Consider the following 1,126,554-nt stretch of genomic DNA (forward strand, 5'->3'; position numbering starts at 1 on the left):
TAAATCTGCAATTGAGCACAATTGTAGAGGTAAACGAGTACTATAATTGTACGCAGTTTCGCAGAGATAACACCAATAGAATAGGAGTTATAGCAATTCGAAATTTGAAGCAAATGTAAAAGTCTCAAAATTTATTAGCTTATATCTTCTTAAAAAATACCGATATAAATCTGCAATTGAGCACAATTGTAGAGGTAAACGAGTACTATAATTGTACGCAGTTTCGCAGAGATAACACCAATAGAATAGGAGTTATAGCAATTCGAATTTTGAAACAAATGTAAAACTCCCAAACTTTATCAGGTTATATCTTCTTCAGAAATACCGCTAGAAAGCTGCTGCAATTGAGCACAATTGTAGAGGTAAACGTGTACTATAATTGTACACAATTTCGCAGCGATAATACCAATAGAATAGGAGTTATTGCAATTCGTAATTTGAAGCAAATGGAAAAGTCTCAATCCTTATCAGCTTATATCTTCTTCATAAATACCGATAGAAAGCTGCAACTTTGCACAATTGTGCAGGTAAACGTAAAAGATAGATTTGCAAATCTATACATCGACAGACCGATAGATAGTCAGAAAGATAGATTGGCAAACCGATATATAGATAAATAGACCGGTAGATTGACAGAAAGATTGATTGGCAAACCGAGACTAGACAGATAGAGAATCAGATGGATAACATACAAATTCTGGTATTCAGATAGATAATAAAAATAGACTAGACAAAAGTTAGACAGATAGTAGACATGCAGACAATAGAGATGAAAACTCGATATAAAAAATCAGCACAATTTGCTTTCACTTAAAAAATAAAAAAAATGACTATAATTTGGATATAAAAATAAAAAAAATTTAAAACGTTAACATTAAATTTTAGAAGCGATTTTAGCATAGAGGGTTGTAAGGTGGTGCCATCTAAGTATAAACAGGACATGCGCATTGTGGGTTCAGCATTATGCCAGCAATGTGGGCATCCCAGTTGCCAGCCTTACAGTCGAACATACAAACGCCACAAGGCTACTAGCTTACACACTTGGGACTTTTATATTTTATATGTATATATAGCTTCTTCTATTCAGTCGCAGTAACATCCGCACGGCCATTTTTATTTCTTTATTTTTTTTTAATGTTAAAAAAAAAGAAAAAGTAAAGACAGTCTTTAAGAATCGCGAGTGCGTGGGAGTGTGTGTAGTAAATAGCAGGGAAAGGGGGGGGAAGAGGAAATTTTAAGGGTTTTTTTTATATATTTATATGAATAAATATAAAAATATATTTAAAAAAAAAAAAATTTTTTTTAGTTGTGTGTAAGTTCGTATGGATACGTGTACGAGTGATGGCTAACAACGATCATCCCCACCTAGGAACATAAGGAGAGCGATGTTTTAGTGGTGGGGATATGCCCGGTTAGTATGACGGTAGTTCGTGTCCAGTGAGGCGGGGAGGTTTTTTTTTTTTTTTTTTTATTTTTTTAAAAAAAAGAAAAAGGGAAAGAGAGTGTGAGTGTGATGAGTGAGAGGGAGTGAGCGAAGCGATCGAGAAAACTTTTGAGCGTGAGAAAGTGGTGGAAAAGAGAAAAAAAAGAGAGGAGTGTCTGTGATCAATTATACGAGAGAAAAAAGAAAAATAGAAAATACTCAAAATATATTCCCCCCCTCTCTCTCTCTCTCTCAAAAAAAAAAAGCAAACCGGAAAAATAGGCCAACAAATTTTTTCTAGATAATGGCAACAACACAAAGCGGCGGTACTGTGGAAGATTCAACACCGGCCGGCGCTACCGGTACCGCTATCTCTAAATCGGCAACAATGAACGGTGGTAGATTTGATTTTGACGATGGTGGGACATTTCTTGGCGGTTGGGAAGATGGTAAAGCCCATGGACATGGTGTATGCACCGGGCCAAAAGGACAGGGTGCCTATTCTGGATCATGGCATTATGGTTTTGAGGTTTCCGGTGTCTACATTTGGCCGAGGTAAGTGTATATCATTTTTTTTTTTTTTTTTTTTTTTTTTTAATTTTTCATTTTTCTATTCCCTTTTTTTTGTGGGGGAGGAGTAGGAAGAGGGGGACGAGGTCATATGCTCTTGAAGGGGGATAACATGGCCTCCATTCTTCTGCAACCATTCTTGCAACCTCACCTTCAAAACTATAGGGATTCCTTCACTTTTTATTTTTTATAGGATCATCCAAAATCTTTGACCTTTAAAAATATTTGAATCCATAAAAAGAAATCCATTCTTAATCCTTGACAAAAAAAAAAATCTCAGAAAAATCCATCAATATTTTTTGAAATTTTGCTGTTATTTAAAGACTATCTTTAATTTTTCTTATAATCTATTTAATTTTCATGTCGAATTATTTCTTTACTTTTTTCAACCCTAGATTAGAATACGCTCTATTTTCAATTATTAAAAGAAAAAGAAAAAATTGCAATTTAAATGATTAAAATTAATAAAATTAATCATTAAAAAAAATCATTTATTGAAGAGAATACTTAAAAAAAAAATTTGAGAATCTATGGGTCTGTGGCAACCTTGAGATTCGCTAAGAGCCCGTTTTAGTAGCATATGATACATTCCTTTATTTTTAACTTTTAGCTACACTAGCTATTCCGCGCGGTTCTTAATATTTAAAAAAAAAAAAAAAAATCTCAAATTAATCTCAAAAATTTTAGAACACTACAGAAAATAGGATAAAAAATGAAAAGCGCCGATAATCCTTTGTTCTTTTTCGAATTAAGTGGTACAATTATCCGTTATTCTTTAGTCCGAATTTTGGAAAAAAAAAAAAAATACAATTTTAAAATCAGTTAATCTTTTGAGCAATTTTACTTTTAAAAAATTTTTAACAAAATAACATTTTTTAACTTACTCTTAAATAATTAAAAAAAAAAATAATTAAATAACACGATGTCTACATTTCTTTAATAGTAATAAAATTAAAAATTATTTAAAAACAAATAACTAGCAATAAAACCCTTCTGAGTAAATACTCATTCATTGATATCTCCCGTTTGTCCCAAGTCTAGGAGTTGCGTCAGCAACTTTATATTCCCTTGAATGGCACTATTCATTCAAGGAATTTCACAGCCTCCTGTAATATTTTTCCTTTTATTTATTTATTAATTAATTTTTTTTTTAAAATATCATTAGTTATTATTTAATTTTAAAATTTTTGGGTTTTTTAATAATTTGAGAGAATTGATTAAAAATATTGTTTATTTATTTTTCTTTTATTTTCTTTTATTTTTAATTTAAAGCACGTCAATTATTGAAGAGCTTTTATCAGTGCACTGCCGGTCTCTGGGCAGTGTTCTGTAGTGTAAGAAGCTCACAGGAAAAGAAACTAAGGGGAAGGTAGCTAGGATTCGAACCTGGAATTTTTCACGGACTCAGTTACGTAAACCACTTAGTTTTCTTGTTATTATATTTGGTTATTACTATTATTTTAGTAAGGAATTTTTGGAAGGAACAATTGTACTTTCGATTGATCCTCCTCCCCCAATCACTCATAATCATTTTTCTAGGGCGAATTCTTCATGTTTTATTAGACTGGAAATAATCTAATACGTACTAGGCTGCACGATAGCCGAGCGGTTAGGGGCTAGACCCGCAATGCTAAGATGTATTGTTGGTTTAGTGGATTCGATTCCCTGTTGTCTAGAGGCCTTGGATTTTATTTAATGGTTAATATGATAACTTTATAGTAAAGTATGTTAGGCGGTAGAGGCTAGACCCGCAATGCTAAGATGTATTGTTGGTTTAGTGGGTTCGATTCCCCTGGTCTAGGTCTTGGATTTTATTTAATGTTTAATATGAGAAATTTGTAGTAAAGTATGTAAGGCGTTTGTAGGCTTGTCCCGCAATGCTAAGATGTATTGTTGGTTAGTGGATTCGATTCCCCCGGTCTAGGCCTTGGATTTTATCAAATGGTTAATATGAGAAATTTACAGTAAAGTATGTTTGCTAATCGCCTCCTTCCACAACACCTAATTTGGAAGTTAAGCTTCTAAAGCCTGCTTGAAATAATAGGCATTGCTTTACTTATACTTTGTACGAGGCTTGTCCACTTTATATTAGCAGAAATAGTGCCATTGTAATATAGGAATGTAGGTCTTGTTTCAAGTCAATGATTGTCTAGCTTAGAAGTACTTCTTAAAAGCAAAAATGTCAAAACGTCTAAGAACATTTTAGTCATCATGTCCAGTCAGAGTTTACGTGTTTACAAGTCACAGGAATTGAGATAGACTTGCCAATAAGAAGTTTTTTTTTTTTTTTTGATTTTGTAATGAAACCTCATTCCTTGGAAAATATTTTTAATTTATCAATTCAGTATTTTCAGAGGTGGAAAGCTGTATTTCTTTTTTCTTTTCTTTTTTTTAAACTGGGCTTCCTACTGCAATCCTAAAGATCTTAATTTCTTGTCAAATTTTACTAAATTTAGTTTACTAAACGAGTTTTTCCGAGAGAGAGAAAAAAACAACAATTTTCCAAGAGATTGCGGTTTTTCATCTGTGTTGGTAATTCACACTTTTGGTCAAGCCTTAATCGAATTTTCTAAGGGAAAATATTTAAAAATAAATATGAATATATAGGGGCTTCGTGACCGTAAATTATTAAACTAAGGATTCAAGATTGGTGAGGAATCGGTCCAAATAAAAACAACAACTCGTCTTTTTGCCAACGTTTCGACAAATATATTGTCTTCTTCAGGGGCCTGGATATTACAAATATAAACAATTTAGAGATTCAGTAACACAGAAAATCAGTAATACAAACAGTGAAAATAAAGTGGCTATTTTCGATAATTATAAAGAATTTATTGTATTTTATTTTTATATTACTGATTTTTTACTGATTTTCGGTGTTAATGAATCTCTAAATTGTTTATATTTGTGTATTTGTAATATCCAGGCCCTGAAGAGGACAATATATTTGTCGAGACGTTGGCAAAAAGACGAGTTGTTGTTTTTATTTAGACCGCTTACTCGCCAATCTTGAATCCTTAGTTTAATAGTAAAACTTACTGTTCTACGTGTATGCAACTAATAGGAAAATTTTATTGAAAATCATAGATTTATTTTTACAGAAAATTCTATAAAGTGGTACTTCCGATATTGATCGATTTTGACCCAAAACCATATTGTAGCGTCGTAAATTAGCACCTGAACGATTTATCAAACGGTAACATTTTGTTTCTAAGTGAATACACGCATAAACACACCTACCAATGGGAAGTCACTTACTTCTTCGAACTCAGGAGACCTGAAAACGGAACGAACACTTCCGGTGTAATCTCTTCTACGAATACCTGCAGTTTAACTGCAACAGAGTGAGAGAAAGGTCTATGACATGATGCAGAAAATGTATCCAATTAAAAATCCAAAATAATAATTACAGGAAGAGTATATCGCGTAAGTTTATTTCCGCCCTGCTAGTAAGCAGTATTGATAGATAAATACGCGTAAAAAAAAAGCAAAACAAAAAAGCTCTGAATGGGTCTGCAATTGAATGTTATTGAAATGCTTAGTGTGGTTATCGTGTTGGACAAGAAGCATTCTTCTTATCTCTTTAATAGCCAGTGACCCTGGGTCCTGTCTCTTTCAACGATCGATAAGCTTCAACATCTGCAAGCTTCAACTAACTTTCCAAATTTAATTGAACGATTAAATTTATGTTGTGGTATTTTTACTACTATTTTTTTTTATGTCTTTATTAGGATGGACAATTTTTATTTTTTAATATCTCCTTTATTATTAATAAGAGAATAATTTGTTTTCGAAAATCCAATTTCTTTGAGTTAATTTGCTAATTGCAGTTCAGGTATGTAAGTACAACTTCACATGCGTTCATGATCTTGTGTTGCATTTATTTATTTTTATAATATGTCTGTCGCAAAGATTTATTTAAAAAAAAAAAAAATCTACTATTTTTGCTAAATAATAAATAAAGAATTTCATTAACATTGGCGGGAGAAAAAGATGGGAGCTTGAGGTCAATAATCTCCGAGACAATGTGATCTCAAGTCTCCAAGTTTTACAGTCTACTGTAATTCTATAGCTACTTATACTTATTGTTGCCACGTTTAGCTGAGCGGTTAGAGGCTATATACCCGCAACGCTAAGATGTATTGTTGGTTTAGTGGGTTCGATTCCCCGGGGTCTAGGCTTTGGATTTTATTTAATGTTTAATATGAGAAATTTATAGTAAAGTGTGTTAGGCGGTTATAGACTAGACCCGCAATGCTAAAATGTATTGTTGGTTTAGTGGGTTCGATTCCCCCGGGGTCTAGGCTTTGGATTTTATTTAATGGTTAATATGAGAACTTTATAGTAAAGTATGCTTGCTAGTCGCCTCTGTTCACGAAACCTAATTGGTAGTTGGACGTAAAGCCCCGCCTGAAACAATAGGCGATTACTTTACTTTACTTATTGTTGCTAAGAGCTATTAATTTTTTTTGTATTCGTCGTAGAACGCATGTTTTTTTTTTTGTTTCTCTTACCGGTTTCATGGTATCGTCCATCATCAGTGGTTAATAAATTACTTCCTTCTCACCACTACTCTTATTGAATGAGTAAGATAGTTTACATAGTGTTATCTAAAATGTCATCAAATTAATAAAACCTATTTAAAGGTTATGACGTTCCCCCTCCCCCTTAAAAAACAGTTTTTTCTTACACTTAAAGAAAGTCGACGGTAATTTCTCATTTTTCTCATCAAAATTTTTCCATCATCTCACAATATTTTTTCTTTGATGATTTTTTTTTTAAACATACCACATTAAATCAAACCCCGTTTTACCTTTGTTTACCAAAACAGTCCAACCATTGCGGCGCCACATTTCTTGTTTATTCATCAATGAATGTTGATGATGATGAGGGATGATTCATGATTGTGTAAACTGTAAACTGTAGTATATGCAAAATCATCAATATCTTTAGCAAGCACTGAATGTGTTTTAATATAACTAATTATTATTATTATTGTTATTATTATTTTTGGAATCGTTAGTATTGTTATTAGTATTATTATTAGTATTATTGCTATTTTTATTATTATTATTTTAAGTAGCTAAGGAAGTACTGAAATAGTCAAATTTTCGATATCAATATTTCAATGGAAATATCCGTTGAAGTCCCTTGAATAAAAAAAATTGCTAACAAGATTGCCAACTTATGCTATTGAAGGTATCATATTGTTTATTAATAAAGCTTGTTTTCCTATTGTCTCTTAATTTATTGATTGGCTCTCGTAATTTATTTATTTACCAATAGCCGTTTAATTTAAATAAATAAATTAGGTAAATTAAAATTCTTTATTAAAAATTGGTATCATTATAAATATACTTTATTATAAATATTGGTAGTTTGTTGTTGATTATTTTAATTGTGGTTGTTGAATAGTAAGAGATATAGAGGAAGGTTTATGGATAGCAGGTTATCCTAAACATTTAATTAGAAGGGTATCTATCTGGTAATCCCTGTGTCCGCACCACTGGAGTTAGTACTGATCCGTTTTCTCTAATTTGTTAACTAATTAAAACCATGGTTTGTTTTTTTTTAAAGGGGGGGCCCAGGGTGAATCGTCCTTTATATTGGGATAGGATTCTAACGAATTAGGACGTTTTAATTTAATTAATTTTCTAATTTAATTTTAATTATTGTCACTTTAAGAAAATAAGTAAAAACAATTTAAAAGGGCATGAACCAAAGCCATTTCTTCAACAGAATTAGAAGAAATTTTTTTTAAAATAGGCATAAAGGATATTAAAATTTCCTTTATCGCTTGTAACAGGAAGTAAGAGTTTTCTTAAACTCGGTAATTCTACAAAGATTTATCCAGGGAAATTTGATTAAGGCCATATTTTTTTGGGGAAGATTTTCTTTAAACGGAGCTATTTCAAATGTAATTTATGGATTTAACAAATCTTAAATAATTAATAAACAATAAATATTGTTATTTAAATTTTGCTATAAATTCACTGACCGTAATTTCTACCTTTCCGAAAATGGTACCTTTAAGGTAAACGTAGCTAATATTAGAACTTTTTTCATTAGTAAAAACTCCAAGTGTCATAATAATAATTACGTAAACTGTGTTAGGTGAATATCGTTTAAGTTTTGAAACAAGTTTTTTTTTTTTATGACCCCCAAAAATTGTCTTTAAGCTTTACTTAAAAATTTACCCTTAAAACTGTTGTTAAAATTTAATTGTTGTTAAAATTTACCCTTAAAAAGCCTGGAAGTCGTTTTAGTCGTTGATTTTACAGTTTTGCGTAACACAAACATTTTGCATTTGTTGTGAATATCTGAATTAGAAATTGACATTAAATTGATAGTTGAAGTCCATGTTGTATGAAACGGTAATAACAAAACCTGAGTATTAGAAAACAAAGTAAAGTAATCGCCTATTTTTTCAGGCGGGCTTTACGTCCCAAACTACCAATTAGGTTTCGTGGATAGAGGCGACTAGCAAACATACTTTACTATTAAATTTCTCATATTAAACATTAAATAAAATCCAAGGCCTCTAGACCAGGGGAATCGAATCCACTAAACCAACAATACATCTTAGCATTGCGGGTCTAGTCTATAACCGCCTAACATACTTTACTCTTAAATTTCTCATATTAAACTTTAATTAAAATCGAAGACCTAGACCAGGGGAATCGAACCCACTAAACCAACAATACATCTTAGCATTGCGGGTCTCGCCTATAACCGCCTAACATACTTTACTCTTAAATTTCTCATATTAAACTTTAATTAAAATCGAAGACCTAGACCAGGGGAATCGAACCCACTAAACCAACAATACATCTCAGCATTGCGGGTCTAGTCTATTAACCGCTCGGCTATCGTGGCGCCTTATTAGAAAACAATAATTGAACCCAAACTGAGTTCCAATTTTTTGGTCTTTTGCACACATACGTACACATATATAGACCACGTGTATTATACGCTCGTATTATACATATTATAAGAACATGTTTTGGCGTGTTTAAAGTACCTCAAAACATCTACTTCCGGTGAGGATACAATTAAAAATTTTCATTTTTTTTCACACGATCACACTTCCTGTAAAAAAATTAATAAATATGTATATATACAATAATACAAACAATATATATCAATTCACAGCCTCCTTCGATTGCACTAACACAAACAGAACAATACAGAACAAAATAAAACTAGACTGACGATCTAGTTCCTAACAATTAATAATTCATTGAGTCACCTAGCCTAACCTTGATGATAACCGTAACTACATCATGCATTATATACATGTTTGTAATATATCGATGAACCTAAATCGATAACAGGTGACTAAAGTTCACTGATTGTATTAACATTCTGTAATGTAGGATCTAGGACTAATTTGGTTAATGTTCATTATTAAAACATGAGCTAACGGTTTTAAGAATAATTTGATTTAGTTTTTCTAAAATTTGTACTTTCTCTTACTGCTTAAAACAGGAAGTAATTGAAATCGTGACTTTAAAAAAAAAAAAAAAATTGTCTAATTTTAAACTAAGGTTTTACCGGAAATAGCTTTAAAAAAAGTGAGTTTTTCGAAACTCAAAATTCATATTTTCCCAAATTTCTCCCTTCATTGGTTTGGGTGGGGTCTTAATGGGATTGCAGCGACTTCTACTTGTTTATCTAGGGTTTTTTTTAAGTTTACAACACTTGAGTTTGTAGCGCTATATAGTGGGCACTTGCTGATGCGATAGAGTATGCATTGTCTGACCAAGATTTCTAGTTGGAGGAACATAAACAGAAATTATAATGAGTTACTTGGGCGCCACGATAGCCGAGCGGTTATAGGCTAGACCCGCAATGCTAACATGTATTGTTGGTTTAGTGGGTTCGATTCTCCTGGTCTAGGTCTTGGATTTTATTTAATGGTTAATATGAGAATTTTGTAGTAAAGTATGTTTGCTAGTCGCCTCCGTCCACGACACCTAATTGGTAGTTGGACGTAAAGCCCGCCTGAAAAAATAGGCAATTACTTTACTATTTTTTAATGTGTTACTTTGATGTAAATTTTCCTTTTGCAAGTGCCACGTGTTTTTATTGGAACTTGGCGTCTTTGGGAAAACACAATACCTGAAACTGCTGAAGAATTGTTTCAGTAATTCTTTTTTGACCAGAGCTGAAATTTAAATCTGAACTCCTGATTTCCATGCAACCCTAAGAACTTATGCTCCATCTAACTTCTACTCCCAGGCGCTCTCCTAAGGCCCACTTACGGGGAGTTCTTTCACTTCTTGTTTGGAACGAAGTTTTTTTTTTTTCCAGTCCATCTTACCCCAACTACTCTTCTTATTCTTTATAACTCCTTTCTCTTCCTGACTCTCGGTACATCTTTCATCTTTGGAAGCTTCTAAAGATTTCTTTCTCAGAAATCTATTTCCGTCAATTTATCACTTGGTTATCAAAGTTGGCCGACTGCCTAACTTTTTCTCCATACTTAATACCAAATCGGGCATACAATCTTATACTAAATAACTAGAAGACTATGCTGTCTTCTTTGGAAGATAAACTAAAAAACAGTTTCTATCCTTAGTTTTTTTTGAAGATAAATTTGATGCTGTGTAACTGTTCGCCTTTTATTCTATCTCTACTTGGAAGTTTCCGCTCAATAAAGTGTTTAATTCGTTATTGATGTCAAAGAAATAGTTCGACTTTAATCTAATTTCTGAGGCGCCATGTTAGCCGAGCGGTTATAGGCTAGACCCGCAATGCTAAGATGTATTGTTGGTTTAGTGGTCTTGATTCCCCCGGTCTAAGCCTTGGATTTTATTTAATGGTTAATATGAGAAATTTACAGTAAAGTATGTTTGCTAGTCGCCTCTGTCCAGGTCACCTAATTGGTAGTTGGACGTAAAGCCCCGCCTGAAAAAATAGGCATTTCGTTACTTTAATTTCTAGTAAAAGGAAGTGGGATTCGTAACAAACTTTCGAAATAGAATATTCACTCGAAACGTAATGAGGTTCACTTCGTGTAACCATTCCAGAAAGTGATTTTTATTTTATTTTTTTGTGACGAGCAGGAAGTATTATAAGAATAAGGAAATCAGACAAGGGTGGAAGTGTAGCGTGAATGTTTCACAGTAGAATTTTTGTTCTTTGTTCTTGTAAATAAACTAAAGTAATAGTTTGATAGAGTAGGATATAGTGTGGCACACTACCTGCCGGCTAGAGTTGGCACTACGCTATGACCAGAATAGATCTAGCTGTTTCTAGCCGATGGCCTACTTATAAAGCCGCTACAGCTTCCCCCCCACAATTCAATCCACCTAGAGAGAGAGAGTCGTGTGATGTAAATCACGCGCGTCCAAAATCACTTCCTTATTCTTCAAGATATTAAACATCCTGCTTTCTTTCTGGAGAGGTAACTTCTCTAACGCTGCGATTTTCCAAGAAGGTAAAATGGAAGAGTGGGAGTTAGGTTTAGCCGCTAACTTGGAGTTGTATATTTTATACGGTGAGAGGGGGCGAATTTAAGCAGAAAACACAAGTATAAAATAAATACGATTTATAAGCATTTTGGTTAAAGTACAAAACACATCATGCAATCTCCCTCACTCAGTCAGCAAAATTTGGAAGAAACATGAGTGAACTTGAAGTTTTTAGACCAAACTTAATCAACCTCTGATAATGCACGAAAGTCTAAAATCGGTCAGGGATGTCATAAACTTCAAGTATCAAGTTTTTTAGGGAGTATTTAGCTCACTAAATTTCTCTCTTCCTAGAAGTTTCTTACAGCTCTCTGTCCGGCGATGGACAGTGTTACCTGTAACGACAGAACACTATCCGGAGACCGGCATTGCACTGAAAAAAAAAATACTCCAGGCGCCAATGTTCTCAGTTATTGACGCGCCTTAAATTAAAAAATAAAAATAAACATATTCTGATATAGAAGGCGCCACGATTAGTCCAGCGGTTAAGAGGCTAAACCCGCAATGCTAAGATGTATTGTTGGTTTAGTGGGTTTGATTCCCCCCGGTCTAAGCCTTGGATTTTATTTAATGGTTAATATGAGAAATTTATAGTAAAGTATATTAGGCGATTATAGGCTAGACCCGCATTGCTAAGATGTATTGTTGGTTTAGTGGGTTTGATTCCCCCCGGTCTTAGCCTTGGATTTTATTTAATGGTTAATATGAGAAATTTATAGTAAAGTATATTAGGCGATTATAGGCTAGACCCGCAATGCTAAGATGTATTGTTGGTTTAGTGGGTTTGATTCCCCCCGGTCTAAGCCTTGGATTTTATTTTATGTGGTTAATAAAAGAAAATTTTTGGTTAAGTATGTTTGCTAATCGCCTCCGTCCGCGACACCTAATTGGTAGTTGTGGACGTAAAGCCACCATGAAAATGTAGACATACTATTCTAATATAGAGTCAACAAAGAAAATCGATTACCCCACCACACTTAGCAGAAGATTTTTCTAATCTCATCGATTTTTTTTTTAAAAAACGATTCCAGCAATTATCTACAATCTTGTGGTTCTACTGATTGCACAGAAATATATTTACTGTATTTATTCGAAAATATTTCCATTTAAACTTGACTTCTAAGAAACTCGGCAATTCTAAGAGAAGTGTGTATTGGCTTTTTTCTAAAGTGCATTATTATAGCCTTGTGTTACTAAAATATTATTTACTACTGCCAAATGTGTAAGGGGAAATTCAAAATTTGAACTAAAGTAGCTTTTTGGAAATTGATAATGTCTTGAACGATAGCTTTTCTTAGCTTTAGAAAGAGAAGCACCATAAGTTTTGAAGTGGAAAAAGAAAATCCAATAAAAATAACTGTTTGTTCAGAGTTGTTTGAGAAAGTCAAGGATGGCAGAATGTAGGCTAATTGCCTGTAAGCCTTCTCAGTACGTCACCGTCTTTCGCCGCTAGTCTTCCAGCCAGCTGTCAATACCGCCCTGTTTATTTATGAATAATTAAACAAGGTTATTTGGATTGAAAACAACAACGAAATTCCTATATCAAAGAAAAACAAGAATTTTGTTATTTACAAAGTAAATATTTACACAGTGTATACGAACTAATAATTCAAATTATGGATTATTTTATTTTGAACCATGGTATTATGGTGGGAAATCTGGCGCGAACATTCAAACTGCATTCTCGTAGGGAAATTGACGTCAAGGATTTTCTTTTTTTTTGTAAATTACGTAGCACTTCCGATCAATAAATTTCCTTCATGACGAAGCAAATTAAATTCCTTTTTGGATTTATAAGGCCATGGAGGAGAACATACCACCTCTCCCAGGAGGGGGGAAGGATGTTAATTTTCTATTAGGGAGTGTTCAGAGTGTTTCTTCCCTTTCTGGAAAATGGGGTCTCCAGAGATCCCTGGATGGTTATCAGGTGTTGGAAGTTGGGATAAGTCATCCTCCTCCCTCACAAAAAAAGTGGGGAAAGCGACTGGACACCTAGAAGCGGTTATATCAAATTTGCAGAGACTTCTGATCCCTGTGCCAGGAAAGCCGGGTAAGTTACCAGGAGGCAAATGATAGCCTTTGCAGGTTCTGTCAGAAAGAGGAGGAAACGGCACTTCAAGTGTTGTGTCAGTGCGTGGGGCTCCTGTGGCTAAGGATGTTACATCTCGGGGAGGAAAAACCAAGGTCTGTGAGCTTTACCAATGAGCCGCTCTCCAGCATTAAGAGTCTGATTAAAAGGACAGGTCTGGAGGGTGAGCTTTAGAGTGAGGGGAGCCACAATAGGTCTAAAGGGGTCGTAGTGGCGTAGGCCTTGAGGCCGCCCTAGCTGAATCTATATCACCAGGAGGTACTAGTGTCAGGAGGGTCAGTTGTAGGTTAGGGGCCCTTTAGTGACTCTAGGCCCTAGCCTTAAGGTTGTCTGTCTTCAATAAAAATAATTAGAAAGGGTTCTAATACCTATCTTCCCAAACAAAGGTTGTGGCTAATTTTTTAAATCAAAATGCATAGGGGGTCTAATGCACGGAACTTCATATAATTATTCCTGGCTATCTTAGATTGGATTAGACTAGGGCCGGCCCCTAAGGCCTACACCAATGCGACCCCTTTGGATCTATTGTGGCTCCCTTCACTCTAAAGCTCACCCACCAGACCTGTCCTTTTAATCAGGCTCTTAATGCTGGAGAGCAACTCCTGGGTAAAGCTATCCAGGCCTTGGTTTTTCCTCCCCGAGAAGTAACATCTTTAGCCACACGAGCCCCTTAAACTGACACAACACGTGCAGTTTCCTCCTCTTCCTGACAGAACCTACTGAGGCTATCATCTGCCAGGCCCATGCGATGCATGTGTTTTCTGAGCCTGCAGTGGCCCAGTTAATAGGTCCTACAATCATCCTTATAGCCCCACGGCCTTGATGGATTAATTCTGCACTCAGTCTCGGCGAATAGTCTTTAATAAACTCCTTCGCCTGTCTCTGCCCAGTGGTGGTGGCAAGCCACCACTCCTGAGACCCCTGTCTATCTTACTCTGACTATCCTTTTTGATTCGAGGGTTCTAGGAAATATACTCTATCCTAGAATCTTCTCGGTAGGATTCTCTACAAGGCAACTTGTGGGAAGGATGTGAAGGAAAGCTCCAGGAAGTAGTTATCCCTTACTTCCAGCTTCCACTTTTCCTCCTTGAACTACTCTCTGGTGTTCAAGGCTAGTCGTTTTTATCTTCTGTGGAGTTATACCTAGCAGTTGCTGTAGGCAAGTAGTGTTAACTAAAGGTTGTAGAGCAAATCCTCTATCTTCTCCCCAAACATTAGAGGAAAGCCGTAATTCATCCCAAAACTGTTCCATTAAGGATTTACACCGGGAAAATATATTATCAAAAATGTTCCCAAGGAGTAAACGAGGTTTAAGTAACACACGAAACAATTAGTGCGTTTTGTACGCTCGCATTAACTCATTAAAAAAACAAAATATCCTACATCCGGTTGTTGGATAATTTTAGAGTTTTCTTAAATGCAACTAATAAAATAACTTTTTGAATTAAACATATTATTTTTTTAACTGAACACAATTTAAAATAGAATTTCACGTAGTTAGCCGAATGGTGACCATATATTATTGCTTCCCCCCCTCCCCTCCGGACAATCTAAAGTATTGTTCAGATAATGTTGTGCATTGTCTAGCTCGGATGGTCTGTCTGACGGTAGTTCGGCCGGACTGGTCGTTTAGTTTTTGAATTGGCAGGGAGATCAGATGCCGAAGTATTCTCTGATGGAACTAAGCCAAGTTGAGAACTAGCAATACACACAGTTATATTTTTAGGTAAACTCTTCTATGTAGAAGATGCTCCTATCTATTTCTCTCTCTCTCTCTCTCTCTCTCTCGCCGCAATCCAAATAGACGTGCCGTTTCCATAGAGAGCTAATAGATAGCTCCGCTGAATTCCAAATATTTGAAAGAAGACATCATATTTTTTATTTCCTCTTTGTAAAAAAAAAGGAAATTCCAAAATCTTGCAAAGTTTCTGTTTTTAGTTGTGAAAACCAGAAATAGACTATTTTTTTTCCTAGAGTTAGGGCTTTAAAAAAAAAAAAAAAAAAAAAAAAATACAAAGACAAAGTCGTGTAAGTCGTGTGATTCGCTAAAAAAAGAAGTATTATATTTGCTTAAAAAGCGTTCTCAGTATTGAAAAGAACGCCATGATCTAAATATGTTATCATGATGGCCGTGTAAATAGAGTTAGCACGTGGCGAGTATGTTGGTCAGTAAACATCTGAAGCGTTATTATTATTATTAAAAGTAGGCATACGTCAGCTCAATAACTGACAAGCTTTCGAAAGATAAGACTTTCAAGCACATGTTAGCTTTTTTTTTTGTTAATTATATTTTTTTATTCTCGAATATTAAAAAGAAAAACATATATGTGGAAGAGACGTATTGTTTATTATTTAAACAAAACGCTAATGTGACGTATGCATCTGAACAGTAACTAGTTTATTCTTTATTCTTAAAGCTGAATAAAAGGGAAAATTAAAGGCTTTCTAAGGGACTATTTGGTCGGAAAATAATCGCGAATAATTTCATAAAAATATGAGAAGATTTGTCACGTACAATACTTCTGGATTCACTAGATAAAAAATATTAAAAGGTATATATTCTCTTGTATATATATATTCCGCCACGATAGCCGAGCGGTTATAGGCTAGACCCGCAATGCTAAGATGTATTGTTGGTTTAGTGGGTTTGATTTCCACTGGACTAGGCCTTGGATTTTATTAAATGTTTAATATGAGAACTTTGTAGTAAAAGTATGTTAGGCGGTTATAGGCTAGACCCGCAGTGCTAAGATGTATTGTTGGTTTAGTAGGTTCGATCCCCTGGTCAAGGCCTTGGATTTTATTAAATGTTTATTGTGAGAACTTTGTAGTAAAAGTATGTTAGGCGGTTATAGGCTAGACCCGCAAGTGCTAAGATATATTGCGGTACTAGGCTATATTCTCGGTCTATATCTTTAATGGTTAATATAATTAATTTATATTGTAGTAAAGTGTTGTTTGTTAGTCATCTCATACTAGGACACCTAATTTGGTAGTTGGACGTAAAGCATGCCTGAAAAAAATAGGCAATACTTTGACTTTGTTACTTTATTCTCTTGTATGTTTACATAAAACGGTCGCATTCATTTATGATGATTGATTGACGAAGTTGATAATAATGCAAATTAACGTTCACCTCAAATAATTGAAGAAGGTTAAAACTATCTTATTGGATCCCACAAAGTAGACTGACTGAATTTTTAAGATTTCCTCGACCTTACTTTTCTTGGTTTTAACCAAGAGTAGAGGAGAATGATTCCTCTAAAGTACCATCTCATTGTAATGTACAGTTCTATGTATTGCACAGTATTGTACAACAATCAACCAATCAACAACCACCATTGATCAAATAAAATTCTCAAAATTTCTTTAAAATAAAAGGGATATCTGCTCTTCTTTAAGACCATTTCATTTGCTACATCGAAGATCAAAAAAGATTTGGGGAAAATTTGGGAAAAAATTATTATTAACCGTTTAAGAATACTTAGTAGTATACGTAAGCAGTAAGTAAGAATTACGTATTTTTTAAAATTCCCAAGTTTTGAAAAGAACGTTCAATTTACAAGCTCGGGGTATCCGCAGTTACAGGAAGTTACGACAGTGTTCACAACGTAATTTTTTTCTTTTTAAATTGCATTTCAATTTGAGTTGTTATGCATTTAAATGGCATTTAACGAGCTATGTTTACGCTCTTCCGCCTCTCGTGCATACAGATTGCTGTTATACTTAGTTATGCACATCCCTGTCCACTACTAAATCTTCAATAGTTCTGGTGCATAAAAATAGTTTAATTTTCTCTGGATGGAGGGAGGAGAGGAATGGAAAAAAGTTCCAGCTATTAACCTCATTTCTGCCGGATCAATATGGAAACTATCTGGGAGACATCTTGGGTACTCTACCAGCGTCCAGTTATGCTGCAACCCAAGAGCGTTGTCTTGAAGAAGAAGCACGCCTTTCCTATGCCATCCTTGGGCATTTCCTCATCAGCGTGGGCTTGACTATGTTCCCTATCATGTCGTGAGTAGTACAGGCTGTTGATAGTACGTTGCTTCTCCAAAAATAAATCTCAGCAAACCGCAACGTAGACGTATGTTTGTCTGATGGTTTATTTGAATGATTCTCGTATTTACGAGATTTCAGAAAAAAAAAAAATCTGCATTACATCCGATACATGATTTCATTTTTTTTTTGCTCCACGAATGAAAGACTAAATCACTGGCTGTGAAGTGTTGTCAGCCTCCTGCGCATGTGCAGTTCTCTACTCTTGTGAAACTAACGGCTCTGTATATAATGGCCAGCATTTGACGTCTTGAAAACAAAAAAATAAATTGATATTTTATATTTTAAGGTCTATCTACTCTACCTCTTTCTTCAATCAAAAAAGGAACTTTGATTGAGGGCACTGGTAGGAATATAGGGTAAATGCTGTTTCCTTTAAAAATAACATTTTAGTGCAGGGGTCGGCAACCCGCGGCTCGCGAGCCGCATGCGGCTCTTTTATCCAAATTTTGTGGCTTTTCAACCTGTCCAAAATAAATTGTATATTTCAATTTTATTGAAACAAATGAAGATTTCATTTATTAAAGTGAAGATATTTTTTCAAAAAGAATTTTAAATTGAGATTTGGTTAGAAATTGAATAGAATTATATTAAAATACAGTTAGCAACAAACACAGGTTAAGTTATTTTTTATTTGTTTATTTACTTTGTAAAAAGTGAAAATAAATATATAAAACAATTAAATGTTATTGAATATCATAAAATAATAATTTGAGAATACAAATGTTCTATAGAATTTTCAAGAAGAAATGGCTCTCTACTTAAAATAGGTTGCCGACCCCTGTTTTAGTGTATTACTTAAGTGAAGTAAAGTAATGCCTACCAAATTAGGTGTCGTGTTTGGAGGCGACTAGCAAACATACTTTACTACAAAGTTCTCATATTAAATAAAATTATCTCATTAAATAAAATCCAAGGCCTAGACCCCAGGAAATCGAACCCACTAAACCAACAATAAATCTTAGCGTTGCGGGTCTTGACATTTCAGTATAATACACGTTCTTTCAGTAAGGAGCATTAAAAGTGTTGGATAAATTGTGAGTTGTGAAAAAAAAAAGTTAGAATTTTAAGTAGTGAAAGTTGAGTGTGCAATGAAAAATGGAATTTCAAAATATATGTATTGGAAGTGAGAGATATATATAATATAGGGAGAGCAGAACCCTATATAATATAGGGGAGAGGAGAGGGTTTAACTCGTGAGTAAAAATGTTTTTACAGCTCCCAACCGTGACCTACTTTTTAGTGGCAGTGTCATTTATTCGCTTTTTACTCAGGATAGCTTACCATTCTTTGATATTCTTTGGCTAGTTATGATCAAAGTAAATTTAGAAATAAGTAATTTAAAATATATATCTATATATATATTTCATCTCATTTGCCCTTTTATTTGCTCTGGTGACCTCTCTAGTAAATCATACTCCAGCCGACAGTATGATGAATTCCCGAGGTGATAGATATTGGAGCGAGGATAAAAAAACTGCAGTAAACCGACTTCCTGTCTTGGGAGTGTTTAATATCATATTTATTTATTTATTTTCTGTCTCAGATTTATGAGGCAATAAATTTGGCGACTAAGAGAATTTAGAATTCATTATAAGATTCCAGCGAGTGTGTGCTAGAACTTCATATTAGAAGGGTTGGCTACTAAAGTAGGGGGACACTACTGTACTTACAGAGGGTGAAAGGTTATGTAGCTTTTGTCCTTCTTAACAGACTCACTTAACTCACTTAAACTTAAGTTACTTAAACTGTCTACTCTATGAAATATTTATGGTATTGTTAAGCAGCTTTTTGTCTTTTAAATATGAAAGATTTTTATAAAATTCACCTGGAATCATTTATTATATTGAGCGATCAGTACCTACTAAAAAAAACAAACTGAGACGTCATACTACTGTTTTGGTTGTTAGGTATTATAAAACAACTTTAGGTACCTTTAGGACCCTTCTCTAGGTACCTCTTCCCTTGACCCTTCTCTAGGAACTAGGACTGTTAATTTTCATTCTTATCGTTTAACTGCGATCTTATAACAAAAATAAAGCGTTTCCCAACTGAGCTAGGCGAGTTGCTGGTCGGTGGTACACGAAAAATAATCAGTAATGGCGGACATAAAAAAGTAAAAAAAAAAATAAATAAAGCATAAAAATATCAAAGAAACGTTTTTTTTCTATAATACATAAACATTATTTTAAATAATAATATTATAATAGTAAAGTTGTTAATATGTACAAGTAATAAGGTTGGTCTGACTCAAGATAAATGAGAAAATATAATAGCACATTTAACAGGATTAAAATTGTCGGAGTATTTTCCCAAAACCCGAAAACACCAAATGATAATTGGATTTCAAACCCCCTCCTACAAAAGAAAATTTAAGAAAAGCTACATCATTATCGATAAAAGATAAAGAAAATTTAATAGAATTATCATGTGACAGATAACTATGTAAAGATCTGCTTAAAGAGACAGATTGTAATGAGTAAGCTCTATCCAAGCAACATTAAATTTAATTGGTACTTACAGGTAGTTGAATGCTTAAAAGATAATAATTTAGAAGATTTGGGCACAAATATAATAATTCTAAAGAAGAACTTTGTAAATTAATTAATAATTTTGTAGAGAAAAATATATATGCAATTTTTAATTATTTAAATAAAGTTTTAAAACTAAGAGATCTTACTTTTTACAAAGTTTATAAAGTGAACAAGAACTTGAACTCCTTCGTAACAGATACATTGTGTCTCTATACAAATAAAGATAATAACAATAAAATAACGCACTCGGAATAACGGAATAATTTCACGAAATACAATCATTTTTACGAAGTGATACAATTTAGCATGACGTACTACCAAGTGGTAGTAGCGAGCCAAAAAAAAAAAAAAAAAAAAGATTGGGAAACGCTGCGCCAGCCGATAGGAGTATAAAGTTATAAGCTCAAATGAACGCTTGCAGGAAGTTAGAGGCAAACGATGAAGGTACGAGTACATTACATAGGTATTGTTTGTTGGCCTCTAAACATACTGTAATAAAAATCATCAAAATGTTTTGAATATATGTATTTACTTCATAAGTTTTTCTCCTAACATACTCAATAGTTATACTAAACCTGCATTGCCTCTCTGTATTGCACATTACATACTCAATACTTGGGGTTATCCTATGGCACAGAAATATCAGTTTTATCTTTTACCCGATCAGTTTTTACATATCAGTTATTTTGCGCAAATTTAAACATTAACCAATTTTTGGTCACCCCCCTCCCCCGGATACCAAAAACGGTAACCTGAATTATTGTTGTTTTTATTATTCAATTTATAAACCGAACATATTAATACGACATCGTAAATGTGGTAAGTAGGTAATGTCAAAATTCAGCACAGAGTCGGAAAGCATTCTCACGATACGAGTTAGATTTCCAGATGATTACGAAGCCGGCCGGCTTTGGTTTAAGCGATCTAAAGGATTATCAGAATGGATGGATAAAGAGATAGTACATTAGTTTTGGGGGGTGTGCTGCAAGCTTATTGTGGTAAATCTGTAAAACTAGAATGGATTAGTGACGTAATGAATTGGTCCATTATTTTTTTTGTGGGGGGGAGAGGGGATTTGAAGATAATTCGTGAGTCAGAACATTGAGATTACGTAATAAGAGGAAGTCGTGTGAGTCTTTTAAAAACACCAAAACAGTTGATTTCTTTGAATGAGGAGGGCCAAACAAGAGACCTAAAACTTTTTTTTTCCCGAGTAGATTCATGTAAGGGGCGCCCTAAGAAGGGCTGAATGTCCCTGTAAAAGTTTTTTTTAGAATTTTTTGTAGTTGGAGAAGACTCCAAGATATTGGTTTTAGAGCTCTACACTGCATACAGCGGTTATACCATACTCGAAGGACGGCGTATTGATGTGGGGGCCCTTCCCGCGGAAACTAGTGCAATATGACGCAACCATTTTAAAATTGCAGATATTGTACATTGTAAGCAATGACTTCGGGTTCGCTTAATATTTTCGATAAATCTTTATTTTTATTATTGTTTTTTCTTGATACTGAATTAATACTGATATTATTTTAAATGGGCAACATATGTTTATACCAAAAAAAAATAAATTATTAGCTTATAAGGGAAGGGTCCAAAAATTGAAACGTAATAATAATTATTACAAACGAATTTTTTTATTAAACAGTGGTAGGTAAAACAGCTAGGTCGATTGGCATTGAATTCAACTGGTCGATATAAGTGACGAAAGCATTTTATAGCTCGTGCAATTCTTTGTACGGTAAACATTTAAGCCTTTTTTTTGCCCCCAGCATTGCCATTCCCCCCCTCCCAGCCAAAAATACTCATAACAATAAATTATTCTCAAAAGTTTTTCTCCTAACATACTCAATAGTTATACTAAACCTGCATTGCCTCTCTGTATTGCACATTACATACGCAATACTTGGGGTTATCCAGTGGCACAGAAATATCAGTTTTTTTTTTATCTTTTACCCGATCAGTTTTTACATATCAGTTATTTTGCGCGATCATTAGCCAGTTTTTGGTCCCCCCTCCCCTCTCCCCACGTTCAAACATTCTTCTTGTCAAGGCTAATAATAATATTTCAAAATTAGGCTGAATACTTTTTAAAGTTCATTAATTATAAGAATTTATTTAGACGAAAGTTTTTTGTTTGAATAAATTTTTTTTCTGAGAAAGGATGTTGTTTTGAGCATTTTTGGACGTAAATTGTATAATAAGTTAACAACTCGAGAAACGTAGTAATAGAAAGAAGTCTTGTCTTGTCTTGCCGACTCTGGGCTAAATTGTGACATTACTACATTTACCAAGACGTATTGATATGTATGGATTATAAATTTAATAATAATAATAATAACAAGAAGGAAGGGATTAGCTATGCGGTTAGCGTACTGGACTCCCACGCGGAGGTCCCGGCTTCGAATCCAGCTGTTGACCCTTAGTTTTTCTCTTCCTAGGAGCTTCTTTCAGCTCACTGTCCGGTAATGGTCTGTAACGAGAGAACACTGTCCGGAGGCCGGCAGTGCACTGAAAAAAGCTCCGGGCGCCAATAACCTTAGATGTTGACGCGCCTTAAATCATTAAAAAAAATAATAATAATAATAATAATAGTAATAACCATTATTGGATTCCCAGGCGGAGGTCCCGGGTTCGAATCCAGCTGCTTACCCTTAGATTTTCTCTTCACTCGTTACACGTGTCTCTTTATTAACGTGATTTATTTAAGTGAATATTAGTGATTGTTCTATAAGTTGTGTTTAAGTTATACTTAGTGCGTGATATACAGTTTTAGTGCGAATAGTGTTTAACTAGTGTGAAGTGTCAAGTGCTATTGGACTGGTGTGATCTACTGAGATGCTGTTGCTGAGGAATTGTTTTTTTTCCCCCAAATTTTGTGGAATAGATGAGATATTTCGATCGGAATGTATCGCTTGGTAATTTGTAATAGTTTTGTAGTAGTACCATAGCAACATGATTTTTTTTGCAAGTTATTTGTATTTGGAGTTATTATACTCGTATAATACTTTATATACTCTTTATACGTATATACTTTTTTTGTTAATCTAAGGCGCGTTAACTCAACTCAACTCAACTCAACCTGTGGCCCTACGGCCCTCGTGTAAGACCTTGGTCTCCGCCAATACCTGACCCTGAAGCCCCTCTATCCAAAGCCTTCCTTCTCCACTGTCTTACATTTAGTTCCCGGAGATCCTCCACCACATCATACATCCAACGCAGCAGCCTAGGTCTCCCCCCTCTCGGTCTACTGCCTCCAGGGTGACCCTACACAGCGCTCTTCGTGGTGCTCTCTCCACTCTCCATCCTCTGCACATGTCCCACACACCCAACGCACAACCTTCCCTGCTTGACGACGGACACTAAAAATCCTCTTCTTCGTACAACTCTCTTTAACTCCAAAGGCGCGTTAACATCTAAATCCATTGGTGACAGTTACAGACAAATACTTGTTTATCACAGGATAGTATGTTGGTAAGGAGCTCCTAAAGAGAAAAATCTAAAGACCTGGCAGCTGGATTCGAACCAGCGTTCCCTGCGTTGTAATGTAGTGTTCTCGGTGATATGGGACTAATTTTGTTTCCCTGATTGAATGAGAAGATCCAAATCTGGACCAACCCTTTTACCAAACTACAATATTGAACATTATTACTAACTACAAGATGATGATGCTGAGATCTCTTTACTTCCAATTTACTGAGTTTTTTTTTCCTGCTTTTACTAGAAAATATTGAAGCAAAAAAAAAAAAGCAGTGAAAGTTTAGAACAGATTTTGAACTCTGACCTTTCCCGGGATGCAACAAGTGAACGCAAAGCTTTGCCATCTGTCTGCTGCAACAGTCCTCTTCACCACTTCTTTGTGCTGATCGTAAAAACCGTTTTATAAATAAATAGGATTCCAATTTGGTTAGTATATTTTCTAGTTTAGTGTTAGGTGGAAACATAGTTGAAGTCAAATTCTTCTACACCCAAACTAATTAAACCTCTGATGATGGATGAAAATCCGAAAATGTAAAAAAAAAAGGTTTGGAAATGTATTCTAAAAAAAAAACTATTTGAGGGAACAATGAATGCTAACATTGAACTTATAGTCGTTCTAATCTGTTCTAAACTCTCACTACTTCTGTCGACAGGAGCACTTTTTGGTGGTCACATTACTCTAACGTTTTCATTTTTTTTTTTTTTTTACTTTGTCTCACCCTTCCTGCGAGGAAGTAATGTAATCGTGCAGATTTTCGATACGCCGGAAATAAATAATTTTCGGCGTATCGAAAAAATACACTTTTTGACAATAGAATTACGCCTGTCTACCATTAATAATTTCTAGTTAAGTTATTCAAAAACCCAAAATAACTTTATATTGAACAGTCAGCCATAAAAAGGTAATAATGAAAACAAAAATAGAAACAAAAATAATCACGTCACTACTAGTACACAATAATGATTCTTTCAAAAAATTCATCGACCTATCTATCGATATAGTGGCCATAAAGATGAAGTAAAATAAATGGGAAACTGTTTTTCGGAAATGACGTGTAAAATTTTCTATTAAGTATCTCTTAAATGGAGCTCTTTAATTTTTTTAAAAAAATAATGTGTTGGCCCAGAAACACCCCTGACTATATGGTTAGGTTAGAATCAGGACGCTTTCCATTGAGTTCAAAAATATTAAAAAGAATTCTTAATTATTGGAAAAGAATTTTAGAAATGAGTGACGATCGACTTCCTAAAGACTTAAAGTTCTACATAATCTGGATGGTGTTAAGGCGCAGTGGAATTGGTTTTCACAGCTAACAGAATTGGCTGAGTATATTAGGAGAAACTGAAATTGCGTTTACTGAAAACATTAATCACTTAGATGCTAAAATTCCCGATTTAATTACAAAAATGGAACAATCATGCCGTTTCAGTGGATATTGAAAGAGTGCTTCACTCTGGATATAACACTATCTATAGAAATATCAGTAGCTTGGGATTTACGAGTATTGAAAAATATTTGGGATTTAGAACTGCGATTGACAAACTTCGAGTAGTGAGTTAGTTGAGATTAGCAAGTGACAAATCTATTAGAATATAGTTCAGCAATGGTGGATACCATGCTATTGATGCTCTAGCATTATGTACCCTGTGTAATTTAAATGCCAATGAAACGCTGGAACACTTCTTAATCCATTGCCCTCTTTACTCTCCTATTAGAAATCACTACCTAGAACGGTATGTGACGGATAGTGTGAGTGATGGCCAGGCATTGGTTAGCTTGTTGACCGTTGCCTCTGAGAAACAGTTGGATGATCTCTACTACTACGTTACTGGCGCTCTAAAGCTTAGAGCATTTGCCATAAATGAGTGAATTATGAAGGCTATGAGGTTTGATGGGTAGTTGTAGATGCCTAGGTTGTTATTAAATATAATATATGTATGTAATTAAAAATAAATTCAAGAAATCATTATATATAACATATTATACAGATATTATTATATTGGAATTCTAAGTATAATTTTCTTCATTTTCATTTTTAAAAGTTCATTTTAGTTTTGTTTCATAGTAGTATCTATTTTTTGTTTTTGTCTTGTATAAATATGTTCTGTTTTTATTTCTGTGTTACAGAACCCCTGTAATGTTTTTGTATAAAAAACTAAATACAGTATTTTTCTATCTCTATCTATCTATCTATCTATCTCTTAAATGGAGCTTACAAGTAGAGCTTTCAGGAAGGACTGCATGTCCTCGGTCATTAATTTGAGAAGTTTCATCGAAACCTGAAGATGGTGAAAGAGCCGAAGATTATCTTAATGAACAATAAGAAAAATTCCTTTTAATTTTCATGAAATTATTCAGTTCTCACAAACTTAAGTAGTACAGAAAAATATTAAGTTTTTCAATGAAAACTTAATGGAAATCAAGCTGCTTTAACTTTGAACTTAAATGACAAACTTTACAACCATCACCGACTTTACGGCGGCCCCCCCCCCTACACAACTTAATTATGTATAGCTTAATTATGATTAACAATGTCATTTATTATTTATCATAAAATCAGAAAGGAGCCACTATAGCCTTTAACCTTTTGACCTTTTGAAAATAGGTGGTGTTTTTTCCTCATCCTTTATACGAAGAAAAAGGAAATGATTTTCATCCCAGAAATGGCTATAACAGCCGCTGTAAGGTTATGCTGCTAATCTTGCCATAAATTAGATGAAAATTCGTAGCACATAGATAATATGATTTTGTTGGGGGGGGGGGCTTTTAGAAAAATTGTTATTAATCAAATTTTGATGTTATTCGATTTTTAGAAAATCAAAAATTCCCGATAATCGATGTTTTCTCGTAGCGATTTTTCTTTAACTGATCATATTGTTTAAAAGTAATTCTATAATTTCTATATATATTTTTTTTTTATATCTTTCTGAGAAAATTTGATTGTTCGCGTCTGAGTTATTGCGCTTAACTCTAACGTGCTATATTGGTGTAGGTAAATCTAAAATGGCCCCAAACAGATTATTTTCATTAATTTTCCTTTAAGGCGCTTTAACATCTTGAGGTCACTTGAGGCGCCCGAAAGCTTATCTCACTGCCAGCCTCCAGGCAATGTTCTGTCCATCAATAAAACACTCTCCAAACTCTCCAAACAGTGATCTGTAGAGAAGAAGCTCCCTAGAAAGTGGGGGGAAAAAAAATCTAAAGCTCCCAGCCAGCTGGATTCGATCCTGTGATCTCCGCGTGAAAATTGCTGCAGCACGCTAAAAACCACTGAGCTAATCTGCTTCTTCATTGAATATTATCATTTAAAAACAGCTACATTTTTAGAATAAAAATTCTATGTTTCACGATTTTAAGAAAATACAAATCGTTAACTAATTTTATACTATAAGAATTGCAGTAAAATAAATTAAAATTGTGGAAAACCTCCAGAGTCATTTTATAAAAGATTTTTTTTTTTAAATTAATTTAAATTATAAATTATTTCAGACTGTGAGATTAACTTTGTGAAAACTTGTTGAAAAATTTTCTTCATATTTCCTTCTTTCTGTTTGTACCATTTTCTTTTTTTATTAGTTCTACAGTTTCTTTAATCAAGGAATACGAGGAGCAAAAATGAATTCTTGGACTGATAAAATGAATTATTCAAACTTTTTACTTAGTCTTCGCGCGATTTGGTGGGAGAATTATAATATGTGTATAATAATAGAAACAAAGAGACTTCGTGTTTTCTTAAACTTATAAAGAAAGAGTTAATATCTCATTTTCTCAATAGAATGAAAAAAAAAACAACTAAAATTTTAAGGGAAAAAATATCCGCTGCAAACACACTCACACGACTTTCATTACTACTACGTCATCAAGGTTCTAAATAATCAATAATAATCATCAAACTCTAAATATTTGAGTCATATTTAATTCTTATCTGTATTCTTATTTGCTGAGGAAAAATGATTTAAATCTTAAGTTTTTGCACAAAGTTTGCGAAAAATCCAAGGCGACCTTTTGGGGGGAAACTTAGAGTGAGAACATCTATTGAATTAAGTTCGAAGGAAATAAGATTATTATATATTTCACTAATAATGAAATAAATAGGTACGTTAAAATAGTAAATAAATAGTAATTAAATTAATAAATTCGTTTAAGAATTACAGTGGATGCTGACTAACAATACCTCAATGAAAGAGAGAGGGAAATCCTTCTAATGTTTAATAAAAATGGCTGAAATGTTCTGAGTTAGAAAAACAAATTGTGATTAACAATAGAAATATGAGGATAGCAGTTAGAGGATAGTCAGGCGCCACGATAGCCGAGCGGTTATAGGCTAGACCCGCAATGCTAAGTTGTATTGTTGGTTTAGTGGGTTCGATTCCCCAGGTTTAGGCCTTGGATTATATTTAATAACAAAATTAAACTTTTGTATAGGGCTATGCCCATGTAACAAATAAATAAATAATAATAATAATAATAATTATTATTGTAAAATATGTTTGCTAGTCGCCTCCGTGTAAGATACCTAATTTGGTAATTGGGCGTAAAGCCTGCCTGAAAAAAAAGCCATTACTTTTTTTTTTTTTTTTTTTTGTTAAAGAAAGTCTTGTCCAGAAAATCGACACCAGATTTTTGTCATTGTTACTTAGAAGATCACGACCTTAAAATGCAGAGTAATTGGGGCGAGAATATTCTTTCTTTGATAACAATAAGTAAACACGTATGGTAAACAAGTGTGTGCATGCAAAGTGAATGAGACTTGATTGGGGGAGGATGAACATGTATGGAGAGGAGGCCGGAGAGCAAGGATATCGCGGACTATTGGAGGAATGAGGTCAGGGTGCGCAAGGAGCACACTAACTGGAACGAGTGGCCCAATCGATCAGCAGCATGCCGCCCCCTTGACATAGTTGGGACTGGCCCCCTGCTCCTCCTCCTTCTCTACTCCAGGCTGCCACCCCCAGGTACGGCGATCACTAGGAAACCCCCCCCCCCAACCAAGCAGCTTATCTAACCTGCCCATTATACAATCTGTGAACTAAGTCGCTACTTCCATCAAGTACTCTCCTATCTCTTTTAACTACTTGTAAGAAACACGCTGGCGATAGTTCTCGACACATACTTATCTTCCTGTATCATAATGTGCTAAATATTCTTCGGAAGATCAAAACAAAATTAATGATACACTTTCGCTACATTCTTTCACCGCAGCTTTTGTAATTAAATCTTCTTGAAACTTACAATATGAATTGCAAAGAAGATCAGTTATAAAAACAAAAATCGCTTAAAAATACTAAAAATTCTGTTCAATAAAATCGCAATTTAGGTCGCCCTATTTTCTCCGAATTTGAAATTGTGGTGGACATTTTTATTGCTTATTAATAGGTGTTCCCCTTCTCTAAAATAGTACTTCCACTTCCCAGTACAATCCAGCACCGCCTTAAATCGAAATTCCCCAATGAAAAATGTCCCAAATAAAAGAAAATGAACTCCTTAGTTTTTAATTTGTACAATAATATTAAATACTAGGCGCCACGGTAGCCGAGCGGTTATAGGCTAGACCCGCAATGCTAAGATGTATTGTTGGTTTAGTGGGTTCGATTCCCCTGGTCTAGGTCTTGGATTCTATTTAATGGTTAATATGAGAACTTCGTAGTAAAGTATGTTAGGCGGTTATAGGCTAGACCCGCAATGCTAAGGTGTATTGTTGGTTTAGTGGGTTCGATTCCCCTGGTCTAGGTCTTGGATTCTATTTAATGGTTAATATGAGAACTTCGTAGTAAAGTATGTTAGGCGGTTATAGGCTCTACCCGCAATGCTAAGATGTATTGTTGGTTTAGTAGGTCGATTCCCTGGTCCAGGAATTGCATTTTATTTAATGGTTTATGCATAATTTATAGCAAATTTTGTTTACTAGTCGCCTCCGTCCACGACACCTGATTTGTTAGTTGAAGGTAAAGGCCCGGCTAAATAATTGATTCAGTAAATAGGCACTTTCATGTGGCTGATTTAATGCAAAATCTAATATGTTACTTGGCTGCGATGATGATTTTATGTTTGTTTGTTTTGGTTTTTTGGAGTTATGCTAACCACAGACAAATAGACCACGCTATCAGACCTATTTGTAGAAACCTCTTTATAGCTAAATGTCTTGATTAAATGTTCGCAGATAATTTTAAAATTTAACCGGAAGTACCTCATTTCTCAATGGGTTTTTTTGCCTTTCTGAGAGGTTTTTTTTTATTTCTCGAAAATGTCTTCTAAACTTCGCATTTCGATCAAAAAATTCAAAAATTGTAATACGAGGAAGTCGTGTGAGTTCACTTCCGAAATTAAAATTTTTCATTTACGCAATAATTACGAAGATAATAATATTTGGAATAGTCTTGTCATTTTTTGTTTATATTTTTCCAATTTCTCTGATGATACCTTTACGGGCCAAAGGTTTTCTCTTCATCCCCTTCCTAAAAGAGGAAATTGCTTCTACTTTATATCCAACCACAAGAGGAGATGGATTTCAGAGTACAACTTATTTGGTCGGATTTCAGTTTCCTGTAAAGCAACAATAGAATAGGCAATCTCTATCTGCAATACGCCTTGATCTGATTGGATTCACTTCATCTCCTACAACTCCCCCCCCCCCTCCATCTTTACAAGATTCTCTAGAAGAGTGACGGTGAGGGGAGGGGGGAAATTACGAGTTATATTTTTCTTTTTAGCTTTTAAATTGTAAATATTTTCTCTGTTAAGTTACTATTATATACTTTTATTCTTTTGCAAGAAGTAGTTACCTCCAAGTCCCCCGTAGGGGCCACTTCTTCAGGGTACATAGCATCCCTGCGGATATCCCAGCCTAACAATATGAACATGAGCAACATGTACTGTTTTACACCCCAATATATTTACACAGTACACCATAGGGCATAGTCACCTGTAGAAGGTGGGGTGGCTTATTAGCTCGGAAACGTTGTGCAGGATTGTGATCAGGATGAGGAGGAAACGGCCTCTCACTGGCTGTTCGTTTGCGCTATGAAACCTTAGGAACTTTTGAGACCAAAGGAGATAGTAGCGCAAAAAGAACTACTAGGGAAAGTCCTCAACCTCTTTAGTAGGGGAGGTTTCATCTACTAGATCCAAAAAGGGGATGGCACAATAAGCCTCTTTTGGCTGCGGTGCCATGGGGCACAGGTCCCACACCCCGATAATCTAATCTACCTCCAAGTCAAAAGTTTTCTCTTCATTTCCTGTGAAATTTATACGAAGAGGAAGCGGGAACTAGTTTTTTTTAGTGTTAATTGTTCTAAACAGGAACACTTTGCTACCCTTGCTTTTTTGAGGATGATCTCTTGAAGCATATGTTTTCAGGGGGGGGGCCTAGAAATGATTACTTCCTCTTCTTACTCTACTTCCGTTTGATTGAATTTCTTCCAAAATTTTGTAGTCGCGTACTCTAGTAACACGTAAATTGGATGACGAATTTGAACATTCTTGTTTGTTTTCCGTTTTCGAGTAATGGTGGAATAAAAAATAAAAATAAATAAAATAAATAAATAAATAATTAAATTAGTAAACAAAAAACTATTTTTTCGAGCTCAAGCAATATCAAAACATGAAAAAAGAATGCTATATATACATATATATAAAAAAAAATGGCGTACCAGTATAACGTACAACGGACGATAGAACAAACGAATACGAAAACGAATATAACGTATAGCGTACTATAGTGACAGTATATTTAGTTGGGGTTGCCGAGAATAAAATCTAGGTTAGCGTACATTTAGCGTATTTTAAATAATTAAATATCCAAAGCTATTGAATATTCCATGAGACAATATATACAAGGGCAGAAAATATACGCAGCGTACGGAAGGTCACAGGTGTTTTCACCAGTGTCAGCGTTGCGCAATCATATTGGTGTGACTAGAAAGCAAACTACTTAGTTTAATTCTTGGAAGTTTTCTCAGTGAAGTGTGAGGAACTGCTTACTTGATAGATATTTAACGCTACGTTAAACTAAGTTTTGACTTCATAATTTACGCCTAATGTACCAATACTTCTTTTCTAAACTATAGCGATCGCGTCAAATTTTCGATATCAAACCGGAAATATTCATTTTGAAGTTGAACACTAGAAAGGTGCCACCGATGGACCCAACTGTTAAAGGTTTTTTAGGGAAAAAATGAGTGAAACGGAAGCACCACTGTACAGAATCGATTTTTCAGTTTTTCTCGAAATTTTTCCGAACGGATTTCTTTAAATAAGGTACAGTATTGTGAGAAAATACTTTTCTAATTATTATTTATAACAATTTTGCAGATAAATTCATATAAAGGGTACATTTAGGTTGAGGACTTTGAGGGAAGAGACTTCTCACTGACCTATAACTACCAATTAAATACAGGTATATAAGTAAAGTAATGCCTACTTTTTCAGGCCGGTTTTACATCCAACTACCAAATTAGGGTGCCATGGACGGAGGCGACTAGCAAACATACTTTACTATAAATTTCTCATATTAACCATTAAATAAAATCCAAGGCTCAGACTAGCGGAATTGAACCCACTAAACCAACAATACATCTTAGCATTGCCGGTCTAGTCTATAACCGCCTAATATACTCGTACTTCCCTATAAATTTCTCATATTAACTATTAAATAAAATCCAAGGCCTAGACCCAGGGGAATCGAACCCACTAAACCAACAATACATCTTAGCATTGCGGGTCTAGCCTATAACCGCTCGGCTATCGTGGCGCCTAGTAATTAAATACGTAAGTTGAATTCCACATTAGAAGAAAAATCAGCCTATAGGAATATGCCATTACCCAGAGCAGATTAAACCCAGTTTTCTTAAAAGAAAAGCAAACAAAGGAATATTTTCTTAAAATGGTTTCAAAGCTAAACTCCTTACACTGAACACGTCCTTACATAATGTAAACGTAGGATAGATAATTACGATTTTCCAAGGGTGATTAGGCCAGTCGAGTGATGTTATTCTAAATATCTAATCCACTGGTATGTAGGCGCCACGGTAGCCGAGCGGTTAAGAGGCTAGACCCGCAATGCTAAGATGTATTGTTGGTTTAGTGGGTTCGATTCCCTGGTCTAAGCCTTGGATTTTATTTAATGCGGTTAATATGAGAACTTTGCAGTAAAGTATTGTTTTGTCTAGTCGCCTCCGTCCACAACACCTTATTTGGTAGTTGGACGTAAATTCCGCCTGAAAAAATAGGTAATTATTTTACTTTACTTTATTAATCCACATGTGTTGCCATATTATTTAGACTTATCTAAATATTCCGCTTCGCTATGAGTATTAAATTAATAGAAAAGACATTATTAAATTAATAGAAACAATAGAAAATGGAGAAAACCAATATTGGAAGGAGTTAATATCCTAAATAGGACCCGGTGTAATAAGTGAGAAAGAAGGGTTGTATTAGGCGTAGTAGACGATGTACGGGGGACTCCTCAGAGTCTAGTTATGCTATCGATTCTGTTAGCTCACCACTTACACTTCTCCATTCTACTTCTTCTGCCTTCTTTTTATTCTCCGCTTTTTTTCTTATCATTTCTATTGCTCGCTATCTCACTAAAACCATCAATGCCAATGGGTACCTCACTTCAGCCAATCATCTTGTTACATTTTAGCTCCCCACACACGCACTGTCACATACCACTCATTTCTTGTTATTTCTTGTCATTTCTTGCTTCAACATGAAACCCATTTTGTTTTTGTACTATTCGTGAGCAAAAAAATGTTTTGCGATCGTGTTTTAATTTACAATATAAAAGTTTTATCCGGAAGTACAAAACTTTTTGAGGTCTCCAGAGTCATAAAAAAAGTCTCTTGTGAACACTCACGAGATTTCCTTTTGCTACAATTCTCGAGTTGTTTTCTATTGATATAAATTTGATGCGTAGAGAAAATTTAGAAGACACTTTCGATTTATTTTATTTTATTTTTTTTAACGTTAAAAATCTATTGAGTAATTTGGTACTTCTGGTATTTTTCAATTTGTCTAAGAACTCGTCATTTATTTATGACATTGAACCTCCATTTATAATTTAGGACAATTTTGACAATAAGTAAACATGTTGGTTCAAGATAACACAGGATTGTTTTGACCTGTAAAAGGCACCCAAGTCGTGTCAACCCATTAAACACTTACTACTATACTGGTGAATATCGATGAGAATTAAAGATTGCGATAAAAAATTTTGTTGAAGAAAACTTCTACAGCAAATCATATTGTAATAATAATACACTTAGCCAAAAAAAAATTAATCAATTATTCCATTCTAAATCTATTCCTGTCACGTGATCTCCTTTGGGAAATTTATTATATAACCTGAAGCTGAAGAAGACTGTGGAGGTTATATTCTAATTTATTCCCCAAAGTGGGCGCACATATGTATATGTATGTATAATAGTATACTCGACGTATTATAATAATTTTTTAAGGATGCAATTGCACGAAATTTTTAATTAATTAGAAAACTAAATTAAATGTACACGTTCAAACACGTCTGTGTATAAAATTATTCTCCCACTACTCATTCCCCCCCACTAGTTCATAAATCTAAGCTTTACACTGTCATTAGGTGGAAGATTTTAGGTTTACTGGTAAATCAAGTTTCTTATTTCAAACTCTTGTGCTATTTTGCTATGCTGAATATTAACGAGACTTCCTCTTAGCACAATTTACGTAATTAAATTTTCTTGCAATTTCAAATTTATTTTATTCTGATATCCTCTTCAATAGAATAAAATAAAGTTTTCTGCTGAAGGAAGCGTAATTCCCAGGTCTTGATCAAGCACGAATCCTGTAAAAAAAAAGTAGAATGAAAGCAGGACGAACAAAAGTGATTGATAGTTTGTCTGTGACGAGAGAACACGGTCCGAAAACCGGAAGTGCACAGAAAAAGGCTGTAGACGTCAATGACTTTAAACTAAAATATATATTAATAAAAAAGTAATGCCTACTTTTTCAGGCGGGCTTTAGCTTTACATCCAACTACCAAATTAGGTGTCTTGGATGGAGGCGACTAGCAAACATACTTTACTATAAAGTTCTCATATTAACCATTAAATAAAATCGAAGGCCTAGGCCCCGTGGAATCAAACCCTTTAAACCAACAATACATCTTAGCATTGCGGGTCTAGCCTATAACCGCCTAACAATACTTTACTACAAAATTTCTCATATTAAACATTAAATAAAATCCAAGGCCCAAGATCGGGAATCAAACCCACTAAACCAACAATACACCTTAGCATTGCGGGTCTAGCCTATAACCTCTCGGCTACCGTGGCGTCAAATATCTAAATATGTATTAGCAATATATATAGGAACATTTCAAGCAAATTTTTTCAAAAATATTATTCAAAAAAAAGTTTGTCATTACAAAGGAAATTTAGAGAAAATTTACGAAAACAAAAAAAAAATCTCAAAAACGTGAAAAATCCATTGAGTATTGTGAAACTTACTGATTTTGTTTCGCACGCAGAAAGTGATTATCAACCTGGAAACTTTACTAGTAATTTCAATACTTCACCTTTCCTGCAGGTACAGGAAGTAAGGAAAATGTAATTTGAGAAGAGGAATTCATGTATGTATATATAAATACGTCTTCTTCTTTTTTCTGAAAGAAAAGTTTGAAACAGATCTTTGGAAATGGAGGAAAACTGATGGCAAAAAGGGGCCTTAAAATGGAATAATGTAATATCTCTATTTCCGCTTCCTCACTCTCCCTCACAGTTGTATTTCTCTATTTGATTTCCGCTCTCTGAAAAAGTAATAACAGGAAACAGGCAGGGAAGCTAAAAGGACCGACTAATACATTTTGAAAGGAGATAAAATGCGTAATGTTTTATTGTAGGTAGAACTTCCTTTTTTTTAGCCATAAATTACAGGCAACAGTATAACTTCCCGTTTCATGTACTTATATTTATCGGGTTATATCTTTTATTACTTTTTCTTATACCTTCTGAGATAAAGTTCTGTAATCGTTGTGCAATTTTTGAAATTGTACTTTTTGTTCTGCAAGATAGAGGGGAGAGAATAACAAAAAAAATGAAAAAATAATTTGGTGTGAGAAACTTACAACTTTCATGACTTATCAAAAAAAAAAAATTGGACTAAATATTTTTTTTTTATTGACCCAGAGTCGGAAGTATAACAAAAACTGTTATAGAATGAACTCTGTTAATGAAAGGCCAAGGAATTATGCAAAAATATTTAAATTGCTCGAAATGCAACTCATGGTATTCTAACATAAACTTTCATTTTGTCACAAAGATTCGATTATGGGTAGATCTGTGAGAAAGGCTGTACAGGCATATCTCTCACCATTTCAGTATAATGTACGGTTCAATACGTTTTACATATACTAAAAACGACAATTTAATGACTTGATTAAAAAGTAAAGTAATTGCCTATTGGGCGCTAATGGCCAAGCAGTCGATGCGCCAAAAAAAAAAAAAAAAAAAAAATTGCCTATTTTTTCAGGCGGGTCTTACGTCCATCTACCAATTTAGGTGTAGTGGACGGAGACGACTAGCAAACATACTTTACTGTAAAGTTCTCATATTAAACATTGAATAAAACACAAGGCGTAGACCCCGGGAATTGAACCCACTAAACCAACAATACATCTTAGCATTGCGGGTCTAGCCTCTTAACCGCCTAACATACTTTACTGTAAAGTTCTCATATTAAACATTGAATAAAACACAAGGCGTAGACCCCGGGAATCGAACCCACTAAACCAACAATACATCTTAGCATTGCGGGTCTAGCCTATAACCGCTCGGCTATCGTGGCGCGCTTTAATGACTTGATTAAATTCCAAGTTCGTAGAAAATCTCCAAAACTGCCAGAAGTACCATTCTTTCTGAGATTTCTCTGACTTTGTAGATAATAGTTTTTTTTTTTTTTAATACTTTCGGTTGATGAATTTTGATCCTTAGTCGAGTGATCGGGATCAAGTGATTTTTTTTTTAAAGCCTTTTTTTCAAACTAAAGGGACCTCTAATGGTATATTTCTAATGAAAACCCAATTTAGATTTTTTTTTTGCCTGATCGCTACCCTTTCCTGAGCTAGTAAACGGAAGTATACAAAAAACCTAGGCTACTAAGCAATCTAACAGGTTTTTATTGGACTCTGATTTCTTGATAACTCGTTTTCTTCTTCCATTTGCCAAATGTTTCGGTAAGGATGCTGCTGCCCTTATCTCTTCTTATCTATCTTATCTTGATGTTTAATTAATTTGAAAAAACGCACGAATCAACAATCTACACATTTATAACACATTCTCCTTAAGAAGAAGTGTTTGATTAACCAACCAAAAACCTGTGTGCAGACTGTCAAAGAAGAGAAGGTAGTAAACATTCTCCTGATTCCCCAAGATTGTTGTATAAGATCTTTAGCGAGGTAAAAAAAAACCCAGGTTAAGATCATATCACAAAAACGACTAGCTAGAGCAAACCCTGGGACTTCATAAATAGGGGGAAGCTTTATCTATGCTAGACTTCAGGTGGGGGTGAAGAAGCGGTAAATAAGCCTCTTTGGCTGCAGTGGTTTGGCTAACAGCATTCACCCTTAAGTTACCAAACTATTCAAGTTTACCACAAGTTTCTTACTTTTAGTTTCAGTCTATTAAGTCCTAATTTCTAAACTTAGTTCCTGTAACTGGTAAGTTTATGCCCATATTTCAGCCTAAGAAAAAGAAAAAAAAATCAGGGCTAAGTTCTCCGTTGAAATCCAGGTGTCTTAGCATCACTCTTTTAAAGAGGCTACAAAAAAGCCAAGTACAGCCACTTCCTAAAAATTAAAAAAGATATTCCTCTTTGGTTAAACTATTATTATTATTATTATTATTTATTTATTTGTTACATGGGCATAGCCCTATACAAAGGAGTTGCTAAAAAAAACAAAAAGAAAAACTTGTACATCTTACATAGCAAACAAAAGAAAACAATACCAGTGTTATAATTTAAGTAATAATTAATAGAAATCAAAATCTCTTGCGATAAATGAGTTATTAAATATTCATATAAATCAATAATTCATATTATTAAACACTGTATTATTCATTTAGAATAAATGCCCTCAGTTTTAACACATTTTCCACATAACAGTACAATTTTTTTATATTTTCAGCGCTGATATTAGGAAATAATATTGGAAAATTAAATTGATCAACATCTTGTAAAAAACCTAAATATTTTAAACGAAATTGTAAATATATTGGGCAATTTAACAAAATATGGGACAAATCTTCAAATTGGGCGGTGTCACACAAAGTACACTTTTCATTTGGATTTAATGTATATGTAATTTTACCAATACTAATCTTCAATACATATTTAGAGGACAAACGCAACTGAGAGAGCAATCGTATAAATTTAAAAGAAATTAAACTAAAAAAAGAGCTCTCCTTTAACAAGATGATTCAGAGCCTCAAAAAAATCATTTCAAATGTGCTCAATAATCGATTATTTGAAGTATTTCCCCCCAAAAACCTAAGCATTCAGACACACTTGTAGGCCCTATGAAATACAAGATACTTACCTCTTTTTAACCCTTCCTATTAACCCTTTACTCTTGGACTTCTCTCTCTCTCTCTCTCTTTCCCTTTCTGTCTCAAAAGAAGACCAAGTTTTTTGGCCCTAGTACGAGTATTTCTCTAAATTCTCAACCTTTTTTTCAAACTTTCTCTGTTACTCTTTATTATATAGCATCCCAGTCCAGGACCAGGGGCCTTTCCCTTGTTCATCCTGGTGCTTGTGAAGTTTTTAGAGGTATTCTTCCGGACACTTTACGATTGTCCGCCCCACTCCTCCCTTCACAAACTCCACTTCTAAACTCAACCGCGCGGAACCGCCAACTATTTCTTATTATACACTCCATTCTAGTTCCTGAAGAGAAACTTTTTATTTCTCATTGTATTATAAATTTTCTTGGAGGTTTGAGCAAAGAATAATTTTGCTCAAATGGGGATTTGCTTTCTTCCTTTATGTTACCATCTCTTTCTCTATCTCTCACAGTTTATTATGTATTTATTTATCTACTCTATTTTACACCCCTCTACGAGGATGTATTATAATCGTACACCATTCTCTTTCAAGTTTACGCAGGACAACTGTAAAATTTGTAAATTGCCCTAGTTGACAGACTGGAAGTATGATTCCATCATAACATAAAACTGGAAAATTGCCGAACGTTCAAATTGGACATATTTACTACCATGGGACCATGAGACCTGTCTAAACAGGACAAAAAAAAACATTCGGACAAAATTAGTTGAACAGAAGTGACACCCTATATAATTAATTTTTGTATTTTGGGGGGATTGTGTCCCAATAAAAAAAAAAAAAATTGTTTTTGGTGACTAATTCATCAATCCAGAAAGAAGAAGGCATAATGCTTAATTTCAGTCATGATTGCCGAGCTTTCGATCTAGGGGGTTCTTAGGACATCTTCAGGGCTTATGGTCTATTATAATATGGTTTACATGGTTACTGTTAAGTTTTTTTTTTTTCTTATAAACTGCTTCATGAGCAGCCAGTTTATAAGCAGACAGTTCATAAGGAGACAGTTCAAAACTAGACAGAACAGAAGATATACCAACTTTGTAATAACAGGGTGAAAAATACGAGTATTATATTGTCAATAAACCCCTGAAGATGGGCCTAGTCCTTAGGTCGAAAACTCGGCAAAGATAGAAAATCACGACTGAAATTGGCATTATTTTTTTCCCCCCCTTTGATGTTTGGACAATTACAATTGAGTGCAATTTGATTTGCCTGCTGAATTTACGGTTATAAGATGGGCAACAGATCACATCAGCGTCTTATGATTCCAGAACGCCAAAGCTGTGGCGAGCGAGGACTTTGATTAAGTTTGAACCTTAAGTATGCCCAGTTCGGCTCCGAATTCCGGCACCCCAGAGGCATTAGGAATTGTGCTTTGCAAAGCTTAATGAGCATAATCTCCAAGGAGATAGAATGGAGTTTTGTGCCCCTGGGTAACATTTTTCATGCACAGAGCGGTTCCATATTAAGTTGATGCTTCCTACAAGGAGGAAGTTGTGCTCCCAAGGAGTTAGATGGTGCGAGTCTTCTTCCAGTACAGTAATCTGTCAAGTCCTCTACTTGGGCACCCTGTCAGCCTCCACGCTTATATCTAATACCAATAATCTGGACCAATTAAATGAAAAATAACATCTGATATACGATGTCTAATCAATTTCCTTTATTTTGTTACAGGTGAGACTTTTTTAATTTCTTAATTAGGTAAGTTAAAAATTAACCTACATTTACGTTTTTCAAGTATTTGAAAATTTATTATTATTTATTGAAAACCTGGAGCGATAGAATTTAAAAAAAACAATAGAACAAACATTTATTTTCAAAGAAAAACCATAATAAGTAAAGTAATTGCCTATTTTTTCAGGCGGGACTTAACGTCCAATTAGGTGTCGTGGACGGTGGCGACTAGCAAACGTACTTTACTACAAAGTTCTCATATTAAACATTAAATGAAATCCAAAGCCTATACTAGTACCGCAATACATCTTAGCATTGCGGGTCTAGCCTATAACTGCCTAACATACTTTACTATAAATTTCTCATATTAACTATTAAATAAAATCCAAGGCCTAATGCCGGGGAATCGAACCCACTAAACCAGCAATACATCTTAGCATTGCGGGTCTAGTATCTTAACCGCTTAGCTATTGTGGCGCCCACCATAATAATCTGTATACAATTTCATAATTAGAAATCACAGCTTTCCAAATATTAATGGAAAAATAATTATTTTATTAATTATTAATTGTCGGTAATCCCTTTTTTACTCTTCCCTATTTTTGGGGATTCTCATTTCCGGCATCTTTCGTCTTTTTTCTCAGTGGAAGAAAAGCGTGTACCTTTTCTATGAGATTTTCAGACTTCCTGTAACGCTTTCCCCTACCATCTTTTTTTGGCAATTACCATCAAAATACTTTATGCTAGTGTATCAGCCACTCGTTATCATATCATTTACACAACCAGCTTGGCCATCTTGGAAATTACATTAATCAATTTAATGATAATAAATAAAGCATAATTTTTGACGTGAGTATTGAAATATTCAATCTTAGTTACAAAACAGATGAAGATAATATTACAATTATTCAGTGGACACTATGTAATTTGGGTAAATATGAAAAAGACTTTTATATGCCCTATTTTATGTTCTAAAACCGCTTAAGATTTTACGGTTCCAGTTGTTAGCCTGTGGACAAGTGTTTATCTATTCTTAATGGAGGAAACTAGAATCTATTATTATTTGATCCTAATTGATAGTTGGACGTTAAGCTCCGCCTGAAAAAATAGGCGATTACTTTACTTTACTTTTACTTACTTTTATTTGCGACCTCTGCCTTAAATTAAAGGAAATTTTAACTCTTCTCTATATTTACTTTTATATAAGGTTATTTATAATTTTGAGCGCCCACCTTCCTATTTTCTATTTTACTGTACTTTTTTAGTATCATTATGGTGAGATACATATCGTCTAATTCGGCAGACAGACCATGATCCTTGGTCTTGTAATATTGTCTAAAAATTTAATTATGAATATTGTATCAACAATTTTAGGTTGTTGTAATAAAATATTATGTTTTTTGGTTTATCTTTTAAATGTAGACGCTACGATAACTGAGCGGTTTGAGGCTAGACCCGCAATGCTAAGATGTATTGTTGGTTTAGTGGGTTCGATTCCCTGGTATAGGCCTTGGATTTTATTTAATGGTTAATATGAAAAATTAATAGTAAAGTATGTTTGCTAGTCGCCTTCGTCAATGGCACCTAATTTGGTAGTTGGATGTAAAGCCCGCCTGAAAAAAGTATTACTTTATTTTACTTTAACATTCTTTGCAATGTATATTGTACAGTTGCGGTATTATTGTTATTTTATAATCTTTAAAAACTCTGCCTTTCATCCAATAAAACTGATAGTTCACACCGTATTTTATCCAATTTAAATAATCACTATGGTTACCGCATCTTTTTAGGGATAATAAAAATGTCGGGTAACATCAAAGGAGTTTTATGTATGTTTAGTACTCTTTTCTCATTTTTTTTATTTTACATAAGAAAAAGAGAAATAAACATTGATTAATTGGGGCTTTTTGTGTTGCCTAATGGGGCTTTTTCTATCTTCTTCTTTCTCCCTCATACACACACTCACAGTATCTTCTCTGCTTCTCAGCAGATCTCTCTTTGTTTTTTCTCACCAACTGGACACGTATCTTTCACATTTATCTCCTGCTTTTTTACTTTGTCCATTCTTTGTTTTGTTACGTAGTCTTCTTTCTTTCTTTTTGAAACACAGGAATCGTGTTTACGTAAAAGGACAATCGAAAAAAGTTTTAATTTTCTATTTTCTTTCATTTTTTAAATTAGAACAGATTGAATTTTCATTAAATTTAATTATTATTTCTTCCTACCTGTAATCTGTAAGGGGAAGTACATACTTCGATCTTGTAGGTTTTTTTTCGACTTCGAATTCGGAAAGGAAACTATTTTGACAAAATTAGATATTTGATATTTTGTGTATTAGATATTCTACAAGTATCTAGAAGTGTGGTTTGGGCAAAATCCCAACTTCGAAATGCCACTTTACTGCATCAGTTTTTCAGTTGTTTTTCAAAATTTTTTCTCTTACTGTTCTGAAATAACCGTGCAGATTATCGATTAAAATTTCTCAACCCAATCGAAGTATTTACTCAATTTATTGTTCACTTTTTTTTTTTTTTTTTTGGAGGTTATCTTGACAGTAAGTTCTAGGATAATGTCTGTAAATAGTTTTTTATTTTTCACCAAGGCGCCAAGGTAGCCGAGCGGTTAAGAGACTAGACCCGCAATGCTAAGATGTATTGTTGGTTTAGTGGATTCGATTCCCCCTAGGTCTAGGCTTTGGATTTTATTTAATGGTTAATGTGAGAACTTTGTAGTAAAGTGTGTTAGGCGGTTATAGGCTAGACCCGCAATGCTAAGATGTATTGTTGGTTTAGTGGATTCGATTCCCCCTAGGTCTAGGCTTTGGATTTTATTTAATGGTTAATATGAGAACTTTGTAGTAAAGTATGTTAGGCGGTTAGAGGCTAGACCCGCAATGCTAAGATGTATTGTTGGTTTAGTGGGTTCGATTCCCTGGTCTAGGCCTAGGATTTTATTTAATGTTTAATATGAGAACTTTATAGTAAAGTATGTTTTCTAGTCGCCTCCGTCCATGACACCTAATTTGGTAGTTTGACGTAAAGTCTGTCTGAAAAAATAGGCATTACTTTACTTTTGAATTATTTTTCACTTTTCTCATTTCACTTTTTTTTGGGGGGGGGGGATTTTCATATTCACATATGTTTTAGAACCTAAAATCATAGTTTTAGCTTCGATATAAATGATTTCGTACAGTCCAAAATTACACTCCGTTAGGAAATAGAGACGTTAATTTCAGTTTACAACTTTAGATAGACACGTCTCACAGGCATGCCTAAATTGGACAGTCTCCAAGCTTCATGACGTAACTGACCCTACTCTTTGTCTTTAAATGACAACGTACCCATCTTCTTATCAAATCTGGTGTGATAATTCAGTCGTAGGCAATAGTTTCCATATAATTTTCCTTTATTTCTACTTAATGTCCTAAAGGTTTGGTGAAAATTGGTTTGTCATTTTTCTATCAAAAAAAAATTCTTGTTGTATAAATAGTCACCAAGATCATTGATAGTGAATGTCAAAAGTGAAGACTAATTCTGCAACCTTACACAGTTCTAATTTGATTTATTTTGAACGAAATAAAAAGTAAGTACGCTATTTGCAAAACTAACTAAACAAATAACTATCTATAGATAGGGGCAATTAAGTGCCACCTAGAGCTGCATACATGGCTGTATGCCCTTTGAGTGTGACGTATGTAATAAAGACAACAAATCTAGAAACAGCTAATGTGTATTGTTGGTTAGTGGATTCGGTTCCCGGTGTCTAGGTCTTGGAATTTATTAAATGGTTAACATGAGAACTTTACAATAAAGTATTGTTAGGTAGTTAGAGGCTAGATCCGCAATGCTAAGATGTATTGTTGGTTTAGTGGGTTCGATTCCTGGTGTGTAGGCGTTGGATTTTATTTAATGTTTAATACGAGAAAATAGTAAAGTATGTTTGGCGGTTATAAGCTAGACCCGCAATGCTAAGATGTATTGTTGGTTTAGTGGGTTCGATTCCCCCGGTCTAGGTCTTGGATTTTATTTAATGGTTAATACGAGAAATTTATAAGTAAAGTATGTTATGTTTGCTAGTCGCTTCCGTCCATGACACCTAATTTGGTAGTTGGACGTAAAGCCGGTCTGAAAAAAATAGGCAATTACTTTACTTTTACTTTTTAGACTCCCTGAAAAGCGCTAATGGTCTATAAAGGCTGGTCCCCTAACTTTTCTGTACTGTTAAGGGAGGAATTTAGAATTATTTGTTATTAATATTGAGTTTCCAAGAAAATTCCACAATACGGAAAATCACCATTTACTCATTTTTCTATGAACACTAGTTTTAGGGCTGTTCTTGACAGGGGGGGTTTGTTAAGCTCCTCTTTAAGGTCGCATTTATCCTGTAATTTAAAGTTTTTAAAAAACTATAATATTGGCGAAAATGAAGTACGATTTTTGATTTTTACAATAGTTTCTCTGGGTTTTTCCTTGCAAACTTCATGTATTTATTGTACACATCTGTAACTATTACTTGTAAAATTTTCCAAGAAAAGGTATTTATAAGGCAATCCTGGTGAAGGGATGGGGTTAAGTTTTCTTCGTTTCATTCAAGGAAAAATCTAGAGAAATAAGTAACTTTATAAAATAAATAGGAATTACATTTTTTAAAAAAGTAAAATTCCGGATTAAAAGACAATTTTGGAGTGTGGAGTAGTTTTTAAACGATAATTTTTGGGGTGAGTGTAGGTACTTGGTGGTTAAGAGCGTGGCTTTGTAACTGAGAGATCTCTCAGTTCGAATCCAGCGTATGACTACTTTTATATTTGTTAGGAAAACATTGTTTACAGTAAAGTATGCGCTTCCGACCCCCCCCCCCCCCTATCCACAACACCTAATTGGTAGTTAGTAATTACTTTACTCTAATTACTTCACTTTACTTGACTTTTACGATAATTAAAATATTTTCAAAACAATCTCTTTACGTTAACTGCAGCAAGAGATAGTCGTGTGAGTATGTTCGCATAATTTTTTTTAGTTTTTGGCGCACCACTGCCCTGAATTATATTATTTAATTATTATTCCGTTTAAATATATACATATATATAAATCTATTTATTTTTTCCTATTTAAAGACAATTCATCTTGTAAAACTAATTTAATTGCTTACATTTTTTGGCAAATATTCAACTTACAAAGTGAGTAGAGTTATTATACTTACTGGCCACTTTTACAAAGTGACTTTAGTAATAATTCATTGTTGCAATAATTTTTGTTGCATATTTCAACTATGCTTGCTGTTTAAAAATATTATTTTATTTTAATTTTAATTTCAAAAGGATCTAATGATTTAGTGAACAATGCTTTTTCTTTTTTTGTTTTCAAAATGAAAGTTCAAAGATCAAAACTGGGCCAGTTTTGATCTTTGAACTCTATAATGAAATATTTTAGGCAAAAAGTTTTTCACGATTTATTAAAATTTTTTTAAATTTTATTTATATTATCAAGATAGTCATTTTTATTTTTTTTAAAGGGGTGATTTTTATTTAAATACAAAGCTGTGAGAACTTTAGTCAAAAAAACAAAAAAATTCATTACGTTTAAAAAAATAATTCTGCAAAATGGCACTTCCGGTTACAGCTTCCACGTCACTAAGTTACGGGCAGCTCTCTACGCCCAAAAAATAATTTCAATACCTAACTCTTGAACAGCAAAAATACATTACGTTTAAAAAAAATAATTCTGCAAAATGTCACTTCCGGTTACAGCTTCCACGTCACTAAGTTACGCGCAGCTCTCTACGCCCAAAAAATAATTTCAATACCTAACTCTTGAACAGCAAAAATACATTACGTTTAAAAAAAATAATTCTGCAAAATGTCACTTCCGGTTACAGCTTCCACGTCACTAAGTTACGGGCAGCTCTCTACGCCCAAAAAATAATTTCAATACCTAAATCTTGAACAGCAAAAATACATTACGTTTAAAAAAATAATTCTGCAAAATGTCACTTCCGGTTACAGCTTCCACGTCACTAAGTTACGGGCAGCTCTCTGGTCGTTGGAATCCTACGCCCAAGAAATAAATCAATAAGTAAATCTTTATAAACAGCAAAGTGATTAGTTTTGTAGTTAGCTGTATACACTGGTTTCCAAGGTGGAGATCGCTGGTTCGAATCCAGCTACTGGCTATTAGATTTTTTGTTTTCTCCTCCTTTGTAGGGCAGCTCACTGTCCTTGACCGAAAAATGCACTGGATAAAGCTCGCCGAGCATCAATGGCCTCAGATATTGACGTGTCTTAAATTAAACACAAAAAAAAATACCTTTAAAAAAAACCTTCGCCGTAACCATGACGGGGAAATACGATAATGCTTAGGGATTTTTTTTGTTTAATATCTGACTAGAAGAGGTTCTCTGACGTAATTGAGCAGACTAAAATAGACTCGTACACACATACACGCTCATACATGGTCTGAAATGGAGGAGAGTAGAGATGGATACAGTTCACTGTATACAATATTGTGCATACCCCCGCAACACGTAATTATAATTTTTTAAATAAAATTCACTTTTAGGTTATCAAATATAGAGGGCAGGTTATTTTTAGGTTTACTACTTTCTTATTACGGTAATTTTTGACGGGGAAAGTCGTTTTTCCCCCCACCCCACCCTCCCCACAAGCATTTTTTAATTAAAAAATTATGTTCACTAGGAAAATATTGTCCGACAAAGGACGTCATGGTTCTAATGGAAAGGAAAGTATAGCGGTCGGGTCCCAATTTTTTTTTTATCGTATTTTATGAAAGATTTGCGATTAAGTGGTCAGCATAACTCAGAAACAGGAAATGCACAGTTTCGATTTAATATTTCCAAAAGGAAGTGGTAATTTTACATGTAAATTGTTCCAAGAGGATTTAATACCGGAAATGGCTTATATGAATCTCAATAAGGATACTTTCGGCCAAAAATTGCGAGAAAAATTATTACAAAATGATTTTAAATTTTGTTTCAATTCCCCCCCCCCTCTCCATAGCTTATTGAAAACTCCGGTTACACAGAACTCATTAATCTCTAAAAATCCAATTTCACCATTATCCAATCTTTCCATCTTGACTGGACAGAAATATTATCGGATTAAAATATAATGAAAATGGAAGGATTCCTAACCACGCCCCTCTTTGCGCTAATATAATGGTAGCCCCAGTTTTTGCTCACCACTGTCTGTCTATTAAATACACCCCCTCCCCCCCAACCCTTATACACTAATTCAATTATCTTGTGTAACATCTTTTTTAGCCGGAGGAAATTACTATGGATTCATCATCACGTGCTCTGTACACGAGTATGTATGTTCAATTAGACTAGTATACTATAATATACAATATTGCCTGATTTCACGTGACTTTACAAGCATTAAGTCGGCCATTTTGTTGTTGACGGGAATAAAAAAGAAATCCTGTTTGAATTGTTTTTCTTACAATTCAAAGATTCTAACTCAAAATAAGTCTTCAAAATCCGTGCATTTCAGTCGTAAGGTAAAGCTAAAGTAATACCTATTTTTTCAGGCAGGACTTTACGTCCAAATTACCAAATTAGGTCATCGTGGACGGAGGCGACTAGCAAACATACTCTACTAGAAAGTACTCGCATTAACCATTAAATAAACTCCAAGGCCTAGTCCAGGGGGAATTGAACCCAATAAACCAACAATACATCTTAGTATTGCGGGTCTAGCCTATAACCGCCAAACATACTTTACTATAAATTTCTCATATTAACCATTAAATAAACTCCAAGGCCTAGTCCGGGGGAATTGTACCCACTAAACCAACAATACATCTTAGTATTGCGGGTCTAGCCTATAACCGCCAAACATACTTTACTATAAATTTCTCATATTAACCATTAAATAAAATCCAAGGCTTAGACCGGGGGAATCGAACCCACTAAACCAACAATACTTCTTAGCATTGCGGGTCTAGCCTCTTAACCGCTCGGCTATCGTGGCGCCTCTAAAACTCGATTAAGGGCACTTGTATATGAGTAGGGTTGGATAGATTCCTTTAAACATAATTTGTGAATTGAAACTTTGTGTGTGTTTCGCACGTAATTTTCTCTTCTTTTTTTTCTCATGAGCAGTAAGAGAAATTAATTCAATTAATTCAGTTCTTTTACAATTACAATACCGATTACAATACTTACTAGTCGAGCAAAAAAACAAGAACTTAAAATAAACATTTTTACTAAATAAACACAAAATTTATTGCTGCCTCCAAAATTACTAAAATGGACATTTTTTTTTTTTGTAAGATATGAATTTCTTACTGTTAGTATAAATAATGTTAACACAGCCTCCAAGTACAGAGATGTTGGCTGGCGTCCAACTTGTTCCGGATATGGGTTTCGTTGCAGTGAGATAATTTATCTAGTAGAGCGTTTTTCTCAAAATGTATGACATAGTTAGAGAGAAACATTTTCAAGATAATTTTTTCTCGAAGTTCTAACTTGAAACTGACCAACTCTGTTTTCTGTATACCGTATTACGTATTTAACATATATTAATAATTTATTTCAATTTTTACTAAACATTTTCCAGATTGCATAACTGCACATTGCACTGGAGAGAAAATCGTTTAGAAAACCTTAACAAGAGGGTACTTCTGACGAAAGCAAATTTGTAAATCAGTACGACAGAGTGTCCCGCCCCTTCACTAGAGAGAGAATAAACGTTCATGGAATTTCCTCGTAGCGTACTTTGGATGGTATCTTTGAAGAAGTGAATTTCGAGGTCTCGGTTTGAAACATTCTAAGGATTTTAGATTGTTGGGATTGAATATGTTGTAGATTAGAATGTTTTGTATCCATTTTGTAAAATATAGTCGGTACCCGTTTGTTAGGCTCTTGTCTTATAAGTCGTGTAAGGCGCCAAGATTGCCGAGCGGTTATAAGCTAGACCCGCAATGCTAAAATGTGTTGTTGGTTTAGTAGGTTCGATTCCCCAGGTCTAGAGGCCTTGGATTTTATTTAATGGTTAATATGAGAACTTTATAGTAAAGTATGTTAGGCGGTTATAGGCTAGACCCGCAATGCTAAAATGTATTGTTGGTTTAGTGGGTTCGATTCCCTAATCTAGAGGCCTTGTATTTTATTTAATGGTTAATATGAGAACTTTGTAGTAAAGTATGTTACGCGGTTATAGGCTAGACCCGCAATGCTAAAATGTATTGTTGGTTTAGTGGGTTCGATTCCCTAATCTAGAGGCCTTGTATTTTATTTAATGGTTAATATGAGAACTTTGTAGTAAAGTATGTTACGCGGTTATAGGCTAGACCCGCAATGCTAAGATGTATTGTTGGTTTAGTGGGTTCGATTCCCTAATCTAGAGGCCTTGTATTTTATTTAATGGTTAGTATGAGAACTTTATAGTAAAGTATGTTAGGCGGTTATAGGCTAGACCCGCAATGCTAAGATGTATTGTTGGTTTAGTGGGTTCGATTCCCCAGGTATAGAGGCCTTGGATTTTATTTAATGGCTACTATGAGAACTTTATAGTAAAGTATGTTAGGCGGTTATAGGCTAGACCCGCAATGCTAAAATGTATTGTTGGTTTAGTGGGTTCGATTCCCCAGGTCTAGAGGCCTTGGATTTTATTTAATGGTTAATATGAGAACTTTATAGTAAAGTATGTTACGCGGTGGTTATAGGCTAGACCCGCAATGCTAAAATGTATTGTTGGTTTAGTGGGTTCGATTCCCTAATCTAGAGGCCTTGTATTTTATTTAATGGTTAATATGAGAACTTTGTAGTAAAGTATGTTAGGCGGTTATAGGCTAGACCCGCAATGCTAAGATGTATTGTTGGTTTAGTGGGTTCGATTCCCTAATCTAGAGGCCTTGTATTTTATTTAATGGTTAGTATGAGAACTTTATAGTAAAGTATGTTAGGCGGTTATAGGCTAGACCCGCAATGCTAAGATGTATTGTTGGTTTAGTAGGTTCGATTCCCTAATCTAGAGGCCTTGTATTTTATTTAATGGTTAATATGAGAACTTTGTAGTAAAGTATGTTAGGCGGTTATAGGCTAGACCCGCAATGCTAAGATGTATTGTTGGTTTAGTGGGTTCGATTCCCCTGGTCTAAGCATTGGAATTTATTTAATGGTTAATATGAGAAATTTATAGTAAAGTATGTTTGCTAGTCGCCTCCGTCCACGACACCTAATTTGGTAGTTGGATGTTAAGTCCGCCTGAAAAAAATAGGCAATTACTTTACTTTATTTTATATATAAGTCCTATGCAGGAGTTCTACGTCATCATTTTGTCAATTTAGTGTTTCGTCACATGAAATCCCATTGAAGAAAAACTCAAAACGAGTTCATTTTGTAATTTCCTTTTCTTTTTCTTTTTGCGTGGAAATAGCGTGAACCAAAAAAAAAAAAATATATGCCAACTTGGAATGAAGGAAAAACAGTTTGGCATACAGGCATGAATGAACGAGGCCAGCAAACATGCGCTCTAGCGGCCGACCTACAAGCTCCATTCAATATCTGCACCACCCAATGGCAGCCCGTCGTCTCCTATCCAAATAACAACATTCAATGCAGAACCATATTACCTTACTGTCTACCCTTCGTATTGGCTATATTTTACTAATTAATTTATTTAAATAATTTTTTGGGGAAGGGAACTGTAATTAAAATACGTCTATATATATTTTTTTTTATAATTTAATCCCTTTAGGAGCAATTAATTCATTTGAATTTTTAATCAAAAGACCATCCTTATCGTAATTTCTTTCCAGACGTACCCTTTACAACCTTTGTGATAAATTAAACATTCTTGTGACACAAGTTTCATTCATTTGAGTGTTTGTATTATTTTACCGTTATTATTTCTTTTAAATAGTTCACAGGAAGTGGAAAAACGTGTCTAATTTTTCTAAAATAGACCGGAAATAATATGATCGTAGGCTAGAGGCGTTCATCCTATGAGGGGGGCGCCAAGGAGAAGTTTTTAGCTAGCCGGAAGTAGGATATAGGTCAACTTTCACTCAGTAAGAGGAAGTAAGTAATCGTGGAAAATTTCCGATTTTGACTTTTTACCGGAAATACCCCCTTTTTCTGCCACTTGACAAGGAAAAACAATTTTAGAAAATGCTGTGTGGGTGACAAAATTTTTTTTTTAAAAAAATAGAGACTGCTGAAACATTAAATTTCAATTTAGTCCTACCATGGGACTGAACTGTAACTTTAGGACGAAAGTCCCTAAAACGGAAGTGCTCTCTAATGAATGTAATTTTCACTTTTGGAGATTGTTCGAAAATAGCTTTTTGTAGATGCTGCTTGATTAAGGGCTCTAGGGTGTGTAGGGTACATTCGGTGGGGGGGGGCTGCCCTCTGAAGTGCCATTTCATTTTCATGTTGTTATTATTTTTGCGCCATTAACCTTTAAGGTCAAAGGTCATCAAAAATTGGCAACATTTTTTAATATTTTCAGTTCACTGCTGGTCTTCGTACAATGTTTTCTTCGATTGCTGCCCATTATCTAATAGAGAGAGCTGTCAGTGGCGGCTCTCGTCCCCCCCCCCCCCATAGGTAGAAAAATATCCAGGTAAAGGGGGTTGGTAAACTGGGCTGTGGTTCCCCCGGGGTCATCGCGTGGGTGTCCAGTGCACTAACCACTAAGCTCTTTACTCCTTTACATTATTATTAAATTATACATTCAAGATAAAATCTTTGGCCAAAATTTTTCAATTTAAAGGCCAATACTGAATCGGAAGTACCATTTTCTTAAATGGCTCCTACGACTTTCTCTACGACATTATTCCAGAGATTCAATTCAGGAATAAATTTGAATCAATTTACTTTTATCCTTATTTTAATCTAATTATTATTATATAGAATTAATATTTTTTCAAGGCGCGTCAATATCTTGAGGTTATTGGCACCCGGAAGCTTTTTCCAGTGCACTGCCGTCCTCCGATACAGTGTTCACTCGTTACAGACAACACTGTCTATTACCGAGCCGTGAGTTATAAGAAGCTCCTAGAAAAAGAGAAAATCTAAGGATCTACAGCTGGTTAGATTCAGAACTGGGATCTCGGCGAGTGAATCCAGTACGCTAGCCACATAAATTTTGTTAGCAAATAAGCTGTATGAGTTCAAAATTTATTTATCAATAACTTGATTGGAATACTAATAGAAGATAACTCATAATTTATCTCTACAAATATTGCCCATTCTTGTTAAGTTCGTATTTATCTTAAGTCCAGTACTTTTGGTGGGGGTCTTTTCAAGACGGCCCTTTGAGGAAGCGATGGTTAGCCGTTCTTGAAAAAAGTGCCGTTTCGTTTTAATATTCGATTGTATTAATAGAATAGTTCTTCGTATTTTCGCAGTTGGAAATTTGCGAATGTGTTCAAAGGAAGTCATGAGAGTGTTTTTTATTAGATTTTTCGTGTTTAGAAGACCTCAAAATGTGTACTTCCGGTCTAAATTCAGTATTTACACACACACACACACACAAAAAATCGCCACGATTGGTGACCCAGAGTGGGTCAATATAAAAATTATACTACTTCTTGTTACGTAATGTGTAAGTGCAAAAATATGATTACGATGTTAAAATTTAGAAAAGTGCCTTATAAGGCCGTAGGGCTGACATATTTATAAGATGGAAGTTTACGTAGCGCCGCCCGTTTTAGGACGCCGCTGTCAGATAATCATGTAGTAGGACAACTGCTCCCTGGAGAAATAACTAGTTTATTGAAATATTAAACCCAGGGACAATCTACGGACCCCCCATCCACTTGTTTTTAACCAATAGCCGTGTACCCAGCCAGACCTGGGTCCTTGCAGAGGATGTTGTTGGAAGATTGGTGGTGGTGGGGGGGGGGGGATACAATGTTCCACTAGCGTGGTGGCCATTACCTGCGCAAACAGTAAACACATTCAGTTAAAATTTCATCTAAATTACACTCTTTACTCTCTGTTCGCTAGGTTCTTCACCCTGGCCGAGTTTTTTTACCTACACCATTACAACGCTGTGTAATTTTTTTTTTTTCAATTACACCCTTACCATTCTTCATTTACAAATTACACCTGTTCTTGTGTAGAATTGTTCCAAGGTTTTTATGGCTATTGTGTTTGTTCGTTGTTTGCTTGTTTTTGTACTTCCTTTTTTTAAGAGGAGAAATCAAATTTGAAATTTTCATCGAAAATAACTTTTTACGAAACAGGAAGTCATAAAACGTGGTTTTTGAGGAAATGAGTCGTTTATTTTGAAAGTGGCCTAACTCCATTTATCTTCAAATCGAGATATTTAAGGGTTTGCGTTTCAATGAATTTAAAAATATACCTATAGGATACTAATGAGTCATACTGCTTAAGTGTATCTAAGGGTGTTAAATTTATAGTTCCTATTAAAATAATGGCAATTATTACGTGAATAATATGCGTTTTCTTATCAAGAATGGAGTTAGGCCACTTTCAAAATTAACATCCAGATTCATTATGAAATTTGAAGGTGCCCAAATCCATTCAACATAATTTAAGATGCTTCAAATTGAAAAAAACCATACTTAATTTATTTTACATATCTTTAAAACTATTTCTTCTTCACTATCTGAACTAAATGGTCTTGTTCTGTTCTTCCCCATGGGTGAAATAATTTCTTAAAATTTAATATTAAATTTTAAGTTTTATATTAATTAAACGTACTGGTTATTCAACTAACGCAATTGTCCAAAAACTGAGGTTAACTTGTTAAATACTAATTAATTAAAATTACTGCCTTCAGACATTATCAATAATATATGATTATCTTGATTTAAGTATAAATGGAGTTAGGCCACTTTCAAACTACACGGTTCAATTATTGAACTAACTCTAAAAACTTATGTGTCAAGAATTTATCGTATTTGCTCGGAATATGAGCAACCTGAAATGCTTTACAGATAAATAACAGGAAGTAGTACATGTAACCATGGCAACCGGAAAAAATTGACAAATAATGGAGTTAGGCCACTTTCAAAAATAAACGGCTCAAATGATCTCTACAAATGTAAGAGATACAGAACATTATAAATAGGCCAAAAAAGAAACCACCAGCAGGATCTGACTCAAAATCATAGTGATCACTAAACCGGAAGGAAAGATCATTTTTTTTACTTTCTCTTACCGCGTAATAGAAAGTATTGCGATGACGTCAAATTTTTCGATTTTGAGCCATCACTGGAATTATCAATTTTAAGGACCCTTAAAATCACCGGATGCTGTAACCTTTATACGTATTTAGATTTTGGACCCAAATCAGAGGACCTGGCTGAAAACCTGCCTATGATCAAAATTCCTAAACCGGCTTTAGGATTAAGGATTGATTGAAGAATCAATTTAAGGAATGGATTTTTAAATTTTTTAATTAAATTAAATTTTTTTTCTTAAAAATAGCTAGCTCAAATGATTTTTTTTTTTAAATTGTCAACCTTTATTGGCTGAAGCAGAATTTCCATCTTATCTCAGTGATTTTCATTAATGTACCTTCTTTAATGGATTTGGGGGGGGGGGGAATGATCACAAATAAATGAGAAAAATAGATTCTGTAAAGTTAAACTTTCGATTGATCGATTTTTGAGCAACATTTTTTTATCGTAGCGTCCTCTTGTGGGACCGGAAACGAAGCGACTTTTCTGGTAGGAGCGTTGTTCTAGAGCAGGGATGGCGAAGCTTTTTGAGACGTGGGTCAAATTTTGTTCATTTTTTTTTTTAAGTACTAGCTCTTGGGTCACTAATCACAATTTTGCCCAAGAGTTAAGTGTTTAAAAATTTTAAACTGAATATTTTCGAAACTAAACATCTTTAAAATTCAGTTGGCTTAACGGGTAAAACGGGACGAAACAAATGCTATGGAAGTCTCTTTTTACAAACATAACCTGAACAAAACCTTACAAAAGTGTGTTTTATCTGAAGAAAAATCTAAATATGGTTATTGGTGCTTTGGGTTGTTGATTTTTGTTAACAAACAAAATATGAGTAAAATTATACATTTTATTTGATATTTTGTAAACACTTTTGCTTTATTTCAAGTATTACAAAAGCATTTGTCGTCATTTGCGTTTCAGAACTGTAATGATCAAACTAAACGTTATAGATATAGCATATAAATTGCTTTTGTGTCAATACGTGATTGACAAAAAATACAGATAGAATATAAATTATCCACCACAATTAGAAAATCTAAATGAACCCGCGTAAACAAACAAATGGTTGCCTAGCAATTGTGGGTCAGAGAAAAAGCTTGCGCGGGTCAGTGTCTGACCCGCGGGTCATAGGTTCACCATCACTGTTTCTAGAGTACCAGTTCCGCAGCTTAACACAAGTTGACTTGTTAGCCAAAGTAAATTAATTCTAAAAAAAGTCTAACCAATCTTAATTACCCTTAAATATTCTAGGTTACTTAGATTTTACCCTTATAAATCTTGAGGACCATTCACCTAGAAGGGCCTTCAAGAATGAAGCATTACCTCTGTCTCCCCCAACTTTCAGGATCCGCCGAGCATAATGGGGTCATCTACGCTATAATTTATATTCCAGCTTCTCTGACTAGAAGAAAAATCAAAATCAGATCAATTTCCAATACTTTATTTCTTACAAGGAGAAACCGGAAGTAAAAAAAAAATGAATTCAAAATACAATAAAAATTAATTGCTAATTAAAAGAGTTGTGGAATGATCTATAAAAATTAGTTAAACATTATTTCTGAGTTAATTAGGAACAGAGCGTTCAAGGTTTGTTGTAAGCAATCGAATTCTCTTCTAAGAACCAGTACAACAAACTTGGAGTAAGTGGGGCCAAGTTCTAGCTAGAATTGGGACTCTCTTCCCCCTCTCTGGTTCGCTCGCAGAAAAGCTCTTGAAAGGTCAAAGTTCAATAAATTGATAAACAATTGATCAAGGAAACAGATCGCCTATCATCGCTAAAGTGACGTTTTGGCAGGTTGACAATTTTGTAAGTTTGTCTGTCAACGGTGAATTGTGTTCAAACTCTGTAGCCCTTGATACAGATGTATCATTATTATTTATTAGGTTCGTATTTTTGTAAAATTAGTAAAAAATAATTTTTTAATTTTAGTTTATTGTGACTACGTCAAATTTTTCCCTAAAACTCGATTAGTAAAGTAAATTAAAGTAATTGCCTATATTGTTAGGCGTGCTTTACGTCCAACTACCAATTAGGTGTCGTGGACGGAGGCGACCAGCAAACATACTTTACTATAAATTCGTCATATTGACTATTAAATAAAATGCATGGCTTAGACTAGTACCGCAATTCATCTTAGCTTTGCGGGTCTAGCCTATAACCGCCTAACATACTTTACTACAAAATTTCTTATATTAACCATTAAATAAAATCCAAGGTCTAGACTCCGGGAATCGAACCCACTAAACCAACAATACATCTTAGCATTGCGGGTCTAGCCTATAACCGCCTAACAAACTTTACTACAAAATTTCTTATATTAACCATTAAATAAAATGCAACACCTTGACCAGGGGAATCGAACCCACTAACCAACAATACATCTTAGCATTGCGGGTCTATTCTTTTAACCGCTCGGCTATCGTGGCGCCTCTAAAACTCGATTAAGGGCACTTGTATATGAGTAGGGTTGGATAGATTCCTTTAAACATAATTTGTGAATTGAAACTTTGTGTGTGTTTCGCACGTAATTTTCTCTTCTTTTTTTTTCTCATGAGCAGTAAGAGAAATTAATTCAATTAATTCAGTTCTTTCTCTTTTTTTTTTTCAATTACCAGCTGACAATTAATTGAAATAGAATCTCAGTATTTAAACAATTGTCCCATCTCTTTTCAACTGTTCAAATAATACATTTGCAATTTACACAAGTTGTAATCGATTGTAATTTAATTAAAATCAAAACAGGCAAAATAGTTTCAACTTTCTTTATTAATTCTTTTCTCTTGTCAATTCCACAATTCATTTAGTGATACAATGAATATGTCTACCCACCACCATCTTCTAAAATAATTGAAGAAAGAACAGAGAATATAAGATTGGTAAAGAGGGGAGAATTAAGTGAAAGATAACGCCGGAACAATGGATATACAATTATTTGTGAAATGTTTACGCGCTATAATTTGGTGGTCACAATGAATTAGGGGGAGGGGATTGGTAGCTTGTTAGCTAGCCAGCCAATAGAATAGAGCCATCGATAAACAGTAGTTGCTTTTGAATTAATAACATTGATAATCGATTTTTTTTCTCTCTATATCTTTCTCTCCCTCTCTCCCTCTCTCTCTTCTTTACTAGAATATTATGCTAAACTAAAGTGGGTTATTTTTTTTTATTTCTTCTTGCCTCACTTAAGAGGAATTATTTTTTGTGATCGTGGAAATTTTTGTGTTTTGGTTTTGTTAAATATACACCGGCAATACATGTTTGAACTTGCATTGAAGGCGAACAAAATGTACGACAAAAACCGGAAAACGTTCGCATTAGATATTTAGGAATGGGGGAATTTGATAGTGAGTTTTTTGGACATCAGCAGCCAAAAGTTGGAAGTGTCTACTTTTTTTTTAATCGATTTTTCGCATTTTTTTTTTTTGTGTTTTCTTCGATTTTTCTTCTTTGTACTTGTGGCGTTAATAGCAAATTGTAATTGAATGATTTTTGTTTTTGTTTATCAAGGATAATTTGTTTAATGGCATTTTTTTAGGAGAGCGTGGAATGGTTAGACTTCTTTCATTTAGTGTCATAATGCATGGTCCTAGCTGAGATTTTCTCTTGCTGGCTGCTGCTCCCCTCTCTTTCCAACATTTCCATGGCCTCATGCAAGGCCGTGTAGAAGGAAAGCAACCCTGGTTCTCTGAGGAACTCCCAACTATAAGGGGACATCCGGCATAAATCTTAATTTCCTTCCCCCCCCTCAAAAAAAAAGCCGGCTGTGTACCCCCAGGGAGGGTGGTGTGCCCCCTATATTATCCGTAGGCTTTCTGGCGGGAGGTAAATTGTCCTCCTAAGTCCACTAGGAAAGACTGATTACTGACAATTAACCTCCCGCCAAAAAGAACTACGATAATATAGGGCATATCTCTAGGGAGGGAGGTACGGAACTAGGCTTTTTGGGAAGGAAATTGAGATTTATCGCGAAGGCATCCAAATGCTGGATCTTTTCCCAGAGGATTCTCTAGAGGAGTAGGCAGGGTTTTCAGGCTTTAGGAGAAGGTTACCCCAATCTGCTGACTTTCCTTTTTTTTTCTGATAAAAGCTTATCTAAGAAAATAGACTTAGCCTACTATTATTTAGTTTAATTAATATAGATATAGATGGTGAGAGAGAGAAAGATGCACCCTTCTCATATAGAGTGTAAAGAGAAGGATAGAGCGGGGATAAACTACACCCGCCGGACCCTACTTCATCATAGTCCGCCATGTTTACTGAGCCAGAAGCCTCCTTTTTACACTACTAACATAAATATGGTTAACATAAAAAATATTGTCTTACCTCATAAAAAAATCAATTTAGCAAATAACATATAGGAATTCTCTCCAAGATCTTTCCATTTTGTTGGCGCTTTATTCCATTAAAGAGTGCTGACGTCAGTCAGTGGCTGTGGAGAGGGGGAGAATGGGAAGGAAGTAGCAGTTTAAGTATTATTGAGAATTGGTGTCAAAATATTAATACTTATTTAGAGAACAAGAAGAAATATTAAAGTGGCTAAGGGAGAAGGTGTATGAGAAGTGTGACAGATGTTCAGCGTTGAAGTGGCTATGCTGACGATGTTTGTCAGCGGGAGTAGAGTATTATCTGCGGAGGGAACTTTTTATCGACCAGTCAGAACAGCTGGTTCTAGAGTTTCCCCAAAGTATATTATGGTAGTACTGGGAAGCAGAGCGCGGGAAGAACTAGAAGGGGAGGTTCTTACTATTCAGGTTACTAAAGCTCCTTACATTTCCATGTACGATTCTCTCGCTCTCCCCCCCCCCCATCAACAATGTCTCACATTTTCATCTTCAGATCGTCTCATTCTTATGATTTCACATACGCTAAATGATTCCAAGACCTCCCAACAATACAGGAAATGCAACGATTATTACTATCTCACTAACAAAATGTTGCAGTTTAATAAGTTAATTATAAGTTAATTATATTATTAAACATTTCATCATTTCATTAATACTTCACTGATATCATTGCAGTAAAAAGTAAAGTAATCGCCTATTTTTTCAGGCGGGGCTTAACGGCCAACTGCCAAATAGGTGTCGTGGACGGAGAAAACTAGCAAACATACTTTACTATAAAGTTCTCATATTAACCATTAAATAAAATCCAAGGCTTAGTCCAGGTAATCGAACCCACTAAACCAACATCTTAGGATTGCGGGTCTAGCCTATAACCACTCCGCTACCGTGGCGCCTAAATGTTTGGTAAAGAATTCTTTCAAATCAGATCAATACAAAGAGAGATAAAGAGATTTGAAATTTCAACGAATTTGAAAATCACAAAAATATAACCTTCTATATCTCATTATCTATTGTAACTAAAACATTGCGATTAATACCAAACTAATTAAAAACTAATTTTTAGCAAACCTCCAAAGTTTTACCTTCAACATCTCAATAACTATTATCACTAGAACATTCCTATTTATATCAGTGTTTAGTGCCAATATTTCTCTACAGTTCGGTAAAGGATTGATTAAAATCGGAACAACATGAAGTGCGATACAGAGGTTTGAAATTTTTAGCAAACCTCCAAACTTTTACCTTCAATATTTCAATAACTATTATCACTAGAACATTCCTATTTATATCAGTGTTTAGTGCTAATATTTCTCTACAGTTCGGTAAAGGATTGATTAAAATCGGAACAACATGAAGTGAGATATAGAGGTTTGAAATTTTTAGCAAACCTCCAAAGTTTTACCTTCAATATCTCAATAACTATTATCACTAGAACATTCCTATTTATGTCAGTGTTTAGTGCCAATATTTCTCTACAGTTCGGTAAAGGATTGATTAAAATCGGAACAACATGAAGTGCGATATAGAGGTTTGAAATTTTTAGCAAACCTCCAAAGTTTTACCTTCAATATTTCAATAACTATTATCACTAGAACATTCCTATTTATATCAGTGTTTAGTGCTAATATTTCTCTACAGTTCGGTAAATGGTGGATTAAAATCGGAACAACAGGAAGTGAGATATAGAGGTTTGAAATGTTTAGCAAACCTTCAAACTTTTACCTTCAATATCTCAATATCTATTATCACTAGAACATTCCTATTTATATCAGTGTTTAGTGCTAATATTTCTCTACAGTTCGTTAAAGGGTGGATTAAAATTGGAACAACAGGAAGTGAGATATAGAGGTTTGAAATTTTTAGCAAACCTCCAAACTTTTGCCTTTAATATCTCAATATCTATTATCACTAGAACATTCCTATTTATATCAGTGTTTAGTGCTAATATTTCTCTACAGTTCGTTAAAGGGTGGATTAAAATTGGAACAACAGGAAGTGAGATATAGAGGTTTGAAATTTTTAGCAAACCTCCAAACTTTTGCCTTCAATATCTCAATATCTATTATCACTAGAACATTCCTATTTATATCAGTGTATCACTAAAACAATGGCATTTACGCCAGTTACGGAGCTATGTTTTCTCTACAATTTGGTGAAGAATTCATTGAAATCGAAACAATAGATCGAGTGATATAGAGGATTGAAAATTCAATGAATTTTCAAATACATTTTTTCTAAAAACTCTATTTGTGGTTCTCAATTATCTAAAAAATGGGATATTACCGTTGAAAACTTTATACCGGAAATTGGTGATGATCGCACGATACAAGAGAAAGTAAAAAAAAATCTATAAATTTTATTAACTTCCGAAATTGATTTATGTTAGCACTTACTAGTTAATAGCCTTCTTAATTAATTAAAGAATTGCTAATAAATTAATTAATTTCCGTTTCTTTACTGAACTTCCACTTTGCCAACTAATTGAATGATTTATTTGTAATTACGCTGGAATTAAAGCGCTATTCACTTTTGTGCTTGTTTTTTTTAACGTCTGCTTTGTAAAGCTGTTACTTGATAAAGCTCTTCTTCTTGTAAATTTTTTATTTTTTTAAATTTTAATTACTTCTAGTAGGAGAAAGTATTGCGATTATAACGTATTATCGATAATGAAATTTGTGGCGATATCGTTTTTTTTTTTTATCGAAAATCATGTTCGTATATCTGTGTGTGTTGTACCAAGTGGAAAATTTATATTTCATTTGTGGGTACCTCTATGAGATGCCAACGTAACTTGAAAAATGTCAGAAAAAATACCCTAAACTGGAACTAGCTTTTCTTTTCTTTTTTTTTTAATGAAAAACGGCTCCAAAGATTTTATTTTGATTAAATTTTTCTATTAAATTTTACTCTTTCCCTTACTGTCAAAGGATTGTCTGAGGCCCAATAATTCAATGTCTTTTTCGCAAAAAAAATTATGGAAATTTCTGGAAAATGTAATCACGTCAAAATTGCTCTAAAAGAAAATTGAGAGAAAATTCGCCAAAAACATTTTTCCTAAAAATATATACCTAGGTATGTATATATATATATATATATATATTTTTTTTTCTACTTTTTATTGTTTAATTTTTAGTTTACCTAATTTTTGTTTTTGTTTACAGCGGAAGCGCTTTCGAAGGCCAATGGCAAAACGGTAAACGCCATGGCCTGGGAGTGGAATCGCGCGGCCGTTGGATGTATAGGGGTGAATGGACGCAAGGCTTTAAGGGCCGTTATGGTGTGCGCCAATCGTCGACAAGTAACGCCAAATACGAAGGAACGTGGGCGAATGGACTCCAAGATGGTTATGGCTCTGAAACGTACGCTGATGGAGGTGAGTCTATTATTTTTTTTGTTTACAAATTTTTTTTTTTTTCCTTTTTTTTATTTTTTCAGGAATTCAATTACAGAAACAGGAAGTATTGCTTAATTGTCTCGACGATGAAGTATTTCCTGGAAATACGTAAGACATCAAAAAAACTTGATTTTGACTAAATGTTATAGTTCGAATCATTTCGGTCGATAAGTAATTTTACTATCTCCGATTTTAATGGTTTCAAAATTTAAAATTTTTCAAAATAATATTATAGTAAGAGTAAGTCGTATGAATATTTTAGAAATTTTAAATTTAAAAACCATTTCTAAATTATTTAGAATCCCATAAAAGATTATTAATCATAAGTATGTGTAGGGGACGGAATTATGGTTTTGTGAATTGTAGTTATATTTTTTTTCAAATTAAATTGTTATACATGGGGAGTGTAACACTATACATAGACTTACGAGTGCATAGTCATTAAATTGCTAGGAGCATTGTTCGCGCTGCCGGCACAATGGTGGGGGCCTGGAGAGTGGTGTGTGTGTGTGTGTGTGTCTATGTGGAGCTGTGTGAGATGTGGCATGAGAGGAAAGAGAGAGGAGAACGCTGAACAGTGTGTGACCGAAAAGAGTGGCTGGTGCTGATTGTGAAGAACTCTGACGGAGACTTACAAGATTTTGGCGAGGAATGGTCGAGCTGGCAGGTGTTGGCGGCGGGTAAGCCAAATCAGTCTATGGTCTTTGGGGTTACCACTCTCTGGTCCCGGTAGGCAGGGTGACGGGCGGCAAGGAGCCTGGGAGGACTTTTATTTTAGTAGTTATTTTCATGATTATTGAGTTAAGGGTTTATATGATTATCTGTAGAAGTAGTTATTGTCATTATTACTGAGTTAAGGGTTTATATGATTATCTATGGAAGTAGTTATTGTCATTACTCTTTAGTAAAGGGTTTATATGATTATCTAATAAAATGTCCAAGTGTCGACCAGGTTTTTTCTTTTTAAATTGAAACCCCTAAAGTCTAGGAGGGCGAAGCATTAAGTACTCGTATGCATATTTTGATTACGCAGGATTTATGATTTGTAAATGTCACTCCACATGTTTCAATGAAAATAAGTTTAGGCAAAAAAAGCAAACTCCTTTTGATTTTGAGTTTACTGTAATTACATTATATTCTCCCTAAGGCGAACTATTCTTTCTCCTGTTTCCCTTTAAACCTCACTCCTCTTCCTGCCACAGATTGTGTTTAGTACCTAAGACTCTTCATGGACAAACGCCTAACCTGGAATCCACATACTAGGAAAGCACTAAAAAACAGACGATTCAAACTTCTCACTAGACTTCTTGGACAAACGATCTAAACTCTTACTACAGAATAAACGACTTATCTAACTCAATGATACTAAAACCTGCCCATGGACTTACGAGAATGGAACTTTGGGGCTTAGCCAAAGCTTCCAATATCTACAAGAATCCAAAATCCTTCGTAAAAAAAAAAAAAAACAAACCCCGTAGAATCGCTAATACACTCCTTACTTTGTATCAAAACTCTACCTTGCACCGAGATCTCCTTGTTCCCATATGTTTCCAGAAGCTGCAAGATACCCGTTACATTAATCACCTCACATCCTAATCCACTAGTATCCTAGTAACTTAACTGCATTACCTGGAAATACTCTAAAACGCTATTGAATCACTTGTGGGCCATGCGATCTTCTGTATGAAGTAAGTGCCAATGGGATGATAGTGAACTGTTTTTCTTTGGGAGTTCCACCAATGGGTGAATTCTTCCTTCACGTTACTCATGTTTATACTTGTGTCATCATCAGTTTCACTTATTGCAGATATATACTGCAGATGTTGGCGCCACGGTTGCCGAGCGGTTATAGGCTAGACCCGCAATGCTGAGATGTATTGTTGGTTTAGTGGGTTCGATTCCCGGGGTCTAAGCCTTGGATTTTATTTAATGGTTATAATGAGAAATTTATAATAAAGTATGTTAGGCGGTTATAGGCTAGACCCGCAATGCTAAGATGTATTGTTGGTTTAGTGGGTTCGATTCTCTAGTCTAAGCCTTGGATTTTATTTAATGTTTAATATTAGTACTTTGTAGTAAAGGATTGTTTACTAGTTGCCTCCATCCACGACACCTATTTTGGTAGTTTGACGTAAAACTTGCCTGAGAAAACAGGCAATTACTTTATTACTGCAGATGTGAAAATAAATAAAGTAAAAAAAAATTGCTTTTGTATTTTCAAATCTTACGTTCATCTTAAGAATGTATATTCTCGTATTTTAAATTTTAGAAGAAAAATCACTCGCACACACTATTATCAAGTCAATCGAGAAAGCTAATTAAGTTGTGGGTTAAATTTTGATAGTTTGCCACCAAATTAAACAATCACAATCCATTAATTGAAGAAACTAAAATTTGGTGCGAACACTCACACGACTTTCTGTCACGTCATTAACCAAAGTTCGACGTTTTCAACATACGTATAAAAAGTATAAATATTAATTCTAAAGCTGAAACTTGTACGTTCCAGTGATTCAACTATCCATGTGTTTTGTACGAGAATCTTTTCTTCTCGACATTTGTCCAAAAAAAATACTATTCTTTGTAGCCGTTGATTAATTTTGTTAACAGAAAGAGATAAAAGAAAAAAAAAAGTAAGAAATCTGCCATTCTTAATAACGCAATCTACTTGAGCGTATATGAAGCGTGCTATACCGGAAAGACGTTGCAAGCTGATAATAATAGACTGGGACAAGCTAGTAGCTCAAGCGAGTTCAAGTTATTAATGCAATGAGGTGTGGTGGGGAGAGGTATTGCTAGTGGGTGGTGGGGATGAGAGAACAGGAGGGGTAGTACGGAGAGAGAGAGAGAGAGAGAGAGAGGGAGTGAGTGGAGCTGGAGCACAGTGGGTCCGGAGTAGAAGCGCCAGAGTGTGAGAGTATGTGGGCCAGTTGCCATAGTCGACCGTCGTCGAGTTCGACCTATTTAGAAATAACATCTAGCCCATCCAGCTTCTCGTCATCTACACACCCCCCCTCGCTACTGCTCAGATTGATGATAAATAATTTGTTTATTCTCAATTAGTAATTAAACACTATTCAAATAATGATTCACAATTAACATTTATTTAATTTCATTTCTGGTATTATCATCTTGTCTAAATATTTGAAACTCTACATGGGATTGTTCGATGCAGTATTTGGAGCAAAGAATAAAACAACTAAAAAGTAATACAATACAATAAAATCTAATAAAATAAAATAATATTGTTTTTCTTGAATAAAACATTATTAATATTATTACCTATTATTATTTTTATTACCTATAATTATTATTATTAAGGCACCACGGTAGCCGAGCGGTTATGGGCTAGTCCCGCAATGCTAAGATGTATTGTTGGTTTAGTGGGTTTCGATTATCTGGTTAGGCCTTGTATTTTATTTGATGTTTAATATGAAAAATTTATAGTAAAGTATGTTAGGCGGTTATAGGCTAGACCCGCAATGCTAAGATGTATTGTTGGTTTAATGGGTTCGATTCCCGGTGTCTAGGTCTTGTATTTTATTTAATGGTTAATATGAGAAATTTATAGTAAAGTATGTTAGGCGGTTATAGGCTAGACCCGCAATGCTAAGATGTATTGTTGGTTTAGTGGGTTCGATTCCCCTGGTCAAGGCCTTGGATTTTATTTAATGGTTAATATGAGATATTTATGGTTTGACACTTATCTGGCCCGTGAAATGTAGAGGCGAGGCGCAGGTAATGCAGAGGTGTTCTATTTGCTTGCAACATTTCTAAAATTTAGAGTTGAAAAAAAATAAATAAATCCTGATCACTTAAGTTTGAACTCATTTTGGAATATATACCCATTAAACGATAGAGGGAAGTTTTCCAGCTTTAGTCCAAATCGGGTGGCAAATTTGAGTCTCTTTTTAGTAACCGTAATGCACATTAAATATGGGTACTCCGTTTAAATTTACTGTTAATGTTCTCTGTAGGGAGCGGTGACTAAGGAATTCATCGTCCATGCGAGCTCTCCTTAATCAATATGAACAGCCCAGACTGGAATATAAATTTTTGGAAGTTAATTTTGCTGTCATTTGACTCCATTTGTACGACCATCATCAACTCTTATTACTTCAATTTATACTCACGATTAATATCTCTGACGTAATATCCGCATCGTGCGTTTTCTCTACAACTTCCTAATCATCTCTTGTTGGAGAATCTCTGGTTGTAATGAGAAAGAACTGGGGACCGGCAGTGTACTGAATCAAATATTCCACAGTTTGAAGAAACATTTTTGCGTTAGTGGATTCTTGAGGAAAGTATTGAGAGAATGTCGTAGGAGGGTTCAAAACTCAGCGGAACTCAAAAAACAAAAATTGAAGTTAAAATTTCCGGTTTGAAGAAACTTTCGAGTATCACAAAGGAAATGGCTTGATAATGTCCTGTATGAGGTTTATTGTTCTTTCTTTTCTTTTTTTTTTGTCCTCATAACGCTATTTATAAGACGTAGTGCATTCTTCGTCGCAGAACAGGAGGTTAGTCGACCGTTTAGTTTACTGATGGAGGATGGGACTGAGAATTGTCCAGGATGAAATTCTTCATGACATTTAAAGGTCAGAAAGGCCCATCTGACAATAGAACTATTTATTGCAACCTTTCCTGCGCCAATGTCAGCCGTGGATATACTTCAAAATAATTTGTATTGTTTCATATATTTATTTATTCGGCAACTAGCAAACATACTTTACTAAAAAGTTCATATTAACCATTAAATAAAATCCAAAACATAGACCCAGAGAATCGAACCCACTAAACCAACAATACATCTTAGCATTGCGGGTCTAACCTATAACCGCCTAACATACTTTACTAAAAAGTTCTCATATTAACCATTAAATAAAATCCAAAACCTAGACCCAGAGAATCGAACCCACTAAACCAACAATACATCTTAGCATTGCGGGTCTAACCTATAACCGCCTAACATACTTTACTAAAAAGTTCTCATATTAACCATTAAATAAAATCCAAAACCTAGACCCAGAGAATCGAACCCACTAAACCAACAATACATCTTAGCATTGCGGGTCTAACCTATAACCGCCTAACATACTTTACTAAAAAGTTCTCATATTAACCATTAAATAAAATCCAAAACCTAGACCCGGAGAATCGAACCCACTAAACCAACAATGCATCTTAGCATTGCGGGTCTAGCCTACAACCGACTAACATACTTTACTGTAAATTTCTCTTATTAACCATTAAATAAAATCCAAGGCCTAGACCAGGAGAATCGAACCAACTAAACCGACAATACATCTTAGCATTGCGGGTCTAGCCTATATCCGCCTAAAATAATTTACTAAAAATTTCTCATATTAATCATTAAATAAAATCCAAGGCCTAGACCAGGGGAATCGAACCCCACTAAACCAACAATACATCTTAGCATTGCGGGTCTGTTCTCTTAACCGCTCGGCTACCGTGGCGCCTAGCGTAAATTTTGTGGTATACCTGCTACCGTTGAAGGTGTTCTGGACTAATATAGGGATTTCAAGTGAAGAAGTGGACAGGTTAGCCAAATAGGAAGGCTTTACTTCACCGTCAACGGGAACCAGCTGTTAGCATTTCCAAGCATGGTCGATTTCAACAGCATTTTGTGAGCTTGTCGTCTACAGACACAAATTGCTAATCCGAGGCGCAATCGGAATCACTTGCTGTTCAGTCTTCCACGTGTTGTGGTTTAAGAGGGGGACTCCCATTCACAGTTTGGCTCTTAGCTGATCCATTTTGCAGAGGAGAAATCATCCATTCATCTTGTTACGGATTGGTTAGGATGTAAGCAGTGTACAGACTTAGGATCTTTGGCCGGGACAGGAAAATCGTACTGGAATAGCCTAGACGGCGGATGTTCGATTAGTTCGGGCAGCTGTGTATCTTTAGATGGCTCTGATTTCATCTTAGGTTGTTTTTAATTGAGCAGGAAATTTCCTTTCCCTATCTCCATTCGTTTTCGAAATGTACTACAAATATATTTGCTAGAAAATTGATTCAAATTAAAGTTATTTATCTAAAATTTGGTAATGAATATAAGAGGTTTGCTAAAAGCCTCACTCTGTAGTAGAGCAATTTTGATTGGCTATTTTCAATCTTGTAATTTGACAGAATCCAAATTTAAAGTTTCAAACAGACACAAACTCAGAGAGAGAGAGAGAGAGAGAGAGAGAGAGAGAGAGAGCGAGCGAATGAGAGATTGGAGAAAAACCATCTGGGGTGGAAAGCAGAATAAAGTAATTCTGCTAATATGCTCTTAAAATTTCATTCATTTATTGAATTACGCCGAGAGTAATAATTTAAGAAAATTGCCTACGCAGACTGTAAACCCTCTTTACAAGCTGTAGTCGACTCTTCGAGTCGAAAACACAATATTCCTCTTAATGAGCCCCGTTTAAAAATATTTTGTTCATATAATTTCCGTTTTTAAAGTTTGTTTTTAAAATACAATTTTCCTTAGCTCGTTATTATTCATTTGTCTAGAATGCCAGTAGTAGACAAACTGCGCCAAACTGCGCCTCCCCCATGACGATACTCACTATATTAACATTATTCTTTTTGTGAAATTGAAGATCATAACGAAATGATATTTCAGTGTGGTAGCCTACTTCTATCATCCCTTATTAGAATTCCTCCCAAAAACTAATCCAAATAAAACACTGATGATCTACCTCGGGAAGTTTAGAGAAAATCATATGGAAAATATTTCAAAAAAGAGTAAAAATCAATTCGACCAATAGTCCTTCCGGTTGAACAATGACGTACCTTAAAGTTCTAAAGATAAATTATCAATTTCCGGCCATTTTAAGTTTTTACTTTATAACAAAAGAGAGAGGAAAAGGGTCAATTTTCCAAAAATCTATAACAATTGGAAAATAGAATAGAATAATTGTATTAATAAAGCTCTTAAAATTTCATTCTTATCTTATCGAATTACACACTGACTCGTGAACACCGCCATGATTTAATTACCGTTGTATAGTGGTATTTCCAATTGTTGAATTGTTCATCTTACTTAGAATTCCAGTATTTAAATCCCCATTATAATATGTAGTACACAAAACCAGACATTGTGCTGAAATGGTAGACGCCACGATAGCCGAGCGGTTATAGGCTAGACCCGCAATGCTAAGATGTATTGTTGGTTTAGTGGGTTCGATTCCCCCAGTCTAGGCCTTGAATTTTATTTAATGGTTAATACAAGAACTTTGTAGTAAAATATGTTAGGCGGTTATAGGCTAGACCCGCAATGCTAGATTAGATTAGATTAAATTTGGGTGGCCTCAGGGCCTACGCCACTGCGACCCGTTTGGGTCTATTGTGGCTCCCCTAACTTTAAAGCTCACCCTCCAGACCTGTCCTTTTAATTAGACTCTTAATGCTGGAGAGCGACTCTTGGGTAAAGCTCACAGGCCTTGGTTTTTCCTCCCCGAGAAGTAACATCCTTAGCCAAACAAGCCCCTCACACTGGCACAACACGTGCAGTGCTGTTTCCTCCTCTTCCTGACAGAACCTACAAAGGCTATCATCTGCCAGGCCCATGCGATGCATGTGTTTTCTGAGTCTGCAGTGGCCAGTTAATAGACCTACAATCATCCTGATAGCCCCACGGCCTTGGCGGATTAATTCTGCAGTCAGCCTCGGCGAATAGCCTTTAATAAACTCCTTCGCCTGTCTCTGTCCAGTGGTGGCAGACCACCACTCCTGAGACCTACTCTGCACCCATAAGTTAATGGTCGCAGTACCCGCAATGCTAAGATGTATTGTTGGTTTAGTGGGTTCGATTCCCGGTCTAGGCCTTGAATTTTATTTAATGGTTAATACAAGAACTTTGTAGTAAAGTATGTTTGCTAATTGCCTCCGTCTACGTCGACCTAATTTGGTAGTTGGATGTAAAACTCGCCTGAAAAACTAGATTTCACTTTAATTTAGGTGAAATGGTCTTTTAAAAGAACGTTAAAGAAAATTTATCACAACTGTAAAAATAGTTTCTTTTACGGACGTAATTTTCCGACTTCAAATGGTGTAAATTTAATTTCTAATGCTTTTGACAATCTCAAGCTGAGAGTGAATAAAAAATGACGTCATACTATTGAAGATGGTTCATTGTGTGAGTGTGCAGTCAAGGAGAGAAAGAAATATGGAGATGCTGCGTCAATACACTCCTGTCGGAAAGTTTGATTAGCTTAAAATGTTTACAAAAGGTTGGTTTTTTCCCCAACCTTGAATGCAAACTAGCTTCAGGTTATCTTGGATGTTTTTCAATTTGAGTGAAGATGAGCACTGAAAAAACTAGATTTTTCTGACAAGAGTTTTTTTCCCCATTTTTATCTGCTGTTTGGAAAATCTCTCGAAGTAGGGGAATAACGTGCCACATTCATACTATACGGTTAGAGTAACTGAAGTAATGCCTATTTTGTAAGGCGGGCTTTACGTCCAACTACCAAATTAGGTGTCATGGATGGAGACGACTAGCTAACATACTTTACTACAAATTTCTCAAATTAACCATTAAATAAAATTCAAAGCCTGGACCCGGGGAATCGAACCCACTAAACCAACAATACACCTTATCATTGCGGGTCTAGCCTATAACCGCCAAACATACTTTACTACAAATTTTTCATATTAAACATTAAATAAAATCCAAAGCCTGGACCCGGGGAATCGAACCCACTAAACCAACAATACACCTTATCATTGCGGGTCTAGCCTATAACCGCCAAACATACTTTACTACAAATTTTTCATATTAAACATTAAATAAAATCCAAGGCCTAGACCGGGGGAATCGAACCCACTAAACCAACCATACATCTTAGCATTGCGGGTCTAGCCTATAACCACCAAACATACTTAACTATAAATTTCTCATATTAACCATTAAATAAAATCCAAGGTCTAGACACCGGGAATCGAATCCATTAAACCAACAATACATCTTAGCATTGCGGGTCTAGCCTCTAACCGCTCGGCTATCGTGGCGCCTAACTGTACGGTTAGATATCTTAGTGTTAGGGCAAGTTTTCTCCGGAAATGACCTTGAAAAGAAGTTGTTTTGAGAAAATCTCAGATTAAAAAAAAAAAAACTGCTGGCACTTCCGGTCACTCTAGTTTCTTTAAATTTGGAAACTTTATTTTATTTTTTTTGGGGAGGGGTTACCTTAGACACTGAGAGATATACATGGACATAGTGCACTTTACAAAATCGCGTCCTACTTTGTTTTTCGGGGCACCACCAGCCCCTACGTGAACCTAGCATAACCTAAAAACAAAATTAGCACCTTTAGCTCTGTGTAAGATCGCAAACCTTTCAATCTTTCCTGATTTCAGTCTGAAAGCAGACGACTCTTCAGCATACATCAATACCATATTCAGAGTGTCTATTACGGATTTTGTTTCTCCTCATATGACTCGGGTAATCTATTCCAATAATAAAATTATGAGAGATTATTCTTCTATTGTATTAATCTATTTAATTATACGTATGTTATATAATTAGATCAAGGCCTTACTATTAGAAACAATGAGTCATTCCTGGCTATAAAAGTGGTGGGGGATTTTTGAGTTGATGAGGGAGGTGGCAACCTCTTGTAGACGAAAACAATGGGTAGATTTGGACGGCTTGCTGGTAGCTACATGTACCTAGTATACATATATATATTCAGCTAGCTCTCTTAAGTGTTAATTAGGTGGTATATTTAAATAGAATTAGATAAATAAAATATGTTCAACTACCTAAAACAACTACCTAATACTAGGAATTAGATCAGCGGTTACTTAGCGTAGCCAAGACAACGTTGTTTCTGTCAGCTTCCCATCAACTATAAATAATTAGAGCAACAACTTTGTTTTTTTCTTTTGTTAGGCTCGAACTTTGTCAGCTCTACCATTTAAATAGACTCGAATATTTTTAGGCTCGAATATATTTCCGTAGAGTTAGAAGGAACATAAATAAATAAATAAAAAAAGGGAATTCACATTTTCGCTTAGTTAATTACGCAATAAAAGGTTGTGACGTTGTGAGTAACAATTTAGTGTACATTTATTAAATGGTTTTTTGCCAACTGGGTTAACACTTATAATTAACTTGGAAATTTTAATTAACATCAAAAGATTTTTTTATTTACATAAGATGTGAGAATACTCTTGGGTGATTAAAGATATAACTTAGTGGTTAGCGTAATGGATTCTTCTTACGCGGAGATGCTGGGTTTGAATTCTTTAATTGCTGCTAGCTCGTAGATTTTGCTCTTGCTGGGCAGCATCTTATAGCTCACTGTCCGGTGATGGGAGACATCTCTCTCTGTCTCTGTAACGAGAGAACACTGTCCAGGCTGGAAGAGTCGCTGACAAAAGCTGCGGGGGTGGAAATAATTTTAGAAGTTGGCCACCTTAAATTACAACTCAAAAAATAAAAATCCAAGGTCTAGACCAGTGGGAAACCGAACCCACTAAACCAACAATACATCTTAGCATTGCGGGTCTAGCCTATAACCTCTCGGCTACCTTGGCGTCTAACTGTACGATTAGATATCGTAGTGTTAGGGCAAGTTTTCACCGGAAATGACCGTTCCAGTTTATACCGGAGACGGAAGAAGTTGTTTTGAGAATATGTATATAATATAATATGTACGAGGGTCGTTTGAAAAGTCCGTGCAAAGTCAGAGAGATAGCACTACTGGCGCGTATCGAGGTTATGTTTAGTTAGTAGCATCTCTTGGAAGAACACACACCAAGTTTCAGCCAGATCGGTCTATTTCTTTGTGTTTGGCATTCGTTTGAATCGAGGAAGTCGAGTGATTTTCAAAAAATGGACGAAAAAGAATTTCGTGTGTTGATTAAACACTACTTTATGAAAGGCGAAACGCCTGAGGAGACTAAAGAGAAGCTCGATAAACATTATGGTAACTCTGCACCTTCGATTAGAACAGTTTATAAGTAGTTTCTAAATTTTCAGCAGTGGCCATATGGGCACAAGTGACGCTGAACGTTCTGGACGCCCTGTTGAGGTTACTACTCCAGAAATCATTGATAAAATCCATGATATGGTGATGGATGACAGAAGAGTGAAGGTGCGTGAGATTGCTAGTGCTGTGGGCATCTCGAATGAACGGGTACATAATATTTTGCATCAACATTTGGACATGACAAAAGCTATCCGCAAGATGGGTGCCGCGATTGCTCACGCTTGACCAAAAACGAAATCGTGTGAAGTGTTGCAAGGACGGTTTGCAGCTGTTCCAGAAGAATCCGCAGAACTTTAAGCGTCGTTTCGTCACTGTGGATGAAACATGGATACATCACTACACTCTTGAGACCAAAGAACAATCTAAACAATGTGTTACCAAGGGGAAATCTGCGTCAAAAAAAAGCGAAGACCGTTCCTTCGGCCGGAAAGATTATGACGACGGTCTTTTGGGATTCGCAAGGAATAATCCTCATCGACTATCTGGAAAAGGGTAAAACTATTACAGGTGCATATTATTCATCGTTATTGGACCGTTTGAAAACCGAGCTGCAAGAAAAACGCCCACGATTGGCCCACACAAAAGTCTTTTTCCATCACGACAACGCACCAGCTCACACCTCAGCAGTTGTGGTCGCAAAATTAATGGAAATAGGGTTCCAACTCGTTTCACATCCCCCCTATTCTCCAGACTTGGCTCCCTCGGTCTACTATTTGTTCCCCAATATGAAGAAATGGCTGGCGGGAAAAAGATTTTATTCAAACGAGGAGGTGATTGCAGAAACGAATGGCTATTTTTCAGACTTGGACAAATCCTATTATTCGGAAGGGATCAACAAACTAGAGCAGCGTTAGACGAAGTGTATAAGCCTAAAAGGAGACTATGTTGAAAAATAAAAAAGGTTTACCCCAAAAAATTAAGTAGTTTTTATTTTTGCACGGCCGAAGGAACGGTCTTCGCTTTTTTTTGACGCAGATTTCCCCTTGGTAACCCATTGTTTAGATTGTTCTTTTGTCTCAGGAGTGTAGTGATGTATCCATGTTTCATCCACAGTGACGAAACGACGCTTAAAGTTCTGCGGATTCTTCTGGAACAGCTGCAAACCGTCCTTGCAACACTTCACACGATTTCGTTTTTGGTCAAGCGTGAGCAATCGCGGCACCCATCTTGCGGATAGCTTTTGTCATGTCCAAATGTTGATGCAAAATATTATGTACCCGTTCATTCGAGATGCCCACAGCACTAGCAATCTCACGCACCTTCACTCTTCTGTCATCCATCACCATATCATGGATTTTATCAATGATTTCTGGAGTAGTAACCTCAACAGGGCGTCCAGAACGTTCAGCGTCACTTGTGTCCATATGGCCACTGCTGAAAATTTAGAAACCACTTATAAACTGTTCTAATCGAAGGTGCAGAGTTACCATAATGTTTATCGAGCTTCTCTTTAGTCTCCTCAGGCGTTTTGCCTTTCATAAAGTAGTGTTTAATCAACACACGAAATTCTTTTTTGTCCATTTTTTGAAAATCACTCGACTTCCTCGATTCAAACGAATGCCAAACAGAAAGAAATAGACCGATCTGGCTGAAACTTGGTGTGTGTTCTTCCAAGAGATGCTACTAACTAAACATAACCTCGATACGCGCCAGTAGTGTTATCTCTCTGACTTTGCACGGACTTTTCAAACGACCCTCGTATTATATTCTACCAACTCTGCTGTAAAATACGCCAGTATTTTAATTAACAGTGGCGTTGGAAATTATTAATTTTTTCTTTAAATTAATTTTATCATTGAATACAATTGGAATAACAATTGAATAATAATACAAGATTATATTAAATAAATATAATTTAATTAAAATTCAATTGAGTGTTCAAATGCGCTAGATAGCACTTTCTCTCTAATTTGCATATTGTATAATATAGCGAATGTATATCCATGCACACGCAACAGATTAGCGTGAAAATATTCGAATTGGAATTCAAGGACACTACGTTACTCCAATATTTTTGGATGAAATACAATAGATTGGTTATTTATTTGTATTTATGGGTAGGCAAAACTTCTATCATTATGCGTTTTATTGGGTAGCCACTTAACTAAAAATATACAGTCGACTCTCGATAATTCGAACTCTACAGCTGTTAACTTCGGTAAATCGAAAAAATGCAGTGTATTTAGATACGCTCGATAACTCGAACTTCTTTTCTTAACAACAGGGCGAGAGAAGGCTCTATAATTCGAACGCGGCCTCTTCCCCTCTTTATAATTAGAATTTTCCCTAGTAATGTTTACTTCTCATTTTCCGCTTATTGTTCATTTCCTGCGTAATGTTTCCCTTCTTTCAGCCCAGTTTAACTTTACAATTCTCTTTCTTAGTTTGTCACGATGGGAAGTACGTCTCCCTTACTGTGTCCGACAAAAAAGAAAAATTATCGCGGCCGTGAAAAGTGGTTTGAAAAAAGAAGATATCGCCAAAACTTTCAATATTCCACCATCAACGCTTTCTACAATTCTAAGTCACTTGACTAAGTCAAGCCACATTGTAACAAAAAACTGTTCTTCATTTTTTTAATTAGGTACATATGTATATTATTATTTATTGAAATGTTAATACATATGTAATTTTTTTGTTCTTTTTTGTCGTTTTCATTATTTTTACTTTTTTACTTGAGGCTATATATTTCTAAAACTTAGGTAAGCTCACAAGTATTTTCAATATACGTATGTACATACATATATACATAATAGAAACTCTTAATAATTCGATTTTTTTCCCCCCCTTCTTGATAATTCAAACTTCTTGATAATTCGAAGTCTCGATAATTCGAATTTTTCTTGTAGATTTCGATTTATCGAGAGTCGACTGTATTTCATCTTTGAACTTCTGTTTCCTTCATCGGAAAACCTTACTTCAGAAAATGGCACCCTAATCTAACGAAGGGTGAAGAATTTACCCACTACAACTAACGTTTCCATTATTCTGTTTTCAACCTTTAGTAAGTCCATAAATTTAATTAAAATAAGGCGCCACGTTAGCCGAGAGGTTATAGGCTAGACCCGCAATGCTAAGATGTATTGCTGGTTTAGTGGGTTCGATTCCCCGGGGTCTAGGTCTTGGATTTTATTTAAATGTTTAATATGAGATATTTGTAGTAAAGTATGTTTGCTAGTCGTCTCCGACCACGACACCTAATTGGTAGTTGTCCTTAAAGCATGCCTGAAAAATAATTAAAATATTTTTTAAAATTATAATTCAGAAAATTAAAAATTTCCTTAAAAATAAATGTATTACTCTGAGTATACATGTAACATGTAGACATTACATCATAAAGCATCAAACATAACTTTTGTTTTTTTTAGTAAGTTTGTTGTAGAAGCGTTCCTGGCCAGGAAATACTGTAAACTTCTTGCTGAAGTGACATTTCAACGAATTATACACTTTTACTTCCTTTAATTAATTAAATTAATGAGAGTTCACAAGTTACCAAACTTCCGTGTTAGAAGAAAATTCTTAAGAAATGTTAACCCATAAATGTAGAAGTTCGCAGCTTTATCCATTCAAAGCTTTTTGAAATACACTCGTACATATTTTCCGCGAAAACTTGGAACTTCAAAACTTTATAAAACGCCCATTTTGTAACTCAGCGGAAGAACAAGGAGAGAGAGAAATGTCTCAATTAAGATTTATACATATCTATACAGCATTATACACCGGAAGGTGAATACCAATCCTTGTTAGAATACATAAATTATAAGGATATTCTTCTTTGAAGTAAGGATTGGGAGTTAAGACGCTTACAGGCGGACTTAAGCTTCCTAACTCAACGCTATGTACTTACAATTATAATACCTTAAATACAGTCTCTCTTTCGCTCTCCCGTCCTGGATGGTCTGCCTGAAAACAGGATGGTCCTACAGAAAATACGGTTTTATCCTTTATTAATTTTTCATTTAACAGGTATTTGCTGTCCGTAAATCTGATATTTAACATTCTCACTATTCCCTTTTATTGTTTGTCTCGTAGTTCCAAAAGATATATTTTTACTTCTCTTACTAAGTAATGCCATTTTTTTCAGGCTAGCTTTACGTCCATGTACCAAATTAGGTGTCGTGGACGGAGGCGACTAGCAAACATACTTTACTATAAAGTTCTTATACGTATTAACCATTAAATAAAATCCAAGGCCTAGACCAGGGGAATTGAATCTAATACCAACAATACATCAGCATTGCGGGTCTAGCCTATAACCGCCAAACATACTTCACTATAAATTTCTCATATTAACCATTAAATAAAATCCAAGGCTTAGACCGGGGGGAATCGAACCCATTAAAAACCAACAATACTTCTTAGCAATGCGGGTCTAACCTATAACCGCTCGGCTAGCGTGGTGCCTACTACTTCTCTTACTATGTAAAAAAGAAGGATATAAATCATGCTTAACCCCTTAACGTGCACGCTCGAGTTAACTCGAGCGCGCTAAACTGGCCAAACTGTTCACACTCGAGATAATTCGAGCGGCGTTGCACTTTATGCTACTATAATTTTTCACTCTCGAATATAATCGAGAATTGAAAATAATGTGAAAGCAAAGAAAAGCAATCGTTTTATAGATATTTATCATTTACATGGGATTGTAAGCTATAACACTTACTTATTCAAATATAAAATATAGCGGTTTTTTTTTAAAAAAAACTGTGCATTAAGGGGTTAATTATCCTTCCTGGTGATTTTTGTTGGAAACAATAAGTTTTACAGGAATTCAATGTCCGATAAAGTAGTTTATTCAAAGATGGATATTCATTGAGCGGTGGAACTGTAACTTGAAAATAGCTGTTTAGTGGGGTGCTTAAGAGTTGCCACTTTCTAGAGAGCCCAAAAAAACGCCCTTTATCTTGGGGAAAAAAGTATCAAATAAACAAGTGACGGGCAATTAAAGAAAATCCAGATTACGACCCCTCACAAAAAAAGCGCTTTTAGCAGCACTTCCGGCTGACGTTATTTTACCACAAACTTTTAGAGAACCAATTTTTGCGCTTTCCGTGAACTTAAGTATTTTGAAATGCGGTATTTAAGCATGCGCACATATTGTAGAAAATCTTTTTTTTTGGTTTTTGTATTTAGAAAACTTGAAAACTGGTAATTTACGTGAAAAATTCGAATCTGTAAGAATGCTTTTGAATTTATTTTACTACTTTAAGCGAAATTAAAAGTTGCTTTCTGGAAATTGACATGATCGTCCTTAAGTGAAAGTCGTATGCGTGATCATCACTCGGGATTAGGCTAGGAGGTTAGCTAAAATCCTTAGATTCTCTTACAGCTCACTGTCCTCAAATGTACCAGTGTTATCTGTAACAAGAGAATACTGTCCGGAAACCATGCAGTGTACTGAAAAAGAAAATCTCCGGGCGCTTATGTCCTTAAATGTTGTCGCGCCTTAAATTCAAAAAAAAAATAATAACCTTAATAATAATGAAGTTCCGCTTCTCCATAACCCTTTTGAGAGCCCTTCAATTGGGGTGTGAAAAATTGCATGAGCGTCTCTCTGTTCACTGACCCATATTTTTTAGGACAGTCTGATCGCACGTTTAGTAGAGACTCTGGTTTAGCCTTCTATTAACGGCGCAAGCGTATTAATTAATATCAAACAGATAAGCTAATGAAATATAAGGTAACGGCTAGAATGTAGGTCTAGTTTATAGCTAAGAACTAGAATGTGGGACTAGTTTATAGCTAAGAACTAAAATGTAGTGCTAGTTTACAACTATGAGCAAGAATTTAGGGTTAGTTTATTAGGTAAGAACTAGAATATAGTCTAGTTTATAGCTAACAGGTCTATGGTACATTAATATAATTTGAACTCGAAGAAACTTACAAAAATCTGCCCTGAAAACTCACGTTTTTTCTTATTATAATTCACAAGGTTCGAATCCTTAATTTTCTTCACTCAGATTGCCAAAAAAAAAAAAATAATAATAATAATAGTAATTCTTACATTATAACCTAGTTTATAGAATAGTGTTATATGTTTAAATAAAAGTTTTGGGTGAGACCTACCCTCATTCCTCTTCTAATCAAAATCTCTACACAAAACTGCCCTAAAACGAGAGAGCTTACCTAAAATTTTTAATAAAAAAAAAAAAGTCTAGGCCTAGGATTTTATTTAATGTTTAATATGAGGAATTTATAGTAAAGTATGTTAGGCGGTTATAGGCTAGACCCGCAATGCTAAGATGTATTGTTGGTTTAGTGGGTTCGATTCCCGGGGTCCTAGGCCTTGGATTTTTATTTAATGGTTAATTTGAGGAATTTATAGTAAAGTATGTTAGGCGATTATAGGCTAGACCCGCAATGCTAAGATGTATTGTTGGTTTAGTGGGTTCTATTCCCCTGGTCTAAGCCTTGGATTTTATTTAATGTTTAATATGAGGAATTTATAGTAAAGTGTATTAGGCGGTTATAGGCTAGACCCGCAATGAATGCTAAGATGTATTGTTGGTTTAGTGGGTTCGATTCCCGGGGTCCTAGGCCTTGGATTTTTATTTAATGGTTAATTTGAGGAATTTATAGTAAAGTATGTTTGTTAATCGCCTCCGTCCACGACACCTAATTACCTAGTTGGATGTAAAGTCGGCCTGAAAAAATATAGACATTAAAGGTCATAGTCACGTCAAAATACCGCCCCTAAAAGGTTGCTCTGTACTGGAGTGAAACATATATTCTTGATTCCAGCAGTAGGTACTGGAAGCTGGCTGGAGTAGTTGAGGTGCCAAAGTGTTTGTATGTTGGTCGGTGATATCGATCGCGCAGGACATGTGTAACAGTTGACCCACGCCCCCCCTCCACGACACCTTACACTCTCTACATCTTTACTTAACCCCCCACCCCTGCCCCTCATCACCACTATTACTTCCTTCTCCTTTCCTTTATGTTCTAAACCAAACCTTTAATTTTCACACAACCAAAACCCCGCTATGTTTATACTTCTTTACCACAGTGCAGGTTATTATATTGTGTGTTTTGTTTACGTACCGTAAAGGTTTGTAAGTTATTGTATTTCCCGGATGTGGGACTACAGATTATGTTTAGGTTAGTTTTAAAAAAAAAAAAACTCTTTTTTAATTATTTTTATTTTTTAGACTCTTACATGAAATTATTGCGACATATTTTGCAACTTTTTAAAAAGGGAAAGGAGGGAAGTAAATACAGGAAGTAAACAAATTTGCGAAATTCAAGTTTTACCGGAAATACATTTTTGAAGTCTGCGTCTCCTAAATCCAAAAGTGTTTTTTTTTATTTTTTTTATTTTTTTTTAGAAAAATTTCTGATTGTGTGTTTGAATCTCTCAGAAACGCCAAAAAAATCGCATGATGCTCAAACATTTCTTTACATTTGAGATCTACCAACTTATCGCTCTCAAACAGAACTTCCAAAACCGTCCTACTGCATGAATTTCTTATTCTGTACTTTCCCTTAGTTTTCTTAAGAAAAAAAAAGTATTTATTTCAGGCAGATTTCCTCTTTATGAGTTTATGAAGGTCATTTCATTGTAATGTAAGAACTTATCACATATTTAATAATGCTAAGCCATTTAATATGTTTAAAACTCCAAATTTGGGTGTGGGGGGGAATAAATCTTCGCGTGATGTATCGATATCTGCATCATTTAGACTGCTGCGGAAATTCCGATGTATCGATATCTGCATTATTTAGACTGCTGCGGAAATTCCGATATCTATTTAATCGAATAGAACTCGAATATATCCAAATATCGATATAAACGCACGCGTACAGTTATTTAAAAAAGTTTTTTTTTTTTTTGTTTTACGCAGTTGAATAAAGAGAATATTATTCCACTGAAATCAGTTGAAAAAAAAGTTATTAAACTTTTAATCTCTCGAGCGTTAAAAAATAAAAAAAATTAATCCTCAAGAGATTAAAAATCATCTCAGCGTTGCCAACTCTTAATTAATAAATTATAAAGGTTGAATACAAAATACTTAAAATTAATTATATTTTAATCAGTGTTATTAATATATATTTTTTTAAATTAATTAAACATTTGGTAATAAATTTCTCAGCTGGAAGGGGGGGATTTTTCCTTTCATACCAAAAATATGTGAATAAAGGTTTAATTAATTTATTTTTTTACGGAGACAGTTTCAAGTCTATTTAATTGGGGGCCAGGATAGATCAATCATCTTTCAAATCCCTTTTTTCCAAATTAGATATCTGGTAAATCCCAAATTTTGGGTGTGCTCTGTGACGAGGGGGAGACATCCTTGAATTACTGCTAACTTTTGAGGATTCCAAATCTTCCTTGTAGGAGCTCAGTTCATTAAGAAGTGTATCAGGAGCCTAAAGTTATTCCATCTTTCTGAGAACCTGCTGGTACTTCGAGGATGCAGGCTTTGCTTTTTCAGATGTATTCTCAATCGATGGTCTTGCACTTAGAAGTAGCAGTTGGATGCTAGTCCAATTCGCTTCTATCTGACCAATAAATGCTTGCGTTTCTTTTCCCATTTATTTGCGGCGAGGTTGTCGTCAATATGAACAACTTCTGAGCGCGTTAAACGGTTGTTGCGTGTCACAGAATAAGACTTATTGCTGAGGAGCTGAGAGCGAAAATTGGCAAAAATGATTTTGCTTATCTAGAACATCATCCACCATCATCAAAAAGAGGAAGAATAGGGTCGACGACGGTCTCTCTCTCTGTTTGAATGTACTCATTCTGTGAGAATAACGGATTTTTTTTGCCCATTCACGGGAACTCTTCTTCTTTATTGGCTCCAGAGGTTTGAGCGAATCATAGCAAGCGTTTCGAAACCTCCTTGTAAACGGTTAAGAGCTACTAAATAAAAAAATAAAAATTAATTTACTAGAAATATAAAAAAAGTATAATGGATTTAAACGACAGGAAAAAAAAATTTGTAGATTACCATCGCTTTATTTACCAAGAGTGGTGTCCCTTTTTTTTTTCAAACGGTTGCCCTTTAAAAGGGAAACCGACATGAAACAGGTTAGGATAGAGGGTGGAAGGTTTACTGCGCTTCATTGGACAGGTATACCGTATGTACCAGGTAAACCCTTTCTACGGCACCAGTTCACTCAACCCTCTTGCTCTCCAGGGAGCTTTGCATCCTTCCTTCGACCGGGAAGACCACCTCCAATTCTTCAGCAAACTTCATAAATTTTGTAAATTTATCTCCATATTATACTGCGCAAACTTATGGTCTGAATTTATTAAAATTGGTAGAATTTAAATTTATAGTAAAGTAATGCCTTACTTTACTTCCAACTACCAAATTAGGTATCGCAGACGGAGGTGACGCTAACAATACTTTACTGTAAAGTTCTCATATTAAACATTAAATAAAATCCAAGGCCTAGACCAGGGGAATCAAACCCACTAAACCAACAATACACCTTAGCATTGCGGGTCTCGCCTATAACCGCTCGGCTAACGTGGCGTCTAATTTAAATTTATACAAAGAAATGTTAGAACATGTTCTGTTTGATTGGACATAAGTTCTATCTTTGTATAGATAGAGCCCTCTGTTCCGGTTTCCACGATTTCCGTTGTAGTCTGAAATATTATTAAGAAAAAAAAAAAAAATTGTTTTCAGAGTTATTCGTAATAGCCTTGTATTTCTCATTTTATAAATGAAAAAAATTAAATAAACAAAAAAGTAAACGCTCCTCTAAATTTATGTACCCAAAAATTAATATGCTAACTTGATTATTTAAAAAAAAAAAACGCAGACAATTGTTTGCATCCAACATTATGTTGTTTACTTTTTTGTAATTTAAAATTGGATCTATTGTTTATGTTTGAATTCGTCTGGAAGTTTTTATGTATCCCCTTTTTATGTTCACTTTGTATATTAAAGTCTTCTCTAAGTTTATGTTAAATTGACAATGAACAACATCATGAACTTGATTGACTGTTGATTGTTAAAAGCTTTTAAGCAATCATTAATGATTTTTTTTTTTACTGCCTCTTCCTTTTTATAGAAAGTATTAAAAAAATCATGCCGGATTTCCGATATTGAGATTTCGTCGTAAATAACCCGTTTTTGTAGCTCCTCTTAATATTTTGGTAAATGTTCTGCTTTAGCGTGTATGAAGTATCTTAAAAATGAAAAATAAATAATGAGCTACAATTTTATAGATCAATTTGGTCTCATCAAGGGATCAAAATTTCTTAAGTGGAAGTACAATTCGTTTTTTTTTTTTTTGTTTATTCTAGAAAATGGCTTCTACAACTTTTTTCAGTGAATTCTCAAACCACTGTGTCGCGACACTTTTGCGTACCGCGAATGTTTTGAAGTGTGCAGCCATATTTTAGAAATGCATGGAATTATATATTAAATGTAGAAGACGATATGAGAGTAGCATTATCATTTATACGATCAAATATAAACGAAATTATCAAAAAAAAAGCATCAAGCTCAAATTTCTCATTAAAAGTATTCTGTATTATTATCTTTGTAATTAATCCCTTAATAAACATATACTGTTGTTTTTGTAGTACAATATTATTTTATTTTAAATTGAATATAAACATAAACTATTTTACACAGTGTATTATAAGTAACCAGGGCGCCACGATAGCCGAGCGGTTATAGACTAGACCCGCAATGCTAAGATGTATTGTTGGTTTAATGGCCTCGATTCCCGGGGTCTAGGCCTTGGATTTTATTTAATGGTTAATATGAGAAATTTATAGTAAAGTATGTTAGGCGGTTATAGGCTAGACCCGCAATACTAAGATGTATTGTCGGTTTAGTGGGTTCAATTCCCCTGGTCTAGGGCTTGTATTTTATTAATGTTTAATATTTGAAATTTACAGTAAAGTATGTTTGCTAGTCGCCTCCGTCCACGACACCTAATTTGGTAGTTGAACGTTAAGCCCGCCTGAAAAAATAGGCTATTACTTTACTTTTTTACTTTTTAAACTCCCCGGAGGTCTATATAGACCACTTTGGCGACCTCTGCATTAGATACTTTGAAGATAGATAAAGCATTTGAAGTTTTGAATACTACAGTGACGGAATGATTTTTTTTTTTTTTTTTTAGCAGCAGGTTCACGTCTATGACAAAAAGTTTGAAGGCAAAAGTTTAGAAAAGAGTGTGTTCAGGCACTCAAGGAGAGACTTGGAGAGATTCCAGAGGTCGCGGCTAAGGCTCATTAACATTGCGGCACGCGAATATTACATTGCCTGCTGTAGCCCCCACTGCCTGAAAGTGATTGTGGAGGAGTGATACAGGGTTCGCATGTAGTACCCTCCCATACCAATACATTTCAATATTTTATTAACCATGGCGTAGTTACCATTAGTTTAATTGCTTTTTTTTTTTTTTTTATTTAATTGAAAAATTGAATTAATTTTCAATTTACGAAATAAAATTTTAATCACCTAAAATGAATACAGTTTTTAAATAATCAAATTTTTTTCGATCTTTTTTCCGACAAATTTTTTAGACCCCCCTCTTTTTAATTAAATTACTTATTCATTTACTATGAGTTTTATGGGTTATTAAAACAAAAAACTTTACCGTGAATTAATCAAATGATTTTTCACATAAAGTAAAGTAAATTAAATCGTCTATTTTTTCAGGCGGGCTTAACGTCCAACTACCAAATTAGGTGTCGCGGACGGAGGCGACTAACAAACATACTTTGCTATAAATTTCTCATATTAACCATTAAATAAAATCCAAGGCATAGACCCAGGGGAATCGAACCCACTAAACCAACAATACATCTTAGCATTGCGGGTCTAGCCTATAACCGCCAAACATGCTTTACTAAAAAATATCTCATATTAACCATTAAATAAAATCCAATACCTAGACCAAGGGGAATCGAACCCACTAAACCAACAATACATCTTAGCATTGCGGGTCTAGCCTATAACCGCTCGGCTATCGTGGTGCCTAGATTTGTTTCACATTTTCTATCTCATATTAAGAGAGGTGGAAAGTATTACGATCTTTTGAATTATACAATACGTTTTCACCGGAAGTGTATAATTCGATCTTCAATGAAAACATAATACATAACTTTTCCTAGGTATTTTTTTCCTGAAGAATTTCCCTATCTGTGGAAAAAAAAAAACTTGAAAAACTAGATGGGAGGGGAGGCAACACCATGAATAAGGGATAAGGTCTAGGAAAGAATGGAAAGGGTGTAGCCCTAAAGTTGGGAAGTTTATTGATTCATTTTCCATAATTTTAGTGTACGTAAGAGACTGTATGCTCTGGTTTTTTATTTTATTTTATTTTTTAGCGTGTTTCTCAGGAAATGGTATCTGATGATATTGCAGCTTCCGCTTGGTTATTTTTTTTTTTTTTTTTTGCAAGTCTGGAAAATATATTCAAGGTATGAACACCAAACATACTCACAAACTTACAACAGTTTATGTAATTAAAATTTTTCTTTGAATTTTCAATTTGTTCTAAAAAGTAGACGATATCAATATTTATGTTCACTTAAAAGTTATAATTATTATGAAAATTATGGAATATTAAAAATACTAATAATAATAATAATAATTAGGAAAATCGCATACTGGACTCCCACGCGGAGGTCCCGGGTTCGAGTCCAGCTGCTGACCCTTAGATTTTCTCTTCCTAGGAGCTTCTTACAGCTCACTGTCCGGTGATGGACAGTGTTGTCTGTAACCAGAGAACACTGTCCGGAGGCCGGCAGTGCACTGGAAAAAGCTCCGGGCGCCAATAACCTTAGATGTTGACGCGCCTTAAATCATTAAAAAAAAAAAATTAGGAAAATCCATTTCCTGTCATCCATTTGTCTTTAAATTTGGAATTTTCGTCACATTTTTAATCCTTATTAATATTTTATAGTAAATAAAATGGATCCCTGACATTACACTAAATTAGGGCTTACGAGAGACAAACACAGCTACCCCCCACCTCGCTTTGAAAGTGTTAATCAATTTTGGAGGAGTGGGGGAAACATTAAAAATAAATAAAAGTTAAGAACTCTATATTTAGGCACCATAATAGTTCTAACTAAATCATGGAAACCAAGAGAATCTAAAAAAAAAAAAATAAAAAAGTGAAAAATACTTCCGTAAAGTTTACTCCCGGTAAGCTGATTTTTTTGTTCAAAAGATTTATTATCGCGCCCACTTCCGGTCTTTACAGCCTACACCAGATAAGAAATGCGAACTTGTTGCGATATTTTTTCATATCTTTCTTGAGTTATTGCTAACCTCAAGCAGCACAGACTGACAAACAGAATATTTACAAAATTTGAAAATATATACGTATAAATTTATATCTAGCTTTCACCGTAAATGTCCATTTATTTGAAGGTTTTTGAATCCAGAAAAAGGTGTTTTTATTCATTTGCGGATAACCCACTTCCTGTAGCCCAACTAGCACCTCCTCAACGTCCAAATAGTATTCAATCTCCTCCATTAAGTCAATCAAATAGCAAACTCGAAACAAGTCATGCCATTGTGAATAAAGAAAAAACGAATTTTTTGCATTTAACATCTTCTAAAGGATATTTCCGGTGTCATGTCGGTTAAAAACAAGAAAAAATAAAAAGTTCTGCAGCCCCCTGAAGACAAGATAACAATTTTTTTTTTTTTTTCAGCAGGAAATTGTCTTCATGTGTATGAGACTTTCTGTCTCCTTCTCGTAAAGGCATTCTCCTTCGATTCGCCACACAAAGGGTTCAAGGCAAAATAGGTCAACCGGAAGTACTGCTTGTACTGTGGATGCAGTCTTCTAAACTTCTTTCTTCTTAAGTCTTTCCTACAACTTTACCAAAAAGCTTTTTTTTTTTAACTTTGTATTTGCGTTCTAAAACTTATTTTTATTTATTTGAATTATTTACAAATTATTAATACAATTTCTTTTATCGCAAATCGTTAAATAATGGGCGCTGCGTCATTGTACAAAATGTATTGAAGGAAGTAGAATTAATTGAAAGCAGTGATGCGTCAATTTCAATCATGTCTGTGCATGCTTATTAAAGTTTTCATTTTTCACATTAATTACATAATAAAAATAATACAAAACTATACTTTTAATACATTGTTAAATTTAATATTATTAAAAACAATTTTAAATTCAAGATTATAATAGACAAAAAAAAACATACGACATTAGCTTCTTTTGAAGCGAGCCGATCCCTGATAGAGTAGTAGGCCAGCATGACATTCGTGTATTGAAGGCTTAGTATCACACTAAATTTTTATATGTTAGCTCCTGTTACTTACTACATACTAAACTGTTACATGCTGCTAGCTCCTGATGGTAGCTCCTGTTACCACAAGAGTTAAACTAATGACTATTTTACAGTTATTTATATATCTTCCGAACAATATCAGTACAAAAATGTCACTGTTCTGTTCTTAACTGGACTGACAAATCCAGACTATATCGAGACTGTAATGCGAGCTACTTGGATTTAGGGTGTTCAGCTTGTAAGCTTTCAAAAAAAAATCCTAAGACTCTTCAGTCCTAAATTCTTCGAAAAATTCGCCTGAGCATTGTAGTTGAAAGAGATTTTTAAAGATGTGTATTACAAGACGGTATCTCTACACTAAACTGGTTAATCTACCACTGATGATGGATGAAAGTCCAAAACCGTTCAGGGATACCATAAACATGCATGTCACGTTGGATAAAATAATAATCTACTTATCTTTTAGCTGATGAGCTTTTAGTTTTAAGAACTTTTCGTCTGAATTATATTGAAACAATTGCAGGGGGGGGGGAATCTAATGTTGCATAATTGTGGAAATTTTTTATCCCATATTCATAACAATAACTCACTTTTGATATAATATTATACCATTTCTCAACAATAGACAAGGGTTTAAATTCAATTTTCTTAGGGATGAATGCATGTTGAAACATGATTAAACTCCCTGGGCCGACAGCTAGGCGAACTGATTGCTAAACTTCTAATTGTAGTTAGATAATTGAAAACAGTGCGGTCTTGCTGTCTACTAATGGCCACAACTTGCACCATCAGCGCTTTTCTAAATTCTCTCATGTATTTTATCATTAAAAAAATTTACAACTATCATCAATTTATTACTTTTAACTTTTTATATATATATATTTATTATTGTTTTACTGTCGTTAATGGTTAAAATAAGAGTGTAGATTTGGGATTCTTCGAGTTCAAACCGGAATTACAGAGATTTGGAGGTTTCTCTAAGTCAAACAAACAAAAATTATTTTTTAAAAAGTCTATCTTCCCTTCTCCCTCTTTCTCTTTGTATTTATGTGATCACGCCAGTCCAAAAACTGAAAAAAATAAAAAACTCATGGCATCTGTCATAATTTTTGCTGTATTAGCAGATATAACTTTTAGGAGCTCACCAATTTCAATTATTCGCCATAATCAAGTGTTGATTCATTGTTGTGAATGATTCGAGTGTTTCTGGCGTTGCCTGATCCCTGAAAGAGTAGTAGAGACCAGCATGACATTCATGTATTGCAGGCTTAGTATCATAATAAATTTTTATATGTTAGCTCCTGTTACTACTTACTAAATTGTTACATGCTGCTAGCTCCTGTTACTACATACTAAATTGTTACATGCCGCTAGCTCCTGCTACCACAAGAGCTAAACTAGTGATAGTATCACAATAAATTTTTATATGTTAGCTCCTGTTTCAGCATACTAAATTATTACCTGCCGCTAGCTCCTGATGCTAGCTCCTGCTACCTCAAGAGCTAAACTAGTGACTATTTCACAGATATCTACGCAACAATATCAGTACAAAAAATGTCACTGTACTGTTCTTAGCTGGAAAAATACTTCAAATAAAGAGTTGTAGAACAAAATTAGTGCAATAAGTGTACAATGTATACATTTTCTCAAACTTCCTTTAGTAAAGTGGTGGGGATTTTGTTCGAAAAGTTGGAGTTTCAGCTTCCTGATACTCACAAACATACTAACTAATTTTCTAATTTTAGAATTTAGGACTTAGGTGCCTTCAAAACTGAATATTTTCTGAAAAAATCTTAATCGAAAATTTGGCATATTTACCCTTTTTTTTCATTACCATAGTTTAGGGAAAGAAAATATTTTAGAACAATGTGTCGCGTGACGTTACCTTGTTGATGAAACATGTTAGCATCAGGATTGCAGAAAAATAGTTCACACTAAACTTATTATTTTTCTAGTTTAAAATGAAAAAAACCAATAATATTATAAAATAAACTAAGTTTAAATGGGCAAAATAATATAAAGTTAAACTTGCTAGAGATCTTAATTAGTAAGGTAATTGTTGTGAAAGCTTAAATTCATAATTATAGTTCTAGAAATCCAAGAAGAGGGACTTGAAGCCATCCTCCCCAGGGGGACTGTCCCCGAGATTGTTAGTTATGTTTATCCCGGGCCTGTAACTGCCCCCACCCACCACAATGGCGTTGTGTAACACCTTCAGGCGGCCAGCTGGGTAGATGACTTTCTTCCTAACAACACTAATAAACCTAAGTTAACTAGTTTGTAATTTCAGTTTCCATTAATTTATTTTTCACAGCAAAATATTTTTTCTCTCCCCCTCTCCTATCTCTCTCTCTTTGCGACCTAAATTCTAAGATGACGCTAATTATTGTTGAAATTGAGAAATGTAATTTCTATGAGAAATATCTGATGAGAAACTTTAACAAGCACTTTCTCATAAGTTATATGAGAGTGACATGTTTTTTATGCAGACTTGGAATTTTTACTTGCATTAGTTCCAAATCTCTAGTTTTTTTTTTTTTTTACGACATGATTTCCTGTAACAGGGAGGTTAGTTTTTCGTTTTCTTGACTCAGAAACTTCTTGGAGGCTAACTCTACCCTCTCTTTTCTGATACCCTCTTTTGTTTTTGGTAAGAGAAAACTTCGAGTTTTTAAAAAACCTCGGTTTTTCACCAGTCGTTTTTTTGTGTATTATTTTTCTCAGATTTCCAGTTGCTGGAGGCTTCACGATTATAGTACAATCTGACAGGTGTTTAACAGACGTTTCCCCTTCTTTTGTTCCACAAGAAGTGGGACCCACCTAAGCGGGAGATCCTGTTGAGAAGTTTTCTGACCTATCGTTAGATAGCCTAAGAAGGCATAGATTTAGTTGGCTTAGTCCAGTCAGCCTGTTATCGTGTTGTCTTAACCAGCAACTATCTTAGCATGTCTTAGAAGGCGTAAGGTTAGATTAAGTCGGCTTGATCAGTCAGCCTGTAAGAAGTAAGTGGAATAAACTTGCTATACATCACCAGGCGGCTCTCAGCTACTATCTCTCCAAGATCCAAGAGAGCCGCAGGTGGAAAGATGCCCAACAAATTCTTCTTTCCCCATTACATCTGTTCAAATCTAGATAACAAGCATCCCAGACTAAAAGTCGGCCATAACTCACCACCAAATCACCGACGAGACCACTTGGTAGAGGTGTGCTGTTTGACTTGAGGGCCGCAAATAGAAGGGACAATACCCCTATACAACAACCGCCAGGACTTCTTCTCCAACTGGCATATCCTCGCGCCCAAGTAGTTTGCCCCGAACCTTCACAGTTCTCCCAGTTTGGGAACCAAACATCGTAGATGAGGAATTCTCTAAATTTAGTTGTTGCTACCTCTCGCTGACCGGAAATGAAAGTTGGAAAGTTAAGGCCTGAAGAGAGTACGTACTTTCCGTCAATCTTATAGTAAAAAGTAAAGTAATCGCCTATTTTTTCAGGCGAGGCTTAACGTCCAACTACCAATTAAGTGTCGTGGACGGAGGCGACTAGCAAACATACTTTACTGTAAATGTCTCATATTAACCATTAAATAAAATCCAAGGTCTAGACTAGGGGAATCGAACCCACTAACCAACAATACGCATTGCGGGTCTAGCATCTAACCGCCTAACATACTTTACTGTAAATTTCTTTTATTAACCATTAAATAAAAAATCTAAGGCCTAAGACCGGGGGGAATCGAACCCAGTACCACAATACATATTAGCTTTGCAGGTCTCGCCTCATAACCGCTCGGCTACCGTGGCGCGCCCTAAAATGCCAACAGCACGCGGTGTTCCCAGGCGGTCACCCATCCAGGTACTAACCACGCCCGATGTTGCTTAACTTCGGTGATCGGACGAGAAACGGTGTATTCAACATGGTATGGCCGTTGGCATCTCTTAGTATTTAGTTTTATTGTTTGAATAATATTTTGATTTATTTTATTTTAAAGAGCAAATCTAAAATGATTTATTTTAGACAGAACTCTTGCTAACAAAACCAAAAAAAATCCTTTACATACCTTTTTATATATATATATATATATAAAAATTTAGCTCGTTAATCCTTAAGGGCAGAGAAAAGTCATGTTTAATTTATGGATTGTTGAGGAAACAGGAAGGACAGTAATCAATCACTTCCCTTTTTTAACTTAACCAGTATTTTCCAGGTTTTCCCCCCATACCATTTGTATTCTAATTCCCACTTGGAAACGAATGAATATTCTGGACAGCTCTTCCATCCATGCTTCCCCCCACCCCCCTTCCACGCTATCTGAATAAATGATGTAAAGCCATTTCAAGTATTGCTTGGAAATAAATGGTTAACAATACCATTCTATTTTTATTCATTTCTCTAAGTTTAACTTTCTTTTAATTAAGAAAAAATAAAATCTTTAATCTTAAAAGAGACTTAAAAATTTCTTTGAACTGCCAAACATTTAAGTTACATTAAATTCTTACCTCTTAAGAAGTAATCCAACTATCCTCTTTCTCAAAAGTACACTTAATTGATTTTTTTTCCTGTAAAAATGCCTCAGATATAATTTTAAGATCAACATATCTACTATTAGCGCACCAAAGTTTATAGAAAATTTTAAGGAGCCGTTTTTATGGGAAAACTAAAAAAAAAAAAATCACTGGAAAAAGTGAACCAGTTTTCATTTAATAAAGAGAAATATCAGGATTAACGAGTTTTCATTTAGGTACCCACAGTTAACTTAATTTTATTATAAATGTTATTTATTTTGTAGACCCTAAAAAAAAAAAAAGTGCTGTACAAATAAAAAATTCAGAAAGAAAAAGTAAAATTAAAAAGAAAAAAATGGCAATAAGACACAGTTCAGTACAGATTACATTAAAACAGGCGTGGCCTGTTCTATATGGGCGTAGCCTGTACATTGTAGGCGTGGCCAGCTAATGCTAGCATGGCTTCCAATTGGATCTCCAAACCGCCTACATATCACACTTACAATTCTCCATTCAGATTGGCCGAATGTTTGTTCCCAATTATTTCTCATTAAAATACATTTTAAATTTTTTTCAATGTTTTTTCTCCCGTAGGTATTTGATAAACTATCAGAATATGTAATTAAAAAAATTTTTTTTTAATTTAAAAATACCCTGAATTTTGAGATTTTTCTTTAACGTAATATTGATCATTTTATTGAAAAAAAATTAAAAAAAGACAACTTTTGCATATTGTTCACCAGTCGCGAATATAATATTTTGCATATAGATCTCATTTATTGAAACCGAAATGGTTGTACTCTTTCAACTGCAATTCATGTTTAGACATGTTTATCTATCAACTGTTTTTTTTTACTAGATTAAAAACAAAACAAAAAAATCTGTATAAACTCACAGAACTATGTTATAGTATTTTCCATAAAGTTCTAGATCTATATAAATGTAAAACCGGAAGTCTACTGAAAACCATTAGAGTTGTTGGAGGGGGTGGAAAGAGGGGGAGAAAAGAGAAGGATATATATAATTAGAGAGAGAGTGAGAGAGAGACCAATTTGTAAAAACTTGTCTTTTTTTTTTGGACTCAGGGGAACCAACTAATATTTCCGGTGAAAACTTCCGGTAGAAAATTGGCACGCTTGCTCTAGTAAGAGAAAGAAAAAATATGTAAATAAAAGTGATTAATTATGAATAACAAATACTGAATTTTAATTTCCGTTTTTTTTGTGGTTACTTAGCCAATGTCAAACAAATATTTTCCTACTTTAACTGGAAAAGCCGGGGGTAAGGTTTTCTTCCTTTGACTTCTCAAGGGAAAAGAATCCAATTTGAAATAAGGCCACTAAATCCTGAGTGAACGTTTACAATTTTATTTTATTTGCCAGCAAAGCTTTTCTCGTTTGAATATAAAAGGAAGTGGCAGATAAAAAAAAAAAAAGTCCAATGAACTTTTAAAAGTTGAATGGACTTAACGCGTTATTTTATTTTATTTTTTTTTTTTTTCAAAATTTAAGGCGCGTCAACATTTGAGATTATTGGCGCTTGGAGTTCTTTTTTTCAGCGCACTGCCGTCGCCTTCGGACAGTTTTCTCTCGTTGCAGACAAGATTGTCCAATAAGAAGATGTAAAAAGTTCCTGTAGGAAGAATTAAATCTAAGGGGTCAGCAGCTGGATTTAAAGACTTAGCTTATACTGAATTCCAACACGGAAAAAAACCCGGGTACGAATCTAGCTGCTGGCCTGTTAGATTATCTCTTAACTAGGAGCTAATAGAAGTTTCTAGGAGCCACGCGAGAATAACTGTCTAATGGTCGGCTGCTGGCCTGTTAGATTATCACTTAACTAGGAGCTACGCGAGAATAACTGTCTAATGGTCGGCTGCTGGCCTGTTAGATTATCACTTAACTAGGAGCTACTACAAGTTTCTAGGAGCTACGCGAGAATAAGTTCTAATGGTCGGCTGCTGGCCTGGTAGATTATCTCTTAACTAAGAGCTACTTGGAGTTACTAGGAGCTACGCGAGAATAACTGTCTAATGGTCGGCTGCTGCCCTGTTAGGTTATCTCTTAACTAGGAGTTACTAGGAGATACGCGAGAATAACTGTCTAATGGTCGACTACTGGCCTGTTAGATTATCTCTTAACTAGGAGCTACTAGCAGTTTCTAGGAGCTACGCGAGAATAACTGTCTAATGGTCGGCGACAGTGTACTGAAAAAAAAAAAAAGAGCTCCGAGTGCCACCAATAAATGGCTTTAGATGTTGAAGCACCTTAAAATAAATAAATAAATAAATGTGCCCCGTTTCACATAAAAGTTTTTTTAATACAGTAAACCTGACATTTAGTAAAAAAATCCATGTTTGGCGAAAAAAAAGTTTAATAAATGTAGTAAGAAAACGTCGTGTGATGTACTCACCCATATTTGTTCACTTCCGTTTGATTGATGGGAATTTTAATATCATAATTTCATTTCGTGGAAAATTAATTGTTTTCTACATAATTATTTTTATTTTTTATTACAGGTATGTATGACATAGTTAAGTACCTGAAATTTACACTGTGACGTGAGTAAACTCCTTTAATTATTTATTACGTTGTTTTGTAAAAATTTTATAAAATTCATATTGCTTAGCACGAAATTGAATACTAAATTAACTCAGTTAATTTTTAGTTAGACAGTTAATTTTAATTACAATTAACCTGGTTTATAAATTAGTCTAGAATAATTAAAATTCCCCGATGTTTAATTATTAATGGGTTTTTATTGCTAGAAAACAAAAACAACTATTTATGTATTGTTGTTAATATTATGGAGCTTTTCCCTGCGTTAGTGAGTAACAGTTCGGTAACATGAATAGCTCTTAAAGATTTGAATTCTCCAGCGAATTCAGCGAATCATTTTGAACGAGAATCCCATTGGGAAATCGATTAATTGAAAGCCCCATTTCTCAGACAACAAAATCAACGACTAAGCGGAAGTATTACAGTTTTGTGGAATTCTCGATATCAACTTTTTTTTTCCACCGGAAATATCAGTTTTGAGTTCCCTTGAGTCAAAAAAAAAAAAAGAAAAAAGTTTTTACAATTGCTCTCTCTCTCTCTCTCTCTATATATATATATATATATATATCTTTCCACCCCCACCAACTACTCTAACGGTATTCATTAAACTTCCGGTTCTAAATTGCATTTATGTAGATCTAGAACTTAATAGAAAATACTAAAAGATAGTTCCGTGAGTTTATACAGATTTTGCGTTTTTAATCCACACTAAATAACACGATCTCAGTACTTCCTTTTACCAAGTGCAATAACAGAAATTAATCTGAAGTTATTTCTGTACGAAATTGTATTTTCAATAAAAAAATTAATATTTTGAAAAGTCCCCTGTTAAGAGAAAAACAATTTTCTTTTAAAAGTTATCCCTTTCTACCCCCCCCCCCCCACAATTTTCCGGAAGTTTCAGAAATAAAACACTCTCACTTACTTCCTCTTTAAATAGTTTCAAATTTTAAATTCAATCTAAAGATTGATTAATTCAAATTTTTTTCACTTTTAATTTTGCTGAAACTCTTAAATATAGTGCCAATATTGAGAACGCATTATTTAATATCTGTATAGATAAACTGTTTGTTATATATTTATATATAAACGTCTTGCTTAACATGAAAACTTGTTAACAGCGTTTAAATTGCATGACTTTACATCCTTACAATGTCATTATTAGTAGATCCATTAATCATGAGCTTGACTCGCACACTTAAAATACCTGTTGTAACATGTAAATCCTAACCTATACACTTCTCTATATTATCTTTTTTTTATATTATTATTATTATTATTTTATTTAATTTTTTTTTTTTTGGGCGCATCAACAGCTGAGGTTATTAGCGCCTATTATTATTATTATTAAAATTTTTCTTACTCAAGTAAGGAAAATATTGCATCAAATCAAATTTTTCATTAGATGTTGGTTTGAGTATGAAAAATTGATTGATTAGAAAGTTGTGTGTGTGTTTGTCTGTCTGTAACTTACGGAGGAAATCTCACAACCAGAAGTACTGATTTACTGTACAGAGTTTTCCCATTTTTTTTTTTTGTGGGGGGAGGAGATTTTCTTCAAAATTGTGTTCACATACTGTGATGGTATAAACCAGCTTTCATTCGAAGCATTTTTTTCCACTAAAATTTAATTAAGGACACTTTGTATGATAAAAAGTATAGATAGGTTAGTTTTTAGGCGCCATGGTAGCCGAGCGGTTTTAGGCTAGACCCGCAATGCTAAGATGTATTATTGGTTTAGTGGGTTCGATTCCCCCGGTCTAGAGGTCTTGTATTTTATTTAATGGCTAATATGAGAACTTTGTAGTAAAGTATGTTAGGCGGTTATAGGCTAGACCCGCAATGCTAAGATGTATTGTTGGTTTAGTGGGTTCGATTCCCCCGGTCTAGAGGTCTTGTATTTTATTTAATGGCTAATATGAGAACTTTGTAGTAAAGTATGTTAGGCGGTTATAGGCTAGACCCGCAATGCTAAGATGTATTGTTGGTTTAGTGGGTTCGATTACCCGGTCTAGGTCTTGTATTCTATTTAATGGTTAATATGAGAACTTTATAGTAAAGTATGTTAGGCGGTTATAGGCTAGACCCGCAATGCTAAGATGTATTGTTGGTTTAGTGGGTTCGATTACCCGGTCTAGGTCTTGTATTCTATTTAATGGTTAATATGAGAACGTTGTAGTAAAGTATTGTTAGCTAGTCGCCTCCTCCGTCTACGACACCTAATTTGGTAGTTGGACGTAAAGACTGCCTTAAAATCTTAGAGTGTTAGCAGAATATCTCATGAACTGGGTATTCCATTTTGGTCCTACTGACACTTCAAATACTAAGTGTTTTAACGGAAATTAAAATTAGTTTTTTTCTTTGAAACCATTTGTTTCTTTATCGATCAGCCACTATTTATTTGTAATATTTTTCTTAAGTTCAGGTGGCAATTGAACAATAACTTGAAAATAGTTTCAAAATTTTGAGAGTGGCACAGTTTGGTGATATATGTATAGTGAAACTACCTGTTTCACGCAATTGCTAATAATTTAGGTTAGGTACAACCCAGGTAAATTTTGTATAGATTGCGAGATACGATTAGAATTGTTACCGCAGATAAGACCCCAGGCAGAGTAACATGAACCTGATGACCTGTGGTGGAGGAATTTGTTCGAGTCTCGTGAGAGTAAAGGGAAAAGCCGATGAGATATAGAGGAAACTTATATTCGATTAAGCGGAAAACCAAATTAGCAACAGAAGGTAAAAGAAAAGACTATCTTTTTTCAATTTTGATAAATAAATATATAAAAAAAAAATACATCAGAAAATACTCATATGAAAAGTGGGAAATATATATATTTGCCTGCAGCTGTGTAAATATAAGCCGAGGAAAGTAGCTTGCTTTCTCAGCAAAAATGAAAACTAACAATTTTCCAAACAGAGTAGATTAGTATTGACAATCATTTTTTGGGTCGTCTGATTGAAAGAAAAAACGGAAATGTAATCGAATAAATAAAATTTATTGGATAAATATGATTTAAAAAAAAAAAATAATTCCAAAAATATTTTCCGTTTAGCTCACCAGAGTGCAGAAGAGGCGCGATAAAGTGAAGCTGATGTAACACTCACACGACTTCTTGCTGACGTGTGTAAAGTGCACTTTACTTTAGAAATCACTTCCGGTCTTTCGCAGAAAGAGAAATTTAAAAAAAAAACCCTCTCTGTTATTCCAGTAGTTTACAGAGTTTATGCAGGATGCAAAGCAGAAGTGGTTGCCCATGGCGACACATCCCCCTCCCACAAATAGGCAATAAACTAGTGACAAAACTTAATTGTAAGCAAAGTTTAACAAGGGCGGCAGGGTGGGGGTATTGCCTGTAGCCTAAAAACCGCTAACCGATTACTTCCTGGACCCTCCCTTATTCAACAATCGACGGGGGTGTAGATCATTTCCATTCAAGGATTTTTAGAGTCCCTTCTTGAGCTGGAACGGCTCTGACTGAGATTGTTGTTACAGATGAGCTCTCGTTTAGCAAGATCTCTGGGATTTTGTTGTTGCTAAGTACGAGTATACTCTTCATTTTGCTCTGAATCCTATTTCAAAGTTAAGTTAAATCAAAGTTTTAAGTTAAGCTCGCCTTGTAACCTAACTTGCCCCACCCACCAAGCTGTTTTGAATCAAGTCTTGAAGCCTTCATTGAAGAGGTTTTTAAGACGCGTCAACATCTGAATACTTCATGGGCCCAAAGTTTTAGTTTCTTAGTGCATAGCCGGCCTCAGGACAGTGTTCTCGGTGTTATAGACAGCACTGTCCACCACCGAGCTGAGTAGATTAGATTAGATTATCGGGGTGGGACCTATGCCCCACGGCACCACAGTCAAAAGAGGCTTATTGTGCCATCCCCTTTGGATCTAATAGTACTAAAGAGGTGGAGGACTTTTCCTAGTAGTTCTTTTTGCGCTACTATCTCCTTTGGGCTCAAAGATCCAATGGTTTCATAGCGCAATTGAACAGCCAGTGAGAGGGGCCCGTTTCCTCCTCAACCTGACACAATCTGCACAACGGTTCCGAGCTAATTAGCCCCCACCTTGTACAGATGACTATGTCCTATGAGTACTGTGTAAATGTATTAGGGTGTAAAACAGTATATGTTGCTCATGTTCAAGTTGTTAGGCTGGGATACCTGCAGGGACGCAAAGAACCCTGTGGTTAATCCAAGTGGCTAATCCACTTCCCCCTACGGGGGACCGAGCTGAGTGAGCTGTAAGAAGCACCTAGGGGAAGCCGTTCCTCTTCACCACCCCAAAAAATCAACTTAGTACAGCGATTTTTTCAAATTGGCTTATTTTGTGGAAAGTTTGTTGCTGGTCGAATGGTAATAAAAGAGTCGAATTTAGGGGGGTCCTAAAACACGGAAATTGACAATTTACGCTCGTAGAGGAAGTTTTTAGTGCTTTTTTTTTTTTAATTACGTCATGCAACATTTCCCAACAATACTGAAGAATGGCAACTGAAAATCTAAAGAGAAAAACACTTTTTTCCCAGATTTTAAGTCACTATATTTGAAAATGCTGCCTAATTTTGTAATGACTGAAATTAACATGTATTTAATTTTAGTCACAATGAAACTGAAAATAATAACTAATTGTTGGTACAGTCTGCGATGTAGAAGCGTGATTGGATATCGACCTGCGGAGCTCTAATGGCAGGTCTTTGTTAAATCGCCCAGCCCTTATGCATTATAAATTTCTCAGCCAGGTGTATGTGGAGGGGGGAGAGGTCATTAAATTTTAACTAGATACGTAGATTGTATTTTGTATACACAATAGGTACGAATTATTGAAATTTATGGGTAAAATTTGCAAATAATTCGGGTTCATGATTTTTGTTTCGCTATATTGTTATTATTTCTTTTAACTAACAGGAAATATCACTATCGATTTTGGGAACCGGAAATCTACATCTTGAAATTCCGCCCATTATTATGAGGGGTAAAAGAGATTGTAAATAATTAGAGGTAAAAGAAACTCGAAAGAATGTTCATTTTCCATGAAAGGAATGGGAAAGTTGATTTCAGATGATTCTATAGACTCTTTGTAGTTGGTTTCAAAGCTCCTGATGATACTGTGGATGATTGATGATCAACGCAATAACATTTCTATTTCCTATTCAGTGGATAGTAGTTTTATATTTTTTTAGAGCGCATGCGTATTAAAAAAGGGCGGGTTTTGTTTCTGGTTGATCTAAAAGAATGGAAAAAAAAAATTATTAAAGTAAAGTAATGCCCATTTTTTAAGGCAGCCTTTACGTCCAACTACCAATTTGTCGTGGACGTAGGCGACTAGACAAAACAATACTTTACTACAAAGTTCTCATATTAACCATTAAATAAAATCCTAGGCCTAGACCCCGGGGAATCAAACCCACTAAACCAACAATACATCTTAGCATTACGGGTCTAGCCTTTAACCGCCTAACATACTTTACTATAAATTTCTCATATTAAATATTAAATAAAATCCAAAGCCTAGACTGGGGAATTGAACCCACTAAACCAACAATACATCTTAGCATTGCGGGTCTAGCCTATAACCGCTCGGCTATCGTGGCGCCTGTCGAAAAGAGTATTTTGAAGTAGTTTTGGGATTTACAGTTTATCTGTCGTGAATGTCCTTTTGTTCTCTATTCTCTGCTGTTATCAATATTTAATCGATGAAAAACTAGAAATTAAAAAATAAAAAAAACCTCTCAGAAAATCCTTCAATAGTTTATACAGTATTATAGGAATTTGTAGTTTATACTACTAATTGTTTATTAGAGCAGCGGAATACTAGCATTAGAAATTGAACAACACCCTCGCCGAGGGTGTGCTAGCTGAAGATATGCTAATGTATGTTTCATGGTGTGCCATTCGGTTACGACAAACTGGAAATTTATGAATGTGACCAAGTGACTGTAACTGTACCATTAATTCGCATTGATCAAACTTCTGTTTCATTAATTTCTACTTCATTCATAATAATTTAGCATTAATTATCTAATTTGAATATTACGCACATTGTGATAAGGATAATTACGTAGTAGTAAATTCTACAATCAGAATAGGAAAACTGAAACATATCAAGTACGTCTGGGAATATTAGTATAAGATCTTCTCACTTCCGCTTACTCCTGTAAATAGGAAGTCTTACGATCAAGCAGCCATTTTTTTCACCGGAAATAGACGGTTTTAAAATCTATTGAGTATTTTATCAAAAAATAAATAAATAAATCGCTAAGTAGTCATATTTAACCAACAGCGTAGCGTGTTAGGCTTATCACTTTGGTTTCGAAACTTTCTCTCTAAGAATGTAGTGAGGCTCTGGGGGAGAGCCCTAACCATTTCAAATTTTCAAGAAAATTTAATTATGTAAATTGCGTCCAAAAAAAAAAAAGGAAAAATATCTTGTGTTTTTTCCATATCTTTTCTTAAAAACCTTAAAAGATGGCCGGTGAGCAGCACTGCTGATTGTATTTCCAAATTTCCAGGATGCGAGAATTCACCGGAAATGGGACAGTATCCGTGTTTTCTGTACGTTTTCTAGTGAGTGACAAAAGGGTTTCATTAGTACTTGTACGCTTTGTAGTAAGCATGAAATTTCTAGGCCAATCCTATTATACTCCTAATTATCTATATTAAAACAAATCGATTTAAGAGAAATGTAACAACTTTTACGTACATTATACTCGTAATTAGGACGCCACGGTAGTCGAGCGGTTATAGACTAGACCCGCAATGCTTAGATGTATTGTTGGTTTAGTGGGTTCGATTCCCTGCTCTAGGTCTTGTATTTTATTTAATGGTTAATATGAGAATTTTATAGTAAAGTAACATATGTTAGGCGGTTATAGACTAGACCCGCAATGCTTAGATGTATTGTTGGTTTAGTGGGTTCGATTCCCGGGGGTCTAGGCCTTGGATTTTATTTAATGGTTAATATGAGAATTTTATAGTAAAGTAACATATGTTAGGCGGTTATAGACTAGACCCGCAAAGCTAAGATGTATTGTTGGTTTAGTGGGTTCGATTCCCGGGGTCTAGGCCTTGGATTTTATTTAATGGTTAATATGAGAACTTTATAGTAAAGTATGTTTGCTTAATCACCTACTTGCACGACACCTAATTTGGTAGTTGGACGTAAAGCCCGCCAGAAAAAATAGGCATTACTTTACTTTACTTTTTTTTTACTCGTAATTGTCCATATAAAACAAATCGATTTTAGAGTAATGTAATAACTTTTACGTACATTATACTCGTAATTATCTATATAAAAGAAATCGATTTAACAGAAATGTAATAACTTTTACGTAAACGTCAGCTAATTAGAAACTATTAATGCCTTAATTAATTACTTCCCGCGATATATCTAAATTCAAGAGCAAGAAACTTTACGGAAGTAGTAATATTATAAACAGTTTCCTCCCTTACAAACTTATCTAATAAATTTTTGTACATCTAGTTGGAGAGGAGCTCAGAGCTATGGGTAGAGGGGGGAGCCACTAAATTTGTTTACTTATTCACTTTTTACTAAGATTATGCAGATTGTAAAATCGTAAATTATACTGAAATGGCACTTTAGAGGGGGGGAATCTCCTTCCCTTGAAATGCCCTAAAAAGTAATTTTTTTAAGAAAAATGATTAAAGTAAAATTTTTTTAGATCTATGAGTAAGTAAACTGAGAATTACTGGGGGGAGAACCATTCAGAAAGATGGTACTTCCGGTTGGTTGATTTTTTTTTGGCTCCCAAAATCCACTGTCACTTCCCGTGCTGGCACCTAATCCAAATTACATGAGTTTGGCTTATTAAGGCTACATACTTCCGGAAACACAAACGAACTGAACTGTGAGTAAAGGCACACATCCAATTTTCTTTGGAAACTTATTCGTACTCACAGAAAACCACCGTTATTTCCGGTGAAGAGGCGAAGAATTGACAATCTACACGATTATAATGTCTGGTAATAAATCTTATTAATACAGGAAAAAGATGAAAAGCCAACAAAAAAAAAAAAAAAAGTAAGAATTTAGGACAGAAAAAGACGTTGATACGCAACGGCGAATAATTGTTCCGTTATTTATGGTTCGAGTATTGTTACATGTAAATGTGTTTTTTTGTGACCTTCAAGGTAAAACTTGTTTCCTCATTGGTTGGTTACCTAAAACCTAAATAAGGTTGGTAAAAAAGAAAAAAGTGTCTAGGTGCAGGTGTAAGGGGGCGATAATAAGACCCCCCCTTCATGTGATCAGTTTAACCCTAGAACGGAAGGCAACAGTCTGATAAGCCGTCCAACAAACGTGTCACAAGTGGGAGCCCCCACAGCCAAATATGTTAGCCGTGCAGATTAGAATACCCCACACGGTGTTATAAATATAACAAAACGGGCCAGTTCCCGTTTGTATTAATACTACAATACATTTTTTTTTTTTTTTTTTTTTGTAACTCGGACATAAATTTTTTAGCATTTAACCAAATATTTGGGAATCAATAAAATATTTTGATTTATATGATCAATAAAGAGGATTACTTTGGCTGATGTTGATCTTAGATTCGAAGAGGTTAAACCACGTCATTTATGTTAAATTCAATGTTACTGCCTACTCTACAAGGAGGGGATAGTTCTCCCTTCATTTCCTGACGTAGTGATGTCACGAAAATCCAGCAAGGACTAGTTTTTATAGTTAGGTTTCCACGCTGACGTATTTTTAATATTATAAAAAATATTCGTATTTCGATGAAGGTTAATCGGTAGGAAAAGACAATTTAAAAAAGAAAATCTTCACACGAAAATGGTTCAAGTTATTAGACAAAATTGAAATGATTAATCAAAAATGAAATGATTGCTTCCGGTTTTTAGACAAAATTGAAATGATTGCTTCCGGTTATTAGACGAAATTGACAAAATTAAAATAATTAATCAAAAATGAAATGATTTCTTCCGGTTATTAGACAAAATTGAAATGATTGCTTCCGGTTATTAGACAAAATTAAAATGATTAATCAAAAATTAAATGATTGCTTCCGTTTATTAGGCAAAATTGAAATGATTGCTTCCGGTTATTAAACAAAATTAAAATGATTAATCAAAAATGAAATGATTGCTTCCGGTTTTTAGACAAAATTGAAATGATTGCTTCCGGTTATTAGACGAAATTGAAAAAATTAAAATAATTAATCAAAAATGAAATGATTCCTTCCGGTTATTAGACAAAATTAAAATAATTAATCAAAAATGAAATGATTGCTTCCGGTTTTTAGACAAAATTGAAATGATTGCTTCCGGTTATTAAACAAAATTAAAATGATTAATCAAAAATGAAATGATTGCTTCCGGTTTTTAGACAAAATTGAAATGATTGCTTCCGGTTATTAGACGAAATTGAAAAAATTAAAATAATTAATCAAACATGAAATGATTGCTTCCGGTTATTTGACAAAATTAAAATAATTAATCAAAAATGAAATGATTCCTTCCGGTTATTAGACAAAATTGAAATGATTGCTTCCGGTTATTAGACAAAATTAAAATGATTAATCAAAAATGAAATGATTGCTTCCGTTTATTAGGCAAAATTGAAATGATTAATTAAAAATTAAATGATTGCTTCCGGTTATTAGACAAAAAAGGTAAAAAATAATTTCCCTTTTATTCTATTTTTTTGTATGGCAATGCCTTTTTAATGCATAACTTAGAAGGGAATAACTTTATTATTTGCTATGTACACTGTATCTTAAAGTTCCGGTACGCGATGGAAGTACCTAGGTAAAGGCTTGCTTAGTGTTCGCAGTGAGGAGCAGCGCAGCACATGGTATTTGTGGTTGAATAATTTATAGAGTTCAAATAACAAGGTTGGGGTTTCCATGATTCTAGGAATTTATAAATGGGGGATTTTGTTCAGTTTAATTAAAAAGGCCAAGTTAACGATTTAGTTCACCTGACTTGTGACAAAAAAAAAAACAATGGTGTGCGTTGACTAACTTTGTAACAGGAAGTAACAAGCTAACGCGTGTTTATTTCCTCTTACTTAGTAAGAAGAGTCGTAATGATTTCAAAATTTTCAGAATACAGAATTTTTACTAAAAATTGCCGCTGTTTTGAGGTCTGCAGATGATTTTACAAAAAAAAAAAAAAAATTGTATTTAAAAAATTACAATATTAAAGCAATGAACTATTGTAAACTATTGTTATGCCATATTATAGTTTTATTACAATATTTATGCCATTGCTCTTTTATGTTATTGATTCAGGGACCACTTTGCGTGCTAACCGTTTTATTCAGTTACCTATTTCAACGCTTCTAAACTCCAGCACTAAATTATAAATGGGGTCATTGTACAGACCTTTTTTTCTATTTATTTATTTAGTAAAACAAACAAATTTATTTCAAATTATTAGAAAAAAGAAGATATACCATTAATAAACAACTAACGAAAGAAAAAAAAGAAGGGAACGGTTTAGCTCAGTGTTTAGCGTACTCGATTCTAAGGCGATGATCCGTGGGTTCGAATCCAGCTGCTGTCCTTTAAATTTTTTATTCATAGTAGTTTCTTACAGTTCAACTCGGTTCAACTGATAGACCAGTATTGTCTTTGTATCCAGAAGCTGTCCTTATACATACTTAAACAAAAAAAAAAAGGTGCGTTGGTGTAGTGGTTATGAAGTGTAGATTTCTAAGTTTCTTAAAAAAAAAAAAGTCAATAGTAAAGTATGTGCTTCACCAACGTCTACGATATCTGAATTAGAGAGGCTGGACGTTTAAGCCCTGCCTACTAAAAAATTGTCGATTACTTTATTTTACTTTTATTGATAAAAATTAATGACTTATCGATTGAAAGGAAGTGCCATTTTTTTTGTTTACTAGATCGATTTCGTGGAATTTAAAGTGGTTTTTCGGCAATGAAATAGTTTCAAGAAAATTTCATAGTCGCAACAAATTTTTCTTGGTGTGGACGGATGGGGGGGGGGGTTAATATGTTCTTTGTTCCTCTCTTTTTTTGTGACGTATCGCTTTTTTTCGCAGTTTCTTTCTATTCCTGTTCCGGTATAAGCTAATCCAATTTTTGGTGAACTCTAAGCCAAGGAATCTACTGATGAACAATTTTGGTGACCCCCCCAAAAGTCTGTTTGTTTTTAAATGAGTTCGTGTTCCGGTTACACTGGACAAGGCCTGATTCTGATTTCCTGTTTATTGAAATTTTATTTTCGTCTTCTATTTATGATCATTATCGTGTTTAAATTTGTCCAATCTCCGTGGACTTGTCTCTCTTACTACTATTCTCTAGTTTTGAACACATTAATATTCTCGAAACTCGACCATACTTAAAACTTATAAAGGTTTAATAAAGTTTGTACATAAACCAAAGTAAGGGGACAATCTTCCGGAAAAACGCCATCTTTTATTTTTTTCATAACATGAAAAATAATTGCCTATAATTAAACTACTAGGGCCAAACAACTTACATTAGTTAAAGAGAAGTTTAAGTCCCCCCCACCACCACCACACAAGAACTGACATTAACTTCTAAATATCTATCGGTGTTACTATTCTTTTTCCTTAAGTAAAGTTTCTAAGATGTGATTACTTTGGGATATAAATTATTAACTTACTAAGTTTGTTTTACTTTTTTCTTTAATCAAAAACAATTTTAAGAACTTTGTCAAGTTATTAAATTTAAAAGATAAGTGAACATGATTCATGGACCTAACTTTTCTAGTTAGATTGTAAAATTAAAACTGTTTTGAATTGGTGGAATTTTTGATAAATATTCTCTAGATTATTAAAAAAAAGAGGAGTAAATACTCGTACTACTTTATATTACTACTTTTCTCAAGCTTCTACTTATACATCTATCTCCGCACAATTTAATATTAATTATTATTTAACAACATTATAAAATTTAAAAAGCCAATTTCTAAAAAAATTATCAAGTTAAAAGTTATGGATCTCTCTCTCTCTCACTCACTCTCTCTCATTGTGTGTGTGTATGTGTGTGTGTGTGTGTGAAATTTGCAGCAGGAAAATCATGGGAGTCATTTTCGAGCGAATCTCAGAAAAGTGAACGATTCAGTTAGTAAAGAGGAACTTAAAAGGTTTAGAAATTCCCTTTAAATTAATAAATTTTTAGCAACCAACAATTTATTACATTTTTGTTTTAAATAATATTAAATTATTAATATATTATAATTCATGGAGAAAAGATAAAATCTAAATAACCCATTTTATGTATACAGTTCATTTATTCCCTGAAGATTTCATTGGTAGAGGCGTGGCCTGTTCATTGTAGGCGTGGCCAGCTAACACCTAGCATGGCTGCACAAACCGCCTACATACCACGCCTACCATTCTCCAATTCAGATTGGCCAAATGTTTGTCCTCAAATATTTCTCATTAAAATACATTTTAAATTTTTTTTAAATAATTTTTCCCCCATAGGTATTTGATAAACTATCAGAATATGTAATAAAAAAAAAAATCTTCAAAAATATACCAAAAATCGAGATTTTACGTACGTAAAATTTATTGATTTAAGTTACTAAAGCAAGTGGAAATGGAAAACTTAAGAAATATTGATTATTTTATTGGAAAAATGAAAAAAGACAACTTTGCGTAATCGTTCACTTACATCTTACATTATCCGTTATCGTCTCAGATTATATCTGCTTATGGCTGTCGTTTTTTTGTTTTTCTTGAAAACCGAGATAGTTGTGACCTTGTAGAATGTACTGTTCCAACTGCAATACCCTTTTTTCAAAGTGAAACTGTTACTCTAGATTAAACAAAAGTCTGACCATGTTTTTTTTTTTACGATTTCCCAGATTCTAATTCGCAAATTGACTTTAAATTCTAAATGTTTCGAGTAATGTTTAATTCTTACCAACATTATACTGTTTTGTTAAATCGTACATCACACTGAAATTGAGCATTGTAGATTGTCTAATCCCAACTCTACCCTGAGAGAAGTGCCCTAAAACGTATTTTCCAAGAAAATTGATCAGAGAAAAAGTTATTTAAATAAAGAGGCATTTCCGGTTGACTTATTGAGGTGCACACTCACAGGGTCTAATGACGGGTATTTCCGGTGTTCAACTCAGAATAATTTAAAAAAAACAAAAAAAAAAACGGAACAAATAAATACCTCTTCTTTTACGTGTAAGCAAGAGGACAAGCAATGGTGTCTTAGAAAGAATAAGTGACCAATACAGGAAGTGGTATATAATAACAATTCTCTCGCCTTCCCCCAGAAGTTTTGTTAGCACGTGCCAAAAAATGCCACGTGATTTGATAGCACTGGCCGAACTGGGATATCGGGGCGCCATAGTTTAAATATTCCAAGAGGTGTGATTCATTAGTCGCTTAGTATCTCCCACCCCGTCACCCCTTATTGTATCCCATGAAGGACGATCGCTGAAATTAATGGGCCAAGACTGTACTGCCAGTCGGTCGACCAACGCATTATTACCCATGGTACGTGTCATTTTGTTAAAATAAAAAATTTTTAAATTTATTACCAATTTTAACTGTCTGGCGACTAAAGTACGAACGAAGGGGACTCAAGTTAAGGCCAAAAAGGTAACAGCAATTGTGCGCGCGCAGCTTGTCGATTTTTGGAGTACCGGAAATATCCATTTTTAAGGTTCCCCTGAATAAGTTTTTAAAAAATCTTGTGTAAATACTGGCACAACTTCCTGTTACCTCAGTTTACTCAATTAAATTTTCTTTCTTGAACGGAAAAGAGTTTCATATTCCAGAAACCATTTTCTTCTTCCGGGAAAAAAACAAAGCTCCCCCCAAAATCAACTTCATTGCAAAAGGCACCATATGCTTTGTGCATCACTTCTTGTGAAAACTAAAATTTAATACGATTGCATTACTTCCTCTCTTCGTAACGAATAAATGGAAATAAAAATAACTCAGGTATATTAAAAAAAAAAATGTAAAATAGTTATTTATTTAACAAGTGTGAAAAGTAGTATTTTTCCTCACACGAGGCAGGGTTTGCACGCACGAGCGAGCGAAGCGAGGCGAGTGCAAGTGCAAATTGCCGAGTGTGAGGAAAATACTTTACACTCGAGTTAAATATTATATTTTTTCTACAACCATTAGGGTTATTAACTAAAAGCAAAAACTAAACAGGAATCACTAGAATCCATTTTAAATTTCTATAAGGTAACACTATAACCTTTTTAACTGTTATAATTAAAAATATCTAATTATTTATTAAAGTATTATTTTTATTTCTATATTCCTTTCAATTTTTATTTTATTTTTTAATATTCGTTTTTTAATTATTTAGTTACGTTAAATAAGCTTATTAAAGTTTTACAGAAAATATTTAATAACAAAACTTCTTATATCAAGGAAGCACAATACAGTTTTTCCACTCACTAGTGAGGAAAGTGACACTAATGGGAATTTTTCCCCACTAGAGAGGTAAAGTTGGGCATTACACAGCTGATTTTAATTGAGTGATGAGAACATTCCTACATGGTTGCAGAAAAAATATTTTTTTTAGTCACCATTTCTTAAAAATTTACAAACTACATGACTGTCTGGGAATAGTTTTTTCTTGTCTAGATATTACTCTTTAGGGAATCTCTGGAAGTAGTTCCTGTAGGATTTATGTTCAAAACAATCTGCAGCAATGGGTTGGATTTAAATTTCAAAATTAGTACGAGAGGAACTTGTTTTATGTACAACTCCCTGGGGCGGAACATAACAAACTACTTAGTAATAAGCAATATTATGTTATAGTCTTCCTGAATTACTTACAAATAGTTCCTCTAGAATAACGGGATTTGCTAACTAAGTAATCACACTTTAATCTAAAAAAAAAAAAAAATACCACGTTTTCTTACGCCTAGAGCGGCTTAGCGTGGTTATTTTACTGGGTAGACTGCAACTGGAGTGAATTTTTTTTATTTTACATCACTCAAGACCTACGTATCTGAATCACGGTCCAAGAAATACGGGGCGTAAGAATATTTTAAAAGATGCTATCAACGGAAAGGAAATCCTGTTCAAATTTTAATTTAACCTTCTTACTCACATGATTACTTGAACTTCGAACTTACTGAAAACATTTCGTGCTTAATGAAATAGACATTGCCTAGTTTCTCCAGTAATATTTCCAGTAAAAAAAAAAAAATTAAACCCCTTGCCTCTAAGATAAAATCTTCCAGCTTGATTTTCCTCACTCTCCAGAGTGGGAGAAAAAACAAAACATAAATTCCAGATCTTGGCCAGCTTTATTTATAAAGGTAGACCAGAAAGTTTTATCTCCAGTACGGCGCGGCTAATCTAATACAGTCTTCCTTCCCCACACCCCCAGTTCAGCGCCTCCAGTTATGAGGCACAACACCTTCAATGGACTCCAATAGTGGAGTAACTTTATAGGCTTCCATAACCTCCGCGTAATCTTGCCATCAGATGAGATTAGATATGAGATGCGAGGGAATATCTGGCCGCCAAAATTAATAACATTTAAGATTGTTGTTATTTTTAAACACTTTTTTTTTTGTTTACACAATATACCTAAGTGTCATTAAATTAGTTATGAATTTTTATTTTTAGGCGCGCCAAATATCTGAGGTTATTGGCGCGTAGAGTTTATTTCAGTGCCGGCCTCAGGGGTTGGGTTCTCTTCTTAGGGGGAAAAAAACTGTACATCACCGGACAGTGAGCTGTAAGAAGCTCCTAGGAAGAGAAAAATTTAAGGGCTAGCAGCTGGATTCGAACCCGGGATCTCTCCGCGTTGAAATCCAATATTCGCTAATCACTCAGGTACATCTCTTCCCCTTTATTAGATATTAATACTGCCCATCACCACTTGTAAAAAAAAAAGAATGATTACGATTGGCCGGATTTCTAATTTCACCGGAAGTTCATTTTCCGAGGTTGTGTAGAGCGGGAAAACTGGTTTTACCAAAATCTATACAAAACTGCTTGTTCATTATTTTTGGCGTCTGATTCATAGTTTCAACAGGATGAAAAAAATAATTGCCCAGTATCAGTCATCATACATTTATTCTGCCGAGCTTTCTGGACTAGGGACTAGGTCATCTTCAGGGCTAGTTTACAAAGTAATATTTTACATTACAGGGTTGGTGTGTCTTCTGCCTCGTCTGTTCATGGACCCTGAAGATGACCTAGTCCCTAGGTCAGAAAGCTCGGCAAATAAATGTATCACGATTGAAATGGTAATTATTTTTTTCTTCCTATATGCAAAACATTCCTTTCTAGATGTAGAAGTAGATGTTTCTCGAGTGTGAAGTAGCTGTTCCCTGTCCCAGCTCAAGTTCGCCCAGTATTTTCGAGACTCTAGTGAGGTCACGAAGAACTTAGTAGGGACTAGTTTAGAGTTAGTTTTCTAGCCTAAGATGCTTGCTGTCTTAATTTTGGCCGATTTTTTTTTTTTTTTTTTTTTTTGTTGGGCCATTTGGAAGTTGTAGGTCGCATTGGAAGAGGTAGCCGAGCACCTGACTTGATCCATCGGCCCTTGCTGGTAGTTACTTAGGGCCAGCCTACGTCATTCAAGTTTATCCTCTTTTTTCCTGACTCAGTAAATCTGTAAACAGAATTTCCGGTTTAAAAAAAAAAACTTTCCCCAACTGACACAAAAATACCAGAACAATGCACGTGATCAAGGGAAGCTGAGAGATTGGGAGAGATCTCCTGTTTTAGCATCCTCTGATTAATTCGTTAAGAAGTCTCTTACATTCTCTTTCGTAAGAGTGGAGTAATCAATAGAAAATGGTGTACTCATAAAGAAATCTAACCATAATTCATTAAAACAATATTCTATTATTAATAAACAGTTATTGCGTAGTAAAATCTCTTTTTAAAAACATTCTTATGCTGGTTGAAATTAATATTTTGTATACCTACCAACCTTAGTACCTTCTGCCAGTCGCAGGATTATCCTAATTAGACAGTATTGCTCAAGTTTCAGAGCCTTAGCTGGTGTACAGATCTGGGAACACAAGACTGAATGCAATCTGGGAACTAAAATTGTATGGAAGAATTAATGTAATATTTTTATATAAATATGTTGCACTTTTTTTTTTTACTATTTTCTCCTGAACTCCTGATCCTTTACTTTGGGAGTAATTAGGAGCTCCACATCTTTATGTAATGATGGGGATATCTCCCTTTACCAATAAAATTACGGTCCTGATCCTTTACTTTGGGAGTAACTAGGAGCTCCACATCTTTATGTAATGGTAGGATATTTCCCTTTACCAATAAAATTACGGTCCTGATCCTTTACTTTGGGAGTAACTAGGAGCTCCACATCAAGTAATGGTGGGATATCTCCCTTTACCAATAAAATTACAGAAAAGAATGTTCTTCTCCCCCGTATAAAGTAAAACTCCAGCAACAGATTTATTGCGCATGCCCCTAAAAGTTCAAAATGTTTTTACATTTTTTCATTATCAAAGTCCTTGGAAATATATTCTACACGTACTTTCGGTGAATTCGATGTTATTGAAAATCTGGAATTCTGGGAGTGTTCTCTTGGTACCTTAATCCCTGGGTTTAGCTTAGGGAGGCTTATTTTCCTTGATTGTAAGGCAAATCGTGGTTGATGTTTATATCATTCCATTTTTTTTTTTTCAATAAATGTTGTTTGGACTATAGTTTGTATTCATTACTCTTATAATGCTGCTCATAAATTGTAGCGGAAAGCCTCCCAACACCAATAGAGAGTCCATTTTGAAATTTTGCAATTTAGAATTACCGATAAATTTGTTTGTTTACGCGGAAAAGAATGGTCCTAACAATGCTCGTCTTCCCAGAATAAGATTTCAGATTCATGTAAAACCGACTCAGATCGGAGAATTCTTCCTTTTTTCAGTGGATCGTACCCAATGAAATATAATGCTTCTTGCGAGTTTCCGTTTTAGAGCCTGAATTCTTTCTCTCTCTCTCTCTCTCTCTCACACACACACGCACACTAATAAACCTTCTCCTTGTGTGTTGGGGAAGTAAGATTTACTAAAAATAGGTTATTCAGGGTGCATTTCCGTTAAAAATGAGATATTACGATACTTCCTCCAACTAATAGATAAGAAAATTGGGGGAAAAAATCGACGGTTAAAAAGAAAATATGAAAACTTTTTCTTTTTCTTTTTAAACACGATATTGCGATTATGTCCACTTTTCTAAGCCGAGCTTTCCCGTCAGAAATAGTTTTCAGATATGCTGAATCAAAAAATGTTTTTTTTTTTTAAAAAAAAAAAAAATATCCCTGTGTGTTTCTGTCTGGATAAAATATCTCAAATCGGACTCGTACCCCCAAACCCCCGGAAATATACGATATACGGTTACGCCACCATATGAACTAAAAATGCGATCTCTTTTTTTTTGACGGAAGATGTACGATGCAGAAGGAGGAGAGAAGAGAAGATGTCTTCATATTTTAGTGCCGGCCATTTAGTACTCTGCCCCGAACTGGTCTATTTATGAAGCGAGCTGTTGGCCAGCCTGCGCCCTTTCCACTTCAGCGCCCCCAGCTGCAACAAACAAACTATTTTATCACTTCCTTTTTTGCATTTTGATATTGTGATTACCATAGTATTTTTGGTCTTTAAAAATAGAGGGGAAAAAAATGTGATCTCATCCTACAGACAACTTTCTCTTATATTATAATTCTCAAGGTTTTTTGACTGTTTCTTTATACTCGAATTTAAAAATTGATTTAATTTCTATAATTTGAGGTTCACAGAAAAATCTAGGAAAGCTGGCCACAGTCTTTCAAACAAGAGTTAATCGCAATATATCTATTCATATCTGTGATGCTGAGAAAAAGTATAATCAATTCTCTATTACCATAATTTTCTCAGACATCTAACGGCTGCACTAGCTAACAACTCCTAGAATTGCTAGATCAGTTCTTAGAATAACTAGAATTCCTAGAACAACTCACAAGAATAACTAGAACTACAAGAATCCCTAGAGAATGACAAGAATTCCTAAAATAACTAGAACTACAAGTATCCCTAGAGTAACTAGAATTTCTAGAACTACAAGAATCCCTAGAACAACACATAGAATTCCTAGAATAACTAGAATTATTAGAACAACTTCTAGAATAACTAGAATTCCTAGAACAACACATAGAATTCCTATAACTACAAAAATTCCTAGAACTACAAGTATCTCTAGAATAACTAGAACTCTCATAGAATTCCTAGAACTACAAGAATCCCTAGAATAACTAAAATTCCTAGAACTCTCATAGAATTCCTAGAACTACAAGAATCCCTAGAATAACTAGAATTCCTAGAACAACACATAGAATTCCTAGAACTACAAGTATCCCTAGAATAACTAAAATTCCTAGAACTCTCATAGAATTCCTAGAACTACAAGAATCCCTAGAATAACTAAAATTCCTAGAACTCTCATAGAACTACAAGAATCCCTAGAATAACTAAAATTCCTAGAACAACACATAGAATTCCTAGAACTACAAGAATCCCTAGAATAACTAAAATTCCTAGAACAACACATAGAATTCCTAGAACTACAAGAATCCCTAGAATAACTAAAATTCCTAGAACAACACATAGAATTCCTAGAACTACAAGAATCCCTAGAATAACTAAAATTCCTAGAATAACTAGAATTATTAGAAAAACTTTTAGAATAACTAATATTCCTAGAACAACTTCTAAAATAACTAGAATTCTTAGAGCAACTCCTAGAACAACCTAATAAGTATACGTTTATATATATGCGTGTTAAGGCGGCTAAAATCAATGATATTATTCCCTATAGATTGTCGTTTAAGTATAATGTGCGGCCTCAATTCCCATGTTACATTAATAGTATTCAAAATTCTAGATTTGAAAAAGAAACCACTTTATTGTGGTAAAAAAAAAATAAATAAATAGTTTTCTGGCTAAAAAATTGTGTTACCTAATATTTTACGTAAATTACTTAATGTAGTAAGAGACAATTAAGTGAGTGTTTCATATTTAACCTCAAATTTTTTCCATCTTAAAACAAAAAAAATTTAAAGCTTAATCTAAAAAATCTAAATTTTGGCAACTATATTGAATTAACCAACTAAAAATCTAATGTAAGATAGATTCTAAATATACAAATTAAGACTTTTTATCTATAGATATATATAGACCGTATAAAATTGCAGCCGATAGAAAGACTGAGACACCAGATGTGATAGGCCAGTGAACCTGCTTTCATCCAATCCAATAACAGACTTGGCAACTATTACTGTTTCTCACTAATTTGCATCACGTTCTTCTATTTTTTTAATCGATAAAACTAATAAAAATATCTTTTATTTAATTGACTCACTTGTATGTCGATTAAGTTGCCCACTAAGTAGAAACAGCTAAACAACCTTCTTGCTAGGATCCTTAATAGACATTTAGAACAGACATTTCAATTAGAAAACAAAAAATTGACTTTCTTGTGTAACAATTAAGTTTTTCACTAAGTAGAAACAGCTAAACAACCTTCTTGCTAGGATCCTTGGTAGATATTCAGAACATACATGTGTTCAAAAACCTGCAGGCAGGTTTCGGTTGGTTATAACCTACGTTTTTGCACTGAACCTTTCCACTATTAACACAGTGTACAGGTTAAACTGTTTATCGTATTGAAAGTGTGATTCAAGTCCTTAGATCTGTTTTAATATCGCTGATCTTATTCGTTGTAGCTTTCGTATTTTGTATCGCTGTATGTTTTTGGATTTTTATCTTTGATAGATTAATCAAGTTCGGTAAAGAGAATTCAACTTAAACTGCGTTTCCATCTTACACTACACTTGTTGACTGATTGAAGGAGATTGCTAAGTGAAAGAAAACAAAGAGGAAATTCCAGGTACATTAAAGAATTTAAATACAAAAAAAAAAACGGAAAAGTCTTGCATGAAGCTCACAAATTGACCCAGGAGCTAGTCACAACTTGAATTGATTCCGCCCTTTGTTTTTACGTAAAAGTTTCCAGCTCCAAATATAATACTAAAGTTAGTAACCGATCAAGAGTTATCCCCAAATTAGGGTCGCACACAACTTCAGGGCATAATTCCAAATGTTTGGGTACGTTCAATAGACTTTCAGCTACAAGGAGTTTTTTCTCTACTAAACTTGAAGATCAGATGTCCCGTCTAAGCCATTAGTCAACTTGTAGGGGCTAAACAAATTCAAAACATTCCATTCAATCAACGCCATGTAAAACAACTTTATAAATTCTGGCAACTACGCAACAAAATAACTATCTCCTTAACAAAAACTTACAGTTTTAAAAGTTAAGTATAAGGGTTGATTAAACACCAAAAGGTACACAAATCAGCTAGTACCCAACATTTCATTAATACTTCATTGATATAATTTAAGTAATTTTACTGCATTAACTTTTCCTTCACATTTTTTAGAATTTATTAGATATCACAGACCCTTATGCTGGCCAGTTCATTCATAATATTATTTTGTTACAATTATGATAAAATGTATATTATATCTTTATATTTTTTATAACGTTTTCTTTTTAGCCTGTGATTAATAGTTTGATTATTATAGATAAATAGATATTACAGTCAATCTAAGTTAAATGGTGTGCTACTTGAGTAAATATTTTGTAGATGAAAATGGCCAGCATAAGGGTCTGTGACATCTAATAATTCTAAAAAATGTGAAGGAAAAGTTAATGCAGTAAAATTACTTAAATTATATCAATGAAGTATTAATGAAATGTTGGGTACTAGCTGATTTGTGTACCTTTTGGTGTTTAATCAACCCTTATACTTAACTTTTAAAACTGTAAGTTTTTGTTAAGGAGATTTTTGTACCTTTTGGATAGATTTTCCTTTTTGTCTATTTGCAAAGTTACGTCTGCTTTACAGATTTTTTTAAAATTTGGAATAAGCTATTCTATCATTATAACCTGAAAAAGTGTTAAGTCGGAGTTACTACCACTGGAGAGATCTTTTTAATAATGATTATAGTTGCGGTCCCCAAACCATCCTCAATAACAATTTTTTTGAGAAAGCGTTTTGAATAAAATAGGAAGGTATTTGTACGTAAATAGCAAAATTAAACTGTGATTTCAGTACTTCCTTTTAAGAAGAGCAAGAAAAATAAACTGCGATTACAGTACTTCTCCCTAAAAGGCAAAGATTTTGAATCGAACGACAATTCATTGATGTAAATCGGTTCACTTATTGATAATTTTAACGATTGCAGTACTTCCTCTTAGTAGGTGTAAGAGCATGATGGCACCTCACAGCCACGTAGAGGAGCTTTAATCACTTCTTCGTGCTAAATTTTATCAAAATCGGACTAAGCTTTGTAGAAATATTGGTAATAATAGTTTTAGAAAGGGCCTTATTTGGGTGGGGCAAACTCCCCTCCTTATGAGGCACGGCGTCGAGACTTTTAAAGTGCAAATCTGTACAAAATTTCGATTCGAATGACACTTCATTCATGAAAATCGGTTCACGTGTCGATAATTTGAAACGATTGCTATACTTCCCCTTAACAAGTGTAAGAGCAGATCGTCGCTTTATTGTTACGTAGGGGAGCCCTAACTCTATCATCCTACAAAATTCTATCAAAATCGGGCCAAGATTTACAGAGTTATTAGTAATAATAATTTTGGAGGGGGCCTTACATAAAGGGGGCTAACTCCTCTCCTATTCGATGTACAGCGCCGAGACCCCCAAAAGGCACATCTACATAAAATTCCAAATCGAATGACACCTCATTCATGAAAATCGGTTCACGCGTTTAGGCGCTACGTTGTTTACAAAAAAGGTAACAAGAAGAAGAAGAACAACAACAACAAGAACAAGAACATTTTTTGAAAAAGCCGTTTTTGCTCATTTTCGGCAACTTTTTTCTCGAAACCTATTAGATCTGGGTGGTTGGAAAAAAATTACAGCTATAAAGGAGGATTTGGAGTAAGATTTAAAGAAAATTTGGGAATTTTATCTTTTATAGAAAAAGAGAAAAAAATTGTCAAAGTTGGGTGTTTTTCAACGTTACGCTTTTTCGTGCAGTTTTTGATGGTCAACCCTTATACAACTGTCCTACCGGACAGTTTTAATGAAGCCCATGCCATTTCATCACATTATGATTTTGAATTGCAAGTGTGATTAGATTAACAGTGAATTTAGGGAAGTCCAAGGAAGGTGTTTTTTTTTTTTTTCATCTCATAGTATCTGCAGATGCTGGTCAGGTTTCAACATGTTCCAGTTACCCCCCCCCCCCAGGGTTTACAATGCAACAAAAAAAAACCTGTCAGGACGTGATGTCCATTCCTACTCGGTGAAAAAATATGCATCAGATCTCTTTTCTCCAGTTTTAATAAATCCAATTGATCTGGTCAGTTCTGGGAGGTTACTTCAAAGTTAACACTGTTAATCTATCTTCCTACCTGAGCTTTTTCCAGAGATAGCTATCGCCTGTCTCACAAAAGGGTTTTGTACAGTTCTGATTAAAAGCGAAATCATAAAAGTTTGCCGAGGCATAACCTAACCATTTTTGAGTCTATAACATGTGAACTTGTTACCTTAAAGATGGTTTATATATCGTTCTTCGGATTCTGATATTTCGATTTCTGGATTAAACTGAACATTATCTAATTGTCTTGTGAATTTTTGGGCCCGGAATATGCTGTATAAGCACAGAGAATCTAGTGCTTGGCCCACTCATCATTCCAGTCTCTTGTTTTTTTTGACGATTTAATGTTCCATTCCTGCCATTGTCTTAACTAAATTAGCTAATTCTTTTTCATTGTGATGTAATATCCACTTTAAGTAATCGTGCATTAGAAAAGGGAATTTTAAGTTCTTTCATTTAATTTAATTTATTTATTTTTCTTTACTCAACCTATAATAAAGTGAATCAGGTTCTGGAAATATTCCAAAATAATGAACAACTCATACTACTTTATTGAACAGTTTATGGCTTAGCAGGATATAAATAGATTTTCCTCATCATTACAGTCTTCAGAAAAATTTACAATCACTTTCATTTTTCAAAAGAAAATAAACTTTGTATGGTTTACATCTTTAAAAGTGTATAAAGTAATAGTTAAACTTTAAAAACGTTTTTTTGTAAATTTTATCCTTACCTAGAATCTTGATAAAAAGTTCCGTTTTCGAATCCTGCTGCTGGCCCGCTAAATTTTCTCTTTCTAGTAGCTTCTTACAGTTCTCTGTGATGTCTGTGAAGGAAGGAATACTGTCCGGAGGCTGCTTGAGCACTGAAATAATAACCTTTGAGCATCAATAACCACAGATGTTGGCGCGCCTTAAATTAAAAACAGAAACAAAAAATAGATTTAACCTATCAGCTGTTGTGAAAGTAAGAAAGGTTATGTTCTTAACCTTCAGTTATTGTTACCTGTTTGTTTGAGTGTATCAAGTGAATACGTGAATATTTTATTGAGTAATTAGGAGATAATAAATGAAATTTACAATTACCTAAGCATAAAATTTTTAAATTTTATTGAATGAAATTATCGAAAAATCAAAGGATTTACTTATTTAAAATTTTTTTCCAGGTACGTATCAAGGACAATGGATGCGAGGAATGCGACACGGTTATGGTGTGCGAGCTTCGGCACCGTTTGGCCAGGCTTCGCATTACCGGCCGAACAAGACACTGCGTGCTTCGTTGACCTCGCTGAGAAGTGCGGACGGCGCACCAGGTCCAGAAGCGGCTGCCGCTGAACGAGACAGACGAGTGGACGATTCCAGGGGAGGTTTTGTACTTAAAGCGAAAAGCGATGAACAGCCACTTAGGAGGCGATCTCTGGTAGAGAAGTCAAGTAATATTAAGAAGAGTATACTCTCAGTAAGTATCCTACTATAAGCGGGTAAATAAAGTAATAATAAAGGCTGTTTTGGCGATCTACCTGACGGAAATTTGGCCATACTACTATTCTTAGGTTTTACTCAAAAAATTGTCTTCAAATATTTGAATTCTCATCAAACTTTTCACTGAAAGGTAGCAATGTAGTGAAATTCCGAGAGCTGGCCTAATACAAATTGTTCGAAAAATTATTCAAGTTCTAGGTATTGATCTATGTGTTTACAAATAGCTAGTGAGTCATTTTTTTAAAGAAAATTGAACAATCCAATGAGTAATGAGATACTTTCGGTTGTGGAATTCTGTTTAAACCCAATGTAAGCAAAACATTTAACCTTTCAACTTCCCTTAACAGTGCCCAAGGGCTAGTACCGTAAATTTCAGAAAAAAATTGGCACAAGGGAAATCTAACCTATCCCCATTTCCCTGAGCTAATCTTAATCGATTTTTATTTCGGACAAATGGTACAAATGAAAGTTATAGATCGACAATTAGCCGACTAGCCGCGTTGAAGTTGTTTTCGAGCTGTGCTTTCTTTTTTTTAACCGGATATTTCCATTCTAAAAGTTGAAAATCTGCAAGATTGAATTATTATTATTATTATCCTGTTACCACAATCTTATCCAGGTAGATTGCTAAAAACCACAGAAGAATATGTTGGAGCTAGAGTAAAAATGGATGTGTTAATATTTCACCTAAACAGATTAATTTGATATCATTCTTTACTGTTCCTGAGAAACATCCATTCTCAAGACTTGTTCCATTTACAGGGTTTAAAGATAAGAAAACAGAGAAGCACTGGTGATTTAGAGAAGCGTGGAACTTCGGGCGGAAGTATCAGGAGTACTGGGTCCAGTGCCAGTTGGGTGAGCACCGAATCTTCACAAAGTGGTGTGACAAGTGGTTCGCTACATACAGATTCTAATGCTAGTTTTGTAGTTGAGGTAGGTATACAAAAAAAAAAAATGTCGCATCCTTAGTATTATATCTTAGAGATAGAGATTATTTGAAATATCCCTTTAATAAACATCCTCGAAATTACTTTTAAGTTTTTCATTTACCAATTTCTGGTGCAATTACAATTTTGTCTAAGTTTTTTTACCCTGTTATGAGCATTTGAATTTGTGAACATTAATTTTAATGGGGTGGAGAGCATTTCTTGTCAAATCTGCCGCTAGGAATCGAGAAGGTTCCCTCCGTAGGCTGTATGAGCCTACAATCAATAAAATGTTGATTGCGTTCTTTCGATGGAAATCAGTAATCTAAATGTTCCTTAGAGTTACATTACAAGAAGTAAAGACTCAAACGGTGTGATGTTATTGGAAGACAGTAGAAACTTCTGTAATATTGCGCAATTGTCGTATTGCATCCTAAGATGGTACCTACGCAAAGAGAGAAAAACAAGATCCTTGCAAGATGTTCATGGAACATCAACAGCAAGCGAATTGGACGAATCTTTAACACTTCAAAGTGATTTGGTGTTGAACCTAACGCAGTCAGCATTAGACTAGCCTCTTTTGAGTTTGCTGAGTAGGACTGGACACCATATGCTGCCATAGATGTAACCTTGGTAAATGGTACCATATGGTTTGGTGTGAATGATTCTTACTGTGCTCGTTAACAATATGACACAATAGATTGTAAAGAACAGATGAAAGGGGAAAGAGTTCACCACAGCAAAATCTTGGACTTTTTACACTTTCCGAAAATGTCTTAGCCCCCTTTCCAAAGCTGACATCCATCTACGCCGTTTTACATTTTGGGAGAAATCAATGACCAACGACAGACTTCTAAAATCCATTTATAATTTGTGGAAAAAGTAAATTTATTCGAATCGTTTATTTCCCAACTGTATTTGTTTTCATGAGTGTCACGATAATATTTTTAAATTATTAGAAATCGATCTTGAATCAGTACCAACATTTAAATAAATTGACACTGATTTACTGTTAATTTAAAGTTTTTAAATGTATGATGATCACTGAAAATGAACGATGCATAAAATTATTCTTTAATATTTCATTTTGAAAATTTTCCTTCAGAATATTTTATTTTACAATTTATTAAACAAAAAAGTAATATAAAGTAATATACGAGATCTGTAAATTAAGTAATGAGACTGATTTTTTTTTATTCAAAAAGAATTACAATTCTATATTGTCACCTTCAAAATAACTTCCTTCTGAAGCCACACAGCGCTGGAGACTTTGAATTGACACTGATTTACTGTTAATTTAAAGTTTTTAAATGTATGATGATCACTGAAAATGAACGATGCATAAAATTATTCTTTAATATTTCATTTTGAAAATTTTCCTTCAGAATATTTTATTTTACAATTTATTAAACAAAAAAGTAATATAAAGTAATATACGAGATCTGTAAATTAAGTAATGAGACTGATTTTTTTTTATTCAAAAAGAATTACAATTCTATATTGTCACCTTCAAAATAACTTCCTTCTGAAGCCACACAGCGCTGGAGACTTTGAATTGACACTGATTTACTGTTAATTTAAAGTTTTTAAATGTATGATGATCACTGAAAATGAACGATGCATAAAATTATTCTTTAATATTTCATTTTGAAAATTTTCCTTCAGAATATTTTATTTTACAATTTATTAAACAAAAAAGTAATATAAAGTAATATACGAGATCTGTAAATTAAGTAATGAGACTGATTTTTTTTTATTCAAAAAGAATTACAATTCTATATTGTCACCTTCAAAATAACTTCCTTCTGAAGCCACACAGCGCTGGAGACTTTGAATTGACACTGATTTACTGTTAATTTAAAGTTTTTAAATGTATGATGATCACTGAAAATGAACGATGCATAAAATTATTCTTTAATATTTCATTTTGAAAATTTTCCTTCAGAATATTTTATTTTACAATTTATTAAACAAAAAAGTAATATAAAGTAATATACGAGATCTGTAAATTAAGTAATGAGACTGATTTTTTTTTATTCAAAAAGAATTACAATTCTATATTGTCACCTTCAAAATAACTTCCTTCTGAAGCCACACAGCGCTGGAGACTTTGAATTGACACTGATTTACTGTTAATTTAAAGTTTTTAAATGTATGATGATCACTGAAAATGAACGATGCATAAAATTATTCTTTAATATTTCATTTTGAAAATTTTCCTTCAGAATATTTTATTTTACAATTTATTAAACAAAAAAGTAATATAAAGTAATATACGAGATCTGTAAATTAAGTAATGAGACTGATTTTTTTTTATTCAAAAAGAATTACAATTCTATATTGTCACCTTCAAAATAACTTTCTTCTGAAGCCACACAGCGCTGGAGACTTTTCTTCCACTCCTCATAGACCAGTGTTCGAACTCCCTACACTAGAATAGCCTTCAGCTGGGTCGGTTACAGCCGATTGAATGTATTCAACTGTCCCAAAATGAGTTCCCTTGAGGTGATTTTTCCAACTTCGGGAAGAGAAAAAAAGTCACAAGGACTCAAGTTAGGCGAATAAGGAGGCTGAGGAGCCACCAGGAATGTTTTTACTGGCGCCAAAAACTCTGGTTTATTGAAATTGCTGTGTGCGACAAGGAGCATTATCGTGATGCAACACCCACTTGTTCTTGATGTTTGATCTCACATGAATGACCCTTTTTTTAGAAGTTTTTCAAGAACCTCTGTCGGTAAAAGTGGTTGATTGACCGTTTGATCTTTTGAGGTAGAAGCTCTTTGTGGACGATTCCGTGGATCAACATGCATTTGATCTTCGACTTCACCATCTTTGCTTTTTTGAGGATGAAGTGTGCCACTCCATGCCCCTTATTCGCCTGACTTGAGTCCTTGTGACTTTTTTCTCTTCCCGAAGTTGGAAAAATCACCTCAAGGGAACTGATTTTGGGATGCAGTCGAAAACATTTAAACGGCTGTAACCGACCAGCTGAAGGCTATTCCAGTTTCGGAGTTTGAGCATTGCTATGAGGAGTGGAAGAAATGAATGTATGGTTTCAGAAGGAAGTTATTTTGAAGGTGACAATATAGAATTGTAATTCTTTTTGAATAAAAAAAATCAGTCTCATTACTTAATTTACAGACCTCGTATAATGTAATATTCCTTTTGTTCAGACCCTGAAGAAGGTAATAAATTTACCGAAACGTTTGTATAAAGCAAAACATTTGTTTGTGGATTTATTGACCGCACCTCAATATTCCCCAAAATCATTTTTAATTTATATATATATATATATATATATATATATATATATATATATATATATATATAAACGCAAACAAAAAGAATTGAAAAAAATAAAAATTTAAGTTTTAACTCTATTCTATGTTTCCAGGATGAGCATATGGATGCAAGCGTGACCGAGACATATCTTGGTGAATGGAAAAATGATAAAAGATCTGGATTTGGTATTAGCGAACGTTCGGATGGACTCAAATATGAAGGAGAATGGTTTAACAATAAGAAATATGGCTATGGCGTTACCACATTTAGAGATGGTTCTAAAGAAGAAGGAAAATATAAGAATAATGTGTTAATCACATCGCAAAAGAAAAAACATCTATTCCTTATACGTTCGGCAAAATTTAGAGAAAGAATCGACGCTGCAGTAAATGCAGCACAACGCGCCTCCAAAATAGCTCTGCAAAAGGCTGATATCGCTATTTCTAGGTTTGATTTTTTTTTTATTTTATTAATTAATTAATAAACAATAATATTTTCATTATCGTTAAAAACAAAACAAAAAAAGAAGAAAAATCTGTTGCGGAAAACTCATTTTAATGATAGTTTTGGCTTCCGTCAGAGGCGCGGAAACACGGAAAAATACTGTAAATCTCCCCCGAATTAAATTTTCAATTAAATGGAAATGTTTTTCATTTCAACAAGAAAAATTAAAAAGGAACTAATAGAATCTTCGCGTGATGTCTGTGTTTAGGCAATTTACAAATAGTGTGCCTTGACGAGGGTCGTTTGAAAAGTCCGTGCAAAAATAAAAACTACTTAATTTTTTGGGGTAAACCTTTTTTATTTTTCAACATAGTCTCCTTTTAGGCTTATACACTTCGTCCAACGCTGCTCTAGTTTGTTGATCCCTTCCGAATAATAGGATTTGTCCAAGTCTGAAAAATAGCCATTCGTTTCTGCAATCACCTCCTCGTTTGAATAAAATATTTTTCCCGCCAGCCATTTCTTCATATTGGGGAACAAATAGTAGTCCGAGGGAGCCAAGTCTGGAGAATAGGGGGGGATGTGAAACAAGTTGGAACCCTATTTCCATTAATTTTGCGACCACAACTGCTGAGGTGTGAGCTGGTGCGTTGTCGTGATGGAAAAGGACTTTTTTGTGGGGCCAATCGTGGGCGTTTTTCTTGCAGCTCGGTTTTCAAACGGTCCAATAACGATGAATAATATGCACCTGTAATAGTTTTACCCTTTTCCAGATAGTCGATGAGGATTATTCCTTGCGAATCCCAAAAGACAGTCGCCATAATCTTTCCGGCCGAAGGAACGGTCTTCGCCTTTTTTGGCGCAGATTCCCCCTTGGTAACCCATTGTTTAGATTGTTCTTTGGTCTCAGGAGTGTAGTGATGTATCCATGTTTCATCCACAGTGACGAAACGACGCTTAAAGTCCTGCGGATTCTTCTGGAACAGCTGCAAACCGTCCTTACAACACTTCACACGATTTCGTTTTTGGTCAAGCGTGAGCAATCGCGGCACCCATCTTGCGGATAGCTTTGTCATGTCCAAATGTTGATGAAAAATATTATGTACCCGTTCATTCGAGATGCCCACAGCACTAGCAATCTCACGCACCTTCACTCTTCTGTCATCCATCACCATATCATGGATTTTATCAATGATTTCTGGAGTAGTAACCTCAACAGGGCGTCCAGAACGTTCAGCGTCACTTGTGCCCATATGGCCACTCCGAAAATTTTGAAACCACTTATAAACTGTTCTAATCGAAGGTGCAGAGTCACCATAATGTTTATCAAGCTTCTCTTTAGTCTCCTGAGGCGTTTTGCCTTTCATAAAGTAGTGTTTAATCAACACACGAAATTCTTTTTCGTCCATTTTTTGAAAATCACTCGACTTCCTCGATTCAAACGAATGCCAAACACAAAGAAATAGACCGATCTGGCTGAAACTTGGTGTGTGTTCTTCCAAGAGATGCTACTAACTAAACATAACCTCGATACGCGCCAGTGGTGCTATCTCTCTGACTTTGCACGCACTTTTCAAACGACCCTTGTAGGTTTATTAATTTATTAATAAGTTTATTAATTAATAAACATTATGTACGCTTTTTAAAAAAAAAAAAAAAAAAAAAATCAGCGTTTTCAAATTCTATGAAAATAAAGAATAAACTAAGTCATTAATTCTCTCTAGAAGTTTTCTTATATTGAAATCTTTCTCCTGAGATTAACATTTAATTGTACAGAAAATTTAAACTTTTTTTTTTTTGGCAGAACGGCGACAGCACGCGGAAAAGCGGAGCACGCAGACATTGCTGCGGATCATGCGAGAGAAGACTTCGATATAGCCCAAAATACGGCAAAGCAATTCGCTCCGGACTTTGTGCAACCAGGTAAAAAAAAATAACAAAGTTAATCAATCAAGTCTTCTTCTTTTTTTGATAATATTTCTTTATTAATATTGTTATTAATTGTTAATTATATTCACCTTTTTTTTCTTTTTTTTTTTTGAACAGGTCTAGAGAAATTGCGCAACCGTGAACTCCCCAAATATCGAATTGAAGATGTGGCTCAGGTGCAAATACCAACCATAAAAACGAAAGCGCCTTCAATGAGCCACGAGCCTAGCATTCCCAATACACCGTCCTCTGTGGGTATTTCGCCGCAACAAGCGCCGCCACAACAACAACAACAACCAGCGAAACCTATATACGATTATAAACAACAAAATTATACGAACGCCACTGTACACAATTCTGTACAGGATCATATACCATTGCAGAATCAACAACAACAACAACAATCGCATCAACAGTTGTTGTCACAGCAACCTACATCGTCGCCGACTACCGCCGAGTTAAGTTACCAGCATATCGTTACACCTCCAACGCCTCTTCCCTCAGACAAAATAGAAAGGACAGATGATCTGAATAGCCGAAATACTAATACGATACGAAGGAATTCGAAACAAGTTGCTGGAGAATCGCCTTCCTACAGCTTCCAACAAGTAAGTAGTGAACATTCTTTTATTTATTTAATCGATTATTAAAACTGTTTCCGGTAGGGAAGTTGTATAAAGGATTGATCGTCAAAAAACAGTAGCAAAAAGCGGAACGTTGAAAAACACCCAACTTTGGCAGATTTTTTTCCTCTTTTTCTATAAAAGATAAAATTCCCAAATTTTCATTAAATTATAAGGCAAATCCTCCTTTGTAAATGTAATTTTTTATTGCAACAACCCATATCTAATAGATTTCAGGAAAAAAAGATGCTGAAAATGAGCAAAAACGGCATTTTCAGAAATTTGTGTGGTTGTAGTGGTTACCATTTTTTGTAAAAAACGTAGCGCCTAAACGCGAAAAACCGATTTTCCTGAAATTTCGATTCAGAAATTTTATGTAGATGTGCCTTTTGGGGGTCTCGACGCTGTACATCGAATGGGAGAGAAGTTAGCCCCATAGTATGTAAGTCCCCCTCCAAAGTTATTATTACTAATTACTCTGTAAATCTTGGTCCGATTTTGATAAAATTTTACAGGGTGATAGGGTTAGGGTTCCTCTACGTAACATTACAGCGACGTTCTGCTCGTACATCTGTTAAGGAGAAGTATGGCAATCATTTCAAATTATCGACGCGTAAACCGATTTTCATGAATGAAGTGTCATACGAATCAAAAATTTTGTATAAATTTGCATTTTAGAAATCTCGAAGCTGCGCCTCTTGACGAGGGGAGTTTGCCTCACGCAAGTAAGGTCCTCTCTAAAACTATTATTACTAATATTTCTATAACGTTTCGTCCAAATTTGATAAAATTTAGCACGAAGTGGTTAAAGATTCCCAACTTGATTCTAAAGTGCTATCATGTTCTTAAACCTCCCTAAGAGGAAGTACTGCAATTGTTCAAATTATTTATTCGATTCGAAATTTTATGTGGATCAGCTTTTGTGGATATCAACGTCTTCAACATTAGAAATGGAGTTTGCCCGACTCCGGCCAGGTCCGTCTTAATTATCAATAACTACGACCAATTTTGATAAAATCTGGCAGGAAGAAGCTGTTCCAGCTTTACTAGTGATTCTTACTGAGCTTACAGCTAATAAATGGAAGTATTGCAATCCTTTGTATTTGACTTCTAATTTTTTCTTTTACTTTTAGTGAGAAATAAACGCACTTTTATTTTTCTTAATCCTCTTAAAAGGAAGTATAGAAATCGCCTTACTATTTTATTCGAAACGTTTTCCCAAGAAAATTATTTTTGTGGATTCTTTGGGGACCGCAACTGTGAGCATTCTTTTAAAAGATCTCTCCAGTAGTTGTTACAGTTCCGACTTAACATCATATCAGGTTATAAATGAAGGTATTGCGTATTCCAAAAGTTAAGAAAATCTGTAAAGCAGATATGTAACAATTGTAGGTAATATTTAATCTAGGTTAATATTAAATAATACAATTATCTACAATTACATTCTAAATTGAGGTAAACCTCCCACAACGTTAAATATATTGTACATAAAATAGATAAGATATGCATATATTTAGGGCAGCAAACAAATTATTAAAATATATTACTAAGGTAATAAGTTATCGAGATATAGAAGGTTAAATTTTAGAGCTTTTTCAAACCGTTATATGTATCTCTCTTCGTACTGTTCTGATTTCGATGTTTTCTTTACCAAATTATAAAGAATAGTTAGCTCTATAACTAGAAAAAATAGCAATGTTTTCGTGATCATAGTTATCGAGATATAGAAGGTTACATTTTTGTATTTTTGCAAATGGTTCAAATTTCAAACCGTTATATCTCTCTTCGTACTGTTCCGATTTCGATGTTTTCTTTACCAAATTGTAAAGAATAGTTAGCTCTATAACTAGAAAAAATAGCAATGTTTTCGTGATAATAGTTATCGAGATATAGGTTAAATTTTTGAGCTTTTTCAAACCGTTATATCTCTCTTCGTACTGTTCCGATTTCGATGTTTTCTTTACCAAATTGTAAAGAATAGTTAGCTCTATAACTAGAAAAAATAGCAATGTTTTCGTGATCATAGTTATCGAGATATAGAAGGTTAAATTTTTGTATTTTTGCAAATGGTTCAAATTTCAAACCGTTAAATCTCTCTTCGTACTGTTCCGATTTCGATGTTTTCTTTACCAAATTGTAAAGAATAGTTAGCTCTATAACTAGAAAAAATAGCAATGTTTTCGTGATCATAGTTATCGAGATATAGAAGGTTACATTTTTGTATTTTTGCAAATGGTTCAAATTTCAAACCGTTATATCTCTCTTCGTACTGTTCCGATTTCGATGTTTTCTTTACCAAATTGTAAAGAATAGTTAGCTCTATAACTAGAAAAAATAGCAATGTTTTCGTGATCATAGTTATCGAGATATAGAAGGTTACATTTTTGTGTTTTTGCAAATGGTTCAAATAATTACCGTTCTTTTTAAAATAAATATTGAAGGAGATTGCGGCGAAGTGGCAAGGATAATAGAATAAGTCTCAGTCTATATAAGTACGTCGATAATACAATAATATGTTTGCAGGCAATGAGCGACCACTTTGACCACTACAAGAGGGCACCTAGTAGAGACGGCAGTGTGGACAGGTTTAGTCGAGCGACATCGAAATTGGCCAGCTCGAGACAGCCTTCGGTGGACAAAGTTGAGCCTGCACCACCACAGCCTGCGGTTACGGCCATCCAGGCGGCAATGGGAGCTTCGTCGCGTGCGCCCAGCGTGGTAAGAGGTGCAACCCCAACAACGACTGGCAATGGTTCAGTAGTCGGAGCCGTATCTCCGTTGAGTCGACAAACCACGCCAGTACCACAGGTGCAGACTCAGCCAGCGCCCTTTGAAGATCTACTCTTGAGAAAGAGAACTGGCCTTGGACAGGATATTATCCCGTCACCGAATCAACCAAAAAGAACCGAGTCTCTCTACATTGCTCCTCAGCGGAAGGAACCAATGCCTAAAGTTAGTAAATTTTCAGTATTTTCAAGAATTATATGCCCAATTTTTACATAAACTTTTTCTGTTCAACATTCACTTTCAAGATGTAACATGTTGAATGTGCTGAAAGTTGAAAATATATTTTCTAATTTTCAATTGTATGCCGATGGGATCTGGGCCTATAATTACACTAATCAGCTAGAAACTGTTCAACTTCAATTGTTCAAACAAATTTATTTTCTTAATAGAAACACTCCTAACACGTATGTACGTTCAGAATTCAATCTTCTCCCAGTTAAAGTAATTGTATTTCACTCTATGCTTTCATTACTTATTAAAATTTTAGATATCCTCACTTTCGTTTGCTCAGAATCTCTTTAACTTGGATAATTCGTTTTCTAGTAAGGATAACAACTGGGTCTCCAATTTGAAAAATATATTTATCTCTGTGGGTTCGTTGGATCTCTTTCACTGTCAAAGTGCTGCTGTCCTGAGAAAGGAATTTTACAACCTTATTAACAAATATAAAAATAAATGTGTCAGTGAGGACATTGATTTCATTCTGAACTACAAATACAACTGTTTATATAGATCTTTAGCTACACTCGGATTACCAGAGCCATATCTGGATTGGAAAGTAAATATTAAAAAAGTGAGAGTGGTAGCGCAATTAAGGCTGTGCAATTTGTCCAAGGCAAGATTAATGAAACCTGTTATGAATTTGATGAAAAAAATCTTTGCCTCATTTGTAACTCTTTTTCTCCAGATTCAATTGTTCACTTAAAAATGATTTCAAAATCAATATTTTAAATCTTAATAATTATTAATTATGATTCATTGATTCATTATTACTATTTTCAATTTATTTATTACTTTAATTTTATTAAAATATATTTTCCATGAAAAGGAGCTATAGTCTTAAATTTTTTTAACAATGAAGCCATTGTCGACCCAAATTAATATTTTGCCCAGTGATTCATAACACTACTAGCTATTCATAGAATTATTTTTAAAATTTTAAAATATGTACTTTTTAAAAAATTAAAATTTTAAATTTAAATTTAACAAACTTTATTTATCCTAACCCATATAGTGTCGCATATCACAGGAAAGGGCATTATATATGCTATAAAATGACACCAATCCCAAGTCTGTAGCTCAATTAGGAAAGCTTCTACAGTAATTCAAAAACACGGGGTTCCCTGTTTTTCAGCCCATTTTTGGCAACTTTACAGCCCTGTAACTCATAAACCAGTTGACATATCACAGTAAAATTTCATATTTTTCCAAGTCTATACCAATAGTACACATGTGCCAAATTTCAAGAAAATCCGAGATGGTGAGGTTCAGACCCCGTGTTGATTTGACATGAAATGACCCTATACAAAGTTTGACCTCCATTTTCTCCTAAACTAATACATCGATTTAGTTCAAATTTTACCCGTATATGAGGACTGATATTATCTACAATTGTGTATGTTTTTATTACATTTCGATGAATGCGGAGCGAGATATTGAGATTTGAAATTTAGGCTTCTTTAAAACTATACAAAGTTTGACCTCTATTTTATTACATATTGTTTTTATTACATTTCGATGAATGTGGAGCGAGATATTGAGATTTGAAATTTAGGCTTCTTTAAAAGTATACAAAGTTTGACCTCCATTTTCTCCTAAACTAATGCATCGATTTAGTTCAAATTTTACCCGTATATGAGGACTGATATTATCTACAATTGTGTATGTTTTTATTACATTTCGATGAATGTGGAGCGAGATATTGAGATTTGAAATTTAGGCTTCTTTAAAAGTATACAAAGTTTGACCTCCATTTTCTCCAAAACTAATGCATCGAGTTAGTTCAAATTTTACCCGTATATGAGGACTGATATTATCTACAATTGTGTATGTTTTTATTACATTTCGATGAATGTGGAGCGAGATATTGAGATTTGAAATTTAGTCTCTTTAAAACTATACAAAGTTTGATCCCTATTTTATTACATATTGTTTTTATTACATTTCGATGAATGTGGAGCGAGATATTGAGATTTGAAATTTAGGCTCTTTAAAACTATACAAAGTTTGACCTCTATTTTATTAGATATTGTTTTTATTACATTTCGATGAATGTGGAGCGAGATATTGAGATTTGAAATTTAGGCTCTTTAAAACTATACAAAGTTTGACCTCTATTTTATTAAATATTGTTTTTATTACATTTCGATGAATGTGGAGCGAGATATTGAGATTTGAAATTTAGGCTCTTTAAAACTATACAAAGTTTGACCTCTATTTTATTACATATTGTTTTTATTACATTTCGATGAATGTGGAGCGAGATATTGAGATTTGAAATCTAGGCTTCTTTAAAAGTATACAAAGTTTGACCTCTATTTTCTCCTAAACTAATGCAGCGATTTAGTTCATATTTTACCCGTATATGAGGACTGATATTATCTACAATTGTGTATGTTTTTATTACATTTCGATGAATGTGGAGCGAGATATTGAGATTTGAAATCTAGGCTTCTTTAAAAGTATACAAAGTTTGACCTCCATTTTCTCCTAAACTAATGCATCGATTTAGTTCAAATTTTACCCGTATATGAGGAGTGATATTATCTATAATTGTGTGTGTTTTTATTACATTTCGATGAATGTGGAGCGAGATATTGAGATTTGAAATTTAGGCTCTTTAAAACTATACAAAGTTTGACCTCTATTTTATTAAATATTGTTTTTATTACATTTCGATGAATGTGGAGCGAGATATTGAGATTTGAAATTTAGGCTCTTTAAAACTATACAAAGTTTGACCTCTATTTTAATACATATTGTTTTTATTACATTTCGATGAATGTGGAGCGAGATATTGAGATTTGAAGTTTAGGCTCTTTAAAACTATACAAAGTTTGACCTCTATTTTATTAAATATTGTTTTTATTACATTTCGATGAATGTGGAGCGAGATATTGAGATTTGAAATTTAGGCTCTTTAAAACTATACAAAGTTTGACCTCTATTTTATTAAATATTGTTTTTATTACATTTCGATGAATGTGGAGCGAGATATTGAGATTTGAAATTTAGGCTCTTTAAAACTATACAAAGTTTGACCTCCATTTTCTCCTAAACTAATGCATCGATTTAGTTCAAATTTTACCCGTATATGAGGAGTGATATTATCTATAATTGTGTGTGTTTTTATTACATTTCGATGAATGTGGAGCGAGATATTGAGATTTGAAATTTAGGCTCTTTAAAACTATACAAAGTTTGACCTCTATTTTAATACATATTGTTTTTATTACATTTCGATGAATGTGGAGCGAGATATTGAGATTTGAAGTTTAGGCTCTTTAAAACTATACAAAGTTTGACCTCTATTTTATTAAATATTGTTTTTATTACATTTCGATGAATGTGGAGCGAGATATTGAGATTTGAAATTTAGGCTCTTTAAAACTATACAAAGTTTGACCTCTATTTTATTAAATATTGTTTTTATTACATTTCGATGAATGTGGAGCGAGATATTGAGATTTGAAATTTAGGCTTCTTTAAAAGTATACAAAGTTTGACCTCCATTTTCTCCTAAACTAATGCATCGATTTAGTTCAAATTTTACCCGTATATGAGGAGTGATATTATCTATAATTGTGTGTGTTTTTATTACATTTCGATGAATGTGGAGCGAGATATTGAGATTTGAAATTTAGGCCCTTTAAAACTATACAAAGTTTGACCTCTATTTTATTAAATATTGTTTTTATTACATTTCGATGAATGTGGAGCGAGATATTGAGATTTGAAATTTAGGCTCTTTAAAACTATACAAAGTTTGACCTCTATTTTAATACATATTGTTTTTATTACATTTCGATGAATGTGGAGCGAGATATTGAGATTTGAAGTTTAGGCTCTTTAAAACTATACAAAGTTTGACCTCTATTTTATTACATATTGTTTTTATTACATTTCGATGAATGTGGAGCGAGATATTGAGATTTGAAATCTAGGCTTCTTTAAAAGTATACAAAGTTTGACCTCTATTTTAATACATATTGTTTTTATTACATTTCGATGAATGTGGAGCGAGATATTGAGATTTGAAATTTAGGCTCTTTAAAACTATACAAAGTTTGACCTCTATTTTATTACATATTGTTTTTATTACATTTCGATGAATGTGGAGCGAGATATTGAGATTTGAAATCTAGGCTTCTTTAAAAGTATACAAAGTTTGACCTCTATTTTCTCCTAAACTAATGCAGCGATTTAGTTCATATTTTACCCGTATATGAGGACTGATATTATCTACAATTGTGTATGTTTTTATTACATTTCGATGAATGTGGAGCGAGATATTGAGATTTGAAATCTAGGCTTCTTTAAAAGTATAGAAAGTTTGACCTCTATTTTAATACATATTGTTTTTATTACATTTCGATGAATGTGGAGCGAGATATTGAGATTTGAAATTTAGGCTCTTTAAAACTATACAAAGTTTGACCTCTATTTTATTACATATTGTTTTTATTACATATCGATGAATGTGGAGCGAGATATTGAGATTTGAAATCTAGGCTTCTTTAAAACTATACAAAGTTTGACCTCTATTTTATTAAATATTGTTTTTATTACATTTCGATGAATGTGGAGCGAGATATTGAGATTTGAAATTTAGGCTTCTTTAAAAGTATACAAAGTTTGACCTCCATTTTCTCCTAAACTAATGCATCGATTTAGTTCAAATTTTACCCGTATATGAGGAGTGATATTATCTATAATTGTGTTTGTTTTTATTACATTTCGATGAATGTGGAGCGAGATATTGAGATTTGAAATTTAGGCTCTTTAAAACTATACAAAGTTTGACCTCTATTTTATTAAATATTGTTTTTATTACATTTCGATGAATGTGGAGCGAGATATTGAGATTTGAAATTTAGGCTCTTTAAAACTATACAAAGTTTGACCTCTATTTTAATACATATTGTTTTTATTACAATTTCGATGAATGTGGAGCGAGATATTGAGATTTGAAGTTTAGGCTCTTTAAAACTATTCAAAGTTTGACCTCTATTTTATTAAATATTGTTTTTATTACATTTCGATGAATGTGGAGCGAGATATTGAGATTTGAAATCTAGGCTTCTTTAAAAGTATACAAAGTTTGACCTCTATTTTAATACATATTGTTTTTATTACATTTCGATGAATGTGGAGCGAGATATTAAGATTTGAAATTTAGGCTCTTTAAAACTATACAAAGTTTGACCTCTATTTTAATACATATTGTTTTTATTACATTTCGATGAATGTGGAGCGAGATATTGAGATTTGAAGTTTAGGCTCTTTAAAACTATACAAAGTTTGACCTCTATTTTATTACATATTGTTTTTATTACATTTCGATGAATGTGGAGCGAGATATTGAGATTTGAAATCTAGGCTTCTTTAAAAGTATACAAAGTTTGACCTCTATTTTAATACATATTGTTTTTATTACATTTCGATGAATGTGGAGCGAGATATTGAGATTTGAAATTTAGGCTCTTTAAAACTATACAAAGTTTGACCTCTATTTTATTACATATTGTTTTTATTACATTTCGATGAATGTGGAGCGAGATATTGAGATTTGAAATCTAGGCTTCTTTAAAAGTATACAAAGTTTGACCTCTATTTTCTCCTAAACTAATGCAGCGATTTAGTTCATATTTTACCCGTATATGAGGACTGATATTATCTACAATTGTGTATGTTTTTATTACATTTCGATGAATGTGGAGCGAGATATTGAGATTTGAAATCTAGGCTTCTTTAAAAGTATAGAAAGTTTGACCTCTATTTTAACACATATTGTTTTTATTACATTTCGATGAATGTGGAGCGAGATATTGAGATTTGAAATTTAGGCTCTTTAAAACTATACAAAGTTTGACCTCTATTTTATTACATATTGTTTTTATTACATATCGATGAATGTGGAGCGAGATATTGAGATTTGAAATCTAGGCTTCTTTAAAAGTATACAAAGTTTGACCTCTATTTTCTTCTTAACTAATGCATCGATTTAGTTCATATTTTACCCGTATATGAGGACTGATATTATCTACATTGTGTATGTTTTTATTACATTTCGATGAATGTGGAGCGAGATATTGAGATTTGAAATTTAGGCTTCTTTAAAAGTATACAAAGTTTGACCACCATTTTCTCCTAAACTAATGCATCGATTTAGTTCAAATTTTACCCGTATATGAGGAGTGATATTATCTACAATTGTGTATGTTTTTATTACATTTCGATGAATGTGGAGCGAGATATTGAGATTTGAAATCTAGGCTTCTTTAAAAGTATAGAAAGTTTGACCTCTATATTAATACATATTGTTTTTATTACATTTCGATGAATGTGGAGCGAGATATTGAGATTTGAAATTTAGGCTCTTTAAAACTATACAAAGTTTGACCTCTATTTTATTACATATTGTTTTTATTACATATCGATGAATGTGGAGCGAGATATTGAGATTTGAAATCTAGGCTTCTTTAAAAGTATACAAAGTTTGACCTCTATTTTCTTCTTAACTAATGCATCGATTTAGTTCATATTTTACCCGTATATGAGGACTGATATTATCTACATTGTGTATGTTTTTATTACATTTCGATGAATGTGGAGCGAGATATTGAGATTTGAAATTTAGGCTTCTTTAAAAGTATACAAAGTTTGACCACCATTTTCTCCTAAACTAATGCATCAATTTAGTTCAAATTTTACCCGTATATGAGGAGTGATATTATCTACAATTGTGTATGTTTTTATTACATTTCGATGAATGTGGAGCGAGATATTGAGATTTGAAATCTAGGCTTCTTTAAAAGTATACAAAGTTTGACCTCTATTTTCTCCTAAACTAATGCAGCGATTTAGTTCATATTTTACCCGTATATGAGGACTGATATTATCTACAATTGTGTATGTTTTTATTACATTTCGATGAATGTGGAGCGAGATATTGAGATTTGAAATCTAGGCTTCTTTAAAAGTATACAAAGTTTGACCTCCATTTTCTCCTAAACTAATGCATCGATTTAGTTCAAATTTTACCCGTATATGAGGAGTGATATTATCTATAATTGTGTGTGTTTTTATTACATTTCGATGAATGTGGAGCGAGATATTGAGATTTGAAATTTAGGCTCTTTAAAACTATACAAAGTTTGACCTCTATTTTATTAAATATTGTTTTTATTACATTTCGATGAATGTGGAGCGAGATATTGAGATTTGAAATTTAGGCTCTTTAAAACTATACAAAGTTTGACCTCTATTTTAATACATATTGTTTTTATTACATTTCGATGAATGTGGAGCGAGATATTGAGATTTGAAGTTTAGGCTCTTTAAAACTATACAAAGTTTGACCTCTATTTTATTAAATATTGTTTTTATTACATTTCGATGAATGTGGAGCGAGATATTGAGATTTGAAATTTAGGCTCTTTAAAACTATACAAAGTTTGACCTCTATTTTATTAAATATTGTTTTTATTACATTTCGATGAATGTGGAGCGAGATATTGAGATTTGAAATTTAGGCTCTTTAAAACTATACAAAGTTTGACCTCCATTTTCTCCTAAACTAATGCATCGATTTAGTTCAAATTTTACCCGTATATGAGGAGTGATATTATCTATAATTGTGTGTGTTTTTATTACATTTCGATGAATGTGGAGCGAGATATTGAGATTTGAAATTTAGGCTCTTTAAAACTATACAAAGTTTGACCTCTATTTTAATACATATTGTTTTTATTACATTTCGATGAATGTGGAGCGAGATATTGAGATTTGAAGTTTAGGCTCTTTAAAACTATACAAAGTTTGACCTCTATTTTATTAAATATTGTTTTTATTACATTTCGATGAATGTGGAGCGAGATATTGAGATTTGAAATTTAGGCTCTTTAAAACTATACAAAGTTTGACCTCTATTTTATTAAATATTGTTTTTATTACATTTCGATGAATGTGGAGCGAGATATTGAGATTTGAAATTTAGGCTTCTTTAAAAGTATACAAAGTTTGACCTCCATTTTCTCCTAAACTAATGCATCGATTTAGTTCAAATTTTACCCGTATATGAGGAGTGATATTATCTATAATTGTGTGTGTTTTTATTACATTTCGATGAATGTGGAGCGAGATATTGAGATTTGAAATTTAGGCTCTTTAAAACTATACAAAGTTTGACCTCTATTTTATTAAATATTGTTTTTATTACATTTCGATGAATGTGGAGCGAGATATTGAGATTTGAAATTTAGGCTCTTTAAAACTATACAAAGTTTGACCTCTATTTTAATACATATTGTTTTTATTACATTTCGATGAATGTGGAGCGAGATATTGAGATTTGAAGTTTAGGCTCTTTAAAACTATACAAAGTTTGACCTCTATTTTATTACATATTGTTTTTATTACATTTCGATGAATGTGGAGCGAGATATTGAGATTTGAAATCTAGGCTTCTTTAAAAGTATACAAAGTTTGACCTCTATTTTAATACATATTGTTTTTATTACATTTCGATGAATGTGGAGCGAGATATTGAGATTTGAAATTTAGGCTCTTTAAAACTATACAAAGTTTGACCTCTATTTTATTACATATTGTTTTTATTACATTTCGATGAATGTGGAGCGAGATATTGAGATTTGAAATCTAGGCTTCTTTAAAAGTATACAAAGTTTGACCTCTATTTTCTCCTAAACTAATGCAGCGATTTAGTTCATATTTTACCCGTATATGAGGACTGATATTATCTACAATTGTGTATGTTTTTATTACATTTCGATGAATGTGGAGCGAGATATTGAGATTTGAAATCTAGGCTTCTTTAAAAGTATAGAAAGTTTGACCTCTATTTTAATACATATTGTTTTTATTACATTTCGATGAATGTGGAGCGAGATATTGAGATTTGAAATTTAGGCTCTTTAAAACTATACAAAGTTTGACCTCTATTTTATTACATATTGTTTTTATTACATATCGATGAATGTGGAGCGAGATATTGAGATTTGAAATCTAGGCTTCTTTAAAACTATACAAAGTTTGACCTCTATTTTATTAAATATTGTTTTTATTACATTTCGATGAATGTGGAGCGAGATATTGAGATTTGAAATTTAGGCTTCTTTAAAAGTATACAAAGTTTGACCTCCATTTTCTCCTAAACTAATGCATCGATTTAGTTCAAATTTTACCCGTATATGAGGAGTGATATTATCTATAATTGTGTTTGTTTTTATTACATTTCGATGAATGTGGAGCGAGATATTGAGATTTGAAATTTAGGCTCTTTAAAACTATACAAAGTTTGACCTCTATTTTATTAAATATTGTTTTTATTACATTTCGATGAATGTGGAGCGAGATATTGAGATTTGAAATTTAGGCTCTTTAAAACTATACAAAGTTTGACCTCTATTTTAATACATATTGTTTTTATTACATTTCGATGAATGTGGAGCGAGATATTGAGATTTGAAGTTTAGGCTCTTTAAAACTATTCAAAGTTTGACCTCTATTTTATTAAATATTGTTTTTATTACATTTCGATGAATGTGGAGCGAGATATTGAGATTTGAAATCTAGGCTTCTTTAAAAGTATACAAAGTTTGACCTCTATTTTAATACATATTGTTTTTATTACATTTCGATGAATGTGGAGCGAGATATTAAGATTTGAAATTTAGGCTCTTTAAAACTATACAAAGTTTGACCTCTATTTTAATACATATTGTTTTTATTACATTTCGATGAATGTGGAGCGAGATATTGAGATTTGAAGTTTAGGCTCTTTAAAACTATACAAAGTTTGACCTCTATTTTATTACATATTGTTTTTATTACATTTCGATGAATGTGGAGCGAGATATTGAGATTTGAAATCTAGGCTTCTTTAAAAGTATACAAAGTTTGACCTCTATTTTAATACATATTGTTTTTATTACATTTCGATGAATGTGGAGCGAGATATTGAGATTTGAAATTTAGGCTCTTTAAAACTATACAAAGTTTGACCTCTATTTTATTACATATTGTTTTTATTACATTTCGATGAATGTGGAGCGAGATATTGAGATTTGAAATCTAGGCTTCTTTAAAAGTATACAAAGTTTGACCTCTATTTTCTCCTAAACTAATGCAGCGATTTAGTTCATATTTTACCCGTATATGAGGACTGATATTATCTACAATTGTGTATGTTTTTATTACATTTCGATGAATGTGGAGCGAGATATTGAGATTTGAAATCTAGGCTTCTTTAAAAGTATAGAAAGTTTGACCTCTATTTTAACACATATTGTTTTTATTACATTTCGATGAATGTGGAGCGAGATATTGAGATTTGAAATTTAGGCTCTTTAAAACTATACAAAGTTTGACCTCTATTTTATTACATATTGTTTTTATTACATATCGATGAATGTGGAGCGAGATATTGAGATTTGAAATCTAGGCTTCTTTAAAAGTATACAAAGTTTGACCTCTATTTTCTTCTTAACTAATGCATCGATTTAGTTCATATTTTACCCGTATATGAGGACTGATATTATCTACATTGTGTATGTTTTTATTACATTTCGATGAATGTGGAGCGAGATATTGAGATTTGAAATTTAGGCTTCTTTAAAAGTATACAAAGTTTGACCACCATTTTCTCCTAAACTAATGCATCGATTTAGTTCAAATTTTACCCGTATATGAGGAGTGATATTATCTACAATTGTGTATGTTTTTATTACATTTCGATGAATGTGGAGCGAGATATTGAGATTTGAAATCTAGGCTTCTTTAAAAGTATAGAAAGTTTGACCTCTATATTAATACATATTGTTTTTATTACATTTCGATGAATGTGGAGCGAGATATTGAGATTTGAAATTTAGGCTCTTTAAAACTATACAAAGTTTGACCTCTATTTTATTACATATTGTTTTTATTACATATCGATGAATGTGGAGCGAGATATTGAGATTTGAAATCTAGGCTTCTTTAAAAGTATACAAAGTTTGACCACCATTTTCTCCTAAACTAATGCATCAATTTAGTTCAAATTTTACCCGTATATGAGGAGTGATATTATCTACAATTGTGTATGTTTTTATTACATTTCGATGAATGTGGAGCGAGATATTGAGATTTGAAATTTAGGCTCAACTATACAAAGTTTGACCTCTATTTTATTAAATATTGTTTTTATTACATTTCGATGAATGTGGAGCGAGATATTGAGATTTGAAATCTAGGCTTCTTTAAAAGTATAGAAAGTTTGACCTCTATTTTAATACATATTGTTTTTATTACATTTCGATGAATGTGGAGCGAGATATTGAGATTTGAAATTTAGGCTCTTTAAAACTATACAAAGTTTGACCTCTATTTTATTACATATTGTTTTTATTACATATCGATGAATGTGGAGCGAGATATTGAGATTTGAAATCTAGGCTTCTTTAAAAGTATACAAAGTTTGACCTCTATTTTCTTCTTAACTAATGCATCGATTTAGTTCATATTTTACCCGTATATGAGGACTGATATTATCTACATTGTGTATGTTTTTATTACATTTCGATGAATGTGGAGCGAGATATTGAGATTTGAAATTTAGGCTTCTTTAAAAAATATACAAAGTTTGACCACCATTTTCTCCTAAACTAATGCATCGATTTAGTTCAAATTTTACCCGTATATGAGGAGTGATATTATCTACAATTGTGTATGTTTTTATTACATTTCGATGAATGTGGAGCGAGATATTGAGATTTGAAATCTAGGCTTCTTTAAAAGTATACAAAGTTTGACCTCTATTTTCTTCTTAACTAATGCATCGATTTAGTTCATATTTTACCCGTATATGAGGACTGATATTATCTACAATTGTGTATGTTTTTATTACATTTCGATGAATGTGGAGCGAGATATTGAGATTTGAAATTTAGGCTCTTTAAAACTATACAAAGTTTGACCTCTATTTTAATACATATTGTTTTTATTACATTTCGATGAATGTGGAGCGAGATATTGAGATTTGAAATTTAGGCTCTTTAAAACTATACAAAGTTTGACCTCTATTTTATTACATATTGTTTTTATTACATTTCGATGAATGTGGAGCGAGATATTGAGATTTGAAATCTAGGCTTCTTTAAAAGTATACAAAGTTTGACCTCTATTTTCTTCTTAACTAATGCATCGATTTAGTTCATATTTTACCCGTATATGAGGACTGATATTATCTACAATTGTGTATGTTTTTATTACATTTCGATGAATGTGGAGCGAGATATTGAGATTTGAAATTTAGTCTTCTTTAAAAGTATACAATGTTTGACCTCTATTTTCTTCTAAACTAATGCATCGATTTAGTTCAAATTTTACCCGTATATGAGGACTGATATTATCTACAATTGTGTATGTTTTTATTACATTTTGATGAATGTGGAGCGAGATATTGAGATTTGAAATTTAGGCTTCTTTAAAAGTATACAAAGTTTGACCTCTATTTTCTCCTAAACTAATGCATCGATTTAGTTCAAATTTTACCCGTATATGAGGACTGATATTATCTACAATTGTGTATGTTTTTATTACATTTCGATGAATGTGGAGCGAGATATTGAGATTTGAAATTTAGGCTCTTTAAAACTATACAAAGTTTGACCTCTATTTTATTACATATTGTTTTTATTACATTTCGATGAATGTGGAGCGAGATATTGAGATTTGAAATCTAGGCTTCTTTAAAAGTATACAAAGTTTGACCTCTATTTTCTCCTAAACTAATGCATCGATTTAGTTCAAATTTTACCCGTATATGAGGACTGATATTATCTACAATTGTGTATGTTTTTATTACATTTCGATGAATGTGGAGCGAGATATTGAGATTTGAAATTTAGGCTCTTTAAAACTATACAAAGTTTGACCTCTATTTTATTACATATTGTTTTTATTACATTTCGATGAATGTGGAGCGAGATATTGAGATTTGAAATCTAGGCTTCTTTAAAAGTATACAAAGTTTGACCTCTATTTTCTCCTAAACTAATGCATCGATTTAGTTCAAATTTTACCCGTATATGAGGACTGATATTATCTACAATTGTGTATGTTTTTATTACATTTCGATGAATGTGGAGCGAGATATTGAGATTTGAAATTTAGGCTTCTTTAAAAGTATACAAAGTTTGACCTCTATTTTCTCCTAAACTAATGCATCGATTTAGTTCAAATTTTACCCGTATATGAGGACTGATATTATCTACAATTGTGTATGTTTTTATTACATTTCGATGAATGTGGAGCGAGATATTGAGATTTGAAATTTAGGCTCTTTAAAACTATACAATGTTTGACCTCTATTTTCTCCTAAACTAATGCATCGATTTAGTTCATATTTTACCCGTATATGAGGACTGATATTTTCTACAATTGTGTATGTTTTTATTACATTTCGATGAATGTGGAGCGAGATATTGAGATTTGAAATTTAGGCTTCTTTAAAACTATACAATGTTTGACCTCTATTTTCTCCTAAACTCAGGTGTTTGCGTTTCTTAAATTTGAAAAAATAGTAATTACGCATTTAACTCTTTTCTTTTGTGTTGTAATATGGATTGTATTTATTCAGAATTAGTATTTTTGAGAGAAGCTGGTTTTCCTCAGGTGTTTATTTTTTTTAATTTTTTTGGAGAACTTTACCAGTAAAAATAATGGTTTTGAAAATTTTAGAGATCTATTTTCTAAAAATTGTCTACAAAAGTTAATCTTTCGTTCAGTAAAGTGGTAATTTTTTGTTAAGGAATTTTTATTCGCTATTTTACAGATCCTTGTTGACCAAAGATCTTTGTTGAGGCCAAATCGAAATTTAAAGTTTCAATTTTGGGTTTTTTGGTGTTTTTTTTTGGGAGGGGGTCCTTTCTAAAACTCAATCGCGCATCAAAAATTTAAGGTGACCTTAGAAAAATTGTTTTCTATTTATTGGTGAATATGAGGGATGAGAGATGAGGCAGTGGCGAGTGAATCCGCTAGATCTATATATAAACACTCGGATCTGGTCCGGCTCCAATAGTGGGTGGGGGGCGTATCTTGGTGATAGTTTAAGGTGGAAGGGAGGGTTGGGGTTAAGACGGTAGACTCCTTCAAAAACTCTTAGTTTGGTTCTAAATGTTTAGCAAGTGATTGGCTTGCATTGCTGTCAGTCAGTGATTGTGTTCCACCACTTTGTCTTTGGGTTCACCATGTTCTGGACGGGCGATGAAGAAGAGGAAGAGGATTTGATGTTCTCGCCGGCCTTGATGGCCAGGCGTGCCTCCGAAAGCTGGATCAACACACCGCCTATCGAGGTATGTGGGCCGGCCACCTTATTGGTGACTTCTCGTTACATCTCCCCACTCTGTAGGGTGGGTGTATATATTTAAGCCAACGGACTTCTTTACCAAATTCAGACCTCGGCCGCACATTATCTTACCTTATTCCCCCCACTCTTTAGATTTATTGTTAGATATTAATAGGATGAAAATATTAATGCCAGTATCAGTCATGATAAACTTTATTATGCCGAGCTTTCCGACCTATGGACTAGGTCATCTTCAGGGCCAATTTACAATGTACTGTTTTACATCATTAAAGGGTTGGTGGGCCTTCTGTCTTGTCTGCTCATGGACCTGTGTGTGATCGGTCTGTGTGTGTGACATTGTAAATTAGCCCTGAAGAGGTTGTATTATTTTTTACTTTCTAAGTTCCTTACTTAGAGAAGCAACTGTTTTCTTGCAGTTGTTCAATTTTGTTTCCATTTTGAGGTTCCTATAAGAGTTACCCCTACCATAGAAGATGGAAGGGTTACCCATTACAGTCCCCCTGGGTCCAAAAAAGTGGTTTTTACAAAATTGGTCTGGGTCTCAATAAAAAAAAACCTTAAAAATTGAAGAAGTTTCTTATTTGATTCTCAATTAGTTGCCAACAGAGGACGCTATAATTAGGTTTAGGCTTATTAAATTGGACTTCCGGAACTACCATTTTACTGAACCAATTTTTTATTTATTTATTTATTCAGGAAACGGCCTGCTCCATTTTCTTGAAATTCTGCGTAGCAGTTGCATACATATCTAGAACTGTAACTTTCATTTGAAACAATACCCAGGAAAATACGATTGGATGAACTTTTCCTCGGGGTTAGGGTAATTAGTTTCCTTCTTTGTCCTATCAAGATTAAGATTTCCTTGTCCTTATTGCGATCATACGCTCCATACTTATGAGTTCTTATACTATAGGGGGTAGATTCCCTGTACAACATTATTTATGTGAGTATTCAACATGTTGTTGTCAAAATGCCCCTGATGAAAGCAATATGTCAGTCGATCAAAGATGCGACTGCACTCTAACGGCTTTTACGGAGGGTTTTTTTTTTGTCCTTTGCCAAAGAGTTTTTATTTGAACTTAACACATACCTTAAGCTCATGGTGCTTATCACTTGATACAGGGTGTTCATTGTAAGACGGCTCAAATGCATTTCATGCTTACAACGGTTAATCTGAGCAAAAAATGGTAGAGGAAAAATTTGTTGCCCGTCATCTCTAGTTTCAGAATGTGTGACTTGATTTTAGATTTCTACCCGCATACGCGGCTGACGCGCGTCCAAAAGTGAGGGTTTGCAGTTGACCCCCATTTTCATGTACACAGTTTTAAAGAGTATAAAAAGTTATGAAAGAAACCGGAAATCGCTATTCGATATCTTCAAAATTAAAGGTGCTAGGCCATTTCGAAAATCTGGTATTTATTAAACCATATTTCAATATTTTTTAACTTGTTATCAAAGAGAAAGAAGAGCACGCGATAGGTCAATTTTATGTATTTTTTCATCCCCTTTCTACTAAAAATATTGCCAAGGCAGTAAAACTAGTATTTTTCTTAATATCGAGGAAATAAGTCGTTTTCCGAGTGATTTTTCTAAGCAATAATCAAATATTAAGAGCTTTAGATGTTTTCAAGCATACACAAAATGGCTAAAAATTAATTTTTACATCTGTTACAAACAAGAAGGTTTAATAATTATTTGGTAATTTTGGGAGAGTTGCGTTTAATTGCCAAATTAAATTATCTCTGTCTACGGCACCCTCATTGGGAATTTTAAGAAAAGCTCGGCTGAAAAATAAGGCTATTACTTTACTTCCTTTAACGTACAGTAAGAGAAAAGCTTATTATATTAAAACTTTTCCCTAATCTGTCACGATAGAAATATTTATTTTTTCCGTTTCGTTAGTGGTATAGACTATAGACGCTTGCCAAGTTCTTAGTTTGGGAAGTGTTAGTCTAATCTTACTTTGCCCTCAGTTAGACAACCTTTCTACTGCAATCATCTAGTAATTGCAATCATGAAGTAATTTAAAGAAAAACCTATACAGAAAATAGAAAATATCACTTTTATGAATTTTACTTAATTCATTTTATAACGTCATCAATTTTTCAGAACAAAAAAATCTGTGAATAAAAATGGATTTATCAATCCATAAAAACAGTTAACACGTAATTTTATTTTTTTTGTTAATTTAGTTAGTAATTTACAATCTGCATATAAGTATATATTTACAGTAAGTAAATATGATGGTGTGAAGAGCTGGAGGAGAGAAACTACTAGCGCTACTAGTGAGAGCACTCTCTACAGAGGAAATCGATGATGATGATGATGATGATGATGATGATGATGATCTTCAGTCCTCAAGGAAGTCTCGGGATTACTGGGTGATTCATTCGGCGTGGAGGATTGTCAGAAATGATAAAAGGAGACGAGCGACTTTATGAAGGGATTTAGAGCAATTAGAGGGAGCAGTTATACTTCATCTTGGCAACAATAGGAATGGGGGATGTTGAGGTATTTGTGAAGAGTGAGGTTAGTTACCGTAGAAAGGACAGTCAACTATCTGTCGCGAGTAGTTTTGATTGGAATTGCTGAGAGGATTAGAGCAAGTAGAGAGAGCAGTACGGAACTCGCGATATTTAGTCTTGGCAAGTTGGTCCATGAAGGGAATGTTGAGGTCGTTGTGAAGAGTTAGGTTAGTCACCGTAGAAAGGAGCGTCAGCTAATCTGTCGGAGTAGTTTTGATTGGAATTGCTGAGAGGATTAGAGCAAGTAGAGAGAGCAGTACGGAACTCGCGATATTTAGTCTTGGCGAGTTGGTCTATTTTCTATAAAGGGAATGTTGAGGTCTTTGTGAAGAGTGAGGTTAGTGACGTAGAAAGGAGCGTCAGCTATCTGTCGGCAGTAGTTTTGATTGGAATTGCTGAGAGGATTAGAACAAGTAGAGAGAGCAGTATGAAACTAGCGATATTTCGTCTTGGCGAGTTGGTTGTACGAATGGGATGTTGAGGTTTTGGTGAAGAATAAGGTTAAAGACATAGAAAGGAGCGTCAGCTATCTGTCGAAAGATATGTTTTGATTGGAATGTCCAGTACAGTCCTTATATTTGTAGGTTTAGCTGAACCCCACCACCCTAAGACCGAAAATCTACATAGGTTTCAGGATATTATCAACAGTTCCGAGTTCTATAGGCAATTTTGGTGCGTCGTCCAAGAAAGTTTCTCACCTATAAAAGACTGCTTCCATAATTGTGACAGAAGAATTTTAATTCATATATTTTTTGCTTACGCTGAGAATCAAGATTCACATTAAAAAAAAAAGGAAAATTCGAAAAGCTTTTCCGGAAAAAATGTGGAAAATCGGAAAATGGTTTCAAAAACTTCATTAGGCAAACACATATGTATATTTTTTCCAATTAGAAGATTATATGTTACATAATTATTAAGCATGGCCTTTATCGTGCCATGCCAGAAACATTTGTCCTCTATGAAAATGGCATCATGAAACAGAAATGTAAAAGTGACTATTTTAATTCGGAAATAACATTTTGTTTTCAATACATTTAGCTGGCAGACTGAGTTTGGCAGCTTCTACAGAATGGCCAAAAAAAAAAACAACTTCCATTTATTTTTGAAATTTAAAGAATACGTATATCTATACTTTTTAAAAAACAAAAATTATTTATCAAAAAAGAATTTAAACTTTTAACCTTTAACCTAACTTTTAATAACCTTTAAATTATGTGTATTTTTTGTTTGTTTTGTTTTCTCAATAAAAACTCATGTTCTTAAAAAATTGCCTGAAAATTGATTTATTGGGGGATTGCTGTCTCACAGCTGGGACACTTTTGTCATCTGTGGGTAGGTTATATTTAGTAGGTTATATTTAGTGGAAACAAACAAAATATGGCTTTCCTAATAGATTCTGTTTTAATTTCGCTCATTATTGTAATTTTTGGATCTTTAAAATTTTCTCCAAACTAGATCAGTTATTTCCTTCTTTTTTTTTTATCTTAAGTTTTTCCAAGGATAGTTTATCGTTAAGTCCACCACAAATGTTCTATCTCATGAATTTTCTTCAGATTATCTAACTTAGATCAAAATGAATATATGTATACATACATAGGTCTCGTGACAGTAAATTATTCAAGTAAGGTTTCAAAATTGGCGAGGAATCCGTTCAAATAAAAACAACAACTCGTCTTTTTGGCCAACGTTTCGACAAATATATATTGTCCTCTTCAGGGCCTGGATATTACAAATACAAAAATACATACAATTTAGAGAATCAGTAACATATAAAATCAGTAAAAAGTCAGTAATATAAAAATTTAAAAAAAAGAAGTAAAAATAAAGAAATTATTGGACGGAGGCGACTAGCAAACATACTTTTCTATAAAGTTCTCATATTAACCGCATTAAATAAAATCCAAGGCTTAGACCAGGGGAATCGAACCCACTAAACCAACAATACATCTTAGCATTGCGGGTCTAGCCTATAACCGCCTAACATACTTTACTGCAAATTTCTCATATTAACCATTAAATAAAATCCAAGGCCTAGAACCGGGAATGGAACCCACTAAACCAACAATACATCTTAGCATTGCGGGTCTAGCCTATAACCGCTCGGCTACCGTGGCGCATATTGGAAATTAATAGGCGATTACTACTAAAGAAATTTATTGTGTTTTACTTTTTTATTTTACGAGTATATATTTATTTTATTTTTATATTACTGATTTTCTATGTTACTGATTCTCTAAATTGTTTGTATTTTTGTATTTGTAATATCCAGGTTTTGAAGAAGACAATATATTTGTCGAAACGTTGGCCAAAAAGACGAGTTGTTGTTTTCATTTGACTGATTCCTCTCCAATTTTGAATCCTTACTTAGACCAAAATGACAACTCAGACGGTAGCTACAGTTATCGAATGACTGTACTTACTGTGAGAACTAGCATAAAATTGAAACCTAACATCTTTTCAGCATAAATTTTATGTTTCACATAAATTTACTGATTAAAAAACTTTATTTTCGATTTATTTACTTAGATTTGTGTTAAGGGAAGCTCTTAGACTGTGGGCGAAAGCTCTTATTCTTCACTATTGATCTTTTTTTCGATCAATAAGAAGTTAGCTATACCTTTACGCTAACTGCAAATCTTCGACTCGTTAGCACTACACTAAACTGGTCCCTCTAAGTCGTTTGACTGTTACTTAGATTTTTAACTTTCCCATACCGTCTACTTAATTAAAGCTCTCACATTTTTGTAATAAGTTCTTTCTATGAACGTAGACTATTAAGTACTCAGGCAAATAAATTAAATAACCGTTAAGGGGGGGCTGCTTTTGTCTCTCTATCTCAGTCTTTCATTGAAGCAACCGAATTTTAGTTAAAATCTCAAGCGTTTTGAGAGAGGTGTGTGTGTGTGTGTGTGTGTGTGTGTGTGTTTCTCACTAAATTATTTCCCCCCTCACCTTTAATCAATTTATTCATTTCCAGGCACTTCCAGTAAACACACCACTACAAAGAAAGAAAAGCCTGCCTGATGTACAGGGACTACCAACCGCTACTGAATCCATGTCCAGGGAGGAAGTGTCTGTACTGAGCAGCGCAAGGCGAGAAGAAGTCCGCAGGATGCAAGATGAAGCTGAGAAGCTGAGAGCAAATCCTCTGCTCTACCTAGTTAGCCCACATGTCAAAGTAGGTGTTCCAGATTATATAACCACCTAAACATACTTTACTGTAAAGTTCTCATATTAAATATTAAATAAAATGCAAGGCCTAGACCGGGGGAATCGAACCCACTAAACCAACAATACATCTTAGCATTGCGTGTCTAGCCTATAACAGCCTTACATACTTTACTACAAATTTCTTATATTAAATAAAATGCAAGGCCTAGACCAGGGGAATCGAACCCACTAAACCAACAATACATCTTAGCATTGCGGGTCTAGCCTATAACAGCCTTACATACTTTACTACAAATTTCTTATATTAAATAAAATCCAAGGCCTAGACCAGGGGAATCGAACCCACTAAACCAACAATACATCTTAGCATTGCGTGTCTAGCCTATAACAGCCTTACATACTTTACTACAAAGTTCTCATATTAACCATTAAATAAAATCCAAGGCCTAGACCAGGGGAATCGAACCCACTAAACCAACAATACATCTTAGCATTGCGGGTCTAGCCTATAACAGCCTTACATACTTTACTACAAATTTCTTATATTAAATAAAATGCAAGGCCTAGACCAGGGGAATCGAACCCACTAAACCAACAATACAAACTATTATTACTTAATTTTTTCTATATTAAAAATTATTCATCTTTTTTTTTTTTTTTTACAGGAATGGTTCTCTAGGCAACAATTGGTAATGCTTGTACTGTTTGTTAATATATCATTGGCGATCATGTTTTTCAAACTGTTAACGTAGTAGCAGGGCACACGTGGTCAACCACGTGCATATAATTGTTTTGCTTTACTACAACTACAGTCAATTAGATGGAAACAACAACAACAACATTACGTTTTAAATGAAAAATTGGGTAAAAAAATAAATTAATAAATAAATATCAAAAACAAAAAAATAAAATAAATATTAAATAGAGGAAAAGGAACAAACAACACTAGATTTGTTTGTATACGAAAAGTATGTGTTTGTTTGTTCATAAATATGGCTATATTAGCCTTAGCCGTAAATTAATTTGAAGATACGTTTTTCTTATTTCTTTTTTTTTAATTTTAATTTTAAAATAATTTTGTGTTATATTTTTTTTTTTTTTTTGGTACCATTGATTTTTACGCTAGAAGGTAAATTTATTTAAACAGGGAGATCTGTGATGGCACATGTGTTTCTTTTTCAAAGGATGGGGGCGAAAAAAAATTTTTTTTTGAGAAAATAGAGAGAAAGAGATAGAGATAGAGGAAAAAATGTGCCAATTCGAATTGACTCAATATATTATTATTATTATTTTATTGATACGAACGAATTTTAAGTGAAAGACTCATTTTAATTATTTAATTCTTCTTTTTTTTTAATTATTATTATTATAATTAATAATGTTTGGGCTTAAAATATGTGGCTCAAAAATAAAAACAGATCGTTATTTATAAATACCATTTTTTGTCCATTAAATTATATAAATATATATATTTAACTCTTTTAAAAAATCTTTTATGAATATAAAAAAAAAAAATTGTTGGCATGATCAAAATGTTTTTAAAAAAATTGATCATAAAAAAAAAATATTTAAACAATTTTGTAAATATTTAAAAAAAATAAAAAAAAAAATCACTTTGTAAAACAACTTTTTTGTGGTAAAAGAAAAAAAAGAAACTCTTTGTTACTTAAAATATATATTTATTTTCTATTTCTTATTGGAAGACTCAAGAACTTTTTGCATTAAGGATTGTTTCGAGAAAAAAAAAATAATAATGATAACTTAACTGAAATTTAAGAGGATGGTAAGATGATGATGATACTTAATGGTGGTCTTGGAGTAAAATATTTTTTGTCGTATCAAGAGGAAATGAGAATCAAATGAATGTTTTGCTTACAAAAAAATAAAAAATAATAATAATAATAATAATATTAATTTCCAAATTCTCTGTTATTAAGCTTCCGGATCAAAAAAAAAAAAAAAAACGATGGTCTAGCTAGTTTTGTGTGATATTTAATCATTCTGAGGTATTTATTTACTGCTTCCTGTACTTCCTGTGTTCATTGAAGGGGTGGTGGTAGAGTGGGGAGAAGTAACCAAAGTTTTCCATGGTTTAGAAAAACTTACTTCAAAAACGCAGCGTTTTTAAACATTTTTTTATTTTATTTTTTTTATTGCTCGCTCCGGATCCAACATACTCTGTACCTTCTTTTGACAATATGCATCTGGAGTACTCGTACAACTGAGTTTAAGGAAAAATCTTTAGTCTAGTTTTCTAGAAAATCATTTTCCACAAAAAAAAAAAAATTTTAAACTGAAAAATTAATTCAATAAAACCATATTTTTGGTTTTAATTTTGATCAAAACTTGATGTGGAAAAAAGTTTTTGTTGGGACACCTAAATAAAGTTCACAGATTTTGTTTTCCCCAATAAATTATATTTTAAGATCGCTTTTTTTTAAAAAAAATATATTGTATATACACTGAGGGGCAAAAAAAAAAAAAAAAAAGTGGCCACCCTTTTCAGTATGTGTACTGATTTCCAAACAATTTGTATCTTCAGTATATGTACCGGATTTCCAATCAATTTGTCTCTTCAGTATGTGTACTGATTTCCAATCAATTTGTCTCTTCAGTATGTGTACCGGATTTTCAATCAATTTGTCTCTTTAGTATGTGTACTGATTTTCAATCAATTTGTCTCTTCAGTATGTGTACTGATTTTCAATCAATTTGTCTCTTCAGTATGTGTACTGATTTTCAATCAATTTGTCTCTTCAGTATGTGTACTGATTTACAATCAATTTGTCTCTTCAGTATGTGTACTGATTTTCAATCAATTTGTATCTTCAGTATGTGTACTGATTTCCAAACAATTTGTATCTTTAGTATGTGTACTGATTTTCAATCAATTTGTATCTTCAGTATGTGTACTGATTTCCAAACAATTTGTATCTTCAGTATGTGTACTGATTTTCAATCAATTTGTATCTTCAGTATGTGTACTGATTTTCAATCAATTTGTATCTTCAGTATGTGTACTGATTTTCAATCAATTTGTCTCTTCAGTATGTGTACTGATTTCCAATCAATTTGTCTCTTCAGTATGTGTACCGGATTTTCAATCAATTTGTCTCTTTAGTATGTGTACTGATTTTCAATCAATTTGTCTCTTCAGTATGTGTACTGATTTTCAATCAATTTGTCTCTTCAGTATGTGTACTGATTTTCAATCAATTTGTCTCTTCAGTATGTGTACTGATTTACAATCAATTTGTCTCTTCAGTATGTGTACTGATTTTCAATCAATTTGTATCTTCAGTATGTGTACTGATTTCCAAACAATTTGTATCTTTAGTATGTGTACTGATTTTCAATCAATTTGTATCTTCAGTATGTGTACTGATTTCCAAACAATTTGTATCTTCAGTATGTGTACTGATTTTCAATCAATTTGTATCTTCAGTATGTGTACTGATTTTCAATCAATTTGTATCTTCAGTATGTGTACTGATTTCCAAACAATTTGTATCTTCAGTATGTGTACCGGATTTCCAATCAATTTGTCTCTTCAGTATGTGTACCGGATTACCAATCAATTTGTCTCTTCAGTATGTGTACTGGATTTCCAATCAATTTGTCTCTTCAGTATTTGTACCGGATTTCCAATCAATTTTTTTTTTTATAAACGTCTCCACATACTTTTAGAATAAATAACAGGCCACTTGTAACATACATAGATAGGGGATTTAGATCTGGACTACATGCTGGTGGCCCACACTTTAACATCGGATTTAAAGCATTTTTGCCAGGTAGGTAGCAAGAAACCAATCTTTGCTGTATGAGGAGGCCGTGGCATTATCTCGTGCAATAAACAGAAAATTCCTAGCCCCTACGTGTGGTACGAATGGGACAACATGAAAGAATGTCAGTTTATATAGCAGCCAGTAGCCTGTTATAGAGGACCACTCTATAAAAATTAATTTCAGTCCGAGCTTCTAAATTAATCCTAGCCCAAAACCGCATCACAGTGAATTTTAAGGATTAGAGAGATCAAAGTTTACAAAAAAAAAAAAAAAAAATGGTGTAACTAGTTCGGATTTGTTTGTGTTATTTTTCCAGATTTCTTTATTTCCCTATTTTGTATTTCCTTCTTCATTTCTTTAAACTACCATACGTTTATCAAATAATGCATGCTAAAAATGGTTAAATACAATTTTTTAAAGGGTGGCCACTTTTTTTTTTGGCCGCTCAGTGTATTGCTTTATATTTTTAATTCGTTTAACAAATTTCAGTAATTGTTGACGTGTACTTTGTTTATTCTGTTCCATCAACAAAAATCTTCTTTTATTCCTAAAAACAATAGCAAAAAATTGCATATTAATTAATTTTTCCAAATAATAGTAATTATACTAGAAATAAATGCCATAGAATTATTAAATTTCACACGCTAAAATCAAAATAGACAGGCTCTATTTTTGTGCTAGACCTTATATTAATTAAATAATTAGATGATAACTTGAACAAAACAAAAATAATAGTAATAATAAAATTAAATAAAAGCACAAGAAAATTAATTAAGAAAATTAAAAGTTTTTTTTTTTTGTATAATACCTAGATTTATAAAAAAATAAAAAAGGATAAAAATTATTAATATTTAGTAAAAACAAAATTAAATGTATTTCAAAAAATATTTTCACACTTTATATTCTGATATTAGAAGTTTACTTTAATCCTTTCTAAGATTATTTTTTGGAGTACCAAGGTACATATACATATAATATATTATATATTTAATACCAAATAAATAAATGAACTTTAGTGATATTTGAGACATTTTTATAATGGTGCCTATTTTATAAAATTTAAAATTGGGAAAATAAAAGAAAGAATTAAAAAAAAAAACCTACGATTTGATTAGCAAATTTTAGGGCAATTAAAAATAAATATGTATAAAAAACAAAAAACAAAAAAGAATACATTTAAGTAAATAATAATAATATTTGATAAAAATAGATTTAATGATAACAAAAATTGGGTCTAGGATGTGCTTTTCTATATTTTTTCGATCTCTTATCCACAAAAAATTGTTTAAAAAAAGAAATGGTTTTGTTGATTTTTGTTTTAGCTCTAAGCGTAAGGATTTGGCAAATATGGATTATTTGACCTAAAAAATTTGTAAATATTTTATGAGAGCGTATTAAAAAATGAAAAGTACATCCGGAAAATTTTTTTATTATAACTCTCTCCCTGTCTGCAATTAAAAAAAAAAAAAAAAAAAATATTGTTTATATCTTAATATGGATACAATATGTTTTGTTCATTGAATTAAACATGGATTATTACAAGCGAAGTAATATTATGAGGGAGGATTAGTAATTGAAGATCGGTTATGGTAATCTTGGAACTTGGGGATAATTGGAACAGTGAAAATAAATTTTATTCATCTTTTTAAGGTGTCAATCACCAGGATCATATCCTGCCTTAAATCTGTATTGTTTGGTCGATTTGTCAGTTTTTAAAATAAAAAACATTGCTGTAGGAGTTGATGCGATTTTTGTGGTGAAAAAAAAAAAAAAGAATTATTAATATGGCTGTGTGAAGTCATCGTGCAAAGAAAAGAGTTTGGTTCCGGACATGTTTGTAGGGCAGGGCCCGCGGGCCGCACTTCCGGAAAAGGGGCATCTCTTTCACTAGGAGGTGGTCAGTGAGAGGAGGAGCCACTATATTTGTGACGGTGCCGCAAATACTACTACTTCCGTTGCACGCGTCACGGCTCCTGAAAACAGTGTAAAATAACAGCCCAGAAGTAGGAAGAAAAGCAAAGCACTATAACTATAAACCGGACATTGGACCATCTCATTTAGCCAAAAAGCAGGTCCCATAATTCCCACAGAAATACTGGGCAGTTTAGTGATTTAAAAATTTACTTGTTCTTTATTTGAAATATCCTATTTGTTCCCGTTTTTCACTTTAAAATAGTTTTATATATATATATATATATTCTGGATCTCCAACGGTCTGAGGGACAGTGAACTGGCCCCCCTGTGTTTGGTCCCCCAGTGTCAGGGGTCCCCCCCTGCTGTAGGGCAATCCAAAGGCAGTCAGTCCAGTAAAAATGTGTTTAATGGTAAAGCATGACTATACACACGATTGGCAGATTGGCCTGGGTGGGGTGGGGTGTGGGGGAATTACTTGTCTTCAATTGTCTTGTACCTCAGTCTTGTATGTCCAATTCGCAGACAACTCAGAATCATTTGTTGATTAGCTTTGAAAAAAAAGAAGTTCCAAGGGGCATACTATTTCTGACACTGTTTCTGCTTCAATTTTTCTTTAAATATGAACGAGAATTTGTCTTGCAATTTATCACAACACAAAAGAAAATTGGTTTTTCCCCCTACAGTCAGCCAATTTTCCCTTAAATTTGGGAAACTTTACTTTTTTTGAACCTCTATTAGTATTTAATAATGTGCACTTTAGGGAATAGTCCAACCACCATCTTATGCTCTCGAATTAAATTTTTGTTTTTTTTGGGGGGGAGGGGGAATATTTCACCTGAAAATTAGAGAGCATTAATAATACCAGGTTTGAAGGAAATCCTAGTAATAGAGAAAATCTTGTTTAAAAGAAAAAGATAAAACGAAAATCGGAAAATCACATTTGAAAGTTTCGCTGACTCGACACTCTACAGACAGACAGGCAGACATTATCATACAGAGTAATTTGTCAAAAACAAACCACATTTTTAGACCTTAGTAAACTTCTTTTTTTTCAATATAAACGATATATCCATCGAAAATACCTACTTCGAAAATTTAACATCATCAATAAACTTATTTTTCTTCTTGCCTGAATTTTTTTTTTTTTTTCTAAGGGTTTTCCCCACAATGAGGATTCCCTAGCCCAAACTAATTTAATTTTCTTATTTTACTTCTCCAAATCTCTCTGTTCTTGGCGTCCTCTATTGAAACGCCATAACCAGCCATATCCTGCTTAGCCATCTTCATCCATGACAGCTTCGGCCTGCCTCTTCTCCTTTTTCTCTCTGGCTCCCATTCCACGATCCGTCTTGGAATCCTCTTCCATCCCTTGAAACGTGTCCAAGCCAATCCAACCTTTTTTTTTTTCTCCGTAATTCTTTGGAGGATGTCCTTCTCTATTACCATAGTCGCTCTTATCCTTAGAATTTCTTACTTTTTTCCAAACGGTATTTTCTGTGCGGACCTTCTCCAAAAAAAAAAAAAATCCATTTCGGTTGCCAACAATTTCTTCACTCTCTCTTGACGTCTCATGTTTCACTACCGTACAGTATAACGCTTTCGACTATGGATTTATACATCAAGCCCTTTTTAACTGACGGTAGTATGTTACTGTTCCACAGTAGAGGATTATAAGCAACCCTATGGCTCTGCGACCCTCAGTGATCCTACTTGACACTTCTCTCCTAGAGCCGCCATCTACTTCAAGGATGGTACCCAGATATTTAAAATATATTGAATTTTTTAATTTTTACCCCCTCTCGATTTCTATCCTAAAATTAGAAAAAAAAAAAAAAAAAAAAAGGATACGAAAGGTTGAGAGTGATAATTCTTCAAATTTGATGCTGATAAATCAAGGGAGGGAGGAGTAGTGTAAACCTTTTTTTGAGATTGGTCATCTATATTTCTTCCTTTTTTAAAAAAAAAACACTAGATTTTTTTAATACATACATTTTTTTTTTTTAAATAATGACTTAAATTATTAAATTAACAAAATAAAAATCTTACTGCAATAAGCTGTGCATTTACTTGAAATAATTTTTGTTATTGTTTTTTGGTGTTAACAAAAAAAAACACCTCCTTATAATGTTAAATCAAATTTTATGAGCAAAAAAAATGTTTTGTAAATAACTAGCTTATTTTAAATTTGTTTAATAAAATAAGCAGTATTATTTAAAAAAAATAATAATTAAATAAAAACGAATAAGATTTATCTGATAAAACATTCTTCGTAATTAAAAATAATATTGCCATGCTACCAGATTTTTTGCTTAAAAATTGTTCATACGTTTTATATATTTACAAAGAAAAAATAATAATATTAATACTGAAATTGATTTTTGTATATTATTAAAAAATTTAATATAAATAATACATTTGTAGACAATGGGGGAAATAAAAGAAAAGATCTAATCTACATAAGTCTTTATACATATATAAATATAAGTAAATAAATACAAAAAAAATTGAATAAAATTTAGGGTGAAAAATATTTTTTGAAACTTGGTTTTTATAAGAAAAAAATATTACTTAAGAATGATGAAAGTAAAAATAAATAATGTGAAATTTATTATTTGTTAAATAGATGCATAGTTTTTAAAAAGTAAAGAACAAAAATTTTGCTACCATATTTAAAAAAAGAAAAGAAATAAAAACTCAAGTTGTGATGTTTGGTGGGATCAATATGGCTGTTGGAACTCTCAAATAATGCTAACCTTTCTGGTATATAACCTTTTAATTGCTTTGCCCTGTATCGTATCGCTGGTATCGATTTTTTTTTTGTTATTTTTGTTTTAAGCAAGCTGCTGCTTCAGTTATTTCTTCTTTTTTTTGTGTTACCTCCTCCATTGAACCGTTTATCAGAGCTCCTGATGATGGACAAAGGTTCAAAATGTTTTGAAATAAGCGCTTGGTTAGTTTATATATTTGAATTTTAAATGAAATTTAGTTGTTGTATACATCATTTCAGAACGTGCACAATTATGCAAATATCCTCCAGATCATTTTATTATTATTCAATAGGATGAATAAAATTAATGCCATTTTCAGTCATTATAAAGTTTATTATGCCGGAGCTTTTCGACCTAGGGCAGCAGGGGGTCGGCAACCTATTTTTTAAATCGAGAACCATTTCTCCTTTCTTAAATAATTTTAAAATTCTTAAATAATTTTTAATAAATCTTACCAAGAGCCGCAAGGATGATAGTGAGAATAAACTCTGTATTCACAAAATTATTATTTTATGATATTCAATAACATTTAAATGTTCTATATGAAGTTTAAGTGAGGAGAAGACTGCGTGAATGCTATTGAAAGGAAGGTTGCAAGTTGAGAGACCGGCCTCGGTTGGAGATGTGGTGGAAGAATTGTGAAAGTGGTTAAGGAGATTAGGTATTTGGTAGTGTGGTTAACACCAGGACTGAGACTGAGTGTTCATGTGGAAAGCGAATGTTTGAGGGAGTGGAGAGAAAGTGGACTGAGAAGGTTGTCAGGCAGGGACTGGGGTTACGGTTTTAGGGATATGAGATTAATCTATAAGAGTGCGTGCAGTGGAGTCTGTTTGGTGCAAGTTTTGTTTGGCCTAGGTTGCTTAGTGGGGATATAAAACGGTTAAAGAGGAGCAAGAGGCTGGTGCTTTTGCCCCTTCTAAAGGGGTACAGGACAGTCCCGGACTTGTGTGTTTGCCTGTGATCGCGGGGGGTGCTGCCGGTAGCTTATAAGATGGAAGAAGCATGTAAAAGTTATTTAGTCCGACGGGGGTTTGAGTGTGTTTATTGGGAGGTGGATTGCGACGAAGTTGAAGTGGAGGGTATAGAGAAGATCAGGTCGTATATTTACATATTGCAAAGTAAATAAATAATAACTAAACCTGTGTTTGAATGAAAAGGCGGCAGTCTTATATAATTACTTACCTTAAATTAATATAATTCTATTCAATTTCAAACCAAATCTCAATTTAAAATTCATTTTAAAAAAATATCTTTACTTTAATAAATGAAATTTTCATTTGTTTCGATAAAATTGAAATATACAATACGTATATTTTGGACAGGCTGAAGAGCCACAAAATTTGGATAAAACAGCCGTACGCGGCTCGCGAGCCGCAGGTTGCCTGCCGACCCCTGACTTAGAGACAAGTTCATCCTTCAGGGCTAATTTACAAAGTTTACAACAATGTTTTAACATCATTGGTTGGGTGTGTCTTCTGTCTTGTCTGTTCATGGACTGAAGAAATTACCAACCAATGATGTAAAAAAAACATTGTAAACTTTGTAAATTAGCCCTGAAGATGTGACCTAGTCAACCTAGGTCGAAAAACTCCGGCAACATCATTGGTTGGGTGTGTCTTCTGTCTTGTCTGTTCATGGACTGAAGAAATTACCAACCAATGATGTAAAAAAAAAAAACATTGTAAACTTTGTAAACTAGCCCTGAAGATGGACCTAGTCCCTAGGTCAGAAAGCTCGGCAGAATAAATGTATCACGACTGAAATGGCAATTATTTTTCCATCCTATTGAAACTATGATTCAGTCACCAAAAATAATGAACAGTAATTATTAAAACTGTCCGGTAGGACAGTTGTATAAGGGTTGACCATCAAAAAGTGCACGAAAAAATGAAACGTTGAAAAACGCCCAACTTTGAATTTTTTTTTTTTTTCTCTTTTTGTATAAAAGATAAAATTTTCAAACTTTTCTTTAAAATATAGGGCAAATCCTCCTTTATATCTGTAATTTTTTTGCAACAACCCAGATGTTATAGATTATCTCCTTAACAAAAACTTACAGTTTTAAAAGTTAAGTATAAGGGTTGATTAAACGCCAAAAGGTACACAAATCAGCAGTTCCCAACATTTCATTAATACTTCATTGATATAATTTAAGTAATTTTACTGCATTAACTTTTCCTTCACATTTTTTAGAATTTATTAGATGTCACAGACCCTTATGCTGGCCATTTTCGTCTACAAAATATTTACTCAAGTAGCACACCATTTAACTTAGATTGACTGTAATATCTATTTATCTATAATAATCAAACTATTAATCACAGGTGAAAAAGAAAACGTTATAAAAAATATAAAAAAAATAAGAGGCTAAAAAATTCATAAACTTTTTTTACATCAATAATTTTATGCATTTATTTTTATTTTTAAATAAAAATCATTGGTTTAAGTTCATTCTTCGATTAAAGTAATTGTTATTTTATGTTGTAGTCAAACGTTTGTAATAATAAGTAATAAATAATCTGGCTTTATCGCAAATAATATAGTTTTCTTCAATTACATTCTCAATCTAGGTGTTCTTCCCACAATGTTATATATATGTAATATAAAATAAAGAAAATAAAGATATGCATATTTTTAGGACAGCTAATTATTCCAGTATTTTACCATAAGTAAAATTAGGGGGACTAAATTAAATTACAATTGAGAAATGAGTAAATATTGTTGAATAATCTACTTGTTATTAAATGTATGTTATTTGTGCTCACGAATATTTCGGTAAGACGAATTTAAGACTGAAATATTGTTTTGAATCCTCCGTGATTGAAATTTAAAAAGTGGCCGACTCTAACTTTGTTTTTTTCTACTTTAACATGCATGTATATGTGACTACTCAGAATAATTCATCACTCATTTTATCATAATTATAATAAAAAAATATTATGAATGAACTGGCCAGCATAAGGGTCTGTGACATCTAATAAATTCTAAAAAATGTGAAGGAAAAGTTAATGCAGTAAAATTACTTAAATTATATCAATGAAGTATTAATGAAATGTTGGGAACTGCTGATTTGTGTACCTTTTGGCGTTTAATCAACCCTTATACTTAACTTTTAAAACTGTAAGTTTTTGTTAAGGAGATTTTTGTACCTTTTGGATAGATTTTCCTTTTTGTCTATTTGCAAAGTTACGTCTGCTTTACAGATTTTTTAAAATTTGGAATAAGGTATTCTATCATTATAACCTGATAAGGTGTTAAATCGGAACCGTAACTACCACTGGAGAGATCTTTTTAAAGAATGATTATAGTTACGGTCCCCAAACCATCCTCAATAACCATTTTTTTGAGAAAGCGTTTTGAATAAAATAGGAAGGTATTTGTACGTAAATAGCAAAATTAAACTGCGATTTCAGTACTTCCTTTTAAGAGGAGCAAGAAAAATAAACTGCGATTACAGTACTTCTCCCTAAAAGGCAAAGATTTTGAATCGAACGACAATTCATTGATGTAAATCGGTTCACTCATTGATAATTTTAACGATTGCAGTACTTCCTCTTAGTAGGTGTAAGAGCATGATGGCACTTCACAGCCACATAGAGGAGCTTTAATCACTTCTTCGTGCTAAATTTTATCAAAATCGGACTAAGCTTTGTAGAAATATTGGTAATAATAGTTTCAGAAAGGGCCTTATTTGGGTGGGGCGAACTCCCCTCCTTATGAGGCATAGCGTCGAGACTTTTAAAGTACAAATCTGTACAAAATTTCGATTCGAATGACACTTCATTCATGAAAATCGGTTCACGTGTCGATAATTTGAAACGATTGCTATACTTCCCCTTAACAAGTGTAAGAGCAGATCGTCGCTTTATTGTTAGGTAGGGGAGCCCTAACCCTATCATCCTACCAAATTTTATCAAAATCGGGCCAAGATTTACAGAGTAATTAGTAATAATAATTTTGGAGGGGGCCTTACATAAAGGGGGCTAACTCCTCTCCCATTCAATGTACAGGGCCGAGACCCCCAAAAGGCACATCTACATAAAATTCCGAATCGAATGACACCTCATTCATGAAAATCGGTTCACGCGTTTAGGCGCTACGTTGTTTACAAAAAAGGTAACAACAACAAGAAGAAGAAGAAGAACAACAAGAACAAGAACAACAACAATTTTTGAAAAAGCCGTTTTTGCTCATTTTCAGCAACTTTTTTCTCAAAACCTATTAGATCTGGGTTGTTGCAAAAAATTACAGTCATAAAGGAGGATTTGCCCTTTATTTTAAAGAAAATTTGGGAATTTTATCTTTTATAGAAAAAGAGAAAAAAATTGTCAAAGTTGGGTGTTTTTCAACGTTACGCTTTTTCGTGCAGTTTTTGACCATCAACCCTTATACAACTGTCCTACCGGACAGTTTTAATTATTAGTATTAGAATAGCATTCTATGCATTGGATCATAAAAACTGATGGTCTGACTGCATCCAATGAAGAAAAGATAAAGGACAAGAGAGAATAGTCTGTTACAAAAAAAAAAGTGTGACATGCAATTTCATGCCCGGAGTACAAGTCAGCAGCTTTCTAAAATACGACAAATCGTACTGAGTCTTCTGTTTTTTTCTTTTAGCTAGAGAATGGGTCAAAAATAATAAATTGTAAAAAATCAAGAAAAAAGAAATACTAAACTTGTGAAAGAAATCGTGTAAAATAGAATAAGTAACATGAAGCAGCAGAGTTATAATAATAATCTTACCATTTTAAGGGAGTGATCTAAATTTGTTCTCTTCACATTTTGTTTTGCTTATCGCAATATATAATGGGTCTGTTTTATTAATGGTCCTGCTTGTTATAAGCTAGTGGTGATACTGGTGAAGTAGGGGGTACACTGTGAAGGATTCTCTGGTTTCAAGAAGAAGCTAGCAGCTCTTCATTAGATCCCATCATATTTTTGTAATCACAAGAAGAAGAAAAAAAAAAAACTTTTAAGTAAACTAAAATTATTGTTCTTTCAAAACCTTAAAAAAAAACAAAAAAACCTTAAAGTCTGTTACATTTTGGGAACATTGGGTACACCAACAGATGTACCCTCAATTAATTAAATGTCTTAATTATTATTAAAGAAAAGTAAATAATAAAACAAATTTAATAATATTAAAAAAAATCTTTTTGTAAGTCTCAATGTAAATAGTATACAGTTTTTACATCAATTGGTAATTTAAAAAAAAAAAAAAAATTTTGAAGAAAAACAACTTTTAAAAATTTTATTGTGCTGTAAATATATATTTAAAAAAAAAGAACAACAAAAATACAAGTTTATATATATACACAAAATTTAAAAGATGAATAAAAAGAAACCTTTTACCTAAATATGTTTACAAGAACTAAAATAACAAAATCTTTTGTTTTCACTTCAACAAACTAAGAGGACATCATATCAAAAATAAAATGAAGAACTTGTATAAACTATTACAAAAGTATTTGTTATAGTGAATACTTTAAAATATGAAAAAAGTAATTAAAAAAATTCACATTTTTTCCCCAAAAATAAATAAAAATCAAATATTTGGAGCTGTGTGTGCCTTTTATGTAGATTTATTATTGTTAACAAAAAAAAAAAAAAATTAACTAAATATTCAGCCAGAATTAAAAAATTAAATTACCATTCATTGCTCCTCTTAATAATCTTAATAAAAAGATAAAAAGTTTACCAAATATTTTGGAAAAAAGAAAACTAGTTGATGGTTTTTCATTCCTTACTTAGTTTTGAAGTGAATTTAAAAAAGAAAAAAGTATATATATATAAGAAAAAAAAAGAAAAAGGTCTTTGTTTAAGATGCCAATAAATATGGAAGTCACTTATTTAAAAAAAAAAAAAAAAAAAAAAAAAAAACCTGAGTCTTATTTTATTTTACTGTTCTTAATTATCATCTCCTTTTCCCTAGGATTTCCAAGATCTGACGTTTGAAGTAATGATGACAGAATTTACGCAATTTATTATTACATAAGAGTAAGTTAATAAGGCAATTTTCTCCAAAAAAATTTCCCCCGGAATGCACGTGTTTTGGTGGTGGGTGGGGGACCTCAAGCAAATCAACTGTGAGAATATATTGTGAGAGAATTCCACAAATTACGATGTTTCCACAACCAATCTCTCTAAAAGTACGTTTACCATAAAAAAAAATAATTTTTTTTTGTTACTTAAGCAAATTTTAAGGTTGTCCAGAAATAGAAAGTAAAACACGCCTCATGTGGCCATAATTGGCAAAGGCTAAACGTAGCTGGTTAGTCACCCCCAACAGGGGCGGCTCTAGCTCGTGTAGCGCCCGTATGCAATGAAACCCTGGCGCCCCCTAGGCCTGACCCCCCCACCCCACCCCGCGACTATAACTATTAACTGTGCCGTCGTAACAAGAAAGTTAATTTTAAGTTGAACAAAATGGTCGAAAAAGGAGCCGCTCGCGTTTGACACCGCCGCACTACCGGCGCCGCGCTGTCTGGCCGCTTCTAAACTTTAAATACGTGAAATAAGGTTTATTTCGAGTTGAAACAAAATGTTCGAAAAAGAAGCCGCCCATTGGGCGCTCGCGTTTGATAACTGCCGCCACCGCGCTGGCTGGCCGCTTCTGTCATATCATTGTTGTACCATGATTGTCCAAGACGATGCTCTTAGCTGTCTCAGGGAGCGCCGCGGCGCCCCCTGAGACGGCGGCGCCCGTGTGCATTGCACACCCTGCACTATAGGTTAAGCCGCCCCTGACCCCCAAAGAGCAACTATTTGATACTAATATTTTGTTATTTCCCTTAAACACGACAAGAGGCCAAAATCCTGTATTCCACACAATTTACTAAGATTAATACCTACCACCAGCTGTTTCCAATAATTAACCTAAAGTACAGCTATAAAATAGACTCTTGCATAAATTGTTGTTCATTCTTTTTTTGGGTGACTGATTCATAGTTTCAATAGGATGAAAAAATAAATAACAGTTTCAGTCATTATAAAATTTATTTTGCCGAGCTTTCGACCTAGGGACCACAGTCTTGAAGATGACCTAGTCCCTAGGTCGAAAGCTCGGCAAAATAAATTTTATAATGACTGAAACTGTTATTTATTTATTTTTTCATCCTATTGAAACTCTTGTATAAACCTATACTGATTTGTCGTGTCTTTTTTGCAAGAAAGCTAGTTAAGTCTCTACAATGAATAAACACATTATACTGAGATTAAGACCTACCAGCTGTTTCCACTAATTAACCTGAAGTACAGCTATAAAATAGACTCTTGTATAAACCTATACTGATTTGTCGTGTCTTTTTTGCAAGAAAGCTAGTAAGTCTCTATAATGAATAAACTTGGAAAGTTTTTTTTCCAAAAATGTACACTCAAGTATTTATTCAAAACTTCTTACGACGTTGTGAGGATGACTTCTTCCCCCCCCCCCCCGGGCAAGATGGAGAGATGTGGTCCCAGTCAATTTCTCAAGCCTCCAGCAAGAAGCAAGTTATATGAGGGGCACCAGGATTAGGCTTAAGACGGATGTTACCCTTTAAGACTTCCCTCTTATTTCGAAAGTGAGAAAAGTAATAAATTGAAATCGTTTTGCTCATAAATACTTAAACTTTACATAAAAACAACAAATTTTAAGAAGTAAATCTAATGATAAATAATTTTACTTCATATAATTTATGGTTAAAATACATCCTTAAGCAGTGGATAGCATTCATCAATATATTCATTTATAACATTTTTTTGATAGTGATTTGTGTAATTTTTTTTAACATGATCAAAGTTTGACAAGTTAACCAAATCAAATTTGAAGTTATTAATAGTAAAATAACAATATCATTAAATACATTACCACATAGTTTCTCCTTAATGTGCTTTTCAGCCCAATCCGATCAATAGTAATTTCTATAATTAGAGTGCTAAACGATGGAAATGGTCAAAGATTCTAATGGATCAGAATCCTGTCACAAAGAAAGTGTGACCCTTCAAACCACTAAGAATGCCTTATAAAAACTATAAAAAAATAAATCGGTGTGCCTTATTCCAATTACAGGATTTCAAGGATTTTATTTTAAACATCCACAGCTTTCATACTGAAGTATTATAAAATTACTGACTTGGGTTCTTTCTTAAGAGTAGGCTTGCCAAGATTCGCAACATCTATACCAAGAAAAGAATGACGAAAAACTAAGCGCTGTCCATTAATATCTTCTTCTTTTTTTCGAAGTTGTTTATTTAGCTAAAATATGAACGGAAGTTCCCTATTGTGCTTGAATTATATTAAAAAATTTGTAATTAATTACTTCAAAATTTTGAATCTCTTGTAACTGCACACAACTCTATTGGATCTTTATATTTTACTTGTAAACCTAAGTCCTTTGAACACTTATACACATTCAGAATTTCCCTGACCATTAGGTCAAATTAGGCCATTGTAAGTTTTTGTAAATATAAAAAGTACAATTTACAAATTTGTTTCACAAATCTTAGCACACCTTTAATTCCTTGGGGCCTCAGTTATAGCTGTAGTTCCTCTGGTTACCACTAGTTGTTCTCTCGCCGAATATGTTTACTTTCTAAGAAGGTTACAGTTGTGTGTTGTCAGTGCTTGAGACAAGTACGTAAGTAGAACGTACGGGACAAATATTGTTTCTTTTTTTCCGGGAAATCTTAATTTTTTCCTGAAATAAGAGTGCTTAAAAAAAAAAATTATTTTAAAATTATCAATTTTAGAATGTCTTCTTCTTCCCTCAGCGGGAACAATGCTTCTAATTCAGAGCAATCGTTAACTTCATTCAGCCAAACATCTAACAAATATGTAAGTTCAAGTGATTTAAATTCAAAGTAGTTTTAAAATTAAATTAATTTACGATTTTATTTAATAGGGACAAAATGATTCAAATGAGGAATCTAAAGATACTGGTAACAGTTCAGTTGTTGAAAACCACTATAATAGTATTGAAGAGAAAGGATTGGGGCATAGAAACCAAAGTACTATTTTATATTTGAGGAATTTTAATAATTGGGTCAAGAGTATGCTTATTGGTAAGGATATAAACTTTTATTTTAACAAACTTTAGTTTATTAGTTCAAACTTTGTTCAAACACGAAATTAACTATTAAAATTGAATGTTTGCTACATACCCAATATTCTTACTGTTAACAATAATTCTAGAGAAAGCCTAGTTATTAACCAAAATATCAAAATAGGGTCTTGTATAATTTTTAACTTTATGAGCACTTGGCTAAATGCAAGTGATGCTTGAAAAATATGTATGTGTACATTTATACCTAAGAAGCTCTCTCAAGATCGTCAGTATACATCGTTCCCCAAATCTGGCTATAGTATAACATTAAAATAAGGGACCTTATTCAAACATTTCTGGAAGTTCCATGCAAGCAATTTTTAGTTCTGAAGCTGAGTTTTAAGTGCTTTAGAAGGGCCTAAGTTCATTTTATATACATTACAAGCAAGCATATTTCAAAATTAGGTCAGTTTTTTTTCTATCAGAAGTTGCAATATTTTAATAATATTTATTTTACAGATGAATATTTAAGTACGATTACGGCTAATAAGAAACATGGCCAACCTGTGAAAGTTTTGGACTTATGTTGTGGTAAAGGTGGTGATCTACTTAAATGGAAAAAAGGAAATGTAAGTCATGTGATTTGTGCCGACATTGCTGGAAATGCAGTCGCCGATTGTCAAAAACGTCATGAAGATCTTAAAGCTAAGAATAAGTATATGTTTTCTGGTGAATTCATTGTTGCAGATTGTACAAGAGTAAGTTGGGTTGTGTTTTTATTTTTTTATACTTTAATCGAGGGACATAATTGCGCTTATGTCAAATTTTCTACTCTTGTATTCATGGGAAATAACAGTTTTAAGCTATCGTAAGTCTGAAAAAATGGTCTACGTATGTGAGAAATGAAAAAAATCAAAGAAAGCTACAAAATTTTCTGGAAGAATTTAAAGTATTAATTTATTTATGAAAGAAGGGGGATAAGGTTTCATTTTGAAGTAAACTGATTAATCTACTCTGGTGATGGATGAAACTCCGAATCCGGAAAGGGATGTCATGAACATGCGTGTGAAGACGGGCAAATATCAAATACGCGTACCTACTCACATTTTCAACAGTTAGGCTTACAATTTTACAGTCCTGTATTTTGGTCATTAAAATAAGCCCTGAAGGGGTTTGGTTCTTCAGCTCCAACGAAGATCACCAATAGCACTTCCAACATAGACTTTCTCTGACCATTGCCAAACATTCTTCCTGCTGTAAATTATCGACCAAAACAGAATTTCATTTTTACCACTTAGCTTTTTAATTTCCAGGTACTCTTGCGTACTAAATATAAAGATCCAACAATATTATTTGACTTAGTGAGTTGTCAATTCTCGTTTCATTACTGTTTTGAATCTTTAACACAAGCTGAGACAATGCTCCATAATGTCTCGGATTGCCTGAGACCTGGAGGTTACTTTATCGGAACTATTCCCAACGCTGTGGACATCGTGTAAGTAGTCTCTTTTTTTTTATATTATTATTTAACATGATTTGAAGTTGTTTGTTTAATGATTGGGTTGATGCAAAAAAAAAAAAATATCGCGATGTTCTAGTTAATAATTCGTTTACAGGATAGTTTTGATGGTGGCGATGGAAAGTTTGTGTATGATTTTATATATTTGTGATTGGACTATGCAGGTACGGGTAAAGACGGCAGAGATGCATCTCTCTCAGCATCAATACTTCTCTTAAGATGCTTTTGTATTCGCCTACATGAGCTTCATAAAATCATTATTACTGCAACACTAATCCACCTAAGCTAGAGTTGGAGCGGAACAAAGCTCCGTTGCGGAGTAACCCAAAGTGCAAAGAAGTCATCACTTATTAAGATTTCAATCTAGTCTGGAGCATTTGCAACAAAGAATGGGGAAAAAATTGCTGAAGCTTCGTAATTGCTGGTCCAGTTAAACGTCAGATTAAAGAGTCCAAATTACGTGTTATTTAGTTTCCTCAGAGCAATGGAAACAGAATTTCTTAAGTTTTTCATTAAAGAACTGCCGGTGTTTGTCTCCAAAGAGCTAAGCTTCCTGAATAGCTATTTGTCATAGCTAAAACATTCAGTATTATTAAAGATGGTGAAAATTGGTGCGTCGAATTTTCAGCCCAGGAAGGAACTAGTGTTTATGGAAGAAAGCATGATTATTCACTTGCATTAGCTCATTTTATCAAGTAGCCTGTGAGGCTGAACATCCGTAGTTATACTCATCCAAAAGAAGATACCGGAGCTAAAAATTTTCATACACATCTGTACATCTCCAACGTTAATGTAGAACTTCACAATTTTAGCATCAACTCAACATTAAGTTCATTTTGGTCCATATTTCCTAATATATTGTACTTTTTTTTTCTTATAGTGGTAGAAAAAGAAAAGCTAGACAGAATTGGTTCGGCAACAGAGTGTTTACAATTACTTTTGACGAAGATTTGCCTGAACCTTATCCATTGTTTGGAGCAAAGTATAATTTTCATTTGCATGAAGTAGTCGACTGTCCAGAATATTTAGTTCATTTTCCAACACTGGAAAGGTAAGAAAAGCCAAGGTTTAGATTTCGTACGATGTTTAGAACAAAGGCTAGGTGTAGATAAATGTGTGTGTATGGTGATACCACGTAACTAATCTACGTCATCTAAGGCTCCCCATGGCTGTTTTACTCATCCGGCTGCGATTTCTATTAGCAAACAACAAATTCTCTAATCTGGAAGCAAAAGTCCACAATTCTATTTCCTTTTAATGTCTTAAATCCGCCTATAGTATAGGTGTGAACAATCTTACCATCGAGTTCTTTAGGTTGCAGAGGTAAGCAGTCTAGGATTACAGAAGAGTTGGGAATAGCCACGCAAAAACTTGAAAAACTTTAATTGAATGATTTTTAGCTGCATTTTTTTCCCCCCAAACATCCTTTTTATGGTGCTGCAAATTGTGTGAAACCTATGCAGTTTCTCTCGGATATGACGACTGTGTCGTCTATATAGAAAATTCGATATCCTAGATAGTTGAAAATGCTCACCTGCTCTGTAATTTTTTCAGCTTATTGCTATCTTGTATCTTACCAGACTAGCTACCATTGAATGTCCTCTACTTTAGTTTGGCAGTTTGTTTCCTTAACCCGTTGCCGCACACTTGCTCAGAAACACACTTTTTTTTTCTCAATTGTTTATGACTGCCAGATGGAACCAAGTGTAAGTTGTATGTTTGGAAGTAAAAATTATCACATTTGGCCACGGTTTTTCCAAAAAAAACTCTCGACGGCTATAACCGTCATTTGCTCATCATGTCATTTTTTCTCTTTCCAGAGCAAATGACGGCTATGACCGTCGTGACGACTATACAGCATTTGCTTTAATAATTTAATAATTAACAAGTGTATGCGTTAGTACACTTCGTACTAACGCTGTACTTTTTTTTATTAATTAAAATGTGCACGCCGGCTATAGACGTCGTTCGTCTACATATCAACAAAGATCGGACGGCTATAGCCGTCATTTGCGGCAACGGGTTAAGCAATACTTTTTCACATTCCGCGCTCGGTAAACTGTTAAATTCTGTTAAAAAGTCACTTCATCGACAATCAGGAAGGTATTCATTCATCCTAACGTTGTTCAAGTGAAGAAAAGAATATTATTTAGTAATTACTTTATAACATTCCAGACTAGCAGCTAAATTCGGATTAAAGCTAATTAAAAGAGCAAGGTTTCAAAACTATTACGAAGAAATGAAAAGAAAAGGGGAAAGTCTTCTTCAGCACATGAGCGCCTTAGAGGTAAATCTTATCAAAATAAATTATCAAGTGATTATAATATTAAGACAACACTATAATTTGTTTATTATTATTAAAAATTCACAGACGTATCCACCAGTAAATGCAAAACTTGTTGGTCCGAGGAGTGATTATTCAGATGCCAAAGAATATTTTAGAGAATATCCTGGACAGAAATTAATAGGAACATTATCAAAATCTGAATGGGAAGTCTGTAGTAAGTGACGTAATGAAGTAGCAATTTTTATTTACTGTTAAACACTACCGACTAAGAGGAAGTCTTGAGATCGAAGCGCGCAGAGTAATAAGTTGAAAATTATTTTTAATAAATTAATTATGATAAATTCTATCGCGTTAAAACATTTTTTATTGGTTAATTCCTAGTAAGTTTAAATTTTATGTAATAATTGACGCAAATGGCCTAGCTGTGGGAGTGCAAAAAAAAAAAAAAAAAAACTTTAAAAGCCGAAGATGACCGTAAAGATCGATAGGTTGAGTAGGCGTGCTAAATTTATTAAAACTATTCAATAAGATTGACTCTTTTTTTTTTCTAATCTTTGGTATGTGATTAGAAATTTGCATAAATATTGTTCTTTTTTGTAATATTGCACAATTACGGGGGGGCCACCACTACTTTTCTTTTAGTAACTAGAAATTCGCAAATTTTGGGTTTTGATCTAGTATTTCTTTTGCCGATTCTTTGCTTTAAAAAGCTAAGTAGATAAGCAATTGCTTACAAATTGTAGCTCAAAAATCTTGCTAATCTCAGGGGGACACCGAAAAAAACAAAAAAAATTATATTTCTGGTGACTTAATTTAAATCAATACTTAATAAAAACTTGTTCTGATCTAGTTATTACTGTTTTTGCAACCAAAACAAAACACAAAATCAAGAATTCTTTAAAATTTTGTTTTCTATTTTAATAAAATTTATTTTACAATGTCTTACTTTTTATTTTCCAGCAATTTATACGATGTTCGCATTTCAAAAGGTGAACCCTGGTGAAACTATAAATGTAAAAAGTAAGTGAATTGTTTAGGAAAACGGACAGAAAAAAAAAATAAGTTCACTTAGAAGAAGAAAGTGAATTTATCATGAGATGCACTTCTTTCTTTTTATTATTAAGTACAACAAGATAGTGGAGATATCCTTTATTTTATTTATTTTTATTTTTTGTATAAACTCAAAACAGCTGTTTAGTTTCAGTAAATCTTCATATGTATCTTTTTATTTGATTTTCTTTTTAACTACAATTTAAAATAAAAAAAATGAGCAGTATTTTACGAAGAATTAAGTATGTTTAAAAAAAAATCCGGAATTAGAAAACTTTTGTACTTTGAAATGGTTATTATGCAGGGTGTTCATTTTAAGACGGCTCAAATGCATTTCATGCTTAAACGGTTAATCTGAGCGAAAAATGGTAGAGGATAAATTTGTTGCCCATCACCTCTAGTTTCAGAATATGTGACTTGATTTTTAGATTCCTGCCCGCATACGCGACTGACGCGCGACCAAAAGTGAGGGTTCGCAGTTGACCCCCATTTTCATATACACCGTTTTAAAGAGTATAAAAAGTTATGAAAGAAACCGGAAACCGCAATTCGATATCTTCAAAATTAAAGGTGCTAGGCCATTTTGAAAATCTGGTATTTATTAATCATATTTCAATTTTTTAACTTGTTATCAAAGAGAAAGAAGAGCACGCGATAGGTCATTTCTATGTATTTTTTCATCCTCTTTCTACTAAAAATATTGCCAATGCAGTAAAGCTAGTATTTTTCTTAATATCGGGAAATAAGTCGTTTTCCGAGTGATTTTTCTAAGAAAAAAGCAAATATTAAGAGCTTTAGATGTTCTCAAGCATACACAAAATGGCTAAAAATTAATTTTACATCTGTTACAAACAAGAAGGTTTAATAATTATTTGGTAATTTTGGGAGAGTTGCGTTTAATTCCCAAAAAAATTGGAAACCTCCAGCCACATATTTAAGTGATCAATATCTTTTACAAAAGGATCAAACTTATTCCTTAATTTATCAAATAATGCACTTTACCCAACTTGTGAAGCATGTACTGTGCTTTCAAAGGTGCCTCCTCAGATACAGAGAACAGTTGATAACCTCCTGGCTAACCTGGCTTGCAAGCCAGAGAAGGCTCCTTTGAAGCCACAGTACATGCTTCAGAAGTTGTGTAAAGTGCATTATTTGTTAAATTAAGGAATAAGTTTGATCCTTTACATGAAAGATATTGATCACTTAAATATGTGGCAGGAGGTTTCCAATCTTTTTGGGAATTAAACGCAACTCTCCCAAAATTACCAAATAATTATTAAACCTTCTTGTTTGTAACAGATGTAAAATTAATTTTTAGACATTTTGTGTATGCTTGAGAACATCTAAAGCTCTTAACATTTGATATTTCTTAGAACAATCACTCGGAAAACTACTTATTTCCCGATATTAAGACTAGCTTTACGGCCTTGGCAATATTTTTAGTAGAACGGGGATGAAAAAATACATAGAAATGACCTATCGCGTGCTCTTCTTTCTCTTTGATAACAAGTTAAAAAAATTAAAATATGATTAATAAATACCAGATTTTGAAATGCACCTAGCACCTATAATTTTGAAGATATCGAATTGCGGTTTCCGGTTACTTTCATAACTTTTTATACTCTTTAAAACGGTGTATATAAAAATGGGGGTAAACTGCGAACCCTCACTTTTGGTCGCGCGTCAGTCGCGTATGCGGGCAGGAATCGAAAATCAAGTCACATATTCTGAAACTAGAGGTGACGGGCAACAAAGTTTTCCTCTACCATTTTTCGCTCAGATCAACCGTTTAAGCATGAAATGCATTTGAGCCGTCTTAAAAAGAACACCCTGTATATAAATGACTATTGTTTAACAGAATTTTTTTTAAATAAAAGAATTGATTTAAATGTAACAATGGTTAATTATTATTTTTGACGAATTGTAAAATACAGCTAATAGAAAAAAATAAAATAACTAATAGTACCTCTTTTTTTTGTATAAAAAATTCACGTATTAAAACAAAAAAAATTACGAGAATTGCTGAAAAACTGAATACTTCTATTTAATATAAAATAAGAAATACTTGCTCCACACCAAAAGGAACTAAAAAAATGATGCAATAGAATTTAAAACAATTTTTAGATACTTTTTGTTTTGTAAATAAATATAGACAGTATTTTTTATTAATGTTGTAATAAATTTTTAATGATACTTTCTAAATAAGGATCCCCCCCCAAAGAAAGTAATTTCTAAAATAAGTGCTTATTTTTTTTTTAAATGTATTTAATAAAAAGCTATAATAGTGTACTACTTATACCAAGATTTTTGCATAAACAAAAAATTTATTTTATCATTTATATTTTGAAGATGAGTTTAAAACGAATACTTCTAAGCAAGGTATTTTGGAAAAAGTTCAATTCAATGTCCAGCTGGGAAAAAGTTACATTTTTTAACTTTTTTGTTATTGTTGAATAAGAAACAGCTGTTGAGGTTATGGCTAGTGATGAACATTAAGCTCTCTACAAATTGTCCAGATGAAAGATCATCATTTAACAATGAAAGAATAACATACGAACTATTGTAGTTTACTCGTTGAAAGAAAGCCATGACTGCATTTTACCCAAGGGTACTGTACTAAAAGCTATTTGTATACTTGTGTTACCAGACGAGATCGACTTAAAAACTGAATGCCATAAACACTTAGCGCAGTTCCACCAACTAAGATCTGGAGAGAAGGTGAAAAGTGCACTTCTGGCGACAATTAGTGCTTTAACAATGCAAGTTAGTTTCTCTAAACTTGTCACTGCAAAGGGCAAATACTCCCAGATGTTAACACATCAACGTATTTTGTACGAGAAATGCGGATAAAAACGATACATATCCGCAAAAATCTACAATTGCTAACCTGTATCTTTGTTTCAATTAGGATCGACAGAAAAAAAAAAAATACTTGTCTACTACGAAAGTATTAATACTCCTTAAATTGTACTTTAAACGTAAAGTACTACTAAAATTTTACTCGGCTGTTTGTATATGCCTTAAAAAACTTAAAATTAAGATGAAATGAACAAAATAATGATAGCACAGTGTTAATAATGATTATAATTGACTTAAGATGAGTTTAGGAATCTCCTAACAAGGTTTCAGTCGTAGGTCTGGTTCCTCTTCGAATTAATATCTTAGTTTTGTGGTCCATAGTTTCGCTAGAATTTACCATTTATTGTTCTGGCTATTAAGTCTTATCGTGATGACCTTTGACCACTGATTTCCAGTGATGATTCTACGAGACTATTGAGCCAACTTATAAAATGCCAAAACGAAAGATTTAATAGCTTATTATCTCCCATTCCGAGGTTAAACCCTTAATCTGACTGGGCTGCTAGATTGAACTGAGTTTGAGGGAGACAACTCTCTCAAGAGATTTGACATTGCCGGACCCCTTCCCTAAAGGCTTGTAATCCTTGTAACAGATAAAGAAGTAAAAAACCCACTTAGATAAACTACTCTTAACTTTTTTTCAGTATGTAGATTATCACGATATTAAGAGGCATTAGTTATAAATCTCAGTAATACTCTGGCTAGTTAAAAAGTAAAAAATTTACATAATTCCAGAGCTAGCATAAATTATAAAAAATTGAAACTTACCTTTTTTTATTTTTTGAACTCCTTTTCCATCGAAAAGTCATCACTTAATTATAAATTATGTAATTCATATTTTCTTGACTTTTGCTCAAAGAATTCGATTTTCCAATATTGTTCTCACACTTTTCTTCTTTGAATATCGTAATGACATTCACTTCATGAAATCAATTTTCGCAAATCATGGGAAAGTTTTATCTTTAAAATTGTTAATTTACTAACGACCTCTTCAAATTTGAAGATTAAATTTAAAAATTTAGTTGGTAAAATTTGCTTTTCCATTCAATAGATTTTCTTCAAACATGGAGACATTAGAAAAGCAATTTAATGTGCCTTAAAGGTTTAGACTGAAAAACTATAGGTAAGTAGGCTAAATGGGGAAAAAAAACGTCACTTTAATAGGATATATTGGCATAGAAAGCAATGCAGACAAGATAAGCGTTTGCTGAATCACGCTTATAAAAGTCCTGTACGAAAAGTATTAGTATACTGAGATTTATCAAACGGTCTGGAAGCTTCTAGTGAAACAAGACAAGAGGTTTTAATTTTTGGGCTGAAGAAGTGCAAAAAACAGACTTGTACGGGGCTAGCAAAAAAAAGTTCAGAAAATTTACATTGACGACCAGAAAGTAAAATTTCCTCGAATCTAACTTCAATCAATATTTCACATTTATGCTTAACACAAAATTGCGTGATATGCAAGTTGAGACGAATGGATTATCTATTAGGAATAAAGAATATGAAAGAAAAAAGAATTGATAAAATACAGAATATTAAGCTTTAATCCTCCCAATAATTGGAAGTTCCCAAATCATTAAATCGAGTCATTCAGTCCAGAGATAAGGAGAGAATATAATTAGAAAAAAAGCATTATTAATTGATGCTATCAAATTAAATAGATCTCGAGATTTTTAAATAAATCTATTAAATTCATCAAGACATCTAGATCAATGTTAGTTGTTATTTTTAGAGTAGAAATATTTGTAGTCTGTATACAATTAAATTTCTCGTGAATGACGGTGTCAAAATGTGCCGAAATTTTGGTTGGGGGCGATAGAAGTTCGAAAAAAAGAACTAGAAACCTAAAAGTATCGCCTTAAAATAGTGAAGCCAACGAATAGTTAAAGGCGTCGAGTTTCAACTTTATTAAAAATAAATTTTCTATTCAAAATGTTATCAACACTTAAAACCTCCTTACTTACGAATAAAATGTTATGAGAAGTAAACAAACTGATAAATACTATTCCATTTTATAAATGACAAAAATACCAAGATAAGTAACACACTTAACTTCTTTTATTTTTTTTAATGTAAGAAATTAAATTTAACTAATCTTATCTCCCAGTTATAAGTTATAAAATTAATATTTGTTGGATAACTGCACAAATAGGAAGCACAAAATTCATGTGAGTAATTTAATTTATATGATATGACGCCTGGAATCTAATTTATTTTTCCGGTTTATATAAGAACAAAAATTTTGTAAATCTAACACAGCTTTCACTTTAGCACAGTGTTTACGCAATAAAATTTTCCTAAATCGATACAAAAATTGATCTATATTATGCACACGTTCACTTAATAAAATAAAAATGATAATTGTTAAAGGAAATGTAAATACGCACCTACTCGAAGTACTAAAAATCGATATTCCCTTATGAAAAAGCGCAATACTAAATACTAGCCCTAACATACTTCATGTACAAGTTTAAAATTAAACATTTAAAAAAAACAAAACCTAAAACCTTTCTGAAAATCCAAACTTAGGTTATGTAATAACCTTCCAACTCGGAATTTTGATTTAAGAGATGTTTTATTTACGTAAACCCAGTTGTTAGTTTTGAAAAAAAAAAAAAAATCTAACAACAGTAAACTGATTAATAACAACACTGATTAATATTTTCTTTAAAAAGAAAAATATACGTACTGAAAGAACAAAAGTATAGGAAAAACCAATGGAAAATCATTTGGGGAAAAAATTCGAAAACTAAATAATCTACTTAACAAAAGGGCACAAATCTTTCTCTATTATTTTGACTTTTTAAAATAAAATAAATATGAGGAGCAAAGAATTTATTTCTGATGAAAATATTAGTTTTTTTTTTTAAGTTTTATTACAAATTCATTTTTATTCTTTTTTGAAACTACAGTCAAGTTTTTTACCTTCACCTTCCAATGCGATCCTTTATTTTAAGAAACAAAATCACATGTGTCTATTAAAATATATATAATGGGGCTTTTGAAGCTAGTTTTATATTTCTTTCGACTTTTTTTTTTTTTTTTTAAATAGAAGTAAACTAAAAAGAAAGGAATTAATGTACAAGCTGTACAATTATAAAAGAGTTAAGAAAAAACTATCTACAAAAAGACGCAAAATTTATGTTGTAAAGTAGGGGAAGAAATTGTATGTTATATAATTTTGTTGTATAAAATTGTCATAAAATAACGAACAAAATTTGTATGCTTGGAGATCATTCTGCTAGTCAATAATAATAATAATAATAAAAACAATTAAGCCCAAAATAAAAATTTTTATGTAAAGGTTTTAAGTTATTTTCTTCCTTTTTTTAAAAGTTAAAACGGTAACAAAAAATCTTATTATTTTTTTTATATATAATGTAAATGATAAATATACATACGATTTGTAATTTTTCATACAATTAAAGCGTTTATAAATATTAAATTTTTATTCTTTTTTATTTTTTAAATAATCCCTGCCCTGAATCCGTGATAATTTCATTAAAATTGTTTAATTAAAGACAATGAAAAACAAAATTTTATCATAAATAATTTGAAATAATTTTTTTACATTTTCTGCAATGACTGAAATATAGTTTTATTTTTTTAAAAAAGATTTTAATTCAAAAATTACAATTAATTTTTGGAGAAGCACTCCTACACTAACGATGTCCAAATTGATGATGGTATGAGTAAAAGTAAAATCTCGTTAAAAGAAGAAATAAACAATCTGATGTTAAATACTCACATGACATTTCTCTTTTAGCTGTACGTGATTAAAAATACTTTTTCCGATTTTCGACACGAAGTATTTATACTTCCCAGTAACAATGTAACAAAACGTAAGAAAATCTTCTTTCTTCTTTTAAGAAACGATCATTCAATCAACTTTTCACGAAAAAGGGTTCAGGTCTTTTGGTTTTAGCAGAAAAACTAAACGGGACATCAAGATTTTAGTAACTTATTTAATCACAGAAAAACAATTTTGGAAAGATATAACCACACATTACATTAAAATTACCCTTTACAGGGATCCAACCATAAACTGTTATGGCCCCCTAATTTCGCCAATGCATGTGTTTTGGTCAATATCTTCTGATATATCGAAATAAGATATCGAAAATACCAAGCGAGTTAATGAGCATTGAATATTGGGCAGCAGTGATTGTCTAGCCACTTTGATAAACGGGATTGGAGAGGCTAGTAAAGGAAAATCGAGTTTTTTTTTTCTGCAGATTGAAGACCAGCAACGAAGACGAATCACGTTAAAATAAAGCAACGATTTAAGAAAATCAAATTCTTTCTAAAAAGTCTATACGGCTTTTACGAACTACCTTAAGTTTGTAAGAATTAATTATATTTCTGAGATTAGAAGAATATGCAATTATATAACTTATATATTTAATTAAATATATAAATAAGATTGTAGGCAATTTTTTTTGCATTAGTTCGCGAATTAATTGATTTGAATACTTACAGTTGGTTGCACAATTTGCACACAATTGTACTCTCCAACAAATGATAATTATAATCTCTTCACACTACCTTTACGAAAGCCGAGACAGCTCAACGATCAAATACGATTTTTTTTAAATTTTAGCCAATACTGTTATCGATTCCTCACGACAGTAGAAAGAGAAATCGAGTGTCGAGAAATCGAAATCGATATTGAGTGAGTATTCAACATAATTTTATAGAAATGAAAATCAAGTCCGAAAATTATTATTATATATTATTTAAAGAAAACACTTATCTATGTTTTATTATTAATTTTTTTTTTACAATCATATGTTACTGTTTTTTTTTTTTGTATTCACAGATTTTTTGTTTTAATGTTGAAGACATCAAAAAATGGGTTAATATCGATCTATCTATTTTTTACATATACATTATATGATAATTTGATGGAAAAATCATATACATATATTATATATTAACTTTTTTTTTTTTTTTAAATCTAAACTTTCAATATTTATTTATTATTTCATAAAGAAATTCGGTAATTGGTATTCATTTTTAAGTTTCAAAATCTTCCACTCCATACGTTTTTATTGTCTCCAACTATTTAATCTCCTTTTTTTTTCTCAATTAATTTAAATTAATATATACAAATTTTTATTTTTTTTGGAGTTTCTGTCCTTAGTATAGCTTTAATTGAATTGGATTTTTTGTTTTGTTTTTTGGACTTAATGTTTTGCCAAAGAAGTTGTGAATTAACTAAAACAAAATCAGACAATATTTAAAAACATTAACTAATAAAAAAAAAACTGTACATAAAATTTTGTTTTTCTTATTTAAATTACAGTACTAAATTTTAAATAAAGAGATTATTGTTTTTTAAATTATTTTGTCTATATTATTTTCTCTTAGCTAATTTTCAGGGATAAAATCTTTAAAGAAAACATTAAAGAAAAAGAAAGGATTAAATAAAAAAAACAGCAATTTTCTTTTCTGTGCGACAATATTTACAAAGACGTACTAAATACAAAAAAAAAAAAAATTCCTACTCGAGTACAAAAACAAAAATTTATAAAAACTGAGCACGATTTTTTAAATTTTAATTTGAAGAGAAATATTTGGGATTTGCAATGTTCTGGCTTAAAAAAAAAATGGTTGATTTGAAAAATATGCTTAAATTTTCTTTGTATTTTCCGATCTTTGTGTAACTTTATTTATTGAAAAAAAGGGATGTCAAGAAAATGCAATACATACTGCATCAAGAAAATTAGCGGGGAAAAATTGTTTGAAAACGTCTGAAATAAAAATTGAATTTAAAAGTAAATTAATTTTTTTTATTTACTTATTTTTCTGTGCTCCTGACAAGACGTAAGCAGGAAGTTATCATGATCACGTCAAATTTTCTCTACAGTATTTTTACCATAAGAAAAACTAAAACCTTTAAAGGGGCCCCTTGTCAAGAAAAGTGTGTGTTTTCAACATAAAATCTGATATAGTTCAAAATTGGTGTTTCTTTTTTAGGAATGCTAGTCTCTAGGGGGGCGCCATAATATTTTTGGTTAATCGAACTATCCGGAAGTGGCACTCTATTGCGCTAGAGATTTTCCACAAAATTGGCCCAAATAATTTTCTCTAAACTTTCCGACGTTCTGATTTTTTTTTTGAAAAGCTAGAAAAACTTTAAAATTTTTTCGCTGGGTAAAAATTTGAGTAAGGGCACTTTGATTAAGGGAGGGAGGAAATTGATATTAAGGAGAGTTCCTGTGGGAGGTTTTATTTTTTATTTTTAAGAGTTAGGATGCGCTAGGACAGGACAGGATGAGCGCGGCAACTCACCCTGCTATTGTAGCCTTCTTAGGAAAACAAGAACAGCAATCGAATGTATATCATGGAAGAAGGGTGTTGAGCAAGAGATTGGTTGCACAGAATCCTAAGAAAGTGGGTCAATAAACCTTATCCGACTACCATTCTTCCCTACAATTTCTGTGAGTGTTCAGATTCCCCTTTAATCCAGGAGGAGCATTGGGAGTAAGGGAGGGAGGAAATTGATATTAAGGAGAGTTCCTGTGGGAGGTTTTTTTTATTTTTAAGAGTTAGGATGCGCTAGGACAGGACAGGATGAGCGCGGCAACTCACCGAACTATTATAGCCGTCTTAGGAAAACAAGAACAGCAATCGAATGTATATCATGGAAGAAGGGTGTTGAGCGAAAGATTGGGTTGTACAGAATCCTAAGAAAGTGGGTCAATAAACCTTATCCGACTACCATTCTTCCCTACAATTTCTGTGAGTGTTCCGATTCCCCTATAATCCAGGAGAGCATTGCCGGGGTGGCGTGAGTTAAACTGCCAGGGGAATGTTTATCCCTAACTGCCGGGGCTTCCACTTCTTTTGAACGCAGAAACTTACTTGGCATTTGCACACTTAAAAAAAATGAAGCGAAAATTGTTTTTTATGAGCAATATTAATTTAGAAAAATTATTAAAAAAATAAATAAAAATATTGATGTTCCATTTTGTTGTTTTTATAGAGTTTTATGAAATTTTATTAATCATTAGAACATTGCTTTTAAAAAACCCAATCCCTGAGCTTAAAAAAAAAAAAAACAAATTCTTGGATCGTTTTCAAAAAATTGTTTATTTTTTTAAAACTACGATTATCTAAACAAAAAATCAAAAAAATTTTATGTTTGCCTTTTTTTGTTTCAAGTACATACAAATTTTGTTGTCATTACGTTTATTTCGACAAAAATACGTGCTCCTCTTTCCTTTTTTGAAGTATTTTATGATATTTTTTTTATTTTGTTTGCTTTTTAAAAGTAGGTATTTTTATTATTATTATTATTTTTTAGCTAAACTTATGTGCAAATGTACATTATTAAACAAGGGTTATAATATATTTATAATTAGCAATAATAGCATCAATAATAGAAACAATTTTCTAAAAAAAATGTTATTACATTTCTTTTTTTTCAGTGATGGAGTTTTTACTCTATATATATATATAAAAAACATATATTTTATTTTTTATATTTTTTGTAACCCTATCTGCAAAATCTACAAATATAGATTTTTGTATTCGTTTTGTATAATGCAAATAGGTATAAAAATTAATGCTTGGCTTTTTCATTCTATTTCTATTAACAAAAAATTAAAGTTTTTGTTTTTTGTTTTTTAGACGATTAATTCTTTGTGTGTATTTCTGCAAAATTTCCAAGCGTTTCAAATGTCTTGATTTATTTTTCTATTTATTATTTATTAATTTTTTTAATAAAATAGAAAAAAAAAGGGGAAATTCTTGAATCGAAGACCAACTAATTAAGTACAAAAACTAAGGTAGACAAAGACAAGAAAAGAAAAAGAAGGAAAATTGATGATATATGTTGGATCTAACATGGTTTCTAACTATAATTCTCTTCCCCCAAAAAAAGGGCTGCATCTCGTTTCAGACTTCTGCACGTGCGCAGTTCCTCATTACTGTGAGATTAATAAAATTAAAAAAAAAAAAAAAAAAAAAAAAAAAAAAAAAAAAAAAAAAAAAAAAAAAGCTGGCCATTTTGGAAATCACTTGGGGGGGGGGGAAAGCGATGCACCCCAAATGAATTCCATCCATTTACTTTTTTAAAAGAAAAATCTACTAACCAGTGGAAACTGTGTGTTTAAAGGAAAATCCAATCAGAAGAAAACAAAAAAAAATTCTGAAGAAAATTGTGTGTGTAGGGCGGGGGCGGGGGAAAATGCTACTGAGATCCAAGACAAATGATGCGATTCCGAGAAAATTGGTCAAAACAGAATTTCAGATCTGTGGCTATGAGGAAAAGGATTCTTCTGATGAAAAAGTAATTCTTGACGCTATAAAAGTTTTCAGTACGATTCCCCAGGTTCTTTCATTATCATTTCTAGTAAAGTATTAGCTTAAAAAGGGTGATAAAACTAATTTGATTTTAAAAACTGTCTCTCATTACAATTTTTTTTTTAAGACCAGTCTCATAAAATCCGGCTCTGTCCAGCCAACTATCTCTCTCCCCCTGGGTTCCCTTGTACTTTTTAGTGTACAGGTTTTTTCCTGCATTGAGTCCTGCAGGAGGGGGGTGGGAGGGAGGGGGGGAATCCTAATCCACAAGAAATTCACAGGATTCCAAGCCCCCGCGAACCATGTGTACGTCGTATCTCCTTCATTTGCAATCAGGGAAAAGTAAAAAAAAAAAAACAACATCAGATGCCGCCAGGAGTTTTGTTAGAAATAGCAACAGTTATGGTGAGAGACAGTATCCAGCCCATATTGTTCCCAAAATATATCACAATTTTATCCCTTAAAATAAAAAAAAATGTTTAAAAAAAAAAAAAGAAATCGCCTAATTTTAATTATTTTTTTTTCTTTCAGCATTATATCTTTTAATTTTTGGAAACATTCCGCAGTCCCAAATTGGACCCGTATCCATATTGTATTTTTATTATTTAATTTTTACTCCAATTTTTTTTTTTTTAAAGTTTCACAAATAGAATAGCACAATTTTTATTTTTTACAAATACTGGATTTTATTTATTAATAATTAAATATATTTATCTAAAAATTCTTATAAATAATTAAAAATGTCCACACTCCAGGTTAATTTTTTTGTTTTTTTAATTATTTATTTATTGAATATACACTTATAACCTTATAAACAATGTTATTTTATATATTTACTCTCATTTTATTCCAAAAAAAATTTTTTTCTTCGTTTGTTATTAATAGTTATTATTCATTTTTTATTTTACTAAATTATACATATATTGTTTGGATATATACATGTATATGTAAGTATTATTATATTTTGTATAAATATTTGTTTTTTCCCATTTTTTTTTGTTTTTTGTTGTAAATGTATACTTTTTCTTTCGGGATTTTTCCGTATATGAGTTTATAATCTTTTGTTTTCTCATTTTTTCTTTCATTGTTCTTTTTTTTGAGATTTCTACGTTCTTTTATTGAGGGGTGGTGAGGGGGACAGAGAAAAGTTCTTAGAATAAACACATTATTTACAAGAAAGAGGCCTGGAGAAGGCATCTATATTTAGTTAGTAACAAAAGAAAAAAAAAAAATCCATTCACAAGAATCACATTTTATACGCTCATTCATGCAATATTTTTTTTTTATTACATATATATTTTTGTTTTTCAAAATATTTTATTGTTTCGTAATTATTAAACAGTGAAATTCCCACTGTGATAGAAAAAGAAAACCAAAAAAATTTGATGGTCCATTACATTTAGTTTAAATTTTTGTTTTGTATTTTTTTTTTTTTTTAATTAGCCTTATATAAAAGTTATATCAATATATATTTCTTTAAATATATATATATACTTACTATTATTATGTATATATGCAATTATATATACTAAGATCACACGTTAAACGACATGGGCCGTGGAAAGTTACTGGGAGGTCGAGTTGACAATGGTCTTACAACTGAAGACTGTTGATTTCTTCTATCATTATAATCTATATTAATATTATAATATATTGTTGATGATGTTGTTGATGACGTAGTCATGATGGAGGAAGTGGTATTATAGGCGAAGCATGGCGGGAGTGGTTGTTGTTGTTGTTGTAGTAGAGTATTATTTTTGCCACGGTGTGGATGATGATGATGATGATGATGCTGCTATGTCGCCGCGGACAAGCTCGGCGCGAGTCATAGTTTAAGTTCATTTGCTATTTTTGAGGCAATATTTTTAAAACCTATAGACGTACCAGAGATCCTTTTAAAGCGTACACCGTTCAAGGATAGCCTTGGCAGTTTACATACTTCAATCTCCCATTGGACTAGTGAATCAGTGTTTGGATCACCGTGAACACATAACAATAGAAACCTTTCTCGTTGCTCATAATCACAATTATTTGCGTCCAGCACCTGAACAATAAAACAGAACAAGTGGAATTAATAAAATTATAGGTTAAAAGTATTCCGATGACAGTTTTGTAATAAGGGGGGGGGGTTGATTGTCAAAAATTTGCTTGAAATTTGTTTCTATTTTTCTTTAATAGTTAAAAATCACCAAATTTTCTTGCACACTTTTAATTTATATAAGTTTTTTTTTTCGTTTTGTTTATATTCATAGCTCAAATCAAGTTCCATATTTATCCGTCTTAGTACGATGTTTTACTGCACTCGTGATAGATTTTTGGACTTTTATCTACCATCAAAGATTGATGATTAATTGAAGAAAGAATTAAGAGTAACAATCTACGCATGATACGTAATAGACTCACTACACATGTTCAAACAGATGTAGTTGCCTTCACTCTAACATTAATTTCACACAAGAGTATTAGAATCTTCCCTCTACTTGTACAACACTACCCACTCATGTTACCAAATATGATTTTTCAGACTACACCTTGACAAACATATGGAGTACAGCAGCTCGAAGCGCTAAAAAAAAAAAAAAAAATCTAACATCAACCGACTTCAAAACCTAATCATCTTAAACGGTCCCTTATACGTCTAAACTCTGGCCTAAATATTCCTCCCGTTTCTGAAATAGTCCAATCTCGCTACTTTTAAAACTCCACTCAAATGTAGACTGTTATTAAAAACCCTCAGATTTACAATATGTCGACCAAGAACACTTCCTTCAACATCCTCATCGCAGACTAAAACAGCGGTAGCCATGCGACCAACTAAACACATAACGCCGAACTTCTAAGGGTGGTAATGTTGCCTTCAGGAGAACTAAAGGCTTCCAAGACTAAGTTTTTTTGACTCCATCCACATATCCATTTAAACGCACCATTTAAATAAATTAAATCCAAACAAACCTTTCTGATTTCGGCCATAATTTCATTAGGATCTCTTGAAGAAGTTGTCTTCATACTCCAAGTAAATCTTAAAGATCTTGGTTTCACTTGATCATCGTTCACTGCGCTGCTGGAAATAATAAAATAAAAATAAAGAAATATCAATTATGAGCAAATGAATAGATTATGTTTTAAAAATGAAGCAAAGGGCTAGGAGAAAACAGAAGAGATTTACAATACAAAGATGTCTCCTTCCACTGCAATCATCTGACTTTCCATTCTTGGTTAGCCGCAGATGAATATAAAAATTAATTTGTGAAATCATTGAGCTTTTTTTTTTCTTCAACCTTTTGAGTTTTAACACTACACAAAGCTTATAAATAGTAATGAAAATAAAAGCGTCAAAGTTTAATTCAGACAAAAGTGCAAATGTGATATTGTTAATTGCAACGCAACCACAATTACCTACATCTGTGTCACAATTGAAAACTACAAATTTCAACTCCTTTTATTTTATATAAAAATAATTGTCTCACAGCATTTTTATTAAATTTTTTAGCCATGTTCGGCTTGCGTTTAAATTTGAACTGAATAGAGTATAAAACAAACTTATAAAGTATGCTAAAATAAGTTTTATTTCTTTCCTGAGTCCACTCATAATTCCTGTTAGTTTTGTCGTTCACGAAGTCTTCGCTGCACATGTGAAGTGCCAAAACAAGAGCCTAGAATACCGTAAGGGTTACTTAACATCAACAGATCTGACCATCTTAATTTTCCTATGTGCTGACAGCCAGGACACCCAAACAACAAAGGACCTTGATTAGCTAAAAACGACAATCGGCATTCACACAATCTTCGTCACGTCAGAATTTTACAGCAGTTCAAACTACAGCGATTCAATGCAAGCTTAAAAACTTCTTTGATTCTGAATAAGATCACATTAACAGATAACAAATAACCTGTCGAAGAGCAGAATTCTGTTCATCAATTTTTTCCTAGTAAACAAACATCGTCAGAAATTTCTTGAATTTGCTATAGAATTTCAGAATCGGTAACTAACGACCAATTGAGAAGATTCATTGAAGCCAAGCTTCTCCATATAGGAATTGAAGCAAGTTGAAATGTGAAAAATCTCGATATAATTGGATAACTCATGAGTTAAAAAAAAAAAGGGCCCATTTAAAGTTTTAGTTATAGCTCTCCAACAGGGAGAGCTATCCACTACTTAATCGAAGTGTTAAGTTTGATGAAAAAATACGAGAATTGCCCACAAATATACTGTGTTGAGCTGTTTACAGCCTCCTTGCACTGTAGCCGATTAGAACCAAGCTCTACAAATCCAAAGTTACAAAAATTTACATGAAATGCTACGAAATTTGTGCTCAACCAACGTATATTAATTACTAGACCTTTCCTTAAATGACAACACTTCTTCAACTTCTTCACGGCTAACTTTTTCCACAACCTCATAAATTACACAAATACATTTTAACAATTCACTTCCCCGAATCCCAGATCATAGATTTGCACGTTATAAACAAACCAATGCTTATTACGGCTGGCTAAAGTTTTGATTAAGAATTCCAGAATTAAGAGGCAATTATTTGAAATATATGATCAATTTCAATAACAGTACAATATACTATGATACTGTAACTATATTAATGTACAGTGAAGTTAAATGGTGCTAATTGTTCGAAGCTAATATTTATACTCTTCCATTATTGTAATTCAAAAACACTGAAAAATTTCAAATTATGCTTAAATCAAATCTCTTGTCTCAGTTCAGCGGTACATATTCTGTTACTTCTTTCAAAAGATTCAATGCGAAATTCTTTACAGAGTTGTTAAATAATAATGCAAGTTATTCCACAAGTTATTTTTGTGTACGGTGTTAAATTTTATAAACAAAAATGAAGGTACTGGTAATGGACTTAAGGACAATAAACAAAATATTTAACAACGTAAAATACATTGTTACAAACAAAACTAAGCTTAATATAAGAACTTGTTTTTTTTTTAATAGAAATTTATAGCACATGCATTATTTTAAGGAATTACTTTCAATGAAATACACTGCTGCAAAATGTGAACATTAATTTGCTGTACAGGAAAAATTGCATGATTATATTTGATTTTTGGAAGTCTAAAAATTAAATATAATTAAAAGCCCTTCACCACAGATCGAGTTGGAAAAAAAATGGTTAAAAAAACGTAAAATTTCGAAAAAAAAAAACCTACTTAGCGTGATTTCTCTTTTCTTTTAATGCAATTATAATGTTACAAAATACTTTTATATCAACATACCTAACTACATGTTTTGGGACTGGATCCATAGGTCTGAAAAAGAATAAAAATACTATCAAAAATAAAATAAAATACAGGAAATGTACGTGGAAATAAAAAGGGGGTATAAAGTATAAAAAAACAAAAATGGGAAGCAAAATAAGCCCCTTATAAAGGAAAAATTAATAAAAAAAAAAGAAAAAGGTACTTGGGAGCCAAAATGGTTTATTTACAACTTTAGGGTATAATGAATGAAACCTCTTCAAGGTTATTTGTAATGAAATTATACAACTTATAAACCTTAGGAAGGCAATTTTAATTATTTTTTCGAATGCAAAACAAATAGAAACAGGAAATTATCCATATTTTCGTGAAATTCTTTAGATTTTCCTAAAATATTGTTAAAGACACCCAAATATCACTTCTTTTTTCTTTTTTTTTGGAGGCTTTTCTCTTTTTTTGATTTGATTCCCTATTTTGACAAATATCTATCTTGAAAATACGATTATTTATACTGCTGAATACTGTAGTACGCTTGTGTCAGTAACCTGGGTCCATCTCACATTTAAATCCAGCAAATGATTTCTTGCGCCACCCCCACTGTGGATTGTTGTGAAATATGTAAGTTTTAGGGTGTAAAAATTTTTTTTTTTTTTTGTTTCAGTAGTTTAGACGTAGATTATACATAAGTTGTGCAAATGCTTTTTGGCAATAGCTAAAAATTAATTTAATGTTTATTAAAAATAAACACAAACATGTAGCCCCAACAGACAAATTATTTAATGAATTATTTATTGTTTAGTTTTTAATTGAAAAATTTAAGCGGAAATTACCCCAAATTTCCTCTATTGCATGCAAGGGTTTTAAAATCATTTTAAATCAGAGGGCAATTTCCAGGTGCAACTTTTGACGATTTAAAGACAGCTGTTTCTAGAAATTTAAATCTAAAGAAATTTGCTTGAGAAAAAATTTCCCGAAGTTGTTTTTAAAATTGATTTTGTTCTGTTGTAAAGGTATTTTTTTTCTCCATAATTTTGGAGTTTAGCCTTAACTTAAGAAAATTAGCAATAGACAATATTGGTAAGATTTTTTTTAAAGTAGCAACTTTTTTTTTTCAGCCTTTTGCCAAACATTTTTACAGCTTTTAAACTTTTGCCTATTCTACTTTGTAGTACTTCTTGAAAACGTTTTTTTTTTTCTATAAACATAAATGTTTAAAATATTTGATTGCTTCACACTGTGTATTTTGTTTTTATTGGTTACAACTGCAAAAACCAAAACACGTTTAGAACAAACACAATCTATCGTAAAACGTACGTTTTATGTCGAAAATTTGAATAGAAAAATGAATAGAAAAATATCCTTATAATTTGAATATGTTTGTTTCCCCCTTAAATTAAAATCAGTATTATGTAGGGACTATTATATACTCTTTTTTGGCAAGAAAGCATGACGTTCTTACAAGTATGTGTATAAAAAGTAAGGGGGGTTTAGAAATCACCTTAATAATTGGCATTACTGGCTGTTAGGCGCTACTTCAGAATCCATAGGATTATAGGGTAAACTTCCCTGTTTGCATGGATTTCAAATTTCCCGACATTAGGCCTAATGATATGGAAAATGGCGTTTAAAATTAATTAACACTTGTTCCAGAAAATAAAAAAGGCAATTTCGCATTCTTGTTGCATATCATTATTATACGATCAATGGAAACGTAGCTTCGTTCAGTATAAAAAAAAGCAATTTTAACGGGCACATCCAACAAAGACAGGGAAGGGCGAAACAGGATGTGAATATCTTCCAGCGAGGTAACAAGTTGCTGACTATTGTGGGAGCTCCTTTTCCCCGAAATTTTTAGACCCATCTTAAAAAAAAAAAAAAAACACGTCAAAAACCTTCTTGCCAAAAAGTTTAAAACATAATTCTGAATTAGTTAGAACCATACAAGTTTCAACATGTCAATGAGAGATGATGAATTTATGTATGGGTCTTCTAAACGCTCCCTTTGGGGGGGGGGGGAATTAATGAAATGAAAAATGAAAAAAACGTTAAAATTCCCTTTAAAAACACACATCAATAAAATGAGTCCCTCAAAAGTCTTATTAGATGTTTTTTTTTTTGTTTTACTGAGTCATGGCCAAACATGCAGCACTTAATCCCGTCATACATCAATATTAAAACCAAACATAAAACGATAATTACCCTTTTTATAGATAAAAATAAAAACTTACGCTATTATAAATAAATAAATAAAAATCACAACAAAAAGTAAACAATCAAATTTCACATCTATTTACGAATTGAAAGAACATACAATTTTTTTATTATTTCTTTTTCTTTTTGTAAAGTAAGTTATAAGTTATAAATGTAAGTTATAAAAAACAACTATTTTATTTGTTTGTCAATTTTCTTTTAATGAAAAACAAAAAATAGTTCATACTAAATTAGATATTTGTACAAAAACAAGGAAAATAAGTTACCTTTTCTTACTTAAAAACAAAAAAAATGTTAAGAAAAAAAAATTAATTGATTATTTTGTTCCACTTATAATTTTGCTTTCCTTTATACATATTCTTGCATATTACATACAAATTATGTAAAATTTCTATAATCTATTACTATATATTATATACCATTTACTATTTATTAAAATTTTTTGGAATAATGTTTGCACAATGCTGAGAAAAGCTAATATTGTGTGATAAGACAAAAACAAATATAGTTTTTAATATGGAATTCAGTTAATTAAATTATATATTTATTATATATTCAAATTATGTATATATTTACTATTATTTCTTTAAATCAAATATATGTACATACATAAAAAAAAAAATGAGAGAAAAAATAATGGCTACGTTGACTAGTGATAGATTACACACACAAAAAAAAAATCTTAATTTATTTCAAATATAATGCAAATAATTACTTAGCCTGCTCGATTTTTTTGTTTACCATGTCGTTATTGCGCAAAAAAATATAAATTGTTTTCTCAACTTTTGGCTCGGAAAAGTGTTTATTCTAAGAAAATTGTAACAGGATCACAATCATAACATTAATAGGAGGTTATAACTGTTAGGAGTTAATCTAATTAGTTATAACTGATATGAGGTTATATGTATATATTCAGTTATTAACTGATTAGAAATATGTAGAATCTACGGTATTCTAGAGATATCTTTTATTTAATTTATATTTATCTTTTATTTAAAATTTTATTTTTTCATTGTTTTACTTGGGTTAAAATCTCAATTTGGACTTACAAGTTCTCAGATTTATGGCGTCCCATCATCCATATTCTCTAAATCCCTCCAAATGTACTCTACTGCCTTTTACACAACGCATGGATCCACAATATCCACAACAATCCATTCCATTCTATCGTATTACATTTAGTGATGCGAATACTTATCGTGGGGGGGGATATTTCCCTATAAGGTTCTCCTCACTGGTCACAGTGAACTGCTATTATATAATGACCACACCGAAACTTGCCATCGTGCCAGCCAAGATTACAAGTTAATTGTATACAACTATTTATTTTTTTTAAATTTAGCGTGCTAAATAGCCAAACTCTAGCCTAACCTTTTCACATTCTGGAGCAACTTTATCGTCCTGAAAGGTTTTGTTTTTAAGATGGTGTAGGGTTGCGACCCTTAAACTTAAAACTTTCTTACTTTTAGGGTTAGTTTTTTTTTTTGTATACGCAACCAAATTTCTAGATACCTAAAACCTTTCAAGAATATTGTTGGCCTACTTTTAACTGTAACATTCTTCTAATAACTAATTATGAAGGCGGTACACAAACTTCTTCTACTTTTGGTTTTTGCCATTAAAAAAATTACAGTAGAAATAGATGCCCTCATTTTATATAATACAAATATTGTCTTAACTTTTTTTAATTTTTAGTTTTTCTTATGAAATCTTAAATTTCCACGAGTTAAGGCACTCAAAGTAAGCAGAAAATGAAAAAAACCTGTTGAGGGAAAATTTTTGTAATTGAAAAACAAGAAGCAGGCTAAGTGAACATAAAAAGAAAATGGATGAAAAAATGCATGATAATCACTTTCCGAAGCTGGGAAAAAAACCATCTCTTTTTCCAAGCATATACCATTTTTTTTTTTTTTTATAAAGCAATTTCTTAGTCTAAAATTTGTTGTAATTCAGAAGTCTTTGGCATGAAAATACTTGTTAAATACTAAGAAATGAATAATTTATTAAACACATAATATATATATATTTATTTACCTTTTTGAGCTAATTTTAAACGAAATGTTAATAAAAAATAAATAGAAAAAATAAATGCTGTCCTTGAACATTACAAATTTATGGAAATGATACATTATTTTTTGTTTTATTTATTTTGTGTTTTATTCTCTCCAAATATACTACTCCCCCCGAGAGTTATGTTGTTCCATATATATTTTTAAAAATAATAATTTTCCATCTTTATTTATTTAAACTTTCATCATTTGTATATTCCCTATACCTGGCCAACAAAACAAAAGAAAAGAAAAGCAAAGAAAATTTCATAAAACCGTAAGGCACCTTATCACAGAAAGAATACAACGACGCCAAAAATTTTGAATAAAAAAAAAAGAGCCGGGAAGAAAATACTGTAATCAGTAAGAGCGATTAAGTAGGGGGTAATGATGGCGTTACTTGAAGAGCAGAAAAAGGAAGACCAATTGAAAAGAAACTAAATAAAATGAATACTGCCGAAATTAAGTAAACAATCATCTTAATCCAGTGATTCTGTTAAAGAGAGTTAATGATCCTGGCAGAAACGATTAAAAAAAAACTGAATCTCTCACTTATTGTGGCGAAAGTATGTACACGTACGTATCATTTCCTGAAAAATTTGAAACATTACCAACGGTCTTTACGTGAGTAGAAAAATGGATGAAACAAATTTAAATGGGAAATGTAACAAAAGTGTTGGTGCAGCGCTAAATCAACCCAGGATCTACATAGTCTCCTCCGAATAGTGAGCAGATATTTTCAAGGGACCGTTGTGTACTCTTTTACCAAGTGAGCTTAAGAACTATGACTTAATGGACATCAACATAAAAACTGTGGGGTAAACAAAAAAAAAAAAATGATTCAAAGATAAGCTGTGGCAAGAACTGGAAAGAATTCAGAGATATTCATTGAAAGACTCGAGAGGAGATCTTGTGGGCAACCTTATCTCTTCCAGGTTGAACTAGAAGCTTTACCGGCTTTTAAACTATCTTAACTCTTGATTGGATCTACAGGGAGGCTTGTGATGTTGCTCTCTCCGCGCAACAAGAACAGCTGCCCGATTCCATCAACAAGAATCTATCTGGTCTTTGGAACAACTATGGGCAACTATTGTCTCTTAAGCAATGACTTTGGATGGATAGGTTGGCGACATGTACTAAATTACAACTTCAGCAATCAAACATGGTGAGAGGTTGAAATTTCCTGAATTGCGTAACCATCAGTACTGAATAGATCCCCTCATAACGTAGCTAGAATCCAGATTAAGTTTGGTGATTGGATTTTTTTATTTTATTTTATAAAAAGCCCCTCCTTATTGTAAGTTCACAAAACTTTCCTTCACAGGAAGGGTTTGGGAGAGGATTAGAACCCCCTGTGGGTTGGACTTTAAGGTCAACTGAAATAGAGAAATCACCAGAATACTGTCCTGAGATCTTCGGCACTCAGGGATTCAAGAAAATCACATCGCCAGAGCGACTAGGTAACACCCTGGATGTCGCAAAGGGAGGACCAGGACACAATTTACCTTCAGGGGATGCAGCGCTTTGGGGGAACCGAATCCAGGATCGTGTTTCTTCATATTTATTGTTTTTATTCAATTGTTTTTAGAAAGAATCGATTAAAATGTAGTTTTTCAATGAATCGACAGAAAAAATAAAAAATATTGAAATCGGATTGGCTAGCGTGGATAAGAAAAAAGGTTAAATGTGCAGGACCAATGCTCCAAAATTGCGGCGCTTTAACAGGTATAAAAAGCTTCCTTTCATTTGAAGTGCGGCCTAAAGCGACTTTCTGTTCGGTAAGCCGCAAGAATGGGCGAGCACAAATCTCTCAGGCCATGGCTGCTGGCTAAATAAAATGTATTGTTAGTCATCTAAATTTACTGTAAGGAGGGGCGAGATTTACTAAGAACCTCCTTTAGGAGCCACTATAACCAGCAAGTATACAGGAAGGTACTGGAAACCGGAATTACGTATTATCATGAGGACCTTGACTCCTAAATCTATTATTAACACGAGGGGAGTTATGTGGGTGACACAACAATTTTCTTATCTTGATGGGTTATCTTTGTTCTTGGTAACAAATTTAAGAGAGAGTTTTACACCCAGAGAATCGTGCAAGAAACAGGACAGTTCTTTGCCACTCTAAGAAAGGTATTATTTAAATACATACAATAAATAATTGCAGTAAATCAATTCTTCTCAAGAATTTAGCATTTTAGTCTAATACCAAGAAATGTCAACATTTTAAATGACATTGGTTAGACGTGATATCCTTGAGATAATCAAGGTCGACAAAAAAATAAAGGTCTAGTACTATTAGTGGGAATTGTTTGGGCCCAAAAAAACACATTCTTTACCATAAAAAACATGCTCAAAACTTCATCATTAAAAGAGAAGTGGTATTTCGAAAAGGGGGAAGGAAAGTCCCTGGAATAATTCTCGATCTAATCTGGATTAATGTACTTTCTTATGTGTGAGCCGTAATTCTGATGTAGTTTTTTTTTTGGAATACATTCTGGTTCACAAATATTTCTATAATCTTATTTATTTATTTATTTTAGAACCACTGGCTTAAAAAACAAAACAGAATTGGGGGAAACCATATTAGGAACAGTCCTAAATTCGAGTTTTTTTTAGATTATATTTGTTTTGTTTTTTACGCGGAGTTAATTTTTAGACACCTATGATGGAACAACAATAAATTAATTTATAAAGAAGAAATTATCCTACTAAATCTTGTAGAATAAGAAGTAAACTTCAAAAAAAAAAAAATTTTAACTCACCACAAATCGAATACACAAAAAAATTATACACAAAGAGTTGATAATAAAATCAATATTTTTATTTAAATCAATTATATATTCTATATTTATAAAAAAAAAGAAACCTCCTTGTTGTATAATAACCTTTCTAAAATTAAATAAATGTTCACAAATTTTATACACATGTTAAGCGAGAAATATATATATATATAGTATATAAAAAAAAATGCGACTGTTTTATTAATTTTTTTTTTTATCAGAAGAGATGAGAAGAGGGCTGTTTTCGACTTTTTGAGCACCGCTTAGAAGAGAGCATCAAAATCCCAATTTGCCTTATTTTTTGTGTTTGTTTTTTGATTAATTTTGAGGCCTAGAAGTGAAAGGCAAAAAAAAAAAAAAAAAATATTTCTTTAAATTGTGGAGCCAAAATTAATATATGGACATAGTTTTTAAGTAAGTTAAAACTCACTTTGCAATGACCCAAATGTGAAAGCGCCTCAAAAAATAATAAATTATTTTATTTTACAATATTCAGGAAAATATTTCTTAAGACATATAATTAATTACTTTTTTCCCCAATCTCTCATCTCTTACAATAAACTTTTCTTTTTCTTAATAAAGAAACAAATATTTCCAATTTATTATCTTTTAAAATAACTCTGTACTGAAAATAAAGAGGTTATATTTCCTGTAACCCTGACACGTATATAAAAATTGTGAACTTCCTTTTCTGGTCTATATCTATTCATCAAGAGAAAAACCGATCTATGAAAATATAATAATGATAAAAAAATAAAATATTTACAAATTGTGGATGCACAATGCTTTTTACATTACTTATTTTTACAAAATGGTTCCCACCCCTTTAAAGAAAATAGAAAAAACTACTAGGTGCTTATCTCGACTATTGTTAATCATTAAAAGTGATCTTTTAAAGGAATTAAGTTCGTAAATAAAATAAATAAAATAAAAATAAATATGAACTCCCCCCAAGGAATAAGGGTAGCGTAAAAAAAGAAAAGAAGAGGGATTTAAAAGGATCTATAACGACACCAATTCAGATTTCTGATCAAAGAACGGTCTTCTAGGATATCGCGGTAAAACTAGTAGAAGTCATTAACTCAAGCACCAACATATCACCAACTTAAAAAAAAAGTTTGTCCATACACAGAACGACATCCAAGGTACTACCATTAAATAAGAGTTACCTTATTCTGGGTGCAAGAAATGTGTTAGCATGGCTGTTACCCACCCTTGGGCGCAGAATATTCCCTCTTAAGGGTGGATGGGGGTGGGGGAACCAGAACCCTTTCGTGGAAATGAACTCTTGAAGCAGTTCAGACAGAATAGAGAGAGAGAGGGAAGTCGGAACAGTTTCAAGACTCATGAGAGATCTCTTAGTATCTTAAAATAGCACGAGCCAATCTTAAGAAAGCTTTCATTAATAAAAACATCCTTCACCTTATCCACACCTCTAACATCCTCTAATAAGTCGAAGATTTGTCCGGCTTATTCTGCATATTCAACAAAAGAGTTATGCTAATTCCTGTCTTAGTGATGGCAGAAAATTCAGGGGATTGGGGCATTTGAGAGCAAGCTTTTTTTTTTTTTTTTCAAAGGTAAAGGATTCACTCTTCAAAGCTTTTGGTCGTCAGGGCAGGCTGCTGCTATAAAAGCCGTTACTACCTCCCAGAATACTCCAGCTGTCTGGAAGGGGGGTATATGATATAACCATGTAGAAGGTGGAAACTTAAAAAAAAAAAATTAATAATACTAAGATGTACTTCAATGGGTGTTCTGCCTACGTAGACCCAACGGAAACGATAAGGTAAGTTTGCTTTTTTTTAAAAAAAAGGGAACACTGAACCCTTCATTGTCCTGTATAACTTCACCTTCCACGATACTACAAAGAAGTTAAAGAGGCTTTTTTTCAGGTCAAGTTATGATCCAGCTTTTTTAATGAAAGCCATCCCCTGTGCAAACGATACGTAAAATTGAAGATACGTACCACTCACTAGTCAAAAATTATGGCGTAATTATTTAGGATTTTGAGAAGCGAAATGAAAAAAAAAAACATTTCAATTGGAGAAGAGCACGAATCTATTTTAGCTTTTAAACAAAGTTCAACCTAGGTAAAGTTTCGCTTTAAGATATATTTCCAATATAACTCCCAAATAGGCTGTAATAAATCTAGCAATTAACACGTAAAAGATTTCGTCTTCACATAATAAAACACAATCTCAACGTTTAGACAATTTAATTGGAGTAAAATAGCGGAACAGGCCCTCCCGTTTACCTAAACCAGGGGGATCGGCAACCCGCGGCTCCTTTATCCAAATATTGTTGACTCTTCAGCCTGTCCAAAATAAATTGTATATTTCAATTTTATTGGAAAAAAAATACGAAAATTTCATTTATTAAAGATATTTTTTTTTAAAAAAGAATTTTAAATTGAGATTTGGTTTGAAATTGAATAGAATTATATTAAAATACAGTACGTAATTATAAAAGACTGCCGCCATTTTCATTCAAACACAGGTTTAGTTATTATTTATTTTGCAAATATGTGAAAATAAATATATAAAACATTTAAATGTTATTGAATATCATAAAATAACGATTTGCGAATAAAAATGATCTACAGAGTTTGTTTACACTATCATCCTTGCGGCTCTTGGTAAGATTTATTAAAATTATTTAAGGAAAAATGGCTCTCTATTTGAAATTGGTTGCCGACCCCTGGGGGCCTAAAGAAAACTATTAATTTAATAAATATTGTTTAATTTCATTTACGAACCTAACTCACCTAGGAGAATATAAACAAATACCAAGTAATGAATAATAAAAAGTGGAAACATTACAATTTATAAGAGACTCTTTAAAATAAAAAAAAAAAAAGAGTAAAAAAATAAACTAAGACAAAATTATAAACTTTTGGGTGGAGAGTAATTAAAATAAATAAAAGATTAAAAACAAAAAATTAAAAAAATCGAATAATAGAAGAAATAGCTTTCACAAATGGTCTATGCTAGTGTGTTTTTCATTTTTAATTCAACAAAAAAATAATAATAATTTATGTTTTTATAATGGAGAAAAGTAAATTTGGGGAAAATTTAAAGATGGAAAAAATAAACATATATGAAAAACAAAATTAAGGTAAAAATTAAACTGGATGAGGATGATAAAAAGAACATACATTGTGCACCCGCATTCAAACAAATATGATAAAAAAAAAAGAAAGAAATTATAGTATTTTTCATGCATCTAAAATTATTTTTATATTTTAAATATTTTTTTTTCTTGTATTGACACGACATTATACTATAATAAAAGTTGACAAACTTAGCTGGCTAATATACGTACGTAAAAAAGTGTGTAACATGCAAAAATATATAAAAGTGGAAACTAATAATTTAGAATAGATAATATATTTTTATGGTAATAGCAGAAAAATAAAATGGAAAAAAGAAGTTAATACAAGAAGTAAGCATTTTTAATATTTAAGTGAAAACAAAAACAAAATAGTGAAAAAATGAGACAGGTTAACTTTGTCAAAGCGGAAATGAGAACTGATGAATGGAGGGGGAAACCCCCCCCCCAAAAAAAAAATTAAAAGTGACAATAAAGGAGTAACGGTGAAGTTAATGGGAAACGTGGAATACTTGAGTGGGATGGTCGGTTCATTCAATTATTATGATGAAGGCATCTATTGTGAGTTTTCAAGATCTGAACTGGTGGCAAAATCTATTGTTGTAGGGTTGGCAATGGGGAAAATAGAAAATACTGTTGTGAAGATAGAAGGAAATCTTGGACGGACGGGGGGGGGAGGGTGGAATTAAGGGTGTAACCCAACTACAGCATGGATACAACTTTCCCTCGAGAGATTACTTAAAAAATATGCCAGGACCATACTCTACATCCTTATATTTTTAGAATGGCTGATCCGAGAGGTTAGTATGGTCACGAGAAAGTGATATTACTGGAAGAAAAAAAAAAAATATGTTGGTATGACGTGAAGATATTGAAAGAAATTTCACCACATTTCCGACTATAGAGTAACAGGGAAATCTGTGAAGAGATTACTTAAATTCCTTAAAAAATTCATTCCAATGCAGGAGCACTCCCGGGAAGGTCTCTATAATGTAGACTTAGCCAGAGAGGTTATAAATAAAAGTAACTATTTTCAGCAATAAGAGCACAATATACTTCAGTACTTATACGTTCTTGTAATCAAACTATAAATTAGGTAACTATTTTTTAGAAAAGTAACAATGACGTCTAATTTATTGCTATTTTCAAAAAAAAAAATAAAGTAACAAGCCTACTTCCGGCAGAAAGAAATTTATTTTTATATATATTTTTTTAACAAATACATAATTTACAAAAGCAACAATAAAATCTCTTAAAAAAAAATAATAATAATATAGTTCGTATGTCTTAAAATGGAGTTTAAAATTAGATTAAAAAAAAAAAAGAAATTGGAATTAGAGCAAGGTTATTTTTAAGGAATAAAATTAAATTACAGGCTTTTTTTTTTTTTTTTTTTTTTGAAAGTTTGGGGAAAATTTGTTTTTCTTTAAAGTGGAAAACTTTTTAGAGGGATTCAATGTTTAGAGCTCCAGCTGTTTGTGGAAAAATTGGTAAAATTAGTGAGTTTAAAACCAATATTATGTACGATAAAACAAGGGAATTGTAGCATTAGTTCATAACACCATAATAATTATTAATCCCACAATAATGCCTTCTATTTGTCTTGTGTGTTTTTGTAGGTTAAAATAAAAACTAATTAAAAGAAAAAAATTAAAACTATTAAAAAAAAAATAAAATAAAAGACTACATTAGGTTAAACATCTATCCTGAGCCTATTTAAGTCGCATGCTTGTGCTGTGTTATTGGACAGTTTTCCTCTAGTAGGAGGTACTGGAGGGAGAGGAGACTGAGGCGGTGTGGAAGCCAAAGAGGCGACGGGATGATGGTACTGATTATGATGGAGGAGCTGCTTGGTGATTGGATGGCAAGCGATCTGTTGATGGGTAGTACTACTACTGCTACTGCCCACTACTGACCGTTTGGAAAACTTGGATGATAATTTGGAGAAGAAGCTGGTTCTAGCGGAGTCGGTGGGCGAAGGCGCGCCGCCCGTATATGGTCGCTGTCTGTTCTGGCCAGAGTGGAAGGTAGATCTGGAGGGCACGTTGCGCGGGAAAGGCTGACCGCCCATTCCGCCTCCACTGGTAACGCCCACGCCGCTGGTCACTACGCCGCGCGTAGTACCGCTAACTGGCACCGCAGCACCGCTCAGCACTCCGCCACCACTTCTGGAAAAAGAAACATTTTTATTAACATTACAATTCTTTTGATTACATAAAACCATAATTAATGCAATACAATTAATCTATCAGAAATAACTGATTAATAACGCCTTCATCAGTTATATAAAACAAAACGAAATAGAGTCAAGAACAAGAGCAAAAACAGTATTTCATACATTTAATGTAAAAGCATTCCTTTAATTATTATTCTTAGAACGTCCTTACTGCGAATGCTCTTGTTGCCTGTTTACACCCACCGGAACAATATTACAATAAATTTTCACGCATACATTTTAACCTAAAACACAAATTAACCTCTGAAGATGGATGGTATTCCAAAACCGATCTGTAACATAGAAATCGCTATGGCGGATAAAGTCTAAAATATGTCCAACATTTCAGATCCAGTCTACATTTTTTAGGGTTTTATTAAATAGGTTTACAATTTTGACACTATAATCAATCCAATTTAAGCTGCATGAAAGAATAATTCTACAGTAAAAGTTAAAAAAAAAAGGTAAATATTAGGAGCTGCAATTGAAATTTAGTCTATATAAGAAATATTAAAAAGAAATTTAAAAAATATAGTATATTATTAATGCATATGATTGTTTCGGTTTTCGACCGCTGTTAATAGGTTATCATATCATAGGGAATTTTGAGGTGTATATATCTTTGATGCCAATAATAGAATACATAAGAAAGATACAGAGAATGTTGATCATTACAACAATAATCGAAGATTTAAAAAATTATTAGATGTTGATAATAACTTGCTGCATGCTTAACTTTTTTTTCCATGAATTTCACAAACCTCTTAGCTTACCACCTTCACATTAAATTTATTTTTTTCTATTTAATATTAAAAAGAAAACATTCAAATAATTTTAGTTTATTAAAATAAATAAGTAAATAGACTACTTCAATTTGTGATTATTCAATTTTAAAAATCTTAATTTATGTTAAAATATGTTTTATGTAGAGAAGTGTTACACTTTTGACACTCAGTCCCATGCAAAAATTGTATTAGCAAAATTATTAGATGATGAAAAATTATTATTTTGTTTTAAATTTAAAGAAGAAGTCCTTAGCTAGATAGTGTAATTAGTAAGAAAAATAAACTTGGTATTTACTTACGTAAGTATAATAAAAAAAATAGTAAGATATATTTTGTTAATTGGAAGAAAAAATAAGTTCACTATTATTATAACCTTTTTTACTGCAATGTATAACCTTCTAATTTAGTTTTTACTTATCGATTAATTTTAAAAGAATCGATTTTTGTTTCAAGTTCAACAAAACAATGCAAATACAAGAAACTAGTATTATATTTTTCTAACTACTAAATAATACTAAACTATGATGCAGTCACAAAAAAAAGCTTAACATTTAAATGTGAATGCGATGACTAGATGTTAATTAAATGGAAGAAGTTGTGGGATAAAAAAAAAATATATATCTAAAATGACTAAATGAGAATGTAATGATTTAAAATGAATGAATGGGGAACACTATAGCTAAGGATCATCCTCCCCATTTAAACATGTATAAAAATATTTAAAAATAATAATAATACACATAAGACGCTGCCATGGATTTGTGGACTAAGTAAAACAAAAAAAAAAGTGGAACACCTCTGATTGTTGGAGCGTACAACAACAACAAGAACAACAACACTAGATACACCTAACTCTCCTGCAATTGTTATCTACAGTATTTTATTTGGTATTATGCTTGCAGACTCTGGGGAGAAGGGTCACAATAACTTTTTAGCAAAGAAGACAAGGACCAATTAAAATAAAAGAAAGAAAAAGATGAGTTATTGTAAGCCGAAGTATTTAAAAGTAATCACACACTTGTGTCGTCTGACTTGTTTTCTGTGGAATGACAATTGCTGGAAAATGCAGGGATTTTGAATAAAATTAAATAATGGAGCCGAAATTAAAGCGTTGCAATTATATTTCAAATTTATAATTTACAATTAAAAATAAATAAATAAATAACGGCATTTGAGAAATTTAAATCAGCAAAGTTATGCCCCATCATCATCATCATCAATAGCATGCTTTTTCTTTAATCCTAACCAATTTCAGACTTATTATTTATTTTCTGCAGCCCTTTATAAAGGGATGCTGCTTCCATAAATTGTCGTTTTCAGATAGCCTTTAGATTCGCCGCAACATTCGGGTAATTCTAGGATGCAATAAAAAAATCATAAAGACCCTGGGCACACCTTAATAGATAACAACATTCTCGAAACAAAAGCTATTCTCAGAAACATTCTCGGACACATTCTTAAATATCATTACGTACTCTAGACCTAACACACTGACAGCTGAAAGAATTGCACAAAAACAGTCATATTCGAATTGAAAAAAAATATGCAAATATGAGCATTTTAAGAGTTTAATTAGTTATTAAATGATTAGAATTCCAAGTTTATAAATATTTCCTTTAAAAATAATTATTTACCAGTACGAAGGAGAACTAGTTCAATGTCGTTAGTTGAAATTCACGAAACTCCCTCAAATAAAATACATCTCGTAACTTAACGACTCTAAACATACCGTCTAATACACAAAACATACTATTATCAAATAAAAAGTAATATTCATTAAATTTTGATTTACCATTTCTACAAACATGTTTTACTGTTCATAAAACATTTCAAGTAACATAAAACACCATTAAACACGTCTACATCAAGTTTCTGAAACCAGTCGAAAATGATAAAAAAAAATTATCGACGGATAGAATTGACCATTATGAAAAATATTTGTTTATCTATTACCCTAAAAACAACAAAACCATTTCTCGGGAAGTTGGCCATTATTTTATAATAATAACAAACACCCTTTCAGAGCTTGATTCACACACACAGAACTTTTCAAATAAAAGTGGGAAACAGTATAGTGCGAAGTTTAAAAAATGCTTTATAGTACACACAGTACTGACCCATTTTTGACGATAAACCAAAAAATAGGTTCAGAATTAATAAATAATGATAAACTCGGATAACCATTAATTCTTTGAAATCAGACTTTTCTTGATAATTGATGATGAACTTTCCTGAAATCGATCAGAATTAAGATATCTGCATGCTAATGACGGCTGAACCCAACCTGAGTAAGAATTCCATTAAGTTTAAAAAGAAATTATATGGAAAACTTAAAATTTTATTGAAACAATGAATAAATATGGGTAGATTTTCGATTCTAAAAATGCAATAAAATAAACGCGAAAGATGCTCCTTATAAGCAACTAATAAAGCACAGCATGGGCATTTTGGATTGCCTGCGTTCCTTCCCCCTTATGGGGAGGGACCACTCTTTGTCACAATCTAATCTAATCTAATGCACAGCAAAGGGAACTTTCCATGACAAAAGCCCTAAACAAAATTAACTTCTGCAAAGCCAGCATAAATCTTTCCCTTATAGAGCTTACATGCGCCCTTAGCCTAAAAAGCAAGATTTTATCGGAACTGCTGCAATTGCAAGCTAATGTTCTAGTTAAGTGGGTTTATCAAATAATTTTCAGAAAGTGACTTAAAACATTCTCAAGACGAACTTTGATTCAGGATAAAAATAACATTACAGCTTTTAGGAGATAAAACAAATAATTTAATTGCTAAATGTTTAAAAGATAAAAAAAAAAATAAGAATTTTTTAAATTCAAACGGATTATTTTTAAAGAAAATTCGTTCGGAAGACTTTAAAAATTGACCAGCCAAAACAATTTATTGATGCAAGCGTTTTCAACGATGCTAAGACATTAAAAATAACCCAGAAAGATTTCAAACTTCACTTGTAGGGAACGCTTATATTTATGTTTGCTTACTTTTGGATTTTTTCATTTTTATTTTTTTGAACTCTGATTTTGTTGGATGCAGATCTTGTACAGGATGTGAGCCTTTATCCAAAGGTAACAGGTATGGAGGTTTTTTTTTTCTGATGGCGTTTTGATTAGGTGGAATTTAATTATGTGATTAACTGCTTATTTTTCTAAATACCAGAGAAAGCCTGGGGGCAGATTACTATCCCATCTGGAATGAGTGAGGGGAAACCATCCTTAAGAGCTTTCCTGGGATTTGGGGCAGTGTCGTGGTTTGGAACATCTGGACAAGAAGTTTGTGAGCAAGGTGTGCACTGGCTACAAGGTCCATTCCCTGACTGGCAGGCTCACACCTCTTTCTGAGACTACCGTACAGTGGCCCCTGGACGTTTACCAGGATTGATAGGGGGGATATACCTTGCGTGAGGGTGCTGTCTACCGATTTCTCTCGCTACCAGTTGATAATAGCGAGATATTCGGTACATTCTCTCGCTACCAGTTGATAATAGCGAGATATTCGGTACATTCTCTCGCTACCAGTTGATAATAGCGAGATATTCGGTACAGTCTTTAAACTATCAACCCTTTTACAACTACCCTATACCGGGCAGTTTTACCCTGAGGTGCGAACACAGAGAAGTGTTTTTGATATCTGCTGGATCCCAGTTCTTCATGGATGTTCCCTAGAAAAGCTGTTCTTCATGGATGTTCCCAGAGAACAGAACATGTTTTCTAAAATATTTATTAAAGCACTAAGCGAACTCTACAATGCAAGAATTCTAGAAAAACTAGTGAATTAGTTTTTGAAACTAAACTAAGTTCATGACGAGAATGATGCGTATAGAGTAACTTACTAAGAATTATTTGATACAAATAAAAAATATTTTTAAGCAACTATATTCTGAAATGATACAAGTTAATAATTAGAAAAATAGGCGACTAAAAAAGAAAAGAAAAAAAAGAGAGTTTGGTGTATTTAGCGCGATAATAACAAAGTAGCGGCACAGTTCCTAGCACTCGCTCATTGTTTATCGTGATTTCTGATTTGTTTTTGAAACAGCTAATACCTTGGCCTAAGGGGATCTAGCACAGACGTCTGACTCAGCCCGTCCGGGGTTCTCTGAGTCGTTGTTGAAGCAGATATAGAGGCCGACTTGACGTGACCTTTGCCAGTGGATTGTGGCCCACTGCCACCGATACAACGGCCGAGGCTCTCCACTCCCATCATGCTACACGGGGGCACACAACAATTAGCACAGAACAGAAATAAAAAAAAAAAAAAAGAGAACAGACACAGAACAAAAATAAAGTCTTCTCTCACATTGCTACACACAAAAAAAAGAACTCAAAGAAAAAGTAAAAGCAGGAACAAAACGTAGCAAGCACAGTTAATAAGATAAGCAAAGGAAAGACACAAATAGTGAATAAATTATTATTGTTATTATTATTTAACTGAATGCGCGCGTTAACCCCTAGGTAATCGGCCTAGGAACGTACTGCCCTGCCGACTTACCAACAACAAATCTCTCATTACAGGCAAGTAAGCTGTAAGTAGCTCCTATGAAAATATACAACTTAGAAATGGTTATAAAGTGGCTTGCAGAAGTAAAAAATGAGTTCATATAGAAATATGTTCATTTTACGCCGAGATAAGTGAAACAGTTCCGAAAAACAGTACCAATAAATACTGATATAATTCTCTATTTTGCCCTCATATTAATACATTCGTTAGCGTTGATATTTTACGCGCCAAGAGATACTGACTGATATTGTCTACATTTGTTACAATATTTCAGTGAATGGTTACGCTATCACTACTATTAATATCAAACACAATTAATCGAGATAAGACAAGAGTATGAATTTTTTTTTGACTTGAAGAGGTTTCTGGGCAGTATTTTATTCTTAGAAGTAAAACTTGAACGGAAGCCAAGATATGACAGTATCTTTTGTAAAGCACTAAGATGAATTATTATTCTTAAAGCTGGTTTTTATTATATTATTAATAAAAACTGATAATTAGATCATCTTTCTGATATATTTATAGTCGTTAACAGTCCACTTAGCTTAAAACTTCATCATGAATTTATTGTTGATCTATCGATTTTTTTCTGAACTTGAAAATCACCACAGGGAAAATGAAGTGCTTCATTGGGTTCAAACTGAAAGTTGCTGAGGATTACCCAGTTCACAGTAACTGGTTTAATATTTAACTGTTGCAGGAAGTGAACGTAAAGACTTCCCCAATGGAGGTTCTGCTGAGGGTCTGTCCTATTGGACAACAACAGAAGCTTTTGAGGAAAATTCTTTAAAAAAAAAAGCGTGAGATTACAACCGAAGCTACTTTAGCTATCCCTAAAAGCTGCGCCACCCCGGTTGTGTTCAGCTATAACGTGGACACAGAAGAGAAGCTTTCATTCCGAAACATTGAGCGATACAAGATGCGACAAATTACGGAGTGAAGAGATATATTTGGTTTAATGACTTTTCTATTAGTTACCAGCTACTTAATATGTGACCTTCCTTGTGTATATATTTTATGTTACTAGCATATAATATTTAAACATTTACACTTATATACAAGTTTAAGATCATTATACACAATGTTTTCTTTAAAAGAAGAACTGTTTAAAAAGTCATTTCTTCAAAATACGAATCTATGCTTTGAATATAATCGTTAGATCAATTTTTTCCCATTCTTATTAAGAACTTTACTTACAAAAAGGGGACACAATCTACTAAGATGTTAAATAAATAATAGGTAAGATAGCGACAGTATGTCTACTATAGACAGAAAACCGTTACAGAAATTTCTGGTAAACTAAACGGAAGTATTAATCAGTACAAAAAAAAAAATTAATCAAGGAAGATTACAAAATTAAAAATTAATAATAAATAAATCACGAATAAAACAGAGAAAGCAGTTTATATAAAATAAAAATAATAAAATCTAAAAACAAATTATGAACATAATTTTACCTCACTATAAACTAATGTTTAATAAAAAAATAAGTAAGTTTATATACCTAGGTATTTCACCAGCTGTATTCGTCTTTTCATTGGATGACGCTTTAGTATCGTAACTAATTGTGCTTCTCCTAGCAACTGAACTGCCACCGGTGCCCGTACCTGGTACAAGTGATCGATTCCCACTCATAGTATTTGATTTGGTAACTCCTCTTGGTTTACCAGGACTCGAAACATCTAAAAAAAATTGTCAATCAATAATAATATTCAATAATAAACCAATTATAATTCTTTGCAACAAATGGGATAGGAGCTAGGTAATAGATTTTAGTTTGTTCATAGAAGATTTTATTTATAAAATACAGAATATAGGTACTGCGACGTTTTGCATCTGCAACTATCCGTGGAAGAGATTGTTCATGGAGGCGGGCTGTCAAGAGTGCAGAGGTTTCCAAATCTTTTTTTTTGTATATATTTTATCTCCGCCCAAGAAAACTAATAAGAAATGCAACCTTCAGTTTCTTCGGACGAGTGCAGAATCTAGTTTTGTACAACTAGAATTTCTCTTCTTCAATTGTACTTCCAAAAAAAAATTCTTAAATTTTTAATATCAAGCTTTCAAAAGGAAGCTTAGATTTACGATTCTCCAGAGTAATCAAAACAAAAAAAAAAAGGAAAAATGAAAAGTAGATTAAAGAAAATTGATACTGCATGTGATTCACTACCTCAAAAACGAAAAATCACGGCAAGTTAAATTAATTTAAAAAAGGTTCAAAAGGGAGCATTAATCTGCAGCTGAGGAGACGTACTTCTGAGGCTGCGAGTGGTAAATAAAGGCATCGTAACTTGAGAGGACACATCTTTCTGCAATATGTGTTCATCTAACAGGATGGCAGACTCCCCAAGGCTTGTCCTATTAACAACCAAGGCATGGATGCAGAACCACTGGACGACATAGTTTTTACAAACGAAGGATTCAAATACTCGTGATATTTAAAAATGAAAACCATTTTTTTGGTTTAAACTTAACCCTCAACAATGATGGCATAAATATTGTGTTAAAACTACAAATTAAGTGCACAATTCGAAAACCATTAATTGGTACACACAAATAAATATTGTAGACACGGTAAATTGAAAAAAAAAAGCATAAACTTATACTTTATTTTTACTCGAACCTTTCATTTAGTTTTCATTCTTTAACAAAATATAGTGCAAAAGCATTTTGGGTAAATCCGTCTGCAATCTCCCGCAGAGAAAAAAGTAATTTATTGCCGCTGATCCCAAGTGCCTTGAAGGTGGGAACATAGTAGTTACAAAAGAACTTTTTGAAAGAATTACTGCTAATTAGAAGAAAACTTAGTATATCTAAACCCAGACCTTATCCTTCTCCTTACAGATAACTTGGAACACATGCCGATTTAATGAAAAATGGTTAACGTTAAATCTGTACAGCCTATATTTTGAGAAAAACAAAATTGGATTCGAAGAATGTACACATGGAAGCAAAGATCATTTGAAAATGTGCGACTACAACAAAATTTGAAGCCACTTAAAATGAAAAATTTCAATTGTGATTATTTTTTAAACTAACAATCAAAGCTTAAAAAACACATTCCTAATTAACACACTGGAATACTTAAACTCAAAACTTAATGACATAAAACGGGACGCTTTAAAGATGCAGAGTTAACAGACTGCATTGTGCGACACCACTCATTAAAAACAGTTATCATTATAATATTGACATCTTAAAATAACTACTTTCTGCCTTTTAAAGATTGATTACTAACTATTAAACAATATTTTTAAATTATGATTACCTTATTGGGCATACATGGATTAGATAGACCTATCTAAGACATTCAAGACTTCAGAGATCGCTAACAAATTTCTTTCAGTGATGCTTGTGATAAAAAACAAATACTCAAATTGTAAACATGCAAGAAATATTTCACAAATTATGTTAACACTGCTGTGTGCCAGACTTTTATACACATATAACGATTTAATTAATAGTGGTAAATGTTCTCTATTACTTTTGGTATTAAATAATAATAAATCTAGTGTGAAATAGATTTTATGTATAAGAATGTTTGTACTTAACATTCTTATTTAGGTAATATGTAAAAAAAATTAGATTAAGGAGAAGTAAAACAAACTGTAACTACGATGTCCTTACACAATTTTAAAAAAAGGTTACTGTAAGGTTACAGAACAGGACTGCCTAAGTTGTAATATTTACGAAGTATTGCTTACTTATAATTTTAATTTTGAAAATTAATTTGACCGTCAATTTAATTTTTGATATAAATAAATTTTGATTGTTTAATATAAAAATTGAAACATTATTAATTAAGCAAACTCAGAATTGTGGAAAAAAATTATTTAAATCTGTCATTATTATTATTATCTCAAGTAAAAAAATTTGTTGTGAATATTCGCACATCTCATTCCAATAATTTCGATTCTAATTTTACTTTCCAATCTGTTGATATTTCGCAGGTCTTTTCTTTTCAGGACTTCCAATTGGATCTAGGACCTACCCCAGATATACTCTCAGTCCTTGGACTCGGAAGCCTTCTATCCACTTCTCTTGGGTCTACCCTTTCTTCTTCTCCTTCCTATACTAGCATTTCCTTAGCCAATCTTTTTAAACGTGGCCGTACCATCGTAAATTTCTTGTCCTACAGCTGCTATTGCACATTTTTATTCTTATTTCATTCCTTATTCTTTCAAGCTTTGATATTCGTGCTTTCCTGTTTTATTAAATATATCTATGTACCATGTTCATTGCGAGGTGTAAGTTGAAATATTTGTTTAAGTAAGCACCTCAAGAATTAAGCTCAAAAGATGATGCGTTAGTGCTCATATCTGCGCTTTGTTTTTTTCAATTTATTCTGTAAGAATTTAAACTGGTTAACTAAGGTGCTCTTGTTTTGAGCCCAACTTACGGCTAGAGCTTTGAGGCTATTTTTGGCCACTTTAGTCGTCTGACATACTTTGAAGAGGATAGATCATTAGATTAATTTGTAACTACAAGGATTCGGGTCAAACCACGAACGAATTACGTCAAGTTGTTGGAGATAGAACAGAGCACAGTTGTTTGCAATTTGCAACTTACGAGAAAGATCTATACATTATCGCGAACATTCTTCGCAAACTAAACCTTTCCATGTTGTGGTGAACTAACTACAGTTTCGTCGATCAACTCTTTGTCTACATTGTCCACAATATCCTGAAATGGAAACTGTGCATCCAATCCGTAATTCGAATAGGAATATTAAAAAAAAAGAAAAGAAAAAACTCATAATTTTAGGACAAAAAAAAATGTTTGTGAACAATATAACAGTGCATGTACAAATTGACCCTCTAACGAGAACATACGACAGAACGGGACGACAAAAATACCATTATCATGATCGGTTGACCATACTCCCCCGCACCAGCTACATTTGCCCTCACTTTTCCTTAAGCAAAAACCTATAAGAAAAATTATGTAAAACAAAAAGATAGGGATGGTGAATCTTAAGGCTAGCTTGTAGCTTGTGGCACTGTTTACAATTTTAGCTGTGACCAAGAAAAGTTTTCTCAAAAGTAAGTATAAGCTCAGCTTCTTATCATACTATTATTGTATAAGCTCGACAACTTCTGATGAACTTTCAACACGAATTTCTCTTACAATTTCAACATTTTAAGGCACAAATTTTCTTTAAAGACAAACTAATTCAAAGGCTAGGAAATTAATGTGAACAGGTATAGTTTATTACTGATAAAGTTGATTTCAAAAAATTATCTAAAGCTGTTCTCTTAAAGGTACTGATCATATTGATCAGGATTCTGGGTTGTATTCAAAGCAGTTTTAAGCATTTATAAGAATTGTAAGGGGAAATTCGTGTGATCAGGCTAAATGTACTTACACTAAAAAGGAGAAAGTTTTTTGAAGATTTTTGATTTTAGAGTAAATTTAATATCAATTTAAAATTAATAACGTTGTTCGGTGCTACTGTTCAACACTCCCTTGAAGTTGTCGACAAAAATTTTCAGTATTTAATTTCAAACTGTTATGAAAAAAAAAAAATATCAAACTCGATGATTATTCTAAATTTTATTTTGTTTACTTACTCGAAGTATCAAGTACTGGCAACGTCGAGGTTGTGTTCTTTGTTTGTCTGGAATTGAGCCGTGCTGTATTTTCTTTAATTGTTGCAGTATCGACGGTGTTCTGTCGTTTAAAATTACTGGCAGCGTTCACGCTTCCACCGCCAGTAGTGTTATGATTATGATTAACCGCTGAATTAGCTCCTGCAGCCACCCCGCCTGATTTTAATTACAAGGAAAAAAAATTAATTAATGTAAGCAAAATTAATTTGATAACATTAAAAATACTTAAAACATTTTAGAGACTTGGCTACAAGAAGAATTCATTATACTCAAAGAGTAATCTGGAAAAAAAACCATAATATTGCAAGTCGAAATTTATAATTATCACATTTACTGCTGAAAATCCTTGTAATGACTTGTTTTCCACTAGGGCAACCAAAAATCACAGCTGCCAATGGACAATCAAAAGAACCACTGTCCATTGCCTATTGGAAATAACTTACAAAACAATTGGTAACTGAATTTTGATTTAAATATAAATAGAATAAAAGAATGCCTATTTTGGGCTCCTCAAAAATGTTCATTTCACTAAAGAAATACGCCCCTACCAAAAATCTATAAGCCAGTGGTCGGCAACGTTTCTTACGAGTGAGTGTCTTTTTTCACTTTTTTAACAAACAACTTTTGATGGTGTGAGTCTAATCATTTCTTATTAGATGATTACAATTTTATTATCATCAAATCCTTAATTATAACTTGAAAGAAGTTATAAAATGTTAGCAGAAAAGTACATGTTGAAACGTGTACACCCTGCTGAGTAATGAAAGAATTTCATCACATTTTGCAATTACAATTCAATACAAGCCATACTTGTAATTCGTTGGCAATGAATAACTACCGATGATCATCGTAATTAAGAATTGTTTACTGGGAACCCGGCGGGGTCATAGGTTGCCGACCAGTGATCTACGAGGGTCGTTTGAAAAGTCCGTGCAAAGTCAGAGAGATAGCACTACTGGCGCGTATCGAGGTTATGTTTAGTTAGTAGCATCTCTTGGAAGAACACACACCAAGTTTCAGCCAGATCGGTCTATTTCTTTGTGTTTGGCATTCGTTTGAATCGAGGAAGTCGAGTGATTTTCAAAAAATGGACGAAAAAGAATTTCGTGTGTTGATTAAATACTACTCTATGAAAGGCAAAACGCCTCAGGAGACTAAAGAGAAGCTTGATAAACATTATGGTGACTCTGCACCTTCGATTAGAACAGTTTATAAGTGGTTTCAAAATTTTCGGAGTGGCCATATGGGCACAAGTGACGCTGAACGTTCTGGACGCCCTGTTGAGGTTACTACTCCAGAAATCATTGATAAAATCCATGATATGGTGATGGATGATAGAAGAGTGAAGGTGCGTGAGATTGCTAGTGCTGTGGGCATCTCGAATGAACGGGTACATAATATTTTGCATCAACATTTGGACATGACAAAGCTATCCGCAAGATGGGTGCCGCGATTGCTCACGCTTGACCAAAAACGAAATCGTGTGAAGTGTTGTAAGGACGGTTTGCAGCTGTTCCAGATGAATCCGCAGGACTTTAAGCGTCGTTTCGTCACTGTGGATGAAACATGGATACATCACTACACTCCTGAGACCAAAGAACAATCTAAACAATGGGTTACCAAGGGGGAATCTGCGCCAAAAAAGGCGAAGACCGTTCCTTCGGCCGGAAAGTTTATGGTGACTGTCTTTTGGGATTCGCAAGGTATAATCCTCATCGACTATCTGGAAAAGGGTAAAACTATTACAGGTGCATATTATTCATCGTTATTGGACCGTTTGAAAACCAAGCTGCAAGAAAAATGCCCACAATTGGCCCACAAAAAAGTCCTTTTCCATCACGACAACGCACCAGCTCACACCTCAGCAGTTGTGGTCGCAAAATTAATGGAAATAGGGTTCCAACTCGTTTCACATCCCCCCTATTCTCCAGACTTGGCTCCCTCGGACTACTATTTGTTCCCCAATATGAAGAAATGGCTGGCGGGAAAAAGATTTTATTCAAACGAGGAGGTGATTGCAGAAACGAATGGCTATTTTTCAGACTTGGACAAATCCTATTATTCGGAAGGGATCAACAAACTAGAGCAGCGTTGGACGAAGTGTATAAGCCTAAAAGGAGACTATGTTGAAAAATAAAAAAGGTTTACCCCAAAAAATTAAGTAGTTTTTATTTTTGCACGGACTTTTCAAACGACCCTCGTAAGCTGTTGTTTGATTACATAGTATGGTTGAGGAAATCTATGGTTCTTCGGCCAATACTAATTACGATTAGTTACCAATTTTAACGTTTAACTGCAGCTGATATGCAGCAATGGAATTGGAAAACCTACTTTTTTTTAAAAAAAAAAAAAGAAAAAAGAAAATACTAAGTTTTTAAAATCATTCACTATTCAAATAATACCCCCGGAAAAACCCTTAAATTTCCTCAACTTCTCTAAGCCTTAAAAAAATAAATATATTATCATAACCTTGTTCATCCAAAATAGTTAGCAATTTTAATATATTTTCTTACACTTCAACTTAAAAAAGTTCATGATATTATACTTAGGAGCTAATGTGCTTGAATTGGCTGATCAGTTCTAAAATGGGCTGAGGAAGGCAGATGGAGGATAATGTATGGTAAGTATTTTGGTTTACACTTTTCATTTTGTTTCAGTTTTTAATATTGTTTTTTTGAAAAAAGCAAAAATTAATAAAAGAAAGCCTAAATAAAAATGTAATAAAAAAAAATAATAAAATAAAATATCTGAAGAAATTTCACATAATTACCAATAAAAGCACATTTAACTCAAACCAAATTTAAAACATGTATTAAATAAAAATATTTAAAAAATAATTAAATAAAATGGAAGAATTTTTTTTTTTAAAAAAAAGCATGCTACAATAATTAACAACTAAACAAAAGTTCATGCAAAATATAACAAAAGTACAACAACTAATAGTAAAACTGATTATCAACAAAAATAACTAATAAATACAAATGATAACAATAAAAACAAAATGACAATGAGATGCCCAAAATAAGATAGAAATAGAAATGTTCTATGAATGATAGAAAAGGAATCGTATGTAAAAGAATAGGACAATTAAACATTTATTTTATTATTATTATAATAATAATAATGAAGAGGAAGGAAATCAGGAATTGAAATAAGGTCACATTTACGGGCCTTATTTATGGATACAATGAATTTTGAAAAAAAAATTGGTTAATTTCCGCTTGTATTTGTTCCCCCACTCTTCGTTAATCACAAACGATTCCAAAAGTTAATTTATTGTTATGATATATGATAATAAATGTAATAATAAAAAAACGAATTAGTTATTGTCTAATAAATAAGACTTGACGTCATGCAAAAATGTTGTTAATATGTGGTAGTAGATACCCTCGTATTGTTACGGTGATAAGATGGAATGCAAGAATTTTTGTAGAGCAGAAAAAATTAAAAATCTTTAATAAATAAAAGAAAATAACAAACTGTTCATTATTTTTGGTGACTGAATCATAGTTTCTTAATAGGATGAAAAAAAAAATTAATGCCATTTTCAGAATCATGACAAACTTTTTATTATGCTCGAGCATTCGTACCTAGGGGGGGAGACTAGGTCTCATCTTCAGGGCTAATTTACAAAGTTTACAAACAATGTTTTTACATCATTGGTTGGTAATGTCTTTCAGTCCATGAACAGACAAGACAGAAGACACACCAACCAATGATGTAAAAACATTGTTTGTAAACTTTGTAAATTAGCCCTGAAGATGAGACCTAGTCTCCCCCCCTAGGTACGAAGGCTCGGCATAATAAAGTTTGTCATGACTCAGAAAATGGCATTAATTTTTACATCCTAAAAGAAATGTAACATTTACACAGCAAAAAAATTGCAATAATTAAAAGGGAGGGAAGGGATTAGCTATGGGGTTAGCATACTGGACTCCCACGCGGAGGTCCCGGGTTCGAATCCAGCTGCTGACCCTTAGATTTTCTCTTCCTAGGAGCTTCTTACAGCTCACTGTCCGGTGATGTACAGTGTTGTCTGTAACGAGAGAACACTGTCCGGAGGCCGGCAGTGCACTGAAAAAAGCTCCGGGCGCCAATAACCTAAGATGTTGACGCGCCCTAAATCATAAAAAAAAAAAAAAAAAAATTAAAAGGAGTAAATGAGAATTATTAAGTGTTAAAACAACAAATAGGTTCGAGTTTTTTTAATTAGTTAACCGAAAGAATCGATTTTTTTTTCCGACTTGGTATAATTATTGCTCATTTAAAGTTATAAAACTTTGATTTTAAACGTATTTTTGGGGGTGGGGGGAAACTTCGAATAATGGTAGTCCTGAACGGTGATGGGGGTTGCGCTTTACTGTAAACTTATTTAAGTCAATTTAATAATTGTGTATTAATAAGGTAATAAACATGTATACTGACGACTCCTCAGACGGTTTTTAACCGACCAATTCTTTTTTTATTATTATTATTAGATCATTTTGTTAATTTATACATACTTTTCTTTTATGCAATAAAGGCAATTATTATTTTTTCTCTTCCTAGGAGCTTCTTACAGCTCACTGTCCGGTGATGGACAGTGTTGTCTTTAACGAGAGAACACTTTCCGGAGGCCGGCAGTGCACTGAAAAATGCTCCGGGCGCCAATAACCTTAGATGTTGACGCGCCTCAAATAAATAAAAAAAAAAAAAAAATTAAAAAATATGTAATTGAAACTGCACATTTGACAAACAAACAAAATATCTGACCGGAAATGATATTTCATTGAATACTTCAAATTTAGCGATTTTTTCCCCCGAATTGGTCCATTACTTTTTAGTAAAAATTCTAACGTTTCAAGAAAATTTAATTAAGGAAAGTGAGGTAAGAGAAGTGATCGTGCGACAGTACAAATCAGAAAATAATCTAGAAAAGCGAAGGTAAAAGTATAATGAGAAGAGGATAAAGTGAAATGCACAAAACAAAGACTGTTTTTACTTCGAAAAGAAAAATTTGAAATGGAAAAATGAAGGCAAATAGTGGTAGTGTTAGAGATATGAATTTTACAAAATAAAAAAAATGACAGAAATAGTTTGAAAGAAGCGGCAAATTAAAAAGAAAGATAAAAAAAAAAAGAAGAGAAAGAAAATGCTGTATAGTGTACCGGCGGAGACAGGATTAGCCGAGGGTATGAGGGTGTGAGAGTGAAGGGCAAGGGCGGTGTGGAAGGGGGTGGTCTGGTGATGGTGGTGGTGGTGGTGAGAGCACTCACGGAGGGTGTCAGCTGCTCCGGAGGACGCTCGTCTGGACGGCTTGGCTCCGCTGGAGGCGGAGATGGACCGGTGCACCGCCCGCGCCGCGCCCCCAGGGTGGGAGGGCGAGTTTGCACCACCCCCGCCACCGCCGCCGCTGGCTGCGCTCGTCCCGTGGCTCCCCCTTAGCGACAACGAGCTCCCGGACCTTGAGCCGTCGCTCTCCGGCTGGAAAACAAAAACAAAACAGACTTCATTAATTACAGACAGATAAAAGGAGATTAATAAATTGTTACAAAACATACATGACATCAATGGAAATTTAGAAAGACGAAATAAATCGTCCATTGTGAACTCAGTCTCCAGGTAACTTGAAGCTCTGGAAGTAAAAGACCTACAGGTGATTTCAATAAAACTTGACTACTGAGGGCATTCACTAAATAGCAACCTCCTTCCCAACAAAACAGTATTAGTTCCCAATCTGGAGTCCAGAGCAATTGGGGAAGCTGGCCAGGTAAGCAAAACTGATTCGGTGATTCCGACCATTTTCCAATAAAATGAAAAAAAGCTAAATTTTGAAATTGTTTACAGATTTTTTCTCCTTGACTGTTCTTATTTTTTGTCCACCATTTTTATGCCAGATACCAGTTACTCCTCTGCAAGAGAAAAAATCGTGGTAGGTAACTAACTGGCCAAGATTATTTAGCAGAAGCACCCGCCCGAGAAGAAGTGAATATGATTGGAGAAAACATCCTGGATACTAACTGAAGGAAACAAGAAAATGAATTGAAATATGGATCACTCTCCGCTTAGAACAGCTAACTTGTACTGGCCGGCCAGCCAGACCAACCTCTTTGGCTTAAATCTCCTTAACGGTTACGTTACGGAGGAAAAGCAAAAAGCGAAAAACTGGCAGTTTTCTCTCTCTCTCTCATTAACACTATGAAAATGAGGAAAATCCATTTTGGTTAAATAGTATTTACAGTTGATTGCTATAAATGGGACCCAAATGACAAGCACATAGAGCACTTTCTGAAAACCTTTTATTTTTTTCCCCACTCAGAGCACTTTAAACACCAGATATTTCCCGTGGAAATTTTGACTTGATCACAGTAAAAGGAAGTAAAAAAAAAAATAGTAAAGTTCATCGCAATATTTTTTTCAGGAGGGGCTTCACTTTTTCAGCTACCAAAAAGTAAGGTGGTCTTGGACGATTTTTTTTTCTAACAAATACGAAAGTTACAAGTACAAAGTAAGGGGGTGATCTCCCTACTTGGCCTTCCTTCATAACCACTATACCTATAACTGTCCCTTCGAAGTTCCAATTGTGTTTACGAAAGACGATAAGTCTAATGTGATCCCCTAGTAATTCTGAACTTAAAAGAGAGACTTGAAGAAAACATTTTTAAAATTATAACTTATCAATAGAATTTTTAAAAAAAATATATAAATAGTAATTAAATGTGTACGTATATAAAAAATGGCAAAACATGATTGCAAAATAAAACAGAACAGTGTTATAAATAGTAGAATTTTACAATACAAAAAAGAGAATAAAATATAAGCTTCCTAAATTTGAACCAAGATTACCAACCTACTTCAATTTTCATGCTAAATGCGTATTTCAAAATTCCATAAAATAAAGCGATATCCAGCAGTCATAACAAAATAATTTTTTTTGAATTAGATATTATTTATTTAAAAGTATTTTTTTTTTTTTTTTTTTTTTTAATGTATAAAAAGTAATTATTCTTTAAAAATAATATGTTTACTTACGTCAGTAGACTTTCTTCCAAGAAGTAGGTACGTCGCGAAAACATCGTCATATTTGGCTTGCGTAAGACTGTCTTCTATTTCGCTCCTAGTATATCCCATGCCGACTAGGGCTTCTGTGGCAGCAAACATTAATACATCATAATAAATAGTAAACTGGTTTGTATTATTTCCAATTCAAAAAAATTAATTAATAATAAAATTAAGATGGTGAAGCATCACTTTTACGAATGCTGGTTCAAATAGATATTATGTAACAATTGAACAAGACTCGTAAAAAAGTGGAAACTTCACTCCCGATTTAGCATTATACAGTTTTCTTTTCTGCAATAGTTAAGTATTAAAAGTATACAAAGAGAATTTTCCACCCTAAAATTCTGATAATAGTTTTTTCCCTAACCATTCTACATGATTCCCGACCATTTTCCAATAAGATGAAAAAAAAGCTTAAATTTTAGAAATTGTTTGCAGATTTTTTTTTCTCCTTGACTGTTCTTATTTTCCACCATATTTATCAAGGAGTTTCTCAAGATGGACGGGGGGGTGGGAACGATATTTTCTGTTAAGATATATGAGAAAAATTTTCCGAATAAAAAATTAATTAAAACTGTTCCGGTAGGACCTGTTGTACAAAGGGTTGATCGCCAAAAAAACTGCATGAAAAAGCGTAACGTTGAAAAACACCCAACTTTGACAATTTTTTTTTTTCTCTTTTTCTATAAAAGAGAAAATTCCCAAATTTTCTTTATAATGTAGGGCAAATCCTCCTTTATAAGTGTAAATTTTTTTTGCAACAACCCAGATCTAATAGGTTTCGGGAAAAAGGTGCTGAAAATGAGCAAAAAAAATGGCATTTTCAGAAAATGTTCTTGCTCTTGTTGTTGTTGTTACCTTTTTTGTAAACAATGTAGCGCCTAAACGCGCGAGTACCGATTTTCATGAATTAAAATCGTAAAAAATCGTAAAATCGTAAGGCTAGACAGTAGAAGATCTGTTCAAGGAATTATCACCGTGACCAGATCTGAGGAGGCGGGCGCCCTCGGCCTCAAAAGAATATAAAAGATAAATTGGGGCAGGGCATTTATTGACTTGAAGGGCAATCTTTATTTGGAAGAAATCAAAAATTTTTTTTGATCATAAATCTTGATGGAGAAGCATTTACTTTGAAAGATGGATATGATTTCGGTCAGAATTTCAGATAACAAGCTTTGGGTACGGTAGACCTAACTTTTCCAGATACTTGCAGATACTATTGCAGAAAAAAAAGTCAATATTTTCTTCTTCTTTGGGGGGGGGAAAGAGGTAAATATGGGAAAGAATTATTGTCATGCATTTTTTGTTTTAAATACACCGCATTTTTAGTGGATAAGTAAACCATTTTCAAGGATAATTGTAGCACATTTAATGAATTATGTTTTTTTTAAAAAAAAATAATTATCACACTCAAAAAACACCACTTAATTTAAAAAAAAAAAAAAAAAAATCATTCGAAAACAGTTTTTGACAATTATTGCTTACCTGTACCCAAACCTAAAGCCATCGATAGGATAACGCATGTAAAAAGGAAACACCATATAAGTTTAATCAATTTGATTTTTTAAAGAATGAAAATGTTTTTCCCCCCTAAAAAGAAAAATTGTCTATAGTCAGCCCATGCTTTTTTTTTTTTTTTGAGCCGTTTTCCACGTAAACAGTAAGTACTCTTAAAATAGCGTAGGAAAACACTTTTTGTACATTACCTAACTAATTAATGAAGTGGTTTCCAAACGTTTCTTTTTAAAATCGCAAACCCACACACATTTTTCATGAAAATTTGTACCCTTTTTTTAATTTTTTGTGATTTTGTTTGTACATTTAAACATTCTTTTTTTACGGAAAACAAAGACTACATACATACATACATATTTATTGATTGTTTCAAGATGTTTATTTAATGTTCGCCAAAAAAAAAAAAAAGTCTGCATAAATAATGGGAAAAATTTAACTTGATTTTCCGATTAAACTGTACGTAACAAATCTCACTAGCTACTGTTGACGTCGTTCGCCACCTATGCCTCTATAATCTTGACAAAATAATAATAATAATAATGGCCGTATTTAAAAAAAGACTATTAGACTAAAGATGACGACTTTCTCAAGAAAATGAACGATTAATATACACTTCAATTCTCAAACCAAAATGAAAATGAAGGACTCTGAACTGTAGGGTTCAACCAAACGTTCTAATCTACTGTGTATTCAACAAACCCTACATTTACTGCTTGAAACCCACAGGGAAAAAAGATTATTGCCAATTTTAGTAATGTTTTATTTTTTGTAATTTGTTTTAATGCCTAGACCTACAGACTACCTAAGTGTTCTTCAACAAGGCTTGTACCTAGGGTTACCAACTCTATCAAGTTCCAAAAAAAAGGACACCCTAAAAAAAAAATTAGGTACATTCAGGGATGTCGACAGCATTTTTGGGGGCCCAGGAATGTATATCATTCGTTTAGCTGTACATGCAGAGACTCCGGCTCCGGGCCCCGGGGAAAAAGTCCCCTCTCCTCCGTCTGTAATTTGGCCTGGGTACATTTGTACCTTACATGCTTATTCATGAAAAATTCATCGTTATATCAATAACCTGTTGACCTATTCAGTTCAGTTAGAACAGAAAAAAACAACAAGCCAAATTGAAGAAGTCTCAGAAGTCAGAACTTAAATCAAAAATATACAATAAAATAAATTAAGATTTTTGTGAACAATATCTGGAAAAAAGGACAAAAGGCGTACCTTCCTAATTTAAGAAAGGACAAGGACAACCAGGTGCTAAAAAAAGGACTGTCCTTTTCAAAAAAGGGCAGTTAGCAACCCTACTTATACCTATTAACAATTTTAATTAATTAATAAATTGTGGGAGTTGAAATTAAAAGATCGTTATGTCTTTCGGTATGACTGTTAATAAGAACAAAACCTTGCTGAAGAAGATCTAATCCCAAGATCAGAAGATAAACATTAAAACAAATTATAACTGAAATAGGCCAATCATCTTTCTTCCCTATTATTCTAAAAGTATGTTTTTTTTTATTGTACGGATTGAATATGCTGCAGATTAGAACGACCCATAGTTGAACCCCACACAGTTCCCCGAGTCCTTACATTCATCTGGATTTGAGAATTAAAAGTATTGATGAAATGTCTTTGCACGTCTCAAAACCCCCAGTTTGGAAAACACTTAAAAAGATTTTTAATAAGAAAAAAAGAATCAATTTGAGGGCATAATAACCCATTGGTTCATTGCCCCCCCCCCCAAAAAAAAGAATCAATTTCGTACATCAAGGAAGTTATTTAAAAAAAACAAATCAAAAAATTCGTATTAAATTAAAGCATTAAAGGTTATTAAAATCCGTATTATTTACACAAACATAAAATGAAATACGTCTACCAACAGATAAAACTTGTTTTTCTGTTATTCTATTTAGTAAACAATAACTTAAGTTTCACAAAAGAAAAAAGAACTGCACTATGATTCAGGGAGGTTTCAAAAATTTACAAACCTAACCTAGTTTATCAAATATATATGAGGGTCTAAACTCTAAATTGAGAGCACTATACAGACAGCAAATTAAATTATATGAAAACTGTTTTTCTTATTCTTTTTCTTTTTAACTAACAAATTCTTTCATTCATGCATGCAGATTATCCCTTGCTTAACGCTTCAGAGGGAGCTAGTGAAAATTAACTTAATCTCTTTTTGTTTCTTCAATCTTACAACTTTATGACAATATATAGCTGGCTTTTCCTCGAAGCTTTCCAAAACATTTTCTGAAGAAAACTCGTGAACATAAATTGGCCTTCCCCCCTGACAATGATGATGTTCAACTTTACACACACAGAGGAGACCTAACCTAACAAATGATAACAATTCCAAAAGCGCTTAACGAAACTTGAAAATGAGAAAACATTACTTTAGAATTAATTAATAAATAATTTAAGAGTCATGTAAGTCAAGATTTTCGCAACCCGTCTACCGTAAGACCATTAAGTAAGTACCAATTTCTTGGAGAAAGTTATTACGTGAATTTTTGAAATAGGTTATTAATATGATCATTTTCATATTACGAAAAATAACACATTTCGAAATTTAAGACAATTTCATTCTTCTATTTTTTCCAGTCACCTGACGTGAATTGGTAATCGTTGATTTTATCCTCTACAAGTATGTGATGTAACCAGGGAGTGGTTTGGCTTGTCAGCCGGGCTCCTCCGTCCCACCTAGGACTTTGTTTGAACGGGAAACTAGATTTTTATTAGCATCCTCTATCTAGGGTACCACTTAATTTGGTAATAACTTGGATGGCATTGAAAGGGAAAGGTTTAGGTTGGCACCTTGTAGATTGTATTAAAAGGGCGGTTCCACCAAAAAGGGAAAGGAACGCAGGCAATCCAAAATGCCCATTGTTCCCCGCCCACCCCTCATCTCATCAGAGATACCGGGGCTTTAAAACAACAAATCCGGTTAAAGTTTGCCAGATGCCAATACAATAAAGTAGTGACAGGACAGGACACTAGGGAGTATGGCGACTCAATCGCCCCAGTCCTAGGAATAAACCTAGGGGGTTCTGGTAGAGATTACCAGATGCTACAATCTCCGGTAGGGAGACATTTAACCTCCTGAAGACGAGAAATCCTAGTTTTAGAATAAACTGGACACATCTCTGCAAAGTGCCGCACAGTCTCATTGGGGACTCACCACAGCCAGCGCAAACTGGCGACTGGGTAAGGCCGCATTTGAAAAGATGGTACGCTAAATTCGCATATCCACTCAACACCTAAACCTAGCTGGCGGATCCGGGACCTGCCCGTTTTTAACAGGCCAACAATTTCTTTAGCCTGACGGCAGACAGCTTGGAATCTTCACCGTTTCCGATGTTCCTTCAAAATCCATTGCTCCACCTCTGGTACTACAACGTCGATAGGATACACGGGGGGGATAATGGGGGTTGAGGAGTCATTGTTCTTCTTCAGAATATCTTGGATGGCATTGAAAGGGAAAGGTTTAGGTTGGCACCTTGAGTGGTGGTGTTTCAAGACTCCCATTGCTCTTTCTAGAGCTTCCCTAGAGAACCTGTGGGTTAATCAGCTGGGACTAAGGGCTAAATATACCTTAAGATATATTTTGGTCGTAATGCAGTAACATAACATAATAAGCAGTTAATAAATAATAATAATAATAATAATTTAAATGGCCATATGTTGAAGCTACCATAACTCTGTATTTATTTAACGAAAAGCGTTAATCAAAGGATATCTGTGTTGGTTGGGGTTTTTAGATTTCATTTATGCGCAAGTTTTCATCTTTCACATAGCACATTAGTAATAATAGTAATAATAACAGTAATAATAATAATACTAATAATAATGTTTTGTATTCTAAACGTGCATCTGAACTTCATCTGTTCAATAGTTCATGCTACTCATTTCCAAAATTAAAAATAAATAATAATTTTACATAAATAAGTTCAAATATTTGGATATTGGGCAGCATAGCGATGCATGACAACAATTCTACATAAATAACGTAAAAAAGAAATTAAAAAATAAAAATACGACTTAACATCAAAAGCCATTTAAATGGAGATTACATTTTTTTAAATTTCAAGAAAAAAGCTAAAATGAAGAAAATAGAATTTATAGATTCAGCACATTACTTAGTTCATTTTCAAGTACGAACGATTTAATATAAAATAAAATCACTATATTCTCTAGTTATCTTTTAATTCATTCGAGCTTATTAATAATAATTTTTTTTTCTTATTATAAGACATAAAAATAATACATTCTACCATGCTTATTGGTGAAAGTAGTTTCAAGCATACCTATCCTCTTAAGATCCTTGTAATCAGGTTCTGGTTCGAGATATGGTTTAAGTTCATCTTCTTCATAGCCCATGTTCATCCATTTGTCTTTCATTATAGTCTGCAAAAAAAAAAAAATTGGAATAATGGTAATAGTAACCAACGTAAGATATATGTTGAGGAAAATAAGCAATAATTATATAAACTTGTCGGAGGGATTGGATTAGCTTAGGATGGTTAGCAGAGAGAGATCCTAGGCACGAATCCCACAGCTGCTAAGTAATAAGCAATAATAATATAAACTTGTCGGAGGGATTGGATTAACTTAGGGTGGTTAGCAGAGAGATCCTAGGCACGAATCCCACAGCTGCTAAGTAATAAGCAATAATAATATAAACTTGTCGGAGGGATTGGATTAACTTAGGGTGGTTAGCAGAGAGATCCTAGGCACGAATCCCATAGCTGCTAAGTAATAAGCAATAATAATATAAACTTGTCGGAGGGATTGGATTAACTTAGGGTGGTTAGCAGAGAGATCCTAGGCACGAATCCCACAGCTGCTAAGTAATAAGCAATAATAATATAAACTTGTCGGAGGGATTGGATTAACTTAGGGTGGTTAGCAGAGAGATCCTAGGCACGAATCCCACAGCTGCTAAGTAATAAGCAATAATAATATAAACTTGTCGGAGGGATTGGATTAACTTAGGGTGGTTAGCAGAGAGATCCTAGGCACGAATCCCATAGCTGCTAAGTAATAAGCAATAATAATATAAACTTGTCGGAGGGATTGGATTAATTAACTTAGGGTGGTTAGCAGAGAGATCCTAGGCACGAATCCCATAGCTGCTAAGTAATAAGCAATAATAATATAAACTTGTCGGAGGGATTGGATTAACTTAGGGTGGTTAGCAGAGAGAGATCCTAGGCACGAATCCCATAGCTGCTAAGTAATAAGCAATAATAATATAAACTTGTCGGAGGGATTGGATTAACTTAGGGTGGTTAGCAGAGAGAGATCCTAGGCACGAATCCCACAGCTGCTAAGTAATAAGCAATAATAATATAAACTTGTCGGAGGGATTGGATTAACTTAGGGTGGTTAGCAGAGAGAGATCCTAGGCACGAATCCCATAGCTGCTAAGTAATAAGCAATAATAATATAAACTTGTCGGAGGGATTGGATTAACTTAGGGTGGTTAGCAGAGAGATCCTAGGCACGAATCCCATAGCTGCTAAGTAATAAGCAATAATAATATAAACTTGTCGGAGGGATTGGATTAATTAACTTAGGGTGGTTAGCAGAGAGATCCTAGGCACGAATCCCATAGCTGCTAAGTAATAAGCAATAATAATATAAACTTGTCGGAGGGATTGGATTAACTTAGGGTGGTTAGCAGAGAGATCCTAGGCACGAATCCCATAGCTGCTAAGTAATAAGCAATAATAATATAAACTTGTCGGAGGGATTGGATTAACTTAGGGTGGTTAGCAGAGAGAGATCCTAGGCACGAATCCCATAGCTGCTAAGTAATAAGCAATAATAATATAAACTTGTCGGAGGGATTGGATTAACTTAGGGTGGTTAGCAGAGAGAGATCCTAGGCACGAATCCCATAGCTGCTAAGTAATAAGCAATAATAATATAAACTTGTCGGAGGGATTGGATTAACTTAGGGTGGTTAGCAGAGAGATCCTAGGCACGAATCCCATAGCTGCTAAGTAATAAGCAATAATAATATAAACTTGTCGGAGGGATTGGATTAACTTAGGGTGGTTAGCAGAGAGAGATCCTAGGCACGAATCCCATAGCTGCTAAGTAATAAGCAATAATAATATAAACTTGTCGGAGGGATTGGATTAACTTAGGGTGGTTAGCAGAGAGATCCTAGGCACGAATCCCACAGCTGCTAAGTAATAAGCAATAATAATATAAACTTGTCGGAGGGATTGGATTAGCTTAGGGTGGTTAGCAGAGAGAGATCCTAGGCACGAATCCCATAGCTGCTAAGTAATAAGCAATAATAATATAAACTTGTCGGAGGGATTGGATTAGCTTAGGATGGTTAGCAGAGAGAGATCCTAGGCACGAATCACATAGCTGCTAAGTAATAAGCAATAATAATATAAACTTGACGGAGGGATTGGATTAGCTTAGGGTGGTTAGCAGAGAGATCCTAGGCACGAATCCCACAGCTGCAAGGGATTTCTTACAGGGAATTTCTTTCAGCTTAATTCTCCCCGGTGATGGACAGTGTTGTCTGTCAAGAGAGAGAAAGAACACTGTCCGGAGGCAGAGAGAGCACTAAAAAGAAAAGCTCCAGGCACCAATAACCATAGATGTTTGTTGACTAGTTTTAAATAATCAATTTCTAAAAAAAAAATTTCATCTCTCAATAAAAGTTTTGCTTCAACATCTGAAATTTCTAGATATAGTTTGTTTTTTTCTTTTTTACATTGAAATAAGTTGTTCTTATGTTCGTGCCGAAAATCTGTGTCTATCTCATATCACATGGTTATGAGAGCGGAAAGTACTTCTTAGCTACAAGAACTTCGCATTGATATCATCAAATTACGTGTGGAAGATATTCACATTATGCACGTTTATTGATGATAACACATTTAACAATTAGATTAACATTTTACATTTCTTTGTTTAATTCAATTTGTCTTTTATTAGTCCTTTTGCAATTATAGTATAAAATAAAAAATATAAAATTGTCAATACTACTTAAAATCCTAATGAATCCAAAATATTTGGTAAATATATTGAAATAAAATTAATGAAATCTAGTACTTATTAGGGGGCTATGTAGTACTTTTTTTAGTTGACCGTAGAAAAATCCTGGATTTGACCGTAGAATTTTTGTTACAAAAAAGACATTTTGTCACCTTTTTTTTTTTTAGTGTTCTCAAATCTCGCGTCCCAACAAATTCCTTGAATTGATCTCTAAAAATTTGACACTTAAAACATGCTTTAAAAACTATTTAAGCATGCTACGTCCATCATTTTAATTTATGAAAACACACAGCACAGAAAAGTAAACGGAACCTTTTTTTTTTTAAAAAAAAGGAACTTCATTTTATCCCCCAAAAGCAAACTTTTAAGCACCACTAAGTTCTGTTTACCTCTAAAGATGCCCTCTTGGCCGGGTTGAGTACAAGAAACTTCTTCAGTAGATTTTCACAATCAGTAGACATGTAGAATGGAATTCTGTATTTGCCTCTGAGTACTCGTTCCCTAAGCTCGCGCAATGTCGAGCCATCGAACGGCAGGGAACCACTCACCAGTGTGTACAGGATGACGCCTAAAGACCATACGTCCACTTCCGGTCCATCGTATTTTTTACCTAAAGTAATTGAAAAAAAAAATGTAAATAAATAATAGAAGAATTTGAATTAAATCACTAATGTTCATGTCCAATCAAAAAATAATCAATTTCATTAAACATTCCAATTTTGGTTTTTGAAAACAAAAAAAAATCTGTGAGTATGCAGCATCAGTGTTTACAACTTCCTTTCTTGACTTTATTACCCACACTTCTGCAGATTTAGGGATATTAGCACTTTCCGGTAATTCTTGGAAGATTTTGTTCTGGGAGATAGACTCTACCAAATCGGATATCGTTCTCATAAGAACTTTTTCGTTTCTTTTGCACCAAATCCCAGGGGCTTACTCAGGAATTAATTTCCTCTATAAAAAGAAATGCCTTTTTTTTTTACGAAAAGGAACGTATTTCTTAAAGACTAGATCATCCCTAAGCGAAAGTATCCTACAACATTTTTTTCCCAAGTAGCAATAATCGCACCTCAGGAGATCTTCATTGGTTACGATCTTGCCACTGCGCAAGGTAGTTATGTATAGTCGACAAGATAGCCGAGCGGTTATAGACTAGACCCGCAATGCTAAGATGTATTGTAGTACTAGGTTCGATTCCCGGTCTTAGGCCTTGGCTTTTATTTAATGGTTAATAAAAGAAATTTACAGTAAAGTATGTTCGTTAGTCGCCTCCGTCCACGGTAGTTGAACGTAAAGTCTGCCTGAAAAAATAGGTATCACTTTACTCTACAACATTTTAAGTTTTTGATAGCATTCAATCCGGGAGCTATAACGAGACGTGGAGGAATTCCTTTTTAAACCTGTAATTTTATTGTTGTTCATTCTTTTTTGGTGACTGATTCATAGTTTCAGTAGGATGAAAAAATAATTGCCATTTCAGTCGTGATACATTTATTCTGCCGAGCTTTCTGACCTAGGGACTAGGTCATCTTCAGGGCTAGTTTACAATGTACTGTTTTGTGTGACTTCTGCCTTGTCTGTTCATGGACTGACAAGACAGAAGACACGCCAACCCTGTGTAATGTAAAAATATTACTTTGTAAACTAGCCCTGAAGATGGTCTAGTCCCTAGGTCGAAAGCTCGGCAGAATAAATGTATCACGACTGAAATGACAATTATTTTTTCATCCTACTGTAATTTTATATTTCATCTATAGCGTTACTGACAAAATGGAACTTTTTCCCAAATTACTGTTCAATACAATCGCCATATTGTCCACAATTTTCTATCCTTGAGGATATTTACACAAATTAATTAATTGAACTAAAATATCCAAATATTAACTTACCTTGAAATAATTCTGGAGCTGCATACGGTGGGCTCCCACAAAATGTGTCCAGTTTATTACCAGGAGTGAATTCATTACTGAATCCAAAATCGGCTATTTTTATATTCATTTCACTATCCAGAAGTAGATTCTCAGCCTAGAAAAAAAAATTAGACGTAGTTTATGAAAAGAAATTTTATAATTTTAAGTAATTAGGGTAATAAGGGCTACTTATTCCGAACGGTCTAGGTAAAAGACTCCGCGGGAGAAAAGGTTAAGAGAGAGGAATCTCTGTACTGGAATTCGCAAACCCTTTTGCGTCCTGAACAATGTTTTGGGGGACTTATTTGAGAAAAGAAAAACCTTCACTTGCTATCTGTTCCTCATGCTTCTCCAGACGGGGATGTTCAGGATCACACATAGGTCTGTGGGAGCTTTCTCACTTGCAATTCTCCATGAATTTCCAAAAGGTTTTGGAATGATCCTGCAGCAGTATGACAAATGGTCTTAGGGCGTTACCAACACAAACGAAATGATGTTGAAATACGTTATGTTTCTCTGTCCTGGTGCTGCTTCTATCTTCTTTCAAAGCACCACTCACTTTAAACAATCTTCGCGTTTTACATTACTCCCCTGGGTGGAAGTGGTCTAGCAGTTCTTCAAGGAACTTCAGAGCATCTCAGCGAGTATTTAGCAGCATCCATTTTGGGCTTGTGGACTTCAGTGAACCAAAAGGGGCAAACTTAAGCTCAATTTTACACCATGAACCTCACTACACCCACATACACACACTTCACGGAGGCCTATATTAATGCACAAACACACTATCATGAACCGTAAATCTTGTTTTAGGCTGCAGCAGCAGTTTTGACTCGTAGCAAATCCCTTTTCATCATCTATCATCTGGACTTAAGACTTACTGTAACGTTTAGAAAATACTGGAGTTATATCTCGTCCAAACAAAGCAACAAAACATAATAATGGAAGATAAATATTGTCTAGTTAAACAATACTCTGCAGGGGATGAAACAAAATGAGTTTATTGGTTCCTTAGTCTCTCAAATCTATTCCCAGAAAAAATTAAGCCATCTTCCGAAAAGTGGTCCCATAACGCGCAAGTGGAAAATCATTAAACCAACACATCCAATAGCCAAGAAAATCGTTTAAACAAACCTTTAAGTCTCTGTGAATGATTTTCTTTTGATGACAGTACTGGACCGCTGAGACAATCTGCAAAAACACAAATGATTAAATAATATGGTATTCACTATCTATAATAGTAGCGTTTTCACGCATTAGTCGCAGTTTTTCTTGGCCACAAGAGCGTAGAGAATGGGCAACTGGACCGAGGGTTTGTTCAATATTAACTATTGTCTAGTTACAATGATTCAGAAGGTAAATTCTCTAAAAACTTACGACGAAACGTACTGAAGGTTAAGACTATATTGGTTTTAACTCATAATGTAAATAGTAAAAACCTGTTTCACTAAAATCATGCCTGATATTGGCCATAATCTTTCTTCACCTAAATGTTATAGGCATTATTTACCTGTCTGAATTTAGCTCGCGCCTCCTTCTCCTTCATCCTGCCGTGTAAGACGAGATAGTCGAATACCTCACCGCCGCTAGCATATTCCATAACCAGGTACAATGTCTTCTCAGTCTCTATTACTTGGAAAAGTTTGACTGTAATTAAAAAACATTAATTTATTAATTAAATTTGGTAATAAGTCGATATTTCTTAGTAATTAATTATTACTTCTCTAGGGAATGCAGTGGATACTCTATGAATGCAATGGTGTTTTTAAATAAGAAATTCAACAGTCGAAGATTTTCGCTAAACATAACCATTGTTAAATTTATTTAATTAAATGATAGTTTTGGTATTCAACCGTCAAATTGATGATTATGGGATTATATTGAGGTGCGGTCAGTCAATAAATTCAAACACTAATTTTGTTTCAACTAACCAATCTATCTGAAGAAGGTAATAGATTTACCGAAACGTTGGCGAGATGAAACAAAATTTGAGTTAATTGATTGACCGCACCTCAATATTCCCCAAAATCATTTATTTACTTACTTATATCTTCTTTTGGAATTCACATAATAACACTACTGTTGCTAAATGTGTGGATTCTCGTTTTGATACAAAGAAAGTTTGGAACAAAGAAAAAGTGGATAGCTTAACCGACTTCCCAGATTTACAAAACAAAAAATTACCAACACTCCAGGTTGTTGCTAAATTCTAAACCTCTTTAGATGTAATAGAAATACAATACTAATTCTCACTAACTAGACAATGCTCCTAACTATTATTATTATTATCCTAGGTCAGTAGGGGAAAACTTTCATTTACATTCCTTGAAGAAAGACACCAGAGGAGCCCAAATTGTTATTCTTTTTTATTTGCCACCAGCCAACCCTACTGAAGATTCTAAACAAAGGGGGTCCAGCCAAATCATCCAACTTATTCAACTGAGAAGAAAAGAAAAAAACATTCCATACCCTGGACATGAAGGACACCAAGATAAGATTACCAGCATTCAGGAAAACATTTAAAGAAAATGAATTATCCAAATTCGAATATTGGGAAGCAATAGAGGGAAGTAATTTTAAATTTAGCTGTACAAGAACCTTTTAAAATATTAAATTTCACACTTCATGAACATAAACTACTTTAAGCACATGAAAGTAAGCTTTTATTTAAATAGAGCTTTTTAGTAACGGGATAATAATCTAATTAATATCTAAATAAATAACTTACCTATATTCGGATGGTCTAGCATTTTCATTATTCTAACCTCCCTAAAGAGCTGTAAAATGAAATATTAAACCATTAGAATTTTATAAAGATGCAATATTTAAAGTAAATATGAATAAGTAAATAAAGTAGTCAAGTTGGTGAACCAAGTAGATCTAAAAATGCAATACTAGAATTCTATTTCATAAAGTTGACTTAATTTTCTTCAAGTTTGGGTGGAAAAATTACTATTGACTTCTTTAATTATTGCTCAATTTTCTCTTTTTTTCCCCCCACTTGCACTGTTGTTGATTTTCATTAAAGATTTCATTAAATATAAATTGCGTAACTAATCCCAACGTACAGATAAGAAGCTGGGGGCACCTCTTGTTCTGCAAGTCACTATAATCGTAAAAAGAACACCATTCCCTGTGATTTACTGCTTAAAAACTAGCGTTATTTTGTTACGAGTGTTCCCTAAACTCATCATGAGGATGCTTTGACTAGATTTTTTGACAATAAAGGCAGTAGCCTAAACTTAGGAAACTAACCTAATAGATATTGGAAGGAATGAAGGGCACGCCGTAAATAATTCATTGGCTAGCTTTTTTTTAAAAAAATACTTCTTCAAAAAAATTGACAATCTTCGCCCTAATAAACGAACTAAAAATCACGCTGCAGCATTTATCCACTTTAAAGTTATATCACAAGATAAAAAAACACAAGATAAAAACTGTTAAAATGTTTGAAAAAGAAAATAAATAATAATCTAGACTGAACAAAAAACTTTCAACACGCAATAATTGCAACATACTTCCTAAAATAAGAAATGTAATTACCTTTTGTAAACTTGATGGATTTAATTGCGTTTTGTCTATTATTTTGATTGCTACCTGTAACAGAAAACAAAGAACTAATTGCAACAAATCACTTAAAGGGATACATGTTAATAGTGAAAATATAAAGGATAACAATGTTAACGATATGTAAAGAGAGCGGCCATATTTATATTTTAAGGCCACAATTCATATTTGTAAACTCAAATATAAATAGGCCTTCATGATTTGATTAACAATGAATAACAGTGACTAATTAGGTATACAATTATTACCAGTTGGTGGTAAAATGTATCTTTGGGGGGGAAAAAAATATTATAAGCCAGCAATTGAGTTAATAAAGGTTATTTAAAAAAACTTATTGAACTCTATGGCAAATACTTTGTATTATAAAAACTGATTGATACATACACTTAATTGATGGATTATTAAAAAAAAAAAGGAAGATTTTCAAAATCTTTCCTCATGAACCACATTGGAAAATGAAAAAAATGCGTCAGCTCATCAGCAAATCGTAAGCTGTTAATCAATCAGGGAATGTGCACTTCACGAAAGTTGAACGTAACCAATACTGTTCTGGGTTGGGTATACTTGCTACTCGAAACAATAAAATACACTAAGTAAAGATGCTAAATTTTTGAAATTTACAAGTTTCAAAATTCTCGAGAGATTGATAAGGTAAACAAAAAAAAAAAAAAAATGGCTACTGTCAAGAATAGGTGCCCGAGGCCGTGTGGCCCGTCTATTTTTGGGGCATGCGCAGTATAGTTCGAGTTACTCTTAATTTCCACCAATGTTCCGGATATTCTTTTTAATTTCTCTACTTCCCGCTTAATGTGCTGTGTATATTTTTTTGAATTTCTTAATTATTTATTTTTAGCGCGCATGCGCAGTAAAGTTTCTGTACAGTAACTGCTTCATTTTCAATCTATTTTAGCGCGCATGCGCAGTACAGATACTGTTTCCTTTTCAAATCTATTATTAGTTTCCCGCCAGTGACTCGTGCGTTTCTTCAGGTGCCTTTTATTTCTAATTTCATTAAATATGAGCGTTCTAAATTTACAGTTTTTATTTATTTATTTCTTTATTTAAAACATCAACGTAGTCTGCGTGAGAATGGAGAGATGAATGTTTTAAAATTTTGTATGGATGTTGGTTTGATTAGTAATAGATACGATGTACGTCCAAAGTGTGGAAGTGAAATGAAATTAAAGAAACAAAATGGTGCGATTGATAAGGTATGAATGGAGATGCTGAGTATATTCAACCCCGTCTCATGATCTGAGAAGAAGTGTGCGCAAAAGGTTCATGGTTTGAAAGGGGCAAAATTAGTTTCGATTCATGCATTACTGATGACTGAGCTTTTTTTGTTCAAAAGCGTTCGCAGAGTGATGGTGTGCGTGTTTTGAATTGGGCTTGAGTAGCGCTTCTGCGCATGATTGGCGGAGTTTCTATAGAGAGGTGTGCATGGATACTGTCATAAGTGATAACAGTATACTTGGTGATGTTGGAAAGATTGTGGAAATTGATGAGATCAAGTTTGGAAAAAGACTCTCGTGAGTTCAAGCGCCCCCCCCCAAAAATATCACCTCATAAACTCAAAAAAAAAAAAATCCATAGTATTCCCGTTTTGATACTATTCACGTTCCCAGTATTAATTAGGGGGATTCTGCCAAAATTGGTCAAAACAGTAAAATGAAATTTTACTAGAAAATTTTCACAAATATTTCTTTTACCACCTAATTGGGAAATGCTTAACACTTTTATTAGAAAACTTAATTACGAAAAAAACTTGCGGAGAGGTTTAGTGGAACGTTAAACTGTTGAGGTTACAATCGTGTCATTGTTATCAGCTGACTATAATAGCGTCTAACGCAATGGCCTACTAAATTAGCATTTTAATTGTGGCTTAACTTTTTTATATTAAGACATAAAATTACTACCGGTCTGTAATTATTTTGAATACGTGCGATATTTATATTTATTTTTTTTTTTTCAATAGGATGAAAAAAAAAGCCAGTTTTAATAATGAAATATTTTTATTATGCCGAGCTTTCGACCTAGGGACTAGGTCATCTTCAGGGCTAATTTACAATGTACTGTTTTACATCCTTAAAGGGTTGATGTGTCTTCTGTCTTGTCTGTTCATAGACTGAGTGTGATCGGTCTGTGTCTGACATTGTAAATTAGCCCTGAAGATGACCTATTCCAGGGGTCGGTAACCCGCGGCTCGCGAGCCGCATGCGGTTCTTTTATCCAAATTTGGTGGCTCTTCAGCCTGTCCAAAATATATTGTATATTTCAATTTTATGGAAACAAATGAAAATTTCATGTATTAAAGTAAAGATATTTTTTCAAAAAGAATTTTAAATGAGATTTGGTTTGAAATTTATTAGAATTATATTAAAATACAGTACGTAATTATAAAAGACTGCCGCCATTTTCATTCAAAAACAGGTTTAGTTATTATTTATTCGTTTATTTACTTTGCAATATGTGAAAATAAATACATATATAAAGTTGTCAAAGTTGGGTGTTTTTCTATGTTACGCTTTTTCGTGCAGTTTTTGACGATCAACCCCTTACATTTAAATGTTATTGAATATCATAAAATAATAATTAGTGAAAACAAATGATCTACAGAGTTTGTTTACACTATCATCGGCTCTTGGTAAGATTTATTGAAATTATTTAAGGAGAAAATGGCTCTCTACTTAAAATAGGTTGCCGACCCCTGACCTAGTCTCCTTAGGCTGGAAACATAGTGGAGCGGCGCGCAAAGCGGCGATGATAGCGAAGAGCAAAGCGGCAAAAACAAAAACTAGAAATAGATAGAGTTGCCTCTATCTTCGCTTTGCTCGCCACTATGCGCGGTCCCATATGTTAACTTGTGTTTGATTTCGCCGCTTCGCTCTTCGCTATCAGCGCCGCTTTGCTCGCCGCTCCACTATGTTTCCAGCCTTAGGTTGAAAGCTCCGGCATAATAAAGTTATATCATAACTGATACTAGGCATTTATTTTTTTTCATCCTATTGAAACTATGATTCAGTCACCAAAAATAATGAACAGTAATATTATTTTCTTGGGAAGGGGGCCCATCATTTTTGTGTTGAGGTGTGGAAAGCTAAGTTAGAAATTTTCCTTTCTATAATTTTCTCTTATTGTTTCATTCTTCCTGTGATGTCTGTCCTTTAAAAAGTGATATCTTAAGATGATGCATGATTTGACTGGTCGCTGGAGAAAAGGTAGCATTAATGTTCTCATTATTTACATACTTCTCTCCCTTGCAACATATTAAATTTTAGCTTTTGCATGTTCTTTTTATGGAAAATTTGTCATTTAGTAAGAGAAAGTCGTGGAAAAACCCAACTCTGGATTTTTCTTCTTCATCTTTTCTTTAACATAGCTCTCGTATATAAGAACTAAACTCTGTAATAATCCTACAGATAAACAGAGCGGCTATTCTATTTGCAGAGGTTAGCTACCTCCACGCAATGACAACAGAAGGGATCTTTATTTTTTGTTTTTAAGTAAACAAAAATGTTGAAATCTCACACATTGTAGAAAAAATTTGTTGCTGACGTCCAAATACAATAATAACATTTAAGTTTATTGACATAACCGTAAACAAACAAATAAGGGGAACTAATTAAAAATACATTCATAATAATGAAATTGTAGCTAATGGAAAATCACCGTCACCGGTTCAAGGAGATGGTAATCTAAATAATAGAAAGATTACTCAAGTGTTTTAAGAGAAAGAGAGAGATAGCGCGCGGAGTACTGAGTGAACAACATTGTTGGCTGATTCAGTCAGATGAAACGAGAGGCAAAAAACAGATTCGCCAGGCTAGATTACCTTGGAAAATAGCATGAAATCCCGTACCGGATTCGGGCACCTACCTTTTTACGGTCTGATAGTGCACAGTTGGGGGCAGCCAAAAAAATAAACTAAGAGAAATGAACTTTCCAATTATATCGTGTTCTAACCTAAATCATAATTCAATCATTACACTATTTAAGCTTTACATTTTGGGCCAAGTATATTATTATAATTTAAAAACAAAAGCTCATTTCCAGCTCCTGCAGTTTTTAGGCCTTGGATTTTATTTAATGTTTAATATGAGAAGTTCGTAGTAAAATATGTTAAGGCGGTTATAGGCTAGACCCGCAATGCTAAGATGTATTGTTGGTTTAGTGGATTCGATTCCCGAGGACAAGGCTTTGGATTTTATTTAATGTTTAATATGAAAAGTTCATAGTAAAGCATGTTAAGCGGTTATAGGCTAGACCCGCAATGCAAAGATGTATTGTTGGTTTAGTAGGTTCGATTCCCGGTGTCTAGGCCTTGGATTTTATTTAATGGTTAATATGAGGAATTTTATAATAAAGTATGTTAGGCAGTTATAGGCTAGACCCGCAATGCTAAGATGTATTGTTGGTTTAGTGGGTTCGATTCCCCCGGTGACTAGGCCTTGGATTTTATTTAATGGTTAATAGAAGAAATTTACAGTAAAGTATGTTTGCTAGTCGCCTCCGTCCGCGACACCTAATTGGTAGTTGGACGTTAAGCATGCCTGAAAAAATAGGCAATTACTTTACCTTTTTTCCCCCTCAAAACTCAACAAATTGAGAGGCCATTTTCTAAAAAAAAAAAAAAAAAAAAAAAAAAAAAAACACAATTTAGGGCAAAGATGATTGATATAGCAAATTTCCTTCTTGAACTTAAAGAGAAAACTTAAATGACATTGCTAAAAAAAATTTGTAGGTTAAACTTACGAAAACAGAATTTAAAAAAGGTTTTAGAATACAAATACTAGAATGCAACTGGGTGAAAGTAGAGAGAGATTGTGGAGACAAGTTTCGTGTACGTGTATTCACTGAACTCAATTTAAATAGAATAACAAATGGTTATTATATTCAAAGAAATAATGGAAAGAGAATAACAAAAATGGAGGAAAGTTATATACTCTCAATAGAACATCAAGTTCGATATCTAGCCAGCCGTGTAACTTACAGATCAACACACCGTAACGACCTCTAATAATAATAATAATAATTGTAACGGAAGTTGTTCAAACAATGACCAGAAAAGTTAACCGCTGTAGCTAATTTTGTTTAAATAAAAGAAAATTTAAAAAAATTACTTGAATAGTTCATAAAAAATATTATGTAACAAGAGTAAAAAAATTATATATAAATTTATTAATGAAACAAACCATTAAATACAGTAAACTGTTTATCTGTCAGCTGGACCGGAAATTAGACTGGAATACTTTTCATTCTTTTTTGTTTTTTTTTTGGCTGTTCGTATGAAACATGAAACTTGGCATGGAAATTAAATCAGCACAGGAAGTTATCGTGATTTATGTTGATCCTGTTTTGATTGCGCGGTGATTTACGATTTATGGGTGTACGGGTGGCAATGTTATTTATAGTTTGTTGGTAAATGGTACAAATATTTTTTTTAATAATACTAACTTTTTATAATTGTTACTGGTAAGGCAAAAAAACGCGAGTGTTCCAACCAACCGTGAATCGTAGCAGGCTTCTTTATTTTTTTTTTTTTTGAATCCCTGACAGGTTTTGAACTTTTTACATCATTAAGAGAGTGATTAACCATGAAAACTTGAACTTAAACCACGAAATTCTTGGTGATTAATCTTAAATCTTCACTCTACAGAGACCCAGTTTTCTGAAGAACTAGAAATTAATCCTTTAGTAACTCTACAGGGTGAACCAGTAAGTATTGTCCATAGGCCTACTGTGTGTAGTACATCTGAAGTGGAATTCAATGACGTATTGGCCAACTACATATTTTCCACTGTTCTTGAGTGACGTCACTTTAATTTTTTTTTTCTAAAAACATTACTTTTTTTTGCAATAAAAATATTATTACTCAGAAAGTTTTAGTCCGAATTCGATTCTGGATGACACGGTTAGAAAGACAGGTAAATTTTCTAAAAACTGATACCATTTCGAAGCATAAGTTATTCTCCAAACAGCCTCAATCTTCCTCCGGGATACTGGGAAAATAAAAGTAATAGAAATTTATTAAGAAAACTCATTAGGCGCTTATGTGATCATTATCCGACCTAGGTGCTGGCACTTTTTAGTAAAAGTTTCCTTGATTAATGGGCTTATCATTTTCCAGGATTCCTTTTATCTTCGTAAGAGAAATTACGTTTTGTTTTATAAGAAAAACGTGTTCACGAGCACTCAACAGTGTTAGGTTATCAAGTTGTTTAATTCATTGAAAACCCTTTTAGATGGACCAGTTGTCAATTTTTAAAGTAGATTCTCTTAAAATAAGGAAGTCAAAGGTTACAAATTGCACTTTAAAAATTTATTTCTGATCTCACTGAAATATTTGAGAAAATGTTAGGAAATATTTTAAACAAAAATTCATATAGTTTGTATTTACTCCAAAATAATAAAGGTTTTTATATTTATGAGTTTTTCCCTCTCGAAAACGACTCCTAAACCTGTAGTTAATTAGGGTGCGCATTAATTTGGGTACATTTTGTGCTGGCAAATTCGATTAAGGCTAATTTTTTTGGGCAAAGTGAATGTTTTTAGGGTTTTCTTCTTGTCACTCTAAGTATTATGTATGGATAGTATAATATATTTAGTAAAAATTATAAGTTGCAGAAAAATTTATTTACGTAAACTGCGGAGAGTGTTCACAATCGACTTTCCCATTTAATATTTCCAATTAAAAGTCTATCACGGAAATGATGTTAAAATTGTTTTGCAACATTTTTAATGGACCAAATGGAATCAATTTGGCGGGAAGGCAAAAGAAAAACCTTGAATTTGCGCACGCACACTGATTGTGTTCCTGTGTTTTCTTCTTGTGGTCCAGAATGATTGTATCCAATCACACAGTCCCCCCCAATATCCCCGCCTCAGTAATCTATCTGAAGGCCTTGAATGGTGAATTGATTAACTTACTGCCTTAAGCAGATCGAAACAAAAAAAAGAGAGAGAGAGAGAGAGAAATAATAATATCAGAGGCGAGTTCCGTTTGAGGTTTATGACATTGAGAGAGACCTTCCATGTAATTCTGGAACAAAATTACGACCGTTCTGTCGTACTGAATCATTCCAGAATTAAGTTCTCGTATTGACATTTCAATGGTAGTCAGTTTTTCCACGGAGGAATATCGACCACTTCGTGGTATAATTAAGGTTGCGAAAATTTACAGGACTTTCCCTTCTTTTTGGTGTAATTAACATTCTATTTATATAATGAGTTATCCAGAACGACTTGTTTCGTGCCACCGTTGCTTCGCACTAAGAATCAAGATGCGGTACAAAGCAATGCAACGCTTCGAAAAAGGAAACATCAGAAGTGCCTTTCGAACTGAATGGGTTCGAAAACTAGGCTGGTATCAAAATCAAACATTTAAGAGTTTTAAACTAACCAGCCCTGACTTTCCCTATTTTGGGATGATAATCTGTTAATAAGACTACGCTCGCGTAAACATTCATTTTCCTGCGTGTTCCGGCTTTCCTTAACATGTACTTCCGGTGGCATGCAAATCCAGAAAATTGGACACAATCACAATACTGTGCTCACCAAGAGAGAGGAGGAAGTCATGAAGAGTTCAGTGCGCAATGCATGACCACACAGCAGCTTCATTTTCTTCTAATCATTTATGTATTTATATTTAATGCTGATGCGATACATTTTGTTGGACAGCTGCACACGTGTTCCAGGGAAATGAGTCGACAGATAGATAGCACACACAATTGGCGTGATAAAAAATTATTTTTAAGAATACATTGTATTTTTTGAAGAGAACACTTCTAACTACTTTAAAGATTAATAAAACAAATTATTTACAATAAAAAAAAAAAAATTAATATGCACTTTTTAATTTAATTAGTAGTTATGCAAATTAGACTCACTTTGTCAGTCCATGCAGACTGCAGTTTGCAAATATTGTATTAAAACCACTTAGCTTTTTTCTAACTAATATTTATAAAAAAAATTGTTTTTTTAAAGTTTTCTCAACAATTTCTACTTTCTCTTACTGTACTAAGAGAAAGTACTGCAATCATTTCATACATTTACGATTTCCTGGTTTACACCTATAATATTCGTCTTTGAGATTCCCTGTGTTCCAATAGAAAAAGTTCCTTACCTGTGACGTGAAAGGTAGTTGTGCATAAATTAAGGAACGGAATTCAAAACAGGAAATCTGATTAGGGCGCCACTACTGGACCTCACACTAAGCTCAAAGAGAGGGAGGAAACCAGCCCACCGGAAGTGACACTTTACTGATTCAATTTTTCGTTTTCCTGGAAATTGGCTCCTGTGCTTTTTCCCCAAAACTTGATGGCACTTTTTGGGCATTAATATAGTAGGTAAAGTTTTCATTTGAACCAGTTTCCCCGCGAAAATTGGAATAAGGACGCTTTTCTAAACAGGAAGTGGTAGTTACTTGGAGAATTCTTCAAAATTTCCATACTTCAAACAATACAGGAATAACTTTTATTGTGTTGTGATGGAGGGGGAGAAAAAAAACAGTAGAATTCATGGCGTACATAATCTTGTTATTATTAAACTTCCGGCCAAAACTCAATGTAGGATATTCGTCACGATTGCACTGACTTCCTGTTAGTAACGAGTAAGAGGAAGTAGTGTTTCCTTTTGACTATAACCAGTTTTGACTCCTACAACATTAACTTGGAAAAACAGTAGGGAAAACCAAGCAATAGGACTTAATATCGATCATGTTTGTCTGACTACATCCTGTGGTAAACAGACACGGAGATTCGGCCGGAAATAATCCTCTACCTATTACTTTTATCTCTGCCAAACACGCCACAAAAATTTGCACTGCCTTTTTTTAATTGCCAATTAACAGCGCTAAACATCTGGTTTTCACTGATATAAGACGATTTCTATTTATTTATTTTAAAAGGTAGTGCGAACTAACCGGACCTGTCCCCCCCCAAAAAAAAATTCAACGGGTCCAAAAATCTCTGTTCAGATCAAAGATATTATCGAGTTCCTTCAAACTGATATGAGAACCTGCCAAAATTTCTGTAGCTCCCCTGGAAGTCTTACGGATCTTTTAGGGTGGATGAGGTGGTTCATTGACCATCAAAATTTCATCAAGGGTGAGTATAGAGATTGAAATGAAAACAGGAACAATGTAGGAGTCTCAGGAAATGATAATTTAATGCTTTGGGTGAACATGACATTCTCATACTAAGGGTCAATAGGTCATTTGTCGTGGGTCAGCATGAAATCAAGAGAAACAGTTGCTATACTATCTATGGTGATACACCATGGAAACCAGCGCTGAAGGACTCCAAAAACGTAGTGGCCAACTCAACCTATTCCTAGTCAAACGATATCATAGGATTTTATTTAATGGTTAATAAAAGAAATTTTATAGTAAGTATATTAGGCGGATATAGGATAGACCCGCAATGCTAAGATGTATTGTTGGTTTAGTGGATTCGATTCCCTGGTCTCTAGGCCTTGGATTTTATTTAATGGTTAATATGAGAAATTTGTAGTAAAGTATTCTGGGCTGGCCTTGAACCCATTTAAATGGGGCCTGCACAACATAAAACGCTGTAAAAAAAAAAAAAAATTCTTGCCTACGTCATAATTATCAAGAAATGTCGTCATAATAACAATAATTATTTCAGAGGCAAAGCTTTTAAAATTAAAAAAAAAAAAAAAAAACTAGAAATCAAAAAACCTAAATTGCACTTAACTCACGCACTTGGCTAAACAAGTTCGTTTTTTTAAAGCATTATATAAACTGGACAAAAACGTTAAATAACAGTTACGCAATAATTATGGGTGTTTTCAAATTAAGATATCGTTTATTCAAGGATAATAAATAAGGAAACGGGAATAAAAACAGAAGCACATTGACAATAAGCAACTTAAAATTTAAGTGTGTGTTACAGCGGAAGTCAGGATTAATGTTGAGTACGCAAATATACTCAAAAAAGACGATCTCCTGTTAGGGAAAATGGAGCCTGGCTTCTTATATTGATAAGATTACCTCCAGTGGGAGGTAACAAAGACTTGAACAAGGTTATATTAGTGGCTGTAAACAATGCTGGCTACGAGATTTTGCCCTTGAAAATGGAAATGGAGAAGATGGCGTATACGTGGAGAAAGACGAAAATGAGGAGATGATAGAATTGCGAGCATGGTGATTGCCTTGAACCAAGAAAGTGCTTGGACAAGGAAGACAACTTGGATGACAAGAAGTTGCTCCTGTTAGATCCTGAGTCAAATCCTTGCTGAGCTTTCTTTCATCTGAAATCCCTATTGAAGGGTGGAATTTACAACCCCTAAAAACTAGGATTTATTCGTCCCAAATTGCTTGGTAGAGGTATTGTTTGTTGGAAAGGCGCTACGATAGCCGAGCGGTTTATAGGCTAGACCCGCAATGCTAAGATGTATTGTTGGTTTAGTGGTTCGATTCCCCCTGGTCTAGGCCTTAGATTTTATTTAATGGTTAATATGAGAAATTTATAGTGAAGTATGTTTGTTAGTCGCCTCCGTCCACCTCAGCTAATTTGGTAGTTGGACGTTAAGCATGCCTGAAAAAATAGGCATCACTTTACTTCTTGGTTTGTTGGAACATCTGCAACGGCGCCTAAGATCCCCCCCCCCAAAAAAAAGTGGATTAGTCCACTTCCTAGCTCCCCCTTCTATTTTCTACTTGCCCATAATCCTGCACCACCACCCCCTATACAAATTTCTGCCTAAATAATTATAATAAAATGATGTAATAGAGATTAACCTAACCACTTACCTCTTTGCCGGTAGGAACATGTTTAGCGAGCTTGACTTTGGCAAAATTTCCTTTACCAATAGTCTTGAGTAGGCGGTATTTGCCGATATGAGGTTCATCGCTACCTCGACTCCTGGTGGATGTGACTCGACGTTCACCTGCTGCTGTACCGCCGGCATTCTCGCTGCCCTGCAAGTAAGACAACATCCTTAGTCCTCCGCCACCCGGTAACAACATATTGTTAAATATCACCATTCAGACGTGTGTATTGCAAAGAACACTATCGGCTATGATCACTTAAAAGATTTTATTAATTAAAAAAGAACATTTCAACAACCCAACACAAGCACTAATACTAAAGATTTTTATTGAAACTGTCCTCAGTTCACCTCTCCACCAATAATCTTTTATTTACAAGATACGAGACAGTAGATAAGGAGGAGTTTTTACTTTGATTTGCTGATAGTTCTCATCTTCAGTTATATTTAATGTTATTTCTTATTTAAATTATTTGAGATAGTCAGTTAAAAGTCTTATATTACTTTCTCTGATTTAGGAAGCTCAAAAGACCTCTTAACAGCTTTTAAAATTATATAAATTTATTTATTTTTTTTGGAATCAGGAGCTGAACATTCACTAGTATCTATGGTCGTGGACGAGGGCGGAATGAATAAAAAGTAAGTATAGTGCGGTCATGAGCGTGGCTTTGTAAGTGGGAGATCCCCAAGTTCGAATGCCGCGTATGATTACTTTTTATTTGTTACTAAAAAATTGTTTATAGTAAAGGATGAGCTTCAAATTGGTAGTTGGATCCACAGATCTTAATCACTACACTAATACCCGGATCCTCAAATTCCGGAATTAAAAAAAAAATAACACCTAATCCTTAGGAACATTAAACCACAGATACTTTGAGGTGGTTGGATGCTTGACATGAGCAAGCGCCATTTTTATTTCCCCTTTAGGGGCGTCAACAATTAAGGTCATAAGCGCCTAGAGCTATTTTAAGTGCCCTGCCGGTCTTCAGACAGTGTTCTCTCGTTCAAAAACCGGAAATTAAACTCTAATCCACTGAGGTAATCCTTTCTCTCTTCATTAAAGCTTTTTTTTTTGGCTTAATTTAATATAATTTCCTCAAATTATTCTTGGTAATTTCACAACAACTTGGAACTTATTACTTTTCAAAGATATTAAGAAAAATTTGAAAACAATTACGAAATCTTTAATAAAATTTACATCATCAAAAAAAGTTTTGACGTATTATTTAATGAAATCATCAATAAATGGCCAACCTCTTCAGGTAACGCTCAAGTAATCTTATATTTCCATAGTGAATCATGATAATCGTCTTAGAAACCACACAATATGTAGTGAAGGGTTTTTAATCTTGATCTTGATTTGCTTTTATAGCAATATTATGGCTGTTTAAACAAATCAAAATTGTTCTAAAGTACAAGATAAATAATTTTTGTTAACATTTTTTGTCTATGTCAACAACTTAATGTAATAATTATTATCTGTTACTGTAAAAAATAATCCATAGTCTTCAAGATGACTTAATCTTGAAACCTTGGAATTGAAACTAATAAAAAGAAATTGATTACAATTGGTAATAATGTTTATTTCCTTTGGTTTGATGAATCAGTGAACAAAAAGACTATCTTTGCCTTGTCTAAAGCACGAGTGCGCCTAGCCATAAGCCGTACCAGAAGCCCCACATCCCTAGTGCGAACTATTACGTAATACTGACCATAGCCCCACATCCCTAGAGCGAACTATTACGTAATACTGAACATAGCCCTACATCCCTAGAGCGGACTATTACGTAATACTGACCATAGCCCTACATCCCTAGTGCGAACTATTACGTAATACTGAACATAGCCCTACATCCCTAGTGCGAACTATTACGTAATACTGACCATAGCCCTACATCCCTAATGCGGGATACGACGCATATCACGCAATACAGAACCACAGCCCTCCAGACGAACATACAAGATTACTGAGTTCTTCAGAGAGAAAAAACTATGCACACGAGAATGTTTAAGATAAACTCGATAAGTTTATAATCATCAATGATGATGGAATATATGACAGATTAATGATGGAATACAAGGATCTCTTGATTACAAGTAATATCCTTCCACCCACTAGTTTAAAAAAAACAAAAAAAAAAACACAATCTGCAGATGAATAATTCAGTATCAAAAACATGTGAGATAATAACATCGTTGACTTTATCCGTCGTAGTAAACAAGTTTATCTTGTAACTCTGACAGGGTTTCGGACCTTCATCCACCATCAGTGTGAAAGATTAAAGTTTGGTGTGAAGATTTCCACTTCACTTATGTTTGGGTGCCACAATGAGAAGTGTAAGGCAGTAACATAAGTGAAATCGAATTCTCTACACAAAACTGGTTAATCCACCTCGGATGATGGATAAAAGTGCGAAACCGCTCACAGGATACAACATGAACTAGTGTTAGGCGCCACGATAGCCGAGCGGTTATAGATTAGACCCGCAATGCTAAGATGTATTGTTGGTTTAGTGGGTTCGATTCCCTGATCTAAGCCTTGGATTGTATTTAATGTTTAATATGAGAAATTTATAGTAAAGTATGTTTGGCGGTTATAGGCTAGACCCGCAATGTTAAGATGTATTATTGGTTTAGTGGGTTCGATTCCCTGGTCTAAGCCTTGGATTGTATTTAATGTTTAATATGAGAAATTTATAGTAAAGTATGTTTGGCGGTTATAGGCTAGACCCGCAATGCTAAGATGTATTGTTGGTTTAGTGGGTTCGATTCCCTGGTCTAAGCCTTGGATTGTATTTAATGTTTATTATGAGAAATTTATAGTAAAGTATGTTAGCTAGTCGCCTCCGACCACGACACCTAATTTAGTAGTTGGAAGTAAAGCCGGTTTGTAAAAATAGGCACTTACTTTACTTTACTTACAAATGTGTTACAATATAAAATCCAAGATATTAGCCAGCGCCTTGGACTTTACTTTACCACATTTCCAGTGATATATATATAACTTGTAAACTTGAATAAGTTCTACATTTAATAGACACAACAAGTAGAATAAATTATTCAATTTTTCTGCATGGAACATTACACAGTAGTAAAATCGCAAAGTAGAATAAACAAGACGTTCTATTTAACTCGGAGATTTAGGTCAGTCTTAGACCCAAACAGGATGCGGGTTCGAGGGTAGCATTGTGACCTACTTGTTAACGATTGAAAAGAAAAAAGAAACTGTCTGTTAAGAAAACATTCAACAGAGTTGAAGTTTACATTAACTCCTTCTTCTCTTTCATTGCTGCTAAACTGCAGTACTCCGAAATGTGTCAAATTTATCGTAATTATATTTCTGTCTAGTAAAACACGTTTTTTTGGAGGTCCCCTTAGTCTGAAAAAGAGAGATTTCAGAGAACCTCCTGCCCCCTCCAAAAAACAAAAAAAAAAAACTATAAATCAGTTAATGCAATTTAGATAATACTTTCTTTTATACTTGTAAATATAGAATGGTGATAAAGAATAAAACCATTAAATAAGCTTGTAAAAGGAGTAGTATAGTAAACATAAATGATTAGACGAGAATAAGGTTAGGGAGGAAAAAACGGCTAACAGAACTTAAGTACGGTATCATATAAATAAGCGCATGTGGGCCGGTAGATTATTCTAGAAGATATAAAAAGAAGAAGAAGAAGATAGGACACCGAATGAAAGTAAAGTAACATATATTTAAAGTAAGATATAGAAACTTTAGAGGCAATATACAAAGCAGGAACTCTCTCGCTCCCTCTCTCTCTCTCTCTCACTCTCTCTGTGCGTGTGTGTGTGTATAAGGAGCAACAATGAATTGGGGTCACAAGATGGTGGCGGCGGGACTTGGAAGAATAAGAAAGGAGTAGGAGTGATAAGGGAGTAGCAGTGGAAGAAAGCAGAAGAAAGGAAAGATGCGCAGAAGGGGGTAAAGATGAATGCGCAAGGTCGGGTCAAGTTTGTACATGTACAGTATGGCTGGGGCTAACACCGGGAAAGACTTCTTCTAATAGGTGTGTCGTGTTTATACACTGGGTAAAAAAAGTCTGAAAACACTTACCAAATTTTTATATTTATGCTCTTCCTGAATATAATGAGTAATTTGTAATAATGAAACTATTCTTATCTTACACAACAAACATTAATCTGGTATTTTAACGAAGTATAACAATAATGGCCGTTAGCAATAGTTAATAACAAACGTTGGCAACAAAAAGACAGACAAAATAAGTCTGGAAACAGTGATAACATTATAAATAATAATAACATACTTATGTTAGTATTTTATGCATAATTTTTTTTAGCTATTAGAAGCTCGTTGGACCTCCTTTATTTCTTATTACTTCCAATAATCGTTTTTTCATTGATCCAACCAGATTGTTTGTTACTTCTGCTGGAATTCTTTCCCATTCTTCCACTAAAGCATTTTTCAAGTCTTCTTTGTTTTTTTACACCCTTATTCATTTCATCCCATAAATGTTCTATGGGATTAAGGTCTGGGGACTGGGGAGGTGTTTTCAGATGCCTAGGTGCATTATACAAGAGCCATTCCTTTGTTCTTAGGGCCGTGTGTTTTGGGTGATTATCTTGCTGGAAGATAAATGAACGTTCCAGACCCAATTTATTGGCACTTTGAAGCAAATTACTTTTAAGTATATCAATATACATATATTGGTCCATAGTACCACTTATAATATTTAAGGCACCAACTCCCTTTGCACCCATACAGCCCCAGACCATAATCCATAATCTGAATTCAATGATTTCTTTACCCAATTGTAGAGAATAGTAAGCTGTACAGCTGATATAAATCGTTATGTTTTAATCATAATAGTTAATGAGTTAAAGAAGGTTAAATTTTGGAGGTTTTGAAAGCGTTCAAATTTCAATCGTTTATATCTCTCTTTCTATACATCTGAATTCAATGATTTCTTTACCTAATTGTAGAGAATAGTTAGCTGTATAACTGATATAAATCGTTATGTTTTAATCATAATAGTTAATGAGTTATAGAATATTATATTTTGGAGGTTTTGAAAGCGTTCAAATTTCAATCGTTTTTATCTCTCTTTCTACACATCTGAATTCAATGATTTCTTTACCCAATTGTAGAGAATAGTTAGCTCTACTGCTGGTATAAAAAGTTATGTATTAATCATAATAGTTAATGAGTTATAGAAGATTATATTTTGGAGGTTTTGAAAGCATTCAAATTTCAATCGTTTTTATCTCTCTTTCTACACATCTGAATTCAATGATTTCTTTACCCAATTGTAGAGAATAGTTAGCTCTACAGCTGGTATAAATAGTTATGTATTAATCATAATAGTTAATGGGTTATAGAAGATTATATTTTGGAGGTTTTGAAAGCGTTCAAATTTCAATCGTTTATATCTCTCTTTCTACACATCTGAATTCAATGATTTCTTTACCCAATTGTAGAGAATAGTTAGCTCTACAGCTGGTATAAATAGTTATGTTTTAATCATAATAGTTAATCAGACATAGAAGGTTAAATTTTGGAGGTTTTGAAAGCGTTCAAATTTCAATCGTTTATATCACTCTTTCTATACATCTGAATTCAATGATTTCTTTACCCAATTGTAGAGAATAGTTAGCTCTACAGCTGGTATAAATAGTTATGTATTAATCATAATAGTTAATGAGTTATAGAAGATTATATTTTGGAGGTTTTGAAAAGCGTTCAAATTTCAATCGTTTATATCACTCTTTCTATTCATTAGAACTCAATGATTTCTTTATCCAATTGTAGAGAATAGTTAGCTCTACAGCTGGTATAAATAGTTATGTTTTAATCATAATAGTTAATGGGTTATAGAAGGTTAAATTTTGGAGGTTTTGAAAGCGTTCAAATTTCAATCGTTTATATCACTCTTTCTATTCATTAGAACTCAATGATTTCTTTATCCAATTGTAGAGAATAGTTAGCTCTACAGCTGGTATAAATCGTTATGTTTTAATCATAATAGTTAATGGGTTATAGAAGGTTAAATTTTGGAGGTTTTGAAAGCGTTCAAATTTCAATCATTTATATCACTCTTTCTAGTCATTAGAACTCAATGATTTCTTTATCCATTTGTAGAGAATAGTTAGCTCTACAGCTGGTATAAATAGTTATGTATTAATCATAATAGTTAATGGGTTATAGAAGATTATATTTTGGAGGTTTTGAAAGCGTTCAAATTTCAATCGTTTATATCTCTCTTTCTACACATCTGAATTCAATGATTTCTTTACCCAATTGTAGAGAATAGTTAGCTCTACAGCTGGTATAAATAGTTATGTATTAATCATAATAGTTAATGAGTTATAGAAGATTATATTTTGGAGGTTTTGAAAAGCGTTCAAATTTCAATCGTTTATATCACTCTTTCTATTCATTAGAACTCAATGATTTCTTTATCCAATTGTAGAGAATAGTTAGCTCTACAGCTGGTATAAATAGTTATGTTTTAATCATAATAGTTAATGGGTTATAGAAGGTTAAATTTTGGAGGTTTTGAAAGCGTTCAAATTTCAATCGTTTATATCACTCTTTCTATTCATTAGAACTCAATGATTTCTTTATCCAATTGTAGAGAATAGTTAGCTCTACAGCTGGTATAAATAGTTATGTATTAATCATAATAGTTAATGAGTTATAGAAGATTATATTTTGGAGGTTTTGAAAAGCGTTCAAATTTCAATCGTTTATATCACTCTTTCTATTCATTAGAACTCAATGATTTCTTTATCCAATTGTAGAGAATAGTTAGCTCTACAGCTGGTATAAATCGTTATGTTTTAATCATAATAGTTAATGGGTTATAGAAGGTTAAATTTTGGAGGTTTTGAAAGCGTTCAAATTTCAATCGTTTATATCACTCTTTCTATTCATTAGAACTCAATGCATTCTTTATCCAATTGTAGAGAATAGTTAGCTCTACAGCTGGTATAAATCGTTATGTTTTAATCATAATAGTTAATGGGTTATAGAAGGTTAAATTTTGGAGGTTTTGAAAGCGTTCAAATTTCAATCGTTTATATCACTCTTTCTATTCATTAGAACTCAATGATTTCTTTATCCAATTGTAGAGAATAGTTAGCTCTACAGCTGGTATAAATCGTTATGTTTTAATCATAATAGTTAATGGGTTATAGAAGGTTAAATTTTGGAGGTTTTGAAAGCGTTCAAATTTCAATCGTTTATATCACTCTTTCTATTCATTAGAACTCAATGATTTCTTTATCCAATTGTAGAGAATAGTTAGCTCTACAGCTGGTATAAATCGTTATGTTTTAATCATAATAGTTAATCAGACATAGAAGGTTAAATTTTGGAGGTTTTGAAAGCGTTCAAATTTCAATCGTTTTTATCTCTGTTTCTATACATCTGAATTCAATGATTTCTTTACCCAATTGTAGAGAATAGTTAGCTCTACAGCTGGTATAAATCGTTATGTTTTAATCATAATAGTTAATGGGTTATAGAAGGTTATATTTTGGAGGTTTTGAAAAGCGTTCAAATTTCAATCGTTTATATCACTCTTTCTATTCATTAGAACTCAATGATTTCTTTATCCAATTGTAGAGAATAGTTAGCTCTACAGCTGGTATAAATCGTTATGTTTTAATCATAATAGTTAATGGGTTATAGAAGGTTAAATTTTGGAGGTTTTGAAAGCGTTCAAATTTCAATCGTTTATATATCTCTTTGTATACATCTGAATTCAATGATTTCTTTACCCAATTGTAGAGAATAGTTGCCTGTATATTTCTTCCTATTGATCAGAATTCAATGAATTCATTGTAGAATGCTGGACTGGTTGTGTATATGAATAATAAATAAATAAATACTAATAAAATAAGCGCTCAGTTTTTAAATTTTGAGTTCAAAAATCTTTTTACTGTTATCATGCTTCCAGTTACCAATATACATAAGAGGAAATATAGATCTAAGTTAATTAAAATTAACATTCTGCAGTAATATTTAATGTTTACGACTCATTGGTTGTTTCATTGCATTAAAACAAACACTAATTGCTATAAAGCCTTTATTTACTATCTAGTAACTCCAACGGTACCTACCTATTGGATTTTACAACTTACAAAATGGTAGGCTATTAAATAGTAGTTTTTTACGGACAGGAATGTGTAGCTAAAACATATAACACCGAACAGAAAATTAATAACAACTACGTACAATTGGTTGGGGCGAAGTTGTTAATAACAGTTTTCGAATGACATTCTGTCAAAAACAACTGACCTTTTCTTTGTTGGGTAATGTATCGTAAATAGAAAAAAATCTAGCGTTAAATTATGTCAAACGGCTCAAAATTTAGACAAAATTTCTTTTGACTAATTCTTAGTCAACGCACACAAAATATTCGATTAAATTTGCTATCATCTTCAGGCTCATAAATGTTTAATCAATGTTTTTTTTTAAAAAAAAAGAAAAAAAAAGTTATCTGGATGCTGAAAAGCTGTTCTGCAAATGGACCAAATCCAACCAATCCTGCTTTTTAAGGTACCATAAAAGTTATCTGGATGCTGAAAAAGTGTTCTGCAAATGGACGAAATCCAACCAATTCTGCTTTTCTAGGAGGATAACGATTACCCTTACAATCCCTAGTGATGGCCAATGACCAAATAAGGGCCAGCCTGGAATCAAATGAATTTAAGTTTAGTGATATTCAGTGAAGGAAATGTAATGATCTTGAGCAAATTTTTAATTAACAAGAAGACCTTCTAAGAAAGATCTAAGGAAAAAGACCTGAGACAGAATGGAGGATTATTCTCATGATTAAAGGAAGCAAAAAAAAAGTTCCCCTTGGGTGGCAGAGTCTTCAATCCCTTTACAAAAATATCCCTTATTTTCTCGGCGACTTGTATGGATACAATACACTTGTGATAAGACAAGGTACTTTGAAGCTGCTGGGATAAAAATGATTACTTCCGGAAGAAATTCTATACAGAAAATTTGAACGCAACCCAAATAACAGGAAGTAAAAGAAAAAGAAACGTAAAATTGCGTGACAAAATATTACGTCAGCTAATTATTTCGTCTTTTTGTTTTTTAATGACATTCAAACAATGCAAGTTACGACTGTTATAGTTCTATCGCCCTTCCCACTTTGCATTTCCTTCCGGGACAAAAACGCTACCAGCCAATAAAAAAAGAAAGAAGTCAATATCATCTTTTTTTTTCACTCTCTCTCAATAAATAAAATAATAACATCCCACCAACTCCATTTCCTAAACTTCATCGAGTGATGCTGATAAAAACACATTGAAAATGTGACTACAATATCACAAGTGACATAATTAGGTCAAACAAACTTTTCAAGCTCTGAGAGAGCGAGAGAGAGCTCTCTCTTCTCTGACAGACACAATCACGTACTCTTTTTTTTTGAGCCCAATAAAAATCATTATTTAGCATATTTAGGGTGAAACCATTTCGTGCATCTCTGAGTGACAGTACGAGGGTCGTTTGAAAAGTCCGTGCAAAAATAAAAACTACTTAATTTTTTGGGGTAAACCTTTTTTATTTTTCAACATAGTCTCCTTTTAGGCTTATACACTTCGTCCAACGCTGCTCTAGTTTGTTGATCCCTTCCGAATAATAGCATTTGTCCAAGTCTGAAAAATAGCCATTCGTTTCTGCAATCACCTCCTCGTTTGAATAAAATCTTTTTCCCGCCGGCCATTTCTTCATATTGGGGAACAAATAGTGGTCCGAGGGAGCCAAGTCTGGAGAATAGGGGGGGATGTGAAACGAGTTGGAACCCTATTTCCATTAATTTTGCGACCACAACTGCTGAGGTGTCAGCTGGTGCGTTGTCGTGATGGAAAAGGACTTTTTTGTGGGCCAATCGTGGGCGTTTTTCTTGCAGCTCGGTTTTCAAACGGTCCAATAACGATGAATAATATGCACCTGTAATAGTTTTACCCTTTTCCAGATAGTCAATGAGGTTTATTCCTTGCGAATCCCAAAAGACAGTCGCCATAATCTTTCCGGCCAAAGGAACGATCTTCGCCTTTTTTGGCGCAGATTCCCCATCGGTAACCCATTGTTTAGATTGTTCTGTGGTCTCAGGAGTGTTGTGATGTATCCATGTTTCATCCACAGTGACGAAACGATGCTTAAAGTCCTGCGGATTCTTCTGGAACAGCTGCAAACCGTCCTTGCAACACTTCACTCGATTTCGTTTTTGGTCAAGCGTGAGCTATTGCGGCACCCATCTTGCGGATAGCTTTGTCATGTCCAAATGTTGATGCAAAATACTATGTACCCGTTCATTCGAGATGCCCACAGCACTAGCAATCTCACGCACCTTCCACTCTTCTGTCATCCATCACCGTATCATGGATTTTATCAATGATTTCTGGAGTAGTAACCTCAACAGGGCGTCCAGAACGTTCAACGTCACTTGTGCCCATATGGCCACTCCGAAAATTTTGAAACCACTTATAAACTGTTCTAATCGAAGGTGCAGAGTCACCACAATGTTGTATCAAGCTTCTCTTTAGTCTCCTGAGGCGTTTTGCCTTTCATAAAGTAGTGTTTAATCAACACACGAAATTCTTTTTCGTCCATTATTTGAAAATCACTCGACTTCCTCGATTCAAACGAATGCGAAACACAAAGAGATAGACCGATCTGGCTGAAACTTGGTGTGTGTTCTTCCAAGAGATGCTACTAACTAAACATAACCTCGATACGCGCCAGTGGTGCTATCTCTCTGACTTTTCAAACGACCCTCGTAGATCTAATTCACGAATTTTCTCCAAATTCTTAACATTTGAGTCATATTTAATTCATCCAAACATTAGACAGTTCGTAACCGTGCATTATACTAAAAGGAAACTATTCTAACCCCACCTCCCTCCGATAATAAATTGTAGTAGATGTACTTCCGCTTGATTTGATTTTAGCAACAAATCTCACTCTTTCTTCAACATAAGAAAAAATGGCGGTTTAAAGGAAAGTTTAAATTATTTCTTATAAATTGATAAATTTTAATCTTATACATTCAGCTATACAGGGTGACCGGAGTTATATGCTCCACCCACTTTTTTTTTAAACGTTTTTTTGTTTGAACCGGATAAACCGATTTGGTGAGGGACATTAGGCGCCGCTGGAAGTGCGAAAATATGCTATGACTTTTTCTCAAAGGCTTTTTTTCATCGGCATTGGGCCGATCTTATACTTTTAGACTTGATTAATTTTGGTTGGATATTTTACTTGAAGAAAATATTTTTGAATTTTAGTAGGGGGTTGTTCTGGCGTAGCTATGATGTCACGCAGCATTTTTTAGCACTTTTCAAATTTTCATGCTAGGGAGGAACTTTAAAACGAGCATTTTCTTTCAAAACGCAAAAAACTAAAAAAAATACCAACATATATCAACCGAGACCGAGACCGAGATCGAGACATGATATATATCTCGTCGAGAAATCTCGGTCTCGTCTCGGTTTTTCAAATATTAATTTTTAGCTACAAAATTATAAAATTGTGTTCTTTATTAATAAATAATCATTACGGGTATTGAATTAATTATTAAAAGATACGATTTTATTATATATGTTCAATATTACTACATCTATTTGACTTCGAATTACATAAGTAAAGTAAGGAAAGTAAAGTAATCGCCTATTTTTTCAGGCGGGGCTTTACGTCCAACTACCAATTAGGTGTCGCGGACGGAGGCGACTAGCAAACATACTTTACTGTAAATTGCTCATATTAACCATTAAATAAAATCCAAGGCCTAAGACCGGGAATCGAACCCAGTACCACAATACATATTAGCTTCGCAGGTCTCGCACCGCTCGGCTGCCACGGCCCCCTTCGAATTACATAATTTTTACATAAATTCACTAAATTTCACTATTCATATCATTCATTCATTCAATTTCATAAATTTCACTATTAATAATCTAATACTTTGAACTTTGATATTATTTGAATTATATTTTAGAATTTTGGAATTCGTGAATTGGAAAAAAAAGACTATCACCTAAAAAATATTGCCACAAATTTTCGTTTTTAAGATACACTTTGCCCAAGCATTGATAAATAAAAGAGCTTTTACTGAGTCAGAAGTTAGAGAAGATCTTCTATTGGTCATTATCATCGCAGCTTGCGAAAATAATCTTTCCGATGGCACTGAAGTTGCACAGATACTAAAAATATCTTTCGCCATTCTAGACAAATTTTTGAAGGAATTCTCCAGTGTTTTCCACCATTCTAAAATGTCAACGTCTACTGGTCTAATTTGGTGTAATTAATTATTTCTGTCTTCCATGCTTCGGTGATATTTGCTGATTTTTGAGCAAATGGTGCAAAAATATTGATGCAGTCGTCGTCGTCGTCAAAAGATGAATCATCAGATTCTTTATCTTCACCAACAGCCATAACTAATGGAGCGGGAAGTTTGTTGGGAGGTGTATTTTTTATTTCACGAATCGACTTGTTATAGCAGGCAGATATGTTATTTGGGTCTTTCATTTGGCGCGTTTTTAACATCTTTTTGAAATTATATAAAGATATATAACAGTAATAGTAATATATGATGCATTGAAGTGTAAGTAGTTGTCTTCTTTTACACACATTTTCATTACCAATATATAAATTAAAATAATTATTAGAAAATAATAACATTTTTTGAAAAGATTATTAATAGCAAACCGCTTTTAATACTTAAACAAAAATTCAAAAAACCGAGACCGAGACCGAGATATCTCGACGAGACCGAGATCGAGACTGCATAAAGTCTCGCCTCGTCTCGGTCTCGTGCAGCACTATCCTAAATACGAAGAAGTAATTCACGAATTCCACTCTACAGGGAAACAAGTCAATTCCACTTTTTTTCACCACGTTCTTTGTCCACAAAAGTACACCGGAAATGGAGCCTGTATAGTCTCAATTTCCTGTGTAGAGAAGAAGCTCCCTCTCTCTCTCTCTCTCTCGCTCTGTATGTGTTCGAGTTGCAGGAGGTGTCTTCACAGTGCATTTCTTCTTCTACATCTTCCACTACCAGAGCTTAGTGGGAGCTTGCCGATGCGGTGGAGATAGAACTCTCCTCTCGGTCACACAGAGTTCACTGCTCCGGTCTGGGACGGTTGTTCACCCGGACGTTTTGCCACCACAATACTTTGATGCTCGAGTTGTTGTTACCACCGTCACTCCGACAACAGTAACAACAACACTCCGCCTAGTGTTTTATGGCCTCCGCGAAGCAGGCTGATTCTGCGACCAAACAAACGGTATTGCACTAAATTCTTCTTCATTCTTCTGGTAAACCTAATACTTATCTCCTTAACAAAAACTTACAGTTTAAAAAGTTAAGTATAAGGGTTGATTAAACGCCAAAAGGTACACAAATCAGCATGTACCCAACATTTCATTCAAGCTTAGTTGATATAATTTAAGTAATTTTGCTGCATTAACTTTTCCTTCACATTTTTTAGAATTTATTAGATGTCACAGACCCTTATGCTGGCCAGTTCGTTCATAATATTATTTGGTTATAATTATGATAAAATGTATATTATATCTTCGTTTTTAAATAGGTACTTTATTTTAACTCTATTCCAAATTATTCTTCTGATTTATCTTTAATATGCCCTTTATTCTGAAGTTGTCACATCTTATACATGCATGTTAAAGTAGAAAAAGACAAAGTTAGAGTCGGCTACTGTTTAAATTTGAATCACGGAGGATTTAAAACAATATTTCAGACTTGAATTCGTCTTACCGAAATATTCGTGAGCACAAATAACACACAGTTAATAACAAGTAGATTATTCAACAACAATTATTAATTTCTCAATTGTAATTTAATTTTACTTATAGTAAAATACTGGAATAATTAGCTGTCCTAAAAGTATGCAATACTTATTTATTTTATATTACATAACATATATATAACATTGTGAGAAGAACAGCTACATTGAGAGTGTGATTGAAGAAAACTATATTATTTGCGATAGAGCCAGATAATTATTACCTATTATTATAAACGTTTGACTACTTCATACAATAACAATTACTTTAATCGAAGAATGAACTTAAACCGACGATTTTTATTTAAAAATAAAATAATCGAAATCATTGATGTATGTTGGTGTAAGCAATTTTTTAAAAAAGTTTTTAAATTTTGTAGCCTCGTAATTTTTTTTATTTTTTATAACGTTTTCTTTTTAACCTGTAATTAATAGTTTGATTATTATAGATTAATAGATATTAAAGTCAATCTACAGTGCTACTTGAACAAATATTTTGTAGATGAAAATGGCCAGCATAAGGGTCTGTGACATCTAATAAATTCTAAAAAATGTGAAGGAAAAGTTAATGCAGCAAAATTACTTAAATTATATCAACTAAGCTTGAATGAAATGTTGGGTACATGCTGATTTGTGTACCTTTTGGCGTTTAATCAACCCTTATACTTAACTTTTTAAACTGTAAGTTTTTGTTAAGGAGATTTTTGTACCTTTTGGATAGATTTTCATTTTTGTCTATTTTGCTAAGTTACATATCTGCTTTACTGTTTTTTTTAAATTTGGAATAAGCAATTCTATCATTATAACCTGATAAGGTGTTAAGTAGGAACCGTAACTACCACTGGAGAGATCTTTTTAAAGAATGATTATAGTTGCGGTCCCCAAACCATCCTCAACAACAATTTTTTTGAGAAAGCCTTTTTATATAAAATAGGAAGGTATTTGTACGTAAAAAGCAAATTTAAACTGCGATTTCAGACCTTCCTTTTAAGAGGTGTAAGAAAAATAAACGGGCGATTACAGTACTTCTCCCTAAAAGGCAAAGAGGCAAAGATTTTGAATCGAACGACAATTCATTAATGTAAATAGGTTCACCCATTGATAATTTTAACGATTGCAGTACTTCCTCTTAGTAGGTGTAAGAGCATGATGGCACTTCACAGCCATGTAGAGGAGCTTTAATCACTTCTTCGTGCTAAATTTTATCAAAATCGGACAAAGCGTTATAGAAATATTGGTAATAATAGTTTTAGAAACGGCCTTACTTGGGTGGGGCAAACTCCCCTCCATATGAGGCATAGCGACGAGACTTTTAAAGTGCAAATCTGTACAAAATTTCGATTCGAATGACACTTCATTCATGAAAATCAGTTCACGTGTCGATAATTTGAAACGATTGCTATACTTCCCCTTAACTAGTGTAAGAGCAGATCGTCGCTTTAATGTTACATAGGGGAGCCCTAACCCCATCATCCTACCAAATTTTATCAAAATCGGGCTAAGATTTACAGAGTAATTAGTAATAATAATTTTGAAGGGGGCCTTACATAAAGGGGGCTAACTCCTCTCCCATTCGGTGTACAGCGTCGAGACCCCCAAAAGGCACATCTACATAAAATTCCGAATCGAATGACACCTCATTCATGAAAATCGGTTCACGCGTTTAGGCGCTACGTAGTTTACAAAAAAGGTAACAACAACAACAACAACAACAACAACAACAACAAGAAGAAGAAGAAGAAGAACAACAACAATTTCTGAAAATGCCGTTTTTGCTCATTTTCGGCAACTTTTTTCTCGAAATCTATTAGGTCTGGGTGGTTGCAAAAAAATTTCAGTTATAAAGGAGGGTTTGCTCTATATTTTAAAGAAAATTTGGGAATTTTATCTTTTATAGAAAAAGAGAAAAAAATTGTCAAAGTTGGGTGTTTTTCAACGTTACGCTTTTTCGTGCAGTTTTTGATGATCAACCCTTATACAACTGTCCTACCGGACAGTTTTAATAAATTACGTATTATTGATTGTCATTGGCCACCAAGAGAATGGAATAATTAATTTTTTTTTTTTTAAGAACAATTCTTGTCACACATCTATTTTTTTTTTTGTTTACAACGATATATCCATAATAAAAATAAAAAGTGACCAGATAACTCACACGACTTTTATTTTCTAAGCCAAAGGTCGCCAAAGTGGTCTCTGTAGCCCCTGGGGGTCTATTTAACAAAAGTAGAGGTCGATCTGAGCCAGGGGGGGGGGTCGATTGGGGGTCTTATTTAATAAATATTATGGTATTTATTTAGCGTATTGGATTCCCACGCGGAGTTCCAGCTGCTATCCCTTAGTTTTTCTCTTCCTAGAAGCTTCTTACAGACAACAACTGTCCGTCCGGTGATGGACACAGTGTTGTCTGTAACGAGAGAACACTGTCCAGAGGCTGGCAATGCACAGAAAAAAGCTTCGGGCGCCAATAACCTTAGATGTTGACGCGCCTTAAATCATTTTTTATAAAAAAGGTATTTAAATTTCAACATTTAAGATATTTTTCATAAAACTATTGTTTACACAATGTAAAATTACTTTAATAAAATGTTTAAAAAAATCATAAAAATAAATTGTACAAACACAGTGCCTATAGATAGTTTTATTTTAATTAACTGAAAATTACTTTTATGATTGGGGGGGGGGGGTCGATGATGGGAGATTTCAAAAAATTATATAGGGTGGGGTCCATAATCAAAAATGGTTTGGCGACCCCTTTATCTAAGCTTTTTTGTCCTAAACTCCTGAATACTAAAGTACATTTATTGGCTAATGTAAAGAATAGTTACCCGGAGGTGTGGCCTGATTATTTTTAGGGCATGCGCAGTACAGCACACTTACCGTTGAGTTTTTAAACTACTTCCCGCCAATGTACTGTATATAATTTGTTTGAATTTCTTACTTCTTATGTTTCGCGCGCACGCGCAGTACACTTACTGCATAGCAACTGCTTCCTTTTTAATGTATTATCAGTTCCCGCGAGTGCCCTGTTTGTGACTTGAGGTGCCTTTTTTTTTTGTAACTTTATGAGCATGAGCGTTTTAAATTTGCAGTTTTTTTTTTTTAAATTAAAGCATGAATGTAGTGTGAGTGAGGATGGAGTAATGAATGTTTTAAAATTTTGTATGGATGTTGGTTTGGATGTTCTGGAGGGAGTCCGCCAAGTATACCCTCCTCAGCAAAAGGACTCCACAGAATAAGGTAAGTTTCTTTTGTGTTGTTCTTTGTAATTATTGTAATGAATCTTGTGACTCAAATTAAAAAATTGAGGGTGATTGGGTAGGTTAGGAGGGGGGTGTGGGGAGCCAAGCCCCCCATTAAGAAATAAATAAATCAGGGGGTGTGGGGGCAAAGCCCCCACATAAAGGGGGGTTTAAATAAAATTATCAATCTTAAATAAATAAATCGAAGTGATTCTGATTCGCTGTTACCATATAACCCGCCAGATTTAAATGTAAATATAAAATAAAGAAATAGTTTTATATTTATATTTGAATATGGCGGGTTATACAGTAACAGCGAATCAGAATCACTTCGAATCAGGCCACACCTCCGGGTAACTATTCTTTACATTTACCCATTTATTTCTTGTACACCTCACAGCTTCGTATCCGATCCGTACAACACAGCGTGATTATTTCAAAATAGATCCTACGAAGAATTCGTCGCGTAAATAGTGGGGACCCCCCCCCCCCCACACACCAATGTAAGATATTTTTACAAATATTTCGCAAATAACCAAATGGATTTCTGAATTACTGAAATTTTATTTAATCAAATCTTTGGAATATTTAACTAAAAGATCCCATTGGATTTAAAACATTACTTGTAATTAATAAAATACTTCTTCCTCATCTGAGAATAGATGTAAGTTTTCACATTGCCCAAATCTTTAGTAGAATATCTAATAGTTTTACAATTATTGCATGTACAGTAACTTTTGCCAACCAATAATGCATGCATAACGTCGTTCATTAGTTGCATTTTATTTTTTATAATCGGCAAGTGATTGTTAGTAATGTCGTATACGTTCTGCCAACATTGTTCCAATATTTTGATACGTTTCACAACAGACTGACGTCTTTGGTAGTCCTTCATTATTAGATGGTCATTGTTACGCAAATGTCCAGCATCATTATCATCATCAACCTTATAGTTTCTTCTCCTTAATAACCAATTAAATGAGTTTTCCATTTGATTACCTTTAGTCATTTCCCTAGTCCAGTCTGTACCCGTTGACATTATTTTCCTTGATTTTTTTTTTTCCAAATCAACTTCCTTTATCTCTTATCTTTCGCTTTGCGGTGGCTTAGTTTTGAAACAGATAAGATAATATTACGTATCAAATTGGCTAAACTTTTTTATTTTTTCCTGGAGGTTTTTCTTTTATTTTTCTTTCGTGATGTAAATAGTGTACAATTGTAAAACACTTTTTTTCTTATTTAAGATTAAACAACTTGTGATACAAAAAAAAGAAAAAAAAAACACATAAATCTTAATTTTTGCTAACATATGTTTATTTTTTCGGGTATTCAGTGCAGTCAAATGTCAAATTAAACACAAAGCTGTGTTTTCTTTGAATTTTGTTTTTTCTTTACTAAAATGATGGAAGATATTATTTGAAAACATACGGGCTGTGAGATCTGCTGAACAACTTACCCAATATTGAGCCGCCATAACTAGACAGAAGACGGATTCTGAAAAATCGATGAAACGTCAGGTATTGGGGTTCAAGAACCATCCTGTCTTAAAAATAGCCACGTAGATATACAGTCACGCAATGTACCAAGTACGTGATAACAGTTAACGGAACCTTTCTCTAACCTATAGCTTTATCAATAGCAAATAAGACTATAAGTGATAATGGAAATTCCGTACAAAAAAGCAACTAAAATTTTTTTAATTTTCCATCTGACTATAACCACTCACACGAGGTGGGAAAAACAAACTATATACTATTAAAGTAAGAAAGCAACGATACGCTTGTCCCGCAATAATTACAGGCAAGTTTCCTACCACTGATGGGGTCTGAAACACGAGCGTTTAGATTAAATCCAAGATCGCTCCAAAGCTTGCCTTTTTGGTCCCTCCTCAAAATACTATCAAGCAGTAATCACAACTACAGAGAAGACAACTGCGCATGTGCAGGAGGCTAAGAAAGCGCCAGTCCTTTGTTTTAAATCTTTCTTAATATTTTTTTTGGTAAATCTTTAGAATAGCTCCCCAGAGGCGTGGCCTAATTCGAAGTGATTCTGATTCGCTGTTACTATAGAACCCGCCATATTCAAATATAAATATAAAACTATTTCTTTATTTTATATTTACACTTAAATCTAGCGGGTTATATGGTAACAGCGAATCAGAATAACTTCGAATTCTTTATTTATTTCTTATTGGGGGCTTCGCCCCCACACCCCCTGATTTTTTCTTTTTGGGGGGCTTCGCCCCCCATACCCCCTCCTAACCTACCTAATCACCCTCAATTTTTTAATTTGTGTCACACCATTCATTACAATAATTACACAGAACAACAAAAAAGAAACTACCTTATTCTGTGGAGTCCTTTTCCTGAGGAGGGTATACTTGTCGAACTCCATTCTTACTCACACTACAATCATGCTTTCATTTATAACAACCCGCAAATTTAAAACGCTCATACTCATAAAGTTACAAAAAAACGGCACCTCCGGTCACATACAGAACACTCGCGGGAACTATTAATGCATTAAACAGGAAGCAGTTGCTATGCAGTATGTGTACTGCGCATGCGCGCTAAACATAAGCGCTACGAAATTCGCACCATCCGCACATTGGCGGGAGGTAGTTTTAATTTTCCCCGGTAGGTGCGCTGTACTTCCCACCCCCTAAAAATAAACAGGCCACGCCTCTGGGGCGCTATTCTAAAGATTAGCCTTTTTTTTTTGTATCAAAGCTGCATTTGTAAACTAAAATATATACAGATAGGGTTTATAAAAAACCAATTTTTTTTTTTTAATACTTAAGGTAGGCTTAGCCTTAAAGCCTAAAGTGAATCTAAGCCATTGCTCAAGAGTTACTTAAGATAAGTTCAATACTTTCAAGGAATAAATATGGAACCATAACTCGCACATGTTCTCCGTAAATTCTGAGATAACAATAATTAGATTAAACTTTAAATATGAAACCCTACTATAACCTTCTGTTCATATAATAAATTTTTGTAGCTTCTTTGGTATACATTAAAGTCCCCAAATCAACGGAAGGTGATTCACAGCTGAACATCCCTTCTTTGTAATACAAATTAATTCAATCCAAAGATCTTTAATAACCCTTATACAACTGTCCTACCGGACAGTTTTAATTTCTATTCCTATGCTTTTCAGGATAAAACAGTTGGTTCCAGAAATAGAAAATAAAATAGAAAATATTAGAAGTTTTACCGAATAGAGAAGTGCTGCTACCGGCGGCGGTTGAGGCGGTGGAGGCAGCGAGTAACATGGACTGGGGCCGGTGTGCGATACCCAGGTCATGTAACTCACCATCCCGGCAGTCATCCTGCTAAGAAGTTACACTAAACTAACAACAACCCTCTGGCTAGCCTTCCAGAACATCCATCCAGAGAGTTCTTGCAGCTTCCCCTGCAATTTGTTTTAGCTAGATTGGAAAGAAAGAAAATTTTCTATAATAGGGATTTTAAAAATAAATAAAAAAAGGTTAAAATGTAGTACTTCATTTAAAATAATGCACTCGAATTCTGTAAAAGAATTTCCTCAAATGAATTTTCTTGGAAAACTGTTCCAAAAAAAAGGGATTAAGGCCTAAGTAAGGTTAAAGAAAATCAGGGAGGAAAAAAATAGTAAAATGATACTCCAGGATCAAGGGATTTTGATGGCTAACTTCCAGTCGAATCCTAAAGGAACTTAGCTTCCTGATTTTCAGTTTCGAGGTACCAGGAAGTGCAAAGCTAAAAAAAATATCATCATCATCATCCAATGGCGCTACTCATTGCTGAGTCTTTTTATTTATTTATTTATTAAACACTGTTTCGATACAATTATGTATATAACAGTGGGATTGACCCATATTTACATTTCCAAACATACCTACGAAAGTTCAAAATTATGGAACAAAATTAGAAAAAACTAAAAACAATTCTCATAACCAAAAATTAAATTAACTACCCTGTTAACAATAGAAAATAAAGTAAAAAGAAATAATAATTATATCTTAAAAAACTATAAATTATATATTTTTAAATAATTTTTATTTAGATTAGATAAAGTTCATTAATACTGTGGTTATCAATTAAATAGAAAATTTCTAAATTTTAATGAATGAATTGTAAATAAAAATAAATTGCCAGGCTTACTGTTTAAGAGTGATTTCATTGTGGTAACAAATAAAAAAGATGAATTTACATTTACCAACTCGGGCACAAAATGTGTTCTTTGTGAGGCAAAAAGGGGACATTTAACGTAAAAATGAAAACAGTCCATTAGTTCGTTATTCTTACAATACACACATTCTTCAAAATGCTTTAAAATTAATGAGGTGCTCTGATCGGTAAATTTAGATATGTATTTCCCAGATAATCTAAACTGTGCAATAAAGCGTTTAAATAAAAATTTTAAATCAGAAGTTAAATAACTTTGAACATTGCAATCAGTTTCAAAAAAGTCTAAGTAATATAGATTGTAGTTATATGTAAACAATTGATTTAAGTCCGTGCTTCTTAGATAACACTGATAATTATTCAAAACAGAAGAAATATTATTTACTAATTCCTTGGATGTTTCCAGGTTTAAAATAGCAACCATTCCAATTTCATCAACCATATTAGCTAGTTGGGCAAACCAATTGTATTTGTCATTTATGGCTTTATTATTTAACTTGTTTTCGAAATATAAATCTCTTAATTTCAACAGACATATTTTGGGAAGTCTATGATCCTCCATTTCAATCACCTTTACTAACCATTTAAGAGTTAATTTAAGAATTTTTAACTTAATATGGACAAGACCAAATTCCAAACGAAGTAGAAAAAAAGGGACAGACCTATTAAGGTGAAACAAACGTTTAAAAAACTGCAAGTGAATTCGCTCCAAGTCATTAGCATACCGTATACCCCATACTTGTACAGAATAAAGGATTGTTGACTGGACCAAAGTATTATTCAGCGTAATCACAGAATCCCAAGATGAGGATTTAGCCCTTCTTAACACTTCAATAACCGTACCTTGAGCTAAGCCAGCCTTAGAAGAGATGGAATTCAGATGCGAAGAAAATAGGCCTGTACGGTTAAATGAAACTCCCAAATAGGAAAAACTTGTCACCAAGTCTATTTTGGACCCCTCATAAAAGAAACTTCTATCCTGTTTGCCTTTGCCTTTGTGAAATTTCATGATCTTTGTTTTGGAAATATTAACGGTCAATTTATTACTGTTACAATAGGATGATAATAGATTCAGCTTGTTGGTCATATCCGTGTAAGAGTCCGCAAACAATATCAAATCATCAGCATAAAGCAAAATTAAAATGTCGCATGACCTAGTTATGGGGATACCAGAAACATTGTGCGATCTAAAAAAATGCTCAATGTCCGAGATAAACAAATTAAATAAAAAAGGGGAAAGAGACTCTCCCTGGAGAACACCCTCAGTAATGTTGATTTCCGAAGAGAATTGCCCATCACATTTTACCTTCATTTTTGCATTATCATAAATACCAATTAGTATTCTTAATATTCTACTGCTAACGCCAATATTAAACAATTTCACCCACAATAGCTGATGGCTAACACTGTCAAATGCCCTACTAAAATCAACAAACAATGCATAAAAAGGTCTTCGACTCTGTCTTAATCTCAGCTGAATGATACTATTTAAAATAAATAGATTGTCTAAGCAACCACGACCATTGCGAAAACCTGACTGGCATTCTGGTATAATATTAGCTGAAGATGCCCAAACTGACAATCTATCAAGAAGCAATTGTGTAAAAATTTTTAGAATACAATTGGCAAGAGCAATGCTTCTATAATTGTTGGGAACCGCACGGTCACCCTTCTTAAACAGCATTGTAAATACCACCTTGGACCAATCCCCTGGAACGGACTCACAGTCAAAAACCTTATTATACAAGGTAACAAGGTACAACAGCCAGTTCACAGGCAGATTCTTAAAACATTCATAAGTTAAGCCATCAACTCCAGGGGACTTTCCATTACTTTTCCTGTGAATAGCATTAAGAACTTCAACTTCCGAAAATGGCTGATCCAAAATTGGATGCGAAACACCAAAGAACATACTGTTATTTACCACACGCTCAGGAAAATTAGAATTAAAAAACTGTTCCCACCCTTCAACAGTAATACACGAAGGAAAATAATGTTTACATCTTAAACTACTAACTACATTCCAAAATTCAGAAGTATTCTTTACATTGGAAAATTTTAACAAAATAGAATTATTATATTCTGAGCGCTTTCTCCTAATTAAATTCTTATACTTTCTTTTCTCATCTAGGAAAACACCTCTGTCATTTTCAGAGAAATTAGATTTTTTACAGATTTTTAAGCACAGTTTCAATTTTTTCCTCTGATCTCTACATTCTATATCATACCATACTTTTGTATTTCTGCTTCTATTACCAGACGAAGAATTCTTAACCATCCCCAAATTAGACGAAACATCTAAAATAGCTTCAACAAAATTATGATAAAGAGAATCAAGAGAATCATTTTGAAAATTAACAACAATTTTATTGGAATACATCAGTAATGCACTAAAATCCTCAGCAAGTGACTTATTGAATCTTATCATTGAGAAATTACTTGGAGTAGAAACAGATCTAGATACTGATAAATTAAAATCATAATTATATATACATAGTTCCAATGGAAAATGGTCAGAGAGGGTTACAAAATTAGCAACTTTTAGGTCATCAATAACATCCAGATGATACATATCACACCAAATTAAAACTCATTGCTGAGTCTTGGCCTCCTCAACCAGTTTCCGGCCAATCAGTCCTACTCTTTGCTGCCGCTCTACAGTTGACGATATTCAACAACGACCTTGCATCACCAGCAACACCGTCCACCCAGCGCAGTTTCGGCCTCCCAACTCTCCTAACTCCATGGAGGTGCTCATCCGTCACCTTTTTTTGGGGGGGGGGATATCCTCGCGTCCCTCATTCTAACCACATGCTCACAACAGCCCACTGAAGTCTAGCCAATTTCATGAATTTAACCCCCACATCTACGCATTTCTTTAAACATTACATACAGCTTCTGATTCGCCAGAGACCTCCGTTCGTGTCTCACGTGTACTGGGCCGAAAATTCGCCGCAGCATTTAAAATATGGTTTATTTTATTCATCTCAACATCTTACATCAAACCGATGTTTCGAATTTTCATCCTACATCCTACAGCCTCCCTGATTCATCAGTTTAGTGTTGAAGAATTTTTACTTCCACTGTTTCTGATTCTTGATGAGTGCAAATACAAGAATTGGGAATTCAGAAGCCTGAAAAACAAAACCATTTTCCGGAAATCTCAAGACAATATTTTCTCTTAAAATCGTAAGAGTCACTTTCTCATTCAACATTCTGTTTCCGTTGGAATAGCAATGAGAGGGTTTCGGCTCTAACATAAACACAGAGTGGGGGTAAATGTGTACTGGCTCTCTACAATGATTAAAACGAGTGGGGAGAACTAACCGTTATGCTATCAGATAACCAACCACAGATTATGTCATGCTACAAAACCACGGGGTTGATTTAATAGAATAAAGTAACCGCTTATTTCAATTTATTTACTTATGGATTTAATGAAAATAATGCTTATTTGAATTAACTTGCGAGAGATTTTATAGCATAATGCAGTTAATTAAATGCATGGTCATGATTTGTAAACAGCATCTCTTCTGAATTTGTGCTAATTAAAAGGATTCTATTAATAAAGGAGTTATCTAAATAACCTATTGCGACTCCCTAATGTTTGTTAACAGCGGTCGTATTTGTGTAAACTATTAAATATATGGGTATATTGTTGAGCTTAAGTTTCCTGTAGGTAAGTTAAATACAGGTAATCGTAGGCAACAAAATACCTCAGCAGGCCCTTAAGTATACTGTGTCAATGTTGTTGCGTGTTGTTCGGCTGGGATACCCGCAGAGACGTCACGAGTTCCTTGAAGAAGTGGCTACTTCCACACTTGGGGAGTTTGAAGGAAACTGCCGCTATCCGAAGATGCCAAGGGAAAACTTTAGAACTGAAAACCACCAGGCTAAGTTCTTGGAAAACATTTAAGATTCTTCTGAAGGAGTACACTGAAGATGGATGATTCTATGAAGATTATAATGTAGGTAGATTACAGAGCGGAAGAAATGGTGGAACTAAGAGTTTAGTGGCAACTATTGTATAAGTAAAATCCTCACAGCATTTAAAGTTGCCTTCTTTGAATTGCCAGAGTGTTTGTTAACACTCTCGAGTAGGTGTCCACAAACTTGTGTGGGTGGTGATGAGCTAGAGTTGGTCAGTGGTAAGGCTACATCTAAACACTTGCCTACAGAGCCATTGTGAGAGTTTTGGAAGAGACAGGCCACGTGTTATCCTTGGGCTGAAACTACACGACAGTTGTTCAGATTAGGGATTAGTGCAGAGAGCAGAACGTCAGGAAAAAAGACATTTCTAACGTCATCAGATAGATCAACATCATCAACTCCAAATCGACGTTTATTTTGACTCCAACTAAATTGTGGAAGTAAACTTAAACTCAAGGTAAAAAGTAGACCAAGAAGTTCTGAAAATGGGCCTGAGATAGGAACTGGACAATGATTAGAACAATTTCAGGCACTCGTCCATGCATGCTCTCAAGAAACCTACAATTGTTCAAGAAATTCTTTATCAAGAGAAATGAACGCCTAACTAGATTTACACAAACTTACTTTAAAAAGAACGTTAGCCTGGAAACAGGAAATGAAATATTATAGTTTCCTGTTTAAAGTTCACTCCCTCCCTACAGTAAAGCGGTGATGTGTGTCGGCCCCCTTTTATTTGTTCCTTGTTCTTACCCTTTACACATGTGCAAAAAGTACTGAGGTAAGCTAAACCCTACTCAAGACCATTCGTTACAAAGCGATTTAATGAGTCGGTAATTTTAGGGAATTTACATTGTAGACATATAACATTGTAAACTTATTATAACTAAGATTATCCCAAATATCATTGGCTCCGGAAAGAAAGATTTTTTCATCCGACTGACCAACTATTATTACTCAATTTACAAGGACCGTTTTAGTTCGCCCCTCTCTTAAATACATAACATATTAATCCGGATAAGGTTCCCTGTGGCTTTTAGGGAGCAAGAGAGTAATTCCCCAAAAACATTGAACTATTACGTAATCACGGAAACCTCAAAAAACATGAACTTCCGGTGGAGAAACTTTTTATATAAAATTTAGACGCAATCGTAATGATTTCCTCTTGCAAACAATTATCGTATTTAAGAAATACTTGCTAGGGGGCTGGGAAAGAAGAAAACTGCAAAGGAAAATGGGAAACTAACAAAGCTTTGAAACAAGCGTTTCTCTAATCCAAGCGTTACGGATTGCTTCTGGAACGGCCGCGTTAATAATAATGTTACAGTTTGTTTAAAAGAAGAAAAAATAAATAAAAAGTGGACCGGAAATGTTACATCAAAGTAAATTATATAACAGACTGACTGTTGGTCTGTAAATAATGTGCTCCTCATTCTCTGCCTGAGTTGATTCACATACCGGATATTACCAGAAATCCAATGGAAACACACAACACGGCTTTGGAAAACATTGCTCGATCTTTTTTTAGTTTCTTCAAACTCCCAATTTCGAAATACAATCTTTCACAGTCTGTGGGGGCAGAGATCAAGCTCTATCTACAGCCCACTCCTCTGGGCACAACTAAAACCTGAGACTAGGACAAATTTTCCCCACAAAAAATCACCTTTAATCTGTTTCCGGTCAAAGATCCTGTACGTTTTTTATATATAAAAAAAGTAACAAATAAATTAATGCCTATTTTTGTAGGCAGACTTTTACATCCAACTACCAAATTAGGTGTCGTTGACGGAGGCGACTAGCAAATATACTTTACTGTAAATTTCTCATATTAACCATTAAATAAAATACAAGGCCTAGACCAGGGGAATCGAACCCACTAAACCAACAATACATCTTAGCATTGCGGGTCTGGTCTATAACCGCTCGGCTACCGTGGCGTCTTTTTCTTTATATTAATGGTTCCAGTTTTATTTTGTGCTAATTATTTTAAGAAATATTTAGCTTGATAACGCTAAATGAACCTCTTTAGAAGAGCGCTAAATTGTTGGTTCTCCCCTCTATTTAGCTTCCCCATTCAGGAATACCAACCTAGTCATGTGTCTCCTTAAAAATTAAAATAATTTACCAAAACGCGTAACACTGTTGGTAACACTAATATCTAAAAATGTTGTCCCCGACCTTTTACAAAAGGGAAATGATATTTAGGCTGTCATTTATTTGATATGTTACACCATCGAGTTCAACCTATTGACAGGAAATCTATCCAAGAATAATCTAATTTTTTATGAAATTGAGATAGATGACTTCCTGGAACAACTTACAAAACTTAAAAAAAAGAGTAAACAATCTATGGGAATATACAAAGTAGAAATTCACAATTTTATTATAACCATTATTAGTATTGGGTTATAATACAGGCAATTGTTGTATAATATAGAAATAATGTTGTTACATACTATAGTTCACAACTACAGTTCTTACACAATGTTCCCTGATTTCGCGTGACCTCCCTTGGCGAAGAATAGTGTGACTATAGAAACCGTGTCCTTCCAATTGTACGTACCAAGAGACACATTAAAGTAAAACCAGACTACTGTTTGTTAGATAAGTGAAACTGATTGTAATCATCAAGGGGAAAACATATTTCTTGGAAGAAAAATAACCTTATCACTGATTATATAACTTTTTCTTTTTAATAGTGATAAGGTAAATTTACACTTAGTTCGTTTAGCACCGTAAAAAAATGTTATGGCAATTTCTCACCTGGATATTTAATGGGCCGTAAAGTCGCTCAGTAGGGGAGTCTTTACGAAAGCAAATCAACTTCTCAATTGCTACGTAAGAAGGAAGTATTGCGTATAGCGGTGGTGACTTGATCCCCCTTATTCTCTTAAGTTTCCGAAGCTGCAAAATCCTGTTATGCACTTTCCTCATATATCTAAATCCAGAATGCCAGTACCGACAATAGAATATTTAAATGCACAAAATTTCATGACACGTTGCAGATTAATGCAGTCAGACGCCGGGTGAAGGATCCTAAATAGGTTCCTGTTTCCAAGGTTTCGGTCCAAGGGTCACTGAAGACGAAAAAAATTGAATTTGCTCACAACGGTAATTCGGTTAAGGATCAACCGAACTAACTACCCAGAACATATTTTTTTTTAAACTTAACGGGTACTTTAAAATGGAATTGTGGGAGAAGATTTGATGCGATAATCGATTATTCTCTCTAGGCGTTAAATCGGACAATGGACGCTGGCTTTAGAAAACTATTGAAATGCGTTTTATAGCAATGAACATTTCAGGAACTCTACACACTTACGGAAACGTTATAGTCAAGTTTCAATAAATTCTGCAGTTCATTCCGGGAAATTAACATTTTGAGGTTCCTTTTAAGGTTGTTATACGTTCGTCGTTACTCTTTTAGGTAAGTATTTTCATTCGACTTATTTTTGTGCAGTTAGGAATAATTGTCATGGTATGTCTACTATTTTTTGGCATTGTTTGAAAAGATAGTTCGCATATATCGACTTTGTATGTTCTTTGAAACTGTCGATTATATTTCTGCATCATGACTGCCTAAGTAAGTTTTCAGAATTTAATCTACTTGCTCAACCAGTCACTTAAGGTGCTTAAAACATTACATTACATTGTTCTTTCCTTCAAGAAAGAAACGAACATATTTTCTGGGGGAGTAAGAGAAATATCTCGTAAGTTCATTGGGGATGCTGCAATCTCACCAAGATTTCCATATTTTCGTCCCTCTTTTTATTATAAATTGTAACAGATTTTTTTTTTGTTTTCTAAATTTAAAACACAGTTTGAAAGTGGGCCAATGTTGTTGGGTAATAATAATGAGTTCAGGACAAACACTTTGCTACCCAAAAATAGACACTCGAAACTCTAGAGAAATGGAATGACTTTTCCTGTATGAACATGTTACGCAATCTACTGGGCAGCTTCCCCCCTCCCTCCTGCCACACGATTGTCCCTTCTTGGAAAAGTTGGCTGGTAGCCAGGACCGCAGCAGTATTTCCTGGCTCCCTCTACTCCTCAGCTGCTGAACCAAATCTACATATTTATACCTTTTCCCAGATAGGTTGAGCTGGGCGTTTCTGGAACCTTCAACGCGTTATATATAACTATTAAAACTTTAAAATGTTATCGCTACAATTGCAGTCAATGTGGCAAGGGGCGTTTAATGCGTAAATAGGGGGGCAGAAAAGTGAAAAATCAAGTTAACATGGAATGGGTGTTCATGAGACCAAGGGAACCCTCGCCGTAGAACACCCTTCTTTGCTGAGAAAGTACCAGGAAGGGTGTATCCTTCTCCAACACCTGGCTACTAGAAAGAGTTCCAACGTGCTGTACTAGAAAGAGTTCTCCAAAATTCTTTCTCTCTAGTTTTACTGCAGGTTCTTCCCCCTGAGGGAAATCAAGAAGAGTTCTAGGGAGAGTAGATCTCTTCTTAACATCCAGGTTCGCAGGAAAGGTTTCTGAAGCTGGCAATCAGGAATGCCAATGCACCCACCAACTCCTCGCCATAGACTTGGGAACTCCTGACATCTTTAAAAACCACTGACCACAATCACCTTCATTCCACTTTCAAGGAATCCAATTAGTCCAAGGATGAGCGTTTGGAAAGCCCAGCTGTTCATTTATTCAATTTCTAGTTTAGAGAAAGAACTAAAATCTACAGCTGATTGCTTGAAGAAGGTAAAAGTTTCTGAAGAAACAATGAAAGAGAGAGAGAAGGCGAGATTGCTCAAGGGAGTTAACCAACAGAGAGGCCGAACAGATGTGTCTGATTCGCGGCACTAATCGATTTGAACTAATCGATAGTTCTACCTTCCAAGACCAATTTACTGCTCTCGTTTTTAGCTTTTTCAACACTACTCTCAATATACCATGCAAGCTGAACTATTTAGGAGTCAGCGTTGACCTCAAATCTAGAAGCTGGACAGGAATTGGATCCAAAAATCACAAACCTCATCGAAATTCTCTCTGAATTTAGTGTTGTTGCCATGGAAGTCTTTATTTGTCGAAAACAAACATTACAATTGGTTTCTGGAGCATTTAATCTTCCTTTACCTGAGCGTAATCTAAAGCTATGAGTACCACCTTCAAAATGACTCCGCCGTCAGGGCGTTGTATAACTTCTTCAGGTACCTGAACGTCTCTGAGGGCATCATCCTTACAATCAGCATCACTACTCTACTACTTGGCAACAACCTCAACTCACACACAAGTTTAGGACCCCTCCCTCCTGTCAGACATCTTGAGAAGTGTCTTCTAAATCGATCGTTATTGTATAATAATAAGTGTGAAGTGGCTTGAGGTGGCTCTTTGAAGAGGAAGGAAACTGAAGCCTTCCAGCTTAACTCAGCTACCTCAGAGGATGGAGTCCATGGATATTACCCAATAGATCAAAGGAGACAAGATGATATTTCTTTCAGGTCATAGCGCCACCAAGTTTACTATATTTGATACAATTACTTGTGTTACAATAAAAAAAAGTAAAATAATTATTTTATATATCCGCCGATTTTTTCAGGCGGGTTTTACGTCCAACTACCAAATGGTGTCGTGGACGGAAGCGACTAGTAAACATACTTTACTGCAAAATTCTCATATAGACCACTAAATGAAATCAAAGCCATAGACCAGGGAATCGAACCCACTAAACCAACAATACATCTTAGCATTGCGGGTCTAGCCTATAACCGCTCGGCTATCGTGGCGCCTTTGTGTTACAATAAACGCAAATGTATAATACATTACACAACAATAATAAAGAAGATGCAAATTATAATAAAAAAGAAATGGAGAGTTAATTAATATTATAATAAGAAATAATTCTCCCATAGCGGCGATGAGCCCAACCCACACATGGGGAAAGAGATGTACTTCCGTCACAAGTGAAATTCCGTAATGTACGGAAAAAGAAAAGTCGTACGTCAGCAACCCATTTTTAAATTTGAAATTTGCTTTAGAAAAATATATAATATACCGACTGAATTATATATTTTAATAACCGGGAAGTGAGCTAACGAACATGTGGTAACAACTAATGTATTGTGAGCGAGTGGGATTTGTGCCAAGGTCGTCGGATTGGACGTTAGGAGAGCCGTAACCAGCGAGATCTAGCCGCAGTTTCAATAAACTCTTTAAATCAACCAATACCAATCTAACTTATACACAATTAACCAATCAATTATACTATTATATTGTAGATTGTCCACAAAAGTAATTATTTCTGTATAACCTGTCTGCAGGAAAAAACCTCCAACAAACTAATATCCATTCAATACGAACGTAATATACGTTCAACTTTCCGCCATCACTGAACTATTCCGGTTAACCTGGCATTTGCGAGCATAATATGACGCAATTATGCAATTAAATATCTATTCTTCTAATTGTTAGATCAGAAAAAAGAAATAAATATAAATTTGTTGTGATTGTGGTAAAATTCTAAGGAGTCTTAATTCTAAAAATGTGATGATTTATGAATGATGATCGAATAAAATCTTATCAAGATCTAACATCATCAATAAACTGATATACAGGCTACAATGATCTTTCAAAAGTTCAAAATTTCACAGTTTACTGCCTTCCTAAATTTATACACTTGAATCCCATTTGAATTGTTTTAACGCGCCTTAAAATTTGATAAAAATGAATAAAGTAATTGCCTATTTTTCGGACAGGGTTTACATCCAACTAACCAAATTAGGTGTCGAGGTTGGAGGCGAATAGTAAACATACTTTACTACAAATTTCTTATATTAAACATTAAATAAAATCCAAGGCCTAGACTAGGGAATCGAACCCACTAAACCAACAATACATCTTAGCATTGCGGGTTTAGCCTATAACCGCCTAACTTACTTTACTACAAAGTTCTCATATTAACCATTAAATAAAATCCAAGGCTTAGACCGGGGAAATCGAACCTACTAAACCAACAATACATCTTAGCATTGCGGGTCTAGCCTATAACCGCCTAACGTACTTTACTATAAATTTCTTATATTAAACATTAAATAAAATCCAAGGCTTGGACCGGGGGATCGAACCCACTAAACCAGCAATACAACTTAGCATTGCGGGTCTAGCCTCTTAACCGCTTGGTTACCGTGGCGTCTAATAAAAATGAAAATTGATTTATGTTATGAGATATTTAAGGGAAATTTCGAAAAGATGATAGCTGGGAGATAGTTTATTATTACTTCCTTTTAAAGATTCTCTAAATTCCCTATATAAGGGATACAATTTATTAGGCGCAAAGTACGTAACTTCTATTTTAGCACTCATGTAGCAGATGTTCTATAAAAAAAAAAAACATTTAAAGAGTTGCCTAAACTTGAGGGAATAAAACAACAAGGAAATTTCAAAAAAGCAAATAAAAAAGGTTTTATCGCGACACTCATAAATTTATCTGAATTGTTTTATCGTTTTATTGTATATAATTCCATAAAAATGGTGATAACGTTTTTAGAAAAAGTGTACTGTAATGTAAAAACAAGATTATTTTTTAATGGAATTAAAACCTAATAATAATACATAATAATTAACGGGAAAAAAAAGTCAAAAGAAATTTCAGCTCTTAATGAAAGAAGACAGCATCCCAATCCCAAACAGAAAGCTGTCAAAAGACTTTCAATCTTGCCATTGACTTCAAAAACGCTTTCAAGCAGCTTAATCGGATTTGTAGATAATACCGTAGAAATTCAGTAAAAAATATTCTGCCATAAAATTAATTATTCTGTCCAAAACAGAAACAAAATGTGAACAGTAACCTTGACTGTTGTGTAAATCTATGCGTTAATATTCATTATCGAAACGTTTCCTGACTCATTAAGTTTTATTATTATTTATTTATTTATTTTTTAATACTATGATTTAGGGTCATTCAATGAGCGCCACAGTGAGCTGCACGGGGCAGAGAAACATTTAAGCACAGCTCATTGTGGATTCGAAGACAAGACCCACAGATGGACAAAACTTCTTGTTGGATCACACAATAACGTAGTGCGGCATGGAAAGTGGGAAAACTAGAGAGATTAAGAGAAACACCACAGCTTGTGCAATCGATTAAAATCGACTAAAGGTGGGAAATAGGATAAAGCCGGAACGGATATTGTGCAAACTAAAGCTCCCTCTCATACACACATACACACAACCCAGAGAGATCTTTTCTATAGAAAAGGAAAAACCAGCAGCCTCCGCGAACTGGTGAAAGTGGACAAAATCAGGTGAAACTGTGAAAGAGGTTAATTTCCCCCACTCCTAGGACAAACTGGAGAGATGTTTTGGAGTAGGGGACCACACAAAATATGGTTGACTAGTGTTATTTTGTGCGTGTGTGAGTGTGTATTGTATATTGCACAGACATACAACACATGTCCAGTAGTGTGTAACAACACAAAGTAACAAACAGCTCAGCAAGGTACGCCATGTTGCAACATGGACAACCATTAGCCAATGTGCAACAAAAGCAACCAACAACACAAGGACAGCCATGACTCACACCACGTTATCATTCTATCTCACTCTGTTCTCTTTTTCTTTTTCAACGATAAAATAGTCATAAACAATTTTATATCTAGTTGATTCATCGACCTTAACAAAACCACTGCATAACCACATTTATCTTAAATAGATATCGTTTTGGTTTACTGACAAATTGTTTTCGATGATAATAGTTTCTTGTAAAGTTATCAAGAAGCAAGCAACTAAATATTAATAAAGAGATATCAATATTTCTGCGCATTTCATAGATTTCATTCTGTATCCTTGGATCAGTTGTTAAGGTTATGAAGGTTGAGGTCTATTGAGGGCTATGAAGTGATTTTCGTGAAAAGGTCTCTTCTCTTCCTCCTTCTGTTTGTCGGTTCGCTCGTATCCGGAAACAAAAAAAAATCGCAGGAAGTTGAAATTTGATTATTCTGCTCTATTGCTAATGTGGGTGGCTATAAGATTTTGGGTGAAAATATGTCATGGCTACTTTACTGAAGGAATTTTTCAGTTATTTTTTTCTCCAAGATTTCACCCGACCCACATGATCCTTAAGAAGGCTCTAAAGGAAGAAAAAGAAACATCTGTGACGAAGAATCGCCAAGAATCAATACTGCGGAGGAACTTGGGGGGGAAGGGGAAGATACCTCATGACTTTCTAGTAAACAGTTACTGGAAGTGCCATGGAAATTATCTATGGTCTAGAACAGAAGACACTGCAGTTTTGGTGGAAATGATGGCGGTTATCAGCGAGTAAAATCAGACCATGTACCAACTGTAATTACAGTTCTAGTCCAGCTGCTGCTGGGAGATGATACATGGCCTCGCTCTATTTAGTACTTACCGCTATCAGAACTATCTACTGCCTGGTTTCATTTCTACAGCCATGAGCAAGAAGGGAGGGCTTCTCTTGTTTTAAAGTGGATAGAATCAGGGACTTGAACGCCTACGATGAGCAGGGGTGCTTCTCCTGTATCTCTGGATCTCGGACAAAAATTGTGCCATCAAGCGCATGATTGTGCAAGGCTCCACCACCATGTTCCTTGCAGAGGGAACTTTTCCCAAGTATACACAGTCCTTACAGTTTATTGTAAGGCAATTAACAACATTCTCAACTCATTTTATTTATTTCACAACAATAAACAATCTACTGTTCACATCGTTTATTTCTCTCTCTCTCTCTCTCTTTGGTCCTCGATTATGCGCAATGACTCTTTGTGATAAGATCTAGAATTATGAAATACGGAAACTCTATATATCCTCTCTTTTTTTACAATTTCTGTGACAATCACCAGCTTTAAGTTCAAGTTTTTTCCACTAATTATAAAAACTCTTCCGGAGAGCTGCTGATAGACGAGTCAATGGACTCGCTTGGAAAAACTGCCCGTAAAATCAAAGCTTCTCCAGACATACAGAGAAAAAAGGTTCGGCCATTCTTCAACTGTTCCTTTAAGTACAAAATAATCACAAAACACCAGTGGTAACAGTCGTTGAACTGTTGGGTGAGCCTGCTGTAGTAGCCACTATAAAGTCTGGGTAGACTACGATGGCTGGGGCATTTGCACCGAATGGAGGAGACGAGAGGTCCCAGGAAAGCTCTATATGGACACCCTGGTGGAAAAAGGCCGAGGGTTAGGCCTCGACTAGGATGGTTGACCGACGTGCAGGAAGATTTAGAAGCCCTTGGTCAGCAGAGATGGAGAACGTCGGCAAGAGATAGAGAGAGAGAGAGTGGAGAGGAGAGCTGTAGTGGCTGAGGCTCGGGTCCTTCATGGACCGTTATAGCCCTTGAGTAACTAAGTAATGCTAACTACCTAACAAATTTTAGCAGGAAAATGATTCTGCCAATTTGAATCCCAGGTAATAAGTCCCGAGATAAGAAAGCCTGTCATAGTCACGGAGCTAAAAGGTAACGGCGATAGATATTGATAGATTTTACCTGATTAGCTTTGAATCTGGGAAATTCACTCACATTTCCTTTTAATAAGTTAATATGACCGCTTTTCCTTACATTTTCAGAAAAAGTTAAACCAATTCGTTGCAACCATTACATCAGCACCCACTCATCGCCCCAATGTCTAATAAAAAAAAACCCAAAATAATTTTAATGAGTTTAAATTTTTTTAGATAAAAATGAAGAAAAACCAGGAAGCGGCAATTCCGGTTTATGGTCGTTTAAAACAAAATCACCACCCAGCACATCCTAGGCCATCACAACATCAAGATGCGTTCTTACACAATCGCACTCGTTTAAAACTGTTTACACTGCATTACGCAGAGGAAATTAAAAAAAAATACTTTTTTTTACGGCCATAAAAATTTTAATTACACTATTGCGTGCTAACTGATACTTCCTTTAACAGCAGGAAGCAGTAAGAGAAATTAAAAAAAAGAAAAAGTTCCAATATAAAAAAACTTAATTTCCTGTTCCCTGATTTTATTTCTCAACTCATATCCGCCTCCAAAATCAACAAAGAAAATTTCCTTCTTTTATTTTAGAAGAAGCTCTTCCTTCTTTCAACTTGATCTTCAGACTTCCTGTTTATTTAAACCGCACAATTCAATTTTGAAATATCAAAAAAAAAACACTAATATTCATCAATATAATAATATTTTATGGAAAATACAATAAATAAATAAATAAATAAAAGAGATATTAACCCCCTCCCTCCAAAAAATAGATAATTCAATCTGTCAAGGTTTGCATAATATATTCCGCATAAGGCACAGGCACAGCCATATGCAAGAAGGTTGAATTGAGGTCATGGTTCTTCCGGTTACGATATTAGGCCGGATCGAGATTAATACAGGGCCTCCTCAATCTCTTGTTGACTCACTCATCTTTAGACAGCGAGAGAGTTTATTATTTTTTATTTCTTTTAAATAACAATATAAAGAATGCTGTAATACTGATTCGAATATAAGGTAACGCATGCTCATTGTATCTCTGACCGGTTTCGTACTTTCATCCATCATCAGTGGTTTATTAATCAGATTGGTGTAAAGTATTCGACAAACTGACGTCAGTCGGTAAGTGTAGTAGAAATCCAATCAGATAAAAGAAACATGCGTACTACGACGGATAAAATCAAAGATACAACGCTTCCTGTCAATAAAAAGTAAAGTAACACCTATTTTTTCAGGCGGGCTTTACGTCTAACTACCAAATTAGGTGTCGTGGACGGAGGCGACTAGCAACCATACTTTACTAAATATAAATTCCTCATATTAACCATTAAATTAAATTCAAGGCACAGACCAGGGAATCGAATCCACTAAACCAACAATACATCTTAGCATTGCGGGTCTAGCCTATAACCGCTCGGTTATCGTGGCGTCTGACTACCAGTCAATAAATCTTTTTAATTTAACACATTTAATTACATAGCAATGAAACGGTACTACTTTAGGGGATCAGCCTAATCATCCACCTCTTAAGAGGGGAAATGCCTTTAACTGTACTATTTATTTCAGTACTATTTATAACTCATAGAAAATTGTTATGAGAGTCATCGTCTTTGTAAAAAAAAAACTTTAAAAAAGTAAATAAAAGAAATGATTCAACCAAAAAGGCACGTCCGGTTGGCTGACTTGTCAAAAAAAAGTTTTTTGGGCTTTAATCGTGTTTATACTAAACAAAATACTAATTATTTCGTCACTCCTTAATATTTCTGTTTTGAGCTATGGTGACCAAATTTGCAGACTAACGCACACTTATCTCACAAACCGATTGTAGAAATCATATTTTCATACTCAGTAATAGCTACTCTTCCGGTAAAGATTGTAGCCTTCACTTTCCTACTCTCGCGAGATAGAAAGAGAAATTTAAAAAAAAACATTATCTCACTGATTACAACATATAAATGAGGTCATACTATAGAAGCCCACCCTTATAATAAGAGCAACAATCACCCGCCAGAGGGGCGTCATGGATATAATTAGTCTGTTATCTCGGATAATACAGGCTACGTAAACACCTGGTCTAATTAAACTGCCCAATACAATGTTTTGTGTTGAAAACATAGTAAAACAACAAAGCGGCACGCACATGCCCGGACATTAATTAAAAATTTAACGTTTTGATTAGTGGTTTTCAAGGACATCTAAAACATGTTTAAAAAAAAGTTACTGGAACCAATTTTCTTCCAGGTTTAGAGATTTGTTTTTTTTTTTAGGGGGTCCCTTGGGTGCGATAACCGTTTTTTAAAATTGTTATCGTCCTCTAATTTTACTTTATCTCTCTAAGGAATATCAATATCTGTTTTTATGTTCTACAGTTTATAGAGACTTGTAGAGAGTATCTGATGAAGATGCTGAAGGCCTAGAACGGTGATGGTGATGGCTGTTGCAGATCGACTAGGGCACATGGACCGGAACACTCCAGACAGCTTCTCATGCGATACTGAAAGGTAGGCACGATTTATTGGCCTGGGTTAATATCAGGATGACACAGGTGGAAATAGTCTACCTTGAAATCCTTCACAACTCACAGGATTTTTTGTCAAAGGATATAAAGATTAGCGGGGGGATGGGATGAGCCAGAGAAAGATAAAAAGCTAGAGTTCACTTGACGCAGGTGACCGGCCGTTCTAAGGGAACTTGAAGAACAGCTAAAATCCAGTGACGTCAATACTTTGTATTTCAGTTTATCTCAGGTTTGAGGTGATAAAATGAGGGCTAAAAATAGCAGCAAAGTACTTAAAAAGATTAAAGGGCAAGAGCACGCGCGCACGCGCGGTTACCACGCCATCGGTTTCCAAATAAAAGATTGTGTTTACTGCTTTTTCAAAACCTAAGTTTCTAATTCAGACGAAAACAGTGAACTTTCTCACGCAATCTTTTAGCTGATTTGATTATTCTCTCCCTCTCTCTTTAATGCTGAGCTAGCATTTCCTTTTTATTGATGCGGCCGTCTCATCGTCTATAAAATGCAATTAAAAACTATAAATCGTACTAAATTTCAAGCAAATCAATTGACAGGAAATGAACGTTTCCCATATCACAGATAGGAGTATTGGAATGTCCAGGCGTCCCTTGGGGCTGGTAAAAAAAATTGGAATTAATAAATCGCAGGGTACGCGTATTTGCAGAGGGTGTCCATTGTAATGGGGAACAGAAAAATGGCAAAGTTAAACTCTGATTCACAGAGGGCACAACATGGGGGTTAACTGGAAGAGGCTACTTGGGGCTAGCCCCAGAGACGGCTCTCACGATTTCCCCTAAACTAGGTTTACTAAAGTAATGCCTATTTTTAGGCCAGCTTTACATCCAACTACCAAATTAGTTGTCGTGGACGGAGCTTTCCTATAAATTCCTCATATTAACCATTAAATAAAAGCCAAGGCCTAGACCCCGGGAATCGAACCCACTATACCAACAATAAATCTTAGCATTGCGGGTCTAGCCTATAACCGCTCGGCTATCGTGGCGCCTAAACCCTTAAACTTGCTTTATTAAAACTACTACATTGTTGAAATGTCGATCTAGTAATTTTATATTGAAAAAATTTATCAAAGAAATTAGCTTAAGAGGATTTTCTTGGGGAGGAGAGTGACTAGATCATTCCTCTAAAGTGCTATTTCTGTATATTATTGTCCAGCCACTTGTACAACACTAATAAGAATCCAAATGTGGCTAAATTTCCATATTTTTGGAAAAAGAAAAATCAACTGACCTCAAGGGCTACTTTATTGAATCGATTTTCCAGTATTTTGAAATTTCCACGAACACTGCACTGCTTGCAAACTTTGTGGTTACAGACAAATATTTGAAGCCCTGAAGAAATAGCCATTTTTTGTGCAATTTGTGGTCTTATCACTTCATGTTTTATTGATTTAAGGTTCAATGTGTCGCAAAAATTCTAATTTAGAAGGAAGTTCCTCCACCGAATGTACTTTGTTTCCAATTAAGGTGCAGGAGGAAGGGCACTAAATTGGTCCAACACGCGCTCAAGTTGTTTAAACGCGGCACTTCCTCAAAATGCTCCCCCCCCAAACCAAAAACATTCTCCAGGAAGAATTTTTCCAGAAAGAAGTGGGCGGGCACCTTTTACTCTGAAAGTGAACACTATAGTGAAAACCACGCAATAAATACCTATCCTAACTTTGGTGATTTAAGTTTTCATTACTAGAAGCCCAACTTGCAGTAAAGTTAGCGCTACTTTTCTTGCCACGTCACCTTTATTTGTTCTGCTGTTAAGTTGCAAAGAAAACTTGAAAGCACTCCTGTCATAAATTTCTTTTTCTCTTCTCTACATTCAGCCCAAAGTACAGGGATATAAAGGAGACAGGGATATAAACTTTTAGTACAAATAAGACAAATTAAAAAAAAAAAAACGGGCAGATATAAACGTTGTTGACATCAAATAATTATTAGTGAAAGTAGATGGTGTTTGTCCTCCTCTAATAACTTGCCTTTCCCCATTTCAAAGCAGCTGATTTAGGTTCCTATATTGTTTTTTGAAGATAATTTACTGTTATCTTTCTTTTACAACTTTTATTATTAGATATTTCTTTTATAAAAGTAAAGTAATGCCTATTTTTTCTGGCTGACGTTACATCCAACTACTAAATTAGGTGTCATGGACGAAGGCGATTAGCAAAGATACTTTACTACAAAGTTCTCATATTAAACCAATAAATAAAATCCATGGCCTAGACCAGGAGAATCGAACCCACTAAACCAACAATACATCTTAGCATTGCGGGTCTTGCCTATAACCGCCTAACATACTTTAATATAAAGTTCCCATATTAACCATTAAATAAAATCCATTGCCTAGACCGGGGGGGGGGGATCGAACTTACTAATCGAACTTCACCAATCGCACATGCGGACACAACATACAATGAAAACTATCGACTTAAGTGAAATCTAATTTTGCTAATTTCCCCCAAATGGTTTCAAAAATTTCCTTGTAAACTAGATGCTCAGATGAAAAGACTGGTCAACTTTATTTGAAATGATTCTGAGTAAAAATAGAGTTGAAGCTCTGATTGTAATATGTCCTTGACTATTTCAAACAAGAACATTATGTTGTAATATCTATATAGATGCAAAAAAAAAAGGTATCTACAATTCCAGTACTAGACCAAGAGCAAAATTTCACCACACGTTTATCGACCGCTTTCAAAAACGTTTAAACTTGATGACGTAGAGAAAGTGGTATGATGTTGCGTTCAGCTTTGCAGAACTAGTTGAATTAGCCTATACACAGCTTCCAACAATAATTATATCTCTCTAGTCATCTTCACTACTTGCAGCACTGGAGAAAATCTAGTCAGCCAACTAGAGGTGTAAATAAGTTGCTTGGAAAGCACTTCGTTCAAACTAAACAGGATATACGTAGTACACATTAGATCAAGAGCTGGGAGTATCAAACCTGGTATACAGGAGCGGGACTCGAGTTCCTGTCACGGGACTCGGCTTATCATTGCTTCGATTCCATCACAAAACTTAATGGCTCTCTCTTTTCTTAAGTTTGTGGGGGGGGAGGTTACGACGAGCTTACTTGCTCCCAAATCTACTGTGGCCTTGGTTTTCTAGTTTTTTTTGGAGTTCCACCCGGAAGTAGTTCAACTCACCAAACTTTCTTTTACTACAAATTCTTCAAACTTACGTTTTCCTTCTAGCACGGAATTTTATTCATTATATTTTTAACATGATTTTTGTCTTTTTTCTTTAAGTAAAAATATTAATTGTACAATTTGTCACGTTTGCAATTTTACCTTTTTAACAGTACGAATATAGTTCACTATTTCTTCTATTCACGCTCCTTACGTATATTTAAATAAATAAATAATATAAAATCAGTTATAATTGTAATAGTAAATGCATTCAGGTCAACAGAACTAACCACTTTCTACTAGCAGACACACTAATAGAATCGGAACATCAAAACGAGAAATTGAACAAGGACAACGTTCTCTAACGGAAATGTTACTACAACTTCAAACAACAACTCATCTAACGCCTCCAACAACTTGGCACAAGTTATAATTTTTGTTTGTTTTTTTTTCAGATTTCTTTAAATAGAAATTTATTTTAATTAAAATATTGTTGTTAAAATTTATATATTAATTGAAAATTATAACTAACTGAATGGATTAATTATTTTGACCATTCTTACGACTAATTTAAAACCAACAATAAATATATTGGTACCCATTATACACGACAATCTGTAAAAAAACTGACCTGTTTTAGCAAATTCAAATGAGATAACTTTGTCGATGCCAAATTTATGAAATTTTAAGATTTCCCACTTTAGATATAGAAGTTTTAAAATTTCTTAAGAAAGAAATCAATTAAATAATCAACTAATAATCGACAACGAAATTTAAAAAAAAAAACCAGACAATGACGTCAAAAGAAGGGAAAAAACTACCGAGACAACCCGCTAGAGTGATATGGCGTAATAAATATGGCAAAAGTAAATTTAATTTGATTGGCCAAGGCAGGAGATAACGTACGTCAGACGTGTTATTTATTCAATAGTAAATGTAAACTTCCAGGCTGTTTACACGTAAATAAATAAACACATTGTGTTTATGTTATGTTTACAAAGAAAAAGCAATAATTCTCAAGGAAAGAGATTTAGCTGAGTACTGCGATACAGCGCGGAGTTCCCAGGTTCGAATCCAGCTGCTGTTCCTTAGATTTTTCTCTTTCTTAGATCTTTTTATAGCTCACTGTCCGGTGATGGACAGTGTTGTCTGTAACGAGAGAACACTGTCCAGGAGGACGATAGTGCACTGAAAGATAATGATCGCCATGAATTAGGGGGGGAAAAAATATCATGAATATTAAAAAGTCGCGAGTGTAAAATTTATATAAAAGTTAAGTAAAAAGTAATGCTTATTTTTTCAGGCAGGCTTTACGTCCAACTAATAACAATGGGCAAGCAGTGGTAACCACGCACGCAACCTGATTTAGGAGAAGGGCACCGAAGTTTGATGGAAACCCACCAATCAACGCAGTCGCGCGAAGTATTCGCACCGGATCTACTGGAGAGTACCTTACAAGGGTGCCACCATCTGTATAGCTAGCTCTCCACCTAACCTGACAGTGGAGGAGTTAGTAGAGTGTTTACAGGGGACTTTCTAGTCTGCTTTTGTCAGGTAACTCTACGTGCGTGTGTGCGTGCGTACGTAGAGAAGCCAGGTTGTCAGGCGGCCCTCTCCATCTTGACGATGAGTCACAATGCTCCAAGAGTCACCGAACTGGTTACCACTACTACACCAAGCCGTCCAATGAGAAATGCAGAAGGAGTTGCGGAAAGTGAAATCCATCCAAAAACAGATTCCCAAAATGAGAAAGCGTGCTATTACTAGATAATGTCATCTTATAACCACTCACATGACTTCCTCTTTATCATTAAATCTTTCTATAAAAACTTACAATGGGCACTGCTAGCAAGTAGCTGACTTCAATATTGAAACATCTAAACACTGGAAATCGATTCATAGAAATGGCACTTGAGGTCAACTAATTCTTTTCACATTTGTAATTAAAGTAAAGTAAAAGTAGAGTATTTGCCTTCTTTTCAGGCGGGGCTTAACGTCCAACTACCAAATTAGGTGTCGTGGACGGAGGCGACTAGCAAACATACTTTACTGTAAATTTCTCTTATTAACCATTAAATAAAATCCAAGGCCTAGACCAGGGGAATCGAACCCACTAAACCAACAATACATCTTAGCATTGCGGGTCTAGCCTATAACCGCTCGGCTACCGTGGCGCCACATTTATAATTAATCGATTTATAATATACGATATCTGCACATTATACTGAAATGAGACTTTAGAGAAAAGCTATTCTCGTCCAGCAAAAAAAAACGACCATCTTTAATATCCATTAATATCATATATTAATAGCAAGTAGATATTAGATGAAACTAAGCACTTTTATTCAACAGCCCAGAACGAACATGTCAACACTGGTAACGCTGACTAAACAAACAATTTCTAAAAAAATAAAAAAACATTTCGTACATACTGACAAAGAGATCTAAATAAATATTACAATAATAATAATAAAGCAATTAAATAATAGTAAAAGATAATGTGCACATGTAATAAAATACAGGCATTATATAATACACAAAGTGTAATAAAACAAGAAATGTAAATGAAGCGTGACTATCAAGACAAAGAAAAAAATTATAAAATTTTGATATTTCATTAAAAAAAAAAAAATAAATAAATAACAAATGAAGTTAACCCAGTTCTCATGCGAGATATTTATTATTAAAAAACATCACGTAAGAGAGGAAATAAAGAACATAATAATTCACAGGAATGGACAGAAAAAAAACATTTGGGTGAGAGAATTAGGAGCTAATTGATTAGGATAATAGCAATTACCTAAGAGTTAATATAATTTGATTATAAAAATTAATGAAAGGATGATTTATTGCAAAACAACAGTTTTAACAGTTGTAACAACTCAGATAAGGAACAAAGTAGTACATTTCATTGGTGTTACAATAATAATAATTAGATAAGTGTTGATAGACTGGCAGGCAACTCTTGTTACTTATAATTTGATTAATACAGATTAAAAAAAATAAAAAGATTTGATTCATTACCTTCTCAATCATTCATTCCACTTACTTAAAACTCATCAAAGAGAAAACTGAACTCCAGAAATTCGACTAAAGACTGGAAACTGAATTTTTACAAAACTAGACAACAACATGATTTTTCACTAAGTATTTACCTATCACAACGTAGCAAAGCACCAGTTCATTATCTGCTTTAAGGAAATTAAGCTTATGATCGATATTTTTAGACAACCGGAAGTTTCAATTTACTTAATAGATTTTTTTTTAATTGATCTAGAGGGGTGGGGATGAGTTCCTAGTGAAAATGGTCATGCATGAGTTCTCTACAGCTTCCAAATTTATAAATAATTCGATGGACCGACACTTTGCGTGAGAATATATTCTACTCTTTTTACAATTATTCAATCAACGTTATATTAATAATGAAATAATGGAAATTTAATCATATAACAATCATTTATTGAATAATGATGCAATTTAAATGATACGGACCAGTTTTAAGTGATACTGTAATTCATTTGTAATTAAAGTTCTAAATTATTAATTATAGTCGGTGATAAATTGTAGTATTCGAGCGGTTAATTGGTTACATATGGTTAGGCCTAAAATGGTCGTTCAGCAGAGAAAACCAAAAGGGATTCGATAAGGCAAAAGAGCGCGATTAATGTGGATGATAAATTTAATTATCTAGATAAAAAATAATGTTAAAGTATTCTAGATGTGAGCGATAAATGTTTATGATTTGACTAAGTATGCAGCTATGAATATATATTATTTTAGCTCATTGTGCATGCGAAAGGAAAAATCCTGAAAACTGCATATTTTTTCGTGTAAAAAACTGCAAAAGACTGTCATATAAACAAATGCTATAAAAACGAATGAAAATAGTAAATCTTTTTTTTATATATATAAAAAGAACAATGGATTAATGATTTGATGATAAAATCCATACAGAACAATGGAGCAATAATGGTGAGTCTACTGATGATAAGCAACGTTGCGACAGAATAATTAGCATGTGCTTACGACGTAATAGTAAGCGCCATATTTAAATACACACTCACTTTCTCTTACTAAATGAAAAAAAAAAGTAATTGCCTATTTTTTCAGGCGGGCTTTACTCGTCTAAATTAGGTGTAGTGGGCGGAGGTGATCTAGCAAACTGTACTTTACTATAAAGTTCTCATATTAAAAATTAAATGAAATCCAAGACCTAGGACCCTTGGAAATTGAACCCACTAAACCAACAATACATCTTAGCATTGCGGGTCTAGCCTATAACCCGCTCGGCTATCGTGGCGTCCGACTTTTTCTAACTACAATTCTCACTTAACAATTCTGAACATTAGAACCGTATTTAAGTAGTTAAAGAGAGAATTTCAGGCAGTAAAAAGGTGCATTACACTGAAATGTAACCATACACAGACCAGCCTTCATAAACACCACCTTAGAATCTGACGTAAATTGATTTTTTGTTTTTTCAGCCATTTGTTCTTGAGTTACGATGGATATATGCTCAGCATACCAATTTGTAAAATCTACGTTTTCAATCTCAGATGACTTCAAATCGAATATTTTCATGGAAAATTTTTATTTGAAAATCTGCACTTTCTCTAATTACTAGAGAGAGAAAGAGAAAGTAAAACTTTGTTAAACGAGACAACCAATGATAGAAATTTAAATTAATATAATTCGCAAATAAAGGACAACCAGAGACAGTTGGTAATTGAGCGAAAATAAAAAAACCAACACTAGGGTGGCGGGGGGTGTCACACTGCAGTCCTTGACTTTTCGAACAGCCTGGGCGGTTTGTGGAACGGGGGGGGACTGGAACCAGAATATTGCAGTAAAAGCTGCGCTCGCACACACAAGCTGCTGTTAACACCTGGGCGGTCAGGTGTGACCTTGAAATGCAACAGCACTTTTATAATACCCATGTGAACAGAACGACCGTAATCCTTTAAATAATTACTTAAGAACAAAGAGGAGAGGCTAGCCACTTTGTTCTAACAGCTAAGCAATAAGACAATAGTAATAGTAAATCACCCTTATTGGTTCAAACATCTGAATTATAAAAAAATTAATAGAAAAATTTTAACTGAATATTTGGTGTTGAAATAAAAAAAAGAAAGTAAAGTAATCGCCTATTTTTGTAGGCAAGCTTTAGATCCAACTACCAAATTAGGTGTTGTGGACGGAGGCGACTAGCAAACATGCTTTACTATGAAGTTCTCATATTAAACGTTAAATAAAATCCAAGGCATACACCACAGAATCGAACCCACTAAACCAACAATACATCTTAGCATTGCGGGTCTAGCCTATAACCGTCTAACAATACTTTACTACAAAGTTCTCATATTAACCATTAAATAAAATCCAAGGCCAGGGAATCGAACCCACTAAAGCAACAATACATCTTAGCATTGCGGGTCTAGCCTATAACCGCTCGGGCGCCAAAAGTGAAGTAAATTAGTTTTATTTTTGTATCTTTATTATTTCATTTTTTTTTTTTTTTTTTTTACTATATAGATGAGTATTGCCATGGGCTAGAATTTAATTACGATAGTTTTAAGTAAAGGAATACGAACATATTTTCAAGTACTCAATAGCACTTGGTTATATTAGTGCAGAATATCGATGTACCATATTCCTTGAGCTGCTTCAAGAAAAACTAAGCAGGAAATATGACAAAATCAAAGCAGCAAAGACATAACATACATGTTGGCCCAATTTTTTTTTTTTTAAAGAAATTTTCTCGAGTAAATGATCAATGACCCCTTAATGGAAGATCTGAGAAAGTTCAGGACTCTGAGGGGGCAATAGGACAAAGGACGTGAGATCGCCCTTCTGAGAGCTCTATGTGAAGTTGAAATATAAGTGAAAATTAAAAGTAATAAAAAACGATTTTGGGGCATATCGAGTAAATTATTGGTAATAAATTTTCGAGTGCACTATTTTTTTTTTTTTGAAAAACGTACAAAATTTAAATAATATTCAATAATAACCTCTTAGAATCCAGTTCAGCGTTGAATACACATGAACTTTAAACAAATAAAATACTAAAATATAACGATAACACTGATCCAACCAGCACAAGCACAGAACACTGACTGTGGCCAAGGTAACTAGGGTGAGTTGTACAGCTCGATCCCCTCCACTCATTGGCCCCCCCACTATTTTTTTAAATGAAATTATTGCCGTTACATTTTCTGACTAAATTTTAGACGGGGGGAAAGAAAAATCTGTAGAAATAAAATAAAGGACTGGAGTAATCATTTTTATACGCTTTCACTATTTTTTATTTTTTGGGCAATTTAGTTTTAGTTGTGGTTCGTGACTTTTTTTTTTATATAACTTGAAATTTTAACTTAAATATTGATAAGCCTTCTATAAACGTAAAGTAATTGCCTATTTTTTCAGGCAGACTTAACGTCCAACCACCAAATTAGGTTGTCGTGGACGGAGGCGACTAACTAGCAAACATACTTTACTGCAAATTTCTTTTATTAAACATTAAATAAAACCCAAGGTTTAAACCAGAGGAATCGAGTCCACTAAACCAAAATACATCTTAGCACTGCGGGTCTAGCCTATAACCGTTTAACAATACTTTACTACAAAGTTCTCATATTAAACATTTAATAAAATCCAAGGTCTAGACCCCGGGAATCGAACCCACTAAACCAACAATACATCTTGGCATTGCGGGTCTAGCCTCTAACCGCCTAACATACTTTTCTGTAAATTCTTTTATTAAACATTAAATAAAATCCAAGGCTTAAACCAGGGGAATCGAGCCCACTAAACCAACAATACATCTTAGCATTGCGGGTCTAACCTATAACCGCTCGGCTACCGTGGCGCCTGAGAAGCCTTTTCTATAAACTTTTGTCAAAATGTTTAATATGAGAAACATATTCAAAGAAACCTATATACTTTTGAAATACTTGAAGTACACACCACTTTCCCTTACTTACCATTCAATTACTTCTGAGGAATGTTTATAATAAATATTACCCTTTTAGATACAATTTGTAGTAGGCGTGGCCATACTGGAAGGGCCTTTTTTTTGGTGAAAGGGTACCTGGGAGCGACTTAAGGTCCGGTAGCTGGAGCTAAACTGCAGGGATCTTTAGGCAGAAATCCTGTACTCTAAGTACTGAGCTAATCTCTTCCAATTTAACTCTTAATAATATTTAAACGGTGATCTGAAAAGTTGCCCATCAAAACCCAACACTAAATAATGACATCATAATATTAATGAGAATGGCGCCACACAGGAATGATTCAACGAAGTTTTCCGAACTCCGTTTTGCAAACAAAAAAAGATCTTTTAAAACTAATTTTTGAAGTTACACTCACAAATAAACTGGCCCGATTTTCTACGTACCTAATTGGCTTAATTATGAACATACGAGTAATATAGCATAGAAATACCGAACTATTAACAGAAATGGCTTAAAAGAGCCATTAAAAGGCTTCCTTGTCACCTTATAATGAATTTTCCTGGACGGTAGGGATTTAGTACCTTCGCGATTGATCGAGTTACCACCTTCCTCGAGTATCTCTTCATGAGGTATACTTGCATACAAAGGTAGCGAGACTGACAGACCTACAAATCATGGTAAAATGCACTTTTTCATGGCTATAGATCTCATCACGGAAAATCTGCGAGATTAATAAAAACAAAAAATCCTGAAGAACAGAACAAAGAAGAGATACGTAGATACTTGCTGGCCAAATAAATCAAATCGAACGTGCTAATTACGTAAAGCTTGGAATATGCACCAAACAGATGGGAGCTACTGTAACAATTGTAATCATATTTCAGGTCGATGACCAGTCCGAAAGAGAGGGTGAAGAGGGGATGGTATTGTTCCAAGGAGCTCCCCCGTCTACACTTTAGGGGGGTCATTGCATTCCCTTTGTTTACAAATAAAATATTCTTCAACCCAATGAAGAGGGCAATATATTTGACGAAACGTTGGAAAAAAGGACGAGTTGTTGTTGTTTTTGTATGGACCGATTCCTCGCCAATATGAATCCTTAATTCTCCAACCCTTTTGGCCACTCCCTCTGTCCCTCATTATAGCTATCGCCCCCTCCAGATTTCACCAATTTTACTTTTAAACCACACACACACACATATACAGTTAAGTTATATAGTTCGAGTTGAATTTTTAGAAGAAGGGATAACAGGATTAGAGGTTTCTCAGTGCGTAGATATAACCGGGTCACAAATTGCTTAAAACCGGATTGTTATAAATGCACCCAGACTCACTCACTCCGAATGACTCATCTTGGTGGAAGAACACCACTTTTACACTAAACCTCATTACCAAAGTTTATCATTCTTTTTTTTAGAAATAACTACTATTATTAAAGAACAATAGTAAATTTTTCTTTTTAAATATTGCAAGTAATGTTTTAGGGGAGAAAATGATGCATAAAACTGCATTTAAATGCCAACTCAACTTTCTCTTCTTGAGTAGTTGTTACATGGGAAACAATTTAACACACCTCAAAATACTCAAATTTACTACTTGTAATCATTCTATCGAATCATAGTTTTCATCAGAATCTGTAGATGATTCATTTAAAATAGAAATTTTATTCAACAATTTTTTATCTATTTATATCAGTCAAAAAAAGTAAATTAAAGTAATTGACTATTTTTTAAGGCACGCTTTACATCCAACTACCAAATTAGGTGTCGTGGACGGAGGCGATTAACAAACATACTTTACTATGATGGTTATGGTTTTTTTCCGCCCTTTGTTGATAGATGATTTTTGGTGAATATCGAGGTGCGGTCTTGAATAAAAACAACTTTTTTGCTTTATACCAACGTTTCGGATAATTTTTACTACCTTCTTCAGGGTCTGTACAAAAGGAATATTACACTAATATAGATAAAATTAAAAACTACAAAAATAAATGAAATAAAGATTATTTCTACAACATAAAATTAAATAGATAGATAAATATAATTTGGAAAGACTTACATTATAAAAAAAGTTTGTGAAGTTTAATGTAAAGCCACGATTATATATATCATCATAACTGTTAAGGATTCACGGAAAAGCGGGTTTATATAGAGGTAAGGGAGGGGTGAAAACAATAGGGCTGGAAAAACCATATAAACCCGCTTTTCCGTGAATCCTTAACAGTTATGATGATATACTCGTAGCTCTACATATAGAGGTAAGGGAGGGGTGAAAACAATAGGGCTGGAAGAACCTAAGGTATGTGGTAAGTAAAAATTACCGAAACGTTGGCATAAAGCAAAAAAGTTGTTTTATTTAAGACCGCACCTCGATATTCACCAAAAATCATACTTCACTATAAAGTTCTCACATTAAACCGCATTAAATAAAATCCAAGGCTTAGACCAGGGGAATCGAACCCACTAAACCAACAATACATCTTAGCATTGCGGGTCTAGCCTATAACCGCTCGGCTATCGTGACGCCTTAAATTTGAAAAGAATGAATTCAAAACCAAACGTAAGGCAAAGATATTAAGAATTGATGCTGAATCCAGTTTCCACAGTAAACAAAATCAAAATTCTGATTGGATTTCAATGAGACAAGACTTGGGAATAGTTAACAGAAGTACCATAGAATTATAAGACTTCCGTTCGACAGAGCAAGCTGAGAGATTCATTTCCCACAGACAGACAAACCAGAGAGTTCTATCTTTAGAGTAGAATTCTCTCAGCATTTCGACTACACCTTATCTATTATCTTATCTAGCCCTAACCTTCCATCCTCTCCATTGTCACACCTTCTCATTTCATCTTTTTGTTTGTCCTCTCTCTTAATTCTAAGAAGCATCATTATTCAAATCTTTTCAACAACATATTATAACGAAATACAAAAACCCGTATGCAAATTAATGGTACAAATAATGTTATCTATTCGCTTTGTTTGTAATGGTGTTCTATTCAGGATTGTCCATCTCGAACACACGCACATGCATGCAGTTAAATGAGAGGCGGATGGTAAGGAGAAATAATCTTGATTCTCTTATCTAATTGGTGTACTGCCCCCCCCCACTCAATGTTGTTTCATTCTCCCTCCCCAGTCAAAGTAATTATTCAAAAACATACGATAGTTGTTTAAACACTTTCAATCATATTTAAAGTGGTTAGCGATCTCTAGCGATAAAGTTAATCGATACTTGAGACAATCCTACCTTGAGAAAATCTTCCAATTTGGCTTGATCTGATAAGATCGCTTAAAAACTGATTTTTGTTGAAATTAAGAATAAAATTGCCGACAGTTTATTTAAAAATCGACCATAAAAAAAAATTCTCTTATCGTCTAACTAGAAATTTTACAATATTCTTATTTATAATCGAGAGTAAAATTGTTCGTCAAATTAATACAAGGAATAAGGATCACTAGTTTAAGGTTAGGATCTGCACAGGCAGATATCATTCGTTTCCTCCATCAACTGCACGGCTAACTCAAACTTAAACTGAAATCTAAGAATTCCTCACTAAATAAAATAAAAGTAAAGCCTACTTTTTCAGGTGGGCTTTACGTCCAACTACCAAATTAGGTGTCGTGGACGGAGGCGACTAGCAAACATACTTTACTGCAAATTTCATTTATTAACTATTAAATAAAATCCAAGGCTTAAACCAGGGGGAACCGAACCTACTAAACCAACAATACATCTTAGCATTGCGGGTCTAGCATATAACCTCCTACCATACTTTACTATAAAGTTCTCATATTAACCATTAAATAAAATCTAAAGCCTAGACCAGGGGAATCGAACTCAGTAAACCAACAATACATCTTAGCATTGCGGGTCTAGCCTATAACCGCCTAACATACTTTACTACAAATTTCTCATATTAACCATTAAATAAAATCAAGACCTAGACCAGGGGTAATCGAACCCACTAAACCAACAATACATCTTAGCATTGCGGGTCTAACCTATAACCGCCTAACATACTTTACTATAAATTTCTCATATTAACCATTAAATAAAATCAAGACCTAGACCAGGGGTAATCGAACCCACTAAACCAACAATACATCTTAGCATTGCGGGTCTAACCTATAACCGCCTAACATACTTTACTACAAATTTCTCATATTAACCATTAAATAAAATCCAGACCTAGACCAGGGGAATCGAACCTACTAACCAACAATACATCTTAGCAATGCGGGTCTTACATTACTATTATTCGAAAAATGATTGAATCGCTAATGATTGGCACAACACTAATTACAATCGATCTCTAATAGATAAACTCCAATAGATATAATGAATTTCTGCCTAAGTATTAATAGAAAATGTATTCCTTTTGATTATCTAATTGTAAAGTATAAACAAACGTCAGGAGAATAAACTAAATAGGGGCAATTTTATGAATAAACATGGAGCAAACAATTACTAAATTTTGTTGCTCAAGGTCGGAAGTACAATGAGTCAGCAATACGTGCAGATCGACTACAAAGTTATAATAGATATGATAATGGGTATAGTACAGGTTAACAAAGTAATTGAAAACAATAAACTGCAATAAACAGGAATCAACAGAAACAAACAAACAATTAACCAAAAATCTATAAAATTTAGAAATAAAAATTGAATAGAGAACTCTACGCTATGACTAAGACAGTTGGGGGGGGGGGTTCCTACTTATACCTTCAGGGGCGTTCCAAGACTGAGCTAATGACTCATTCAGTTCACCACACGGACAAAAAAAAGAACTGAAGTGGGGCAAACTGAAAGTGCACTTTGTACACTAAATCAACAGGTTTTGTTAGAACAGATTCAAATATATTATTACAATATGGCTGCAGTTATTTTGGAATTCTCTTTACTAACAATAATTGAATTACTATTTTAATAGTTGAAAACGGGAAATGATCTTTCAAATTTTCAAATAATAAATTTCTCTCAATTAGTAGCAGAAGAGGAAGTAATCAAAAATGTTTGATGAACATTCAAACGACAGACTCTTGATTCTAACTGAAGTTCTCGACAATCTAATTTATACAAGCTCTCTTGTATGGTTCAAAATGTTCACTTCAATTTAAGTTCATTCGCTCACTGAGAACTTGAAAAAAGAAAAGAAAAAAGCAATCCCAGATCTTATTCACACAGAAATGACCCGGCATCTTTTGCTCAAAAATCCACAGAAGGTCTCCCAAACTGGAGTTCTAAAAACATTTCAGCGTGCAGCTCAAGAATGCTTGGTTTTGGCAATAAATTTTCGGGAATAAGATATTCATGGCGCCACGATAGCCGAGCGGTTATAGGCTAGACCCGCAATGCTAAGATGTATTGTTGGTTTAGTGGGTTCGATTCCCGGTGTCTAGGCCTTGGATTTTATTTAATGGTTAATAAAAGAAATTTACTGTAAAGTATGTGTCCACGACACCTAATTGGTAGTTAAGCCCCGCCTGAATAATATGATATTCAAGAGGAACAAAGGAACAAAACAGAAGATATTATGTTTTGTTCACCCCATATATACTTTAGTTAGAGGTTTCATTCAAGTCTGAAATGCCAGTCTTTATGAAAGAAGACGTTAAGAAGAAGACTCTTTCATAAATCTGAACAGACACCTGTAACTACATTTCCTCACTGCCCATATTTAATAAGCAGAACCAGTATTCAATTAACTACTATGACGACATTCTAATAAATTAAAAATTTTAATGATTATTCAGAATTCAAATTTCTTCCTTTTCTAAATTACGTCATAAAAAAAAAGGCAAAAAAATCTACAAAGACAATAAATGTGTGTTAATTGCTATAAAAAAAAAATAATAATGTGTAAATTCAGTTAACAAATAAAAGTTGTAATCAGAAACAATCAAACAAACAATAAAAAAAATAAAGCTCGTTAGGTTTACAGTTCCAAGCGCAAATAACAGTTAACTGTTTCTCGCACGTTACGTGTATGTGTGAGTAAATATAACCATGGCAACCTTCACATAACTGTCACACGACGTGACAGGGCATTTACTGAAGAGACCAGAGTACATCCAACGCACCATATACGATATATATTGTATAAAACTGTCCAGTATGTGTGTAAACAAACAATTTATCTAGTAGATTTTTTGTTTGTACATAAACAGTATACCCATCTAGGAGATCAAGGAAACAGATCAACAATTTTGTAAATTAGAGAAAGAGGGGCTTTATATTTCTTCTTTGTCTTACTTCTCAAAAAAAGAGGGGAGGAATACAACGAAAGTGCTTATTTTTAAGTCCAAAGTAAGAGTTTGTGTTGAAAATCTGGTGTCAGGTCTACAATGATAGATATCTTTTCCAAATCAACATAAGCGAAGTTGAAATCTCAACCTCAAACTGATTAATCTCCCTTCTGATAATGAATGAAAATACGAAATCGATTGGGAGATACGAAAAAGAAAAAAACATTCATGCTACGACGTATAAAATCAACGATATATTAATACACTTTAGAGACCTTCTTTTTTTTTTCATCCATTGCTGCGGAAGACGAGACACCAACACTGATTGCATACTGAAAGAAAAGGCAGAGGAAAATGTGCGTTGCCTAAAAGAGTGGATGAACTCTTTGAGGCGAAAACTTGGAAAACAGGATGAAAAAATCAGGATGAAAAGATGCAACCACCAGTCCTACGCACAGTACTCCAGGAAAGTGTAGCTCTCCAGGAAACAAGATATTGAGCAAAAAGTAGTGAACCTACGTATAGGGCAAGTTAAAAGGGGAAAGCACCGTCAGAAGTACTGTCCAACTTGGATTTTTTCAATCCAGGACGTCTTAAGCCAAGAATGGTGAGAGAGAGGTTCGTTTAACTTAACTGACTGATCAGTCGATTTACTGACTAAATTCAGTCAATCGGAAGTACCACGTTAAAGATTAGAATGTATTTTTTTTTTTAGGACGACCATCTTTAAACTAGTTAAAATTATAATATTTGAATAAAACTTGCAATTTTTCCACATTTACTGGAAAGTACCCTTGTTTTTTTAAGCGATCTTCAAAAACGTTCCCAGAAAATGTAGACAGGAACAATAAGTGCCCATTGAAGGGATAATAGTTGTATGCAAGGCAGGAGAAAAAAGCACTGTCATCCCCTAAGAAAATCATTTAGCAATGCCCTGGGCAAAGACTTACTAAGGTCGTCAATGACCTTAGCTGTAAACACGGCTTGTTTAAATGACCTTTAATAGCCACCACCACCACCACCACCAACAACCACACCACAGTGAATTGTGGTAGTAAAGGATTAGTGTACAGAGAAACTAAGGCAATAGCAGCAGCGTGTTCTATTACGAGAAACAAGTTAGCCTAGTCAATCACCGGTTTCCAGAGAACTAGCAGTACCTGTGTACTTGGCGAGAGAGTGACCTCTAAACCATACTGGTAGGTAAAGTAGTTAATCTCTGGCTAATATCAAGAATATGCTTTGTTCACAAACAAACTTCTGTTTATATAACACGAGTAACAGCTAAGTAGGTAAATGTCAAGTTACGTAGTAACGCAGTTCGGAAACTGGGTAATAAAAAAAGGTCACGTTCTATCATGTCCAAATATTTGTATTTATTTCATTTTATAAATCGATTTATTTTTCAATTTTATTAATCGAAGATAAGATCGATAAAATGAATTTAGTGATTATTGAATATTAATTTTAGGAACTTGAACATACACTATATTAAATAGAATTTTGGCATTATCAAATCTTACTTTTCAAAATTAACCAAAAATCTTTAATAAATTCTTAATACAATTCTCGTGATTTAAACTCTAATTACTCTGTTATTTATTATTATTATTCTTAATACTCTTCTTCTTCTTCTTCTTAGTATTATTATTATTATTCTTAGTATTATTATTATTTTTCTTAGTATTATTCTTAGTATTATTATTATTTTTTTCTTAGTATTATTCTTATTCTTAGTATGTATTAGTATTATTATTATTATTCCGGCGCATCTACTGCAAGGTTATTAGCGCCTTATTATTATTATTATTCTTAGTATTATTATTATTATTATTCTTATTCTTAGTATTATTCTTAGTATTATTATTATAATTCTTATTCTTAGTATTATTCTTATTATTATTCTTCTTATTATTATTATTCTTATTCTTAGTATTATTATTATTCTTATTATTATTCTTCTTATTATTATTATTCTTCTTCTTAGTATTATTATTCTTATTCCTAGTATTATTATTATTATTTTTTTTTTTTAATGATTTAAGGTGCGTCAACACCTAAAGGTTATTGGCGCCCGGAGCTTTTTTCACACTTCTCCGGACAGTTATAGACAACACTGTCCATCACCAGACAGTGAGCTGTAAGAAGCTCCTAGGAAGAGAAAATCTAAGGGTCAGCAGCTGGATTCGAACCCGGGACCTCCGCGTGGGAGTCCAGTACGCTATCCGCAGAGCTAATCCCTTAATTCTTATTCTTATTATTACTTATTTAAGGCGTGGCAAAATGTGAGGTACTTTTTTATAAATATAACTGCCGTCAAGCTATCGATTGTTAGCTGTATCGATTAAAGATTATGAAACGTTTGTTTAGTAGAATAGAAAGAAATAATACCACCAGTTAGAAAATATACTTACAAAACAGGTATTACAAGTGTTAGTTAGTTACAAGGTACAGTTACCGTACAACTACTGTTATTGTAACTGTGACAGTGTAATTGCTAATTATGGACATAAAAGATCTTTTTTTTATTAATTAAATTACTAAAAGCTGATAAGTAATAAGTTTGAAGGAAAAACTCTAGACTTTTTTATTAAACAGATTTTTAAAATATTTTTCCCCCAAAAATGAGCACAACGTTTTAGATAAGATTGTTTGCTTATACAGAAATGTTATGGAACTATATCGTTTTTGCAATAAGCATATGAAATTGGAATAAAATCGATTTAATAAACGGACACTTTCTGTTGGCTGACTTTTTTCCAAAAGCTTAATTATCAAGGTTTCATTGTGGTACTGATATCGAAATATCGATTTTTTTTTAAATTTTGTAAACACGAATGTCAAATTAATAAAAAATCGACTTCCTCTCCAACCTTAAGGGAACCATATTTCCGGTGGAAAAAGGAGAATTTAAATGCTGTTCAAAAGCTACACTTTGGTTTACTAATAAAATTAGAAAAAAATGTTAAAAAATACTGGATCTTATTTTGTTTAAGAAAACGTCGTTATCATTTATCTCATAGAGAATTGATTCTCAAATCTAATCAACTGGATACAAAATTAATCAAAAAAGAACCCATACATCCGTTATGCAAATTATTTTTTGTTTTCACAAACTACCCAAAATGATGTAAGAGCAATAAAAAGCCAAACAAGTAAGCACCCCCCACACAACTCGAAGGCTAGAACAGCTTTTAATTGAAACTTGATAAGGTTTCAGCAATTCGCTGGTGCCAAAACAAATCTTGGATGCCTTGTCTACCCCATCATCGCCGCCGTGGCAATCAGGAACTAAGGAAACAGAATATTCACGTGGGATGAACGGGTGTGGAAAGTTACTCTGGTTTTCCTTTAGAGATATTTCTTCAAGAATAAGGAGTTTCAAACTCGGCAGCCTGGTAGCATTGGGGGTTTTTCCCCCTTTATCAAACGGAAAAAACTCATTTCTAAGAAAAATCCTTGTTATAACCGTTCTTTTGAGGAAAAAAAACACGAAAATAAATTCTGCCCAGTTACACTTCCGGTACAAGTTTGGGACATTTAATTACGTATTTATGTAATTAAAAGGAAAGTGTTCTAAATAAAAGGTTAACATTACGATGACGCAATGAGTGTACTAAGTTAAAAGAATAAAGAGCCCCTTTTTTTCGAGAAAAATCTTGAAACTCGATATTCAGAAAAGGAGCACTTCCGGTTAACGGATTTCTTTTGGGGGAGGGAGTCTAAAAACGGATTATTGGCGTCACGTTAGCCGAGCGGTTATAGGCTAGACCCGCAATGCTAAGATGTATTGTTGGTGTAGTGGGTTCGATTCACCTGGTCTAGGCCTTAGATTTTATTTAATGTTTAATATGAGAAATTTATAGTAAAGTATGTTTGGCGGTTATAGGCTAGACCCGCAAAGCTAAGATGTATTGTTGGTTTAGTGGGTTCGATTCCCCTGGTCTAGGCCTTGGATTTTATTTAATGTTTAATATGAGAAATTTATAGTAAAGTATGTTTGGCGGTTATAGGCTAGACCCGCAAAGCTAAGATGTATTGTTGGTTTAGTGGGTTCGATTCCCCTGGTCTAGGGTTTAGATTTTATTTAATGTTTAATATAAGAAATTTATAGTAAAGTAGGTTTAGCGGTTATAGGCTAGACCCGCAAAGCTAAGATGTATTGTTGGTTTAGTGGGTTCGATTCCCCTGGTCTAGGCCTTGGATTTTATTTAATGTTTAATATAAGAAATTTATAGTAAAGTATGTTTGGCGGTTATAGGCTAGACCCGCAAAGCTAAGATGTATTGTTGGTTTAGTGGGTTCGATTCCCCGGGGTCTAGGCCTTGGATTTTATTTAATGGTTAATAAAATAAATTTATATTAAGGTATTTATATTTAAGGCTAGTCGCCTCCGTGCACGACACCTAATTTGGTAGTTGGACGTAAAGCCCCGCCTGAAAAAATAGGCGATTACTTTACTACTTTACTTAAAACCGGATTATTACAGTGGGGGGAACCACCTAAACCAAAAACCAAATATCCAATTTTCGTGTTCACGAGACTTTTCGTTCTGTTGAATTCTGACTTTTATAACATAACCTCCCCGATAGACAGACAGAAAGCGCCAAAAAATCTTTTTTTTTTTTTTTTTTTTTTTTTTAAAGCCAAGTTCAATGGAAAAACTTCAAATGGAAAAATCTGTTCGATTGGAAAAGGGTTGGGCAATGGAAAAGGATTTCTCATGTCATCACCGGACAATGGAGCTGCTACGAAGAAGAGAAACTCCATGAAGGTGCTTAGCAGCTGCGTTTCAACCACAGGAATCAACGCCAGGGTAGCCAACTAAAAACACAGGGGGCTAATTCCTTCCCTGAATATGTTAATATGACCCGCACACACTCGTACAAAAGCAATTCTCACACAGTGCTCTATTCCCAGTAACAACTGTAACACCTGAATTCCTAATTAATATTAATTATTACGCAAATAACTTCCATTTTAATCAGAAATCTACAGGTTAATATCGTAAATAAATAAAATGAGATCAGAATTCATTTTTTTTTTTTTCACTTGCAACTATTATAATAATATTCCCATGTTTATTGTAGACAGTTTTTTTTATTATTATTTCGTAATATTTACATTATGATTAGGTAAACATGTGAACAGGAAATGATAAACAATCATGGATGTTGACACGATATTTGTATTTTTATATTTGGGATTGTAATTTTTTTTTAATCATCACAAAACAAGTTTTTTTTTTTAAGTTGTTGCAAAAAAAAGAAGAAATATTACAGGCATACCTCTAATGTGCCATGCGAGTCCAATTTTGGAAAGAGGTAGATTTAAAAAAGTTATTCATAGAATGATCAAGCTTGAAGAAAACGGAAGTAATATGGCCAAAATACTCGAACGACGCGCCCTCTTACTACTCGTATTTTAGTCCACAAACTCGTGAGTTCCGGTTCTTATTCACATTTTACAGCCGGAAATAAAAAAAAAAAAAACCACAAAGATGTGTGAAACTTCCTACAGGATGCAAAAAAAAAAAGTAAAAACTCCTATCCTTTCCCAGAATTTGCTAAAACAAAATCTAAAAAACTTTGAAGGTAGTTAATAGATTTTTCGTGTTGCGGATATTTCTGTCCGACGTATGTACATGCCTAAAGAAAAAAAAAATAAAATAAAATAAAGAAAATAAAAAGAAAACTTGATTGGAGAGCATAAAATTGCCTAATGTAAAATGAAAGCCTGACCAATTACTCGTTGCTTTCGGCTTGAAGTAAAAAAATAAATAAATCGATAGAAAGTTTCACAGATTGTTTTTCTTGCAAAGAAAAGACATCGATTATGAAAGCTCATACTATAGTGTGTATCGATTTGTGAGGAAACCCCAACAGGTGGTGTGCTAGCCAGGATAATGACCCAGACTGTACTGTCCCGCGTTCTGGATAATGGTGGACGTAGAGTGTAAATAGTTGAACACAACCATTAATCTTGTCTAACTAACTAACCGTTTTTTCGAAAGTGAGGAGAGGGGGAAGACTTCGATTATTATGGGCAACCATCTTTCAGAGAATCGAGAAGAGTCAGGTCACAATTGAAACACGTCATGGACGCTAGCACGCAGCACTACGCGTGTACGCGGGTAGATCGAGAGAAAGTAAAAGTGCCAGCCGATGATGATGATGAGTCATTAGAAAACATCATCGCCGACAATGACATCATCAATCTGTAAATTCTATATAATTATTTTTTTTTATTTTAACTAAATAAGATTTGATAAGAATTAATTTCTCTAAAATATTTCAGCATGGACAATCACAACCCTGACACTACTTCCTTTTTTCACCGCAGTTTACGTAATTACGATTTAATTTGAAATCAATAGAATGGCACTTCCGGTAGGTCGGTTATTCTCGAATCCAACAGTGACTCCTAAACCAGGATATCAGAATTTTAGAACTTCCTGTGATGTTTCATTTTTTGTGTTATGCGTGTTCACAGAGTGACAGACAAATCGCTTACGGAAAAAAAGACTACTTTTGCACTCAAGAGGATCTCGATACGTACATTTCCGGTAAAAAAAAACGAACTGAAAATTCCATTTCAAAAATTTGACAAGACTTTAACTAACTTTATTGTTTTCAAAAATATAATAAAAATCTAAAGTAGCACAATTAAACCCCTCTTTAATGATGTACAACGGACTCAAAAGACCCGTATATTCTACTATAAGATGATAGTACAACTTAAGAATAAGAAAAACAAATCTGATCCTGAAACTTCCCAAGAATGTTGGCCTCTGCAGGAGGCTCGTAGAAACACTTTTCCTTGAAGGAAGAGAAATTAAGTAGTTCTCAGTTGGTAGAGCGAAGAACGCCGATTTACTTAAAAACTTAAGTATAAAGGACTTGTGCTTTGTTTTACTTAAGACGACTTCAATCCTCTAAAGTCCGCTGCTCAGTAAAAGAACACTGTTTTCGAGAGAGAGAGAGAGAGAGAGAGAGAGAGAGAGAGAGAGAGAGAGAGAGAGAGAGAGAGAGAACACTGTCCAGAGATCGGCAGTGCACTGAGAACGTTCTTAAAGTTATTTTTGTTTTTTTGGCATTGGCTATCGCCATACAGCCAGCATCGTCTAGGTGCTTATCACTAGAATATCACTCACTCTCCATTCTTATAAATACATTCACTTCACACATTCATCCCTCTACTACATACAATTATTTACATAAACCTTACAACTAATGGATGGATCAGTACTCTATATTCCTTCCATCCTTATAGCTTAACCGAAATTGAAATCACCGTAATCCTTTAATCATTTTCTTCCATTCATTCTATTTCGGCTATAACTTTTAAATACACTCATATTTCATTGCTAGCTCTGCTGCAGATTTAAGCACATAGATGTTGGTAGAGAATATTATCGTCTAAAATATGCGAAATGGTGCATTCCAAATACCTGTATAAGTCGTCAAACATTCGTTTCCTTTCTACTCGTACATAACGTGGACATATCCATTATTATATTGTCTTGAAATCCTCCACCTCATTGTAATCTACGCAAAGAGGAGAGAGGACCTTTTGTTGATCCTGTGAAGATACGATCCCCACACACACACCGCGTGGTAACTTCAAAAAGTTACTTCCGAGTACTACGATACTTAATTCTTTTTTTTTAAAAATAATTTAAATAACCTCATTCATGAAAATTGGTTCAAGCATATTTGGAGCTAAGTTATTTACAAAAATTGGTAACAACAACAACAAACAAGTGGAAGAAAAATGTCTGAAAATGCCATTTTTGCCCATTTTCGGCAACAGTTTACTTGACATCTTGGCTGCTACAAAAATTTAAACTTATAAGCGAGTTTATGCGAGCTCTTTTCTTTAAAGAAAATTTGGTAATTTTTGTAGAATAAGTTGGAGGGGTGCAAAAAATCAATTAATGCTCTTAATTTTAGATTCAAATCCACAGTATTACTACAAACAATTGTATGGTTTCTGTTTATATATATATGTATTCGTCCGGCTCACTAGGAGTCTGATAAGAACCCGTCTGATAAGAATAATGTTTTACTTCAAACTTTTTAAGATATCAAAGTAAGCAAGAAAAAATGCAAGAGCAATTTATGCGAGAAGCTGTTTCTTTGAATTGCTTATCATTCTTGCTTATCACACTCGTTCTAGGTAAAGAACAAGGAATGTACATTATACTCTTAGAATAATTACTAACTATTAAATAATAGAAAATCATTCGGTGGTTTTTCTTTTAAAGAATGAAAGTTAAGTCAGCTTATCTAATAGGTTTAGTTTTCAAATTTTCCAACATAACTATTTATAGAATAGAAAAACTGATTTTCATTCGTCAGATATATTTATTACATTTAATGAACTATCAGCAAATATAGTTTTATCAATGTTTCCCATCAGTATCGAATATTTTGAAATATATTGTGCTCTGAAAGTGTTCACTGGTATTGTAATCAAGATAAACATAATTAAGAACATACTATACCAATCAGGCGTGAAGAATACGAACAAAAAAACCTTACGAACAATTAGTTCACTTCCTTACCTGTAACAAAGAACATAAAATTTACACGTTAACCAAATAGGACAATAAATTATACTACAATTAATAATGATTGGGGTAAAAATATAGATTATAGTAAACTAATTTGAACATTTTTTTTCACGAATACCAAACTTCCGATGACGTAATAACGAGGAAAAGGAAGAATTACGTTATTGTGGGCGATTAGTGCGTAAAGTGATTCTTTTCTTACGAATACGGAATTAACCGAGAAGAGCCGAAGGCGATGATTGTTGACCTGAAGAGTTACACTTTTTACATAATATTTTCCCTAAATCGTATCAAATTCCATGCTTTTAAATTAAAATTTCTCATATTAACAGTTAATTAAAATCCAAGGCCTCTAGACCCCGGGAATCGAACCCACTAAACCAACAATACATCTTAGCGTTGCGGGTCTAGCCTATAACCGCCTAACATACTTTTACTACAAAGTTCTCATATTAAACATTAAATAAAATAAAAGGTACACCAGTGGAATCGAATCCACTAAACCAACAATACATCTTAGCATTGCGGGTCTAGCCTAAAACCGCTCCGGCTATCGTGGCGCCTTACAAACCTAAGTGAATGTATTTAATTATAAACCAAGTTTCCAGCAAACTATAAGAACATGGTATAAGCTGATTTGCCCACATTGCGGCTGATTGACTTGATTGAATTTTTCAGCAATAATAGACTAATCATCGATCGTGTTTGACAATCACAAAAGTTTATAGATTTGCTCCTGTGTTTACATTTGGTGTAATGAGGAGGAGTTTGAACCTAAAAGTTTGAGCACGGTACTACGTCATAAGGAAGGAACAAGAGACGGTGGCCCTCGGCAATCAAACACGGCCTACTGGAGAAAGTTCTCCATATCCAAAACTCCTAACTTAATTATTTGGATTTCTATTTAATGCCCTATCGTCATCATTACCGTTACTGTAACTAACTCAATGTAATACTACAGTGTTCGCTTACTAAACTACAATTTCTCTTCTTTACCAAATTACCACCTCTAATATCGCATCATTTACCAACAACAGAGAGTTACTGCGTGTTCTTTTTTTCTTTCTCTAATAGTTCAAAATGTAATCAAGAAATGAAAGTTTTACTATTATTTACATAATTATTACTACTTATGCTCCAAGATAATGTTTAATTACTTTCTTCTGTTACTGGCCTCAGTAGAGAGGAAGTTCGGCCATGGTATTAATATTTTTAAATGGAGTTTTCTCCTGTAAAAACATGTTTCGAGATATTGAAGCGGTTTTTAGAAAACTCCTCTGCGGTCGTACGTACATAGATATATACATGAGAGTGTGTGTGTATGTATGTTCACCATAAATTTTCTATTATTCCATTAAATGGACAACTAATTAGCATTAACTCTTTTTAAAACTTATCATGCTGAGGCTACAAATTTTTAAAAATTGCTGCCGAAAAAGAAAAGAAAAACCAGATGGAAATTTCCCTTAAATACAACAAACAAAAACTAAAAATTTAAATAAAACACTTGTTTTAACCAAATATGCATAACTTTGAAGAGAGTAAACTGATGTTTATTTATGAACATTTCAAGCCACACATAACGAGAAGATGGAAATAATATTTTGGATAGTAGAAGAATGAGAGTAAATAAATAAATGATGATAATTAGAATGATGGTATTACGTAAGAAATTGTGGTAAACAAAGCAGCGAGTAAATCGGAGGCAAGGAAGTGGTAGATTAAGATAAAACTATTGGTGCACACGTGTTAACGATTACCTCCTATCTGCTCCGCAATGAACCTTCTTTTCAGCCAGGAATCTACTACTACCCCTACAGGATGATATTGTTATCTTAAAGTGGGAGGGAACAGCTCGAGGATGCCTGCAAGAATAGAAACAGGAAACAAGTCTTGACGGAGGAAATACTGACACTACACAGTTGCATTCCCGCGATCCTGGGTGCATTTTTATGGAAACTTTTTTTTTTTCCAGGACAAAGTTGGGTCTTAAGGGCGAAGGTGCCTCTGTTAGGAGCCCTTCAAAAGCATAGTCCTAGACAGATAATTGTATAACCTTGAAAAGGGCTAAATGTCTTTGATTTTTTTTCTGTCGTAGCACGCATTTGTTGCAATAACTAAACCGGTTTCGGATATTCATCCATGATCAGAGGTAGATTAATCAAGATAGTGCTGAGATTTTGAATTCCACTTACGTTTTCGTCAATAATAATTAAAATATTGAATTTAATATTTTTGAAAAACTCCAAGTTTAAAAAAAGGAAACAAAAACTGTAGAGAGGGAGATCCTGTGAATGTGCACGCTGATCCCCAAATTGATTAAAATCAAACCAAAGCCATCCATGGGACCGATCATATCAGGGAAAAAAAACACACCACATTTTTTCGCATTTACAGGTTAACTGGGAATCCAAAAGTGCTCCCCCTTCAGGAGATCTGGGAACAGCGTTCTACCTTTGAACTGGAAACAACCTGTCATAATTTAAAAACTAAAATAACCCCTGCCAATCACAATTCAAATTATAAACTCTAATTTTTATTTTATTTTTCTAATTTCTAATGACTCAGAAATAAATACATACAAACGCACAATTAAAGTTTAAAAACGGGCACATTTCCGCCTTTCACTTAAATTACACTGATTTGTATTTAGTATAAAATTAATATTTCTGTTTCCAGTAATACGTATACAGCAAAACTAAATAATATTTACTGTAATTACTGATATCCCAGTGTTTTATAATAGTTACATTTAGATGAAAATTACTAAAATAGAGATATAAGTTAGGTTCAAAGTTCAAGGTGAGAATGGCAATTAGTAAAGTTAAGATCGTTTATTTCTTAAGTTTTTTCAAAAAAATTGAGACAAAACAATTTATTCTACCTTAATAAAGATGAGTTTGACTAGTTCGAAATCACAGATATTCTAGATAGAAAACCAAGCTCAGATATTTTTAGGTTTTACTACCCTTTAAACATTTCATTATTAAATTTCTAACCAAACTTCCAGGAAGAAAGCAAATCAATACATCGGAAGTGCAATTTTAAAGAAAGGCTTTTCCTGTAATTTACTATGAATTCGTCAAACGGATTCATTTGAAGCTGATCTGATGCGTACTTAAGCTTAAATGTCAGTTTGGCTTGTAATTTTTTGACGTATTTGGTTCAGAGGGATGTGTCGCAATCTATCAGCATTATTATTACGTTGATCTATTTTGAAATTCAATTATATTCGTAAATTATGGTAAGAAAAAGTCATGTGAGTGTTCACACGAGATTTTTTTCAAGAGAAAGTAAAGTGAAACTGTCGAATATTGGCGAAAACTATTCGAAAACGATCTTAACTCAAGAAAAATTTTCTCAATATTTACGTAAGATTAATATCATACTCTAAAATAACCAAAAAAAGTTAATAAATCATGAGAAAATAATAAAAGTAAGTGAAATGTATTGAAACACCATTGTTAATTACGCTTTGACCAGCCCACAACTGGTTTTCATTGGACGGGGCGTGACTACACTAGTGGTGGGCGTGACCCGCCCACAGCCTACAACCTAACTGCATTCTGATTGGCCACTACTTTAAGCTCAATAATTTCAACGAAATAATTAATTTAAAAATTTTTCTCCAACATTTCTCCCATAGGTATTTGATAAACTTTCGATTAAAGCAAGAAAAAAAAATATCTTTAAAAATAGGATAAGTAAAATTTCTTTTGGTATAATACTTCATATTTTACCCAATTATCGTTAACAGAATCATAAAAGTTGAGAATTTGTATTGTTTAATCGTGAAATAGATAAAAGAGAAATAGGCTAGTTAGCCGCCATTAAATAGGCTGCAAGCTAACTTTATACTCCATCCGGTGGAGAACTCTAGTGGCAATTTCTGTAAACATAAATGCAGTTTCTATACTTGTAGTATGTAACCATGTTGACGACTCACAAGACTTATCTAGGACTGTCTTACACTCAAATTTAACCATGTTGACGACTCTCTATACTTATTTAGGTCCACCTAACACTCACATTTAACCATGTTGACGACTCACTAATGTATATTGGACTGTCTTACACTCACATTTAACCATGTTCACGACTCACTAGACATATCTAGGACTGTCTTACACTCAAATTTAACCATGTTGACGACTCACTAGACTTATATAGGTCCACCTTACACTCACATTTAACCATGTTGACGACTCACTATACTTATATAGAACTATCTTACACTCACATTTAACCATGTTGACGACTCACTAATGTATATTGGACTGTCTTACACTCACATTTAACCATGTTCACGACTCACTAGACATATCTAGGACTGTCTTACACTCAAATTTAACCATGTTGACGACTCACTAGACTTATATAGGTCCACCTTACACTCACATTTAACCATGTTGACGACTCACTATACTTATATAGGACTGACTTACACTCACATTTAACCAAGTTCACGACTCACTGGACTTATAGAAGACAATCTTACACTCACATTTAAACATGTTGCTCAATCAGTAGACCTATGTAAGTACCATCCTGCACTCTTATTTAAATTTTGTTTGAAGTCATTTGAAAAATTGATTAAATTTTTCACATTCCTGAATGAGCAGCAAGAAATATTTTTTTAAAGGAAATAACATAAAATCCCTGTTTTTCACAACCCATGGAAAACCAAACACCTTACTACGTTACATTCTATCGTATCACTTCCGTTGGTTAGAAATTAAAAAAAAGAAAGTAAATTACAAAAGTAAATCGAGTAAATTACAGAAAAATAATAGAACACGCTTTTTTCGAACTTATTTACAAATATAACGGAAGAAAAATAGGTAACAATCAATCAAGGTTATCTACCAATAAGTTACGGAAGCAAACCTAAGTTCAATAAACATTTGTATAAAACCAAATAAATAAATAAACAAGACAAATTGATCCTTATTTATTTATAAAAAATATTGTAAACCTTGAATTAATCCAATTTTCTATAATCTAGCTTAACCTTCAGTCTTTGAGTTTAAAAGATTAGCTTCTAAATTGTTTATAGGATTGCGATAAAAAAAAAGATAAAATTAATATGGAATATTTTAAGGAAATTTTCTTTCCTACAATAAATAACTATTCCCAGAGGGAAATGTCAAGTAAAAGTAATAAGGGAAATTATAGATGTATCGGGCTATGTTCATAATTTAGTGGAAATCACTTCCGGTTGAAACGTTTTGACTAAATTAGAAAAAGGTAGTAACGATTTATGTATATATCGATCTATATTTATATCGTTCAAGGGAAAACTTGAAAATTTGGCTTACATAATCTGCCGCTTTCGTAGCTAAACCGTCTTACTATGCATTAACAGTAAATTTAAACTCTATGAAGATTATATTGATGGGTAAATAATTAATTAATACAGTGTATTCAATGAAAATGGCGTATTAAATCCTGGTAGAAACTAATTTAATAAAACCAAAGTGGAGGTAAGAGCGCCTAGCGAACATACTGCTACTACCTTGTGGCAATTACTCGAACTAATCGGCTATTATGTCGGCTACCGTTTAATGTACTTCGTTAGCTCTACTAATACATTACCAATAAAGTATATTAGGTATTTTTTTTTTTTTTTTAGCGATTCTCGCATCAGTCAGCTGTTTTCATATTAAATTTGAACTGTTGCCCAACATTTAATCCCTTATAAATGTTTAAAAAAAAAGTAAAGTAACGCCTATTTTTTCAGGCTTTACGTCCAACTACCAAATTTAGGTGTCGTGAATGGAGGCGACTAGCAAACATACTTTACTATAAAGTTCTTATATTAACCTCATTAAATAAAATCCAATGCTTAGACCCAGAGAATCGACCCCACTAAACCAACAATACATCTTAGCATTGCGGGTCTAGCCTATAACCGCCTAAACATACTTTACTATAAATTTCTCATATTAAATATTAAATAAAATCCAACGCCTAAAGACCAGGGGAATCGAACCCACTAAACCAACAATACATCTTAGCATTGCGGGTCTAGCCTATAACCGCTCGGCTACCGTGGCGCCTTATTCGCCTTATATTAGTGATAAGTTCTTATGTTACAATTTCAAAGTTGTGCGAACCCCCCTCCTTCCACCATAACTGCCCTTATTCGACCTTTTCCCTCTCCAAAAAAAAAAAAAAAAAAAATTAACGAAGCTTACAAAAATATATTTTATAGTTTCAAGTTTCAGCTTCTAGATTGATCTATTTTGTCAAAAAAATTTATTGTCGCATCGGCCCCACAACAAAATTTCAAATTTCAACTTATTACGATAAATTTCATTTACGAGTAACAGAAAATCGAAAAAAAATATCTTCTCTTAATCAAATAAAGAATTATGGGTAATATCTGCACAAATTATGGTCACAAAGTAGACTAGAAGGTGGTGCAATTAAGCATATAAATCTGGATTTAAAAATTAAGCAAATATAGCCAGTTTATTTATTTTAACAGCAGCCTATTGTAAAAGTTTGCTAAAAATCAGTTGTTATCTGGAAGGCAAATTGCCAGAGTTTGACCATTAGTTCTGGGTTACGCTTTTAGTGAGTGTGGAAAAGGAAATGGTGACGAGTTAACCAACCACCAATCGAGAGCACCCATCCGAGTGCCAAAAAAAAAAAAAAAAGGAAGAAAAAGAAAGAAAACTTGGGATAAACACAGAAGAGAGATCGGAGAAAGTCTGCAAGTGCTTTTTTAGTCCCTAATCGACATTTAATCGATAGTCTTTTTTGTCAACATTTATTTATTTATTTCTCTCTCTCTTGCTTTACTAAAAAAAGGGCATGTATTATCGTGTCAAATTACTATTTCGAATTTTCACCGTTAATGTCCTTTTTGAGAATATGAGAATTCAAAAAATAAAGTGTTTTTCACAAATTGGTCTGTAAAAGCAAAGAAAAAGTAATGTCTATTTTTTCAGGCCGGCTTTTCAACCAACTACCAAATTAGGTGTCGTGGACGGAGGTAACTAGCAAATCTGTTAAATTTCTCATATTAAACATTAAATAAAATCCAAGGCTCAAAGACCAGGGAATCGAACCCACTAAACCAACAATACATCTTAGCATTGCGGGTCTAGCCTATAACCGCCTAACAAACAAAGTTCTCATATTAATCATTAAATAAAATCCAAGGCCTAGACCCTGGGGAATCGAACCCACTAAACTAACAATACATCTTAGCATTGCGGGTCTAGCCTATAACCGCCTAACATACTTTACTATAAATTTCTCATATTAATCATTAAATAAAATCCAAGGCCTAGACCGGGGGAATAGAACCCACTAAACCAACTATTCATCTTAGCATTGCGGGTCTAGCCTATAACCGCTCGGCTATCGTGGCGCCTTGGTCAGCGTAGTTAAAAAACCAAAAATTTCCGGAGTTCAAATTTAATATCTGGTTATTAAACTATTATCGAACCTGAACAATGGGATTTTCTTCCTAAAACAGGAAGTTAATTTAATCGAGTATTCAGTTTTTTTGTTTTTCTTTAATGAAAACAGCTCCTACAATTTCCTTTAAACAGTTTCCCGAGAAAGTTTGATTAATTCTGATCTGATCGAGGTGAAGGTTTGGGCACCCCCCCCCCCCCCAATAAGGATTAAATATGCACCCAAAATACCAAAATTGAGAAATAACCCGAAGCTTCACTTTTCTGAGTATATATATTTTTTTATTTTTATGAAAAAAAAAAAAACAACAAAAAATTGACCAATCCGAAAAAACTACGTCACGAATTCAAGGAAAGTCAAAACATATATTTCCGGTAAAAACTGGAAAACGGAAGAAAATTGTGTTCGATTGCAATACATCTCGCTAACATGGACCAAGGGAAATAAACAAAATTCACTCTAAATAATGTAAATGTCATGATGTTCTACAAAACGATAAAAGAACACCAATCTGTAATTATAGTCTGTGATATACGGCGGCGGGGTGGGCCATGCAATTTTAAAAGCAACCATTAGCAGTGTGGAATGCATGTGGGTTTTAGGTTAGTCTGTTGGTGGACAGATAGCGTTGGCATGCACATTCTCTAATTCTACATGAACACATGTGACATTGATTGCATTCTACTTCCGCAACAACTGACAAGAATTTTATCTGTTAAAAAAAGTACCAAACAATGAAACGGCTATTTAATTCATTTAAAATCCGCATTTGCTTTTCCGCATAATTTATGTTATGACGTAATTTTTTGAATGATGACCAAAAATTTGTGAAATTAAGTTTTGCAAGCAAAATTGATTGTTTGCAGATTCCTCTGAAGAAGAAAATAAAGTTTCTATAGTACAATAATTGAGTTGGCACTCCAATTATTTTGTATAGTCGAACTGAGCTCAACTCAAGCACTGGTGTTCCCGTATTTGAAAGAAAACTTTATGAATTAGAGCACAGATAAACTCGTTTGGGATGTTCAACTCCTCGGAATCAATTTAATATCAGTGATTAAGTTTTGAAAACAATTTTCAACTTTAGCGAACAACTATAACTACAAAGTTTTGAAACTATTGCACACATCCGGTTCCTTTTAAGGGAAATAAGTTTTTTTTTTCTATCGACCCTCTTATTGCATTATATATAAGGGGCTGAACGTGGCCCCTAACAGCCCACCTGGGATGTCTAAAGGGTAAACCTTCTTGGGAGATATGTCTGGAATCGGCCTCCTTAAAAAGAGTTCTGGATATCCAATAGCAATGTTTTTTTCCATTTATTTAAAACCAAAAAATCTTGAGCAACAAATAAAAGCACATTTCTTTCAAATTTACATCTCATAAATTTCTCTTCACGTCACAGCTTTCTTAAGGCACCGTTAACGTTAACATCCCCCTTGACAAATATTTCCAAACCGATGGACTGACGTATATCCTGTCCAAGCTCCAATTCTGAATGTCCAATAAGTTACTGAAAACTGGGTAAAGCCATATTCAGTCTTCATCAGGTGGACTGAGTATATTCTGAGTATATATTGCTTAATAGAACAGTACAATATACTGAAAAGGCACGTTAGAGAAGAGCTTAACTTCAGAAAAACTCATAAATAAATTTAATATAACTGCGGATATTTCTTTTGAGAATATGAGTAATTGGAAATCTGAATTTGATAAAATACGTAACCGTTTGGAAACAATATTTCATGCAGAATTCATTGAAAGGGCACAGAGATCAATTTCAAACATGATGTACAGAGAGCTGAACTTTGAGCATAAGTGTATTAGCTATGTGTACGACAATAATATGAGCGATAGTGTTTGGATCATGAAGGCCAGAAGTGGCCTGTTGAATTTAAACTTTAAAATCTATCAACATAGCGAACACAGCTCACTCTGTAACTTATGTAACTTGTCTCAAACGGAAGTCTCTTTCCACTTCATAGCTGTCTGTCCCAGATTAAAAGAAATAAGATTAAAATGTTTAAAACAGGAGATCTTGCCGAAAGGTGTGTTAATAAAATACTTAAATGGAGAGTACGGCTGGAATTCAATTGTCAATTTCTGTAAGATTGCCTCAAGATTACGTCAAAATGTAAACTCTAGTGCGTAGATAAAATTTGAGATGATTATTTTTCTGTATTACTATTATCTATTTTAGTTATTTATTTTTATTTCTTTTCTTTTTTCTCATTTTTCTCATTTATCTTTTATTAATTAATTAAATTATTTTTTGCTTTATTTTGTCTTTATTTTTTGCATAAGCATACAAGTTTTCAATTTATTTTGCTTTTGCTTATTTGGAGAATTTTTTTCTTTTATTTTCCCGTTTGTATTGTTTTTGTGTAAATTTTTCATCTCATTTTTTTTGTATTTTGTACTTTTTATTTGGTTTTTGTATTTTACCAGTAATGTACCAAATGTATTTAATTTAATGTATGAGATGACCGACTCCCCCGATGGTCGATGGCCAGGAGGCAGTCTTGAATAAAGACTATTATTATTATTATTGCTTAATAGAACAGTACAATATACTGAAAAGGCACGTTAGAGAAGAGCTTAACTTCAGCTCATCTTAAGAATCATCATCAACAAAAAATAAATAAATGACACATCCGGGAGAAAAATTTTCTTTGCTTCTGGAATTTCGGTGCCACATTTAATTCTCTAATTAACATTTTACAATTATCGTGGGCGCACATTACACTAAAGAGGTAAGCTGGACCCATCCTTCCTCCAAGATGAACTTCCCTGGGTAACTGTTTCCAAACAGATCTACACGTACAAGCTACTTAGACTACAAAGTTAAAAAGAAAAAAATCGTCTCAAATTCCGGTTGAATTCAAAGCCTTATTCTCGCGTGCTCTCTCAAGTCACAACTGGTTGAAATATCAAATCTGACATTTAGCAACGACTTTCCTGATATTTAGGGTTAAGCACATGTAGGTGGGGGAATGTACAGTATAATTAGTTTTACAAGTAAATATTTTTAAATTCCTCCAACTTCCGATGAATACTCTAAAATTTAAAAATTTGGCACGATCGCTGTGCTTCCTTTTGTGAATAGTAAGAGTGGGCAAAGGAGATTGATTAGCCAATTAAGGGTAAATAAATTATAAATATTTTAAACTATATTGGAATTGGGTACCTACTCCATAAATTTGAAGGGTCAGAGAACCCTGTTCTATATTGTAAATGCCAATGGCCAGAGAATTTTAGAACATTATTTGACAGAATGCCCTTTGTACGAACCTTTAAGATTGCAGTATCTGGCAAAATATATGAATTGGGTGAATGACAAAGTGTCCAAAAACAACGAAATTGCTGGAAATCCAAGATAAAGATCAGGCCAATAATATCGTATTTGTACGAGTATATAGTAGGGTCGCTCAAATTGAGAGCATTTATAAGAAATGAATAGTTTTAATCACTGTAAGATATATTATTATTATTATTTTATTTATTTTTATTTACTTTTAATATTTCTATTAAAAGTAAATATTTACTTAGGACGGAGGCGACTAGCAAACATATGTACTTTACTATAAATTTCTCATATTAAACATTAAATAAAATCCAAGGCTTAGTCTAGGGGAATCGAACCCACTAAACCAACAATACATCTTAGCATTGCGGGTATAGCCTATAACCGCTCGGCCATCGTGGCGCCTTTATCATTATCATTATTATTGTTTTTGTATATAATTATTAAACCAAACTCCTTTTTGTATGAGATTTGTATCTTGAAACAAATAAATTATGTCTATGTCTAGTAAGAGTAGGCGAAAACCCATGAAAGGATGATGTCCATTTTGGTACCTAGGCGACATAGTACTGGATAGAGCAGCATAAGCGAGAAGTTATAAAAAAGGCATTCCAGACAGAGTAAGCATAGTACGAACAATGCACAGTCTCACCTGCTCAAGACTGCTCAAGGCAACTTCTTTGAAAAGGGGTTTTTCTTTTTAAAAGATTTAGAATTCATGGTGAAAAACAAGAAGAGGTACTTTTAATGAGATTTTCTGAAATTTGAAAAGAAGAATTTCTTTAAAATTAACACTTGACCTAGAATCACCCAAACGCAGACCGGATGTGCCCCCTCCCCTTTATGGCCTGGGAACTACTTGCACGTGTAGGCAAATTAAAAAGAAATATTTACCACTAAAAGGGTTGGTGTAACTTGTTTATAAAGCTCATTAAAAAACCAACTACTTTATGAAAAGATTTTAAAAAGCTGAGTGAATAGTCATAGTACGACTTTTAAGTTTTAAGTTGAACTTTTTAAAGAAGCTAAAAGAAAATAAAAAAATTAACTAGATCGTAAATTCACACCCTATAAAAACATCAACCTTTATCTACAACTACTCTTTATCGCACAAATATTTGACCAATAATCGATTATATACACGACTCAAAACGATTTTTGCGTACTACTTCCTCAAAGTTAATCGAACTTCCGGGGAAAAAAAAAATATTTCCGATAAAAATTATACTTTGTATTAATAATTATACAAGGTTTTAAATAGAATCACATACAAAAATAAAATCCTCAGAATACGCAAAATTCTTTTCTGTTAACTTGACACTGCGGTAAACAGGAATTCGTGAGAGTGTTCACTGAAGATTTTTAGAAAATCTTTTTTTTTTTTTGAGACCTATAAAAGTATTTCCACAGAAAAAATTCAATATAGAAAAGTTGTCACGATTGCAATACTATTTATTTGGAGTAAAAGAAATAAGAGACAAAAGTAATTATTAATTAAATAAATAAAAGTGAAACTAGGTAGTTAAATGAAAAACAAACTAGATAATTAATTTTTAATAATTAATTAAGAAGAGGTTTAAAAAAAAATGAATAGCTGAGTATTAATTGTGTATATACACCTGTCTTACATGTAGGTATGGTGTTTTAGCCTAGCCCAGAGCAGTTGAAGGCGTTGTTACAACACTGACCCTCTACAAGGCCGTGCAGGGCGGGAAAGTATAACTGGGACAAGCTCGCGTACATCACATCAAAGAGTGGCAAATCAATCATATTAATTTAAAGAAAAAAACAAAAATATAAATTTAGGTACTTTTTAATTAATTTTTTTGTTTTAACCATTTTTTTTTTTAATTCTTTACGTCACGACGTTTTTTGACAAATTAATTTTTTTTTTTTCATGTCTGTACATGACTTACAATATAGTTTGCAAAAATTTAAACTAACACCGGACCTGATTGTAAGTCAAAATAAGACTAACTACAAGATCTCTACTACCATTTCGACCTAAAAAACGATTTTGAAAACACGTACATTTTTGCTATTAACAGATCTAAATATTTAACGTACTTGATACAAATTTTTACAGTTATCATGGTGTAAGTTCAAAGATTTTATTGCAAATTGTGTAATTCCTTTGCAGAAACCCAGAAGAAGAAGACAATAAATTTGGCGAAAGTTGGTTAAAATATTTGTTAAAATTTATGACCGTTGCTCAATACTAAAAAAAAAAAATAATTTATCAAGATATTTCGGTCAAGAACAGAAAACAATTTATTTATTTGTATTACAGAATATTAGTTTGTCCTCACCATGATCCGACGAGCTCTCTTGATAAGGCTGACAGCGGCACCGATGTCGACCAATAAATTTTTATCAACAGTAAGTTATAGGATATATCTTATAAATACAAACGGGAAAGGGTTAGAGACATGGAGCAGTCAACGGAAAAGAGAGAAAAAAGAAAAATAAGAGAAAAGAGAAAATATTGCAGAAGAAAACAAAATGAAAAAATAAAATGGAAGCAGGAGAAAAAAAATGGTAGTTTTTTTTATGGAATGTACGGTGGCTGGCGGAGGACATTATTAGTTCGTGTTGGTGGAGGACTACATGGCGACCATTCGAGTCCGGGGCTACCAACTGGAGAAGAGAACACCATTCAGGGTGGCCCCCGTGTGGAGGTAGATGGTGGAAGAGCTGCTGCTGCTGCCGGAGAGCTGGCCGCCCCTATACTGATCAATACCAACGGCCCCACACTGCCCCCACCACAGTCCAAACACAACCTGCCTGCACACGCGCACATACACACCATCCGTACCACTTTATTTACTTCCTGTTTTCCCCCTCGTAGAGCAGGTAAGGCATATTTTGCCTTGGATGAAGGCAACAAGTACCATACCCAAATCTCTCAAACTCATTTCCCTTCCCCTCCCCCAATATAGCTAAATTTTATCCCAAATTTGTGGGGATGGTTATCAGCCAGCAGGGAGGGTGACCCTACGCTATCCCAAAACCCCATGAAGCGTTCTCAAAGAAAAAAAAAAAAAAATCTTGACTATTCGAATATTTTTTTCTTTTGTTTTAAGGCGCGTCAACATCTAAGGTTATTGGCGCCCGGAGCTTTTTTCAGTGCACTGCCGGCCTCCTGACAGTGTTCTCTCGTTACAGACAACACTGTAACATCACCGGACAGTGAGCTGTAAGAAGCTCCTAGGAAGAGAAAATCTAAGAGTCAGCAGCTGGATTCGAATACGCTAACCACATAGCTAATCCCTTCCCTACTATACGAATAGATGCTTCTCCGAAAAGTTATAAATCCGCTTAAATTCGGAACATAACCCAGAATATGAGGTTATTCTCCAACTATAGGTTAGATTCTCAAAAGGGAATCAAAACAGTTTTTTACAGGTTCAGAGCATCCTCTCTAGGTCTTTCTGTTTGATTAGTCCAGGAGCCTGACTCTTGATGGGAGGTTCTTCGGCAGAGTGCTATTCTTCTGAATCCAATGCCATACATCCTCTTTACAAGTAGTAAAGTAAAGTAATTGCCTACTTTTTCCAGGCTGGCTTTACATCCAACTACCAAATTGGGTGTCGTGGACGGAGGCGACTAGCAAACATACTTTACTACAAAGTTCTCATATTAAACATTAAATAAAATCCAAGGCCTAGACCAGAGGGAATCGAACCCACTAAACCAACAATACATCTTAGCATTGCGGGTCTAGCCTATAACCACTCGGCTACCGTGGCGCCCATATCCTCTTTACATTAGACCCACTATCAGCTGGACTCTTAAATTAAATTCACTTTTCCGCCCATCTGAGAAATTATTACGAACTGTACCAGTAACTTCTAATATATTTTTTCCTCAATTTTGATGGCGGCACTTGTGAGGCAATTACTGTATGAAGTCGCAACAAGATTCCGTTGACAACTTTAATATTAATCGAGACTGCGACAGAAATTCTTTTATTTTTTTTAGCATCTAGAAAAAGTCTTTAATTAAAATCCGAAAAATACTTAATGCTTAAATATTAAAAAAACAAAAAGATGTCGGTACTTGCAAGAGATATTTCATGTAGCTACCAGTGTCTTAAGCACCAAACTTAGATAAATTTCACAGCAGAGATATGGAGTTGCAGCAATTTTATTTATTTATCTTTCTAAAATCGCATGTTGGTAAGTTATCCTGAATCGAACAGTTGCTCAACTTGTCAATGATAAAGTACGTAGATCTGCTCGTAGAAGATAGTCCGCAATTGCACCCTAGATTCCCCCTTTTCCAAGAGGGGAAAATAATGGCTGACAGGATCGATTTGTAAACTTTGAAAGGCAACTATTTTATATATATATATTTCCCACTTATTTGGTAAAGACTGGCCCACCCCAGTCACTATATCATCTAGAAACAGCTTATCAATAATTCATCCAATACTGAATGCATCTGATCTTTTGGATCGATAAGGATTGCAGAGTTTATCGAAGAGGGAATCATAATCTAATGGGGGATAATGGTTTCATTTGATTCTGAATGAAGTTAAATGGAGAATGTGCAATTTTTTCCTAAACCATCAAATGTTTCGTCAAAAGAACTGAAGACAAGCGAAAGAAAAGTCATTTGAATTCCCTCGCCGAAGGTTATCGGGATAGATCTGTTAAATCTAGACGCCACGATAGCCGAGCGGTTATAAGTGTCGTGGACGAAGGCGACTGACTACCAAATATACTTTACTATAAATTTCTCATATTAACCATTAAATAAAATCCAAGGCCTAGACCAGGGGAATCGAACCCACTAAACCAACAATACATTTTAGCATTGCGGGTCTAGCATATTACCGCTCGGCTATCGTGGCGTCTACATTTATGTTTACAGTTCGATAGACAGATCGAGCAGGCTCTTTCGCTGTTTGTAATATTAAAAATATTATTTACTACCAACAGAAATGAAATCTGTATCATTGAAAAAAACAAACAAAAAAATTATTATCAAGATGTTTACTCAGCAACAAATGGTTCACAAATGAAATTTCACATTTAATACAGACAAAATAGAGATGATAAATTTGATAAATAAATACAATTCACGGTTTGTTTATTTATCTTGGCGTTAGCGAGCTGCCGTTATTTCATGATAACAATCCATTTCTGAGCAGAATGCCATTATTAAATTTAATTTAAGTATCTGAGGATAGAAATGGTTGCACAGCCCGCAGATATTCTATTTAGAGAAAAGAGAATGAACTATTAAAGTTTACTATGGAGAGCAGGAAGCGGAAGGCCGGAAGTTGGAGCAGATCCTTGGCGCGTGTTGTGACCTCTGGTGATTATCCCGGGAACTAGGTCATCACAAGGCGGCACTATCCCACTAATAACTCGAGAGAATTATTTTTCTTCCAGATTATTTATTTATTTTTATATATCAGATATGAAAAATAATTACAGAAATCAGACCAGGTTAAAGTATGGAATAGTGGCATTATTAAACGCCATAACGCGAATAAGAAAGAAATTTAGCACTCAGACTTGCACGTCTTTTTTTTTTTTCTTACAAATGATCTAATTCATTAGCATGCTTTAAACTCGAAATATTTGACTAAAAGTTTTTTAACCACAGGTTACACCGAGTACTCCGCCTTGCAGAGAAGACTCTATCACAGCCAATGCGAAGTTTACATCTATCCATTGAATATACGGGTACTTCCGACTAGAAACTTTTCTGGAGATTAGATTTTAACCAATCAATTTAACCCCAATGAAATCCATAGGGGCATTTTTTTTTTACAAAGAAATCCTTTAAAAAAATACTCAGAGAAGTGGCACTTCCGGTCAGCCAATATTCATTAAATTTACAAACAGTTGGGAAACTTCGTTCGGAAAATGAAAATAAAAAAAAAACAGCACTTCAGTGGAGGGTGCCACGGTAGCCGAGCGGTTATAGGCTAGACCCGCAATGCTAAGATGTATTGTTGGATTAGTGGGTTCGATTCCCCTGGTGTAGCCTTGGATTTTATTTAATGTTTAATATGAGAACTTTACAGTAAAGTATGTTTGCTAGTCGCCTCCATCCACGACACCTAATTTAAATTAGATGGACGTAAAGCTCGCCTGAAAAAATAGGCAATTACTTTACTTTTCTTTACTACTTTACTACTGCAGTGGAGAAAGAGAAATTAGAAAACAATCTGGCGCGAATTATTCACAACGCCTTCCGGTGCGGCGCTGAATTCTCGGCCCTGTTAACACCCGATTTCCTTTAGAGATAATTTTCTTTCTAATTACCCACCCATCCTGTTACGTAATCCTAAGAACTAACTGGAGTTAAAGCAAAATAACTGACTGTACTTGTTGCAGCGAACGTCCTGAGACAAATTCTCTTCCACCCAAGGAGAGGATGAGCAGTATTACTGGAATATCGATCATACGATGAACATTGGAACCTGCCTTGAATAAAGGCTATAAAAGGAGGGCCTCCTAAAGTGTATTGGATTCCATAAAAAAAAAAAAAAAGAAGCTATAATCAATATTCCAATATTTTTACAACGTAAGGAAAGGGTTTATGAAGGTTTTGTATTGAATTCTTGGCCTACAAAGAAAACCTTGCGGGCGTCAAAGAGGAATTGAATTTCTGATACTAAGATGGATTAGTCTTATTTTTTCCATTTAAAGTAAAACCAGAATAACAAAATTAAAAGAGGCTTTTCTTTGAGATCAACAATTTCTTTATAATCCTAAAAATTAGCTTCATTAAAACACCCTGCCATTGCTTTGTATCTCTAGAGTTGGTAAAAGACTTGCCCACATTAACTAAGCTTTTCCTTTACTTAGTGAAGCTGTACTGTACCAGCGAGAGCCTTGTAAGTTCAAGGAGAAGGAATTGGGTAGAGGACATACACTCCAGTTGTTCTGGTGTCGATCTACTTGAAGACAAACTTTTCAGATAAAGCCTGATAATCACAGCTTATCCCCTGTCCTCACAAGTTACCCAAAGCAGCTTTAGACAATCTCTTTCAACCAACACGCAAACCTAAAAAACATTAGGAATATTTCTCTAGAAGGAAGAGGAATTCCTTGGCTGCATAATCCTTAAATGAGGGATGCAATTAGCGAACTGGATTCCCGCGTGGGGATCCCAGGTTCGAATCCACCTGCTCTTTTTTTTTTCTAGCAGCTTCTTTACAGCTCATTCTTGGCCTACAGCTTCTTTACAGCTCTTGGTTAAGTACTGGGTTTTTAGAAAATTATCTGTTTGTGAGAACGTATTAGATCCTTTAGATAAAAAAAAAAAATTAAGAATCGCAGGAAGTTACTGTATATCTATTTCGTTCAAGTACTCCCCCATTAGAACTGATAAGAACTTGGCGAAGAACCGAAAGTATCAGAATATCTTACATTTTATCTGTTGCAATGAGCATGCTTATAAAATCTATGACCATCTTCGGACTTTCATCCATCACTGGTAGGTGACACTGGCTGTAACGCGAGAACATTATACGGAGGCTGGACAGTGCGCTGTAAAAAAGCACTCCTACATGGACGTTTCCTCTGCGTTCACAAGGATCTATTGACAATCTCAGTATCTTCTAAAGAAAGTGAATTTTAAATAATTAATCAGAATGATGCAACACCTCGCTACTATTAATAGTGACGTTATCAAACACAAAAATAATTCTTTACCTCTCCACCCCACCACCCGGCCGAACCAACAAGATTAAAATCAGCCGAGTGTAGTACATTGCTGGTCTGGCAGAGCTTAATGATTGCACGGCGTAAGGCTTAATGCTCCCTTGCCACTCGACGTGCTGCACTCTGTACGGATTCACACTATGCCAATAGTTCACATAATGTCCGTTATTACATTTTATTACGCCTTCTAGGTCAAAAAGGAAGTAGTTGAATAAATAAAAATTTCGAAACTTCCTCTAGAGAACCATTGCAGATACTTTCTCAGTATCTCCAACAAAAACTTTATAGATTAGTTTTTTCAGACTTGTATTGTGAGTCGCATTCTATCAACATCATTATTAATTTGATCTCTTTTATCATTTTTTTTATTTATCTCTTATGCCATTCTAAGTTACAAAAAAATTCAATTATATTCTTAAATTATGGTAAGAAAAAGTCATGTGAGTGTTCATCAAGATTCTTTTGAATAAGAAAGTAAAGTGAAACTGTCGAATATTGGCGAAAACTATTCGAAAACAATCTTAACTTAATAAAAAAAATTATTGAAAATTGAGAATATTTTTTTAAAAATAATTTGTTAGCATTATTTCTCATTATCTACTTAATATTAATATTATTTCTAAAATAACCAAAAAAAGTTAATAAAATATGAGAAAATAATAAAATATTTAGAAAACTAAGTGAAATGTAACACCATTGTTAATACGCTTTGACCAGCCCACAACTGGTTTTCATTGGACGGGGCGTGACTACACTAGAGGTGGGCGTGACCCGCCCACAGCCTACAACCTAACTGCATTCTGATTGGCCACTACTTTAAGCTCAATAATTTCTTTGAAATAATTAATTTAAAAATTTTTCTCCAACATTTCTCCCATAGGTATTTGATAAACTTACGATTTAAGCAAGAAAAAAAAATGTCTTTAAAAATAGGATAAATAATATTTCTTTTGGTATAATACTTCATATTTTACCCAATTATCGTTAACAGAATCATAAAAGTTGAGAATTTGTATTGTTTAATCGTGAAATAGATAAAAGAGAAATAGGCTAGTAGGCCGCCATTAAATAGGCTGTAAGCTTACTTTATACTCCATCAGGTGGAGAACTCTAGTGGCAATTTCTGTAAACATAAATGCAGTTTCTACACTCACATTTAACCATGTAACATGATATTTAACTTACTAGACTTATGTAGAACTATCTTACACTCATATTTAACCATACTGGTCACTCACTAGACCTACAAAGGACTATCCTTAACTTAAATTTAACAATGTTGGTGACTCACTAGACGTAAGTAGTACCACCTTAAACTCACATTTAATCATGTTGGTTACTCACTAGACTTATATAGGAATAATAATAAATAATAATTCTTTATTTTCAAGAAGATTAGAACCATTTGTTAGAACAACATAGGAAACACATACCTATTTCTTCTTCAGATTGACTTTACCTCCAACTACCAAATTAGGTGTCGTGGACGGAGGCGATTACCAAACATACTTTACTACAAAGTTCTCATATTAAACATTAAATAAAATCCAAGGCCTAAACCAGGGAATCGAACCCACTAACCAACAATACATCTTAGCATTGCGGGTCTAGCCTATAACCGCTCAGCCATCGTGACACCTTCTTATAAACATTACATGCAAAGAGATATTTTACTTTCATTTGTCAGCTAATTTCAGTAAAATTTCATTTAAGCGGTGTTCTAGAGAGGAGGGGATGAAGTTAAGCTATCCTCTAGACTCCCATTTATGGTACAATTTCTAACACCTGTATATTTATGATTATACAATATGTTGCCCAAATTTTGTGATTTGAAGGTGTGCTAGTGTAACCAATTTGAGTTTTTTTTGCTCAACGGATTCAAGCGAAACATCATATTGCGGAACCTCTAAAAATTGAGACCTAATAGATATGACGACAGAATATATCAGTCGTTGACTCATTCTTCTTATAAACTAGGAGAGATAGAAAGTTGTAAGAGTATGTTATACAGCAGAACCAAGAATAACTGGACGAAGATAATGTTATATAAATAAAAATACAGTAAGGATGTAAACAGAGCGGATATTTTAGGAACGGACTCATCACGGAACAAACAACCTGAAACTTGCCTCAACGCCACGCGTTGACAGATTTGTTTGAAATTCTAAACCTAATTAGTGAGGAACATTTGTTGAACTATATTTGTTTATAAATTTTAATCTAATTCATCCGATCAAGAAGAAAACTAATTGGTTAAGTTCTGGTTTTTAGTAAATTATCTGTTTGTGAGTATTTATTAGATCCTTTAGATAAAAAAAAATTAAGAATCGCAGGAAATTACTGTATATTTCGTTCAAGTACTCCCCCATTAGAACTGATAAGAACTTGACGAAGAACCGAAAGTATCAGAATATCTTACATTTTATCTGTTGTAATGCGCATGCTTATAAAATCTATGACCATCTTCGGACTTTCATCCATCACCAGAGGGGTAGACTAATCGCTCTGGTGTAATTTGGCTGCAATTACGTTTCCACCTCACACTACACTTACTGTGTACAATTATTTTTTTTTCACTTTGGAGCTCTAAATTAAGGGATTCCTTAATATATTATACTGTAAACATTGTTGTAATCGTTTCATCACCAAACCAACCTACATCATGAATACCAACAAACTACATCTCTAAGGTAGGTGGTTAATTAAGATTCAAGGAAATCAAACAAACTTCAAGGTGATCAATAAACAAGATGATGTAAAATCTTTTTTAACATTCAACGCGTCCATCGGCAAGATCAATTGAGCTGTATGGATTTTGTATTTAAAAAAATACTCAAATTCGTTACTACCACACCTTTAAAATCTCGAAATTTGGGCAACATATTGTATAATCATAACTAGGGGGTCTAGACTTAAATGAAATTTTACTGGAATTAGCTGACAGATGAAAGTAAAATATCTAGTATGTAATGTTTATAAGAAGGCGCCACTATGGCCGAGCGGTTATAGGCTAGACCCGCAATGCTAAGATGTATTGTTGGTTTAGTGGGTTCGATTCCCCCGGTCAAGGTCTTGGATTTTATTTAATGGTCAATATGAGAAATTTATATCAAAGTATGTTAGGCGGTTAGAGGCTAGACCCGCAATGCTAAGATGTATTGTTGGTTTAGTGGGTTCGATTCCCCCTGTCTAGGCCTTGGATTTTATTTAATGGTTAATATGAGAAATTTATAGAAAAGTATGTGAGGCAGTAATAGGCTAGAGCCGCAATGCTAAGATGTATTGTTGGTTTAGTAGGTTCGATTCCCCGACCTTTGATTTTATTTAAAGGTTGATATGATTTCTGCCTTATGATTGACTGGGACAAAAAAGTAGCTAACTTCTAAGTTGGTAAGAGTTTTTACAGGAAACTCCCGTTTTGAGGTTTGCAGAATCCCAATACTGGTTGTTACAAAGTGATTTGTATGTTTGTTTTCTCAAATCTCAAAAACTAATAATCGCAGGAAACTGAAACTTTATCCACAGATTGAACCCTATCAGGGGGGGCCTGACAGTAACCGAGCTATCACAATCCTTAAAACCGGAAGTATCACTTTTACTAAATACATTTAATGCTCTGGAAAACAGATGCAACGATTTTTTTTTTTAAACTAAGTACACCATATTGTACGCATGATGGTCTGATGATGGCAGGAAAATTCAGAAGCACTCCTGGGAGGGAAAAGGGAATAGGCTTTTCTTTAAACTTACAAGGATTATTTGATCATAATGAACGGTTCTTGATTTTACTTATTATTGAGAATGATAAAATCTTTTGATAAAAATACCAAGTTAGAAGAAAAATCTACTACAGGAAGTGCCATTTTCGGAAAAAAAATCCTTAATGGAAAATATCTCCCACTCAAGATCCGGTAGAATAAACCAATCAGAACAATCATCGTGCTCGTTATAGCTAGACAAGTCAAGGTTTTATTTCCTACGAGTCCTAACATGAACAATTCAATATACTAACATGAGACTTACCACCACCTACCTCTTCGGAGGAGGTAAGTAATGAGTACTAAATAAACATGTGTTGGTTAGTGTTTGCAAACTGCTCGACTATAAATGGATACAAGATTTGGCGAACAGCCCGTGTGTAGTGCGGCCGGTCCAAGGGGGGTCTTGGCATCTCGATGATGATGATGAGTGTACCAGGGCGCTATCTTCGGCCTGAAGAGACAATCAGACGACTATCACCGCCCCTTCTCCCACACACACAGAGGCCTTGACAGTGAGCAGCACGAACTGTCCTCGACCCTTGGCTCTACCGGGCTATATATAGTCCGCGTGTCTATTCTCTCGGTTATTTACTTTTAAATGTTGAATTGTTTTTTTTGTCCTTACTATTTACTTCCTTCCAGATGCCATAGGAAATAAATGTTTTAGATTCTCGAAGAGCCAGTAAAATTATTTTTAAGTAACACCAGAAAAGTTGAACGGTTGAACCACTTGGTCACTCAGACGCTGACATCTTTAATAGAACTTATAAAGTAAAGTAATGCCTATTTTTTCTGGCAGACTTTACGTCCAATTACCAAATTAGATGTCGTGGACGGAGGCGACTAGCAAACAATACTTTACTACAAATTTCTCGTATCAACCATTAAATAAAATACAAGGCCTAGACCAGGGCATCGAACCCACTAAACCAACAATACATCTTAGCATTGCGGGTCTAGCCTATAACCGCCTAACACACTTTACTATAAAATTCTCATATAAAACATTAAATAAAATCCAAGTTTTAGACAGGGAATCGAACCCACTAAACCAACAATACATCTTAGCATTGCGGGTCTAGCCTATAACCGCTCGGCTATCGTGGCGCCTTGTGCGAACAAAATAAAATCGTATAATCTAAAGGTAAAAAATAGAGAAAAAGTAACTGAAATCCTATTTTTCATAAAAGCAATTGTAAAAGAGAAAAAGATTTATCACTGAATAGCGGAGTAAACAGAGAAACAGTCTCGAGAGAAAGAGAGAGAGAGAGAGATATTAGAATACAAAAGAGAATACGATATCCAGTAGCAAAAGGTGCGTAACTGAAGCACATATCTGCATGCCAGAGATAACTCAATCAATCACGTCAATTGTGCTTGATACCAGACGTACTTCAACATCAGTAGGGCCAATCAATTTCAATCATACTTTTCAAGAGCGACCTCATTATTATAGTACATCATTACTTCTCTCTCAAGTGTGCGTGTCTCCTGGATGATTCACTTCTATCGATTTCACGATAACTGGGGGTGTACTAGGAAATTAATAAATAATGAAGATAGAAAGAGATCTGGTTATCAGGAAAACAAATACAAGTTCAAGTTCCTCTTTAGGTTTTTGATTTGGGACTTAGCGTCCTATGGCCTAAAGCCGCGGCAGTCGAAAGTTCAAGTTCCTATTTAAGTTTTTGATTGGGGACTTGGAGTTCTGTAGCCTAGAGCACGGCAACTTTGAATATTATTAATTTAAGGGGCATTACCATTGACGCCCAATGCACCGCCAACCACCGGACAAGTACACGGAAAGATAGGTATACGATATTCCTTGAACAGTTTCAGTCAAAACAATTTTGAATTCTGGGAGGTTCAATCATGATGCTTAAGCTACTACTAATTCAATAAGTCCGATGGAAATTATCCTAATGGACGTTTGCAAGTCGTTTTAGCCGGATTTTGGTCCAGTTAACTATTCCATCTACCTGTTGGTAAACGGTTGGAAATCGCCACCAACATCCTGTGTCCTCTCAAAGTAAAGATCACTGGTCCATGATCGGACAGTGAGCTATTGGAAGCTCCAAGGGAAGAGAAAATCTAAGGGCCAACAGCTGGATTCGAACCCTGGATCTCTGCGTGGGAACCCTGTATGCTAACCATTAAGAAAAGAAAACACTATAAGAAAAAACAACCAACCTGTAAAATCTCTGCTTTCTAACAACATGAACAACAATTACAAGCGGACCATACCTTTCTATATATAATGGGGGGCAAAAAACTTAGCACTCAGACCGTGGTTTTTGCCTCCCCCTCTTCCCTACCAAAACCACACCCACAGCTTTTTTGCATGACTTTAGAGGAGCCTTTAAGGCTTAATAGGAAGCCGAGCTTAGCTCTGGATCTTGCACAGGATTCCTATTAATGGTACCCCGGACCTTTTTTATTGAAAAACAAAACGAGTCCTACGCACTTATTTGGCTAGTAATTATTCTTTTCTCCTCTCTTTCTCTCTAATTGAAAAAATCAACACTCAATTTTTATCAAAATTGGATAACTGGAAATACCACTCTACAGAATCGATTTTTTTTTTGTACTAAGAGTCTACAGAATCGATTTTTTTCAGTACTAAGAGTCTACAGAATCGATTTTTTTTTAGTACTAAGAGTCTACAGAATCGATTTTTTTTTTTAGTACTAAGAGTCTACAGAATCGATTTTTTTAATACTAAAAGTCTGCAGAATCGATTTTTTTAGTACTAAGAGTCAATAGAATCGATTTTTTTAGTACTACGAGATTTATCACGTAAATGACACTTCAGATTTTCTTTCAACTTGGTATTTATAGCACACATGCGGAAATAAAGAGTTCAAGTGTAATATTTTCTGGAAAACCCTATAGGTTTTTTTGTAAAAACCCCATTTTGCTTTCTAAATTTTCCGTCCTTATGATCTGTGTAGTATATTATTTACAGGAAAATTAAATAAATCTGTAAAAACTACAAATTAGTTTCATCAGAAGTGGTACTTCACGGATTAGATCTTTTAGTTTTTAGAAACTTTTCCGATTTTCCTCAAGATATTTACTTTAAAATAAACGCTACATTCTTGTGCTTCTAGTACATTATACTTAAAACATTTACTTGCCTTCTTCTTCTTCTAACAGAACTATTTCAAAGTTAATAAATCCTAAAAATGGAAGCGAAGATAGTTTACCAAAAAAAAAAACCAAAACAGAATCCCTAATTTCCACAGTGATTTTCCAGGTGTTATTCATTCGCACGTGTAGAAACTATAAAATCTCATGTGATTCTAAATTTATCTGCACCAAGTGAGATATAGAAAACGAAAATTATTATTATTACAATCCAATTAGAAGGCTCCACGTGGTAGAAGAAATACGATGAATTTAACAGGCACTGTTTTCTTCCTCAAAAAAAAAAATTCCACCAATGAAGATGAAGGTGTGCTGGAGCTGAGAGAGAGAATAAGATTGGAGGGGGGATGTTCCTAGAGTTATTGTTAAGAGCGTGGCCTACTTCGGCCCAAAGTTCGATAATCCCTAGTTACGTTTAATATTAGCTCAAGAAATATATATTTTGTTTTTCTACTTCTTATTTACTAATGTCTCTCCTCTTCTCTTTTACAAGGTATTTTGACTCGCCATATTTTTGTTCATTTTATTCTTTTAAGATAGAGAATTACTTTAGGCGATTTATTTGATCATCAATACACTACTACTCGAGGCAGTAGGAAAAATCTTGTGACGTTTTTATCCCCACCAAAGCTGAAGCTCCTCCCCTCCACTTACACATAATTTGTGAGTTTGTGAGCTTGCAAATCGCTACAAGAATCAATCAGCAATGTTTTCCACTAACTGATTGATCACGTATATGATAAGGTGATTGATTTAGAAAACTTTTATCTTTAGACACTCCGTGGAACGGACTGGCCAGCAAGCAAGCTCAGTAAAAGAGAACAGTGCTCACAAGATAGAGTTAGGTGTTTCCCTAACAACCATTAATTTAATTTAATTATTTTCTCAAACGCTACTGTCATGCGCACCGGTGACTTTCCTTTTTAATTAGTTGCCTTGTCTAAAAATAGCCACTTAATTAATTGGTGCAAGGATTAATTTAAGGATTTAATTATGTTATTGTAAAAAGAATGATAAGATGGTGCTCATTTTATTCTTTGTCTTTTATTATAAAGAAAATATCCTAGCTAGAAGAATATTTCATATTTTACGCTTTCACTTACTGAAATAAACAGGAAATTCTCCCAAGCATTTCCGCTACAAAACGAAAATAACAGCGATATGGACGATTCCATTATTTCCTCCCACGAAGTGCAAAAAGAATGTAAAAAGGTTGTAAATCATAAAAAAACAGCTGTTTTTTTGCAAGTTTACTATATTCGATTTCCGATTTTCTTCCATCATCAGAGAGGTATTAGGCTCGCTGTGATGAATAAAATCACGATATTATTAAATTCTGAAGACTTAACACACACTTTTATCAAGTCACGAATACTTTACCAAAAAAAAAAAAACTGGATTCCCTAAGTAGGATTTCTACGAGTTCAAGTCCAAGCTATTTGCCCGAAGAGACTTTTTACTTTTCTCTATGATGTACAGAGCTGACTGCAACGACTGAACACACTCTCTCTCTGCTTAAAAGATCTCCGCCGGAAGCCAATGATCTCAGCCATTGACGTACTTTAATATAACTATAAAAATTATATCGTAATTTAGTACACAGGAAGTTATAAGGCACCACAGTAGCCGAGCGGTTAGATGGGCTAGACCCGCAATGCTAAGATGTATTGTTGGTTTAGTGGGTTCGATTCCCCTGGTCTAGGCCTTGGATTTTATTTAATGGTTAATATGAAATATTTATAGTAAAGTATGTTAGGCGGTTAGAGGCTAGACCCGCAATGCTAAAATGTATTGTTGGTTTAGTGGGTTCGATTCCCCTGGTCTAGGCCTTGGATTTTATTGAAAGGTTAATATGAGAAATTTATAGTAAAGTATGTTAGGCGGCTAGAGGCTAGACCCGCAATGCTAAAATGTATTGTTGGTTTAGTGGGTTCGATTCCCCTGGTCTAGGCCTTGGATTTTATTGAAAGGTTAATATGAGAAATTTATAGTAAAGTATGTTAGGCGGCTAGAGGCTAGACCCGCAATGCTAAAATGTATTGTTGGTTTAGTGGGTTCGATTCCCCTGGTCTAGGCCTTGGATTTTATTGAAAGGTTAATATGAGAAATTTATAGTAAAGTATGTTAGGCGGTTATAGGCTAGACCCGCAATGCTAAGATGTATTGTTGGTTTAGTGGGTTCGATTCCCCCGGTCTTAGGCTTTGGATTTTATTTAATGATTAATATGAGAAATTTGTAGTAAAGTATGTTTGCTAGTCACCTCCGTCCACGGCACCTAATTTGGTGGTTGGATGTAAAGCTAGCCTGAAAACATAGGCAATTACTTTACAGGAAGTTATGGAAATAAAAAATCTTAGGAATAATTTTTTGGAAACTCTCACGATAAATTAATAAAGTTGCGGATTCGAATCCTAGTTTAAAGATGATTACTAACACACATACTCACGTTTAATCGTCCTTGCTAAGTTTATAAAATACTAGTACCGATTCCCACAAATCGCCATTCTCAAGGTTTCTCTAAATTTTCACAGCGATTACTAATCATGAAAGTTCATGTTGAATTCATTAATTAGAATTAAGATAAATTGAGTGATCAAGTACAATTATTTTGTTGCATGCTCCTCCTCAATGATTTCTTAAAAAAACATTCACTTCATTCACAAAAATCTATCCATTCAACATTTTGCTCAGTTATTATTTAATTGATGCTATTATATTGTGACAGGTCAATTAATAATTAACGCCCGCCAAACTAATGACGCAAAGGAAATACGAAACTCATTTAAATAATTAACTGATGTAAAATTCTACATCATGTTGAACAATAATTCGCTTGGAATACGCAATGATCTTCTGCTGTTATCAGCACATAGAATGCTTATGATCATTTAGATAGATATAAACTTCATCACAAAACATGCACAAACGCTTAGAAGTATTAATGGGATACGAATATGCAACATTACAACCTTCATTAAATACTTTAGGGAACGCTTAGAATTGGATAATGGGATATCATCTGCAAAGAAAAAGGATAGAAAAAGAAGCTGCAGCGGGAGGAAAAAAGTTAAAGGAGGATATGTTTAATTATTTTGTGTCTGGAAGCATGGACGGCTATTTCGCGACAGAGTGGGTCAGGAGATTCAGCTGACCATTTTTTGGGGATAAAGGAGTGTCTAGGGATTATGGAAGGTATCCCCCGTGGAAGGGAGTCGTACTTTAGTACGTTTAGGAGAGTCTATCGTTAAGTCTGAGTTGGGTTCTCTGGAGTTTCTTGAGTAGTAACTACAGGTCAGAACAGGCCTGATGTACTCCAACTTTGTAGAGGAGAAGTTTGTTCTGTCAAACCAGTCATCTTCGAGTCTCGTGAAGGAAATGGGGAAAAAGAAGTCTTGTAGTCAGTTCAGAGGTGTTCACTTTGTCCTGTACGAGGTTAGAGGTCAGTTTGTGGTCCCAAGGTTAAAGCCGAAGTACTTGACGAGGTTAGACCAATATTGTGGTGATCATATTTACTAACCGAAAAGTATGGTTCAATTTTAGAGTAATCTACTTAAGGGGGAGGGAATCCTCGTATATTCTCAATAATAAAAGCGATTGCTCATTACATAAACGCGTAGCATTGCTAAGTTTAAAGAATTTTCTTGAAAATCATCTGGAGATGTTAAACTTAATGAATTTAGTTTACTAATTTAGAAGTTTAGATTAAATGATTAGACGCTTGAAATTCACTTCATTGTGGCGAGGGACCAATATGGAAGTTAACAACAAGTTTGGATGTTTAGTTTAGAGATAATTTCTCTGCAGAATGTTTGTCTTTGTGTTCAGCGGCTTAACTCAAAGTATTAACTTATTGGTTGGCAACAGATGTTCTTCTTAAAGTAATCATTTCTAATATCCATTTTCTCAAATTGTTTTAATCTATTTTAATTAATGAAAATACTTGTGAGAAAAAGACTAAGCAGGACTGTATCTAAAACTAAGCATCCCTAAAATAAAGCCTGAACCCTTTTGTGGGATAAGAATAGTTACCTTCGCCAGGAGACCAAGACCTGCAAAGATAAAAACTCTTGGACTAGTTTCTTGCTGGTCTGAGACTGGCGAAGATCTGTTTAAGAGAAAATTAGAACCGTAATAAGGATCACTGAGGCATGCCTTGCGCTAAGATGACTGTCTAGTGGTCAAGAGCGTGGCTTTCTAAGTGGGAGATCCCCCAGTTCGAATCCCGCGTATGACTTACTTTTTATTTGTAAGAAAAAATTAATTACAGTAAAGTATTGTTTGCTAGTCGCCTTCGTCCACGACACCTAATTTGGTTGTTGGACATTAAGCCCCGCCTGAAAAAAAAATAGACGATTACTTTACTTCAATGGAATAATGGATAAATTCTATAAGTTTCTCAAGTTTCCTCGTGGCACACTGTCGTCTCAGCACAGGGGGCGCTACTGTAGAAGTGGGATCTAAAACGCAAAATGGTGTATTTGCAGATTCTGTGGTGGGAAACTTCCCTACACCTCCTAAACTGGACTACGATAAAGTGGAAATCAGACATCTGAGTAATCCAGCATCTCAAAATCTTTTATTTCCGGAAAAATTTACCAATCTTTTTTTTGTTTTTTTTAAAAAAAAGATTTTTTGTAATTTTTTCAAAAATCTTTAATTGGAATTTACAACTGCAACAATTGTTGCAACAAGCCAATGAGGTACCTGAAAAAAAATACGTGAAAATCACGAGTGGAGAAGGCACCCAATGGTGTCACTCCACTAACGTGCTCTTGCTATACTGCTCTCACGATAAGAGTAGATCACGGGGCCATCTTCTCTTCAATCTCCTTAGAGGATTACCTGGTAATGTGCTAGGAAGATAGGTGTTCTATGAGAGGGTTAGGGATGAGCTGCCATGATGATTCTATGAGTAGAATGGAATGAAATTTGAGAAAACGAGTTTTAGCAAAATCTGTAATGAAAGGGATATTGATAGGCTTACAATACGTACCGGTTTGACCGGGATGGTCCCGGTTTGAGATCCCTGTCCCGGCGTCCCGGTCAAACTTGAACAACACCGACACCCCGGCCGATCGTTCCCCCTGCGCTCATTTATTAATATGTTTTCAGTTCTTAATAATTTTGATTGCATTTCAAACATGAAAAACACAAATTAAGCGAAAAGCAAAACGAAAATGAGCCTCTTCCTCCTCTGCGTCCCGGTTTGGCTCTTCGTAATTATGGTAAGCCTAGATATTGAGGTCATTATGGATAGTGAGGTTAGATACACAGAACGGAGCGTTAAGAAGTTTTCGAAATAAATAATACCTTTTTCTCTAATTAGAAGGAATACATAAGGCAAACACACTGACAAAATAAATAAGGGATAATACAACCACAAGAACAGTCAGTTCGCAAGGGAGGATGATGGCCCTTTGCAAAAGGGAACTTCAGCACCCACACTTTGCGAATACAGCCCTGTGCTTTTCACTTAACAATTTGTGCTGCCATTTCCTTTTGATGCTTTTAAGCTGGTACTTTTTTTTTTCGCTATCCTTTGCTATACTTTAAAAGCCAGACACTCAGATAGCGCTGTGTACGCACGAACATGCCATCTTATCACTCCGTTTGAGCTAGATCAAACCCAGCTTCTTCCCACTAGTTCCAAACTATATCTAGCATCCATCTTGTTTGTAGTAGTAAGTAAAAAATTTAAGACGCCAAAGAAAAGAAATTTCAATGCCCCGGCTTTTCCAGTAAGATTTGCAGGATCAACATCTAAGAGTAACGGCAGAAGAAACAAACTAAAAATGGAGAAGTCGAAATTGGAAAATACAACACCAAGTTAAACGAAATTTTGGTTTAATAAGAAATCAAAGTTTATATCGGAACAATGTGTTATGGTATTCTGCAAGAGATTTGAAATTATACAAAACAACCCAAAGTTTGGAACATTCTAGAAAAAAATAAACCCCGTAGCTAATCTACAGCGAGGAATCTATAAATTCCAATTCTTTAACCAAGCTGTTCCTCATTGGCCAAGATTGTTGCCAATTTTAAGTCAAAACTTTGTTTTATGTGTTTCAACCTGATGCTTACGATCTAGGAATTAAATCATCTTCAGGAGGGCTGTTGAACATATTTACAGAAATTGATTAACATTTTAATTCTTAAATTTGATGATATATCAAAAAATGAATTTACTACAATTATTTACCTTACTCTGACGAAAGATTTTAATTTGAGTCAAAATTAATTCATACAGAGGTGAAAACCAATTTGGTCGAGAACCAAAACAATTTAACCCATAAGAAATAATGTAAACTAGTTTATTTCGTTTCTAAGCCCCAGAAATATGCCGTTTTACTGGCCTAATTTTTATATTTTATATTGCCATACTCGACAGATAGATCCGAGACACGTGTGCTCATTTCATATTTGATAATTATTTCTTTCTTGAGTTCAATAATTCTTCTCGCAGCTTCTCTCTTACCTGTATCTTTACTAGCACTGCTGTGGCTTTCTTTGGTCCCTGATGTCTTAAGGGTTAAAATTAAGTGTAATGTAAAGGTAAACACTAAGCGTGAATCTTCCCTCCGATCGTAGAGATTGACTCGTACTGATGCTGCGGGCAAGGCGCGCCGGGCCGTAAGAACGACATTCGGCTCAACTTGGGTGTTCGAGTTCCAAATATTTCTCGAATTTCTTGGTCGAATACCGCGATTTGTTCGAAAGTCGAAGTCGTTCGAAAACCGAGGTACCACTGTAATCCGTTTCTATAAAACATTCGTTCTACAGCCCAGATGATGACCTAATCCCTAGGGGTCGAAGGGTTGGCATTTTAAAACAAAATTCTGACTAGTAAACGGCAAAAATCAATCTTTCCACTTTTGGATTAAAGAACCAGTCATCAGAATGGATGCGACGATACGCTAAAATTTAGCCATTTGAAATTTACTAAGCTTGTATTAAAAGTTTTCGTTCCACCAAAAAAGGGGAAGGAACGCAGATAATCTAGCACCATATATGCTCGTGTTATTCTGGATATTAAATAAGTTATGCTCGTGTTATTCTGGATATTAAATAAGTTATGCTCGTGTTATTCTGGATATTAAATAAGTTATGCTCGTGTTATTCTGGATATTAAATAAGTTATGCTCGTGTTATTCTGGATATTAAATAAGTTATGCTCGTGTTATTCTGGATATTAAATAAGTTATGCTCGTGTTATTCTGGATATTAAATAAGTTATGCTCGTGTTATTCTGGATATTAAATAAGTTATGCTCGTGTTATTCTGGATATTAAATAAGTTATGCTCGTGTTATTCTGGATATTAAATAAGTTATGCTCGTGTTATTCTGGATATTAAATAAGTTATGCTCGTGTTATTCTGGATATTAAATAAGTTATGCTCGTGTTATTCTGGATATTAAATAAGTTATGCTCGTGTTATTCTGGATATTAAATAAGTTATGCTCGTGTTATTCTGGATATTAAATAAGTTATGCTCGTGTTATTCTGGATATTAAATAAGTTATTTCTAAGTGTTCTAAAATTTTAATTTCCAAAGTTCTTATTGAATTAATTTCTATTTCTTGACTACCTGCGTGGCATTTCACAAATACTGATAAGCGGTTCGCACTTCCAAACCACAGATACCACATCAAAATGAATTTACCCCTCCCTCCCAAAACTTTAGAATTGTTAATATTGGCATTAATAAGAATTAACTCACCATCTGGTGTTGGTAATAATTAATTTGAGCTCACCTGTAACATAAGAAAATAGAATCATGTTAGATGGATGAATTTTATTAAGTTGAACTTTAATTCAGTTCGTCATTTAAGTTTTCACAATGTTTCCGTTTGTCTGTGTATCTTTAAACAAACTGGGCAGTTTGATTTTCAGTCTATATCTTCTCACTTATCTATTTTGTTTTCTTAAAACAAAATAGATATTAGATTATCAAAAGATGTACAATGAAAATCTTAAAAAAATGATACGAAAGAGGTTAGTTCCGTAAAAGTACAGGAAACAGGTGTTCTCAAGCTCTCGTAATCGCCTGACCTGCGTCATTTGCAAAGTATCGGCGTCTTACTGTGGCCTTGAAAGCAACAAGCTACTGTTTTTGTTGGCAGTAAAAGCATGATCTACTTCCCCCCTACTAGAAGCTGAATCTAAGACATAGAAGAATTCGTGGTATTATTTGTTTTGTCCTATCTATAGCCAATCTTAAATTTCCTTCAAAACTTCTTTGGGAGGGACTTTGCTGCGGCAAGCCTTTCCTTTTACAGAGAACTTTAATACGGTCGCATCTGTGATTTCTTGAAAGCTCTACGGTATTACCAACATTCTTTGACTATATAAAAATATATTGCAAATAAACTTTTATCAAAACTAGAAAGTTATTATTCCACTTTTACAGGCTCCAGAGGCAAAAATAGGTTTAGGATCGTAGAAAAAAAAGTAAAAAATTAAAGTAATCGCCTATTTTTTCAGGCGGGGCCTAACGTCCAACTACCAAATTAGGTGTCGTGGACGAAGGCGACTAGCAAACATACTTTACTGTATATTTCTCATATTAACCATTAAATAAAATCCAAGGCCTAGACCCCGTGGATCGAACCCACTAACCAACAATACATCTTAGCATTGCGGGTCTAGCATATCACCGCTCGGCTATCGTGGCGCCTACGTTTTAAATAACCTCGGGTGATTTAAAAACGAATCCTAACGTCCTAGACCCCCCCCCAAAATTAACCAATTTCCATCAAAAAAAGTTCCAAACAAAAAATAAGTTCGGTCAGAATTTAGAGTTGACAGACCTTGAGTTGTCAAGAGGGTGTACTCACATGAAGCAGGTTATTCACATGAAGCAGGTTATTCACATGAAGCAGGTTATTCACATGAAGCAGGTCAGGGACCTGCTTATTATTTTTTTTCCCACCTGCATCGTCTCCTAAAAACTTTAAAGAAACTACAAATTTTAATATTCTTCTTTAAATGTAAATAAACTTTCCAAGTTTAGACGATTAAAGTCAATACTTTTTCTATCTTTTAATTTAAACTTTTTTAAAGCTTAAATAGACTTTAATAAAACTTTTATAATAAAAAAAAAATATTCATTTTATTCTTTGAAAAAAGGAGATAAAATATAAACAAGAGCTGTAAAATAAATAATAAAATGAAAAATATAATAATTTAGCTACAAAATAAAATAAAATAATGAAACATTAAACTTCATAAACTACTTTCCAACTATGTTGAGCAGAAAGAGGTAGATGAGTGGGTGGAGCTGACGATGGAAGAGAGAGAGGAACGAGCTAGGGATGTACCTAACGATTCACTATAAGGTTGTTGTCTTATCTATTTGTAGCTCTATTGGTACAAAGGGTAAATTATTGTTTGAAATGTAACTAGACAAATAGAACATTAGAAGCATTGTTTACACTAATAGCTCTGCGCGCTCACTGCTTATTTATGCATTAGGTAACCCATAGTTAGCTATCTAAACAATTAACTCAAGTCTACTGTAACACCGCCCTAAAATATTTATTTATATTGACAATCTAAAACAAGTCTTAACATTGTTTACAAGATTATTTTTAAAATAATATGTTCTCTTGATTAACAAGATTATTATATTGTAATTATTTTAAATTTAAGGCGTACCAACATCTGTGGTTATTGGGGCCCAGAGATTTTAGTGTACTACCGAACTCTGAACAGTGTACTCTCGTTACAATCAACACTTTAACAACTCATTAAAGCTCTTAGTAAGAGAAAATCTAAGGACCAGCAGCTTAGGTTCAAACCCGGGATAGAATCAAATACAAACACAATCTTTCTCCTTATATTCGGTTCAATATAGTGTGATCACAGTGGGCAGAATGAAACTCTAATGATGATTTCACCACTGAAGATGGATCGATGATCTCAAACAAGGGTCAGCTGTAACGGATGCGAGCTATGGGAAATAATATCAACGATATTATCCAGCATTGGGACGCCACGATAGCCTAGCGGTTATAGGCTAGACCCGCAATGCTAAGATGTATTGTTGGTTTAGTGGATTCAATTGCAGGGGTCTAGGTCTTGGATTTTATTCAATGTTTAATATGAGAAAATTGTAGTAAAGTATGTCAGGCGGTTATAGGCTAGACCAGCAATGCTGAGATGTATTGTTGGTTTAATGGGTTCAATTCCAGGGGTCTAGGTCTTGGATTTTATTTAATGTTTAATATGAGAACTTTGTAGTAAAGTATGTTTGGTGGTTATAGGCTAGACCCGCAATCCTAAGATGTATTGCTGGTTTAGTGGGTTCGATTCCCCTGTCTAGGCCTTGGATTTTATTTAATGGTTAATATGAGAAATTTATGGTAAAGTATGTTTGTTAGTCGCCTCCATCCACGACACCTAATTTGTTAGTTGGAGGTAATTACTTTATTTTTTTTATCCAGCTTTGTGGAGCCAACCAAATTTTCAAACATGTATCTGTTAACAGTTTTTATTAATTAACAACCAAAAATATCTAACATTGGTCAAATCAATAGGAGGTTTTGTGGGTAAAATATACTGGAGCGTGGATATATATCCTGACGTCAGACAAAAAGGCTGTCCAGGTTAGAGAGTGCGCGCTGCACCAACAGACAGGATAACACTGGAAGTGACTGGTTTATTAGGAATGTATATCACTTGGTGACAGTGGAACTGGAGGCAGAGAGAGATAGAGTGATCAGGTGTAACGAGGACGCCACTATTCCTGGGGCTCGTCCTGTCTAGCAAACTATCCACCCCTATCAACATCCTACCCAAGACACTTAATATAGTGCAGCACATGGGTATTAAACACTTCACACACGTGTGTGTACATAGAGCTAATATAAAATAGGTTATCAATAAATCTGACGGTAAATAAAGAAATATATATCAAAATTCTGTTCTACTTCCTCTTACTTGTAACTACGATCGAGCAAAATATTATATTTTGTGATTTAACCGGAAACGTCAGTTTTTTTTGGTTTTCCGAATCCCAATGAAGGAGTTTTTAGAAAAACTGCAAAATTTTGGAGAGATAAGAGGAAAGTATAATTACATTTGAATGCTGACAACATTAAAATGTAATTATACGTATATATAATTAGCTTTTATGCTGTTTGTTAAAGATTAAAGCCTACAAAAGAACTCGGAAATCCTGTCTGTAACTGTATGTCTGCTATTTCCGCTTTAATTATCCAATACCCAGAAATGTGTACGAATTAAAGCTCATCTGCTTTAACCTATGACCTTTACAAATTGTGATGGGGTAGCTCTTCTGGTATTGATCTATATTCTACAACAAAGCATTGCTTCGTAACAGATGCTATTTTTAAAATGGAGCAGGATGAGGGAGGTTTTTTTATATTTAAAAAATGAATTATTTCTACTTTATATAAGTTTATTTAAATTTTCAGATAAATCATAACTGAACTGCGTTAATTAATTTAAAATGCAAAGATCTAGTTCTCTATTTACCAAAACAATATTTTGGGATGGCCTCTCTCTCTTTAAGTGGACTACTTTATAAATAAATTAATAAAGGACAATAATAATTAGAACGGCCCGTGTCTCGGGAATTAAATGCCTAAATTATTATACTACTTGGTAGCCGTGGAGACATCGTCGTCTCCCTACACTAAAGGACTATCAATAAAAATAGAACCAGATCTATTTTCATAGTTTTTGATCTATTTTTAGACGCAGACCTGTCTCTTGATCAGCTTTAAACCCCGTTATACAACGCTAGGCCACTTTCGGATATCTTATTTTACAACAAATATTACATACACTTACTGATGATCATGTACTGGACGCGATCGTTAACAAAAATTTTTATTCAGAATTTTCCACCGAAAGTGCCCGTTTTCAGGTCGCTTGGAAAAGTAGTTTCGCGGAAATATGACTGTTTATGCGTGCGTCTTAAAAAGTGAAAATCACAGAAAACTGAAACTTTAAATTACCAAGGTTTGTGGAGTAACCAAACATCTAAGCTAATCTGAAAGTACAACTTCCGGCCACCTAATTACAGTACATTAACCAGTGCTCCTAAAACCAATTATTTATTACCAAGTCAATGGTGATATGAATTAAATTCTGAATGAAGGACTCTTCTGGGTCTATTTCCATTCATGATTCCGATTCAGATGTTCTAGTATTTAAGTTGACCCTCAAACTCGTAGCTAGCTAATTGGGCTTCTAGTGAATAAATAGCAGATTCACTAATATTAACTTCCGCTTCTATAAAAAAAAAATTCTCGTTTTAGAATAATTACAATTTTAATACATTTTTATGCGTATTAAATGTAGTCCAAATTTAATATAGACTTTTATTCTAAGAAGTAACGATATTCGTCTATTCCAGAAATTGTCGGTAAATGGTCTCACAAGCAAGCCGAAATCCAGCACAAAGTGGGCAAGAAATTGGCAGTTCAAATGATCAGCAATTTCCAAAGCTTCAAATTGCAAATAAAGCCAGAATTTTTGGGTCAAATTTCGTATTCTTCCTGTAGTATTAGCTCTAAAAAACCGATTGCTCGACTAGTTTAGTGGACAGTGTAACTGTTGTAAGTAATTGTGAAAGATCAATCAAGCAATTATGCAACAGAGAATGGAGTTGATGGAGCAACAGGGAACGCCTGCTGGAGCTATAAGAAACGACTACGGAGCAATTGGAAACAACTACTGGAGCAACAAGGTACGACTATTGGAGCAATAGGAAACGACTATTGGAACAATGCAATAAAAAACGACTACTAGAGCAATAAGAAACGACTACTGGAGCAATAGGAAACGACTACTAGAGCAATAAGGAAAGAAAAGAAAATCTCTAAAAACCACATTCGCAGAACTAGTCGTTAACAATGCGGAAGAGCGAGTTAGTACTCTCGGATTGCTAATAAATGAAGACAAAAAGTAGAGGAAGAAAACCACCTGTTACCCAGCAACATGAGAGAAGAGCTTGAAAGCGATTTCCTAAAAGCATTCCATGACTCGTGGAAATGAAGTTAAGAGAAGAATTGCAACAGGTAAAAGATGGATGTGCACCCTTAGATCACCGGATGTCCAAAAGATTTAATTCTGTACCAAGTTAAGTAGAGGTTTTGTACGTGTGCAAGGCAAGATCTTGGTAGTCTTGAGCGGGAATTAACGTTCTAGATAGAATACTGAAACTGCGCAATTAACAGATAGCTCAGGCTGGCTCAGGATTGGTTTCGAGCGTTTGGAAAGAATGTCAGAAGCATTAGCTTGTTGAGGTGGATTCACTTTGATAACCCAGCGTAAAAATACAACTTGAGGAAATTAAGCTAGGAGTGCGAGAACAGGTTGATTTCTGGTTGTGCCCAGCAGAGTCCCAGTCCACTGCTCAGTTACAGACAGCCCAGTTTCCTTAGGTTATCCCCAGATATCATACAACAGAATAAAACTTTAAAAATATTAAGACCTAATTCTTAATGGAATTTAAATTAATAATATTTACGCAAAATATAATCAACATAATAAAAAAGAGTAAAAACTTTTTTGAGAAAATTATAATAATCAAAACCTCAATCATTATAATGACCTAGCACAAAAAAAGTTGAACTATTTTAAGGTAATAATTAATTTCAGCAGAACATATAATAATTTGCAAAAGTCTTTTTATTATTTTCTTTAAAATAATAGTTTAATGATTTATTACTTATGCAACCTTCACCTAATTATCTAAATTCTTAAATACTTGGTACAGTTAGCCAATCGTATTGGATATATTTAACAACACTATGACGTCACGATTTTTGTGTTTTTATTTATTTTTTTCTCAACTCACTAAGTAAAAAGGAAATACTGCGATCGATTTTTCACCGGAAATAACCTGTTTTCAGGTTCCCTGAGCAAGAGTTTTTTTTATAACTTAGTCTCTCATTATATTTAGTTTATATGGTGTCCCCAAATTACTTGAATAACGAAAATTTTCAGTAGGTTCAAGTATGATATTTCACTTAGGTGCCATCAGAGGTTACGGCAGTAAGGTTATAATCTAAATCCGTACACCGGAAGTGGCACTTTAGTGTACAGTTCTTTTTTATACCGTCCACAAAATTGTCGCTTAAGATTCTCTTCTGAGCCGCGACGAATACTGAAACAACGATATTATTATTATTATTTTTTTTTTCTATTATTATTATTATTACTGTTATTACAAATTTAGGCGCCACGGTAGCCGAGCGTTTAGGAGGCGAGACCTGCTAAGCTAATATGCATTGTGGTACTGGGTTCGATTCCCGGTCTTTAGGCCTTGGATTTTATTTAATGGTTAAATGAGAAATAGTAAAGTATGTTTGGCAGTTATAGGCTAGACCCGCAATGCTAAGATGTATTGTTGGTTTAGTAGGTTCGATTCCCTGGTCTTCAGGCCTTGTATTTTATTTAATGGTTAATATGAGAACTTTATAGTAAAGTATGTTAGGCAGTTATAGGCTAGACCCGCAATGCTAAGATGTATTGTTGGTTTAGTGGGTTCTATTCCCTGGGTCTAGGCCTTGGATTGTATTTAATGGTTAATATGAGGAATTCACAGTAAAGTATGTTTGCTAGACAGCTCCGTCCACGAAACCTAATTGGTATTTGGACATTAAGCCCCGCCTAAAAAAATAGGCGATTACTTCACTTTTTTTTTGTTATTACCAATTTATATAATATATTGTGTTTATACAATTCACTTCTAAGGCTTTTCCTGGAAGCTGGGAAATGGTCATGCTTCCACCAAAATAACAAGTTTTATTATAAGGACCTGTCATTACAGTTCCAGTAAAACTTCCTAGTTTAAAGGAAATGATTAACTTATTTAGGTGTTCTTTCTTCACTTTTCTTTACAGTGGATTTCCATTATTACTTATTACGTCATTAACTATCCCTTTATCTTGTAGCACAGTGTGTCCATTCAGAAACTATTGTTCCCTTTACTCCGGAACTATTACACGTAGACTAGGAACTATTTAGTTGGAAAACCGTGACCAATCAGGGCGAATTCTGTGCGCCTACGTCATTAGCCTAAAAAGGAAGGAAGCTTTCTAAAATTCGTTTCAGAATGAAAGTTTTTTTTTGTTTTTTTCTAAAAGAAAAATTAATAGCCAAGTGAAAACGCAATTCCAAGTTACAGTACGTAAATAGTACTGTGACATTAAAAAGATAAACTAGTATAATAATTTGCCGTATTAAAATGGCCAGATATTGATTTCAAGACCCTAGGATTAGAGGAGGTATGGCGGATCGGTCGTTAAGTATTAATAGATGGTCCCCCTGATCGATCATTCAATTAAGTTGGGGACAATCTTAAAAATACCTGGGGCTGTTTCAATGCCTTCTCACCAAATATAACTTTGTCTTTCTCTTACAAAAAGAAATAGTATTGCGCGATCGTGACTAATTGTCAATTTCGAATTTTCACCGGAAAATCCTTTGATTTCGCGGTATTGTGTGTGTGTGTGTGTCTTGTCTGTGGATTATGAGAACGCCTAAATCAAAAAAGATCATCTAACAACCAAATTAGGTGTCTTGGACGGAGGCGACTAGCTAACAATACTTCACTACAAAGTTTTTGTATTAAACAATAAATAAAATCCAAGGCCTAGACCAGGGGAATCGAACCCACTAAACCAACAATACATCTTAGCATTGCGGGTCTAGCCTATAACCGCCAAACATACTTTACTATAAAGTTCTCATATTAACCATTAAATAATATCCAAGGACTAGACCCCTGGGGAATCGAACCCACTAAACCAACAATACATCTTAGCATTGCGGGTCTAGTCTCTTAACCGCTCGGCTACCGTGGCCACCTCAAACTTCATCTGTACATATTCAAAGCCTGTTTTTTTCTCTTTTTAAATTCAGCCTTGCCTGAAAATAAATTTCCGGTGGAAACTGTGCAGTATGTCACTAAATATACAAACACTACTATGCATTACAATAACATACATTGCCTCTTTCTCACTCACTCACTCTCTCTCTCTCTCTCTCTCTCACTCAGGGGCGGGGAAGCACGCCGCTCGGGCACGAAGCCAAACATTATATTATGTAAGTGACTTCAATAGCGACAAGTAGTGGGGGTGCGGGCTAAATTTAATTAAAACTATTGTTCTAACAATAGTTTTACTGAGCAATATTTAATTGGTGGGGCTTCTAGATTTTATAGATACAACAAAATGGGTAGTAGTAGGTAGCACGTGTATAATAAGAAGAGCATGCATGAGAGGAGTCACTTTAATGGATAATTTAAAAATAATAATAAAAAATAATAATGATGGAAAAATCCGACTTCCCTAAAATGATATAAAGCAATCGTCAAGGTCTCTAGAGGAGTTGGTTCATCGTAAATAATAGCGCTTCAATTTATTAGCCAACACTAACACACAGCGGTTTTGAACCAAGGTCTACCACCACCCAGCTGTTCTGGTATTTACTCGGGCGCTAAATGTTTAAATGCCGAATAAACAAACATGCAGAAGGAAATCTCTCACATGTACTAATTTATAGTAGCGAATACTTATTAGTATTTTTTTTTTAATACTTGGGATTTCTACTTTAGGGTAGTGTCATGCTATTGGGCTCCCAAATCCTAGCCTACAAATAATATTTTTCGGTAAAAGGGACTTTTGCTTTTTTAAATGGCGCGCTCAAGAAAGCAAGAAAGAACCATCAATAAATGTGTGTAGTTCCAGAGTTTCCTGTACAAGCAACGTTCTTCCCCACTAAGCCTGTTCAGGAACAGAACTTCAGCAAGTTCTCTAAACCAACAATACATTTTAGCAATGCGGGTCTAGCCTCTAACCGGCTAACATACTTTACTGCAAAAGTTCTCATATTAACCATTAAATAGGGAAGGGATTAGCTATGAGGTTAGCATACTGGACTCCCACGCGGAGGTCCCGGGTTCGAATCCAGCAGCTCACCCTTAGATTTTCTCTTCCTAGGAGCTTCTTACAGCTCACTGTCCGGTGATGGACAATGTTGTCTGTAACGAGAGAACACTGTCCGGAGGCCGGCAGTGCACTGGAAAAAGCTCCGGGCGCTAATAACCTCAGCTGTTGATGCGCCAAAAAAAAAAAAAAAATTAACCATTAAATAAAATCCAAGGCCTAGACCCCTGGGGAATCGAACCTACTAAACCAACAATACATCTTAGCATTGCGGGTCTAGCCTACAACCGCCAAATATATTTTACTATAAATTTCTCATATTAACCATTAAATAAAATCCAAGGCTTAGACCAGGGGAATCGAACCCACTAAACCAACAACACATCATAGCATTGCGGGTCTAGCCTACAACCGCCAAATATATTTTACTATAAATTTCTCATATTAACCATTAAATAAAATCCAAGGCTTAGACCAGGGGAATCGAACCCACTAAACCAACAACACATCATAGCATTGCGGGTCTAGCCTACAACCGCCAAATATATTTTACTATAAATTTCTCATATTAACCATTAAATAAAATCCAAGGCCTAGACCCCTGGGGAATCGAACCCACTAAACCAACAACACATCATAGCATTGCGGGTCTAGCCTAATCGTTCCATCAAAAAGAGGCAATATACATTTAAGTTGTTAAATAATAAAATAAATGTAAATTAAAATGTGGTTATCACTCCGCCTGGAGGTAATTCACCACAGTTTAATTAACAAATCGATAAATCTACCTCTGATGATGGATGAAACTCTAAAACTGGTCCGGGATACAAAATAAAAGCGTTCTACGACGAATAAAATCAAAAATACTAGAGCTAAATCTTAAGTTTTTTTTTAAGAAGCGACGATTTGAGGCCCAAAGAAGGCTACGCTTTCATCAATATCATAATTATTAAATATAAATTATTGGATGCAATTAAATTTCGATAAAATTAGCCAAATCATAAACGTTTAAATTATTTAAATAAAAATAAATAGCAGTTAAGATTAAAATTTATGAACGTAAATCATTCAAGGTTTTTAATTTTTTTTTTTTTTTTTTTTTTTTTTTTCTTGATGAAATGGTGTCAAAATGTTTTACTATGAAAACATTTATATAGTGATAAGCGGTTTAATAACATTGAAAGTTAAGGATGTTATCAGTAAAATATTTGTTTTCACAAGAGTAACTGATGTTTTAAAAAATGAAATATATGTGTATTTTTCTTTTTTTAATGTTAACATCAAAGGTCATTGGCGCCCGGAGCCAATTACACTTTGACCTGAAAGTTCATTCGCGTCTAAATAGGAGCCTCTTTTTTTCCCCCCAATACGAGTATATTGCCGTCCTATGGAGCTGTTGTAAGGAGCTCCTGGAAAGGGAAATGCAGCCACCATCAGGACAGGAAGAGCCAGTGCACTAGCTCCACTTAGCCAAAAACGTTTCTCTTGAGAAAATTACAGCAGCTGGTTTGAGACCGGAAGACTGGACTGGCTTTTTTTCTTGTGAAATTCTGTTCACGGCAAGACTTCACGACTTGAAATGTATTTTCCAGTAAATATTTGATTAAAAAATTTTCTGGAAAAGGAAATGAATAGACTAGATTCCCTCTAACGCGTTATGTTTGTATAGTACATAGTTTTACAAACTGTTCTTTGATTTTTTTTAAATTTAAAGTGCGTCAACATCTGGTGTTTTTCAGTGCACTGCCGGCTTCCGGACAGTGTTCTCTCGATACAAACAACACTGTCCGTCACCGGAAATAGGTGAGCTGTTTGTAGCTTCTAGGAAGAGAAAATTTAAGGACTAACACCTGGATTTAAACCTGGATCTCCGCGTACCCTAAACCACATAATCCCTTCTTTAGACTGTGTAATGTTGGTAAAAATTAAAGAATTACTTTGGGTTGGATAGAAAAAAAATTGCGAGTTAGAACCTGAAGAACAGTAGTAAGAGAATGGGGAGTCTGGGTCTATCCCAAAACTGAAGTTCTTTTTAGAAACCTAACTAACCTAAAGCTCCTCCAAAGACCAGCTACCAAATATCGGCTTAATGAAGAAGGAGAATTAATTGAACACTTTATCTAGATCAAAACACTTGGAATGAAGTCACTCTGGATGCGGTTCTCTAGCTACATACAGGAACTGCCAGGGAGAGAAAATCACAGGGGGATGAGAAATTATGATAATAAAAAGAGTTACCTGTAAGACCACTCTGAGATGATGGTGATGCTGGTTAGAAGAATGCATATTTCTTTTCGCTGTTGGCTGATTTTTGGTGGAATAGTGATGATGATGCGCGGCCGCCGAACTGGCGGTCGACGAAGACGCTGAAGACGAGGATGAAGCACCACCGCTTCGTTGATGATGATGCGATCTGACCGGCTGAGCACCACTACTACCACCGCCACCGCGTCTCACTGAGGGCACCTGAGACCCACCGCCGCCGGGAGGTGTAGTCGGTTTTTTCTTAAAAATGGACAACCAACCCAACTTTCCCTTTTCATGGCTCCTGCCACCTTTCCGATGATCGTCCAAATCCAGTTTCAACGGCTTCATCTTTAAAGCTTCCGAATCTTTGCCCAGTTTTTTCAACTGACTCTCCACCATTGTCAACTGATTCAGATGACTTTCAATCATGGTCATTGGATCACCAGCACAGACTATCTCTTCATTGGCTTTCGGTTCCCAGACATCAACAGCCGGTATCACCTTAAATCTAGTATTCTTGATGACCACTTTTGGTGGATCTTCGTCTAATTTAATTCTAACTGATTGACTTTTTGGTTTTGGCGGCTCAGGTTTTAGTTGGGTATCTTTGGCGTCCGGTTCTTCTTCAAGGATTGTGTTTAGACTTTTGTGTTGTTCAACAAGGGCTACTTTAACGTTACCATTGTTGACTTCCTCTACTATTATTACATGTTCTTCCACTTCTTCTATTTTGTCATCGTGATTGTTGGTGGGATCGGATAGTTTTGGTGGATCTTCTTCGGGAGTTGTCAACAACTGTGATAGAGGTTGAACAGGAGTATTTTCCACTTCCTTTTCTTCTTCTTCGCCTTGAGATTGAACATCTTTCTTTTCTTCTACTGGCGAATCTCCGTCTATGGATGACTCTCTTTTTATCCATTGATCCCATGTTTTGGGACTAGATATACCTATAAGTCTGGGTGATTTAGCTACTGCTTCTTCTTCCTCCATTTCATCTCAAGCTATATTGAGAGAAAGAGTAAACACAAATAAGAAAGAATGAACACAAAACGCACTAAACTGAAAAAAAATACGCAGCACTCTACATTAAGAAATTTAAAAAAAGAAAAAAGAAAACAGTATTACGAACAAGCCGGCGGACAAAAAGATAACTGAGCACATACACACACATTTATAGTATCATAGAGAGAACATTATGTGTTAAGTAAGAAGAGAGAGTGAGAGAGAAATAGGTAGATAGAACGGGGGGTGGAGGGGGAAGAGATGGACACGACAGATAGTTGGGATGGCAGTGGCATAAAGAGGTGGACCCGAGAGAGATAGACTGATTGAACGAGAAAGAGAAGAGCTCAGTTGGCAAGATAACAGGAGCTAGCTGAACAGAATGGGAGAACCCAGCGGGTAGAAGTGGGGGACGAGTCACGTGGGCTTGGCAGGTGCCCCTCCAAGTCGTCAAACAGCACTGCGGGAGCAAACACACACCTCGCTAGTAATCTATACACAAATCATTTTGTTTTTTTTTCTATCCGAGACGCCCGGTTCCTTTATTTATTCCAATTTTTTTATTCCATTCATTCACCGAATCATGTAATTAACCTAAATTTATTCGATTCATAAAAACACGCGCAACACAGTAAAATTAATAACACTAAGGCACTACACAGTACTACGTCGTTATGGCGGTTACGCTCACTCTGGACTAGCGCAGAAGAGCCCATTTCTCGAATCCCTACTTTTTCGCGCAACTCACCAATCAAACAGCCATACTCACAAATAGATACATTTTTTATCAAAGCTAAACACCGCTTAGTAATTAAAAAAAAAATCTGGTGAACAAAATTAATTTATTTTTTAAAATTTTCCCTCCAAAATTAATTTATTTTTTAAAATTTTCCCTCCAAAATTAATTTATTTTTTTATAATTTTCCCTCCAAAATTAATTTATTTTTTATAATTCTCCCTCCAAAATTAATTTATTTTTTATAATTTTCCCTCCAAAATTAATTTTTTATACTTTTCCCTCCAAAATTAATTATTTTTTTAATTTTCCCCTCCAAAATTAATTTTTTCTGAATTAGACTTTATCAACCAGCTGAAAAATATCCAAAAGAATTAAGTGCAACGAAAACTGTGACATCCAGAGACGAGAAAGTTGCGAAAATTTTTGCACATTTCCGGTGGGGTTTAAAAGCCCCCACCAAAAAAAAAGGCTCATTTCCAAAACCCCATAAGATCAGAATGGTAACAACGTAAGTACGAGTATAAAAAAGCACGACTTAGAAAAATTAGATTCAGAAGCAGGTCTATAATGTATATGCATATATATAATTGGTCTTTTTATGAAGGCCACACGCCATATCTCTTGTTTACACATTAGATAACTCCTATTATATAACAATAACACTAATATGATGAAGTAAAAAAAAAAAGAGCGAGGTACATATAACTTCAAAAATGAATAGAAGAAAATAACCTGTTCAAATAACAGCTGTAGAATAATAAATAATTATAAAACTATTACAATGGCCGTGGTAAACTGTTTGAAATTAATGTCAATAACAAATCATTATTTACCAGCTCATTAAAATGTCATCACAATATGGCAGCCATCTTTTTTCCAATAATTTGTCAAGCATTGATGATTTTTTTTTTTAATTTCAAGTTAAAATAGATTGTAGATGGACTATGTGGTGATTTACATGATTAAGAAATAAATAAAAAGGATGATTGCTAAACAGAAGACCCAGGAACTGGTTTTGTTAGGCGGGGCTTTACGTCCAACAATCAAATTAGGTGAGGACGGAGGTGACTAGCAAACATACTTTACTGTAAATTTCTCATATTAACCATTAAATAAAATCCAAGGCCTAGACACCGGGGGAATCGAACCCACTAAACCAACAATACATCTTAGCATTGCGGGTCTAGCCTATAACCGCTCGACTACCGTGGCGCCCTGGTTATACTATTAATATTGATCATATAAGTTTTATTTTTACCTGACACGATAATTATAATTCCATTACGATATATCATGAAATTAGAAACATTAGCGTGTAGTGGGTATTGATTGCTGTGTATTATCATATTATAATACAGGAAGAACTCATATAGAGGATATAGCGTGATCAAACCTCATTTAGTCCAATGGAATGAACTCTACCAGATTTCTGGCCGAACAGACATACCAACAAACACGCTCCGTTCATGAAACTTAAATGACCATAAGTACTCTACTTATACGGGAACTAATCTTAACTGTTCAGATGACAATATATTTTACGTCAGAACTTTTGGTAGTTATTCCATAATGTATATTGCCTTATTTATTACTAGCTGGGTTTTCCGCGGAAATGATTAGCACATTTTCACTCTAAAAAAAATTTATTTAAAATCATAAACTCGAAACAAAAAGTCTCTGAGAAAAACTAGTTTCTAGTTGGGAGAAAATCATTGGTTCCCTTTTCACAAAAAAAAATCCGCACTCTCACGCAGAGATCCAATTCTTAACAGGATTAGTGTTCTCTGTAACGAGGAAACACTGTCCTGAGGCCGGCAAAGTTCTGAAGAAAAAACTGCAGGCGCTAACGACCTCAGATTGTTGACGCACCTTATATTAACATAATAAAACTGAACACCAAGTTTCGAATTTCGATTTTTTTTGGTTTGGACATATTCTGTCCGTACAAACTAAATACAAATTGCTTGCGTAATAAAAACATTCTTTATATATATTCCAGGGAAAACTTAATTCCGGAAGTTTAGAGCCGATCGTAAAAAACTTCCACTTACTGGTGCAGAGCGGAAGTAAAAAAAAAAAAAAAGGAGGGGAACGTACACAAAGTGCAAACCAATATAGCAATATCCTTCCTGTAAGGTACAATGAAATAGGACTCAGCAGTTACAAAATGGCAGCGATATGAGAAAGGACGTTATATATACGGGATCGCAGACCCTTCTTTAAACCAACTTTCTGCACGCCCCATTACCCACGTTTTTTAGCTACGTGACCTTAATAAAATATGACATTAGTAAGAAGTCTATATGCTCTTTTCTAACCTAATACATTTTATAAATTTACTTTTCATGAAATCCCCGAACATAAACTAGAAAACTAGTTCTTTCAACGTGATAGTGGATATCGAAAAACTGATAGAAGCTAGATGACGTCAAAGCGGATATTTACGTTCAAAACCCAAAATTAATAAGTTCTTCTTATTATCAAAACAGGATAGTCTTTTTATTATAACGCAATAAAAAGCACTAATTATTTCCTAAAGACTGATTGGTACAATATCAATAAATATAAATGCTATCAAGGCGCCACGATAGTCGAGCGGTTATAGGCTAGACCCGCAATGCGAAGATGTATTGTTGGTTTAGTGGGTTCGATTACCAGGTCTATGCCTTGGATTTTATTTAATGTTTAATATGAGAACTTTGTGGTAAAGTATGTTCGGCGGTTATAGGCTAGACCCGCAATGCTAAGATGTATTGTTGGTTTAGTGGGTTCTATTCCCCCTGGTCTAGACATTGGATTTTATTTAATGTTTAATATAAGAACTTTGTGGTAAAGTATGTTCGGCGGTTATAGACTAGACCCGCAATGCTAAGATGTATTGTTGGTTTAGTGGGTTCTATTCCCCCTGGTCAAGACATTGGATTTTATTTAATGTTTAATATGAGAACTTTGTGGTAAAGTATGTTCGGCGGTTATAGACTAGACCCGCAATGCTAAGATGTATTGTTGGTTTAGTGGGTTCTATTCCCCCTGGTCTAGACATTGGATTTTATTTAATGTTTAATATGAGAACTTTGTGGTAAAGTATGTTCGGCGGTTATAGGCTAGACCCGCAATGCTAAGATGTATTGTTGGTTTAGTGGGTTCTATTCCCCCAGTGTTTATAAATAAATAAAAAGAATTCATTGTAAAGTAAGTTTGCTAGTCGCCTCTTTCCACGTCACCTAATTCAGTAGTTAGAATGTAAGTAATACTTATGAATAGTTATCTATCAAATTAAATTGATTTACAAATACATAAATTTATTTTTATAACGTATTGAACTAAATACATACAAACACCTGTTTGATGAATTTGATTCAAAGATTGTTTTAATTTATATGCAAATTAGATATAGAAAATGTGGGCCAGAGACAAACAACAAATTACCGAATAGAACTTGTTAAAAACAAAAATCCTTAAAAATAGAAATCTTTCACCTGGCCATGTGATATTCTTAAAGTTGGTGTTTTTACATTGAATTACTAGTCTTCAAGGAGGTAATGGGTCCGTAATTCACAATTAAATGGCTCTTAAGAGTATTGTAAAAGTAATTCATTTACTATGTGTACCGGGAGGAGGTTTAAAGGGAATCGTTAGTGAAGTTTTTCTGCAAAATCCCGCCCCAGAAAAACGGGTAAAAATTGCTTCAGTTACGTGGCACTTCCAGGCAATGCCTTATTAGCGTGTGTAAGTTATTCTCCAATCAGGTAAGGAAAAAAAATACCTTCCCCTTAATGAAACTGATTCAACAGAACCACAGAACTGACGTCAGGAAAGGAAACGTAAGAACTTACTTTAGTAACAGACCAAAACTACTGGCAATCATCAAATTTTCAAACTCGAGCAAAGAGGAGCCGACCAGACTATAAGTGGTGGGGACGCTTAATAAATAATCTGTAACTCGAACTACTCTTCTTCCTGCCGTCAAAATTCTGCAAAGACTTCCACATCAAATCTCTCACAAAACTTGATGAACAAAAATCTCTTCTAGACGAATTAATTACTCAGAGAGGAAGTGAGGCTGATCACTTAGGCAATGTTCTTGGAATTACTGCGGGAATCCAAGTTAGTTAAATTGAAGCGATATACATAAAATATTAACTCTTCAACGAAAGAAGCTTCTGAAGACGAGGATGAAATATTATCTATCATACTACATCTTGCTAATGCATTAAACACCTCGTGCATAGACTCTGGAGAGATTCTGTGTTCCCAAAGCAAAGTAAATCTAATTCTGAGAAGGAATTAGCTCAGTAGTTATCGTAATGGATTCCTGCGAGGGTTCGAATCAAGCTGCCGATCTAAGAACAATACGGTGATAAATAAAACCTCCCCAAAAATAGAGAAGAAACTGCTAATCTGAAAATTAATTCACAATAAGAAATTTGAACTCCCGAGACTGTCAAGTTTCAGTTAGCTTGATTTCCTGACAAATGTTTATCCATAATCCCTTGCTTAACATTAACATTACTAAATAACTCATTAACCAAATCCTGAGAATCCTGGTAAACAGTAACCAGTTTTCTGGAGTGAAATTCCTGTTAATTCTAATATTTACCTGATGTAAGCACCATGTACTAATGCCAACTGTAAAGTAGGTACGTAGTATCATCTAACAATCTAGTTGGCAGTAATGAGGGTTTGCCGTTTTGACCCGAATAATAGTTGCGACCTACATCCGCTTCTATACCAACTATACAAACTTTAATTAATCCCAACTACACCGTATTATTAATTACAAATTACAATTTAATTTATTTCAGCAGATTTAAATGCATTTCAATAGTTAAGTCGGGAGATATTAGTGCATTTCTAAAAGTTTCAGTACCTTGTGCATTAAGCTTCGGCCTTCACTAAATATGTTCTTCTGTTTATTTAAGTGCAGTGGATTTGGATTTCATCTTTGGTTGGAAGTTTAGAGTGAATCTTTCTTGTAGAAGGCCGAAAAAAACTGTCCAAAATGAGCTCCTATTTTTATGACGTGAAGCTCATATTCATAAAAACATAAATTACCAGAAAGGATTAATGGCAACCGCCCCCCTTCCCACTGATGTTTTAATTATCCTCCATCACTGTTATAATTAGAGGGGATTACCCTTCTCTTTTTTAATTTTTTTAATTACATAATTATATAATTAACATTCATCTGTAATAAAAATGTTTAACCTTGTATCATAATTGTATTGTTACTACAAGGTTACCACAGTATAACACAGTCAGTAATAGCATATTAAATACGGCTAAAAGTTTGGAGGCTCCAGACCATCTCTAACTCTACTAAGTAAAAGACTAAAGCGGATTTTCAATCAGGAAAAATTTTCAGGAAGAAATCGAATTTAAAAAAAAAATCCTGAAAAATAGATTCGGGTAAAATGGAACTTCTGCTGATTTTGTTCATTAAATTATTTTCAGATCTGATGTAGAATTAGAACTCAAATATAAGTAAAGTTGAAGTAACTGCCTATTTTTACAGGCGGGCTTTACGTCCAACTACCAAATTAGATGCCGTGGACGGAGACGACTAGCAAACATACTTTACTACTTTCTCATATTAACCATTAAATAAAATCCAAGACCTAGACCCCGGGAATTGAACCCACTAAACCAACAATACATCTTAGCATTGCGGGTCTAGCCTACGTATAACCGCTCGGCCACTGTGGCGCTTTATTTCAATATATGTTCACTTGATTAATATTAATTAATTATAAACTAAATATAATTAATAATTAGCAGTGAAAATTATTTTAATTAATTACATTATTGCAAGTAATTTAAAGCTAATCATTAATTAATAGTTACAATACAAATTTCTCTTAACACATTTTCGGAAATAATTTTTAAAAGTGAGGTTTCTGCAAAGGAAATGGTAGGTGTGTCCTTCCGGAATAAGAGGAACACTTTCTTCAAGCGTAAGAGGAAGTTGTGAGTGTTGCGGATTCCCCCCTCCACAAACGAAGCCCTCAATGCACGTCAAGGAAAGCCTTCAATGAAGCGACCGAGAGAGAGAGAGCGAGAACGCTGGCGTCAACTTTGACCTTTTTAGTTCGGAACTTTTATCGATGACGCAAACAATGAGAACTTTTCTCTCTCTTGACATTTATAAGTGTCAGCTCTAAGTTCTAATTTAACAAAAGCTTTAGGAAAAATAAAGAAAAACTTTATAAATTAATATTTCTAAAACATTAATTAACTCCATGATATAATATTAGTAAGGAAAAAGCTCGGCTTTTATATTCGGTTAGCGGAAACATAATGTTCTCACAAACGGAAGTACTAGTTCAATGTAAATTGAATTTCCAATCTTTGTGTTACTCGGAAAAGGTTGCTTCAATACAATCAGATCCTTAAACCAAGTAGAAGATTAAGTTCACTTTTCTCGGCTGGTTTTGGTGTGTCGTCGACACTTTCATCTCATTTTAATGTGCAGTTTTACAAACAGCATTATATTAATACCATATAAATTAACGATTCCCTGGCCTAGACCTTGGATTTTATTTAATGTTTAATATGTGAAATTTATAGTAAAGTATGTTAGGCGGTTATAGGCTAGACCCGCAAAGCTAAGATGTATTGCGGTACTAGTCTAGCCCTTGGATTTTATTTAATGGTTAATATGAGAAATTTATAGTAAAGTATGTTAGGCGGTTATAGGCTAGACCCGCAATGCTAAGATGTATTGTTGCTTTAGTGGGTTCGATTCCCTGGTTCTAGGCCTTGGATTTTATTTAATGGTTAATAAAAGAAATTTGCAGTAAAGTATGTTTGCTAGTCGCCTCCGTCCACGACACCTAATTTGGTAGTTGGACGTAAAGCCCGCCTGAAATATTAGACATTACTTTACTTTTGTACGACTTACTTTTATAATAATTCCTAAATGTTAGTACATCCCACTTTTTTAGGAAGTAACACCGTGAAATAATTGTAGGATCCTCCGGGCCATGTTTGTCTAATATCACGTCACAGTAAATTTCCTTTTCCTAAATAGGCACTACTTGAACAGAAGTCAGTGGGAGGTTTCTGCAACAACTTCTCAAGCAATTCAAGGTATTAGTAATGACAAGTTTTACCAATGATTTGCCCAAGAGGGAAGGAAATGAAGAGATGCAGGATGCAGGGGGACAGGTGGGCAGAACGACCTGATGTCTCCAAAAAGACGAACTTACTTGTTCTAGTGTTACTGAAATAGAAGTTTGTGTAGGTGATACGGTAGTTCCTTGACCGCAAACCTACCAGGACTCGGAATTTTTGCGCAACGTAAATGAAGATATCAGAAGTCCAACCAGAGGGAAGAAGAGATTGAAAAGAAGATAGATATTGGTGCAGGAATATTGGCGTACAGGTTTACGTCCTGTTCCAAGGTCATCCCAAGATACCCACTCACAACTCCTACTCTCTCGGCCAGCTAATTCTCCACTTCTCTCCTGTGATAAATCTTTTATCAAGACACCAACACAGCTGTTTCCCATTAAAATTTCTTGTGCACAAACGAGTGCATTTTCGTATATTTAAAAGATTCGCCAAAATTGGACAACACTGCCTCCTCCGCAAGAAAATGTATTACGCAGGTAACTTAAGGGTTTTCATAAGAGGAAATCGTGTCCAAGTGAATTTCCACGGATTTAAATTGCATTACTAAAATTAAACTTTTGCCCTGAATCAAAGCACTCCTCCTTATCCCATCTGAACTATATTCCTTTCTCTTCGGCAGATAAAGCGCTATAACTCGCGACTCAATCTCGACAATTTTCGCATAAGCAACGCCTATACCCAACTTAACGTGCCTACATTTTACTTACACTACCAAAATGTTCAAAAGACTACTCGACAAACGGTCTAAATTGACTCTGGTAGTAAGGACTCGTAAGTGTACGGTACAGCTAAACGCTCTAATCTTAACCGCATCCAATCGCTCCTTCACACCATCGTTAACGCAACCAAATCCCTATTGTTCTTGATCTAGCCAAATCCAGTGACGCCAAATATTATTCCAAATTGTCTCAACATTATCATATTTACTTGTTGCACAAGCAAGTAGTTGTAAATTAAAGTTGTACAAAATTTTCATATTTCAAAATAGTATTGTAATTTAAATAAAACGTGGTCTCTAATTTATAAAATTGGCCGGTTTCGAAGCCAATTGTTTCAGCAAAAATAAAAACTATAACAGAAGACCAACTAGCAGGTGCACCGCTGTCTGCGGGTGAATCATTCCTTATTTATAGCGGTTAGTGTGTAGGAAGTTCAAACGTCTAAAGTAGTTCAAACAATGCCATATATATCGGCCAACTATGAGCACCAACGTGGCAACCATTCCTTCTAATTCTTACTTTACATACATATTATTTTAATACCTAATATTAAGACCTCCTCGAGAAATTTTTTTAGTCACCCCCTGCTTTTTTAAACATTTCTTTTAAATGGGGGGGAGTTCTAATTTAACAACAATACACTGTAAAAGTTATTCAATTGTTCTTTACAGAAACAGGAAATTCATTCAAGGCATTTTTTTAAATTTACGAAATTAAGGAATAAACATCACGACACGAACAAAAAAAAAAAGAAAATCGTGTAAAAACATGGACCACTTCCGCTTAATCAATTTTTCTTTAAATTCATGATTTAAATTACATATAGAATGCCTACAATTAAAATTATGCAAGTGATGAGTTTTTGCACTATACTTAAAAGGCACGATTAAAGCCCACCTCTTCCCCCGAATGGAAAATGTTTTATATGCGTTAGAGGCAAGCGTAACGCAACAGTACCCTGAGAAAAATTGTAAGCCTTCGGCTCATTTGGAAATTCTTTGGAACATTTTAAGAGAGAAAACAGAAAAATAACACAAAATTCACCTCAATAAAGTCACACTTCCGGTAGAAGAATTGCGGTCCAACTCATATCAACGGAATTGCTTCTTTTTTCGTACTATCTAAAAGGAAATCAAGCTGAGCTTTCATACTATTCTCCTATTTCTGAGAGAATCCATTGTAAACTGTACTTCAGGTTATAAACAACCAATCCGGGTCGTAGGGAGGCTATTTATTTAAGCCGACCAAGTTGATGGACCATGGAGGCGGCGCATATACGGCAACAGGACATGCACTACTTTCTTCCAAATCGATAACCAATCAGGGGATAACAACCGCTCTTCCTACAGTGCGGGTGGGGAGAGAGGCAAAAGACTTCATCTGCATATCTACGAACGTCAGTCTGGTTACATGCAGTTTAATATAAATGACATACGCGGAGGAATACACTTTGTCAATAACTTACAGACTGACAGACAGAGCTAGCGGACCAGTTAATGAAGTCCATGGGGACCATTTATTTTCTAATAAATATTTAAATACATTATTTGTACTTCCAATAACCAAAATGTTATTATTATTATGATTGTGTTCTTTTTAAAGGTGCTCAACATCTAAGGTCCTTCGCACCTGACAATGTTGCTGTAAGACACTACACTAGCTCATTCTAGACTAAAACTATCATTCTAACAAAAAACACTCATGCATATAAATACATTCATCCAAATAAATACAGTCACACACATTAAATCCAATCGCGATTTGTGATGGAGTACTTGATATTCCTCGCATCACATTAATAACCTAATCTAAGATAAAAACATATTTTGCATACTTTCATAATTAGAGACTAGCATAGTGTCATATGAGACTATATAAATCTATATCTTTAAGGTATTGCAAGGCATTCCTTGCACTGTCTTCATTATCGTCCAGGATCTCTTTCATGCTATTACCCATGTTTAACTTCCGCCTACCCCATGTACATCTGGTACATTCTATGAAAATATGATGGACGGATAGTATTACATTGCAGGTTCCACATATGGGTTGCTGCTCACCTCTAAAGACATAGCCATGGGTTAACATAGTATGGCCTATTCTTAGTCTTGCAAGTATGACTTCTTCGTGGCGGGACTGTCTACTTGAAGTCATCCATTTCAATGGTGTGGATTTAATATTTCTCAGCTTATTCATTAATGGAAGTGTTTCCCATTCCCGTTTCCATAGCGATAAGGCTTGGGTGCGCAGATAAGCCCTCCAATCCAACGGCAGAACATTTTCCTTTGGGTTACTTATTAACCAAAATGATTATTAAAAATACTGAATCTAGGGATGGATATAAGCTTAAAAGAAGCACTCCTGTATGTTACGCCTAGTTCGACGTCAAGTTTTCGATATGTAAACCGGAAGTACAAGTTTTGCAGTCAAAGAGTGTGAAGACCATGGTTGTTGTGAATCTGGTCTTCTAAGACTCTCTTTTTTTTTTCTCTTAAAGTTGGTGGTTCAAAGGATTTTTTTTTTCGCTGATTTTTTCCGTCGTAACACACCTTGAACGTTTTCGGACATTAATCCATCATCAGAGGTAGTTCATTTAGATCAGCTGTTACAGTGCCGTACATTGACTTTCCCTTTACAACAAAACATCACGTCTCGGCACTTCCAATTGCTGATAATTTAAAGAAAAAAAATTGAAGTCATTTACAGCAAAACGAAAAATAAAACAAAAGCAAATGAAAAATTAATTCAGTAAAATGAAACTTCTGAATATGAATTACGTGAATTACGGCAACTCATTCACACTATAAAAGGCACAAAACAGTCGCGTAAATATTGCTTAAAATTTAGAATTAAAATTCCAAAATCTCGGGCTCTACACTAACATTTTGCACACTCTGAACACAATCCATTTGGCGTAGAGAATTTGACTTTAACTGTGTACGGATCTACAGTTACGGATTGATTTTTAGTTTTGCTTTGATCTAATAAATAACTCTTAAATATACTTTTTAAGTTGTCGGTAAAACTAGAAGAATATACACACTACTTAAGTTTACAGCGTTTTTTTTCTTGTGCTGTATTATAAATTAATTTTAATAATCCATAAGGCACTAAATAATATAGTTGGTACATCCTACAGTTAAGAGATGGCAGCTACCATACTGTTTACAATGAATTTTAAATAACATTTTGTCAACCGGCGTACATTTGTTTGTTCGTGAATGTGCGTTGTAGTATTTTTCCCTGATTGCTATATTTACGTAGTATTTATTTACATAATCCATTTATTAACCCCTCTCCACCTCTCTCTCTGACCCATAACTTACTCCCCTCCACTTGATCACTAGTTGGTTGGCTTTTTTTTTTGTCTTTCTGACGCAATGAACATTTCCGATCATAGCTTCGACAGGTTTAAAACTTGAATCGATCATCAGAGATAGATTAATCAAATTACGTGTAGAGATTTTGACTTCACTAACTCCAATCTTTAATAAAGATGTTAATCTTATTTAATTAACCACCATTTAATTGTCTCGGATGTTCAAACTACTTCTATTGGAAGTCTTAATCAACAGTCAGACTTACGAGGGTCGTTTAAAAAGTCCGTGCAAAGTCAGAGAGATAGCACTACTGGCGCGTATCGAGGTTATGTTTAGTTAGTAGCATCTCTTGGAAGAACACACACCAAGTTTCAGCCAGATCGGTCTATTTCTTTGTGTATGGCATTCGTTTGAATCGAGGAAGACGAGTGATTTTCAAAAAAAAATGGACGAAAAAGAATTTCGTGTGTTGATTAAACACTACTTTATGAAAGGCAAAACGCCTCAGGAGACTAAAGAGAAGCTTGATAAACATTATGGGTGACTCTGCACCTTCGATTAGAACAGTTTATAAAGTGGTTTCAAAATTTTCGGAGTGGCCATATGGGCACAAGTGACGCTGAACGTTCTGGACGCCCTGTTGAGGTTACTACTCCAGAAATCATTGATAAAATCCATGATATGGTGATGGATGACAGAAGAGTGGAAGGTGCGTGAGATTGCTAGTGCTGTGGGCATCTCGAATGAACGGGTACATAATATTTTGCATCAACATTTGGACCATGACAAAGCTATCCGCAAGATGGGTGCCACGATTGCTCACGCTTGACCAAAAACGAAATCGTGTGAAGTGTTGCAAGGACGGTTTGCAGCTGTTCCAGAAGAATCCGCAGGACTTTAAAGCGTCGTTTCGTCACTGTGGATGAAACATGGATACATCACTACACTCCTGAGACCAAGGGGGAATCTGCGCCAAAAAAAGGCGAAGACCGTTTCTTCGGCCGGAAAGATTATGGCGACTGTCTTTTGGGATTCGCAAGGAATAATCCTCATCGACTATCTGGGAAAAGGGTAAAACTATTACAGGTGCATATTATTCATCGTTATTGGACCGTTTGAAAACCGAGCTGCAAGAAAAAACGCCCACGATTGGCCCCACAAAAAAAGTCCTTTTCCATCACGACAACGCACCAGCTCACACCTCAGCAGTTGTGGTCGCAAAATTAATGGAAATAAGGTTCCAACTCGTTTCACATCCCCCCCTATTCTCCAGACTTGGCTCCCACGGACTACTATTTGTTCCCCAATATGAAGAAATGGCTGGCGGGAAAAAGATTTTATTCAAACGAGGAGGTGATTGCAGAAACGAATGGCTATTTTTCAGACTTGGACAAATCCTACTATTTGGAAGGGATCAACAAACTAGAGCAGCGTTGGACGAAGTGTATAAGCCTAAAAGGAGACTATGTTGAAAAATAAAAAAGGTTTACCCCAAAAAATTAAGTAGTTTTTATTTTTGCACTGACTTTTCAAAGACCCTCGTACATACATACACACCCTGTTACAGCCCAATTCGTGGAGACCATTTTTTTTCTACGTGTTCTGAGAACATCGAAATTTTCTAATTTAGACAGCTTGGAGAATCCTAAGACAAAGTAAAATCATTTTTTTTAAAAAAAAACCTAAAACTTAGGCACTTTCATGTAGTGTTTGGACGCAAAAACTATATTTTGGTTAGAAAGTTTGAAGATTAGCAAAATTATTAAGCCGGAAATTAGTTAACTCTAACAGGAAGTATTATGGACAGCCCAGATGACAGCCTATATCAACTGGGCTTTATCTGAGAATATTATTAGCCGAAGAAGAAGGAGGACCCACGAAGCTGTATCAACAACCACGTGCTGTATGTACCAGGCAGAGTTGGCGACAGAGTATAGGTGGTAGCGCTGCACATTGGTGTATTGCCAAGACTGTAACTCACAGGTCGGCCGCTAGATAGCAGACAAGTTCACTTAGATCAGCTGTTACAACAGTGCCGTACATTGACTTTCCCTTTACAACAAAACATCATCACGTCTCGGCACTTCCAATTGATGACAATTTAAAAGAAAAAAAAAAATTGATGTCATCTACAGCAAATCTAAAAATAAAAGAAAAAGAAAAGAAAAATTAATTCAGTAAAGTGAAACTTCTGAATGTGAATTACGTGAATTAAGGCAACTCCATTCTCACTATAAAAGGCACAAAAACAGTCGCGTAAAATATACTGAAAATTTTGCTTAAAATTAAGGAATTTAAACTTCAAAAATCTCGGGTCTACACTAAAAGCTCTTGAGCACACTATTCTGACGGAAACATCAAAGGACACATTCTCTAATAAACCAAACTTTTATTATTAGTGCAACATCTGACGATGGACGGAAATACGAAACTAATCAAGGAACCCCTGTGCAACGCTACGACGGCTAAAATTAGTTTTATTCATTTCTACAGATACCTAAATTGCCTACAGGATGAAAAAATAATTGCCATTTCAGTCGTGATACATTTTTATTCTGCCGAGCTTTCTGACCTAGGGACTAGGTCATTCATCTACAGGGCTAGTTTACAAAGTAATATTTTTACATTACAGGGAATTGGCGTGTCTTCTATTTTGTCTGTTCATGGACTGAGTGATGGACTTGAAGTTCATGCACTCAGTCCATGAACAGACAAGACAGAAGACACACCAACCTTTTAATGATTTAAAATATTACTTTGTAAATTAGCCCTGAAGATATGACCTAGTCCCTAGGTCGAAAGCTCCGGCAGAATAAATGTATCACGACTGAAACTGGCAGTTATTATTTTTTCATCCTATTGAAACTATGAATCAGTCACCAAAAAGAATGAACAATAAATTGCCAACTAGATATTGTGGGGGGGGGAACTCCTTAATTTTAAAAGAAAATAATAGTTAAAAAAAAATTCTTAAAATTATTAGAACAGGAAGTTACGAGAGAAACGGGCCAGAAATTTACATATTTTATGTTGGCACAAGAAAAGAGAGAGAGAATATAGCCTAGAGTTTGCATGTTTATATTTCAGGTATAAAAAAGCAAACCCACAATGGAGAAAAAAACCGGGGGCCCCCCCACAAACGGTGCAAATTGGGTTTACGTGGTACTTGGTTATTCCGTTTTTTTATTCTTCCTCTATTATTTGGCGCAGTTATTATTGTTAATGCAAATTAGTTTTGTAAAATAACGTCAAACTTTTATTTTAATATTAATTTAACTTGTTTTTTTTTTTTTTACTATTTATTTTATTTATTATTCCTTTTTTATTCTGTGGAATGAAGAGCACGTGTATTCCATCTTATTTAATATATACGATAAGTATGTGGAATATAATTGAAGCGCAAAGTGAAACCACAAATTGAGTGAGCGCTTAAAGATAAATTACAAAAATCAGTGATAAAATTACAATCAACAAAGATATGTAGCTTATAAATCAATTTGAAGCACTGCAATAAAACATCTTGACAAATCTATTGCTATTAAATAAATAAATCATTAATCATTCCACATATAACGAAAGGTTTTTACGCAGTTTTACAAAATAAAGAGAGATATCTGAAACTGCCATCAAATACAGTTTTTCATTTGAAATTGAACCCTAGTGTGGGGTTGGAGGTGAAACACCACCACACTGAATAGGTTAGCTGGATTTATGGGTCAGTTTTAACAACACAATTCACACTTCAGGGAACGCCACACGGCCTGTTCTTTTATTAATATTTCAGTGTGTGTGTATTGGTGGGTTTATTTACTTTATTTATTGCCCTGATGTATTTAGTGGTCTAAATACATCGCGCTTCTGAACAAACAAGCCTGTGTTAAATGTGCACACATCAAATATTTCGCTAAAACGGCGTTGTTACTTTATTCCGGTTACTTTTACCACAGGTACAGTGATTTGTTAGTTTAGAGTGTTTTGTATAGTGTACGAATTATAGTTGTTTGTTTTATAACTATTTGCTTCTTAGTTTGTTTGATCATAGTTTGATCACTCACACGGACTTCCTTTAACAATTCTCGAGTTGTGTTGTTGACTTATCGGAAAATTTAGAAAATTTAAAATGCCCCCAAAACAAACTTTCCCAGAAATATTGTTCAAATTTAAAATTTCTGATATAAAAAAAAAAGAAAAAAAAAACTAATTTAAGGGAAAATTTAGTAGAGCTTAGCAAAAGGAAAATCTCAGAAACGTGAGCAACCTAAAAAGCAATTGGGTATTTCCGGTGGTTTTAGGGATTCAGTTCGAACTTAGAATTTAATGAAGACGTTTACTTACTTTATTTATTTACAAAATATTATTACTTTTATTGTAAAGTAAAGTAATTGCCTATTTTTTCAGGCAGGTTTTACGTCCAACTACCAAATTAGGTGTCGTGGACAGAGGCGACTAACAAACATACTTTACTGTAAATTTCTCATATTAACCATTAAATAAAATCCAAGGCCTAGACTAGGGAATCGAATCCACTAAACCAACAATACATCTTAGCATTGCGGGTCTAGCCTATATTCGTCTAACATACTTTACTACAAATTTCTCATATTAACCATTAAATAAAATCTGAAGCCTAGACCTGGGGAATCGAACCCACTAAACCAACAATACATCTTAGCATTGCGGGTCTAGCCTATAACCGCTCGGCTATTACTTTTATTGTTTAGCAACGTTTTAATTAAACACACGTACTGCATTCCAGTTCTCAGCACCAAACAGATAATTTTTTTTAATTTAAGACACGCTACCAACTGAGATCATTGGTGCCAGGAGCTGTTTTTTTTTTTTTTTTTTTTTCCAATGGACTACACGGCCAAGGCGATATTCAAAAACAGTGAGATAAAAGCGATCAGAGAAAGAGAGAGAGGGGAAAAAATCAGGATGTGGTAAATTGGAGGAAGTAAGTGCGGTTTTTAGAGAGCAAATGTTGACGGAGCCGGAGACAAGAGATTTCCTACCGCCAGAGCTATGATATTGACAGCCATTGATGAACCATTGTCCTCCACGGTGTATTGACAGCCACGGGCACGGATCGTGTATTCTGCGGCACGTGACTCTATCTCACTACGAGAGAGAGAGAGAGAGGGGAGTGGGGGACAGAGAGAGAAAGAGAACAGCATAGCCACTGTTCTTTAGTTTTGTAGTTTTCTTGAGTGTTGTCAAAATAAGTCAACTCATATATTTTAGAAAAAGTAAGTGTATTTACTTCCACTTAATCACGCTAAGAGTTAAGTGACGCGATAGCGCAGTTCTTCCATTTTGGGTATCCGCCGGAAATCCACGTTTTGAGATCCCCTACTTCCGGTTAACTATTTACTAATATTATTCAATTAAAAATTCAATTCCTTCTAAAGTGATACTAGAATTAAATATGAAAATAAAAATGAAAATTCGTGAGTTTAAAACCATGAGAAAAGTTTTGCACGAGAAAAAAGTCATGTGAGTGGTCATAACACACTTTTTTTTTATAAAAAAAATAATAATAATTCAGAGTGTTCAGAATAAAACATTGTTTTGTAGGACCAATAAAATCTGTCAGGGTCCTGACCTAAAGCCATGGCTAAGTAGCTAAAGATTCTTGGTAACGCAATACACGAATGTGTTGCGGGTCAAACTCATTTAGATACAAACAATATTTTACAGCCTGTTGAGACTGGTTCACAAATTACATAAACTAAACCTGGATAAAGGTATAACTCAATTGAGGCGGGGACTTTCCTAATCACCGAAGGCAACACAATTAGGTAGGCAGTGGGAGTAGGGTCTTAATTAAAATAAATGTTTTATTATAATTCACAAAATAACACATATATGACGAAGGTGAAATATTAGAATTAATGTCCTAGACATACTTCTCTAGCTGATATGATAGGTAAATACCATGTGCAAATAGTTTTAGACAAATTTCTAACTTCTACACGAACATATTTTGTACAGAAAACTATTTTTTTTTTTTTTGTAATAGCTACATAACCTTTAACTTACAAAGAAATACGAGGTTACAAAAAAAAAAACTAAATAGGTTTAACATTTAGAGAACTATAAGTGGTGTTAGCACTAATTGAACTTAGCAATAACTATCTAAGTCGAGCTTTAATTAACCAAGAGAGAAGAATGTGTACTTGGTAGTTGTTGTTGTTGTTGTTGCGTAACTTTTGAGCGTATTGCGAGTGTACGTAATCAGACCAAAACACATTAATTGGAAACTGCCAGCACAGAAGTTACCGGATGTAATACTCATTTCTATTAGTCCACGACTATGAATAAACTTCCGTTTACAATCTCCGCCGTAATTATCATCAAAGTGATAGTACGTTACATCGCTCTAAGATTTTAGGGCGGAGTTTAAATTCCCTCTGTAACCAGAAACTAGTCTCAATGTTATTTGGTAGAATTCAACGATTCTTCTTTTTTTTTCCATTTTTAAAGTGTGAACTCTCGCAAGACTTTGTCTCAACGCTCTATAATTCCCTAATTTCCTTAGAAACACTCAGAATTTGAGACGTAAACTATTACACAGGTTTAATTACAACGGGATGTTACTTATACAAAGACGCCTATCTAAGAAAAGCTTGGAAAAAAAAGTTGAGGAAGTTTACAGAAAAGCCTGGAGGCCATTTTCACGAAGTTCAACAAACAATTGCGTGAAGAAGTATTTCCGGTTGAAGCATTGTCATTAACTTGACTTTAGCGATATATTTAACCTACCCTTATTAGCAGTAAAAACAGTTAGGACTGTTTATTGTCTAAATTCAGTATTTTAGACACAATCTACCACAGAATTCATTGAATTTTGCGAGGGGAAAAAATGTTAGGTGCAATTTTCATGAAAAACTATCAAAATACTTAGTTGCATTCAGCAAAGTTGCACTTTCGATTTTCTTCAAAATTTTTGGAATTGAGTCCCAATTTTTATTTATATTATACAGGTGGGAATGTAGAGCAATAAACAGTAATGTAAGCAAAGTAAGTTGGTAAAGTAATTGCCTATTTTTTCAGGCAGACTTTACATCCAACTACCAATTTGGTGTCGTGGACTGAGACGACTAGAAAACATACTTTATTATAGAGTTCTCATATTAACCATTAAATAAAATCCAAGGCCTAGACCTGGGGAATCGAACCCACTAAACCAACAATACATCTTAGCTTTGCGGGTCTAGCCTATAACCGCCTAACATACTTTACTACAAATTTCTCATATTAACCATTAAATAAAATCTGAAGCCTAGACCTGGGGAATCCAACCCACTAAACCAACAATACATCTTAGCATTGCGGGTCTAGCAAATTTACTTTTCTATTTAAGCTTTAAAATTGAATTAATTACAGAACATTCCAAATACGCAGTGTATTTAATAGATTTTAAGTTGATTCAACATTGTCACGAACATGACGGTCCACTCCATTGAAAGTATTGATTTCGTAGTTTTCCAGACTATACTTCCGGCAGTACAGTCATCCTCCCTCAAAGGATACCCTATGGAAGGAAGACTCGCTTCATAGAAAAAAAAAATCTCTGCACTTGAAAAATCATTAAAGACAAAGCAAAGTTTGAGATTGGGTGAACGGTAGAAGGTCAAAAGTCACTTCTGATAGCAAATAGGAGGTCCAGCGATAACCTGGTCGACAGAGGAAGTTAACACCACTTCCACCGCCTCTATAGCTGAAAACGTCACACCCTTCGTGTATATTGATCTAAGGATGTCGCTACTAAATATTCAAATACAAAGAAAAATACTCCAGAATTTTGTTTGCTTTATATTTCCGAATTCTGACTAAATTTAAAATGAATTTTTTAAATAAGACGCCCTTCCCAGAAACGTTCTAGAACAAAATTTTCATTAAATAGAATTTTAATCCAAAATGATTAGTAAATAATCTGAATTGTGATGCGCAAAGAAATCGTTCATACTTACAGATATAAGAGGGTCGTTTGAAAAGTCCGTGCAAAAATAAAAACTACTTAAATTTTTGGGGTAAACCTTTTCTATTTTTCAACATAGTCTCCTTTTAGGTTTAAACACTTCGTCCAACGCTGCTCTAGTTTGTTGATCCCTTCCGAATAATAGGATTTGTCCAAGTCGTTTCTGCAATCACCTCCTCGTTTGAATAAAATCTTTTTCCCGCCAGTCATTTCTTCATATTGGGGAACAAATAGTAGTCCGAGGGAGCCAAGTCTGGAGAATAGGGGGGATGTGAAACGAGTTGGAACCCTATTTCCATTAATTTTGCAACCACAACTGCTGAAGTGTGAGCTGGTGCGTTGTCGTGATGGAAAAGGTCTTTTTTGTGGGCCAATCGTGGGCGTTTTTCTTGCAGCTCGGTTTTCAAACGGTCCAATAACGATCAATAATATGCACCTGTAATAGTTTTACCCTTTTCCAGATAGTCGATGAGGATTATTCCTTGCGAATCCCAAAAGACAGTCGCCATAATCTTTCCGGCCGAAGGAACGGTCTTCGCCTTTTTTGGCGCAGATTCCCCCTTGGTAACACATTGTTTAGATTGTTCTTTGGTCTCAGGAGTGTAGTGATGTATCCATGTTTCATCCACAGTGACGAAACGACGCTTAAAGTCCTGCGGATTCTTCTGGAACAGCTGCAAACCGTCCTTGCAACACTTCACACGATTTCGTTTTTGACCAATCGCGGCACCCATCTTGCGGATAGCTTTGTCATGTCCAAATGTTGATGCAAAATATTATGTACCCGTTCATTCGAGATGCCCACAGCACTAGCAATCTCACGCACCTTCACTTTTCTGTCATCCATCACCATATCATGGATTTTATCAATGATTTCTGGAGTAGTAACCTCAACAGGGCGTCCAGAACGTTCAGCGTCACTTGTGCCCATATGGCCACTCCGAAAATTTTGAAACCACTTATAAACTGTTCTAATCGAAGGTGCAGAGTCACCATAATGTTTATCAAGCTTCTCTTTAGTCTCCTGAGACGTTTTGCCTTTCATAAAGTAGTGTTTAATCAACGCAAGAAATTCTTTTTCGTCCATTTTTTGAAAATCACTCGACTTCCTCGATTCAAACGAATGCCAAACACAAAGAAATAGACCGATCTGGCTGAAACTTGGTGTGTGTTCTTCCAAGAGATGCTACTAACTAAACATAACCTCGATACGCGCCAGTAGTGCTATCACTCTGACTTTGCACGGACTTTTCAAACGACCCTCGTACTTGACTACAAAGTTCTCATTTTAACCATTAAATAAAATCCAAGGCTTAGACCAGGGAATCGAACCTACTAAACCAACAATACACCTTAGCATTGCGGGTCTAGCCTATAACCGCTCGGCTACCATGGCGCCTCATAAGTACAAAAAACTCCTCACTAAATCCTCATTTCTAATTCGTAAAGATTTAGGCCTAAAAGCTATCTAACTAAGATCCTAACAAAAGCACAAAAATTAATTGATAGCTGTAGGTTTTTCCTCTCCTTTTTTCCCTGTATTCCAAATCCTCCTCACCTAACTTTTCTCTTTCTTCACTAGATTAGAAGGTTGAAATGTATAATACATTTACACTTCTGTATTATTTTATGTTTATTTATTGCAATCAATATTCATTCAATTCAATTCACAATTAATTGGTTTTTAAGCTGTTAGTTAATACACCGGACCATAAATACTTTTATTTTATCGTGTTCAGCGCAATTGAAAAAAAAGGGTTTCCGGTAAAAACTACTTTTGAAAAATGGAACACAACAGTACTTCCTTTTTGTTCGAATAAAACAAGGAATATATTAAAAACTGGAATAAAAAGCTGGTAATACTGTGAAATTGTTACACAACAATTACAAACAAGAGTGATAAATTTATTTGATAAAGTAAATAATAATAACAATTTATACTTATGATAAGATTCTGGGCTGACTGCTGTGACAGTTATGAAAGAGATGACAGCAGAAGTTAAGGCGGTGAGATGTTGTCGCAACAATAACATGACAACAACACACGCAGATAACTCCGCGATGTAATTCCTGACAGCAAACATTGCTCCAGTCTAACCAACCTAATAAACTACGTAACAGCACAGGTATAATTCAGTAAAGCATGAACCCGCGTTGAGATGGGCTTGAACGCTTTACTGACGACGTAGAATAAACAATCTTCCATTTATTCAGTGAATTTCATTGAGTTGAATTAGAATTTCCCACAGTAACAGTAACTTTAATCCAATTTATAAATATTTCACTCACAATACAAAAACATTTGCTACAATTTCCATCTGGCAGAATGAAGGAATATCAGGTTTGTTCTCTTTCTGGAAGTGTTTCACAGTTTGCAACACAACCAAATTTCAAACTTCAATATCTCGATACTCGTTCATCAGATCTACAAGAATACTTAAACAATTATAGACAATATCGATCTCTATAATCGATTAGAATTTGAACCTTTTTGATGAAGTAGTTTCGGAGATACAGGCGGTTAAACTTTTCCATTAAAAGTAAAAGCTATTTTCCAGAAAATCTTTAGATAGTGATCGATTCTGTTAAAATTGATAATTGCGATTTATCGATTTTGGGTGAATCCTTTTGGCGATATTCTCACTCGGCAAATAAGAAAAATGCAAAATTTGGACTTTTTGAGTTATGAAAATATAAAATCACCTATGCCGAATCTGGGTCCTTAAAATGGAGGTTTCCTTAGAAAATTTCTCTGTGAAGTAAGAGAAAGTAAAGAATAAGGAATGAAAAAAATGAGAATAGAATATAGAGCTTTCAAGGTAAACTGATGCTTTTAGTTAACTGAAGATAGACTTGCGGACAAAGTTGGTGTATGTGCGTGGGTGGTAGATACTGGAGGATAGTTACTGTTTCAGGATGCAGCGATGACGGGGAATGCGGGAGAAGATCTTGGAAGAATACAGCTCTCTAACCGTAACACTAGAGCAAGAAGAGAGCGCCAAAGTAACAAGGTCGGGTCGATACTCTTCAAGGTCGAATACAATTAGCTCGACATACCCTCGGACCTGGAGGCGGCTCTACCGCCGCCTACGCTCTACACAAACATACATACCGACACAACACATATCGACCATGTTTACAACACACTTCACTTTATATTGTTTTCATAGTCGTTAAATAAAGGAGATAACAGAGGAGTTAACTATCTGTGCTTTATCTCTTTCAATGTGTAATAAATATTGTAATAACCTATAATCAGAACACGGACTGCAATCTCAAGCACCTAATAAACTTTCATTTACAGCCTATCTGATATTGTAGCTCCGTTCAAGTGGAATTATTGCAATCGTGCTTTCATAAAGTTTTAACCAAAATTTCTCATCATGAGAGAAAATTCACATACTCCATTTTCCAGTTTCTATCTCATTTTCATCTAAACAGAACTGCTGAACATGTTTTTCCAGGTCTACTATGCTGGATAATATCTTTAGCACGTAACCCTAACAGGTTTCGAACTTTCAACCATCACCAGATGATGTAGATTAATCAGTTAGTCTAGAAAGTTTCAATTCACTTTGCTGACTCTAGAGCAGAGGTCGCCAAAGTGGTCTATATAGACCCCCCAGGGGTCTATTTAACAAAAGTAGGGGGTCGAAGGAAAAACAATTTCGAACCCAATGTAGCGAACCTTGTCAGGAAGAGGAGGAGGCCTCTCACCTGTTGTTGTTCGATTGTGTTGCAATCGAGAGACTGCACTACAGATATCTTTGGAACTTTGAAGACAAAGGAGATAGTTAGCGCAGAAGGAACTGGTAGGGAAAGTCCCCAAACTTTTTTAGAAGGGGAGGTTTCAACTATGAAACTCAAAAAGGGGAAGGCATAATAAGCTTCTAGTGGCTGCGGTGCTGTGGGGCGTAGGTCTCGTCTCGCCTTTCAAAATCCAGGAAACACCAGGCACAGGCACACCCATCTCCATTAATTAAGAAGCAATACTGTAGGTTACTTTACTTATTTATAATTACTTATTATTTAATAAATATTAAGGTATTTAAATTTCAACATTAAGATATTTTTCATAAAACTATTTGTTACACAATGTAAAATTAATTTAATAAATGTTTAAAATCATAAAATAAATGTACAAACACAGTACCTAATAGATAGTTTTATTCTATTCAAACTTTATTTGAATAATATAGAGATACCAACGTATCTGTTACAAAGGAGTTGCAAGTTCATATTCACTTTATAAACTTTGTAGAATATAAGAGCTTAGTTTTAAAACTTTTTTTAAATAATTAAAAATTGCATAAATATTTTTCTGTTCAAAATTATTAATTAATTTACAAAGTTCTTCTTTAGGATTATTCATATTTGTTTATATGGTGGAGTGAGATTCTGAAACTTTCATAACCTAGATAGACAGTTCTATTTTAATTAACTGAAAATTACTTTTATGATGGGGGGGTCGATGGAGATTTCGCAAAAATTATATGCTCTAGAGAGTGCGAGACGGAAACATAAGTGAATTAGAACTTTCTACACCAAACTGACACACAATTCTTACCTCTGATGATGCTTGAAAGTACAAAACCAGTCAAAAATACTCGTACAATTAACATGCAAGATGTGACTGATAAAATCAATGATATTATCTATCAGTAAGGCCAACCTAACCACTTTATAATTGAACATCTTTAATAATGGAATAAATTACTTTTGATTACTTTAAATTGTGAGCTTAAAAAGTTTAAAGTTTTTATGGAATATTCGAATTGTGAGCTTAACTAATTCTAGTAAGATAAAAACTGCTTTTGAGTTTATGTAATGAGATTTAATTGAGCTTAAAAGAGGTGAAGAGTAGAAAGTGTGTGTGTTGAGCTTACGAAGCTTGAGATGCAGTCTAGCTAGCTATGGTCACTAGATCAGACCAGAGGAACAGCTCCTCATCTCACTATCCATCTGTACAGCCAGTTACTCGTTCTGCTCTCCTTTCTAGAGAAACTATTCACCCCCCTCCATCACCACTTTACTAGAGGCTACACAACCATAAGCGCACCTTGTTAGGAGGCAAGGAGCAGGTGTTAGTCAAGGCCGGAGTCTATCTCTAGATAGAATTTATTAAGAGAAAAAAAAAAAAAAAAAAAAATTACTCGTGCTGTTCAACTTTTCAATCTTGCCAACCTTGTCTTGTAAATTAGCACGAACTCTTCGGTGGTAGGAACTTCATTTAACCAGACTAGGTAGAGGGAGAGGGGGCACCCTTTGAACAGTTTTAATTTCTCGACAAATATTTAAAATATTTATGCTTGGTAATTTTCTCCATATTTTTGTGGTAGACCTGTTCTGTATAATTGACAAGAGTTTCCTTCCCGTTTTCATTGTTTGGTAAAGTCAGAATTGAGAAATTTTATATTTTGTAAGGTGGAAGTAAAGTTTTATTGTTGCCGCTTTGGGAAGTGTATTTTAGAAGATTGTAGGTGGATAAGGTGTAAGAATTGTTAGTCCATATTAACATTTGGAATTCGTATTCTTAAATCTAGTATTTACAAAAAGTCTATTTGCTTGCAAAAAGTGTTGGATATTATATTTTCTTTTATGGAAGGAGAGGGGGCACATTTCAACTTCTCAGTTAGAATGTGCCGCCCTACCGACCACTGCAAGTTTGGGACTTTTTTTTTTGTTTAATCGCAGAGAAGGGGAAAATGGTCCGAACCTACTTCATTAAGAAGCGCAACAAACCCGAATATTTTGTTCAAACTTCCCTAAACCCATCACCACTTCGGGTACAACATCCCGGACTGAGTCATTCTTGATTTTTTAGACTAGATTTCAGTGGTTTAAAAGATTTTTTTAGATTGTTACAACTATTGACGTAATTTATTGTCCGTGTCACCTAAAAATGCCAGGAGAGGTTTACATTTCAGATCAACTCCACCAAGTCCGACACACCTAAAGTACAGAGCTCGCCATCATATTTAGTTTGCTGGCGAGAGAGGGTAGGATCACAGTGAAACTTAGCAAATAATACGGTAAGAGGATTGATGGAAACTAGAGAGGGGATAGGAGCACCAACTGTGAAACAGGAGAAGATGAATTAGTGCTTCTCGGCAGGAGTTAAATCATGTTGTTTAGTGCTAAGCGCTGAAACAAATAGTAGCACCATAACTGTTGAATAAAAACGGAACTCACGACTCTGTGATGATGGTGGCACTGTAGGGTCTTCCTGGACGACAACTACAGAACTCTTGGGGGAGAGAGAGATAGAGATAGGAGCTCTATCAGCCGAACAATATAATTAGATATCCTCCCAGTTGCCCTGCCCACAGCAGATAGAATTTCACTCTGCCTCAGTTTCCCGCCCAACTTTGCTAAAACATCACCTCCCTCTTTGCTTTGTCACATTTTACACTGATAGGGTCGCAGATTAACTATGACCTAGTTTGCTCAATTTTCTTCTTTCTCTTTAATTTCACTTTCTCTGTTTCCGCTTCCTGAAAGGTGATCTCACATTTCGCAACTTTCCCTCCCCAAAACTTGAATTCTAATCAAAAGCTCCGAAAATGAGAAGGTAAATGAATCTTTCGAAATTTCCATTAAATGTTCATCAGTGCTAAAAAGGATGACTGGATTAGAGTTAATTTTTTCAGGCAGGCTTTACGTCCAACTACCGAATTAGGTGTCCTGGACGGAGGCGACTAGCAAACATACTTTACTATAAATTTCTCATATTAACCATTAAATAAAATCCAAGGCCTAGGCCAGGGGGAATCGAACCCACTAAACCAACAATACATCTTAGCATTGCGGGTCTAGCCTATAACCGCCTAACATACTTTACTACAAATTTCTCATATTAACCATTAAATAAAATCCAAGGCTTATACCAGGGGAATCGAACCCACTAAACCAACAATACAGCTTAGCATTGCGGTTCTAGCCTATAACCGCTCGGCTTTCGTGGCGCCTTCACATTATCCAAGGAAGATCTGGATAAACTGGGAAGTAACCAGATATTTGGAGGATAATATATCTAATAGAGGTGCTAGAAAAGAATGATGTAGGGTTTCGCGTAGCATCGGAAAGGGTAGCACAGCACAATAGGTCTTGGAAAGGTGCAGAATATACGAGTATCAAATTATACCGTTAGAATGGGAAAAAAAATCTATTGTGACCACTCACAAGATTTCCTGTGACTATAATTCTCGAGTTGTTCACTCACAGGAACGTTTCAACACCTCAAAAACGAATTTTTCCAAGAAAACTTTTTTTTTATCAGAATTGTAAGTTTAGAATATTTCAAAATTCAATTGTAAGTACGAAGAAAATTAAACTTTGAAAAATTTGCAAACACAAGAGAAGAGAATAAATTAACAGTTTTGAGATGAGTGCGTAGTTATTTCCCTTGTGCGTCCAAAGAGAAAGAGCTCGGAGAAAAAGCACGATAGAAACTGACAGACAAATAATAACCATAAAATTAGGTAGATAATTACTAGATATTTAGTGTGTTGTAATCAGTTTATTACAGCAATTAAACTCACACTGAATAAAAAATATCTCCATTAAAAAAATTGCGTACAGTTTAATCTGTGGTTCATGGAACTTATTTTTACCTTGCCAAATTTGGCAACAGTAAATGGCGAAATGAATGATTCATCCTGTCCAATCACTTCCTTCCATAAATGTATCGATACAGCATCCAGTTTAGAAGACCGTGCTACCCTCAACTGTAAACTTTCTCTTACTAGATAAGCAAACTATGGCCACCTTGTTCAATTTCGAATTTTCACTGGCCGAGAAAATGCTTTATGGATGTGTCCTTCAACCCCACCCCTCAAATAGCACTTCTACTGAAGCAGAACGTATTTTCCACGTGCTCCATTTTGTTCAGTGCACGTGTCGCTTTGCAGATACAATTTAAATGCACTTGTTCTCAAATAAGATTTAAATTTTCATATAATGGTAAGATTATGCACCTATATACACACAAACAATAACATGTATGTCCGTTCGCAGTCTCTATTTCTTGAACAAGCTTATAATCGTTATATAGTATAGGTTAAATTCTATAAGTAATGTAAAGTAAAGAAAAAGTAATGCCTATTTTTTCAGGCAGACTTTACGTCCAACTACCAAATTAGATGCCGTGGACCATTAAATAAAATCCAAGACCTAGACACCGGGAATCGAACCCACTAAACCAACAATACATCTTAGAATTGCGGGTCTAGTCTATAACCGCCTAACATACTTTACTTAACAATTAAATAAAATCCAAGGCCCAGACCGGGAATCGAACCCACTAACCAACAATACATCTTAGCATTGCGGGTCTAGTCTCTTAATCGCTCGGCCATCGTGGCGCCTAGATGAAATTCTATATTTTCATTTAACTAGGTAAAATTTTGCCTATGAGTGGGGCTTAAATGAAGGATATAGTCAGCCTGAATCAAACCTCTAGAATACACCTTTCTTTGTTTAAAGGAGCTGTCCACGACACCAACAAGAATAGACAAGATTCTTAACGAAGAATAAACGTGTCCAAAGTTTGTTCTAAAAGCGCCACGACAAGTCCAAAAGGTATCACCTTGAGGGTACCCATTTCCTCCATGATCAAACACACAAGTCTGACCATGCGCAAAGAAAATTCGGAATCAATAAGTTGGCTGACATTGCCTGCTTTTTATATTCGGCAGAAACTTCTTACGTCATGGAAACTGTTACGTCATTTTAGAAAAAGTTCTTAAGGGGGGGAAAAACTATATTTATTAAAAACACATTCCTAGTGGCGGATTGTATCCGAAAGATTATTTCTTATCGATTTGAAATATCAATTTTAATTTTTCTGCAATTTTCCCTTTTCGTCATTTCGTTAATTACTCCCACCAACACAAAATATCGTGGAAACTCGAAATCGAAAATCTATACGACTCCCAATAGAGTAACGGAAATAAATAAATTTATATATATATATATATATATATATATATATATATATATATATATTTAAAAAGAACTAAGAGATAATGAATCTGGTAAACATGGAAGCTGAAATCTTGAAAATAACATCTCATACAAGTAATCACAGATCAAGTGCTGGAAATAGCAATCAAAAGAAGAGATTGGACTGTTGATTTACACACCGCATTAAAAAAATTAATGAAAAACACGAAGGTATAAAAATTAGATATATAAAAGTGCGATTTAGGTCAAGGTGTCGGTGTCTTCTATTGTTACTGCATGCTTGTATATACGTATTTTTTTTTTTTTTAATTTACTTTATTCTTACACTACGTAATTTTAAAGTAACTTATTCCAGGATAGAATAAATCAACCGCTTAATATGTGACTTCATTATCGGAATAATATTAATAGAAATTTATATTGTTGTTGTTCTTCGTATAGGACCTCCCGAACTAAACATCAAAATGCTAACCAGTCTAACAGTCTCTATGCGATACCTAAGAATATTCCTGATTTTCAACTACAGGAAGCCGAGAACAGTGAGGGCAATCATCCTCTGGTCTACCTTCAGGTTGGGTCACATAGTAGCAGAACTTCCTGGCTGCTTCTTTTCCCCGATCCAAATAATACGTTGGGAACAAATTCCTTGCATAAAGAGCTATTTGGACTATCGACATCCTTCTTAACAGAGGGTCGCGTCTCTCCCCAAAATCCCTCCAGGCACTTCACTTCTTGATGATGCTAACCGTCGCCTAGATCTCTCTGAGCACTATCAGGACCAGAGACTTCCAGAGAATGGAATATGCTAGAATCACTTTTCCAAAGTATAATTTTCTCAGCTCTTTAATTCTTACATGCGCAGGAACCGGAAGTCTGATTAAAATAAAGAATTCCAACCATCCTACTATAGAGCTCTATGCGCCAATTAGGTTTAGCCTTTAAAGTCGTTTAAAAATTCATTGTTTCCTCCAGAAACTTGCGGGATATTTTATTTAATAGATAGAATTTAGCGTCTAGGCCTGCGATTCAGCAGGAGTACCACTTTATTGCACCAATTCTGTTGCTTTTGGCGATTTTTGGTTTTATTCGCGATAATTCCAAGTTTAAGCTATTTGAAGGAATGAATGGAATAATGACAACAAAGTACACCACCATTTTGTTTTAAATAAAGTTATGGCAACCCGAACAGAACAATTAGTCCACTACGTCATTTCAGGGCAATTAATTAATCAGCTGACACGAACTGGGTCATCAGCAGATTACCAGCTGTTGTCCATTCTCTTGTTGATGTCAACAAGCATTAAAATTCCTTTTTATTTCACGAAACATATTATTAAACATTTATTTTATGTAATGTTTTTCTTTTTATTTATTTATTTAATCTACATGGGATGATTCAGCAAAAATTCTTCATCATTTTATTGTAGGCAATATTATTATTTTTTAATATCACCAAATTGGAATAACTTGGCATGGCTTGGTCAACGGAAGTCTGATTAAAAATGAAAACTTACGTAAACAACTCTTTCAAAAAAAAAAGAAAGAAAGCAATAATTTCCGTTGACGTCATATACCAAAGATACAAAATTTTAAAAAAAATCAGTTGTGCACACAATCATACAAATTTCATTTCCAAATTATCGTATGTGAGGGGAAAAAAATTTTAATCGTAAATTCCTAAAAGAGTTTTCCAATATTTTATTTTTTTTATAATTTAAGGCTCGTCAACATCTAAGGTTATTGGCGCCCGGAGGTTTTTTTTTTTTTTTTTTTTTTCCAGGGCACTGTCGGCCTCCGGAAAGTGTTCTCTTGTTACACTGTAACATCACCGGGACAGTGAGCTGTAAGAAGCACCTAGGAAGAGAAAATCTAAGGTTCAGTAACAGGATTCGAACCCGGTAGCTCATAGCATAAGCATAGCTAATCCCTTCCCCGTTTTCGAATATTAATCGAAATTTAATTCTCAATATCTGGACAACAACCCTTTTAGTGGAGAACCGTTTTTAAGGAACGTAAGTTCATCAAGGTTTCGTGGAACACCTTAGAAAACCGCTGATATAGGCGGGGGTAAAGAAAAACTGGAAAATAACCACCCCCCCTACACACACACACACACAGAGAGAGAGAGACTCATCTAGAGGAAAAACCAAATACACCCTCCTTTCTTGAAGTCTTCAGGAAATCACAATATTTCATTGTTTTAATCTCAACCCATTGAAGTCAGGTGAGACGGTCACCTTTCCAAAGAAGATACTGGAAGAACTCTCTGGAGAATCTGGAGGAGTTCCAGGTCAGTAGTTTCCCCCCCCCCCCCCCAACACTCGAGAGATAAACTACTCCTACCAGGATGTTAATTCCCTTAGGGATGATATCTCCTTTGAATGAAGAGAACCACCAGTCAGCATGTTTAAGACCAGGATATGATCCTCCATACAAGCCTAGTCACAGTCCAGGACACTCCTCCTAGGGAAAAGCAGCAGGAAGCCTGCATTCAAGGAAAAAAAAAAACGCCCTCCTTGTTGCAATTACCCCTTTCTCCCACATTCCACAGATGATTCCCCGAAAATTTAAGAGAAACTTGCGAGAATTCTGGATTAAATCATTATAGTCCTCTTGCCAGCACTTGATACGTACTCCAGATTCTCTAGAACGTTCTAGGAAAACGTTTCTTCTATACTACTCCTACCAGGATGTTAATTCCCTTAAGGATGATATCTCCTTTGAATGAAGAAAACCACCAGTCAGCATGTTTAAGACCAGGATATGATCCTCCATACAAGCCTAGTCACAGTCCAGGACACCCCTTCTAGGGAAAAGCAGCAGGAAGCCTGCATTCAAGGAAAAAAAAAACGCCCTCCTTGTTGCAATTACCCCTTCCTCCCACATTCCACAGATGATTCCCCAAAAATTTAAAAGAAACTTGCGATGATTCTGGATTAAATCATTATATTCCTCGGCCAGATTCTCTAGAACGTTCTAGGGAAAACGTTTCCTCTATACAAAGAGCAAAAAAAAACAATCAAGATCCTAGAACTGATCCTCACCAGGAAACGAAGTTTCCTACGTTTGGTAAAAATAAATGGGTTGGTCCCAATTCCAATATTGATTGTTTCGATAATAGATGGATTTGATTAATGATGCAAGGAAAAGCAACAATTCACTCTAAATAGAGAAGGCAAACAAGTTCAAGACATCAACATTTGAGGGTAAAGACATCACAGCTCCCACGGGCGCACACTCCGTATACACACACACATACATAAACACGATTGATTGAATGGTTAACATAAACTAAAAGCTATTCAAGAACCGCTACTAAATCAAAATGAATCAATGCAATGTTTACCCTCTTAAAAACAAAACAATGTGATACACATGGATAATTCTTTGGTTCCAGTTATAACTTTAACAAAAGTACATGCTATCAGATGAATTGATAGCAGATTCTGAGTTCCGATTGATCGCCATTTATCTAATACTGGCACTTCCGGGGGGGGGGGAAATTCTAAGATACCAAAACCAGCTCCAGATCCAGTTCGCAGTGCTCCTACTACGATTTGAAAGATACAAATTTTTTGTTTCCGTTGCTATCAATAAAAGTATGTTAATTTGAATTGAATTTTGTTTAATCTATTAACTATATGTTTTGTAGTACTGGTAAAGGGATCGAATCCCTGGCCTCTAAGCCTTGGATTTTAATTAATGGTTAATGTGAGGAATTTATAGTAAAGTATATTAGGCGGTTATAGACTAGACCCGCAATGCTAAGATGTACTGTTGGTTTAGTACAGTGGTTCTTAACCTTTTCATAGACGCGGAACACAATTATATGCATATATTTTTCTCGCGGAACACTAAAATCCCTTTATATCTTCTACATTTATAGATCTGTACACAAAATAACTATAGTTTATAATTGAGAAAAACAAAGTGTATAAGAGAACAAAATTCCATACCAATACGTGGTTCACAGTGGGAGATATAGAACAGCCATAATTTTACAGAATTTCATGACCCAAAAAATTTTCAACCCTTTATATCTTCTACATTTATAGATCTGTGCACAAAATAACTATAGTTTATAATTGAGAAAAACAAAGTGTATAAGAGAACAAAATTCCATACCAATACGTGGTTCACACTGGGAGATATAGAACGGCCATAATTTTACAGAATTTCATGACCCAAAAAATTTTCAACCCTTTATATCTTCTACATTTATAGATCTGTGCACAAAATAACTATAGTTTATAATTGAGAAAAACAAAGTGTATAAGAGAACAAAATTCCATACCAATACGTGGTTCACAGTGGGAGATATAGAACAGCCATAATTTAACAGAATTCCATGACCCAAAAAATTTTCAACCCTTTATATCTTCTACATTTATAGATCTGTGCACAAAATAACTATAGTTTATAATTGAGAAAAACAGAGTGTATAAGAGAACAAAATTCCATACCAATACGTGGTTGACAGTGGGAGATATAGAACGGCCATAATTTTACAGAATTTCATGACCCAAAAAATTTTCAGCCCTTTATATCTTCTACATTTATAGATCTGTGCACAAAATAACTATAGTTTATAATTGAGAAAAACAAAGTGTATAAGAGAACAAAATTCCATACCAATACGTGGTTCACACTGGGAGATATAGAACGGCCATAATTTTACAGAATTTCATGACCCAAAAAATTTTCAACCCTTTATATCTTCTACATTTATAGATGTGTGCACAAAATAACTATAGTTTATAATTGAGAAAAACAAAGTGTATAAGAGAACAAAATTCCATACCAATACGTGGTTAACAGTGGGAGATATAGAACGGCCATAATTTTACAGAATTTCATGACCCAAAAAATTTTCAACCCTTTATATCTTCTACATTTATAGATCTGTGCACAAAATAACTATAGTTTATAATTGAGAAAAACAAAGTGTATAAGAGAACAAAATTCCATACCAATACGTGGTTCACAGTGGGAGATATAGAACGGCCATAATTTTACAGAATTTAATGACCCAAAAAATTTTCAACCCTTTATATCTTCTACATTTATAGATCTGTGCACAAAATAACTATAGTTTATAATTGAGAAAAACAAAGTGTATAAGAGAACAAAATTCCATACCAATACGTGGTTCACACTGGGAGATATAGAACGGCCATAATTTTACAGAATTTCATGACCCAAAAAATTTTCAACCCTTTATATCTTCTACATTTATAGATCTGTGCACAAAATAACTATAGTTTATAATTGAGAAAAACAAAGTGTATAAGAGAACAAAATTCCATACCAATACGTGGTTGACAGTGGGAGATATAGAACGGCCATAATTTTACAGAATTTCATGACCCAAAAAATTTTCAACCCTTTATATCTTCTACATTTATAGATCTGTGCACAAAATAACTATAGTTTATAATTGAGAAAAACAAAGTGTATAAGAGAACAAAATTCCATACCAATACGTGGTTCACAGTGGGAGATATAGAACAGCCATAATTTTACAGAATTTCATGACCCAAAAAATTTTCAACCCTTTATATCTTCTACATTTATAGATCTGTGCACAAAGAAATATAGTTTATAATTGAGAAAAACAGAGTGTATAAGAGAACAAAATTCCATACAAATACGTGGTTAACAGTGGGAGATATAGAACGGCCATAATTTTACAGAATTTCATGACCCAAAAAATTTTCAACCCTTTATATCTTCTACATTTATAGATCTGTGCACAAAATAACTATAGTTTATAATTGAGAAAAACAAAGTGTATAAGAGAACAAAATTCCATACCAATACGTGGTTCACACTGGGAGATATAGAACGGCCATAATTTTACAGAATTTCATGACCCAAAAAATTTTCAACCCTTTATATCTTCTACATTTATAGATGTGTGCACAAAATAACTATAGTTTATAATTGAGAAAAACAAAGTGTATAAGAGAACAAAATTCCATACCAATACGTGGTTAACAGTGGGAGATATAGAACGGCCATAATTTTACAGAATTTCATGACCCAAAAAATTTTCAACCCTTTATATCTTCTACATTTATAGATCTGTGCACAAAATAACTATAGTTTATAATTGAGAAAAAAAAAGTGTATAAGAGAACAAAATTCCATACCAATACGTGGTTCACACTGGGAGATATAGAACGGCCATAATTTTACAGAATTTCATGACCCAAAAAATTTTCAACCCTTTATATCTTCTACATTTATAGATCTGTGCACAAAATAACTATAGTTTATAATTGAGAAAAACAGAGTGTATAAGAGAACAAAATTCCATACCAATACGTGGTTCACAGTGGGAGATATAGAACGGCCATAATTTTACAGAATTTCATGACCCAAAAAATTTTCAACCCTTTATATCTTCTACATTTATAGATCTGTGCACAAAATAACTATAGTTTATAATTGAGAAAAACAAAGTGTATAAGAGAAGAAAATTCCATACCAATACGTGGTTCAAAGTGGGAGATATAGAACGGCCATAATTTTACAGAATTTTATGACCCAAAAATTTTCAACCCTTTATATCTTCTACATTTATAGATCTGTGCACAAAATAACTATAGTTTATAATTGAGAAAAACAAAGTGTATAAGAGAACAAAATTCCATACCAATACGTGGTTCACACTGGGAGATATAGAACGGCCATAATTTTACAGAATTTCATGACCCAAAAAATTTTCAACCCTTTATATCTTCTACATTTATAGATCTGTGCACAAAATAACTATAGTTTATAATTGAGAAAAACAAAGTGTATAAGAGAAGAAAATTCCATACCAATACGTGGTTCAAAGTGGGAGATATAGAACGGCCATAATTTTACAGAATTTTATGACCCAAAAATTTTCAACCCTTTATATCTTCTACATTTATAGATCTGTGCACAAAATAACTATAGTTTATAATTGAGAAAAACAAAGTGTATAAGAGAACAAAATTCCATACCAATACGTGGTTCACAGTGGGAGATATAGAACGGCCATAATTTTACAGAATTTCATGACCCAAAAAATTTTCAACCCTTTATATCTTCTACATTTATAGATCTGTGCACAAAATAACTATAGTTTATAATTGAGAAAAACAAAGTGTATAAGAGAAAAAAATTCCATACCAATACGTGGTTCACAGTGGGAGATATAGAACAGCCATAATTTTACAGAATTTCATGACCCAAAAAATTTTCAACCCTTTATATCTTCTACATTTATAGATCTGTGCACAAAATAACTATAGTTTATAATTGAGAAAAACAAAGTGTATAAGAGAACAAAATTCCATACCAATACGTGGTTCACACTGGGAGATATAGAACGGCCATAATTTTACAGAATTTCATGACCCAAAAAATTTTCAACCCTTTATAACTTCTACATTTATAGATCTGTGCACAAAATAACTATAGTTTATAATTGAGAAAAACAAAGTGTATAAGAGAACAAAATTCCATACCAATACGTGGTTCACAGTGGGAGATATAGAACAGCCATAATTTTACAGAATTCCATGACCCAAAAAATTTTCAACCCTTTATATCTTCTACATTTATAGATCTGTGCACAAAATAACTATAGTTTATAATTGAGAAAAACAGAGTGTATAAGAGAATAAAATTCCATACCAATACGTGGTTGACAGTGGGAGATATAGAACGGCCATAATTTTACAGAATTTCATGACCCAAAAAATTTTCAGCCCTTTATATCTTCTACATTTATAGATCTGTGCACAAAATAACTATAGTTTATAATTGAGAAAAACAAAGTGTATAAGAGAACAAAATTCCATACCAATACGTGGTTCACACTGGGAGATATAGAACGGCCATAATTTTACAGAATTTCATGACCCAAAAAATTTTCAACCCTTTATATCTTCTACATTTATAGATGTGTGCACCAAATAACTATAGTTTATAATTGAGAAAAACAAAGTGTATAAGAGAACAAAATTCCATACCAATACGTGGTTAACAGTGGGAGATATAGAACGGCCATAATTTTACAGAATTTCATGACCCAAAAAATTTTCAACCCTTTATATCTTCTACATTTATAGATCTGTGCACAAAATAACTAAAGTTTATAATTGAGAAAAACAAAGTGTATAAGAGAACAAAATTCCATACCAATACGTGGTTCACAGTGGGAGATATAGAACGGCCATAATTCTACAGAATTTAATGACCCAAAAAATTTTCAACCCTTTATATCTTCTACATTTATAGATCTGTGCACAAAATAACTATAGTTTATAATTGAGAAAAACAAAGTGTATAAGAGAACAAAATTCCATACCAATACGTGGTTCACACTGGGAGATATAGAACGGCCATAATTTTACAGAATTTCATGACCCAAAAAATTTTCAACCCTTTATATCTTCTACATTTATAGATCTGTACACAAAATAACTATAGTTTATAATTGAGGAAAACAAAGTGTATAAGAGAACAAAATTCCATACCAATACGTGGTTCAAAGTGCGAGATATAGAACGGCCATAATTTTACAGAATTTCATGACCCAAAAAATTTTCAACCCTTTATATCTTCTACATTTATAGATCTGTGCACAAAGAACTATAGTTTATAATTGAGAAAAACAGAGTGTATAAGAGAACAAAATTCCATACAAATACGTGGTTCACAGTGGGAGATATAGAACGGCCATAATTTTACAGAATTTCATGACCCAAAAAATTTTCAACCCTTTATATCTTCTACATTTATAGATCTGTGCACAAAATAACTATAGTTTATAATTGAGAAAAACAAAGTGTATAAGAGAACAAAATTCCATACCAATACGTGGTTCACACTGGGAGATATAGAACGGCCATAATTTTACAGAATTTCATGACCCAAAAAATTTTCAACCCTTTATATCTTCTACATTTATAGATCTGTGCACAAAATAACTATAGTTTATAATTGAGAAAAACAGAGTGTATAAGAGAACAAAATTCCATACCAATACGTGGTTCACAGTGGGAGATATAGAACGGCCATAATTTTACAGAATTTCATGACCCAAAAAATTTTCAACCCTTTATATCTTCTACATTTATAGATCTGTGCACAAAATAACTATAGTTTATAATTGAGAAAAACAAAGTGTATAAGAGAACAAAATTCCATACCAATACGTGGTTCACACTGGGAGATATAGAACGGCCATAATTTTACAGAATTTCATGACCCAAAGAATTTTCAACCCTTTATATCTTCTACATTTATAGATGTGTGCACAAAATAACTATAGTTTATAATTGAGAAAAACAAAGTGTATAAGAGAACAAAATTCCATACCAATACGTGGTTAACAGTGGGAGATATAGAACGGCCATAATTTTACAGAATTTCATGACACAAAAAATTTTCAACCCTTTATATCTTCTACATTTATAGATCTGTGCACAAAATAACTATAGTTTATAATTGAGAAAAAAAAGGTGTATAAGAGAACAAAATTCCATACCAATACGTGGTTCACACTGGGAGATATAGAACGGCCATAATTTTACAGAATTTCATGACCCAAAAAATTTTCAACCCTTTATATCTTCTACATTTATAGATCTGTGCACAAAATAACTATAGTTTATAATTGAGAAAAACAAAGTGTATAAGAGAAGAAAATTCCATACCAATACGTGGTTCACACTGGGAGATATAGAACGGCCATAATTTTACAGAATTTTATGACCCAAAAATTTTCAACCCTTTATATCTTCTACATTTATAGATCTGTGCACAAAATAACTATAGTTTATAATTGAGAAAAACAAAGTGTATAAGAGAACAAAATTCCATACCAATACGTGGTTCACAGTGGGAGATATAGAACGGCCATAATTTTACAGAATTTCATGACCCAAAAAATTTTCAACCCTTTATATCTTCTACATTTATAGATCTGTGCACAAAATAACTATAGTTTATAATTGAGAAAAACAAAGTGTATAAGAGAAGAAAATTCCATATACCAATACGTGGTTCACAGTGGGAGATATAGAACGGCCATAATTTTACAGAATTTCATGACCCGAAAAATTTTCAACTTTTTATATCTTCTACATTTATAGATCTGTGCACAAAATAACTATAGTTTATAATTGAGAAAAACAAAGTGTATAAGAGAAAAAAAATCCATACCAATACGTTGTTCACAGTGGGAGATAAAGAACGGCCATAATTTTACAGAATTTCATGACCCAAAAAATTTTCAACCCTTTATATCTTCTACATTTATAGATCTGTGCACAAAATAACTATAGTTTATAATTGAGAAAAACAAAGTGTATAAGAGAACAAAATTCCATACCAATACGTGGTTCACACTGGGAGATATAGAACGGCCATAATTTTACAGAATTTCATGACCCAAAAAATTTTCAACCCTTTATATCTTCTACATTTATAGATCTGTGCACAAAATAACTATAGTTTATAATTGAGAAAAACAAAGTGTATAAGAGAACAAAATTCCATAACAATACGTGGTTCACACTGGGAGATATAGAACGGCCATAATTTTACAGAATTTCATGACCCAAAAAATTTTCAACCCTTTATATCTTCTACATTTATAGATGGGTGCACAAAATAACTATAGTTTATAATTGAGAAAAATAAAGTGTATAAGAGAACAAAATTCCATACCAATACGTGGTTCACAGTGGGAGATATAGAACGGCCAAAATTTTACAGAATTTCATGACCCAAAAAATTTTCAACCCTTTATATCTTCTACATTTATAGATCTGTGCACAAAATAACTATAGTTTATAATTGAGAAAAATAAAGTGTATAAGAGAACAAAATCTATACCAATACGTGGTTCACAGTGGGAGATATAGAACGGCCATAATTTTACAGAATTTCATGACCCAAAAAATTTTCAACCCTTTATATCTTCTACATTTATAGATCTGTGCACAAAATAACTATAGTTTATAATTGAGAAAAACAAAGTGTATAAGAGAACAAAATTCCATACCAATACGTGGTTCACACTGGGAGATATAGAACGGCCATAATTTTACAGAATTTCATGACCCAAAGAATTTTCAACCCTTTATATCTTCTACATTTATAGATGTGTGCACAAAATAACTATAGTTTATAATTGAGAAAAACAAAGTTTATAAGAGAACAAAATTCCATACCAATACGTGGTTAACAGTGGGAGATATAGAACGGCCATAATTTTACAGAATTTCATGACCCAAAAAAATTTCAACCCTTTATATCTTCTACATTTATAGATCTGTGCACAAAATAACTATAGTTTATAATTGAGAAAAACAAAGTGTATAAGAGAACAAAATTCCATACCAATACGTGGTTCACAGTGGGAGATATAGAACGGCCATAATTTTACAGAATTTCATGACCCAAAAAATTTTCAACCCTTTATATCTTCTACATTTATAGATCTGTGCACAAAATAACTATAGTTTATAATTGAGAAAAACAGAGTGTATAAGAGAACAAAATTCCATACCAATACGTGGTTCACACTGGGAGATATAGAACGGCCATAATTTTACAGAATTTCATGACCCAAAAAATTTTCAACCCTTTATATCTTCTACATTTATAGATCTGTGCACAAAATAACTATAGTTTATAATTGAGAAAAACAGAGTGTATAAGAGAACAAAATTCCATACCAATACGTGGTTCACAGTGGGAGATATAGAACGGCCATAATTTTACAGAATTTCATGACCCGAAAAATTTTCAACTTTTTATATCTTCTACATTTATAGATCTGTGCACAAAATAACTATAGTTTATAATTGAGAAAAACAAAGTGTATAAGAGAAAAAAATTCCATACCAATACGTGGTTCACAGTGGGAGATAAAGAACGGCCATAATTTTACAGAATTTCATGACCCAAAAAATTTTCAACCCTTTATATCTTCTACATTTATAGATCTGTGCACAAAATAACTATAGTTTATAATTGAGAAAAACAAAGTGTATAAGAGAACAAAATTCCATACCAATACGTGGTTCACACTGGGAGATATAGAACGGCCATAATTTTACAGAATTTCATGACCCAAAAAATTTTCAACCCTTTATATCTTCTACATTTATAGATCTGTGCACAAAATAACTATAGTTTATAATTGAGAAAAACAAAGTGTATAAGAGAACAAAATTCCATACCAATACGTGGTTCACACTGGGAGATATAGAACGGCCATAATTTTACAAAATTTCATGACCCAAAAAATTTTCAACCCTTTATATCTTCTACATTTATAGATCTGTGCACAAAATAACTATAGTTTATAATTGAGAAAAACAAACTGTATAAGAGAACAAAATTCCATACAAATACGTGGTTCACAGTGGGAGATATAAAACGGCCATAATTTTACAGAATTTCATGACCCAAAAAAATTTCAACCCTTTATATCTTCTACATTTATAGATTTGTGCACAAAATAACTATAGTTTATAATTGAGAAAAACAAAGTGTATAAGAGAACAAAATTCCATACAAATACGTGGTTCACAGTGGGAGATATAGAACGGCCATAATTTTACAGAATTTCATGACCCAAAAAAATTTCAACCTTTTATATCTTCTACATTTATAGATGTGTGCACAAAATAACTATAGTTTATAATTGAGAAAAACAAAGTGTATAAGAGAACAAAATTCCATACCAATACGTGGTTCACAGTGGGAGATATAGAACGGCCATAATTTTACAGTATTTAAGGACCCCAAAAATTTTCAACCCTTTATATCTTCTACATTTATAGATCTGTGCACAAAATAACTATAGTTTATAATTGAGAAAAATAAAGTGTATAAGAGAACAAAATTCCATACCAATACGTGGTTCACAGTGAGAGATATAGAACGGCCATAATTTTACAGAATTTCATGACCCAAAAAATTTTCAACCCTTTATATCTTCTACATTTATAGATCTATGCACAAAATAACTATAGTTTATAATTGAGAAAAACAAAGTGTATAAGAGAACAAAATTCCATACCAATACGTGGTTCACAATGGGAGATATAGAACGGCCATAATTTTACAGAATTTCATGACCCAAAAAATTTTCAACCCTTTATATCTTCTACATTTATAGATCTGTGCACAAAATATCTATAGTTTATAATTGAGAAAAACAAAGTGTATAAGAGAACAAAATTCCATACCAATACGTGGTTCACAGTGGGAGATATAGAACGGCCATAATTTTACAGAATTTCATGACCCAAAAAATTTTCAACCCTTTATATCTTCTACATTTATAGATCTGTGCACAAAATAACTATAGTTTATAATTGAGAAAAACAAAGTGTATAAGAGAACAAAATTCCATACCAATACGTGGTTCACAGTGGGAGATATAGAACGGCCATAATTTTACAGAATTTCATGACCCAAAAAATTTTCAACCCTTTATATCTTCTACATTTATAGATGGGTGCACAAAATAACTATAGTTTATAATTGAGAAAAATAAAGTGTATAAGAGAACAAAATTCCATACCAATACGTGGTTCACAGTGGGAGATATAGAACGGCCAAAATTTTACAGAATTTCATGACCCAAAAAATTTTCAACCCTTTATATCTTCTACATTTATAGATCTGTGCACAAAATAACTATAGTTTATAATTGAGAAAAACAAAGTGTATAAGAGAACAAAATCCATACCAATACGTGGTTCACAGTGGGAGATATAGAACGGCCATAATTTTACAGAATTTCATGACCCAAAAAATTTTCAACCCTTTATACCTTCTACATTTATAGATCTGTGCACAAAATAACTATAGTTTATAATTGAGAAAAACAAAGTGTATAAGAGAACAAAATTCCATACCAATACGTGGTTCACAGTGGGAGATATAGAACGGCCATAATTTTACAGAATTTCATGACCCAAAAAATTTTCAACCCTTTATATCTTCTACATTTATAGATCTGTGCACAAAATAACTATAGTTTATAATTGAGAAAAACAAAGTGTATAAGAGAACAAAATTCCATACCAATACGTGGTTCACAGTGGGAGATATAGAACGGCCATAATTTTACAGAATTTCATGACCCAAAAAAATTTCAACCCTTTATATCTTCTACATTTATAGATCTGTGCACAAAATAACTATAGTTTATAATTGAGAAAAACAAAGTGTATAAGAGAACAAAATTCCATACCAATACGTGGTTCACAGTGGGAGATATAGAACGGCCATAATTTTACAGAATTTCATGACCCAAAAAATTTTCAACCCTTTATATCTTCTACATTTATAGATCTGTGCACAAAATAACTATAGTTTATAATTGAGAAAAACAAAGTGTATAAGAGAACAAAATTCCATACCAATACGTGGTTCACAGTGGGAGATATAGAACGGCCATAATTTTACAGAATTTCATGACCCAAAAAATTTTCAACCCTTTATATCTTCTACATTTATAGATGGGTGCACAAAATAACTATAGTTTATAATTGAGAAAAATAAAGTGTATAAGAGAACAAAATTCCATAACAATACGTGGTTCACAGTGGGAGATATAGAACGGCCAAAATTTTACAGAATTTCATGACCCAAAAAATTTTCAACCCTTTATATCTTCTACATTTATAGATCTGTGCACAAAATAACTATAGTTTATAATTGAGAAAAACAAAGTGTATAAGAGAACAAAATCCATACCAATACGTGGTTCACAGTGGGAGATATAGAACGGCCATAATTTTACAGAATTTCATGACCCAAAAAATTTTCAACCCTTTATACCTTCTACATTTATAGATCTGTGCACAAAATAACTATAGTTTATAATTGAGAAAAACAAAGTGTATAAGAGAACAAAATTCCATACCAATACGTGGTTCACAGTGGGAGATATAGAACGGCCATAATTTTACAGAATTTCATGACCCAAAAAATTTTCAACCCTTTATATCTTCTACATTTATAGATCTGTGCACAAAATAACTATAGTTTATAATTGAGAAAAACAAAGTGTATAAGAGAACAAAATTCCATACCAATACGTGGTTCACAGTGGGAGATATAGAACGGCCATAATTTTACAGAATTTCATGACCCAAAAAATTTTCAACCCTTTATATCTTCTACATTTATAGATCTGTGCACAAAATAACTATAGTTTATAATTGAGAAAAACAGAGTGTATAAGAGAACAAAATTCCATACCAATACGTGGTTTACAGTGGGAGATATAGAACGGCCATAATTTTACAGAATTTCATGACCCAAAAAATTTTCAACCCTTTATATCTTCTACATTTATAGATCTGTGCACAAAATAACTATAGTTTATAATTGAGAAAAACAAAGTGTATAAGAGAACAAAATTCCATACCTATACGTGGTTCACAGTGGGAGATATAGAACGGCCATAATTTTACAGAATTTCATGACCCAAAAAATTTTCAACCCTTTATATCTTCTACATTTATAGATCTGTGCACAAAATAACTATAGTTTATAATTGAGAAAAACAAAGTGTATAAGAGAACAAAATTCCATACCTATACGTGGTTCACAGTGGGAGATATAGAACGGCCATAATTTTACAGAATTTCATGACCCAAAAAATTTTCAACCCTTTATATCTTCTACATTTATAGATCTGTGCACAAAATAACTATAGTTTATAATTGAGAAAAACAGAGTGTATAAGAGAACAAAATTCCATACCAATACGTGGTTCACAGTGGGAGATATAGAACGGCCATAATTTTACAGAATTTCATGACCCAAAAAATTTTCAACCCTTTATATCTTCTACATTTATAGATCTGTGCACAAAATAACTATAGTTTATAATTGAGAAAAACAAAGTGTATAAGAGAACAAAATTCCATACCTATACGTGGTTCACAGTGGGAGATATAGAACGGCCATAATTTTACAGAATTTCATGACCCAAAAAATTTTCAACCCTTTATATCTTCTATATTTATAGATCTGTGCACAAAATAACTATAGTTTATAATTGAGGAAAACAAAGTGTATAAGAGAACAAAATTCCATACCAATACGTGGTTCACAGTGGGAGATATAGAACGGCCATAATTTTACAGAATTTCATTACCCAAAAAATTTTCAACCCTTTATATCAGTGGTTCTTAACCATTTTACAGACGCGGAACACAATTACATGTATATATTTTTCTCGCGGAACACTAACATTAAATAATTTGAAATTCGGTATTTAGCATGAACTTAAAATTAAATTCAAATTAAAAAAAAGGAACAATTTTTTGTTTTCGTATCTTTCCTAAGTTTCTAAATTTCAATATATTTAAAATTGAAATTTCGCGGTACACTTGGACCATATTCGCGGAACACCAGTTAAGAACCACTGGTTTAGTGGGTTCGATTCCCTGGTCTCTAAGCCTTGGATTTCGTTTAATGGTAAATGTGAGGAATTTATAGTAATGTATGTTACGCGGTTATAGACTAGACCCGCAATGCTAAGATGTATTGTTGGTTAGTGGGTTCGATTCCACGGTCTTGGATTCTATTTAATGGTTAATAAGGGAACTTGTAGTAAAGTATGTTTTCTAGTCGCCTCCGTCCACGATACCTAATTTGGTAGTTGCTACGTAAAGCACGCCTGAAAAAATAGGCAATTACTTTACAAATTAATTATTTTCCACAATCTATTAAGTAAGTGGCACCAAGAAGAGCTCTATCAGTAGCCAGCTCTTCCAGTCTTCTTAGAATAATCGGGGATGAACTACCTGCAATGTTTCGTACAGAAATTATTAAAACCAAACACTGCACAAACCGAAAGAAAGATAGACGCACAAACATCGAAGAACGAAAACCAGCTAGAATTTTAACAAGCACTAACCATAAAACCAATTGATTCAGATTTGGGTACAGCATTGGCAAGAATACAGACGGTACTGACCTCACAAAAAAAAGTTAGTCGTCACAAGGTCAACTCTAAGCATATTTGCACAGTGTCTAATTGATAGCAAACGCCTAAGGACAGCAAGCGCCCGGAGATATTGACCACCTAATCCATGACTGCTTGCGGCGCTAGATCCAATCCTAATTCAAACGGTAAATCTTTGACGCCAGGACTACAAGTGCCCGGAGATGTAGACCTCCTAATCTATGACTACTTGCGGTACTAGATCCAACCCGAATTCAAACTGTAAATCTTTAACGCCAGGACTACAAGTGCCCGGAGATGTTGAACACCTAATACAAGACTGCATGCGATACTAGATCCAACCCTAATTCAAACGGTAAATCTTTGACACCAGAAGTGCAAGTGCCCGGAGATGTTGAGCACCTAATCTACGACTGCTTGAGGTATTAGATCCAATCCTAATTCAAACGATTTCATCAACAATGATGTCTTGGCTTATTTCAAAATATTCATTACAAATTCCATCACCAGAGAGTGAGCTGCAAGAAGCCCTACCTAGGAGAAAATCTAAGGGCTAGCAGCTGGTATCGAAACCGTGATTTGCGCGTTGCAATCCAGTACACGCTAACCACTCAGCTGATCCCCTCCTTTTATTAAAAAAAAAAAAAAAAAAAAAAAAAAGCTATCACTAAATATAACGGTAATTCCGGTTGACTGCTTCCGTCCGAAGCTATCAGAGAGAGAGATAATCGTAAGTTTTAGATCGAAATATTTCCCAAAAAACTAAGGGAACGTCTTTGATTCCTTCAGGCTAGTTTGCTTTCAGGCCAGTTTAAACAAGAGAAATTAGGTGGTTAACTTTAAACTAATATTTATGTAAATCACCTTCCCACCTTAGTTAGTGGTAACGCTAGAAATAGGATTGGGTTGGAGAGGAGGGGGCAGTAAGTGTAGGTTTTATGTGTAGGAGTACAATAGATCGATAGTATTGGTAATGTAACACTTTTCTCTCTCCCCCCTTCCCCCACCCTTCTTTGTAAACACATGGCCTAAGATGTACACAAGTTGAGATCGGAATGTTAACTGCCTAAGAGCCATCTTGGCCTGCAGCTAAGTAACGAGTAGTTTACAGGCTCTCTCAGCTATAGTTCTAGTTCAGTTCTTATTTCTCTTCATTTCACTTTAAAAAGCTATCAACAAAAGTATATACAGGCTGTAGAAGAGCATTGTGCTCACACATATATACAAACACACGCAACACATCTACATACAAACACACGGACGGTTACTGCATGCCAATACACCGGAAGAACGCTCGCGCGCTCGCCAATAATCACCAACAACCGTCGTCACATCCGGCGGCAGACACAACAAAAGTATCTTTACATTACAGTTGGGCGAAAAAAAATAAATAAATATCTGCAAAAAGAACTCACAATTACCTCTAAACTGCTATCCTCAAACTGCGAACCTACAGCAACATTCTAAATTACGCAACTCAATTTGGAAAATAAATTTGCACCAGAGAAATTATTCAAATTTAAATTATCCACACAAGTGGGGGCGGGGTTACAGAGAATCGGAGGAGACATTTTCAAGGAAACAAAATGAGTGATCCCCCAACCTCTGGTGATGGATGAAAGTCCGAAAGCGGTTAAAGATACAACAAACTTGCGTGCCACGTTGGATAAATTCAAAGATATTATCAAGCACTGCAGACCTAAATCACATTATCAATAGAAAAAGTTTGTTACAATGAGTAGGCAAACCATGCTGACGTCCATGTATTGCATGTTTAATCTACCTGCGATGGATGATTAAAGAAAGCCCGAAAGCGGTTAAAGATACAATTAACAGGCGTGCCATGACGTATACAATCAAAGATATGATCCAGCATTGCCAACTTAACCAATTTTTAACGTTTTTTTTTATTTTCAATTGAGAATTCTGTTCACCCATAGAACACTCTCTAAGTTCTTTCTCTAAGTAAATCTACGTCCTAAGCTATGAATATTCTTCGAATTCGAAATATATAAACCATATCTGGTGCTTAACATAATATTGTTATTAGAGCCACTTGGTGAATATCACTTTTTCGTTCTCAGCATGGACATCTCCGGTGAACTGAACAGCACAAATTAAGTACCTTTCTCTTAAGTACACTGGAGGAAAATAAAGTATCAAGCAATAGTTAATCTTACGTCCGACTGTATTAAATATTGCCGAGGTTGTGATTGTTAAAATTCTGATATAATTAATTCGTACCCAATTAAGATGTAGAATCAAACACTCTAAAAGAGAAAAAACATTGTTTATAGACAAGAATAAACATGAAAAAATAAAATAAATAAATAATTATAATACAATAAAAAGGAGCGTAAAAAAAACATATAAAAGACAACTCAAACAATAATATGAAAAGAAAAGAAATGAAAATAAAAAATAATAACAGTTCATACCTTTAATAATAATTTTCTAGCCATCAAATTAAAGTATAATATGCGGAAAAATTAGATCTCATTAAAGGGAAATATCTCCATTAAGTTTTTCACTTACCTAAAACAAAAGAACAAAATAAATAAATAAATAAACAGTTTTATAATGAAAACCAAAAAATAGAGAAATAAAATGTATTTAACAGAAATGGAAAATGGAGAAAAACGTTAATGCAAACTGGAATTCGTTTCCTTCAGGAAGTACTGAGAAACACTGGGTGCACTTACTGGTGGAAAATCTATGACAATTTTTTCTTAAAACTACGTAATCATTAAGTGTCCAATCAGCTGATTTGGCCTAAAATCGAACTCTGGGCCAAAAAAAAAGAGGCATAATTTTAAAACTACGCATTAAAACGGAAATGACACTTTTAGGGGGAGGAAATCTCAGAAAAGTGGAAAATCCTTTCAAGTAAATAGTACTTCCGGTAGTGGCATTTTCCTTTTAAACTTGGATATTTAGCGAGATTTTTTTGGGGGGACACTTTTTTTAAAATATTTTAACGTAAGGGCTTGCTCATCACACTAAAACGGCACTTTGGAGGGGAGCCTTCCAACGACTCCACTGCGCCAAAAAGTGCCTTTAATCGAATTTTGGAGGGGAAAATCTTTTAAATGAAAGTTATAGACTACAGTGAGTACAGAATACTAAAAAATAAACAAAATCAATGCAGTCTTTTACGAGGGGGCAGAGGTAAATTAGAAACCATTTTTGAAGTACGTTCAATACAGTGGTACATTCGGTTTAAGAATTTCCTTCAGACATTACTTCGTGCTTTAGCCACTCGTTTAATCCCATCTTAACGATATTCTAAGACGACAACACCGCGCATAATTAAAATGGTATTTTACAGAAATACCAAAAAATAAAAATAAATCATCCCATGTTTCCAAAAATTTACCATAATCGCGTAACTTCCTGGACAATATTTCTTGCAGAAGTTTGTACATCTACCAGGGAGTACCCAAGTTAAATGAAAATCGCCATTGGCATGTTTTTATGGTTATAAGATTTTTCTTCGCTAAGTGCACCTATCAGCTTTTATACGCGGCGAGTACTTTATATGCGCATATTAAATCTACTTCCGGCGAAATTTGTCGTTTTCACAGCTAATACCGTTTCACATATCCAAAAATGCTAACCCCATTACTCATTTCTTTTTCCATTTTTTGCTACGTAGAATGACAAAAATAAACTCCAACAGAACCTTTTTATTATATGTTTTCTTTATAAAATTATTATTTGCTCATGTTTTATATCGCTATAATAAACTGAGGCTTACATAACCATGAACAAATAAAAGTAGTAGACTGATATCAGGAAAATAAATTTTTAAAGATCTAAAAATACTTACATTTCCCAAAGAGGGGGGGGGGGACAATGCAGACAAATTAGCATTAAATTGTAAAATTGGGTGGCATTGGTAAAAATATTTAGACCGACCATTTTACTTTAGATGTAGAGAACATTTATAAGTTCGAAAGATAAATCATAGTATAAAGAAATTTGGAGAACCAAATTATAAGGGAAGAGATCAGCTATACGGTTAGCTGTATTGGATTCCCACATGGAGGTCCCGGGTTCGAAACCAGCTACCAGGCACTTAGATTTTTTTTTTTTCTCTCTTCCTAGAGAGCTTCTTATAGCTCACTGTCCCGGTGATGTTACAGTGTTGTATGTAACGAGAGAACACTGTCCGGAGGCCGGCAGTGCACTGTAAAAAGCTCCGGGCGCAGATGTTGACGCGTCTTAAATCATTTAAAAAAATAAATAATAATAAAACTGTAAAAGTTACTTTTTTACATCTCCTTTTTGGTATTCTGGGGCAAAGATAAATAATGAAATTGAAGCTTTTTATTCCTTTATAAAAAATTTGTTTTCTCATTATTAGAAGAGATTTCCTTGTCCACCATCTTTACTTCTTACAACATTTCGTGACGGAGTCCAAAGAGAAAAATTCTACGTAAAGCGTATTTCTTTAACAAATGATAATATTTGTGTTGTGACACTTCCTTTTTTACGTTTACTTTGTTAAAAAACAAGCGGCGAGCAGATGTGCTCTAATCTTTTGTAAAATTATTGGGTAATAAGATTTGTACTATTTATTTATATTTAAATACATCAAATAAAATATAAAAAATAGTAGTAGGGAAGGGATTAGCTATGAGGTTAGCATACTGGACTCCCACGCGGAGGTCCCGGGTTCGAATCCAGCAGCTGACCCTTAGATTTTCTCTTCCTAGGAGCTTCTTACAGCTCACTGTCCGGTGATGGACAGTGTTGTCTGTAACGAGAGAACACTGTCCGGAGGCCGGCAGTGCACTGGAAAAAGCTCCGGGCGCTAATAACCTCAGCTGTTGATGCGCCAAAAAAAAAAAAAAAAAATAGTAAAATAATGCCTATTAGGTGTCGTGGACGGAGGCGACTAGCAAACATACATTACTGTAAATTTCTCTTATTACCCATTAAATAAAATCCAAGGCCTAGACCAGGGGAATCGAACCCACTAAACCAACAATACACCTTAGCATTGCGGGTATAGCCTATAACCGCCTAGCATACTTTACTACAAAGTTCTCATATTTACCATTAAATAAAATACAAGGCTTAGACCAGGGGGAATCGAACCCAATAAACCAACAATACATCTTAGCTTTGCGGGTCTAGCCTATAACTGCTCGGCCATCGTGGCGTCTAATTTACACAAATGTTAGCTCTACAAATTTTTCTCTTTGTAATGACAAAGTGACTGCCATTACGCTCCTGCATACGAGACTCTCTTTTCTTTTTGGAAGGAAATTTAGATTTAAATCTAGCTAAATAATGTGCATATAATGGGAGTGATTATTTGAATAACTCATTAAATATTAATGGTGAACAGAGTGTAAAGTTGTGCTGCTGTTTGTCAGATAAATAAGCCTCTCATACATTCTGTGACGCCTACACATTGGTATATCTTTGGATTTACATATTTATACGAACGCACCAACTGGAGAAACAATAATATTGCCAATAATCAGATATTTATGTGGGTGTACAAGATTCATACAGAAACAAGATTTATAGTCTTAATATTGAAACAATTATACTTTAATTCTAAGCTCAATGGAAGCGAAGGCTGGGACTTTGCCAGCAACTTAGTGTGAAAGTGATCACTCCATCTTTTGATCCTCATACGGCTAACAGTAAAGATTTATTATGCACACGGTAAATAACCGGAAGGTCATCATTTTCACCGGAAACAACCGGTTTAAGGCTCAAAAAAACGTGAGTCTGAAGCAATAATCGGGAAAAATAATGCCCTAGCAAGCCTTATTCAGCAAGTTTCTAACGACTTTTCACGGGAAAAGAGTCGAGCCAAACCAAATGAAACTTGGAGCAATCAAGGGTCTTCCAAGTGCCTACAAAGGGAAAGTGCAATCAACTTAAGACCAGCCACGCGTCGTATTGAAGAAAACTGCGGAGTCCCGGCGGCCGCGGAAGAACGGAGAATATAGAGCACGGATTAACCTTTCTTAAATGTTTTGCTGAAAGTGTCTTCATAAAGTATTGGCCAGGGTTCGAACGCGGCCCCCGTTTAAGCAAAATAAAAACCCACAATTACTCTTTTGCGATAACCTTTTCATGAATTAGCCGAGTTTCGATATCTAGGCAACATGAAGGCTGGAGGATCTTGATTACGTTGCTAGGTACTGGTAGGACAGCGCAGCCAAATCTCGTAACTTCACTATCACACAGGAGAATTCCATAAAACTGAACGCAGTTCTCCAGGGAATGGACGAGCAACAATCTATTAACCCAATTTATTCATTAAAATTTAATTACTCCCATCAAGTGCTCCCCCCTCCTAAAAAAAAAAGGACCAAAACTTGATCTATAATTCAAAATATCTGTAGTAGCGTTGCAAGAATAGTAAAAGATACTTTCAAAATGGCGGCGATCGGTATGGCTGCCCCCTCTTTTTTTTACCTGCTTGCAGAAAGTACCTCAAAGGGATTTCCCATGGGTAACATCCTGGCTAGTCCTCCCAGAACCCTCCCCCAACAACTTAAGTATAAACTTTACGACGAACAACGGCTACATCCATAAAAAAGGAAAGAAAGGATACTAGGGTAGGTGAAGAATCAATAAATCATAGAGAAGGGCTAATTTATTTACTGAGGGCGCACGAGGTGTAATAAAGTACAGTTTATTACCTAATTACAAAGCAAATACAAAAACCTGGTACACAGACTCCCACGACTAGGAAGTCTCCTATTCCCAAGGTTCTAACTCATCAATTCCTCTGAAATCGGAACATTTGACCCCATATTAACTCTAAACAACATTTAACTCTACATTACTCTGAAATGTGGCCTTAATGTGGGAATCCTTTCTATGGAAACGCCCTTAAAAAAGGGGGGGTAATAAACCTACCAGAATCTAATGTATTACAAGAAGTTTACAGAAAAGCCTGGAAGCCATTTTACCGGAAATCTCAAAAGACGGAAAATCTATTAATTATCCCCCCCCCGTACGCTGAGCACCAGAACCAATTACCAAATTTGAACTCAACGACTATCTAAGGAAAACCATTTTTCATACTCTATGGAGCGAGTAAAAAGAGGTGAAAACAGAAGGAAAAATTGAACGGTCTTCATTCAGGAAGTAAGTGAAAGTAATATCCTTATAATAGCAGTAAATATTATGCATTACGGCTCTGGGAATAAGATGTGAAGTAATTCCAGGAGAGCTGTGGCAGGCGGGTAGGGGGGGGGGGACTTCCACACTCCAAGGAAAATTGGCCGGTGTCCAAAGTCTTTGGAGAGTGGGGGAAGAGTTCTGTTGGACTCACGGAGATAGAGAGAGACAGACTGGCTGGCTGGCACGACCCGACCAAATTAAAATATACCCAACTTGTTACTTCAGTTTGGGTACCGGCTAAACACTTTCTTAAATATATTACAAAGTAAAATACTTACATCTTTCTAGGCTAGAAGTTGCCCACATAATTATATAGAGCAAACAGATAAATACCTAGGTACAGGAAGTGCCAAGCATATCACCAGGGCTTGCCCAATAACCACCGGAAATTCAAGACGTTCTACCAACAAGGAAACTTAAAAATAAAAAAAAATCTAGTAACTTCCTCTTACCGCAGTTTAGTTATTAAATTTTCTTAAAAGTCACAATTTTTATCAAAAAAATTATATGATATTAATGTTACAGATGTTCACTAAGACCTATCAATGTTTATTTTTACCTATTAGAGAGATCTGTAGACTGTGGCCAAGGTGAAGAACTGTGTTTCCATTAATTAGTAGTTCTGTTTTCTTTTCTCTTTTGCGTAATACGCGAAATCTTCAGAGCTGTTTTAATTTATTTTTCTACCATATTCCTTATTATTTTGTAACTACATACAGTGGTACCTCAGTTCTCGACCACAATTCGTTCCGGAAGTGAGGTCGAGAATCAATTTGGTCGAGAACCGAAACAATTTATCCCATAAGAAATAATGTAAACTACTCGTATGTAGTTTATTTCGTTTCTAAGCCCCACGAAATATTAGGCCGTTTTACTGGCCTAATTTTTATATTTTATGTAAAAAAAACAAGGTATCTAAACAAGAAATAAGATCTAAAAGTGTACAAATATAAAAAACAACTCGGCTCATCTCGGTGGTGTTCGAGTTCCCAAATGTTTGTTCAGATTTCAGGACAATATTTTCGAAAACCCTTGTTTGGGTTTTCGAATACCGATTTGTTCGAAAGTCAAGTCGTTCGAAAACCCTTGGTACCACTGTATATAATTTTTTTATTTTGCAAAAGATATTATTTTTAATTGTAATACTGAGAATGTCAACTCCATGCTAATAGATGTATTCTTATAGCAATAAGTATATATACACTAAGATCGATCTTTGTTTTCAAAACTAATTTAAAAAAATGGAACTTTGAAAATGAAAATTGAAAAAAATTGTATTTTCGACCAACGTAACAGTACCCTGTGAAACGGAACTTCCGGACAACATGATAAATCCATACCCTGGAAACGGAACTTTAGACGAAAAAGCCCAACCACGCCAAACCCCTTCACACCGAAAATGATCTTGATCTAATTTTGTTTTAGACTCATGTTAGAAATATAGATTAAACAAAATCTTAGGAGCCATGTTAGAGGAAATGGCCCCCCCCCTAAAAAAAAATGATTCAGTAAAGTTTTACTTTACTTTTTACCCAAACATTTCTGCTACTTAGATTTGGCTACGATATCAAAAATTTGAACTTTATAATCCCCGGTATTGGCTGGAATTCAAACTATGAATATCCATTACAAATAAGGAGATCTTCAAGAACTTTCAATTGTAATAATTCTCTAGGAAAACGGAAAGCATTGTTTGAAATAGATCCGAGACGAGACTGATAAATTCAATTACAGACTGATTTTGTTGCCCTCCATAAAAGAAGCTTTTCAAGTATACAAGCCTAGGAGACTTGCATGGAGCTGGATAATCTCCACTTAAGAGCCAGGGATTTCCCAAAGGAAGTACGACTTACATCAAAAAGGATCTCTTCTAGGGCTAAACATCTAACGAGCTGTTTGCGTTAGTGGCAAAACACTATCTAAACATAAGATTGGAAAACTAAGGGGTTGGAAGAAGAAGAAGAAGAAGAAGAAGAAGAAGAAGAAGAAGAAGAATATAAGAAACCAACGGAAGTGGGCATCACACAGCCATCAAGATAAGTGAAATTCTCTCTCACACAATTTTCTCATCAATATGTTGTCAGTTAGAAATTTTTCAATTTCCTCAACACGTGTCTACAATACAGAACTAGAGAAACGGCTAATCTATCAGATGATTGGGTTTCAATCTAGGCCATCTCTTATGACTGGAATTATGATCAGCCTTTAAGGTTGGTCCAGTTTCCACAGAAAATGGAGGTTCAAGGGAAGCTTTTTGGGGGGGGGGAGGCGCTTTCCATTTGCAAGGTGTGTGTGTGTGTGTGTGTGTGTGTGTGTATGTGTGCTTGGCAAAACATAAAAATCTCCCAGATATTATCCAGCATGGCGCAGTTTCTAAGTTCAAAGACTTTAGAAAACATTGAGACGCGGCCACGGATCAAGTTCTTCAGCTGGTCCATGGCCACCATGAAGATCATTCATGATTTTTAAAGAGGATACATTTGTTGATGGAAAACAATGGGTTGGAAGGAAATCGCAAGTTTGAAGGAAGTTAAGGATATTGCTGCTTTTAATAAGGAAATCAGGAAATTAGTATCGAACTTTGTAGTAAAGTATGCTAGGCGGTTATAGGCTAGACCCGCAATGCTAAGATGTATTGTTGGTTTAGTGGGTTCGATTCCCTCGGTCTAGGCCTTGGATTTTATTTAATGGTTAATATGAGAACTTTACAGTAAAGTATGTAAGGCGGTTATAGGCTATACCCGCAATGCTAAGGTGTATTGTTGGTTTAGTGGGTTCGATTCCCTGGTCTAGGCCTTGCATTTTATTTAATGGTTAATATGAGAAATTTTCAGTAAAGTATGTTTGCTAGTCGCCTCCGTCCACGACACCTAATAGGCATTATTTTACTACTTTTTTTTATATTTTATTTGATGTATTTAAATATAAATAAATAGTACAAATCTTATTACCCAATAATTTTACAAAAGATTAGAGCACATCTGCTCGCCGCTTGTTTTTTAACAAAGTAAACGTAAAAAAGGAAGTGTCACAACACAAATATTATCATTCGTTAAAGAAATACGCTTTACGTAGAATTTTTCTCTTTGGACTCCGTCACGAAATGTTTAAGAAGTAAAGATGGTGGACAAGGAAATCGCAAGTTTGAAGGAAGTTAAGGATATTGCTGCTTTTAATAAGGAAATCAGGAAATTAGTATCAAACTAGTGAGAAAAAGTGGTTGTCATTTCCTGTTCTGCTCCAACCTCTCCGCACAACTCCACCCAACCAATCTAATCTCCCACACTGAAGCTGCACCTGAATTATACGCTCAAGCGCGACTAAGATCAATTTCTGAGACGTGAGAAAGAAAAAATAATTGAATGAAATAAATTAGTTTTAAAAAGACGTGTTTTAAAGATGTCTGTTCGCCATTAGTTACTTTTTTTTTAAATTCATTTTCTCTGACTTAAAAGATCATTACAAAACAATTAGAGCTAGCTTAAATATTGTTTTGCTTTTGATCAAATCAGAGCTTAAAACGATGCTTCTATTTTTCTCTCTTTCCGGTCATGCAATTAACTATTCTTGTTAGAGAGAGAGAGAGAGAGCGAGTGATGGGAAAGAATTCCATTTGGGATTAAGTGTACTTAATTAAGTAAAGGGATTACTGGGCGAGCTGAGCTCGGACATAAACAACACTAGCAGAGTGTAGAGTGTTCATGGTTCAAATGAGCAAGAAGAAAACTTTGCCCGCGATACATCATTCATGAGAATCGATTAGTAGTACAGTCCCCCGGCTGGCCGTTGCACGACAACACGTACCTCTGAAGCGGATCTGTAAATCATTCCTCCCGGGCAATTTCCACCAATCCCTGTTTTTTTTTTTTTTTATATTATAATTTTTGTTTTTCCCCTGCACCCACCTGAAGGGATAATCCTGACGAATTATGAAGGAGAAAAAATATTGATTCACTAATGCAAGGATAAAAAGGACACTAAATCTGCTCAATATAAAAAAATTTATCATGAAAATTAGACGCCCTTTGGAAAACAGGGTATATTAATGGGAAAATCTCAGAAAAGCCATGTGAACACTCCACATGACAATTTTCTTACCACACTACTCTTACTAGTTCTAACGCCACAATATTCTTTACACTCTGAATCGTTTATAATTTGATTCTGATCGCTTCAGAAGAAATCAATCGAAACTATATAATATAGAAGAACAAAGAAAATAAATTTATTATCCTGTGACTATTGTCCCCTGAGAATAAATACACGTACAGTTAGAGGCCCTATTAGTTTGGCCTAACTTTTAAGTATTTATAAATAAAAATAATTATTTACAAAACTAAAATATTAAAATTAATAAAATAAAGGGTAGGAGCATGGCGGACAGATGAAGGTAAGGAGTTCCAGAGAGAGGTAGCGCGTATAAGGAAGGATTTGTCAAAGGATAAAGTACGGTGTGAGGAAATATAGAGATCAGAGGAGACGAGATCTAGTATTACGGGAAAAACTTGTAGATTTATGTATAGATAACTACTACATAAAGTTTAAATTAAATTCGCGGAAGCCATTTTCAAGAAAAGCTTTTTTTTAAAAAAAAAAAAAAATGAAAAATCTATTGAATAGTTACAGTACTTCCGGTTCACCAAAATCGTAACAATTCCTACCAATTTCTGTTGCTAACCATGCTAAATAATAATCAAGTTTGAACTTTGGAAAGCAATTTCACACACACTGAGACAGTGGAGACCAAAATCGTAAAGAAAAACCTATTTCCCTGATTCTGGCGACCATAAAACTTGTATTTTCGGTGAAAAATCGAACATCTGCACGTAAGTCAATCACTTAAGACAAACTGAAAGTAAGAATGATATAGGTAAATTACTGCAATAGTCCTGCGAGTGTTAACAATAGATTAGAGTACCAGAGATATTAATTTAATTTAATAATAATTAACACAAATTCAGTAATTACAGATGAAAACTTTTACTAGATAATTACAATTAGTACGACATACAATTGAATAGTTTGAAGCAAAGTATTTGCTGGGTTTGGGTTACATGAGTTCTCCATTAATACATTAAACGGAAATATCAATTCTAGGTGCCAGATCTATAACTGGTTGCCATGGAAACATTATAATTAACGCGATTTAGATTCATAGTACGCATATAATCGGACTATAACCTTGATCATTTCCGGCCTATAGTCCCAGGCTATACGAAAATTAAAATAATATTTGAATATCGTCAACGCGTTTTTTATTTTAATTTCCAAACTCACATATTTACAAAATTCTCTTTAAATAAATAAAAAATAAAAATAAAAATGGTAACCTTCATCCATCAACAGGTTCTTTCTCTAACCTAACTCGCTAAATAAATGCAGTCCTGCCAATATTACATTCAAAATGCAATACAATTCCCAACAAAACACATATACCTACCAACATACTCGTACATACGAAAAGGCAGGCGCCACGGAAGCCGAGCGGTTATAGGCTAGACCCGCAATGCTAAGATGTATTGTTGGTTTAGTGGGTTCGATTCCCAGTGTCTAGGCCTTGGATTTTATTTAATGGTTAATATGAGAACTTTGTAGTAAAGTTTGTTAGGCGGTTATAGGCTAGACCCGCAATGCTAAGATGTATTGTTGATTAGTGGCTTCGATTTACTGGTCTGTGCCTTGAATTTTATTTAAAGGTTAATAAAAGAAATTTTCAGTAAAGTATGTTTACTAATTGCCTTTGTCAACGACACCTGCCCGCCTGAAAAAAATAGGCAATTACTTTACTTTTTACTTTACATACGAAGAGGGTGTGGAGCATACATCTCTATGCCTTACGCATCAACATAGCATTGCCCGGAAGCCTATATCGTGACCAAAAAGCTTATTGAAGCGTCGCCACCCAGTATAACATACCCTAAATACCAAATAGCATTTTTGATCTTTTTGCCTTTTTTTTACCCCCCAAATTATGAACCCGACAAGACTTGGTAGGAAATGTCAACTTGGTAAAAAAAAATCCTGGATAAAAGACCCAGAAAACCTGTATTTCCGATTAAAACCTAAAATAAAATTTAAAAAAAAAAAAAAAAGATCGCAATAAGACCTCCCCAGGAAAGGCTATGCGGTTAGCGTATTGGATACCGACGCGGAGGTCCCCGGCTCGTATCCAGCTGCTGACCCTTAGATTTTCTCTTCCTAGGAGCTTCTTCAACAGCACACTGTCCGGTGATGACACAGTCTTGTCTGTAACGAGAGAACACTGTATCGGAGGCCGGCAGTGCACTGAAAAAAAAAGCTCCGGGCGCCAATAACCTTAGATGTTGACGCGCCTTAAATCATTAAAAAAAAAAAGAAAAAAAAAAAGACCTCACCTTTAACCGGAAGTGGGTACAGTAAGAAAACAAATCAAAAATCATTAATCCACAACAGCTAGATAATTTAAACAAAAATGCCAAATAAAATATTTAAATTATAAATTTACATAATTTATTTTAAAAAAAACGGGCCGTCTCTATTTCCGTCCTTAAAATAATAATCAGTGTCGCCAACAGAGAGTGTGGCTGAACTCCTCCTTCAAACTGGAATTTGGCCAATATAGGTAATAGTCGTCTTTAGAGAAAAAACAACCGTTCAATGACTTGTATTGTGGGTATTATTAGGCTGGATGAATCTCTGTAGTACATAAATTCCTGATTTTTTGCTTTTTTCTTAAACATGGAATTTCTTATTCACAACAAATATTTGTGTTCCCAAAAGAACATAGTATAAATGAGTAAATTTTCGGGGAAAACTGTGAGATAAGAAAAACATATTATTTTGAGAGTTCACAGCAAAATTTTTCCGGTGATATTTTTGGACAAGTTTAAACTGGTACAAGTTCTGTGTGTGTGTGTGTGTGTGTGTGTGTGTGTGTGTGTGTGTGTGTGTGAGAGAGAGAGAGAGAGAGAGAGAGAGAGAGAGAGAGAGCAAAACATTGCTGCACGACAGTGTACATAAAGGTTACGATCCCCGCACAGTACAGTAGAACAAACTAGGAAATGATGGGGAAAACAAAACGAATTGGCTAACCCTAATACAAACCCTATTTCCCAGAATGTTAAAACGTGTTATTCCAATTATTCAAAGAGCAGTTCAACCCTGTGGGGGGGGGGGTCTAATAGGACTATGGAAATAGAAAAGTTGGTAAAAAAACACTTTTTCTTTTTTTTTAATTTCCAATTCTAGAAACCAGAAGGAACAAAATTTTCTCTTAAGGGAAGGGATTAGCTATGCGGTTAGCATTCTGGACTCTCACGCGGAGGTCCCGGGTTCGAATCCAGCTGCTGACCCCATAGATTTCCTCTTCCTAGGAGCTTCTTACAAGCTCACTGTCCGGTGATGGACAGTGTTGTCTGTAACGAGAGAACATTGTCCGGAGGCCGGCAGTGCACTGAAAAAAATTTATTAAAAAGGGTCTAATTTCATAGACAGGAAATAGTACCTCACAAAAAGTAAGTGCGTATTCCCCAAAATAACATTAAATTTTTATTCAGTAAACATTTTTGAATATTTCTTACTTAAATAAGAATATATATATTTTGGGAATTCCTACTTTTTGTCTCTTTTAAAACCGAATCATTTCCACAATTCCACTGAGAGTGGCAGGACAGACATATCTCTTCCAGAGTTATAACAATTAACGCATTAATACTATTTCATAATCCCTTTCATTACTAGATCCTGCTAACACTCGCTTTTCTCAAATTTTATTCCACTCTACAGCAGCTCATCCCTAACCCTCTCTCATAGAACACCTATCTTCTTCAGCAATACCAGGGGTGATCCTTCAAGGAGATTGAAGAGAATATGGCCTCTCGTGATCTACTCTTATCATGAGAGCAGTATAGCAAGAGCACGTTACTGGAGTGACACCACTGGGTGCCTTCTCCACTCATGATTTTCTTTTATTTTTTTGCTATCAGGTACCATATTTGCTTGTTGCAACCACCGTTGCAGTTGTAAATTCCAATAAAAGATCAAAAAAAAAAAAGTTAGCACTTCGATAATTATAAGTTATATTATATTAGAGAGCAGTCCTGTGAGTTTTTTCACACCAGATTTTAGTCCAAAAAACAAATCGCTAGGGTGTGGTTAACTGACAATATAATAACATGATGACGTAATAAAGGATGGCCAATATTATGGTGGGAGTGTGCGTGAAAACGAGAAGGACGGAGAGAGAGAGAGATATGATTAAGGAGGCCGTGGATGAAGTACAATCCAAGTCCAGTTGGTCCAGGAGCGGCGGCGGCACCCTCCTGGGCGACGAGAAAACCTCCTATTTCTTCCATGACCTTGGGGGAATGCCCTACCTATTCGTACCTACCACAGGAGGAACAAGATCAACGTTCGTGCAAGCATGCACAAAACGAACTTTCAGCGCTGAAATCCTAGCCAACTATAAATAACTGAACGGGCTCTGTCTGTCACCCATTCTGTAGAATTCAAATTTTTCTACAAACATGGAATCTTTTTACTGAATGAACAAATTTATCCATAACCTATAAAAAGGTACTTTGGGTTTACCAAAAAATCACACGTTAGCAGCGCTAATTAACCTGGAAGTTTGTCCAATGTTTTTAGAACCGGAAGTGTAATTAACAAAACTTAAATTAATTTTTTTACGAAAATCGCTAGTCTTTCATTCATCTTCGTGCATCCATTGTTTTTTCCATTTCCTTAAAACTTATAGCAAACTATATATATATATATATATATATTTTTTTTTTAGTAAAATACGTGAAGCCCTGAAGATGACCTACTCCCAAGGAGGAAAGCTTGGCAATTATCTTTTATGCTTTAGCTTTCATGAATCACGTCACCAAAAAATTTTATTCAATATTAGAATATTTTATATATGCTTAAATACCAAACAGTGGGATAAGGGGAACTTATAACACTGAAATCGTAATTCTCAGAACAGCTGATCTATAAGTCCACTGCCATATAAATACGGATAATAAGCATCTCGTCAAAAAACAGCTGTTGTATAACACCACAATTATCTTGTGTTCTCTCCTCCCCTGTTACAAAAATAAGCATTCTCGCTTTCACTCTAATTGCAAAAAAAAAAAAAAATTAATTAATGAAAAAAAAATGAGATATTAATCTTACATATTTTTAAACCAATCAAAGTTAAACACCATGTTAAAAGTTAATTATGAATTACGTACATCAAGATTTAATTATGAAATTTCCATCACAATTTTTCTTTTAAGCCCCCGCCAATCAGCAGACGATGTTATCATCTAAAAACACTATTTAAGTGGTTCTACAATTTCCTTTAAAAAAATATCGATTTATCATCATCTTCTTCAATTATTTCCTGTCCTAAGCAAGGCTGATGAAGAAATATTTTGTTATCTTTACATTTTCTTTTCTTTTACGCAATTCAATGCATTTTATCAATTTTTAGTGATTGGCCAATACCAATTCGGCTAATAAAGATAACAAGAAAAAAACCTACTTCCGGTAAAAAGAGGAAGTTCAAAGAATCTGTGGCCACACATGAAGCCGGGACTCAGATAACTGACTCAGATGAGAGAACACTCTCATAACTTCTGTCTTATAATGTAATTAAATTATTAGCTGGGAGCTTTAAATACTGTTACGGCGGTTGCTTGGTCCCCCTGGTCACTCTGGGATTCCGGGGTAACGAACTTGCTGATCAAAACAGCAAAGGAAGGAGCTGCGATAATAGCAATGACTCGCTCAGCCCCATTATCCCCTGTATCCTATCGACGTTGTAGGACAGAGCAGTGAAGCAATGGATTTTGAAGGAACACCGGGGAAACACGGTGGAGATCCCCGAGCTGACTGCCGTCAGGCAGGTCCCGGATCCGCCAGTTTGGTTCAGGTGTTGTGTTGGATATGCGAAATTAGCGTACCATCTTGCACAAATGCGGCCTTACCCAGCCGCCAATCTACGCTGGCTGTGGTGGAGTCCAATGAGACTGTGCGGCACTTTGTAGAGGTGTGTCCAGTTTATTCTGAAACTAGATTTCTCGTCTTCGGAAGGTCAAATGTCTCTCCCTACCGGAGATTGTGGCATCTGGTAATCTTTACCAGAACTTTCTAGGTTTATTCCAGTGCACTGGGCGATTGAGTGTCCTGTTACTACTTTATTAGTTTATTATATTAGCATCTGGCAAACTTTAGCCAGATTTGTATTTTAAACCCCGGTATCTCTTATGAGATGATGGGTGGGCGGGGAACAATGGGAACCATTTTGGATTGCCTGCGTTCCTTCCCCTTTCTGGTAGAACCGCCCTTCTAATACAATCTAATCTAATTAAACTATTAGAAATAGCAGCCAAACCGGAAGTGTCCCTTTACTTATTTCGATTTCCCCCTCCCTTTTACTTCATTATCAGGCGCCAAAAATGAAACACCTGGGAGAAAGCGAGTCATGTAACTGGTTCACACCAGGTATATAGTGTAATTAGAATATAGTTAGGTCCGTAATGATAGCAGCAGACTTGACGAATTGGCTGGCGGAAGTAGCTACAAACAGAACTAACGGTGACCCTCCACAGCCATCCACAGCCATTAGAGCACGTACCTCCCACCACTTCTTTCTTCTTCGCCACAGTTGACACCAATTTCTCTCTCTCTCTCTTTCTATCTTCCTTCTTTTTTCATTTATTTATTGAGAATCCCGGTGCCCAAAAAGAGAGCATTATCTGGATAATGACAAACCTCATGTAGGTTGGGCTCTGCGTGTACCTCCTCCTCCTCCTCTTCTTCATAATACCAATTCTTCGTTTCGTCTTCTATTCTACGTCACGTCATCATCACAACAACAGAGCGAAAGTGGAACACAGCCATAAAAAACAGGTTCTGTGTGCGCGAAACTAATGGATGTTACACTCTATTATCAATTTACTTGTGATTACTGATTTCTCTTCTATTTTTTTGTTAAAAACTCTGCACACTATTCTTGGTTTTACTCTCTGGCTCCCGGAACCGTCATGTTCACCACTTCCGCTAAATGATAAAACACACACGACTATTTCATTTCTTTTCAGTAGTTAGCGAGCGTACTTTAAAAATTTTCTAATTACAAAAAAAAATGATGATTAGGATTCAAATGGTGACAAAACTCTATTGAAGGAAAAACATGACTTCAGCTGCCCTTGTACGTGAAGAAAATCATCTTCCCCCTCTCTCTCACTAATGTAGTTTTCCCGGTCTGAAACCCCAATACGAACACTTCCTGTGAAAACTAGGAAAATCCGAGACGACCAGCAATGAGTTAGAGAGGGATTCGCATGATTTTCTTTTACTCTTAGGGTTCTACCTCATTCGTCCTTTTTTTAAAACATGGAATTTCCAAACATTGTTAGCAATTTTTTACTACCTTTAACTAGATAAGAAAAGCCGCAAATTAAACCTAAAAATAACATTTTAATTCAGAAAACTAACCCCATTTCCAGTCAGAATGCACTAAAAGAAAAGAATTGATACACAAAAAATTCCAAATTTGGGCAACACAGTTAATACGAGGTGTGGCTATTAAAAAATAACGAGACTGATGTTGTGCTACATAAGAACTTAAGCATGCGCCAAATCCTAACGACCTAACAGCTGTGCAGCAGCGTAAAGCCTTCTCTTTCGATTGTGCAGCGTCTCTCTCGTGTTTGTAGGAGAAATCTGTGTCTGACCGGAACAGTCGTCGTTTGTGTAAGAGGTGTTAGTTTCGTTTTGCGCGAAAACATGATACTTACACAATGTGTAGTAGAGCAACGAATTGTCGTGAAATTTCACATCAAAACTTGGTTAAAACCCCTACTGAAACTTGATCTTTTATTAAAAGAAGTTTATGGCGATGAAAGTTGTATCACGTGCGCGGAGTTTTTGAGTGGTTCAAGCGTTTCCAAGATGGCCGAGAAGACCATCGGAGATGATGACCGCCCCGGGTCGCCGCCCTTCCACGTCCAAAACGGATGAAAATATAGATTATAATTAATCAACATTACTACGGTGAGGTGCTTGCTCAACTCCGTGAAAGAGTAAGGAAAAAAACGGACCCGATTTTTTGGAAGAACAAGTCACGGGGTTCTCCATCAAGACAACGCGCCGGGCTCACACTGTCTGTCAAGAAGACGTTTCTAGCCAAAAGTACAACATCCCAGTTTCTAGCCCATCCGCCTTATTCGCCTGACCTGACGGCCCCATGTGACTTTAGATCTGTTTCCCAAAGTCAAATCTGCATTAAAAGGAACAGGATTTTCAGTCCGTTGAAGCTGTGAAAGAAAAAGCGGCACACGTCATGCAGGAGCTCTTAGAAAAAGACTTCCAGCACTGTTTCTGAACAATGGTAATAAATTCACATGGAGCGTTGTAGAGATAGGGGAGAGGTGTATATTGAAGGTAATAATAACTAAATAAGTATAAATTTAAAATAAAATGTTTTTACAGCAATAGTCTCGTTATTTAATCGCCACACCTCGTACACCATTAAAAAATATATTGTATAAAACAAGAGCGTCATAAACTATACTGATTATTTACGTCACTGAAGACCGACAAAAGCTAAAACCCACCCACTTCCCTCCTCCTAATGTGAGTTTTAATCGAATTATACCTAGGTCAATGTTTTCAATAAAAATGTTTGGTGCAATGTGTTTGCGCGCACATAGTTGAAAAGTGAAAAAATTAGCCGCCATTTTGGGAAAATCTAAAAAAAAAAAGTGAAAAATCTACGTTACGTAAAGAGGTATTTCCGGTAGCGTGATTTAGATCGCTAACTTCCGTTTTTATTTATTTGGTCCGCATACAGTAACACCATTCTAAAAAAAAATGGACATATCCGGTGTAAAATCGAAATAGAAAATGCAAGATGACGGTGTAATATTTTCCCCCCTAATAAGGGAAACTTTAAAAAAAAGAAAAAGGTTACAAATATATTTCTGGTAGAAATACAGTATTTAAAGGAGTAGAAGAAACGAGGCAGGAAGGAAGCGCGATAAGATCACCACCACATTCCAAGAAAGGCAATGGAGAAACCGGTTTGATTACGTGATACTCTTTCAGCAATTGTACGAGCAAAGTCCCTCTCTCCGTCCAGGCTAGCCGCTGCAAAAACTTGTGGACTTGGCCGGATAAGCAATACACAGTCTCTTAACACTTTTAAATAAACTGCAAAAAAAAAGAACAGAGGGGATAAAATAAAAGAATTCTGGGATAAGTGAATAAGAAAGGATCTATGAGGTATATGATTTACGATAGGGCGCACCATGACAACACCTAGTTGGGGAGCCAAGGAGTCAAGGAGTCTTTTCAAAACATATTGCTCCATAAGCTGGAGACAAAAACGAGGTCAGACTAGGGTCTTCTATCCAAAAATTGGCAAACAACAGGGAAGAGTACATCCGTTGGTGAAGGGCCTAAGTTATGTAAAGCTCGACGCTGAAAGGCATCAGAGCATTAGACAAAGATGAAGAAGAAGTTGGGGACCGGATAAGGAAGTCGTTAATAATGGCAAACCAGACGTCAAAATCAATGTCTGTTCCCAGAAGTACCTCTGCTGTAGGCTGAAGAAGCAGGAGCTTTGGCAGAACCTGCATCATAAGCTGGCTGAATCTAGGCTTATAGCTTTTTTAAGAACATTCCACAGGTAAGCTGCTCCGAAAAGCATCTCTAAAGCTGGTGGTTGGTTCCAAAGCTTATGGTGCACATCGTGTTTAGATGTATTTCCAAGCAGTCTGGAAACAATTGAGCTATTATTTTTGAAAGTGTTATAAGTCCATTATTCCGTGTATCGAGATATTTAAGGTTTTGCATTTGAATTAATTAAAACTGTCCGGTAGGACAGTTGTATAAGGGTTGATCGTCAAAAACTGCACGAAAAAGCGTAACGTTGAAAAACACCCAACTTTGACAATTTTTTTCTCTTTTTCTATAAAAGATAAAATTCCCAAATTTTCTTTAAAATATAGGGCAAACCCTCCTTTATCACTGTAATTTTTTTGCAACAACCCAGATCTAATAGTTTTCGAGAAAAAAGTTGCCGAAAATGAGCAAAAACGGCATTTTCAGAAATTGTTGTTGTTGTTGTTCTTGTTCTTGTTCTTGTTCTTGTTGTTGTTACCTTTTTTGTAAACTGCGTAGCGCCTAAACGCGCGAACCGATTTTCATGAATGAGGTGTCATTCGATTCGGAATTTTATGTAGATGTGCCTTTTGGGGGTCTCGATGCTGTACATTGAATGGGAGAGGAGTTAGCCCCCTTTATGTAAAGCCCCCTCCAAAATTATTATTACTAATTACTCTGTAAATCTTAGCCCGATTTTGATAAAATTTGGTAGGATGACAGGGTTAGGGCTCCCCTACGTAACATTAAAGCGACGATCTGCTCTTACACTTGTTAAGGGGAAGTATAGCAATCGTTTCAAATTATCGACAAGTGAACCAATTTTCATGAATGAAGTATCAATCGAATCGAAATTTTGTACAGATTTGAACTTTAAAAGTCTCGACGCCGTGCCTCATAAGGAGGGGAGTTCGCCCCACCCAAATAAGGCCCATTCTAAAACTATTATTACCAATATTTCTATATCGCTTATGCCGATTTTGATAAAATTTAGCACGAAGAAGTGGTTAAAGCTCCTCTACGTGGGTGTGAAGTGCCTTCATGCTCTTACACCTACTAAGAGGAAGTATTGCAATCGATAAAATTATCACTGAGTGAACCGATTTACATCAATGAATGGTCGTTCGATTCAAAATCTTTGCTTCTCAGCCTTTTAGGGAGAAGTACTGTAATCGCAGTTTATTTTTCTTACTCCTCTTAAAAGGAAGTACTTAAATCGCAATTTAATTTTGCTATTTACGTACAAATACCTTCCTATTTTATTCAAAACGCTTTCTCAAAAAAGTTGTTATTGAGGATGGCAACTATAATCATTCTTTAAAAAGATCTCTCCAATGGTAGTTATGGTTCCGACTTAACACCTTATCAGGTTATAATGATAGAATTGCTTATTCTAAATTTTAAAAAAATCTGTGAAGCAGATAAGTAACTTTGTAAAATAGACAAAAAGGAAAATCTATCCAAAAGGTACAAAAATCTCTTTAACAAAAACTTACAGTTTAAAAAGTTAAGTATAAGGGTTGATTAAACGCCAAAAGGTACACAAATCAGCAAGTACCCAACATTTCATTAATACTTCATTGATATTATTTAAGTAATTTTACTGCATTAATTTTCATTAATATTTTTTAGAATTCATTAGATGTCACAGACCCTTATGCTGGCCAGTTCATTCATAATATTTTTTTGTTATAATTATGATAAAATGTATATTATAACTTCGTTATTAAATAGGTACTTTATTTTAACTGTATTCCAAATTATTCTTCTGATTTATCTTTAATATGCTTTATTCTGAAGTTGTCACATATATGTACATGCATGTTAAAGTAGAAAAAGACAAAGTTAGAGTCGGCTACTGATTAAATTTGAATCTCGGAGGATTTAAAACAATATTTTAGTATTGAATTCGTCTTACCGAAATATTCGTGAGCACAAATAACACACAGTTAATAACAAGTAGATTGTGCAACAATAATTATTCATTTCTCAATTGTAATTTAATTTAGTCCCCCTAATTTTATTTATGCATATTTTATTTATTTTATATTACATATATACCTAGAAGAATACCTAGATTGAGAATGTAATTGAAGAAAACTATATTATTTGCGGATAAAGCCAGATTAATTATTACCTATTATTATAAACGTTTGACTACTACATAAAGTAACAATTACATTAATCGAAGAATGAACTTATATATTTTTGTTTAAAAATAAAAATAAATAAATAAAATAAGCAAAATCATTGATGTATGTTGGTGTAAGCATTTTTTAAAAACAGTTTTTGAATTTTTAGCCTCATATTTTTTATGATTTTTTTTTTAACCTGTGATTAATAGTTTGATTATTATAGATAAATAGATACTACAATCAATCTACAGTGCTACTTGAACATATATTTTGTAGATGAAAATGGCCAGCATAAGGGTCTGTGACATCTAATGAATTCTAAAAAATATTAATGAAAATTAATGCAGTAAAATTACTTAAATAATATCAATGAAGTATTAATGAAATGTTGGGTACTTGCTGATTTGTGTACCTTTTGGCGTTTAATCAACCCTTATACTTAACTTTTTAAACTGTAAGTTTTTGTTAAAGAGTTTAAAAATATAAATGAAAAAATAACTGAAGTAGTAATAATAAAAAATAATTGCAATAAAAAAGTTGTTTTAATTATAATTATTAGAAATGGACTTATTCCACTTTCAAAAAAGATATTTTTGTGATAACATTTTATAGTCAAAATTCTTTTGTTGACTTTATAAAAAAAATCGTACTCCATCGTAATGTATGACTATAAATATGGAAAGAATGTGTCTATATCTTACTGAAATTACCATTAACTCATTTTTTTAAAAATTGGACTTATACCATTTTCAAAAATAACAGCTCATTTATTGAGTTGATAGTTGGCGATACCAGTTCCCTGAGCTAGAAGAGATTCAATTTAAGGTTTACTTCCGGTATTCTGCTAAAACTCTTAAATAAAACTTTAGAGGGAAACCTAACCTCTTCGCCCCACAAAGTGCTCTTAATCGAGTTTTCTCGGAAAAATTGCTCCAAAGAAAAATTTAACGATATACAAATACGAACACGCTACTTGTAGAAGAGTAAAAGGAAAAAGTTAGAATCTTTTTTTCCGAACCCAGAGACTCTCTGAAACCGATTTTTCCGGTGGAAAGTAAAAAAAAAAAAAAATAGAAAATCTGGAAAAATTGCAATTTTCAGTTACCCACATTTTATGTGGCCTGTTCCTTAGCCGCGTAATTTGCCAAAAGACGTTCAGTATTACAACAGGAAACTATCTCCCGTTAGTCATCATATACGAACGATAGTACCGGATGAATTATGCGCGCGAAGGAAACCATACTAAGATATGCAAATTACCATATTATAATTAAATTCTTTTAACTTTTTTAAATATCGCATGATTAAATGACATTACAAAGAAGAGAAAATGACGCAAAAACGATTAAATCACGCCACCATTTTTTCTGTAGGAAAAATAAAATGGATGGCGGGAGGGGGAGAGGAATAAAGAGCGACTATGACCTTGAATTCACCTACAAATGAAAAATTAGAATTAAGAAAAGTAAAATCAACAACAACAGGAAACTCGCATGACTTCTTCAGGTAAACAATTCGCGTAGTTATGAGTGACCAAAAATTGACATTTTTCAGAAAAGATTTTCCAATATATTAAGTAAATTCCGTTAAGGGATACTTTCCATTTGCGCAGGGATTGGAGGGAGATCCCTTTTTCTAAAAGGGAAAAATAAGAAAGAAATCTAACCCAAAACGTTCAGGAGTTTTGAAGGATAATCTGTGGAGTTGTTTGGGGGGGGGGGAACACTTCTGAGAACTAAAAAGAAGATCGTGGCGAGTCTTCCAGGATGTTCCTGCATGATCAAACATCATTGGAGCAATTCCACGAAATGTGATAAAACATATCAATACAAATTGTCGTAAGAGAAAGAGAGAGAGAGATTTCCTAGCGCGGAGATACAAGTTCTGCGGAGTCTGTGTCTTTCATCATAACCTCCTAGATTATATTGTTACTACGTGCCAAAAGTTTTAATAGAAAATTGATACCCTGGCGGGTATATAAGTGAAAGGAAATCAATACTTCTGACGTGGCCAACCGGTCAGGGAATCAGTTTCAATTATGTCTTTACATAACCAAAGAGTTTCAATTATGTCCCCACCCACGGCCTGTATAGATGACTCAAACTGATGTCTTTCCTTCAATGATTATGCACGAAGTAGATGGCTACAAAATACGGAAAAGATAATTTATTAGAGAGAAGTCTAATTAGGAACATTTCCCTAGAACTGATCTATATCTTGTTCGGACTTAGAAAAGGAAATGTATATATTTACGGAATTTAAAGCAAATCCTAGGAGAGACACTGACATGACTTCCTGATATTTTGATAAATTATCGAATAATGCAATAAAAATTGATATCGTAAAAATGTCCCAAATAAACATGTTTTGAACATTATATTTCCGGTTTCATACTTCTAATGTAATGCAGAATCAAAAAAGTTAACCAAATATTTCCCTGAAGTAAAAGAAAGCCAAATCTAGACCATTGGATGAAAGTGAAAGAGCACCATTTTATGTACTGCATAACTGTGCTTTTATTGGTGAGGGCGTGGCTTACAGTGTCACTACGTCATCAGCTTCAGACCGCCTACTTCACACATCCCGTTCGCCAATGAGATTATCCAATCGTTTTTGGTAATTATTTCTAGGAAAAATCCTATTTAAATTTTTTTTACTAATTTTTCCCCCATAGGTATTTGATAAATTATCAAATAATGCAATAAAAATTGATATCGTAAAAATGTCCAAAATAAACATGTTTTGAACATTATATTTCCGGTTTCATACTTCTAATGTAATGCAGAATCAAAAAAGTTAACCAAATATTTCCCTGAAGTAAAAGAAAGCCAAATCTAGACCATTGGATGAAAGTGAAAGAGCAGCATTTTATGTACTGCATAACTGTGCTTTTATTGGTGAGGGAGTGGCTTACGGTGTCACTACGTCATCAGCTAGAGACCGCCTACTTCAAACATCCCGTTCGCCAATGAGATTATCCAATCGTTTTTGGTAATTATTTCTAGGAAAAATACTATTTAAATTTTTTTTACTAATTTTTCCCCCATAGGTATTTGATAAATTATCAAATAATGCAATAAAAATTGATATCGTAAAAATGTCCAAAATAAACATGTTTTGAACATTATATTTCCGGTTTCATACTTCTAATGTAATGCAGAATCAAAAAAGTTAACCAAATATTTCCCTGAAGTAAAAGAAAGCCAAATCTAGACCATTCAATGAAAGTGAAAGAGCACCATTTTATGTACTAGATAACTGTGCTTTTATTGGTGAGGGAGTGGCTTACGGTGTCACTACGTCATCAGCTACACTCCGCCCACTTCACACATCCCGTTCGCCAATGAGATTAGCCAATCGTTTTTGGTAATTATTTCTAGGAAAAATACTATTTAAATTTTTTTTACTAATTTTTCCCCCATAGGTATTTGATAAATTATCGAATAATGCAATAAAAATTGATATCGTAAAAATGTCCAAAATAAACATGTTTTGAACATTATATTTCCGGTTTCATACTTCTAATGGAATGCAAAATCAAAAAAGTTAACCAAATATTTCCCTGAAGTAAAAGAAAGCCAAATCTAGACCATTCAATGAAAGTGAAAGATCACCATTTTATGTACTAGATAACTGTGCTTTTATTGGTGAGGGAGTGGCTTACGGTGTCACTACGTCATCAGCTACACTCCGGCCACTTCACACATCCCGTTCGCCAATGAGATTAGCCAATCGTTTTTGGTAATTATTTCTAGGAAAAATACTATTTAAATTTTTTTTACTAATTTTTCCCCCATAGGTATTTGATAAATTATCGAATAATGCAATAAAAATTGATATCGTAAAAATGTCCAAAATAAACATGTTTTGAACATCATATTTCCGGTTTCATACTTCTAATGGAACGCAAAATCAAAAATGTTAACGAAATATTTTCTGGAAGAAAAACAAAGCCAAATCTAGACCATTCAATGAAAGTGAAAGAGCACCATTTTATGTACTAGATAACTGTGCTTTTATTGGTGAGGGAGTGGCTTACGGTGTCACTACGTCATCAGCTACACTCCGCCCACTTCACACATCCCGTTCGCCAATGAGATTAGCCAATCGTTTTTGGTAATTATTTCTAGGAAAAATACTATTTAAATTTTTTTTACTAATTTTTCCCCCATAGGTATTTGATAAATTATCGAATAATGCAATAAAAATTGATATCGTAAAAATGTCCAAAATAAACATGTTTTGAACATTATATTTCCGGTTTCATACTTCTAATGGAATGCAAAATCAAAAATGTTAACGAAATATTTTCTGGAAGTAAAAGAAAGCCAAATCTAGACCATTCAATGAAAGTGAAAGATCACCATTTTATGTACTAGATAACTGTGCTTTTATTGGTGAGGGAGTGGCTTACGGTGTCACTACGTCATCAGCTACACTCCGCCCACTTCACACATCCCGTTCGCCAATGAGATTATCCAATCGTTTTTGGTAATTATTTCTAGGAAAAATACTATTTAAATTTTTTTTACTATTTTTCCCCCATAGGTATTTGATAAATTATCGAATAATGCAATAAAAATTGATATCGTAAAAATGTCCAAAATAAACATGTTTTGAACATTATATTTCCGGTTTCATACTTCTAATGTAATGCAGAATCAAAAAAGTTAACCAAATATTTCCCTGAAGTAAAAGAAAGCCAAATCTAGACCATTCAATGAAAGTGAAAGAGCACCATTTTATGTACTGCATAACTGTGCTTTTATTGGTGAGGGAGTGGCTTACGGTTTCACTACGTCATCAGCTTCAGACCGCCTACTTCAAACATCCCGTTCGCCAATGAGATTATCCAATCGTTTTTGGTAATTATTTCTAGGAAAAATACTATTTAAATTTTTTTTACTATTTTTCCCCCATAGGTATTTGATAAATTATCGAATAATGCAATAAAAATTGATATCGTAAAAATGTCCAAAATAAACATGTTTTGAACATTATATTTCCGGTTTCATACTTCTAATGTAATGCAGAATCAAAAAAGTTAACCAAATATTTCCCTGAAGTAAAAGAAAGCCAAATCTAGACCATTCAATGAAAGTGAAAGAGCACCATTTTATGTACTGCATAACTGTGCTTTTATTGGTGAGGGAGTGGCTTACGGTTTCACTACGTCATCAGCTTCAGACCGCCTACTTCAAACATCCCGTTCGCCAATGAGATTATCCAATCGTTTTTGGTAATTATTTCTAGGAAAAATACTATTTAAATTTTTTTTACTAATTTTTCCCCCATAGGTATTTGATAAATTATCGAATAATGCAATAAAAATTGATATCGTAAAAATGTCCAAAATAAACATGTTTTGAACATTATATTTCCGGTTTCATACTTCTAATGGAATGCAAAATCAAAAATGTTAACCAAATATTTTCCTGAAGTAAAAGAAAGCCAAATCTAGACCATTCAAAGAAAGTGAAAGAGCACCATTTTATGTACTGCATAACTGTGCTTTTATTGGTGAGGGAGTGGCTTACGGTTTCACTACGTCATCAGCTTCAGACCGCCTACTTCAAACATCCCGTTCGCCAATGAGATTATCCAATCGTTTTTGGTAATTATTTCTAGGAAAAATACTATTTAAATTTTTTTTACTAATTTTTCCCCCATAGGTATTTGATAAATTATCGAATAATGCAATAAAAATTGATATCGTAAAAATGTCCAAAATAAACGTGTTTTGAACATTATATTTCCGGTTTCATACTTCTAATGGAATGCAAAATCAAAAATGTTAACCAAATATTTTCCTGAAGTAAAAGAAAGCCAAATCTAGACCATTGGATGAAAGTGAAAGAGCACCATTTTATGTACTAGATAACTGTGCTTTTATTGGTTAGGGAGTGGCTTACGGTGTCACTACGTCATCAGCTACAGCCTGCCTAATTCACACATCCCGTTCGCCAATGAGATTATCCAATCGTTTTTGGTAATTATTTCTAGGAAAAATACTATTTAAATTTTTTTTACTAATTTTTCCCCCATAGGTATTTGATAAATTATCGAATAATGCAATAAAAATTGATATCGTAAAAATGTCCAAAATAAACGTGTTTTGAACATTATATTTCCGGTTTCATACTTCTAATGGAATGCAAAATCAAAAATGTTAACCAAATATTTTCCTGAAGTAAAAGAAAGCCAAGAAAGCCAAATCTAGACCATTGGATGAAAGTGAAAGAGCACCATTTTATGTACTAGATAACTGTGCTTTTATTGGTTAGGGAATGGCTTACGGTGTCACTACGTCATCAGCTACAGCCTGCCTAATTCACACATCCCGTTCGCCAATGAGATTAGCCAATCGTTTTTGGTAATTATTTCTAGGAAAAATACTATTTAAATTTTTTTTACTAATTTTTCCCCCATAGGTATTTGATAAATTATCGAATAATGCAATAAAAATTGATATCGTAAAAATGTCCAAAATGGACATGTTTTGAACATTATATTTCCGGTTTCAAACTTCTAATGTAATGCAGAATCAAAAAAGTTAACCAAATATTTTCCTGAAGTAAAAGAAAGCCAAATCTAGACCATTCAATGAAAGTGAAAGAGCACCATTTTATGTTCTAGATAACTGTGCTTTTATTGGTGAGGGAGTGGCTTACGGTGTCACTACGTCATCAGCTACACTCCGCCCACTTCACACATCCCGTTCACCAATGAGATTAGCCAATCGTTTTTGGTAATTATTTCTAGGAAAAATACTATTTAAATTTTTTTTACTAATTTTTCCCCCATAGGTATTTGATAAATTATCGAATAATGCAATAAAAATTGATATCGTAAAAATGTCCAAAATGGACATGTTTTGAACATTATATTTCCGGTTTCAAACTTCTAATGTAATGCAGAATCAAAAAAGTTAACCAAATATTTTCCTGAAGTAAAAGAAAGCCAAATCTAGACCATTGGATGAAAGTGAAAGAGCACCATTTTATGTTCTAGATAACTGTGCTTTTATTGGTGAGGGAGTGGCTTACGGTGTCACTACGTCATCAGCTACACTCCGCCCACTTCACACATCCCGTTCGCCAATGAGATTATCCAATCGTTTTTGGTAATTATTTCTAGGAAAAATACTATTTAAATTTTTTTTACTAATTTTTCCCCCATAGGTATTTGATAAATTATCGAATAATGCAATATAAATTGATATCGTAAAAATGTTCCAAAATGAACATGTTTTGAACATTATATTTCCGGTTTCATACTTCTAATGGAATGCAAAATCAAAAAAGTTAACCAAATATTTTCCTGAAGTAGAAGAAAGCCAAATCTAGACCATTCAATGAAAGTGAAAGAGCACCATTTTATGTACTAGATAACTGTGCTTTTATTGGTGAGGGAGTGGCTTACGGTGTCACTACGTCATCAGCTACACTCCGCCCACTTCACACATCCCGTTCGCCAATGAGATTATCCAATCGTTTTTGGTAATTATTTCTAGGAAAAATCTATTTAAATTTTTTTTACTAATTTTTCCCTCATAGGTATTTGATAAATTATCGAATAATGCAATAAAAATGGATATCGTAAAAATGTTCCAAAATAAACATGTTTTGAACTTTATATTTCACGTACAGTACTACTCTTGGTGACGCAGGACCCACTCCGGAAGCAGTGTGTAATGTCTGCAGTAGTAGTAAGAAAGGCAAAGCACTATAACTAAACCGGATATTGACCATCTCATTAGCGAAAAGCAGGCTCATATTTTCCAGAAGTACTGGGCAGTTTGTTGATTTAACATACATTTACTTGTTCTTTACTTTAAGCATTGTATTTGTTCCCGTACAGTGAACTGGTTCCCTGTGTAAAAAGTTTGGGGAACCCTGCGTAATAGGCCGGGAGCCATTTTCCACAGGAAGTGGACCACTGAATAATGTTATACTTCCGGTTAAAGAATTATTTTTTTCATATTCAACTTTAACGAGAATATATTTAACAGTTACACCAGAGATAGGATGGCAGCTAACCGGAAAATGGCCTTTTTGAGAGGAAATCTAACCAACCCCTCTTCTCAGAATTACTCTCAGAAAATTTGTAAAGATCACGATATATCCTTTTAAAGGAAATAAAGAATTTAAAAAAAAAAATCGATAAATGATCTCAGCAGTCTAGGATGCAAATTGCAGCGCCTTCTTACTCGCGCTTTTTTTTCCTTTTCTCCCGCCTTGATTGACGTGGTATGAGCAATTTTTAATAACAATTGAATGGAATGACTCTAGAAGGCCGTGGACGTGCCCAGAATCTTTTATATATATATATACTTCCAACACAAATCTTATTAGCGGCTCAGTTTTACCAATTTATTTTTTATTAAGTGTTGGTGCGGTTCCCTCTAGTTTGTATAAAAAAAAAAAAATACATTCATTTAATGTACTTGAATAAGGTCAATGACAGGAGAGGGTGATCGACTTTTTTTTAGAGTCGAAGAAGTCGTCATCGTCATTACGTCAATCAAAGAGAATTTTACGCAAATAATCAATAAGCCATTATTGTAGAATGATTCATCAATAAGCAATACCCATACGATTGTACCAATCAATCAATCTTATTTGTGAAATCTCCATCAATAAATTTTGGAATTTGATCAATAAGTTTTGAGGGAGGGAAAACCCTGGAGAAAAAAAGGAGAAAATTACTGGAATCGTACCGAATGTGGGAGTTTTTTACAACGGTTTTGTACTACCGGAAATATCCAGTGAATATTCAATGGGCAATTTCCCTTGTAAATTTCTTGAAAATGGCTTCTAGGCTATTCTGTAGACTTCCCTTTATTACAGGGGGTGCGAGAAAAGTCCAGGTCATTAATAGGATATTATTATTATTATCCAAAATATTTTTCATTATTATATTATTATCTTGCACATACTTCAAGGTTATTATTATTTTTTTGTAAAGTAGGGGAGAGATTATAATTCCTACTGCAGCTTCATCATCATACTATTGCGCAACTGATCACTGGCACAATTAGCTATTGTAGTAATTAAATAGTTCCGGCCACCCCCACCCTTTGCAATTATGTCATTATTATTACGCAGTTGAGAAACATGTGGTTCAGAGGTACAGAGGTATTGGGATAAATATCATTGCTTTTATCTGTCGATAGCCACGTTCCGTTTGGGGCCGAGTAAGAATAAGTCCCCTAGGTATCCCCTGCCGTAGACCGGTGGAGCTCGCCGGAGCGAAAGACCTCGCTTGCGCTGGCTGGACAATCTCCAGGATGACCTCACCTCAATTGGTGTTTGGCGTTGGAGAATCAAGGCCAAAGAGAAGGGTATTTAGCAGAAGCTTGTGGACGAGGCCCGCAGGTCCTTTAGGACTGTTGCGCCATGTATAGATAGATAGATCCCTTACCTGTCGTAAGAGACGACTAATAGGGAACGCCGCGCCGTACGGAATACCATACCTACACCTGGAATGGTGTAGTAAGTCCAAGCTGACACCAGAAGGGTGTGCGAAGAAACCGTAAGTCATGGTATCCATGTCTGGGCCTTTAAGTAAGAGACATAGTCTCTCTCTCTCTCTCTCTCTCTCTCTCTCTCTCTCTCTCTCTCTACGTAATGGTACCACGGGATCTCGTGAGCCACAGCCCGCTGGAGTTTTGTCTCCAGGCTCACCACAGTTGAGGAAAGGTTTCATGGTGGTCGAGGTATTTGGAAATATGATGGTAGGGTACCAAAGAGGATGGTTGTTTAGCCTTCGGGAATAGTTACCACCACCTTCTCAGCCACTACGAGTACATGTCGGAAAGTCACGCAGACTGCGTTTCGCATTTTCATGCATCGTCAGAGGTGAATCTATCAGTTAGGTGTAGAGGTTTCTACTTCCGTCCGGTACTACACCTGTTGGACTAAAGTGAGAAATTTTTTTTTTTTTTTACATAGTTACTTATTCCTTAATACTTTATTTAACAATAATCATTTTCCAGTAGAAATGAAGTAAGAATACTTCCGCCCCTTATTCTGGCTTAATACGCAAAGCCACAGCGTTCAAAATAGAGCTCGATATTTATATATTTACTTAAAAATAAATAATTAAGGATTATAAACTAAATGTTTTTGGTAAAATTTTAAAGTTTACATAATACGTATTTAAAATATTTATATATTGTTACTTATTTTACAAAATACAGCAGGATATTAGAAAATACGCTGAGCAGCAAAGTGACCCAAGGAAATGGAAAAGAACGTGCAATTTTAGAGAGAGAGAGGGGGGGGGATAACTTAGATAACCTTGCGTTATTGTGATGAGCGAACGAGATTTCGAGAGAGATGGTGAATGAATGTGTGACAAGGATGTTTAATACGCTATTAGTGTGATGTCATTAACATATAACCCTGAAATTCTGTAATGGATTTTATTATTTTTTTTTGCACAACTATCAAAATGCGTAATGTACTCGCGAAATATGTAAGGGGTAAATTAACATTTTGTTTTTGTTTTATGCATACTGAAACGGAAATGTGAATTTTTAATTTAAAACACTTCATTTTGTATAAGTAGTTGTAAATTTTACTTTAACGAAAAGGTGTTTGCACTTAACGCTACGTATTGTACATAAATGGTAATATGGAGGCTTCAGCTAGCTGGAAAACTGCGTCATCAAACTTTGGTCCACAATATGTGCTTAAAATATTATTTTATTACATAATAAATAGACAAGGCCATCGTAATCAATTAAATCTGCCAGTATTATTATTATAAAAGTAAAATTCAAGTAAACAAATTTTTTAACCACAAAAACCTCATAGTCACGAATATTATAACTCAAGGCCGGACATATGCGCAAAAAAACGTGTGTGTGCGCGGTGCGTGCGCGTATGAACTCGAAACAACCTAGTATTTCCGGTTTTCTAGCTAAAAAAAAAAAAAAAACCCTAGAAGAGAAAAAAAATATTACCGATAAGTGTGCAAAATCAGTAATTTTGAAGATTCCAGGAAAATGCAGCCATTTTCTTACTGGAACTACCATTTCCGACCGGAAGTGAGATTTCTAAAAATTGTCTGTGGTCCCTGTGTCTGTAGAAATCCTAAAGCACCGGTAAAGTTCCGGTTTCCTGTGATTCTTATTTAAAATTTCTTCTTTTTTTTTTAACTGTGGTCTTCCGGTGGAAAAACTCAATCCTATCAAAAGAAAATTAAGCGCTCAATGTGGGGGTAATTATGGTGTGTTTCAAGGTTAAAAGGGGGAAAAAAAACTAATTAGTGTGCTGTTTTGTGGGAAATTTTCGAAGTGAAATAAAAGAAAACTGTTTTTTTTTAGGAAAATAGTTCTGATCCGGTTGGAAATACGATAACCACAATTTCATAGCAAAGCTGTACTTACGGTAAGTTCATTTTATTGTATGCTAGATTATACAGGGTGTTCTTTTTATTAAGACGGCTCAAATGCATTTCATGCTTAAACGGTTGATCTGAGCGAAAAAATAGTATGAGGAAAATTTTTGTTGGCCGTCACCTCTAATATGTGAGCCAGCTGAGCCAGAGGAAGCATCTTTGAAATGGCCTAATTTTGAAGATATCGAATTGCGGTTTCCGGTTTCTTTCATGACTTTTTATACTCTTTAAAAACTGTGTATGTGAAAATGGGGGGTCAGGTCAACTGCGAGAACCCTCACATTTGGTCGCGCGTCAGCCGTGTATCAAGTCACATATTCTGAAACTAGAGGTAACGGGCAACAAAAATTTTCCTCTACCATTTCTTTGCTCAGATCAACCGTTGTAAGCATGAAATGCACTTTGAGCTGTCTTAAAATGAACGAACACCCTGTGGACGATACCAAAGTACCATTAACGTGTCTGATCCTGTAATCCCTGAAACGGGATTACGGTTATATCTCTAGTTTTAAATAATACGGAAATACGAGAAAAAAACGCCTGCTATTCATCCCTGGGAATGCCCTTTACTTAACAACAAGACTTGACTAACAACTTCCGGCGCACTTGACCCCCGCCCCAAAAAAAAAAAAAAAAAAATACCTGATGATTTTTCCGGGAAGTGTGCGTACGATGACGTACTCCTTCTCTTAGTTTAGCCGAAGGCTTACGTAGTGCGGCCGTTGTTGTAGAATTTAGAAGAGGCGCAGCTATTGGAGGCTGTTGTTGTGGTGACGACACAACAACAGTCGGTTGTTCCGCTGACGCCGGCGTCGCAACCACCACAGCCAATGGTGCTGCTGCTGCTGGTGGTGGCATCTTCGTGGACGGCTCAACGGCTGAATATCTTTTATTTGTGATAACCACAGGCAAATGGTTATCAGAGCGTCGGGTGCTCTTACTTCTGGTCAACAATTTCAGCATACCTGCAGCTGGACCCGTGGGCATTGCACGCACGTCCACCAACTTGAGGAATATATTTTTTTTTATGGTTTCCGTTTCCGTTTTTTTTTTTTTTTTTTTTTTTCAATTTACGCTTCTTTTTTTCCACAACACGAACTATTTATGATTTTAACAGGAGCACATATTTTGTCACACACACACACTAATTTCCGTTATTTTAAAGATAGCCCAAAAAACACCGCAGGAACTGCTACAAGATGATGAGAGAAGACACAAAATTATTTTTACGTCACTTCTTCAGGGAGGGAGTCGGTTGGATTTTGTTTTTCTTTTATTCAAAAATAAATAAAAGTAAAAACTTGTACTAGGATGTTGGTTGGAGAATGGACGGCTCCCACGGACGGGAGCGCAAGGCCGACTGAAGACCACAGACACGGACCCGTACGGACGGCCGGGCAACATGAAGAGTAGGGGAGTCCTACTCCTTCTCTGCAGACATCCCCACCCTTTCCTAACAGACACACTGCTGTCTTACTTCCATCAACAACAAATAATCTTCCATTACGTTCGTTCCTTTATTATTTAATAATAATTTCTTAAAAGAACAAAAAAATTAATTTATTATCAAAAAAAACCTTGGCCTAAACGACTTTTTTAAACCGGAAATAACGTCATTAAATTTTCTCAAAACTTACCATTTTTATTATTTTTTTATATATTTATTTATTTACAACCTGCACATATATGTATACATATACAAGTAAATGTGTTATAAATTGAGTTAGGCACAGATTGTAGGCCCTCTCTAAAGGATGGAAGGAAAGTTTAGGCGTCGTGGAGGACTGTCCGGGATGGGTTGTTGTGTGGATAACGCTTGTGCTGTGGGGATTAGGATTGACAAAAAAGGATACTGAGGTCTTGTATGAAGAGTTAAATTGGATACATCCAACTACCAAATTAGGTGCCTTTGACGGAAGCGACTAGAAAACATACTTTACGGTAAAGTTCTCATATTAACCATTAAATAAAATCCAAGACCTAGACCAGGGGAATCGAACCCACTAAACCAACAATACATCTTAGCATTGTGGGTCTAGCCTATAACCGCCTATCATACTTTACTATAAAGTTCTCATATTAACTATTAAATAAAATACAAGGCCTAGGCCAGGGGAATCGAACCCACTAACCAACAATACATCTCAGCTTTACAGGTCTCCCTATTTCTCTACTTCAAATAGATATTAATTACCGTGCATTTAAAATAGAAAATTAAAAATTAAACCATAACCATGAACATAAGATTTGTTAGCTGACCAAAATACAGTGATAATATTGATAATAAAATGGGAAATACCTGCGACAAGTGACGCTGGTGTTGGGTTCGGCCGAGCAGCTCTGGTAGGGCACTATCCCGTGGACCCTAACAGGCATAAAATTAGTAATAAAATTTCATAATTATCAGTTCTATTTCTTTTTTTTATGATTGCTATTACTTAGTTTGAAATTAGTAGCCGTCATTAAATTAATTATGAATTTAATTACGTTTAAATTTTACAGCAGCTATTAATCTACAGAGTTGCTACTTGGTGACATAAAAATCTATTTAACTAATTGAATTATTAATAAAACTAATACTATTTTTAAAAAAACTAATAATTGTGATTTTATTAAACCCATCTGTGGCCATTTAGAGCTCGGAGCTTTTTTTCTGTCAGTGCACAGCCAGCCTCTGGACAGTGTTCTCTCGGTAAAGATAACACTGTCCATCACTGGACCATGAGTGAACTGTAAGAAGCTCCCTAGAAAAAAAAAAAAAAATCTAAGGGACTAGTAGCTGGATTCGAACCCGGGAATTTCCACGTTGGAATCCAGTACGCTATCCACTCAGTTAATTTCTTTCCACCAAAAATGTTTGAATTTCACTAGATTTAGATTGAATTATTTAATTTCATAAAATATATACATAAATATTTCTTAAATCTGGTTTGAACACTCACACGCCTTATCTTACGGCTCTAACTCAGAGCAGTTGACCTATATTAATTCTCACCAACATTATACAGTTTGTAAATATCGAACATTACTCTGAAATGTATTCTTTATAAGGGAAGCCTATCCCAACCAATAGGAAGTCTACAGTAACAGCCTGGAGCCATATACCATATGGAAGTGAACTATCCATTGAATAAACAGGAACATTCGGTACAGGAATCTTCTTTAAACTCCCTTTTAACGCTACATTCAACCCCCTCTGAACAGAACACCATAATAAAGGACCTTAACCCTTACAGAATAAGGGCACCTTAAAAAGACTATCCCCACCCCCTCTCCTTAGAAATACCCTTAATTCCTATATTCCAGGAAACAAAAAGAAAATGTTTCAAATAGATTAAAATTGTAGATTTGTATGTCTGTAATCACTTTAAAAAAAATCGTAGGAACCGTTTGCGAGGAAAACTGAAAAATCTATTCTGGCACTTCCGGCCAGCCAATTTTCCCCCAATTAGAAGCCCTAAGCATTCCCTCTCACATAAATGATGATTTTTTTCAAGCAAAATCTTACAAACTAAAGATTTATAAATCTAGATAATTACAATAAGTTATTTTTTCCGAATTTTCTCTTTCGGATTCAGGGGACCTCACAGAAAGTTGATATTTCCCGGTGAAAACTGATTAAATTGTGATGCCATCTCAATACCTACATTTCTTACGTGAAAAAAGTAAAAAAGGAAAAAATCTTATTGGTAAGAAAATTACCATAGATTCGGAAAGACTATATTTAACATAATGGAGAAACTGTTAGACCCCCAAAAAAATGGTACCAAAGAAGTTAGTAGTTTTAAAACTCCGGATATGACGTGATCCCAGTTTGTTCACATTGTGTGGCAAATAACCTCATAGCACGCAACCGTTTCCTCTCCTATTCACTGCGAATATAACCTAATTCTGTTTACACGCAGTTTCAACTATTCGTATTCTAAGAGGTGAGGGGGGAGGGATCTGATGAAATACTCCTCACAAGTAACAGTTCTCTGTAAACATGGCACTTTTACTAATCACTTTCATATTTAGGTCCATTACATCTCATTATACGAGTATACGAGGGGGTACCCAAAAATAACCGGAATTGCGTTGCCGCGCATGGAGCTTATGTAGTACGCATTTCTGCCGCTAGACGTGTATAGCGCAATTCCTTGCCAGTTCAGTCCTGCCTGTGTTGTCTGCCTGGCTTGTTCTGTTCATCTGCAGTGATTGTTTTTACCAGCGCTGTTTTGTTCTTTTTTCGTTTTTTATGATGGCAAGTTTAAGTGAACAACGTGCAGCTCTGAAATTTTGTTTTCTACTCGGCAAAAATGCTGCTGAAAGTGTTTTAATGTTGAAAACAGCTTACAAAGATAACGCTATGGGAAAAACTCAAGTATACGAGTGGTTTACTCGGTTTAAAAATGGCGACATGTCGATTGATGACAAACCTCGTTCTGGAAGTCCATCAACTGCCCGAATCGACGAAAATGTTGAAAAAATTCGAGAGCTGGTGTTCACAGACCGTCGACAGACAATTGATCAACTGTCAGAGAGTAGTGGGTTATCTTGGAGCTCGGTTCAGCGAATTTTAACGGAAGATTTGGGGATGAAAAGGGTTGCTGCCAAGTTTGTTCCTCGAGTTCTGACTGACAATTAAAAAGAACATCGAGTTGAAACATGTCGTGCTTTGAAACAACAGCTTGAAACTGATCCAGACTTTCTGTCAAAGGTCATTACTGGTGATGAGTCATGGTGCTATGGTTATGACCCAGAAACAAAGCAACAGTCGAGCCAATGGAAGACGTCATATTCACCCGGACCAAAAAAATGTCGTCAAGTCAAGTCAAACATCAAAACAATGCTGATTTGCTTTTTTGATGCCAAAGGCGTAGTCCATTCAGAGTTTGTTCCCCCAGGTCAGACCGTCAATCAAACCTTGTATTTGGAAGTTTTGAAAAGATTGCGCAATAGTGTTCGCCAAAAAAGACCCGATTTGTGGCAAACAGGAGACTGGTTCTTCCACCACGACAATGCACCTGCACACACAGCCATCTCTGTTACACAGTTTTTGGCTAAAAATGGCATGGTTCCGCTGCCCCACGCACCTTACTCGCCTGACCTGGCTCCGTGCGACTTTTTCTTATTTCCACGCATGAAAAAGGGCATGAAAGGTCACCGATTTGACAACATTGAAGAGGTCAAGAAAAAAACGAAGAAGGAGCTGTCAGCCATTTCTAAAGATGACTACAAAAAATGTTTCGAACAGTGGAAGCACCGGTGGGACAAATGTATTAGTTGTAATGGAGAGTATTTTGAAGGGGATAAGGTTGTTCTGTAAAAAATTTGTAAATAAATAGCTTTTAAAAAATAATTCCGGTTTTTTTTGGGTACCCCCTCGTATACGACAGGAAGTGATTCAAATGAACTCAAATAACTATCATTTCCGGTTATTAATTTATTACTATCAAAAACAGATTAACGTCTCACTGGACGGTCAATGGTGCCTGTTTTTTGTTGTTTTTTATTTTCAGGGCACTGCCGGCCTCCAGACAGTGTTCTCTCGTTACAGATGGCACTGTCCCAATACCGGACAGTGACAAGCAGCTGAATTCCAACCCGGGATCTTCGTGTTACAATCCAGTATTCACTATCCACTCAGCTGATTTCCCCCCCTTGTTCGCAAAAATTTGCAATGATGCCCCCCACGCATTCAGTTTGTTACCGAGATATAATTCCTGTTGTGATCACAATGATCTACTTTTAGACGAACATTACTCTTCCCATAATCTACAAAATTATTTTTTCCCCCAAAAGCTTATCCTGATAAAACTAGATGTTTTGAGACGTGTAAACGAAGTTTTAAAGTAAAGCAATGCCTATTTATAACATACTTTACTACAAAGTTCTTATATTGACCATTAAATAAAATCCAAGGCCTACACCAGTGGGAATCGAACCCACTAAACCAACAATACATCTTTGCATTGCGGGTCTAGTCTATAACCACCAAACATACTTTACTATAAATTTCTCATATTAAACATTAAATAAAATCCAAGGACTAGACCCGGGAATCGAACCCACTAAACCAACAATACATCTTTGCATTGCGGGTCTAGCCTATAAACGCCTAACATACTTTACTACAAAGTTCTAATATTAACCATTAAATAAAATCCAAGGACTAGACTCGGGAATCGAACCCACTAAACCAACAATACGTCTTAGCATTGCGGGTCTAGCCTATAACCGCCTAACATACTTTACTACAAATTTCTCATATTAACATTAAATAAAATCCAAGGCTTAGACCAGGGGAATCGAACCCACTAAACCAACAATACATCTTAGCATTGCGGGTCTAGCCTATAACCACTCGGCTACCTTTCATTTGTATAAATAAAACAGTCATTCTTGTGCTAGTTTCATAAACGGAACTTTTCACTAAATAGAACCGGATGTACACAGAACACACAGTTCGCTAACTTTGTCCGGTAAAGCTAGTGAAAGTGCAAGTAGTTGGATGTAACGGTGAATAATTTAAAAAAAACACACACAAAATCAAAGTGTGAATGATGTCACGTGTACAACAATTCAATGCCACCTTAATTTCTTTAATAATTTCCAAAAAAAAAATATTCATCTAAACAGGAAATAGAAGCTTTAATTACCAAGAGAATCCTATATTCAGTAAACTATGACGTCATGTTCCGCTGAACAAGAACAATCTAATTGAAATAAATAAATAAATTTCTCCGGAATTTAAAATATTAATTTAAAATTAACATTTATCATTTTAATATATATACATATATAAATAAATAAATAAATAAGTGGAAGAACGGAAGCTGATATAGGGAGGCTGCTTAAATAATGGCGTTACACTGATCGGCAAGTATAGTGTGAGACGGAAACGTAGATGCAAGGCCAACATGATCTAGTAACCTCTGGTGATGGATGAATGTCCAAAACCAGTCAAAGATTAGTAAAGTCAGCGATATTATTGTACCTTAATATCGGATCTGACCAATTTTCCTCGATGGGATACCTCAAAATCTGTGTATTTCCGGCAACAATTCCAAAAAAAGGAAAATCTGCCTAATTACAACTTATCTTCTTAATGACGGTTAACGGAAACTAAAGAAACTCCGTAGAATAACATTAAAATAGATTCGATTTCGCTGTGGTAAATTTTTATCGTTAAGGATACGATCATATGGGAGTTCTGGAGAGAATATTTCTTGCATGAATCACCAGGTAATGAAGGTTGAGGGAGGGGATATCGTGCATAGAGCTCAGGATGTCTGTCCTAGAGCGAGAGGGGTGGGGGAGTCAAAGTACTTACGTCCAACGTACCATCATCATCGTCCAATGGTTCTTCTGTTAAAGTCTACCAGCTGGCACACTCTCGCTGGACTTAAACGGAAGTATGGTGAATAGATACTTTAAAGATTTCAAAAAGCATTTTACGCAGTAAAGGTCTCACTTAAATACTTAGATAATAAGTAATTATAAATAAGACCCCCCTACTTTTGTTAAATAGACACCTGGGGGTCTGTATAGACCACTTTGGCAACCTCTAAATTAGACAAATAATTAAAATTCTTCAAACTGATTTAATGGTACCTTGTATTATTATTTAATTTAATTGAAAAATATTCCATTCTCAACAAGATGAATAGCGCTACAATCTTGAATAAGTTTCAAGCGTTAGTTGAGAATTAAAATGAGGCATTATTTAAATGGGCAATATGGCGCAGTGAACTAGAAGAGAATATCGACCCTGGGTAGCCGATTATCTTAGAATTCCCCAGGGATCCTCTACCGTCTACACTGTGCTCTCCCCTTGGCTCTCTGTCTTCTTAGCCTAGCTTCGCAACTCAGCTGATAATAACTTAGCGAGCAGCAGCTAAAGTCTTTTTGCTTTTAAAAGAAAACCACATCCTTTATATTTCTCTCTCTTTATTTAATTTATCTACACCTTAAAGAAGGTTGGCATTACCCTACAGCTGTTTCGCTTATCTAGAAGGCAGTAATGAAAAATTATACTAACTTCCGGTAATAAATTGTGGTAATAAATAATTTCTTCAGTTTCCTTTCGTAGTTTTTTTTTATTCTTCTATTTCGCTTGATCCATAAACCCGGAAAATAGCGATACAGAATGTTTACTGTCCCTTACAGGATCCTAAGAAGAGAGATTTATTAATCGTTCGGCTTTGCTATTTCCGGAAATCTCACCGGAAATACAAGTATGTTTAAGGGACCTTTAAGTACGAAAAAAAAGGAAGTCACAATTTGATGAAATCACCTAAACTCCTGGAACAATGCAGTAAGATCAATTAGGAGATTAACACGACCATTTCATTAGGGTACTTTTGGGATGCTGTACCAGTAGGAGGGACACATTATTCAATCGTTTTGCTATGATTACCCAGCGACTTCCTTCCTTATATGTATGTTTGTAGATCTGTAACTTTTAGTCGTAACATTTCCTTTCCGGAAACTTCGAGTAAAGGGCACCACCAAGGGTGAAAATACGATTTTCCTCTATGATGTCACTTATATGTACTCTACCAGACCTAAGTCTAGAGTACTATTAAGGTGGGTAAAATGTGCTAGTGGAATCCCATTATTTGAAGAAAAGTCAGAAGGAAAAACTGGAAAAACCCTAATTAATTCAATGGATTCGTTCACTTTCTTCCGGAAATGGCTTCTTGGATTTTCTGTAAAACTTGGTATGTAAATTATTTTTTATTATTATTTTTTTTTTTGAGGGGTGTTTCGAAGTTTCATCCATTATCAGACGTTGAAAATTTGAAAAACCGTTATATTATTCAGCAGCACCGCTAACAACACTATAATTTTACTGTTTAATCAATTTTTTTTCCAGAGTAGTTAGTTTTTAGGGCAGCGTTTACGACGAAAGATTTGTGAAATAGGCTTTCCGATAAGGTTACCATTGGTTGGTTGGTAAAAAAAAAAAAGAATATGACTTAAATTTTCGGGAACGGAAGTAAATTTGTGTTTTAGAACTTACGTGAATTATCAAAAGATCGTGTGAGTGTTCAGAACAGATTTCTTTCGCCAATATTGACGATGCGAAAATATGGTGGCCGCCATAGACAGGAAAGAAAGAAAAAACATTCAGCATCCTAGATCCGCAGTACTCTAGAGCCTGGCTTAATTAATCTCCACAACCTGCAGAAAATAATATTTTAAAGTGACACACAATAAAAGGTGGGGGCTGTTGGCAAAATCGATCCAAATACCCCATGTCTACTTCCTTGCAGAGGCCAATTCTGCCGCTACGCTAAGAAGAGCACGAAGTATATGGTGAACACGCTACTACTTAAGTGCAAAGCCTCTACCTTATAATAATGTGAAGGAGCGTGATATTTCCTTTAGAATGCCAACACAACATTACTCTTGGGGGGCAGTGGTTGGGCTCAGTAAACCTTTATAGGTCGACACCCACCTATACTAGTTTGTGTGTTCGAAACATTTCCCTATTTATATATTAACTATAATAGAGCTATATAGGTTTCAACCAAACTCACCAATCTCCCAAGAATTCTAACTCTACAATCTAAACTTTAATTCAATCTACAGTAAACGCTCCTTCTGAACTCTCTAATCCCGGACTATACAGATCTTAACATTCCTTTTATCACCCAAGTCGCCAAAACCCAATGCAGGAAACTCCATTTCAACACCTGCAGAAACCCGCAAATCCTCTAGCTCTAAATCTTTCTTCTAGATCACTTCCTGACAACCCAACAGCTGTATGGTTCAACCAAACGCACCAATCTCCAAAGAATTCAATCTCTACAATCTAAAATACTTTGATCCTCAAGTAAACGCTCCTTTTTTATGTCCCTAACCGGACCCCACCACTCATCCACTCTAGCGTAGGGGTAGTGAAACCCCACCACTCACCCACTCTAGTCAGAGAGAAAGAGACAGCCCCCTCGGCACACAGAGAAGGGAGGCTCGGCGAATGTATATAAGAACGAGAGGAAAGTCAAAAAGGAGATTCTGAGATGATGTAAGGGTAGTGAAACCCCACCACTCATCCACTCTAGCGTAGGGGTAGTGAAACCCCACCACTCACCCACTCTAGTCAGAGAGAAAGAGACAGCCCCCTCGGCACACAGAGAAGGGAGGCTCGGCGAATGTATATAAGAACGAGAGGAAAGTCAAAAAGGAGATTCTGTTCAAAGTCTTGCACTTTAATTGTACACATCGTTTTAGCCACGTCAGTCAGTCTGTTCTGTTCTTGTAGTGTAAAGTATACAGTCCTTGGCAGTCAGTCAAATACATATATAATATCTTATACCAATACAAGGTGTTATTTATCCATCAACATCTACAACCAACATCTCCTCAAACACCATTACAAACCTCTAACTTAATCTGCTTATGATCCAGTCCTAGCTGCCTTCGAGCAACCCACTTATTCAGTATCAACAGGTTAAAAAAATTATTTACAACGCAACCAGAGTAGAAGCAGATCGAATTAAATTCTACACCTATAACAGAACCTTTTCTGGTACCAAAGAGAGAAATTGAATAATTGGCGCAACAAAATTAGATCAAAACTTAGAGGAATACTTTTGGTAAAATCCACTTATTATTAAAACAAGCTTAAACCTGAAAGTAAGGGGCAAAGCGAATTGTCTTCAAGAGTTACCAGGAGATGTGACTCTTGAGGGGAAAAAGATTGCACTGACAAAAAGGAGAGAGAATGGTTATTCCTAGCTGGACCACCAGGATAGATAAAATCCACTAGGATGGGATTGGAGTAATAGTATGGAGATTGAAAGGAGGACCAGGTGTTCTTGGTAGGCCCAAAAGCAAAATTCCAGGCATTTACAAAGGTTTTGTTGACCTATACGTGCAAATCACTTTTCTCAAAGATGGTGTACCTATAATTTTTCCTTTTTTTTTTTTTTTTTTTTTTTAAATAATTGTTCATTGAACTGAAAATCAACTCCCTCTACTGACCCAAGCACGCAATTTTAGACAATTCTTTGAATTGCTATTTTTTTCAAATCATTTTTGGACTAAGCCTCAATAATTAAAGCATGAACTTTAACCTCAATCGGAATTACGATAAAAAAAAATTAAAAAATAAAAATAAAAAACGACAAATCTCTCATTACTATTCTCAAAAAGTTCTGGGTAATACACAAATTAAAAATAAGCAAATTCTAGAACTGATGGATAGGTAGCGCTACTAGCGACATTTACAAGAAACACTTCCTTTATCTTAGAATTTAAAACAATTCAAAACCGAAATAAACCCTAATTATCGATTGTATTAAATGAATTTGTTGATTAAAAAAAAAAAAGAGAAGAAAAATCGTTAAAACTGTGAAATAACAGTATTATTAGAAATCAAATCTATCGTCTTAACTATGAATGAATTCTAAAACTATAAACTGTACGTATTTACACATTTTTTAATTAACAATTTAAGTAATGAGAAGTAATGAAGATAAACATTAATAGGGAATTACACATACATATGTAACAATAAATTTATACCTTGTTATCTTAAAATGATATCCCTTCAACCCGAACTCAAATATCCAAACAGGAGAGAGAAACATTTTAATGCAAATATTTGCAAAACAAAGGGTGCTGCCCAAATAGATCGGGTTGCTAGACACACAGCGTACCAATCAGTCAATCAAGATATACACTGGGCCAAAAAAGTCTGTGAACACTAACCTAAATTTTATTACTTTTATTATTATCTTATTAGAAACTTCTTTTATTTTCAAATGAGATATACTATTCGATAGAGAGAAACCAGAGTTTTCATTTTATATTCAATCTTTTATTTTTGTTCAGCAGGAATATCACAATTAAATGTTTAACAAAACAACACCCCAAACGAATGCAAAAAAAGTCTGTGAACACTTTGCAGAAATAAATCATTGTTACACATTGTACGTGAATTATAAATTTTAAAAACTTGTAGGACCTCCTATGTTCCTAATCACTTCCAACAAGCGAGCTTTCATCGATCCTAATAATTTTGTGGTCGTCAATGTTGGAATTTTATCCCACTCTTCTAAAATAGCGTTTTTTAGTTGTTCACGGTTTCTTATTCCTCGTTTATTTATTTGGCGGCTGATTTCATCCCACAAATGTTCTATTGGGTTAAGGTCTGGCAATTGTGGAGGGGTGTTTAGGCGCCAGAGTGTATTATTTAAAAGCCATTCCCGAGTTTTTAGTGCGGTATGTTTCGGGTCATTGTCTTGTTGGAAGACAAACGTTCCCTCCAACCCTAATTTTTTTGAATTTTCTTTTAAATTGCGTCTTAATATATCCACATACACATATTGGTCCATCATACCATTAATTAGATCTAACTTGCCCACTTCTTTAGCACTCATGCACCCCACACCAGAATGTTGCCTCCCCCATGCTTAAAAGTAGGCTTCATATTTTTCATTTTCATAGCTTCATTTCTTTTTCGCCACACTTTTTGTCGTCAATCAGACCCACATACATTGAATTTCGACTCATCTGAAAAGATTACGGTTTCCCAGAAACTAGAAGGCTTAGAAACATATTCTTTCGCGAAATCCAATCGGCGGTTACGATTTATTTTATTGATTAAAGGTTTTTTCCTCGGGACTCGACCGCAATAATCGTATTCATGTAATTTATTTCTAATTGTCTGTGGTGTTACGCTTACACATAACCACTTGATAATTCTTGACTGATTTTTTGAGCGCTTGTCCTGGGTTCTTCTCGAACAGACTTCAGAATTTGCCGTTTATGAAAGGAATTAAGTTTTGGTGGCCGTCCACTGCGTGGCCTACTAATCACATTTCCGTACTTTTTAATTATATTATGCACCGTTGAAGGGTTTTTTTGAACTATCTTCCCTATTTCTCGAATACTTTTTCTTTCATTTCGCAACGTCACAATAAGTTCTCGAATTGGTCTGGGAACTTCCATATTAGTGGTTAAATATGTACTAATTAGATTATTTATTCACAGAACTGACTGTAGTGGTTTCTACAATACAATAGAGAACTTTCAAACTTTATTCAATCGTTTTTCTGTTTGTTATCTTAATGTTTTTACATATTTATACAGCTGTTCACAGACTTTTTTTGCATTCGTTTGGGGTGTTGTTTTGTTAAACATTTAATTGTGATATTCCTGCTGAACAAAAATAAAAGATTGAATATAAAATGAAAACTCTGGTTTCTCTCTATCGAATAGTATATTTCATTTGAAAATAAAAGAAGTTTCTAATAAGATAGTAATAAAAGTAATAAAATTTAGGTTAGTGTTCACAGACTTTTTTGGCCCAGTGTATAGACAAAGTGGAAAAAACACTAAACTTTTTTTTTAACTAATTTATCGAACAATACGAACTACAACTTAAAATAAAATTTTATAATACGCACTCTGAATAATAAAACATAATTTTTACACTCTAGAATAGTTTTTAAAACTTTTATTAATAAAAACAAGATAAGAACTAATAAGGTACAAAAATGGCCGCCGTCTAAAACTGGTCACACCAAATACAAAACAACCAACTCAACGCTATAGAAAGTAACTATCAAGACAGAGTGGCCAACTTTGTAAATTAAATTTATACAACTAACAACCCCAATGTGATATGAATTGAAACTTTTGTGTGTGTATGTACTTCAAAATAATTTTTAAAACAATATCTAACTAGATAACAATCGAGTAGGTTACAACAAGCTTAACCTTTATTATACTTTTATATCTATGAAGTAAACAAAATAAGTTTTTTTATTATTTATTTTTCACAGAATTATCTATGTATTCCATAATTAATTATATTTTATATTTATTTAGTAAATGTTAAACTTTTTATTATACGATACAATGTCATTTTTGTAACAGGAAAAGAGCATTCTGTTCTGTTTATTTTGAACAATTGTTTTCCTAACGTATTCAGTTTGAGATCGATTTGTAAACAAAATTTGGTGTGACCACTCACACGACTATTTCTTACTACTTACGACATACGTTCAAAAATTGCCTTTCAACTTTAAATATTTTAAATAATTTTTAATTTTATTCCCAAAAAAAACCTTAAGTTCGTAAAAAAAATACCTCAAACATATTTAACGAGTGGTAAGTAATTACAGTAATTCACTGAAAAAAAGAAGCATGAATGTAACGAGCATGAAGCATGTTCTCTACTAAAAAAAAGTGTTCTATTTAAGATTTTATTTATTTATACATCAATTGTTAAATGATTAGAATCACACATTAAGAATTAATATTGAATTTAACAACTTCGTGAATTTGTGTGTTTCTGGTGAACAAAAAAGACGTTCAGTGAATTATTTTTGGTAATGTCTTTAGTTGTTTGGCCAGTCGTTCACTAGCTGTTCTCCAAATTGGACAAGGGTATGTCGGAATAGGTTTTAGCTGGGTCTTGTACGTTTTATTGTTAGTGTTATTTATGTTAATATAACTGGCTATAACTGTTTCAGTTGGGTTATAATTGTTGCAGTTTTGTGTTGATGCGTCGACGTCTAGAGGTACGTCGAAGCTAGCAGTAACTCTCCTAGATCTTTCTGGTTCTTCTAAGAGATTTCTGGGTTGTTTATAGAGGGAGACATTTTTTCTTACGTTTTCGTTAAGTTTAAATACAATTTTCTTTTCTTTTTTTGAACCAGTTTGTTATAAGATTAGTTGATGTCTGTTAGTCTGTAATGGTTTTGTTAGTGTCTGTGTTGTCGTCTTTTTGTTAATGAAATTGTGATATAAGTAGCTAACATCGTTGTACAAGGTTTAGGCGTGTCCATACAGTAGAAATTGAAGAGTATAGGTCCTATTACTCTCTGTGGCAGACTCGCGATAACTGCCATCGAGAACTTTAAATGTTATAGAATCTTACCCACAAAGTTAGGTCTTTTAAAGTGGATCGTAGAATTTGAACAATGTAATTAAGTAATTGTTAAATGTAATTAACAATGTAACAATTAACAATGTAAGTCTACCTAATTTTTGTAAAGCAGTCCAGTGTGTCAAAATTGTCAAATAAGTTTTCTACTTAATGCACAATATTTTCAGCTACTGTGTTATTGATACCTGAACACAAATTGATGAGATGGTATTTTGTGTGAGTCAGTCAAATTAAGTAATGGTTGTTAGCAGATAAATTTGTCCAACACTAATTATTTAAATGAATACATAAATATCCAATGCTTGAGGTTACAAGTGACTGTCGACAGGAGCACTTTATGCCGGTTACATTATTCTACTAACATTTTCAATTTTATTTTTATTTTTTTTAAAATTGTCAATTAAGGGTGTTTTTCAACAATAAGCTCTTACGTGCAGTTTTTGACGATCAATCTTTTGATAAAACTGTCCTTTAATCAGAGCGCTCGGGATGTGGGATAGTTCCGGTGAACGTCACTCATCCGGAAATAACACTTTACTAAATCGACTTTTCACTTTAACGGAAATAGCTGCGGCAATTTTCTTAAAGCTAAATATATATATTCTACATTATTGGTGAGAAAATTCTATAAAGGCGCTATCGGTAGAGGAGAACGCGCTGACTTCACAGTGTCATGACCGGAAACTATTCCTTAGACCATTATTGGAGACGGAGAATTGTGGTGCTAAAATTATCAGATTTGAAATAAATTCTTCAACTGAAAATTGATCCTTACTGAATGGATTTTTTTTTTAAAAAAACATAATCCACATTGTAGGATCAAAACACCTAAGTTTGGATGCACCTTTCTGTATCTCTACCTCAGAACAACCTAAAACGAATTTTCTAAGAAAAAAATTAGTGAAATTAAAGATAGATAGTTAAAAGGAAATAGTAGAAACCATTTTCTGGAAAATCCTTTCCAAAAAAAAATAAAACTCTATTCCTTTAGAATGACTTCCGGTTTGACTTTTTTTCCCTCTCTCTCTCTTTAAAATCGATATTTCAGCATCACATTTCATCCCTTTTTTAAAAAATAGATTGCACTTGAAAAAGGCACTTTTCACGGAAAGCCTACTTAACACTTTCGATATTTATATATCGGTACTTTCCATGAAGTATTTTACGACAAACATGTGTACAAAGCGTAAATGGTCCATTTGGAGCAATTTTAGAGTCAATTCCTCCCCACTCCCCAAAATAATTTAATAAATGAGAACTTCCGGTTAAGGTATTTTAATCGCTTAGTTTCTGGGTAGCCAATCAAAGTATCCCATTTTTTAAAGGCTAATTTTAGACAATCAAACATCTTTTTTTTTTTTTTTTTTTTTTTAAAAAAACACCTCAAAATGGACATTTACATAGAAAATTTGGCGTAGAAAGACACTCACTTGACTAGTGCCGAACAACCAACAACGATCTCCATAATTTGAGTGGTCTTACAAAAATTTGTTGAACTAGTACAAAAATTAAAATCTTATCATGTTACATTACTAATCATTGAGATCGGTAATAAGTTTTTTTTTTCTTTTCTGAATGACGTAGCGCACACTGATATCGTAGATATGACCTTGCTCAAGGACGTCACACTGATAACGAAACTTTCATTCTTCCTCATTCTCTCCAAACCATATCTATACTTCCGTTATTATTATTATTATTTTTTTTTTGATACTCCAGTAAAAATTGCAAAAAAAAAATCAAAAAATGGTGAAAATTATTATTTGAATGTATATGTCCCTTATATGTATATATATACATCGATAGGAGAGAGTGATGCGGTAAAGTGCGGTGAGAATCGATTCAAAGCCAGCTGAGAAGAGGGGATAGGAATCCCGCGTGTAGTATAATGGGACACGAGGAAGTGTGCCTTCCTTGGTTAAGGAGGGAAATGCTCCATGTCTGAGTTCAAGCTTACCCCAAAAGAAGGGGTATAAAGATTTAAATATTTCGTTCTATCTACCTATAAAACAAAAATTGTGTACGAAAATAAGAAGTTGAATAAAATGAATTAAAATTTTATATTTTTTGGTTTTACTAAATTAATGGATAACTACAGCCTACTGAAATCCTCGCACTGTACAGCTGACAAGATCTCCTTCCGGTCTTGTAGATATTGTTGATCACATCCCCTCTAAAGGTGCACTAAGTCTTATCTCTCTCTCTCTCTCTCTTTTATAGTTTTGCTTTCTATCTTCTTATTACATAGAACTATAAGAAAACAACATCACATTTGATAAAAAAAAAAAAAAAAAAATTGGACTAGATGTACCCCGAGGTATACGTTACCAACACGGAACCATGATAGCAGAGACTGAGCACCGCGGCCACCCCAACACTAGCAAATACTGTGGAGAGCGACCAGGTTGCTCTCTACAGGCGGTTCCCAGTACCAGTATTGACTATGAGGGAAAGGTTCACCTTTTTAGGATGCGGTGCGTTTCGTCGTCACTCTGTTTAAAAACTAAAAGCAACTATTTCTCCAGTCAATTTTATCATATTTCTAAGCCCTCATAGGCTTTCCCGCACCCAAAATTCACCTAATTTCTGGGATCTTTTTTTTTTTTTTAATTACCTAATTTTGGTTCTCTCTCTCACTCCTAGATGGTGCATCAAAAAAAAAAAAAAAATGGAGGGAACAACTGAAATCTAGTCGAATTTGAATTTAACTGGCGGGAACACTAATCACATGACTTCCTTTTCCTGTTATACTCAACGGCCTAACTGGCAATTTTTTCTTCAAACCCTACAAGGGGGAGGGAAACCAGTAACCCACAAAAAACCCTGTACAACCCGAACTACTCCTACAAAATCTATCGAAAGTTATAATACTTGGAAAATATGGTTAGATCCGCATTGTTGGATAAGATCTTGTATTTCTTGACTAGTTTTCAAACCTTCATCCATCAACAGAGGTTAATTATTCTGTTTGAAGTTAGAGAATTCAATTTCACTTATATTTTACACCTCTCACACTCGTAAACTTGCTGACTGAACGAAAGAGGTTACATAGTGTGGAAGTATGTTATTGAAAAGAAATGTTAATAAACGTTTTGTTAAAATATTGAAATCAAAAATTAATTAATCCTATTATTTACTTGTTTTTAATGATTTAAGGCGCGTCAACATCTAAGGTTATTGACGCCCGGAGATTTTTTTCAGTGCACTGCCGGCCTCCGGACAGTGTTCTCTCGTTGCAGACAACACTGTGTCCATCACCGGACGGATAGTGAGCTGTAAGAAGCTCCTACTAGGAAGAGAAAAATCTAATGGTCAGCAGCTGGATTCGAACTCGGAACCTCCACACGGGAATCCAGTACTCTAACCGCATAGCTAATACCTTCCCTAAATAAACCTAATTAATTTACTTGTTTAAGAGTTTCATTCATGTTTTGTTCACAGATATTGGATTTTTAGAATTGTAAATTTAGAGTTGTATTTTCTACGTGGGGGGTGCGCGCGTAAATTTAAGCAGAAACCACGGAATTGTGTTATAGTTCATTTGTACCAGGAAATAATTATAGTTACAATAAATATTGATGAACATTAGATTAAAAATAAAAAAATGCATACGTATAACCTCAAAACAAGAGAAACAATCTAGCGATAAATCGATTTCCAATGAAATCGATTCTAATTCGTACGTACTACGTGAAAAAGGGTTAATTAAATCGCTTTGTTAAAATTAACATTGTATACAGAAAAACAACCGGATATACCCAATCGGGGTATAATAGAAAAATCCGTCGAATTAAAATTGTAATTCTATAACGATCAGAGGAAGTCCTGTGAGGAGTATTCAGGTAAAAAAAATAATTATTATAATAATTCAGGAAATTTATACACGCGCCCCCTCCAACCTAAAAATAATTCTTGTATTACAGAAAGAAATAAATTTATAGCTTGTACCGCTAGATAGTGCGCATAGCGCTCTCTAGGGAAGGTTGGTTTGCTACTGCAATGGGGAGAACACATTTGGCCAGGTTATTGCCTTGTATAAATGAAAACACTTTCAGAACCTTCCCGGCTGTAATTAAGTTGTACATGCGGCGCGCATTCTAATTACAAATCAATCGACTTTTATTAAAATCATGTAAAATATTTGGGTCAATAAACTTAATAAAAAATTAAAATAAAAAAAATATGGAATGAACGTTCATAAAATGTGACTGGCAATAAATAATTACAATTTCAATTTGACCAAATAAATTTTTGTGTTTGAAACATCTTCCAAGGAAATTCATTTCAGGTTCACTCAAGACGTTCAAAGTTCACATTATAAGTGGCCTGTTCTAAAACTGCAGCTTCAAAGGTGTAATGTACTGGCCTCGACCTCTTTTTGTATTTTATTAATAAGAATAAAATATGTATGCACGTAAATTCTAAATATGTAAGGAGAAATCGATAAAATGAAAAGGCTATACCGATAATTTTTCAAAAAAACAGTTTTAAACGATTTTCTTCAAACTTATATAGACACACGTGTGTTTGCCACAGTTTACCACCCGCAAACTTTTAATTAAGCAAGAGATTCTTTGGGGGAGTTATGCAGAAAATAAGCATTCCTCTAATATGCCTCCTCTCAGTAAATTGTACAAAAGTACCCCCTCACAAATTTATAATCTTATTGAACTTAGACCTGCTAATATGTATTGTGGTATTGGGTTCGATTCCCGGTCTTAGGCCTTGGATTTAAGGACGTTAAGCCCCGCCTGAAACAATAGACGATTACTTTACTTTTTTTACTTATTGAACTTAAAACTGTGAACCGGAAATTTCCACTTTTAGTAGAATATATCAGTCTATCGGAAGGGCGACATAACGGTAACGCTTTTCTTCTAAGTTTTCAATCACTTTTCTTAGGCAGTCGCCAAAAAAAAAAGGCTTTCAATTTACACTTGATCAGAAAAAGAAAAATAGTGTCAGCAAGTGGTCAAAATCTCTACACTAAACTGATATATATCTACCTCTGCTGATGGACGAAAATCCGAAATCGGTCACGGATATTAGAAATATGGGCGCAAAAACGGATAAAATCATATATATGACGTTCAGCCTGTCACTTTGGTTACAGAACTGTTATCAAAGAATATTTAGAGGCAAACCTGAGAAAATTGAGATATAAAACTTTCTTTCACTGCATTATTTTTGTTAAATACAAAGTTGAAAGTAAAAAATGTTTTTGTTCCAATAAAAATACCAAGTTTTAAGAACAATATTTAATTACGTAAATTGTAGTATGAGGAAGTTTTGAGAGAATATATATATATTTTTTATTTAATTTTATTTTTAAATATTTGCGCAATGCAGTATGTTGTAATGCTAACATTACTCACCTAAAACCCAAAAAGAACCTATGAATCACCGGTGTTAGAAATGATAGTTAAGATTATGTTGACATACGACAATGATAATAATCGACAGTGGTTAGAGTACTAAATTTCCAAGCAGAGTTCAAGAATCTTATATTTTCCCTTCCCTAGGTGTTTCTTAAAGTGTTGTCTGTAACTAGAGAACACTGCTCGCAGGCCGGCAGTGTAAAAAAAAAAAAAAAATAGCCGGGCGTTAATAACTTCAGTTGTTACCGCGCCTTAAAGAATAAAATCTAGAGTACATTTAAAGGTATACGACCTTCTTTAACAGCAATACTCGAAGTTTCACTCCTACTTGGAGGTTTTACTAAATATCAGTTGATTTCGCTATAATAAAAGAACTTTACAGCCAATCAGGACACTCCAAAATCCATTTTCGTGTCAAAAAAAAAAAAAAAAAAGATTCCAGACAAATCGACTACGTAGATGACAAATGATGCTAAAACAAAACTTTTTTAAAGGAAAACAGAAGTAGACCGTACTTTCAGTGACGTAATTTTCCTGTAAACTCAAATATTTTATCCTCACTAATACTACACAAGGGTAAGGGGCCGTTCGATTCAGTAAATTGTCTAATTATTAGAGGGCAGCCACTACTCTAATCCCTGGGAAGTTCTCAAAGAAAACAGCTGAAGTTTAGACATGATTAGCAGTGATTAGATAAATTCAAGCAAAAATTGAAGAAAAAAAAAAAAACTCTTTCAGAAGAAATTCGTACTTCCGAATACGTCATTTCCTCCCAAAATCAGAATTACATCCCGCTCTATTCTTATTATAAAAATCTCTAAATAAATAAATTTAAAAAAAAAGTCAAAAATCTAGTATTCCATTTATTAATTTGATATTTCCGGCAGTGGGAATTTGATAACTTTCTCTTATACGCTCGCGTTTATCGAGAGAAAAATAATTTTCTAATAAATCACTTCTTCTGATCCTTATTCTTCTCTCCTTACAGCAAGAGAAGGGCAAAAACATCTTCTTCACTTTGGTGCAGCACTATCTTAGATTAACACTTGTAAAGAATCCGTTAAATGCAATTATCTTATCAAAATGGGCCAAACTGATAAAGTTATGGTACACTTAAATAGTGAGCAAATGGACAGCTGGCAATTACATTCAAGAAATCGTGTATATTAAGCGGGAATAGTTTAACTCTCCCATGTTGAAACCTAATATCCTGATACTACAAAAAAAAAAGGATGGTTCCTTCTTCGAGCTCCTTAAGAGCTTCCATTGTTACTTCCCACAATGGCCAGTCCTCCTATTAGGATTCTAAGTAGTGTCCATGAAAGTCACCGAATGAACTTACTGTCTAGCGCTACTCCATCATTTTAGACTGGCTGCAGACAACCAGTCCTATCCTGAAAACTACAAATGTCCAAACGCACACCAGCTGGTCACCAATAAAAGGAGGAGAGGCACCTTATTTAGCCAACCTCATTTCATTGGACGGCTCGGAAATGAACGATTGATTGAGTGGAATACTGAAAACGGCATTTGCCTTAGTACCAACCAGGAAGAACGCTGAAAATCATTCTATCTCTGTTAGGGGGAGGTGGTCTTCTGTCTTCGGTATTGGTCTGAGAAGTTTAATCAACTGTATAGAATTAATGAGGTTAGGGTACCCAGAAAGATGTGCACTACGAACATTCAGAGAAAAACAGAGAATAAAGAGGACTACTAAGGCTGAGGTGGCTGCAAGCACTAGATCAGCATCAGAGGGGAAGAAAAACAGCTGATTGGGATGAAGAAAAAGTTAAGTCCTTCCAATAGTTTAAGCATCTTACAAAGAAGACTCACTTTTGAGCAAAGACACAAATATTAAAATACCTTCATTCTTTGAAAACAAAACAGTTGACAAATATCTTTTCATCAGCAAAATAAATTCTCATGAGCTCTCGCCAAATAAACAAGAAAATGAAATGCTTATAAAAGAGGAATTCCACGAAGCCAATAGCAAACTGACTTAGAAGACCACACACACACAATGGGCTCCGCTCATATACCTGTTGCTAATATTTAAAAATACCACACTCTAGTTTACATCTTGAATTTCATGTATATGTAACAAACACTTTGTGGCGCTTTGTTCTTTTAGTGATAACATTTTTATATATAGTATTCTCAAGGCCTGTCAAGTGGTAACAAGATATCCCTACTGAAATTCTACTAGTTTGATACATTAAACTATTTTTTTTTTTACCAGTAAATTTATAGTATATAAATTTAAATGTTGCGATAATATAGAAAGATCCAATTATTATTCTCATTTATATGTAATTTGTTTTTCTGCACGAAATAACACTGCAACAGAAAAATTAAAATTTATAAACTAACAAAAAACTATTAGTTCAAGATTTGGGGTAAGTGGGAGCTGGAGGAAGGGTACCCAGGGGGCTACTTTTTACAGTTAGCATTCTAATCTGGGATGGCTGCTCCAAAGGTCTCTTCTCTAGCCCATGGAGCTGTAGAAGTTACGAAGGGCCAACAAGTGCAAAACCTCTGCTGGTCGGAGGCACACCTCTTAATCAGAAGCCTTATGCCTTCTTAAAGCGCTACCTCAGTATGCTTTTTCTTCCCATACTTCTCCTTAGTATTGTTCCACCGAGTGGTCCAGACTTTCGACAGGAATAGAAGAAATGGTCCTCCTTCTATAAACCTGTCTTGATTGCTTTGTAATCAGAATGATCAGAAATCATAACTCTGATCAGTGGAGATAATAAGCAAACCAACATTGTGCAAAAGTGATAAGCAGAAAACCCTGGTTCTTGTAAAAAAAGAGAAGTTACTCCGTCTAGAACTTCCAAATGATCATCACAATAAGCTTCTATATAGAGAACCATAGTCTGTGGCAACAGAACCCACTCCACCTCCTAATCTAAAAAGGGGTTAGCCTTTTACAGTGCTTTCGATAACTGTCGATGTTCTACTCAAAGATCTGCAAGAAAACAAAAACTTCTTTATTATAATGTCACGTTTCAAGTATAATTAAACATAAACTACCCAGCTAGATTATAAAAATGATGAATCTTCACCGAAATGTTCTCATATTTCGAGATTCAATCGATTAACGGCTCAATTCCCACTCGGAAAAAATATGACTTGAAGGCTAAATTTCTTGTTATTGTTTAAAGCATAAATATTCTCAGACAGTTAGTAGTAGGGACATACTTTGAAAGAGCCGAAAAGATGGCTATATTAGAAAAGATAATGATCACGACCAGGATTCAGATATGGGTGGGGAGACTGAAGGATTTAAGTGATTATGTTGGCCCAATGTTGATCGGAGGTCTTAAAGATCTAACTAACCGAAGGCAACTAATAATCATTAACAAATCTGCACTCTTTAAAATAAACAATAAAGGTAGAATTTTTATATTTACACTGATATTGAAATTAATTTTCTAATTACACGGTCTCCTCTGAATTGATCTCCCATGCCGTCAGAAGATAGGTGTACATTTAATGACATCTCCCTAGTAGTTGATAATTTTAGTGGAACAATGAATAGAGTTGCAAATCGTAATATATTAGACAAATAGTGTTTCCTATTCCTCAAGCAGAGCAGCCAAAAGAGCTTATTGTGTAGAGCTTTAAATGGCCGTACAGGAGATTCTACTTCTTGTTTAAGCTTCAGGATATACCAGCGGTACCTTGATCAAAATGGGATGGACTTGAATGTCAAATGCTGGTTTAAAGGAACTACCTCACCAAGGTCTGAAGGGATAGCCTCCGCGACCTGGCCAATGCATTAAGGATTTTACGTGCCAAGAAGTGCCCTCTTATTTGTCGCGAACTACAGGGCAGGAAAATCCCTTACTAGAATCAGAAAGAGTTGAAATATATTTTACACACATATACAAATAAACTGATAGCAAAATGTTTAAACAAGATTTCAGTAATAGATCTTCATACTTGCACGACACAGTAAAAAAAAAAAAAAAAAACAGAGAGACCAAAAAACCGCTGAAAACCACGCCATTCTGCAGCGGAGGGGGGGAAACAAAAATTAGCATTCAACTTAGTTAATAAGAGAAATTCAACCTTGCTAGTGATGAGAGATGATAGGTCATTAAACTGCAAATGTATTAAGACATGTAAATTTTCTGAAATAGTCTCCAGGATATTATATTCTCTTTTGAAATCTTATCTACATGAAATCAAATTGCTGAAACTGATGTTTTTGAATCACATGGACACAAAGAAATGGTTTGTTTTTAGAAAAGAAACAATAAAATAAATTTTGATCGAATAAAAACAACATAAAAATTAATACAATTTTTTGGGATTAGTGGATATAAGACTTTTTGCAATTAATCCCCTCATTTGTTAAAGACAAATTTTGAAGAAAAAAAAATTCAGAAAGTATAAACTACAAATTTGTATACTCCAAATTGTAATCAAATACAATTATGTCACCATAACACTTGATAACAGTCAAAAAAAGAAATGCAATGTCACAATTTATTAATTTTTTTTATGCTTGATAAGAATATTTAATTTATTAATAGCAATAAGATTGATTCATAAACCAACAATATCAGAAAGAAAAATATTTTGGGAAACAGCACTTACAACCTCTTCACATATGACAAAATATTTCAAGACTAAAATAATAATAAGAAAGATTTAATTCTATACAAGTAAAAAACATAACCTTCTTTTTTGTTTTCAGTTTCGTGAAGTTAGTGAAGAATTATTCAAGTAAAAATCCCTACTTAGATAGAGGAAAACAATGACTTCAAAGTAGATCTATAAATATAAAATGGGGCTGTCTGCAGTATTATACGGACCAATTAACCTGGTCGTAACCAAACTAATTTTTTTTTTTTTTAACTAAAATTGTTTTGTAAAGCTTCTTTATTTATAATGTAATTTTAAAAAAAATCATTTATTTATTTGAGTTGTTTAAATTCAAATATTCCAAACTTTATCAATAAAAAAAGTGCACGACCTGATTTGAGTTTGATTTTTTTTAAAGATAGTAACATCTACAAACAAATTTCAAAAAACTCATGTAAGTTTTTCAGATTATATGTAAAAACACTTCTTAATATGGATTTTAAAAGAAGCAATAAACAAAGTAAAAATAATTAATTGAGATTCTGAATATTTACTTTAAAATTACAGGTTATAATTATATCTTTGAATGATATCAAGTTTAAATCAAAAATCAGGAAATTATTATTATTAATTATAAGATCATCAGAAACTGAAAGAAATCTGTAGCACATCTTTATTAAATAGAAAACTACTGAGATGGAATTAAATAAGTGAAATTCAAACATTGAACTACTGGAAGGGACAAAAAACGTTTTAATAATCTACTCTTTTTTTCTATATAAAAACACAAAACCTATTAATTTAAATAAAATATATTGAAACTTACCTTAGAATTGGAAACGTGATCTGTAGGAAGAGATTCAGGTACAGTTTGCAATGTGGTCCTCATACTAGCTGACATCTCTAGATATCCTCTACACTGTACACTCTTATCTTCCTAGTATTATCCAGTTTTCACTTTATTTAAAAAAAAAAAAAAAAATCTACGAAAATGTTTTTAAAAACCAGTGGTCCCGCTAAGTGGCCACTCTAAACCTCCCCTTGGCTCCTACCATCGGATCATACCTAAACAAAAATCACGATATTAACAATGATAATTAATTTATAAAGGAAAAACAAGAATAGACAAATGTAAAATATGTTTTAAGAGCCTTTACATGTTTAGAAACAAATTTATTTTTTGCAATAAATACAATTATGTATTAAGATTAAAACACCAAGAGTTTTATATGGACTATGAACTTCTGTTTTAGAAAGTAACAAACAAATTCTTATGAGAGGTCAATTATTACAAAACCCTTTTTTTTATATTTTACATTTTTTTTTTTTTTTAAAAAAAAGAAGTTTCTACTTGTCGCATGCGATTAAATTAAATATAATAGCTTAAAAATAGTTCCCTTATTTTGAAGAACTAATTTAAAAAGAATAATAAATGCAAAACCAGGTGATACGAGTTAACTCAAGCTTGACAATTGTGGGGACTCACCATCTATGGAAATTTATAATTTTATGGAGTTTATTTGTTATTTTTGGAACCCAAAATAAAAAAAAAAAAAGAACCTTATTTAGCCCGGCAACAAACAAAAATTGCTGACGTGAAAAAATCCCACTGAGGTCATACAACAGTGGGTCAATTTATCTGTTTGCTACCTTATTACAGCCTACTTCCCTGTATTTAAGAAGTTGTAAAGATTGCAAAGAATTTTTTTTCCCATAGAATATTTTCATATATAAGTTGACGAATGTTTTTTTAAGAAAATTACATACCGCAATGTAATCAATGAATATTTTAAACATCACTTAAAAAACAAAATATATTTAAGAGTAGCTCACTATGGGGTAGACCCACATACACTAAGAAACCTCACTTTACAAATTTTTTTTCCCCCTTAACGAAGTACCCACATTATTAAAAACTTTTCACCCAATATATTGGCACTAAAACTGTGTACTTTTTTATAAAAAAAATACTAACCAAAATTTTAATTACGATACCTTAAAACTTAACATAGAATATATTTAAAACACACTACTCGTTACTCACATAGAATCCAAGATGGCCGTTTTCCTTCCCTAAAGCAAAAATAATGTCACGGCGCATCTCCCAAAGAGCAACTACTCCAATTGGATAGAATACGTCATGTCTACCACAACACAATAATTAATCCAACTTTTTTAATTTTAATTTTCAGTTTTTTTAAAAAATAATTATGTTTTCTTGTATTAATCACGAATAAGTTTTAAAATATCTCTTTAAAAAACAAAATACAAATCTTTTACCTTTGTGTGTAGCCTATCTTTCTAATTTGTTTTAAATTCAGCAAAAATATAATGAGGCAATACTTTTTAGGATAGGTAAAAAATGAAAATACACTTGTTTTTAAATAATTTAATTTATTTAAAAACAAACAAAAATAAACTATTTGCATTGAATGTATTAGACCATTTTTATAATTCAATATTCAGTTCAGTACTATTATTCAAATTTTCAATTAACTGGAAGATAAAATGTATTTCAATGCTTTTCATTCAATAAAAGTTTACAGAATTACTAACTTAAATCTTAATCTTTTGGAAAAAATAGTTGCATTAAACATTCATAAATAAGAAGATCTGCTGGCATAAATGTGCAAAATATGATTCTATCAAACTGGAAAAAAAAAAAATTAAATTAATAAATAAATAATAATAGTGACAATGCTAACAAAACAAAAAACTTGGTAATTACATACTGACTTTACTTTCTCTTTCCTTTTTTTTTTAAAAAAAAAATATTAAATTCCAAAGTATCTCAAGTTTTATAACCAATACTCAAGTTCTCTCAAATATTAGGATTTAAAATTGGATAAATAAAATCCAAGGAAAAGCCGAGTATCTTACAAGTGGGAGGAAAAGACAAAGATCCTGTGTGATGCCCAATAATCCAGGAACCTGTTTTAAGAGGACTTGGAGGGCTAGGGCTTGGGCAGAGAAATGGAATGCTCAGGGATATTGCAATTAGAAACGAAATCAAGAAGCGAATGTGGATAGGGAATGACCAATGTTACGGAGGGTGGAACCAAAGGTTAGAAACAAAAGAGTTTGTTAAAACTAAACATTTTTAGGAAACTTTCAAATTGTAACTTTTTTTTTTGTATATGTGAATTGAATAACGTAAATAGTTTTATAGGAACTCAACGTTGTCTTAATCAGACCACAGGAAATTGAAGAAAAAAAGTTACGATGTAAATCCCTATAAACATAATTTTTGCAACATATTTTCTACAAATATTACTCAGGTGTCAAAACAGTAAAATACCCACCTGAATTAGCGTATTAGAAGAATTTCCAAAGTTTGTACCTTATTTAAGAAACTCCAGGTAAAACTTTAAAGAAATACTAAATTTGAAATTTTTGCAGTGTTTGAGTTGTGCAACGAAACAACTCAACAACTTAACTACTAATTTGTAAAAACCTTTTTCTTTTCTTTTTTCGTACTAGTTTGACTTCGAAATCTACATTTCCCGGTGAAATTTTAAAAAGCAAATCCACCTGGGTTATTAAGAGAAAGTAAACAAATTTATTGGCACAATTCATCAAACCCACCTTGTCTGAATATTTATCCAAAGCAGTTCGTACAGTTTTTAAAGCAACTAAAGCTGCAGCTTGTTGAGGATAACCTGTACAAGTAAAACGAGAAAAATCAAAAATAAAACTTTTGATACAATAGATAGATAGACAAGCAAAATTTGATGTACTACCCTACCGTATATTCCAGTTGAAATGCAAGGGAATGCCTGAAATAGGGGAAAAAATAGAATTATCAAATTAGTACACCCTCTTGTTAACATGTAAATTTCGTATAAATCAACTTACAATTGACTTGATATTTTCATTTAAAGCTATTTCTAAACATTTATTATAGCACGATTCCAGAAGAGCTGGTTTTTCTCCTTTTGGTCCGACAGTATGGATGACGTCTAAAAAAGAAAAAGAAAATTCTTTAGATTTTAGATGAAAAAGAGAGTAGCCTTGATAAAAATAAGATTTACTGTGACTTCAAAGATCTGTCGAGGCTCCTGTATGAGCCAAGTGTTTGCTCCTAGAAAGTGGGCGACTGTAAAGATGAATTTATAAGTTTTATGCGCTAGAGTTTGCCAATGGGTACGCTAAACCAAACAATTATACACAAGAACTGCCCCTTTTTAGCTTAAATATTATTATTGAAAAATTAAATAATACGGCATTTTCTGAAATACGTATGTTTAGCATATAACAGCGTACACCAAAATCTTTGTACAAAGTACATAATAGTCTCGAAAGATATGAAAAATTTGAATGCTATTATATTTAGGATCGTTGTTTCATCAAAGTTGGCTTCATCAAGTCCAGTAATTACAAGCTCAAATGCTGAGAATCTGGAGGCGCAGCCTTCTACTGGGACGACCGAGAAGCAGAGATCATGACGATATCCTCGTTCGCTGGAAATTACTAGAGAGCAAGAGGTTAGTTCAAAAAGAATTTTCTTTGAAGGTAAAGTTGTCATGAAAGCTCTGGAAAAACTTCCATGTTCATGAAAGCTGGTAAAGGAATGTAGAAGACTCAATTTAACGGGTTTTCTGGATTCTGGCACATAAGCAATCCCAGCCTAAAAAAAGGGGGGGCTGGTAAGTTGGTGAAGGATGGTTTTTCTCAAACTAATTGGCAGCTGATAGAGCTACGAGAATCAACCACTTGGAATTACAAGAAATGGACATGAGATGGTGTCAAACTTAACTTTTGCGCTTCAACGATGAGATTTTTTTACAGAATGTTAAGCTTTTCCCTTAACTTAATCGAATGCAGAACATAAGGACCAAAGGAACTTGGTAGGGCTTGATTAACGGACACGCGAACCCACCCTAGAAAGTGTTAAAATCAATTTTCCATTTAAATTAAACTAAAAAAAACAAGTATTTTTTAAATAAAAACTTGAAATATAAAATATTTCTACGAGCGCTGAACATAAACTAAGAACAAACAAAAAGGATGCAAATTATTTATAATTTTGTAATAAAACAACTTTTTAAGTTGAATAAGTTTTCAAATTTTGTACAGATTCAATGAAAACCAGTATTAAGTGATTTCTAACTGATGGTTAAAAATTAAATCACTCAAAATCCTTAAATTGATAATTTTGCCACATTAATAGTAAAATTATTTTTTAAAAAAATATACATACATTTAGCAGGTAAATGATATCCTCCAGTAAGCTTAGCATCTCCTGTTTTACAGCCATTTAACAGACGACACTCTTCAAGAAGCTCGGGTCCTGCAGCTCGGTGTATGGCTCCGTCAACTTAAAACAAAACGTTCACTTTAGAGACTTTTTTTTTAAGTAACAGGCATATAGTTTGATTTATGCTCAAAAAAAAGGACGGCCCAAGAGTACTACTGACTTCTCCATATAAATCTTGAATAAGACTATTGCTAAAATATAGAATTGACGCTTTAAGCACAGCTGTCATTAAAGAAAAAATCGCATAGCCCAAAACAATGCTCTGCGCAATCTTACTTGAGCAGTAGAACTGGCAGATCCAAAGTCGCAGAAAGCAAGATATAAAAAAACAGTTCTAAACATTTTTGAAAGCACCTAAAGGCTAACTTAAAACTACATTACAAGCTTACAATCAGCGGAAAAAACTCAAAACACTATTGGTAATCGCAGTAGAAATATCAATTTCCCTGTACAATATTCCTTTACTGAAGGGTCACCTGTTAAAACAAATAGCAATCGTTGCGGCAAGATATCTGGAAAACAAATTCTAGCAATTTTTACAAGGACGTTTTGCTGATGCTGGAACACGGAAGTTATTTGAGGTGTGTGAAGCGGATGCGTTATATCTGACAAAACTTTGATGAGGAAATTTGATTGCTTAAAATTTAAAGAAGTGTAAGATGAAATGATCTCCTTTTTGATTTTTTTAAGAATCATAAACAGCCAAACAGAAATGCCAAGCTAATCTGGCAACGTCTTTCACAAGATAAGTGGCCCGTAAGCTCTTCGGGAATAGTAGGACCGTTTTTTTTTTTTATATTCTGCAGAACAATATTAACTGGGTTCTGTCATTTCCTAGAGACTAATAATGATTTGAGCACTGGAAATATTAGTCAGTCAAAAAAAGTCAGCCGAAGATAAACAAAAATGAGATTTACAAGATGATAAACCACGATATCAGTACATCTTCTGACCCAAGTTTTTAAGTTGATCTCATAAACTCAAACATCTGTCATTTGTACTGCTAGAACAGCAAAATGGAGAGAAAGATCCCAATGTAAGCACTATGAAGATGCGGAAATAAGACGAACCTAAAGGCAGTTATTAGGATATCCAGTATTACATGGGATTACAAGCGGGGGTTGGTTAAAAATGATAAATTATATTACTTAAAACTAAATTACACCATTGAAATATGTAGTATAAATACAATTCTAACCTCCTCCGCCACCCAACAGGGAATTATTTGCAGCATTCACAATTGCATCAACTTCAAGTGAAGTGATATCTCCACTGAATAAGGATACCTTTTTATTCAATTCAACATTGAAAGGAAATTTTTTTATAGGTTCTTCCTTGTAATTTTGGACGACTGTAAACAAATTATAAATAAAAATATACATTAGGTTTATTAAATTTTTGTTTTAAATTTAACCAACAGAAATGCCAAAAATAACTAACAAAAATACTATCTCTAGTGATTATGTGTGTATCAACAAGATGGAATTAGTGGGATTAATTAAAGTGAAACAGCTAGATATCTGTGTTACAATGTAAGAAAACTTACGCTGATTTTTTAATCGGGACTCTTCATCTGAAAAAAAATCTTGCCATGTTACTATAGAACCCAAAGTTTTATGTTCTCCTTTGTAAAGTTGTCGTTTCTGATCCAAAGGCATTACGAGAAATTTGTCTGTTTACAAAAAAAAAAAAAAAAAAAATATTGAAAAAGTTGAAACATCAATCCGATTTCTTTTTTTTTTTTTTCTTGTAAGCTAATTTGTTTCATGCAAAAATTTAACCTCTTTGTTCAAACACTTGAGCATATTCAGGAGCCAAAATACCAAATGAAAAGATAGACGTGCGATTCACTATGTGTTCAATGATTTTACCTTTCAGTAGTTTAGGTAATAATTGAAGAGATGATAACTGCTTTGTAGTCCGCAGAAACTGTAAATGATAACGTTCTTTTTTAGTCATATGAAAAATACTGTAATATAAATTATCAATGAATGTAATGATAATTTTTTGTACAAACCATCATTTGAAATATTAATTAACCAAAAAAAGGACCTTAAAAAATTATCTAGTAAAACTTGCACTTAAATTTTACAAAAAAAAAAAAAAAAAGGTAATTGTTCAATCCACATCATATGTACGAAACATAAAACTCGTAATTTAACGTGATAAGATAGCATGATTTAGTAATTAATAATTGTGAATTACGTAGATCTTCAAGAACGCAGAACTTTTTTTTAAAAAAATGGGAATAATCATTCACTATTCTGAATGTTTTAAAAACACACATGCATTTCAATTTTTGTTTTCTTACCAGCATTATCTTGAAAAAATATCACTTGCGCCGGTATCCTTTAATAACTTTACCAGTCTTTTAAAGATAACAAATTCTGGGTCAAAAGAAAATGTTGTGGCTAGTTTAAAATTAATTTACCCGTAAGAAATATTAAAAAAAAAATATCTTACATTACCTCAAAGGAATCCTCAGATAATCAACAGTTCATGAGAAACATTTCCAAGTCTTTAAATCTAAATTAAAAACTGCTATATGCAAAATTCACTATGATAATTAAAAACCAACAGAAATACAGCTAAAAAAAAATAATATAATTAAGAAAAGAACACCAAAATATAGAGTTAACAACCTTCAGGACTGCAATTTGCAACAAACCCGTCTATTTACATCAGTGTATGAAATGGCTGTTACAGAGTTACGGGGTGAACGGAGGTTACATTGTTGCAGGTATAAATACATTTATACATGAATGTAAATACAAGTTCTCATTACCAAGAAAATGAAAAAGATAATATAAATTCATGAGTGACTAAATTAGATCTTCATTGCTTTGAAGAAATAAAATAGTTAACAATGGCTGAGCCTAGAAAAAAGAGCATATTTGCTCAAAGAATGCACAAACGAAAAGAACGTTTACAAAAAGCTACCACTGTTAGTGAACGGAAAACAGAAAAACATGTTTTTGGTGAGTTCAATATCTATATATTTTTGTAATTATGTTTTAAATGATAATTCTCAAGTTGTATTCTTCAAATAGGCGATAGAAGTTATATAGTGACTGGAGAGGAAGCTATGACAATTCATAATGAAAATGTAAATAAGCTGTTAAGTATGTCCGAGGAAGAATTACTTCAAGAACGTGAAAAAATTGTAGCTGAATTAGATCCTGGTATTATCAAATTTCTACAGTCTCGTAGAAACAAAGATGAAAGGATTATAGCTGATGTAACTATGGTTGAAGATTCGGAATGTGGTGCTAATAAATGCACGTTAGTTTATTAATTAGGGCTCAAAGTTTATAAGAGTCAAGTTTCATATTAAATAAAGAATGACAACTTTTACAGAGAAGATAAGAAAGCTAAGTTTAATTTAGAAGAACTAAGTGAGTTAAAAGAAATAGCTTATAAATATCCTCATATGGATATTGTGGAAGATGATAAATTAAAGTGGATTGGAGAGTTGCCAAAAGAAGTGAAAATTCCTAAAGATCCTTATCCGGCAAGGTTCAATTTTGAAGGTAAATATTTTCAGGTTGATTTTAAAATTTTATAGATTTTAGTTTGAATGATTTTAGTTGAATAAGGATTGATCGTCAAAAGCGTAATGTTGAAAAACACCTAGCTTGACCAATTTTTTCCTCCTTAAATGAAAAAAATCCCTAATAAATCCCCAAACCCCCTTTTGTAAGTGTAATTTTTATAACGCAGGATGCCTAGATTTCGAAGAAAAAGCCAAAAATGGCATATTCAGAAAACATTTAACGGATTTTCATGAATGAAGTATTATTCGATTCGAAATATCAGCAGATTTGGGCACTTGCATCTGTTTCCAATCATTAATATTGATTTTATTTTGTTTTGTTCAGTTTAAGGCCTGTCAACATCTAAGATTGTAGTTTTCTCAGTGCACTGCTGCCCTCAGAATTTCTCTTATTACAGAAAGTAGTTTATTCAAAAAATAAATCTAAAGGCAGTCAGCTGTACATTAATCCTGAACTTCTGCGTGGGATCCAAATACCCTAACTTCCTTAGCTTTTTACCATTCACTGTTTATTTATTTTTAATTTAGGTCGCTTACTTCCGTTTTGTGATAAGGGTGAAGGTGTACTGCAAGGATTGCATAATCATGGAGATGAACAGGAGAGACCTGGATATTCCCTTCAAGAACTAATTCAATTAAGTAGAAGTTCAGTTTTACAACAGAGGGTGATTGCTATCAATACACTGGCCAACATTATGGCAAACGTAAATAACCGTGATTCATTCTTCTGCAGTTATCTTTCCAAATTAGCCAATTATATTGTAGTTTTACTAATTTACATCTTTTGTGGAATATTTCAGGCAAGTAATTACGATGAATGTTTTGACACCCCTGTATTACCGGCATTATTAGAAGCAGATACATTTTTGTTATTGAGATTCTCTTTGGATGATCCTGCTCAGCCAGTAGTTTCAGCTGCAGCTGCTGCAATCTGCAATCTTATAGTTAATCATCTCGATGAAGTTAGTTATGCCTAGAAGAATTCAGTTCAGATTTATATTTTCCCATAAGTACCTCTTAGTGCAAGTGAATTTTTTACTAAAAGATTTTTTTTAAGTTCGTACAATTTAAAAAGGTCATATTAGTGCTACCTATGACTAGACTAGCTAATTATATTATGATTTAACGAAGGTAAATGCTTTTTTCCTCCATAATTCTCAAACGTATTTCCCAGTTATGTTTAACCAAAAGTTTTATATTTAAGTTTCTATAACCAATTCATTTGAATTGCAGTTATGCTTGGACATACTTCTGGGAACTCCATTAGGAATTCAACAGCCATCTTTTGGCGTGGCTTTGGAGGTATCAAAAGATGATATTTCAGAACTCAAAGATCAAGAACTATTAAAACTAGACATTATTAAGGGTGCATTAAGAACAGATCTGTTAACAAGGATAAAGTAAGTTCGCAAAATTATTTTAAATTTAAAAAGAAGTTAACTATATTAGTTGGTGATCATAGCAAGCAAATTAGTATTTATGAGAATTTAATGGTTATTTAATCTCCTACGTATTCAGCTTAACATTTTAAAAGAACCTACTGATTTCGGCAACAGTTGTACCCGAAACTTAGAGGAACAATGAATTGATGATTTTTTATAAAAATTTTAATTCGTATCAGTGCTGCAAGAAACATCTCAAAATTTAATGCATGAACACTTAGATCTCAGTTAAAAATGATTAATTTCGTAATTTTCTTGTCTTTGGTTAAAGGTACATTCTAGTTGATTTATCTACTGAACCGGTTGAAATTAAACATTTGTTGAAAACAATTACAAGGATTGCCAGGCATTCCTATGAAACAGCAGATATTGTTTTTAAATGCCCAGGACTTTTAGAAAAAGTGAGAACATTAGGTATGTAAAAACTAGACTGAATCTACACCCTTAGTAAAGTAATCAACCCTTATACAACTGCCCTACCAAACAGTTTTAATTACAATAAATAATTATTCCGTTAGATTATCCTTTACAATATGAATCCCTTGCCATACAGTTACTAGCAGATCTTCTTGGAGGAAGAATTCTCAAACGAAGAACTAAGTCTCTTGAGCTTCCTGGAATTTTTCCTTTATGATTTGGAGTGTTCACACTCCATACTAACAACTGTTTTAATTTTTTTCTTGCTTTCCTTATGAAAGAAAGTTGTCTTAAGATGGAAAAACTAAAACTATCTGATTATAACAAAATGATTTTTTTTCTTGTTGTCAAAATTAATGTGCAGCAGTGATTTAATTTCTTCATTTTTTTTTTTCTTTCAAGTGGACAAAGGTGATGAAGGTTCTTACTACCCGGAAGCCTTAAAATTGTTCAGGATTCTGTGTGCACGATCAAAAACTTTCGCGGCAATAATAGCTTCTGATTATAGAGTACTGGAAGCTGTATTTAGTTTCATTGCAGGGTATGTTTTCCTAAATGTTTTTTCGATATTTTTTATGTTTACCATTCTGAATTCTGATTAATAACCATTATTTTATCAGAGATAAAGCGCAAAGACATCCTGAAACTATGCAGTTAACATTAGAAAGCTTCTATACTTGGCAGACGTTTCTCAATTATAACATTGCCTTTGAAAGCATTGGGTATTAATATTTATTTTTAAACAAAAATTAAATTAATAAATCCTCCACAATTAATTGTAAAAAGTGTTATAAGATATTTTTTCATTGTTTTAGGCAGTTAACCCCTGTATTATTACGACTGCTTGATGCTCACTATGGTCTTACTGATATCAGTGGTGCTAATTCTGATCTTGAACATGGTACTGCGTTAGTGAGCACACTCAGCTGTGCTGCTAAATTAAAGCCAGGTGTTATTGCTCAAGCGATTCCGCTGCTTTTGAATTGCACGCGAAAATGGCTATTGCAGTACGAGCAAGGAATGTCTAAATCAGTAAGTGTTACTTCTTATTTATTACCCTTATTAAAGAGGGCATTAATATCTCTACCCGCTGATGTTGTATTTTCATTGTTCTTGGTGTTAATTGCTTCCAAAATGGTTGATTTACACTTCTAGATATTTAAAGTTATTTTCTTCTTAATTCTTATTTTTAAATTTTCTTCCTAGACACCATTCTATCCGCATTGTTTTTGTTTTGTTTTCATGTAATAGAATAGAATAGAATAGAATAAAATTTATTTGCTTTCAGAGCTACACTCTTTACAAATGGGTCTGGTTATGATTTTTTTTAAACAAAGCTAGGAAATAAAAGTAATTCTTGCAATAATTATAAAAGAAAATTTACATCACTGGAAAACTGAAAGAAAAAAAAAAAAAAAAAGAAAACTAAAAACAAAAAACAAGGAAAAAAGAAAGATAGATAAAAAATACAATAATATTATAGAAAATAGGCTAAACATAACATGACAACCTAAGATTCTCAATTTTAGTTTTTGCACTTCTTATTAAGTTTGACAGGGCAGAGTACGAAAATAACTATTGTTGAAGTAAGAATAATAATAATGACAATAATAGTAGAAGCACACATGTTTTATTAAGTTACTTATTACAATAATATTAGCTGTCGTATTTTTAAAGCTTCTAATGCAAAATAATAAATGTTATTTAGTTTTTCTTTAGAATTAATTGTTAATAAGTTGTGCAAATTTGTAATATTAGGGAAATTTTTACTAATGTACTTACATAGATATCTGTTCCTAGGGTCATTATACATAGCGCATTCTATTAAAAAATGCAATAAATTCTCTGGTTTACAAGAATTGCAAATCCGGGCATATTTCCAAACTGTTTAACTTGATACATTCATTATTAACATAAAAAGAGGGCGAATCAAAATTAGATAGTCGAATTTGTGAAACCAATCTATGCTTTTTAATGGAACATCTAAATTCAAAGTAATCTTCACCAACCTTTAGAGAGCTAAAATGTCTAAAGTCTTTATTATAATTTGAATGAATGGCCCTGTCGATATCAGAGGACAACAAATGGTTATAGAATCGCTCGTCAATAATGTTTATTTCAATTCTAGAAAGGCTGGAGTTTAATTCTAAAATATGTTCTGAACCAACAGGCAATAATTTGTTCTTGAGTTGGGTATACCAGTTATAATTTACATTATTATAATTGCTACTATCGACTACTTTTAAAGCATTAAATACAATTTTTGGTAACCGCTGGTCAGTCATATTTTGTATTTTATTGTACCAAGAGACCATTCTTTTCACTACTTCAGTCTCTGGATGAGGGAGACCAGTTTCCAATCTAATGAAGTGACTGGGAGTTAGACGAGGTAGATGATAAATATTTTTAACAAAATTGTTTAGAACTTTATCAAGATCACGACTGTACATGGGAGCCCAGACTTCAGCGCAATAAAGTAGAGAACCGTTCACTATACTTTTATAGAGTCGCTCCTTTGTAGCCCATGAATCAGACTTAGACTTAATCAAAATGTTTTTAACTACAGAGGTTGCATATTTAGCTTTTTTAGTGAACATCTGACTGGCCTGCCTAAACTTTCCGGATAAGCTAAAGTGGACACCTAAATGTGTATAGGAATTTAATACCTCAATAACGTGATTATTGTAAACAAGCGGCTTAAATGTTTTCTTTCTTCCAGCTTTATGAAAGATTACAATTTTGGTTTTGTCAGTGTTGACAGTAAGTGAATTATTACTACAGTATTCATTCAGGAAATTCAGCTTTTTTTGGCATTCATGCCACGAATCAGACAGAAAAACCATATCGTCCGCATATAATAGAATGGATAGGAGTTGGTATTGAGCATTCGTAGAGTGCAGACGTAATTTACTGTTCTGTCTTAGTTTCTGTTTTTCTTAGAGTTAAATTCGAATAACTTAGTTAAATTAAGTATCAGTTTTTTCAGTTTTTTGTCTACTTTTTAGTGATAATAATTTCATAAATAAGTTGTTTTGCTTCATTTGATAATTTAAGAAAAACTTAAAATAATTGCTGTTAAAAATAATCAAGTTTAGAAGAAATTATGTACGGTAAGAATCAAAGTTCAGTTGGTGGGGATGTGCAGAGTGACAGTGTGCCGGGGAGTAGTGGGGGCACCGACTCTGGTAGCGTAATACTGGCCCGACTGGATTATATTTTCACTGAACTGCGGGATTTAAAAGCTGATCGAGCGGAAGTTGTCTCATCTGTAAACGCCTGTAAAAACGATATTGTCACAGCCATTTCTGCAATTGATGAGAGAATAAAACAATGTAACGACGATAATCGTCAGCTTAAAAAAGCTAACATGAAACTGCAGAAAGAACTTGGAGAAGTTAAGCTACAAATAAATGAGCTAATTCAGTCTACACAATATAATAGCTCTGTTAGGATAAATAATGTACCTTACACTGAGCAAGAAAATGTGTATAATATTGTACAAAAAATAGGCCTAGCTATTGGCTTTGAAGTAAGGGAGGAGCGTATTTGTTCCTGTTATCGTCAATTCTTTAAAAAATTGACGGCCAGTTATAGAGAGGAAACTGTCTGCCCTTCAATTATTTTGAAATTTGTGAATACTAAAGATAAAAACGAATTCTTGAAAAGTAAGAAAATAAATAGAGCTAAACTAACCACCGAATTATTCAGTGCTACCTCACCTGGTAAACCTATTTTTATAAACGAAAATATGTCTCCTTATCATTACAAGTTATTTAGGAAAGTTAAAGAGCTTCAAAAACAAATTATGATAAAGTATGTTTGGTTTCAAAATGGGTGTATCAAGGTTCGAGTATCTGATACTTCGTATGTGAAGTCTGTAAAAAGTGAAAATGATTTAATTTCCCTTCAGTTGGGCCTTATGGGGCAAAAGGAAACTGCTGAGCTGGGCAGAGAGTCAGAATATGACGAACCGGATACTGATGCTTCGGGCATCTCAACTGCATCCACACAAAGCAGCAAGAAAAGGAAATTGAAGAATTTGAAGAAAAACTCAGACTCCAGCTCGATTCTTCCTTTTTTACGAGGCCGACCTCAGCGTCCACTGAGTCAAGGGGAAAAGAACAAGGAGGAGAAGAAATAGAATCTAAAAACAGTCTGGACGGATCTCTGGTGACGATTTTGGCTTACAATGTTTGTGGTATGAAAAGTAAAAAATTTAATTCTGGTTTTTTTAATTACATAAAAAAGTATGAAATTTTTCTCTTATTTGAAACTTTTTTAGTTGAGGAGGAGTTTTCGTTTTTTGTTTCTCTGTTTGATGATTATGAGCTCAAGTTCATACCCGCAGTTCGCGTGTCAAATTATGGCAGAGCCAGTGAGGGTTTTTTGTTTGGCATTAAAAAATCTATTTATAATTTTAATTCAGTGAGATATGTAAATATTAATGGTTTTTTTACAATTAATTTATGTAGCTGTGATAATATGTCTGTATACGTTCTGCCAGTGTACTTAAATTGTAACAGATGGGAAGCTGATTTTATTTCGTTAAGTAATTTAATAACTGAATATCAAGATGAAAATTTCATCTTATTGGGCGATTTCAATGGAAGAATAGGAGATTTACAAAATAAATTATCTAGTAAGCAAATAGAGAATGTTGAATTTATTAACGTAGTCAGAAATAGTAAAGACAATGTAGCAAATAAAAACGGGCTAAGTCTAATTGAGTTTTTTGATAACTACGACTTTATTGTATTGAATGGTAGATCACGAGGAGATATATTTGGTGAATTTTCATTTTTAGGCCCTACTGGTTCGTCTACAATTGATTTGTGCTGTGTGTCTAGAGAATGTTTGCCTATTGTCTTGGATTTTAAAATTGATTCTCAAATTTACTCTGACCACATGCCCATCATAGTTACTTGCAGATTAAAAAGGCAATTCAAGTACGACCAGTCGTTAAATCTAATTCCGAAACTAAATTGGAAAATTCAAAACAAATCAGATTACCAATTTAAACTTGAAATAAGTACCGAACAATTTATTTATGAATATAATACCACGAACTTAGAGTCTATTTATCATCTAATATTTATCTCTTCACATAATAACCTTTTGCACACAAACAATAATAACATAAAATACAATAGAATGAAAGAACAGCCCTGGTTTGATAAGGAATGTTTTCAAGCTCGTAAAATTTCTTTTAGTTCTCTTAGATTGTACAGAAAGACAAATAATATTAATGATAGAATTAATTATTGTATTTGTAATAAAAAATTTAAAGATATTTTTAAAAGGAAACGTATAGAGTACTATAAAAATATAATTGGAAAGTTTTCTGAAATAAAAGATACCAAAGAATTTTGGGAAATAGTTCGATCTTTTAAAACTAAATCTTACGTCACAGGACCGGATATCTCGTTGAATCAATGGCTAATGTACTTTAGTGATATGTATAATCCACCCTTGCTTGCAAATCGCATTAATTTCAGCCCACCTTTTATAACTAATGAGTTTTTGGACGCTCCATTTACTTTTTCAGAATTAAAACAAGTTTTGGATACTGCTAAATGTGATAAAGCACCAGGCACAGATCGAATCCCGTACGAATTCTATAAATTTGCCCCAGAAAACTTTTTAAATGTATTACTTAATTTTTATAACAACATTTTAGAAGATGGTAACATTCCAAAGCGTTTTAATGAAGCAATAATATTTCCTTTACATAAGAAGGGCAACACTAATTGTGTAGAAAATTACCGGGGGATCTCTTTTGAGAACACCGTCGGGAAAATATTTTCCGGGTTAGTTTTGCAAAGATTAAACCAGTGGTTCACAGAAAATGATATTTTAAAAGAATTTCAGGCGGGTTTCCGCCGTAATTACTCAACTATAGACAATGTGTTTACGTTAATTTCTCTGGTAAAAATCAAATTAAGCGTCAAAAGGCAAAAAGTGTACGCCTTTTTTGTCGACTTCAGTGCGGCATTCGATCGAATTGATCGACATGGACTAATTTATAAATTATACAATACTGGGCTCTCTTATAAAATAATTAAACTTATTTTTGGCCTTCACAATGATACTTATGGCAGGGTATGGTGTAGGGAAGGTTTGTCAGACTCATTTAAAATCGCAATGGGAGTTAAACAGGGTGCACTTTTGAGTCCGCTCCTTTTTTCTGTATTTATTAATGATCTGGAGGAGTATTTAGATGGCGGAGTGAATATTGGTGCATCTAATGTTAAACTTTTAGCGTACGCCGATGACATTGTCTTGCTTGCATCGTCGCCCATTTCACTACAAAAAATGATAAATTCATTGCACGGTTATTGTAGTACTTGGAATTTGGTTGTTAATCTTGCAAAATCAAAAATCATTGTTTTTAGAAACGGCGGCAAAATCCCTTCAAATTACAAGTGGTGGTATGGAGCTGAACAAATTGAAATTGTAAATAATTATAAATATCTTGGAATCAATATCACGCCAACCCTTTGTCTGACTAATCATTTTAGAAATAAATTAAAAAGTTCAAAGTCTTGTCTAAATTCCGTTTGGAAAAGTTTTATTTTAAACAAAGATATTGGCTTCGAAAGTAAATTAAAAATATTTAATTCTATATCTAGAGCAAGTATCTGCTATGGAGCTCAAGTGTGGGGGGGCCAAAAATTTAATGATGTGGAAAAATTATTAGTATTCTTTATTAAGAAAGTCTTTAAATTGCCAGTAAATACTCCAAATTATTTATTATATCTCGAGACAAAGCTTTGCCCATTATTTACTTTCACTCTTAATTTACATCATAAATATATTCTAAAAGTACTGGAAATGCCTGATTTCAGATATCCGAAAATTCTAGCTCAGTTTACTATCAGAAAAAATTTGTATTGGTTTAAGATTCAAAATGAACTGTTTCATTCGCACGGAATTCGATTTGATGTGGGTGCTGTCAATCCAGAAGCTCTTAATAATAGCTTTATTAAATTAAGGAAGCAGATCGGTTTCAAATTACTGGAGGATTGCGTAAATGCAGCTACCTCGTCTAAAACCTCAGTAATTTATAAAGATTTAAAATACGATTTAAACTTCATAAATGAGTGGCCCTCCATAAATGATCTCACCTGGATAATAAAAGCGAGAGGGGAATTGATTAGTTTGAACTATAAACGTTATGAAACAAGCGCATCATCCCTCTGTTCGCTTTGCAACCTTTCACAGCAGGAGGACATCTACCACTTCATTGCAATCTGTCCAATCCTAAAAGAGTTTCGCGTGAAGTGGTTGAAAAAGGCTGTACTTACACGGGAAGAATTAATAAACTACTTAAATGGCGCCGATTTTAAAGCATTGATTAATTACTGCAAAACGGCCTGGCAGTACAGGTATTTCCTAGTACAGGAATTTAATTATTAATCATTAATGTAACAATCCCTATACGTTCCCTTTCATTTGTATTTCATTGGTTTTGTTTATAAAATGTAGTATTTATTTTTAATTTTGTTTGTTAAGTATCAAAATGTATCCAAGTCAGAAGTACTATCTTATAATTTATATGCAGAATGTTGTTTTATTTTTATTTATTTATTTATTTTATGTTTATTATTATTATTATTATTATTTTTTAAATGCCAGCTCCCTCTGATGGTTTATAAAACCCAAGAGTATTATCTTTATATTCTTAGTGATTGTTTTGTTTTATTTCTTTTTAATTTGGCTTAATAAAGATATTATTATTATTATTATTATTATTATTAATAGAATGGATAGATCATAGTTGCTGGAGATTGGAATACCAAATGAATTTTTTGATTTATTCATGTAATATTCATTTACATTTTCTCTAGTTCTTCTTCTTCTAGTATGTTCATAATGAAATGGAGATTATCTTCAGAGTAAGCGTTAATAAGAATTAATTTTTTGTTTTTCCTAAAATTCTAGACATTAAGATAATAGCTAGACTGGAACTGTTTCAATGATTCCTTTTTAGCTTTTCCATCCATTTACTTAAATGAAAACCTTTCATGTTAAAAACAGGCTTTGGTTCGTTCATATTAAAGCCAACTAACTTTTAGTAAAAAGTAGAAGTTAAAAGTAAACTTTGAGAATTGAAATAAATGAAAGTCTGATGTTTGTTTACACCAGATTTTAATTTATTTATAAAATTTGCATTAAAATTAAAAAATTTGATTTAGTTTCAGGCTTCGAAACTTGTTGGCGCCGCACTAACTTTCTTCACTTATTCCTTTTCTGATTTTGTAAGTTAAAATTTTTTTAAGAAGTTAAGTAAGACATTTTGTCTCTGTTTTTGTAATTTAAAAAAAAAATTCTCATTTTTTATAGGATAGCAGTAAGGAACTATTTCCTATTTTAGAGAGCATATTAAATAAATCTAGTATTACTCACGCAGTACAAAGATTAAGGTATGAAATTAATTTTAAAACTTATACTTTTCTGGGTAATTAATCGCCTTCTCAGATTTTGAATTTTGTTATTTCTATTGTTTTATTAGGAAATATTCTTGGTTAATAAGAGGCAAGGTTATGTCTTGCCCAGAAAATCTACCATGTCTTGGCTCGGTACCACCTACCGTTCAGGAAGAGAGTTCATTTCCTTTTGTCTACTCTCTTGCTACTTATCTGTTAAGGACCAAAAACTTAAAGGTAACTTCGTATGTTTACTAATTCAGGATTTCTAATTTTACTACCTACTCTATCAGAAAATATCATCAGTTAAATCAAGTTCTTGAAAACTAGAAAAATATCAACGACATCCGAATTGATTTCGACGTAGTGATCTAGTGCGAACTTTTTTGAGGGATCCATTACTTCCGCTGAAGGGGTAGGTCGAGATAATTTTGATGCCTGTTGAGAAATAAGCTCAGTTGAGCACAACCATTTTGATAGATCGCGAAGGATGCTGTAAATACTCTCAAGAACAATTAATTGCTGGTTGGCTTTCTTTGGGATAGAGTAAATAAGGCGTTGCGAAGCTGCATAAAGTACTTTCGTTAAGATAACTTCTGCAAAAAAAAAAATTTACTTTATAAAACTTTGAATATTGTAGAAAGAGTTCAGTACAAGAAAATTTTTAAAATCAATACAAATTAAATAAAACAATTCTGTATTCAAAATAGCTCATCGACAGTTTTATAAATAATGAAGAGGTAACCAAATATATAGTGGAAGTGCTAAAAGAGCAGAATATTATATTGCTGTGTGGCCATTGGTATGCAAGACAAGAAATATACCTACTGGTACAACTGGTCCATTTATACATCATGGCCGAGGTATTTAATAATATTTTTTAGAATTTATATAACGTGATATAACGATATAATTCAATTCTTAGTCAGTAATTTGATACATTGAGAGAAATTTATAAATATTGTAAAATGATTGAATTCGATCTGAGGATGATTGCCCAACTAACGGCTGAATTCGATCTGAGGATGATTGGCCAACTAACGGCTGAAATATAAACTGCAGTTAAATTAGAAAACAAAAATTGAGGCTATATTAATATCAATCTTAAATGAAGTCTTGTATGAAAGAATTACAAAATTGAGAATAGTTTAAAACAAATAAAATAAACATAAAGATAATTTGTTAATTTATTCTTAAAATCTGGACCATATTCTGTATTTTCTAGATCAAGGAAAATGAAGCAGTATATCATAAACTAGCATTTACACTTTTAACTTCAATACAAAGTGGTGATAAATACCTTCTCTCTGATATTATTTCAAAGGCAATTTTCAACTCCAAGTTTTTTAGGTACGTACAAGTTTGTTTTATTTCATTCTTTTTTACAAAATAATCTATCTCTGATGATGGAAGAAAGTCTAAAATCGGTCAGGGAAACAATAAAGATAATAGTGGCGGATAAAATAAGCGATAGTTTAATTTAATTTACTATAGAAGGGGAAGTTATGCTACCCGAAATAAGGTCATTTTTAAGCATTGTGAAATAATAATGCTTCTAAGTTGACGTAGTGGAATGCTATTCTTCGAAGATGTCAAGAATCCAACCTTCAGCTAAAAAATATGTGTGAGGTTTCACATGAAATAAGTATTATGATTTAAAGGGAAGAAAGATTATTGCCAATTCCTGTCATTAATTATTGATTTAGTTATTATTATTAATTAATTATTGTCAAAAATTATTACTGAAAATGGAAATAATCTTCCTTCTTTTTGAATTAATGAATCAGTCACCAAAACTGAATCAATACTGTGCTTCTATAATGATATAAATGATTACAATTTGAACTTTATATCATGTTTTACATTTTCTCATTTTGAATTATTTATTTGTTTTTAAAGTTTTTTTTTTTTATTCTTATTATTTCTCCTCTTTCCACTAAAGTGTGACAAAGACTTCACGCGAAACAACTTTGGAGGAGAATATAATGATGCGAATAATTAATGCTACAAAATTTATTATTTTAATATTGTAAGGAACTATTATGTGGCATAATAATGCATTACTGTTTATATAAAAAGTTGATTCAAGTAACTGAACTTGAAAGATTATTGATACCCTTGTTCAATAAAAATAATACTGCAATGAATAGTTACATATATAATAAATAAGTATATCTACTATTACAGTTTCTGGTTTGGTAAAATTTATTTTACAGGCCCGATGTAGAAGTTGTTTCTTTGAAAATGCAAGAACTGTGCCTTGAAAATGTTGACGGAATTATGAAACATCAACTTTTAACTAAAGCTTTAGAAGAGTAAGTGAGTTTAAAGTTTTATAGTGTTTTGTTAGTTTTAGTTTCAAGTACTCTTGAGTTAATATTGGTTAATTTTTGTAATCCTTAACTGTTAAGTGAAGTAAGCGTTAGACTTTATTTTTGATTCTTTTTTTTTTCAATTTCTAGAATTAAAGAGATAGAGATGTGCTATACTGGCGAATTAGGATTACAAGGTCTGGTAGCACCTTGGCCTCCAGTAACACTTACTGGACTCTTGAATTCAACACAGTGTGCTCTTCCTTCAGACTGGATTTTCATGCCCATACTTCGGCTTTACAATAACCAAAGGTAAATGTTGGTTTTGATTTTTTATTTCCATCTTGGAAGGAATCATTCTTAAAGAATCGGATCGTAGCCTTAAATAGAGAAGAGTCTGAGCTTTTTGATTAAAATCGAGTACTTTACTGACTACAAGATATTCTTGGAGATCAATAGCTCACCCTTGTCTCTTTAGATCATTCCATAATAAGTTCTAATGGAGGACTCCCAGCAGACCGACGTAACCCTATTTTAGTACTAATTTTATTAAGTTATTTATACTTTTGGTTCTTTCACATGAACAGTTAGTAATTCTCTTTAACATATCTATAATTATTTAATTTTACTCACAAAGCTTAATGATATTATTTGTTTTGTTTTTTCCATCAGTAAGGATGCAAATTCTGCTCAAATAGCAAAAAGATGTCTTCAATGGTTTATAATACTGGAAGAACTTTTTCCAGAATTTTCAATTGGTTTAACCGTCACTGCAAAATATTGCAGATTATGTTGCGTTTATCTTGCAGGTAATAAAGTTTAAAATTTGTTTGTATTACTGAAAAATCTGTTAGATAGAGCAATACAAAGTTTTTCGTCTACCTTCCAAAATTTTTAAATGTAGATTCAGCTGGTATTGATACTAAACACCTCATTTAATACTTCAAATTGTTTAATTTAATAATAATTAATAAAAAACAGTAAAATTTTTACAGGAAACGATCTTTTTCGAGACGTAACTCAATTACTGGATCTTGCACTTCATCATATTATGAAACATAGTTCTCAGTTAGATTTTGAAGCTTCAATACCAGGACTTACATCATTTTACGACTTGTAAGTTTTTCTATTAAAAGTATTAAACCTTGTAATCACTTGTATTAAATAAATAAAAAACGATGAAAACTTTTTTAATAGTTACAGGGAAGTTTTAGAGCAGTTTGCATTTATTTCATATGGAGATCATGTGTTTGGAAAGTATGTTTTAGTTCCGTTGGCGCAATGTCATGACGTAAAATACAAGAAATTAGTGTGGAGTGAATTGAGTGCTGTTTTAAGAGCCCTTAGTACGCCTGTTAATGGTGTAAGTGAAAATTATATGTAAATGTAATTGGTATAAAATCTATAGGATTGTAGCACCTATCTACAAACGATATTGTTCTCTTCTGCCCGTTTTTAGGTAAACATGGAACTTTATTTAGAACCACTTGAGGCTGATTTCGACTTACTCATGTCGTATTTAAGTGGATTGGCTACAGGTAATTTACAATCACTTACATCCTCTTTCTCTGCAAAAGTAAGAAGTACTTCGATCTTGCAGTAATCTTTTACATTGATTTTTCACCAAAAGTACAATTCGGAATTAAGCATTCTATCTTCTTAGTACCTTTTCAGTGTTTTCTTTGGTTTAAAATTATAAATGAATGTTAAAAATTCTTGGTATATTCTGGGTCTGCAGAAAATTCCTAAACCTTGCAGACTCTTCATTAAATGTTTTTCTTTCTTCTATGAAATGCCTAATTCTATTTTCTCAGAACTCAAAAGTTTTTATTGGAATAATTTTTCGGATATCTATTGATATTAGTTTAAATGTTTCTTGATGTTAGTCATCATCATAGTTAGAGAAAAGTCGTGTGATGAATCCAAACAGATTTGTAAGAACATGTTATTAAGTTATGAGAATTGTTCCTAACTTTATCTGTACCGTTCTTACAGGAAGAATAAGAGAATGTTGGTGTCCTATATTGTACAAAGTAGCTGTACATCATGTATCCCGATATGTGAAAGAGAATACTGACAAATCCGCTCAGTTATTACACTCAAGGATTGTTTCATTAGGAAATCAAGTTAGTTATTATCATGGTTTTGTTTGGTTGTTATTCATAAATCTTAAAAATGTCTAACAGACATTTTATTGTAATTTTTCAGGATCTCCGAGAACTACTTTTGAACTGAAGTTCTGGCTGTACCTATCACAAAAATTTTATATATAAAAATATTTTGGAAAAACTTTTTCTATTCTTCCTCTATTTTTTATAAACTCCTGCATACGAATTAGATGAATTTTTCAAAATTATTTTATAATTAATTATGTTTTATAGTTAAGTTCTCTAACCGTAACATTTTTTGTCGACTTTTATTGGATTTATATTAACTTATATAAGTTAATGGCAGTTGGTTGAAAATATTTGATGTAACTGAATACTACCATATTTCACATTTGCTAGAAAACATTCTGATTTAAAAGCAATCTAGTCGCATCCCGTTTATAATTCACAAATCGATTGTCATAGCGGTTAACACGAAAGTTCATTGAAATATTTACAAAACAAAATATGATTTAAGTTTTAAATTTATTTACGTCAACAAAGTAATTGAAAAATTAGAAAAGTGGTACAAAAAACAAAGTAGTTCAATTCAATTTTACAAAGCAAGAATAACAAATTGGGCAAGAAACATTCAACGCAAAATTTATGTTTATCTTTTGAAAAAAATGAATAAAAATTATTATTCAAAACTAATTCAATAAGTAATACAATTCGTAATTCAAATAGGGGAATTTTTAAAACCACTAGAAGCATAATCAGCACCAACTACACGCTGTGGAGGAGCTAAATACTCAACATCTCCTTCTACATACCTTTTCCTGCTAGTAATTACTCGCCAGCCACCTTTTTTAGTCCAATCGTTACCGTTATATTTAAAGTAGTATGCTGTACAGTATATTGCAGCACAACCCATCAAAAATTTACCAGTGGCTGCTCTTGCAAATGCAGCCGTTTCACATCCTAAATATGGTTTCAATTGTTCAAAGAGAAGATCCAAAGGCAGTCGATATGCTCTTCTAAAAGGATTGCGTAATTCTTTATACAATTCTGGGACTTCTTTAGGTTCATCCGGAGCTAAACGTTGATCACGAACCCACTTGCATCTCCAAGCCCTTTCTTGTTCGGTCATCCCTTGTAGTCTTTCTCTTTCACGATACAATCTACCTTCAATGGAAAATACTTTTACACCGCCTGAATCAGATTGTCCATTTGCAGATTTTAATGACATTTTAGAGTTTTTTCTAGTAACAGTAACAGAAGTATGTACTGTGCAGTGCAGTGTTTGCAGTAGTGATGGTCTATTCGAGCGGACTCGGTCCACTGGAACGAATCTAATGGTGGAACGAGTTGATTCAAATCTCTATTTAAGAAAAAAAAACCGCCCAAAAAAATTAGGCTAATTAAAATGAATATAATTGATACTGATGTTACTTAGATATTATTGCACTGAAATACAATTTTTAACTGGCTTGAGGCTATTATTATTTAAGAGGCACTGACAAAATCTAACTTGTAAAATCAGTCCACATCAGATTAAAAACCTGGCAAGCTTAATGCTAGGAAGGGGCACAAGCTCAAAGATTTTTTAGAAGACTCAATAATTATAAAATAATATTATTTATTTTGTTAATTTCTCAACTCTATGTGTAAGCTTTATGTAAAGCAGAACGAAACATCTAGTTTTGAGTTCGGACTCGGTCCTTTTCTCCGCCAATAGAGAAATAAATGCTCTTAACACCAGTTTCTCAGAGTAACTGTTGACATGGTAACCAGAACTGATCCCACCTGCACACTTTATCATTCTGCATTTGAATCCGGGAAATAGTCAAGAGGATAGGTATTGTAGGTACTTATTTTTGTGTATGATAAAGGTGGCTGTATTTATAACCATCTAGATTTGCTGTTGGAATTGTTACCGGGTCGTGCATAACCTCTTGTCTATTTTTTTTGAAGTCAATCGTTTTGTTAACATATCCTGAATGAGTTAATATTACCGTAGCCTTTGCCCACTTTAATAAGTGATTATTATCTTTTATTTTTCTTCTTAGGTTATTTACTGTTCGTACCATAGATCCTAATTGTCTGTTTAATTGAGTCTTCAGTTTTGTATGTATATTTTTGATATCAGCCGTTGCGAGTCGTGCATATTCTTGTTTATCATGCAGTAGTAATGTTGCTGCTATCCCTGTTTCGATCATTAGATCACTGCTTTTGTTGTGGTTATTGTTTTAGAGATTATATTCAAGTTCTTTGTCTTAATAAATTGTGAATGTCAAACATGAATATGCCAGCTTCAGTATTCTTGTCAAGATTTTACTTATTTACACACTATATTATTTGTACCTTTAATCATAATTATTTAAGTATCATTTGTTTTCCAGTACAAATGAATAAAGTATAATTCTGTTTAAATTTGCTTAAATTCGCGCCTTCCCATGCTAGAAAGTGTTACTGGAATGCTAGAATAATGTGCGTAGAAAATATATCGAGACCGGTTCACGCAGATTCTGTACTTCATTCAGCAATGATATTGCCACAGCAGACTCTGCCTTAATTTTAAATCACAACATTTTTTCAAAAATAAAAGAGTACACAATTTAACTAAATCTTACTGAAATTTTAGAGCTTATTACAGCCTTAACAACATAGAATAAGGAATTAAAAAAAAAACACTAAAAGTAGATTTTTTATTTGTTTTTTAGTATGCTTTTAATAAAAAAGTTTTAAAACTATCAGTACACATAACTTCCTAACAAAAATATTTACATTATTCAATTGCTACACATTTCCTTGTTTGAGACTTCTTCACCAACAGAATCAATCGAGAATTTTGCCAGGAATTGTGTAGAGCAAAAAAGTAAGACGAAGTTAACTTCCTTAGAAGGAAATTATTTTTGGAAAAAATAATTGTTGCTGTTACCATGGAAACAGTGAATCTGTGACACTTGACTCTAGGCCTTAATTTCTGTGGCCAAAAAGAAAGCAAAGGAAATATTTAAATATTTACAAGATGAAAGTATAATTATTTTTAAAAAATATGTAAAAATAAATCTTATCAACAATTTTCTGAATGTTTTTAAAAAAAAAATCCTTTCAATAAACAAATAAAACTTGTTAAAATTAGAAACTTAAAAACTGAACTTCTTTTTCTAAAGAAAAAATTTAAAACGGACTTTCAGTCGACTTAAAATGATTCTCATCAATGGTAGTAAAAATATGGCCTTCACCCACCAGATATTCCAATGCAGACCTTAAAAAAAAAAATATATACATAAATTTGAATACAATTTTTAATAGAAAGAAATTTATGTCAATATATTGTGTTATTCTTCATGGACTGATAGACAGTCACACTTCCACTTTTTGAACTTTAAACCAAATATTTTATTACAGGCACACAATTTCGGGACAGTTATCACCACTACAGCAGTGCTCCACAATCTTTTCCCACACCTCATGCACGACCACTTTTATTAAAGAACTTAATTGACTAAAAGTTGATCAAAAAAAAAAAAAGGACATAGTTGAAAATGAGGGTAGTACCAAAGTGTTGGATAATATCGTGGATATTGTCCGTCCTTAGTATGCAAGTTTTATTTATAGTCAAATCACTCATAATAAACACCCCTAGAGTACTGAAAATTGTCAATCTATATTATTTAAAACTTATCATCACCTTATTTGATCTCTTTGTATCTTTCCCGTCAATGATGAAAATAGCTCGTCCATGCTTATGCCACTTTCACTCTGTGACTTCTATAATTTTAAACAAAGTTCAAATTAGATACATAGGACTTGTATTCTCTTAAAATTAAAAAAAAAAAAATTGTTTTAAAAAAAAAAGTTTTAAATTTTAACTGGAGAAACTTCAAATGATTATTCCACAGAAATACGATCTGATGATATGCAATTATGGAACTCGATACATATCAGTAACTATAAACAAGTTTTCAAAATACTTTCTCAGGCTAGAGCTGAAAAAAATCTTCCACTTTAAGGGCAAGCACTTAAAAACAAATATCATCTTTAAATTATTACCCTGCGAATAATTATTATAATAATTAGCCTTCAAATCTCATTTATTTTTGGACATCGTGGAACAACCTAGGGATACATCTTCAGACAACAATTAAAAATGAACAAAATATATTGTAAAATATCTCATTATATTTTTATATCGAGCCTATATATTCATAATTTATTTTTAAATTTATTGCATATCCATCACAAAAACATTTCCTTATTTTTTATTAAATAAACTACCAGCTGGTAAAATACATAGATAGTATACCTCTCGTTAAGATATTGCGTGATTGAATTATTATAATTTTTTTTTTTTTAATGATTTAAGGCGCGTCAACATCCAAGGTTATTGGCGCCCGGAGCTTTTTTCAGTGCACTGCTGGCCTCCGGACAGTGTTCTCTCGTTACAGACAACACTGTCCATCACCGGAGCTGTAGGAAGCTCCTAGGAAGAGAAAATCTAAGGGTCTCAGCAGCTGGATTCGAACCCAGGACCTCCGCGTGGGAATCCAATACGAAGTTAATCCCTTCCCTTATTATTATTATATTTTTTTTTTTATGATTTAAGGCGCGTCAACATCTAAGGTTATTGGCGCCCGGAGCTTTTTCCAGTGCACTGCCGGCCTCCGGACAGTGTTCTCTCGTTACAGACAACACTGTCCATCACCGGACAGTGAGCTGTAAGAAGCTCCTAGGAAGAGAAAATCTAAGGGTCAGCAGCTGGATATTATTTTTTTTTTTTTTTTTTTTTTTTTTTTTTTTTTTTTTTTTTTTTTTTTTTTTTTTTTTTTTTTGGCGCATCAACAGCTGAGGTCATTAGCGCCCGGAGCTTTTTCCAGTGCACTGCCGGCCTCCGGACAGTGTTCTCTCGTTACAGACAACACTGTCCATCACCGGACAGTGAGCTGTAAGAAGCTCCTAGGAAGAGAAAATCTAAGGGTCAGCTGCTGGATTCGAACCCGGGACCTCCGCGTGGGAGTCCAGTATGCTAACCTCATAGCTAATCCCTTCCCTAGCTGGATATTATTATTATTATTATTATTATTATTATTATTATTATTATCACCACTATTCAATATTGCCAAACAACTTTTACAAATGTATGTACAATGCAATGGGCGAGGCATAAGACTAATTTAAAGCCCACAATTATACACAATAATTTCAGAGAAAAATAGATATTTTGTCTGTTATTCAATTTAAAACTCACCGAAATTACTTCATAAACTCGTTTAAATTTAGGATCCATATCAAAATAATTCACATCACTTAATTTTTCATTTGCAGTTCCGTACGATGAAAGCATTTCCTGTTTAATTGGTTTCTGTTCAAACTATAAGACAAATTCTTGATCATAGAAAAATTACATGAATAAAATAAAAATACAAAATAAATATAGCTAACAATTAATTACCTCCGTACTATCTAGAGTATTGGCTTTCAACGGCATGTGTATAATAGCTAGATAATGTTCCATTATTTCATTGAAGTCTGTCACAGGAAAAACGTTGAAAATCATAATATGTTTAGTATCATTTTGTGATCTTACAGATCCGATCATTACGCAATATGTGTTTTCTATCACTGTTTCAGGAGTATCCTAAAATTTGGAAAAAACCAAAAAAAAAAAGTATTATTAAAGTTTTAAGTGAGTTTTCCTGGCCGTAATTTTCGTTAACTATTGTTTTAAGAAATTGGGTGAAACAGATACAAAAATTACTATTAACAAAACTAGAATCTTATACTAAATTTACAAATATAAGTTTAAAATATTTGTTTTCATCTATAGTAGCACGCATGTTAATTGTATCCCTGACTGGGTTACAGTCTTCATACATCATCGAAGGTAGATTAGTAACTTCTTTTACTAATTAAATTTAAGAGTAAAGTAAAAAATGTTTTTTAATAAGCTACTTAAATTTAAAAACAGACTTACTGTATCAGTTTCTAAATACGATATTCCTTCAATGGTACCTGTGGGATCTTGTATAGTATAGCTGATTTTTATGGATTTTATATCAACGGTTTTAATTATGCCAAGAACTTTCACCTGAAATTAATAAAAATTAATAACCAAATAGTTTGATGTAAGTGCCGCAATAAAAAAAAAGAAAAACAACAATTAACATCGCTACTCACCACTTGAACTTCAATATTATTAATTTTTAATATATCTTCTTGGCATTCTAATATTTGTCTTATAGCGACTGGAGCAAGTGCTCTTGATTTTGAGATGCCCTGTTAATATATAAATAAATAAATAAACTGAAGCAAAAAAAATTGTACTTTTGCAAATTGTATTGAACAGTTTTGCTTGGTACCTTAAATAACAGTGCCTTCATAATATAAATCCAAAATCTATCTCTACTTCACTTAGCTTGGTTTAGGGTTTAGCAAATCGCAATGCAATGCCGAGCTCAATTTGTTATCAAACTAAAAGATTAAAACTACATCTCTCGCATACATAAAGAAAATTTAACGAATATTAATTAGAAGACCCAAAGGACATGAACATTAAGTGATTTTAATTACATCTGTAGAAAGCGAATTTACCTTCTTTAACAAGGCAACACAAGGCTTATGTACTAAAAGGTAACGTATAGATTTAACTGCAATCTCCTCGCACAAATGTTGCTATTCTTTATGCTCTTAAAGGTTTTAAAAATTATAGAAAATGAGATAAGTTAGACCTGCAGGCTAGATAATATCTCTGTTTTTTATCGTCGTAGCACGTATGTTTTTGGGTATCCCTGGCTGGTTTCGGAATTTCATGCATTATCAGAGGTATATTAATCATTTTGGTGTTAAGAATTCGACTTCAACTATTTCCATAGTGTGAGGCAGAAACATAAATGAAGTGGAATTGAATTGAAACATGCGCTACACCGGATTAAATAAGTTTCAAACATAATTATCATTATTAAATCAATTTTTTGTTATTATTATTAATACATCTCAAAAATGAAGACTTCGTGAACCAGACTTTTACCATTATTATTGTTGTTCAAATCAGAAAATCCACACACACTCACGCTAGTTTAATGAAAAATTACATAAATTATAATACAAAGTGAACTAGCAAGCTGATAGGAGGGCAAATAACCAATAAGTTTAAAATATCAGTTCACATTCTTATAATGTTATTGAAGGTCATTTTAGATGCGTAGTATACTTATATATTATAAATGCAACTGATAGTTCAGCTTATCAAAACATGTACTTCCGGAAGAATTTCAGTTTGATAAGAATGAAACGATCTTAATATTTTATTTATAAAAAGTTATGGCTTTAATACGGACAGTTTTTCTGACCTAGCCTACTAACAAATTACTTCCTTTTCTGTAAATTCGACAATGCTACTTCCATAGTCTGACATGAAATGTGTTTTGCTTGTAACGTTAAAGAGCTAAAGTTACTGTATTACTTCGAACTTATAGTAAAATAAAAAATATAATGGAAAATACCTTCCCTCCGGCTGCAGGCGCAGGACTGGAAAACATACCAGTAGTGTTGTCAAATCCTCCGGCTCCATCTTGGTATCCTAAAAATTCAAACCATTTAATAATAAGGTACAACATTAGAACTGATGCGTTTGAGTTGTCTCCACTATTTCTGATACTCGAGTATGGACCCATCTATGGCCATTAGTACCTTTGATTAATATTTATAAATTTCGCTGAGGTGCTTTCACTTTTCAAGAAATACTCGTATTACACCTATAAACCATTTATCATGAAGTGAAACAGTATTTTGGAATTACCATGTAAGAAAGATCTCTTTTATGTCCCGCATAACGAGCTTAGTTTCAAGGATCATGGATGCTTTCCTATTAATTAGTAAAGGAATTTATTAAAATTTTAATATTTTTTTATTTAAAAATTCGTTTGACTATTAAATGATCTTCCTTTTCTCAGAACACTACTCTTAAACACATAAAAGTCACATTACAAACTAAAGTTCAAAGATATAATATTAGTGAATCAAATATAGACAACGACTTCATTCGTCATAAAAAACCAAATTTTCGTAATTTTGAGCATTTTGGGTTTTCTTATATCTTCAAGTAGAGCATTGAACGTAAAGAAAATCATCACTTTACATCTTAATGAATATGACGATATCGTCTTTTCAATAAAGAACCCCTGAAATCGGTCCAGAAAACATGATCTGGAAGTTAATTTTCAACTATTTTTGAACGCTAAAAAAAATGAAGATTAGACTTCTTCCTAGGTGAGAAATGCTTAAATGTGTAATTAGCGATTCAGGGGATCGTTTTAATGGACAAATTAACTTTAGAACTTGCAAATGATAAAACTGATTCATAATTCACAATCTGTATAGTTATGTTTAAATAGAAAATTATCTTTTAACCTGATTCATCATTCCACATTATTGCTGCCTAAATAAAAGTATAATTTTCCACCAGGTATTCACTTTTCACTACCAAATGATATGTAACTTAATTACTAAACTTAACAGTTCTTAACTCGTGAGGTTAAGCTGGGTAAATTATAATCGTAATTGTTACCGCTAACTTTAAGTAAGTTTTTAACCATTGCAGCAGCACTCTCGAAAACCTTACCCCATAAGTTTTGTTTACTGTAAGGTTATGGTGGTTCAATGTGCATTCGCGATTTATTTAATGTTAATTTATCGTAAATTCGATTATGTTATTCACTAAAGACAAGAAAGTGAAAATAGTTTTTGTAAGTATTTACCAATAACTAATTTCTTTTACGAATATCTCATTTCTTGTACTCGTTTTCTTACTAATTGCCATCAGCATTGCCATCTTCTCATTTTTTCACAAAAATTCAGTGATGTTTTAAGGTTCTACAGATTTTTTACCCCTTTTTTATATGATTTCTACGTGGTAGTGAACAATAGCATTACTAAAACTCGCACTATACTCAACTTCGAGAGTTTATACCCTTTTCCCACCGTTGTCGCGTCTGACTAGGTTTTGGCCTTTCACTAAAATTCATGAAGTACAACTTTACTAAAACCATTTTTTGTAAATCTCATACGCTATTTACCCAAACAAATGCTACATGTCATCAGAATAATATACTATTTCATCACATGTACAATATCGATCAAATTAAATACAATGCTTGCTTAAGTTAAATCGGATAATAAAATATGATTTTTTTTTTTTATTAATCAAAGGCAGCATAGATGTTTTTTAAACTTAACCCACCGATGTTTGGAAATTTTTATAGCATAATTATTTTGATGGAATTTTAGAGATTGTGAGAGCTAGAACAAGTTTCATGGTTTTTTTGGACTGTACAAGTTCAAGAGAGAGTTACGGCATTTTTCTTATTCACTTATTTGAAGAGCCATTAAAAATCTTAGAAATTCAAATCTGCAAACGCGATAACATAGATGGGATGTTTGTAGTTATAATTTTACGTTTAGTTTCCTTATACAGCATTTATAGAATTAAATGGATGGTTCATAGTTGGGTCTGCAGAATAGTGCAGAAAGGAAGGTGAAAAGAATCATAAAGGGCAAACTAAGGGACAAAAGAAAAGGACAAGAATCGAAATAGGTGGAATCAAAAGATGACAAGCTTTTAAAAACAGTGGAGGCCAAATCCCACTCAGATTAAGGTGGCGCCATTAAATGACTCCCTTTAGATTGAGTCACTGGACACGTTTATCTCCAAAAGTACCTCCATAATTAATTAGAGAGATTTCTTTTCGTTGAATATTGTGCTATTTACGTTGGAGATTTGGATGCTTACACTTTAATACATATCTGGCCCTTCTAGGTTATGTTAATGTATCACACTGACGAAATTAGATATTATTTTTTACGAGTATCGAAATGCCAAACGGATTCTTTACCTGCGACGAGAATAGGATGAAAAATAGTAAAGTTTTAAGAAAATTTGAAATGCCTGTGAATGCACCTTCCATAAATTTTACATTAATGGATAATTTATGATTTTTGACACAATTTTCAGAGTGAGGAAGATGTTCCTTATGAAGAAGAAATACTTCGGAATCCATATTCGATTAAACACTGGCTCAGATATATAGAATACAAAAAAGATGCACCAAAACATGGAGTGAATGTGATCTACGAAAGAGCCCTTAAAGAATTACCAGGAAGGTAAGTTTTGTCATGGTTGCTCTTCGATTCAGGCACTCTTGAAATTCTAATGATACATTTTTTTTCCTTTCATTCCAGTTATAAACTATGGTACAATTATCTAAAACTCAGGAAGAGGCAGATAAAAGGGAGATGTATTACTGATCCTTCGTACGAGAATCTAAACAATACTTTTGAACGTGCTCTGGTTTTCATGAATAAAGTAAAGCATTTGAAAATTGATAAAAGAAAAGAGTTTTTCTTTTAAATATACGATGAGAGTTTTTATTTTAATTTTTCTGTTTTTGTTTTGCATTTTCATAAATTAGATGCCGAGAATATGGATGGATTACTGTCAGTTTTTAGTAGATCAATGTAAAATAACTAGATCAAGACATGTATTCGACAGAGCACTTAGATCTTTACCAATTACCCAACATCATAGAATATGGCCATTGTATATAAATTTCCTGAAGAAGCATGATATACCAGAAACTGCAGTTAGGGTGTTCCGAAGGTATTTGAAGGTAATATTATCAACATTCTTGATGACTAATACTTTAAATTGATGGTTTTTCAAACATATTTTTACATGAAATAAAATTTCAGTTGTGCCCAGAAGATACTGAAGAATATTTAGATTATTTAATATCAATAAATCGTTTAGATGAAGCTTCAGTACGATTAGCTGAAATTGTCAATAGTGATGAATTTGTGTCTAAACATGGTAAATCTAATCACCAGCTGTGGACGGAATTGTGTGAGCTTATTTCAAAAAATCCACTTGAGATGAAGTGAGTCTGTTAGAATTAATTTTTTTTTTTGCTTATCTCTCCTCTATATCTGCTCATTATAGGATGTATTTCAATCGGGTCAAATAATAAATTTTGAATTTTTTCAACAGAAACATTTCCAAATAGGAGAAATTGGACTAGCTTTAAGATTCAAGGCATTCCTTGCAGGTGTCCTAAGACTAACACTATGAACAAATTTAACATCTCAATCCTCAAAAACTAGTACAATTCCATTTAAACATAAAGATTTTAGAGAAAAACATGCTTGGATTTAGCAACAACTCTCACCAAACTAGAGCTTATCACACTCCTCTCTCTCTCATCCAATCACTCATTCCCATTTAATAGTAGAAAGATTTTAATGAATTCCTTACCCAAATAGAGAAAAGTTAGCTATATAACAAATAGCATTGTTTTAATGTTAATAGATTACTTCAAAAGAAACCAAAATTAAACTCTTAATATCTCGTTTCCTACTCGACAGATTTTTACTAAATTTTATACAATTCTAGACAAAAGAAGCCTCCATATACAGATAAAATATAAACAAAATCTATCAAGTAGTTTGCGAGATATTTGAAGTTAAAGATTTCACTGTTTCAAACGAAACCAAAATTTAACTCCAAATATCTCGTTTCCTACTCGACAGATTTTTTCTAAATTTTGTACAATTCTAGACAAAAGACGCCTCCATATACAGATAAAATATAAACAAAATCTATCAAGTAGTTTTCCAGATATTTGAAGTTAAAGATTTAACTGTTTCAAACGAAACCAAAATTTAACTCCAAATATCTCGTTTCCTACTCGACAGATTTTTTCTAAATTTTGTACAATTCTAGACAAAAGACGCCTCCATATACAGATAAAATATAAACAAAATCTATCGAGTAATTTGCGAGATATTTGAAGTTAAAGATTTAACTGTTTCAAACGAAACCAAAATTTAACTCCAAATATCTCGTTTCCTACTCGACAGATTTTTTCTAAATTTTGTACAATTCTGGACAAAAGATGTCTCCATATACAGATAAAATATAAACAAAATCTATCGAGTAATTTGCGAGATATTTGAAGTTAAAGATTTCACTGTTTCAAACGAAACCAAAATTTAACTCCAAATATTTCGTTTCCTACTCGACAGATTTTTTCTAAATTTTGTACAATTCTAGAGAAAAGACGCCTCCATATACAGATAAAATATAAACAAAATCTATCGAGTAGTTTGCGAGATATTTGAAGTTAAATATTTCACTGTTTCAAACGAAACCAAAATTTAACTCCAAATATCTCGTTTCCTACTCGACAGATTTTTTCTAAATTTTGTACAATTCTAGACAAAAGACGCCTCCATATACAGATAAAATATAAACAAAATCTATCGAGTAGTTTGCAAGATATTTGAAGTTAAAGATTTCACTGTTTCAAACGAAACCAAAATTTAACTCCAAATATCTCGTTTCCTACTCGACAGATTTATTCTAAATTTAGTACAATTCTAGACAAAAGACGCCTCCATATACAGATAAAATATAAACAAAATCTATCGAGCAGTTTTCCAGATATTAGAAGTTAAAGATTTCACTGTTTCAAACGGAACCAAAATTTAACTCCAAATATCTCGTTTCCTACTCGACAGATTTTTTCTAAATTTAGTACAATTCTAGACAAAAGAGGCCTCCATATACAGATAAAATATAAACAAAATCTATCGAGTAGTTTGCGAGATATTTGAAGTTAAAGATTTCACTGTTTCAAACGAAACCAAAATTTAACTCCAAATATCTCGTTTCCTACTCGACAGATTTTTTCTAAATTTTGTACAATTCTGGACAAAAGATGTCTCCATATACAGATAAAATATAAACAAAATCTATCGAGTAGTTTGCGAGATATTTGAAGTTAAAAATTTCACTGTTTCAAACGAAACCATAATTTAACTCCAAATATCTCGTTTCCTACTCGACAGATTTTTTCTAAATTTTGTACAATTCTAGAGAAAAGACGCCTCCATATACAGATAAAATATAAACAAAATCTATCGAGTAGTTTGCGAGATATTTGAAGTTAAAGATTTCACTGTTTCAAACGAAACCAAAATTTAACTCCAAATATCTCGTTTCCTACTCGACAGATTTTTTCTAAATTTAGTACAATTCTAGACAAAAGACGCCTCCATATACAGATAAAATATAAACAAAATCTATCACGTAGTTTGCAAGATATTTGAAGTTAAAGATTTCACTGTTTCAAACGAAACCAAAATTTAACTCCAAATATCTCGTTTCCTACTCGACAGATTTTTTCTAAATTTAGTACAATTCTAGACAAAAGACGCCTCCATATACAGATAAAATATAAACAAAATCTATCGAGTAGTTTGCGAGATATTTGAAGTTAAAGATTTCACTGTTTCAAACGAAACCAAAATTTAACTCCAAATATCTCGTTTCCTACTCGACAGATTTTTTCTAAATTTTGTACAATTCTAGACAAAAGATGTCTCCATATACAGATAAAATATAAACAAAATCTATCGAGCAGTTTTCCAGATATTTGAAGTTAAAGATTTCACTGTTTCAAACGAAACCAAAATTTAACTCCAAATATCTCGTTTCCTACTCGACAGATTTTTTCTAAATTTTGTACAATTCTGGACAAAAGATGTCTCCATATACAGATAAAATATAAACAAAATCTATCGAGTAGTTTGCGAGATATTTGAAGTTAAAGATTTCACTGTTTCAAACGAAACCAAAATTTAACTCCAAATATCTCGTTTCCTACTCGACAGATTTTTTCTAAATTTTGTACAATTCTAGACAAAAGATGTCTCCATATACAGATAAAATATAAACAAAATCTATCGAGTAGTTTGCGAGATATTTGAAGTTAAAGATTTCACTGTTTCAAACGAAACCAAAATTTAACTCCAAATATCTCGTTTCCTACTCGACAGATTTTTTCTAAATTTAGTACAATTCTAGACAAAAGACGCCTCCATATGCAGATAAAATATAAACAAAATCTATCGAGTAGTTTGCAAGATATTTGAAGTTAAAGATTTCACTGTTTCAAACGAAACCAAAATTTAACTCCAAATATCTCGTTTCCTACTCGACAGATTTTTTCTAAATTTAGTACAATTCTAGACAAAAGACGCCTCCATATACAGATAAAATATAAACAAAATCTATCGAGTAGTTTGCGAGATATTTGAAGTTAAATATTTCACTGTTTCAAACGAAACCAAAATTTAACTCCAAATATCTCGTTTCCTACTCGACAGATTTTTTCTAAATTTAGTACAATTCTAGACAAAAGACGCCTCCATATACAGATAAAATATAAACAAAATCTATCGAGTAGTTTGCGAGATATTTGAAGTTAAAGATTTCACTGTTTCAAACGAAACCAAAATTTAACTCCAAATATCTCGTTTCCTACTCGACAGATTTTTTCTAAATTTAGTAAAATTCTAGACAAAAGACGCCTCCATATACAGATAAAATATAAACAAAATCTATCGAGTAGTTTGCGAGATATTTGAAGTTAAAGATTTCACTGTTTCAAACGAAACCAAAATTTAACTCCAAATATCTCGTTTCCTACTCGACAGATTTTTTCTAAATTTAGTACAATTCTAGACAAAAGACGCCTCCATATACAGATAAAATATAAACAAAATCTATCGAGTAGTTTGCAAGATATTTGAAGTTAAAGATTTCACTGTTTCAAACGAAACCAAAATTTAACTCCAAATATCTCGTTTCCTACTCGACAGATTTTTTCTAAATTTAGTACAATTCTAGACAAAAGAGGCCTCCATATACAGATAAAATATAAACAAAATCTATCGAGTAGTTTTCCAGATATTTGAAGTTAAAGATTTCACTGTTTCAAACGAAACCAAAATTTAACTCCAAATATCTCGTTTCCTACTCGACAGATTTTTTCTAAATTTAGTACAATTCTAGACAAAAGACGCCTCCATATACAGATAAAATATAAACAAAATCTATCGAGTAGTTTTCCAGATATTAGAAGTTAAAGATTTCACTGTTTCAAACGAAACCAAAATTTAACTCCAAATATCTCGTTTCCTACTCGACAGATTTTTTCTAAATTTTGTACAATTCTGGACAAAAGACGCCTCCATATACAGATAAAATATAAACAAAATCTATCGAGTAGTTTTCCAGATATTTGAAGTTAAAGATTTCACTGTTTCAAACGAAACCAAAATTTAACTCCAAATATCTCGTTTCCTACTCGACAGATTTTTTCTAAATTTAGTACAATTCTAGACAAAAGACGCCTCCATATACAGATAAAATATAAACAAAATCTATCGAGTAGTTTGCGAGATATTTGAAGTTAAAGATTTCACTGTTTCAAACGAAACCAAAATTTAACTCCAAATATCTCGTTTCCTACTCGACAGATTTTTTCTAAATTTAGTACAATTCTAGACAAAAGACGCCTCCATATACAGATAAAATATAAACAAAATCTATCGAGTAGTTTGCGAGATATTTGAAGTTAAAGATTTCACTGTTTCAAACGAAACCAAAATTTAACTCCAAATATCTCGTTTCCTACTCGACAGATTTTTTCTAAATTTAGTACAATTCTAGACAAAAGACGCCTCCATATACAGATAAAATATAAACAAAATCTATCGAGTAGTTTGCGAGATATTTGAAGTTAAAGATTTCACTGTTTCAAACGAAACCAAAATTTAACTCCAAATATCTCGTTTCCTACTCGACAGATTTTTTCTAAATTTAGTACAATTCTAGACAAAAGACGCCTCCATATACAGATAAAATATAAACAAAATCTATCGAGTAGTTTGCGAGATATTTGAAGTTAAAGATTTCACTGTTTCAAACGAAACCAAAATTTAACTCCAAATATCTCGTTTCCTACTCGACAGATTTTTTCTAAATTTTGTACAATTCTAGACAAAAGATGTCTCCATATACAGATAAAATATAAACAAAATCTATCGAGCAGTTTGCGAGATATTTGAAGTTAAATATTTCACTGTTTCAAACGAAACCAAAATTTAACTCCAAATATCTCGTTTCCTACTCGACAGATTTTTTCTAAATTTAGTACAATTCTAGACAAAAGACGCCTCCATATACAGATAAAATATAAACAAAATCTATCGAGTAGTTTGCGAGATATTTGAAGTTAAAGATTTCACTGTTTCAAACGAAACCAAAATTTAACTCCAAATATCTCGTTTCCTACTCGACAGATTTTTTCTAAATTTTGTACAATTCTAGACAAAAGATGTCTCCATATACAGATAAAATATAAACAAAATCTATCGAGTAGTTTGCGAGATATTTGAAGTTAAAGATTTCACTTTTTCGTACGAAACCAAAATTTAACTCCAAATATCTCGTTTCCTATTCGACAGATTTTTTCTAAATTTTGTACAATTCTAGAGAAAAGACGCCTCCATATACAGATAAAATATAAACAAAATCTATCGAGTAGTTTGCGAGATATTTGAAGTTAAATATTTCACTGTTTCAAACGAAACCAAAATTTAACTCCAAATATCTCGTTTCCTACTCGACAGATTTTTTCTAAATTTAGTACAATTCTAGACAAAAGACGCCTCCATATACAGATAAAATATAAACAAAATCTATCGAGTAGTTTGCGAGATATTTGAAGTTAAAGATTTCACTGTTTCAAACGAAACCAAAATTTAACTCCAAATATCTCGTTTCCTACTCGACAGATTTTTTCTAAATTTAGTACAATTCTAGACAAAAGACGCCTCCATATACAGATAAAATATAAACAAAATCTATCGAGTAGTTTGCGAGATATTTGAAGTTAAAGATTTCACTGTTTCAAACGAAACCAAAATTTAACTCCAAATATCTCGTTTCCTACTCGACAGATTTTTTCTAAATTTAGTACAATTCTAGACAAAAGACACCTCCATATACAGATAAAATATAAACAAAATCTATCGAGTAGTTTGCAAGATATTTGAAGTTAAAGATTTCACTGTTTCAAACGAAACCAAAATTTAACTCCAAATATCTCGTTTCCTACTCGACAGATTTTTTCTAAATTTTGTACAATTCTGGACAAAAGATGTCTCCATATACAGATAAAATATAAACAAAATCTATCGAGTAGTTTGCGAGATATTTGAAGTTAAAGATTTCACTGTTTCAAACGAAACCAAAATTTAACTCCAAATATCTCGTTTCCTACTCGACAGATTTTTTCTAAATTTTGTACAATTCCAGAGAAAAGAGGCCTCCATATACAGATAAAATATAAACAAAATCTATCGAGTAGTTTGCGAGACATTTGAAGTTAAAGATTTAACTGTTTGAAACGAAACCAAAATTTAACTCCAAATATCTCGTTTCCTACTCGACAGATTTTTTCTAAATTTAGTACAATTCTAGACAAAAGAGGCCTCCATATACAGATAAAATATAAACAAAATCTATCGAGTAGTTTGCGAGATATTTGAAGTTAAATATTTCACTGTTTCAAACGAAACTAAAATTTAACTCCAAATATCTCGTTTCGTACTCGACAGATTCTTTCTAAATTTTATACAAATCTAGACAAAAGTCGCCTCCATATACAGATAAAATATAAACAAAATCTATCGAGTAGTTTGCGAGATATTTGAAGTTAAAGATTTCACTGTTTCAAACGAAACCAAAATTTAACTCCAAATATCTCGTTTCCTACTCGACAGATTTTTTCTAAATTTTGTACAATTCTGGACAAAAGATGTCTCCATATACAGATAAAATATAAACAAAATCTATCGAGTAGTTTGCGAGATATTTGAAGTTAAAGATTTCACTGTTTCAAACGAAACCAAAATTTAACTCCAAATATCTCGTTTCCTACTCGACAGATTTTTTCTAAATTTAGTACAATTCTAGACAAAAGACGCCTCCATATACAGATAAAATATAAACAAAATCTATCGAGCAGTTTTCCAGATATTTGAAGTTAAAGATTTAACTGTTTCAAACGAAACCAAAATTTAACTCCAAATATCTCGTTTCCTACTCGACAGATTTTTTCTAAATTATGTACAATTCTGGACAAAAGATGTCTCCATATACAGATAAAATATAAACAAAATCTATCGAGTAGTTTGCGAGATATTTGAAGTTAAAGATTTCACTGTTTCAAACGAAACCAAAATTTAACTCCAAATATCTCGTTTCCTACTCGACAGATTTTTTCTAAATTTTGTACAATTCTAGAGAAAAGACGCCTCCATATACAGATAAAATATAAACAAAATCTATCGAGTAGTTTGCGAGATATTTGAAGTTAAATATTTCACTGTTTCAAACGAAACCAAAATTTAACTCCAAATATCTCGTTTCCTACTCGACAGATTTTTTCTAAATTTTGTACAATTCTAGACAAAAGAGGCCTTCATATACAGATAAAATATAAACAAAATCTATCGAGTAGTTTGCGAGATATTTGAAGTTAAAGATTTCACTGTTTCAAACGAAACCAAAATTTAACTCCAAATATCTCGTTTCCTACTCGACAGATTTTTTCTAAATTTTGTACAATTCTAGAGAAAAGACGCCTCCATATACAGATAAAATATAAACAAAATCTATCGAGTAGTTTGCGAGATATTTGAAGTTAAATATTTCACTGTTTCAAACGAAACCAAAATTTAACTCCAAATATCTCGTTTCCTACTCGACAGATTTTTTCTAAATTTTGTACAATTCTAGACAAAAGAGGCCTTCATATACAGATAAAATATAAACAAAATCTATCGAGTAGTTTGCGAGATATTTGAAGTTAAAGATTTCACTGTTTCAAACGAAACCAAAATTTAACTCCAAATATCTCGTTTCGTACTCGACAGATTTTTTCTAAATTTTGTACAAATCTAGACAAAAGACGCCTCCATATACAGATAAAATATAAACAAAATCTATCGAGTAGTTTGCGAGATATTTGAAGTTAAAGATTTCACTGTTTCAAACGAAACCAAAATTTAACTCCAAATATCTCGTTTCCTACTCGACAGATTTTTTCTAAATTTTGTACAATTCTAGAGAAAAGAGGCCTCCATATACAGATAAAATATAAACAAAATCTATCGAGTAGTTTGCGAGACATTTGAAGTTAAAGATTTAACTGTTTCAAACGAAACCAAAATTTAACTCCAAATATCTCGTTTCCTACTCGACAGATTTTTTCTAAATTTAGTACAATTCTAGACAAAAGAGGCCTCCATATACAGATAAAATATAAACAAAATCTATCGAGTAGTTTGCGAGATATTTGAAGTTAAATATTTCACTGTTTCAAACGAAACCAAAATTTAACTCCAAATATCTCGTTTCCTACTCGACAGATTTTTTCTAAATTTTGTACAATTCCAGAGAAAAGAGGCCTCCATATACAGATAAAATATAAACAAAATCTATCGAGTAGTTTGCGAGACATTTGAAGTTAAAGATTTAACTGTTTGAAACGAAACCAAAATTTAACTCCAAATATCTCGTTTCCTACTCGACAGATTTTTTCTAAATTTAGTACAATTCTAGACAAAAGAGGCCTCCATATACAGATAAAATATAAACAAAATCTATCGAGTAGTTTGCGAGATATTTGAAGTTAAATATTTCACTGTTTCAAACGAAACTAAAATTTAACTCCAAATATCTCGTTTCGTACTCGACAGATTTTTTCTAAATTTTATACAAATCTAGACAAAAGTCGCCTCCATATACAGATAAAATATAAACAAAATCTATCGAGTAGTTTGCGAGATATTTGAAGTTAAAGATTTCACTGTTTCAAACGAAACCAAAATTTAACTCCAAATATCTCGTTTCCTACTCGACAGATTTTTTCTAAATTTTGTACAATTCTGGACAAAAGATGTCTCCATATACAGATAAAATATAAACAAAATCTATCGAGTAGTTTGCGAGATATTTGAAGTTAAAGATTTCACTGTTTCAAACGAAACCAAAATTTAACTCCAAATATCTCGTTTCCTACTCGACAGATTTTTTCTAAATTTAGTACAATTCTAGACAAAAGACGCCTCCATATACAGATAAAATATAAACAAAATCTATCGAGCAGTTTTCCAGATATTTGAAGTTAAAGATTTAACTGTTTCAAACGAAACCAAAATTTAACTCCAAATATCTCGTTTCCTACTCGACAGATTTTTTCTAAATTATGTACAATTCTGGACAAAAGATGTCTCCATATACAGATAAAATATAAACAAAATCTATCGAGTAGTTTGCGAGATATTTGAAGTTAAAGATTTCACTGTTTCAAACGAAACCAAAATTTAACTCCAAATATCTCGTTTCCTACTCGACAGATTTTTTCTAAATTTTGTACAATTCTAGAGAAAAGACGCCTCCATATACAGATAAAATATAAACAAAATCTATCGAGTAGTTTGCGAGATATTTGAAGTTAAATATTTCACTGTTTCAAACGAAACCAAAATTTAACTCCAAATATCTCGTTTCCTACTCGACAGATTTTTTCTAAATTTTGTACAATTCTAGACAAAAGAGGCCTTCATATACAGATAAAATATAAACAAAATCTATCGAGTAGTTTGCGAGATATTTGAAGTTAAAGATTTCACTGTTTCAAACGAAACCAAAATTTAACTCCAAATATCTCGTTTCCTACTCGACAGATTTTTTCTAAATTTTGTACAATTCTAGAGAAAAGAGGCCTCCATATACAGATAAAATATAAACAAAATCTATCGAGTAGTTTGCGAGATATTTGAAGTTAAATATTTCACTGTTTCAAAAGAAACCAAACTTTAACTCCAAATATCTCGTTTCCTACTCGACAGATTTTTTCTAAATTTAGTACAATTCTAGACAAAAGAGGCCTCCATATACAGATAAAATATAAACAAAATCTATCGAGTAGTTTGCGAGATATTTGAAGTTAAATATTTCACTGTTTCAAACGAAACCAAAATTTAACTCCAAATATCTCGTTTCGTACTCGACAGATTTTTTCTAAATTTTGTACAAATCTAGACAAAAGACGCCTCCATATACAGATAAAATATAAACAAAATCTATCGAGTAGTTTGCGAGATATTTGAAGTTAAAGATTTCACTGTTTCAAACGAAACCAAAATTTAACTCCAAATATCTCGTTTCCTACTCGACAGATTTTTTCTAAATTTTGTACAATTCTAGAGAAAAGAGGCCTCCATATACAGATAAAATATAAACAAAATCTATCGAGTAGTTTGCGAGACATTTGAAGTTAAAGATTTAACTGTTTGAAACGAAACCAAAATTTAACTCCAAATATCTCGTTTCCTACTCGACAGATTTTTTCTAAATTTAGTACAATTCTAGACAAAAGAGGCCTCCATATACAGATAAAATATAAACAAAATCTATCGAGTAGTTTGCGAGATATTTGAAGTTAAATATTTCACTGTTTCAAACGAAACCAAAATTTAACTCCAAATATCTCGTTTCGTACTCGACAGATTTTTTCTAAATTTTATACAAATCTAGACAAAAGACGCCTCCATATACAGATAAAATATAAACAAAATCTATCGAGTAGTTTGCGAGATATTTGAAGTTAAAGATTTCACTGTTTCAAACGAAACCAAAATTTAACTCCAAATATCTCGTTTCCTACTCGACAGATTTTTTCTAAATTTTGTACAATTCTGGACAAAAGATGTCTCCATATACAGATAAAATATAAACAAAATCTATCGAGTAGTTTGCGAGATATTTGAAGTTAAAGATTTCACTGTTTCAAACGAAACCAAAATTTAACTCCAAATATCTCGTTTCCTACTCGACAGATTTTTTCTAAATTTAGTACAATTCTAGACAAAAGACGCCTCCATATACAGATAAAATATAAACAAAATCTATCGAGCAGTTTTCCAGATATTTGAAGTTAAAGATTTAACTGTTTCAAACGAAACCAAAATTTAACTCCAAATATCTCGTTTCCTACTCGACAGATTTTTTCTAAATTTTGTACAATTCTGGACAAAAGATGTCTCCATATACAGATAAAATATAAACAAAATCTATCGAGTAGTTTGCGAGATATTTGAAGTTAAAGATTTCACTGTTTCAAACGAAACCAAAATTTAACTCCAAATATCTCGTTTCCTACTCGACAGATTTTTTCTAAATTTTGTACAATTCTAGAGAAAAGACGCCTCCATATACAGATAAAATATAAACAAAATCTATCGAGTAGTTTGCGAGATATTTGAAGTTAAATATTTCACTGTTTCAAACGAAACCAAAATTTAACTCCAAATATCTCGTTTCCTACTCGACAGATTTTTTCTAAATTTTGTACAATTCTAGACAAAAGAGGCCTTCATATACAGATAAAATATAAACAAAATCTATCGAGTAGTTTGCGAGATATTTGAAGTTAAAGATTTCACTGTTTCAAACGAAACCAAAATTTAACTCCAAATATCTCGTTTCCTACTCGACAGATTTTTTCTAAATTTTGTACAAATCTAGACAAAAGACGCCTCCATATACAGATAAAATATAAACAAAATCTATCGAGTAGTTTGCGAGATATTTGAAGTTAAATATTTCACTGTTTCAAAAGAAACCAAACTTTAACTCCAAATATCTCGTTTCCTACTCGACAGATTTTTTCTAAATTTAGTACAATTCTAGACAAAAGAGGCCTCCATATACAGATAAAATATAAACAAAATCTATCGAATAGTTTGCGAGATATTTGAAGTTAAATATTTCACTGTTTCAAACGAAACCAAAATTTAACTCCAAATATCTCGTTTCGTACTCGACAGATTTTTTCTAAATTTTGTACAAATCTAGACAAAAGACGCCTCCATATACAGATAAAATATAAACAAAATCTATCGAGTAGTTTGCGAGATATTTGAAGTTAAAGATTTCACTGTTTCAAACGAAACCAAAATTTAACTCCAAATATCTCGTTTCCTACTCGACAGATTTTTTCTAAATTTTGTACAATTCTGGACAAAAGATGTCTCCATATACAGATAAAATATAAACAAAATCTATCGAGTAGTTTGCGAGATATTTGAAGTTAAAGATTTCACTGTTTCAAACGAAACCAAAATTTAACTCCAAATATCTCGTTTCCTACTCGACAGATTTTTTCTAAATTTTGTACAATTCTAGAGAAAAGACGCCTCCATATACAGATAAAATATAAACAAAATCTATCGAGTAGTTTGCGAGATATTTGAAGTTAAATATTTCACTGTTTCAAACGAAACCAAAATTTAACTCCAAATATCTCGTTTCCTACTCGACAGATTTTTTCTAAATTTTGTACAATTCTAGACAAAAGAGGCCTTCATATACAGATAAAATATAAACAAAATCTATCGAGTAGTTTGCGAGATATTTGAAGTTAATGATTTCACTGTTTCAAACGAAACCAAAATTTAACTCCAAATATCTCGTTTCCTACTCGACAGATTTTTTCTAAATTTTGTACAATTCTGGACAAAAGATGTCTCCATATACAGATAAAATATAAACAAAATCTATCGAGTAGTTTGCGAGATATTTGAAGTTAAAGATTTCACTGTTTCAAACGAAACCAAAATTTAACTCCAAATATCTCGTTTCCTACTCGACAGATTTTTTCTAAATTTAGTACAATTCTAGACAAAAGACGCCTCCATATACAGATAAAATATAAACAAAATCTATCGAGCAGTTTTCCAGATATTTGAAGTTAAAGATTTAACTGTTTCAAACGAAACCAAAATTTAACTCCAAATATCTCGTTTCCTACTCGACAGATTTTTTCTAAATTTAGTACAATTCTAGACAAAAGAGGCCTCCATATACAGATAAAATATAAACAAAATCTATCGAGTAGTTTGCGAGATATTTGAAGTTAAATATTTCACTGTTTCAAACGAAACCAAAATTTAACTCCAAATATCTCGTTTCGTACTCGACAGATTTTTTCTAAATTTTATACAAATCTAGACAAAAGACGCCTCCATATACAGATAAAATATAAACAAAATCTATCGAGTAGTTTGCGAGATATTTGAAGTTAAAGATTTCACTGTTTCAAACGAAACCAAAATTTAACTCCAAATATCTCGTTTCCTACTCGACAGATTTTTTCTAAATTTTGTACAATTCTGGACAAAAGATGTCTCCATATACAGATAAAATATAAACAAAATCTATCGAGTAGTTTGCGAGATATTTGAAGTTAAAGATTTCACTGTTTCAAACGAAACCAAAATTTAACTCCAAATATCTCGTTTCCTACTCGACAGATTTTTTCTAAATTTAGTACAATTCTAGACAAAAGACGCCTCCATATACAGATAAAATATAAACAAAATCTATCGAGCAGTTTTCCAGATATTTGAAGTTAAAGATTTAACTGTTTCAAACGAAACCAAAATTTAACTCCAAATATCTCGTTTCCTACTCGACAGATTTTTTCTAAATTTTGTACAATTCTGGACAAAAGATGTCTCCATATACAGATAAAATATAAACAAAATCTATCGAGTAGTTTGCGAGATATTTGAAGTTAAAGATTTCACTGTTTCAAACGAAACCAAAATTTAACTCCAAATATCTCGTTTCCTACTCGACAGATTTTTTCTAAATTTTGTACAATTCTAGAGAAAAGACGCCTCCATATACAGATAAAATATAAACAAAATCTATCGAGTAGTTTGCGAGATATTTGAAGTTAAATATTTCACTGTTTCAAACGAAACCAAAATTTAACTCCAAATATCTCGTTTCCTACTCGACAGATTTTTTCTAAATTTTGTACAATTCTAGACAAAAGAGGCCTTCATATACAGATAAAATATAAACAAAATCTATCGAGTAGTTTGCGAGATATTTGAAGTTAAAGATTTCACTGTTTCAAACGAAACCAAAATTTAACTCCAAATATCTCGTTTCCTACTCGACAGATTTTTTCTAAATTTTGTACAATTCTAGAGAAAAGAGGCCTCCATATACAGATAAAATATAAACAAAATCTATCGAGTAGTTTGCGAGATATTTGAAGTTAAATATTTCACTGTTTCAAAAGAAACCAAACTTTAACTCCAAATATCTCGTTTCCTACTCGACAGATTTTTTCTAAATTTAGTACAATTCTAGACAAAAGAGGCCTCCATATACAGATAAAATATAAACAAAATCTATCGAATAGTTTGCGAGATATTTGAAGTTAAATATTTCACTGTTTCAAACGAAACCAAAATTTAACTCCAAATATCTCGTTTCGTACTCGACAGATTTTTTCTAAATTTTGTACAAATCTAGACAAAAGACGCCTCCATATACAGATAAAATATAAACAAAATCTATCGAGTAGTTTGCGAGATATTTGAAGTTAAAGATTTCACTGTTTCAAACGAAACCAAAATTTAACTCCAAATATCTCGTTTCCTACTCGACAGATTTTTTCTAAATTTTGTACAATTCTGGACAAAAGATGTCTCCATATACAGATAAAATATAAACAAAATCTATCGAGTAGTTTGCGAGATATTTGAAGTTAAAGATTTCACTGTTTCAAACGAAACCAAAATTTAACTCCAAATATCTCGTTTCCTACTCGACAGATTTTTTCTAAATTTTGTACAATTCTAGAGAAAAGACGCCTCCATATACAGATAAAATATAAACAAAATCTATCGAGTAGTTTGCGAGATATTTGAAGTTAAATATTTCACTGTTTCAAACGAAACCAAAATTTAACTCCAAATATCTCGTTTCCTACTCGACAGATTTTTTCTAAATTTTGTACAATTCTAGACAAAAGAGGCCTTCATATACAGATAAAATATAAACAAAATCTATCGAGTAGTTTGCGAGATATTTGAAGTTAAAGATTTCACTGTTTCAAACGAAACCAAACTTTAACTCCAAATATCTCGTTTCCTACTCGACAGATTTTTTCTAAATTTAGTACAATTCTAGACAAAAGAGGCCTCCATATACAGATAAAATATAAACAAAATCTATCGAGTAGTTTGCGAGATATTTGAAGTTAAATATTTCACTGTTTCAAAAGAAACCAAAATTTAACTCCAAATATCTCGTTTCCTACTCGACAGATTTTTTCTAAATTTAGTACAATTCTAGACAAAAGACGCCTCCATATACAGATAAAATATAAACAAAATCTATCGAGTAGTTTTCCAGATATTTGAAGTTAAAGATTTCACTGTTTCAAACGAAACCAAAATTTAACTCCAAATATCTCGTTTCCTACTCGACAGATTTTTTCTAAATTTTGTACAATTCTGGACAAAAGACGCCTCCATATACAGATAAAATATAAACAAAATCTATCGAGTAGTTTTCCAGATATTTGAAGTTAAAGATTTCACTGTTTCAAACGAAACCAAAATTTAACTCCAAATATCTCGTTTCCTACTCGACAGATTTTTTCTAAATTTAGTACAATTCTAGACAAAAGACGCCTCCATATACAGATAAAATATAAACAAAATCTATCGAGTAGTTTGCGAGATATTTGAAGTTAAAGATTTCACTGTTTCAAACGAAACCAAAATTTAACTCCAAATATCTCGTTTCCTACTCGACAGATTTTTTCTAAATTTTGTACAATTCTGGACAAAAGACGCCTCCATATACAGATAAAATATAAACAAAATCTATCGAGTAGTTTGCGAGATATTTGAAGTTAAAGATTTCACTGTTTCAAACGAAACCAAAATTTAACTCCAGATATCTCGTTTCCTACTCGACAGATTTTTTCTAAATTTAGTACAATTCTAGACAAAAGACGCCTCCATATACAGATAAAATATAAACAAAATCTATCGAGCAGTTTTCCAGATATTTGAAGTTAAAGATTTAACTGTTTCAAACGAAACCAAAATTTAACTCCAAATATCTCGTTTCCTACTCGACAGATTTTTTCTAAATTATGTACAATTCTGGACAAAAGATGTCTCCATATACAGATAAAATATAAACAAAATCTATCGAGTAGTTTGCGAGATATTTGAAGTTAAAGATTTCACTGTTTCAAACGAAACCAAAATTTAACTCCAAATATCTCGTTTCCTACTCGACAGATTTTTTCTAAATTTTGTACAATTCTAGACAAAAGATGTCTCCATATACAGATAAAATATAAACAAAATCTATCGAGCAGTTTTCCAGATATTTGAAGTTAAAGATTTCACTGTTTCAAACGAAACCAAAATTTAACTCCAAATATCTCGTTTCCTACTCGACAGATTTTTTCTAAATTTTGTACAATTCTAGACAAAAGAGGCCTTCATATACAGATAAAATATAAACAAAATCTATCGAGTAGTTTGCGAGATATTTGAAGTTAAAGATTTCACTGTTTCAAACGAAACCAAAATTTAACTCCAAATATCTCGTTTCCTACTCGACAGATTTTTTCTAAATTTTGTACAATTCTAGAGAAAAGAGGCCTCCATATACAGATAAAATATAAACAAAATCTATCGAGTAGTTTGCGAGATATTTGAAGTTAAATATTTCACTGTTTCAAAAGAAACCAAACTTTAACTCCAAATATCTCGTTTCCTACTCGACAGATTTTTTCTAAATTTAGTACAATTCTAGACAAAAGAGGCCTCCATATACAGATAAAATATAAACAAAATCTATCGAGTAGTTTGCGAGATATTTGAAGTTAAATATTTCACTGTTTCAAACGAAACCAAAATTTAACTCCAAATATCTCGTTTCGTACTCGACAGATTTTTTCTAAATTTTGTACAAATCTAGACAAAAGACGCCTCCATATACAGATAAAATATAAACAAAATCTATCGAGTAGTTTGCGAGATATTTGAAGTTAAAGATTTCACTGTTTCAAACGAAACCAAAATTTAACTCCAAATATCTCGTTTCCTACTCGACAGATTTTTTCTAAATTTTGTACAATTCTAGAGAAAAGAGGCCTCCATATACAGATAAAATATAAACAAAATCTATCGAGTAGTTTGCGAGACATTTGAAGTTAAAGATTTAACTGTTTCAAACGAAACCAAAATTTAACTCCAAATATCTCGTTTCCTACTCGACAGATTTTTTCTAAATTTAGTACAATTCTAGACAAAAGAGGCCTCCATATACAGATAAAATATAAACAAAATCTATCGAGTAGTTTGCGAGATATTTGAAGTTAAATATTTCACTGTTTCAAACGAAACCAAAATTTAACTCCAAATATCTCGTTTCCTACTCGACAGATTTTTTCTAAATTTTGTACAATTCCAGAGAAAAGAGGCCTCCATATACAGATAAAATATAAACAAAATCTATCGAGTAGTTTGCGAGACATTTGAAGTTAAAGATTTAACTGTTTGAAACGAAACCAAAATTTAACTCCAAATATCTCGTTTCCTACTCGACAGATTTTTTCTAAATTTAGTACAATTCTAGACAAAAGAGGCCTCCATATACAGATAAAATATAAACAAAATCTATCGAGTAGTTTGCGAGATATTTGAAGTTAAATATTTCACTGTTTCAAACGAAACTAAAATTTAACTCCAAATATCTCGTTTCGTACTCGACAGATTTTTTCTAAATTTTATACAAATCTAGACAAAAGTCGCCTCCATATACAGATAAAATATAAACAAAATCTATCGAGTAGTTTGCGAGATATTTGAAGTTAAAGATTTCACTGTTTCAAACGAAACCAAAATTTAACTCCAAATATCTCGTTTCCTACTCGACAGATTTTTTCTAAATTTTGTACAATTCTGGACAAAAGATGTCTCCATATACAGATAAAATATAAACAAAATCTATCGAGTAGTTTGCGAGATATTTGAAGTTAAAGATTTCACTGTTTCAAACGAAACCAAAATTTAACTCCAAATATCTCGTTTCCTACTCGACAGATTTTTTCTAAATTTAGTACAATTCTAGACAAAAGACGCCTCCATATACAGATAAAATATAAACAAAATCTATCGAGCAGTTTTCCAGATATTTGAAGTTAAAGATTTAACTGTTTCAAACGAAACCAAAATTTAACTCCAAATATCTCGTTTCCTACTCGACAGATTTTTTCTAAATTATGTACAATTCTGGACAAAAGATGTCTCCATATACAGATAAAATATAAACAAAATCTATCGAGTAGTTTGCGAGATATTTGAAGTTAAAGATTTCACTGTTTCAAACGAAACCAAAATTTAACTCCAAATATCTCGTTTCCTACTCGACAGATTTTTTCTAAATTTTGTACAATTCTAGAGAAAAGACGCCTCCATATACAGATAAAATATAAACAAAATCTATCGAGTAGTTTGCGAGATATTTGAAGTTAAATATTTCACTGTTTCAAACGAAACCAAAATTTAACTCCAAATATCTCGTTTCCTACTCGACAGATTTTTTCTAAATTTTGTACAATTCTAGACAAAAGAGGCCTTCATATACAGATAAAATATAAACAAAATCTATCGAGTAGTTTGCGAGATATTTGAAGTTAAAGATTTCACTGTTTCAAACGAAACCAAAATTTAACTCCAAATATCTCGTTTCCTACTCGACAGATTTTTTCTAAATTTTGTACAATTCTAGAGAAAAGAGGCCTCCATATACAGATAAAATATAAACAAAATCTATCGAGTAGTTTGCGAGATATTTGAAGTTAAATATTTCACTGTTTCAAAAGAAACCAAACTTTAACTCCAAATATCTCGTTTCCTACTCGACAGATTTTTTCTAAATTTAGTACAATTCTAGACAAAAGAGGCCTCCATATACAGATAAAATATAAACAAAATCTATCGAGTAGTTTGCGAGATATTTGAAGTTAAATATTTCACTGTTTCAAACGAAACCAAAATTTAACTCCAAATATCTCATTTCGTATTCGACAGATTTTTTCTAAATTTTGTACAAATCTAGACAAAAGACGCCTCCATATACAGATAAAATATAAACAAAATCTATCGAGTAGTTTGCGAGATATTTGAAGTTAAAGATTTCACTGTTTCAAACGAAACCAAAATTTAACTCCAAATATCTCGTTTCCTACTCGACAGATTTTTTCTAAATTTTGTACAATTCTAGAGAAAAGAGACCTCCATATACAGATAAAATATAAACAAAATCTATCGAGTAGTTTGCGAGACATTTGAAGTTAAAGATTTAACTGTTTGAAACGAAACCAAAATTTAACTCCAAATATCTCGTTTCCTACTCGACAGATTTTTTCTAAATTTAGTACAATTCTAGACAAAAGAGGCCTCCATATACAGATAAAATATAAACAAAATCTATCGAGTAGTTTGCGAGATATTTGAAGTTAAATATTTCACTGTTTCAAACGAAACCAAAATTTAACTCCAAATATCTCGTTTCGTACTCGACAGATTTTTTCTAAATTTTATACAAATCTAGACAAAAGACGCCTCCATATACAGATAAAATATAAACAAAATCTATCGAGTAGTTTGCGAGATATTTGAAGTTAAAGATTTCACTGTTTCAAACGAAACCAAAATTTAACTCCAAATATCTCGTTTCCTACTCGACAGATTTTTTCTAAATTTTGTACAATTCTGGACAAAAGATGTCTCCATATACAGATAAAATATAAACAAAATCTATCGAGTAGTTTGCGAGATATTTGAAGTTAAAGATTTCACTGTTTCAAACGAAACCAAAATTTAACTCCAAATATCTCGTTTCCTACTCGACAGATTTTTTCTAAATTTAGTACAATTCTAGACAAAAGACGCCTCCATATACAGATAAAATATAAACAAAATCTATCGAGCAGTTTTCCAGATATTTGAAGTTAAAGATTTAACTGTTTCAAACGAAACCAAAATTTAACTCCAAATATCTCGTTTCCTACTCGACAGATTTTTTCTAAATTTTGTACAATTCTGGACAAAAGATGTCTCCATATACAGATAAAATATAAACAAAATCTATCGAGTAGTTTGCGAGATATTTGAAGTTAAAGATTTCACTGTTTCAAACGAAACCAAAATTTAACTCCAAATATCTCGTTTCCTACTCGACAGATTTTTTCTAAATTTTGTACAATTCTAGAGAAAAGACGCCTCCATATACAGATAAAATATAAACAAAATCTATCGAGTAGTTTGCGAGATATTTGAAGTTAAATATTTCACTGTTTCAAACGAAACCAAAATTTAACTCCAAATATCTCGTTTCCTACTCGACAGATTTTTTCTAAATTTTGTACAATTCTAGACAAAAGAGGCCTTCATATACAGATAAAATATAAACAAAATCTATCGAGTAGTTTGCGAGATATTTGAAGTTAAATATTTCACTGTTTCAAAAGAAACCAAACTTTAACTCCAAATATCTCGTTTCCTACTCGACAGATTTTTTCTAAATTTAGTACAATTCTAGACAAAAGAGGCCTCCATATACAGATAAAATATAAACAAAATCTATCGAGTAGTTTGCGAGATATTTGAAGTTAAATATTTCACTGTTTCAAACGAAACCAAAATTTAACTCCAAATATCTCGTTTCGTACTCGACAGATTTTTTCTAAATTTTGTACAAATCTAGACAAAAGACGCCTCCATATACAGATAAAATATAAACAAAATCTATCGAGTAGTTTGCGAGATATTTGAAGTTAAAGATTTCACTGTTTCAAACGAAACCAAAATTTAACTCCAAATATCTCGTTTCCTACTCGACAGATTTTTTCTAAATTTTGTACAATTCTGGACAAAAGATGTCTCCATATACAGATAAAATATAAACAAAATCTATCGAGTAGTTTGCGAGATATTTGAAGTTAAAGATTTCACTGTTTCAAACGAAACCAAAATTTAACTCCAAATATCTCGTTTCCTACTCGACAGATTTTTTCTAAATTTAGTACAATTCTAGACAAAAGACGCCTCCATATACAGATAAAATATACACAAAATCTATCGAGCAGTTTTCCAGATATTTGAAGTTAAAGATTTAACTGTTTCAAACGAAACCAAAATTTAACTCCAAATATCTCGTTTCCTACTCGACAGATTTTTTCTAAATTTTGTACAATTCTGGACAAAAGATGTCTCCATATACAGATAAAATATAAACAAAATCTATCGAGTAGTTTGCGAGATATTTGAAGTTAAAGATTTCACTGTTTCAAACGAAACCAAAATTTAACTCCAAATATCTCGTTTCCTACTCGACAGATTTTTTCTAAATTTTGTACAATTCTAGAGAAAAGACGCCTCCATATACAGATAAAATATAAACAAAATCTATCGAGTAGTTTGCGAGATATTTGAAGTTAAATATTTCACTGTTTCAAACGAAACCAAAATTTAACTCCAAATATCTCGTTTCCTACTCGACAGATTTTTTCTAAATTTTGTACAATTCTAGAGAAAAGACGCCTCCATATACAGATAAAATATAAACAAAATCTATCGAGTAGTTTGCGAGATATTTGAAGTTAAATATTTCACTGTTTCAAACGAAACCAAAATTTAACTCCAAATATCTCGTTTCCTACTCGACAGATTTTTTCTAAATTTAGTACAATTCTAGACAAAAGAGGCCTTCATATACAGATAAAATATAAACAAAATCTATCGAGTAGTTTACGAGATATTTGAAGTTAAATATTTCTCTGTTTCAAACGAAACCAAGATTTAACTTTAAATAGTTTAATCAACGCTTTTACTTAACATTTCATACTGTCAGTTTTTACGGTTTTTTTTTTTTTTTTGAACTTTTTAGATAGATTTTTTTTGTCTATTTTGCAAAGTTACATGTCTGGTTCACAGATTTTTTTGAATTCTGAAATAAGTAATTCTTTCAGTACAACCTGATAAGGTTTTAAGTCGGGAGCGTAACTACCACTGGAGAGATCATTTTAAAGAATAATTATATTTTCGGTCCTGAAACCATCCTCAATAACCTTTATATTTGAGAAAGCGTTTTGAATAAAATAGGAAGGTATTTGTACGTAAATAGCAAAATTAAACTGCGATTTAGTAATAATAATTTTGGAGGGGGGCCTTACATAAAGGGGGGCTAACTCCTCTGCTATTCGATGTCCAGCGTTGGCACCCCCAAAAGGCACATCTACATAAAATTCTGAATCGAATTGTAATATTAGCATTATTTTACTGATAATAGTATAAGAGATATAGCAGGTTAAAGTTTTGTGGTTTTGCAAATCGTTCAAATTTCAAACCTCTTTGTCTCTCTTTGTATTGCAGTGATTTTAATGAATTTTGTACCAAATCGTAGAGAAAAGTTAGCTCTATAACTGGTATAAATTGCAATCTTTTAGTGCCCCCTAGATATAGAAACGCCAAGACCTTCTAGGAAAGTGATTTCTCATTTTGGCTATAGGATCTACGAGATCAGAAGTTCTATGACTAACGTTTAATCATTTCAATTTTTAGAACACTTAATGTTGACGCAATTATAAGAAGTGGATTGAAAAAATATACAGATCAATTGGGACGACTGTGGAATTCATTAGCCGATTATTATATCAGAAGTGGTCTTTTTGATAAAGTAAGTTAATTACTGTAAAAACATTTTTTTGAACAGTCAATAAAAGTGCCTCTAAATGGAATATTATTGTGCAGGCAAGAGATATTTATGAAGAAGCTATTCAGACGGTCACAACTGTTAGAGATTTTACACAAGTATTCGACGCGTACGCCCAATTTGAAGAATTGTCATTAAATAAAAAGATGGAAGAAGTATCTCAGAAAGCAGCACCAACGGAAGATGGTTGGTTTTTTTTTTTACAATAAAATAATTTAATTATTCTTATTTCGCCAAGTTCCTGATTATCACTTCTTTTAATTGTTCTATCATTGTTTTTAGGTACTTTAATTCTATATAAATCTGTTTTCTAAAAGTCTTTTTATTTATTGTACATTTACAGGAATTATTCTCATATTAGTAAAAGCTTCCTTAAATGAAAGTTGCTTTCAATGTACAATATAAAAAGATCTAATCTTGCGCAGTCCACGGACTAGGCCTCTTTTAGAACCAAGACACTATTTCGTTCTTCGAACATAAGTCGTTTCAAATGATAGCGAAAGCAACCGGGAGCTTACCGGCCGCTAGATTCCCGCTACTATTTGCAGTACACAAAAATTAGGAATCACGCTAGAATCGTCAAAAGACAATGGACGTATAAAAAATAAATCGAGAGGTGTTTCGCAACTTCTAAAGATATTAGCGGCCGGAGTTTTTTTTTTTTTTTCAGTTTCTCTTGAAAAAAAAAAACAATAATATCTGTCCATCATCGAAAAGTGAATTAGAAGCTCCTAGGAAGAGAAAATCTACGTGTCGGGCAGCTGGATTTGAATCTGGGATATCCATTTGGGAATTCTAGAACGCTAAATAATTGTGAAGCAAGTATGCTCTTCCTTTTTTGTTGTTGTAATCGTTAAAAATGTGATTAAATCCTCAGTGATGGATATCGTTGATTTTAGTACGCATTTTATGGTACCCTTTACTAGTTTCTTCCATTATCAGAGGTAGATTAAACAGTTTGGTGTTGAGAATTAGACTTCTTTTATTTCCGTCTCACACAACTTTTGTATGCATGCAATAAACGTACGTGCTGCCACGGAAAAATCAACGTCATTGTTGTCATCTATTGTTATTTTATAGGAAACATTCATAAATATAAAAACATTTCAAAAAAGAACATCTGCACGGTTACAGTACCTTCTACTGAGTAGAGGTAGAGAAAATGAACGAAAAAACTCGGTTGCTTAACACGTACAGCAATTCCATTCATTCTCTATTCATTAAATAAAATAGCAATTACAGTTGCCCTAATAGTATAAAGAAATCTCTTTAAGGCAACAAACCAAAATTGTGTTTGCTACGATTTAAAGCTCTTTCCCTAATTCTTACAGACGATATTGATATTGAACTTCGGATGGCACGATTTGAGGATCTAATTGAAAGAAGATTACTACTTTTAAATTCTGTTTTACTTCGTCAGAATCCCCATAATGTACACGAGTGGCTAAAAAGAGTACAGTTATTCGAAGGCAAACCACATGATGTAAGTTTTAAATAAATAAATAAATTAATAGCAATAATTCACTTTTAAGTTCATTAAAAATGTTTCTAAATCTAAAAAAGTATATTTTTAGATTATCAATACATATACGGAAGCTGTACAAACTGTAGATCCAAAACAAGCAGTTGGTAAACCTCATATGCTGTGGGTAGCGTTTGCCAAATTCTATGAAGAAAATGGTCAAATCGAAGATTCAAGAGTAATTATGGAGAAGGGTACACTCGTGGAATATACCAGAGTGGATGATTTAGCGTCTGTATGGTGCGAATGGGCTGAAATGGAAATTAGAAATGAGTACGTACTGAATTTTTTTGTTGTATTAATCATCAAAAGTGTGTGTGTGATGATTCTTTAACATTGCTTTGAATAGTTTTATACTTTTTTAACTTTTTTTTTAGGAATTTCGAAGAAGCACTGAAATTATTACAAAGAGCCACGGTTATGCCTTCCCGAAAAGTAGATTATCACGATGATAATGAAACAGTACAAATGCGTCTGTATAAATCTTTGAAATTATGGTCTATGTATGCTGATCTAGAAGAAAGTTTTGGCACTTTTAAGGTAACTTTAAAAAAAAGGGAAAAAAAGTTTAATAACTCAGGCGTGTATGTGAGTTTATGAGAAGTTTACGCTATGGTTTCTTTGTGGTGGGTTCGATAAAAGCCAAAAAAAATATCGATATAAGAGTACGGGGGATACCTCCACAGTGATCGCCATGATTTATCTTCTTTTGGAGATTTTCTCGATTTGTTCGATATTCTTTAAGTAATAAATTAAGATAATCGATATCTACAGTCACTTATGATGATTAAAAGGCGAATATGATGGCTGAACTCCCTTTTGTAGGGAAAACAAATTTAATTTGATCGACACTTCAATTGGTTGAGTTCGCCAAATGAATATTAACATTTTCTGAAGTGCATTTATCTTTAAAATTACTAAATGTTGTATTCATTTGAATATAAACAATAAATTATATTTATTTTTGGATTTTTCTTTTTTCAGTCATGTAAAGCCGTTTACGATAGAATAATAGATTTAAAAATAGCAACACCTCAAATCATTATAAATTATGGATTGTTTTTGGAAGAGCATAATTATTTTGAAGAAGCATTTAGGGTAAGTTTTGGTTTTTATAAATAATAATAATACATGTTCTTATTCATAAAAATCATATGTCCTAATCCTGAATTTTCAACATCCTGAATAAATAGGGAGTTCATAATTTGGAATCAACTGAGATATAAGAGCTTTTTCTATAATTTAAATGAAGGTTACTAAGGCTAGAAATTTGAGCCTGCTATGGGGGAAAAAAAAATAATGGAAAAGGTATGATTTTGAAGATAGGAAGTAGAAACTTGAAGAATAGATAAATGTGGGAAGTTCTACAATAAAATAGCAGGGATTAGGAACAATTTAGTTCTTGTTGTATGTTGCTGTGATACTGGTAGCAAAGATGAAAACTAGTTTTGGAGTGAATAAGGGTGAATATTTGAAATAAGGAGTTGAATGTTTCGGAAAATTGTTGCAATAGTAGTAAAGCTTTAAGAAAAAATTCCTGCCGAGGAAATCAGGGAAAAATTAGTACTGAGAAATGTAGCATTCTAGGTTAACCCGAAGATTTCTGTCAAGAAGTTTAGCAAATGGTAAAACACTTTTTTTTTTATACGAGATCTCCAGAGATCAAACAACCATAGCTTTCGAATAAGCTTTTTGTGGAAAGAAAAGGATTAACAAGATTAAGGATTCAATTTTCGTGCAGTTTTTGACGGTCAATTTATACAATTGCCTTGCCGGAAAGTTTTAATCCAAAAAAAAAAAGATGTTGATTGGGCATAATGTCCAGGATTTAAGGAAGTTCTTAAATCTGGAGATGATCTTTGGATATCAGAGATTTTATCAAGGAGTTTGCAAAGTCCTCTTTGAAGTTTTTTTTTTTTTTAGAACTTTAATTTAATTTATTTTCTGTTTTTTAGGCTTATGAAAAAGGAATCGCATTATTTAAATGGCCAAATGTTTATGATATTTGGAATACATATTTGACTAAATTTTTAAATAGATATGGTGGGTCAAAATTGGAAAGGACTAGAGATTTATTTGAACAATGTTTAGAAAATTGTCCACCAAATTTTGCCAAAGGTAAAAAAACAAAAATTGCAATTATTTTACTGTCAAAGTTTAAAAAAATGTATTTATTCTTTAATTTGAAATTAATTTATTTTTTGTTTTTAGCTTTGTACCTGCTTTACGCAAAATTAGAAGAGGAACATGGTCTAGCTCGTCACGCAATGGCCGTTTACGAAAGAGCCACTTCAGCTGTACTTCCGGAAGAAATGTTTGACGTAAATTTTTTACAAATTACTTAAATTTATTTAATAACTTTTGTAAGCAATATGTGTACTATTTATTATTATTACAAGTCCACTAAATAAATGCATTTTTTAGGTATTTAACATTTATATAAAGAAAGCAGCCGAGATTTATGGTGTTCCAAAAACTCGACAGATTTATGAAAAAGCAATTGATACACTTGGCGAGGATAATGCACGAGAAATGTGTTTAAGGTTTGCTGAAATGGAAACCAAACTGGGAGAAATAGATCGTGCAAGAGCGATTTATGCACATTGTAGCCAGATATGTGATCCTAGAGTAAGTTTCCAAGAGTATATTATTTGTCTGAGAAATATTGCAGTTTAAATTGAATCGCATTTTCGGTGAATCCGTCCAACTTGGAATTTTGGTTCAACATCATCAATACAGAACGTAGCATTTTTTGTGGAAGAGTTCCACTTCATTCCTCTTTTACTCACTGTCCTCGTTACTCCTCTTACTGCCATAGTCTGCCCAAGAGCTGGTTGTTGTAAAGACAAAAAAGACCCAACCATTAGAGTAGTTATTTACTATTGATTTCAATTATAGATTGAAGTTTGATAGGCCAGTCACATTAAGAAATTAATTATTCCAATTAAAAGCTCTCTTGAATTTATATATTTATTTTTGTTTTGTTTTCTAGGTGACCACATTGTTTTGGAACACATGGAAAGAATTTGAAGTCAGACATGGAAACGAAGATACAATGAGAGAAATGTTGAGGATTAAACGAAGTGTACAAGCGACGTATAACACACAGGTAAACCAAACTTTAATTAGCGATAATTATTTTTTTTCTTTCCCCGTTTTCGTAGGCTTTGTTTCATTTTATTTTGACCGGATTCGAAAAGAGAGAGAACATTATGGTATCGCAGTGTTCCTTAACCGCCGGATCTGTGATAAAATATCTTAACTTTGAAAAGGCGGAAGAGAAAATAGAAATTAGATTAGATCGATAGAAATTAATGGATGTAATAATAATGTACGTAATAAACCCTTTGCTATGGGTTTTATTAGAAATCATTGTGAATCCTTTTTCGTAACATTGCTTTTATCCGTAGCACGCATGTTTTCATTAGTTCTCACCGGTTTTGAATTTTACTTTCATCGTCAGAGGATGATTTAACTAAATATTTGTGTAAAATGAAATAATATTGAGAATGCCAGCTATTAATTAATGTTCCGTAATTCTATTATTGTAATTAATAACATATTCAAATCTTGAAATATTTTCTGTACTAAGTAGAATGTTTTCAAATTTTCTGTACTAAGAATAATTTCAAATTATTCTTAGTTTTATTACAAATTCATTCTACTGTTTTTTAAAATTTCTAAGACTATTTTTCATTTAGAATTATTACTTTAACATATTATTAAAAGATACTGTTTATTTTAGTGGGATATCTACATACAGAATTTAACTTTTACTTTTATAAATTATACTACTACAGGAAATTTTAAGTTTAGTTTTATAAAAACCCCACACTAGACTTAAAAGAACAGAACTTAACAGACGCTATCGACTACTTAAAAGACTCTTAGACGATAGATCACAACTCTCTCTGGACAACAAAAGACTGATTTATACTTCTATTTTGAAACCCATCTGGGCGTATGGAATAGAGCTGTGGGGTTCAACCAAACGCTCCAATCTCCAAAGGATTCAATCGCTACAATCTAAAATACTTCGAACTATTGTTCCCTCCATATTATTAGCCCTCCAACCTGACTATACACACTGACCTTAACATTCCTTTTGTCCACACAAGAGGCTGAAAACACGATACAGAAAACTCCACTTCAGCCTGCAATCTCATATAAATCATCTAGCTCACAAAATCTTTCTTCTAGAACTCTTCCTGATAACCCGGACAAGACGCCTTAAAAGACAGTGGCCTCGTGATCCTCCTCTCAAGTGAAGAGAGTGACTAACAGTCTAATGTTTTGGAGTGTTACCACTGGGTTAATTCTCCACTCATTTACTTCTACTGTTCACTGTTATCATTGTTACTTATAGCGCTAACGCGCTGATTGTAGCACAATAAACGCAAAAAAATAATAATAATTTTATAAAACAAAAAATAAAAGGTGCATAGATGTCCCACTAAAATAAACAGTATCTTTTAATAATATGTTACAGTAATAATTCTAAATGAAAAATAGTTTTAGATATTTAAAAAAACAGTAGAATGAATTTCTAATAAAACTAAGAATTACTTGGAATTAGTAACATTCCACTTAGAGTAGAAAATGTTTCGTTTTGAGTAAGTTATTAATTATAATTAAATTATGGAAGATTAATAGCTGGCATTCTCAATATTATTTCATATAACACAAAAGAAGTCTTAAAAAATTATTCACAAATTCTTCTCTAATTCGAATTTCTAGAAATGCTTTCTAGATTGCATTTCGCAATAATAATTTTAATTATTTATAATAAATTCACCATTCTTACTAGACTGTACAACCACCTTCAATCAGTGAAGTATGTATACCGTTAAGTTTACGACAGAAGTAATACACTTGGAAGTCAAATTCTCTACATGTTATAAATCAATCTCTGTTGGTTGTAGTAAAATACGGAAATGGTCAAAAATAATGGACAAAAACATGCACTTAATGACGCTCTAATTACGATATTTTTTTAAAAAAAAATTACATTGTTTTTAAAGCACACATTAAACTTACATCCGTCATATTGCTTCAGGTGAACATGATGTCTGCTCAAATGTTATCAGCAGCTAGCAACGTTTCTGGTACAGTATCCGATCTGGCTCCAGGAGCTAAAGATGGTATGCGCATGCTGGAGGCTAAAGCAGCGGAAATGTCTGTAAATGGTAAAAGTAAGTTTTGTATGTTCCCATTCTAACTAATTTCCTGTTAATATTATCGTAGAAAATATTATATACTTTTTTTTTTTGCTTAATTTTTTTTTTTTTCCAGATCCATCTTCTCTTAGTTCGGGTATTATGTTCGTCAAAGGTGAAACACAAGTTACAGTAGATAACACTATTACGACCAAATCTGCTCACATGGACCTTGGAAGCGATCCTAATGAAATAGATATAAGCGACATTCTAGAAGCTAGCGATGATGATGATGACGACGACGGAGAAGGTAATTATTTTGGATTAATTTTTATTGCACTTTTGCTGCATGTACAGTGCCTTCAAAGGTGCCTCCTCTGGCTCGCAAGCCAGGTTAGCCAGGAGGTTATCAACTGCTCTCTGCATCTGAGGAGGCACCTTTGAAGGCACAGTACATGCTTCACAAGTTGAGCAAAGTACATTATTTGATAAATTAAGGAATAAGTTTGATCCTTTACATGAAAGATATTGATCACTTAAATATGTGGCAGGAGGTTTCCAATCTTTTTGGGAATTAAACGCAACTCTCCCAAAATTACCAAATAATTATTAAACCTTCTTGTTTGTAACAGATGTAAAATTAATTTTTAGACATTTTGTGTATGCTTGAGAACATCTAAAGCTCTTTAACATTTGATTTTTCTTAGAACAATCACTCGGAAAACTACTTATTTCCCGATATTAAGAAAAATACTAGCTTTACTGCCTTGGCAATATTTACAGTAGAAAGGGGGTTGAAAAAATACATAAAAATGACCCATGTGCTCTTCATTTCCGCTGCTTTAGCCTCCAGCATGCGCATACCATCTTTAGCTCCTGGAGCCAGATCGGATACTGTACCAGAAACGTTGCTAGCAGCTGATAACATTTGAGCAGACATCATGTTTACCTGAAGCACATGATTGGTTTCTTTCATAACTTTTTACACTCTTTAAAACTGTGTACATGAAAATGGGGGTCAACCGCAAACCCTCACTTTTGGTCGCGCCTCAGCCAGCCGCTTATGCGGGCAGGAATCTAAAATCAAGTCACATATTCAGAAACTAGAGGTGATTGGCAACAAATTTTTCCTCTACCATTTTTTGCTCAGATCAACCGTTTAAGCATGAAATGCATTTGAGCCGTCTTAAAATGAACACCCTGTATAATATCGGATCTGAGAATGTTATCATCTATCAATGCGATACACATCCAAAACATTTAACGATGTTTTTATAAGGGTTATAACTTCCCAAAATCATTCAGTCTTTTCATTAGAGATTATTTACATGTTATTTATTTTGTATTTTTTTTTTTCCAGAAGATATGCCGGTTGAAAAACAAATAATCCCAGACGCTGTTTTTGGAAACCTTAAACCTGCCAGTGATTCAGACTAGCTTTAAAAATAATTGATTTCTTCAAAGAAATGTTTTACACGATATGGTATGTTTTAGTAGGGGGTGGGGGAAAGTACGGCATTATCGAATAGTTTGAATTATAATAGATCTTTTAATTTTTTTTTTTTTTTTAATTTACAATTATTACATCTAGAATTTGTTATAAATTTAGCAGGTGTACATTCGATTGCTTTAAAAAATAAAAGTTTATAAAGAATAATAATTTCATATCAATTAATGAAAACTTTTTTATTCCCATTATTTCTGTAATATTCACCCATTTATTGCATCAAGATTTTTTTTCTAAAAATATTAAGAAAAATTGAATACTATTTTCAACATTTAAAACTATTGTAACTGAATAACTTTTAAACAAGAACGTAAAAAAATAAAACCCATTTTGTGAGACCACCTTCTTTTTCAAAGTCTTTGGCTGTAGAAGTATAGTAAATACAGTGGGGTATTTATTATATCAGTATTTTGTAAATCTAAAATGAAACAAGAGGAGGAAAGCCTCCTCTAAGTAATTAAAGGGGAGGAGGAGCTATTAAATAAGAGGAAGTTTGCACCAACCTCTTGGAACTGAAGCAGAGATCTGTCCCGAGTGACTATAACCTGAAGAGATCTGAGAGACATGGCAAGCTCTCAGGAGAAAATCAAGTTTTGAATGCTGAAGTATTTCGTTCGACTCACGACAGCATTTGTAAAAGTTCAAAGCTTGGAACGTGAAGATACTTACAGATTCTATACAGGAAACTCCAATAAATCTTCCCTAAAGGACACGAGAAGCCATCATATAAGGAGGAAGATGTAGGTGTTGAAAGATGACCACCTAGAATCCTCCACGTTCACGAGACTTCTATTACATCTTAAACGAGAAAGGGGAGGTGATGTGTAGGGTGTTAGCTAGCACCATTAAGGGGGGTAAATTTAATCTAGAAAGGTCGCAGAGCGTTTTTTATGCCACCCTAAAAAAAAATCTAAGCTCTCAAGACTGAGCTAAAATTATTCAGCCTGAATTCGTTCTCAAATTAAACCATAATTCGCAAATCATATCTCGCACACCCACGCATTATTAGCGCCTTCTTGCTAGTACGGTTGAAATTAATTCGAGTTTACTGAAATCTATTTTTAGTAAAGGTTCTTAACGCGCGATTCTTGGCAGAAATAGGTTACTTACTTGTTATAAAAATGAAAATCAGAAGACTTGAAATTCTGCACTTGCTTAATCCTTTCTTATCAACAATATTTGCTAACTATAAACATAATTAATTCCAGGATTAGTAGTGTAACAGTGATTTTCATTTTGAAGTCGTAGAAATTGATCCAGCTTATCATCAAATGAAGAAGAAACATTTTGCGGGAGATGTGATGGAAAAACTCTTCTTAAAGTACTGAAAGAGGAATAATCGTTCTCTCTCTCGATTGAGATTTCAGTTAAGCAGTAGAATGTTATGTCCTCAACTATACTCGGACAGGAAAGTTGCTCGGTGATTCGAAAATGGCTCTTGCTTCTAAAAGATACATTTCCAGTTTAAATCAATTATTAAATATGAAAATGTATAGTAAATGTGAAGTTTGTTCGTTTAGTTTAAAACAAAAAATAAAAATTAACGAAAGCAATCTCAATTTGAATCCCCCTGAAGTTATAAAATAAACTGATAAATTTTAAGAGATTCATAATGTTTTATATAGAAGTATGAGGAGCAATAATGAAATGAAGTGAATTTGAAACAGTATCCGAAGGATTTTCTGTATCTTCTCTTTCGTTCATTGTAAATCCAGATTCTTTACGTATACCGCCGAACATTATCAATTCACCATTGCCAATAACAAGACTGTACAGAATGGTAGCTTCCGGTCCTCCGTAGGCTACTGATTTTATAGGTAACCATTCGGCTGAATTATTTTCCATAACTTCTCTTATGTCCAACACAAACATGGCCATTTTAGGTGGTTGATTTTTCTGTTGCAGTTTCTTCTGTGATTGTACTTCTTCTTCTGATTCTAAAATTCTTAAACGATTTTCCATTCTGCGTAAAACTGCGAGTCGTTTTTCACGAAATGTCCATCTTAAGCGGTCACAACGAAATGCGCTCATATTTATATTATTCGCTGGTGCTGGGTTTAGTGCTGGTAATGGATGTTCTGCAGGGAGTTGTTGTTGTTCAGGAGGTGATGTTGGTGGTTGTTCAACTCCTGGCGCTGATCTGGACGGAAAACTACCTCGCCTACCGTTCACATTTACATCTCTGTCTACTGATGGACCTGCGCTGTCGTCGCCCACTCTAAATGGGTTGTTCCTGGGAAGAAAAATTGGCGAATAAATAAAAATAGACTAGCATACATAGAAATAAGACGAAACTGCAGAAGTACTAACCCACGCAATTGTTGTAACCCAAGGCGTCGATGTGTCACTCCAATCTGGCTATTTGTTGTCCAACGAGAATATGCAAGCGATGTAGGAGAAGAATCAGGATTCCTACTGAGTACAACCACATAATCATCCACCTTAAAGATTAGACAAACCACAATTATTACACCCAGAAATTAAGAAGTATCCTTTTTACATCTCAGGGGAACAAATATTTTATTTTCAAAGATTATTCAAAACGAAACTGTAAACCACTTCCCAAACAATTATTTGAAAGTTAAAAAAAATGAAATATTTTTAAAGCACAAACGTAAAATTCATCAAAAAATAAAAACATTTTAAAGTAAGACTTACTTTACAAGCTGGATGACACCACAAATGTGAAGCTGCCCATTGATGATTTCTTACAGTGATCATACTCCATAACCAAACTCTACCAACCATATTCAACATCCAGACATCATCGTTGAGAATCATGTTTGGTTGGCCACCCCATCCACCTGTGATATAGAATGATCAACAGATTAATAGCCTATTTAAATAAAGATTTAGGAAAAACAGAACTATGACAGAATGATACAAGTAAATTATACATATTATTTCTGAGGAATTTTGAGTTTTGGCCAGTTTTTAAAGAAAAAATCTTTACGCCAACGTTTCGAACAACTATAAAACTTGTATATTTAGTTCATCTTTGCGCTACAAAACAAAAACGAGTGATCGTTTTGGGTTTGGGTGCTTATAAATTATTGTGGAGAAACTAAGATATTAATCACAATGTGCCTGAAATAGTTTTTTTATCAATCTTCTCACAATATTAATAAATTTTATAATAAAATTCTTCATGCACTATTACCATGAAAATAATAAAATTTACCTAGGATTATTAAATGCTCATCACTGATAGCTATCTGAGAATGTCCATATCTGGGATGAGGTTTGCACTCATTAGTCTCCTTTTTGGTCCATGTATACGTGGCCAGATTAAGGCTCCAGACATCGTTTGATCTGTCAATAGTTTTTTTACAATTGAAAAAAAAAATCAAAAGAATTATTTAGAAAATTAATAAAAAATGAATACATACCCCCCTCTGTAATCTTGAAGACCTCCAAAGATGACCATGTTGTCTTTGTGCACGGTAGCTGAATGTCCTGCCATTGATGGTGGATAAAGATTAGTATTATTCATTCTATTCCAATAATTTTCATCGATATCATATACATGTAATTCATTAAATGTCCTCCAAGCCTACAAAAAGATGTTAATTAAGAAACAAATATTAAACACAATACGAACTTTCAATATTAGGATACAAGATATCTGAACTTCTATAAGAGATAGTTCAAATTGTCTATAAATATGCGAGGCTACATTACAAGAATGGAATTTAATTTAGCCTAACTTTTGCTACAAATTGCTAAAATTATCTTCGGACAAGGTAAAAAGAAGTGTAGCTGGAAAAAGAAAACGAATTTCATAACATTGCCTTGAATTAACTACGAAGAACTTAAAGCCAGTACAGCCATCTGCGGGAAGTGATGTACAACATAAAGAGGATCACGTTACCTAAATTATGTTGTAAACTTATCCTCAGAAATAATCTCTTTAAGAAATTGAATTATTGTTGTACCATAAACGAATTTAATAGATTGAATATAAAAAAGAATTTGGGAGTGCCGTGCTATGTACACAACTATTAAGATTTAATGACACTTTGTATAAGGCATCAGTTTTTAAAATAAATAAATAATACCTGGTGGAGAGGGAAAGGCGAAGGATGTGTCCAGCCTCCAAATAAAACCAAGTTTCTTTTATAATAGACCAGCGAAGCATAAGCTTTCGGTGAAGGATATCTTCCCATTGTTAATAACCTTTGCCATTTTCTCGTTGAAAGATCTAATTTCCAAAGATCATTGAACGTGGTACTTGTCGATGTACAGCCGCCAAATACGTACATAAAATTCTCTGTAAAAGTTCATAATAGCAATAATCTTTTATTCCAATTTATTTATATATTTTTAGGAGAAAATGATTAGTTACTAATATTTTACCATGAACACAAGCTGAATGAGAATATCGTTTTGTAATAATATTGCTTTGTAAAGTTTGACTGATGTTTTCCCATTCAGTGTTGAAATTCTTTATTGCACGACAGAAATCAATCTTTTTATGCTTAATTACATCTGAAATCAATCGTTAAATTTGAAATAAACTTAAATTAAAAAAAAAAAAAAAACTGTTGATATTGAATATGTAAGTGCTTACTCTGAACATTCCTATGCCATCGTTTACAAACTAGCATACAATTCTCTAAGTCTTTGTATGGTGGTAGCAGGCCAATGATATGTTCCAAGACTTCATTAGGTAGATCATTTATGGATACACCAGGTAGTTGCAATTTATTTGGTTCACAAGAAGACATTTTTAAAAAATAATTATAGAATAGATCGAATGTTAAAAGTTTTCATCCTTGAGACAAGATGAGATCTGAACATTAATTCTAGTCAATAGAAAACGTATAAGCTAATTTAAGCTTTTTTCTTTCTTTTTTTTAAATTAATACTTATATTAAATTCCACTGGAATTCTGAAAAACTTGATAGTTTATCCTTATTGTCTCTACATGGTGAATACAATTACAGGAACATACAGAACACATAAACAATTTAAATTAAACTTGAATTTAATTAGATCTTAATTGCTCTAAGACTAAACTCTACTAACACTAACAGAACTAGCTAAACCTACTCTCCGCTTTCGTTGACGCAGAAGGTTAAAGCATTGTTTTTGTGTACAGGTTATTAACACCTACGATGAAAGAAGGATATCACATGGGATAGTGCAAACTTTAAAGCAAGTGATTTTTACTGTATACTATGAAACAATAATCCTATCGTGGAGATTTTCCGCTTTAACGATCGTTTTGCGGTTAAATCATGTCGTTTTTAGCGCAATTAAGATCAAATACAGGTTTACCTAACGCATTTCGAAGTTGGAGAAGTGTCAATATCCAACTCTCTACAACCCAAAAGGTAATTAAAGTTACTATAACTCAAGAAATCTCTTAAATTGTAAAACCTTTACACTGCATTATTGGTAAAGATAATTGGAAAACAGATTTTTCAAATTATTTATATAATTCCTTGCTATTTCAGATAGTTATCGTGTCAGTAAGTGCCGGTGTAGCTTTACTTGCGTTCGTAGCGCAGTGTCTAAAACGCCGACGAAAAGCACCAACTTCTATTAAATTTAACAAAAAAATAAGACAGCTTCCGATTTCTAGTGCTAATGTGGGAACCAGCCCGAATGGTGGTATGTTGAACATTCATATTTTTTTCAATTAACAGAGAATATAGGAGTGGCATTCCCAACTCACATTATTCTTTAGAGACCTGTGTCGTTAGTTGATGTTTACAATTATATCTCAGGTTTCCACGGTTTCTAAGAATGCCATTGTGAATTAAAATCGTTGATTTTTTTAAGTTATTTTCATTAAAAAGAAAAAAATTCTTTATAAATTCAAATAATTCGTTTTGTGACAATCAGAAATACAATTATGGTTCAGAAGTACAGTCAGTGTCGATTATAAGTATTTCATTTCTGGTTCGTTGGATTTCATTTTCATTATTCAACAATCTTTGAGGCGATTCCTGAGGTGATGGTGACACATTCGTGATAAATTTCAAATCTGGGTATGAAATCCTTAACATTCGTTTTTGGTTTCACACTCACAACACTCTTCTAAGGTACACGTTAAGGCAAATGTTACTTTTTTACCAATTCAAGAAGTTCAGATTGGACTATTGTTGTACAGGTTGCCAACAGTACAATCTTCTCATCGTGGTCCCAGTTCTACAATACCTGCTCTCTGGATAAATTCTAGGAACCTCTTCTTCCTCAGAATGTATATACTGAACAGAATGTGTTAATTTTCTGGCTTTTTATTAGGTGAAACAATAATGTCTAGGATCTTTCAAATTCACATGCTTTACATTTCACATACGTCAACTTCTATGACTAAGTAGCTATAAGGAGCTATATTAAATCTTAAGATTGCAAAAGATTCAACCTTTTTTTTAACCCGATCCCATTCAATCTACTATAATCATTACAGTAATGGAGATTGTTTTATTTTATATAATTTTTGATTATTTATAAATAACATTTACAGAACGCGCTAGCCAAGCCGGATCTCAACGTAGCGGTAGTCCAAGCATAAGATCTTTTCATAGACAACCGTCAGTGTTGTCTACATTGTCTGATAGACTATCTGCAGCTGGTCTTACCCAGGCTGCTGTAAAACTCACTCCTCAACAGCTCGGTACAATGGGTAAGTAGTTTTATCTTTATATATTTTGAAAATTTGAATTTCTTGTAATCAATAAATTGTTAAATGTTTCCGGATGATTTATGTTTCATATTGTTCGATTATTATTAAATAAAATTTGCTCCGGTTCGGCTGAAAATAAGTTATTTATTAGTTTTCTTATTTATTAAAGTAGCCATACCCTTTATTTAATACTATAATCGAGCATAAATGTTTCATTATCGTGATTTGCCTGGAGTGTTTTTAATATTAATATTCCTTGGTTATTACTTAACGTTTCTCTTAAGAGTTACGATTCCCAGTGGCGGCATTCTTCGCTCTATCTTGCCAGAACCGGTCATTTCTTCCTGCATTCCGTTCTTCAATACTGAACGTCGTTGCTGAAATAGTTAATTCAGTAAAGAAAAAGAGAAAAAAATTTGTCAAAGTTGGGTGTTTTTCATTGTCATTCTTTTTCCTGCACTTTTCGATGGATCAACACTTATACAACTGTTCTATAATAAATCTATGAGTTTATTGGAGTAATTTTAATTCTTTTTTTGCTCGTTATTATTAAAAATATCAATTTAGTTTCAAAAAATTACTTTTAAATAACTTTTTTAAAATTTATAACATACGCATTAACTGTAAAAAGCAAATCAAAAATATTACTTAAGTTCTGACATAGTATGGTCTTTCCATTTTTTAAAAGGTATTCTCGTAATAAATTGATATTTGCAAAAGCTGCATAAAATTAGATTTTTTATTTTTGTTTAAGTCTCGGGAACCATATTGTAATTTACTGTAATATTCTTCATACTTACATTTTCTTGTAAAGGATGTGAAAAGTGGACTGATGATTATTTGATATAGAAATACAGCTTTAGGAAATTATCACACATTTAAATGAGGGCGGGGGAACGTTTTTCTTTTCATGAAGTTCAGGAAAGTTGGTAAGCCTGGCGTATGAAGGCAGCACCTTCAAAAGGCCTTGTTACAAGTGCTGCCATTATTACTGCGTCAGGATGTAGAAGTTATTAATGAATAGGACGTAATATAATCAAATTAAAAATTTATTCGTTATGTGCTAAGGAAACTTTATTTTTGTACCAGTTTGGCGTTTTCATCACCATCTTACCAGTTCCATTTGTGTATATATCTTCAGAAAATTTCGCTCTTAAGTTACTGATAAAATGCTGAATCATTAGAAGTAATCTTCTTGTGTTATAATTTTCTTTAATAAAGGCTTTATCTCTCCAAGTTAAAAAGAAAACCTGACAAAAAAAAGCAATTTGGTGGTGAGCAATTCATACCTATTTGAAATCTCGTGGAAAAAAGTAACATCATAAATGCAAATAATTAATTTTTACGTTGGTAAAACGTTTTAATTCTGTTGGTGCTAGTAAAATGGTTTTACATTAGCGAAGGAAAAGAATCGGCTGAGAAGTGCTAAAGAGGGTTTAAATTTACTTTTTTGACAACCGCGAAGAATACTTATTGTATTTCATCACAGAAAATGTACAGTAGATTTCCCCCTTTGAAGAAAAATTCTAAGCACGTTTTAGCTAAGTACGCGTATGCGCCATTTCTGCGTTCGTTGTTGATCTGTTAACGCGAAACGGTTTTTTTGTGTTCCAATTGTTTGCAGCAATGGTTATAGGTAGGTTTACCATAATTACGAAGAGCGAAACCGGGACGCAGAGGAGGAAGAGGCTCATTTTCCGTTTTGCTTTTCGCTTAATTTGTGTTTTTCATATTTGAAATGCAATCAAAATTATTAAGAACTGAAAACATATTAGTTCAAGTTTGACCGGGACCATCCCGGTCAAACCGGTACGTATGGTAAGCCTAGGTAATACAAAACACCTCCGGCGGCTTTGATACTTATTGCAAGAATTGAATTTCAATCATGCTCTTTTTTTTTAAAAAAAAATATTTCTTTCAATGGCGTCACGAGATCATGAGGGCATTTGACCAAAATTCCTCTTACCTTTCGATTTTTTTTTTTATTCTACTTTAAAGCCATGAGAAGAAAGCTCTCCTGAAGCAGAAATACTACTTTAGGGAGTCCTACTTCTGGAATAAAAAAAAAAAATAATCCACAGAAAATATTTACCAACTTTTAAAATACAACAACTAAATTTTACATAATACATAATTAATGTAAGAGTTGTATTTAATTTCGCTTTCTTTTTTAAAAAAAGCATCCTTTAATATGAAGGCTGTAGATCTTTTGTTTTTCTGTATGTGTATACCTGTAAATACAATTTAAATTGAGAGATAAAATAGAATAATTTATCTATTCCACAATCTATTTTGGTAATTTACAAAATATGAAGAGATATTTGTTCTTCAAATCTAAATAATTATTATTAACACTACTTAACATTAATTAGAGACATCTAAAAAATGTATGTTGTTTTAAATAGATCTATGTATGTTGATTTTTCCATTTATTTTTATTGTGGTAGCCTTGGACCAAAAAACTTATAAAATTCAACACTATTACTAACTAGACGGCAGACACTACTACAACTTTATGTTTGTACATATATTTTTGTTTTTACTTTTTTATTTCACAAGCGAAAATTTCTTGGTAACTTCTTGTTATTCTTTATATTTTTTTATTAATTCTGTGCAATTCTTCATTATTTTACTTTTTTTCTGCATGGATCTATTTTTTTTTCTTTCTTAAATATGTTATTGTCTTAAAAGCAAACTACCACAACTTAGAATCACTTCAGACTTGTATTTTTTTTACCCTTCTTAAATCAAAATGAAAGGAAAGAACTAGGATAATATTATAAACTAAATACAATATGCTACTAACAAAAAAAAAGATAACAAAAATATGTCCGTCTGAAATATGCATTTCCAAAGTAAGTGTGATTAAAAACAACAGTTTCTAAGTGTTGTAACAAGGCGACGGTATCTGAAATCTCGTGCGAAAAATGTTGCTTTTCATGGGATGAAAAGGAATATCTTCTTAATGGACTTTTCTTTTTTTTTTTTTTCATCTTTACTTTAAGGCGGCCGTCTTAGGTCATTGGCCAGACCAGAGAGAGGCTTTTTTTTTTTTTTTTTTTACTGCACTAGCGGCTTAAATCTAAGAATTGGTCGGTGGCAAAAATAAAGCATTTTTTTTTTTTTTTTGTAGCAAGGGGGACTATCTCGTAAACTTTTTCCCCGATTTAGTTGTTAGCAATCAGCGTTTCTTTGCACACATTTGTTTTATTCTAATTGGTAACCAGATTTACAAGCTGTCTTTCCCCCTCCCCCCCCACACACACAATGACAATCGTTTTTCCTTGGATCATAATTAATAATAGAATTTTACAAACCAAAGCCAATGGATGAGTTAGCCTAAGTGGGGATACAGAAACATATAATGACCGACAGATGGCCAAATCCCATCTATAGTGAGTTCTTTGTAAAGGAGTTACACAGACCTGCATGTACTCTCCCCATTATTTCGTGTTTGGACGCTTTGTACTCCTGGTAGGATGTAAAACTGCTCTGCAGAGGAACCTCTGCATAAACCTTTCGATAATAAAGAAGGGGATATATTCCATTGCTAATTGTTTGCCTCCCAATTCTTTTTCAAGTTCATCATCGATATGAAAGTTTGACTAGCCTCCTAGATTTATCGATCTTCTTAAAGAGGCCTCAAGAATACTGAATTTTAATACGAGATTAAATAGCTTTTTTTTTTTCTTTTAAATTATCCACTGTTACGCTTTTTTGTCACAAATTGACGCCTAAAAAATGGACATTATGTTCACACAATATTTCAGAAAAGTCAGCCCCACTACCAACTTAGTCGAAAAATTTACAATCTAAACATTTTTTGTTTTTTTTTTGTTTTACAATACATTAACTACAATAATTACTACATATACATAAATTGTACAAAAATAATATTTAAAAATTTATTATTTTTTTTTTTAGGCATATTATACAATCATTTCTGTGCAATCATATAATTTTTTTCTGTGTTTTATAATAATAATTATTTTTTATATACTTATAATAATGTGCTATACATACTCAAGAATTATTCAGACTTTATTATAAAAAACTGCTAACTATTGGGAAAAAATTTAAATAAGGATAAAAAAGAAATGTTTTCAATGAATTGACAAAAAAAATATATAATATTTTGTGCTAAAATTAATATATAAACAAATTTACATGAACTAAATTAAAAAAAATAATAAAAAACTTCCCATTTCTTTTGAAAAGAAAGAAAAATCTTCTTCAATCTTTACACGGATCTTTTTCCACCGATTCTTCATCTTATACATTTTTTTACTTTATTTCTTTTTTTTTTTTACAACTTAATACTAATTTTATTTTATTTTTACATTTATCAAAGGATATACAATATATACTTTTTAAAATAAAGATTACAATCGTAATTTTTATTTATATTTTCATTAAAGGAATGTAAAAACATGATCAAAATATTCTACTTAATAAGATACTTAGGAATTTTTATCGTATTTTGGGCCAAGTGGTGGGGGTAACAAATCTCACGATCAAAGCTTTCATTCTTTCCGTGTTCATTAATAATTTTTTTTTTTTTTTTAATTTACATCAATTGATTAATTCTATTCAAATATTATTATTTTATAAAGCTTTAAAGACTATTATTAAGAAAGTAAGAGATTATAGATAAATGAGATATAGAGAAATGGAAAGAAGGTTTTGAAGAATAGTTATTTAATGGGTTTCTAAACTAGTTGTTTCATTTTCTTATAAGATCCTTCTCCTACTTAATGACTTTTGCTTAAAATATGACAACTTCATTGCGTCAAGTCAAAAAAAAATAGTTGAAAGTTTTGTCGTAATATAAGTGACGTAATAACAAAGTTTTCCATACTAATTTCCACACTATTAAACAGTTCACTACTTATATATATATATTTTTTAAATTTATTGAAGATGTCTTCAAAATTGAAGAAGCATGATTTTCGTCTATTTAAAAAAAAAATTTTTAAATCCAACAGTCGATAATCCTAGAGTTATCTTAACTCGCCCAGGACTTGGTAGAATTTTAGTTGGAAACTGTGTGCATGTCTATCTAGTATATTCACTTCCATGAACTTGATGTGTTGTGGGAGTCCCCCGATATTTCTTTCTGGGTTTGATAAAGAAATATCAGCAGATCCGAGTGCTCCAAGCCTTTTGTGAGCTGGACTAATCCGGAGGGCAAAAAAACTTATCTATCAGACTGAACGAGAGAAATTAATTCATTAACTAATAAGAGACTAAATCCAACAGTCGATAATCCTAGAGTTATCTTAACTCGCCCAGGACTTGGTAGAATTTTAGTTGGAAACTGTGTGCATGTCTATCTAGTATATTCACTTCCATGAACTTGATGTGTTGTGGGAGTCCCCCGATATTTCTTTCTGGGTTTGATAAAGAAATATCAGCAGATCCGAGTGCTCCAAGCCTTTTGTGAGCTGGACTAATCCGGAGGGCAAAAAAACTTATCTATCAGACTGAACGAGAGAAATTAATTCATTAACTAATAAGAGACTAAATCCAACAGTCGATAATCCTAGAGTTATCTTAACTCGCCCAGGACTTGGTAGAATTTTAGTTGGAAACTGTGTGCATGTCTATCTAGTATATTCACTTCCATGAACTTGATGTGTTGGGAGTCCCCGATTATCTTTCTGGCTTTGATACAGAAATATCAGCAGATCCGAGTGCTCCAAGCCTTTTGTGAGCTGAACTAATTCGGAGGGCAAAAAAAAAATGTATCTAACAGACTGAACGAGAGAAATTAATTCATTAACTAATAAGAGACTTAATTACGGACCAGTCCCTTAATGGATACCCAAATCAAAAGGGACACCATATTCAAATGAAACCAATAAAATTCTGTTCACAAAGCTGTTGATACAAATTGAATGGCCCAGAATGGATGACCTAAGAACAACTCTCATGAGCCCTAAATTTACTTACGGACCAGCCCTTAATGGATACCCAAATCAAAAGGGACACCATATTCAAATGAAACCAATAAAATTCTGTTCACAAAACTGTTGGTCCAAATTGAATGGCCCAGAATGGAGGACCCTAAGAACTAATCGTGAGCCCTAAAATAAAGAAATTATTGGTGATTTTTTAATAACTGTAGCCCAGGTACAATGTTCTAATTCTAAAGCCATTCGGTTTATTTTTTTTCAGGCATTACATATTTTACCAACAAGTCATTAAGCAAGGAATAACCTATACTTTTTCTTTTTTTTTTTGGAAAAAATGAAAAATGGACACAAAGCAGTTATACTTACACAGTTATTCACCATTTAAAATAATTTTATATTGTCTGTAAAGGACGATCTAAAAAAGTGTTTATTTTTTAATTTTTTTTGTTAAATTTACTTTTTTTTTAATTGAATAATGATCTAAATGTTTAGAAATTGTCGCTGCTAGCAATCCTTGCCTTTATTTATTTATTTGTTCTTAAAAAACTTTATATCGTGTTTATTTTTGCATAATTTCTGATTTTTTAAAAAAATTATTGTATAAAGATAATAAGAATAACTACTCCTTTTTTTTCCCTTAGATTATTTCCTAATAACAGACAAGTTTAACAACATTAAAAACTCAAAATACATCTGTATGTTTGTTTTTCAATTTCTTTTAGTGGCATTTCTACAAAATTTGTTTTCATGAAAAGCCATTATTTTCTGCCACTATCACAAGATTTTCTTCTTCTTTTTTTTTTTTAACAGAAAATGAAAATTTTTTTATTTTATTATACACAGAACAAAACTGGGTACCTTTATTTTTACAAATAAAAATTACAAAAAACAAAAACAAAATACGTGTTTTAGGCAGAAGGTTATAAAAGAGGGCAGTGGTTATCTCTTAAAATAACATTCATTTTATTTGTAGAACTACATAACAGAAAAAATCCATTTTGGTACCCAGCTGGTTCTTACTAAAAAAAAAGAAAAAGAAAGTAGTTTAGTTTTATTTATCTTAAATGTTGATTATCCTCAACAACAATTTATACCCAGATGCTGTTAAAATTGCTGTTATAAATGGATAACAGGCCATAACAATAGTTCCGCTATTTCCAGTTCCGCCGGCTGCTGTTAATACGTTTTCTTGTCGTTTTAATTCTTCAGCGCCTTCATCGTTCATCATACTGGAATTCTCACCTTTAGCCCCATCAGATCGTCCACCTTTCTTTGGTCCTTCCTCAGTGGTTGTAGTACGTGCCGTTGTTGTACTGGTAGTGGTTGTAGTTGTTGTGGTTGTCGTAGTTGTAGTAGGAACCAAAGACATATTTCCTGTTGACAAAAATTATTTTAGTGTGTTTCAGTTTATTACGTAAGAGCAGTGCAATGAGCGATTGCATTAAGGTAAAATAGAGAACAGATTTTTCAACTCCTTTCACTTGATTAGAAAGCAAAATGTGGTGAAAAGGCTCACATGACTTTTACTAGTAATCTCTAAGTTCTAAGTCGCAAATTTTCTTCCAACTTAAGTACTTTTGAGTCATACTTAATTCCTTTCGCTTTAAAAGGAATCATTGCATCCATTGCATCTATAGGTAGGCTTACCATACGTCCCGGTTTGATCGGGATGGTCCCGATTTGAGATCCCAGTCCCGGCGTCCCGGTCAAATTTGAACAACACCGACATCCCGGCCGATCGTTCCCCCGCGCTCACTTATTAATATGTTTTCAGTTCTTAATAATTTTGATTGCATTTCAAATATGAAAAACACAAATTAAGCGAAAAGCAAAACGAAAATAAGCCTCTTCCTTCTCTGCGTCCCGGTTTGGCTCTTCGTAATTATGGTAAGCCTATCTATAGGGATAAAAATATTATTATTATAGTCAGAAGTCACTTACCTATAAAATAGACTGGACTAAAAAGTGGTTTTACATCTATCATGGCCATTTCTCGACGAATTCCTTGTACAGTCCTGGAACGATGTCCTCCGTCGTCGTAAACAGCGACCAGTTTAGCCGTATAAGGAGTTTCACTTTCAGTATCATTTGCTACCAGCGTAACATTAACAGCAGTTCCTGGTAGTAGGTGGACTTCGACTCTGGAAAAGTTTAAAGAAAAATAATCTAGAAAAGAAAATTTATGACTTTTACCGGATGTAATAAATTATTTATACAGTTACATATATAAAAGAAATTTCTATCACTTATAAGATCTCCTTACTTATAAACATCTTTTCTTTCTTCAAATTCCGGTATTCCCCATTTGATTTCTTCCATCAATGAACCATTCTGATGTCGAATAATGGTTGGCAGTCCTTTGAGTATGGCTTTACCTTGACCCCAATATAGTGAATAATTGGATTCATATGCCATCATTGTATCTATTGTGGCAGCATATGGATTTTCATTTTTCAACAAGGTTGATCCTAGAATTTTCTCTTTGTTGGCAATATTTTTACGATCCATGTTATATCTTATTACTGTCAACTCGTATCTTATTGGTTCAGTTTCAACTAATACTTCACCATCTTCAAAATCTTTTTCTTGCTCTTCCTATAAAAATAGAAAATAATATAACTAAATAAAAAGCTTTACTTCCATTATCTCCCAAATTAAGTCGCGGAAAGGCGGAGGCGACTATCGAACGTAGTGACTATAAATTTTTCATATTAATCTTTAAATAAAAGGCCTAGACCTGGAATGGAACTCAGTACCGCAATTCATTGTTAGCTTTGCAGGGCTTCGCCTCTAAAACCGCACGGTTATCTTGGTGGCGCCTATGTAACTTAATTTATATACTTATTTAAATTAAATTTCTACAATAAATCATACCGGCGTTATAACCAGCAACCTTCCAGAAGCTCCGCCAAAACCTTTAGCCACTTCTAATTTTCCAAGTAAATGTACAAAGCCTAATTTTTTCTCATCTTCTGGATCCAATAGTCCTTTTCTTCTAGCTATATAAGATTCTCCACCATAAACCGAACCAATTGGTATTCCAGTGAATCGATCCCATCGTACCCAGCTTAATCGGGCACCAGCTTCAATGTTTTCTAGAATTTCGTATCTGTAAAATTGTAAGAATGTTATTATTATTTAATTTGCATACGTTAAAAGTAATGTGTTAAGCCTAGATGAAGTAGCGTTCACTCTAATCTACTTAATCATAGACAGAATTCTAAAGTGTACACACACACATTGAATTTCTCTTACTACAATCTCTGGAGGCTGATATAGAGAAACATTTTTTTTAAACTACACCTCAAAATTCCAATGATCCAAATAAAACAATGTTTTTTATTTACAAACGAGGTTATCAAAAGAGAACCTTACTTTTCATAAGTGTAAACATGTCCATGAATAGAAATTAGACAAGCTTGTTTGCCAAATCTTAGTTGTCCCGGGACCCAGACTCCATTGTGTCTAGCTCTGCACACATAAACCTTCCTTTCAGTAACCGGTTCTTGTTTTTCAACAGTATCTACAGTATCCTCAGGATTCTTGCCGTATTCATCTAATAAAGAAAAAGAAGAAGAAGACGAATAAAATATTATGTAAACAAATTCGAGTTACAGTTTATTTAAAACTATCAAAAACAATACTAGTTTCATGTTGAATGAAAAGATTCTTAAGCACGTCAGATCTACATACGTAAAAATTTCATACGGAACTGTTTTTTTTACCAAATCTAAGGATGCATTCTTAGTATCGCAGAATATTTTCTATAGAATACTTACTTACTTATTCTCTTCCTCTTCTACCTTGCAGTGTAGAGGATTGCAAAAAAAGTTTCCATCCGTCCCTATCTCTGGCCATTGTCTTGGCTTTGTTGACTGTTATTCCAGTCTTATTAAGGCTCTCTGTCACATTGTCCGACCATGTCGTTCTTCTCCTTCCTCTCGGTCTCTTACCCGAACATCTGGCTTCATAGGCTCGTTTAGGATGTCTTGTGTCCTCCATTCTGTTCATATGTCCAAACCATCTTAGTTGGGTGCGCATAATCCGCTCCACCACTGCTTCGCAACCCAGATTACTCCTAATGGTAGTGTTCCTTACGCGGTCCCTTCTTGTTTTTCCCTCAACTCTCCGGAGGTATCGCATTTCTGCCGCTTGTATGCGGTTTTTGCTATTTTTTGTTAGGGCCCAGGACTCACCCCCATATGTAAGGGTTGGGAGGTATATTGAGTTGAATATCCTAAGCTTAGTTTGCTTAGATACCTCTCTTTTGCTGACAAATTTTTTATTGATGGCTTGGAATAACTTCCCCGATGCCGCACATCTTGAGTTAAGCTCGTCTTTAACTCTACCATCCGAGCTAATCAAAACTCCTAAATATTTATAAACACCTACTTGTTCCAGTGTCTTTCCTTTTATTCTTATCTTGTGTCTCTTTTCCGTTCTGCATACTACCATGGTTGTACAAACAAATTCGAGTTACAGTTTATTTAAAACTATCAAAAACAATACTAGTTTCATGTTGAATGAAAAGATTCTTAAGCACGTCAGATCTACATACGTAAAAATTTCATACGGAACTGTTTTTTTTACCAAATCTAAGGATGCATTCTTAGTATCGCAGAATATTTTCTATAGAATATCTGCTCTTAAATCTGTTTTTTTTTTTTTTTTTTGACATTAATCAACATAAAATAAGGAAATGCAATAACCTCGAAAACTTACTAGCTGGAAATAAGATTGGCTTTCGTCGACCAAATTTTCCAGAAATTTAAAAGAAATATCAATCACATGTTTTGCATTAAATTTATTATTTTAATTTAATACAAGTATTAATAATTAATTTTCGACGTCTTGAAAATACAGAGACGGTAATAAAATTAAACAGTTTTATGTAACTGTAATAATGAAACTTGGATATGTTTTATTATCTAATTAAATAAACCAACACATTAAGTATTCCGCAAGAAAAGTATCAAGTGAAATATGTTTCACAATACCTCTTTCTTCATTATTTAACTAGGTTAGGCAAAAAAAAAGGAATAATAAGCATTTTTACTTACTTAAAACTCTTTCCACTGAACCTTCAACAGCCGTATCACGGTGTTCACCTTTCTGTTCTGAAACCCATCTCAGAGTACTGGACGTAACGAATTGATTTCCATACTTAGAGCGTATGTGAACAGCATCCTCACTGAAACCTTCGCTGCCACCAATCAACACTATCAAACTAACCGCCAACAGACGGTTCCACATCTGTAAACAAAAACATTAAGGTTATATAATGTTATAACATTACAGCAGTGTGCTAAAGATACAATTTACATTTTTTTTAAATTTCTGTCAGAGAAAAGAAGGTTATGCTTGGATGAGTTTTGTCTAGCAAAAACTGTGTGATTACTTATCTCGAGATCTACATTTTTTTTTTTAATTTAAATTATGTTGGAAGGGTTAATTTTGTTTTTGTTTGCTTGCGTATTTACACATCTTGAAATATTTTTTTGAAACCTTTTTATGGCCCAGAAAAGTGAATCATTTCTACCACGCATTCTGATAGTTAGTATATTTCTGGGAGAAAAGAAAAACCATCATATATCTTAGGAAACTCGATCAAAATGTCCTGGCCATCCAAAATATCTTAGAGTGGCACCTGAAATATAGTAAACTGCAGCAGAAGATACGGCTCCTGAGTTATCCTGCTTAGGACCATGGTTGGAATATACATACATATAATAATAACAGGCTTCCCAGATAAGTTATCTATCCCAGAATGAGTATCTGTTTCTGCACAGTTCTTTCGGTTTTTTAAGGGATAAAAAGTCAGCTTCCAGGAGTGAATCTGCTACCCAAAAATTTTTTTATAAAGCCTCTCTTTTTTAATGAACAATAAAAGAGAACCATGTTCAAAGAATAATTAATGGTGTTTTAACTTTTTATAATACTCGTAATAATTCATATGAAATTATCCTATTTTTAAAACATTTTCTAACCTCTATGAGGGTTTAAACAATTTATTCTATTCTTTATACTATTTTAAATAAATAAGAATAAATTCTTTATTGAATCATCAAATTAGGCAAAATTATATTTTATTTAATATAATTTCTATTTTTTTTTATTGTCAACTTTTTTTTTCTATGTAAGATTTTTAACTGAACCCTTTATTTTGCAGGGATGTCAGGGTCCCAGCGTCGATATCGCAGGAATGGTTGAGGGCGTCATGAAAAAGGCAGATAAAAGGCGACTTGGACTCTGACTCCTCTCGTGTCGCAATAGTTCAACGAATGCAAAAAAATAAAAAAAAATCTTAAAAGTTCAAGAAAGCGTGTCTTTGAAATTTTGATGTTAGTGTTTTATTGAAAGGAATTTGAATTTTCAGTAAATTAGAACTATAGCATTTGAAATGAAATACGGAATCATAAGAAGAGATATTATTTGTCTTTCTGTACATTATTTTGTTTGTATAAAGTATAAATTGTACGAACCCTACTTTTTTTTTTAAATTTAAAAAAAATTATTATTTATATATCTTCAATGCAAAATCTATTTTTAATGTTTCTCGCGATTTTTAGTCAATTACTCTTCGGGCACCTTGCGGGTATCTTTGAACAAGGACCTCCATTTAATTGAGGCCACTCAACAATCGAAAGAATTGTAATGCTGATTGATTTTTGAAACTTTAGATCCATTACTTTAATCATAAAAACCATATCATAAAGATGGATGATAAAATGGCAAAAAAATGAAGTTTGGCATTTCAACTATTTACGCTAGCATTGTCGGCATTCTTGAATTTAAAATTGAATGAGGGATGGGGGGGGGGTAAGCAGAAAAGATGACAAATGTTTATGAATGGAGTAAAAGGATGCAATACTCTTTGTTCTTCACTTTGGAAGAAGAACTGGTTTCTGTGGAATGATCAAGGCAGCATTGGGATCAGATCTGACGACATTGTGTCTGCCTTCTACAAGTATAATTTTTTTTTTTTTGTTCAAGGTTAAATTCCTTTTAAGCTTACGGTATTTACTTATAAAATTTATCAAATACTAAATTTGAACCCGAATTAAAAAAAAAAAATATATAACACAAATTTTCTTCTTTTACTGAACATTTAATTTATAATTAATGTTTGCCAAAAAAAATTTGAAAAATGTACATTACACTGAATTGTACCTTACAATGATGCCAACTTTCCTACAACGAATTTCCCAAAACAAAAAAATTTAAACCATTTTCGAGAAAGTGAACAAATCAATTGAGTAATGAAAGAAAAAATAAAAATATAAAGCAAAGGTCTAAATTTTCAATTAAAATTCCACAAATATATTGAAGAGAAAAAAAATCAAATTTAATCAAGTCAACACTGATATTTTCCTAGTTGATTTTTGTAGAACCAAAAAAAGAGTTATTGGATATTCTTTAATTTCCTCTCTGTAAAAGAACCGGAAATCAGCACATTTCCTTGCACAATCGGTAAAACTGAAAATGTAGTAGAGTTGGTAGATTTACTGTCCCACATTAAAATTAACAAGAGTATGAGAGATGAAAAAACAAACAGTAATTGGATAGTTTACACTTGAGTAAGCGCATCCTACGGGAACCTGCATTCCAATTAAAGAAAAATACAAACTTAATTAAATGAATAGAAAGCTGGTAATGAAATTAAAGATTAACGGGGAATAAATCTAATAATAGTAAATAAATATTTAAATAAAATTTATAATTTTTTAAAAAATTATCGATAATTAGCAAATTTACTGAAGCGAAAATAAGCAAATACGTTAAAAATGTTGAGAGAGACATCTATCAGTCTGAAGCGAAAATAAGCAACTACGTTAAAATTGTTGAGAGAGACATCTATCAGTCTGTTTTTGAACGAAGTTAACTGCTAAGCACCACTTGGATTTTTTGGCGAAGTAGATACCTGTATTTGTACTGGTAAAGATTAAAACCGACCTGGAAGATACTGTAAGCAGCTTTTGAAAAAGAAAAATACTGAAGATTTATAAGCAGATGTTTTAAACGACGTTTTTTAAAAATCTTGTCTTATTTTGTAAACAAAAAAAAACAAAATGCGTTATTATTTATAACCTATTTTTAGGTTATGAAAAATAAAAACTTAATGAAAGAAAAACAATAACTATAAAAATATGAGGGCAAAAAAAAAATTGTAGAACAGTTCAATCAAATAAATAACAGTTGGCTGTATTCCAGTTTGGGACAGATATTCCTTCTTGAAACGGCTGCCCTAGTTTAGAAGTTTCCCACTAACAATAAGACGGCGATCTTCTATGAATGGCGGCTTCAAATAAAGCTGTTTGTCTGGAAACTATCGACAATCTAGAACTAGAACTATCATAGAGAGATAAAAATCTGTTTGGAACCAGTAATACGAATTTCTCTTTCACTATTTTGAAGGTTCTAGCTTCTGATCGTTTGAGTAATATTTAAAATTCATAAAGGAAGCAACTCATTCACTCTCACGGAAGTACCCGCAATAGAATTTGCGGAAAGAAAAATGTTTCCGGTGGAAGTTGTTGAATTATGGTGTTTCTAATCACTGTACAAAGACAAGCAGTTTACGAGGATAATTCTAAAAGTTACAGTGGCACTTCCCGTCAGCTGATATCCAATTTAATTTCAGGAATTGTGTCGCACATTTCATTCTTATTAATATTATATAGGTGGTAAGCCGGTACAATGTCCAGAAATGGCACATTAGAGGGAAATTCAATCCCACATTTGATTCTTATTGATATTATACAGCAGGTGGTAAGCCAGTGCAATAAACAGAAATGGCACTTTAGTGGGAAATTTAGTCTCACATTTGATTCTTATTAATATTGTACAGGTGGTAAGCCGGTACAATGTCCAGAAATGGCACATTAGAGGGAAATTCAATCCCACATTTGATTCTTATTGATATTATACAGGTGGTAAGCCAGTGCAATAAACAGTAATGGAACTTTAGAGGGAAATTTAGTCTCACATTTGATTCTTATTAATATTATACAGGTGGTAAGCCAGTGCAATAAACAGAAATGGCACTATACAGGGAAATTCAGTCCCACATTTGATTTTTATTAATATTGTACAGGTGGTAAGCCAGTGCAATAAACAGAAATGGCACTTTGGAGGGAAATTCAGTCCCACATTTGATTCTTATTAATATTGTACAGGTGGTAAGCCTGTACAATAAACAGTAATGGCACATTAGTGGAATGTCTGAACAGATCCTCTTCTCCCAGAAATGCCCTTAATAGAATTTCCCTGGAAAAAGTAAAAGTTATAGATCTACTAATCGTGCATAATTAGCTCACTAAGTATAAAGAAAATCGTAACAGCTGTTTCCGGTAAAATCCTAAAATAAACTGAAAAAAAATCTCTTCAAGAAAGAGTTACTTCCGGTGGACCGATTTTGACTAAAAACGTTTTGGGGGGGGTAGTGGGGACTCAATGGACCTCCTTTTGCCCTAATATGGTTAAAAAAAGAGAGAGTAAAAATACTCGAATAATTTCGTGTATACTAGATTAATACTTGATTTGTTTCATTCAGTATTTCTTGCGTTGAATTGAATGATTGAAGTTCAATTGAGTGAGATGAGAGATGTGGTGACGTAATAGAATTCTGATATGGAAGTCTTTAAATTGGTTGGTCACACTAGAAGGCTCTAATTCAACTCCATTCATATCGTATTTTATGAATGTGACATTACAATAAATTATCTCTACAAATATAGATACCCATCTAGTTTGTTTGAAGTCTAAAAATACATCACTATTACAGGCTAAAATATGGTAAAAAAGGCTTACTCAATTTGTGTACACTAAAACTCTAAAAAATAGGTCTAATCACAATTGTTAAAAAGTAGTATGATTTACTTGTATTTGGCCCACTTCTTATGTCGTAATTACAAACTATGACTTTCACAGAAAGCTGGAGAATGACGTACAAGGTCTCTCAATTATCTCAAAAAAATTTTCAATTCAATTTTAGAAATCAATAAAATCACAACTACAAAACAACTACCGCGCAATATTTCATCAAAATCACTCAAAGTTGAATTGGATATAAAAAAAAAAAAAATAATAAAATAAATAATAACAAAAATAATAACAAAATAAATAATAACAAAAATAATAACAAAACGAGAGAAAACATTAACATCTAAATTAGTATTTCACAAACTAAAAAAAAATTGACCGTTCAAAAGTATTTGCACAACCTAGAATGAATATGCTCATATAGACTAATTTTAATTATATTCACTAGAAAAGTCAAATCTAAAGTTGTTATTTGTCATTTTTCATTTTCCATTGTCATTTGTTTATATTATGTACCAGTCTTAATAGAGCATGGCATCAAAACAGCCGAATTATCCCTCACAACCCGAGAAAAATCGTTTTTTTTAAAAGAAAAATGGTGAAAACCTACCAGGAAATCGGAAAAATTTTGAATTGTGCTTTCTCACAGTGCAGTACGTAATTAAAGGATACGAGGAAATGGGGGAAATGCTTAAATAAACCAAGAAAAGGTCGACCAAAAATTGTAACGGCAAGAGAATGTCGGAACATTATCCATGAGGCAACAATAAATCCATCAACGAGTGCTTGGCAATTGGTTGAAAAGGTGGAAACGACAAAAGAGTGTAAGCTTTACTACTGTAAAAAGAGTGCTTAATCAAGCTGATTTATAAGGGAGCGTTCCTAGGAGCAAACCATTCATAAAGAACTCAACCGGAGGAAGAGGCTCGGAATTCGCCAAAACCTGTTAAACATGCCTATAGAATTTTGGCAAATGTACTACTTAGTGATAAAAGTAAGTTTAATGTTTTTGGAAGCGATGGTAAGAAACACACTTGGCAAAGGCCAAATCAAGAACTGAAAATATTGCATGTTAGACCAACTGTCAAACATGGTAGAGTGCATGTTTATGGTATGGGGTATGTGTGGCGTGCAGCGAAGTCGGCAAAGTGGTACAGATTCATGGCAATATGACAGCAGATGGCTATGTGATGAGTATATTGCGCGACAACTTACAAGAGCAGTGCTGAGAATTTGGGCACACAAAACTACTTAAATCTTTCAAAAGGCTAATGATCCACAAAACATTCAGCTAAGAAAACAAAAGCGTGGCTACTGCCAGAACGTTCCCATGAGACTGCATACACTCCCCCACAATCCCCTGGCTGAAACCTAATTTAAAATGTGTGGAGTATTCTAGAGCAGAAGGTGCGCAAACATGCCATTACGAACAAGGGACCGTCTGGTTGAGGTTTTACTCGAAGAATGGGAAAAACTTGATTCCAATCTTAAAAAACTTGGTTTATTCAATCCCTAGAAGACTTCAGGCCTTAATTGAAGCCAAGGAACTTCATACTAAGTACTAAAATTAAAATTCTGACATCTTATTTGCAAAATAAATTTGTTGTGCAAATACTTTAGAACGGTCAATTTTTTTTATTTTCTGAATTATTCATTTACATGATAATGTTTTCTCTCGTTTTGTTATTAAATGTACATAAGTTGAACTAAAGATTGTAATGATAAAAGTTTTGGGATCCTATTTCGTGTACTCATTTAGAAATAGGAAATAATTCACTTGTGCAAATACTTTTGGGCGCCACTATAAATTACAAACAGTAATTTATTAATTAAAACACAAACATAACCTTAAAACTTGTAACCTTTATTTATTAAATCAGCTGGTTTTAATAAATATCTCTCTTTTTTTTTTTGTATGGAGCACCATTTTAATTTTTTTTTTTTTTTATTAAAATAATATTTTACACCAATCGACTGACGCCCACAACAACTGTCACTTCCAATAATAAAATGTCTACCCATTTTTCTGTACCTCGTTGTATCCACAGTAAAGATTATTTTATTTACGGTGGAGATTGGGTAGGTTTTTGCTTGTATTTGACAGATATATTCAATAATCCGTTTTAATTTTATTGGATCAAGTTCCTGTTTTTTTTTTAATAATTGTTGGTAATGAAGAGTCGATATTTTATTTTTTTTAAAATGTGAGGCGACAAATCAAGTAGAAATCAAGTCGTATGATGTATTTATGTTCTATTAATAATACGTAATACCATTGTGATTATGACGTATTGTGATTGCGTCACATTTTCGGAATCGAGTTTTTTTTTGAAGCCCCATAAGTCCCAAAAAAAAAAGTAAGTGGTTTTTACACATTGTTCTGTTCGTGTAAGTGCGTCTGTCTAATCAACTTAGGAGATTTAGACTCTAAGGCTTAAGATCGCAGTAAAAAAAATCAAGAATTAAATTTAATTAACTTTGTAAAAAAATGAAAAATAAATACGAAATGCATTTTATTGTCTGGCCAGTATCTAATTCATCTAGTGGTACCACTTGAAACTGGTCCAGTCTCACTCTAATAAAGATTATATTGAACTGCAGAGGGTAGAAAAAAAGAAAAGTATATCAGCATGATAGAAAGACGAGAATATGAGGTCTTCCACAAAAAAATAGTGTTAGGCTGGAAAAAAAAAAAAAAAAATGCCTTCGGTATGTGCAGTTTCTTACATCCCACTGGAAAATACGAATATTACAGTCGTATTTGAAAAACCTCTATGGCATTTATGTATTCCCATTTCAATACTTGCGAGAGTTGACAGGATAACAGAGATGAACCGCTTTACTAGAAAAATTCTATAAAGACTCTTTATTTTTAACGGAGGGAAATACCAAACCAGTTCAAGATAATTTTTTTTTCTTTTTTTAATTTTAAATTTATAATTATCGTTCTAAAGAATTTTATGGTCGAAATTATTTTTAAAAACAAAAAAAAAAAAAGCAATAAAAAAAAGATGTAATGATTACGAGGGTCGTTTGAAAAGTCCGAGCAAAAATAAAAACTACTTAATTTTTTGGGGTAAACCTTTTTTATTTTTCAACATAGTCTCCTTTTAGGCTTATACACTTCGTCCAACGCTGTTCTAGTTTGTTGATCCCTTCCGAATAATAGGATTTGTCCAAGTCTGAAAAATAGCCATTCGTTTCTGCATTCACCTCCTCGTTTGAATAAAATCTTTTTCCCGCCAGCCATTTCTTCATATTGGGGAACAAATAGTAGTCCGAGGGAGCCAAGTCTGGAGAATAGGGGGGGATGTGAAACGAGTTGGAACCCTATTTCCATTAATTTTGCGACCACAACTGCTGAGGTGTGAGCTGGTGCGTTTTCGTGATGGAAAAGGACTTTTTTGTGGGGCCAATCGTGGGCGTTTTTCTTGCAGCTCGGTTTTTCAAACGGTCCAATAACGATGAATAATATGCACCTGTAATAGTTTTACCCTTTTCCAGATAGTCGATGAGGATTATTCCTTGCGAATCCCAAAAGGCAGTCGCCATAATCTTTCCGGCCGAAGGAACGGTCTTCGCCTTTTTTTGGCGCAGATTCCCCCTTGGTAACCCATTGTTTAGATTGTTCTTTGGTCTCAGGAGTGTAGTGATGTATCCATGTTTCATCCACAGTGACGAAACGACGCTTAAAGTCCTGCGGATTCTTCTGGAACAGCTGCACACCGTCCTTGCAACACTTCACATGATTTCGTTTTTGGTCAAGCGTGAGCAATCGCGGCACCCATCTTGCGGATAGCTTTGTCATGTCCAAATGTTGATGCAAAATATTATGTACCCGTTCATTCGAGATGCCCACAGCACTAACAATCTCACGCACCTTCACTCTTCTGTCATCCATCACCATAACATGGATTTTATCAATGATTTCTGGAGTAGTAACCTCAACAGGGCGTCCAGAACGTTCAGCGTCACTTGTGCCCATATGGCCACTCCGAAAATTTTGAAACCACTTATAAACTGTTCTAATCGAAGGTGCAGAGTCACCATAATGTTTATCAAGCTTCTCTTTAGTCTCCTGAGGCGTTTTGCCTTTCATAAAGTAGTGTTTAATCAACACACGAAATTCTTTTTCGTCCATTTTTTGAAAATCACTCGACTTCCTCGATTCAAACGAATGCCAAACACAAAGAAATAGACCGATCTGGCTAAAACTTGGTGTGTGTTCTTCCAAGAGATGCTACTAACTAAACATAACCTCGATACGCGCCAGTGGTGCTATCTCTCTGACTTTGCACGGACTTTTCAAACGACCCTCGTAAGTAATTTTTCTTCATTCCATTAAAAATTCCTATGCCCCAAAAAATTTGAAAAATCTTGGTTTCATTTAATTATTTTTCATTATCTAATCCAAAAAAAAAAGAAAATTAAAAGAAAAACAAAAAACTAGTCAAAAAAATTTAAAATGAAAAAATAAATCAATAAAAATTATAGGTATTTATATTTTCATTCTATTTTACACTAACCCAGGATTAATACCAGTAAAATTCACTAGATAGTGCGGATGTTTACTTTCCACGATTTTGTAAGCTAAGTTGGAAGGTTATTTTTCTATTCGTATTCGTTATGTTGACTGCTAAAGATTATTTAAAAATTGAATGTAAAATTGATTTAAAGCATCATTGTATTTTTTTTATTACTAAATTATTTTAATCTGTTCGCGTAAATTTTTTAATACATTAAAATGTATAAAATAATTATTAATACATAGTTTTAAATTTAAAGCCTAACTGTGCTATTCTAGGAAGATTGTTTATCACATCTTTACTTTGTTTTTGTTTTTTTATCATCTTACGCTTCAAATTTTTCTTACTACTCTAAGAAGAAATAGTAGAATTTTGCAGATTTCAAAATGAAGTTAAAAAGATCTATCAGTAAAAGGTACCACTTTAATCGTTTTTTGTTCTTTGTTTTTGACGCAAATGTTTTTATTGAAGTGCACAATTGTAATGTTGAAATCATGTATCTTTCTAGTCGAACACATTCAAAGTTAAGTCGAAAATTTTAATTACTGTAATAACGAGAGGAATAAATGCAACGTTCTAATTAAGCATTTCTCACAAAGCTTAATGTACACAATAGAGTAAATTATTCTCTCTGTACTGCATTAAATAACATTCTCATTAAAAGAATTAACTGCAGTATAAGAATAAACTTAGCTTACTTGAGTTAATTTTTTTTTTTTAAATTAATTTATTATATGGATAAAGTGGAAATTTTAATTAATTTATGAAGATTGCATTTGCCGCCATATTCATTAAGAGATACAAACAAACGCGTAAGTCACTTTGTTTGATAAAGTGTAAAACGCACTTTGGCGTGAGTTGCAGTAAAATTAATGAGCAAAAAACAAAAAGAGAGGGATGAGAAGTTGGGAGGAATAAACGGGACTGGCTGGGGCTTTCACGGGATGAAAACTCTTGGCGCGCAACAATTTGGTGGGAGTTTTTTTTTTTTTTTATTAAGTGCTTAAGGGGGGGGGGACTTTACAATAAATATACTAGCTGCTGTTTGTTTAAACTAAGCACGTATATTCGAATATTTTATAATTTAATTTTGACCTTAAGTTACAGTAAGTCCAGCAAGAAAACAAAGAGTGTGGGTCTAACTTACATCTGTTCTTTACAATTTGGTCATCACTTCTGCGGGTGTATGAATACCGGATATATCGACATGTCCCACTTCGGGGGACGGATTGCAGCCACTATCAACTATCTTGGGGGTATTACTGGATCGTGGGCTGACCATTACCCCCCACATAAAGGACCAGAGTCAATAAAGGTAAGGCAACCATTCGGCGGGGTACTATTCCCGCTGTTCTGCAGGGACTCCAAACTGTCTCCAGAGAGAATAAACTCCTCTTGCACAAGGTAGTGGGATAGGCCTATGTTACTTTATGCTTGTCCCTCTCCTGGCGTCTGGACATGTCGATCCAATATCGCCTCGTTGCAAATAATCCAAAATAAATTCCTCAGACTTGTGACAACTTCTCCCTCGCTACACCCGTATTATATAGACTTACACTCCCCCAACACCAACATGGACTATGTAGAACACTACATCAAGTACCTCGCTACTGGTTTCTTCAGTAAGTGTGAATCAAGTCACAGCCCACCTATGCAGACTAATAGGGGACTATAGTTTGGACACGGTGCACAGGCACAGAAGAGTTAAGCGACCCCCTGAAGTAAAACCTTCCTTAGAGGCTGAGGGTTTTTCATTGTTTTTCCCCTCATTACTTACTTTTATACTATAGTAACAATTTATGTAATTAGTTGGTGGTTATAGTATTTATAATGTCGTAGACGGGGGCGACTAGCAAACATACTTTACCATAAATTTCTTTTATTAACCATTAAATAAAATCCAAGGCTTATACCGGGGAAATCGAACCCACTAAACCAACAATACATCTTAGCATTGCGGGTCTAGCCTATAACCGCCTAACATACTTTACTACAAATTTCTCATATTAACCATTAAATAAAATCCAAGGCCTAGACCAGGGGAATCGAACCCACTAAACCAACAATACATCTTAGCATTGTGGGTCTCGCCTCTTACCGCTACCATGGCGCCTTGATTTGAAACTAAATACCGTGGTTTTTGTTGCGGCTAATTCGATCCAGGTTTCTGAGTCTTAATGATGGAACATTCACAGTTAGGTTGCTTGCTTTGCCATTGGAGGAAAGCCAATAAGTTACAGGAACTGCTCTTCCTCTACGACCAACCACCTTCATTTCTCCGAACACTCCCCCCTCCACCCAAGTGTTGTATGTTAAAGCATCAATTTTGGTTGGCTTACATGTGGGTAAATTACCTACACAACTTGAGAGGCAGCTGTGTTTACTACATTGATTGTAATTAGTAGGCAGGGATTTAAAGACTTTAGGCCACTTGTGGCTAACCCAATTTTAGCTTGTCTAAACAGGAAGTTTTCTAAAGGCACGGAGAAACCTTGGTAAGGATACTATAACCTTCCTATTCGGTAGTATACTTCCTGTCGCAAGTCTTTTGTGAGTGTAAAAAGGGATCAAATTCCAGCTAGTTTATTCTATCAAGTTTCACAACTAGGGTGAACCCCTTTGATATGAACATGTTGGTAGTAATTATGTTTTCTAAGAGCATAGGTGGGGGTCCGTCATTGGTGGTGTACGTGTTCAAGATTAGTGTTCAGTTGGCTCACGACGAGAGAGGGCACGCTCCACGTGGCTCTTACGATATATCTTAGCTTTTGACTTCATGCCACTAGAGTGGGTTAGTCAAAGAAAAAAAAAGAAGGCGCGTGTTCTAGACGTGAAGATAAAGAAGGCAGTCGAGTCACGAATATACTTCGCCAACCAGAAAAATATTTATACCTTAAAAGATCCGGAACCAAGAACTGACTGGAGAGCCAACGCCATCGGCTACAATCAGTTCTTTTAAATGTTAGTAAAAGTAATTACGATTCTTTATTTCTTCCTCTACCGCTGATCGTTTTTTATTTATGGAGTTTTCAATATCCGTTTTCGGATGTATACAGATTATGAACAAGTGGTTTTTCTTTTTTTCAAATAGAACTTACTTTACTATAAAATTCTCATATTAAACATTAAATAAAATCCAAGGCTTAGACCAGGGAATCGAACCCACTAAACCAACAATACACCTTAGCATTGCGGGTCTAGTCTATAACCGCCTAACATACTTAACTATAAATTTCTCATATTAACCATTAAATAAAATCCTAAGGCTTAGCCCAGGGGAATCGAACCCACTAAACCAACAATACATCTTAGCTTTGCGGGTCAAGTCTATAACCGTTCGGCTATCGTGGCGTCTCCGATATGTTCACCTACACCTTCATATTATTGGACGGAAACTGAAACTCGTATTCATTTGTACTTCTAGGGAAGAAAACGCTATAATAAGGTTCTGTTAAAAAAAAACATGAATAAAACCGGAGGTACCCCTTAACTGAATTGTATTTTTAAGTTTTCTAAAAATTCATGTGTCCATTTCCTCTAAAGTGCCACTTTACTGTTCTTATATTAAGAGGAGGGGGGTTAATAGGTTGTTAAAATCGATATAATAGGTTGATAATCATAATAGGTTGTTAAAATCGATATAATAGGTTGATAATCATAATAGGTTGTTAAAATCGATATAATAGGTTGATAATCATAATAGGTTGTTAAAATCGATATAATAGGTTGATAATCATAATAGGTTGTTAAAATCGATATAATAGGTTGATAATCATAATAGGTTGTTAAAATCGATATAATAGGTTGATAATCATAATAGGTTGTTAAAATCGATATAATAGGTTGATAATCATAATAGGTTGTTAAAATCGAATTTGTAGAAAATTTTTCCATTTTTATTTCTAATTGCGTAATTACAAAAATTAGCGCCATAATTGAAAGACATGTGATTAGGGGACACACGTCTCCATAAATATTTTAAATATTAATGATTAAGTAATAAAGCCTAATCAGTAATTATTGACCATAGAATTGCGTATTGCATAATTGAAAGTGAAATTAGAATCGATTAATGGTTAATTAGCTGAATTAGGTTACCTGAACGCAGGTGTGCACATTTCACATAAGCGATGATTTCATTAAGATGCACAGGTTGTTGCAAACTTGATGATTAATGATTAAGACTTGTAGAAAGACGATGATTCTATTTATAAAGATTCGTTTTATTTTTAGATTGACTAAAGTGGAGGGGGTTTAACAATACTCATTCGTCATTCGGACGTCCCCGATTTTCAATTGATCAAGGGAATTTATTGGTACAATTATTGATTGATCAACAATTAGCACGTCATTAACCCACGGGATTTGGAGCAAATAATAATCTGACGTATTTTTTCATTCCCCACCCCCCCATTCACCTGGAAAACTTGTGAATTCGATTTTCACGGTGGCGGGGGTGGGGAACTGCACGATTTCAGCAGCATTATGGCGACCTTAGCCTCTTTAGGCTTACTGGAGATCTTAAGCCTTGGGTTTAGCCTTTTTTTTATCCCGGGGTCTCTTACGTGAGAACTTTAAAATGGGGACCGGCTTCATAATTGGGTTTGCCTTCAGGGTGTGTTATTATGCACCGCTATCTATGGAGCAGATGGGAGTGTTAACTCCATAGACAATGAATCGTTCCTTTGTCCGGAGGGGCGCTGGTCTTATCAAAATTTTCCCATTAAATTGGTTGGATTAAACTGTAACCTGATGGCGAAATTTATTGGTTCAGACAGGCTATATGGGGAAGTTTATTACCCGGAAGTGACCAAATTCGATTTTTGGATAAAATCTGTGTTTGTGTGTGTGTCTGTGTATGAGACGAACAGGATGTTGGTACAGTTGACTAGACATATCGTTCTATTTCCGGGTAATGTTGCTGAGAGAAGATAGCGCAGTAGAAATGTTGCCTGTCTGTCAGAATGTTGGTTGGAGGATGGTAGAGAGAGTGGAGAGGAGTATGGAACTGTCTGGTGCTTGGGAGGTCTATGTGTCAATGTCAAGCTTTAAGCACCTGGCAACACAACAGAACTTGTGCAGAACCAGCAGGGAGTTGTGTTGTGCCGTTTGGTCATCCCCGGGGCCGGATGTTTAACTCAGCATTGTCACGTAATGTGTGGAAACACTTGTCCCCCCATTGGGCCATTGGTATAACCCTGAGGTCCGGTACAGGGTGGGGTGTGGAGGATGCTACACCCTTTTTGTGATCTCTACGCGCAGGGTGTTCATTCCAGTTAATCAGATTATCTAACAATAAATAACCTGCAACTTGCTAACCTAACTGGCCTAATGGACCGAAATGGGATCCATTCAGAATGGTGGCTTTATTTGGACTTTACATGCTTTTACTGCTACGAACAGGAAGTGGAAGTAGCACAAATATGAACCCTCACACGACTTCCTCTTACTAGGATTCTCACGGTTCTGACTCGCAGCGTTTTGGCAACTCCTTATTGTTCGCTAGCATCATCCACATTGTACTAAAACGGCCACCTTAAACTGAAATTAATAAGTTTATTCAAGTTAACCCAGCTTGCTTCACGCTTTTTATCGCATTTCTCACACACTATATCTTCATCCTTTTTAAGTTTTCTGGCCCACCAAGACATACCATCATAACTTTAATCACTTTTATTTAACTTCAAAAAAAAAAAAATCGTTGGGATGAAGATTCTGCGTGTGAGAAAAGTTCTGAAGGAATGGTTTATGGGGATGAGAAATCTTTGATAAAGTTTACGGGGAATGGGGCCCAGGTGGAGGGTGGATCAAAGAGGGTATTTTCAGTATTATCTGTTTTTTTAAATAACTAAATAACAGATAATAGAAGAAGTAATTTAAGTAAAGCAAAGTCCGATTTTTTCAGGCGGGGCTTAACGTTCAACTAGCAATTAGGTGTCGTGGACGGAGGCGACTAGCTAACAATACTTTACTACAAAGTTCTCATATTAACCATTAAATAAAATCCAAGGCCTAGACCGGGGGAATCGAACCCACTAAACCAACAATACATCTTAGCATTGCGGGTCTTGCCTATAACCGCCTAACACACTTTACTGTAAATTTCTCATATTAACCATTAAATAAAAATCCAAGGCCTAGTCCAGGAGAATCGAACCCACTAAACCAACAATACATCTTTGCATTGCGGGTATAGTATCTTAACCGCTCGGCTATCCAGATTATACAGATTATTATTTCGCTAATTTATCTGATATAATTTCCAACTCTGCCTCATACTGGGAATAACAGAAAAATTAACTAAATGTAAAAGCGCAACATCTAAAAGTAAACAATACTGCGTTTCTTGCATGGCTTATTCTGTGGTCGAATCTATTCGATAGTATAGGACCTTGTTACAATAAACTTTATAACATAAAATGTGCTTGGAGCAAAATCTACAGGATGTGAGAGGTGGACGGAAGCGGATGAAGGATTTATTCAGCCGTGTGTTAAGATGTCTGCTCATTGGTCCCTGGGTTGGGGGTGGGGTTGGACTTTGATCAGCCTTCCGCGCTCAATTACAAACCTGTCAGCCGGGGAGGATTATCGTCTTGCCAACAGCTTTTCTCAGCGATTTTCAGCAACAAAACTTTCAGCTATTCTCTTTGACTCTTTCAGCCTAACTCCAGCTTAGGACTGGGATTATAAATGATAAACTGGGGACCTGCTCCATTTCAACTTGTCAAAAAAGCAGTTTATGGTAAAAAAAAGAGTAAAAGATGTTTGTTTTCTGCACAACAGAAAAGTAAATGAAAAGCAGAAGCGGCCCTTGATAGTCCAAGTTATTAAACAGGAAATACGTCCACAATTCCGTTTTTTCTGTGACACAAAAACAATTAACTTCATCAAGCGGAAGAAGAAAGAAAGCTCATCTCTGTTTCCTTCAGCTTGCTAAAGTTGAAATCTTTCTCTTTCTGTTTTTTAGTTGATCCTCTTATAAAGGCTGTGAGTGGAAGTTCTGGCATCCTGTCCTTTTCGAACTCACAGTACTAAAAACTAGTACTTCTGGGAAATTCTTCTTGTTTGGGGAAATAGAAATGGAAATTAGGGACCATAATTAATTTTCAACAGTTTCCCGAGTTATAGACTCTCCTTGGTTAGTTAAAATTGAATTTCCAAAATATGTCATGAATATATTTACGACTGGAAAATTTGAAAACAGCCTTTTCCCCATTTTCTTTTTTTTTACTATTTACGTAAACCTAATTTACGACGGAAGGAAAACAAGGAAAGTAGCGTATGTGATGAGACGGGGCACTGCAAATGGTTTCTACGGCAACCGCTGTTACACTGACTCTCAAGGCCATACCATCGATCGAATACACACCACCCGACCGACGACTCTCTGTACTTCCTCCTCATCCTCCTTACTGTGTTCCCCAAATCGTCTTTTCTCTAGCGCCCGTTATGTCTCCATCCAGAAACACACCAAAGGTGCTTTCCTCCTTCCTGTCACCTATCCCTACCCCCTCCCCCGCCGCCGACTCCATCCTTGTCACCACCCATCCACCACAAATAAATGGGATTAAACAATCCTGTTACAAGAAGAACCACGTGCTCCGTGCACCGTGGATACTACAACCTCATTATTTACAAAACCATCAGACTCTCTGCGGGAGGAGGAGGAAACAGTGAATCTTCGGGCTAAACCGGAAATCATCTTATTTGTAGTACATCTTGTTTTCACAGTAAGGCCAACTTCATTGGTTTAAATCAAAATAACTGAACTCTTCTACTTACTAGAATCTTGGGCGCAAATCCCAGCGCTATATACAATCAATTTAATTTTTCAAACCTACTCTAAATATGTTAAAATACGAAAATTAAAGAACTGTTTGCTTTCAAGGAAGTCATTTTACAGAATTTCTAGCGAGTTAAAAATGTTCGTAGTTTAGTTTTTACCGGAAATGCATTAATTGAGATCTCAAAAGTGCTTATTAGGAAATGATCTGTGAGTAGCTGGAAAGTGTTTTCCAGAGTACTGCCGAAGAACATGGTACGAAGTCAGCGATCTAAAGTCTGACAACCGGAAATAACGTCATTGAATTATTATTATTTATTTTTTTTAAAATGATTTAAGGCGCGTCAACACCTGAGCTTATTGGCTCCCACAGCTTATTCAGTGCACCTTCTTTTTATTTATTTATTTACACCCACACGATTTCCTGTTCCAAGAATGTATGAAAATTGGGTTATAACGGAGCTACAGGAACAATGTTGATCAAGAAACAACGTCAACATACGAAACTTTGTTAAAGACACGTAAGAGATTGCATTAAAAACTAACCTAGCTCAACGCGTTTACACTTCAGCGGACTTTTCACGGATTAAATTGCACAAGAATGTGCATCTTAGTTTGCATAAATTATTAGGCGGAATAATTTTCGCGCGAAATAATAATTAAGCGGCAAATAGCGTAATAATTTGATTTTTCTAGCGTACTATAGGTTAATGAGCGGGGGGTTTGTTCTACGCAAGAAACCCTCCCCTTAAAGAGAGAGAGAAATCACTGTCTTAGCTTCTTTCCTCTTGTCTCGATATTTGCCAGAACTTCCTTCCGCTGCCACAGTGATATCCTCCTCTCATTCCACGTTCTGAGGTAAAAAACACCTTTTTTTTCAATTTTGCACAAATTTCAAATTCCCTGATTGAAGAGGTAGATTCAGTTTCCGGAAATAATGTACTAGATCGTCAGGTTGCTAAGTAGCAGTTTCACTTAATATCCCTTCAAAAAAAATCTTCATAAAAAGAGAAGAAGTTTCAGATAAGCCTGACAGAGAAATTGAGCTTATTTAAGCCAAGTTTTGTAAAAGTTTAAAAAGCTGCCACTTATTCCATGTCCAAGATTGATTCATCATTCATCTTAAATTAATACTCCTCGCGCAATCTTCCCCCTCTCTTTAAAAAAAAAAAGAAAGCCCCCTCCAATGAATTAAGCTAATTAACCCTTTTTTTAAAAAGCAAATCCACTTAAGTAAAAGCTTAGATTTCATTTAATTGGAACGCTAAATAAAGTAGAGATTTTAATTAATGTTAGCGGTCTTGAACGAGCGAGCCAGACGGACAAAGGGTAAGCTAGGAAGGCTCCCTTGATCAAAAAAAAGTTTTTTTTTTCTTGTAAAGTAAAGGTTGGGTCTGGAAGGAGAGAAATTAGGGATAAAGGGGTAGACGTAATAATCTCTCAACGCTGAGTGGGAACCGTTGCGATGGAATTGTTTGTTAAGGAGTTCTTCAGATTTCTGGATTTAGCGTACGCAGTCCTCCTCGGGTGGGCCTCCATTTTTAAGGAAGCTGCTAGACTTGTTTTTCAAGAGAGTTGGTGAGGCTGGGTACGGCCTTGCGATGGAAGAAATTATGGGTTTAATCATTTCAAGTACTTGAAGTGAGTTTAAGTTGTGCTTAGTTTAAGCTATATGCATTCATGGACACGGGGCGTAGATTTTTTTTCTCCCACTCTGTTTTCCAACTACATATAAATGATGATTTTAGGATAAACTTCGACTACTAGAGCATGCTGATAAACGTTTTTGAAAAGTTCCGTCCGTTGCTGATAAGAGTTTTGATAAGGAGGCTTGTAATGAAGTAATAATGGCTATTTATCCAACTACCAAATTAGGTGTCGTGGAGGGAGGCAACTAGCAAACATAGTCTACTATAAATTTCTTATATTAATCATTAAATAAAATGCAAGACCAGACCAGGGAATCGAACCTACTAAACCAACAATACATTTTAGCATTGCGGGTCTAGCCTCTAACCACCTAACATACTTTACTACAAAGTTCTCATATTAACCATTAAATAAAATCCAAGGTCTAGACCTCGGGGAATTGAACCCACTAAACCAACAATACATCTTAGCATTGCGGGTCTAGTCTATAACCGCTCGGCTATAACCTTTATTTAATCTAAATGCATAGTAGAGAAAATTTTCGAGGCCAGCGGTGAGTAAAAACTTCGAAAAAGTGAAAATTCCATTTAGTAAACTACTACTTCCCGGTGAAAGGACTTTTATTTAAATTAGAAAATTATAATAAACACATTTTTTAACATGACGAGGTTCATAGATAAGGTCAAAATGACCCCTTTATTGGGGGAGCCGTCCCTCATCTACCCCACGCCCCTAAATGTGTCTTTAATCAAGTTTGCCTAGAAAAATAGATGGCCGGAAGTGAGCTTTTTCTTCTGCTGGAAAAATCTTTCCATCTAAGCCTTCAAATGAACAGCTGCCTAAATAATAACAAACAGAATTTTTGGCCTTTTCAAATTAAAATTTCGAGTTTTTTTACCGGAAGTGCGCATCTCTTGAACAGTCTATTTATGTATAGCTTTCGTATTCCGTCCACTCAGTTAGTGACCGCGTTTGAAATTCTTCTCATAAATATCTTAATTTTTGGGAGGGGTTCTGGGTGATGTCATGTTTCAGTTGTTTAAATATAGTGAAGTCGGATATCTCTGTGTAAAAGAAAAATACATTTTTGGAAGAAAACTTTGTGAAATTCAGCCATTAGAGAGTGGATTTTCATGCCCATTTCCAGTCCAATTCACAGATAAGAATTGTTCACGTATTAACAAAACCCATTAATTTGGGTCAGCAGTACCATTAACACTTGATTACGATATTAATTCAACTTTGGCCACAGTGCGTGAATGAATGAATGTATGCCAGATCGGTTATCTCCATGATGACTAACAGTACAGCAGCTGGCGGTCCTTGGGCAACTTCAGGCAACATTAACTATGCGCGCGCTCTGGTGCCTACAGTTCTCATATATTTCGAAGTTAGAATATACTAGACGTTAACTTTATCCATATATTTACATGTACCGAGAATATATGCGCAAATTTATGCTAGTTTATTCTGGTAACCTCTAGAATAAACCACACATTAAGACACAATATCTGCCCGCACAGAACATCCACATGATTGCAAACTTTCTCTTGTAAGAGAGGTGAGAGGGGGTAAAAATTAGAAAACGTTTTCACTTTCAGATCTTGTGGTATTTGAGCGGAAACTGAAGTTTCGAGCTTCCTTTTCAATTTTTCAAGCAAATATTTGCTAACTCACACATCGACATCGCCGGAAGTAAGAAAAAATAAATCATTTTTTTTTTTAAATAAAATTGTGGAAAAACATATAGTTCGATCTAACAGCAACATTATATCGTGAGAAATGGCTTTCACCAAACTGGTAATCCTGACAGGCAGAACGATGCGTCTATATTGCACGTCATATCCAGTCAACACATTCCATCGGTAGGGAATAATGTGTGTGAACGAGGGTGGTGCCCAGATAGGACGGACACATAGTGGGAATTCTCCCTAGTGGATATTGCAGCTTAGGGTCAGTATTCATTGCCACTGAATGACATAAAACCTCCCTTCAACCTTCCTAGATGGTCATCGTACAGGTCGTGGGTCAACTATCTCTCGGAAGGCAACAGACTGTAAAACATCCTTTGGGTATAGGGGGGAGGGGGCCATTGCTAGAGGACGTTCATGTCCAATTCGCCCTCAGTCTTACCGAGTGTTAGCACTTCCATTAAAAGGGAAACTTTGGAAAATATTTCTTCACAAATAGAGTACCTAATCTTGCTGACTCATAACCTTCCTGAGGGTTAACTTCTTCCGGATGCGGAGTAAATTGCTATATAATTGTTCTGTTAATGGGAAAAAGGGCTTGAACGGGGGACCTGGTAGGTAATAGGATTTATTTGTTACTAGCAAGTTGGGTTGTTTCCTGTAACTGATCCCTCGAGTCCTGGTTAGGTTGAGTAGCCTAATGACAAAAGTTCTGGCTTTTTGAGGTGATGAATTAAAAAATCAGACGTGAAATATAAACAATAATTAGAAGTCTCTGAGACTTTTAATCGCCACGATAGTCGAGCGGTTATAGGCTAGACCCGCAATGCTAAGATGTATTGTTGGTTTAGTGGGTTCTATTCCCCTGGTCTAAGCCTTGGATTTTATTTAATGGTTAATATGAGAATTTCGTAGTAAAGTATGTTAGGCGGTTATAGACTAGACCCGCAAAGCTAAGATGTATTGTTGGTTTAGTGGGTTCTATTCCCCTGGTCTAAGCCTTGGATTTTATTTAATATTTAATATGAGAAATTTTGTAGTAAAGTATGTTAGGCGGTTATAGGCTAGACCCGCAATGCTAAGATGTATTGTTGGTTTAGTAGGTTCGATTCCCTGGTCTAGACCTTGGATTTTATTTAATATTTAATATGAGAAATTTACGGTAAAGTATGTTTGCTAGTCGCCTCCATCCACGGCACCTAATTTGGTAGTTGGACGTAAAGCCTGCCTGAAAAAATAGTCATTACTTCAGCTTTAGATGAAATACAAATAGATTTATAATTTTTGATTTTAGCGGGTTTTTTTCCCTTCAAAGGGCCATTTCAGTGTAATTGACGATTTTCTCCAAACTGTACGCAGTTCTTGCCAGATTTCCCTGTTACTAAATACACGCACATTCGTAAAAACTTTCTTTTCTTATTCAGGAGGAACTGAAACGTCTATTTCCGGCCGGAGTAAAGAAAAACTTGGGGGCTGATTACTGTGTACTTCAAGAGGTGAAAGAGATTAATATATCAGACAAATAATGAACTTTCTAAATGTTACTTAAAAAAAAAAGCATTAAACTTGATTACAGGGCAGGCGCACTTTAAAATCTATGCATTGTTAATTTCAACAGAGAACTGACAGCATCCCTCTTCCACCGCGAGTTCATAAACGACCAGCTGCACATACATGTGAAATTGCATAAATAAACGCCTCTACTGCATTGCAACGTAATTAACTCGGGAAAATCTAATTAAAACCTGTACTGAAACTTTAAATTTTTGCTTTAAAATATAAAATTCCTCTAACGATCGTGTCAAAATTGTCTACTTTGACTTTTCACGGGGAAATCATGTTTTCATTTCTGAAGTTTTTCTCGAAAACTAATTTTTTTTCTCCATTTTATAAATAAAATATATTACTTTTAGAAATATGTTTATAAATACTTGAAAAGTAAGAATAATGTTCAAAGATTTCCGGGGCCATTGCGTGACTTATAATTTCAAACTCTTTCTAATAATTTTTATAAAGTCATTCATACAGTTGGGGGTTAGTTTTTGAGCAATCTGTGGAATCTCCGAGGATCGCGTGCTTAATAGTAGCAGAATAAGTTCGGGCGAAGTACTTAAGTATAAAACCCTTTTATTTGTTCGTATATAATGGAAATTTTAAGAGATAAAACGTAAAATAGAAATAAATAAATTAAGTATTTAGTAAATGGAAAAAACTATTTTATTTTGCTGCAGGAAGTAGTACAAATTAGTAAAAGGGAAGTACTCCTAACATGTTATTATATTTGTTAATTGTAAAGTAAAGTAGTAAAGTAATCGCCTATTTTTTCAGGCAGATTTACGTCCAACTACCAATTAGGTGTCGTGGACGGAGGCGACTAGCAAACGTACTTTACTACAAAGTTCTCATATTAACCATTAAATAAAATCCAAGGCCTAGACCCAGGGGAATCGAACCCACTAAACCAACAATACATCTTAGCATTGCGGGTCTAACTTATAACCGCTTGGCTATCGTGGCGTCTCTAATATTTCTTAATACAAAAATAATATTTATAAAAATAAATCAGGGGCGGATATTCTCACAATTTAGCTGCAATATCATGGTATTGGGTATACTTTAGGTCTTAAGGGGCCTCCCGAAAATTCATAAAAAAAAAAATATAAGATCTTTCGAGAAACTTTCATAAAATCAATCTTCATTTAAAGAATTAAGCTATCAAAAATACGTAGGACTAATCTGAGCAGACGATGAACGGAAGCTAAAAAGAAAGATTTACACTTCCGGTCAAAGCGGTTTCCTTCAAACTCAAAATTCCAGCAACAAAATCCGTTGCAGGTGATCAAATCTTGGGGGAACACCTGACTTGGGCAAAATTCTGCCAAATTAAGGGCGCTTAGCTGTCCTTGCAAAAAAAAAATAAATACCTAACTGGATAAATTTTAGGGATAATTTTGTCAACAATTTTAACTCGCCTAAATTTTTTGTCACTTTTATTTGGTAGATTTTTTGCGTTCTGTGGGAAGGGATTTCTTTTAAAAGACGCAACGTAAGCGCCATGAGTCTAACCTCTTAACCTAAAAGTGTTAGTAAAAAAAAAAAGAAAAAAAAGTAAACATTTAGTACTGATTATAGTCGTGCTTGTATCCCATACTAGATTATTAATTTTTTCTAGCTCCCTCATGGACCATTACGTCACACTAGCAAACACTGACTAACTATCCAGACGGACGCTATTAAAGGCTATGAAAGGATGACGTCATCTTTACCTAGTTACCAGCTCTAAGCAAGTTATTGGACATTTATATAAATCTTACGTGATTGAAGTAGACAATGTTGTTCTGTGTTTGTCACAAAAGGACATTCAAGTTATTGCATGCGGGCGTAACTAGAACAGGAAATGTGATTGTAAAGATTTAAGTTTTTTACATTACCTCTAATTGAAACCAATTTAAACAAGAAACGTCATAAGCATGAACGAACTATTCTAGCTGACTTGTTCAGCCTAATGGAACTGGCTGGAACGAGTTGATTCAAATTCCTATGGAACCGCAAAGGCGACTTCTCTTACTACAGTTCTCGTGTTATAGGCGCCACGGTAGCCGAGCGGTTAAGAGGCTAGACCCGCAATGCTAAGATGTATTGTTGGTTTAGTGGGTTCGATTACCGGGGTCTAAGCCTTGGATTTTATTTAATGGTTAATATGAGAAATTTATAGTAAAGTATGTTTGGCGGTTATAGGCTAGACCCGCAATGCTAAGATGAATTGTTGGTTTAGTGGGTTCGATTCCCGGTCTTAGGCCTTAGATTTTGTTTAATGGTTAATATGAGAACTTTGTAGTAAAGTATGTTTGCTAGTCGCCTCCATCTACGACACCTAATTGGTAGTTGGACTAATGCCTGTCTGAAAAAATAGGTAATTACTTTACATTACTTTACTTCATTAATTTTAAAATTAAATGGCCACTCAGAGAGCATATGATACGTCAAAATCCAGCGGTGCTTTACAACGAGGAGAGTTTCTCCTTACTGGATCTACCAAGGCCTCTCAGGTTCGAGCTTCCAGGAAGTATAAGACCACGAAGTCTGAGTCTAAAACTAGCGTCTTTCCCGGTATCCCCCCACTAAGAGTGTCTGTAAAGAAAAACAAAGCATTCTAAGTGAATCATAATGTGATTATAATATTTATTCAGAAAAACTTGAACAACTGAGTAAATATTGTTGAATGTTTGTTCATAGTAATGAGCTAGAGTTCGACTGTACGGAACCCTATAAAAAGAAAAGTGGACTGGGTAACATTCAGGACTAGTTTCTCAGCTGATGAAATATCCCAAAGCCATCCAAACAACTAAAACCTTGTGGAACCTGCAGGAGATGCTAGATTTGTATATCTCCTTGGTTCTAGTTCATCCTGAGGACTACCTACTTCCTCTTCAACAAACACTCCGGTATATACTCCGGATATTAAGTTTAATTTAATGTTCTCTCGTCTAATCCAGCTGATGGAAATTCTCTGTAAGTAAAGCTGAAATCAGAATAACGTTTATGCTGGAATCAATGCAAAGTTTATATACGAGTAAAGTTATTTGGAGTTAGCTCCCTTATAGTGCTTATAATGGCGGATTGGTGTTCTGTCAAAGAACTCTCTTCTACTGTGCGGTATCTCCAATTGATTAACTCCTAGACAAATAAATCTAGTTTTATTGTCTCCGTATCTTTACAAGATTTATAGTATTTCTATCATATATGTATGTGTTTTTAACACTTCCGGCTTAATCGTTCCTGGACAACTCAAAGAAGTATTTTACATTATAGAATAAGTAGAGGAAGGCTTTATACAGGGTGTTCATTTTAAGACGGCTCAAATGCATTTCATGCTTAAAGGGGTTAACCTGAGCAAAAAATGGTAGAGGAAAAATTTGTTGCTCGCAAGCCAGGTTAGCCAGGAGATTATCAACTGCTCTCTTGTGTCGGAGGAGGCACCTTTTAAGGCATGTACATGCTGCACAAGCTGCGTAAAGTGCATTATTTGATAAATTAAGGAATAAGTTTGATCCTTAAGCATGAAAGATATTGATCACTTAAATATGTGGCAGGAGGTTTCCAATTTTTTTTCGGTAATTAAACGCAACTCTCTCAAAATTACCAATTATTTATTAAACCTTCTTGTTTGTAACAGATGTAAAATTAATTTTTAGCCATTTTGTGTATGCTTGAGAACATCTAAAGCTCTTAACATTTGATTTTTCTTAGAAAAATCACCCGAAAAACGACTTACTTCCCGATATTAAGAAAAATACTAGCTTTACTGCCTTGGCAATATTTTTTAGTAGAAAGGGGATAAAAAAATACATAAAAATGACCTATCATGTGCTCTTCTTTCTCTTTGATAACAAGTTAAAAAATTGAAATATGATTGATAAATACCAGATTTTGAAATGGCCTAGCACCTTTAATTTTGAAGATATCGAATTGCGGTTTCCGGTTTCTTTCATAACTTTTTATACTCTTTAATACTGTGTATATGAAAATGGGGGTCAACTGCGAACCCTCAATTTTGGTCGCGCGTCAGTCGCGTATGCGAGCAGGAATCTAAAATCAAGTCACATATTCTGAAACTAGAGGTGACGGGCAACAAATTTTTCCTCTACCATTTTTTGCTCAGAACAACCGTTGTAAGCATGAAATGCATTTGAGCCGTCTTAAAATGGAATACCCTGTATATGTATATGGCCGAACATTGTTCTGCAAGGCTTGGGGAAATTCCTACATCCCACAGAGGAACAGGAATTCAATATAAATTCAAAGTTAGTTAGTAGTGAAGTTAGATTTGTGCGGGAGGAGAAATCGGTTCACTACACAAACTCGTTATCCCTACTCGTTATGCTCTGGGTCTTATCCCGAGCCTAACCCTAACTCTCCCTTTTTTTTCTCTTTTGCTACATAAAAAGTAATGTAGCGTGAAATCATGGAACCATAATTTAAACCACTGGTTCCTAGAATACACAACAGATTGCGCAGGAAAATTTGGTATTTTATATTCCTAATTATTTCCTTACTAAACTTATAAAAACGGGAAATTGCGTTAAATTGTAGGTGATGAGGAAAATGCCTGCGAATGGCAGTTCTGGGAGGAGGAGGTAAATTTAAATTTTAACGGTTCAATTTAGCGGAAGTACTACTTTAACCAAAATAGTTCCTCTCTGTTTCTCTCCGCAGTAAATAGTTTGAAAAGAACAATTTGATGACGTAAATTGCCCAAACAGGAAGTCTAATGTGCGTCCGCAGAGAAACTCAGGAGGGGGCGGGAAAGTAATCCGGGCGGATCTTTATAAAGTTGTATTTTTCAGCGGCGGAAATTCAATTGCATTTACGATGTGACAGCGATCATTATGTCTAACTTCCTTTCTTGGCCATTTAATAAACAGGAAATTGGCCCCCCCCTCTCCCCCCAAAAAGAGGAAGGCACAAATCAATAATCAAATTTTCTGCCAGGAATATGAATACTGTTGGGTGTCGAGTGCAGGAAATGGAATTAAAGAATTAAGTTTCAAGTTGTAGCCGCTGTAATATAAATCAATATAAGTCGTTTGCAGACCGGAAAGCAAGGCTGGTTTTTTTTTCAGAAATTATTTTGTTTTAAAAAGGAAATTATAAAAGATTACGGAACTAACAACATTTTAAAAACTTTTGATTTTAAAAAAAAACTTCTCAACATCCTTCATTAAAATTTAGATCTACAATTGGTTGGTTAATACTACGTAGTTCTGTTACATCCAGCCAACTACAAGATTCAACTTTAAAGTCTTGAAACTCTACATTAGCCGTTTTCCTGGAAGATCTAAAAAAAATCAATTGTTTCAATGGAATCGCACTTCCGGTTAGTCTATTTTTAAAATTAATTTGAATTTCCGGTGACTATGATTTACTTAAACGGCCACCTTAAAACACATACGGTACACACAAATACATATTTGTTTTGTTCATTTCGCAACTATTTCCTGGAACTAGACCTATTTCCGGTAAAATATGAAATTCCGAATATGTTATTTATCCCTCTCCTCCACAATTTACGGAAGTTTTTTTTTTTTTACTGTATATATTTATTTATTTACAACCTGTACATATACATCAAGTGAATGTGTTCTTAATTGTGTTATGCACAGATTGTGGCGCTGAATCCTCCAGGATTCAGCGCCACAATCGGGAGAGGGATGCTGAGAGGGGCCAGCCAATGCTGGAACTCTCTAGAGGTTGGAAGGAAGTTTAGGAAATAGGTAAAAGGTCGCGGGGCCAACGTCGTTACAGGCGTCTGTGTAGGACTGTCGGGATGGGTTGTTGTGTGGATAAAGCTTGTGCTGTGGAATGGTTAGGCTATTATGGAAATTAAGGAAGCAGGAGAATGGATTGACAAAAAGGGATATTGAGGTCTGTGTGGAGGGTTAATTTGGATACATAATAAGGAGCATTGACGATATATTTACGGAAGTAAAATTTAAATTTTTTATTATAATAAAATTACCCCCACACTAGACTTAAAAGGACAGAACTAAACAGACGCTATCGACTACTTAAAAGGACAGAACTAAACAGACGCTATCGACTACTTAAAAGGACAGAACTAAACAGACGCTATCGACTACTTAAAAGGACAGAACTAAACAGACGCTATCGACTACTTAAAAGGACAGAACTAAACAGACGCTATCGACTACTTAAAAGGACAGAACTAAACAAGACGCTATCGACTACTTAAAAGGACAGAACTAAACAGACGCTATCGACTACTTAAAAGGACAGAACTAAACAGACGCTATCGACTACTTAAAAGGACAGAACTAAACAGACGCTATCGACTACTTAAAAGGACAGAACTAAACAGACGCTATCGACTACTTAAAAGAGTCTTAACCTTCGGACAACAACGTGAATTGCCGAGACATGCATTACAACGTTGGGTCTTTTTGACCCAATTCATTTTTTATTTGCAATAAGACTTGTTTGACATTTAAGGAAATAATAAAATCAATATTTTCAAAAATCAGACTTTTATTAACGTGGTAGTGGAAACAATGAATTCTAATTTATTAGCTGCATATCAAAAAAAGTACTTAAATAGTTAATTTTAAAAAATAGATACTAGAATTTACAAAATTCAGGTAACTCCAAGAAACAAAAAAATGAAAAACAGGCACGAAAAACAGGCACGAAAAAGAAAATAATTAGGTACCTAACATTTTACATCATTCTGCCCCAAGGGACTAGGTAACTAATTCTCGTCCATCTTCAATAGTGCCTTCCAGTCCATGTCGAACGCACAAACGTTTAATTTTTTCGTTGTCTACAAATTGGTAAGGCACAGATATCGCAGGAATTGTATGTTTTCCTGTCGTTCTTGCACAGGTGGCATCTCGTTCTTGTCGTTGATCGGCCTCGGCAAGGAGGGGTAGGTGCAGCTTCCAAAGATTCTGGAAGCCCCAGTACTGTTCTTATTTCGGTTCGTACAGTTTTAGGTAGCTTTGTGTTTGTTCATTCTAAGCTTCATGAAAGGCTCCTCCAATGAGAACTCTAATGATTTCAAAAAGTCGGATCGGATGGTTCGATTCCCTGAGTTGTTATTGAGCCGATGAAGTACGAAGGTGTTTATTCCAGCAGCATCTAGTACACCAAAAAAAAATAGCGCATTGGCCATCTTCTGGAAGCTCTTTTGGCTGAATAGCTGTGGCATAACTTGTCAAAAACATCGGACTCCACCTTTCGTCAAGTTGTAGAAGTCAATAATGTCAGATTTTTGCGTGTTTTGGTTCACAGTTCCAGTAACGTGCATCGATGACAGTAGAAACAATTTAAGAGGGTTAACAAAAACGTAGAAAACCTTCCAGGAAAAACAATAAAATGAATAATTTATAAAAACAAATTATTGAAAAAAAACCAGAACATGTTACACAACGAGGGGTCATATTGACCCAGTCTTAATGTACTTAGAATTTTTACAAAGTCACGTACCTTTGGTGTTACGCTATTGCCGCGTTAACATCTGCAGGAAAACTGAAAAGGAAGCTACTCCAAAGTCCTTACCCTCTCCCGCCACTGCCAACTGACGTACGCGCGTTTTAGGCGCGCGCGGGTCAAAATGACCCGTACGTTGTAGTCCGAAGGTTAAGACAATAGATTAAAATTCTCTCTGGAAAAAGTAAAGTAAAGTAATCGCCAATTTTTTCAGACGGGGCTTAACGTCCAAGTACCATTTACTATGTGTCGTGGACGGACTCTATCTGGACAACAAAAGACTGATTTATACTTCTATTTTGAAACCCATCTGGGTCGTATGGAATAGTAGCTGTGGGGTTCATCCAAACGCTCCAATTTCCGAAAGGATTCAGATCTCTTCAATCTAAAATACTTCGAACTATTTGTAAACGCTCCATTTTATGTCTCCAATTTGACCTTAACATTCCTTTTATCCACACAAGTCGCTGAAAACACGATACAGAAAACTCCACTTCAGCCTGCAAATCTCATATAAATCCTCTAGCTCAAAATCTCTGCTTCTAGAACTCTTCCTGACAACCCGACGAAAAGACAGTGTGGCCTCGTGATCTCCTCTCAAGTGAAGGAGAGTGATTAACCCTACAATATTTTGGGGTGTTACCACTGGGTAACTTCTCCACTCGTTACCTAATCATTTACTAATCTATTGTATCATTGTTACTTATAGTGCCAACGCGCTGATTGTGGCACAATAAACGCAAAAAAAAAATTATAATAGAAAACTCAGCGTATATTTCAAATATAGTACAAATTCTTTGAGCTGGAAAAGATTTCCACCGAATTAAGGGCACTGCGACCCTTCCCCTCCATAAGCCCTTCCACGTTCAGCCCTGAAATGGACTAAGTATAAAAATGGCTTATCCCTCCCACCTTTCTTCGCCAACAAAAGCACATAATTGTGGGCTATGCCATTAGTCACAAGAAAGATTCCAATTTTACTTTCGAAAGTATTCTGCTTAATTTCTTTTTTTGTCTTTCTTTTCTTTCACTTCCTTCCTCTTCTTCTTTACACTCCATTCGTATTATTTAGTTGTCACTGTCTACTGAGTACAAAAGATGGAATAATTACGTTTTGTCAGTTCTTTTAAAAATCAGTATAATAATAAGAAAAATGGCGTGAGAACTCTTAACTCTGCTTTCTTGCTATATTTCTCGTTCCTCAAATCCAGGGGTCGCCAAAATTCTTTTGATCATAGAACCCCCCTATATAATTTTTCGAAATTTCCATCGACCCCCCATCATAAAAGTAATTTTCAGTTAATTAAAATAAAACTATCTATTAGGTACTGGTGTTTGTACATTTATTAAAGTAATTTTACATTGTGTAACAATAGTTTTATGAAAAATGTCTTAATGTTGAAATTTAAATACCTTAATATTTATTAAATAATAAGTAATTATAAATAAGTAAAGTAACTACAGTATTGCTTCTTAATTATATGAGATAGGTGTGTCTGGTGTTTCTTTGCAAGGTTCCGCTATATTGGGTTCGAAATTGTTTTTCCCTTTGACCCCCCTGGGGGGAGGTCTATGTAGACCATATTTGGCGACCTCTATCTCTAATCTAATCTAATCAATTCATTTAATCTGCGAGCTGGACCCATTTTGAATACTTTCAAGAAATCGCGCACAAACAATAAAATTAACCAACCGCGAAAAAAGATCCGTAGAAAGCGGAAACAGAATAGCAATGTTTTTTGTTTTTTAGATGTTTTGAACTTTATTTCCTGTGGACTGAGGTTTTTGGGCTAGATCAGTAATTCGACTTTAGGAGCACGATTTTTTGTGAAAATGGTTAAACCAAATTTAAAAAAAACAAAAAAAAAACTGGTCACTATCGATACCAAATAATTTCGATCAACTAGTAGGTAATTTACAGGAAAAAATAAAAGCATATAAAAATGCCAACTTTAAAAAACAAATTCTAGAGTCTAACTGTAAGACAATAAGTAAAATTACCTATTATTAATTTACGTCAGTTGATTTAAAAATAGCACTACAGACTGTATACAGGTATACAGGTGGTAAATACACACCCAAGCGGATTATCGATCAGTTAAATGAAAATAATTTTCACAGACCGTGGGGTAAATATGTGAAAAATGAGTTTTATTTTTAATGGCGCAGTAGTTGAGGGTGGACGAGGGGAGAAGGGTTAGTTGAATGATGAAAAGTTATGGATGAAGCACGTGATAAACACGGAGAGTGGTTACCATAGTGACCAGGAGAACGGTGATGCTGTATCGCACAGACTGACAGAGACAGGCACAGACACACTGTCCAAATATACGTACAACAACGACGACATCTACCAGCAAGCAGCTCAAGTCTACACCATCACACCGGCTGTACCTATTTTTAGAAAGGGTCTTTTTGTGGGAAAAAAACATACACACACACACATATTCACATACACACTACCCTTAGGGTTGAATGGTGCATGTCTGTAACGCTAGGGTATCCAAAACCAGCTGGTGTTTGGTTAAAGGGAAATACAGAAGAGAAAGGGGGATCTGAGTAAGTGATGCTTCAAAACCCAATTGCTACAGGACCGGGAGAATTTTCCGAATCCTGGTTACAGCTTTGTACTCTCTAAATCTAAAGCACTTGTTCCCTCTAAAATGTCTTGTAAAGAACCCAGTCTAATTTTCCATTATCAAATCTTCATGTTTACTACTCTTGAGTACCGAGTTTCAAGAGAAGTCCTAAGAGCTTTAGCCGAGACAATCACGTACAAAGAACATTGGATTAACGTAGTAGTTCCGCTTATGGGATTGTCATCGTGAAATTTCCATATGGAGGTACCGCAAAGAAAATTTAATGTTTTAAATCCCGCCTGGACTGCACGATATTGAACTGTGAGGTTCAACGAAACGCTCCAATCTTCACAACGAATTCAATGGCTTCAGTCTAAAATTCTCCGCACTATCGTTAAACAGCTCCATTTTACGTCTCAAATCTAACCATCCACCCAGACCTGGAAATTCCGTTTGTAGGTCCAGGTTGGCACGAACTCGTTGCAAAGTTTTCATCAGAACATGCATTCTCATTTCAATCCTCTTGTCCACCATTTATCATCTCATCACCATCCAGATCATCCTCCCAGACGATTAAAATCAGCCAGTGGTCTCGGCAATTTTCTCTCTTCTAAAGAGAGTAGCTAATCCTGGGAGACGACTTAGGGAGTGTTATCACTGCGGTAACTTCTCTCCTCAATTAGTGGAGTTTGTAGTGGTGTCAGTTATTGTCATAGTTACTTATGGCGTTATCTAGGCGCTGGTGTAACTTAAAAAATAAATTAAAAAAAAAATGTTTTAAAAAGTAATATTTAATTTTAATATTACGTTATTTAGGCAAATTATAATGAGGAGGGATTAGCTAAGCGGATTCCCACGAGGTTGATCCTGGGTTCGAATCCAGCTGCTGGCCCGTTAGATTTTCTCCTTCTAAGAGCTGCTTACAGCACACTGTCCAGTGATGGACAGTGTTGCCTGTAACGAGAGAACACTGCCCGGAGATCGGTAGTGCACTCAAAAAATAACTCCGGGCGCCAATAACCTCAGATGTTGTGACGCGCTTTAAGTAAAAAATAAATATCCAGAGCTTTATATAAAATTTCTTTATTATTTGCCATTAATGACGTCATACTGAAATGCAATGAATTCGTAGTTTCGAGGAAATTTAAACCCAACTATTTCTCTCAGCAGTGCTTTAATAAAATGAATTCTCCGGAGAAAAGCTTTCAAATAAAACTTGAAAGAGACCAAATGCTTGCAGCAATTGCAAAACTTCCACTTCAAAAAGGAGAAGAGAAATGAGTTAATGATGTATTACGTAAAATATTGGTGAAAATCACATCTTTGTGACGCAATAAAGCGGGCGTCATGAGAGAATTAGCATATCCTTCTACAAACTGGGTCTCTCTCTCTCCCTCTCTCGACTCTCTGGACGAGTACCAAGAAGAAAAAGTAGGGTGCCCAGGTCGCCTCGGACAGAGCGGGGCCGCGTCAAGGGTGACTCCCCCGTTTATTTGTGTGCTAGACTCAGAGACGCCCTGGGGACTCCGGACTGGAAAAGCAATCAATACTAGACAACGGTGGTTATTCTTCTTCTGTTTTTTTCCTGTTCGTCCACATTTCCATCTCTATTTTCCGAGTTTTTTCCTTTTATCATTTTTATTTCCGGTAGGCACTTTCTCTTAGTTACAGCAAGTATTAGGATCTGGACGATTGAATTTCAACGGGAAATCGTTTTGAGGACCCGTGAATTGCAAAACAAAAAAGTGGTTAGTATTAACTGCTCTGCATTTGTGAACAGACTGACAAACAGCTACTTTCGCTCTAACTCAGGCTGAACACGCACTTCCTCTTACCACCACTATTCTCAAGATTCTAAATCCAAAAAATTACACTTCATGAAACCATTATACACGAGGTTGTATTTTATTTAATGGTTAATATGAGAACTTTGTAGTAAAGTATGTTAGGCGGTTATAGGCTAGACCCGCAATGCTAAGATGTATTGTTGGTTTAGTGGGTTCGATTCCCTGGTTTAGGCCTTGGATTTTATTTAATGGTTAATATGAGAAATTTACAGTAAAGTATGTTTTCTAGTTGCCTCCGTCCACGACACCTAATTTGGTAGTTGGACTTAAAGCCCTCCTGAAAAAATAGGCATTACTTTACTTTTCACTCCCATTTTCCGAAAATGCACTTATTCCAATTTCCTGTGTAAATGTTTTGAATAAAAATTGTAGATCTAGTTAGCGCATCTTTAATTTTAAGAAAAATCATGAAGAAGCCGTATTTCGAGGAAAACTTCTAAAAAAATTATTCAGTAAAGTAGTAACATCTGCTAGAACGATTTTGGACCACATTCTTAGGGCATCCGCTTGTGACGTAATATCAACTAAAATAGAAAATTAAAAAAAAAAATGGCGGAGACACAAATATACTTCCTGTTTAGGATCGTATTTAAAAAAGAAAAAAACCTCAAGAGGTCGCTAATTTATAAAAGTTTTCTAATCTTGAATCCGTCCGAGTAGAGATCAAGTAAACACTCCTTTTTTTCCAGTACTTCTGCTTCCGCTACCTCATCCATTGGTGCCTTGATAATATCTTTGCACGAAGTAAATTCTTCCTGCAACTTTTTCTCATTTTCTCTCAACCAGCAATACCATTTTAATGAAAAAGAGCTAAAGAAATAAACAAATGTTTTATGCGCTTAATTGAATTCTCTTACTGTAAGAGAAAATAAACATTGTTGCCATTTTCTCCCAAATTGATGAGTGTTTTTTGTCTGTCTGTATACGGTCAAGCTGAACTCATTTCCGGAAATAGTGAGAATTTCGTCGCTCGATATTTCAACCCTCGCTGGCGTGACTATTTCACAGATTAAAACTAACACTAAACAAAAAAAAAGTACGTATAGACAACTCACTAGTTCAATCGACTCAGGGACTCTAACTGTAGGGATCAACTAAGAAGTCCAATATCTATCGTCTCTGATCATTTCAATCGAAATTCTTTACCGAATAACTTAGCGCACCATATTACGTCTTCGTCCACAGCATCCATATTGATCTTGACAGTATCATTCAACAAAGAACATCATCTCTCGTTAGAAAACAGTTTCATTCTAATCTATTAATCCATTAGGTATCATCTCATACTCGAATGTTCAGTAGACGCCACGATAGCCGAGCGGTTATGATACTAGACCCGCATTGCTAGGATGTATTGTTGGTTTAGTGGGTTCAATTCCACTGTTCTAGGCCTTGGATTTTATTTAATGGTTTAATGGTTTGTAGTAAAGTACGTTTGCAAGTCACCTCCGTCCACGACAACCTAATTTGGTAATTGGACGTAAAGCCCACCTGAAAAAATAGGCGATTACTTTACTTTACCTTTTACTTTACATCTCATACTCTTTCCAACAAAAAGCAACGCTGACCGTACGATTTCCTCCGGCGTTGGAGATTGAATCAAATGTTACTTTGGGAGAATCGCTTCTCACATCTCTGACGTCAGTTTATGTACTTGATGCAGATCTTTGTGGCTTTACAGTTGTGTACATTTCATATAAACTGATTAAAAAGAAAAATTGACTTATTGCCCACTCGGGACCCGACTATAAGTTTTTTAATAAAAACAAAGTACCACCTTTTACTGAATACATTTTTCCGGTTCGTGGAGGGGGTAAAATAAAAAGCGATCCTAAAGATTTCCTGTAAACTGAATACATTCCTCATACAGTTAGGTATTTCCATTTATTTAAAAACATTTTCCCCAGGAAAATTCTTAAGGAAGTTCTAGGGGGAGAAGGTTGGGCTTCCCTCCACTTGAGCGGAGGTGCCACTTTACTGGAAATAAATTTGGAAAATATTTAATGATTTTTTTTTTCACAAATTACAGTTTTAGTGAGCTTTCGCTTGAGAAATAAATAATTTTTCATTTTTATTTTAAAGTTCAAAGTTAAGCCACAGTTTCCAGGGTTACGTGTATATAGTTTAGGATGGTTAGGGAAAATAAAATTTGCAGAGTGAAATATGTGAACCGTGTTAATTGGTTTAACTTCTAATTATGTGTCAAAAAACCTCCCGGGTGGTTGGTTTAGAGTTCCAATTTGCCACAGCCTTAACAGCCTAGTTATAAATAATACTAATCGATATTAGTATCGAACGGATATATCGTCCCGTCAAATTCCATTCGTTAAAATAATTCCATGGGGGAAAAAATATCGTTCCAGTAATATTTTTGATGTTTTTGGTCACACACAGAACATTTTTTTAAAACAACTTCCTCTTTGATTCAGTGGACCACAAATCGGATACTTCCGGTGATTGCCCGAAAACGAAAATTGGATTTGATTGCATTGATTTCCACGCCTAGAACTAGAAAACTAGAAAATCAAAACTTAAACTTGGAAAGCTACCTTAATTGAACAAACTATATCTTGACTGACCTAAATTTCTTCTTTGGAAAAGCATCAGAATTTTCTCTCTATAAACGATTTACGACCGACCCAAAAGGGGTACCAAAAATGGGGAGAAAAAAGAGAAATTTTCTCGTAATAAAAATAAAGATGGTAGTCTAGATCAAGAAAAATGATGAAAAGTTGTGAAATTGTTAGAATCTTTTATCCATAAATTTTCTAAACATAGAAAACAAATGATTTGTCACTACCAAATGGAAATATTGGGAGACTTCCCAAGAAAATATTGAAAGAAAAATACGTGGAAAAAGGAAAAAGATAGAGTCAGTTTTCCTCAGTTTTTATTAGCAAAAGAAAATTGAGTTTCCGCCCCGGAAAGAATATGTTTCTTAAAGTTACTCTAAAGGACAAAGGAAAAACAAGTGGAAATATACTGGTGCCGATTTTCTCTTCAATTCTGAAAGTTATAATGAATTTTCTTTTTGATTTTTCCATTAACATGCAAATTTTTATTCCCATTTCATGTGCAAGGTAGTAAAACCGTACACTATACAAAAATGGTACTTTAGAGACAGAGAAGCCCTGCTTTATTTTCATATATTTAAAAAAAAAAAAATGTATTTACGAGGTGAGAGGTTATTTACATAAAAAGAGATTGTCAATATTCATCTTTCTTATTTTTTATGTAAGTTACAAAGTGAAACACTATTTTCTCAGTTCTATTTCACTTTACTTTTTGCTTGTATCGACTTACTGAGTCCATAATAAACTTGATATACAAACAAAATCTAACCTATCAACTGCGACTAAGAAAACAGCTAGCTTATTAAAGCACGGCTGATGACAAGCTTCGACAAAATGCTTTTACATTTTTCCCCCCCTTGTGTGAGTGCGATAGCAATTGTTTAATATAAAAATCAATAGTTTTGTCTTGTGACTATAAACTCTCTCATTACAAAGAGAAAAATTTGTAGAGCTAAGATTTGTGTAAATTAGACGCCACGATAGCCGAGCGTTTATAGGCTAGACCCACAATGCTAAGATGTATTGTTGGTTTAGTGGGTTCGATTCCCCTGGTCTAGGCCTTGGATTTTATTTAATGGTTAATATGAGAAATTTATAGTAAAGTAGGCGGTTATAGGCTAGACCCGCAATGCTAAGATGTATTGTTGGTTTAGTGGGTTCGTTTCCCGGGGTCCCCAGCAATTTTTTCGAGATTTTATTAACAACTACCAAATAAATACGTGTCTAAAAACTAATATGTTTTTTTTCTGACTCAGGGGACCGCAAAAAAAAAAAACTGTGATAGAAAAGCAAACATGAAATAAATCTGTTGCACTGATCAACCTTGACCTAGAGAACAGAAACAATAAAAGTGCAATCATGCTCAAGGTCGAACAGCAATAACACAGTTGTGGTAATGGCGGTGAATATCTAGATAATAGGCATGCGTAAATAATTGCTAGGTACGCAGGATGAACGTGGGTACTCTAGTTGAGGTGGGTTGTGATACGATGGAAGTAATTAGGAAGTATGGAGGTGTGACGTACCTAATGCGATAGGATAACCTTAAAACTAGAACCGCGAATTATACCAAAAGTGACATTTTAGAGGGAATCTATTCATCCTCCCCTCTCCCCTCCCACACAGAAGTTGTAGATTTGTATGTTTGTACAAGACGATGTTTCAATAAAATTGCGAGAAAATATCAAAATACCGGAATTGATTTATTTCAAATTTTGATATTCAGTTCAGCATGTTTCTTAAAAAAATTATATAAATGAAAAGACAGTTCGATATTCACATATGGCACGTTAGAGGCATGTCTAACTACCCTTTCTCCCAAAAGTGCCTTTTTTTTTTTTTTGGAAGTGTAATTAATAACGATATTATCAACAATCTAATGCTGCATCCCAAACCAAATTTACCATTAATTAGTCCTTAAAAATACAATATCTTTTTTCAAACAGACTTAACGTCCAACTACCAAATTAGGTGTCTTGGACTGAGGCAACTAGCAAACCTACTTAACTATAAAGTTCTCATATTAACCATTAAATAAAATTCAAGACCTTGACCGGGGGAATCGAACCCACTAAACCAACAATACATCTTAGCACTGCGGGTCTAGCCTATAACCGCAAAAACATACTTTACTATAAAGTTCTCATATTAATTATTAAATAAAATCCAAGGCTTACACTAGGACTAGGGGAATCGAACCCACTAAACCAACAATACATCTTAGCATTGCGGGTCACCATATCTTTTTATAACTCCTACTTTTATTGCGTTCATCAATTCTTTTTATGGTAATTAAAATACGAAAGGATGTTATTTTTATGATTTCCCAGCGGAAATGGTTTTTTATGTTAATTAAATTATTTTTATAGTGCCTCCTATATTTTATGTTAATGTAAAAAGTTATTTTATTTCTATGATGAAAAATTCTTATACAATTTTGTCTTATTCCATTTACTTAATAACTTTCTTTTTTTTTTGTTTTAACTTAGAAATTGAGCTAAAAACTAGTAAATCAGTAAAAAGGATTTCCGGTTAATGCAATTTTTAGGACAATTTAGTGGGAGTAATAGGAAATTTATAATTACGCTTTCATTCATTATAGAGCTTTCCTAGATGGTTCTAGAATCTAGAAATGACGTTTAAATGAAAATGTAGAAAATCATTTTCACATTACGAATGGATTATCTAGAATCGTTTTTACTATCCTACTGGTAATTTAAAAAAAAAGGTATTCCATTCATAAATAATTTATATTAATTTTCATTCAATAAATTTCTCTATTCTTAACACATTTATGGATCTACATTATTTATTGCGATAATTTGATTTCTATGGTTACAGAATTGTAATCATTATGGCGGGGGGGGGGGACGAGGGAACGAGACAAGTTGGGGGAGACAGATATTTATTTACTCGTTGTATAACAATGAGTGTAACCTACATCTAAGTAGTTAGCCAATCCAGTTTGTAGTTTTTAACAACGTGCTCGTTAGTTTGGTTTTGACACGACTTTGATGGTAGTGTTTGGTTGAAAGTTTATTTATTTATTTATTTTTTTATTATAATTTATTTGAGTGACCTCTTGACGTCATCGCATGACGCCATAAAAAGCCAAGTCATCCGACATGGCGGCACGAGAATATGTCAAGTGGGCCGTGTGTTATAATAATAACTTTGTAGCCTTTTAAGGGCAAGACTCAATATTTATTATGTCTAGAAATTGTTATGCACAAATAGAAATAGAAATAGAAAAAAGAAAAAGTGCATTGCTTGTAAAAAACTATCCTCTGGTTGACTTTTAACACCTTCAGAACTTTTACTACCTACAATGCCCCCTGGGAGTAACTCATTCATTTACAGTAACCATTAAAAGTGGTCAAATCGTAGCATTTCCTGAAAAAAAGTACATTAGAGGGAAGCACAAACACTCCCAAAATCCTCTTTTTACTGGAAACATTGCTAAAATTTTCGAACGAGTTAACAAAAAAATTCTAATACGCAAATACCTTGAAATTTTTTCAGAGAACATAAGAATTACAATAACACAATAATTCACAGTAACAGTCTAAAGATGGTAAAATCGTGGAATTGCCTGAAAGAGCCACATTAAAGTGGGAAGCCACCTGGTAAGCCCTGATCTCTTCCTTAAATTTTTTTTTTTCAGCATTCTTTGTTTTGTGCTACTACCTTCCAATTCCTGAACTGATTTCCTCAAATAGCCAAAATTTTGTTTAGTAAAGTAAAAGTAAATTAAGTAATGCCCACTTTCCCATGCAGACTTTACGTCCAACTACCAAATTAGGTGTCGTGGACGGAGGCGACTAGCAAACATACTTTACTATATAATTTCTCGTATTAACAATTAAATAAAATCCAAGGCCTAGACCAGGGGAATCGAACCCACTAAACCAACAATACATCTTAGCATTGCGGGTCTAGCCTATAACCGCCAAATATACTTTACTATAAATTTCCCATATTAATCATTAAATAAAATCCAAGGCCTAGACAGCGGGAATCGAACCCACTAAACCAACAATACATCTTAGCATTGCGGGTCTAGCCTATAACTGCCTAACATTCTTTACTATAAAGTTCTCAATATTAACCATTAAATAAAAATCCAAGGCCTAGGACCCCGGGAATCGAACCCACAAAACCAACAATACATCTTAGCATTGCGGGTCTAGCCTATAACTGCCTAACATTCTTTACGGTCTCAATATTAACCATTAAATAAAATCCAAGGCCTAGACCCCGGGGAATCGAACCCACTAAACCAACAATACATTTTAGCATTGCGGGTCTAGCCTATAACTGCCTAACATACTTTACTATAAAGTTCTCAATATTAACCATTAAATAAAATCCAAGGCCTAGACCCCGGGGAATCGAACCCACTAAACCAACAATACATTTTAGCATTGCGGGTCTAGCCTATAACTGCCTAACATTCTTTACTATAAAGTTCTCAATATTAACCATTAAATAAAATACAAGGCCTAGACAGTGGGAATCGAACCCACTAAACCAACAATACATCTTAGCATTGCGGGTCTAGCTTATAACCGCTCGGCTATCGTGGCGTCTAAAATTTTGTTTATAATTTTTTTGGCGACTTTCATGGCGGCCACTAAATTTATTTGAACAATTTCTTTAAAACCAACTTCCTCATAGCTTTATCTAATGACCATATAAAATAAAATAAAATTAATTACAGTTTTATGCTTTAATTTTATTATTTATTACAACAATTACGAATAAAATTAAACAGTTTATTACCTGCTATAAAACATTTAAATTAAACTTAGTTTTTTTTTTTTTTTTTTAATGGCCCAATAAAAGTAGTAGACCTTTAAAGGGTCTCTCTCCCTACAAGGAAGGGACGTGATCCCTGAAGGCTATTCCGGAAAGGTGTACACTGTGTCAACTAACTGTAGTCTAATAAGGGTTTCAGTACAGGGAACTCATGAAAAGGTCATGTGGTTTAATAGTGATTCCAGCATCTTTTGTGTCTGCTACAGTAATTCAAGTATCCCTTCTTTTTTTTATTGGATAAAGTTTTTTCAAGTTAATTTTTAATGGTAAATCTCTTGTAAGGTGGTATACGAGTATGTTTTAATTTCTATTTATGGGAAGCAACACAATAAGTGTTATCAAGAAAATTCAACGTGTAAGGAAAATGTTTTTCTTATAAGTATTGCATATAAATAGGGAGAGAAAACAATCATGGAGATATTTAAAACAAAATTTGTTTTTATCAAATTAAATCCTTCTCGCCAGACTACTTGAAACAAACGATCTAAACTCAACCTACAAAACAAAAGACTCTTGTACCTACTGTTACTGCGACCTATTTGGTCATACGGGATCTTAGTATGGGGATCGACTAAACGTTCCAATTCTTATTACGCATGCAGACCTTTACTACGAAAACTTCTTAACGCTCCAATCTATATTTCTAACCTCACCATTCATAATGACCTTAAAATCTCTTTCATTACAGATCTTGCTAAAACTCCGTTTCTTAAAATTTCATTCCTTTACAGCAGCTCATCCTAATCCTTTAATTGAACACTTATCTTATTCCACATTAACAAGGCAATCCTCCAAGGAGATTGAAGAGAAGATGGCCTCGTGATCTACTCTCCTCATAAGAGCAGTATAGTGCATCTGTTCACGTTAATGGAATGTCGCCACTGGGCGCCTTCTCCAATCTTCATTCAAGACATTATCTTACATCACATTTGCTTGTTGCAACAACCGATGCAGTCGCAAATTTCAATAAAAGATTTTTAAAAAATGAATAAAATAAATAAATAATAGAAATTTAAAAAAAAAACTTTTATAAAAATTACCTACATTTTAAAACAGAATATATAAAGAAATAGTAACACAGAATGCAATTATTCTAAAATGAAACATATAAAGAAATTATATTTAATAAAAGACCTACCTTAATCTATTTGAAAACTTAGGAAAGTAAGTAAAGAAAGAGATACGAATATCTCTTTCTTCGTATACCAAGAAGCTAGACAATGTGCGATTACTAAAACAATGCTACCACCACTGATATACAACTAGAATTAACTGGAAATGTTTTATTATTTAAATAAAGTTGGTAACATTGTTTTCCCTTTGGCCTTGATCTCTCTCTCTCTCTCTCTCTCTCTCTTCAGTAACCAAGAACATTTCCAAAAAAGAACGTTCGGAGAACGGCTAAACGAATACAAGTTTACACCAAACGAACACATTCAATATAGTTTGTGCTCTTGTTCTAATTCTTTTCGCTTGAACATTCCCCACAAGAACGTTCGGAGAACAGCTAAACGAACACATTCAATATAGTTCGTCGTGCTCTTGTTCTAGTTCTAATTCTGTTCGCTAGAACATTCCCCACAAGAAAGTTCGAAAAACAGCTAAACGAATACAGTTTACACCAAACGAACACATTCAATATAGTTCGTGTTCTAGTTCGTTTAGTGTGAACTTAACATTTATAAAGATACTGGTTCAGACAAGAATTAACAAGAAATGAGAAAGAAACCAGAGTCACTATTTCTAAAAATAACCGAATCTAATTTTACAAAGGAAATATTACTAATAATAATAATTATCGCTTATTTCAATAAAACAGGAAGTGAATGTTGCAGACATGATGAAAATGAATCAGCGATACTTTTTCGTTGAAAGGAAATGAATGAAATAAAAGGTTAATGGAATAAAAATGGGCGTTCATATTTTATGAATGAGAATTCAATTTGGTTTTTGTGTGTTGTAAAAGCGTGGTCATTTTTCTGCACGACATAAAATGAAGTGAAAATATGTAATTGATAAAGAAATTTTTAGTAGCTTACGTGAGAAAGGAAGGTTATTGTAATTTCTAATTTTAGCATCATTTGTGTGTGTGTGTGAGTGAGGAATCGCCTGCTGATTTCCTTTAAAAGTTCTGGCTTAGCCATTTAAATTAAAAACAATCAGCTGTGAACACATAGACGATATTCTCACGAAATGTTTTTTTCAAAATGGCGAACATTTGCCCCATATATTGTTTTTTTCTCACCAATATTGTAGTTTATAAAATCGTATATTATACTGAATTGTAGCCTTACTAGAGAAGACTTAATCCATAACCAATACGAAGTCTACAGTAATGGCCTGGCAGTCATTTTCCGGAAAGTGAAATATCTAATGAATAAACGGGTATTTCCGGTTTAGGAATTTTCTATTAAACTCGATTTTAACACTAAATTCAACCCCTTCCCCCCACCCGTAACACTTCATCAGAGATAGGGCAGTTATATTTTTAATACAACTTCAACTTTACAATTTTAAAAACATTACATACAAAACTCTAAAAATTTCATTAGGTTTTTAAGGATTCATTCACACCTTGTACTAACAAACCTACAGACCATATAAAGACCCGCAATGCTAAGATGTATTGTTGGTTTAGTGGGTTCGATTTTCCCTGGTCTAAGCCTTGAATTTTATTTAATGGTTAATATGAGAAATTTTGTAGCAAAGTATGTTAGGCTAGACCCGCAATGCTAAGATGTATTGTCGGTTTAATGGGTTCGATCCCCTGGTCTAGGGCCTTGGATTTTATTTAATGGTTAATATGAGAACTTTGGAGTAAAGTATGTTTGCTAGTCGCCTCCATCAACGACACCTAATTTGGTAGCATAGTGCGAGACGGTGACGTAAATTGAAAACGAAATCTCTTCGGATTGCAGGAACTTGATCTAGATATATATATATAAAAATAATGGAGATTTAAATTCTTTAAATTTGAATTCTGCAAAAATAAAAGTTTACCAACTAATACAAAATGTGTAATTTTACACAGTAAGAGAAAAAGTCAATGTGTGTGTGAGTAACATATCAGAGAGTCGTATGAAACATGTTTTGTGAGATTTCCCTTTTTGTCGGTGGGGAAAAAAAGGGAAATCTGACTATAGCAGAAATATGGTAATGCTCCCGATTATCCTTTGAATAAATCCTTTCTATATTCCATTATAACCAGCCTCCTCATGTTTGTTTTTTTTTGGAGGGGGAAGGGAGGATAAAACAGGATAGAAATTGCGCAGAATCCTGGACTACCACAAGTACCTTGTACCAGAGATACACTTTCTTTTAAAAGAAAAAATATTTTCCACACAATTTCACAATCTTTTATTTTTCTTTTCCTTTTAATTTTTATTTATTCCAAAAAAAAAAAGAAAAGTCATTTCATTAAAATTCCCAAAGAACAAATTCTTATTATTTTTTTTCCTCTTTATAGTTCTTGTTCTTATAATGTATTCCTCTTAAGCAGTGCGAGCTTTCCTAGTTGCGGGGGCTTTACATTTTAAAAAATTCAGATCGATATTAAGACTTGGCCACGACTTTTAAGCACACTTTCTGGGATCCCATAGATCATCTAAACTTTCTTTCCCAACATTCACAATAAATCACTTTCTTTTTTTCTTTCTTTTTTTCTTTTTTTTAAGAAATATTATTTCTTTTCGTAAAACTAAGAATGTTTGCCCCAAGTTAGAATTAATAATATATTCATAATAGTTTGTCTAAACACAAAATTACTTTATTTTTTAATTTAATTTTTTTTCTAACTCCTATTACCAATTTAACTCCTGGTACCAACTGTGGACAAAGTACGCTACCTTGAACTGTACCTAGAAGCAAACGGTTGACATGATCGACGTTTAGTCGATCCCCATACTAGACTGGAAAAGACAAGAAACTAACCAACGCTAACAAAAACTTACTCGCCAGACCACTTGGACAAACGATCTAAACTCAACCTACAATACAAAAGACTCTTATACCTGTTATTACTGCGACCTATTTGGTTATACGGGGATCGACTAAACGTTCCAACCCTCTACGCATCCAGACTTTACAATCAAAAAAATACTACGAAAACTTCTACAATATATTTCTAACCTCACCATTCATAATGAACTCAAAATCCCTTTCATTAACGGACCTTACTAAAATCTCGTTTCTTAAAATTTCATTCCTTTACAGCAGCTCACCCCTAACCCTCTCATAGAACACCTAATCTTCCTCCACATTACCAGGTAATCCTTCTAGGGAGACTGGAAGAGAAGATGTCCCCGCGATCTACTCTCCTCATAACAGTATAGTGCTTCTGTTCAAGTTAATGGAGTGTAGCCACTGGGTGCCTTCTCCAATCTTCATTCAAGACACTACATTACATCACATTTGCTTGTTGCCCAAAGCTTTTGCAAACCAATACTAAAAGAAACTTAAGAAATTAAATATAAAAATATTATTTATAACAATATTATTATGCATTGTGGTACTGGGTTCGATTCCCGGTCTTGGCCTTCGATTTTATTTAATGGTTAATATAAGAAATTCATAGTAAAGTATGTTAGGCGGTTATAGGCTAGACCCGCAATGCTAAGATGTATTGTTGGTTTAGTGGATTCGATTCCCCTGGTCTAAGTCTTGGATTTTATTTAATGGTTAATATGAGAAATTTATAGTAAAGTTAGGCGGTTATAGGCTAGACCCGCAATGCTAAGATGTATTGTTGGTTTAGTGGATTCGATTCCCGGGGTCTAGGCCTTGGCTTTTATTTAATGGTTAAATGAGAAATAGTAAAGTTGGACTTTAAGCCCCGCCTGAAAAAATAGGCGATTAATTTATTTAAAAAAAAAAAAAAAAATGTATATTTTAACCAGCTGTAAAACAATAATAATAAATAAACCCGGGTTCGAATCCAGCAGCTGACCCTTAGATTTTCTCTTCCTAGGAGCTTCTTACAGCTCACTGTCCGGTGATGGACAGTGTTGTCTGTAACGAGAGAACACTGTCCGGAGGCCGGCAGTGCACTGGAAAAAGCTCCGGGCGCTAATGACCTCAGCTGTTGATGCGCCAAAAAAAAAAATAAATAAAAAAAAAATAAAATAAATAAATAAATAAAATAAAAATGCATAAAAACAAAAAGATAGAATAAAATTTAAATTTATTCAAATACCTCTGGACTGAATGCAGTTAATATTCTAGAGCTCTGACATATATTATATACGACTAAAGAGAATTATGAAAAATAACTTGCGAGTTTTATTCAATATTCATTGCATTTACATTTTCAATTCCTAAATTACCTTTTATTGTCCACGAGATAATACGCAGTTTTCTAGAATTATTTGCTTTCCAACCTTGGGTTATTCCAAGAACTTTATTACTTCACTTAAGTTACAATATTATTACAAAATATTTACTAAAATAAGTAATAATTTATAATATTGTTGCCTAAACGAAAGTAATATAAAAATTAATGTATTTTAAAATGAATTATTTAAACTAATAAATAGGGATAATTTTCAAAAAGAAATTACTTTATTATGCACTAATATTTTTCTAATTACAAATTTCTTCCTTCCTGTATATCAGTGGTTAATATTTATCGTGACTTATACCTAAATGAAGTAGGCGGACTGAAATTTTCTTTTTTTTAACTTTTATAAAATAAATATTTATTAAAATAATAAAGTTATTATAGGGAAACTTATTATAGTTTTTATTTAAAATGAAAATATAATTTTTTCTTTTTTTTTGCTTAACATTAAATTTTCCTTTGTTAAAAATGAACATATTTAAACAATATCATTGTATAGAGGTCATTGTTCGACTTTGGGTTCACACAATACTTTTTTTTGGTAACGGATATTATCTCTTAACGGCTCATTTTCTACGGATTACGGTGTGTCTGTGTGTGTATTATAGCGCAGTAACAATGGTCCATGATCGCAGAAGGATGTCGTCATATTCAAGCAAACTTAAAAAATAAAGAAAGGTTAAATCAAAATCGTTACACTGACATACTTGTGTGAAAATAAATTTTTTTCTTATTTTTTTACTCCTCTATGAAGAAGGTATTGAAAATCGTACAGATTTTCTATTTAACCGAATTTCATCAACATCCGAGAGGTCATTGGTGCTTCCGAAGCTTTTTTTCTAGTGCACTGCCGGCCTCTGGACAGTGTTCTCTCGTTACAGACCACCGAGACTGTAAGAAGCTTCTAGCAAGAAGAAAAATCTAAGCTGTATTCATTACGCTGCGCTAATCATTTCTCTTTCAATATCGATTATTATCGACTTTTCGAAGGCGCTACGGTAGACGAGCGGTTATATAGGCCAAACCCGCAATGCTAAGATATATTGTTGGTTTAGTGGGGTCGATTCCCCGAGGCTAAGCCTTAGATTTTATTTAATAGTTAATATGAGAATTTAATTGTAAAGTAAGTTAGGCGGTTATAGGCTAGACCCGCAATGCTACGATGTATTGTTGGTTTAGTGGGTTCGAATCCATCGGTTTAGGCCTTGGATTTTATTTAATGGTTAATATGAGAAATTTTGTAGTAAAGTATGTTTGGCGGTTATAGGCTAGACCCGCAATGCTAAGATGTATTGTTGGTTTAGTGGATTCGATTCCCCTGGTCTTAGGCCTTGGATTTTATTTAATGGTTAATATGAGAAATTTACAGTAAAGTATGTTTGCCAATCGCCTCCGTCCACGACAACCTAATTGGTAGTTGGACGTTAAGCTCCGCCTGAAAAAATTATTTACTTTATTACTTATTTTTACTTTTATCGATTTTTCGTTATTAAGCAGCATTAAAGAAAAAACTATTTCACAGACGTCATCACATATAATTAACAAATATTTAGTAGTAATAGTTTTACGCTATTTTATAATTATAGTTTTTTGTCAAACGTGACGCAGATAGAAAGCTGTAAACCTCATCAAATAAAATAGAATAATATGGCTTATACGTATTTCTAAATTCTAGTACAAAAAAAGTTAAGAAGATATTTCTACTCGTAAAAATTTCTTAACTTTTTTCTTTTTTGTAAAAAGTTGTGAAATAAAGAAAAGGCGAAAAAATTTACGATAGTTGGAACAATGCCATCATAATAGCATTAACTTCAAAAAGAATTTTCTTTTTTTTATACAAAAGACTAAATATAATTGCTAACATTTTTGTTTCCATTGTTTAAATTACAATTGTCTAAAAATAAATGCCCAAAATAAAAGGTTAAAAAAAAAAAAATAATAAATAAAAGGTTAGATTCTATGGTAGTCAATTAGCATTCGCCAAATATAACTCATCATTGAACTTGGGTAATTGGAAAAACCGCTGCAGAATAGAGTGAGCGTGCTAATTATTAACTGAAATCTTTTTTTTATTTCCTGTAAAGCTTTCCACTGAAGGAAATGGTTCGAAATAATAATAATAATAATAATAAATAGGGAAGGCTATGCGGTTAGCGTATTGGATTCCCACGCAGAGGTCCCGGGTTCGAATCTAGCTGCTGACCCTTAGGCTCCTAGGAGCTTCTTATAGCTCACTGTCCGGTGATGGACAGTGTTGTCTGTAACGAGAGAACACTGTATCGGAGGCCGTACAGTGCACTGGAAAAAGCTCCGGGCGCTAATAACCTTAGATGTTGACGCGCCTTAAATAATAATAAAAAAAAATAATAATAAAACTCTCGTGATAAATCTACTTGAATGGAAATCAGGATTCCATGTTAAATGAAAATCGAGAAAATATAAACAATTTTTGACAAAAAAAAAAAAAATTATTCAGAAAAGCAGGGCACTTCCGGTTTTTTCATTTTTTTTTTTTTGACCAAAACCTAATTGCAGACTTTTTAATCAATCAATTTTAATAGATCAATATTTTTTTTAAAATTTCTCATTTTGATTGTTTTTCAGTATAATGTAATCAAAATGATATTCAATTAGAATCGATTGATTGATAAGTGATAAAAGAAAATTCTTAATTAAAAGCCACTCAGTATGCGGATCTAGTTGGCAGGTGCTTACTGGCAGTTTATACAACCTAAATACAGTTCGTCCCACTTCCACCTCCTCCATTAGTTTGCTGACCTCTTCCCTAGTTACTCCATAATTGTTTAAATTAACAAATTTTAGTGGTCAGTTTAATTTGGTGTTAATTCTATATTGATTAACAATATTATTTCATTAATTTGTTATTCAAATATATATTTACTTCATGTTGTTCTGTGGTTAGGTAAGATGTTACGGAAGTGTCAATTCATTCAATAATTAAGTGTCCACCGGGGGATATCCGTTTTAGAAAATATCCATAATTGAAATAATAATAAAACAAAAAAATTGTGAAAAAGTTCAAAATTTTAGTTTTCCAAAAATTCGGACTCGATAATAAAACTCCTCTAGCTAAAAAAAAAAAAATCATCCAAATGGAAATTCCCTTCAACTAAATCGATTTTAATTCGAGTTTTTGCCAGAAAAGTGTAGTAAGGATATTTTTTTTGTAATCAAGTATGCCATTACTTTACTCGTTTTTACTCGACAGCTCGGCCCGGAGATCTCTAACGGGAGTCTTATATTCGGAAAAACAAGCTGGCCACACTAATCATCGAACTGAATCATTTTCCAGGCTGATTCTTGCTGAATATAGTTGAGCATTAGCGTGCTTATTTTTTTTTTAAAGGTTTGTTTCTAAAAAAACATCGCTAATGGGACCATTAGTATAATAATAATTATTATTTGACACAATAGATCGATTGTTATATTTTATATCGATTGTTATGATCGATGATTATTGATCGATTCTAATAATTTGACACAATCTCAGTATTTCTTATTAAAATTGTAAAGAGAAATTAGGAATATTACAAGATAAATACTGATAGAAGTTATGGAGAGAAAAATTGTCAATAAGAAGTACAATGGCTGACAGACTTCCGACTTCGAATCCAAAAGTTTTGGTTCAATGGCAACCATAGACCATAGGGGTGTGGAAAAAAAAATAAATAAACCCAAAATCTTTCTAAAAGTATTGGTACAATAAAAGGGTTTTTAAGTGATAAGAAGAAAAGTAATGGTGGTGTGTGTGTGTGTGTGTGTATTGGGCCGAGTTGGAATAGATGGGTGTGGTGGGGGGTAAGATGTGATGATAGGACAGGTCCAAATGTATAAGTCGTGTTATCAGGAGTCTAGGTTAGTTTGGAGCTCTGTTTTGCTTTATCTGCTACCAGATAGCACACGCTAAGTCACTATGTATGTTTGTCTGTCAGAGTGCTTAACTTATAGTATTCTCACGTCGTATGGAAGTGTCTTGATAAATACTTATATATAGCACAATATAAACTTCTTCTTTTTTTTTTAATAAGTTATACAGTACCTTGCTCCTGTTAACGAGATTACCTTCATTAGTTATTTTCCTAAAGTTATCCGGAGCACGTATTTAAGAAGTACTGAGTGTACCTTTGGAACTTGGTAATTGCACTTTATTAAATTCAAAAAAGCACACGTTGTGCAAACTAAATTTATGTGCAAACTGAATCTCTTAACAACGGAAGTATCTTTGAAGCTTATTCTTGTAAAAATACTCACAGAAAGTACTAATCGCGTTCGGGAGTCAAGCAATTATAGTGTGAGAGATGGAAATATAGTGAAGTAGAAATTTCTATGCCAACTAATTAATTAATGTAACTCTGATGATGGATGAAAGTCTGATACCGGTTTGGTAATACAAATACTGATAAAAAGTCAAAAGATAATAATTTCATTAAGAAAATTGTTAAATAATTAATGCGCCATGATAACCGAGCGGTTAAGAGACTAGACCCGCAATGCTAAGATGTATTGTTGGTTTAGTGGGTTCGATTCCCCCGGTCTAGGCCTTGGATTTTATTTAATGGTTAATATGAGAAATTTACAGTAAAGTGTGTTAGGCGGTTATAGGCTAAACCCGCAATGCTAAGATGTATTGTTGGTTTAGTGGATTCGATTCCCCTCGGTCTAGGCCTTGGATTTTATTTAATGGTTAATATGAGAAATTAATAGTAAAGTATTGTTTGCTAATCAGCGTAGCAACCGTTCAACTGTTTTGATTAATCCATCTTATTCTAGATTTATTTATTCTGCAATAGTTTTATGGTTAGTACTAATTTTAAAACTAAGTTAAAATAAAATAGTTTAAGTAATTTTAATTTTGAAAATTTACTAGAATCTAGATTACGATATGCCCATATATTAATAAATCGGGAGAAGTTCTCATGAAATATCTGTATCAGTGAAATTGTGCAGTCACTTAAAAACACTTCTCCAACACCCAATATAGTTTATAAGCGATATTGTAATGAAAACAGTTTTAAAGAGCCTAAAGCCGTATTAATGTCAGCGAACATAGTGATATATCTAAAATAGACTTCACAGTCATTGGGCTGGTCGAGTTAATCGTGCCTTGACTATGTGCAACTATACTGCTTTACTAGATATCCAATTTAGATACTGTTGCACGTTTTCCACCTTTGAAAAACGTTTTGCCCCTATTAGTGATTCTTTGCCATTAACTTTTATGATGGTTTGTTTATAGGATTGATTTTTGTAATCATTCTAATGATATCGATATTTGTAAGGTCCAAATCGATAGAGTTATACGCACGACTTGTTTTTACTGCAGTTCCACTTTTTAATTTATAGACAAATAATAATTGTAAATAGATTTCATTTGAATAGTTTGGTTGGATCCTCAATACTAGACAACACCAAGACACATCACTAAAGAAACGGAAGAAGCTGCGTACCATGTGAAAAATGGTTCCACGCCCAATTTTATCATCTCGACTTGCTACACATCAGTGTAGTAGCATTTTCGACGGAAATGTGGCTCCCCAGAGTGAGAAAAGTGCGTGTATTAAAAAAAAAAAAAAAATGGTTTGAAAAACTTACTTTCTGGTTTTCTCTTGTTGCTGATGGCGTAAATTAAATTTTCTCGAAAAACTGTTTTCGAAAAAAGAAATCTTTATCCCCTTCCCTCTAAAATTAAATAAAAACAAAAAAGAAAACATCGATTAAGTTTTTTTTGGGGGGCCATTTGGAAACCCTAAATTAAGAATTTAAAATTTCTGTAATTTTTCCATTGACTTCAACATTATCGATTGTAAAACGCACACTCACAGTGCGATTAGTTAAAAATCACTTTTTCATACACAAAAGTAAAAAGTTAGAGAAACTTTAAATTGATTCTCGCTTGGTGGTGGCAGAGTTGACTAAGCAGTAAATCGAGTCTCTTCTAGAATCGATATTTTCAATCAGACCTTTTAATTAATTTTAAATAAAGATAATTAAATCAAGCCCATAACAAATACGCAGAGTAAGTGAAGATCAGCTGACTTTAATAGAGTTTGGTCTGTTTCCTCTGCGGTGGGCGGCGGGGGCGGGAATCCTTTGATTAACTTGAACTGTTGGTGGGCCGCATTCCAGTCGGAAGAGCAGTCACTCGAAGAAACAGGAAACATTTTAATTATAAAGAATGTTACTCCCCCTCTTCTGCAGGTACGTATACCTCTACTTTGGGGGGTATTTCCTGTTCTGCAACTGCGGCGGCGGGAGGAAAGGCTCTCTCTCTCTAGAATTTTGCGTGCTACTTCAGCACTATCTGCCGGCCGGCCGGCTTCTCATTACCTCTAAGACGACCGTTATGTATTGGCCAGGGACTGGCGGGCGCCAATAACCGCCACATTCTACACGCGAACTGGAAATCCTACTTTCTTCTTTTGCTCTATCTTGACGTAACCAATAAGATTATTCCCTCTTTATCTTCTGGCTTCTAAAGGGCAGAAGTATTAACGATATCTACTTTCGATATGGAGTTTTCGCTAGAAGTACGTTCGTAACCCAGTTAGTTACAAAGTACTAAATAAACCGGAAGTAGCACTTTAGTTCCAGTTTTTCTCTTAATAGTTCCATACATCTTCTCAGGAGATGAGTGGCTCCAGCAGGAAATTCAGTCCAGTTAATAGGAATTCCACTTTATTTACTCAATTTTCATTATATCTTTATGTGGTTTAAAAGATTCGCTAAAATTCACATTGAAAGCGGATTTCCTGGTTCTAAAAAAAAAGAAAACCCAACAATGACTTTGTCAAAAAAATGTTTGTTTTAAATATACTGATAAAATTCCAAACTAGCAGAAACTCGATAAGAATGTAAAGTAGTAATTGCCTATTTTTTCAGGCAGGCTTTACTTCCAACTACCAAGTCAGGTGTCGTGGACGGAGGCGACTAACAAACATACTTTACTTTAAATTCCTCATATTAACTACTAAATAAAATCCAAGGTCTAGACCGGGGGAATCGAACCCACTAAACCAACAATACATCTCAGCATTGCGGGTCTAGCCTATAACCGCCTAACATACTTTACTACAAAGTTCTTATATTAACCATTAAATAAAATCCAAGGACTAGACCAGGGGGAATCGAACCCACTAAACCAACAAAACATCTTAGCATTGCGGGTCTAGTTTCTTAACCGCTCGGCTACCGTGGTGCACCCACGATAAGAATGTTTCTCACGAATATGAGCATCACAAGAGAAAGTCGTGTAAAGATTTGTTACTACTATTTTTTCCCCCCTTTTTCCAAAAATGAAAAACTGATCATCAGGCTTTCCAGTCATAAATACGGATGAACTCGTTTTAAAACTCTTTTAAATAGAAAATAAAAACACTTTTTAGTTCATTTTTGTTTACCTTAAATTTGAATACAATAACAGTTTAATAATAATAATATGGATAAATATCGATCTTATGCGTGCCAGTATAAACATGCACTGTCTACTCCATCAATCCATCACTTGTCCAGTTATGGTGCACCCTCCCTTCCACACATACACACGCACACACTCAGTAAGTCTTCAAGAAAACCAACGTCTGTCGCTTTCAATCGCTCTTTTGACTACATAATCATATGGTGAACCGTACACTTCAGCCATATCTATCAAACTCTGGCTTTATGTACATTACTGACATATATCTAGATATATACGTAAATAATGTATTTTTACATAACTATCATTTTATTTACTTAACTTTCTCTTACTTCTTTGAACAATTTTTACATTGTGGGTGTTAACTCTAAAGAATTGGTATGAGAGAGTTAGGTACTGATTCAATACTGTTTACTGATTTAGACTAGTACTGCAGAAGAAATACCAACTTTTGAGGATAAATAATGCAAAACCAATTACAGTTGTTCTTAAAGTATAACCCCTAAAGATGGCCATAGTCTCGAAGGCCGTGGAAAGGTGGGCATTGAAACAAATAAAAGAAAATCATGACACAAATTGACGATAATCTCTTTTTCCCGTTAGATGTCTCTCAGTTCACATTGCTCCATTCCTTCCAGATCGAATTGTATCAGAATTGCCCGTGAGTGGTAACAGATTTTCCAATCTTTTTATGCTTGCTGAAGTGGCCGAAATGAGTCACGGAAAAAGCTGGAAAAATTCTCTCAATGAAGAGAAATTAATCCCAGAGAGAGAGAGATAGAGTGAGAGAGAGAGTTTTCTCATTTTGCGTCGCATTTTCTATTCCAGGAGATTGATATTTGGGGCGATTCTTCCAATAATATCCGCCAGCCTAACGGTCCCTAATCAGCTTATTATATTCCCAAGGGAACAACTGTCAGGGAATTGCCCAGAGGAATTTTTCATGGATTGGATATATATATCTCTCTCTACGTCACTACTCAAAGAAGATATGGTTTTTTGTTTCAGTTGTTTTCCCTCTTTATTGCAAGTTATTGGATTAGGAAGAGAAAAATTCTAGTTTTCCCGGTACTGATTAAGGAAAAAATAAATTGAGGTGAAAAATTAATTGGACTGTTCTCTGTTACTCTAATTTTTAACTGAAAATTAGGTAGACTTCCTTCAAAAGCATGCGCACTGAGGCTAGGGTTCTCCCGTGTTCAGGGTACCACAATGAATTTTCCAGCGATTATTTAAATTATGGTCGGAAAAATGTTTTCATCTTGAAGATTAAGAAAAAGTTAAATAAATAAATTTTTATTACTTTCACTTATTGGCGTAAAAGTTTGGCACTTTATGGAAAACTTTAAAGAAAAGTTCTTTTTTAAAGTTACATCCGGTAGTAAATATATCCGGTTGTTAAAACATATTAAAAGTGTTTAAAACAGGAAAGAACCAAAACAACACTTCTTCTTTTATAAGGCGAACTAACGCCACAAAACCGCATACACGTAACAGACATACTAACAGACATACCTAGTGTGTGCTTTACACATTAAGTGAGTTTAGACTGCAAGACCACAACAAGTATGTGGAGCCACCCAAAGTTTATATAACTTTCCTCTTGCTTGTTTATAGTGAACTTAAAATTATATCTAGAATTAAGCTTAACATCTTTTAGCTTTAGGAGTTTGTTTTAAAAATAGCAAAAATGTGATTTTTTTATTTTATTTTTTAAAGAGAAATGCTCGAATTTTTCTTTTATTCAATGAAAAAGTCGTGTGAATTTTCACATTGTTTTGTCTTACAGTAAAGATCGAGATTGGGTTTTTACCGGAAATACTAAATGCGCTCGTACGATATGGACTATATAAAGTAAAAGTAAAGTAATTGCCTATTTTTTTCAGGCAGACTTTACGTCTAAATACCAATTAGGTGTCGTGGACGGAGGTGATTAGCAATCATACTTTACTGTAAATTTCTTTTTATTAACCATTAAATAAAATCCAAGGCCTAGACCCAGGGGAAACGAACCCACTAAACCAACAATACATCTTAGCATTGCGGGTCTAGCCTATAACCACCTAACATACTTTACTGTAAATTTCTTTTTATTAACCATTAAATAAAATCCAAGGCCTAGACCCAGGGGAAACGAACCCACTAAACCAACAATACATCTTAGCATTGCGGGTCTAGCCTATAACCGCCAAACATACTTTACTTCAAAATTCTCATATTAACCATTAAATAAAATACAAGGCCTAGAGACCAGAGAATCGAACCCACTAAACCAACAATACATCTTAGCATTGCGGGTCTAGCCTATAACCGCTCGGCTATCATGGCGCCTGTATGAACTATATACAATATAAATGGTAAATAGCATGTAACTGAAACTTATTAAGATTGGCTATTAAATACTTTTCAGTGTAATGTACGAGTATGATCGTGTGTTTATACATAATAAGGGAGTATTTTACCTGTGCAGCTAAAGTTTCTATATAGAGGACTCAATAAAGGTATATAGTTAAATATTTCAGCAGAAATCCGTTGATTGAGGCTAACGGAAGTGTTCGTTACAGCGAAATATTATTAGTTTTATTTTTTTTTCAAAATAAGGATAATAACAGGCTGCCAGCTCAGTTATTTGAACCGTTAACTATGATGTTTATTATAATCTTCCCGAAGATGTTTCGACATATTTTTTACCATCATTCTCTCTATTTCCGTTAAGATTAATATTTTTCTTAATGTAACTAAATAGTTTCTATCGTCAAGGCAAACAATCAAAGTGGTTCCTGTTTTTTAAAACATTTCCAGGTTTTTCTTAAAAGGAAGTATCGTAACATTGTGAAGTTTTCATTTTCTAAAGATTTCGGCACCAGAAATATCCGAGATGCTCTGATAAAGGGTTTTTTTCTTTAAAAAATGATCCAAGATTTGTTATATGTGGGTTTGTTGATGAATAGCAAATTTATTAAACCGGAAATAACAACTTGTTTAAATTTTATATAAAAAAATATTTTCTTAAATACAGTTCCTCGCTGTAAGTAAAAAAAGTAAAATAGTGCCTATTTTTTCAGGCGGGCTTTACATCCAACTACCACATTAGGTGGACGGAGGCGAGTAGCAAACATACTTTGCTACAAAGTTCTCATATTAACCATTAAATAAAATCCAAGGCCTAGAGACCGGGTATCGAACCCACTAACCAACAATACATCTTAGCATTGCGGGTCTAGCCTATAACCGCTCGGCTACCGTGGCGCCTTACGGCTCCTCTTTATTTATTTTTTTTAAACTAGGGATATTTATTATGTAAATGTAGTTTTTTTTTTTACCTTTAATTATATCGTTTTCCCGGGAAGATACGATTAAAGGCGCTTCTGGACGAAAGAATGATTGGTTGAACATATTTAAAAAAAAAAGGATTCAAATTTGTATCGCTGATGTTTCCGTTGTAACATGCCACGCATCAGTAGTTGATTAATCAGTTTTAATCTCTTCTGATGATGTACGAATATCCGAAACCGATCCAGAGTTACAATAAACATGCATTACATACAATAAACAGATAAACAACCAGCGAAATTACCCAGCACTGCCAACCTAACCACATTTTAATGGTTGAATACGTAGTTTAAGAAAACTGTCCAACATGGAAGTGCCATTTAAATGAAAAGTTTTTTTTTTTAAGTATTTATCGATTATTGTTTTTAAGTTACACATTCTATTTTTTTCTAGAAAATTTAATTATATAAACAAACAGGAAAATTTGGTGTGACTTTTTCCTCACAAATCAAGTTTTTTTCAAACCCCCCTCACCCTGGGTTAAAGCCATCCTGGAAAACTGGCCGTAGCGCCATAATAACAAATATAATAAGAAATAAGGTTTAAATGTCACAATGTTTCGCAACAGCTGTGCTACAATACGACGTTTTGTACAATACAGTATTTCTTAATATAAAAATGGAGCTGGGACAATAATAAACATGTATGTACTAACATACATATACACACACACGAACATACAAACTGCAGCAAAGAAATTACTTCTTTCATCCTCTACGACCGGATGTAATGTAACATAGTATGGCCGTCTAAATCAATTTTCACTACCAAACTACCCATCCTGTTCGAACGGGTGTCCGTTCTTCTTCGCCCAGTGCAGAAGAAGAGCCTCCCAAAGTTGTGGCTAATATCTACTTCCTTTATGGCTTTACTTTGTTAATTTCTTTTACTTCGGATTTCCTAACTCATTGAGGATTACTAAGTCGTTAGTGTTTTAGTGGTAGTACGCAAATCTGGGTGTATAAGGCTGTTTCATCCAAGTATGGGGGGTGGGGGCTAACTCCTCATAGAACTTCCAGAAAACCCATCTACGAGGGTCGTTTGAAAAGTCCGTGCAAAGTCAGAGAGATAGCACCACTGGCGCGTATCGAGGTTTTATGTTTAGTTAGTAGCATCTCTTGGAAGAACACACACCAAGTTTCAGCCAGATCGGTCTATTTTTTTGTGTTTAGCATTCGTTTGAATCGAGGAAGTTGAGTGATTTTCAAAAATTGGACGAAAAAGAATTTCGTGTGTTGATTAAACACTACTTTATGAAAGGCAAAACGCCTCAGGAGACTAAAGAGAACATTATGGTGACTCTGCACCTTCGATTAGAACAGTTTATAAGTGGTTTCAAAATTTTCGGAGTGGCCATATGGGCACAAGTGACGCTGAACGTTCTGGACGCCCTGTTGAGGTTACTACTCCAGAAATCATTGATAAAATCCATGATATGGTGATGGATGACAGAAGAGTGAAGGTGCGAGAGATTGCTAGTGCTGTGGGCATCTCGAATGAACAGGTACATAAAATTTTGCATCAACATTTGGGACATGACAAAGCTATCCGCAAGATGGGTGCCGCGATTGCTCACGCTTGACCAAAAAAACGAAATCGTGTGAAGTGTTGCAAGAACGGTTTGCAGCTATTCCAGAAGAATCCGCAGGACTTTAAGCGTCGTTCCGTCACTGTGGATGAAACATGGATACATCCACTACACTCCTGAGACCAAAGAACAATCTAAACAATGGGTTACCAAGGGGGGAATCTGCGTCAAAAAAAGGCGAAGACCGTTCCTTCGGCCGGAAAGATTATGGCGACTGTCTTTTGGGATTCGCAAGGAATAATCCTCATCGACTATCTGGAAAAGGGTAAAACTATTACAGGTGCATATTATTCATCGTTATTGGACCGTTTGAATACCGAGCTGCAAGAAAAACGCCCACAATTGGCCCCACAAAAAAGTCCTTTTCCATCACGACAACGCACCAGCTCACACCTCAGCAGTTGTGGTCGCAAAATTAATGGAAATAGGGTTCCAACTCGTTTCACATTTCCCCCTATTCTCCAGACTTGGCTCCCTCGGACTACTATTTGAAGAAATGGCTGGCGGGAAAAAGATTTTATTTAAACGAGGAGGTGATTGCAGAAACGAATGGCTATTTTTCAGTCTTGGAAAAATCCTATTATTCGGAAAGGATCAACAAACTAGAGCAGCGTTGGACGAAGTGTATAGTGCCTAAAAGGAGACTATGTTGAAAAATAGAAAATGTTTACCCCAAAAAATTAAGTAGTTTTTATTTTTGCACGGACTTTTCAAACGACCCTCGTATATGAAGTTTCAGAATCAAATGACACCTCATTCATTGAAATCGTTTCACGCGTTTAGACGCTACGTTGTTTACAAAAAAAAAAGTAACAATTTCTGAAAAATTTTTATTTTTCCAATTTTTGGATAAACGTTTTCCTCAAAATCTATCAAATCTGGGTTGTTGCTAAAAAAAAAATACTGTTATAAACGAGAGTTTTTTCTATATTATAAAGAAAATTTAGGAATTTTATCTTTTATAGTAAAAAAGAAAAAAAAAATTGTCAAAGTTCAATGTTTTTCAAAGTTACGCTTTTTCCTGCACTTTTTGACGATACCACCATCCTATCGGATGTTGAAATTTCTGAAGATTAATTTTATGAAATAAATTATTTCAATTTTAAATTTTTTGTACCAACATTTTTATTTAGTTTTTCAATTTTGACCCTAAAAGTTTAGTATATGAAAGTAAATTATTTATTTATTCAAATTACGTCAAGACTAAAAATCAATAAAAGCTGTGCTATGTAGCAAACTCAAACTTCTACTTCGACAACTTGTCCTCTTTGTGTGGGTGTCGTCGTCAAAAGCTCATATATGTCGGAGGTCTTTGACCCTTTCTTTAACCGTCCACTCCTAATCTCCATCCAATGGAATCTGTTTTCCAATATGTTCTCTAACGTATTAAAAATTCTTCTACACATACGTCAAGTAGAAGAATTACTTAATAAAAACCATATTTCAAAAAAAACAAAAAACATTTTGGTTAAATTGGCAATTGTTATTTTGGAGGGGGGTGGGGGAATGAGAATATGGCTGATTTTTTATTAAAATGTTACCATAGCAACAGAATGGGGATTAATGTGCTTTATTCATTTTTTTTTTTTTGTAACATTCAAAATGGTGCCTCTACTTTTCGAAAAAGAAATTAATTAAGAAAGAGAAAAAGATGAAGTTTTAAGTCTGGCCGCAGCATCCAGCTTTGGAAAAAGATCTTTCCTTTAGATAAATAGTTCTATTGTGAGGAATAAATCTTTAAATTTTGGTAGCAATCTCTTCTTTTTTTGTGTGCTAAATCAACTTTAAATTAGAAGATTCAAATAGGTTGAAAAAATAACTGCCAGTTTCAGTCATGATATAATTTTATTATACCGAACACATAGACTCAACAGAGTCAGCAGACAAAACAGAAGACATATCAACCCCTTTAATGATGTAAAATAGTACATTCGTAAATTAGCCCTGAAGATGACCTAGTCCCTAGGTCGAATACTCGGCTTAATAAAAATATTATGCGGTTAAGAGAGGCTAGACCCGCAATGCTAAGATGTATTGTTGGTTTAATGGGTTCGATTCCCCGGGGTCTAGGCCTTGGATTTTATTTAATGGTTAATATGAGAACTTTGTAGTAAAGTATGTTAGGCGGTTTTAGGCTAGACCCGCATTGCTAAGATGTATTGTTGGTTTAGTGGATTCGATTCTCAGACCCTAGGCCTTGGATTTTATTTAATGGCTAATATGAGAACTTTATAGTAAAGTATGTTTAGGCGGTTATAGGCTAGACCCGCAATGCTAAGATGTATTGTTGGTTTAGTGGGTTCGATTCCCCGGGGTGTAGGCCTTGGATTTTATTTTATGGTATCATGACTGAAACTGGCAGTTATTTTTTTCATCCTATGAATCAGGCACCAAAAATAATGAACAGTAATTTAATAAGATTACTTAAGTATAAAAATCTCTTTGGAAAAGTGACTATTGGCTCGAAAAAGTTTTTTTGGTCATCAAGTTATTTATTCTGTCTTGTGTCCAAACAGATGTACACCATACTCTCACTGCTACCACGTGGGATATCACACACACTCTCTCTCTCTCTCTCTCTCTCTCTCTCTCTCTCTCTCTTGCAGCTCTTTTAGTCGATGAAACCATTCAACCAAGGTCCTCCAGAGTATTTCTAGGATGAGTAATGGGGAGTCTGCAGTTAGATCCTCTCTCTTCCTTCTCAATTGTACTCGCCTAGGATGGGGATTCTTTGTTAAGTATATTAACTCTCCTGTTCCCTTGTTCATCTACTCTCAAGGCCCTGTAGAGAAGCTCCTCCCCAGGTATTGTGGTGAGCCGATAATCAGGGTAACCCCACTTCCTAGAACAATAGTGACGACACCATTCCTATCTCAAAAAAGACACTTCAGTGTTGTTCTGCGGATGCCTCACGTCAAATTTAAGGAAATCAGTCTCTCTGTATGAGTAGAATTATTGTCCGGAAAATTTTTGCTTAAAACATCGCGGAGCACTAAAGAATTTTTTCTTCTTCTTGAGAATTATGCACTTCCGGCCCACGTCATTGGTTCTTTTAGTAACTCATTTCATCCTCGTTAATTTGGTAAGTGAAAGAGAACTTTTCTTCCTTTAGAGGGAAAACCTTAAATCACTTCCTTCCTCTGAAATGCCCTAAATGGAGTTTTCCTCGGCAATAATAAAAACTGTAGGACTAATTCACGTTCGAGGAAACCTAAAATCATCACTGTGTTAGTGACTGGTTTTCCGTGACGGAACCCCCAAACAGAAGCTTCCCTTGATTTTTCTTTAGACGTGGTTAATGAGGAAAATCAATTAGGAAACTCGGTGATGTTTTTCTTCCAGTACTGTGGTCCTCTGTCTGATATCATCAAAAAAAAATTGTTCATGTTTGATAAAACTTCCGTTTTTTTTTTTGAAGCTTGGAATAAGAGATCGGCTTGGAGAGTCTGTAGTAGTAGATGAGATGTATTTCTGGTGTAGGTCCAATGGTAACCATTGACAACCCTCTCTCTCTATTCCCCATCGTATCGTACAAACAACCTACTTGTTTACACAGTTTTGTCACAGGGGTGGAAAAACTGTGTTTGGAAAAACGGACGGAAATAGAAAGAGAACTAAACACGTGGAAATTCTCTTTACGTAAATTAACACGGAAAAAAACCCCAAACAAAGGGTGGACTTGTTTAAAGAGCCCTTTCCCTTAATGGGTGAACGAATCCACGTGGTTTGCCAAAGGGAAATAATTTATCCATGCCCTAAACGTAGATCTACGTATTACAATCGAGCCAGTATTGGGGAGGAGGCAAATTTTTTCCCCCAAATAATTGAGGAAAACCAAAAAAATCTTCTTCAATTTATCCCGTTCTAGCTAATTTCTTCCTCAAGATAAAAAAGGGATAACATCAGAGAACCTAAAATTTCTATAGAATCATACAACGACCCCCACACCCCCCTCTAAAAAGAGATAAAATCCTCATTTCCGGTTGCCCATAGAAACAGTAATAATTCCTCTCCATTGCGCACTAGGCCAATGTAATTTTCAAATGAAAGTTGTTGATATTTTTAATCACTGCATGAAGTTTAAAATGAAATCATGTAGGGAGTCGTTTCCGACGGGGAAATCTTAGAAACCAAGGAAATCTATTCAGTAAAGTGGTACTTCCGGTTAGACGATTCCCCCCCCAATTTTGGAAATTTAGTTTTAATTTGATTTTTTTTATTATTACGTAGCTAGCAAAACGCCAGTAATGATACTTTAGAACAGAGGTGGCCAAAGTGGTCTATTATAGACTCCCCAAGGGTCTTTTTAACAAAAGTAGGGGGTGAATCTGAGCCTGGGGGGTCTTATTATTTATCTAAGGATTCAAGATTGGCGAGGAGGAATCGGTCAAAAAAAAAAAACAAAAAAAAACTCGCCTTTTTGCCAACATTTCGACAAATATATTGTCTTCTAAGGCGCCACCGATAGCCGAGCGGTTATAGGCTAGACCCGCAATGCTAAGATGGTATTGTTGGTTTAGTGGGTTCGATTCCCCGGAGTCTAGGCCTTGGATTTTATTTAATGGTTAATATGAGAAATTTACAGTAAAGTATGTTTGCTAGTCGCCTCCGTCCACGACACCTAATTGATAGTTGGACGTTAAGCCCCGCCTGAAAACAATAGGCGATTACTTTACTTTTATTGTCCTCTTCAGGGCCTGGATATTACAAATACACAAATATAAACAATTTAGAGATTCAGTAACACAGAAAATCAGTAAAAAAAAACAGTAATATAAAAATAAAATACAATAAATTCTTTATAATTATTGAAAACTTACGTGGCTATGCGGGTTGGTTGAGTTACAGAAACTAAGAGCCAGAACTGGAGAACAGGTATATATCGTATATTCAGATATAGCGGGTCTTATTTATAATTACTTATTAATTAATAAATATTAAGGTAATTTAAATTTCAACATTAAGATATTTTTCATAAAACTATTTGTTACACAATGTAAAATTACTCTAATAAATGTTTAAAATCATAAAATAAATGTACAAACACCATTACCTAAATAGATAGTTTTATTTTTACTTAACTGAAAATTACTATTATGGGTGGGGGTGGGGGGTCGATGGAGTTTTCGAAAAATTATATAGGGGGTCCATGATCAAAAAAAAGGTTTGGCGAACCTTTGCTTTAGATGAATGCCTAAGCAACCATTTCTCTTCCCGTAGGACTTTTCATCGATTCTTTACACCAAATAAAGAATTTGGTTGGAGTTATTTTAGAGTAAAATTCCCCGCCAAAAAGCTGGGAAATTTATTTAGTAAAGTATTAGTTCCGGTGGACTAATTTTACCGAAAACTTATTGTAGCGTTCTCTGTTAGCCATTGGGCGTAATATAAAATTTTAACTTTCTGCGATTTTTACTTCTACGTTCATATATACACACACACACACAGAAAGGGAGAGAGAGATTATTCTTAAGATGCTTTCTTAAGAGAAAGTAAGCTGCAGAGGAGAGTAAGAGAAATAAGCATGAAGATCGAGTGAGATAAAATGCAGTGTTTAAAAAGAAAGAAGAAAAAGTATAACAATACAGCTGAGTAGACTACAAAATACTCGCTCGCCCTGCGGGGCGTAAAACGCGGTACGAATGACATCTTTTATGCCCGTGTGAGCCTACACAATGGGAGGGCGGTTTGTCGGCAGTAGTGCTAAGACTGCGTCTACTACACCACTACCATCACTCCATGATAAGACCAATGTCACACCAATGGCGTCATCATCATTTGTCACTCTAACGCGCACTCTCTCTATCTCTCGCATCACCAACACAAAATACTCTTAGCGTATCATCCATAGATATTTTGTTGTTTTACTATAGGCGCACGTCTATAGCCCACTAAGACTACTTTTATATGGGTCGTTTATTTTTATCAATCTACAGGACACGCTAACAGACTAGCGTTCGTTGTCATTGTATATTGGCTCAATGAACCTTCATTGCAGGTTCTAGAACTGTATTATTGCCTACGTCAGCTGCAAAATTTTATTTAAACAAACTAATTAGTTGAGGTTTAATTAGTTTCTCAGATCTATTTTCCAAAGAAAAAAAAGTCTGGCTTTAACTATCTCACGATTTCCCTACAATGCTCAAGATTTACTAACTTCAGCATGTTAATGGCACTAATCGGTGATCGACAGTATTGTCTGTAACGAGAGAACACTGAAAGAAGACAGTACACTAAAGGAAAGCTCTAGACGATAACGCCCTGAAAACAATTAAAAAAAAAAAAATTACAAAACGACTTTATGGGAAAATTTAATTTTTTTTAGGTCTATTTTTTTTAAGCTAATTTTAAAAGCGACTCAAAACAGTCCTAAAATAAATTTAGCGCAAGTGCAACTATTCAGTGTATGTTTTTGGGTTTTACCAAATTCTCTAAGACGCCACGATAGCTGAGCGGTTATAGGCTTGACCCGCAATGCTAAGAGTATTGTTGGTTTAGTGGGTTCGATTACCCCGGTCTAGGCTTTGAATTTTATTTAATGGTTTAATATAAGAACTTTGTAGTAAAGTATGTTGGGCGGTTATAGGCTAGACCCGCAATGCTAAGATGTATTGTTGGTTTAGTGGGTTCGATTCCCCCGGTCTAGGCTTTGAATTTTATTTAATGGTTTAATATAAGAACTTTGTAGTAAAGTATGTTGGGCGGTTATAGGCTAGACCCGCAATGCTAAGATGTATTGTTTGGTTTAGTGGGTTCGATTCCCCCGGTCTAGGCTTTGAATTTTATTTAATGGTTTAATATAAGAACTTTGTAGTAAAGTATGTTGGGCGGTTATAGGCTAGACCCGCAATGATAAGATGTATTGTTGGTTTAGTGGATTTGGTTCTCTGGTCTAGACCTTGAGAATTTTGTAGTAAAGTTTGTTTGTCAGTCGCCTCCGTCCACGACACCTAATTGGTAAAGCTCGCCTGAAAAAAAATATATGTATGTTTACTTGAAGCAATGTTTGTGTAGTAGTAAACTTCTGTATTAAGCTATTCGAGTACAATTCTTGCAATTGTGGCGAGTTCATATTGTCCAAATACAAACAGAAAATGCAAAGTGATGGAAGATGGAGATAGTTATATAATAAGCACACAGGTAGCTTTATTATTGCTAGAGGGGGTAGTTCAAGCTCACTGAGTTAGTTTCATTGCGATCGATTTATCAAGGAGGCACTGGCCCAACAACTGAACTTTCCCCCTATTTTTTTTATTTAGGACCTTCTTGTGACGCTGCTGGCGCTTTTCAAGTAAATGTTCCCTCTAGTTCTTCTACGCCCTTTACTTATCAGCCTTCCCTCTCCAATTCTATGCCGAAGGACAAAGTTGGGTGTCCTTGATTTGAGCGAACAGAGCGAAAAGTAAAAGCTCCAACTGAAAGAAAACCTTCCTTTAACTTTCCTTTAAGAATCAGAATTTCCTTATTCACTTTCAGACACACCATTAGACATAAGACTTTCTCTGCAAGAAGTTGGGAAAACTCTTTGTTTTTCTTAGGTAACTTCTAAACAACTACACTTTTCCGGAGATAACAAAGTGAGAGGATCTCTTTATGGGTTAAAATTATCTGCGAGGGCTCGTTTAAAGTTACGCCATTTTGTCGCCTGTTAATATATATATTTTTTTCAACATGGCTTTTATATATACACTGAGTGAAAGAGGCCAAAGACTTCAAAGAAAATCGGTTATAAACCTTTCTGTTTTTTCGTGGAAATAGCCAAAATCAGGAAAAAAAAACAACAAAAATTCAATGCCTACATTTCCGGTTGACTTTTCCCCCCCCCCTCAATTTTTCCTTTCACCAAAACATCCTTACCGGAAACTCCCAGTGTACCTAATCAGAATTAACAACGGTATAGAAAAAAAGAAAAGAATTACCTGAGGTTTTTTTATATTTTGACAACAAAATATTTACGAGAATAATTTATCACAACCTGAAATTAGATGATTAAAAAAATTAGATGAAAATATCCAAAACTCGGTCAGAGTTACTAACTAACTACGTTGAATAAATCAGAGACATTACAGAAAATTGTTGCAGCCATTTTCCATAAAGAAAATGAGTGTTAAAAATCCATTTCCGGTGGTACTTCCGGTTGGCGTATTTATATCTCTCAAGTTGCAGTTTAGTCCCACGGGACGGAAGGACCAAACTGAAAGTTTCAGCTTCTGGCAATGTTTAATTTTTTAGTTATTTTGTTGTTGAAAACTTAAAAACGGATGGGATCGCCATAATTCCAGTATCTAGTGAGCGGAAGTATTACTTGAAAAGCCTTGAATAGTATAGTATCGGAGCGCTGGACTTAAAAAATCGTAGGTCGCGGCTTCAAATCCAATTGCCTGTAGATCGTCTCATCACTCTAGGTGCCTCAATGGTGATGGTTGCGAGTCAGTCATTTCCAAAATCTAATCTCCAATTTCTAAAACCATTTTTTTATATAAAAAAAAAGGAACCTCAACTCTGTGTACTTCCGGTGGAAGCAATAAAAAAAGGAAATCTGGTTAGAGGTAGAAAAAATTAAATGCAAAAAAGTAAAATAGTGAATAAAATTTAAAGATATCACCTAATCTGAAGAAGATTACCAAATTTAACCTTAACGACTCTCATCTTCATTAAGAGAAACTCGTTTAGCCTTCTCTCTCTGTCTCTCTCTTGCTTATTCTCTCTCCATCCATCTCTCTCACTCACTCTCCCGTTTCATGGATTTAAAGAGAAACTAGGTTGGTTTAACTGCCATCATGAGATGTTGATGATGATTAACGAATTTCTTGCTCTAATTTCATTAAGACTTCCTCCTTTAAATTTAATTAGCTCATTCCTTTTTATTACCTTCTTCCGCTGAAATTATTAATTTCCCAATTACTTCATACCTAATTTTATCACTGCTTAGTTTTTCTTAATGAGAGAGAAAAATAAGTTGGAATTGTGCGGTTAATTTTTCTAGCACTTTATTTTTACAATTAGACGCTACGATAGCCGGCCGAGCGGTTATAGGCTAAACCCGCAATGCTAAGATGTATTGTTGGTTTAGTGGGTTCGATTCCCTGGTCTAGGCCTAGGATTTTATTTAATGTTTGATATGAGAAATTTGTAGTAAAGTATGTTAGGCGGTTATAGGCTAGACCCGCAATGCTAAGATGTATTGTTGGTTAAATAAACACATAAGTGGTTAAATAAGTAAAGTAATGCCTCTTTTTCCAGGCCGGCTTTACGTACAACTAAGAATTAGGTGTCGTGGGCGGAGGCGACTAGCAAACATACTTTACTATAAATTTCTCATATTAAACATTAAATAAAATCCATCCCTCATAAATAACTGAAATCCCTGGCAATTTTAGTTTGAGGTTTTAAGAGCAAACTCAGGTTAGTAGTTGAAGCGATAAATGTAGAATGTTTAGAGAACAAGCCGACAGACAAACTAGGGTTGCTCAGTATATTTGTTGGCAAGGCGTGTTACTTTGGGAAATCACATCACGTACGAACCAAACCAACCAATTCTGATATATTTATGAGTAAATGAAGATTTTCCAACCTTTGGCCAGCTATCTCCTCCAATCGATGATTTTTTCACGGTAACTAGAGTTTTTCACGGAAGGAGGATATTTATAGAAGAAGTATAGTGATCGTATCAACACTTTTCACCGGAGCCATGTAGGTTTTGAAGTCTGTCCATATATCTTTCTGCGGAGTGCAGTTACCACTATCAGACACACCGACAATAACCTTTTGGATTCAAAGCCTTCACTTTACAAACCAGATTTTTAAAATTTAAATTTAAATCTATTTCTAGTAAAGTAAAGTTCCTATTAGAGTCTATTTTTTCAGGTGGGCTTTACGTCCAACCACCAAATTAGGTGTCGTGGACGGAGGCGACTAGCAAACATACTACACTGTAAATTTCTCATATTAACCATTAAATAAAATCCATGGCCTAAAGACCGGGAATCGAATCCACTAAACCAACAATACATCTTAGCATTGCGGGTCTAGCCTATAACCGCCTAGCATACTTTACTGTAAATTTGTCATATTAACCATTAAATAAAATCCAAGGCCTAGACCCCAGGGGATCGAACCCACTAAACCAACAATACATCTCAGCATTGCAGGTCTAGCCTATAACCGCTCGGCTATCGTGGCGCCTTAAATCTATTTCTATTTATTAAAAAATTTTCTACACCCTTGGAATTATTATGGTTCAATATAAAAGTAACCTTTAACCATATTTTGACCAATCAATTAACTACCCGTTTTGTGGTACTGACATTTAAAACTCTGTCTGACATTTTCCATCTGGTGATTAAGTGTGCAGTTTAAGGGCTTCCTTTAGGGCGCCAGTTTGCCCTAAAGGAGGGTAACTTAAGTAACTCTAAAAAGCTTACTATTTATTAAAACCTTTTTTTATTTCCCACTTATTTTCGGGAATCTGTTGAATAATATTATTACATACATCATATATCATCTTCTTATCAGAGTTTAAGTCAATTAAATTTTCTAGTGTAGCTAAAAAAAAGTTATAGTTGGTTTCAAAACTATGCTATTTAGTTAATGAAACTATTCAGTACATTACAGTACAATTTAGTGTGGTTTAATTTAAAGATTAGGTCAGCAGTAGCAGTGTCCTTCATGCTATATGCACATAAAGAGTGTAAAATTACTAGGCCTATCTGTTAAAATTGTAGTGGGGGTACCGCTGTGTGGAAATGGATTCTCCAAATTTTCTTAGATTAATCAAATTCCTCACTGTGAGGAATGAACATTGCCATTAGCTCGTGAATAAGAAGTTGTGAACATTTTTGTATTTGAAGATTCACCGGAAATATATTAACTAAGAAAGAATTATGTACCGGAAGTGAAACGTCACTTCATTGATTTTTCGTTTTTTTTTTGCGTTTTCCTCTAAAACTGCTTTTTTTTTTTTTAGAGGAGGGATTGACTTTTTAAGGAGTTCTAAGGGAAGGATTGAAATTTTAACTATAATTCCCTTTAAAGTACCAGGTCAGTATGAAGTACTGCAGAGTTTGAAGAGGACCTACTTTAGGTCTGCCTAGAACTTCTCTAATAAAACCCTACTACGTATAATTAAAACTTTTTTTTTTTCTTTTTATGGAAAAATCATTCTAGAAAGATTCTAGTGGAAGGGTTACTATTTGTTTTTGGACATACTTCTAAGGTGCCATTTTGTGTTTTTGTACGGTTTTACTACCTATGTAGTGATATTAGTAAAAATTAAATATGTTGCTCAAATTGTGAATGGGGGAGGGAAAAACACCCTCAGATTTTTCTTCATGGAAATATTTTTTAAACTTTTAGGGAGAGTAATTTTGAAAATTCCCTCATCTACCGCTACTTTGAAGATAAAATAAATATTAAGTAAAACTTCTGAGTTTGAATAAAAAATTCAAATGATTTGTTCGACCAGTAAACAATTAACTTTTTTAAAAAATAAATTAATGAAATAGGACATACCCGAACACACTTCACACAGTTTACAATCAAAACAAAGCTCCGCCTGTCTGTCTGTCTGCATTAATTACGAATGAGGCACTAACCTCTGATGACCCAGATTTTCATTTAATTCCATTGATTTTTCCCCATGTAAATCAAGAGAGAGAGAGAGAGAGACACTTATTAGAAAGAAATACTGTAATCAGCTGATATTCAGTGCCATCATTATCGCGTGAATATATGTAGGCACTTTTATTGACGTGTGATTCTCATTCTGATTAATTCATCATCTAAAGTATAGATCGATTGTTTATTTTTTTGTTTTTGTTTCAGGTAAGTCAGAGATAATTTATGGTGGTGGCCAAATCGAATCAATCAATCATTGCTTTTAAAAATTTTAGGAACATTTAAATCAGGTAAATTAAATCATTTAAATTACAGAAAAAATCGAGTGTCATCAGATGCGGGCTCAAAACACATAGAACACATATTTTAATTAGTTAATTATATTTGATAAATATTTTACGATCAATTAACACAACCATGTTATCTCTCTCCCACTCAGTCCTTCAAGTGCATTATGAGACGGAAATATAATTGAAGTAGAAATCTCTTCACCAAATTGATTAATAATTACTATGATGATGGTTGAAAGTTCGAAACCGGTCAGAGATGCAATGAACATGCGCACTACAGACGGATAAAATCAAAGATATTATCCAGCACTGTCAACCTAAATCACATTTCCTTTTAATGTTAACTTAATTATTATGCATTCAAGAAAATAAGCAAAGAGAAAAAACTGAAAATGTCATAACAAGGGAGTGAAAAATCGATTTTCTAATAAAAAAAAAAAAACACAAAGGGAGCCATAATTTCTGGAAGATGACGTAATCAGTATACAATAAACTGTTTACAGTAACATAAACTACACGTAACATCGTTTTTATGAGCTTATCATTATTAAGCACAGTGCTGCTGTATGAATATAGAATATGAAATTAATGTTCTCTATCTTCTGTCGATTATCATCGTTGTCGTTTAAATACTTTTTATGAACTTCATTGGTGGGGAGTGGGTGCATAAACTGTGATCTCCGCTCTTTAGAAAGCGTAGCCCTAATATATTCTCGTACCCTAGTATTTTGTAGTAAAGTATGTTAGGCGGTTATTGACTAGACCCGCAATGCTAAGATGTATTGTTGGTTTTGTGGGTTCGATTCCCCGGGGTCTAGGCCTTGGATTTTATTTAATGGTTAATATGAGAAATTTGTAGTAAAGTATGTTAGGCGATTATAGGTTAGACCCGCAATGCTAAGATGTATTGTTGGTTTAGTGGGTTCGATTTCCCCGGTCTAGGTCTTGGATTTTATTAAATGTGTTAATATGAGAACTTTATAGTAAAGTATGTTTGCTAGTCGCGTCCGTCCACGACACCTAATTGGTAGTTGGACGTAAAGTCCCGCTCCCCCCAAAAAATAGCCATTACTATACATCCTAATATGAACTTTGTTTACATTCTCCAGTTAAGAAACGGGAAAGCGGTGGTACCCTCAAGGGAAATTTGTGAGCTTTATGCTTTGGAAGGGGTTCATTTTCAATACATAATTTATTCTCTTGTAAATAAATATTTGCTCTAAGAAACGATCAGTATTTGGTCATTTTATTTGACTTCATCCACCATCCTCTGATGAACAGATGATCGCTATTGGGACCAAACTTTGTTTTGGCTAAAAAACCTCTATTTCCGGTCGGAAAACTCAACCTCCTAACACTGTACTTAGTCTTTCAAGCCCTCAGAGCAAAGGTGCGCGTTACTCTTTACTCTCTTTCTCTCTCTCTCCCTAAAACACTGTTGGAAGTAATTAATCAATCTGTTAATTAATTTTCTTTTAGGCTAAATCCATTTCCTTCCTTAAACACTTTTAGTTATTAATCGGAAGCTTTGTTTAAGAAAAACGTCATTGCAATAGATTACATCCAATTATTTAGAAAGCGCCCGCCTTTTGTTATTTCCATTGCCTTCATCATCTCAAGGTTCCTCCCTTCCTTTCTTCACCAGCGACTATAAGATTGTGGGAGCATTCAGTTGGCTGTGGATTCAACGGATGGATTTTATTCTTTTTTTAACTTGACTGAAAAGATTCAGTAGAGTGGTTGTAAAGATGGCTACGTTGGTAGCATATAAAGAGTAGATATACAATTTTTTTTTTGTATTTTTGCGATTCACGTAGTTATGCTGTGCGTACACACACAGACGCACCAATTTGTATGCAACTTTTTTTTTTTTTACTTTAGAAGACTTCAAAACGAAGTTGCAACAACTTCCAGTGCAAAGTTTTTGTTCTAAGTTTGAAACGATCTCAGTTACTTCATCTTTCCAAATATAGAAAGTAAAAATTGTAAGAAAAAGTCGTGTGAGTTTGTCGCGTCAGTTTTTTTTTCTAGTTGCAATTCTATGCAGAGAAGTGAAGTCGCTTTGTTCAATAACTTGTAACCTTGGTAGCAGACATGTAGGTCATTCTAGATGAACAACATCTGATAATGCTATTATGTTTGCTAATGATGTGCACAAAAAGTTTAAAAATAGGATTTCTCCGTAAATAAATTTATTTTTGTAAAATGAACTGAATACTGTGAGAAAATGTTTTGTTCCAAGTTGGCAATGGTTTCCTTACTTTCTTTTACTGAACTGTGGGCGCCACGGTAGCCGAGCGGTTATAGGCTAGACCCGCAATGCTAAGATGTATTGTTGGTTTAGTGGGTTCGATTCCCCTGGTGTCTAGGCCTTGGATTTTATTTAATGGTTAATATGAGAAATTTACAGTGAAGTAAGAATGCTAATCGTCTCCGTCCACGACACCTAATTTGGTAGTTGTATGTAAAGCCCGCATGGAAAATAAATAGGCAATTACTTTACTTTTAGTTGTTATCACTTTTGCCAGTTCTTCTTCTTCTTTTTTTTTTCGTTGCGGAAGCTGACGTTTACACACAGTTTACAGCGAATCCAATTACGTAGTTAAAAGTGGAACACCAGCTGGGCGGTATAAAGTCCTTGAAGACGCATAAATTGAAAATATGCAACCATCATTCTATTAAGGGCACTAATGGGGGAGACGACGGCAGCTGTCATGATGGATGGCGAATGAAATTGAATTTAGTGAGAACAATTTCAAGAAAGGGAAAAGAAAGGAGTCCAGGAATGTTATTTTGGGGGGGGGAGCATCGGGACTGATGCTTTCCAAACTTGGGACTACTAAACCTTAAAATTACCCCTTAAATTATCGAAAATATAGGGCAGTCTCGTCTTCCCCTCCTTGGGAGGGATATCAGGAATTATTTATTAAAAAATTAATTACACTTTCACTGGATAGATAAAAATGTTGCGGTCATGATAAATTTTGAAAATTGTGTTTTCCGGGAAAATATTACTTTGATGTCCCCTGGGATCTGTCAAAGTGGCTTTTAGAACATGGTGTGTGTGTGTGAATAGCTGAAATAACGGAAGATTGCTGAAAGCTGAAAACTTAAAATTTTCAAAAATTATTTAAGGTACCCAAGTTATATGGTTCGATTTTATCCATCGTGGCGTGGCGCCCATCTTTTGTTGTACGAGGTGTGTTCAAAAAGTAACGGGAATTTTCGTTTTTTGAAAAAAATATTTATTTATTCATCTACATTAATATTGTCGCCTTCAAAGTAGTCCCCTTCGCATACAATACACTTGTGCCAGCGCTTTTTCCAATCCTCGAAACACTTCTGAAACTCGATCTTTGTGATAGCTTTCAGCTCTTTCAGCGATTCGCTTTTAATGTCATCTATGCTTGTAAAACGACGGCCTTTTAATGTTCTCTTTATGTTTGGAAATAGAAAAAAGTCACATGGAGCCATGTCTGGCGAATATGGAGGCTGGGGCATCGTTAAAGTTTTGTTTTTGGCCAAAAATTCACGAACAAGCAATGAAGTGTGAGCAGGTTTATTATCGTGGTGCAAAATCCATGAATTGTTTTGCCACAAATCCGGGCGTTTTTTTCGGATTGCTTCACGCAAACGGCGTTGAACTTGTAGGTAGTACTCCTTATTGATTGTTTGACCTTGTGGCAAGAATTCATGATGCACTATGCCATTAAAATCGAAGAACACAGTGAGCATAACCTTCACATTCGACCGCACTTGTCGAGCCTTTTTCGGTCTTGGCGATCCAGAATGCCTCCACTGGGACGATTGAGCCTTAGTTTCGACATCATATCCGTAAACCCATGTTTCGTCACCTGTTATAACACGTTTCAGTAGATCCGCATCGTTGTCGACTTCATTGAGTGACTCTTGAGCAACTTCCATTCTCCGCTGTTTTTGTTCGAAATTCAACAATTTTGGAACAAATTTTGCTGCCACACGTTTCATACCCAAAACATCCGAAAAAATTTCATGGCATGAGCCAATTGATATGGCAACATCATCAGCGACTTCTCTGATTGTGATTCGGCGATCGTTCATAACCATTTCTTTCACTTTTTCACGTTTTCATCGGTTGTTGATGTGCTTGGACGTCCAGGTCGTTCGTCATCTTCAACGTTTTCGCGGCCATCTTGGAAACGCTTATACCACTCGTAAATCCTTGTTTTACTCATAGCAGACTCACCATATGCCTTTATTAACATTTCACACACTTTATTTCATTTTTTACGCAAAATTTAATACAAATTCTTTGATCCATTTTTTTTAACAAACAAAAATCGCCAAGCTCGAAAAACACGTCTAACCTTAACGGCTGCCACTTAAGAAGTAAACAATGAATATTACTGAAAATTTTATCGTACTTCAGGGGCATGTGTACCAACATAATAAAAAAAAAAACATTTTACAATCAGACTCTCCAAACCCGCGAAATTTAAAAATTCCCGTTACTTTTTGAACACACCTCGTATCTCTCAAATCGGTTTCGGGCATTCAGCCATCATTTAGAGGCACAATCAATCAGGTTTGGTGTAGAAATTTCGTCATCATTTATAGTGAAACATTTCATTTACTCGCACTGCACTTGCTCAAATTCTCTAGACCAAACTAGTCCCCACCTCTGATGATGGACTTAAACCCGAAAACGGTCAGAAGCACCCACAAATGTGCGCCAATATTATCCAGCACTGCGATGGAAGCGGAGGGACCCTAACCACATTTTCAATACCCTGTTATATATTCCAATTATTATTATAATTACGTCAGGGGAATATTGATTGGCAAGGCTACCCAATCTCCCGGACAGGGGGACAGGCAGCAGATTTAGTAATTACTCTGAGACGAGCTTTAGTAAAGCCTGTCCACAAGTTCCTGTATGTTCTGTATGGACGAGGGTGCGTTACCGGAATCCGTTTATATCAGAGACCGTTTTCCCTACACTCGTACTATTTGACCACACTCAATCTCTTCGCAGTATGCCTTCAGGCTATTTACTGCAGCTGAGTTTGATAGGATCCAGTTGTATGTAATAGGGTTTCAAGGCAGGTTTCAAGCATGTTTATTGTAACAAACATCTGTAGTAATAACTGCGTTAGTGCTTCACGGCCTGTTTCGTACGACTAGATAAATATAAATTTACCACATTCTATTTTAGAAAGATATACGGCTGGGATTTGTGCAAAATTTATTGCCTTTAAACAGCAATTTATGTAAGAGAAGTTTAGTCTCATTATTTTGTGCGAAATAAATTGCTAACAATTATTTAGTAAATTGGCACTTACGCTCAAATGATTTCTAAAAAAAATAATTTTATCTGCTTCATGTGTTTCATCAAGGGCGCCACGGTAGCCGAGCGGTTATAGGCTAGACCCGCAATGCTAAGATGTATTGTTGGTTTAGTGGGTTCGATTCCCGGTGTCTAGGCCTTGGATTCTATTTAATGGTTAATATGAGAAATTTATAGTAAAGTATGTTTGCTAATCGCCTCCGTCCACGACACCTAATTGGTAGTTGGACGTTAAGCCCCGCCTGAATAGTGTTTCATCAAAACGGATTATTTCTGTGGAGAAATAAGTAATGTTAATAGCGTTAACAATTCAGAAGCTACTTTTGTTCAAGTTCAAAAAGCTTATCGTTGATTTCATTTCCGAGAAAGAATTGAACAGAATCCATTCGGGAAAAGTGTAACTTCCGGTTGAGGGATTTTCATTGCTGACTTCCTGTAAAAGGTATTAAGTTTTCGTTAAAAAATCTCAGAAAAGTGTAAAATACTTTTAGTAAATGACGCCACGTTGGCCGAGCGGTTATAGGCTAGATCCGCAATGCTAAGATGTATTGTTGGTTCAGTGGGTTCGATTCCCTGGTCTAGGCCTTGGATTTTATTTAATGGTTAATATGAGAAATTTATAGTAACTTTTCATTTTAGGCTAGAGTTCCTCCTCAGAGAGTCCATTGAACGTAATCTAGTTGTAAACAATTCGTTGCGGTAGTTAGTACGACGACTCCCGCCCACACACTGGGTCATCCAATTGACTCATCACCACAAATTAGTACTAATTCATGGTTTTGTTATGGTTATTTAAGGTTTGTGGTTATTGCAACAGATATATATGTATTGATTCACTTAAAATTTCGTACTTTTAGGGTAAAGAAGTATTGTCAAATCGACAGTAACAGGACTTACAGGAAGTGCGAAATTTTCTTAAACGATTTTCACATTTTTTCCAAGAGTTTTCTTGGAAGTGGTAGGATTACCTTTAAACCGCGCGTATATTTAGTACAAGGCAGGGGTGCCCTAAGGCCACGAGTAGGCCTCCTAACCTACACGATGGAAAACTCTATCTCTCACCCAATCCTCACTCTAGGCTTAACCTGCCAGTCTCGTTACAGCATCAGTTCAAATCCTTCAGAGACAGGTTTTTATATAAAGTTTTCCCTCTGAATTACATTCAAGAAAAAAAAGGGCGTGGCTTAAATGACGTAATATGCCACGTACTCACATCTTACACAGCTGACATTGTGCCTCCTGAATGGCCACATTAAACCAGTAACAGATGCATTTCCAGTCATCAGGCCCCCAAGATTATTCGTTCCTTTAGATCATTACTGCCCCCCATTTAATGATCACGAAGGCTAGCACGGGAGCCTAAGTTGGGAACTACCCACTTTCGCCAACTCTTTATCCAGTATTCCTTGATGTCCAGGAATCCAGAAAAAGCATTACTGATTTCCTTACATGCTTGTCCATTAAGTCATCTTTCTACAGTCCCCCTTACCAGCAGCTTTGTTGGGTATTGATATACCTTTAAACTACGACGGACACATAATATGTCAGTGAAAGGTTTATTACCTATTTTCGCCAGATTGTTTGAAATTCTTTATTGACTTCGTCTAAAGTGTAATTTCTATGTAATGTATGGCTTTACCATCCGTATAAATTATAATGGCAATTTAATACGTGTGCTAAAATCTCCAACTTAGAAAATTTGTCCACTTGTATAACTTTCATTGGATATTTCTCTTACAATTGTGAGCATTGTTGTAAGAGTGTGTAAACACATCGCACTCTCCATTTTCTCCATGTAAAGTCCCTCTAGTCGGGAGAATATTTATACTAAGTACATATACTTGTTTATCCAATCACTTGCTGTGTCGGGGAATTCTCAATCACATTCTGCTGCCCTTGTCTACCAATCAATAGCCCTCTTAGCCCTTACTTAACCGATAGCAGCTCGACCTTCCCTTTGCCATCCTCGTTATGCAATCCACTTTACCCAATACAACTTGGCCCGCTATTATTGAGATTAAATGAAATCTAAACATCTTTTCAGTTATTATTATTTTTTAATTAACTACATGTAGTTTAAGGGTTGGGATAAACAGCCTTGAAAGGTTAAGGTCAAGAAAAATGGTATTAACAAAAAAAAATTAAGACTTAACATGCAATCAACATTTTAGATTGTAATATGGCCTGCGAAAAAATTAATTTATATTATATAAATTAATTAATAATTGTCATTTTAAATATCTCTCTCTTACCCCCCCCCTATGTACATATAATATAGAAGATTTATCTAAAAAAATCTCAGTGAAGTGAAAAAAGACTTTCAGTAAATTGACGCCACGATAGCCGAGCGGTTAAGAGACTAGACCCGCAATGTATTGTTGGTTTAGTGGGTTCGATTCCCCTGGTCTAGGCCTTGTATTTTATTTATTAGTTAATATGAGAACTTTATCGTAAAGTATGTTTGCTTGCTAGTCGCCTCCGTCCACGACACCTAATTAGAGTTTTACTTTGACGTAAAGCCAGCCTGAAAAAATAGGCTTTTCACACTTTTCTTTTACTTCAATTTAGAAATTGGTACTTCCTGTTTTGGGAATTCTTTTCCTCAAATTCGTGATTTTTAACAACACTAAAACAGCGTCTCTTTATAGTGTTACTAATGTAATTAAAGGTCTCGGTAACCCTTCCTTGAAGGGTCCTTTATCGATTTTTGCAGGGAAAATTTTCCAAATCCATTTTTTTTTGTTTCCGGAGACATCAAAACGAATGTTTTTTCATAAATAAAAGAAAGGACAAAAGTTCATAAACAATAATTTAATTTAATAAAATAATAATAATAATAACAAATTGGAAAAAGGGGGAATTTTGTTTAAACACACAATAAATTAAAGAAAAACAAATTCATTAAAAAAAAAAAAAAAAATATGAACTTATATAAAAAGGCAAATGTTTATTATTATATAAAAGAACTTTATCGTTTCTAACATTGTCAAGTTGTGCCGGTTTCTCTTTCTTTTATATATATATAAATAAAAAACTGGTTTTGTTTGTATTACGCAAGTTTAGCTCCTTTTCATTTCAAAGAAAGTATTCCAAGGAGTTATGGTGACTTGACTACTTGATGACGTGATGACAGAATTTTTTTTTATATTATTTTTAATTATTCTGTAGGTAATTTTTTTTTTTTTTAACTTAACGGTGTGGAAATAATGTTGTCAGCAAAATAAAATTGCTCTTGGTAACTTGGCAGATTATTTCGCGGAGAGTTATTTCCGCTTCATTCTCTACCACTATTTAATAATTATGCAATTTAGTTGATAAATTCTGTAGTTACAACATTAAATAGTGTTGGTAGTAAGTATTTTGTTCTTTTAAAATATCTCAGAAAAGTGTAAAATACTTTCAGTAAATTGACGCCACGCTAGCCGAGCGGTTATAGGCTAGACCCGCAATGCTAAGATGTATTGTTGGTTTAGTGGGTTCAATTCCCGGGGTTTAGGCCTTGAATTTTATTTATGGTTAATATGAGAACTTTGTTGTAAAGTATGTTAGGCGGTTATAGGCTAGACCCGCAATGCCAAGATGTATTGTTGGTTTAGTGGGTTCAATTCTCGGGGTTTAGGTCTTGGATTTTATTTAATGGTTAATATTGAGAACTTTATAGTAAAGTATGTTAGGCAGTTATAGGCTAGACCCTCAAAGCTACGATGTATTAATGGATTAGTGGGTTTGATTCCCCGGGGTTTAGGTCTTGGATTTTGTTTAATGGTTAATTTGAGAAATTTAATGTTAGTCTCAATCAACGGATTTCTGCTGAAATATTTAACTATATACCTTTAATGAGTCCTCAATATAGAAATTTTAGCTGCACAGGTAAAATACTCCCTTATTATGTATACACACGACCATACATTACACTGAAAAGTATTTAATAGCCAATCTAAATAAGTTTCAGTTACATGCTGTTTACCATTTATATTGTTTACAGTTCATATAGGCGCCACGCTAGCCGAGCGGTTATAGGCTAGACCCGCAATGCTAAGATGTATTGTTGGTTTAGTTGGTTCAATTCCCCTGGTCTAGGTCTTGGATTTTATTTAATGGTTAATATTGAGAACTTTATAGTAAAGTATGTTAGGCAGTTATAGGCTAGACCCTCAAAGCTACGATGTATTAATGGATTAGTGGGTTTGATTCCCCGGGGTTTAGGTCTTGGATTTTGTTTAATGGTTAATTTGAGAAATTTAATGTTAGTCTCAATCAACGGATTTCTGCTGAAATATTTAACTATATACCTTTAATGAGTCCTCAATATAGAAATTTTAGCTGCACAGGTAAAATACTCCCTTATTATGTATACACACGACCATACATTACACTGAAAAGTATTTAATAGCCAATCTAAATAAGTTTCAGTTACATGCTGTTTACCATTTATATTGTTTACAGTTCATATAGGCGCCACGCTAGCCGAGCGGTTATGGGCTAGACCCGCAATGCTAAGATGTATTGATGGTTTAGTTGGTTCAATTCCCCTGGTCTAGGTCTTGGATTTTATTTAATGGTTAATTATGAGAACTTTATAGTAAAGTGTGTTAAACTTGTTCAACGACGGGAGTTGACCCTACACCGCCTCAACACGTAAAATACGTTTTAATTTTAGCGTTATCTATGCCTCCAAAAATAAGACAATTCAAATATCTATTCTATAAAAAAGAAATTTTCCAGAATGGTCTTCCACTAACACCTTGGACCTTCCCGGGTATCTGAGAATCTTCCTTGGTCATTAGAAGATTTGTTGTGAGCTTTCTCCAGCTTCTCACTGAATTTGCGGGCGCCATTGTTTTCCAGATCCGTCAGACCAAAACGCATTAAGTCTCGGAGTTTTTTTACGACTTTTATCACGATTTGAGATATTCTGCTCGCAAATCTTTCCCAAAACTTCTTCTTTTCGTGATCAGATAAGTTACCTTTTACCTATCGTTATTGAATTAATCGATTTTGACTTATAAAACTGTAGTTAAAGACTTAAATAATTTATAGCTTACGGTAAACAACCAATTTGACCTTTAATGTTTAAAGACTTCCCTTAATAACTTGTTCTATAATAATAATAAAAATACAGAGATTATATTTTTAGGGAACCATAAAAAAAATGCTATTAATAAGAAAAACTGCTCTAAAAATAACATAAAAACATAAATCTAAAAGGAAAAACTGAAAAAGGAAAAATTGAGAGGAAAATATAGGAGTATTGGGGGGGACCGGAAGTTGGACCACTTGGGGGAAATCTTTTTATTGCTGCTGCAATAAATTTAATCTCGAAATATAAGAACAGAAATAGGTTATTGGATCTTAAAAATATAATCGGATCTAGACTGCCAATACCTGCAAGAGAAGAACTTGAGGTAATTGGATACGGGGGAGGTTTAACTGTACTAGAGTTCAGGAAGGAGGTTTATGTGGCGGAAGTAGCAGTTCTGCTTTTGACATAATTTGTGACGTCAACCACAAATTCAACATGGCCTATGAGTAAGAGGGTAAGTAACAACTCGAAAATTTGGTTAGGTCTTATTTACTTTTATTTAGTTTTTATTTTTCGAAATTTTAATTGAATTATTTTTTCTTCTGGCTACCTGCTGGTTAAAAGAGGAACACGTTCTTTGTTTTGAGTTAGTGCCGGAAATAAAATACCTACCTGTTTCGAGATGCACACTAAGTGGGTATTTTGACGGATTAGTCTTTCTGTGTTTTGGCATGAATATGTATCTACAAACTCATAAACACAAATAGAGGATAGTTTAAATGTTTTCATTTCATTTAGGCCTACCGGATGTACCACTTCACTGATTTGTGGATGGGGGATTTGTCTGAAAACAGCTTCAGCAAACGGAGATTTCCATGAAAATCCGTTCTATAAACTTGCATACTGTTAATACAAGAGATCTGTAATGGTTATTGTGGAACATCTCGCAATAAAAGACCGAGATGCAGAAGAAGCCAATAAGCATCTTTACCCTACTTCTTGGAAGACGATCTGTGAGATCTATAGACTGGAAATCTGAGAGGTTCAACCAAAACGGATGAACACACGGCCAATGCAGACAGATTTCAATCTAACACACCAAGACAAAAATATTAGTGCCCCTTTTCTACGTCACCAATCTCGGGGACATTCCTTTCGTAAAGCCAGCTAGCCAAGGGAAAATACCGGAAATACTCTCTCATTGCCCCTAATCCTTTGGTGCAGGCTCTCTTACCATCACAGACAATCCTGCACGCCGTCTCCTCCTTCAGGGACTGACCAGCAAAATGGGTTCCAAATCGAGAGTCCTAACAATGGGTAGTTTCTTCTCTCCTCAGATTCCACAGTTCATCTTATTTATTTCCATACATAGAAATTTCTAAATAAATACGTAAATTAATTACCTCAAGCTAAAGCCAAGTAAATATTTAAATTATATTTTTTCCCCCTCCAGTTTTCTTGGAAATGATTTCAAAATAATTTTCCATAACTTTGGAATGGCACTGGATAATTGAATGACGACCCACGCCCGTCAATCTGCCACTGCCTTCATTATCGACCCACTCTCTCGAAGCTAAATCGCCCCTCTCAAACTGCTCTACTTATCTTAAACATAATCATTACACCTGACTGAAAAGAGACGCAAGCTTCCGTTTTGGAGGAGACCGAATCATATTGATAAGACGCACATAGAAGTAAGGTGTGTTGTCGGCCCCCGGTCTAGCCTTTCAAGATGGTATTTTTTGTTCTCTTTCTTCAATGTTTACAAGGCCATACTCTCATGTTTGTAGAGAGTTATGATTACTATGTAATTCATGTAGTAATTTATTATTTAGCGTAGTCCTATTCCAATTTAAAAAAATAAAAAATAAAAAAATAAAGGAAATTCCCTCCAACTAGCTTAATTAAACCCTAAGAAATAAACAAATCCAAGGATTATGTATCTTTTTCATTTATTTATGTAATCTAAGGTTAAGATTATTTATTCGCGTGCTTATGCTAATTACACTGAATACAATTCGCCTAATCTCCAGTTACACTTAATACTGTATTCACGCTTTGCTTTGAGCACCTCTTTATTTATTAGTTCGTGTTTTTTTTAAATTATTATTTATTTTGTTTAAATAAATTAACCAATTAGAATACTTGATAGAAACATTTACCGATCTTGGCTAATTCAATTTCAAAGTTTTACAATAAAAATATAGCCAATAATTAGACCCGCAATGCTAAGATGTATTGTTGGTTTAGTGGGTTCGATTCCCCTTGTCTAGAGGCCTTGGATTTTATTTAATGGTTAATATGAGAAATTTTGTAGTAAAGTATGTTAGGCGGTTTTAGGCTAGACCCGCAATGCTAATATGTATTGTTGGTTTAGTGGGTAACGTTTCCCTGGGGTCTTGGATTTTATTTAATGCGGTCAATATGAGAAATTTTGTAGTAAAGTATGTTAGGCGGTTATAGGCTAGACCCGCAATGCTAAGATGTGTTGTTTGTTTAGTGGGTTCGATTCCCTGGTCTAGGCCTTGGATTTTATTTAATGGTTAATATGAGAACTTTATAGTAAAAGTCTGTTTGCTAGTCGCGTCCGTCCAAGACACCTAATTTGGTAGTTGGACGTAAAGCATGATTGTAAAAATAGGCTTTACTTTACTTTAGTTTATTGTCAATAATTAGCTTTAATTTATTAAATTGAAATTTAATAATTATTTTAACATTACGTCTTATTTTCTTTTTTTTAAACCATTAGGAACAATTAATGTTAAACCAAATTCTCAAGACTCTTCTTAGAACGCTGTAAAAAGTTTTTCTTTTTGTTTAATTGTAAAAATTTGTTAATCCATTTTCTGGAAAATTCCCCCCCCAAAAAAAAACGTGGCAATCTAAACATGTTACTACTGGCAGTAAATGTGCCGCATCTTGATGTTGTAACTTGAAACGAATAATAGACGAAAAAAGTAGAAAGTAGCCTTTTTAGGCAATTCTTTGCAGTTTATTAAAAGACAATAAAATGGCATGATTTTTTTTTTTATACTTCCTTTTTTTTATCCAGAAAGATGAAAGAATAATGCTAAATCCAATGATTATTTTTGACAAACTTTCGTCCTAGGGGGGGGGGGGACTAGATCATCTTCACGGCTTAGCTATTCAATAACATAAACCCTGAAGATGACCAAGTCCCTAGGTCAAAAATAATCACTCAATTTAGCATTACTCTTGCTCCCTTTTTGGTTTAATGAATCAATCACTAAAAAACAATGAACAATTCAAATTTTATTAATTGTACTTTCATATTATGATACTGATTCATCCATGACACCATTCATTATTTCCACTGAGGTAACTATGGGTTACACTAAAGTATTACCATTTCTCAAAACTACGAAAGAGATAAGATTTTCAAAATTGTTGGACAACAAACACAAACACAAAAAATAGAAATTGTACCAACAAACAATTCTAATTTATTAATAGCAATTAACAAATAAAAACTGTAGTTTAGTTAGTTCAAGGTTATCTTTAAAAAAAAAAATATATCGAGAATACGACAACTATGTATATAATTAGTAAGCTCATAAATATTTGCTAGTTTTTTAATTGGTTACTTAAATTTAAATTGGTAATTAATCTAGTTAGTTGTAAATTTGTTTTTGTATTTTTATATCAGCTGATTAGACTTGACGGAAAGAAAAACAATTTTCTTGGGAGTGGGGGGAATTTACAAAATTTTCTGTAAATTATTTTTAATTTCACTGGACGTTGTTAATTATCTATAAGTATTGGTTGGACCAATCTTAAATTCATAAGTAGATTAAGTTACACTATCTACCGTATAACTACGCCATCGTCAGTACCGGAAACACGTTTTCATATCATAAATATGACGTCTCCTGATACACGGAAGTTTTTTATTTTAAATTTTGGAAAAATTGTTCCAAAGAACACCCTTAGAACCCCCTCCCCAAAAAATGCGGGAAAGTCGCTTTTCTGGTTTTTCCAAAATTTTTTTTAAAATTTAAAAATTTAGCGATTTTGTTAAAAATAATCATCGATATTCTCTGTTGGCGATTGAGAAACTGTACCTGTTTATTTTATTATTATTATTATTATTTTTAATTTTCGGAGCGACAATATCTTGAGGTCCATGGGTAGATATTTGAAGCTATTTTTTTTTTTTAGTGCACTGTCGTCGGTATACCGGATACTTGTAATTCATTAAGTTTTATTTTCGAGAAAAGCTAATAAAAACAACTTTAATGATCTATTTTCGTTTATTTGTTTTAAGACTTACTCGAAAAATGGTTAAGCTCGAACTAAAGGCAGTTTTCCTGTAATCTAGGCTTTTCTGATAGATTTTTCTGTAATTAACGGTTTTTAGCGAACTGTATATAACCTTGGCGAGAATTGAATATGACGCTTAAATTATTGATGATTTAAATAAAAATTTGTGAGAGGAAGTCATGTGAATAGTTTGAGTAATTCTTATTTTATTTGATTCTGAACTTGAACCTTCACCCCCTCCCCTTGCCACACCCTTTATAGGGTTGTGTAGGTTGAGATTCAGCGAGATAAATGGTGGTTTTTGAATAAAACCTGGTGCAAAGGGAAAGAGTAAGGACACCTTGGCCCAGCGAGGGGAGTTCCAATATAGTGCTTTGAACACCTGGAACTGCGCAGCTGCCCTCTGGAACAATGCTCCAGTGGCCACTGGCTCCAGCTAGACACACGCTGCTCTCCATTCCAAGCCTAAACTTGAAATGCATTCTTAAAATATTGTATATACATAAAAATATACCAATTGCTTTATTTATTTATTTATTTAGCTTTACTCGTAAATGCTTCCAATGATTTTTCTTTCAATTACTTTTACACTCGCAAGTCGGGAAATTTTATTTCAAAAATTTTTCCAGCAAACTATGATTAAATGCGCTTCTTTCTGTGCGAGAAAAATGCGACAGTTTTTCCCCTAAAGTCCTATTTCCGTAGAATGTACAGTTCTAATTCATTATATCTTATTAAGGAGCTCGAATTGATGGCTATTACACTGAATGTGAAGGAAATCCTACAACCGGAAATTAAAGAGGACTTTTCACTTTTTTCCCAGATTTTTTTCTACATTTTTGATACAATTTTCCTATAAACGTTTTATTTAAATTATTTAAAGAAAATAGATTTTTTTTTTATTTACCAATTTTTCACGATTTACCTTTTTTTGGGGGGGGATTTAAGGGAAGTCCTGGGAATGGGAAGATGGTAGGCAACTCTCTGAACTTCCAGTTTATAAATATTGCGAAGAATTACAACATAAATTTGGTAAAAATGAAGCTTCTGGTGGAAATGAAAGTGATTTTAAAACCGTTTGAACTTGAGTCGTCTTATGTTTTTCTTTTAGAGAAACAGGATAAAGAACTAAAAATTATTTACACATTTCTACCTAGGTTACTTTAAACATAACTAAAAGAAACGTTCTAAGAAATCATGTTATCTTTAGTGAAGTATGAAATAGACGAAATGGTACAGAGGTTTTTAGTTACAGTTTACCTGTACGTGATATTTGTCGATAAGCAAGAAGAAAAATAATAATAAAAAAACACAATAAGAACTGAGTAGACTGATCCAGAGAGGAGAACAGTAAAAGAGAGGAGAGAAACTGACAGACGGACGGACCCAGTCCGTTCTTGTGTGAGAAGCAATTGCGAGAAGAGAAAGGTGACTTACCACAATTGGACTGTCAGAGAGATATGTTCTCACACTATGTTTAAAAAAGGGTTAACCCAAGAGAAAGTGGTTTATACGCCAGAGAGAGAGAGAAGTTACGGAAGAAATAGTGTTTCTCTCATATTCAATTTCAGTAAATTGAAGCCACGTTGGCCGAGCGTTTATAGGCTAGACCCGCAATGCTAAGATGTATTGTTGGTTAGTGGGTTCAATTCCCCGGGGTCTAGGCCTTGGATTTTATTTAATGTTTAATATGAGAAATTTATAGTAAAGTATGTTAGACGGTTATAGGCTACACCCGCAATGCTAAGATGTATTGTTGGTTAGTGGGTTCGATTCCCTGGGGTCTAGGCCTTGTGTTTTATTTAATGTTTAATATGAGAAATTTATAGTAAAGTACTTTAGGCGGTTATAGGCTAGACCCGCAATGCTAAGATGTATTGTTGGTTTAGTGGGTTCAATTCCCTGGTGTCTAGGCCGTGTATTTTATTTAATGGTTAATAATAGAACTTTGTAGTAAAGTATGTTTGCTAGTCGTCTCCGTTTACGACACCTAATTTGGTAGTTGGATGTAAAGTCTGCCTACAAAAATAGGCATTACTACTACTACTACTAGCGATTTCCTAACAACACATAACTTTCAAATCATTCTGTTTCAATAAGTTAAACTGTTTTTCTAAAACTTACAAAGGTCACAACATATAAGAATAGATTATTAGTTTTATGGGCTATAAAAAAGAATACGATAAAGAGACAAAAAAATTTATGGGATACTAAGTAATTAACATGAAGTGAACACTCAGTAGGCATTCTACAGGAAGTAACTCTTTGAATTGCGATCTACAGAATTTGAAAAGATCGCATTTTACGAAAACTAAGTCAAAAATTTAGAACTAATTTTATTCATAAAAGCTACGTCTTCTAATGGCTTAATAAACAATTATATTCTCTTAAAATGTTTAATTATTTCCCAATAAAACTTTTGTTTTCTTAATAAGCAGTTTAGTTAATATTACTTTAATATGGTTACGATCTTTAATATGGCTGGATATCTTTAATTTTATCCATCGCCGTCAAAGCAAGGCATGTTTCTTTAGTAAAAAATTCAAAAATGAAAAATAAAGATAAAAGAGGCTATTTTATTTCAATGGAAATATTGCTTTGGCTTTCCCTTTAAAGGGTTATGAATACCCTTGAAACAGATAAAAGGGCTGCCGAATAAGGGCCAAGAAGTGGGTGAATTTTGTGTACAAAGCGAGAGAGAGACAGAGCATTGTGTTGGGCCGCCAAAACTAGACAATAGCCGCCTAAACAAGGGCTACTTCCCTCGCTTTCCTAACCCTTTCCCTCCAATCCTGGTTACTACTCAGCAAGTCTGTAATATCTGATTGCAGTGGTGAGGTAACAGGTAGAGTAGATCAGAGCAGTCAATCTCTTTTACATTGTAACACTATTTAGTAATTTGAATTGTTTATTAATTAACTTTTGTGTTGTTACGTGAATTATTCAGTTTAATGTAAAGTGAGTGGTGAGGAGGAAAGTCTTCTATATCTTTAGAAAAGTTCCAGGGCTGAAAACTTGAAAACTTCATCTCTTCAAAATAAACTTTGTTCAAAACTGAGAGTTCTCGGTATTACTAGCTATTAAGGATTCTTCTTGTATTTAGATTACTGTATTGTTGATTCAAGCAGTCCTTTAAATTGTACAATCCCTATCCTTAAGGATATCCTGCAGCAGGATGTTCTGGTTAGTTTTAGTTTTGTGGTATAAGTTTAAACTAAAAGGAAGAAAAAGACATATTTCAGAAACTGTTCCTAAAAGACTGGACAAGACTCACTCGGCGACTTTAGCTCCATAATTTTCCTGTTAAACTAAACTTACAAAAACTAAGTGCAGCGAATCTTAAATTTCGGAAGTACTACTTCCGGTAAAGGGATTATAATCGCTAAGTTATGGGTTGACGCTTTCATCCCAAGATGGCGCCTAAACGAAAATATAAAGTTTTGGACTTTCTTGTGATTGTAAAACCAATTTGTAAATTGTAAAGTAATGCCTACTTTTTTTTTAGGCGGGCTTTACGTTCTACTATCAAATTAGGTGTCGTGGACGGAGGCGACTAGCAAACATACTTTCAAATATAAAATCCCAAGCCTAGACCAGGGGAATCGAACTCACTAAACCAACAATACATCTTAGCATTGCGGGTCTAGCCTTTAACAGACTAACGTATTTTACTATTAAATTCTCATATTAAACATTAAATAAAATCCAAGGCCTCTAGACCAGGGGAATCGAACCCACTAAACCAACAATACATCTTAGCATTGCGGGTCTAGCCTTTAACAGACTAACGTATTTTACTATTAAATTCTCATATTAAACATTAAATAAAATCCAAGGCCTAGAGACAGGAAATGGAACCCACTAAACCAACAATACATCTTAGCATTGCGGGTCTAGCCTATAACCGCTCAGCTATCGTGGCGTCTAGCAAATTTGCAAAATTCAATTTTTCGTAAACTTGGGCCCTAAAAACTAGTATTTCCGATGAAAAATCTGAAACCCGCTTGAACAATGCTTCCTGTTTTGAAGCGTAACAGGAAATGATACCTTTATTTATAATTGTAAATTTGTAGATTTTTTTTTATTTAAAAATGTCTTTTTAAATTCACATACGTGATATTAGCGTTGCCTCCTCACATAGAAATGTCACTTACCTAATATATTTCCTCTCCATTGTAGGGGGTTCCGATCAGAATAACCCACTCCAAACTGTTAAACCAACCAAATGGGATGTTAAAGATAAAAAAAAACAAAAAACGAAGAAATCATTGAATAAAAGAAGGTTAGAGAATAAATAAGCTTCCCCTGGGATGCATAAATACTTTTCTCTCTGTTTTTCCGACAAAGGAAAAGAAAATACTATCGAAAGAAGCCATGCAAAGAGAAAGAAAAATCTTTCTCCCGCAAGTTTATAGGGGGGAAAAAGAGAGAGAAAAGTTACGAAGTTCAATAATTTAAATCAACCTTGCGGAAATTCAATTCTGGATACATTAAGGGGACAATATTCAGTCTAATGGAAAATTATATTTTAATGTAATCTAATAGAGCTCTAGCTCCTGGGGAAATGGTTTAAAAAAAAACAATCAGATGGAAAACTGTGTCGCGAAATTCCTAAACTATCGCAATAATTGCTCAATTTAAGCACAATTTTCTTTAGTACAACGATAAAATAAATTGCTAAGAATTGTTGAAAGTAACTGTTAGATGCTAGTGGGAAATCCGGGGCTTTATTTTAAATTCTGTCACTTCCCCCCGCCCCTTGGATTGGTTTTTCTTGGAATCCAAGAAAAAGTTGTTGTGATCTGTCCGCAGTAGATTGCCACAAAGCTGGGTCAAAATTAACTTCATAGTATTTGAACGACTGTGTTGCTAATTCCATAGTTGATTAATAAAAACAAGGCAATAGATTAATGACACCAAAGAGTGTGTATGTGTGTGTGTTTTAATAAGCACTACGTCATGCTAGTGATGTAATATTTGAAAAGCAGAGACTGCAAAAAAAAAAAATGGGAGGGGAGATGACAAGTAAAAAAAAAAATAAATGCAGAGACCTAAATAAATTACGTCACTAATTAGCGAACTACTCCTTCCTTTCTCGCTGATGTTGTTGGCAAGCAACCGTGGTGTACTGCAGCAAGTTTGTAGAAGGGAAATAAGAAAATAAATATTTAAAAAAAAAAAAATCCCTACTGAGTAGTTTCTCCCAACTCTAGAAGGCCAGAGAGATTCAGAGCTAGTTAATTCCTATGCTAATTACACGTCCTCTGAGAACATGAATATATATATATATATATATATATATATATATATATATATATAGACGGCCTGAGAGAGGATTTAACGAGATTGTTAAAAAGACAAGTAGAAAGAAAGAAAAACAGTCGCTGAAAAGAGATGGTGACTGAGGATCTTATAAGCATGTATCTGCTGCGATGAGGGAGGCTGGAAAAAGCATGGCTCCTACTTCCGTTACAGAGCTGTGGACGCCGCCATCTTTAGGGGGTAGACATAAATAAAGCTGCAAACTTTCAAAACCATTAATGGCCCTTTTTATGGCAATTTTGTTTCGTCATTCTTGTCAAGCAATGTGCTGCAGGATTTACTATTAATCATGGCAGTGGCAAAGAAAAGCAACTGACGTGATGAGTTGTTCCACTTATAAAGAACATTGTCATAACTAAACATGTCTAAAAACAAATTTATTCCTTAAAAAAATTGTTCTTTTTAATATAAATACCAAGTTTACAGAAAATTTGCCTATTTTTTCAGGTGAGCTTTACGTCCATCTACCAAATTAGGTGTCGTGGACGGAGGCGACTAGCAAACATACTTTAATATACAGTTCTCATATTAAACATTAAATAAAATCCAAGGCCTAGAGACAGGGAATGGAACCCACTAAACCAACAATACATCTTAGCATTGCGGGTCTAGCCTTTAACAGACTAACGTATTTTACTATTAAATTCTCATATTAAACATTAAATAAAATCCAAGGCCTCTAGACCAGGGGAATCGAACCCACTAAACCAACAATACATCTTAGCATTGCGGATCTAGCCTTTAAAAGACTAACCTATTTTACTATAAAGTTCTCATATTAACCATTAAATAAAATCCAATGCCTAGACCGGGGGAATCGAACCCACTAAACCAACAATACATCTTAGCATTGCGGGTCTAGCCTATAACCGTTCAGCTATCATGGCGCCTCTTTTTCTAGTTCAGGTAAAACATTTAACCACCTTTTATATATTATTGAAGACACAACAAAATGGCCCTTTAGGAGAAAAAAAAAGAAAAGCCTATCCTACCCCCCCGGAAAATCCAGAATTTTCCTGGGAATATGTTTCCAATATAAATGTTGTACACCACCGTGAGTACAATGTGTGTACAGAGGAAATCCGTGGAGCCGCCATTTTTGGAGAAAATTCTCTTAGCCTCTATAATAACGAGAAAATTTATCAAATTCCAGAAAATTGATCTCTCTAATTAATTGTGGCCCTTTAAACTTCAACTGAGTCCCCGCTGATGAATCCATGTAGAAGGGCTTAGGAACCCCTGTGTGGTGAGAGAGGGGGGGAGAGAGGGCATTGTCTTAGCATTGTAAAGAGGTGTTGAACCCTTCAGTATTGGAATACTTGGCGCAGTTCCTACCTCCAGGGGAATCTAGACTATTCCCTTCAGAGATCTAAACGTTCCTGTGTGGGATCACAGCTCAGTAAACCCCAACAACATACCTAACCTAACTCACACACATAACTTCTTACACTTTCTATGGCAGGCAGGACAATTACATAATTTGGTACTTTTTTCGGTGAAAATTAAACATTAAATAAAATCCAAGACCTATATGTATGTATGTTTGTAATCACTACGCTACGTTACACAATTAGATCTCGCGAGCTGATTGCGAGAAAATACACAAAACACTATCTATTCAAAGTAAAAGATATCTTATGTATCTTCAAATGTTATCTGATCAATTTACCAGTGGAAGCGAAATAATTCATGTACAGCAATCGTAAATTCAGTGTTTAGCTAAAAGCTAAATTATCAACGATGATTGGTTATCTTCATTTGTGACGCAATACCATTAAGATGTTTAAAAAAAAGAAAATATTTAGGCATTGTTTCAAATACTTAAAGTGAAGTAAGGTTATTGAAATTTAAATTTATATACAATTAACCTCGAGAATTGAATCGAAATTCGCTGATCTCGAAGCATATTCCTAACATTTAATTCTTTTTATTAATGAAATATTTCGCTGATCTCGAAGCATATTCCTAACATTTAATTCTTTTTATTAATGAAATATTTCGCTGATCTCGAAGCATATTCCTAACATTTAATTCTTTTTATTAATGAAATATTTCGCTGATCTCGAAGCATATTCCTAACATTTAATTCTTTTTATTAATGAAATATTTCGCTGATCTCGAAGCATATTCCTAACATTTAATTCTTTTTATTAATGAAATATTTCGCTGATCTCGAAGCATATTCCTAACATTTAATTCTTTTTATTAATGAAATATTTCGCTGATCTCGAAGCATATTCCTAACATTTAATTCTTTTTATTAATGAAATATTTCGCTGATCTCGAAGCATATTCCTAACATTTAATTCTTTTTATTAATGAAATATTTCGCTGATCTCGAAGCATATTCCTAACATTTAATTCTTTTTATTAATGAAATATTTCGCTGATCTCGAAGCATATTCCTAACATTTAATTCTTTTTATTAATGAAATATTTCGCTGATCTCGAAGCATATTCCTAACATTTAATTCTTTTTATTAATGAAATATTTCGCTGATCTCGAAGCATATTCCTAACATTTAATTCTTTTTATTAATGAAATATTTCGCTGATCTCGAAGCATATTCCTAACATTTAATTCTTTTTATTAATGAAATATTTCGCTGATCTCGAAGCATATTCCTAACATTTAATTCTTTTTATTAATGAAATATTGCATTATCTCTCACTCTCTCTATTTCTTGGCTTATCTGGGATAATAATGAATTATTTACAAGTTGTCATCTGGCTACCTCATTATTTTTTCACACTAAAAGAAGGGCCCGGCATAATCCTGGCAAAACTAGCGCGGGCCGTAAAAAAAGAGGGAAGAAGAAAAGGAAATGAAGAGAGAAGGATCTTTCCAGTGCAGGATAGTAACTCTCAGCCATAGGGAAGCTTAGTTCTACACAATTTATTTCCTGTGTCTTCAACACTAGGATATAGGGATACACAAAGAAGGGGGAGTTTCTGTGATCAGTTGTGGATGAGCAAGCCAGTAGACCATACTTTAAGGAATGTGTGTGCAAAGTACATGCTTTTGTTGGAGTATCCTCCAACTGATCTGGGAGTTGTTCCAGCAACAGTAACCCCCATCTTCAACAACAGTACTGTTAGCTTCTATTGTGGACAGGAGGATTAAGTGGTGGGGGATGCTGCGTTACTGCCCAATTTCATACCGTGAAATTTCGCCGTTCACAGTATTCTTATCTCTGTTTCTTTCTCTCTTTCAGCGGCCGTAAAACCTCTTCTTACATCCAGTAATCCTGGAGAATGTAGAAGGTGGAGGAGTTTGATCGTGACTTTCCAGTTATTCCCTAACAGCCGTGAGAATTGTCGTGGTCAGTCTGAGATGCTGTTCTTCTCTCTCCGTCTCTCTCACACACACCCGGACGACGGTCGTTCACCTCACTTCCTTTCGTCAATATTTAGTATCTTGAAGGACTGTCAAGATTGTTAAAAAAAAAAGGAGACTAAGAGGAACTATTAGAAAAGCCCATAATCAAACTTTCCCGGAAAAATGTTCATACATATGTATGTACGAGTATGTTTGTAATCACTACGCTACGTTACACAATTAGATCCCGCGAGCTGATTGCGAGAAAATACACAAAACACTATCTATTCAAAGTAAAAGTGGCGCTCTAAAGTGATCGACCGGAATCCAAATTTTGAATCTAGGGGTGCCTCAAAACTGGGATATTTCCGGTTATAATAGATTTGTTTTTTTTTTTTTTTTTAAATCCTTTATTGGAATTTACCACTGCAACGGTTGCTGCAACAAGCAAATATTGTAAAAAATTAAAAAAAATCATGAGTGGAGAAAGGCACCCAGTGATGTCACTCCAGTAAACGTGCTTTGCTCTCACGATAAGAGGAGATCACGAGAGGCCATCTTCTCTTCAATCTTCTTAGAGGAGGATTACCTGGTAATGTGGGAGGAAGATAGGTGTTCTATGAGAGGGTTAGGGATGAGCTGCTGTAGAGTGGAATGAAATTTAAACAAACGAGTGTTAGCAAGATCTATAATGAAAGGGATTTTGAGGTCGTTATGGATAGTGAGGTTAGATACATAGAACAGAGCGTTAAGAAGTTTTCCAAGTATTTTTGAGACTGTAATGTCTGGAGACGAAGTGAGTTGGAACGCTTAGTCGATCCCCAAAAGATATAAGAGAACATATATGATATAATATACACGTAATGTCGTGAATGAAGTTTGAAGAAGGCACCCAGTGGCGACACTCCATTAACGTGAACAGATGCACTATACTGCTCTTATGAGGAGAGTAGATCACGAGGCCATCTTCTCTTCAATCCCCTTAGCAGGATTACCTGGTAATATGGAGGAAGATAGGTGTTCTATGAGAGGTTTAGGATGAGCTGCTGTAGAGGAATGATGAATTTGAGAAAACGAGTGTTAGCAAGATCTGTAATGAAGGGGATTTTTGAGGTCATTATGTACAAAGAGGTTAGATACTTAGAACGGAGCGTTTAAATAGAAAATTTTATATAATCTTTTGGAAATTCCTAGAAAAACCTTGAAACGACCACTAATCCAGTCAGAAACAAATCTGAGTTTTTTCTTTTCAAAAGTGTTTCATCAATCAATCAAGCCCAAATGGTTTTTTTCACACACGATTTTCAATCAATCTTAAACAATTAGTTGCGTTCATTTCCCCTCTGGAAATCACAATACTGATTGATTGCTATTGAAACCTCGTTAACGCTAAAAAAGTTTTTGTTTTTACCTGTGGAATCTCTTCGATAATAATTACAAGATTTAATTCTTCAGCTGTGGATTATTTCGTTTTGTTAAGTGAAATATATATTTTTTTAAAAATTTAAACATTGAATTTTTACTGAGGTATTAGTAAATATCTGGAAACAATGAAAACTCAAATCACTTTCTCGAGATTCGACATTTTAAGGTAAATATTTCCCATGAGATCCCTCCTGAGACGGAAAAAGTATATTGAATCAAATTACCCCTGATTTTGATTAAACAATTATGGTATCAAATTGGGCATAATTGGCCAAATATGATCTTAGTTAATTTTAATTAACTAAGATATGTTACACTAGTACCAGAAGTGATGGCTCCCTCCCGGAAGTTCAACCTCCAGGGGGTGTTTAGTTCCTTTAGGGAGTCACATGACTGATTACGACCGGGTTCCTAGAGCAAAGGGTTAGAAAGCGCCCCCCTCTGCAGTGTGAATATAAATTACTACGCGCAACACGTCATAATAAACCCTATTAGTGAAAAATTACAATTGCCTACTCAATTATTATGTCATAGTGTGCACGTCATGGAATTGTTTGTATATTATTTCCGCTTTGCTTCCACTAAGAAGGAACTTATCCTCCAATCGTGAAGTTTTTCTAGAGAAAAATTTGAGTTTTAAGGTTTCTTGGAGTACTACGTACTTGAAAAGGTACTATTGTCAGGATAGAAGAGGGGGAGGATTTTGAGTCCCTTATGTCTGGCCCCATGGGAGTTACAAATGATATTATGGAGTTTGAAGAACTTATATAAAACGGCCTTTGTTTTTTTAGGACTTAAAAAACATATTTCCGCTAAAAACAGAAATATCGTAACTTAACAGGATACTTTCTTTATAAATGAAGCAAGAGGAAGTAAAAATTACTGGTGGCTAAACTTGATTTCCGGTTAATAACAACGTTCAATACAAATTTTAGCCGGAAGTGTCGTCATAATATTTTTTATTTTTGTGAGAAAGAAGTAAAAAAAAGTGAATGGATGAGAGTTTTAAGAGAGAACACCTCAATTTCAGCCCGAGTAGGGGGGGGCGCTTTCGCTCGGACATCCCTGGGGCACTATGACTCAACGTGCTCCCTGACTGGTGGTCACCATGGATACTGCAGCAGCATCCAACATTTATACAAAAGGGGATCAATTGCAGTAATTTTGTAAATAGGCACACTCTTGTTGTTGCCGACCGTGATGGTTGGAGGGGGGGAGAATTCGTTGGAAAAATACAAAACGATAAAATTTTAACAACCAATAATATGCTGCCATCATAAACTAAACTAGGTGGGCGTGGCGTCAAGGAGAGTCGTTAAGTTGTTTGTACGAATGCTTTTTTCTTTTAATGCAGTTAATTGAAAATAACTGTTGCTTTCTCTGCTTATACTTGAAATCAATTTCAATCTCTACACCAAACTGATTAATCTACCTCTGATGATGGAAGAAGGTCAGAAACTTGCTAGGGATACAATAAAGATAAGACTATAATACGGGTAATAATTAAGATAAGACTATGTGGCCAATCTGATCCAATACTTTTACAAAATAATTTTTTTTTTTTGGTAGCCTTAAAAATCCAAGACTATGTGGCCAATCTGATCCAATACTTTTACAAAATATATATATTTTTTTGTAGCCTTAAAAATCTAAGATTATGTGGCCAATCTAATCCAATACTTTTACAATATATATATAATTTTTTTGTAGCCTTAAACATCTAAGACTATGCGGCCAAACTGATCCAATACTTTTACAAATTAATTTTTTTTGTAGCCTTAAAAATCTAAGACTATGCGGCCAAACTGATCCAATACTTTTACAAATTAATTTTTTTTGTAGCCTTAAAAATCTAAGACTATGCGGCCAAACTGATCCAATACTTTTACAAATTAATTTTTTTTGTAGCCTTAAAAATCTAAGACTATGCGGCCAAACTGATCCAATACTTTTACAAATTAATTTTTTTTGTAGCCTTAAAAATCTAAGACTATGCGGCCAAACTGATCCAATACTTTTACAAATTAATTTTTTTTGTAGCCTTAAAAATCTAAGACTATGTGGCCAATCTGATCCAACACTTTTACAAAATAATTTTTTTTTTTGTAGCCTTAAAAATCTAAGACTATGTGGCCAATCTGATCCAACACTTTTACAAAATAATTTTTTTTTTTTGTAGCCTTAAAAATCTAAGACTATGTGGCCAATCTGATCCAACACTTTTACAAAATAATTTTTTTTTTTGTAGCCTTAAAAATCTAAGACTATGTGGCCAATCTGATCCAACACTTTTACAAAATAATTTTTTTTTTTTGTAGCCTTAAAAATCTAAGACTATGTGGCCAATCTGATCCAACACTTTTACAAAATAATTTTTTTTTTGTAGCCTTAAAAATCTAAGACTATGTGGCCAATCTGATCCAACACTTTTACAAAATAATTTTTTTTTTTGTAGCCTTAAAAATCATCATTGACTAGAAGTATCATAATGAACAGTTCCTCTGAACACCGGAAGTGCAATTTACAAATACAAGACGATGTTGCAAATAGTATACGGTAAATCGTTTAAATGATTACTTAGCCGGTCTAAACATTCTGCCAGTTACTCTAGAGCTAAGCTCCTACTGTGATCAAGCGTAATGTCTTCCAAGAATTTCCTGTAGCCAGGTTTATAGACTGGTTTAGCCAGCTGAAAGCAACAACTACGTGTCGATTCAATGAAACTCGTGATTTAGTTCACAAGAAACAATGTTGATCGATAAATCGATAAGTGAAATGACCCAATATTTCTTAAAGACATTAAGGGTTATTTTCTTATTGATTGTTTCTAAATTATTCACCTAGTTTATTTCAAATAGAATTCTGGTTAACCAAGTTCGTGTATAGTAGGGGGGGGGCTTTATCATTGGGGGGACTTGTGGTAGTGAGAAGAGAGAGCGGAAGAGATCTCGATCCACTTCCTATTTCGGGTTCATATTACCAAGAACCAGGTTTATGTTCAAGTACCACTCGCCACTTTAGGGGCTCTCCAATAGTCAAGTAGTCTTCAGTTCGAATCTCTATAAACCACAATTTAATTATTTTCTCAGAATCCTTTCCACCACTTTGACCGACTTTTCGTCATAATTATTCACAATATTTTAGCATAAATAAAGTACATAATATTTTGTGGTTATGAAAATATAATTTAAATATCTGACGTGAAGCATTAGCCGGAATTTTTATGTACTCAGTTTACGTAATTAACTTTTCAGGGATTTTACAAAAAAATTGTTAATAAATATTAAACATGTTCATTATTACGAAAGAATGTTGTTAAAGGAACGTGACGTCACTGGATCACCTACTCTAACTCCCCCCTATATTTTTTTTTTTTAAATTTAAGGCTCGTCAACATCTGAAGTCATTAATGCCCGAAGCTTTTTTCCAATACACTTTCACAGCTTCAAATGTACTCTCGTTTCAAACAACACTGCCACCATCACCGGACAGTGGAACTGCAAAAAAAAAAAGCTTCTGAAAAACATTTAAAGACCAGCAGCTGGATTCGAACCTGGGGATCTTTACGTGGGAATCCAGTGCGTTAAGCCATGAGGTTAATCCCTTCCAATTGAACTGTAACAAAATCAATACTCCGTGGGGGAAAAAAATAAACAAAACAATGTGACACTGATTATATTCATGTTTAAATGCGGCACTTTATGTCAGTGGGTTAACTTTATTCCTCCCTAATTACTCTGTTAAAATATAGGCGCCACGATAGCCGAGCGATTATAGGCTAGACCCGCAATGCTAAGATGTACTGTTGGTTTAGTGGGTTCGATTCCCGGGGTCTAAGCCTTGGATTTTATTTAATGTGTTTAATATGAGAACTTTGTAGTATTAAAGTATGTCAGGCGGTTATAGGCTAGACCCGCAATGCTAAGATGTATTGTTGGTTTAGTGGGTTCGATTCCCGGGGTCTAGGCCTTGGATTTTATTTAATGGTTAATATGAGAACTTAGTAGTAAAGTATGTTTGCTAGTTGCCTCCGTCTGGGAAACCTTATTTGGTAGTTGGACGTAAAGCCTGTCTGAAAAAATAGGCAATTACTTTACTTTTAATTTTACTGTGCTAAAATACACGAATCCTAGGCAAAAAAAGCTATTCTGAAATAGTAATTTAGGGAAAAGCCTACCCCTTTTCTGTTCCCTAAAAGTGGTCCTTAAATTAATTTTCCTGCAAAAGGGTATTTTAAATCGAAAATTAGGTGAAAAAAAAAAAAAATAGATTCCATAAAATGGTCCTTCTGATTGGCTAATTTTTAACGAAAAGCTAATTTTTGGGATTCTATTGGTGGCTCTTAAAGGAGATGTTTTTATTAGATTTTAGCTTAGATCCCCGGTCTTGAATATAATCTCTTACTAGGGGAGCTTTTCTTACAGCTCATTGTCTGGTGATGGAAAGCGTTGTCTGTAACGAGAGGACACTGTTTGGAAGTGGGTAGTACACTGAGAAAAAGCTTTGAGAAAAAGGGCACTGATGTTGACGCTTGAATTTATTTTTAAAAAAATAATAATTGAGCGTATCTGTTCAGCGGTTTTGTGAAATGCTGAACAGCAAAACTTTCATTTCCTGTAGGAATATTGAGAATCTGTACGCCAGTGAGGAGATTAGGAGAAAGTAAACAAAGCGCTGCGACATCTCATCTAGAAGATTAGCCAGATTGTTAAGCATGGCTAGTTTAACAAAGTATAGTTTGCAAGTAAGCACTTTTACATGTTCCGGTTTCCCCCACTACCGCTTGTTAAGATAACTATTATCGATATTTATTCCCCCAACCTTCTCCCCCTCTCTCTCCAGGGTAATATCTCCCATCTCTCTTTCTAGATACCTCCAAACCACACAGTTCACTGCCACCCCAAATACTTTAAATAGTTCTCTTAGGAAAAGAATTCACAGGCTAAGGAGGAGGCATCTGTCTGGAAATGTTCAGCCAAGCGTGCAAGGCTAAAAGCACAGTAGAAAAGCGGCCAGCCGTTAATAGAAGAGAGTGTTATTTATTAGTTCTTGGAAGTAGTTTGAAAGCTCAGTACACCATGTTAAAGCCACTATCCATTCTTAAAGCTCTCGGAAAATTCCATTCAAATTAAGCAAATAAATTGAATGTCAAACTGGAGAACATTAAAAGTTACGCCCTTTTTACTCCCTCTCCACCAACACAGACAGAGGAGTCTGTTTCCAAAAGTGGGAAAACGTTTTCCCTAAAATAAAATATAAAAGCATCAAAAAACTTGTAGCTAAAGTTTTTCGCGATATGGGAAAAGCTAAGAAGTTAAGTGAAACAATTTTCAAGTGTTTTCAAAAGCCTAAGAAGAGAAGAGAGAGAGGGCTTCGTGTCGAGAGTGTGTGTGCGTGTGTGTGTGTGGACTTTGGCTAAAACTTACTTCTTGTTTGTAAGTTGTTTTAAAATATGGTGCTTAAAAAAAAAAGTTCAGCTTACAAATTAATACTCGTTAGTTAATCAAAAATATTTGACCCAATTCACTGCCCCCAAAAGTTATTGTGTGATCGTTTTCGACACCCACAACTCACCGGAAATATCCGTCTTAATTTCCGTCTTAGTGTGAGCACTACTCGGGAAAAAAAAGAGAAAATCTCGGAGATTCATCCATCATCAGATTATTTGTGGTGGGTGTAGAGAATATTCTACTTCAACTATATTTCTGTCTGTCGTAAGCTAAACTTGTTGATTGACAGACGGAGTTGTGTTACACGCCATGTCAGCTAGTACAGAAATATAGATGTTGTCGAATTCTCCGCTGCAAAGCTGATCGATCTCCTGGACACTGGACATGATCTGACATGTTTAATTCTTTGTTTTGTCCCTAAACTAAAGGGGGGGGTACTTCCGGAGAAATTTATTCATTTATCTAAAATTACGTAGTGGCAAGCAATGTTTGAATGAATAGATAGATATACACACAGACATAGATTGAATCAGAGAAATGAATTTAATGGTAGGGGTAATGGGTAAGGTGGCAGCATATAGATCTCAATTGGTAGCGAGAGGTTCATTGAATTAGCACGCCACAACCAGTGGCTTTCATTCAATAAAATTTGCCCTTGGACTAGAGAGTACAGGCTAAATTGGGAACCGAGAATTGGGGGGGATAGTAGTAGTGCTGGAATAGTTAAGGACGTAAATGTGCCAGATTGCAAGCCTAGCACTGGTGATTAGCGAATAATTCAATTCCCAGTTGTAAACCAGAAAGAACTGTGGGGATCTGAAGCCGAGCAAAGGAGAACAGCGAATGAAAATTAACGAGGTGTTGTCCACGGAAGTTGTTCGCCACCCTCTCTTCCAGAACCTACCTACCACCTAAACAACAATCTCATCTAGAAGGCTTTGTTCTGCCTGACACCACTAAATCCCTCAGGCTGTGCTTAAACAAATAGTAATTACTCACAGACAAATTATCCAACTACAATGTACTTTCTTTGCATTTTCTACTGAAGACATTGTTTAAAGGTATTATAAGTAATAAAGAAATCTTGTACAGTAATTTGGGAATTTTGGGGATAAACTGATGGGAAGGAAGTATGGGATTATTCTCTCCAAAAATTAACTACATAAATAGAAATATATTTGAAAAAGGAAGAATGAATAGGTTTTTAGGTTTCATTTATTTATTATTTAATTAATTTTATATTTAGGCGCCACGATGGTCGAGCGGTTAAGAGACTAGACCCGCAATGCTAAGATGTATTGTTGGTTTAGAGTGTTCGATTTCCCTGGGTCTAGACCTTGGATTTTATTTAATGGTTAATATGAGAAATTTGTAGTAAAGTATGTTAGGCAGTTATAGGCTAGACCCGCAATGCTAAGATGTATTGTTGGTTTAGTGGGTTCGATTCCCACGGTCTAGGTCTTGGATTTTATTTAATGGTTAATATGAGAAATTTGTAGTGAAGTATATTTGTTAGTTGTCTCCGTCCATGACACTATGCTTTTTAGGATTACTCCCATAGCATACAGAAACAGTAGCATTCTCTAAAACATAATTTATAACAAATTTCTAGATAAATAAAGTTTTAGGTTTAGGTTAACAAACATCAATTTGATAAACTTAGAAAAACCGACAAACAAACAAACAATTATGTAAAGAGATTTTTGAACTGACAGAACTACAAACTAGTTAAGCCCAAAGAATTGAAAACAAATCCTTGTGAGATCCTCATTAATGATCTTTTTTTCTTTTTTTTTAGAAAGAGATTTAAAAAAAAAATAAACAAACAAAAATGTAAACAAAAATAAATCTCTAGATAACAGGCTTGTCTTCTTCCCACAGATATCGACTTCTAGGAACTATGGTGGGAAGGGGCGAGAATGGATTCTTGAATATTATGAAATTTGAATCTAAAAAGTGACTCTTTTTTTTCCCTAAAGTGGGGCATTTTTATAGGAGTTTATGTACTGCATGTAAGTATCATGCAGTTAATAATAGAAGATAAGTGAAATGCATGTGCAATTTATTGTTTCACAACATGTAATTTCAATTTTTTATTTATTTATTTAAATTCTATTGAAAATATACCAAATTAAATATAAAGATTTTGACAAGATTATTTCTTAAAATAAATGTAATTTTTTTTTTTTTGTAATTATCGTTTACATTTATGTAAGTTTATTGTAAAAGTGACAGTTCACAGAAACAACTAAATTCTTAATTTAGTGTGATTACTTTAATCAGACTAGTATAATTTAAAATACAAGGTGCCAAGCGGTAGCCGAGCGGTTAGAGGCTAGACCCGCAATGCTAAGATGTATTGCGGTTACTAGTCTAGGCCTTGGATTTTATTTAATGGTTAATATGAGAATTTAATTGTAAAATTTGTTACAAGGTTAGAGACTAGACCCGCAATGCTAAGGTGTATTGTTGGATTAATGGGTTTGATTCTCAGTCTAGGCCTTGGATTTTATTTAATATGAGAATTTAATTGTAAAATATGTTAGAAGGTTAGAGACTAGACCCGCAATGCTAAGATGTATTTATTGTTGGTTTAGTGGGTTCGATTCTCGGTCTAGGCTTTGGATTTTATTTAATGTTTAATATGAGAATTCAATTGTAAAATATGTTAGGAGGTTCTTAGAGACTAGACCCGCAATGCTAAGATGTATTGTTGGTTTAGTGGGTTCGATTCTCGGTCTAGCCCTTGAATTTTATTTAATATGAGAATTAAATTGTAAAATATGTTAGAAGGTTAGAGACTAGACCCGCAATGCTAAGATGTATTGTTGGTTTAGTGGGTTCGATTCTCGGTCTAGCCCTTGGATTTTATTTAATATGAGAATTTAATTGTAAAATATGTTAGAAGGTTAGAGACTAGACCCGCAATGCTAAGATGTATTTATTGTTGGTTTAGTGGGTTCGATTCTCGGTCTAGGCTTTGGATTTTATTTAATGTTTAATATGAGAATTCAATTGTAAAATATGTTAGAAGGTTCTTAGAGACTAGACCCGCAATGCTAAGATGTATTGTTGGTTTAGTGGGTTTGATTCTCAGTCTAGGCCTTGGATTTTATTTAATGTTTAATATGAGGAATTTATAGTAAAGTATTGTTTGCTAATCACCTCCGTCTACGTCAACCTAATTGGTAGTTGGACGTAAAGCCCGCCTGACTTTAATTTAAAATACATCCATAAAAATAAGACACGTCTTTTTTTTTCTTTTAAATTCTATTAAATCATATTACGATAATTAGCCTTTTAATGAATGAAATGAATAACCCACAATACATTCATAGGCTATAAATTATTCTTGAACACAACAGAATAATATATCGGTGGACGAAAACCCATTGATAAATGTGATATTTTATGATAAATAGAAATTCTGTTAAAAATTTTTTTGTTAGGTATAAATCATGCGAATAGCGCATTTTCTCGTATATTTGATGATTAATGGGTTACGGGATAACTTTTACTGAACGGTTTATGCCTATATATGGTGGAATAAAATATAGAATTACGTGATAGAGTTAACCATTATTTATGATTATCGTCTCTCTCTCTCTCTCTCACTCACTCAATGAAGCTGAAAAGGGAAAAAATATTAGGAAAAATGGTTAATTTTTCGTAATTACCCTCTGAACAGGAAAATACATGGGCCGTCTCCGGAAGTAAATGAGTTAGGTGGGGGAAATGGTCATACAATGTTTGGGAGTGAATTGCAGGAAGCTCCAAAACTTTGTACTATAGATCGAATACCGGAAGTGCCAACTATTTGATGAATGGATTTTTCTTTTTTTCCCCTCAATTCCCACTTGCAATTTTTTTTTTTCTTCTTTTTTTCATTTCTGGAGTACGAAAAATTGGTGTTCCTGTTTTTCAGAGTTTTTAAAAAAAGTATGGCTCTTAAGGATTTATTTTTCTCTTCTCAGGAGAACGCTCCGGGAGTGGACAGTGTTTTCTGCAACGAGGGAACACTGTCCAGAGCCTGACAATCCACTGAAAATAGCTCCGGGTGCCATTAATTGACTTTAGATGTTTAATTAAATAAATAAAATAAATTCGCTGAGAATTAAGTGTATCGAATACATTTTAATATTTTAAAAAATAAATCTTTATTAAATATTAATCAGGAAGATTTATTTCTTTTTTGCTTTTGTTTGCAGCAGTGGGGGTAAGTCTTTATTGTTTTCACTTTATACTTCCTTCGCACCCTATCTCTCTGTTCCAAGACCCTAGCGTCTTCTTTTTCTTATAAGGGTACATTTATTATATTCCAAACACAAGGAAAACGGATTGCACCCTTCAAAGGGCTCTAAAAGAGAAACGAGAATTGGAAGGGGGAAAAGTGAATAAGCGATACCAAAGTTAGAGATTCTCAGTAATGAGGTTTCTTTCTGAATGCCAAGTAGATATGGAACTGTATTATACATGTGTATTACGCAATATTTTTTTGTATAATACATTAAAAGTAAAAGTACGACTTCCTTTTATGGTAGCTACTACTTCTTTAAAGGTAATTATAATTTTTTTTTTTTTAATTTTATTTTATCGCTACCTGTATAATACATGTACTAAACTATTTGTCTAAGTGTAGGTAGTGTGTAATCAATCACTATTCGTTTGACGCAAAAAGTGGCCGGCATAGCCGTTGCAGAATGCAACCGTACGGACACTACAGGAAGAAAGAAATCAATTAGCCAATGCTGACTCTATCTAGGAAATTTTAAAAAAGTAAAGTAAAAAAAAGTGAAGTAATTGCCTATTTTTTCAGGCGGGCTTTACGTCCAACTACCAAATTAGGTGTCGTGGACGGAGGCAACTAGCAAACATACTTTACTGTAAATTTCTCATATTAACCATTAAATAAAATCCAAGGCCTAAGACCGGGAATCAAACCCACTAACCAACAATACACCTTAGCATTGCGGGTCTGTCTAGCCTCTTAACCGCTCGGCTACCGTGGCGCCTGAAATTTTAATGATTGGATTGGCTTCTGTGGCAATTGAGGAAACTTGAATGGATAGATTTGGTGAAAAAGGAGGATATTTAGATCTAATGTGAAGGGCGAAAGTGGTTAAAGAAATAATCGGGAACAATGACAATGCAGTGCAGGAGTTATGGTTGAAAGGACTGGATAGGAGAGATATTAGTGGGTTTATTGGAGCCCCAGCTCAGATCCGTACGTCCAGATGGGTTTAAGTCTTGTTGAAGGCTTAGTGTGCTTAGTTTAAATTTAGGTCCAATCTTGGGTCTTAGTTGTCCATACTTTTTGTTGAGTTGTCCGTCTTTTGAGGCTCCTGAATGGGTCTACTGTCCAAGTAGAAACCCAGGAAGCTTTACTACTTCAAGATAGAGATGTGATTGTGTTAAGTAAGATCATATTTGGGCACGTTTCGACACCTGAGCGTGGAAGTTATGTGGTTTTCATTAAAGTTTATGCGCCAATCGATGTACCAGCTTTCTATGGAGATTGAGGTACTCTTGATGGTTCTGAGTGGTTAGAAAGGATGGCAGTGATGTCAGCCTAGGTAGTGTTGAAGGTGTTTAGATGTGGCTAAGGATGCTGCCTTGAGGAACTCCTGTACATATTTATTTAAAAAAAAAAAAGAATTCAGTTAAATATCAGGGATATCACTGACTTGATTTTTTTAAAAGGAAACCTTACGATCCCACTACTTCCTTTTATTCCAGTGTAGGCGACAGGAAATAACAAAATATTTGCCGGAAACTAAGAGATAGATACACTTAGAACGCTCTACTTATTAATCTTTTTCACTAATCCCTCCAAGAGTTGGTTGGTTATCTTGCTCCCAGAGAGATACTTTTGCGTAAAAGCTCCCTCTGAACGCATGTTTACTCATGAAGAGTTGCGGAGCAAATTGAGGGCGGAGGGGGGGGAGCTTCCGTTACTTAAACAACACGCAACTTGCTGTAAATGAAGCTGCTTTTCCAGTCAGATCTGCGTAATTTATAGTGACGTCATACAAAGCTAAACTTTGTCTACTTGCTATAAATTTTTTCCAAGAGACAATTTATTTATTTTTAATTAAAGCTGAGCTTTTTTAAATAATAAAGTAACTAAATAAATTGTCCCATGATTATTTTAGTTTGATCTCAGATAACTTGTACTTGATTATAAACCGAATCCCACGGTTACAGGAAGCACAGTACCTCAGTACGTGTATTTCCGGTATAGGTGGAAATATGAACCAAAAAAAAAAAACCGCTCTCGATTGCCATACTTTTCTAAAGAGGGTTAAAGAAAAAAGCGAAAGAAATTGGCAAAAGAAAAACTGGATAAAAAGTAGCACCAACATTGGTGTAAGCAAAGATAGATGGTATGTGCCAATTGCGACTAGCTTGCTCTCTGGAACGGCGAGGTTCTAAGAGAGAGAGAGAGAGAGAGAGAGACACAGTGTTTAGAGGGGAGGAGACCCTCATGAGGAGGAGGTCTCTCCTAGCTATGACCCATCCTCTTGGAAAGGTGAAGGACAAAAAGCCAACAATGGAAACCGGTATTCTAAAGTTTTTACACCTCAGCTAGTTGCATTTTTTATTACACCTTGATCGTCTTGTCTTCCGCAAGAACGTTGTACGTTATTGCGCTTCAGTGCACGTTATAATTAATTTGATGGTGTAATTGTACACATAAATAACTTGTTTCATTGTTTTTTGTTCTTGTTTAAATACTGTAGAGCAGGAAATAACAAATCATTGGATAAGATATAATTATACTGGTCCATAACTCGTTCTTGAAGTTCTTATTAAAGATTATATTTATTTGTATAAACCTGATCAGTTTCCATATTTGGGAGAATATTAGCTGTACAGTCAATTGCAAAAACTGGGGGTACTCTCTCTCTCCCTCCCTCCCTCCCCCCTCTCTCTCTCTCTCTCACACACACACACACAATTTATTTAACTTCCTTTTAATATCAAAAATTTCTTCAAGAGATCTGTTTTGCTATTTTTTCGCTATTTTTCGGCAGCCGATTCATTTCTCCATAAGAAAAAAAAAAGAAAGAAAGATTACGGCCAATTTCAGTCAAATAAATAAAGTAATTGCCTATTTTTTCAGGCAAGCTTTACGTCCACCAAATTAGGTGTCGTGGACGGAGGTGACTAGCAAACAATGCTTTACTACAAAATTCCCCATATTAACTATTAAAATCCATGGCCTAGACCAGGGGACTCGAACCCACTAAACCAACAATACACCTTAGCATTGCGGGTCTAGCCTATAACCGCCTAACATACTTTACTACAAAGTTCTCATATTAACCATTAAATAAAATCCAAGGCCTAGACCAGAGAATCGAACCCACTAAACCAACAAAACACCTTAGCATTGCGGGTCTAGCCTATAACCACCAAATATACTTTCCTATAAATTTCTCATATTAACTATTAAATAAACTGCAAGGCCTAGACACCGGGAATCGAACCCACTAAACCAACAATACACCTTAGCATTGCGGGTCTAGCCTATAACCGCTCGGCTATTGTGGCGTCTCGGTCAAATATATATATATTTTTATTTGTATTAATGGCTACCTTACAGAAAGCCTAGTTGATTTTATAGGACTCTGGCTCGCATGTAACAAGCAGCCGGCTCTTGGAGCCCTTTTTTTCTACCTAGGAGCTTTCTTACTGCTCATTATCCGGCGGATGGGCAATGCAGCCTGTAACGAGAAAACACTGTCCAGAGACCGGCATTACATTAAATAAAAATTCCCGGCCAAAATTGGTCTCTAAAATTAAAGAAATTAATAAAATAATTTCTCTTGCTAGAATAGTGGTAAATGCTAGCAGTAAACACAAACAGTGGATTGGGGCAAATGCCCTTTTTTTAAAGGACAGAGATGAGGTTCGCTGACTTTAACCAACACCCAGAGGATGTAATCTATTTCATACACACACCCAAAAAACAAAAGGGATCCCACAACCCTATTCTAAAAACTAGGTGTTGCAACATCATCTTGACTCATAAATATATTCTGCCCTAAATACTGAGATTTAATATTGATATAGTTTTCCCCCTAAGAGCCCTAAATCATTCTCAACTTTACTAATACATAATGCTGAAGGACCAGAACCCTACCAATCCCATTCCTAAGACTTAGACTCTACAGTAAAGTTAAGTTATACTTTAATAAAATCATGATTTATTACTTAATCGATAGTTGGACTTTAAAGTCCCCGCCCTCTAGCTGAAAATTAAGCTTCACTTTTACGACTTTACGTTAACTTTAAGGACTGTTTTGACAATTTTAATATTTCCCCCAACTTTTAAGTTAAGAAACGGAAAACGAACTTAGTTGAGAAAACTGAAATTATTGAAATGGATATGTCCTGTTTTTGTAACATTTTATACACCTGAATCAAATATTTAAAAAAATCAATTTTACATCCTTGTAAAAACAACTTTTTAATATTCCCAATTATACAGTAATAAAGACTATTTTGAACGTGAAACGAAATATATAAAACCACATTAATAATAGTGTCTATTAAGTAAAACATATGATTGGTTCGCAAGCTTATTATTGTTGACCTTGACATATGGTACATGAAATGCCTAATACTACTTCTGTTTTAATTAAATCGATTGCTGATCGATCAATAATACTTCAGAAATAATCGAACATATATTGGTACAAAAGTAGGGAAGGTCGTATGGACTAATGTATTTAGGCATTTTATTTCGATTATTTCGTATATTTCGTCTAGAGAGATCTTCTGAGTCGAAAAAAAAAGAAAATTGATTTGCTGAGGGACAGATAAAACTTGATATTTCGATTCAGTGCCACCATGAGACGGATTGTCAATAAATAGACAAGTGAAAGTAAAAGCCGCTTGAGTAAATTATTTTGTTTTATCATTATATTTGGGAGGATTATCTCGGAGGCTGCCGGCTTTTCTTAGAACATCATCCTTATTTCAAGTACCAAGAGTTTGTAACTATTATTTGATTCTCAGTAAAGTCCATCTTAAAGCATTACTGGGTAAGAGATAGCGTAGTTAACTTTTCCTTTAAGTCTAAAAGAGTATCATTGGAATATAATGTATGACCTCAACTTCTACGTAATATTAATATGAGAACTTTGTAGTAAAGTATTGTTGGGCGGTTATAGGCTAGACCCGCAATTCTAAGATGTATTGTTGGTTTAGTGGGTTCGATTTCCTGATCTAGGCCGTGGATTTTATTTAATGTTTAATATGAGAACTTTGTAGTAAAGTATGTTTGCTAGTCGCCTCCGTCCACGACCTCTAATTTGGTAGTTGGACGTAAAGGCAGCCAGAAAAAATAGGCATTACTTTTTTTAATAAGACAAAGTGTGAGAGTTTTTACGTCACTCTGGGGCACCACAAAATTTACGTTGTTAACTCAAATCTACTATTGCAAATCGCAGGTTATTTCCTCGGATCCCAGAGCTAGCTCACCATGGAAAGTGAATCATTGATTACGATTGTGCAATATTTGTTTTGCAAATTATACCATACGCTCGGGTGGAGGGTGGCTACTCTTGATTAAACTTACAATAATATAAAGCCAGATCTAACGGTAGCTGGGGGAGGGGCGTAGCACAGCTGCAACGTCTCTCTGGTTCATGGTAATAGCATTGTACAGTAAATAGTCCATGGCTACCGGGACCATTGCGCAGCATACATTTATGCATAAATTAATTAAGCAAAGTAGAATGGTTAATATAATACTAACAAAGTGGGGGGGTAACTTTGATGGGCAGGGGGAGGCGGTATCTCTAAAACTTTTCCAAGAAAGTTTGATACGTCATAATCACAATTACGAATCTTGATTAATAAATAATGTCACCCTGTTTTCATTACGTAATTAAATTTACGTAATATTAGATGAATTTTCAATTTCTTTTATCGATTTTTTGATTTTGACTTCAAACCGGAAATGGCCGTGTTAATATCTCCTAGAAACTGACGTTTTTTTTTTTAAAGGCGCGTCAACATCTAAGGTTATTTAGCGACCGGAGCTTTTTCCAGTGCACTGCCGGCCTCCGGACAGTGTTCTCTCGTTGCAGACAACACTGTCCATCACCGGACAGTGAGCTGTAAGAAGCTCCTAGGAAGTGAAAATCTAAGGGTCAGCAGCTGGGGATTCGAAACCGGGACCTCCATCTCACGGGCGGACAAGTTGTTTAAAAAAAAAAATAATGATCTCTAGGTTTATAGCTTAACTTAAAAAACGAAAATCTATCGCTGATAGATTAGATTCTGTAGTTGGGTTCAAGAAGGAAGGATTAGCTGCTGTGTTGATCCCCGTTACGTTGAGCTCGGATTCGAAACTCAGCTGATGATGGCCCTTGGATGTTCTCTCTTCCTTTAAAGCTTTTTTTTTTTTGCAGGTCTCTGGGCGTCAATGACCGGATGTTGACGAGCGTTAAATTGAACCCAAAAAAAATTCAAGCAATAAGAATTTGGGTCAAGACAACAAAAACGGAAGTGTCATTTTACGGAATCTATTTTTTTCCCAATTTATCCTAGAATATGCTTTACCTAAACGGAACAATCTTAAGATTTAAATTTCAGGCGGGGGCTTAACGTCCAACTACTAAATTATGTGTCGTGGACGGAAATTTCTCATATTAACCATTAAATAAAATCCAAGGCCTAGTCTAGGGAATTGAACCCACTAACCAACAATACATCTTAGCATTGCGGGTAGCCTATAACCGCTCGGCTGCCGTGGCGCCCTTTTACCAAAAACTTTTACCAATCTTAAGTTGTAAATATATCTCAGGTACAGGATATATCTCACCGAAATCCCCAATTACAATTATAATCCAATCTGTAATCCAATTACACAAAATATCACAACGTCAACAAAATATGTACGTACTGTAATTAAAAAGATATAAAAATTAAATATTTAATGTAAATAGGGTGAATATAATATAAGTTACAAATTTTGGAGATACTGTTTCTATATGTGCTTTCTATCTAGTTATTTATAGCTGCTATTAAAATAATTTGTCTAAATTATTGTCGTAATTATCAGGTGAACTTCTACAAGTCTTTCTTTTTATTACAATAAATATAAATTAATTTTTAATGACACCAAATTGCTGTTTAAATTCATTCCTGCAGTGTTAAATTACAATAATTATTTTAGTTTTAATTAATTTATTATTTTTAATTATTTTTTTTTATGACAACAAAATAAAATTGCTGTTATATTTAAGTAATTACCACAGTAAAACCTAATCTTGCACCATAATTAGAAGTAAATCGATTATCGCCGCTAATGACCGCCGTAGAAGTCGATGTGCCGGAAAAAAAAATCGATTATCTCCCTAGCAAAAAAATTCAATTATTTGGTATATGAGAGCAAAACAATATTTTTGCATCGATTTTTCATGGAGAAAAGGAAGTGTTGCGATCGTGTCCGCCGGAAGTACCACTGTAATGGAAAGTAATATATTTTAGAAAGTAGTTTGCTAAAATATTCTTTCAAGTTTTACTTCGTCTAACCTTATTACAGTAAGAGAATTTTCCGTTTTTGGAATTTTTACCAAAAATAACCCTTTTAAGGGACCTCCCCCCCCTGAATTGGTACCTTAATTTTACACCAATGCCTATTTTTTCAAGCGGGGCATTAAGTCCAACTACCAATTAGGTGTCGTGGACTCATACTTTATTATAAACAATTTTTTCCAAACAAATAAAAAGTAGTCATACGCGGGATTCGAACTGGCGATCTCCCTCACACAAAGCCACTCTCTTGACCACTAGACCAACACCCGCCCTTACACCAAAGCTATCTATCATCCACTTAATGCAAAATAAAAGGCATTTTTAGAATATCTACTTTTTTAAATATAAATATAAAAAAAATACCAAATGTCCAAACTTCAAGAATAGTGTGTTTCTTTTATAATGTGGCATTTTCACTGAAACAGAATTAGTTTTGTTGAAGGGAAAAATAATCTTGTCCAAAATTGTATTGCTGTTAATCTACAGATTATCTGCAATTGATGTAAAGGAAAATTTGCAGATAGTCTGAGGAAAAAAAAAACACCTTCTTCCTCCCTTCAATGGAGTTCTCTCGTCATGACGTCACCTTACACCTTATCTCTCCATTAGGAGTTTATCTACTGGAAAATTGCGTGAGGTCTATAAACTATTTACGCCCCTCTCAATAAACTATATCCCAATTTTCTTCTTCTGAGAATATTGAGGGTGGGAAACGGGATTTTCTTTTTTAAAAAAAATGTATAAATAATAAAAACAAAAAATCATCCTAGGGGAGCTTCTTTACAGCTGGCCTGTAACGAGAGAACACTGTCCGGAGGCCGGCAGTGCACTGAAAAAAGCTCTGGGCGCCAATAACCTTAGATGTTGTCGCGCCTTAAACATTAAAATAAATAAATAATAATAATAATAATAATAATAATAGGTAATAATAATAAAATTTTAATAATTTTTTAAAGAGGAAATAGTTTTCCGGAATTTTCTAGCAAAACGGATCCATAACTTTTTCCTTTTACGATGAAAATAGTTTCATAGATTAACCAATTAGAGCTCAGACTGAACACTTAGTATGATTAGTATATGTAAATACGAAAACAAAAATGAAATCAGTACAAATACATTAACAAATCTGGTGTGAAATCTCTCGACTTTCTCTTACTAGCTGAACGGAAGTACTGTGATCGTGTCAAATTATCTATTTCCAGTTTTTACCAGAAATATCCGCTTAAAGGACTCCGGAAAAAAGTGTCCGTCTGTCTGTCTGTGGCCAGCGCAACAACATTCACACAGGAAGTTTCAATAATCCGAATTAAGCGCCATCATCGAACCTTACGGGGGGGGGGGGCGGAGAATCCAGCCGACCGGAAGTACCTCTTCATTGAATGGATTTTCAAGTTACAGGAGATTTTCTTCACAACTAGATTCAGATTATTGCGCAACATTTTCCCTAGGAAAAATCGATTGAGCTCACATTTGGGCGAGGGGCGGGGGAGTTATTATCGGAGTTTTCTCTATGACCTCATTTCATAGGGGGGGGGGACTTGATCGTGTAATAAGAATGTAATTAAGGATTTAATTGGTGTCTAAAATTTCACAGATATTAAGACAAAGGAAAATGGAATGGAAATTAAGTGCTGGTATAGATTTAGGTAGATACGAATTTTCAAGTTCCGTGAAAATTAAATTACGTAAACTACGATATGAGGAAGTCGCGTGAGTGTGCATATCGGATGTTGAACACTGAAACAACTCTTTGTTGCCCCCTCCCCCCTCCCAGAGAACTGCACTAAAACGGATTTTAATCACATTGACTCAGGTAAGGCAACTCTACAGTAATGATAACATTATTGTAATACTTAAATTGACAATAGATTCTCTTTTTTTTTAAATAGCAAATACAATTTTAATTAATCACAGCATCCTCCATATTTAATGGGCACATTGATGTAGTTCAGATATTTAAATTTGTGGTTATATCACTAATCAGTTGCATAATGAGGCTTGGCATAATCAATTACAGATGAATTCATTAGCAATCGAATCGAACTAATCCGTGATTATGCTACTTTTTATAATATGATTATAGTTTGGGAGGGTCTTGAATTACACAACCTTCTTTTAATGCCATTCTAGATTCTTAATAAACTTGCGATTGTTTACTAAATATTTATTTGAATTTAATGTTGTAGTTGGGATGAGAAAAAATAAAGAAAATTTTTAAAAAAGGGAAATTTCTTTTTTTACCCAAAAGTGGCCATACTGAATTCTCCATCTTTTATATGATATAAGGACCAGTTCTGCAGTGAACTTTTCTTCAGTATTCAAAGTGCTTTTGAATTGGACGTCACTTAAAACAATTTGCATAAACTTGTTCTAAAGCACGGGACCGGACAAAGTTTTCCAACTAAACAGTGCGTGCGTGTATGCTTTCAAAGTGTATTAAGTGTGCTTACTTGAAGTACTTAAGTGTTAACAAAATTTAAATTCTGATCTCAAAGCTCAAAGAAAATTACCAAGTTTTATTGATTGCTAGAATTTCTTTTTTTTTAATCAAAATTTTCAGAAAATTAGAAAAATTGGGAATTTGTGTGTTGTGGACTGGACGAATAGATTTGCTGGAAAAGTGCCTTCAAAGTATAGAGAAAAATCTATATTTAAGAGACTTCTAAGAAGCTGGGTATTGAACAAGATGGTGAAATTCAAAAAAAAAAAAAAAAAAGATCCCAGCCGTTTCTCATGCTAGCTTTTAAGATTTTTCTTTTGGTGAAAATGAAAATGAAGAAAAAGAGAAAAAGGTGGTTTGGGATTGTGAAAAAAAAAATCTATTCCTGAAAATAGCATTTTCTCTTGGAGGACTTATTTGGGGACCCCTATTTTGTTGGTAACGCATCAAAGGAAATCTTTTTTCAAGACTTCTTACTGCTTCATCACGTGGCTTAGTTTTCAAGCCTATTAACTTGGTCTTCCGGTATCTACAACAAATAGTGGTATTCCAAGATGAACAAGCAAAAAAAACAAGACACATCCGAAAATACGTACTACGCACAGAACTAGAGCTACTCGATCAACCAATCCTGAAGATTGTCAAAAGACCTCATGAGAACAGGCGGATGATAACCAAGAAAAAATGAAATCAGCTACAAAAAGGAAAAAAAAACAAACAAAACATTCATCATTGATTTCCTGTTCTAGATTTTTTTTCTTCGGCGAATTTCCACGGGGCACTTGATTTAGTTTAAAAGAAGCAGCTCTGTGAAATTTTTGGGTTAAGGCTTTAATAATTCCATAAATTTCTCCCACTTATTTATATTTATATGAATGTCAAGTGATGTGTATTTCTAAAAATCGAGTCTTTCTAGATTATTGTCCATAAACAAAACCCCCTTAAAAATAGTCGTTTTATTATTAATACAAGACGTAATAATCTTTTAGTTTAAAAAAACATTTCAAAAAGATGCTACCATAAAATAACATCATTTTAGTTTACAAACCTTATCAAAAACAAAAAACGCTACCACAAAATAACATAATTTTTTAGTTTAAAAAAAAATAAATTTTTAATAATAAATTTCTAGTTCGTAAGTAGTGAAAAATGTATAAATGATATTGCGAATGTCAAAAACTTAAGAAAGAATCCTTAAATTTTAAAGTAATGGTAAGTAAATGACTGAGGTCACTTAATTTATAATAAGAACTACAAAAATGTAAGAAAAAGTAATGAATAGAATTCTTATTTATGGGTAAGGGCCACCTGTATCAAAAGAAATCAAAGAAGGTTACACCCCTTATTTCTAGTAGCAATAAAAAAAAAAAAAAGAAATACGATATCCAAAAAATTTTATAGTTTAAATAAATTCATAAAATTTTAAGAAAATAAATTCTAGCATATTCCAAATAAAGCAAAAAATAAAATTTTAAATTATGAAATCCCACCACCAAAGAAAATTTATAGAAAAAAACAAAATATTATTATTGGCTTTACCCTTACCTTTACCTCAGCACACATACTGGTAAAATGAATATATATTTGTTTTTCTGTTCACAATTTTCTTAATGAATTTCCCCCAAAAAGGGAGAGAGGAAAAACAAAGTAAATGAAACTAAACTAAATTTAAATAAAATCAGAACACAAAACTTCTTTTTTTTCAATTCACTGTGAAGTAGCGTAGATAAATTGAATCTTAAAAGATGATAAATAGTTTTTCTTATATTTCAATTATAAATAACTAAAAAAAAAAAAAACTAAAAAATAATGATAATTTTACAAAATGAAGCACCTTATTATTTTTCTTTATAAATTTAAGCAACCAATCTTGCTTTGGCTCCGTCAAGATATAGACGCTGACTGACTACTTTTAAGTTGATATTACAAAAGCACCCAAGATTTGCCGGCAACATTGTCATGTGTTTACCTGCAGCTTGAATCATTTTACCGAACATTACCGAACGTAACCCGAATGTTTACGAATGATTTTTGTTTTTTTTTTCTAGTTATAGTTTTATTTTAGAGCGCGAACTAGAATTTACTTATTTGAAATGGATTTTTTTTTTTTGGGCGATATTTTTATTTTGCTCTTGAATAGACTAGATTAATTTTTCTCTTTCTGCGTTCCATGTTTAAAATTATCCATTTCGATTATATTTAAGCGTATTTCATACTTAACGTAGAACAGCTGGCTAGTTGTTGCAAGTTATTTATTTTTGTTTACGTACTTATTAGGTATATTTAGGAACTATATTTATTTTTTTCAATTTATCATATATTAAGAATGTTCAAATTATTATTATTTTTTCAAAAACGAGTTTGAACACTCACACGACTTATGCTCGAGATTTGACTCGAAGAAACCTCAAAACTAAAAACTAATTTTTAGAGATAAATTATTCGACGTAAAAGTGGTTTTGCAAAATTGCAAAAAACTCAATTCGCCGAGATTTCAAATTCGATACTTAGCAACCCATAATTAGGCATCTATTAGGGACACAATTAGGGTTTTGGCCTCAAATCGGTCCACCGGAAGTATGATTTTACTGAATAGAATTTTTTAATTTATTTTAGGATTTTACCGGAAGAGCTGCTTAGTGTGCTAATTGTACACGCGAGGATCTATAACTTTTACTTTTTCCAAGGAAATTCTATTAGGGGTATTTCTGGGAGAAGAAGATCTGTTCAGACATTCCTCTAAGGTGCCATTACTGTTCATTGTACTGGCTTACCACCTGTATAATATTAATAAGAATCAAAAGTGGGACTGAATTTCCCTCTAAAGTGCCAATACTGTTTATTGTACCGGCTTACCACCTGTATCATATTAATAAGAATCAAATGTGGGACTGAATTTCCCTCTAACGTGCCAATACTGTTTATTGTACCGGCTTACCACCTGTATCATATTAATAAGAATCAAATGTAGGACTGAATTTCCCTCTAACGTGCCATTACTGTTCATTGTACTGGCTTACCACCTGTACAATATCAATAAGAATTAAATGTGGGACTGAATTTCCCTCTAACGTGCCATTACTGTTCATTGTACTGGCTTACCACCAGTATAATATCAATAAGGATTAAATGTGGGACTGAATTTCCCTCTAATGTGCCTTTGCTGTATATTGTACTGGCTTACCACCTGTATAATTAAGAATCATACATGCGCCAGAATTTCCCTCTAAAGTGCCACTACTGATTATTGTACCGGCTTTCCACCTGTACAATATTAATGAGAATCATAATTACAAGACAGAATTTCCCTCTAATGTGCCATTACTGTTTATTGTACTGGCTTACCACCTGTACAATATCAATAAGAAACGTGGGACTGAATTTCCCTCTAATGTGCCTTTGCTGTATATTGTACTGGCTTACCACCTGTATAATTAAGAATCATACATGCGACAGAATTTCCCTCTAATGTGCCATTACTGTTTATTGTACAGGCTTACCACCTGTATAATATCAATAAGAATCATACATTTGACTGAATTTCCCTCTAATGTGCCATTACTGTTCATTGTACAGGCTTACCACCTATTCCTGTATTAATCAGAATCAAATACGAGACTGAATTTCTAAATTTTGTTCGATAACAGCTGATCAGAAGTACCACTTCACTGAATATATTTTTCAGTCTTCCGACATTTTCTTCAAATACGGTTTCTACAGTTATATTTATACTTTTTATAGCGATTATAAACACATAAATCTACAAACTTTTACCGGAAACATTTTGATTGAGGGTATTTCTGTTATTGCTGATGGGAAGACTTCCATCTAGAGCAAGGATCGGCAACCAATTTCAAGTAGAGAGCCATTTCTTCTTAAATAATTTTAATAAATCTTACCAAGAGCCGCAAGGATGATAGTGTGTAAACAACTCTGTAGTTCATTTATATTCACAAATTATTATTTTATGATATTCAATAACATTTAAAGGTTTTATACATTTATTTTCACATAGTGCAAAGTAAATGAACGAATAAACAATAACTAAACCTGGGTCATTCCATGTCAAATCAACACGGGGTCTGAACCTCACCATCTCGGATTTTCTTGAAATTTGGCACATGTGTGCTATTGGTATAGACTTGGAAAAATATGAAATTTTACTGTGATAAGTCAACTGGTTTATGAGTTACAGGGCTGTAAAGTTGCCAAAAATGGGCTGAAAAACAGGGAACCCCGTGTTTTTGAATTACTGTAGAAGCTTACCTAATTGAGCTACAGACTTGGGATTGGTGTCATTTTATAGCATATATAATGCCCTTTCCTGTGTTATGCGACACCATATGGGTTAGGATAAATAAAGTTTGTTAAATTTAAATTTAAAATTTAAATTTAAAATTTTTTAAAAAGTACATATTTTAAAATTTTAAAATTAATTCCATGAATTGCTAGTAGTGTTACGAATCACTGGCCAAAATATTAATTTGGGACAGCAATGGCTTCATTGTTATAAAAATTTAAGACTAAAGCTCCAATCCGATTAATTCAACTCTGAATTCATGTTAATACAATAATGCTAATAATAATTCCACTAATAAGTCCAAAGTAAAACATACTGTTAAGTAATAGGATCTCTTTATTATTTTAAGCTTGAAAAGGCGTCATTTGTTTGACATGCATCACTTTCTAGTAGGACATAATGTAAGTTCTTCCAGTCAGAGTCACAGGATCAATTTTTATCAAAACATCCATTACTGAGACCCAAAGAATATCGGCATTTCTTGGATGCGAGATGATTTAGAGGGTCCAGCTGGATGAAGAAAAGTTACTTTTACTTCATCAAGTTCTTCATTTTTCTCTAAAACATATCCATGCCAAGCCACCCGTTTCTTTATAGACTACACTGATATACAACCTGATATGGCGGCTAATTTTAGATTATCAGGGAATTTTGAAACTTCCATTTCGCAAGCTTCTGAGTTCATAGAAAAGTTTTTAACCAATATTTTGGATTTACTTCTGGGAATGAAAGCATGGTATTGCTGTGTTCCTTTAATAGCCAATGCTTGAGCAAACCGATTTTTTAAAAAACACTCAGATTCAACAGTCTTCCTGGGTTGAATATGCAAAGTCTATGTTGGTGATGTTTTCTACTGCCCACTCAAAAAGTTCTAGTGAAGTTTGGATTTGATTTCCATAGGGTCGTTGCAAACTGGCACGAGCTGCCAGTCTCTTTACCGAACCCCCTACGCAATCACAAGGCCCTTTGCCGACTTAAACCAACTTAAAGAGGCTGATATCTCAGCCAAAGAAGACTGTTCTTGAACAAAGATATTGAATTATTTTTGTATAATTTGATTAACTGCATAATTTCATTAAAATAATATATTATAATTAATATGAATAATTACTGTAATCATAATTATTAATTCTAAAAATGATTTCAAAATCAATATTTTAAATCTTAATAATTATGAATTATGATTCAGTGATTCATTATTACTATTTTCAATTTATTTATTACTTTAATTTTATTAAAATATATTTTCCATGAAAAGGAGCTTTAGTCTTAAATTTTTTTAACAATGAAGCCATTGTCGTCCCAAATTAATATTTTGGCCAGTGATTCATAACACTACTAGCTATTCATGGAATTAATTTTAAAATTTTAAAATATGTACTTTTTAAAAAATTTTAAATTTAAATTTTAAATTTAAATTTAACAAACTTTATTTATCCTAACCCATATGGTGTCGCATATCACAGGAAAGGGCATCATATATGCTATAAAATGACACCAATCCCAAGTCTGTGGCTCAATTAGGAAAGCTTCTACAGTAATTCAAAAACACGGGGTTCCCTGTTTTTCAGCCCATTTTTGGCAACTTTACAGCCCTGTAACTCATAAACCAGTTGACTTATCACAGTAAAATTTCATATTTTTCCAAGTCTATACCAATAGTACACATGTGCCAAATTTCAAGAAAATCCGAGATGGTGAGGTCAAAAATGGTCTTTTTTTGTGTTGATTTGACATGGAATGACCCACCTGTGTTTGAATGAAAAGTCGGCAGTCTCATATAATTACGTACTTTTTTTAAGTATTCTATTCAATTTCGAACCTATCACATTTAAAATTATTTTTGAAAAAATACCTTTAAGAAATGGAATTTTCATTCGTTTCAATAAATTTTCTTGACTGGCAAGCCATCACCGGCTTTGCTAGAAGATGCACGCAAAAGGGGCGAGCAAAAGCACAATGTTGAATCAGTCTATTGTATAGCAAGCATGGTGATAAGCTGTGATTTCAAACATCGGCATTTCCTTTCTGTATGGAAGATAAGAACGAAGAACAATAAAGGAGTGCTAAACTAAGTTTTCTCTCTTTTTATTTGACTTGATTCTCTTTCATGGTATTCGGGTACATTTTATCTTCTAAAAAAACAATAATGGTTGATGGAATAACCAGAAAGAGAGGGTGTGACGGAATGTACGATTAGTGAAGTGATAGCGATCTTCCCCCATCTTGTTATATACGATTACAAATTGTGACGCAACTGTCTCACACACACACACACACAAAGCATTGGGTTTTTTTTTTAATCGAGCACATAATTAATATACGCATAACATTGCACTAAATACATGATTGCCTTATAGCTTTGTTTGTTTTCCGTTCGAGTGAGAGCTCGGCTCGTTCCAGCGATGATTTGTTAGCGCACTTAACAAAACTAGCAATCACTATCTATCTTGAGCTGTTCCCATACTCCATAACTATCCGATTAATTTCATCGATTTATATTAAAGCCGGTCAAGTTTTATTACAATCAGAGAGAGACAGAGGATTTTTTTTTCGAATATTCCAATCGATTGTTAAGAGTTGTTGAGTTTTATTAGAGTCAGAGATAGTAACTCTAAAACTACCGGAAGTACCACTTCTACCGCTAGTACCACTTTTACCGGAAGTACCACTTTTACCAGGAGTTCTACTTTCAGCGGAAGTGCCACTTTTACCGGACGTAACACTTACCGGAAATACTACTTTTACCGGAAGTACCCCTTTCACATTACCGGAAGTACCACTTTTCCAAACGTAACACTTACCGGAAGCACTATTTTTACAGAAAGTACCACTTTTACTGGAAGTGCCACATTTTCCGGAAGTTCCGCTTTTACCGGAAGTGCCACTTTTTGGAAGTACTACTTTTACCGGAAGTACCACTTTTACCTGACGTAACACTTACCGGAAGTACTACTTTTACTAGACGTAACACTTACCGGAAATACTACTTTTACCGGAAGTTCCACTTTCACATTACCGGAAGTACCACTTTTCCAGACGTAACACTTACCGAAAGCACTATTTTTACAGGAAGTACCACTTTTACTGGAAGTGCCACATTTTCCGGAAGTTCCGCTTTTACCGGAAGTACTACTTTTACCGGAAGTACCACTTTTACCGGTAGTGCAACGTTTACCGGTAGTGCAACTTTTACCGGAAGTATCACTTTCACATTACCGGAAGTACCACTTTTCCAGACGCAACACTTACCGAAAGCACTATTTTTACAGGAAGTACCACTTTTACTGGAAGTGCCACATTTTCCGGAAGTTCCGCTTTTACCGGAAGTACTACTTTTACCGGAAGTACCACTTTTACCTGACGTAACACTTACCGGAAGTACTACTTTTACTAGACGTAACACTTACCGGAAATACTACTTTTACCGGAAGTTCCACTTTCACATTACCGGAAGTACCACTTTTCCAGACGTAACACTTACCGAAAGCACTATTTTTACAGGAAGTACCACTTTCCTGGAAGTGCCACATTTTCCGGAAGTTCCGCTTTTACCGGAAGTACTACTTTTACCGGAAGTACCACTTTTACCGGTAGTGCAACGTTTACCGGTAGTGCAACGTTTACCGGAAGTATCACTTTCACATTACCGGAAGTACCACTTTTCCAGACGCAACACTTACCGAAAGCACTATTTTTACAGGAAGTACCACTTTTACTGGAAGTGCCACATTTTCCGGAAGTTCCGCTTTTACCGGAAGTACTACTTTTACCGGAAGTACCACATTTACCGGTAGTGCAACTTTTACCGGTAGTGCAACTTTTACCGGAAGTATCACTCACATTACCGGAAGTACCACTTTTCCAGACGTAACACTTACCGAAAGCACTATTTTTACTGGAAGTACCAATTTTTACTGGAAGTGCCACATTTTCCGGAAGTTCCGCTTTTACCGGAAGTACTACTTTTACCGGAAGTACCACTTTTACCGGTAGTGCAACTTTTACCGGAAGTACCACTTTTACCGGTAGTGCAACTTTTACCGGAAGTACTACTTTTACCGGAAGTACCACTTTTACTTACCGGAAGTTCCACTTTTCCAGACGGAAAGTGCAACTTTTACCGAAAGTACCACTGGCTTTCCACCTTTTTAGACCTTTCGTTCTAAAATGTTTTCTATAAACTCTGCATTTATACTAAAAGTTTTTATTTAGAAAATTATTCTGAAAAAATTCTTTTTTGGCCAATTTGAGGTGTGTTAAAAATGTTCCAATAAGTTGAAAACCACTCGAAAATTATATTAAGAGGAAGTCATGTGAGTAGTTTATACCAGATTTTTTTTTTTTTTATTCTTTTCGGCCAGTTAAATCATGCTAGAATATTTGGAGCATTGAAATTTACTGTATACCATAATTCAAACTAATATTTGTTGGCTACAATCTACGTCACACATTGGCGTAGAGCCAATAACTGGAGTAACATTAAAGGATTTAATGTTTGCATAACTGAATGAAGGACCTCTGATTGTCCGCCTATGATCTTCTTGCATCACGTTGATTTGTCACGTTTATTGATTATTTTTATTCGCTTCTAAGAAAATAAAAAAAATGCTATTTTGCAGAAAATCTACCAAAAAAAAACAAAATCAATAAAGCCGTACTTGTGGTTGGAGGGGCGTTGATTGGTAACTGACAATCAGAGTCCTCAGATGAGATCCAATCAAAAGATGAAATTTCACCTTCCTGCAAGTTGACACAAAATTGAAAATTGTCACACAATTTTAGGTGAAATGTTCTTCGTTACTGAGTACAGTCCCCATTGTGGCTGAAACAGCTAATGTTTAGCTACACAGCTGAGAGGATTATCAACATTCTGAAGGACACAGATAAGGAGATATACAATGGATTGCTAAAATTTGATAGATTTCCATTTCGCTCAAACTTTGTATGTTAATACATAGTTCTATATATACAATTTTGCTCACTTAAGGACAGTGTTTTTTTTAACACATTTAATTTCTGGATTAGAATAGTAATAGCTACAATAACGGAAGCTCCAAGAAGTTTTTCCGAGTTTTTCCTCTCTTGCGAGTAAAACCAACTGGAAAATAATAAATAAATTTTAGGCCCACTTAATTTTCAACTTATGAATTTCCACTCATTTTTCAACAGCAAAATTCGGTTGCTGTTCATGACAGCAGAATTTATCATACAGTATTTCTAGAAATATAATCCACACCGGGCCAAGTTATTGCTGAGAGAGAATTAAAGCAAACAAATATCTCGTGGGGCACTAGCCACTAGACAATATTTCGCTAGAATCTTCAACTCTTTTAATTAAAATGTTATTTGAGTTTAATTTTTTTTTTTCAAATCATCAATTTCTTAAATTCAAATTCATCATCCAAATTAATACATTATTATTAAAATTCAACGTAAAACATAAAAATAAAATCTTTAGTTAAGTGACAAAATTTTTGCTATTTCTGACAGTTGTGCAGCTAAACATTGTCTTCAATTGAGCAAAATCGCTTAGAAATCTGTGCATTTGGAAAGAAGATTAAGGGACTCAAAGATTGAGGGTAATGGAAATCGGTCAAATTCCAACATTCTAGTGGCCTCCAGAGTGTTCATATTTTTTTTTATTGGATTTAGACGCCACGATGGCCGAGCGATTTTAGAGGCTAGACCCGCAATGCTAAGATGTATTGTTGGTTTAGTGGGTTCGATTCCCCTGGGTCTAGGCCTTGGATTTTATTTAATGGTTAATATGAGAACTTTGTAGTAAAGTATGTTAGGCGGTTATAGGCTAGACCCGCAATGCTAAGATGTACTGTTGGTTTAGTGGGTTCGATTCCCCTGGGTCTAGGCCTTGGATTTTATTTAATGGTTAATATGAGAACTTTGTAGTAAAGTATGTTAGGCGGTTATAGGCTAGACCCGCAATGCTAAGATGTATTGTTGGTTTAGTGGGTTCGATTCCCCTGGTCTAAGCCTTGGATTTTATTTAATGGTTAATATGAGAACTTTGTAGTAAAGTATGTTAGGCAGTTAGAGGCTAGACCCGCAATACTAAGATGTATTGTTGGTTTAGTGGGTTCGATTCCCCTGGGTCTAGGCCTTGGATTTTATTTAATGGTTAATATGAGAACTTTGTAGTAAAATATGTTAGCTAGTCGCCTTCGTCCACAACACCTAATGTGGTAGTTGGACGTAAAGTCTGCCTGAAAAAATAGGCAATTACTTTACTTTTTTTTTTATTGGATTTACGCTGAAAACCCCGACGTTATTGAAGGTTGAGAGATTTTTTTTTTCTAGTTTATCGTATGATTTAGAGGATTGACATGCGATGAAGGTGTAAGAATTAAATATATATATTTTTTTTAAACGTTCGATGAAAGTTTAGAATTCTAACCCCGGCGAGTCTCCCTCAAGGTTATTTCCTTTAAAAAAAACCACCAACACCTATTCCCGCAATCAGCTTATTTCTTTGATCAGCTTATTCACTGTGTCGGTTTTTCACAGTGAAAAAATCGATGAAAAGCTATTTCCATTGACGCTAGTCATTTCAGAGTAATCGGATTAGATAGTAAAGGTTACATGTAAAAACCACATTAACTAATTGCGATCCGGAAACTAGGCATTTCACTTTTTCAATGGAGCACATTTCCTTTATTATGACTAGAGCTTTTTCACTTGGATATTGATTAAAGTGATTATAATGGAAACGTTATCTGGTTGAACAGTTACATTTGCGAATAGAATTCTTCATTTATTTATTCAGTGATCAAAGTACGAGGATAAAAATTTATCATTTTTAGCAAGTATTTTGCATTCATGTCTCTATAATTAATATTTACTGTCAGTTAAAAATAATCGATTGATGCAATCAATAAACTATATTTTGTATATTAATACAAATTCACTTTGCCATAAATATAGCTTGCCAGCTCGTACTTCTAAAGGAACTCAAGTAAATTTGGCAAGAATTATTGCCCAGATATTATAGGCTTATGTAAGCAAAACATTGAACGGAGTATTTATCGTCGTTGAAGACATTAAGATAGATAGATAGAAAACATACTTTATTATTATCATATTTACAAAAAAATAAAATTAAATTAAAATTAAATATTGGAATTGTATGAATACTGACATGAATAACAATCGTCTGTCAGGATATTGTGGCTAACATTTTAAAGGAAAAACATTTTCAAAACTTATAATTCTATACAAAAATAGATAAATAAATTAAAATTTTTTTTCAATTTAAGGAATGGGAATCGGGCCCTAAAGAAAAGAACTAGTTAATAATAATAATAATAATAGTAATAATAATAATAAGGGAAGGGATAAGCTATGAGGTTAGCATACTGGACTCCCACGCGGAGGTCCCGGGTTCGAATCCAGCAGCTGACCCTTAGATTTTCTCTTCCTAGGAGCTTCTTACAGCTCACTGTCCGGTGATGGACAGTGTTGTCTGTAACGAGAGAACACTGTCCGGAGGCCGGCAGTGCACTGGAAAAAGCTCCGGGCGCTAATGACCTCAGCTGTTGATGCGCCAAAAAAAAAAAAAAAAAAAAAAAAAAAAAAAAAAAAAAAAAAAAAAATAATAATAATAATAATACGTGCCGACCCAGCTCGAGTGGATAAAAGAAGAGAAAAGCTTACAACGATTAGGGGCGCTAATGACCTCAGCAGTCGATGCGCCAGAAAAAAATAAAAATAAAATAATAATAATAATAGTAATAATAGTAATAATAATAATCAGGGAAGGGATTAGCTATGAGGTTAGCATACTGGACTCCCACGCGGAGGTCCCGGGTTCGAATCCAGCAGCTGACCCTTAGATTTTCTCTTCCTAGGAGCTTCTTACAGCTCACTGTCCGGTGATGGACAGTGTTGTCTGTGACGAGAGAACACTGTCCGGAGGCCGGCAGTGCACTGGAAAAAGCTCCGGGCGCTAATAACCTCAGCTGTTGATGCGCAAAAAAAAAAAAAAATAATAATCAAAGCTACATCCAAGACATCATGGGTTGGTAATAATCTTTAATAATTAAAAATTTCCACTAATAACATTCTATATGCCATAGATTCTTTAATATAGGCAATTAATGCCAGCCAATTTGAAGACATTAAAATGTACGCAGATACGAGCCGTTTTTTTTTTTTTTTTTGTATAAATCCAAATTGTAGACAGTGGCGCACCCAGGCTGGATTAGGAATTGAATTTATCCTCTCCAGAAAATATATAAAAATTTAAAAGTATGGCGCACTGCATATATGGTGCACATAACTACTGTGCACGGACATTGAAGAGTAGAAGACGCCACGATAGCCGAGCGGTTATAGACTAGACCCGCAATGCTAAGATGTATTGCTGGTTTAGTGGGTTCGTCTCTCCGATCTAGGCCTTGGATTTTATTTAATGGTTAATAAAAGAAATTTACAGTAAAGTATGTTAGGCGGTTATAGGCTAGACCCGCAATGCTAAGATGTATTGTTGGTTTAGTGGGTTCGTCTCTCTGATCTAGGCCTTGGATTTTATTTAATGGTTAATAAAAGAAATTTACAGTAAAGTATGTTAGGCGGTTATAGGCTAGACCCGCAATGCTAAGATGTATTGTTGGTTTAGTGGGTTCGATCCCCTCGGTCTAGGTCTTGTATTTTATTTAATGGTTAATAAAAGAAATTTACAGTAAAGTATGTTAGGCGGTTATAGGCTAGACCCGCAATGCTAAGATGTATTGTTGGTTTAGTGGGTTCGATCCCCTCGGTCTAGATCTTGTATTTTATTTAATGGTTAATATGAGAAATTTGTTGTAAAGTATGTTTGGCGGTTATAGGCTAGACCCGCAATGCTAAGATGTATTGTTGGTTTAGTGGGTTCGATCCCCTCGGTCTAGGTCTTGTATTTTATTTAATGGTTAATATGAGAAATTTATAGTAAAGTACGTTTGCTAGTCGCCTCCGTCTACTACACCTAATTTGGTAGCACTTTACTTTTTTCTTTTTTTTTTTTTATTAAGAGTAGACTTTTGTTTACGTGCAACAGATGGGCGTGTCTGCTTGGATCTTCAGAAGAGGAGATTGTGGTGGGGTTTTCCCCCCTTTGACTGTAGGATGCTCATTAGGAAAAAAAAACATCTGGAATCACGTAGCCGGCTTTACTCACCACGTAATCTTTAGGCAAAGTAAGACGTTCTCCTTAAGTTCAGCTTCAGTGACCCACAGTTGAGAGGTACCCAGGGCCGCAATGTGGATCTGGCTTGTAGTAATGTTGTGACAATCAGTTCCAGGCTAGTTGTTCCCGAAGATGAGCGGGGTGTTTTGGTTATCCTGTATGGAGGGAGTACCACGCTGCATTAAGGCGCATTATACCTCCTTCCTCCTCACCCCAAAATCAGCTAGGTCACCAGAAAGATGGTTGGAGTATCTAGCGATAGCTCCAACAGTTTGAATATTTACGGGAAGCGGAAGTGGTTTACATTGTGATCTCACGAACTTAGGAAAAGCTTCCGTTTTTTTTTTTATTTTTAACACAATAACTTTTCATTAACACTTCGTCCTCTCCCCCCATTGGGAAAATGTCTTCTTTAGAATAAACTAAAATTAGGCGAATTTCCCAAAAGGCTATGCGGATGGAATTCAATAAGTCCAATTTTAGGTTGGTATAATTTGCCAGTTCCGTCGCCAGGGGATTCATTGGGAATGGTAGGTGACTGGCCGTATGTATGTATATTACTGTATCCAGGTTACTGGATATATATAGAGAGAAAATGGGAAGGCTGTGGAATATAATGTCCCGCCGTGAGAGGAGGAGGTATTGTTACCGGCAGGTGATAAAGTGCCGAGTAATGGTAGTTTACTGTAGTAGAGAGCTTGCCGCTGGGGTAGATGGACCATTCGTCCTGCTGTGCAGACTGAAAGGCCGGACAGAGATCCTGTAATGTCGGCTAGTGTGTGTCTCCCAAAGTGCTTGGACCATCCACTGCACTGACTCATTCTAGTATCTCCTCCGGCTTTCTCATTTATGATCTACACACATGCGCACCATTTTCTCGGTTACAAAACCGATTGGTTTATTTATTATGTTATATTAGACCACTATTTTGCGGGTATCACGTCAATGAAACTTAAAAATTTCAAATTCATCTTTAATTTTGAATTTAGAATTTCCATAGAGAATGTAAAAAAAAACAAAAAACATGGTCCACCCAATTTTGGAGACTTTGGCTACTCCTTGGGCTTACCGTAGGACAAAAAATTATTTTGAAATTGTATCTGGAACTTTAGAAACAAAATAAAGGGGCCCCCACCACTTTAAGAGCAGAAGACTCTATTCACTCATTATTAAAGTGTCTGTGAATGTCCAGTACAATTAATGATTACATAAGGGGAAGAGAGACTGATTAAGCACACTGGACAATTGTACTTTATAGAATGATGACGTCACCGAGGGAACAGCTGTGCTTCATCTAAGTCAACTAAGTCAAAAAAATTCATTTTTAAAAAATTTAACAAAAAAGAAATTCGGGAGACCGGGTCCCATCTACGAGTATTTTGACCAACAATACGAGTACCTTAATATCCTCGGTTGATAATATACAGGGTGATCAGTATAAGACTACCGTAACTTCGGGTGGTGATTCTGGGCATCATTTGCAACAAAAAAAAAATCTATATAAACTATGGCCCGATTCGGCTCCATTTTATAGATATTTTTAATTTTATAAAAGGTATACCTTTCAAAAGGTAAAGTAAAGTAATCGCCTATTTTTTCAGGCGGGGCTTTACGTCCAACTACCATTTACTAGGTGTCGTGGACGGAGGCGATTAGCAAACATACTTTACTATAAAGTTCTCATATTAACAATTAAATGAAATCCAAGGCATAGACCGAGGGAATCGAATCCACTAAACCAACAATACATCTTAGCATTGCGGGTCTAGCCTATAACCGCCTAACATACTTTACTGTAAATTTCTCATATTAAACATTAAATAAAAATCCAAGGCTTAGACCCCGGGGAATCGAACCCACTAAACCAACAATACATCTTAGCATTTCGGGTCTAGCCTATAACCGCCTAACATACTTTACTATAAACTTCTCATATTAACAATTAAATAAAATCCAAGGCACAGACCAGGGACTCGAACCCACTAAACCAACAATCCATCTTAGCATTGCGGGTCTAGCCTATAAACGCCTAACATACTTTACTATAAATTTCTCATATTAACCATTAAATAAAATCCATGGCCAAGACCCCGGGAATCGAATCCAGTACCACAATGCATATTAGCTTTGCAGGCCTCGCCTCTTAACCCGCTCGGCTACCTTTTGAAAGGGGTTTGTATGTAGATGTTTTTTTTCATGCGTTGTGCACGTTTTAAACTTATATTAATATTTTTGAGAAAAATGAAGTGAAAAGTTTTTTTGGAAAAAAATTAAAAACTTGCTATTTCTTATGTTTAGGGCACTAAGTAAAATATTTGATATTATTATTTTGAAATATAAACTAGCTTATTTAAAAGGAAATGTAACCTTCTTTCTAATGACCTTATTGAAATTGCTGTAGCTTTAATAGTTTGAGAAATATAGGCAACTTTTTGCTATTAAGTAGTAGTACCTTGAAAAAACATGAAATTAAAAATATTTATAAAACGGAAGCGAATCGAGCCATAGTTTATATAGAATTTTTTTTGTTGCAAATGATGCCCAGAAACACCTCCCGAAGTAACGGTATTCTTAAGCTGAACACCCTGTATTTTGATATATCAAATTATTAAATTTTAGACTATCTGCTAAATTGGGTTCAGTAATTCGCAGCTATGAGATTATTTGTACATACATTCTATGTACGTATACGAGTTATATAAAGTTAACTAATAATAGAATTAATTAATATATAGTATATAGACTGGTAACGATCATTATTTAATATTCCAGACCACTACGATGCTCTGTCTAGCTCGTCTCCAATAAATTAGGCCTTTCATTCAGGTATATTACACAACGCTATCCACTACCTGGATTGAATTTCTGATGAGAGTGGTTCGTCTTCAATGTGCACTTATCTACTTCACACTGATAATCTTTCTTTCTCTCTCTCCGATATTTGTAAATGTTTGATGTTGATAAAATACTTCTGTAGAAAGGACACCCATGATAGGTACAAGTTTATTATCTGTTGTAAACAGTTTCTCAGTTCGAAAATGAAAGTGCCAAAGAATTTATTGATTTTTTAAGCGTCTTTATTCGCTAACTTACTTAGAAAAGAAAAAAAAAAAGAAATGGTGATTACGTCATAAAAATTATAGCTGCATTGAATATGCACCGGAAGTAGCCGTTTTGAGTTCCTCTTGGTGCAGAAAAAGTGGTTTGCACGCACGTTCGTTGCTCAGGAAACTGTAACATTAAACTCCTATTTTGATACCTTCATAAAACTTGACAGATGGTTTTGTTTTTCCAATAATCTTGGTGTACTATAGTATATTATACTATAGATCTAAACCTTTTCCCAGAAAAATCGATTAAAGGCACTTTTTGGGAGAGAGGGAAGCATTGTAATTTCTTACCACCTGTATAATTATTAGTAAGAATCAAGTATGATACTGTAGTTAGGAAATTTTAATAAAATCAGCTGAATGGAAATGCCACTTTACCAAATAGAGTTTCCCGAGTTTTAAGATATTCTCGCAAATGGAGTTTGCATAGTGATTACGAACAGATAAGTCGATTATAAATTAAACCGGATGTTTTTCCCCCCAGAAACTCGATTAAGATGATGAAGGGTGAGTAGATTCCTTTCAAAATAAGAATTCAATATAATTCAATCGTTTAGAGTCGTGTGAGTGTAAGTAAAGTAAAGTAATGCTTTCAGGAGGGCTTTACGTCCAACTACGAAATTAGGAGTCGTGGATGGAGGCAACTAGCAAACAATACTTTACTACAAAGTTCTTGTATTAATCATTAAATAAAATCCAACGCCTAGACTAGTACCGCAATACATCTTAGCATTGCGGGTCTAGCCTATAACCGCCCAACATACTTTACTATAAAGTTCTCATATTAACAATTAAATAAAATCCAAGGCATAGACCAGGGGACTCGAACCCACTAAACCAACAATACATCTTAGCATTGCGGGTCTAACCTATAACCGCCTAACATACTTTACTATAAACTTCTCATATTAACAATTAAATAAAATCCAAGGCATAGACCAGGGGACTCGAACCCACTAAACCAACAATACATCTTAGCATTGCGGGTCTAGCCTATAACCGCCTAAATTCTCATATTAACCATTAAATAAAATCCAAGGCCTAGACCCCGGGGAATCTAACCCAGTACTGCAATACTTCGCGAGTCGTGTATATACAAGATTTTTTTTTTTCTTTAATCTTTTGCTGGGCTTAATATCTATGAATAATATAAGCAATAAATACAAATATAATGCAAGGAATTTCATTAGACTTATTTTATTAGCAAGGAGTGCGGGCGAGATGTGAGGCTGAAGTCAGACAGACTGGAGTAATAATTCCCCTGGATTCCAGCGCCTGGTGAAGAAGAGCCGGTCCAGTCCAGCCTCCAATAAACTACATTTCTCTCTTTTTGTGCCACCCCTCCCCCCGTCCCGCACGTTTCTGTATTTCTAAATTATATTCCAGCATATTATTTAATTTCAAAAAGTTCATCTTCTAATTCACCTTCCTGGAGGCCATAACTTCGTATTAGTTTAATTAAATCTAGTCTAATTTTATTTAACAGGAAGTCGATTGTTTGATACACAGGAACTGGTAAATGTTATAGATGTTTTCATAATGGTCAGTTTTTATTTTCTTGTGAATCAACTGAAAATTTATGGCGATTTCGTTCATCTTCAGTATATCATGAAGTTATCTAGGGATCCTGATTATATTCGAATACACAAAACTTCAGTCGGTACTCCCACAAAAATTGAACCAAAGCGTCAACAAAGAATTTGCCGGAAAGACTTCCTTCAATATTATTTAGATTTATGCATTTTAATTTCCTTTTTTTATGCAACATACTACCCTTAGGGAGGAAGTGGACCAGCCAGCTCTTCAGGGATCTTGACGTACCTGTGGGTATCCGAGGATAACATCACAAACTACACACGCACTGACTCGCACTTTAAAACACATAGAATCAGACAGAATTTTAATTAGTAAATGTGTACAACTATTTGGGTGGGGGGAGGGTGGCAAATCCACAGGAAACTCTGGCTCTGTTCAGTACGAATTAATCAAACATTGGACCCCCATAACTCGTACATTGAGACCATTTTGAGAAAGTCGAGTATTATACTAAAAAAGAAATTTAGAGTTGAGCACTTCCTGTTGCCATATTGCCTATTTGATAACCACTTAACATCAGACCGGAAACCTTCAATCTAAAACCCTACTAATCCCCCCCTTTTACTCCTTGACAGCGCTAAATCCTCCTGCAACGAATTATCTCCTAAGCTCTAGAAACGCCACACTAACCCTTTACAGCTAAGACATTCTCCTGTCCTAACATAATCCTCCTGGGATAACTAGAACATACCCCCTAAGGCGTCATTGACCGCCTGACCTCATTAATATCTAGTGGTAATTATTACACCTTGGCCATTGTCCTCCAAGATCGATTTACTAAAATCTGGTACTATTGCTGTATAATTTAGTGCGTTATATTATAGACGTAAATTTAATATTAATAATATATTTTGCATGAAGCAGTTAGGTTACATGTAATGAGGTAAAAAATAAGTTATATTTGACTTTAGGATGGTCCTGTAAAGTCTAGTGCATCGTCAACATGGTTGTCAGTGTAAGATTGTCTTCTATAAGTCTAGTGAGTCATCAGCATGGTTAAATGTCAGTGTAAGATTGTCTTCTATAAGTCTAGTGAGTCGTCAACATTGTTAAATGTGAGTGTAAGAAGGTCCTCCATAAATCTAGTGAGTCATCAACATGGTTAAATGTGACTGTAAGAAGGTCCTCTATAAATCTAGTGAGTCATCAACATGGTTAAATGTGAGTGTAAGATAGTACTGTATAAGTCTAGTGAGTCATCAACATGGTTAAATGTGAGTGTAAGATAGTACTGTATAAGTCTAGTGAGTCATCAGCATGGTTAAATGTCAGTGTAAGATTGTCTTCTATAAGTCTAGTGAGTCGTTAACATGGTTAAATGTGAGTGTAGAAACTGCATTTATGTTTACAGAAATTGCCACTAGAGTTCACTGCCGGAGAAAGTGGAGTATAAAGTAAGCTTACCGCCCATTTAATGGCGGCTAACTAGCCTATTTCTCTTTTATCTATTTCACGATAAAACAAAACTAATTCTCAACTTTTTTGTCTCTGTTAACGATAATTGTGTAAAACATGAAGTATTATCCCAAAAGAAATATTATTTATCGTATTTTTAAAGGGAATTTTTTTTTCTTGCTTTAATCGAAAGTTTATCAAATACCTATGGGAGAAATGTTGGAGAAAAATTTTTAAATTAAATATTTCAATGAAATTATTGAGCATAAAGTAGTGGCCAATCACAATGCAGTAAGGTTGTAGGCTGTGGGCGGGTCATGCCCACCTGTAGTGTAGTCACGCCCACCTCTAGTGTAGTCATGCCCCGCCCAATGATATCGAGTCAGGGCTGTTCAAAGCGTGCTTTCACTTATTTTTCTAAATCATTTACAATTTTCTCATATTTTATTAACTTTTCTTGTGTTTTTAGAATATATTATTAATCTTACATAAATATTGAGAAAAAATGCTAAAAAATTATTCGAAAAAATCATTCTCAATTTTCAAGAAATCTTTTCATGAGTTAAGATGTTTTTCGAATAGTTTTCGCCAATATTCGACAGTTTCACTTCACTTTCTCATGTAAAGAATCTCGTATGAACACTCACATGACTTTTTCTTACCATAATTTACGAATATAATTGAATTTCATTGTCACTTAGGATTGCATATTAAAAAGAAAAAAGAGTTCAAATTAATAATAATGCTGATAGAGTGCGACACATTCCCTCTGAACCAAACTATTAATTAAGACAAAATTACAAGCCAAACTGACATTTAAGCTTAAGTACGCCATTAGATCAGCTTCAAATGAAACTGTTTGGCAAATTCTTAGTAAATTTTAGAAAAAGCTTTTCTTTAAAACTGCATTTCCGGTGTATTGATTTTTCTTTCTTCCTTAGAAGTTTGGTTAGAAATTTAATAAGCAAATAAGTTAAATGGATGTTAAACTTAACTTTTTAAATTGTAAGTTTTTTTTTTTAATCTGGAAATTAATTACATCTTGATAAAGTTCTCTGTTAGCGGAAGTGACGGATGCGAACAGCTGTGCTCTCAGATAGACTATGCAAACTAGCCAGGCCTGGCTGCCATCTCAATTAGCGGATGTAAATTCGGTTAATCTCCTTTGTAATGCTAATTTCTTGTTGTTTACAAATAAAAAAAAACAACCATTCTGAGTATGCGCACTAACCAGTGACGTTGTTTCCGGTTGGAAATTACTGAAGCTTTTTCCTCGTTTATACACTGCTTAGAAATGTGAAGTTTTGCATATTTATTAATTTTAAAGTACCCCTAACCCTCTCTCCCTTAAAAGAAATATGCTATTGCGGTTGTGGTCTTCCTCAAGTTCTTTTACTGCAGTCCATGGCTACAAAGTGCAACTTTGCATGCATATTTTCATTTTTTTTTTTGCATTCTTTTACGTCTAAGAACTTGTTAAAAATCTTGTTTTACCCAGTATTACCTAGCAGTTGATGTTTTTTAAATTACTTGGAACTAAAATTAGATATTACGTGTACCATATTGCCATAAATTAGCGATAAAAATAAATACAAATAACTAAAAGCAAAAGTGGGAATGTTTTTAAAAGTAAGTTAGCCAAGCAAAAACAGATAGTTTTTTTGGCGAACTGTAGGTTTGAAAAAAAAAAACAGCATCCCACTGATGCTGGAGCAATAAAATGGCCCAAGTTTATGTATTCATTTGTATTCAGCAGGTCTTTGTGCTTGGCAAATAGGGTTATATAAGGGCCGCCGCTTTCTTGGGCACGTTAGGGCCTTTGCAGATCTTTCTCCACTGACTGTCTCCCTGACTCGAGGTTCCATGTATTATTTATCGCTTCCCAAAGATTTACATAAAATTTATTAAATATAAAGGGTGTTTCAGGGTTAAGTGTCCTAACTGAAAATATGAATTTAGGACCTCAAAACAAGAAAAAAATTTCCTCTGGAGGTATGCCCGTAAACGCTTTGTTTATGAGATATTCACGTCTAAAGATTTCCATTTTATGAATTATTATTAGGTAGGTTATAATAAAAAAAAAAATTAATAGTGTCTTCCAAACTACTTTATTAATAGAAAATAATGACAATTAAAAGTAAATAAATAAATAATAAAGAAAGTGAGGAATCGGTATCTTTCTTCCACAGCAGCAATAGCCTAACGGCACTGGATTGCTGTTTAATGCAGAAATGTGTCTGCATTAAGCCTAGTTGGTAAGAAAAGGCGGACCAATTAAAATATTGTCTAATATCACTGAAACTCATGCTGAAAATGCTCACGAATTGCATGAGGATTTTCGAACATCCAGAGATGATAAGTTTTTTGGTTGAACATTTCTTATGAGTGTAGCTTCATCCGTCCAGAGAATATGACGCGAAAATCGTGGCTTAAGATCAACTTGATTTAAATACCAATCGGAAAAAATTTCTTTGACAAAATTCTTGAGGTAATAAATGTCGTACCGTTGATAATGCTATGCTATGGTTGACGTACATCTGCAAAGAGAGTACTCCTTACTCTCCTTAGAGAGTTGGTGTAATGTGTAATTCAGCAGCAACTCTTCTAACACTGGCGGACGGATTATCATCAAAATATTGCACTCCTTTCATTTCATTAAGGGACAAGAGCTCCATCAATCAGCACGTGGCATTAAAGCAAATATGCCAGTTACTCTAAGACGTTGAAATGTGGACCTAAAGATTAGTCTTTTATGGTAATCTTTTATTCGGAAATCGCACGGAATATTCACGATGGGCAGCATTGCAAAAACCATACCACAAACACCATATCAGCATATTCACTGTTAGAATAAATGCGATGCATAATGATGCAAACACTGTAAAAGCGTCAAACTCATAAATGTTATTGAGAAAGAATTATTATTTAGAAAGTCCACAGTGCAAATTCCAGATGGTATTATTCCGTAAAATGTCAATATTGGTATGTGCAGTTAGAGGCTGCAAGGTGATTTTAGCAGTTATACGATCAATTTATCATTCGTTCTAAAAATCTTTAGACGTGAATATCTCATAAACAAAACGTTTACGGGCATACCATCATAGGAAAACTTTTTCTTGCATTGAGGTCCTAAATTCATATTTTCAGTTAAGGACACTTAACCTAACTGTTTTTTTAAAATTCTGATTAATAAATTTACGAGGGTGAAAAGTTTTTTTTTTTACCGGAAGTTAATTGACTGATTTCTTATTTTTTCAGAGTGTCTTATGTTGGCTACATAAAGAAATCAAACCACAAAGACTTAGACAAAGAAAATGGGTAGGGGATTAGCTTGAGTGGTTAGGGTAAACTGGATGCTGTAAACTCGGAGATCTTGGGATCGAATCCAGCTACTGTGGGCCCTTAGCTCCAGTGATGGATAGTGTTGTCTCTATAACGTGAGAATGCAGGCCGGCAGTGGCTCTGAAAGTAGCTCCGGGAAGGGCGCCTACGACCGCAGAAGTTGATGCGCCTTTAAAAAAAATTACGTGGTTTTTCTTGGGGGGGGGGGAGCGAGAACTTTAAGCACCCCCACTTCTATTGTATAACGTCAGAACAAGATTCAATCGCCTATTGAATATCGCGTCACATTAACCACTTTACGGTCACGTAATGGAATCTCAAAAAAACAATATTTCCAGTAAACTATTACTAACATTTGACGCGATCTCAGTACTACCCATGGAGAAATTATGAGGAATGTAATTAACATTTGCAATATGAGTTATTGTAATGTAGTCAGCGACCTTCATGCCAGTTTAACATCGTCGAATTCAGTGTATCAAATGATCTTAAATAGATATCATTCTCGCTTCTAAGCTAAGTGAGTAGTTACACTGTAGATCATTGTTCAAAGCAAAAACATTCTTTGACATGTCGTCCTGATGGAAGATTTATTTTTCAATAGTACATAAAAAATGATTTGTTCATCTGCTGTCCACGTCTTCTTCGGAAGAATCGCATGCAGTAGCTTTAGCTCCATTCAACCTCTACATCTATATCACAATAACTATTATCACTAAAACATTGATACTATTACCATTTATAAAGCTCACTTTTCTCTACTATTTGGTAAAGCATTCATCGAATTCTGATAAATAGTAAATGAGTTACAAAGGTTTGAAATTTAAAGGATTTACAAAACCTACAAATTTCAACCTTCTATATCTCAATTACTATTATCACTAAAACATTTCCATTAAAGCCAGTTATAGAGCTTTCTATTCTTTACAATTAAGTAAAGAAATCATTGAATTCTGTTGAATAGAAAGAGAGTTATAAGGGTTAGAATTTTGATCGATTTAGAAAACCTTCAAATTTCAACCTTCTATATCTCAATTAATATTATCACTAAAACAATTCCATTAAAGCTCGTTACAGAGCTTTCTATTCTGTACAATTGAGTAAAGAAATCATTGAGTTCTGTTGAATAGAAAGAGAGTTATAAAGGTTTGAAATTTGATCGATTTAGAAAACCTTCAAATTTCAACCTTCTATATCTCAATTACTATTATCACTAAAACATTTCCATTAAAGCCAGTTATAGAGCTTTCTATTCTTTACAATTGAGTAAAGAAATCATTGAATTCTGTTGAATAGAAAGAGAGTTATAAGGGTTAGAAATTTGATCGATTTAGAAAACCTTCAAATTTCAACCTTCTATATCTCAATTAATATTATCACTAAAACAATTCCTTTAAAGCTCGTTATAGAGCTTTCTATTCTGTACAATTGAGTAAAGAAATCATTGAGTTCTGTTGAATAGAAAGAGAGTTATAAAGGTTTGAAATTTGATCGATTTAGAAAACCTTCAAATTTCAACCTTCTATATCTCAATTAATATTATCACTAAAACAATTCCATTAAAGCTCGTTATAGAGCTTTCTATTCTGTACAATTGAGTAAAGAACTCATTGAGTTCTGTTGAATAGAAAGAGAGTTATAAGGGTTTAAAATTTGAACGGTTTAGAAAACCTTCAAATTTCAACCTTCTAAATCTCAATTACTATTATCACTAAAACATTTCCATTAAAGCCAGTTATAGAGCTTTCTATTCTGTACAATTGAGTAAAGAAATCATTGAGTTCTGTTGAATAGAAAGAGAGTTATAAGGGTTTGAAATTTGATCGATTTAGAAAACCTTCAAATTTCAACCTTCTATATCTCAATTAATATTATCACTAAAACAATTCCATTAAAGCTCGTTATAGAGCTTTCTATTCTGTACAATTGAGTAAAGAAATCATTGAGTTCTGTTGAATAGATAGAGAGTTATAAGGGTTTGAAATTTGATCGATTTAGAAAACCTTCAAATTTCAACCTTCTATATCTCAATTAATATTATCACTAAAACAATTCTATTAAAGCTCGTTATAGAGCTTTCTATTCTGTACAATTGAGTAAAGAACTCATTGAGTTCTGTTGAATAGAAAGAGAGTTATAAGGGTTTAAAATTTGAACGGTTTAGAAAACCTTCAAATTTCAACCTTCTAAATCTCAATTACTATTATCACTAAAACATTTCCATTAAAGCCAGTTATAGAGCTTTCTATTCTGTACAATTGAGTAAAGAAATCATTGAGTTCTGTTGAATAGAAAGAGAGTTATAAGGGTTTGAAATTTGATCGATTTAGAAAACCTTCAAATTTCAACCTTCTATATCTCAATTAATATTATCACTAAAACAATTCCATTAAAGCTCGTTATAGAGCTTTCTATTCTGTACAATTGAGTAAAGAAATCATTGAGTTCTGTTGAATAGATAGAGAGTTATAAGGGTTTGAAATTTGATCGATTTAGAAAACCTTCAAATTTCAACCTTCTATATCTCAATTAATATTATCACTAAAACAATTCCATTAAAGCTCGTTATAGAGCTTTCTATTCTGTACAATTGAGTAAAGAACTCATTGAGTTCTGTTGAATAGAAAGAGAGTTATAAGGGTTTAAAATTTGAACGGTTTAGAAAACCTTCAAATTTCAACCTTCTAAATCTCAATTACTATTATCACTAAAACATTTCCATTAAAGCCAGTTATAGAGCTTTCTATTCTGTACAATTGAGTAAAGAAATCATTGAGTTCTGTTGAATAGAAAGAGAGTTATAAGGGTTTGAAATTTGATCGATTTAGAAAACCTTCAAATTTCAACCTTCTAAATCTCAATTACTATTATCACTAAAACATTTCCATTAAAGCCAGTTATAGAGCTTTCTATTCTGTACAATTGAGTAAAGAAATCATTGAGTTCTGTTGAATAGAAAGAGAGTTATAAGGGTTTGAAATTTGATCGATTTAGAAAACCTTCAAATTTCAACCTTCTATATCTCAATTAATATTATCACTAAAACAATTCTATTAAAGCTCGTTATAGAGCTTTCTATTCTGTACAATTGAGTAAAGAAATCATTGAGTTCTGTTGAATAGAAAGAGAGTTATAAGGGTTTGAAATTTGATCGATTTAGAAAACCTTCAAATTTCAACCTTCTATATCTCAATTAATATTATCAGTAAAACAATTCCATTAAAGCTCGTTATAGAGCTTTCTATTCTGTACAATTGAGTAAAGAAATCATTGAGTTCTGTTGAATAGAAAGAGAGTTATAAGGGTTTAAAATTTGAACGGTTTAGAAAACCTTCAAATTTCAACCTTCTATATCTCAATTACTATTATCTCTAAAACATTTCCATTAAAGCTAGTTATAGAGCTTTCTATTCTGTACAATTGAGTAAAGAAATCATTGAGATCTGTTGATTAGAAAAAGAGTTATAAGGGTTTAAAATTTGAACGGTTTAGAAAACCTTCAAATTTCAACCTTCTATATCTCAATTACTATTATCTCTAAAACATTTCCATTAAAGCTAGTTATAGAGCTTTCTATTCTGTACAATTGAGTAAAAAAATCATTGAGTTCTGTTGAATAGAAAGAGAGTTATAAGGGTTTAAAATTTGAACGGTTTACAAAACCTCCAAATTTCAACCTTCTATATCTCAATTACTATTATCACTAAAACATTTCAATTAAAGCCAGTTATAGAGCTTTCTATTATGTACAATTGAGTAAAGAAATCATTCAATTCTGTTGAATAGGAAGAGAGTTATAACGGTTTGAAATTTGATCGATTTAGAAAACCTTCAAATTTCAACCTTCTATATCTCAATTAATATTATCACTAAAACATTTCCAATAAAGCCAGTGATAGAGCTTTCTATTCTCTACAATTGAGTAAAGAAATCATCGAATTCTGTTGAATAGGAAGAGAGTTATAAGGGTATGAAATTTGATCGATTTAGAAAACCTTCAAATTTCAACCTTCTATATCTCAATTACTGTTATCACTAAAACAATTCCATTAAAGCTAGTTATAGAGCTTTCTATTCTCTACAATTGAGTAAAGAAATCATCGAATTCTGTTGAATAGGAAGAGAGTTATAAGGGTTTGAAATTTGATCGATTTAGAAAACCTTCAAATTTCAACCTTCTATATCTCAATTAATATTATCACTAAAACATTTCCATTAAAGCCAGTTATAGAGCTTTCTATTCTGTACAATTGAGTAAAGAAATCATTGAGTTCTGTTGAATAGAAAGAGAGTTATAAGGGTTTGAAATTTGATCGATTTAGAAAACCTTCAAATTTCAACCTTCTATATCTCAATTAATATTATCACTAAAACAATTCCATTAAAGCTCGTTATAGAGCTTTCTATTCTGTACAATTGAGTAAAGAAATCATTGAGTTCTGTTGAATAGATAGAGAGTTATAAGGGTTTGAAATTTGATCGATTTAGAAAACCTTCAAATTTCAACCTTCTATATCTCAATTAATATTATCACTAAAACAATTCTATTAAAGCTCGTTATAGAGCTTTCTATTCTGTACAATTGAGTAAAGAACTCATTGAGTTCTGTTGAATAGAAAGAGAGTTATAAGGGTTTAAAATTTGAACGGTTTAGAAAACCTTCAAATTTCAACCTTCTAAATCTCAATTACTATTATCACTAAAACATTTCCATTAAAGCCAGTTATAGAGCTTTCTATTCTGTACAATTGAGTAAAGAAATCATTGAGTTCTGTTGAATAGAAAGAGAGTTATAAGGGTTTGAAATTTGATCGATTTAGAAAACCTTCAAATTTCAACCTTCTATATCTCAATTAATATTATCACTAAAACAATTCCATTAAAGCTCGTTATAGAGCTTTCTATTCTGTACAATTGAGTAAAGAAATCATTGAGTTCTGTTGAATAGATAGAGAGTTATAAGGGTTTGAAATTTGATCGATTTAGAAAACCTTCAAATTTCAACCTTCTATATCTCAATTAATATTATCACTAAAACAATTCCATTAAAGCTCGTTATAGAGCTTTCTATTCTGTACAATTGAGTAAAGAACTCATTGAGTTCTGTTGAATAGAAAGAGAGTTATAAGGGTTTAAAATTTGAACGGTTTAGAAAACCTTCAAATTTCAACCTTCTAAATCTCAATTACTATTATCACTAAAACATTTCCATTAAAGCCAGTTATAGAGCTTTCTATTCTGTACAATTGAGTAAAGAAATCATTGAGTTCTGTTGAATAGAAAGAGAGTTATAAGGGTTTGAAATTTGATCGATTTAGAAAACCTTCAAATTTCAACCTTCTAAATCTCAATTACTATTATCACTAAAACATTTCCATTAAAGCCAGTTATAGAGCTTTCTATTCTGTACAATTGAGTAAAGAAATCATTGAGTTCTGTTGAATAGAAAGAGAGTTATAAGGGTTTGAAATTTGATCGATTTAGAAAACCTTCAAATTTCAACCTTCTATATCTCAATTAATATTATCACTAAAACAATTCTATTAAAGCTCGTTATAGAGCTTTCTATTCTGTACAATTGAGTAAAGAAATCATTGAGTTCTGTTGAATAGAAAGAGAGTTATAAGGGTTTGAAATTTGATCGATTTAGAAAACCTTCAAATTTCAACCTTCTATATCTCAATTAATATTATCAGTAAAACAATTCCATTAAAGCTCGTTATAGAGCTTTCTATTCTGTACAATTGAGTAAAGAAATCATTGAGTTCTGTTGAATAGAAAGAGAGTTATAAGGGTTTAAAATTTGAACGGTTTAGAAAACCTTCAAATTTCAACCTTCTATATCTCAATTACTATTATCTCTAAAACATTTCCATTAAAGCTAGTTATAGAGCTTTCTATTCTGTACAATTGAGTAAAGAAATCATTGAGATCTGTTGATTAGAAAAAGAGTTATAAGGGTTTAAAATTTGAACGGTTTAGAAAACCTTCAAATTTCAACCTTCTATATCTCAATTACTATTATCTCTAAAACATTTCCATTAAAGCTAGTTATAGAGCTTTCTATTCTGTACAATTGAGTAAAAAAATCATTGAGTTCTGTTGAATAGAAAGAGAGTTATAAGGGTTTAAAATTTGAACGGTTTACAAAACCTCCAAATTTCAACCTTCTATATCTCAATTACTATTATCACTAAAACATTTCAATTAAAGCCAGTTATAGAGCTTTCTATTATGTACAATTGAGTAAAGAAATCATTCAATTCTGTTGAATAGGAAGAGAGTTATAACGGTTTGAAATTTGATCGATTTAGAAAACCTTCAAATTTCAACCTTCTATATCTCAATTAATATTATCACTAAAACATTTCCAATAAAGCCAGTGATAGAGCTTTCTATTCTCTACAATTGAGTAAAGAAATCATCGAATTCTGTTGAATAGGAAGAGAGTTATAAGGGTATGAAATTTGATCGATTTAGAAAACCTTCAAATTTCAACCTTCTATATCTCAATTACTGTTATCACTAAAACAATTCCATTAAAGCTAGTTATAGAGCTTTCTATTCTCTACAATTGAGTAAAGAAATCATCGAATTCTGTTGAATAGGAAGAGAGTTATAAGGGTTTGAAATTTGATCGATTTAGAAAACCTTCAAATTTCAACCTTCTATATCTCAATTAATATTATCACTAAAACAATTCCATTAAAGCTCGTTATAGAGCTTTCTATTCTGTACAATTGAGTAAAGAAATCATTGAGTTCTGTTGAATAGAAAGAGAGTTATAAGGGTTTAAAATTTCAACGGTTTAGAAAACCTTCAAATTTCAACCTTCTAAATCTCAATTAATATTATCACTAAAACAATTCCATTAAAGCTCGTTATAGAGCTTTCTATTCTGTACAATTGAGTAAAGAAATCATTGAGTTCTGTTGAATAGAAAGAGAGTTATAAGGGTTTAAAATTTGAACGGTTTAGAAAACCTTCAAATTTCAACCTTCTATATCTTAATTACTATTATCTCTAAAACATTTCCATTAAAGCTAGTTATAGATCTTTCTATTCTGTACAATTGAGTAAAGAAATCATTGAGATCTGTTGAATAGAAAGAGAGTTATAAGGGTTTAAAATTTGAACGGTTTAGAAAACCTTCAAATTTCAACCTTCTATATCTCAATTACTATTATCTCTAAAACATTTCCATTAAAGCTAGTTGTAGAGCTTTCTATTCTGTACAATTGAGTAAAGAAATCATTGAGTTCTGTTGAATAGAAAGAGAGTTATAAGGGTTTAAAATTTGAACGGTTTAGAAAACCTTCAAATTTCAACCTTCTATATCTCAATTACTAATATCACTAAAACATTTCCATTAAAGCCAGTTATAGAGCTTTCTATTATGTACAATTCAGTAAATAAATCATACAATTCTGTTGAATAGGAAGAGAGTTATAACGGTTTGAAATTTGATCGATTTAGAAAACCTTCAAATTTCAACCTTCTATATCTCAATTACTATTATCACTAAAACAATTCCATTAAAGCTAGTTATAGAGCATTCTATTCTGTACAATTGAGTAAAGAAATCATTGACTTCTGTTGAATAGAAAGAGACTTATAAGGATTTGAAATTTGATCGATTTAGAAAACCTTCAAATTTCAACCTTTAATATTTGTATTACTATTATCACTAAAACATTTACATTAAAACCAGTTATAGAGCATTCTATTCTCTACAATTGAGTAAAGAAATCATCGAATTCTGTTGAATAGGAACAGAGTTATAACGGTTTGAAATTTGAACGATTTAGAAAACCCTCAAATTTCCACCTTCTTTATCTCAATTAATATTATCACTAAAACATTTCCATTAAAGCCAGTTATAGAGCTTTCTATTCTGTACAATTGAGTAAAGAAATCATTGAGTTCTGTTGAATAGAAAGAGAGTTATAAGGGTTTAAAATTTGAACGGTTTAAAAAACCTTCAAATTTCAACCTTCTAAATCTCAATTAATATTATCACTAAAACAATTCCATTAAAGCTCGTTATAGAGCTTTCTATTCTGTACAATTGAGTAAAGAAATCATTGAGTTCTGTTGAATAGAAAGAGAGTTATAAGAGTTTGAAATTTGATCGATTTAGAAAACTTTCAAATTTCAACCTTCTATATCTCAATTACTATTATCACTAAAACAATTCCATTAAAGCTAGTTATAGAGCATTCTATTCTGTACAATTGAGTAAAGAAATCATTGAGTTCTGTTGAATAGAAAGAGGGTTATAAAGGTTTGATCGATTTAGAAAACGTTCAAATTTCAACCTTCTATATCTCAATTACTAATATCACTAAAACATTTCCATTAAAGCCAGTTATAGAGCTTTCTATTATGTACAATTGAGTAAAGAAATCATTCAATTCTGTTGAATAAGAAGAGAGTTATAACGGTTTGAAATTTGATCGATTTAGAAAACCTTCAAATTTCAACCTTCTATATCTCAATTACTATTATCACTAAAACAATTCCATTAAAGCTAGTTATAGAGCATTCTATTCTGTACAATTGAGTAAAGAAATCATTGAGTTCTGTTGAATAGAAAGAGGGTTATAAAGGTTTGATCGATTTAGAAAACGTTCAAATTTCAACCTTCTATATCTCAATTACTAATATCACTAAAACATTTCCATTAAAGCCAGTTATAGAGCTTTCTATTATGTACAATTGAGTAAAGAAATCATTGAGTTCTGTTGAATAGATAGAGAGTTATAAGGGTTTAAAATTTGAACGGTTTAGAAAACCTTCAAATTTCAACCTTCTAAATCTCAATTACTATTATCACTAAAACATTTCCATTAAAGCCAGTTATAGAGCTTTCTATTCTGTACAATTGAGTAAAGAAATCATTGAGTTCTGTTGAATAGAAAGAGAGTTATAAGGGTTTGAAATTTGATCGATTTAGAAAACCTTCAAATTTCAACCTTCTATATCTCAATTAATATTATCACTAAAACAATTCCATTAAAGCTCGTTATAGAGCTTTCTATTCTGTACAATTGAGTAAAGAAATCATTGAGTTCTGTTGAATAAAAGAGAGTTATAAGGGTTTGAAATTTGATCGATTTAGAAAACCTTCAAATTTCAACCTTCTATATCTCAATTAATATTATCACTAAAACAATTCCATTAAAGCTCGTTATAGAGCTTTCTATTCTGTACAATTGAGTAAAAAAATCATTGAGTTCTGTTGAATAGAAAGAGAGTTATAAGGGTTTAAAATTTGAACGGTTTACAAAACCTCCAAATTTCAACCTTCTATATCTCAATTACTATTATCACTAAAACAATTCCATTAAAGCTAGTTGTAGAGCTTTCTATTCTGTACAATTGAGTAAAGAAATCATTGAGTTCTGTTGAATAGAAAGAGAGTTATAAGGGTTTAAAATTTAAACGGTTTAGAAAACCTTCAAATTTCAACCTTCTATCTCTCAATTACTAATATCACTAAAACATTTCCATTAAAGCAAGTTATAGAGCTTTTTATTATGTACAATTGAGTAAAGAAATCATTCAATTCTGTTGAATAGGAAGAGAGTTATAACGGTTTGAAATTTGATCGATTTAGAAAACCTTCAAATTTCAACCTTCTATATCTCAATTACTATTATCACTAAAACAATTCCATTAAAGCTAGTTATAGAGCTTTCTATTCTGTACAATTGTGTAAAGAAATCATTGAGTTCTGTTGAATATAAAGAGAGTTATAAGGGTTTGAAATTTGAACGGTTTAGAAAACCTTCAAATTTCAACCTTCTATATCTCAATTACTATTATCTCTAAAACATTTCCATTAAAGCAAGTTGTAGAGCTTTCTATTCTGTACAATTGAGTAAAGAAATCATTGAGTTCTGTTGAATAGAAAGAGAGTTATAAGGGTTTAAAATTTGAACGGTTTAGAAAACCATCAAATTTCAACCTTCTATATCTCAATTACTAATATCACTAAAACATTACCATTAAAGCCAGTTATAGAGCATTCTATTCTGTACAATTGAGTAAAGAAATCATTGAGTTCTGTTGAATAGAAAGAGGGTTATAAAGGTTTGAAATTTGATCGATTTAGAAAACGTTCAAATTTCAACCTTCTATATCTCAATTACTAATATCACTAAAACATTTCCATTAAAGCCAGTTATAGAGCTTTCTATTATGCACAATTGAGTAAAGAAATCATTCAATTCTGTTGAATAAGAAGAGAGTTATAACGGTTTGAAATTTGATCGATTTAGAAAACCTTCAAATTTCAACCTTCTATATCTCAATTACTATTAACACTAAAACATTTCCATTAAAGTCAGTTATAGTGATTTCTATTCTGTACAATTGAGTAAAGAAATCATTGAGTTCTGTTGAATAGAAAGAGAGTTATAAGGATTTGAAATTTGATCGATTTAGAAAACCTTCAAATTTCAACCTTTAATATTTGTATTACTATTATCACTAAAACATTTACATTAAAACCAGTTATAGAGCATTCTATTCTCTACAATTGAGTAAATAAATCATTCAATTCTGTTGAATAGGAAGAGAGTTATAACGGTTTGAAATTTGATCGATTTAGAAAACCTTCAAATTTCAACCTTCTATATCTCAATTACTATTATCACTAAAACATTAAAGCTAGTTATAGAGCATTCTATTCTGTACAATTGAGTAAAGAAATCATTGAGTTCTGTTGAATAGAAAGAGGGTTATAAAGGTTTGAAATTTGATCGATTTAGAAAACCTTCAAATTTCAACCTTCTATATCTCAATTAATATTATCACTAAAACATTTCCATTAAAGCCAGTTATAGAGCTTTCTATTCTGTACAATTGAGTAAAGAAATCATTGAGTTCTGTTGAATAGAAAGAGAGTTATAAGGGTTTAAAATTTGAACGGTTTAGAAAACCTTCAAATTTCAACCTTCTATATCTCAATTACTATTATCTCTAAAACATTTCCATTAAAGCTAGTTGTAGAGCTTTCTATTCTGTACAATTGAGTAAAGAAATCATTGAGTTCTGTTGAATAGAAAGAGAGTTATAAGGGTTTAAAATTTGAACGGTTTAGAAAACCTTCAAATTTCAACCTTCTATATCTCAATTACTAATATCACTAAAACATTACCATTAAAGCCAGTTATAGAGCTTTCTATTATGTACAATTCAGTAAAGAAATCATTCAATTCTGTTGAATAGGAAGAGAGTTATAACGGTTTGAAATTTGATCGATATAGAAAACCTTCAAATTTCAACCTTCTATATCTCAATTACTATTAACACTAAAACATTTCCATTAAAGTCAGTTATAGTGCTTTCTATTCTGTACAATTGAGTAAAGAAATCATTGAGTTCTGTTGAATAGAAAGAGAGTTATAAGGGTTTAAAATTTGAACGGTTTAGAAAACCTTCAAATTTCAACCTTCTAAATCTCAATTAATATTATCACTAAAACAATTCCATTAAAGCTCGTTATAGAGCTTTCTATTCTGTACAATTGAGTAAAGAAATCATTGAGTTCTGTTGAATAGAAAGAGAGTTATAAGAGTTTAAAATTTGAACGGTTTAGAAAACCTTCAAATTTCAACCTTCTATATCTTAATTACTATTATCTCTAAAACATTTCCATTAAAGCTAGTTATAGATCTTTCTATTCTGTACAATTGAGTAAAGAAATCATTGAGATCTGTTGAATAGAAAGAGAGTTATAAGGGTTTAAAATTTGAACGGTTTAGAAAACCTTCAAATTTCAACCTTCTATATCTCAATTACTATTATCACTAAAACATTACCATTAAAGCCAGTTATAGAGCTTTCTATTATGTACAATTCAGTAAAGAAATCATTCAATTCTGTTGAATAGGAAGAGAGTTATAACGGTTTGAAATTTGATCGATTTAGAAAACCTTCAAATTTCAACCTTCTATATCTCAATTACTATTATCACTAAAATAATTCCATTAAAGCTAGTTATAGAGCATTCTATTCTGTACAATTGAGTAAAGAAATCATTGAGTTCTGTTGAATAGAAAGAGGGTTATAAAGGTTTGAAATTTGATCGATTTAGAAAACGTTCAAATTTCAACCTTCTATATCTCAATTACTAATATCACTAAAACATTTCCATTAAAGCCAGTTATAGAGCTTTCTATTATGTACAATTGAGTAAAGAAATCATTCAATTCTGTTGAATAAGAAGAGAGTTATAACGGTTTGAAATTTGATCGATTTAGAAAACCTTCAAATTTCAACCTTCTATATCTCAATTACTATTAACACTAAAACATTTCCATTAAAGTCAGTTATAGTGCTTTCTATTCTGTACAATTGAGTAAAGAAATCATTGAGTTCTGTTGAATAGAAAGAGAGTTATAAGGATTTGAAATTTGATCGATTTAGAAAACCTTCAAATTTCAACCTTTAATATTTGTATTACTATTATCACTAAAACATTTACATTAAAACCAGTTATAGAGCTTTCTATTCTCTACAATTGAGTAAAGAAATCATCGAATTCTGTTGAATAGGAACAGAGTTATAACGGTTTGAAATTTGAACGATTTAGAAAACCCTCAAATTTCCACCTTCTATATCTCAAATAATATTATCACTAAAACATTTCCATTAAAGCCAGTTATAGAGCTTTCTATTCTGTACAATTGAGTAAAGAAATCATTGAGTTCTGTTGAATAGAAAGAGAGTTATAAGGGTTTAAAATTTGAACGGTTTAGAAAACCTTCAAATTTCAACCTTCTAAATCTCAATTAATATTATCACTAAAACAATTCCATTAAAGCTCGTTATAGAGCTTTCTATTCTGTACAATTGAGTAAAGAAATCATTGAGTTCTGTTGAATAGAAAGAGAGTTATAAGAGTTTAAAATTTGAACGGTTTAGATAACCTTCAAATTTCAACCTTCTATATCTTAATTACTATTATCTCTAAAACATTTCCATTAAAGCTAGTTATAGATCTTTCTATTCTGTACAATTGAGTAAAGAAATCATTGAGATGTGTTGAATAGAAAGAGAGTTATAAGGGTTTAAAATTTGAACGGTTTAGAAAACCTTCAAATTTCAACCTTCTATATCTCAATTACTATTATCTCTAAAACATTTCCATTAAAGCTAGTTGTAGAGCTTTCTATTCTGTACAATTGAGTAAAGAAATCATTGAGTTCTGTTGAATAGAAAGAGAGTTATAAGGGTTTAAAATTTGAACGGTTTAGAAAACCTTCAAATTTCAACCTTCTATATCTCAATTACTAATATCACTAAAACATTTCCATTAAAGCCAGTTATAGAGCTTTCTATTATGTACAATTGAGTAAAGAAATCATTCAATTCTGTTGAATAAGAAGAGAGTTATAACGGTTTGAAATTTGATCGATTTAGAAAACCTTCAAATTTCAACCTTCTATATCTCAATTACTATTAACACTAAAACATTTCCATTAAAGTCAGTTATAGTGCTTTCTATTCTGTACAATTGAGTAAAGAAATCATTGAGTTCTGTTGAATAGAAAGAGAGTTATAAGGATTTGAAATTTGATCGATTTAGAAAACCTTCAAATTTCAACCTTTAATATTTGTATTACTATTATCACTAAAACATTTCCATTAAAACCAGTTATAGATCTTTCTATTCTCTACAATTGAGTAAAGAAATCATCGAATTCTGTTGAATAGGAAGAGAGTTATAACGGTTTGAAATTTGAACGATTTAGAAAACCCTCAAATTTCCACCTTCTATATCTCAATTAATATTATCACTAAAACATTTCCATTAAAGCCAGTTATAGAGCTTTCTATTCTCTACAATTGAGTAAAGAAATCAACGAATTCTGTTGAATAGGAAGAGAGTTATGACGGTTTGAAATTTGAACGATTTAGAAAACCTTCTAATTTCAACCTTCTATATCTGAATTAATATTATCACTAAAACATTTCCATTAAAGCCAGTTATAGAGCTTTCTATTCTGTACAATTGAGTAAAGAAATCATCGAATTCTGTTGAATAGGAAGAGAGTTATAAGGGTTTGATATTTGATCGATTTAGAAAACCTTCAAATTTCAACCTTCTATATCTCAATTAATATTATCACTAAAACAATTCCATTAAAGTTCGTTGTAGAGCTTTCTATTCTGTACAATTGAGTAAAGAAATCATTGAGTTCTGTTGAATAGAAAGAGAGTTATAAGGGTTTAAAATTTGAACGGTTTAGAAAACCTTCAAATTTCAACCTTCTAAATCTCAATTACTATTATCACTAAAACATTTCCATTAAAGCCAGTTATAGAGCTTTCTATTCTGTACAATTGAGTAAAGAAATCATTGAGTTCTTTTGAATAGGAAGAGAGTTATAAGGGTTTGAAATTTGATCGATTTAGAAAACCTTCAAATTTCAACCTTCTATATCTCAATTAATATTATCACTAAAACAATTCCATTAAGGCTCGTTATAGAGCTTTCTATTCTGTACAATTGAGTAAAGAAATAATTGAGTTCTGTTGAATAGAAAGAGAGTTATATGGGTTTGAAATTTGATCGATTTAGAGAACCTTCTAATTGCAACCTTCTATATCTCAATTACTGTTATCACTAACACAATTCCATTTAAGCCAGTTATAGAGCTTTCTATTCTGTACAATTGAGTAAAGAAATCATCGAATTCTGTTGAATAGGAAGAGAGTTATAACGGTTTGAAATTTGATCGATTTAGAGAACCTTCTAATTGCAACCTTCTATATCTCAATTACTGTTATCACTAACACAATTCCATTTAAGCCAGTTATAGAGCTTTCTATTCTGTACAATTGAGTAAAGAAATCATCGAATTCTGTTGAATAGGAAGAGAGTTATAACGGTTTGAAATTTGATCGATTTAGAAAACCTTCAAATTTCAACCTTCTATATCTGAATTACTAATATCACTAAAACATTTCCATTAAAGCCAGTTATAGAGCTTTCTATTATGTACAATTGAGTAAAGAAATCATTCAATTCTGTTGAATAGGAAGAGAGTTATAACGGTTTGAAATTTGATCGATTTAGAAAACGTTCAAATTTCAACCTATAATATTTCTATTACAATTATCACTAAAACAATTCCATTACAGCCAGTGATAGAGCTTTCTATTCTCTACAATTAAGTAAAGAAATCATCGAATTCTGTTGAATAGGAAGAGAGTTATAACGGTTTGAAATTTGATCGATTTAGAGAACCTTCTAATTTCAACCTTCTATATCTCAATTACTGTTATCACTAAAACAATTCCATTAAAGCCAGTTATAGAGCTTTTTATTCTGTACAATTGAGTAAAGAAATCATCGAATTCTGTTGAATAGGAAGAGAGTTATACCGGTATGAATTTTGAACGATTTAGAAAACCTTCAAATTTCCACCTTCTATATCTCAATTAATATTATCAATAAAACATTTCCATTAAAGCCAGTGATAGAGCTTTCTATTCTCTACAATTGAGTAAAGAAATCATCGAATTCTGTTGAATAGGAAGAGAGTTATAAGGGTATGAAATTTGATCGATTTAGAAAACCTTCAAATTTCAACCTTCTATATCTCAATTACTGTTATCACTAAAACAATTCCATTAAAGTCATTTATAGAGCTTTCTTTTCTCTACAATTGAGTAAAGAAATCATTGAATTCTGTTGAATAGGAAGAGAGTTATAAGGGTTTGAAATTTGATCGATTTAGAAAACCTTCAAATTTCAACCTTCTATATCTCAATTACTAATATCACTAAAACATTTCCATTAAAGCCAGTTATAGAGCTTTCTATTATGTACAATTGAGTAAAGAAATCATTCAATTCTGTTGAATAGGAAGAGAGTTATAACGGTTTGAAATTTGATCGATTTAGAAAACCTTCAAATTTCAACCTTCTATATCTCAATTACTATTATCACTAAAACATTTCCATTAAAGCCAGTTATAGAGCTTTCTATTCTGTACAATTGAGTAAAGAAATCATCGAATTCTGTTGAATAGGAAGAGAGTTATAAGGGTTTGAAATTTGAACGATTTAGAAAACCTTCAAATTTCAACCTTCTATATCTCAATTACTATTGTCACTAAAACATTTCCATTAAAGTCATTTATAGAGCTTTCTTTTCTCTACAATTGAGTAAAGAAATCATTGAATTCTGTTGAATAGGAAGAGAGTTATACCGGTATGAATTTTGAACGATTTAGAAAACCTTCAAATTTCCACCTTCTATATCTCAATTAATATTATCAATAAAACATTTCCATTAAAGCCAGTGATAGAGATTTCTATTCTCTACAATTGAGTAAAGAAATCATCGAATTCTGTTGAATAGGAAGAGAGTTATAAGGGTATGAAATTTGATCGATTTAGAAAACCTTCAAATTTCAACCTTCTATATCTCAATTACTGTTATCACTAAAACAATTCCATTAAAGTCATTTATAGAGCTTTCTTTTCTCTACAATTGAGTAAAGAAATCATTGAATTCTGTTGAATAGGAAGAGAGTTATAAGGGTTTGAAATTTGATCGATTTAGAAAACCTTCAAATTTCAACCTTCTATATCTCAATTACTAATATCACTAAAACATTTCCATTAAAGCCAGTTATAGAGCTTTCTATTATGTACAATTGAGTAAAGAAATCATTCAATTCTGTTGAATAGGAAGAGAGTTATAACGGTTTGAAATTTGATCGATTTAGAAAACCTTCAAATTTCAACCTTCTATATCTCAATTACTATTATCACTAAAACATTTCCATTAAAGCCAGTTATAGAGCTTTCTATTCTGTACAATTGAGTAAAGAAATCATCGAATTCTGTTGAATAGGAAGAGAGTTATAAGGGTTTGAAATTTGAACGATTTAGAAAACCTTCAAATTTCAACCTTCTATATCTCAATTACTATTGTCACTAAAACATTTCCATTAAAGTCATTTATAGAGCTTTCTTTTCTCTACAATTGAGTAAAGAAATCATTGAATTCTGTTGAATAGGAAGAGAGTTATAAGGGTTTGAAATTTGATCGATTTAGAAAACCTTCTAATTGCAACCTTCTATATCTCAATTACTGTTATCACTAATACAATTCCATTTAAGCCAGTTATAGAGCTTTCTATTCTGTACAATTGAGTAAAGAAATCATCGAATTCTGTTGAATAGGAAGAGAGTTATAACGGTTTGAAATTTGATCGATTTAGAAAACCTTCAAATTTCAACCTTCTATATCTGAATTACTAATATCACTAAAACATTTCCATTAAAGCCAGTTATAGACCTTTCTATTATGTACAATTGAGTAAAGAAATCATTCAATTCTGTTGAATAGGAAGAGAGTTATAACGGTTTGAAATTTGATCGATTTAGAAAACCTTCAAATTTCAACCTTCTATATCTCAATTACTGTTATCACTAAAACAATTCCATTAAAGCTAGTTATAGAGCTTTCTATTCTCTACAATTGAGTAAAGAAATCATCGAATTCTGTTGAATAGGAAGAGAGTTATAAGGGTTTGAAATTTGATCGATTTAGAAAACCTTCAAATTTCAACCTTCTATATCTCAATTACTGTTATCACTGAAACAATTCCATTAAAGCTAGTTATAGAGCTTTCTATTCTCTACTATTGAGTAAAGAAATCATGGATTCTGTTGAATAGGAAGAGAGTTATAACGGTTTGAAATTTGATCGATTTAGAAAACCTTCAAATTTCAACCTTCTATATCTCAATTACTATTATCACTAAAACATTTCCATTAAAGCCAGTTATAGAGCTTTCTATTCTGTACAATTGAGTAAAGAAATCATCGAATTCTGTTGAATAGGAAGAGAGTTATAAGGGTTTGAAATTTGAACGATTTAGAAAACCTTCAAATTTCAACCTTCTATATCTCAATTACTGTTATCACTAAACATTTCCATTAAAGCCAGTTATAGAGCTTTCTATTATGTACAATTGAGTAAAGAAATCATTCAATTCTGTTGAATAAGAAGAGAGTTATAACGGTTTGAAATTTGATCGATTTAGAAAACCTTCAAATTTCAACCTTCTATATCTCAATTACTATTAACACTAAAACATTTCCATTAAAGTCAGTTATAGTGCTTTCTATTCTGTACAATTGAGTAAAGAAATCATTGAGTTCTGTTGAATAGAAAGAGAGTTATAAGGATTTGAAATTTGATCGATTTAGTAAACCTTCAAATTTCAACCTTTAATATTTGTATTACTATTATCACTAAAACATTTCCATTAAAACCAGTTATAGATCTTTCTATTCTCTACAATTGAGTAAAGAAATCATCGAATTCTGTTGAATAGGAAGAGAGTTATAACGGTTTGAAATTTGAACGATTTAGAAAACCCTCAAATTTCCACCTTCTATATCTCAATTAATATTATCACTAAAACATTTCCATTAAAGCCAGTTATACAGCTTTCTATTCTCTACAATTGAGTAAAGAAATCAACGAATTCTGTTGAATAGGAAGAGAGTTATGACGGTTTGAAATTTGAACGATTTAGAAAACCTTCTAATTTCAACCTTCTATATCTGAATTAATATTATCACTAAAACATTTCCATTAAAGCCAGTTATAGAGCTTTCTATTCTGTACAATTGAGTAAAGAAATCATCGAATTCTGTTGAATAGGAAGAGAGTTATAAGGGTTTGATATTTGATCGATTTAGAAAACCTTCAAATTTCAACCTTCTATATCTCAATTAATATTATCACTAAAACAATTCCATTAAAGTTCGTTGTAGAGCTTTCTATTCTGTACAATTGAGTAAAGAAATCATTGAGTTCTGTTGAATAGAAAGAGAGTTATAAGGGTTTAAAATTTGAACGGTTTAGAAAACCTTCAAATTTCAACCTTCTAAATCTCAATTACTATTATCACTAAAACATTTCCATTAAAGCCAGTTATAGAGCTTTCTATTCTGTACAATTGAGTAAAGAAATCATTGAGTTCTTTTGAATAGGAAGAGAGTTATAAGGGTTTGAAATTTGATCGATTTAGAAAACCTTCAAATTTCAACCTTCTATATCTCAATTAATATTATCACTAAAACAATTCCATTAAGGCTCGTTATAGAGCTTTCTATTCTGTACAATTGAGTAAAGAAATAATTGAGTTCTGTTGAATAGAAAGAGAGTTATATGGGTTTGAAATTTGATCGATTTAGAGAACCTTCTAATTGCAACCTTCTATATCTCAATTACTGTTATCACTAACACAATTCCATTTAAGCCAGTTATAGAGCTTTCTATTCTGTACAATTGAGTAAAGAAATCATCGAATTCTGTTGAATAGGAAGAGAGTTATAACGGTTTGAAATTTAACGGTTTAGAAAACCTTCAAATTTCAACCTTCTATATCTCAATTACTAATATCACTAAAACATTTCCATTAAAGCCAGTTATAGAGCTTTCTATTATGTACAACTGAGTAAAGAAATCATTCAATTCTGTTGAATAGGAAGAGAGTTATAACGGTTTGAAATTTGATCGATTTAGAAAACCTTCAAATTTCAACCTTCTATATCCAATTACTGTTATCACTAAATCAATTCCATTAAAGCTAGTTATAGAGCTTTCTATTCTGTACAATTGAGTAAAGAAATCATCGATTTCTGTTGAATAGGAAGAGAGTTATAAAGGTTTGAAATTTGATCGATTTAGAAAACCTTCAAATTTCAACCTTCTATATCTCAATTACTGTTATCACTAAAACAATTCCATTCAAGCTAGTTATAGAGCTTTCTATTCTTTACAATTGAGTAAAGAAATCATGGAATTCTGTTGAATAGGAAGAGAGTTTTAACGGTTTGAAATTTGATCGATTTAGAAAACCTTCAAAATTCAACCTATAATATTTCTATTACAATTATCACTAAAACAATTCCATTAATGATAGTGATAGAGCTTTCTATTCTCTACAATTGAGTAAAGAAATCATCGAATTCTGTTGAATAGGAAGAGAGTTATAACGGTTTGAAATTTGATCGATTTAGAGAACCTTCTAATTGCAACCTTCTATATCTCAATTACTGTTATCACTAACACAATTCCATTTAAGCCAGTTATAGAGCTTTCTATTCTGTACAATTGAGTAAAGAAATCATCGAATTCTGTTGAATAGGAAGAGAGTTATAACGGTTTGAAATTTGATCGATTTAGAAAACCTTCAAATTTCAACCTTCTATATCTGAATTACTAATATCACTAAAACATTTCCATTAAAGCCAGTTATAGAGCTTTCTATTATGTACAATTGAGTAAAGAAATCATTCAATTCTGTTGAATAGGAAGAGAGTTATAACGGTTTGAAATTTGATCGATTTAGAAAACGTTCAAATTTCAACCTATTATGTACAATTAAGTAAAGAAATCATCGAATTCTGTTGAATAGGAAGAGAGTTATAACGGTTTGAAATTTGATCGATTTAGAGAACCTTCTAATTTCAACCTTCTATATCTCAATTACTGTTATCACTAAAACAATTCCATTAAAGCCAGTTATAGAGCTTTTTATTCTGTACAATTAAGTAAAGAAATCATCGAATTCTGTTGAATAGGAAGAGAGTTATAACGGTTTGAAATTTGATCGATTTAGAGAACCTTCTAATTTCAACCTTCTATATCTGAATTAATATTATCACTAAAACATTTCCATTAAAGCCAGTTATAGAGCTTTCTATTCTGTACAATTGAGTAAAGAAATCATCGAATTCTGTTGAATAGGAAGAGAGTTATAAGGGTTTGATATTTGATCGATTTAGAAAACCTTCAAATTTCAACCTTCTATATCTCAATTAATATTATCACTAAAACAATTCCATTAAAGTTCGTTGTAGAGCTTTCTATTCTGTACAATTGAGTAAAGAAATCATTGAGTTCTGTTGAATAGAAAGAGAGTTATAAGGGTTTAAAATTTGAACGGTTTAGAAAACCTTCAAATTTCAACCTTCTAAATCTCAATTACTATTATCACTAAAACATTTCCATTAAAGCCAGTTATAGAGCTTTCTATTCTGTACAATTGAGTAAAGAAATCATTGAGTTCTTTTGAATAGGAAGAGAGTTATAAGGGTTTGAAATTTGATCGATTTAGAAAACCTTCAAATTTCAACCTTCTATATCTCAATTAATATTATCACTAAAACAATTCCATTAAGGCTCGTTATAGAGCTTTCTATTCTGTACAATTGAGTAAAGAAATAATTGAGTTCTGTTGAATAGAAAGAGAGTTATATGGGTTTGAAATTTGATCGATTTAGAGAACCTTCTAATTGCAACCTTCTATATCTCAATTACTGTTATCACTAACACAATTCCATTTAAGCCAGTTATAGAGCTTTCTATTCTGTACAATTGAGTAAAGAAATCATCGAATTCTGTTGAATAGGAAGAGAGTTATAACGGTTTGAAATTTAACGGTTTAGAAAACCTTCAAATTTCAACCTTCTATATCTCAATTACTAATATCACTAAAACATTTCCATTAAAGCCAGTTATAGAGCTTTCTATTATGTACAACTGAGTAAAGAAATCATTCAATTCTGTTGAATAGGAAGAGAGTTATAACGGTTTGAAATTTGATCGATTTAGAAAACCTTCAAATTTCAACCTTCTATATCTCAATTACTGTTATCACTAAATCAATTCCATTAAAGCTAGTTATAGAGCTTTCTATTCTGTACAATTGAGTAAAGAAATCATCGATTTCTGTTGAATAGGAAGAGAGTTATAAAGGTTTGAAATTTGATCGATTTAGAAAACCTTCAAATTTCAACCTTCTATATCTCAATTACTGTTATCACTAAAACAATTCCATTCAAGCTAGTTATAGAGCTTTCTATTCTTTACAATTGAGTAAAGAAATCATGGAATTCTGTTGAATAGGAAGAGAGTTATAACGGTTTGAAATTTGATCGATTTAGAAAACCTTCAAAATTCAACCTATAATATTTCTATTACAATTATCACTAAAACAATTCCATTAATGATAGTGATAGAGCTTTCTATTCTCTACAATTGAGTAAAGAAATCATCGAATTCTGTTGAATAGGAAGAGAGTTATAACGGTTTGAAATTTGATCGATTTAGAGAACCTTCTAATTGCAACCTTCTATATCTCAATTACTGTTATCACTAACACAATTCCATTTAAGCCAGTTATAGAGCTTTCTATTCTGTACAATTGAGTAAAGAAATCATCGAATTCTGTTGAATAGGAAGAGAGTTATAACGGTTTGAAATTTGATCGATATAGAAAACCTTCAAATTTCAACCTTCTATATCTGAATTACTAATATCACTAAAACATTTCCATTAAAGCCAGTTATAGAGCTTTCTATTATGTACAATTGAGTAAAGAAATCATTCAATTCTGTTGAATAGGAAGAGAGTTATAACGGTTTGAAATTTGATCGATTTAGAAAACGTTCAAATTTCAACCTATAATATTTCTATTACAATTATCACTAAAACAATTCCATTACAGCCAGTGATAGAGCTTTCTATTCTCTACAATTAAGTAAAGAAATCATCGAATTCTGTTGAATAGGAAGAGAGTTATAACGGTTTGAAATTTGATCGATTTAGAGAACCTTCTAATTTCAACCTTCTATATCTCAATTACTGTTATCACTAAAACAATTCCATTAAAGCCAGTTATAGAGCTTTTTATTCTGTACAATTGAGTAAAGAAATCATCGAATTCTGTTGAATAGGAAGAGAGTTATACCGGTATGAATTTTGAACGATTTAGAAAACCTTCAAATTTCCACCTTCTATATCTCAATTAATATTATCAATAAAACATTTCCATTAAAGCCAGTGATAGAGCTTTCTATTCTCTACAATTGAGTAAAGAAATCATCGAATTCTGTTGAATAGGAAGAGAGTTATAAGGGTATGAAATTTGATCGATTTAGAAAACCTTCAAATTTCAACCTTCTATATCTCAATTACTGTTATCACTAAAACAATTCCATTAAAGTCATTTATAGAGCTTTCTTTTCTCTACAATTGAGTAAAGAAATCATTGAATTCTGTTGAATAGGAAGAGAGTTATAAGGGTTTGAAATTTGAACGATTTAGAAAACCTTCTAATTTCAACCTTCTATATCTGAATTAATATTATCACTAAAACATTTCCATTAAAGCCAGTTATAGAGCTTTCTATTCTGTACAATTGAGTAAAGAAATCATCGAATTCTGTTGAATAGGAAGAGAGTTATAAGGGTTTGATATTTGATCGATTTAGAAAACCTTCAAATTTCAACCTTCTATATCTCAATTAATATTATCACTAAAACAATTCCATTAAAGTTCGTTGTAGAGCTTTCTATTCTGTACAATTGAGTAAAGAAATCATTGAGTTCTGTTGAATAGAAAGAGAGTTATAAGGGTTTAAAATTTGAACGGTTTAGAAAACCTTCAAATTTCAACCTTCTAAATCTCAATTACTATTATCACTAAAACATTTCCATTAAAGCCAGTTATAGAGCTATCTATTCTGTACAATTGAGTAAAGAAATCATTGAGTTCTTTTGAATAGGAAGAGAGTTATAAGGGTTTGAAATTTGATCGATTTAGAAAACCTTCAAATTTCAACCTTCTATATCTCAATTAATATTATCACTAAAACAATTCCATTAAGGCTCGTTATAGAGCTTTCTATTCTGTACAATTGAGTAAAGAAATAATTGAGTTCTGTTGAATAGAAAGAGAGTTATATGGGTTTGAAATTTGATCGATTTAGAGAACCTTCTAATTGCAACCTTCTATATCTCAATTACTGTTATCACTAACACAATTCCATTTAAGCCAGTTATAGAGCTTTCTATTCTGTACAATTGAGTAAAGAAATCATCGAATTCTGTTGAATAGGAAGAGAGTTATAACGGTTTGAAATTTAACGGTTTAGAAAACCTTCAAATTTCAACCTTCTATATCTCAATTACTAATATCACTAAAACATTTCCATTAAAGCCAGTTATAGAGCTTTCTATTATGTACAACTGAGTAAAGAAATCATTCAATTCTGTTGAATAGGAAGAGAGTTATAACGGTTTGAAATTTGATCGATTTAGAAAACCTTCAAATTTCAACCTTCTATATCTCAATTACTGTTATCACTAAATCAATTCCATTAAAGCTAGTTATAGAGCTTTCTATTCTGTACAATTGAGTAAAGAAATCATCGATTTCTGTTGAATAGGAAGAGAGTTATAAAGGTTTGAAATTTGATCGATTTAGAAAACCTTCAAATTTCAACCTTCTATATCTCAATTACTGTTATCACTAAAACAATTCCATTCAAGCTAGTTATAGAGCTTTCTATTCTTTACAATTGAGTAAAGAAATCATGGAATTCTGTTGAATAGGAAGAGAGTTATAACGGTTTGAAATTTGATCGATTTAGAAAACCTTCAAAATTCAACCTATAATATTTCTATTACAATTATCACTAAAACAATTCCATTAATGATAGTGATAGAGCTTTCTATTCTCTACAATTGAGTAAAGAAATCATCGAATTCTGTTGAATAGGAAGAGAGTTATAACGGTTTGAAATTTGATCGATTTAGAGAACCTTCTAATTGCAACCTTCTATATCTCAATTACTGTTATCACTAACACAATTCCATTTAAGCCAGTTATAGAGCTTTCTATTCTGTACAATTGAGTAAAGAAATCATCGAATTCTGTTGAATAGGAAGAGAGTTATAACGGTTTGAAATTTGATCGATTTAGAAAACCTTCAAATTTCAACCTTCTATATCTGAATTACTAATATCACTAAAACATTTCCATTAAAGCCAGTTATAGAGCTTTCTATTATGTACAATTGAGTAAAGAAATCATTCAATTCTGTTGAATAGGAAGAGAGTTATAACGGTTTGAAATTTGATCGATTTAGAAAACGTTCAAATTTCAACCTATAATATTTCTATTACAATTATCACTAAAACAATTCCATTACAGCCAGTGATAGAGCTTTCTATTCTCTACAATTAAGTAAAGAAATCATCGAATTCTGTTGAATAGGAAGAGAGTTATAACGGTTTGAAATTTGATCGATTTAGAGAACCTTCTAATTTCAACCTTCTATATCTCAATTACTGTTATCACTAAAACAATTCCATTAAAGCCAGTTATAGAGCTTTTTATTCTGTACAATTGAGTAAAGAAATCATCGAATTCTGTTGAATAGGAAGAGAGTTATACCGGTATGAATTTTGAACGATTTAGAAAACCTTCAAATTTCCACCTTCTATATCTCAATTAATATTATCAATAAAACATTTCCATTAAAGCCAGTGATAGAGCTTTCTATTCTCTACAATTGAGTAAAGAAATCATCGAATTCTGTTGAATAGGAAGAGAGTTATAAGGGTATGAAATTTGATCGATTTAGAAAACCTTCAAATTTCAACCTTCTATATCTCAATTACTGTTATCACTAAAACAATTCCATTAAAGTCATTTATAGAGCTTTCTTTTCTCTACAATTGAGTAAAGAAATCATTGAATTCTGTTGAATAGGAAGAGAGTTATAAGGGTTTGAAATTTGATCGATTTAGAAAACCTTCAAATTTCAACCTTCTATATCTCAATTACTAATATCACTAAAACATTTCCATTAAAGCCAGTTATAGAGCTTTCTATTATGTACAATTGAGTAAAGAAATCATTCAATTCTGTTGAATAGGAAGAGAGTTATAACGGTTTGAAATTTGATCGATTTAGAAAACCTTCAAATTTCAACCTTCTATATCTCAATTACTATTATCACTAAAACATTTCCATTAAAGCCAGTTATAGAGCTTTCTATTCTGTACAATTGAGTAAAGAAATCATCGAATTCTGTTGAATAGGAAGAGAGTTATAAGGGTTTGAAATTTGAACGATTTAGAAAACCTTCAAATTTCAACCTTCTATATCTCAATTACTATTGTCACTAAAACATTTCCATTAAAGTCATTTATAGAGCTTTCTTTTCTCTACAATTGAGTAAAGAAATCATTGAATTCTGTTGAATAGGAAGAGAGTTATAAGGGTTTGAAATTTGATCGATTTAGAAAACCTTCTAATTGCAACCTTCTATATCTCAATTACTGTTATCACTAATACAATTCCCTTTAAGCCAGTTATAGAGCTTTCTATTCTGTACAATTGAGTAAAGAAATCATCGAATTCTGTTGAATAGGAAGAGAGTTATAACGGTTTGAAATTTGATCGATTTAGAAAACCTTCAAATTTCAACCTTCTATATCTGAATTACTAATATCACTAAAACATTTCCATTAAAGCCAGTTATAGACCTTTCTATTATGTACAATTGAGTAAAGAAATCATTCAATTCTGTTGAATAGGAAGAGAGTTATAACGGTTTGAAATTTGATCGATTTAGAAAACCTTCAAATTTCAACCTTCTATATCTCAATTACTGTTATCACTAAAACAATTCCATTAAAGCTAGTTATAGAGCTTTCTATTCTCTACAATTGAGTAAAGAAATCATCGAATTCTGTTGAATAGGAAGAGAGTTATAAGGGTTTGAAATTTGATCGATTTAGAAAACCTTCAAATTTCAACCTTCTATATCTCAATTACTGTTATCACTGAAACAATTCCATTAAAGCTAGTTATAGAGCTTTCTATTCTCTACTATTGAGTAAAGAAATCATGGATTCTGTTGAATAGGAAGAGAGTTATAACGGTTTGAAATTTGATCGATTTAGAAAACCTTCAAATTTCAACCTTCTATATCTCAATTACTATTATCACTAAAACATTTCCATTAAAGCCAGTTATAGAGCTTTCTATTCTGTACAATTGAGTAAAGAAATCATCGAATTCTGTTGAATAGGAAGAGAGTTATAAGGGTTTGAAATTTGAACGATTTAGAAAACCTTCAAATTTCAACCTTCTATATCTCAATTACTGTTATCACTAAACATTTCCATTAAAGCCAGTTATAGAGCTTTCTATTATGTACAATTGAGTAAAGAAATCATTCAATTCTGTTGAATAAGAAGAGAGTTATAACGGTTTGAAATTTGATCGATTTAGAAAACCTTCAAATTTCAACCTTCTATATCTCAATTACTATTAACACTAAAACATTTCCATTAAAGTCAGTTATAGTGCTTTCTATTCTGTACAATTGAGTAAAGAAATCATTGAGTTCTGTTGAATAGAAAGAGAGTTATAAGGATTTGAAATTTGATCGATTTAGTAAACCTTCAAATTTCAACCTTTAATATTTGTATTACTATTATCACTAAAACATTTCCATTAAAACCAGTTATAGATCTTTCTATTCTCTACAATTGAGTAAAGAAATCATCGAATTCTGTTGAATAGGAAGAGAGTTATAACGGTTTGAAATTTGAACGATTTAGAAAACCCTCAAATTTCCACCTTCTATATCTCAATTAATATTATCACTAAAACATTTCCATTAAAGCCAGTTATACAGCTTTCTATTCTCTACAATTGAGTAAAGAAATCAACGAATTCTGTTGAATAGGAAGAGAGTTATGACGGTTTGAAATTTGAACGATTTAGAAAACCTTCTAATTTCAACCTTCTATATCTGAATTAATATTATCACTAAAACATTTCCATTAAAGCCAGTTATAGAGCTTTCTATTCTGTACAATTGAGTAAAGAAATCATCGAATTCTGTTGAATAGGAAGAGAGTTATAAGGGTTTGATATTTGATCGATTTAGAAAACCTTCAAATTTCAACCTTCTATATCTCAATTAATATTATCACTAAAACAATTCCATTAAAGTTCGTTGTAGAGCTTTCTATTCTGTACAATTGAGTAAAGAAATCATTGAGTTCTGTTGAATAGAAAGAGAGTTATAAGGGTTTAAAATTTGAACGGTTTAGAAAACCTTCAAATTTCAACCTTCTAAATCTCAATTACTATTATCACTAAAACATTTCCATTAAAGCCAGTTATAGAGCTTTCTATTCTGTACAATTGAGTAAAGAAATCATTGAGTTCTTTTGAATAGGAAGAGAGTTATAAGGGTTTGAAATTTGATCGATTTAGAAAACCTTCAAATTTCAACCTTCTATATCTCAATTAATATTATCACTAAAACAATTCCATTAAGGCTCGTTATAGAGCTTTCTATTCTGTACAATTGAGTAAAGAAATAATTGAGTTCTGTTGAATAGAAAGAGAGTTATATGGGTTTGAAATTTGATCGATTTAGAGAACCTTCTAATTGCAACCTTCTATATCTCAATTACTGTTATCACTAACACAATTCCATTTAAGCCAGTTATAGAGCTTTCTATTCTGTACAATTGAGTAAAGAAATCATCGAATTCTGTTGAATAGGAAGAGAGTTATAACGGTTTGAAATTTAACGGTTTAGAAAACCTTCAAATTTCAACCTTCTATATCTCAATTACTAATATCACTAAAACATTTCCATTAAAGCCAGTTATAGAGCTTTCTATTATGTACAACTGAGTAAAGAAATCATTCAATTCTGTTGAATAGGAAGAGAGTTATAACGGTTTGAAATTTGATCGATTTAGAAAACCTTCAAATTTCAACCTTCTATATCTCAATTACTGTTATCACTAAATCAATTCCATTAAAGCTAGTTATAGAGCTTTCTATTCTGTACAATTGAGTAAAGAAATCATTGAGTTCTGTTGAATAGGAAGAGAGTTATAAAGGTTTGAAATTTGATCGATTTAGAAAACCTTCAAATTTCAACCTTCTATATCTCAATTACTGTTATCACTAAAACAATTCCATTCAAGCTAGTTATAGAGCTTTCTATTCTTTACAATTGAGTAAAGAAATCATGGAATTCTGTTGAATAGGAAGAGAGTTTTAACGGTTTGAAATTTGATCGATTTAGAAAACCTTCAAAATTCAACCTATAATATTTCTATTACAATTATCACTAAAACAATTCCATTAATGATAGTGATAGAGCTTTCTATTCTCTACAATTGAGTAAAGAAATCATCGAATTCTGTTGAATAGGAAGAGAGTTATAACGGTTTGAAATTTGATCGATTTAGAGAACCTTCTAATTGCAACCTTCTATATCTCAATTACTGTTATCACTAACACAATTCCATTTAAGCCAGTTATAGAGCTTTCTATTCTGTACAATTGAGTAAAGAAATCATCGAATTCTGTTGAATAGGAAGAGAGTTATAACGGTTTGAAATTTGATCGATTTAGAAAACCTTCAAATTTCAACCTTCTATATCTGAATTACTAATATCACTAAAACATTTCCATTAAAGCCAGTTATAGAGCTTTCTATTATGTACAATTGAGTAAAGAAATCATTCAATTCTGTTGAATAGGAAGAGAGTTATAACGGTTTGAAATTTGATCGATTTAGAAAACGTTCAAATTTCAACCTATAATATTTCTATTACAATTATCACTAAAACAATTCCATTACAGCCAGTGATAGAGCTTTCTATTCTCTACAATTAAGTAAAGAAATCATCGAATTCTGTTGAATAGGAAGAGAGTTATAACGGTTTGAAATTTGATCGATTTAGAGAACCTTCTAATTTCAACCTTCTATATCTCAATTACTGTTATCACTAAAACAATTCCATTAAAGCCAGTTATAGAGCTTTTTATTCTGTACAATTAAGTAAAGAAATCATCGAATTCTGTTGAATAGGAAGAGAGTTATAACGGTTTGAAATTTGATCGATTTAGAGAACCTTCTAATTTCAACCTTCTATATCTGAATTAATATTATCACTAAAACATTTCCATTAAAGCCAGTTATAGAGCTTTCTATTCTGTACAATTGAGTAAAGAAATCATCGAATTCTGTTGAATAGGAAGAGAGTTATAAGGGTTTGATATTTGATCGATTTAGAAAACCTTCAAATTTCAACCTTCTATATCTCAATTAATATTATCACTAAAACAATTCCATTAAAGTTCGTTGTAGAGCTTTCTATTCTGTACAATTGAGTAAAGAAATCATTGAGTTCTGTTGAATAGAAAGAGAGTTATAAGGGTTTAAAATTTGAACGGTTTAGAAAACCTTCAAATTTCAACCTTCTAAATCTCAATTACTATTATCACTAAAACATTTCCATTAAAGCCAGTTATAGAGCTTTCTATTCTGTACAATTGAGTAAAGAAATCATTGAGTTCTTTTGAATAGGAAGAGAGTTATAAGGGTTTGAAATTTGATCGATTTAGAAAACCTTCAAATTTCAACCTTCTATATCTCAATTAATATTATCACTAAAACAATTCCATTAAGGCTCGTTATAGAGCTTTCTATTCTGTACAATTGAGTAAAGAAATAATTGAGTTCTGTTGAATAGAAAGAGAGTTATATGGGTTTGAAATTTGATCGATTTAGAGAACCTTCTAATTGCAACCTTCTATATCTCAATTACTGTTATCACTAACACAATTCCATTTAAGCCAGTTATAGAGCTTTCTATTCTGTACAATTGAGTAAAGAAATCATCGAATTCTGTTGAATAGGAAGAGAGTTATAACGGTTTGAAATTTAACGGTTTAGAAAACCTTCAAATTTCAACCTTCTATATCTCAATTACTAATATCACTAAAACATTTCCATTAAAGCCAGTTATAGAGCTTTCTATTATGTACAACTGAGTAAAGAAATCATTCAATTCTGTTGAATAGGAAGAGAGTTATAACGGTTTGAAATTTGATCGATTTAGAAAACCTTCAAATTTCAACCTTCTATATCTCAATTACTGTTATCACTAAATCAATTCCATTAAAGCTAGTTATAGAGCTTTCTATTCTGTACAATTGAGTAAAGAAATCATCGATTTCTGTTGAATAGGAAGAGAGTTATAAAGGTTTGAAATTTGATCGATTTAGAAAACCTTCAAATTTCAACCTTCTATATCTCAATTACTGTTATCACTAAAACAATTCCATTCAAGCTAGTTATAGAGCTTTCTATTCTTTACAATTGAGTAAAGAAATCATGGAATTCTGTTGAATAGGAAGAGAGTTTTAACGGTTTGAAATTTGATCGATTTAGAAAACCTTCAAAATTCAACCTATAATATTTCTATTACAATTATCACTAAAACAATTCCATTAATGATAGTGATAGAGCTTTCTATTCTCTACAATTGAGTAAAGAAATCATCGAATTCTGTTGAATAGGAAGAGAGTTATAACGGTTTGAAATTTGATCGATTTAGAGAACCTTCTAATTGCAACCTTCTATATCTCAATTACTGTTATCACTAACACAATTCCATTTAAGCCAGTTATAGAGCTTTCTATTCTGTACAATTGAGTAAAGAAATCATCGAATTCTGTTGAATAGGAAGAGAGTTATAACGGTTTGAAATTTGATCGATTTAGAAAACCTTCAAATTTCAACCTTCTATATCTGAATTACTAATATCACTAAAACATTTCCATTAAAGCCAGTTATAGAGCTTTCTATTATGTACAATTGAGTAAAGAAATCATTCAATTCTGTTGAATAGGAAGAGAGTTATAACGGTTTGAAATTTGATCGATTTAGAAAACGTTCAAATTTCAACCTATAATATTTCTATTACAATTATCACTAAAACAATTCCATTACAGCCAGTGATAGAGCTTTCTATTCTCTACAATTAAGTAAAGAAATCATCGAATTCTGTTGAATAGGAAGAGAGTTATAACGGTTTGAAATTTGATCGATTTAGAGAACCTTCTAATTTCAACCTTCTATATCTCAATTACTGTTATCACTAAAACAATTCCATTAAAGCCAGTTATAGAGCTTTTTATTCTGTACAATTGAGTAAAGAAATCATCGAATTCTGTTGAATAGGAAGAGAGTTATACCGGTATGAATTTTGAACGATTTAGAAAACCTTCAAATTTCCACCTTCTATATCTCAATTAATATTATCAATAAAACATTTCCATTAAAGCCAGTGATAGAGCTTTCTATTCTCTACAATTGAGTAAAGAAATCATCGAATTCTGTTGAATAGGAAGAGAGTTATAAGGGTATGAAATTTGATCGATTTAGAAAACCTTCAAATTTCAACCTTCTATATCTCAATTACTGTTATCACTAAAACAATTCCATTAAAGTCATTTATAGAGCTTTCTTATCTCTACAATTGAGTAAAGAAATCATTGAATTCTGTTGAATAGGAAGAGAGTTATAAGGGTTTGAAATTTGATCGATTTAGAAAACCTTCAAATTTCAACCTTCTATATCTCAATTACTAATATCACTAAAACATTTCCATTAAAGCCAGTTATAGAGCTTTCTATTATGTACAATTGAGTAAAGAAATCATTCAATTCTGTTGAATAGGAAGAGAGTTATAACGGTTTGAAATTTGATCGATTTAGAAAACCTTCAAATTTCAACCTTCTATATCTCAATTACTATTATCACTAAAACATTTCCATTAAAGCCAGTTATAGAGCTTTCTATTCTGTACAATTGAGTAAAGTAATCATCGAATTCTGTTGCATAGGAAGAGAGTTATAAGGGTTTGAAATTTGAACGATTTAGAAAACCTTCAAATTTCAACCTTCTATATCTCAATTACTATTGTCACTAAAACATTTCCATTAAAGTCATTTATAGAGCTTTCTTTTCTCTACAATTGAGTAAAGAAATCATTGAATTCTGTTGAATAGGAAGAGAGTTATAAGGGTTTGAAATTTGATCGATTTAGAAAACCTTCTAATTGCAACCTTCTATATCTCAATTACTGTTATCACTAACACAATTCCATTTAAGCCAGTTATAGAGCTTTCTATTCTGTACAATTGAGTAAAGAAATCATCGAATTCTGTTGAATAGGAAGAGAGTTATAACGGTTTGAAATTTGATCGATTTAGAAAACCTTCAAATTTCAACCTTCTATATCTGAATTACTAATATCACTAAAACATTTCCATTAAAGCCAGTTATAGAGCTTTCTATTATGTACAATTGAGTAAAGAAATCATTCAATTCTGTTGAATAGGAAGAGAGTTATAACGGTTTGAAATTTGATCGATTTAGAAAACCTTCAAATTTCAACCTTCTATATCTCAATTACTGTTATCACAAAAACAATTCCATTAAAGCTAGTTATAGAGCTTTCTATTCTCTACAATTGAGTAAAGAAATCATCGAATTCTGTTGAATAGGAAGAGAGTTATAAGGGTTTGAAATTTGATCGATTTAGAAAACCTTCAAATTTCAACCTTCTATATCTCAATTACTGTTATCACTGAAACAATTCCATTAAAGCTAGTTATAGAGCTTTCTATTCTCTACTATTGAGTAAAGAAATCATGGATTCTGTTGAATAGGAAGAGAGTTATAACGGTTTGAAATTTGATCGATTTAGAAAACGTTCAAATTTCAACCTATAATATTTCTATTACAATTATCACTAAAACAATTCCATTACAGCCAGTGATAGAGCTTTCTATTCTCTACAATTAAGTAAAGAAATCATCGAATTCTGTTGAATAGGAAGAGAGTTATAACGGTTTGAAATTTGATCGATTTAGAGAACCTTCTAATTTCAACCTTCTATATCTCAATTACTGTTATCACTAAAACAATTCCATTAAAGCCAGTTATAGAGCTTTTTATTCTGTACAATTGAGTAAAGAAATCATCGAATTCTGTTGAATAGGAAGAGAGTTATACCGGTATGAATTTTGAACGATTTAGAAAACCTTCAAATTTCCACCTTCTATATCTCAATTAATATTATCAATAAAACATTTCCATTAAAGCCAGTGATAGAGCTTTCTATTCTCTACAATTGAGTAAAGAAATCATCGAATTCTGTTGAATAGGAAGAGAGTTATAAGGGTATGAAATTTGATCGATTTAGAAAACCTTCAAATTTCAACCTTCTATATCTCAATTACTGTTATCACTAAAACAATTCCATTAAAGTCATTTATAGAGCTTTCTTATCTCTACAATTGAGTAAAGAAATCATTGAATTCTGTTGAATAGGAAGAGAGTTATAAGGGTTTGAAATTTGATCGATTTAGAAAACCTTCAAATTTCAACCTTCTATATCTCAATTACTAATATCACTAAAACATTTCCATTAAAGCCAGTTATAGAGCTTTCTATTATGTACAATTGAGTAAAGAAATCATTCAATTCTGTTGAATAGGAAGAGAGTTATAACGGTTTGAAATTTGATCGATTTAGAAAACCTTCAAATTTCAACCTTCTATATCTCAATTACTATTATCACTAAAACATTTCCATTAAAGCCAGTTATAGAGCTTTCTATTCTGTACAATTGAGTAAAGAAATCATCGAATTCTGTTGCATAGGAAGAGAGTTATAAGGGTTTGAAATTTGAACGATTTAGAAAACCTTCAAATTTCAACCTTCTATATCTCAATTACTATTGTCACTAAAACATTTCCATTAAAGTCATTTATAGAGCTTTCTTTTCTCTACAATTGAGTAAAGAAATCATTGAATTCTGTTGAATAGGAAGAGAGTTATAAGGGTTTGAAATTTGATCGATTTAGAAAACCTTCTAATTGCAACCTTCTATATCTCAATTACTGTTATCACTAACACAATTCCATTTAAGCCAGTTATAGAGCTTTCTATTCTGTACAATTGAGTAAAGAAATCATCGAATTCTGTTGAATAGGAAGAGAGTTATAACGGTTTGAAATTTGATCGATTTAGAAAACCTTCAAATTTCAACCTTCTATATCTGAATTACTAATATCACTAAAACATTTCCATTAAAGCCAGTTATAGAGCTTTCTATTATGTACAATTGAGTAAAGAAATCATTCAATTCTGTTGAATAGGAAGAGAGTTATAACGGTTTGAAATTTGATCGATTTAGAAAACCTTCAAATTTCAACCTTCTATATCTCAATTACTGTTATCACAAAAACAATTCCATTAAAGCTAGTTATAGAGCTTTCTATTCTCTACAATTGAGTAAAGAAATCATCGAATTCTGTTGAATAGGAAGAGAGTTATAAGGGTTTGAAATTTGATCGATTTAGAAAACCTTCAAATTTCAACCTTCTATATCTCAATTACTGTTATCACTGAAACAATTCCATTAAAGCTAGTTATAGAGCTTTCTATTCTCTACTATTGAGTAAAGAAATCATGGATTCTGTTGAATAGGAAGAGAGTTATAACGGTTTGAAATTTGATCGATTTAGAAAACCTTCAAATTTCAACCTTCTATATCTCAATTACTATTATCACTAAAACATTTCCATTAAAGCCAGTTATAGAGCTTTCTATTCTGTACAATTGAGTAAAGAAATCATCGAATTCTGTTGAATAGGAAGAGAGTTATAAGGGTTTGAAATTTGAACGATTTAGAAAACCTTCAAATTTCAACCTTCTATATCTCAATTACTGTTATCACTAAACATTTCCATTAAAGCCAATTTATAGAGCTTTCTATTCTCTACAATTGAGTAAAGAAATCATTGAATTCTGTTGAATAGGAAGAGAGTTATAAGGGTTTGAAATTTGAACGATTTAGAAAACCTTCAAATTTCGACCTTCTATATCTCAATTACTGTTAACACTAAAACATTTCCATTAAAGCCAATTTATAGAGCTTTCTATTCTCTACAATTGAGTAAAGAAATCATCGAATTCTGTAGAATAGGAAGAGAGTTATAACGGTTTGAAATTTGATCGATTTAGAAAACCTTCAAATTTCAACCTTCAATATCTCACTTACTGTAATCACTAAAACAATTCCATTAAAGCCAGTTATAGAGCTTTCTTTTCTCTACAATTCGGTAAAGAAACCATTGAATTCTGTTGAATAGGAAGAGAGTTATAAGGGTTTGAAATTTGAACGATTTAGAAAACCTTCAAATTTCAACTTTCTATATCTCAATTACTATTGTCACTAAAACATTTCCATTAAAGTCATTTATAGAGCTTTCTTTTCTCTACAATTGAGTAAAGAAATCATTGAATTCTGTTGAATAGGAAGAGAGTTATAAGGGTTTGAAATTTGATCGATTTAGAAAACCTTCAAATTTCAACCTTCTATATCTCAATTACTAATATCACTAAAACATTTCCATTAAAGCCAGTTATAGAGCTTTCTATTATGTACAATTGAGTAAAGAAATCATTCAATTCTGTTGAATAGGAAGAGAGTTATAACGGTTTGAAATTTGATCGATTTAGAAAACCTTCAAATTTCAACCTTCTATATCTCAATTACTATTATCACTAAAACATTTCCATTAAAGCCAGTTATAGAGCTTTCTATTCTGTATAATTGAGTAACGAAATCATTGAATTCTGTTGAATAGGAAGAGTGTTATAAGGGTTTGAAATTTGAACGATTTAGAAAACCTTCAAATTTCAACCTTCTATATCTCAATTACTGTTATCACTAAACATTTCCATTAAAGCCAATTTATAGAGCTTTCTATTCTCTACAATTGAGTAAAGAAATCATTGAATTCTGTTGAATAGGAAGAGAGTTATAAGGGTTTGAAATTTAAACGATTTAGAAAACCTTCAAATTTCGACCTTCTATATCTCAATTACTGTTATCACTAAAACATTTACGTTAAAGCCAATTTATAGAGCTTTCTATTCTCTACAATTGAGTAAAGAAATCATTGAATTCTGTTGAATAGGAAGAGAGTTATAAGGGTTTGAAATTTGAACGATTTAGAAAACCTTCAAATTTCGACCTTCTATATCTCAATTACTGTTATCACTAAAACATTTCCATTAAAGCCAATTTATAGAGCGTTCTATTCTCTACAATTGAGTAAAGAAATCATCGAATTCTGTAGAATAGGACGAGAGTTATAACGGTTTGAAATTTGATCGATTTAGAAAACCTTCAAATTTCAACCTTCAATATCTCAATTACTGTTATCACTAAAACAATTCCATTAAAGCCAGTTATAGAGCTTTCTTTTCTCTACAATTGAGTAAAGAACTCATTGAATTCTGTTGAATAGGAAGAGAGTTATAAGGGTTTGAAATTTGAACGATTTAGAAAACCTTCAAATTTCAACCTTCTATATCTCAATTACTATTGTCACTAAAACATTTCCATTAAAGTCATTTATAGAGCTTTCTTTTCTCTACAATTGAGTAAAGAAATCATTGAATTCTGTTGAATAGGAAGAGAGTTATAAGGGTTTGAAATTTGATCGATTTAGAAAACCTTCAAATTTCAACCTTCTATATCTCAATTACTAATATCACTAAAACATTTCCATTAAAGCCAGTTATAGAGCTTTCTATTATGTACAATTGAGTAAAGAAATCATTCAATTCTGTTGAATAGGAAGAGAGTTATAACGGTTTGAAATTTGATCGATTTAGAAAACCTTCAAATTTCAACCTTCTATATCTCAATTACTGTTATCACTAAAACATTTCCATTAAAGCCAGTTATAGAGCTTTCTATTCTGTACAATTGAGTAAAGAAATCATCGAATTCTGTTGAATAGGAAGAGAGTTATAACGGTTTGAAATTTGATCGATTTAGAAAACCTTCAAATTTCAACCTTCAATATCTCAATAACTGTTATCACTAAAACAATTCCATTAAAGCCAGTTATAGAGCTTTCTTTTCTCTACAATTGAGTAATGAAATCATTGAATTCTGTTGAATAGGAAGAGAGTTATAAGGGTTTGAAATTTGAACGATTTAGAAAACCTTCAAATTTCGACCTTCTATATCTCAATTACTGTTAACACTAAAACATTTCCATTAAAGCCAATTTATAGAGCTTTCTATTCTCTACAATTGAGTAAAGAAATCATCGAATTCTGTAGAATAGGAAGAGAGTTATAACGGTTTGAAATTTGATCGATTTAGAAAACCTTCAAATTTCAACCTTCAATATCTCACTTACTGTTATCACTAAAACAATTCCATTAAAGCCAGTTATAGAGCTTTCTTTTCTCTACAATTGGGTAAAGAAATCATTGAATTCTGTTGAATAGGAAGAGAGTTATAAGGGTTTGAAATTTGAACGATTTAGAAAACCTTCAAATTTCAACTTTCTATATCTCAATTACTATTGTCACTAAAACATTTCCATTAAAGTCATTTATAGAGCTTTCTATTATGTACAATTGAGTAAAGAAATCATTCAATTCTGTTGAATAGGAAGAGAGTTATAACGGTTTGAAATTTGATCGATTTAGAAAACCTTCAAATTTCGACCATCTATATCTCAATTACTGTTAACACTAAAACATTTCCATTAAAGCCAATTTATAGAGCTTTCTATTCTCTACAATTGAGTAAAGAAATCATCGAATTCTGTAGAATAGGAAGAGAGTTATAACGGTTTGAAATTTGATCTATTTAGAAAACCTTCAAATTTCAACCTTCAATATCTCACTTACTGTTATCACTAAAACAATTCCATTAAAGCCAGTTATAGAGCTTTCTTTTCTCTACAATTGGGTAAAGAAATCATTGAATTCTGTTGAATAGGAAGAGAGTTATAAGGGTTTGAAATTTGAACGATTTAGAAAACCTTCAAATTTCAACTTTCTATATCTCAATTACTATTGTCACTAAAACATTTCCATTAAAGCCAGTTATAGAGCTTTCTATTCTGTATAATTGAGTAACGAAATCATTGAATTCTGTTGAATAGGAAGAGTGTTATAAGGGTTTGAAATTTGAACGATTTAGAAAACCTTCAAATTTCGACCTTCTATATCTCAATTACTGTTATCACTAAACATTTCCATTAAAGCCAATTTATAGAGCTTTCTATTCTCTACAATTGAGTAAAGAAATCATTGAATTCTGTTGAATAGGAAGAGAGTTATAAGGGTTTGAAATTTGAACGATTTAGAAAACCTTCAAATTTCGACCTTCTATATCTCAATTACTGTTATCACTAAAACATTTCCATTAAAGCCAATTTATAGAGCGTTCTATTCTCTACAATTGAGTAAAGAAATCATCGAATTCTGTAGAATAGGACGAGAGTTATAACGGTTTGAAATTTGATCGATTTAGAAAACCTTCAAATTTCAACCTTCAATATCTCAATTACTGTTATCACTAAAACATTTCCATTAAAGCCAATTTATAGAGCGTTCTATTCTCTACAATTGAGTAAAGAAATCATCGAATTCTGTAGAATAGGACGAGAGTTATAACGGTTTGAAATTTGATCGATTTAGAAAACCTTCAAATTTCAACCTTCAATATCTCAATTACTGTTATCACTAAAACAATTCCATTAAAGCCAGTTATAGAGCTTTCTTTTCTCTACAATTGAGTAAAGAACTCATTGAATTCTGTTGAATAGGAAGAGAGTTATAAGGGTTTGAAATTTGAACGATTTAGAAAACCTTCAAATTTCAACCTTCTATATCTCAATTACTATTGTCACTAAAACATTTCCATTAAAGTCATTTATAGAGCTTTCTTTTCTCTACAATTGAGTAAAGTAATCATTGAATTCTGTTGAATAGGAAGAGAGTTATAAGGGTTTGAAATTTGATCGATTTAGAAAACCTTCAAATTTCAACCTTCTATATCTCAATTACTAATATCACTAAAACATTTCCATTAAAGCCAGTTATAGAGCTTTCTATTATGTACAATTGAGTAAAGAAATCATTCAATTCTGTTGAATAGGAAGAGAGTTATAACGGTTTGAAATTTGATCGATTTAGAAAACCTTCAAATTTCAACCTTCTATATCTCAATTACTGTTATCACTAAAACATTTCCATTAAAGCCAGTTATAGAGCTTTCTATTCTGTACAATTGAGTAAAGAAATCATCGAATTCTGTTGAATAGGAAGAGAGTTATAACGGTTTGAAATTTGATCGATTTAGAAAACCTTCAAATTTCAACCTTCAATATCTCAATAACTGTTATCACTAAAACAATTCCATTAAAGCCAGTTATAGAGCTTTCTTTTCTCTACAATTGAGTAATGAAATCACTGAATTCTGTTGAATAGGAAGAGAGTTATAAGGGTTTGAAATTTGAACGATTTAGAAAACCTTCAAATTTCGACCTTCTATATCTCAATTACTGTTAACACTAAAACATTTCCATTAAAGCCAATTTATAGAGCTTTCTATTCTCTACAATTGAGTAAAGAAATCATCGAATTCTGTAGAATAGGAAGAGAGTTATAACGGTTTGAAATTTGATCGATTTAGAAAACCTTCAAATTTCAACCTTCAATATCTCACTTACTGTTATCACTAAAACAATTCCATTAAAGCCAGTTATAGAGCTTTCTTTTCTCTACAATTGGGTAAAGAAATCATTGAATTCTGTTGAATAGGAAGAGAGTTATAAGGGTTTGAAATTTGAACGATTTAGAAAACCTTCAAATTTCAACTTTCTATATCTCAATTACTATTGTCACTAAAACATTTCCATTAAAGTCATTTATAGAGCTTTCTATTATGTACAATTGAGTAAAGAAATCATTCAATTCTGTTGAATAGGAAGAGAGTTATAACGGTTTGAAATTTGATCGATTTAGAAAACCTTCAAATTTCGACCATCTATATCTCAATTACTGTTAACACTAAAACATTTCCATTAAAGCCAATTTATAGAGCTTTCTATTCTCTACAATTGAGTAAAGAAATCATCGAATTCTGTAGAATAGGAAGAGAGTTATAACGGTTTGAAATTTGATCGATTTAGAAAACCTTCAAATTTCAACCTTCAATATCTCACTTACTGTTATCACTAAAACAATTCCATTAAAGCCAGTTATAGAGCTTTCTTTTCTCTACTATTGGGTAAAGAAATCATTGAATTCTGTTGAATAGGAAGAGAGTTATAAGGGTTTGAAATTTGAACGATTTAGAAAACCTTCAAATTTCAACTTTCTATATCTCAATTACTATTGTCACTAAAACATTTCCATTAAAGCCAGTTATAGAGCTTTCTATTCTGTATAATTGAGTAACGAAATCATTGAATTCTGTTGAATAGGAAGAGTGTTATAAGGGTTTGAAATTTGAACGATTTAGAAAACCTTCAAATTTCGACCTTCTATATCTCAATTACTGTTATCACTAAACATTTCCATTAAAGCCAATTTATAGAGCTTTCTATTCTCTACAATTGAGTAAAGAAATCATTGAATTCTGTTGAATAGGAAGAGAGTTATAAGGGTTTGAAATTTGAACGATTTAGAAAACCTTCAAATTTCGACCTTCTATATCTCAATTACTGTTATCACTAAAACATTTCCATTAAAGCCAATTTATAGAGCGTTCTATTCTCTACAATTGAGTAAAGAAATCATCGAATTCTGTAGAATAGGACGAGAGTTATAACGGTTTGAAATTTGATCGATTTAGAAAACCTTCAAATTTCAACCTTCAATATCTCAATTACTGTTATCACTAAAACAATTCCATTAAAGCCAGTTATAGAGCTTTCTTTTCTCTACAATTGAGTAAAGAACTCATTGAATTCTGTTGAATAGGAAGAGAGTTATAAGGGTTTGAAATTTGAACGATTTAGAAAACCTTCAAATTTCAACCTTCTATATCTCAATTACTATTGTCACTAAAACATTTCCATTAAAGTCATTTATAGAGCTTTCTTTTCTCTACAATTGAGTAAAGAAATCATTGAATTCTGTAGAATAGGAAGAGAGTTATAAGGGTTTGAAATTTGATCGATTTAGAAAACCTTCAAATTTCAACCTTCTATATCTCAATTACTAATATCACTAAAACATTTCCATTAAAGCCAGTTATAGAGCTTTCTATTATGTACAATTGAGTAAAGAAATCATTCAATTCTGTTGAATAGGAAGAGAGTTATAAGGGTTTGAAATTTGAACGATTTAGAAAACCTTCAAATTTCGACCTTCTATATCTCAATTACTGTTATCACTAAAACATTTCCATTAAAGCCAATTTATAGAGCGTTCTATTCTCTACAATTGAGTAAAGAAATCATCGAATTCTGTAGAATAGGACGAGAGTTATAACGGTTTGAAATTTGATCGATTTAGAAAACCTTCAAATTTCAACCTTCAATATCTCAATTACTGTTATCACTAAAACATTTCCATTAAAGCCAATTTATAGAGCGTTCTATTCTCTACAATTGAGTAAAGAAATCATCGAATTCTGTAGAATAGGACGAGAGTTATAACGGTTTGAAATTTGATCGATTTAGAAAACCTTCAAATTTCAACCTTCAATATCTCAATTACTGTTATCACTAAAACAATTCCATTAAAGCCAGTTATAGAGCTTTCTTTTCTCTACAATTGAGTAAAGAACTCATTGAATTCTGTTGAATAGGAAGAGAGTTATAAGGGTTTGAAATTTGATCGATTTAGAAAACCTTCAAATTTCAACCTTCTATATCTCAATTACTAATATCACTAAAACATTTCCATTAAAGCCAGTTATAGAGCTTTCTATTATGTACAATTGAGTAATGAAATCACTGAATTCTGTTGAATAGGAAGAGAGTTATAAGGGTTTGAAATTTGAACGATTTAGAAAACCTTCAAATTTCGACCTTCTATATCTCAATTACTGTTAACACTAAAACATTTCCATTAAAGCCAATTTATAGAGCTTTCTATTCTCTACAATTGAGTAAAGAAATCATCGAATTCTGTAGAATAGGAAGAGAGTTATAACGGTTTGAAATTTGATCGATTTAGAAAACCTTCAAATTTCAACCTTCAATATCTCACTTACTGTTATCACTAAAACAATTCCATTAAAGCCAGTTATAGAGCTTTCTTTTCTCTACAATTGGGTAAAGAAATCATTGAATTCTGTTGAATAGGAAGAGAGTTATAAGGGTTTGAAATTTGAACGATTTAGAAAACCTTCAAATTTCAACTTTCTATATCTCAATTACTATTGTCACTAAAACATTTCCATTAAAGTCATTTATAGAGCTTTCTATTATGTACAATTGAGTAAAGAAATCATTCAATTCTGTTGAATAGGAAGAGAGTTATAACGGTTTGAAATTTGATCGATTTAGAAAACCTTCAAATTTCGACCATCTATATCTCAATTACTGTTAACACTAAAACATTTCCATTAAAGCCAATTTATAGAGCTTTCTATTCTCTACAATTGAGTAAAGAAATCATCGAATTCTGTAGAATAGGAAGAGAGTTATAACGGTTTGAAATATGATCGATTTAGAAAACCTTCAAATTTCAACCTTCAATATCTCACTTACTGTTATCACTAAAACAATTCCATTAAAGCCAGTTATAGAGCTTTCTTTTCTCTACTATTGGGTAAAGAAATCATTGAATTCTGTTGAATAGGAAGAGAGTTATAAGGGTTTGAAATTTGAACGATTTAGAAAACCTTCAAATTTCAACTTTCTATATCTCAATTACTATTGTCACTAAAACATTTCCATTAAAGCCAGTTATAGAGCTTTCTATTCTGTATAATTGAGTAACGAAATCATTGAATTCTGTTGAATAGGAAGAGTGTTATAAGGGTTTGAAATTTGAACGATTTAGAAAACCTTCAAATTTCGACCTTCTATATCTCAATTACTGTTATCACTAAACATTTCCATTAAAGCCAATTTATAGAGCTTTCTATTCTCTACAATTGAGTAAAGAAATCATTGAATTCTGTTGAATAGGAAGAGAGTTATAAGGGTTTGAAATTTGAACGATTTAGAAAACCTTCAAATTTCGACCTTCTATATCTCAATTACTGTTATCACTAAAACATTTCCATTAAAGCCAATTTATAGAGCGTTCTATTCTCTACAATTGAGTAAAGAAATCATCGAATTCTGTAGAATAGGACGAGAGTTATAACGGTTTGAAATTTGATCGATTTAGAAAACCTTCAAATTTCAACCTTCAATATCTCAATTACTGTTATCACTAAAACAATTCCATTAAAGCCAGTTATAGAGCTTTCTTTTCTCTACAATTGAGTAAAGAACTCATTGAATTCTGTTGAATAGGAAGAGAGTTATAAGGGTTTGAAATTTGAACGATTTAGAAAACCTTCAAATTTCAACCTTCTATATCTCAATTACTATTGTCACTAAAACATTTCCATTAAAGTCATTTATAGAGCTTTCTTTTCTCTACAATTGAGTAAAGAAATCATTGAATTCTGTAGAATAGGAAGAGAGTTATAAGGGTTTGAAATTTGATCGATTTAGAAAACCTTCAAATTTCAACCTTCTATATCTCAATTACTAATATCACTAAAACATTTCCATTAAAGCCAGTTATAGAGCTTTCTATTATGTACAATTGAGTAAAGAAATCATTCAATTCTGTTGAATAGGAAGAGAGTTATAACGGTTTGAAATTTGATCGATTTAGAAAACCTTCAAATTTCAACCTTCTATATCTCAATTACTGTTATCACTAAAACATTTCCATTAAAGCCAGTTATAGAGCTTTCTTTTCTCTACAATTGAGTAATGAAATCATTGAATTCTGTTGAATAGGAAGAGAGTTATAAGGGTTTGAAATTTGAACGATTTAGAAAACCTTCAAATTTCAACCTATAATATTTTTATTACAATTATCACTAAAACAATTCCATTACAGCCAGTGATAGAGCTTTCTATTCTCTACAATTAAGTAAAGAAATCATCGAATTCTGTTGAATAGGAAGAGAGTTATAAGGGTTTGAAATTTGAACGATTTAGAAAACCTTCAAATTTCAACCTTCTATATCTCAATTACTGTTATCACTAAACATTTCCATTAAAGCCAATTTATAGAGCTTTCTATTCTCTACAATTGAGTAAAGAAATCATCGATTTCTGTTGAATAGGAAGAGAGTTATAAAGGTTTGAAATTTGATCGATTTAGAAAACCTTCAAATTTCAACCTTCTATATCTCAATTACTGTTATCACTAAAACAATTCCATTCAAGCTAGTTATAGAGCTTTCTATTCTTTACAATTGAGTAAAGAAATCATGGAATTCTGTTGAATAGGAAGAGAGTTATAACGGTTTGAAATTTGATCGATATAGAAAACCTTCAAAATTCAACCTATAATATTTCTATTACAATTATCACTAAAACAATTCCATTAATGATAGTGATAGAGCTTTCTATTCTCTACAATTGAGTAAAGAAATCATCGAATTCTGTTGAATAGGAAGAGAGTTATAACGGTTTGAAATTTGATCGATTTAGAGAACCTTCTAATTTCAACCTTCTATATCTCAATTACTGTTATCACTAACACAATTCCATTTAAGCCAGTTATAGAGCTTTCTATTCTGTACAATTGAGTAAAGAAATCATCGAATTCTGTTGAATAGGAAGAGAGTTATAACGGTTTGAAATTTGATCGATTTAGAAAACCTTCAAATTTCAACCTTCTATATCTGAATTACTAATATCACTAAAACATTTCCATTAAAGCCAGTTATAGAGCTTTCTATTATGTACAATTGAGTAAAGAAATCATTCAATTCTGTTGAATAGGAAGAGAGTTATAACGGTTTGAAATTTGATCGATTTAGAAAACGTTCAAATTTCAACCTATAATATTTCTATTACAATTATCACTAAAACAATTCCATTACAGCCAGTGATAGAGCTTTCTATTCTCTACAATTAAGTAAAGAAATCATCGAATTCTGTTGAATAGGAAGAGAGTTATAACGGTTTGAAATTTGATCGATTTAGAGAACCTTCTAATTTCAACCTTCTATATCTCAATTACTGTTATCACTAAAACAATTCCATTAAAGCCAGTTATAGAGCTTTTTATTCTGTACAATTGAGTAAAGAAATCATCGAATTCTGTTGAATAGGAAGAGAGTTATAACGGTATGAATTTTGAACGATTTAGAAAACCTTCAAATTTCAACCTTCTATATCTCAATTACTATTGTCACTAAAACATTTCCATTAAAGTCATTTATAGAGCTTTCTTTTCTCTACAATTGAGTAAAGAAATCATTGAATTCTGTTGAATAGGAAGAGAGTTATAAGGGTTTGAAATTTGATCGATTTAGAAAACCTTCAAATTTCAACCTTCTATATCTCATTTACTAATATCACTAAAACATTTCCATTAAAGCCAGTTATAGAGCTTTCTATTATGTACAATTGAGTAAAGAAATCATTCAATTCTGTTGAATAGGAAGAGAGTTATAACGGTTTGAAATTTGATCGATTTAGAAAACCTTCAAATTTCAACCTTCTATATCTCAATTACTGTTATCACTAAAACAATTCCATTAAAGCCAGTTATAGAGCTTTTTATTCTGTACAATTGAGTAAAGAAATCATCGAATTCTGTTGAATAGGAAGAGAGTTATAACGGTATGAATTTTGAACGATTTAGAAAACCTTCAAATTTCAACCTTCTATATCTCAATTACTATTGTCACTAAAACATTTCCATTAAAGTCATTTATAGAGCTTTCTTTTCTCTACAATTGAGTAAAGAAATCATTGAATTCTGTTGAATAGGAAGAGAGTTATAAGGGTTTGAAATTTGATCGATTTAGAAAACCTTCAAATTTCAACCTTCTATATCTCATTTACTAATATCACTAAAACATTTCCATTAAAGCCAGTTATAGAGCTTTCTATTATGTACAATTGAGTAAAGAAATCATTCAATTCTGTTGAATAGGAAGAGAGTTATAACGGTTTGAAATTTGATCGATTTAGAGAACCTTCAAATTTCAACCTTCTATATCTCAATTACTGTTATCACTAACACAATTCCATTTAAGCCAGTTATAGAGCTTTCTATTCTGTACAATTGAGTAAAGAAATCATCGAATTCTGTTGAATAGGAAGAGAGTTATAACGGTTTGAAATTTGATCGATTTAGAAAACCTTCAAATTTCAACCTTCTATATCTGAATTACTAATATCACTAAAACATTTCCATTAAAGCCAGTTATAGAGCTTTCTATTATGTACAATTGAGTAAAGAAATCATTCAATTCTGTTGAATAGGAAGAGAGTTATAACGGTTTGAAATTTGATCGATTTAGAAAACGTTCAAATTTCAACCTATAATATTTCTATTACAATTATCACTAAAACAATTCCATTACAGCCAGTGATAGAGCTTTCTATTCTCTACAATTAAGTAAAGAAATCATCGAATTCTGTTGAATAGGAAGAGAGTTATAACGGTTTGAAATTTGATCGATTTAGAGAACCTTCTAATTTCAACCTTCTATATCTCAATTACTGTTATCACTAAAACAATTCCATTAAAGCCAGTTATAGAGCTTTTTATTCTGTACAATTGAGTAAAGAAATCATCGAATTCTGTTGAATAGGAAGAGAGTTATAACGGTATGAATTTTGAACGATTTAGAAAACCTTCAAATTTCAACCTTCTATATCTCAATTACTATTGTCACTAAAACATTTCCATTAAAGTCATTTATAGAGCTTTCTTTTCTCTACAATTGAGTAAAGAAATCATTGAATTCTGTTGAATAGGAAGAGAGTTATAAGGGTTTGAAATTTGATCGATTTAGAAAACCTTCAAATTTCAACCTTCTATATCTCATTTACTAATATCACTAAAACATTTCCATTAAAGCCAGTTATAGAGCTTTCTATTATGTACAATTGAGTAAAGAAATCATTCAATTCTGTTGAATAGGAAGAGAGTTATAACGGTTTGAAATTTGATCGATTTAGAAAACCTTCAAATTTCAACCTTCTATATCTCAATTACTGTTATCACTAAAACAATTCCATTAAAGCCAGTTATAGAGCTTTTTATTCTGTACAATTGAGTAAAGAAATCATCGAATTCTGTTGAATAGGAAGAGAGTTATAACGGTATGAATTTTGAACGATTTAGAAAACCTTCAAATTTCAACCTTCTATATCTCAATTACTATTGTCACTAAAACATTTCCATTAAAGTCATTTATAGAGCTTTCTTTTCTCTACAATTGAGTAAAGAAATCATTGAATTCTGTTGAATAGGAAGAGAGTTATAAGGGTTTGAAATTTGATCGATTTAGAAAACCTTCAAATTTCAACCTTCTATATCTCATTTACTAATATCACTAAAACATTTCCATTAAAGCCAGTTATAGAGCTTTCTATTATGTACAATTGAGTAAAGAAATCATTCAATTCTGTTGAATAGGAAGAGAGTTATAACGGTTTGAAATTTGATCGATTTAGAAAACCTTCAAATTTCAACCTTCTATATCTCAATTAATATTATCACTAAAACATTTCCAATAAAGCCAGTGATAGAGCTTTCTATTCTCTACAAATGAGTAAAGAAATCATCAAATTCTGTTGAATAGGAAGAGAGTTATAAGGGTATGAAATTTGATCGATTTAGAAAACCTTCAAATTTCAACCTTCTATATCTCAATTACTGTTATCACTAAAACAATTCCATTAAAGTCATTTATAGAGCTTTCTTTTCTCTACAATTGAGTAAAGAAATCATTGAATTCTGTTGAATAGGAAGAGAGTTATAAGGGTTTGAAAATTGATCGATTTAGAAAACCTTCAAATTTCAACCTTCTATATCTCAATTACTAATATCACTAAAACATTTCCATTAAAGCCAGTTATAGAGCTTTCTATTATGTACAATTGAGTAAAGAAATCATTCAATTCTGTTGAATAGGAAGAGAGTTATAACGGTTTGAAATTTGATCGATTTAGAAAACCTTCAAATTTCAACCTTCTATATCTCAATTACTATTATCACTAAAACATTTCCATTAAAGCCAGTTATAGAGCTTTCTATTCTGTACAATTGAGTAAAGAAATCATCGAATTCTGTTGAATAGGAAGAGAGTTATAAGGGTTTGAAATTTGAACGATTTAGAAAACCTTCAAATTTCAACCTTCTATATCTCAATTACTATTGTCACTAAAACATTTCCATTAAAGTCATTTATAGAGCTTTCTTTTCTCTACAATTGAGTAAAGAAATCATTGAATTCTGTTGAATAGGAAGAGAGTTATAAGGGTTTGAAATTTGATCGATTTAGAAAACCTTCAAATTTCAACCTTCTATATCTCATTTACTAATATCACTAAAACATTTCCATTAAAGCCAGTTATAGAGCTTTCTATTATGTACAATTGAGTAAAGAAATCATTCAATTCTGTTGAATAGGAAGAGAGTTATAACGGTTTGAAATTTGATCGATTTAGAAAACCTTCAAATTACAACCTTCAATATCTCAATAACTGTTATCACTAAAACAATTCCATTAAAGCCAGTTATAGAGCTTTCTTTTCTCTACAATTGAGTAATGAAATCATTGAATTCTGTTGAATAGGAAGAGAGTTATAAGGGTTTGAAATTTGAACGATTTAGAAAACCTTCAAATTTCAACCTATAATATTTTTATTACAATTATCACTAAAACAATTCCATTACAGCCAGTGATAGAGCTTTCTATTCTCTACAATTAAGTAAAGAAATCATCGAATTCTGTTGAATAGGAAGAGAGTTATAAGGGTTTGAAATTTGAACGATTTAGAAAACCTTCAAATTTCAACCTTCTATATCTCAATTACTGTTATCACTAAACATTTCCATTAAAGCCAATTTATAGAGCTTTCTATTCTCTACAATTGAGTAAAGAAATCATCGATTTCTGTTGAATAGGAAGAGAGTTATAAAGGTTTGAAATTTGATCGATTTAGAAAACCTTCAAATTTCAACCTTCTATATCTCAATTACTGTTATCACTAAAACAATTCCATTCAAGCTAGTTATAGAGCTTTCTATTCTTTACAATTGAGTAAAGAAATCATGGAATTCTGTTGAATAGGAAGAGAGTTATAACGGTTTGAAATTTGATCGATATAGAAAATCTTCAAAATTCAACCTATAATATTTCTATTACAATTATCACTAAAACAATTCCATTAATGATAGTGATAGAGCTTTCTATTCTCTACAATTGAGTAAAGAAATCATCGAATTCTGTTGAATAGGAAGAGAGTTATAACGGTTTGAAATTTGATCGATTTAGAGAACCTTCTAATTTCAACCTTCTATATCTCAATTACTGTTATCACTAACACAATTCCATTTAAGCCAGTTATAGAGCTTTCTATTCTGTACAATTGAGTAAAGAAATCATCGAATTCTGTTGAATAGGAAGAGAGTTATAACGGTTTGAAATTTGATCGATTTAGAAAACCTTCAAATTTCAACCTTCTATATCTGAATTACTAATATCACTAAAACATTTCCATTAAAGCCAGTTATAGAGCTTTCTATTATGTACAATTGAGTAATGAAATCATTCAATTCTGTTGAATAGGAAGAGAGTTATAACGGTTTGAAATTTGATCGATTTAGAAAACGTTCAAATTTCAACCTATAATATTTCTATTACAATTATCACTAAAACAATTCCATTACAGCCAGTGATAGAGCTTTCTATTCTCTACAATTAAGTAAAGAAATCATCGAATTCTGTTGAATAGGAAGAGAGTTATAACGGTTTGAAATTTGATCGATTTAGAGAACCTTCTAATTTCAACCTTCTATATCTCAATTACTGTTATCACTAAAACAATTCCATTAAAGCCAGTTATAGAGCTTTTTATTCTGTACAATTGAGTAAAGAAATCATCGAATTCTGTTGAATAGGAAGAGAGTTATAACGGTATGAATTTTGAACGATTTAGAAAACCTTCAAATTTCAACCTTCTATATCTCAATTACTATTGTCACTAAAACATTTCAATTAAAGTCATTTATAGAGCTTTCTTTTCTCTACAATTGAGTAAAGAAATCATTGAATTCTGTTGAATAGGAAGAGAGTTATAAGGGTTTGAAATTTGATCGATTTAGAAAACCTTCAAATTTCAACCTTCTATATCTCATTTACTAATATCACTAAAACATTTCCATTAAAGCCAGTTATAGAGCTTTCTATTATGTACAATTGAGTAAAGAAATCATTCAATTCTGTTGAATAGGAAGAGAGTTATAACGGTTTGAAATTTGATCGATTTAGAAAACCTTCAAATTTCAACCTTCTATATCTCAATTAATATTATCACTAAAACATTTCCAATAAAGCCAGTGATAGAGCTTTCTATTCTCTACAATTGAGTAAAGAAATCATCGAATTCTGTTGAATAGGAAGAGAGTTATAAGGGTATGAAATTTGATCGATTTAGAAAACCTTCAAATTTCAACCTTCTATATCTCAATTACTGTTATCACTAAAACAATTCCATTAAAGTCATTTATAGAGCTTTCTTTTCTCTACAATTGAGTAAAGAAATCATTGAATTCTGTTGAATAGGAAGAGAGTTATAAGGGTTTGAAAATTGATCGATTTAGAAAACCTTCAAATTTCAACCTTCTATATCTCAATTACTAATATCACTAAAACATTTCCATTAAAGCCAGTTATAGAGCTTTCTATTATGTACAATTGAGTAAAGAAATCATTCAATTCTGTTGAATAGGAAGAGAGTTATAACGGTTTGAAATTTGATCGATTTAGAAAACCTTCAAATTTCAACCTTCTATATCTCAATTAATATTATCACTAAAACATTTCCAATAAAGCCAGTGATAGAGCTTTCTATTCTCTACAATTGAGTAAAGAAATCATCGAATTCTGTTGAATAGGAAGAGAGTTATAAGGGTTTGAAATTTGAACGATTTAGAAAACCTTCAAATTTCAACCTATAATATTTTTATTACAATTATCACTAAAACAATTCCATTACAGCCAGTGATAGAGCTTTCTATTCTCTACAATTAAGTAAAGAAATCATCGAATTCTGTTGAATAGGAAGAGAGTTATAAGGGTTTGAAATTTGAACGATTTAGAAAACCTTCAAATTTCAACCTTCTATATCTCAATTACTGTTATCACTAAACATTTCCATTAAAGCCAATTTATAGAGCTTTCTATTCTCTACAATTGAGTAAAGAAATCATCGATTTCTGTTGAATAGGAAGAGAGTTATAAAGGTTTGAAATTTGATCGATTTAGAAAACCTTCAAATTTCAACCTTCTATATCTCAATTACTGTTATCACTAAAACAATTCCATTCAAGCTAGTTATAGAGCTTTCTATTCTTTACAATTGAGTAAAGAAATCATGGAATTCTGTTGAATAGGAAGAGAGTTATAACGGTTTGAAATTTGATCGATATAGAAAATCTTCAAAATTCAACCTATAATATTTCTATTACAATTATCACTAAAACAATTCCATTAAAGCTAGTTATAGAGCTTTCTATTCTCTACAATTGAGTAAAGAAATCATCGAATTCTGTTGAATAGGAAGAGAGTTATAACGGTTTGAAATTTGATCGATTTAGAGAACCTTCTAATTTCAACCTTCTATATCTCAATTACTGTTATCACTAACACAATTCCATTTAAGCCAGTTATAGAGCTTTCTATTCTGTACAATTGAGTAAAGAAATCATCGAATTCTGTTGAATAGGAAGAGAGTTATAACGGTTTGAAATTTGATCGATTTAGAAAACCTTCAAATTTCAACCTTCTATATCTGAATTACTAATATCACTAAAACATTTCCATTAAAGCCAGTTATAGAGCTTTCTATTATGTACAATTGAGTAATGAAATCATTCAATTCTGTTGAATAGGAAGAGAGTTATAACGGTTTGAAATTTGATCGATTTAGAAAACGTTCAAATTTCAACCTATAATATTTCTATTACAATTATCACTAAAACAATTCCATTACAGCCAGTGATAGAGCTTTCTATTCTCTACAATTAAGTAAAGAAATCATCGAATTCTGTTGAATAGGAAGAGAGTTATAACGGTTTGAAATTTGATCGATTTAGAGAACCTTCTAATTTCAACCTTCTATATCTCAATTACTGTTATCACTAAAACAATTCCATTAAAGCCAGTTATAGAGCTTTTTATTCTGTACAATTGAGTAAAGAAATCATCGAATTCTGTTGAATAGGAAGAGAGTTATAACGGTATGAATTTTGAACGATTTAGAAAACCTTCAAATTTCAACCTTCTATATCTCAATTACTACTGTCACTAAAACATTTCAATTAAAGTCATTTATAGAGCTTTCTTTTCTCTACAATTGAGTAAAGAAATCATTGAATTCTGTTGAATAGGAAGAGAGTTATAAGGGTTTGAAATTTGATCGATTTAGAAAACCTTCAAATTTCAACCTTCTATATCTCATTTACTAATATCACTAAAACATTTCCATTAAAGCCAGTTATAGAGCTTTCTATTATGTACAATTGAGTAAAGAAATCATTCAATTCTGTTGAATAGGAAGAGAGTTATAACGGTTTGAAATTTGATCGATTTAGAGAACCTTCAAATTTCAACCTTCTATATCTCAATTACTGTTATCACTAACACAATTCCATTTAAGCCAGTTATAGAGCTTTCTATTCTGTACAATTGAGTAAAGAAATCATCGAATTCTGTTGAATAGGAAGAGAGTTATAACGGTTTGAAATTTGATCGATTTAGAAAACCTTCAAATTTCAACCTTCTATATCTGAATTACTAATATCACTAAAACATTTCCATTAAAGCCAGTTATAGAGCTTTCTATTATGTACAATTGAGTAAAGAAATCATTCAATTCTGTTGAATAGGAAGAGAGTTATAACGGTTTGAAATTTGATCGATTTAGAAAACCTTCAAATTACAACCTTCAATATCTCAATAACTGTTATCACTAAAACAATTCCATTAAAGCCAGTTATAGAGCTTTCTTTTCTCTACAATTGAGTAATGAAATCATTGAATTCTGTTGAATAGGAAGAGAGTTATAAGGGTTTGAAATTTGAACGATTTAGAAAACCTTCAAATTTCAACCTATAATATTTTTATTACAATTATCACTAAAACAATTCCATTACAGCCAGTGATAGAGCTTTCTATTCTCTACAATTAAGTAAAGAAATCATCGAATTCTGTTGAATAGGAAGAGAGTTATAAGGGTTTGAAATTTGAACGATTTAGAAAACCTTCAAATTTCAACCTTCTATATCTCAATTACTGTTATCACTAAACATTTCCATTAAAGCCAATTTATAGAGCTTTCTATTCTCTACAATTGAGTAAAGAAATCATCGATTTCTGTTGAATAGGAAGAGAGTTATAAAGGTTTGAAATTTGATCGATTTAGAAAACCTTCAAATTTCAACCTTCTATATCTCAATTACTGTTATCACTAAAACAATTCCATTCAAGCTAGTTATAGAGCTTTCTATTCTTTACAATTGAGTAAAGAAATCATGGAATTCTGTTGAATAGGAAGAGAGTTATAACGGTTTGAAATTTGATCGATATAGAAAATCTTCAAAATTCAACCTATAATATTTCTATTACAATTATCACTAAAACAATTCCATTAATGATAGTGATAGAGCTTTCTATTCTCTACAATTGAGTAAAGAAATCATCGAATTCTGTTGAATAGGAAGAGAGTTATAACGGTTTGAAATTTGATCGATTTAGAGAACCTTCTAATTTCAACCTTCTATATCTCAATTACTGTTATCACTAACACAATTCCATTTAAGCCAGTTATAGAGCTTTCTATTCTGTACAATTGAGTAAAGAAATCATCGAATTCTGTTGAATAGGAAGAGAGTTATAACGGTTTGAAATTTGATCGATTTAGAAAACCTTCAAATTTCAACCTTCTATATCTGAATTACTAATATCACTAAAACATTTCCATTAAAGCCAGTTATAGAGCTTTCTATTATGTACAATTGAGTAATGAAATCATTCAATTCTGTTGAATAGGAAGAGAGTTATAACGGTTTGAAATTTGATCGATTTAGAAAACGTTCAAATTTCAACCTATAATATTTCTATTACAATTATCACTAAAACAATTCCATTACAGCCAGTGATAGAGCTTTCTATTCTCTACAATTAAGTAAAGAAATCATCGAATTCTGTTGAATAGGAAGAGAGTTATAACGGTTTGAAATTTGATCGATTTAGAGAACCTTCTAATTTCAACCTTCTATATCTCAATTACTGTTATCACTAAAACAATTCCATTAAAGCCAGTTATAGAGCTTTTTATTCTGTACAATTGAGTAAAGAAATCATCGAATTCTGTTGAATAGGAAGAGAGTTATAACGGTATGAATTTTGAACGATTTAGAAAACCTTCAAATTTCAACCTTCTATATCTCAATTACTATTGTCACTAAAACATTTCAATTAAAGTCATTTATAGAGCTTTCTTTTCTCTACAATTGAGTAAAGAAATCATTGAATTCTGTTGAATAGGAAGAGAGTTATAAGGGTTTGAAATTTGATCGATTTAGAAAACCTTCAAATTTCAACCTTCTATATCTCATTTACTAATATCACTAAAACATTTCCATTAAAGCCAGTTATAGAGCTTTCTATTATGTACAATTGAGTAAAGAAATCATTCAATTCTGTTGAATAGGAAGAGAGTTATAACGGTTTGAAATTTGATCGATTTAGAAAACCTTCAAATTTCAACCTTCTATATCTCAATTAATATTATCACTAAAACATTTCCAATAAAGCCAGTGATAGAGCTTTCTATTCTCTACAATTGAGTAAAGAAATCATCGAATTCTGTTGAATAGGAAGAGAGTTATAAGGGTATGAAATTTGATCGATTTAGAAAACCTTCAAATTTCAACCTTCTATATCTCAATTACTGTTATCACTAAAACAATTCCATTAAAGTCATTTATAGAGCTTTCTTTTCTCTACAATTGAGTAAAGAAATCATTGAATTCTGTTGAATAGGAAGAGAGTTATAAGGGTTTGAAAATTGATCGATTTAGAAAACCTTCAAATTTCAACCTTCTATATCTCAATTACTAATATCACTAAAACATTTCCATTAAAGCCAGTTATAGAGCTTTCTATTATGTACAATTGAGTAAAGAAATCATTCAATTCTGTTGAATAGGAAGAGAGTTATAACGGTTTGAAATTTGATCGATTTAGAAAACCTTCAAATTTCAACCTTCTATATCTCAATTAATATTATCACTAAAACATTTCCAATAAAGCCAGTGATAGAGCTTTCTATTCTCTACAATTGAGTAAAGAAATCATCGAATTCTGTTGAATAGGAAGAGAGTTATAAGGGTTTGAAATTTGAACGATTTAGAAAACCTTCAAATTTCAACCTATAATATTTTTATTACAATTATCACTAAAACAATTCCATTACAGCCAGTGATAGAGCTTTCTATTCTCTACAATTAAGTAAAGAAATCATCGAATTCTGTTGAATAGGAAGAGAGTTATAAGGGTTTGAAATTTGAACGATTTAGAAAACCTTCAAATTTCAACCTTCTATATCTCAATTACTGTTATCACTAAACATTTCCATTAAAGCCAATTTATAGAGCTTTCTATTCTCTACAATTGAGTAAAGAAATCATCGATTTCTGTTGAATAGGAAGAGAGTTATAAAGGTTTGAAATTTGATCGATTTAGAAAACCTTCAAATTTCAACCTTCTATATCTCAATTACTGTTATCACTAAAACAATTCCATTCAAGCTAGTTATAGAGCTTTCTATTCTTTACAATTGAGTAAAGAAATCATGGAATTCTGTTGAATAGGAAGAGAGTTATAACGGTTTGAAATTTGATCGATATAGAAAATCTTCAAAATTCAACCTATAATATTTCTATTACAATTATCACTAAAACAATTCCATTAAAGCTAGTTATAGAGCTTTCTATTCTCTACAATTGAGTAAAGAAATCATCGAATTCTGTTGAATAGGAAGAGAGTTATAACGGTTTGAAATTTGATCGATTTAGAGAACCTTCTAATTTCAACCTTCTATATCTCAATTACTGTTATCACTAACACAATTCCATTTAAGCCAGTTATAGAGCTTTCTATTCTGTACAATTGAGTAAAGAAATCATCGAATTCTGTTGAATAGGAAGAGAGTTATAACGGTTTGAAATTTGATCGATTTAGAAAACCTTCAAATTTCAACCTTCTATATCTGAATTACTAATATCACTAAAACATTTCCATTAAAGCCAGTTATAGAGCTTTCTATTATGTACAATTGAGTAATGAAATCATTCAATTCTGTTGAATAGGAAGAGAGTTATAACGGTTTGAAATTTGATCGATTTAGAAAACGTTCAAATTTCAACCTATAATATTTCTATTACAATTATCACTAAAACAATTCCATTACAGCCAGTGATAGAGCTTTCTATTCTCTACAATTAAGTAAAGAAATCATCGAATTCTGTTGAATAGGAAGAGAGTTATAACGGTTTGAAATTTGATCGATTTAGAGAACCTTCTAATTTCAACCTTCTATATCTCAATTACTGTTATCACTAAAACAATTCCATTAAAGCCAGTTATAGAGCTTTTTATTCTGTACAATTGAGTAAAGAAATCATCGAATTCTGTTGAATAGGAAGAGAGTTATAACGGTATGAATTTTGAACGATTTAGAAAACCTTCAAATTTCAACCTTCTATATCTCAATTACTACTGTCACTAAAACATTTCAATTAAAGTCATTTATAGAGCTTTCTTTTCTCTACAATTGAGTAAAGAAATCATTGAATTCTGTTGAATAGGAAGAGAGTTATAAGGGTTTGAAATTTGATCGATTTAGAAAACCTTCAAATTTCAACCTTCTATATCTCATTTACTAATATCACTAAAACATTTCCATTAAAGCCAGTTATAGAGCTTTCTATTATGTACAATTGAGTAAAGAAATCATTCAATTCTGTTGAATAGGAAGAGAGTTATAACGGTTTGAAATTTGATCGATTTAGAGAACCTTCAAATTTCAACCTTCTATATCTCAATTACTGTTATCACTAACACAATTCCATTTAAGCCAGTTATAGAGCTTTCTATTCTGTACAATTGAGTAAAGAAATCATCGAATTCTGTTGAATAGGAAGAGAGTTATAACGGTTTGAAATTTGATCGATTTAGAAAACCTTCAAATTTCAACCTTCTATATCTGAATTACTAATATCACTAAAACATTTCCATTAAAGCCAGTTATAGAGCTTTCTATTATGTACAATTGAGTAAAGAAATCATTCAATTCTGTTGAATAGGAAGAGAGTTATAACGGTTTGAAATTTGATCGATTTAGAAAACGTTCAAATTTCAACCTATAATATTTCTATTACAATTATCACTAAAACAATTCCATTACAGCCAGTGATAGAGCTTTCTATTCTCTACAATTAAGTAAAGAAATCATCGAATTCTGTTGAATAGGAAGAGAGTTATAACGGTTTGAAATTTGATCGATTTAGAAAACCTTCAAATTTCAACCTTCTATATCTCAATTACTATTATCACTAAAACATTTCCATTAAAGCCAGTTATAGAGCTTTCTATTCTGTACAATTGAGTAAAGAAATCATCGAATTCTGTTGAATAGGAAGAGAGTTATAAGGGTTTGAAATTTGAACGATTTAGAAAACCTTCAAATTTCAACCTTCTATATCTCAATTACTATTGTCACTAAAACATTTCCATTAAAGTCATTTATAGAGCTTTCTTTTCTCTACAATTGAGTAAAGAAATCATTGAATTCTGTTGAATAGGAAGAGAGTTATAAGGGTTTGAAATTTGATCGATTTAGAAAACCTTCAAATTTCAACCTTCTATATCTCATTTACTAATATCACTAAAACATTTCCATTAAAGCCAGTTATAGAGCTTTCTATTATGTACAATTGAGTAAAGAAATCATTCAATTCTGTTGAATAGGAAGAGAGTTATAACGGTTTGAAATTTGATCGATTTAGAAAACCTTCAAATTTCAACCTTCTATATCTCAATTAATATTATCACTAAAACATTTCCAATAAAGCCAGTGATAGAGCTTTCTATTCTCTACAATTGAGTAAAGAAATCATCGAATTCTGTTGAATAGGAAGAGAGTTATAAGGGTATGAAATTTGATCGATTTAGAAAACCTTCAAATTTCAACCTTCTATATCTCAATTACTGTTATCACTAAAACAATTCCATTAAAGCTAGTTATAGAGCTTTCTATTCTCTACAATTGAGTAAAGAAATCATCGAATTCTGTTGAATAGGAAGAGAGTTATAAGGGTTTGAAATTTGATCGATTTAGAAAACCTTCAAATTTCAACCTTCTATATCTCAATTACTGTTATCACTGAAACAATTCCATTAAAGCTAGTTATAGAGCTTTCTATTCTCTACTATTGAGTAAAGAAATCATGGATTCTGTTGAATAGGAAGAGAGTTATAACGGTTTGAAATTTGATCGATTTAGAAAACCTTCAAATTTCAACCTTCTATATCTCAATTACTGTTATCACTAAAACATTTCCATTAAAGCCATTTTATAGAGCTTTCTATTCTCTACAATTGAGTAAAGAAATCATCGAATTCTGTAGAATAGGAAGAGAGTTATAACGGTTTGAAATTTGATCGATTTAGAAAACCTTCAAATTTCAACCTTTAATATCTCACTTACTGTTATCACTAAAACAATTCCATTAAAGCCAGTTATAGAGCTTTCTTTTCTCTACAATTGAGTAAAGAAATCATTGAATTCTGTTGAATAGGAAGAGAGTTATAAGGGTTTGAAATTTGAACGATTTAGAAAACCTTCAAATTTCAACTTTCTATATCTCAATTACTATTGTCACTAAAACATTTCCATTAAAGTCATTTATAGAGCTTTCTTTTCTCTACAATTGAGTAAAGAAATCATTGAATTCTGTTGAATAGGAAGAGAGTTATAAGGGTTTGAAATTTGATCGATTTAGAAAACCTTCAAATTTCAACCTTCTATATCTCAATTACTAATATCACTAAAACATTTCCATTAAAGCCAGTTATAGAGCTTTCTATTATGTACAATTGAGTAAAGAAATCATTCAATTCTGTTGAATAGGAAGAGAGTTATAACGGTTTGAAATTTGATCGATTTAGAAAACCTTCAAATTTCAACCTTCTATATCTCAATTACTATTATCACTAAAACATTTCCATTAAAGCCAGTTATAGAGCTTTCTATTCTGTATAATTGAGTAACGAAATCATTGAATTCTGTTGAATAGGAAGAGAGTTATAAGGGTTTGAAATTTGAACGATTTAGAAAACCTTCAAATTTCAACCTTCTATATCACAATTACTGTTATCACTAAACATTTCCATTAAAGCCAATTTATAGAGCTTTCTATTCTCTACAATTGAGTAAAGAAATCATTGAATTCTGTTGAATAGGAAGAGAGTTATAAGGGTTTGAAATTTGAACGATTTAGAAAACCTTCAAATTTCGACCTTCTATATCTCAATTACTGTTATCACTAAAACATTTGCGTTAAAGCCAATTTATAGAGCTTTCTATTCTCTACAATTGAGTAAAGAAATCATTGAATTCTGTTGAATAGGAAGAGAGTTATAAGGGTTTGAAATTTGAACGATTTAGAAAACCTTCAAATTTCGACCTTCTATATCTCAATTACTGTTATCACTAAAACATTTCCATTAAAGCCAATTTATAGAGCTTTCTATTCTCTACAATTGAGTAAAGAAATCATCGAATTCTGTTGAATAGGAAGAGAGTTATAACGGTTTGAAATTTGATCGATTTAGAAAACCTTCAAATTTAACCTTCAATATCTCAATTACTGTTATCACTAAAACAATTCCATTAAAGCCAGTTATAGAGCTTTCTTTTCTCTACAATTGAGTAAAGAAATCATTGAATTCTGTTGAATAGGAAGAGAGTTATAAGGGTTTGAAATTTGATCGATTTAGAAAACCTTCAAATTTCAACCTTCTATATCTCAATTACTAATATCACTAAAACATTTCCATTAAAGCCAGTTATAGAGCTTTCTATTATGTACAATTGAGTAAAGAAATCATTAAATTCTGTTGAATAGGAAGAGAGTTATAACGGTTTGAAATTTGATCGATTTAGAAAACCTTTAAATTTCAACCTTCTATATCTCAATTACTGTTATCACTAAAACATTTCCATTAAAGCCAGTTATAGAGCTTTCTATTCTGTACAATTGAGTAAAGAAATCATCGAATTCTGTTGAATAGGAAGAGAGTTATAACGGTTTGAAATTTGATCGATTTAGAAAACCTTCAAATTTCAACCTTCAATATCTCTATAACTGTTATCACTAAAACAATTCCATTAAAGCCAGTTATAGAGCTTTCTTTTCTCTACAATTGAGTAATGAAATCATTGAATTCTGTTGAATAGGAAGAGAGTTATAAGGGTTTGAAATTTGAACGATTTAGAAAACCTTCAAATTTCAACCTATAATATTTTTATTACAATTATCACTAAAACAATTCCATTACAGCCAGTGATAGAGCTTTCTATTCTCTACAATTAAGTAAAGAAATCATCGAATTCTGTTGAATAGGAAGAGAGTTATAAGGGTTTGAAATTTGAACGATTTAGAAAACCTTCAAATTTCAACCTTCTATATCTCAATTACTGTTATCACTAAACATTTCCATTAAAGCCAATTTATAGAGCTTTCTATTCTCTACAATTGAGTAAAGAAATCATCGAATTCTGTTGAATAGGAAGAGAGTTATAAGGGTTTGAAATTTGATCGATTTAGAAAACCTTCAAATTTCAACCTTCTATATCTCAATTACTAATATCACTAAAACATTTCCATTAAAGCCAGTCATAGAGCTTTCTATTATGTACAATTGAGTAAAGAAATCATTCAATTCTGTTGAATAGGAAGAGAGTTATAACGGTTTGAAATTTGATCGATTTAGAAAACCTTCAAATTTCAACCTTCTATATCTCAATTACTATTATCACTAAAACATTACCATTAAAGCCAGTTATAGAGCTTTCTATACTGTACAATTGAGTAAAGAAATCATCGAATTCTGTTGAATAGGAAGATAGTTATAAGGGTTTGAAATTTGAACGATTTAGAAAACCTTCAAATTTCAAACTTCTATATCTCAATTACTATTGTCACTAAAACATTTCCATTAAAGTCATTTATAGAGCTTTCTTTTCTCTACAATTGAGTAAAGAAATCATTGAATTCTGTTGAATAGGAAGAGAGTTATAAGGGTTTGAAATTTGATCGATTTAGAAAACCTTCAAATTTCAACCTTCTATATCTCAATTACTAATATCACTAAATCATTTCCATTAAAGCCAGTTATAGAGCTTTCTATTATGTACAATTGAGTAAAGAAATCATTCAATTCTTTTGAATAGGAAGAGAGTTATAACGGTTTGAAATTTGATCGATTTAGAAAACCTTCAAATTTCAACCTATAATATTTCTATTACAATTATCACTAAAACAATTCCATTACAGCCAGTGATAGAGCTTTCTATTCTCTACAATTGAGTAAAGAAATCATCGAATTCTGTTGAATAGGAAGAGAGTTAGAACGGTTTGAAATTGGATCGATTTAGAGAACCTTCAAATTTCAACCTTCTATATCTCAATTAATATTATCACTAAAACATTTCTAATAAAGCCAGTGATAGAGCTTTCTATTCTCTACAATTGAGTAAAGAAATCATCGAATTCTGTTGAATAGGAAGAGAGTTATAAGGGTATGAAATTTGATCGATTTAGAAAACCTTCAAATTTCAACCTTCTATATCTCAATTACTATTGTCACTAAAACATTTCCATTAAAGTCATTTATAGAGCTTTCTTTTCTCTACAATTGAGTAAAGAAATCATTGAATTCTGTTGAATAGGAAGAGAGTTATAAGAGTTTGAAATTTGATCGATTTAGAAAACCTTCAAATTTCAACCTTCTATATCTCAATTACTAATATCACTAAATCATTTCCATTAAAGCCAGTTATAGAGCTTTCTATTATGTACAATTGAGTAAAGAAATCATTCAATTCTTTTGAATAGGAAGAGAGTTATAACGGTTTGAAATTTGATCGATTTAGAAAACCTTCAAATTTCAACCTATAATATTTCTATTACAATTATCACTAAAACAATTCCATTACAGCCAGTGATAGAGCTTTCTATTCTCTACAATTGAGTAAAGAAATCATCGAATTCTGTTGAATAGGAAGAGAGTTAGAACGGTTTGAAATTGGATCGATTTAGAGAACCTTCTAATTTCAACCTTCTATATCTCAATTACTGTTATCACTAAAACAATTCCATTAAAGCCAGTTATAGAGCTTTTTATTCTGTACAATTGAGTAAAGAAATCATCGATTTCTGTTGAATAGGAAGAGAGTTATAACGGTATGAATTTTGAACGATTTAGAAAACCTTCAAATTTCAACCTTCTATATCTCAATTAATATTATCACTAAAACATTTCCAATAATGCCAGTGATAGAGCTTTCTATTCTCTACAATTGAGTAAAGAAATCATCGAATTCTGTTGAATAGGAAGAGAGTTATAAGGGTATGAAATTTGATCGATTTAGAAAACCTTCAAATTTCAACCTTCTATATCTCAATTACTATTGTCACTAAAACATTTCCATTAAAGTCATTTATAGAGCTTTCTTTTCTCTACAATTGAGTAAAGAAATCATTGAATTCTGTTGAATAGGAAGAGAGTTATAAGGGTTTGAAATTTGATCGATTTAGAAAACCTTCAAATTTCAACCTTCTATATCTCAATTACTAATATCACTAAATCATTTCCATTAAAGCCAGTTATAGAGCTTTCTATTATGTACAATTGAGTAAAGACATCATTCAATTCTTTTGAATAGGAAGAGAGTTATAACGGTTTGAAATTTGATCGATTTAGAAAACCTTCAAATTTCAACCTATAATATTTCTATTACAATTATCACTAAAACAATTCCATTACAGCCAGTGATAGAGCTTTCTATTCTCTACAATTGAGTAAAGAAATCATCGAATTCTGTTGAATAGGAAGAGAGTTAGAACGGTTTGAAATTGGATCGATTTAGAGAACCTTCTAATTTCAACCTTCTATATCTCAATTACTGTTATCACTAAAACAATTCCTTTAAAGCCAGTTATAGAGCTTTTTATTCTGTACAATTGAGTAAAGAAATCATCGATTTCTGTTGAATAGGAAGAGAGTTATAAGGGTTTGAAATTTGATCGATTTAGAAAACCTTCAAATTTCAACCTTCTATATCTCAATTACTAATATCACTAAATCATTTCCATTAAAGCCAGTTATAGAGCTTTCTATTATGTACAATTGAGTAAAGAAATCATTCAATTCTTTTGAATAGGAAGAGAGTTATAACGGTTTGAAATTTGATCGATTTAGAAAACCTTCAAATTTCAACCTATAATATTTCTATTACAATTATCACTAAAACAATTCCATTACAGCCAGTGATAGAGCTTTCTATTCTCTACAATTGAGTAAAGAAATCATCGAATTCTGTTGAATAGGAAGAGAGTTAGAACGGTTTGAAATTGGATCGATTTAGAGAACCTTCTAATTTCAACCTTCTATATCTCAATTACTGTTATCACTAAAACAATTCCTTTAAAGCCAGTTATAGAGCTTTTTATTCTGTACAATTGAGTAAAGAAATCATCGATTTCTGTTGAATAGGAAGAGAGTTATAACGGTATGAATTTTGAACGATTTAGAAAACCTTTAAATTTCAACCTTCTATATCTCAATTAATGTCACTAAAACATTTCCAATAAAGCCAGTGATAGAGCTTTCTATTCTCTACAATTGAGTAAAGAAATCATCGAATTCTGTTGAATAGGAAGAGAGTTATAAGGGTATGAAATTTGATCGATTTAGAAAACCTTCAAATTTCAACCTTCTATATCTCAATTACTGTTATCACTAAAACAATTCCATTAAAGCTAGTTATAGAGCTTTCTATTCTCTACAATTGAGTAAAGAAATCATGGAATTCTGTTGAATAGGAAGAGAGTTATAAGGGTTTGAAATTTGATCGATTTAGAAAACCTTCAAATTTCAACCTTCTATATCTCAATTACTGTTATCACTGAAACAATTCCATTAAAGCTAGTTATAGAGCTTTCTATTCTCTACTATTGAGTAAAGAAATCATGGATTCTGTTGAATAGGAAGAGAGTTATAACGGTTTGAAATTTGATCGATTTAGAAAACCTTCAAATTTCAACCTTCTATATCTCAATTACTATTATCACTAAAACATTTCCATTAAAGCCAGTTATAGAGCTTTCTATTCTGTACAATTGAGTAAAGAAATCATCGAATTCTGTTGAATAGGAAGAGAGTTATAACGGTTTGAAATTTGATCGATTTAGAAAACCTTCAAATTTCAACCTTCAATATCTCAATTACTGTTATCACTAAAACAATTCCATTAAAGCCAGTTATAGAGCTTTCTTTTCTCTACAATTGAGTAACGAAATTATTGAATTCTGTTGAATAGGAAGAGAGTTATAAGGGTTTGAAATTTGAACGATTTAGAAAACCTTCAAATTTCAACCTTCTATATCTCAATTACTGTTATCACTAAACATTTCCATTAAAGCCAATTTAGAGAGCTTTCTATTCTCTACAATTGAGTAAAGAAATCATTGAATTCTGTTGAATAGGAAGAGAGTTATAAGGGTTTGAAATTTGAACGATTTAGAAAACCTTCAAATTTCGACCTTCTATATCTCAATTACTGTTATCACTAAAACATTTACGTTAAAGCCAATTTATAGAGCTTTCTATTCTCTACAATTGAGTAAAGAAATCATTGAATTCTGTTGAATAGGAAGAGAGTAATAAGGGTTTGAAATTTGAACGATTTAGAAAACCTTTAAATTTCGACCTTCTATATCTCAATTACTGTTATCACTAAAACATTTCCATTAAAGCCAATTTATAGAGTTTTCTATTCTGTACAATTGAGTAAAGAAATCATCGAATTCTGTTGAATAGGAAGAGAGTTATAACGGTTTGAAATTTGATCGATTTAGAAAACCTTCAAATTTCAACCTTCAATATCTCAATTACTGTTATCACTAAAACAATTCCATTAAAGCCAGTTATAGAGCTTTCTTTTCTCTACAATTGAGTAACGAAATCATTGAATTCTGTTGAATAGGAAGAGAGTTATAAGGGTTTGAAATTTGAACGATTTAGAAAACCTTCAAATTTCAACCTTCTATATCTCAATTACTGTTATCACTAAACATTTCCATTAAAGCCAATTTAGAGAGCTTTCTATTCTCTACAATTGAGTAAAGAAATCATTGAATTCTGTTGAATAGGAAGAGAGTTATAAGGGTTTGAAATTTGAACGATTTAGAAAACCTTCAAATTTCGACCTTCTATATCTCAATTACTGTTATCACTAAAACATTTACGTTAAAGCCAATTTATAGAGCTTTCTATTCTCTACAATTGAGTAAAGAAATCATTGAATTCTGTTGAATAGGAAGAGAGTAATAAGGGTTTGAAATTTGAACGATTTAGAAAACCTTCAAATTTCGACCTTCTATATCTCAATTACTGTTATCACTAAAACATTTCCATTAAAGCCAATTTATAGAGTTTTCTATTCTCTACAATTGAGTAAAGAAATCATCGAATTCTGTAGAATAGGAAGTGAGTCATAAAGAGAGATCTTATAGAATGTTTTCGTTTATTTTATTTATTTAAAGGGTTTTTTTTACGCAAAGGCTCTTATGAATTGATAGAGTGAATATGAACTTTGTAGAGTGATTAGAAACAATGAAATCTAGAATGCAGTAATTACTACATTTGGGGCAGTCGTCGTCTGAATTAACCATACTGCTTTTAGTTCTAATTTATTCCATAAATGGAACTACCTAAAGGTAGCTGTACCGGAAATTTAATGTATATATATATATATATATAGATGTGTATTTTTTGTTTTTTAAAAAGGAAGAAACCAGCGAAATGAATTACTAATGATGATGACGTGATCATTAAGTCTGAAAGATGATTGGTCTGCATAAACCAATCATTTGAAACTGTAGTAGTATAATCATTTATCATTGACAGCAGCATGTGTGTTTTTTAATTTGGACTAAAGTCAATAAAATAAAAAAATACTAATTACAGTCGGCCATTTTGTATTGTGCATAATTTGGAAAATATAATATTAAATAAAATACTTACACGAATTTATTTTTACGCAATTTATGTTGGTAATAGATAAACTTTTTTTTGTGCGTAAGTATTTTTTTCGTAATCAGTATATTTCCGGTAAAACTCGGAAGTCTGTACGTTTGCAATACATTCGCTGTGTTTAGAATATCGAAGAATAAATAAGCAGAAAATAAGGAAGTGATGATTGTATGGGGGCCGGCCAGTGGTGCCCAGCACAATGGAGTATGTTTGGAAACGAATGGACGGTATAATGGTGTTGCGGTAACACCCTGGAGCAAGGAACATCTTTATAGTAATGGCCGTGCGTATAGTGATTCTGGACCAAGAAGAGTGGTCGTATAAAAGATTTTGTGGTGTTGCAGCATCCCCCTAACCTCCACATTCACCACTCCATCCTTCCACAGGATGGAGTACTCTTCCAGACTTACTTCCCGCAGACCCTGTAAGACGGTGAAGTGGGCTACTGGAGCCACTCCAGCCAGGAGCTCTCTCTGGATTACATTCTAAAGTGGATGCCCTCACTTCACAGAATCCCAGCATCTCCCCGATCATTTACAGTAGAGAGGGATTTACTTAAATAAACCCCCGGGGCATGTCTCCAAGTTGAGTCCTTCCCTAATAGTTATTTTGCCCAGCTAGTTCCAACCATAACTAGGCTCCCTAAAGTCTTAGTATCCCTTACAATTCCATTTTTCTATCTTAACGTTCATTTTTCAAATTCCCACTTACCCCCTCTCTTAAAGTTATTTATTATCTTACGGCAATTGATTTAATTTTAGGAAGAAGATTTTTTAAAAAAATAATATATTTATCCCTAATCCCTTTATTCTAGTAAAACTTGGCTGAAACCAATTAGATTTAGTAAACATTCCAAGTTAAGGAACTAAAAACAAGTATTTCCTAGTGGAACTCAAGATTGGCACGATTACAATGCTTGATTTTACTCGGAAGAAATCTTTACCAATTAATTCCAGGGATTGTGATGAAAGAGAGCGTTCACAGCATCATTTCCAGCTCTTTAATTTAAGGACAGAATTTTGATATCAATTTCTTTTTCTTAAACACAAAATTACGTATAGCCGAGTGGTTATAGGCTAGACCCGCACTGCTAAGATGTATTGTTGGTTTAGTGGGTTCGATTCCCCCCTGGTCAAAGCCTTGGATTTTATTTAATGTTTAATATGAGAACTTTGTAGTAAAAGTATGTTAGGCGGTTATAGGCTAGACCCGCAATGCTAAGATGTATTGTTGGTTTAGTGGGTTCGATTCCCCCGGTCTAGGCCTTGGATTTTATTTAATGGTTAATATGGGTAATTTATAGTAAAGTATGTTTGCTAGTCGCCTCCGTCCACGACACCTAATTTGGTAGTGGGACGAGTAAAGGCCGCCAGAAAAAATAGGCAATTACTTCACTTTACTCCTTTTTAGAAAAATTAAGGAATATTATTACAAAAATTTGAAAATATTTAAAAACAATTTTTATTAACATAACAGTTTGCTAATATAGCCTAAGAGCAGACTGGCGCCATCTAGTTCGTAACTTAAAAACAGGTTGCAGGTTTTACCTCATTTAAAACAGGTTCTTTAAGGATTTCATAGTATTGCTCCAATATAGTAGGTATGCTGATCCCCCCCTCATCTTTCACAGCATCCAGTCATTCTGAACACAGTTAGGATGAGCGTGTTTTTACTATCTCTAATTATTTGAATCTTGGACGGTGTTGGCGGGTCTAGTGGTCAAGAGCATGGCTTTGTAAGTGGGAGATCTCCCCAGTTCGAGTACTTTTTACTATAAAATTGTTTATAGTAATGTATTGTTTGCTAGTCGCCTCCGTCCACGACAACCTAATTTGGTAGTTGGAAAGTTAAGCTCCGCCTGAAAAAAAATAGGCGATTACTTTACTTTAATAGTATCATGATTTTCGAAATTTATCACTTCTCCGGAAGTAATATCCGTTTTGAAATACCTTGAGTCCTTAAAAAAGATTTTATTTTTACAAATTCATCTCTCTCTCACACACACACACACGCTCTCTCTCAGAACAGTTATTTAAGTAACTACTTTGCTCCCATTTCTAAGCAGTTTGATTTCTCACAAATTAATACTGAAATGTGATTGGACCAGAGAAAAAAAGGAAGACAAAGAAAAAAGAATCTTATTTCTCTTAAACAATTATAGCCTCTAATTATCCTTAATTTTCCGATTTTATCCACTTTTCCAATTTCCAACTCCCTCTTGGCTCTAATCATGAGAAAATTGGAATTTTTCCCCTTTGATCCATTAAAGTGCCCGCCCTACCATATTACCTACTTTAATGTGATTATAACTCAGATAATATACTCATTTCTTTGTATCTCTTTAAAGTTTAAACTTCTTTTGATCTTTTTCCGGCTTTTCCATTAATAATTTTCCACAATTTTCTGGTTTGTTTAACTTCAGAAAGAAGAAGAAAAAGTCAGACGAGTAAAATTAATATCCCATCCTCTAGTTTCGTAAAAACAATCAAAAAATACTCGTTTCAGAACACACGACTTCCTCTTAATACAATTTACGTCATTAATTCTTTTTTTTTTTTTCAAACATAGAATTTGTACAAAAAAAAGATGGTTGATCTGTGAAATATATTCACAGCTAGCGTGGACGTATTAAAACTGTTTCCGGTAGGACAGTTGTATAAGGGGTTGATCGTCAAAAAGTGCACGAAAAAGCGTAACGTTGAAAAAACACCCAACTTTGATAATTTTTTTCTCTTTTTCTATAAAAGCTAAAATTACCAAATTTTCTTTATAATATAGGGTAAATCCTCCTTTATAAGTGTAATTTTTTTTTTCGACATGTTGGCTACACTGCCGTGTAGCCTGATTCCTCCCCTGACCGGTTCGAGGTCAGTACGTTGAGAACTGTCGACGTGACAATAGGTTTCGTGAAAAATGTCAATCCAATCTCCCGCCAAGTGCGGGAAATACGCGGCGTCATCCGTTACCATCGTTTGGAAGGTTAAAACTCCGGTTGAGGTTTATAATGAGGTAAAAACTGCATATGGTGATGCAGCTATGAATCGTACGAGTGTGTTCAAGTGGTGTCGCGAGTTTAAAAACGGTCATGATGATCAGAGGAGTGGAAGACCTTCAATTGTGACTGACAAAATTGTGGGGAAAAATCGAAAATGCGCTCCATGACGAAAACGCAGATTGACTGTGAATGAACTTTCTACGATGTTCCAGCAAATCTCCAGATCTCTGTTGAGAAAAAAGTTGCTGAAAATGAGCAAAAACAGCATTTTCAAAAATTGTTCTTGTTCTTCTTCTTCTTGTTAATGTTCTCAAGCATGACGTGTATTCCATCCACAGCTCCGCCAAAATCGTCTTGTTGAAACTTCTCCAAAGGAAACGAGCACTGATTTTTAAGTCTTGCATTCACAAATTAGCACAAGAGCCCTCCCTGCTTCATTTAAGCTTAAGCAATATTTCCAACGGATCATTAAAGATCCAAAAGCTTAGAATTTTTGGGTTTAAAGAAAGAGAGAACGACTTAAATGAAATGAAGCGAACGAAGCACAGGTGTTTGATAGCGACAACCAAGAATTTTGCACTCATTATTTATAAAATCCTAAAAGAAGGAACTTGAAAGGAGATTAGGAAGTTGGTGGTACGGGGGGCTCTAAAGGAGAAATTTCTAACAATTGCTGAATATTTCAGACGCAACCGGAGGGGGGGCTAGTTAGTGAAATTTTCATCCGTTACTGATAAACCCCCTTGGGTAGCGTTCACTCCCTACACAGCGCAAGTTCTATCATGAAATTTTTGTGCCGAAGGAGGTTCCCCAACATGGTGACCGGAAATAAAGTCACAGAGGGGGAGGGAGGGGCCGGATGTGAAAATTCACACGACTTTCTCTTTGGATGATTTTCAAGATTCCACCATCCAGCGAGAGAGAGAGTGGAAAAGCGATGGCGAGGGGATCTTCTAAAACCAATTTTTTTTGGACTCTGGGGGTCTTATAATGGGGTGTGTGTGATTTTCCGTTGAAAATTCGCTATACTTCCGCTTATTCTTATAAATCTACTACTATTGGCGCTACTGGGCGTTGGCCTCCTCAATCCGTTTCCGCCAGTCCTCCCTATCCATTGCAGCAACCTTCCAATTCCTCACTCCTAGCAGGTCTCTGGCATCCACCGCCTACCCCATCATTCCATCTCAATTTAGGTCTGCCCACTCTCCTGACACACTATGTACATCTTCTTGCAGAAGCCGTCTGGGTGTTTCCAACTCCAGACCTTCCTTGCCACATGGCCTGCCCATCTGAACCTGCCAAGCCTAATTATTTTTACAATGTCCTGCTTCCTGGAATAGATGCTGTAGTTCCTGATTCTTTCTTCTTTCTCCAAATCGTGCCCCCTCTTTATTAGGGGCCAAAAATTCGTCGAAGATCTTTTCTCTCGAACACTTGCAGCATCCTTTCATCTTTTTTTTTTTTTTTTTTTAATTACCCAAGCTTCGGAGGTCATATGTTAAGGCAGGACGGATCAGGGTCTTATAGAGAAGCACTTCTGTATTTTTTGATATTAGGTTGCTTTTCATATGCTTATTCAATCCTTAATAGCACCTATAGGCCAACATACTCCTTCTTTTTATTTCTAGGGATACATCGTTATCCCTAGAGATTAAGGTTCCAAGGTATATGAATGAATCAACTTGTTCAATCATTTAATTGCCAAGTGTTACGTGCGCGAGATGATCTGCAGGTCCTAGTTACAGGAAATTACCGTTTAAGGAAGCATCCATCTACATAGGCTGGGGCTAGTGGCGGAAACGCTCTGAAAGGAAGAAACTCCGTTCCATCTACTGGAGGGAATGCGCGCTTTAAGTTGTGCCGATGAAGGCCTGTGCCTTAACGTTCTAGGATAATACAGGGATGAAGTCACACCTACGGGATCCACTAAAGGTTCATCTTATTTTGTTTACGAAAAAAAAACCAAATTCTTGATTAGTTTAACAAAAAAATCAAAAAGAAACAAAATTAAATAAAAGCTTGAGCATCTACAATGTTCAAACGGATGACCCAGAAGTTGTTAATTATTCCGGAAACTCAGCCTACAAGAGAGAACAAGGTCCATCAACACACCAATCCGGCTGGCCGGCCACCAGTTGGTTGGAAGTAGTAGCCCTTTCCTAGTTGTTTCCTGTATTTGTATTTTACAAACAGGAAGTGAACACAGTTTGGGGCTGTATTTCCCCTCTCCCTCCCTCCCACCCTCCCTCGAAACATTTCTGTAGAATATTCCATAATTTAACTTTGTCCAAAGTCTAGCTTGAGATTTCAATTCGGCTGTCAAATCTTTGAACCATGAGATCTGTAGTAAGAGAAAGTCGTGTGGGTGTGTGTTAGGTTTTTAAAATTAGCTGACCGGAAACAGTATTATTGTGGTGATTTTTTTTTCAGGAAATGGTAGCTTTAAAATGAATGCAAAATATTTAACATTGAAGACGTCAACTATGATAGATTTAAGACACCGGAATTTTTCACTTCCGATCAATGATTCATTGATTGGATTTGTTTATATTGATCCGTTAGGTACATTTAGAACTGGCCAGACTTTCTCACGTGTAAGAAGGACACATGTTATTCATGCTAACAGGATGTAACTAAGAATAGAGTAACCTGGATTAGTGGTTAACTATTGATTGAAGGAGTAACCTCCATTTAATTTATTCTTCTTCTGATGATTTTGGTGAAGATGTGCGAAGTAATGCTGAAATTATATGCAAAGAAGCGTTTATCAGGATTTACTGAGCGAGATCGTTTGCTACTACATTAACTGGGATGAATTAAAACATATTGGTCGTTCGATATAAAACGGATATAGTGGAAACCATTTTCTCTTGTTGTAAAAAAAAAATTATATACATATATGTATAATATATTTTTGATAATATTATTATAAAATATTAATAAAGCTTGCTGCAAATAGTATCACTTTTGAGGTCAGATGAGTTCTAGAAAAATCTTCTGTGAATGTAGTTATTACTTTTAGGTTAGGAAAGGAAAGGTTAGGAAAGTTTAGGTTAGGAAAGGTTAGGTTAGGTTAGGTAAGGTTAGGTTAGGTTAGGAAAGGTTTAGGTTAGGAAAGGTTAGGTTAGGAAAGGTTAGGTTAGGTTAGGAAAGGTTTAGGTTAGGAAAGGTTAGGTTAGGTTAGGAAAGGTTAGGTTATGTTAGGTTAGTTTAGGTTACGATAGGTTTGGTTAGGTTAGGAAAGTTTATTGCGAACACGTCATATTTCATTCTTTCGAATTTTCATCGGAAACTCCCTTTTTGAGGTTCTTTGAGCCTGGAAAATTGGTTTTCTAGAAAATTATTTATGAGTTTATTTGAAAAAAAAAAAACTGATAAATAAGAAACAATTTTCTTAGATGTAGTCGCACCTTAATTTAAGGAAAAATGAAAAAAGACAAAAGTACCTAGATAAAATTTATTTATATATATTTTATTTATTTAAAAAAATAAAACCCTTCAGATAATAGAATTAAATTGAAAACAAGAAAGAAGACAAAGCCATTGCAGTTGGCGGTGCCGTGATAAAAAGAATGAAAGTGCATGATGAATATTTGATGCGCTTCACCAGCCATGTTTTTAGAATGCAGTTAATCTTCTCTTTAGATATTTTACATGATTATTCTTATCTTGAATTTTCATTATATTTTCAAGTCACTTTTGTACATTGTACTCAATTTTTCATCACCATATATATTGTATATCTGCATTTACATTCGTTGTCATGACTACCAAATGAATATTTTTCATCTTCAATGTTTTTTTTCTCTTGCTGGTTTTCTCTGCAGTAGAACTGCGCATAGTACTTCCTGTGTGGATTTGGGGGGGGGGGGACCACATGAATATAGAAATTGGAGGAGGTAAAAATATTTAATTAAAATTCAGTTGGATGATGATTTGTCTTCTAAAACTTGAGGACTGCAAGTACAGCTTTTTTTGACGTGGAGAGGATGCTTTTCTCATCAGATTTATTGATGGGTTTTTGATGAACTAACTGCTTAATGTCACGAAGCATCAAGTTCTAAACAAACAAACTGTTGGAGCTTAATATTAGGGTTATCTATTTTTTTTTTTGTTTATTCACTCATTTATTTAATAAATTCTTGCTTTTTGGAGTGGAACATTTCGTTCATTTATCAACTTATATAATGCAGGCCATTTATCATACTCTTAACCCTCACGGATAAGCTCACCATCTTTTTTTTTTCTTTTTAATGACATAACATGATTCTTGTGGGAAGAACATGAAACGGGGGTTTGGAGAAGGAAAACTCACATCGTTTAGAAATAGTGAAGTAAATAAACAGAGATGTGGAAACAGAGACGTGGAAAAGCCCTTAGAAAATGAGTAACATTTTTTCCTTAACTTCCGCTTTGGAAAATCGGATGTTTGGACTCACACGACTTTCTGTAACCAAATCTCTGAGAGAGAGAGAGAGAGAGAGAGAGTGATGAGGTTGTTATGCATACCTCTAATGTGCCAATACTGTTTATTGTACAGGCTTACCACCTGTATAATCTTAATAAGAATCAAATGTGGGACTGAATTTCCCTCTAAAGTGCCATTACTGGTTATTGTACAGGCTTACCACCTATATAATATTAATAAGAATCAAAAGTGGGACAGAATTTCCCTCTAAAGTGTCATTACTGTTTATTGTACTGGCTTACCACCTGTATAATATTAATAAGAATCAAATGTGGGACAGAATTTCCCTCTAACGTGCCATTACTGTTTATTGTACAGGCTTACCACCTGTATAATATTAATAAGAATCAAATGTGGGACTGAATTTCACTCTAATGTGCCATTACTGGTTATTGTACTGGCTTACCACCTGTATAATATTAATAAGAATCAAATGTAGGACTGAATTTCACTCTAATGTGCCATTACTGTTCATTGTACTGGCTTACCACCTGTATAATATTAATAGGAATCAAAAGGGGAAGGGATTAGCTATAAGGCTAGCATACTGGACTCCCACGCGGAGGTCCCGGGTTCGAATCCAGCAGCTGACCCTTAGATTTTCTCTTCCTAGGAGCTTCTTACAGCTCACTGTCCGGTGATGGACAGTGTTGTCTGTAAAGAGAGAACACTGTCCGGAGGCCGGCAGTGCACTGGAAAAAGCTCCGGGCGCTAATAACCTCAGCTGTTGATGCGCCAAAAAAAAAAAAAAAAAAAAAATAGGAATCAAAAGTGGGACAGAATTTCCCTCTAAAGTGCCATTACTGGTTATTGTACAGGCTTACCACCTGTATAATATTAATAAGAATCAAAAGTGGGACAGAATTTCCCTCTAACGTGCCATTACTGTTTATTGTACTGGCTTACCACCTATATAATATTAATAAGAATCAAAAGTGGGGCAGAATTTCCTTCTAAAGTGTCATTACTGTTTATTGTACTGCCTTGCCACCTGTATAATATTAATAAGAATCAAATGTGAGACTGAATTTCACTCTAATGTGCCATTACTGTTTATTGTACTGGCTTACCACCTGTATAATATTAATAGGAATCAAAAGGGGAAGGGATTAGCTATAAGGTTAGCATACTGGACTCCCACGCGGAGGTCCCGGGTTCGAATCCAGCAGCTGACCCTTAGATTTTCTCTTCCTAGGAGCTTCTTACAGCTCACTGTCCGGTGATGGACAGTGTTGTCTGTAAAGAGAGAACACTGTCCGGAGGCCGGCAGTGCACTGGAAAAAGCTCCGGGCGCTAATAACCTCAGCTGTTGATGCGCCAAAAAAAAAAAAAAAAAAAAATAGGAATCAAAAGTGGGACAGAATTTCCCTCTAAAGTGCCATTACTGGTTATTGTACAGGCTTACCACCTGTATAATATTAATAAGAATCAAAAGTGGGACAGAATTTCCCTCTAACGTGCCATTACTGTTTATTGTACTGGCTTACCACCTATATAATATTAATAAGAATCAAAAGTGGGACAGAATTTCCTTCTAAAGTGTCATTACTGTTTATTGTACTGCCTTGCCACCTGTATAATATTAATAAGAATCAAATGTGAGACTGAATTTCACTCTAATGTGCCATTACTGTTCATTGTACTGGCTTACCACCTGTATAATATTAATAGGAATCAAAAGGGGAAGGGATTAGCTATGAGGTTAGCATACTGGACTCCCACGCGGAGGTCCCGGGTTCGAATCCAGCAGCTGACTCTTAGATTTTCTCTTCCTAGGAGCTTCTTACAGCTCACTGTCCGGTGATGGACAGTGTTGTCTGTAAAGAGAGAACACTGTCCGGAGGCCGGCAGTGCACTGGAAAAAGCTCCGGGCGCTAATAACCTCAGCTGTTGATGCGCCAAAAAAAAAAAAAAAAATAAAAATAAAAATAAAAAAAAATAGGAATCAGAAGTGGGACAGAATTTCCCTCTAAAGTGCCATTACTGGTTATTGTACAGGCTTACCACCTGTATAATATTAATAAGAATCAAAAGTGGGACAGAATTTCCCTCTAACGTGCCATTACTGTTCAATGTACTGGCTTACCACCTGTATAATATTAATAAGAATCAAAAGTGGGACAGAATTTCCTTCTAAAGTGTCATTACTGTTTATTGTACTGCCTTGCCACCTGTATAATATTAATAAGAATCAAATGTGAGACTGAATTTCACTCTAATGTGCCATTACTGTTTATTGTACTGGCTTACCACCTGTATAATATTAATAAGAATCAAAAGTGGGACAGAATTTCCCTCTAACGTGCCATTACTGTTCAATGTACTGGCTTACCACCTGTATAATATTAATAAGAATCAAAAGTGGGACAGAATTTCCTTCTAAAGTGTCATTACTGTTTATTGTACTGCCTTGCCACCTGTATAATATTAATAAGAATCAAATGTGAGACTGAATTTCCAAATTTAATGAAAATCGACTTCCCGGAAGTGCCTGTTTATCGTATTTTAAGATTTCCTCACAGATGACTCCAAGATTTTTTATTTAAACTCCAGCATTAATGAACACATTAATCTACAATTTATATTTGAACATTAAGGGGTAGTTGATTAGATTCTTCCAAAATTATTAGCATTAAATACGATTCTAATTCATATTTATTGGAAATTGTTTTCCAAAATTATTAGTGAACACAAATAAATGTCCATTAAAGAAATTTTGCGAGGGAATCTCCTCATTTTTGGGCTAAGTTATGGACCAAATTCTTAATCTTGACTTCAGACGCAGTCTGTTTCTTTCGGTCTGTTTCTGGCCGCCGCTAACGAGAGTTTAATCTAGGCTAAATTACAACAACAACAACAACAAAAAATCCCTAATTTCCTTTTCTTGTATTAAACTAAACAGCTGATGAGCTTGAGATGAAGATCTGTCCTTGGTTACTTGAAATACCTCCAAGTATAAAGTTGCACAGCTGAAGTCCTAACTCAACTTCTCCTTATGGCAATAATAAATTCTTCAAAAATTTTAGTTCCCTTTAAGTAAGTACGTAGTAGTAAAGTAAAGTAATGCCTATTTTTTCAGGCGGGGCTTAACGTCCAACTACCAAATTAGGTGTCCTGGACGGAGGCGACTAGCAAACATACTTTACTACAAAGTTCTCGTATTAACTTTTTAAATAAAATCCAAGGCTTAGACCAGGGAATCGAACCCACTAACCAACAATACATCTTAGCATTGCGGGTCTAGCCTATAACCGCCTAACATACTTTTACTACAAAGTTCTCATATTAAACATTAAATAAAATCCAAGGCTTTGACCAGGGGGGAATGGAACCCACTAAACCAACAATACATCTTAGCAGTGCGGGTCTAGCCTATAACCACTCGGCTATACGTAATTTTGTGTTTAAGAAAAAGAAATTGATATCAAAATTCTGTCCTTAAATTAAAGAGCTGGAAATGATGCTGTGAACGCTCTCTTTCATCACAATCCCTGGAATTAATTGGTAAAGATTTCTTCCGAGTAAAATCAAGCATTGTAATCGTGCCAATCTTGAGTTCCACTAGGAAATACTTGTTTTTAGTTCCTTAACTTGGAATGTTTACTAAATCTAATTGGTTTCAGCCAAGTTTTACTAGAATAAAGGGATTAGGGATAAATATATTATTTTTTTAAAAAATCTTCTTCCTAAAATTAAATCAATTGCCGTAAGATAATAAATAACTTTAAGAGAGGGGCCAAACATACTTTACTATAAAGTTCTCGTATTAATCATTAAATAAAATCCAAGGCCTAGACCAGGGAGTCAAACCCACTAAACCAACAATACATTTTAGCATTGCGGGTCTAGCCTATAACCGCCAAACATATTTTACTATAAATTTCTCGCAGTCTCGCATATTATACCCCCTTTCCCAACATGGTGCTTTCTGGGTGATTGCAAGTCCTAACCAAGCACCTTGTATAATATACAGTATTTAGTGTTTATTCGATGTGCTTTTCCTGGCACTACCATGGCAACCGATTTTTCCCGTTTTTCATTACGCACCCATCCTACTCTAAATGATCGCAGCTTATTTGTTTATTTTAGATGATAAAAGAAAGTAAAAATAAGTTATCCCCCCTCCGAAAAATAAAAAAAAATAAATAAAAATAAATTGTAAAAAAAAAAATGTAATAGTTAGAAAAGCAAACGACGACTGGTCTGGTTCCGCGATGGTATTGATGAAGCTGTAGCAAAACCTTGGCCCAAATCTCCTAGTAGTTCTGGCGCCGTAGTACCTCCCCACTAGTCCCCAGTACAGGGAGATGTCTGCCCTACATAGGAGGATGTCGTAAAAAAAGACTAAATTTTATAAGCACATCTGCAGAACAACTCTGTGTCTAATTTTCTGTACATTAGACTGTTCTGCAAGGAAATTGATGTTAAATTTCCTAAAGTGATTTGCAAGTTGAAGTAAAATACCCTGGAATCGTTCACAGAACAGTAATCAAAATCAATAATTGCCAGATAATTGTTTCAATTCAATTGATGCTCTTATCAGTACGTGGTGCAATGTCTCTTCTGAATTGAAGGAAAAAACCTACAATTACCACGCTCGACCTGTCCAAACAGGTTCATCAATCTTCTTCTGAGCCTTCTGTGTCAATAGCATAACACGTAAACCAAGTAACAACTTTTTTACAAATGGGTATTGCATCATCGTTGATATCATTCCTAACTCCTTCAAAAAATTAAAAAGAGACTATGGCTTGAACGGTTTACACTTTGTATGTAATTATTCAATTATAACCTTCATTACCAAACTTGACGTCATCAAATTTTATCCACTTTAAATAATGACAGGTTTAAACTTGTTATTAATATGGATTTTTAATTAAATTTCAGGCATGGAAGCGTTAGATAATGGAATAAATTATTGGGAAGATGCCCTCGCCTCGTACCAGAGCGGTTCTGCCGGACAGTTAGCCTTGACCGATGAAGAGGAAGCGCAATTCGCCTCTGATCTTCAAGAGCTGCTGGAAATCGCTTATAAGTTACAGAGGAAATGTGAATTACTTTTTCTTGACCAGGTAATCAATTAAAAAGCCATTGTGATCAATTAATAAATTGAAATGTTGCTTGTGATTTTTCTGTAAAATGCTTGCTGAAACGTAATTATGAAAGTAAAAGAATTTTCCAATAGAATTTGACGAAGCTGTAAGCCACGCCTATCGCCCATTGTTTGTGTGGTCCCATTGGTCTCCCAATCATCTAATTCCACGTATTACCCTCACCACCAAAACTTAGGCCCCCCACTCCTACTAAGTCACACCCAATTTTGCCCCAACTCTTTTTTTCCCCCACCTCTTCTAAACTCCTAGTTTGTCGAATCCAATTGGCCTTTCAAAATCCCGCCTACAAAATGGCGGACAAGGTGAAGGTGACACTTCTCCAAGCTGGTGACACAAAATGGTGAACCTGAAGAAACCCTCTTGCCCATTGATGGACAGTATATCATAATTTTTAAGAAATCCATTATTTCTTCGCTATATTCATTAAAAAAACTCTTAAATTTCTTCCAGAGATCTGTTCTATTTCGTGCTGATAGTTCAATTCGTGCGGATTCCTATCGTCGTGGCACGTTCTCATCGGCTGAATCATTTGTATCCGCACAAGATGAGGTAATATATAAGTAAAAATTAAAATAAATTGTATAGATAATGTAAAACGATGAATTAATAAGGCTTTTAACGATTTACAGATTGCTGATTTGAGAGAATTCGAAGAATATTTGGACATTTCTACTGATGTTGGTAAATTACCGCTTTACCAGTCGGCTATGAAACAATTTGAAGAATACGGCATTCCATACAGGTGCTTTTTTTGGGAGGGGGAAATATTTTAATTAATTCATTTCGTAGTTTAACAGAAATAATATATTTGTTATTTTATTTTTTAGATGTTTAAGAACTGAAATGGTACATTGCAGTTCAGATTTAGAATATCTTGGTAAATTGCATTGTGTTAGGTTGGCATTCCAATGGGTTTTTAAAGACCCAGAAACATGGCGCTGGTTTTCAGAAAATGGCAGACAAGTGTTGACAGATCTGTTATTGTACGCTGATAAGGTAGGTTATTTTTGGTTTATGTTTTAATTATAAATTGTGATGTTCAAGGCCGATATTTGGAAAAGTGTTAAAGTAGAAATTCTTTTTTTAGTTTTTCTTTTTTTGTTGGGGTTTAGTAATTATCAAAAATCCAAATTTGTTTTTTACCCTTAGTTGAACCCTTCCTGGAAATGTGTCGTAGTTTCTTCCCGTTGGACCAAAGCACAAAATTCGTGATGTTTAGTGCCCAATATAGTTCAAGTATCTTCTGTCTACGTCCTTATGAATTAAAGTTTCAAAGTGAAATTCACACAAAACACATACACATCTTGGTCTTCAGCTTCAGTTGAGTGCGTTTAGTGATAATCATGGCCGGTGAGAAGTCCGAAGCAGATCACTTTGTCCCTTCTGAATAGATTGCAAGGTATTCATCCGTCTAGAATCAGTGATGGCGAACCTATGACCCACGGGTCAGACATTGACCCGCGCAAGCTTTTTCAATGACCCACAATTGCTATGCAACCATTTGTTTGTTTACGCGGGTTGATTTAGATTTTCTAATTGTGTGGATAATTTATATTCTATCTGTATTTTTTTTTTTTTCAATCACGCATTGACACAAATGCAATCTGTAACCTTTAGTTTGATCATTACAGTTCTAAAAAACGCAAATGACGACAAATGTTTTTTGTGGTATTTGAAATAAAGCAAAAAGTGTTTACAAAATATCAAATAAAATGTATAATTTTACTCATATTTTGTTTATTAAAAAAATCGACAACCCAAAGCAAATAACCATATTTAGATTTTTCTTCTGATAAAACACACTTTTGGTTTGTTCAGTTATGTTTGTAAAAAGAGTCTTCCATAGTTTCGTCCCCGTTTTGCCCGTTAAGCCAACTGAATTTTAAAGATGTTTAGTTTTGAAAATATTCAGTTTAAAATTTTTAAACTCTTGTGCAAATGGTCCATTAGTGGTGACCCAAGAGCTAGTACTAAAAAATGAACAAAATTTGACCCACGTCTCAAAAAGGTTCGCTATCCCTGGCCTAGATCAACCAGCATCTGGCCGGTCTTTTTAGCAAAACAAATGGGCAGGGCTCTGCAAGATGGTGACTGAGAAAACAGAGATCATGTTGGCGAGAAAATGTTTTGTGTATCAACAATCACTTGGATATCATTAACAATCTACGGATCTGACTGCCCATCTATCGCTGAGTGTGCCCTGAATATCTGGGAATGTAATAGTTCCCTCGCCCTGCAGAAATCCTGCCAACTCAGGGAGTGGAAAACTTAACTTCTACAGAACAGATCGTCATTCACGATTACAGTCTCATCTCATGAGATTTTTTTTCAGATCTCTTCAAAACCTGGGAATCTGTTAGCGTTCATTTTATACTTATTTCATTTTAACTAGAAACGGTTTTTTGTTGTCTTAAATAATAAATTAATTGAAATTTTCTAGGATCCTAAAGATTTTTTAATCGCTTATGAAGAAATGTTAATCTTCCTGCAAGATGACAATGTCTGGCCGGATATTGAGAAAGAACTGAGCATGAAAGGAGTGAAAGCGTTGACCTTCTACGATGTCGTCCTCGACTACATCCTGATGGATGCTTTTGAAGACTTGGAATCGCCACCTTCATCAGTTACAGCTGTTGTACAAAACAGATGGCTGTCAAATGGATTCAAAGAATCGGTGATGTTGATTATTTTTAATAGTTTCGTAGTATCGCTAAAAGAAAAAATTTCAAGTTTGCCATTTGAAGTGCTTACCTTAATGTTCTCTGAGTACGAAGAAAGAAATGGGTGTGTTTATGGAAATCTCAGCTTCCAGCCTAGCGAGGCAATTCCATCTTTTATAGAGCTTAAATTAAAATAACAGAGAGAATAAAGAAGTAACGTTTGCATTCTTAATGAAATATTCGATCTTTATTATTGAAAAAAAAAAATTCTTACGTTCATGGAAAATATTAAGCATAAATATTGAACAAAGAAATCGTAGTTCTCTAACAACTGCTCTGTGTTTACGCGTAACATTTAGAAACATGTAACCACGTGCACGCACTTTGCCACAATATTTAGTAGTTCGGAATAATGTTTCAGATAAATTTTTTAAATTTAGTACCTTGCAACTAATAGCCGAGTTCAAAAAAAACAAAATCGTAGAAATCGATTTTTAAAAACAATTTAAAAACTTCAAAGTTTATTCTGTAAAACGATTTTAACTAAAACTTTATTCTGACGTCCTCTATTGGCATCGAAACGAACTATCGAATTTGGGTTTCTGCGATGTTTCAATTTTGGGTTACCATGGATACAGACTAAGGTTAAAAAAAAACACATGAATTTACTGATGCCTAACCTTGCTATTTATAACCTCAAACATATTGTTATTTCTCAAAAAAGTATAGGCAATATTATTGGAAAATATCCCACGAAAATAATACTATAATATAATGTATATATTGTTCTGTTGTAAAGGCGCTGACGACAGCTGTATGGTCCGTACTGAAAGCTAAGAGGCGAATGCTAACCTATCCAAATGGTTTCATGGCACACTTCTATTCAATATCGGAACAGATGTCACCGCTAATGGCTTGGGGATTCTTGGGCCCTGATGATAATCTGAGAGAAATTTGTCTTTTCTTTAAAGTAAGTGATTTTTTTTATTTTAGTTTTTCTTTGCACTCCCCTAGGCGATCCTTATTCGCCAATTAATGGTTCTCACAACTCAGGCGGCACGTTAGATAGTCACTATCAATTACGATGATAAATCATACTTATGATTTATCAAAATAAATATCAAAGTAAACTGTAGGCTAATCCTAATCAAGTTTTAGTTTTAAGGGTTCCCTCAAAACTAAAGCTTTTTTCGGATGCCCACTAAGTCCACAGTGCCCATCAAGGAAGACCCATGGTAGGCCTAATTTTATCACTCAAGACCAGTACACAATAATCACGATTGGAGTGAACAATGGTGCAAATACAGGAGTACAATTCTTGAACAGCCCCAGGCAGGCTACATTTATTCCAAGAGCTTCTGTTTCAAAATGTCCATTTATCTAAGTTGCACTTTGTACTGAAAGAAAGCTCCCAATTGATCATGAAAGCAAAGATTTTATTTTACTATTTCTGGACATCTGGGTCAGTATTAGTAGATAGATATTTTTATCGCTACCAAAAAAGTGTTAACAGCCCCAGTTCAGAACTCGCCATTCTCGCCTACCTGTCTTTTCTATTCCATCCTCTCACACTAATCCTCCAGAGGTCGTCCTTCACATCATCCAACCCCATTCTTGAGCCTAGGTCTTCCTCATACACTTTTTTTTTTCTTTAGTTCTTCAAGTGTCCTTTTATTCTGTAGCGGATGAATGAAAACCTGAAACCGCGTTCCATTTTAAACAGATTAAATCAATTCTATTCAGCAATAAACTTTCAGTAAAAAAAAAAAGAAGCTAAATCATTATTTAAAATGTTTCAGCTGGAAGTTATGGGATTTCTAATGGACATTTTTAGCTTCCAAAAATCACGCTTTACCACTGTAGAAGAACTAGCTGAAGATATTTTGAAACATTCTAATAGAAGAGTTGAGAACTTATGTTCAAAACTATCAAAACCACTTGAATCTGTAGAGTAAGAAGGTTGTTTTATTGTTATTACTAATAGTAGTTTACAAACAATTAGGTTATTAATATAAATGTAATTGTTAAAAATGTAAATGTTTTATTTTGCTTCATATTTTCATTCAAGAAGTAGTAGATGTACATTGATATACTGTAAAAAATAAAAAAATCATTGCGCCAGTTATTCAGCTTAAATTGCAATTAATCATGTGTATTCATGTTTATTTTTGTTAAGCTAATCAATAAAAAAAAATTTAAAAAAAATGTGGGGGTGCACCTTTTAAAGTATTTTATCACTAAATTGATGTACGCATTTCATATATTTATATTTAATAGGTAATATGTTTTGCACAATTTTTTAATTTTGTTAGTTAATAAAGAAAAATGTAAAAAAAATAATAATAATGAAGTTAGCATTGATAAGTTTGGACGTCTATATTTGAATAGAGAAGGTTACAAATTGTTTACTTATAATTTATAGAGGTGCTGGTGTGTTTTTTATCTTCATAAATAAAGACTAATCTATTCCAGTCGAAGTTATTGCATAACTTTATTATGATAAAAAAAAAAATCAAAGACGTTTTCAGTACTAGTAATAATGTGATATATTAGCTGAAGAATAGTCCCACATAGAACTTTATAGAACATCGGTATTTTTACAAGGAATTAGTTACAGCTGATTAGCAACAAACCAGTCAACTAGCACATTCTATAGTTGATTTTTATAACCTTCGTCCTAAAAATGTTTTTTTTTTTAGGTAGGGAACGTTTTCAAAATCTTGCAATGAAATTATCACTTTGACATAGTCGATTAAATCTATAAAATTGATGTTAGAATCGACACATTAATTTAGCCTTAAAATAATTGTTAGGGCTAAATTGAAATTATTCTTCATTTGTTAAAAAAATAAACTAATTAATTTTTGAACATTTGACTATTTTATCAAATTTTATTAAATTGAAATTATACTTTGTTTATTTATGAAAAACTTTAAAGTTCACATTAAAGAAACTAACCAACAAACTTGGTCTTTATTGAACGATCAAGTGGTGTGTCTTAATGGTCTTTTGACCAGTTTTTTTATGACAGCTCCTTCCTCCAAGAAGACATAACAGAATTACTACATCCAGAACACCACTACACTAAGTACTATTCAACGGAAGTTGTACGAACAGATCATACGACAATTTTAACGTGTATGGTCCCACTTAAAGACCTAAAGTACTAAGAGACTGGGAACGTCTTTAAATTTTTAACGTCTATTGTTTGTATTAGTCAACAAATATCTTAACCTGATCATTATGACTGGTATTTGTAGTTATTGTTTGTATCTCCCAATCTAATAAGCTGTTTTTTGTTGGATTATTTACTTAAAGAATGAACTGCTTAGTGTATAAAGTTTAAAGCTAAATAATGCTTTCATAAAATAGCAATGCAGCGTTCATTAAAAAAATGAAGAAATAGTCTTTATAATAAAACTGGAAAGCTTCGCCATTTAATGTAATGATAAAGGACCTCGCAGATAGAATGATTTAAAATACAAGACAATAATTTAGTAAATTTCAACTTAAAAATTGTCTTCTTTTCAATTAAAAAAAATATGATTTAAATTAATTACTTCCATTAAAATTATACGCACATGTTATTTTTGGTACAATTTAATATTTATTCCATTAAACAAACAAACAAAAAAATTGTAAACGTATTTACATTATTATTTTTATTTCTATTTATTAGTAATACAATTAGTATTTTATTGCTGAGTTTTAATTTAGATTTAAATTACTTTTTAGATTATTGTCAGAATTATATTCGTATATGACTGCCAAATAAATATATCAGTTTTCGATACTGAGTATATGAGTAATAAATATATAATTCCAATAATTAAATTTTAGATGGTTTATAATACTGTAATCTCGATGATTTAAATGAAAAATAAAACGGTTTGCAGTTTTAGTTAATTTTTTTAAAAGCTTCCACCTTTGCATGAAATTTTTGTTTTAAGGTATTTTTTGAATAAAAGATAAGAAGTTTTTACAAATCTTTTTACCTCACTCGGTGTCTATGTGTATTTATTTAATAATTTTTATTATTTTTATGTTTAAAATTATTAGTTTTTGTCGTAGAAATGGGAAAAATTTTGTTTGATGTAAAAATTTCATTGGGACTGGACTTTTTCAGAGAAAATTGATTTTCGTGAGATTAATAATCATTATTTACCATGTTTAAGCCAACTTATTTTTTTTCTAATTCTAAATTTCAAGAAAATTAGGGTAAGAAGGTATACTTTTATAAATGTAGTAAATACTACATTATCGGCATTTGTAGTTTATTTTTAATTTCGATAGAGTGCAGTAGTAACCAAATATTTGTTGGCTATGGTAACAATATGGTTATGTTTAAGTGAGTAGGTTATGATTATCCAGTAGCAAGCGTTATTAATAAGTAAAGTAAATTTAATGCTAGTACTAATAATTTAATTTTTATAAAATGAAGCGAATTCAACTTGAACCGTGGACACCTTATGACAAATTAAGCTTAGCTTCAGCTGTAATGCGAACTGGAGATCAAAATTGGTAAGTTATAATTATTTTAAAATAAAAATAGGATTATTAGTGCTTCATTTTTGGAATTAGTATTTTAAATATATACAAAGAATGATTGAAAAGAATTGATTCTGAACATAATTCTTTTACTTGAAATTAGTTAGTTTGAATTTATGAACAAATATAACTTTAAACGACTGAATAATATGGTATTTTCATTGTGCAATCAAACAATAAGGCGACTATTGATTGTTTTTTTTCTGGCATTGGGTTTTAGATTTAAAGTTCTTTTTTTTTTTAGAGCACTTTATTGTCACTGAAGAATGTTTTAAGTGTTCTAAATTATGAATGACGCATTTTCTTAAACATTTGACAAATTTATGTCCTGTATCTTATTTGTTTTAAACTCTGTATCGATGGAATTAGCTCTTAAAAATTTGAATAATTTTACAAATTGAATTCTAATTATTCAATAGTGTTCCATTGGGGAGAATTGAGTGCAAACTTAATATTTTGACTAATTTGATAAGATAAGTATTAAAGAAGATAAGATTCAGACATGACAGTAAGGTTTTCGACTCCTTCAACTAAATATCAAGTTCAGTGCCCTTTTATTTAAAAAAAAAAAATCCGGTATGATCTGTAACACTACTTGTTAAAATTTTAAATAAATCATTTTCTTCTAAATGAAAACTTAAAGAAAAGTGCGTATCTTGATCAATCATTAATCTTTGGTTAATTTTAAAACATATAAATGCAGGAATGCTGTTGCTCGTGCTACCAGAAATATTTTTGAAGAAAACACAAAGTATATGATTGAAGAGAAACGATCTCCGGAATGGTTTTCAAATAAACAGTGTGCTGCCCAATATGAAGCATTGTTGAAGAACATTGGTCCTAGGCGTAAAAAGAAATCTGAAAAGTCTGGATCGGATCATATTGGTGAAACTCCAACTGATATTATTATGAATGCTGTACGTCAAGGTAAGTAATCAGTTTGCTGTATTAAAAGATTGCGTATCCAACGATTTTTCTTTCAATTTTGGTTATGTTCATTGCAAACTTAATGCCAGGACAATTCATATTAAGGACATTTCTTGAAAACACAAGCTTAGGGGCTTCTCTCAAAAGGTTCATTTCAGTGTAATACATGTTAAAGTTTTTTGTCTACCAGACTTTTGTTACAAAAATGTAGATATTGTAATTTAGAAATCGCTTGAATTTTTAACGTGATTTCTTTTTAGCTATTGTGTGTCGTTGATTCAGAAAAATACCTGTCGCTTTTGTTCGATTTTTTTTTTTACGAAAATTAATTTTAAGAAAAGTCCAGGGTCGCCACGTTTTCCCTAAATGTTTCGATCTTTCTTCTTATCTTTTCTTTCAACTTACTTCCAAGTATAAATTAACTAAGTATAATTAAGTGTTTTCTGATTAGATTCTCTTGCCTCTTTTGTTAAGTACAACTCCAACTTAGCAATTCTAAAACATTATATGTATAAAAAAACGTACAGAACCATTATTAGGTTTCATTATTTTTAAAATTAATTAAAATTTTGAATAATACCCGCACACTCCATTTAAGCTTGTTGAACATGTGTTTTTCAATAAGAAAACAAAAATGAAGTCAAAATCTTTAGGCCAAACTGATTAATCTACTTCTTTCTGATGATAATTGAAATTGAAAACAGGTCAGGGATATAATAAACCACGTTTGCTTCGATCTAACGATATAATTTCTTTTCTTTGAACTTCTTTGGTTTCTTACTGTTCATTATTATTGGTGACTGAATCATAGTTTCAATAGGATGAAAAATTAATGCCAGTTTCAGTCATTCTAAACTTTATTATGCCGAGCTTTCGACCTAGGGACTAGGGTCATCTTCAGGGCTAATTTACAATATACTGTTTTACATCATTAGAGGGTTGGTGTGTCTTCAGTCCATGATCAGACAAGATAGAAGACACACCAACCCGCTAATGATGTAAAACAGTATATTGTAAATTAGCCCTGAAGAAGTGCTGGTGGTGATATCAGAGCAGGTAAAATAAACTGAATTAATTGTTATTAAAAAAGGTATATATTTTTTTTAGAATGTATAGAAGAATTGAAACGTTCTCTAGCATCCACACAAGCCTTGTATTTAAAATTACACAAAGAATACGAAGATATTCAAGCTGGAAAAATGGATCATAAATTGGAGGAAATGCTGGAGTGAGTTTTCTTTCCTGAAATTGAATTTTAAATAATAATCCATCATCTGAAGGTGGCTCCAGCTATTTTTAATGAACCGACACTCTTTTCTCTTATTGATGGACAACCTGGATGCAATTTGAAAATGGATTAATTTATTTATTTAATTAATTTTTTTAAATATTCCTATTCACTCGTTATGAATGTGAATCATCTTCCAAGAAATAATGACTTCTGTACATTGAAATGTCTATATTCTGCCACTTAAACTGTTTTGATTTAATTTATCGGTAACAAGGTTTTGTCAGCGCAAGAGTATGGCCGTTTATTTGTATCTGCAATTCTCCAGTAATAATCTATCAACATTTTATTCACGGACAACGTTACATCTTTTACTCTTATTTGAAATATTTGTTTTCTTATGAAACTTCATTTAAGTGAGGGGGGGTATGAGGGGGCTTCCTAAGAGAGAGAGGGCTTTAGTTAAGAATATATAGGTTTCGTGAGGTTAGCATACTGGACTCCCACGCGGAGGTCCCGGGTTCAGAATCCAGCAGCTGACCCTTAGATTTTCTCTTCCTAGGAGCTTCTTACAGCTCACTGTCCGGTGATGGACAGTGTTGTCTGTAACGAGAGAACACTGTCCGGAGGCCGGCAGTGCACTGGAAAAAGCTCCGGGCGCTAATGACCTCAGCTGTTGATGCGCCAAAAAAAAAAAAAAAAAAAATAGGTTTCGTGACCGTAAATTGTTAAACTAAGGATTCAAGATTGGCGAGGGGAATCGGTCAAATAAAAAACAAACTCGTCTTCTTGCCAACGTTTCTACAAAGATATTGTCTTCTTCAGGGGCCTGGATATTACAAATATACAAAACAATTTACAGAGTCAGTAACATAGAAAAAATCAGTAATTACAAAAATCAACAGTAAAATACAATAAATTCTTTATAATTATTGAAAGTTACGGCTCTTAGTTTCTGTACGTAATTCAATCAACCCGCAGAGCCACATAAGTTTCAATAATTTATTGTATTTTACTGTTTATTTTTGTAATTACTGATTTTCTATGTTACTGACTCTGTAAATTGTTTTGTATTTGTAATATCCAGGCCCCTGAAGAAGACAATATATTTGTCGGAAACGTTGGCAAAAAGACGAGTTTGTTTTTTATTTGACCGATTCCTCGCCAATCTTGAATCCTTAGCTTTAGTTAAGCTCACCTATCGATTATCGTTTTAATGAATATTACACTTTCTATTAGCTGTATAATATGTATTTTCGGAAATTGTATGTCTGTTCTTATATGAAGGATTCGACCTAAAAGTATATTAATCCATACCAAAAGTGTGAACGAGCAGAGCATTGTTCTCAGTATTTTTTTCATTTTAAAGGTTCCATTTGACATTGGACATAATGTATTTTACGGTTATTAATCTGTAAAATTACGATTTCTTCAACAGTATCATTTTATTATTGTAAACCTGTACAATATTATAATCAACCATCTTTTTTAATTACTAATTCTAAATTTTTGATAAACTTTTTAATTACTTAGGCTAAATATGAAAAATACTTGTGAGTGTTCATCAGAAATATATTTTTACAGAGAATATGAAGCGAAGGAAAGAGAAAAGGAAATTAAAATGAAATTGAAATTTAAATTGGGTGAAAAAAATCCAGAAATTTTGGAAAATAATATAAATTCCTGTATACAGAGTGAAGATAGTGAACTGAAGGTTTGTAAGATTCATCTTTATTGTGATTATTATTATTATTTTTTTTTTTTAAAAAATTACGTTCTTTATTTTTTAGAAAACAGTGGAAAAAGAGTCCACTCCTGTTGGCGAGACGGCTAAAACCAATTTAACCACATCGCCATTACTGACCAGCCTACTGCAGAGTCCGTCGCCATTAACACGGCCGAATATACCTTCAAATACTTCGCCGACAATCTCCTTATTGTTGAATTCATCACCTAGTGTCCCTACAAGTGGTATGTTTACATTATTTTAGTAAGCGTTTACCCATTTATTAGGTCCTTAACATTGTAAATATATTATATTTATATAATATTCTGCGTGTTTTATGGAATTTGGAGCGCAATGTGGTGATTTTTAGTGAGGCTAGAGGCCTATTTACGATTCCTCATAAAATATAATACATGATATTATGTAATATTAAATCTCTGAGAAGTGCTGAAGAATTTTGGTATTTGAGAGAGTTCTTCGGTTTTACCTCATTGGTCTGTATTATGTTTATGCCCCTAATTTTATTCCATTCTCGATTATATTTTCACTTTACTTAGGCTGGCAGATGTTCTAGCAATCCTATGCACATCCAAAGCAGAACTCTGACCAGCAAGGTTGAGTGGAACTCCTGATATCGAACAATGCTTTCACATATACCTTCAATTATTTTCTTTTTTGGTTCCCTACTACCTGAAATTCTTCTGAATTTCTCCTTAATTTGGTTAGTGTTTGGCACAGGAAAACTAAAATGCCGTACACCAAAGAAAACGCAAGGTATATATGTTCAATTCTCTTTCAGATTCACCAACTTTAACAAAACTTCTTGAAGCCTCCTCCACGGTTATCGGCAGTCCGATCTCCACCACGAGTACAGCTACTCCACCAGCAGCTACCTCGAGACAAGAATCCACCATAAACCTAATAAATACTACAGCTTCCGTTACAACGCCATCCACACCTTCGCAAGTATTATCTTCACCCGTAGTAACTCCATCGGATGTCATTTCCAAGGAGGCTAATGCTACAATCTCACCATCTCTAAGTGCTACAGCAATGGCTACTTTATCCAGTAGTTCCTCAACAGTTTCCAACAAAACTGCTAGAACGTTGACGACGACTAGTGTTTCAGCCCCGTTAATATCTGTGAGTAATACGTCACTTAGTGCTTCAGTCTCTTCAACCACTGATCATTCTGTGGCTTCTTCGCCTTCCATCAGTGGAGATATGGAACAAGGTGTGTAGACCTTTTTTTTTAATATATGTATTTATACTTTAAATTATTTTATTTTTTATCTCACAGAATCTTTAAAATGTTGGATGTTTCGACAAACAGGCATCATCTTTTGCTAGTTTTTTTTTGTTTATTAGAATTTACAAACAACATTTTAAATAAAAAGAAGCTTTTTATTAACAAGAATATACTTTTGTTTTTACGAAGATATTTTTTTCTACCTAGATAATTATTTTTGAGTTTAAACATTTATTGCTTATAATGGTAAAATGTCGAAATATTATTTCAGTTTCAGGAGAAGTCGTAATAAAAGAGGAAACTGCTTCCTCTCAAGATAAAGAAATTTTAGAAATAGAGGAAGTGGTAAATCCATCCACGCCGGAAGTTGTACTAGAAGATCTTGTGCATAGTAAGTGTACTTTTGGCATTTATCGTGTTATCGTGAGGTCCTAATGACGAAAGCACGTTTCTCTGACGACTAAATGAAATATAAGTTAACTTTCTTTTTTTTTTTGCCTATACTTCTTTTGCCGATAAGATTTAATTGTGCGATTATATCAAAATTATACTATTTTAACGCGTATTTCGCTTCTTGGCGATAGTTTCAGTCAAAAATCTGAGCCACTGTTGCTCAGTATTCACGTGCAAAGGTAAACATTTTTTGAGACAAGTTCATTTTTAAGGGGTTCTGGTAGAGAGCTAGCGTCAGGTTATCCTTTAAAGTTGCATTTCAGAATATTGTACGGTATAATATCGTAAAGAAGGAAATGGATTAGTTCAGTGGTTGATAATTGATGATTACCTGGATAGCCTACCCACTCTTTCATCATCTGAACTTACAGGAGATAGCAGTTTTGAAATTGCAACAATTTCACCGTTTTTATTTATTTATAGCTTATGTTAGATATAAACACAGATAGACAAGCACTCTAATCATTTTCGAAAAACTTCACGATTTTAATACATCTTTTAAGAGGGTTTTTAAAATTTATTTTGATATTCTTCAGAATGTAAATTTACTTTTAAGCTGGAAGCTGATTACTGTTAAATTCAGTATTATTTATTATTTTCAGCTGTGGTAGAATCAGAAGTAGTCATTGGCCAGGAAACACCAACGTCCAAACGAAGAAGTGCTGCTAGAAGAATTCAGCTTGAGGTAATTGATTATCTATAATCACGTTTAATTAAATTTTCTTGCAACTTACAATTTATACTAAAAATAAACTAATATTATATATATTTACTTTAATTTTTTAACTTGTTGCTTTATTTAGTCGGTTTGACTATTGCTCAAGTGAGTAGTCATGTTAGGCTTATTCTTCGTGATGAAGTGTGCAAGCCAACATCATCACTAACTATGAAAAGGTTTGGGAAGAGATTTAAGGTTTACTGATAAGACTTGACGCAAAATAGAAAACTTCAGGAACCCTTACTGTTATTGATTATAAGTAAGAGGACGATTTAATTTTAAAAAGATTTTTCCAAAAAGTGATGGAAAAGATTTTTTCGATTTTATAGAATTTTTGTTGTTTTTTTTCGAAAAGAATTCCAAGATTTTGCGCATTCTTGCGAAAGCCTTCCAGATCTAAGAAAACAGCTGAAAGTTTCCATCTTCTTTAAAAGAAGAAAACAAAAGAAAGATGTTTCTAATGTTTTCAAACTGTTGTATACCTTTTTTGTAACATGCTATTGATTGGTATATTACACTATTATTAATCATATGTTTTCTTGTTTTTTTCTTTTAATTAACCTAACAGCAAGTAGAAGAGACAGAAACGGATGACGAAGTTATGGAAACAGTAGAACAGATCATTGAGAAAGTGGAAGAAGCTATTATAGAAACAGTTGGAAAAGAACCGGCTGAAATTGATTTAGCTCATAATCAATCGTCTGAAACTGATAACTTGAGCGATCAAATAGAGACTTTAGATCTTGACAGTCATGCTGTTGAAGTAATAGTACTTGGACATAATCAAGGAAAAGTAAGTTGCTTTTTTTTGAATCATAAAGCCTCCCCTTAAAAAAAAAAACTTGTAATAAGATTAAGTATTGCGACCTTCCAGATTTTTCCGTTTTTACCAAAAATACACGTTTTGAAGTCACCCTAAATATGGAGAAACAGGTCCCCACTAATTGATATTAGAGTCTAGAAAGTGGGTGGAAAATATAACTCATTTTCTGAAAATTTCTAGGACTTTTCTATTTGTTTTGATGTTCGCTAATTTTTGAGTTATTCAAATAAGCTTATCTTTAATTAAATAAGCATTGTCTTTGTTTTTTATGAACTATAGCCCTGAAACCAGGATACCATAAGGTCGATTAAAATTGGCATTTTTTCTTTTACACCAACGGACTTCAGTGAGAAACAAAAAACCTATTTATTTTGTTAGTTAACAAAACTGCAAACAATCATTTAATACACTTAACAATTATAAGACGTCCACCGTTCATCTTTATTTACGGTTGAATTCCTTCATGTTCCAGGTGATCACAATAAGACATGATACTGAGCTCAGCGGAGATACTCCTAAGTCGGATCCTTCGGTGAAGGAAGTTCGTGCTTTGGAAACATTTGTAAGTTATGCTTCTCTTAAGCTTACATAGATTTTAAGTTTTTTTTAAAGTGGTTTTGTCTTCATGCAGGAGTAGGGAACTGTCTGTCTGTTTTAGCTTGCTTTTTGTGCTATATAGACACAGCCGACTTACTTTCAAACCAACATACCACCATTTACATCTTAATAAATCTTTATTTTCATTTACATTTTAAAGTCTAAATCTTTTTATCGCCCTTAAAGGGCAAATTCTTGTACCCATCTTTTTGCGAAGTAGGGCTATTCCACCAGCTGGCAATATATGGTGTCTTGGACTGAAAGACTTGCTTGGAAGTACTACTACATTGGCCATGCTAATTGCATTGCTCTTAGCTAAATGACAATTGCTCTAAACTAACATTAAAACGTTATGAATCGCATTGTTATGAATACAGTGTCGAATCGTACGTTACAGCTAAAAGATCCAAATAAGCAGAATATAGTCATTTTTATAGACCAGCAACCTAACTATTTACTCACCATTCATATCTGATCTTCCTAATTTTTACTATATTAGTTTAGTAAAATAGTAGTAAGTAAAGCAATAGCCTATTTTTTCAGGCGGGCTTTACGTCCAACTACCAAATTAGGTGTAGTGGACGGAGGCGACTAGCAAACATACTTTACTATAAATTTCTTTTCTTAACCTTTAAATAAAATCCAAGGCCTTGACCCTGGGAATCGAACCCACTAACCAACAATACATCTTAGCATTGCAGGTCTTACACTATATTAGTTTAAAAATTCCACAAAATATGTTCTATATCTCCCAATTCGTCCAATCTACGTAGACGGCTGAGGTATTGTTAGCCTCACTGTTAATTAGGTACACCTTGTAACGCTTTTCACGTCATTCGTAAATTCATATATTTTAAAATTTGGTTACAAAAGGCGAAAGATGTATGTGTTTTGAAGAGAGTCCAAAGTAAAATAGTTCCGATGAAAAACTTCTTCTTTTTTTTTTTTTAATTCTTTCAGGGAGAAATTGAAAACATAGTAGAAGAAGAAGTCAGGACCTTGGTAGATGAACTACAAGGAATTGAGGAAGTAGTTGAAAATGTAGAGGAAGTAGTGGAAGAGGTGATAAAAATACAAGACGAAATTATTGAACACGAAGAAGTAGTAGAGGACAAAATATTAGTAGAAGAAGTTGCTGAAGTGGTCGAGGAGAACGAAGTGGCCAACAATGTTGTGGAACTGGAAGAGATGAAACTGGCTGGAGATAAAGCGGATGAACTAATGAAAGTAGAAATTAAGCAAGAAGTTATAAATAAAGAAGAAGTAGAAATAAGGCCGGCACTTCCGTTAAATTCAAAATCAGAACCAAGTGCCCCTGAAAATGAACTAATAAGTGTTGAAGAGATCAAAATAGAAAGCCAGTCAAATAAAGACAATAATGGAGAAATAATCATTACTGAGGAAACGGTCGAACTGGAAGAAATTGGAAATGATGAAAGTTTAGATATTGTAGAGACTAAAATTGAAGAAGTGGGCATTGTTGAAGAAGCTCCAGAAGAAGTAGTGATTGCTGAACTAGTCGAAGAGGTTGTACAAGCGGAAAAAATGCAAATTAAAAGTATAACAGAAGAAAAATCCTTTAAGAAAACAACTATTGCTGAGGATCTTAACGTTCCCGTTAAGGAGGAGTCCGTTGAAGAAGAAGAAACTGTAGTAGAGATGATATCCATTCCAAGGGAGCCTGAAGCTACACCGAAAGTTCCAAAGAAGGAAAAAATTACTTTAGAAGAAGCTGAAGGTGTCACAAAATCTTTAAAAGAGGAACCTAAGATAGATCTAGTTCCAAGTCGGCAAGATATTACTCCAGCCAGTAAGAGTGAGAAAGTTGGTGTTAGATCGAAAGAAACCAAGGGTACTTTGAGGTAAGAAACCATTTTCTTCTCTCTTTCTCTCATTTAAAAGGAAATGCTGCGTTTTTTTGAAAACTTTTCCAACTTCCCTTGAATTTTGGACACCTAACTTAAAACATTTAAACTTATTTAACCTAAATTTTATCAAATTTATTTATTTTTTAAAGAGAATTTAATATTTTCGTTTTCTTTTAGAACACCTGGGAGATCATTAGACAAGAATTCTTCTACCCCAATAGCCAGCACGGTACGTATAAGTCTTGGATTTTATTTAATTCGCTTGAAATTAGTTGATTAATTCATATTTTTGAAATTATTACCAGTCCACTGGGTATTTCATTTTGTGAGGGTAGTTCTTAATTTTTGTGGACTCCAATAATTTGCTTTATAAGCTAGGAGGCACGTAGGTAGTAAAGGTGAAAAATTAGCTTCTGTTTTTTAATTACCCTTCTTCTGGATTATTTAACTTTTAAATAATCAGTAAACTTGGATTAGGTTTAAGATAATAGAAAAATAGAAGGTACCCCTTCAGATAAATTTTAACATTCGTCCTCCAAAGTTTAAATTCTCTTACGTCATGGTTCTTTTCCACAGCAGTAAGGTTTCAAGTATTGTTACAGCAAGAATGGATGGGCCCTGTTCCCCTCAAAGATACCACAATTAATGTTATTTCAAGAGAAAAGTAATAACTATTTTAAAAAAAAAAATCCTTCTAAATTAAATCAATTCTAGAAAACTAATAGATAACTGACTTAAAACTTAGAATAATAGCAACTAATCAACATCAAGATTATGTACTACTGCCAGATAGGGAAACAATTTAAGTACGATAAACATTAATATAACAAAATAATTTTGTATACGGGTGAACCAGTAAGTATTGTCAATAGGCCTACTGTGTGTAGTACATCTAAACTTCATATTTTCCACTGTTCTTGAGTGACGTCACTTTAAATTTTTTTTTCTAAAATAATTACTTTTTTCCAATAAAAATGTTATTACTCAGAAAGTTTTAGTCCGAATACGATTCTGATAACACGGTTAGAAAGACTGGTAAATTTTCTAAAAATTGATACCATTTTGAAGTTATAATGTTATTCTCCAAACAGCCTCAATCTTCCTCCGATTACTGGAAAAATAAAAGTAATCGAAATTTTTAAGAAAATTCATTAAGCCCTTATGTGATCATTATCCGACCTAGGTGCTGGCACTTTTTAGTAAAAGTTTCCTTGTTTAATGAGCTTTCAAACGGTATATATCATTTTCCAGGATTCCTTTTATCTTCGTATGAGAAATTAAGGTTTGTTTTTTTTACAAGAAAACGTGTTCACGAGCACTCAACAGTGTTAGGTTATCAAGTTGTTTAATTCATTGAAAACTCTTTTAGATGGGACCAGTAGTCAATTTTAAAGTAAGCTTTCTTAAAATAAGGAAGTCAAAGGTTACAAATTGCACTTAAAAAAAAAAAATTACTTCTGATCTCTCTGAAATATTTGAGAAAATGTTAGGAAATATTTTAAACAAGTATTTTAATCTTAAGTTGGCCAATAAATCATTGAACTCCACTTTAGATGTACTACACACGGTAGGCCTATTGACAATACTTACTGGTTCACCCTGTATATTACAAATTTGAAATTTATGCACTTAAGTTCAAATTAAAACATAATTCTAAATTTCAGTAACCTACCCTAACCTTCAGCGGGTAGCCTTTTTCGTCTGAGTTTATCGAGTTAATATTCTAATTTATTGAAAATATTGCAGAAAAATGTAATATTTAATTACCTAGTCCAATTGCCCAATTTTGCTTCGCACGTCTGGACAAAACCTAAACTCGTAGAATAAAAACTTAACTTCGTATTCGTTCTAGTATTCGTTCAAATAAATTATTTATTATTTACATTACAAACGTTTGTTTGGAAACTCTTTATTTTTTTTTATCCTATTCAGTTTATTAATTTTGTTTCAGGAGACTGGAAAATCAGTTAAAAATGAAAAGAATAATGAAAAAGCTGCCAATGTTGTAATTAGACCAGTTCAAGAGCTGGAGAAGAGACGAACAGGAAGAAAGAGGTATCCCCTAGCAGGAAGTGCTGCTGAGTCGAAACCAAATAGTCCTGCGCCCTCATCACATTCCATGTAGATATTTATGTATTTAGAAAAATTTTACAACTACAAAAGCATACGATTTTTGCCGAGTAAGGAGAGAGAGAGAGAGAGAGAGAGTGAGAGTGACTATATGACTATATACTAGTAGTTGTAAAGTGTTAATATCCCTTTTTTTCCTTAATTTTTTTAATTACCCAAGCTTGTGGTAGGGCAAGGGACATATATATCAGGATTTCATGGTGCCTATTATCATTTTTCTACGGATTTATACTTCAGTGTGAAGGCATTTTTTAAAGCAAAATCATATGACCGAGTGATTAATGCTTTGCATGTTTTGTTTAAAAGCGTATTATTTAATGCGTTTTCAGAAGTTAGGAATCATTGAAAGTAACATTTGTGAGGATAACTCAAGTAACTTTTCTTATAATGAACTTCGGTACACGCTTTAAAGAATTACACGTTTTTTTTTGGCTATTTAAAATAGAATAAATATGGTTCCTCAAGTAACATTTAAGAAAATGTGTAAGTTTTGTCGTTAATTTGAGTTTGAAGACTTACCCGTGGTTTAGGCACTAACATCTTGAAAAAGGACAGTATTTTGCTTGCTATTGCACTAACATGACTATTGTGTTTATTAACAAGTTTTTGGTTTATATTATTTTAACTTTGGTGTTCATACTAATGTTTGCTTTCCTCTGCAATAGAATTTAAAACATTTCAATTAACCCCTTAGGGTACGTTCACAACGAAGCTGTGAACATAGATGATAGAAGAGATGGTAGGAGTGATGCATCAGCGCTTAAAGAAAAACATAATACACTCGAATGTGAGCGTGCACAACGAAGCTGCGACTAGTGACTCATACGCGCTGCTATAAACGAGCATAGATGATAGAATTAAATTTTTCATTTTTCTGCTAGCTGAACTCCAATATCGGAGCTTCAAATTTGACTGCTGTTCAAAATACCTCTGTTTTTTAAGACATTTGGTGAAAACCGGCATTACTTTTATTTAACCGGCATTATTTACTTTTAAACAATATTTGGTTTTTTAAATCGTGCTTACATTTATTTTTTCTCAATAAAACCATTACTTACCTAAGAGTAATCACTAGTTTTTCTTCTATGGTTATAGGATTTCCATGACAATTTTTCCAAAGTTTTCTTAATTTTGACCTTATTTTTTCTAAAATATAGTCGAATGTGGGTGGACCCATCCTCACATATTCAAAAAAACGATCCGGATAATTTCTAAGTTCCTTATATAAATGGTGAAATTCACCCAAAGTACTTCGTTTTTTATTTATGGGATGTACATGATATTTTCTAAAGCGTTTTTTCTTTAAAATATACCATTTCGTGGCTGCTGAACATAAAAACGCTACTTCACTACTCGAACATGTTACATGTATCACAGCTCCGTTGTGCACACTAATCAGTGATTATATTTTACTCTTAACAGCTATCATCTATACTTTCACAGTTCTGTTGTGATCGTACCCTTAACGTGCACGCTCGAGTTAACTCGAGCGCGCTAAACTGGCCAAACTGTGCACACTCGAGATAGATAACTCGAGCGGCGTTGTACTTTATGCTGCTATAATTTTTCACACTTGAATATAATCGAGAATTGAAAATAATGTGAAAGCAAAGAAAAGCAATCGTTTTATTGATATTTATCATTTGCATGGGATTGTAAGCTATAACACTTACTTAATCGTATAAAATATAGCGTTTTTTTTTGTTTTTTTTTAAACTGTGCTTTCTTCATGGCGTGGCTATGCGGGTTACAGTTACATAAGGTTTATAGTTTCTGTAACTCAACCAACCCGCATAGCCACGCCATGAAGAAGGCAATATATTTGTCGAAACGTTGGCCAAAAAAAAACAGTTGTTTCTATTTGGACCGATTCCTCGCCAATTTTGAATCCTTAATTGAATAATTTAGGGTCTCGAAACCTATATATTCATTAAAACATTTCTACAGTCATTTTTATTTATATAACAATAATAATTTTAGACCGCTTGAGGCTTAGTTAACGGTTTGTGGGCGCTATTTAAAATCCATGTGTAGTTTTTCTAAAAACTATAAGCATAAGTTTTAATTATTTATAAAATTTAGATAAAGATTATATTAGAACAGCTAATGCTTAGATTCTGCAGTAAAAAAAGAGGCTTATTTTGTGATCCTATGTAGCGCCGTGTGGTAGGCTGTCAGGGTCTCACTTTTCGCGAAGTCTAGCTTTTCTCAGCAGCCTTTTTTTTTTGCATTTCTTAAGCTTTGACAGGAAATATCCGTTTTAAGTTCGAAGAAGTGGTTATTTTTTTTAAAAAGATTCGTCTCTGTATGTACATTCTCGTAAATAACGAAACGAAAAATCTAAAAAATTCTAATTTGAAATTTCGCTTAAGTGCTACCAGGGATTGGAGTAAATTTTTTAAATTTAAATGTAATTGATTAGTATTAAAGTACAAATTAAAAATAACAATAAAGTTACTTGGTCATACGCCACTAATATGTCTCATACTCAAGTTTAAATCCACCATATACATCTGAATGTAATGTAATTTAGAAATATATGTAAATAATAGTTATAAATTTTAGTTATACTTGAATTTTTAATAATTACTTCTCTTTTTTTTCGGAATTCAAGTGGCTTTTTATTGCCATTTACAGTATGATTGTGCACAAATGGATAGTTCTTGTGTCGAAAAGTTTCCGGAGTTTCTCATCAAAAGTTGTATTTGTTAGTTCGCTTTAGCACTTGAAATGGTCATTTTTGCCAAATATTTGTAAACATTGAACCCTTTGTTTTATGTTTTTTTTTTTTCTTTTAACTGGAGAGTGAGTTTACAAGATTTATCCACAAAATGTTTATAACAGAAACTTTGGGTGTTACTTCTACATTTTGGGGCATTTTAATAAATATTTCATAAATTCACCGTATTGTGGTTTTTCTGGTGCTAGGATTTCATCCTTCAATTTAGGATTAACGTTGCATATAACTCCAAGCAAGAAACTTTCAACATATATCCGTCAAGCCCAGACTTTTTTTTTAAAAAAAAGTTTTTAATTTCTCTTCTAATACTTGATTGATATTTTCGAAATTAGGTGATGTTGGCCTATGGATATGGCTGAAACCAAAATAGTGGCTCAAAGCAACTGATCTTGTCCCCTCTTGATTTTGTGGATTTTGGATGCTTGCATTGAGTTGTTAAGACTGGTGGAGAAACGTCAGGATTACCTGAAGAAATACATTGTTACTCACAATCCTTTATCTCCTTTAAGATTAATAAGAACCAAAGTTGCGGAGTACTATTTTTATTAATATTATTGGTTTAAAAATTTGCAGGGAAGACGATAGGGAGTACAAAGCGTGGAAGAAATCCATTATGTTAGTCTACAACAGGCTTGCCGCCCATAAATATGCTTCAGTATTCCTGAAGCCGATAACAGAAATAGAAGCTAATGGATATCATAATGTAGTACTCAGGTAGGTGTGGTTTTTTAAATTATTTTAATTTTTAAATTTCATTTGAATAGTTGGTAGCCATGATTGCCATGGTTATTAGAAATAGTTACTATTTTATTCTAAGAAGCATTAAATTGTTACCAATTATTATTAGCGCTGGTTTCCAATTAATAGCTATGGACAGCTGCTCTATAAAATTTTCTTCAAAATTACATATGAAAGGAATTATAAAGTTAAAGACATCTGGAAATAGTCATCGAACAAAATTAAAAACAATAAACTTATTAGGGGAGGGATTAGCTATGTGGTTAGCGTGCTCGATTCCCACGCGGAGGTCCCGGGTTCGAATCCAGCTGCTAACCCTTAGATTTTCTCTTCCTAGGAGCTTCTTACAGTCCACTGTCCGGTGATGGACAGTGTTGTCTGTAATGAGAGAACACTGTCCGGAGGCCGGCAGTGCACTGAAAAAAGCTCCTAGCGCCTAATAACCTCAGCTGTTGATGCGCTAAAAAAAAACAAATAAAAAAAATAATAAAAACTTATTTGAAAACACATTTATTTTATTTATTTAATTTATTGTAACCCATTTATAGTTAATTTTATCATTCATTAAGCACTAATATACATTTTTAAAACATTTTCTTCTTTTTTTAATTAATTAGGCCGATGGATCTGACAACTATAAAACGTAACATAGAAACAGGAGTGATCAGATCAACCGTGGAGTTTCAACGTGATATGATACTAATGGCGCAGAACGCTATGATCTACAATAAACCTGATTCATTAATTTTTAAAATGGCTGAAGATATGCTGGCGGACATGATGTCACAGATGGAGGTGAGACTTTCGTCTAATAGATGGAGAAAGAAAGTATTGCAATTGGGCTGATTTCCTGTTTTTTTTTTTGTTTTTTTTTTGAGCTGGAAATCACTTGTTTTGAGATTTCCCGAGTCCGGAAAATTAGTGTGATTACTCTATAGACTACTCATACTGTAGTTTACGTTATTGATATTGATCTTTTTCCGAGATAAATTCTGTATACAATATTGAATCAATAAATGACACTTCCATGCTGCGAGTTATGCTAATAACAGATCATTTATTAATTTTCCAGGTTATGGTCCAAGCACTTGGCGATGGCGTACCACTTTGGGGAGATTCAGATGAGAAATTATTAACCAGAGGTAGAGCATCAAAATCACAACCAGACGAAAGTGGTACGCACAAAAGAAGATCAATTGTTGATGAAACACCGAGCCGGAGACGCCAGCAACAACAACCAGCCGAAGATTCTGGCAAGAAAAGAAAAGGACAATCTCAAGAAGAAGTCAGTGCTAAAAAGAAATCAGAAGATATGAGAAGGAAAGCACACCTTGATGAGAGTGTTAAAAAGAAATCTATGGAGGAATCCACTAGTAAAAGAAAGTCAATGGTAGAAGAATCGTCAACGATCAAGAAAAAAGTGCAGATTGATGAGAGTGCTAATAAGAAGAAATATTTCACGGATGAATTTTCTTACAATAGTAGTACTAGCGGTAGTAGTTCAAGAAAGAAAACGCAATCTGAAGAGACAACCTCTTCGAGTAAGAAAAAGTTTCAGACAGACGATAATAGTAACTCTAGCAGAAAGACAACAACAAATGCTGACGAGACACCACCAACTGGTAAGAGAAAATCACAACAAATTGAAGAATCGAATAAACGGAAAACAGAAACTTCTAGCAACAGTAAAAGAAAATCACTAATGGACGAAACACCCAAGAGGAAATCAGTGCCCCTGGAGGACACTCCTACAGGAAGCACTAAGAAGAAGGGTGCTGCGCACGTTGATGAAACGCCCACAAATAAAAGAAAGCGTTCTTCAGCGGCTGTAGTTGAAGAACCAAGATCGTCCAACAAGAGGAAACGGGCTGAGGCTACCTAATTGCACATTAATTATTTTGTTGCAAAAGAAAAGTACCTGCCATAAAAGAAAAACAGAATATCAGATTTCGTTTTCCTTAGGGGGGAGTCAAAATTCCTTTTTCCGTGCAGGAAAACAGAAATATCAAGATATTCAAATTTTTTACCATTAATTTTTCTAGAGCTTTTCTAGAAAGTTTTCTTTCTTTTTCTTTTTTTAAAAATAAATTTAATATTTTTGTTTTGTAAATTTGTCAGGCCTTAAATTGGAAGAAGTGGTTCTTTTCTTCGGCAATGTCTTCAGAAAGTGTTTTTTAAAATTTTTGGTCGAAGTCCTTCAACAACAGCTTACTGAAATTTTTTTGACAACAGAAATTTGAAATAGAGTGACGTGTTACTGATAATACAAACATAATTAATAATGGAATCTAGTAAACAGATTTTTATGAAAGACAAGATAAGTATCAATGATCCTTATTTAACAAAAAAAAGATAAGTTTGCCGTTATTCGAACAGCTTTAGCGTAAGAAGTGTTATATGGCAGAAATCAGTTCTCAGAGTAAAAAAAAACCTATTTCAGAAAAAAAGAGCACCAACTAACTATAAAGTTTTAATAATTTTATAATTAAAAAGTTGTAAACATTTCTCTGAAACAATAATCATTGCTGAAAAAAGAACCTCTTCGTCTTAATATTGTTTTATCAATATCTTGAGCCCAATTTTTGACCTTACTTAATGAAAAAATAACAATTATCATTTATTTAATCCTTAATGTAAATATGATTATGGTAATGAAATTTATTATCTGTTTAGACTGTTGTAAAATATTTATAATAGTTGTTTATTAATTTATAAGATATAAATTTTTTTTATATATAATATTGGCTTGTCTTATTTTTCACAATAGTGATTATTAATTATAGGATACCAAGTACTCGACTTGGTACCCCGGTCATTCGAGAATAAAGGGCAACTTGTCGATAATTCCTTGTGTAAATTAAAAGAAAATATTTTTTATCGTGTCAATTTTTGATCGCCTGAGTATTTTTTTTTTTTAAATCACACGAATAAAACTGTTCTACAATTATTTTCCTTCATTTTTTATTGACAAAAAAAGAAGAAAAGTAGCATTATTTGGACATGAAGACAAAATCTAAAACAAGATCTCAATGGTATTTACCTTTACCAGTCCAAGAAAAAACGATTCTTCAAAACTGAAATACTCCTACTTGTTTTTTAGTGATTTAAGGCGCGTCAACATCTAAGGTTATTGGCGCCCGGAGCTTTTTTCAGTGCACTACCGGCCTCCGGACAGTGGGCTGTAAGAAGCTCCTAGGAAGAGTAAATGTAAGGGTCAGCAGCTGGACTCGAACCCGGGACCTCCGCGTGGGAGTCCAGTATGCTAACCTCATAGCTAATCCCTTCCCTGTACTCCTACTTGAAATAAGGGAAGTTCAATACACTCTTGGCTTTCAGTTATCTCTGATTAATCCAGATTTAGATCTGGATCTTTTAATCATTCCTTTAGGAAAGCAATGTTTATTGACAAAGTATAAACTTACTTACGTAAGACTTCATCGGCATGTGCAATCTCCAAGAATTTACAGCACATAAATTCAATATTTAGCTTAAATGAAGATGATCTATTGATCTGATTCTGCTTGTTCCTCTTAATCTGCCATGCCTTGAGTGGGCCAACATTCAATCGCGATAAAAAAAAAAAAAAAGAAGCACATCTTACCATCTTTTACATTAAGAACTCCAAAATATCTTCTTGGTGCTGGACGCTAACAGCTCATTAAGTTGCTGCTTTAGACTTTACATACTACTGCGATTTTTTCAGGTATTTTGCTTGCTAGACTAAGTAAATTTTATCGCTAAATTTCAGTCGAATCACAACCGCATAGAAAAACGTCGTTAAGGTTCCTTTTTTCCAGTGATTTCCGTTTAGAAGAAACTTACACGTGCAAAGCAATGAGAAAAAGCATTTTCCGATGAAAACTTGCTTTTGAGCTCGTACATGTAATTGAAAAAAAAAAAAAATCTTGGTAGACCTCACTTTTCTTACCGACTATTTTCAAGATTCTATACTCGGTTAAGTTTTTCTTTCAAACACTAAACATTTTTATGTTTACTAATAATAGAACGAACAGTAAAACCGGCATAAACTGAAATGTAACCTTAAAGGGAAGGCTACCAACCTTTCCCCATGATAGAAAGCCATTAATTCGAATCTTTCTTAACAAAATGTTTTAAAAACATTTTTAATCCTCCAAATAAAATGGAATAGTTTGAAACAATTTACCAATCAATTCCCTCTCTTATCCTTAATTTTTTTTTTTTTTTCAGAAAAAAGTTATGGTTAAATCACTCACTGTACGTTTCAATAAAACCATAAGGTTGTTTTTCATGAGAAAATTGAACTTATTCATCAAATTTGCACTATTCGTTGATTGATTTTCAACGAATACATATATATGCGATCCGATTTGGAAAAAAACCATTTTCGCACTCATAAGACTTCGTAACGAATATTTCCGATTAAATTTTAACCCGAAAATCTGCCCTATTTTATAACCTCTTACTAGTACAGTTAGAGAAATCATTAAAACAAAAATGCCAAACTGGTAAATAAATTGTATAATAAAGAATTGTATGCAAAATATATAATCTGATATATTTGTCCCAATCTAAATTTTTTCTTCTTTTTTTTATATATATATATAAAAAAAAAAGTACATACGTAATGAAAATTATTATGTTGCTTTTTTTTTAAATAAAACAAAAACTATTAAAAACCATTTTCTTTTCCAATTTTTCTTTTAAATACTTATCTTTCATCCTAAACAATATGCTCGCCTATTGTTTATAAAAAGAAAAATGTACAAATTTAGTAAACACAAGTTATATGTTTACCAATTTTTTTTTAAATATTTATATTTATAATTCAATTCTTAGGTGCAAAAACAACTAATAAGAAGAGCTCATGAAATTAACAACTTTCTATTCAGTTTTCTTTCTTCGTGTTTTGTAGGGCGCACCGCTAAGTTTTTATATAAGAAAAAGGTAGGAAATAAAGAAAAAAGATACTAACTTTTCAATATAAAGGGAAAATAAGTGACAAAAAAAAATCTAATGAAATTTAATAAATTATAAAACAAAACAAAACAAAAAACGGATATCCGGGGCACTATTTCCTCCGAATTGATAACCCTCTTCCCTTCCCCCCCCCAAAAAAAGGAAAACTCCTTTCAACAAAATTTACAAGACTTTTTTTTTTTGTTTTTCTTCTTCCGACATTGTGATCTCTTTATAATAATATACACTTGGTGGTTTTAGCATTTTTGGTTTGTTTTTACACACGTAGCCAGAGAATACTGTGTAATTATTACATTTGGAGTGTTTAGTGTGAGTGTGTTTTATGTATGTATATATGATTTTTTGTAGTTTGTATAAAAAAAAAAACTTGAGAAAATGATGAAAAATAATAATAAATTAGACATTTCTCCTAGTAGCTAGTAATGTGGTACTGGTCATTGTGTCCGGAAATAGACTGTGGTAGTTGATCAACGGTACATAGGCGGCTGTTATCACACGTCCTGAAACAGAATGTGTACAAATTATTGATGAATAAATTACGATATTTGAATTAATATTAGATCGAGGTTGCAATACAAGTTGCAAACTACTTGAATCTTCAATAAAAATCGTTTTGCCAACCATTAGATATTAGCACATACTGAAATTGTTTACTCATTTGTTCAATTTGAATCGATTACATTTTGTTATTTATTGTAGCAATGTTCAAATATTTCTATATGATTTGATTATGGTGTGGCTATTTTGCGTTTAGGTTATAAAGGAATGTAGATTTTAAGAGATCTCATGGAGGGAGTCGATTCTGATACGACATACGCGAGGTGTGGCTATTAAATAACCGAGACTGATGCTGCTACAAGAAAAACTATGCATGCACCAAATCCTAACGACCGACAGCTGTGCAGCAGCGTAAAGCCTTCTCTTTCGATTGCAGCAGCGTCTCAAGTGTTTGTAGAGAAATCTGTGTCTGACCGGCACCGTCGTCGTTTGTGTAAGAGGTATTAGTTTCGTTTTGCCGAAAACATACATGTTTAGCAACGAATTGTCGTGAAATTTCACAACAAAACTTGGTTAAAACCGCTACTGAAACTTGATCTTTTATTAAAAAGAAGTTTATGGCAATGAACGTTGGTATCATGTGCGCGGGGTTTTTGAGTGGTTCAAGCGTTTCCAAGATGGCCGAGACCATCGGAGATGATGACCACCCGGGTCGCCGCACTTCCACGTCCACAAAACGGATGAAAATATCGATTATAATTAATCAATATTACTATACGTGAGGTGCTTGCTCAACTCCGTAAAAGAGTAAGGAAAAAAAACGCACCCGATTTGTGGAAGTACAAGTCACGGGGTTCTCCATCAAGACAACGCGCCGGGCTCACACTGCATTGTCGTGTCAAAGACGACGTTTCTAGCCAAGTACAACCTCCCAGTTTTAGGCCATCCACCTTATTCGCCTGACCTGGCCCCCAATGTGACTTTTATCTGTTTCCCAAAATCAAATCTGCATTAAAAGGAACACGATTTCAGTTCGCTGTGAAAGAAAAAGCTGCACGCGTCATGCAGGAGCTCACAGAAAAAGACTTCCAGCACTGTTTCGAACAATGGTAAATTGGCATGGAGCGTTGTAGGGTTAGGGGAGTGGTGTATATTGAAGGTGATAATAACTAAATATGTAAGGGAAGGGATTATTTACTGGACTCCCACGAGGAGGTCCCGGGGTTCGAATCCAGCTGCTAACCTGCTGCTTAGATTTTCTCTTCCTAGGAGCTTCTTACGGCAGCTCACTGTCCGGTGATGGACGAGAGAACACTGTCCGGAGGCCGGCAGTGCACTGAAAAAGCTCCGGGCGCCAATAACCTTAGATGTTGACGCGCCTCAAATAAAAAAATAAACTAAATATGTATAAACTTAAAATAAAATTTTTTACAGCAATAGTCTCGTTATTTAATAGCCACACCTCGTACGTTGAAAGTCATGAGATTTCAAGTTGCCTGCAGTTTCTTGATGTTTACTACCTACAACTTTAAGCTCCCCCCACGCAGAGAACAAAACTAAAGTAATTAGCAGAAATCTTTGTAAAATTTTAATTAAATTTAAAAAAAAAAAAACCAAAGACTCACCAGCAAACCAGCGCCCATGTAATGAATTCACAGCGGCGACAGCAGTTGTGATGGTCGGACATTTAACGTAAACATTGCCAGCTGATGCACGATCTACGTAAACGTGTAGTACGCCTCCATGTTTGTTGCATTCTTCTATCACATCATCTCTGATCTCTACGTCCCAACTGGGATTCGTTTCCCTAAAAAGAAATAAAAAATATAATTTATAATAGAAAGAATGTGTTTTAAGTTTATTTTTAGCATATGTTTAGAAATATTATTCGTTTTCCGTTTTTGTTAAAATTTAAAATAAACAATTTTAAATAAATTCCAATTGCAATAACAAAAAAAAATAACTTTTTTCTTTGTCAAGATTTGTTGCAGTCTCATTCCATATCTTAGATACATGTGCATATACAAGATTTCTCGTTAAAACACTGATATAAAGCATCTTCTACTAAAATATTGTAAATATATAAATTATTACTTACGTGGCCGGATCAAACATATTGGAAAGCATGAAGCACTGGGTGGCGATTGGAGGTGCAACATTAGCAGTAGCCGGAAGTCCTCCAGGAACTGCTACATTTAAGGCTGAGGCAGCTGCGGCTGGGATCTGCATTCCAGTTCCTATGGGATTTTTAATATTTTTATTTTCTTTTTTTTACTGCACTAGATAATAAGAAAGTATTTTGATTGTGGCAATGTTTACACAGGAAATTTTTTTTTCATTTTCGCAAGTACTTATAATTTGACTTCCTTCACATTTAGATGATGCTGCTACCATCAACGAACGAATCCGAGAATGAAGAGCTTTTTGAACAACAAAATCGGCGAACATGCTTTTTACAGAATCAAATTCGCCAATTTTTTGTGTGAGACTTTCTCGAAAATGGCTCCTTAACTTTAATTTTGAAACATTTTCCTAAGAAAATTCAATTAAGGGTGGTTTTTCCTTTAGGTCCTATTTCCCTACAATATTTGAACTTCGTATGCTTTAAATATTAATAAGGATTAAGCATTATAACAGTAATCGAAATTCCAAATATGAAGAAAAAATAGCACACAGGAATCGCAATATCACCGCCGAGTAGATTTTTGTATATTTTAAACGATTTCTTTTCTGAAATGGTACTTTTAATGCGAATACGTATTTTTGAAATCAATTACTTTTTAGTTCAAATTGAAATTTTAAAAGAAAATTTAATAACTTAAAATAGTAAACATTGAAAAACCATTAATTTCTAACCTTCAGCTAATTTGAACATAAGTTGTAACCTTCCTGTTGCACCTAAATCGATTCCTGACCTGTCCAGTTCATCAGTATCGATGTGTGTAGGGAAAGTATGGCCTAAATCCATCCTTTCTGTTACGGTGCCCACTTTCATCGGCCTGCCGGCTAATTCAAAGCCATTCAACTGTTCCAGGGCTCTTTTAGCATCCTCTGCGTGATGAAACTAGAAAAAATAAAAAAAATGTAAAACATTATTGGATAGCGGAAAAAACTAGTATAATTCTAATCAACATTTGTCTTATAAATGCCACAATTATTTATTATAATACAAAAAAAAAAAAAAAAAAATGCAGAAAAATCTAGAATAACTTCTCACTCGATTTGTTTCCTTATTTTCAAGATTCAAGAAACTATCAGAGTGGTCCACGGTTACAACCATCGGAATATCTTCCATCCATGACACGACACCACAACCTCTTTACAAAAAAAAAGTTAAATATGGCTTATTTAATTTGTTTAAAACTTATTTTCCCGATACGGTAATCATGCCTTTAGTTATTTAGACGTGGAATTACCACGTCTCTTTAAGGAGAGAAGGGTTTCTGGTAGCGGTTACTGCAGAAGATTGTTCCACGTGATGCCGCCTGGCGAATTTCTAGTGGATTTCAAGTTCTTGTTGACTAGTGCTCTAATGAGTCTACAACCAGAGCTTTATGGGAGACATTAGTTTCAATTGATTTTGAATTACCACCGTTTCCCTCTCTTTGTAGCAAAGCGATTCGCCTTATTATTGCTTCTTATACTGTACAGGCTGCTCAGCCAATTACAGCTCTGGTTTGCACCACTAAATCCAACTTCTGGAGAGAAATCTCCCATAGAGCATAATATTGTGCTGTTCTGAATCGATCGGACTGACCATCAAATTCTTATTCATCAGCATTACTCTGTGGAGTGCACACGCTGTTGCTTCTCCATAGAATTTACGCAAATGCTGAGGAAGATGAGCTTTACTTAAAAAAAACGCATTATATTATTACCCAACCATGATAATAATCCGGAACCTTTCTTAAAGATGCGCCACCTAGATCCATCAGTGTAGGCATGTTCTCACATTCAAGAAGGGGTAGGTATAGCGCGCACGTGCAGGGTTTTTTTTAACTTTAGTGCTCTCAAGCACGTACAGGATTAGGTAATTCTTGATAAGTCTACATTTTAGACTAAGAGAATGTGAAGAAAAAATGATATTGATCATTTTTTTTTTTTTAAAATAAGAGCCCCAATGAAGTGCGATTAACATATTCCACAACTTCGAGAAGTGCACAGTAAAATTTTTTTTTTTTTTTGGTTAAATCATCAGCCATTCATACACCGCAGTTATCAAATCATCCATCCTTTGTTTGTTTATGCCACCATCCGAAGATATGCAATCCTAGGGGGGGCGAAGTTGGGTGAATAAAGTGGAGTTTGCAATGTATCCCCTCTTAATTTTTTTCAATTTATGAATAAGGCGCGTCAACATCTAAGGTTATTGAGCGCCCGGAGCTTTTTCCAGTGCACTGCCAGCCTCCGGACAGTGTTCTCTCGTTACAAACAACACTGTCCATCACCGGACAGTGAGCTGTAAGAGAAGCTCCTAGGAAGAGAAAAAAAATCTAAGAGGTCAGCTGCTGGATTCGAACCCGGGAACTCCGCGTGGGAGTCCAGTACGCTAACCGCATAGCTAATCCCTTCCCCTATATCCCCCTCCCAGATTTCTTGGATCCTAGATTAAACATAACTGTTGCTAGAACTAATAGCAAAATAGCTAATATATTGCTTTAACTAATCACTTTTAGTATAAGCATATTATTTTTGCATATCATTCCGCCTAACATAAACAGAAATGGTCTAATATTAGGTGAAGTTGAATGCTTCAGGAAAAATTCAATATTCTATTAGATGGAACTTTTGAAACTTCTAATTTTTTTTAATGAAAGGTTTTTAATCGTATTGCATAAAATGCAGGTGATGGTTGATTATATTTGTTAATTCTATTTTTAGAGAATAAGACAATAAGAATAAGTTACTAAATTTTACAGCATTGCTTTATCAGACATCCCTAGAAATTACCTACTTAAAAACCGCTTAAAAAAAACCTTAACACGACCTTTTGTTACCATTCTTCCTAAGATTCTAACTTACAAACTTTCTTCCAACTTCTAAAATTTTTCTCACATTAAATTATTATTATTATAGTAATATGCCTTTTGTAAACGTACATTACACAGAAATATAACCCAAGAAATATCATTAAAAGAATTTTTCTTTAAAAAAAAAAAAATGATAAAAGAAATGTACAATCGATGTTTACAAGAAAAGCCAGCCTCCTAAGAGCTATTTCGGAGATGGTGCACATGATTTAAGTGGTCCTTCGAATTGTGAAATTTTGTTTAATCTCGCTTTTAGTACATCTTTACTCTCTTCTCTTTTTTTTTAAAATAAAGAGGCAAGAACGTGCATTATAGGAAAATGACACTTAACAGCCTACTTATCGCTTTTCTTAGTACAGAATTTTCCAAAGAAAAATGTGTCAAGTATAAGCTCTTAATCTACATACAAACATACTATTGGTACAACACATTGAATGAAAATAGTTTTCAAGAACATCTTAAAACTTGAAAATACTCGTACAATCGATAGTTAAGAGGTAATTTCTTGGTAGACCGATTACAAACGAAACTTTTCTTGGGCCACCTAAGGCTGGAAACATAGTGGAGCGGCGAGCAAAGCGGCGATGATAGCGAAGAGCAAAGCGGCGAAATCAAACACAAGTAAACATATGGGACCGCGCATAGTGGAGAGCAAAGCGAAGATAGAGCAACGCTATCTATAGAGAGTAGAGCAAAGCGTTATGATATGTTTGATTTCTTCGCTCTCATCGCGCTCAATTTGTAAAGGTTATTTTTCAAAGGTTATGGATATTGATACATTTATTGGTTTAGTTTGTTTAAAGAAACCTCTGTGGGGCCGTAGTATTTGTGAAGCTACAATAGTTTTTAATAATTAATAGTTTAAATTAATTAACAATTAGTAGTTAATGGAGAATTCAGGTAATTTTTGCTACATTTAATTTGGTTCTCAATCCCTTAATGCTAACTTTCATCTAAATACTAGGCAAAATTAAATTACATTTTCACGTCCTACTACTTCTGATCAGGACGAATTCTCCAATCCTTCTTCTGTAGCGTCGTACTACTCCAGTTTTTCAGATGAACAACATTAATTTACGACAAATCATGGTGTAGTGATTTAATAAAATTATTGTGTTTTTTTAATTGACTAATTTCTTTTTATCTGCATATATTTCTATTTATTTTGATTTTCTTATCTTAAAGTAACTGCTAGGATTAATGGGGTTACACAGATTTGTATTTAGTTAATAACCTACATAGTTAATTTTTCTATATTGTGCCTAACTCATGTTATGAGTTGTATTACTCAAAAACAATAAAATTTGATTTTGATTAATGGGGTTACATTGGGCTAGTATGTAATCAAATGTTGATATAGACATTCGAAAATACGCATGAAACTTGCCAGGATGCTCCCGAAGTTGTTGGTACAAGCGATGAAATTCACCAAGTTCATTTCTAAACTTATTTATGTCATGTACACTGCAGCTCCTACTACTAAGCTGCTGCAAATACCAAAGTTTCAACGAAGAATTTTCATATAAAAATAGTTCCTCCATCTTGTTTTGTCAAAAGGAGAACGCGACTAAACTCGTCACTATGTGCATGCGACTCTTTGCTCGCTGCTCGTCGCTCTCTTTGATTTGAAGCAGCTATCATCGCCGCTTTGCTCGCCGCGCCACTATGTTTCCAGCCTTAGGCGCTCTAGGTCCGCACTTAACCGAAATATCAAATTTCAACTTTTTTGTGGTTTTTTTTGTTTTTGAATTACGTCAAATAAATAAATGATTAAAAAAAAATTAAAACCTACCGTAAGAAAACCATATCCTTTTGACCTGCCAGTCTCTGGATCGGTCATAAGTTGTATGCTATCAATTTTGCCAAATGGTTCAAAGATCCCTCGTAGCATATCTTCTGTAATGTTGAAATGTAACGAACCTATATATAATCGCATAGGCCCCGGCATTCCTCTTGGTATCAGATTTGGCATTGAATTACCAGTTCTATTCTTTTCCGCCTGGGTTTGTTGTACAATTATTGGTACACCTAATAATTTCTGTCCAGTTAGGCCCAGCGCCTGTAAAACATAATTAAAAGAAAAGATATTTTAAAATAAATTAGTTTATAATAACAATATTTTGTACAAAATTATTGGGAATAAAAATTTTTTTCCAACTACATTTAATATCATATTTAATACTTGGTCCAGATGGCAAAATTGCTCTTAACTCATGAATGGTACATTAGGTGCAAACCTAAATCCCTTTTTACTCAGAATGGTCTGACAATTTTTTTTTTAAATTTACTTTAGGCTAAAGTATAACATGTGCAGAAAATTTAAAGAAAATCTTAATAATTTTTGGGTAAAATCTGGAAAAAAGTGAATAATCCATTCTTAATGCTGTAACGTGTTCCCTAGTAGGGGGGGCCACATCGTAATATCGTCCGGTGATTTTCCGTTTTTGAACTATTTCCTTTTAAACATACCCACCCCACATAAAGCACAATGCTTCCTGAAAAAATATTCTATTTTCGGACACTGGGGATTCAGATAGTTACGGAGAAAAACCTAACTTCAAAAATTTGGAATGATATCAATGCTTTCTTTGACTAGTAAAATAAATTTAAAAAAATAGAAGTACACAAAATAATGTCCGTTAGAAGAGAGCCTAAATGGACTGATTTGTTTGTATTTTATTTAATTCGAAAAAAAAATAGTGCCCCACATGAACAATGTGATGTTGTCCATCTACATCACTGCAGCAATCCTTAGATAGACATCACATCCTTAGATAGACATAGACTTGATCACTCCATTCAGCTGCGTCGTAGAATTTCTCATCTGTTAACATTTTCTTTTTGTTTTTTTTTTTCTTTCAATTAACCAAAAAATTTGTTTGGCAATCATGTAATTTTTGCTGAAAATCTACCTGATATATTTTTCCAATTGTGCAAAAATCCAGCGGCCAATCAAAGTGCCACTATTATACATACAACCTCTCCCTTGACTTTTTTTTTTTTGTTTTTTGTATTAGGGAGAAGAATTTTCAATATGCTGTACGAGCTATTTGCTAGATGGATTTTGTTTAGATAATCCACAACATAGAAAAACGGATTGTACATCTGGAACATGAAACTTATGTCAGTGAATCCATTTGGTTTTTTATACTATTTATTTTGCTGGTTTGTTTATAAGAATATTTCTATTTTCTAAATAGTTACGGATTGAAACTAGAAACTATTTTATAGGAATAAAACGATTTAGTATAATACATTTTATCTATTATAGACTAATAATACAAAAAATAATAGTCCGTTACGTTGAATGTTTATTCTAAAGTAAAATGGTGAAATCTAAATTTAAATCAATACACAAATATTTGTGACATTCAATTTTTTAAAAACAGCTAACAAAATATTGGAAATAAAACTATTTTGCCCTTTTTAAACTAGAGATAAAAAAAATTATATAAATAGTTAAAATCACCCTGATGCAGTAAAGTTGCAGAACCGAAACTTTCATAGACTTAATCAGTAAATGACTTCATATTGGGGAATCAAAATGACGCAAGTCTCAAATGAGATAAGCAATTAAAATAGTACAAGTTTTTTCAAGTTTGTCTTGAGTTCTGTATTCATGAAAATTAGATCTTATTTTTAGAGTCTTTAGTTAGAGTTGAAGGATTCTAACGAAGACTAAAAATGATAAGGTAGTAGATGACGAAGCGCGATATGAGTGGTAGTGTCCAATGTGAAGCTGTACTGTATCATACTTCAAGCAGTTTTAGAAACAATTTTTTTAAAAAAAAAGTTGCATGAATTTTAAAGTTAGCAACTTACCAAAGGCACAGATTCTGGATCTTTAAATTCAATGTACGCTATCCCCTTAAATCGCCGCGTCTTGTTACATGTGATTAATCGGACATCACGTACCTAGAAAGAGAAATTTAATTAATACTATTTAGAATTCATAAAATCTTTTATAATTTTGTAATGTAATTATTTTTTTATTATTATTATTTATTATTTATTAAATACCTTTCCAACGGATGAAAAAAATTCTTCTAAATCTCTTGCACGTACTCTCTGCGATAGTTGCATACAAAAGACGGTCCTGGCGTCACGTTCTTCTGGAGAAAGATCATCCAAAGGAGGTCTGAAATAGGAGTAAAATTCTTTTGAAAAAAGGAAGTAATAGCTTACTGGAATCAGATGGCAGAGGTCTGGAAGTTTCAGTAAATTCTGCTCTTTTATTTACTATTTTCAGGAGTATTCACAGCTCATGACGATATTATGGTAGCCTGAGAAGAAGCCTTCGAGCGCCAATGATCTCAGATGGCCTGTTTCTTAATAAATAAAATAAACGTCCTAGAAGTTTTAAATGGAGAAGCACGTCCTGAAGAAGTCTCTACACTGGAATCGCAAAACTGAAGGCCGATAACCCACTCTTGTTAACGAGGGAGTATTATCCTACATACCCTAAACTTGCTTTTAAAGTCATGATGTTTAATAATCATGAAAAATGTGAAATAATCATTATTAATATATCTTGGACAAGTAATAAAAACTTGTGTAATGCTAATAACATTTTAGGCGGAGATTATGAAATGCCCTTACTGCCAAAAACGTACACCCTATCTTCTAAAACCCACTGTTTCGGACTCAGTGAATCTTCAATCGAATAAGTGAAGTTAGGTAATAATTGCCTACTTTTTTCAGGCGGGGCTTAATGTCCAACTACCAATTAGGTATCGAGGATGGTGGAGAGGAGGTGGAAGCACATATTTTATCTGGACCTGGGATCTCCAACTAAGAAATACATAACTGTGTCCTGATCTTTACCAAGTAAAAGAAAATAACTAACTAAGGCCAGAACTTACATTCCTAACGGTGGCGATTTCCTATATTTCACGTACGGCTCTTTTCTTCCAGGCAGTAATAATGGTGTGAGAGATCGTTTCCTGCGAGGCCTGTCCCGGGAACGTGATCTGGAACTTCTTCGTTTCCTTTCTCTGGATTTCGATCTCTTCTTCTCTCTTGATCGACTCTTCTTTCTTCGTTCCCTTGAACTGTGTCTTTTTTCTCGAGACCTAGATCTTTCTCGGTCTTTCTTTTTACTAAAACAAAAACAAAACAAATCAAAATTTTGAAGAAAATAAAAAAAAAGATTATTTTTTATTTGCTAAACAATTATTGTTCATATTTAGTTAACTCACAAAGATAAATACACACTCATACGACTTTCTGTAATTGTAATTTTCGAGTTGCATGCTTACAGGGAACATAAAATGGGCTTCAATATGCTTCAAAGCATAAAAATTATTTATATCAAATCGTAAGATGGATTTTCAAGAAAAAATCGAAGAAAAGTGAAAACTCTATCCAGTAAGTGAACATTTTACTCCTCTTTATAAAATAAAACACACAATACAGGACCTATCTTTGATTTTATCCGTTATTTCTGATTAAGAAACATTCCGCAGTACTCGCGAACCTTACCACATTATCAAAAACATATATCATACTGCAATGGTGCTTTTTAGAGGGAAGAATACCCACCAACCTTCTCCTCCCTCGAGGATCCCCCTTATAATCGTACTTCCAGGGAAAATCATCTCGACAGATAACGCCGACCTCCTAGGATGGTTGCTGCGTAAACTTGCCAACCTTGGCGAACTAACGGCTTCCATCATCACTTACGCCTCTTGGCGCACATCCATGTGCGCGTGTAGGTATGTGTATATACAGGGTGAATCAGTAAGTAATGTCCATAGGCCTACTGTGTGTAGTACATCTAAAGTGCAAGAAAACGTGTTCAAGAGCATAAAACTTGATAAACTAACACTGTTGTGTGGAAGAATAGGCTTTGATTAGAGAAAAGTGACTTAACTTAAGAACAATGGAAAATATGAAGTTGGCCAATACATCATTGAAGTCCACTTTAGATGTACTTAGGGTTGCCAACTGCCCTTTTTTGGAAAGGACAGTCCTTTTTAAACACCTGATTTGTCCTTGTCCTTTCTTAAATTAGGAAAGGACGCCTTTTGTCCTTTTTTTCAGATATTGTTCACAAAAATCTAATTTCTTTTATTGTATTTTTGATTTAAGTTCTGACTTCTGAAACTTCTTCTTTTGGCGTGTTATTTTTCTGTTCTAACTGAACTTAATTGGTCAACAGGTTATTGATTTAACGATGAACTTTTCATGAATAAGTATGTAAGATATAAATGTACCCAGGCCAGATTACAGACGGGGGGAGAGGGGACTTCTTCTCGGGGCCCGGAATCGGAGTCTCTGCATGTACACCTAAACGAATGATATACATTCCCAGGCCCCAAAAATCCTGTAGACAGCCCTGAATGTACCTAATTTTTTTAGGGTGTCCTTTTTTGGAACTTTATAGAGTTGGCAACCCTAGATGTACTTCACACAGTAGGCCTATGGACATTACTTAGTGGTTCACCCTGTATCTATATACGTGCATGTGCATTTGCGCTGTTCTTATCATCTCTTTTGCTTGTTGTAATTAATTACAGTCACAAAATAAATAAACAGAATAATCCACTCAGTAAAATGTTACTTCATTATATCAAATTCAAAATGTAAACACTATAACCTCTCTCTATAGAACCTCCTAGAACTATCCTAGTTCTCTCCTAGAACTCAAAACGGTACATTGGGGTGTACGGTTCTACTTTAATAGTTCTTTAGAGAAAAAGCTAAAAGCCTCCCTCGCGTGCTCTCAGAATTGGACTTACTAATGTAGAGGAAGTAATACTTATAGGCATAATACAGTGATTGAAAGTTGCAACTTCCCTCACTTAAATTTAGTGTTATAATAGATGCATTACTTAACGATTGTAGTTCGCAAAAAAAAAAAAAATAATAATAATAATAATAATAATAAAATAAAATATATTTACCTAGAAGACTTATGACTACTGGAAGTACCATTTTCTTTATGCGATCTGGAACCAGTAGTTTCTTCCTGTTTGAGTAGCCAAAACCATTCAGTAATCCGCACACGTCACGAACAGGAAGGAACAAGAGACAAAATAAAATTGCATTAATTATTTTCAAGAAATTGCAAGCTATAAAAGGCAAAAAAAAAAAAAAATGTTCATTATGTTTCTTATTTTTATTGTTTTGTTTTTTGTTGGAATTGTGGTGATGGAAACAAGAAAAAAAAAAACGAAGGTTGGTAGACCTTGTTTTGTTTTTTTCCTTGTTTACAGGAAGATGCATTGAAAAGAGGATTTGCAGGTGAGGTTACAAAAAAAAAAGATGATTGATGGAGGAAGAGTATAAACTTTTGGATGATCTCTTAAAAAATTGTTTGGTTTTTTTGTTTTTTTAAGTCATCCATTTAAGTTTAGCTCTTTATTTATATATATGTATATAATTTTTTTTTTTTTTTTTTACAATGTTTATTTTAATTTTTACGCCATCTTGATTTGTGGAGCTCCTTGTTTGGGTCACAATAGCTTACCTTTAGCGGTGCTCGCCTTGGTTCGGATCACACACACGTAAGTGACATAGACACTCCCTTCTGCAAAGATATGGCCCAATGAACATACTTGTTTTTTCAAAATAAAATTATTTTTTGTTTTTGTTTTTATGCTTGAAGACGAAAGTATTTTTTTTTTTTGGGTTTGTTAAGCAAACAATCAATAATTTGTAAGAAATTAGATTAACCAAGTTTTTTTTTTTTACAGGTGGATAAATCGGATATATGAGGGTGGAAAGAGGAAGAAAGATATAAGAAAGTCTCACGACAATAGCTTTAAAAAAAAAACAAAACACCTCTTCCATGTAAATCAAGTAGGCCTGTTGGGGGTTTTACTTCTCACCACTAACAGTTCTTTAGAGACAAATTATCTTTTGTTTATTTGAAATTTACAACGACAAGTGCTCCTTGTAAACATTAAATAGCATGATTTAGAGGAGTCCATCACCGTGCCATATTTATATCCCACTGCCGAGGGAGAAATCACGGGGGGGGGGACCCAGCATCATATCTGGCATGAAATGGGGGCCATTTCCTTACTCTCGGAAAGCCGTTAAGGACCAAGAAGAGATCAGAAAAGAGAAAAATCTGGAAGTTCATAGTGACGGATGAGAAATAGTTTTTTTTTTTTTTATAAACAAGCTAAACTCCAAGTCTTTGAAGAATGAAAGATTTAGGGATCGTTATGAATGGTTCTATTGAAGAACTAAATAAGAAACATTGTTTATTCTTTGGATTATTAGGTGGAGATCGCTTTGAAATATTGCTTGTTTACTTAAAAAATTATTTCTTCCAACTTTGTAGATTTATTAAATAGATTATCCAGAAATTAAATCATGCAACTGAATTTTTTTTTTTTTTTTTTTGAAGCTGTAGCGCGATCCAATTGCTAGATAAAAAAGATATCATAAATAACAAGATAGTATATTTTTCAGGTTCAACTTGATTTTCTTTTTGGCAATGACTTTCGTTATGCAGCAGCCAACTGATGTCTTATTATAGACATATATTAGACCTTCTACTTTATAAATTTAAAATTTAACAACGGTACGTATTTTGACATATCCGTACTGAGTTCTTCTTTTTTTTTTTTACCCTTAGAGACTCATAAAAATTTTAAAGTGACCATAATATAGAAAAACGCTGTATCATAGAAGTGAATGTCCTAAACATTTCTATATCAAATGGCGCAAACTCAAGGGTAAGCCTTGTTCAGCTGAAATAGTATTTTTTGATCGATTTGCGGGATCCCAACAAAAACTCCCTGAAGGGCTGAATGTGATACGACGTAATTATAACCCGTAACAATGAGGAAGAAGGAAAGCCCTGGGAGAGAGAGAGAGAGAGTCCTGAATCATCCGCATGCCGAATAATTCGTTGCCTCTCTTCCTTGGGGGGGGGGGAACATTTGCAGCGAATCAAGAGGTTACGATCAGTCCTCTATTTGTGCATTGTCTGAGAAAAGACAATGTCCTGCCTATACTCCGGGGGCACTTGATCAGAATTTAATGATCAAAATGTGTTTGTTAGAAGAAAGGTAAAATTATATTTAGAATCGCGTGATTACGCTTAGTGCAAGCTGACGTTAATAACTCAGTCAAAGTTGCTTAAGTTTTGTTACGACGTAATTAGATTATATTTTTTGGCCTACTTCTTGCAAGTGTTTACTATTGTCATGAGACTGTCCTAATCCTTTATATATATACTTCCTCCCTCATACATAGGTTTTACCAAAAGGCTTTTGGATTTTTTTTTTTTTTAAAGAAAGTGTATTTTAAATTGGCCTTCACATTTCTTTAAATTAATTTTTTTTTTGTTTTTAATTTTAAGTAAAAAAAGAAATTTTCTAAAACAAGTTATTTTGTTGACTGATCAACAACCTTTCCTTATTCCATTACCATGCATACTCATAGCCTTGTAAAACTAGCGATGTTTAGCGAAGTCTTGCTTCTCTTCCACATTTTGGAAAGGAAATCATCAATTATTGGATCCTAAGCCGAGAAAGAATGGATTTTATGAAAGGTATTTGTATGGAGAGAATCACACCACAACAATATATAATAATAAATCAAATGTTTACAGACTAAAATATTACACAAGTTTTTTTTTTATCAGCTAAAAAAAACAAAGAAAGAAATATATTCTTAAATTTTGGTTTTTCTCTTCGTTCCATTTAATCACATTTCTAAAACAGGGAATAACTTGAGGGATCAAAACATAAAGCAAAATTAGAATGATTCCTTTATTCCTTCTTTTTCCCCCATTTTTTTTAAAAATGCAACGGGAAGAAAATTTCTGAAAGACGAAATTGCACACTGTAGAGACTTTTCATTGGGTCGAGTTTGATCCGTTAACAAAGCTTAGACACCGATTCCTAACGACTGAATAGTGAAAAAATAGGCACAATGTTGTGATTACAAGTTAAATGACTTTAAAATCAAAACAAAAACTTGAAATGAACGTTCACAAAGTTTTTTGCTTATAACAATGTTCAATTAACAGTACAAACTAAAAATTCATTTAGAATAATCTTAATTCTAAATAAAATTTTGCTGTTTTTAATCATTTACAGGCTAAAAAAAAACGCTTTATTGTACAGACTATGTTTCATAATGTATTTCCAATAAATATGCAGGCCTGGTGTCGGTAACTTGTTCACCAAGAGTGAGTAAATCTTGGTCGGCATTTTCAAAAGAAGTAAAAAAAAAAATACGTCCTCAAAATGGAACATTGGGGGTTGGGGGTAGGTAAGTTATCTTCAAACGAGGAACTTTTACTAAGATAAACCCTTCTTAATTTTTCTTGAGAAGTATAACCGTAATAAATACTGTAAAAGCACATGAGGGAGAAGCCTTCCCCCCTCACTTTCACACAGAAGCTTTGTAAAAGTGTACAAATGAGTTTTTACTACAAGCATTTCACAATATTCCTTGAAAATTTCAAATAATTGAATACATAATTTATCGAGAACAAATCTAAAGCTAAATAAAATTTTGTTTTGTTCAGCTTTGTGAAAAGTTCTATTTAACTGTAAATTGTAATCGTAAAACAAGCTGGTGAGAAATCAAAAAGAAAAACTACCCAAAAAATGACAAAAGAAAAACATGAAATTGATAGTTTATAAGAACAGGTTCAAAACTTTCAGAATAACATACAAGAAAAACAGTGCAAACAAGGACGGATTCAAAGAGTGAACAAAAGAAAATAAATAAAACAAAATATTTTAGGCTTCACCCTGAAAAGCAAGTAATAACACTATCATTTAAAATCAGAAACCTTCCCTTTATCCTCTAAATAAGAATTAAATGACGAATGAGAACTGTAAATAACCTAAAAGATGCATAAAATCAAAATAGATGAAACTAATATTTTCAGGCCCGTTTTTAAAAGTAAACAATTTCATAACCTAAAAACTGTTGCTTTATTTGATTCCCAAACAAGTTATTTGATTCCCTGTTTTAGAAATTACTTTAAAGAATGGAAATTCGTTGTTTGTACAATAACTAAACCATTAAAAATAAATATAACAAAACCAACACCATAAACAAAATGAAAAACCAAGGCAACAAATATGATTTTCTTTTTCTTTTTTTTTGAAAATGGTTTAGTTAAAGTAATTTTTTTGTTTGTTTTAAATTAGAAACTGAAAAATTAAAATATTATATGATATTTTAAACCATATAATCCAAAGAATCTTGAACTACCTTAACTGTGAAGAGAGCAGCTAACATCTGGACTCAAGCTGTGACAAGTTACTGTCTACAAGATAAGAGAAAAAACGGGAATTTTTTATTTGTCAGTAGATATTTTAAAAAACTAAGAAAATGTGGCAAAAAAATAAATATTGAGATGTGCTGTTTTTTTTTTTTTTTTTGTGATTAGTGCCCACTTTTAATTTAATGCGAATGAAAATATTTTTTGACATTTTTAAACGTGCAGACACCTCACAAAAACGAGTTTAGAAAAAAAAATAAATTAATTAATAATTCTGAATCTTACCCCTTTCTTATAAGGTGCCTCCAGCATAGCTTCGACAAAATCTTCCGCCATAATGCTCCTAAATTACAATGTTATAGTTAGAGCAATTAAAAAAAAAAAAAAAAAAAAGTACACAATAACAAAACAATAACTACTTATACTTTTTTTTTCACTAACTTAAAGTAATGAAACTAACCTTTTCAACTTCTTTTTCTTCTATAAAGCACCACCAACCAAAAAAAAAATGTAGCGAGTTGGTGTGATCGATCAAACAAATAGGCTGGGTCACAAGTCTGGAAAAACTTCTTAGATCACTATCAGCAATCAAAAGTTGGTACAAAAACAATTTAAATAATTCAATATCTGTTACAATTGTAACAAATAATGAGTTCTAAGTAGAATTAATGTATATTAAATCTTAACAATTAATTGGTTGTAACGTAATGGAGTGGCCTGCTAGGCTGGGGCTAAAACACTAACATCCAATAAGATGACTTCAGGAAAAAGTACAACGGAACCAACAATGTTTATACACAAGCTAACCAATTTAGACAACATATGTTTATATTTAAGTCGTAGAAAATTAAAAAAGTAAAAATATCACCTCTTTTTATTTAATTAAATAACTTTTAATTTATTATTTTCACAATTTTTTTTGAATAAATCTTTATGCCTCGTTTACTTAACAATTACATCATAAGTAAAGGTTATGAACAACATTCAAATGAAGGTTACTTCTATTTATGATTCAATTTTGACTACAGTACGTTATCGTAGAACTGTGACCTAATTTTTGTATTTTCAAAATGAAAAGTTCTGTAAATTAAAAAAGAGAAAAAATTTAGTTTACACGCATCAAATCTGTTTGCTATGGGTACTAAATTGACTCTGTTTTTAGCAAGAACACCAGAACTTTTTGTTGTAAATTTACTGTATTAAAAAAGATGAGGAACGAAGAATCAGAATTTTCTTCTCTCAGAACCGTATCATCTTTTGATAGAGGTAAGTTACAATTTTTAAACGCTCTAGTTAATTAGTTTAATTAGTTAGATAATCGAACTGGCAGAAAGATTCATCTTTTTTTTAGTTAAAGGCAAAACCAGATAGAAAGAACTTTGTTTCAACTTTTACAAAAACAAAGTAGATGCTGTCGAATTAATTAGATGCTAGGTATACCAATGCGTTGATCAATAATAGTTAACAGTAAAATGAATGGTTGACGTGAATTAGGACATAAAAGTCTTCGTCAATGTGGCACTTAGTGGAGCAGCAGCACCTCCACAATGCGAAACTATATTAAGAATAATTTAATAAATTGAAAATATACTTTGGTATTCTTTTAATAATTAAACAGTTTTATGTTGGTCTGTTAAAAACCTTCCCCAATTGGCCTCCAGCTAATATATGTGTATTTTCAGCTAAAATATTTAAACTAGTAAAAATGCAGGTTTTTTTTTGCCTGGCATTTTACCTGGAAATATAATGTTTTAGATCTAACGGGTCATGTGAGAGAAATAGTCCATTTGGCAGTAAAACATGTTATTTGAAACTTTGAATCGCGATTCCTTGAAGCTGATTTGTATTAATACATTAAGAAAGATCAATATTAGAAGGGAAACATAAAGCTTAATGTTGCTTTTAACTGATCTTCAGCTGGATTGATTGTAATGTTTTATTTTAATTAAAAAAAAAAATTCAGTGAATTGTTTGAATATTGCTCAACGTATTTATTAAATATTTTGGTTAAAAGTCTAGTTTAGTTGGTATACAATGTATAGTTCAAGTGTTAAAATTAAGAATCCTTACTGAAAAGAAAATACTTCAACAATTTATATTGCAAATTGATTGTTGATGTATTTTCAGGTAATATAAGAAATGTCTTAATTTTTCTTAACTTTGATGAATAACCAACAGCTTTAGTTTAAAAACTGTCTTAACTCGATAATTGATTTTAAGGGGTCATGTTTTCTTATAACGAAGTTTTTACTATTTACTGAACCATTATTAAAAACAACTAACATCTAGTTTATCAGAGTTTTATTTTGTTAGTACCTTGGGACTAATGCAGTAGAGAATCTACTGTACTAGACTTTAGCCCTATTATTTAAAATAATCCTTTGAATTCTAGGTGAAAATTGTACAGTTGCTGTAGGCGTTAATAACCAAGAAATACAAAATTTTTCTCCTTCAAGCCTTCTTGTAGAATCATTAATTGAACAATTATGTAAGCTAATGGAAAAGGATCCTCACAATCAGAAACAATTATATTTAAGTAAACAATTTTATTACTAATATTCTATTTTAATTTATTATTGAATTTTTTATCTCATTAATAATTGTATTATAATTATTATTTTTATGTTAGCTGTATGCGAGAAATTACATGAAATGAATTTAATTGGAGAAAGTTATGAAAGAGATGAGTTTCAGTTTATGAGAAGTCATTATCAAAAAGCTTTATATCAGTTATTGGCAATTGCGAAAACTACTGCTGCTGAAAAAACTGCTTTATTTCCAAAATGGACGTAAGTTTGTTTTATTTCTTTTCTGTACTGCCTGGTAGACTTTTATTCAGTTAGTTTAAATTGAAAAAATAAATCGTGTAAATATTAATGCTAAAATTGCCGTACCGTTGAAAACCCTCTTCTATTCGCATGAGTACCCCTGGTTCATATCATTTGTGGTTAAGTAAACTTTGGATAAAGTAATTAGTGATTTGCTCTATGTGATCATAATATTTGATTTGGATCCCTGAATATATTTCTAAAACTTAATGATCCAATAAACGGTATAAACGCCGCGTAAGGGATGAAATCCAGTAGTCTGATTGTTTGAGAGTAGTACTTAATCTCAAGGATAAAAGTTCCTGGATCTGGAAATACAATAAAGAATAGTAATAAATTTTGAATTTCATTTTCAATAAATATTTTTACACTTATTCTATTCCAAAAACAGAGGCCAGCTGTATCTATCATGTAGCGGAGTTCTAGAATGGTCAAGATACAGTACAGAATTCGAGGAACTAGAATTTATAGCCAAAGGAGGATTTGGACATGTGTACAAAGCACAGCATAAACTCGACGGAGAAATTTATGCAGTAAAGAAAATATTATTAAGGTATGATATATTTTATGCCAGTTGTTTAGAGAGAAAATTTTTATAATAATAATTATTAGATCTTATGTAGTAACATTAGAGCCATTTTGCCAAGAAAATTTCCAGTATTATGCATTCGTTTTTCATGCGCCATATTAAGTGACACAAGTCCCAAGGAGGTGTATGCAATTCTTTAAATTTTTAACGACTTTAAGTGTTAATGACGTAATTTCTTTTACTTATATAAAGTTTCGATAAGTTGTTTTTGAGTTATTTCTGTTTTGCAGTTCATAAACTGCAATTCATCTCGTTAACATCTTCTCTTTTTTCCTCACTTTACGCCGAGATTCACTTGACAAACCTTTTATGCCACAGTAGATGAAATCTGTTCAGTCTCTCTGAGCATAAACTTGTAAGTATAGATAAATAAATTAAAAATTAAACCATTTTTTTTTTTTATTCCAGATATCAGAGTGTGAATGACTTTATGCAGAACTTGAGAGAAGTAAAAATGCTAGCTAAATTAAATAATGCCAATATAGTTTCTTATAAAGCGGCTTGGTTAGAGCCTTTGGATGAAGTACGAAGTATAAAAGAAACTAAAAGACATGAAGTACCGGCTATACTTAATGGAGAGTAAGTTTGAATGAAATAAATAATTTATTGAAAATTTGGGTAGATCCTAGCATACATGTTCATTGCATCTCTGATAGGTTTCGGATTTCCATCCATCATCAGAGGTAAATTTATCAGAAACAAGGAGATTTCAACTTCATTTATTTTATCATCTCCTCGCTATAATTGTTGGCTTAAGTCAATCAGTGTAGTGAGTTAGCATTGTTACGTCAGAATCGTAGTCCGAGACGTTAAAATATGGGAAGAATTTCAAATCTCAACACCACATAGATTAATTTGCCTCTGACGCAATAAGAATGACATATACATACTATGAATGATTTTTTTCGAAGTCTATAAAAATAGTTTTATATTTTTTTTTTTTCAATTACAGTAGAAGTGATTTATTTGGTGGTACTAATCAAGAAGACAATGATGGCTCTTTTGATGTAGTCTTTGAAGGATCGGAGAAAAGTGTAAGTGTAATTGATGAAAGTGAATCAATATCACAACCAACGCCCCCAGTTGGTGGTTCTTTAAAGCCTATTGATGGAATCGTCTGTAAGAAAAAGGTTTGTTCGTTTACTTTTATTAAATTATCATTCTTGGAGAACAGTTCAATTGAGCTTTTGTGGGATCGCACTGTTACATTCCAGAATTGGAATTAGCTTAACCATTCTTCTTTCTTGTCCGATTATTAAACTTAGCCATTATTCAATTATTTTATTTATTTATTTTTATAATTTTTAATTTCAGTTTTACCAATTCAGTTATTCAGAAAAAGAATTCAACTTACCAAAACAAAGCGCAACCTTGTACATACAGATGCAGTTGTGCGAAAGAACATTACGCTATTGGCTTGATCAAAGGAATCAATTAAAGAATCTAGAAATAAACGTCCATCAATGTGTAGAAATATTTAAGAAGATCGTTAAAGGTGTAGAATATATTCATTCTCAAGGCATTGTGCATCATGATATTAAGGTAAATGGTACGAGTATTATCTTGGCGTTATAGATTTTTTCTTTTTTTCTTAAAAGGGGTTATGGTGCCTCCAAAATTTCAGAAGAAGTTGATCCGTCATACATTTTCCGAGTAAACTGTTCAAATAAAAGTTGTAATTTTTAATGTTTTAAAGTTTTCATCTAAGAAAATTATTACAAACGTAAAGTTATTAATATTTTTCCCAATAATTAACTTCCTTTCTGGCCAAATTCACATGAGAATGTTGAAACTCGAGAGTTTGTTGTTAAATGGGTCAGAATCCTTAAGTTTTAGTCAATAATTTCATTTAAGTATTCAACAACATTATTCAATCATTACAGCCCAGCAATATTTTTGTAAGTTCAGACCTGAATGAAGTACAAGTGGGCGATTTTGGCCTTGCCTGTTGCTTGCTTACTCATCCAGCAACATCTTTGTCAGTGATCGCCACGCATCCTCGTGGACAAGTGGGTACCAGACTGTATGCTGCACCAGAACAACTCCAAGGAACATGTCATCCTAAGGTTTTGTATTTTAAAAAATATTTATTGTTGTAATAGGATGTGGTAAACTTCGTTTTTCTAAATAGTTTTTTTTCTTTCCAAATTAGAGCGATGTTTATAGTTTGGGAATAATTCTTTTGGAGCTCCTGGAACCTTTCAAAACGGACATGGAAAGATCTAAAGTTGTAGGTGAACTGAGATCTGGTCATATACCTGCACATCTTACCACTGTTTATCCAGAATTGGTAAGTTTGTTTGTTTCCTTCCAATTGGTTCCATTAATTAATCTGAGTTGTGATCATTTAAACGAAAGCCGACATAAGCATTTCACTTGAATAAACAGTAACGGAAGTGAAATAAGAGTTGCTAGATTAGATTAGATTAGGCTAGGGCGACCTCAAGGCCAACGCCACTGCGACCCCTTTGGATCTATTGTGGCTCCCCTCACTCTAAACCTCCGCCCTCCAGACCTGTCCTTTTAATCAGACTCTTAATGCTGGAGAGTGACTCTTGGGTAAAGCTCTCAGGCCTTGGTTTTTCCTCCCCGAGAAGTAACATCCTTAGCCAGACAAGCCCCTCACACTGACACAACAAATGCAGTGCCGTTTCCTCCTCTTCCTCCTGACAGAACCTACAGAGGCTATCATCTGCCAGGCCCATGCGATGCATGTGTTTTCTGAGCCTGCAGTGGCCCAGTTAATAGGCCTACAATCATCCTTATAGCCCCACGGCCTTGACGGATTAATTCTGCAGTCAGCCTGATTGTTTGACCTTGTACCTAATAGCTTGTGACGAATTAGCGAGCAAAAGAAGAGATTTTGTAAGCAATTATCACATATGAAGAGATCAATAGGTATCCTTATTAGGGGCGCAATATTCTATTGGAATCTCGTGCAGTCAGCAAAAACCAGCCTGGAACTCCATTGATCGAATGGTGTTCAACATTAATGGTGATTAACCAATCAAATACAGCAAATAAAACAAGAAGAAAACATGGCCTTTGATTATTATTTTAAAATTGGGTGCAATTAACAATTAAGAAAATAAAATTTTCCTTTAAAAGGTTGTCTTCTTTATTTTGCTGTAACGAATTCGAGCTAAAAATGTGAATCGCTTAAAAGCATGAGATAAATCAATAAAATTATAAAAGTTCGTTTAAGTGATTAGAAAATAAGGTTTCTGACGCGACTACTAACCCAGGGTCATTGGTTTATTTCACGGACACATCAAGACACGAGAGTATTGGCCACAAAGGAGCTGGTATTTAGAAAATAATAGAAGACATTGATGTAAGTCTACTGCACGGTCGAATGATTCACTTTGTTTCATGAGCGAGAAGTCATGGCGATTCTTGAATGTAGCATGCTAAGGGTTGATTAGGAGTTTAGAAGGTTTTCTGAAAATCAAGCATCTTTGGGAGCTTGAAAAGTTAGTACTATACCGTGCAAAAGAAGACGACATTGAATGTGATATTCTTATAGATCCCTGGATGAGAGTTAATTTTGGGAATGGTCTAGCGAAGATAGATTCATCCCATATGTACCAGAAACTGCGACATCTATTTCGGAGGAATTTAGGGGCACCAAAATTAAAGAATGAGAAATAAATGAAATGACAAGACCAGTGAAGTCAGCATTTGACTTGCTTTCAATCTGGAGATTTTAAAAGCAAGCCCTTTTTTTTTCTTTTAGAGTTGATTACTTTGATTTAAGGACAATTTTAGGGCTGATTGATTATTGGTCATGCCCAGGGCTGGATTTAGATGAAAAGGGGCCCTAGGCTTATGGGCCCACTTATGAGGCCCTTTCACTTTCAATTTTTAAGTTTGTAAATTACATGAGAGATAATAAAATAGATCACTACGTTGATACATCACTAAAGCAGTGTTTCAGTGTTCACTGTTTTTAGAATAGTGTAATTTTAATTTTTGCTAACAATTTGAATGTAGGCCCCTCTTGATCTTCAGGCCCCTAGGCTGAAGTCTAGTTAGCCTATTGGAAAATCCGGCCCTGGTCATGCCATAGTTGCGGGATACTTGTTCAACATAGGAACACTTGAACATAGGCGCTATGTGTCGGCGAATGCAGAATTAAAGTAGTAGGAGAATCAGTGATACAATTCTTATGTTTCTGTCCAAGGTTTGTAAGTACTAGATGGAGAATATTCGAAAATATATTAAACCATGATCAAGCAGGAGAAAGTCATTCAGAGATTCGTTCCTGATTGATTTGAGAAGATACTTTAAGGTGACCAGCTGGTTTCCACTTATTATGAACATCTTTGGAGGTTATAAGTTAAATTAAGAGTTTAGGGATTGTTTGGGTCAAGGACGCCCATCTTGAATAAACAATTAAAGAAACAGCTACCTACATTCTGTCACAAGACGTTAAAAGTTATAATATTAGTCATATATTAATTGTCACATTATTTTACTGGGACTGAAAAATTAAAGCTGAAATATTGATTTGTTCTTTTCCCCTTTTTTTTCCAGACTGAAATAATGAGCGAAACTGTGACACCTATCAAACACAGACCTACCTCATCCGAACTACTTAAAAGCGTCGAAGACCTACAGAATGTGGATACATTAAAATTAGTTGTACAACAAAATGAATTAATACAAGAACTGAAAAAGGAATCCCAGGCGAAAGATGAAGAAATTGCTTTCTTGAAAAAACAATTACAAGAGTTAATAAAAAAAGAAAATGGAATGACATTGCATTAATTTCTTAACTTTTTAGATTTTGTTTTCAATTTTTTTTTTTTCCTTAAAAAAGAAACTGTTCCTTTGATTTTTAAGATGTATTAGTTTAATGCAATAAGAAATTCTTCATTATGGCAGCTCTCCTTTAACTTAAATTTTAAGAGTTTCTACTTAACAAATTGTAACATAAATTCCTTGAAATAATGAATACTGTTTTAAGTAAGATTTATTTCATTTTTGTAATAACAAATTAAGCAGATATGATTTCTTAGGAATCATTATCGAATCATCGAGAAAATATAAGTAGATACATTATTTTCTTAAGACTGATTTCGATATTTTGTGTTTTTTTACAATAAAAAACTTTTTTCTTTGGAAATCGAAATATTTATATATTTTTTGCCCTTTTTATCTGATAACTTATCCTTCCTCTTTCGTCGAAAAAGATGGCGAAATTAATAATAAGCTAAGTTTGGTACATATCTGTCTATTAGGAATGGAGATATTTCGAGTCAAAGTTTAGGGTAATTTAAACAATGCAAAACTTTAACAGCCTGAATCTTTGGTTCTATTTGGTATATGAAGTTGGTTTTTCTATCGATTGTAAAGGCAGAAAGAAGTTCTCTATTTGTGAGCAAAATTTGGTAGATTTTTGATGATTAGGAATGGAGATATTTGGAGTCAAAGTTTAGGGTAATGTGTAAACTATGCAAAACTATAACAACTATTTTTAATGATGTCAATTTTACTGTGTATCCTTAGGTAGTTGGTTGTTCTCTCTCGTCCTCATTTATTAATTTGTCCACAATAAGTTATACAAATTGGTGAATTACTTACTTCTTCCATATTCTAAGACTGTTCTCAATTAGATTTATTACTACGATTAATCTGCTAGTTTCAGGTTTCATTATGCAATTTGTATAATTATAGTTGAAATTAGATTCCATATTTTCCGCTTTTTGGTCTCTTTTAAAAAGAACATACCTTCCTGTGTTGGTTAGGTTCCTTTGTGTTTTTTATTAAAGGTACAGTGGTTTTAAACACCTTATTTTTCTCTTGTTTGTATCGCATCAATGGTGTTTTTGGTGTTACAGTCTGAATGTCCATTTCTTTTTGTACCCTTTAGTTATCGCCGGGTTATTTAAAACCTCTAAATATCTCGTTTCCTACTCGACAGATTTATACGAAATTTCATACAATTATAGACAATAGATGTCTCCATATACAGGTAAAATATGAACCAAATCTATCGAGTAGTTTGCGAGATATTTGAACTTGAAGATTTCACTGTTTCAAACGACACCAAAATTTAACTCTAAATATCACGTTTTCTACTCGACAGATTTTTACGAAATTCAATACAATTATAGACAAAAGTAGTCTCCACATTGAGGTAAAATATAAACAAAATCTATCGAGTAGTTTTGGAGATATTTGAAGTTGAAGATTTCACTGTTTCAAACGAAACCAAAATTTAACACTAAATATCTCGTTTACTACTCGACAGATTTATACGAAATTTTATACAATTATAGACAAAAGTAGTCTCCATATAGAGGTAAAATATAAACAAAATCTATCGTGTAGTTTTCGAGATATTTGAAGTTAAAGATTTCACTGTTTCAAACGAAACCAAAATTTAACACTAAATATCTCGTTTACTACTCGACAGATTTTTTCGAAATTCAATACAATTATAGACAAAAGTAGTCTCCACATTGAGGTAAAATATAAACAAAATCTATCGAGCAGTTTTGGAGATATTTGAAGTTGAATATTTCACTGTTTCAAACGAAACCAAAATTTAACACTAAATGTCTGGTTTCCTACTCGACAGATTTATACGAAATTCAATACAATTATAGACAAAAGTAGTCTCCATATAGAGGTAAAATATAAACAAAATCTATCGTGTAGTTTTCGAGATATTTGAAGTTAAAGATTTCACTGTTTCAAACGAAACCAAAATTTAACACTAAATATCTCGTTTACTACTCGACAGATTTTTTCGAAATTCAATACAATTATAGACAAAAGTAGTCTCCACATTGAGGTAAAATATAAACAAAATCTATCGAGCAGTTTTGGAGATATTTGAAGTTGAATATTTCACTGTTTCAAACGAAACCAAAATTTAACACTAAATGTCTGGTTTCCTACTCGACAGATTTATACGAAATTTTATACAATTATAGACAAAAGTAGTCTCCATATAGAGGTAAAATATAAACAAAATCTATCGAGTAGTTTTGGAGATATTTGAAGTTGAAGATTTCACTGTTTCAAACGAAACCAAAATTTAACACTAAATATCTCGTTTACTACTCGACAGATTTTTACGAAATTCAATACAATTATAGACAAAAGTAGTCTCTATATGCAGGTAAAATATAAACAAAATCTATCGTGTAGTTTTCGAGATATTTGAAGTTAAAGATTTCACTGTTTCAAACGGAACGAAATTCCATACAATTATAGACAAAAGTAGTCTCCATATTGAGGTAAAATATAAACAAAATCTATCGAGTAGTTTTCGAGATATTTAAACTTAAAGATTTCACTGTTTCAAACGAAACCAAAATTTAACACTAAATATCTCGTTTACTACTCGACAGATTTATACGAAATTTTATACAATTATAGACAAAAGTAGTCTCCATATTCAGGTAAAATATAAACAAAATCTATCGAGTAGTTTTCCAGATATTTGAAGTTGAAGATTTCACTGTTTCAAACGAAACCAAAATTTAACACTAAATATCTCGTTTACTACTCGACAGATTTATACGACATTTTACCCAATTATAGACAATAGTAGTGTCCATATAAAGGTAAAATATAAACAAAATCTATCGAGTAGTTTTCCAGATATTTGAAGTTGAAGATTTTACTGTATCAAACGAAACCAAAATTTAACTCTAAATATCTCGTATCCTACTCGACAGATTTATACAAAATTCCATATAATTATAGACAAAAGTAGTCTCCATATTGAGGTAAAATATAAACAATATCTATCGAGTAGTTTTTGAGATATTTGAAGTTGAATATTTCACTGTTTCAAACGAAACCAAAATTTAACACTAAATATCTCGTTTACTACTCGACAGATTTTTACGAAATTCAATACAATTATAGACAAAAGTAGTCTCTATATGCAGGTAAAATATAAACAAAATCTATCGTGTAGTTTTCGAGATATTTGAAGTTAAAGATTTCACTGTTTCAAACGGAACGAAATTCCATACAATTATAGACAAAAGTAGTCTCCATATTGAGGTAAAATATAAACAAAATCTATCGAGTAGTTTTCGAGATATTTAAACTTAAAGATTTCACTGTTTCAAACGAAACCAAAAGTTAACTCTAAATATCTCGTTTTCTACTCGACAGATTTATACGAAATTCCATACAATTATAGACAAAAGTAGTCTCCATATTGAGGTAAAATATAAACAAAATCTATCGAGTAGTTTTCGAGATATTTAAACTTAAACATTTCACTGTTTCAAACGAAACCAAAAGTTAACACTAAATATCTCGTTTCCTACACGACAGATTTTTACGAAATTCCATACAATTATAGACAAAAGTAGTCTCCATATTGAGGTAAAATATAAACAAAATCTATCGCGTAGTTTTCGAGATATTTGAAGTTGAATATTTCACTGTTTCAAACGAAACCAAAATTTAACACTAAATGTCTGGTTTCCTACTCGACAGATTTTTACGAAATTCAATACAATTATAGACAAAAGTAGTCTCTATATGCAGGTAAAATATAAACAAAATCTATCGTGTAGTTTTCGAGATATTTGAAGTTAAAGATTTCACTGTTTCAAACGGAACGAAATTCCATACAATTATAGACAAAAGTAGTCTCCATATTGAGGTAAAATATAAACAAAATCTATCGAGTAGTTTTCGAGATATTTAAACTTAAATATTTCACTGTTTCAAACGAAACCAAAAGTTAACTCTAAATATCTCGTTTTCTACTCGACAGATTTATACGAAATTCCATACAATTATAGACAAAAGTAGTCTCCATATTGAGGTAAAATATAAACAAAATCTATCGAGTAGTTTTCGAGATATTTAAACTTAAAGATTTCACAGTTTCAAACGAAACCAAAAGTTAACACTAAATATCTCGTTTCCTACACGACAGATTTTTACGAAATTCCATACAATTATAGACAAAAGTAGTCTCCACATTGAGGTAAAATATAAACAAAATCTATCGAGTAGTTTTGGAGATATTTAAAGTTAAAGATTTCACTGTTTCAAACGAAACCAAAATTTAACACTAAATATCTCGTTTACTACTCGACAGATTTTTTCGAAATTCAATACAATTATAGACAAAAGTAGTCTCCACATTGAGGTAAAATATAAACAAAATCTATCGAGCAGTTTTGGAGATATTTGAAGTTGAATATTTCACTGTTTCAAACGAAACCAAAATTTAACACTAAATGTCTGGTTTCCTACTCGACAGATTTATACGAAATTTTATACAATTATAGACAAAAGTAGTCTCCATATAGAGGTAAAATATAAACAAAATCTATCGAGTAGTTTTGGAGATATTTGAAGTTGAAGATTTCACTGTTTCAAACGAAACCAAAATTTAACACTAAATATCTCGTTTACTACTCGACAGATTTTTACGAAATTCAATACAATTATAGACAAAAGTAGTCTCTATATGCAGGTAAAATATAAACAAAATCTATCGTGTAGTTTTCGAGATATTTGAAGTTAAAGATTTCACTGTTTCAAACGGAACGAAATTCCATACAATTATAGACAAAAGTAGTCTCCATATTGAGGTAAAATATAAACAAAATCTATCGAGTAGTTTTCGAGATATTTAAACTTAAAGATTTCACTGTTTCAAACGAAACCAAAAGTTAACTCTAAATATCTCGTTTTCTACTCGACAGATTTATACGAAATTCCATACAATTATAGACAAAAGTAGTCTCCATATTGAGGTAAAATATAAACAAAATCTATCGAGTAGTTTTCGAGATATTTAAACTTAAACATTTCACTGTTTCAAACGAAACCAAAAGTTAACACTAAATATCTCGTTTCCTACACGACAGATTTTTACGAAATTCCATACAATTATAGACAAAAGTAGTCTCCATATTGAGGTAAAATATAAACAAAATCTATCGCGTAGTTTTCGAGATATTTAAACTTAAAGATTTCACTGTTTCAAACGAAACCAAAAGTTAACACTAAATATCTCGTTTCCTACACGACAGATTTTTACGAAATTCCATACAATTATAGACAAAAGTAGTCTCCACATTGAGGTAAAATATAAACAAAATCTATCGAGTAGTTTTGGAGATATTTAAAGTTAAAGATTTCACTGTTTCAAACGAAACCAAAATTTAACACTAAATATCTCGTTTACTACTCGACAGATTTTTTCGAAATTCAATACAATTATAGACAAAAGTAGTCTCCATATAGAGGTAAAATATAAACAAAATCTATCGAGTAGTTTTGGAGATATTTGAAGTTGAAGATTTCACTGTTTCAAACGAAACGAAAATTTAACACTAAATATCTCGTTTACTACTCGACAGATTTATACGAAATTTTATACAATTATAGACAAAAGTAGTCTCCATATAGAGGTAAAATATAAACAAAATCTATCGAGTAGTTTTGGAGATATTTAAAGTTAAAGATTTCACTGTTTCAAACGAAACCAAAATTTAACACTAAATATCTCGTTTACTACTCGACAGATTTATACGAAATTTTATACAATTATAGACAAAAGTAGTCTCCATATAGAGGTAAAATATAAACAAAATCTATCGAGTAGTTTTGGAGATATTTGAAGTTGAAGATTTCACTGTTTCAAACGAAACGAAAATTTAACACTAAATATCTCGTTTACTACTCGACAGATTTATACGAAATTTTATACAATTATAGACAAAAGTAGTCTCCATATAGAGGTAAAATATAAACAAAATCTATCGTGTAGTTTTCGAGATATTTGAAGTTAAAGATTTCACTGTTTCAAACGGAACGAAATTCCATACAATTATAGACAAAAGTAGTCTCCATATTGAGGTAAAATATAAACAAAATCTATCGAGTAGTTTTGGAGATATTTGAAGTTGAAGATTTCACTGTTTCAAACGAAACCAAAATTTAACACTAAATATCTCGTTTACTACTCGACAGATTTATACGAAATTTTATACAATTATAGACAAAAGTAGTCTCCATATAGAGGTAAAATATAAACAAAATCTATCGTGTAGTTTTCGAGATATTTGAAGTTAAAGATTTCACTGTTTCAAACGAAACCAAAATTTAACACTAAATATCTCGTTTACTACTCGACAGATTTTTTCGAAATTCAATACAATTATAGACAAAAGTAGTCTCCACATTGAGGTAAAATATAAACAAAATCTATCGAGCAGTTTTGGAGATATTTGAAGTTGAATATTTCACTGTTTCAAACGAAACCAAAACTTAACACTAAATGTCTGGTTTCCTACTCGACAGATTTATACGAAATTCAATACAATTATAGACAAAAGTAGTCTCCATATAGAGGTAAAATATAAACAAAATCTATCGTGTAGTTTTCGAGATATTTGAAGTTAAAGATTTCACTGTTTCAAACGAAACCAAAATTTAACACTAAATATCTCGTTTACTACTCGACAGATTTTTTCGAAATTCAATACAATTATAGACAAAAGTAGTCTCCACATTGAGGTAAAATATAAACAAAATCTATCGAGCAGTTTTGGAGATATTTGAAGTTGAATATTTCACTGTTTCAAACGAAACCAAAATTTAACACTAAATGTCTGGTTTCCTACTCGACAGATTTATACGAAATTTTATACAATTATAGACAAAAGTAGTCTCCATATAGAGGTAAAATATAAACAAAATCTATCGAGTAGTTTTGGAGATATTTGAAGTTGAAGATTTCACTGTTTCAAACGAAACCAAAATTTAACACTAAATATCTCGTTTACTACTCGACAGATTTTTACGAAATTCAATACAATTATAGACAAAAGTAGTCTCTATATGCAGGTAAAATATAAACAAAATCTATCGTGTAGTTTTCGAGATATTTGAAGTTAAAGATTTCACTGTTTCAAACGGAACGAAATTCCATACAATTATAGACAAAAGTAGTCTCCATATTGAGGTAAAATATAAACAAAATCTATCGAGTAGTTTTCGAGATATTTAAACTTAAAGATTTCACTGTTTCAAACGAAACCAAAATTTAACACTAAATATCTCGTTTACTACTCGACAGATTTATACGAAATTTTATACAATTATAGACAAAAGTAGTCTCCATATAAAGGTAAAATATAAACAAAATCTATCGAGTAGTTTTCCAGATATTTGAAGTTGAAGATTTTACTGTATCAAACGAAACCAAAATTTAACTCTAAATATCTCGTATCCTACTCGACAGATTTATACAAAATTCCATATAATTATAGACAAAAGTAGTCTCCATATTGAGGTAAAATATAAACAATATCTATCGAGTAGTTTTTGAGATATTTGAAGTTGAATATTTCACTGTTTCAAACGAAACCAAAATTTAACACTAAATATCTCGTTTACTACTCGACAGATTTTTACGAAATTCAATACAATTATAGACAAAAGTAGTCTCTATATGCAGGTAAAATATAAACAAAATCTATCGTGTAGTTTTCGAGATATTTGAAGTTAAAGATTTCACTGTTTCAAACGGAACGAAATTCCATACAATTATAGACAAAAGTAGTCTCCATATTGAGGTAAAATATAAACAAAATCTATCGAGTAGTTTTCGAGATATTTAAACTTAAAGATTTCACTGTTTCAAACGAAACCAAAAGTTAACTCTAAATATCTCGTTTTCTACTCGACAGATTTATACGAAATTCCATACAATTATAGACAAAAGTAGTCTCCATATTGAGGTAAAATATAAACAAAATCTATCGAGTAGTTTTCGAGATATTTAAACTTAAAGATTTCACTGTTTCAAACGAAACCAAAAGTTAACTCTAAATATCTCGTTTTCTACTCGACAGATTTATACGAAATTCCATACAATTATAGACAAAAGTAGTCTCCATATTGAGGTAAAATATAAACAAAATCTATCGAGTAGTTTTCGAGATATTTAAACTTAAACATTTCACTGTTTCAAACGAAACCAAAAGTTAACACTAAATATCTCGTTTCCTACACGACAGATTTTTACGAAATTCCATACAATTATAGACAAAAGTAGTCTCCATATTGAGGTAAAATATAAACAAAATCTATCGCGTAGTTTTCGAGATATTTGAAGTTGAATATTTCACTGTTTCAAACGAAACCAAAATTTAACACTAAATGTCTGGTTTCCTACTCGACAGATTTTTACGAAATTCAATACAATTATAGACAAAAGTAGTCTCTATATGCAGGTAAAATATAAACAAAATCTATCGTGTAGTTTTCGAGATATTTGAAGTTAAAGATTTCACTGTTTCAAACGGAACGAAATTCCATACAATTATAGACAAAAGTAGTCTCCATATTGAGGTAAAATATAAACAAAATCTATCGAGTAGTTTTCGAGATATTTAAACTTAAATATTTCACTGTTTCAAACGAAACCAAAAGTTAACTCTAAATATCTCGTTTTCTACTCGACAGATTTATACGAAATTCCATACAATTATAGACAAAAGTAGTCTCCATATTGAGGTAAAATATAAACAAAATCTATCGTGTAGTTTTCGAGATATTTGAAGTTGAAGATTTCACTGTTTCAAACGAAACCAAAATTTAACACTAAATATCTCGTTTCCTACACGACAGATTTATACGAAATTTTATACAATTATAGACAAAAGTAGTCTCCATATAGAGGTAAAATATAAACAAAATCTATCGTGTAGTTTTCGAGATATTTGAAGTTAAAGATTTCACTGTTTCAAACGAAACCAAAATTTAACACTAAATATCTCGTTTACTACTCGACAGATTTTTTCGAAATTCAATACAATTATAGACAAAAGTAGTCTCCACATTGAGGTAAAATATAAACAAAATCTATCGAGCAGTTTTGGAGATATTTGAAGTTGAATATTTCACTGTTTCAAACGAAACCAAAATTTAACACTAAATGTCTGGTTTCCTACTCGACAGATTTATACGAAATTTTATACAATTATAGACAAAAGTAGTCTCCATATAGAGGTAAAATATAAACAAAATCTATCGAGTAGTTTTGGAGATATTTGAAGTTGAAGATTTCACTGTTTCAAACGAAACCAAAATTTAACACTAAATATCTCGTTTACTACTCGACAGATTTTTACGAAATTCAATACAATTATAGACAAAAGTAGTCTCTATATGCAGGTAAAATATAAACAAAATCTATCGTGTAGTTTTCGAGATATTTGAAGTTAAAGATTTCACTGTTTCAAACGGAACGAAATTCCATACAATTATAGACAAAAGTAGTCTCCATATTGAGGTAAAATATAAACAAAATCTATCGAGTAGTTTTCGAGATATTTAAACTTAAAGATTTCACTGTTTCAAACGAAACCAAAAGTTAACTCTAAATATCTCGTTTTCTACTCGACAGATTTATACGAAATTCCATACAATTATAGACAAAAGTAGTCTCCATATTGAGGTAAAATATAAACAAAATCTAATGAGTAGTTTTCGAGATATTTAAACTTAAACATTTCACTGTTTCAAACGATACCAAAAGTTAACACTAAATATCTCGTTTCCTACACGACAGATTTTTACGAAATTCCATACAATTATAGACAAAAGTAGTCTCCATATTGAGGTAAAATATAAACAAAATCTATCGCGTAGTTTTCGAGATATTTAAACTTAAAGATTTCACTGTTTCAAACGAAACCAAAAGTTAACACTAAATATCTCGTTTCCTACACGACAGATTTTTACGAAATTCCATACAATTATAGACAAAAGTAGTCTCCACATTGAGGTAAAATATAAACAAAATCTATCGAGTAGTTTTGGAGATATTTAAAGTTAAAGATTTCACTGTTTCAAACGAAACCAAAATTTAACACTAAATATCTCGTTTACTACTCGACAGATTTTTTCGAAATTCAATACAATTATAGACAAAAGTAGTCTCCATATAGAGGTAAAATATAAACAAAATCTATCGAGTAGTTTTGGAGATATTTGAAGTTGAAGATTTCACTGTTTCAAACGAAACGAAAATTTAACACTAAATATCTCGTTTACTACTCGACAGATTTATACGAAATTTTATACAATTATAGACAAAAGTAGTCTCCATATAGAGGTAAAATATAAACAAAATCTATCGAGTAGTTTTGGAGATATTTAAAGTTAAAGATTTCACTGTTTCAAACGAAACCAAAATTTAACACTAAATATCTCGTTTACTACTCGACAGATTTATACGAAATTTTATACAATTATAGACAAAAGTAGTCTCCATATAGAGGTAAAATATAAACAAAATCTATCGAGTAGTTTTGGAGATATTTGAAGTTGAAGATTTCACTGTTTCAAACGAAACGAAAATTTAACACTAAATATCTCGTTTACTACTCGACAGATTTATACGAAATTTTATACAATTATAGACAAAAGTAGTCTCCATATAGAGGTAAAATATAAACAAAATCTATCGTGTAGTTTTCGAGATATTTGAAGTTAAAGATTTCACTGTTTCAAACGGAACGAAATTCCATACAATTATAGACAAAAGTAGTCTCCATATTGAGGTAAAATATAAACAAAATCTATCGAGTAGTTTTGGAGATATTTGAAGTTGAAGATTTCACTGTTTCAAACGAAACCAAAAGTTAACTCTAAATATCTCGTTTTCTACTCGACAGATTTATACGAAATTCCATACAATTATAGACAAAAGTAGTCTCCATATTGAGGTAAAATATAAACAAAATCTATCGAGTAGTTTTCGAGATATTTAAACTTAAAGATTTCACTGTTTCAAACGAAACCAAAAGTTAACACTAAATATCTCGTTTCCTACACGACAGATTTTTACGAAATTCCATACAATTATAGACAAAAGTAGTCTCCATATTGAGGTAAAATATAAACAAAATCTATCGAGTAGTTTTCGAGATATTTAAACTTAAATATTTCACTGTTTCAAAGGAAACCACAAGTTAACACTAAATATTTCGTTTCCTACACGACAGATTTTTACGAAATTCCATACAATTATAGACAAAAGTAGTCTCCACATTGAGGTAAAATATAAACAAAATCTATCGAGCAGTTTTGGAGATATTTGAAGTTGAATATTTCACTGTTTCAAACGAAACCAAAATTTAACACTAAATGTCTGGTTTCCTACTCGACAGATTTATACGAAATTTTATACAATTATAGACAAAAGTAGTCTCCATATAGAGGTAAAATATAAACAAAATCTATCGAGTAGTTTTGGAGATATTTGAAGTTGAAGATTTCACTGTTTCAAACGAAACGAAAATTTAACACTAAATATCTCGTTTACTACTCGACAGATTTATACGAAATTTTATACAATTATAGACAAAAGTAGTCTCCATATAGAGGTAAAATATAAACAAAATGTATCGAGTAGTTTTCCAGTTTTTTGAAGAAAATTTGGTATATTTCTGTGGATTAGGAATGGAGATATTTGGATTCAATGTTTATGGTAATGTAAAATATGCAAAACTTAAACAGCTGATTCTTCGTTTTTTTTTAATGATACCAGTCTTTCCGATTATCCTTAGGTAGTTGGATGTTTTCTCTCGTCCATATTTATTTATTGTTCTCACATTAAGTTGTACTAATTGGTACTTTACTTACTTCTTCCTTATTACGGTTTAATTTGCTAGTTTATAGGTTTCATTGTGGTGTGTGTTTAATTATTAAAGTTCATAATTTTAGCATTAGAATAATATAGAATAGAATAATTAGAATTAGAATAATTCTAGAATAATCTGTGTTTATAGTAATAGATTAGTTTCATAAAGAAAAAAGCTGAACATATGGTTTTCTTATTTATTTTCAAAAATAAATTGATGTAAGCTCATATCCTTTTTGAGTTTTGAATAAGCATGGGCGACTTCTTGAAATTGAACTCCTATTTCAAACCATTCTAGTTTGTGTAAGTTAAATTTGAGTCCTGTGATTAGGAATGAGTGACAAAAACTAGACAACTCTTTACTACATCAACTGCCTGTCCAGAACTTGTATAAAACTTTTTAGGATGAGAATTGTGTGTCCACATTTTTAGCTGATAAACTCGTGAGAGGTGCCAGTTCTCAGAAGAAGAACTTTATTTGGTGATTTATTGGTGATGAATTTTTCAATCTTTCCGTACTGCATTCACGATATTGAAGTAAGAAAAAGCTGAACTTGTCACCTAAAAATTGAAGAATCACTAATTAGTTTTAACTTCTAAACTAATCGACTCTTAGTAACACATAGCTCTACTTATTTTGAGGGAGAATTAGAGAATTATTGAAATAAAAGAAACTTGACTTACATCTGAAAACGTGGAGAATTCGATGTAATGAAATCCACCAGCTGAAATGCCTCGTGGCATTTGACTTGAAGTCTGCATTATCAACAAGTCCGTTTTGATCATTGAAACATATTCTGTCCAATCACTGAAATACACTTTCTGCCCAACCTGCATACTCTAAATAGATCATAGTTTTCAGCAATTTTTCCTTGAAATAGGAATATAGTTCCCGTAGTAATTTAATAATAAGATTGATTTACCAAATCTCTGATCATTCCTCCGTATACACAGAACAAGAGTAGCAAGTACAGTTCTCCTGACAAGAACATGATGTATAACGCCAGTGTAGCAATTGGTGGATCTTTCTGCAATTTACATAAGTGAATGAATATAATGAATACTTAATTTTAATTATTTCTCATCAACTTAATAATTAGGTGATTACAGAATTAAGCTTGCAGGTACTTACTTTCTATCATACTAGTATTGTAATCACGCCGATATTCGATCTAGACAATTTCACCGAAAATATCAATTTTACGTTGAACTGGTTTGTATGAGAGTGTTTTTACCTACCATAACTCAGAACAGGCAAAATCACATAAAGTTGAAATTTAATATTTCTCTTGAATAGCTTAGTTTGCCGTAGTAAAGTACCCACCCCATCATTGAATTTTTTGTTTCTTTACAGTTTTGTAGTATTAGGTTTTTGTTTTTTTTCCCCCAAAAAATATCGTACTTTCTTTAAATATGGTAAATAAATTGGTATGGCTTATGACTTTGGTGAGAAATATTTTCCGTTCTGATAAAGACGGGTGCTTTTTCATTCTAAAGTGGAGCTTTTGAACACTTTAATTTGTCACTTCTATAATTATAATAAGAAGTAAAGTGGAACTGAATTTTCAAATTTGATGGAAATAGGCTGATTGGAAGCAGTGGTACAAAGATTTTTCAGTATTTTTAGATTTTCATGAAAAGTCTTCTACGATTTTCTTTAAGCCTGGTGTACTAATTGTGGATAAAAGTAATTTTTAAAGTGGGCTTAACTTCAAACTACCGTATTGAGTGTCGTAAATGTGGACGAAAGTAAGTAAATACTATTAACACTTTTGTTAACAAATAAAAAGTAGCTATCAACCGATCATTTCAACAGTAATTTCTTCTGACAATATTATACAGTTAGTGAACATACTTTAAACTGAATTGTAACCAATCTATGTACAAGTGAGTACCCTAACCTCAAGGTTCTAACTCACAAATTTACTCTCAACTCCGATCATTTCAACAATAACTGATAATGTAAGAACTTACCACTGTGAACACAATTCCACCAAAACATAAGAGAGCTGTTATACACAAGAGCCCTGTTAGAATGACGTAATAATAGAGTACTTTAATATCGTCCGCAAATCTGCAACAATGGTCAAGATATTATTATCATTTTATAGTTTGTCAACATAGAAATGAGCCTCCTCAGACCTGCTGCGCCCATTACCTAATAACTTTCTACTTGTTACACCTGTTAATTTTCTGTTGCTCGTATTCGTTTGTTTGCTTTTTAAATTTTCTTGGTTTAGTTTCATTAGGGCATAAACAGAATTTTTTAAAAATTTAAACTAAGAGCCTGTTATTTTCTATGTATTACTCACGTGGTTGAGTTGGTTACCACATGGAACAGTTAAATAATTTTTGAACATACCCTTAATAATGTTTTTTCCATAAGATCGCCAAAGGAAATCTTGTCATGATCTCTACATCCTATAAAGATCAAGTTTGGTACAACAACTTTTTCAGAGTACATCACTGGCAACAAGTTTACAAAATAAATAAATAACTGCCAGATCGAAAATCAGAATGTCGCGTTTACTGGGACTTCCTTTGCAAGTTCCCAAGTTCTACCACGAAGGAAGTTTGGCAGGATATCCTGAGAAGACCGTATTGCACGGCTCACCTCACGGCTCTACACAGCTACTATCTGTAATAAAAAATAGCTGTTACTTACTGCGTTAATTTCTGTTGATGTTTCACAGAATCTTTGAGAGCACGTCTAAGACATCTTTCAAAGATGATATCATTTTTAAAGGATATAAATGGTTTGTCAGGGTTTTCCCTATGGAACATTGCCTTTGCTCGCTCCACTAATCTTCTAGTCGTTACGCATAATATCTGAAAACAAAATTATGTAAATTCAAACTTAAAATTTAAATAAAGTAAATAAATAAAATGAAATTTATGGCGACCAAAACCAGATATTTTCTTTAATACTTATGTTTAACTCACCCGGTACTCTCCGCAGAGTGTATGAGAATAACAGATGAAGGTGACTGCCGCGGAAACGACCACATTTCCGCCCCAAAAGAATATCAGTAAAAGATGTGTATAAGCGAGGATTATGGCGGGAACACTGTTATACAATTTCATGGGATAGTAGACATCCATGGACAGAACGTGGGTGATTCCGTCCGGTTCGTCTGGCTGATAGATTCTGTCGCTTGTAAACAGATCGGCCAGCGGTCTGAGCGTAGTGTGCGCTACGGTGACCGATATTATAATAATATTCACAACCTTAGATAAACTTTGCTTCTGTTGGAAAGTTTTCTCTTTGATTTGCTTCAATACTTCTGCGGTTTCCTCGTCCAGTGTGTCACCATATTTGTAAATGTCCTCTCCTACAGCTCTAAAAATAAAATAATAAAATCCATTTTCTTCTCATTCATTTCTCGTAGTTTTTTTTTAAATTTGTTCCGCCGCCGTTTCTTTAGCAAATTCAAAATTTCAGCAACAAATTTAACTCTTACGCGGAGGGAGGCGCTGCTAATTTAATTCATACTTTGAATGGATATACTTGATCGAAAACGAAATCAATACTGTTCTTGCCCTGTTTGCTGCATGCTTTATACAATGATATCACGGAGAATCTACACTATCACAGTCTGACTTACTTTTGCAACAAGGGGTGGGTGTTGGTGACCAAGAGCGTGGCTTTATGAGTGGGGGGATATCCTCAGTTCGAATCCTGCGTATAACTACTTTTTATTTGATAGAAAAGAGGGTTTATAGTAAATTATAGTGCTTCCGCCCCCGTCCACGACATCTAATTGGTAGTTGGACGTTAAGCCCTGCGTGAAAAAAATAGGTGATTACTTTATTGTTGTTCATTCTTTTTGGTGACTGATCCATAGCTTCAATAGGATGAAAAAATAATTGCCATTTCAGTCGAGTAAAATTTATTTTGCCGAGCTTTCGACCTAGGGACTAGGTCATCTTCAGGGCTAGTGTAGAAAGTAATACTTTTACATTTCAGGGGTTGGTGTGTCTAAAATTTTACTCGACTGAAATGGCAATTATTTTTTCATCCTAGTGATTACTTTTACTTTTGCACCAGACATACAGTCAGTGACTGAATACCACGAGAAGACTAGCGCCATACTCTTTACTAAACGTAGGCACTTTCTCAACAGACAAATTAGACCCAACAATATTCTGGGATCCTGTGGTCTAACCGATACTTCGGCTTTACCTTTGGGACAACAAACTGACCTCTAACCTCTTTCAGGACAAAGTGAAAACTCCGGCAAAACTTAATACAAGGCTTTTTTTCCACCCCATTTGTGCCAAGACACTTGAAGATTACAGTACATAACTAACTCCACCTCTACAAACTGGTAATGAACGAAAAAAAATCCTTCTCTACAAAGTAGCCTTGAGGGCCGTTGTAGACTCTACGCCTGTTCATCATAGTAGTAACATCAAAAAACTCCAGGACAGTACAAGACAAAAGTTCTCAGACTTGCGGCCGACTCTTTCATAAGATGAAAAGATTTTTTTTTTCATTTTTAAGAAAAGGGGGGCCCCTATATTTTACAAATCTTGCAAAGTTAACTAGGCGAAACCTAGTGGAATAAATTATTTACTTCCTTCTAACAAATTATTGATTCCTTAATAAATTTCTACATCAATTAATTGTTTAAATTACAATGATATTTAATACAAACGTAATAAACAGTTCACTTTATTACCTCAAGATTCTTTCCAATTCCGCTTTCCGGTACTTTGTGTTAAATACGCCAGATAATAATAAAATTAGTAGTATGATCATATGCGTACATTCAGTAAGTATTTGAAAATTTCTAGGCCTCAATATAACCGATTTGCAAAGTATGAACATCCATGAAGAGACGCTGAAAGTGTTGTACATTGACATGATCAACCATGCACCATAATGCAATGGTGATCTTCTTAACCAGGGCGCTAAATAACTGTTTGCATAGTAGAAGCTGTAACCGTAATTCTCGTTCATCGCTTTCCATTGAGATTTCTCTGAGCATTTAACTCTATCCTGCAAAAAATAAATTTGTTAAACAAAATAATCTGATCATTCATCCACAGGGAAGGGAGTAGCTAAGTGGTTAGCGTATGCTGGATCTTAACGTGGAAATCCCAGGAACGAATCCAGCTGCTGGCCTTTAAGATGATCTCTTCCTAGGAGCTTCTAACAGCTCACTATCTGGTGATGCGACAGTGTTGTCTGCCACGAGAGAAAAGTCAGCAATGCCCTTTAAAAAGCTGCGGGCATCAATGACCTCAGATGTTCCCCTTAAATAATATTAAAATAAATAAATAATTTACACCTGCACTTACGTCATTCCATTCTTAAGTCCTATCAGATCGCTTCTTTCAAATTGTCTTTTCCTCTCCTCTTCTCGCATATATTCTCGCTCAACTCTTCGACAGCCCTGCATACGGCTGGATCTTCATCCCCACCTATTAATTTTTTTCATAAGGCCGACGATACGGCCATCTTATCCCTGTATTACAGGGATCCCCTAACTATTATCCAACCTGGACTCTGGAGAATAAAGGTCACCGCATAATCCTCTCCTATCCCTTCGGCAGTTAAAGTGCTACATCTCGGACTTCATTTCGCAAAAAAAAAAAACAACCTATCCTGTAACCCACACATCTGACTTATGAGACAGAAACTTAAACCTTTTATTGATCAGGTACTACGAGTGGCCATTATGAATGGAAAGTATGCATGGTATTTATAAGCGAAAGAGTGTGTTTTTAGATCGGATTATTAATTTTGTATATAGGTCTGTATAAAGATATTATATAGGTGTGTACATATTGTATAAAGTCCTTTAAATTTTGAAGTTTTGTGTACGTCGCAGAACCTTAGTCTGTAACATCTTGAAGTTATTGTCCGAAAAACTTACTAAGTCCATGTTCCCTCTCAGAGAGAGAAAATAAGCATATATAAAGAACCTTTTACCTAAAATAAAGTTTAAGAAATAAATCTCTACTAACCTGCATGATCGTACCACAATTAAAGTAAACTGAACCAGGTAACCAGATGAAAATATATTCAAATGAAATGGAGAAAAATATTCGATCTTAATTGTATTTAAATCTCCTTAACAAAAACTTACAGTTTTAAAAGTTAAGTATAAGGGTTGATTAAACGCCAAAAGGTACACAAATCAGCAGTTCCCAACATTTCATTAATACTTCATTGATATAATTTAAGTAATTTTACTGCATTAACTTTTCCTTCACATTTTTTAGAATTTATTAGATGTCACAGACCCTTATGCTGGCCATTTTCGTCTACAAAATATTTACTCAAGTAGCACACCATTTAACTTAGATTGACTGTAATATCTATTTATCTATAATAATCAAACTATTAATCACAGGTGAAAAAGAAAACGTTATAAAAAATATAAAAAAAATAAGAGGCTAAAAAATTCATAAACTTTTTTTACATCAATAATTTTATGCATTTATTTTTATTTTTAAATAAAAATCATTGGTTTAAGTTCATTCTTCGATTAAAGTAATTGTTATTTTATGTTGTAGTCAAACGTTTGTAATAATAAGTAATAAATAATCTGGCTTTATCGCAAATAATATAGTTTTCTTCAATTACATTCTCAATCTAGGTGTTCTTCCCACAATGTTATATATATGTAATATAAAATAAAGAAAATAAAGATATGCATATTTTTAGGACAGCTAATTATTCCAGTATTTTACCATAAGTAAAATTAGGGGGACTAAATTAAATTACAATTGAGAAATGAGTAAATATTGTTGAATAATCTACTTGTTATTAAATGTATGTTATTTGTGCTCACGAATATTTCGGTAAGACGAATTTAAGACTGAAATATTGTTTTGAATCCTCCGTGATTGAAATTTAAAAAGTGGCCGACTCTAACTTTGTTTTTTTCTACTTTAACATGCATGTATATGTGACTACTCAGAATAATTCATCACTCATTTTATCATAATTATAATAAAAAAATATTATGAATGAACTGGCCAGCATAAGGGTCTGTGACATCTAATAAATTCTAAAAAATGTGAAGGAAAAGTTAATGCAGTAAAATTACTTAAATTATATCAATGAAGTATTAATGAAATGTTGGGAACTGCTGATTTGTGTACCTTTTGGCGTTTAATCAACCCTTATACTTAACTTTTAAAACTGTAAGTTTTTGTTAAGGAGATTTTTGTACCTTTTGGATAGATTTTCCTTTTTGTCTATTTGCAAAGTTACGTCTGCTTTACAGATTTTTTAAAATTTGGAATAAGGTATTCTATCATTATAACCTGATAAGGTGTTAAATCGGAACCGTAACTACCACTGGAGAGATCTTTTTAAAGAATGATTATAGTTACGGTCCCCAAACCATCCTCAATAACCATTTTTTTGAGAAAGCGTTTTGAATAAAATAGGAAGGTATTTGTACGTAAATAGCAAAATTAAACTGCGATTTCAGTACTTCCTTTTAAGAGGAGCAAGAAAAATAAACTGCGATTACAGTACTTCTCCCTAAAAGGCAAAGATTTTGAATCGAACGACAATTCATTGATGTAAATCGGTTCACTCATTGATAATTTTAACGATTGCAGTACTTCCTCTTAGTAGGTGTAAGAGCATGATGGCACTTCACAGCCACATAGAGGAGCTTTAATCACTTCTTCGTGCTAAATTTTATCAAAATCGGACTAAGCTTTGTAGAAATATTGGTAATAATAGTTTCAGAAAGGGCCTTATTTGGGTGGGGCGAACTCCCCTCCTTATGAGGCATAGCGTCGAGACTTTTAAAGTACAAATCTGTACAAAATTTCGATTCGAATGACACTTCATTCATGAAAATCGGTTCACGTGTCGATAATTTGAAACGATTGCTATACTTCCCCTTAACAAGTGTAAGAGCAGATCGTCGCTTTATTGTTAGGTAGGGGAGCCCTAACCCTATCATCCTACCAAATTTTATCAAAATCGGGCCAAGATTTACAGAGTAATTAGTAATAATAATTTTGGAGGGGGCCTTACATAAAGGGGGCTAACTCCTCTCCCATTCAATGTACAGGGCCGAGACCCCCAAAAGGCACATCTACATAAAATTCCGAATCGAATGACACCTCATTCATGAAAATCGGTTCACGCGTTTAGGCGCTACGTTGTTTACAAAAAAGGTAACAACAACAAGAAGAAGAAGAAGAACAACAAGAACAAGAACAACAACAATTTTTGAAAAAGCCGTTTTTGCTCATTTTCAGCAACTTTTTTCTCAAAACCTATTAGATCTGGGTTGTTGCAAAAAATTACAGTCATAAAGGAGGATTTGCCCTTTATTTTAAAGAAAATTTGGGAATTTTATCTTTTATAGAAAAAGAGAAAAAAATTGTCAAAGTTGGGTGTTTTTCAACGTTACGCTTTTTCGTGCAGTTTTTGACCATCAACCCTTATACAACTGTCCTACCGGACAGTTTTAATACTTCATAAATTCACTTCGTCATGTGTATATGTTCTGTTCCGCTTCCAAAGAAATATTGTTTACCATTGTTTATGTAGCATGTAAAAACAACATTAATTATGTACCATGGATTGTACATTTCATGGTATTAAATGATTTAAATAAGAAGGTGTAGCAGATGTCGGTAAATATTTTAAGTATTAGCAGATGGCTTGCAAAAAGCTATAATTTTGCTAATCGAATACATTAATTATTTAATTTTTTTGTTTTTTCTAAAATAAGTTCTGCAATCTAGATTTATTAACCCAGACGTTTTAATGTTATTATTTTTTTAATGGTCCTAAATAAAATTGATTTCTGATGTAACATTTCGAGGGCAGAAGTAATAAATAAATTTTGGTTGAATATTGGCTCTTACAATTGATTGGGTTGCCTAGCTGGAGATTTTCCAGGTTTCCTAGGCCATGCCTATAAACTAGCGATTGAAGCGCATTCTAAGAGGTTGTTACAGAGGTGCTGAAGCTTTAGAAGGACTTGTATCAAGCAATCTTCCAGAATGATGTTTGTTAGAAACCTGTTGTGCTGAATGATGCCAGATTAAGTCGATTTGTGGGCTCAGAATTTATTTTTACCCCTAAGACATTTCCCATCTCCAGATAAAAATTTCCACCTTTTTTCCCTATTATTTTCCGACTAAAGTTCGACGAAATTTGATTTCATTAGAAAAATAATTGTGGTTCTAACTGGCCTAATTCTTCCCTACACTGTAGGCGTTCTTGTAGATGCAGTAAATTCTTAATATACAGGGTGTTCATTTTAAGACGGCTCAAATGCATTTCATGCTTAAACGGTTGATCTGAGCGAAAAATGGTAGGGGAAAAATTTGTTGCCCGTCACCTCTAGTTCCAGAATATGGGACTTGATTTTAGATTCCTGCCCTCATACGCGGCTGACGCGCGACCAAAAGTGAGGGTTTGCAGTTGACACCCATTTTCATATACACAGTTTTAAAGAGTATAAAAAGTTATGAAAGAAACCGGAAACCGCAATTGATATCTTCAAAATTAAAGGTGCTAGACCATTTCAAAAACTGGTATTTATTAATCATATTTCAATTTTTTTAACTTGTTATCAAAGAGAAAGAAGAGCACGCGATAGGTCATTTTTATGAATTTTTTCATCCCCTTTCTACTAAAAATATTGCCAAGGCAGTAAAGCTAGGATATCGGGAAATAAGTCGTTTTCCGAGTGATTTTTCTAAGAAAAATCAAATATTAAGAGCTTTAGATGTTCTCAGGTATACCCAAATTGGGTAAAAAATAATTTTACATCTGTTACAAACAAGAAGGTTTAACATTATTTGGTAATTTTGGGTGAGTTGCGTTTAATTACCAAAAATATTGGAATCCTCCTGCCACACATTTAAGTGATCAATATCTTTACTTAACTTGTGAAGCATGTACTGTGCCTCCAAAGGTGCCTCCTCTGGTTCGCAAGCTAGGTTAGCCAGGAGGTTATCAACTGCTCTCTGAATCTGAGGAGGCACCTTTGAAGGCACAGTACATGCTTCACAAGTTGAGTAAAGTGCATTATTTGATAAATTAAGGAATAAGTTTGATCCTTTACATGAAAGATATTGATCACTTAAATGTGTGGCAGGAGGATCCCAATATTTTTGGTAATTAAACGCAACTCTCCCAAAATTACCAAATAATTGTTAAACCTTCTTGTTTGTAACAGATGTAAAATTATTTTTTAGTCATTTTGGGTATACCTGAGAACATCTAAAGCTCTTAATATTTGATTTTTCTTAGAAAAATCACTCGGAAAACGACTTATTTCCCGATATCCTAGCTTTACGGCCTTGGCAATATTTTTAATAGAAAGGGGATGCAAAAATACATAAAAATGACCTATCGCGTGCTCTTCTTTCTCTTTGATAACAAGTTAAAAAATTGAAATATGGTTTAATAAATACCAGTTTTTGAAATGGCCCAGCACCTTTAATTTTGAAGATATCGAATTGCGGTTTCCGGTTTCTTTCATAACTTTTTGTACTCATTAAAACTGTTATATGAAAATGGGGGTCAACTGCGAACCCTCACTTTTGGTCGCGCGTCAGCCGTATATGCGGGCAGGAATCTAAAATCAACTCACATATTCTGAAACTAGAGGTGACGGGCAACAAATTTTTCCTCTACCATTTTTCGCTCAGATCAACCGTTTAAGCATGAAATGCATTTGAGCCGTCTTAAAATGAACACCCTGTATACATTAGGAGCGTTCATTAAAGAGTTTCCCCTGACCCTGATTTAACAAAGGACGCTGAAACCGGACTTGTGTGATGATTCAAGTCTCTATAGATTACGCGACAATTTACAACTCAGAACTGATTATGGTCTTGATTTTACAGGTGCTGAAGTGGTTTAATAATGGACCCAGTGGAATACAGAGCAGTCATCAAGTTCCTTTAATCGAATGGCCGTTCGATGAGGTTTAAGGTGATGATACCCCCCTCATCAGATGATATAGCCAAGAAATGGTATCATCAATATGTTACAAATATGGCCAGACTTCGGCCATATACAGCTCCAATTCCAGGGCGACCCCATTCTGAATATTCATGAACATGACCATCCAGCCATGGTGGAGGTCGCCATTTTTTGAAAGTCGCTATGTAACCCAAAACGTCAAGATTAATATGGGCGCCCGTGGGACGCAAAATCATCTAAGATCATCTACACGAGCACAATGTACGCCTGTTCCACATGTTGCCCAAATGATATCGTACTTCTCGTTCATCGCTTTCCATTGAGATTCCTCTGAATTTTTAAATTCTATCCTGAAAAAATAAATTTTTGTTACATAAATCCTTAGATAAAAGCTAAAACCAACAGTGTGGTGTAGAAATTCTGACTTTCATTATTTTCTGTTAAGTCAGGTTAACACTATTGGGTGATGTTTTCAACTCCTGATGATGGGTGAAACAATTAAAACATGAGTGCTACGAAGGATAAAATCAAGGTTACTATCTAGCACTGCAGACCAAATCACATTTTACATGAATTTCTTTGACATATCCACTTATAAAAAAATAAAATTATATTATAAAAACAGTACATTTATTCACATGACCTTGAATACATTACAATTTTCTTAAAAAAAACCAGCTGTATAAAAAATGTACAATTTTTTTGTAAATACAAATAATTTTTTTTGTATGTATAAATTATCTTTGTACAGCCACATTTACCCGATCATGGCGGGTTATCAACCTAACTTACAGATAGTTCTGATTTTTTTTTTTAATTTAAATTATTATTTTTTCAATTTAGATGATAAATCACATCGCCCTTGAATTTAGTTCAAATTCACAATCCACTCAAGTCCAACCTCTCCTCTTGAAAAAAAAGTTCTGGAGTAATTCCAGCACGGCAGGGGAAAGAGAGCTAGTGCGAAGTCTTAGGAAGGAGAATTTATTACAAAAATAAGAAGAAGAAGTTGAAGTAGAAGAAGAAGAAAGGCAGAAAAATTGAGAAAGAGATTTTGGGCAGTCTATTTGGAAGAGAAACCATCGCCTGTTGGATCCAAAATCCATGGATAGTTGTTTGGACATTCCATACATGTAAACAATCGGACTGTCTGTCCTGGTAATTCTCTAGTTGTCAATGGACATGGATTTGGTAGTGAACAGTATGGTTGGCCTTTGACGTCACATTTCTCTTTCCATTCTTGGAAGTCCCTGAGTGCGGTAAGTTCGGTTGGGTTTTGCATCCATTGGATAACCTGGATACAAAAAAAAAAGAAGTCATATTAGATCTGGATTTAAGGGGGAAAAAACAACAACCTGGTGTTATCCCTCGCTAGACTTCCATATTGGTTATAAAATGAATATGTAGGTTTCGTGACCGTAAACTGTTAAACTTAGGATGGAAGATTTGCGAGGAATCGGTCAAATAAAACAACTCGTCTTTTTGCCAACGTTTCGACAAATATATTGTCCTCTTCAGTGCGTGGCTATGCGGGTTGGTTGTGTTACAGAAACTTACTGTGGCTATGCGGGTCCTGAAGAGGACAATATATATTTGTCGAAACGTTGGCAGAGACTTTTTTCTTTTTAAACCTACGCCGGTCTCCAGCCTTGCGGCCATTAGACCACGTGCAACCCAATAGAGGCATCGCTGCCCGGCTATATTGATTCAGATCTTTAGCAGACTCCCGAGCGTCTGCCAAAGCAGAACACTCCTCGAGGTGCTCGGCATCCATTTCGTCTTGTCTGCATAATGGGCAAATGGGGGTGTCAAACACACCGATTCTATGCAGATGCTTAGGAAGGTTGTCATGCCCGGTAGCCAATCGAAAACATGCAACTGCCACGTCTTCTCCTCAGGTCAGGTGGGATGTTATGGTTAAGTAAACCTTCCCATCGTTTCCCTACTGCAGCCTGGGAGTTTTTCTCATTTCGTATTGCTTTGTAGTGGCTTTGCGTGATCCTTTTCACAGAGTGGAACGTAGTTGGCAAAGAGACGAGTGGTTTCCTCGCAAATCTTCCATCCTAAGTTTAAATTGGTTATGATTCTTAAACATCACAACCTTTACATTTCATAAAAAGAAAAAAAATTTTAATTGTCTTTGCTTTTATCTACTTCAGCACGCATATTTATCAATCTTCATCCATCATTAGAGGTAGAATTAATCGGAAGAGGGTGAAGAGAAAACGGGTTGTTTAGGAACAAATTCATGACTATTGAGATATATTTTGCGACGATTTATGGATAAAGGTCAGCGAACCCTTGAGAAACGTTGCAAAAAAAGGGTGTAGCTAAGCGTGAGATTCAGTAGAGCCTTAAGTTTACTTTGAGAGGGACTTGATTTTATGTTTTACGGCTCTCATGAAGGTAGTCGGTAGCAAAGCACATGACTGGAAGTTATTCAGTAGAGGCGCTGAAAGAAAGTGGGATTTTTAAGGGGGAAAAAGGCATCCTGTAAGTACAGGAAACATATTAAAAGCTCACAGGAAGTTGTATCATCATTCTTACCTGAAGCATTGTCACAAAGTAGACGTCATTTCTGTCCAACATTTCCGTAATGAACTTGATAAGCTCTTCTTTGAATTCTTTTTTACTTTTCAACCAGGAAGCGTGGAAGTGCAGGCCAAGTGGCGCCCGGTTGGTGCTGAAATGCCTGTTGAAGTTGTGCCTTAGTAGGCGGGCGAATTGTTCACCAGTCTGGATGTTTGAACAAGAGTCGACCATATGGCATCCGGGCAGTGATTCATCGAACGTTGGGTCGTCCCTACGGTCCAATTCGTTCATCACCATCTCCCAGATTGGATGGCTACGACTTGGACAGTTTTGGGCGTTACCTAAAGTACAGAAAAATTAAATGAAATAGTTCAAATTAATGGTTATTTTAAAATTTGAAGCTTTCCTATTGTTAGGAGATTCCAGTGGCGGCTCCAATTGAAAAATCACTAATTAAAAATAAAATTTAAAATTTAATTTAATCATGAAATTATTCCATCCATTCCACAGAATAATGCGACTGATCGTAATGTTCATCGTTAGGAATGATCTACAAAACTTAGGGAACTAGAAAAACAGCCTAAATTTAGACTATGCGGCAGATGTGCGAGTATGTACAATAGCCCAGCTAGCAGAATCTTCCAACCAGGGCCGGATTTTCCTATAGGCTAACTAGGCTTCAGCCTAGGGCAGGGATGGCGAATTTTTTAGAGACGTGGGTCAAATTTTGTTCATTTTTTTTTTTTTTTTTAGTACTAGCTCTTGTGTCACTAATGCTCATTTGGCACAAGAGTTAAGTTTAAAAATTTCAAACTGAATATTTCTCAAAACTAAACATCTTTAAAATTCAGTTGGCTTAACGGGGTAAAACGGGAGTCTCTCTTTTTACAAACATAACTGAAAAAATCCTGAACAAAAGTGTGTTTTATCTGAAGAAAAATCTAAATATGGTTATTTGCTTTGGGTTGTCAATTTTTTTAACAAACAAAATATGAGTAAAATTATAGATTTTATTTGATATTTTGTAAACACTTTTTGCTTTATTTCAACTACTACAAAAACATTTGTCGTCATTTGTGTTTTAGAACTGTAATGATCAAACTAAAGGTTATTCATAGATAGCATTTAAATTGCTTTTGTGTCAATGCGTGATTAAAAAAAAAATACAGATAGAATATAAATTATCCACCACAATTAGAAAATCTAAATCAACCCGCGTAAACAAACAAATAGTTGCCTAGCAATTGTGGGTCAGTGAAAAAGCTTGCGCGGGTCATAGGTTCGCCATCACTGGCCTAGGGCCTCAAGATCAAGAGGGGCCTACGTACAAATTGTTAGCAAAATTACACTATTCTAAAAACAGTACCAATAACATAATGTTTCATTTAACATATTGATATAGCCTAGGGGCCTATTTTCATCTAAATCCGGCCCTACTTCCAACCTTTAGATATTTTATTAATACCTGCCGCCACTGGGAGCTTCTAAGAATAAAAACTATAAAAGGAAGTAAAACCTGTTGGACCTACCATTGCATTTATGAGGCATACGGAAGTAGAGAGTGTAAGGCCAGATTGGAATACGACCAAGCGGTGCAGTTATGGACGCATCGTAAACAAAATATTGATCGGCCATCATCTCGAACTGTTTATTACCACCAACCCTGAGATAGGGTGCTCTTACACCAATGATTGAACCATCAGTGATGTTGGCGAATCGTTCCACGATCAATCTAGAGCCGGCCATCTCGGCCAGCCAATCATCATAGGAGCCGCCCGTCCAGTATTTAGGATCATCTTTGTGCGTCAACGAGAAGACGGATATCTCATGGCCACGTCTGTGTAGATCTTGTACGGCCGCATAGTTAGTATATTTATGCGAAACGAAGAAGGTGCCTCTGATTTGACAACCGTTTGGATTTTGACGTTGTCCGTTGAAGATTTCATCGTAAAGATCAATGTTGTCAACGTTGACAGCACCATTGAATGTGATGGTTATCATCTGTGGTACCTGCAATCACAATAATTAATAATTTAGCTTCTACTGTACTTCAGAAATCTTATCTAATAGTGTTAGGTATACACATAAATCGTTCTTTTTAAAAAAATATGGGATTGAAGCATTCCAATGTAATGTACTAATTGAGAATAACAGACGGGCAGAGAGGTTAGGTAAAATAGCCGAAGTTGTAGACCAGTATACTGCATTGCAGAGGCTAGCGAAAAACCGTTGCACTGTACTTCCCTAAGTCGTAACGGATATGGAACGTAAAGATAAAAATAAAAAAAAATCAAAAGAAATAGACAAAGAATTAATCAGCCCATCAAAAGGTTTGAAAAATCTAAAATGGCATTCTTGAAAGCAGTTCTGGTCCAAGAATGGTCATTTAGGAGATTCTGGAGCTTGCCGCGGAGTCCATTACATTGGAAGCGGATAGATAACAGTCCAGATAAAAGAACATCTGGAGTCTACACCGAATGAAGAAGAAAGCACGTTTTCTAAATTGTCTCTCGAATGACTATTTTATGGTAGTCGCTAGCAAAAAACAGCAAGGCATGAGAGAAGAGTTGATACTTGATTCGGTTGATTGGCTAATTTCTCTGAAGCGTTCTCCACAATATAATAATGCCATCCACGTCTCCCACCAGACCCATAACAAGATCTTCTAAGAATGAAGACTTTGTTGGCGGCGGAGGTGTTTTTAGTTCTGTTCTAGCTTAAACGTACTTAACTTTAACCGCACTTAGCACAATGGAACTTGATGGCTAAGTATACTTTAGTAATACAAAAGGCGAAAAACCAACAATAATCCTAAAGTAACATATATTGGATTGCAACTAGAGGAACATTTATGATTGGTGAATTATAATTTTGTTTTTTTACCTGATTTGGCTCAATACCTCCTGGTATCCTGGTTCCATCAGCTGAACAGAAACAATCAGGAAGTACACATTGATTTGAATCACAGTCTGGAGCTCTGTTTGGATCTAATTCAACAGCTAAAGAGGGAGAGAAAAAAAAACTTATTTTTTTTAAATGTTTACTTAAAAATTTAAGTCACAAAAGTATAATAAAAAGGTTTTGGATGGTGTGGGTTCCAATATTGAGGAACATTCAAAGATTCTGTAAGAGAGGAATTACAAGTACAGGTGACAAGCATCTAGACAAAGGTTCTGTGATAGCTGAAAACTGTAGAAACAACAATTGCAAATACTTACTGCAAGCATTCTCATCAGATTCATCTTTGCAGTCTGGTTTATCATTGCAGAACAATTCCTTTTCAATGCATTCACCATTTCCACAAGATAGTTTACCTTCTGGACATACTGGTTCATCTGTCTTCAGGATGGGCATAACCTTCCTTGGTTCTGCGCAGAATAGATAAATTTGAGACCAAAATAAGGTTATATTTTAGTTTTCAACTTTTTAGGAGATTATTAGGGGGGGGGGCGAAGCCCTATTTATTTTCTTTTTTTCTCTTTTCCTTAAAATTTCCCTGACACTGTGACTAACTTCTGTCTGATAAAGTCATGTCCAGAAGGATAGGGAATTATGGATGTTCAAAGAAAGAACAACACATATAAAAAGAAGATAAACATAAAGAAAGTGTGCAATGTTAACAAAAAAAAAAAACAAAACACAAAAGTTAAAATTTATATTAATCTTTGAAAATAAGTGTAAAATGAAAGAAGATTGAATAAAATGTAAAAAATAAAAATGAAATAATAAATTGAGAAAAAGAGAGACAAATTGTTTTTGGGGGGATAGTTGCGTTTTAGCTCCATGCCCCATTTAGAATATTTATTTTAATATTATTTAAATTAGCAATATATAAATTTATAAGACGACAATTTCAATATAGATCACCCAAACTGGTTTCAAAGATAGCAAGGTTTGGCCAATATAAATTCTTTAACAATTCTAACAGTTGACAGTACTTTTATTTCCTTTATCAGAAGACTAAAATTAAAATGTGATTCAAAAATCGAATAGTTCTTCTTGTACAAAATCGGGGGATAAACTGACGGCATAGTTGTGTCTCTTATGGCTGAATTTACTCCCTAAATGAAGAATTTAGTGAAAATGATTCAGAAAAAATCTAAGAAACAAACAACTGGATTCGATCCTGTGAACTTCGCGTTGGAAACCTGTATCTGCTACCCACTAAGCTATCACGTTCTTGTACAACCTGTTAACATTTATTTTGGCCAAAATTGAGACAACCTTTTTTTTTTTTCTTTACAAAATACGTATCTAATTTAACTTTAAATAATAATTCAATTTATTTATTGCTAATTTAAATGAAATAGAAACATCTTATAAATAATAATAAAAATATTATTAAGTGTTGAAATTTAATAATCGTGTTAAATGTAGATAAATCTTATTTGTGAGTTTGACGGACGAAAATAATTAAAAAATCTTTCCAGACATATCATGCTGATATTAGATAATAATTGATTAAGTTAATTATTTTATTATTTTTTTTGGTTTAGTACATGCCCAATGAATCATGCAAACTAAAATCATTAATTCCCATCATCCTTCACTTCGTTTATTAGAAGGTTCGTGTAGGGATTGGGTAGGATTTTCACAATTATAATCAACCAACCAAAATACCGTCTTACAAAAAAAAAAAAAGCACAAAAAAACAAAAGCAATTAGAAAGGAAGTAAACTAAAAGAGAAGACAGGAAATGGTTTTTTTTTTATTTTAAGGAATGTTTTTGCGTCTACTACTTGTACATTTTTGTTTTAAATGGGCGTGGGGTTGGGGGCAGGTTCAAAATATTGTCTACCATGCGTCTCCGGAGGTGTTCATTTTCTCTGGATCATTTTTTGTTTTTTGGGGTGGGGGGGTGGGAGGTAAATAATAATTTACAAAAAAGAAGAAGAAGCTAGCTTCTACGGTAAAAAAAAAAAAACAAACTACAATATTAAGGTTTTTGTGAATTGGTGGGGGTGGATTGAATCTAGGGATGTATAGCGCCGGATATCCGTTTTATTTTATTGATTGTCTACATTATTGGGTCCGAAAGAAGTATATATTTTTGGCGTGACCCTTTTTTTTTTTTCTGTTCTGGTTTGCTTTTTCTGCGCTGTGCCACAATTTGACTTACTATCGAGACGGTCACAGTTGCTGACTTTGCCGCGCCAATCGCACGTCTGTTTGTCAATGTCGAACGCCAGACCGGAAGGACAACTTATTTGTTTCATACCAGCCTTGGTACACCTGGTTGGACAATTTTAAGAAACAAAAAAAAAAAAAAACATTATTTATTATATAATGACAGTTTGGCGGGCCAGCGAATTTGGCTGAATCTATGATAATTATTTATCTTTTTATTCTAAAAATAAAGTCTAATCTATGCAAATCAAAAATTTGTATAATGTTTGCCAATTTTGGTTCATTTACAATATTTTGTTTTTTCCCTGTAAAAAGTAAAGTAATTTGCCTAGTAAAGTAACTTTTTCAGGCGGTCTTAACATCCAACTACTTAATTAGATATACTGGACGAAGGCGGAAGTACATTAACAATGCCATCAAACGAAATAAAGCTACAAGCGGGATTCGAACTGGGGATCGCCTGCCACTAGACCAATGCCTCGAACCTAACCTCTCAATCTTCCAGGCCCAACCAACCCAATGTAATCTTCCGTTTCTTACATTTCTAGTTTGGTACGCGAGAAAGAAATATTACGTCAGCCCAGGAAGAGATAAGCGTATATTCGGAATGGTTGGGTTTTATCAACGTTATAGATAGAAACAAGAATGGAGGGTGGGTTTGTGCGTCACCGGACAAGATGGCTTCCTTCCGGACAGATCTACGGGACACATTCAATCAAATACTCAAACAGTAATTAAAATTGTCCGGAAGGACAGTTGTATAATGCACGTTGAAAAAAAACAAACCCAAATTTGACAATTTTTTTTACTCTTTTTCTATAAAAGATAAAATTCCCAAATTTTCTTTATAATATAGGGCAAATCCTCCTTTATAAGTGTAAATTTTTTTGGTAACAACCCATATCTAATAGATTTCGGGAAAAAGGTGCTGAAAATGAGCAAAAACGGTACTTTCAGAAAATGTTCTTGTTCTTGTTACCTTTTTTTTTGTGAACAACGTAGCGTCTAAACGCGTGAACCGATTTTCATGATTGAGGTATCATTCGATTCAGAATTTCCTCTAGATGTATTTTTTTGGGGGTCTCGACGCTGTACGCCGAATAGGAGAGGAGTTAGCCCCCATGTATGTGAGGCCCCCTCCAAAATTATTATTACTAATAATAACGCTTTTCCTCTTCCAAGGGAGCTTCTTACAGCTCACTGTCCGGAGGCCGGCAGTGCACTGGAAAAAGCTCCGGGCGCCAATAACCTTTGATGTTGACGCGCCTTAAATCATTAAAAAAAAAATAATAATAATAATAATAATAACGCTGAAAATCTTAACCCGATTTTGATAAAATTTGGCAGGATGAAGGAGTTATGGCTTCCCTACGTAACATTAAAGCGCCGTCCTGTTCTTACGGCTGTTAAGGGGGAAGTAAGGCAATCGTTTCCAATTGTCGAAACGTGAATCGAATTTTATTTATGAAGAAGAAGGTTTCGAACTTTTTTTTCGAGGTTTTGAAAACTTTTGATGACTCATTACTTGAACTTTTTTTTTTTTTTTTTAAGGAGAGAAAACCAAATATTGTAGAACATTATATAAACTTTTAAACATGATCAAGTTAACAATTTTTATTTAACCCAAAAAAAATGTAATTTTTTTTTTTTTTAAATTTTGATTCAGCCATAACTCTGGCCGGCCCACTCTGGGTAGGTCTACTTACTTTCTAGTTCGTTACAATTCTTAACATTAGTTTTCCAATCGCAAGTCTGCCTCTCGATGTCGAAGGCGAGCGAGTTTGGACACCTGACTCCCGCCAGTCTTGTCTTGCCGTTCTCAGCCCCCTTGTCACACCTGGACAACACAATACGTGTCTCTCCTCACAACAAACCTAGAGAGCACCCTAGATATTCACAGCTAGTGCCACAACGACGTCGTTCTTCTTTGTAGTCATTTGTTTTTTTGCTTTTTTTGTGTGTGTGTTCCATAAAAGTTTCAAATATTTTTTTTTTAAATTATTGTATGCCTTTTATTAAAATTAAAAGGGCATTATCTTTTTTCTTATTTATTATTATTTTTTTGACACAAAATATATACAAAGCTGTAAATTTGAATATAACGTGAGTCAGCTGACTCATCGATTATTATTATCGTTTTTAAACAAAAAATTTCTTCTGAAATTGAAAAACTTGTTACTACATCCATAAATACAGACATTTTAAGACTCAATTTCAATAAAACATTAAATGCTAATTATTGTTTAACAATAAAAATTACTGCTATAAAAAAAAAAATAGAGAAATGTAAAATAATGAACATTATAAAGTTACCTGACAACATCTCTACAATCTCCAGTGGTTGTGAGCCGGAAATACTCGTCTGGCGGTCTGTCCTTACATAACTCTTCTACAGATTGTCCATCTTCTTCTTCTTCATCATCATCCTGTCTTTTATGCCTAATATTACATTCTATGAAACCTGTAACAAGGAAGATGGAAACAACTTAATTTTGGTTCAATATATATAAAAATATATATACATAAAAGCATAAAATATTAGTTTTTTGTTTATTATAACAGGGAGGGACGGTGAGTGAATTAGACTTTAATTTAGAGCAGAGGTCGCCAAAGTGGTCTATACAGACCCCAGGGGTCTATTTAACATTAAGTAGGGGGTCGAACTGAACCAAGGGGGTCAAAGGAAAAACAATTTCGAACCCAATATATCGAACCTTGCAAAGAAACACCAGTCACACCAATCTCATTAATTAAGAAGCAATACCTGCAGGTTACTTTACTTATTATTCAATAAATATTAAGGTACAAGTATTTAAATTTCAACATTCAAGATATTTTTCATAAAACTATTTGTCACACAATGTAAAATTACTTTAATAAAATGTGTACTTTAAAAAAAAATCATAAAAATAAATTGTACAAACACACAGTGCCTAATAGATAGTTTTATTTTTAATTAACTGAAAATTACTTTTATGATGGGGGTCGATGGAGATTTCTGAAAAATTATATAGGGGGGGTCCATGATCACAAAAAAAAGTTTGGCGACCCCCCCTAGTCAAGATGAATCACGGCTAACCCTGTGGATATCCCAGCCTAACAACCTAGTCCTCTTAGTTCAGAGACTGTAGCGGAAGTTTGCATGTGAAATTAATTATTACATACAAATTCTAGCTAGAAATTTTAGCTTTTTTTGGGGAGGGGAGACGAAATTTAGATTTTGTAATCGATTGAAAAAATCGATTAAAAAAAAATACGTCATTGTTTCACTAAAATATTTTTCTTCTTATTAGTCGTTGTTGTTGTTTTTTTTTTCTTTTCTTATGAATAAAATATTTTGTATCGATAAAAATCGATTCTGACTGAAACCTTTTTATTGTTGTATCCATTGTTGGTTTTTCTTACAAGTAAATAATGAATTTGACTTTGTCTGAGAGTTTTCGCTTTTACGTGATAAACTCAGATTAGAAAATTCATCCAATCTCTAAAACTATATGCCTAATTTTTGTACATATTATATATATATCCAGATATTTGAATAAATAATATTTATATGATATGAATTACATTAACAATTTAGCGTCAAAAAATAAAAATAAATAGAAAGAACTCTTATTGCAGGTTGAATATGTAATAGTATGTTTGTAAATTGTTCGTAGTAATTTCGTAACTTTTGTAATACAGCTTTCTAATTCAGCTTCATAGATGTTTTTTGTATGTACAATTTACAGAATACAAAAATTATGTATTGGTAATATATGTTTTACATGATTTTACTGTTAAGTTTTTCCTAGCAAACAACATCTCTTACGATTTTATTTGGACGACTTGGTGGTGTCTACGAAAACACACAGATTTACAACTTTTATCCGGAAATATTTATCCCGGAAGTTCGATGAAGGGTACTTATTGTGGGGTGCGGGGTGGTTAGGTGCCTTCTAATGTGATAAGAATTTAAAAAATAACTCGAAAGTTTGGAGTTTGAAGGGAATTTTTTTGAGTTCGACTCTTTTGAATCAACAATAGGACTAAAACTCGATTCAGTTTATATCAGATTTCTTTTTATAATTGTGTATTGTGGAGGGGCGATTAAAATATTGAGGCAATTTTTTTTTTGCATATTTCCCCTTCTAAAAGACGGTTTTAAATAGAGTCCGTTCTTTGTCATTTTTTTGAAATTATTTATCACCATTTCTTCCTTGTTCACACACACAGAGACAGACAGAAAATAATAATAAAATAAAATAAGCGATATTTCCTTGAGACACTCGTTCCACCAAGGTGGGGGCAATCCTTGGACCAAGCAGCCGCTGTCTACAGAGTCGAACCCGTCGGGGCTACAGATGGTGGGGTTACATATCAGGCGACACCCGTCCGCACATACTGTTGCCCCCTTGTGCAATTCTGCCTCACCCCCACTCCACATTGAGGCTATTTTAGTTGCAATGAAAGCGACATTCTTTGTAACCTAACCACAATGTACACGCCCAATTACAAAACACATACGTTATTAGATTAGAGTTATTTTCTTACTGTTGTAAGACAAGATAGAAGTCAGTTGAGTAGTCTAACTTACAAAGTTTTATCTCCAAAACCCTGAACATTTGAGTCATATTTGTTAGCAAAGTTGCAGGTTTTAAAAACCGTACATTAGGTTAGGGATTTGTTGAGCGGTTAGCGTGGACTGGATTCCAACGCAGAGATCCAGAATCTATCTTATTTTCTTTCTAGGAACTGCTTAAACGATGGAGTAAGGTGCAGAATGGACCGCAGTACCATCTATCACTAGGCGCCACGATAGCCGAGCGGTTATAGGCTAGACCCGCAATGCTAAGATGTATTGTTGGTTAGTAGGTTCGATTCCCGGTCTAGGCGTTGGATTTTATTTAATGGTTAATATGAGAACTTTGTAATAAAGTATTGTTAGGCGGTTATAGGCTACACCCGCAATGCTAAGATGTATTGTTGGTTTAGTGGGTTCGATTACCTGGATTTTATTTAATGGTTAATATGAGAACTTTATAGTAAAGTATGTTAGGCGGTTAGAGGCTAGACCCGCAATGCTAAGATGTATTGTTGGTTTAGTGGGTGATTCTCTAGTCTAGGCCTTGGATTTTATTTAATGGTTAATATGAGAACTTTGTAGTAACTTAGAAGTCCCAAATGTAATTCAATTTAAACGGGAAAAAATTTGCTGAGCCAGACGCCTCATCACGGCCACTTTCCGCCTTAGCAGGATACGTTGGGAAAAGCTTTGAGATGGCAATGTACGACAGCCAAAAAGGATGCTGGAAGCTGTAGTGCATTGCTCTAGGAGAGCTGCTGCAACAAAAATTAAGTACAAACAAACCGGTATAGGTGCGTTTTAATTGGAGCAAGGTGATAAGTTCTCGGCTGGACCCAGAGATGGCGCAGAGATCTGCGAAATTTTTAATTTTGTTATGTTGGTGCATGCACAATGATACACTTGATCTCATTGATATTTATTGGGATTTTAAGTGTATAGGTGTGGTATCACTTCATTGAAATGGGTAAACTGGACCAAAAACTTCTTTATTTTTACCGTATTTCTGACTGAGTAAAGTTTATCAAGGTGGAGATTTTGAAAGAGTCACATTAAACAAGAAAAGAACAGTCCAAAAAGGCTACCATAGATCGACGACGTATTACCTCGTAGGTTTCTTTCTAATGCGTTAATGGAGTGCAATGAATGGTTGTAAAAACTGCATAATGTTTTTAAAAAGTGAATATGATTAGTAATTCGGAATTCGAAGAACATGTCTAAGAACCTGGAGACCATTTTCCCAGGAAAATTTATTTAAAAAACCCTTTTATGACATAAAAAGTGGGGTATATATTTTCCTCTAAAGTATAATGTTCTATCGCTGGTGCCACGCTCCCCAAGCGGTTAAGAGACTAGACCCGCAATGCTAAGATGTATTGTTGGTTTAGTGGAATCGGATGCCCCTGGTTTAGGCCTTAGATTTTATTTAATGGATAATATGAGAACTTTGTAGTAAAGTACATTAGGCGGTTATAGGCTAGACCCGCAATGCTAAGATGTATTGTAGGTTTAGTGGGTTCGATTCCCTGTCTCTAGGCCTTGGATTTTATTTAATGGTTAATATGAGAAATTTACAGTAAAATATGTTTGCTAGCCGCCTCCGTCCACGACACCTAATTAGAAAAATGGGCTTTCCTTTTTTTTTTCTGTTCATTTTTTTTTTTCTTAAGTCCTCGAAAACATTTAAGGTACTTAGCACCCAAAGCATTCTTTCAGCCACTGCTGGTCTTAGAAGAGTATTCTTCTACTGACCATCAACGGACCAATAGTGTAATACTAGTCTTTTAGGAAAAGAAAGACAAATGATGAAGTAACTGACCTCAAACCTAGGATCTCTACATGAGAATCCAATGAACTAACCACTTAGCTATCTCAATAACAATAACTATTAAATATTTTAAGATGTGAAATTATGAATTTGAAATAAATCAGTCGACCGGCATGTTGAATCAGGATTCTGAAGCATCAGTGACGTCACGCTTTCTTCATCAACATCATTTGGTTTTACGGCTCTTAAATATAATATTTGAATTAAACTTTCTATTTAGAAAAAAAAAATTATTATTAGATTAAAACAAAAAGATTAATTATTTTAATTGAAAAATAGAAGCAATTAATGCGTATGGTTTTAAACTAATGTTTTTTAATTCACTTTTTCTCACTTGTTGTGAAAAATAGGACGTTTTTCTAGTTACTTTGAAAAATTCAAAAATGAGTTATAAGTGGAAATCCAAGTTTTGGAGCCGTAGGAGTGGGGAAAAGTGGTTTTTAGTAAAAAAAAAAAGACCTTTTTTACTTAATCCAAAGACTTGAAAGCTTAAACTTTTCAAATTTTAAACTTGGTTTAAACTTTGCTACCATTTTGACTCTACTACGTACAAAGCTTTTGGTAGCGAAAAAATCATCCTACCAAAATGGCCACTTTAAAGCTCGTCAACATCTGAGATTATCAGGAGCTTTTTTTTTTTCAAACATAGTATTTCAAACAGTATTCTCTCGTTACAGACAGTACTATCCATTACCGGGGCAGTGTGCTGTTCTAGGTTGAGAAATATCTAAGGGTTAGCAGTTGGTTTCGAACCCGGGAATTAGTGAGCAAATCCGCTTTCAGCCTCCCACTTTTATGATTCGATGGTTTTTTGTTTGTAATTTTGTCTGCAATTTTTACTCGTTTGGAATTGACTTTCTTAAAACTAAGTGAACTTATTCTCTTTTTGAGGGTTATGTTGCTTTAATGAGGTAAATTTAATTTAAGGCCATTTTAGGATGGTGGATATGAGGGTAGACTTCTATCTAAAGGGCTGTAAAAAATATAACTCTTATCAACTGTAAAATGTTAATAGAAACTGGAATGCTTTATCAAAATTCCAAAAAAACATGAAATGAAAAACTGGCAGGCCCGGAAGTTAGCGTATAGTAAGAGAACATTCGGTTTGACTGTTTATCAAGCAGCTTTTTGTTTTTCCACTGAACTTTTGGGTAAAAGAATCAGTGAGAGTTTTTATTTTTTTGGAGGGAGAAAGTTAGTGAAAGGGTTTTGGTGTAGAAAAAGAAAGAAAGAAAAACTTTTTAATCACGCGGGGGCGACATTACTTGATTGCATAACTTACAGAGTGCTGACATTATGAAAAAGTGGGGGGGGGGGGTCCCTGGGTCCCCTCCCTCCACTGGGTCAGATCATCTTCTCCCCACTTAGGGGATCAATCCAAGGGTGGGGGCGGGGCGGACGACGGTCTGAGTAACCATCCAAGAAGAACAGAGAAAATAGAATAATACAGAAAATTCTTGTAGAATTTATAGCTCTCAAGTGTTTTAAAAAAAGAAAAATAGGACTTACCTGTGACGTAGAAGATCACTAGTAGAGCTAATGCCAGATGGCCTACTCTAGCCATGGTCACGTTGATGGTACCTTCTTATTCTTGGCGTAGTCCTTTAACTGTCCGGGTGTCCTTGAAGGGTACGTTATCCCCCTCCTCTAGTTCGTCTCTTTCTCTCTCTTCTAGCTCTATCTCTGTCTCTCTAACACACTGTACGTCGCCGACTTCTATTACTACCTACTACTACAAATACAGATACTACTAATACTAATACTTCTTCAAACTACTACTTGTTGTGCTGCTCTCTGCTATCTGTTGTTCTTGTCCTGTCGAGCTGCCGACAAGTTGTGCGTCTCCTCAGGGGCCTCGGCCCAACTTTCCTATTTATTTATACGTGGAGTGGGGGAGATTATACTGGACGTGGAGTGTGCGGTTTTTGGCCGCGCGGTGGGAAGGATAGTGACTCGCAGTGCAGTGCAGACTCCATGCCCACTGGTAGAGGGAGGCTTTTACTTTCACTTCGACCTCTGGCTGTCCTCCGGAACTGTACAGCTAGCTCCTAGTGTTTCTGTTGAATTTATTTAGAAAATCAAATAAAATGACCAGGCTATGATTTTGTTTTTACTAGCTGTATAATCTTAATTGATTGGCCACGCCCCCTTTTGCTTCTTCGAACTTTGTAGCTCTATTGCAGTAAATTAAAGAGACACTGTTCAGTTCGATGAAATAACTTCCTATCTCCAGAATTAAGCCCCCCTTTAATTAGCACCAAGAATCTTAATTTGTCTTCATCAAAAATGCAGTGAGCTGAACTAGTCCAATATAATTTCCTGAAGTGGCTGTAGACTGTGAAAACTACTTTGCTACTCTCCTATTGAAATCTCCCAGCAAGGCCGGATGAATTGACCGAAATGGAGCTCTAAAATTGATTAAATTGATGTGACAACTCTCTTTCATCTCAATTAGCACAATTTCAGTGGATTAAGTTACTTTTAAGTTAGAAAAAAAAACACTTGCTACTTGTTACAACTTATTCCTGCCTTAAAGTTGTAGTATTAACTGAACTACAACTTACAGAATGTACTATTTCTTTATTTAAATTGTTAAAAGTATGGTAAGTACTGTAGAACATTGTGAGATGGTTTTGCTTTCACCAGGCATCGGTCGGTTTCCGTCTTCTGTACTTTATCTATGAATGTCTGTACTTTCCTGTCTATGAAACTTATTTTTAAAAGTGATACTTCCGGTTAAGGGCTTTTGATCGATATTTTTGAAAGAGGTACTTCCGGTTAAGGTCTTTTGATCGATCTTTTTGAAAAAAGGGTACTTCCGGTTAAGGGCTTTTGATCGATATTTTTGAAAAAAGGGTACTTCCGGTTAAGGTCTTTTGATCGATATTTTTGAAAAAAGGGTACTTCCGGTTAATGGCTTTTGATTGATATTTTTGAAAGAGGTACTTCTGGTTAAGGTCTTTTGATCGATATTTTTTGAAAAAAGGTACTTCCGGTTAAGGGCTTTTGATCTATATTTTTGAAAGAGGTACTTCCGGTTGTCTTTTGATCGTTTTTTTTGAAAAAAGGGTACTTCCAGTTAAGGGCTTTTGATCGATATTTTTGAAAAAAGGTTACTTCCGGTTAAGGGCTTTTGATCGATATTTTTGAAAAAAGGGTACTTCCGATTAAGGGCTTTTGATCGATATTTTTGAAAGAGGTACTTCCGGTTAAGGGCTTTTGATCGATATTTTTGAAAGAGGTACTTCCGGTTAAGGGCTTTTGATCGATATTTTTTTGAAAGTAGTACTTCCGGGATTTTGATCGCTACAGTGCGATCGGACTCAGGGAAGCTCAAAACAGGTATTTCCGGTGAAAAATCGAAATAAAAAAAAATTGATTTAAAAAAAACAGTAAACGGACATAATTATCATGTTAGCAGTTTCAATGGATTATTTCTTTATCCCGAATTAATTACTAATCGATTAATTGTTCACAATAATTAAAAACGAACTCGAATTCTAATTATTGCTGAGTTTTATTGCAAAAAATAAAAGGTATTTTTCTATTATACTAGAAATATTGTCGGAATATGAATGCGGAAGTGTTCATTCAATAATTGGCAACAAACAGATAGGAAGTGTGTTTAAAATGTACAATATTAAACGAAACTAATGTTAAGTAAAAGTTAATCCAAGAATATATCATAAAATTTGGAAGATATCGATTATTTCATAAGAATTAATTGCGATAACCCTGTATGACGTATTTTATGGGTGATCAATATGAACTGTGGTGGCTTGAGTACCGTTATTTTTAATCTATTCACGTCTTTTACCATGAATAAAGATATATTTTCTATTTCTATTTTCAAAATATTATGTCAAAAAAGCTTTGATGGGTTTTTCTTGAAACTTAGGAACTTTCCGCTTTATCGAACTTAATTTCCCGAACCGAAATATCTCCAAAAAGAAGTAATTGCTTGAAAAAAAAATTTGAAAATTATTATTATTATTTTTTAATGATTTAAGGCGCGTCAACATCTAAGGTTGTTGGCGCCCAGATCTTTTTCCAGTGCACTGCCGGCCTCCGGACAGTGTTCTCTCGTTACAGACAACACTGTCCATCACCGGATAGTGAGCTGTAAGAAGCTCCTAGGAAGAGAAAATCTAAGGGTCAGCAGCTGGATTCGAACCCGGGACCTCCGCGTGGGAATCGAGTACGCTAACCACATAGCTAATCCCTTCCCCTTGAAAATTAATATTTGAATAACCATAACTTGGATACAATAAGCTAAAATTTTGTCTTTTGCAACTAAATTTCGCTTAAATAATTTAAATCGGGGTAATATGGGGTACATTAAAATGATGTGATGATTGCTTTTATTTGATGATAAAACTTTATCCTGATTCATCCACAACCATTACATTATACTACATTCTTTAAAATCTTCAATTATTATTATTTTTGTTCTTTGCGTCACAAATAACATTTTTTGCAGTCATAGGACCACCCTGGTGGAAAATTAATATTGAAAACCGATCACGATAGATAAAATTGTAAATTTTATCTTAAATATCTAAACAAATGTTAGGGATATCGAAACGTCATTTTTCACAGTTTTTTATGTAGTTTTCATAATCATAGTCTAAACCTATAGTCCTAATGAAACTCCGATCAGGTTTTATTGGCCGTAACACTGCCAATAATGAAGATACAGCATCGGAGGTGGAATATTTGAAAACTAGACAAAAAAAAACATATAGTACTATATCTAAAGAGTTTTTCCGGATTTCTGCTTAAGAGTTTCAAATGGATCACCCTGTATAAAGAACTAAAAATCTCGTTGATTTCATTCGTCTTAGCAACCATATTTATCACATTCCGGTTTCGAACTTACATCCGGGCTGAAGCGTACTTACCCAAGTGTAGTGCAAGACGAAAACATAAGCCAAGTCGAAATCTCTACAAAAAAAAAACCTGATTAATCTTACCTCTGAGGATGGAAGAAACCCCTAAACCGATCACAGGATATGCTACAATAAACTAAACGCGCTACGATGAATAAAAAAATCAATGATAATGTTAGCTATTGCTCATAAATGGACTAGTCATTATTATGACTAATGTTTGTTGATTGGAGTGAAACGTTTTCGTCGTATGCGTTGCTTTCATTTTCCTTCCTGCAAAATCAATTTTCTAATCCAAACTGGGTCACGTTTTGAATGGAGAAAATTTCATTCAGTGCAATCCATTCTACGCACGTAACTAGGACCAATCCTGACACAGATACATGTGTGTTCTGGGTAGGTTTTATTTATTTATTTATGTACTAAAGATGAAAGTATTAAACATGGTGTCGTGAAATGTATTTTGTTTCTATTCTAAGTATTAAAAAGGTGATTGACATAAATATGGTATATCGATTACTAATTATAATCGATATAATTTTTTGAAAATTTGGTTAGAATCAAAGATAGTATCTTTGATTTTATACCTGTCGTAACATGCATGTATCTCAGATCGTTTTCGGAGGTAGAATAACATGTTTGGTTTTCACTTACGTTTACTGTCTTGCACTTTACGTTTAATTATCGTTTAAAATTAGCACTATGCTTACGGGTATCCCAGCCTAATAACACCTTCACTGACACCACAAACACTGGACTCAAATTAACTTTTAGGACCTGCTAGAGGTAGTTTGATGTGTGCAATTATCAGTGAACCCACAGGTGAACTCGAGCTCATCACCACACAATACACATTAAAACATTTATGCACAAACACTGTTTACATTAAAAAAGCCACAATAGAACTTTTTGACCCAATCGCAATCCTTTTTGGCGTGATGCTATTTTCGATAATCTGATCGCTATCGGAATACTTCTTTTAACAGATTATATTATTTGATATTGTTATTACAGATAAATTTTTATATTTTTGCTAAATATAGGGGTTATATATGGTTGTTTTGATTTTTTTTCTATTCAGTGTCCAGAACTGTAATTTAAAGAAATGAAGAATCACGTCATGTTATACGATCGCCAAAGCCTTCTGAATCACGACACAATACAGACGTGTTATTATTTGGAACAGGAAACCGCTGGACACGAAAATGAACTTTCCTACTCACACACGATTTCCTCCCCCACTACTATTCTCAATTTCTAAATTAAATATTTTTTTAAATCTTGGAGTTTTTACTGAACCACCAAGTCTCCTAGAATAAATGGTAGAGCACTCTTGTCGGAAGCATTACATCAACCCTAGAATCGTCTGAGGCGGAAAAGAAAGGTTGCAACCATAGCGGCAAATAGACATGATTGCATAGACACCTTGACACCTCCAAAGACTGCTGCAGCAACTAGTCCAAGACTTCTGCGGGAAGAACACTAGAAATCTGGTGGAAGAGTACTACGAAAAGTAAGTTCTTCTCCGACACCTGGTAACTGTCGGGGCTTATAAATCTTTTTACAAACAACAACTTTACAGGAGGTGAATTGGCGTCACCTTCATATCTTCATGGAATCTATCTGTTCTAGGCTTTAGCTTTCTTGATTGACCAAAATCGACGGTGCCTCGTGAGGGAAACTTTCTAAAAACATGCAGCCAGTTGGTTATTCGAACTAAACTTTGGGTAAAAGGAAGTCAGGTTGGTTCATTTTTATTTTTAATTGAATAATATATTCAACTTCCTGTTTTACCTTATTAAACACAATTAAACAATGACAATGTCACTAACCATTGCAGCTTTTTCATTGCCAGCGATCATGTTATTTCCTCTCTCTCTCTTTCTAACAGAAAGTCTGGAATCAGCGTTAAAGCTGGAAACGATGGCGTACTCTAGGCCAGAGTGTTAGCAGGATCGCCGGTTTTTTTCAAGGCACACTCGATCAAGGCCACTAGGAGGGCGTGGTTCCTGTTTCCTTCAACCACAACTTCCCGACCTTGTAAATACACCGTTTGGTAGTTAGCCAACTTATATATTCACTTATTCCTTTATTTCCCCCTTTTAATTTAAATTTATTTAGTTTTTTATTATCTACAAAATTTTAAATATCGTACGAGGCTAGCTAGCCTCACTTAGAAAGCTTTGCGCATGACCATTAAATTTATGGAAAAATTTTGATTTTGAGTCTGTGGAGTTTATATTTTCGTGTGGAAGTTGCTCGGCTGAAGTTTAGGTAAAAAAAAGATTAGAAGAAGTTCTCGAATGGTTTAATAGCTTTTGCGTGTTAGTGGAGGAATTAGAAGCGTAAGGAAATTAGACGAAGGGAAAGATTCAGCCCATGTAGTTCTAGAAAAAAGAAACGTAGTAAATATAGTTCCTGAAAAAATAGATCGCAATCTGATCGGATAAAGCATTTCCGATGCTTGTTAGCCTTCAGCTTATCAGCACACTCTATTATCGACTATCTGTTTTACTTATTGCCTTGATTTCTGTGCAGTTGTAAAAATCTAAATAAGGGTAAAAAAAAAAAATGGTTAAAACTTGTACATCTCCTCCAATCACTGTCTTTAAAGGAGCTGGACCCGAACACTACTACATTCCGCGTTTATCGTGCCATTGTATCAAAACATACTGTGTTTGAGTGAAAATAAGATGAAGGGTCTTGCCATGCTAGGGCAAGATGTGGCCTGCTCTTCCATCGCTGGAAAAGGCAGCCAGAACTCTTCAGGAAGAGTTCAGAATCGAAGAGGATGTTTTTGAAGATCTACGGTTTGGACATAACATTCCTCTGGGACAATGACAGCGCAAATCTGCCTGCCCGAGCAAACTGTAAGCGCTTCAGATGATTCAGAAGCGGAGTTCGGTTTGAGTAAAAAGTAAGTTGCAGAAAGGTGAAAGGCTGTAGAAGAGGTGGAGCAAAATAAAATACATCTCCTAGTTGACTTGCGGTGCAATCATTCAAGGGAGATCTGTAATATCTGGGAAGATGGCGTTTCTTGGTTACAATGTTTGAGTAACCCACGTATGCTTCATCGAACATTTCTACATGACGGAAATTACTAGCTGAAGTATGAATGAAATGTTAGGTACTAGCTGATTTGTGTACCTTTTATCGTTTAATCAACCCCTTATCGGGGGAACGGTTAATTACATTTCCTGTTGGAACAGCGGTTAAGGTTTTAAAACAGTTTTCCTTAAAGAGATTAAATTATTGTGATGAAACCGATAGAAAGTGATGGATGACACTTTATGAGAGGAAGTAATTATTCCCTTCTTCCAGATCTGCCCTTGATGGGATTTCCCTGGAAAAGTTCTAGATCTACGCGCGCACAATTAGCACACCAATTTTAAAGGGAATCGTAGCAGCTGTTTCCGGTAAAATCCTAAAATAAACTGAAAAATTCTATTCAGTAAAATCGTACTTCCGGTGGACCGATTTGGACCAAAACCCTAATTTTGTCCCTAATAGGTGCCTAATTGTGGCAACCTTAGTTGCTACCTAAGCTAAATATCAAATTTGAAATTAAGGCGATTTTTTTAAATATTTGAATTACGGTGGGTACGTAGTTTTTTAAAAACGGTTTCGAGCTCAATGGTTCTCAAAGCCAATATTTCCGGTTATAACTCCGATGATCTTCAAGAAGAGCTTTTTGGGACTTTAGTTTATTTTAGACATTCAACTAACACATCCACACACAAGCAAACATAAATACTTCCTTCCTATTTCAACATGTCTTCCTATTCACAAAACATATTCATTCATTTCCGGTAAAAAAAAAAATATAAGTTTCACTAATTTGCCACGATCCCCAAACTTCCTCTTACTAGACGTAAGAGGTGGAAAAAAAAAAAATGTTGCTCCAGATATAATTTAGTCGTGAAGTAATTAGAAGTATTTGATTGGGGAATGTCAGATATGGGTAGAAGTCTGGGAGACAGTGAAGTAACTTGTTCCATTATCCTGACAGACCGGATATACTTGTTCTCCTTCAACAAACAGCCCAATCATATAAGAGTTTTTTTTGCTTTACTGTTAGTAAGGGAAGTCCAAAATGTTTGTGCACTGTTATTGGCGTTGAATAACTTCAATATTTCTAACATCTTATACAAATCCCATTAACGGCTAATTGACTAGATAAATGAATGAAGTTAGGCTACCGCTAATGTGTCATTTCTATGTGTGCTTATAGTATAGTAGGCGCCACGATAGCCGAGCGGTTAAGAGACTAGACCCGCAATGCTAAGATGTATTGTTGGTTAATGGGTTCGATTCCCCCGGTCTAAGCCTGGGATTTATTTAATGGTTAATATGAGAAATTTTGTAGTAAAGTATGTTAGGCGGTTATAGGCTAGACCCGCAATGCTAAGATGTATTGCTGGTTTAGTGGGTTCCATTCCCTGGTCTAGGCTTTGGATTTTATTTAATGGTTAATATGAAAACTTTATAGTAAAGTATGTAAGGCGGTTATAGGCTAGACCCGCAATGCTAAGGTGTATTGTTGGTTTAGTGTGTTCGATTCCCCCCAGTCTAGGCCTTGAATTTTATTCAATAGTTAATATGAGAAATTTTGTAGTAAAGTATGTTTGCTAGTTGCCTCCGTTTACGACACCTAATTTGGTAGTTGAATGTAAAGCTCGCCTGAAAAAAATAAGCATTACTTACTAATCAGATGTTGTGGACGGTGGCGGATAGAAAATATAATTTATTTAAAAAATGAAAGAATTTAAAGTTTGTAAATTTCGTGAAATAGAACTTTGAAAATTTTAGCAAGAAATTACAAAATGGATTTCTGTCTCAAAAAGTTATCTGAATAAATCAATAATGTGAAATTTTAACATTCAAATCCTTTATAAGGGGCTTTAAAATAGAAATTTAAATTTGAAATTTTTACAAGATCGAAGTAGTTGTACTTACCAGTTTATAGAAAGCAAAGGAAATTTAAAAACAAAAATTCAACTGTAGGCATCTTCTTAAGATTTATGTGAAGATAACAAAAAGTGAAATTGAATCCAAGAATTTTGTTTATTTTCTCTGATTATTGGACAAGTAATGTGACGTCACAAGTGGTAGTAGCAGCACACGTGCACACGCTCTCAGCAGTACAATACTAAGAATCTTGGAACAACCTGGAAGTCCGAAGGTTAGTCCTGCATCCAAGGTCTTCATCTTTGTAGCAGTGTGAGTCGTGAGAGTTGGTGTGACCCCCCCTTTTAGATAACTTAAAACCCCCACCATTCATTCTTAATTTTTTTTTTGTTAAATATTATTTTATAAATAATTCCTCACCAACCAATTCATTTTCTAAATAATTCCTCACCAACCAATTCATTCCCCAAATAATTCCTCACCAACCAATTTCATTTCTCAAATAATTCCTCATCCAAACAATTTCTTTTCTCAAATGATTCCTCACCACCCAATTCATTCCCCAAATAATTCCTCACCAACCAATTCATTTTCTAAATAATTCCTCACCAACCAATTTCATTTCTCAAATAATTCCTCATCCAAACAATTTCTTTTCTCAAATGATTCCTCACCAACCAATTCATTTCCCAAATAATTCCTCACTAACCAATTCATTTCCCAAATAATTCCTCACTAACCAATTCATTTTCTAAATAATTCTTCACCAACCAATTTCATTTCACAAATAATTCCTCACCAACCAATTCATTTCCCAAATAATTCCTCACCAACCAATTCATTCCCCAAATAATTCCTCACCAACCAATTCATTTTCTAAATAATTCCTCACCAACCAATTTCATTTCTCAAATAATTCCTCATCCAAACAATTCATTTTATACTTCAAGATAATTTTCTCCTGTCTATTTGAAATTCTCTACACGTTTCATAACAGTATCTTTATCGCCATCCCTTCTCCTCGATTTCTATCGGCGTCTCTCACTCTCGCTCAGTTGCACATTACCTGTACAATCCACTAATCGTTCACACATCTCCATCGCCTTGAAACAGCTTAGTCTGTTTTCAACAGGCATAGTTTCCTGATTGGCTAGTAATTGACCTTCTTAATTTATTGTTTATTTAGAAAAATCGAAAATTTTCTTTACAATCTCTATTACTCCCCTCTTCAGGGGTGACTTTGTACTAGTGACATTTAACATCTATTGCTCCCTCCTTAATGGTTGTTCCAGGCGAGTTTCTGAAGCACCTCCTCCCGACTGAGATATCGGATAAAGTCCCAGGATCTGGGAGATTTCCAGAAAGAGATTGTATTTCTACTCCAGAGCACCTGGTAATTTCTGAGGTGTATGCATCTTACGTGAAAAAATTGGATCTCTAGCAGCTATTTGGAGGCTGTAATACAAATACTGGTAATTCATGGACATTAGCTCTCATAGCGTTAAATTACTAGGGTAATGTCGTGGTAAGTGATGTTTGCAAGTATGTTGGGGGGTCTAGGGTGAGGAGACACTCTTGGATTCAGTGAGTCATAATCTAGGTACTGCCTTACCACTTACGACCATTAGTCTTTTGAGCTAAAGGCCATCATGCGACATAAAAGTCCATACGGATTGCATGGATTTCCCACCTGGAAGATCCTAGGGAACTTTCTGATGGTTTTCCGAATATCTGGTTCTTGGTCCAACTCCAGCCACAATTCCTTCTGGTGTTGTCGATCTGGTGACTCTAAAAAGTAGATTTCCAGCTCCAATCCCTCTTGATGTTGCTCATCTTTTTTGATAAATCCCTCTTTTTTATCTTTCCCCATAATTTAAATTCAATCTCACCTTTTATACGCCACAGCTAAAAATATCTAGTTCACTACGACCTCTGATGCTTAATTTACATTAAATTTTGTAATAGATTAACTAATATACCTTATTATGTATTCTGTAGTCTAATGTAATTATAATCTAGAGCTCAAGATTAAATTCACTTAAAATATTAAAATATGCGAAAGAAAACTCAACAGCATTGTCGGAACGGTTTCTTTGATGTTTTATCCCTCAAATATTACAATAATGTGACGTGAACAAAAAAAAAAAAAATACTGACGTGAACACTATTACGACTGCAAATCTCTACACCTAACTGATTAATGTACCGCTCTGATGATGGACGAAAGTCCTAAGTTGTACTTCCGGTTGATTGAATTTTTAAGTATCATCGATTTTCTTTATTTTAGCTTATGCCTATATTTCTTGATATGGAAAAATTCACATGATAACCATTTGATAGCCTACTTGATTTATTTGGTAAATTATCGATTTTAAATGTTTCTGTGGATCGATTCTCTCATTCAATTTTTTTTTTTAAATCATCAAGCATTTTAAATTCTTTTCATCAATTTTGTTCTCAGGAATTTTACTTTCAGCAGTATTTTATGAAAACTAACCTCAATTCATGTTAAATACTCGTACATCAAAATGTAAAAATAACCTCCCAATATATTTGTGAACATTTTTTAGAATCTATTGAAATTTATTAACACTTTTCCCTCCCAAATTATCTCCCGCAAATCTTACACAGGAAGTCAAAATTTTGTAGATCACATTAGATTCAACTTTAAAGCCTCTCCTGAATGCGTTACATATCCTTCAAAAACAAATAAGTAACAAAACAAAACAAATAAATGTTTCTTTCGCAATTCTAAAATACAATTATTCTTTATTATTATTTCTATACGTTATAATTAATTATTAAAAGAATGAAAAACAAAATTGATTAATGATATTAAATTAGTAATTAATTTAAATGAGGTCAATAATCTGATTTATAATTTCTACGATGTCATGAATCGAAATTTTGAAGGTTGACGTTCACATAGTTACCTAATAGTATTGTAATTTTTTTTTTTGTATTGTAATTGTAATTAATAATATTGTTGCTACTATTTATATTTATGTGAATTATCCCATAGTGACGCAATATTACACTTAATAACTTCTGTTTTCATGAGCATGCGCCTTATTTTTATTTATTTAAGGCGCATCAACCTCGTCAACTCACTTTCCTGTAATTATTTTACACTTAGATCTACATAGTTCATGATTTTCTCAATCATGGCAATTGTAAAATTCTATAAATGTGCTAAACTACATTGAATTCCTTACCATGGAAATTGAGATATAAGGACTTGAAGTTTAGGGAAAACGAAAGGTTACTAAACTTTACCTGCATATACTTCCTATGTATTATATTGTATGTACTTTCAAATTTCTCTCAATTCTAGAGATAGTTAAACTCTATAAATGTGCCAAATTACATTGGATTCCATACAATAGAAATCGAGATATTAGAACTTGAAGTTTAGAGAAAACGAAAGATTACAAAAATTGAAGTGCATATATTTCCTATACTATTGTATCTACGATTATCATATTACTCTCAATTCTAGAGATAGTTTAACTCTATAAATGTGCCAAATTATATAGAATTCTGTACAATAGAAATCGAGACATTAGGTCTTAAAAGTTTAGGGAAATCGAAAGGTTACAAAAATTGAAGTGTCTATATTTCCTATACTATTGTACCTACGATTATCATATTACTCTCAATTCTAGAGATAGTTAAACTCTATAAATGTGCCAAATTACATTGGATTCCATACAATAGAAATCGAGATATTAGAACTTGAAGTTTAGGGAAAACGAAAGGTTACAAAAATTGAAGTGCATATATTTCCTATACTATTGTACCTACGATTATCATATTACTCTCAATTCTAGAGATACTTAGAGTCTATAAATGTGCCAAATTACATTGGATTCCATACAATAGAAATCGAGATATTAGGTCCTAATGTTTAGAGAAAACGAAAGGTTACTAAATTTCAACTGCCTATATTTCCTAAACTATTGCATCTACGATTATCGTATTTCTCTTAATTCTGGAGATAGTTAGAGTCTAAAATTGTGCCAAATTAGGCAGAAGCAATAGAAATCGAGATATTACGGGACTTAACGTTTAAGGTTCTTTAGCAAGAGAAGTATTATATTAAGACAATAATTCTTACCCAAAAAAACTTGAACGGTGAAATTCTATGGATAAGTTTATTGCCCTTTTCCTTGATTTGGAGTATTCTTCAGATAACGGTACTTTTACGATCTGGTTCTCAGACTATCTGGCTCGCAATTATATTATTACCTTGAATGCTCTACTATTGTTATTGGCCATCGAATAAAATCTTTCTTTTTTTGTTTGTGTACGATTCTATGTTAACTAAAGTTGGCTACTTGTGAGAGAATTAATACTTAATTAATAAAGCACACTTCATGTAGGTTATTGATCTGATGTGAACTTAAAATCACAATAAAGTAAACAATACCTTCTTGGAGGTTTTTCCCAGGTTATTCAGTCCGCTCTAATTCACATCATTATTAGGTTATATTTTAGTTCTGAAATTCACCTTTAAACTTGCTTTACTTGTGATCTATTGTTGTTTGTTTGCTCAATTTTTGTTAATTTACAATTTAAACATTTTTACTTCTATCCTTACATAGATGTATATAATACAGCTTCTACCATTTTTACAGTGGGGGGGCCTCACTGAGCTTCTTTATCTTCATCGCGGCTCTGAGCAAGCTCCCTCCGCTTTTTCCACTCCATCTATTTAACCATAATCCTCTCTACCATACTCCTCACAACATGCTCTTCTTGAAAAGACCCCTATGTCTGTATTCCCTTCCACTCTTACTCTTTCTGGCCACTCTGCCTTTGGGCATCCTAGTAACCTGCCCAAATCACGGCACTGATTAGTTCCAATTTGTGTCTCCTGCTAAAAAAAAAAAAAAACTTCACCACTTAGCACATCCTTATGTCTTGGAGACTTGTCTCCTTTTAAATGTGTAACCAAAGTTTCAAATTTCAAGTAAATTGGCTGACAGTCACACACATAATATTTACTTCGTGGGTATTTTTTCCCGGTTGTTTTTTTTTTTTAGTACAAATTGATGTTTCGAGCAAACCTAATGAATTTTGGTGAGCATCAATTACCTGTGAAAGATGTTAGCAGGTATTTAGCTGAACATTGATCAATGTTGCAGACTACCTTGGATCACTACTGTACAATGTTAAAAGCAAAATAACAAAACCGAATGAAACTGTCATATCTATGGGTTCAATAAAATGAAAGATGATTAGTTTATCCATTTCCACGAATTGCTATGATGTCGAGGAGTCGTGTCGGGACGAACTTGCCGTGTGACGTAATGATTTAGCGAATAGGTCATAATACTTGGCTCCGCAACCTTTTTAGCGCCGTTCAAGTCCTTGGCATTTCCGCCGTTTTCGCCTTGCGCATACGCGGCTTCTGGCTCCTACCACTTCTAAATCATCTCCTTCTCTCTCTTTATAAACCATCTTCCTTTTGTTTTGAACACGACTTTTTTTGTTTTTTAGGCTTTTACCTCTTGTTCAACCTACGACCTTCTACTATTCTTCAAATTCTTCTTTGTAAGACTTCTTCCCTATTACCAGGTTGGTAATTGTAGTTTTTTTTAACAGCAACACTTAACTTGTCTTCTGTAATTTGATAAACTCTTAATTAATGTGGTCCTTGATATTGCAATTTGTTCGTGAGTTTTTTTCTTTTCTTTATTTTTTTATAAAAGGTATGGTTATAAAACCTAAATCATTGTAAGCTGCAGAAGTTTGGTGCGGTTGTGGTAACGCTGACAGCTGCTAGAGAACACGTGACTACTTTGTAGTTCAAATCCATGGAGGGGCGCAGCTATCAAGCTTGGATTATAAATGAGTGATCCCTGGTTCGAATCACGCATGAAGCTACTTTTTATTTATTATCATGCAAAATTTCAATTTTGATTTGTTTTTCACGGGAAGTATAAGTTTTGAGGTAAAAATTAATAAGAATTGCCTTTTTTTGTTTTTTTAAACAAGAATATAGTTAGTGAAAATTCCAAGTCGTAGAAAATTTACTCATAACTGTGATAATTGCTGTAATGAAAAAAAGTTAACTTAATAAATTAAGGTATGATTAAAATAGATGAATCATTTTTAAAGACAAATTGTCTGTTATTTAAACAAACTTTCACCTGTTATTTTACTCTCCCTCTTTTACACTTATTCTCATTCTGACATTCATCATTTGCTAAAATTCTGTTTTTGAACAAATGTTTTTGAATATTGTTTCCTAATCCTAAACGTTTGTATCCTCCACAATTTTTAAAGGCCAAGGACGGTCATATTATAAAATTCTTTACCTTAAAATCTTTGTCCATAGAATTTCTTTTATTTCTTTTTTATTTTTTTGAATAGTTATAAATTAAAAGGAGATATATAGAATGTAAAATTAAATCTATTTTGTGTACACAGAAAAGAAATCTATAATTTGTAATCTCATAGGCTGAAGCCGGTTCAAGTTTTAAAACAGCTGTAGTGTATTAACCTGCGGTGTAGTAACCCTATACTATCCTTTCCAGGTCGATTTATATTTAATCTTATTTAAATAATCTTTATTTATCGATTTAATGATCCATGGATACAAAATGTAGCCATACGTAATGGTACTGCTTTTTAAAGTTCCTATAAAAATATTTCTTGAAGTGAGAGATCAAAGAGTTTAGTCCGGATAATGGTAAAAAAAATAATTTTTTTGTTCATCTTTTCTTACTTTATTTTTAAATGGTCTGGGCAAAAGGAGAATGTGACTAATAGTTATTGTTTTCTAGAACAGAAACTTCAAAAGAAAGAAGAAGACTCTAATATTTAGATGGTTATTCTGAGCATCAGAGCCTATCAAAACAGGAGTAGCATATAGTGGAATTGTGATACTACGAAGTAGATACGGAAAGACAGAAGAAGGTTTTTTCGTGAAAATTGCTGTGGACGAAATCGTCTTCGGTATGCAGCTTGGATTTCCAAGACTTAGTTTACTAAACCTTACTAAAGATGAACAATGAAGTACCCTTAAAGGGTAAGAACAACATAGTTAAGTTGGACCAAAGTTATCTTAAGTTACAAGCATCTAAACAAAGGACTATGCATCGGCAAGTCACCATAGGTAAGCCACATTCCAATAACTAGTAAACAAGTAGCTTTAGTATTTAAAGCGCAGGAAAACAACAACCATAGTAGATAGTTCCCAAAGTCTGTGCAAGACGTATCGCTTGTGTGAGTTCAATCTCTAACCAGCAGCCAACAATCGTCTTCCTAGCTGTAAGTTCTTGTATACAATATACCATTGTGAACACGAACATTTTGTAGTAAGAAATAAAGTTTTTAATTTTTAAAAATTTTATAACGACTACCCATCTTATAACTTTAGAATTTAGGAGAGACTGTACTACCAGGTAGTTCCAAATTCTGGAGCTTATTTAGAAAGTACTAGGTAGTCATGGCTAAATTATAACTTAAGGTAAACGTTCAGAGTAGCATGATTCTAGAAGTAAGGATTAAATCCGGGGGAGCTAGATTCATCATCTGGGCTGAATTAGGGTTAAGGGAAGGACGGTGGTAAGGAAGCCTTGAATACTGCCAGCCGAGCTCAGAAACGTGGAAAAAGTGGTCACAAGCCAGGCAAGGAAGGGATTTAGCTCATTGGTTAGCGCACAAGATTCCTGGGTCCACATCCAGCTGCTAGCCCTTAGATTTTATCTTTCAAGAAGCTTCTTCACAGTTCACTGACCAGTGATTGGTAAACTACGAGAGAACATTGTCTGGTGGCATTGCACTATGTCCTGCTACATTCTGAATGAGAATAAGCTAGACATGCTCAGTTTTTTTTTTTTTTTTTTTACGATTCTGAGGGCACCAGAAAACACTGGACCAATAATATGGTAGCATTTGAAGATTCTATGAAGATAGCTGCCTTCTTTCTTTTGAAGATTTTTGAAATTTTTAGCTTTGGAAGTCCTACGTTGGTTGAAGTTCACTTTAGCCTGCTCAAAACCCAATAGCTGGTGTTGAAACTTACACTTACATCAAACTAAATATATTTGGAGTCATCTTTAATTCTTCCTAAAATTACACAGTTTGTAATAATTAAGCACACCTACAATCTATGTACGAACCCAGAATGTAGAGCTCAGTTTTACATAATTAGGTTAGAGGTGCACAGTTGTTTTTTTGTTTGCAATTCTTTGTAACATATTTTAAGGATAAGTTCTCTTACCTTTCATACATTATGTATTAAAGTTAAAACACATATGCATACATTGATGGGCCATGATGAAGAAATTCTCTCGATAATTTAAATGTCATTTAGTTTCTGCAATTTACCTTTTTATTGTAGACTCTCACTTCAGTTAAGGTCATATTTAAAATAATTTACACAAATTTCCAACATTAAGAAATCGTCTATCGACTCTTAATAAATAAATATGTAACTATTACTTGTATCTTAAAACTCATTAGAGGAAGTGATTTGTTATCTTGCAATTTCAGAAGAGTTAATATACTCACTGGGAGTTCACAAAACAGAGTTAAAAGATATGTGTAAGTAATTCACAGATTTAAGCAAAAGAAAGAATATTGCCAGCTTCAGCCCAAAAATAATAATGCTCTACTGTGGCTGTGTCATGGACACGTCCGTGTGTTGTACGTGAATACGTTTACGTAAAGGGTTATATTTTTTATATAAAATATTTTTATTTATGTATTTAGGATGAAATCAAGGAAACTAATAATTACTGTGTTACAATATAACTTTATTAATTATAGATCTGTGATACGAAAACTACGTCACAAATGGCATACAAGATACATCGAGGTTTCTGGTAAACGTTAAATCAGTATAGGTATTACCTAAGGTTGTTGGAGAAGTTTCAATATAAGATAAATTGAACTCGCTGAGCATGAAGTCGGGCAATAAGCGGTTTTGTGAGACATCAACATTAAAGTCTCCAACTATAATAATTGGTGTAGTAAGATCAGGCTCATAATCGGGTATAATTTTAGAGATGTTTTTGGAAGTATTTTAACAACGATCGTAATATAAAGAGTTTAATTTCTGCTAACGCTGTGCCCGGATGGATATATACACACACCCGAGTACGAATTTGAAGATGTCATTGGCCTTTTTCGTTTACTAAACAGACATCACCAGCTTTTGCGTCTTTCATTTCCAAATAAATTCTCTGAAATGTCAATGTTAACTCTATTACAATCAGTGAAGCTATTGATGTTGCGGATATATGGCGACTCCATCGGCTTTGCAACTTTTACCATTCGATTGTACTTGAGAAGCCCTTTCCAACCGTATACGATCTATGTATTTGGTTTTGGCTTTTCGACGCGTAAAGGCCGACATTATATATTTTTGATAATATTTTCTTATTCTAACACCTTTATTTTATTCACTGTCACTATTTTACACTAATGTTTTATATACAATCGATAGATTGTGACGACAGCTGACGATTAAAACTTAAACGAACATCGTAGCTTTTCCGAGTCAAAAGTTATACTAATTGCAAATCTCGGTACGCAGCAAAATTATCTCAAAATGGCGCGATCAGTCCTCGCTTATCGTAATGAATTCTTTGATCCTTTAGCTATCCAGTGGTCTAATTTAATTTTGGATGTAGACGATAGGTTCGAAACTATAATGCCAAACTGTATCCCCCGATTTTGTTATCATTAGATTTTTTGGATTGCCACCATATGATTCAAATTTAAAGACGTATTCACGTAAAAAAGTTATTATTTGTATTTCTGAAGACACTTTACAGAAACAGATGAGAATTTACATTAATTTGATAATACAAACAGTAGGTTACAACAATAATTTACCTTATACTGAATAACAATTCTATCTTTTGTATCTAAGTTCTTCTTTCGCCTAACCTGGTGAAACAGAGCACGAGAGGTTACATTAGCATAACACTAGGAAAACATGAACGCCCCTAGTGGTCACATTTTTCAGTTCATTAATCTCTTGAAAGAAAAATAGCCACGATAAAGGGACGTAGCACCAGTGCCTGTGAAACGTAATTCAGTTATAGAGTATCTACCTGGAGTAAATACAATTTGACCATTCATATTCTTAATTAGAATGCGTAAAAGTTTCAGATTAATCCGCAAATCATGTAGTTTATTACTTGAGATTCTTAGCGGCTTCAAGTCAAAGGCGCATTAGTGTTATAATTTCTTCCTGGTACTTGACACATTACTTTGCCCTGAGTAATGTACTTCAGCAACAAGTACTTTGCAAGCATTGACCTTATTCAAGTATTTCACAAACAGCCGCCCGCTGAGTCAATTATCCCAAGGTTGACTTTTAAGTCAGATTCTTCGTCAAAACACATTACTATAGCGGTAAACATATGACGCATAGTATATTTATTTATTTTTTTTTTAAGCAAGTCAAACTGGTACACATATTCAGGTAATATGTCAAGCAGAAAACAGAATTTTGTTTGAAAACTTACTTATTCTATTCTAAACTTATAGCAAGCTTATGTTCATGATTTTTCAAACTGGTACCCAGATACCATATTGACGTAATATGTCAAGCAGAAAACAGTATTTTGTTTGAAAACTTAATATATTGTAAACTTAAAGCAAGCTTGTGTTCCTGATTTTTCAAACTGGTACCCAGATACCATATTGACGTAATATGTCAAGCAGAAAACAGTATTTTGTTTGGAAACTTAATCTATTCTAAACTTAAAGCAAGCTTGTGTTCCGGATTTTTCAAACGGGTACACAGATACCATATTGACGTAATATGTCAAGCAGAAAACAGAATTTTGTTAGAAAACTTACTTAATCTATTCTAAACTTAAAGCAAGCTTGTGTTGATGATTTTTCAAACTGGTACCCAGATACCATATTGACGTAATATGTCAAGCAGAAAACAGTATTTTGTTTGAAAACTTTATTGTAAACTTAAAGCAAGCTTGTGTTCCTGATTTTTCAAACGGGTACACAGATACCATATTGACGTAATATGTCAAGCAGAAAACAGAATTTTGTTTGAAAACTTACTTATTCTATTCTAAACTTAAAGCAAGCTTGTGTTGATGATTTTTTTTTTGTACCACATTGAACAGTTATTTCATTTTAGTAAACGAAGTGATCAACTTACAAGTTAACGCAAAGATTTGGCAAAAAATTTATGAACAACTACTCTTGATGTGTTTCAGCAAGAATCAGCGCGAAGAGAGGGTATAGTATAGGGCGGTAGATGGATTGTTCAGCAAAGCTAAGCTTTAACTATGTGGACTGTAGCATATGGACCATACCATTAAAAGCAAGGCCTGGCCTAGGCTATGTTTAGCAATTAAACCGGAGCAAAGAGAGTCTTTAGAGCGGGCAGTTTGCATTTACAAATAGAAAATTGGACGTAATTTGAGATCGATGATTATAAACTAACTTGATTTTTTTTGTTTTTTTTTTGGTTAAGGTATGTCAGCATCTGAGAAAGTTATTTGCGCCTGGATTTTTTTTTTTCAGGGCACTGCCGCCCTTCGGACAGTCTTCTCCGGTTACTCTGTCATCAGAAGTTAGTGAGCTGTAAGAAGCTCCTACGAAGAGATAATCTAAGGGCCAGCAGCTGCATTGGAATCCTGCATTCGCTTACCACTCAAGCTAATATCTTCCCTGTTTAAATGTTGTAACTGATTTTCATTACTTATAAATTATTTCACATTAAGAGAATGCCTGAATAACTTCTTCCGAGAGCAATCGACACTTTATCTGGGTTGTCCTATAAACTGATGTGGAATAAAAAAAAAAAAAAGGTAACATTCATCTTATCCATTACAGAACATGTGCATAATCTTCTGCCATACATGGGGAGCGATGCTACTTATTACGTTATTCTCTATTTATGTACGTAAATATGTTGTTATGTGGAGGAGACATGGAATGTGAAATCCGAAAGTGTTTTGTACAACATTATTGCCGAGTGTGGGTCCGTTAAATGGAGAATGCGAGAATGAAGTGTGGAATGAGTCAGGATGAAGAATGAGATGTTAGATGGTAAAAGAACTGTTGAGACGGCCATTTAGTTTTAGTAGTTTGTTGATGACCCTGAGAGAGAGGTGACTTCAAGTCGGCCCAACCCAATCTTAGACCGTTCTAGAGAGGGGGCGCTATAGAATGAGGAGAGTGTGTGGATACGACCCGACTTATTTGTCGTTATTTTCACTCCTGGAATGTCTTAGATGTTCTCTGAGATATCCATAGATTAACTTTATAATCGGATCGTTTAATTTCATTTATTCTTTTCTTGTTCAATTTTATTCAAATCAATGGGAATTTCATCAATATTCAGTATCTATTGAATGATTAGTTAATTTCAATATCATGTTCATCCAGAAGAGTACTTTTTAGGGGGCTACGAAAAAGTACCCATTAAGACCCCGCTGTAAGTACCAAAATTACACAAATTCTGTGTGTAAACTCACATGACTTTTTCTTACTGACTTAATTTTAGAAACAAAACGCTAATATCTTTTAACCATAATGACATTTCAATTCATTCCCTTAAGGGCTTTCTCCTGCGCCCTTCAGGTACTCCAATAGTTAGTCCAACTTAGTAAAAGATCTAGTTTTGTGCCTTAAATATGTTGTTGGTTTTTTTTGTAAATTTTCAAAAATTAGCTTCAAAACTACCTATATTTTTTTTCTTCTGATCTTTAAAAAGTTTTAAAGATATCTTTTTAAAGATAGCAAGAGAAGATGGGCCTTTAATTACAGATTTAAGAGAGGGGGTAACCTTGACAGTCTACAGAATTCAGGTTAATAAAATATAGTTCATAATTTGTGGAAAAAATAAAAAAAAAAGTATTGAAGAGAAATTGGTGTCACAATAAAAGATTGAATGTCCTTGTACCAGTTGCAAACTTGAGGCTGGTAGGTACACGCGCGCTGATTTACAGAGTCTGACATTCTGCTCTGTACAGTGTCCGCACTAAAACTATCGATACATTGTGGATGTTTGGTGTATTAGAAAAACTAACCAACTGATCTATATTAGTTAGCAACTAATCAAATTTCATTGTAAGCTGAGTTAGCCACTGAAGTTGCTTGAATCCCCCCCCCCCAATAGGTCATATTTATTAACCTATCTACTGTTATAGCGATAAAACATAAACGGTTTCAAGAAAAATCTACTTTTGGGACTCAGATAACCTAAAAACATATATTTCTAGTGAAATATCGATATAATAATCGATATACAAAATTTGAAATAATCGAAATATTTCCTTTTACCAGTTAAAAGAGAAAATAGAAAAGGCTAATTGTATTTTATTTGTACTGATCCAATGGATTTTGGCCCTTATTTTTCTGCAACCATGCTTGGTGCTTGAATTAAAGTATCGAGTATGTGCTTGCATTATGCATTATTTTGCTTAAAACTATGAATTATTACGGGGTGGGGGTGGGGGTGCAAAATCCGATCTCTACCTTCTCGTGGTTGCCCCACGGACAACCAGGGAGCTGGCTATAACAGTGACGGTATGGAGGAATTTTTCCCTTAGCCATCTCACAACTCTCCGCCTTACTGAGAGTGCGGCCAAGGAACTAAACCTCACAACGTTTGAAGATGTTGAAAATATGCGTCGTAGTACATAGTTTTGGATTTTCGGCCATCGTCAGATGTAGATTGAGTAAGGTGCAAAAATTAAGACATCCCTTATATTTCTCTCTTGCAATTCATTTATAGAAAACATAAATAGTAACATAGATTTAATTAATCTACCTCTAGCGATGGCGGTAAGTCCGAAACTTATCAGGGATACAATAAATATGCGTGCGACGTCGGATAAAATGAAAAATATGCAGAAGCTAAGTGTGGAGGAGCAGGAGCTAAGGATCGCAAGAAATCCCAGACGGCTTTCGCTCTCCCCCAGCACTTTTTTTTTTTAGCCCAATCCAACGCTAGGAGCTTTAAAGAGCATTTCGCCTGTCCAGAAATTCTTGTTTGGGAGAAGGGTGTTAAGGAGTTCGGAGTAGCCCTCCCAACTTCCTGAGGATCAATTAGGGAGCCTGGTTATTTCCAAAATGTTAAGGCAATGTGACTTCTCTGGGGTTTGGCATTGGTTATCGTGATAGGAGCCCCTGGGCGCTTACTAGGGTTGGAAGGTTTCATACTAGAATACTCCCCGACAAGAATACTGGACAACCTGTACTGTCTCATGAGGAGAACTTGGTTTCCTCTTTAGATCTGAATGAGCCATAGTTAGGACATCTGGAGAGCGTTGAAGTGAACAATGTGGGTAGAAAGAACCTGCGCAATTAACCAGGTGTTAGGTTAGGACAGGGGTCGGCAACCTATTTTAAGTAGAGAGCCATTTCTCCTTAAAAATTTTTAATAATTCTTACCAAGAGCCGCAAGGGTGATAGAGTGTAAACAACTCTGAAGATCATTTGTAATCACTAAGGAACGGATTTTTATGTATTTAAAAATGCCAAATATTTAATTAAAATATGCATTTATTTTCGTCAATTATGTGGAAAATATGTGATTTTCTTAAAATATTTTCTGGAATATTTAAGTAAAATGGACATTTTTTTTTATTAAAATGGATTTTTTTTGGGGGGGGGACAAGTTATAATTATTTATACAAGAAAAGAACATTTTTACAATTTATAATAATTTATTAGGAACAAAATAATTTGTTTTTACAAGTTATAATGATTTATACAACAAAGAACATTTTTACTATTTATAATTAGATGTGTTAAATTTTCAATTTTGAAAACTTCACTCTTCGAAATTGTTTGCAACCACATGAAATTTCAAATGTTGGAACGTAAAGTGACGACGATCTGGGGCGTAAGATGGACTTGTAACGACTAAAAGATCATTCAACATCTACAGATGTTATAGGTGCCTTGCTGAAAGAAGTTATCTCGTTGGTTGTAAAGGGTACACGATGTTCTGAGGTGACTTCTGTTCCACTGATAATATCAGAAATCTGGCAGAAGGTCTCCCACACTTTGTTCTTGCTCAGTAGTTCTACCAGTTTTGATCTTATTTTTTTTTAAAAATACCTTTAATAAATGGAGTTTTCATTCGTTTTAAATAAAATTAAAATATACATTATATTTTGGGCAGGCTGAAGAGCCACAGAATTGGGATAAAAGAGCCGCATGCGGCTCGCGAGCCACGGGTTGCCGACCCCTGGGTTAGGATAACCTATCTGGAATCGATTTTACCACAGTAAACTGGGTGAGTAGCTTCATCACTAGGGTGCAGCAGGGTCTTTTCTCACACTATTGGGGAGGGGCCACCATAAATCTAATTACAGATCGTTGAATATCCCGGAAAAAAATAAATGGCATTACCAATGAAATTACATTAAAATCGATAATTATGACATATTTATCGTTATTGTTTTACTAATTCTGTTAATAAATAATTAAGATTGTTCAATTAATAATGAACAATCGATAACTAAAGAACGCTGACATGTCACAATCGTTGGTAATAAAAAAAGATATTTATAAGGTTAACACATATGGAGAAGCTGTGTTGCGCACAGACCGTTTGAAAGTGAAAGGCTTTGAAGAAGATGGAGATAGTAACTTTGAAAGGTCGATTGGAGGATCTAGCGGATTATTACCTTTAAACAAGCTATTTGGATAAAAATTTCACCTTCTTTTCTAAAATTTTTTGTTTTTCTTTTCTCTTTTTTGTAAGAAGAAAAAAAGATCTGGTTAATATGAATACTCAGAAGACGATTTCTCTTACAACAGCTTTCGTAATTAAATTTGTTTGAATCATACAAAATTTGTATCAAAAAAAAGATAGTAGACATTAATATTACCCATGATCACTTTAAAGGAATAATTAAAACAAATCAGCTGTTTTCATTTAAAATCTGAATGTTTATTGCCTAAATATTTAATATCGATAATTGTCTTTCTGTGTTTCTAATTGGTTATATCATGGAATTAAATAGTTCATCTTTATCACCAGCATAAACTCTTTTTAAGTACATCGAAGAATTCAGTACAATTTTTTTTTTTTTTTTGAATTTTCAGCGTAATAAATCGATGTATCTAACGCTGATTTTTATCGATTATTGACTCTTTAACTAACCTCACTAATGTAGGTGAACTCGCCTTCCAAATCAATTTCAAATCTACCGTTAAATACTATAAGACTAAGGCTGGAAACATAGTGGAGCGACGAGCAAAGCGGCGATGATAGCTGCTTCAAATCAAAGAGAGCGACGAGCAGCGAGCAAAGATTCGCATGCACATAGTGAAGAGTTTAGTCGCGTTCTCCTTTTGACAAAACAAGATGGAGGAACTATTTTTTATATGAAAATTCTTCGTTGAAACTTTGGTATTTGCAGCAGCTTAGTAGTAGGAGCTGCAGTGTACATGACATAAATAAGTCTAGAAATGAACTTGGTAAATTTCATCACTTGTACCAACAACTTCGGGAACATCCTGGCAAGTTTCATGCGTATTTTCGAATGTCTATATCAACATTTGATTACATACTAGCCCAGTGTAACCCCATTAATCAAAATCAAATTTTATTGTTTTTGAATAATACAACTCACAACAAAAGTTAGGCACAATATGGAAAAATTAACTAAATACAAATCTATGTAAGCCCATTAATCCTAGCAGTTACTTTAAGATAAGAAAATCAAAATAAATAAAAATAAAATAGAAATATATGCAGATAAAAAGAAATTAGTCAATTAAAAAAACACAATAATTTTATTAAATCACTACACCATGATTTGTCGTAAATTAATGTTGTTCATCTGAAAAACTGGAGTAGTACGACGCTACAGAAGGATTGGAGAATTCGTCCTGATCAGACGTGAAAATGTAATTTAATTTTGCCTAGTATTTAGATGAAAGTTAGCATTAAGGGATTGAGAACCAAATTAAATGTAGCAAATATTACCTGAATTCTCCATTAACTACTTGTTAATTAATTTTAACTATTAATTATTAAAAACTATTGTAGCTTCGCAAATACTATGTTCCACAGAGGTTTCTTTAAACAAACTAAACGTATCAATTTTAATATCCATAACCTTTAAAAATTGAGCGCGATGAGAGCGAAGAAATCAAACATGTCTTAACGCTTTACTCTACTCTCTATAGATAGCGTTGCTCTATCTTCGCTTTGCTCGCCACTATGCGCGGTCCCATATGTTAACTTCTGTTTGATTTCGCCGCTTCGCTCTTCGCTATCATCGCCGCTCCACTATGTTTCCAGCCTAAAGCTATCGAAAAAATCCAAAAGTTATTTATAACCTTTACTATTCAATAAATTTGTCTTTGGATGCTCTATTTCTGGGATTCTATTTAACTTTTTAAATTAATAAGATTTTTCGTCAAAGATTGGCCATCACTATTTAAATCGCCCCATTAAATATATTGTTAAATTGTTATTTACTGTGAAAATTGAACAACTGATTAAATTCATCCGCCCAGCAGTTACAGTTTAAGTTCACGGGATAAATGTATGTTAGAAAATGGTTTTTGTTTTAATTACCAGTAAATCTTTGTCATGAAATCTTACAAAAATATACCAGATGATCTTTGGCAGCTTGAAGTTTGTAGCCATAGATGAATATCTCAATCTTGAGAGAAAAAAAAAAAAAAAATGAAAAATATTTGAATAATAATATCCTATGATTTACCGGGGGGGCTTTTCTCGCACCCCCTCGAATTTTCGCCTCGAGCACCACCAGGTTGGGGTACCCCCTGCAGTAGAGCATTCGATTTTTTTTAACTATGTTTCCATTTCACACATTTGTCACACTAAATAAGCAAATGAGGATACCACAATAAATCTGTTCGCTAAAAACAAAAAAAAACAACAAGATAAATCAATAAAATAGTAAACATTCCAAGTTAATGGAAATTTTGTAAATATTTTCGAAAAATTTTCAGAAAACTCAAGATGATGATGTCACCGTTTTGGGGCTTCATTGATTTTTTTCATATCTGGAGTTTTTTTTACAAGTATTAAGAGTAAAGGAAAACTAAGATGTGTGCGTAAGTAGAGAGAGACAAAGAGAAAGAGAGGGAAGAAGCTTCTTGTTTATGTTGTAAGGAAACAAAGTATTTAGTTTTGCTTACAGTTAAGTATTATTTAGTTTTGTCTCTATCAGTCTTGTTTACAGTTTGTGTACATGTTGGTTGGTGCGTTTGTATGATGGCCAATTTCTACTTTCAACTCCTCAGGGTTCAAAATTATTTCTTATTTAATATGTCTAGATAATATTATTGAATATATTATTATACACTTTCATGTAATCACATTGCTTTTATGGAAGCCCAACTTGTAAATGTTTAATACATTATTCTAAGTAATAAATTACTTTGTATTATACAAATTTTAGTTATTAAGGAAGGGAATTGTACGAATTGTGTAGCTAAATACGAGGGTCGTTTGAAAAGTCCGTGGAAAAATAAAAACTACTTAATTTTTTGGGGTAAACCTTTTTTATTTTTCAACATAGTCTCCTTTTAGGCTTATACACTTCGTCCAACGCTGCTCTAGTTTGTTGATCCCTTCCGAATAATAGGATTTGTCCAAGTCTGAAAAATAGCCATTCGTTTCTGCAATCACCTCCTCGTTTGAATAAAATCTTTTTCCCGCCAGCCATTTCTTCATATTGGGGAACAAATAGTAGTCCGAGGGAGCCAAGTCTGGAGAATAGGGGGGATGTGAAACGAGTTGGAACCCTATTTCCATTAATTTTGCGTCCACAACGAAACGGCGCTTAAAGTCCTGCGGATTCTTCTGGAACAGCTGCAAACCGTCCTTGCAACACTTCACACGATTTCGTTTTTGGTCAAGCGTGAGCAATCGCGGCCACCCATCTTGCGGATAGTTTTGTCATGTCCAAATGTTGATGCAAAATATTATGTACCCGTTCATTCGAGATGCCCACAGCACTAGCAATCTCACGCACCTTCACTCTTCTGTCATCCATCACCATATCATGGATTTTATCAATGATTTCTGGAGTAGTAACCTCAACAGGGCGTCCACAGAACGTTCAGCGTCACTTGTGCCCATATGGCCACTCCGAAAATTTTGAAACCACTTATAAACTGTTCTAATCGAAGGTGCAGAGTCACCATAATGTTTATCAAGCTTCTCTTGTAGTCTCCTGAGGCGTTTTGCCTTTCATAAAGTAGTGTTTAATCAACACACGAAATTCTTTTTCGTCCATTTTTTGAAAATCACTCGACTTCCTCGATTCAAAAGAATGCCAAACACAAAGAAATAGACCGATCTGGCTGAAACTTGGTGTGTGTTCTTCCAAGAGATGCTACTAACTAAACATAACCTCGATACGCGCCAGTAGTGCTATCTCTCTGACTTTGCACGGACTTTTCAAACGACCCTCGTATAGTTCTATAAACTATTCACTGTTAGAAGAGAGCAAATACTTACGTTTTCATAGTTAACAAATATAGTGAGAACAAATTATAGTGAGTCTTAGATACGGATATACACCTTTTTCTCAATAAAATCCAAATATAATCCAAAATTTATTACAAAAAAAAAAAAATGAACAACAAAGCCAACTGGTTCAAAGAGAAATTTAGGATGTTGTTTTAGTATTCTAAAAAAGAAAGTAGAATGTACAAACAAACATACTGGAAGTTGTTTCAATACTCTTTGCCAAGGTTATTCCAAGGTTACACACAGTGTGAAAAGTAAAGCTGGGACGAAGCTGGGTAGAGAAAGAAGTATTTTAAAAGGTAAATAATATATTTGAGTTTTAATAAGATTATTTTCCAGAGTAAAATAAAGTGAACACTAGTTTTTATGATATATATTTTGCTTTAAACATTGTTAAGGGCGTGTGTTTTTATGACGTGATACTTCCGCTTATAGAATAGGACACCCTCCTAGTGGGACTAAATCGGTAATATAAAAATACAACTTCCTGTGATTTTTTAAGATTTTTTTTTTTGATCAACAAAATTTGACATGATTAAAAATTATAATTTTGATATACGAGGGTCGTTTGAAAAGTCCGTGCAAAGTCAGAGAGATAGCACCACTGGCGCGTATCGAGGTTATGTTTAGTTAGTAGCATCTCTTGGAAGAACACACACCAAGTTTCAGCCAGATCGGTCTATTTCTTTGTGTTTGGCATTCGTTTGAATCGAGGAAGTCGAGTGATTTTCAAAAAATGGACGAAAAAGAATTTCGTGTGTTGATTAAACACTACTTTATGAAAGGCAAAACGCCTCAGGAGACTAAAGAGAAGCTTCATAAACATTATGGTGACTCTGGCACCTTCGATTAGAACAGTCGATTAGAACAGTAGAAAGTGGTTTCAAAATTTTCGGAGTGGCCATATGGGCAAAAAGTGACGCTGAACGTTCTGTGGACGCCCTGTTGAGGTTACTACTCCAGAAATCATTGATAAAATCCATGATATGGTGATGGATGACAGAAGAGTGGAAGGTGCGTGAGATTGCTAGTGCTGTGGGCATCTCGAATGAACGGGTACATAATATTTTGCATCAACATTTGGACATGACAAAGCTATCCGCAAGATGGGTGCCGCGATTGCTCACGCTTGACCAAAAACGAAATCGTGTGAAGTGTTGCAAGGACGGTTTGCAGCTGTTCCAGAAGAATCCGCAGGACTTTAAGCGTCGTTCCGTCACTGTGGATGAAACATGGATACATCACTACACTCCTGAGACCAAAGAACAATCTAAACAATGGGTTACCAAGGGGGAATCTGCGCCAAAAAAGGCGAAGACCGTTCCTTCGGCCGGAAAGATTATGGCGACTGTCTTTTGGGATTCGCAAGGAATAATCCTCATCGACTATCTGGAAAAGGGTAAAACTACTACAGGTGCATATTATTCATCGTTATTGGACCGTTTGAAAACCGAGCTGCAAGAAAAACTCCCACGATTGGCCCACAAAAAAGTCCTTTTCCATCACGACAACGCACCAGCTCACACCTCAGCAGTTGTGGTCGCAAAATTAATGGAAATAGGGTTCCAACTCGTTTCACATCCCCTCTATTCTCCAGACTTGGCTCCCTCGGACTACTATTTCTTCCCCAATATGAAGAAATGGCTGGCGGGAAAAAGATTTTCTTCAAACGAGGAGGTGATTGCAGAAACGAATGGCTATTTTTCAGACTTGGACAAATCCTATTATTCGGAAGGGAACAACAAACTAGAGCAGCGTTGGACGAAGTGTATAAGCCTAAAAGGAGACTATGTTGAAAAATAAAAAAGGTTTACCCCAAAAAATTAAGTAGTTTTTATTTTTCCACGGACTTTTCAAACGACCCTCGTGTATTACACTGATATACTTCACAGAAAAGCGAAATCCCTTCCTAAGAAATGCCATGAAATAAAATTTCTTTTTAAAATTATTGAAAATAAAATTTACATATCTGCGTGTGTAGATAATCTAGGAAATGATGACTTCCGGTGTATGACATAGAAACGTACATTGCACTGAAATGGTACTTTAGAGAGAATTGGTCTTATCCCTAACACAAGAAGTCCCCTAAATAGAAATTTTCCGATAAAATCTTTTAGTTTACACGTTCATGGACTAACATGGGAAAAATGTTTACAAGAAAATCGTTGGGAACCATTTGAAAAATCACATAAAAGTGAATGTTCCACTTATTAGAGTGGTATATCCGGTTCCGGTTCAGGGAACTTCTGGAATGAACAAATACGAAATATTTTTTGTGATAATTTATATTTTTTTTTCACACAAAGCGAGAAATCACTTTTCCAGTCTCACAGTTCCTTCCGGAACAGATGTTTCCGGTGAAAAATGCAAAAATTTAACGTGATCATATCACTTCTCTTTCCTCCGTTAAGATAAATATTCGATCTGTGTTCCGGCGTTCCGCCCAGTGGGGGGAAGGGGAAATTGTACAAAATGAGCTGTATTTTGGCCATTTCCGTTAATTTTTACCCAACCTTTTTTTCTCTAACGTAAAAAAAGAAAAAGAAAAAAGGATACCATGAATTGATTTCATATTTATTTTCATGTTGAAACCTGCTTAAAACTGGGTGATTTTAAACATTGTGTTTTGTGTGGTGATTTTATGTTATTTAATTTACAAGTTTAATCATAAAAACAAAATTCAGGTTACAAAAAAAATCGTATGTACCTTAACTAATACTGTATGTGAAGGAATTTTCTGGATTACAGAATTTTGGGGAACAAAGTGGGAGTGGCAGGTAAGTTAGACTACGCTTAGCATCTAAAGTACTAAGAAGACTTCAAGGCATATCGCCGCTTTTTCATGTCTAAAAAAGAAAAAGAAAAAACAAAATTATTACCGATTTCTCTTAGGGTTAAGAGAAAAATGAGATGGTGATATAAAAAATAAATTAAAACAAAAATAACCAGGAAATCTTAAATTTTGTTATCAGTTTAGAGTAAAGTACAGAAGAGTGCACTAAAGGCGCTTCTAACTTCCAACTGTTCATAAATAACTTTCGATTTTATGTTGTAAACAAGTCGGGACTATTGTGAAAGTGTCTGTATGTACAGGTAGCCAGAACTGTACTCACAGCTGATTGTAATTTAGTCACCTATTTGTCTACAGGATATCTTTTACCTTCTTTTACACTTCATACTTATCCATTGCTATTTATTTTCATGCTTCGTAAATGTGCTTATTACATAGAGCAATTCTTTTTTTTTAATTTATTTAAGTGATTTTTTTTTTAAAAATGGTACATTCAAAATGAACTTATATAATAGTTCAAATTCTAGTAAAAATTGCAAGTACATACAATATAAAGAAAATTCAATTACGTAAACTGTGGTAAAAGGAAGTCATGTGAGTTTTAGTTAGATTTTTCCCCCAAAAACGTTGTGGGAAGAAGAAAGAACTGGTACGCTTCCCTTAAAGTATTGCTCTACTCGATCTATGAAAGAATACAGATACAGAGAGCAGTTGATAATCTCCTGGCTAACCTGTCTTGCGTGCCGCCAGAGGAGGCACCTTTGAAGGCCCAGTACATGCTTCACAAGTTGAGTAAAGAGCATTATTTGCTAAATTAAGGAATAAGTTTGATCCTTTACATGAAAGATATTGATCACTTAAATATGTGGCAGGAGGTTTTCAATCTTTTTGGTAATTAAACGCAACTCTCCCAAAATTACCAAATATTTATTAAACCTTCTTGTTTGTAACAGATGTAAAATTAATTTTTAGCCATTTTTTGTATGCTTGAGAACATCTAAAGCTCCTTAACATTTGATTTTTCTTAGAAAAATCGCTCGAAAAACGACTTATTTCCCCGATATTAAGAAAAATACTAGGTTTACTGCCTTGGCAATATTTTCAGGAGAAAGGAGATGAAAAAATACATAAAAATGACCTATCGCGTGCTCTTCTTTCTCTTTGATAACAAGTTAAAAAATTGAAATATGAGTAATAAATACCAGATTTTCAAATGGCCTAGCATCTTTAATTTTGAAGATATCGAATTGCGGTTTCCGGTTTCTTTCATAACTTTTTATACTCTTTAATACTGTGTATATGAAGGGGGAGTCAACTGCGAACCCTCACTTTTGGTCGCGCGTCAGTCGCGTATGCGGGCAGGAATCGAAAATCAAGTCACATATTCTGAAACTAGAGGTGACGGGCAACAAAGTTTTCCTCTACCATTTTTCGCTCAGATCAACCGTTTAAGCATGAAATGCATTTGAGCCGTCTTAAAATGAACACCCTGTATATTGTATATACGAGGTGTGTTCAAAAAGTAACGGGAATTTTCGTTTTTTGAAAAAAATATTTATTTATTCATCTACATTAATATTGTCGCCTTTAAAGTAGTCCCCTTCGCATACAATACACTTGTGCCAGCGCTTTTTCCAATCCTCGAAACACTTCTGAAACTCGATCTTTGTGATAGCTTTCAGCTCTTTCAGCGATTCGCTTTTAATGTCATCTATGCTTGTAAAACGACGGCCTTTTAATGTTCTCTTTATGTTTGGAAATAGAAAAAAGTCACATGGAGCCATGTCTGGCGAATATGGAGGCTGGGGCATCGTTAAAGTTTTGTTTTTGGCCAAAAATTCACGAACAAGCAATGAAGTGTGAGCAGGTGCATTATCGTGGTGCAAAATCCATGAATTGTTTTGCCACAAATCTGGGCGTTTTTTTCGGATTGCTTCACGCAAACGGCGTTGAACTTGTAGGTAGTACTCCTTATTGATTGTTTGACCTTGTGGCAAGAATTCATGATGCACTATGCCATTAAAATCGAAGAACACAGTGAGCATAACCTTCACATTCGACCGCACTTGTCGAGCCTTTTTCGGTCTTGGCGATCCAGAATGCCTCCACTGGGACGATTGAGCCTTAGTTTCCACATCATATCCGTAAACCCATGTTTCGTCACCTGTTATAACACGTTTCAGTAGATCCGCATCGTTGTCGACTTCATTGAGTGACTCTTGAGCAACTTCCATTCTCCGCTGTTTTTGTTCGAAATTCAACAATTTTGGAACAAATTTTGCTGCCACACGTTTCATACCCAAAACATCCGAAAAAATTTCATGGCATGAGCCAATTGATATGGCAACATTATCAGCGACTTCTCTGATTGTGATTCGGCGATCGTTCATAACCATTTCTTTCACTTTTTTCACGTTTTCATCGGTTGTTGATGTGCTTGGACGTCCAGGTCGTTCGTCATCTTCAACGTTTTCGCGGCCATCTTGGAAACGCTTATACCACTCGTAAATCCTTGTTTTACTCATAGCAGACTCACCATATGCCTTTGTTAACATTTCACACACTTTATTACACTTTATTTCATTTTTTACGCAAAATTTAATACAAATTCTTTGATCCATTTTTTTTAACAAACAAAAATCGCCAAGCTCGAAAAACACGTCTAACCTTAACGGCTGCCACTTAAGAAGTAAACAATGAATATTACTGAAAATTTTATCGTACTTCAGGGGCATGTGTACCAACATAATAAAAAAAAATAAATTTTACAATCAGACTCTCCAAACCCGCGAAATTTAAAAATTCCCGTTACTTTTTGAACACACCTCGTACATCCTTGAATCAACCAATTGTATAATCAATAGTTAAACTCTTGCTAATATTTTTATGCAAACATTAAGTAATATACGCTTCTCTGTGACAAGATGTCGCGGCCACACAGCAGAGTAGGTAGGTATAACAGCAGTTTCTATGTAACCTCTAGAAATAAAAAACAAAAATAAAAATAAATAATTAAATAAATAAAATAACCGCTTTCTCTGGCCTCCAAATCGGCACTTTGACACGTCAAACTGTGTTGTGTTGACTCTTGAAGATTGAGGCTGTTGTCGGCTGGCTGGCTGGCTGACTTTCACAACCCTGGGTAAAGTCATCGCTGACATAAACATGCTAATAGAAACTGATATTAGAAACATATCTGTAAAAGAAAAAAAGAGAAAAGGTTACAACATCTTCTAAAATATTTCTTTGAACTCTTCTCCTTCGACAACACAAACAACTTACTCCTTTTCAAATGCATTGTTTGCATTTCTATTTACTCATAGATGACTCTTACAATGCATTCATGATGCATTTTAATGATGCTGTTACAAATCCGGTTATAAGTAACAATAACAATGGTAATGCATTCTTTTATATCTTAAGAGTTACATACAAACTTATCATTTCCCAATCAAATTATTACTTACGACCACATTAGGGAAGGTCAGCTATCTTTTTATTACTTCCTCTTACTGTACAAAGTACATCCTTGACAAGGAAGACCCTTTGCTATTTGAAGATACTTTTGGATGAATTTAGCTATCCTGGAGGCAACACTTTTGGGCGTATGTCTACAATAAAAATTAAGTCACACAATTTCAGCTACCTAAAAAAAAAGCACGATTACGCCAAGCGAAAGTACCATTTTTTGGTGAAAGTGATGTTCTAATCTGGTGAGTATCCCTCCAAGTTTCTCCGGATGATTCCTTTTGCATAGTTCCTAGCAAGATGAACAGTTATGAGATTGAGAACAGTGCCGGCTACTCGGGACAAAGCCTCATACATCTCTGTTGACCGGCTCCTAGAAGCAGTTGTCAGGGGCTAAGGTCCATGTCAGCCAATATCATCCCTTAAGTAGAAAAAATAGGTTAAAGATGAGTTAAAGAAACGCAGACATTTCTAAGACGTCTCCATTTACAGATAAAATATAAACAAAATCTATTGAGTAGTTTCCGAGATATTTAAAGTTAAAGATTTCACTGTTTCAAACGAAACCAAACTTTAACTCTAAATATCTCGTATCCTAATTGATAGATTTTTACTAAATTTTACACCATTATAGGCAAAAGACGTCTCCATATAGAGATAAAATATAAACAAAATCTGTCGAGTAGTTTTCGAGATATTTGAAGTTAAAGATTTCACTGTTTCAAACGAAACGAAAATTTAACTCTAAATATCTCGTTTCCTACTCGACAGATTTTTACGAAATTTTATACAATTATAGGCAAAAGACGTCCCCATATACAGATAAAATATAAACAAAATCTATCGGGTAGTTTTCGAGATATTTGAAGTTAAAGATTTCACTGTTTCAAACGAAACCAAAATTTAACTCTAAATATCTCGTATCCTAATCGACAGATTTGTACGACATTTTACCCAATTATAGACAATAGTAGTGTCCATATACAGGTAAAATATAAACAAAATCTATTGAGTAGTTTTCGAGATAATTGAAGTTAAAGATTTCACTGTTTTAAACGAAACTAAAATTTAACTCGTTTATAAATCGTTAAAATATCTCATTTCCTACTCGACATATCTCTACTAAATTTTATACAATTATAGACAAAAGACGTCTCCATATAGAGATAAAATATAAACAAAATCTATCGAGTAGTTTTCGAGATATTTGAAGTTAAAGATTTCACTGTTTCAAACGAAACGAAAATTTAACTCTAAATATCTCGTTTCCTACTCGACAGATTTTTACGAAATTTTATACAATTATAGACAAAAAACGTCTCCATATAGAAATAAAATATAACCAAATTCTATCGAGTACTTTTCGAGATATTTGAAGTTAAAGATTTCACTGTTTCAAACGAAACGAAAATTTAACTCGTTTATATATCGTTAAAATATCTCGTATCCTAATTGATAGATTTTTACTAAATTTTGCACCATTATAGGCAAAAGACGTCTCCATATAGAGATAAAATATAAACAAAATCTGTCGAGTAGTTTTCGAGATATTTGAAGTTAAAGATTTCACTGTTTCAAACGAAACGAAAATTTAACTCTAAATATCTCGTTTCCTACTCGACAGATTTTTACGAAATTTTATACAATTATAGGCAAAAGACGTCCCCATATACAGATAAAATATAAACAAAATCTATCGATTAGTTTTCGAGATATTTGAAGTTAAAGATTTCACTGTTTCAAACGAAACCAAAATTTAACTCTAAATATCTCGTATCCTAATCGAAATATCTTTACTAAATTTTATATAATTATAGACAATAGTAGTCTCCATATGCAGGTAAAATATAAACAAAATCTATTGAGTAGTTTTCGAGATAATTGAAGTTAAAGATTTCACTGTTTCAAACGAAACGAAAATTTAACTCTAAATATCTCGTATCCTAATCGAAATATCTTTACTAAATTTTATATAATTATAGACAATAGTAGTCTCCATATGCAGGTAAAATATAAACAAAATCTATTGAGTAGTTTTCGAGATAATTGAAGTTAAAGATTTCACTGTTTCAAACGAAACTAAAATTTAACTCGTTTATAAATCGTTAAAATATCTCATTTCCTACTCGACATATCTCTACTAAATTTTATACAATTATAGACAAAAGACGTCTCCATATAGAGATAAAATATAAACAAAATCTATCGAGTAGTTTTCGAGATATTTGAAGTTAAAGATTTCACTGTTTCAAACGAAACGAAAATTAAACTCTAAATACCTCGTTTCCTACTCGACAGATTTTTACTAAATTTTATACAATTATAGACAAAAGACGTCTCCATATAGAAATAAAATATAACCAAATTCTATCGAGTACTTTTCGAGATATTTGAAGTTAAAGATTTCACTGTTTCAAACGAAACGAAAATTTAACTCGTTTATATATCGTTAAAATATCTCGTATCCTAATTGATAGATTTTTACTAAATTTTACACCATTATAGACAAAAGACGTCTCCATATAGAGATAAAATATAAACAAAATCTATCGAGTAGTTTTCGAGATATTTGAAGTTAAAGATTTCACTGTTTCAAACGAAACGAAAATTTAACTCTAAATATCTCGTTTCCTACTCGACAGATTTTTACGAAATTTTATACAATTATAGACAAAAGACGTCTCCATATAGAAATAAAATATAACCAAATTCTATCGAGTACTTTTCGAGATATTTGAAGTTAAAGATTTCACTGTTTCAAACGAAACGAAAATTTAACTCGTTTATATATCGTTAAAATATCTCGTATCCTAATTGATAGATTTTTACTAAATTTTGCACCATTATAGGCAAAAGACGTCTCCATATAGAGATAAAATATAAACAAAATCTGTCGAGTAGTTTTCGAGATATTTGAAGTTAAAGATTTCACTGTTTCAAACGAAACGAAAATTTAACTCTAAATATCTCGTTTCCTACTCGACAGATTTTTACGAAATTTTATACAATTATAGGCAAAAGACGTCCCCATATACAGATAAAATATAAACAAAATCTATCGGGTAGTTTTCGAGATATTTGAAGTTAAAGATTTCACTGTTTCAAACGAAACCAAAATTTAACTCGTTTATATATCGTTAAAATATCTCGTATCCTAATTGATAGATTTTTACTAAATTTTACACCATTATAGGCAAAAGACGTCTCCATATAGAGATAAAATATAAACAAAACCTGTCGAGTAGTTTTCGAGATATTTGAAGTTAAAGATTTCACTGTTTCAAACGAAACGAAAATTTAACTCTAAATATCTCGTTTCCTACTCGACGGATTTTTACGAAATTTTATACAATTATAGGCAAAAGACGTCTCCATATACAGATAAAATATAAACAAAATCTATCGGGTAGTTTTCGAGATATTTGAAGTTAAAGATTTCACTGTTTCAAACGAAACCAAAATTTAACTCGTTTATATATCGTTAAAATATCTCGTATCCTAATTGATAGATTTTTACTAAATTTTACACAATTATAGGGAAAAGACGTCTCCATATAGAGATAAAATATAAACAAAATCTGTCGAGTACTTTTCGAGATATTTGAAGTTAAAGATTTCACTGTTTCAAACGAAACCAAAATTTAACTCTAAATATCTCGTATCCTAATCGAAATATCTTTACTAAATTTTATATAATTATAGACAATAGTAGTCTCCATATGCAGGTAAAATATAAACAAAATCTATTGAGTAGTTTTCGAGATAATTGAAGTTAAAGATTTCACTGTTTCAAACGAAACCAAAATTTAACTCTAAATATCTCGTATCCTAATCGAAATATCTTCACTAAATTTTATATAATTATAGACAATAGTAGTCTCCATATGCAGGTAAAATATAAACAAAATCTATTGAGTAGTTTTCGAGATAATTGAAGTTAAAGATTTCACTGTTTCAAACGAAACCAAAATTTAACTCTAAATATCTCGTATCCTAATCGAAATATCTTTACTAAATTTTATATAATTATAGACAATAGTAGTCTCTATATGCAGGTAAAATATAAACAAAATCTATTGAGTAGTTTTCGAGATAATTGAAGTTAAAGATTTCACTGTTTCAAACGAAACGAAAATTTAACTCTAAATATCTCGTATCCTAATCGAAATATCTTTACTAAATTTTATATAATTATAGACAATAGTAGTCTCCATATGCAGGTAAAATATAAACAAAATCTATTGAGTAGTTTTCGAGATAATTGAAGTTAAAGATTTCACTGTTTCAAACGAAACCAAAATTTAACTCTAAATATCTCGTATCCTAATCGAAATATCTTTACTAAATTTTATATAATTATAGACAATAGTAGTCTCCATATGCAGGTAAAATATAAACAAAATCTATTGAGTAGTTTTCGAGATAATTGAAGTTAAAGATTTCACTGTTTCAAACGAAACCAAAATTTAACTCTAAATATCTCGTATCCTAATCGAAATATCTTTACTAAATTTTATATAATTATAGACAATAGTAGTCTCCATATGCAGGTAAAATATAAACAAAATCTATTGAGTAGTTTTCGAGATAATTGAAGTTAAAGATTTCACTGTTTCAAACGAAACGAAAATTTAACTCTAAATATCTCGTATCCTAATCGAAATATCTTTACTAAATTTTATATAATTATAGACAATAGTAGTCTCCATATGCAGGTAAAATATAAACAAAATCTATTGAGTAGTTTTCGAGATAATTGAAGTTAAAGATTTCACTGTTTCAAACGAAACCAAAATTTAACTCTAAATATCTCGTATCCTAATCGAAATATCTTTACTAAATTTTATATAATTATAGACAATAGTAGTCTCCATATGCAGGTAAAATATAAACAAAATCTATTGAGTAGTTTTCGAGATAATTGAAGTTAAAGATTTCACTGTTTCAAACGAAACCAAAATTTAACTCTAAATATCTCGTATCCTAATCGAAATATCTTTACTAAATTTTATATAATTATAGACAATAGTAGTCTCCATATGCAGGTAAAATATAAACAAAATCTATTGAGTAGTTTTCCAGATAATTGAAGTTAAAGATTTCACTGTTTCAAACGAAACCAAAATTTAACTCTAAATATCTCGTATCCTAATCGAAATATCTTTACTAAATTTTATATAATTATAGACAATAGTAGTCTCCATATGCAGGTAAAATATAAACAAAATCTATTGAGTAGTTTTCGAGATAATTGAAGTTAAAGATTTCACTGTTTCAAACGAAACCAAAATTTAACTCTAAATATCTCGTATCCTAATCGAAATATCTTTACTAAATTTTATATAATTATAGACAATAGTAGTCTCCATATGCAGGTAAAATATAAACAAAATCTATTGAGTAGTTTTCGAGATAATTGAAGTTAAAGATTTCACTGTTTCAAACGAAACCAAAATTTAACTCTAAATATCTCGTATCCTAATCGAAATATCTTTACTAAATTTTATATAATTATAGACAATAGTAGTCTCCATATGCAGGTAAAATATAAACAAAATCTATTGAGTAGTTTTCCAGATAATTGAAGTTAAAGATTTCACTGTTTCAAACGAAACCAAAATTTAACTCTAAATATCTCGTATCCTAATCGAAATATCTTTACTAAATTTTATATAATTATAGACAATAGTAGTCTCCATATGCAGGTAAAATATAAACAAAATCTATTGAGTAGTTTTCCAGATAATTGAAGTTAAAGATTTCACTGTTTCAAACGAAACCAAAATTTAACTCTAAATATCTCGTATCCTAATCGAAATATCTTTACTAAATTTTATATAATTATAGACAATAGTAGTCTCCATATGCAGGTAAAATATAAACAAAATCTATTGAGTAGTTTTCGAGATAATTGAAGTTAAAGATTTCACTGTTTCAAACGAAACCAAAATTTAACTCTAAATATCTCGTATCCTAATCGAAATATCTTTACTAAATTTTATATAATTATAGACAATAGTAGTCTCCATATGCAGGTAAAATATAAACAAAATCTATTGAGTAGTTTTCGAGATAATTGAAGTTAAAGATTTCACTGTTTCAAACGAAACCAAAATTTAACTCTAAATATCTCGTATCCTAATCGAAATATCTTTACTAAATTTTATATAATTATAGACAATAGTAGTCTCCATATGCAGGTAAAATATAAACAAAATCTATTGAGTAGTTTTCCAGATAATTGAAGTTAAAGATTTCACTGTTTCAAACGAAACCAAAATTTAACTCTAAATATCTCGTATCCTAATCGAAATATCTTTACTAAATTTTATATAATTATAGACAATAGTAGTCTCCATATGCAGGTAAAATATAAACAAAATCTATTGAGTAGTTTTCGAGATAATTGAAGTTAAAGATTTCACTGTTTCAAACGAAACCAAAATTTAACTCTAAATATCTCGTATCCTAATCGAAATATCTTTACTAAATTTTATATAATTATAGACAATAGTAGTCTCCATATGCAGGTAAAATATAAACAAAATCTATTGAGTAGTTTTCGAGATAATTGAAGTTAAAGATTTCACTGTTTCAAACGAAACGAAAATTTAACTCTAAATATCTCGTATCCTAATCGAAATATCTTTACTAAATTTTATATAATTACAGACAATAGTAGTCTCCATATGCAGGTAAAATATAAACAAAATCTATTGAGTAGTTTTCCAGATAATTGAAGTTAAAGATTTCACTGTTTCAAACGAAACCAAAATTTAACTCTAAATATCTCGTATCCTAATCGAAATATCTTTACTAAATTTTATATAATTATAGACAATAGTAGTCTCCATATGCAGGTAAAATATAAACAAAATCTATTGAGTAGTTTTCGAGATAATTGAAGTTAAAGATTTCACTGTTTCAAACGAAACCAAAATTTAACTCTAAATATCTCGTATCCTAATCGAAATATCTTTACTAAATTTTATATAATTATAGACAATAGTAGTCTCCATATGCAGGTAAAATATAAACAAAATCTATTGAGTAGTTTTCCAGATAATTGAAGTTAAAGATTTCACTGTTTCAAACGAAACCAAAATTTAACTCTAAATATCTCGTATCCTAATCGAAATATCTTTACTAAATTTTATACAATTATAGACATTAGTAGTCTCCATATGCAGGTAAAATATAAACAAAATCTATTGAGTAGTTTTCGAGATAATTGAAGTTAAAGATTTCACTGTTTCAAACGAAACCAAAATTTAACTCTAAATATCTCGTATCCTAATCGAAATATCTTTACTAAATTTTATATAATTATAGACAATAGTAGTCTCCATATGCAGGTAAAATATAAACAAAATCTATTGAGTAGTTTTCGAGATATTTGAAGTTAAAGATTTCACTGTTTCAAACGAAACGAAAATTTAACTCTAAATATCTCGTATCCTAATCGAAATATCTTTACTAAATTTTATATAATTATAGACAATAGTAGTCTCCATATGCAGGTAAAATATAAACAAAATCTATTGAGTAGTTTTCGAGATAATTGAAGTTAAAGATTTCACTGTTTCAAACGAAACGAAAATTTAACTCTAAATATCTCGTTTCCTACTCGACAGATTTTTACGAAATTTTATACAATTATAGGCAAAAGACGTCCCCATATACAGATAAAATATAAACAAAATCTATCGGGTAGTTTTCGAGATATTTGAAGTTAAAGATTTCACTGTTTCAAACGAAACCAAAATTTAACTCGTTTATATATCGTTAAAATATCTCGTATCCTAATTGATAGATTTTTACTAAATTTTACACCATTATAGGCAAAAGACGTCTCCATATAGAGATAAAATATAAACAAAACCTGTCGAGTAGTTTTCGAGATATTTGAAGTTAAAGATTTCACTGTTTCAAACGAAACGAAAATTTAACTCTAAATATCTCGTTTCCTACTCGACGGATTTTTACGAAATTTTATACAATTATAGGCAAAAGACGTCTCCATATACAGATAAAATATAAACAAAATCTATCGGGTAGTTTTCGAGATATTTGAAGTTAAAGATTTCACTGTTTCAAACGAAACCAAAATTTAACTCGTTTATATATCGTTAAAATATCTCGTATCCTAATTGATAGATTTTTACTAAATTTTACACAATTATAGGGAAAAGACGTCTCCATATAGAGATAAAATATAAACAAAATCTGTCGAGTACTTTTCGAGATATTTGAAGTTAAAGATTTCACTGTTTTAAACGAAACCAAAATTTAACTCTAAATATCCCGTTTCCTACTCGAAATATCTTTACTAAATTTTATATAATTATAGACAATAGTAGTCTCCATATGCAGGTAAAATATAAACAAAATCTATTGAGTAGTTTTCGAGATAATTGAAGTTAAAGATTTCACTGTTTCAAACGAAACCAAAATTTAACTCTAAATATCTCGTATCCTAATCGAAATATCTTTACTAAATTTTATACAATTATAGACAATAGTAGTCTCCATATGCAGGTAAAATATAAACAAAATCTATTGAGTAGTTTTCGAGATAATTGAAGTTAAAGATTTCACTGTTTCAAACGAAACCAAAATTTAACTCTAAATATCTCGTATCCTAATCGAAATATCTTTACTAAATTTTATATAATTATAGACAATAGTAGTCTCCATATGCAGGTAAAATATAAACAAAATCTATTGAGTAGTTTTCGAGATAATTGAAGTTAAAGATTTCACTGTTTCAAACGAAACCAAAATTTAACTCTAAATATCTCGTATCCTAATCGAAATATCTTTACTAAATTTTATATAATTATAGACAATAGTAGTCTCCATATGCAGGTAAAATATAAACAAAATCTATTGAGTAGTTTTCGAGATAATTGAAGTTAAAGATTTCACTGTTTCAAACGAAACCAAAATTTAACTCTAAATATCTCGTATCCTAATCGAAATATCTTTACTAAATTTTATATAATTATAGACAATAGTAGTCTCCATATGCAGGTAAAATATAAACAAAATCTATTGAGTAGTTTTCGAGATATTTGAAGTTAAAGATTTCACTGTTTCAAACGAAACGAAAATTTAACTCTAAATATCTCGTATCCTAATCGAAATATCTTTACTAAATTTTATATAATTATAGACAATAGTAGTCTCCATATGCAGGTAAAATATAAACAAAATCTATTGAGTAGTTTTCGAGATAATTGAAGTTAAAGATTTCACTGTTTCAAACGAAACGAAAATTTAACTCTAAATATCTCGTTTCCTACTCGACAGATTTTTACGAAATTTTATACAATTATAGGCAAAAGACGTCCCCATATACAGATAAAATATAAACAAAATCTATAGGGTAGTTTTCGAGATATTTGAAGTTAAAGATTTCACTGTTTCAAACGAAACCAAAATTTAACTCGTTTATATATCGTTAAAATATCTCGTATCCTAATTGATAGATTTTTACTAAATTTTACACCATTATAGGCAAAAGACGTCTCCATATAGAGATAAAATATAAACAAAACCTGTCGAGTAGTTTTCGAGATATTTGAAGTTAAAGATTTCACTGTTTCAAACGAAACGAAAATTTAACTCTAAATATCTCGTTTCCTACTCGACGGATTTTTACGAAATTTTATACAATTATAGGCAAAAGACGTCTCCATATACAGATAAAATATAAACAAAATCTATCGGGTAGTTTTCGAGATATTTGAAGTTAAAGATTTCACTGTTTCAAACGAAACCAAAATTTAACTCGTTTATATATCGTTAAAATATCTCGTATCCTAATTGATAGATTTTTACTAAATTTTACACAATTATAGGGAAAAGACGTCTCCATATAGAGATAAAATATAAACAAAATCTGTCGAGTACTTTTCGAGATATTTGAAGTTAAAGATTTCACTGTTTCAAACGAAACCAAAATTTAACTCTAAATATCCCGTTTCCTACTCGAAATATCTTTACTAAATTTTATATAATTATAGACAATAGTAGTCTCCATATGCAGGTAAAATATAAACAAAATCTATTGAGTAGTTTTCGAGATAATTGAAGTTAAAGATTTCACTGTTTCAAACGAAACCAAAATTTAACTCTAAATATCTCGTATCCTAATCGAAATATCTTTACTAAATTTTATACAATTATAGACAATAGTAGTCTCCATATGCAGGTAAAATATAAACAAAATCTATTGAGTAGTTTTCGAGATAATTGAAGTTAAAGATTTCACTGTTTCAAACGAAACCAAAATTTAACTCTAAATATCTCGTATCCTAATCGAAATATCTTTACTAAATTTTATATAATTATAGACAATAGTAGTCTCCATATGCAGGTAAAATATAAACAAAATCTATTGAGTAGTTTTCGAGATAATTGAAGTTAAAGATTTCACTGTTTCAAACGAAACCAAAATTTAACTCTAAATATCTCGTATCCTAATCGAAATATCTTTACTAAATTTTATATAATTATAGACAATAGTAGTCTCCATATGCAGGTAAAATATAAACAAAATCTATTGAGTAGTTTTCGAGATAATTGAAGTTAAAGATTTCACTGTTTCAAACGAAACCAAAATTTAACTCTAAATATCTCGTATCCTAATCGAAATATCTTTACTAAATTTTATATAATTATAGACAATAGTAGTCTCCATATGCAGGTAAAATATAAACAAAATCTATCAAGTAGTTTTCCAGATATTTCAAGTTAAAGTAAGTTCTATACCAGTGATGGTATAGCGGATGGGAACCTATGACCCGCGCAAGCTTTTTCACTCACCCATCATAATTGCTAGGCAACCATTTGTTTGTTTACGCGGGTTGATTTAGATTTTCTAATTGTGGTGGATAATTTATATTCTATCTGTATTTTTTTTTCAATCACGCATTGACACAAAAGCAATTTAAATGCTATCTATAACCTTTAGTTTGATCATTACAGTTCTAAAAAACGCAAATGACGACAAATGCTTTTGTAGTATTTGAAATAAAGCAAGTGTTTACAAAATTTCAAATAAAATGTATAATTTTACTCATATTTTGTTTGTTAAAAAAAATCGTCAACCAAAAGCAAATAACCATATTTAGATTTTTCTTCAGGTAAAAACACACTTTTGTAAGGTTTTGTTCAGGTTGTTTGTAAAAAGAGAGACTTTCATAGCACTTGTTTCGTTCCCTTTAACTCGTTAAGCCAACTGAAATTTAAAGGTGTTTAGTTTTGAAAATATTCAGTTGTAAAGTTTTTTAAACTTAACTCTTGTGCAAATGGGGGCATTAGTAACCCAAGAGCTAGTACTAAAAAAAAAAATGAACAAAATTTGACCCACGTCTCAAAAAGGTTCGCCATCTCTGTTCTAGTTACTTTAAAACCTGAAATTCACTTCTTTACAAGTAAGTCCAAGAAAACACAACAATAACTGTCGCCATAGACATACCTTGAGTTAGCAAATGAGGGTTTTATATTTGGGTGTTAAAATAATTTACCAGAAATGTTGGCCAATTTTCTTAAAATTCATAACTTAGAATTCTTTACATTAAAGGAAAATTCAGAATGGTTTGAAAATTAATTAGAAAATCATTTTCTTAAATTGCTGCCGTTAATGTTATCGTCATTAATTATTTGGATAAAGATTTCCAGCATAGAAGATTACCATTTATTTACTTTTTCCTTGACATAATAATAATAATGAATTACAGAGAAATTTTTGAGAGCAAAGATTGTTTAAGAAAAATAAATTGTTACATGTGTAGACAACATTTAGATTCAATTCATATTCAATCATGATTTTGCAAAGATGCAAAGAATTATGAAGATATTAAAGAAATTACAGTTGTAGAACAGGTATATGTAGGTTAGCATTAAACTGAATAAAACGCAATTCTACCAAAGAAAATTATGTACACAGCATTTAAGAGTATTACAAAGAATTATTTCAAAGTTTCACTGATTTTATACCGTGGAAACGTGAATTTCTTTAAAGATTTATTAATCAGTTCCCATAAATTTTCATTTAATTTGAGAGCTCAAACGATACTATTTTTGCTATTGTAAGGATTACTGGTTAATGAACTATTACACCAAAATTTTGCTTGATATTAAAATAGTTTATTGCTATAGATCCGGCTAAACTAGTTACGCATTTCATTTATGGATGATTTTATTTCACTTTCATAAATTTTCATTATATTTGAAAAGAATTTCAAATAAATAGTTGAGCACCTATATTGTTTCTACTTTAGGAATGATTCAATAGTTTTTTAATGATCCCTAATTGAAAAATGAAAGCAAACCAGAAAGCATACCTGGATTTGAAATGTGTTATTTTCATAATCTTGTTAAATTCACTGTTACACAATTCTTTTTTGGGGTTAAATCATTGTTCTTGGAGTGATGATTAAATGATGTAAATATAAATCAAAATGATGATTATAAACGAGATATTCCACAAAATTTAGCTTTGATATCAACACTTTGCTCACTTTAATTGAAGCTTCTTGTCAAATATAAGCATAATCAAATCCTGTTTTAAGTTCCAATAAGAATTACTTAAGGACAAAAAAAAGAAGTTATTTAAAAATCTATTGTAAGTGGGCTTACCTTGCTTTTGAATATAGTTTTATCCAATTCTCTTTCCATCAATTCTGTTATTCTTATATGTTACTTCACTTATCACTGCTTCTTTTTGTACACAACTTACCTTAGATTTTTCGATGATAATAAGTATTGTACTGTTCAGGTTCGGGAATTGAATTGTGTGCCGCACTGTTTTGTGTATTGCGAAATACCTAAACTTAAATCATCTCCCCTGGATTGAGGATGCTGTCTCTAGTTATAGTTTTGTTTCATTAACTTTTACAAGTGATCAACAATTGATGGAAACCATTTTTTTACATATTCTGCAAATATATGTACATACCTTATCAATGTTGTGTAAACTAGAGCAATTTCTTCGTCTTTTTTTAGTTTAAGGTTGAGTAATTTAACAATGAAAAACTCTCTCACAATATATTATAATTATATTATTTTGACCCCAAATAGAAAACAGAATAATCAGAACTAGACAGACAATTACTTCTGTTCACAATTTTTTTTCTAACCTAAAACACATTAGTATTGCAATTGTAAACAAAGCGAACTGTAGCAATGGAAGGAAGGTTTAGTTCCCCACCTTTAGGTTTCAGTTCAGAGAAAATTTAATTAGAAAACATATTTGAACTCGCCATCAAACCGATCTAGTTATTTTATAACTTTACTAAATATTTATTTTAAAAATATGCTGTGTTAAACTCACTCGAGTGTCTTTTACTTCCATAAATTAAGTATCTACATTTATTGCTTTTTCATGCTGCAATTGTCCAGATTTTGATTTTTTCTGTTCAATTGTAAAATAAGGTTTTATAATTTATTCTTGGTTATCATAACTCTAAAATTAAAAATGATAAAAGCTCAAACTTCTAGCTTGATTTAAACATGTTACTTGTAAGACTAACAGATTATTTCTTCCATTTCTCTTCTTGCTGGTTTTTAATTAACATTTTTGTTGTGGTTTTAGTTTATACTGCTGGGGGGGGGGCAGCTCTAATTGTACTTTATTTGAGAACTAATTAAATGTTTGATTCGTTTATGATTTTGGGGCTCGTTTACATCATAATCAGCTATATTACCAATTAGTGGATTTAAACTGAGAGTCGCATTTTGAATGAAATTGAGGCAAATCTCTTAAATAAGTTTCTTACATATTATAAGCCTGTAATTTCTTGCAAGTTAGGAATAGTATATTGGAACATCAGTCGCAAAACTTAAGAACTTGTTTTGCATGCTTTGCAATTTTTTTTAAGTAAGTCTTGTATGTTAAGTATACTCCAACACAGTGTTGTCTAAGTCAATACAGGTATAACCAGCAACTTGTATAACAGTATTTTACCTTTATACATACATAGACGTACTAATGCGTTAATATAGGGAAATGAATATAAGAGATGTGTCTAGTTTCGATACTCAGTTATTTAACCACAAGAGCCCAATCGATTTTATTGTTTCTAATGATTATTTTGTGGTATATGTATTAGGTATCTTCTTGTAAACAGTGTTCAATAAGATTGTGGTCAACAAATGGGAAAAACTACATTATTGAGCCAACGGAGAGCGTCAGATATTCAATTGTTTCTATTTGCCGTATTCGTAGACTTTTAATACTGAGTTTAGACGATTTTAACGTGTAACACTGTCCATGATATTTGATTTCAACGAGGTAAATAACATTTTTTTTCTTTCCTAACTATACGAGTATGACAATTCCAAAAGATATAAGAGAAATTTTACATTATCTGCTCTATACTTTATTGAGTCAAAATCACTGGTGATTAGTGACCAGTGATTATATTACCAAAAGAATAACGGGATAAGCTTCCTCTCTTTACGAGGTAAGTACCAAGCATTCATCCCAGAATTTATCATAAAACACTGGAGTAATCATTAGAAAATCATTGGTATGTGAATGGAATAGATTAGAAGGAGGTTATTCACTTCCAAGTCGCAGCATCTCTGTCTTATGAAACACCTTTTTGTTACATGTTCGTTTACATTTTTATGTAATAATTTGTGAGAGACTGACTATAATTGGGAGAAGAGCAAATTGAAGAAAATAGAATATAAATGTGACAGGAAAAGAACTTCTGTCAGGAAGTCGAAGACATTATTGTAATGATACTGAGTAGATTACGGAAGGCTAGATCTAGATGGCTGTGAGCGAATACTTTTACCTTCTACAGACAATAGAATCGCTTAAAGATAGTTTCTCACTTGTCGACATTTTTACATAGATTAGTCATCCAAACTGTTTGACAAATAGTGGCTCTTGATTCGGTGTCGTCTGTATGACGTAAAAGATTTACATATTTTTAAATTTTTTATGTTTGCTAAGACGCCTCCATCCGCGACACCTAATTTGGTAGTTGGACGAAAAAGGTAGCCTTACAAAATAGGCATTACTTTACTTATTTAATTTTTTCTACTTGATTCCGGTTTCCGAATTTTGATCGCTAAGTTACAATCCGGGTCTTCCGGGTGCTAAAATTGAAATATAAAGCGATATTTTTCGTATTTGTCTGTTTTTTACACACACAAGCACACAGAACATTTCCTTAAAAAATTTCAGTTTGATCTCAAAACAGATATTTCCGATAATAAACAAACTCGATATCGGAAATGACATCATCGTAATTCTTTAGACACTACAGATCCAAAGTGAAAAATGTAAATCAAGATAACCACGATGTTTCGACATACATGATCCATTCTAGATGTTTAAATTTATGTGTTGTGTGAGTAAATTACAGAAATAGCCTTTTATCATTACTATTAACTCGGATACAGGGAATTTTAACTAACTGCCAAGTATTTTTGAAAAACACGTTATGAATACTAAACGTTTTATTACTTCTTGTATTTGGAATTTATTGTCAGTTTAACATTGCCAGGAGTTATTCAATCCCAAACTTATATAAAATCTAATTTATTTTTATAGAATTGTAAAATAGTTCTTGAATGATATTGAAATTCTTTAATAAATTTAAATTCATTGGATAACATGTTTAAACAAACTCACGTCTATTTTAAAGAAAGAAATATATTTCAAAGAAAGAAGATAGCGCAGGTGTGGTCTAGTGGTCAAGATTGTGGCTTTGTATTTGGAAGATCACCAGTTCGAATCCCGCGCGTATGACTACTTTTTATTTGTTAGAAAAAAATTGTTTATAGTAAAGTATGAGCTTCCGCACCAAGTACACGACACCCAATTTGGTAGTTGGACGTTAAGCTTCGTCTGTAAAAAAAAAATAGGCAATTACTTTCCTTTTTTCTAAAAAAAGAATCTGGCGTGCACACTCACACGACTTGCTCTTAACGCAGTTTTACGTAACTCTCGAAAATTAGACTAACCACGATAGCCGAGCGGTTATAGGTGAGATCTTGAAAAGCTGATGTGGGTTAGATTACCGGTCTTCAGGCCTTGGATTTTAATCTAATAGATTCAGTAAAGTGGTATTTCCGGTTGGCTGATTTGGACCAAAAGCTTCCTGTTTAGGGGTCTCGATGGTGATCTCGAATTTAAACTTCCTGTGATGTTTCCTCTGGAAGTTCCACCGACAGGCAGGCAGGAAAACACAGACATGTTGAGCAATTTAATGAAAAAAAAATTTTTTTTTTGAGACCTCAAATCAATATTTGAGACAGTTCACAATGGACCCTTGGTATTTCGGTTGAAATCTTGAAGTCATAAAATTGGACATGACGCAATACTTCCTTTTGCCAAAATTAAGCCAGAAAATAAAGTTAAAAACCAGATTTTTTTTTTCATAATTAATTACCGTTACAAATGCTCTGACTGTTGTTATCTTCAGCAGTTTTTTCTAAATTAAAACTGCATCTCTAACGTAATTATTCACCATGATTCTTGATATTAATCAAAGGTTGAAATTAACAACTTATCTGATCTATTAATTGTAATTATCAAGCTATTCTGTTTACCAACACAATGGAAAAGTGAAATTAGAAGAAGAAAGAAAAACTAAGGAAAACGTTTCGATGCTCCTTTCTAAATGGAAGACTCGCATAACTGTAAAGAAAATTTTTACTTTAATTAGATAAAGAAATTGTAAGCTCCATTGCTATAAACTTAACTAATTTATTTAAGTACCTAATTAATTTTTTAAAGTATTACATCACTTGAAGTAATAAAGTAACACACGTTCACTTAATGATGGACTTTTTCTTTTATAATTACAGTGAACCATTAATTACAGTATATTGAAAATCTGGTGTGGCCACTCTCACGACTACTGTTCTCAAGGTTACAACACACAAATCTTACTCAATTGTTTGATATTCACTTGATTCTTATCATTTTAGAAAGAACCTCCCCTAACAATAGCACCCTTTATATTAAAAATTTTGCCAGTAAATGAGCTTTAACTCGAAATACCAAATTAGCTGTCGTGGACGGAAGCGACTAGCAAACATACTTTACTATAAAGTTCTCAAATTTACCATTAAATAAAATCCAAGGCTTAGACTAGGGGATTCGAACCCACTAAACCAACAATACATCTTAGCATTGCGGGTCTAGCCTCTAACCGCCTAACATACTTTACTATAAAGTTCTCAAATTAACCATTAAATAAAATCCAAGGCCTAGACCCCGGGAATCGAACCCACTAAACCAACAATACATCTTAGCATTGCGGGTCTAGCCTATAACCGCCTAACATACTTTACTACAAATTTCTCATATTAAACATTAAATAAAATCCAAGGCTTGTAGACCAGTGGAATCGAACCCACTAAACCAACAATACATCTTAGCATTGCGGGTCTAGCATATATCGTGGCGCCTTATTTTACTTTTTTTTCAAATTAATATGGAAAATAAATTTAAACAAGAAAATCATAAACTAAACGAGCTCATTGAATCTAATTATGAAGGGAAATTTTTAGAAAACCAATTTTCACATTTATTAATAACTTGTTTTTCTATTTAAATATAATGATAAAATTAGGTAGTGAATAATATGGGCAAGTCATGATGACCTTGTCTCATATTTGATAACTATCGATCATTACTATCGATATTAGATCTTTTTTTAAGAATGTTAAATTGAATTTTTATTAACCAGCATATTAGAGAAAGTTAAACCATAAATTAAAAAAAAAATTCATGTCCACACAGTGGAGCTTGTTCAAGGTGTCAGGGCTAATTGTCAAAATTAACGTTTTTTAAGTTTCTTAAAAGAATAAATGGCTACCGGAAATTGATTTTTCGCAAGCGTTTCTTTCTTAGAAATACAACTAACTGTTACGAAGCTATAAATTCTATACAGAATTTAATAAAAAGGTTAATCGTATATTTCGTAGGCAGAACAGGGGATCTAATGTAACCTGACCATGCACACCCTGCATGATTCATGATTTGCAAGAATTGTGATCGCTATTTTTTTTTTAATAAGGTGTGCCAACATGTAAGGTTAATGGCGTCTGGAGCTTTTTCTTGGTAGACGGCCTTCCTCCGGACAGTGTTCTCCTGATGCAGTCAGGACTGTTCATTGACGGACAGTGTTCTCCTGATACAGTCAGGACTGCTCATTGACGGACAGTGTTCTCCTGATACGTCAGGACTGTTCATTGATGGACAGTGTTTTCCTAATACAGTCAGGACTGTCCATTGCCGGACAATTATCTCCTGATACAGTCAGCACTGTTCATTGCCGGACAGTTTTCTCCTGATACAGTCAGCACTGTTCATTACCGGATAGTGTTCTGCTGATACAGTCAGGACTGTTCATTGCCGGAGAGTTTTCTCCTGATACAGTCAGCACTGTTCATTGCCGGATAGTGTTCTACTGATACATCAGGACTGTTCATTGCCGGAGAGTGAGCTGTAAGAAGTTACATGGAAGAGAAAAATCTAAGGCCAGTAGCTGGATTTGAACCTGGGATCTCCATGAGTCTAATTACGCTGACCACTTAATCTTCCCTGAGAAATATTTTAGTACAGTGAACTTACCATATATAATACATTGACATCAACTATTTTTTCAGTGAATGTCGAGTTAGTGTTCACACCAAATTTTTGAAACCTAAAAAGTTATATTTACTGTTATAGGCTGTGATCTTATAAGATGACGTTTAAAGATGCAACTTGAAAGTTAGTAGAAAGTTTTTCAAACTTGTTGAATTTCCTTTCTTAACTGGCAGTTACGCCACTGCCAGCTGTTAAAAGAATAAAGACACTGCCAACTAGAACAATTTCCGTGAAAATTGACTTGTTCTATTTGTATATATTTACATTTTTTTCCCCACTTTTTTGTTGTAACCTTTTCACGTCGCATTACGTATTCAGAATATATTTGCCAAAACATTTTTAGCTTATTGTGCACTTTCTTTTACTTAGCTAACTAAGAGGGAGCTTATTGCTATCGTGTCCAACTGTGCGTGTGTCAGCATAATTTCAAAACGCAAAATCATAGGAAGTGCAGTTTGATATCCTGTGGAGGTAGGTGCCACCATTGGACAATCATTGCCAAGCTTCTGGACGAGTGCCTAGTTTTTGAGGCTCGCTTTACATCCAACTACCAAATTAGGTGCCGTGGACGAAGGCGATTAGCAAACATACTTAACTACAAAGTTCTTGTATTAACCATTAAATAAAATCGAGAGGCCTAGCCCAGGGGAATCGAACCCACTAAACCAACAATACATCTTAGCATTGCGGGTCTAGCCTATAACCAACTAACAAGCTTTACTACAAAGTTCTCATGTTAACCATTAAATAAAATCCAAGGCCTAGACCAGGGGAATCGAACCCACTAAACCAACAATACATCTTAGCATTGCGGGTTTAGCCTATAACCGCCTAACATACTTTACTACAAAGTTCTCATATTAACCATTAAATAAAATCCAAGGCCTAGACCAGGGGAATCGAACCCACTAAACCAACAATACATCTTAGCATTGCGGGTCTAGCCTATAACCAACTAACATGCTTTACTACAAAGTTCTCATATTAACCATTAAATAAAATCCAAGGCCTAGACCAGGGGAATCGAACCCACTAAACCAACAATACATCTTAGCATTGCGGGTCTAGCCTATAACCGCTCGGCTACCGTGTTGCCCTTTTTTCGCAAATGATACCATTAAAATGAACATGTCTAATATTCAACAAAATTTGATTACGTAAAGTTGATTCAGAAATCTGTTATTCTTCTATTTTATAGTGACATAATCAAGAAATTGTTTTTTTTTAACATTATTAATTCATGAGTGCATTTCGAATGAATAAATAACTGCAGTTGCATTTTTAATGTTGTATTTAGAAGAAGGAAGTTTCGAGTAATGAGTGTACCTTTAGTAACTAGGCTTGGAATGATTTCAAAATTAGTTTTGTTTCCTTTATTGTGTACATATTGTGTGATTCAATATTTGAATTTCCTTAATCTGTCACACTAAATTTAGAAGTGTCCTAGAAGTGATTATAGGGTGGCAATGAAAACTCAGTTTCCGACTGCCTCACATTTAGCTTCGGAAATAAAATCTGATTGTTGCAAATCAATCGTAATAATCGCGTTAAGCATTTTAAGGAAAAAATCATGCACCTTTTTTTCTCTCTCACCATAAATGATCACGATGAAATTTGCCTATAGTGCACAAAAATTTGATTGATTGAGGGAGACAACTTACCCTTGAAGCAGCCTCTCCCCACTACAATGAACTGTTTGTCAGTTAGCGGAGATATTCGCCACCAGATATTTCAAGGTCCCTAATTAAACATTAATGGTAGATTGCCATTTATTTATTTATTTTTAATCCAGAAAAAAATTTCTAATGGAATGTAGTTATTTATAGCAAAAAAAAATTTAAAAATGCTTTCATACTCTATTAATCATTTAATCAAAGAATCGATGGAAATCAATATTTCTCTTACTTCACATAAAAAAAAAAAATGAAGTATTGCGGTCATGATAAAATTTTCAAGATTGCGTACATGCTGGAAATACACGGATAATTCTGAGATTTTCTGAATCCCCCTCCCAAAATTGGTGTTACCACTCAGACGACTTCCTTTTACTATAAATTTTAATATTACGATCTTTTCCAATTTTGTAATTTCTTGTTTTCACCGGAAGTATATCTAATTTTGAAGTTCCCTGAGTTCTAAAAAAGGTTTTCCAAGGTTTTCTTTTTTTTTTTTTTGAGAATACGTATTGAATCAACTCTTTTTTCTTATACACAAAAATTTTATCACGTAAACTTCGATAAGAGAAAATATAATCATGTAAACATCGATAAGAGCAAATTTGACTATGTAAATTTCGCTAAGAGAAAATATAATCACGTAAACTTCGTTAAGAGAAAATTTGATCACGTTAACTTCGATAAGAGAAAATTTAATCACCTAAACTTCGATAAGAGAAAATATAATCACGTAAACTTCGTTTAGAGAAAATTTAATCACGTTAACTTAGATAAAAGAAAATTTGACTATGTAAACTTCGCTAAGAGAAAATATAATCACGTAATATAATCGTTAAGAGAAACTTTAATCACGTTAACTTCGATAAGAGAAAATATAATCACGTAAACTTCGTTAAGAGAAAATTTAATCACGTAAACTTCGATAAGAGAAAGTTTAATCACCTAAACTTCGATAAGAGAAAATTTAATCACTTAAACTTCGATAAGAGAAAATTGGACTACGTAAACTTCGCTAAGAAAAAATTTAATCACGTACATTTCCATAAGAGGAAGTCGTGTGAGTGTTTACACCAGATTTTTTTTTTGTAACGTCATTAACATTGTTTATTTCAAAAGTTAACATTTTATAAGCAATTAGGATGACAGCTGGTTTTCACCTGGCGATTTCTCTATAAACACTTGACCTGATAATGGCGGATTCACTGATTTAAGATTAAAGTATAATTTGTTAGGCCTACCTGAAATGAATTTTTATTAGTCTAATAAAAAGAAGTAAACTCTACCTTGACCTATAACTTACTGAACAGGAGATGTTTTATGCATTTTTTTGTTGTTGTAAGAAAGTGAATGCATACAGGGATTGTCGTGATTGGCGGCCATTATAATTATTGTAAGATGTCGATTATTATCGATAAGATAACTTTATTTATCGTTTATACTAGGAGGCTTTTTTTTTGTTTCACGAGTGATTCCAGTTAGGAATGTTTTTGCGGATCTTAGTAAATCCTTGATCTTGAGTTCTCACGGAAAAATTTGTTTTCGTGGATTCGTGACTCCGAAAAAGTAGTTTTCAGAGAATGATCTGTGTGATAGACAGAGAGAGAGAGAGAACAAATTTTTATCAAAAACTTGTAGTAAGCTTTAACTTTGATATTTCATTGGCTTTCTCGTGAAGACCGACTGAAACGCCAATCGGAAATCCCTCTACCAGAAATATCACTTTAATTCATTTGAAACACTTTAAATTTAGAGAATTTTATTGAGGGGGCACCTCTTGAAGAGAACTTGAAAAAAAAAAAAAAAATTGTTGCCATTTTAATGTGTATTGTGGTACTGGGTTTCATTCCCGGGCTTGGGCCTTGGATTTTATTTAATGGTTAATATGAGAAATTTACAGTAAAGTATGTTAGGCGGTTATAGGCTAGACCCGCAATGCTAAGATGTATTGTTGGTTTAGTGGGTTCGATTCCCCAGGTATAGAGGCCTTGGATTTTATTTAATGGTTACTATGAGAACTTTATAGTAAAGTATGTTAGGCGGTTATATGCTAGACCCGCAATGCTAAAATGTATTGTTGGTTTAGTGGGTTCGATTCCCTAATCTAGAGGCCTTGGATTTTATTTAATGGTTACTATGAGAACTTTATAGTAAAGTATGTTAGGCGGTTGTAGGCTAGACCCGCAATGCTAAGATGTATTGTTGGTTCAGTGGATTCGATTCTCTAGTCTAGGCCTTGGATTTTATTTAATGGTTAATAAAAGAAATTTATAGTGAAGTATGTTAGGCGGTTATAGGCTAGACCCGTAATGCTAAGAAGTATTGTTGGTTTAGTGCGTTCGTTTCCCCTTTTTTCTTTACGTTTTTCTTTAAGCTAAGTTTTTCCACTATGTTATGTAGGATCCCATAACTTTGGTACAAAACATTTTTTCTCAGGGGAAATTCGTTTGAGATCCTCTCTGAGCGGAAGGATTGTTGGAGCTTTCCAGTATGTCCCCCCACCCCCACACCAATTTAGGTAAAGTAGAGGCTTCAAATTCTTTTTTTTATGGCTTCATTTTTTCTAGGCAAATTCATTTTAAGATAGTTTTCAGGGAAAGGTTATGGGTAGGCTTTCCTGTTAGGTTACATAATACTGTAATGTACGGTTACAGATGTTTTGTAAGAATTAAATACGTATGACTCAAAAGTTTGGAGTTTTAAGAAAATTAGTGTTTTAGAACGTTGAGAGAAGTTAGAAGATCGGAAGATCGTAGAAGTTAGAAGATTTTCTTTGGCGAGAGAGCCAGAGATTTACTAGAAAACGGAAATATACATTAACTGTCTCTATTTCTGATTAAGAAATTCGTTTCGGTTTTCCACCCATCCCCTACCCGCCCCACCCCAAAAAAAACTGAATCCATAAAAATTGGCTAACTGTAATCATAGCTGTACCTCCCTAACTGTCGTAATCGACTAGGAAATTATTAGTAAATGTTTTAAAACCAAGGTCAGAATGAATCGGCTGTGCATTCTATGGTCGGCCATTTGTTCACTTAGTATGCTGTAAGCGATTATTAATTGTTATTCCTGTGGTTATGACCTCGCGTGATCTTGCCAGCTCCATGGATACCGTGGCGTAGCATCCTTTATGGGTGATGTCATCCTTTCCAAGTGAAAAGGAATATAAAACAAAAAAGAAAACTTTTAAACTGTTCCTTACAAAAACAATTATTTAAATCACCTTAATAAATCTTCAAACTTTCTTGAAATAAGTTTGATGTATGACTTTATTTATTATCTCTTACTGTATGTACTAAGGCCACGATAGCCGAGCGGTTAGAGGCTAGACCCGCAATGCTAAGATGTATTGTTGGTTTAGTGGGTTCAATTCCCCGGGGTCTAGGCCTTGGATTTTATTTAATGGTTAATAAAAGGAAATTTACAGTAAAGTATGTTAGGCGGTTATAGGCTAGACCCGCAATGCTAAGATGTATTGTTGGTTTAGTGGGTTCGATTCCCCTGGTCTAGACTTTGGATTTTATTTAATGTTTAATATGAGACATTTATAGCAAAGTATGTTAGGCGGTTATAGGCTAGACCCGCAATGCTAAGATGTATTGTTGGTTAGTGGGTTCGATTCCCCGGGGTCTAGGCCTTGGATTTTATTTAATGGTAAATATGAGACATTTATAGCAAAATATAAGAAATAGTAAAGAAGAAGAAGAGTATTGTCTGTCTCTATTTACGATAATCAATAAATTCTTTTGTAGCAATTCCAACCTTGTCACAATGCCTACACTCGTCGGTACATCCGTTAGCCCACGCACAAAGAGAGCAACATCACATCTTAGTCTTGGAATTCCTAGATTCACCTTCCACTTTATCTTCTTCTTTTGCGCGCAAGGACAAACTATTCCAAATTATACAGAAGGTAGAAGTGGTAATTTCACTTCTTGATGAAGGTCTTCGCCGACTAAGATAGAAACGTAGTGATTTATAAATGTGACAATGGATATTACAGTAATATAGTGCGCACGTCTTAGATTTCCGCAAGCTTATTGTTTCAAAGTGATTGGCCAACAATTATGTTGATGATGACTATTTATAAATAGTTATGACGAACATATACAACTTACAATCGACTATTCGTATCTATTCTATGTAAAGGAAATAACGCGAGAATAAAAACGACAAGGCATTCTAAACTGTCCCACATCATCTGTTTATCCCAAAATACGACTCAGAAATCATAGCTCTTACAAAATTAACAGGATAGGCCGAATTAAAAAGTTTAAGATTACATAAAATTGGCCTGACAAATATCCGTCTACGAATCTTTTTTAGAGCCTGTATCAACATTACCTTCACGCAATAGCCTCAGAGAGACGATTTAAACGTAAATAATGTGCCGTCGCGTCTTTTCCGAACTCGGAATATGGGCAACCCAGTTTCTAACTCATAACTATTACACAATAATGGTACTTTAGTGGACAGCCCCAAGTTGTGTGACTACTTCACACTAGCTTTTTGTAATTAAATCCAAACCAGAACTTGAAGTTGTGTCATTTCTAATAATACATCTAGTAAAAGGTGAAATAAAGTAATGCCTATTTTTTCTGTCTGACTTTTCTTCCAACTACCAATTGTCGTGGACGGAGGAGACTAGCTAACAATACTTTATCACAAAGTTCTTGTATTAACCATTAAATAGAATCCAAGGCCTAGATCAGGGAATCGAACCCACTAAACCAACAATACATCTTAGCATTGCGGGTCGAGCCTATAACCGCCTAACATACTTTACTATAAATTTCTTATATTAACCATTAAATAAAATCGAAGGCTTAGACAGCAGGAATCGAACCCACTAAACCAACAATCTTAGTATTGCGGGTCTAGCCTTAAACCGCTCGGCTACCGTGGCGCCTTAATACATCTAATAAATGTTTTTATTAAAACGGATTAAAAGCTAAAATTCCTATGATTCAGTCGGCCTAGAATGTTCTTTAGGAAATATTTGTTTCATTAGTATTGTCTTCTGTGCGTGTTAAATACGTACATATTGCTAAACGCCCTATATAGGAACATTAGAGTCCAAATAAACAGGTCAAGGCTTTCGGTCAAATACTTCACGTATGATTGAGCATGTGGCGGATATGTTGTAAGAGTTTTTTTTTCAATATTTATGTTCTCACATAATTGCATAAAATGAATAGATAATCATGCATTATTATATTGTCATGTTTTTGATTGATTTATTTATTTTCAACAATATCATGATTTTTTAACCATTTTTACTTTAAGTTTCTCTCTGAATCGCGTTAGCTGAAAAATGCTCGCGATTATGGACAATTTTAGATTTAGAATATTCAACCGGAAATATCCGGTCCCCTGAGATCTAAAAAGTGGTTTCTAGAATATGGTCTGTGGGAGTGGTAACGAAGTTTCCGGTTAACCGATTTTGACTAAAATTTTGAAATAGCGTCCTCTGGTTGGCATTTAAGCGATATATTAAATTTGAACTTAAGTTGGTCTTTTGATTTTGAGTTGTGGTGGACGTATATACAGGGCGAATCAGTAACTAATGTCCATAGGTCTACTATGTGTAGTACATCTAAACTGGAGTTCAATGAAATATTGGCCAACTTCATATTTTCCACTGTTCTTGAGTGACGTCACTTTAAATTTTTTCTCTAAAAACATTACTTTTTTTTCCAATAAAAATGTTATTACTCAGAAAGTTTTAGTCCGAATTCGATTCTGATGACACGGTTAGATAGACAGATAAATGTTCTAAAAACTGACACCATTTCGAAGCATAAATTATTCTTTAAACAGTCTCAATCTTCCTCCGGAAACTGGGAAAATAAAAGTAATCGAAATTTTTAAGAAAAAAACTCATTAGGCCCCTTACGTGATCATTATCAGACCTAGGTGCTGGCACTTTTTATAAAAGTTTCCTTGTTTAATGGACTTTCAAACGGTATATATCATTTTTCAGGATTCCTTTTATCTTCGTATGAGAAATTACGGTTTGTTTTGCAAGAAAACGTGTTGAAGAGCATAAAACTTGATAAACTAACACTGTTGTGTGGAAGAAGAAGCTTTGATTAAGGAAAAAAATTAAGTGACATCACTCAAGAACAGTGGAAAATATGAAGCTGGCCAATACGTCATTGAACTCCACTTCAGATGTACTACACAGGCCTATGGACAATTACTGGTACACCCAGTAAATTCATATACAAACCCCTTTGTTAAAATAACTTTTTTCGGATTCGGAGGTCTTCAAAACTTGGATTTCTGTTGAAAACTGAAAATCGATAATCTGTTCGATTAGAAAACCTTCCTTCACTTGGTAGAGGAAGAAATAAAAATTCACCACATCATCACCAAGGTAATAATTCTAATTTTCTTTTTTCTTTTTTAAAAAAAGAGGGATATAATAAAACGAGATTCTAGAACTAAATTAGTTGGGTGTCACTTTTATTTTGTATTCGCATTTATGTAATGAATGCGTCAGAAAGGGGCCGAACCCCAGTAGGGCAAACCTGTTCCGCTATTACTTCTACTTTTTCAAGGACATTAAGTGCAAAATTGTGCCAACATTAATTGAATACCATAAATTGGCACATTTTTATTGTATTCATTCTAAAATAGAAACTATTGGAAACCAATTATATTGAAAACTTTTGGTGTCCAGGTGATCGGAATGCCCAAAATGAATTCTTCCACTGAAATTAATTCTTATCTATTACACGCCACGATAGCTGAGCGGTTATAGGCTAGACCCGCAATGCTAAGATGTATTGTTGGTTTAGTGGCTTCGATTCCCTGGTCTAGGCCTTGGATTTTATTTAATGCGGTTAATACGAGAAATTTATAGTAAAGTACGTTAGGCGGTTATAGACTAGACCCGCAATGCTAAGATGTATTGTTGGTTTAGTGGATTCGATTCCTGGGCTTTGGATTTTATTTAATGGTTAATTTGAGAACTTTATAGTAAAGTATGTTTGCTAGTCGCCTCCGTGCACGACACTTAATTGGTAGTTGGACGTATAGCCTGCCTGAAAAAATAGACAATTACTTTACTTTCATTCTTATCTATTATCTTAAATTGTAATCCAAAATGGGGGGGGGGGCACTTTATCTAGTTGGTTTTCTAAGAACATGATTTTTTTAAATTGAACAATTGAGATTTCAAAACAGGAAATTTGGTAGCCGACGGCTTCCGTTTTTATTAGAACCGGAAACATTTTTACTAATCGTTTTTTTGTGAAATGATCACTACTAGTCTCAAGGTGTCTAAGATCTTATAAACGCAAATTATGATGGCAACGCTATCAAACAGGATATATATATGAGAGACCGTTTCCTTTTAACCTATCCAACATATTCTGCGTAAATCTCTAATTATATCTTCTTAACAAAAATTAAGGTTTGATTAAACTACTAAAGGTACATGAATGAGCTAACACCTAATATTTCATTCATAACTTATTAGTATCATTTAAGTAATTTTACTGCATTAACTTTTCATTAATATAGTTTAGAATTTATTAGATGTCACAGAACCTTATACTGGGTCATTTTCAATATAAAAAATATTTGTTTTGTAAAGAGTAGCCTTCCATAAAGAGAAAAGTAAAGTAAAGTAATTGCCTATTTTTTCAGGCGGGCTTTACGTCCAACTACCAAATTAGGTGTCGTGGACAGAAGCGACTAGCAAACATACTTTACTATAAATTTCTTATATTAACCATTAAATAAAATCCAAGGCCCAGACCCCGGGGAATCGAACCCACTAAACCAACTATACATCTTAGCATTGCGGGTCTAGTCTATAACCGCCTAACATACTTTACTATAAATTTCTCATATTAACCATTAAATAAAATCCAAGGCCTAGACACCGGGAATCGAACCCACTAATCAACAATACACCTTAGCATTGCGGGTCTAGCCTATAACCGCTCGGCCACCGTGGCGCCTGCCTTACCATAGAGATATAATAAAGTCCATATATTACAGCGAACTGGCATTCTATCGGACTGCCTAATTACCCCCTCTCCCCCAGTTTCCCTGGGAAAGTGTTTCCAATAAAAGCTATCGAGCTACGTATGACCAATTAGCGGAATAAGTTTATAGAAAATTGTTGGAGACGTTAAAAATAAAATTAAGTAAAATAACTTTTCTGTAAAATCTTACTTCCGTTTTACCGATTTTGACTAAAACTTAATTGTGGCATCTTCTATTAGTTAGTTAAGCAAAGCATTAAATTTGAACTTTACACGACTTTTTCATTTGTAAAGGAGGATACCAATACACAGAGATTATCACAGACCGATTTGTGTTTACCATTTATTTGTCTGGAGATTCCTGTTTGATATGGCGACAGAAGAAGGTGAGGCTGTGCACAGTGGATGCTGGTGCGGCGAAGATGAGTCTCCAGCTAGAGGTGCATGACCTGCCATCATCACGCACCTACCGCAGCATCACTTAAACCTCCGCTAACTAATCATCTCTCTTTTGATTTCCGAATCACTCACTAGCCATCATTCAATTGCTCCAAGTAATTAATTAAGATGACTAAAAGACTTTTGGTCTTCCCTATCCGCAGTCTATTTGTTTCTTTCTTTCAACTAACTTCATCTCCCCCACTGTGGACTGTAGATACTTAAAATCGTCGTGGGTGGCCATGTTTATTATAGCCCAAAAGGTTTTTTTACTTTCATTCAACAATAGAGGGAGATCTATTAGTTTGGTCCAGAGATTTCGACTTCACTTCAAGCCAAGAAAAGAAAATCACCAAAACATAAAAAACAAAACAAAAAATTGAAAAAATCATTTCAATAAAGTAGCATTTCCGGTTTGCGGTTATAGTCCAAAAGGTTTTCTCGAGTCCAATGTTAGTGCACTTAAAACTAGAAAAACAAAAGTTAGACTTCCTACACATACCAATTAGGCGCCACGGTAGCAGAGCGGTTAGTGGCTAGACCCGCAATGCTAAGATGTATTGTTGGTTAGTGGGTTCGATTCCCCAGGTCTCTAGGCCTTGGATTTTATTTACGTAATGGTTAATATGGGAAATTTGTAGTAAAGTATGTTTGTCGGTTATAGGCTAGGCTCGCAATACTAAGATGTATTGTTGGTTTAGTGGGTTCAATTCCTCAGTCTAGGCTTTGGATTTTATTTAATAGTTAATATGAGAACTTTGTAGTAAGTATGTTTGCTAGTCGCCTCCGTCCACGGCACCTAATTGGTAGTTGGACGTAAAGCCCGCATGAAAAAATAGGCAATTACTTTACTTTACACATACCAATTTCTTAAAAAAAATCGCTTTTCCTTACTTTTTCCCACATATTTTTGGATTAAAACTTGATATCAAATATTTGACCTGCATTTTTTTGTTTTTATGGTATACAAAAAGAGAAAAAGAGATTTATTATAACAAAGCGGAAGTGCATAATTAAAACAAAAAATAAAAATTATTGCCATTTTTCCATTTTAATAAACACAATTACATTGAATTTAATGTTTAAGAAGCGCAAATTAAATTACAAAATGTTTTAACATATGAATATGCAAATCTATTAAGCATTAATAAAGATACAGTAATTTTTATAATTTGTAATCTTTTTACGTACTGCCGTAATGACTGCAAAGAGTTGATGTTGCCTGTTTGTCGGTCTGACGTAATTAAATTTCATTTTTTACTTCCAACAATTTTGCCTTAAAATTTACTAAACAAATACCAGTGTCTAATCTCTGATTTTTCGTTTCTTATTATTTGGTAAATGGAACATTTACGATCGTGACGCATTTTTCGTAATAGTAACGATAAATGTGGTAACACAGTAACGTTTTAAACATCACACGCTAATTACAAAAAATAAATAAAAATAAATAAATAAATAATTAATTAACGAAGGCACACTCTAGTTGAGAAAAAGAACAATTTCGAGGAATGTTAATTAGAGAACTAGTTTAGAAATATTAGACTTCCTTCCTTAAACTGACCGTGCGTGTGGATAAAGATCAAATTTTGTGTTTCTTTAGGTTTCTGCATCATCTCGTAATTTTATCGACTTATCTTATCGTTCATCTGATTTGAAATATCTGTCTGATTTTGTATAGTTTTTTTTTTTTTTTTTTTTTTTTTTTTAGCATCCATTGTGTTTAGTATGTTCTTCCATCATCAGAGGTAGTTTATTCTTTTAAAGCTTTTCCAACTTTTGATTCTACTCCATTCTATCCTCCTCGTGTGTATCTTTAAAAAAGACATAGTAGCGTCTTCCAGCACCTCCAGATAAACTTAACGGATCCCCGATTATCAGCTGGTATTCTAACTTCAGTTTCCTCTTTTCAGCCTTGCAATACATTTAAACTAACCTTACTCATAACACTGTATATTATACTAAATAAATCTAGATAACCTTTAAAAAACTCCAAGTTTAAAAAATGTAATCAATCTGAAGTTGGAGGCTAAAAAATAAAATGAAATGATACGTAGATTTGATCACAAACAATTTGGACGCTAACCATAAAATGAAATGATAGATTTGATCACAAACAATTTGGACGCTAACAATAAAATGAAATGATAGATTTGATCACAAACAATTTGGGCGCTAAGAATAAAATGAAATGATAGATTTGATCACAAACAATTTGGACGCTAAGAATAAAATGAAATGATAGATTTGATCACAAACAATTTGGACGCTAACCATAAAATGAAATGATAGATTTGATCACAAACAATTTGGACGCTAACCATAAAATGAAATGATAGATTTGATCACAAACGATTTGGACGCTAAGAATAAAATGAAATGATAGATTTGATCACAAACAATTTGGACGTTATCAGTAAAATGAAATGACAGATTTGATCTCAAACATTTTGAACGATAATAAAATGAAATGATAGATTTGATCACAAAAAATTATTTTTTTATAAAAATGTAATTTATTTAGTGTCCAGCAGTGGAATTAAATTTATTCACATAAATTACGATAAAAGACTACATTAATCAAGGAAATTTAATTTAAATTGTATGCAAATTTAATAAAATATGAATGAATATGAAGGCCACGCCTGCAATTTACTTTTTCCGTTAACCAATAAAAAAAAAACGAGTAAAATTTAAATCATCAAGGTCATATTTGTGAAGTCTTAAAAGATAAATAATTTTAGAGTGATTATAATGGTGGTTATTAAATAGAGAAACTTGTTATTTAAATTATCTTTTTGTCTGTCCACTTTTTAATTACTCGTACTCGGAATTATTAAGATCTGATCCGGAATTGATTATCGAAATTGTGTTTAAACCGGAAATAACTTTTATAGAGCATGGTACCTGTGAGTGAGTGATTCAGGGGTGACTTGAAAAGTTGAAAATCTATAAAAGCTTATAGTTGGCCTTGCGCTTGGTTAATATTGTACCTTCTGAAGTTGTAAGTTTTTGGCTGGAAATTATCTACCGGAAGTGCTATTAACTGACATGATTTTTTTTTCTTTTAACTTCCTCCTCACTCGCCTTAGTATCTGTAATTAGGCAAATTTTAGATTTTGTGGTCTGAAGGAAAATATACGTTTAAGAAAAACCAAAGTTATTGGGTCCTTTGAATCCGAAATTGTTTTATTTACGAATTGCTGTCTCGCTCTCTTAGGCGCCACGGTAGCCAAGCGGTTATAGGTTAGACCCGCAATGCTAAGATGTATTGTTGGTTTAGTAGGTTCGGATTCCCGGGGTCTCGGCCTTGTGTTTTATTTAATGGTTAATATGAGAACTTTGTAGTAAAGTATGTTAGGCGGTTATAGGCTAGACCCGCAATGCTAAGATGTATTGTTGGTTTAGTGGGTTCGGATTCCCGGGGTCTCGGCTTAGTGCTTTATGTTTTATGTTTAATATGAGAAATTTATAATAAAGTATGTTTGCTAGTCACCTCCGTCCACGACACCTAATTTGGTAGTTTGATGTAAAGCCCAACTGAATCGCTCTCTCTTACACTAAGGGAGAGGATTTGTGAGTCCATCGACTAGACTCTAAACTCTAAATGATAATAGAATGGACTTAATTTAGAGCAAGAGAAAGACGTGTGAGTCTTCATCCCAAAAATTTGTTTCAATTTAGCCACATTTGTTTGTTTTGATTACGTACTGGTTTTCCTTTAAATAAAAACAGTTTACTGCGCAACCTTAACGGACATATTAGCAAGGCTGTCCACATTCGTGCCCTGAATTGTTCATTACATTTTCTTCGTTTATAAGGTAGTAACTTTTTTTTTTTTTTTTCTTATTTACAGTTATGAGGAATTTAATTTAATATGACCCAAGTGTCCCATAACGTTACAAGGAGTAACTTCCGTAAAGGAGTAAAATGTTGGCTTTATCTAGCAAGGTCTTTGTACTCTTTGCTTTTTAGATGTATTGTTTTCTGGATTTTCTTCTTATTTTTTTATTATTTTGAATCTAAAAGCGGCATGAAATAAGGGAAAGTAGCTAAGATTCGTAAACCAACGAATTTCAGTTTAAGAATAAAGGAAGTTTTGTGATATCAACCCCCTAGTGATGCCCGGAAGCATTAGGCTGCTTCAAAATTGTATGGTCTATCTGGTCAATCAGAAATCTATCAATCAAAAATTTTGTTATTTAAGAATGGCTATCTCTCTCTTTTTTATACGCCACGATAGCCGAGCGGTTACAGAGGCTAGACCCGCAATGCTAAGACGTATTGTTGGTTTAGTGGGTTCGATTCCCCGGGGTCTAGTCCTTGGATTTTACTTAATGGTTAATATGAGAACTTTATAGTAAAGTATGTTAGGCGGTTAGAGGCGGTGACTTCTTTTCGGTGGGTCCTGTACAAATATAGACATTGAAAAAAAAAAAAAAAACCTTTGGGCGCCAATGTCTTCAGATATGACGCACCTTTAACAATTGCGTAATAAACCACTAAAAAAACTAAAAAACAAAATTTTGTCAAATTAGAATAATAGAAAGTTATATTTTTTTTGTGTGGAATGTTTCAAATATAAAATTTTTGAAATTCCAAACATTTCTTTCAAACAATTCTCTTCATGCAAAAATTCCAAAATTTACATTACAATAAAATAATAATGCAGTAGTGTGAGGTTTTTTTTTATTAAAATCTGGGATAGTAGGGGTTTCTCCCACCCCTATTCACCTAGGGAGTGTGTGAGAGAAGATTAACGGGCGACAAGGACAGTAGAGGTGTAAGTTGGACGCATGCGCTGTCCATGTGCACTATGTTAGTGCGAATATCTTTTGATTGAATGTTTATCCAGAGGGGTGGGGGAAAGTTATGTAAAATATACACTATTTCCCAATAGATAATTATCCAGCATTTTATTGGCTATTTACCAAAAAAAATTATTTGCATGTTTATTATTATGAATATTAAATAGGATGAAAAATTATTGCATTAGTCTGCTCATGAACAGACAAGACAGAAGACACACCTACCCTTTAATGATGTAAAACAGTACATTGTCAATTAGCCCTGAAGATGACCCTAGTCCCTAGGTCGAAAGCTCCGGCATAATAAAAAATATTATGCGGTTAAGAGGCTAGACCCGCAATGCTAAGATGTATTGTTGGTTTAGTGGGTTCGATTCCCCGGGGTCTAGGCCTTGGATTTTTATTTAATGTTTAATATGAGAAATTTTGTAGTAAAGTATGTTAGGCGGTTAAGAGGCTAGACCCGCAATGCTAAGGTGTATTGTTGGTTTAGTGGGTTCGATTCCCCGGGGTCTAGGCCTTGGATTTTTATTTAATGGTTAATATGAGAAATTTTGTAGTAAAGTATGTTTGGCGGTTATAGACTAGACCCGCAATGCTAAGATGTATTGTTGGTTTAGTGGGTTCGATTCCCCCGGGGTCTAGGCCTTGAATTTTATTTAATGGTATCTTGACTGAAACTGGCAGTTATTTTTTCACCCTATTGAAACTATGATTCAGTCACCAGAAATAATGAACAGTAATGAATATTAAAATTATTGTTGAGGGGCTTAACAGAATCTACACCCGCATTAATAAATCAATTAAAGCTAATAATTCAAGTAATCGACATTTTTAAAACTTAAACTCTCCATAGAAGACCATGCTCCTAGAAGTAAGCCGATTTTCCTCAAAGGATTTATCCCTCAAAGCTGCGGAAATAAGCTAATCCATATTCTAACATCCCAGTTCAAGTTAAAGGTGAATGGAGAAGGAGACATAACCCAAGAGCTCTTTACAATAAATTTGAATATACTACGGCGCAGTGCATGTAATCCCGCATTAATAGGCTCCGGTGGGTGGGGGGACATGTTTTGAGGGATGGAAGACGGCAGAATGGCTGAAGAAAGTTTTGAATCACCGTGTCATCACCGGTACCAGAAAGGTTGGAGGCCCGAAGGCGATGGATGGATGGACCAAAAGTTGGAAGGGCCAAGACCAATCTAAATATAAAGTTTCAGCTCCCAACGGTTATTGTGATTTTTTTCTTCACACAAAAAGACTAAAAAGACTAGATTATACTTTAGTAAAATTTGGCACGATCACAATCCACTCTCTAGTAAGAGAAAGTGAAAATAACAAAAACAATATTTTTTTCATTGTTAAAGTGTAGGCGTTGCAGCCAGCAGCTTTCGTTTGTCTTTTAGAACAAAAGACCTGACACAATGGATCGCCTTTAGGACTTTGTAACCATAATCTTTCTAATACAAATATACATACAGACAAACGCACACATGTACCATTTCCATACAAATTGGTTGTGTAGAGGTTAGGTTAGAATGTAAAAATACATATATATATATATATTTGCAAGTGCACACTCCTATTTAAATATGGAATTTAGCCTGGCGCCTATTCAGTACGTATTTATGATTTATAATAATTGTTGTAGATATTTAATATTCTATTACATTACTATTATCCCAATATTCTATTCATCTGTCCGCTTATTTTATCATCCAATATTATTTATATATATTAGCTTTAAACTTGCCTGAGAAGTTATTGTTGAGAAATCGAAATAAAACGTAGTTAATGGCCGTCGTGGATGGAGGCGTTTAACAAACATACTTTACTATAAATGTCTAATAATTAACCATTAAATAAAATCCAAGGCCTAGACAGAGGTTTGAACCCACTAAACCAACAATACATCTTAGCATTGCAGGTCTAGCCTCTAACCGCCTAACACACTTTACTACAAAGTTCTCATATTAACCATTAAATAAACTCGAACTTAGACCAGGGGAATCGAACCCACTAAACCAACAATACATCTTAGCATTGCGGGTCTAGCCTATAACCGCCTAACATACTTTACTATAAACAATTGGATAAAAATTTATGTCATTGGAAAGTATAACTAGCGCAGTAATGTGTGACTTTCAAACTATAACCTACTCGTAACTTTAAATTAGTTATTATTAATTACAATGGAAATTTCTCTTTTTTTCATGATTGTGTGTTCTTCTTGCATTAATGAACGAGATGAGACTTACGCTTTTTTTGTTGTTGTTGTTTTGTTTTTCTTTTGTGGAAAAGTTCTCACGAACGGGAAGTATGAAGCTAACAAAACGGAAAGAACACCTTATTTACATCTGCTCATAGTGAAAGTGCATTTTAGGGAATTTATTTACTTTTTTTGTTTTCGCACATAATTTGGTTAATCTGGGACACATAAATTAATTAGTTAGTACATGTTTATGCTGTATGTTGTTTAAAGTCAGTAATTATTGTGAGTAAAGGCTTCTCGGCCGCCCTTAACCTGTCAAAAGGGTCCGTTGAATAAAATGAAGATTAAGAGACCCCGTTTGCAGTGTGGTTGAAGGGCAGTTTAACGTAGTTTATGGATTTCTTGCCTATTAAATAAGATCGGAAGTGCATGACCCTAGACGGTTTTGATTTTTTTTTTGTGTACTTTTTAGAAATTGTGTCGTAAAAAAGGTACACCATTCTTAGTGAACACGTATAATTAATTATTGAAGTGCTCTACTACTACTTAGGAAGAACTTTAAATTGTAAGTTTGAATGAAAGTTCTCATTTTTTTTGATATTGAATAGCTCTTTGATAAAGTAGAAGTGCGTTTAGGGTCATTGCTCTCTAGGTAGCACAGTGTAAGCCGTGGTTTTTACTCCTACATTTTATTAATGAAGAACATTTACTATTCACTACACATCTTAGCTTCCGTTGAAAGTTTATTCAGCTTTAAATAGATTAAAAATACAAAATATATTTGTTTTAAAATTCCATTATATATTTTTTGTTTTGAGGCCAATGAAATATGAGGTATTTTCATCTTATTTAACTACAATAACTGCTATCACCAATACATTGACATCTGTAGAGGAGAAGTGGACTGTTGGCCATTCAAGGCTCTTTGATGCCCTGCGGGAATCCCAGTCCTAATCACAAAAAAAAAAACAGTACCGCTCACTCATTTGCGAACCACAGTTGGTATAAAGTCCAAGTTTAAAAAATAAGAAAATTTCTTCTTAATTTTGGTAAAAAGGGAAATGTATTTTTGTTTCAGAACTGTTTTTTTTTTAAATAACCTTTTACCTTTGAACTGTAACTTTAAATAAACCTTTGAACTGTAACCTTAAATAAACCTTTCTTACCTGCCGCACTTCAAATGGGCCCAGTTCTCTTAAATTTTTTTTTTTTTTTTTAAACCTTTAAACTTTAAAATTAAATTGACAATTTATTTTAAATTATAAAAACCCCCACACCACTTCCGGTGCAGATATTAGGTGATGGGTTTCCAAATAGTGACACCATACCACGTCATAGAGAATATATGTGTATATTAATGACGTCACAATTCTAGTGTCTCAATCTTTAACAGCACAGTTCACCTCTGACATTTTGGATGATTCTTTTTTTTTTCTACTCACTTTCTATTTATATACTATTTTCGTAATATGCAAATAAATAAAAAATAAAGTTGTCGGGAATGAAAAATATAAAAGTTTTAAAAAATAATTATTTATTTATTTTTTTTTTAATTATTTGTTGTTCCACTTATTGTTTATAATTAACAACAATATTTAAGGACAATTCTGGTATTTTGACAAAATACACAAATACATTAAAAAAAAAAAAAAAAAAAATTGAGCCTTTGAAGGAGATTTACTGTACAAATTGGCTCATAGATGTCGCTACAACCACACGCTCTTGGGCATCATTAACATGTCTCCCAAGAAAAAAAAAAATAAAATAAAAATTCAGTCATGTCGTCACAGGAAGACAAACAACCATTGCAAAAATTATTATAATTGTCGTTTGTATTTATTTGATTTATTTTTATTTTTTATTTTTTTTAATTAATTATTTTAGTTTTTCCTTTTTCCTTTTTCTTTCTTTTTATTCTAGAAAAAAAATCAGAAAAAATTAATATTTGGAGATCCCAGTGACTTAGAAAAAACCATCACCTGTTGGGTCGTTCACCCATGGGTAATTGTTCGGACATCGTACACACGTTTGTAGATTTATAGTCTCTCCAGGTACCTCTTTACTGGTCAACTTACAGGAATGTGGTACCCAACAGGCTGGCGGTCCTTCTACTGAGCACTTCTCTCTCCAGGGTTCGAAATTCTTCACCTCAGAGATAGTTCTTGGATTCTGGATCCATTGGATTACTTGTGTCATGGTTACAAAGTATACATCATTATATTTCTCTTGGATTTCATCAATCCAATATAGGAATGCTTCCAAAAATTCTGGATTATTTTTCAACCAAGCTGCATGAAAGTACAGACCTAACGGGGCACGATTTTGGTCGTAATGTCTATCGAAATTATGATTAAGGAAATTGTAGAATTGATCACCAGTCAATATGTTTGAACATGAATCAACCATAGCACATCCGGGTAGATATTCATCGAAATTTGGATCTTCACGCCGATCTAATTCATTCATCACCATCTCCCAGACAGCATGACTTCTTGTCGGACAATGTTGTAGATTCCCATGGCAACGATGCGGCATTCTAAAGTACATGGTGTATGGCCATAGTGGTGGGTTGCTCAATGGAGCGGTTATCGTTGAATCATATAGAAACGCTTGTTCTTCCATCATGGTGAACTGATTGTTACCGCCCACCCTAAGATATGGTGCTCTTACGCCCACCACAGAGTTGTCGGAGATGTTGGCGTATTTCTCCACGATTACCCTCATACCGGCCATTTCTTTCGCCCAATCATCGACCGTCGCATTGCTCCAGAATTGTTCATCATCATTATGTCTGTAACAATTAAAACAAAAAAGAAAATAAATGCAAAAATTGTAAATTCAATCAATAAAAATCTTAATTCAATAAAATTGGTAGAATATTTGGCGGAATAAGTGGGAAGCTTGAAGTGAACAGACTGTGGCTCCTGGCTAGGTGGCATGAGAAAGTGGCATGAGAAGGCGGCAGGAGAAGGTGGCATGAGAAAGTGGCATGAAAAGGTGGCATGAGAAAGTGGCATGAGAAGGCGGCATGAGAAGGTGGCATGAGAAAGTGGCATGAAAAGGTGGCATGAGAAGGTGGCATGAGAAGGCGGCATGAGAAGGCGGCATGAAAAGGCGGCATGAAAAAGTGGCATGAGAAGGTGGCATGAGAAAGTGGCATAAGAAGGGGCATGAGAAGGTGGCATAAAAAAGTGGCATGAGAAGGTGGCATGAGAAGGAGCATGAGAAGGTGGCATGAAAAAGTGGCATGAGAAGGTGGCATGAGAAAGTGGCATGAGAAGGTGACATGAGAAAGTGGCATGAGAAGGCAGCAGCGAACTAGCTGCCAATTGGTCTTTCAAGAAGGCAGTATCTCCATTGTATTGCATCTACGCTACTAAGTTATTCAAAAGTCTTTCTCAGCAGAGTAGAAAGCATTTACAAAGTTTGCAGAAGCGTCAAAGGAAATTGGATCTCTCTCTCTCTCTCTCTTTCCGGCTCTAAACATCATCGCGACAAAGTTTCATCAAAATCTTGAGCTCATACCTGCTATTAAGGTCCATCTAGAAGACCTGGGGCTGAGGGAATGGAACTACGTAATTTCATGAAGACAACACAGTAAGTATAATTAATTAGTAAAGGTCATCATTTCAAGGAAAAAAGTTTATTTTTATGAGAGGGTCCCTAAAGTTCTTGCAGGGTTCCAATATTGTGTCCAGCTCTGTTGGAGGAAGTCATATTGAACGGAAGTGATGGCCCGTTTTTAAAATTTTGAGATTCCCCCTTTGAAATTATACGATTTCCGTTTATCCTTCCCGGACTACGTCCACATTTACGCGCACATTACGATTTATAATTCTTTAAAATCTTTACAATACGAGTAGCTTTATTTTTTCCCCTAAAATTCTGAACCGGAAATAATCACTTACGTAATAGAATGTACAGCAATTTCATGGCCCTTCCTGTGCGTTTCCTGGACGGCTGAATAGTTGGTATACTTGTGCGAGACGAAAAATGTTGCCTTGATATCACAGCCATTTGGATTCTTTCTCTTCTTATTGAATATATCCTTATATAGTTCAATATTGTTATTGTTTATGGCATCGTCAAAGGTTATCGTTATCATCTGTGGTATATCTTTGGGCGGTAGGTCGTTAGGAACTCCGGTACCATCTTCTGAACAGAAACAATCGGGCAGTACGCAAACTGACGGGTCACAAGGTGGTGCTCTGTTTGGATCATTATCGTTATCTGGAAACAGTGTATTTTTTTTTTATTTTTTGGTTGAAAGATAAAAAAAAAGAAATTTAGTAATTCGTTAATTTTGGGGGGGGGGATTAGAGGGGGGGAACTTACCGCAAGTATTTTCATCAGATCCGTCAGTACAGTCTTTCTCGCCGTTACAGAAAAGTCCTCGTTCCACGCAAGCACCATCACCACAAGCTAGGAACCCATCCTGACAGAGTGGTTCGTCCGTGTGCAATAAAGGTTTCACTTTCCTTTCTTTACTTTTCAATTTACAATTTTTCACAGCATCCTTCCAATCGCACGTCTGCTTTTCAATGTCAAAATAAAGACCAGCTGGGCACCTGATGGCTTGAAGGCCCTACATGTGTGCACAAAAAAGAAATAAACACCATTTCCTCCATTACTTCTTTCAATCGTTCCAACTCCTACCACCCACCAAAAAAAAAAAAAAAAAAAAATCAAACTAGAGGATATCCTTTACTTACCGAAGAGGTACACTGGATGACATCACGACAATTATCTCCCTCCCCAGCTACTAATCTAAACCATTCGCCGGCATCTTTGTCTTTGCACAGTTCAGTCTCAAAGCTCTCCTCCTTTTTGGCCGGTTCGTCTTGCCTTTTTACCCTCAATGTTTGACATTCACCTGTGCGGACAGAGAGGAATGGTTGATTATACGTCATGGAAGAAGAACGCACCATTCATTTGCCCATAATTACAAAAAAAAGAAAAATGGGAAAAGTCAGCCACAAAATTAAACACTTAAAATATCTAAGCAGGTATCGAAAACGTAAATCGTAGGATGTAGGGTATTGTCGTAGTATTTCAGAGGGATGTTCATGGTTGGTTGTGCAGCTTCCAAAAAAATAATTATAGTCATTTATCACAGGCAAATCAAGAAGAAGAATCTACTTTTCCACACATCTTGGCTATCCCAGTGATTTTCCAAGTCTAATATCACTAACACTTCCAACGTTCACTCAGTACAAGTGAGTGATACTTCACGGTGCACGTATAGAATTAGTTTACTAACTATCTTCTGAAGAACTGTCCTTCTTGTATTAAGTTCAGACGTGAATTTAAAACTAAGATCACCAACTAAACACATGCCTTTTAAATATCTACAATTATCTGAATGTTTTCATCAATTTAGATTTAACAAAATAGTATTGTATTGGTTTGAGTTAAAAATAGTATTAATGTCAAGTAAAGTAATGCTATAAACTTTACTATAAATTTCTCATATTAACACATTAAATAAAATACAAGGCCTGAAGACCGGGAATCGAACCCACTAAACCAACAATACATCTTAGCATTGCGGGTCTAGTATAACCGCCTAATTTACTTAATATAAATTTAAACATTGAATAAAACACAAGGCCTCGACCAAGGGAATCGAACCCACTAAACCAACAATACATCTTAGCATTGCGGGTCTAGTATAACCGCCTAATTTACTTAATATAAATTTCTCATATTAAACATTGAATAAAACACAAGGTCTAGACTCCGAGAATCGAACCCACTAAACCAACAATACATCTTAGCATTGCGGGTCTAGTATCTTAACCGTGGCGCCTCTTAAACATTTATAATATTAAAATCAACTACTTTTTTTAGTAAAAAATTTATTTATGTAAATTGCGATAAATTGTGGAAAATCGTGTGTTGAGTTGTCACACCTGATTTTTTTTTTACCCTTGCATGGAGCTTTGTCGCCTCTCAAACGTTTGATTAAATAGGATTACATGATTGTGTGTAAATTTAAATTCACTCGCATAAAAACTAAAATAAAATAGATATTTAAAATAAAATTTAAATAATAATAAATCAAGGAAAACATTATTTTTTTTAAATTTACATATAATGTGAATAAAATTTACAAAATATGTAGTTATATAATAAAAATATTTCGGAGGTTTAACTATTGACTATAATAGATTTTTCAATGTTTAAAAATAAATCGAGAGTTTAATGTACGATAAGTTTCGTAACCATTACAATCTTTTATGAAATATATTTTTTTTTTTAAATGGCGGAGGAAACATCTTGTAAGTGTTTAGGAGAAGAAGAAAGGCAGCAAATAAATACTTACATACCTGCATAAATATGTACAGGTACACACATAAATATGTGTATTCGATACGTGGGTGTGTTGGTGTGTTAGTGAAAGGGAAGGTACTCAGTCCCATGTACGACCGTTACTATGACCTTGGTGATAAAATTATTTTTATTTATTATATATAAAAAAAAAAAATAATTAACATGGCTAAGATATATTATAATCTGCTTATTATAAATTGTTAGCTATAGTTATCGATTGTATTTGTTACAATTATTTATGAAGTAATAGTCTAAAAAAAAAAAATCGATAAAGCCGTTTAAAGGGATTGAAAGAAAAAAAAAAAGTTTCGAAACTTATTCAAGAAAAGTAAAACTTCCGGTTAATTGTTTTCGTCAAATTTGAAATCCCGGAAATGATATTACATTGATTAAAACCATAAATACATTTCTTTCTTTCAAAAAGCCATAAGCACACGCCAACTTTATATATTCTTTTTTATTAAATACATAAAAAAACCTTTCTTTTAGGGTGTGTTGAATTTAAATTGCACAAGGTTGCCTTTCTGAAATATCTAAGATATTTCTACTTTACTTCCTGTTCGTGTTCTAAATTCTTTTTGATTTCTAAAATTTTATTTGAAATAATTTTTTTCATGTGGCAATAAATATAAATGCATAAATTGTGGGTTTTAGAAATAGCGTTTATTTTTTTGTTTTGAGGAAGGAGAGCGAATTCAATTTGAGGTTCTCTTTGTCGATGAAGTTATAATTGTGATCACAATAGGTCTTGAAGGTAAATGGCAGACATTAATTTCTATCAAATGTGAATATAAAACATTTTTATTTATCTCTAATTTAGCTCTTTCTTTCAATAGGTTTGATTATTATGCTTTGCATGTATTAGTCACTTCACAGGCGCCACGATAGCCGAGCGGTTATAGAGGCTAGACCCGCAATGCTAAGATGTATTGGTTTAGTGGGTTCGATTCCCGGGGTCTAGGTTTTTTTTTTTAATGGTTAATATAAGAAATTTTGTAGTAAAGTATGTTAGGCGGTTATAGGCTAGACCCGCAATGCTAAGATGTATTGTTGGTTTAGTGGGTTCGATTCCCCCTGGTCTAGGCCTTGGATTTTATTTAATGGTTAATATGAGAAATTTGTAGTAAAGTATGTTAGGCGGTTTTAGGCTAGACCCGCAATGCTTAGATGTATTATTGGTTTAGTGGGTTCGATTACCGCGGTCTAGGCCTTGGATTTTATTTAATAATTAATATGAGAAGTTTGTAGTCAAGTACACATGCTAGTCGCCTCTGTCTGCGTCATGAGAAAAAAAAGAAAGAAGCATTTTAACTCGTGAATAAATAATGTCCACAGACAAACCCATTTACTGTTCTTGTTTTTTTCTCTCTTTGTCAGCAACAAATTATTACCTAAGTATTAGTGACTGATATAATGTTCCAATAATTTTAAGAATAAATGAACTGATTGACAAAATATGGATTCAAGCGCGACGTAACGGTCTGATTCGCAGATCAGAGCCCCATGACCAAATCCATTTGTACGTCATTTGGTTTTAATCATTCAGTTTTACTTTAGCATACTAAGTAGGTTAGGAAAATAAGATAATGTGACGATGTCATATTTTTAAAATTTATTTTTCCACCAGGAAAATGAACTTATTTAGGTGTTCTGAGTCTGGGAAAAGAGTTTTCAAGTTTGTTTTTTTTTGGTACATCCGGTGGTAGTTTTGGTTTCCAGAAGTCTTCAGTCAGTCCGAGCTGATGCTTGTAATTGTCATCCAGAAATGTGTGCGCTTTCCGGTCTAGGAAGTCTTTTATTTCCAAATTTCTGAACTCAATCAATAAAATCACCGAAAAATAGAACTTTAATCATTCGATTGATTGCCACCAGTGACCCATTATTGATTTAGAAGACGTTTTCTCTAAAAGAAGAAGAAGAAGAAGAAAAAAAAAAAATTCTCAGAACGTCATTGGGTAATGGGGGACTTCCTGTGGTTTTCCAATTTTCTTTGGAGATGGAATTTAATCAAGACATTTAATCGCCTTTTATGATATAAAGCACACAGTTCATTATACTGAATAAACGTGCTTTAGAGGGAAGAATGGTCACTTCCTCTCTCTCTCCTGAGTTCCTTTAATCAAACAGTCCTGGAAAATTTTATCAAAAAAAAAAAAAAGTTGTAGACAAATACAGGAGAATTAAGGAAATCCTATTTTTAAGGAAATCTCAAAGAAGAAAATAGTCCAGAACTAAAGTGGTACTTCCGGTTTGTGGAATTTTTCATAAAACTTCAGTAATTTTAACCTTCCTTTAAGTTGCAGCCCACCATGCGTACAACGTGTGGTCAATAGTTTAATGAAAATCTTTGAAACCATTTTTTTTTTTTTTTTTAGAAGAACTCAAAAAAAAAGTCTAAAAAAGTGATACTTCCGGTTAAGCTTGTAGTTAGATCCTCTGATTGGATCCAATCTAAATGTTTATAAAGTTTCAGCTTCCTGCCATTTCTACAATACATTGTACATACACATTCACGCAGACCATTTTGTTAAAAATAACATTTCCGGACTCAGTGGAGCACAGAACCGATATTTCCGGTGAAAAAACGAAAATAAAAAAAAAGATCTCTCAGAAAACTGCAAGATCTAATTGGCTGAATCAAGCATGAGAGAAATACAAAAGCGCATTCTTACTTTCCTTCTCTTTCTTCAATAAGTGCAAGATTGCAATCTGGCAGCAATTTGCACAACCTTATCCTCCCTCCGGTGTGACATTGGCAAATTACCAAATGGATTCCATTGGACAGACAGACGGCGTGATCTTCTTCTCGCGACGCGGCTACATGTTAATGATCACGTCTTGTCCCATGCTAAACCGTCCCGCACCATCATCCTACTACCAATCGTCAATCTTCCCCCACCCAGTGCTTCCAAACTTGCCTGGCCAACTTGATTTTCAAACTGGCTTTCGCTCAGGCTATGCACAATCTCTGTCTCTCTCTCTCTCTTCTGTTTCCCCCTCATTGTATTCGACTATACCAGGAATCTGCGCTGAAGAATGAAAAAAAGATCAAGACTTGCGTTTTACTTTCGAAGCAATTATTAGAAAAGAGTGTTCTACCAAGATTTGCCAAGTACAATTGTATTATGGGAGGTGATTTAACAATCAATTTAAACGGGCGATTGTGTAGCTATTAATTTCTATTTATTTTCTTTTTCTTTGACGGTTTTTAAACCATGGTTTCCAAAAAACGATGGCCCTCTTCGAGTTCATTTCAAGTTGTCGCGCCCCCTGCATTTTTTTTTCCTGATAGTTCTAACCTCACATTGGTTTCACTTTTAATGAAGGAATCAGTCAACAAGTCTAGTGGCGAGATGGTAACTTAAGTTGAAGTCGAAATCTCTAGACACAAAATTGATTACCTCTAATGATGGATGAAAGTTTGGAGAACCATTAGGTTTAGGTATGCTACGACAGGTTAAAAAATCAAAGATATTATCCCAGCACTGCGGGACCTAACTACATTTAGTGAGGTCATTTTGTCTTTTAAAGACACCTTGGGGGTGTTTTCTGGTAGTGTTCTGGAAGAAAGATGCTGTATCAGTGGATGATTGTGATGAGATTGTTAAGTTAAGATGGAATGTTCTGGTTTCAGCAACTTGTGTGACGAAAGGAATGTTTTAAGTCTGTGTGAATGGTTTGATTGGTGACGTAGAAAGGAGCGCCCAACTGTGGAGCTAAGAATTTTAGACTACAAGGACTGGAGACTTTGGAGATTTGAGCGTTTGGTTTGGAATCCCATAGTTCGATGACTTTTTTAAAGTCACAGTTTCAAAACAATGACCAAAAAGCTCGCAAGAATTAGGAGTAAAAGATAGTCGTGTGAGTGTTCATACTAATTTTTTTTTAGGGGGGGGGGACGAGTGTTGGTCTAGTGGACAAGAGCGTGGACTTTGTAAATGGGAGATCTCCAGTTCTAATCCCGCGTATGACTACTCTTTATTTCTTAGAAAAAATTGCTAGAAAGTAAAGTATGAAGGCGCCACGGTAGCCGAGCGGTTATAGGCTAGACCCGCAATGCTAAGATGTATTGTTGGTTTAGTGGGTTCGATTCCCCCGGTCTAAGCCTTGGATTTTATTTAATGTTTAATAAAAGAAATTTACAGTAAAATATGTTTGCTAGTCGCCTCCGTCCATGACACCTAATTTGGTAGTTGGACGTAAAGCTCACCTGGAAAAATAGTCTGAAAGAAGAAACAAAAAATTAAATAAATGAATCATAAAATAAGCAAACGTTTTTCCCCAAAAGAAGAAGTAATTTCCGACCATTTTATTTCAAACTGTAATTGGATGAAACCAAATCCAAGAAAATGCTCTCTAGTTTAAATTAGTAACAAGTTGCAATGAAATCTAGAACACCAATGTTCTGCCTCCTCTCCCCCCCCCTACGCTGGCTACGTAATTGCATTTTTATAGCAACATTGCCGTGTGCCGTCCGAGGGTAGGGGTGCGGATTGCGATTAAAACTGGTTCTTATTGAACATTATATCCGCATTCCATTCTTCTACTCGCGGTATTACCAATCACCTTCATTGTATGGGGGGGAGTTGATCAAATCCATGGCTACTTCACTAATTCTTTCAAAGAGTCCTTGGTGAGTTTATTATTATTATTCATTTTTTTTTTTGAGAGGGTGGGGTTAACTAAATAAAAAATATATTAAATTTAGCCCCTAAAATTTTGACTCAAGGCAAGGATAGCTATTTCTTTTTAAACAAAATTATTAAATTCTAATTGGCTAGTTGGTCCACTTAATTACTCAATTACTATCTTATAGTTTGCTAAATTTAATTATAGCTCAGCTTAAAAACAGATTTCTCATTACTACTTTGAGTAGGGTCTCTCCGCCATCTTAAGTTTTAACCTTCAACTTGGTGTTTTATTTAGACGTGTTTATTATTTCAATTTACCACATGATAATTACTACATTGACCGCATTTCAAAACATTTTCATTATAGAATTAAAAAAGTAAAAGTAAAGCCTACTTTTTCAGGCGGGCTTTACGTCTAACTACCAAATTAGGTGTTGTGGACGGAGGTGACTGGCAAACATACTTTACTACAAATTTCTTTTATTAACCATTAAATAAACTGCAAGGCCTAGATCCCGGGAATCGAACCCACTAAACCAACAATACATCTTAGCATTGCGGGTCTAGCTTACATACTTCACTACAAATTTCTCATATTAAACATTAAATAAAATCCAAGGCTTAGACCCCGGGAATCGAACCCACTAAACCACCAATACATCTTAGCATTGCGGGTCTAGCCTATAACCGCCTAACATACTTTACTATAAATTTCTCATATTAAACATTAAATAAAATCCAAGGCTTAGACCCCGGGAATCGAACCCACTAAACCACCAATACATCTTAGCATTGCGGGTCTAGCCTATAACCGCCTAACATACTTTACTATAAATTTCTCATATTAAACATTAAATAAAATCCAAGGCTTAGACCCCGGGAATCGAACCCACTAAACCACTAATAAATCTTAGCATTGCCTACTTTTTTTTATATATTAAATTTTTATATATTTAATATATTATTAATTAAGTTAACTCCACCCTTTCAAAAAAAAAGTAAAGTAATCGCCTATTCTTTTCAGGCGGCGCCTAAAGTCCAACTACGTTAGGTGTCGGTGTACAGGATGCGGAAGCTTATACTTTACCATAAGCAATTTTTTTTTCTAACAAATAAAAAGTAGTATACGCGGGATTTGAACTCGGGGATCTCTCACTTACAAAACCGCGCTTTTGACTACTAGATCAACATCCGCCCCAACTACCATATATATATTTAGAATACTGGTACTTATTTCTGTGTTGCAGGTAAGAAACCAATTCAGCAGATTCACGTTTGATTTACACTGAATTTCCTGAGTAGAGTTCACAATTTATTAAAATAACCGTAGACAGTTAAATAATCAGCAGTGATTATAGAATAAGAATGATCAAGAAATACTGTTGACACTTATAAAGAACTTAGCTTCCGGTATCTAGAAAATTAAAATGAAAATTTTTGTATAAGTTAAAAAAAAAAAAAAAAAATTCTAAAATAAAATCAGTTGCGTGTTCATACCAGATTTTTCACTACTGAAACACCAAAAAGAAAGACATATTTAACTGAAATTATGCAACCATAAATTTGTGTCAACACTTCTAATCGAACTTGACGTGCATTCATGCAATTCAATTGCAACAAAACATTAATTGTTTGTTATGATCAGAGGTGTGACATAATAATTTATTTATTATTATTCTTATTATTTTCTTACTTTCTCTTTTACTGCAAGCGGAAACAGGATGCATTTTGATATGATCAACAAAATTTTGTTCAGTATTCAAAATTATGAGCCCAAGTTCATATCAACTAAAAAGCCCTTAAAACAATTACTTTTGGTAAAAGCTCTACATACGTCCCTTTAATACCCGTAAGAAAAAAATTAAATTAACAAGAAGAAGAACACGAACAAACAAACTTCTAGAAGAAACAAGAATGGTGAAACACTGTAAAAGTTGTAATGTTCAGATTTATGTAAATTAGTATTTGGCAGTAACATTTAAAAGTATCGTGACAGATGGTGCATTTATGCATTTGTTTGTGCATAAAAAAAATCTCTCTTCATTTATGATTAGAATATCATTAATGAAATCTCACTATTATGACATGCGCCATGTTTCTTTCAATTGACCTAGATTTAAAAATTTTAATACGGCAAACTTTCACATTACGACATGAAGATACAACAACATCAGAGATGATTAAAAAGAAAAAACAAATCTTAATTAAATAATGTTTTTAGTAACCCTATACCCCAGTTCCGTTTTTGTACAGAAACATGCAGGATAGGCGCCACGATAGCCGAGCGGTTAAGAGACTAGACCCGCAATGCTAAGATGTATTGTTGATTTAGTGGGTTCGATTCCCCTAGTCTAGGCCTTGGATTTTATTTAATGGTTAATATGAGAAATTTATAGTAAAGTATGTTTAGGCGGTTATAGGCTAGACCCGCAATGCTAAGATGTATTGTTGGTTTAGTGGATTCGATTCCCCTGGTCTAGGCCTTGGATTTTATTTAATCTTTAATATGAGAAATTTATAGTAAAGTATGTTTGCTACTGCTAGTCGCCTCCGTCCTAATTTGGATACCTAATTTGGTAGTTGGATGTAAAGCCCGCCTGAAAAAATACTAGCTGGATAATTACACGTCTTTGAACGTTGAAGTATTCCTTAATCCAGAGCAAAAGATAAAGGTTTCAAGGTCATTTCTAGTCATAGGACAAGACCGTACAACATACTGTCATCCCTCCTTTTAGACTAATTATCATTATAACGGCCAAATTTTGCCATAAGTAATAAAGTTCCTCAGTATATTATTAATAATTAAAAAGGGGAAAACTACCAAATGGTAGCTTTCCGCATAAGAGATTTGATAGCTTTAATTATATATATATATTCACTGGAGCGAATAACGAGACCATGGCGTTTAAGAAGCCTCAGAACCTAAGAAGAAGAAAAAGAAGAAGTTCGTGAAGGCAGCATTCGCGGATTAAAGTTACTCCGGACAGGAAAGGAAATTGACGTCATTATTTATGTTTTGGAAAGGATACATAGAACGGAAGATAGAACGGATAATTTTTGATTGTAAGATTTGGATACTTCAGAGTTTCTTTAAAAAACCCAGTTCAAATAACCTTTTTAGGTGAGCGATTAAGAAAAATTTTAGTGGTTAGCGTTTTTAAAAACAAAACTCCAAAGATATTCTATTTGTATTTCTGGTTATCTAGTTTCCCTTAACTTGGAATTTTAGCATTATTTTTTAACTTCATTAATATTATTCTGGTTGATCTTTAGCAGATTACTGTAAAACGTACCTAGAGAGAAGTCAAGTAATGCCTATTTTTTCAGGCAGGCTTTACGTCCAACTACCAAATTAGGTGTCGTGAACGGAGGCGAATAGCAAACATACTTTACTGTAAATTTCTCATATTAACCATTAAATAAAATCCAAGGTCTAGACCAGGGGAATCGAACCCACTAAACCAACAATACATCTTAGCGTTGCGGGTCTAGCCTATAACCGCCTAACATACTTTACTGTAAATTTCTCATATTAACCATAATACAAAATCCAAGGCCTAGCCCAGGGAATCGAATCCACTAAACCAACAATACATCTTAGCATTGCGGGTCTAGCCTATAACCGCCTAACATACTTTACTATAAATTTCTCATATTAAACATGAAATAAAATCCAAGGCCTAGACCAGGGGAATCGAACCTACTAAACCAGCAATACTTTTTAGCATTGCGGGTCTAGCTTCTTAACCGCCTAATATAGTGGCGCCTCCATAAGCATTCCATTAAATTTAATGTACGTTCTTATCACTTATAAATACGTTTAATAGTATACTGATTTTTCACTTTTAAGAGATTTCCTTGCCCCTATAATTTTTTATTTTTTGTTAATTTTCCAGACACTGTTCTCACTCGTTAAAGACAAAACACTATCCATAGACAATGTAAGAAGCTGCTAAGGAAGAGAAAATCTAAAAGGTCCAGCAGCTGGATTCAAACCCGGTGTCTCTGCCTTAAATTTTATTTTTCACACCAGGATTTTTTTTCGTGTTTCAAAACACGACTCGTTAGTGAAGGAAATTGGGAAAACGAAAAAACTAAAAATACGCACTTCTGGTTAATGGTTCATGAACAGCTGTTTTTGGTTATGGTTTATTTTTTATTAATTAAATACAAAGATTAATAATTAATAAAAGGAAAACTTTTATTTTGTAAATAAGATTGTAAATACTTAGCTACAAACGGTGACAAACTATGGCAGGCAGCTGTTGTGTCCAGCGACACTAATACAATGTGTTCAGGTAAATGTTACGCTAGATTGTTGCAGCGTTACACAATCCACTCGCTGACTGTGTTCACACGCACACAAACACACCTGTTCTGTTTTGTAAAATATTTAATATCTAATTTTAAACTCGGATGAGATTAAGGAGGCAGTTAAATCTATTTAGAGCCACCTAACTCAGCTCTGCAATCAGCTGATACAAAATGGTCAACATAAAACAATAAATATTTTTAGATTTGATAATAATCCGTTTTTTATGAAGCAAAATTTTTTGTATTTCCTCCTGATCCACGTTAATATTATCCCATCAATAAATTTGTATCTGAAAAAGCAGGAGTCTGAAATCTGTACCAGTAATTCTTTCTTTTTTTTAAGGTAGCCGTTAATATCAACTACGACCAGCCGTGTACTCCCTAACCTGGCTCGACAAAGAACTAGTGGCCAGTAGAAGGCGAGTGTAATGAACTGGAGTGACTATAGCAGACAAGGTCATCCTGGAAAACGCTCCTTTCTTTTATAGCATACTGACGCATTGATGTCTCTACAGTGAAGACTGTTCTCTCTTTTTGTTCTGTTATGTGTACAAGAGAGTGCGACCAATCTCGTATGGACCATTGTTCCATCGTCAGCCCCCCCCCACACTATTCGCCTCTCTCTCTCATTAACGATATACTCTTGTACATGGACAGACATACTGGGAATAAAATTATACAAAAGTATTTAAAATAACCAGCATTTTACATGCTGGTTATTTCGCAAATTCCCCATTCAAAAATCGCCTCTTTAACCTAATGGCACTTAAATTTTGGAAGAAAAACCCCTTTTCATTCGTTTTTAAGAGAATTTAGGTATTACGATCTTGCCAAATATTAGAAATTAGCGGAAATCATAATTTTTAACGGAAATTAGAGCCAGGTGTAAAAAAAAGTTATGTTGGTAACACATTGATCACAAAGGAAAAGAAATGGGTGATTGAATTTAAAACACTAGTGAAGATGTGAAGATGATCTAAGGGGAAGGATGGACCAAAACTTCTGGCAGCTTCAGTAGAAAACGTTGACTAATTGTAGGATGCAGCGATTTTTTTTTTTTTTTTTGTATTGTTTGTAATGTAACATCCAGTAACACTGATAGCACAGAAAATGCACACTTAAACATGCACTCACTCGCCTGCACCTGCTCATTCCAAGGGGGGTGCCAAGCTCGATGAGGAAAGCGCGAAGCATCTGGGATGGTGCGGGCGTACCAAGGGATTGTGCATGAGATTGCAGGGATTGGTGCAGTAAAACAGTATCCGTGGCTACTACGTAGATAGACAAAAAAAGACTTTCAAGGTCTCTGTGGATGGTCGAATTGAAAAACGAAGAAGGGGGAAGCCCTAAAGGATATTGTACATTGAGGATTTTGTACTGAAGGGATTGTAATCCCTGGAGATTAGAACGAGATACTGACCTGATGCGCTATCTTGGGCCAACGACTAATCTGGAGTCCTCATGGTTGACCTTAAAAGGACATCCATGACATAACGTGCTAAACTTCTTTACCGCTTTACTTAGACGAAGATCTAAACAACTGACAGAACTGGGAAGACTAATATACGAGTACAACCCTGTAATCAAACCTTTGTGGACTTACAAACTGCAGGACTTCACCAAAACAGAAGAACATACGGACAAACGCAGACAATTCAATCTAACACACCAAGACAAATATTAGTGCCCCGTACTACGTCATCAACCTGACACTACCCACTGATCTCGGACAGTCCTTTCGTAAAGCAGCTAGCCAAGGGAAAGGACTCAACCAAAACAGACGAACATACGGACAATTCAGACATTTCAAACTAACTCACCAAGACAAATATTAGTGCCCTGTACTACGTCAACAACCAGACACTACCCACTGATCTCGGACAGTCCTTTCGTAAAGCAGCTAGCCAAGGGAAAGGACTCAACCAAACAGACGAACATACGGACAATCCTGCTATTTAAATCTGACACACCAAGACAAGTATTAGTGCTCCGTTCTACGTCATCAACCAGACACTACCCACTAATCTCGGACATTCCTTTCGTAAAGCAGCTTGCCGAGCGAAAAATACCGGAAATGCCATACTACACTCTCATTGCCCCTAATCCTTGCTATCATCTCAATTCCTTTCGACACGATCATTACAGAGAACAGAGATACAAACTTACTTCATTGAAAATCCCATTATACATATAAAGAAAATCTATTTCTATTACAATTAAATGAAATTACGAAAAGTATTCAAATTTCTTTGACTACGTACATAAGTACATAATACTAAAAGTTATGCAGATGGAGTCTCCTCACTAAGAGGTTATGCAACCTCCTCCAGACTGAAAGTGTGTCCTGGAGACACGTGCGACGCGCCCTCTCTCTCTTCTAACTTTTGCATTTCTCTCTCTCTCATTCGAAATTCTTTATCATCAAGTAAATTCCCTTTTCTTAGATTTATCAATTTATTTCCGCTTAGTTTCTTTAAAATTGTAAACATATTTCCTTATTTATTATTACTTCCTCTTATCAAGTACGGAAACTGTTATGATAATGTCAAATTTCCGTTTTCCTATTTTTTTTACCGGAAATATCTGTTTGAGATCCGCTGAATGTAAAAAATTGTTTTGTTCAGGAAGCTGAATCTTAATATTCAAAAATGTGAGTAAAGTCTTCTAAGTGCTTGGTTAGTATCTTTAATTTTATGAGTTTTATGTTTTTCTTTTTAAATTTAAGACGAGTCTACCATCTGAGAATCATTGATGCCCGAAACTTTTGTTTTTTATCAATGCCCTGCCGATCTGCGAACATTGTTCTTTCGTTCACTATATCCATCATCGGACTGATATAGGCAACTTTTTTTTTGCTGTGTTTAGCGAGCTCACAAATCAAACTCTTGCTCATCATGATGCATCATTACACTTACAGACATTATCCTGGAACCGCTAGAAATCCCCATAAAGGGTTGGGATAGCGTGAATTTAGCTCTACAAAACCCCCCATTAACCGAATAATAATGGTAGAATGCGTTACATGTTACTTTTATGCTTGCCCCTCCTAGAGTTTGACATGTCGATCCAATATCGCGCCTCGCTGCAGCAGATCATACAAAATAAATTCCTCAGGCTTGAGACAACTTCCCCCCCGCTACACCCGTATTATAGACATACACGACAACACTATGTAGAACACTAAATCAAGCTCCTCGCTACTGGTTTCTTCATTAAAGTAAAAGTAAAGTAAAGAAATCGCCTATTTCTTCAGGCGGAGCTTAACGCCCAAATACCAATTAGGTGTCGTGGACGGAGGCGACTAGCAAACATACTTTACTATTTTTATTCTTTTATTAACCATTAAATAAAATCCAAGGCCTAGACCCCGGGAATCGAACCCACTAAACCAACAATACATCTTAGCATTGCGGGTCTAGCCTATAACCGCTCGGCTACCGTGGCGCCTTGGTTTCTTCAGTAAGTGTGAATCAAGTCACAACCACCTATGCAGGCAAATAGGGGACTATAGTTTGGACACGGTGCACAGAAGAGTTAAGCGACTCCCTGAAGTAAAACCTTCCTTGGAGGCTGTGGGTTTTTCATTGTTTTTACCCTCATACTTACTTTTATACTGTATTCTGTAACAATTTATGTAATTAGCTGGAGGTTATAGTATTTATACTGGCACTCCTTATGTACATACATATGTATATACCTTCAATTGTTAAATAAAGTTTATTCATTCATTAGAATGCGTTAGATTTGTATTTACTTTTCATTGCATTCTTAGAAATAATTAAATTTTTACAAAAAAAAAAAATGATCAAAAATAGTTTAAAAAAACGGAAGTTAATTAGAATTGACAGTGGTGACAACGTATTTCTTTTTATATTTTAAAATAAATAAATAATTTTGAACACAAAAAAAAAAAATAATCTGAGCTGGAGTTACGCCCACTTTAATGAAGAAATAAGGACTTGTTTGAAAGTTGCTCAAGTCTAACTTGACTTTATTCTCGGTTAGAACGTTTTCTTAAACGTTGGTTAAAGTTTGTTTGGTTTTATTCTATTATTTCTGGGTAAAGAAGTAATTAAAGGTATTTTTGGTTGTTGAATGTTGAATCTTAATTATTTTGTTTTTTCTCTTACAGTTTCTCTTACAATTCTTGACACTGTAAGAGAAAGTCCAGTGCCACTTTATGAAAGGAATGTCCGAGATCAGTGGGTAGTCTCAGGTTGATGACGTAGAACGGGGCCACCATTTGTCGTAGTATTTTAGGTTAGAATGGTCTGAGTCCCCGAGTACCCGGTTTTTGTAAGTCAGCATAGGTTTGATTACAGAACTGTAAGTTAGCCTCTTCCGAAGTTGATAGCTTAAATCAGGGTTCGCCAAACTTATTTTGTGATCATGGACCCCCCCTATATAATTTTTCTAAAACTCCATAGACCCCCCCCCCCATAATTTTCAGTTAATTAAAATAAAACTATCTATTTAGGTACTTGTGTTTGTACATTTATTTTATGATTTTTAAACATTTATTAAAGTAATTTTACATTGTGTAACAAATAGTTTTATGACAAATATCTTCTTCTTCTTTTTTTTTTCTTCACTTTATTTGTATATTTACAACTGCAACAGTTGTTGCAGTTGCAAATTTGATCTTACTGGTTTAGTTCACTTGTAATGTCATGGTTAGAGCAATCACCCACTGGTGAAACCCTTTCACTATGATTTAATCACAACAGATCTCTAGGCCACTTCCGCTTCAAACGACGAGGAGGATTGTCGGGTAGTTGAGGAGAGGAGAAGAGTTGTTGGACAAGAGGATTAGGATGGAGAGAGCTAGGAGGCTGTGAAAGTTGCGATAGCGAGACTTTATCAGGTCAGTGACGAAAGGGATGTGAAGGTCCAGTGTGTATTGTAAGGTTAGAAATGTAGTATGGAGCATTTAGGATTTTCCGTAGGATTTTTGACTGTAGTGTCTGCAGGCGTTTGGAGTTAGAGGGTTTGGTTGAGCCCCACACTTCAGCTTCGTATGTCCATATCGGTCTCAACAGTGTCTTGTAAATTGTCAGTTTGTGATTTAAGTCGAGTTTGGATCTGCGGTCAAGTAGTCTATTAAGTAGCTTGTAGCGTCTGTTCACGCCAGTCGAGTATGTGGGTTCCACGTGAGTCTCTTGTCCAATGTACAGACCCTAAGTATCGTACTATGTCAGCTGGAGGAATCGTTACACCGTTCAGTTGAATTGGTGGACTCACAGATTTTCGTAATAACTAAATATTTATTGAATAATAAGTAATTATAAATAAGTAAAGTAACTACTGTTTCTTAATTAATGGAGATGGGTGTGCAATGGTGTTTCTTTGCAAGGTTCCGCCATATTGGGTTCGAAATTGTTTTACCCTTTCACCCCCTGGCTCAGATCGACCCCCTACTTTTGTTAAATAGAACCCTGGGGGTCTATATAGACCTCTTTTTGGCGATCTCTGGTTTAGATCTTCTTCCTCCAAGTAGTCGATGAAGGAATTCATGTCTGGTCTTACAAGAGCTCAAAGTAGTTTGCACCAGGTCTGTGCAAGGAAGAGGATGTTGTTGTTGTAGAAGAACACAGTAGGACCAAAGTCCTGTCGAAAGAGTAATCGTGGCATGCTGAAAATTTCCCCATGGTCCACTTTAAAAAATGTTCTATCCTTTTTTCTTTGACCATTGATCTTAACTGGGCACCCACAATTTGGGTCAAAGTTGATTAAGGGTTTGTACTTACAAAATACAAACAATGTACAACCATTAAAACAATAAATAAGTTGTATTTTTGTTCCCTTTTTTTGTTTTTTTGTATTTTTATAACTATTTTTTCTATGGATTGCATGTTCAGTCTGTTAAGACTGCCTGCCTGTCAGAAGAACCTTGTTGAATTGAAGACAATACAAAGAACTTGTGCTGTCCAACAAGGACGTTGCTGGCATACATCTTTTGATAATAATTAAAAAGATCTTTTATTCTTTCCTGTCTTTGTACATATGTATGTATGTGTGTGTGTTTTTTATTTGATTTTACTGCGTCTTAGTTTTGTTCTTCGTTTTGTTTTCATTCTCTTCTTGAGGTTAACAAGAGAGGTGGGGGTTGTAGAAAGAGGTTGTCAGCTGGTCCATGCTTAATGTAACCTTCTATTGGTTTTTATCCACTACGTTTTGTATTAAGCTCTGATAAAAGATAAATTTTCTTTGTTATATCCGAATTATATTTATTATTATTAGGTGCCACGATAGCCCAGCGGTTTGAGGCAAGACCCGCAATGCTAAGATGTATTGTTGGTTTAGTGGGTTCGATTCTAACTTGTCAAGGCCTTGGATTTTATTTAATGGTTAATATGAGAAATCTATAGTAAAGTATATTAGGCGGTTAAGAAGCTAGACCCGCAATGCTGAGATGTATTGTTGGTTAGTGGGTTCGATTCCCCTGGTCTAGGCCTTGGATTTTATTTAATGTTTAATATGAGAACTTTGTAGTAAAGTATGTTTGCTAGTCGCCTCCGTCCACGACATCTAATTGGTAGTTGGACGTAAAGCCTGCCTTAAAAAAATAGGCAATTACTTTACTTTACTTTACTTTTTTTATTTATTTATTATTATTCTATAAATTGTCCTTTATTTTATGTTATTCTGCGGTCTTAAGATCTTAGCCCACAACGGGTTGTGTTAATTACGTAGGATTCTTCATGGACAAACGCCTAACCTGGAATCCGCTTACTAGTCTAAAACGGAAAGGACTAAATGATTCAGACTTCACTCTAGTCTTCTCCGCTCTACAACAACAAAGACTTATCTAAAGTTTCCAATATCTTACAATAGTCCAATACTTCCAAACATTGGATAAGATGATCCATGATCCCCCTTTAACAAGGTCTTAACTGGTCTTAAGATCTCGGCCAGTGTTCTCATTCTCTCTAGTCTAGAATCAAAGACCTAGGAAATGGTCTTAATCCCTTCCCACACATACCGTAACTCTAACTGGAGTGCCGGTTAGACCTTGATTAATCTCAAAATTAGGTCTTTATAATCTGCAACTTATAGGAAAAGCCATAGACCTAAACGGGAAACTTCTGAATAGATAAAATGATTGGTTGGTTGTAGTGCACTGTTGTCCTTTCCTGTAACTCCATGGCATGTCGTGTCTTGAAAGAAGCAGAAGAAGAAGAAGAAAACGAATTCAAACGGCGATAAAATGTTTACATCTTTATCTTAAATTGTTTATGAAATTCATTCCTACTATATCAAGACTACGGCCAAAACTCTTTTGAAGCAATCGAAGGTCAATCGATCTTCCCCGTAAACAGTCTACTTCCAGAACGAACTTACTGAATGGCTTCTGCTCACCAAGGTTCTTCTTCTCACTCATAGCTTAAAAGAATGACCAATCTAAACGAGACGCGATCTCTCAGAAAAAAGGAAGCTACTCACCGACATTTCCGCCTCCAAGCGGAAGTGAACTGTGAAAGTTTCAGGTTTATAACATTACTCTTTGTGGGTAATGCATTTTTTGAGATGGGGGAGGATGTGCAGTTAAATAATGCATTAAATATAAAAGTTCTGAATAATATAAAAAATATTGAATCATTTTTTTTATTTTTTGGAGATTGACTGGAGGAGAAAGTGAGCTGCTGGAGCTTCAGACTGGAGTGTGCTTTTTGTTTCGTCACTCCAGGGGAAGTGAGGACAATAAATTGGTTACAAACAGACAGACATGGACTTTCTTCACCAGGTTGAAGAAACGCAAGTGAAATTTCTTTTACTTTTCAAATAGGAATTCATTACGCTTTAGATAAGGTCGCTTCGAGTATGATGTAGACAGAAAATGAAATAGACGTAGACTTACTCACTCTCTCTCTCTCTCACTCTGTGTGTGTGTGTGTTGTGTAAGAGAGAGAGACAGAGACGAAGAGTGAGAGAGGCAGAGGGAAAGAGAGAGAACTGTTGAAGTGTCTCGCTCTGTTTGAAGGAGGGATAAAGTATTAAATTTATTTATTTTTTTTGCCGGCCAGCCAGAGAAGACCGGAAATTGGGATTAGTTACTGAAATACTATCTCACTTCCTGTTAAAGAGTCCGAAAGAGGAACTATTGTGATCATAAATGAGTTCTAAGAAAAAATGATTTCAAACAATTTTCAATATAAAAAACACGCAACACTTCTTATCGTACCCAAACTATGAAACCCCATTGGGGGATCTGGGCCACAAAAAAAAAAGAAGAAGATTTTGTCGTGAACACTCACAAGACTTCCTTTTACTGCTACTTCCTAAGTGCTGCAAGAACTCACAAATTTACTTTGAACTTCCAAAAAAAAAAAAACTTTCATGCGTCGTAATCACTTTAGAAGGAGGAGTCTAACTCATCCCCTCTGTAAAGGAAGTAGTTTATGGGGCAAAATGTTTTCAGTGTAAGTTGTTGATTTATGTGTGTGTGTGTGTGTGTGTGTGTGTGTGTGTGTGTGTGTGTGTGTGTGAACACTATATCAAGTTTACTGGCACTTCCGGGCAGACGCTATAGATTAAATTTGTGAATTCAGTACCACATTTGATTCTTATTGATATTATACAGGTGGTAAGCCAGTACAGTGAACCGTAAAGGCACATTAGAAGGAAATTCTGTCTCACATTTGATTCTTATTAATATTACATAGGTGGTAAGACAGTACAATGAACCTTAAAGGCACATTAGAGGGAAATTCTGTCTCACATTTGGTTCTTATTAATATTATACAGGTGGTAAGGCAGTACAATAAACAGTAATGGCACTTTAGTGGGAAATTTAGTCTCACATTTGATTCTTAATATTATACAGGTGATAAGACAGTACAATGAACAGTAATGGCACATTAGAGGGAAATTCTGTCGCATTTATGATTCTTATTAATATTATATAAATGATAAGACAGTACAATGAACAGTAAAGGCACAGTAGAGGGAAATTCAGTACCACATTTGATTCTTATTAATATTATACAGGTAGTAAGCCAGTTCAATAACCAATAACGGCACAGTTGAGGGAAATTCAGTCCCACATTTGATTCTTATTAATTTTATACAGGTGGTAAGACAGTACAATAAACAGTAATGGCACATTAGAGGTAAGTTTAAACAGTCCTCACTCTAGAAGTGTTTCAAATAAAATCTATTGACGTTAACAAGTGCAATTAGAAGAGAAGGGAAGGGGGAAATTAAAAAAGAAAAAAAATGGATTCAGTAAAATGGCGCCTATGGGTTATATTATTTTGTGCGTTTTTTTCCCCCAGACCAAATTTTTACAATTCTTTTCTCTTAGTAGTACTTCAAAAATCAAAATTTTATTCTCCGTTTGAAATTCATAGTTCAGCCTCTGATAATAATAATATTAATAATAAATAATAATAATAATAATAAATAATAATAATAATAATAATAATAATAATAATAAGAATAAGGCGCCACGGTAGCAGGAGCGGTTATAGGCTAGACCCGCAATGCTAAGATGTATTGTTGGTTTAGTGGGTTCGGTACCCTGGTCTAGTCCTTGGATTTTATTTAATGGTTAATATGAGAAATTTACAGTAAAGTATGTTAGGCGGTTAAGAGACTAGACCCGCAATGCTAAGATATATTGTTGGTTTAGTGGGTTCGATTCCCGGTCTCTTTAATTAATGGATTTTATTTTATGTTTAATATGAGAAATTTATAGTAAAGTATGTTTGCTAGTCGCCTCCGTCCACGACACCTAATTTGGTAGTTGGACGTAAAGCCCCGCCTGAACAAATTGGCGATTGCTTTACTTTACTTAATAATAAGAATAAGAATAATAATACTAATAATAAATCCGAAATCGTTTAAAACAAAACGAAAAAAATGCTGTTACAGATAATCTTAAAACGCTACTATCTTGCACTACTAAGAAAAAACAAAATTTTAAGGAATTTCCCCTCTCCCCCAATTTGAGTAATTTTAATTAAGCTGTCCAAGTAACCCCCATCTGTAGATGAGGTTTTCTAAGACGTTGTGAAATACCATTGAATAAAAAAGAAAAAAATCAAAAATTCCAAGAAATATACAGTTAAAAGCAAACCGATTTTTCCTTAAACGGTTTAATAGAGCTACAATTTTAGGTGAAAAACAGTTTGAGATTTCGCCTTCCTGAGAAAAGACAAAAACTCTCCTTTAAAAAATATATGTTTCCAGTAGCAAAGTAACATTGGAAGCTCTAACAAAAGTTTTGGGAAACTCTACTGGTATGTTTTTTTTTTGCTGCAGAAAATGGTGGAAAACTAAATGAAAAACAAAAATCAATAAAAATTTACACTTCCGGGCAATCGAATTTTTGTTTTAATAAATTCCGGAAATTTATTGGAGACTGTCTTAAAATTCTGCCTTATATTTTAATGTCACTTTTAAATCAAAAAAACTATTCTAAGAACGCTGGGGGCTCCCCTCTCCATTTTTAACTCCGATTAAATTAAATTTGCAATTTATAAGTTCCCCAAAAACGGAAATACGATTTTTTTTTTGCGAGAGAGAGAGAGAGAGAGAAATCGAAGAAATCTTTCGGGGTGAGAAAAAACGCCATTTAAATGAAGCGGCTTTCAAAGGCACTAGTTTTCCCCCTCTACTTATATATATATTTTTTTAAGGAGACTGAAGAAAAGAAAGAAGGTAACGGATGAACATACGAACAAACAAATCTCCCACCCAGTAGCCCCTAAAACTGAGCTCTTAAAGTACAAATAAATAAATAAAACATTTTAGAAAACAACAGTAAAAATTCACCGTCCTTGTAGATTTGTACGTAAATCGTGTGTAGACACACACACAATTTCTTAGTTCTATTCTGGGGGGCTACCGAGTGGGGGTAAAACACATTTACAAGACGTTATGAGGAGACATTATGACCGGGACGTTCAAGTAGGAAGACAAGTGAGAGTTTATTGTCTTCGTGTTTGCGTGTGTGTGTGTGTGTGTGTGTGTGTGAATACAAATAAATAAATTACTTTTAAAGAAAAATAAAATTTCAAAATACTTTTTTATTGGGACGCGATCTCAAAATAATTTTTTGTTTTTTGAGGGGGGCTGTCACCAGTTACAAAATCACATGTTTATTTTAGAACCCTTAATCCTTTCTGGGCTGGCTTTCCCCCCTTTTATTTATGATAGTTTTTATCCTAATTATTGATAGATTCTTTTTTTTTTGTGGATAATTTAGCATTTTTTTTTTTACTCACCGCTGATGATGGCTATAGTCAGGATAAGCGCGAGGACCGTTGCTCTGGATGTCCACGGCATGTTGGGGCACACTCTAGTGAGATCCCCACTCTTTCCTACAGCTTTTATATTCGGCCTACATTCACCTGGGTAGGGGTTGTATCCTACACCCGCTAACAGGTCGCGCCACCTTACTAGCACAACTCTTTTTTTTTTAATATTACTACACTTCTATGTAAAAACAAACATTTCGGGCGCGTCATTTAGTAATTCTTAATTCTTTTAATTAATATACAGGGTGTTCCATTTTAAGACGGCTCAAATGCATTTCATGCTTAAACTGAGCAAAGAAATGGGTAGAGGAAAAATTTTGTTGCCCATCACTTCTAGTTACAGAATATGTGACTTGATTTTGTGATTCCTGCCCGCCATACGCGGCTGACGCGCGACCAGAAGTGAGGGTTTGCAGTTGACCCCCATTTTTCATATACACACTTTTAAAGAGTATAAAAAGTTACTGTGTACTGTGCCTTCAAAGGTGCCTCCTCTGGTTCGCAAGCAAGGTTAGCCAGGAGGTTATCAACTGCTATCTGTATCTGAGGAGAAGGCACAGTACATGTTTCACAAGTTCAGTAAAGTGCATTATTTGATAAATTAAGGAGTAAGTTTGTTCCTTTACATGAAACATATCGATCACTTAAATATGCGGCAGGAGGTTTCCAATTTTTTTGGTAATTATAAACGCAACTCTCCCAAAATTACCAAATAATTATTAAACCTTCTTGTTTATAACAGATGTAAAATTATTTTTTAGCCATTTTCTGTATGCTTGAGAACATCTAAAGCTCTTTAAGATTTGATTTTTCCTAGAAAAATCTCTCGGAAAACGACTTATTTCCCGATATTAAGAAAAATACTAGCTTTACGGCCTTGGCAATATTTTTAGTAGAAAGGGGATAAAAAAATACGTAAAAATGACCAATCGCGTGCTCTTCTTTCTCTTTGATAACAAGTTAATAAAAATTGAAATATGGTTTAATAAATACCAGATTTTCGAAATGCACCTAGCACCTTTAATTTTGAAGATATCGAATTGCGGTTTCCGGTTTCTTTCATAACTTTTTATACTCTTTTAAAATTGTGTATATGAAAATGGGGGTCAACTGCGAGCTCTTAATTTTTGGACGCGAGTCAGCCGTGTATGCGGGCCAGGAATCTAAAATCAAGTCACATATTCTGAAACTACAGGTGACGGGCAACAAATTTTTCCTCTACCATTTCTTTTTTTTTCAGATTAACCGTTTAAGCATGAAATGCATTTGAGCCGTCTTAAAATGGAACACCCTGTATATATTTTTCAATCATCTTAATTTTTCTAATAAAAGGAAATGTTGCAATCATGCTAAATGTTTTATTTGGTATTTTACACCAAATGTTTTCAATTATTTTCAGCATGTTATTAAACACTTCACGATACCTCCACGATATTTATTATTTCCTCAAGTTTTAATGTCGGCCCTCCATCTTTGAAACACTCTCCTTATTATCTTAGATTCTTGTCCGACATAGTTTTGTTTTATCCTGAAACCAGCCTTTGGCCTTTCATCCATCGTCAGAGTTTGGTGAGAAGATCTTGTCTTCATTTTTTTTGTCCCTCCGTCTCTTAATTACACTTGTTGACTCTCTGATTCGGACTCAAGGGGGGGATTTCTATCCGCTAAGTTACTGTCTGGGTTTCTTTGTGATGGACTATAATTTATTAGCTTCCTGTGTGAATAGGGGAAGGGATTAGCTATGCGGTTAGCGTACTGGACTCCACCCGGCGGAGGTCCCAGGTTTGAATCCAGCTGCTGACCCTTAGATTTTCTCTCTCTAGAAGCTTCTTACAGCTCACTGTTGCGGTGATGACCCAGTGTTGTTGGTAACGAGAGAACAATGTATCGGAGGCCGGCAGTGGACTGAAAAAAGCTCTGGGCGCCAATAACCTGAGATGTTGATGCGCCTTAAATCATTTCAAAAAAATTAGCTTCCTGTGAGTTTCCGTTTTTAAGCGCTACTTGACCATTTCCTCTGTTTATTTTCTGGGGACCTCAAAAGGTACATTTTTTTTGTTGCAAACTCGATTTCGGAACATCCCAATGCTCTTACCTAGAGAAGAGAAACAGCACTGCCCTTATTAGCTAGCAGTATTTGTCACTGAGTCTCGCAAACTAAGAAATGTTTTCAACATTAATTAGAGTTGTAACCTTGAAAATGCCTCCACTCAAATATTTTACCTTTAATTTAAAATGAATTTTTTTTTTTTTTTTTTTTTTGGTGCAACGGACCCGGTAGAATTTGAGTTCCGTCAGTAACAAAAATGTAGATCTCAGTTTATTGCTCAAGAGACTTTAACGCTCTAAGTAGTGATGCGCAACAAATTATTATTTTGGCGCCCCCCATTTTTTTAAAATAAGAAATTTTCGTGATCAAAATTTAAAATTTAAATAAAACACACACACACAAAATACTGCTCTCTCTATTGCAAAAAAATAATTTTATAATTTTTTTTACATTTCACATAACAGGTGGAAATTTGAAAATAACACATTTCCACCAGAATCGTAGACAACTTGAAAATCTCTCAGAATTTTCACTTTCGTGTAAGCCGTTTTCTTCAAAAACGGATATATTTTTTTTTAGCAACTCATTTAGTTCTGATTAATATAGCAAAGTAAAGTAATGGCCTATTTTATCAGGAAGGCTTTAAAGTCCAACTACCAAATTAGGTGTCGTGGACGGAGGCGACTAGCAAACATACTTTACTATAAAGTTCTCATATTAACTATTAAATAAATTACAAGACCTAGACCAGGGGAATCGAACCCACTAAACCAACAATACATCTTAGCATTGCGGGTCTAGCCTATAACCGCCTAACATACTTTACTACAAAGTTCTTGTATTAAACATTAAATAAAATACAAGACCTAGACCAGGGGAATCGAACCCACTAAACCAACAATACATCTTAGCATTGCGGGTATAGCCTGTAACCGCCTAACATACTTTACTATAAAGTTCTCATATTAACCATTAATAAAATACAAGGCCTAGACCAGGGGAATCGAATCCAACAATACATCTTAGCATTGCAGGTCTAGCCGATAACCGCTCGGCTATCGTGGCGTGGCGCCTTAATTAATATAGTATTAAAGTATTAATTTAGTACAATTAAAGATAAATCGTACATTATGTTATAGTGAAATCATTTTTGTACAAGTTGAAATGAGATGAGAAAATGAAGACTTTTCAGTAAGTTAAATGAATTAAAGTAAAATTTACTCGACCCTGGCCGAGTTGAGATTTCATTGCCTCTGGGCGTGAACTGGGAAAATACGTCGGCCTTTACTGGTCACTCTATATTTCAAAACACTCACTATTGCATTATAATATTATTAAGAGGATAATCAGGATTATATTTAATGAGTTCAATTTAGTTTGATCTAGTCATCACTAAAGTCGTAGTTTTTCACCTTCTTTAATTTAATTCACAGATTTCTGTAACTTTAAGTTTAAACAGAGCACGAAGATGGTCAATGATCAAAGTTCCCTTTAATCACTGTAAATAAAATCCAAGACCAAGAACCTACAATATTAGCTTCAAGTGATTGTCCTTAGCAGTGAACCCCCAATGATTGGAGAAGCTGTTTTATCTTCAGACATTGTGCAGTGAGGATTAAGAAAAAGATTATCTTGATTGGCTTAATTGATTCGCGAGCGGAAGTTCGCTAAAACAAATAAGATCGCAAGAATTCGGTGCTGAGTGGACAGAATGTAAAACGCCTCCGTTATATCTGCCTTCATGATTACAAGTTCATAGTGATATTCAGCGCCAGCTGTTACCCAAACTAGATTACAAACCCAAGAGTATGTAATAGATCAAAACATTGATAACCTTTAAATATTGAATCACATACCCAGTAAACAAAAAGAGGGATTTAAATTAAATTTTGGGGAAAGATCAAGATATTATTGATATTTGCTAAACGGTTACCACAGCCTCACGCTCAGATGAGAATTTATAGCTGTTACTCTCTCACTAAGATGGAACTTCCGTTGCTATCACTATTCACCTTGACATCTAACTAAACGTTTTTTTATTCGTTTTTGCGGTTTGTACCATGCCAGCGTTTCATCACAATAATAAACTCCGTGATCCAACTATCCAGCATCAAGAAAAAAAAACGAACTTGTTTATTTAATTATATTTTGAATATAAACTTTTGAAGGGAAGAGATTATCGTATTCGGGATTCCAACGCGGACAATCCAGCGGCTAACCCTCAGGTTTTTCATCCTCGGAGTTTTTACTGCTCACTGTTCGGTAATGGGCAGTTTTCTCTTTACAGGCCACGAATTCGCTCAGTAATCTGGTACTTCCGGTGAAGGAATTTAGATCGCTAGATTGCAGTTCCCTGGTGGGGGTCTAATCTAAATATAAAGTTACAACTTCCTGCAGCTTTTAGTTTTAGTGATATTTTGTTCAATTTCACACATTGTCCATTTTCTAAAAACCTCCTTTTCTGATTAGGATCCTAAGGGAATATTTCCTGTGGAGTTCGAAATCATGATCGCAATACTTCCTTTATCTAAACTAACCGTCAGGAACAAGATATACCTAATTAATTTAAAAAATTTATCAACCACATTATTTGAAATTTATTTTGACGAAATAAAAGATATGTAGCAGATCGCCATGTCATGTACTGTTACACAATATGTAGGAAAATGTGTGTAATGTTACAATTAACATGTAACATATATTATTACTATAAGTAGTAACACGTGACAATAGTCTGTAACTTTTTTTTTTTAAATAAATAGCACCCAAATTTTTGTTCATTATTTTGTATATTTTTTTCTATTATTATTTTCAGTTACAAAGGGCACAATTTAGGACAACAAGTAAGCGCAACTAAGTATACTCAAATTGCAACTTTGTTTACTAATTATCGATAAGCATGCTCAAATTGCAACTCTAGTTTTCTAATTATCGATAAGCATACTCAAATTTAAACGCTAGTATTCTAGTTATCGATAAGCATGCTTTAAATTTAAACTCAAGTTTTCTAATTATCGATAAGCATACTCAAATTTAAACTCTGGTTTTCTAGTTATCGATAAGCATACTCAATATCAAACTTGAAGTAATGAACCACTAAGCTTTTTTAAGTTTCAAAGGGCATAATTAGGACAACAAGTAAACGCAACTAAGTATACCCAAATTGCAACTCTAGTTATCTAATTATCAATAAGCATGCTCAAATTTAAACGCTAGTATTCTAGTTATCGATAAGCATGCTTTAAATTTAAACTCAAGTTTTCTAGCTATCGATAACATACTCAAATTCAAACTTGAAGTAATCAACCACTAAGCTTTTTTAAGTTTTAAAGGGCACAATTAGGGCAACAAGTAAGCGCAACTAAGTATACTCAAATTGCAACTCTAGTTTTTTAATTATTGATAAGCAGGCTCAAATTTAAACTGTAGTATTCTAGTTATAGATAAGCATGCTCAAATTGCAACTTTAGTTTTCTATTGTAGTTATCGATAAGCAAGCTCAAATTTAAACATGAAGTAATCGACCACTAAGCTTTCTTTCACTCTTGTGCGAGCTTATTCAAAAAATTTATTCTCCTGACAACAGAAATAATTGACTGAATTAAAAGTGATACTGACGTAGAAATTTAGATTCACTAAATCATATTTATTAATCGCACAAAATTATGTCGATTATCAGAACGAATTGCAAACGGAATAGAGCAAAAAAACCACTTGAATTATGCTCAGTGTATACTTCCGTATACTCAGTGTATGTATCTGTATCATTGGTTCTTAACCTAAATAGCTAAATTCACATAATAATAAAATTGTTAAGAAATGTATATTTGTTTTTCTCTTATCTCAAAACGGTTATTACTTAGAAAACACGCCTCGTACAAAATGTGCTGCTTTTCAGCTATACATGAAACTATCTTGCCGAATTGAGATGGTGTAATATGTCTGGAATATGAATATATATGTCTTAAAGCTTACAGAACTTCTGTAACAGAAGACCTTACAAGCAGTCCAGAATTTAGGTAGCAAGCTGGAGCCCCAGGTTAGAGACCTAACTCTACTAAATCCTGCTACATCTTCGTGTCAATGCCAAAGTCGCGAAAATGAAGGGTATAAAACCTGGCCATGTAGAGAGCCATCTATATCCTGTCTTAAGTTCTTTTTTGTTTACGACTTAGAAGTGAAAGTATTTTTTTTTATTTTCTTTGTCTTCATCTTGTTAACTAAACTTGACAACCATAAATCATCATGTCCTTCATGGACGTGCGTGTGTGTTTCCCTCCTTAATAGTCTTAGTGTTACTGGTAATGGCATCTCCTCACGACTAGAATTTAGATTCTTGTAGGAATAGGAGAGGTTTATACTTCAAAACATCATGGCAACTTCTTCGTAGAAAGGTGCCAGCAACGGAGGACTGGAAGAAGTCACGAAGGAAAGTTCTGTGGCACTTTCACGCCAATTTCTCCAAACAAAGAGAAGAGAACACGAGAATCTTCTTACTCTCTCTCTTACCCTAGTCTTAGAGAGGAAGTACTACAAATTGAGCTGATTGGTTGTGCGCCGGAAGTTCACGTTTTTAAGAGCCCCCTAAAAAAAATACGAAAAATGCTTCTTTTGTTTGTGAGGCTACCAAATTAGGTGTCGTGGACGGAAGCGACTAGCAAACATACTTTACTATAAATTTCTTATATTAACCATTAAATAAAATCCAAGGCCTAGACCCCGGGAAATCGAACCCACTAAACCAACAATACATCTTAGCATTGCGGGTCTAGCCTATAACCGCCTAACATACTTTACTACAAAAGTTCTCATATTAACCATTAAATAAAATCCAAGGCCTAGACCCAGGGAATCGAACCCACTAAACCAACAATACATCTTAGCATTGCGGGTCTAGCCTATAAACGCTCGGCTATCGTGGCGCCTGAATAATTTAATGATTGTGCTATATGCTAGAAATTTAACATGTTTTTGAGGTCTCGCAATGCAAGGTAACATTTTGTTTCCTACATTGATCCTGACTTCGAAATCTGGACTTATCTTGTTATATTTTCATTGATCAGTGTCCAGAGATGTTTAAAAAGGTTTTCACTCTCGCAAACTAGAAGATATTTCCGGTGAAATATCGATAATTGTCCACGATGCTGTGAGGAAATTATATACGTTTTAGAAATCATCGTTTCTATTTAAGATACATGTATATTGGTATGAAATGCGCCCCCCTGGGAATGAAAAATGTTTTATTATTACCTTCTGCAGACCAGAGGATGACCTTTGTGGTGTCACAAAGTGAACGGGCCGTGGTATTTGACAAACTAACCTTACACGATTCATCTTACAATCACATGGTAATGAACTAACCTTTAATACTTTTTTGAATACGTATTCAACACACATAACTAGTGTCGTCAGTGTTCGTAATGTAAGATTTTGGTTGGTTAAATCATTCACACGTGGATTTATTGTTATAACTTAAAGTAATTCATTTTTTATTAGCTTCTCTTAGATAGGATATCGAGTTGGCACCGAATATATCAATTTTTAAACATCCCTCTGAGAGTGTAACAATATAAAACTAAAAAATTGCTAGTAGCTCAAACTATACGATATATCGCGATTAGCCCACAATCAGGTAACCAGATTGTCTCCTTGGTTTGCGGTAACAATCAAGGCTAGGATAATATCTTTGTTTTTTCCACTTTAAGTGACAATGATCAACACTGAACAGTAGAAGATACAAAAGTGTGGAGAAGTTACCCAATGGTAACACTCCAAAACATCGGACTTTCTTTAATTACCCATCGTAGGTAGATTAAACATGCAATACATGGACGTCAGCATGGTTTGCCTAATCTCTGTACCTAACTTTTTCTATTGAAAATGTGATTTAGGTCTGCAGTGCTGGATATCTTTGATTTTACCCATCACAGGTAGATTAAACCAGCGATACATGACGTCAGCATGTTTTGCCTATTCTCTGAACCTAACTTTTTCTATTGAAAATGTGATTTAGGTCTGCAGTGCTGGATATCTTTGATTTTACCCATCACAGGTAGATTAAACCAGCAATACATGACGTCAGCATGTTTTGCCTAATCTCTGTACCTAACTTTTTCTATTGAAAATGTGATTTAGGTCTGCAGTGCTGGATATCTTTGATTTTACCCATCACAGGTAGATTAAACCAGCAATACATGACGTCAGCATGTTTTGCCTATTCTCTGAACCTAACTTTTTCTATTGAAAATGTGATTTAGGTCTGCAGTGCTGGATATCTTTGATTTTACCCATCACAGGTAGATTAAACCAGCAATACATGACGTCAGCATGTTTTGCCTATTCTCTGAACCTAACTTTTTCTATTGAAAATGTGATTTAGGTCTGCAGTGCTGGAAATCTTTGATTTTACCCATCACAGGTAGATTAAACCAGCAATACATGGACGTCAGCATGTTTTGCCTAATCTCTGTACCTAACTTTTTCTATTGAAAATGTGATTTAGGTCTGCAGTGCTGGATATCTTTGATTTTACCCATCACAGGTAGATTAAACCAGCGATACATGACGTCAGCATGTTTTGCCTATTCTCTGAACCTAACTTTTTCTATTGAAAATGTGATTTAGGTCTGCAGTGCTGGATATCTTTGATTTTACCCATCACAGGTAGATTAAACCAGCAATACATGACGTCAGCATGTTTTGCCTAATCTCTGTACCTAACTTTTTCTATTGAAAATGTGATTTAGGTCTGCAGTGCTGGATATCTTTGATTTTACCCATCACAGGTAGATTAAACCAGCATTACATGACGTCAGCATGTTTTGCCTATTCTCTGAACCTAACTTTTTCTATTGAAAATGTGATTTAGGTCTGCAGTGCTGGATATCTTTGATTTTACCCATCACAGGTAGATTAAACCAGCGATACATGACGTCAGCATGTTTTGCCTATTCTCTGAACCTAACTTTTTCTATTGAAAATGTGATTTAGGTCTGCAGTGCTGGATATCTTTGATTTTACCCATCACAGGTAGATTAAACCAGCAATACATGACGTCAGCATGTTTTGCCTATTCTCTGAACCTAACTTTTTCTATTGAAAATGTGATTTAGGTCTGCAGTGCTGGATATCTTTGATTTTACCCATCACAGGTAGATTAAACCAGCAATACATGACGTCAGCATGTTTTGCCTAATCTCTGTACCTAACTTTTTATATTGAAAATGTGATTTAGGTCTGCAGTGCTGGATATCTTTGATTTTACCCATCACAGGTAGATTAAACCAGCGATACATGACGTCAGCATGTTTTGCCTATTCTCTGAACCTAACTTTTTCTATTGAAAATGTGATTTAGGTCTGCAGTGCTGGATATCTTTGATTTTACCCATCACAGGTAGATTAAACCAGCGATACATGACGTCAGCATGTTTTGCCTAATCTCTGTACCTAACTTTTTCTATTGAAAATGTGATTTAGGTCTGCAGTGCTGGATATCTTTGATTTTACCCATCACAGGTAGATTAAACCAGCAATACATGACGTCAGCATGTTTTGCCTATTCTCTGAACCTAACTTTTTCTATTGAAAATGTGATTTAGGTCTGCAGTGCTGGATATCTTTGATTTTACCCATCACAGGTAGATTAAACCAGCAATACATGACGTCAGCATGTTTTGCCTATTCTCTGAACCTAACTTTTTCTATTGAAAATGTGATTTAGGTCTGCAGTGCTGGATATCTTTGATTTTACCCATCACAGGTAGATTAAACCAGCAATACATGACGTCAGCATGTTTTGCCTATTCTCTGAACCTAACTTTTTCTATTGAAAATGTGATTTAGGTCTGCAGTGCTGGAAATCTTTGATTTTACCCATCACAGGTAGATTAAACCAGCAATACATGGACGTCAGCATGTTTTGCCTAATCTCTGTACCCAACTTTTTCTATTGAAAATGTGATTTAGGTCTGCAGTGCTGGAAATCTTTGATTTTACCCATCACAGGTAGATTAAACCAGCAATACATGGACGTCAGCATGTTTTGCCTAATCTCTGTACCTAACTTTTTCTATTGAAAATGTGATTTAGGTCTGCAGTGCTGGATATCTTTGATTTTACCCATCACAGGTAGATTAAACCAGCAATACATGGACGTCAGCATGATTTGCCTATTCTCTGTACCCAACTTTTTCTATTGAAAATGTGATTTAGGTCTGCAGTTCGGGACAATATCTTTGATTTTACCCATCGCAGGTAGATTAAACATGCAATACATGGACGTCAGCATGGTTTGCCTATTCTCTGTACCTAACTTTTTCTATTGAAAATGTGATTTAGGTCTGCAGTTCGGGACAATATCTTTGATTTTATCCTGTCGTAGCACGCAAGTTTGTTGTATCTTTAACCGCTTTCGTACTTTCATCCATCATCAGAGGTATATTAATTAGTTTGGTGTAGAGATTTTAACCTCACTTATGTTCTCTTCTCGCACTACACTTGCCTACTGAGAGAGTAAAGAGAAAGTGCAAAGCGCAAAAAAAAACAGAACTTTAAAATCTCTACACCAAACTGATTATTTTACCCCTGATGATGGTTGAAAGTCTGAAATTGGTCAGAGATACTTGTAAACATAGGTGATACGAAACATAGCACTGGGAACTTAACCACATTTTAAGTGAAAAGAAGAGCTCGAAACTCTGTACATGTATTCGGAGGCACTGATTCCGGTATTTAGAGGACTTTGTCTTCTCCAGCAGCAGTATGATTAATTAACATTTTTTTCTTTAATAGGATGAAAAAATAACAGCCAATTGCAGTCATATTTAATAAATATTGAATAAATAATTGAAACAATGAATCAGTCACCAGAAATAAAGAAACAGACATTTTTTTCCCAACAGTTTTACCAACTTAGAGCATCTTGAAAAGGGTACTTCCGGTGAAAACCCCATTGTAGGAAATCTACCCCATCGTACTTCGAATCCAACTTCCTCTATTCCAAAATCAAAATGTTGAATAGAGCTCAATATTTGTTGGCTAGAAGTCAACTGGAGTTGGAAGTCTCCCATGGATTTAGTTATTTATTAATGGATATAAATATAATTGCTTCATAAAAGTGAAACTTGCGAAATTGGCCAAGAGAGAAGGAGAAGAGATAGAAATGACGATCAGTTCTTCAAGGTCTCTGCATTCCGCAATGGGCTAGAGAGGGGGAGCATCCCCACCTGTAATTAAGAAAGGAAGATAGAAAAAATACCTGTCTTATTAAATGTACCGTATGAGTTATATTTTAAGACGAAAAAATATAGTGGGTGGAGGAGTTGATCTGAGTCACTATGGTTACGTTATCATCTATATGGAGTTACATGAGACAGTAAGAGATACGATGATGAAGAATAAGAGAGAGGTGCGGAGATAAAGGCAATACCATCCCTTTCACTACTAGGTCATATCTAGCATGCGAAGGCCCCCCTCATAATGTTGGAATTTACCATAACTAACGCAATCTACTGTAGCAGACTGTTAGCTTCTGTGTCATTCCAGCCTCAATTCCAGAGAATGTCCTAGATATCCACTATAATCACACACATTAAACCTGGAAATAATTTTATGTCCCAAAAGGAGGACTCTAAAGTTACTCTTTTTTTTTGGAGATCTACGAATATACCCAACATGGACCCTGCAAGTCGCAGACCAGTTGGCCCTAAGGGTCTTTGAAAGAAAGATAAATCAGACGCGCATATTTGGCCAGTTTGTGTGCACCGCACATGGCGTGTTAGGATGAATAGGGAACTTGATGAACTCATGGGGCATGAGAATATTAGTTAAGTTTGTCAAGTCGAGAAGAACAATAAGCTGGCTTGGGCATATAGAGAGAGAGATTACCAGAGGGACTGATGACAAGAAAAATAATGAAACAGGAGTTTTGTTGGAAAAAGAAGAAGAGGGCGCCCCAGAACGAGCTGGTTGAGAGATGTGGAGCAGGACTTAATAATACTTGGAGTGACTGCATGGAGGATGAAGGCGTTAGATCGAACTCCAGCGCCGGATATACCCAAATTTTTTCTTCTTCTTCTGTTTCTTCCTCTTTTTAATGGCGTATCAACATCGGAAGTCATTGGGATCTGGAAATATTTTCCTTCCGGACAGTATACTCTCATTTCAGACAACTCTGTCCATCAGTCAACTGTAAGAAACTCCTAGAAAAAGACAAAAAAAATCTACGGGCCAAACCAGGGAGCACCGCGTGGGGAAATTCAGTACTCTAACCACTGAACTAATCTCTTCCTTATCCTTATTCTAAGAGGTGTTGCTATTAAATAACGAGACTGATGCTGCTACAGAAGAACTACGCATGCGCCAAATCCTAACGACCGACAGCTGTCAACAGCGTAAAGCCTTCTCTTTCGATTGCAGCGTCTCTCACGTGTTTGTAGTAGAAATCTGTCTGACCGGAACCGTCGTTGTTTGTGTAAGAGTTGTTAGTTTCGCCTTGCCCAAAAACATGATACTACACATGTAGTAGAGCAACGAATTATAGTGAAATTTCACATGAAACTTCGTGAAACCGCTACTAAAACTTATCTTTTATTAAAAGAAGTTTATGGCGATGAATGTTGTATCACGTGCGCGGGGTTTTCAAGTGATTTAAGCGTTTCCAAGATGGCCGAGAAGACCATCGGAGATGATCACCGCTCGGGTCGCCCTTCCACGTCCACAAAACGGATGAAAATATCGGTTATAATTAATCAACATTACTATAAGTGAGGTACTTGCTCAACTCCGTGAAAGAGTAAGGAAAAAAAACGGACCAGATTTTGTGGAAGAACAAGTCACGGGGGTTCTCCATCAAGACAACCGGCGCCGGCTCGCACTGCATTGTCGTGTCAAGAAGACGTTTCTAGCCAAGTACAACATCCCAGTTTATAAGGCCATCCGCCTTATTCGCCTGAACTGGCCCTCAAGTGACTTTAGATCTGTTCCCCAAAGTCAAATCTGCATTAAAAGGAACACGATTTCAGTCCGTTGATGGCTGTGAAAGGAAAAGCGGCACGCGTCACATGCAGGAGCTCACAGAAAAAGACTTCCAGCACTGTTTCGAACAATGGTGCTGAAATTCGCATGGGGCGTTGTAGGGATAGGGGAGGTGTGTATATTGAAGGTGATAATAACTAAATATGTATAAATTTAAAATAAAATGTTTTATAGCAATAGTCTCGTTATTTAATAGCCACACCTCGTATTGTTTGATCAGGTCAATGCCTTGATCAGATGTGATCATATATATAGGGAGCTTAATTTCATGAATTCTTTAAAGAACTCTTAAAAATAAATTTGGAAACTCATTCGACTTCCTTCTTACCGCAGTCTACGTAATTAAATTTCCTTTAAACTAACAATTTTTTACTAAATAGCAGTTAACTTCAATAATATACATATTCACGTTAAAGGTATCATTTCCGGGGGAAAAGAAAAACGTTAAAAACAAGAAAAAAACTTATCAATGAATTGGCACTTAAGCAGTCGCAACCTCCAGGCGCTCTTTCAGCCTAGATTCAGCTTGCATCCCACACTGGAAATCTGACTGTAAGAAGTAGACTCTATTACGTCTTCGTGACACCTCACGATCGAGGGATGGAAAAGAGAAATTTGGGCCAGCGGAATTTTTTTTTTGGTAGCCTAGATGACCTTAAAACTTGTAGTTCCGGTAATGCTCAATACCAATATTTGGGTCTCGATCGCGTGTGAAAGAAATTAAATTCTGGAAATATATTGATTAATAAAATCTTTTTATAATAATATTTTAATAGGAAGTTAGCTAAAAAAAAAAAAAGAAAGGGGTTAAGCGGAAGGCCCTTGTTTAAATGGTATTAGTTTGTGTTGAAACGTCATACAATCTGTAGTGGATACAGTTGTAGCGGTAGACCTTCATCTACTGTAAGGACCGTCACGAGAAGAATACATTCAGAGGCAAGTTTCTTGCAAAGTAAAATTAATTTCAATATAGTGCATACATCGGACCTAAAATGCTTCTACAAATAGATGATCAGCATATCCGTATTCACACGTCACATCCTCCGTGTTGGGAGGGGGGTGAAATGGTAGGCAAGAAGAGGATGATGCTTACCTCTCTTTTTCCTCCCCAAAAAATTATTCTTTTCCCCTTTTTGGTCAAGGACTCACTGGAATGCATGCGAAATGGAAGAGGGTATGTCGATTTGTACCCAGAAATGTTGGTACATTTTTTCCTTAGATTCTTCTTTTCAGTTGGGGGAAACCCTCTTCTTGAAAGACATTAGAATATCTTGTGCGCTGGTTATTCCGTCTTCTATTTAATGGTTTTCTTCACAAGGGACGGGTCCAAATTTTTGAAGGTTTTTCATTTGTATGAAATTTCTTCGGTATTTTTTTCCCTCTTAGTTCTAATTTTCCATCTAGGAGATTTTTCCTATAATCTTTGAATTTTTATGGAAACTTTTTCAATTTTCCTCTGAATAATTGGCTGCTGGAATAGCAACAGATGAAAATTAGTTCAAGTTGCTCACTTGAGATGTGTAATAGAAGGGTTAACAAAATAATCAACTAAAAAATAAATAGGTTACATGTAATGCGGTAAAAAACAAGTTAAATATGAGTATAAGGTGGTTAAGTTTTGTGAGTAGTCAACATGGTTAAACATGAATATAAGATAGTACTATATAAGTCTAGTGAGTCTTCAACATGGCTAAATCTGAGTGTAAGATAATCTAGTAAGACGTCAACGTGGTTAAACTTGAATGTAAGATAGTACTATATAAGTCTAGCGAGACTTTAACATGGTTAAATATGAGTGAAAGACAGTCCTATATAGGTCTAATGAGTCGTCAAATTGGTTAAATCTGAGTGTAAGGTGGTTCTATATAAGTCTAGTGAGTCGTCAACATGGTTAAATCTGAGTGTAAGATAGTCCTATGTAAGTCTAACGAGTCTTCAACATGGTTAAATCTGAGTGTAAGGTGGTTCTATATAAGTCTAGTGAGTCGTCAACATGGTTAAATCTGAGTGTAAGATAGTCCTATGTAAGTCTAACGAGTCTTCAACATGGTTAAAACTGAGTGTAAGATAGTCCTACATAAGTCTAGTGAGTCATAAACGTAGTTAAAACTGAGTGTAAGATAGTCCTATATAAGTCTAGTGAGTCTTCAACATGGTTAAATGTGAGTGTAAGATAGTCCTACATAAGTCTAACGAGTCTTCAACATGGTTAAAACTGAGTGTAAGATAGTCCTAGATAAGTCTAGTGAGTCATAAACGTGGTTAAAACTGAGTGTAAGATAGTCCTACATAAGTCTAGTGAGTCATAAACGTAGTTAAAACTGAGTGTAAGATAGTCCTATATAAGTCTAGTGAGTCTTCAACATGGTTAAATGTGAGTGTAAGATAGTCCTATGTAAGTCTAACGAGTCTTCAACATGGTTAAAACTGAGTGTAAGATAGTCCTACATAAGTCTAGTGAGTCTTCAACATGGTTAAATGTGAGTGTAAGATAATCTAGTAAGACGTCAACGTGGTTAAACTTGAATGTAAGATAGTACTATATAAGTCTAGCGAGACTTTAACATGGTTAAATATGAGTGAAAGACAGTCCTATATAGGTCTAATGAGTCGTCAAATTGGTTAAATCTGAGTGTAAGGTGGTTCTATATAAGTCAAGTGAGTCTTCAACATGGTTAAATATGAATGAGATATTCTATATAAGTTTAGTGAGTCGTCAACATGGTTAAATGTGAATGTAGTAACTGCATTTATGTTTACAGAAATTGCCACTAGAGCTCTCCACCGGATGGAGTATAAAGTTAGCTTACAGTCTATTTAATGGCGGCTAACTAGCCCATTTCTCTTTAATCTATTTCACGATTAAACAAAACAAATTCTCAACTTTTATGATTGTGTTAACGATAATTGGGTAAAACATGAGATATTATACCAAAAGAAATATTATTTATCGTATTTTTAAAGGGAATTTTTTTTTCTTGCTTTAATCGAAAGTTTATCAAATACCTATGGGAGAAATGTTGGAGAAAAATTTTTAAATTAATTATTTCAATGAAATTATTGAGTGCAAAGTAGTGGCCAATCACAATGCAGTAAGGCTGTAAGCTGTGGGCGGGTCACGCCCACCTCTAGTGTAGTCACGCCCCGTCCAATGATAGCGAGTCAGGGCTGGTCAAAGCGTATTTAACAATGGTGCATCAATTTTTCTAAATCTTTTATTATTTTCTCATATTTTATTAACTTTTTTTGTTTTTTTACAATATATTATTAATCTTACATAAATATTGAGAAAAAATGCCAGCCAACTATTTAAAGAAAAAAAATCATTCTTAATTTTTAAGACGTTTTTTCAAAAGTTAAGATGGTTTTCGAATAGTTTTCGCCAATATTCGACAGTTTCACTTTACTTTCTCAAGAAAAGAATCTCGTATGGACACTCACATGACTTTTTCTTACCATAATTTACGAATATAATTGAATTTTCTTGTAACTTAGAATTGCATAATAAAAAGAAAAAAAGAGATCAATTTAATAATAATGTTGATAGAGTGCGACACGTTCCCTCTGAATCAAACTATTAATTAAGAAAAAATTACAAGCCAAACTGACATTTAAGCTTAAATCAGCTTCAAATGAATCCGTTTGGCCAATTCACAGTAAATTACAGAAAAAGCCTTTCTTTAAAACTTCACTTCCGGTCTTTCTTCCTTAGAAGTTTGGTTAAAAATTTAATAATCAAATACTTAGGAAGTAGTAAAACCTTAAAATATTCAAATTGGAAGTTTAGAAGACCTCATTTAATGGAGAGTATAAGATGATCCTATTGTAGTTCTAGTGAGTCACCAACACGGTTAAACGGTGAGGGTAAGGGTAGACCTATCTTGGGTTTAGTGAATCAAGTAATGCTTGTGGAAGTCCAAGTCTGAAAAAAAAAATTGATCTATAAAGTTTTTTGTTGAAGATAATCAGGAAAGGTGGCCTCGCCAAAACGTGGTTCGAACCATTAGTTGGAAAGGTCATATATTGGAGAGATTAAATCAATTTGATTAACGATTAAATTTATAATTTCGTTCACTAGTTAATTGTCGTACGATTAATTTCGTCGATTAAAATTCTGATTAAAATCAATTAAATCGAAGCCCATCTCTAATTTTCCGTCTGATATTTGAATGAAATTTTAAGTTGACTTTACTAATACTGGCGACAACTGCCATCTAGCGAGCTCGATTGGAATTACTATATTATATAGTTGTTGAAATGAGTCACGGCCGAGATCGACTATAATTTTTTTTTTAATGCCTGTAATTCAATTGCTATTTTTTATTCAATTAAATATTATTTAAATACAGCGAAGGCCGTTCCAGGCTATTCATTAATTGGTTCCCAAATTGGTATTATTTATTCTAATATAGCATTTTTTTTTACTTTTTAAATTATTATCTCTTTTTTTGCGGTCAATTATATGGAGCAAAATTCTTTCTTAGAGAGAGAACTGTTTTGCTACTAGTTCAGACTGATGAAACTATCAATACCCAGTAGCGGTAGCAACTATGAGGGGTTTAGTAAACCCTACCTAAACCATACTATATGCTAATTATGGTCGTCTATACATTCTATGTCCAAACACTGACATCAAAGGGAGCCATATTCTTTTCTTGGTAGTAAATCGTGATCACCATTCGATCTCTTTTCTAAGTGTAAGAGAGAGAGATAAAAATGAACGCAGTAAATTATTATTTGTGAAAAGAAATGATGGTCTAATAAAATTGTACTGGTGGAGCCACCTACCGTTAGCAGTTAGTGAACATTAGTTCTCTAGTTCGCTGGGAGATACCGCTTCAGTCAATACTTTCACCTGTAGTTGCCATTTACAGAGATGTAAATGTTCTTTAAAAGCAGAAAATGATTTAATTTTGTTTTTATCAAATAATCTAGGCTATCTTTTTTTTTTTCTTTGAATTTCTTAATACTCCAAGCGGTTGGATTAGCCTAGCGTTGAAGGTCCTGTTACCACGGGACAACAGGGTTTAGACAGGAACATTTAGATGAGTTTAAATTAGGTGTCGTGGTGGAAGTTCATACTTTACTATTATTTACATTCTTATTTCCTCCATGAAAAGCTATTGTAGTATTGGTTATTACTTAAAGTCATTTAGGCGCCACGATAGCCGAAGGGTTAAGAGGCTAGACCCGCAATGCTAAGATGTATTGTTGGTTTAGTGGGTTCGATTACTCTGGTCTAGGCCTTGGATTTTGTTTAATGGTTTTTAATCTTATAAGGCGCCCCGTTAGCCGGGCGGTTATAGGCTAGACACGCAATGCTAAGATGTATTGTTGGTTTAGTGGGTTCGATTACTCTGGTCTAGGCCTTGGATTTTGTTTAATGGTTTTTAATCTTATAAGGCGCCCCGTTAGCCGGGCGGTTATAGGCTAGACACGCAATGCTAAAATGTATTGTTGGTTTAGTGGGTTCGATTCCCCCTGGTCTAGGCCTTGGATATTATTTAATGTGATTAATATGAGAACTTTGTAGTAAAGTATGTAAGGCGGTTATAGGCTAGACCCGCAATGCTAAGATGTATTGTTGGTTTAGTGGGTTCGATTCCCCCTGGTCTAGGCCTTGGATATTATTTAATGTGATTAATATGAGAACTTTGCAGTAAAGTATGTTAGGCGGTTATAGGCTAGACCCGCAATGCTAAGATGTATTGTTGGTTTAGTGGGTTCGATTCCTGCTGGTCTAGGCCTTGGATATTATTTAATGTGATTAATATGAGAACTTTGCAGTAAAGTACGTTAGGCGGTTATAGGCTAGACCCGCAATGCTAAGATGTATTGTTGGTTTAGTGGGTTCGATTCCTGCTGGTCTAGGCCTTGGATATTATTTAATGTGATTAATATGAGAACTTTGTAGTAAAGTAAGTTTGCTAGTCGCCTCCGTCCTCGACACCTAATTTAGTAGTTGGATGTAACATAAAGTCTGCCTGAAAAAATTGGCATTACTTCGCTTTTCACTTACTTTTACTTAAAAGTCATTACTTAATTAATTAAGCATACATTATTTTATAATAGGAAGAAAGATTTTCTCCAATTTTTTAAATTTATTTTAAGCCTCACCTACCTGGATTGGGGCCCAAAGAAATCTTAATATACTTCACGATTATTGTACTGAAAATAGCTTAACTGTGAACATAAATAAAACTTTTGCAATGATGTTTACTAAAGGAGGTAATTCTTCTAACATTAAACGTTTAATGTATAACCTACAACCGATTGAATTTTGTAGTCAGTTCACCTACTTAGGTGTCCCGTTTTTTCGTTCTGCTAAATTTATTAGAGCAAGTGAACACTTTCTAGCTAGAAATAGTACTGCTACAGCTGTAGTTCGATCCTTGTTGCAATCATCTAAATGTGATGATTGGAAAGCCAGAATCCATCTGTATGTTGCCATCTCTGAGAGCGTGTTATTATATCTGTCGGAAGTTTGGGGTCCTTGTTATTCTCATGTTTTGGAGAGAGGCCAATTAAGATTTTTAAAATTATTATTACACCTTTCAAGATCCACTCCTGACTCATACGTTAGACTGGAAACTGGTAGATGTCACACACACAGTTTAAAATTTTTAAACGCATGTTAAATTGGTGGCAATCTTTACTTGCTATGCCAAATTCTCGATTGCCTAAAATATGCTATTCTAGACTGCTAGAACTGTGTAATTTCACCATGCCATATAATTGGGCGGCAGAAATGAGAAGATATTTAATTTCTATAGGATCAGATCATATTTGTCAGTCTCAAGATTTCCAATTAGTTCATGATAACTACAATAATTTGTTAGTCTCCTTCAAAAATAATTTGTTGAGCAAAGATATAGATCTTGTTTTAAACAGTCGTTATAGTACCATTTACAGATTTTTTTTGTAACTTCTCTTACTCTTGCGAACTCTATCTTACTTTCAATACTCACATTAACAAATTGAGGCTAATCGCACAACTACATTTATCTCATAAAAAATGTTTTAATATTTATATAAATAAAGAGAAATTTCGCTTTGATACCACTCAATTCTGTATATTTTGTAATCTGAACCAGACTGATGATTTAGTTCATAACTTTATAGTCTGTCCAGCTTTTGATTCGTTAAGAAACAAATTTATAATTAAACATTTTCTGCCTTCCATTAGTAATGAGCACCAATTAATAAATTTATTCACCTTCTTGGAGCCAGGGCATTTGTCTAAATTAAATGACATTTTCTTCTTTTTTATTAACTTATAGAAAACTGCTTATTTAGTTTAATTAATCACTACGATATTACTGACAAGTTATTATTTTTGTTTGTACATATATTTGCACATTTATTTTATTGACTTTTTTTCCCGTTTGTACAATGATTATTAATATTAATTTTTGGTTAGTAGATTATGTTTATTTGCAAACTGCTCTATGATCTGTTATTGTCAGTATTTCTATTATTTTTCTTTTCTTATACATTTTGTATTATAATTTTTATTATTATTATTTTTCTGTATCTTTATTATTTCTATTTCTTTGAAGTGTTCACTTTTAATTTAGAAAATTTTCTATTTACTTGATATAGGTAAGCTAATTTGTAAATATTATGTCTGATTCTTATTTGATGGATAATTCTTTTTATTTAATATTATTACTCCTCAGTTTACTTTTTATTTACTTTCTTTTCATTGTAACTCTTTTAGGATACTTTATGTTTATATCATTTACAAATTTTTTTATAACACATTTATAATTTTTAACTGGGCCAACCCCTTCTGTATGTCTCTGACTGTAACGGAATAAAATAAATAAATAAATAAATTTATTTTAAGTCAAGCTTTTTGACCTAAGGGACTAGGTCATCTTCAGGGCTAAGGAAGTCTAAGGTAAACCTTTCAGAGTGTAGAGTGTACCAAAACCTTAAATCAATTTAATTCAAAATTATGACTGAAATTGCTATTCTTCCTTTTTTGGTCACCAAAAACGATGAATACTAATTTGTGCAATAAATATGTTCACTTATAATCTCTGTTAGGGTACCAAACAATTAATAGACAAATTTTAATAAGATAAATCTTTTAATTAATAACAAAATAACAAATTAAATAATTAATTAAAATAAATTATAAACATTTTAATAGTTATCTGAGAGGTGACCATCTTCACAATGGCCAAACATTCATTTAATTCATCAGAAACAATAAAATCATATTTAATAGGTAGTTTAAAATCTCAACAAGATCTTGATTAAAGGGAAGATATGGTAAATATTTAGAATGTATTATTATATTTTTGTTGTCTTCCGTTGTAAATTATTATTTATCCAATTTGGAAGGATTTTTTTTTATATTACAATTTTTATTATTATTTTTTATTATTATAAAAGTGTTCCCAAATTTTATTATTTCTAAATTAGAAATTTCTATGCTTGTTTTTACAGTAATTTTATTTTTGAATTTAGTAATATTTTTCATTGTATTCAATGTATTTTTCATTGTATTCAATGTATTTTTCATTGTATTCAATGTATTTTTCATTGTATTCAATGTATTTTTCATTGTATTCAATGTATTTTTCATTGTATTTAATGTATTTTTCATTGTATTCAATGTATTTTTCATTGTATTCAATGTATTTTTCATTGTATTCAATGTATTTTTCAACTCTTGTATATTTTCAAATTTCTAAATTGAAGAGAATTATATAAATTTGAAATCGATATTGACTTTCTCTTACCGCTCTTCAGTAGAAGAATTGCGATCGTTCGAAATTCATGAAATTTAATTTCTAAATTGATAATACTTTATGGAGGGGTCGATTTGGTTAAAAAAAAAAACCAACTGTGGCTGTGTCATGTACGAGGGTCGTTTGAAAAGTCCGTGCAAAAATAAAAACTACTTAATTTTTTGGGGTAAACCTTTTTTATTTTTCAACATAGTCCCCTTTTAGGCACTATACACTTCGTCCAACGCTGCTCTAGTTTGTTGATCCCTTTCCGAATAATAGGATTTGTCCAAGTCTGAAAAATAGTCATTCGTTTCTGCAATCATCTCCTCGTTTGAATAAAATCTTTTTCCCGCCAGCCATTTCTTCATATTGGGGAACAAATAGTAGTCCGAGGGAGCCAAGTCTGGAGAATAGCGGGGATGTGAAACGAGTTGGAACCCTATTTCCATTAATTTTGCTACCACAACTGCTGAGGTGTGAGCTGGTGCGTTGTCGTAATGGAAAAGGACTTTTTTGTGGGCCAATCGTGGGCGTTTTTCTCGCAGCTCGGTTTTCAAACGGTCCAATAACGATGAATAATATGCACCTGTAATAGTTTTACCCTTTTCCAGATAGTCGATGAGGATTATTCCTTGCGAATCCCAAAAGACAGTCGCCATAATCTTTCCGGCCGAAGGAACGGTCTTCGCCTTTTTTGGCGCAGATTCCCCCTTGGTAACCCATTGTTTAGATTGTTCTTTGGTCTCAGGAGTGTAGTGATGTATCCATGTTTCATCCACAGTGACGAAACGACGCTTAAAGTCCTGCGGATTCTTCTGGAACAGCTGCAAACCGTCCTTGTAACACTTCACACGATTTCGTTTTTGGTCAAGCGTGAGCAATCGCGGCACCAATCTTGCGGATAGCTTTGTCATGTCCAAATGTTGATGCAAAATATTATGTACCCGTTCATTCGAGATGCCCACAGCACTAGCAATCTCACGCACCTTCACTCTTATGTCATCCTCCACCATATCATGGATTTTATCAATGATTTCTGGTTTAGTAACCTCAACAGGGCGTCCAGAACGTTCAGCGTCACTTGTGCCCATATGGCCACTCCGAAAATTTTGAAACCACTTATAAACTGTTCTAATCGAACGTGCAGAGTCACCATAATGTTTATCAAGCTTCTCTTTAGTCTCCTGAGGCGTTTTGCCTTTCATAAAGTAGTGTTTAATCAACACACGAAATTCTTTTTCGTCCATTTTCCACTTGACTTCCTCGATTCAAACGAATGCCAAACACAAAGAAATAGACCGATCTGGCTGAAACTTGGTGTGTGTTCTTCCAAGAGATGCTACTAACTAAACATAACCTCGAAACGCACCAGTGGTGCTATCTCTCTGACTTTGCACGGACTTTTCAAACGACCCTCGTACACGGCCGTGTATATGGGTTATATTTTTTATATAAAATATTTTTATTTATGTATTTAGGATGAAATCAAGGAAACAAATAATTACTGTGTTACAATATAACTTTATTAATTATAGATCTGTGATACGAAAACTACGTCCCAAATGGCATACAAGATACATCGAGGTTTCTGGATGTAGACGATAGATTCGAAACTTATAATGCCAAACTGTATCCCCCGATTTTGTTATCATTAGATTTTTTGGATTACCACCATATGATTCAAATTTAAAGACGTATTCACGTCAAAAAAAAAGAGAAGGTAACATGACTTAGAAAAATCACTCGGAAAACGAGTTATATTTCCCGATATTAAGAAAAATACTAACTTTACTGTCTTGGGCAATATTTTTAGTAGAAAGGGGATGAAAAATACATAAAAATGACCTATCGCGTGCTCTTCTTTCTCTTTGACAACAAGTTAAAAAATTGAAATATGATTAATAAATACCAGATTTAGCACCTTAAATTTTGAAGATATCGAATTGCGGTTTCCGGTTTTTTCATAACTTTTTATACTCTTTTAAAACTGTGTATATGAAATTGGGGGTCATCTGCGAACACTCATTTCTGGTCGCGCGTCTGCCCGTTTATGGCGGGCAGAAATCACAAAATCAAGTCACATATTCTGTAACTAGAGTTGACGGGCAACAAATTTTTCCTCCACCATTTCCTGGCTCAGATTAACCGTTTAAGCAGGAAATGCATTTGAGCCGTCTTAAAATGGAACACCCTGTAAAATTTTGGATAAGGAAAAGCAAAAAAATTTCAAGTTTCAAGAAAATCTACAATTACGTCAATTTTGCAGTAAGAGAAAGTCTTATGACGTCATATTTTCTTTTTTGTCAATTTTTCTTGTGAAATACCTAAATATTTTATTTTTAGTTTTTTTTTTGAGAATCTGGTGGCCAATATATTCTTCTTTTTATTAGATAACTTAATACGTAATACTTTTGCTTCAATATAAATCAATTTTTATGGACATTTTTGAGTGTTAACAATTTCAATTTAGGATGGAAATTATTTTAAAAATAATGATTTTTTCCCCAAATTTTGTTTTAGACCATTCGTTATTATTGGACTTTAAAACTTTTCCCTTATTTCCTTCTCTCATTCTGATTCGGTGTCTTTTTCGTGTGGCTTTTCCAGTAACTCAAACGTCTTTCTTTTAGTATTGCACATGTCTATGCAATCACAAACCTGATGCAAAATTTGTTTACTCTTTGGCCACAGAAGTACGGCGGTTTTTTTCCCCATTTTTCAGTCAGTACAAAATATATATTTGTATTTACCTATTTATTTTTTTTATCAAAATCTATGTACAAGAATAGAAAGCGGGTTACCTGCGTCCATAGTGTACGACATTGTTTAAATCACTGGAATGGAACTGTCCCCCAGGATGGTGGGACAGCAACAATCCTCACGTTTTCACAAATTTATAGACAACACCGAACACCATCACACTGACCAACATCAACACCAAGGCGGTCACAATTTTAGCAAAAGCGTTCAAACCGGAATCACTATGTTCGTGCGGTGCGGTCGTAGCAAACGAGCTACGCCGTCGTTTACTAGCAAGTCCTCTAGCTAGTCCAGGAAATGCTAAACTCTGTGTAAAAGTTAGTTTATGTATGGATTCAGAGAGTGAATATGGTCCAACTGAGCCACGAGCTGCTGCCCGCAATAGGGCGTACTCCAGATCCAGGGCGTCCAACAAGGAGTACCTCCGACAGCTGGAATATAAAAAAACAGAAATGATTAATTATTTTGTGCAAACTCAAAGGAGAAGAAAGACAATGGTCAATTTCAGTAAAAATTTTGTTTTTTAATACCAAGCATTCGACCTAGAAACCGACCTAGTCGATTTTTACGTGCAATTTTTCTGCAACAAAGCAGATTAAATCGATTTCAAGGTTAAAATCTTTACCCAAAAATGGGTAACAAATTTTGTTTTAATGCCTAAACATTCGACCTAGAAACTGCTCTAGTCGATTTTAACGTGCAATTTTTTTCTGCAACAAAGCAGATTAAATCGATTTCAAAGTTAAAATGTTTACCTAAAAATGGACAAAAAATTCTGTTTTTTAATACCAAGCATTCGATCTACAAACAGATCTAGTCGATTTTTTCTGCAACAAAGCAGTTTAAATCGATTTCAAGGTTAAAATGTTTACCTAAAAATGGGTAAAAAAATTTGTTTTAATGCCTAAACATTCGACCTAGAAACTGCTCTAGTCGATTTTAACGTGCAATTTTTTTCTGCAACAAAGCAGATTAAATCGATTTCAAGGTTAAAACTTTGCCCAAAAATGGGCAAAAAATGGCAATTTAAAAAGTTCATTTGTATTTATTTTTCGTTTTTAATTTAAGCCAAGTCAACATTGAAAATTATAAAAATTATCTTAGTGAAAAATGTGTAGCTTATTTTTAATTCTTCTTTCTTTAATTTAAAACAACTTAAATTACAGAAAACGTACTTTACCAAGCATTCTGGAGCCCAGTTAAAGTGGAGACTCTCCAAATTGAATTGTCTTAATTACACTGTGGTAAATGGAATAAAACGTTCTTTCATCAAAGGTTAAAGGTTAAAGTATAAAGTTCAAAAACAAAAAATTAAAAGAAAAAGAAAAAGTATCTTTCTGTTTCACTTACTTTAAGTCTGATAATTAGCTTTTAACTTTTCTTATTTTTTTTTCGACTTTTTGAAGAAAATTGTAATTTTTAAATATTCTGTCTTCCCTCAATGGCCGCGATGTAAAAAAAAAAAGAAGATATTTCTTTAATTAAAAGAAAAATTAACTCAGCTTAACCCAAAATTTTGTCGTAAATTAATAAAAAAAAAAAATAAAGACATTTTCTTTACCCCCCACTCTTCTAAATAAATGAAAAATTTTAATTGATACAATTTTCCCCCTAAAATTTGATTTAAAGAGGGAGAAAAATGCATTCCGAGTGAGAAGAAAATTCCTCATCTGAAAGTACGTCTTTATTCAATAGGATTTCCACTAGAAATATCTTTAAGCTTCGTAAATACGGAATTTATACATCATTTATACATTAATACAACAAAAAAACAGTTCCTGAAGGAGCCGCTGGGTTAGAGTTCCTTGTTGGGTTACATTTCAGGTGTAATCCTACGGTATTCGGAACTATGATGTTGCTAGTAATTGGAAGTGAGTCAAATGTTCATGAGGGGAGGAAAATTTGTGAGTTAGAACCAATAGAATTGCAGTAAGAGATAGTCATGTGAGTGTGCAGTCCAGACTTTAAAAAAAAAAATCTTGGAAAAACCATCAAAGAAATCCAATTTACTTTGCCAGCACTGCGGAACTTCTTCGTCGATCTCTTTCCCACGGATCTGAGGTCCTGGCGCTGCCAATGGCGGTCACAGCCGCAGCTGCTATACTGGTCAAAGAGCTGGCCGTTGAAGAGCTGGCCGACGGACCCGCACCGCTAGGTCCTTCTGGTTCGTCCACTGACAAAGACTGTTCAGGTGAACTTGGCCGTCTGAGTAGCCTTGCGTGGTCTGGATGTAGAAGTGCTGAAGGTGAGGTCACCATTAGTCCACCGGAACTGTTGCCGCCTCCGCCACAGGGCGAAGGACTTGCCTGGGAGGTGAACAAAAGTACTGAAGATCAACATTATTATTATCTTTACATATAAATTAAAGAATGGAGATTACATCCAAAATAGAGTTCCTGCTTGAAGAATTATCATCCAAACAGATCGACTCTGGATCATACGAGTATACTGACACTGCGCATGATCATAGTACAATCTCAATTTCAGATAAGTGTGAGGCAGTGTAAGTATAGAAGAATAATTACAGAGCTGAAGAGCATCGTGAACGGATTTAGTGGCAGTGGTGAAGGGAGTGTAGCAAGAATAGAAGATGAGAAAGTTAGCCCAAGAAAGGATGGACGGTCACACAGGTAGTGGAAGGGTAAGATGAGAGCAAAGATCTGAGGAAGCTGTGAGAAGATCGACAGCTACTGTAAAAGAGGATCTACGGTTTGACCGTGGAAAACCAACCTGCACAGAATCAATGCCCGAGTCATGATGACCAGACGACGAAGCAGAATGATGCTCATCATTGGGCAGGAAGACAAAACTTTGGCCGTCAGCTTCTCCTCTGGGTGAATCCTGGCTGGGCCAGACCTGTAGCAGAGGCAACGAAGGTTTCGGCTCACCCGGACATTCTGGATCCAGTCCGCCAGGATCACAAGGTACAGCGCTTTGTTTTCTTTGACCCCACAGGCGACGTAGTTCTTTCAAGGACATCGCTAGCGTCTGCAAAAAAAGAAAAGTATAAGAAAATCTGTTTTTAGGTTTCATTGGCAAAGTTCACGAGGTAAATTTTTACCCTGGTATTGTGGATAGCCAAAAGAGTGGGTTCCTATCTCCTCCAGAATTTTGCGTACTCTCTAATTATTGAAGTAAGTAAAGTAAAGTAATTTGGTGTCATGGACGGAGGCGACTAACAAACATACCTTACTATAAAGTTCTTGTATTAAATATAAAATAAAATCCTAGGCTTAGACTAGAGAATGGAACCCACTAAACCAATAATACATGTTAGCATTGCGGGTGTAGCCTATAACCGCTCGACGACCGTGGCGCCTGTTGAAGTATACAAATACCATTTTGGTTTTCTCTTAATCTTGGAAGGAAAATTTTGTAGTCCTAATTTAGAAATTTAATTCCCACCGGAAATCAGTGATTAAGAGCTCCTGGAAATGAGTTTTAAGTATTTTTAAACTGTATGTGCCAATTTCATAACCATTTTCTTGCGATTGGTCCATTTAAAGTGCGGAGTAAGAAGGAAGTCGTCTGAGTGTTCACACTGATTTTTTAAATACATCTTAGTTGACATTTTCACTTTACCCAAGATGGTTTTCAGTTAGAAATGTTTTGGTGGTAAATGTTGATTCATGTCTCTACTAGATCGCAGTTTTCTTTCTCAAGTTGTTGTTATCACATGTACGAACTTCAACTTCCACCACTTCCTTCTTTACCCCTCTTCCGCTTTAACTTCCCCAAACCGTCCATATTTAATATTTAACGGCACTCTGAAGTTTTCTTTTTCTTCTTCCCCCCAGCATCCGTCACATCTAATGTCATCATTCATTATCAGTTTTATCAGGTCACACCTATAGCGGTAACAACCCGCACCTACTTCTTCGGCTTTTTTTCTCAGTACCCTGGAAGTTGTAACTCCCTCTCACGCTATCTCTTTCTCAGCCTCTCTCTCTTGTTCGCTCATTCTCCCCTACCTTCTCTCCCTCTCTCATCTATCTGTGCAAGAGGAACTTTACTAAGCAGTGAATCTACTCTGCTTACCCTTCTTGGAAGGCAACTTCCCTTATCTGATAAAAAAAAAAATTTAGATACAAATACTAACACGACTTCCTTATACTGCTATTCTCAAGATACTAACTTTTTAATATTCTTCAAACTCGGAATATTTCATCCCATATGAATTCTCACCAACATTAATACATTTAGTAAGAAGCCACGATAGCCGAGCGGTAGAGAGGCTAGACCCGCATTGGTAAGATGTATTGTTGGTTTAGTGGATTCGATTCTCTGGTCTAGACCTTGGATTTTATTTAATGCGGTTAATATGAGAAATTTATAGTAAAGTATGTTAGGAGGTTATAGGCTAGACCCGCAATGCTAAGATGTATTGATGGTTTAGTGGGTTCGATTCTCTGGTCTAGGCGTTGGATTTTATTTAATGGTTAATATGAGAAATTTGTAGTAAAGTATGTTAGGCGGTTATAGGCTTGACCCGCAATGCTAAGATGTATTGTTGGTTTAGTGGGTTCGATTCCCCGGACTAGGCCTTGGATTTTATTTAATGGTTAATATGAGAACTTTAATAGTAAATTATGTTGGGCGGTTAGAGGCTAGACCCGCAATACTAAGATGTATTGTTGGTTTAGTGGGTTCGATTCTTGGTCTAGGTCTTGGATTTTATTTAATGGTTAATATGAGAACTTTATAGTTAAAAGTTGTTTTCTAGTCGCCTCCGTTCACGACACCTAATTTGGTAGTTGAACGTAAAGCCGGCCTGAAAAAATAGGCATTACTTAAATTCATTTTGTAACCGTACATTACACTGAAATGTAACCTTGCATATATAAATGTATAAAAAAAAGGGTTTATAGAAAAGCCTAGAAATCATTTTCCGGAAAAGTGGAAAATCCATTGAATAAACTGAGTACTTCCGGTTGTAGAATATTCTTCAAACTTGTTTTTAGCTATACATCTTCCATTACCGTGCAACACGAGAGATTGGATCGTAAATTACAGAATAATGGCAATTTGATGGAGAATCTACCCAACTTCCTGTACCAGAAGTGCGCCCTTAATCGAATTTCCGGGGAAAAAATATTTCCAATTAAAGTTACCGATAATTGGAACAACCAAAGTTTAACATAGTACGAGGCATTTTTGATTAATATTTTCTGTATTTTGATGTAACTAGCAAAAATAATGAATAAATGAGAATATACATACATCTAAGATATGTTTACACGATACACATATATGCACGCATCAGCCAAAAAATGTTGGTGGCCCCCCCCCCCAAACTAGTCGGCAGTTTTTATTACAAATTACTCCCTTACCCGACTGAAAACATCAACGCCTTCAGCGTAAATGGTACTAAACTTTACCAGTACTACTAGAGCGCTTTCTATCTGCGAATGAGCAAATTAAAGATGTCACAGCGTATAATAGATAAATTTATTTAATTTTGCCCACGACCATCTTTGAAGACAATTATATAACAGGGTTTAGGTAATGAAGATCTAGCTGGACCTTACGTGCCCAGGAGTACAATGGCAATAAATGACTGAAGGACTAGGTGTAGACAAATAATTGGCATTTGTACCTGTCAGCAGTGTAAGAAGCTATTTAGTTCATGTTTAATAATAGCAATCATTCACAATATTCTTATCATACACGTTGCTATCTATAAATGTAATTCTTACAAAATTGATAAAATTTCGGTACAACTTGGTATTCTTACTCGAAGGTATCATTAATTATTGTACATTAGATTGTGGTAGATGATTGTAGAAGTTTTCTTACACTAGAGTTACTTCGAAATTTATTAGACTACTGATGGTCTGAAAATAAATTGCCCGTATATAAATTAATTCCCTCATTCAATGTATTGTTCCAGTCTATTTTTTTATTTATTGTGACAGTGATCTCATTTTCTTTTTATCCTTGTTAATATTAAAGAATCGGGAACTGTTTCCGCTCTTCCCCACCACAATCGCTATTGACTGTATTTCCTTTTCATTCAATAGAAAGCCTCTTCCTGTGATTTATAAACTATTTATTCACGATCCATACCAACATGTAAGCTAAACCAATAATATCGCTTCTTTAGCTTTTTTTTTTTTTTTGTTTTACTTCCTTTTAAGCACGAATTTACTACTTCCTGTTTACACCGGAAATACTCATTTTCAGCCCTCTGAGTACGAACAAGTTGTTATTAGAGTGTCTATTAGTGAGAACCAAATAAATTTATAAAGAAAAATCGCTTTTAATCTAGTTGACTTAATTCGATTTAGTCCCTCCGGGAAACCTGACTTAGTAGAAGTTTTTGAAAACCGGAAATCCGCACCACACAACACTTTCTCTTACTGTAGTAAGAGAAAGTAAATAGTAAGAGTAGGAGAAAGTAATATTTTAAAGCTAAATACTAACAAACAGACTCATTACGATTCCGTAAGTCGTTGTAACTATAATTATTCACGTTTTATTGCACCTCCTTAACGTAAAGTAAACTAATTGCCTATTTTTCAGGCGGGGCTTAACGTCCAACTACCAAATTAGTGGCCGTGGATGGAGGCAACTAGCAAACATACTTAACTATAAAGTTCTCATATTAAACATTAAATAAAATCCAATGCCTAGACCAGGGAATCGAACCCACTAAACCAACAATACATCTTAGCATTGCGGGTCTAGCCTATAACTGCTCGGCTATTGTGGCATCATGTTTGGCTCACCAGAATGAATCAGCCCAGCAATATCCAAGTTATCTCGGCCGCCTTTAAGGCTATTGTCTAACTTAACAGTGGTTACAAAACAAGATTTAATGTTATAAGTACACAATTAAACAATCAGTAGAAACTCCATGTTTAGAAAAAAAAAAAATATTTTTCTGTAAGAATTTACAGAAAGCTATTTCTCTTTCATAATTTATCGTCCTTAAAATTTCGCCAGAGTAGCGGAAGTCAGTTTTTAAAAGGCTATTTTTCGTCATTATTTTTATCGCAGACGTGACCGGGGTCCTTTATTGTGGTAATATGCAAGATGGGTAACAGTAAAATGTACCAAGGGCAAAAGGGTGCCTTCTAGATGGTGAATCGAGTATAAATATATTACCGTATGCATCTTTACTTTAACGGGAAGCTAAGCCATTCCACTCGAACACAGGGATCAGAATAATAAGCTCCTATTTTCGTAAGCTATTATAATGCTAAAGCTTTTAAAGTAGCTGGATTATTGTAAGCAAACATTTACTGGTATTAAATACTTCACGAAGCTTTATTACATATTCTGGCTGTCTGTAAACGGAAGTGCTGTGATCGTATACATTTTTATTTTTCTTCCTATTCATTCCAATTTCAAACCTCTATAACTCTCCTCCTATTCAACAGAATTCAATAGTCTCTTTACCCAAATGTAGAGAAAAGACAGCTCTAGAACTGAAATAAATAGCAATGTTTTCTTGATAATAGTTAATGAGATATAGAAGGTTAAAGTTTAGAGTGTTTCTATTTCGTTCAAATTTCAAACCTCTATAACTCTCTTCCTATTCATCAGAATTCAATGATTTTTTTACCCAAATGTAGAGAAATGAAAGCTCTATAACTCATATAAGTAGCAATGTTTTAGTGATAATAGTTAATGAGATGTGAAAGGTTAAATTTTAGAGGGTCAAATTTCAAACCTCTATAACTATCTTCTTATTCCACAGAATTCAATGATTTCTTTACCCAATTGTAGAGAAAAGACAGCTCTATAACTGATATAGGTAGCAATGTTTTCTTGATAATAGTTGATAAGATATAGAAGGTGAAAATTTAGAGGGTTTCAATCTCGTTCAAATTTCAAACCTCTATAACTCTCTTCCTATTCATCAGAATTGAATGGTTTCTTTACCTAAATGTAGAGAATAGACAGCTCTATATCTGATATAAGTAGCAATGTTTTAGTGATAATAGTTAATGAGATGTGAAAGGTTAAATTTTAGAGGGTTTCAATTTCGTTCAAATTTCAAACCTCTATTACTCTCTTCCTATTCCACCGAATTCAATGATTTCTTTACCCAAATGTAGAGAAATGACAGCTCTATAACTGATATAAGTAGCAATGTTTTGTTGATAACAGTTATTAAGATATAGAAGGTTACAATTTAGAGGGTTTCAATTTCGTTCAAATTTCAAACCTCTATTACTCTCTTCCTATTCCACCGAATTCAATGATTTCTTTACCCAAATGTAGAGAAATGACAGCTCTATAACTGAAAAAGTAGCAATGTTTTGTTGATAACAGTTATTGAGATATAGAAGGTTACAATTTAGAGGGTTTCAATTTCGTTCAAATTTCAAACCTCTATAACTCTCTTCCTATTCATCAGAATTCAATGATTTTTTTACCCAAATGTAGAGAAATGACAGCTCTATAACTGATATAAGTAGCAATGTTTTGTTGATAACAGTTATTGAGATATAGAAGGTTACAATTTAGAGGGTTTCAATTTCGTTCAAATTTCAAACCTCTATTACTCTCTTCCTATTCATCAGAATTCAATGATTTCTTTACCTAAATGTAGAGAATAGACAGCTCTATATCTGATGTAAGTAGCAATGTTTTAGTGATAATAGTTAATGAGATGTGAAAGGTTAAATTTTAGAGGGTTTCAATTTCGGTCAAATTTTAAACCTCTATAACTATCTTCTTATTCCACAGAATTCAATGATTTCTTTACCCAATTGTAGAGAAAAGACAGCTCTATAACTGATATAGGTAGCAATGTTTTCTTGATAATAGTTGATAAGATATAGAAGGTGAAAATTTAGAGGGTTTCAATCTCGTTCAAATTTCAAACCTCTATAACTCTCTTCCTATTCATCAGAATTGAATGGTTTCTTTACCTAAATGTAGAGAAAAGACAGCTCTATAACTGATATAGGTAGCAATGTTTTGTTGATAACAGTTAATGAGATACAGGAGGTTAAAATTTATGGGTTTCAATTTCTTTGAAATTTCAAACCTCTATAACTCTCTTCCTATTCCTCAGAATTCAATGATTTTTTTACTCAAATGTAGAGAATAGAGAGCTCTATAACTGATTTAAGTAGCAATATTTTGTTGATAATAGTTATATAGATATGGAAGGTTAAATTTTAGTGGGTTTCAATTTCGTTCAAATTTCAAACCTTTACAACTCTCTTCCTATTCATCAGTATTCAATGATTTCTTTACCTAAATGTAGAGAAAGGTTTGGTCTTTAACTGATGAAAATCTTAGTGTATTAGTGATACTTGAGTACTTGTCTTAAAATAAATTTTTGGGTCTTTTATAAGAGCTCTTATTTTTCTGTTTTATTTTCTAAATATGTATATAACATTGAGGGAAGGGCACCTAGATTAAGATTGTAGTGGAAAGACGCTATTTACCAGTTTAATTACCTATTATTATTAATCCTAGTCTACTTCATAAAGTAAGAATTACTTTAATCGCAGATTGAGCTTAAACCGATTATTATCAAAATTAAATACACGAACTTGGTGCTAAATTTTGTTACAATAACCGGTTTCCGATACTAAGATTTTGGCAGAAATTCTGTAATACAGAAATTCGACTTCTAAGCGAAGTCCTTAAGGAACTTCAACATTAAAGTCTTCTTAAAAGAACCAATTAAGTTTAGAAGCTTAGTATTTCAAACTTCTGGAAAATGGGATCTCCGGAAGTGACCACTTTGCTGTCATTTCCTCGACTAGTTTTATACAGGACGCACTCTAATGATCATTAGTTTCGTGTACGAACTAAGCAAATGCAGACCTAAAAGTGCTGGAGAGGTTCTATAAGAAATAATGGTTGAATTTTAATGAAAATTCCGTGTTTTATGAAAATTTTAAACTTAGCACTTGAAAAAAAGAAAAGAAAATGCAATTATAGACTGGGGTTTGAGGGTCCAGGTCCGTAACTTATCTGCGTTTACCTATTTTACATGCACGTACTATCTAAGAAAGAACTATAAGGGTCCCTTAACATGCAAACCTCCTTAAACGATCTCCTTTGTCTTCCCTGCCAGTGTAGTCACGATATGTGTGTGAGACTGTGTGTAGCAGTTTTCCATAATTTGCATACTAAATAATTATATTACACTTGTTTAAATATGTATTTTCAGTATTTTTTTTTTGTTTTTCAGTTCTGTAGGTTTTCTTTTACGGTAGCCAGACGAAGTTTTCTTTGCATAAATATTAAGTATATAAAAAGTATAAATGCATAAATATTAAGTATATTTGTATAAATGCATAAATATTAAGTATATTTGTATAAATATATAAAAAAGTTGTAATTATTAAAATGAAGTTGACAAGTTAGGGGTTCAGTAAATTAACCCCACCACAAATATATAGCGCTCAGACGTCGTTGACCTTGAGGTTTGTCTGTCCGCTTTGAATGTACGAAAAGAAAAATTGGAAAATCAGTTAAAACAATATATGTCCATTTTCCTTCTTTACTTTTCCTTCCCCTACTTAGTAAGTCATTGTGAGCGCATAGTTTTGATTAATAGTTTTCATTGAATATATTAAAACTGTCCAGGTAGGACAGTAGTATAAGGGTTGATAGTCAGAAAGTGCACGAAAAAGCGTAATGTTGAAAAACTTCAAACTTTGCCAATTTTTTTTCTTTTTTTTCTATATAAGATAAAATTCACGGATTTTCTTTAAAATAAAGGGCATATCCTCGTTTACAAGAGTAATATTTTGGCAACAGCGTAGATTAATTAGTTTTCGAGAAAAAAGTTGCCAAGAATGAGCTGTTATTGTTGTTGTAGTTACCTTTTTTTTTTTGGTGAACAACGCAGCGACTAAACGCGAGATTTTCATGAATGAGGAGGTGTCATTCGATTCGAAATTTCATGTAGATCTGTTTTTTTGGAAGTCTAGTTGCTGTACTTCCTACAGGAGAGGAGTTAGCCGTATGTATGGCTCCCTCTTAAAGATTTTTTACTAATATCTCTGTAATTCTTATCCCAATTTTGATCAAATATGACAGGAAGAACTGGTCAGGGCCTCCCCTTCGTGATATGAATACACTCAGTTACCCAATTGACACTGTAAGTTTATCAGAAGTATAAAGTAATGTCTATTTTGTTCAGGCGGGCTTTACGATCAACTACATCTAATTTGGTGTCGTGGACGGAGATGACTAGCAAACAATACTTCACTATAAATTTCTCATATTAACAATTAAATGAAATCCAAGGCCCTAGGCCAGGGGAATTGAACCCACTAAACCAACAATACATCTTAGCATTGCGGGTCTTGCCTATAACCGCCTAACATACTTTACTACAAAATTCTCAAATTGACCATTAAATAATATCCAAGGTCTAGAGACCAAGGAATCGAACCCACTAAACCAACAATACATCTTAGCATTGCGGGTCTAGCCTATAACCGCTTGGCAATCGTGGCGCCTAAGAGTACGTTATATTTTTAATTAAAAAAAAAATGTGAGAAAGATGATTGCTGAATTTTATTAAATTCTTTTCAAAAAAAAATCAAAACTCAACATTCGATCACAAAACTTCTCCTTGTGAGACTTGAGAAAACTAAACAGAAGACTACAAAAAAAGTAATCCATTATTTTTCTGGTTTTCATTCTTTTTTTAAAAAAAGATTATTTAATCTTGGGAAAGTTTTTTTCCATTTCCACGAACATTGGTTTACTTAGGAAAATTACTTGAGTTTTCACGTATATATATGTACATTTGGTGCTTTGCAATATTTCTAATTGTATGCAGTAAGTCAAAGCAATTACATAAATTGCTCTACTTTTTTTTTTTATCGGGCTTATAGTTGTCTGCTCTTCTTGAACGGATTGAACTTCTTTAAAAAAATATGCGGTGCTCACACTCACGCGACTTTCTTTTACCCTAGTGTACGCCACTAAACTTTCTTGAAACTTGCAATTTTTACTAAAAAAATCAAAGAATTATTCACTGCAAGTTTATCAAAAGAAAGAGTATAAAGAGAAAACGGTATAAGGTAATGCCTATTTTTTTCAGGCAGGCTTTACATCCAACTACCAAATTAGGTGTCGTGGACGGAGGCGACTAGCAAACATACTTTATTATAAAGTTCTCATATTAAACACTAAAACTAAATAAAATGCAAGACCTAGACCAGGGGAATCGAACCCACTAAACCAACAATACATCTTAGCATTGCGGGTCTAGCCTATAACCGCCTAACATACTTTCCTACAAAGTTCTCATATTAACCATTAAATAAAATCCAAGACCTAGACCAGTTGGAATCGAACCCACTAAACCAACCATACATCTTAGCATTGCGGGTCTAGCCTATAACCGCCTAACATACTTTCCTACAAAGTTCTCATATTAACCATTAAATAAAATCCAAGGCCTAGACCAGTTGGAATCGAACCCACTAAACCAACCATACATCTTAGCATTGCGGGTCTAGCCTATAACCGCCTAACATACTTTCCTACAAAGTTCTCATATTAACCATTAAATAAAATCCAAGACCTAGACCAGGGGAATCGAACCCACTAAACCAACAATACATCTTAGCATTGCGGGTCAAGTCTATAACCGCTCGGCCATGGTGGTTTTCTACGATTTTCTTTTTTCTCGCTCAGATTTCTGGTTTTTAGAAAATAAAATTATGTAAATTGCGATCAAGTGAAAACTACGTGAATATTTACGTCAGATGTTTTTTCTAAATTGGAAAGAAATCTTTGTTAATTAGCTAAAAAAAATTTCTTAGCTTTTAGGTCATCTAAGTTGCCTGTCCTAAACTTTTTGATCGAGTTTGAGTGCAAATAATGGGGTGTGGGTTAAGATAAAAGCTGACCCTTTAACCAAAAAAAGAAATAGAAGCAAAAAAATTACCCTCTTGACCTGAAATTTGCAGAACTACCAAATGGTACTAAGGTCGTATAATTAAGTGACGTCATCATGACGTCATCATGACCTCTTGAGGATATTTACAGTTGGATGAAGTACCGCGCGCCTAAGTGCACTCACTGACTAGATTACTAAATAATGATTTTCAGTGTTTCCGGTTAGGTACTTTTTTCTTAAAAATTAATTTAATTCATTTTGATTTTTGTAAAAATTTGTAGAGTTTCACTTGATTCAATTATTACACTGCTAATTTTTGTTAACATAATCTAACAACAACTAAGAGTACAGGGCCGGAAATTGACCGGAAATAGTATCGTAGCACCGCTAAAAGTGCCCATAGCCGAATTTTTCTTTGGAAAACCTATTGAAAGAAAAGTTTTTTAGATCAATCTGAGTGGTATAAATAAAATAGTGGGGCCATTTGGGGGGGGGGGGAGTAGAATTAACAAATTTTTGAATTTTATTCAATTCCGGTGCTACTTCCGTTTAAAGGCTTTTTGAAGTGGTTGTTCTTTTTTTTTTGTTTTTTGTCACTCCTAAAGGCACACATCTTTTTATAAAATACATTCTGGTGACTCAAAACTCGCATTTCCTGTCTAAACAGGAAATACTACATTCTAGAATTACGCGATACTTCCTCTTTCTTTCCATTAAAAAAAAAAAATAATAATAATACGCGAAAATGAAAATAATTTATGTTTAAACAGAATTAATATTTTACACGGTTTAATATCAATATTAGGTTAAACTTGAAAGGATGCATGTCTAGCCTAATTTGGCACGCAAAATACCTGGGGGATCTGTCACGTAAACTAACGTGAATTTTTATCAGTGGTGTGTGAGGGCCCCCCCCCCCCCACTAGTTTCGTTAAAATATTTAAAAAAAAACAAAAAACAAGAAGTGATTTCTTTGAAAAATGAATAGCTATTTATTTGACTAACGATCAGGTCACAATACTAGTGAACATCTTTATTAACTAAAATATCGAGTTATTTTTTCGATAAATTATGGATAAGACTATCGATCATTAAATAAATGCCCTTCATTTTTTAATAGTAAATTGTTTTTTTGTCCTTGCTATTGAACCAATGAAATCTAATCTACCTAGTCATTGATTTGTTTTTGTAAATAGTATTAATTATTAAACGGAAGTTTCTTGGAGCTTGCCAATCTTTGAAAATCGATTAAGCGGGAGCGCTGTATTATTAAATTTGGTACTTTGAGCGGTTTTTCTTGGGCATAAATGGGTTTTTATTATTATTTTTTTTAATGATTTAAAGCGCATCAATATCTGAGGTTTTTAAGCTTTTTTCAGTGCACTGCACTCTCGTTACAGTCAACACTGTCTGTAATGGTTATATGTAGCGAATAGAGAAGTAGTGGGGGCACATGCATATGGCGAGAGAGTGGGGACAACGAGGTGCTGGTCAGAAAGGCCTAGGCCAGAGAGACGTGCACAAGTCCATGTGTCCCTAGACGCTCTAAAAAGATAAAAGGTTAACAGAGATAGAAAGAGGAAGTCCCGCACTGGCATCCGGCTTGAGGAGGCGATATCAGCCGCGGTGGGTGAGTTCTGTGTGGTGGTGGAGGATTGGCGAGAGATTTGGACTTTTCGCGTGTTTCAGTATTCGTTATTGTAGTTATTAAGTATTGTAATATATTAAGAGTTTGGTCTTTAGTTAGCATTGAATTTATGTTATGTAAATAAAGCTATTAGCCGTATTAGTTATTAAATCTATTTATTAGTGTATATTATTAGTTAAGTGATGATCTTTCGGAACGGTGGAAGGTTGGCTTCTTCGGAGAAATGGTATTATCGGGGTCAAAGAATCGAGGTGGTGAACAGATACAAATTCCTCGGCGTCATCCTAACTCCTCGCCTATCCTTTTCTGCCCACCTAGAAGAGAGAATCTCGGTAGCCAAACTTGGTTTAAATAGAGTGTGGCATAAGTTCATTTTGAATAAAAATGTCCCATTAGACGCTAAACTCCAAGTTTATAAAAGTGTTTCACGTGCTGTGGTTTGCTATGGTGCCCAGGTCTGGGGTTTTCAGTGTTATGATTTATTAGAAAAAATTCAGAGATTCTTCATTAAGAAGTTATTTTCTCTTCCTTCTTCTACGCCAAATTACATGCTTACAATAGAATCAGGTCTGGAACCTTTTGAGACTTACACTTTATCTTTGCACTTTAAATATGTTCTTAAAACTCTTTCTTTTCCTGATAATAGACTTACTAAAAAAATAGCTCTCCAAATTATCAATAAAAAACTTTTTTGGTTCAAGCATTGGCTCTCTTTGGCGGGGTTGTACTCCCATGGCTTTGAGGGTTGCCTCGCTGATCTTCCGAACTGGCGCAGTCAGCTTTTCTCTCTTGTTTCTGCGATCAGGGAATCTCTTTCCGAGCAGTCATTAAACAGAGCGGTTATGTCCGAACGTTTTCCTTTATATAGTTTCTTAGTTCGTGAACATAAAGATTGCGTAACGGCCTCTTTTCATGATAAACTAAACATTCTTGATCTGCGTTGGTTTTTTAAGCTCCGAGGAGAGCTTCTGTATCTGAACCATAGGCCTCGGTTAGATAAAGACTTTGACGAAGAAAAGTGTTCTTTGTGTAATTATAATGTTCGTGAGGAGATTTACCACTTTCTGGGGGAATGTCCTCTACTATCTGAGTTTCGTCAAATTTATTTCAAAAAGGCTACTCTCTCCAGGGGGGAGATCATTAGGTTCTTGTCTGGCCAGGTCCAACCTTGCCCGCTGCTACGCTACGCTCGCCATGCCTGGAGGGTCAGGTATCACTGGCTTTCTGACATTATTTAGAATAGACATTATAGGATAATTCTAGAATTTTTGAATTGTAATTTCTTTATTTATTTTATTTTTTCCTTCCTTATTTTTCTTTTTAAACAAAAGTGTTTTTCTTTTTTGATTTTTCTTCTCAATAAGTTTAATAGTAGTAGATAATTTATTATTGTTTAAATTTATATTGTTTATTTGTACTCTTTATTCACTTATTTTACTTATTATTTATTTATTTTTTCTGTAATTGTTCATGCAGTAAACTCTGGCAGACGGCATTTGCCATTGCCTATATATTATGTTTTTTTCATAATTGTACTGTACAAGTCTTAAATAAAAATATATATATATATATATAAATATATAAAAAAAAAAATTAGTTAAGTAAAAAGTACGTAGGTTAGTTAGGCCGCGGTGTGGATGAGTGTGTGTCTGTTTGTCGGTTTGTCGGTTAGGGCAGTGTGTTGGTAAATGATTAACCTGTAAGTTAAAGTATTATTTGGTAACTAATGTAAATAAACCAACTGCTATAGAAGTACTGTTTTATTAAAAGCCCTCGGCTCCGTAACCGCTAGCGTGGTTGGTTACACTGTCCATCATCGGACAGTGAGCTGTACATAAGCTCCTAGGAAGAGAAAATCTAAGGTTTAGCAGCTGGATTCGAACCCGGGACTTCTGCGTGGGAATCCACTACGCTAACTGCAGAGCTAATCACTTTCTTTATTATTATTATTTTTTTTTTTTTTGGCGCATCAACAGCTGAGGTTATTAGCGCCCGGAGCTTTTTCCAGTGCACTGCCGGCCTCCGGACATTGTTCTCTCGTCACAGACAACACTGTCCATCACCGGAAGAGAAAATCTAAGGGTCAGCTGCTGGATTCGAACCCGGGACCTCCGCGTGGGAGTCCAGTATGCTAACCTCATAGCTAATCCCTTCCCTATATTATTTTTTTTTTTTTTTTTTTTTTTTTTTTTTTGGCGCATCAACAGCTGAGGTTATTAGCGCCTCTAATATCTGTTCTTTCTCGAACATATTACTCCACTACTTGGGATGGCGGTTGTTCTTCTAACCCATGCGCATCCGACGCTGAACCTTGACCAGCAAGGTTAGTGGAGCTCCAGGTAACGAACAATGCCTCCATACATCCCCTCTTACATCATCGACTCAGTCGACGAGGGGGAGGGTGGATACATAGTTGCCATCCCTTACATTTTCCTCATTTCAGGGTTATCTAAACCCTTAGGTATGCCTCTTATCAGTAAGATAAATTAAAATAATTGTAAGTAAATTATCGATGTGCTTCCCTATAGTATATCATGTAGACTCAACTCGTTTATTTCTTGGCCAAAAGGTTATTTGCTCTTGAAGGGAAGTACTTTTATAAATATTCCTTCCCCTGTTAATAGTCCTTAATTCTAACTGGGTGTAGTACTCTTATAAATATTCCTACACCCGCTACAATAGCTATACCTACAATTATTATTATTATTATTATTACTAATTTTCATTTATTTTTGTGTTGCAGGTAAGTAACCAATTCAGCAGATTCAGGTTTGATTTACACCGGATTTCCTGAGTAAGTTCACAATTACAATAACCGTAGACAGTTAAATACCTAATCAGCAGTGATTATAGAATAAGAATAATCAAGAAATACTGAAAAGACACATTGTAAAGGCCAGTCTGAAGTCAATATTCTATCATCAATTTTACAATCAGTAAAGGAAGTCTTCATTTTGCGATAGATGCATGCCAGCCTTATTATTTCAATCATTAGATGTTTATTTTTGCATTCAAACTAATATCTGGTGTTTTGCCTGGCGTGCAGTAAAAAAGGAGGGTCGAGATAATGTTTATGCTCTCTCTCTCTCTCTCTCTCTTTCTAAACTCTAATCTTCTTGGGTGGTCCAATCGATTTACTCTAAACTTAATGTTTACTCTATATTATACACATAGATCTATAGCGGAAATGTGCAACTCGCTGGATATTTATACTACGCCCAGCAGTACGAAATCGCCCTAATAATCGATTAAAAATCAAGAATGCAGCGAAAAAAATTGATTTTAATTATTAAATTTGCAATTTTAACGCTCTGTTATCATTTAAATGAAGCCGCAGAGTGCGTACATCATTTTGAAATGGAACTTACGGACTACCATAGCAACGACCATAGTCTTCTTGATTACGTTTCGCTGTAACCACCATTTATGAAGTTTACAAAGTTTAAAGAAAACTTGTAAGAAGTGGAAAATTGGAAAACATTGAAAACTGGAAATAGAAAATTAGTTAACTAGCTTAGTTTCCGTTTATTTTGTTTTTATGTTGAGATATTGTAACGTCTAAAGGACTCACGATCTTCTTCGAATTCAGCAGACCTCAAAAAAACCATTCATTTCCGGTATAGACACTCACTTTCTAAACATGGACTCAATCTCCCACACCAAACCCTTTCGCCAAGATTAAGGGTAAATAACAGAGAGACAAAAAACAATTGCCCACCATTTTGGCATTAATGATAGCTTTTGACCTTTGAGCTGATTTGGGTATCACTATGTCACATCTGCACCACGTGCTGTTTCCATGGCGACCGGATAATCACTCCCTAAATACCAGATTTAATGGCGTAAGACCCACTTCTCAGTGACATTCTTCTTTCTTCTTTTTAGTTAAATAGTAAAAGTAAAAGTAATTGCCTATTTTTTCAGGCGGGCTTTACGTCCAACTAAATCTAATTAGGTGTCGTGGACGGAGGCGACTAGCAAACAATACTTGACTATAAATTTCTCATATTAACCATTTAATAAAATCCAAGGCCTAGACCGGAGGAATCGATCCCACTAAACCAACAATAAATCTTAGCATTGCGGGTCTAGCCAATAACCGCCTAACATACTTTACTACAAAATTTCTCAAATTAACCATTAAATAATATCCAAGGTCTAGAGACCAAGGAATCGAACCCACTAAACCAACAATACATCTTAGCATTGCGGGTCTAGCCTATAACCGCCTAACATACTTTACTACAAAATTTCTCAAAATAACCATTAAATAATATCCAAGGTCTAGAGACCAAGGAATCGAACCCACTAAACCAACAATACATCTTAGCATTGCGGGTCTAGCCGATAACCGCCTAACCTACTTTACTATAAATTTCTCATATTAACCATTAAATAATATCCAAGGTCTAGAGACCAAGGAATCGAACCCACTAAACCAACAATACATCTTAGCATTGCGGGTCTAGCCTAACATACTTTACTACAAAATTTCTCAAAATAACCATTAAATAATATCCAAGGTCTAGAGACCAAGGAATCGAACCCACTAAACCAACAATACATCTTAGCATTGCGGGTCTAGCCTATAACCGCTCGGCTATCGTAGCGCCTATTATTTATAGTTATTAAATATTTTTAATTTGCATGAATTGTTGCAATTTACGTCATTCAAGTATCAAAGTTATGCAATTTTATAGCAAAAACTTGCAGAATTAAAGTTTTTCAAGCGTAATGTTTGATTTTGAGATTTATATCAAATTTTCAATTATTCTGATGACGTAAAGTCGAAAATCTGCACGATTACAGTACTTCCTCCTTACTTGGTAAAGTATAAAGTAAAAATGCCCACAGCACAACTGTTGTGGTAGTAAGAAAAAGTCATGGGGTGTTTGATTCCGAGCTGTTTTTTTTAAAAATTATATTTCACTTCCGGAAATTATTTCCAAATAAATTATTGGTTTCCTGTTAGTACAGGAACAGTATATTTTTTTTTTTTTGTCTTATCGCGTTTGTAGAAAATAAAGAAGTAAAAAAAAAAAAAAAGGTCTACGTGATTAGGTGGCAAAACGTCTATGTTTTCACGTCCGTCGGTAACGCGATCGCAGATAATATATGACAATGGAATAACGCCGACAGACAGGCGGGTATGTGGGCGCGTATTTATTTCTGAACGTGTCACTTTTTGTGGGTAGGTGTTAAAATGTTGCTTTGAATCAAAGAAGATATTGAACAAAAAAAATCAACGTGAAAACTTTTAAGTAGGAGAGAATCATTTTTTTTAATTGCTTCAGTTAAAATTAAATATGAATTTTGGAACTGTAAAAAAAATGTATTAGTTAACAATTATACGTTCCAAATTATAATGAATTTTAACTTCCGGTACTGTAAAAAAAAAATTGATAAATCAACCTCTAATGATGGAAGAAAGAACGAAACTGGTTATGGACACAAAAAAACATGCGCATTACGCGCGAATAAAATCAGCGATATTCCTGATTAAAAGTTCTAGAATGAATTGTTAATTAGAATTAAATTACACAAACTGAGAATGTTGTTAATTATTGCAATTGAATTACACAAAGCCGTGTGTAATTATTAAAAAACAGTAATAATAATAGGTAATTAAAATCCACTTTTATGAATGAAATAAGAGCTCATATTTGACCAGGCATTGGAAGTGCTCTCCATTCATTAACTGATGGTATTTTTTTTTTTTTCTAGAAATTTAATCTGAATGAAGTTTAATTAAAGCTTTGATTTGAATTGATTCTAGATTAATATCGAAATATTTTTCATCGAACATGTAATCGATGTTTTAATGTATATTTCACTGCGAATAAAAAAAATTGCTGCAATAAGTTGATAAAGGAAAGAAATATGATATTCAATTCCCTGACCGAATCCTCATATTTTTCTTTGTCAAATTAAGTATGTTTATTAAAGTCTCTTTATACCTGATTGAGTGCCGCGAGAAGATTTAGTAAATTAGAAATTTCTACCCTTAACTACACCTCTGATGATGGGATAAAATTAAGAAACCTCGCCAGGGATACAATAAACATGCGAACTATGAGATGAATAAAATCAAAAGATATTATTTAGCACTAAGTCGCCACGATAGCCGAACGGTTATAGGCTAGACCCGCAATGCTAAGATGTATTGTTGGTTAGTGGGTTTGATTTCCACTGGACTAGGCCTTGGATTTTATTAAATGTTTAATATGAGAACTTTGGAGAATGCCATAATATTAATATAAAATTTTAATAAAAGGTCAAAACCAGATCATATTTTATTAAATTTAGTCATATTAATTTATATTTTTGTGAAAATTTAATAAACGCTTTATTAATAAACACGTATAGCGCTTTCTAAAGAAAAAAGAAAACTGCCGTTATGAAAATTAATAAAGAAAATAATAATTTTGAAATTTTCATTAAACACGAAATTCTAAATTGAAAACTCTGAATCTCGGATTCCAAATTGGTTTCCTTTATTATTATTATATACGATATATAAATTTTTATCAGGCGGGCTTTACGTCCAACTACTACGTAGGTGTCGTGGACGGAGGCGACTAGCAAACAATACTTTACTATAAAGATCTTATATTAACCATTAAATAAAATCCAAGGCCTAGACCCCGGGAATCGAACCCACTAAACCAACAATACATCTTAGCATTGCGGGTCTAGTCTATAACCGCCTAACATACTTTACTGTAAATTTCTCATATTAACCATTAAATAAAATTCAAGGCCTAGACCTGGGGAATCGAACCCACTAAACCAACAATACATCTTAGCAATGCGGGTCTAGCCTATAACCGCTCGGCTATCGTGGCGCCTAAATAATAGTAATAAAATGTTAAATAATGAAAATTTGAGTCAAATAATAAAGTGTAACCTTACATTACACTGAAATGAAAGGCTGGTCACCAGACTAATCTGGTTTCCATTTAGATTAAATTGTAAAAAAAATGTAGTGGCTAAAAGCTAAAGTAACTGCGAGATAAAAGATCAATTGTGGCTTCCTAAATGGCCAGTATGTGGGTATCTGAGAAGAATACAGTGTGTATGTGTAACTGTGAATGTGTGTGTGTGTGTGCGATGATTAGCCTATGTGTGGGTTTTGCCTGTGGGTTCGCAAAAACCCCAAATAGTTGAACACAGCAACTATCAGCTGCTGGCCTTATCCTGTGTTCTGTGAGTATCTCTGCTGGGGAGGGACTAGCCTATAACCACTCGGCTACCTTATTATTATAATATAATAAATCTTTTAAAATACTTCATTTTATTATAATTTTCTCTCTCTTCTGGAGTCATGTGAGTGTTCACACTAAATTTTCGTTTGTCTTAAAAAAAAAAATCCCTACAATTGGGCATATTTTCAATTTTGAATTTTCACAAGAAAAATTGGTGTAGAGAGGTTTTCTAGATAGAAAATGTAGTTTTTCCACAAAATTCCCTCTTTCACTGTACTCGTATATGGGTGAATTGATCTTCTCCTCTAAAGCAAATATAAAGTTAAGGCAACTTAGGAATTCTAAAATGAGAGAAGTGGGTTTTTAGCCCACCTGTTGCAGCAGCAGCCGTAGCGATGGACGGAAGTAATCTGAAGACATATAGGCACTTAGTGGAAAGTGGGTTTTCTAGGATGCATCACAGAGTAAAGAGGGTGGTGGATGGTTAGAGAGAGAGTGAGAGAGAGAGCTAGACAGAGAGAGAGAGAGTGAGAGAGACACTGTTGCCAAGAAGGTTGGGATACTACCGCCTTGCTGAGTGGCTGGAGTAGGGCAGAGCAGAGTGGAGATGTACCGTAGTGGACTAATTCTTAGATGGATCTTCAGTTTGCTGCCAAACTTTACTGCCTTGGAGGTAGGGACTTAGTTTGGAAGTTACTTTCAGCGTTTACTTTAGGTGAAATCTAGCTAAAACGGAAACAGTCTGTGTTGTAATACTCTTCCCACGTTTAAGAACTATAAATGTTATTGTTTCTTTTCAGAGATATTGAAATCGATACCTCTTTGTACTACTAATTGTAGTTATTACTTCGATTAAAGAATTCTTCCGGCGGAAAGAACATAAATTAATTTTCGTAAATAAAAATTATTTTTTTGCCAAGGTTTTCGATCTAGGAACTACGCCATATTCGGGCCCTTTTTTTTTATTAAACAGTCAGCACGGAAGACACACGAACCTTTACATGCTGACGTAGTTTAATGAGTTTAATTCTCAGCCACCGATCTGTGGTTCCGGTCTGCGGAAAAACTTTATTAGTTGCCGGAAAAAAAAACAAAACAAATATCTTGAATTTTCTAAAGTGGAAGCGTTGAATCGTAGTAAGAAACGAGGTACATTATTTTCCCCTCGTTGAAAAACGTTACTTCAGCTATTTGGGGCAACGCCCACGTTACGCCTCCACGTTAACTGCCAGGATCTATCGGAAAATTAGTGGAAACTCCTACACGTTTTTTTTTACTGGCAATTTCTCACAGTTCTTGATGAGATTTCTTTAACATTGTGGCATTTCGTATTTATCACTGAAGCCTGAAGGAAATAACTAACCGTCTCACCAAGAGGAAGTATGGAAAATACGTTCGTTTCTTCTGGCTGTTTAGCCTGGAATACCCTTTACTTTAGGTCAAATTGCGGAAATGTTCAATTAGTTGAACATTTATAAAAGAGTTGATCGAAAAAAAAGCACGAAAAAGTGTAACGTTGAAAAACACCCAACTTTGATAATTTTTGTTTTTTTCTCTTTTACTGGAAAATATTCCAAATTTTCTTTAAAATAAATGGCATATCCTTGTTTATTCTTGAGTTTTCATTTTGGAAATATCCTCCAAATATGATAAAGTAATTTAAAGCGAAAAATCTCGAGATAGTGCAAATTCGATATTTTGATATAGGCGCTACCAGTTCATGCAACTTCGTGAAAATCGTTTAATCGATACTACCACTTGACTAAATCGATTATTCACCAAACTGACACAGTATATAAAAAATTAATTCAAGATTTTATTTAATCAAATAACCGAAAGGAAATGCATGAATTTTTAGGAATTTTTAGTGGGCGGAAGTCGTACGTTAATACCCGGCAATGACGTCAATTTGACCCCTTTCAAATTTATTTATACTTTCCATCTGATTGTGTTCAATAGCCTATTTTTTTTTTTTTTTTTACAAGGCACCCATTCAGGCTAAATTACGTTAGGCTTAGTGTGAATTTTTCAGTAAGTATAATGCGAATCACCCACATATTCGGACAAAAGTTTTGTGATGCTATTTATGTCATGCACAGGTAGAAGTTTGCTATTTAAATATTCATACTTACGTAAACCACTATTTTGAATTTATACTATTTATCCCCTATTACAAATGCTACATTAATTTCCCCTACCACTGAATATAGATCGCTTTATTGTACATGTGTATTTGTTATTACGTCAGAAGTTATTTATTACACTAATTACTACACATCCTATTGTCTAATTAATTTTTATTTTAGCTTTTTTTTCGTTCGGTGCAGTGGTTATGAGTGAGGACTTGTTAATTTTCTCTGTTTTTTTTCTCTCTTTTTTTCTCTGTTCCGAATAAAAATAATAGTTTTATCAGATAGATCAGAGGTCGCCAAAGTGGTCTGTATAGACTCCCCAGGGGTCTATTTAACAAATGTAGGGGTCGATCTGAGCCAGGTGGTCGAAGGAAAAACAATTTCGAACCCAATATAGCGAACCTTGCAAAGAAACACCAGGCACACCCATCTCATTAATTAAGAAGTAATACTGTAGTTACTTTACTTATTTATAATTTCTTATTATTTAATAAATAGAGGGTCGTTTGAAAAGTCCGTGCAAAGCCAGAGAGATAGCACCACTGGCGCGTATCGAGGTTATGTTTAGTTAGTAGCATCTCTTGGAAGAACACACACCAAGTTTCAGCCAGATCGGTCTATTTCTTTGTGTTTGGCATTCGTTTGAATCGAGGAAGTCGAGTGATTTTCAAAAAATGGACGAAAAAGAATTTCGTGTGTTGATTAAACACTACTTTATGAAAGGCAAAACGCCTCAGGAGACTAACGAGAAGCTTGATAAACATTATGGTGACTCTGCACCTTCGATTAGAACAGTTTATAAGTGGTTTCAAAATTTTCGGAGTGGCCATATGGGCACAAGTGACGCTGAACGTTCTGGGCGCCCTGTTGAGGTTACTACTCCAGAAATCATTGATAAAATCCATGAGTGAAGGTGCGTGAGATTGCTAGTGCTGTGGACATCTCGAATGAACGGGTACATAATATTTTGCATCAACATTTGGACATGAAAAAGCTATCCGCAAGATGGGTGCCGCGATTGCTCACGCTTGACCAAAAACGAAATCGTGTGAAGTGTTGCAAGGACGGTTTGCAGCTGTTCCAGAAGAATCCGCAGGACTTTAAGCGTCGTTTCGTCACTGTGGATGAAACATGGATACATCACTACACTCCTGAGACCAAAGAACAATCTAAAGAATGGGTTACCAAGGGGGAATCTGCGCCAAAAAAGGCGAAGACCGTTCCTTCGGCCGGAAAGATTATGGCGACTGTCTTTTGGGATTCGCAAGGAATAATCCTCATCGACTATCTGGAAAAGGGTAAAACTATTTTTTTTTTTTTTTTTTTTTTTTTTTTTGAGCAATGAACCTTTCGGTTATTATGCTCTCTATCCCACTACTCTCCTCATCCCTTCACGGACCACACACAAGGTGTAGTTCTTCCTTCCAAGCTATTTTTCATCAAACAGTCTGATTTGCTTCAAAAACCCGATCACCCTGTTTATCTGAGCTGGATCATTCCAAAAGGTCTCCGCAATGTCGTTTTGAATATTATTACTCCGTCGAGCCTGTTCATAGGACGGACATTCAGCAATGACATGCTGCACGGACAGACGGCTGTTACAAGCGTTGCACAACGGGGTAGGCTCGCCACACATCAGGTAACCATGCGTTAGCCTGGTATGACCAATTCGCAGCCGAGCCACTACTACCTCCTCTCTTCTAATTGACCTGTAAGCTGAGTCCCAGGCGTGCACAGTGGACGTCGGTAAAACTATTACAGGTGCATATTATTCATCGTTATTGGACGATTGAAAATAATTCACTGTTTATATTGTTTTTTTAATTTTTTTTTTAATGAAAACTCAAAATTAAAAATTTTCACTATTGGCAAACTCACTGGAAATGAAAATACAGGAAGTAAATATAAAACAATCTTACACATTTATACATTTAAAAGGATTATTGTTTTTCTCAGTTTTTCTTTCGTTTCAAAATAAAACTCCTTTTCTCTGAAACTTGAATAAAAGAATAAGTCCCTATCTTGAATGACAAATATAATGATCCAATTTCCGTTAAGGATGATTTAAAATCTTATTTCTTGCATCCACTTTCGTGTTTACTAGGATTACAGAAGCGCAGGAGTTCTTGGAAAACGTATTCGATGTTTTTGGGCGTTGTAAGAGCCCATTACAAAGAGGGGATAAACTAAAATTGGTTTATGGAAAATAAGCTGCGCAAATTGGCTTACTTTTTTTTGGCTTGAATGAAATAGGATCCTGTGAACTGTGAGAGTGAGAGGGAGAGAGAGTGAGAAAGAAAGAGAAATCTTCTCTCCTTTCTGCTGACTAACAGACGCACAAACCTTTGTGACGTTTTTGTGACATTCACAACAATAAATGAATTCCTTTATTGCCTTTCTTAAAGCCATTTCTCTCTCACAGAAAATCTATTTCTCTTATCCTTTTATTTGTTTCTCTTTCTCTGAGAAATCGGAAGTAAATTGCGATCGTCAATTGACTTTTCACTAGAAATGCTTTCTTCATTTGTTACAAAATATTCTAATTTTACTTGAACTCTGACAGGAAATAACTGTAAAATAAGCAGGTGAGTGAACGAACTTTTGCTTATCTTGATTTTGATTCTTGCGTTATATATGAGATATATAACTTTAGGTCTTTAGGTCTTTATGAAAGGTAGTGTTGGTTACATTACTAATGGGAGATGTTCACGAGGCTGAACGGCGTCTCAGCTGCAATAGGGAATTTTCCGGATTGAGCTGAAGGCAAGAAAAGATGAGGGTTTAATGATTTTTTTCCATATTTAGTTTCTGCTGTTTCAGTTAACAAAAAAAATAAATTTTTTTTGAGATAATTATGAGGAGATGAATTTGAGACTTGTAATTAGAGTATCCTTGAATTTAACGAAAAATGTAGCTACTATTGGCTAGAATTTCTTTTTTTGAATTTGAGAGTTTTATTTGAACTTCACAGTTCAAATCCTTAAGTTCGCATCGGTTTGAGTATGCTATTTGTAGGTTAGGTTAAGGTAAGTTATGTTAGGTTAGGTTAGGTTAGATTAGATTAGGTTCGGTTAGGTTAGGTTAGGTTAGGTTAGGTTAGGTTAGGTTAGGTTAGGTTAGGTTAGGTTAGGTTAGGTTAGGTTAGGTTAGGTTAGGTTAGGTTAGGTTAGGTTAGGTTAGGTTAGGTTAGGTTAGGTTAGGTTAGGTTTGGTTTGGTTAGTCGTTTTATTTCCAATGCAGATTCGATCATCTGCATTTCGAACGCAATAGTTCCGTCTGTTCCATAGAACATTTCAGACTGGTATAAATGGTTCCACACGAGTAGTTTTGTCAGATGCACACAACCCGAGACAGTGAACTAAGTTAGCGGAAGGAAGCGAATCTTTGATTCTAGTTTTCAAACTCAGTATATTTAAGCTACATTTAATGTATATTCGAATTTCCCCCGGAAGTGAACACAGATTTAGATAAAATAGAATTGAAATGCAGAAACTTGGGAGTTAATTAATTTAAATTCTAATTATTTTCCCCCCTCTTTTCCAGGTCGTTCCATGTTTCCAGATCGTTAATCACCTCTGTAGTCTCTGTAGCAAAAAGTAATGGAATTACTGCATAGATAGATAAAAGGTGGTAGGTAGTAAGACTTTAGCTCAAAGATTTCTTACTTTACTAGCTGCAGTGAGTGGGCTGAAGGTGGCTTATGAGGAGAGGTAGTTTAGGTGGTGATAAGCTATCACGATATCTGTAGTTAGTTTAATCATTAAGCTAGAACGAGAACAATGTTACAATTAGGGTTTAGTTTCTCTCTTACTCACTGCAGTAAAAGAAAGTATTGTAGTTGTGCTAATTGTGTTTTTTCTCCCAGGAGAAATTTGTCCCCAGAGATCAGAAAGGGGTTTTTACAAAGAGGAGAGTTTGTGAGTTAGTGACTGTAGATATTAGTGTTAAACATTAATCAGCTGATCCACCTTCATAATTACAAATCAGCTGATCTACCGTCATAATTACAAATCAGCTGACTGGACTCAACTGTAATTTAAATTATCATTACCATCATTGCTCGCGTGTTTATTGGGCCCCTGGCCGGTTTCGAAATTTTCATCCGTCGATTAGTCATTTTGGTTTAGATTCGATCGAATTTCGACTTAACTCATGTTTCCATTTTCGCACTACACTTGCTGGCTAAACAATGGCTGGCTACAACATATGTTAGCATAAATTGCGATTAGTAAAAGTCGTGTACGTCATGCATGGTAATGAATCAGTCAGTCAGCTCATTCATCTAGACCAATAGCTGCTGCTTGGGTTTTAGCTCACAATATCTAGATAGTTAGTTAAATTAAGGCTTCTCTGGAACTCCAGTCACTTGAAGCGGTCTATTCCAGGCCAGTAGATACTGTTTGATCTTGAGTATGTCAAGTACCATTGGTTGAATCACGTCCACTAATCACTCTCTTAACTCCTTTAATGGAATTAGACAGTATGTACTCTGTATGTTGGTTACTTTACAGCATAAATACATAAAACGCGGGTGTTGGTCTAGTGGTCAAGAGAATGGCTTTGTGTGTAGGAGATCGCTGGTTCGAATCCCTCATATGACTACTTTTTATTTGTTAGAAAAAAATTGTTTACAGTAAAGTATGAGCATCCGCCCCCTCCGTCCACGACACCTAATTAGTAGATGGGCGTTAAGCCCCTCCTGAAAAATTAGGCGATTACTTTACTGTACAAAACGATGCCGGCAATATGTTAAGTGTTATTAAAAGTGACGTAAACAAAAGGAGCCTTCCGGTCCTAAAAGGAGGTGTGAAGAGGATCATAATCGAATTGGGCACACCCCCACTCACATTTTTACTACCTCGTGGACATCCACCCACTAGCCAAAACGAAGGTTGTCACGCGACCATCAAACACATATTTTTTGACTGCCTCACTTACCCACTCAGGACTAAATTCTGTCTGCTACAAAAAAAAAAGAAGAAGAAGGTTTTAGCCACTTTGGAAAGAAAAGCATTTTCTTTTTGGGCATTGGCTTCCGCCATACAGCCAGCATCGTCTAGGTGCTTATCACTAGAATATCACTCACTCTCCATTCTTACTTATAAATACATTCGCTTCACACATTCACCCCTCTACTATACAGGGTGATCCAGTAAGTAATGTCCATAGGCCTACTGTGTATAGTACATCTAAAGTGGAGTTCAATGACGTATTGACCAACTTTATATTTTCCACTGTTCTTGAATGACGTCACTTAATTTTTTTCTCTAAAAACATTAATTTTTTTTCCAATAAAAATGTTATTACTCAAAAAGTTTTAGTCCGAATTCGGTTCTGATGACACGGTTAGAAAGGCAGATAGATTTTCTAAAAATTGACACCATTTTGAAGCATACGTCATCCTCCAAACAGCCTCTATCTTCCTCCTGGATAGTGGTAAAAAAATAAAAGTAATCGAAAAATTTTTAAGAAAACTCATTAAGCCCTTATGTGTTTTCATTATCAGACCCAAGGAGCTGACCCTTTTTTTTTTTTATAAAAGTTTCCTTGTCTACTGTGGGCTTTCTAACGGTATATCATTTTCCAGGATTCCTTTTTATCTGCGTATGAGAAATTACGTTTTGTTTTGCAAGAAAACGTGCTCACGAGCACTCAACAGTGTTAGTTATCAAGTTGTTTAATTCATTGAAAACTCTTTTAGATGGACCAGTAGTCAATTTTTAAAGTAGATTGACTTAAAATAAGGAAGTCAAAGGTTACAAATTGTACTTTAAACATTTACTTCTGATCTCACTGAAATATTTGAGAAAACATGTCAGGATATATTTCAAAAGATGTACTACACACAGTAGGCCTATGGGCATTACTTACTGGTTCACCCTGTATACCTTCTATTTACATACAAACATTACAACTAATGGATGAATCAGTACTCTATATTCCTGTCATCTTTATTATCAGCTTAACCTGAATTAAAAATCACGTAATCCTTCTCTAATCATTTTCTTCCATTCATTCTAATCGGCTATAATTTTTAAATACACTTCATATTTCTTTGCTAGCTCTGCTACAGATTTAAGCATGCACTTGAATTTCCAAAGAAACCATTGCATCAATCACAGCACCAGATTTCACAGATTCCCACAAAAAATCCCAGGAAAAAAATTCCTACATGAATTTTCCCTACAATAAGAAATGCGAGTTCAGTTTGATAATGAAGTTCATCTCCCACTTTATTAGTTCAATGCTGGTCAGCTATACCATTTCACCGATAAATCTATGTCTGTCCTATATAGTTCTGCAGGTCCTAGAGGGGTCGTATTTATAGTCTGGATTGTGTCCATGTCCAGAGAGAGAGAGAGAGAACGTCCAACGGGCAAATGAAGAGAGTCCAGTTTATCTGGAACCAGCTGTCACGCCTTGGCCACTGAACAACGGAAGTCATCCGTTTTTCCAACTTCTTTTCCCCTCCCAACACCCAGCTTTATACTCCAGCCCCTCTCTACTAACCATTGCACTTCTCCAGTTTCAGTTTATACTCCAGTTTTTATGACGACTGGAACTGTTTTCTGTCTCTCAAGTCCCTCTTTCTTTATTCTTTTTTTTTTACAGATGGTGTGAATAACATATTTACAGACTGTACTACAGCATCTTTGAGGGCTGAATATATAATCCATTCATAAATTTTTTACTTTCATTTACAGCTAGTATAAAGCGAAATTTTACCAATAGTTTATCGCCGGAAGCCAGATATTTTAAGATCTCCTGAATTTGAGTGAAAGAAAAAAAAAGGGGAATCGAACCCACTAAACCAGTGGTTCCTAACCTTATCATAGACGCGGAACACAATTATATGTATATATTTTTCTCGCGGAACACTAACATTAAATAATTTGAAATTCGGTATTTAGCAAGAACTTAAAATTAAATTCAAATTAAAAAAAAAAGGAACAATTTTTTGTTTTCGTATCTTTCCTAAGTTTCTAAATTTCAATACATTTAAAATTGAAATTTCGCGGAACACCGGTTAAGAACAACTGCTTTATATCTTCTAAAATTATAGATCTGTGCCCAAAATAACTATAGTTTATAATTGAGAAAAACAAAGTGTACAAGAGAACAAAATTTCATACGAATACGAGGTTCACAGTGGGAAATATAGAACGGTCATAATTTTACAGAATTTCATGACCCAAAAAAATTTCAACCCTTTCTATCTTCTACCTTTTTAGATCTGTGCACAAAATAACTATAGTTTATAATTGAGAAAAACAAAGTGTACCAGAGAACAAAATTCCATATCAATACGTGGTTCACAGTGGGAGATATAGTACGGCCACAATTTTACAGAATTTCATTACCCAAAAAAATTTCAACCCTTTATATCTTCTACCTTTTCAGATCTGTGCACAAAATAACTATAGTTTATAATTAAGAAAAACAAAGTGTACAAGAGAACAAAATTACATATTAATACGTGGTTCACAGTGGAAGATATAGAACTGCCATAATTTTACAGAAATTCATGACCCAAAAAATTTTCAACTCTTTATATCTTCTACCTTTTTAGATCTGTGCACAAAATGACTATAGTTTATAATTGAGAAAAACAAAGTGTACAAGAGAACAAAATTCCATATAAATACGTGGTTCACAGTGGAGATATAGAACGGCCATAATTTTACAGAATTTTATGACCCAAAAAAATTTCAACCCTTTATATCTTCTACCTTTTTAGATCTGTGCACAAAATAACTATAGTTTATAATTAAGAAAAACAAAGTGTACAAGAGAACAAAATTCCACATCAATACGTGGTTAACAGTGGGAGATATAGTACGGCCACAATTTTACAGAATTTCATGACCCAAAAAATTTTCAACCCTTTATATCTTCTACCTTTTTAGATCTGTGCCCAAAATAACAATAGTTTATAATTGAGAAAAACAAAGTGTACAAGAGAACAAAATTCCATATCAATACGTGGTTCACAGTGGGAGATATAGAACGACCCGAACTTTACAGAAATTCATGAACCAAAAAAATTTCAACCCTTTACATCTTCTACCTTTTTTGATCTGTGCACAAAATAACTATAGTTTATAATTAAGAAAAACAAAGTGTACAAGAGAACAAAATTCCATATCAATACGTGGTTCACAGTGGAAGATATAGAACGGCCATAATTTTACAGAATTTCATGACCCAAAAAATTTTCAACCCTTTATATCTTCTACCTTTTTAGATCTGTGCACAAAATAACTATAGTTTATAATTAAGAAAAACAAAGTGTACAAGAGAACAAAATTACATATTAATACGTGGTTCACAGTGGAAGATATAGAACGGCCATAATTTTACATAATTTCATGACCCAAAAAATTTTCAACCCTTTATATCTTCTACCTTTTTAGATCTGTGCACAAAATGACTATAGTTTTTGATTGAGAAAAACAAAGTGTACAAGAGAACAAAATTCCATATCAATACGTGGTTCACAGTGAGAGATATAGTACGGCCACAATTTTACAGAATTTCATGACCCAAAAAATTTTCAACCCTTTATATCTTCTACCTTTTTAGATTTGTGCCCAAAATAACATTTGTTTGTAATTGAGAAAAACAAAGTGTACAAGAGAACAAAATTCCATATCAATACGTGGTTCACAGTGGGAGATATAGTACGGCCACAATTTTACAGAATTTCATGACCCAAAAAATTTTCAACCGTTGATATCTTCTACCTTTTTAGATCTGTGCGCAAAATAACAATAGTTTATAATTGAGAAAAACAAGGTGTATAAGAGAACAAAATTCCATATCAATACGTGGTTAACAGTGGGAGATATAGTACGGCCACAATTTTACAGAATTTCATGACCCAAAAAAATTTCAACCCTTTATATCTTCTACCTTTTCAGATCTGTGCACAAAATAACTATAGTTTATAATTAAGAAAAACAAAGTGTACAAGAGAACAAAATTACATATTAATACGTGGTTCACAGTGGAAGATATAGAACTGCCATAATTTTACAGAAATTCATGACCCAAAAAATTTTCAACTCTTTATATCTTCTACCTTTTTAGATCTGTGCACAAAATGACTATAGTTTATAATTGAGAAAAACAAAGTGTACAAGAGAACAAAATTCCATATAAATACGTGGTTCACAGTGGAGATATAGAACGGCCATAATTTTACAGAATTTTATGACCCAAAAAAATTTCAACCCTTTATATCTTCTACCTTTTTAGATCTGTGCACAAAATAACTATAGTTTATAATTAAGAAAAACAAAGTGTACAAGAGAACAAAATTCCACATCAATACGTGGTTAACAGTGGGAGATATAGTACGGCCACAATTTTACAGAATTTCATGACCCAAAAAATTTTCAACCCTTTATATCTTCTACCTTTTTAGATCTGTGCCCAAAATAACAATAGTTTATAATTGAGAAAAACAAAGTGTACAAGAGAACAAAATTCCATATCAATACGTGGTTCACAGTGAGAGATATAGAACGACCCGAACTTTACAGAAATTCATGAACCAAAAAAATTTCAACCCTTTACATCTTCTACCTTTTTTGATCTGTGCACAAAATAACTATAGTTTATAATTAAGAAAAACAAAGTGTACAAGAGAACAAAATTCCATATCAATACGTGGTTCACAGTGGAAGATATAGAACGGCCATAATTTTACATAATTTCATGACCCAAAAAATTTTCAACCCTTTATATCTTCTACCTTTTTAGATCTGTGCACAAAATGACTATAGTTTTTGATTGAGAAAAACAAAGTGTACAAGAGAACAAAATTCCATATCAATACGTGGTTCACAGTGAGAGATATAGTACGGCCACAATTTTACAGAATTTCATGACCCAAAAAATTTTCAACCCTTTATATCTTCTACCTTTTTAGATTTGTGCCCAAAATAACATTTGTTTGTAATTGAGAAAAACAAAGTGTACAAGAGAACAAAATTCCATATCAATACGTGGTTCACAGTGGGAGATATAGTACGGCCACAATTTTACAGAATTTCATGACCCAAAAAATTTTCAACCGTTGATATCTTCTACCTTTTTAGATCTGTGCGCAAAATAACAATAGTTTATAATTGAGAAAAACAAGGTGTATAAGAGAACAAAATTCCATATCAATACGTGGTTCCTAGTGAGAGATATAGGACGGCCACAATTTTACAGAATTTCATGACCCAAAAAATTTTCAACCCTTTATATCTTCTACCTTATTAGTTCTGTGCCCAAAATAACAATTGTTTGTAATTGAGAAAAACAAAGTGTATAAGAGAACAAAATTCCATATCAATACGTGGTTCACAGTGAGAGATATAGAACGGCCCCAATTTTACAGAATTTCATGACCCAAAAAATTTTCAACTCTTTATATCTTCTACCTTTTTAGATCTGTGCCCAAAATAACTATAGTTTATAATTGAGAAAAACAAAGTGTACAAGGGAACAAAATTCCATATCAATACGTGGTTCACAGTGAGAAATATAGAACGGCCCGAATTTTACAGAATTTCATGACCCAAAAAAATTTCAACCCTTTATGTCTTCTACCTTTTTAGATCTGTGCACAAAATAACTATAGTTTATAATTAAGAAAAACAAAGTGAACAAGAGAACAAAATTCCATATCAATACGTGGTTCACAGTGGAAGATATAGAACGGCTATAATTTTACAGAATTTCATGACCCAAAAAATTTTCAACCCTTTATTTCTTCTACATTTATAGATCTGTGCACAAAATAACTACAGTTTATAATTGAGAAAAACAAAGTGTACAAGAGAACAAAATTCCATATCAATACGTGGTTCACAGTGGGAGATATAGTATGACCACAATTTTACAAATTTCATGACCCAAAAAATTTTCAACCGTTTATATCTTCTACCTTTTTAGATCTGTGCACAAAATGACTATAGTTTTTAATTGAGAAAAACAAAGTGTACAAGAGAACAAAATTCCATATCAATACGTGGTTCACAGTGGGAGATATAGTACGGCCACAATTTTACAGAATTTCATGACCCAAAAAATTTTCAACCGTTGATATTTTCTACCTTTTTAGATCTGTGCACAAAATAGCTATAGTTTATAATTGAGAAAAACAAAGTGTACAAGAGAACAAAATTCCATATCAATACGTGGTTCACAGTGGGAGATATAGTATGACCACAATTTTACAAATTTCATGACCCAAAAAATTTTCAACCGTTTTTATCTTCTATCTTTTTAGATCTGTGCACAAAATAACTATAGTTTATAATTGAGAAAAACAAAGTGTATAAGAGAACAAAATTCCATATTAATACGTGGTTCCTAGTGAGTGATATAGAACGGCCACAATTTTACAGAATTTCATGACCCAAAAAAATTTCAACCCTTTATATCTTCTACCTTTTTAGATCTGTGCACAAAATAACTATAGTTTATAATTAAGAAAAACAAAGTGTACAAGAGAACAAAATTACATATTAATACGTGGTTCACAGTGGAAGATATAGAACGGCCATAATTTTATAGAATTTTATGACCCAAAAAATTTTCAACCCTTTATATCTTCTACCTTTTTAGATCTGTGCACAAAATGACTATAGTTTTTAATTGAGAAAAACAAAGTGTACAAGAGAACAAAATTCCATATCAATACGTGGTTCACAGTGAGAGATATAGTACGGCCACAATTTTACAGAATTTCATGACCCAAAAAATTTTCAACCCTTTATATCTTCTACCTTTTTAGATTTGTGCCCAAAATAACATTTGTTTGTAATTGAGAAAAACAAAGTGTACAAGAGAACAAAATTCCATATCAATACGTGGTTCACAGTGGGAGATATAGTACGGCAACAATTTTACAGAATTTCATGACCCAAAAAATTTTCAACCATTGATATCTTCTACCTTTTCAGATCTGTGCGCAAAATAACTATAGTTTATAATTGAGAAAAACAAGGTGTATAAGAGAACAAAATTCCATATCAATACGTGGTTCCTAGTGAGAGATATAGAACGGCCATAATTTTACAGAATTTCATGACCCAAAATATTTTCAATTCTTTATATCTTCTACCTTTTTAGATCTGTGCCCAAAATAACTATATTTTATAATTGAGAAAAACATAGTGTACAAGAGAACAAAATTCCATATCTTTACGTGGTTCCTAGTGAGAGATATAGTACGGCCACAATTTTACAGAATTTCATGACCCAAAAAATTTTCAACCCTTTATATCTTCTACCTTTTTAGATTTGTGCCCAAAATAACATTTGTTTGTAATTGAGAAAAACAAAGTGTACAAGAGAACAAAATTCCATATCAATACGTGGTTCACAGTGGGAGATATAGTACGGCCACAATTTTACAGAATTTCATGACCCAAAAAATTTTCAACCGTTGATATCTTCTACCTTTTTAGATCTGTGCGCAAAATAACTATAGTTTATAATTGAGAAAAACAAGGTGTATAAGAGAACAAAATTCCATATCAATACGTGGTTCCTAGTGAGAGATATAGAACGGCCATAATTTTACAGAATTTCATGACCCAAAATATTTTCAATTCTTTATATCTTCTACCTTTTTAGATCTGTGCCCAAAATAACTATATTTTATAATTGAGAAAAACATAGTGTACAAGAGAACAAAATTCCATATCATTACGTGGTTCCGAGTGAAAGATATAGAACGGCCACAATTTTACAGAATTTCATGACCCAAAAAAATTTCAACCCTTTATATCTTCTACCATTTTAGATCTGTGCCCAAAATAACTATAGCTTATAATTGAGAAAAACAAAGTGTACAAGAGAACAAAATTCCATATCATTACGTGGTTCACAGTGAGAGATATAGATCGGCCACAATTTTACAGAATTTCATGACCCAAAAAAATTTCAACCCTTTATATCTTCTACCATTTTAGATCTGTGCCCAAAATAACTATAGCTTATAATTGAGAAAAACAAAGTGTACAAGAGAACAAAATTCCATATCATTACGTGGTTCCGAATGAAAGATATAGAACGGCCACAATTTTACAGAATTTCATGACCCAAAAAAATTTCAACCCTTTATATCTTCTACCTTTTTAGATCTGTGCACAAAATAACTATAGTTTATAATTAAGAAAAACAAAGTGTACAAGAGAACAAAATTCCATATCAATACGTGGTTCACAGGGGAAGATATAGAACGGCCATAATTTTACAGAATTTCATGACCCAAAAAATTTTCAACCCTTTATATCTTCTACCTTTTTAGATCTGTGCCCAAAATAACAATTGTTTGTAATTGTGAAAAACAAAGTGTATAAGAGAACAAAATTCCATATTAATACGTGGTTCACAGTGAGAGATATAGAACGGCCCCAATTTTACAGAATTTCATGACCCAAAAAATTTTCAATTCTTTATATCTTCTACCTTTATAGATCTGTGCCCAAAATAACTATAGTTTATAATTGAGAAAAACAAAGTGTACAAGAGAACAAAATTCCATATCATTACGTGGTTCCGAGTGAAAGATATAGAACGGCCACAATTTTACAGAATTTCATGACCCAAAAAAATTTCAACCCTTTATATCTTCTACCATTTTAGATCTGTGCCCAAAATAACTATAGTTTATAATTGAGAAAAACAAAGTGTACAAGAGAACAAAATTCCATATCAATACGTGGTTCACAGTGGGAGATATAGTACGGCCACAATTTTACAGAATTTCATGACCCAAAAAATTTTCAACCCTTTATATCTTCTACCTTTTTAGATCTGTGCCTAATATAACAATTGTTTGTAATTGAGAAAAACAAAGTGTACAAGAGAACAAAATTCCATATCAATACGTGGTTCACAGTGGGAGATATAGTACGGCCACAATTTTACAGAATTTCATGACCCAAAAAATTTTCAACCGTTGATATCTTCTACCTTTTTAGATCTGTGCACAAAATAACTATAGTTTATAATTGAGAAAAACAAAGTGTACAAGAGAACAAAATTCCATATTAATACGTGGTTCACAGTGAGAGATATAGAACGGCCCGAATTTTACAGAATTTCATGACCCAAAAAATTTTCAATTCTTTATATCTTCTATCTTTTTAGATCTGTGCCTAAAATAACTATAGTTTATAATTGAGAAAAACAAAGTGTACAAGAGAACAAAATTCCATATCATTACGTGGTTCCTAGTGAGAGAATTAGAACGGCCACAATTTTACAGAATTTCATGACCCAAAAAATTTTCAACCCTTTATATCTTCTACCTTTTTAGATCTGTGCCTAATATAACAATTGTTTGTAATTGAGAAAAACAAAGTGTATAAGAGAACAAAATTCCATATCAATACGTGGTACACATTGAGAGATATAGAACGGCCCCAATTTTACAGAATTTCATGACCCAAAAAATTTCAACCCTTCATATCTTCTACCTTCTTAGATCTGTGCACAAAATAACTATAGTTTATAATTAAGAAAAACAAAGTGTACAAGAGAACAAAATTTCATACTAATACGTGGTTCACAGTGGGAGATATAGAACGGCTATAATTTTACAGAATTTCATGACCCAAAAAATTTTCAACCCTTTATATCAGTGGTTCTTAACCTTTTCATAGACGCGGAACACAATTATATGTATATATTTTTCTCGCGGAACACTAACATTAATTAATTTGTAATTCGGTATTTAGCAAGAACTTAAAATTAAATTCAAATTAAAAAAAGGAACAATTTTTTGTTTTCGTATCTTTCCTAAGTTTCTAAATTTCAATACATTAAAATTGAAATTTCGCGGAACACTTGTACCATATTCGCGGAACACCAGTGTTCCGCGGAACACGGGTTAAGAACCACTGCACTAAACCAACGATACATCTTAGTATTGCGGGTCTAGCCTATAACCGCCTAACGTACTTTACTACAAAGTTCTCATAATAACCATTAAATAAAATCCAAGGCTTAGGGAACCGAACCCACTAAACCAACAATACATCTTAGCATTGCGGGTCTAGCCTATAACCGCTCGGCTATTGTGGCGCCTAGTTTTCAGGTACTAAGTTTACTTAAAGCCTAGATTGCAAAAAATTATTCGACCTCTATATTATAAATGTTCGCTAAAATAAAAGGATTATTTTTAAAGAAAGTATATGACGTCACAACACCCCAACAAAACTACTTAAAATCAATATTTTCATGAGAAAAATTTTTCAATCAAAGTGAGAGGATATTAAACCCAAATTGAAATTAAAGCCTTAAAAAAAAGAAGAAAATTATCGAAGCTTAGTTTACCGGAATTCTGTAAATAAACTTCAAAAAAAGAAATTTCTCTTCAATAAGGCAGCTCTTCCTGGTTTGTTTTTTTGTTTTGTCGCGTCCTTCTTATTGTCGAGACGAAATGTCAATTATATTGACGCCCACACGCATGTATTTCCGGTGAAACCTTGAATATGTTCGGAAATTGCCAAAGCGAGATTGTATTGATCGATTTAAAAAAAAAAAAATTAATTAGAAAAATGTTCTTTTGAAAATAACGCACGTAGATATAATTTAGAATATTTTTAATAAAGCTCTCCCTCACATTCACCCTCAGTAATGGGTGGATGTTGATGATGATGATGTTGGAGGTGAGATTAATTTGTCTCTTCAAAAAGCATCATACGTCCTCCTTCCGCAGAATCCCTTCTTGATTAAAAACCCACGTCCCACATTATCGCAATGAAACAGATCCTTCACAGAGCCATCTGGTGGCAATTTATGTAATTCATATAAGCCTTATTTATATAAAGAAAAAAAAAACTGCGTTTTAGAACACGGAAATAATAATCCCTTAAATGCAAAAAATAAACTCTCGTTTAATTATACTGGTATTTAATGACTGTATTATTTATTTTAGATTATTAATTTTTAATGATTAATTATAAGGCATTTAATTATTACATTTTTTACTTCCACTCGCTTCTTCGATAAGCTCATTTTTTCGAAATTAAGTTTTGTTCCAGAAATATGTGCTTTGAAGATGTATAGAGTTTTCCCAAAATTTTCTAGAAAATTACACGCTATCACGTGGCGTCTATCCACAGGTCTCCCCTGCGCATGCGCATGCGCGTGGTAGAATAAGTGTGCTCAAGTCCACAGAGTGCTCAGAGATCGTTGATTTTACGCTCTAATCTTCATCAACATATTTCTTACCACTTTTAAAAAATATGAATTAATGTAGCGTAGACAGAAAGTTACGAATGGATATGAAAATCTTCATATTGAACGCAACCTCTGGTGATGGATGAAAATCTGAAACCGATTAATGATAAGAAAAATCAATCCTGCATAAATAAATGGTGGATAAAAGCAACTATAGCTCCGCGATTCCAGACACATACATTTTTTTTTAAAATTAATATCAATTACTACTGTAAGTTTATCAATAACGGTTTTGATGTTTCCTGAAATGATCTATTTTTGTCGTCCACTCATTTATCTAAATCATTATTGTCAGTTTTACTTAATTTATTCATCCAGCAAACTTGAAAGATAAAAGCTAACTGACTTTCAGCTGGTAATAGATTTTTTTTCCCCCCCCCCAACGCTATTATTAGTTGGTATTGTTTTAGTGGAAGTTTTTTCATGATTAATGATGAAATTTTGCTAATGTACTGGCTGATGTCTAATAATGGTTTACAATCATCATGCACGAATAAAATTATCATTTTTCATGTTTGATTTTATAATAGTTGGTTACTAAAACAGTTATTTTTAACAATTCCTTTACTGTTCGATTCTATAATAAATTTCCTGATATAAATCACTGTAAGTGTACTTAAGTTTGTGTGTGTGTGCCTATTATTTATGAAATACTAAGGGCGCCACGGTGTCCGAGCGGTTATAGGCTAGACCCGCTAAGATGTATTGTTGGTTTTAGTGGGTTCAATTCCCTCGGTCAAGGCCTTGGATTTTATTTAATGGTTAATATGAGAAATTTACAGTAAAGTATGTTAGGCGGTTATAGGCTAGACCCGCAATGCTAAGATGTATTGTTGGTTTAGTAAGTTTGATTCCCCTGTCTAGGCCTTGGATTTTATTTAATGGTTAATATTAGAAATTTGTAGTAAAGTATGTTTGCTAGTCGATACACGACACCTAATTTGGTAGTTGGACGTAAAGCCTGCCTGAAAAAATAGGCATTACTTAACTTTACTTATTTTATGAAATACTGTAGGCCTTGGATACTCGCTGGACTTTTCTACAGCTGATGTTAAAGATGCCCTAGTATCCAAATTCTCTAAATATGCTAAATGTAGAAGTGTTGGGTTTAGATAGATAAGCTTATGGAGAGAAATAACATGTAGGGCTGCAAGAGAACAGTAGACCATACAACAGAGTGTTCGGTGCCATCATCACAAGAGCAAGTCCCGTCTGGATGTATTATATTAAATAGTACCAAATTAGGCTACGTCCTAATAGGCATTTCTGCAGCTCTCTTTAGAGGCGGCATTAATGCTTTGTTGATCTCATTGGGTTCCAGGTTGTTTTGTCTATACAGTTTGCTTAGGTGAAATCTGAGTACTTTGCTAACGGCTTCTGTACCTTACCTCTGACCTAGGCTCTACTACTACATCTTCGTATCACCATCACAATAACGGAAATAAAAGTCTTGTTGGCGGATAGCTTCTTCCTGCAAAATTTGTTTTCTGAAATCTCCGGGAAGAAATAACTCCCGGTGAAAAGTCCATTTATAAAGTTAGATCAAGTTCCTCTTTAGAGCAAGTAATAAAAATGGCTGCCTCATCCTTTATATCGTATATAATCCCCAAAAATAAATAAATAAATAAATACATTCCTGCGAGATGGGTTTTACTCGTAACATTGGCTGGTAAACAGGACACCTGGGCATCCTACGAAGTATTGATTTACACCATTTCATTACCTGTGTATATAAAATTCAGATATGCATAAAAAGAGCTTATTTAAATGCTAAATGTTGCTTGTTAAATTTCTACGTTTTCCGAGCGAACGGCCGCGCCACAATAAAGAGTGTATAAACATGAATTCATTAGTATCATATCAATTGGGGCTTAGAATATTGGTTTGAAGCTGGTCTTTAACTTTCTGTATCTTTCTCTTATTACGTAAGTTTTTAAGGGAAGTATCATGTCAAATTTTCACCGGAAATATCCGCCTGAGGTTACCTGAGTCTGAAAATGTGTTTAAAGAAATTTTTCTCTTTCACCACGGCGCCGCCACGATGGCCGAGCGGTTAAGAGGCTAGACCCGCAATGCTAAGATGTATTGTTGGTTTAGTGGGTTCGATTCCCCGGGGTCTAGGCCTTGGATTTTATTTTAATGGTTAATATTAGAAGTTTGTAGTGAAGTATTTTAGGCGGTTAGAGGCTAGACCCGCAATGCTAAGATGTATTGTGGGTTCGATCGCCCCTGTCTAAGCCTTGGATTTTATTTTAATAGTTAATATTAGAACTTTGTAGTAAAGTATTGTTTGCTAGTAGCCTTCGTCCACGACACCTAATTTAGTAGTTTGACGTAAAGCCTGCCAGTGTTTATTTAAATAATTTTTTCTGGTTAAATTCCTGTTGGACATTTGGAGGTGTGTTAGAATGTTCCTGTTAATCGGGAGCAATTTGGGAATTGTAAGAGAAAGTCATGAGATTGTTCACACCAGAATTTCTCGTTTAGGGATATTTCCCCCCCTCCATTATCATTGCAAAACATATAATTCAGGATGAAATCTTAAATTGGAAAATTTATCTGAATCATAAATGAAAGTATAAATACTCTTTAAATAATTCACATTAATAATTAATAAAATTATTTATCTCAATTTGTGCTGCACGATGTGATTAAAACTGTTCTAATAGCGGCTAGATCAATAGGTCAAGTTTACGCCATTTCTGTCAGCTCAAGCCAATGTGCTGGTAGTTTTTTGTGTAGCTTTTTTTTTTCATTCATCTTTCTTTGTGGCTTTCTGTTACACTACTGTAGTAATAAAAATGTATTTTAATAGTGCAGATTTTGAGCATTCACAGGAGATATCCATTTTTGATGTCCCCTGAGTTCGAAAAAAAATGGTTTTGAAAAAATTACTCATTTTTTTTTCTCAATGGTTTTATCATTGTTTTTTTGAAAATATCAAACTAGGCTTTTCTGCAAACTTTGTAATCTATACGTACGGTTATCTACACATAGAAAAAAAAAGAAAGTCATTTCAGGTAGATCTTGATTATAGGTTGAGGTATCCTTCTTAAATGTGAAGATTCATTTCAGTGTAATGTACGTTTTTTTTTTTAACAAGCTGTGTTTATGTTGGTAAGAATGATTCAAATATTCAGAGCTTTTAAACAATTGATTTAGAAGTTAATAGTCAGAGGAAGTCGTGCGGGTGTTCACTCTAGCTTTTTTTTTCGCACTTGAAGTTGGACAGTGATAAATGGTTTATGACTTCCTGCCTTCCCCCAGGTTTGTGGTTAAAACCAAAACCAAAGAGGTTTTCTTGGAACCGGCGTTCGGAATGTGATTGTAGCTAAACAGAATATACTCGTGGTGGACTAAGACTCTACTTAAGTTGGAAAAGTTTAATATAAAGGATAATTTATCACATTAGTGGTTCAAGGGCAAACTAAAGTTTTTGAAGATAAAGTACAGCCATGTTAGATATAGTGTTTCCATAAAATATACTTACTTAGTAAAGTATGTTTGCTAGTTGCCACGATAGCCGAGCTATAGGCTAGACCCGCAATGCTAAGATGTATTGTTGGTTTAGTGGGTTCGATTCCCTGCTGTAGGCCTTGGATTTTATTTAATATTTAATATTTAAACGCCAAGCGGTTATAGGCTAGACCCGCAATGCTAAGATGTATTGTTGGTTTAGTGGGTTCGATTCCCTGGTCTTAAGCCTTGCATTTTATTTAATGGTTAATATGAGAACTTTACAGTAAAGTATGTTTGCTAGTCGCCTCCGTCCACGATACCTAATTTTGATAGTTGAATGTAAAGCCCGCCTAAAAAAAATTGCCATTACTTTACTTGCTTAAAAGGTTCCTCCCAAACTTCCTTTTTTTTTGGTGGTATTTCCATATAATAAATAATTTTCCATTTCCCTTCGCAAGGGGAAGTCTTGTGGGTGCTACCAGCAGATTTTTATTACCCATTATACTAGGTACTGCATAACATTTACTTTACTACTACAATAAATGACGAAAAAGTTTATTGCTATTTATTACCATTTATTGCTATTTATTGCTAATAAACCTTGCTTGTTTTATTACCAAACTAGTTTTATAGGATAGTTCTGAGATTAGTTCTTATCGAAATTGTGGGTTTATTTTATATCTAATTGATAATATTGGATTTCTGTTTATATCGGTTATATTTCATCTTTGTTTCCGTTGAATGCTGTCACTAACAGAAGTAGGTTACAGATGAACTTATTACCAATGGCGACTGGTTCTTAGATTGCACAAAACTTTACATTGATTCCAATTACTAGCGTAGCATTTATATTTCATCTTGGTAGACAAATTTCATCTAGTTAGATAAACATCTAGAAAAAATTGACTCGGAAAAAGTGGTACTACCGCTTAACTGATTTTGAGACCAAAACCTAATTGTGGCCTATCTCTTAGAGGGTTGGGTGTTTGTCTAGTGGTGAAGAGCATGGCTTTGTAAGTGGGGGATCCCCCAGTTCGAATTCCGCGTATAACTACTTTTTATTTGTTAGAAAAAAATTGTTTTTAGTAAAGTATGAGCTTCCGCACCCCGTCCACGACACCTAATTGGTAGCTGGACGTTAAGCCCCGCCTTAAAAAAAAAAAAAAAAAAAAAGGCGATAACTGAACTTTATACTATATACTTTATCTCTTGGAAGCAGTAAGCTAAATATAAAATTTGAACTTATTCGGTTTTGAACTTAATAGTAGCGCAAAAAGAACTAGTAGGGAAAGTCCTCAACCTCTTTAGGAGGGGAGGGTTCGCTTACTAGAACTAAGAAGGAGCTGGCACAATAAGTCTTCTGTGGCTGCGGTGCCGTGGGGCGTAGATCCCGTCCCATCTACTATCTTAATCTTAATCTTATTCGGTTTTTGAGATACGTTAGATACCGTAGAAGAAACGAATACGCAAAGAGAACATTTTTAAGAAAACACTTTTTCATATTCGGGGGGGGCACCTTAAAACGGTTACTTCCGGTGTAAATCCGCTCGATTACAATGCTTATTGTAGTGGTGTAGGAAAAAGTAAAACTTCTGCCTTTCTAAAGCGATTTAAAGCACAGTAATTTTTGGGTCCCATGATGTTTTTGAGTTTCTAGTCATGTTTATTTCTTGAGCCTTTAGTTTTCTCATTTCTTATCCAATAGGATTTCCGGTCTAAACTCTAAAAATCGAAAATCTGCACGATCACAATACTTCCTTCCTCTTCCAGCGGGGTGGGGGTGAGGTGGAGGAATTCTTGTATCTCTCTTTTGCATAATTTTTAGAATTTAGGCAACATTATGTGACCTTAGTGAAGAGGATATATACAAGTTGGGGTCATATTTTCCACTTGCCAGTCCGTATTGGCGAGATCATAAATATGAAAGAAAAATGATGTATATACATACACATACACACACGACGAGTAAGCAGTATATGCTTCACAAACTGTAAGCATGATGGTTATTTATGAAAGCATACAGGGTGCCAGTGTATACGAGTGAATTGCAAAATTTATAGTTGAAGAATTCGTTTTTATTTCTGCATATTTATTATATTTTTGCATATATTCTTTATTTTTATTTATTTATTTTTTCCTAAATAATAAATTGGAAAAAATATTTTCAAATTTTTCGAGAGAAGGTAAAAACATCTGTAGGAAAATTTTCTACACTTTCACTAAATATAATTTCTTTTTCTTTTGCCGGAAAAAGAGGTGAAAATTTCTGAGTCTGGCGGTGACAGATTGTGTTTTTCCATTGAAGAGATTTCCCTCGACGATATTGGAAGGTGTACAGCATATCCATCTTAGACCTCATCATCGATTTTTTCAAACCGTTTTTCCAATCACAAATTTTTGTATGTATTGATTCATACCACTACCACCAAATATAGAGTATTCTCCACACCCCTCCCCCATTCAGGCTTTGGTTTTTATCAACAAACCAGGTAGCTTCATTGTCTTGAGTGTAGCCTTCCAAGTTATTGCTGAAAGGATGGGGAAAGCTCACCTAAAGCTCTGGTACTGTAAAGAAATACTACTCTGTAAGTAGTTTTATGATCGTCAGACCAAGTTTTTGGCGTTCTTTCTTTCAAAAGAATGTTTTAAGGTTCCTCAGAACTCATAACACGTCACAAAAAAAAAGCAACTTAAAATCCATTTTCAAAACCAAAGCGATAGAGCTCTATCTGAATATCCGTTTGCACTACGAGTTGTGGCTATTAAATAACGAGACTGATGCTGCTACAGAAGAACCTATGCATGCGCCAAATCCTAACGACCGACAGCTGTGCAGCGTAAAGCCTTCTCTTTCGATTGCAGCGCCTCACGTGTTTGTAGGGGATATCTGTCGTGAGTAAGAGATGTTACTTTACGTTTTGCCGAAAACATCGATACTACACAATGTGTAGTAGAGAAACGAATTGTCGTGAAATTTCACATCAAAACTTGGTTAAAACCGCGACTGAAGCTTGATCTTTTATTAAAAAAACGTTTATGGCGTCGAATGTTGTATCACGTACGCAGGGTTTTTGAGAGTGTTTCAAGCGTTTCCAAGATGGCCGAGAAGATGACCATCGGAGATGATGACCACCCCGGGTCGCCCTGCCACGTCCACAAAACGGATGAAAATATCGATTATAATTACTCAACATTACTATACGTGAGGTGCTTGCTTAACTCCGTGAAAGGAGTAAGGAAAAAAAAACGGACCCGATTTGTGGAAGAACAAGTCACGGGGTTCTCCATCAAGACAACGCGCCGGCTTTTACTGCATTTTCTGTCAAGACGTTTCTCATTCATTCATTTGGGGATAGAGTTGGTCCAAAAACGTTTCCGGCTGTTAAGATCGTCTTCTACATTTTGGCGAAACGCGTTTGCGCCCATTGCTTTGATTGCTATTTCTTTTCTGGCATTTAGTACAGGCGGCTAGGTTTCCTTGTTCAAGTTAGTAAAAGTTCATGTTCGGGGCAAAATCTTTCTAAAATCCCTTTACTAACTTAAGATGAATTTCCATTGATGATGCTCATTAAAACTGCTCAGTTTAAAATTTTTAAAACGGCAATTTTTATTTTTCTAATAATTGTTACCGGAAATATTGTCGGCACTCCTAAACTACAGCGATAGAGGTATACTCTTACCTGTCGTCCCGACACACCTGTCAACTTGACAGTCTGTTATTTGTAGCAAGAATTCTAGTATTTCACCCAGGCTATAAAGTTAGAATTCAATTTACCGCAAACAATTGTCAGGGCAAAGTTTGACTGCTGTACTCTAGATGTATGTGCTTAATTCTCAGTCACACACTCATCTACCGCCTCCATTCACACATCTACCGCCGCCTCCACCTACAGACACACACACACACACACACACACACACACACACACACACACACACACACACACACACACACACACACACACACAAACTTTTATTGGTGGTAAATAAACAATTCAATTAAAATATTTCTAATTGCTTTTGTAACTGGAACATGTAACAGCTGTCTTTGCTGTAGTGGATTCAAAATATACTTAGTTTTAATTGTAGAAAATTTGTTTCGTACTTAATCGAAGAGATATTGTGGCTTTTCTAAAGATTGCTTTTTAAGTTGAAGCTTTATTATTTTGGGATTATCGTTTAACTTCGTAAAGTGGCATAAACTTTAGAATTCCCCTGGAAGATTACATTTCCAGGGTGTATTGCCTGATTTTTTGCTATCTGAATATTAGTTATAATTTAAGATTATTCAAAAGTCCGAAATCTGAAGTTAGAACCTTGAGAATAGTAAGAGGAAGTCGTGTGAGTCTTAACATTAAGTATAGCAATCGCCTATTTTTTAAGGTGGGGCTTAACGTCTAACTACCAATCAGGTGTCGTGGTCGGAATGACTAGCAAACAATACTTTACTATAAATTCCTCATATTAACCATTAAATAAAAGTACAAGGCCTAGACCAGAGAATCGAACCCACTAAACCAGCAATACATCTTAGCATTGCGGGTCTAGCCTATAACCGCCTAACATACTTTACTATAAAGTTCTCATATTAACCATAAAATAAAATCCAAGGCCTATTACCCCGGGAATCCAACCCACTAAACCAACAATACAACTTAGCATTGCGGGTCTAGTCTCTTAACCGCTCGGCTACCGTGGTGCCTAACATTAAATTTCTATTCTTTTCTTATACAAAATCATCTTTTTTTTATAAAGAAAATAATACAAACCCTCCCCCCCCCACTTTAAGTCTTTCTTATTCATCAAAAGTTCATCCGAATAAAAGCTCAAGCCTTTCAAAGTATGGCTAAAGTTAGCCTAAGCTTTTATACAAATATTTATACAAAGTTTTTTTTTATTTTTAAATTAATTTTGTGCAAATTTAATTAATTATAGGGATAAGGTGCCCTTTAATTGACCCTTATTTATAAAGTTCTATTTGGGTTGTACCTTCAATATTTATATAAGAAAAATTTAAAAAAAAAAAATTAAATAATAATTAAAGAAAAGCAAGTAATTTAAGATGTATTTAAGTTACATGGAGTTTTCTTCTTAATGATCAGGACTTAGGCACGCTGAACTTAATCATAAAATCAATCTCTAATAATTTCTACTACAAAAAGGTCTGGACTTCTTAGCTTAAGTTTTAATATCCTTAATAATTTTCTCTTATTCCTTTTTACGACTCAGGAAAAACGGGTATTTCCTTTAAAGACTCAAAATCGAAAATTTAATATGATTCACAACACTTCTTTTACTATAAAGACTTCTTTTACATAAAAGAAGATAAAGGAAATTGTATTTTAATGGATTATTTTAGGTACAGAATTGTTTCAAACATGTCGCTACTGTTTTCTAAGTAGGTTTGATATGCAAAATGTTTGTTATATAAATTCTAATATATGCAAATTACCCTGTAATCTTGTAGCGTACAGATTGGAACTTTATCTCTAACTTTCCACTGTCATTAAACAATCGAAAGCTTCACTTTTAGTTCAGTCTCCTTCAACATAAGAACACGATTTGTCCTTAAATTTTTTATTTTTTTTTTATAGATTTGTGATAAACTCTAAAACGCAATCTAATTTTGGTAATTTATTCAGTTTTAACTTTCCGAAAATATCCGGAAAAGTGGTTTTTCCTTTATGTTTAGTGTGTGTATCCAACATAACACAATAATCGAAACTTTTGGTGGAAATATGTATAGCTTTACGAAATATTTTACTCTCAGTTTTTCCCATTTTCTTGAAACATAGTATAACTACTAGTTGTGTCATGTACACGTATCTAGTGTAGTTGTCTTTCTTACTGTAGAAAAGTTTTTTTTAAGAATCTGCAACCTTCTGAAACCTTCGGCAGTCTTAGGGCTTATTTTGAATTGAAAGGTTCTTTTTGCTATAACCAAAATTCACTGCGTCAATTTTGAACAGCTATAATATGTTGGTAGCACTGCTTTCTTGTGGAGTTATTCGTGTATGATGTAAGTTACTGCTTTCGTATTTGATTATTGCTAAACTCAATTAAAGTTATGAAAGAAGAGATGCTACGTGTTTACTAATAATCTTTCTTCATGTACAATTTGATGGAATAATGATTTAAAAGTATTCATTTCCATGAGGCGCCACGATAGACGAGCGGTTATAGGCTAGACCCGCAATGCTAAGATGTATTGTTGGTTTAGTGGGTTCGATTCCCCGGGGTCTAGGCCTTGGATTTTATTTAATGTTTAATATGAGAAATTTATAGTAAAGTATGTTAGGCGGTTATAGACTAGACCCGCAAAGCTAAGATGTATTGTTGGTTTAGTGGGTTCGATTGCCAGTTTAGGCCTTGGATTTTACTTAATGTTTAATATGAGAAATTTATAGTAAAGTATGTTAGGCGGTTATAGACTAGACCCGCAAAGCTAAGATGTATTGTTGGTTTAGTGGGTTCGATTCCCCGGGGTCTAGGCCTTGGATTTTATTTAATGTTTAATATGAGAAATTTATAGTAAAGTATGTTAGGCGGTTATAGACTAGACCCGCAAAGCTAAGATGTATTGTTGGTTTAGTGGGTTCGATTGCCAGTTTAGGCCTTGGATTTTATTTAATGTTTAATATGAGAAATTTATAGTAAAGTATGTTAGGCGGTTATAGGCTAGACCCGCAATGCTAAGATGTATTGTTGGTTTAGTGGGTTCGATTCCCCGGGGTCTAGGCCTTGGATTTTATTTAATGTTTAATATGAGAAATTTATAGTAAAGTATGTTAGGCGGTTATAGACTAGACCCGCAAAGCTAAGATGTATTGTTGGTTTAGTGGATTCAATTCCCGGTGTCTAGGTCTTGGATTTTATTTAATGTTTAATATGAGAAATTTATAGTAAAGTATGTTAGGCGGCTATAGACTAGACCCGCAAAGCTAAGATGTATTGTTGGTTTAGTGGGTTCGATTGCCAGTTTAGGCCTTGGATTTTACGTTGCTGATAAATAATAGTCTAAGAAGAAGTTGAAGGTTGATGATAAAATATAAAACGCTACTATCTTGATAAATTATTTATTTATGATAAGTGAGTTAGTCCTAAATTCATCATATTTTACAAAAGAAAAAAAAATGTAACAGTTAACAAATTGCGGACTTCGACTTGATGTACAAGACTTTTAATTCTTTTTACTTAAATTAACTAACTGCAGACTTTTTAGACGCCTCTAGCAAAAAAAGACTATTGCATTTTCTCATGAACAAAGAAACTCAGAAAACCAGGCGGTGTTTTTAGTTTTTTTTGTTTTTATCACACTGCAGTAAAGGAAGAAGAAGGTTTGGTTGCTATGCAACTACAAACTGCCCTTAATGATGGCTTTTATCTTCTTCATAAGTTCACTCAGTGCAACCACCTAGGTTCTCTTGTAGAGAGAGAGAGAGAGAGAGAGAATATTCAATTTCTTTGACCATTACTTTGCATATTTTATCTCAAGGCAGTTTATTCATTGCGTTTTATGGCGTTAAGATGGATGCTGGGATGGAGATGAGTTTTCTTTCTCTCTCACACACACACATCTTTCTCCATCTCATCTCGCGGAATGATTTTATTTATAGAAGGTAAATTCACGGTTACTATTTCATACAATTTCTTTCGTTTTTCCTGTGCAAGCCAGCTGCTAGTTGATGTCCTCGTCAGAATACTCATACTTAGTACTTCCGTTGTGTAGTTACATCTACAACAGCGGGTCGCCAAACTTTTTTTTTTGTTCATGGACCCCCGCTATATAATTTTTCGAAATCTCCATCGACCCCACCCCCCCATAAAAATAATTTTCAGTTAATTAAAATAAAACTATCTATTAGGTACTGGGTGTTTGTACATTTATTTTATGAATTTAAACATTATTATGGGTTTCAAAATAGAAGTATAAATCAGTCTTTTGTTGTCCAGAGACATCCCATCTGGGCGTATGGAATAGAGCTGTGGGGTTCAACCAAACGCTCCAATCTCCGAAAGGATTCAATCTCTTCAATCTAAAATACTTCGAACTATTGTATGACGCTCCATTATATGTCTCCAACCTGGACTATACACGCTGACCTTAACTTTTGTCATCCAAGTTGTTAAAACACGATACAGAAAACTCCACTTCAGCCTGCAATCTCATATAAATCCTCTAGCTCAAAATCTTTCTTCTAGAACTCTTCCTGACAACCCGACAAGACGCCTTAAAAGAGACAGTCTGGCATCGTGATCTCCTCTCAAGTGAAGAGAGTGGCTAACCATCTGATGTTTTGGAGTGTTACCAGGGTAACTTCTCCACTCGTTTGCTTCATTTGTTACTCTATTATTATCATTGTTACTTATAGCGCTAACGCGCTGATTGTAGCAGAAATAAACGCCCCAAAAAAAACATTATTATTAAAGTAATTTTACATTGTGTAACAAATAGTTTTGTGAAAAATATCTTAACGTTGAAATTTAAATACCTTAATATTTATTAAATAATAAGTAATTATAAATAAGTAAAGTAATTACAGGTATTGCTTCTTAATTAATGAGATGGGTGTGCCTGGTGTTTCTTTGCAAGGTTTCGCTATATTGGGTTCGAAATTGATTTTCCTTTGACCCCCTTACTCAGAACGACTCCTACTTTTGTTAAATAGAACCCCGGGATCTATACAGATAGACCACTTTGGCGACCTCCAATCTACAGCTTTCATTTGCATGAACATGACTCCAGAAAAATCCCAGGAAGGGATGTTAGTTCTTCTAGGAGAGAAGATTGGTTAAGCTTCCCCACTTTACTTTAATAATGATGAGCCCTTTTTTTTTTAATATTATTATTTATGGATGATAAACAGTGTTGGTGAAATTTTGAATTTAAAGAAAGTATTTCAAGAAAATTCAACCAGTTATCATACTTTACCTTAAGAAGCTTTAAGATTGAAACAATTTTTGGTTAATATTAAGTAAAGAAGGGTTTTGTTGAAAAGAGTTATTCAGGTATCTCTCTAATGTGTCATTTTTGTGCATCTATTTTTACTATATATACAATTAAAGTAAGTAAAGTAAAGTAAGTAAGGTAATCGCCTATTTTTTCAGGCAGGGCTTAACGTCCAACTACCAATTAGGTGTCGTGGACGGAGGCGACTAGCAACATACTTTACTGTGAATTTCTCATATTTACCATTAAATAAAATCCAAGACCTAGACCAGGGGAATCGAACCCACTAAACCAACAATACATCTTAACATTGCGGGTCTAGCGTATAATCGCCTAACATACTTTACTATAAATTCCTCATATTAAACATTAAATAAAATACAAGGCCTAGACTAGGGAATCGGATCTACTAACCAACAATACATCTTAGCATTGCGGGTTTAGCCTATAACCGCGTAACATACTTTACTACAAATTTCTCATATTAACCATTAAATAAAATCCAAGGCCTAAGACCGGGAATCGAACCCACTAAACCAACAATACATCTTAGCATTGCGGGTCTAGCCTATAACCGCCTAATATACTTTACTATAAATTCCTCACATTAACCATTAAATAAAATCCAAGGCCTAGACCGGGGGAATCGAACCCACTAAACCAACAATACATCTTAGCATTGCGGGTCTAGCCTATAACCGCGTAACATACTTTACCACAAAATTTCTCATATTAACCATTAAATAAAATGCACAAGGCCTAGACCGGGGGAATCGAACCCACTAAACCAACAATACATCTTAGCATTGCGGATCTAGCCTTTATAACCGCTCGGCTACCGTGGCGCCTATGTATATACAATTATTGCTGATGTTAAATGTAACTTCTGAAAAAGAAAAACCAAAAAATAAATAAATAATTGAATAAAAATTTGTCATTTACAAACTATAAGTATCCTAGCAACAAAAAAATAAAAGCCAAACTGTTTCTCATTATAAACTTTATTCAAAATTTCAACCATTTTTAGCCTCTATTTTAATATTGATGAAATTAATCAAGTCTCTCGCATTCAGCAAGTGCTGAATTATTTAAAAAGCTTAAAAGTTTCATCTATCTAATATGTAAGCGGTAGGTGTATAGCAGCGGTTACTTGCAAGCAGTTTAAGCTGGTTTCCCTCCCAGCACTTTTAAGTTCTACAATATTTATCTACGGTTTAAAACTGCTAATAAAACTGTTTTAATTATTTCATTAAAACAAAAAAAAATATTTATATATATACAGGGTGACCAGAGTTATATGCTCCACCCACTTTTTTTTTAAACAGCGGGAAATTTTGAAAAAAATAGAAAACACGTAGGTATTTAATCATTTTTTGAAATATTTTGGAGTGAAGGTCTCAGCTGATTTGTTGTGCACCTTTTGTACTTTAATCAATCCTTTATACTTAACTTTTGTTTTGAAAACTTTGAAAGGTTTTATTTCTAAAGGAGATTATCAAAAGCATCTATCCTCATAATGAACGTCAAGTTCATCCACAGAAGCCATCAAATCTTCAAGCTTTGATGCCCGGGTCACTGGGCACAAACTTTCCTCTCTCTCTTTGTGTGTGTGTGTGTGGCCCGGAGCTTTTCAACTTTACTTTCATTTTCTTTACCCGAAGAAATACAATTACAAAGTTCTGTACTTGGAAATCGAACACGTAAATGCTTTGATTCTTTGATCGATTTAAAAAATGAAAAAATGAGTTTGTACATTTGCAGGAATTTCCCTTACTACAACCCATTTTCTTGCATAACTAAGAATTTATACGTCTAGCACAAATTTTATATAGTTTATAGAAAATTAATGAAATCGAAGTAATCGCAAAAAACTGACAAAAAAAAATCGATTGAGTAAAGAATCAATTCTGGTTTACTGATCTACATAAAATTACGATTTTTGTTTACTGTATTGAATTCCATACAATATTACACTAGAGTTGTTGCTGTACTTGAAGCAGAAATGATACATTAGTAATGCCTATTTATTCAGGTGGTCTTTACTTCCAATTATCAAAATTAGGTGCCACGGACAGAGGTGACTAGCAAACATACTTTACTACAAAGTTCTCATATTAAATATTAAATAAAATCCAAGTCCTAGACCGGGGGAATCGAACCCACTAAACCAACAATACATCTTAGCTTTGCGGGTCTAGCCTATAACCGTCTAACATACTTTACTACAAATTTCTCATATTAACCATTAAAAAATTCCAAGGCGTAGACCAGGGGAATCGAACCCACTAAATCAACAATACACCTTAGCATTGCGGGTCTAGCCTATAACCGCTCAGCTACCGTGGCCGAGTATTTGGTAGTATAGTATTAAGTATTTAAATTATTAGTTTTTGGTAAGTTTTAAATTACTTTGCTCACTGAGGAGGGCAATAATCCAAGACATCTTGGATACCAAAATAAGGCAGTGATGAAAAAGCCTAAGATCGAAAAGCAAAAGATATTGCCATTCGATCCTGCCAGTTAGTCCAAACAGTGATCCAGTTATATTTCGATCAGACGACGGAGGTCAATGTATCTAAAAAAGGTCTGAGATCGATAGTTTAGCGAATTAGATAAATATCTTTACATGCGATTCGTATCTGACCGTACCCATAGTTATTGAATGATCATCGTGCTTTTTTTTTCCAATAATTTTTGTGGAAAAATTTTGGTTTTCGCAGAGAGGCTGAGCGTTTTTTTGGTAACAAACTGTATTTTGGTATTAAATATGACTCAAAATGTTCAGAAGTTTGAAAAGAAAGTGTGAGTTGGGAACTTCTAAGAACTGAGGGAAAGTCGTTTGAGTTTCCACAGCAGATTTTCTTTTAGTTACTTTTTTTATAAAAAATTTTCCAGCGTGAAAATTAAAAAAAAAAAAAATTAAATTCACTGTTAAAGATTATATCCGAAGGAAAACTGTGTAAATTCTGGACCCTATTCAAACATTAACAGCCATGATGAATTTACATGCAGAGCTTTGTTCTTTTGAAGCCTATTCCATGTGTGTGTGTGTGTGTGTGTGTGTGTGCCCTTTGAGTGGAATAATTAAACAATGGAATTAAATCCAGGTTGGCTCGCTACCCCCTGTCATTGTGTATGAATGCAATGGCGTGCTATAAAGGAAGCCCTGTGTGCTTCAATACAATTGCAATTACTTAAAATAAAATATATCGATTTATTACCAACTCTATTAGTGTATCTCCTAATCGAATATTAACGCTTCGATTACCATAGAGAATATTTGATCCGTTTTTTTTTTATTTTACTTTTTCCTTTTTACACAAACAAAGTATCCCATTTTCCCTGAGACTGAGTTTTCCTTCATAAAAAAAAAACATATTTCGAGGTCCACAAAGTGTGTACTTGTGGTTTTTAGAATGCGGCCATTTTGTGTTTCGCATGATACGCTTACTGGAAATAACTTTAGCGATAAGAAAAAAAAAAATCTCTCAATTTTCTCGCTTAACTGGTGTCGGAAAAGGCGCCACGATAGCCGAGCGATTAAAGGCTAGACCCGCAATGCTAAGATGTATTGTTGGTTTAGTGGGTTTGATTCCCCTCTTGTCTAAGCCTTGGATTTTATTTAATAGTTAATATGAGAAATTTGTAGTAAAGTATGTTTGCTAGTCGCCTCCGTCCACGACACCTAATTTAGTAATTGGAAGTAAAGCCCACCTGAACAAAATTAACTTTGCTTTTTTTTGTTTCAATTTTTGATGCTTAAAGGACATTTCCTTTAAGGAAATGGACTCTTCATTAAGAGTAGCATATCTTGCTACTTAGCACACTCCCCTCTTCCTTACCTTCTTTACCGAATCATCTGAGGATAACTCCATTTTGCCATTCTTTCAGCAAGTTGGAGAATTGTGAGATTAAGGAACATCGCCAGTCCTGGCTACGGAGAGATGCTGTATCTATTTAACCTTTTCCCAGGAGAATGGTACATGAAGTTCCAGATTTTGCCTCTGCTTTTCTGATTCGCTTGCATACATAAAACTGGAGATACGTGTTGATTGTCAGAAGTAAATTATTTATTTGAAATTCTCATTTGTATATTCGCTTAAATATTTGAATATGTATGATCTGTTCTATATACACCAGAGTTATAAATAAATTATCTAGACTCCTAGGAGAAGAGTTTAATCTTGTATTGCGCTGAAATGGAAATCCTTATCTGGTGTTATGAGAGGACGTCCTGGAAAATGGAAGAAAGCTAATTTACCGCCTCTGAGAACTGGAAACAGGTTGAACTAGCTGCTCACTGGGTCTGCCGCCAGGTTAATGTAGCCGCCCTTCTAGATTACCTTTACTATCCGTGTGTCTGTGTGTTTTCACTTTGACGGAGCCCTTTTACACAGCACTGCCTCCTCTGTATGTGTGCCAAACTGTGGCTAATCATTGAAGTAGTTTAAATACTAGAACACCAATCAAAATCCAAGCTAACAGATTCTGCTATCCCTTGTCCATAAATAAGTATCTTTTATCAGATTTTCTCAAATTGAGTTTTCCCCAACCAGCGTCACAGGAAGTGTATTTTAACAAGCTCACTGTATGGAATATTACCTTCGGTTTTTCCGCAGACATGTATGTGATGGGGTGTGCTACTATTTTTACTCCAGCCCCCCGCTTATTCTACTCCCTCCAAATTCACAAAAAAAAAAAATCCAGTACCTTTAATCAAACATGTGGGCGCCACGATAGCCTGAGCGATTATAGGCTAGACCCGCAATGCTAAGATGTATTGTTGGTTTAGTGGGCTCGATTCCCTCGGTCTAGGCCTTGGATTTTATTTAATATTTAATATGAGAACTTTATAGTAAAGTATGTTTGCTAGTCGCCTCCGTCCACGACACCTAATTTGGTAGTTGGACGTAAAGCCCGCCTGAAAAAATAGGCGATTACTTTACTTTTCTTTTTTTCTTTCTTTTTTTTTTTTAATCAAACATGCTTCCTCAGATAACGTTTCCTTCATTTTAAGTTCTTAACACTACCCACAAAAAAGACCTCAAGATCTCATATACAAATTCCGAATATATGGAATTTTCCCTTAATACTTTGCTTGCCCATGTCAGAGGAAGTTAAAAAAAAAAAGAGCCGTTGTGGAATATGAGAAGGTTAATTTGATATCCGGTTGGTAAACATCGCAACTTTTTGATGTCAGGGTTTTTAAAGCCTTGAAAACTTCTTCTTTAGTTAGTAAAACGGATACTGGACTTGCCAGCCTGAATTTGACGTTCTACACTGAACTTTAGTTCAAGTTTGTCGCCATTACTATGACAACATCCCGCGTATTTTTTTTTTTTAACCAATAGGGTGGTAGAATGGTGTTTTTACTTATTCAGAGATAGTTCCTTTTCTTTTTTTTTGGTTGTCCAGAAAATTTCATATTTTGTAACATGATTTCCCTGCAACAAAATTACTATTACGAGGGTCGTTTGAAAAGTCCGTGCAAAAATAAAAACTACTTAATTTTTTGGGGTAAACCTTTTTTATTTTTCAACATAGTCTCCTTTTAGGCTTATACACTTCGTCCAACGCTGCTCTAGTTTGTTGATCCCTTCCGAATAATAGGATTTGTCCAAGTCTGAAAAATAGCCATTCGTTTCTGCAATCACCTCCTCGTTTGAATAGTCTTTTTCCCGCCAGCCATTTCTTCATATTGGGGAACAAATAGTAGTCCGAGGGAGCCAAGTCTGGAGAATAGGGGGGATGTGAAACGAGTTGGAACCCTATTTCCATTAATTTTGCGACCACAACTGCTGAGGTGTGAGCTGGTGCGTTGTCGTGATGGAAAAGGACTTTATTGTGGGCCAATCGTGGGCGTTTTTTCTTGCAGCTCGGTTTTCAAACGGTCCAATAACGATGAATAATATGCACCTGTAATAGTTTTACCCTTTTCCAGATAGTCGATGAGGATTATTCCTTGCGAATCCCAAAAGAAAGTCGCCATAATCTTTCCGGCCGAAGGAACGGTCTTCGCCTTTTTTGGCGCAGATTCCCCCTTGGTAACCCATTGTTTAGATTGTTCTTTGGTCTCAGGAGTGTAGTGATGTATCCATGTTTCATCCTCAGTGACGAAACGACGCTTAAAGTCCTGCGGATTCTTCTGCAAACCGTCCTTGCAACACTTCACACGATTTCGTTTTTGGTCAAGCGTGAGCAATCGCGGCACCCATCTTGCGGATAGCTTTGTCATGTCCAAATGTTGATGCAAAATATTATGTACCCGTTCATTCGAGATGCCCACAGCACTAGCAATCTCACGCACCTTCACTCTTCTGTCATCCATCACCATATTATGGATTTTATCAATGATTTCTGGAGTAGTAACCTCAACAGGGCGTCCAGAACGTTCAGCGTCACTTGTGCCCATATGGCCACTGCCGAAAATTTTGAAACCACTTATAAACTGTTCTAATCGAAGGTGCAGAGTCACCATAATGTTTATCAAGCTTCTCTTTAGTCTCCTGAGGCGTTTTGCCTTTCATAAAGTAGTGTTTAATCAACACACGAAATTCTTTTTCGTCCATTTTTTGAAAATCACTCGACTTCCTCGATTCAAACGAATGCCAAACACAAAGAAATAGACCGATCTGGCTGATACTTGGTGTGTGTTCTTCCAAGAGATGCTACTAACTAAACATAACCTCGATACGCGCCAGTGGTGCTATCTCTCTGACTTTGCACGGACTTTTCAAACGACCCTCGTATATGCAGTAAAGTTTGAGTAAATTTAAATTAAAAATCAGGTGCAAACAACTCACAAGAATTCCTCTAATAACAATTACGTATTTAGATTGGTCTTAAAACTTAAACTTTTTACTAAAATGATAACTTTAATAGTAAATCCATTAATTTCAACGGAAGCTTACAAAAATGGCCAAAATAAAATAAAAACAAAAAATCTATTAAAAAATCTAAATCAATTTTTATTGATTAATCAATAAATTATTTTACTGGAAAAAGTTTTATAATAGTCTTAGTTAATAGTCTTTTCAATGATTGATTCACTGCATAAGTTTGAAGATAAAAGTTTGGAATAGTTTTCAAGAAATTCGTGAAAAACTATATAAAAAAAGAAAACTAGTAGGAAAATTCGAACTTCCGGTCCACATTATTTGCTTTAAGCTCGGAATTAAATTTACTCCTCTCTGTACTGTACGCTGTGTTTTCTCTAATACGTCACAGAATTCTTCAAACCCATTGTTCTTTTTAATAATTTGCTTATTAATGATCAAGTTGCGTAACTACAAAAATTAAAAAAAAAGAAAAGATATTAACAATAAGATATAATTTAATTGTTTTGAAATTATCTCTATATAAACTAGTTTAACAGCATCGTGACCCCCCCAGTGTAGGTGCTTAACTGCTTACTTAAGTCAAACACTTCTATGTGGAAGTGGCAACACAGGGTCTCTTGTTAAGAGACTCTAAAATTAGATTAAATTAGATGATATGAAAATCCATTTCCCCAGCATCATCCGCAGAGAGTCAACTTCTCTTAGATGGTTACAATCTTTAGTTTACAATATTTAGCTAGTTTAATGTGATATTAGCAACTTTAGGAACAATTCATTTCTTTTTTTTAGGCAGACACAGATAGACAAGAAATTATTTGTCAAGCAAAAAAGTGCAGGGCTTAACAGAGTAGTGAGGGCTTAGAAAATTGCAAACATTTGACTATCTTAAAAAAACTGAACTCATAAAATTAAAAAATATTCTAAAAAGATTTGTCTAAATATGAATTAATTAGCGCCTGGAACCTTTTCCAGATTGCTGGACAGTATTCCAGTGTTACAAACAACTCCTTCCAACACGAACAATGAGCTAAGGATCTGACAGGCAGCCGGCATCTTCTCGTAAAAATCACATACACCAACCACTCATCTAATTCCTTTCCCAGAAATTTTTACTAAAAAAAAAGCGCCACCCAGATGTTTTGCTATCCCTCATCAAAAGCACCAGGATTTCCAGAGATGTTCTAAGAAAAATGGAGGATCATTAGTCAGATACACTTTCTAGATTCCCATGCAATCCTTCCCGTTATGCCCTTCACAAGAAATTTTTCAAAGCAATCCTAATTAGAAATTTAAAAGCGTTCCCTTTAATCCTGACAATCTCAGGTTTTTTTTTAATTAAAAAAAAAAAAGGAATCCTAGAAGTTTGGAATAACCACTCTCTGATTTTGAGAGATATCCCAACGTATTTTAGTGAGATTGCCAGGATTAAAGGACAATTTATCCACCTGGAGAACGTTCCTAATTTTTCTAATTAGGGATGCTATTTTTTGGAACTTCTGGAAAGGGCATCACGAGAAGTATTGCAAGGAGGATACTATAGCGCAGCCTCCATTAACCCATCCTATAGGAAAGCCTCCGGAAAAACAAAAAATGAGAGCCCTCAGTTTGGGAAAACTCCTCCCTAAAGCCTAAATATCCCCCTTTTTTTTTGGCCAGAAAGAGGGTATATCCTCATCCAATACACAGACTTTCTGGGAAAGTGAAAGGCCCTTCCATGCTCACTAAATACTACTTCGTAAGTAAGTAGCCATAGTTGGGAAAAAAAAAATCGTAAAGTTTAGTGCTGACTGGATGCTGGACTAGATAAGACTGGAGTTTCCCGGGCATGCCTTCCAGTTTCCGCTCTGAATATTATATATTTACTGTTTGTTTCAAGCTTTTCTAACCAGTAAAATTCACCTCCATATATCAGAAAGGGTAGACATTTATATCCAATACGATATATACATATGTATTCAATATATTCTACGTAGCCGGAATTACAAGTTGAGGCACTATCTATCTAGATTTATAACCTTAAAATAAGTGGTTCATACATTTATGCAAGAGGAAGTATTGAACATCGTTTCAAACTTTTGAAATTGAATTCTTAAGGAAATTGCAATGTACGTAGGGAATTGAAACCAAATTAAAGGGTTCTAATAAGGTTATACTTTTAAAGATCAGATTAATCCAACATTATACAAAATAATCTAGGCGCCACGATAGCCGAGAGGTTATAGGCTAGACCCGCAATGCTAAGGTGTATTGTTGGTTTAGTGGGTTCGATTCCTCTGGTCTAGGCCTTGGATTTTATTTAATGTGGTTAATACAAGAACTTTGTAGTAAAGTATGTTAGGCGGTTAAGAGGCTAGGCTCGCAATGCTAAGGTGTATTGTTGGTTTAGTGGGTTCGATTCCCTGTCTAGGCGTTTGACTTTATTTAATGAGGAATTTATAGTGAAGTCTGTGTGCTAGTCGCCTCCGTCCACGACACCTAATTTGGTAGTTGGATGTAATAGAGTAATAGATGTCTGAGTAAGGAGAATTTATGTGCTAAATTATTGAAAAAATTACAGAATACATTTGAGGAAAGATGTCCACTCGCTATTGTTGGATGAGGGCAACACCTGAACTCGTGAGTGAAAACTAAGGTTTTTTTTTCCACTAGTACAATAAGATATAACTATTGTTATTTGAATTGAGCCAACTTAAGAATTACTTGGGGGCGAATAAATAAAATTTAAGATCTAAGATAAAGAACAGTGATAGTAAAACAAAATTAGAACGGATATCCGCGCGGTAGGCAGCATATTGTGTACCAACGCCCCCCCCCACCACTACTTACATGCCAGAAAGTTCAAACCGAACCTAATGATGCCCTTGGGAGAAATAAGTTCTCAATACAGTCAGTTACGTCAGTTTTAATGAACTTGATTATACCCATAGGACTTACGGGCAGTCATGGTGTTCAATTAAAAAGTAAATGAACTTAACAACTCTATTTAACAAAATTTTTGCTAATGACTTGTTGAAAAGAAAAAAAAAAACGATATTTTGATTAAATTTTAGTCGAACTTTCTACTCATGAGAGAAGGTAATGTAACCAGAGCATATTACAAGGGTAATGCGTTTTGCCGGAAGTATTCGTTTCAGGTCTCTTAAGTTGGAAAAAAGTATGTGGTACGCACTGGGCTTTTAGTTTCTTATTTGTTGATATTAAGCGTTGCAGTACGCACTTCCGGTTTTGCACTTTCATCCATCATCAGGGGGTAGATGCATCAGTTTAGAGAGTAGAGATTTTGACTTCACTTCTTCACTTAAGGACACACTTCAACACTTCAGAGACAAACAAATTTTCAATCTTATTTTATTATTTAACTTTTCTTTTTTTTTTTTTTTGGTAACAAATAAAAAAAGTTGCAGCTACACATGGTATTCGAACCGAAGACCACCCACATATAAAACCACGCTGCAAATCCACTACACCAACACTGAAATGAATATTTGACGAAATAATTCTTTCTCTTACTAAAATAGATTAATAATAGCTCTCAATTTGTTAGGAGCTCTGAATACTGTTTCGGTTGCTTGGGGGCCCCTGGTCATTCTGGGATTCCGGGTAACGAACTTGCTGATGAAACAGTAAAGGAAGGGGAGCTGCGATGATAATAATGATTCCTCAGCCCCATTATCCCCTGCATCCTATCGACGTTGTAGGACAGAGCAGTGGAGCAGTGGTTTTTTGAAAGAACATCGGAAACGGTGGAGATTCCCCCCCGAGCGGTGGACTGCCACCAGGCTAAGGAAATCCTTGGCCTGACAAAAAATGGATATGGTTGGTTTTAGCAGGTCCCGGATCCCGGCCAGTTGGTTCAGGTTGGTTGAGTGGACATGCGAATTTAGCGGTATCATCTTTTTTACAAATGCGGCCTTATCCAGTCGCCAATTTGCGCTGGCTGTGGTGAGTCCCCAATGAGACTGTGCGGCACTTTTGTAGAGGTGTGTCCCGTTTATTCTAAAACTAGATTCCTCGTCTTCGGCAGGTTAAATGTCTCTCCCTACCGGAGATTGTAGCATCTGGTAATCTTTACCAGAACTTTCTAGGTTTATTCCAGTGCACTGGGCTATTGAGTGCCCTGTTGCTACTTTATTAGTTTATTATATTTAGCTTCTGGCAACCTTTAGCCGGATTTGTTGTTCTTGATGCCCCGGTATCTCTCATGAGATGATGGGTGGACGGGGAACAATGGGAATCATTTTGGATTGCCTGCGTTCCTTCCCCTTTTTGGTGGAACCGCCCTTTTAATACAATCTAATCTAATAATAGATTAAGAGAAAAGAAAAACCTAAACATTAACGGAACCAGTTCACTGAAACGTTTTGTATTAAAAAAATAATAAAAATAAAAAAAAAATTAAAAATAAAAAACACTTTCCAACCGTATTGACATTGTTTCGAGACTTGACAATTTAACTCCATTACCATAACAAAAGGTATGTGCTTTACCAGTGCCATATAAATCACCAAATACAGCCCACTATATCGCTGCTGGCAAAGAAAATAAAAAAAAAATTGCAATCTCTTTGTACGAGTTTCATTGGGGGATAAAAACCAGAGCGCGGTTTTTCTTTCCCAATTTTTTTTTGGGGGGGGCAACGAATTCAGCACTAAATTGGAAAAACACATTTTTATTTTTTTTTTTAGCTCACAAACTTTTTGTTTTGGATTATTTCCAGTATGTATAATTTTCCATCCATGATGTAAGGAGTTTGGGTGTTTGACCATCTTTTGTATTAAGAATTTATTTATTTAAGTCAAATTTTTCAGACTGATTACTGATTTTAAGAGAATCAGTTGAGAAAGAACACGAAACACAAAAATGATAAATCACAGAAAGTTGGAATGTTTAGGTATTAACAGTCCTAAAGGGTCAGGACAGAAGACATACAAACATTTATTGTTAACAATGTCAATCAAATTATAGTAATGGCTATTTTTACAGGCAGGCTTTACTTCCAACTACCAAATTAGGTGCCGTAGACGATGGCGACAGCAAACATACTTTACTGCAAAATTTCTCATATTAAACATTAAATAAAATCCAAGGCCCTAGACCAGGGGAATCGAACCCACTAAACCAACAATACATCTTAGCATTGAGGGTCTTGCCTATAACCGCCTAACATACTTTACTGCAAAATTTCTCATATTAACCATTAAATCAAATCTAAGACCTAGACCAGGAGAATTGAACCCACTAAACCAACAATACATCTTAGCATTGCGGGTCTATCCTATATCCGCCTAACATACTTTACTGCAAAATTTCTCATATTAACAATTAAATAAAATCCAAGGCCCTAGACCAGGAGAATTGAACCCACTAAACCAACAATACATCTTAGCATTGCGGGTCTAGTCTATAACCGCCTAACATACTTTACTGCAAAATTTCTCATATTAACAATTAAATAAAATCCAAGGCCCTAGACCAGGAGAATTGAACCCACTAAACCAACAATACATCTTAGCATTGCGGGTCTAGTCTATAACCGCCTAACATACTTTACTGCAAAATTTCTCATATTAACAATTAAATAAAATCCAAGGCCCTAGACCAGGAGAATTGAACCCACTAAACCAACAATACATCTTAGCATTGCGGGTCTAGTCTATAACCGCCTAACATACTTTACTGCAAAATTTCTCATATTAACAATTAAATAAAATCCAAGGCCCTAGACCAGGAGAATTGAACCCACTAAACCAACAATACATCTTAGCATTGCGGGTCTAGTCTATAACCGCCTAACATACTTTACTGCAAAATTTCTCATATTAACCATTAAATCAAATCTAAGACCTAGACCAGGGAATTGGCTGGAATTGACATTAAATCTTTCTTTCCTATGCATCAATGAATCGGTCATCAAAAAATTTAACGATACCCACTATATTTGGTACTTCAGATCAAACGATTTTGACCAAAACCGTTTTGTAGTGGCCTCTATTTGCATCAAGTCGAAACGACAAATTTGAATTATGTCGACTACGTCCTCTCTCTCACACACACACACACAAATTAGAAAACATAATTTTTTTTGTAGACCCAGCGAGTTTAGAAACGTCTATTTTATTTTTAAGTAAAAAGTGAAATCTAAAATTCTGTTCGTTTGTTAGATATTAAAAAAAAGAGTGAAAAACATGGTCTTATAAACTTAATTTATATAATTTTAATGTCTTATCAAACAATAATGTAATATTTGTTTCTTCTTTACAGTTGAAATTTATTTATAAAAATATGTTATTAAAAAACATCTGTTATATAATTTTCCACTTTTTAACATGATGTTGCGTGATAGGTTACTTCTCTGTTGTGAGCCATTAATTTTGCAATTGTATCAATGATTATCTAACTTACAATTCCTCTTGATTTTATTGATTGTCTTTATTGATTAATAGGTTGGTTTATTTAATTTCATTTAACACTCGCACCCAGGCAGTCGTGTTTATAATTGTATTTGTAAATCTAAAACTGTTACTTGAAACTAGGGTCAAGTGAAAACATCTTTCAAGAATACTTTTAGAAAGAATTATCTCTTTAAAGAGTCTCTACAATCGCATCCATTAACTATGCAACCAGTTTTCCAAAGAAAACAAATCAAATGATTGGAAGTGACATTTGGTTGAACAGTTCAAATTTTTTTTTTAATCAAAAAATTTTAAGCGGAGTTATTAGGGAGAGGTGAAATCAAACTATCCTTTAACGTGTTGTTTCAGTACAATCAGACGCCACGATGCCGAGCGGTTAGAGACTAGACCCGCAATGCTATGGTGTATTGCGGTATAGTGGGTTCTAGGCGTTTTATTTTATTTAATGAGAACTTTATAGTAAAGTATTGTTAGGCGGTTATAGGCTAGACCCGCAATGCTAAGACGTATTGTTGGTTTAGTGGGTTCGATTCTCCCCCGGTCCAAGCCTTGGATTTTATTTAATGGTTAATATTAGAACGTTTATAGTAAAGAATGTTTGCTAGTCGCCTCCGTCCACGACACCTAATTAGAGTTTGTTGGAAGTAAAGTCTGCCTGAAAGAATAGGGAAGTACTATGATTTGTAATATAAGTTCTAATATTAGCAGCGCAGGGTGGTTATTTTGTTTAGGTTGTGAGCCGCGATCGTTGCCCTTCTTCTTTGGAAAATCTCTAAATAGCGAACATATTAAAGGGACAATTTTAAATTATTTTTTTACTGGGCTTGGAAGCGTAGATCTATTAGGGATACACTGAGCGTTCCAAGACAAGAGATTGAATTGAAGATTGAAGGTTGAGATCAATAAGGCTAATGCTAAAGATTTGATATATCTGTAAGCCCAGGTCTCTCTACATCAGTACAGTTAGACGCCACGATAGCCGAGCGGTTATAGTCTGGACCCGCAATGCTACGGTGTATTGCGGTATAGTGGATTCTAGGCGTTTTATTTTATTTTAATGAGAACTTTATAGTAAAGTATTGTTAGGCGGTTATACAGATAAATCTCTCTGAAGATGGATGAAAATCTGTTACCGGTAAAAGGAACAAGGATGTTGTGAAGCCTAAAATCGGTTAGAAAAAATTCGTGTGAGCGATTCATGTCTAGAGATTTATCTCTTCTAAGGCCTTTGCAGGAGCACAAAATTTTATGGCAACATTTTTTTCCCAGGAAGTTTGCAATGCATTTCCACTTATTGAAGATGTACAGGAAGTTGTAACAGTTCAACCATCATAGCTTGAGATAGTTCCGGTCTCATCAGTTTAACGCTTCATTAAACTTTAACCCCCAAGGCGGATATTAATGTGACGTCATTAATTAATATTAAATCAGATCAGTTAATTAAATACTGTTACTCCTAATCATGTATTAGTTTCCAGCTTCTGTTACGCCTCCTCAAAACAGGAAGTAGTGTGATCGCTGTTGTAGTTTTTCTCATTATAAAAATAAATAAAACTTTGTTAGCGATTGTGAAGAGGGAAAACAAAAAATATGAAAATTGTAATTTTCTCACTGCTCACAGTCAGTGAAATTGTCAGGTTATGTCACCTGTTTAATAATGCATGTATATGAAAATCTTTAATGGTAAAGTGTCTCAGTCCACTTTGAGTTTTCTATAAAGTGATTCCAAGAAAAGTTCTTATTCAATAAATTTTGCGATGTCTAATTTTGGAAAATGGATTTTTCATTTTCTTAAAGTTAGCTTTAATCATTTTCTTTTATACTTTATACACTTATTGTATTCATGGTGCTCTACAAGTTATAATATCTGAAAAAAATTACAGGGAAACCCCAATAAGGGCAGTCATTTCCGGGAGAGTACAAGGGTAGCACAGGATTTCCTTTTAAATTAACAGTTTCATTTAAATTTAAATTCCAGATTTGGAAGTACAATTTTATTGAATGGAATTCAATAAATGGATTGGGTATCTAAAACGCTCACAGCCTGCAGAGATAGTTGATGTGTGCAACTACTTAGGCTTAACGAAACCTCAGGCTAACTCGAGATCAACACCAAATACACTCAATCACACATTATGGAAAGCCACAATAGATCTTTTAGGTTGCAGAGGATTTGCCTTATAGCCACTTCTTTTACAATCTTTGCATTGCTGTACACTTTGTTGTCACCAATATCTTGGAACCGCACTCAAACGAGCATGTTCCATATTATCCACGTCTTTTAATCGGGAACACTGTCACTTAATTCCAGGACATTATGGACCATCACATAATAAAAAAAAAAAATCAATACATAATCTGTAAACAATGTTACAACTGACAGCATGTTGATGGGGGCCGACATATTTGACATTGGACATGTGCGGTATACCATATTTATAGTAAAACATAATCCCCAAGTGGCATGTTGGTCGGCAATTTCCGGGGTCAACTGTGTTGAATTTCCTACGTGTACATGTTTACACAAGACGTCATCACTAAATATACATTAAGAATAGCAATCAACCAATACAATCAGCTGTGAACACTTTTACAAACTTTAATTGTAAAAAAAAAAATAGTTATTTTAAACGCACATGTTATTCTTAGAACAGTAAGAAGAAAAAAACTATCACATCCGGTTTAATCATTACCATAGCGACTGATGATTCTAACTGAAGATCTAAGAAGAAAATACTACCTAACAACAACCTTGAACAGAATGCTTATTGATTAATACGTAAAAAAATGATTAGTTCTATGTCAAGAAATTTACGTCGCCTATGTACAATAATTTATTTTTAGTTTTATTTACTTTGTGTAAATAAATAAATTACTACGGTAGTAAATAATGATCACAATCCTCACGTGAAAAGTAAAACAGTCACGTGACGCTCTCATTTACTATTGTCACAACTTCTGTTGGTGGTAAGTGTAAAAAAAATCGCGTATAATTAGACAGAAAAACGAATGGGAACGCCCACAGAGTTGTCTGGTTTGATGCTTTGAAAAAGAACTAAGTTCAGTTAGAAATTTTTAGATAAATGACACAAATCGATCATCTAATTATAAATATAATAACTGGGTTGAACTAATCATGAAACTATATGAATTATGTTGGGTTTGAGCAAGAAGTTATTTGAATTGTCTGTTTGAAGTATTTTGAGTATTTTCTGGAAGGGGGGATTGGGTTTTCTGTTTCTTCACTCGGTTTCCACTTCAAATCCTGATTTCTGTGATTCAGTTTATCGCGAATAATCGGATAAGTGCAATGATTTTCAGGTGCCACGATAGCCGAGCGGTTAGAGGTGAGACCCGCAATGCTAAGATGTATTGTTGGTTTAGTGGGTTCGATTCCCCCGGTCTAGGCCTTGTGCATTTTATTTAATGTTTAATATGAGAAATTTGTAGTAAAGTACATTAGGCGGTTATAGGCTAGACCCGCAATGCTAAGTTGTATTGTTGGTTTAGTGGGTTCGATTACCCCGGTCTAGGCCTTGTGCATTTTATTTAATGGTTAATATGAGAAATTTGTAGTAAAGTACATTAGGCGGTTATAGGCTAGACCCGCAATGCTAAGATGTATTGTTGGTTTAGTGGGTTCGATTACCCCGGTCTAGGCCTTGTGCATTTTATTTAATGGTTAATATGAGAAATTTATAGTAAAGTATTGTTAGGCGGTTATAGGCTAGACCCGCAATGCTATGATGTATTGTTGGTTTAGTGGGTTCGATTCTCTGGTCTAAGCCTTAGATTTTATTTAATGGTTAATAACAGAAGTCTATAGTAAAGTATGTTTGCTAGTCCCCTTCATCCAGGGCAACATAATTTTCCAGAAGTAAAGACACATTTTTCCCAAAATTATTGTTTTAATTATTTTACAGCAAGTTAACATTTAGTAAACATGCCTAATTTGTGGAAAATGCATAATTTGTGACTTGGGAAAATTGTACTAAGAGTCTGTGCCTAGTTTGTTTACACTTGATGTGTTTTATTTAACGTGTGCGGGCGCCACTCTGGGTAATTCAAGTTCTGTATTTAATTACTATGTGAGTAGACACGAGTGTGGCTAACAATAGCAACATGCCCAAACCGTGTACAAACATGGTACATTGTATATAGTTGATGCCCCCCCCGCGTGCAGAACATTGTACCCATGGGCCTGTGCATGAAAGTCACGCACTTCAGACTTAATACAAATAACAGTATGGTGCGTTAAATTTGGTATAAATAGTGAAAAATCTGTTATTTTAGGATTATTTACTTTTTCTTTTTTTTATCGAGTAAATAATTCGATTTCACCAGAAATATCGATTTTGATATCCGAAAAAGTGATTTTCCTTAAATGGCTTGTATTTATCCACTTTAATTCAAAAAGTGAAAAAAACACATAAAACTCAAATTGCAAATGTGTAGAACTGAAAAATTTTATTTGAAAGGTTTTTCCAAGAAAATCTGATTAAAGGAAGTTGGAGAAAAGAGATGATTAGGCATGCCTCTAAAGTACCATTATTATTATTATTATTTTTTATGATTTAAGGCGCGTCAAAATCTAGGGTTATTAGCGCCCGGAGCTTTTTTCAGTGCACTGCCGGCTTCCGGACAGTGTTCTCTCCTTTACAGACAACACTGTCCATCACCGGACAGTGAGCTGTAAGAAACTCCTAGGAAGAGAAAATCTAAGGGTCAGCAGCTGGTATTCGAACCCGGGACCTCCGCGTGGGAAATCAATACGCTAACCGCGTAGCTAATCCCTTCCCTAGAGTGCCATTATTGTTAATTTTCCTGTTTTACTACCTATATCGAGTTAATAAGAAACAAATTTGATACATAAATTTCCAAATTTAAAGGAAATCAACTGACCGGAAGTGCCATTTTACTGGAAAAGATTTTCCGGAAATTGGAGATTTTCTCAAAAACGATTACCCTACAATTTTTTAACTGAAACATCTTAAAGTTATGAACATAAAAGTTTAAAACTTTTATTCAATTTTTCCGGGGGAATTTTTCCTATGAGGAGGATTTCCTCTAAAGTGCCACTTTTGTATATGTACGGCTCTACTTTTTTTTTGTATACTGTTAAGGGGGACGTCCATAAATGACGTAACGCTAAAAATCTCCTTTTTTGACCCCCTGCCCCCTTTGTCACAATTTCCCCCCTAAAAATGACGTCACATCTTGGTTTTCCCCCCCCCTTATACATTTTCATTAAAAATTTTCCTTGTATTGAAGGATTATGCTACTCTTACAGCTTTGTAAAAACGTTGATAAAGATTTTCTGATATTTTATAATATAAATTTCCGATCTTATTGTCAACAAACGGTAGGAATCAATGGCGATAATTTTAGTTCAACGAATCCACTAAGGGCAGCCATAAAAACCAATGCAAAACAACAGTCTTTGAGTAGCGCTCTTGTCGTATACGAGGGGGTACCCAAAAAAAACCGGAATTATTTTTTAAAAGCTATTTATTTACAAATTTTTTACAGAACAACCTTATCCCCTTCAAAATACTCTCCATTACAACAAATACATTTGTCCCACCGGTGCTTCCACTGTTCGAAACATTTTTTGTAGTCATCTTTAGAAATGGCTGACAGCTCCTTCTTCGTTTTTTTCTTGACCTCTTCAATGTTGTCAAATCGGTGACCTTTCATGCCCTTTTTCATGCGTGGAAATAAGAAAAAGTCGCACGGAGCCAGGTCAGGCGAGTAAGGTGCGTGGGGCAGCGGAACCATGCCATTTTTAGCCAAAAACTGTGTAACAGAGATGGCTGTGTGTGCAGGTGCATTGTCGTGGTGGAAGAACCAGTCTCCTGTTTGCCACAAATCGGGTCTTTTTTTTGGCGAACACTATTGCGCAATCTTTTCAAAACTTCCAAATACAAGGTTTGATTGACGGTCTGACCTGGGGGGACAAACTCTGAATGGACTACGCCTTTGGCATCAAAAAAGCAAATCAGCATTGTTTTGATGTTTGACTTGACTTGACGACATTTTTTTGGTCGGGGTGAAGATGACGTCTTCCATCGTCTTCGTCGACTATTGCTTTGTTTCTGGGTCATAACCATAGCACCATGACTCATCACCAGTAATGACCTTTGACAGAAAGTCTGGATCAGTTTCAAGCTGTTGTTTCAAAGCACGACATGTTTCAACTCGATGTTCTTTTTGATTGTCAGTCAGAACTCGAGGAACAAACTTGGCAGCAACCCTTTTCATCCCCAAATCTTCCGTTAAAATTCGCTGAACCGAGCTCCAAGATAACCCACTACTCTCTGACAGTTGATCAATTGTCTGTCGACGGTCTGTGAACACCAGCTCTCGAATTTTTTCAACATTTTCGTCGATTCGGGCAGTTGATGGACGTCCAGAACGAGGTTTGTCATCAATCGACATGTCGCCATTTTTAAACCGAGTAAACCACTCGTATACTTGAGTTTTTCCCATAGCGTCATCTTTGTAAGCTGTTTTCAACATTAAAACACTTTCAGCAGCATTTTTGTCGAGTAGAAAACAAAATTTCAGAGCTGCACGTTGTTCACTTAAACTTGCCATCATAAAAAACGAAAAAAGAACAAAACAACGCTGGTAAAAACAATCACTGCAGATGAACAGAACAAGCCAGGCAGACAACACAGGCAGGACTGAACTGGCAAGGAATTGCGCTATACACGTCTAGCGGCAGAAATGCGTACTACATAAGCTCCATGCGCGGCAACGCAATTCCGGTTATTTTTGGGTACCCCCTATATTTTTGGGTACATATCGATAGTTGATGAAAACGAAAATCATACGGTACACAAAACGCGCGCTATTGAAAAAAAGGAAATGAAAAAGTGATTTAAAAAAGCGTGGCATAACGCTCATTCTATCCCCCTAACCCCCTCTTGTCACAAAGTGTCACAATTTTTCTACCCCTCCCCCCTATAGTGGCGTTACGTCATTTATGGATGTCCCCTAAGGAGGGTTAAAATGTGTTCCTAAAATTTTCGACTTTGAAGAGAATTCCTCACCTCGGAAGTACGTCATTACTCCTCTATGGATTGATCACTTTGTTGACATTTTCTCAAAAAAAAAAAAAAAATGGCTCCTAGGAATTTTCCGCATAAATTTTATTCATCACTTTTCATATTAAAATTCGTTTCTGGGTATGAGCTGGGGATGGAGACTTCTCTGTAAGGTTGGATTTCAGTGTAACCAACTGCAGAATGTTGGCAAGAGAAAGTCGTGTGAGTCCACTTGCTTCCTGTTTGAATATTATGTTATTCCAATATGTAGTTATTTACTGAGAAAAGTCAAAATATGTACAAATATAACATATTAGTTAGTTAATACTATAAATACATACCATGTGGGCGTTTGTTCGAATAATAATCAACCTTTGCACCGAGTTGAATTTTTCTAAAAGCTAAAAATGGAGTCATTAAATCGATTGGAAAGCTCCTTTGTTCTTCTAAATTCACACCTCCTGTCACCTTTATTTTCGTCCAATTTTCTTAAAATACAAGAAACATTGTTCGGTGATTTTTTTTTTTTTAAAAAAAAAAAAGATAATAGAAATTTTTAAAAATATCTTTTCAAAAATTTGGAACAGAGTCTACACAATCTGGACCAAACATGTTCATTGATACATTAAATATTGCGTAGGTGGAAAAGGTTGATAAGTGCAACTAGTGGGTTTATCTCAGGTGAACTGTAGCCAGCATCCCATATTGTACTCACACATTTCCCTAAAATAAGTAACCACAATTTGGTCCAGTTAGGTGTGCTTTTCGATCTTAACAAAAAAATAATAATAATAACAGAAGAAGAAGCAGAAGAAGAAAAGAGAAAAGTCTATGGAAGATAACTTTAAAGAGGAACGTAAATGCTATAAATCTATGAAATATCGAAAAGATGGCCAAAAAGTGGGCGTACCATTGAGTTTAACTCTCCTTAACAATACTCAAAAACGGAGTACTACTCAAAAAATAAAAATAAATAAATAAAATAGCACTTTAAAGGGAATCTATTCACTATTTAGAACAGGCGCCACGTTGGCCTAGCGGTTATAGGCTAGACCCGCAATGCTAAGATGTATTGTTGGTTTAATAGGTTCGATACCCAGTCTCTAGGTCTTGCATTTTATTTAATGGTAAATATGAGAACTTTGTAGTAAAGTATTGTTAGGCGGTTTTAGGCTAGACCCGCAATGCTAAGAAGTATTGCTAGTTTAGTGGGTTCGATTCCCCCTGGTCTAGGACTTGGATTTTATTTAATGTTTAATATGAGAAATTTATAGTAAAGTATGTTTGCTAGACGCCTCCGTCCACCACAGAGTAGTGGTGGATTGGTAGTTGGATGTACAACCTTCCAAAAAACGTTGAATAAACATTCTTCAGCAGTATACAGTCACGCAATACGCAATATAAATAAAAACCCTACTAAACTGAATTTATTGTTTACACTTTATTCTTTACACTTTATTGTTTACACTTTATTACATTTTGTCTTGTTGAATGATAAAATTTACATTTCTCATCCGGATACTAAACTTACAGAAAGATAATAAAATGTGTAATAGTGGAATAAAAGCCGCAAGTTCATAGGTGGCATTATTACTTTTACTCTCACTAAAGTTAAGGGTGAGCTTTGTGAATGCACCATATATTCGACATTGAGTTTCGACTGGAAATAACCGATATTGAGGTCTCTGTATAAGTTATTTATTTATTTATTTTTTAGATTTCAAGAGCCCAGAAATTGATATATCGATTTGAAGTCAACATGCGGTCGACAAAACGCCAGAACCGGAAGTACCTACCACTTTACTTTTTTTTTTTTTTTACTTTATTTTCACAATTGCAGTATAATTCTGCAACAAGTGAATCTGATACAACATGAGTACATGAGGGGAGAATTCACTCATTCATTTAGAAGATCGCGTGGCCACCTCTGCGCTTCAGCCGTCTTGCGAGTATTTCCAGGCAATGCAGTAAAAGTTGGGATACTAGTGGGATTAGGATGTGAGGTGATTGATGTGTGATGATTAGGAATTTAATATAACGGGGATCTTATAGCTTCTGGAAACATACAAGGGAACAAGGAAATCTCCGGTGCAAGGTAGATATTGGAAGCTTTGGCTGAGCCCTAAAGTTCCATTCCCGTAAGTCCCCAGGCAGGTTTCAGTATCATCATTGTGTAGGATAAGTCGTTTATTCCGTAGTGAGAGTTTAGATCGTTTGTCGAGAAGTCTGAGAGAGATGTTTGAATCGTCTGTTCAGTTCTTTCCATTTGAGTCTAGTTTGTGGATTCCAGGTTTGGCGTTTGTCCCATGAAGATTCCCTAGGTACCTTGACACAATCTGTTGTGGGAAGAGGAGTGAGGAGTGAGTAAACGGGTGGAAGTATGGTTCGCTTTAGGGAGAACCTAATGTAATTACATTTGTTTTCATTAATTTTAATTCACCAACCACTTTACTAAATCATTATTTCAGCTTTTTTCAGATGTTCTTCGAAACCAGTTCTTGCCGAAAACTCCGTCATTCTCGTAGATTATTGACTTTTATTTATTTATTTTTTTTTTAATGAAAATTCGTGTTAAAGCACTTCTCGAGGAAAGTTTTGAGTAGGCTTTTCGGAAAAGCTACATTTTAGTATAATACAATTATTCAATTTTACAAACCTATAATTTTGGTAATGATTAAATATGATTCTTAAATGTTTGGAATTGAAAAAAAAAACTTTGTAATTTAGGACCTTGACGTGCTTTAAAGCTGTAATGTAATAATTTTGTTTTAAAGTTGAGCTTCAAAGTGTACGTAAGTGTAAAACTTTTATCAAAACAATAATACTTGACTTCGTGTTAATTTTAATAAAAGAAACATGCCAGCCTTGTGTCAAGTACACATTTCCTTTGCTGTCTCTCATTTGAAGGAAAGCTCATTCATTACTTCGTAAAAATGTCTGCCCTTTCTCGTCGTTGGTTTGTTTTTTTTTTATTAAAACCTTATCCTTCGTCCTTTTACTCTTTATCTGCTCCCGACCTTTCCTTTTGTGCTTTTTTAATAATTAACATTTACACTAATTAAAAAACTTCAGACAATAGAATAACATATATAAATTTACTGTTAATTGTTAATTTTGCCGACAAGTTTAGTAAAGTGTTAGGATTATCTGAAATTTTCTACAGCAAGATTACACCGAGCATCATTGGTTTTTCAGATCCTGTGTGAGTCGTAAAACTGGCATGTTCACGTGGTGACTGAGAAGATGGTGTAACTATTCCCGAAGGCACATATTGTGTGCTATTGATCATAGGGACCCTACCATCATCATTCCAAATACCTCCACCACCACGAAACCTTTCCTCAACTCTGGTGAGCCTGGAAACAGAACTACCGCGGGCTGACTCACCATCCCGTGGTACAGAGAGACTACGTATGTCTCCTACTTAAAAGCCTAGTATGGTCACTAGCTCAGTCATGGATACCATGACTTACAGGTTTCTCCGCACCCCCCCCCTGGTGTCAGCTTGGACTTACTACACCATTCCAGGTGAAGATGGTATTCCGTACGGCGTTCTCTGTTAGTCGCCTCTTGCGACAGGTAAAGGATACCTAGGGGACTATTCTTACTCGGCCCCAAACGGGAGTCCTATAACTGACTGTGGCAAATTTACTGAATAGTATTTTAGGATATTCTCGAAATCGAGTGGAAGGAAGTAAAAGTAAAGTTCGCTTGGCTTAGTAACGAAATAAAAAAAAATTAAAGTAACATAATCGCCTATTTTTTCACGCGGGGCTTAACGTCCAACTACCAACTTAGGTGTCGTGGACGGAGGCGACTAGCAAACATACTTTACTCTAAATTTCTTTGATTAACCATTAAGTAAAATCCAAGGCCAAAGACCCGGGAATCGAACCCACTAAACCAACAATACACCTTAGCATTGCGGGTCTAGCCTATAACCGCCTAACATACTTTACTACAAATTTCTCATATTAAACATTCAATACAATCCATGGCCTAGACCAGAGAATCGAACCCACTAAACCAACAATACACCTTAGCATTGCGGGTCTAGCCTATAACCGCTCCGGCTACCGTGGCGCCTTAGTAATGAAATATATTTATTACCTGAAACAGGGGACATCATACCTTTGATACCAACTCATATCTAATGTTGCTCTTTCTAGCTCGGCCTTTAAATATTATCACTATTCCAACTTGTTTAATTATTCACTAGATTTTGTAATTTACTTCCGGATTTACTGGATTTTTTCCATATCAACTCTCTTAATCTCTTACATAATTCAGGATTCTTCAGTTCAGCATTCTCCTTGCAATAGTGTTGTACAGGATCGCTTATTGTTTGTAATTTTATTCAAAATAATGAAATGAATTATTTTATGATGAATGGCCGTTATTACGCAATAGAATAATTTGGAAAACAATTTCAAAGATTAGATTGGAAAAACAAAAAAAAAAAAAAACAAACAAAATGGACAAATAACCGGAAATATCCAGAAGAAATGTGCCGGCCATATTGTGGCAAATAAATTGTAAGACATTTGGAGAATAAAGTACGTGATAGAAACAGGAAACTATTTGGATGCCATGGCTTGAATACAAGTGCCGTATATATTGCCACACAGAACCAATCCAACTTCATCCGCTTGATTGATATTTCAATCTGTTTTTCCTTCTGTTTCCATTGATATGCTCATCTTTTTCTCTTTTATTGCTTTCTCTTTCTTACGAATAAGTCGTCAGCCAATGAACTTCAATCGAATGGTATCCCGCAGTTTATTTAAGTAAATTTTCTTGAAAGTTGCCATTTTTATTGAAGAAGTATTTGACGTCAATATTGGTACAAGTTCACTTTGAAGGTACCATTTTACGATGAAAATTGCCTCAAACCTCAAAAAAAAAAAATCTATTCAATAATTCCTGTACTTCCGGTCAGCCAATTTTCATAAGATTTAAAATTTTTGTTTCATATTTATCACTTACTAATATTTAATAGACGCTAGGTGAATACATTACATTGAAATATAGGTACACAACATTCAATTGGAGGCTTTTCACCCTTGTTGTGAGCCTTTAATCAAATAAAAATTGTAGAACTCTCTATCTGGACTTCCGGAACTGAGCTGTGGGGCACAAGCAAACCCCCTTGTCTAAGAGAGAAGGGTTACATGATGTTTCACGCTACGGTGGTCGAGCGGTTAAGAGACTAGACCAGCAATGCTAAGGTGTATTGTTGGTTTAGTGGGTTCGATTCCCTGGTCTAGGACTTGAATTTTATTTAATGGTTAATATGAGGAATTTACAGTACAGTTAGGAGGTTATAGGCTAGACCCGCAATGCTAAGTGAATTATTGGTTTAATGGGTTCGATTCCCCCGGCGTGGGCCTTGGATTTTATTAATTGGTTATTATGAGGATTTTACAGTAAAGTAAGGTGGTTATAGGCTAGACCCGCAATACTAAGGTGTATTGTGGGTTTAGTGGGTTCGATTCTTGGCGTCTAGGCCTTGGATTTTATTTAATATTAATATGAGAACTTTATTGTTAAGTATGTTTGCTAGTCGCCTCCGTCCACGACACCTAATTTGGTAGGACGTAAAGCCCGCCTGAAAAAATAGGCAATTACTTTACTTTACTTAATCATTAAATCATTTTTGTAAAAATGGAAATAATTTATTGATTCATTACGACATCGTAATTGGGTTGTTGGCATAGATGTAACTTTATTGACTTGTAAGGACTTTTCAGGGCAGTTCTTTGTCCAAAATATTTTTCAATTTGACTGGAACAATATGAACATTTTTTAAAAAATTAAATTGACGCGACAGAATTCTTTAAACCTGTATTTAGAACAATAAAAGCAATCATCAGATTAAAGGTTCAAATAGGATTTACTTGATGTTGTAAAATTAGGTCAAACTACCCGTTGGGAGTTTTCATTTAATTTGCATATTTAAGGCTACTTCAGTGCGCTCTAGTAGTAACTCATTAATCTGTAAGTATTGTGAACCAGTGATTCTCTGGCGTTTACATCGCTGTAGATAGATTATTGATTTATGAATAATTATGATCGTCGATTTTAAGGGGAGTAAAACCAAATTTTCCAAATTATTTGGCTCCGCCAGATTTTGAATTTTGAGCTTTTACCAGGAAATTGCCCGGAAACGCCGGTCATCCTTCTCGTTAAATGCAAATTTTGATTTTTTTCTTCTTTTTCCTTAATATCATAAAAAAAATCAACCAAATATCTTTTCCCCTTAAATACAAATAAGATGAATCAATGGTTATGATCAAATGTGACTTATTTTTTCAAAGTAATTTTTATGGCATATTCCGATAATTTATCAAATACCTACGGAGGAAAAATTAGTAAAAAAATTCTAAACTATATTTTTCTATAAAATAATTAATGTTGAATATTTAACCAATCGAAATGTATCAGTTAGAGGCGTTTTATATGGGCGGCTAAGTAAGCCAATCAGAAGCTGGAATTTATTAATGGCGACCACCCCTACAGCCACGCCCAAAGACACGCCCACAGCCACGTCTCAGAGTCACGCCCTCTCTTTCCTTTTATACCTATAATGATAGCTACTTGAACTGGGCCATTTTTAGTGAATAAATAGCTTTTTATATTATATTATATTGTGTTTTTAGGTCATACTCTCAGTTTTTATTAGGAAGATATTGTGCAAAGTCAAATGGGGTATCTGTGACATCACGTTTTCTTCAACAGTAATATTTTATTACGATGAATTACATGTGTAATTGTTGATGTTTACTATTTTTGTGGAACATATTCAATAAAAATTACAAGTGTTAAGAAACTTTAATGACGTAAATAAAAGTAAGAGAAGGTCTTAGGAGTTTTAAGACCATCGTCTTGTTAGGCTTTCAACTTTAAATACGTGCTCTTGAAAATTATCTAATGGAGTAATCAATAAATACAAGAAATTATCCAATAATTTAAAATTAATAAGTAGAATAATGGGATAATTTTATTTTTAAAACAAAAAATGGCGGAAAAGGCCACCCTGAAATATTATATTTCCGATTTAATTTATGTTAACGGTATCAAAACAATTTTCCTTCTTACAAAAAAAAAAAAAAAAAAAAAAAATTAAAATTGAAAAGCACCAAAAGAAAAGCTGCAGCTCACAAACGATAACAATTATAATTTCCTTTATAATACTAAGATAATATTTCTTAAACGAAAATAATAAAAAAACTGACTAAAAAATTATACCAATGGTATTTTAGAAATAATTTTCCCTATAGACTGACTGTTCTCTGCTATCGTTGGAGTGGTTCTCTTGTTTGAAGAAAAACTAATATATTATAATTAATTCCAAGTTTTCCAGTTTAAATAAAAGTTTCTTTTTAATTTTCCGTAATGGAAAAAGAAGTAAAAGCTTCCGGTGTTTCGACACGAGTTTTTCTTATTACAATTTCCGGGGATCCAGCTCTGAATTTTAAAACCTCAATTATTATTTGTTTTTCAGATTGTAAAACTAAACATTATTAACAGACTCTCAGAGAAGGGTCTAAGCCTCTTTTGACGCCTGGATGGCACAGTTTTTGTATCCAAGTAGTATAGAAGTGTGGCCCATTACATGTAAAATAATGCTTTTACGTCCAACTACCAAATTAGGTCTCGTGGACGGAGGCGACTAGCTAACAATACTTTACTATAAAGTTCTCATATTAACCTTTAAATAAAATCCATGGCTTAGACCAGGGAATCGAACCCACTAAACCAACAATACATCTTAGCATTGCGGGTCTAGCCTATAACCGCCTAACATACTTTACTGCGAAATTTCTCATATTAACCATTAAATAAAATCCAAGAACTAGACCGGGGGATCGAAGCTTCTAAGCTAACAACTTTAATATCACATAGGGAAACTCTAACCACTTCTCCCTCACTAAGTTTAATCAAAATCGGGCAAAGATTTACTGAGTTAGTTATTAGTAGTAATAAAAGTTTCAGAGGGAGCCCTTACTAACATGGGGCACACTCCCCTCCTATATAGGTAGGCGTCGAGACCCCCAAAAGCTGATATCTCTTTTTTCATAAAATTTCGAATCAAATGACAGACAATTCATTCATGAAAATGGATCATTTGAACTAAAAGTAAAGTAATTGCCTATTTTTTTCAGGATGGCATTACGTCCAACAACAACCAAATTACGTGTCGTGGACGGAGGCGACTAGCAAACATACTTAACAATAAAGTTCTCATATTAATATTAAATAAAATCCAAGGCCTCTAGACCAGGGGAATTGAACCCACTAAACCAACAATACATCTTAGCATTGCGGGTCTAGCCTATAACCGCCTAATATACTTTACTACAAAGTTCTCATATTAGCCATTAAATAAAATCCAAGGCCTAGACCAGGGGAATTGAACCCACTAAACCAACAATACATCTTAGCATTGCGGGTCTTTGCCTACAACCGCTCGGTCGGCTATTGTGGCGCCTTCTAATACTAACTTATTTCTCAATTAAAACAAAACAAAAAAAGCGTAAAGTTTTCCATCCACTTTTGAAAGACACAATAAAAAATAACCCTTTTTTTCATAAAAACATGAAATACTAGCATTGCTCTTAATGTCCCTAGATATTATCCAGTTGAACTGTAAATTGTACAGAGTAAGGCTAGAGATTTGCGGAATATACCCAAGGAAACAATTTTCCGCACAATAGCTTCTAATGACAATGATGGGTCAAGTTTAATCGTTTAGGGGTTGGTTATTTGCTGTTAAAAACATGCAAGGGAAGGAGCCGGATAGTTGAATGTGTGAAATAAGGACGGAGGACAGAAAGTTTTGGAAATCATTATTGTTGTAGCGAATCCTGATCAGGATATCAGACATTTTTACTTTCTCATATTCTTACTACAATAAAAGGAAGTACTGTAATCGTGTAGTTTCCGTTTACATCAGAAATATCCGTTTTGTGGTGTACTGAGCCCAATAATTCGAGTTTTTTTACAAAATGATCTGTTTGTCTGTCTGTTGATATCCACACCAAAAAAAAAAAAACGCCGGAAGTATCAAAATTTAATATTTAGCTAAACTACCAATGAAACATCGCCAAACTCCACATTAAGGTTTTTTTTTTTTGACTGGAAATCGATCAACCTTTAGTATCGCCTTTATTGTATAGACTTTTCCTAATTTTTAAGAATTTTCTTTCAACGATTTTCTGCAAACTTATTTATTTATAAAGTCTTTATTTATTAAAATAAAAATAAAAATAAAATACATTTCTGGGTGTACAAAATAAATTATAAAGACCACTGCCATGGTCAATGACCGTCGGCGGAGTGGTTAATACAATTTTTTATTATTATTATCATTTTGTAAGCTAATTGTGCATGCTTAGAAATAAACTTTTACTCATAACATTTTTTAGCACTTTTGAGCGAGTGTTAGGTTAGGCTTATCTGAGAAGTGCCGTTACTGTTTACTGTATACTGGTTTTCTACTTACAAAATATTAATAAGATACATTGAAATGTTTGAGTTTTGTATTAGGCTTCGAGTTTGTCTTTAGAAATAACTTGAGATTTTTTTCTCTGATGGCTAACGACCTAAGTAAACTTGGACATAGGCGCCACGATAGCCGAGCGGTTAGAGGCGAGACCTGCGAAGCTAATATGTATTGTGGTACTGGGTTCGATTCCTGGTCTGTAGGACTTGTATTTTATTTAATGGTTAATAAAAGAAATTTACAGTAAAGTATGTTCGCTAGTCGCCTCCGTCCACGACACCTAATTGGTAGTTGGATGTTAAGCCCTGCCTGAAAAAAATAGGCGTTTACTTTACTTATTAATAAGGTACAAATGTAGAACTAAATTTCCACCTTTAAAGAAAAATCAGCTAACTGAAAGTGGCTTTCCAAATTAAATTTTCGTTATTTTCATAGTTTTTCTCACAAACAACTCCTACGATTTTATTTATACTTTGTACAGTGATTACAATCACATAAATCTACAAATCACATTGACTGGAAAAACGTTTTCCCTGGAAATTCTTTTTAAGGCACTTCTGTGCGAAAAAGTGGGTAGATTCCTTTTGAAGTGATAAGTATTAAATTAGTACAGGATTTCAGACATTTTTATTTTCTCATATTCTTACTACAATAAAAGTAAGAGTATTGTAATCGTGCAGTTTCTCTGCTATTCTCTCCGTTTTCATTGAAAATATCCGTTTTGTGGTGTACTGATGGTGGTTTCCTGTGCAAAAACTCGAAATACAAAATTCGAGTCATTATATTTAAATTATTTTATTAAAAAATATTACATGTTAATAAAATATTTAAATTATGGTATTAAATATTATATTATGAAAGCGCCACGATAGCCGAGCGGTTATAGGCTAGACCCGCAATGCTAAGATGTGTTTCAAGACAATTTATGAGTTCGAACTTTGAGAACAGATTGTTTTTCATTATCAAGGGTTTCTGTATTTCTAACTGGGCCTTTCATTAATAATTTTTTTTCTTTACAATTTAAAAAAAATAATAAAATTTGAATTTAGTTGTTTTTCAAAGAAAATAAAAAGACGAAAAAAATGGTTGCATTACCTTTTGATTCGCTTCCTGTTTGAGCTGATCAACTTTCGTTGATTCTGAGGCACAATAAAAAATTAATTGCATTTATTGACTTAGATAATGATATGAGCGCCTGATGGCTCTAAATACTAGAACGGTTTGTAGTCGACTGATTCGAGTTCTTCGGCTGGCCGGCGAGTCGAGTGCATCCCTACCCTCTTGCTGTCAGGCGGGTGGGGAGAGAGGAGTATCGCGTACACTCTGCCCACTGTGCTGCTGTGCCGCCCCCCCCCTCCACGCCAAGGTCATTCGGATCGATCACACCTTCTCCAGTCTTATTCTCCACTCCATGTCCCCATGGATCCTCCAACACTCGGGTGAGCTCTCCCTAGGATACACCTGTAGGTTCTCCACAGGTGGTAGTTTGCGTCTTTTCAACCTTTTCCAGATTTTCTTTCTTCTTTCACTCCATTCTCTCCTGTAATCATCTCCTGTAAATGAATAGCAGGTCCCATTATAGATAAAATGTTTATTGCTTTAATTTACATCCTAAAAAGTATTTATATGTTTTGTTTTTTTAAGCAATAAAATTTTATTATTTTCTTGTCGAATGTTCGAAATTGAGGTTTCGCTAAAAGTAAACGTTCTTAAGTCTGTTAAAGGAGAAAAATATTATTTTAGCGCTAATAGATTGAAATAAACCGCTACCAACACAGATGGCTCCATCCGGAAGGTGGACCGTCTTTTTTTGATTTACCTAATTTCAATATATATATACTTATATATATATATATATATATATATATATATATATATATATATTCAGACTCAGAAGATGATGTCATCAACTTGATGGTTGTTTCCAGTGAAAATCTAGAAATACAAAATTTGACATAATTGAGTCATCATATTTAAATTATTTTATTAAAACATATTACCTACATACATGTTAATAAAATATTTAAATTATAATATTAAATATTATAATTGAGTGTGCGCAAATAAGAGGGATAAGTTATAAGGTATGCGAGCAGTTTGTTTAACGGTGCTTGCCAGATACTCAGTTGGATGGTGGCAGTGAAGTGATCAACGGTATTGTCTAATTCTTGGGGTGTTTTGAGAGGTATTTTGAGGTCAATTTGCTTCTCAAGCAAGTCTCTGTAGAAGTCCCAGTCTATAGGTCCGTTTTTTTTAGCGTTGGTTTTGGTGGACTAAGTTTGTGGTGGATGTCTATTGTGAGGGTGACTAGACTATGATCAGAGGAGAGTTCATTTAAGGTGAATGAGTAAGTATGAAATGATTGTGAGATGTTAGAGCAGATGAAAAAGTCAAGCAAGTCAGGGAGTTTATTATTGGGAGCAGTCGGCCAGTAAGTTGGTTGTGAAGGTGATATGTATGAGAAGCTAGTTAGAGAGAGTGCTTTGTAGAGTTGGCGTCCTCTTGGGCCTCTTTTTAATTATGAAGACGCCACGATAGCCGAGCGGTTAATAGGCAAGACCCGCAATGCTAAGATGTATTGTTGGTTTAGTGGGTTCGATTTCCCCAGGTCTAGGGTCTTGGAATTTATTTAATGGTTAATATGAGAATTTTATGGTAAAGTACGTATGTTTGCTAGTCGCCTCCGTCCACGACACCTAATTTGGTAGTTGGACGTAAAGTTCGCCTGAACAAATAAGCATTACTTTTTACTTTTTTTTATATTATGAAAATTATAATCTTACTGCCTTTTAATTTTTTTAAAACCGTCAAAATCCCCGGGGAATGCTAGGTATTGCAGGGAACAGTAATAAGTTGTAAATATAGTTCATGGTGTGCAACATTATTTGTTCTTTTTAAAAATTTAAAAAAAATAAATTCATTAACAAAAAACTTTTCTCCAGTTAATAACAATAGAAATTAAAATGTTTATACTATAATTTTCAGAACAAAACAATAATAATAAATAATAAATAATAAACAAGAGAGAATGTATGAATTTTAATTTAAAATAAAGTTTCTAAATGAAAAGAAGGAATACTCTAGTGGTGGGTGGGAAATGTAGAAAAGCGAAGAAAACTTTTGGGAAATTAAAAGTTACATTAAAGTACATTAGAGAAATACTTTTCCGAATATTATGGAAAAAGTTAACATAGAACTTTCATTTGATTATGAACATTTAATGTGCATGTCAGAACATGCAGTATGTCGACTGCTAGAAATTAAAATGTAGGTTGAATTATACTTAACTGTAGGTGGGATGATTGATTATAGTCGCCTAGTATTCGTATGTTATTGATGAATATCGTGTCTTCTAGCTGCGGGTTTCTTTGAGTGAGAGAAGGTAGTGAGGGTACATGTTCATTTAGGGTGAGAGTTTTTTTTAAAAACTAGGAATCTTTACTAGATGTTAGTTGGCTTCATAATACAGAGAATTGCGTTGGTAAAATGATTAAAATACAGAGAAATATGTACAAATCTGATCTCTATTCCCTCCTGGGACAACTGCTGCTAACAGTTGGCCAGATAGATAGGGAAAGACATCTGATTGGTGGAAGAGGAAAAATGGCGGAACTATTCCCTTAGGATAACCCGATCAACTTTCTTCCATAATCGAAACTTTACACACATCACTGCATTCAGTCGACCACCTCCAGACAATTCCTCTGTTCTTGAAGATTTGGGAAGCAGGACTCTGTGTGTGTGTGTGTGTGTGTGTGTGTGTGTGTGTGTGTGTGCAGTTCACGATCCCATTAGTACCATTTCCTTTTCCTGGTGCAACACCAGGTACTTCCGCTTAAAGACCTAGAATGGTCACATGTCCAAATTTGTAAGCATTGTCTACTAGTTTCTTGGCAATTTCCTGTTGGAAAGTAGAACTCACTCTCCTAATGCCGCATAGAAGTTACCACACATTACTGAGGAAGATGGTATTCCGTAAACCCAAATGTCTTCGTGTTATAATTAGCTGGATGTAACTGGGTTTAGTTGGCTGGTTCAGCAGGTTTAGCATAGCTAGGCTCAGCTAGACTGGATTTAGCTGGTTAAGCTGGTTTCATCTGGTATAGCTGAGTTTAGCTGGTGTAGCTGGGCATAGTTAGGTTTAACTGAATGTAACTGGTTTTAGCGGGGTGTAACTGGTTTTAACTGGTTTTAAGTTGATATACAGTCGACTCTCGATAAATCGAAATCCAAGGGACTACCAGAAAAATTCGAATTATTAAGAGTTATTATTATGTATATATGTATGTACATACGTATATTGAAAATACTTGTGAGCTTACCTAAGTTTTAGACATTTATAGCCTCAAGTAAAAAGGTAAAAATAATGAAAACGACAAAAAAGAACAAAAAAATTACATATGTATTAACATTTCAATAAATAATAATATACATATGTACCTAATTAAAAAAATGAAGAACAGTTTTTTGTTACAATGTGGCTTGACTTAGTCAAGTGACTTAGAATTGTAGAAAGCGTTGATGGTGGAATATTGAAAGTTTTGGCGATATCTTTTTTGTTTCGAACCATTTTCACGGCTGCGATAATTTTTCTTTTTTGTCGGACACAGTAAGGGTGACGTACTTCCCATCGTGACAAACTAAGAAAGAGAATTGTAAAGTTAAACTGGGCTGGAAGGAGGGAAACATTACGCAGGAAATGAACAATAAGCGGAAAATGAGAAGTAAACATTACTAGGGAAAATTCGAATTATAAAGAGGGGCATGCGGCCTCGTTCGAATTATAGAGCCTTCTCTCCCCCCTGTTGTTAAGAAAAGGATTTCGAATTATCGAGCGTATCTAAATACACTGTAATTTTTTCGATTTACCGAAGTTAGCAGCTGTAGAGTTCGAATTATCGTTTGAATCGAGGAAGTCGAATGATTTTCAAAAAATGGACGAAAAAGAATTTCGTGTGTTGATTAAACACTACTTTATGAAAGGCAAAACGTCTCAGGAGACTAAAGAGAAGCTTGATAAACATTATGGTGACTCTGCACCTTCGATTAGAACAGTTTATAAGTGGTTTCAAAATTTTCGGAGTGGCCATATGGGCAAAAAGTGACGCTGAACGTTCTGGACGCCCTGTTGAGGTTACTACACCAGAAATCATTGATAAAATCCATGATATGGTGATGGATGACAGAAGAGTGAAGGTGCGTGAGATTGCTAGTGCTGTGGGCATCTCGAATGAACGGCTACATAATATTTTGCATCAACATTTGGACCATGACAAAGCTATCCACAAGATGGGTGCCGCTATTGCTCACGCTTGACCAAAAACGAAATCGTGTGAAGTGTTGCAAGGACGGTTTGCAGCTGTTCCAGAAGAATCCGCAGGACTTTAAAGCGTCGTTTCGTCACTGTGGATGAAACATGGATACATCCACTACACTCCTGAGACCAAAGAACAATCTAAACAATGGGTTACCAAGGGGGGAAATCTGCGCCAAAAAAAGGCGAAGACCGTTCCTTCGGCCGGAAAGATTATGGCGACTGTCTTTTGGGATTCGCAAGGAATAATCCTCATCGACTATCTGGAAAAGGGTAAAACTATTACAGGTGCATATTATTCATCGTTATTGGACCGTTTGAAAACCGAGCTGCAAGAAAAAACGCCCACGATTGGCCCACAAAAAAAGTCCTTTTCCATCACGACAACGCACCAGCTCACACCTCAGCAGTTGTGGTCGCAAAATTAATGGAAATAGGGTTCCAACTCGTTTCACATCCCCCCCCCCTATTCTCCAGACTTGGCTCCCACGGACTACTATTTGTTCCCCAATATGAAGAAATGGCTGGCGGGAAAAAAGATTTTATTCAAACGAGGAGGTGATTGCAGAAACGAATGGCTATTTTTCAGACTTGGACAAATCCTATTATTCGGAAGGGATCAACAAACTAGAGCAGCGTTGGACGAAGTGTATAAGCCTAAAAGGAGACTATGTTGAAAAATAAAAAAGGTTTACGCCAAAAAATTAAGTAGTTTTTTTTTTTTGTACGGACTTTTCAAACGACCCTCGTAGCTAGGTTCTTATCCAGTCTGAGTTAAGCTAGGTTTAGCAGGGTATAGCAGGGTTTAGTTGGGAGTAACCTGTTAAAGCTGGAGATAATTTCGATGAGTGTAGCTGAGCTTACAAATATTAAATATCAAACCATAATTCTATATTATAGAAACTAACAATGCTTTCGATATAAATTCTATGTCTCAAGAAAATTGAACTTCACAAATAGTGTTTTTAAAAGTGCGGAGTTGTTGAAATAAAATTAAAGCCCTACTTTTGTATTTTAATTTTTATATTTTTTACTTGAATCAAAAATTACTTATTTTTCTGTAACTTCCACAGTATTACATAAAATTAAATTTAGAAAAAAAGCTAAATTTAATTTTCTTTTTAAAAGTTGAAAAGGGAAAACTGCAATCTGGAACAATAATTTATTTCCCTAGGTTTATCATGTGACTCCACAATTATTTTTGACTACACAAGAAGTATGTGTTGATTTTTTGTTTTGTTTTGGGCTAAAATTATTTGACTAAAAATAAATAGATAAAGTTGATCAGAAACAATGAATTATTGATAAAACTATCTATTTTAAGAGTTGGCCACCAGATGGCAGACTCTTCTTAGTTAGTAACTTTAATGTAGTTCCAACGTTATGCTCAGATAGCAGCACCTGCCAGTTAGTTCCAATCTTCACCTGTTGCGCTATTACTTGTTCTTTTTTACACATAACGTTAATGTGTCCTTTATATTGTTTATTTAAATCAGAGCGATTAATTTTTTTCCCTGTTATACTTGACGTCAGGCGATTATATTGCATACGGAAGTCAAATAATCTTCTTTGCAAACCACCTAAATAATTCAAATTGTAAAATGAGTTTCGGAAGTCTTTAGGTATACTAGAGATCTTGTCTTTAATTAAATATGAAATTTTAACTGACACTTAAACTCTTCGCTCAATAAAAAATAAGTATCTACTCATAATCTCTCTCTTTAAGCATTGATGGGAAATTGGTATTTTCCATATTTTTGTCCAGAAAATGTATAAAAAGGAGTTCCTCTAAATGTAAAGAATCTTCTAGCAAGTTCTCATGATCTGTAATAAAAGATCACATTGTAGACATAAATCCCGATATTAACAAAAAATTAAATATTCATCCTGGCTACATCCTACCTAGATAAATTAATTACGCTACTGCTAGTATATTATTTTTCGTATAATGTAGATAATTGTGAGAAGCATCATTGATTCATTCATTCACAAGAAAAGAAAATGTGCCGATCACATTCTGGTTAGGCGCCACGATAGCCGAGCGGTTATAGGCTAGACCCGCTAAGCTAAGATGTATTGTTGGTTTAATGGGTTCGATTCCCCGGGGTCTAAGCCTTGGATTTTATTTAATGGTTAATATAAGAACTTTACAGTAATTTAGGCGGTTATAGGCTAGACCCGCAATGCTAAGATGTATTGTTGGTTTAGTGGGTTCAATGCCCCAGTCTAGGCCTTAGATTTTATTTAATAGTTAATATGAGAAATTTTGTAGTAAAGTAAACAAATCCCCTCCGTACACGACACCTAATTCCTGAAAAAAATAGACATTACTTTACTTTTGCTCAGCTTAGATTTCTAGGACACTAACTTGGCTTCCTTGGTTAACTGATTATTCAAGCAGAGTAGCATCGACCACTATCAGTTCTTTCTGCTAATTTTAGTTTTTAAAAAATTTGTATCGTTATTACTTATGCTGAGTTACCAATTAAAGTAAAAATCTACTTTTTCTTAATCTAAGGATCCCAAAACATATGGATTTTATGGCAAATACATGAAATGCTAAATACAATTATTATATAATAAAAAAATTTAAAATCTTCCACAATAGAAATGAAAATCATCATCACTTCTTTGTTATCTCAGTTTTTCTCAAACAATCTTGAGGAGCCCCATTATTAAATGAGGATTAAGGCGGTTACATAATGTTTTCAATATAACCAACCGTCTTCTATATAAAAAAGGAAGTGCAAGTTATCGCCTGTTATCTTTATGAGGTATACGTTCCTATTGAAAAAAAATGGTATTTCATAAGTTGCTTTATGGCAAGACGGAGCTCTCAACCATTGCTGGTGGTGGGTGGGGGGGTGGAAGAGAGAGCGATCTGGACACCCAAGTCAATGTGCTTCCTTTTTTTTAGAAACTGTCAAGTTTAAAGATATCCTATTAACGGTTGGAGTATGACGCTTGGCCAACCTGTTGCACCTATTGTGAATTGTCAATTGAATTCGTTCAATAAGATTTCAAGATTGGTTTCTCTCTGAGAAAAATTGACAAATAAATAGGTTGTTTAGTCTCTTTAATCTACAATAAACCTGCGTAATCAAATCAAAGATATTGCACTGTAGACTTAACCAAATTTTCAACCTACTTGGTTCCTAAACTGTAAAATGTTTTACAGTTCATTAATACCAAGTAACCTCCTTTAGTAAGTCAGCAAGTTTAGTGTGAAATGGACCCCTAAGTGAAGTCGAATTCTCTACCCCAAACTGATTATAATCTATCTCTAATCATGGATGAAATTCTGAATTCGATCAGCGATAAAACTACAGGATAAAAATCAACGATATTATCCAGAACACTTTGCCTATCCCCCCCCATAGGGTTACAAAGGGCATCCAATCTCTTTCATTCTGCCCTCTTACTTATGCTCTACTACTTAGCTTTTCTTAAACTCCAGATTCTTCTAGTCGCCTCCCCGGAAAGATTAGTGATTTAGAAGCTAAGAAAAAGGAGGCTGCCAATTGATTTCCGCTTAACATTTGACTAATGCACCTAAAAACTATAATAATTGTAACAAGAGTTGACTCTGATACCTTGGAACTCGTGACGAAATGTTGGACGTGTTATAGTTAACCTCGACATATATCTCCTTCACTATCTATAGTCTGTGGACACCTTAGCTAATGTTTATATCGCTTAACTATTCCAATAACTATGTAATCATAGAATTTATTATTGTTATTGGAAATTTATTATTGCCATGTGGCTGATTTACTTGTTTTTCTGTTTACGAAGTATTGGTGCTACGTATGGCCAAAGAGATTGACATTAAGTTGCATGCCGAATGGACAATACAAACAAAATTATGTTTATTAAATCTGGTTAATTATATAATTTTTTAAAATTTATTTATCGATATTTAAAAACTTACAGGATTTGATCTTGTCAAAAAGAACTACTCAGTGTAGCAGTACTTCCGGTGGAGGGATTTAATCACTATGTTACAGTTCGGACCCGGACGATATTTAATGTTTCAGCTTCCTGTTCCTGAAAACCGATTTAAACCGAACTGAGGAGTCATAAAACGAACCTTAAGTAACGCCTATTATTTCAGGCAGGCTTTACGCCCAATTACCAAATTAGGTGTCGTGCATACTTTACTACAAAGTTCTCTTATTAAACATCAAATAAAATCCAAGGCCTAGACCCCGGGAATCGAACCCACTAAACCAACAATACATCTTAGCATTGCGGGTCTAGCCTATAACCGCCAAACATACTTTACTACAAATTTCTCATATTAACCATTAAATAAAATCCAAGACCTAGACCCCGGGAATCGAACCCACTAAACCAACAATACATCTTAGCATTGCGGGTCTAGCCTATAACCGCCAAACATACTTTACTACAAATTTCTCATATTAACCATTAAATAAAATCCAAGACCTAGACCCCGGGAATTGAACCCACTAAACCAACAATACATCTTAGCATTGCGGGTTTAGCCTATAACCGCTCGGCTACAGTGCCGCCTCATAAAACGAATATTTCCTTTCTCAATACTTTTCTTAACAAGTGAGAGAAAGTAAAATTGTACACCATGTTTTAATTTATACACATATATATATTAATTGTATACCAATTTAAAAAATTTGTAAATAATATTTAGTTAAAAGAATGTGAATTATGTATATAAAAGATTGGAAAAGCCTAGATATGGCAAAGTTAAATCTGGCTATTTATCAATCAAACGTGATGTAATAATTTTTAATTCTCAGAGTGTTTGTTAACAACTCAAGTGTCTCATTGAACTAACTTGTTACATTTTAATATATCCCACTTCATAGTTGTTTATTTGCTTGATTCCCTTATCGATACTATTAACCATTACATCGCTGTAATCCACATGTTTATCGATTTAATGCGGCCATCAGTTAGACAAGATGGCGCTTATTTATTCTAAGGTTTTTTTTTTTTCTTCTTCTTCTTCTTCTTCTTCAAGCATGGCGCACCTTACAAACCAAACCCTGAAATGCCATACCATTAAAATTTTATAGACTAACTAAAAACAAAACTCGAAAAGTCTACATATCTATTAAAATCAGGTATTTGGAAAAATTAATTTTTTTTGTAGAAAATGTCGATTAATTTTGTTTCATGCTTGAAGATATATTGCGGAGGGAGTGGTTAGCAAACTGGGATACGCAAGCTCCTTAGGGAAGGAAGATATAAAAATCTTCTCTAATGTGTCATTTTAGGGTGTTTCACGATACCAAAACTTTGTACACTTGTACAGTTTTTAAGAGTATTAAAATTTATTAAAATTCATTCGTGTCTAGTGAACTTTAGCCTACCGGAAATACGATTGTACAGAACGTGTTTTTTTTTTCTTTGCAGTCACTTGAAAATTTCTATCCAATCTTGGCAATGAGTTTCATTTGAATAGGCGCCACGAAACCTGAGCGGTTATAGGCTAGACCCGCAATGCTAAGATGTATTGTTGGTTTAGTGGGTTCGATTCCCGTTGTCTAGGCCATGGATTTTTATTTAATGGTTAATATAATAACTTTGTAGTAAAGTATGTTAGACGGTTATAGGCTAGACCCGCAATGCTAAGATGTATTGTTGGTTTAGTGGGTTCGATTCCCGGTCTAGGTCTTGGATTTTATTTAACGGTTAATAAAAAAATTTTAGTAAAGTATGTTTGCTTGTTGCCTCATTTGCTAATTGGACGTAAAGCCCGCCGGAAAAAAGACATTACTTTACTTTTTTACTTCCGTTAGAAAATTTAAGTGAATACGTAAAGGTAGTACGACTGTTCATACCATATCTATATGTTTTATTGCATCGTAAAAAAAAGATGAAATTATCTCGAAAATAAAACAAAATTAAGAATTTTATCATTAACCATTTCATGTTAGTTAATTAAATAATACAAAATATGTAGAACTAAGCAGGAATCAACAGGTGTGGCCATTGTATGACATCATCTGAACAATGGGTATTTTTTATTATTTTATTTCATATTTTTATTTTATTGAACTTTATTTGATTATGCATTGTTGCATTCGTACAACAGGACACACCTAGTTATTGCTTGATCTTGGTAAGCTAGATGCCAGCATTTCTACGCTGTTCACTTCCTGGTCAGCTATTTCCATAACTCTGGGTGTTGCATTCGAATTGCTTGATTTCCATTACTACTGTCATCTCTCTCACACTCTCTAAATGATTCTATTACTCTCTCTTTCTTACTAAGTAAAAAGGAAGTACTTCGATCATGGCAACATTTTCTTTTTTGAAACCGAAAATATCCGATCTCAGAGGACCTGAGTCAGAAGAAGTTGTTTTCAGAAATTATTTATGTGTGTGTGTGTGTGTGTGAGTGTATGCCAAAAAATATTTCTATTAAACTAAAACATCGCAGAAATGCGGAAACTTTAGATTGCCGGTTAGAGGGGGAAGTAGTCGTTGGGTGGTATCGTGGCAGCACTTCCCGTTACTGTACGTGTGTTCCTGTGAGCCATGCTGATGTCCTAGGGCCTCTGCGTGCATACTGCAACATGGGCGGTGTTGGAAGCTTCATCCCTTTAAGGGTAGATCTCACCAGTGTTGTAGCGTCTTCTACGCCTGCAGTTTACTACTTGCAAGCTCGAATATTTGTTTGAAAAGAATTTTTGTTTCTTTTAGAACTTGACTTTACAGAGTGTGAAAATAAACTAGACTATTTGAATACATGTGTGCTATTTTTGAGGGTGTTGTAGCTGGACATCAAAGGTCATCAAACCTACACATCACAAAATTTCTAAAAGTAATGCCTATCTTCTCAGGCCGGCTTTACGTCCAACTACCAAATTAGGGGTGCCGTGGACGAAGGCGTCTAGCAAACACACTTTACTACAAAGTTCTCATATTAACCATTAAACAAAATTCAAAGCCTATTCCGTGGATCGAACCCACTAAACCAACAATACATCTTAGCATTGCGGGTCTAGCCTATAACCGCCTAACATACTTTACAACAAAGTTCTCATATTAACCATTGAATAAAATCCAAGCCCTATACCAGGGGGAATCGAACCCACTAAACCAACAATACATCTTAGCATTGCGGGTCTAGCCTATAACCGCCTAACATACTTTACAACAAAGTTCTCATATTAACCATTGAATAAAATCCAAGCCCTAGACCAGGGGGAATCGAACCCACTAAACCAACAATACATCTTAGCATTGCGGGTCTAGCCTATAACCGCTCGGCTATCGTGGCGCCGAAAAAAAAAAAATTCAATAATTATTCCAGTAAATATTTAATATCTTGGATGACAGTACACTTTCTTGCCAGCCGATTCCAACGCGATATTGATATTTATTTTTTTTAAATTATAAATTATGATTTATTTACTAGTATAATTGCCTGCAAAAAAAAAAGTTGCAACACTGCTCTACTTATGTATTTTTATCTTATCATGGCAAATTGACTTGAGTTGATAACACTTATCACTGAATTATGGTAATATAGCTAAATAGACAGGTCACAATTCCTGCACATAGTCGTTATTTTTTATTAGTTAATTTGTGTTGTGGTATTAATAATCATCTATCAGTGGTTATACAAATAATAACATTATCTATTTTTATAATAATTTGATTAAGGAGGGTAAAATAGATTTCTACAAAATAATCAACATCTATTTAGAAATTATAACCAATAGACTGAAACAAATCTGGTGTAAAAATTGACAACACTATCTCACCGGACTTTACGTCATTATTATTATTATTAAACTTCAGAATTTGATAACAAAAAAAACCGTTGACTACATTATCATCTTTAGGCGCTACGATAGCCGAGCGGTTATAGGCTAGACCCGCAATGCTAAGATGTATTGTTGGGTTCGATTCCCCCTGGTCTAGGCCTTGGATTTTATTTAATGGTTAATTTGAAAAATTTTGTAGTAAAGTATGTTAGGCGGTTATAGGCTAGACCCGCAATGCTAAGATGTATTGTTGGTTTAGTGGATTCGATTCCCCTGGTCTAAGCCTTGGATTTTATTTAATGGTTAATTTGAGAAATTTTGTAGTAAAGTATGTTAGGCGGTTATAGGCTAGACCCGCAATGCTAAGATGTATTGTTGGTTTAGTGGGATCGATTCCCCCGGTCTAAGCCTTGGATTTTATTTAATGTTTAATATTAGAACTTTGTAGTAAAGTATTGTGTGCTAGTCGCCTCCGTCCACGACACCTAATTTGATAGCTGGACATAAAGCCAACCTGAAAAAATTGGCTTACTTTACTTATATAATTCGAAGTCAAATAGATTTAGTAATATTGACATAGGTATATAATAAAATCGTATCTTTTAATAATTAATACAATACCCGTAATGATTATTTATTAATAAAGAACACAATTTTATAATTTTGTAGCTAAAAATTAATATTTGAAAAACCGAGACGAGACCGAGATTTCTCGACAAGATATATATAATGTCTCGGTCTCGGTTGCTCACGTCTCGAAAATAATAACATTTTTTGAAAAGATTATTAATAGCAAACCATTTTTAATACTTAAACAAAAATTCAAAAACCGAGATATCATGACGAGTCCGAGACCGAGATATCTCGACGAGACCAAGATTTGAGCGACCGAGACTGAGACCGAGATCGAGACTGCATAAAGCCTCTCTCGTCTCGTCTCGGTCTCGAGCAGCACTATATCTAAGAGCTAGCAGCTGGATTCGAATCTGGGATCCTGATAATTCCATCTCCATTCATCACATGTTCATCAGCATTCTGTGCTGATTATCTGCTGACCTTTGATATTGATCGAAAGGTTTTTTTTTTATTTAAATAATCCAGCTGCTGGCCCTTAGATTTGTCTCTTCCTAGGAGCTTCTTACAGCTCACTGTCCGGAGTAGGGCTCCAATGACGTCAATTTAACAATAAAATCAGCACATTTAAGAAGTCAAAGTTTTGAACTGGGTGTTTTCACAATAGTTATTTTTTTTTTTTTTGTATTCTACGAATCAAGAAAATTCACAATGAAAATTGTTTTTGGAAAATTTGCGACATGATCATACTTCCTCTTAACCCCCAGCTGTTGCAATAGAAAGTAAAAATGCACGAACATATAAAAAGAAAAAAAAAACAGTAAATTTGTATTGTTGCACCAATTGTGATTTAGTAAGAAATGTGAGTGATTAGCTAAGCAAGCGCACATTGGCTCTGAATGTATGATAGTTCACACACATAGACACACAGAGCCAATCCAGGCAAAGTATCTGTTAGCCTTAGGCATATACACGCGCACAAACCTACCGACAGTTAGATTCTAACAGAGACAGACAGACAGACAGACTGTGTGTGTGTGTGTCTGTGTGTGTTTGTTCACTCTTGATTACATTCAGATTTTGTAACGTTTCTGGGCGATTGCAATGTCCTTTTCAGGAGATATGTACGAAGATTTTGCAAAACATACTACCCTAGCCTTTTTTTTTTTTTTTTTTAACAGGACGTATTCAATTATTACAAATCCAGTATGTTTTGCGTTTTGCCGACAATAATTCTATTGCATTTATATAAAATATAAGGTTGTGTGGCGAAGGTATGAGTTTGCGTATTTTGTGGAGGGTGTGACGCGATATATTCAATTTTGCAACCAGCACTCGTGTTAAATATCTTCCTTTATTTTTTTTTATTTTGCTTCATAGCCTATTTTTTTCAGGCATGCTTTACGTCCAATTAGGCGTAGTAGACGGAGACGTCTAGCAAACATACTTTACTACAAAGTTCTTATATTAACCAATAAAAACAATCTAAGGCCTAGACCCCAGGACTTGAACCCACTAAACCAACAATACATCTTAGAATTGCGGGTCTAGCCTATAACCGCCTAACATACTTTACTACAAATTTCTCATTTTAACCAATAAATAAAATCCAAGGCCTAGACCGGGGGAATCGAATCCACTAAACCAACAATACAACTTAGCATTGCGGGTCTAGTCTCTTAACCGCTCAGCTATCGTGGCGTCTACTTCATTGATATTTAATTGCATAATTTATTAAATAAAAGTCTACTTTATTCTTTAACTGGAATTTAAAATATTAAACCAAGTTAAATGTCATTCATATTTTACTTTCCCTCACTCTACCTGTACTCGAACAGTTGGTATTGTACTCGAACAGTTGGTATTGTACTCGAACAGTTGGTTAATTTTAACATTTCACAGGAAATATTCATTTTCACTGAGTACGCAAAAATTGTTTTCACAAATTGATCAATGTACGCATGAGCGTAACTCAAACATCGAAATATCGTCAACCGGAAGTACCACTTCATAAAATCAATTTTCCACTTTTATAAAGATTTTTTGTTATTAAAAAACTGAACAAAAAAAATCAAGCTGAATCTTCAGAAGATAACCTTTGTAACCTTTTTCCGAGCTGAACCTAAATGGTCATTTAAGGTCGCATAGATCTTCACAGTCACCCTAACATTGATTGCCCTAAATTTCTATCATCGGTGATTAAAAAGATAACTAGTATATTTTTTAATAAAGCCTGAACTAGTAGATAATGAACAGTCATTCTATTGAAGGATTAGGTTATTATAGTTTGAAGTAACCGGAAATAGGTTAAGGGTAACAAGTGTTTGCATCGGTTTTTTTTTTTTTTTTTTAGCAAGGTTGGCCAACCTACATCTATCACCGCAATATTGTCGTATTATTATTATTATTGTTGACATTGTTTCATTCTGGCTTTAAACTTATTTATTTTTATTGATTTATTTTGATCACCATTTCCATGAGTTTTTTTTCACTTTTGCGCACCAATCATAAGTTAAATACTTGAGACCAGGTTTTTCGCCGGAAATATCTAAAAAAAATTATTGGGGGGGCGCATTTTTTTTAAAGGCAATCTGAGAAGTGAACAGATAAATATATTTATTTTCTTTTTAATTCGGAGTGTTCTCATCCAGAATAGTTTCTCCTCCCTCCCGGAATCGGAAGACCTCCATCAATGCCATCTTAAATAGTAGCTTGACGCCTTTCTTTTTAAATTTTTGTACATATTTCTTTAATCCTAACTTCCCAGTTCACACCTTAATTCTTGCTAATCGTCCCACATGTCCTTTCTCTTTAGACTCACACATGTAAACGTGAGTGTAATTAGGGTGTTGCCGGTATGATAATGAAGGCAGTGCAACGTGAAGTATAGAACTAGGAAGTGATTGGCGCCCTGAGTCTTGCTCTCAAATTGAGTATCTACTTAAGTAAATGTGTGTGTGTGTGTTTCTGTGTCTATTATAATAAACAGTTGACTCTAGGTGAGTCCTTGCTCCGGATGCCAAGGTCTTTTATTGTAATGTGAAAACTGTTATTATTTCATCAGAAGTCGTACTAACCCATCAACTTTTCTTGGTCTTGTTACACTTAAATTTATCAATAATTATAAAACTTTTTCTGTTGCAGGTTGTCTGAGGCAGCACAATTTTGACAGTCAAGTAGTCCAGCTGTTACACTGCAACATGACAGGCCTAGGGAGAGTCAACTTTTTGCAATTGCAAAAAATGTTCACGAGGTCATCGACGCCCGCCTGAGTCCTATTACCAGGAGGGTTGGTTACGGGGGAATGCTCTTGAGTAAAGAGAACGGTTTCAAGGATTGTAATGAGTGGTTAATTTGGCCCTGGACTTTATTGTAGCGGGATTGGCCTTAGTCGAAGAGAAAAGGTGATATCTAGAACGGAATGGACGGTGAGATTGGAGATGTAAATTGCAGCGATTACTACATGGCCATACGTTTAGGGTTTGAAGGGTTTGTAATCAGTTAAGTACCGTATAGTTTTGAATTCCACCTTGGAGCGTTCAAAGCAATGTAATATTTATCAAGCAATTTTTTTTACCAATGCTTTTGTAGTTTGCAAATTACAATAACTAAATATAAACTATTTCTAAAAGAATTAGTTAAACTGAATGACGAGTAAATTAGGAGAAGACTGAATGAAATCCTTTCACCTTTCACCCTTCATACTTTTCAAAGCCACATTTTCCGACTTTGCAATTTTGTAATTCTCTAACACTTCTAAAGTAAAGTAAAGTAAAGTAAAGCTTACTTTTTCTAGGCGAGCTTTACGTCCAACTAACCAATTTGTCGTTTACGGAGGCGACTAGCAAACATAATTTACTGTAAATTTATCATATTAACCATTAAATAAAATCCAAGGCCTAGACCCCGGGAATGGAACCCACTAAACCAACAATACATCTTAGCATTGCGGGTCTAGCCTATAACCGCCAAACATACTTTACTGTAAATTTATCATATTAACCATTAAATAAAATCCAAGACCTAGACCAGAGAATCGAACCCACTAAACCAACAATACATCTTAGCATTGCGGGTCTAGCCTATAACCGCCAAACATACTTTACTGTAAATTTATCATATTAACCATTAAATAAAATCCAAGACCTAGACCAGAGAATCGAACCCACTAAACCAACAATACATCTTAGCATTGCGGGTCTAGCCTATAACCGTCAAACATACTTTACTGTAAATTTCTCATATTAACCATTAAATAAAATACAAGGCCTAGAGACCAGAGAATCGAACCCACTAAACCAACAATACATCTTAGCATTGCGGGTCTAGCCTATAACCGCCAAACTTACTTTACTATAAATTTATCATATTAACCATTAAATAAAATACAAGGCCTAGAGACCACAGAATCGAACCCACTAAACCAACAATACATCTTAGCATTGCGGGTCTAGCCTATAACCGTCAAACATACTTTACTGTAAATTTCTCATATTAACCATTAAATAAAATACAAGGCCTAGAGACCAGAGAATCGAACCCACTAAACCAACAATACACCTTAGCATTGCGGGTCTAGCCTATAACCGCCAAACATACTTTACTGTAAATTTATCATATTAACCATTAAATAAAATACAAGGCCTAGAGACCAGAGAATCGAACCCACAAAACCAACAATACACCTTAGCATTGCGGGTCTAGCCTATAACCGTCAAACATACTTTACTGTAAATTTATCATATTAACCATTAAATAAAATACAAGGCCTAGAGACCACAGAATCGAACCCACTAAACCAACAATACATCTTAGCATTGCGGGTCTAGCCTATAACCGCCAAACATACTTTACTGTAAATTTATCATATTAACCATTAAATAAAATACAAGGCCTAGAGACCAGAGAATCGAACCCACAAAACCAACAATACACCTTAGCATTGCGGGTCTAGCCTATAACCGCCAAACATACTTTACTGTAAATTTATCATATTAACAATAGTTTGTTATCTGGTTTCTAGATAGGTTTTTTTTTTTTTGTAGATAAAGACATAGGCATTACATTCCGGTTAGCAATAGGGAAAGGGACAAGAGGAAAAGGTAAAGGGACAGCTAGGAGAATTTTTCTATTTAGCTTTGGGGTTAGTTCACCTTGATCCTTCATTGGGAAAACCAGGGTTCAAGGAATTGGTGGTGGCTTTGTACGTTGCGGACGTCTGTGACGGTGTCCTACTATGTTGGGGGAAAGGATGGTGACGTAATCGAGGTGTTCCCGTGTGGGTAGCGGGTTAGAATAGTCCCAAAGGTATCCTCTGATTGTCGTAAAAGGCGACTAAAACGGAAGTATGTGGAAAACTATCTTCATCTGGAATGATCGCAAGCTGACATCCAGTAGGGTGCGGAGAAACCGTAGGTTCATGCTTGCATGGTTCAGCCTGCGGCTATTCCTTTTTAATTTTTCATATTAACCATTAAATAAAATCTAAGGCCTAGGCCATGGGAATCGACCTACTAAACCAACAATACACCTTAGCATTGCGGGTCTAGCCCTAAAACCGCTCGGCTAACTTGGCGTCTCCATTCTAAGCCTTTAGTTAGGAGGTTTTTACTTAGTGTTAAAATAGTGCCACAGAATCTTGGACCTTTAGGAATTCTGCTCCTTATGTTCACGAGCAGCGGAATGGTCCCCCCTTGCCATCTTTCTGCAGGAAAAGGATGCTGTGGCCAAAAGGAATATATCCCCTTATCTTCTCTCGATCTTCCACAAACAATTTGTTGCCGGCCTAGTAATAGTGTAAAAATTTACCTTTAAAAGAGGTAATTATGAAATCAGCGGAAGTCGTGTGAGTGTCCTACCCATAGTTATTGCATGAGAGAAGCAAAAGCTAATAAATAACATACAGTACAAATGTCAGTAAACTTGATATAAAATTTCCTTTTATTATTTGTAATAAATTCAAAATCACACTTACGAGGTTCATACGAGGTAAATATGCAAAGAGGGTCGGTGAAGAAGAGGGGTTAGGGCAGTAGATGGAGTGGGGGGCGAACATGGCATTCAGCAAGTCTCAATCCAAGGGCAAATTACGCAAATCCATTGGTCGGACGCTCGTTTTTTTTGTTTTGTTTTAGTAGGAAGGCTGCAAAAAAATGTTAAATGTGCGCAAATATATTTCCTTTCTCTTTAATTTTCGTAATCTCCTATACCCCCCCCAAACATACTAGAAGTTTTGTGTTTCCCCCCCAAATTACTAGTATTTATCTATTGGAGATTTCTAAGTGGCCATGGCTTTTGAAATATTTGTTATTCATTTGGTTCATATCGCCTCGTAAATTTACCGTTAGGTTTCCAGATGAAGATTTTGATATCTCAAAATTTTTAAATCCACGTGGAGGGGGGTCCCAGACGGGTTGTTTGGCATCCACCACTGAGAGCGAATCCTGGCGGCAGCTGTATCAAAGACACAGTACCAGCTACAGAGGCGCCACGGTAGCCGAGCGGTTATAGGCTAGACCCGCAATGCTAAGATGTATTGTTGGTTTAGTGGGTTCGATTCCCCTGGTCTAAGCCTTGGATTTTATTTAATGGTTAATATGAGAAATTTTACAGTAAAGTATGTTTGCTAGACGCCTGCGTCCACGACACCTAATTGGTAGTTGGACGTTAAACCCCGCCTGAAAAAATAGGCGATTACTTTACTTTACTTTTACTTTTTTTTTATTATCTGCAGACCAAAATGTGATTAGGCCCGCAGTGTCGGATAATATTGTTGATTTAAACCGTCTTGTCACGCATGTTTGTTGCATTTCTGACCGGCTTCGGATCTTCATCCATCATCAGATATAGAATAATCAGGTGTAAAGAATTCCATTTCAGATTTATATTTCTGTCTCTTACTACACTTACTGACACCATTCATCAGAAGTGTCATACAAGAAAGAAACAAAGAAGGAGTCTCTAAGAATTCTAATAGTCCTCTGGGAGCATGTTCCTTGAGTTTTGACCCACAAACCCTGTCAACAAACTGCCGCATATCGTACTCCTCTTTGTGGATCTTCTCTTCGAGACAGCCGAGACATTCCTTTCTTCTCCTGATTTACTTTCCCCCCTCCCCACTCCACTTTGCTTGGATCATTGGTCAGTATCAGTATAGATTTTGCTCGCATAATTTGGATGATCTGTTTCAAGTTGCTTCAAGTTGCAGAAACTCTCCGAGTAGGTCAACACATATAAAGCTTTCCGATTAACGGCCCTCAGCTAAGTCTTGGAGGGGGAAAAAAGCCTGTGAGCTTTACCCAAGAGTCGCTCTCCAGAATTAAAGGACTGGGTTCTGGAGGATAAGCTCATCCTCACACAATAGATCCAAAGGAATCGCAGGGGCGTAGGCCTTGGGCCGCCGTACTCTTAAATCTTAAAGTCTTGATTAGATCCGTCTGGAGGAATGAATGATTATATCACTAAATTCCCAAGAAATCTGGGATAATAATTACTTGAAATCTTACCTACCTTGGAGGGGAGAAATAATAATAAAAAAAATAAACCTGATAAAACGCAACATTTATATGCAACTTATATTTGAATATTTGGTGACGTAACAATTTACAAATAGATAGAAAAGAATTGTAAATAACCTTCACATTTTAGTGCGGCGCCCTTCCCCCCTCCTCCTTGTAATAATGTAATAATGTTACCATTATCTGACTAAAACTGTATACTTGGGTAATATTTCTGTAATAAATGCAAAGGATAAAATTTGGCCATAAGTTGCGTAAATATGACGTCAAATTGGAATTAAAAATATAAACAAGAAAATTAAAATAAACTGTTAAATTAATTTAAAAAAAGAAAAAATAAGAAAATTCTTCTTTGATTCACTGGGAAAATTAATTTCCACCCACACTCACAGAGAGAATACGCATTTCCCAATAAAAGTTAAAAAAAAATTTAAAATTATTTCCATGAAAATTTTCTTTCAAGAGATTTTCATTAGAGTTTTCTTCCACGACATAAAAGTGCCATTCTGATCTTCTTACACTTAGTTACCGAAGTACTGCTATAGTTCAAATTATTAGGGCGCCACGATAGCCGAACGGTTAGAGGCTAGAGACCCACAATGCTAAGATGTATTGTTGGTTTAGTGGGTTCGATTCCCCTGGTCTAAGCCTTGGATTTTATTTAATGTTTAATATGAGAACTTCGTAGTAAACTATGTAAGGCGGTTATAGGCTAAACCCGCAATGCTAAGATGTATTGTTGGTTTAGTGAGTTCTTTTTTTTTTTTTAAATGAAATATAATTAACATTTAGTAAAACTTCCATGTTTAAAGAAAACCGTGACAATTGTAGAGTAGGAGAAATTGATGAGCGTGTGCCAAATATTGGGTCTGCATGTTATATAGTTTTTAAATATGTGAAATAAATAAAATGTTAAAATTGTGCGCATTTTTTATTTTGGGAAATTTCAAAGTGTGACCTTGACGGTTAATAATGAATTTTTTTTTAAATTTTTCATTTTAAAAACATCGTTTTATTTTTATTTATTTAATAAATAATTTACTAATTGGTTATTTTTCCAACAAAGTGGAAAAATGTGTTGAATACTTTTTCCAAGGTTTTCTTGCAAGTTCAACTTGCTTGTTTCAAGGCAAATAGTCCCCCCCCCCACACACCTCAATAGGTAAGAAAAGTATTGAGATCGAGAACAATTTTTGGATTACGAGTCTATACCGGAAATGAGCGTTTTGTGATCTCTGGAGTCCCTTAAAAAAGAATAAAAATCGCAGGAAGCTGAAACATTATATTTCCCCGTTTCCGGAGATTTTGTCCGCAATCTAGCGATCAAAAGCCTTCAACCGGAAGTACCATTTTACTGGTCGAATTTTGGACTTTTTTTTAAGAATTCATTTCTTCTTTATTGAATCAGGTTTTCTATCACATCCCAAAATCTACAATTTTTAGATCCCTTTTTAATTTGGTACTGACCAATTCTTTCAGTATTGCTGGTTTCATACTTCCATTTATTACAAAGCATTGAGTTCATGAAAGCTTTGTTTACAGTTTTAAACTATTTTCTGTAACCCAACCAACCCCTGCATAGCCAAGCCCCTGAAGAAGGTAAAAATATATTTGTCGATACGTTGGCCAAAAAAATAAGAGTTGTTTATTATTTTATTTGGACCGATTCCTCGCCAATTTGAATCCTTAATATTTTACAAAAAAATTATTTACCTTATATTTGTTAATTTTTTTTTTTTGTAAACTTTATCAAATTACTGTACATTATAACCTATTACCTTAAAATAAGGCACCACGGTAGCCGAGCGGTTATAGGCTAGACCCGCAATACTAAGATGTATTGTTGGTTTAGTGGGTTCAATTCCCTAGTCTAGGCCTTGAATTTTTATTTAAAGGTTAATATGAGAAATTTATAGTAAAGTATGTTAGGCGGTTATAGGCTAGACCCGCAATGCTAAGATGTATTGTTGGTTTTGTGGGTTCATTTCCACGGTCTTGGCTTTATATTTTATTTAATGATTAATAAAAGAAATTAACAGTATGTTTGCTATTACTTTACTTTAGTCCTGAATATAACTTAGTTTCTAGGTCGAAAGCTGGGCCGAAAATAAATAAAAAAATGATGACCGAAATTGGCAATAATCTTTCTTCTTTTTGGATTAATATTGAATCAGTCACCAAAAACGATGAATATTTTTGTTAAGCCAATAAACGTTCCAGCGCCTAAAATTTGTATCCATAATTATGGATTATTTAAATTTTAAATAAATTAAATGGCGTTCGCACCAGAATTTGTTTTTTTTGGGTATTTTTTCGTCACAAAAAACAAGTAATGGAGAAGCTGTTAACTTTAGTAAAACAAATTTTTTACTTTTAATTTAACGTTAACATTTTTTAACAATTACCGCCAGTATGTTACCGTGTGAATTATTGTGTAGAGAAGAGCCAAGCCAATCGGACCTCAGAATGATAAAAGCTGACGTCCAGCCGGTCATTCACCCTGGTCGTTACTATGGTGACCGCCAATGAATGGATCCGATTTAACATCTTGCCGGAGGTTGTAATGAATCAATGCTCACATAGTCCACTTACTGGTTAATCAGATGTAACAGTTAAAGATATAATATTATTTATTTATTTCCCTTAAAGCTAATTTTTGGTTTTTAACTAAAAATATCTTTTCTGAGTTCTACTGAATCGAAAACCATTTGTTGTTTGGTTGATATTGGAATCATATTTAATTCTAATCACTTGAGAAGAATCTAATCAACCCCCCTCTCATTAATTGAATTTCAGTGAATAATGCTCTAAATATAAGTTGTAGATTAATGTGTTTCTAATCATTAAATGAAGTTTAAATGAATACCGTAGGATTCTATAGACACCACGGTAGCCGAGCGGTTATAGGCTAAACCCGCAATGCTAAGATGTATTGTTGGTTTAGTGGGTTCGATTCCCCTGGGTCTAGGCCTTGGATTTTATTTAATGATTAATATGCGAACTTTGTAGTAAAGTATGTTTGTTAGTCGCCTCTGTTCACGACACCTAATTTGGTAGTTGGAAGTAAAGCCTGCCTGAAAAAACAGGCGTTACGTACTTTATATGTATATTCTATCTTCTTATCTTGTTCTACTATTTCAAACTATCCGAAAACTATTTAGATTTCTCCAGCTTCAGTCACTGAGTATCTAACTTGAGGTTGAAGCCATTTTCATTTGCCTGGAACGCACTGGAGTGTAAATGACTTTATTACCAACTCAAAATTATTTATTCTGAAATTTCCAAATTCTGAACAAAAAAACAACAAGTATATCAGAAAGAATGGGTTATTTTTCATTCCAGTGTGTCGCCCTAGTAGATCAGGGCTCCCCTCCCAAAAAAATAATATTCAAACACACACTTGAACCAATCGTAGTATATGTGGGTGTTGTAGGTCTGCCCACCCCCCTCCATGGTCATGAATAAATAATTTTAGGTCATAATAATTGAGACAGAATAGTTAGAATATCTTACGACATTTTCAATGATGTCATCTCTGTGTCTTGTCATCTTTTATAAAGAGCAGGAACAATTAATCACACTGTGTAATCTCACAAGCCTGTATTAACGTCAGTCTGTCCGTTTGTAAACTTGAACCCAGTTTAACCCACTTGTATTCAAAGGGATTTCTGGAACGATCTGGCTTAATTATTTAAGATAATTTTATTTCAAAAAATAGTTTTGGTAGTTCTATTAAAATGTTTACCAAATTAAAGTTGTGGTTTCAACTCATATTATTGGGGTAAAATCTCAATTTTTATAAAAAATTTGATACGATCTTTTAATGCTTCCTGCAGCCACAGGAAGTGGGAGAATGTAAAAAAAAAAGGTGGGTGGAGGAAATTATCAAAAAGATGAGACGCACTGACAGACGCATATCTATCTTCACACAGAGAGACACAGCCACACTCACATACACATGCATAATATATCACATGTTCTATTACAAGCCAAGGTCATGTTACGAAAAGTAAATAACTCATTTCCTTTTGGTATATACTGGTTTACAATAACATATGTATATCTGTTTCAAAACTGCTTCTCATGTTGCAATAACACTGCTTCTTGGTACCCTTCTAATAAAACACCAAGATCTGTCAATTCATGTATGCACTTAACATTTTGCATTTCTACATTAAGAACTACCTTGAAGTCAATAACATTTACTTTTTTGTCTCTCTCTGCCTCTCTGTCTGTCTGTCTCTCTCTCTTAACCTCGTTAGGGGAAGCATTGCAATCGTGTAGGCTTTTAATTTTGTATAATTTTTTTTTAAATATTTACCGGAAATCTAAGTTTCCGAAAAGGGCCCTTCAGATTTTTCTCTAAGTATCGATTATTTTATCCGTCGGAAAATTGATTTTCGGATTTTCTTCCATTCTCAGAAGATGTTGCCTGATCTTTGATTTTATCCATCTTAGTACGCATCTTTATTGTATCCCTGGACCAGCTTTCGTACATTCACCCATAATCAGAGGTAGCTTAATAAGTTTGGTGTAAAGGTTACCACTTCATTTACGTTACCGTCTTTCACTATAGTTACTGACTAAGTTAACTCAGTCACCAAGTGTAGTGAGAGTTAGAAATTTAGTTCAAATTGAAAATCTCTACACTTAAGTATTTAATCTACCTCTGATGATGGATGAAATTAAGAAACCTTGCCAGGGATACAATAAATACTATGAGAGGAATAAAATCAAAAGATATAATTTAGCACTAAGGCGCCACGATGGCCGAGCGGTTATAGGGTCTAGCGCAATGCTAAGGGGCCGTACTTAAATTACGTAACGCAATTTAAAGAGCTTTTTAATTCCCCCCCCCCCCGATGTAACAGATCGTAACAAAATGTCAACCTCCCCTCCCCCCCTAGCCAAATGTACGTAATTTTTTGTTATGGAATATCGTCATTGCATAGTATTTAATTAAAATCAAACATATATTTTTTATTTATTACTTATTTAATTACATTATCACTTAGTATGAAGGTTGGCTATAGTAGAATTTGGCGCGAAAAATATCGTTAGTATTTTTCCATTAATGACCAAAAAATTATAGATTCAATTGGAAAAATTACGTACAAGCATTAAAAAACCCCCTCCCCCGAACCATAACGAATGGTAACAATCGAGCCTTACCCCCCTCCCCCCTTGCGTTCGTTACGTAATTTAAGTACGGCCCCTAAGATGTATTGTTGGTTTAGTGGGTTCAGCTCCCCTAGTCTAGGCCTCGGATTTTATTTAATGGTTAATATGAGAAATTTTGCAGTAAAGTATGTTAGGCGGTTATAGGCTAGACCCGCAATGCTAAGATGTATTGTTGATTTATTGGGTTCGATTCCCTAGTCTAAGCCTTGGATTTTATTTAATGGTTAATAAAAGAAATTTACAGTAAAGTTTGTTTGTTAGTCGCCTCCATCCACGACACCTAATTTGGTAGTAGGACGTAAAGCCCCGCCTGAAAAAATAGGTTTTACTTTACTTTTTACTTTACTTATCCAGCACTGCGGACCTAACTACAAAAATTCAACAGTTTGGTGTAGAGAATTTTAAAGTCATTTAAAGTTCCAATACTGAGGACTGAAATCTAACATTCTTGAACTTAGTGACTAATAAACTGGACGGGCAAGTTATTAAAGGAACTGGGAGAAGCAAAGTGAACTTTACAGGAAACGCCTAGGTTCAGTGAAATAGTGGGATATCTGGAGCCAAAAAAAAAAAGTGAATCGATGAAATAGATGGGAACAAATCGACCAACCGTTTTCAGCGAAATTCCTTGAAGCAGAACAACAATGAAACAGGTTTCAGCACCGATAGCGGTAAACTGGATTTTCGGTCAGAAATCCAAAGTAATAGAGTAAGAGGAAGTCGTGTGAGTGTGCACACTAGATTTTCCTTTTTTTGATTCGCCAAAATGGGGACAAATTGTTTGTTTGTTTGTTTGTCCAATCATAAAGAGGGAGAAAGCAACATGGTTTCAATTGATTCCATTTAGTAGTAGGTATGGTTAGAAACCTTCGCCAAGGTTATCCAATTTAAAAATGAAGGTTGTTTTGAGAAGTGGTACACTGTTTAATAACTATATTATCCACCTGTTTGGCCTTCTCTCCTCAAATAGCAGTAAACGTAAAAATAATGTCAACATTCCAAACATGGTTGAGTTCAGCACAGCCAAATAATGCTGACTAAATACTCCCAATTATTGTAAACCATTTTCCTTAGGGAAGAAGTGGGCTAAACGCTTCTACATTGGTCCTTGGTCAGGGCGTACCTGAGAGTATAATAACTCACTCAATTTTGACATCCACAAAGTACACATTCAACATCCCCAACAGTTCACCTTTGACTTGAAACCTAGGACTTCATTGGTTACAGATTGGACTGAAGTTGGGCTGAAGCCGAAGCTATTTTGTAAGTTCTCTCTTGAAAACTAAAGTTTTTCAGATCTTTGGAGATCTTGAAGTTGAGTAGATAAGCTCCAATCCAGAATTGGTTAGGAATTAGGTTAATCTTGGCAAGCTCAAATCCGGGTCTTACTTGGACAGCTTAATCTAAGCAAGTTAAAATCCAAAACTGGTTCCGACAGGTTAATCTTAGCAAGCTCAAATCCATAACTGGTTAGGACGGGTTAACTTTTGCAAGCACAAATCCGGGTCGGACTCGGATAGTTAATCTTAGTAAGCTCAAATCCGTGACAGGTTCGGACAGGTTATTTTTTAGTAAGCTCAAATCCGAGACGGATCTTGAGTTATCTGGTAAATTACGTAAATTTTTTTTAATTGAATTTCTTTTTTTATGGAAGGAGAATTTCAGGCAGAATTCTTAATGTTCGGTTGGATTCAAGATTGAATTTCAGTCGTAATTTCAATAATAGCTTTAAGAAATAGTCGTGCAATAGTACGAGCATTAAACCACTTCTTTTTTTTTTATGTATGAATCAAAATTTATACAGAAAAATGTTAGCAGTATTTCATGTTTAAGATGACTGAATACTGGCAGAATGCTGTTAGCAGCATCCGGGCGGGATTTTAATTCAACCAATTGTATCATCCGGTTTATCAGCGAGAACAAGCTGTATGCTCTATTTATAGGCTAGATGCAGCTGTGCAGTGTGGTTTTATGCAGAAAAAAGATAAACCGTTTTGTTGAATAATGCTGAAATTGCCGATGCAGCCAAAATATAGGTGCTACTCAGCATGTTGATATTTGACCAGTGATTGCCAGCACAGTTCAACTCCTTTTCTGAATGGTGAAGACCAAAAGAGTTCTTTGTCTTATTTTATTACTTTATAGATCTGCAAAGTAAAGAAGCAATAAAAAGTTTTTAAAATATACTGTTCAATCAAATTGATTAAGCATAATAAATTTATGACATTTTTGCTAATAAACATTCCAACTAAATCACTTACTTAATAAAAAGTGAAGTAATGCCTATTTTTTCAGGCGGGCTTTACTTCCAACTACCAAATTAGGTGACGTGGACGGAGGCGATTAGCAAACATACTTTACTGCAAAGTTCTCATATTAACATTAATAAAATCCAAGGTCTAGAACCAGGGGTATCGAACCCACTAAACCAACAATACATCTTAGCATTGCGGGTCTAGCCTATAACCGCCTAACATACAAATTTCTCATATTAACCATTAAATAAAATCCAAGGTCTAGAACCAGGGAATCGAACCCGCTAAACCAACAATACATCTTAGCATTGCGGGTCTAGCCTCTTAACCGCTCGGCTATCGTGGCGCCTAAGCTGAGTATGATCGGCACTATATTAAAAAAATAATTTTTCCATAAGAGAATTTAACCAATAATAATATCTAAATAATCCTCCACTTTTTACGCATCTATTTCTATGTCTAAAAATATATCTACACTTTCTATCGATATCTATTTGTATGAATACAAAGTTTCAATGAACTCATGGGTCAAAATGTTAAGATTTATGTACAATTATTTTCTAGAAATAGATTGATAACAGTCAGACTTGACTGGTTTAGGTCTTAGGTTCACATTTTTTAATGTTTTATTTTATTTTTTTATAAATATTTATTTTGATAATGAACTAAACAATCAAATTATCAAGGATTTCTTTTTCCCCTTTTTTGTAAAGAAGGAGCGATAATTGTGAGCTATATTGAGTAACAGTCACGCACTACTAAAATCGATAACCTCTCAGTTTTGCTTTGATAAAACTATTCTAAACTATTTAACGAGAAGTTTATTTTGTTAGTTAGTGATGAAGTAACAGTATGTGTTTCCTATAATTGGAATTACTATTTATTGGTAGAAAAGTAATGCTCTAAATTACTAAATGGAAATATCTCATTACTTAATGGATTTTTCATTTTCTCAAGGCTTTTCTCATTTAAACTTTGCACACACCTACACACGCACCGAGCAGTTCTCAGCAGGGTGCCAAAGATAGACTTTTCTGGGAAGTTTACAATTTCAGTGTAATGCACGGTTACGTCAATATAATGTAATTAATGCTTAGATATGGCTCAAAAGTTTATAGTTTCAAGATTATTGATGGGTTCGAACCTTGGGAATAATAGCAAGAGGAAGTCGTGTGAGTGGTCAAGTCAGATTTTTGTTTCCTGTTTAATTGTTAATTAAATTAGTGAAGTACCAAGGTCACGTTTAAATTCACGTTTAAACTCATTCTCAGGTGGGAATTAAATTTTAAAAACTGGTACAGTTACTGACGTCTCCTATTAAAGTAGTAAATAAGACGGCAGGACAAGTGATCGTAGTAAAGTAGTATTTACTCTGGAGTAGACTAGTGCTGCTCGCCCGCCAATGTACTGTACTACAACTTGAGTCAAGTAGGGAGTGGACTGGCTAGGTCCGTCTGTTTGGGAAGAATCGCCACCCAGTGACTCACAGACGTTCTACCAGAGAGGAGTGCGTCACTTAGCAACGTTAATGACGCACCCTTCCGCCAGCCTGTATCCACTTTGCTTCCTCAAACTAACTGTGATTCTCCCAAATTGATAATACGTCACACCTTATCTAGAGCGAAACTCTAACGTGCTACACTCACTTCCGCTTAGATTCCCTTCTCTTCAACGTAATATAAGTTTTTTAAAAAATATTTTTAAGAAATATCTGGTGTTAAGCTAGTACCAGGTACGGAGCCTTAACTCTTCAAATTATACGATTCTTAAGACCCGCAATGCTAAGATGTATTGTAGGTTTAGTGGGTTCGATTTCCCCCGGTCTAGGCCTTGGATTTTTATTTAATGGTTAATATGAGAAATTTTGCAGTAAAGTATGTTAGGCGGTTATAGGCTAGACCCGCAATGCTAAGATGTATTGTTGGTTTAGTTGGTTCGATTTCCCCCGGTCTAGGCCTTGGATTTTATTTATTGGTTAATATGAGAAAGTTAATAGTAAAGTATGTTAGGCGGTTATAGGCTAGACCCGCAATACTAAGATGTATTGTTGGTTTAGTTGGTTCGATTTCCCCCGGTCTAGGCCTTGGATTTTATTTAATGGTTAATATGAGAAATTTTGCAGTAAAGTATGTTGGGCGGTTATAGGCTAGACCCGCAATGCTAAGATGTATTGTTGGTTTAGTTGGTTCGATTTCCCCCGGTCTAGGCCTTGGATTTTATTTAATGGTTAATATGAGAAATTTTGCAGTAAAGTATGTTAGGCGGTTATAGGCTAGACCCGCAATGCTAAGATGTATTGTTGGTTTAGTGGGTTCGATTCGCACTAGTCTAGGCCTTGGATTTTATTTAATGGTTAATATGAGAACTTTGTAGTAAAGTATGTTGGCTAGCCGCCTCCGTCCACGGCAACTAATTTGGCTGTTATATGTAAAGCCAGCCTAACAAAATAGTCGTTACTTTACTTTACATCACATTGTTTATTAATAATATGAATACTTCCGAGTCCAAAATTTTGTTTTTGTTTTTTAAACAGAGGATGTGGATTTAAGTAGAGAAAAATATTATATGAAGTTTCAAGAAAATTTTCTCCAGCCATATTTTGGTTATTTCGTCAATGAAGTCCTACTGGATTATAGGGATTACTAAAATGGTAAGTATTGGGTTACCACGCGAAGATGCTGGTTTTGTATCAGGCTGTTTGCTTTTAGATTTCCTGTTTCCGGTCATGGACAATGTTGTCACGAAAGTGGGCTGTTTTTAGGACCCGGAAATGCGCTGGAAAAAGCAAATGACCTCAGATTTTGACGTGTTCTTAATTTTTAAAAAAAGTGCTATTATCGGTATAGAGATTGAGACCGCTAAGTTGCTGTCTGTTTCCGACTTACGTTTAAATTTTTAAAAACCTCTTTTTTGGGGGGGGGGTGAGGAATTCAGAAGATTTCAGAACGAACATTTCCTGTTAAAACTGTAAAACGGAAATTTGACCTGACCTCAACACCTTCCTTGTCAATAGTTAGAGAAAGTAAATACTGCTGTAAGAGGAAATCGTGTGAGTAACAGATTGGGTTAAACATATCACTTCAATCTTTTCCTCACGAATAACAGAGTTGATTTGTTCCGCAGTTTCTAAAATAATGAAACAGTCGAAATATTCCACATTCGAGACATCTGTCTGCTGGCTAACTATAGACAGTGCCTTCTCCTTGTATAATAACGAAGAGGAAGTTGCCCAATAGCGCCACCTGCCTGCAAAAATAGAAATCAACATCCAGCCAACAAAATTTCATCTTGTTACAATATTGCCAGCTTACTTTATTTTTGCAAGATTACTCCCTAATGTGGCTCAAGGTAGGACCCGTGAAGTCCTTCATTGTCTTCTTCCCTAAGGATTTGCCAATAATCGGTTTTCCCTGGAAATTGTTTTTCCTTAAAAAATGTTGCAGATTTCCATGTACCTGATAAACTATACTTCTGGTCTCTTTAAAAGATTCTGGGCTTCAGAATGCTGTGAAGAAAAACGAAGCTAATTATGTATAAGACACTTTTGAGAAGACACAGCTCCTCACGATATGAAGAAGAAAACTAAGAGAAGCATGTTTGGTCTGGTTCAAAAATTTGAGATGATTAAGGCTAAGAACCTACCAGGAACTGCACGATGTTCCGTTAAAGGTAAGGGATACTTAAAGACGTAAGAACTGAGGACCCAGATCTGGTTGGGCTCATAAAGAGGGGTGGCTAAAATGCCACTTGGAGAAGACTGAAGATGAAGGGAATTCGCTAAAGAAAATGTTCGTCTGCATGCAGACAGTCAAAGAGCAAAACAAGGCTCAGCTTACATTGGAGGAGGGGGACTTAAGTAAGACAGGAGTTAAAGGTTGGCAAAGGCTAGCGAATGGATGGACGTTGTTTGGGAGACCAAGGTCGTATAGTGCAGGTATTAAAACTGTCCGGTAGAACAGTTGTATAAGGGTTGATCATCAAAAACTGCACGAAAAAGCGTAACGTTGAAAAACATCCAACTTTGACAATTTTTTCCGGTTTTTCTAAAAAAAGATAAAGATCCAAAATTTTCTTTATAATATAGGTAATATAGTTTTAGTGATCACAGTTGTTGAAATATTGAAGGTTAAATTTTAGAGGTTTTCATATTCCTACAAAATTTCATACCTCTATATATCAAACTTTTTCATATTTCATATCTCTATATCTTTCTTTGTATAGTTCAGAATTTAATGATTCCTTTTGTCAACTGTAGAGAAGAGACAGTTTTATAAACGGATGAAATGACATAGTTTTAATGATAATAGTTAGTATGATACAGAAGGTTAAATTTTCGTAGTTTTTTATTTCATTCATGACTGCGCTCAAAATCTAAACCTCTATATCTCCCTACGTAATGTTCAGAATATAATGAATTCTTTACCAAATTGTAGAGAAAAGACAGCTCCATAACTGGTATGAATTGCATTGTTTTAGTGATCACAGTTGTTGAAATATGGAAGGTAAAAATTTTGAGCTTTTCAAAGTCCTTCAAATTTCATACCTCTATATCTCGCTTCGTATAGTTCAGAATCTAATGATTCCTTTTGTGAACTGTAGAGAATTGATAGTTCTATGAACGGATGGAATAGCTTAGTTTTAGTGATAATAGTTACGAACATACAGAAAGTTAAATTTTCGTAGTTTTCAATTTCATTCATGTCTGTGCTCAAAATTCAAACCTCTATATCTCCCCACGTAATGTTCAGAATATAATGAATTCTTTACCAAATTGTAGAGAAAAGACAGCTCCATAACTGGTATAAATTGCATTCTTTTAATGATCACAGTTGTTGAAATATGGATGGTAAAAATTTTGAGCTTTTCAAAGTCCTTCATATTTCATACCTCTATATCTTTCAATATATAGTTACGAATTTAATGATTCCTCTTGTGAACTGTAGAGAATAGATAGTTCTATGAACGGATGGAATAGCTTAGTTTTAGTGATAATAGTTACTAACATACAGAAAGTTAAATTTTCGTAGTTTTCAATTTCATTCATGTCTGTGCTCAAAATCCAAACCTCTATATCTCCCGACGTAATGTTCAGAATATAATGAGTTCTTTACCAAATTGTAGAGAAAAGACAGCTCTATAACTGGTATGAATTGCATTGTTTTAGTGATCACAGTTGTTGAAATATGGAAGGTTAAATTTTAGAGTTTTTCAAACTTTTTCATATTTCATACCTCTTTATCTTTCTATGTATAGTTCAGAATTTAATGATTCCTTTTGTGAACTGTAGAGAAGAGACAGTTTTATAAACGGATGGAATGGCATAGTTTAAGTGATAATAGTTAGTATGATACCGAAGGTTAAATTTTCGTCGTTTTCAATTTCGTTCATGTTTGTGCTCAAAATTTAAACCTCTACGTAATGTTCAGAATATAATGAGTTCTTTACCGAATTGTAGAGAAAAGACAGCTCTATAACTGGTATGAATTGCATTGTTTTAGTGATAACAGTTGTGGAAATATGGAAGGTTAAATTTCAGAGGTTTCATATTCCTTCAAATTTCATACCTCTATAACTCGCTTTGTATAGTTGAGAATCTAATAATCCCTTTTGTGAACTGTAGAGAATAGATAGTTTTATGAACCGATGAAATGGCATAGTTTAAGTGATAATAGTTACTAAAATACAGATGTTTAAATTTTCTTGGTTTTCAATTTCGTTCATGTTTGTGCTCAATTTTAAAACCCCCATATCTCTTGTAAAATTACTCAAATGTTATCAATTAATTATTAATGAATTTTTGGTTTTTGCTGGTTTGTATGATTATGACAATGATACTTATCTTTTTGTACATTTTGTTTTTTGTTAAAGAGTTTTAAGTCTAAATAACTTTAAAAACTTTTTGTACATTCACCACTTTGTACTTAAACTCAGTAACAACAATTATTACATTATTACGTACCTGAAGTATCTTGACTCTTATCACTTTACTTCCTCCTTAGAGTCAAGCTTATTTGGTTGATCTTTCCTGTAACACTCCTCTTGGATCATTAATGATTAGACAGTATTCAACCCAATCATTTTATTAACACAAATTATGAAACTAATAACAATTTTCCCGGCGATTTTACAGGCGAAGGAAAGCGGTAACAGTTTTCACCAGAGTGCCAGAGCTAGTAATTCGTCACGCTCTCTTCACCTCCACAAACAGAGTCATCTCTCCAGGTAAGAAAAGCAGCGAATTGGATCTGTAGCAATTATTTTAACAGCATGCAATCGCTGGAGCAAATTGGTCTTGACGCTTCTCCAATAAACATGACACTCGTTTCAAGACTTTCTCTTGCTGAATATATTGTAATTTTTGAGGGCGGTTCCCGGATTTTTTTTTTTTTTTAGCCCAGGCTTCCGGCTGAGGAGGATTAGCAGACTCTCGCTTTACTTTTTCTATGTTCTTTTCGGTGATCATTTCCGGGCGAAAAATTATTTGGAGTTATTAAGTACATAATTACTGAATATTACTTTTAAACGTATGACTTCTTTTTGAACTTCGAAGGAGCTCAAGATTATGAATTTCAATGAAGAATGATGTGAAATACCCAATTCAGTGGTGCAGGCAGTGTATCAGGATTTTAGAATTGAAAGCAAGCTAAAATAGAGAATGTAAGTTTGGACAACGCCTCCAATGTTTACTGTGTGGTTCTTTGCTGGAAGTTGTTGCCATCCAGATGTTTCTATAGTCTCACTAACACACACACACACAACCACCAGCAGACAGCCACACCCCAGCGTTTCCAGCTTGTCTAAAATAGAATTCACTTCCTGGTGCCGTATCTAACTGAGCAACACAGAACGCCCTTCCTCAGACAGAAATATTTCTCCTTTTTTTCCCCTCTCCCCCCCCCCCCACAATCACCATATCCTGCACTCTTAAGGGTTGCCAGTAGAGTCCTTAAAATAGCTTGGCGCTCCTGCTATACAAACTCATTCTTCGGAGAGCGTCAGTTTTTAAATAAAAGGGATTGTAATTTTTTTCCCCTCTTAAGGGAACTTTTCAAAATTGGTATACTAATAGTAAGTATGTTGATCTAAAATTTTTGTCTGAAACATTTTCCGAGTGAAATTTGATTCAGAGCCTTTTTTTTTCATCCTCAGGGGGCGATTAGGCTTTCCGTCTTCAGTACAAATTCTTAGTTCAAAGAAAATCTAATTACATATATACTGCAACTGGCTATTTTAGGGAACATAAAATAGTTTTGACAAAGACAATTACTTAAATTGTTAAAGGATTTCTTAGAGCCATTTAAGTAAAGTAAGAAAAAAAATAAAGTGCCTATTTTTTACATCCAACTACCAAATTAGGTGTGGACGAAGGCGACTAGCTAACAATACTTTAATTTTTTATATTAACCATTAAATAAAATCCAAGGCTGAGGAATCGAACCTGCTAAACCAACAATACATCTTAGCATTGCGGGTCTAGCCTATAACCGCCTAACATACTTGACTATAAATTTCTCATATTAACCGTTAAATTAAATCCAAGGCTTAGGAATCGAACCTACTAAACCAACAATACATCTTAGCATTGCGGGTCTAGCCTATATCCGCTCGGCCCTTCTTAGAGCCAGTATAAACCTGAAAATATTTTTACATTGATAAGACGCTTTTATGTAAAAAAAAAAAAAAAAAAAAACAAGGATAGCCTAGATAACAGGCTAATAGAAATGAAGGTGGTGAAGGAATGGAGTGGGAGAAGGAATGGCTTCTGATGGTGAAGTAATGAGTTAAACAGCATGATTGACTTCAGTTCGGTTGTATATAAAAATATAATTTTTTTTGAACCTTGACCTGGTGAACTAGCCACGCTGATTCGCTATCTCCTTGGCACAGATTGCGCTGTCACACACCGGCGGCCTTCTCTCATCTGGTCAGCGCCGATCTGCTCTCCATGTAACATGTTTTTAGCCTCATACTCATGCGCAGAATATGCTGTCCCGTAGCAAACATACGCGCACAAAACACCAATACATTTGAAGGCTATTATAAACTCTTTTTTTTTTTTTCTACCACCAATTTGAACAATCCCATATTTGTTTACACAGTTGCTTAATATTTTGCGTTGTAGCAATGATTTTAATTTTTTAAGCAACAGCATGCTGTATGCAAAAAAAACAAAGATACCCTAATTGCATAAATCTATTGTTACACTTTAATATTATTTGTTAATAAAGCAATATTATAAGGTTATCTACTGTGACTACATTGCTGTTGACATCAATCCATCATTGAAGTTTTTAGCAAAACATTCTAATTGAAATTCTTGCATTATTGAAGGTACATTTCATAGCCGGTGGGCCTTGGCCAACGCTCTTCTTATAGCTTGCTTCAGAATGTCCAAGTAGAGCTTCTGCAATATCTTGCATTCAGCAAGAATGTTGCGTCTTCATTTATCCTGTCTCTTCTTCCACTTTAATTTCTACTCTTTCTTCCATCGCCTTTCTTTTAATCTCAATCTTTAAACAGCCGTGTTTCCCATCTCCTTTATCCGAGTTTGCGGCTTGAATTGTTTGGGTCCATCCATTCATTTTACGGGTAAATCATCTGTAAATCAGATTCATAAAGGAGTATTTGTTCACTCGCAAAATGGGACATTAAATCTCTGGAAACTCGGTCCCATTCAGTCTGAAGAAAGCTCTGTCCCATTGATTCTGCAAGAAACTGTATCCAATTCAGTCTGAAGAAAAAGCTCTTTCCCATTAAGTCTACTGGAAACTGTATCCAATTCAGTCTGAAGAAAGCCCTTTCCCATTAAGTTTGTAGGAAACGTATCCAATTCAGTCTGAAGAAAAAGCTCTGTCCCATTAAGTCTGCAGGATACTGTATCCAATTCAGTCTGAAGAAAAAGCTCTGACCCATTGAGCCTGCAGAAAACTGTATCCAATTCAGTCTGAAGAAAAAGCTCTGTCCCATTAAGTCTGCAGGATACTGTATCCAATTCAGTCTGAAGAAAAAGCTCTGTCCCATTAAATTTGTTGGAAGTTCTGCCCCATTAAGTCTCTGCAGAAAACTGTGACCTAAAAAGGTCTTGATTTAGCTCAGTCACATTAAGTTTGCGGGAAGCATGGTCACATTAACTAAGTTGTCCTACTAAACTTAGTCCTACCAAGTCTGTAGGAAATTGTGTCCCATTAAGTTTGCCGGAAGTTCTATCCCATTAGGAGAAAGGTTTGTCCCATTAAGCTCGGAAGAAGCTTTGTCACTCATTAAGTCTGTAGGAAACTATATCCTCATCATTAAAACTGTCCGGTACGACAGTTGTATAAGAGTTGATCGTCAAAAACTGCACGAAAAAGCGTAATGTTGAAAAACACCCAACTTTGAAAATTTTTTTCTCTTTTTCTATAAAAGATAAAATTCCCAAATTTTCTTTGAATCTTACTCCAAACCATCCTTTATAACTGTAATTTTTTTGCAACAACCCAGATCTAATAGGTTTCGAGAAAAAAGTTGCCGAAATTAAGTTCTCTAGGTAATGAAGCGGCGACACTAAAGTTAAACTGATAATAAGATTGTTTAACTTAACTGTAAGCCAATAAAACTCCATAATTTATCTCTTTTTATCTCTGTCTGAAATCTGAAGAGCAGTTACAAATGGCCCTGGTTAATAGAAGAAAAATAAAGAACTAGCCATTACCACTGCACAGTAGTAGACACGTAGTGAATACTAGAAATAGTTTGCACTAAACATAAGCACCTTGGTAATGCCACAAATCACAATTAATAGCGTTGGCCGTTGCTTTGCTTAAGTTTTTTTGGCACAATTATTGCTCTCATTTATCTCACATGTTTGTGGCGCGAGTCATACTCGGTTGTTTACCGAGTTATTCTCAACTCCTCTTTAGTCGACTGTATTTTTCAATCTTCTGGACGGACATCGCGACTGCCATGAATTTGCAAAATTAAATTTAATAATCTAAATTTAAAACTCCTTCTTATTATAAATTTGATATAAAGTTACTAGATGATGTGTAATTTTTCTTTATAAAATAGAATAGAATTAAAAATATTTTGTGAAACATTCACATTATATTTTCTTTAATGCATTAACTTTAAATATAATTTATAAATTCTTCACCAACTAATCGTTCGGTTCTTTAAACGTTTTGACGTTTCTTTAAACGTTAAAGTTTTAAAGTACTTTAAAGATTTAAGAATTAAAAACTCATATTAACCATTAAATAAAATCCAAGGCCTAGACCAGGGAGAATCGAACCCACTAAACCAGCAATACATCTTAGCATTGCGGGTCTTGCCTCTAATCGCCTAAAATACTTTACTATAAAGTTCTCATATTAACCATTAAATAAAAATCCAAGACCTAGACCCTAGGGAATGGAACCCACTAAACCAACAATACATCTTAGCATTGTGGGTCTAGCCTATAACCGCTTAACATACTTTACTACAAAATTTCTCATATTAACCATTAAATAAAAATCCAAGACCTAGACCCCAGGGAATGGAACCCATTAAACAAACAATACATCTTAGCATTGTGGGTCTAGCCTATAACCGCCTAACATACTTTACTACAAAGTTCTCATATTAACCATTAAATAAAAATCCAAGACCTAGACCCCAGAGAATGGAACCCACTAAACAAACAATACATCTTAGCATTGCGGGTCTAGCCTATAACCGCCTAACATACTTTACTACAAAATTTCTCATATTAACCATTAAATAAAAATCCAAGACCTAGACCCCAGGGAATGGAACCCACTAAACAAACAATACATCTTAGCTTTGCGGGTCTAGCCTATAACCGCCTAACATACTTTACTACAAAATTTCTCATATTAACCATTAAATAAAAATCCAAGACCTAGACCCCAGAGAATGGAACCCACTAAACAAACAATAAATCTTAGCATTGCGGGTCTAGCCTCTTAACCGCTCGGCTATCGTGGCGCCAAGTCGTTTTCTATGGTTCTTATTTTCTTTTTCTGCTTCTCGTAGCTTGAACTTTATTCATTCCATGGTTCCAACCACCTTATTCTATCCTTCTTTGTGTATGAGATTTTGAAATTTAAGTTTTTCCCGGAAATATCCGGTTTGAAGGCCTCTGTGTAGGGAAAACTAGTTTTTTAAATTGTTGGAAAATGTGGTTAGTGCGAGACGATAACGGAAGAGAAGTCGAAATCTCTATACCAAACTGATTTATCTACCTCTGGAGATGGATGAATATCCGAAACCGGTCAGAGATGCAATGAGCATGCGTACTACGACGGATAAAATCGAACCTAACCATATATTCAACTTTTAATATTTATTTGATATACTAAAAGTGGGGCAAACATATTTTGTTCTGTTGAAAAACTTTAATTGGACGCTTAATGTTGTGGTTGCTGGAGGAAATAACCCTTAAAAATGTATACTTCCGGTGGATCTTTATTTTTTTTCGAAAATTTTGACCCAATTACATTTAAACTTCAAGAGAAAGTGAAAAAAAAGAACATTTTGATGATAAATTTTTTATTGACCGTTAAATTCAAGGTTAAAAACTTTTACTTGGTGAGATATATATTCAGGGTGATGGGGGATATAACTTTCGTTTTAGGAGGGCATCCGGCCAAGTCAGCTCCCTTACCCCCTCCAACCACCACATTTCCTTTGAGAAGTTGGTGCCTTCGTATTATTATGTATGTATATATCTCTCTGGTTACTGAATATCTCACACATGACAACATGCATAAATGTATTTTACTAGATTTATTCTTGCCTGCCTTCTAGGTGCTGGGGGGGGGTTTGTCTTTTTGTTTTGTTTTTATTGTTCTCGATTAATATTCTACGTTTTTATATTGTATATAAACTTGGCTACACTTGGTGTTTAAGATATATTTTTAAATTATAATATATATATCTACTGGGGTTGATTTAATTTTTCAAGCCTTCTGTGAATACTTTAATATAAAATACAAAATAAATTATGGAACATCTTTAGTCACTGTCAATGTCTGGACGGAGATTTTGAACAGATCTGTGACAGTTTCAAGTTTACAGACAGAAGAAAAAAATGAAGTTTTCTTTCTTTTCTTTTTTTTTTTACTTGAGAATACTTTAATACATTTTTTCAAGCATTTCAAAGGCAGACTTTACATCAAACTACCAAATTAGGTGCCGTGGACGGAGGTGACTAGCTAACAATAATTTACTACAAAATTTCTCATATTAACCATTAAATAAAATCCAAGGCCTAGACCAGAGGGAATCGAAGCCACTAAACCAACAATACATCTTAGCATTGCGGGTCTAGTCTATAACAGTCTAACAATACTTTACTACATAAATTTCTCATATTGCCCATTAAATAAAATCCAAGGCTTAGACCCGGGAATAAACCTACTAAACCAACAATACATCTTAGCATTGCGGGTCTAGCCTATAACCGCCTAATATACTTTACTACAAAATTTCTCATATTAACCATTAAATAAAATCCAAGGCCTAGACCAGAGGGAATCGAAGCCACTAAACCAACAAATACATCTTAGCATTGCGGGTCTAGTCTATAACAGTCTAACAATACTTTACTACATAAATTTCTCATATTGCCCATTAAATAAAATCCAAGGCTTAGACCCGGGAATAAACCTACTAAACCAACAATACATCTTAGCATTGCGGGTCTAGCCTATAACCGCCTAATATACTTTACTACAAAATTTCTCATATTAACCATTAAATAAAATCCAAGGCCTAAACCAGAGGGAATCAAACCCACTAAACCAACAATACATCTTAGCATTGCGGGTCTAGTCTATAACAGTCTAACAATACTTTACTACATAAATTTCTCATATTGCCCATTAAATAAAATCCAAGGCTTAGACCCGGGAATAAACCTACTAAACCAACAATACATCTTAGCAATGCGGGTCTAGCCTATAACCGCCTAATATACTTTACTACAAAATTTCTCATATTAACCATTAAATAAAAATCCAACGCCTAGACACCAGGGAATCAAACCCACTAAACCAACAATACATCTTAGCAATGCGGGTCTAGCCTATAACCGCTCAGCCACTTTGGCGTCTTATATAGTTTTTGTAAAGACCGCAGTGTTACACTGAAATGACCCTTTACAGGTAAGTCTAGGCCCAACCCCTTCCCTTAGAACAGCCTAAGATACATGGAGTTTACATGGAAAAATTCTTCAAAACCATTTTTGTAGAAAATCTTTAAAAGTCTATTGTTTAAAAGGGAGATTCTTTCCAGTGGGAAATCTCTATTTTATTTCATCAAATCACTATTTTTATTTAACAACACACTAAAACCTCCTGTACATTACACGGAAGTAGTTAGCGTTACAGACCACTTTCTTTCTTGAAAAAAAATTTTTCCTAATTTAGGAAAACCCAAAACGGGCATTTTTTGTGAGAAAATTTGTTATTTTCACAAGCTGTTCATCGAGTTGTAAGGAAGGAGGTAAAAAAAAATCCGTTAGAAAAAAAAGTAGGCTCTTGCAGAACAAGTTGTGTTGTGAAATTATAGTAGACAACTGACTGGAGAAATGATGTGCAGGTTTCTGTATACTGAGTTATCCGTAATACTGAATGGAGAATGTCCGTTACACACGGCAGTTAGCCTTTCTTTTTCTTTATTGTCGCTAGATGAAGGGCCCTCAGAGATTCGTATAAAACCTTTTTACACAATATAATAATGACAAATAGAAATCAGTAGTCTGTTTAATGGTAGCTTTAATATAACATTGGTGTATGTGTGTGTGTATATGTTTATGAAAAGATTTAAAGGCAAACCGGTAGGGGAGATCTAAGTTGTGTGTGTGTAAAGACAGGGCAGTATGTGTGAGAGGCATTTAAATGGGTTTAAAGGGACGGTTAGATGGATTGCTGCATGCGGCGATGTGTTCATCACATTATTATTGATATGTCCTGAGGGACCCTATGGTTTCATTCTTGGCCTCACATGGATACAGCAGCCCCCCCCCCTACTAGGGCGCCAAAGTTAGTACAAGGGGGTACGGGGGGCCCATTCTCTTTACACAATCTCTCCTCTAACCGTTACTGCGCTCACAATTGAGACCCCCAGCAGGGCTGCTTAAGATATCATTCAAGGCAGTTCCAAAAAAGTAAAGGCAATTTTTTTTTTTTACTACTAAGTAATCGATCATATTTCCTCAAAATCGATACCTACGACTTTCTTTAAATTCGATCTATTAATTGTATAAATGTACATCAAAGAATTAATGCCAATTTCAAGTCATTCTAAACCACACGGTGTGCGGATCATATCTACACAGGATCAACAAAAGGTCCTCTCTCCTCATTGCTGATGAGGAGGATTTCAAACATATAATAATGGATATGTCCACGTTATGTGGTAGAAAGGAAACGAATGTTTGACGACATATACAGGTATTTAGATGCACCATTTCGCTACGAAGACATAATATTCTCCACCAACATACGAGTATATGTGCTTAAGTCTATAGCAGAGCTAGCAATGAAATATGAATGTATTTAAAAGTTATAGAATAAATGGAAAAAAATGATTAGAGAAGGATTACGGTGATATTAATTTCGGTTAAGCTATAAGGATGGCAGGAATATAGAGTGCTGATCCATCCATTAGTTGTAGTATATGTAAATAGTTGTATGTAGTAGAGGGATGAATGTGTGAAACGAATGTATTTATAATTAAGAATGGAGAGTGAGTGATATTCTAGTGATAAGCACCTAGACGATGCTGGCTGTATGGCGAAAGTCAATGCCAAAAAGAAAAGGCAAAAAAAAAAACTTTATTCTACCGAGCTTTCGACCTAGGGACTAGGTCACATCTTCAGAGGCTAGTTTACAAAGTAATATTTTACATTACAGGGTTGGTGTGTCTTCTGTCTTGTCTGTTCAAGGACTCTATGACAAGACTAGACAGAAGACACACCAACCCTCTAATTATGTAAAACAGTATATTGTAAATTAGCCCTGAAGATGGACCTAGTCTCTAGGTCGAAAGCTCGGCATAATGAAGTTTATCATGACTCTGAAACTAGCATTAATTTTTTTCATCCTATTGAGAAACTATAATTTAGTCACCAGAAATAATGACCAGTAAATAAATGTAGATCTATAAGTTATTGTTTTACATTTTCCCGAGAAATTCTGAGTCCTTTTGGTTAGGAAGATCCCCCTGCAAAGTGTAATCTAATGTTCCGTCCTAATGCTTGGATACTGTTAAGAAGGAATCAAGGGTTTATGAAGAAAATCCCTGAACCTGAATCCTGAATCCAATGGATTGTTCACCTCCCTAGGCCATTTTCTGGATTGAAAATAACTTCATAATCATAAACTTAAACGATAAATAAAGATTGATTTGGTTGGGTGTAACTGTATAATATAGGATAGAAACGGGACAATACGAGCAGAGTTTAAGGAATAAAACCTGGAAAAAAAAGTCGTAAAAGAATTTTTCCAGCAATTTTTCAAACAGTTCCGTTCTGGAACTGTTACCCAAAATGCAGGTTATTCACCGACGATCTTTAACCGTAACAATTCACAGTGTTGCCACAGAAAAAAAAAAAAATCTATATTCTATACAATCGATACAATATTTAGACATATTGAACACAATAACTAAAACAAGTATTCAAACAATCAGTATTCATAATACTGGTGTAACAGTATAGTAACTTGAAAGAACATAATATTTCATCATGTGATTATTAAATTCAATGTCATGTGCCAAGTAACAACAATTTGTGGTTGCGAAATTTTTTTCGCCAAGTGGAAGGGGGACTGACTACCAGATCGACTTTCAACCAGTCTGAATCGATTTGAATTTGCATAGATTTGTTTTGAATTATAAAAAGTAAAGTAAGAATGTAAAATAAACCCCTTTTTGGCTTTCGCAATTAGGCATCTTTCCTCTCAAATTCACTTAAATTATTTTATTTTATTTTTCAGGCGGGGCTTTACTCGTTCCACTACCAAATTAGGTGTCGTGGACGGAGGCGACTAGCAAACATACTTTACTATAAAGTTCTCATATTAACCATTAAATAAAATCCAAAGCATAGACACAGGGAATCGAACCTACTAAACCAACAATACATCTTAGCATTGCGGGTCTAGCCTATAACCGCCTAACATACTTTACTATAAATTCCTCATATTAAACATTAAATAAAAACCAAGGCTGAGGAATCGAACACACTAAACCAACAATACATCTTAGCATTGCGGGACTAGACTTTTAACCGCTCGGCTATCGTGGCGCCTTATATTATTTAATTAACCAACATTACATAGAATCGCCGTATATTTCTCCTAAGTGATACCTCCAGAGTTAAGCGTAATCCCAGAGGAGCTCTTTTAGTCGTTTGTTTCTAGGAGAATGTTTAAAAGGAAAAGAATTCTTAATCTACATTTATGCAGTGATTGTGGACAAAAAAATGGAAGTTGGAGTCATTTTCAGGAAAAACTCGATTGTAGGAACATTTGAGAAAGGTTGTTTTTCAAGAATATTTGTTAATTAATTTTTAATAATAATTTTTGTTTATAATACTTTGTATGAAATGTTATAAATTTTCATTTTAAATAAATAAAAATGGCATGTTTACTGTCAGCACAACAATATTTTGTCAAAGTGTCAGTGTTTATTGGGGGGAGACAGTTTATGACAACATAGCATTTATTTTGGGTAATAAACTAATACGATGCTATTTGGACAAATTTCGTGATTTAGGGTAGTTTTAATTCTGGAGCAGCTATGGTGCTGCCCCAGCTGTTTGTCCAATAGTTTCCAGGTATAAGAAGTTGCCAGTAGTGTAAGAAATGTTTTACTTCTTTTACAATACTAGGTAAGAGGAAGTACTGCGGTCGTGTCAGATTTTCGATTTCCAGTTTTCACACCGGAAATACTTGTATTGAAAAGTGGTTTTTACACAAAGTGATCCGATTCATTAAAAAAAAAAAATAGAAATATGACCGGAAATTCAAGTTTAATATCTGACTTAGGTACCACTATCGAACCCGGAAGTAATTTTTTTTCGACAAAAATCAGCCAACCGGAAGTGCCAGTTAATTGAATCGATTTTTTAGTTTTTTATTTTTTTAATTTTCATAAACTTATTGCGCATGTGTAGATATTTTTTGAAAAAAATATTTTATCACCAGAGTCCGGAAATGTAGAAGTTCAGCGTGGCCACTGGGTTGTAACCAAACTGACATTTACAGCTAATTAAGGGCTAGTCTCTGACACGCCCTTAAGGACACTGGTGCACACACCTTCGTTGAAACAAATGTACGGACATCGTCATTATAGTACTTCCTCTCTCTTTCACTCTCACATCCGTGAACTTTTCATTGTGACCACTCACACGACTTTTCCTTGCCGCAAAAATTAACGTAATTAAATTTTCTTGAACTTCAACGCTATACGTGTTTTTTTTTACTAAATTAGAGTAGTATTTAGGAAAGAAGTATCCACGACCCCAGTGCCCTTTGACCTTTCACAAATATCAACATTCCCTTTGACGAAGTTTTAAATTTTGAAAGTAAATAAGTCTGACTTAAGTTATGTCCAAGTGGAACAATTGAAAACACTTTTGACGACTGCCACGAACATAACACAGAGAAATTACCTACAAGTTCTCATTTCCGGTCGAATGATATTCTTCCAAAAGTCGGCATTTTTTGGTGGATAATTGGTGGAACATTAGATAATCATAAATTTTATACACGTGAATTGACCGTCAAAGCTTAGACTTTAGACATGTGAATTGATCGTCAGAGCTTAACTTTAGACACGTGAATTGACCGTCAAAGCTTACACTTTAGACACGTGAATTGATCGTCAAAGCTTAGATTTTAGACACGTGAATTGCCCGTCAAAGCTTAGGCTTTAGACACGTAAATTGATCGTCATAGCTTAGACTTTAGATACGCGAATTGACCGTCAAAGCTTAGACTTTAGACACGTGCATTTACCGTCAAAGCTTAGACTTTAGACACGTGAATTGACCGTCAAAGCTTAGACTTTAAACACGTGCATTTACCGTCAAAGCTTAGACTTTAGACACGTGAATTGACCGTCAAAGCTTAGACTTTAAACACGTGAATTTACCGACAAAGCTTTAGACTTTAGACACGTGCATTGACAGTCAAAGCTTAGATTTTAGACACGTGAATTGATCGAAAAAGCTTAGACTTTAGACATGTGAATTGATCGTCAAAGCTTAGACTCTAGTAGACACGTGAATTGATCGTCAAAGCTTAGATTTTAGACACGTGAATTGATCGTCAAAGCTTAGACTCTAGTAGACACGTGAATTGATCGTCAAAGCTTAGATTTTAGACACGTGAATTGATCGTCAAAGCTTAGACTCTAGTAGACACGTGAATTGATCGTCAAAGCTTAGATTTTAGACACGTGAATTGATCGTCAAAGCTTAGACTTTAGTAGACACGTGAATTGATCGTCAAAGCTTTTTTTCTAAAATAATTATACAAATAAAATTAGATGCTAAATTAAATCCTAGGCCAATTTGTAAGAAAACCTCAAAAACATCGAAACGAGTACTTCCTATGAAAAGTGAAAGGATTGAGAGAAAAGTAAACAATTATTCTCTTCGAAATTTAGGACGGAAGATGACTGATTTGGCAATTTTAAATATGGTCTAAAAAAAAACCTCGTACATAACTAATCCAAATAGTAGAGCTGGTCTATTCTAATCACACGTAGTCATTGGATAGTTGCCAAAAATTGCCCAATAGTTTTTACTAGTGGTAATCATTGCCAAATTAGGTAAAGAAGGAAGAATTTCTTTTCTTTTTAAATGAGAGAAAAAAAAACAAACCGGAAGTGAAGTTAAAGAAGGTATTAGGAGGTGTAATTTAGTGTGGTCCATATTTAGAGGAGTCTCTATGTACGCCACAAATAACTGTGCGTTTGTATTTCAATCTGTAATGGCCAACATGGGTTGTCTAGTTCAGAACGAACATCTGTGCTCTCGTTTGGTTAGTTTCTAGTCTACTGAGTAGCCTCTTAAAACTCGGCAAACTAAGGAGACAAACAAAGAGCGTTTGTGAGTGTTAAGAGGAAATAGTGTTTCTAAATACGCCCAGAAGAGAGCAGCTCGAACGTCTATAGAAACGTGAATCGTCTGACTTGCAACTATGTGTCAAGATGGCTCCCCCCACCCGCCGCGGCATTTTGGCTCGCCGCCCAAAGACACTCACAACTAAGACTAACACAACCAAGCAACAGTAGTTACATTTTTCATCAGCTTTGTCTTACAAAAGTCAATGCACATTAGTGTAGCGGTTTTTCTTTTGTATGTACTAATGGCGGTTGGCGAATAAGAAAAAAATGAAAAGCAATTCGATTAAGTGGCACTTCCGGTAAATTATTTTTGTCGAAAAGCTGACCCTCCCTTCCACCCCCACTCGCTCTCACTCTTATTAATCCCTTATCTTCCTTAATTTCTCTCTCTATGTCCCTTATTAATTCCTCATCTCCCTTAATTTCTTTCTAAAATCCCTTAAACCTTATTAAACCTTTATCTCCCTTAATTTCTCTCTACATGTTCCTTTAATAAGGATTAATATCCTTTATCACCCTTAATTTCTCTCTACAGTTCCTTTAATAAGGATTAATATCCTTTATCTCCCTTAATTCCTCTCTACATGTTCCTTTAATAAGGATTAATATCCTTTATCTCCCTTAATTTCTCTCTACATGTTCCTTATTAATCCCTTATTCCCTTAATTTCTCTCTGCATATCCCTTATTAATCCTGCGACTCCCTTAATTTCCATGCCCCTAATGATGTCAAAGAAGAGATAAAAGGAGGCTAGTAATTGGTCTCTCCAGTCCAGACATTCTGTAACTAGAGCACGGGTCACATAGTGCTAGGAAGCCTAGGCCGGCGTGAAGCCTTTCCATCTGCGGCCCTTTTAAGGATCTCCCTAGGGCTGGAGGATTCCTATTGTACCATACATACATACATACATAATGTCTTTTATTTACAAAAAAGAATAATATACAATAATTTCTAAAACATATTTTACAATAAAAGACTTACGCTAGGTCAAAGTCCATCAGCGGAGATTGTTGTTTAGATTTTACAGACTATAAAATACAATACAAAAAGATCCAATTATTTACATGAACAAGTAAATATACATTATAAAAGAAATGAAAGAAACCAAAATATAGAACTGTTAAGAATGTAAATTATTACTAATTAATTTTATTATATCAAAACATCCATGCAGTTTTACAATATTTTAACATTGTATCCCAACACTCTGCATCCAAATATAAGATCTTCATTAGAGATAGTTGCCTTTTTAAAATATCTGAATCTAATTGGTTTTTAGGACGGACAGTGTGCAATGAAATGCGTTACATTTTCTATTTCGTCCATATCGCATCTCACATAACTGTGAATCTGCACTATTAATATACCATCTGTATTTTAAATTAAGTGAATCCCCTCTTAATTTCATCATCCAACTTATATGGCCCACTGTAAAATTGTCATTAAGGGTCCGACATGTCCAAGTGTACCTAGCTCGTTATATGGTTGGTTATATGGCTTAGCCATCAGCGAAAAAATCTCAAGTTATGTCTAAAGGCAAAAACTCGAAGCCCAGTACAAAACCCAAACATTTCAATCTTAAACAAACCCCTATTGTACCCACTTCCTTTTAGTAGAAAGATAACAGAAAGTTTTTTATTTCTTTCGAAAGACAGGAAGTGATAAAAATTTTGTTTTATAAATTTACTGAACTACAGGCAAACTATCTCGTAATTACTATAATTAACAGGGTTAACTATAAAATACGGTGCGGTTTTCACTTTAAATTAACTATTTTCACAGGGAAGAAAAGCCATTGTTACATAACAATTTTTTTTTTATAAATAACATTTTAGCGATAACAAGTGTACCTGGGTTAGAGATAACCCGACTAATGGAAACAGTCACATCCGGTAGCTGTTGATAATAAGGTAGTCAACCCTGGTGAGGTTCACAGCCACTTTAAAACCGACACGTTTACTACTGGTCCAACAAACGCAAGCGTAGCACTCAGTTTTTCATCCAAATCTTAGCTGTTAACTACTTTTTAAATTGTTAATAATCAGTTTAGTGGGTAAAGGAACTACAGACGAATTGAATCAGAGGCGAATCCAGGACTCACTAACGGGGGAGGGTGGGACAACTCTAAGATGGTGAAAGTGACTGTGAGGGGGGGACCCGACGCAAGTTCGAACAGGACTGAAAGAAGTATCGGTTGCTTCTCTTACCGTTATACTTAAGGGAGTTATATTTTCCTGTCCTTGCGCCGTGGCAATATCGTAACCTCCTAAGGTGTGTTTATTGCTAGTTTTTTTAGGCGCCACGATAGCCGAGCGGTTAAGAGACTAGACCCGCAATGCTAAGATGTATTGTTGGCTTAGTGGAATCGGATTCCCCTGGTTTAGGCCTTAGATTTTATTTAATGGTTAATATGAGAACTTTATAGTAAAGTATGTTAGGCTAGACCCGCAATGCTAAGATGTATTGTTAGTTTAGTGGGTTCGATTCCCCCGGTCAAAGCCATGGATTTTATTTAATGGTTAATATGAGAACTTTATAGTAAAGTATGTTAGGCTAGACCCACAATGCTAAGATGTATTGTTAGTTTAGTGGGTTCGATTCCCCCGGTCAAAGCCATGGATTTTATTTAATGGTTAATATGACGAATTTATATTAAATAAAGTATGTTTGCTAATCGCTTCCGTCCTCGGCACCTAATTTGGTAGTTCAACGTAAAGCCTGCCTGAAAAATGGGCATTTTTACTTTTTATGCCGGTCAGATTTTTTTTTTGGAAAAGTGAGTCTCCTGAAAAAAAAATTTGCAATCGTGTAGGTTTTTTGATTTCCTGTTTACGTCGGAAATACATTCTTTGAGGTCCCATATCTAATTTAAATAATAATAGGTCTGTGTACATTTGCAATGGTGTAGGTTTTTTGATTTCCTGTTTACGTCGGAAATACATTCTTTGAGGTCCCATATCTAATTTAAATACTAATAGGCCTGTGTGTATTTACAATCGTGTAGGTTTTTTGATTTCCTGTTTACGTCGGAAATACATTCTTTGAGGTCCCATATCTAATTTAATTACTAATAGGTCTGTGTGTATTTGCAATCGTGTAGGTTTTTTGATTTCCTGTTTACGTCGGAAATACATTCTTTGAGGTCCCATATCTAATTTAAATAATAATAGGTCTGTGTACATTTGCAATGGTGTAGGTTTTTTGATTTCCTGTTTACGTCGGAAATACATTCTTTGAGGTCCCATATCTAATTTAATTACTAATAGGCCTGTGTGTATTTGCAATCGTGTAGGTTTTTTGATTTCCTGTTTACGTCGGAAATACATTCTTTGAGGTCCCATATCTAATTTAAATACTAATAGGTCTGTGTGTATTTGCAATCGTGTAGGTTTTTTGATTTCCTGTTTACGTCGGAAATACATTCTTTGAGGTCCCATATCTAATTTAATTACTAATAGGTCTGTGTATATTTGCAATCGTGTAGGTTTTTTGATTTCCTGTTTACGTCGGAAATACATTCTTTGAGGTCCCATATCTAATTTAAATACTAATAGGTCTGTGTGTATTTGCAATCGTGTAGGTTTTTTGATTTCCTGTTTACGTCGGAAATACATTCTTTGAGGTCCCATATCTAATTTAAATACTAATAGGTCTGTGTGTATTTGCAATCGTGTAGGTTTTTTGATTTCCTGTTTACGTCGGAAATACATTCTTTGAGGTCCCATATCTAATTTAAATACTAATAGGTCTGTGTGTATTTGCAATCGTGTAGGTTTTTTGATTTCCTGTTTACGTCGGAAATACATTCTTTGAGGTCCCATATCTAATTTAATTACTAATAGGTCTGTGTATATTTGCAATCAGGGGTGTGTGAAATAAAATTGGCGCCCGAGGCAAACTAATAATTTGGCGCTACTACTGGCTTCTTAAAAACATACTCATAAAGTTTTTTTCTGTGTGTGTATGTACGTAGGGGGGGGGCCATGTCGAAAAAAAATTTGGCGCCCCATCTTAAAATATTCACGTCGTCAAACTAACACATTAAAAATTAAAGTTAAGTAAAGTAATTGGCTATTTTTTTTCAGGCTAGCTTTACGTCCAACTTCCGATTAGGTGTTGCGGACGGAACTAACACATTATAAAATGGTTACATTCGGTGTTAGGCGGACTAATTACTGGAAACTTCCCGGTGGGCCGAGCTGGAAAATTTAATTATTTAATTTAATAAATTTAATTTAAATAACAAATAATGGAGACCCAGATTTTTTCTTTCTCTTTAGAAATTTAGTCTCAAAAAAATTTGAGAATAAAATTCTTAATTATATTATACAGGTAGGAAGACTGTATACAGTCTATAGGAATGGGACTTTAGAGTAATGTCCACTCATTTCCCACTGGTGTGCTCTTAATTAAGTTTTAAATATTGCGAAAATAGAAAATCTAAATGGATTCGAGACTTTTTTCTTAAAAATAGAGTAAAAGAAAGTAAGAAAGAAAACGCGAAAATCAAAAACAGGAAATATTTTACGTATTTCCCAGTTTGAGTGGATTGCATAACTTCTTCTTGCTGGGAGTAAGGGAATGTATTATAAGGAAGCTAAGCGTAGGAGGGGAGCATTGCACCATTTGTGCGCTCGAAGGAGTTAAATTTAGTGGAGCTTGTTCTAATTCGGGACCCGGGAACTCGGTAATCTCCCCCGCACACCGCCTGTCGCCTTGAGTCATTCATGTATTTCCATCCAGATTTACTTACGTACTGCAGGGAATTCAGCTTCCCCTCATCTCGGTCCTGAGATCCTTTTAAGGAACTTAAATGAATATTGGTGATACAATTAACGGAGGCTACCATATTTCCTAAAGCATTTTATGCATCATTCTAGTGTAGGCGATTCCCTGCGGGGAGACGAAAGATTCATCTAAATGGACCATCCGTTTACAAGTTTAATTAAGAAAAAAAAATTTGTTTGAACTAAGTCAATCTACTATTTGTTGGGTGATCATTGCCAGAAAACTTTAAACAGTCTGAGGGACTCAATGACTCATTATGATGCATGAACAATAACTTACCGGAAGTTGGCAGTTCGCTAAGAAGTGTCATGAAAATCCCACCATCATTATCTGAGTCATATTTTTGAGATTTTCATCAAAATTAGTTAGAAAGTAATTAAACTAACTAGGACGTCATCAATCCCAATTTGATGATGTAATAATTTTTTCTAAATATTCCAAGTAGAGCTATTTTTTTGGTTATCTCAGGGATTTTCCCCCCTTAATCCTTTTTAAAATTTTAGAGACAATCAATCAGTCTTTTGTTTCAATAATGTTCTCTTAAAAATTGAAATATGGATTATCTGTATCATCTCATTGAATTTGGTTAAAGGTAAGAGAGAGAGGTAATGAGAGAGGGTGGTGAAGAGGACATGTGACTCGACCTTCACTTTACACACTCCTACATAATAAACACGTGACATTACCCACCTCACAATTATGACGCAATAACTGGAATCAATATTAAACAGTTCGCAGTTAATGTACGATTAACTGACTATACCTAAATTTAAATTTTCTTTTTTATTATAATTATCGAGAAAAATTCTGCGAACTAGATTTTTATCAATTGATTAAATTATAAATTTCTCGCTTTCCCCGGAAGTGCCCCTTAATGCTTTTCCGGGAAAATGATTGAAATAAAAGTTGTAGAACGTCACGGAGGTGAAATCATTTTCGAGATAATTTCAGTGAAAAAGGTCAGTACAGTAAGTGGGACTTCCGGTTGAAGTAATTGTTATCGCTAAATTACAGTCGGGTGAGATCAAATCGAAATATTACATTATTAGCTGCTTATGATTTTTTATTTTTTTTTGTTCTTGATATATTTTGTTCATACTCAAAAACGGATTATTTCCGGTTACAAAAATTGTGATACGATTGCAATACTTTTTTCTAACTTGTAGCGAGAGGAAGGGAAGAAAAAAAATAAAAATAATGTACGTGAAAGCGATCACGTAAAATTTAAAGTGTGTTTACAAATTTTGTAAAATATTTCTGTTAAATACGATATCATTAATAAAAAAATGTATAAAATAATCTCTTAAGGAAATGCAAACATAACGAGTTTAATGAGTTCATTTTATTTTTGTTAAGTGTTTATTTATTACAATGTATTTTAATTACATTGTTAATTCCTAATTTTAGTATGTATATGTACCGCCCAAGCCACGATAGACGAGCGGTTAAGAGACTAGACCCGCAATGCAAAGATGTATTGTTGGTTTAGTTGGGTTCGATTCCCAGGGTCTAGGTCTTGCATTTTATTTAATGGTTAATATGAGAAATTTTGTAGTAAAGTATGTTAGGCGGTTATAGGCTAGGCCCGCAATGCTAAGATGTATTGTTGGTTTAGTGGGTTCGATTCCCGGTCTAGGTCTTGGATTTTATTTAATGGTTAATATGAGAAATTTATAGTAAAGTATGTTAGGCGGTTGTAGGCTAGACCCGCAATGCTAAGATGTATTGTTGGTTTAGTGGGTTCGATTTTTTTTTATGGTTAATATGAGAACTTTACAGTATGTTTGCTAGTCGCGTCCGTCCACTGCACCTAAAGCCAGCCTGGGAAAATGGGCATTACTTTACATCGTTCTTTCGATGCTTTAGATATTTATTCAGATTTAAAAAAATAATATTTTTCTGCAACCATGTAGGGAAGTTCTCATCACTCAATTAAAATCAGCTGTGTAATGCCCAACTTCCCACACTAGTGGGGGGAAATTCCCATTAGTGTCACTTTCCGCACAAGTGAGTGGAAAAACTTTATTGTGCTTCCTTGATATAAGAAGTTTTGTTATTAACATAAATATTTTCTGTAAAACTCTAATAAGCTTATTTAAATTTATTTTATTTAAATAATTAAAAAACGAATATTAAAAAATAAAATAAAAATTGAAAGGAATATTGAAATAAAAATAATACTTTAATAAATAATTAGATATTTTTAATTATAGAAGTTAAAAAGGTTGTAGTGTTACCTTATAGAAATTTAAAATGGATTCTAGTGATGCCTGTTTAGAAAACACTCCTCCATCAATAAAAGAAACAGCAGAAAATGTAATAAGTAATGTAAATACGTAAGTAATGTAAATAATTGTAATATAACAATAAATGTTTATAATAAATAAATTACTTTTTGTAGACTGTAAAAATGAAATTTTTAATTTTATTAGTTAATAAATGGTTGCAGAAAAAATATAATATTTAACTCTAGTGTAAAGTATTTTCCTCACACTCGGCAATTTGCACTTGCACTCGCATCGCTTCGCTCGCTCGTGCGTGCAAACCCTGCCTCGCGTGAGGAAAAGTACTACTTTCCGCACTTGTTAAATAAATAACTATTTCATTTACAAAATTGGGTTTTTGAACATCTGATAAGTTAAAAAATTAGATAGCATTTTAGAGGCATTAATCAGGTGCCCGGCTTTAACTTATATCGATAAATAGTCTCTAAATCGAATGTACTACTGTACAGCATTCATGTTTCAACTTGCCGATTTTTTTTTTTTTTTTCAAAAATGGCCACCAACAACTTTCTTTTAACATAATTAATAATATTTTCAATAAAAACTCAATATCTGTAAAATTTCAACTAAAATATTTAAAGCAGTTTTGTGATGACTCTGACCAAAAAAAACAATATCGCTGTCATGGATACCCTAAATGAATGTTAATTAATACAATACAATTCATACGTAATTACTCATCTAACTGGCCATCAACGGCCATTAAAATACTATGATACAAAACTACCAAGGTCTCGGTGTATGATTACCTGGCACAGTTATTTCCTGGTGCGGTTAATTAACTACCTGGAGTTTCATGAATGTAAACTTCCTGTGCGTCAATTGTGGTCAAGCCACAAAGTAAAAATGGCAAAAAGTGCCGACTATAATGGAAAACAAATCTGGACTTATTTCATTTTTCTCTTTTGTATTATATTAATTTTTTTTTCAAGCATGCTTGGGAATATCCCATAGGCGTGGTCTGGCCTGTTGCACGTATAACGTAATGTCACTTGTCATAGGAGGAAATGCTGTGATCTTGTTGAATTTTGGAAAGTTGAGATTTTTTTAAAACCGGAAACACATGCTGTACTTCAAAGTAATACTTGTTCGGAAAAAAAAAAAATCCTAAAGATTAAAATGGCAGTTTTGGTCTTCTCTCTTATGGAATCTTCACTCATACAGAAGTCCGGAAGTGGCACCTAAAACAGATGATGATATCAAAACTTCCTGTGAGTTTTTGGATTTTGAGTTATTGGCGAACACAGACCAAAAGAAGTACTGAAAAACCTTTTCTTTTTTCTTTTTGACTAAGGAGACCTTAAAATTAATATTTCTGGTAAATAATCGAAGTCAATCGATGTCACTTTGGGTAATATTTCCTTTTACCTAGTATAGCCAGAGAAAAATCGATTAAACTAAAGCCTGAGGAGGGCCTGAAAAATGCGGGAGTCCATCCAGATTGAAGATAATTGGAGTTCCGGTGGTGGGGGGGGGGAGAGGAAATCTATCGGGTTAATAGTGTGCAGCCATTGTTACTAGGAGCTCTTTATAGCAATCTATGGATTACGAAAGGCAAAATACCGTTAAGAGTTCACCCTGTGAGTGTTTTACTAGGACAATGGCTCTCGGAATGGGGTTCCAGTGGTTCTTGTTGTTGGAACCGTGGGGGGGGGACCTTTGTGCGACAGCCAAGGGGGGGCAGACCCAAGTAGTACTCCTCAAGATCATTGTGTGTGATATGTCGTCACACTGGAGGTATTATGAAGTAACTCCTCTTAAAGCCTACGGACACTTTTCAAGATTTCTTGTTCAATATCAAACTCTGCCCTAACTTGAGACTTTAGAGACCCATTCGGCTAAGATCGCAACCGCTTATTGTTTGAGTTGCCTACTTAAGTATTGTACTACTATTTAAAGCAATTTGCTGCTTTCACTTCCTCTTAGTAGGAAAAGATAATCGTGCAGATTTTCCGTACACACACACACACATACAGACAATTTCCTAAAACCCATTTATCCTGAACATCACTGAACTATTACTTCCAGTGTAAATTCTACATAGGAAATATGACATGACCGCCATACTTTTCTTTGTGTAGTAGGAGAAGGTCATTATTGACGTAATCACTGAAATTTTCTTTTGTGAAAAAGCTAATTCGAGGAAAAGTCCCAAGAATTACTCTTTTTCATATTTCACCACTTATGAGTAAACTAAAAAATACTATTTCTATGAGAATTTTATTGCGGAACTAAATAAAATAACCATTTTGTAAATAAATAAATGTCTGGCCCATAATTTTAGTTTAAACAAAAAAATCCATGAACAGATTTCAGAATTCGTATTTTTAATTTCATCAATTTTGCAATGGCAGACTGTAACATGAAATCCTATAAGTTTGGTAAACGTGTTGCGACAGATCTTAACACCTTTCAGCCACTATTTCATCTCCTAAACATGTGTTTAGTAATATAGAGGTTATAGTGAATGAAATATTGTTAACCGTTAGAAGGTTGTTATAAGGTTATGGCTGTTGATATTTTTTGAACATTCTTTCGTAGTGTAATTTTTTTTATTGGAGTATTTAATGGCGTTTCCAGTTGTGATTTTATAAGATAGTGGAAAATAACAGCTACTACGATTTCATTTTAAACATTTTACAGTGATTACAAACCTTGTAAACCTTGTACAAACCTTACTGGAAAAATTAGTTGCCTCCGAGGTGCCACGGTAGCCGAGCGGTTAAGAGGCTAGACCCGCAATGCTAAGATGTATTGTTGGTTTAGTGGGTTCGATTCTCTGGTCTAGGTCTTGATTTTATTTAATGATTAATTTGAGAAATTTTGTAGTAAATTATGTTTGCTGGTCGCCTCCATCCACGACACCCAATTTGGTAGTTGGACGTTAAGCCCCGCCCAAAAAAAATAGGCGATTACTTTACTTTACTTTACTTTACTTTTAGTTGTCTCCTTCCAAAGACACCTAATTTGGTAGTTGGATGTATAGACTGCCTGAAAAAAAATTCGCCATTACTTTACTTTTATTTTTTACTGAAATAAGTTTACCCAGTATTTCGGTTTGGGGTATTATTGAAATGGCGGTTGGGCAGATTCATTCAAAATTAACAAGTAAAGTAAACGCCTATTTTTTCAGGCGAGGCTTAACGTCTAACTACTAATTAGGTGTCGTGGACGGAGGCGACTAGCAAACATACTTTACTGTAAATTTCTTTTATTAACTGTTAAATAAAAACCAAGACCTACACCCAAGGGAATCGAACCCACTAAACCAACAATACATTTTAGCATAGCGGGTCTAGTCTATAACCGCCTAACAATACTTTACTAAAAAGTTCTCATATTAAATATTAAATAAAATCCAAAGCCTAGACCTCGGGGTATCGAACCCACTAAACCAACAATACATCTTAGCATTGCGGGTCTAGTCTATAACCGCCTAATAATACTTTACTACAAAGTTCTCATATTAAATATTAAATAAAATCCAAAGCCTAGACCTCGGGGTATCGAACCCACTAAACCAACAACACATCTTAGCATTGCGGGTCTAGTTTATAACCGCTCGGCTACCGTGGCGCCCACTAAAGTAACAAGAATTAAATATGATTCTAACGTTCGGAGTTTGTAGGAAGAAAGAGAACTTAGATTAACAGTAACGGTGAGTGTTCTTAGAACATGTTTTATAGAACGTTTTTTGTTCTCTTTTTTATATTGAAACAAAGAAAAGGTTAACATAGAAAAGATGAAACGCGGAAAAAAAGTAAATGAATAAGGGAATACAAAGGAGACCTTGGAGAGCTGACATTGTACCAAGTAGTGGGAGTGCCAAACTGCGCCAAAAAAATCTCCCCGGAATAAATGCGTCGATCCAGTCACACAGTAGGTGACGTACGATGAAATCATCCAGTAGTTATATAATCACCAAGATGGCCAAGAATTCAACATGCCCCTGGAATCAGATTTTGGAACATTTTGGAAAGTAGGAAAGGGGGTTTAGCAAAGTGCAGCAATCTCGATGGCGGAGCAAGAGTATCATCGCTGTTGTTAATTTGAGTCTCGTTTCTCGAAAAGTGAGCTAACGTGTGAGGGTGTTGAGCTCGATTTGGTCTGTGGGTTGGGTAAGCACACATCGACTATCTATGCATGCCCTTAAAGTGGGAATGTTTAAATGAATCAGCAGTAGTGATGTTCGTATTGTTAGGCTGAAATACCCACAGCTGATTAGTTGACTCCATCTGTGGGTTTCCAGAAAAAAACTTTACGGGAATCACCAGGCCATTTTTTGCTCTCCTTAGTCCTTATCAAGATCTAAAGGAACTCCCTCCTCAGGATATACCATTGCTAACCGCTTATCCGACAATTTTTTATAATATCCAGAACATTTTACTAGGAACAGCTTTAAAACTTGAAAAATAGTACAGCCTCATCCAATATTTTTCTCGCAGTGCAATCCTACATGTAAATAAATAAAACAAAAAAAAAAAGAAATAAAGAATTATTAATTTCGCAATAACAATGACGTCATCTGTGCTGTTAAACAGTTTAAGGTAACCCAGTGCTATCACAATCGCTGGATTGCAATAATTACTGCTGAGAGATATTTTGTAATGTTCACCTTTTACAAAACATTCTACTATATGTGAACGTTTCAAGTACAAAACTCCATATTTAATATATTCTCTTGTATGTAATTGTTAAATGTTAATGACAACATGATATCGATTTTTTAGAAGGTTTTAATTATCGATTATTTACCATTTTTAATTTAACTCGCCATTACTTAAAAGTCGTAGAGTATTTTTTTTTCCAGTAATATATATTTTTAAAGTTCCCTGAAGACGTAAAAGGGTTCTTAAAAATGTTCTTGTGTCCGTCAGCCTGTTCAAAGGGTCAAAATTCGGAATCTGGTTCAGATGCCCTTCCGGATGATCCGGGACTTGGTGACTAACAAAATTTTTCGTACAAAATTTTTCTTTATCATTTATAACTTTTACTTGCAATATTTTTCCAGCATTTCTGGTGGTTAGGTGTTTCTTTAATGTGTCGATGTTATGTCCGAAGTATCGCACATTATCAGCCGATGGAAATGCGATTTATGTCTAGCCTATAACTGCTTAACATACTTTAATTTAAATTTCTCATATTAACCATTAAATAAAATCCCAGGCTTAGAGCAAGGAATCGAACCCACTAAACCAACAATACATCTTAGCATTGCGGGTCTAGCCTAACATACTTTACAGTAAATTTCTCATATTAACCATTAAATAAAATCTAAGACTTAGAGCAAGGCATAGAACCCACTAAACCAACAATACATCTTAGCATTGCGGGTCTAGCCTATAACCGCCCTAACATACTTTTTATGCGATGGGAGAACTGAGGATATAAAGAGGTCATCAAGTCTCGATGACCTTTATTTGCCAATCTTGAGTTAGACGGCAGTTACGGGGGATCTGAATTATGGGATAGAATAACTGTTGTAGAGGAAAGGTGGACCCTTGAATTCCTGCGAGTTGAAGAGGTAGAAGAAGATGGGTAATTTAGGACAAGGTCCCTTACTAGACTTGTATAAAAAGAGATAGTCTGACTGGAAAGGGCCAGTCCAGTAATTAAGTTGTCCCTAACTAATTGCGTACGAACAAAATAAGCTCTGAATGTCTATTAAAGGAACATTTCCATTTAAAAACTAACTTAATTATCTCTAATTGGTTTTTCCTACTTTTTAGAGAACTTATTGACATCATGACTCGTAATAATACTTTCAAGAATCTGCCCTTTTTTTTCTCGAAAAACAAATTAGCCCTTTCTCTTTGGTGTTGCCCATTTAGGTAATTCACCTTTTAAATGCATGTCCTTCACCCATTAACTTTTCCTTATTTATTATACAACTTCAAGTTAATAACCATTATTTAAGATAATGATTTAAAAGTGAGTTCACCAGAAAAGTTCTTAGGATGATATTCTTAAATGACCTAATGCCTTTGTTCTTTTCTAGAATCTGCTTTGTACACAAATTAACTTTTCCTAATTGCAATAAATAGAATCTTTAAATCTTTAAATGGGTTGGATGGACAGTCCATCTATTTATACCTGCCATAAATTCCACTTCAGTTTGAAACTAGCCGCACCATCAAAGCTATTTGGGGATGTAAGTTACAGTTTTGGGTCCTTTGATAGAACCCAAAGTCATTGCGAAGAAAATAAAGTAAAGTAAAGCCTATTTTTTCAGGCGGGCTTTACGTCCAACTACCAAATTAGGTGTCGTGAACAGAGGGGACTAACAAACAATACATAACTATAAAATTCTCATATTAACCGTTAAATAAAATCCAAGACCCTAGACCCCAGGAATCGAACCCACTAAACCAACAATACATCTTAGCATTACGGGTCTAGCCTATAACCGCCTAACATACTTTACTAAAAATTCCTCATATTAATCATTAAATAAAATCCAAGGCCTAGACCAGGGGAATCGAACCCACTAAACCAACAATACATTTTAGCATTACGGGTCTAGCCTATAACTGCCCTAACATACTTTACTATTAAATTCACATATTAAACATTAAATAAAATCCAAGACCTAGACCAGGGAAACTTTGATTATAGGTACTTCTAGAAGTGGGAATGAATAGATTCCCTTAAAAAATGTCATTTTGGTATAACTCATTCAACAGGATTTTTCCTTTGTCATGGAACTATCAAGTATTTTCCTGCGTCACCACACATGTACTTAGTTACAACATGAATGTTAATATGTTCAATGCGCTACATCATGCAATATTCCGTTGCCCAGTTATTCCAATTAAACATTACCTTTTTTTCTCTGATGACTCATTTATTTCACTCGCGTCAGTCATTTTATTCACAGGAATATAAATGAGTAATTAGAGGATACGTTAAATATTATAACCATTTAACCAACCACATTGTGTAATAGAAACTCCAGCGAGAACACTCACACGACATTCCCTGATTACAATTTCTGGAAGTTTAATTTAATAAATTCTCTTCCCCTAAAAGAAGATTGCCCTAAAACGAAATTAGCTAAAGAAAAGAAAAATGACAAAGAAAGTGGAGGAGATATAAAAAGTTAAATTTTACTGATCTCACACTACAATCACACTTTGAATCAACATTTCTAGCTTCTGGATATTTATAAATCTATGGAAATTACGCAAGCTGCACAGATCATCGTCTGGTTCTTATCTACATGACTTCAGCACTGCGAGAAGCCGCCCACGCATTTCTTCAGTTATGTCTGTGATTGTAATTAGATTATGAACAACTTCTCTCTTCGGCAACTCTTTTTAAAGAGCATTCCTTGTAGAAATAAAAAAATGTTTTTAAACTGACACAAATTTTAAAGCGCAATATCTCGGTTGGTATTCATCAGAAATCTACAAAATTTTGCTTGATTGAAGATACCTCTTAGTACTATAATTGAGTGTAATATCAACCTTATGGTTAAACCAGAAAAGGAAATATGGGCTTTAGAAATTCTAAGGTTTTTAAACTGACGCAAAACTTTAAAGCGCAATATCTCGGTTGGTATTCATCAGAAAACTACAAAATTTTGCTTGATTGAAGATACCTTTTAGTACTATAATTGAGTGTAATATCAACCTTATACTTAAACCAGAAAAGGAAATATGGGCTTTAGAAATTCTAAGGTTTTTAAACTGACGCAAAACTTTAAAGCGCAATATCTCGGTTGGTATTCATCAGAAATCTACAAAATTTTGCTTGATTGAAGATACCTCTTAGTACTATAATTGAGTGTAATATCAACCTTATGGTTAAACCAGAAAAGGAAATATGGGTTTTAGAACTTCTAAGGTTTTTAAACTGACGCAAAACTTTAAAGCGCAATATCTCGGTTGGTATTCATCAGAAAACTACAAAATTTTGCTTGATTGAAGATACCTTTTAGTACTATAATTGAGTGTAATATCAACCTTATACTTAAACCAGAAAAGGAAATATGGGCTTTAGAAATTCTAAGGTTTTTAAACTGACGCAAAACTTTAAAGCGCAATATCTCGGTTGGTATTCATCAGAAAACTACCAAATTTTGCTTGATTGAAGATAACTTTTAGTACTATAATTGAGTGTAATATCAACCTTATACTTAAACCAGAAAAGGAAATATGGGCTTTAGAAATTCTAAGGTTTTTTAAACTGACGCAAACCTTTAAAGCGGTTCATACTCTACAGAAAACTACAAAATTTTGCTTGATTGAAGATACCTACTTAATATTACAATTGAAAGTAATATTAACCTTTATTCCAAGACCAAGGACACGCATTCAACCCTTAAAGAGAGTTCAATGACCGCGGAAGTCTGGAATTTAACCTAACCTTACCTAACTTTTTAAAAAAACACCAATGAACATATCTCGTACCTGTTTTTTTTTTTTTTTTTTTTTTTTTTAAACCATATTACGTATACTTACGTGAGCCTGTAAATGGAACACTTCTCATATATATATATCAACAAAAATTATTGCATCTTGCTAACTATATGAACGTTTAAACTTACCTTCCTCATTTCCAAACATAATTCCAGTTATACAATTCGCTCCAGTTTCTCTATAACTGGATAACTTCGTAACTAATCATTTATAACTTGCACATATTTCTTTATTTTATTATTTTTTTGTTAATAATTTTATTAATTCATTTTAGAAATTATTGGAAGCAAGTTTTTATTAGATAGAATTCAATTTATCATTTGCGGTATTGTGTCCAACATGTTAGGATTCAATGTGCACTATTGCAACGAGGAAGAAATTTTAAAGGTAACGGTTGAAGTAATTGTTGAGGAAATCTCAAGGAAGTGAATAATCTATTCAGTAATGTGGAACTACCGGTAATTTTCGTTAAATCCACTTAACCCTACAGGGTTCAAAACCGTACTTTACACACTAAGGAGCCCTCCTAAGCAGTAGGAATCGTGTGAGTGTATTCACACCAGATATTGTGGTAAATTTCCAAACCCATCCACAGCCTGCCCACCATGTCCTTCATCTAGTATCATTACCACGAGCATGCAACGGGCCAGTAACCCTGAATCATCGAGAGCTGGCAGATCGTGACAACATGGTCACGGAACTGAACACCTCTCCGCAAAAGCTACACATCTCCCTCCACTACGGACAATGGTCCGTTAGTATTGCTTCCTTTTAGGCGGAGTTCTGCGCAGAATCCTGGGTCAAGCATTCCTGCAGGAATATTTGGAATTTCTTCTACACCGTATCCTGCTATATAATTTTGGTAATATTAAGTATGTTTATTAATCATTAGGAATGTCATATCATGTATTACCATTTCCAATAAATGATTAAATTGAGTAAGTTTTTAGTAATTTTAGCAAATCTGGGCACAGTAATATAGTTGTTAGTGTTACTAGCGGAATCCTAATTGGTATGTTTTCATTTCCGCTTTTAAAATGGTTGCTTAATATATAACTGTGAGAGGCTTACTTGTTGATCTTTTTATTAGTATACCTTGTTCTCTACATTAGTGCCCTCATCAGTGAGAACAGTAATCAAAACTTACCAAATACAAAGTCTGAGGCGCCACAGTAGCCGAACGGTTATAGGCTAGACCCGCAATGCTAAGATGTATTGTTGGTTTAGTGGGTTCGATTCCCCCTGGTCTAAGCCTTGCATTTTATTTAATAGTTAATATGATAACTTTTGTAGTAAAGTATGTTAGGCGGTTATAGGCTAGAACCTCAATGCTAAGATGTATTGTTGGTTTAGTGGGTTCGATTCCCCCTGGTCTAAGCCTTGCATTTTATTTAATAGTTAATATGAGAACTTTTGTAGTAAAGTATGTTAGGCGGTTATAGGCTAGACCCGCAATGCTAAGATGTATTGTTGGTTTAGTGGGTTCTATTCTCCGGGATCTAGGCCTTGAATTTTATTTAATGATTAATACAAGAACTTTGTGGTCAAGTATGTTTGCTAGTCGCCTCCGTCCACGACACCTAATTGGTAGTTGGACGTAAAGACCGCCTAAAAAATAGGCAATTACTTTACTATTTTACTACTTTACCAATACTAAGTTTGAGCTTAGATTTGTTTTTTTATTCACACATTCAAACACTCACTTTTACTGTACTTTAAATAAGAAAAAATAAAAATCTCCTTTTTTTGTTTTTAGTAATGGCGAGTTCTCTTTCTGTCACTTGTGATTAAAAGTGAAATGTCACGTTGAACACACTCTTTTAGAATTCCAGTATTCAGCCATTAAATATTTTGTACAGCATTTAATTCTGGATTGACTGGTAGAAATGTACGCAGCGTATAAACATTTCATTTAAAAACATTTACAGCCTAAATTAGTGGTAGAAGTCTGTGAATTAGCAAACACACGATTGGCTGGCGGTTTAGGTCAAGGAAGTTCTTGAATTTTTTTTTTTTTTTTTTTTTTTTGGAACATTGCTAACTGGGAAATTAGATTCTGTAGTATCGTCTTCATCTTATAGTGTGAAGGTCATACGAACATCCGGCTTTGTTCCAACTATGGTTGAGAACAATATTTCCCAATGGTATTAGTCAAATTACAAGCTCATGGGTTCAAAATGAACGTCTGTCATTTTTGTTTTCTTTTTCTCACCGAGAGAAGTGCTAATTGTGTCGCACCAATTGGCATCTTTGTTCTAATTTATTCGATGTTTTTAGAAGCTTAACTGAACTGCCAAATTATAGCTGTAGTAATGTGCCTATTTGTTCAGGCCGGCTTTATGTCCAACTACCAAATTGGACGGAGGCGACTAGCAAACATACTTTACTATAAATTTCTCATATTAAACATTAAATAAAATCCAAGGCCTAGACCGAGGAAATCGAACCCACTAAACCAACAATACATCTTAGCATTGCGGGTCTAGTCTCCAATCGCCTTTACTTTACTGTAAAGTCCCATATTAATATTAAATAAAATCCAAGACCTAGACACTGGGAATCGAACCCACTAAACCAACAATACATCTTAGCATTGCGGGTCTAGTCTCTAATCGCCTTTACTTTACTGTAAAGTCCCATATTAATATTAAATAAAATCCAAGACCTAGACACTGGGAATCGAACCCACTAAACCAACAATACATCTTAGCATTGCGGGTCTAGTCTCCAATCGCCTTTACTTTACTGTAAAGTCCCATATTAATATTAAATAAAATCCAAGACCTAGACACTGGGAATCGAACCCACTAAACCAACAATACATCTTAGCATTGCGGGTCTAGTCTCTAATCGCCTTTACTTTACTGTAAAGTCCCATATTAATATTAAATAAAATCCAAGACCTAGACACTGGGAATCGAACCCACTAAACCAACAATACATCTTAGCATTGCGGGTCTAGTCTCTAATCGCCTTTACTTTACTGTAAAGTCCCATATTAATATTAAATAAAATCCAAGACCTAGACACTGGGAATGGAACTCACTAAACCAACAATACATCTTAGCATTGCGGGTCTAGTCTCTAATCGCCTTTACTTTACTGTAAAGTCCCATATTAATATTAAATAAAATCCAAGACCTAGACACTGGGAATGGAACTCACTAAACCAACAATACATCTTAGCATTGCGGGTCTAGGTGTTTAATGTTTAATACCAGGAATGTTTAGTTTTTTGTTTGATCCAACTTTAAATTTTTATTATTTATTTTTCAATTTAGTTATTCCCAATATGCATAAAATTTCGGTTAAACATTCACAATTAAAAAAAAGAAAGAATACCTAAAGACTTCAAGAGAACAATAACCGGAAATACAAAGGCCAATTTATGACCTTCAATGTGTTAGAATTGACCCCACTCATGACATCAATTTACTCAAAACTTATATATATATTTATCTCACTTTAGTGTGACCTAATTAATTCATTAACCTAAATTACAAAACAAATATTGACAATACATACTCCCTCTCTACCCTTCCCTTGCATATCAAAAAATACGAATAAGATCATTGCATTTTGTGCAAGTAAAGTATAGAATGCGTTCATCAATAACCTTAAACAATTTTATCGCTTGAGAATTATCTAAATAAAACCTTATTCTTATTCTTATTATTATTTCATTGTTTATTACATAATGGGCCTCTCAATAAACATATGTTACTAATATTGTGCATAACCTTCTGTCAGTGTGTCACTCTAGCGCGGCGTCCATGGAGATGATGCAATTTTATCATTTTTCGGGGGTTACCTCGTGTGAAATCAGCACTCACAGGTTTTTTTCTTTTTTAACTCTAAATATTTAAAACATTTTTTACTTCTTCGTAATAAAAATTACACAGTTTAGTAAATCATTAAATTACAGGGGGCCCCCCGCCAACTGGGGCTGCCCCTAGGATGGATTTATTTTTTATGGATGGAAAAATGATTTTACAGTATAAAAATTATAAGTGCTTTTTTTTGTTGTTTTTTTAGGCGTACAATACGACTTACTTCCGTTCATGTGACTCACAGACGCAGGCGTTAAGCAAACATAATTTAACTCTTTGGACGTGAATACGTCATTTGATTTGCTATAAGCATATGGAGGAAATCCAAAAAAAAAAATCTAATGATAACAAAATCGGGGGATACAGTTTGGCATTATAGTTTCGAATCTATCGTCTACATCCAAAATTATATTAGACCACTGGATAGCTAAAGGATCAAAGAATTCATTACGATAAGCGAGGACTGTTACGCATCGCGCGCGGTGGAGGAGGAAGCGCCGCCATTTTGAGATCATTTGGCTGCGTATCGAGATTTGCAATTTGATATAACTTTTGACTCGGAGAAGCTACGATGTTCGTTTAAGTTTTAATCGTCAGCTGTCGTCACAATCTGCCGATTGTATATAAAACATTAGTGTAAAATAGTGACAGTGAATATAATAAGGTGTTAGAGTATCAAAAATATATAATATCGGCCTATACGCGTGGAAAAGCCAAAACCAAATACAGAGATCGTATACGGTTGGAAAGAGCTTCTCAAGAACAATCGAATGGTAATAATAAAACACCATATGACCGAGTCAAGCTGTGCCGGGAACGTAAAAGAATGAATGCGGCCGAGCGGATCAACGACGTTGTCCAGTACATCTGCAGCTGGGGCGGTTGAAAAATTATGCAAGTGGATGATGAAATCGACAACGGACTGTATAGGCATAGATTGTGTTCGATCGTCGATTTGTTTCCTTGATTTCATCCTAAATACATAAATAAAAATATTTTATATAAAAAATATAACCCGTTACGTAAACGTATTCACGTACAACACACGGCCGTGTCCATGGCACAGCCACAGTTTTTTAAGAACGAGTTGGTGAAGAAAATTCAAGAGAATCAGGAGAAAAATCAGGAGCACCACTTCTTTCTATGAAATGGCTCCTAAGCTTTTTTTTGGAAAGCGCCTTATATACTCACACACACAGAATTTACAAAACTTTTCCATTATAATATTTTCTATAAAACTTTACGGAATTATTGTTTTACTCAATAGGGAAGGGGATTGGGGGTAAGCTTTCCCTGAAAAGTTTGGTTTTCAGTTTTCTTTTGGAGTTGGAACTTAGAGAATATTAATAAGAAAAATTCATTAAAGTATAAGCAGATCCAATTACGTAAAGCTTGAAAAAAAGAAAAGAAAAGGAAGTCATGAGTAGGTAAGTTTGTACGTTCGGTCAACATCAACTAAATACTCTAGCATCTACGCTGAGATTGCCGCCACTGGTTGGTTGCATAGTGAAGACGGTGGACAAGCTTCTTGTTCATGGAGTGGTAATAACCTTGCACAATGTAAGATAGGTTGCAGTCAAGGCTAGCGACTTAAACAGGTTTAGGTCATTGACTTCCCACCTCGATGGATCCTAGAGTCCATTTAACTGCATTCGTTGCTTATGGATTATTTACTAACTTAAGAATAGAGAGAAAAAAAAAGTCAGTTCTGTGCAGCTGCATTCAAAATTAGCTTGCAAAAAACCTGTAACGGAGCCAATCATTCGATAAAATTTTCAATTTTAAAAAAGTAAGTTAAAAAAAAAAGTAAATTAATGCCTTTTTTTTTAAGGGGGCTTTATGTCCAACTACCAAATTAGGTGCCGTGGACGGAGGCGACTAGCAAACATACTTTACTATAATATTAATCACATTAAATAAAATCCAAGGCCTGAAGATCAGGGAATCAAACCCACTAAACCAACAATACATCTTAGCATTGCGGGTCTAGCCTATAACCGCCTAATACACTTTACTATAAATTTCTCATATTAACCATTAAATAAAATCCAAGGGCTAGACTAGTACCGCAATACATCTTAGCAATGCGGGTCTAGCCTATAACCGCTCGCGTTTCGTGGCGCCATTCTCGATTTTAAGTTACCACCATAAATACAAATTGTGAGGTAGTGTACAAAACGAAAAATAATTTTAACCTAATTGAGTACAAGATCCTGATACTTCCTCTTTGTAAATGTACCAGGAAGTAAGACATTGACCAAAGAAGTGAAGAAAAGAAAAGAAAAAGGAATTCATTAATTTAACATATTTAACTGGCAGCGTACATTGCTCGGTATGGAAGTCTAATGAACAGAACATATATCCCAACCGATCGATACACATACCTAATCTCGATTCTGGTATTACGCAATATTTCAGCCAAGTGGAGCAATCTATCTTACTCATACTAATCGATATAATCGTCACATAGTTCTAGATAAGCACTAAATTATTGTTAGATCGTTGAAAATATTTCTAATTCATTTTTTAGCAAAACATAAGATTATTCTTTTATCATTATTGACATTTCAGTTATTTCATAATATAATTTTTTTTTTTTTTTTAATTATCGTTAAATTAATACTTGTTATTTATTTTTTAGAGTATATGCTATATATATATATATATATTTCACTTGTTTATTTCTTTTGCAATTGTATACAATGTACATATAACAAGCAAAAGAGATGAGAAATACAGGAAATGGTACAAATATATAAGTATATAAATACAGTAATGCCTATTTTTTCAGGCGGGACTTTAAGTCCAGCTACCAAATTAGGTGCCGTTGACGGAGGCGACTAGCAAACATACTTTACTATAAAGTTCTCATATTAACCATTAAATAAAATCCAAAGCCTAGACCAGAGAATCGAATCCACTAACCAACAATACATCTTAACAATGCGGGTCTAGCCTATAACCGTTCGGCTAACGTGGCGTCTGTATTATATATATATATATATATATATATCCACACCCAGAGTCAATTGTGGAGAGTACGAAGAGCATCCAGTGATGGAAGCCGTTAGATATCCTTATTGGCAAGATTTACAGCTGATGGTTGTGTAGCCACCGCCGTTTTAGTCTTCGTTATGGATATGAAGGAAGTGTTCTGGTCGACATGTTTTGTGAATCAGAGAGTTGTCAATGGCTGTTCCAGAATTGAGTGGAGTTTTACGTAATCGATATTGGGCTATTTCCAGAAACGAGAGGAATGTTTTAGAGCAGAGTGTATTGTGTGATTGGAGACGTAGAAGGGAGCGTTAACTATTGTTCTCAGGATTTTGGACTGTAAGGTTTGAAGTCGGTTGATGGATTTTTGTTTTGTTTTAGCACTCTTGTAGTGCTCAATTCCTTGAGTTCATTTTTGGGTTTTCTGACTAACCCAACAGCCCAACCTACAGATACGAAAACTGAGTATAAATATTTCCCATTATACAATATATTTTCTAAGGGGTTTTCCACAACTCGTGGTTTCCTTCAGCCATCGCGAGTAAATGCCTTCTTCCAAGCGACACTATCCTCTGCCTGTTCCTTATCCCGCCATCATCTCCTTCACCTAGTCCCTCCACCCACTTCCAGCTCTTCCTCTTCTCCTTCGGCCATCACCACCGTAGGAGGCAATCTTTCTGGACCAATCCTCCTTTACATGTCCATACCACGTGACTGCCAAGACGTTCCTCTACAACTCCTATCCTCTTCCTGATACAATCATTCCTGACTTGGTCCCGCCTCGAACTATCCTTCAGATCTCCTCCAAAAAAAATCCATTTCTATTGCTAGGAGGAGTCTCTTGCATAAGAAGATAATACAATATAATCTTCCCTTAAATTAGTAATTCGCTGAAAATGTTAAAAAATTAGAATCTTGAATTCGTTGTAATTGTGAGTTATGGGATTTATTTGATTTTAAATAAGCCGTCTTGATCATGACTTCTTTCTCTCTAGAAGTCTGACCTAGACCAGTCGAAATAGACTTCACTTCAGTCATGCATTATTAATTATTTAAATTAATTATTATTATTTTAACATTGTAACGGTCATTTATCCCCTCCACCTCAAGAAAATAAAGGAAATATTATATTACATTCAGTTTGTGATACCGCCCCCCCCCACCTACTTCTTTGTTCTAAAATTAGAACTAGATAAAGGGTGAATGAAATGAAATTCGGTTCTGATAAGTGGGGTATTGTAAGAGTATTGTGCAAGATTCACGCGAGGACAGTTTGATAGAACGTGTTGTGAAAGTGTAGCACTCTTATCAGTGATACCGAGTGTTAGGAAATAGCCTTATCACATACACTCACACACACTCGCCACGGTCTCTCTGAAGAGTCACCGAGCGTCCGTGTAACGTCGTATTTTCGCCAGGTTTCTCTGACGCTATAAATTCTATTGCCACATCTTCTTTTCCACATAAATGGGTTTTGGAAAATTTAATGAAAATATCTTACAATCAGTTACGGAGAGTTCTGACGGCTTTTTATTCTGTCTATAGTAAGGGAAGTTGGTTTAAAGTAAAGTAATTGCCTATTTTTTCAGTCAGGGCTTTACGTTCAACTACCAAATTAGATGTCGTGCACGGAGGCGACTAGCAAACATACTGTACTGTAAAGTTCTTTTATTACCCATTAAATAAAATACAAGATCTAGAGATAGGGAATCGAACCCACTAAACCAACAATACATCTTAGCATTGCGGGTATAGCCTATAACTGCCTAACATACTTTTGCTGCAAAGTTCTCATATTAACCATTAAATAAAATCCAAGGCCTAGACCAACGGGAATCAAACCCACTAACCAACAATACATCTTAGCATTGCGGGTCTAGCCTATAACCGCCTAACATACTTTACTATAAATTTCTCATATTAACCATTAAATAAAATCCAAGGCCTAGACCAACGGGAATCAAACCCACTAAACCAACAATACATCTTAGCATTGCGGGTCTAGTCTCCTAGCCGCTCGGCTATCGTGGCGCCTGACAAGTTGGTGTAGTGGTTATTAAATGGATATTGAAGGAAAAGTGTTGAAAAGAAAACATTTTTCAGATTCAAAAGATCCAGAAATCTAAGAGCTAAGAAAAAATCGTACTTAGTTCAATACATATAAGAACATTTTCTTAATTAATTGAAAAAATACAAAAAAAAATTGAATTACACACTAAATATTATATTTTATTAAAAAATTTTTTTGTAACAACTGGTACTGACAGTGTTGATAATAAATTTAACTAGAAGGGAAGTTTGGGCACAATGACCCGTGTGAGGCAACACTGATGTCCTTATTATTGTTGTACAGGTCGATCACTTCTATAATATTGTTAGTTGCCCGTTTAGATAGATGCAATTAATTTTTTATGAAAAAAACTAATAAAATGTGTAATTATTTCTAGTATATCTATTAAGATATACTAGAAATAATTACAATTTTTCAATATTTTCAATAATAGGATCATACAAATGAATTTGGTAAGAGTTAATCACTTTCTAATGGACAATTGATGGTTTTTCCGTTTCAGGCTACAGATTTGTAAACTCATTAAGATATTCCAACCGGAAATGTGAATATCCTGGAGAGAGGTGTACGGGAAAGGGGAAGGAAATCTATTGATCTTAATATTTGGAAAATTCAGTCTTAATTAAATTATTATCATTATCATAATATAGGTTCAAAATTAAAAATTTGTACAAATATAAAATTTTCTCAGACTCAAATAAAATCCAAGGCCTAGACCAACGGGAATCATACCCACTAAACCAACAATACATCTTAGCATTGCGGGTCTAGCCTATAACCGCCTAACATACTTTACAATAAATTTCTCATATTAACCATTAAATAAAATCCAAGGCCTAGACCAACGGGAATCAAACCCACTAAACCAACAATACATCTTAGCATTGCGGGTCTAGCCTATAACCGCCTAACATACTTTACTATAAATTTCTCATATTAACTATTAAATAAAATCCAAGGTCTAGACCAACGGGAATCAAACCCACTAAACCAACAATACATCTTAGCATTGCGGGTCTAGCCTCTTAACCGCTCGTCTATCGTGGCGCCTAAGGTCATAATTACATTATATTCTCTTACATCCATCATTTTTATTTGAATCACCCGATGGCGGGAGGGGTGCAGAAACGGGAAAAGTTAAATATGTTTCTGAAATGCAAATTTTCAAGAAAATTATTAATTCTTTTTGTAATACTTTTTTTCAAGAATAGATTTCTCAATTACGTGTCATTTAATGGAGAAATTGAATATATAATGACGCACATAGCGATAAGCTAGAGTCGTTAATGTCAGTAATTGAAACCACAGATGAAGGTGAGTTTAAAACATGGCTGCCAACACTCGACTATGTAACAATACTGTTGAATAAAGATATTGCATAATGTGTGTGTGAGTGTGTGTGTGATAAATGATCTCGTAAAATAATAACCAACCTTTACTTCCTTCCGCCAGCCATTATTCATCTCGATTTAGAGCATTTCTTTGTTTCCGTTTAAAGAATAACTACCATTTCTTCTCGTTTATACAAGTCTTTAATTTGGATGATGTAATTCTGAATGTATTTTCCAGTGTGGCGAGACTAAATTGATTATGGTGGATGACGTAAGTGCTGGTAGTGTGTAGAGTATACAAACTAGTGTTGAATGTCTGAGTAGTTAGTTACTCATAAACATCGTAGATAACCATAGTTACAACTACTGGAATACATAACATTTCGTCTTCCAAGTAAATTCACTTATTACTAGAAGTTATTTTCACCATCACTTGCTACGAAAGGAATTTTGCCCATCACCGGACAGTATTGTCTAAAACGAGAGTACACTGTGCGGAGGTGGGCAGTTCACTTAAAAAAAAAGCTCCAGATGTCAATGACCACAAATATTGTCGTGCCTTGGATTAAACAAAACAATACAAAATCCAATTAAGAAGATTGGCAGCAGAACACTAGTTTGGGAATGGATTGATTGCAGTAGGTCCCGCAGGGAATCGCTGTAGCATGCAGCTTCCTGGGAATGTTGCAATCCTACAGGGTTCTTAGCAAAGTACTCCATGCACTTTCACTATATCCAATAGGGGACACAATTCATGTAAACTAGCACACCGAAGAGATACCTTCCCTTGGAGATAGCTTTGGCAAAGGGATTAAACCGTTTAAATTCAAGATCCTCTATTTAAAAGTAAAAAGCAAAGTAATCGCCTATTTTTTGCAGGCGGGGCTTGAAACGTCCAACTACCATTTACTAGGTGTCGTGGATGGAGGCGAATAGCAAACGTACTTTACTATTTCTCATTTAACCATTAAATAAAATCCAAGACCTAGACCAGGGAATCGAACCCAGTACACAATGCATATTAGCTTTGCAGGTCTCGCTTCTTAACCCGCTCGGCTATCGTGGTGCCTAGATCCTCCATTATTTCAGGGACCTTCATGGGCTCGAATGCCAAAAAAGAAGAAGGTTTCTGGGGGGGGGGGGAGCTATGACGGTCATGCTTTTTTTCCCAACTGTTGATCCTTTAATTGTAGAGTCAACATTTAAGATTAAATGGCTTCTTATGGCAATGCTGGTCTCTGGACGCGTCCTTTTCTTAGAGACAACCTCCCCTCCTTTTACGATAGATTTCGCAAAAAAATGTAGCATTGAGCTTTTTCTACGACTTCTACGATTTTTTTTAGATCAAACTTTTAAAGTTTTGATAACGGATGTCCAAGCTTTGAAACTTTTTAAACCAAAACAACCGAAATAAAACAAAAGAATGCAATATGATTTGGCCAGTACTTTGTAGCGCTCTCTATCACTGCAAGCTAAACTAAACGTTTCAAGGTCACTAACCTTGTTTGGTTACGAAACACAGGGAGGTTCTCTCAGTTTATCTTATTTATTTCAAGGAAATCATTTTTTCCTTCTTATTTTTTTTCGATAAATCATGTTTGCACTGGTGGCCATACTGGTATGATTTCCTAAATAGGATGTCGGAAGTGATTTTTCATTCTACATATCCGTTTCCAGGTTGTCAATTGAGTCGTTAAACAAAAACACATTAGTGTTTTGAGTCAGCAATTGTAGCGGTTAACAACAAACTGATCGAATGATGTAGGAAAATCCGAAAACGATAAATAAATAAAAAAAAAAAAAAACGCGCGAGTTATAATATTTCATTTAAGAAAACCCATGGGACTTGGTGGGAACGCAAAGAATAACTGAATCGGAAAAATCCATTTTCCAAAAAGTCTTTTCATCTCGCAAGTAACCCACCCACGATTTCCTTCAAAACTTCATTTGTAGATCATATAGAGACGTAGATCTATCGCTGACTGTAGATAGGAAGTGGAATCTGATGATTGACAATTAGAAGTCCAGTCCAGTAAGAGAGGAAACATCCTTGCAG

The 1,126,554-nt window shown here is 33.7% G+C and overlaps 20 protein-coding genes, 3 long non-coding RNA genes and 2 other non-coding genes across 80 annotated transcripts; 10 read left to right on the forward strand and 15 right to left on the reverse strand.

Moving 5' to 3' along the window:
* The first annotated feature begins 1,724 nt into the window (after nucleotides 1-1,724).
* Nucleotides 1,725-125,590, forward strand: LOC141459678 (junctophilin-1-like). The gene is made up of 6 exons (XM_074139028.1): nucleotides 1,725-1,978; nucleotides 61,581-61,792; nucleotides 118,683-118,975; nucleotides 119,761-119,934; nucleotides 123,322-123,656; nucleotides 125,458-125,590. Exons 1-6 carry the CDS (start codon nucleotides 1,728-1,730, stop codon nucleotides 125,588-125,590), a joined length of 1,398 nt encoding a protein of 465 aa, XP_073995129.1. The 5' UTR covers nucleotides 1,725-1,727.
* On the reverse strand, nucleotides 90,876-90,994 carry LOC141459771 (5S ribosomal RNA). Its single transcript, XR_012461612.1, has one exon. It is a non-coding gene; the product is annotated as a 5S ribosomal RNA (ribosomal RNA).
* Nucleotides 112,386-114,641, reverse strand: LOC141459692 (uncharacterized). The gene is made up of 2 exons (XR_012461588.1): nucleotides 114,471-114,641; nucleotides 112,386-112,660 (listed from the first exon to the last, which is right to left on the reverse strand). It is a non-coding gene; the product is annotated as an uncharacterized lncRNA (long non-coding RNA).
* Nucleotides 125,591-143,361: 17,771 nt separating the features above from the next.
* Nucleotides 143,362-150,635, forward strand: jp (junctophilin). The gene is made up of 3 exons (XM_074139039.1): nucleotides 143,362-143,568; nucleotides 149,085-149,285; nucleotides 149,944-150,635. The coding sequence occupies exons 1-3, from the start codon at nucleotides 143,464-143,466 to the stop codon at nucleotides 150,028-150,030; spliced, it is 393 nt and encodes a 130-aa protein (XP_073995140.1). The 5' UTR covers nucleotides 143,362-143,463; the 3' UTR covers nucleotides 150,031-150,635.
* A 15,684-nt stretch (nucleotides 150,636-166,319) lies between these two features.
* Nucleotides 166,320-178,429, forward strand: Rnmt (RNA guanine-7 methyltransferase). Its single transcript, XM_074139031.1, has 9 exons — nucleotides 166,320-166,362; nucleotides 166,479-166,563; nucleotides 166,631-166,790; nucleotides 167,291-167,529; nucleotides 168,085-168,266; nucleotides 169,171-169,341; nucleotides 170,466-170,577; nucleotides 170,662-170,791; nucleotides 171,538-178,429. Exons 2-9 carry the CDS (start codon nucleotides 166,480-166,482, stop codon nucleotides 171,603-171,605), a joined length of 1,146 nt encoding a protein of 381 aa, XP_073995132.1. The 5' UTR covers nucleotides 166,320-166,362; nucleotide 166,479; the 3' UTR covers nucleotides 171,606-178,429.
* On the reverse strand, nucleotides 178,102-458,827 carry LOC141459667 (serine/threonine-protein kinase MARK2-like). 33 transcript variants are annotated; one of them, XM_074138998.1, is made up of 21 exons: nucleotides 458,732-458,827; nucleotides 457,514-457,752; nucleotides 434,123-434,188; nucleotides 243,124-243,291; nucleotides 232,329-232,382; nucleotides 231,514-231,562; nucleotides 230,296-230,432; nucleotides 229,920-229,976; nucleotides 228,768-228,903; nucleotides 227,268-227,488; nucleotides 224,160-224,259; nucleotides 219,820-219,831; nucleotides 218,305-218,417; nucleotides 216,441-216,756; nucleotides 211,255-211,449; nucleotides 207,189-207,366; nucleotides 205,230-205,391; nucleotides 200,086-200,337; nucleotides 188,035-188,067; nucleotides 185,749-185,857; nucleotides 178,102-184,840 (listed from the first exon to the last, which is right to left on the reverse strand). In XM_074138998.1, exons 2-21 carry the CDS (start codon nucleotides 457,586-457,588, stop codon nucleotides 184,622-184,624), a joined length of 2,652 nt encoding a protein of 883 aa, XP_073995099.1. In that variant the 5' UTR covers nucleotides 457,589-457,752; nucleotides 458,732-458,827; the 3' UTR covers nucleotides 178,102-184,621. The 33 variants fall into 33 exon arrangements, with proteins under 33 accessions (XP_073995099.1, XP_073995098.1, XP_073995100.1 ...); XM_074138997.1 differs by having other exon boundaries at nucleotides 458,663-458,796; XM_074138999.1 differs by lacking the exon at nucleotides 458,732-458,827 and adding an exon at nucleotides 458,455-458,471.
* LOC141459689 (uncharacterized) lies at nucleotides 188,051-214,712 on the forward strand. Of its 9 annotated transcripts, XR_012461580.1 has the most exons (5): nucleotides 188,051-189,093; nucleotides 191,923-196,847; nucleotides 196,954-197,151; nucleotides 211,533-211,746; nucleotides 213,951-214,712. It is a non-coding gene; the product is annotated as an uncharacterized lncRNA (long non-coding RNA). The 9 variants fall into 9 exon arrangements; XR_012461583.1 differs by lacking the exons at nucleotides 211,533-211,746; nucleotides 213,951-214,712 and adding an exon at nucleotides 208,529-209,298 and having other exon boundaries at nucleotides 188,052-189,093; XR_012461584.1 differs by lacking the exons at nucleotides 211,533-211,746; nucleotides 213,951-214,712 and adding an exon at nucleotides 206,385-207,031 and having other exon boundaries at nucleotides 188,052-189,093.
* LOC141459773 (U4 spliceosomal RNA) lies at nucleotides 227,855-227,992 on the reverse strand. Its single transcript, XR_012461613.1, has one exon. It is a non-coding gene; the product is annotated as a U4 spliceosomal RNA (small nuclear RNA).
* On the reverse strand, nucleotides 399,638-434,054 carry LOC141459686 (uncharacterized). Its single transcript, XM_074139040.1, has 2 exons — nucleotides 432,466-434,054; nucleotides 399,638-400,024 (listed from the first exon to the last, which is right to left on the reverse strand). Exons 1-2 carry the CDS (start codon nucleotides 432,808-432,810, stop codon nucleotides 399,989-399,991), a joined length of 381 nt encoding a protein of 126 aa, XP_073995141.1. The 5' UTR covers nucleotides 432,811-434,054; the 3' UTR covers nucleotides 399,638-399,988.
* A 1,077-nt stretch (nucleotides 458,828-459,904) lies between the features above and the next one.
* Nucleotides 459,905-463,602, reverse strand: LOC141459760 (macro domain-containing protein PG1779-like). Its single transcript, XM_074139169.1, has 7 exons — nucleotides 463,491-463,602; nucleotides 463,143-463,295; nucleotides 461,888-462,004; nucleotides 460,543-460,646; nucleotides 460,433-460,463; nucleotides 460,273-460,346; nucleotides 459,905-459,919 (listed from the first exon to the last, which is right to left on the reverse strand). The coding sequence occupies exons 1-7, from the start codon at nucleotides 463,600-463,602 to the stop codon at nucleotides 459,905-459,907; spliced, it is 606 nt and encodes a 201-aa protein (XP_073995270.1).
* A 397-nt stretch (nucleotides 463,603-463,999) lies between these two features.
* Nucleotides 464,000-480,383, forward strand: LOC141459668 (RNA polymerase II-associated protein 1). Of its 2 annotated transcripts, XM_074139011.1 has the most exons (23): nucleotides 464,000-464,922; nucleotides 464,995-465,226; nucleotides 465,302-465,474; nucleotides 466,026-466,201; nucleotides 466,298-466,459; nucleotides 466,731-466,897; nucleotides 467,211-467,353; nucleotides 467,759-467,897; nucleotides 467,977-468,078; nucleotides 468,172-468,388; nucleotides 475,552-475,614; nucleotides 475,700-475,779; nucleotides 475,869-476,019; nucleotides 476,493-476,645; nucleotides 477,008-477,132; nucleotides 477,999-478,097; nucleotides 478,245-478,406; nucleotides 478,767-478,903; nucleotides 479,090-479,210; nucleotides 479,292-479,457; nucleotides 479,554-479,632; nucleotides 480,090-480,220; nucleotides 480,303-480,383. In XM_074139011.1, exons 1-23 carry the CDS (start codon nucleotides 464,811-464,813, stop codon nucleotides 480,327-480,329), a joined length of 3,117 nt encoding a protein of 1,038 aa, XP_073995112.1. In that variant the 5' UTR covers nucleotides 464,000-464,810; the 3' UTR covers nucleotides 480,330-480,383. The 2 variants fall into 2 exon arrangements, with proteins under 2 accessions (XP_073995112.1, XP_073995114.1); XM_074139013.1 differs by lacking the exon at nucleotides 464,000-464,922 and having other exon boundaries at nucleotides 465,083-465,222.
* A 537-nt stretch (nucleotides 480,384-480,920) lies between these two features.
* On the reverse strand, nucleotides 480,921-481,430 carry LOC141459684 (uncharacterized). Its single transcript, XM_074139038.1, has one exon. The coding sequence runs from the start codon at nucleotides 481,428-481,430 to the stop codon at nucleotides 480,921-480,923; it is 510 nt and encodes a 169-aa protein (XP_073995139.1).
* Nucleotides 481,431-482,881: 1,451 nt separating this feature from the next.
* Nucleotides 482,882-489,199, reverse strand: RPA2 (Replication protein A2). 6 transcript variants are annotated; one of them, XM_074139033.1, is made up of 8 exons: nucleotides 488,944-489,199; nucleotides 487,690-487,766; nucleotides 486,365-486,463; nucleotides 486,162-486,275; nucleotides 485,640-485,825; nucleotides 485,436-485,558; nucleotides 483,879-483,958; nucleotides 482,882-483,452 (listed from the first exon to the last, which is right to left on the reverse strand). In XM_074139033.1, exons 2-8 carry the CDS (start codon nucleotides 487,723-487,725, stop codon nucleotides 483,365-483,367), a joined length of 726 nt encoding a protein of 241 aa, XP_073995134.1. In that variant the 5' UTR covers nucleotides 487,726-487,766; nucleotides 488,944-489,199; the 3' UTR covers nucleotides 482,882-483,364. The 6 variants fall into 6 exon arrangements, with proteins under 6 accessions (XP_073995134.1, XP_073995133.1, XP_073995136.1 ...); XM_074139032.1 differs by lacking the exon at nucleotides 488,944-489,199 and adding an exon at nucleotides 488,597-488,756; XM_074139035.1 differs by lacking the exons at nucleotides 487,690-487,766; nucleotides 488,944-489,199 and adding exons at nucleotides 486,547-486,658; nucleotides 487,215-487,367.
* fand (Pre-mRNA-splicing factor SYF1 fand) lies at nucleotides 488,776-523,953 on the forward strand. Its single transcript, XM_074139014.1, has 18 exons — nucleotides 488,776-488,931; nucleotides 490,197-490,345; nucleotides 490,424-490,547; nucleotides 490,654-490,851; nucleotides 490,934-491,118; nucleotides 513,617-513,731; nucleotides 513,806-513,953; nucleotides 515,099-515,250; nucleotides 515,342-515,562; nucleotides 515,667-515,829; nucleotides 516,274-516,387; nucleotides 517,245-517,407; nucleotides 517,501-517,610; nucleotides 517,714-517,917; nucleotides 518,282-518,398; nucleotides 520,346-520,481; nucleotides 520,582-520,755; nucleotides 521,806-523,953. Exons 1-18 carry the CDS (start codon nucleotides 488,893-488,895, stop codon nucleotides 521,880-521,882), a joined length of 2,589 nt encoding a protein of 862 aa, XP_073995115.1. The 5' UTR covers nucleotides 488,776-488,892; the 3' UTR covers nucleotides 521,883-523,953.
* Fbxo42 (F-box protein 42) lies at nucleotides 523,395-527,004 on the reverse strand. The gene is made up of 8 exons (XM_074139015.1): nucleotides 526,523-527,004; nucleotides 526,309-526,440; nucleotides 526,011-526,222; nucleotides 525,342-525,505; nucleotides 525,134-525,264; nucleotides 524,611-524,756; nucleotides 524,263-524,393; nucleotides 523,395-524,185 (listed from the first exon to the last, which is right to left on the reverse strand). Exons 1-8 carry the CDS (start codon nucleotides 526,677-526,679, stop codon nucleotides 523,570-523,572), a joined length of 1,689 nt encoding a protein of 562 aa, XP_073995116.1. The 5' UTR covers nucleotides 526,680-527,004; the 3' UTR covers nucleotides 523,395-523,569.
* A 46-nt stretch (nucleotides 527,005-527,050) lies between these two features.
* Miga (mitoguardin) lies at nucleotides 527,051-763,767 on the forward strand. Its single transcript, XM_074139022.1, has 10 exons — nucleotides 527,051-527,288; nucleotides 527,412-527,568; nucleotides 528,428-528,586; nucleotides 756,980-757,164; nucleotides 757,657-757,755; nucleotides 757,836-757,948; nucleotides 758,034-758,202; nucleotides 759,647-759,880; nucleotides 760,666-760,836; nucleotides 761,666-763,767. The coding sequence occupies exons 1-10, from the start codon at nucleotides 527,193-527,195 to the stop codon at nucleotides 761,819-761,821; spliced, it is 1,539 nt and encodes a 512-aa protein (XP_073995123.1). The 5' UTR covers nucleotides 527,051-527,192; the 3' UTR covers nucleotides 761,822-763,767.
* LOC141459676 (protein unzipped-like) lies at nucleotides 530,657-656,525 on the reverse strand. Of its 2 annotated transcripts, none has more exons than XM_074139024.1 (7): nucleotides 656,367-656,525; nucleotides 539,562-539,754; nucleotides 537,877-538,057; nucleotides 537,376-537,610; nucleotides 536,765-537,096; nucleotides 536,443-536,642; nucleotides 530,657-535,875 (listed from the first exon to the last, which is right to left on the reverse strand). In XM_074139024.1, the coding sequence occupies exons 2-7, from the start codon at nucleotides 539,752-539,754 to the stop codon at nucleotides 535,562-535,564; spliced, it is 1,455 nt and encodes a 484-aa protein (XP_073995125.1). In that variant the 5' UTR covers nucleotides 656,367-656,525; the 3' UTR covers nucleotides 530,657-535,561. The 2 variants fall into 2 exon arrangements, with proteins under 2 accessions (XP_073995125.1, XP_073995124.1); XM_074139023.1 differs by having other exon boundaries at nucleotides 656,078-656,369.
* Nucleotides 763,768-764,209: 442 nt separating the features above from the next.
* Nucleotides 764,210-781,728, forward strand: Brd8 (Bromodomain containing 8). 2 transcript variants are annotated; one of them, XM_074138974.1, is made up of 16 exons: nucleotides 764,210-764,387; nucleotides 765,118-765,341; nucleotides 766,449-766,569; nucleotides 768,154-768,283; nucleotides 768,360-768,540; nucleotides 769,095-769,529; nucleotides 769,816-769,935; nucleotides 770,600-770,682; nucleotides 771,284-771,508; nucleotides 772,011-772,100; nucleotides 773,096-773,997; nucleotides 774,181-774,232; nucleotides 775,955-776,058; nucleotides 779,447-779,587; nucleotides 780,229-780,406; nucleotides 780,684-781,728. In XM_074138974.1, the coding sequence occupies exons 1-16, from the start codon at nucleotides 764,302-764,304 to the stop codon at nucleotides 781,491-781,493; spliced, it is 3,882 nt and encodes a 1,293-aa protein (XP_073995075.1). In that variant the 5' UTR covers nucleotides 764,210-764,301; the 3' UTR covers nucleotides 781,494-781,728. The 2 variants fall into 2 exon arrangements, with proteins under 2 accessions (XP_073995075.1, XP_073995074.1); XM_074138973.1 differs by having other exon boundaries at nucleotides 764,211-764,387; nucleotides 775,955-776,124.
* Nucleotides 781,729-784,884: 3,156 nt separating this feature from the next.
* On the reverse strand, nucleotides 784,885-802,057 carry Caper (RNA-binding protein 39-like protein Caper). 2 transcript variants are annotated; one of them, XM_074139027.1, is made up of 12 exons: nucleotides 801,762-802,057; nucleotides 801,587-801,644; nucleotides 801,292-801,346; nucleotides 797,004-797,068; nucleotides 794,961-795,197; nucleotides 794,119-794,236; nucleotides 793,921-794,013; nucleotides 791,891-792,157; nucleotides 787,925-788,132; nucleotides 787,167-787,305; nucleotides 786,694-786,875; nucleotides 784,885-785,070 (listed from the first exon to the last, which is right to left on the reverse strand). In XM_074139027.1, exons 3-12 carry the CDS (start codon nucleotides 801,316-801,318, stop codon nucleotides 784,967-784,969), a joined length of 1,440 nt encoding a protein of 479 aa, XP_073995128.1. In that variant the 5' UTR covers nucleotides 801,319-801,346; nucleotides 801,587-801,644; nucleotides 801,762-802,057; the 3' UTR covers nucleotides 784,885-784,966. The 2 variants fall into 2 exon arrangements, with proteins under 2 accessions (XP_073995128.1, XP_073995127.1); XM_074139026.1 differs by lacking the exon at nucleotides 801,292-801,346.
* A 244-nt stretch (nucleotides 802,058-802,301) lies between these two features.
* Nucleotides 802,302-809,852, forward strand: LOC141459671 (eukaryotic translation initiation factor 2-alpha kinase 1-like). Of its 2 annotated transcripts, XM_074139017.1 has the most exons (11): nucleotides 802,310-802,328; nucleotides 802,464-802,567; nucleotides 803,694-803,837; nucleotides 803,931-804,090; nucleotides 804,521-804,682; nucleotides 805,127-805,297; nucleotides 805,671-805,848; nucleotides 806,033-806,260; nucleotides 806,602-806,784; nucleotides 806,871-807,008; nucleotides 809,255-809,852. In XM_074139017.1, the coding sequence occupies exons 2-11, from the start codon at nucleotides 802,510-802,512 to the stop codon at nucleotides 809,486-809,488; spliced, it is 1,656 nt and encodes a 551-aa protein (XP_073995118.1). In that variant the 5' UTR covers nucleotides 802,310-802,328; nucleotides 802,464-802,509; the 3' UTR covers nucleotides 809,489-809,852. The 2 variants fall into 2 exon arrangements, with proteins under 2 accessions (XP_073995117.1, XP_073995118.1); XM_074139016.1 differs by having other exon boundaries at nucleotides 802,302-802,567.
* Nucleotides 809,853-821,070: 11,218 nt separating this feature from the next.
* LOC141459679 (uncharacterized) lies at nucleotides 821,071-830,590 on the reverse strand. Of its 2 annotated transcripts, XM_074139029.1 has the most exons (9): nucleotides 829,825-830,590; nucleotides 827,346-827,445; nucleotides 826,055-826,374; nucleotides 824,316-824,712; nucleotides 824,038-824,201; nucleotides 823,347-823,446; nucleotides 822,296-822,400; nucleotides 822,057-822,212; nucleotides 821,071-821,933 (listed from the first exon to the last, which is right to left on the reverse strand). In XM_074139029.1, the coding sequence occupies exons 2-9, from the start codon at nucleotides 827,349-827,351 to the stop codon at nucleotides 821,877-821,879; spliced, it is 1,305 nt and encodes a 434-aa protein (XP_073995130.1). In that variant the 5' UTR covers nucleotides 827,352-827,445; nucleotides 829,825-830,590; the 3' UTR covers nucleotides 821,071-821,876. The 2 variants fall into 2 exon arrangements, with proteins under 2 accessions (XP_073995130.1, XP_073995131.1); XM_074139030.1 differs by lacking the exons at nucleotides 827,346-827,445; nucleotides 829,825-830,590 and adding an exon at nucleotides 826,677-827,294.
* A 2,690-nt stretch (nucleotides 830,591-833,280) lies between these two features.
* Nucleotides 833,281-848,257, reverse strand: verm (LDLa and CE4_CDA_like_1 domain-containing protein vermiform). Of its 3 annotated transcripts, none has more exons than XM_074139019.1 (8): nucleotides 847,860-848,254; nucleotides 842,272-842,419; nucleotides 839,951-840,063; nucleotides 838,050-838,199; nucleotides 837,715-837,830; nucleotides 836,361-836,841; nucleotides 834,847-835,172; nucleotides 833,281-833,593 (listed from the first exon to the last, which is right to left on the reverse strand). In XM_074139019.1, exons 1-8 carry the CDS (start codon nucleotides 847,912-847,914, stop codon nucleotides 833,363-833,365), a joined length of 1,620 nt encoding a protein of 539 aa, XP_073995120.1. In that variant the 5' UTR covers nucleotides 847,915-848,254; the 3' UTR covers nucleotides 833,281-833,362. The 3 variants fall into 3 exon arrangements, with proteins under 3 accessions (XP_073995120.1, XP_073995119.1, XP_073995121.1); XM_074139018.1 differs by lacking the exon at nucleotides 839,951-840,063 and adding an exon at nucleotides 841,665-841,795; XM_074139020.1 differs by lacking the exon at nucleotides 839,951-840,063 and having other exon boundaries at nucleotides 847,860-848,257.
* Nucleotides 848,258-862,318: 14,061 nt separating this feature from the next.
* LOC141459691 (uncharacterized) lies at nucleotides 862,319-868,350 on the forward strand. Of its 2 annotated transcripts, none has more exons than XR_012461586.1 (3): nucleotides 862,319-862,844; nucleotides 862,939-863,270; nucleotides 867,665-868,350. It is a non-coding gene; the product is annotated as an uncharacterized lncRNA (long non-coding RNA). The 2 variants fall into 2 exon arrangements; XR_012461587.1 differs by lacking the exon at nucleotides 867,665-868,350 and adding an exon at nucleotides 867,355-867,654.
* A 50,803-nt stretch (nucleotides 868,351-919,153) lies between these two features.
* serp (chitin deacetylase-like protein serp) lies at nucleotides 919,154-944,293 on the reverse strand. The gene is made up of 5 exons (XM_074139021.1): nucleotides 944,143-944,293; nucleotides 922,349-922,509; nucleotides 921,972-922,221; nucleotides 921,545-921,866; nucleotides 919,154-920,427 (listed from the first exon to the last, which is right to left on the reverse strand). Exons 1-5 carry the CDS (start codon nucleotides 944,201-944,203, stop codon nucleotides 919,599-919,601), a joined length of 1,623 nt encoding a protein of 540 aa, XP_073995122.1. The 5' UTR covers nucleotides 944,204-944,293; the 3' UTR covers nucleotides 919,154-919,598.
* A 20,616-nt stretch (nucleotides 944,294-964,909) lies between these two features.
* On the reverse strand, nucleotides 964,910-1,055,597 carry LOC141459606 (uncharacterized). Of its 2 annotated transcripts, none has more exons than XM_074138840.1 (4): nucleotides 1,052,150-1,055,597; nucleotides 971,496-971,753; nucleotides 970,776-971,071; nucleotides 964,910-969,196 (listed from the first exon to the last, which is right to left on the reverse strand). In XM_074138840.1, the coding sequence occupies exons 1-4, from the start codon at nucleotides 1,052,219-1,052,221 to the stop codon at nucleotides 968,884-968,886; spliced, it is 939 nt and encodes a 312-aa protein (XP_073994941.1). In that variant the 5' UTR covers nucleotides 1,052,222-1,055,597; the 3' UTR covers nucleotides 964,910-968,883. The 2 variants fall into 2 exon arrangements, 1 of the variants encoding a protein (XP_073994941.1); XR_012461527.1 differs by lacking the exons at nucleotides 964,910-969,196; nucleotides 970,776-971,071; nucleotides 971,496-971,753 and adding exons at nucleotides 1,027,562-1,028,534; nucleotides 1,041,556-1,041,788; nucleotides 1,041,891-1,042,037.
* Between the last annotated feature and the right edge of the window lie 70,957 nt (nucleotides 1,055,598-1,126,554).

The sequence above is a fragment of the Rhodnius prolixus genome, unplaced genomic scaffold (genome assembly GCF_049639745.1).
Source record: "Rhodnius prolixus isolate KJV_2025 unplaced genomic scaffold, Rpr scaffold_17, whole genome shotgun sequence".
NCBI lineage: Eukaryota > Metazoa > Arthropoda > Insecta > Hemiptera > Reduviidae > Rhodnius > Rhodnius prolixus.

What these genes read in the sequence shown, in the direction of transcription:
- LOC141459678 (XM_074139028.1), top strand. Translation starts at nt 1,728, where the DNA reads ATGGCAACAACACAAAGCGGCGGTACTGTGGAAGATTCAACACCGGCC. An exon ending in TGAAACGTACGCTGATGGAG is followed by an intron (nt 61,793 to 118,682) that starts GTGAGTCTATTA and finishes ATTTTTTTCCAG; the next exon opens with GTACGTATCAAGGACAATGG. An exon ending in GCTGATATCGCTATTTCTAG is followed by an intron (nt 123,657 to 125,457) that starts GTTTGATTTTTT and finishes TTTTTTTGGCAG; the next exon opens with AACGGCGACAGCACGCGGAA.
- serp (XM_074139021.1), bottom strand. Translation starts at nt 944,203, where the DNA reads ATGCCGTGGACATCCAGAGCAACGGTCCTCGCGCTTATCCTGACTATA. An exon ending in ATCTGATGAAAATACTTGCG is followed by an intron (nt 921,867 to 921,971) that starts GTAAGTTCCCCC and finishes CACTGTTTCCAG; the next exon opens with ATAACGATAATGATCCAAAC. An exon ending in ATTGCTGTACATTCTATTAC is followed by an intron (nt 920,428 to 921,544) that starts GTAAGTGATTAT and finishes TAATTGTTACAG; the next exon opens with ACATAATGATGATGAACAAT.
- LOC141459606 (XM_074138840.1), bottom strand. Translation starts at nt 1,052,221, where the DNA reads ATGCAATTAATTTTTTATTGTGCCTCAGAATCAACGAAAGTTGATCAG. An exon ending in AACAGGAAGCGAATCAAAAG is followed by an intron (nt 971,754 to 1,052,149) that starts GTAATGCAACCA and finishes CTTTTTTTGCAG; the next exon opens with ACGCTAGCGATGTCCTTGAA. An exon ending in CGGGCATTGATTCTGTGCAG is followed by an intron (nt 971,072 to 971,495) that starts GTTGGTTTTCCA and finishes TTCACCTCCCAG; the next exon opens with GCAAGTCCTTCGCCCTGTGG.
- RPA2 (XM_074139032.1), bottom strand. An exon ending in CGCCTGCAGCCGGAGGGAAG is followed by an intron (nt 486,464 to 487,689) that starts GTATTTTCCATT and finishes ATATATTAACAG; the next exon opens with GGCATCTCAAAATCAAGAGC. An exon ending in GAGTTTATGAAGTAATTTCG is followed by an intron (nt 483,959 to 485,435) that starts GTGAGTTTTAAA and finishes TTAAAATTATAG; the next exon opens with AAGTCACAGAGTGAAAGTGG.
- Miga (XM_074139022.1), top strand. Translation starts at nt 527,193, where the DNA reads ATGTCGTTTTTAGCGCAATTAAGATCAAATACAGGTTTACCTAACGCA. An exon ending in CAAATGGATTCAAAGAATCG is followed by an intron (nt 759,881 to 760,665) that starts GTGATGTTGATT and finishes TCTGTTGTAAAG; the next exon opens with GCGCTGACGACAGCTGTATG. An exon ending in AAATTTGTCTTTTCTTTAAA is followed by an intron (nt 760,837 to 761,665) that starts GTAAGTGATTTT and finishes AAAATGTTTCAG; the next exon opens with CTGGAAGTTATGGGATTTCT.
- LOC141459671 (XM_074139016.1), top strand. Translation starts at nt 802,510, where the DNA reads ATGAGGAACGAAGAATCAGAATTTTCTTCTCTCAGAACCGTATCATCT. An exon ending in GCTTTATTTCCAAAATGGAC is followed by an intron (nt 804,091 to 804,520) that starts GTAAGTTTGTTT and finishes TTCCAAAAACAG; the next exon opens with AGGCCAGCTGTATCTATCAT. An exon ending in GTAAAGAAAATATTATTAAG is followed by an intron (nt 804,683 to 805,126) that starts GTATGATATATT and finishes TTTTTATTCCAG; the next exon opens with ATATCAGAGTGTGAATGACT.
- Fbxo42 (XM_074139015.1), bottom strand. Translation starts at nt 526,679, where the DNA reads ATGTCTTCTTGTGAACCAAATAAATTGCAACTACCTGGTGTATCCATA. An exon ending in CTTCAAGATTACAGAGGGGG is followed by an intron (nt 525,265 to 525,341) that starts GTATGTATTCAT and finishes AACTATTGACAG; the next exon opens with ATCAAACGATGTCTGGAGCC. An exon ending in TGAGCATTTAATAATCCTAG is followed by an intron (nt 524,757 to 525,133) that starts GTAAATTTTATT and finishes TCTATATCACAG; the next exon opens with GTGGATGGGGTGGCCAACCA.
- Brd8 (XM_074138973.1), top strand. Translation starts at nt 764,302, where the DNA reads ATGAAGCGAATTCAACTTGAACCGTGGACACCTTATGACAAATTAAGC. An exon ending in CGAACTGGAGATCAAAATTG is followed by an intron (nt 764,388 to 765,117) that starts GTAAGTTATAAT and finishes ATATAAATGCAG; the next exon opens with GAATGCTGTTGCTCGTGCTA. An exon ending in CTACCCCAATAGCCAGCACG is followed by an intron (nt 774,233 to 775,954) that starts GTACGTATAAGT and finishes ATTTTGTTTCAG; the next exon opens with GAGACTGGAAAATCAGTTAA.
- LOC141459676 (XM_074139023.1), bottom strand. An exon ending in CATGTTTACACTTATGAAAA is followed by an intron (nt 537,611 to 537,876) that starts GTAAGGTTCTCT and finishes ACAATTTTACAG; the next exon opens with ATACGAAATTCTAGAAAACA. An exon ending in TAGTCCAGTCTATTTTATAG is followed by an intron (nt 535,876 to 536,442) that starts GTAAGTGACTTC and finishes TTTTGTCAACAG; the next exon opens with GAAATATGTCTTTGGTTCCT.
- jp (XM_074139039.1), top strand. Translation starts at nt 143,464, where the DNA reads ATGTTCTGGACGGGCGATGAAGAAGAGGAAGAGGATTTGATGTTCTCG. An exon ending in TCAACACACCGCCTATCGAG is followed by an intron (nt 143,569 to 149,084) that starts GTATGTGGGCCG and finishes ATTCATTTCCAG; the next exon opens with GCACTTCCAGTAAACACACC. An exon ending in TAGTTAGCCCACATGTCAAA is followed by an intron (nt 149,286 to 149,943) that starts GTAGGTGTTCCA and finishes TTTTTTTTACAG; the next exon opens with GAATGGTTCTCTAGGCAACA.
- LOC141459686 (XM_074139040.1), bottom strand. Translation starts at nt 432,810, where the DNA reads ATGCCCACGGGTCCAGCTGCAGGTATGCTGAAATTGTTGACCAGAAGT. An exon ending in CTTCCCGGAAAAATCATCAG is followed by an intron (nt 400,025 to 432,465) that starts GTATTTTTTTTT and finishes CTTTTGTTTTAG; the next exon opens with GTAAGTGAAAAACTTAATGG.
- LOC141459668 (XM_074139011.1), top strand. Translation starts at nt 464,811, where the DNA reads ATGGCTGAGCCTAGAAAAAAGAGCATATTTGCTCAAAGAATGCACAAA. An exon ending in GGCAAGGTTCAATTTTGAAG is followed by an intron (nt 465,475 to 466,025) that starts GTAAATATTTTC and finishes TTTTTAATTTAG; the next exon opens with GTCGCTTACTTCCGTTTTGT. An exon ending in ATTGCCTTTGAAAGCATTGG is followed by an intron (nt 468,079 to 468,171) that starts GTATTAATATTT and finishes TCATTGTTTTAG; the next exon opens with GCAGTTAACCCCTGTATTAT.
- Rnmt (XM_074139031.1), top strand. Translation starts at nt 166,480, where the DNA reads ATGTCTTCTTCTTCCCTCAGCGGGAACAATGCTTCTAATTCAGAGCAA. An exon ending in GGTCAAGAGTATGCTTATTG is followed by an intron (nt 166,791 to 167,290) that starts GTAAGGATATAA and finishes TTTATTTTACAG; the next exon opens with ATGAATATTTAAGTACGATT. An exon ending in TTGTTGCAGATTGTACAAGA is followed by an intron (nt 167,530 to 168,084) that starts GTAAGTTGGGTT and finishes TTTAATTTCCAG; the next exon opens with GTACTCTTGCGTACTAAATA.
- LOC141459667 (XM_074138975.1), bottom strand. Translation starts at nt 351,630, where the DNA reads ATGGAGGAAGAAGAAGCAGTAGCTAAATCACCCAGACTTATAGGTATA. An exon ending in CGCGAGCTAAATTCAGACAG is followed by an intron (nt 229,977 to 230,295) that starts GTAAATAATGCC and finishes GTGTTTTTGCAG; the next exon opens with ATTGTCTCAGCGGTCCAGTA. An exon ending in CTAGATCCCCTTAGGCCAAG is followed by an intron (nt 200,338 to 205,229) that starts GTATTAGCTGTT and finishes TTCTTTTTCCAG; the next exon opens with AAGTGGTGGCGGAGTGCTGA.
- Caper (XM_074139026.1), bottom strand. Translation starts at nt 801,637, where the DNA reads ATGGCGGAAGATTTTGTCGAAGCTATGCTGGAGGCACCTTATAAGAAA. An exon ending in AGTAGTCATAAGTCTTCTAG is followed by an intron (nt 795,198 to 797,003) that starts GTAAATATATTT and finishes TTTTTGTTTTAG; the next exon opens with TAAAAAGAAAGACCGAGAAA. An exon ending in TTTTTTCATCCGTTGGAAAG is followed by an intron (nt 794,014 to 794,118) that starts GTATTTAATAAA and finishes TTCTCTTTCTAG; the next exon opens with GTACGTGATGTCCGATTAAT.
- LOC141459684 (XM_074139038.1), bottom strand. Translation starts at nt 481,430, where the DNA reads ATGTCATTAAAATCTGCAAATGGACAATCTGATTCAGGCGGTGTAAAA.
- verm (XM_074139018.1), bottom strand. Translation starts at nt 847,914, where the DNA reads ATGGCTAGAGTAGGCCATCTGGCATTAGCTCTACTAGTGATCTTCTAC. An exon ending in AGTGATCTTCTACGTCACAG is followed by an intron (nt 842,420 to 847,859) that starts GTAAGTCCTATT and finishes TCCTTGTTACAG; the next exon opens with GTTTCATAGAATGTAATATT. An exon ending in ATCTGATGAGAATGCTTGCA is followed by an intron (nt 837,831 to 838,049) that starts GTAAGTATTTGC and finishes CTCCCTCTTTAG; the next exon opens with CTGTTGAATTAGATCCAAAC.
- fand (XM_074139014.1), top strand. Translation starts at nt 488,893, where the DNA reads ATGTTATTCACTAAAGACAAGAAAGTGAAAATAGTTTTT. An exon ending in AGAAAGTGAAAATAGTTTTT is followed by an intron (nt 488,932 to 490,196) that starts GTAAGTATTTAC and finishes CACAATTTTCAG; the next exon opens with AGTGAGGAAGATGTTCCTTA. An exon ending in TCGAAGGCAAACCACATGAT is followed by an intron (nt 515,251 to 515,341) that starts GTAAGTTTTAAA and finishes GTATATTTTTAG; the next exon opens with ATTATCAATACATATACGGA.
- LOC141459679 (XM_074139029.1), bottom strand. An exon ending in GAATTGGAAAGAATCTTGAG is followed by an intron (nt 824,713 to 826,054) that starts GTAATAAAGTGA and finishes TTTTATTTTTAG; the next exon opens with AGCTGTAGGAGAGGACATTT. An exon ending in CACTCTGCGGAGAGTACCGG is followed by an intron (nt 824,202 to 824,315) that starts GTGAGTTAAACA and finishes TTTTGTTTTCAG; the next exon opens with ATATTATGCGTAACGACTAG.
- LOC141459760 (XM_074139169.1), bottom strand. Translation starts at nt 463,602, where the DNA reads ATGCCTTTGGATCAGAAACGACAACTTTACAAAGGAGAACATAAAACT. An exon ending in CCTGTTGGGTGGCGGAGGAG is followed by an intron (nt 462,005 to 463,142) that starts GTTAGAATTGTA and finishes TTTTGTTTTAAG; the next exon opens with TTGACGGAGCCATACACCGA. An exon ending in CATTTCAACTGGAATATACG is followed by an intron (nt 460,347 to 460,432) that starts GTAGGGTAGTAC and finishes TTACTTGTACAG; the next exon opens with GTTATCCTCAACAAGCTGCA.